The sequence below is a fragment of the Topomyia yanbarensis genome, chromosome 2 (genome assembly GCF_030247195.1).
Source record: "Topomyia yanbarensis strain Yona2022 chromosome 2, ASM3024719v1, whole genome shotgun sequence".
Lineage (NCBI taxonomy): Eukaryota > Metazoa > Arthropoda > Insecta > Diptera > Culicidae > Topomyia > Topomyia yanbarensis.
In genome coordinates this window covers 325,912,904-326,880,476 of record NC_080671.1, presented here as the reverse complement: position 1 = coordinate 326,880,476, position 967,573 = coordinate 325,912,904, and the positions used below count along the sequence as shown (strand labels likewise).

At 39.9% G+C, this 967,573-nt stretch overlaps 2 protein-coding genes and 1 long non-coding RNA gene across 3 annotated transcripts; 1 reads left to right on the top strand and 2 right to left on the bottom strand.

The window, feature by feature from the left end:
- Nucleotides 1-43,066: 43,066 nt before the first annotated feature.
- Nucleotides 43,067-641,627, bottom strand: LOC131683826 (protein amalgam-like). Its single transcript, XM_058966162.1, has 6 exons — nt 640,737-641,627; nt 605,449-606,334; nt 293,288-293,439; nt 292,984-293,194; nt 140,465-140,722; nt 43,067-43,726 (listed from the first exon to the last, which is right to left on the bottom strand). Exons 2-6 carry the CDS (start codon nt 605,507-605,509, stop codon nt 43,512-43,514), a joined length of 897 nt encoding a protein of 298 aa, XP_058822145.1. The 5' UTR covers nt 605,510-606,334; nt 640,737-641,627; the 3' UTR covers nt 43,067-43,511.
- LOC131683827 (uncharacterized) lies at nt 543,677-544,602 on the bottom strand. The gene is made up of 3 exons (XR_009304570.1): nt 544,461-544,602; nt 544,339-544,403; nt 543,677-544,274 (listed from the first exon to the last, which is right to left on the bottom strand). It is a non-coding gene; the product is annotated as an uncharacterized LOC131683827 (long non-coding RNA).
- Nucleotides 641,628-728,991: 87,364 nt separating the features above from the next.
- On the top strand, nt 728,992-752,279 carry LOC131680581 (uncharacterized). Its single transcript, XM_058961295.1, has 9 exons — nt 728,992-729,102; nt 729,148-729,589; nt 743,023-743,926; nt 748,226-748,359; nt 748,422-748,875; nt 748,938-749,033; nt 749,091-751,049; nt 751,280-751,772; nt 752,038-752,279. The coding sequence occupies exons 1-9, from the start codon at nt 728,992-728,994 to the stop codon at nt 752,173-752,175; spliced, it is 4,731 nt and encodes a 1,576-aa protein (XP_058817278.1). The 3' UTR covers nt 752,176-752,279.
- The last annotated feature ends 215,294 nt before the right edge of the window (nt 752,280-967,573 follow it).

Below are 967,573 nucleotides of genomic sequence, written 5' to 3'. Positions count from 1 at the left end.
CAACAGCGACGATATATGATGACGATTATGACTACATTATGAACTACCACTTAATCATGACCAACTTCATTCCGGGTAAGTACATGTATGTTATATGTTCTAAAGAATATTAACTGTTTAACTGTTATAAGAACTATAACTGGAACCAAAATGTTGAAAGGTTGAACAGACCGAAGTCAAATCGATCCAAAAACAATATTGTTGAATCTCCTTCAATGTCGATGAAGAACGATACTGCCCATTTTTGAAGTAGAATACTTCTAACGCTTCAATAAAGGGGTCCCGTTTCAAAAATTATTGCTGAGGTATTTCACCAGTTTTGAAATGCAAATGACTTCGAATGTGCTGAACGAAAATACTTTATTTTTATACTATCTGATCGGAAATATAAGCAAGTATATTGAAGTCCCTAAAAAGTACCACTACTCTAATTAACGAAAATTGTGTATTTTTTGTAAGCAGTAATTATCTGCTCTATGATTGGCCCGTACAATTCAACCAAGCAGCGAGCGTTGCTAGGACTGCCCCTTTGTCATCCAATAAATTGTGACACACAAATAAAAAAGGAACATAAAAGAAATTCGTCAGTTTGCGTTTTGTAATGTGAGGAATTCCACGGGGAAGTGGCCGACCATAAAAATCCACCATCTCCGATTTTAACAAAAATTTGCAGCTATGTTTGGTTTATGAGTCTCCATGACTTCCACAGGTTATTAGACCATTTTGACTCAAGAGCTTTTTTTAAAAGGGCGTATGTGTTTTTGCATGCACAATGAACAAACAATAATAATACGAAAACCATAATTTGTTCAGCAAAACTATTCGAGAATGAGTTGCAGGGCATTGTAAAAAAAGTATACACTGAAAAGAAAAAATTGTGCCGATTTTCAAAAAAATTGTAATTTATATTAAAAATTGGAATTAAAAAAAACCCATTCTTTTATTTTTTTATTTTTTGCCAGCGAAAACCTAAATAAAAAAGAAATATTTGAAGTCTAATTTTATGATGGAGAAGTTATCAATAAAAAAGTTTTTCAAACAAGAAATTTGTACATGTTTTTCAATTCTATACTATGTTACAGACAAAAATATATTTTTTATAGAATGTGATTCCCAATGTCATTTCGAATCAAAATGCTCTTTACAAAAATCTTCAAAAATGTAGACGTTTTCAAGATATTTTAAATTTGTTTAGACAAAAAGTAATAATTCGTTAAATTACGCCCTTTTCATAAGTTATTCGCGTTTCTCCATCAACAATCGTACGATTTTCATAATAGTCATGATAAGTTCTACAACTTACCTTTTGACACCAAGCTGATAAGAGGATAATGTTGCAAGTTATAGGTCCGATTTATAAAATCACTATCGGTCATTTTTTATACTAAAATTTATTTCTTCCTATTATATACAATTCCTATCTTCTATATACACCTTAACACTTTGTTCGTTTATATATGCTAAAAATACTTGGTGTTTCGTCATTCGAAAACAGTTTCGCGGCAATTTTATTTTCTGAAATAGGAACAAAGGAGTGATATTTCTGTGTACCTGGAATCATTTTTGCCTTCTGATACAGGCTACTCCATTCAGCTGCTCCCTGTTCGTATTCTTCTTGTGATACATAACAAAACGAAATTTTTGTTAATTGTTCATTACTTTGCTGGTTAGCCCATTTATATAACTCTTCTGCACTTGTGATTGGATGTTCGTGTGCTCTTGCTAAGCTCGCATTTCTTGCCATTCGTTTCAATGTCCCGCCAATTGCGTCATAGGGTCCTTTTCTATGAGAAGTTGCAAAAAAGTGCCACTCAGCATCAATGTTATAATTAGTTTTATATTTACAAAGACTAGCAATTTTTTTTCTATTTTTGTATTGAGAAGCAGCTCCATCAGACATAAATATAGCCTTCTTTAATTGCATTTTTGGTTTTAGAAAAGTTAGTAACTTTGAAACGAATACCTGCACCGCGATTGTATAATGTTTTAGAACTTCGGATATTATTACAAAACTTAAATTTTTTATTATTCCAGAGTCCATATAATAAATAACAAACGGATGAATTGTAGCTTGATCATTGTTCCAATAACTACTCTGAGAAGTATCCTGCACAACAAATGAATAATTCTCAGAAAAATCACAAATTACTAAAACATCGCCTATTTTTAAAGACGATTTTGATTCATTTAAAAAAATAGACTGTTGATTTTTTATATAATCATGAGTTATCAATTTTTCCAACTTTTCACCAAAATATGTTACAAACTCATCAACTGGTTTGACGAGTGTTTCTAGATTACATCTATCGGTAGCAACCCATTGTTCGAAAGTTATTTCTCCAACACAACGTTCCTCCAATTCTTCCGAAAAAATTGTGTTCAAGCATTGAAAGATTTGGACAGCGGTCACATTCACGAAGATAACAATCTTTTGATCTTGACGATGCACTACACAACATTTTTTCGAAATACAACTTGTAATCTTTTTCGAAAGAATATTTTTGTAGACTATGGAGCATTAAAATAATATTCTCGTGAATCGTACAAACACAAATGTTATGAGAACCTGAACTTCCTAATAGCTTGCAATTCTTCGGTCTCAATGATGCAAATGAACTAAATCCAATAGTAAATTCACTAATTTCCTTAAACCTATTAAAAGCCTCTTTCAATGAACAAATTAACAGACGTTTTTGTACATGTTGACGCTTACCATCCTTTTTCACAGAAACATAGTCGTTTAGCCCAGGCATGGCTCTGCTAATCTGGTCGCTATCATAGAACTCCAACACCGTGTTTTTTGTTTGTGAATCCAAAGTATGAACCATCTTTTCGTTGTTGTTGTTCGTGTTGTTGTGATGTTTTCCTTCTGCTAACAACCTAGCTTGCGATACAATGTGTTTGTTTGCATGCAATTCATCCATTATCTTTTGATTTGACCAAGATTTTGGTAAAATAGACAATAACCTCACTTGATCGTTTCTTGAACATCCTGAATCTGCAAATCTCTCTTTCAGTCGAGAAATTATATCATCAAGGTCAGCAGCTTTCGTTTTTAATAACTCCATCTCATCATTTTCTACATTAAACCCGAATAAATGTTTTCGTATTCCATGTGAAATATTCGAATATTTACTATTGGAATAATTGACTTGTTGAAGCTTGTTTATTGCTATTGGTGAAACGTTGATTCCCAGGACTCCTTTATTGAATATTTCAATGTTATGTATTCTGGAATAATCCTGCACATCGCTTTCCTGAGTAGATGCTCAGAAGATTGCTGTAACCGATGGTATGTCTACTGGATCATATCCTGAAGGTGATGATTGTGGTTCTGTAGTGTAGATGCTCGGTAACTGCAGATATTTTATATTGTCAGAATTGCATGCCTGCAACCTGCAAGTATCACATATAAAAACAGACTCATTCAATTGAATTTTACACTCTGTTGATTTTAAAATTTCAATAATTTTTTGCGTTACTTTGCGAAGCTTCGATGAACACCGTTTACTAGGAAATGGCTTACAACACCTTACTTTATTGATATCCATAATAATTTGCTCTTGTTGACACCAAAACACCGTACTGACTAAGTCTCTTTAATGTGTTAACCTGTTTCAATGTAAAATATAGGTAAGTTTTAATACATGGTTCATACAGGTATCAACTATTTTGCTTCAGAAAACATTGGCAGGTAAAATCTATGTCCTCCTATGGTTTCTCCAGAATAAAGAGTAATTCTCAAATGTGCGACTAACGTACAAATTGAACTATTATCCGAATATTATCAGCTTGGCGCTGAAAACAACATTTTTAGAGAATTCAATTTCTATGTAGTCAAATAAATTTTTTATTATTTTCCTGTAGTTTTAATGGTTCGTTATACCGTCGTGGTGTAAAGAGGAAAGTTGTAGAATGTATTATGGCTATTATGAGAATCGTACGATTGTTGATGGAGAAACACGAATAACTTATGAAAAGGGCGTAATTTAACGAATTATTACTTTTTGTCGAAACAAACTTTAAAATATCTTGAAAACGTCTACATTTTCGAAGATTTCTGTAAAGAGCATTTTCATTTGAAATGACATTTAGAATCACAATCGATAAAAAAATATATTTTTGTCTGTAAAATAGTACAGAATTTAAAAACATGTACAAAGTTATTGTTAGAAAAACTTTTTTATTGATAACTTCTCCAACATGAAATTAGACGTAGAATGTTTCTTTTTTATTTAGGTTTTCGCTGGCAAAAAATAAAAAATTAAAAAATTTTTTTTTTTTAATTTCAATTTTTAATATAAATTATAAATTTTTTGTACCGAACATTTTTCTTAAGTGTATATTTTTTTTAAAAAGATGAATGAATGCCCTGCAACGCATTCTCGAATAGTTTTGCTGTACAAATTATGGTTCTTGAACAATATTTTTTAGAAAGTAGTGCACGCAAAAACACATACGCCGTTTTAAAAAGTTGCCCTTGAGACAAAATGATTTGATTATCTCTTGAATATACTTAATTTCCCACATAGGCGCAACGTAAAAAGTTTCATCAAAATCGAAGATGTTCGGTCACGATTTTTTACAAAATTGGACGGCTCTTCGTGGAATTCCTCATGTAATGGATAGTATACACACTTAGAAATTTTCGCAGTATTCGGTAATTTTTTATCGAACTTTCAACAGCTGAACGTTCGGTAATCAGTTCGGTAATTGTATTGATAACAGAACGTTCGGTAGTAGAATTTATTGACGACCTGTCAAAAGCTACCGAATAGTTTTGTAATTTTAACCAAAAGAATACCGCACATTGTCGGTACATTCCGATTTTACTTTATATGAAGATTGCTAGTTATGGGAGTTTCGGAAGGCTTTTCATACAAACGGATAATTTATTATACTTCATAATCCTTTGAACATATATTTCGAAAACTATTCTTATTCATTTGCACTTTGTAATCCCTCCAACTTATGACACAACAAACTAAGTCATCCAATAACAGGCATTAGTCGAAAAGAATTGGCAGTGTAGTGTGATTATCCGTCTTCTTTGGATGGATACAAAACCAAGTAAATATTAGATTATTTTCACAACGATTATAGCATACCTTAATCTTTTGGAAAGCAGCTTGAGAGAATTTTTCCTTGCTGCATAATCCTTTTTGGCTGGTGTACGAACAAAATCTTTCCACAATAATACCTGCGGATATAAAAATGGCTGCTTGACAGTTCATTTCTGTGAAGTGACAGATTTACCAAAGATCGGTACTTGAGAGACAGTTTTACAATTTATTCGGTAATTGTTTTACGGTTTTCGCGAATAAACCATTTTTATCGTGCGTACCGTAAACCGGGGTGACTTTGATCACTCGAAACTTTTTTCGTAGATCGCTTATTAAACCAGAATAGGCTACCGAAACATTTTAATTTAAAATGATTTTTACTCTAAACTAATGAAATACTGATTTGTTATACTTTTTGAGTATATTGTTCGGTTTTTGGGTACAAAAACTACAAAAAACCGAAATTTGACTTTACCTTATTTTTTCGAAACTTCGTAAAGTGTCTATTTTTCATAAAACAAATAAATCTCAGATTTGAGCAAGAGTAATAAATTACAAGCGAGTTTTTATTTTCCTTTAGAGTGGGATGTGCCAAATATATTTTAAAGAGTTTGCTTATTTTAAACACAATTTTTTGTGAAACTAGTCGGCAATTATTTCGAATTATTTCAAGCTAAAATTCGCAATATTTTTTATTGTTTAGTAGTCTAACGTGTTAAAATGGATGAAACTTTTTGTACATTGATAAAGCACTGAAATAAAACAATTTCAGCAGTTTTAAAGGTTTTCAAAATCTTTTATTCTAGTTGGACACAAATTATATGAATTTTGGTTACTCGAATTTTACAGTATATTGAAATACTTTGTATAATACTAATTAACGTCTATTTAACAATGAGTATCTTTCCAGAATTAGTTTAAACAAACATTTGAATGAAAAACATTGACATCAATAACTTAATGTGGGTGAACATGCAGGTTATCAAAGTCACCCCGAAATACGAAAACGAACTTCAATTTGAAATCATTTAAAAAAAAAATAGTTGGAAGCGGAGAATTTTATGTAAAACTACATGGTTTAAAAATGTTAAACTTGAAAAAAATGTGTTGCGTCTAAAAATATGATATGATTACTTCGAAAAGTGATCAATGTCACCCCGGTTTACGGTAGTATAGATTCCATCCCGCGAATTTATTTCCCGGGATTTTTGGATTTCCCGGGATTCTCGATTTCCGGGAAATTGTGTTTTCTCATTCCCGGGATTCGGGAATCCCGGGTAAAAAGATTTTTAATTTATTTCAAAGGGCTTAGGTTCTGGAAAGAAATTCTGTAGGAAATATCTTTATCGGCAAACATTTGGAGTGAGCAGTGAATGCAGATTGTGCTTTTTCAACTGATTTGCATATCTTTGGACTATATATCTTTAGGCTCGCTGATATGTTTTCATGATTTTTTAAGTATATAATCCAAGCCTTACTCAAAATACTACTAAAAATGTTGATATTTTCATGCAAAAATGGATTAATTTGCCGGCCGTTGTACCGAAGCATTTCCTTACAGTAGCGTTAGGATGCGCACGATATCTCTGCAACCGATGATATCGCCGATTGATCAGATTTTTTAACAGTTCGTTTAATAGTTTATTTTAATAGTTAGATCTTGAATGAAAGATGCAATGCAATGAATGCAATCAAATTAGTAATTGAAATGGCGGTAATTTCTTAAAAAATCGATGAGTGTTTGTGTTCCGACTAGGGAACGGTTGTTATCGTGGAGGGTTGAGCCGCAGTAGAAATCGCTGTGTTTCTCTGGAACTCAACTGGAACCTTCTCGATGGTGGTGGAGAGCAATCGCCTTCGGAATAGAATTTAATTCTTTTGGTCCTGAAAAGGACCCTTTAGGCGATTCTCGAACCTGGTCGCTGGCTGGCGGCGAAATAAAGATGAAACGCTAATAATACTGCTTTTTTCACTTATTATATTTCCTTCTGTTGCTGCTACTGATGCTCGCGGTATCGCGGTTAGAAATTAACTGGCCCTACGCTAGCTATCTGTGCTAAATTTATAGTACTGCTGAGTGGCGTAATAGTTCGCTGTCTTCTTATTATTATTGGTGGTTACGCATGTGCATGCGCTGTGACGGATGGAATATACTCTCCCCGGGTGGAACTACGTTGCAATATGGTTGTCCGATGATGATTCGTTGAAATTGTCTTTGATGGGTAACACGGACACCTTATTGATTGGGCGTCGGTAAGTTGCGCCATCGCAGAACACGTCCACTACACGTACCAGTCCTTCGTCGTCAGGGTGCACAGCGGTAATTCGTCCCATCTTCCATTGTAAAGGCGGTTGATTCTTATCGTACATATAAACAATTTTGAATTGCATATTTTCTATTTTGTTACCTTTTTCATTTGAATATTTTTCCTATTATTTTAATTTGATCTTTTTGCGATTTGTGAATGTTTTCGGTTTTCCATTTAATCAAACATTAATTTTTTCCACTTTTACTTTATATAGATTTATTTATTTATGTTTTAAATTTTCTTTTGTGTTACTTTATGATAATATTCCTATTTTTACATTTCTTCTAGGGTTTTCTTTATTACCCATTTAAATCATTTTGATTTCACATACTTTCTTTGGTTCCAGTATTGTCTGTTTTTGATTATTTCCACTTATTTTTGTTGTCTATTTTTTCTACAGTCTATTCCCTCCAATTGTTTCCAATTTTTTTTTATAATTATATTATTTTTGTCTTTTTACTCCATTCTTGTACTTTATCATTCATTTCTTCTATTTTGAAACATTTTTAAACATTTTCCTACTTTCTTGTTTTCATGCTTTCCATTTTTAATATGATACTATTTTTATATTATAAACATTTTGTATAATTGCTATTTTACGTCTATCTCTGTGGAGGCATTAAGTTCATTTCTATATTTGATTATTGTATTCTTGTTTTTATATTTTTTGTTGTATTCATTTTTAAGTCTTCTGCTATCTTTACCGCATTCCATGTTCATGACGTTTTATTTTTCATTTCGTTATTTACCCGCATTTTTCTATTTCTTCAATCTTGTCTGGTTTCCTTTTTAATCTACTTGGATTAATTTGATTGTTTTAATTATGCAATCGGTCTTTTTTGCTATTTATTCAAATTGTTTATACATTTTTTTTTAATTTTTCAATTGTCTCAATTTTGTTCATATATTGTTATATATTGTTTCTCCGTTTTGGATTTTTCTATTTTTGATATTGGTAGGTTTTTGACTATTTGCGTATTACAGTAGGATTCCGTTTTTGGAAACATTTTTTTTTTTCAATTGGCAAAACCGGAACCAGGGGGTGGGCGTAGCGTAGTTGGTAAATCGATTGCCTTGTACGCAGCGCACCTGGGTTCGAGTCCCGACCCCACACATAGGGTTAGAAAGAGACTTTTCTAACCCGAAGAGGTGAATGACCTTAAGGTTAAAACCTCTATAATCGAAATAAAAAAAAAGAAAAAAAACCGGAACCGTGCCAAAAATGAAACCTTATTTTTGAAGTTTGGATTTTCAATTTATTTACTTCAAAAATGTTTCAAGGATTTTTAATCATGTGTGAAATGGAATGAGATGAAAGAAAAAAATAAGAAAATTCTATTTTATTCATGTTTTTTATCAAATTCAGTTGTCGCACTTTCCATACAAAAGTCGGACAAAACCTCAAAAGGGGTACGAATTAAATGAAAACATTACATTGGGGTAATTTTTGTCGCTGAATTAATATTTGGTGTTATTTTTTGTTATTTTTTACCTTGAAATCTTGGCACCTAGGGTAGTTAGAAAATTCAACATTTACGAATATAAAGTGCACTATATCTTAAAATTCATTTAAAAAAAATTGGTTTAGTGAATTGTTAGCAGAATACACATTTTGTTCAATTGTTGATAATACTAAGAGACATTTATAAATTATATTGCGAACCCTAGGGAATCAAACATTACCATGTGTCTCCTTCAGACATATCATGAATAATCACCTTTTTCATACCTCGGGGCAGAAAGTGGCAAAACAAGACATTTATTTTCGAAAAGTACACTAATTTTCAAGAGTTGTGAACTACAAGCGATCTTTCCGAACTGTTTCGACAAAAAGTACAGTCACTTTGAATAAATAATTTTAATTTAATGCATGATTTAATATTTGTTCTTCAGAAAGAGTGACCGAGAAGAAAGCCTTGTATCGACTAAATTGAATGACAAACAAAGTCCACCGAATAAACTTGCTGTACGACCCTAATCGGAATCTTAACTAAAACGATATATTCATTTGAATAACATAGGTTTGAACACAATTTTTTCCAGAATTGATCATCTATTTCACCTTTAAAGGTCTGTAAAAAATCTATCTTTTGTCCTCAAAACTTAATATTTTGAGAAGACTCTATTCAACATGTTTACAAACAGAGAAAGATGTTAAATCATGAAAAATCCAAAATAAAACTTTGAGGTTTTGTACGGCTAAGCGACACTGTGAGTCGTCCAGTAGAATTCTCACAATCTTCGCGCACTTCTCGAGTACAATGCCTCTCATTACGGAGGTGTAACATATCATTTAATTCGAAACGTTTTTCTTCGGTCCACTGGACGTCAAAACTCAAACAATTCACTGCATGGTAGTGTTGATTTCGCTACTGGGGCTGTTATCTCTTCTTTCTAAAAATTAATGAACAATTTTGCAAGAGCCACCCTACCCCAAATCTTTAAAAAATCATAATAAATTAATCTTTATAGATTTTTTTTTGTTGGAGACGAACCATTGCGACCATTATTTAGATCTATTGTGAAAATGTGGTTTGTAGATAGCCTTGTTTATTCAGCAAACTTGCTTAAATTAATTTGTGTTATTATATTGTAGGGCATTGCGCAGGTAAACTTCACACATCTAAACAGCCGATACTTTGAACACCCTAACCACAAGAACCACCCTAATTGCATTCATTTGAAAAAATCGCCAAAAAACTAACAAATTTCCCAAAAACATCATAAAGATAAAACAAACTATTTGGGAGCTATCAGTTCATCAAATCAAATGTCACCAACGTAATGGCAACCGGAAGGAACAGTGGCCGATATTTCCAAGCATATGAAGCTATCGTAGTTCACACAGGAATATCTGGTTTGGCAGGCTTTCTGTGCCAATGGTTTGTAAAGCGGCATTTGGAATATTGGTTTATTGTCAAGCAGAACCTGAAGAGGACCCAAAAATGTTAAACTAAACTGTCTGTGGCGAACAAAGTGGAGGAGATGGCTGAACAAATTTTGCTGGCATGTGTAGATGAACCGATATCTTGTTTTGGACCAGCTCTCTGGTGTCGATGATAGGTACACAGTGCTAACAGAGACCGACGGAAAATAACCAAAAAAAAATTTCCTTTGAAATGAAAAAAGTCATTGAAATGAATTTCACTAAGTGTATTCTCCTATAGTTCTCCATGAATTACATAATAGCAGATAATTATTTTTTTCAACACATTTCGAGCTTAACAGTCTCTGCGTTCGAAAAGCCTACAATGATGACAGGGGCCCTTATACTGGACCCCCCGGGCCCGTAATTTATATCTACAGCCCTGGGTACTTGAGAGACAGTGTTACAATTTATTCGGTAATTGTTTTACGGTTTTTGCAAATAAACCATTTTTACCGTACGTATTGCAATTTGATTTACAGAATCCCGTAAAACAAATTGTATACCGCAAACTGTTCGGTAAAATTTGACGAATCTTCTGTAAAAAATGTCACGTTTACCGATGAACCGGTTTTAACTGATGATTACCGAAATATTTCGTCAAAACATTTACCAAACAGTTAAATGAAATCTGAGTGTGTACAAAGCTCAAGGGACTTCGAAAAACAAATTATTGTCCTATATTAATACTAATTCCAGCGCTCAGGAAATTTCTAAAAACATTTGTAATCCACGAGTTAGTGCATTTCCGTAATTCATTGTCGCGAAAAATCTGCTCGTTTTCGCCGCTACAAAACTTCACTAATCGTTTGGCAAACAAACGCTGCTTTGCTAAATTGTCTATTTAAATTTCTCTAATAAGCATGTAGGTTTTGAGTGCTCTTGTTAGACAGCGGAGGTGGTTTTATAAATGGCCATATCGTCATTCTTGTACGATCTTGTTACAAATAAAAGGTTGCAGATTTTGATGAAACGGGTACGTTGTAACTCTCGTTTAATGTTTATTTGAAAAGGAATTGTCTTCAGCAATAAAATAAACGTCTCTCAAAATATCCAAAACGGGATTTGGTACAAAATAACACACAGAGCACGATATTGAAGCTATATTTCTCGCACGTCTGCAGTTGCATAAGTGATTACAAAATACACAACTATAGAATAGGGTGTCGCACCGGCTGACTGCGCAACATATGTGCGCTTCTGATTAAATTTTATGCACAGCTGGAAGTCGAACCACCCTAACGTAATCCATAGATTACCATTTCAGGCAGCTCGCATTTCTATACCTTGTTGAAAAGTGCAGCGGCTGAAAACGCGCATTGAAAGCGACTGCCTTCGTGCAGTGCGATAAATCATTGTGAAACAAAATGTTTAAATAAAATTTAGCCATTAGATGAAAGCTTGTTAAATTAGATTTGAGACTTGGTAGTATGTATGTATGTATCTACATCCATACTTGCGGAAGCACCGCCTATCCAATGGCGCGCGAGTAGTTGCAGAAGTGGCTCTTTTAACCATATAATGCTTTCGATGAACGGCGGCCCCTGCTTCATATCACGTTCAAAGCGAGGATCGAGCTAAATGGTTCGCTTGGATTTTAAATTGCTTCATTCATCATTTTAATGTAGATACTATACATGGATTGGGTTTGTTTCAACATTTGCTTTTATTCTTTTTTTTTGATTTTCCTTTCTGAATGAACAGCCTCACAGGAAAAAAATGGCACTTAGAAAAGTCACGTATGTTTTAGAGATTTCTCTTCGGTATCGGACGTCGTCATTGTAGAGATTAACATTACATAAATGAAAAAAAAAATAAATAGTTTTATCAAAAGTGATTTAAAAAGAATGTTTTCAAAATATCAAAAGTGACCTTAAAATGAAAGTTTTCAAAATTAACTCTAAAGTGAAAGAAGAAAGTGAAATGCACTTTTGCGCTCCCAGATCATATGGTTTTCCCGCAGTGTTATTCTTTGTTGTATCAAAGCTTTGACCGGAGCGTTGAGTTCGGATGCTAGGCGCACTAAGCGACTCGTTAGTCGGACAAACGCCGATTGTTATGGAAGGAGATTTTTTGTATTTTTGTATTTGTAAAAATTTTATTCATCTAACATATGTCTCAATGAAATTTTCTAAATCTAGTGTGATTCAATTCGTCTTCTAAATCCAGATGCGGTGAGGTTAAAATCAAATAATTCGGAGAACTCGTTGAACCTCCGAACCATTGCGATGACAGGACTGTTGGCAGCATAGTCAGTTGGTCTCATTTCAGGAACAAGCATAACTCTTTGGCGAAGAGTACGAGATGGCGCATAGAAATGCATTTGTGCTAGTAGGTCAGGTATATCGTATTCATCTAGCAGTATTTTGGCCACAAAGACTGCATGCGATGTCATTCTCCTTTCAGCAAGGGTGTGCAAGCCTAAAAAACGACTGCGGTCTTCATACGGCGGCAAGTTTTGCGGATCACTCCATGGCAAGAAACGAAGGGCGTACCTGATAAACCGTCTCTGAACGCCTTCGATCCTATTAATCCAAACAGCATGGTAAGGATTCCAAACGACATTTCCAAATTCTAGCATCGAACGCACTAATGAACAGTAAAGAGCTTTAAAACACAAAGGAACACGAAATTCGTTGGATATTTTAAACATGAATCCCAGTTGTCGATTGGTCTTGTCGATTGTAGCAGAGAAGTGACGATGCTAAGTTAGCTTATAATCCAGTATTACTCCAAGGTCTTTAACGTAGTCAACACGTTGTAGCTGATTTCTAGAAATATTATAATCAAAAAGGGATAGTGTTCCTAGTGCAATGAAAGCTGATGACACTGCATTTGGGAATGAACAAAACCATCATATTCCTCACACACCAGTCGTTAAGAGTATCCAGAACGGTTTGCAGTACCAGGCAGTCGGACTGATCACGAATTACGTAATATAGTTTAACATCGTCAGCGAAAAATAGCTTGCCACCAGAATTTAACATACCAGCAACGTCGTTAATAAACAGCGAAAATAGCAGCGGCCCGAGTGTACCTTGAGGAACTCCAGAGCTGTTCGAAAAGGAATCAGACTGAGCAGTGCCAACACAAACAGCAACTTGACGATGAACGAGACACGATCGAAGCTACTAACAAAACCTAGTCGTGAAGACAAGTTTTTTCAGTTAGGCAATCAGGATCGTGATTCACTTTGTCAAAGGCGGATTTCAAATCTGTATATATCGCATCCACAGTTTTTTGCACATATTATCCATACAAAATGACGTACAGCTCACTAGGATGGTTTCCACCGAAAGGCCAGGATAGAAACCATGCTGATAGGTGCTAATATAGTGTCGGTAGGAAGCAAATAGTGTTTCGTAAACCAGTGACTCAATCAGTTTTGATTCAACTCCAAGCGAAGTAATTCCACGATAATTTTCAAGGTTACGTTTGTCGCCTTTTTGAAAACTGGGATTAGTGTCGAACATTTCCAGTGCACTGGAAACGTTTTCTGCTGAAGCGACATATTGAAAAGTTGCGCTAGTGGTGTAGCCAAGATGTCCGAGCATTTTTTCAATACAGCTGCAGGCATAATACTCGGACCGGGATCGAAGAACGTCTTTGTCTTCTGGATAGCCGAACGAACCATTTCATCGTCGATGACGAAAACATCCATGATGAAAATGTCAGAAGGGACGTCTCGAATCTTGAGAGAAGACGCTCGAAAAGTGCCGTGCAAACAGCTGCACTTATCTTCAGCAGAGAAAGCTGCATCGTTGTTGAGAAATATTTCAGATGGGAGACCAGTTTCCTTCCTCTTAGTATTAACAAACGACCAGAATCCCTTGGGGTTCCGACGTAAGTTCAGTTGTATTCGATTTACGTAACGTCTATAGAGAAACTTGTTATAACTGCGGTAATCGTTACTAGCGAGCGAAAAAAATCGCTTCGATAAAGGACATCATCGATTAGTAAAAGCACGAAGTGCTTTACTATGCAAGCGTTTTAGTCTGCGTAGAGTTCCTTTCCGGAGGTATGTAGACAGCTCCAATGAAACAGTTTCTAGATGCTCTGCTAAGTTTCACCCAGACACTCTCAATGGAAGAGAATCTTTCTTCAGCTATCCGACAAGAGACGAGAATGTTCCCCACCGCCACGCGAGCGGGTACTGTTAGTGGTATTGCGATCAACTCGGTACACAGTGAATGAATCGTCGAATAGCTGCACAGATTTATTCTTATCATTCAACCAGGTTTCAGTTAGAACATAAACGTCATAATTTCCATCCATAACAGCCAAATATACATCGTCGACCTTTGTTCCTAATCCACTCGTATTTTGATAATACACTCGTATCGTGTTGTTTGCATCAACCGCGCTTGGTGCGCATTGTCCGGGGACGGTGGAATTAACGAGGCAGGGAACAGCTAACCCGGCCAAGGGAGTCAGTTTTTTTGGCAGTTGTTGGAAGCCCTGTCGAAGCTTGAAGGCTGTACAAAGAAGGCTTCGCTAGCAAATTCAGTAAAGGCGTCCGGGAGTGCATCATTGACGTAACATTTTGCACTGCGTCGCTGATGAATAACATGAAATGGCGAGTTACGGGTGTAGCAGTGCACACATAGTGACCAGCAGACGATCCACTACACCATTGGTAGACGGAATTGAATTATAACGCGGAGAGTGAGGGCTGGCGAGCGGGAGTGGAAAATAAAGGACTTCAACAATGACCTTTTTGTGGAAGCACTTCGTGCTAACAACCTCACTCCGATCCCGAATACCGATGAGCTGTCGACAACCGTATCTCGTATCAAAATGCCAAAGAAAATGTCACTGAAGAACTGCCGATGTTCGGCGTATTGGTGGAACGAAAGGCTCATCCGTACTACCTGTCTAAAAGCCAGAAGAATCGTTAAGAGGACAAGATCTGAGGCAGTCAGAGGAGAGTGTAAAGTGACATTCCGAGCGGTAAGGGTCGCTTTTAAACGCGAGATAGTGCTTAGTAAGTTCAGCTGCTACATGCTCAGAGAAGTAGACGTACACCCCTGGAACAACGCTTACCGTGTCGTGGTGGCCAAGATCAAGGGTCCAACTACGCAAGCTGAAATGTGCGCTGACAAACTAAAAATTATCGTGGAGGGTCTATTTACGACGCACGACCCAACCGCATGGCCGCATACAGCGTACGTTGATGCAGATGGTAGCAGTACCGGTGACAATCGAGTCTCCAACGACGAACTTCTTATAGTGGCGAAAGGGCTGAAAGACAAGGAAGCTCCTGTTCCGGTCAGTATCCCCAGCGTACACTGAAAACCGCGATCCTGGCGTTTCCGGACATGTTCAGTATAATTGTACAGAAATTCCTGGACGATTGCTACTTCCCGGTTAGATGGCAGAACCAGAAGCTGATGTTGGCGCCAAACCAGCATCGTATCGGCTTATATGCCGGCTGGATACTCTTGGTAAACTTCTAGAAAGGGTCATTCTAAACAGGCTGATGAACTACGCTGAAGGTGAGAACGAACTATTGTAGAGGCAGTTCGGATTCCAGAAAGAGACCTCGACGGTGGACGCTATCAACACAGTCATCGCGAGCGCGGAGAAAGCATTGAAGCAAAGGAAAAGGGGTAATCGCTACTGTGCCATGGTTACGATCGCCGTGACGATCAACAGCGCCAATTTGGTGGCTATCGCCGTTGCGCTGTCCCGGACTATTGGTGCAAGGTGCTTAAAAGTCACTTTCAGAACTCAGTACAGGTCTACGAGACGAACATGGGGCCGAGTCGATTAGCGTCACGGCGGAAATGCCACAGGGCTCCATACTCGGCTCAACGCTCTGGAATACAACGTAAAACAGAGTGTTAAAAAATGGAACTGCTCAGGGGATTTCAAATCGTCAGCTTTGCAGATGATGTTGTCCTGACGATAAGCGGCGAGACCCTTGAGGAGGAGGAGATGTTGACGGCAGAGACACTAGGCATCGTGGAACCCTGGATGGCTAACGTCAAGTTGCAGCTGGCTTGCCACAGGACCGAAGTAGTGCTGTTCGATGCGTGCCCTGAAGCACCTGGGTGTGATTGTCGATGATCGGTTCAATTACAACAGCCATGCTATGTATGCTAGAAAGCTGCGAGGACAACTAAAGTATTGGCAAGGATCATGCCGAACATCGGAAGAGCAAGATGTAGCTCGAGACATCCCCTGGTGGGTTTGAGGGATGGCGTACCGGTGTGGGTTGCTGCGCTGAAATCAAAGCGAAACCGGACGAAATTGACAAGCACATTTCACCTAATGGCCGTTCATGTTGCGAGTGCGTACAGAACGATATCGTCAGAGGCGGTATGCGTCATTGCCGGAATGATCCACATCTGCATCACTCTGGCTAAGGACAAGGAATGCACGAAGTACAAGGAGACTGATCAAAGCGGATTCGTTGGCTAAGTGACAGTAAAAGTGGGAAAACAACGATATCTGTGATGCTTTTGACAAAGAAGTAACGAGTCTACACTTCGAGCTGCAGAGAAAGTGGCTAAAAATTCAACAAATTAACGCCACAGGCTAGAAATTTCCGTGTAATTACAAATCGGATCTCGGGAGAAACTCCGCCGCAGAGTAACTCTGCGCCGAATAGTTTATGTCAACCGCTGGGAACCAGTTGAGTAGTTCCTGACGTAGCACCGGGTTCGGGTCGTCGGGGCGCTAGCGAACCGGTCATCAGACTACACCAGAATCGCCGGTTCGACCTCGAAACCCTACCGGGTTGTTCGAGAGTAGGCTAGATCCACCGCCGGGGATTATAGCGAGTAGATCGCGTCGAACAGCTAGCAGTGTGGTTTTGGGGCGTCAGCGAACCGGAGGCTCCACCAGAAACCGCTGGACAGACGTCAGTACCTACTGGTTGGCTGGTTGAGTATGCTAATTTCACCGCCAGGGACTAGATAGAGTAGATCGGGACGAAGCGGAGAGCTAAATGGTTCACGGAAACGAGCGTTGGTATAGAAGAAATCTACAGCTGAGGAATTGACAGTAGGGTAGATTCACTGCCGTTGACTATCCGACTATATCGTGACAAAAATGGAAGCTTATTGGTTCACGAAACAGACATCAGTACCGAGAAAAATTTCGCCGCCAGGGTTCTTTCAGTCTGAGTAAGGTGAGCTCAGCGTTTGGGACTATCCTAGTGATAAAGCCGGGAGCCGAAGAACTCACGGAAACAGGGGTTAAATGGCTCATGGAATCAGCAGCTAACTAGCTCACTGGTGTCGTAATAGATGGAGATGGAAAGCAAAAGAAGAATCGAGCAAATTAATAGAACAAGTGAGGCTCAGAGCTAGCTACGTAAATCTCCTGAGCAAAAGAAAGATGTGCGACGAAAGCGCAACGAGACCCGCTATAGGCGCTGCACAAAGTATTACCTCTTTGTAGTTCAGTAGAATAGTAGGGCGAAAAATGAGTAAGGAGTGTTTTAAGTGATCAGGCACGCAAGTCCCACACAGAGTCAATACACTACAGGCCAGGCTTTTGAAGCCTTAGCATTTAAAGAAACCCTAGCGGTGGGCCGTTCCGAAGCGAGCTCTGGAGTACTCAGAAAAAAAACATTTGGTGATGAATGTTGCCTTTACCGATACCCTTCTCCCTTCAGTTGCACCGCCACCGGGTCAGCAACCAAGGGTAATTATCTGTATATCATGAATGGGAATGCTTCGGCTGGTTATTATGGAATTTAGGGTATGTTTCGGCAATGCAGACATAAACGAATTGCGTCGATTACTTGTTATGGTCGCCAACGTTTCGTTTCCTGGTCTCGGTCCCAACGTTGGCGAAGATAACAAACGAACGACGAAATTCTTTTATGACTGCATTGCATAAACTTACCCTATATTGCAGCCCTTAGCTATTACCATCACCAAGAAACCTGAAGTTACTCGATCTTTTCCGATTTGCTTCTCGGTCATCAAGGTACTGGAATCAGTGAAGTCCAATTCTGTGTCCACCATATGCTGGGTTTCTGACACAATAGAATCCGCGCTAACGATAATGTTGACCGCTTGGCCACACTCGTTCGCCACTCCCGTCGGACATTCAAGGCGATAGCCTCCGAGCCTCACTCGCTGGAGCAACGTTCGAGACTATTCTTCTAGCGGAAAAGGAGATATCTAAATAGGGGCAGACTATTCCGCTTCCGAGTGGAACATTCAAAGGTCACCCATACTCATAGCATCACCCGCATCGACTCTCCACTGTCGGTAGCTTGAAGACCTGTGACGACACTATAACCTGCCCTATTCGATTCGGAGCACTTGCGTTACTCGCGGCCCCTCTAGCAGCCATAATCTGCTATCTCACATAACACCCTCCATCACACCCCACAGTAGCTCGGCTTTGAGTAAAAAGTGGACTAAAGTAAAACTCTGTCGTATCGGTTCAAATAGAACGGTTTAATGTAATATTGGTACACTTAATTCATTTTTGATATCAAAATACAATAAAAATAAATATTTACTGTTCATTATGGTGGCTCAAAAATAATTTTTTGTCGATCGATCCCATATTTTCTGCTTCATGAAATGGATACTATCAACATTCAAGTTCACTTGTCTACCCTCATTTGTTCACTTGCATAAACTTCGTGAATCATCATCTCAATATTATATTAAAGCCGTTCATGTCATTATTCTAGTTTTAAAATAATTGTTGGAATTTTTTATCCGGGAACTGGTATAGCATAGTTGGTCAATCGATTGCCTTGTACGCATCTCACCTGGGTTCGATTCCCAACCCCGCACATTGGGTTAGAGATTTTCCAAAAGAGAGGCGAATGACCCTAAGGTTAAAACTTCTATAATCCAAAAAATTATATCAATATTTACCACGCGTCTCCATTTGCAGTTTTTTTTTAATTTTGATTGTTTATTTCAAGTTTTCGCAAAATAAGCTCATGTGAAAGAAAAAAATGAAAGCAATCAAATGAGCGTAGTGCGATAGCGAGCATTCACGAGCGTTGTAGTTGTTACGGTTTTAGAAGTTCGTACTTTGTTAATTATCATGACAAACAGCTGTTTACACAATCAATAAGGAAACTAGTAACTCATTTGTGTAAATTTAACGATGTAATTGAATCAAACGAATAATTTTACTGAAGTAACCTATACAGGAGCGGATTCAGAAAAATATTCGAGATCTTTTGATATTTTGTTGTACTGTTCAGTGGATAAGTAGCAGGAATTTAATTTTGTGATGTTTATATCAGTTTATACAACTGCCCAGTTATATAACTCTCGGGAAGTTGCCATGATATTTTCATAGTCGTTAACAAGACTGTTGATAACTCATCGGTACAAAAATGTTCATTTGTGCGAACCTTCTGACTACAATTTTTCTAACTTATAACCATCGGATCGATCTGAAACATATCGGAAAATGAAAAGCGAAATAAATAACGCCAAGCAACGGCGTAGCCAAGAGAAGGTTTTGGGGTTTAACACCATACAACTCCCCCCCCCCCCCACCACACCCAAAAAAATTGGATTGAATTTGAAAATTTATTGATGCTGACTGATTTAATTCAATATTACAATAACAATTATCTGATCTGTAGATTGATAACCTGTTGTTGTAAACATCATGAGGACTTTTGATAAATTGTCGGAATGGGGTCCTGGTATGTAACTGATCTATTTGTCTTGATTTCACAGTTGTCTAATAGCATCAATATCAAATTCCTGCCTGAAAACATTCCAATAGAAAATTCCAGAGTTCTGTAATCAATCATAATCCTCAGATTTCTTTTCAAATTGAGCTCGTTTTTGTAGAGCTGTAATGAGGGTCTTTATTTAATAGGAAGCGAAGTTAAAATTGATTTAATGTGTATGAAACATAGAACAGCTCACCAAACAAAAAAAATGCATAACTTTCAACAATTGCAAAAATGTTTTTGCCTTTCTCATTCACTCTAAAATTCGTCAATCTAATCCCGACAGGGAGGGCCGAGTGTCATATGCAAATCGACTCAGTTCGTCGAGATCGGAGAATATCTGTGTGTGTATGTATGTGTGTATGTGGAAAAATATGTGACCTCTGTTTCTCAGAGATGGCTGGACCGGTTTGCACAAAGTTAGTCTCAAATGAAAGGTACAACCTTCCCATCGGCTGCTATTGCATTTTTTATTGATTGGACTTCCAGTTCCGGGGTTACGAGTTGAAGAGTGCAATCACACAGCAAATTCCCATATAAACTGAAATGAAAAATCAAATATGTATTTTTGATGCCAAATGACTTTAAAATGCATGAAACATTGAGATGTTTGACAAAAATTGACTTTTTTGGACTTTGGTACATTTTTGCCTTTCTCATATAGAAAGGTTATGCAATCACTCTAAAAATCGTCAATCATACTGGCCCGGAGGGAGTATGCAGTGAGGGGTTGCTACTTTAAAATTAAAACTAGTTTAAAATTTCTTAACAAGTTGAAAATTTTCGGCAGGACCTGGACCTCCCGGATCTTTCTCCATGATCCGCCGCTGGTTTCAAGCGATGTTTCAGTATCACATAGTATCTCAAGATCGTGGCTGTAGATCCATTGTATCTATGTGCAAATCGTACTGAACATGTAACATTCATTTCCCCCATTGTATTGAACATAACCAGCCATGGAATCGTAGTACAAATGAGAAAGGCACAATTGTACCACTAGGTGGATTAAAACAGGTTTTTATTTTGGGAATGTGTCGAGTTGAGACGAAAACTTAAAAATTACGGTTTCGGAATTATGCCGTTTGGACAGTATGATCGAACCGAATTTCTGGCTACGCCGCTGACTTCAAGTAAGTAGAAACAAAGTCGTTCTACACTCGTTCACAAGAAACTTCTTCGATTGCTGAATATCTATTATAATACATTGAAACCCCGATTTTATCAGCCAAATATGAACATATCTTTGATGGGCTCTAGCAGACGAACAAGACTGAATTCGAGTAAATCCTTTCTTGAGCATGTTTTCCTTATCATGAAGATGGAAATATGCAAAAATAAAAAGTTCATCATAATCAGAAATAGTTATCAGACTACATCAAGGGACGGGAAGAATATTTTAACAGCTTCAGTTTATTATAAAGAAAAAAAATTGCCCGATTTAGTCAATGTCCCCATTTTGTCAGCCTAAAATACGCCATGAGACTGATAAAAATGGGTCTTTATTGTATGTATTATTTGCTGTGTTTCACATTAATAGGTACATTTCATTTTTGGAGATTTTTTTATTGCATCGAACTACAACAATTTTTAGGTAGTTTTCAATGGGTTATTTTATAGACTTCTTCCAAAATTTGGCGAACCTATTCCAATTCGTATACCAATTAATTGGTATACTTAAGGGTTTATATGTTGCAGATGGAGAAAATATTGAAATTTTCAGCTTTTTCCTACACAATATTACGAAAGCTTATTAAACAATTTTTTTTGAAACTATGCACGCATGCACTTCAGAGATAGCGTGATATCAGAAGCTGCGATTTCATTTCAACGCTTGTTTTGTGAAAAGGGCGATACTTATAAATGTAAACATATGGTTTTTTTTCATACATGCGAATGAGGGCTTTGAAACGCAACAAATTAACCTAAAAATTTTGATTCTACGATATTGCTTTCTTAAACTACAGCAAAAAATACAACGGGCGAAACTGTATTTTTGTTTGATTATTTAAAGTTTCGCCCTCCACGCTCCGGGCAAACAAACAGGGCGATACTTTTTTTGCTAGCAGTTTAGAGGCGAAACTGTTATTTTCGTATTTTTTTTGAGATTATCAAGCTGATACCAGCTGTAAATAGTAAAAATGATCGCTATTGAAATAACTCGGACGAAATCGGTGGTGTAGAACGGTAGTTATTGTAAAAAAAACGTAAGGGTGATACTTCAATGCTGATAGGTGAGACCGAAAAAGTAAACAATCGCCAAAGGGGTGATACCATCATTTTGTCAATTTCAATAGCAAAAACAAATTTTAATTTAATAATTTCAAATTGGGGAAGTTTTGGGTTTTGATCACTGAATCATGCAATCTAGGATGTAAAAAACACAATAGTTCTTAAATAGGAAATAAAACCAAGTCTGGAAATATTCAAGCGTTGAGTTCTTAGTTCTCAGTCGCGTTGGAAATTTGAGTAAAGTATAAACTTCAAATCGATTCAAAAAAAAATTTGGATTTTTTTGGCTCAGTACAATATATAACCCCTTTAGGAAAATTCAGTTTTCCCACCACAATTTAGATATTTTATTAACAGAGCATTAACAATAATTCGTTGGTATGTCTATTTTATGGGCCATTTTTTCGCTTTCCCATTGATTTGGTTTGAGATTTCTAGCACTGATGTTGTCCTATGCTGATTTGAGCGATTCTCTGACTCCTGCCACTTTCCCATGTAGTATGTGTTATTAAAAACATCGCGAAGCATCAAGTTCTAAATGTTCTCAAAGGATATAATATCCGAAGAGTGATCATCATCACACTGTTAGGTGGATTAAAAGCGTTTTTAGATGAACAACTGAACTGCAGTCTTCCAGTCTTCTTTCAGGTTTGTTATGAATATATACCAAATTCGTTACTAATACTTTTTGCATGTATCAGGCAACTAGCAGTCGGGAAATTGGATTCTGAGATGATTATGACTTTCATTGGTTTAGTTTTCGATAAAAATACGCTGAATAAAAAAAATCAGCTTGGACAAGGAAAAGTTTTTTTTTCAAATAACTTTTTTTCCTTGAAAGTGCCCAACTTGAATTTTTAACGGTAGGTAGGGAACATAATGGCCTATCTTGGAACAAAATTTCATCCAAATTTAAGATATTTTTTTTGTAAATCGACTTTTAATTATTAAAATCGATTTTTTTCAGTGTAGGAGTCAATGTAGATTTTTTTAAATGTTTTTATTCAAAAATTTGCTTAATTTTGTGAAAATCACTCCTACAACATTTTTTTGCAGGATTTGTTATTTGTAGACAATATGCCCTTTGAAAAAAATTGGTGAAAAAAGTTTTACCCTTTTCAAAAGACAGTCGTGATCATTTTTTAACAAACAAAGTATGCTTAGTGGCTTTTTGTGACAAAGTTCTCGTTTAGAGAAAGTTTCATTAAAATCTGAGAGGGTACTGCCAACATTTGTTCGAGTTGGCGCGAAATTCGTCATATATCAGACTTTAAAAAATTTAAATGCATTGCCAATATTTAAAAGTTTAATCGCCTAGTCTTAATTAAGGTGCTTAACTGGAACTTTATAAAACTCATTTTCGAGGCAACGGTCATTGGTTCGAGTACATATCAAATATATAATTCATAAACTTTATGGTTATTCGTTTGTGGTGTATCTTTGACAAGAATCTCTATGCGTCACCATTTGGTCTGGGCATGCATATTTACAGCGGTTGGTTATTGTTTTCCCACAGCCACCACTTAATTAAATCGAATAATTACTTCTTTCGCTTACGCATAGGTATGTATATGTAGTACTGCCATCCCAAAACCCAATCCTCGCTTTTGGCTAATGACCAGAGCCGGGACATGGAATTAAATAATTATGCTGTCGAAAGATGAATTATCGGTAATATTAATGGGCGTTTATTATATTTTCATTTCTCATTCCGGTAATGTCACTTCGTTGTTTTGTTTCTCCCAGCCCCGTCACAGGTCAATTCCGCATTTTAACCCTGCGGTGGACGATAGTATCGCGGTATATGCGGTCTGCGATGAATTGTGTCACTTGTTCATGGTATAAAAGTTTAATCATATGCATCACCTGCTGGTTCGTATTCAATTGGCACCGGGATCGGTAGATCGTATGTTTCCTGCAAGGTTAAGCTAGGAGCAATTAGTAAATTAATTTGGTATGCTAATCACCGGGAATTAGTAATAGAGCTGCTTTGCATAAATTTATTTATGCTAAAAATGACAAGTTGGTCATGGTACTTTGAATATCTAAGAGACCAATAGTAGCGCTGATAAGGAATACCTGTGATTTATAGAAAATGTATCATAATGGATTTTTATGTGACTTTTATACTTCAAAACGCATGATTTACTATACGATCACGTGTATGTAGCTATTGTTGTGATTTTCAATTGATATTTTATAGCGGATGACATATATTTGAAGGGAAATTAATTCCAAGGCGATGACTTTTATAGTTGAGTGTGATCTACTAAGCAATATATAGCGCATGGAGATTGGCTTCGATAATAGGCACTTAACCCACCACCAGCTCAACTAAAACTGTCGGCTAGCACTGATGAATATTCGCGGCAACTTTCAGTGCCGTCGACGTTACAAACAACCCTAAGCGCATGGCAAGGACTATATTCGTAAGCAAAAAGCTAACAAATAAATCGCATGAAATGTCACTTTTAACAGCCTCTGCAGAGTGTTCAAAATATAAAAAAAATCTCTCTTCTAAATTAAATTCACGACCACTGCAATTCATTTGCCGCATCAATTCTTTTTCGTCTTCCGGACAGCCGCTTGCTCTCTGCACCGATGATGAAGTAAAAAAAAGTGTTCCACCAAGCTACTAATCAACCATCAGAGTTTTCGTTTCTATTATGTACTTACTTGTACCAAACCCATCCCGGAGTAAGCGGGACTGAGAGGCAGTCAGTGCGTGCGGAAACGTGGATGCAATAAAGTAATTTGTTGGTTTGTTACTGGATCTCAGCTGTTTCATTGAATTTCTTTCATCGGTTTCTCTATGAAGTACCTTCGGGAGTTATTTTTTCTCGCTCTCTCAGCAGTGTCCTTAAATCTTCCGTAATTGAAGCGCACAGGGTAGGATTTGAAGTGGAGCGCCGGAATGGCACTTTGCAATAAAGCAAACAAAAAGTTGCTTTACGAGATGGAATAGCAAATGAGGACGACGAGGATTGCGTTGCAACGTTGCAAAATGATTTGTTTGAAAAGAGATTCTGTTTCGAGCTGAATTTTTAAGCGTTTAATTAAACAATCGCCGCTTGATGAAATTGCGAACTGAGGGTTTGAGTGAACGTGGGTTGCTTTGAAGATTTGAAAATTCTTTTTTTATGGCGATGACTTCGATTACGAACACAGTCGAAATTTTATTTCATATCTCTGCATATAAAAATGAAATGGTTTCCATTCGAAATCGCATAACTTAAGAACAACACGACGGATTTCTTTGTTTTTGTTCTTTTGTGAGTTATTGTGTTTCAGTTTGTGGAAATTTCTTAGGCACAAAAACAAAATTTCAAAATTATTCTAATCCATCTATTAGTGCAATTGGGGCATTTGTAGTTTGGGATTGATTGCAAAGTTTGTCTTTTTGTAATTATTCAATATTGCGGTGTGACTAAGTAACTAGAACTACCCCATTGTTTATGCCCTAAATGGTCATTGTAAAAGTCATATATCCTAAAAAAGTTGACTAGGTGTTAAAGTAATAAAATAAGCTTTTTGATTATCAGAAAGAAACTTCTTATTTTATTTTTTTTACAAATAAATAAATTGATCCGATTTCATGCATGGAATTTGATGGATTCAAATACACTGTCAATAAAACCATGGAGTGACGTAATAAAATACAATGGTGTGTTATTGCGGTTCAGAGGCACAAACAAAAACATTGTTTATCATAGTATTTACTACAAGTTTCGTAACATTTTGTACAGTTGGAAACATTATCACATCACATCCATTTTCACTGGACCCGAAATAAAATGAAATTTGCTCCCCAAACAATGATATTTTTGTTTCGTTGTATTTTCCTGTTAATAAATTATAGGCAGGACAACGGCCGCCGGGTCAGCTAGTGGGTTCATAAGTAATGTCATCGTAGATAAATTCGTCTTAGGGACCATCCGTAAATGACGTAGCATTTTCGAGCGATTTTTAAACACCCTCTCTCCCATCGTAGCATTTCGTCACAAACATCTAAATACCCCCCTGGTAATTACGTAGCTTGACGGTAACTCTACCCCCCCTTGTCCCCACAAAAATTAAAAATAAAAATAAAAAAACGATGACTGTTATTCCCCTTTAAAAAAGCTACGTAGAATGACAAGACCCCCTACCCCCCTGTCGTCACACATCATCACAAAATACAAAACTCCCCCCTCCCCCATATAATGCTACGTCATTTATGGATGGTCCCTTACTTAGATAAATCCCACAAGCTATAACCATCCAACTTAGCTAACTCTAACACCTCTTCTCAAAAGGTTAAAGTTTATATGGGCTGTCGTTTAGAGTCATTGTATTGTTTCTTTTGTCGTTCCTTTGTGCAGCATTTTTAACAAATCATTTGAGCAATGCGAATTTCCGAACCAGTCGTTCATGTTCCCAGTTTATAAGAGCGGTGATCATCGGAATATTATAAAGTACCGGGGCACAACTAGCCCATCTGCACCATCCAAGATGTTTGAAATTGTTGTGAGTACTTTCTTAATTTCTTGCTTGAAAAGCTATGTTTCCACTGATCAATATGAGTTTACGCCTGAACGATTCGTAAGCACAAATCTTCTAGATTTTACGTCAACTTGCATCACACTGATGGAGAAAGAGGCATAAATTGATGCAGTGTATACCGAATATACAAAAAAAATATCACGACTGGACACATAGTGGGATTTCGTTAAATTCCGCTCTCAATTTACAAACACACCTGGAGGTTTGTATTGCTGTTTTGCTGCTTGGTGTTGGATGCAAACAGGTTTACGTCTATCTATCGACGACTGTATCCGTCGTCATGAGTTTTTGGACTCCTACATTAGCTGGTGTCGTAGAAACTGGCTCTTAGCATTGTTGACAGTTAAACGAACCCTGTCAAAGAGAAGATAGTTAAGTGGAGCATAGAAGGTCACATCCTGTCAACTTAAACTGATACTGAATGCAATCATTTCCAGTCCAGTATCTTCACTGACTGAATCATGAGGTCTTTAACACAGTCTACCCCGTAATTAAGCAGACCCGTGAAATTCTAACTCGAATCGGAAACAACACCATCTGTTTTGCTCTGGTTAGCTGGTACATAGACTCTGTAGTCCTTCGTAAAAGGCCCGTAACCAGCAATATCATTTGCTTGCTTCAAACTATTTACCACCACCCTAAGCTTATTAAGGCAAATATTCGATATATCTGTCATCTGCGAATATTGTTCCATCAGAAATCGAAAAATCTCCAATAGATTTAAAAAAGAAGACTATGGCCCGGAAACTGATCACGAAGAGCAAGGTTGAGGAGCATAAATATAGTTTGAACCGAGGAGGCGAATTTATTTCGACATCCATCTGACCTTGAGGCAAATTATTGTCATTTTTGCACGGGCCCATTGCTCAGTGCACGTTAGTAGTCAAAACGAGAATGGGACAGATAATATAATATCGATATTTATCTTGTATAACTGTATCCAGTCTTATTACAAGAAAAGAAACACTGCTACTGCTTTGCTGGTTGCTTCCATTTGTCGCAGTTTTTGTCCGGGCACAAACGATTCCGGAAGTACCTGCATCGGTTGGGTCACGCTTTGTCACCCCTTTGCCCGGAGTGTGTGAACGGGCAAGAGACACCGGAGTACCCTAGGTTCCAACCCGGAAAAGAGGCAATGACTCTAGAGTTAAAACCCCTATAATCGAAATTTTAAAAAATCTAATGATATGCATCGTAATTAACAATCCACCAACCAGGTCACAGCTTCTAAAAATTGCTCTTGGTATGAAGTATGCTGAATAGACGCTCCATTTGATGCAGTGTATAACGAATTTGGTAACGAAACGGTTGGTAAAGAAATAAATAGAACAGTGCCCAAGCAACCAAAAGTGCGTATAAGGAAGCTGCATAAGCTTCCGGTTTTAAGTAATTTTGCAATACGTTTTGTGTACTAATAGCGGCTTAAGCAGCTTTCGAGTTCCATTAAAGCTTAAGCAGGTTGAAAGTTCCCTAAGAACTTTATGTGAGCTTTAAAGTGTGCTTTTTAAGTATTATCCGAACTTCTGGTTGCTTGGGTGGTGTAGCAGCGGGGGTGGGTGAACTAGCCCCCCTCGCCCGGAAATATGTTAAAGAAATTGAATATGTTCAACAAAAATTTGCTAAAGTTATCTTGTGAGAATATTACTTTGTAGTAAAAATTGGCGGAAGACCTCAACACCTACCGATCGGCTCGTTGTGGAGGCTAGGTCTACCGCCGCGGTCTACAACCAATAGATTGCGGTGAAGCGGGGAGCTATATTGCTCCTGGTATCGTGACAAAACTAGGAGCTGATTGGTTCATGAAACGGACATCGGTACCGAGGGAAATTCCGCCATAATCTGTAGTCCTTGACTGACGGTGGACTGGAGAGTGTACGAGAAGTATCCCCACAGCGACCACCAGGCGATTCGCTACCGCATCGGCCAATGGAAACCTGCTGCAGCACGGAGCAGGACGACCGGCAAGATAAAGTGGAAGACGAAAGTCCTTAACAAAAACCTCTTTATTGAGTCACTTCGACGAACATCGGAAGCTAGTACGTTGATGCGGCTGATCTAACAAGAATGATTGTAGTGGCTTGTGATGATACAATGCCACGAAAGCAGGAGCCAGTAAACGGCGTGCAGCTTACTGGTTAACTCTCCGGAAGTTTGCGCAAATGGCGCGGTGCTGAAAGGTGCAATCCTGGCATATGCGGACATGTTCATGCGATAAATCGGTGTGTTATTTAGTGTTTCGCCATCGATATGGGGGTTCCGGCTGGTGGTCATATGAGCTGCGATTGCGTACAGAATAATATCTTCGGAGGCAGTATGTGTTATAGCCGAGATAATTCCCATCTGCATCACCCAGGTTGAGGATATCAAGTGCTACATTCAATGAAACGTGAGGAAGATGATGAAAATAGATTAGATGGTGACGTGGAAGCAGGGATGGGACAATACGGAGAAAGTATAGTGAACCCACCGGCTCATCTCAATCCTGTCGACGTGGGTCAATAGAAAGGACGGAGAGATGACCTTCCGCCTGAAACATCTCCTGTAAGGCCACGGCACTCTCCGTCAGTGTAAGCTAGATTCACCGCTGGCAACTAAACTGAGTAGACTGCGACGAGACACCACCAGTCGCGATGGGGTTCCAGCAAACCGGACGCCCTACTCCAATGGAATCGCCGAACTGACCTCGGCACCTGGCTTGTTGGCTCCCTTACGAACTTCTCTCTCTTGGGAACTCTTCGTCAGACTAGGTAGTATCCATCATCGGGGACAAGACCGAGTAGTTCACCAACAAGTAGGAAGCTCAATGAGGAAGTGGTGCTAAATGGCAAAAGGGAACCGAAGGGCTCAGTAACTCAGACAGTCTAAAGTTTGCCGCCTAGATTATCCTCGTAGGAGAAGAGGACTAATTCTAGACCCCCAGCTTTCTTTTTTCAGGTTCCGTGCAAAAGTACCCGTTCACTGAGTTGAAAGTATTTGTAGTTGATTTTGCTTCTCAGGTTGTCTTTGAACATTATATATATATATATATATATATATATATATATATATATATATATATATATATATATATATATATATATATATATATATATATATATATATATATATATATATATATATATATATATATATATATATATATATATATATATATATATATATATATATATATATATATATATATATATATATATATATATATATATATATATATATATATATATATATATATATATATATATATATATATATATATATATATATATATATATATATATATATATATATATATATATATATATATATATATATATATATATATATATATATATATATATATATATATATAATCATATCTCCCTTCCGGAAAATTTTCTTACTAAGGTACTGAAATAGAACAAATAGATTCTACGGATTTTTATGTGTTAGTGCTGGATAGGATTCCCCAATGAATCGTCTGCTCAGATAACCGCTAGCGTCTACTGATTTCGCAAAGCCTTCCGATAAAATGCTCAAACTACGCAATGATTCAACGTGTTCAGTTAGTGCTCCATATTGATGGCTTTGTTCGAAATAGGTTCCATAGTTGATTTGTAAATGTAAAAAATGCTTCGAAATTGAATAAAATTGGTTAAAATAGAATTACTCCCCCTGATGTGTTAACCTTCAAACTACCAAGCCCTCTTCGATACACCAAAATCGACGTTCAATTGGTCATAACTTTTTTTCTGTTTAATCGATTTTGATGCAGTTTTTTGCCAAAGAACCGGAAATTATTCCAATTTTCGAAAATGCATTTAAAATCGTATACGGAGCTACGACCCCGGAGTAAATCCAGATTGCAGTGGGGTACCAACTTTTGGTCATTTTCAGTTTTTCATAAATATTTTCAAAACAACGCTAGAATTCAACATTTTTCGACAAGGATTTGTCAGAAATGATATTGATATGATAACCTTTATTGAATTAATTGCTTGCTATACTAAGTAGACGATCTGATAAGATTTGTTGAAATAAATTAGTGTTTCTGTTATAATAAAGCATATGCAATGTAAGCTCATGAATGGCCACTTTTGGGAACCGCTCCCAGGAACTGGCCAATTCGTATTACTAATATATGAAGTGCAATTATTATGTAAGAAGGTCTTCATGAGGCACATCAAAAACGTCAAGTCGAAGATCTATGAAGAATGCAATTATATACGAAGGTATCCTGACACATACGGTCACTTGATGGCCTGTTCCGGGAATTCCGAAATACGGCACATCAAAAAACATCAACTCGATGATCTATGAAGAATACGAAGGCATCGATACAAGCGGACACTTGATGACCGGTTGCAGGAATTCCGGAACACGGTTCCCGGGTCGAATTTTGTTTTCAATGATGAGCATGATAATATATGAAGGCATCCGGACACATGATTCTCAGTTCCGGGAATTCCGGAACACAGTTCACAGTATGAAATTTTTTATTCGATTTTTTTGTTTTTGAGTTGAGCTATGCGGTTCATCAAAAAACATCTACTCGATGATCTACGAAGAAAGCAGTCATCCAGACACATACGGACATTTGATGGCCGGTTCCGTGAATTCCGGAACACGCTTTATTTTCCTTTCGTTAAGGAACGATTGCTAATGGTCTGAGAAACCGTAGTACACAAAACAAATACTCTGGAGCAGAAAAGCATTTGTTTTGTTGCTCATAAGCTGTGCGGATTATAGCAGACGCATGTGAGTGTGTCATCGCTCCAAATTTGGGCTCCTATCACAACATGTCCCGTATAAATTTAATGTCACTCCTGAATACCATGTCTACAAACATGTCTAGTATGAATAAGAAAATCGGAGACAAATAACTGTATTGTGGCGACTTGTGGTTACTTATACTGTGACATTTTACTAATGAGTTTCTCATTTGACTTCCCACAAATTTCAGCATTGATCATGATCGCTGAGAAATATTTTTCTAAAAAGGCAAATCAAATTGGCACTAAAAATGGGGTAAAGATGAGGTTGACAAGCTGAACTATAATTCTTTTTAACCACACCAACGGGGAAAAATATCGTTCATCACGCATATGAAGTTTACTATTCCATTGTATGGTATTGGTGATGTTATAGTTATAGGAGTAGAGGGTAAAGCAGGCGCAAAAAAAAACAAAATATCAATAATGTGGGTTGAGAGAGGGGTGTGGTGGTAAAAAAAGACTATCCAATTCTATTTTATCTCTTTGTGGTTCGTTGATATTTGCACTCAATCACTGTGTGCGAATTACTGCATGTACATGAGGATGACTTTTGGACAAGAGAGCGTTAGCTCAAAATCAAAAAATGCGACCGCGCTATTTTGGGTAAAACTTAAAAAAATAAGTTACGTAACGGAGTGTAGTATCAAGGCTTTGCTTTAAATACATTACGGATCTTACAGAAAAATATATCGGCCAAGGAACCGTACTCTGGAATCCACGGAACCACAACATTAATAGACCGCATGTTTCCGGATGTCTTCATATATGACTGCTTTCCTCGTAAATCATCGAATTGATTTGTTTGGTTATGTTACTCTCCATCAAGTGTCCGTATGTATCCGGTTGCCTTCGTATATGATTGCATTCTTCATAGATCATCGAGTTGATGTTTTTTGATATGCCGCATGCTATGATTATCATAAAAATAAAATTTGACCTGGGAACCATGTTCCGGAATTACCGGAACTGGTCATCAAGTGTCTACATGTGTCCGGATACCTTCGTATATGATTGCATTCTGCATAGATCATCGAGTTGATGTTTTTTGATGTGCCGCATGCCATGATTATCATAAAAAAAATTGACACGGGAACCGTGTTCCGGAATTCTCGGAACTGGTCATCAAGTGTCTACATGTGTCCGGATGCCTTCGAATGTGATTGCTTTCTTCATAGATCATCGAGTTGATGATTTTTGATGTGTCGCATTCCACAATTATCATAAAAAATAAATTTCGTCCTGGGAACCGTGTTCCGAAATTCCCGGAACTGGTCAGAAAGTGGCAAATCTATATTAAACCTTTATTGAATTAATTGCTTGCTATACTAAGTAGACGATCTGATAAGATTTGTTGAAATAAATTAGTGTTTCTGTTATAATAAAGCATATGCCATGTAAGCTCATGAATGGCCACTTTTGGGAACCGCTCCCAGGAACTGGCCAATTCGTATTACTAATATATGAAGTGCAATTATTATGCAAGAAGGTCAATTCTGACAAATTATTGTCGAAAAATGTTGAATTCTAGCGTTGTTTTGAAAATATGTATGAAAAACTGAAAATGACCAAAAGTTGGTACCCCACTGCAATCTGGATTTACTCCGGGGTCGTAGCTCCGAATACGATTTTTAATGCATTTTCGAAAATTGGAATAATTTCCGGTTCTTTTGCAAAAAACTACATCAAAATCGATTAAAGAGAAAAAAAGTTATGGCTAAGAGAACGTCGATTTTGGTGTATCGAAGAGGGCTTGGTAGTTTGAAGGTTAATTCGACTCAATTTTTCAACAGTGTATTTCGCGTTTTCTGCTAATTGTGCACGGAAATGATAAATCTGGGGTTTGAAAGGGGCGTAATTCTCAAAGGTTTTTAACCGGTACAATTGGTCTCCATTATTCAAGAATGAACATAGTCCTATCGAGGTCAGTTTGTGTCAGTGCAATGTTATGCAACTTCTATTGTATTTAGTTGTCCATGTAGAATTTTCTTAAAAAATTGTAACATGCCATACTAACCGGTTGGATTGTCTGAAATTGACTCAACTTTTATTCGGTGACAATATTGTGACGTTCATAAATGCCGGAACTTTCAACCGTTTTTTCACCTGTGCATGCCCGTACCATACAGTTGGCAGGGTTGGCAATCGTCAAAGACGCCTAAGAAGAGCGCCGAAATCGTGTTCTGCTTTATAAATATAGTGAGGCTAAATTATAAAATAGGTAATATTAAGTGTACCATTTCCATGTACACACTAAAAAATAATTATAAAGTCGAACTGAAAGGAGCCAAAGTAAACACCAAAGGGGCACAAATGTGAGGCCCCGCCAAGGGCGCCAAAAGACCACGCTCCTAAACTGCGTACAATATGCAGGCATATGGTGCCTCAAATTGATATCTATGTTGTTTTATACACATGTGATGATGGTTTTATTAAATATATGTTGAATTTAATCAAAACAAAAATTGCCCTCCACGCGAAACTGAATGGCTACGGCTCTGAACAAAAAATTGGTAGTGATTTTTGTGAGATTATCGACAGTGAAAATTTATTTATTATTTGGTTTTATCGACAGTGAAAATTTAGGAAAAAGTCATAAGCGATAGTTATCAACCATGATTGCGGTTTGACTTGTTTTAATTATGATTTTCCCTGCACTGCTAGCATTTAATGCTCACATCAATATCCGATAACGAAATACGTCCTCTTGTGACCTAGTTCAATATATTTTCGCATAAAATCACGATAGCGGCCCTCATGTATTATATTTTCCCCAAATATTGCACACAAATGACAAACTGTTGCTGTGGGCGTTTCACAAATCTCCTTCTTCTTCTTCTCGTTGAAGGGCAGTAGCATTATAAAACGATCGTCCACGTTCAACTTGCAGGCTGACTCGAAGTGACCAACTACCCACACAACTTCTATCTCGATGTCGCTGTTTAAGGTTGCACAGAGAATGCGCAAAATTCGCAAACGAAAAAAGCAGTTTTTTTCCACACCGTATGTCAGATCTTCATAAAAATCAATCAGCGTATGTAGAATGTTGTTACAGTACTGCTGATTGATTTTTATGAAGATCTGACATACGGTGTGGAAAAAAACTGCTTTTTTCGTTTGCGAATTTAGCGCATTCTCTGTGCAACCTTAAACTTACTGCCAGGTACTCGTTACAGCTCCCGTTGACTTGCTTCTTGCACTACTTCACCACATTTTTACAAAAGCTCCTGCATTTACGCTTTGAACCTATTGTATGATTTTTTTCAGCTTCTGTAACAACATATAATGAATCCGATGCTTCTCCATCAATAGAAAACCAATTAACTTGAGAATAAAATTGCTTTCGACTGTATTACATCGTTTGATGAGCAGCGTAACGGTTCTCATGCAGTAATGGTTTCGCGGAATGAAAGTATAGAACCCGCCTTTTCACTTGTTCGTTACTCTCGAAACATTGCGCTTCTCCTTTGAAAAACTGAATATCACAGATGGAACTAAACCACCTTGCACACTTAAGTGTTGTTCATTTAATTCGTGTATTTGCTTGTTTCAAGAATTACTGTTTTTTGTGGTGGATACAAAGACTATCAATAAAAGCCACTTGAATAGTGCAAAAAAGTTCCAACTCAGAGAGATACACGATTTGGCGAAATTTGAGCCCTTCACCGCAACAATATACCACCCGACTAACGAAGCAGCGATTATTTTACCGTAATTAAATAAATGTTAATAAACTTCGGTTTCATCCTAAATCGGTTTTGACAACGGTAATTGAAAACGAAATAATTCATAGCACATTAAGTGCATATATGTATGGCTATTTAAAAATTGAGTTAGAAGCCGAATTATAACTGAACGATCGAAACACCTTCGATACTGCCAGCTGCAGTAACGTTTTAGGTGCTGGATATTAAATTCCGAATGAAACAGTGCACAGGTGATGTTTCAGTTCAAAACCCATCGTGCGAAAATGTAACTATCAACATTTGCGCTAATTTAAGATACCATTATTAACGCACTTACAGCTCTGGACGCTAAGCCTGTTTAAATATGCTCAACGATGTTGTGGGTGGTAAGTGCTGGAACCTGGAAAAGTGCTTAAATTTAAAAAGGGCTAATGGTGGTGAAATGTTACCAGCTGGTTTTGTATGGATTCTACCGGAGAGTTGGTTTATATTTCGAGAGTTGCGGATTTATTAGAAAGTATCAAACGATTTATACTTCGGTTGCCAGGGAAAAGGTTGGTGAAATACATAAGACTGTGATGTAAATATGGATCAGTTGCAGTGAAGTTTTCATTATACGGAATTGAATGTTTCGGTTAATTTTATGAAGTGTATGAAAATCAGTAGATAAAAAGGCACCACCGACGACAGCGCTGCATCAGTAGGTTTATGAGCAGGAACCTGAGTAAATGAAATGTCCAGCACAGGGCCGGCGAAATATTTTTTTTTCTCGAGTGGATAGTAAGATTCAGAGTGATTTCTACTCGTAGTGACGAAAGTTCAGACATGGTGTATGTAAGTGAAAGTGAAAATTTTCGGATGATGCCTGCGCACAGTGATCGGAAACGCCAAAAACGTGAACTTAATTCACTAGAGGCCAAACCATCGAATATATTCACACGGTGTCTTTGAAAGAATTGCTCGTATGAATATTCCCCACAATCTGATAACAATTGAAATTAGGCATGGCTTACTATGATCGAACTAAAAAAATAACTTTTATACTGATGAGGTAGAAAGTTGGTGTCTTCGACAAAGTTTTAGAAATGCTCATAGTGAAGAATTTTGTTGAAAAACTTGAGCTTGTAGGACTAAAGGCTATCGATTTATAAGGCGTTTTCTATGGCAACCCACTTAAATCTAGTTCTCAGATACATGCAGGATTTCAGATTGGTTTTTATTCCTTTCTCTTTTTGGTCGTTAATGAACTTAAAAAACCTCGAAAACGGATATTTAAATATATTTGTGAAGGAGATTTTAAATCAAAATTATGTCGGCAAAAGCTAAAAGGTATAAATAATATCCACCGTTTTTGACTACAAAAGATAGGTCGTACTGAGCTAGTAAATATATCTTGAACCATATCAATATGGCGGATAATTTTTTTTAAATAAATATAAATATTTCATTCATTCTAAACATTGAATCTGCCTAGAATGAATAATGTTTAAAGATGGTCTATCAAAAATCGTTTTATTACCGCTCTAGATATTACCCTTCAAAATAGCCTTTGATGTTCGAAAAATGTCTCCGAATTTTTGTAATATTCCTTAAAGATAGTAAGACTTGGGACATGCTGTACCTAAAGCTTGAAGAGGCTTTTGGATATTAGTTACTTTTCTAATTTTGTAAGTTTTTCTCGAAATACTTCGTTGAAGTTAATTGTGAGTTTCATGAAATGCGCTTGACAATTTTTCAAGTTTGATAGAATTTACAGACGCCCCCTGATGTTTAAAAGATTTTTCATAAATTCTTAGAATATTCTTGCAACTTCGCGAACTTTGCAGATCATCTTAAGATTTTACTTAATATCGTAGGATTTTCTTGAAGTTGCTTGACTGAATCTCCGATAGCCGATTACAAAATCTAATGAGGCTGAAATAATATTTCTAAATGATCAGTTCGCAGAATTTCCCGAGTTTGGTAAAATATGTGTGAAAATAGTGAACACTCTGTTTTCTATAGAAATTTTTTGTATAGAAGTCTTTAAAGTTTGAAGTATTTCCTAAATTCCATACGGCCTTCGAAGATCATCCTTAAAGTTCATTGAGATACTCTGAAGTTTGACAAAATAAAACTATAACTAATGAGTGTCGTACTAATTATCTAAAGTAATAAAGATCTCCTTGTAAGTCAGCAATCTCCCGAAATATAAAAGACATTTCTGGAACTTGTCCATAAAGCTTACGGATTTTTTTATACATGTTAGATTTCCACAATGAATTTATGAGTTACTTAGAATTTGAAATAATTTACTGTACTTTAAAGAACTACTCTGAGTAGCACACAACTTCTCTAAAGTATGCAGAAACCCATAAAACTTCCATAAAATTTGTCCTACTTCGTTGAAGTTTACAAAATCAAAGGAAATAAAAAACGAAAAATACAAAATCAAAGAAAAAACGAAAGATACGAAAAAGTATCTTGTCTAAGTACCCGCCTGGGAAGTTGAAATTTATGGTGTAGTTTCCGACAGAGTGCCCTTATTGCGAAATATGGGGTATATTTCATTCCCATCATTTTTCTAGCTTTACACGATGTATTTGGTTTCTACGTAGATCTTCAACAATTTCAACATTATTCGCCACGGCCGAGTTAACCTCGGTACCAAATATTGCAGTTGTCGGTTGTCAAGTCCGAATCAAAGGCAGACATTGTTGTCCTATACATCGCAACTCATCTGGTTCAAGAAGATTCCAACTCCCACGGTATGCCACAGGGTTTGCTTCATGTTGATTACCGATCTATCTTACTGCATGATATTCGCGGCAATTTCAATACTCTACAACCGCGGACAAATGCGTTGGATTTATCATTGTACTTGACCTCAATTTGTGTGACTATTGATTGGAACATCTATGCGTCCGCTATATCCGAATCAATCGAATCAAAACAAGAAATTCCTCTGTTGGAAGCATACAAGGTTTTGACTAGCTTGATCATCGATACTGCGATTAAAGGTCAGACGAAACGAGATCAGGCGCGAACAGCACTGGACGGTCTTCCACTTCGTGGTGAGTAGAGAGCACTCAGAATTGTACGCGAAAAGGTCCTGTAAGGACTTTTTGGATGTCGGACGTTTGATTTTTCCCGAATATACGAAACGTTAGAAACGCAAATTAAAAACTTAATGAATGCTGAAAACGCGGATATTGGCACCGGTTTGTCGACCGATTAACGAGAGAAATAATGTTTCATCTATTGGCTGGGTCCTACGTTGTGTAGTCTACTCAACCGTTGATCGGAATACACGGAACCTCTTTGAATACACAAATTTGTTTGACAGGCAAGCTGCTCGCGCTAAGCATTGTAGTGCACAAATTACTGTAGCGTTCGTTATATGATTACAGCTATGCATCGTTTATATGCTAATTATTATAATAGTAGTGGTGCGGATAATCATAAAAGAGGCTATGCTGCATACATTCTCCCAACAAAACTGATGGTTTTATATGGATGTACCCAATTAGGCTTAAGTACGTTAGGCATACGGACGTTTGGCATACGTACGTTAGGCATAATGGACGTTAGGCACAATGGACGTTAGGCATAACATACCATATTGAAGTATCACTTAACGGAATTTATTTTTTGGTAGTGTTCTCCTCGAGGGGTAAGAGCGTGAATGTTTAAACTTTGTTTGATGTAGAATTCTTATAATCTTTGCTTAGCATGCGGAAATTCAGCCTGCGTTTATTGTTCGGCGAACAACCGATAGAATATACCTAACTAAAATAGATTCAAAACTCTTGTTCAATCTGTTTGTAAAAAAGAGGAGGTTTTAGGTTTTTGAGAAATTTTGAATGTAACCTAGCTCCAGGGTGCTTTTCCCTGCATCAAACAAAACAAATATATAAAACAAAATAATAAGATCAATTTCATTTGTGTTAAGGTATGAATAACGCACATGAATTAGTTCTTACATACATGCATGGTGCAATTGTCCAAGAAGAAAATATATGTCTTGAAGAACAGTTCATGCAAGAAAAATGATGAATTTTCTGCTTCTATATTGATTATAGCTTTAATCTAAAGATGGCTATATCTGCGACTGTATTAAGAGACTTTCGAATACTGCAGTGCACAGCGAAGGTATTACTGTCATCAACGTCCACATGAATATGTATTATTTAGATAATTTTCACACGATATCACATTGCATCTACCATCAATAGCATATCAATGTATGGGAACTGGGTTGGACACTTTGAAGCACTTAATCAAGGGATTCAAATCGTTTACGTATAGCAAAAAGATATAAGGATCGATATGGCTGCTTGAGGTACGCGGAACAATTTAAGAATGCTGCTGCAGAAATCGTGACGTGTCAGTTGGTAATTTGAATATTGATTTTATCGAAAGCGACCGACAGATCGGTGTATTTTATATCTAACTAGCTAATACCCATCGCGCGTTGCTGCGACGTTCAACGAAATAGGAGGAAAACACAATTTGTTCCGAAGCGCCGTCTGGCGGGCAGATAATCTACAACCAATAACACACAAACACGCTCCAGAACAACAGCCTGCTATGTATAAATTTTGACGGCAATCAGTTAAGCCGTTTGGGAGTCCATAAATCATATACATACAAACATTGGCATTTATATATATAGATAGATAGATGTATAATCGATCCTGTAGAGAGCAAGCGATAAACGAGGTGTCAGCTACTATATTTGTGCAAGAAAATCACCTACACTAAGGCAAAATGCATAGCGAAATTCATAAGATTCATCGCATGATGAGTAGAAAAGTAACAAAACTATGTTTTCATAATATTAATATGAAAAACATACGACTTGTATGATTACCTTAACATTTTACAAGTTATTGCATATGCCAGTCGTTCGAGTTTCATACGAGCATCTTATTATTCTCATAAACATAAGAGAAATGTATAATATTGTCCTATGATAATTCAAAGATGCCTTATGGAACATGAAATCATAGCAAACCAATTTGACCAAATAAATGCCGTTTCATAAGATAATCTTATGATTTACATACATGCTACTTGTGGCTAAAAATTATACGATATTCCTATGAAATTCGCTGTATTTTTTGCCTGAGTGTAGCCGCATGGAGTTCTTTAGATTTAGCTAGTACAACAATGTGTCATATACTCAAAAACGAATCATTTCACGACAAAATCTTAAGAACGAATAATTTCAAGAGTGCTCATAGAGATGTGATTCCCCAGTAACTGGGGACTTCGTTTTTAGATCGTGCATTTTGGTCCAGGAGTGTTTGAACACTCGAGTTTTGCACAGACTCTTTGCACAATCTCGGAAGATATCGTAAAATGAGGTCACAGACAAATGGGGAACTTTGTCAGCTGCAGCGGAGACTCGTTGTTTGTTAAGAGTTTTATTGGTGTTAAATTATTGGTGAAATAATTCGCAGAAGCCCGGTCACAGTACACGCACCCACTGATGTGGAATTAGGCAAATCTGATTCACACATCTTTTACTGGCGTAAATACACAGCTTTTTTGGATTATTACGAAGGTTACTCTGAATAGGATGAAGGTGTAAATTGAATAGGCATATTAAGTCTTCCGACAGTTGTACAGTGACTCTCAGACCGATAAGACGTTCTTAAAAGGCCGTGCAGTGTAGCGCTATAAAGTATAGTGCAAATAGTAGCTAATCCACATTCAAGGTTACTTTGCGCGTTCTTCGCTTCTTCGCGATTTTGGCATTGTTTTCTTTTATGTGTGCGTGAAGTTATTCGATCAGCAGAGCAGTAGTTACGTGGATACCGTTATACAATTCAAGTACCGCTAATATAATACATTCCCCGTTCTTGTCTTTTCTACCATCCAGCACTAGGAACTAGGCCCGTGCAGAAATGATTTCCTCTGCCAATAATTCGCCTCAATATGACATGGATGTCGAAATAAAATCGACTCCCTGGCTTAATCTATATCTATGCTCCTCAACCGAACCCTTCGTAATCTATTTCCGGATCAGAGACAAACATGTTTGAATTTATTGAAGATTTCTCGAATTCTGATGCAACGACATTCAGCCGGGTCAGAAATAACGAAAATTCGCCCTGATAAGCTTCGGATGGTGGTAAACAGTTAGAAGCGTCGAAATGATATTGCTGGCTACGAGCCTTTTACGAAGGAATACAGAGTAGATATACCTACTAACCTGGTGAAAATAAATGGGATCGTTTCCGATTCGAGTTTTAATTCCGCTGATCTGCCGATACAAGGGGTTGGCTGTTTTAAGACGCCGTTCTTCAACCAGTGAAGATACTCGACTGCAAACGATTGCATTCTCCATCAGGACATACGTCAATTCATCAGGACACATGTCGGGTGACCTTCGCCGGTTCTGTTCTAACTACCTCCTATTTGAAAAGGTTGGTCTACCTGTTTGCCTTTTTGAACCGCGGGTCATGAACTGCGCTGATTGCTACAATTTGGACATACAGTCTCAGAATAAAAGTTTCCAGCTTTTCTTGGAAATTCAAAAACCCCAAGTGTAAGGATCGTATTTTCACTGCAAATAATTCTGACCCTCTCAAAAGCTTTCTCCCCACAGTAACAGCATTCTTGATGCAGTTGACTGCGAAATAGTTCCTCTTGCCCATGATTCTTTAGTCACTACTATTCGTGCTCGTGAAATAGTTCACAAAATCGTAAAATATTATTCATGTGTACCTGAACTGCTTCACGATCTTGCATGCATTTCACAGGGTTCAGTGAGATGTCTGGACAGAAAACGAAAACTGCGCTGAGCGCCAGATATACATTATAGAGTTTCAAATACAGTGAAGACCCGATTGTATCAGCCTCCGATTTTATCAGCCTCCGATTTTATCAGCCTCCGATTTTATCAGCTTTTCCAAATAATTTTGTTAGCCTCTTACGAAAATTGAGAGTTGGTAGTTTGATGGACTCTAACAGACGAACCAAGTTGAATTCGAGTAAATCCTATCTTGACCATATTTTTCTTACCTTAGTGATCCGAAATATGCAACAATTTTTTTTAAATTTTTTTATGAATTTTGCACTTTTAGACCCCCTTAAAGGAATTTTAAACTATAAGCTTCAGTTTATTAAAAGGAAAGAAAAATGTATGTCCAGATTTTGTCAATGTCCCCGTTTTATCAGCCTAAAATTCATCAGGTTTTCACTGGAGTACATAAAACAAATTATGGCGAATGGACTACAATTTTATGTTAAATAAATAAAAAAAAATTACCACTAGATCAGTTGTATTTTATAGACAAATCTCTATCACAACCTTCTAAATCCGACCACTAGATGCGCTACCATTTAATTTAAATCTTGAATTTTGAGTAAAGCAGAATTCATTCATTTTTTTAGCAAAAAGGCTTTTGATTGCTTTGAGTCACGACGGGTAATAAAAAGCGCTGGAAAGAAATGATGATTGAAAAGTTTCTTTCTCTCGGAAGTAACTGGATCTTAAATATGTTGAAATTTGTATACATACGAAACTAAAATGAATCACATTTTAGATAACATCAAGGACGCTTCCCAAAATCGTCGAAATAAAGGACAGATCTTTTAAAATAACAGCGGTTTGGAACCCTACCTTTGTATTATTAGTTCACTCGACGGTTTTAGGCATCCAGTTTCCTGACAGAACCAAGGTTGTAATCAGGGCGGATCCAAATCCCTCCATTTTTAAGGGATCCGAAAAACCCCCAGGACCCTCCCCCTGGATCCGCCACTGGCTGTAATATTGTCTTTGTGCAACTTTTGATGTTTTGTCCTTTACCATTATTGATGGTCGATTAGCACAACATCGCAAAGCAATTTTCTTTCTATGCGTCCATGATAAATAAAAATTCCAGTACTTTCTTGTTTTATTTTTTATTGTTTCGCTACAGAATTTATACCTAAAATTTCGCTATCCTACAGAGGTGAAAAGCCTCAGAGTTTTTATCAATGTACAGATGATTTTTTAGGTAAAATTAATTTTTTATTTGATATCGCATTCATTCTCATCTGTTTCCACTCATCACCATCCACTTTTCTAAGGTAGGTGAACACTATTATTATAATTATGTTAGTCTCAACATTGCATTTCTGTACCGAAAACCTATATCTTACACAAAGGCAGCGGGGCCTTTTTCTCATTGTCATTTAGTTCACGTTGATGGTCGTGTGAAATTGTATCGCTGCTATAGATCGGCCGGAATCGAGTCAACTGACTGACAAAAGTACAAACGATCCGAACCGGAACAATGGCGACAAAACTGATCGGAAAACGTAAAGCATGCGGAAAACTGTCGGAAGTTTACGCCATAAATCACCTCAGAGCACCGTACAGGCATATCGATTGCAATACTAAACAAAACCATGACGACGCTAATGATAATAGTAAATTGATACCAACCGGGGTCGCCACGAAGCCTAAACTAAAACTACGTTTATTTATTGAAATGCTATTAGCGCTGCTATTCCCGTGCTGCATTGCGGCTGGCTGTTCCCCGTTTATGACATGGACGACCACGCTGGCAGAATCTGAAACGAATCGGAGAGTAAGAGAGATACCATTAGGTACGTTCGAGGTTGGGCTAAAACTATTGGGGACTAAAAACATTGACAATGGACGAATACCACACAGGGTCCCGAGAATAAAATAATGTTTCGGAAATGTGCGGTCAAACATTGTTGGATTGTTGATGTTTATAGTATGATCCGAAAATTTGGCACGAATCTTAACATTCCTGCAAAACGCGTTTAATTGGTAAACGTTAATTAAATAATTAAAATTTCAGTACGTTTATAAAAAATTTACCCGGTGAGATTCACTGTATCTATCGGTACAACAAAAACGTTAATTTTTTGGCATTCTTTATTCAGTTCGTTTATTTTACAGACACAAATGCGTCAGTCTGGCTATAATCTATTAATCTATTTATAATCTATTGATCAGCAAATTCTTGACTGATGTTTCCAAAATTGCTTTCAAATGATAAATACAATACTTTGATTGCCTGCTATTGAATTTTAGTCAGATATGTTTTTTTTAGTTTCGTAGATATGGTTCCCGAGTTACAAGTTGATTAGTGCGGTTACATAGAAAGTTTCCATATAATCCGGTGCAATCGTAATATTTCACAGGTTGAAAATCCATTAAAATAAACATCTAAAAACTTCGATTTGCAGATCTAAATCACTGACTGTTACACACGTAACTGGACTGAATGGTGATGTTTCTGGATCAGTGAAACTTTATTGATAATCGGTTACAAAATCCTAAAAAATATTTGGTTAGGGATAATTCGAATGGTATAATAATTCTTACATTTAGTGCATTAAGTCCAAAACAATTCAATTAGGTTTTCCCAGTTAATGAAATTTTAGGTTATCCTAGGCTTAAAAAGATAATTTAACATAATTTCGTAGGTTTAAGTAAAAATGTAAATACCTAGCATGCAGTATTTAATTTTAAGATTTTGGATAATTCACAAATTCACTGTATGTTTAATTTTAATATAATTTTTAGAGAAATAGAACGCCTTCCACGTGATCTTCATTCCTTCGCTCGAATACGTTTTTGTTCGCTGTCAATCTCTAACGTCTGCAGTATCGATTCTCACCAGGATGATCAATGTGAAGGTGCGTGCGAATTGATGGGTCGCACAACACTGATTGCCAATTAAAGAGTCTTTGAATATATTGTTCACTATCGATAATTCTACAAATCCCAGGCATCTGGTATATTTCCGTACTAAAGTCACATCGGTTATTAACCGGTTCGGTTATTCGGTGACTACTGAACCCATTTTCACCAACAAAGACCCTCTGAGACCACCCTCACACTCCCTTTTACACTTATAACCCCTCTCCCCACTGTATTCCAAAATATTTTAACGCGAAGAAAACATGTAACTCATCCTAATTTATTTACTTAATTATTAAATTTTTTGCTCCAAATGTGTCATTGTCGACATGCTGCTCATCAGGTTCATGGCGGTCGTGCCCTTTTAAATATGTGCCAAGTATGAAAAGAATGCAATGGACGTTTCCACAATTATTTTGAACATAGCCAACTATTGGATAGATGGGAAAGGCACAATTGCACCACTAGGTGGATTAGAATAAAATTTGTAATTTGTCATTGGTCTGTTTAATGCTTCATTTCCGCTTCTATCATTGATGAGGGAAATCTCAATATTTTATTTTTATATAGTGGAACCCGGGGCTATTCGAACCTACCTAAGTAAATCGCCCTTTTAGGTGGATAGATGCGAAAATTTTTTCCACAGCTGTGAAGTTTTTGTAACGCAATTTATACTTTTTGCTTCTTAAGGAGTTTCTCTAATAAATTAGGACCTTCGACTGGAATTTTTTTTTTACATTGGCACATCGTGTATTTTATTTGATGTGGCGTGTACAATAGTGCGCGCAGTCGCAATATGCTGAACGTTGGTTGATGGAATAGGGGGTCCAATTAGCCCCATAAGCTCATTTCGCACATAAGTGGTGAGCGTCTCTAAAGTATTTTGATGTTGCTTTAATCACGGTTTTACCATTAAAATGATTTTTGTTTTGAGGTCGGTAAAAACACGAAACACGTTGTATCTCGATTCTACTAAAACCAATAATTAAATTTAAAATAAATAATTAATTATTTAATATAGTGGTTCCACGAATATGAACGACAGTCAAAAAATCTTACGACTTTCTGGGGATCCGAATTACTCCCCCTGTCTTAATAGCCCCGGGTTTCCTTTTATTTTTCACTTTTTGAATTACTCCGAATTTTCTTTTGTTCTTTTTCCAGTTGAACCGTTTTTTCAATTTTTCAGTTTTTCACATTTATTTCTATTCTACCTTTTTTCTGTCGTCTACAATTCTCCATATTTTTGTTTGTTTTGTTTGCTTTTTGCCAGTTTCATGTTTTTAATTAACCCTATTTTCATCTTTTCATTTCATATTTTTTCTAATGCTTCTGTCATTTTATTCGTTTCCGTTTGTTTTATATATTCCTTGTTGTTTTGCTTTTTCCTTCTTTCTCTGGGATTTCTCTTTTACCATTAATTTCAATTGTACATTTTTCTTTTTGACTGATTTTTTTGTATCCATCATTTTTATATACTTTTCTATTTTATTGCTTTCGTTATTTGCTTAAAAATTTACATTTATTTCTATTTTCTTTATTTTTATCTATCCCTAAACATCTCTATTCGAAATTATGTTTCGTTATTTATTTTTTCCGTTTGTTTTACATTTATTTCACTTTTTCAATTATCTATTACATTTTTTTCTGCTGCACTGTTACATTCTTATTGTTTTCATGTACTGATTTTCGTTCATTTTCCAAAACTCTTTGATTTTACACGCTTCCCTTTTTTTCTATTTTTTCCTCTATTTAATTTTTTATTCCTTGAAAATTTCTTTTTTTATCTTATTTCAATTTATTTTTTCCCATTCATTTCATTTTACCATTTCTTAATTACTCATAGTTCTCAATTTTATCCCACTGTTAAACTTCTTAAATAATTTTTGCATAAATTAGTATATTTTTGACATTCAATTCATTTATTTTCCTGTCTTAAATATTTCATTTTATATTTTTCTTCTTATTCTTGATACATCACTTTATGTTTTGCTGCATTTTAACTTTGGATTACTATATTTTGGACGTTTTTCCTTTTTATTGTATTGTTTATTTCTACTACTTTTGCCGTATTTTAGCATTTTTTATTTTTTTAATATATTTTTCCTCAATTTTTGTAATTAATCTGTCGAGATACATTTGTCCACTTTTTTGGTTTTTTGTCTAAATCACTCAATTAGTTTTGGTTACATCGTTTAATTATTTTGTTAATTTTTGCTATTTTGTGCCATTTCAAAAATTCAATTTTTCATTATTTTATTCTTCGCTTTCAAATGTTTCTCTGTTTTGACAATTTGTTCTATTTTAAGCATAAATATATTGTTTACTAATTTCTTTCCATTTTCTTTGCTTTAATTAATATTTCACCCTAACTTTCTGCTTTTATTTTGTCCACTTCTTATGATTTTTTAATTTTGATATTTAGGTGTTTTTTGTGTTTCTAATTTGTCGTTTATTTGTTTATTGGAGGGTGCTCATGGGAAGATCGTTGGGCTACTGGTCCTTTGGACCATGGGCGACCTCTCCATCAATGTGTTCGTGGTGTGTTCCTGTTTGGATGCGGAGAGAATCGGTTGTGGCTGATCTGGGTCGTCGGGAGCCTCCTCAGCATACCAGACGGGGGTGTGGCAGTTAGTTGGAAAACCTCTCCAGCACAGAGCGAGGGTGTAGCAGAGGGCTCGATTTTGGTCGTGTAGCCTTAAACACTATCGTACAGGCCGGCGTCCTTTAGGAATAAGAGGAGTACCTCCTCCCGGATTGGGTCGTTGGCCAGTACTATTAATTCCGCTAGGTCCTATTGTCGCCGGAGGCCTTCGAGATCCCGGCAGTTGCAGAGAAGGTGTTCGACGGAGAGTCTGGCTTCCCGATCAGAACGACATAACAGAAAGCTATCAAATTTATATCTCATGTTGATATTTCTTACTCACTGTGTTATCTTTGTGATATCCCAATCAACAAGGCAAGCAAACATATATCAAGATTATATCTTCTGTCGATATTATTGGACAGCTAATATGATATTACTGTATGCATATAATGATGATATTATAATAAATTATACATATGTTCTTTCACAATTATCTTTGAACGCTAACGGTAAACTGTAAAGCGGGCAAATGACCATTTTGTTAAAGCCTCAATAAACAAATCAATCAATCAACTGTGAATGATTGTTACATTACACAAACGACCGTCTATTTACTAATACGCTGAAGTCTCTTTTCATGCGTCGTTATTCAACTTTTTAAAGCAAATTTTCGAAGTTTTAGATATAAGTGGTCGGAAAACTTGTCAGTAAGGTGTTTGACTTACTTGGTTGCATTTTAAGTAAAAGATTATTTATTTCCTGAGACACTCGCCTGACACACAATTTCGAATATGGGGCTAATGACGATTGCAAAACTTTTTGAATAAAGGCATTGAAACATTTATTCAAAAAGTTTTGAAATCGTAAAGTTATCAACAAGATATTCTAAAGATTTTAATTTTCATATAAAACTTATTTTGAAAAGGGTGCAGGAAGTATCAAGCACTCCAGATGAAATAATAAAACGCGATTTGAAATAAAAAATCATTTTTAAACTATTTGTTATGGTTTAGTCAAATGGTTATATAATTAATTTATTTTAATCGATTGTGCATATTGCGAAAACGAATTTTCAGAGCTTAAAAACTTTCTGGTGTATACTGATTTCTACGATATCGTTATGTATTTCTCCAATTTATGCGGGTTTTTCATAAACAGTTTGTCTAGTTTGTGCGTTCTTCGAATTACCAAAGCATTGCAATTTTTTTTTATTTAAATTCCGCATAAAAAATGTTTGAGTTTGCTTGATTGTTGTATCTTTTCAACCCACGTAAGATAAGTTTGACATTTTACGGTTGAGCTGACAATTGCTTTGAATGCGCAATGTTCTAATGTTTCCGCTGTATTCGATGGTTTCTCTTAAAAAAAATCATCGAGTTAACAAATTTTCGTAATAATCAAGATACTTGATTCATTTTGTAGAAAGTTAAAAAAAAAATAAGGCAACGTGTTCAAATTGTTGAAAGATTAATATTTGTGAGTGTGCTGCATAAAGCTATTAATATTTCAAAATGGCCTAGAAATCTCTGATTATATACATATTCCAGCTGGTTTTATTGTTCGCTGTTTCAATTCAAATGTGTTTTAAATAATGCTTGAAGTAGCTAAAAACTTTAATGTTGAACAATTCTCCTTAAAATAAAAGAAAATTTAGAATGGAAAATGTATTTTAGGAAGACATGAAATATTCTAGAATTCGTCACACCGAAGAATCCTCAACAATTTCTCGCATTTTCTAAGTATCTGTTATAATATTCGCAGTTGATAGATTGCACTACCGTAAAAGATTTGTATTTCTAGGAATTTATTAGGTTGAGATAATTGTACTGGCTTGTTTAATCTTCCCCATATTAAAAGTGCTGATAACCAAACCTCAAAAGCGACTTTTCTTGAAATCTCAAAATGCATACCTCAAAACTTTGGTATTTGTATCTTTGAATCTAATCGGAATCATAAATAACATTTGTCGTATTCTCCGTTAAATAATGTACGTAAATTATCCGCTCAATGTTAACATATCGCATCGACATTATTACTACAAATCGTGTAAAACAGGTTAACGTACAAGAGAAGCGCCGAAGTGCACTATTCGGAATCTAAAAATAGCCCCACTTTCCTAATCTGCAAAGATACTATAAAGCTATCTAGTCTATCGTAATATAGGCAGCTGTAGTAGTGAATAAAACTGCATGAAAACAAAGCGTATGACACAAGGAAAACAAACATTCCTTAGGCTGCAAGATGCATCTATAATCGTTTTGCCCTTGACGGATTCGAGGAATATTATGCTAACATTAAACATCAGTCGAAAGCAACGTCGTTAGTTCATGCAGGAAACATCCACATAAAACTCAGAATACCCAGGTTCAAATTGCTATAATCCACAAATAACCATCAGCGTGTCATATATTAGTAATAACAATCAGCCAGCATGTATGCAATCATTTGTCCCAACTATAAAAAGCTTTTGCTACATGAAGCTTTTTGTTGCCAAACGAAAACGCCTTAATGTATGCTATATTTTTCTATTCTATTCTATTTTTAGACCTACACGCTAAATTTGATGATACTATACAATAGGTAATACAAGCTATATTGGTCGAGGGAGAACCTAACAAAATTTGTTATAATTCTGATGGAAGCCTATCACAGGTTGTCATATTTTTGATATATACTAGAAGAATTTCTGTTATGTTTTCTGTTATTTTACCAACTAACGAGACCAGAGTTATAACACAACTTGTTATCATAACAAAGTAACACAGTCTGTAATAATTTTGTTATTTCTTTCTGATCGGGTTTGTAGGGTGCGCAGTTGGTTATTAGTTACCTATCGATGATGTGGGTGTGGGTAACTCTGGTGTGTCCCACTTGGAGTCAAACAAAGGATGCTCTCCCCCTTTGTTCCTTCAGGTTTGCTCGTTCGGTCCAGCTGTCGGCTGATCCCTTGACCTTCTGTGTGGCCTCGGGATCTCCGCCACTGGTTGGTGAATTCGGGCTGCAGGTTCGTGTTGAACTATCTGTGGATGCCGGTTGTCTGGACAATTTTTCCTTCTCAGTACTGCCCATAATCTCAAGTCAGTCTCATGTTTTATAGGATTCCATATCTACATGGGACTAACATGCGATTGTAAGCATATATTCTTTATTATTAAAGTTCTCCATTGCTACATGAAGTTTGCTACCTGTTGAGTGTCGTCTGATGACAAATACTGAAAAATTCATTGAAGCCAATTGGTCTTTCGCAGATGTCACCTTTAAATGTACCCACCTTTGCCAAAGAGTCCGCTTTTTTGTTACCCGGGATGGAGTAATGAAACGATAATTACTATTTTTGGCTTGATCGTATGAAGAGTCTCGAAAGAACTGAGGCGGAACGAAATAATAAAGTGGTGATCCGTTGGCAGAGTGTCCATGAATCTAATGATGTACTGAATAGCAGCAAATTCTGCGACGTACATTGAAGCCGAGATCCTTGAGTTTGAATGAAGCAGTGATATTAACATTGAAGATACCGAAGCCAGGGGACCCAACAAGATTTGATCCGACAGTGTAGAACATTTAGTCACAGTCGACTTCTTGGAATTTATTATAAAATACATTGCGGATCACTTGCGGGCGTATATAATCCGAGATTCCACGAATCTCTTTCTACATGGATGTGTCGAAGAATAGAGTCGAGTTTCAAGTAGCTAAGAAACGGACGATTGGGATTATACGAATCATTGATTCTCATTGTTATGCAGTCAGAGTACAAGGTGATAAATCTGGTTTGTGCATTACGCTCGACGAGCCTCTCGAAGTTTTCAATCAACAACGCATTCGAGATGTCGCATCAGATGAGCAATCGAAATGAGAATTCCCAAAATCGATTTTTCAGCAGTAGAACGTCCGCTAGCACCTCAAGACCCATCGTATGGGCCGAGTCTATGCAACCCTAAGCAATGCGCAAGCAACGATACTGGATTCTCTCAAGTTTAATGATGTGTATGTTCACAGCGGAGCGGAAACAGAAACATCTCTACTCCATCAGCGATAATATCGTTGTTTGGTATAACCTGATCAGGTCTCCTAGGTGGGCACCCGCCGTGCTCCAGTTATAGTACGGAGAAAATTTCAGATACCTAATATGACATCCCCAGATATCATCAGAATCGAACCAGAGCCCGACATATTTAAATGGGAAGACCTGATACGCTTCCTAGAAAAGACGACCAGCTCACTTTTCTCCGTGGAGAGCTCGATAACTAGCTGAGAGCCCAAACAGACAAATCGGCAGCTTTGTGCCCCATAACAGAGACCACCACGTCTCGTCTGCACGTTGCCTTAGCGTGCATGGGTTAGAAAGTTAATCGTCAATGTCGTTCACGTAAAAAATGTACAGTAGGGGCTTGGACATGTGCACTGGGGAACTAAATCGTTATGTGAAAAATGCATAAGCTTTTCATATAACGGTTTAGTAAAAGTTAATTAGAATCGGTAAAAGACCATGTTGATTCTGCTGCTCTGGCAGGACGTTGATAGAAACTGAGACAAAAGTCCCCTTGACATCCAAGAAAACTGATGCCATCTCATCTTTGCTTGCAATTGGATATCTGTAGAAAGCAACGCAAGGTAGGCGTTCGTCCTTTTCCCTTTGCGGAATCCAAATTGTATATCGAACAGTAAGCTATTTGCTTCAACCCAATTGTCGTGACGAAACAAGACTATTTTCTCAAACAACTCTCGGACACAGGAATACTTTGCAATTTGCCTGTACGAGTTGTGGTCGGAGGCTGGTTTTCCTGGTTTTGAAAATTGACTTGAAATTGTTTCTGTATAGCCCCGGGATGACATTGTTGCATGATATAAAGCAATTAAAAGCTTCACCATCGAAAGCGGTGTTTCCTTCGCGGTACCGAGAGGAGACGCGACACGGTATGTTTTCTGCACTGGGACAGAGTCCGGACAGATCTTCTTGGCTAAATCGAATATCCAGAGGTTTCAATCTTCCACGTTCTCGTTGGTACTATTTCGATTACGCATACGCAGTGATGTACCGATGGGGAAAATTCCATCTTCCCGGGTTTTTATTTTTGGGTTTTAACCGGGTTTTTTTCCCAAATCATTTTAACCCGGACGAAACATGGGTTTGTTCGTTTTATCGAATGCATAATGTTCATTTTATGTTTTTTATCCTTTCGGCAGTCGCGCTAGTGCACTGAGTACACGCTGCTCTAAAAATCTAGCGAAATCGTCTTAGGGCACCAGCGGCTGCTCATTCAGTGGGCTATAAGCGCGACTTCCGGAGGGTTAAAGAATCTTGCATTTACATTTGAGAGACCGAAAACGAAAGGTCGCAAGGATAAAACATACTTTGTAGAATCCACTCCAGATATCTTAGCATGTAAAAATCGAATATAACCATCAAGCGTAAAAATCGGACAGAGATCCTTGAGCATGACAATCGCTTAGAATATTCTCACCCGAAAAAGTCGGCAAGGATGAACCTCCAGTATAATTCGCTCAGAGGAAATTCCGTACAACGCTACATTCAAGATTAAAAGTTGGATAAAGAAAAGTCCTTTGTAAGAACAGGGATATACTTTTTTACGGTATTTATTCTGTAGGACATAATCGAAAAGCTTCTGTCCAATTTTGAAACTTGAAGTTTAAATTCAATTTTCACATTCTAATATATTTAATACGGGTTTTACGAAGCATTTTCTGTTCCTGCGACTTTAATTTCGGTCCATTCCATATTCCAACTGGTTTCATATAATACTGGGAACAATAGTCATTGTTACTCTGACAAATGAAAATTAGAATAATCGTGCCCAAACTACTTTTATTCTGCTTGTTACTCATTTTAGGGGTTGCTATACTTTTAGCGAAATGAGGTAGGTATTCACACAAAATTTAGAAAACTTTTCGGTGAAAAGTGAGTAATATGCAGAATGCGGGTGGCCTTGACATTCGTCATTAGTATGAATCGTATTCAGAACTCTCACAAATCACAATCCAAATTTTTTCGGCATCAACTACATCAGCAACAGTAGAAAAAATGTTTAGTTGGTTTAGGTGGATTCACAGTAAGAAACGCAATCGACTTAGCCCAAACATTAAAAAGTTTTATCACTTATTTAATTACAATATTTGTAAAAAAAATGTTGGATCACAGCTATAACAATGATTCAATCGAGGAAAACCATTCAGAATTCATATACATGCAAAACTTTATGACAATAATGCTCATAAATAAAATAAAAATATTTGGATAACAATACATTAAGGTTCAATTACCAAAATATAAAAAAATGCAAAAAACCCAACCTTCCCGCGAAAAAACCGTTTTAACCGGGAAAAACCTTGGGTTTTTTTCCCCAAAATTATAAAAACCCGATTTGGTACATCACCACGCATACGTCGAGCCGTACTCCAAACAGTGCTCAACGATGTTTCTCTCATTAATCCAGCGACGACCTGGTGCCAATAGCTGTGTTTATTTGGTTTCATCAAACTCTTTATTCGCCTATCTAACGTGTACTGTCGATAGCTAACGGGTAATATGTCGTTCCGGAAGGCCTTATACGTAGTGGATTTCTCCGTGTATAGGCCTGAGCAATCTTTGTCCCATTACGGGGTAGAAGACCGTCCATGGGTGTTCGCGCTGAATACAGGCTAGTCTGAGCTTGATTCGCGCTGTCGAGAATCAAGTCAGCCAAAACTATCTACGCTTCCTCCGGAGGAAGTTCTTGATTGGATTCAATCTTTTGGCTATCGCGGTCGGGTACCTCCTCCAATCAATGTACCGTGTGAGGTCATATGAGACATTGATTGTTGCTGATGGTCTTGAACCAATTGTAATCACGAAAGGCAAACGATCGCTACCATGGGGATCACGGATCACCTTCCACATGCAATATAACCGTAGTGATGTCGAGCACAGCGATAAATCCAAAGCGCTTGCGCGTTCTGGTGGCGTAGGAATCCGTGACATCTTTCCCGTGTTTAAGATGGTCATGTTGGAATTGTCACAAATATCTTGGATCAATGTTGATCTATTATCATGGTGAAAACAACCCCTGTACCATGCAGGTAGCTTCATTGTAGAACACTAATCGAACGGGGACCTCGTTCGATGACTTAGCAGTCAACTGCTTCAAAAATGTTTGCACTATAGGGTAAAACCTATTAGAAGAGGATCAAGTAAGAGGATCAGTAATATTGAAAGCTGCGAAAAATTAAATCCATGGTGTCAGAAAATGGTGGGTACTCATTGTTAGAATTCAAATTGCCAAGTCCGGGAGCAAATTGCCTCTGGTTAAGGCAGCAGTTCCGTTGGATTTTTTAGATGTTGTTGGCGCATTCTCAGAGGAAAACAACTTAATACCCTTACGAGGTAGCCTAGGAAAGGAGAGATTTCTCCTCTTCCTTGACTCTCAATGGTTAACAAAAAATGTTCCCTCTTGTGGATCATCGAATTCTTGGTTAACACGAGTCAAAAGAGGAAAGGGATTTTCGGAAAGGACAGGCGGCAAAGCATTTTTTAGCATTCCTGCATAACAGCGCTTCGAGCGTTTTTTAAGAGACTGATTAATTTTATCCCTGCGCTGTTTGTATATGGAAGAACATGCATTGGAACTCTGCAGTAAACATACTTCTTAGTTTCACTGGCACAGGAATCATCCTCATAATCTCCCTTGCACTTACCACGACGTTTCTTATTGCCATAGGTAGATGAACCTTGTCGAGGGGGACATAGTTCGGTAGTGAAAATCTGGCGAATGCAAAACGAGTCGATGGCGAGTAGGTAGGTTAATTTTCCTCGGTTTTTGCAGCACGAAATTGCTTGCAGTCCAAAATCTTCACCTGTCGAAGGGAGGAGTACTTACAGCAGCCAATCCCATACTGAAACATGACTTTGCACGATAGACCCGGTTCGGTGATCACCACATGAATTTCCACTGCATTTGCAGGTACATATATGCCAAATTGCTGCGTACATCGGTTACAGCAACTAATTGGTTTGCCTGTTCGACAACTCTCATTTTATCTACCCGTGCCCGGGTTATCTTAGTCAAAGCCTAATAATATTTAGTTAAGTTCCACGAAAGCTCTAAAACATTCATTGATTTCGATTGGGTCCGAAAGTAAATCACCTCGGGGTCCAGTAGACTTTAGCGGATATTGTTTGATTCGATCTTCACGATCAAGGGTTTATTGACATCAAACATAGGATTTTTCGACGTAGGTTCTCCATTCACTACCATCAACGGTGGGTCAGTTGATGGAGGCATTCCCCCGCCATCCGCCGTTCAAGACAATTGGCAAGTTTCGCAACCAGTATAGGTAGTGAAGAAAGGTAACTTTTACTAACGAGTAGGATAGAAAGGGAAATGGAAAAGCAAAGGGAGAATGAAATTGAACACTAAGTATTTATCTTTTGGCTTCCCATGTAGCAAATCTGGTTTTGTGGTGCACTACAAGTGCATTCTAAGTTTTAAGAAGGGCTTCAGGAGTGCCATAAAACCTCAATTAATACTAGGGTTTGTTGTTTACGAAAGTTGATTATTCCGCCAATAAAGGCCTTCTATCGGCCATCCACTACGTAAACAAAGGCTCACTTTCTTCTTTGTTTTGTTCTCGGATTCTAGCAGATAGACGGCGTAAAATAAAACTGCTAGTTTCGCGACCAAGCGCTCGGAAACGAATGATGTTTAATCATTGTGAAACGAGAAACATTTTTTTATTTGCGTGCACAATTCGGATAAACATATAGAGCAAACAGGGGCAGCCACAAAACATATACTGAATAGTGGTCGCAGTGGTACAGTTTCCCCTCACAAAAAAAGATGAAACAGTAGCTCTCGTATTTTTCTCATAATATACGAGAAGTACTTCTCATAATATACGAGAAGTACTTAATATACGAGAAGTACAGTTTGCATTGCTCCGGCGTAATTAGCATCGCTGAATTGAGAAATTCCTTATGCTTTATGGTATCTGGGATCAAAAATAGAAGAACAAGTACTGAAACATTCCAGAATTTAAATTTCTAAGAATTCTTTCTTAAACATGCATCCACACAAGTACGTGATCCGACCTTCCGACAACTCAGTGCACAAAATGTTGCGAACAACGATTACGATCTCCAATAACCTAATACATAGAAACCCTATCACCGCTTGGGGCACCAAATTATAATGATTGTGTATGTTTTCGGTTTAGCGAAACAATTGTATTGTTGGTAAATATAATTTTCCAGATGGTGCACTTGGGCTCATGTCGGTCGACCGAAAAACACAGGCTGGACTATTACAGCAGGTGAATTATGAATGCGCGGGTAGCCACTGGCAGATGGTGCACGTTTGGGCTTTGACTGTGGCTTGCATACATCGGTTTAGGAATTTGAACGGTGGTGGCCACGATCCTAACATCCAGAGTAAGCAACCAATGCAAATCCCTGTCGAATTCGCGGGGGGTGGGAGGCAAGGGCGTTCGTAGGTGGATACTCGTATGCCGGGAGGATATTATTTAGAGACGATTGAATTTTTGAACCGACAGTTCACTAGCATGAATCGTGGATAAGTGGATTCCGGGAATCCTAATTGCGGATCGTTTTGCCAAATGGATGATTTTATGGCCATGATACGTGCCGTTGCAAATATTATTAGCCTACGCATATTAATACCGGAAGCGTTCACTTTAAATTTAATTGGCTATGCAATTATAACGATGTGTGGAGTCTGGTTAGCGTTTTAAAAATGCAAAATGCCTCGTCGGCAAATAAAACCAGAATATTATGCATGTATCAGTCATTTGGGAAGAATGTTATTTTCTGTAATTATTTCGGTCACTGAATGATTGCAACAGAAAATGTGCAATCATTGTTCAAAATTACCATTCACAAGTTGATGTATGCTTGGAATTCGAGCAGGTTGCAAAAACGAACCCATACTAACTCATTATTTCTACGCTAATGGACCAGTTGTCATGATGCGAACCAATTTGAGGTTCCACCACGGTAAAATGAAAGCGATGCAGATCCGTAGCTTGTTACACCGGTGGGTGAAAAACTACATTGGAACTGAATTTGATTAACAGATTTTATAATGATATGCTTTTTGTAGAAGGAACCTCATTTAAGATGAGTAAATTTTCATTTAATAGCAAAGGGTGTACGGAATCATCAATTTCATCACTTTCAAATTACTGTAACTATTTTTCCATTGGGCATTTCCTTTTGTAATTTTGGTTGAAATTAATTCAATGTGTATTGTTTACATTGTATAAGTTTCAATAGTAATTGTGTAACCGTTGCGAATCTAGAGTCGGAAAAATGTCCTGGTGTCTGCGCACGTGACGAGTAATTCCGGATCTCTCTCACCGTACCATTTGAAAGAAGCAAAGAATGTACCAATATTCTTTCTATCAAATCGACCACCTCTCGCTAAAGGCTTCCATCTACATTTCCCCTAGAGCCTCAGTTTGCAACCGAAGGCTTTGTGATATTGCGGAGCTCCTTCCCGCACCGAGGCTAGTTTTGGGTGATTTTAACTCCCACGGCATGGCATGAGGTTGCCTTCATGATTATAATCGATCTATCTCACTCCACGAACTTGGTGACAACTTCAATAAGACTATTTTTAATAAGGGTTAAATGACAAGGATTCCAGCTACCCCAGCAGCCCTGAAGGCTTTTGATTTGTCTTTCCGCTCGACATCGCTGCGGTTAGATTTCATGTAGAAGGTAATCCCTGATCCCCGCAGTAGCGAACTTCTACCAATCGTAATTACTATTGTTAACGGTTCAGGGCCGCTGAATACAACCAATGTTTCGTATGACCTGCCACGAAATATTGATTAGAAGAGCTCTGCGTCCGAGATATCCCGCTAAACCGAGATTACACAAGAGCTACTTCTGGAGAAAGAGTATAGGTTCCTAGCTTATTTGATTATCGACAACGTGATTTAAGTCTCCCAATCCATGGTGAAACAAATATTGCTCAGACGTATACGCAGTGAAGGCCGCCACGTTTAAGATCTTCCGGAACGATGGGCTACCCGCTAGCTATTGATATTACGTGACGTGTATGAAAAGTTTGATGACAGACAAGAAATGTTGATACTGGCTTCGGTTCGAAGACGGCTTAACTAGAGAAACATCGCTGAGCGCTCTTTGGATCACATCCCGGCGTATGAGAAACAAAAATAGTACTAATGAGAGCGTGGAATATTCGATTTCGCGAAGAAGGTCTGTCCGGATTTCGCATCGGCACAGAAAAAACACCGCACCGCGCCTCCCTGCCTACGATACTGCGAACGAAACACCTTTTTCGATGGTGAAGTTCTAACTTGCTCTCTTATCATTCAACAATTAAACCCAAAGTCCAGATAGAATTAAATTCAACTTGTAGAAATTGTCAGACTCTGCCAAGAGTCGTTAGTTGAATTTATGTAACAAGTTCCCTTGTTCTACATGATTCGGTACAAGTGAGTGTCATCGCCATCCAAAACCAGGAAAATAAGCCTTCGACCATAACTCGTATCGACCGATTGCAATGCTGTCCTGCGTCTGGAGTTGTTCGAGAAATGATCTTGTTTCTCTTCGACAATTGGGCCGAAGCAAATGGTTTACTGCCAGATACACTATTTGGTAGGGTTCGTCGCGGTTGCGGTAATTACCGCAACCGCGCGGTATTTACCGCACCCGCATCGCAAAAACTGCGGTGCGGTGAGACATTTTTTCCCGCGGATGCGGTGCGGGAAAGGAGCTTTTACCGCGCGGTATTACCGCAACCGCACTTCAAAAAATAATTGATAAAGTCTGCAGTCTGCATTAAAAAGTGAATTAAAACTATGACTTTTACCATTTGAGAACGACGCAACTAGATTTATTTTCTGAACGAATGCTTAGCAATGTCATCATCAGGAACATCTCTTTATCAGAACGTTCGAGTTTTATTTATTACCCTACAATAGAAACATGATAAACATTTAATTGCTCTAATTTCCATTGACTTGACAATGATTTTAAAAGAAATCCGAATATAATCTGTAATCGACCTATCGCTACTTGATTTTTTACATTTTGGTCATTCTAATGTGATAAAACATACTGTTATTAAGAAATAAAATTTATAAACTGTGTCCAAAATTATTTGGCACCATTATTTTTTCGACTTATTTTGAAAACTATTCATTTTATACTTCAAAGAAAAAATTCACAAACGAACCTTTTTAAATACATAAAACGCAAAATCCAATCATTGAAAAACTGTCAAATCCAATTACAAAATGCATCGTTTATCCTTATTCCTCTTGGCAATCGTGGAATAATGACTCGTTTTCGATGACATTTTCTCAACTGTGAATTTTGATTAATTTGGAGAACTTAAAGATGAAATAATCATACTAAGACTTAAAAACAATCCAAAGAATGTAATTACCATAATCAAACCAACGACATCAAACGTAAACGAATCTAGAGGATTTTTTTTTCGCGTGCGTCCATTATTCGTCCAACTAGGAATATATTCTACCAAATTAACAAATAATATTTTTCAGTTAGGAGTATTTTGTAACTTTTTGACAGTAAAGCTTTCGAAGTTAGTGTAGGGCATTGCGATTTTATTTGTGTTTCTCAAAGTCTCCCTTCATATTGTGACAAGTGTCAAAGTTAGCCCAGATGCTAAATTTTGCATAGTTTGGACCATTTTTGCCTTAATTTAGAATTTATCTCGAAACTTAAATGTATGGGTTAAGTATTTTTACAAAGAATCTGTATACAAAGTTTGAAAGAAATCGCTTAAGTAGTTTTTGAATGGCAGGTAACACCGAAAATCATGTTTTCCAGAGACGCAAAATGCTTCGTTACCGAGTCGTTTGTCGATATTTTTGCATGGAAAAATTACAGCATGTTATTGAAATGATACACAATAATGTACAAAAGTTTTGATCAGTTCCCTTCACGCAAAGTTTAAAAAAAATTGAGAAAAAGTGTTTTTTTCACGCCAAAACCATTACCCCTCTTGATAAAACTAGCAAAGTTGAATATTTTCATAAATGTTCCATTCTGAGGAGTCCGTCAAAGCTAATTTTCGTGTAAATAAGAATAACATTTAACTATGTATGGCTAAACAAAACAAATGAAAAAAATTTCAGCGCAATTTTTAAAATACATGATTTTTACCGCATTTACCGCATTACCGCGCGGTGCGGTGCGGTAAATGCAATGCGGTTGCGGTATGCGGTGCGGTTTTAATATTTTTTTGCGGTTGCGGTGCGGACTATCCATTTACCGCCCACATCCGCACCGCGACGAACCCTACTATTTGGTTTCTGCAAAGGAAAGTGAAGAACGATTGCCTTGCGTTACTCTCAACAGAAAACCAATTAGACTATGTTAGCAAAGAGCAGATGGTATCAGTTTTCATGGATATTTAGGAAGCTTTTGATTTAGTTACTATCAGAATTCTTTCTGATAAACTGCATTAGCATGGTCTTTTGCCGATATTAAACAACTTTTTGCTAAACTTGTTATCTGGTCAAGGCTCCGAAAATAGCAACCACAGGCGAAATTATTTTTTATCAAATTTTGCGTCAAACTGTTTGTTTTCTGTATGTATATAGCCACTAATATTAAAAAATATGAATATTGATCCCAGGAAAAAATTTCATGTCTGTCATTTATGAAAGTTTGTTGATGCTACTTGCATGACCTGAAAGTGACTAAAAGACCGTAAGAAGATAAAAAGGTAAACAAAATCCATATTTTCAACTATTTGCTTGCAACCATATTTTTCTATCTTAGTCTAATTGAAATTTGATGATATTGCTTGAAAAATTTTGATGAACATGGATTATTGCTTATTTTCAGTTGTGAAGTAATGGAAACCAAATAACTTGTAACGTGACAGATCAAAAATTCAAAAAAGTTTTGTAGACCACACCAACAGCATGCATACAATGTCAAACCTTCATTTTTTCTTACTACTTTGAGTCTACTTTTTGAAACTGTATTGTGAAAACTTTAAAGTTTTATTAATTTTTAAGAAAACATAGTTTATCTTTTGTAACGTGACAGATTTTTTCTGCTTTAAAGCAATTCTATCAAGTTTGATTCAATTGCGTCAATATTGGCGACCATCTTTGATTCTGATGAAACCTTTTACGATTCATGTATATGGGATACTAAGTATTTTTCAATATTAAACAAACAATTTTTATTCAAGAGTAATATTTAAAAAGGGCGTATGAGATCTTGAATGCACTACTTTCAATATATATTTTTCGAAAATCGCCATTTGTGCAGCAAAACTATATGATAGCGAGTTCTAGGGAATTAATTGTTGTGTGTGAATATTTTTTGGTGAAATTTTTCAAAAAAAAAAAAGCAAAATATGTTAAAAATACAAATATATTGCTAAAAAAACAAAAAATGAAAATACAATTACAGGAAAACAATGTTTTTTTTGTTAACGAAAGCCTGTATGCCTGATGAAACTGTAATTGCACTATTAGGAAGTTATTAGTAAGAAAATATTTTTAACTTCAAGTATTCTTCTAAATTTCTTAGTATTTGCCAGTCATAAATATAATTTTCTTATACAATATTAATACTAAATATAATTTCGAAGCAAAATGCTCTTAACAAATTTTTTTCGAAACATTTTGATTTTTTTTTTCAGCAAAAATATCTAGTAGTGAAAATACGCCCTTTTAATAAATTACTCACAAAAACCAAACGCAAAACACATGGCACGTTTAAAATTTAATTGCAAATAAAAAAACTTTAAAATATAATTGCATCGTAAAGAAAATAATAATAAAAAGTTTTAACATATTTCAATAACTCGTTTAATTTTGAATTTTTATTTAATTTTTTTTCTTTAAATAATTTAGTTATATAATATATTTTAAAATGGGTTTTCAATTCAAAATGCTCACGAAAAATTATCCTATAAAATGCAGATGTTTTCAAGTTATTTTGGATTTTCTTTCGGCATAATATGTCACTTCGTAAAATTACGACCTTTTCAAAAGTTTTTCACGTTTGTTCATCAAAACCAATATGTTTCTCAAAATAAACATGAAATTTCACGGTAATGCTCAGTTCCTAGATTAAGGATGATTTGTATACGATTGTCTTGATATCTTTGCTTCAATGAAAATGCAGAACTGTAACGTGACAGATTCTGGTTGTAACGCGACAGATCATTGAGAATACTCCATAAAATCGAAATCAAAGTTTTTCTTCAGGAAAACTATATTTCAAACTCTGCCTTGTTTTCCAAGCTTCAACTTAAAACTGTTTCATGCAAATTTGGGGGCCAACGGAACAGACTTTTTCTATTTAGTCGGGCAACCTTCAAACAAAGCCGTGTGGTGTCCGGCGGGCTGAAATCTTTTTGCACTATTTCAGCCAAGAATAGAACCTCTGGGAACTGCTCCCATGTCGTAAGAGGCGACTAACAACATGCTAGAAGTTCCTAGGTCGAGGTATTGCTCCGTACCGAAGACTTAACCTGGGCGAACCTTAAGGTTCAGAGTTGTTAATCGATAATTAATCGTTATCGTCGATAACGTTAACCACCCGTCAACGTCATCGGAAACTCCGTTAACGATAATGTATCGTCGGATTCATCGTCATCGTCGATAATTCATCGGTGGTTATCGCGATACATTTTGCGTTACTTTCCCGTTTATTGGAGTTGAAGTTGATGCGGTTAAATTTCAATTGTTTAGAAATAAATAACTATTGAAGGACATGTTGTTGGCAGTTGAAAATCAATAGTTTGGACATTTTCTAAGCAAAGGGGGGGGGGGGTCCGACGATGTGTCAAAATCGAATTTTTTGTCAACTTTTCGGGAGTGTTTTATATTGAAGGTAAAGTTATTGGTAGTTGACAATCAATAGTTTTGGACATTTTCAATACACAGGAGGTTCGACGATGTGTGAAAATAGATTTTGTTCAACTTTTGGGGAAAGTTTATTATATTGAAAAAGCTATTGGTAAGTGAATAATCAGCTCCAATAAGACTTTAATTTGACTAGTATCGATGAACGCGGATCAATACGTACTGAAAATTCGCCGCGTCTGTTTTAATGAATCTAATTTCAAGTTCCGTTTTTGGTAACAAACCCGTCCATCAGGTTAACGATCCTTTGTATTTCCCTTCAATGTTCGATATAATCGTTCGTGTACATGTATTTCACAAACAATCCGATATTAGAAATAGGAAACACTTTCGCTGATTTATAACATCTAGAGCTATCATAACTCTTTGTATAACGTGTTATCACTCGATAGTTTGCAACCCAAAAAATATATCGTAGAGAAGGAATAGCGAAGTTAGTCTAAATAATGTCGCAATAAATAGTGATCCGGCCCATTAAGCAGATAAGATTAGTTTTTCTGGGCAATACTCCCACGATCGGCTGTGTGGAGTTGAAATTGCTTTTGTTTAGAAAACATAGGATACTCTCGGTAGCCGGCTACCCAGATTTTAGAAGAACAAAAAACTTAACAAGATCTTTTTCGAGCGATCGTTTTTTCGAAAACTAACTGAACTACAAACTAAGGGATCATCCATAAAGACGTAGCATTATATGGGGGAGGGGAGTTTTGCATTTTGTGATGATGTGTGACGACTGGAGGGTAGGGGGTCATGTCAGGCTATGTAGCTTTTTCAAAGGGGAATAACTAACATCGGTTTTTATTTAAAAAAATCACGGGGACAGGGGGGGGGGAGAGTTACCGTCAAGCTACGTAATTACCAGGGGGTATTTAGAGGTTTGTGATGAAATGCTACGATGGGGGAGGGGGCTGGTAAAAATTGCTCAAAAAATGCTACGTCATTTATGGATGATCCCTAATAAACTATGCTTTACAGGTCGCATCGCTTGCTTGGAGCGAATCCTAGACCCTATTTCCTTCTGAACTACCAACTCCGCGACACCTATGGAAGAGTCTGATGAACCTTCGGTATAAGATTGCTCATTTTATTCAAACCATCGCCGGGTAAAATCAGCACCGACACGGTAGAAACCACGAATAAATTCGTCGCGTGATTGAATATTATTAAAAAATATAAGCAGTGCTCCTTATAGCCGGCTATCCGGAGTTCAAGTTGCTTATTTTGCTATTCGTATTAATACAACAAATGATAAATTTCCCAAATTCTCGGCAGCCGGCTGCCCAGAGCAATTATTACATGATAACGCTATTGGCACACTTACTAATAACTCTCCCCTTCCCGTGATACATGTGGAGATGCAGAGGATTCCTCGGTCTCTAGTAGCAACATGTATCGGACTAACATTCCTTCCTTTCCCAGAAGATCTGCATTCGGACGTAGCCGGCGTCGGTATTGATCAGCATGCAGGGATCGGAATAGATTGTTCAATGTGGCTCATCATGTTATTCCCAAGCATGTTGTTCCAATCAACATTTTGCAACCTAATTTGGTTCTGGTCAATAACGGAGTAGCAACTACGGGCGATCTCTTATGCTTATGCTTATGCTTATGCTTATGCTTAGTCGGGCAACCTCCAAACTAACTGCGAAAATTGTGTAACGTGACAGACGTATCAAAATGACAATAAAGTGAAAACGGTTCATGATAGAAAAAACTTTCTGCAGAAAAAATGTGCGGTTTAGTGACCTTTATAATGTACAGCTGTGATAGAATATGGTTTTATTGTTTTTGCTGACTTATCTTATGAAATATGCGTAAAAATGTAACGTGACAGACAGAAGCCTTGACTATCTGAAAAAATGCATGAATTTTTCGCATGATGATTTATCGACATCACGATTTAGCTTCATAGGCCTTCCTCAGAGCTCATGCGTAAGGCTCTTTTTTACTATTTTTACGTGAAGGACATTGACGATTGTCGTTCTAACCCATGTACGCTAACGCAGCTCGCAGATGACGATGTGGTCTCCATTACAGGTCCCAAAGCAGTCGATCTGCAACGACCGTTGCAAGATAGCTTGGACAATTTATCTGCCTATGCCTTCCAGCTGGGTATCGAAATCTCCACGGAGAAAACTACACCTGCAAAATGTCGGGCTATTATCTAATGTTTCGTCATCAATACAGCAATATGGGGCTCCTGCCAGGGGTGCGGCGCTGAAAACCAGGCGGAAATGCGAAAAGCTGAACAGGGCGATCCGGCTGGTGGTCGTACGAGTGTACCGGAGGCAGTATGCGTTATCGCCGCGATGGTCCTTATCTGCATCACCCTGGTGGAGAATATCAAGTGCTACAACCAATGGAACGTCAGAAACGTGAGAAAGATGATGAGAATCGATTCGATAGTGACGTGGCATCAGGAATGAGACAATACGGAGAAAGGAAAGTGGACCTACAAACCTGTCGACGTCGGTCAATAGAAAGCACGGAGAGATTACCTTCCCTTCCACCTGGAACAGCTCCTATCGAGCCACGGCCGTTTCAGGAAGTATGTTCATCGGTTCGGGTACGCCACTGTGCCCGGAGTGCGAGAACGTCGAGGAGACACCGAAGCATGTAGTATTTGAATGTCCAAGGTTTGAAGTGACGTATAGGGAACGGCTACTTAAAACGGGAGGACCGGATATCAACCCGGATAATATAGCCTACAGAATGACAAGCGACGTAAAGGCGTGGAACGCAGTAAACATAGTTATGATGTAGATCATGACCGTCTTACAGCGGAAACGGAGTGATGAAAATCGAGCAACGGTTTCGGGAGAGCAATCACCTGCAGGGAACTCTCCGCAGGAATGAGCTAGATCCACCGCAGAGGACTAGTCGAGTAGACTGCAACAGAGCACCGAGTATGAGTCGTCGATACGCCAGTGAACCGGACTTCACGCTCCATCCGGAATCGCCAGACCGACCACGGTACCCACCGGTTGTTCCGGTAGAAAAATAGCGAAAACCAAAGAAGAATCGGTATTGGAAGAACTTTTTTCGCCAGGGAACTCTCCGTCAGCGTAAGCTAGATTCACCGCTGGGGGCTAGACTGAGTAGACTGCAACGAGACACCACCAGTCGCGGCTCATCGGGGCACCAGTGAATCGGACGCCCTGCTTCACCAGAATCGCCGAACTGACCTCAGCACCTAGCTGATTGGCTCGATTTCGGGGGAACTTCCCTCGCCGGGGAACTTTCTGTCGGAGTGGGTTAGGTGCATCGTTGGGGACCAAACCGAGTAGTTCACGTAGTCGAGGAGCTGAATGCCTTATCAAGGAAGTAGTGCTCTAAATGGCCCAAGAAGAGAACTAAAGGGCTTAAAGGGGTAGCGGCGCCAAATGGCACGGATGCAAAGGCTCAAGAAGTTGAAACCAAATAAAAATCGGTATCGGAGAACTTCTTTCGCCGGGGAACTCTCCGTCAGTGAACAGTCAGATTAACCGCCGGGAACTAAACTGCGTAGACCGCGACGAGACACCGCCAGTCGCGCCGGGGCTCCAGCAAACCGGACGCCCTACTCTGCCGGAATCGCCGAACTGACCTCGGTACCTGGCTGGTTGGCTCGCTTTAGAACTTCTCTCGCCGGCGAACTCTTCGTCGGAGTAGACTTGATCCATCTTCAGGGACTAGACCGAGTAGTTCACGAACCAGTCGGAAGCTCAACGAGAAAGTGGTACTAAATAGCACAAGGGAACTGAAGGGCTCAGTAAATTAGACAGTCTGTAGTTTGCCGCCCAGATTGTCCTCGTAGGGGAAGAGCACTGATTCTAGACCCACAGCTAGCTTTCCTAATACTATAAATAAATTGCCCACGTTGTGTGTATGGTCGAAAACTGGTAGTGTATCGAGGATGGGTGCTGTAACCCTACTGAAAGAACTGTTGGATAGGAGTGTATGCTGTACACATAAACAAACTCTTCCCGAAGCAATGCCGTAAGGTAACGCTGGGGAGGGATCAGGTTCCGTGCAAGATTAGTTGGGTCGGGTGACTACCCAAACCCGTTCCCTCACTTTTTGGTTTTTGTACAGTTTTTCCTGCTCCGAATGTTTTTGAACATTTTTTCATATATATAAAACAAATATTCATATACCCCCCCCCCCCCCCCCCCAAAAAAATTTCTTGCTGCGTCACTGGGCATATTTATCTAGGCTTTCTTTGTGTGTTGACTATGCGCCGATGGCAGAGATGCCCTTGTGTTTCATGAAGCTAGCGAGTCTTGCATTCCCCGGCGATCGGCTTGACCATTTCGATGTGTCCTTCACTTGGTTACCATCTTCTGGGAATTGCCTTTCACCTCGCTGATGACTACCATTGCTGTATTAATATTTACTTTCCCTGTGCCGCGTTTTACACTGCCGTCAAAGGAGTCTTATACTACGTTCACACTACGAGTTAAACGTTGTTAACGCTATTTTGATGACATTTTACTTGTTGCTTATAACATGTTTTAACTAGTAGTGTGAACATAGTATTAGCTGTCGTTGATTTCTTCTCCACTGTTTCGGCTCAGCGCCACGCTTGGCCTCCTCAAATCACCTTCTATTAGATTTCTTTCTTGGGAGGCATAACGCATGACTAGGAGTTTGCTCAGGAACACAAAACGAATTTTCGTTTTTGGAGCTGGCGCCAATCCGGCGCTACCTTTGTCCCGTCACTAAGTTAGTCTCGAATTCTGATGAGACGACATACCATAACTAATTCTTTGTGTACGTTCCCTAGTAACGATTCAGGTTTTATAATAGTTTTGTAGCCACTTATAAAACTAAGATTACACTTGAAGCGTGCTACAAAACTTCAATTGTTGCTGGGGTGTTCTTCTTATTGACGAAAGCGTACGTCAAATTCACCACCTACTTTATCTATCCTACGTTTACTAGTTTGGATTTTTTGGCAATGCGTTGTACTGTTGCTGCTATTGTTAATGCTGCTACTGTTGCGGCTGCTGCTTTTACTGCTCACCTTGAAGCGTACTACCACTGGTGCTCACTGAGGTCACCAAGCTCAACGCTGGTGATCCCACATCCGTGATTGTGTCCTCCTTGGATCCCGAGCGTAGAACAGCGTTCATGAACCGCTCTCACCATCTTGAATCTTGTTTGATGGATCTCTATTCAGTCGCTGTCCGAACCCACATAGTGGCATATCTCAGTCCCCTGAGACCCTGGAAGGACCTCAGTACCTCACCAACTTCCCCGCCTGGTTGCGTCAAATCAACAGGAGCCAGCTCAGAAGTCTAACCTGATTTGCGCTGATCCACTATTCAGCTTAGACATATGAGTCTACCCTTGCCCAGGTTACGCAACCAGGCGGTGAAGTTGGTAAAGTACTGTAGGTCTTCCAGGGTTTGGAGCATCCCTTTCGAGGCCAGTGTCACGACACGACTAACGAATTAGTTCCAATTGACAACCGAGAGCAATTAAAAATTCATGGTAACCAGTTGCTATGATTGGGACATGACTGTTATCATAGCAATTTTGTCTATCGCTGTCAAACCGGTCCGGTGTTTCCGGGTAGAACATGACTTCCGTTACGTTGGCATCCCAACAATTCACCACTTCGCCAGACACCACCCGATTTAGATTACACCGTTGTTGTATACCGGAAGTTCTCCTGAAACCAATTCTTCTGTTGTTTTCAGAGTCTCCTCGTCAGGCCAACAGTTACTGTGCCGAGGTGGATTCGTCGATGCCGTTGAAGGCGTCTGGTTTTCTGGCGCCTGGTTCGCTGGTGACCTCTGAACTCAAGCCCGGTGCTATATAACACACTATTCAACCAATCCAAATACAAATACAAGTACAAATCCTTGATGGTGGATCTAGTAAAGTCCAACGGAGAGTTTCCGGCGAAGGAAATACTCCAATTTGCTGTTTCGCGGCGGTTTTCTTGGCGGCGGTACCACTTCGTTGATTCGTTCACCACTTCTTGGGAAGCTCCGCGAGTGTTCTAGCGTCCCAGGTATGTTCGTCTTGGTATTTCTCTTCGACGATATTGTCATCTATAACGACTGGTTCGATCTTCATCGAACCTAGGGCATTTGAAGATCACGTGTTCCAGTGTGCGCTGCGCATTCACTCAATCGAGGCAAAGGGGTGACGAAGCATATTCGAGCCGATACAAAAATTACTTCAGTTGGAAGTTCGTCCCTCCATGCTCCGTGCTATTCACTCACGCCAACACATTTTTAATGAGTCGGTGGGTGCTTTTCCGCTTTGTCGCACTCCTGCTGCTACTTAGCCAACGAGTCCGCTCTGACCAGTTCCCTTGCATTCTGGGTATTCCGTCGCTGGTAGCATTCCACATCCTCAGTCAGAATGCATGTGGATGAAAAAATTGCATGTCAAGAATTTGAAGTGGGCTGTACTTCAAAGAAACCACTGTTACCAGAGTCAATGTGTGTCAAATGTGAAAGCACCCACCGACGCACAGATAGACGATTATAACGTGAATTTCCAAAAAGCTTTCGATAAAGTTGCTCACAACCTAACCTAACGACTGCCAATTTCAACCGCCTGAAAATCCTATTGTCTGTCTACTCTTCTCGCATTGGCTTTCGAACATATGTAGTAAGTCATATAATAATTTATCAACCAATATCTTCTTTGAACAAATATTAACTAAACGAACCACTCGAATTCCCCGGTGGAAATAAATTGGACACCAAATTGGATATTAATACTGTATTCACCACAAACAATATTCACGCTCCACTTCTGTCCGAGTTCAATTAATTAAATTCTAAACCCATAGCAATAGTCGCTCCGATGGAAGCTAGCTCCGGTTCGTGCTGGGCACATACCAGCTGCTCGCAGGCACCGGTAGCGACACAATAAACACTTCGTTTCGCTAATGCACACGCACAGCCTATCATGCTACCACCTTAATGAAACTACATTCCATTGGGCGTTCCCCCGCATTGATTTACACATACTTCCTGAATAGTAATCGAACCGGTCACCTTCAAGACCGCCATGTGCCACTGCGAGAATCCCAGTCTCCATTAACATATTGCACCAATTATCAGCCAATAAAGTAGCAATCCGCGGCCACCACTTTTGTCACCTTCAGATTCTGCTGGTGAAGTTAATTGTATAATTACCGGACCCTTTTTTTCTTCTTTCGGTCTGTTCTGGGAGTGGAAGAAAGAAGTTTCTCACACGAAGAACCAACAGTCCAAAAGAGCATTGGCTGTCGCGGGTGTTTCTCTTAAATTAATTGCCCCAACGTACCCAGTCAGTAGCCCTCCCACGGAAATCATACGCCAGCTGCAGTTGCTTGTTTGGGAGCAGAGTTTTAGCCCTTTTCGTGACAAACCACCATTAGGGATTCCGCGAGAAGCTTTCTCCTGCTTTCTTTTCATTGCGCTCAATAAATGTTTATTGTACATTGTCAGCATGAATGGGTTGGCCCGGGCGGCGTCATTAGTTGCTTGTTTAGATCACGACAGGTCGAATTAGGTCATCGCCTGTATTGATAAGGGAAACCTGTGCAGAGTTTCTGACTTTTTATAATAAACAGGCGATGGAAGTCGACATGAGCATGGATTGCCAGGAACTAGTGATTAAGGTGTAACCCCCACCACAGAGTTTAGAAGAATCGAATTTTTATTCACCTAAAATATGCTTTAAATAGGTTTCTGGTATACCGGGCCATCATATAATCATCTGTACCAGCATAAGAGCCATTAGGGACTGGGTTATATGGACATATGATTAGGGCGTATAGCCAACTGTCAAAGTTAATTTTGATGGGAAATTCTTCCCGTCACAGACTAAACCTTGGTCATCTAGAATCAAAAATAAAATTTTTCGTTGCTAGATCCGCAGACGAAATTGCCTTTGCCATCCCAACAGAGTCTGCCTCAGACAGGGTATCACTTGTTTCGTAATTCGGGTTCGATTTAGTACGGTGTTCCACAAGGAAGTCATCTAGGCCGTCTGAGATTAATCTTATAAATTGCTGATCTCTGCAGTCATATCAAGTCTGTAAAACTGATGTTCGCTTATGTTCTAAACATTTTCGCTGATGATCTACAAATTTTCCTTTGGACCATATTGTTTATGTTAACATCCCTACAGATAATGGTTCTCGTTTCGTTTTGCTCGTGCTGGAGTCACGGGCATTCGGAGACAGGCGTTTTTTCTGCATCACCTCACGCGATTCAGAACGGCGATCTTGCCTGGCCGAACCTGCTCAGGTAATTCTTCAAACAGCAATGACCAGACAAAAATTGCGTCATGTGGAAATTCACTTCACCGTGCGTTCTGTTCACCCACATCGACAAACATGGAATTAGTCGATAGGTCCATCTACTGTTTACAGCGTTATTCAACTGATGTTGCCATTTGCTTAAGGTGTCAGCTCGGGCTCGTTTACGGATTTCTCTCGTGCCTCGATCCCTGCAACACTCGCTATCTTCTTCGAGTAGAAGGTTGATGGGAATCGTTCCAGCTATCACGTAGGCTGTCTCTGACGAGATAGTTCGATACGCGCTAGACACCCGAACGGCCATCAGCCTGAACGTACTGCTCAACCCAGATGTGTTCCTCTTCGTCTGCAATGACGTCACACAAGCAGGTCCTGAGTATCTGAGCACCGATGTGGAGACACTCGCCAGCAGTCGCTTTTTACTGCTGCTGATCGCCGAATTGTTGGGCATAATCCGAGATAGTGCCGAGATCACTTTTACGGCCCTCCCGCATGCGTGGTCGATGTGACTATTGAGGCTTAGCGGGTCGTCTATCATCGCTCACAGTTATCGAACTTCCCGCTTCGAGTCGATGATATACTCTTCGATCGAAATTCTCGCTTGCTGCACTGCCTGTCGGTTGCTAAACAGTTAACGTGAGTTAACGCCAGTTTCTTCTCGCGCATCTAGCCTTCCACAGTATCTGTTACCTCCGTGGTGAGTACTTCTACTTGCTCTTGTGATTCGCCGATCACTATGACCACTACGTCGTCCACAGAACTGACAATCTTCACGCCCCTGGGGAAGCGCAGTTTCAGCACACTGCCGTAAATCGCATTCCAGAGAGTTGGACCGGGTATGGGGCACTGTGAAAAGCCTACTGTTACGGTTACACTTCTTTTTACGGCATCACTTTCCTAGATCAGGCACCGGTTTTGAAACTAGCGCCTCAGAATCCTACAGGGGAACTCTCGGTCTATGCAGCGAATCGGCGATTTCAGCATAACTAACGCTATTGAAGGCGTTTTTACGCCCAGCGTAATCACTCCGCACTAACAGTTTCCTCTTCTATTTTGCTTCTGCGCAGCCCCCATAGTTACCACGATCGTCCGTATGGCCTCCATAGTTCGTTTACCATTCCGGAAGCCGAACAGCATATTGGGTAGGCCATTATCTCCCTCCGTGTATGCTGTAAGCCTGTTAAGGATTATCCCTTCGAACACATTGCCGACGGTGTCCAGCAGGCATTAGGTTATCATGGTTTTTTCTACCACTATCAGCTCCTTGTTGATAGTCATACCGAGCTACGTACGCCATGGGTGGCCAGGTCATCGGGCACTTAGCTAGTGGTACTGCTGATCCTCTTATCTACGCCATGACAACCCTATAGGCGTCGCACCAAGGATTTGAATTGGTGTTGCGGTAAAGCTTCTCTAGGCAGGCTTTCTTACTTAGCTTGATTTCCTTGTTAAGTGCAGTTCATGACCCCTTATACGCTGGTGTTACAGCTGCTCTTTCACGGACGTCGTGGGCTCTCTGCATTTTCCTGGGGTCTCAATGGCAACATGCACGTACATCAGTAATCTCCTAGAAGGCTGGGCGGTGACTGTACTTTGGTTGGTATTGTTGCATCACATGTTCTTGCTAAGTCCGTTATCACTTCATCTGCACTGGAGTACAGGTAATAGCACTCAAGCTTCAACGCTTCAACGAAGACTCTCTTGTCGAACTTCATTGTTTTATACTGTCTATTGCTTTCGATAGTGTACCGGATCGCTGTGGGTTTATTCCTCTCACATTCAAACTTCCAGCCAGCTAGAGGTTCCAGGAGGAAACGTTAATAACTGATTCTTAACCTTTTCGGCGGTAGGTGCTGGTTATACTATCGCTGGCAACATCTACGTTCAGTTTTGCAAAGGCCTCGAGTAGACTACTTCCCTTTGATTTGGTGAAGCGGCTTCCCCATTCTACTGTCCAAGCATTGAAAGTGCCTGGTCTCTGATTGATAAACTCCTCTATCAGCTTATCGAGCATTTCTTGTAAATTGATCCTCCGTCCATCGCGCAGGTGCGTAGCAGCTGCAGAGGAAGACTCCTTTGATTTTGGCGATTATAAAACTTTCATCTGAGCGATAAAGTACTTCCTGAAATTGGTATCATTCCTTTGGCCAAATCGCAGCTGCTTTTGCGTTATCTGATATCCAGTTTCCATCGCTGGCTGGGATACGATTTGGCTCCAAGATGACAGCTACGTCGTACTTAGACTCCGCTACAGATTGCCGCAGCATCTGTAGTGGAGTCTGTTGGTGTACTGTGTCACAGTTGAGGTTGATTTGCGTTCCCTGCACCGTGACTTAGTTGCAGGGGCCTGCTTGAAGGTCGAAAATCGTGGGCCTCCTGTAACATGGTTGTTCTCTTCTTCATTTGCACAGATCAGACATCTCGGAGCTTGTCGGCAGTCTTTTGCCTTGTGGCTTTCTTCCCCGTACCCTCTGTATAATGTGATCCCATTAGGTTTTTAACAGTTACTGCCCATAAAAACATAAGAGTCCCATATAGAAAAACAGCAAGGCGAGAAAAAACGCTGTTCATGATTTACTGGAGCCTTATGGATGGGACCATATTTTGGTATTTTTTTCGATTTTTTCTAAATAAGCATGATAATATTATTTGTGCGTTGTGATTTAGTAGTCATTCAGAATACAATCCAACCGATAACTCATTTTTGACAAAAATCCATATGGGACTCTTGTGCTTTTATGGGCAGTGTAGTTCTTCACCCGATGGCCGAAGCACACTTTCGGTCGCTGACTTTGATCTTCCCGGTTTTTGGTGCCTTGTTTGCTGCTTTGACTGGAAGCCTTACCGAAGCCGCTTGTGTGTCTTTCTTCATTCGGATCGTCAGCTGCACTTTTCCAAAATCGCACTGTTCTTTCAGAGCTTTGGTCTTCTTCCGATGATACATCATCCAGGTCCATGCATTGAAGGGTTGCCTTCGGGAACAAGGCTCTCACTTCCACCGATTCGCTTTATGGCTTTCTTGGTGGATTTTTCTAAGCAGAGCTGTTTGACTTCGGATCCTTTTGCAGCTCCACGATCATCTTTTCGGTGCAGGTAAGCCTGATTTTCTTAACGTCTGAGCCCAGATCCGTGAGTGCCGGACTTATGCGCATTGCGCGCAGTACTTTCTCGTACGAGTCATCGTTAACTTTGACTATGAATGCTTCACCTTTGTTACGTCCCTCGAAGCGCTTTCGCTTTTCGGACCTATTCTTGTTGTTCGCCTTCCATCTTGTTCTGCCGACGACTTCCCATTGGGGGTTTTTACCTACGTTAGTGGCTGCTTCGTTTGCTATGCGTTCCGCGGAATCGGGACTCCTTGTGCTTCTTGGAACCTCCTAGTCTCGCATCACCTGGGAAGCTCTTGGTCTATTCGGCGTAGAGAGGGACCCGGTTTCCGTTCGTTGGGGTTTTCTTTCGCTTCATAAATTTCTCTCACTTTTGGTGGTGCCACTGTTTGTCTTATTTCTAAGGAATTGCTGGCCTCAGGTTAACTTTGCTTTCTGCTCCAAGGTTCTCCATTCATTGATGATAAATCCGAGGTTTCCTTGTATCTTCAGAACTAGTGTTCTGATGTCCTTATGCATATTACTCTTTTTCTTGACAAAGTTGTGCAGTTCGTCCACCAGTTTTTTTACTATTAGTACACTCGGCAAGCTTGGTATTTTCAACCAGGCGCTGACCTCCAGCTTTTGCTGCTTCTGTTGAAGCTACGGTTGCAGCTGATGTTGTTGTCGAGGCTTCTGCTGTGGTTGAAACTGCAACTGCTGTTTCTTGTGTGGTGCTGTTGTTGCACTGGTTACCTTTGCCTAGGTGGTGACCTCGTTAAACCTTTTTGGCGAAGGGATTTGCTGCGCCTCTCCATATGTGTGGGTTACTTGCAATTGTATTGGTATCCGGGCAACTATTTCCACTCGTTGTACGTAGTAGCCTCTTATGATCGCATGGTTATCTATGCAAGCAAGCTTGTTAGGGTTGAATCTATCCTTCACAGTGCCGTATTGGCGTAAAATTGGGAATAGTTCATCCGAACCTACCACCACCAACTAGTTAGTGACGAGCTTTGAACGACACCTGCCAGAATTTTAACGGGACGGAGGCAGCCGTGCTGCTAGCCCACTCGCCATATCAAGACTTGAAGTTCAAGTCGGTGTTTTTACTTAGAGAGTAGAACAGTACGCCTATCTGCCCAAAAATAGCTATCCAATTCATGATCCGTGTCCTGTCTGTTGACGTTAGCAATGACCAGTATGCCATAATCAGAGTGTTACTGGTGTCTATCATGATGTGCCGTTTGAGCCAGGGTCCTTTTACTGCTAACATCTTAGATTTCTGAAATCTTTGGATGTTAGAAGAAAATATTCGTCTTAAAAACTCTGAATATCATCTAAATAATGTTAGCAAGAATAGAAATCTGCAAAAGTTACATTAATAATTTGATTTTACATGAATTGATCTTTGAAAGTATGTTTAAATTTCTTTCACGGTGGACAACATCAAATATAGCTTCGTTCTCAAGATAAAATTTTGCACAAAACTTTTCTAATTTTTTAAATAGTTGGTTGGATGGTTTTAACTTTTTAATCCTTTCATGCCCTACTTTTTTCTAGTACATGTAGGGTCTCAAAACTATTTTTCCTTGCAAACCGTGGTGGTAAGAAACACAAAAACCTTTCTTCATAAAGATAGGTGCTTACCTCGCAGTGCTAGAAGCTGCTCAATTTTTACATTCCTATTCTCAAGAAAATTCTCCTGGAATGTTTACAATTGTCCAATTGCGTGGAAAACGTTGCTAAAGACAGTCTAAATCAGGCCCGTGCGCAGAAAATGCTCATGGGGATGGTTTTGATTTTTCTACGTATCTTATAAAAGAAAGGTTGAACTTTGAAGATTTTTTACGAGACCTGGAAGGCCGAGTATTGTGTACCAATCGGCTCAGATCAACAAATTGGGTAAATGTCTATTATCAAGAAGGAATGGAATTGGCTAGTGGTAGTGTCTGATTGGTTTGAAATAGTTAATCCTACCGACTAAACTTAAACCTCTTGTATCTTGCCATCCTCATCCATTCGGGGCCACCGGTACACCGTGAAAACATTGTTCTTAAAATCGTGAATAAAGTACCATGAATTCTAAAACTTTTATGTTTTTACGTGACGAAAATAGGGCCATGAACAAAAATCATGTGTTTTATGATTATGTTCAATTTCGCTTCAGTAACGCCCTCATAACGCTTTTATTAGTTGAAATATTTTGTTTTGTGATGTTCCATGTCATTACCAAATCGATTTTCTATACGAGAACTAGTTCACAACTTTATGATCATTAATCTCAGTTGACTCATGATATTATTCATAGCTTTAGGCACATTAGTTCGCAAAATCGATACATTGTGGATATTTTCTCGTGATCTATTTCGCGAAACTCGGAATTTTATGCATGAATCCACTCAATCCTTGTGAACTAATTCATGATGCCTAATATATTAGTCACGATTTACTATTCGTGCCCCTGATATAATTTATAAAATCAAAGAATATTATTCATGAATTCGTTAAATCGTTCCTAGTATAATAGTTACGACTGTCTATGCGTATCCGTGAAATAAATCACAGAATTATAAAATGTTATTCATGTCGTGAGCTAATTCATTTTATTTAGTATAATAGTCACAAGGGACCATTTGTGCTTGTGAAATAGTTCACAGAGCCCTCAAATAATCTTGAAGTAATCTGAATTCTGAAATCATGAACATAAATAAACATGAATCCCTACTCGTAACAAAAATATCACGACAACATGAACAGAAATTATGAAAACCATGGCAAAATTCCTACAATCATGGACATAAATCACATTACTCGTGATTAAAATAGTCAAATTATTAACATGGATCTCTTTACTTATGACTGAAACATCACGATAACTAGATTATAAATTACGAAAATCGCGGCTAAGATCCTGAAATCATGAACATAGATACCGCTACTCTGACATAAAAATCGGATAGTAAACTAATGAACAAAATAGCAAGGTAACGTGATAAGAAATCACAAAATTCGGGGATTAACTCCTGAAACCATCAAAATCGCTTAACTGTCAGCTGTGTATTCCCAAATTACGAACAAGACTCATAACCAAAACTAAACATGTCTAGCGAACAACAGTAATTCAACCAAACATTCGAAGGTAACGCCATGTATATAATCGGGGCAAACAAGTTTTGTGGGAACATACATAGTTTCATGGATACGAGGTTTCATATTCACAATTTCAGGAACTTGGTCACGGTTTTCGTAAAACTGTAGCATGTTCACCTTTTTCGTAATTTTTGTCATTATTCGTTCACTACACTCACTATGCCAAAACGCATCACATCAAGAAATATTCAGACGCTTGTGTACAAATATTCCCTTGCATGCAATTTTAGCCTATTTCGGATGAACTTTCAAAAATATTCCGTCTCACCAAAACCCAAATGCGCATTAGAATGAAATGGATAGATACGAATGTGTTAAGAGGAAAGAGTATTCTTAAAATTCAAGCGAGAGAAATGGTTGTCGAAAGAGTAGTATTTGTAAAAATACGTACTTCCGACTACGAATACTCGAATCACTTGACGCCTATCTGAGGATCTACAGAACTGCAACTCGTCCATTTCGATCCTGATCGTGGAAGAGGCAGCAGTGTGAAGTTCTTTTTTAGTATCGCGGTGTGTTTTAAAAGGCATAGCTAGTGCGGTAAGTGAATTGTGCGGTCAGAAATACAAATTTGAATTCGCTACATTTCGTGCGAACTTGTGTGTGAAAAGAAGCCGATCGACGGCTTCTTTTCTTTTATTGAAAGTTTGGAGATTTTCCGCCATCCGCGTTCTAGCGACGCATACGCTCGGCACACCGCCCGTCTCGTTTGCCACCCTGCTGACCCCACGTTCCGGCTTCGAAAGTTCCCGACGCTTTTGGCAAAAAGGTCGGAAGGAAGCAGCAAAACCATCAACGCGCTTCGTTAGAGCGACGGCCATCTTCATCGTCGGAAAGTTGGCCGAATTCAACACCCAGTAGGCAAAGGCCTAATTAGCGTCATCATTGCGACGCCATTGTAGACGCCGTTCGTCGCCATCGCTGAATAGGTTTGCGATAGGAAGTCGGTGCCGAAGCCGCAATACCAGTCGGCACCCAGCTGAGATGCAGCTCTACTAGATCGACGCTGTTCCTGAAATAACGCATGTAAGTTAAAAATAGATCATTGATCCGTGCACGTAGATCCATACACACACAACACTCAAACCTTCGAAAGCTTTCTTTGCCGCTCGAAAGCTAAAGCCGAGCGCGCATTTGTACTGCTCAGCGCAGCTTTATCCGCTTGCAGGAAATTTTGACCGCACATAGGTAGACAGGAAAGGGGAAAGCTAGAAAGGGAAGGAACACGAAAAATGTAAAGCTTAATGAATATATAAAACCTAGGTTAAGAATAAAATGCCGTATTTTAATCCGTCCAATAAAATGTTTTCCTGTTAGTTAATGTTACCTGAAATGTTTGTATTTTTTATGTTTATTAGCTTTCCCGTGTAGTGAATTTGGTTCGAGAAGATTTCTCACGTTTCGCGTCGTTTCCGTAGATTTGAATTTTCTTTGTGTTTGTTTTACTCCGATGGGCTATCGGGAATTAGTCCCCACTACTACTTACAAAGCGAGAGGGAAAGAGTGTTCGACTGAGTTCTACCTGTGATGATAACTGATCGTTTTTTTAGTGCATGAGCTTTCGTGTTGGTATAACGATCATTTCTCTTGCGTCTTTGCTAAATATAGTAGTGGCTCCATCTATACGCGAAATGGAGTGCATCTTTTCACATTTTGTGTTTACCTACCTACCTACCTTTGCGCCATTTCGGGATCAATTTCTATAACCTGCCCTGAGGTTAGGTTTCATGCTGGGCAATTCTAACCTGACGAGTGGTCCTCTTCGGGGGTGGCGCTAAAGCTACTCGTTTAAAACGTCCTGAGGAGCGTTTTGGTAGACGGAAACCGTAAACGGCCATTTGGCCCGCTACAAAACGTTCAGTTCACGTTCATTTTTTCATGAATTTATGAACGGATTTTTTCCGTGTACTCATTCTCTTTTTATATTGTGTTAATCGTTCATGTTTTTCCATTGCTGCTTTTTCTTGCTTGCTGTCCAACCTTCTCGGTATATCTGTCCTGCTCAAGTCTGCTGCAAATATCGTCACTTGATGAGACACAAACAGATCAGGAGGTGTCGACCATAATGATTTTACATCACATTCGCATGGTTTCTTATCCTTCTTGGCGCTACTCGTTCCTATTTATTTGCTAGCTGCTGCTGAGAATTTCTCAGCGACAGTATTTCTCTGACATTATGCTTTTCCCTTTGATCCGGTTGACCGACCTTTGCTGTGTAGCTGAGCTACTCACAACTAGCGCTAATATCGAAACATGCCGAAACGTGAACCGGCCCAGAGATGCCGATCAATATAATTTACATCTCTTTCCAGCCACCTTCGCGAGGTGTCTCCCTTGGTTTTTTCAACGACATGTTCCTAGAGTGACCGAACTCGAACCATGGTTCGCTGATAGTTTTATCCCTGAACAGGAAGCTAATAAATTTTTAAAAGTAATTCGAAACCCTCATGGGAGGGGTTTGAACCCCTAAAACCCTCCCTTGCGCATGGGCCTGGTCTAAATTGATAAGTTTTATCGGTTTTCAATAATATTGCAACATAACGAAGATATATGAAAAATTCATTTTCCGTCGTCAACGTAATCTGTCCTTGGCAGCCCTGCTCCATCGGAATCCAATCAGATTAATTACAATAACTTCAGTACTAGAGCTGATCCTTATAAGTGGTAATACTCAAATGAAAGGCATATTTATTAGCCTTAATTGTTTTTGTGAGGAAATCTTGTCTCAATCAAAAGTTATAGCTGTTTAAAAACGTTGTTGTCCACAAACAACATGGGCATGAAGAAGTTAATGGTTCGATACACAGTTTCAGAATCTTCTAGAAAATTGAAGAAAATCAAATTTAAAAAAAATTGACACTAGAACTCTATGTGATATACTTTTCATTTCACAAGAAATTTCCCTACTGTACCGTAGGATAATTCTTGAAATACTTGAACTTTGTTTCAGGTTACACATTGATTAAAGATTAACTTTGAAGGTCAACCGAATTTTGAAAAATATCCTATTCTTAACATGTGCTAGAAATAGAGGTCACACACAACTTCGTTTTACAACACAACCGGATTAATTTACAGTCTTCGGCAGTATTGATCCTAAAACCATAAACTAAATATCTGAGGAGTTTTAAATGCACAAGATGATGCTGGTATTTTAACAGAATGTATTGTTTCCATAACCGATTTTTCATACATTTTCAAACATAAACATACAAATTCTAGTGAACAAACCGGAAGTAACCGAACAAGTTTATATTGGACATGTGGCCAAGCATGGGAAAAATCGCATCGTGAACCGATCGTTCGCGCTTCGCAAGCAAGCTTTCTTCAGTTGTGATGCATTCTGTTAGCTTCGAAAATGATACCTAGCAACCTGTCGTTACGGACACATGCGATTCAAAGCTATAACAACCAACGAAGAAGCACATCAGTTGTGTTTTAATTCTTTCCTTCATAGTTTGCATAGGATTTTCATTATACAGTTTTATTTCATTTTCATATTCGCACAATATAATTAATACTTGGAAAACCATATACCATTTTAAAAATAACTGATAATCTATGGTTTTAAAAATTAGCAACAATGCACTGCTAACAAATAGGCCGCAAGGAACTCCAGTAGATCAAATTGCTAGTAGTGTATCACAAAACTACCCATAACGCGATCTGTCAGCAAAAAATCCAGTGCAAAAATAGGTACTATGTTTTAATCATGCGTGAAGAAACCTTTGTGAGCTTCGCGAAGCTACGTGACAAACATTCACGAGCAAAGAATTGACGCTGCTCTTAAATTTTTTAAGCTTCACTTTTGATTCGCAGTTTGCCCATCAGTTTGATTATGGTTAATTAGTGAGCACAAAATTTTGACTACTTTGTGATCCACAATTAGCAACAGTCGCGCGAGTGAACGAATTTTCCCATGCCTGCATGTGGCTTCTGCAGCTATTCACTATTCGATTGAGCGGTGTTCCGCATGAAAGTCAATTTACCCTGGCAAAAATCTGATCAGAATAACCAACACTATGATATCGAACTTGAAAAACTGTTTTAAAATCCAACCAACAATGCGGTACGAGGTAATCGGTAAAGTTAATTAGCAAGTTTCATAATGCCCATTCCGGAAAAGAGCAATGCTGATGGTGATTCGATTAAAACTAAGACGTGGGAGTACCGGCAAGCCGAACACTGACGGAGAAAGTTTTCCTTGTTTAGCATGCATACTGGTTATTCTCAATTGCCATGCACAGCGTGTTATAGTTTTTGAAATTGAAATTTCGATTGAACAAATGTTCCAAAAGCTTTGATTATAGAATTATTGAGTTTCTGTAGTAAATTTATGAACTCTCAAATTTGTCTGGATAAGAGTTACACCTGTATCTGAGACGACATGCAATCATTTTCATAGAAACACAATTTAAAGTGTACATAACTACTCTGACGAGAACTCGCGGTCGACGAGAATCGTCAACTATTCCACATGGAGCAAAAAAAAGAAAGTCCCATTCTTGTTTATGAATGACATAGACTTAGCAACAGCAGACCGCATTTCACTGAGCATGATTTGTGGGCATTGCTTGAAACATAAACTCACATTCCTATTTGCTGCAGCAGAGTACGAGCTGACAGTGTTATAAATCTTCGTGCTTTTCTACACTGTCAACTCATCCGTTCATATATTTTTGCTCTACGAAACCGCCATTCGACTGGCATCGGAGAACAGCGCAGCGAGGATTTGTTTTATTTCATACATATTTCATAAGCAGAGTAAACAGCTTCGATGGCGAAGGCTCGACTCTTTGGGGATAGCGCGTATCGACTCGAGCGTGGAAATTTGCTATGTACATACATATAGAATTCTAATGAATCATTTTCGAAGTACTTGTCCGGCGGGTTGCGTGCTGAATGACATTTGTCTTTTCAATTGTAACCTGGATTAATTGCGTGGCATGTCGAGTAGTGTAGGTGAGTTAAAATTTCTCAAACGGGTTACCCAAATTAGGTGAAATTAGGATTCGTAATTATTGCATCTGCATAGCAAATTTTGCGGTGCGGTAAGACAAGTTCTACCGCAGCTGCGGTGTTGGGTATAGGTAATTATCGCATGGTATTACCGCAACCGCACTTTTCAATGTTCCTGTAATTTAAATGTGAAGGGTCCTTTCCACTGCTTTTTGTTAAATTGAAATAAATCACACAAGTAATCGATAGCAACAATTGTGGTTCGATTATTTCGGTAGCGTATGGCAATTCAACTTGAAGTTGTTTGAAAATAAATAATTTTAGTCAAATTTGCACAGCGACAACGTTTCACAAATCTCAAACGCTCGATTCAATGTCGGATCATTTTGTCGAAATCGTTTGGAGAAATTTCGGGATTAACGTGTTCAATGGTGGCCTCTAGCTCATGCGGTTTGTTGCCACGAAATGCCCAACGCATAAAATCCAATGTCTTCAAATAATAAGTGTGTTACCGTCCAGGCAAATTAATTAAAATAAAGGAATAATTAAAAATAAATTTAATGAAATTCTATGTGTTGTATATTATAAATTAATTAGATAGACTTAAAAATAATAAAACTTAACTTATTGAAAATTGGAAAATTCACACTAGAAAATAATTAAAACGAAAGATAGGAGAAATAAACACTACATTTCTTAAAATACATTTCCAAGATACATCCCTGCTATCGACGTAAACAAAATACTGCGATTGGGAAAAAAGGGATGCGAAAGGTACATCATCGAAACTTTTCACCAAGTTATTAACAGCCTAAGGTTTAACGACAGTTAAAGCATTACACAGCAGGTTTTCGCTGCCGATCAACCGACCAGTGATTGAGTAAAAACAGTTACAAATCAGGCACGTTGGGTCGAATAAAACCAACCGACGGTTAAACCAGCTAAACCTCTGTAGAAAATTAACTTTCCTTCCCACGTGGCCCTTTTGGACCCGAAATTATACCCAAAAAGCGTGGGACATCAGTAGAAACGCCCACATTTCGCAGTTCATCTCGCTTTCCTCTTCCTCCTCGTGAATGTGACAAACACGGTAAAACACTCTCCGCGTCCACCATTAAAAATAAACCCACCATCACCGTCATCATGAGTAGCAGCAGCCGCCGACGTAAATTAAAACGAGTTATGGACGGATTTCCGTCTTTTTATCACCAAACATTTGGGAATTAACTGAAATTTGGTTTTATTGCTATTTTTTGCATGTATGTGAAAACTCCAATACATCAGTCGATCTATTCCGGGCAGAGCCATCAATAGGCGACTCCTAAGTGACTCAATCAGATACAGTGAGATTGCGTGACGAATGGAATTTTTTTTAAGTCTCATAAATAAAAAAAGATACGGTGAGGTTATTTATAGAGGTACCGCGTGTCCATTTCTATCAGTTCACAGTGGAAGAAATCCGACCAAAAAGGCATTTAATCGAAAGCCGCTGAAAAAGTATGACAATTATTCTGCCTAAGCTCGACCCTCATTAACAGCAGGCAAAGATTAAGCCCGTACGATATTAGGCCTGTTCTAATGACCCTGCCACTTCTAGTTTTCCTATCTGTTTACTTCACATCCTTGCTCTCACTTGAGTACTATGGCTCTAAGTTTCATAACTTTCCCAACCCAGTAATCTCTAGCTAATTGAATGTCGTTAAAACGTAAAAAATATGACAATATATACAGGGTGTTTGGTTCATGGTTAAGAACCTCTCGAGGGATGATTGATTGTCATATCTGGAGAAAAAAATCGTTCTACACATATCATGAAATCTCAACCGTTACTATGTTATTGAACTTTTTGTGTTAAAAACTTAGTTGTCTTAAAATAGCTCCAACTCAAAAAATATACTTTGTATTTCAAATCTTTCAGATCCATTGGATAGGTAAGAAAATTTTCCACTGAAAAATGTCCTCAAATGTTTCAGCTAATGAGGTTAAGTAATCTTTTCACGATAATTTATTTAAAATTCAACAATTTTGATCGATTTTTCGTTCACTTCGCGAAAATCTTAATAGTTAACATGACTATTTTAATAATTCAAATTGTTAGTCTTGAAAAGTTGTATAATTTGTTCTTTGACATGATATACTTATCTTGTCTTGTTTTCATGCACCCAAAACAAAAATCTCTTGCAATAATTGCAAGTGGCAATCACTTGCAAATAATGTTAGCATCGCTTGCAATTTTGCAGATAAAGCCGCTTGCAATTGTTGCAAGCATATAAAATTACTTCATCTCTCTCTATACGTACATACGTTTCTTCAACACACTGTTAAAGGATTACCACCACATTCACGTGCCTATGCTGGTTGGTATAGCAACGCACGGCGAGTTTTTATTTTCTGTCTACTTTTTATTCATTCCTCACCAACATCATCAAACGCAGTTTTGTGGTTTATTCATTACACACGAGACAGCATCAAATTGCGGATGTGACGATTGTACGAATTTTAACGAACTGTTCTCAAGTGTAAAGACATATCAGTGCTTATAGTTAGCGCTATGATGCGCAAGGACGTGAGTTCAAATCTGGCTGCGTGTTTTACTTTTTTCATTAATCGTGAAATCATCTGTTTATATATGATTTTTATCCACTTATTACTATCTGGTAGTATGGTTGGGTGGATAAAGTATTGCTTAGCGATCTGTTTGTGCGGGGTTCATTTTTCAATGCAAACTGTCTTTTTTCTAACGCATATTGGTCACCAATACACATACATCGCTAATACATAGGCAAAATTCGGTTTTTCTGTTTCTTGCATTGCATGCAAGGAAGCTTCTTGCAATTTTCGCACATTACCAGAACGCTTGCAATTTTCGCTCGTATTTATTGCATTAATGTAAGCGAATCTTACCGGGTACGTTTTGGGTGTGTGTTTGGGTTACTGAACTTGGATATTTTTATCTCATATTCACTAATACTAGCTCTTATTGAAAAAATATGGCACTTATTGTACCTTTTCTTGTTTTTATTCGAAAGCAAGGAAAATTTTACAGAGAAAAATGTATTAATACCTTTCAGTTAAGTGAATTTAGTATTCTTTTAGAAGTTAATTAGTTTAAAGTTAGTGTTATTATTTGCATTTTCGTTTTTTCTCAAAATAGTAAATAATAAACTTCACCATTATTATCATGGAATTAATGCATCTCAGCAAGTTCTACAATTCTTCCTTTGACTCCATTCAATTATCTCTTTTAGTTTCGAAGCAAAATCATTTCTATCTTCTCGTTTCATATGCAAAAACAACGATTTCGAACCCACTGCTTTTGTGATGAGGCCATGCTGTGTTAACTATTAAACTGCAGCGAAATGAAAAGCGATAGGGCTAAAGTGTCAAATAACAAGTTGTAGAGAATATTAAGGGGCACCAAATGATAAATAGTGACGATAAATTTAGTTGATTAATAATTAGAATAATTACAAAAATCACCAAAAAACGCAAATTTTGAGTTATTTTACTAGTAAAAAGTCATGTAGTACACTTAACTAAAAGATATCTGTACATACATCGAAAGGAAATTTTCTCAGCTTTCCAATGAAGCCCTGATAATAGCGATACAAATCATATGTTTTAGATTAGAGTCTTTTAAGAACTTGAAAGTCAATTACAGGAAAAGTTTAGAAGTCAAATTACAAGGAAAAGAGAAGAGATAGGAATATTATGTTGAAGAAAAAATTATGAATCGTCCTCAAACCCAACTTTTGGATAATAGAAATAGCCATAATCATAATTCATTATTTTGAGAAAATTAACAAAAACCTCATCAAAAACACTAACTTTTAACTACTTTACAACTAAAAGGTAATTAAAACTAATTGTCTGAAAGATATGAGAACATTATTCAATAGAAAATTTTCTCACCTTTCCAATGGCACTAAAAGATTTTAAATACGAGTTTTATTTTTTGAGTTAGAGGTGTTTTAAGATAAACAAGTTTTTTACACAAAAAGTTCAATAACTCTGTAACGGTTGAGATTTGATGGTATGTGTAGAACGATTTTTTGCTCCAAATATGACAGTAAATCACCCCTCGAGAGATTCTTACTCATGAACCAAACACCCTGTATAACCAAAATAGATTTTTTCAAGAAACAAAATATAATCAAATTTGTTCGCATATGTGACCAGAGATATAGGGCTCTGAAAAGCCGGAACATTATTACTTTTCATCAAATCTATGACCCAAACCATAAGCCACAGCAAAAGTACAAAAGTTATACACCAAAATTTTCGGAAACTCCGGCAATCAAAACCCAATCACATTTGTTCACCGCACGTAACTGGGGCAGGAGCTGTACGGCTTTAGGCATCCGGAGCTTTCCGATTTTTTTTGATATCCCCTATTCTTAATAACTATTCTGCCTTATGCTGTGAATGGAAAAAAAACTGAGAAATCGAACAAAACCTTTGTGACCTTTGTCAGAATACAAGAAGTTGGGCATTTCATCATTCATATTAAATATTATCATTTTCTCGTGCTCTTATCTCTAATATTCGTCAATCAAATTTTATTAAGGGGTTATGTACGTTGAGGTCGGTCAAAAAAACAAAAAAAAATTAATCCTTTTATCGTAAAGTTCAGGTTCATAAGAATGTTATCTAAAATTTCTATAGAGATCGGAGCAGTAGACGCAAAGTTATAGCGTTTTTCATTTTGCTCCCTTACGGAAGCGTGGCATAAACTTGGAACTTTAAACGCGATTATTTCGAAATCATATTTTCCCAAAAACGTTTTCGCGGTGACTACGATTACCGAAAAAGTTTTCAACCGATCTCAAAACTTTTTTTTTTGGTTTATTCGTAATTTAACTGACGTGTCCTTGAACGATTTCATTTTTTCGTTAAAATTTTTATATTGATGTTATGAATTTTTTGATATTTTTTTTCAGGTGAAAATAGTGTTTTTTAGGAAAAGTCGTCCCCGTTTCCAAAAAGAAGAAACATTTTTTAATCAATCGTTCAATGACACCACAGGTACATATACTAATGATTTTTTTTAGTTTGATGCTTTCAGTTAAGCTGTTGTACTGGAATCGTAGTCACGGCAAACCTCTTTGAAAAAAAACGTGTTTTGCGGGAATTGCTATTACTGCGACAATTATTGATATTTTTTATGTTCTCAAGTGGATTTTTCAAATTGAACATTGTAGTACGCTAGACGTATAACAAGTAATTTATTAAAATATAGCTACATACCTTTACAAAAATTCAAACTTTTCCCTTTTTTCCCGCATCTCAACATATATAACCCCTAAAATGTACCTTGCTGTATATAAAGAATGCTAAGGAACAAAATCAAAGTAGATTCGGTAAATTTGAGATACATTATATTTTTTGATATTTAGTCTCGATAGCACTTTAACCTAAATAAACCGAATCCGAGAGCGGAAATATAAAATTAATTATTAATTATTGTAAGTAAACTGAAAAAATATGTTATGCTTAATAATACTCATAACAGTGACAGTGTTTTAGCAAGTGAGCTTATACTGGGAGCTAGTGTGATGCGGCTGGGCCGCATATCCAAGGCCAAGGATCCGAAGCGGCGCAAAGCCGCTGAGGATCCGTTGGACGAGGCATTGATTAACCCGTAGCTGGAATTGCAAGCTAACCTGTGGTCCTCTCGTTTGCCCGGTTAACTTAAACATAGGGGCTATAGCTAGTTAAAAGCCGACTGAGCGGCAGCGAAGTCGGACAGTGCACTAGAAAGCGATATGGCGTAGTCACATTAGTCAGTGTTCGTATATAAAGTGTCCGTTTTCGCTTCAGATAGTTGGTATTTGCGACTTATGCCAGCCTGTATCAGTGCAAAGTGGTCGCAATGGTACCAGAACGTGCGTTTAATTAATGGTGCTCTAGTAGTCGATTTTATCGATTTGGTGTATTAGAAACACTTTTTCATAATGGAATCCCCCTTCTTTTGATGTACACTCAGGTTTTTTTTACGCGGGGGATACGAGCCGCGTAAATGAAAACCGCGTAAATGAAAACCGCGTAAATTTCAAAATCCGCGTAAATGAAAACCGCGTAAAATTCAAAATCCGCGTAAATGAAAACCGCGTAAATTTCAAAATCCGCGTAAATTTCAAAATCCGCGTAAATGAAAACCGCGTAAATTTCAAAATCCGCGTAAATGAAGACCACTTAAATTTAAGAATCCGCGATAAAGGGAACCTCATTGATGGATACCGCGTAAATTCCAAAATCCGCGTAAATGAAAACCGCGTAAATTTCAAAAACCGCGTAAATGAAAACCGCGTAAATTTCAAAATCCGCGTAAATGAAAACCGCGTAAATTTCAAAATCCGCGTAAATGAAAACCGCGTAAATTTCAAAATCCGCGTAAAAAAAAACCGCGTAAAAAAATACCGCGCAAAAAAAACCGCGTAAAAAAAACTTGAGTGTATACTGAATTGTGATTATTCCACCTGAAAGTGAGATAGAAAATTTATTTCCATTAACTTTTAAGATAGAGGCACGATGTCAATGACAAAGTTATAGTAAATTCTACTGCGAGAAAACTTGTTGAACATGCAAACTCTCAAAATTGTAATGGTGTTGAGATAAAGCACGTTGTTTGTGGGAGACACCCAAAAAATCATTTTTTTATTATAACTTTTTTCTGAGATTTTTGCAATTCTTCAAATGTTCTATGAAGTTGTTGAAATTAAGAAATTGCAGATATTTGTCGAAGACGTCAACATTTTTTATTTCAAAACCTAAGAGTTTTTAAATAAAGTGGGTTAAAAATACCGCCATTTTGAATGACAATTACTAAGAGATGTGGAAATATGTGGAAGACATTTCGATTCTATGAGAAAGACAGGGAAAAGTACTATAAGCAAAAATACTACTCACAACGGGCATCCACCGGCCTGTATATAAAAAATACTTTCCGGCAATTCATGTTTTTCATTTTGTAACAAAATAATTACGACATTTTAAGCATAACTTTTTATAGCAATTGTTTCTATGTGTTATTCTATTCTACGAATATTCTAAAAAATCTTTGAAAATGTCAAAGTACACATATGAATCCAAAACTCTCAGCTCTGTAGTCTCCAATTTACGAATTATTCCTAAACTAGCACAACAACAAAAGTGATCAACTAAAAAATGCGCAAAATTTTTTGGCTGTCTTTACAAGAATAAAAACCATTACAAACAGTATTAGGGTTACTGCGCCCTAATTCAACTTAGCTCCTCTGTTCATCCCACTCATTGGAACTCATTAGTTAGAGAAGTATTTGCTATCTTTATTCAACGCATTAGCTCAAAAAGTCTAACTGTACTGCTTCTTAGGAACGAAGGAAAGATGGTGATACTTATTTAAGCGCAATCCAGTCACTCTAAGTCGAGTTATCAACGAAATATTGTGACATCCCGACTAATGAGATGGATAAGGGCTCGTCTACCCTATATGACGTTTTCATGAAACGATTACGTGGCCGGAATCGTCAATAATTCTTTTGTAAGCACGCATTGAATGATTAAATATTTGAAATTAACCCTCAAAAAGGCAAGCGAAAATTGTGACTTCATAAAGCATCGCTTCTAAGACCCAATGGAACCAAGAGCCTCTTTTTTGTCGTTTTACCAGTGAGAGAATCGAAAGCCCGAAAACGCTCGATCATTTGTATTTCGAATTACAAATTCATTGAAACTAGGGAACTGTAACTAGCCGAGCCTCTGAGACCCCTTGCCTTTTTGAGGGTTAAAATTTGACAGAGATGTAATATATAGGAGAAAATATTATTCTAAAGATTTTCTGGCAAGTCGGATCTTAAGTAGCAACTCTGACTACACAGTCGTTTCGTGAAAATGATATCTAATACTCTTTGCTATGGTTCATACTCATGAAAATACAGTAAACCTTTTTAAACGTCTCTACACTGATAGAATATATTCGTAAATCGCTATGCATTAGTTTCGTACAGATAATTTTCATAAAATATACGAATTTTTCGTACATATAATGAATCGTTCGTAGTTCTATTGAAACACATTTATTTTTTATTACGAGTTTTTCGTGAAAACCACGAAACGACTTTCGTTGGCTTATTACGAAACAGCTTCGTTCGGCAAACGAATTGTTCGCTGCTATATACTTTATAATATTTACGAGCAACATTCGTCGAACCGTCAACGTCAACAGAGCTTCAATAGAGGTAGAATATGGAGTCATTGTTGCTATACGTCAGATAATTGTTGATGTTCACGACGGTCTCGATCTAGCTATTTGGTAGCCGTATCCGTGTTCGCCGGTTTCAGGAAGATTTTCTAAACCTCTTCCGCTTCTAGTTGATCCAGAATTCGGAGCGGTACGAATTCGGTTGAGCCATGAATAATTTTTAGTTTTTCTCTGCCGGAGCAGTGTAAAAGAATATGCTATTAAATACGAAAATGAATTCGTGCGACCAACGAGATTGTTCGTAATATACGTAGACGTTTATTAAAATAATCAAAACATTTCGTTTCATTCACGAAAATTAATGTCGTTTTCAACAACAGCATTCGTGCAATGTACACTAAATAAGTAAAATTCACGAAAACTTTCGTTCATCAAGCGACCATTTCTTCATATCACAATGAAATCGATTTTGCCAGATCTGTTTTTTTAACTAAAAAATCGGTGTTGTCAAACATCGATCCCAAAAGATCGAATGAAAAAATAAGAAGATAATAAATACGAAAACTTTTATAAGATGAACGAAATGAATTCGTGCGACCAACGAAGTCGTTCGTAATATACAAAAACATTTATTGAAATAAACGAATGATTTCATTTCATTCACGAAAAATAATGTCGTTATCAACGATAACATTCTTGCCATGTACACTTGATAAGGAAAAGTTACTAAAACTTTTGTTCATCAAGCGTCCATTTCTTCACACCACAATCTTTCTAGTACTAAATAATGATGAGCAGGTTGAAATAGAACCGAATTTGCCAGATCGATCTTTTTAATTAATAAAAAATCGGTGCTGTCAAAAATTGATCCTAAAACATCGAATGCGACAAACGAAATCGTTCATCATATACATAAACATTTATTAATATACACGAAACATTTCGTTTCGTTCACGAAAAATAATGTCGTTATCAACGATTACATTCGTGCAATGTAAACTAAATAAGTAAAATTTACGAAAACTTTCGTTCATCAAGTGCCCATTTCTTTGTACCACAATAAAATCGATTTGGCCACATCGATTTATTTTAAATAAAAAAAAATCTATGTTGTCAAACATCGATTCCAAAAGATCGACAGAAAACAATAAGAGGATAATAAATACGAACACTTTTCTAAGATAAACGAAATGAATTCGTGCGACCAACGAAATCGTTCGTAATATACACACACGTTTATTAAAATAAACAAAACAGTTCATTTCATTCACGAAAAATAATGTCGTTATCAACGATAACATTCGTGCAGTATACATTAAATGTGTAAAATTTACGAAAGATTTCGTTCACCAAGCGGCCATTCTTGTTCATGAAATAAACCAAACCTTCTATTTAGAATGCACGAAAATACTTCGTTGCAGAAAACGACGAATGAATTCGTGTATCGTATGATCGATTACATTATATTTACGAATTTATATTATCAGTGCAGTGTTCACTTTCCAAACCCTGTTAATTTATGAATAGTTTCAGATAACAGAAATTCAAAGTTCACGTTTTATATGTGTATTTATTACTCTCAATATTTTTTTAGAATATTCGACACATAGAAAAAAAACATATTTTAATCCACCTAGCGGTGCAATTGTGCCTTTCTCAATCATGAATCACGAGAATGTTTGCGTTGTTTATATTCATTAAAAAAATTTAAATGCATATATTACATTTTGTTATTATACATCACATGACAACTATATACAGGAAAATAAATCATTATTCGAGTTCTAAAATTTTGAAAAAGAAAAAACAGCCACGGTAATATTGAACTGAAAAAAGGTGCGAAATCGGCAAAGTCCCAAAAAGTCGATTTTTATAAAAAATATTTTTTCGAGATAACATAAAATCTCGACGTTTCATGCATTTTAAAGATGTTTGGCATCAAAAATACGAATTCGATTTCTGAAATTTCATGAGGTCCCCACTTTGAAAAAAAATTTGAGTTCCGGCTTATATGGGAATTTCATATGTGACCGGACGGTTTAGTCTATATTTTCGGAACCATATAAGCGATCCGTACGAAATTTTATAGACATCTATGGGGATATTATAGCTATCATTTGGGACTAAGTTTGTGAAAATTGGCCTAACCATTTCCGGGAAACTGATGTGAGTTCGAAAATTTTGAAAGATGGCCGCTTTTCCCGGGCACTTCCGGAACCGTCTATGGTGGTTAATGTAGTCAACGAAAGTTTGGTTGGCCGTCGGTGACCTAGAACAGCAAATTTAAGTTGTTTGAGAGACATTTTAGCGAAATTTTTACCTTTTTTGCTTTCATCGGAGTACCGGTTTGAATCACAATTTGCTATGTGATCGCACGCCACAACCTGTAACTCCGGAACCGGAAGTCGGATCGGGATGAAATTAAATAGCCATTTACGGGGACGCAATACCTTTCATTTGAGGCTAAGTTTAGTCGAATCGGTCTAGCCATCTCCGAGAAACCGATGTGACTGTTATTCTGAATTTAGATACTTCCGCCGGGGCTTCCGGAACCGAGGATGGTGGCCAATGTGGCCAAATAGACTTTGAATGGATGTTAGTGACCTAATACTACAAATCGAAGCAGTTGTGGTCATATTTTGGAAATTTTTTCACCTTTATACATTCATTGCAGAATTTATTAAAATCGACATTTTCTGCGTGTTCGTACTTATCACCCTGTAATTCCGGAACCGGAAGTCGGATCCATTAGAAATTCAATAGCAGCCTATGGGAACGTTGCACTTTCATTTGAGACTAAGTTTGTCAAAATCGGTTCAGCCATCTCTGAGAAAAATGAGTGACATTTTTGGTCACATACACACACACACACATACACACACACATACATACATACACACACAGACATTTGCCGAACTCGACGAACTGAATCGAATGGTATATGTCACTCGGCCCTCCGGGCCTCCGTTAAAAAGTCGGTTTTCAGAGCAATTGCAATACCTTTCTATTGAGAAAGGCAAAAATCCCTAAACAATTTATGCTGAAAAAGTCGTACTTATTTTGTTACAAAATGCAAAACATACATTGCCGGAAATTATTTTTTGTATACAGGCCGGTGGATGCCTTCCACATATTTCCACATCTCTTAGTAATTGTCGTTCAAAATGGCGGTATTTTTAGCCCACTTTATTTAATAACTCTTAAGTTTTGAAATAAAAAATGTTGACGTCTTCGGCAAATATCTGCAATTTCTTAATTTCAATAACTTTATAAAACATCTGAAGAATTCCAAAAATCTCAGAAAAAAGTTATAATGAAAAAATGATTTTCTGGGTGCCTCCCACAAACAACGTGCTTTATCTCAACACCATTACATTTTGAGAGTTTGCATGTTTTCCCGCAGTAGAATTTACTATAACTTTGTCATTGACATCGTGCCTCTATCTTAAAAGTTAGTGGAAATAAATTTTCAATCTCACTTTTAGGTGGATTAATCACAATTCAGTATACATCAAAAAAAGGGGGATTTCAGTGCGAAAAAGTGTTTCTAGCACACCAAATCGCCAGAATCAACTCCTAGAGCACCATTAATTAAACGCACGTTTTGGTACCATTGCGACCACTGTGCAGTGGTCTAATAACTCTCAGCGCGCTAATATCATAGATGCCCTGCCGTTTAAAGAGGTCCCATAATGATTTCAGGTTAATTAAGGTCAGTTACATGAAGTGGGATACGGAGGCTTAAGTTTAACTATAATGTATGCATTGTTTGTTGTAGTTTGACATTCCAACCAAATGTCATAAACTTTATTATTAGTTCGAATATCAAAAATTTCGCATGAATTCATTAAATTTAATTTTTCTGGTGCATAAGCATTAATGGATCGCTTTTATTTTCTTTTCTTATGGATCGTTTTGTAAATATCCATGAACCATAATTAAATGTTCGATATATGAATCATTTCTAATGTTCATTTTTACATCTTCTATGGGCCAAGAAAAATTATTTAGCAAACATTTTCATCAAATTTATGGAACGTTTTCTAACATTTTATAGCTATATTTTGTAATACCGTGGAACATTTTTGTCGATATTATGGAACATATCGACCTGTTTTAATGTACATTGTTAATATTCTATGGACCAATGTCAGTTAATTTATGGCGCAAAATGTAACATTTTATGGAACATTACAAATTGTTTTATGGGGCATTGGTTGATTTAATTGCTCTTTTATTACTATTTTAGTGCTCTTTTGCGACCATTTTATGGTTCAATTTTACATAATCTGTGGATCACCCTTTTTATGGATCATTCACACTGTTTTAGGGATTTTCAGTTTTTTTATGGAACATGAACTTTTTTGTGGATCGTGTTTCAATTTTTTATGGATCATTTTTGTTGTTTTAGCGGCGCAAACTAAAGGCTGCCATTCATAAATCCAGTTTGCGTTAGCTTGAAGGTGCCAATTTCTTCGTTCTGTATTTTAAATTAGGGTATCACACATTGAATTTTATAGAATCTTAAGGCTAGGAAGTCCTTTTGAATGCAAAAGACTCAGACTTTTTTTCAGAAAAAAATTCCTAAGTCCTCTTAAATGCAATCAACTTAGAAGAATTTTGGTTGGTTTTATTTTGCGCGGATTTTGCCATTAACACAGTTTTTGCAAAAAAGTCCTTTTTAATGCAATAAACTTAAAAGTTTTTCGGAACGATGGAAGTGTGGGTCATAAGGAATCTTCCAGACCCGTCTCTTCCATCTTTCTGAAAAACTTCTAAGTCCCAACAATATGGGTATTTTCGGAATAGACTTGACCAGTAGCTGTCAGAAATTGATTTTCGACATCATTTTGAAATCCAAGATGGCGACTTCGGGTTTAGCGAAATTAACTGTAACCCAATCAATATGGGTATTTTCGGAATGGTCTTGAAGAGTATTTGCCAGAAATTGATGTTTGTGTGGTGGTATCCAACGGGGACAAACGATCGCAAATGGTGAGTGAAGCTAAGCAATCATGTGAATAAAATTCCCCCAGAGACGACATTCGATCTCGCAACCTTTGAGACTACGGCCCAATGCACTAACCCTTATGCTATCCCAGGGTATGATGACATCCCAGAAAGAACATGTGATTATCGCACTGGCGACGGTGATCGTACCCTGCCTGCAAAACGAGAATCGGCAGCTGACCACCCTAACACATTTTGATCTATTTAATTTCCCCGCTAGATACCACCAGTCCTAAATAAGGTATTGGCACATAAGTCAAAAAAATGAATTATTAGTTTAATTCGAATGGCGGGTTCGCTCCCGTCATACCTCTGTTCACTGGGCAAGGGAAAAGAAATCGACAGTCTTCATTAGCTCTGTCACCCACCGAAGTACAATGGGTAATGAACTTAAATTAGACATCAGACGATAATAAAAACCCGGGCCTTGAAATCTAGCGGGGAAATTAAATAGATCAAAATGTGTTAGGGTGATCAGCTGCCGTTTGTGTGTGATTCTCGTTTTGCAGGCAGGATCACCGTCGCCAGTGTGATAATCATATGCTCTTTCTGGGATGTCATCAAATCCAGGGATAGCATAAGGGTTGGTGCATTGGGCCGGAGTCTCACAGGTTGCGAGTTCGAATGTCGCCCCTGGGGAATTTTTTTCACATGATTGCTTAGCTTCACTCACCATTTGCGATCATTTTCCCCCGTTGGATACCACCAGTCCTAAATAAGTTTTTTTTGGCTTTTGACTTAGGTGCCAACTTAAGTCAAAAACCAAAAAAAAAAAATGAATTATTGGTGATTTTTGACACCATTTTGAAATCCAAGATGGCGACTTTCGGTTTAGCGGAAACTCTCTGCAACCCATGCAATATAGGTATTGTCGGAATGGTCTTGACGAATAGGAGACAAAGGTCGATATTTGACGCCATTTTGAATGCCAAGATGGCTACTTCCGAGTTAGCCACATTCACTATAACCCAGTCAATATGAGTGTTTTCGGAATGATCTTAACGAGTAGATTCAAAAAATTGATTTTTGACGCATTTTGAAATCCAAGATGACGATTTCCGACTTAGCGAAAATCGCTATACCCAATCAGTATGGGTATTTTTGGAAGTTGAAGTTGTAGTACAAATATTTTTATTTAAATAGTTGAATTTACTTGTATTTAACTAATGTGTTTAATTTGAATCATTTCGAAACCCCAACTCACACTGCATACGTCTCTTTCTTCTCTATCTTCCATTCTCACCGCACTCTTCTGGATGAACATAAAAAATATTTTGCATTTTGCTGGGTTATGATTAGATCTTATAAACGAGGATGTTTTGGAGGATTGCCCAGATTTTTCATGCGGCAATTTCGGTGAACCGAAAGTCGCCATCTAGAATTTTATAATGATGCCAAACATCGACGTTTGTCTCCTACTCGTCAGAACCACTCCGAAAATATTCATATTGATTGAGTTGTGGAGAATCTCGCTAAGACGGAAGTCACCATCTTGGATTTTAAAATGGCGTTAAAATTCAATTTTTCATGGAAAACCTGGAAGGTGCAGATTTATTTCTTTGTTTATTTCTGGCACCTATACGTTAAGACTATTCCGAAAATACCCATATTGATTGGGTTACAGCGAATTTCGCTAAACCGGAAGACGCCATCTTGGATTTCAAATTGGCGTCAAAATCAATTTCTGGCACCTACTCTTCAAGACCATTCGCGGTTTTTTTTATGCGGATTATCCAATTACCACGATTTTTTTACGCGGTACGTATCCCCCGCGTAAAAAACCTGGATGTATACAAGTGCAAGGGGGTAATTGATTTTCATAAAGAGAAAGAGTATAGGGAATGAATTTTACAAGGAAAAAGAGGAGGGGGCAATTATAGCAATTTTTATGAGTAATAATACAGTTTGGCCATTTAAGTAAGAAAGTTCAATAATAATGTACATTAAACTAAGGGGAACAATTTTACAATAATTCGAAAACTAGGAATACAGTTCTATATACTCGAGGGAACTATTGAATTTTGTTAAGATTAGACTGTTTAATTAGAGCTATTTTTGACACAACTTGAAAAAAGATTTGGATACGTATCACGATAATTATTTTTTTTCTATGAACAGGAAACTGCATACTTATTACACCCAGGACGAAGTTGTCGTGTTGACATAAATTATTACTGACTTCTGCTTTATTCTCCCTGCATCAATTTTATCGTTGTCAATTAGTACATTTGCTTGTACATTCCCATTTTAAAAACATTTCAACAAATCATTTACACTTCGCCAGTATCTAAAACGACAAAGCCACGTGCCTTAAATATTAATCACTTTTTCCGCATTTGTTTGCAGTGCTCTGTTTCAAGCACCGGTCAGCAAACGGACATAGTAAGGCTACGAAAGAGTAAGAAAAATAATAACACAAAGGAGAAGAATGATCTGTCACGAAGTTTTCGCAAGCATTTTCCGACTTTGCCATTTCGTTCTGTTAATTCTATTAAACAGTTTCCCGAGTGTTGTTTCAAGAAATTTTCCTGCGGGTGAATCGTCCGATCCGTAGCACGTAGTAATTGCATTGCCCACGGTCAGTTTCTGCGAGAAGAAATTATCTAAAGCGTACTTTAAATATTTGCAAAGGAAACGGTCGTGTCCAGTCCTCTGTTGGCAACATCTAGAAATATCGTATACGCGAAAAAAGTTTCGGTTCGTATGTAATTTGAGCTTGTTGAGTTTTTCAAATGCAATTTATGACAAAAATTTCAAACAGTTCGGGCTTCGGTTAAAAAGTCGGTTTTCAGAGTGATTGCATAGCCTTTCTATAAGAGAAAGGCATAGAGAGAAAGGAAAAACGAAAACACTATTTGTGTTTTTGAGCAAACCCCTAATCCTGCATGATGTCCCTCAAGAAAAGGAGTTCTTATTAAGCTGATGAGAATTAGTATTGTCGAAATATGATTTGGATTAGCAAGCCAATGTAAAATGCGCTATGCTATATTTATCCTTAGTAGAGAAAAATTTAGGTAAAAACTAGTTTTCTCCACTAAAAAGAAAATTATGTTAAACCACATTTAGGCGCTAAGAGCATGAAACCTATAAATAAATTAGTTGTGGAATTTACTTTTCGACTTCATAATACAGTATTTCTTTGTATTTCTATGATTTTTTAAAAATATTATTGTTTTTGTTCAATGTATAATGCAGCAGGGAAAGACGAATTTGATAGACTACACGAAAATAGCCAGAACTCAAATTAGAAAATATATCAATACTTTTCACTTATGCGATGCCTCTTTTAATTCACACGCCCGATCCAAAAAATAAATGAAATTTGCCACTGCACACCTCTTAACAAAGTTTCTGAGAAATCACGAACTATTAAAATATTTACATTCTGCAACAATCGCCTTCTTCGCCGCCCACTGCCGCACTGCATGCGTCCTAGATACATAGCTCGTTTCAATTTTCAACGTCAGGTCCATAAACCACGCACGTGCACTTTCCAACACTCGGGGTAATAATTACGGAGCGAAAACCGTCATCAAACCGGGGCCTTCCACCAGTTCGCCACTCGTTTTCTACTGAAATGGGTCGAACATGAGAGTAAAGCGATTTTCACATTAATCAGCACTCGAGCAGTGAGAACGTTCGTAGAACATAATCTTCCGTTTATGCAAAAGAAATAACTTCCCCCCAAAAGCTCGTTTACCGCATCATAAATTTCGTCGTACATGAATAACTGGAGCGTGCGGGAGCGCAGTATATCGCGTTGCTTTCGCTACGTCCCCAGACTTTCATTAAACGAACGAGCGCGAGAGGGTGGAATAATTATAGAAGATGACTTCTCCCCGTTCCACTGTGAAGTTTTCATCCTGTACAAACATTTTCTTCCAAATTATGTACTCGGGTGCACCTTTCAGCTAGGGAACCATTGACATTTAAACACTCGACGGCGGTGCCGTGAGCCAGCTCCAGGGAAGCTGGGACGTGCTTTCACTAGGCAGGAAAAGGAAACTACCAACGAAGTAAATTCCATCCCAACTATCACTTACCCTTTCATGACTGACTTTTTTTCTTCTTCTTTCTATTCTTCGACGGAACAATGTGCGTTCAAAAGAAGCCTGATGGGTCTCATTAATTATTCATCGCTGTCCTAATTGGCAGGTGGACTGCTTCTATCTTAAACGCGATGGTTGCAATCCCGATCTTCAAGAAACATTTCAGATCTGCTTATCAGTTTCATACATCATTAGTGATTGGTTTTTCACATCCTGTGCAGCATTTTAATAATCACACTACAATTCACGGTAAACCTCCAGATGTATTTTTCTTTTATAATATCAATAGGTACTGATAGCCAGATCTGTAGAACGGTGACGGACACTATTGTAGTGAAAATTCTACTATAGTCCGGTTTATCCCGGAAGATATCAAATAATCATTTCGTTTTTCATCCTGGTTCTGTTGATCATCTTGATAGCTTAAGCGGTGTTTTTTGCAACATCGAGAAGAAAAAAATGCATTCTATAACTGGCTGTTACAAAAGTGTTATGAGCAGGCAAAGCAATCGACAGATATCAATCGCACTGAGCCAGTTTGCCAGATAATGCATCTCTACTTCCGTATTAAAACTTCGCTAGCGAATGACGGATCTCAATAGTAGCATGTCCGCAATAACCTACGTACTTGGAACTATTGAGAACCAGAGCTACAGGTCCAAAGCCCTGGTAAAGGAGGATGGTTGTGATGATCTGGGCCGCGGTCACCACGTAAAACAAAAAAGGTCATAACCCCAAGTCCAAGGCGTGAAGCGACCCGTGCCGAGGGATGAGTGATCGAGGTGGTGAAAAAGATGCTCGATCGTTAACGGAGCCTGTGGGGTACCTGGGCAACCCCCACAGAAAGTGTCCCTTACCACGTTACTGCGGAGCTCTGGCGTGGTGGACCTTTCTTTCTCGCGCGACTCGTGGGATCAATGAGCGACGTGAAAAATAATAAAAACAATCGGAGGTGCCGAACCCCTTTGCTAAAGGTGGTTTGATGAGGTCTCCCCCCAGTGGGGAGAGTAGTGGAGCGACGGGGGCTGCATCCGACAGCACCAGTGACTCTCCAGCAGTAGCAGAAAATAGCGCTGGACGGGCCACTAACCGCGATGCGTAAAGTGGTGGAGCAGCTCGATATTATAATCGAGTTCACTAACGCGAAGCAAAATATCAACAAGGAGCTGAAACAAAGCCGTCTGGAGCTCCGGAAGGCTGTTCGTGTCGCAAGACAGGAACAGCAGGCTTACGCCAAGAGGGTGGAGAAGTCCGACAGAGAAACACAGGCAGTGGCCTCCAAGAGGGAGGAAAGAGAGAAGGCCGACATAGATACCCAGACAGGGGCCTTCCCCTTCCCCTTCTATGGAGCAGCCAAGTTGCTCGAAACGGCGGCTGAGTTCCCCTCGAAGGGCAAGGGCAAGGACAAGCGCAAGACGACGTCGATCGCGAAGCGCCCTATGAAGTCACCAGGCGAGGGTGCAAAAACCAACACCACACGGCGTGTAACCGTCACGGTCAAACGCCGTTTGGTCGAGGTAAACCGGGGCGAAAATGACCCCGCCGGGCAGAGAGAAGGTACAAGCAACTCGGCGCAACCGGGATAGGGAAGCGTAAACCCCTGGACGCTGGTCACTAAGAAGAAGCCTACACCGACACCGGATGCACCGCGGCCCGCAAAGAAGGTCAAGGACAGAGGCGAGGCCTTGTGGTTAAAGACCGGCAAGGACAAATATGCCGACGTCCAAAAGCCGATGAGGGCGGCCGAAAGCCTCTCGACCCTCGGGCAAGACGTGCGCATCGTGAGACGCACCAATGCAGGCGAAATGCTTTTGGTGCTGAAGCGAGGCGCACAATCCATTGCAGTCTATAAGGCCTTGGCCCAAGAGATCCTAGGTGAAGGCGCCAGGTGAGGCCGTTAGGGGCGGAAATGACTCTCCAGTGTAAGCAACTGGACGAGTTTACGGCCGCAGACGACGTCGTCGCAGCCGTCAAGGAACAATGCGACGTAACAATTGAGCGGGCCTCTGTGCGTTTGAGAGGGGGACCTTCCGGCACGCAAGTAGCCTACCTCAGGCTACTGAAAGCAGATACCCAAAAAGTTACCGTGATAAGTAAACTGAAGATCGGCTGGTCGTTGTGCCCAATTAGCATACCCCAGCCGCCTTCAGTGGATAGGTGCTATCGGTGCCTTGAGTCCGGCCATAAATCGTACGAATATAAGGGTACAGACAGGAGCAAACTATGTCGTCGCTGCGGCGAGGAGGGGCCTGCCTTATCTGCACCGCTAAGAAGCAAGCCCGTAATCATGCTATGGGCAAATAAAAAGAAGCCGTGAACGTCACACAGCTAAATCTTAACCATTGTGCAGCAGCCCAACAGCTGTTGTGGCAGTCGGTCTCGGAATCGAGGACAGATGTCGCCCTCCTATCAGACCCCTACAACATCCCTGCCGGCAACGGCAATTGGGTGTCGGACGGGTCTGGAATGGTGGCAATCTGTACAACGGGACGGTTCCCGGTTCAAGAGGTAATACACTCCTCCGCCGAGGGTGTTGCGATTGCCAAGTTCAATGGTGTGTTTTATTGTAGCTGCTACGCTCCACCAAGGTGGCCCATAGAACAGTTCAACCAGATGATCGACAGGCTCTCGTCAGACCTAGTGGGCCGGAAACCGGTAGTCATAGCGGGAGACTTTAATGCTTAGGCAGTAGAGTTAGGCAGCCGCTGTACAAATAGCAGGGGCCAAGCGCTAATGGAGGCGCTTGCGAAACTCGATACTGTGTTAGCTAATAATGGCTCCGCTAGCACATTCCGTAGAAACGGAGTAGAGGCATGAATTGACGTAACATTTGCCAGCCCGAGTCTGGTTCCAGGTATGGCATGAAGGGTAGACGAAGGCTACACTCATAGCGATCATTAAGCAATCCACTTTACGAACAACTATGGTGTGCAGCATCCGAGGGCGGATGATCCCTGTCAGGTACGCGGGTGGAAGTCCAATCACTCTGATAGCGAAGCTTTCACCGCGGCCCTGGCACTGGAGGCCAATACCGACAGTCTAAGCGGGGATGCGCTGGTAGCCGTTCTACCACGCGCGTGCGACGCCACTATGCCGAGAAAAACCCTGCCAAGAAACGGCAGATGCCCTACGGTCAACTTGCCTCAGAACTAGACGTAGGATGCAAAGAGCCCGCACCGAGGATGCAAGAGAGAACCGCCGTGAATTGGCCCTTAACAAGGCCATTAAAAGCAGCAAGAGAGTGTGTTTCGACAACCTGTGTGAGAGTGCCAACGCGAATCCGTGGGGTGACGCCGCCAGAATCGTGATGACCAAGACCAAAGGTCATCCAAGACCAAAGAACTTCACCCCAAGAACGGTCTCCGGACCGGTTGGCGACGATTATCGAAGTTCTCTTCCTGTCTTGAGCACCAAGCCCCTGGCCACCTGCACTACGAGATAGTGCGGGCACGGCCGAAATGGTGGCTCCGGTGACGAATGAAGAACTACTCGCAGTGGCTAATTCCCTAGCAATGAACAAAGCTCCAGGGCTGGATGCAGTTCCAAACAGCGCTCTCAAGGCAACGATCATAGCGAACCCGCACATGTTCAGGCTAGCTATGCCTAGATGCCTATGCTAGATGCCTTCACGAACGCCGTTTTCCCGATAGATAGAAAAGGTAGAACTTGGTGTTGTTGCCGAAGTCCGGGAAGCCGCCAGGCGACCCATCGGCGTACAGACCAATCTGTCTGATCGACACGACTGGCAAATTGCTTGAGAGGATCATCCTCAACAGGCTAACCCCGTACGCAGAAGCTACGGACGGCCTGTCAAACAACCAGTTTGGTTTTCGAAAAGGTAAGTCCACGGTGGACGCTATCAACTCAGTGATAAAAACTGCCGAGATAGCAATCCAACGAAAAAGGCGAGGCATTCGATACTATGCGTTAGTGACACTTGACGTGAAGAACGCATTCAACAGCGCAAGCTGGGATGTAATTGCGCTCTCGTTACACCGGCTTAGCCTGCCGGTGGGTCTGTACCGGATCCTGGAAAGCTGCTTCCAGAACCGCGTACTGCTATACGAGACAGATGCCGGTCAGAAAAGAGTTCCGATTACCGCCGGATTCCCGCAGGGCTCGATCCTAGGCCCGGTGCTATGGAACCTGGGGTCAAGTTCGTCGACGTAACCTTGGAGGTCTATGGGGAGTCAATCCCTGAGGTAGAACTAACTGCAGAACACGCGATCAACACGATGGAGGAATGGATGAGCGCGAGAGGCCTGGAGCTCGCTCATCATAAGACGGAGGTAGTTATCGTCAACAACCGCAAGTCGGCACAACATGAATTTATCCATGTGGGAGAAGTCGTGATCACCTCACAGTTGAGTCTGAAGTCTCTCGGAGTCATTATAGACGACAAACTGACCTTCGGCAGCAACGTCGGCTATACATGCAAGAGAGCGTCGACTGCTGTTGCGACACTATCGAGGATGATGTCAAACATCTCAAAGGATAAATAAAAGGAAAGTTTTTACTGATAACGTACAAGTTATGACGAAAAAATCTAGGACATGCCAACGTCCTTGAGTGTGACAATTAATTTTCTTGATTATATTGTTGAATGATAAAATCGAAGTAGGAATGCATGATTTACCGGCGTCGGCGGTAAAACAAGATGATGGGTTATGTTCTACCATAGACCATGCAGTAGACTTGGGTGCAACGCCCAACTCCTACTTAGCAGAAGGCAAAGAATTCTTCACATTTCCTTTCGACCATGTCCATATGAGCCTGCCTAGTCCTAGTTTTCCATGCTAAGTTTATAACTGATTCCCTCTAGAATACCTCTCCGTCTTTCAATTTCATTGCTTTCGTTTCTCTTACTCTCAAATTTGCCGAAAATAGCCAACAAAATCGATACAGCAGAACATGCATATATGCAAGAACTATTCTAAGTTAATGTGCATTATTCATACCTTATTATAAATAAGATAGAATTTAAACAAGAATGTTGTGCCTATTTTAGTCATCTGCAATTTATCGGTTGTGCGTCGAGAAATTGGGGTTAGTAAATGACTGGACAATGCGTAATATAGACCCGGTGATTCGCCACAGTGGTCCTTAGCCTCTTTTCCAGTAACTCCTATCCCTACCTTCCCGCGGTGCCAGCTGGGGTACGAGTAACCATAGGAAAGTTCGGCTAATCAACCTCGGTGGAACCATGGTCGTATGCTGACAGAGAAGGGGGGCTCCTCTTTTCTGAGGGTGAGTCCATCCGAGCGTCTGTTCCCCATGTTAGGGGCGGCTCAAAACAGCGTCTGTTCTCCATGTTAGAGGTGGATGATGTATCGTCCTCGTGTCAGCGTGAGACTCTAATCAGAGCTGACACTATGGTCCTCCGGCGAGACAGGGGGATGGGAAAGGCCCAACAAGCTGCCCTGGAAAACTAACCGTTACGAACAATGCAGAAGAAATTACGAATCGGAACAATCGGCAAAGACCTACGCGACGAAATAAGGACTACGACTGGAAACTAGGAACATGGAACTGCAGGTCACTCTGCTTTCTAGCTTTCGACAGAATAATCTACGACATGCTCCAACCACGCACCTTTGAAGTCGTAGCACTGCAGGAACTTTACTTGACAGGACAAAATGTATAGAAAAGCGGGCCTCGGGCGGCTACTTTCTACCAGAGCTGTAGCACCACCTAAGGGCTGGGAACCGGCTTTGTAGTGCTAATCCTTCCGTGATTGAATGGACTCCGATCAACGCAAGGATGTGTAAGTTGAGGATCAAAGGCCGTTTCTTAAACTACAGCATCATCAACGTACACTAACCACACGATGGGAGACCCGACGACGAGAAAGATGCGTTCTATGCGAATCTGGTGGAGGTGTACGACGGCTGTTCGCAACGGGACGTGAAAATCGTCATTGGTGACATGAACGCTCAGGTAGGACGGGAGGTAATGTTTAGTCCTGTAATCGGGCCAAACAGCTTGCACACTATATCGAATGACAACAGCCAACGATGCGTGAAATTCGCAGCGTCCCGTGGCATACTAATCCGAAGTATCTTCTTCCAGGCAAAGATATCCACAAAGCCACCGGAAATCACCTGACCAATGCACCGAAAACCAAATCGATCACTTTCTAATCGACGGGCGATTCTTCTCTGATATCACCAACGTTCGTATCTATCGCGAATATAGATTCGGACCATAGTATGCATGCGCTCAAAATTCTCGACGTTGTACAACACTCGTCGTAGATGGACGCCAAGGCCCTACGTTCCGCAAGCCGATATGTGCAGAAACTTAGACGGCAGCGAGTGTGAGGTGATTGAGAGATGGAAGTAGTACTATGACGAGCACCTCAACGGTGAAGCAGCAGAGAATGAAGGCGGTATGACAACGGATCTTGGAGCATGCGCAGATAACGATAAGCAGTACACTCATAGCGACCACCAGGCGATCCACTACACCATTGATCGGCGGAATTGTACAGTAACGCGGAGAGTGAGGACTGCCGAGCAAAATAAAGGACTTCGACAATGACCTTTTCGTGGAAGCACTTCGTGATGACAGCGTCACTCCAATTCCGAGCGCCGATAAGCTGTCGGATACAGTAGCGAGGGCATGTGATGTAACAATGCCGAAGAAAATGGAGCCAAGGAACTATTGGCGTCCGGCAAACTTGTGGAACGAAAGGCTCAGCATCCTCCGAGGTGCCTGCCTAAAAGCCAGAAGAGACGTTCATAGAGCAAGATCAGAGGCAGACAGAGAACATTCCGGGCGGCCAGAGCCGCTATTAAACGCAAGATAGTGCTAAGCAAGTCCACCTGCTACAAGAAGCTGTGCAGAGAAGTAGATGCTAACCCTTGGGACAATGCTTACCGTATCGTTATGGCCAGGATCAAGAGTCCAATGATGCCAGTAGAAATGTGCGCTGACAAACTGAAAAGTATCTTACAAAACGTTGATGTAGACGGTGGAAATCCAGCTGGCATTTCGGACATGTTCAGGATAGACCCACAGAAATGCCTGGACGATGGCTACTTCCCGGATAGATGGAAGATCAGAAGCTGGTGTTGAGGCCAAAATCAGAGAAACCACCAGGAGATCCAGCATGGTATCGGCCTATATGCCTGCTGGATACTCTTGGTAAGCTCCTGGAAAAGGTCATCCTAAACAGGCTGACGATCTACGCTTGAGAACGGATTATTGCACAGACAGCTCGGGTTCCAGAAAGGAATATCGACGGTAGACGCTATCCGCACAGTCATCGCGAGCGCGGAAAAAAGCATTGAAGCAAAAGAGAAGGGGTAATCGTTACTGCGCCGTGGTAAAGATACCAGTGAAGAACGCGTTCAACGGCGCTAGACGGGGGCGACCGTTCCGAACTATATGTGCAAGGTTTTAAAAAGTTACTTCCAGAACCGAATACTGGTCTACGAAACGAACATGAGGCAGAGGTCGACTTTGGTCACAGCGGGATTACCGGAGCCCTTAGCTTACACTCAGCTGAACACTCTGGAATATAATGTACAACGAAGTGTTCATATAGGAACTGCCCAATGGAGTCGAGATCGTCGGCTTTGCAGATGACGTAGTTCTGACAATAACGGGCGAGAACCTTGAGGAGGTGGAGATGTTGACGGCAGAGACAATAGGTATCGCACAAACCTGGATAACTGACAAGTTGCAGTTCGCTCACCACAAGACCAAGTTAATACTGGTCAGCAACTGTAAAAAAATCCAGCGAGTCGAGATCAGCGTGGGGGACAATCCATCCCATCGAGGCGTGCGCTGAAGCACCTAGGTGTGATGGTTGACGATTGGTTACAGCCACGTCGACTGGACAATCAACGCATTGGCAAGGATCATGCCGAATCACGGAGGAACAAGAGGTAGCACGAGACGTCTGCTGGCGGGTGTCTTCTGCGGTATGGCATACTGGCCTGGGCTTCTGCTCTGAACTCAAAGCGGAATCGGAGGAAGTTAACAAGCACGTTTCATCTAATGGCTGTTCCTGTCGCGAATGCGTACAGAACGATAACGTCGAAGACGTTATCGCCGGGATGATCCCAATCTGCATCACTCTGGCTGAGGACGTGGAATTCAACCAGCGGAGAAATGCACGTAATGCAAGAAGACTGGTCCGAGCGGACTCGTTGGCTAAGTGGCAGCAAGAGTGTGACAATGCAGAGAAAGGAAGACCCGCCAACTCATCCCAAATGACTCTGCTTGGGTACATAAGAAGCATAGAGAGGTGAACTTCCATTTGGCGCAGTTTTTGTCCAGGCACGGATGCTTCCGGAAGAACCTGCATCGGTTTGGGCACGCTTCGTCACCCGTTTGCCCGGAGTGTGTGAACCGATAGAAGTCCGAAGGGGTATGCCTGGTGTGACAGTGGAAAATATCGTCGAAAAGATGTGCCATTGCGAGCATAACTGGGACGTTGTCAACAGAGTGGTTACGAGTATACTCTCAAAGCTGTAGAGGCGAAGGAGCCAACAAAGTAGCGCCATTGGCTAGAACGCCGCCGTGAAACCACAAATCGGGTTTCGAGAGAAATTCCGTCGCCGGGGAACTCTCCGACGGTGCAGACTAGGTCCAGCGCCGCGGCATAGCATCGGGTTTGGGGTGTCTGGGCGCCAGCGAACCGAACGACAGGCTTCACCGCAAAGGCCGGACCGACCTCGACACCCAATCGGGTAGCTCGTGAGTAGGCTAGATCCACCGCCGTTGATTAGACCAAGTAGACCGCGTCGAATAGCTAGCAGTGGGACTTTGGGGCACTAGTGAACCGGAAGCTACGCTCGACCCGAAATCGTGGAGTAGGCCGAGTAGTTCGCGAACAAATAAGGGCGGGAGCTGAATGGCTCATCGGGGAGGTGTAGCGAAATGGAACGAGAGAGATACCGGACAATGAGCCAAAGGGCTCAAGAAGTTTTGGTGCTAAAACCAAAGAAGAATCGGTATCGGGACAGAGTTTTTCGGCGGGGAACTCTCCGTCGGCGTAAGCTAGATTCTCCGCCGAGGACTAGACTGAATAGACTGCGACGAGACACTACCAGTCGCGTGTCGTCGGGGCACCAGCGAACCGGACGCTCTGCTCCACCGGAATCGCCCAACTGACCTCGACACCCGGCTGGTTGGTACGGTTTCGGGAGAACTTCTTTCGCCGGGGAATTCTCCGTCGGAGTAGGCCATCGTCGAGGACTAGAGCGATTAGTTCACAAACAAGTCGGGAGCTCAACGAGTAAGTGGTGCTCAATAGTACGAGAAGGGAGTTATGGTGCTGAATAGCGCAAGGTAGCCGCAATGCTCGGTAAATTAGACAATCTGAAGTTGCCGCACAGTCTGTCTTCGTAGGGGAAGAGAACTAAGTCTCGAACCACCGCTAGCTCTACGACTGCCATGGTCTGTGTGGATGGTGGTGAACTGGTGGTGTGTCGAGGAGTCATGCTGTAACCCTACTGAAGAAACTAACTGCTAAGTAGTTGGAATAGAGTGGGTGGTAGGCACATAAAAAACCCTCCCCGGAGCAATGCCAAAAGGTAGTGCCGGGGAGGAATCGGGTTCTGAGCAAGAGCAGTGGTTTTTAGCGGGTCGCGTGGTGGCAACTCCAAACCCGTTCGCTGACTAGGGTTTTGTTAATTTTTTTTGCTGCATTCTCAGTGCTTTTTTGGAAGTTTTTTTCTGCTCTCTAAAAACACACCAATACACATAGACATTGTCCCAATTTGTCGAGCTGAGTCGATTGGTATATGATACTCGGAAAAAGTTGTCAAAGTTTGAATCCTATACATTTTTTTTGTAAGAAATGTGTAGCATTTTAAACTTGAATATCGCAACACACAATTTTGGAAAAATAACAATCGGCAGATGTTCTTATGCTAATGCTTCTTTGCAATCTTTGAACGCATTGAAGACAGTTGGCGGGCTCTAAAAAAATTTGAAAGCTTTTTGTACCACAAATGAGCTCAAAAAATGCTATGCTCACTAATCAGGATAATTTTCATCCATAATTTTAACTTCTAAAAGCTACTCGTCCAAAATTTTGAAACAGTGCCACCATATTGAAAGCAATAATTTAAGTTTAAGCAATAATTTAAGTTAAATTAAAGAGAAAGTTTAATTTTCATTTTATAAGTTTCATATAACTTTAAGTGCTCGCCTGTCTGCGAAAGTCATACTACTAATAAAAACTGCTTGTTCAAGGCAACCTGTGCTATGCGTCAAAGTTTTTCGCTGCGGAAAGCAAAATAAAAGTTAAAATGATTAAATTGAATTTAGCTTCCTGAATAAGCTAAAAGGAAAGTGGCTCGAAAAAAAAAGTTCAGCAGCATTTTCTCGGAATCTTCGGGTTATTATTCAATGTATCCTAATTTCCAAAGTTCTACCTTGAAAAGCAATTAGCGTTTCATCCGAATAAGTGAAACATTTCATCTGCTATAGAAAACTAATTCCCACTCGGTCCGGACGGTCGAACAAAGCCGATGGCTGGTTTGATATGTCGTAGGACGTCATATGGAAAGGACGTCTCTTTCACTTATCGTGCGAAACCTATTCACTGCGCTGACACCTGATTGCCTTCGGAGTCCAATATCAGTCGAGTGACCCTGACGGTGCCTTGATCGCAAGAAACTCATGGAAACGGAAATGACAGCTCTTATCGTGGAACGCAGCTGAAATGCTGAAAATTAGTTTCCGTATCCACCGAGAAAGGTCTGACACATGTTGGTAGTGCCCGATATTTGGCAGCGATTTTTCGATTTGGCCAACATGGAAAGAAACAGTCTCAGCCAAAGTGTCACCTATTCTTGCTGTCGGATGTGGACCTGGGAGATCGGAGGGAGAAACTTGATAAACAAAAATTAATTGCCTGCGAGAAGGGTATCGTATTTCGGAGTGGAAACACTGCGGAAGCTGGTATATTTTGTTGGCATTCGAGTGGGCGGCTGGCCGGCGCTCTGTAAGGATTTCCATTTTTTTCCTAGCCGGGAAGGTAGCGCCGGTGGATTTAGAAGTTATTTATTTTTTTGCGCTTTTTGTCCGAGTGACGTTGAATTGAGAGCCGGTTGTACGGGAACGCTTCCAACAAAACGTTGATATTAAACATGGTCCAGCTGCCATTGACTTTTCTTGGGCACGGAAATGTTTTTTGACATGTTATTTTCTATATCTGACATATTTCATTATTTATGTAGTGTGTTTGGATAGCTTTCAATTGAACGTGGAAGGGTATTTTTGTAGTTTGGTGTACTAGGGGATGAAAGGAAACAATAACATGAATTCAGTTGAATATAAATAATTTTCATGTTTTTTCTTATATTCCCCCTTTTTGTTCCCCATTTACATTTACTACATACATTTAATTCATTTGATTCGATACATAGTTAATTTGGTTCGTGATTGTCGATCATGTTCTTACAAACCCACACTGCCATAGAGTCATATTTTAAAAAATGTTTCCTGTAATATTTCAAAGTATCCCCTTAACTTGCTCGTCTTTTCTCCATATAACCGCTAAGAAGCCTAAGAAAATTTGTATAAACTTTAACCCAGAAAAACGAGACACAGTGATCCATTCCACTTTAGAGTGTTGCATAATAAATTTTTCCTACGTTCTTGCATAAAAATATCTGCAGTGGCATTAAAAACATATTAATTCGTTGAGAATGCTGTGAAATTAGCAAAGAATTCGCAACCGAAACCAGAGAAAGCTAATCTGCATGTCAATGTCATTTCAGAACACTGCCAGCAGCTTTAAGAGAAAACTGCTGCCCACCAGATGACTACGGGTTTGGTCGGTCGGGGTTACTGAATTACAGCTCAGAACAGCATCTACTGGGGTGGACAATCAACGGCCGAAGCTTTTTTCGCCTTTTCAAAATTCTTACAGAATTAAGTTAAACACTCCAGACGCCGGATTAAAAAAAACAGTGCATCTAGGTTGTTGTCAAGCGACTTTTGTGGGTCAACCACCCTAGCTAACGGGCACAGCTTGGGAATAAGATAATGAATGATTTTTCGACGTGCTTGACCCAAACGTTCGCTAAACCTAATTTGACCGCCTCTCGTGGGTATTTTGGTGCATTTGGGTTCTGAATCGCCATCTGCTCGAGGGCTTGTATTTGCACAGTGAAAATAATATATTTTTGACCAACTACGTGTATTGAGGCTCGCTTTGAAATCAGTTATTTATGAGAATGATTGTATTCGAAAGGTGGCCTCTCGTTATTATAAAATTTGAATGTTTTTTGTTCAGTTTTAAAATTGTTGTCGTTGTTCATTTCATTCAATGAACCTCTGCTATCTAGTTAATTGCAATGAAATGCTTTTTGAATAGTTTGTACGACAGAGTTAGTAAACGGATATTTCGCGGGATTTTACGGGCCTACTACAGTTCAGTGAAAAATATCTCTGCGTTCTGGACTTGCGAAAATAAGCCATCTCCGTGACGATGCGCGTCACATCATGTTTCGTTGTGTTCATTTTGGAGTCAATACACTACTATCAAAATCTCGGCGAAAGCACAGGCCGACAGCTGAAATGAATACTGCTACGAACAACCTGGGCTGAGTAAAACGTGTTGTGCGAACCGAAAAGTACTTGTCTGGAAATTTGTTCTGCATGTGGCCCACATAACTGCAATGGCTACTTCGCCATTCTGAATATTCTAATCTTTATCTGTGGAACATTTTCCAATCGTCGAATCAGTTAAACCACACGAAACACCACTTTAAAATGAACTATGAAGACTACCTGCAAAAGTTCTCACCTTTTCACAGAGCCGCCGAGAGAGGAGGGGGAACGTGGTGTTTCCCCCAGGGCCCAGAGTTCTGAAGGGGGCCCGGACTTTGAACAGAAGGAGTTATTCTGTCAAATATTTTTTCAATAACATTTTATTTGAAAATTCAATTAGAGTTTCAATGTTGGTATGATTTAATTTCCTCCAATTTCTATTATAAAGTTAATCGTACATTATTACATTATAAAGTTTATACTGCATGAAACTAATCAAAGGAAAACTTTGAAACTTGGAACTCAAAAACGATTTTAACGCGCAGTGGGCAAAAAACAAGATCTTTTTTTGTCAATTGTGTTTTAAAAGACTGAAATTTACTTTCTATTTCATAATTTACAACAATTATCTTATAATTTTGACAAACTATTTAAAAATTAAGTTAGTTATAATTGGAAGTTCTGGGCTCTCGAAATTTATTTTGATTCGTATTTTACTAATTAATTCCAAACTTTCAATCTGTGTATGGGTTTAAAGAAAACAGTGATTTTTTAATGATTAGTATAATTGCGATTTTTAACTTTTTCAAGGCGACATGTGACTTCTATTTGTACTTATTTCAATCCGACATGGCTGCTAAATGAATCACAAAATAATGTATTAGAAATAAGAAAAAACTCAGCAACCTTCTTTTAGAAAGCTCGACTGATCAAATACGATTTGTGAAACTAATTCTGAATAACTCCATAAATCAAAAAATAACATGAAAATCCACGAAGAAATCGATCCACAGTAATTTTCCCTACTTTGTTCAAATACGAGAACCCGACAGTTTTTTCTATTTTTAACAAGCTTTCTCAATTTGAATGAATTTTTGCATTTTTCTTTTGTTTCATATTTGCTTTTTTGTTTCTTTTTCCATTTTATCCATGTTTTGTATTCTTTCTATTTTCTTCATTCAATCTTATTTTACTTTTTTATATATTTTGTCTCATATTTTTCTTTTTCTAGTTTTACTATTTTTGTGTCTTTCTTAATATTTGTCCCATTTTTTTGCATACGTCTCAATTTTTCAATTCGATTCATCTTTTCATGTTTTTTTTCCATTTTTGCTTTTTATCTATCGTTTTATTCGTTTAACTCAACTTTTATTTTCTATTATTTCTTTGTGTTTTTTTTCATATCTTCCAAAAAACTTATTGTAGTATTTCTGTATCCTCTTTTTTCCATATGGTTCATTATAGGTTTTTCTCATATCCTTTTTTTTTCTATTTTTTGGTTTCAATTTATTTCGTATTGTGAAATTTTCTGTTCTCCATTTATCAGTTTTAAAATTTATGCTTTTCTTTTGCATGGATTTTTTTAATATTCGCCCATTTTTGTTTATTGGTATGTTCCATTACACTTATCATTTTCTTTTTTTACACATTTAAACAATTTTGAATTCCATGTTTTCTATTTTGTACATTTTTTGTGGATATTTTTTTTATTACTTTATTTTGATCTTTTTGTATTTTGTGAATGTTTTCGGTTTTCCATTTCATCAAAATTTATTTTTTTCTGCATCTATTTTTTAAAGATTTATTTATTTTTTAAATTTTCTATTGTTTTTCTTCACAATTATATTCCTGTTTTTTTCAATTTCTTCTAGGATTTTCATTTCTACTCATTCAAATAATTTGGATTTTACATGTTTTTTATGATTTTACTATTGTCTGTCATGGGATATTGCCACATTTCCTGTTTTCTGTTTTTTCTTCAATCTATTTCCATTTATTTTTAATACTTGCTTGAGCATTTTTTTTTTATTTTGCTTAGTTATTTTATTTCTTTTCATTCCATTCTTGAACTTTAATATTTCATCTGTTTTGAAACATTTTTAACATTTTCTTATTTTCCTGTTCTTATGCTTTCAATTTTTAAATGTGGTACTAATTTTTGTATTTAAAACATTTTGTATCATTGTTATTTTTACGACTATCTCAGTGGATCCATTTCGTTCATTTCTATATTTGTTATTGTAGTCTTGTTTTTATATTTTTGCTGTATTCATTTTTCTTCCTTTTTAATTTTTAATGTTTTCCATATTCATGATGTTTTAGTTTTAATTTCGTTATTTACCCGTTTTTCACTATTTTACCCATTTTGCAATATTTTTCTATTTCTACAATGCTTTTCCGATTTTCTTTCTCATTCTCTGGTTATATTCGAACTCGTTTATCCAAATATTTCAGGATTTATGATAATAACAATTTCAGGATCAGTGGAGTTATGTCATCAAAAAATTAGTATTAAAAATACTTGAGTACTATGGCTCTAATTTTCATAACTTTACTACCCAGTAATTTCTAGTTAATTGAATGTCGTTAAAATGTAAAATATTAAAAATACGCATAATATTTATATGTGTCATGCAGAAACTTATATGTACAAAATACGTTGTAAACTGCCCGCCCCACAACACCTGATACACATATCGGAAACTTATGACGACGAAAATTCTTAAAATGCTGACCCTGGCTCTAGCTTCATGAATGATGACTTATTCACCTATTTCGTCATCTTTTGTTCTACTAACAATTTATTTTACATTAATAAAACATCCAGAAAATTGCAATTCACATTGGCCTCTACGACGTACCGATTTTACTGTATTGGTCAACACAATTTCAATATACTACAATATATTGCGTAAAAGATCTAAATGCAATTACAAAATATTATACGTTCTTAAAATCATTCTGAGATTCAGATTTTGAGACTTTAACCTAAAATAAGTCTTGTTCGTTCTTCTACATAGTTTCAAACACGAGCTGTTAGATGCTGTAGGAAGCAAAATAAATAAATAGTTTTACAAATTAACAATGCTATAATACTTGACGTACGTAGTGTCACATACATCTACGGGTTCGTATAGTTTGTGTTAAAATTGTACAAAACACAGTTGAGCAGCTAGCGTTTAAAATACGAATTGTATGACATGTGAAGGTTTAGTTTACAACGAATTTTGTATCGTAAGAGTGTTATTTTATGTAATACACCAGTAAAAGTTACAAGCGGTATTGCATATTAATCATTCGATGGCTTATAATTTCATTGAGCCTGAAATTATTGTTATCAGTAGCCGAGAATCATTTGGCAAAACTAGGTTAAATATTGCCCGCATTACATTCTCTCAAAATTCGTCATTGATTAACAGAGGTCCTCATATATTGTGAAGCAAGCCCAAGAAAATATTGGGATCGAGACAGTTCAATAATTTGACCCAGAAAAACTCAAAATTTCCCATGCTACAAAAAAATTAAATAACTTTCGCCTTTTCCATCCTATTTAAACTAACAATGGTTTATTTTCATTGGTTATTAGCAGGCTTTAATTTGTCGTAAAAAATGTAATTTTTAGAATTTCTTTATCTTGCCCAAATTTTTGGACAAACGTTCATTTTTCTTTAAAAATGAGTAAAAATTAAGAAAAAGTTCAATAAACTTTTAAATAACGTCAGAACCAGTAGTTGCCTTAAAACAAAATGTTCAAACGACCGAAAGTGCATTAAATTACCTTTAATTCAACATAATAATATTTCATATCGATATACTACAATCGAAGATATTTGGACTTTACTGAACGTACTTTTTATTTTAAAGGTGCAATTATTTTTTTTACTGTAACTCGAAAACCGTTCTATTGTAATTTTTTTGGACTTCGTTTTCGGATTCAGCACACTATTTTACATCAGAAATGGTGTTCCAATTTTTATTTTGTAAACTAGTGTTATTTGTCACATAATACAAACATACACATACACACATAGTTTCACCTTTAGGGCCTCTGTTGAAAAGTCGATTTGCAGAGAGATTGCATAACCTTTCTATAGAAGAAAGGCAAAAATATTTAAATGTGAAAGTCACGTGTGATCGGATCTGTTAGCCATAACTCCGAAACAAACACTTCGTTCAAATAAAATTAGGTAGCATTCAATGTCAATACTATACGCTTCGTTTAAAACTAATACTACGTTCACACTACGAGTTAAAACGTGTTTTAACGCTATCTTGATGACATTTTTCTTGTTGCCAATTATTAAAACATGTTTTAATTCTGTAGTGTGAACATAGTATAAGATTATGACAAACGAGTCAACAATATATGAGTAACAGGTGTGAATTTAATTTAGGGATTTGGCCATTCTCTTGGTTCTTCCGGAATTCTCAACGGTTCTCAATGTGGTCGAAGAACCTTTGTTTTGCAGTTATTGATCAGACTAAACAATTTCAAGTAATTTAAAACTCATTTCAATTAGCTTTGTATCATTTAGATACAATTAACTTTCTCTATGTCGATATTCTCTATCTCGATATCTCTCTCTATCTCGATTATTTCGAAGTCCCTTCAGATTGCTTGTGAAAAATCCTCCGTATCTCGTTATTTTCTCTATCTCGATATCTCCCTATCTCGATGTAGGGGAAGATGGGGTAAAACGCACCCCCTAGGGAAATATGATAAAACCTCAGCTATAGAACGTCAATTGTGAGAGTTTCACTAATGATATCGTTTAGCCAACATTATCCCCTGTAATCACAATCATAACGCTATGCAAAATATTTATAACATGAAAAAAAAATGAATTATTTAAAATCATTTAAAATTACCCTTTGAAAAATAAGCGGGGCAAAACGCACCTGTGTTGTTGTGCGTGCACCACAACAACGGGGCTGAATGCACCACAATAACGGGGCAGAATGCTCGGCAAACAAACAAGTAGTTTTGTTTTATGACGGGATTTCACAAAAGTGTGCCATTAAATAGCCTTAGGTTATGCAACTAGTAGGTTTTCAGAAGCATTTTTTGTTTTCGAATAAAAGACCAGAAAAATCAACGAAGAGGGCAGTGATTTAAATTTAGCAAAAAGTGAATTATTTAGTAGATTTCTGATATGTAATGCTACAGAATGCTCTGATATAAAAAACAGCATTTATAAGAGCTGAAAATCCTTGTTGCACGATCCACAATAATTACATGAGAAGAGCACGTTATTGTTTTTTGTTTATTTCTCGAGCTGCTATTGATGTACGGTTATCAAACTTTGACAGTGTATGTTTACTATAACGACTTCCGATTGGTATTACCCTTTTCTAGAAATTTTCAGCAGTTTTCGATATAAGCAAGGGGTGCATTTTTCGCCGGAGGTGCGTTTTACCCCATCTTACCCTACCTAGCTTGAAATTTGCCTGCAATTTTCTCTATGTCGATGTGATCTTTTTTCTGTCAGGACATCACAAAGTAAATGTATAACAGAATGAAAATTGACGATCGGGGCGTTTAGTCCGTTAACTGCCGTTATATGATTAGTAGAGGTTGAGTTAACAGATCCCTATCTGAACTTAATAATGAACATATTTTCTAAAAAGGGGACACAGATATTGTACAAAAGTCGGGTTTGGCATATTAATCTTGATCTATTATAGCTTCAACGCAAAAACTTGCGTAACGCATGAGGATTAACGTGGTTTTTAGAAAATTTTACACTACGCTTAATATTTAACACAAGTTCGTTGAAAACAGTTTATAGCACGCTTTAAAAATCAATATTCATTTGCTCGATTTTGTAGTAGATGGGAAGAGAGCAACTTTTAGTGAAATATATTTAATCTCCAGAAGGGCGAATAATTTCCTTGCAGAAACAATTCGCATTCAGAAATCTAAACCAATGGAGTTTGAAGAAATATTGCCCATATAGGATAATCAGCTTATTTTCACCATGTTTCTATGATCACCCTACATATATAAAGCCCTTGGTTAGAGTAGCGTCTACAATCTTTGTTCAATGCATTGGCTGAAATGGTAATGGTTCTTAGTAACAAAGCAAAGATGCTGATGCATATATATACGCATTCCATCGATTGCAGGCAGCAGTAAGTATTGAAATTTTGCACCTTCTCTCCTGCATAATATGGCTAAAATTATCTCTTCACCCTAATGACTATGAAATAGAAAACATTTAGTGCTGAAATGAAAGCTTCGATCATTTAGTGAAAATATTGCCAAACTTATACAAAGCACTCTGAGATGTCCACTAATTTTCGTACATTATGCGAATGATTTTTTAAGATCATTTAAGATTTTTGCGTACAGCTCCCGAAACTAACATTTGCATCTTCAGCGTAAACGAGTTTAGCGAAATATGCAACTATATTTATTTTTCGAGATTAGAGTGAATCCCTTTTTGAAATATTTTGGGAACATTCATATAGCCAAGTGTCTTTTTTCTACCCAATATTGTCAAAAAATTCCATCTGCATACAAAAATAAGCAAACCACAGCTTACTTCTAACATTCAGCGGCATTGAAATTGAAAATATATAATCAATCCCGACACTACAGTACTAAAATGGAATTTCCATGGCCAAAACAATTTCGACTCCAATGCTGCACATTTATTGGCTGTGGCAGCGTATGCATAAAAATGCGGGACAAATGTTTCCTCCAGACGCACATATTACGCCGTCTTCTATTATTACCCCCTAAGAAGAGCATCTATCTTCGTTTCCCGGCATGCAGTATGATGTCCTGAAGGTAAAGATATCCTGAAAAAATCCATTCTGTTCTATATCTCGATCTCTCCCTATGTCGATGGTCCCTTCTATATCGACATAGAGAGAGTTAACTGTATTATGATTTAAACATGGTTTCGCATGTGACCACATACTTCAACTTGTAAAACAAGAACCAGAACTACGATTCAAATGGAATTTAATAGCACTCAATAGGGGTACTGTAGCTTTCATTTGAGACTAAGTTTGTGAACATTTAATCAGACATTCCTGAGAATTAGTTATGTAATTTGCGTTTCGACTTCGGCTCATCAGAAACCGACACTAATTTAGTTAACGGACTAAACTAGCGCCGGATTCCTTAGTCCGCTAAGTAAGTTAGTGTCGGATTCTGATGAGACGGCGTCGAAACGCAAATTCCATAACTAATTTAGGTTTTGTGCTGTTCATCCGCAAAGAAGGTTCCTAACAATTTTCTCCTTAATGGAAAAAAATAGTTTTTACCAAAATTGTTCTCCACAAAGGAGAAATACGTATAGCATGGTGCATTTCTGAGCAGCAAATGTGAATTCAATTCAGGAACTGAACCAACCCTGGCTCCGCCGAAGATGTCCAAAGTTATAAATGTGGTTTTGATTGGGTATCAGTGAGCTAAAGCTATAAATCTAAATAATTTGGAACATATTTTATGAAGTTTTGCATCTTTTAGATAATATGTTGATTCCGATTTATATGGAAATTTCATGGGTGGTTGCACTCTTCAACTCGTAACTCCGGAGCCGGAAGTTAGAATTGAATGAAATTCAACAGTAGTTTATAGGAACGTTGTACCTTTCATTTGAGACTAAGTTTGATAAAATGTAACCGAGCATTTGTTGGTCACATACAAACACAATTAAACATTTGGTGAACTCGACGAACTGAGTCGAATGGAATAAGAGACTCAGCCCTCCGGGTCTCGGTTAAAAAGTCTATTTTCTGAGTGGTTGCACGGCCTTTCTACAGGAGAAAGGCATCATTATGAGAAACGTTACTAAACTAGGGACCATTCGTATACCACATAAACCATTTCGGGGAGGGTAAGGGTCTCGAGAAAATCCACGTTTGGTCATGGGAAGGGTAGCGGCGGTATTGGAAATGTCCATATGAACTTTTCATTATATTTTTGGATTTTGATTTGAATGTTTCATGTTCCACTTATCAGTAACTGACACCAACTTGCTGTCCTTTTGTGCACATTGCACTTTTATAAGAAAATGAAACAAGTTTGAGCGCTTACCTTCAATTTTTTCAAGATTTTAAAATAGTCAAAGTGCTTATAACAGCATACTGGCTGATTGTGCATGCATATGTGAAATTTAAAATATCAATGACAACTCGTCACTGTTATGTAATGACAAGCGTCATTTAACACATTTAAAGAAAAACAATTTTTAAAGTTTGAGAAACTTATGTAAGAAACAATTCTTCAGCTTCTATTTATTCTGTAATAAGCTCTCAAATATTACGAAGATCGGTTGACTACGTTGAGAGTTTTTAATAAAAATGTAAACAAAAGTCGCACTCACACGTGTCGTAGATGTGTATTGATGACAAAATTTGTATGGCATGTCACAATCGAGCATGGAAAATTTTCCATATAAATAAAGCATAAATTATAAACTCATATTCATATCTTCGGCTTAATTTAGTCTAGAATCAATAGGCTAGATTCATTTTAAAGGAAAATTAGTTAAAAAATCTCAAAAGAATAGTTTTTTTTATTACAATGTTGCCAAATATGCAATATTTCCAGTTTAAAACTAAAACTGCATTTTTTCTCGTAACACATGTATTTTCATTTTGAAAATTTTTATGCTAATGTATTCCCCAGACATTTCTACACCGAAAAATATCTAAACCTTCAATATAACTTGACCCAATCGCAAGCTACAGACACATTCTAGCGTTAGGGGACAACGTTTGCACGCATCATGCAACTGTTAACAGCTCGTCGTTTGAAAAATCCTACGATGTACGCTCAAAAACTTAATTGAATACTTTGAAAGTCCTAACACAACGTTAATGTTATAGGTTTGATGTTTTTCAGGTTGTCCTTTCATTCTGAGAGGTGAAAATGTCGCGTTAGGGGACAACAGCGCAGAAAATTGATTTTCCAACCTACAGTTGTATTTATCAAAAAACCTGCTCTGTCTCAAACTTTAGAGCATCTATTTGTTCTAGAAATTTGATCATCGATAGTCACTGAACAATACTGTATGCTTAGATTTTCGAGTTTTTAGGAAATTTTTTTCACGACCGCTGCGAACACTGCGTTAGGGGACAACACCAAAATGAACACAAACGGTCGCATATGAAGTGTTGTCCCCTAACGCGACTGAAGAATTTGTTGAAGCTCAAACAAAGCGATGTATATTACCTCTGAACCTGTGAATAACTCAAAATAAAGATTTGAAATGCAAAATCAGATGTATTTCTAGTTTCACCTTCACCTTCACCTTAAGAAATCAAATTAATATGAAATGAGAACAGGACACACTGCATACCACAGTGTGACCCGGTATAGAAGAGATTGTAGACCACAATCGCCACTTTCTAATGGATCGTAAAAGGTGGTTTCAAGTATTTTTGGTAAGTTTAATATATTATTGACATCAGTGGCGGATCCAGGGGGAGGGTCTTGGTGGTCCGGACCCCCCCCCCCCCGAAAATTTTTAACATTTTGTGAATTTTTAAAAAAAAATCTTTTTTAAATTCATTCTAAGTTCAAAATCTTTGCAAACCAGATTTGATTACCAAAACTGATTTTAATTAAATGAGGGTATTACATATTACGTATTGTAAAATGAACATTTTAAAGTCGAAATTTTGGACCCCTCCGAATTTTTTTTCTGGATCCGCTCCTGATTGACATAGGAAAATATATGAAATAAAATTAACTGTTTCTTAGGGTGACTCAATTTTTTTTTATTTTGTTCACCAACTAAGTTATTTCCATGTAAGCTTGGTGCAATGACTTTGTTTTTTGACCTTATAAAATCTAAAAAAAATAAAATAAAATTGACTGGTGATTAAGGCAGATAAAATACGTCATAGGGTTGTTCAATATTTATTTACTTGTTACGTTACAAATACACAAATGTGACTCTGAAGCAATTCAACAAAGGAAAGACTGTCAAACGATTATACTCAGTCGATCAGTTATTATATTTACATATTGTATATAATGTTCTCGCGAAATACGAGTAACACGGTTGAAAAAAAAATTCGAAAGAGAATATCGCCCTTCCAGTTCATCCTCTGGCGTTTGCACAACTGTTTCTACTCATAGATCTGCAAAACGATACTTATTAGTGATGATTGCGGAAATTAATCAAAATGTAGCCGTTTTACGCAATTTTTGGAAAAGAAGGGTAAGATCCACCTTTTTGATAATTTAGATATATTAGAGTACAAAGAAATTCGTTAAAAAATTTCACGCAATTGCGGTCTTATGGCTGGCTTGTCATTGAATTATCTTAATAATAGAAAACTGGAGAATTTCGTGAAATTGTATCTTTTATTAGCGAATTCTAAGAAATGCGCATCCTCAGGATTACAATTTGAATTTAACGTGCTATAAAAACATAAAAAAACTGCATTAAACTGCGATGTTTGGTTCATGTTGAAGAAAATCTATCCCGAAAAGACAAACCGGGTTAGTTCCAAGTGGTCAATAATTATCCCGCTAATTTGAAAGAATGTCACGACGAGTGAGTGTTATACCCTATGACCAAATTCTTCCGCGCGCTCTCATACTTATTTGGTATTCTAATGCGTTTCATTCTATATCTTTGAAATCACTTCGAACTCTGTTCTGAAATTGTTGATTTATCCTTAGATAGCTTATTTACTGATATATGTAATAAAAAACTTGATAATTTTTCGATATTATAAGGCCTTCCCCTTAATGGAATCCCCCCCCCTCTCCACGCACCTGAGACCACCCATGACACTGCATGGCTGCCGTATTGCTGAAATAGGTTGGTTATATCTTTTATGTTCATATACTGTTCTGTAGGCTCTCAAAGTAACTCTGCAGAAGGATTTATCGTATTGCAACCACGGTGTTCCTAAAACCGTTATTAACTAAAAAAAATGACCATAAATTTGGCATACGGCATTCGACAGATACAGTATCCAAGCATCTTTTCAGTGAATTTCAAAATGATCCATCGAGGGATTCGAGAGATATGGCGATTTGAAGTTTTATGATACGTTTCATAAGGCTACCAGCAAACAACCACGGGTTTGGTTCAATCTCTATAAACAAAAAAATATTTGTCTACTTATTTAGTACATGGAATTCGAAAGATATAGTAATCAAGTATATCCCTTGCAAGTTTGAAAATATTTCATTGACGGAATCGAAAGTTATAACGGTTTGGATGTGGTATGCGGTCATAGATGGGTTTTCTACCAGACTTCAAGCGTGAATCCATGTTTGTCCATTGACTATTTAGATAGTTTATACGTGTCGCGACTTTTAAAGGAAAACCTTACCATTTAATTACATAAATATAATGCACGAAAGGTGTTATTTATATGGCGCACTGAAAAAATATGGAAATAGGGTTGTCTACCAAACGTTAAATATAATGTGTAAATTAAAAAAAATAGTTGAAAGTTGGAATGTTTACTTCCAAAGGCCATATCTCAATGGTATGTTGACTGATTCTAATTATTTTTTCATTGTTGAACAGGTAGACGTTTCATCGTTAATTTTCATCAAGAGGAATATAAAATAGAGTTGTCTACATAAATAAATAGACAATATAATTGGTCTCAACTATATGTATTATAATTGTTTAGTGATTATTTTTGTATTAAAAATAGCGGCCTATCAATTTTTATATACTAGTTGATTGCAATTGCTGTTTACTACAAATTATGGATATATGAAATGTTAAAACTAACACAGTCGTGATTCGCTGGTCGCTCAATTTTTAACAGGAGCCGCTTTTTAGTTGGACCTCCGCGCTAGTTGGTCCATTGTCGACATCTGAATGTCAAATTCTCATGTTAAATTCAATTCGACAATCAAACTGACAATAGTTAGAGATATGAGCAGATGAACTTGTACTAATAACATCCCCTTTGATCCCCCTACTAATAACATCCCCCAGTTTTAACATCTGTCAACCCAACCAGCGAATCACAATTGTACAAAATTTCCAACAAAAACCGTATCATAACATAAATTGATCTGAATCAGCAAATACCTTCATATTTTTTAATATATGTATTGAATTTATGGTTTTATTTTTCCATGATTTATAGTTTGCGGTCGTTGCATTCAACTAATGTATGTAGAAATTGATAGGTCGTCGTTTTGAATATAAAATTATTCACTAAATAGTGATAATACATATAGTTGAGGATAATTAAGTTGTCTATTGTTTGAAGTAGCCAACTCTATTTTATATTCTTCTTGATGAAAATTAACGATGAAACGTCTACCTGTTCAATAATGAAAAAATAATTAGACTCAGTCAACATACCATTGAGATATGGCCTTTTGAAGTAAACATTCCAACTTTCATCTATTTTTTTTAAATTACGCATTATATTTAACGTTTGGTAGACAACCCTATTTTCATATTTTTTCAGTGCACCATATTAATAACACCATTTGTACATTATATTTATGTAATAAAATAGTAAGGGTTTCCTTTAAAAATCGCGACACGTATAAACGATCTAAATAGTCAATGGACAAACATGTATTCACGCTTGAAGTCTTGTAGAAAACCCATCTATGACCGCATACCACATCCAAACTGTTATTACTTTCGATTCCGTCAATGAAATATTTCCAAACTTGCAGGGGATATACTTGATTACTATAGCTTTTGAATGCCATGTTCTAAATAAGTAGACAAATATTTTTTTGTTCATAGAGATTGGACCAAACCCGTGGGTGTTTGCTGGTAGCCTTATGAAGCGTATCATAAAACTTCAAATCGCCATATCTCTCGAATCCCTCGATGGATCATTTTGAAATTCACTGAAAAGATGCTTGGATACTGTATCTGTCGAATGCCGTATGCCAAATTTATGGTCATTTTTTTTAGTTAATAACGGTTTTAGGAACACCGTGGCAACGGAAAGCGTTAGGGGACAACACTTCAGTGCACCCCTATGAAAGAACGATTCCAAAGCTTGTTATATACAAATAGCATATTTTTAGAAAGGTATTGATGAGTACTAATAGCTTCTAAAAATATTTCATAGATAGCGTGCTTTGTTTTCATGAAAACTTGAAAAAAACATGATATTTGCGTTAGGGGACAACGCAAAAATGGTCAATTTTTGCCCCCCTTTTTTCCGACGATCAATTCACTCAATAAATCTGCGTCCGAAGATGAAATCTTTGTACAATATGTGAACAATAAAATGGAATTTAAAATAATTCCAAATAAATTTTCTTACAAACCTGCGGTGTGGTACGGAAAAATCAATTCAATTATTAAAAACGAGTCATAAATGTATTATTGGTTTTCATTGACGACCGTCATAAAATTCTTTTAAAAAATTTCTATATATCTATGATTTGGGAGCCTTAAACCTACACCAACATATTTCAGAACAACTTTTACTTATATTAGCAGATTTATTTTCATGAGGTAAGCGATACAAGTGCGTGGAATGTGTCTACAGTGTTTGGAAGCAAACACTGACAATTTCTCATCTCTTTTCGCGCCATACCTCAGCAACAGTAAGCAACATTTCAAAATCCTGAAAACGCCATTTTGTAGAGATATTTCAGATAAGTAATGTGGCAAAATGACGTTTGTCACAAGATAACATAACAACGGCGAACTATCATTTACAAAATCAGAGGAAATCGAGCGAAACAAAATCCGAGAAATTTTTTTTTCACTTTATTCAATCTTCTATAATTTCAAATACCTCTAATTTTAAATTTCAAAGCATGCGATTGAAATTTCGAGCCATTTCATGAATCCATAGGTTACTTCAATTATGTGTTATTATGATGAAACTTTAAGCTGTAAATATAAAAAAATATAACGTCGTTCAGAAATGAGATTTTCCCATGGAAATTTCACAAAAGATTAAAGAAGTGTATAATATTCTGTGGTTGAAGTTTTAACGGTTTTCATTAAGTTCTTCTTCACCATAGTAGCCTAACAAATAGGAAAATTATTTAAATTTGTTATGAAATTGCTCGAAAAACCACTTTTGGAAAGTCCACGTGGACATCGTAGAGAGGAGGGTAGTGGTACAGAAAATGTCCACGCTTGTCCACGAAGGGGGACGAGGGGGTTAAAAACAAATGTTTTTGTCCACGTGGTATATGAACCCTAGTAACCATTTAGGTTTCATGATAGTTTTATAGCCACTCATAAAACATAGATTGCACTTTTAGCCTACTATAAAACTTCAATTGTAACTTGGGAATGGCCCCTAATGTTAACAAAGATATTCAATCGTAAGAATCACTAGCTTTACCCAATATGTAATCATGTTGAAATTTGAAGGCTGTTGAAACACAACCGACTACAGTGGGCTTGGTAAGTAGCGTGAAGACCAGAGAAAACAGACTAGCCAAACTAAGGTTCACTTGGGAATCTTGAGGAATTACTTGTCATACCCGTATCCGTTAACTGTGTTAAATCTTCCCCGCATGCGGCGTAGAAGAGTGATGACAACCATGCAATTGAATTCATTCGATCAACATCCGGTTTGTTTGTTCACGCGATAAGCATAAAAAGAATCAAGGATGCACAAATTCATCCCCACACAGCTCCATGATCAACCGCTCAAATGAATTGATTCCGGAAGTTCGAAAGATTTTTCTCTGTGTAGTAAAATCCCGCCCTGCATTTGTTGAAGCATAATTTCCCCGTATAAACGATGAATATTAATTAAATCTCCATTCTGCCTCGCTTCGCATCGCTGGGATACCTACTCATTCGCTCGTCAGTTGAACACTTGACTACATAGTTGCGGTGGTTGGCAAAAGTGGGGTAGGGGTGGGTTACAGCGATGCTTCCCTGCCAACACTGGACTGGTTGCGGTGGCAAAGACGTTCTACATTCGCATTAGTTGAACTGGCGCTCTCATGCATACAAAACGAGTTTAAATTCATACATTCGGTTGAGGCAAAAATTATGTGACGAGAAGCTTGTCCCTTCTGTTTGGCCACACCACGCCTGAATGTTGCATGAAGCGGTGCGGGCACGGCAGAAACCATCCAAAAGGATTATGGTGAAAAGAAGGTCGTTCCATTCCGGTCGTGGAATAATTAAGCGGATAGAGCAAGCGAGCAAAATGGACCGTTTGGCACCTCGCAGTGGCGACGCGGAAGACTTGTGAAAATTACTCGCTGAGCTTCCCGTCTGAAGTGCTGCAGATCAAGGGAGCATTCGCTAATGCGCGTGGAGGAAGAATTGGTCAGTCTAGAAAATTTTAAATTTGGGTGGCGTTGGGAGGGTTTCGCTCACTTATTGATACATTATGGAAATGTTTAAATGCAAATTGCTTCCTAAGCTGGGTAGAGCGAAAATAAGACTAGCTGGGCGAGGCTGATTAATTAAATTTTGCAATTAGGTTGCTCGGAATTCGGCACATTAAGCCCTTTGAATGAAGAGATGTGCTCACTGCTCCGTCGAATTTTATTGCATTTCTGTTCATTTTGGGTAGCGAAGGTTAGAAGATTTTTCTAACGCGGTGGCTATTTGCATTTACGAAAATTTCGTTACTTCCGCTTTCATTAGAATCGTCTTGAATGTTATGAAGCATGGATGGATGAACTTTTGAAAAGGTGTGCTGCAAAATTGCAAGTATGTAAATTGCTCTGCAGTGATAGGCTAATAAATTGTCAATATGTGTATACTTTGTTTACAGTATATAGTAGTTGAGACGTTTCTTAATATTTCACTTGTTATAACTAATTATTTGCATTTTAGAACCTTGTACATATTAATGTTTTCACATTTAATCTCCCCAATCTTAATGTTTGTAGACCACATCGCATTTAACCCTCTGAAAGTCGCGCAAATGGCCCACTGAAAGAGCAGCCGCTGGTGCGCTAAGATGATTTCACTAGATTTTCAGAGCAGCGTGCACTCTGCGTCTTTCGGAAGGTCAAACAGTTATAAATTTTAGTTTGGCTATATCTTGTTCACGACAAGTAAGTCGAATAACTTAGAGTGTTACCTTTTATTTGGACAACAGCAGTTATAGGTATTTTCCGCAGAACTGACGTTATTACAATGAGTCTGATTGTAATTCGCTGAAGCAGTGCTGCCAGGACCAGTTTCAGTTAACGGTACAAAATGATACTTCATGTTGTGCAATATTATTGAAACATGATCGAACCTATGCATTTAGCATGACCTGCAAACCGGAGGACGGAAACGACCACACAACGAGAGGCTTCAAATTGCCTGCGTACATAAAGGCGAAGGCAGGCCAACATTGATGGAGATAATTCAGCCTCATTTCAATCATTACGACATTACACAGCAACTGTTGTAGCAGTCGACAACAAAAACAGAGTACAATTATCGTGCCGTATCGTGTTCCTCCCGATAACGGTAACTGGGCGGTGGATAATGCAGGGATGGTTGCAATCCAAATTCCAAATACTGGGCGGCTTACCTGTCGAAGAGGTGGTGGATAGAACACACGAAGGCTTCGTGATCGCCAGGATCAACATAATATTCGTCTGTAGCTGCTATACTCCCCCAAGGTGGACAAGAGCAGTACAATCGGATGCCGGATGCACTAACCGACTCGTTAGTAGGACGAACGTCGGTTGTATTTGGAGGAGACTTTAATGCTTGGGCCGTGGAGTGGGGCAGCAGGCTGATCAACGTAAGAGGTTAATACTTATTGGAAACCTTGGCGAAGCTGCATGTGAGACTGTGAAACGAAGGTTCCGCTACCACATTCCGTAAAAACGATGGAGAATCCATCATCGACAAAACATTCTGCAGTCCTGCTGTAGTGAGGGCATGTGATGTAACAATGCTGAGGAAAATGGAGTCGAGGAACTACCGGCGTACTGGTGGAATGAAAGGCTCAGCATCCTCCGAGCTGCCTGGCTAAAAGCCAGAAGACGCGTTCAGAGAGCAAGACCTGAGACAGCCAGAGAAGAACGTAAGGTAACATTCCGGATGGCCAGCGCCGCTTTTAAACGCGAGATAGTGTTAAGGAAGTCCACCTGCTACAAGGAGCTGTGCAGATAGATAGACTCAAACCCCTAGACCAACGCTTACCGTGTCGTGGTGGCCAATATCAAGGGTCTAACTATGAAATATGCACTGATAAACTGAAAATTATTGTGGGGTCTGTTTCCGAAGCACGACCCAACCGCATGGCCACCTACACCGTATGTTGATACAGACGGTGGAAATGCTGGTGACAATGGAGTTTTCGACAACGAGATCCAGGAGATCCAGCATCGTATCAGCCTATATGCCTGCTGGATACTCTTGGTAAGCTCCTGGAAAGGGTCATCCTCAACAGGTTGTGAACACTTACGCTGAAAGTAAGAACGAAATATCGCACAGACAGTTCGGGTTCTAGAAAGGGATATCGAAGATGGACGCCATCCGCACAGTCGTTACTGCGCCGTAGTAATGCGTTCAACAGCGCTAACTGGGGGCGATCGCCGTAGCGCTGCACGGAATGCTGTTCCGGACTATCTCTGTAAAGTTATGAAAAGTTACTTCCAGAACCCAGCACTGGTCTACGAAGCGAACATGGGGCAGAGGTCGATTAAGGTCACTGCGGGAGTACCTAAGAGATCCATACTCGGCCCAACGAACGCTCTGGAACATAATATACAAAGGAGTGTTAACACTGGAACTGTCCATGGTAGTTGAGATCCTCGGCTTTGCAGATGACGTTGTCCTGACAGTAACAGGCTAGACCCTTGAGGAGATGAAGATGTTGACGGTAGAGACAATAGGCATATTGAAAACCTGAATGGCTGACTTCAAGTTGGACCTGGCTCACCACAAAACCGAGGTAGTATAATCAATGCGTGCGCTGAAGCACCTGGGTATGATGGTCGACAATCGGTTAAATTACAACAGCCATGTCGACTCTGTTTGTGAGAAGACTGCGAGGACAACTAACGCAAGGATCATGCCAAATAACGGAGAAACAAGAGGCAGCACGAGACGTCTCCTGGCGGGTGTCACATCCTCAATACTGAGGTATAGCGTACCGATCTGGGCTGCTGAGCTCGGCTCAAAGCGGAATCGGAAGAAGTTTACAAACACGTTTCGCCTAATGGCTGTTCGTGTCGCGAGTGCGTATAGAACGATATCGTCGGAGGCGTTATGCGTAATTGCCTGGATGATTTCTATTTGCATCACTCTGGCTGAGGACGCAATAGACGGTATCCAGCTTACTGGTGGCACGAGGCGCTTAGTACGGTAAGCGCTGCTTGTCTCAGAGCCAGATGGCGGGTTCAGAGAGCAATATCGGAGCCAGATAGAGTGGAGCGCAAAGCAGCGTTTCGGGAAGCTAGAGCCGCTTTAATGACGGGAGATCAAACATAGCAAGTCAGATTGCCACAAGGAGCTTTGCCGAGAAATAACGCCAATTCATGGGGCGACGCGTACCGAACCGTGATGGCAAAAACGAAGGGCTCGACGACTGCAGTCTAAATGTGCCCGGGAAAACTGAAGGTCGTCGAGGGTCTTTTCCCCAAGAATGATCCCACTGTCTGGCCACCGACACCGTGCGGCAAAGAAGAAGGAGCAACCATGGACGATCGGCAAGTAACTAACGATGAGCTCGCAGAAGCGTCGAATCGCTTGAAATCAAAGAAAGTCCTCGACGCGGATGAAATACAAAACGTGGTGCTGAAAGCTGCTACCGCGGCATATCCGGACATGTTCAGGATGGTGTTGCAGAAGTGTTTAAATGAAGGCAACTCCCCCGAAAAGTGGAAGGTACAGAAGCTGGTGTTGCTGCTGAAGCCAGGAAAGCCAACGAGTAATCCAGCCTCGTATAGTCCCATGTGTCTGCTGGATACACTCGGTAAACTAGTGGAAAGAATTTTCCTTAAACGCTTAACGAAATGCACGGAGGGTGAGCGTGGACTGTCCAAGATACGGTTCGGATTCCGTAAAGGAGCATCGATAGCGCTCGAGAGTGATGAGAAGGCATCTAAGTAGAAGCGAAGATGAGATCGATGCGGCACTGTGCTCCCGATAGATGTGAAGAATGCATTCAACAGCGCTAGCTGGAAAGCCATCGCAGCAGCGCTGCACAGAATTAAAGTTCCCGACTATCTATGCCAGATCCTGCAGAGCTACATACAGAGCAGAGTGCTGCTGTACGAGACAAACGAAAGGAAGTTAAGTCAATGCGAGTCACAGCGGGTGTTCCTCAGGGTTCCATTTGTAACCCGTCACGACCGCAGAAGACGTCGTCGCAGCCGTTAAGGAACATTGCGACGTCACAATCGAGCGGGCCTCTGTGGGATTGAGAGATGGACCCTCTGGCACCCAAGTAGCCTACCTCAGGCTACTGAAGGCGGATGCCAAAAAGGTAACCGAGAAAGGGAAGCTGAAGATCGGCTGGTCGGTATGCCCTATTAGCATACCCTAGCCGCCTTCAGTGGATAGGTGCTATCGGTGCCTTGAGTCCGGCCACAAAGCCTACGAGTGCAAGGGCATAGATAGGAGCAAACTATGTCGTCGCTGCGGCGAGGAGGGACATAAAGAGCGGGGTTGCACTAAGGCACATAAGTGCCTTATCTGCACCGCTAAGAAGCAAGCCCATAAACATGCTATGGGCGGACCTTCGTGTCCCTTCGGTGAGTTAAATAAGAAGAAGCCGTGAACGTCACACAGCTAAATCTTAACCATTGTGCAGCAGCCCAACAGCTGCTGTGGCAGTCGGTCTCGGAGTCGAGGACAGATGTCGCCCTCTTATCAGACCCGTACCGCATCCCTGCCGGCAACGGCAATTGGGTGTCGGACGGGTCTGGAGTGGTGGCAATCTGTACAACGGGACGGTTCCCGGTTCAAGAGGTAATACACTCCTCCGCCGAGGGTGTGGCGATTGCCAAGATCAATGGTGCGTTCTATTGCAGCTGCTACACCCCACCAAGGTGGCCAATAGAACAGTTCTACCAGATGATCGACAGGCTCTCGTCGGACCTAGTGGGCCGGAAACCGGTAGTCATAGCGGGAGACTTTAACGCTTGGGCAGTGGAGTGGGGCAGCCGCTGTACAAATAGCAGGGGTCAAGCGCTAATGGAAGCGCTTGCGAAACTCGATACTGTGCTAGCTAATAATGGCTCCGCTAGTACATTCCGTAGAAACGGAGTGGAGGCGTGCATTGACCTAATATTTGTCAGCCCGAGTCTGGCTCCAGGCATGGAATGGAGGGTAGACGAAGGCTACACCCATAGCGATCATTTAGCAATCCGCTTTAAGATCAACTATGGTGTGCAGCATCCGAGGGCGGGAGATCCCTGTCAGGTACGCGGGTGGAAGTCCAATCACTTCGACAGCGAAGCTTTCACCGCGGCCCTGGGACTGGAGGCCAACACCGACAGTCTAAGCGGGGATGCGCTGGTAGCTGTTCTATCACGCGCGTGCGACGCCACTATGCCGAGAAAAACACTGCCAAGAAACGGTAGATGCCCGGTATACTGGTGGAGTGCCGAGATTGCAGCTCTACGGTCAGCCTGCCTCAGAGCTGGACGTAGGATGCAAAGAGCTTGCACCGAGGATGCAAGAGAGAACCGCCGTGAAGTGTTTCGAGCTGCGAAATTGGCTCTTAACAAGGCTATTAAAAGCAGCAAGAGAGTGTGTTTCGACAACCTGTGAGAGAGTGCCAACGCGAATCCGTGGGGTGACGCCTACCGGATTGTGATGGCCAAGACCAAAGGGGGCTCCTCACCCCCAGAACGGTTTCCGGACCGGTTGGCAACGATTATCGAAGTACTCTTCCCGTCTCGAGCCACAAGCCCCTGGCCACCTGCACTACGAGACAGTGCAGGCACGGTCGAAATGGTGGCTCCAGTGACGAATGAAGAACTACTCGCAGTGGCTAAATCCCTAGCAATGAACAAAGCTCCAGGGCCGGATGGAGTTCCAAACAACGCTCTCAAGGCAGCGATCATAGCGAACCCGAACATGTTCAGGCTAGCTATACAGAGATGCCTTGACGAGTGCCGTTTCCCCGATAGATGGAAAAGGCAGAAATTGGTGTTGTTGCCGAAGCCCGGGAAGCCGCCAGGCGACCCATCGGCGTACAGACCAATCTGTCTGATCGACACGACTGGCAAACTGCTTGAGAGGATCATCCTCAACAGGCTCACCCCGTACGCGGAAGGTACGGACGGTCTGTCAAGCAACCAGTTTGGCTTTCGGAAGGGTAAGTCCACAGTGGACGCTCTCAACTCAGTGATAAATACTGCCGAGATAGCGATCCAACGGAAAAGGCGAGGTATTCGATACTATGCGTTAGTGACACTTGACGTGAAGAACGCATTCAACAGTGCAAGCTGGGATGCCATCGCGCTCTCGTTACACCGGCTTAGCCTACCGGTGGGTCTGTACCGGATCTTGGAAAGTTACTTCCAAAACCGCGTACTGCTATACGAGACCGATGCCGGTCAGAAAAGGGTTCCGATTACCGCCGGAGTCCCGCAGGGCTCGATCCTAGGCCCGGTGCTATGGAACCTCATGTATGACGGGGTTCTGAGACTGAAGTTCCCTCCTGGAGTCAAGATCGTCGGCTTTGCTGACGACGTAACCTTGGAGGTCTACGGGGAGTCAATTCCTGAGGTAGAACTAACCGCAGAATACGCGATTAGCACGGTGGAGGAATGGATGAGCGCGAGAGGCCTGGAGCTCGCTCATCATAAGACGGAGGTAGTTATCGTCAACAACCGCAAGTCGGCACAACATACAGTTATCCATGTGGGAGAAGTCGCGATCACTTCACAGCGAAGTCTGAAGTCTCTCGGAGTCATTATAGACGACAAGCTGACCTTCGGCAGCCATGTCGACTATACATGCAAGAGAGCGTCGACTGCTGTTGCGGCTCTATCGAGAATGATGTCCAACAGCTCAAAGGTGTGCTCCAGTAGACGTAGGTTACTGGCAGGCGTTGCCGTATCTATCCTCAGGTACGGCGGCTCTTCATGGTCAAGAGCACTGAGGGTAACCAGTTACCTACAGAAACTGGAGAGCACCTACCGCGTGATGTGCCTCAGAGTGATATCTGCCTACCGCACGGTATCACACGATGAATCCTGCGTGATAGCGAGCATGATGCCAGTCGGGCTGGTCATTCGGGAAGATGAGGAGTGCTTTGAGCTACGTGGAAATAGGGGAGCCCGCGAGCGCACCAGGGTGACCTCGGTCGCCAGATGGCAGCATGAGTGGGACAACTCCTCGAAAGGTAAGTGGACCCACCGGCTGATACCTAGCATATCGAGCTGGATGGGAAAACCCCATGGGGAAGTTCACTTCCACCTGACACAATTCCTGTCAGGCCATGGCTGTTTCCGTCAGTACCTCCACAGGTTCGGACACGCGGAGGTGCCAGTCTGCCCGGACTGCCCAGGTGTAGATGAAACTGCCGAACACATACTGTTCGTATGTCATCGGTTCGACGTCGAAAGAAGAGCAATGCTTGACGTCTGTGGCTGGGACACAACCCCGGATACCCTTATCCAGCGGATGTGTCAAACGGTGGAGAAGTGGAACGCAGTCTCGGCTGCTACCATCCAGATTGCCAGTAGGCTACAGGTAATCTGGCGAACCGAGCAACAGACGACGGGCACGGCTAACTAGTGATTGGTTAGCTGGAGCGAAAAAGGCCAAGCGAAAAAAAGGGAGTGAATGGTCTGTTCATGCCGAGGCAGGTTTGGCGCAGCGAATGGCAACCGCGTAAGGGGTAAACCCAGCCACCCCGAAGCAAGACAGAAGAGTGAGTGTATAAGCGTATAAGTGGACTGCCTCATGCCAAGACGGGAGGGTCGTAGCGTAGTATGTTGGGACTTAGCTATCGATACCTCATGGCGTGGCAGAGGAGTGAAAGGGTGAGCATCCAAGTCAGTCTCACACGGCATGTTAAGGGTGAGCACAAAAGTCAGCCTCACATGGTATGGTAGAGGCTAGCACAAAAGTCAGCCTAGCAAGGAATGAAAAAGGTGAGCACACAAGTCAGCCTCGCATGGTATGTCAGAAGTGGGGCCTAAGAAAAATGTCCCACATGGGATGCCAGGGGGAGTGACAAAGGTACAATAGAGTGGCACGATTGAGAGTGAATCAGGTGATAGGGTGAGCACCCAAGTCAGCCTCACATGGTATGGGTGGGGCGAGCACAAAAGTAAGCCTAGCAAGGAATGGGTAAGGTGAGCACACAAGTCAGCCTCGCAAGGAACGAAAAAGGTGAGCACAAAAGTCAGCCTCATGTGGGAGTGTTAGAGAGTGAATCAAAGTGCGATTGAGAGAGCACCCAAGTAAGCCTCATACAGGATGTATGAACGCGTGAGTGAGAGTGAATGAGTACATTTAGTACAGCCATCCCCCCAGAAGTAATACCGAGAGGTAGTTCCTGGGAGGAATGATGGCGGAGCCCAATGGAGTTTAGTCGGTATTAATGGCTGGTCACCATTCGAGCCCGACACGCCCCCAGTCCACCCCGTGTGGTAGATTGGACCCTACCAATAGCACGTGTACTGGGCTAGGACGTAAAGGTCTTCTCCATTGTAAAAAAAGGGTAACAATTTAGCACTGGGTGGAAATATACCTAATTGTGCATACTCTCTCTGTAGAGTGTATTGTTTACGTAAATTATGCTCACCACTGTTCCATATGATCGTTCACTCTTTACCTAAAATTTATATGTTTATAATTTTGTTTTTGAACGATTTTGTTAGTTCATATATTTGTAGTATTTTTTGTTAAACATTTGTATATACGTAACATAGGGTTTATTTAGGCCACCGCTCTCCTCTTGCTGCAATAAGTGTGCTGGTTATGCGACACATAGCTATGACAGCTATGCGGCGGTATATTTTTTGGTGTTTGTTTTGGTAGAGTGAAGAAGTCAGCCATCGTTAAAAAGGAGTTAGTGACAGACCATGGTATATGCAACACGTCCTCGATAAACCGTTCCGGGACAGTTAACAGCCACAACAGCAATTGTGTGAAGTGCGCGTGTGTGGTTTGGGCACTCATATTGTATATGGTGCTGGATAGCCGTCGGGGGGAGTTAATTATTTCGCTTTCCCGGCTAACCGCAAAGGATCCGGACGCGCCATTCCGCCCTCGCTGGGAGAGATAAGCCGAACGAGACTTGCTCTCCTTCCCAGTTAATAGCCAAGGAGGGCGAAGCAGGGTGGACAGCGGCTCCCTCTAGGAAGAACACTGCGGTGTCTTCCGGGATTCTTTGCGGGGAGCAAAGAATCCGGTGATTCGTCACCACCGTCGCTAGGGAGGTTCCGACAAAGGAGCAAAGCTCACCTCCTTAGCTAATTGTTAAGGACCGCTGCTGGCGCAGCCAACGACCACAGGAGAACGCAGCCGTTGTAGTCCCGGCTGGTCGGAAGCAACCGTCCGCCTTCCCGTAACAAACGACCAGTGAAGTGTTGAAGAAAAGTACACGGTAAAAGTAATTTATTTAGTTGTTTACTTTTTTTGTTGTTACGAAAATTCGAAATTCTGTAAAGGCACCTAGGCCGCCCTGAAAAGAAGGGTTCGCCGGGCAATCAGAACCCGAGTAGTGGGCAACCCCTACTTTCTAGGTCGAACACTTTGGAACGGGATGTACGATGGGGTCTTAACACTTCGGCTGCCCAAGAAAGGGAAAATCACTTGAAGAAGTGGAGGTGTCGGTGATGGAGACAATGGACGTGATTAAGGGCTGGATGAACGGGGTACAGCTGCAAATAGCTCACCACAAGACGGAAGTGTTATTGGTCAGCAACTGCACAGCGGTGCAGTGGATGCAGATCGACGTCGGAGGGCAAGTGATTGCATCGAAGCGTGCACTGAAGCAATTGGGAGTGATAATCGACGACCGGTTGAGCATCAACAATCACGTCAACTACGCCTGCGAAAGGTCGGCGAAGGCAACGAACGCAATAGCAAGAATCATGCCAAACTTAAACGAGAAGCAGCACGACACGTCTGCTATCTACTGTTTTGTCATCGTTACTCCGATGTGGGGATCCTGCCTGGAGTGCTGCACTGAAAACCAAGCGGAACAGTGACAAGCTGAACAGGACCTTCCGGCTGATGGCCGTACGGTCGCGGGTGCTTGCAGAACAATATCGTCGGAAGCAGTATACATTATCGCCGTAATTATCCCCATCTGCATCACTCTGGCTGAGGTCTTGGAATGCTACCAGCAAAGAAATGCACGTAATACAAGGGGCTTGTCCGAGTTGACTCGCTAGCTAAATAGCGACAAGAGTGGGACAACGCGGAGAAAGGGAGGTGGACCCACCACCTCATCCCAAATATGTCGGCTTGGATGCATAGGAAGTATGGAGAGGTGAATTTCAATTTGACTCAGTTTTTGTCCGTACAAGAAATTGCTTCCGGAAGTACTTGCATCGGTTTGGACATGGTTCTTCACCCCTTTACCCGGAGTGTGTGAACGTGCAAGACACACCGGAACACGTGGTCTTCGAATGGCCTAGGTTCGAAGAAGTTCGTAGGGGTCTGCCTGGTATGACAGTGGACAATATCGTTGAAGAGATGTCCCACGACGAGCATATCTGGAACGCCGCACAGTGGCGGGTCTTCAAACAAAAGTCGGACAAAACCTCAAATGTTACCTAATTTGGCTGAAAATCACAATTTAAGCTAATTTTGAGGTGCTGAGCTCATTTTTGATGTCAAAAATCGTAAAATATTAAATGCATTTTTCCATACAGTGTCATTGGACCTTTCTTATAACTATGATCCCATTTTCATGACAGATTTTCCGTTACTGTTCACCAATGTCAGCAATATCATAAAAAATGAAGAACACCTACTTTAAATCCATTGTATAACGTGTTGGTTTACTGTAGATTGTCTAATTATTTTACACAAAACACCATGCGCCTCCATATGAGCAACAAAGCTTCAAAATCTCCTTAAATCTTTTTGCGCACCTAGGCGCAGAACGAGACCATTAAATTTGAAACGTGGAGGTTATTTACCATAGAATGTATGCTATGTGACCGTTCCGAAATGATTCCGAAATTTGTACAGAATACATTAGTGAAAAAAGTATTTTTGATCTGACCACCCCAAACCTATTTAAACTAAAAAGTCATAGTTCCAAGCAAATTTACCAAATGTATTTTATTCCCTAACCAATTTATTTCGTTCCTCTACACAATGAAACTAGTTGTGCTAAAATCGGATCAAAATTAAAGACCAACATGCATTTGAAGTGAACAGAGCAATGGTGGTTTAGGAAATGAAAATCATTAAAAAGTCCGGACTTTGCTACGTTTAAACTCATGTTAAAAATCGTGTTCTTATCCAGGGATCATACAATTTTGAATATACATCATACATGAGAAATTCAGGAAAAATATAAAATATCAATATAGAAAGTAGAAGGTAGAAAGTCGTCATGAAACCTATATGGTTCAACCATTAGAATCTATGGTGGAATAATATTTTGATTGTTTTCATATAGCTTTGAAATGGTTTACAATATCGCCTTGATGTCAATGGGAAAGTTACATGAAATATCCTGGGCCATTTGAAAAACCTAATGTTGTTGTTGGAGAAACGCGAATAACTTATGAAAAGGTCATATTAAAACAAAATGAATGTGTTGTTAAAACAAAATTTAAAATATCTCGAGAACTACTTCGTTAGAGAATATTTTTTGATATGAGCATTTCGATTTAGAATGGCGTTTACAATCATATTCAAATAGAAAATTGCATTTTTGACTGCAAAAAAGCATGAATTTTTGGAAAATATGTCAAAAGTTGTTTTTAGGAAAACTTTTTGATTGAAACCTTCTTCATGATTCAAATACACTAGGTAAGTTTCTTTTACGTCTTCAAAACGATAAACATTAGATTGTTGACATTTTATGATGGGGTAATGCGAATAACTTTAAAAAAGGGAATAAAGGGAGCAAAATTCCAAATATCTCGAAAACTATCACATTTTCGAAGATTTTTGTTAAATGCATTTTGATTTATGATGATACTTTGAATTGTATCCTGTAATAAAATTATAATTTTGTATGTTAATGAGAATGAAAATTAAAATCATATATAAAGTTATTGTTAGAGAAACTGTTTTACCGATAAGTTTTTAATTTTGCAATCACATTGAAAATATTTCTTTTTTCTTTACGTTTTTGCTGAACAAATATAAAACATTAAAAACATGGGTTTTATTGCAATTTAAATTTTTAATGCCAATTTTTGTTTTTGTGCAAAATGACACAACATTTTTTCCAGTGTACACTTTTTTGTATAGAAATATTCATTCCCTGTAACTCGTTCTCAGGTAGTTTTGCTGTATAAAATAGAGTAATTGACCAAAAAATTTAAAAATTGATGCACGTAGAAACGTCTACGCCTTTTTGAAAAATTGCTCTTGTATCAAAATATTGCAATTGTTAAAATAAATCATATAGATTCATAAACCAAATACAAATGCAAAGTTTCGTTCGAATCGGCGATGGTCATATTTTGCGTTCGGCCGGTTTCTCATAGAATCCCTCACCAGTGTTATATAAGATGGGCAGATTGAAAATTGAAGCTATAAAAACTTTTGAAATGAGCGTTTCACTCATAAAATAAACCATAAAGCAACAACCGAACAAAGTAAATAGCCAATAATCTCTTCTGTTGCTTTCAATATCGAACGTACGGTGACGCCATCACTCGAAGCGTTATCCCAAAGGACTCTCGTGGTGACCCGCGACACGGATCGCATGCATCGACAGTCACCGTCGAGAAGACCACAATGAAATTTCTCTGGCGGAATAATAGATGCGGAATACTAAATTAGGATTACCGCAGATGTACGTTTCGCAATCTCCTCCGTTATCTCTCAGAACGCCTCAGAAGTTTGACTCGACCATAGTGACTCTGAGTGGCAATCGTAATGCAGTGTTCTGTAGCTACGCCGACGAAACTTACCGGAACTGCTGGGCGAACACGTATAGTTGCCCGAGTCTGTTGGCATCGCACGTGCAATGACCAATTTGCTCGTCTTGGTTTGCCGCTCCGTTAGCACGCTGATGCCGCCCCGTTGCGAGTAATTAACCACGCGACCACCCTTGTACCAGTAGATGAAGGAGGGCGGCGCCGGTGACTGAAGCGCAACGCACGTCAGGTTGATATCGCTTCCGCTTTTGATGAACAGCTCCGAGTTGCCGAGGATCTTCGCCCGGGAAACTGTGGAGGAGAAAAAGAGAAAGAAAAATAGGTTGCTTAGCACGATTTTTGTACGTCGTACGGGATAGTAGGACATAAATAATGGTGATTTTTATCAGGTTTTATATTGCATATTTGCTCTTTGTTCACGTCGCAATCTGTGCAGCGAAGGTGGCAGTGTAATATACACTAAGGCAATCAAACTCGTTGTATAGAAACAATATATCTGATAATGAATATTTTTTAACCAAATGACATTTTGGATTGCCCCAATTGGATTTTTTGCGGTAAAAACACCCTCAATACTTATTAGAACGACATGAGGGATAATATATGATGTGTGAATCTTCGCTAGATGAAACAAGATTGTTCAGAGTTTAACTAATGAATATTAAATAGAATGAATTCATAGTACATATTAGAATAGTACATCAACTTTAAAATTTGAATAGTTGATATAAATGAGTTCCCACCCTTATTAGCTATTCATTATTCACTTCTTCAAAGTTTTATTACGTGGAATTTACCTTTTCGCCATATACTTCATTGAATTTAATTAACATTTTGGAGACAAATGTCTTCCTATAATAATATTACTAAAAATTACTTCCCTCACACTACATCCCTGATCATACAAAGGGTATCATTAGATTACTATGCCGGGCTCCGTCATAATGTTTGTTGAGATTCTATCAGAATCCAGCTCTTGAGTAAAGGAGCTCGGGGATAGTTAGCGGTTGTGGTAAGGTGGCGGAATTCTCTTTTCTCCGTTTCTATTAGACATGTAGCGCTGCCTCTTGTTGAGTACCTCAAGTAATGTGAAACACTTTTTCCAATTTTTTTTATTGCAAAACATTTTATTTTGTAGAAGTTGTGGGCGATACTTTCTAAATTTTCTTAATTTTAAACATTTTGTGTTATTTAAGGTGATTTTTAATCTTTTCGTCATATAGTAATTAACGGGTGCTCAATAAAAATGAGAATTTTTCAGTCATGTAGTTAAAAAACAAAGACAAATTTTTTCAACGAATTCAGTAGTTTTTATTAAAAACAAAATGTTTATTCTTCAAAAAAGATCAACGAATATGGGAGAAGGGGCCCTGGTCAGCCGTACGACGCAACTTAGTCGCGATGCTGTCACAAGAGCGCTGAACGGCACTGCCCAAGTAACCATGAGCATTCGTTATACATTTGCACTAATGTTGCATTGGAGTTACACCATTAACAATGCAATAAAGCTCTATATTAGCATCAATAATGCATAAATGCGCAGCCTAAATATAGCATTATCGCTTGCTGCAAGGATCTTTAAAGCATGTAAGCTTTACATGTGCATTTAGTGCCATTATAGAGCAAATAGAAAGCTAATATAATGCGATTGTAATGCTGTGGGTTTATTCGTTATGCAACTCTTTTTGAAGATTATATTCGGCATATTTCATTTGAATCGAATATATGCAATATAATCCAGGTAGCAAACGCAACGCGCTTACCATGAAGGACGAGGCAAGGTAGCTCAGCTCAAGACTTACTAAAGGTAATTTCCGTAAAACACTCATATCATGTGATAGCGAAAACCCATTAAGGATATTCATTACAATCCATGAGAAGATAGTCATTTTTCATTTTTGCTCATCATACCGAAAGGAAACGTATGAAATGGTTTTAAAACCGTGGCGGTTATTGACAGCCAAATGAAGCTTTCTAAGAGTATTAGTAGTGCCAATATTGTGCTTTCAAATTTGACATTTGTACGCTAGTGCTATATAATAGCATTAGTACTGCAATAACGAGCTGTCAATCTCTACACAGTAATAGCACTATATTTCGCCTTTTCTGGCATAATACCAGCATTATAACAGTATTTAGAGCTACACGGCTTTTTAAAACCGCCCTATATGTCGATCTAAAGCAGATATTAGGCTACTTTATAATGCTTATTGGTTACTTGGATGACGTCCATCTTCCTGATACAATTTCAGATCCTGGTGGTCAACTGCTTCGTATCGTTGGCCCGCCTTTTATTTTTTTACACTACGGTACTGATGGAGTCGAAAAAATCCTCAATGGGACTGCTCTAGGGCAAGTTGGTCGGGATCCTTTCTTTCGACACGTACGGCATCTTTTTATGCTGAAGACATTACAGCGTCTTTTTGGCGTAATGGGAAGACGCCATGTCCGACCAGAGGACCTACTTCCCATCCATATGATGCATGAACGGCAGAAGAATTTTCTCAAGAAACTCCTCCCGGTACACTTGTTGATTGATTGAAGTTTTTTTTTCAAATTTACGCTTAGGGACGATTTATAAATTACGTAACGCTTTTAGGGGGGGATATGACAAGTTATGACATAGAGGGAGGGGGAGTAACATGTTTTCATCGAAAAAAAAATTTCAATAAATTTGTTACGTAATAGAGGGGGGATGGAGACATTTGTGACAATTTGTTACATGGGGGGAAGGGGGAGTCAATTTTGGCAATGTTTACGTTACGTAATGTATGAATGGTCCCTTAAGTTTATATTTTACTTCGGGGGGTATGGCCGACTTGTCGCTGGAATAGTAGCTGTCATTTCCTGGAATGTGGGTCTTCGAGGACGGAAATTAACTTCAGTCGTCCAGCAAGAACGACGTCCCGCGGTAGTTCTTCATCATCCATCGGCACTGCGATTTTACGATCGCTATCTGCTCGTCCGTGTACTCGGAGGACCTAGTCTTCTTCCGACAGATGTCCTCCATCTTGAGAGTTCAGTGAATCAAGGTATGGGAGCAGCGATATTCTCGGCCGACGTAACGCAAACTCGTTCCCCCCTTGTTGTCGAACAGTTTTTTCAACTCTTCTTCTTCTTCGTCATTATCTTCGCCGGACGGCCGCTACGCTCAGGGATGCCAGGATCCGGAAGACTGTATTTACGGGCACGTTTTCGTCTCGAAAATGGTCTACCGTACACTTTTTTCCACGATGACCATGCGTTTCGGAAAACCGTACAACATGTTCGCGGTGTGCTTGCTGTTTCGACGCCATTCTCGATGGAACTGACAGCACTCAAGCAAAAAAGAAACAAAGTATGGTTTTTTGTTTTAATGTTTCGGATTCTCGTCAGTAACTAGCACCATCTGGGTGTCTAGTTAGACTATGTATCTAAACTAGTACCCAAACTAGCACTAGTTAGACACTTAATTCCAAAAAGTCACACGGCTTGCGTGAACACTAAACCACTGGCTTATACCGTGTGATGTCTTGATAGTAGGCACAGAGGTTCTGTTTGCCGACGAGGAATATGAACCGAAACTGTCTTTTGGTATAAGTACCAAACGCCTGGAACTATACAAAATTCCCAAAAGGGAAAAGTTTTGGACAAGACCAATTTTTTTGTGCACGGTATAAGCCAGTTGTTTAGTGTTCACGCAAGATGTGTGACTTTTTGGAATTTAATGTCTAACTAGTGCTACTAGTTTAGATACATAGTCTAACTAGACACCCAGATGGTGCTAGTTACTGACGAGGAGAATCCGTAACACTAAAACAAAAAACCATACTTTATGTAAGGTATGTGTAAGGTATGTATGCACAAAAAAAATTGGTCTTGTCCAAAATTTTTCCCTTTTGGAAATTTTGCACAACAAGAAACAAGCTATGCATTTCTAGAGAGTCCAGAGAGAAATTCTCTTGGAGAGAAAAAAATACGCTCTTTACTTTAATTATAGAAAGGTATTGAAATCATTCTTATTTCTTATTGAGCACCCGTTACACATATCTACAAACGGAAGTTATTTTTTAAATCCTTTTTAATAAAATACGCGGGGCAAAAGTTGGCGGTACTATTTACAGTGCAAAAATAGCCATCAAATGCTTTCATTTCTGGAATTCACTCCAAAGTAAGATAATCTTTTTCCTCTGCATCTCGCCAGTGCTGTGAACATTTACTCCGGCCAATCGCCTGAAGAATTTCGAAAATTTGATTTTAAATATGGAGTACGCGTCAAAATCAAAATACCGGGGTTTTGAAACTGGAATATAATGGCAAGTGTCGAATAATATTCAGTTTTATTGAAAAGACAATCAGCACATTTAACGAGGACCCCAGAAGTAATTGAATTTTCACTTGACTGCTTATTTTCTGACATTCCGCCATCTTACTCGATGCATACCAACTTAGCCCGGGGCTGGGGTAAGCTGGCGGTTTTTTCGCGTCACATATTTTTGCCTCAAAATGTAGACAATGCATCAAACCTTTAAATAAAATTCAGAGATGTTGCCAACAGTCTGGCCTTTCATGCAACGTGTTCTATTGTGCAAGATTTATGTGAATCAAACCGGTAAAAATGGAAACTAGTAACACGACCAACTAGCTCGTGTCTCCTATCCGGAACTTGTGCCAGACTAGCCAATTGTATCCTCATTATCGAATGAAAGAGAATTGCTATTTCAGTAAGTTTGATATGCATCAGAACACTACTTATAAGAACGGGAGTTGTGGCTTTGTGCATCTGTTCTGATTCTGATCATTTACACAGGGTAGAGTAAAAAAGCATAATGCGCCCCACCGGAGCAAAACGCTCCAATTCTATTCCTAGGACCCCAGAATTATCTGAAACGCAAAATGACTGATAACAGTATAATTTCATAAAATCAACGTACTAAGTACCGTAAACCTATAGATGTTATATGCTCCTGGATTGAGCATATAACATCTATAGAGAGAAAAGTTGCATCGTTATGTGGGGCTATGCGTAAAGTATGCTCTTTTGTTCCCCAGCATGTACTTCTAAAAATTTATTATGCGCACATCCACTCATTGCTGAACTCAGGCCCGTAGCCAGGATTTTGTTTCGGGAGGGGCTTAAAAAAATTTGCATAAAGCTTTTAACCCTCAAAAAGGCAACCGGGTCTCAGAGGCCCGGCACATTACAATTTTTTAGTTACAAAAAAATGTGTATGCAGTATAAGTTTGGGCATGGAAATTTTGATAAGTAGCTTTGAAATCTATAACAAAAATAAAGAATTGTGAAATTTTCATCTATGGAGTGATGCGCAGCTATGTTTGAATTTTTTACATGCACAAAAAGGCAAGCCGGGCCTGGCAGGCCCGATGTGCATGCAATATTTACTAGGAATACCACGGGTTTCATACATTAATATTTATCTAAAAAAAACATTTTGATGAGTTCATCTTCATATTAGCAGGAATTTTTTTCATGTTTTGATTGATTTTATCTTTTTACCTTTTCTTATAAGAAAAAAAATCTTGAAAGTTTGAGCGAATTCTATACATTTATTTTATAAGAAATGAAAAAGTAGCATACGATAATGATGTGTGTCATATTTTTTTGTGTAAATACTTTTATTTCACCCACTGTGGTCTACTTGACAATTATTTGGATACAACATAACCTACCTCTGTCGTTATTGTCTATTTTTGTTGTCTATTCTTTGTGTTATAGTTGTCGTAATTATTCAAATTGTAGGATCTAAAAGCAACAAAAAATTGAAATGGCTATAAGACAATATGCCCATGTTTTCAATCGTCTCAAAGAATCTGAAATAATAGAAGAAATTTGAGCAAATTCAACAGCAGACGATTCCGAAACTGATTTGCAAAGCGAGGAAGAAGATGTGAATGATATTGCTTCCGACGATGAATCTGATGCAGAAAAATATGAATATGTACTCCGGTTATGCATCAGTAGAAATTAATAGCAACTCAGAAACATTTATTGGTCGTGTTCAAACGAAATGGAGCTCAGAACCAATCGACAGTCGACGTGATCTTTCGAGTACTCACCTTTTGGAAAAAATTGACCTTTTTACACCCATCGCCTTATACGCTGAAATCGGGATTTGCTGCGTGTTCGTACTCATCATCCTGTAATTCCGGAACTGGGATAAATTAGAAATTCAACAGCAGCCAATAAGAATGCTGTACTTTTCATATGAAACCAAGTTTGTAAAAATCGGTGAAGAATTTGCTGAGAAATAGGTATGACATTATCTTAGGAACTTGGTAAGTTCCCCCGGGCATCAAGAACCGCCATAGCTGGCCAATGTGCTCGAAGTGCCTTCGGTGGGTCATTAATGATCTAGACATGCAAAGCCAAGTAATGTTGCACATATTTTAATATATATTGCATCATTTGGACATCATGGTGGTATCAGTTTCTATGGAAATTTGCTGTGTGATTGTACTCTTCAACACGTAACTCCAGAACCAAAAGTCGGATCAATAAAAAAATCAATAGCGATCGATGGGAAGGCTGCACCTTTCATTTGAGACTAAATTTGTACAAATCGGCCCAGCCACCTCAGAGAAAAATCGGTGAGATTGTTTGTTACATACATACATCCATACATACATACACACACATACAGACATTTTACGATCTCGACGAACTGAGTCGAATGGTATAAGAGATTTGGCCCTGCGGGTCTCGGTTAAAAAGTCGAAATTTCGACCGATTGCATAACCTTTCTATATGAGAACGGCGAAAAGGAGCTTGAATTTAGACGGGCCTGAGAGGCCCGGCTTGCCCTTTAATGTTAGGATTTTAGCTTGCCTTCACAAGGGTTAATTCTGACAATTTGATATAGTCACTAGAAACTAAATTAAATTTTGAAAAGTTCATAATGAAATCAATTCCAAATCAAAGACAATCCTAAAAATATGTTCCTTGTCACAAGAAAGGTTATAGTACTTACTCTCGTTACAACAAAGTATACTCTAGAGTTCACAGTATTTATGCGCTAACCGAATATGACAATGCTTGACGGTGCTGGAAAACACTAGGTGTTCCAAGCTACACCTTTAAAAGGCGTAGAAGATGCTAAACCGAAATGAGTAGAAAAATATCCATAAAATGTTCGAACGAAGAGAATGTCGAAATTCGTACAAAATCTTCTGATTTAGCAAGCGATTTGTAGATGCGCAGAGACGGTTCAACTTCTATTTTCTTTGTCTGGTGTTCTGCGAGTATTACCAGTTCCAAGGCATCATGCTAACACAATTTTTTGATATATTCTATTTAAATGAAACTATTTTCAAGACTAGCCTTGGTCGGGTAGATTAGAACCCCAGTTAGGAAGGATTTTTGGTAATCAATAGGATCAAAATATAAATTTACATGATTAAATCAACTGAAGGAAACTGCCCACAATTTAATTGATTAAAGAAAATTGTCTACAAATCGAATGAAAACACTGATTACTAATATCTTCTAATTTTCCTTCAAATCGCCAGTCGCCGTGCATGTGTCGTTCACCGTGCAGTTTCAAAATCACGAAATTTAAAGAACTAGCTCCCTAAATCCATCGGAGAGATCCAGATCCCAAATCCTTTCGTTTCATCGTTTTATTGAAACATTCCAACTAAAGTTGAATCAAAATTTTAAATACACCGTAAGTTGATCATATAACGTGCACTGGTGCCAAACAAATGTCCTCAACTACTTATTCTCGTTTTGTTGGTAATAGTTTTATATTATTTCTAAATTGTGACGTATTTAGATAGGTATTTTTACGGTGACTATGAGGGCGGTTTTCATTTTGATTAAAAAACAGGATTTGAAGTCACGTCAAATCCACCTAAACGCACGGTAACTGGGGACTTGACGGTACGTGAAATTTGTTAAATGTATTACCAAAAGAACTAGAAGGTCTACCTTCTGATGTCGCAAAAAGCAGAAGCAAAAAAAATTGCTACGCTATAGCAGGCTACAGGCACCAGTGAATCAAGCTAGCTATTGTTCTATATCAGTGCACATACAAATTGTATCGTTGCCCCCGGCTGCGGAGTAAAATGAGCTTGCCAAATGAAGCAAAAGTGCCTGTGCTACGGGATAACACGAACAGTTAAGGAAGTGGAACAATTAGTTAAAGTGAAAATGGAGCTTAATCTCGCTGAAGTTACCTACATTCAGCTACATCACGTAAAAACTGTGTTTTGATCACGTTTAGAAGCTTAGCACAGGCCGAAAACTTTATTGCAAAGAACAACATGCAACACGAGGTCGAATTTAATAACACCAGAATCAAGATCCCCGTGCATATGGAAAACGACATGGTGGACGTGCGTATCCATGATTTGGCCCCGCGCACGAAGGAGGATTTCATCAAACAAATCATGTCGCAATATGGAGAAGTAGAATCTATTACGAATGACACCTGGAGAAATTTTTTCTCCGGCATTCCCAATGGCGTTCGTATTGTGAGAATGCGAGTGACTAAACCAATACCTTCTTACATGACTATCGAATGCAAATCACTGAAGGATGGCGTGACCTATAAGCAAACAACGCTAATTACATATCCCGGGCAGACCCCAACATGCCAATTCTGTAACTATACAGCCTACTACGGAAAAACATGCGCCGAAGCAACTAGTCAAAACTCATCTACTACAGCCAACTCTAACACGCAGCCACCGATACCTTCAGATAAACCTAAAACAACGATCCAATTACCCAATAATGCAGGTACAACGACCACGACAACCGCTCCCAAACCAGCAACTAGCATCGCCAATAAAGAAGCAAATACCGATGAAGACGGATATACAACAGCGACCCATAAGAACGAGAAACAAATAAGAACCTCTGATCGTGAACAGGAAGAAAGCAGTACCGATGACGACATGGACGGGAACGATAACGTGAGAGAAGGCAGACTGAATGACCACCAAGCGGCCTCACCGCCAAGGAAAAAGATCTCAACACGCAGCAGCAAACTGCGTCAACAAGATCTGGCAGACCGACATTCTTAGAATTTTTTTTATTTTTACTTATTGTAAAAAAAATTAAAAGACCCACGGATCAGTTGTGCTAACGCATTGAGCCGTTTCAAATAAAATTTTAGATTGAAAAAAAAAGAAATATTATAAATATGAACAAGCTCAATAATTTCAGCATCTCTTTATTCCGACATATGGACGGGTATACATCGCACTTACTTCACCTCTGTCGAAGAGTAACGTAGATGTAAGGCCAACTTTCTTTGATGATTTCTGTTGTTCTGTAGTTGAGTGCCCAGAAAATATAGAACAGCTGCTCTTGGGTCGATTTCAATTTATTTATTATTTTTTCTCTCTTTTTCTTCGTGATCTCTGCTCATCTCTCTCATTTTATTCCATAACGAACACAAATAAAACGAAAACATGAAATCGAAACATTAATCCCAATTTATTGACTGTAGACTCAACTAGTTACAACATTTTAGTCGCTCTCCGTGATAGGCTACTGATGTTTGTTCACTGTATCGTCACGTCGTTTTTAGACTTACATGGACATTAATTGGAAACCATCGAAAGAGACAGAAATGCTGCTGCTTACAACATTAAGTTTATTATGATTGATTGACTAATATGTGGTTTAGCATCTATTGACATCCGTTGAAAAGTAAGGATAAAATCACAACAGATAGTCCTACCGCTACTATGTACGTTTCTGTATGTGAACAACATTAGTAATATACGACGGTATACAATTCTTGGGTTGATGAACACCTCAGAAAAACCGCTGTTTTACCACTTTTTGGCTTGTTTATTTTTTGGCATTTTTCTTGCTTATTGTTCGATTGTTTAAAATATCACTACTTTGCGGACTAATAATGTTTAAATACGGACCGCATTCTCCGCTTAAAATGAAATTGAGTGTCAACAGAAATACTATTGCATTAAAATGACGCGAAAACAAAAACTGTCTTCTCGACTATATTGTCATCAACTAACGGAAATGTTTTTGTCTAGCACGCTTGAGTGAGATGCCTGATGTTTCTACTAAGCGTACAGTGCACTAACCTATTACAGAAATTCAATCTGCTTATGCTTTAACTAACTTTATTCTGGCTAATATATAACATAATATCTGAGTTTTGTTAGACACAACCACTAGCGATAAAGTTCTCATTTTGGGACAGTTTTTGAGCTCACTTTTCTATAAAACTTCTGCAATTTTATTATGTTTCGTTTATTTTATTCGGTTCAATGCATTAGCTAAATGAAGCCTTGTGTCTTCAATATATTTCCATGATGTGAACAATGAAAGTGATAAAACGTAAATGGTTGTCCTACAGATCTCGTGCGAACAACTAGCGATTGCATGTGGAGAACTATTTACTAGGCTGAGAAATATTTTTCCTAACCAACAGTGTCGCGGTGGTGTTCATTTCTATCTCGTACACTTCCTTATAATCATAGTGGTTACTGCCATGTCCATGTTCGCGAATTTCTGACGGGTCACGAGTGTCGACTTCCTCAATGATGGTGCCGACCGTTGATTTTGAGATACTAGACGCAGTTTTTGTCGTCAATATTATCCGAACAGCAGCCAAAATTTGGCAAATGTTTGTTTTTCAGGAAATGGTTTTGGAGACTATCGCATTCAGTTTTTACGTGCAGGGTCAGGTTGGAGGAAATATGTCTGTTCACCTAGATTTTCACCACAAAAACACCATTTAATATACTTCCTAGATGTGTCCTTTATAATGAATACCATTTTTTCCAAATGTGACAGGAATCTTTTAATAGCCACGGTGCAAGTAAGTGGTATCAGATCTTGTAGCCGAGCATTGATTTTCTCATCGTCCATATATATGAGGATCAACCACATGTTACAAGTTGTTATGCAAAATGACTGGTTTCGCCTGGGCTAATTTGTTAAATGGCATCAGCACTGAACGCCTGACATGGTTAAACTCGTTAAAGGCGATGTTCGTAAGCATAACCTCCATAATCACCTTCAGCAAATATTTCACATCATTAATGTTGCTCCAGACAAATACGGAGGCTATTGACTTCAGGTCTTTTCGCATAAGATCGATCTTATGCGAAAAGACCTGAAGTCAATAGCCTCCGTATTTGGCTGGAGCACTACTTCTTGCTTCTGCGACTCAATCATTCGACAGATCCCCACAGCAAGAATTAAAGTAACAGTTTTGTTTGTCTTCCGACGAGTCACACAATATGAAGGGAACTGTTTTATCACACTCAGCATACTGAGTAGATATCCTGACCGCTGTCTTCGGTGGTTCGAAATAGCAATCTTCCTCACAATTCTCGCATTAATTTGTTGAAACCAAACAAGATTCAATTTTTTTAAGAGTCACCGAAAAACATGTTGTTTCTTAAATTTATTTTTGAAAATTTTCGGGGGGGGGGGGCTTTAGCCCCCTAGCCCCTCCTCTGGCTACGTGCCTGGCTGAACTAACTTGTATCTGTGTGGGGCCGTGCCAGTATTTCGAATCTGAAAAAGCTACAAACGCTTCAAAACAGATGTCTTAAAATTATTTATAAAAAACCATTTATGTACCCTACTATTTTGTTATACAATAATAATGCCCATAACATTTTACCTTTGCTTGGGTTGACTAACTACCAAACAATAATGTACATCCACAATGCTTTGCATAATACTATTGCTCATAATAATCTAGAATTTACGACAGGAATTCGAGCTCACAGCACCAGACAAGCCAATCATTTATTATACTCCAGAGTATCCACGAACCTTGGTCAAAGACGCATTTCTTTCATCGGACCTAAGTTATTCAACCAGCTTCCTACTGATTTAAAGCAAATAACATGTCGCACTCGTTTCCAAGCAAAATTGAAACTAATTTTAAAAAATAAAATAGGAGAATTTTTAATATAAACTTCGTTCACCACCATTCGAGCTTATTCCTTTAGCTATAATTGGTTAACATTTTTTTAAATAAAAGCAATTGATAAATGCATTTTACTAGCAATAAGTAATAAATAAATTTAAATTATTATGAGCTTCCTGCAAAGCTACGATGGGACCCTTAAAAGGATTCTTTTCCGCTGGGTACTCGCCGTAGCTTCTTGTCAAATTTTGTGTTTTGTCGGTCTCGTATTTTTTTTTTTGTTCTCAGCGTTTCCGCGATTCGTAACTTTGTTTTGTTGTGCTGACCTTTTTTTTGTACGCTGAGAACTGATGTGTCCACTACCAGGGGGCTCCGTTTGTGAGCTTTTTGGTGTGGGGGTAAGAGGCGGGCTATTAAAAAAAACCTATTTTAATCCACCTAGCGGTGCAATTGTGCCTTTCTCAATCATGAATCACGAGAATGTGTGCGTTGTTTATATTCATTAAAAACTTTTAAATGCATATATTACATTTTATTATTATACATCACATGACAACTATATACAGGAAAATAAATCATTATTCGAGTTCTCAAATTTTGAAAAACAAAAAACAGCCATGGTAATATTGAACTGAAAAAAAGGTGCGAAATCGGCAAAGTCCCAAAAAGTCGATCCTTATAAAAAAAAATCGAGATAGCATAAAATCTCGACGTTTCATGCATTTTTAAGATGTTTGGCATCAAAAATACGAATTCGATTTCTGAAATTTCATCATGAAATTTTCCCCCTTGAAAAAAAAAATGAGTTCCGGCTTATATGGGAATTTCATATGTGACCGGACGATTTAGTCTATATTTCCGGACCCATATAAGCGATCCGTACGAAATTTTATAGACATCTGTGGGGATATTATAGCTATCATTTGGGACTAAGTTTGTGAAAATCGGCCAAACCATTTCCGGGAAACTGATGTGAGTTCGTAAATTTTGAAAGGTGGCCGCTTTTCCCGGGCACTTCCGGAACCATCTATGGTGGTCAATGTAGTCAACGAAAGTTTGGTTGGCTGTCGGTGACCTAGAACAGCAAATTTAAGTTGTTTGAGAGACATTTTAGCGAAATTTTTACCTTTTTTGCTTTCATCGGAGTATCGGTTTGAATCACAATTTGCTATGTGATCGCACGCCCAGGCCTGTAACTCCGGAACCGGAAGTCGGATCGGGATGAAATTAAATAGCCATTTACGGGGACGCAATACCTTTCATTTGAGACCAAGTTTAGCCGAATCGGTCTAGCCATCTCCGAGAAACCGATGTGACTGTTATTCTGAATTTAGATACTTCCGCCGGGGCTTCCGGAACCGATGATGGTGGCCAATGTGACCAAAGAGACTTTGAATGGCTGTTAATGACCTAGTACTACAAATCGAAGCAGTTGTGGTTACATTTTGGAAAAAATTTCACCATTATCCATCCATTGCAGAATTTCTTAAAATCGCATTTTCTGCGTGATCGTACTCATCACCCTGTAATTCCGGAACCGGAAGTCGGATCCATTAGAAATTCAATAGCAGTCTATGGGAACGTTGCACCTTTCATTTGGGACTAAGTTTGTAAAAATCGGTTCAGCCATCTCTGAGAAAAATGAGTGACATTTTTGGTCACATACACACATACACACACACATACACACATACATACATACATACATACATACATACATACATACATACATACATACACACATACACACATACATACACACAGATATTTTGCGATCTCGGCGAACTGAGTCGAATGTTATATGAGACTCGGCCCTCCGGGCCTCGGTTAGAAAGTCGGTTTTTGGAGCAATTGCGTAACCTTTCTATATGAGAAAGGCAAAAGAATAGTATTTAATTAGCTTAATCAGCATGAGTTCAATGTTATCTTCATGTGATTATATTTTGAAATGTTGGTGGAATGGGTTTAAAAGTGGAGGGAATGGGGGGTTAGTAGAGTGGGAGTGGAGGATGCGTCAGAAATCCTTCATCTTATTTTGGTATACGGGGTGGATGAAGGAAATGCGGGCGTGAGGGTGGTCCAAGGGGACGGTAGTGATGAAGGAGGGAGATGTAAGGGCAAGGCGGGGGAGGGGAGGGGCTCTGATGCAATACTCAGCTGCATATTTTGCCTTCCATTTGAGACTTGGTTTGAGAAAATCGGTTCAGTCATCACCGAAGAACCAATGTGACTTTATTTGTGGGATATGCCCGGAATTCCGGACTTCCGGAATCGTCGATAGTGGACAATATATTCAAAGAATGTTTGATTGGCAATCAGTGATCTAGATCTGCGATTAGAAGTAATTTGGTGACCATTTCAATAGTTTTTAGCCTCTGAGGTATTACGATTGTACCGTGTTATATGGGAAATTCCAGTGTATCCTTACTAACACCCCTGTAACTCCGGAAGCAAGAGTCAGAACAGAATGAAATTCAGCAGCAGTCAATGGTATTACTGTATCTTTCATTTGAAATCAAGTTTGTAAAAATCGGTAGAGAATTCGTTGGGGAATGGGTGTGATATTAGCTTAGGAACTTGGCGGGTTCCCCGGGGGCGTCATGAACTGTCATAGGTGGCCAATCTGGTCAAAGCTGCTTTGATTGATCATTAGTGATCCAGACCCGCAAACTAGAGTAATGTTACATCAATTTTAATATGTTTTACATCATTTGAACATCATGGTGGTACCAGTTTGTATGGGAATTTGCTGGGTTACCGCACTCTTCAACCCGTAACTCCGGAACCGGACGTCGGATCAACTAAAAATTCAATAGCAGCTTATGGGAGCGTTATACCTTTCATATGAAATTAAGTTTGCGAAAATCGGTTCAGCCATCTCTGAGAAAATTGTGTGAGTTTAAATGACACACACACGTACACACACATACACACACACACATACATACACACAGACATTTGCCGATCTCGACGAACTGAATCGAATGGTGTATGACACTCGGCCCTCCGGGCCTCCGTTAAAAAGTCGATTTTTACAGTGATTGCATAGCCTTTTTGCCTTTCTCATATAAAGAAAGGCTATGCAATCACTGTAAAAATCGACTTTTTAACGGAGGCCCGGAGGGCCGAGTGTCATACACCATTCGATTCAGTTCGTCGAGATCGGCAAATGTCTGTGTGTGTGTATGTATGTGTGTGTATGTATGTGTGTGTGTATGTGTGTGTATGTGTGTGTGTGTCATTTAAACTCACACAATTTTCTCAGAGATGGCTGAACCGATTTTCGCAAACTTAGTTTCATATGAAAGGTGTAACGCTCCCATAAGCTGCTATTGAATTTTTAGTTGATCCGACTTCCGGTTCCGGAGTTACGGGTTGAAGAGTGCGGTCACACAGCAAATTCCCATGTAAACTGGTACCACCATGATGTTCAAATGATGTAAAACATATTAAAATTGATGTAACATTACTCTAGTTTGCGGGTCTGGATCACTAATGATCAATCAAAGCAGCTTTGACCACATTGGCCACCTATGATAGTTCATGACGCCCCCGGGGAACCCGCCAAGTTCCTAAGCTAATATCACACCCATTCCCCAACGAATTCTCTACCGATTTTTACAAACTTGATTTCAAATGAAAGATACAGTAATACCATTGACTGCTGCTGAATTTCATTCTGTTCTGACTCTTGCTTCCGGAGTTACACGGGTGTTAGTAAGGATACACTGGAATTTCCCATATAAATCGGTACAATCGTAATACCTCAGAGGCTAAAGGCTAAGGCTAATGACTATTGAAATGGTCACCAAATTACTTCTAATCGCAGATCTAGATCAATGATTGCCAATCAAACATTCTTTGAATATATTGTCCACTATCGACGATTCCGGAAGTCCGGAATTCCGGGCATATTCCACAAATAAAGTCACATTGGTTCTTCGGTGATGACTGAACCAATTTTCTCAAACCAAGTCTCAAATGGAAGGCAAAATATGCACAGCTGAGAATTGCATCAGAGCGCCTCCGCCCCCCCCCCCCGCCTTGCCCTTACATCTCCCTCCTTCATCACTACCGTCCCCTTGGACCACCCTCACGCCCGCATTTCCTTCATCCACCCCGTATACCAAAATAAGATGAAGGATTTCTGACGCATCCTCCACTCCCACTCTACTAACCCCCCATTCCCTCCACTTTTAAACCCATTCCACCAACATTTCAAAATATAATCACATGAAGATAACATTGAACTCATGCTGATTAAGCTAATTAAATACTATTCTTTTGCCTTTCTCATATAGAAAGGTTACGCAATTGCTCCAAAAACCGACTTTCTAACCGAGGCCCGGAGGGCCGAGTCTCATATAACATTCGACTCAGTTCGCCGAGATCGCAAAATATCTGTGTGTATGTATGTGTGTATGTGTGTATGTATGTATGTATGTGTATGTATGTATGTATGTATGTATGTATGTATGTATGTATGTATGTATGTATGTATGTATGTGTGTGTATGTGTGTGTATGTGACCAAAAATGTCACTCATTTCTCTCAGAGATGGCTGAACCGATTTTGACAAACTTAGTCTCAAATGAAAGGTGTAACGTTCCCATAGGCTGCTATTGAATTTCTAATGGATCCGACTTCCGGTTCCGGAATTACAGGGTGATAAGTACGAACACGCAGAAATTGTCGATTTTAATAAATTCTGCAATGAATGTATAAAGGTGAATTTTTTTCCAAAATATGACCACAACTGCTTCGATTTGTAGTATTAGATCACTAACATCCATTCAAAGTCTATTTGGCCACATTGGCCACCATCCTTGGTTCCGGAAGCCCTGGCGGAAGTATCTAAATTCAGAATAACAGTCACATCGGTTTCTCAGAGATGGCTAGACCGATTCGACTAAACTTGGCCTCAAATGAAAGATGTTGCGTCCCCGTAAATGGCTATTTAATTTCATCCCGATCCGACTTCCGGTTCCGGAGTTACAGGTTGTGGCGTGCGATCACATAGCAAATTGTGATTCAAACCGATACTCCGATGAAAGCAAAAAAGGTAAAAATTTCGCTAAAATGTCTCTCAAACAACTTAAATTTGCTGTTCTAGGTCACCGACGGCCAACCAAACTTTCGTTGACTACATTGACCACCATAGATGGTTCCGGAAGTGCCCGGGAAAAGCGGCCATCTTTCAAAATTTACGAACTCACATCAGTTTCCCGGAAATGGTTTGGCCGATTTTCACAAACTTAGTCCCAAATGATAGCTATAATATCCCCACAGATGTCTAATTTTTTTTTTATAAAAATCGACTTTTTGGGACTTTGCCGATTTCGCACCTTTTTGCCTTTCTCATACAAAGAAAGGCTATGCAATCACTGTAAAAATCGACTTTTTAACCGAGGCCCGGAGGGCCGAGTGTCATACACCATTCGATTCAGTTCGTCGAGATCGGCAAATGTCTGTGTGTGTATGTATGTGTGTGTATGTGTGTGTGTGTGTATGTGTGTGTGTATGTGTGTGTGTATGTGTGTGTATGTATGTGTCATTTAAACTCACACAATTTTTCCAGAGATGGCTGAACCGATTTTCGCAAACTTAGTTTCATCTGAAAGGTATCACGCTCCCATAAGCTGCTATTGAATTTTTAGTCGATCCGACTTCCGGTTCCGGAGTTACGGGTTGAAGAGTGCGGTCACACAGCAAATTCCCATATAAACTGGTACCACCATGATGTTAAAATGATGTAAAACATATTAAAATTGATGTAACATTACTCTAGTTTGCGGGTCTGGATCACTAATGATCAATCAAAGTAGCTTTGACCACATTGGCCACCTATGACGGTTCATGACGCCCCCGGGGAACCCGCCAAGTTCCTAAGCTAATATCACACCCATTCCCCAACGAATTCTCTACCGATTTTTACAAACTTGATTTCAAATGAAAGATACAGTAATACCATTCACTGCTGCTGAATTTCATTCGGTTCTGACTTTTGCTTCCGGAGTTACAGGGGTGTTAGTAAGGATACATTGGAATTTCCCATATAAATCGGTACAATCGTAATACCTCAGAGGCTAAAAACTATTGAAATGGTCACCAAATTACTTCTAATTGCAGATATAGATCACTGATTGCCAATCAAACATTCTTTGAATATATTGTCCACTATCGACGATTCCGGAAGTCCGGAATTCCGGGCATATTCCACAATTAAAGTCACATCGGTTCTTCAGTGATGACTGAACCGATTTTCTCAAACCAAGTCTCAAATGGAATGCAAAATATGCAGTTGAGTATTGCGTCGCCGCCCCTCCCCCCCCCCCCGCCTTGCCCTTACACCACCCTCCTTCATCACTCCCCTCCCCTTAGACCACCCTCACGCCCGCATTTCCTTCATCCACCCCGTATACCGAAATAAGATGAAGGATTTCTGACGCATCCTCCACTAGCACTCACTAACCCCCCATTCCCTCCACTTTCAAACCCATTCCACCAACATGTTAAAATATAATCACATGAAGATAACATTGAACTCATTCTGATTAAGCTAATTAAATATTACTCTTTTGCCTTTCTCATATAGAAAGGTTATGCAATTGCTCCAAAAACCGACTTTCCAACCGAGGCCCGGAGGGCCGAGTCCTCATATAACATTCGACTCAGTTCGCCGAGATCGCAAAATATCTGTGTGTATGTATGTGTGTATGTATGTATGTATGTATGTGTGTGTATGTGCGGATTTGTTAACAAAATATTCACATCGGTTTCTCGGAGATGGCTGAACCGATTTTTACAAACTAAGATTCAAATGAAAGGTATAATATTCCCATAGGTTGCTATTGAATTTCATTTTCAACCGACATCTTGTTCCGGATTACGAGTTGAAGAGTATGGTTACAAAACAAAATTTGTTGAATTGTCCACATCGGTTTCTCGGAATTTTCTGAACCGATTTTAAATGAAAGGTCCATCAGCTGCTGTTGAATTTTGTGTGGATCCGAGTTCTGGTTCCTGAATTACAGGGTGATACGTACGATCACGCAGCAAATCCCGATTCTAACGAATTCTGCGATGAATGTAGAAAGGTGGAATTTTTTTCAAAATGTAAACACAACTGTTGAATTTGTAGATCTAGGTCCCCAACAGTCATTCAAAGTCTCTTTGGCCACACGGGCCACCATCGACGGATCCTGAAGTATCCAAATTCAGAATAACGGTTATATTGGTTTCTCGAAAATGGCTAGACCGATTTGATCAACTTAGTCTCAAATGAAATTTGTGGCGTCCCCGGAAACTGATATTAAATTCCATCTCCATCCGACTTCCAGCTCCGGAGTTACGGGTTGTGGAGTGTGATCACATAGAAAACTCCGATGCAAACCGATACCGCGATGAATGCAAAAGGTGCTCTTATATATACTTACCAAGTGTAATAAGAATGAAAAATATTTCCATAATGTTATATTGTACGAACCAGCTATTAAATCATAGTTTGGAGAAATGAGAAAGGCACAATTGCACCTCTAGGTGGATTAAAATAGGTTTTTTATATGAGAAAGGCAAAAAAACCGGGGTGACATTGATCACTTTTCGAAGTAATCATTACATATTTTTAGGTGCAACTCATTTTTTTAAAGTTTAATATTTTTAAACCATGTACTGATATATGGAGAACAAGATTGGATAGTTTTACCTAAAATTGTCCGCTTACAGCTATTTTTCTAAAAATGATTTCAAGATGAAGTCCGTTTTCGTATTCCGGGGTGACTTTGATAACCTGCATGTTCACCCACATTAAGTTATTTATGTAAGTGTTTTTCATTCAAATGCTTGTTTAAACTAACTCTGGAAAGATACCCATAGTTAAATAGATGTTAATTGGTATTATACAAAGTATTTCAATGTACTGTAAAATTCGAGTAACCAAAATTGTATAATTGGTGTCCAACTAGAATAAAAGATTCTGAAAACCTTTAAATCTGCCAAAATTGTTTTATTTCATTGCTTTATCAATGTACAAAATGTTTCATACAGTTTAACACGTTGGAATATTGAACAATAAAAAATGTTCCGAATTTTAGCTTAAAATAATTTGAAAGAATTGCCATCTAGTTTCACAAAAAATTGTATTTAAAATTAACAAACTCTTAAAAGTAAATTTGGCACATCGCACTCTAAAGGAAAATAAAAACTCACTTGTAATTTATTACTCTTGCTCAAATCTGAGATTTATTTGTTTTATAAAAAATAGACACTTTACGAAGCTTCGTAAAAATAAGGTAAAGTCAAATTTCGGTTTTTTGTAGTTTTTGTACCCAAAAACGCTTTTAATCCACCTAACAGTGTGATGAGACATTTCTTATAACTCTTATCACTCTCTTCGGATATTATATCGTTTGAGAACATTTACAACTTGATGCTTCGCGATGTTTTTGATAACACATACTACATGGGATAGTGGCAGGACTCAGAGAATCACTCAAATCAGCATAGGACAACATCAGTGCTAGAAATCTCAAACCAAATCAATGGGAAAGCGAAAAAATGGCCCATAAAATAGACATACAAACGAATTATTGCTAATGCTCTGTTAATAAAATATCTAAATTCCTCAATCAATGCATTGTGGTGGGAAAACTGAATTTTCCTAAAGGGGTTATGTATATTGTACTGAGCCAAAAAATCGATTTTTTTTGAATCGAAATGAAGTTTATACTTTACTCAAATTTCCAACGCGACTGAGACCTAAAAATCAACACTTTTTCTGAATATTTAATAATATATCAACAGTGAATATTTCCAGACTTATTTTATTTCCTATTTAAGAACTATTGTGTTTTTTACATCCTAGATTGCATGATTCAGTGATCGAAACCCAAAACTTCATGAAGTATTTGAAATTATTAAATTAAAATTTGTGTTTGCTATTGAAATTGACAATCGCCCCTTTGACGATTGTTTACTTTTTCGGTCCCACCTATCAGCATTGAAGTATCGCCCTTACGTTTTTTTACAATACCAATTTTACAATTGGTGGGGGTTTGGTGAAAATCGATCTTACTGTCCAAACGGCATAATTCCGAAACCGTAATTTTTGATGTTTTAAAATTATACAGAATGAATTTTTCAGAAAATAGTAACAGAGTTCGTGTTTTTAGCGAATTTGTTGAGACTTTATTGTAGTCATGAATATTAACCTGAGAAAATTCACCATAAGTACTTCTTGGACGATATACCGCCAAAATTATTTTATCAAATAATGCGCTGTTTAACGTTTGTAAAACTCATCGAAGATACTAAACCTCCGAAATTGGCGGTTTCAAAATGATGTTATCTTGACCTTAAATTACTGTTTTTGAACATTTAACCTATACATATAATTGGTCATACAACAAAAATCAAATGCTCATCAAAATCGATCAGGACCTGCTAGAGTCGAATGGAAATCGTCATTTCTCATAAATTTCTCTCTACATTCGGAAAGTGTTATCCTCGTTATTAATCATATTACGTTTTCGTCTCAACTCGACGCATTCCCAAAATAAAAACCTGTTTTAATCCACCTAGTGGTGCCATTGTGCTTGTCTCATTTGTCCAGACTACGATTCCATGGCTTGTTATGTTCAATACAATGGTGGAAATGAATATTACATGTTCAGTACGATTTGCACATACATACAATGGATCGACAGCCACGATCTTGAGATACTATGTGATACTGAAACATCGCTTGACCGCCGCTGGTTTCAAGTGATGTTTCAGTATCACAGTAAGATCCGAGAGGTCCGGGTCCTGCCGAAAATTTTCAACTTGTTAAGAAATTTTAAACTAGCTTTAATTTTGAAGTAGCAACCCCTCACTTCATACTCCCTCCGGGCCGGTATGATTGACGATTTTTAGAGTGATTGCATAACCTTTCTATATGAGAAAGGCAAAAATGTACCAAAGTCCAATAAAATCAATTTTTGTCAAACATTATTTTTTTCGAGTTTACATTAAATCTCGATGTTTAATGCATTATAAAGTCATTTGGCATCAAAAATACAAATTTGATTTTGAAAATTTTTCATTTCAGTTTATATGGCAATTTTCTGTGTGATTGCACTCTTCAACTCATAACTCCAGAATCGGAAGTCCAATCAATAAAAAATTCAATTGCAGCCGATGGGAAGATTGTACCTTTAATTTGAGACTAACTTTGTGCAAATCGGTCCTGCCATCTCTGATTAACAGAGGTCACATTTTTTCCACATACACACATACATAGACACAGACATTTTTCGATCTCGACGAACTGAGTCGATTGGCATATGACACACGGCCCTCCCGGTCGGGATTAGATTGACAAATTTTAGAGTGAATGAGAAAGGCAAAAACATTTTTAGCAAATGTTGAAAGTTATGCATTTTTTTGGTGAGCAGTTCTATGTTTCATAGACATTAAATCAATTTTAACTTCGCTTCCTATTAAATAAAGACCCTTATCACAGTACATCTCTACGAAAACGAGCTCAATTTGAAAAGAAATCTGAGGATTATGATTGATTACAGAACTTTGGAATTTTCTATTGGAATGTTTTCAGGCAGGATTTTGATATTGATGTAATTAGACAACTGTGAAATCAAGACCAATAGATCAGTTACATATCAGGACCCCATTCCGACAATTTATCAAAAGTCCTCACGATGTTTACAACAACAGGATTTCAATGTACGGATCAGATAATTGTTATTGTAATATTGAATTAAATCAGTCTGCATCAATAAATTTTCAACTTCAATCCTATTTTTTTGTGGGTGTGGGGGGGGGGGCGTTGTATGGTGTTAAACCCCAAAACCTTCTCTTGGCAACGCCGTTGCTTGGAGTTATTTATTTCGCTTTTCATTTTCCGATATGTTTCAGATGGATCCGATGGTCATGAGTCAGAAAAATTGCAGACAGAACGTTCGCACAAATGAACATTTTTCACTGATAAGTTATCAAGTTCCTTCCAGACAATTTGGAAGTGTTCTGTGATTATTTCTAGCGGTTGTAGATAGAAAAATGAAATACAAAATTCGTTTTATCGAAATAATGTTTGGCTTATTTCAATGGATTATTACTATATTGAACAATAAATAGGCGACAAAGAGTAATCCACAAAAACAAGCCATAACTTTTAAAGTATTCAAAATAGATATTTGAAGTCTTCAGTAAAGTTATTCGCAAAAGTAAGAGCTACAAATTTGCTGAAGGCATCATTTCGATATAATCATAGGGGGATTAATCAGTAAAAGCACAATACCAAAAGAAGGCATATTGGCTCCATTAAATTCACCGAATATACTATTTACCTAAATAAAGCCGTTTTGGCGTTAATAATAGATTACATGTTTTTGGTCATATTTCTGGCAATGGGAAATGATAAAAATCTTTCGTCCGCATTTAATGTTAAATATCTCTTTTGATAATAGTCCGATTTCAACAATAGCTTGTTCGAAAGGTATTTGTTAAAGCTGTCTAAAAACATATAAATTGTTAATCTATATTGTCAATTTCGGCAGATAATTAAAAAAACTGCAAAAAACGCCATTTTTACGCATTCAAACATTCATATCTTGGAAACTAAACATCAGAATCAAAAACAAATTAATAGCGTTCATACTGTTTTTTAGTTCTTTCATTTAAAATTGGTTTGGATAAGATCGGTTCAGCCATTGCTGAGAAACACGAATGAGAATTTGTCAGTTACATACACAGACACACACAGACATTGTCCCAAATCGTCGAGCTGAGTCGATTGGTATATAAGACTCGGCCCTCCGGGCCTCGGAAAAATCTTGAAAGTTTGAGCGAATTCTATACATTTCTTTTATAAGAAATGTAAAACCGTACAATATACTTAAAAAGTATAACAAATCAGTATTTTATAAGTTTAGAGTAAAAATCATTTCAAATTAAAATGATTCGGTAGACTATTCTGGTTTAATAAGCGATCTACGAAAAAAGTTTCGAGTGATCAAAGTCACCCCGGTTTACGGTAAGTATGTCATTATTAAAATTCCGCAAAGCAACAATATACATAAAAGGGTCAAAAGATTCAATTCGATGTAAGTTCCCGTTATTTTTCTGTAAACATTTCAATCAATTAGGAAGAGTCGGATTTGTAGAACTATTTCGAGCAACTTATTAGAATATATAAATTCTTGTCTAATTTTGAAATGGTTTGAAACTATTTGTACGTATATTCATGTTTTCACAACAGCTCATCACCAGACAAAAGGTCCCACTAATGTTTGAATGGCATGCGATTGTGCTACCGCAAAGTAACTATTTAGCATGATCAAAATTTCAATAATTAGATTAGGGCATATAACCCTATAGTTGTGGAGCATACTCTCCGATTGCTGTGGGGTATACAATCCTTTTTTGTGGGGCATATTACACTGTTACTGAGGGCAATTCGCTCTGGGTGAGCGAAGATACTAGAATTTGAGCATCTTTGAAAAATGTGTAGTAATATTCTTATTTGCATGCTTTTGACAAAAAAAAAATAAGTAGGAACAATTTCCTAATTAATATAGCAATAATTAGACTAGTTGCTGTGAAGATCATGATGCCCAACGTTGAAATGTTGCTATTTTTGCTTAAGGGGACGTATTAGACCCATTTACCCTATTAGGATGGCTGGAAAATGTCTTATAGAAACAAAGATTTGCAAAAAAATACATAGATCTTCGAATTACTCTACTTAGACTAAAAAAAGACTTCGGATTCCAAGAATTTTCAAATCGTGGAAAATTATGTCAATTAGTATTTTTAGAACTCCATTTCAGTCCTATGGGCTAAAGCTATAAACAATCTATTACAAAGTTGAATTTTGGAAGCGAGTAGATTATTAAGAATTGTTGTACACAGTTTGAAAGAGGCCTATAAATTTCACTCAATTTGCTATAACAAAAGGCGATTACGTGCGATAAGAAAATGTCATGGTCATCATTAGTAAAAAAATGGCGGTCGACACAGTGGCGTAGTAAGAATAATTTTCGGGGGGGATATGAATTTTTTTTTTTGTATAGATATGAAAAAATGTTCAAAAACATTCTGAGCAGGAAAAAAAATGTTCAAAAACCAACTCAGGGAACGGGTTTGGGTAGTCAAGGTAGGAAAGCGGCTGTTGGTATAAAATTAATGCTCTTCCCCTACGAGGACAATCTGGGCGGCAAACTTCAGACTGTCTAATTTACTGAGCCCTTCAGGTGCCTTGTGCTATTCACTACCACTTCCTCGCTGAGCTTCCGACTGCTTCGCGAACTACTCGGTCTAGTCCCCGACGATAGATCTAGCCTACTGCGACGAAAAGTTCCCCGGCGAGAGAAGTTCGAGCCAACCAGCCAGGTGCTGTCAGTTCGACGATTCCGGTAGAATAGGGCATCCGGTTTGCTGGAGCCCCGGCGCGACTGGTGGTGTATCGTCGCGGTCTACGCGGTCTCGTTCCCGGCGATGAATCTGACTGTAAGCTGACGGACAGGTCCCAGACGAAAGAAGTTCTCCCGATACCGATTCTTAATTGGTTTCAGTACTACAGCTTCTTGAGCCCTTTGGCTCCGTAACCGGTGCCATTTAGCACCGCAAGCAGGAGCCCCATATCGCAGTATCGATGCCGAAACACTAGATAAAGACCCGACATTTCGCATGTGTAATCAACGTGGTTGTTTAAGCTCAATCAGTCGTCGATTATCACTCCCAATTACTTCAGTGCACGTTTCGATGCATTCACATGCCCTTCGATGGTGATCTGTATCCGCTGAACTGCATTGCAGTTGCTGTCCAACAACAAATCCGTCTTGTAGTGAGCTATTTGCAGCTTAGCCCGTTCATCCAGCTCTCGATCGCATCGATTGTCTCCGTCACCGACACCTCCAATTCTTCAAGTGTTAGTGACACATCGTCCACGAAACCAACGATTTTCACTTTCCTGGGCAGCCGCAGTGTTAAGACCCCACACTGATAGAATATATTCGTAAATCGCTATGAATTAATTTCGTACAAACAACTTTCATAAAATATACGAATTTTTCCTACATATGATGAATCGTTCGTAGTTCTATCGAAACGCTTTTATTTTTTATGACGAGTTTTTCGTGAAAACCACGAAATGACTTTCGTTAGCTTATTACGAAACAGCTTCATTCAGCAAACGAGTCGTTCGCTGTTATATATCGTCAGTGGCGTAGTAAGAAAATTTTTCGGGGGGGGATATGAAATTTTTTTTGTGTATATATGAAAAAATGTTCAAAAACATTCTGAGCAGGAAAAAAATGTTCAAAAACCAACAACTCAGGGAACAGGTTTGGGTAGTCAAGGTAGGAAAGCTAGCTGTTGGTATAGAATAAATGCTCTTCCCCTACGAGGACAATCTGGGCGGCAAACTTCAGACTGTCTAATTTACTGAGCCCTTCAGTTCCCTTGTGCCATTCAGTACCACTTCCTCGTTGAGCTTCCGACTGGTTCGCGAACTACTCGGTCTAGTCCCCGACGATAGATCTAGCCTACTCCGACGAAAAGTTCCCCGGCGAGAGAAGTTAGAGCCAACCAGCCAGGTGCTACGGTCAGTTCGGCGATTCCGGTAGAGTGGGGCATCCGGTTTGCTGGTGGTGTATCGTTGCGGTCTACGCGGTCTCGTTCCCGGCGGTGAATCTGACTGTAAGCTAAAGGAGAGGTCCCAGACGAAAGAAGTTCTCCCGATACCGATTCTTATTTGGTTTCAATACTACAACTTCTTGAGCCCTTTGGCTCCGTAACCGGTGCTATTTAGCACCGCAACTCCTTTAAGGACATTATACATGCGAGCCACAACATAACTCCTACGCCACACACACCCCTCTCCCCTGCCTAACCATGTATCTGACATGAGCAAATATAAAAATACGTTTTTCAACACACTAACCTTGCTGGTGTGCCACGAAACTGCTACTTAAGGAAGCTAGAATATTTTCCTAGACAATCAATCCGAGTTTTTGACGGAATGCCATCTGTAGCTCCTATTTTGTGCGAAAATATCACCCCTCTTCACTTGGGGTTTCTTTTCGAAACACTCTTCTTATCGTTTTCATTGCACTTTTTCAAATGCACTTTTTTCACACATCACTGCAAAAACACTCGCGAAACTTTAATCGTTTACTAACAAAACTTCAAATTTTCTACCAATGTGCAGATGACCAAAGGAAAATGTTCGGAAACTCTCATTTGTGCGTTTGAATTTTCACTTCAGATTTCAGTTTTTCCTAATGTAAACAAGCGAGTCGGTGCCTAGCAACGTGGCTTCCACATATCTTCACCTTAAGCCATTTAGTTCTCTTCTTGGGCCATTTAGCACTACTTCCTCGATGGTCCATTCAGTCCTCAACTTGTTCGCGAACAACTCGGTCTAGTCCCCGACGATGGACCTGGCCTACTCCAACAGAGAATTCCCCGGCGAGAGAAGTTCTCCCGAGATCGAGCCAATCAGCTAGGTGCCGAGGTCAGTTCGGCGATTCTGGTGAAGCTGGGTATTCGGTGCACTGGTGCGCCGATGACCCGCGACTAGTGGTGTCTCATTGATGTCTAATCCGTCTAGTCCCCAGCGGTGAATCTAGCTTACGCTAACGGAAAGTTCCCTGGCGAAAAAAGTTTTCCCAATATCGATTCTGGGGAGCCATGGTCGGTCCGGCGAATTCGCATGGAGCGTGACGTCCGGTTCGCTGGCGTTTCGACGACTCATACTCGCTGCTCTGTTGCGGTCTACTCGACTAGTCCTCGGCGGTGGATTTAGCTTATACCTGCGGAGAGTTCCCTGGCGGTGATTGCTCTCCCGAAATCGTTGTTCGATGTCTATTCCGTTGTAAGACGGTCATGCCATCAGCGGTTCTCAACCTTTTTCGTACCATGGACCCCTTAGATATCACACTGGGTTGCTGCGGACCCCCACAGATAAACATCAATTTTGTATGCTATCAATATGTTATTTTCAATTTGTTAGGAAACAAGATTTGAAATTTCAATATGCACTTGGAAAATATATTTTTCTTCGCGGACTCTCAGCTATGACTTCGCGGCCCCCTGGGGCCCGCGGACCCCAGGTTGAGAATCACTGATCTACATCATATCTCTGTTTACTGTGTTCCACGTCTCTACGTCGCTTGTCATTCTGTAGGATACATTATCCGGGTTGATGTCCGGTTCTCCCATTTTAAGTAGCTCCCTGCACGTCACTTCAAACCTCGGACATTCAAAGACTCTCCTCGGACATTCAAATAATTGAAACCCCGGACATTCAAAGACGCTCCAGGCACAGTGTTGACGTTGCGTACCCACACCGATGAAGATACTCCTTAAGCAGCCGTGGCTCGGTAGAAGCTGTTTCAGGTTGAAGGTCATCTCTCCGTGCATTCTATTGACCCACGTCGACAGGTTTGGATGAGCCAGTAGGTCCACTTTCCTTTCTCCGTATTATCCCATTCCTGCTGCTACGTCATCATCGAATCGATTCTCATCATCTTCCTCACGTTTCTAACATTTCATTGATTGTAGCACTTGATATCCTCCGTCAGGGTAATCGATGACTAAACACTAGATAAAGACCCGATATTTCGCATGTGTAATCAACGTGGTTTTTTTTTATTCATTTCGTTTATTTGATAGGCACAAATGCGTTAGCTTGGCGGTACCGAATTCTTTTGCTTTTACATTTTGAATATCTTAAAACTAGGAGGTTACAATGTTGAAATATTTTTTTTATAAAAAAGAAAAAATTTATAGCTATCTTAAGACTAGAAAAAAAATTCTATATATAAGAGAGGGGGCAAAAGATTTCTTTTTTATGAAAAATTGTAAAACAAGGAATTCAATAGTAATAGTTTTTTAGGAAATATTTACAGTTATCTTAAAACTAACAATATAGTTTGGTACACAAAAGGGGGAAAAAAAATTTATGAAAAATTTCACAGATGTTTTAAAACTAGGGATACAATTCTATTTACAAGATGGGGGACAATAGTTTTAACAAAGAGTAGAAATTACGACTATCTTAAAACTAGGAATACGGAATACAAATTTGATTTTTTATCGGATACTTATGCTTGGTCATTTCCAAAATCGGTGTAGAAGTAGTTGTATCAGGGACAGGGGAGAGAAGGCGTAGATGGTGACCGGTAGAGAAGAGCAAAACTTGCAACTTTCGGGCAAACGGGAGATCAGCGAAACAAATTTGCGCCTCAGTCTAGTAGGTCGGATTGGCGGATGGTATTCTTCGGACCCGCGGGGAATCCTTCAAAGGGAATCCTTCGGACCTCGAGTCGCTCTCGCTTTAGATTCCGTAGTGATAAGGGCGACGGCGGTTACATAGTGGCAGTCTGGAGCTTATCGGTTCCACACGGCAAGAGGAAACTTCTAAAAACGAGAAATAAAAAGAGAGTTTTATGAAAGTATAAATAAAGGACATATAGGGGAAATCACGATTTGCCAGCATATCTCGGACTGGGACATTGGGTGGTCTACCTCGGGCCCGAAGGGAATCCTTTAACTGAGACCTGGCGTCCAAATACCCGGCGCATACCCAGACAACGTGCTCGATGTCGTGATAGCCCTCGTCACAAGCGCACAGACTACTCTCCGCAAGCCCAATACGCCGCAAATGTGCATCTAAGGTGTAGTGGTTGGACATAAGTCGGGACATTACACGAATAAAATCCCGACCCACATCCATCCCCCTGAACCAAGGCTTCGTTGATACCTTTGGGCAAATCGAATGTAGCCATCGTCCAAGTTCACCATTGCTCCACGAGATTTGCCAACTGTTGAGTGTCCTCTGACGACAAATACTAAAAAATTCGTTGAAGCAGATTGGTCTTTCGTATATGTCACTATTTAATGCGCCCACCTTTGCTAATGAGTCGGCCTTTTCATTGCCCGGGATAGAGCAATGCTTAATCAACGTGGTTGTTTAAGCTCAATCAGTCGTCGATTATCACTCCCAATTGCTTCAGTGCACGCTTCGATGCAATCACATGCCCTTCGATGGTGATCTGTATCCGCTGAACCCCTTTGCAGTTGCTGTCCAACAGCAACGTCTTGTGGTGAGCTATTTGCAGCTTGACCCGTTTATCCAGCTCTCGATCGCATCTACTGTCTCCGTCACCGACACCTCCATTTCTTCAAGTGTCTCACCGTTATTGACACATCGTCCACGAAACCAACGATTTTCACTTTCCTGGGCAGCCGCAGTGTTAAGACCCCACACTGATAGAATATATCCGTAAATCTCTAGGAATTAATTTCGTACAAACAACTTTCATAAAATATACGAATTTTTCGTACATATGATGAATCGTTCGTAGTTCTATCGAAACACTTTTGTTTATTAGTACGAGTTTTTCGTGAAAACCTCGAAATGACTTTCGCTAGCTTATTACGAAACAGCTTCATTCAGCAAACGAGTCGTTCGCTGTTACATACGAATATCTTTATAATATTTACGAGCACCATTCGTCAAACCGTCCACGTCAAAGGAGCAATATGGAGCAATTGTTGCTATTCGTCAGATAATTGTTGTTGTCTGACTATTTAGTAGTCGTATCCGTGTCCGCCGGTTGCAGGAAGATTTCCTGGACCTCTTTCGCTTCCAGTTGATTCAGAATCTGGAGCAGTACAGAATCAGTTGAGCCGTCGCGAACTGCTCGTTGATTTTGTATGAATAATTTTGAGTTTTTCTCTGCCTGAGCGATATCGGTGTTGTCAAACATCGATCCTAAAAGATCGAATGCGACCAACGAATTCGTTTGTAATATACATAAACGTTTATCAAAATAAACGAAACGTTCGTTCATCAAGCGGCCATTTCTTCGAATCACAATAAAATCGATTTGGCCAGATCGATTTTTTTAAATTAAAAAAACATCGATCTTAAAAGATCGACTGAAAACAATAAGAGGCCAATAAATACGAAAACTTTTCTAAGATAAACGAAAAGATTTCGTGCGACCAACGAAGTCGTTCGAAATATACACAAACGATTATTAAAATAAACAAAACATTTCATTTCATTCACGAAAAATAATGTCGTTATCAACGATATCATTCGTGAAGTTAAATGTGTAAAATTTACGAAAGCTTTCGTTCACCATACGGCCATTCTTGTTCATGAAATGAACGAAACTTACTATTTACAATGCACGAAAATACTTAGTTGCAGAAAACGACGAATGAATTCGTGCATTGCATGATTTATTATATTCACGAATTTATGTTATCAGTGCATCTTACATCCCATTCCAAAGTGTTTGACAGAGAATGGAGCTCTGAGTAACGCCCGCTGCGACTCGCATTGCCTTCTTTGGGTTTTCTTTGATTTTAGTCACATCGACGCATCTTTGAGCTCGTCGTTGGTCACTTGCCACTCGACTGTGTTACCTCCTTCTTCTTCGCCGTACGGTGTCAGTGACCAGGTAGTTGAATCGTGATTCGGGAAGAGACCCTCAACGATTATCTTTAGCTTACCCGGGCATATTTCAGCTGGTGTCGACGGACCCTCGTCTTCGTCATTACGAGTCAGTACGCGTCCCCCAGGGATTGGTGTTTATTTCTCAGCACAGCTACTTATGGCAATTGGCTTGCTAAGCTTGATCTCCCGTTTTAAAGAGTCCCTACCTTCGAGATACGTCGCTTGCGCTCCTTTCTCACTCTCCGATCTTGCGCTCTGAGCCCGCCTTCTGGCTCTAAAACAAGCAGCGTGTAGCGTACTGAGTTACTCATTTAACCAGTAAGCTGCACGCCGTCTACTGCATGGCCCTAGTTTTCGTGACATTGTAACGTCACAAGCCGTCACAATCCTTCTTGTTAGATCAACCGTATCAACGTACTTGATTCCGTTGTTCGCCGAAGTAACTCAACAAAGAAGTTTTCGTTAAAGGCTTTCGTCTTCCACTTTAGCTTGCCGCCTGTCCTTCTTCGTGCTGCAGCCGGGTTCCCTTGGCCGATGCGCTAGCGAATCGCCTGGTGGTCTCTATGGGGATACTTCTCTCATACTCTCCAAGTCCATGTTCGCCGTCAGTCAAGGACTACAGAATGTGGTGAAATTTCTCTCGGTACCGATATCCGTTTCGTGAACCATTAGCTCCTCGCTTCGCCGCGATCTACTCGTTATAGTCCTCGGCGGTTGAGCTAGCCTCCACAACGTGCCGACAGGTAGGTGTCGAGTCTGCAGCCAATTTTCACTACAAGGGAATATTTTCACAACTTTTGCAAATGAAGCTTTGAGAATTTCATTTAAAATATTAGGCATATTTTTGTTTAACATATTCATTTTTTTCAAATTTCTCCAAAATATTTCGGGGGGGGGGGTTCGTCCCCAAACTCCCCCCCCCGCTACTACGCCACTGGATCGACAATACTTCGAACTCGATCCGAACATTTGCTTACTGATTACCCCGAAACCATTTACGAACACTTTTTTACGTCATATTATATTTTAGTAATTATTTACGAACTTAATTCGAAATAACGAAGAAATAAGTACGTTGAGTCATTCCGTAAAAAAGTTTGAGTGCGTACAGTACAGTATGCAGTTGTATAGAATTTAATATATTCTTAGCTAACTGACATTCGGTTTAGATAAAGTCTCTATAACCTCAACAATATGCGTATTTCCGGAATGAGGTTGCGAATTAAATGACGGAAACCATTGTCTGAAGCCATTTTTAAATCCAAAATGGCTACTCCGGATTAGATAAATTCTTTACAACCTCAACAATATAGGTATTTCCGGAACTGGGTTGACGAGTACATGAGTAATAGTAGTAGTCTTCACAAACTCTCCCACTCATCCCTAGTAACAATTGAGGTTTTATGGTAGTCTTGAAGCTTAAATTGCACTTGTAGTGTACTATAAAACTTCAATTGTTACTTGGGATGTTTGTCATCAGCTTAGCACTTCCAAAGGTTACGGAGATGATGGGTTCCCGGTCGCCTTAGCGAAAAGTATTGCTGGTGCCCTCTTCAAATACCCTAACATAGATCTTTGCTTGAGCTACCCAAGAATTGAAAACACCTTCAGTTTTTGCCGGGTCTCTTGTCAGAATCTTGCTAACCCTTTCTTGACCTACAAAAAGGTCGTACCGGTTCCAAAACTTCTCTTTAGAACTGTTGGCGAAACCTGGTTTGATAAGAATAGGTGCTTCTTTCGCAGTGCTAGAAGCTGCTCAATACACTCAGATTTTTTTTACGCGAGGGATATACTACCCATGATCGTATATTTGTCCCGTTTTCTATGGAATTCCCTATCTTTATGGGACTGATCTGCGATCTATAGGCTGTGTAAACGAAAACCGCCTTAATTTCAAAATACACCTGAATGAAACGGCGTAAATTTAAGAATCTGCGTTGATGGAAACCTCGTTAATGGTACTGCGCAAATTCAAAAATCCGCGTAAATAAAAACAGCGTAAATTAAAAAACCCGCGAAAAAAACCGCGTAAAAATTCCGCGCAAAAAACCTAAGTTTATTTACCTTTCGATCTGGTCCAATCGCATGAAAAAGGTAGTTGAACGCAGTCTAAATTAAAAAGTTTTATCAGTTTTCAATAATATTGTCAGGCTACGGAAATATTCCAAACTTCCATATTCACTATCAACAGAAACTATCCCTGGCAGCACTTCTTCAGCGGAATCCAATAAGATTAATTGTAATAACTTCTGATCTCTTACAAATTGTTATAACTGTTAATGCTCAAATGAAAGATATTAGCCCCAGTTATAAGTCTTACTTGTCGTTGTAATCATATGTTGTATAAACAATATGTTACAGTCGTTTAGAATCAGGAATCAGAATATATTGGCATAAATGGTACGTTCCCCGTATCCTGAGCGGAATAAAAGGACAAGGAGGTGTGGGGAAGTACAATTGGAAGGGTGACAAAAATAACAGCACAAAAACAAAAATAAACAACAAGTAAGTTAAATTCACAAGCAGTTCAACTCGTCTGCGAGTAAGCCTAAAGCTCATTACCACATAGGATAAGAAACTTTAGTATGTCTCTGAGTTTCAATCGTCCAAACACGGTTTCGTCTATATAAGGACGGTCGAAAACTCGAAACCGCAATTGCACTACCGCTGGACAGTTGCATATCAGATGATATGAGGTTCCGTAGTCGGATTCACAAAGATCACATGAAAAAGACTCAGCGCGCTGAATAGTTGCCATGTGATAATTGAGTTCGCAGTGGCCGGTTAAAGCCCTGGTCAGCATGCCGCAGTGGAGCTTCGAAAAATGTAGAAGATTTTTCGAAATCACTTGGCACGGTTGTTCTAGAAACGCCTTTGTTTGGCGACACGTTTGAAGATTTCTCCAATAAATTGCGGTGCTCGGACGAAGGCCAGGACCGTATTTTTCCCTTATCCAACTTGTCCAAATTGGCAGCGCGGGCTCAGGACCAACGAAGTCAATCGCTGAACCTGCCCTGGCCAATTCGTCAGCCCATTCTTTTCCAGTAATACCGGAATGTCCGGGCGCCCAGACAAGGTAGATAGTGTTGACAATGCTTAGTTCATCTATTTGGGTTCGGCACGCGATCACTAGCTTGGACCGGAATTTTTGTCTGAGCTAAGGGCCTTGATTGCAGCCTGACTATCGAAACAGAAGTTTATAACTCTGCCGGACATCTAGTTGATATTTGATTTTTTTTTTCGAAACACCCGACTAATCAAAATGTTTTCCCCGAATTAACAAGTCCGACCTGCACTCAAATCTAGAAGAATGTTCTCGCGTGCGTAATATTTAGGGGAAGGGCAACACCAGTCGGAAGTCGGCCGTAGTACACATACTTTATCAAAGTTTGATAACCGTACATCAATAGCAGCTCGAAAAATAAATAAAACACAATAACGTTCTTCTCATGTAGTTATGTGGCTCGTGCAACAAGAATTTTCAGCTCTTATAAATCCAATTTTTGCAATTAAATCAGTGCATTCCAGTTCTATTTATAACGTTGTTCATTATTCTGTCGCACCATATATGAAAAAATTACCAAATAATTTACTTTTTGCTAAATTTTATATCTCTGCTCCATCGGGGGCAAGTGCCTTTGATTTTGCTGATTTTTAAATCGAAAACAGAAAAATTGTTCTGAAAACCTACTAATTGCATAACCTAAGGCTATTTAATGGCACACATTTGTGAAATCCTGTCAGAAAACAAAATTACTTGCTTATTCTCCGAGCATTCTGCCTCATTGTTGTGGTGCATTTTGCCCCGCTTATTTTTCATGATTTTGAGGAAAACAATATTTTTTATGTTTTTGATTTTTTTGCAAAGCGTTATGATTGTGATTACAGAGAAAAACTACAAGGGGCAGCCTTATGGGGTTGCACGAACTGTAGACGTAGGACTATACTTCTTAATGTAAAATATTTATTTTCTTCGTACTTAGTGTGTGGGAAAAACACCCGGACCGGCGAAGAAAAATCAAATTTTAGACAATATAATCACATCTCATGTATAGACCAAGCTTTCTAGTTGCTCTCAAACAGATCCTACAAGTTCAAACACCCTTGGATAACCCTAAGTTTATAGATGTGTTTCGATGCCACAGGATTGTAAAATGGTCATGAAAATTCAATTCTTCCGTGACATTTTTTTTTGCCTGCAAAATGCCGTGTGTGTATGCAAAGCTCATGATTTGTTGGGATATTAGCATTGATCGGAAAAATGCTTTCCAACGCTGCGCATTGCATACATACAGGAAATTTTGCAAGTCACCAGAAGCTGTTCATTTTACCACCGCCACATGTTCAATTTACCCACTCGCTATAAACATGTCTCATTTTTTAACATGGTTGGAAATCAAGAATCATGTTTGAAAAAATGTGTTTATGACAAAGTATTTTTACCAGATATGTACAAAACATGTCTAACAAGAAACATAAGGTGATTGTAATATCTCATTCACTTATTAGTTAGAAAATAATGACTTTGCTTAACGTGTTCATTTTACCGCCAGTCCCCCTACCTACCAACACATTCACCCCAAACATTGAACCCAAGCGCATAATGCAAAATGAGTCAACGCTGATGATGATGGGTAGAGCGAAAGAGACAACTAGTACCACCACGACACTATTAGCGCATTTCACCAAAATTCAACGCGGCCATTCCCGATTGAAAGGAACGGCCGCGCTTAGCCCATCTGTCATAATATCGTGATTTTGCATAGCGAAGGGCTGAATGATAACACATTTTGTTCCAAAAACAGCCCTGCGTTATGCAACACTTTATGCAGGTTGATTATACCAGTTGCAAGTGGGGCCAAATTCACCATGTTCCGTAAAATTCCTTTTAAATTACAGAATTGATAAAATTGCTGGGATGAGCTAAACTAATTAATCAAATCCTGTTTTAAAATTTGGCCTTGCTTTTAAACCAAAATAGGAAGCTTATTACTACCACTACATTACTTAATTTCAAGCGCAAATAGCAAATACATGTGCTAGTTAAACCAAAAATTTACTGGCAACATTACAGCGGCATTTAGGAAGCAGTTGGAGCGGTCGTCTGTTGGACGACACAGGGTAGCGTCCCTCCACAGCAAGTGTAACGAACTACTAACTCAGCTACACTGGCTGTAAAAAACACAGCGCAGTGATCTGCTTCGCCAGCCGTTCAACAGGGAACTGAGCGTGCGTGGCCAAGTCCGTTCTTTAAATAGTCGATGATGACGTCATTCATAGAAGCGTAGCGCGCTAGGTACACCAATCTGTCGTACAGGGCTTGGGAAGCGCTATCTTCTGTGTGTTAATGCGCGATATTTTGACAAGGTTGTCTATTATTTAATTTTTTAATGCCATGATATCAAACATCTTTGGGTTTATCTGTTGGAATCTATTCTTAGAAGTATTTCGGGGCGATTTGTGCAAAAAAATTGAAAATTTATCGTGAGATGGCTGAATTATATGCATTTAAAATTGGACCACTTTTCGTTACATACCATTTTTGTAGAATTTGCAGAGTGTACCCCCATATCGAAAACAAAGACGTAGTCCTACGTCAAAATGTTGGCTAAACGATATCATTAATTAAATTCTCTCAATTGATGTTCAATAGCTGAGCTATGATCCTATTTCCTTAGGGGGTGCGTTTTACCCCATCCTCCCCTACCTGCTGTCAACGGTCGAATTCGTGTATGCAAAGGCATGTTCAAAGCTAGATCCGACGTGAAAGACTTCGTGCTTTCGCCAATAAATAACTAGATAAAATGGGGATTTCAGCGGACGTTTTTTGAGCGAACTGTTCCAGGAAGATAACGGAGGTTTATATAAACTACATCGTTCCCTGCGTATACTTCGCATTACTAGCGAGAGAAAACTTTAAAGTTATATTTAAGTAGCGACCTGTTTTTTTATGAAACTGCACCAGTTTTACAAACAATTTTGCAGAAAGGATGGTCTGCATCCAGTAGTATACAATACCTAAAGACGTATTTTCAAAATTATGAATTTGTCATTTCGAAAATTGAAGGTAGACACGTGTGGAACCAACGACAAAATGGCGATACGCCTCAAATTGGCTACTGATGAAGAGCGGATGCCAATTGCACAAGTACGAGATGAACATCATAGTAAGGTTCACAATGTTTATACAATGAAAAAGGATAACGTCCAGGAAGCAAAACAAAATTATGAAGTTCGCACAGCTTCTTTTAATTTTCAAAAATACCTCCTCACTTACAAAACGGAATAGCATTCTACTCGTGGCAGCTGAACACGCTCAATATCACAATTTTTGACACGTTGAAATATAAAAACAGTGTAAGTTGTTTTTTATAGGATGAAACAAAGGCTAAACGAGGGTCCCAGGAAATAGGATCGTGAATTTTTCGGGATCTTAATGTAATGGACGATAGTATTAAACTTAAATATTATTACTCCGATCGTTGTGCAGAGCAGAACCACAATGTAACATTGTGCATGCTTTCTTCCTGTTGCACGAGTAACGTTCGGGTGGCAGAGAGCTGACGATACACCACAAGTTCATGGTCAACGGTCACTCTCACATGGGGGTAGACTCTACTTACGCGCTTATTGTAAAGGCAAAGAAACGACACAAGGGGAATATTGAAACACCCAGAGATTGGGCTGTGTTTATTGCGTCCATTCAGCGAAAGGTGCACTAAAAACCAATTGTTTTTAGTGCACTAAAAACTAACATTGTTTTGTCGTTTTAATCGCCAACACATGGCTCAATTTCTGTCGCATATATCGTGCGTTGGTGATCCGAAGAAAAGAGGAACTTGTTATATTCTTCATGGAGTAGGATATATTTACTATGCTATATTCCTAATAAGGAGAAAAATTTGGATGAAAACCAATTTTTCTCTACTAAACCACATTTGCGCGTAAGGAGCACAAAACGTATAAATAAATTAGTTGTGGTATTTGCGATTCGACTTCGTTTCATCAGAATCCAACACTAATTTTGTGACAGGTCTAAGCTAGAACCGCATGGACGCTAGCTCCAAAAAACGGAGATACAACTTGTGTTCCTGAACAAATCCCTAGTCAAGCCTGATGTCTTGCAAGAAAAGGTGCTAATTTTAAGCAGATGACAACTAGTGCGGGGCATCACACTTGACTAGGGGATTTCTTAGGAACACAATTGGTGTCTCCGTTTTTTTGGAGTTAGCGTCAATCCGGTTGTAGATATTTATAGAATTCTTCACAAGTTTTGCGGTACTGAACATAAACGTACCAGCCCTACTGTTTAATCTAAAGGATTGCATCTATATCAACATTTATTTACTGAAAACCCATAGTAAGTGAAAAGGTGTCCACGAGCTTGCCAAGGTTTAGAATACAGTGGACGAACCCGAGCGGAATGGATCGCGGAAATAAATTATTGCACTAACCGCACACCAGCAATGCAAATCAATTGATTGGTCACATACATGTTTTACATATTACAGGTATACCGCGATTAAACATATATTTTCCGATCCAAACTCGTACGTTTAATCGAATTTCATGTTCATTCGAAGTATAAAAGAAATATTTGTTGAAAAATATTTTCACGAGTTTCCTTCCAACATTGACAAAGTTGGATTGATTTAATTCGGGCATGAAGAGCATAACGTCTAACTCTAGTTAGTTTGGGAATTTTTGTTTCGATTTTTGCTCATCTGTGTTGACCAACTTGATCGTCAGATGAACGAAGAATTCAAAAAGAGACTACTTGAGTTCACGACTAAACGACTAGTCACGAATGTGTGGTGGGAAACTATTGCACTTCGTGAAATAGTTAACCATTTCCGGTAACGAAGTTTCGAATAAACGCTTATTCTGAGGAAATCACAGTTGTTTCGTTCACTTTGTTCTGGATCGTGGAAGAGGCAGGAGTTGTCTAATTATTCGTGCCGCGGTATGAGATTTCAGGTAGGTTGTTTAAACAGCGTGAGAATCTTTAATTAGTTGCACTAAGAAATTACCTTTTTACCGTGCAGTTTAGCTAGATCGAAAGTTAGTGCGCAAGTTCAGTGGAACGGTTTCGGAGTGCTTAAAAGAGATCGTTGGAGTAAGGTAAATTTACCTATCTTTGGCTTTTTGTGTGCAGTGCGTATTCTCATATCAACCGAATATTGGCATTATTTTCATATATAGGCAATTTGTGATCAAGAATGCCACACCGCATTCGTAGCCAGAGACGCTTCTGACGTCACCATCCAGCTTTAAAGAACCCGGTAGTTCGATCCATGTGCCGGAAGAGCAGCGAGGCTGCTAGACAGGAAAGCCATCAACGAGCCGTCAGCAATACAACGACGGGAGGAAAGCCAACTGAAGCATCGCCATCGCCATGTTTCAGCCTCCTCTCCCACCTCTGAAGCGAACAGCGCGAAGGATATTCTTGACGACCGATGTTGTCTTGAAGTTCTGGGTATGAAGTTTCTGGCGCTTTTTTTGAATGTATTGGTGGCCTTCTGAAGTTGTTTGGGGAAAGTCGGATTGTTTTGGAACCGTTTCAGAAACAACCAAAACCCTCCTTTGGATAGGGTCTCTAGCTGGGCAAGCCACCAAGGTGAATGGTCTCCTAAGGGAGTGGCGCGAAAATCATTCACTAGTTAAATGAAAGGTTCCGGTCCCGACTCCTCCAGATTACAAAAGGTAGCGCAATATTTCCTTTTAACGAAAAAGTCGGATTGAAAACATTAAAACATTGTTGCTCGATGGACCCAATACCTCAACTTAGAAGTCGAAGAATTTACGTGAACTCATCAGTATCAATAAAACTTTTTTGTTACAATACGATGAAATATTTAAAAAAAAGTCTTATACGCGCCCTTATATACAACGAGAAGATGGAATCCACTAAAATGTCGCTATTCCATCGGTCTCCAAACAAATCCAGTCTAGAGGCATCAAAATGGTATGCTTGAAAATTTTCGAAGAATTTTTTTCAACCGCATTAACATTAGCGGTTTGAAAATATAAGAGAAGCACATTGCCAGAAACGATGACGATCCTAAGATTCGTCATAATGAATCTGATGAACAACAGAATTAAGCTAATTTGTATTATCTTTAGTGCCCGATGTTGCCCAAATACCGGTCACGGCATCAAGATTCGCGCTAGTCGTAGGATTCTCGGTTCGTATCTCGTCCAAGCGAGGCTTGCACTGTGCTATGCAGTACATATTGTTCCTCCTTCCAACATACAAAAATCTATTTCACCTTGTAGCGTTTTTTACTAAAGATGCAATTTCATCATAAAAAACGCACACAAAAAAGTTCATTAATTATAGATTCAGTTCATCATTTCACCTGTCTGAGCACACGAAAATTCCCATCCAACGTCATCATCATCATCATCATCAGTTGGTGGCTCTGCAAGACCATGTGAATGAGTATGTATACGGAAGCATTCGTGCACACGTACAGGTCATCCGTAGGGGCTGGGGCAAGATCAGATTTGTTTGCTCCGTAAAAACTTTGTTTTGTTCAAACCAATTCCCAACTTCACCAAACTCTACTCGTGCGCAATTTAGACAGGGCACAAAAAATCGAAAATCTCTGGTCTTCTGTCATGTTCTCATAGGTGCATGGCCTGGCAATTGTTGCGTTGTCGCTCACCACCTTGAATTTTCATGCGAAACAGACGAACCAGCCTTCGCTATTTGGAGAAGAGCAAGTTTGTGGCGATATGCATACTAAAGCATGAATAGTGCCACTGCTAAATAGCATCACTAGCCTTACCCGACCAGGAGGACATAGCTGGCCAATAACCCGAGTATACTATTTTCTGGTGTCATAGCAAAACTTGGTATTAATTGTTTATTGCATATGTTTCCACAATAAGTGGTTAACCATTGTGTATCCAACAAAAAAAACTCTTCAACTCATAACTATGGCATTTTTTTTAACCGATTTGGATACTTTTGTGCGTTTCGGATTGAGAAACTCATCATCTCTTAGACTCTGTGAAAATAAACCGGTTTAATTCGCCTGGTTCCCGGGAATTCAGATTTTCAGAGGAATGTTCTGGACAGCCGTGTGGTATCCGGCGGGCTGAAATATTTCGAAGTCTTTCAGCAAAATAATTGACCCTCTGGGTTTCTGTTCCCATGTCGTAAGAGGCGACTAACAATAGTTCTGGCTGTGGTTTACTAGGAGGTTGATAACAGGCGACTGAAAACAGGAGTGCTCAAGTCAAGGTGTTTCTTCGTGCCGAGGACTGAATGGCTAACAAGACTAAAATATGCCAGCCTTCACTACTCCCGATATCACAGTTAATATGAATGTTGAATGAATATGAAGCATTTATAGAATATGCGCCTAACCCTCTGCTCTGACAGTATTGCGCATGAGTTGGCAAACTGACTCGTACCTAACGAGTTTGAACTCGTTAACTGATCATAGGTTCTTCGATTTTGATCATTTAAAACTCTTGCTGGATATCGTCACATATCTTTATCCCAAATCTTCGAACTGGGACCTCTACGAAGAGAGCTTGACGACTATGTTTCATAGGTATTCTTCAACGATTACATCTCCAAGTGACCTGAATGAGGTCGGGGCAATAACAAACTCACTCAGAGTAGTAGCATAAAATGGGCTTGTCCGCTTCGAGCTATGTGTGCTTTTTGAGACACCCAATGGCGAAATACCGAACTTGTTCGACTCCAGTTACGTAGAAGAGCTTGGAAGCGTAGACATAGGGACGGGTCGGATGCATTTAAGTTGGCTCGCAAAGCGTACAAAAATATGCTTGATCCTCTGAGCGAAATGGTTGGAAAAGCCTCAATCAAACAACAAGATTATTGGATTAAATAAATTACTTTATAAATCCAAAGACAAAAGACACACACACCTCCTGGGCTGTGCGGGGTCATCACCGATGAATGTTTCTGAGTTTTTTTGAAGTAGTTTTGATTCTTGGGCATTTTCTCGTAAAATTGTAAAAACTGAATCCATTAAAGGGCAATTAAAAGTTTTGCTCCGCAAGTCTCAGGGAGAAGATGGAATGAAGGTGCTTTTGACAACTTGGCTTTCGAATCCATGTTTAAAGCAGCACGGGGTCATACAGTACCTTCATATATCATGAACTGGATACACGCAATGCTTAGCAATCGGCATTTGTACTCATCTTCAAAAGATAAGCAACCTAAGTGTCTGCACTTACCTTGAAGAGTGTGTGCTGTCACGACTTTTACCGTAATTCGACACCGATGGCTTGCTGAGTAAACTGAGTGAACTTGGGCTTCCGATATATGGTTGATTGATAATTATTTCGCCGATGAGTATCATATAATTATATATCATATAATGGTATTTGCATTAACATGTTTTTTGATTTGATGCAGAATGCCTTATGTATTGTTGTGCAATGGTGTTTTCATTTTGGACTATCAGTCAATCTTAATAAAACATCAATGGTGCTTTTCACGAAGAATTTGAACCGGTGCTTCTGCGCTGCAGACTTTGAAATTATGGTGACAGATTGAGTTAAGCACGTTGGGGAAATTCTTGACTCCAAACTAAATTGGTCAGCTCACATCGATTTGAGAATCAAGAGAGCTTGCATGGCCTTAGACCAATGTAGACGGCCTTTCAATAAATTTTGGGAACTCAAACCCAAGTACATTCAGTGGATCTGCATGCAATTGTTAGACCAATTCTGGCATATGGGTACCTTGTGTGGTATCAGAAGGAAGAAGACAAGTCAATCCAATCAAACTTTAACTACCTTCAAAGGATGGCGATAACTGGTGCGTTCACAACAACAAGCTTATGCGTCGGTGTAAGCCAGTGGTTTACGTTGAAGTCTGTCAACAGTTCGCGAAAGATTTTCCACGTGAACTGAGCACCGGTGTCCGTCAGCATCACATCTGGTACGCCGAAGAGCAATAAGATCATATTTTTGACAAAATCTGCAAGCGAATTCGCTTTTGCTTCTCGAAATGGTTGTATCAGGACGAATTTGCTAAAAAAAAACATCGGTGTCAACCAGCAGACATCAGCATCTACCCTTTCCCGATGTCGGAAGTGGCCCTACATAATCCAGCGTAACGAACTGCCAAGGATACTTAACGAACTCTTTCTGCATTCCCATCAGAGGGATTGCGTTGATGTTACTGGCTTTTGAGGTCCATTTAACGCATTCACGACAGAATTATTTCACCTATTCTGCCATTTCTGGCCAGATGTAGCGACGCTTCAGCGTCTTGTCCATTCCAGCAATGTCATGTTCGGTCTAAATGATTGATACCCTCTCTTCATTTCTCGGAAAGATTTTCCAGCGGAATCGTGGATCGTCGACACGGCTTTCGCTTTTAACTTAACGGTAGATTACATTGTTCGTTATTCGGAATTCGACGAACTTCGCTGGGTTTGCTTCGATTTGTTCTACCAGTTCTTCGTACTCGTCATCCTGGTACGTTAGATCGTGGATGTTGATGGACCTTGAAAGGCAATCGACGGTAATATTGCAGGCTCCTTGCTTATACTCCAGCTGTATGTCGTATGACTGGATCTTTAGCGTCCATCAGAGGAGTTTTGAATTTCTGTGTTCGATCCGAAGTTTTCTATCGCGAGCAGCACTCCGAGGCATTTCTTCTCGACACTTGAATACGCTCGCTCTGTTCTACTGAGATTTTTTACTAAAATATGAAATCACCCGTGTTTCTCCGTCGATATTCTGGACTAATGCTGCTCCAACGGCTGTGTCGGACGCATCTGATTCGATGGCGAAAGGCTCCGGGTGAACTACGGATTTGCCAGTATCGGTGCTGACGTTAGAACTGATTTGAGATCTTTAAATGTCAGTTCCGCTTCTTCGGTCCACTCGAGTTTCTTTTTGGACTTTTTCAGCAGCTCGGTTATCGGCACGGTAATCCGACGATAGATTTTAATAAACCGCTGATAAAATCCGGCAAATCCCAGCAGTCGTCTCACACCCTTGACATTCTTCGGTCTCGCGTACTCCAAAATCGGTGCAATTCTGGAACTATCGATTGCTACACCTCTACACCAGCAACTATCCGAGGTATTTAATTTACTTTCGGCAAGTGTTTGTCTTTTCTAAAGAAACAATCCAATTTGCGTTCCGCAGTCTCTCGGCTACAATTTGAAAGAGGCTAAAATGTTCTTTCAAGGTTTTGGTTGCAATAACGATATAGTCGAATACCGCTATTTTTCTGTTCGATTTCCTCACGGGTACCAGCGGGTTTATCCATTCGCTGTAGCACTCCTCTATCACATATCCATTTTCCTAAATCGTTCAATCTCAGAATCTATCTCCTTCTTGTATGCTATGAGAGCAGCGATACGTTAGCTGGTTCCGAGGTTTCACTCCCTCCTTCAAAACGATTTCGTGCTCGACGATGTTGGTTCGACCGAGTTGCTCGCTGGATGTGAATGCGAAGCCCTTCACAACTTTCACCAATTCGCCCTCCACCTCGATCGAATCCTCAGTGGGGAGCCGCGTGCTCTCCGGTATATCGAGTGTGTGAACCTCCAGCGTTATATCTTCGCCTGTTGGCGGTAAAGGTGTCAACGTACCTAACGTGGTTCTAACGTGAAAGCGTTGCCGAAATCCCCTACTGGTTCTGGTTCATATCCCAGGTCGGCCATAGCAGTAATTCCGTCATTTCCGTAGTAATTTCCGTCATGAATCGTAATGAACGGCTCTCCTCTATGCTGATTGCGTTCCTGGATTTTCTGTCAAATTGCCCCGGTTCGGGTTGCCAAATCGACATTGCATCCTCTCCTCGAAATCATCACAGTTCTCAAATTCGTCTATGTATGTAAAGAATCAGTCCGAAGCTTGCCTTTCAAAATGAAATGAATGTCCCGCAGTAGACTTCTGTCCGACACTCCCTCTCGTCCAACGATCTTCTTCAGCTTATACAGAAAGTTCTCTACCGAAACGGACTTGGTATCACCTGAAAAGAGTGCTCAATTCTTCGATGGTGTCGTGGCTCTCGCTCGTCCCGCAGGTTTCCACGCTAACGCACCATCCTTCCATGACCTACTCGGTCGCCCGGTTCTCCCGAACCGTACGAATCGTCGCTGCCCTCTCTATAGCTTTGCCTATTGCGCCTCCCTTTCCGGCCTATCTGTCATCAGAAATCGTCCTCTGAATAAACTTCGCTACATTCTTCGGTTCGTTGAGTTGGCAGTCCGCTGGTCCAACGATTTAGCGTTTTTTCCGGGTATTCGCCTCGTTGTTCCGGCCTGGCGAAATGCCCTACCTGTAGCGGGATTGATCTACTCCCCTACGGCTCGTTGTCACCATGTCCCGATCCGTTTTCGTTCCGTCTAGGATGTCTATTATTGACTTCTTCCATCATTCCAATTATTTGCAAATCAAGTTATTTGATCCGTTTCTGCAGTTCTTCAATCGATGGTTACGTCGCAGTTGACTTACTAATCTGCCGATTTGTAGTTCTGGCCGGTGTCTGGTTGGTTTTCTGGTACGCTCCGAAGCTCCTATCCAGTGTTAGTTCCCGGTTGAAGCCTTTAGGACTCTGTTTGTTCGCACCTCCCTTTCATTCCCGTCATATTCGGGCACTGTTTGAAGCTTATTGGTAGCTTTCTGAAGCTATTCATGAATCTACTTCAGTAGCCCTTTACGCGATCTTTCTCCACTCTCGTTTGAAGCTTCACCTCGCTGTACCCGTAAATAATAGTGTCTAATACGAGACACCAATTTGGGATGCAATCCATCCTGCAAATACACTTCTATCTGGTGTACCCGACACCTGATGACGCCAGTTTCCTGCTCGAATATGTATGGGGGCGATACTCATTTCCCTGCTCCTGGAGTAGTTGTCGCATTAATCGCAGTTTTGACGATGTGTCTTTCTGCCACTAATCTAACTGATTCCGAAGCAATAGTTTGTATTCCACTTCTTCATTCAACAGATGCTCCGCATATGGAAATTTCATGGCCATTTTCAGATGTTAAATTCAAACAATTTGTAATTCAAATCAAGTTCACTGATTTATTTTTATAAACTTAAAAAAATAACTGTGTACCTATAAATTTAAGCTTAGCACACGAAACGGGTGGTATGCGTCGCTAAAACGCGGATGACGGAAAACGTCTACTGCTGCTTTAGAGTAAGTACAAGATTTGTTTGTGGGCTGCATCCAAACATGCCAACCGTAGGCGTAGCTTGCAAACTTGCGTTCAAACTAAGGCTTTTTTTGTCGGATGGGAGTTCGATAATGTCAAAGAATTGGTTGCATTTGCAGTATTCTTGTTAGGGTACTGACTAGACATTGCAAACTCATTTATCACATGGCTACTATTCAGCGCTCTGAGTATTATTCGAGTGATCTTTGTGAATCCGATTGCAGAGCTTCATATCATTTGATATGTAACTGTCCTGCAGTAATGCAATTGCGTAGCCGGATTTTTGGTCCTCAATACATAGATGGAGCTAAACTCAAGGGTATGCTATTGTTCCTATAGCTATAGATTTTACCAGCAGGGTTCATTATTCCTTCGGGAGTGAAGAATCCAGGCGGTTTATTATTTTGTGTAGTTATTGTATTGTGTTGTCAATTTCCAACCTTTTTCGTTCACCTGTCTTTCCCTTCCCCTCAGGAAAGTAATGAGACGACATATCAAGGCATAAATTTCCGAATAATATGAGAAACGTTACAATAGAGCTAATATATTCTGTTTCAGATTCCTTCGAAAAAATCTACTTGAAATATTTTCAATCCGTAATTTTAGTGATATGTAAAGTAATAATTTCACGATGAAGGTTGTATGAAAGGATATTTAGATACCATCGGTTTCGATTTATTATGAATCGCTTTTAGAACTGTTTCACCACATCCAAAAATCGTCTGTCGATCAGAATTTTTAGCATCAAGCCGGCGCTAATCTATTCCGACTAAAAGTTAGTGTCGGTTTCTGAAGAGACGAAGTCGAAACGCACCCATGACCTTCAAATAATAATTTGTGGCCCTGGAACTGGCTGTCGTTCATGCCATGTAAATTCCAACCACAAATTTTTTACTGTATATTTAGGAAATCAGTTGACGCTAGGTGTTTGAAGGCGATTTTATATTAGAGTGCCAATGTCATGTATGAAAATCAGGTGATCATAGAATTTGATAACCGAACGCACCTCAACAAAAAAAAGTTTAGCTCCATCGGACGCAATCAAGGGGTTGTGTAAAATAGTGGAAGTGTAAAAAATTTCACCTGTGAAAAAACATGAATTCGAAATTTTTATGCCAAATGGTTTACGATGTAATGAAATGTCGAGATCTGCTACCTCCCCGAATTTTGTTTTAAGATAGCCTTTATGAAACTTGGAAAATTCTGGACTTGAGTTGATAGTGGGGTTTGAAAAGGCTGCTTTTAATTTATTTTATATGCCAAATTTGTTAGAACAACATGAAACAACGGATCTTGTATCTTCTCGTACAAAATTATATTGACAAAAGTTACCTCTCTGGTACTTGTAATTTTTAAACTGATATTTTCGAAAAAAAAAACAAAAAACTTGTTTCTTTTCGAACTGACACCAGATTTCAACATTTCATTGATTTAACCCTCCGGCACTCGTACCGCTGTATTTTGTGCAACACCTTCCCAAACTCTAGCGAAATTTTCTTTCAGGACCAGCTCATTCGGGGAGCCATTCGCGCGAGTGCCGGAGGGATAAACAAACATTTGGCATGAAAATAAAAATAAAAACTGCATTTCCAAACTCAAGTCCTATCTCAATTAAAAAATATTCTCTGTGCCATTTTTTCAACATTTCACCGGATCTTGACTCTTCGGAACATTATTTTTTGATTGCGTTCAAATTTTACGTGGGGACTTTTTTCGAGGTACCAATACTTTTGAGGTGTGTCCGATTTGAAATTTCAGGAAGAGCATAAATATTGGCAGTCACTCTACCGTATATTAAGTGTACTCCTCAATCGACCCAAATGATCCTAAAATGGATGTCGAATAATATTCGTCGCCAAAGATCCGAGAATCCATTTAAAACTAACATAAGTAACTGGGTTCGACCGTATCCGATCTTCTCTCGGATCAAAGATAGTCCGCGAAGTATTCTAATATTCCGCAACACGCAGAAATATTCAGCTATGCCAGATATCACGAAAGTTCGCCTAGATAAACTCAGGATTGTGATATATTGTCTACAGCAAACAAATGACGTTACTGGTGACAAAACTTGCATGAAGCGTTTACATGCCCGCTCAAAAAGTTGATATCGATGGTGTAGTTATCGATTCAACTATTCGATAATTTGGCACGAGTGGATCTACTGAATGACGGGATTAACTGTTTCCATGACCCCTTGCTCCAGTGAGCGAACATTTTGAGCGACAATCGCACCGGATCTTCAAACTAGTGTCGGGTGACCTTTTGGCGGGACTGCTTTGCGCCTTCTTCAACAAGGATCGTCTGCATGATCGGTTGTTTGTTCCGCACGTCATACATGCAGTATTGCACTAATTATAAGCAAATGAGTCTTCGTAACAATATTTTTTTTTTTAAAGGGTGCTAAATATACCAGTAAGAAAAAGTTCTGCCACAAATCCGAAGTAAACAGCACCTGGTCACTTCAGAAAAAACAAAGAGTTTCCAACACTACCAGGAACAGCAAAAACCGTATGACATTTGAACCAGAAATTCAACTTAGTGCAGGATTGGTTAGACCTAGGTTGGCGACCGGCAACTTTCTGATATTACGGAACTCCTCCAGGTATCGAGAAGACTTCAATTTTCATGGTACGCCATGGGGTTAACTTCACGATGATAATTGATCTAGCTTACTCTTCGATCTTTGCTACAGCTTTAAAAAGGCGGCCTGCTTTACTGACCATGACTTCCTACGGAACTGAGAAAACGAACCGAAAAAGTTTGCAATATTTTTCGCTATTTTTGTTAGAATTTTAGGACTTTGTCTTGTTTGTTGTTTATTCTGGAGTAACAGGACCGTAGCGTAGTCTTTGACGCCTTTGGTAGAGTTCTCAGTTATGCGCCTTTTTGCTGTCGAACTGAAAGTTCGACTTTCAAGCAATTAATTACCTGGAAATGATACACCCATCCTGACTAATTTCACGACTTAACCTCACTTATTTTAAAAAGCAGATCAAGATTTTCGCGCCCCAGTCTGGTCAACCACGCGCCATGGCTCTGCTTATATCTGAAGGTTCTTTCGTTTCTACTGAAATTGTTTTCGAATTGTTTTCACTAATAACCTTTTAAAATTTATTGGTTTTAAACAACTCCCTCAAAGCATCAGAATTGAATGGCTGCGGGTCTGCTACGAAATTAGTTGCAATAAAACAAATTTTGCAAAGGGATGATGAATCATTTGTTTGTTTTCTGCTTATCAATAATCAAGACTAATACCTTGATAAATAACGTGTGTTTTCATATTCACTAAACTTTGAAGTTTACTTGATTACTGCATTTCAATGACAACCAAAAATCATACCAAATTCGTTTTTGTTTCATTACGGAGGCATTCACTTGGAACGAGTTAATTTGCAACTATTCCAGTTGGAATCTGTTCTTACCCTGAGGTCAAAAACGTGTCATAAGCACAAACTTTATCCAGTTTCATTCGAACTTGGATGTTGGATTACAGCAACTGACAGCGAAGCGCACATTAATGACCTTTCAAAGTTTCGCTCCTTCCACCGTTCGCGGTGAGGTAGTACCTGCACATAACGCTGCTAATAGCTTTTACGGAAGATTTTATCAACTTGGAGTTTCACCGATCGATCATAGTTGTTTTTGTGTGCCACTCACGCAGCAGAAATAATTCATGCGCCACTTCCTATTAAAGGATCTGCCACACCGGAATCGAAAGTTACGGGACATAAATAAAGTTTGACATCTCGGACAGCCCGGAATCCTAAATCACTTCAAAGACACAAGGTCAGCTTTCTGCTTGGGGTAGTACGTAGTACCCTTGAGTAACGAAAGAAAACTGGAAAACACTAATGAACTTTGTTCGGTTGGAAACTTATCCCCGCAAAAAACATAACTCATTGCCACATTCCAAGTTCATATTTATGTACGAGCGGTCGTCTGTGCGTGTGTGTATAAGTTTTGCTTCAACTAGAGATTGCGTTCGTCTTTTCCTTATGAGGTAGGTTTTCTAGTGTATGCTGCCGCTTTAGGGATAACCAAGAAACATCCCTCGTGTGGTTTGCTTCTTATGTCCGCATCAGTGGTTTTCCCTCCCACACACACCCTTTCAAGCCGAATGGCCCCAGAAGCCTCCTCAAAACCATACATCATGTAGAAGTTCAGAAATAAATAATAACTCAACAAGGATGTTGTAACAAGATGCTGTTCATATTCTAACTCGCACTCCAGCTATGGTTTATCGATCGACCAGCGGTCTGTCCTTGTCCATGTAAAGTGCAGTCTAGGCTTTCTTCTGTTTCGGTGAATCGCTTATCTTGTTTATTAATATTCAACCGGAGAGGTGTGTTTTCCGAAGCACGAGCTGCCGCTTCGTTCGAAACGATCGGAACGATGGTGAAACAATAGCCACACAATGAGATCTCAATTATCATTGGTTTATTGCTGCGCCATCAAATGTAGAACTGGAAGAAGCAACATAGGGAAATATTACCTATCTGTTGGCAGTTGGTCGCGGTCGGTTGGATGGACCACCCGCCCGAATCCGGCCACTAATGTTGAACATCGTTAAAGTTCTACTACGTGTCACACTGTCGGCACAACGAGTCATATAAATAATTCAGCGCCGGAACGACAAGCTTCGAGTTGGTCCTATACATTACGGTCCCGTCATTCGCTGGTCACATGACAAAACCGTGCCTGTCCGGTACCTAGTGAGCTTTTATGGGTCCAGCGCAGTTAGCTGCTCTTGGAACGGGTGCGAGTAAAAGTTGCTCGCTGCGGGAAAGGCATCGTCATCAGAGGTTTTAACGGGTTGAATGATTTCAATTTTCTCCATTACACCGAGTCCCTTTCTACGCGGCTATTTTAAGCGTAGTTTCTCGTTTCAGGATTTTCATGCTTTCGAAGAAAAATAGTGAAAGGTTAGATTTGAAATTATGCGTTGCCTCATTGTAAGAAGGGACTTTAGTGTAATTGTTGTTTGGGTGATAGTTCCGCGAATGATTTGAAGTGTTACACTGATCAAACGATTTAATGTAATAAATCTCCGATAATTTTTGATTTAGAGATTTATTCGTGTTGGTCTCTGATTTTACAGCTTCTTACCTTTTTTGGAATGGAATTTAGGGACCTTCTACTTGGCATTCGTGTTTGAATGTTGGATTTCGTACAATCCAATGATATCAGTGGCGTAGCTAGAAATATAACGCCACTGATGCAATGTCTGCCAATTTTTCCCATAACTCACGTGTGATGTTAAAACTGGTTCTATCGTGCAAAAAGAGGCTGGATGCGGCTGACCAAAAGTAGTAATTCTTTTATAAAAGCAAGTCCAGGGAATTCATAGAGAAGATTAAGAACCTCCAGAGGGGTGATTGACTGTCATATTTGGAGAAAAAATCGTTGCGCACAAAAAAAGTTTATTTATCTTAAAATACCTCTAACTCGAAAAGCATACATCATATTTTCAATGTTTAAGTTCCATTAGAAATACGGGAAAACTTCGTATTGATTGGTGTTCTCATATCTTTCAGTTAATTAGTTTTAATTACCTTTTAGTTGTTAAATAGTTAGAAGTTTGTGTTTATGATTATGTTTTTGTTAATTTTCTCAAAATAATAAGTTATTATTTTTTATACATTTTAACGACATTCAATTAGCTAGAGATTACTGGGTAGAGGAAGTTATGAAAATTAGAGCCATAGAACTCAAGTGAGAGCAAGGATGTGAAGTAAACAGATCGGAAAACTAGAAGTGGCAGGGTCATTCGAACAGGCTTAATATCGTACGGGCTTAATCTTTGTCTTCTGTTAATGAGGGTCGAGCATAGGCAGTATAACTACGAATCACCCGAGTACACTAACATATGTCCTGGTAACGATAGACGTGTCCATCTTTACCGTGACAACCGGTTGACCAACTATCTGAATTATTGAAATGATGATAGTAACTATTAACCTTTGTGAAGGCAACCTAAAATCCTAACGCTAAAAGGCAAGCCGGGCCTCTAAGAATTTTATACCCTCTTACAATAAAAGCATGAAAAATCCAAAGTATTTTGATCAATTTTGTTCAGAAATACAAACTTTTCAAGTGCTTGAATGATTTCTCTATTAGAATATATTGCACAATGTAGAATAGACTGGGAAAAAACAATATATAAGTGAAAAATGAAGGTCCAGTAAATTGTTTCAGAATATTTTACAGGATTTAAAATTAAAACTCACACCTGTAGCTACTTGCCATGCTATATACTAATAAAGTCAAATTCTCATAAAAACACGAATCCTTGATGAATACTCACCCATGGGATTCGCTAGAGTAAGCACTGGGAGAAGCTAAAAGCCAAAACATGTAAATAAATAATTACCACTCTTCGAATGTGTCGAGCAATATCTCTTTTACCACAGGCTAAAAAATGGAGAATTCTGTCCTTGGAAAACGTTCTTTCACTTCATTTTCAGGCAAGAAAAAAATCAAAATTATGGCAATTTACAATTTGCTCAGGAGCAAAACAATTGCCGAGCAAAATTTTTGCTCTTCAAAACGCATGTCTCTAACTAGGGTTCGTCGCGGTTGCGGTAATTACCGCAACCGCGCGGTATTTACCGCACCCGCATCGCAAAAACTGCGGTGCGGTGAGACATTTTTTCCCGCGGATGCGGTGCGGGAAAGGAGCTATTACCGCGCGGTATTACCGCAACCGCACTTCAAAAAATAATTGATAAAGTCTGCAGTCTGCATTAAAAAGGGAATTAAAACTATGACTTTTACCATTTGAGAAGGACGCAACTAGACTTGTTTTCTGAACGAATGCTTAGCAATGTCATCATTAGGAACATCTCTTTATCAGAACGTTCGAGTTTTATTTATTACCCTATAATAGAGAAACATGATAAACATTTAATTGCTCTAATTTCCATTGACTTGACAATGATTTTAAAAGAAATCCGAATATAATCTGTAATCGACATATCGCTACTTGATTTTTTACATTTTGGTCATTCTAATGTGATAAAACATACTGTTACTAAGAAATAAAATCTATAAACTGTGTCCAAAATTATTTGGCACCATTATTTTTTCGACTTATTTTGAAAACTATTCATTTTATACTTCAAAGAAAAAATTCACAAACGAACCTTTTTAAATACATAAAACGCAAAATCCTTTCATTGAAAAACTGTCAAATCCAATTACAAAATGCATCGTTTATCCTTATTCCTCTTGGCAATCGTGGAATAATGACTCGTTTTCGATGACATTTTCTCAACTGTGAATTTTGATTAATTTGGAGAACTTAAAGATGAAATAATCATACTAAGACTTAAAAACAATCCAAAGAATGTAATTACCATAATCAAACCAACGACATCAAACCAAAACGAATCTGGAGGATTTTTTTTTTCGCGTGCGTCCATTATTCGTCCAACTAGAAATATATTCTACCAAATTAACAAATAATATTTTTCAGTTAGGAGTATTTTGTAACTTTTTGACAGTAAAGCTTTCGAAGTTAGTGTAGGGCATTGCGATTTTATTTGTGTTTCTCAAAGTCTCCCTTCATATTGTGACAAGTGTCAAAGTTAGCCCAGATGCTAAATTTTGCATAGTTTGGACCATTTTAATGTAGAATACATTTAAGCTTTCAATATAGGGGTCCCGTTTCAAAATATCGGCTGCGGTGCCGCGTCAGATTTTGAACGTTAATAACTTTTATCATACTTAACAGAATGATTTGATTTTTAGGCCAATTTGTTGAAAATATGTTCCTCTATGCTGTATTAAAATTTGAAGTATGTATAACATGCACTAATAACAAAAAATTGTGTTTTTGAAAAATCTTTCGAAAACGACTCGGAAAAGTGAAAATTTTCAGCCCATCCCGCACAGAGCCGTCAAAATGGTGGACCAACCGAACAATAAAATAATGAAAAGTTTATATATAGGTCCACTACATGTTTGTTTTATGATTATTCGCATTGGGTTGCATGACGAAAGCAGTTGGTGGGGGAAAGACGGCATATTCCTTTGGTTAGGCCATTAGAAGCCGGACGGAAAGGAAAGGCTCATGCACGGCACGAGAACGAGCGAGAAAGCGATAGTAGTGCATATTAGCGCGATTATATAAATATCTGTCGGTCGGTTTTTCTCATCATTCGTATTCGTTCAAGCACTAGCAAGCAGCCAGTCCACCGAAGGAAAGCAGTTGGCGATGACGACGGCGGAAAAAGTGCCCCAGCTACTGGTGACTCATCGCAACCCGATCAGGAACTGTCGCCCTGCAAGAATTTCCCCCCCTACTAAAGGGCAACAGAGTAGGCTATCGTTCCAGCGTCTGGGTCGTGAGATTGTGCAGGACTGCAAAATCGAGCCACGCTTACAAAGCTCAGTCGTAATGATGCCCCGAGAAGCCAACGATGCCTACTTGGTCGGTTTGTTCGAGGATGCAAAATAGTGCTTTGTGGCTCACCGTGTCCGCGGGGAGTGCGTCTGAATTATGCTCCCGCAATAAAACAATAAACGGTTCTTTACAGGACCAATTAATTGTGTTGTAATAAGAGTTAAACTGAAATTTACATTTTATACACCATAAAATTTTCAGAAAGCTATATAAAAAATACGATGTGTGGAAAGAAAGAAAGAGAATTTAAATTATCCTCTCTTGCTCGTTTTCGTGCACTGCTTTTCCTTTCCTTTCTGCTGCTACTACCATCATAACTAAAACGAATGTGCGTGTTCCCCCACCATCTCTTGGCCAGTGTTGCCACAATTGCATGTCGCTATTACAATTTGAATTATTTTATTGATCCTCTCTAGTATTGATAAAATATAGAACGTGCAAAGTACACTAGTCGCATGCTTTTATTCGAACTTTTTGGCAGCCTCCGTTGATTAACTGCATAAATCGATTTGTTTGTGCAGCTCCTTGCTAGTAGCAAACTAAATAGCCTTTATCAGCGCTAACAAATAACACGAAAGAATTTAAATTTGTGAAAATCTTTTCCTTCTTTTCAAATCTGCAGCATTCTTTGAAAATATTGTTTGAATGTTGTTATTGAAAAACTGAACATGCAAGTTTGCTAGCACTAGATTGAAGGCGATGGAAAGACAGAATATTCGTTTTGGTTATGCTAGTAGTGGTAGCCGAACGGAAAGGAAAGGCACAGGAATGGCACGAAAACGAGCGAGAGAGCGATAGTAGTGCTTTCTCGTGTTTTCATATATGAATATTGGTCGGTCGGTTTTTCTCATCATTCGTATTCGTTCAAGCACTAGCAAGCAGCCAGTCCACCGGAGGAAAGCAGTTGGCGATGATGACGGTCCGCAAAAGTGCCCCAGCTACTGGTGGCCCATCGCAATCAACTACCGATCAGGAACTGTCGCCGTGGTAGTATTTCGCCCCAACTAAAGGGCAACGGAGCAACTAATCCGCTGGCTAACATTCCAGCGTCTGCTTCGTAAGGTTGTGTATTACTTCAAAGTCGAGCTACGCTTACAAAACTCAGCCGTAATGAAGCCAGTGATGCCTACTTGGTCGGTTTGTGGGAGTGGGCGTAAATTACAATAAAAGCAACGGTTCTTTTCAGGACCAATCAATTGTGTTCTAGTGAGAGTTAAACTGAAACTTTCATTTTAAGGTGTGTAGCAAATTTTCAACAAGCAACATAATACGTTGTGTGGAAAGAAGTAGCTTGCACACGGAACAAAAATTTAAATTATCCTCTCGCTCGTTTCGTGCACTGCTTTTCCATTCCTTTCTACTGTTATTATCAGTATTACCAAAACGAATGTGTTGTTGCATGTGTTTAAGAGAAACGTTGAAGTCGCATGCTTCTATTCAAGCTTTTTGGTTTTTTTGTGCAGCTCCGTGCTAGTAGCAAACAAAATGGCCCTACTAGTGTCTGATTCGTGAGATTGTGCAGGATTTCAAAGTCGAACTAAGCTTATAAAGTTCAGCCGTAATGGTACCCGAAGAAGCCAGTCTTGTCGTTTTGTTCGAGGCTACAAAACAGTTCGCCAGGCACGTAACTATCATGCCAAAAATATCCAACGATCCAGCGCATCACCATCAACACCAACGCCGATACCAAAGGTTCTTTTCAGAACCACCATTATTACCATAGAGAATTATTTGAAAATTTCCCATTCAAACGTGATTCTGTTGAATATTATTAGATTTAAATTAACGTCTCGAATTGAAATCACGACGCTCCGGTTATGTGACAGACATTACCCACCCATCTTTTTTAATTGTGGCCACGACTAACGGTTTAATATAGACACCCCATTTCAATATTTCTGAAGGAACAGAAGGTCGAGTTTGGAAAGTTTGTAACTTTCATTGTACTTAACCAAATTACACAATGTTCGCACTAATGATTCAGAAATATGATCAGGAATCTTCTGTTAGATTTGTAAGTATGTATAATTTACATGAATAAAGAAAAATTGATTTTCAGGAATCAATTATTATCTGTTCTTCCATTGGCCAGTACTACGCGACTTCCTCATGCTAACAATTAATTTCATCGTTAGCCATCTCCCTCACCAAGGCCAACAACGCCAACAAAACCGGTCCTTTTCAGGACCACCATCATTTTTGTAAAGAATAATTTGAAATATTCCTCGCCCAAATCACCTTTTGTCCGAAAATTCCAATGAGTATCAAAATATTTAAAGAACGTGTTCCTTATGTATTCTACATCTCTCCGGTTATGTCGCAGACATTACCCACCCATCTTTTTGCCTTAATTTAGAATTTATCTCGAAACTTAAATGTATGGGTTAGGTATTTTTACAAAGAATCTGTATACAAAGTTTGAAAGAAATCGTTTAAGTAGTTTTTGAATGGAAGGTAACACCGAAAATCATGTTTTCCAGAGACGTTATACAAAATGCTTCGTTACCGAGTCGTTTGTCGATATTTTTGCATGGAAAAATTACAGCATGTTATTGAAATGATACACAATAATGTACAAAAGTTTTGATCAGTTCGCTTCATGCAAAGTTTAAAAAAAATTGAGAAAAAGTGTTTTTTTTCACGCCAAAACCATTACCCCTCTTAATAAAACTAGCAAAGTTGAATATTTTCATAAATGTTCCATTCTGAGGAGTCCGTCAAAGCTAATTTTCGTGTAAATAAGAATAACATTTAACTATGTATGGCTAAACAAAACAAATGAAAAATTTTTCAGCACAATTTTTAAAATACATGATTTTTACCGCATTTACCGCATTACCGCGCGGTGCGGTGCGGTAAATGCAATGCGGTTGCGGTAAGCGGTGCGGTTTTAATATTTTTTGCGGTTGCGGTGCGGACTATCCATTTACCGCCCACATCCGCACCGCGACGAACCCTATCTCTAACTCTGGAGCACGGCTCACAGAAAGGAGGCTTGCTATTCCGCGAATTGACAGTTTTCGGTGACGTCAGAGAAATCGTTGAGATAAACAAACGGATTTCTCGAAAGTTATTAATTGACAATATTCGAGCTCTTACGGTGGAAAAAAATGGTGTACAATGGATATTTGACGTAAATTACGCCATAATTACACTAGACACAGTGGATAATCAGTGCATCTATGTGATTATTAGCGTAAATCAGGAATTTGGATGCATGCCATAGAAAACATATCCCACCGTAATTTTCTGATCATAGCAAAGGTTTTGGACATCCGCATAGCTTTCTTGTGATTTACCAGGTGCCGATCATTCGTTAGCAGCAAACAATATATGAATTTCATGTAATTGTCTTCGCCGACGATTTCTATGACGCGCTCTCGTCAAATGTTTACACTCTAACGAGCTAGCCTAGTATATGTAAGCCGTGACTCTGGAGTATGCGTTAGACCGGCAAAACAATTGACTTTTTTCGGAACGCCACTCAACCGAATGGTAATTGGCTCCAGACGCCCCATTCCAAATACAAACTTGTTCGGATGCTTCTGGTTTTCTCACAAGAATTTTTATGTTTGTATGTAAAAATATATGAAATATCGGCATTGGAAACAATATATTCAGTAAAAATGTCAGTATCATCTTATTCAGCCTAAAATCCTCAGATACATAGCTGAAGATGAAAGGATTAACACTGCAGAAGACTGCAAATTTATCCGGCTTTGTGGTAAAAAGATATTGTAACATAATGTTAAATGCTGCCTCTCTTTCTCGCACATGCTTAAAATAGGACATTTTCAAAAATTCTTATCTTCGAAGGTAAATAACTTTGTCCGGTAACCTCCAATCATTATGAACCTTTCAACAAAGTTGTTCGTTATTAAAAAAGCTACACCTCCTGAAGGTTTGAGGTATGCAGAGTAATTGTGAGAATTTTTATTGAATTTGGATTTCTTGTTTTCGAGTTTTCATATATGTCACTATAGAAACTTCAAAACTCTTGTGAGTGAACTAGAGCTACAGAAAAAAGCTGATAAGTGACATATGGTTTGAAGAGCTAATTAACACTTGATTCAGCAGTGTTTCAAAAAAATCCAAAAAAATTTCCGGTCTAGTATGCTTGCTTCTGGCTGCATTGGAAAGCGTTTACGTGCCAGGAATATTATTTGCATCACCATGCATAGTATGCATAGTTGATGCCGAAATACCTAGCTGGCCTGCTAGGCCCCTTTGCCTTTTTGTGCATACAAAAAGTTTGTACAAATCTATGAAGCACACCATAAGTGATATTTCCGTAATATCTTACTTTTTCAATGATTTTAGCATCAGTTAATGGAATTTCCATGATCAAGCTCTTACTGCATGCATAACGCTTTTTAACTAAGAAATCGATAGCCGCCGGGCCTGGAAGACCCGCGTACCTTTTTGAGGGTTAAGATTTTCGAGAAATGAACGAAAAATTGATCGAAATTGTTCAATTCTAAATAAATTATTTTGAAAAGGTTATTTAACCTCGTGTGAAACATGTAAGGACATCTATCAATGGGAAAATTTCTCATCTATCCAATGGACCTAAAAGATTTGAAATACAAAGTATACTTTTTGAGTTAAATGTATTTTAAGACAACTAAGTTTTTAACACAAAAAGTTCAATAACTTAGTAACGTTGAGATTTGTTGGTATGTGTAGCACGATTTATTTCTCCAAATATGACAGTCAATCACCTTGATGTCAAAGGGAAAGATATAGGAAATATTGGCATTTTGAAAAACCTATAGTTGTTGATGGATAAACGCGAATAACTTGTGAAGAGGCCGTAATAAAACAAAATAATTGTGTTGTTTAAACAAGGTTTTGAATATCTCAAAAACTAGTACATTTCAGAAAACTTTTGTTATTAACATTTTGATTTAAAATGACGTTTAGCATCATATTCAAAAATAAAATCATATTTTTAACCGCAAGGAGTATTAATTATAAAAACCTATTTTAATCCACCTAACGGTGCAATTGTGCCTTTCTCAATCATGAATCACGAGAATGTGTGCGTTGTTTATATTCATTAAAAGCTTTTAAATGCATATATTACATTTTATTATTATACATCACATGACAACTATGTACAGGAAAATAAATCATTATTCGAGTTCTATAATTTTGAAAAAGAAAAAAAGATGGGTGGGTAATGTCTAGGACATAACTGGAGTGTCGTGACTACTCGTTTGACTTGTAATTCAAATCGAATGATACTCAATGAAATATGTGGGAATGTTTCAAGTTATTCCTTATAATAATTATGGTGGTTCTGAAAAGAACCTTTGTTGTTGGCGTCTGCGTTGATAGGGAATGCGCTGGATTCTAAGCTCGTTGAGACATTCATTCATGAAATGAACAATTTTCTTGCTTTGAAATATCAATGTTAAAATCTCTCGAAACAACCATCGGAATCTTTTCCGTACAGAAATGAACACGCTTAACGAAAAACTAGGGGCGGGTAATGTCTGGGACATAACCGTGATGCTCATATTCTTAAAATTCTGCTTGTATCTCTTTCAAATGGCTAAATTTTACGCATTAAGTTCGATTCACCGAGCTGAGCGAAATTATCCTGGGGATCCCGTTCGTTAGTATATTCAGCAAAACAATTTTATTACCGAGTTCTCCGCGTTGAATACAGGTCAATAATTTCATGTAATGATTTCAACAAGCAGACAATGTACATGTATGACAGGTGGGAGTGTTCTGAAGTGGTTTTAGTGGAGGTAACAACATAAAATCATGTATTGGACATTTTACAATGATTCTCCTTAACCCTGCAAAACCACGTGGTTGGCAGCATAGGGTTAAGTTGTTTGGAAGAGATGACAGTTAATATATAATAACTAAAAATATAAAATTGTTCTATAAATTGCAAAGTTATAGCCGGTTTGACCTGAAAATTTGTCATTTCATTCATAAAGGAACAATCATTGAAATTATGTCAATTTATGCTTCGCAAGATTTGAAATAACTTCGAAGTGTGGTCACGACACCCCTGTTATGTCATATACATTACCAACCCATCTTTTTCCATTTTGCATTCGTCCTAATAAGGACGGTTTGTAGATAACTATGTTGACACAAGACGGGAATCTTTTAAAACAATTCAAACCTTGCCGACGATTGTTTTTACTGCGTACATCCATACGATCTTTCCCCTTTCGCAGCTCACACCGAATGAGTACGCTTTGCAGCAGAGATGCCAGATTTGCAGACAAGTCTGCGAATTCGCAGACTTTTAAATTAAGTTGCAGATTTTTTCGATGACGCAGATATTTGCAGATTTTTTAGTTTGGTTGCAGATATTTACAGATTTTTGAACATAAAGGCTTTTGGTTACACTAGCTTTCCTGACATTTTTTGTTCTTCCCAGACTTTTAAAATTATTATTGCAGACATTTGAAAAAAGTACCTGGCATCTTTGCTTTGCAGCCTTCGATGTTTTGGTGGCATTTTTAGTGGCAGTTACTACCGCCTTTTCAGTGACTGCGTTTCTTAGCCTTTGGCTTTTTGGCCTTCTCACCACCACCACCTCCACCAACGTTTTTCTTCTCTACGGCGGTAGCCGATTTGATTGGTCGTCCGATGCAGCTTCTCAGGACCACGCACGTCTCTTATGCGCTACGTCTTACACACGTCTGGCTTTGAGAAAAGTTGCGACACCCCTATTTATAGGTTTTATCATTAATGTTGATTCTCATTTAAAGTAGTTTTTGAACTATTTAAACAAATTTTATATAGCAACCAACGTATCGGTAGCAAGTGTTGAACGTTTTCCTTCCGATTTATGAAACAAGATTAGCAATCCATTTAGTAGAAGGAAAGTTATTAAGGTTCAAAATGTACGTAACGCTTTCGCTAATATCGCTACTACTATCGCTTTCTCGCTCCTTCTCGTCGCATGCATGAGCCTTTCCTTTCCGTCCGGCTTCTAATGGCATAACCAAAACTAATATGCCGGCTTTCCCCCACAAACTGCTCTCGTCAAGCAACCCAATACGAATAATCATAGGAACAAACATGTAGTGGGCCTATATTTAAAACTTTTCATAATTTTATTGTTCGGTTGGTGCACCATATTGACGGCTCTGTGCGTGATGGGCTGAAAATTTTCACTTTTCCGAGTCGTTTTCGAAAGATTTTTCAAAACACTATTTTTCCGTTGATAATGAATGTCCTACATATTCCAAAATTTAATACAACATTGGTACAAATATTTTCGACAAAATGCCGAAGAAATTGATTAAATCCATTCAGTACAACAAAAGATATAAGCGCTCAAAATCTTACATCATTTTTCTTCCGAAATTTTGAAAAGGGGCCCCTATATTGAAAGGTAAGTCGTCAGTCACGACAAAATAGCCACAGTAATATTGAACTGAAAAAAGGTGCGAAATCGGCAAAGTCCCAAAAAGTCGATTTTCACAAAAAAAAAATTTCGAGATAACATAAAATCTCGACGTTTCATGCATTTTAAAGATGTTTGGCATCAAAAATACGAATTCGATTTCTGAAATTTCATGGGGTCCCCCCTTTGAAAAAAAAATTTGAGCTCCGGCTTATATGGGAATTTCATATGTGACCGGACGGTTTAGTCTATATTTCCGGACCTGTGGGGATATTATAGCTATCATTTGGGACTAAGTTTGTGAAAATCGGCCCAACCATTTCCGAGAAACTGATGTGAGTTCGTAAATTTTGAAAGATGGCCGCTTTTCCCGGGCACTTCCGGAACCGTCTATGGTGGTCAATGTAGTCAACGAAAGTTTGGTTGGCCGTCAGTAACCTAGAACAGCAAATTTAAGTTGTTTGAGAGAAATTTTAGCGAAATGTTTACCTTTTTTGCTTTCATCGGAGTATTGGTTTGAATCACAATTTGCTATGTGATCGCACGCCACAACCCGTAACTCCGGAACCGGAAGTCGGATCGGGACGAAGTTAAATAGCCATTTACGGGGACGCAATACCTTTCATTTGATACCAAGTTTAGTTGAATCGGTCTAGCCATCTCCGAGAAACCGATGTGACTGTTATTCTGAATTTAGATACTTCCGCCGGGGCTTCCGAAACCGATGATGGTGGCCAATGTGGCCAAATAGACTTTGAATGGATGTTAGTGACCTAATACTACAAATCGAAGCAGTTGTGGTCATATTTTGGAAAAATTTTCACCATTCATTGCAAAATTTATTAAAATCGACATTTTCTGCGTGTTCGTACTCATCACCCTGTAATTCCGGAACCGGAAGTCGGATCCATTAGAAATTCAATAGCAGCCTATGGTAACGTTGCACCTTTCATTTGAGACTAAGTTTGTCAAAATCGGTTCAGCCATCTCTGAGAAAAATGAGTGACATTTTGGTCACACACACACATACGCACATACACACACATACATACACACACAGACATTTGCCGAACTCGACGAACTGAATCGAATGGTATATGTCACTCGGCCCTCCGGGCCTCCGTTACAAAGTCGGTTTTCAGAGCAATTGCAATACCTTTCTACTGAGAAAGGCAAAACATGTCAAAAGTTGTTTTTAGGAGAACTTTTTTATTGGAAGCTTCTCCATGATCCCAATACACTTTCGTCCATGATTTTCCATAGCTCTACGTGGTCGATACTGTCGTATGCCGCCTTGAAGTCGATGAACAGGTGATGCGTTGGGACCTGGTATTCACGGCATTTCTGGAAGATTTGCCGTACGGTGAATACGTACCACCAAACAGATACAATACAATTTTTAAGCGAGAGCTCTCGCGAAACGTGTTACCTAAACTCGGTTATATCTCTGTATTAACGGGTTGATGAAGTGTGGTGAGTTTTATATGATGTAGTGAGATAAATAGAGTGAGAAAAATATTTTTATTTTATTCATATGACGCTCGGCGGCCGGTTCTATCCTGGAAGTCATGTCATTTTCTTTCGTTCGCCTAAAAATCCATCCGGAGAATTTAATGAACGGCTTTAGGTGATGTTCAGTTGATTCGCTTTAAAGGGAATTGAGAACTATCATACTTTTAAAAAAATTTTCCGTTCATTTATTCCATCGAAAAACTAATTCGTTTGAACCGTTCGTGAACGAATGGCTTATCTTTAGTGCATAATCGTGTAGGCGAAATTCCGTCAGATCAAGGTCCATATTCGAAGTGGATGGATGGTGTCGTTTGCCCAATCTGCAAAAAGGGTGACAAGTTGGATTGCTGCATCTACCACGCGATCACACTACTGAACGCCGCCTACAAGGTCCTCTCCCAAATTCTTTGCCGCCGATTGTCACCATTTGCAAGGGAGTTCGTGGGGCACTACCAAGCGGGATTCATGGGTTCACACGCCACTACGGACCAAATATTCGCGATTCGGCAGGTTCTGCGGAAGTGCCGCGAATACAACGTGCCCACACATCATTTGTTCATCGATTTCAAATCGGCGTATGACACAGCTATGGCAGATAATGCACGAGTACGATTTTTCCGGATAAGCTAACATGATTAGTCACAGCGACGATGGGTCGGGTGGTGCGCGTTGTTCGAGTATCAGGGACACTCTCGAGCCCCTTTGAATCTCGAAGAGGGTTACGGCAAGGTGATGGTCTATCGTGCCTGCTGTTCAACTTTACGTTAGAAGGTGTAATAAGGAGAGCGGGGATAGACACGAATGGCACGATCTTCAGGAAGTCCGTCCGGCTTCTTGGCTTCGCTGGCGACTTTGACATAATTGCACGGAACTTTGAGGCGATGTCGAAACACACATCAGACTGAAAGCTGAAGCCAGCAGGACTGGGCTTGCCATCAATGTTTCGAAGACAAAATACATGAGAGGAAGAGGTTCTAGAGACGACAACGTGAAACTCCTATCCTGAGTTCAGATTGACGGTGACGAAATCGTGATGGTCGACGAATTCGTGTATTTGGGCTTACTGGTAACCGCCGACAATGATACTAGAAGAGAAATTTAGAGACGGATCTTGGCGGGAAATCGTGCCTACTTTGGACTCCGGACGACGCTCCGGTCGAACAAAATTCGCCGCAGCACGAAGTTGATTATCTACAAGACACTGATTAGACCGGTGGTCCTCTACGGCAACGAGACTTGACCTATGCTCGTGGAGGACCAACGCGTCTTTGGAGTTTTCGAACGAAAGATGTTGCGTACCGTATCTATGGTGGCGTGCAGATGGAAGACGGAACGTGGTGCAGCCGAATGAATCATGAACCATCCATCGCACATACCGCAAAAATAGGATGTTTGCGGAGGGCTGGATACGCCGTAAGAATATCGGACGACGAACCGGTGAAGATGGTTCTTGAGGGCGACCCTACAGGAACAAGAAGACGAGACGCACAGCGAGTACGGTGGATTAACCAGAGAGAGGACGACCTGCGGACCCTTCGAAGATTGCGACAAGCAGCAATGTACCGAGTGCAATAGAGACGGCTTCTGCATAAACCAAAAGACACCAAGGTTCTAGCCTGAACGGTAAGGTAAGTGCAAGGTCAATTTTCACGGGGATCTTGGTTTTGACAACATATCTCCTAAAAAGAACCCAGCTTATACTAAAATTGAAGTCGAACAACATTCGTCATCGAAGACTAAGACTTCCCGTTCAGAATTATACACATTGAACAGTCGGACTATATCTGTTGTTCTTTCAGATCAAGATTATATTTTACAAAGTTCGCCCAGATAAGCTCAGAATTGTGATGTCTTGTCTAATGCGAGCAAATGACGATATTGACGATTACTACTTGATCGTGCCAACGATCAGGCCCACGTTGTGTTTTATTGAAGGACAATGAAATGCGGATCAAACATCCTATTCCAAATCGCCTGAATGAGGTTTCAGAGGACCACGGACAGTTAGCAGCAGAATCTTCTCAGAAAACAACACGTAAATACATTTTTCAAATTCACCGGTTTATTCTACAAAATATGATTACGACGGACCATCCACTCAAGGCGGAGGGTTGACTAGCACTGAGGATTTTTATTTTTTATTTACAGAAACATTGACATTTAATCCCCAGTATAATAATGGTAAAATTATAGCACATACACGGATATTTTGTGTTCGGATATGATAACGACAGCAGAACTGAAATCACAGTAGTATGCAAGGGGCGTCCATGAACGGTGTGTTACAACACCATTTTATGAAAAACTACCGCGTCTGCATACCTTCGCACCAAGTTGAGAACGATGGTGTCGTCTCCGATTCGAGTTTTGTATGCATGCATGAAGCACGTGGTTAACTATTTGAAAGACCCGTTGTTCTACTCAGCTAAGATTAATTCGCTTAATCCAAATTTCTAAAAAAAATTGCAAGAAAGTGTTTTTTTACGCTGAAACCCTTACCCCTCCCCTAAATAATTTAATGTGTGTTGTCATTAAACCGAAAAATGAATATCGAAATTATACCATAACTGAATTATGAACGATGGAATCCTTTTCAAATTATATGACGGTTTTGGTCGTCGATTTTTTTCGAAAAGCAGTTATTTTACGGCCAAAATTATATATTTTCTTCAGAAAATTCAAAAAAACTATTTTTTAATTTGAATGGAAGGGTAAAAGTTAAAAGCATAACCATCATTTTATCAAAATTTGTTTTTTTTTGAAACACTAAGCTTATACCATCATTTTGTCGAGAAGAGTAAGTCATAATTTGAAAAAAATTTATTGAGAGAGTTTTTAAAAAATAGTATTTTGGTAAATGGAAGCCTTTTGGAAATTCAAAGTGGTATAATAATCTTATGTAAATTACGTGTTCTCACAGACACTTCCGGACTTTTCGAGTTGTATGGCCCACAAAATATGTGCGCGTGTCAGAATTTTTCGTAGGCCTCCCGCGCATTGCCCTTTTTGACTCAGTACCAACTACCTGGTTCTGTCAAGGGAAATATTTCATCTTGTTTTTTGACGTATAGAAAAGTAATTGAATGTTGAAAATCGACAAATCGTGCGCTTGATTACATTGTAGCATTAATTCACAAACATTTTGGTTCATGAAACAATGCTTTAGGAATTTGCATTTCAACTTGGTCTCATCATAATCCGGCACTAACTTAGAGGTAGGACTCCGTTGCTTGCGCGACATCGCTTAGGACTAGACATTTTTATGTCCTCCTGAAACAAATTAGAAACGGCGGCTATACGACTTTGAATATCCACCCTTCAATTAATTTGCGGATGATGGTGCTCGTTTCACCAAATTTCTGCACATGTCATGTCTCCGCGGTCGTATCCTGTACACAACTTTTTTTCCTCTGCTGTTATGCTAACTAGTGTATTGTTTCCGCAAAACTCGTAAGAGGCCATCCAGTTGCCTTCGACCGCCTTAATTGCATGTCACGTATCAGTCAGGACACAGCAAACGCAAAAAGGGTAGAAAGATCTAAATCACCCCCGGCATCAGGAACGACCATAAAGAGGCTCTTTTGTCTAGACGAAGCGATTTTTCCTCATGATTTCGACCAGATCCCAGCACCTATAAGGCGCTCTGCACAAAAAAGCTGCTTGGCTACATCGTTTCAGGGCTTTCGATATTCACATCCAACTGATACAATGTGCTGGTGGTATCGGACGGTCCACCTAGAGCGTGGGGAAAAATGTAAATACGATTCCTCCTCTATTTCGGAGCGTTCATCACCTAGTTGTATGCCCGACTCGGACGAGGGACACGTTCTCTGTTCTTATTCTGGACTGTCCACAATGGAGGTTTGGTTCAAATAGCCATTTATCATTGGTCAGTGAAGGACGAGGTGCAGGCTGATTCTTTGCGTGCTTCGCAACTAAGTCCGGTGTTTCTGCTGTGCGTCATTGTGGAAATGGATTTTTGGTTTTTGTATAATTACTAGGCATCGTTCGAAAGGGTTATTATCGTTCGTTCGAATCTCAAAGTAGCTTACAAAGAAGAATTTGTATCGCCTGGACGAAGTTTTCAAATGGTTCACTAGTTGCCCAGTCGGGCGGAAATGATTCCGTCATCACAGCATTTCCATAATAAGAGTTTATGCTACTTTCTGCTACTGATACTGATCCGATTTTAAACGAAACAGGCTTCAGGGCTTGTCCCCGGAATGTCGACTCTTGATTGGTGCAGAAATTAAATTCCGAAAAAGGACTTTCATGCCTACCGAAAACGTATGTAAAACGCTTCTCCAAAATTTGCGCCAAATTTTGTTGAACTTATGCTGAGACTAAACCAATTCAGAACTCGAATTTCGCTATTTTAAATGTAAAATAAATAGGTATACTCATTGGCGTTCATACGAAGTGGCTACACCCAAATCTTTCTCACATTTTAATAAAATGTTATTTCATTTATTACTTCAATCTGGATACAAATATTGTTATAAAGTGCCAGGCCAGTTGCTGCTATTGTTTCAAACCGGGTTGATTTCTTTTCATAAACTGTTCTAAATTATACGTAATGTACGCTGGTGCAAATTTCTTTACGATTTCTTCGAAATTATAAACTCATAAAAAAAATCAAAAAATAAGGATCTTTCCCAATTTTTGCAGAATTTGTCCTCAAATTTTGTTACGAATTAACCAGCAAAAAGGATTAAAGATAAAATGAAGATTTGATCAAAGTTTTGAGCCATGCTATTGTTCTTTCTCGTGTGAAAGATTTATGTACATCCTACTTTTTCTACTAATGAGAAACATGATTCAATCTACTTTTGCGCGTAAAGGGCACAAAACCTGTAATTAAATTAGTTCTGGCATTTACCTACTAATACCATATGTAACCTATTTTTCTTGGATCACCGATTTGAAATACCAGAGGTGGTGATTTCTATACAATTTGAAAACAATCAGCACCTTCATGTGTGATAGTGCTCAGTGAAATTTAAGAGAACGACTGAAATTGACGAATGAATCATTATAAGCAATATAATTACACAAAAATTGTTCACAAAAGTACCAATACACCCATGGTTCAATGAAGCTACGATGACAAGCCTTGTCAAATAAATCAAGCAAAAAAGGTAATATCTGATGGCGTTTGCGAAAAAAAAATGAACCAGTTTATGGTCCAGTTTCAAAAGGCCACATTCTCTCACAAATTGAAACATTGTGTCCGTTGATTAACTTGCGAGCATATTTTACAACCGCTTACCACAATCGAACCGCGCCATGCTTTATCAGCGTACACAATAGGACATTATCGAGTCGCCATGGTTGTGAATGGCATCCGAACCAAAAAAAAAATACATATAACCCAACGGTGCGGTGGTGTACTGCAATTATGTGCACGCAATGACTTTTTTTGTTGACCTGCAAGTAACGACAGAAATTATTGTGCCAATATATCATTAGTTTGCAAACATCGTGACCTGGTGATCCCACCCGGCACGGTCAAAGGGTGACGATCAACATTTGTCCAATTTGTTGTACGTGGCCAGCGTCATGGACAGGTATATGTTTACGGTTATGCTGGATATTTCGATCCCATCACGAACCGCACTGTTATTTAGTTGTCCGGGTTCGCTTGATTGAATTAATCATGGGGAATGAAACTCACGCTGCATTCACTGATTTATTTTGATTGATGTATGTTTTTACGTTGAATTAGATATAGTTGCTATTTGTTCCACTGAGTTTAGTTTGTTAATGTAAAATCAGACTAACAGTTTTCAATGGTCTTCAAATTATCGAAAAAGCTGACCCCATTAAATACAACAGACATTACAATCAATTTTATATATTGAAAGGAAACATTCATTCCACAATATAAGGAGAGAAATTCCATGAATCATTAAAATCGTGATCGTCTATTCGAATGAAACTTTACCCGTCATGGAAGACGAAACATTTTCCACAGTATGTCGATATTTCTCTCTATTCTGGTCCCTTCAGATTGGCCTTATCTTGATGTGCCTAGCTTGAAATTTGCCTGCAATTTTCTCTATGTCGATGTGATCTTTTACTCTTTTTTCCACATTCCACTTTACATTTCGTCGTAGACGATTGATTCGCAGATCATTTGCGAATAAATTCTTCTGAAGGAAAGTCTGCATTTATGGAACACCTCCTCCAGACTTTTTCTGACAAAGAGACAAATTACGGTCATGCCGGAATACATTTAATTGATTTCCAAAAATTTCTTCGCTTCTTACGCTTCATCCCAGCTAATTTCTGTTCCACGAATTATGTTAAAAGAAGATGAAATTATTTTTTTGATGGATTTCTTTAATTTTCGTTTATTCGATTAAAATTTTGACAATAGACTAAAATTTCAGTAGAATTCTTTTGGGGATGCGAAGAAGTTTTTGGAATATTAAAATTACTTACATTTATATTTTCTTCCTCTATAGAGGGCGTCGTTACATCCGAAAATTCGACATTCCAAATTTATGCGTAGCTTCGCGGAGTTGTTGAAGGCGGCGAGTTCTTTCGCTTGACAAACATTTTCCATAAGAGTCAAGGTCTGCTGCTGCTTCGTCTGGGTTCAGCCCATATTCCTGATAGACGTCGATAAAAATGCACAGGGTGCGGTCGGTAGTCCTTCGGATGCGAGCGTCATTTAGATGCTGGTTGGCGTCATTCTTTCCACGCAAATAGATGGGTGTTGGTCTTTCATATATGTCAGGTATAGGCGAACAATATTCATTATTTTTGGTTCGCGAATTCTAGCCTTTAAGAAGCGACCGCCGCCATTCGTTGATTGTGACGTGAGGCGTATGATAGAAGGGCGCATGTGGTCTAGGGTTACCATATTCACAGATTTTTTTTCATAATTTTAGATCACAGATTATTTTCCACAAATGACAGATTTTTGGCATTAGGGGAACTGGGGGGAAGCCCGACACCCTGGGTAAGCCCGACACCCCACGACTTTTCCCAGATATCAAATTTTAAATCATGCAATAATGACAGGATATTATTAGTACGATTATTTTAGGCATTTCTATACACATCGATGCCATATGGGTTCATAAACGTCAACAAAATAAACAAAACAAGCGAAAGCAAAGTTGATGCGCTTTTGGATGTTATTTTTAGTTGATACATTTTAAGGTTTTAATAACACAAAAACTTTGAAAATGATTTTTTTTTGTCACACATTCTATTCTACTCTCCATATCGTTATATGTATGTATTGAAGATTAGTTTGAGTATTTCAATACTGTTAATTGAGCATTTAACAAAAATGGGCGCTGTTGGGGTAAGACCGACAGTTTTTGGGTGGGGTAAGACCGACACGGTGTTTAGATAATTGGGTTCGTTTTTGATTCGATACAAACGACTGGGTTTATTTGTTGTGTTCAATTATACTATAATTACGTCATGTTAATAATTGAAATACACGGAAACTATGTTTTTTGCATTTATTTATCAGTATTGTCTCAAGCCGACCAAAAAAATTAAAAATTAATTGAACGTGATTCATAATAATATTACAAAGAGAAACGAAAAGTATAATCTAATATGAGATTTTGAAATGATATTGATGAAAAAATTTCATTAACCGTCGGATTGTTGATCAACAGTGTTCCGAAAAATCACAACACGAATCGGATAGCTTACTACGAAGCGTGCGTCACTTCTAAGTGAATGAGTCCTAGTAACAGCGTATATAATCTGCTTGCAGAACAGCTCTTCCTCGTTAGAATTACTTGAGAAAACCCGTACCATAATATAAACCATGCGTTAAACATTATTTATTCATAACACCACGCATTCGAATGCTCTTCCTCTTGCTATGCGATGAAACTACAGAAAGTATGCGTTTGCATCACACATACTCATATACACATAATTGCACTTTATCACACATACACAATACATTTTTAATGGAAAAAATTGGACAAAAATAAAGTTCAAAAAGGGGTCGCTCTTGCCCCTTTGGGGTGTCGGTCTTACCCGCAGCGTTTTTAAAATGACATTTTTCTCCATTTTTTGGCAACCAATCATTTTTAATGAATTCAATTTTTTGAAACGCTGAAAAAATTATATTTTGTTAAGAACCACCTAAACAAGGATTATGCACAGAATATACAATTTTAGGAACTTTTTGGAATTTTAGAAAAATTATTGCGCTTAAGGTGTCGGACTTGCCCCGCGTTCCCCTATGATGAAAATTTCACAGATTTCGACAGATTTTTGGAAATACAGTAGGATTCCGTTATGGCAACAATTTATTTTTTTTCAGTTGCCAAAAATGGAACCTTACTTTAAAAGCTTTTATTTTAAATTTGTTAGATCATAAATGTTACAACAACATTAATTATATAAGAATATGTGATATGGAATGAAAGGATAGAAGAAAATCAGCAAATTTAATTTTATTTGCTATGCCCGCTCCCATAAAATATAGTAAATATGACTCCCATGCTTGGAAAAAAGTCATAAGTGATCAATTATTACAACAAAATGTATATGAGCATTTTTATGATGATTTACTATGTACGACAAGAATGTTGCCAAAAACAGAACCCATTTGTTGCCAAAATCGGAACTTCTTTGTTGCCAAGGAGTATGCCCAAAAAGGAACGTGCCAAAAACGGAATCTTACTGTATTGTGATTTTTCGCAAGATTTTTTGAAAATTTATCACAGATTTTTTTCTGTTTTAGTCATCACAGATGGTAAAAAGATTTTTTTGACAGAAACACAGATTTCAATGTGGCATCCCTGATGGGGTCCAGTTCGAATTGACTGTCTATGTTCGAATGTTGAGATATGGTTGGCAATGTGTTTATATTATTTTCGCCGGCGGTAGGTGTCCTTTCAATTCTATGTGGGTTAATTGTGTCTCCCTTATGAAAATTTATAAATGTAGAAGTAATATTTTGATTTGGAGGTCCAGAAAATTAAATACGTGCTGCGGCCAGTAGGTCCTTGTCCGAAGGTAATTTTGTGATTTGATTGTTAATGTTGAAAATCTGATTATTGTTGTTATTGTTAATATACTGACTGTTATTGCTGTTGCCATTGTTTGCATTGGTGTTGCTGTTGTCGTTATTGTTGCTGTTATTGTTGTTGTTATTGATGTTCCTGTTACTATTTTTGTTGTTGGTGTAGTTTTTCATGTTGCTAAAGTTGCTGTTGTTTTTATTGTTCTTTTAGTTGTTGTTGATGTTGTTTGTATTCTTATTTATTCGATTGCGATTTGCCTTCTCAGCTTCTTTTTCTTGTGGGTGTCGTTCACGTTGACTCCAGTCGCGTTTCCATATTTTCTTGGTTCCAATGAAGCCCCAGCCAGATGTAGGTTCAGAGTTAATTTCGATTTCCGCCGCTGGTTGTGGTTGTTGCGGTATGGCTAGACGCTCTTCAGTGAGACTAGGATGGAATTGTGACATTTGCTATCGTTTTTAGATTGATGTGTTTCACCGAAAAACATCAATCAAAAAACCATTTACCAACGGTGACCAAAAACAGAAAACAATTCTGACATTTGTTTTATTTCAATGAAGGTTTCGGATGACAATGCCTTCATCTCGTCTAAAAATTCTTTCGCTGCAATGCTACATGGTGATTTGCTATTTCGTATTTATTCTATGTGTGATTCCATGACGTCAATTTTGGACTCTATATAAGTGAAAGCCTTTTCGAAGCATTTTTCGACATTTTTTGCGAGTTGATGATTCGCTTTGTTGATGTTAGCCATAAGAGAGTCATTTTCATGTTCATTTAGAAGTGATGACATACGATTCATTATTTTAGTAGCGGAATTGCAGGTCGTAATGTTGGAGTTTTTTTATGTCAGTCTTCAATTCTGCAACCAGAGATTCTATGTTGTCCAGTGTTTCGTGGGCGACTTTTTTATTTTTAATTTGCGCATATAGTGCGTGATTTGCTTCAATTTACGCCTTTGTGGTGATGTTTAATTCGTGCTGCCTCACAAGCTTTCGTAATTGTATATTTTCGTTCAGCTGTTCTGTGAATTCGGCTTGACATTCAATGCAAAAGAGGCAGCATGAACGTCCGTAGCAGCTCTTCGCTATTTCGTTGAGTCCCCACACAAGCAGCATGAAAGCTTCTTCGACATGTGCCAGCACATTTCCACAGGTGCTTGTTGTCACTAATTTAACACTAGCTTTAGCACACTTTTCCATTCTTACGTGACGGTACGTGGTTAAATGTCGAGAAACAAAATTTAAAAAAAGTACCTGCTTGCACTTACGCGTTAGCGGGTCAAAATAAAGAAAGTTAAAATAAATCAAAATACGCGCGCGATACGGTCGCGCGAGTCTGAGAAAGCATCCGGTCGATCGGACGGTTAAATATGCATACGAGTAGCCTTCCAAGAATCAGAGGAAATACGAGGCTTTAGGAATTTATTCATGAAATGAACACATTTCATATTTTCCTACTTCGAAACGTTTATGTTTAAATATCCCGAAACAAAGTTGGGAATATTTTTATTAACAATAGCCATAGTTCTTTGATAAATTGCAACACCACCACACCTGGATTGAGGGGTGCTTGGATACGACGACGAGTTTAAGGTAAAAAACGACTTTTAATATATAATCTCGTATTCTCGTATTGGATCTCAGGCGTCTACCATATTGACAGCTCTGCGTGAAATAGGCAGGGAAGTTTTATTTTCTTCGTCATTTTGAAGGATTTTCTGAAAATTAGTTTTTTCTTTATTTATGGAAATCATACTTCAAAAGTTAATACATTCATTACATTAAATTGATTCACGTTTTTAGGACTGATTAGTGCAAACATAATGAAATTTCGTTCAGTACAATAAAAGCTATTAGCTTTCAAAAATTGGCCGGCTGTTGCACGGCAAGCAAGCGTCCTAAACTTTGTTTCAATTTTCAAATTATAAGCGCAGACATACCTATACTTACATTAATCACGTATCCAGGACAGATTCCTACGAGCCATCGGTGATCAGCCGCTGCACTACCAACAACCAATACCACCAATAAAGAAACAAATCCCAATAAATTTAAGTTTTATTTCTCACCGCAAAATTGTTATGTATTTGGTTTATAGATTTTTCTAGGTGAAATTATTTTAAATTAATTTAATTTCCCCGAGAAAAATCAATAAACCAAATGCGTAACACAATCCCAATAAAGACGGATTTACAACAGCGACTCGTAAGAGCAAGAAACAAACTAGAACATCCGACAATGACCAACATGAAAGCAGTACTGATGACGACATGGACGTGAACGACAACACGAGAGATGGCTGACGGTCTGACTCCCCAAATTGCAGAGGATAACGCAATTAATGCATCACCACCAAGAAAGAGGATCTCAACACGCAGGAGCAAGATGCGTCAACAAGACTCGACGGACAGGCGCAATATCTTTGTTACTTTTTTTATGTTTGCATCTTTTAAAAATACGGAGAATTCTCAGCTCAGTTGAGCCGTGTCAAATAATTTAAAGGAAAAATACACTGAAGTTTTTTTATGCGGGGGATACGTACCGCATAATTTTGAAAATCCGCATAAAAAACGCATAATTTTGAAAATCCTTTTAAAAAAACACATAAAGTGTGAACTATTTTTCAATATTAAGAGCCATAGTACTCAAGGAACAGGAAGGATTTGAAGTAAGAAAGTTTAGAAAAACGTGGAGTAGGGTCATATGAGCAAGCTTAGAGTTTCCCGGCTACTTAACTCTTCGTCTTCTGCAACGCTGGAGTCAGGATCATTAAATGTGAATCACCTGAGTCTGCGGTATGTCCGGACAAGTGTAAAGTCAAAGTGACTCCCCCCGGAATCGCAAGACTGACCTCGGCACCTAACCGACCAGCATCGAAATAACGATTTCGAGAGCACGAAATTTCAAAATCAGTTACGAAATTTCAAAATCAGTTACCTATTTCTGCTTGCATTTACCGAAACCGACATTCAGATTCAACGCCTCCCTCATTCATTCACTTTCCAACTGACTGAAAGTTCATGCAGAATCGAATGCTTGAGTGCAGAGGAAATATAAATTCATTCACCAACCAAAGCATTCATTTGATATTATGTGGACAGTTTGAAGGCAAAAGTTGGCATCTTTTACATTTTCGAGCATAAGCGAACTGCGTAATCTATATCTGGTGCACTTTTGATCAACAATCCCTCTCAGAGCTAGCATAGAAATAAAATTCACTTTGCTTCTGAAACTGAACATGTCCGTACCTGAAAGCGCTGCGTCGGGAGAACGAATGACGATGGAAACGAACCAAAAATTTCATTCATCGCAGCGGGCTTGAATTGAATTTTGTTTTCTTTCAAGATCATGCAGCGATGTCAATTTTTTTAAGCTCTGTTCGAGAGATATTTCAACGTCGGGAATTTTCTCCGTCGGAGTAAACTAGGCCCACCGCCGGGGACTAGTTCGAGTAGATCGGGAAGTAGCACCGGCAAATAATTGTCGGGGCGCCTGTCAACTGGAAATCACCCTCCACCCATAATTACAGGACCAACCTCGGCATCTGCCGGGGTAGTATCGGTTTGGGAACTCTTCGTCGGAGTAGTCACCGTTGGTGACTATTCCGAGTAGTCCGTCCGTAGAATCGTCGGGGCACCAGTGAACCGGACGCAATCCGCCACCCAGAATCGCTGGACTGACCTCGGAATTCTGCCGGACTGCATCGAAGGAAGAATATTTGTTTTTTTTGGGACGTAACAATAATAGATATGAAATTGTCTGATTGTATGCTATTTACACAACTTTTCGAATGATATTTTTTTCGATCTAACAATTCTGCCGATAAAAGTTATTATCTCGAAAACATTGCCTGAAAATAAATCGCTCAACAATTGGATTTTGACATTAAAAATGTCTTACTCCACTATCTGGTGCTACGTGTCATTCTAAAATCTAAACTATCTCCCATATAACGAAACTATGTAAGGTTTGCACGCTTATAACTCCGATATTACTAGATGGATTTTAATCATTCATACACCAACCGATTCAGAAGCACCTAACTTAAATATTGGTAATAACTTAATATCTCCGCAATAAAAGTAGATTTTTAAAAATTAATAATATTAAAAAGTTCAGGAAAAACGAGAAAACTACCATTCGAGAGGCAGATTTCTCAAACAGAGCTGTCAATAGGAGGCACCTTAGTGGCTCAATCAAACACGAAATTTCATAAATAGAAGCGACGCGAGTCCGTTAAAATAAGTTGTTGCTCTTATCCCATACGAGCAATATCGTCTCCGGGCGATGCAGTAAGCGCTATCGATTTTCGGCAACGGCAAATAGAACGGTTGTGTATACCAATTTAAATTTTTGAATAAATCTGTATTAAATTATGAAACAAACCGCTGTACTAGAGATATAATTATGTCAGTCCTATTTCCACGTAAAACACCTATGCAACATAAAACGCTGCAGAATTATTTTAATAATGCAATGTTTACACTACAGAGTTATAACACGTTATAATAATTAGCAATAAGAAAAATGTCACCAAGATAGCATCACAACTCGTTTTAACTGGTAGTGCGAACGTTGTATAACAATGTAATTTATCAAATAATTTCATTTGTTCGACCACTAATCGATCAAGAAATACTTAACCTTAAGATTGTTTACTTAAGTTCATTAGTACATTATTGAAAGATTAAATGGAAAATGAAATTTCATATTTAATGGAGAATCTATATATTTCCGTTGACGGGCGTGGACTTCCTCATCTCAGTTCTCAATATGGAGCTTTTCTTTTGAATATAGTTTCTGGACAGACCAGTCTATTTTTACTAGATGGACCAGCCAAATAATGCCAATCAGCTAGTGAGATATTTTATTAATTGTAATAATAGAATACCGTTAAATGACCTTCAATAAATTATGTTTTAATGGGGAGGGTGTATAGCAAATTGTAACATATGAAAACACGAGAGTGAGCAAGAACGTGAGTTGATATATGTGATGGATAAAATTCATTTGCACGCTCTTGCAAAAAGCTGTCCTGTACACAACCCTTTAATTTTTTTTTCAAAAATCCTGACAGAACTTCCAACAAATTAAATTAGGGTTGTTTAGTGTTAAGTAATTCCAAATAAAGTGCTCTTGAGGATATCAAAAAAAGTTATCATTCTACAGATTGATACGCGGGTAGCTATTATTTAATCTATCGGAGGTTCGCATATCGCTACTTCCAGCTAGCCCGGGCTTCCCTATCAAGACTTTGCTATTTAGCTTAAGACTAGCCTTATTTCGAATTTCTTATCAAAAAACTTGACATTCCATGCAAAAATCGATAATCAATCTCAGCACACGGGGCCACTTCATCAGCGTGCACCAAACGACAACGGATCGAAATTTGAATCAGTCTTGCAAGCTAAACACAGTACATAATGAAACGACACGTTGTTTGCGGAAGTGGCAACTGAAAAAGGCAGCTATAAACAAACTTAGTCTCGAATAGAGTTGTCCAGCAGTTACGTGGCAGAGGACGGTACCGGTGCCATCTCATCCAGGGTCGCGTTCCGTACAGTTCCCGACTGCTTTGGAAACACGAATGATGAAAAAGAACAGGAAAAATGAAGATTTGATGCAGTCTCCTCTCCGTGTCTGCAGGGTTGTGGACCTGTCCCTGAATGTTTGGCTCTTGTTTAGTATTCCCAACTCATGTATCTTTTCGTGTCACGTTTCTGCTGCTGCGGATATGTTTTCTGAGTTGCCTAGGGAAACTGCACACATTGGTGACCGATACGAGTTGCATATTCGTTTGTTTCGAAAAGTGTCATGCATTTCATACAGCACAAGAAATAGCCGAATATCGAAAAAGAGAGCGCATACCCTAGCTAAAGTTTCTGTTGTGGTTGACACCAGTTTCGGCGCGGTATAGCATGCCCGACTTAGAAGTGTTTATGGAATGACTCGGACACTTTTCCTGTTGAACTCTGACAAAATTCAATTCAACGCCTCGGTATATCTAGGACAGACGTGCTTGAGAACTTTGCTATTTGTTGCATAATATTTCCAAAGGAATTTATTTCGCGACAGCAAAAAAAAATGATGACACATCACCAGTTCGGATATTTAACTATGATATTATATTCATCATGCTTACGAAACCACGAATAAACCTGCTTTAATCAAGCTAGTGGTGCGAAGGTGCCTTTCTCATTCATTAACAGTAGGATTCCGTGGTTTCACTATGCTATATTTTCCTTAGTGAAGAACAATATTGGTAAAAAGTATTTTTTCTCCATTAAGTAGAAAATTGTTTAAAACCATCTTTGCACGTGAAGAGCACAACATCTATAACTAAATTAGTTATGGAATTGGCGTTTCGTTTTCGTCTCATCAGAAACCGACTCTAACTTAGTGACAGGATTAGGCTAGTGGCGGATTAACGCTAGCTCTAAAAAAAAGAAAACACTATCTGTGTAGTGCATATTGCATTGGCTTGCTAAGTCAAACAAAGTTTCGACTTCATTAGTTGTCATCAGCATAAACAGAACTCATTTTCCTTTTTGGAGCTTATCGTTAATTCGGCGCCAGCTTAGTCCAGTCACTAAGCTAGTGTCGGATTCTGATGAAACGAAATCGAATTGCTATGCGTATTTTTTCTAATCTTTGAACGTCATGGATTTGTGAGAGTGCAAACACATCAATTTTTTGTGTTAGTACAGGGATGCCATTTTTTTAAAATATGATTCATTTTTATAAAAAGAAACTGGAATTGTCTGGACGACCCAAAGTTTTCAAAGCAATTGCGTTGCATACCTTTGTTGGTGATTATGCAGAGTGAAATTTGACAGTTTGGAAATAATTAGCGTTAGGGGAACATGGGGAGACTTGACCAGGTTTTCAGCTAAACCTGCATAAATCTCTTAAAAAGCCTTCAATTCCTCAAAAGTCATTGAGATATAATGTGCAATATTATTGTGCATGTTCATGATTTTTTTGCAGAATTTTTAATTAAATTTTTCAAAATTTATGAAAGTTTTTCTGTGATCGATTTTTTTTTGGTCAAGTCTCTCCACTGCGGAGAGACTTGACCCAGGCTTGGGGAGACTTAACCAAGAGAATGTTTAAAAATCATAACAAAAAATAATGACATTAAACGTACTGATTACATTTTTCCATGTTGTCGAGACCCTTAAAAAGCAGTAAAAATATAGAAGGGTTGCATTTCATAAATTTTGATTTTTTAAATGTATTTTTTAAGGATTAACTGCGCTGCAAACATTGCATGTTCACAGGTCCCGTAATCAGCCATATTACTGCTAACTTTGTTTACTAATACTAAAATATATAGACTTATGTTTGAGGTGGGATTTTTTTGTGGCGTGAATAACAATAACAGTAGATACCAAAGCATAATAAATATCAGGAATTTTGCATCTTTCTCCAGCTTATTGCCACTTGGTCAAGTCTCCCCAACATTAGTTATTGCGTTCAATATCATGCAAATTTCTGTAATAACTACTCCAGTATTCCAATTTATGTAAAATCATTTTACTGTTTCATAAGGAATAATATGATATATGAGTACTTTAATAGGAATTATTAGTCGAGTAGACATGTCCATACAAAGTTTGATAAAAAATTACATCACTTAATGCAAATTTATTAATTACTGAATATTTTCTATAAGGAAAGGATTTTTCATTCCAGTCTTTTAAAATTACCTTAAGGGACCGTAACGAGCATAAAAAAAATTTGAAAACATTTTAAGAACCGAGTAGAAGACGTCATAGCCAAAAATAGAATGTTGCGCTTGGTCAAGTCTCCCCATGTTCCCCTATCCATTTTTTGGTGATGGATTTCAATGACAAAATATCGGAGAATTCGTTCGAAATCAAATTGAAAATCAAGCACGAAGATTAGATTTGGACAGTCATCATACCGGTACCGTTCAGGCTAGAGCCTTGTTGTCTCTTAATGTATGCAGAAACCGTTTCCACTCCACTCGGTCCATTGCTGCTTGTCGCCAACCTCGCAGTCTTTGAAGGGACCGCAGGTTATCCTCTATTTGGCCGATCCACCGTGCTCGCTGTGCGTCCCGTCTTCTAGTTCCTGTAACGTCGCCCTTAAGAACCATCTTCACTGGGTCGTCGTTCGACATTCTTACGACGCGTCCAGCCCACCGCAAACATTCTATTTCTGCGTATGCGCGATGGATGGTTCTTCCAGCACCTGATGCAACTCATGATTCATTCTCATGCGCCACGTTCCGTCTTCCATCTGCACGCCACCGTAGATGGTACGCAACAACTTCCGTTCGAAAACTCCAAGGACGCGCTGGTCCTCCACGAGCATAGTCCAGGTCTCGTGGCCGCAGAGGACAACCGGTCTAATCAGCGTCTTGTAGATAATCAACTTCGTGCGGCGGCGAATTTTGTTCGACCGCAGCGTCCTCCGGGGTCCAAAATAGGCACGATTTTCCGCCAAGATCCGTCTTTGAATTTCTCTGCTGGTATCATTGCCGGAGGTTACCAGTGAGCCCAAATTGACGTCTCTAGAACCTCTTCCTCTCATGTATTTTGTCTTTGAAACGTTGATGGCAAGTCCAATCCTGCTGGCTTCAGCTTTCAGTCAGATGGACATTTCCGACATCGCCTCAAAATTCGGTGCCATTATATCAATGTCGTCGGCAAAGCGAAGAAACTGGACGGACTTCCTGAAGATCGTGCCACTCGTGTCTATCCCCGCTCTCCTTATTACGTTGACGCAACGTTGAACAGCAGGCACGCTAGACCTTCACCTTGCCGCAACCCTCTTCGAGATTTAAAGGGACTCGAGAGTGTCCCTGATACTCGTACAACGCACATCACCCGATCCATCGTCGTTTTGACTAATCGTGTTAGCTTATCCGGAAAACCATACTCGTGCATTATCTGCCATAGCTGATCTTGATCGATTGTGTCATATACCGATTTGAAAACGATGAACAAATGATGTGTGGGCACGTTGTATTCACGGCACTTCTGCAGAACCTGCCGAATCGAGAATATTTGGTCCGTAGTGGCGCGGGAATCCATGAATCCCGCTTGCTAGTGCCCCACGAACTCCTTTGCAAATAGTGACAATCCGCGGCAAAGAATCTTGGAGGGGATCTTGTAGGCGGCGTTAAGTAGTGTGATCGGTAGTTGCAGCAATTCAACTTGCCGCCCTTTTGCAGATTGGGCAAACGACACCCTCCATACACTCCTCCGGAAGAGTCTCCTCCTCCCAAATTTTGGCGATTATCCAGTTCTGCGCTCTAGCCAGTGTTTCACCACCGTATTTTAATAGCTCGCTGGGTAGTTGACCTACACCGGCAGTTTTATTGTTTTTCAACAGACCGATCTCCTCCTTGACTTCTTGGAGATCAGGGGCCGGCAGCCTATCGTCTTCGGAGCGTGCTGCAATATCCGTTGCCATACCGCCTTCGCCCTCTGCTGCTTCACCGTTGAGGTGCTCGTCATAGTACTCCTGTTGGTGCTTCTTTCTCCGGAGGACCAAGGTTTGTTTCGCTTCCGTGCTTGTTTGTATAGCTCCACATACTGTTTCGTTCCATACTGGAGCATCCTCGCCCGCGCTGCATTTTTCTCATCTATTAACTGCTTACATTCATCATCGAATCAGTCGTTTCCTCGCTTAGGAATCGCTGTACCTAGTGCCGCTATAGCAGTACTTCCTATGGCGGTACGGATCTTCCTCCAGCGATCTTCCGTCCAGCTGTTCTTCCGTGGGTAGTGCTTCTTCCAGCCGCTGTGCGTAGTCTTGGGCAACACCGGCGTCCCGAAGTTGCGCGATGTTGGGCCTTGGCGTCCGACTACGACGAGTGTTGTATACCGTCGAGAGTTTTGAGCGCATGCATACTGCAACTAATGGTCCGAATCTATATTCGCACTGCGGTAGGTACGAACGTTGGTGATATCGGAGAAGAATCACCTGTCGATTTGAACGTGATCGATTTGATTTTCGGTGCGTTGGTCAAGTGATCTCCAGGTGGCTTTGTGAATATCTTTGCGGGGGAAGAATTTTCGGACTAATATGCCACGGGAGGCTGCGAAGTTCACGCATCAACATTACCTCCCGTCCTACCTGAGCGTTCATATCACCAATGACGATTTTCACGTCCCGTGGCGAACAGCCGTCGTACACCTCCTCCAGCTTCGCATAGAACGTTTCCTTCTCGTCGTCGGGTCTCCCATCGTGTGTGCAGTGTACGTTGATGATGCTGTAGTTGGAGAAAAGGCCTTTGATCCTCAACTTATACATCCATGCGTTGATCGGAGTGCATCCAATCACGCGTTTACGCATCCTACTCAGCAGTACAAAGCCGGTTCCAAACTCGTTGGTGGCGCCACAGCTCTGGTAGAAAGTAGCCGCTCGATTTACCAGAGCAAAATAAGCTAAAATAAATTTGGCTAGTCTCCATCTAAAATAAATATTTCCAGCAAATATCTCATGGAGTTCATCGCGACAGCCGAAAAACGACAAGTGCAGTGATTGTTCCGAGTTGTAATTCTACATTATTTATAGTACCATTTTATAATCGTAAGCACTGATTTATGCTATTTTGCTTTCCAGGAACTGGATTCTACCAAAGATGAGAAGACGACACCTAAAACTGCCCCACTATCGTAAAAGGCAAAAGGAAGAGATCGACAAGATAGTGAAGCAGAGGAGGTCTTAAAAAGAGTCAATGCATGTCGGATCATCGCGTTGTGTGGCATGAGGCACGCGTTAAACAAATTAAAAGATGATGATTGCTATCAGCCATTCGGAAACTTTATTGCGCAGGACTGGGAAAGCTGCCAGAGCCGACCGCGAAAATTGTTTGAACACTGTTAGATTTGTTGGATCAGACAAAAAATTTAAACCAATAAACTGTCTCGCCTGTTTCGAAATGATTGCAGCCTGTAACCTCTTCAGTTGAAAGACTAGATAGATAGGGAATATAATTATGAGTGCTGATCTGTCCGAATTCATCGTACTTAAAAACTAATTACCGCTTTTGATTTTTAATGCAGAATACATTTAAGCTTTCAATATAGGGGTCCCGTTTCAAAATATCGGCTGTGGCACCGCGTCAGATTTTGAACGTTAATAACTTCCATCATACTTAACAGAATGATTTGATTTTTAGGCCAATTTGTTGAAAATATGTTCCTCTATGCAGTATTAAAATTTGAAGTATGTATAACATGCACTAATAACAAAAAAATGTGTTTTAAAAAATCTTTTGAAAACTACTCGGAAATGGTGAAAATTTTCAGAGCATCTCGATCAGAGCCGACTATATGGTGCACCAACCGAACACTTAATCAATTAAAAGTTTTAATTAAGTCCCTTACAGATTTGTTTCTATTATCATTCGTATTTGGCTGCTTGGGGTGAACGGAGGACTGTACAATACCGAGAAGAAAATATGTGTGAGCTGTACAAGGCTGGTGGATTACGTGCTACTTGCAGAAGCTATCATTTTTATTTCCGATGGTTGGAAGATAGCATACACTCACAGACACACGAAAGATCCGATTTTAATCATCTGACCGAAGCTCATTGGTGGTTAGATCCCGCTAATTTCATGCACCGAGCAGCAAATCTCAGAAGGAATTGTGATTTCATTCGGTTACAGCAAGTCTTGTCAAATGTCCGAAGACAGTATGTCAACACCGAGAGAGAAGGTCATTATTAGGATTCATCTTGGTGTATTAATTTGTGCAGCTCCATGCTAGTAATCAGGACCAATTGGAACAAAAATCTCCCACCAGGAGAACATTTGATTTGGCAAACAAATTAGGTTCCCATCGATGCAGTCAATTTTGCTGTGTGGGCACACGTAGGTTGAAGGGTTGAGGCAAGGTACCATGTTCGTGATGTGGCAAATGTATTTAATAGAGTCACTTTTTGCAGCAAAGTTTGTGAGCGCAATGAGTGCATCCATAGCAGGTGCGTGAATTTTCTCACCATTTCGTCCCAATTCTAGAGAAAATTTTCAATAGGACGTAAGTAACAATGAGAGATTCTCTTTGAGGTCTTTCTCTTCTGTTCATTACTCGGCCCTTTCAACATTTACTACTCCACTCTTTGCATAATATTGTAGTAAAAACCGTCGGCTTTCGATATGCACTGGAAAATTAGTACAAATTGTAATGACGTCGCAATAAACGAAAGAGAAAGTAAACAAAGAGAGGCTCTCAATGTTACTTACGTCCTATTGAAAATTTTCTCTAGAATTGAGTTTCACCATCAGACGAATAAAATTGGCGAAAATTACACCAAGAACGTTCACCTTATTTCTTGAGCGGTTTTTCAAAACGTCATATCTGCAATGAGTTACTCTCTTTGTTTACTTTCTCTTCTGTTAATAATTCGGTCACTTTAACATTTATCCCTCAACTCTTTGCATAATATGCTAGTTAAAACCACCGTCTTTCGATCTGTACTGTAAAATAAGTGAAAAGTATTATAGTGACGCCGTAAAAATCGAAAGAGAAAGTAAACAAAGAGAGTAACTCATTGCAGATATGTCTTTTTGAAAAAACGCTCAAGATTTGTCGTTTGTAGCCATGGCACATTCAATCGAAGCCTATCACTGAGGCCCACATCAATGGATGTTGTTTTTGCCAAATTAAGTTTGGCACCCGAGACTCGAGAGAAACGTGTAAACACAGCGTATATCCTCTCAATTTTCTCAACGCTCGTAGCGATGACGGTTATATCATCGGCATAGGACACGACCAGATCGCTTCCACATACACCTTCCAGTTGCGTGAGTAGCGGAGCGAGATACAACGAAAACCAAAGTGACGATAATGGGTTACCCTGAGCGACCGATCGTTGTGTCGGGAAGGGTGACGATAGATGACCGTTGACGAGTAAGCGACACGTTGTCATTTCAGCAAGTTGCGATAGAAGCGCCACTAAGGGGCCGTGCACTAATTACGTAAGGCTTTTTAGAACGTTTCAACTTCCCCCTCCCCCCAGATAAGAGTTCGTAAGATTTAGGTGAACTCCCCCTCCCCCCTACTTAAGATCTTATCATGATTTTCGTAATTAAAAAATCATTTTTAATTAATTAAATATTAAGATTGCGAAAACAATACTTATAGAATTATTACAAAAAAATTAATGACAAAATTTAACTGTAATCATCAGCAGTAATTTAATTTGTATCTTAATTTTTCTCAGTAGAAATTTCAGATTAACTGTTGGGAGATATTCAGAAACTCTGACTTGGACCACATAGTCTGCTTCGCTATATTCCACTTCATTTGAATCTATTTCCTTGTGATGTAAAACCTCTTCTGGCGTGAATTTATTCTGAGTTCCAACTGTGACGCTAGCACACATGGGTGTTTGCGTTTCTCAGCTGATCACATAGACCAGAGTTGACATAGATGCGATCTAGTCGGGACATCGAATTGTGCGTGATATATGTGTGGCCGTCTATTCGTGGGCACATTTTTACCCACACATCGTGTAATTGTATCCGTTGAATGGTTGCCTGGAGAGAGAGACTCGTGTTATTCCCAGTCGCATCGCACTGCCGAAGTACGCAGTTGAAGTCTCCTGCTAAAATCACGTGGTCGGTCGGTTGCCGAAGGTAGTAGGCTATCGTGTTGTTGAAAAACCTCTCCCGTTCGGCTCGCATTGCAATGCCTGATGGCGCGTACACGTTGCAGAGTGTCGTGTTCTGTATTCGTAGCGATATTAGGCGACCATCCAGACTTTTCTCGATGTGAGAAAACCGTATGGGCTCCTTCAGTGCTATTGCCGTTCCTCTTCTAGCATGATCAACGTTGCAGATCACATTGTAGTCAGGCAGGGATAGTTGCTTGTTTTCTACTTCCTGCAGAAACACGATGTCGAGGTCCATTGTTCGGGTAAATGTTTGCAGGGCATTAAGCTTGGTCGCGTTCGTGATCGTGTTTATATTGATTGTGGCGATGTTGTAGCTGGTGTATTGCATTATAAGACTAAATCTTCGTCAGCCGTGTGTTCGTATTCGTCTTGTCGTTGTGTTTTGCCTGGCGACCGACGGAGTGATCGTCTGCTACTATTAGATGTCGTGAATCGATCGGTATCTTCACCATCGTTTCCATGGTCATTCGTCGCTGGTCGTCTTTGTGTTTCACCGCTGCCGATCGGTGGCGGTAGTTGGTTTGGTGCTTTGAACGTGCCGTTGTTCGGCGCGTGTTTTTACGGCCTAGAGGGAGATCAGATTCCGACTCACTATTTGTTTGTTGGACTTTGCTTGCGTGTGCGAGACCAGTCGGGGGTACTGTTGTAGCTTGTTTCAGCTGGGGTACCTTATTCGGAGACGGCTGTGGTAGCGAGTGCTTCGGGGCAGATGGCTTCATTAGTTGCTTTTTTGCCATCGATTGCGGCTTCGGTCTGGCCGGTTGCTTTGCGACGTTTGCATATGAAGCATTGGCCTGGTCGGCGGCTAGTTTTTGCACCAGAAGTTTTTTGTTCTGGATACATGAGATGCCACTGTGTACGAATTCGCTACAGTGGCGACACGTTTACTGTTGGCCATAGTATGATAGAGCAGTGCATTCTCCGTCTATAGTGACAAAGGATGGTATATTTTTCTTCACTAGCATTTTCGCTTCCCGCACTCCCGTCGGGATTCCACCGAAAGCGTACCTTTCGTCCCACATGAGTTCGCAAATCGAAAGAACGTCACGTACGCTCGTAGAAACTCGACAATTCTCTCATCGGTAACGTTTTCGGAGAGATCAAACAGCTTCACTTCCACTGCCCCATCCTCCATCGTGATCCCCAGCTTGTAGGTCTTACCGTCGATCTTTGTTTCGTGCTTGTTGTCGTGTTCCTGGACTACTTTTTGTGCCACCGCAAGTTCACTGACCTTTACGAAGGCACACCCAAGACCGGCTTGGTTGAATACGAACCACTTGTTCCTTCTGTAGGTCGAGAATCGTACTTACAAAGCTGTGTAGCTCTTCGTAAGATGGTTTCCGCGGAAGATTTGCATAATCTATGCGGAATGTGTTTTCGCGCCGTCTCATCACGTAAACGCTTGCGACGACCCGAACTCTAAGGGCCGGCGTCGCCCTGATAACCCCTTCGAAAGGGATAAAATTCGAAAAAAATTGCTCGTGTACGACTTCTAACCAATAGTAAATACGTCTACTCGGCTCGGAAGTTGAGTGCTAACTGAAGTTCCTAACTTCTTTCCCTTTCGGGTCACGACCGTGAACCCTCCGTCATTGCTAGTAGCACGCTCATTGACGGTACTAGCTGTTGAGTTTGTGATATGTACTTGACGCGGCTTTCGCAGTGGTTATTATTGCTTGAACAACAGCCACAAATTGTGCAACCGTTTGTGGCTCAGGGAATAATATTGGTGACTGACTGTTGGTATTTCTTTCTGTAGATGAGCTTTTCTTAGCGGTTTCTGGGCAGGGTTGTCCGTAATGTGCCGTTTGTTCACAGAACTGGCACGTGCTAGTTTGTCCTTGATATGTACATAGAGTTCGCTGTATAATGGTATCACCCCCTTGTGTTGTGTACTGCAAGGTAAGGTAGGAGGGAATGGGTTGGTCTACCCGCATTCTCACCCCAAAAACACCATTTGAAATACGTGGAAAGTAGTTCCTCCACGTATCCTCCGTAATGGATTCCACTTCTTCGAAATACGACATAAATCTTTTAATGGCCACTTTGCAAGTACTTGGTGCCAAATCATGTAATTTGACTTCCACGTTTCCGTTATCCATATACACAGGGATCTTGATTTTAGCGGTGTCACAATCCAGCACGTGTTTCAAGTTGTTTTGCGAAATAAATCTTTTCGCCTGGGCAAATTTGTTGAACGTTATCATCGCCGCGTGCCTAACGTGCTCCAACTGGATGAAGCTGACATCCGAAAACCGAAGCTGCATTTTCTCCTTCAGCAAACGTTCCACATCACCAATACTCGGTCTTACGCGGAAAGACCGGAAGTCAATGGCCACCGTGTTAGCCCGAGGAATCACATTTTGTTGATGAGATTCAGTCATCTTGATAGATCACCACACAAGAATAATAGTAACGGTTCTCTTTGTTCTTCTGACAATGCACACAAGAAAAAAAAACTGTTTGCGCTAGCTTGGGTAGCAGCAGAGAGCATACTAGTATTGTGATTGATGCCTTTGGTGGTTGAGAATAGACTGACATATATTTCTTATCTTAGAGATCCGAAAAATGCAAAATAAAAATATTAATTTTTTGTTAAATTTTGCGCTGTCAGACCCCCTTAAGGGGAACTTAAAGTAAATAATCAGAAAAGGTTGCAAGGCTATATCTAAGGAACAAAGAAGAATATTTTAAGAGCTTCGGTTTATTGAAAAGACAGAAAAATATATGACCCGATTTTATCAATGTCCCTGTTTTATAAAAACGGGTCTTTACTGTATCTCCTTGCTCCTAAAATATCATTGGTGCGCATAACACGGTGGAATCTGGAATTATGTTTTTTTCCGCTTAAAGGTGGGACTTTGCTAGCATTCACGTTCTTCTGAGCACACTGTTAAAATAAGGCAATCCATTTTTTTTACAAATGAATACGTTTTTGGAATAAAGCTTCTTACCAATAGGCCCCGTGCGAATCTAGAAACTTTGATAAAAATTTAATAGCTTTCGCAGGCGATTTTAGATCGCGATGTAAGTCAAAAGACCAAAAATTGAATTATTAGATCGCGATGTAGTTTTCTACAAAGTTGTACACAATGAAATTGTCCATCAGATTCTCACTTTTGGTAATATTTGAATATCTAAAGTACTACCTAGGGGCAAAAATGTGAACCAGTTTCATTGAAAAATCTAAGTTTTCAAACAAACAAAATTTAAAATAAAAAGTTGTTTTGGAGCCCACAGAATATTTTAATTTTACATTCAAATGAAAGGGAAAAGCCCATTCTATCACATGCTGAAGTTTCAGCGATGCCGATTTTTTTCGAATAAAATTGTTCTACCAAACACACCGTGAACATGTAAATCAATACGAATGTAAACATACAAAGATTGAATCAAAAAGCTAATTGAAAATTAAGTTGAATTCGATGCACTCAATGGAAGCATAAAAAAGCATATGATTTTACACTTTCGTTCGTGTGATATTGCATGTCATTTATTTTACAGCAATATTGTATTAAAAATACATTAAGGCGTATTGGTCTGCCGTTTAATGAAACTATAATTTTCAATCAACGTGTAAAATTATAATAAAATTCGTGGAAGAAAGCACGACTAGTTATGTGTATTTTGGCGGAACTTAATTTTACATTTACATTCAAGCTCCAAATATGTGCATGTTAATAAATTCAAAAATACATAATATTTTTTTCTGTGTACGTATATAAATTCAAATGAATTTGCTACCAAACACTCAAAAATTCATCCAGGTTCAGGTGAAACCGCATCGCGAACTGGCAGCCGATCACTTTATCAACCACGATGTCACAATTAGTTTGAAACCTGAATTAATTCTAAAACGACAATGGAAGCATCAGTCTGTACTGTATCATGTTTGTTACTCATTAGCAGTTAGTTCCGGGTATTCATTTTTTACCGTTCATAACAACATACAACCAAATTGGTTTGCGCTTTGATTGTTAGTTGGTTAGTTCCCATTGCTGGATGAAATTGAAGCTATCACGTTCAAAGGAATAGCTTCTGACCGACAAATTTCCAGGTGGTAAATTAACTTTGCTATTCAAACTTTACGCCGATTGCTGGGTGGGTGGCACACAAAACCGCCTATAAAATAAATCATCACTCCAAATCGACCCGGTTACCTCATACCGATTGACGGCAGGATTGGACAAAAATTATATCATCTGGTTCGCCCGGAACCCATCGCCAACCGAGAGCCCGTACAATGACGATGGCAAACAATATCAGTGAGACTGTGGAAGCATTGATGTGGTTCAATTTCCTATATTTCGAATGGTTGATAATGTCTATCGACTGTTGTGTGATGGTGGTTTGCTATACAAGTAAGGTAATTTTCCCTCAGTGGAAGTTCACATTATCGAGTCATTTGCAGGCTAATTAATGGATGGGTAGCCGTACAATTGTGTGGTGGTTGGAAAATAGAATTTTAAAAATATGTTTTTCAATTCAATTATTAATGTAATTAAACTAAATAAGCCTTATGAACCAACCTTATAAACAACAATTATGTGGGGTAAGAGAGTAATTATAGCAGCATTGAAGTTAAACGCCACTTTTCTATTCCAAAGACCCCAGAAACACCTGAAGCGTATCATTTCATGGAATGAACGTACCATTTTTTATTGTGTTCGTTTATTTGATAGGCACAAATGCGTTAGCTTGGCGGTCTCAAATTCTTTTTTTTTACATTTTCGATCTTAAAATTAAGAGGTTACAATGTTGAAATATTTTTTTTTATAAATAGAAGAAAATATGTACAGCTATCTTAATCCTCCGGAAGTCGCGCTTATGGCCCACTGAACGAGCAGCCGCTGGTGCCTTAAGTCGAAGGGTAACACCTGAAATACAATGCTATATACAATAGTGGGATACAAGAATTTGTAATCAACGTACTATGTTAGTATAACTTTTCTTGTGGGATGCTAAGCAGCAATATACATATAGTTTTAAAAAGAGGCATTTGGATAATAATTTGAACGAATTAGAAGGAGGCAGATATAGCTACTAATCAGCAATTCCATGAAAAAAGTTATACGATCTCTCAGAACTCTGCAATATTTGGTATAATCGTTCCTTAGCGAAAAATATTAGATGCATATTTTTTTTTATTTCGTCATTAGGATGACCCTTTCCACGTTAGACGTGCTCAAAAATCGTGATTTTTCAAAAGTTGATTTTTTTTTTTAAATTCATAACTTTTAAACCACTGAACTGATTCATGAGTTATAGACACATTCCAGCGTTAGGGGACAACGTTTGCACGCATCATGCAACTGTTAACAGCTCGTCGTTTGAAAAATCCTACGATATACGCTCAAAAAACTTAATTGAATACTTTAAAAGCCCTAACACAACGTTAATGTTATGGGTTTGATGTTTTTCAGGTTTTCCTTTCATTCTGAGAGGTGAAAATGTCGCGTTAGGGGACAACAGCGCAAAAAATTGATTTTCCAACCTACACTTGTATTTATCAAAAAACCTGGTCTGTCTCAAACTTTAGAGCATCTATTTGTTCTAGAAATTTAATCACCGATAGTCACACTGCGAACACTGCGTTAGGGGACAACACCAAAATGAACACAAACGGTCGCATATGAAGTGTTGTCCCCTAACGCGACTGAAGAATTTGTTGAAGCTCAAACAAAGCAATGTATATCACATCTGAACCTGTAAATAACTCAAAATAAAGATTTGAAACGCCAAACCAGATGTATTTCTAGTTTCACCTTCATGTGTATTTGACAAATGATATTTAGAAATCAAATTAATATGAAATGAGAACAGGACACACCGCATACCACAGTGTGGCGCGGTATAGAAGAGATTGTAGACCACAATCGCCACTTTCTAATGGATCGAAAAAGATGGTTTCAAGTAGTTTTGGTAAGTTCAATATATTATTGACATCAGTGGCGAATCCAGGGGGAAGGTCTTGGGGGTCCGGACCCCCCCCCCCCCCCCCCCGATAATTTTTAAGATCTTGAGAATTTTTAAAAAAGTTTCTTTTTTAAATTCATTCTAAGTTCAAAATCTTTGCAAACCAGATTCGATTACCAACACTGAGTTTAATTAAATGAGGGTATTACATATTACGTATTGTACAATGAACATTTTAAAGTCGAAATTTTGGACCCCTTCCGAAATTTTTTTCTGGATCCGCTCCTGATTGACATAGGAAAATATATGAAATAAAATTAACTGTTTTTTAGCTTTCTTTTTATTATGTTCACCAACTAAGTTTTTTTCATGTAAGTTTGGTGCACTGACTTTATTTTTTGACCTTATAAAGTCTTAAAAATGTTCAATATTTATTTTCTTGTTACGTTACAAATACACAAATGTGACTCTGAAGCAATTCAACAAAGGAAAGACTGTCAAACGATTATACTCAGTCGAGCAGTTATTATATTTACATATTGTATATAATGTTGTCGCGAAATACGAGTAATACGGTTGAAAAAAAATTTCGAAAGAGAATATCGCCCTTCCAGATCATCCTCTGGCGTTTGCACAACTGTTTCTACTCAAAGATCTGCAAGACGACACTTATTAGTGATGATTGCGGAAATTAATCAACGTGTAGCCGTTTTACGCAATTTTTGGAAAATAAGGGTAAGATCCAGCTTTTTGATATATTAGAGTACAAAAAAAAATCGTTAAGAAATTTTACACAATTGCGCTTTTATGGCTCAGATGGCTGGCTTGCCATTGAATTATCTAATAATAGAAAACTGGAGAATTTCGTAAAATTGTATCTTTTATTAGCGAATTCTAAGAAATGCGTATCCTCAGGATAACAATATGAATTTAAAGTGCTATAAAACATCAAAAACTGCATTAAACTACGATGTTTGGTTCATGTTGGAGAAAATCTATCCCGAAAAGACAAACCGGATTATTTCCAAGTGGTCAATAATTATCCCGCTAATTTGAAAGAATGTGACGACGAGTGAGTGTTACTCCCAATGACCAAATTCTTCCGCGCGCTCTCATGCTTATTTGATATTCTAATGCGTTCCATTCTATATCTTTGAAATCACTCCGAACTCTGTTCTGAAATTGTTGATATATCTTTAGATAGTTTATTTGCTGATATATGTAATAAAAACTTGATAATTTTTCGATATTATAAGGCCTCTCCCTTAAAGGACCTCCCCCCTCTCCCCGCCCCTGAGACCACCCATGACACTGCATGGCTGCGGTATTGCTGAAATAGGTTGGTTATATCTTTTATGTCCATATACTGTTCTGTAGGCTCTCAAAGTAACTCTGCAGAAGGATTTATCGTATTGCAACGGAAAGCGTTAGGAGACAACACTTCAGTGCACCCCTCTGAAAAAACGATTCCAAAGCTTGTTATATACAAATAGCATATTTTTAGAAAGGTATTGATGAGTACTAATAGCTTCTGAAAAGATTTCATAGATAACGTGCTTTGTTTTCGTGAAAAATTGAAAAAACATGATATTTGCGTTAGGGGACAACGCAAAAATGGTCAATTTTTACCCCCCTTTTATCTGACGATCAATTCACTCAATAAATCTGCGTCCGAAGATGAAATCTTTGCACAATATGTGAACAATAAAATGGAATTTAAGATTATTCCAAATAAATTTTATTACAAACCTGTCGGTGTGGTACGCAAAAATCAATTCAATTATTAAAAACGAGTCATGAATGTATTATTGGTTTTCATCGACGACCGTCATAAAATTCTTTTAAAAAATTTCTATATATCTAGGATTTGGGAGCCTTAAACCTATACCAACATATTTCAGAACAACTTTTACTTATATTAGCAGATTTATTTTTATGAGGTAAGCGATACAAGTGCGTGGAATGTGTCTATAGGTCAAATGAAAGGTATTTAAGTGTAGTTTCAAGAAAAAATTACTAACTTTAAAAAATATTGAGTTTCGTACGAACAAAATATGCATTAAATGGTTTTTCTTGATTTTCACTGCGAAGGTCCTTGAATACTTCATACTTTTATATTTTTATTTGAAAGATTATTCAATTCTACACAACATCTCCAAGCATAATTTTAAACCAGATCTAGAGGTTTCGGAGATATAATTTTTTGAAAATAAAAAATCTATGCATACACCCCACATGCATGGAAACGATGTAACCGCATGGTAGTTCACCATACACTATACATACATACATACATACGAGTCACAGCAGCTGTGAATAAAGAAATCTATGATTTAATTACAAGCTGGGTGCAACATTCGTTTCAACCTGGGGGCTGTCCATTGACCATGTAGGAAAACATTCAGACATTGCAGATCCTGCCCTCCCCTCGCGTTCAAAATATTTTTACCGAGCGTCGACTTTGGCTAGATTGGGAGTGTTGCTCGGATTTGAAAAAAGGGTATTCAACCTATTTTCTGAGACAAAGGGCATGGTTGGTATGGCTAGTAGATAGTTTTTGGGTAGGTAGGGATTTTTTTACCTGTATTTCGGGTTTGTTTCAATAGCTTTTGTCGCAAGCAAGTTGAAGAAATAGGTAAATTTTTCTTTTGCTGGTACTACATCACTAGCTCGTAGGTTCGAGTATATTACATGAAACCAGGAATGTTTTGAAAGAAATTATCAGTTAGAAAACAGAGTCTCCTACAACAACAGTTCAATTGAAGAATTTCTTAAAATGAAACGTTAGTGTTCAGTTTGTGGTATTTGGATGTTGAGTACGCGTATCATAAAACTCACCAATAAATTGTACGATTGTGCAATGAAAAAAAGATGAAAATAGATGAGAGCAGCTCCTTCATTTGTTTTCGTTGCTACAATAAACTGTATGAACCAAATGATCCCGAGACCGAAGAAGCCGTTGCAGGACCATCGAGAATCGCTGTTCCAGGTATATTATCGAAAATATGATAGGATTGTTTTTTAAATTTCAATTCTTTTATTCAAACTACTAACACGAACTCTTGTTCTTTGAAAAATTTTTACAGAGTCTTTCGAAACTTTGACCGCCATTGTAGGACCTTCCGGATTCGTTCCATTTTCATACCAAGGTCAATAATAAAAAATAAATCATATGCATTATTTTTTTCTTCTGATAATCAATCTATCATATGTATTTTCAGAGTTGTTAGAAGCACCCAGTTCTGAATCGATCGTTACCACTTACAACGCACCTTTGTCGGACGATAATGAAATTCTTACACAACTTAAGGAGAAATATAAAGAAAAAAGAGACAGCAATGAGCGATACGGATTTAAACTACACTTCCCAAAAATTTTTAACTACATTTCGAATTATGCAGGAGTTACATGTATCTCAATATACGACCAACAAAGCAAAAGAATTGCAGCAAGAGGAAGGAATAATGGTGGTGCCTGAAAAGAGTTTAATCTATGCGGCAATAGGAATAGAAACGATAACATGTGTTACGAATTTTTATTATAGTGACGATGTAAGCCACGTTTGTGCAGGAAAAAGGGATTATTTAATATCTAACAACGAAGAAGGCAAAATTTACATACAGAGAGCAGATTAGTTTTGTGTAACTTGCAGAAGGCGTATTCTATCTTCAAAAATACTTATCCTGATATTAAAATAAGATTTTCCATGTTCGCTATATGACCCTTTTAAAGCCACCTGGATGTTAACTGAAGTGGAATTTCTAACCAAAGATGACACCCGGTAAAAATATTTTGAACGCGACGGTCTGCAATGTCTGAATGTTTTTCTACGTGGTTAATGGACAACCCCCAAGTTGAAACGAATGTTGCACCCAGCTTGTAATTAAATCATAGATTTCTTTATTCACAGCTGCTGTGACTCGCTGGAAGTGTATGGTGAACTACCATGCGGTTACATCGTTTCCATGCATGTGGGGTGTATACATAGATTTTTTATTTTCAAAAAATTATATTTCCGAAACCTCTAGATCTGGTTCAAAAATATGTTTGGAGATGTTGTGTAGAATTGAATGATCTTTCAAATAAAAATATAAAAGTATGGAGTATTCAAGGACCCTCGCAGTGAAAATAAAGAAAAACCATTTAATGCATATTTTGTTCGTACAAAAACTCATTTTTTAAAGTTAATAATTTTCTCTTGAAACTACACTTAAATATCTTTCATTTGATCTATAACTCATGAAAATCGGTTCAGTGGTTCGAAAGTAATGAATTTTTTAAAAAAAATTAACTTTTGAAAAATGACGATTTTTGAACCCGTCTAACATGGAAAAGGACACCCTAATGACGAAATAAAAAAATATTTATCTAATATTTTTCGGAAAGAACGATTATACCAAATATTGCAGAACTCTGAGAGATCGTATAACTTTTTTTCATGGAATTGCTGAATTATAATATCAATGATCTTATCTCCGTTTCTGAAATGGCTTGAAACTATATATATGTACGCGAATTCAAATGAATCAAAAGAATGATTCAAATTTTCACAAGATCTCATCATCGAACAAAACGCTCCACTAAGTACTGGATGGTATGTCCGATTATTATCACAACTGCAATGCAACTATTTAGTCAGCTGTGGATTAGAAACTAGGGTATTTTGCGTTTGATGAAGAAAGAAACTAGAATTGGAGCATCTTTGAAAATTTGTAATAAGTTCTAAGCAAAAATTAAGCTGGAACCAGCACTGTGCAATCTCACGATGATCTTTGAATTGTATCGGGAAATATGGAATGACCGTTTCAACAGAGATTGAGAGAATGATAGGAGAGAGAGAAAAGAAGAAGAGAGCATATTGAATACATTTCGAATGACATTGAAAGTTAAAACCTCAAATAAACAAACAAACAGCTCTGCCTGGTTAATACCTCTTCATTGTTTGTAACAAAAAGACCATCATAACCGTATATATACTGCAAATAAAATGATGACCACCTTCAATTCCTCTCAATGATCATTCCATTCACCGGAGAGCCATTTCACTGTTGCCAATTCGTTGGAGTGAGAACTAGATTTGCCACCAGTACCGTGGTGGGGCTCAGCACTGCATGGAATTAATTTCTTACAAATACAGTAATAAATTAGATTATTGAGACGAAGATCAAATTGCAGAACGGAGAAGTGTATAGCCATTTTCGCTTAAGGGGGGCGTATTAGACCCAAATCACACAACAAATGAGGGATTCATGAGGTGAAATGTTGTAGCAATGTACTAGAGACAGTATTGCATTCCAATTATAAATTTTCTCCTTAGTGCAGAAAAAATAATTTATACCTGAATTTTTCTCCACTAAGGAGAAATATACCATGTTGTTTTAAATCTCGATATACTGCATTCATGTAGCCCTCATGTTTTCAACAAAATTGTTTAGAATGAAATTATCAACAACTTTGCTGAAGGCACCAAGTCTCTTGCTGAAGACTCTTCAATGAAGAGTTAATTCTCTATAACTAGCTCTATGAGAATTAATCTCTAAATTTTTTATATCAAAGTATGCGCTGTTTTATAACGGAAAACTTCTCGAAGTTGTCAAAGCTTCAAAATTAAGGATATTTAATTTATGTGATCTTGAACATTGAACATTTTTTCGAGCATTCATCCCTCTTTAAAAGTCACAAGGAAGGACCAGCTCCCGACTGAACTTCTTCAACACGGCAGTGAGAAACTGTATGAAGTCCTACACCATATTATGTCGAAAATATGGGAGGAAGATTCGGCATACAAAATACTGCCCTGTGTTCTGTTCAACAGATTGAGACCGCTTGAGGATTCCTTCGCGGCGAATACCAATCCAATTTTCGTGAGGATCAAACACCCGTAAACACGGTAAACACCCTGAGACAAATCCTTGATAAATTCCGGGAGCTCAATTTGCAGACACATCATCTTCATAGATTTCAAGACGCCGTACGACTCAGTCAAACGAAATGAATTAAGGAAAACTATGTTAGAACATGTGTAAGGATTTCGGATGAAATTTCGACATCCTTCGTAACCTTGGATGGATGCAAGCTTGGTGATACACTGTCGAATCTACTGTTCAACACAGCGCTCAAAGGAGCGATTAGGAGAGCTGATGTGCAAAGGAGAGGTATAATCATCTCACGATCGCATATGCTCCGGGACTTTGCGGACGATATCTATATTATCGGGATCGATCGACGACCGTAAAAGAGGCATTTGCGCATTTTTAGAGGGAACCAGCGAGAATTGGACTCATGATTAATACTGGCAAAACAAATTACATGGTCGCTGGTATACAATGAAGATCAGAATTTCGTAATCAGCTTAAGCCCCGCAGTCTGCGAACGAAGACGAAATTTGCTTTATATACGACCCTGATAATTCCGGTGGCTTTATACGGTCATGAAGCATAAATGTTAACGGAAGCCGACAGTAGAGCGTTCGGAGGATTCGAGCGTATGGTGCTGCGAATAATACTCGGCGGTAAGAAGGAGAATGGAATCTGATGGTGTCCCATGAACCATGAGTTATGCCAAATATATAAAGGCACAGATATTGTGAAGCTGATACAACACGACAGATTGCGTTGGGCTGGACACGTGGTCCGAGTGCCGGATGAGCGCCAAGCGAGAACAATATTCAACAGGGAGCAGCATTCGAGGAGTAGAAAAATGAAAGCCAACGTAAGCATACGCTGGTGGAAGAAAAGAAAGCAGCAGAAGCTGTAAATAAATTCACTAAAGCTACCGAAATTAAGTCTGAAAAGTCAAAAAGACTAAATTGTAATGAGTGAAGGTTTTTTTTGTGTACCTCCATATTGCAAAATGATGTTTTCTCACTAATAAACGTTTTCCATTGATACATTTGATGTGTTTCACTTATTTTCCTAAACTTGTCCAACCTACGCCAGCCCAGGTGTTGGTTGGCCTGAAGTGAAAATACTCCGCCTTTGATTGTTAATAACTTTTTCCCTGGTTTTGTTTTATGAATGAACAAATTTAGAAAAAAAAGATATAGGATAGACGAGCCATTATTCATCTCATTAGTCATGATGTCACACTATTTCGTTGATAACTCGACTTAGGGTGACTGGATTGCGCTTAGGTATCATCATCTTTTGCTTCGTTCATAAGAAGCAGTACAGTTAAAATTTTTGCCTGGAAAATGTAAAATGCGTGCGTTTGAGCGAAACGAAAAGTCGAGTACAACGTACCCTTATTCATCCTATCATTTGAGCTAATGCGTTGAATAGAGATAGCAGATACTGCTCTAACTAATGTATTCAAATGGGTGGGATGAATAGAGGAGCTAAGATGAATTAGGGAGCAGTAACCCTATTTTAACAATTGTGAAAGATTTAACAAATAAAATTGGGTCACATTCGTTTGGTACACTTCATGGAATTAACAGTGATTGACTGAATAGGCCATGAATGTTTCATCACCCTTTATCATAAACTTTATTAGAAGCACGTATCTGGTATTGACGCTTTGTACTTCAACTTGTAATATAAAAAGTGTAAAACTAAGTAAATGTAAAAACATTAAAAGTACCAGCAAACAGTGGCGGATCCAGGGGGAGTGTCTTGGGGGTCCGGACCTCCTCCGAAAATTTTCAACTTGTTGAGAAATTTTGAATTAGTTTCAATTTTATATTAGTTTCAAACTTAAAATCATTTCAAACAAAATTTGATCACTAAAACTGATTTTCATTAAATGAGGTTCTGACGCATAACTTATTGTACAACGTTCATTCCAAAATAAATATTTCGGACCCCTCCCGAAATTTTTTTCTGGGTCCGTTCCTGCCAGCAAATGAAAAGAACAGCAATGACAACATAAATCCTTATAGTACTGCAGTTCGTAAAAACCTTCCATGATTTTCCACTTCTCCAAATCAGTATAATCATTTGGCTGAACTTTTTGACAGTTTTTTGTCCGTTTAAAATAAGTCTTCGCATGGCTGTGGATATCATGTCTGTTGAATAGTTAAGGGGGATAAGGTAATTCACGTTTTAATAGAGTGCTCATGCAGTCATCAAAACAGAAACTAATGGGGAACTATGCCTTTTAGTTGGACCCAAATCTGTTTAAATCGTTACATTTGTGCATAGATTTTCAGCGGAATATTTTCCGAATCTTACAAAATTTCACTTTACTGTACATTTTACATCACAACAAAAAATCTGTTGGCAGGGATTCTAGCTGTTCAGGTCTCGGCAAAGAATACAGAAAAACTGACATTCGGCAAAAAATAGGTGTCCATACTCGTGCATTGTCCCAACCGAATGAACCACGCTGTCATAACACCCTTTTACATGTCGACTCTAATATCGGTTAAAATCAAAATAAATAATCGCCAAAATAGCATATGCTTCATCTACGGGAGATTTCACATGGTAAAACACTCACATAATATCCTTTCATGTGGAATTGGTGTTATTCCAGAGAGCGATAGAAAATAATGCTCGTTTCCAAAATGTGTGATTCACGATTATTATTGTCACAGACATATAATAACATTCGAAATGATATGCATGTCTACAGTTTGTTACCTACCATATTGAAGACATGAAATTTGTTTCTATAACTCATCTATAATGCCAGTGTAATATATTTCCCCCATCTACTCTACCAAATACTTGCAAATTATATGAAATGGTATATGTACAGCATAAAACACAGATTTCATTTGAAAATTCTTATTTACACAACATTCGTTCGAATCCACCAGCGCATTCAATCTATGTAAAAAAGTTCACCCATAAGTTCAATCGGCATGTGTCGTTCGCCGAACTATAGCACTTAAGCCGGCCTGCCCGCACTGTCCACCAGCACGGCATAGTTTACGATGCAATTTCCAAAGACCTCAGTCGCTCGTAAACGGACGAGAGCAGGAAGAAGGAAAACTTTTACACTAAAACATCCACAACAAGTCGAAAGCCAGGACAGATGCGCGAAGATGCTTTCTCAGCTTTTGAAGTTATGATTGATTTAAGTGCATAAACTTTTGATCAAAGGACATAGAAATTCGTATCAGAAACATCTAGGAATAGCCATGCCGGAGCTGTGACGACGATGTGGGAGAGAATGAAATGCCAGCTTTAGTGTGCCATTAAGTGAAGGCAGAAACGTGGAGTAATAAAAACGAAAGAGTAATCTTAATGAGCTAAGGCATTCATATAAAAACAAATAAACACTGAATTTCGTGGCCACCAATATTTTTGCAGACAGTTACGAACATTATGAAAATAAAATTGGAAAATGTTGTTTCAAAAACACTATTGCATTGTATGAGCCTTTTTTTTTAAAAAAATAGTACTTTTATTGATTGCAAATAGTATGAATTATAAAAATATGTTAAAACTTGTATCGATAGCTCCTTTATTGAACCAATTAGACTGAAAAATATACCTTTTCGAGTTTAAACGATTAATATTTAATAGTTCATGATGAAGAAACGCAAATAACTTCTAAGAAGGGCTTAATTCTACAAATTAATTGTTTTTTTTTCTTTTTTTATTTCCACGAATATGTAGTTACATTTTCTTTTTATACTTTTTAACGACATTCAATTAGCTAGGGATTACTGAGTAGGGAAAGTTATAGAAAATTAAGGCCATAGTACTCAAATGAGAGCAAGGATGCGAATTATACAGATCGGAAAATTGGAAGTGGCAGAGTTTTCAGTGGTAACCTTACGTGACTTCTCTTTTGTCGGTTCTAATGGCAACACAAGTTTGTCTTTATGATTTTCTGGACGTTGTCTTTACGATATTTTATGGTCTTCATGGCAGCTTAATTTTTTTGATAGGGCGCAGTGTTGCACAAACATGACAGGCGGAACACTTGGGTAGTATGAGTAGTATTACCCACTCGAAAATCACCGAGGGGGGAATTACCCACTCGAAAATTTGGAACAATTCACAACGTGAAATTAACCACGTAGGGTAAATGATCTCCAACAGATTTCAAATGAATCATTGGTATTATAAACGGCTGAAAATATATTTAGAAATGATTTAATGGGGTTTAAGGTTAAAATTTCTATGAAATATATCGAGAGTATATTCTATCAAAACATGACAAAAGCAAATTAGAATTTTTCCCAACACAGCATCTATAACCCTCGAATTTAGATTTTCTTCATAACAAAATGCTGCCAAAAATACCTGAAGTGAATAGCTAAAATTAGAGGTCTCAATCATGATTATTTGTAGTACGATTCAAAAAACTTAATTATATTTTATTCAAAATCAACTCTTGGGGTCAGATTTCCAGGTAGCTGTTAGCAACAAAAAAAGAGAAGAGATAACTAAATTCGGATATCTATCGGGGGTTTAAAAATATGTGTAAGAGAGACATACAGGATCGGATAACTGGCGCTTGAACACTAGGCGCACGACCAGACAACATGTTTAATGTTGCGATAACAGTCACCACAAGCGTACGAAGATGCGTATTCACCGTACCATGATTGGCCTTGACCTGATATATCACCCAAAGGAATTCACGGACTTCATCCATCCCCTTTAACTAAGGTTTGCTGACACCTTTCGGATTCCTAAACTTTCATTGCCCCACCCTATTTCGTTTCGTCTGAATCAAGCCAATCAAAACGATGTGCGTTTCCACCGGAGGAATTTCTTGTTTTGATTCGATTGTTTCGGATATAGTGGACGCGTAATTCTATGAATCAATGGGCCCACTAAATGTAGCGAGGTCGAGTACAATGATAAATCTAACGCGCTAGGCCGAGCTGGAGGAGTTGGCGTTCGTGTCATGTCCATCGTGGTCAAGATGGTCATATTGGGATTGTCGCGAATATCATACATTATGATAGATATGTTATCATCGTGAAGACACGTCATACCGTAGACTTCAACCCCTAGAACCAGTTGAGGTGCGATGAGTATGGGAACAATATCAATAAATCTTTGCCTTTGATTTGGATTTAACAAACGACAACTTCAATACCTGGTACCGAACAAAGGCTAATCCGATTAAAATAACAGCACATTTTGATCCCCACAACGCTCCTACATAGTGGTTTTACGACTCTGACGAATAATGTTAAAATTGTAGAAGATTTTCGTTGAAAGTTAACCAGGTTTTTTATAATGCAAATACATTGTATAAAACTTAAGAAAATAACACGAGTGACGCACTTACGCAAACTCAGGTGAGGAAATGTTTCTCCCTTTTCGAAAATTTATAGGTACATTACAAGAGGTTCCCTCAAGGGGATTGTCAGAATCTCGCTCTTTAGTGAGAGTAGAAATTAGTCGTGGCCGGTGGCGTAGCCCTTTTCAGCATTTCTTCTCTGAGTGGACCTCAAAACATGCAGAGTCTCTCCACAGAGGGAAAACTTTTCACGATTATCTCCGCATTTTCCACTCCGTGCCTTGTTTCTACAATGGGTAACTATATAACCCGATTGTTTGCAACGTCGGTAGTTCATGCACAAAAAGGCAGACATTCACAAAAAGGCAGCTAGACGAACCCCGTTCAAAAGAACAAAGTTTGGAAGCACTGATTGACTAAAGCGAAAGGTTGTCGAAGGAGCCAATCCCATATTTCGCAATTAACGCGGAGACTCAACCATAAATCTCTACTTCCCGGGCGGATACGTATACAAATACTTATTCGTACACACTCGAGTGTAGTCATTGCGGGAGACTTTAACGCTTGGGCAGTAGAATGGGGCAGCCGCTGTACAAATAACAGGGGTCAAGCGTTAATGGAGGCGCTTGCGAAACTCGATACTGTGCTAGCTAATAATGGCTCCGCTAGCACATTCCGTAGAAACGGGGAGGAGGCATGGATTGACGTAACATTTATCAGCCCGAGTCTGGTTCCAGGCATGGAATTGAGGGTAGACGAAGGCTACACCCATAGCGATCATTTATCAATCCGCTTTAGGATCAACTATGGTATGCAGCATCCGAGGGCGGGAGATCCCTGTCAGGTACGCGGGTGGAAGTCCAATCACTTCGACAGCGAAGCTTTCACCGCGGCCCTGGGACTGGAGGCCAACACCGTCAGTCTAAGCGGGGATGCGCTGGTAGCCGTTCTTTCACGCGCATGCGACGACACTATGCCAAGAAAAACCCTGCCAAGAAACGGCAGATGCCCGGTATACTGGTTAAGAGATTGCAGCTCTACGATTAGCCTGCCTCAGAGCTAGACGTAGAATGCAAAGAGCCTGCACCGAGGATGCAAGAGAGAACCGCCGTGAAGTGTTTCGAGCTGCGAAATTGGCCCTTAACAAGGCCCCTAAAAGCAGCAAGAGAGCGTATTTCGACAACCTGTGTGAGAGTGCTAACGCGAATCCGTGGGGTGACGCCTACAGAATCGTGATGGCCAAGACCAAAGGGGGCTCTTCATCCCCAGAACGGTCTCCGGACCGGTTGGCGACGATTATCGAAGTACTCTTCCCGTCTCGAGCCACAAGCCCCTGGCCACCTGCACTACGAGACAGCGACAGGAAGTGTGCTTCAAGTATCAAGAGTGCGGCCACGTATCGAGAAACTGCAGTGGACCTGACAGGAGCAAATTATGCAAAAGGTGCGGGGAAGAAGACTACATGGCAAAAGACTGCCGGCAGTCTCCGAAATGTATGATCTGCGCAACCGAAGAAGGTAACAACCACGTTACGGGAGGCCCACGTTGTCCGACCTTCAAACAGGCGACTGCAATGAAGTCACAGTAAAGGTAACGAAAATCAACCTCAACCACTGTGACACAGCACAACACTTGATGCGGCAATCTGTAGCGGAGTCTAAATGTGATATAGCTATCATTTCGGAGCCTTACCGTATACCGGCCAACGATGGAAACTGGATAGCGGATAACGCAAAATCAGCGGCGATTTGGACGACGGGGAGATATCCATTTCAGGAAGTGGTTTATCGGATGAAGGCTTCGTAATCGCCAAAATCAATGCAGTCTACTTCTGCAGCTGCTATGCACCTCCGCGGTGGACGATCGATCGATTCACAGAAATGCTCGATAAGCTGACAGAAGAGCTTATCGAGCATTTCTGTGGTTATAGTCGGCGATTTCAACGCTTGGGTAGTAGAATGGTGCAGCCGCTTCACCAACTCAAGGCGGAGTAGTCTACTCGAGGCCTTTGCAAAGCTGAACGTAGAAGTTTTAAACGATGGAACAACCTACCGCCGCGAAGATCGACATTCAGTTATTAACGTTATCTTCTGCCGCCCCGGGCTGGTTGGAAGTTTAAATTGGAGAGTGTGCGATAGGTACACCCATAGCGACCACCAAGCGATACACTATCGGAACCGCGTGTGATCCAATCAAACGAACGGACGGCTTGAAAACAACGAAGTTCGACAAGTGAGTCTTTGTCGAAGCGTTGAAGCGCGAGTGTAATCACATTGACTTCAGTGCCGATGAAGTGATAACGGCATTAGCAAGAGCGTGCGATACAGCCATGCCAAAAAAAGGTAAACCAAGTTACAGCCGCCGCCCAGCTTTCTGGTGGAATTCGGCGATTGCCGACCTACGTACATGCTTTCACCGAGCCCGGAGGAAGATGCAGAGAGCCCGAAACGTCACAGAAAGGGATGTTCTAAGGCCAGCGTATAAGGCGGCAAGAGCCGCACTTAACAAGGAAATCAAGCTCAGTAAGAAAGCCTACCTAGAAGTACTTTACCGCAACGCCAATTTAAATCCGTGGGGTGACACCTATAGAGCTGCCATGGCGAAGATAAGAGGACCGGCAGTACCATCGGATAGGTGCCCGAAGAGGATGATAGTTATCCTAGAAGCGCTATTTCCACAGCATAAACCGACGGCCTGGCCGCCCACGCCATGCGAAACGCAGTACGACAACGAAGAAGAAGCTCGGGTAACCAACGTGGAGCCAATAGTGATGGTAAAAGCCTTGAGAACCAAGATGGCCCCAAGACCAGATGGTATCCCCAACGTGGCTCTGAAAACAGCAATCCTATCGAATCTGGATATGTTTAGGACCGCGTTGCAAAAGTGCATCGACGATGGTGACTTCCCCGACAGCTACAAAAGCTGTATGCTGCTGTAGAAGCCAGGCAAGGCCCTTGCAGATACTTCAGTATACAGGCCGATATGTCTGGTGGATATAGTCGGCAAGGTTCTTTAAAGAGTAATCCTTAACAAGCTTACAACATACACAGAGGGAGACAATAAATTATCCAATATGCAGTTTGGTTTCCGGAAATCCAACGTGGATGCCATACGCACGGTTAGGCTGGCTGCAATCGCCGATTCGCTGATCTACGAAACTGACGCCGGAAAAAGAACTGTAATTGTAACAGCGGGCGTTCCACAGGGTTCCATAATCGGTCCAACTCTTTGGAATGCTATGTACGACGGAGTGCTGAAGCTGAACCTCCCCAGGGGCGTGAAGATTGTCAGTTTTGCAGACGATGTGGTACTCCTAGTGATCGGCAGAGGAAGGTATAAGTGATAGGCGATAGATGTTGTGGAAGACTGGATGCGCGAGAAGAGCTCACCACAAAACCGAAATGGTTTTGATAAGCAACCGAGAGGCAGTGCAGCAGGCAAGAATTTCGGTCGGAGAGTGTATCATCAATTCAAAGCGGGAAGTTAGACAACTGGGAGTTATGATATACGACCGGCTAAGCTTCAATAGCCACATCGACCACGCATGCAGGAGGCCCGTAAAAGTTATCTCGGCACTATTTCAGATCATGCTCAACAATTCGGTGATCAGCAGCAGTGAAAAGCGACTTATGGCGAGTGTCTCCACATCGGTGATCAGATACGCAGGACCTGCTTGGGTGACGGCATCGCAGACGAAGAGAAACATATCTCGGCTGAACAGCACGTTCAGCTTGATAGCCATACGGGTGTCTAGCGCGTATCGAACTATCTCGTCAGAGGCAGCCTACGTGATAGCTGGAACAATTCCCAAAAAACTTCTACTCGAAGAAGATAGCGAGTGTTATAGGAATCGAGCTACGAGAAGGGTCCGTAAACGAGCCCGAGCTGATACCTTAATCAATTTCCAGCATCAGTGGGATAACACTGTAAATGGTAGATGAACCCATTGACTAGTTCCATATCTGTCGGTGTGGGTGAACAGAGCGCACGGTGAGGTGACCTTCCACATGACGCAGTTCTTGTCTGGTCATGACTATTTCAAAAAGTATCTTAACAGATTCAGCCACCGTTCCGCATCGCGTGCGGTGATGCAGAGGAACCGCCTGAGCACGTGGTCCTCGAATGCCCGCAATTCGAGCACGAGCAAAACTAAATGAGAACCATTGTCGGTGAGAACGTTAACATGACCAATATTGTCCAAAGAATGTGTGCGGACAAAGAAAAACGGGACGCGGTGAACAGAACAGCAACGACCAGCAACGTAGCAGTACACGGCCTCGGGTCGTCGAGGCACTGATGGACCAGAAGCTACACTCCAACTGGAATCGCCGGACCGACCATGGCATTTGACAAGTCAGTCTGAGGAAGAGAGATAAAGTAGACCACCGGGCTCGACCGGAGTAGGCTAGATCCACCGCTTGAGGCTAGACTGAGCGCACACATCATCGGCGGTACGTCGTCGGGGGTGAGAACCGGAAATCATCCTCCCCCATGAATAGTAGGACTGACCTCGGCACCTTACCGACCAGCATCGAGATAACGGTTTCGAGAGAAATTTCAACGTCGGGAAATTTCTCCGTCGGAGTACGCTAGACCCACCGCCGGGGACTAGTTCGAGTAGATCGGAAAGTAGCACCGGCAAATGGTACTCGGGGTGCCTATGAAACGGGAAATCACCCTCCATCCTGAATCGCAGGACCGACCTCGACATCTGTCCGGGTAGCATGGATTTCAGAAGATCTAGGAAAGATCCACCGTCGGGACTATTCCGAGTAGTCCGTAGCGAATCGCCGGCTTGAATCGTCGGGGCACCAGTGAACCGGACGCAATCGTCCACCCGGAATCGCATTCTGCCGGACTGCATCGAAGCAAGAATAATGCGTCCGTCAACGGTTGCGGGAGATATTCTTACGTCGGGGAACTCTTCGCCGAGGTAGGCTAGCTCCATCGTCGGGGACTACGCCGAGTAGCACCAAACGCGATAAACCACCAGTATAGGGTCGTCGGCATCCAACTGGTCAACGTAGAGAAGAGCGCATGTGATATTCATGCCGTGAAGGACTAATATGGCGGTTATGAGATCAGCGAAATCTAGCCCGACCAGCTAGACCTGGAATCAAGCGAAGTGCATTAGCACACTTCTCCTCGAAATAGTCATTTCAAATGGAATCCGGGGGATTAGGCAAATGTCGGACTCTTTGGTGGAGTTTAGAGGAGTAGGGTGCAGAGTTATCTTCTCTATTCGGAGTCCCTCACTCTGGCATACGATGGACGAAATCGGTAGTATGGTCTAACTACTGAACGTGTGCTGGGTCGGCGTAAAAGCTTTATCACAAAAAACAGACATTTTCCGATCTCGCCGAACTGAGTCGAATGCTATAGGACAGGTTTAGATTGACGATGTTCAGAGTGATTGCATAATCTTTCTATATGAGAAAGGCTAAAATTGCAAAATAATAAAAACGGCATTCCAAAAATCCGAAGTCATCCATTGTTATAAGGTAGCTCTCGTCGTACTGCTAGGTCGATAAAATGCGTTTTCAAAAGTAGAACGGAAATGTATGCTTGATTGATAGAACAATAAATTGCATAGTTTGCAACAATCAATGCACAACCAGCTACACACATTACCTAATATCAAACCCTTCACCAATCCGAAACGAAGAAAACACATCATCAGGATAGAGTTCATTACAAATTGAATACCGGCGTGTATACCTACATCACGTAGGTATATCATAGCTAACAATTGTTTGCTTTACCAGCTAAGCCTTATTCACTAAAGCATTCTTGGCTAACAGTATCTCAACAACGTTATCGTAAATGCGAAAAGCGAAAATTCGCGGTTATCGATTCGGAATGTATAGAGCCGCAAATGGGTCTATCATTAGAATTCGAATGGGTTGGTAAAAGAATGGGTTACGACTGTCAGTGCCACATAGTACACGGTGTCTCTGGTAGAAAATATTATTATAAATATTCAGCATCGCTGAAACACTCACTAAACGACATGTTCCTCCTTCAACTCAGAATTTGAAATATTACAGAGGGTGTCCAGAACATTTTGTTTAACATTTTGATGATCCTTTTATAAAATTGATTTTCAATGAATAAATCATCAAAACATTTTTAAAAAATAAGTAAGTGAGTCTGTTAAGCGATACTGATTTTTGTGATACTATTGTTCTACCGAGGACACCGTGCAATGCCAGAAATGCGAAGCCCTCGAACACACCAACTGCCATCGATTTCGCCGCATTCATACCATTACCATTCATCTTCGAAGCAAATCTCTAAGCTGCTCGTTACACGAACAATCTCGATTGCGAGCTGCCCCATCAATCCTTGGGTTGAGGGATTTGCGAGTGTCACGATTGAATTAGATGAAAGCTGATGAGGTCTAGCAGATAACGGTGGCGATGGGTCAGAAGTTTATTCCATGCTCCTTGACCTTTACCGGATGCAAAATCCGTTGACACCTGCTACGAATCAGCATTTTCAGTTGTTCGTGACGCATGGTGCTGTAGCTGTTAGGCAAATCCCTCTGTTAAATTTTGGTGTTGAAAATAAGACCGTTCGACGTGGAAAATGCTTCCGAGCGAAAAAAAAAATCGTCTATTCTTGTGGCCCTCTCGCACGAACGTTCTTTGATTTGATTGTTCTCCTATTGAAGAATGGGAATGGATAAAGCTTAACGACGCAATACAGAAACCCCAATCGGGTATCGTTTTTTTCATTTATTCATGAACTGCACGTTTGTGGTCGCTGCGTGATGCTTCGTTGGAACATTGCGGACTTCTTTCGGTGCTTGGCCGTTTGCTGGCAGTTCGGTTGGGTTGCTCAGTTTTCATTCTTGCACGTAGAGGTTCTGGGATTCTTAGTTAATTGTCCACAGAATGTAATGGATTAGGGGTTATTTGGGTTGTATTACGTCTCTTCTAGGGAACCAAGGCAATCAACAGAAAGAGAATCTATGATAGAAACGGGTTAGAATGTAATAGAATTAATACTTGCTGATATTTCTCGAAACGGGTCGATGTTAGAGTTTATGTAGCAGACCGATGAGAGGTAAAAACGGTGGCTCCCTTTTCGAATCACGAATTAATAATAATGTGATTTATAATTCACATAATTGTGATGGTTTGGCTTTTGCACGCTTTGCTGAAGACCCCGGCCTGATATAAATTTTTATGATGAAACTGAAAAACATAATAAATATAATTTGATAATATTTTGCTGAAACGTGTTTGGGGTGGATGCCAGTTTCGATAATATGATGGTTTTATTTAAGTTTCGATGGAACTGATTATTTGATGAAATAATTTCCGGGAAACGTCTGTAGGATCTTACATGTATCCATTTTTTGCAACCAACCATTTTGAAATTGATACTTGTCGAAGCGCATCACATAAGAGTATTTCAACCAAAAAGCTGGTCAAAATCCAATAATATAAATTTGGATATAGCTCGAGTATATTGCAAATTTGGATATAGTTCGAGTATTAGGCATCAAATATCGCTGGAGATGTAATTGACAGGCAAACGCTTTTAATGTGAGCAGTACCAGTTGGCGACGAAGCTGAACAGAGACTGCCTTCCAACCCCTTCTTGATCCTGCGATTAATCAGTGCGATTTTGCAATCAGACCCAACCAAGTTGATAACTGCCACGAAGGAGGCCAGAGGCACGCGGTATGTACTGCGTACTAGCTCCAAAAGGGCTTGCAACGCACTAATAGGTATGAAATCATTGGCTAATAGACAACAGATCGAAATTGTCCCCCACCCACCCTAAACCTCGTGCAGGGTGTGGTACACGATCCTGACACCGCTGATATGAGCTCCGATCAATTGCTTAAGGAGCTTAAAGGACAAAACGTAGTAGCTGTCAGACGAATCACGAAAATGAAGGAAGGAATAATCGTCAACACTCCCCTTGCTGTGCTCACCTTCACTGGATCGTATTTGCCTGAGACTATATACATGGGACTCATCCGGACAAATGTACGTCAGTATCTTCCGGCGCCCATGATGTGCTATAATTGCGGCAAATTCTGCCATGGCAGCCGCGTTTGTCCGAACCCCTCGGCACCGGTGAACATGCTACTCGCAATAGCGAGTGTCCGAAATTCCAGGAAGAGGAAAGAATCATCAAGGCTAAAGTTACAAATAACATATCCTTCCCGGAAGCTAGAGCACTAGTGATAAAGAAATCAACAGCCCCCAACTACGCTGACACCTTCAAAGAACGGCTCAATTCCAACACGGACGAGAAGGATAGAATTATTCAACTGCTGCGCGAAGAGCTGAATAAAATAAAGGAGAACAACGCCAACCGACATACCGAGGACAGCAAGGATAGAGAGATTCGCATACTCAAAGCTCAGCTAGTTCGGCAAGACAACAGAATATCAACGGCATGCGATCCAATTTGGGCGACCTACAACAATTGATCATCAAGGGAGACCCAATATGCATTGCGATACTGGAAACCCACATGAGTAATAACACAGACCCGTCGCAATGGTTCAGTAATCACTATTCCTGGGATAGGATTGGTAGTCAAAACATATACCAAACGGTTGGTATCGGCATTCGGGCCGACATAGCGACCGAATTCGTTTCGCTTGTTACCGACCTATTGGTGGTGACGAAGAAGATTAGATATCCCAGACAATGCACAGTTGGATCAATATACATACCAAATGCAACGGATGACATCGGCAATAAACTGAGAAGACTTATGAATCAGCTTGGCGAATCATATATTCTAATGGGGGACTTTAACGCCCATCACACTGCATGGGGGTCATCCCGATGTTGCAAATGAGGCAATGCGATTATGGAAGTTGTAGAAGAGATGAATTCCATCGTGATCAACGATGGTAGGCCAACATTTATTCGAAATCCGGCCCAATCAGCCATTGACCTAACGATTTGCTTGAGATCTATAGTAAATGCATGCCCTTGGTCAACTTATCCGGACACCATCGGAAGTGATCACTTTCCAATTGTGATCCAACATGGAAAACGACCACCTGCAACTACAAGAAGAAAACGTTGGCTCTACAACCAGGCGGACTGGGCCGCATACGATTTCATCGAGAGTCACATTGATCCTGATCGCTTATACGAACCAACCGAAATGTCAGAAATGGCAGCACAGGCTGCTAAAGCAAGCATACCACAAACGAGTAGTCGCCCACCGACAAAAGCAGTGCCTTGGTGGAACAGTGAAGTCGCTAAAGCTCTGAAAGCGCGTAGAAAAGCGCTGCGAGCTCTCAAAAGAACTGCAATCGATCATCCAGAGCGAAGCGCAAGAGAGACTGAATTTCGAAGAAAAAGGAACGAAGGTCGTGCAGCGATCCAGAAAGCGAAAGCTGACAGTTGGGCTGCCTTCCTAGATGGCATCGGATCAAACTCAACAACGGCGGAAATGTGGAGGCGAGTCAATGCAATCAATGGCAAACGGGATACTCTATAACAAGCAATGGAGTGACCACAATTGATCCGGTGGAGATCGCCAACAACATTGGTCAGTATTTTAAGCAGATATCCTCAGACAGCACTCTACTCCCGAAATTCATAAAAAAGAAGAAGGTGATCGAGGCAATACCAACTGTCTTTGCCCCCACATCCGACGAAATATATAATAGGGTTTTTTCCGCATCGGAATTGTCGGTAGCCTTAAGTACGGCCAGAGGCAAATCTGCCGGGTTGGACGAGGTGGGCTACACTCTCCTTCAACATCTACCTCCAATAGCAAAGATATCATTACTAAACAGCTTTAATAAATTATGGGAAGGCGGTCAATAGGGATATTTAGGGGTGTGCGGGTTAAGGCATATTCTGATGCAGAGTAGTACCGTGAGTTAATATCTCAGTCCTTTTTCAATTTTTTGGCCCGAAACTATTGAAAAAAACATTTTTTAGTTTGTTTCCTTTTAGGACAATAACACATCCAAACCCATGCGACTTGCACGACCCTATAGATTGCCTTATCAGATCTACCATAGTTTGCAGATGAAACTTGGGATGGCAGGTTGCTAGCGGATTGACAAAGTGCCAGATCATGCTGTGTGGGGTGCTGTCCCGGTTAACAATGAGGCGAACGAGATATTTGCAGATACGTCATTTAGTAGGACAACTGTCAGTTTGCTGGTTGATTTTAATTTGGTTTTTTTAAATTTAAAAATCATAAAAGAATAATTAAGGTTTAAGAATGATATGAGTGTACTCGTAAGGACACCCGTTACCAATACATATGAAAAACTGGCACAATTTTTCCAAATTAAAGATCCCTATTTCCCGAGGAGTGGCTTAAGTCACTAGTGATACCGATTCCAAAAAGGAATCCAGGAAATAGAGAAGCGAGTGATTATCGTCCGATAAACCTGTTATCATGCACAGCTAAAATTCTCAAAAGGATGGTGAATCGCAGGTTTGTGACATTCCTGGAGGACAACCAATTCCTAGACAAGAGGCAATTTGCGTTTAGGAAATGTCTTGGACCAGGAATTCATGTTGGGTCGCTAAGCGAGGTGCTACAAGGTGCGATGCAGGATGGGGTCCATGCGGATATAGCGATACTCGACATCGCCAAAGCTTATAACAGTGTCTGGAGAGAAGATATACTGCGTCAACTACAAGAATGGGGAATCAGTGGAAACATGGGGCGGTTCTTAAAGGAGTTCCTGAATAACCGACGTTTTAGAGTAGGGTTTGGTGGAACCATCTCTGACGAGTTCTGCGAAGTAAACGGTGTTCCCCAGGGATCCGTTCTCTCCGTAACGCTGTTCCTAGTGGGAATGAATTCACTATTCGCAGCACTTCCAAGCGGAGTATTTATTTTCGTTTATGCGGATGACATAATCATTGTGACCAAAGGCAAGTCAAAGGTACTTACCAGGAGAAAGATCCAGGCGGCCGTTAACGCTGTTGGGCAATGGGCCGAGTCCGTCGGCTTCAGCATTGCGGCCAACAAGAGCGCACTAGGGCACTGCTGCGAAACTAATCATATAGCAACAGATAGACCGGTAAAACTAAACGGACACATCATACCGTTTCGAAAAAAACTTGCTCGGGGTGACAATTGATCCCACATTTTCAACTAATAAAAAAAGAATGCGAAAGCCGAAAGCGCCTAATCTGAACAGTGCTTAACGTGTCGAAAGCCATCATAGACAGCAACATATTTTATGGAATTGAGCTAAACGGTAGAAATCCTGCCGGGATGGAAAAAGTCGACACAAGCCTGACTCGAAATATCAAAGCAGGAGAAGCATCGGACGTGGTTAGAATGGAATTCCTAGATCTAATTAATAGAAAATATCGGAACTTCATTTGCATCTTTACGGACTTTGAAGTCCGAGGAGGGCGTAGGAGTGGGCGTCAGCGGTGCGGGAACTGACCTGGCCCTCAGATTACAGCCCTCATGCTCTGTTTTCTCGGCCGAAGCAGCGGCCATCGCGATGGCCATAGCAGCGAAGCCCGAAAATACACAAACGTAATCTTTTCGGACTCCCTATCAGTTCTCAAAGCCATTGAGACGGGGCAGTCAAAGCACACTTTTGTCCAGCAAATCGAACGATCGTTGGACCATTTCACCACCATATGTTGGATACCGGGACACTGTGGCATCCCAGGGAACATACAAGCTGACCGACTAGCAGCACAGGGAAGAAAGGTCAAAAAAATGCTGACTAAAGAAGTGCCAGCTGCAGACATTATTAAGGAGTTCGGAAGGAAAGCTATAGAAGGATTCACATCTCACTGGCAAGCAGAGCGAGGGCACCTGCAGAAAATAAAAGAAGCACTAAAAAGATGGACGGACCGGGACAAGAGAATAGAGCAAAACTTTCTATCCCGACTAAGGGTCGGACACACTAAGACGACACACGCCCACTACATATCACGGTCGGAGCCCCCACAGTGCCTAACCTGTAAAACACGACTAACAGTCGAGCATCTAATCTCCAACTGCCGCGAGTTCGAGGAACTCCGGAACAGGCATGATATATTAAGCTCCATCAAATTGAGCTTGTCAAACGACCCGGTGCGAGAGTAACATGATATGCTTCATTAAGGACGCAAACCTCTTCGACAAAATATAACGGCTGGACTATGCGACAATACAATACAAGCCTTGAGAACTCTGTGATGAACCACAGCCGGATACAACAACCGCAGACCGCAAGCAAATAGTTTTGTAAGTTAGATTATATCTGTAAAACACATGACATGTAAACTATATTCTTCTAACAGACGAATGACCAAGTTGGTTAAAGCCTGCAATTACATAAATAAATAAAATATTGTGTGATTTTAATGCCTTCTCATTTGTTTTGAACAATGCTTGGACGAAAAGTCACAATGGAAAAATTTATTTGAAATAAAACTAAATTGAAGGATTAATTCTAAAGCCTGTAGTCCTATCGGTTGATGTTCTTCAGAAAAAATATTTATTACGAGCATTTCTAAAACTTTGTCGAAGGCACCAGCTTTTAATCTCGTCAGTATATAGTTATTTTTTTTAATTCGGTCACAATTAGCCATGCCTAAAACTTTTTTTTTTAGATTATGAGGAATACTCATACAAACAATTCCTCCATCGTGACCCCCTTTAAATATATTCGAAGGTTAAGCCCCTAGTAAATTAAATTCATTCTTTTGGCGTTTCCTAACACTGTGCAATGTGGTCCTATCGTTATGTCGCGTGGTTTTTATGGGATCCCAGTTAAAACTTTTCATGCAACAAAGATAGACACACCATTACTAGTGTCCGCCGCTCGATGACAGCATCTTAATCATAACGTGGAGGTTAGTGGCTCAAAAAGAAATGTCAACGCTGCAGCGGTTTTCGTAAGGTTTTGTCCGTGAATGTATGTGCCAAGAGTAGTAAGAATTAGAGGTGAGCACCGCGCCGCCGATTTCAGACAGGCGCGCTGACTATTTTACCTACAATCGGCGGCGCGGTGCGGCGCACACCTTTAGTAAGCATACAATAGACATTTCCACAATTATATTCAGCATAATCAGCTATTGAATCATAGTTTGGATAAATTAGAAGGACCATTTGCACAACTAGGTGTATTAAAACTAGCTTTCTTCTACAAAATTTTACAGCCCGAAAGAAGATGTTGATGACGACGAGAAGATGTTGTACTCAACGAATTTGTATGTAATGTTTTAAAAAAGGTGAATGGTAAATATTATTTTCCGTCGACAGCAGGAGGTCTTGGCAAAAACTAGATCATTTCCGAGTGTCATATACCATTTTACTCAAGTTGTCGGGATCAGAAAAAGTCTGTATGTGTGTGAATTTGTGTGTTCATGTGAAAGTGTTAAAAATGTTACTTATTTTTCTCAGAGGTGGATGCAAAACTCAACAAATTGGTTAAAAAATTACTTGGATTTGCCAGTCTAGATCATTAATGACTAACCAAAGTCCCTTTGACCACATTGGCCGCAATTCTTTACTTATTATAAGCAGAAACTGAAAAATGTTTAACGAGACGGCGCCGCACAGAGGAGCAACTGGGGTCGAATCCTGGCCAAAACTATTTATTGCGGCTATTGCTGTTATTTTACCTTAATATGAACTAAAAATAGACAATAGCTAGTTTTTGGGAGAATTTGGCATCCATCTACCAGTGCAGGGGTCAATTTTCTATATCCTTCCGAATACTAGTATTTTTGAGGTGATCCTTGTGAATACATTTGTTTTTCCCGTTGCATGAGCAGTTGATCAGTGGAGAAGCAAGAAGAAAAGGGATGCCTGTGCACATATTTATAGAGATACATTTTGCCTAACATAGTATTTGGCCCTACAGAATTTCGGCGTACCTCAAATTAGTATAAATATCAATATTTTCAATTCGCTTGGAATTTGTGGATCGGACAAGATCAGAAGAGATTTAATGTTTTTTAGATAGCCAGAATCTTGTTTTGTAATGTTGTTTCAGCAACATTGCCGGATCGTGCCGTATCATGTAACTTTTTTCACATTCAAATTTGGAATAAAATGTTAAAAAAAGGTTTTTTTTAAAGCTGCTCGAATATACAGCAACACTGTTTTTTTCAGTTATTTTTTAAGCTGAGGTTATACAAATAGTTATGTTCAACTACGTTTGTTATAATATAGTCTTATTTAACACAGTCATCATCATATGAAAGCGATTTTGCTGGATACATAACAAAAAATGATTAAAAACCCCTTAAAATATCACTATTTTGCATCCATGCAAAAATTCTTTTTTTGATTTGACATACTCTTTATTTTGCCACATTATGCAGTATGCTTTTAGGTATGTAATAAAATATAACTAATTTAAAAATCGAAAAAAAAAATATTTTGGTTATTGGCCAAGAATTTGTTCTAGTTACTCCTCTGTGCGCCGGTGGTTGAGTGGCAAGCGTGACCGCCACCCATCCTAATTGGTCTGGGTTCAATCCCAGCCGAGGTCGTTGAGATTTTTCTGAGGTGAAAAAATCTGTGGTCACGTCTTCTTGTGGAAGGGAAGTAAAGCCGTTGGGCCACGGCCCATGAGTTGATGGGTCGATATCTAATCCAGATAGCGGTGTCACCTCTCTGGCGTTGGTAAAGAAGTATAATCCAACTTCTTTATTTACTAACAAATATCCTCCTCCCGTGATACTTGTGGAGTGCGTTGTAGTATATACGGCCTCTAGCAAAAGCAAGTATCGGACTAACATTCCTTTCCTTTCCTTTCGCGATCTACGTTCGGGTTTGGCCGGTGCCGGTATTGATCAATTGTAATTGTAATTGTTTGAGTTTTCACCTGACGGTCATTCACCCGATATTGATCAATAAACACTTTATGATTACCAGGAGTTGCACATTGAAAGATGTATGGCTACTCCTAAGCATAATTATCTACTGATTTCCTGTGCAACTTCAACTAGTCCAGATCGATAGCGGAACAAGCTCTGGCTTAAGCTCAGCAGGAACTGAAAAATGTTTATCGGGGAGAGGAAAGGAACATTGAAAAACCAAATTTGCATTTTATTACCAAATGTTCTAAAAATTCATGAAAGGGTCAAGATTTGATGTAATCCCAAAAAATAAATTTTTGGCGAGAACTGCCTTGTTTAAAAAGGGTCTGTCGCCTAGAACAATGTGCCATACACACTATATTACCAACGAGAACACGATATAGGAATACAAAGGTTTCACTCGTTATTACAATGTGTACAGCATTGAGGCACACTTCTGCCAACCCAAAAACAGTCAACAAAGTCTCCCTACAGATCACACAATCCCCTTGAGATCACCTCCTCCGTCCATCACTCTCTTGTGGACCATTACCATTCATCCCTCATCCCTCCCATCTCATCTTCATGGTCTTCATACCACCATCATATCACCAGACATACCAGAATAAGGTAAGGGTGGTTCGGTTGTGTGGTTCCATATACCTTATTCCTTATTCCTTATTCCTTATTCTTTATTCCTTATTCCTTATTCCTTATTCCTTATTCCTTACTCCTTATTCCTTATTCCTTATTCCTTATTCCTTATTCCTTATTCCTTATTCCTTATTCCTTATTCCTTATTCCTTATTCCTTATTCCTTATTCCTTATTCCTTATTCCTTATTCCTTATTCCTTATTCCTTATTCCTTATTCCTTATTCCTTATTCCTTATTCCTTATTCCTTATTCCTTATTCCTTATTCCTTATTCCTTATTCCTTATTCCTTATTCCTTATTCCTTATTCCTTATTCCTTATTCCTTATTCCTTATTCCTTATTCCTTATTCCTTATTCCTTATTCCTTATTCCTTATTCCTTATTCCTTATTCCTTATTCCTTATTCCTTATTCCTTATTCCTTATTCCTTATTCCTTATTCCTTATTCCTTATTCCTTATTCCTTATTCCTTATTCCTTATTCCTTATTCCTTATTCCTTATTCCTTATTCCTTATTCCTTATTCCTTATTCCTTATTCCTTATTCCTTATTCCTTATTCCTTATTCCTTATTCCTTATTCCTTATTCCTTATTCCTTATTCCTTATTCCTTATTCCTTATTCCTTATTCCTTATTCCTTATTCCTTATTCCTTATTCCTTATTCCTTATTCCTTATTCCTTATTCCTTATTCCTTATTCCTTATTCCTTATTCCTTATTCCTTATTCCTTATTCCTTATTCCTTATTCCTTATTCCTTATTCCTTATTCCTTATTCCTTATTCCTTATTCCTTATTCCTTATTCCTTATTCCTTATTCCTTATTCCTTATTCCTTATTCCTTATTCCTTATTCCTTATTCCTTATTCCTTATTCCTTATTCCTTATTCCTTATTCCTTATTCCTTATTCCTTATTCCTTATTCCTTATTCCTTATTCCTTATTCCTTATTCCTTATTCCTTATTCCTTATTCCTTATTCCTTATTCCTTATTCCTTATTCCTTATTCCTTATTCCTTATTCCTTATTCCTTATTCCTTATTCCTTATTCCTTATTCCTTATTCCTTATTCCTTATTCCTTATTCCTTATTCCTTATTCCTTATTCCTTATTCCTTATTCCTTATTCCTTATTCCTTATTCCTTATTCCTTATTCCTTATTCCTTATTCCTTATTCCTTATTCCTTATTCCTTATTCCTTATTCCTTATTCCTTATTCCTTATTCCTTATTCCTTATTCCTTATTCCTTATTCCTTATTCCTTATTCCTTATTCCTTATTCCTTATTCCTTATTCCTTATTCCTTATTCCTTATTCCTTATTCCTTATTCCTTATTCCTTATTCCTTATTCCTTATTCCTTATTCCTTATTCCTTATTCCTTATTCCTTATTCCTTATTCCTTATTCCTTATTCCTTATTCCTTATTCCTTATTCCTTATTCCTTATTCCTTATTCCTTATTCCTTATTCCTTATTCCTTATTCCTTATTCCTTATTCCTTATTCCTTATTCCTTATTCCTTATTCCTTATTCCTTATTCCTTATTCCTTATTCCTTATTCCTTATTCCTTATTCCTTATTCCTTATTCCTTATTCCTTATTCCTTATTCCTTATTCCTTATTCCTTATTCCTTATTCCTTATTCCTTATTCCTTATTCCTTATTCCTTATTCCTTATTCCTTATTCCTTATTCCTTATTCCTTATTCCTTATTCCTTATTCCTTATTCCTTATTCCTTATTCCTTATTCCTTATTCCTTATTCCTTATTCCTTATTCCTTATTCCTTATTCCTTATTCCTTATTCCTTATTCCTTATTCCTTATTCCTTATTCCTTATTCCTTATTCCTTATTCCTTATTCCTTATTCCTTATTCCTTATTCCTTATTCCTTATTCCTTATTCCTTATTCCTTATTCCTTGTTCCTTGTTCCTTATTCCTTATTCCTTATTCCTTATTCCTTATTCCTTATTCCTTATTCCTTATTCCTTATTCCTTATTCCTTATTCCTTATTCCTTATTCCTTATTCCTTATTCCTTATTCCTTGTTCCTAATTCCTTATTCCTTATTCCTTATTCCTTATTCCTTATTCCTTATTATTTATTCCTTATTCCTTATTCCTTATTCCTCATTCCTTATTCCTTATTCCTTATTCCTTATTCCTTATTCCTTATTCCTTATTCCTTATTCCTTATTCCTTATTCCTTATTCCTTATTCCTTATTCCTTATTCCTTATTCCTTATTCCTTATTCCTTATTCCTTATTCCTTATTCCTTATTCCTTATTCCTTATTCCTTATTCCTTATTCCTTATTCCTTATTCCTTATTCCTTATTCCTTATTCCTTATTCCTTATTCCTTATTCCTTATTCCTTATTCCTTATTCCTTATTCCTTATTCCTTATTCCTTATTCCTTATTCCTTATTCCTTATTCCTTATTCCTTATTCCTTATTCCTTATTCCTTATTCCTTATTCCTTATTCCTTATTCCTTATTCCTTATTCCTTATTCCTTATTCCTTATTCCTTATTCCTTATTCCTTATTCCTTATTCCTTATTCCTTATTCCTTATTCCTTATTCCTTATTCCTTATTCCTTATTCCTTGTTCCTTATTCCTTATTCCTTATTCCTTATTCCTTATTCCTTATTCCTTATTCCTTATTCCTTATTCCTTATTCCTTATTCCTTATTCCTTATTCCTTATTCCTTATTCCTTATTCCTTATTCCTTATTCCTTATTCCTTATTCCTTATTCCTTATTCCTTATTCCTTATTCCTTATTCTTTATTCCTTATTCCTTATTCCTTATTCCTTATTCCTTATTCCTTATTCCTTATTCCTTATTCCTTGTTCCTAATTCCTTATTCCTTATTCCTTATTCCTTATTCCTTATTCCTTATTATTTATTCCTTATTCCTTATTCCTTATTCCTCATTCCTTATTCCTTATTCCTTATTCCTTATTCCTTATTCCTTATTCCTTATTCCTTATTCCTTATTCCTTATTCCTTATTCCTTATTCCTTATTCCTTATTCCTTATTCCTTATTCCTTATTCCTTATTCCTTATTCCTTATTCCTTATTCCTTATTCCTTATTCCTTATTCCTTATTCCTTATTCCTTATTCCTTATTCCTTATTCCTTATTCCTTATTCCTTATTCCTTATTCCTTATTCCTTATTCCTTATTCCTTATTCCTTATTCCTTATTCCTTATTCCTTATTCCTTATTCCTTATTCCTTATTCCTTATTCCTTATTCCTTATTCCTTATTCCTTATTCCTTATTCCTTATTCCTTATTCCTTATTCCTTATTCCTTATTCCTTATTCCTTATTCCTTATTCCTTATTCCTTATTCCTTATTCCTTATTCCTTATTCCTTATTCCTTATTCCTTATTCCTTATTCCTTATTCCTTATTCCTTATTCCTTATTCCTTATTCCTTATTCCTTATTCCTTATTCCTTATTCCTTATTCCTTATTCCTTATTCCTTATTCCTTATTCCTTATTCCTTATTCCTTATTCCTTATTCCTTATTCCTTATTCCTTATTCCTTATTCCTTATTCCTTATTCCTTATTCCTTATTCCTTATTCCTTATTCCTTATTCCTTATTCCTTATTCCTTATTCCTTATTCCTTATTCCTTATTCCTTATTCCTTATTCCTTATTCCTTATTCCTTATTCCTTATTCCTTATTCCTTATTCCTTATTCCTTATTCCTTATTCCTTATTCCTTATTCCTTATTCCTTATTCCTTATTCCTTATTCCTTATTCCTTATTCCTTATTCCTTATTCCTTATTCCTTATTCCTTATTCCTTATTCCTTATTCCTTATTCCTTATTCCTTATTCCTTATTCCTTATTCCTTATTCCTTATTCCTTATTCCTTATTCCTTATTCCTTATTCCTTATTCCTTATTCCTTATTCCTTATTCCTTATTCCTTATTCCTTATTCCTTATTCCTTATTCCTTATTCCTTATTCCTTATTCCTTATTCCTTATTCCTTATTCCTTATTCCTTATTCCTTATTCCTTATTCCTTATTCCTTATTCCTTATTCCTTATTCCTTATTCCTTATTCCTTATTCCTTATTCCTTATTCCTTATTCCTTATTCCTTATTCCTTATTCCTTATTCCTTATTCCTTATTCCTTATTCCTTATTCCTTATTCCTTATTCCTTATTCCTTATTCCTTATTCCTTATTCCTTATTCCTTATTCCTTATTCCTTATTCCTTATTCCTTATTCCTTATTCCTTATTCCTTATTCCTCATTCCTTATTCCTTATTCCATTTTACTAAACGCACAACCCGTTTGACACTCTTATCACGTGAAATACTCAGGGGCGGATCCAGAAAAAAAAATTCTGGAGAGGTTTGAAATTCCGATTTTAAAATAAACATTGTGCAATTCGTAATACGTAATAGCCTTATTTATTGAATATCAGTTTTATTGGACAAATTTGGTTTGAAGTGACCCCAAGACCTTCCCCTGGATCCGCCACTGGAAATACTCTTTGCTCACACATAGACACCGTCAGCGAGAAATATCGACCTACTGGTACATATGCTAGATTGCGTACATTTTCAAATCGAATTTTCTCAGAAAACACAAACAAATCAAAACAAACACAAACAAGCAGTCAAATGTAATGACTGCAGTCAAAACCACACCACCCAAGAAATAGGTGTTGCACGTCTTTTATGACTTGTTTTTTTATTGATTATCACCAAAGAACTGTTGGTAATAAAAAGCGTTTCGTGTTATTACAATTTCCATGGTTCTTTTGAGTCATTTCATGCTAAGGTTGTTTATTAGTTCGCATCGTACCGTTTCAGCTAACCCCATGAATTAGAATGCATACAGTCCTACTACCCTATAGGAAACTTGCATGGCATGCATCAGTTTTCAACTCCACACAACTCGACACTGATTCGTGATGAAGTAATCCCAGCCGACATTAATAAAGCTGCTTCACCAAGGAACCGAACTACACCAACTAGCGATGCATTCTTTGTCCCCCAGTTCCCCAACCCGTTTGCCCTACCCTTGTTTCAGTGTGAAACGTAATTACAGTTCATGCTACATTTTTCCCGTGCCGCTTGACGACTTTTCCCCTGTTGCTGTTGTTGTGGCATTTTTTTCCTGTTTTGTGAACATTTTGACACGTACACTACCGTGTTCTGAGAAGCTTCTACGGGACTTTTACGATCGAGAAGTTGTTGTGTGTTGTAAAAGTTTTCAGTGCGAATGGGTTCACCGTTTTCCGATCCATTTAACGGAAATGGCAGTTGATGGGTGATTGGCGAACTTTCTCGATTTGGATCCCCACCCACCCCACCGTGGACACCCTGCCCCCTATGTACACCTAGTTGCAGAAACGTGATTTGCTCTGCACAAAACGGTTGCGCAATTTGCTGCCCGCGCTTGTGCCTAGCCAGTCGATGCGGCTGGCATAAAAAAAGTTATGCGACGATTGTTTCTGCACGCATGCTTCGGTATTTCCAGCACGTCGTTGTCATAAATATCAACTTGCAATGTAACTAATCTCGCTGCTCAGGAAGCTATTACCGAGATTCTGGATGTCTCCGAATGGCAATGGAACCCTTTTTGAATTGTTCTGCGTGGGCTTTCGTGGACGGTAGAATGGGTCATGAGACTATTTTCCACGATGAGTTTCGTGTGCGGTTGTGGCTAAGAGTATTTTCTCTATTCAAAAAGACGAGAGGTATTTACATTTGATTTACCTTCAATTCAATTTCGATAATCTTCTGTGCGTTCTCCTACGATGAAATTATGATTTTGGAGCAGAAACCAGAAAAAAGTAGAACGGAAATATGTTTAGCCTCCCTAAATTTCAGATTGCGATGGTGGTGGATTAGTTAATCGATACCAGCAAAGTTATCATGCTAAAATTTAGGGTACTTTCGATTATTGCTGTTTGTTCCGAAAGCTTGGATATTGGTGATGGAATAAAATATTAGCATATATTTATTGTTCTATTTTAGATAAACGTACATGCTTTACAGAGAACTGTATTTAGGCATGCATAGCATATTTTTCCTATCTGCATCGTATTTCTCCTACTGTAAATGTTATGCATTGAACATTTTCAGTATATCCACTCACAATAAATGCATATTCGAAATATGGCAGAAAATTCACAAAATCATAGAAAAATAAACGGGACGAAAATAGAAAACATGCTAACTCTGCATATTTTAGTTTCTCGGTGTACATAAAGGTATTTCAGAATCAACCAGTTACTCATGTTTGATATTATCGTTTGTTTTTGAACGTTGCAGCAGGATACGCAGTGTTGGAAAAACACACTTACCGGACGGAAAAGTTCGTTGTTTTCATCGTGTTAGCTGTTTGTGAACACAACATTTAAAACGTCATGGCAAAGAAAATTGAACCTATCAAATGCAAAAATCTTTTTGGATTCATGTAGAGGAGCTGTTGTGATTTTGGTGTCAAATAATACACTTTCGTTAAGTGTATAATGGATAAAAAATTATTGGGCTCTATCAGAGCACCCGTTTTTATCAGCCCCTTGGTTTTTATCAACCTCTTGGTGAATTTTAGCCTGATAAAACGGGAACATTGACAAAATCGGGACCACTGGCGGCTCCAGGGAGGGGCACGTGCCCCCCCCCCCCCCCCCATTCGACTAGAAGTTGTTTTGGTAAAATAATATTTGCATTTAACTACTTCAATATGTTAATATTCTAGAGGTAATCAGTTTATTTTTTTGTAATACTTTATTTAACCAAGTAAAAACTAATTAATTAAATTTGGCAATAAAGGCAATTTCGAATTTGTTCAAGCTATACGCAAAGTATTGTTACCGATCCACTTTTGGTACGGAAATATTGGTATGGAATAAAAATAAGTACGTACCGGTATATTCGGTACCAAGCAAAACTTTTGATAAAATTATTTCTATTTGATATATCTAGCTAAAGCTTGAAGAGAATCAAAATGCCATCACCTTCAGAAATCTATGCAGTAATAATGGGAGTCAAATGGCACACTCATAACAGTTTTTGCAACCGACCGAGACGGTTGTGCCTCCAGGTGGAAGGTTTTGTTCTCGAGAGAGTGACGGAGTGCGAGACGCTGTATGCGTTATTGTGGGAGAGAGAGAGTGAGAGACGAGTTTGTTAAGTGTGAGTCGACAGTTGATACGTCGGAGGCGTGGTCAACGGCATCCTCGACAAGTGGTATTTTGACAGCAAACCGCGGGTAGACGAATTTGCCTACCGCGGTGGCAGAAATCGACAGTGATCGTGCCTGTACACACAGAAAAAATATAGTGTATTGGTGTCGTCGGGCAATTCTAATCGACGAGAGGGAAGCGTCACAGGTAGACCCATTTTCTCTATTTGTCTACCGCAGAAGTGGTACGACGAATAAGGAAAACAAGTGGCACCGAAAAGTGCCGCATCGACAGTGGGATTTTCGCAGCAAGCCACAGGTAGCCACATTTGTCTACCGAGGTGGTGGAAACGGAGAAAGCGCGCTTGTGGTGGTGATACCGACGAGCAGCTTAATCGGAGAGAGTTTTGAAGTGTTGCAGGTAGGACTATTTCTCTACTGAAGAAGCAACGCGACGAAGAAGGACAGCAAGTGTCACATTGTCAAACAACGGGCACCGAGTTTACAACGTAACACATGAGGTGTGTTCTACCGGTGTCTTCGTCACCTAATAGATAGCAGATAACAGGTATATTTTTCATTCCTTTTTGTGATAGTTTTTCTTACTAGGTAAAATGGATGAAGAGATGGGAGAACGAGTAACAGACCCTCCCCCTAAGCCTTATGCTGAAAATGTAAATCCGACTAGAATTAAAATTTACCCAGAGTCGTCAACGGGACCATGGATTGTATTTATTAGGCGTAAAGCAAAGGCGCTAAATATCATTCAAATTTCTAAAGATTTGACTTCGCGATTCTCGGATGTAAAAGAGATCGTCAAAGTTAATAAAGATAAAATACGCATTGTCGTTGGTTGTCTCAAACAAGCCAATGCAATTGCTTCTTGCGAGCTTTTTACGCGTGAATATAGAGCGTATATTCCTTCAAAGGAAATTGAAATTGATGGGGTCATCACAGAATCGAGTTTGACTGTTGATGACTTAGTTAAGCATGGGGTTGGTCGTTTCAAAGACACCATACTTAAAGACGTAAAAATACTTGAATGCAAGCAATTGCATTCAGTATCACACGAAGGAGATAAAAAAGTTTATCGACTGTCTGACTCATTTCGAGTGACTTTCGCTGGGTCTGCGCTGCCCAACTATGTCATTATCGATAAGATTCGTCTCCCTGTTCGCCTTTTTATCCCTCGTGTAATGAATTGCCTTAATTGCAAACAGCTTGGCCACACAGCCACTTACTGTTCCAATAAGGCACGGTGTGGCAAATGTGGGGGTTCTCATCAAGAGGATACATGTAATGAAAATTCAGAAAAATGTTTAATGTGCGGAGAAAACTCACATGAGGTCCCTGCATGCCCCATTTATAAATTGCGTGAGGATAAAATTAAACGATCCTTGAAGGAGAGGTCTAAGCGCTCCTATGCAGAAATGTTGAAAAATGCTACCCCTAAACCCATCTTCTTAGAAAACACTTACACATCTCTATTTTCGGAACAGTCTGACTCTGACGGAGCGTGCGAAGGTACATCATTTGTTTTACCCGGAAATTCCAGAAAAAGAAAACAGTCTTCTTTTCCCAAGCTGCCAAGCAAGGGCCTTAAAATTTCTCCACCAATAGATAAACTGCGCCCAAAACCGAAAAATTCCGATTCAAAACCGAAATCAATTCCGCCCGGTTTTGGGAACGTACAATCCAAACAGAACACCATTACTGGAAATAATAAAATTTCGACTTCCTCTGAGCCTCAGCCGGGGGTAGGATTATTGAAATTTTCTGAAATTGTTGATTGGATTTTTAAAGCATTCAATATTTCTGAACCACTAAAGAGTATACTTTCAGCTTTCCTCCCAACAATTAGAACATTTTTAGAGCAGCTGATTGCTCAATGGCCCATCCTTGCAGCGATTGTATCTTTCAATGGGTAATTCACCTCCTCCAATGAAAGATTCCATCACTGTTTTTCAGTGGAATTGCAGAAGTATCATACCTAAAATTGATTCCTTAAAAATTTTACTGCATAATTTAAAATGCGATGCTTTTGCTCTATGTGAAACATGGCTTACCTCAAACATTAATTTCAACTTAAATGATTTCAACATTATTCGCCTAGACCGAGACACCCCGTATGGAGGAGTGCTTCTAGGAATTAAAAAGTGCTATTCTTTCTATAGAATTACCATCCCCATGATTGCTGGCATTGAGGCTGTAGCAGTCCAAACGAATATTAAAGGCAAAGACATGTCTATCGCTTCTATATATATACCTCCCAAAGTTCAAATTGGACAACGTCAAATTTTTGAGGTAGTGGAATCGATGGCTGCTCCGCGTCTGATACTGGGAGACTTCAACTCGCACGGAGTATTGTGGGGTTCCCTCTACAATGATAATCGATCCTCTTTGATATACAATGTTTGTGACGAATTTAATATGACAGTTTTAAATACTGGCGAAACAACACGCATCCCCAGACCTCCTGCACGTCCAGGTGCATTAGATCTATCTCTGTGCTCGACATCACTTCGGTTAGATTGCACGTGGAAGGTTGTACCTGATCCTCACGGTAGCGATCATTTGCCAATCGTTGTTTCAATTAACAGTGAACTAGGCCTTACGAATTCAATCAATGTTCCTTATGACTTAACACGAAATATTGATTGGAAAACATACGAAACATTAATTTCCACTTCTCTTGCTTCGACAGAAGAGCTACCCCCTACCGAAGAATATGAATTCTTAGCGGGTTTAATTATTGAAGCAGCAGAACAAGCCCAAACGAAATGCAATCCTGGAATGACAATAAATAGACGGCCCCCTAATCCTTGGTGGGACAAAGAGTGCTCTGATGCATATGAAGCTAAACAAGTTGCCTACAAAGAAATTATGAAACAGAAAGGGGGTATACGTGAGAACTTTGAAAATTATTTCATTTTGCAAAACAAATTTGACAGTATACGTCGTGCCAAAAAATCTAGTTATTGGAGACACTTCGTTAATGGCTTGTCAAGAGAAACATCAATGAGTACTCTTTGGAACACAGCCAGAAGAATGAGGAATCGAAACGTGACTAATGAAAGCGAAGATTTTTCGAATCGTTGGATATTTAATTTTGCCAAGAAAATTTGTCCCGATTCTGCTCCTGCGCAGAAAATCACTCGCGATGCTCCCACAAGTAACGATTTCATAGATTCGCCTTTGACAATGATGGAATTCTCAATTGCACTCCTCTCATGCAACAATAATGCTCCGGGACTAGACAGAATTAAATTCAACTTGGTGAAGAATCTGCCTGACCTAGCAAAAAGACGCTTGTTGAATTTATTCAATAAGCTTCTTGAGCAGAACATTGTCCCGCACGACTGGAGACAAGTGAGAGTTATCGCTATTCCAAAACCGGGAAAGCCAGCCTCCGATCATAACTCGTATCGACCGATTGCAATGCTATCCTGCATCAGGAAATTGTTGGAAAAAATTATCCTACGACGTCTCGACAATTGGGTTGAGGCGAACGGCTTGCTATCAGATACCCAGTTTGGTTTTCGGAGGGGAAAGGGAACGAATGATTGTCTGGCGCTACTTTCGTCAGAAATCCAACTCGCTTACGCAAAAAAAGAACAAATGGCGTCTGTGTTCTTAGACATAAAAGGAGCATTCGACTCAGTCTCCATTGATGTTCTCTCGGAGAAGCTACATCAATGTGGTCTTTCACCGATATTAAATAATTATTTATACAATTTATTGTCAGAAAAGCACATGCATTTTTCATATGGCGATTTGGCGACACTCAGAATAAGTTACATGGGCCTCCCACAAGGCTCTTGTCTAAGCCCCCTTCTCTATAATTTTTACGGGTATTGTCAGCCCATGCACTTTAAGACAACTTGCAGATGATGGGGTGGTTTCTGCCACAGGACCAAAAGCTATAAATTTACAACAACCATTGCAAGATAGCTTGGATAATTTATCAATTTGGGCTTTAAAACTGGGCATCGATTTCTCTACGGAGAAAACAGAGTTGGTCGTTTTCTCAAGGAAGCGTGATCCGGCTCAGCTTCAGCTTCAGTTGGTTGGTAGAACGATAGCCCAAGTCCTGACTTTTAAATACCTTGGAATTTGGTTCGATTCTAAAGGCACATGGGGAGGCCACATTAGGTATCTAATAACGAAATGCCAACAAAGGATAAATTTTCTGCGAACAATAACTGGATCATGGTGGGGTTCTCATCCAAGTGACATGATAAGATTGTATCAAACAACAATACTTTCAGTAATGGAATATGGGTGCATCTGTTTCCGTTCAGCTGCGAACACTCACATTATTAAACTGGAACGGATACAGTATCGCTGTTTACGAATTGCCTTAGGTTGCATGCAGTCGACCCATACGATGAGTCTTGAAGTACTAGCGGGAGTTCTTCCTTTAAAAGACCGATTCTGGGATCTCTCTTCTCGTTTACTTATTCGATGTGAGGTTATGAACCCACTGGTAATTGAAAATTTTGAAAGACTTGTCGAGCTTCAACCCCAAACCAGATTCATGACAGTGTATTTCAATCACATGTCACAAGAAATAACGCCTGCTAGGTATGTTCCCACATACGTCAATATACTAGATATTCCTGAATCCACTTTATTCTTCGACACGTCCATGCAAGCAGAGATTCGTGGAATTCCGGATCATCTACGCTCGCGGGAGATCCCTAAAATATTCACAAGTAAATATCAACACATAGACTGCCTTAAAATGTTTTACACTGATGGGTCACGAATCAGTGAGGCCACTGGTTTCGGTATTTTCAACAATAATTTTTCAATTTCTCTCAAACTTGCAGAACCCGCCTCTGTTTATATAGCGGAACTAGCAGCAGTTCACTATAGTTTTCAAATAATTAATACTTTACCCCCGAACCATTACTTTATCCTCACTGATAGTCTCAGCACAATTGCAGCTCTACGCTCAAAGAGGATTGATAATCACGATCCATTCTTTTTGGGGAAGATACGAGAATCTCTGAGTAACCTGACAAGAAAATGTTATAAATTTACCCTAGTGTGGCTCCCCGCCCATTGCTCTATTGCGGGCAATGAGAAAGCTGATAATTTAGCCAAGATTGGTGCACTAGATGGTGAAATATATGAAAGACCCATCGCTTACAATGAATTTTATAGCGCTTCTCGACAGAGGACACTTGCTAGTTGGCAAACATCTTGGGACAATGGAGATATGGGACGATGGCTACACTCAATTATCCCTAAAGTATCAATGAAGGCATGGTTCAAAGGATTGGATGTAAGTCGGGACTTCATCCGTGTGATGTCTAGGCTCATGTCCAATCATTATACTTTAGATGCGCATCTCCGTCGTATTGGGCTCGCTGAGGGTAATCATTGTGCTTGTGGAGAAGGTTACCATGACATTGAGCATGTTGTTTGGTCCTGCACTGAATATCGTGAAGCCAGATCACAATTAGTAGATTCTTTACAAGTCCGAGGAAGACCAATCCATGTTCCTGTTAGAGACATCCTGGCGTATCGCGATCCTCTATACATGGAACTTATCTATCATTTTCTAAAAACAGCGTCTGTCAAAATTTAATTAAATTCATCTCCTCATACTCTCATCCAAGGCTAATCATTCACCAATTAAAGTGTTCTAGAATATTTAGTTTTAAATTTAGACAATAACAGAAAAAAGTAAATAAATACACCCGAAAATACTAGATCATTATGAAATACAACAATGTAAGGAAAAAAGCAAACAATAAAGTGATTTCAGTGTTAGTTTTAGACAAAGTACTAGTATAGTTAAAATTAGTCTTAAGGATTTTTGTAACGTGCTATGTAAAAAAAAGAAACTGGCGTAAAAAGCTTTTGCAAATGCCGTGTCAAATAAACGTATGAAAAAAAAAAAAAAAATGGCACACTCACCTTCTTTTAGCCACTGCCTCAACTAACCGATTCTCCATCTGTGCTCCTTTCATCTACACTCCGAGTTTCATTATCGCCCAAGATTTTTCTATTGGACGGAACTAGTAACAATTTTGCGGATTCAGTTTGTTTGAGATGAAATGACTCCGATGTTTTTGGACAATTGTAGCACGTGCATAAGAAGAGATGTCTGAACTGCGGCACAGAATACGAAACCAGTAACGAAAACCCATGCACCAAACCCACTAATTGCACTAACTGCAAAGCTAGCGACTACGCCAGAAACAAATCCTGCCCTATCTATCAAAAAGATCAAAACTGACAACGGACTCTCATTCCCGGAAGCCCGAGCCCTTGTCAACCAGGAGTCAAGAAACCAATCGTACGCAGCAACACTAAAATATATGCTGTCCTCTGGAAATGACGAAAAATACCGCAAGATATGCGTAATGAAATGGGGGCCCTCCTCCAGGCTTTCACGGCACTGAGAAGGCAGGTGGTAACAAGGAGCCCATCGACCGGCCCCGGCACCAGTACATCCCAAACGATGATGACAAAACTGGCAACAGGATTCTTAGCTCCACAAACTACGGCTGTGAAACAAAACAGACCAACAACCATAACACAATCAGAAGGCGAAACAAATCGAAAAAGGAACGAGATCAACCATATGAAAAAAATCGAGGAGCCCCCTTCTGAAACAGAGCCAACAAAAACCATCCAAATTCGCACCAGCAAAAGGAAACCCAACAAAACAATTCTCCAATTCCCAACCGCACAACGTTAAGAGACCAATCAACCAAAGCAGTGACCAGGCCACCTACATTTCAGGCTAAGTAGCTCAAACTAAACAACAACTACTTAATAATCCATGCAACAACTAAAACGCCAGCAACACCAGAAAAGCCAACTCACATCGACCCCATCTGGGGAAGTACCTGCTCTCACCTACGAGCCCCCGGCGGCTGTCGGTGTGTCCGGGTAAGTGCCGACACTCAACCAAATTCGACCGAATAAACTGCCCCACCTCTCAGCCCCATAGAATCAAGCGACACACACCAAGCGGAAGAACCGGTTGCCTCCGTTCCGGCAGGCGTAGGTCGGATCGCCCGCCACACACGAATGCTTCAGGTATCAATCGAATCGATAAAGGTAACGTCGGTCCCCTCGGTCGACTCAACTCATACGCTAATTGCAACACCCACCAACCCATTTTCTGACGAACCGGAAGCTCCCGGCCGGCATCCGGTCGAAAGCCCCTAACAAAAACTGTCTGGCCTCCCTGATCACAGGAACGACAAAGAGAGAAGCAAAGCAAACGACACAGATGAGTCGAGCACACGACCCTTAGCTACGGGCTTTTTCAGTACGGGCAGACAGTACAATCCACCGCCAACTAGACTAACTCCGATACAGAGAAGAGAAGACTGCACAGTACCAAGTGAAAACGCCACGAACTATAACCTGTTCAGCAACACGCCGGCTATAACATACCCATCTCATGGCGTACAGATAGCTACAGAATTCGCTAAATAAACCCTGAAGTTCCAAGTGCCGTGGATCCCTTGCCAATCCCCTTGATCCCGTACCCATTCGATGAGCCTCCGGTGGCTGCCAGTGCAGGGGTCACGGCTTCCACCTGAGTAAATCTCCACACAATAATCCCTAACCAAGACCAGATGAGTGCCCCGGCCTACTTTTTAGCCAATGAAACTGAGCAAAGCGACCCTCTAAGACACAGAAATTCACATACCGCCAAGCCCAACAAATACCGCTAACCGTCGGAGGTACTCTAGCCTCAGCACACCACCATCTCCACAAGACGAAAACAATGCAACCCAATGAAATTCCACTGGACTTCGAGGCAACCTAGGTGAGCTGTAGATTATTATTGCTCGGAATTCCCCTATTCACGTCTCGATCCAACGTTATCAGTGGGAAACAGCTAAAGTATCTAATCACTATCAAACAATCGGCCTCAGCACCAGGGCAGATATACTTTCGGAACCAACCGACTTGATTGTCACGGCGAGTCGGATCACCTATCCTTTCAACTGTACTGTAGCTAATGTATATCTACCACACACAATTAGCGATTTCGAAAACAAATTTCGAAACAGACAGCTACCCATCCCCCTCATCATTATGGATGACTTTAACGCGCACCACACCTCCTGGGGCTCAGAAAAATGCTGCCACAGGGGCAACGTAATTTTCGAAGTGGCCGAAAATACCAACAACATCATACTAAATGTTGGTAGTGCCGCATTTCTCAGTGGCCACACGTCATCGGTCATAAATCTGACCATTTGTTCCAGCAATCTCGCTGGATCGTTTGGCTGGAGGGTATCGTCGGATATGGGTATCGTGCAAACACTTATCACCAGCAACCACACGCTACTGATGAACTCACCGACATCATATTGAGAGAAGCGGGTAAGAGTATTCCCTGGACCAGTGGCACCCCCCCCAGGCCAGTACACTAGTGGAACACTGAAATGGGTGCAATCCTTAAAGACCGCCGAACTACAATGCGCGCAATCAAGAGAACACCTTGAGACCTCTCTATTTCGGAGGAACGGTCGTCCGAATACCGGCGCCGCAGAAACATGGTAAAAAAGTATAGCCCATATATAGGCACATCCCACCAAGCAAGAAGAGTGCTCTACTTCGTAGTTTTACCAGAATCTGTGAAGGTTGGTACTATCCAGATAACAGGCGTGAGGCTCCCATTGTTCCAATCCCTAAAAAGAAACTACCCAGAATAGCAAGTGATTTCCGCCCAATAAGCCTTCTCCCGTGCACATCTAAGGTGATGGAAAGGATGGTAAACCGAAGACTTACCACGCTCCTGGAGGAACTTGTTTGACGCTTGTGAGTCTGGAAATGAGATTTGTGCTAGGGAAAGTTTCGTGGGAGTTTGCGAAACTTATATTTGTTTTGCCTATTTTTTTACTTCTTCGCGGATTTTTCAATAATGTTCTATACAAACACACACATTTGTTTGGTGAATCCCGGACCGATAGTTCGATCTTTCCAATCCGGGCAGTGTAACCAGTGCTGTGCATTCTCACGATGGTCTTTGAATTGTGACGCTAAATATGAAGTGATCGTATCACCAGAAAAATGACCTATTTCATTTTCATTTTCCTCGCATAGTGTTTCAGTTAACTATCCCTCACAGAAGCCGTGCGAGAGGAAAGCGCATTGAAATGATAGAGTATCATTTATTTTGAATGGGTATACTGCCCATGATCGCATAGTTGTCCCATTTTATATGAGATTTCCTATCTTTATGAGACTGATTTACGATCATGGGCAGTATAGTAAATGATGTACTATCAATGTATGCTATTCAGGCAGCATGCAGTGCTTTGTTCATTTCTTCTCCACCTTTCTGTTTCTTTTATGCAAAACTATTTGTGTGAAACCGCGTATTTGTGAATACTACCTTGTTGTTTGTAATGAGATGACCGTCATAAGCGTATTTATATTGTATATAAAATCATGGTCAATTTTAATTCCTCTCAATAATGATTCCAAGGAGTGAGAGATTCAGAAGAAAACCTTCTTACTGTTTTTTATTCATTTGAGTGAGAGCCGTAAATCAGTAACCATTGCATAGTGCTTTGACTGGGAACCATCTATTTTATCAAGCAGGTTTGTCATCAGTACCGTGATGGAGCTCAGCACTGAGGGTAACCTTATAAAGAATAGGGGAGCCCGAGGCTAGTTGGTGATTGCGGTAAGTTGGCGGAATCCCTTTTTCTCCGTTTCTATTACACATATAGCGTTACCTCTAGTTGTGTATTTCAAGTTATGGGCAACCCATTATCCAATGTGTTTTTGTTGCAAAATATATTTTTTTGTAGAAGTTGTGCGCGATATTGTGTTTTTGACCATACCAAGTAAATTTTCAAAATTTTAAACACTTTGTGTTATTTAGGTTGATTTTCAATTTTTTTCTCGATAGTACTTGAAAAAAGCTTTCAATATCCGTATAGATATTACACCTATCCAACAACAAAAGTTATTTTTTAAATAGTTTTCTATAAAATATGCGGTTGGGGTAAGTTGGCGGTCATGCACGCGGGGAAAGTTGGCGGTCTATTTACGGTGCAAACATAGTTATCAAAAAACTTTTTTTCTGGAATTCACTTCAATACAGGAGACATTTACTTCGGTCAATCGCCTGAAGAATTTCGAAATTTGAAGTACGCGTTAAAGTCAAAATGCTAGGGTATTGAGACTGAAGTATAATATCAAATGTCGGTTAATGTACAGTTTCCTTAAAAAGACATTTAGCACGTTTCAAAAGAACCCCTGAAACATTTGAATTTCCATTTGATTTCTTATTTTTTTGGCGTAACCATACATAACGCCAACTTACCCCGGGGCCGGCGTAAGTTGGCGGGTTTTCCGCGTCACATATTTTTGTCTCTAAAACTGGAGAGGATGCATTAATCATTTTAATAAAATTCAGAGATGTTGCCAACAGCCTGCCTTTTCATGCTACGTGTTCTATTTTGCAAGATCTATCTACATCAAAGCGGTAAAAAATAAAAACTGAAAACACCGCTACCTAGCCCCGGTCCCCCTAGTGCTAATCCGCCGTTATTATGTGCATTCTCCACCTCGTCGAGGTTTCAGTATTTTTACTCTTATTTTATGTTTTGCGCGTTTAGCGTTACCGACCAGTAGTGCAGTAGTGCAGCAGTGTGTTTTTCTGATAAGCCGTCTGAGCAACGTTATATATATATATATATATATATATATATATATATATATATATATATATATATATATATATATATATATATATATATATATATATATATATATATATATATATATATATATATATATATATATATATATATATATATATATATATATATATATATATATATATATATATATATATATATATATATATATATATATATATATATATATATATATATATATATATATATATATATATATATATATATATATATATATATATATATATATATATATATATATATATATATATATATACAAGTTGAGCACCACATAATAATACATTTCCCATTCTTGTTTCCAATACCAGCCTGCACTGGGATATAGACCCTGTGCAAAAATGACTTCTCCTGATTTGCCTAAGGCGAGATGGAGGTAGACATAAAATCAAATGTTTGAATCTATTGCAGATTTCTCGAATTCTGATGGTGCGACATTCAGCTGTGACAGCAATATCGATAATTCGCCCTAATATGCTTCGGGTGGTGGTAAATAGTTTGTAGCAAGCAAACGATAGTCCTTTAACGAAGGAGTATAGAGTATATGTACCATCAAATAGGGTTGGATGTGACGGGGTCGTTTCAGGTTCGAGTGTGAATTTCGTGGATCTGCTGACACATGGAGTTTAAAGACGCCATGCCCCAGCCAGTGAAGATACCGAAGACTCTTATCAGGTGACCTTCGCCAGTGCTACTCTACCTAACTACCTCCATTTTGACAAGGGTCGCTTTCAAGTTCGCCTTTTTGTACCGCGGGTCAAGAACTACACAAATTGCAAACAACTGGGATACACAGCCTCCCATTGTAGCAATAAGGTTCGTTGTGTGGAACCATGGGAATCTGTGGAAGTGATGTTGAAACGTGTCTACTGTGAAGGAAACCCACATGATCTCCCGACATATTCCGACATACGTACAAACTTAAGCGTTTCCTTCTGGGACGTTCTAATCGATCCTTTACAGAAATGCTAACGATAGCTACGCCAGCGGACCGTACGAACGTCTACAAGTAGAAAAATGATTTGTAGGTTCAATAAAAATATGGATTAAATTCAATAAATAAAATTATTGGTCGGGAAACAATAAATTCATTTATTGAATTCAATAAAATTTATTTAATATTTCAATAAAAAGATTTATTGTTCCTTTTTTTAATAATTGTTTTATTGAAAAAAAAAGTAAAATTATTAAAATAAAAACAGTTTTTATTAAAAGCTAAAGTTTATTGTTGTTCTAATAAAAAATGTATTCAGATCAATAAGTTTGTTGGTTGAAGTAATGAACAATAAATTATTGGATTCAATATCACATATATTTGGTTTAAATATGCTTAACACCCATCGCGCGTTGCTGCGACTTTCCACGAAATAGGAGAAAAACACAATTTGTTCTGCAGCGCCATCTGGCGGGCCGATAATCCCCAACCAATAGCACACAAACACGCCCCATAAAAAATGTCTACTACGTATAAATTTTTACGGCAATCGGTTAAGCCGTTTGGGAGTTCATAAATCATATACATACAAACATTGACTTTTATGTATATAGATTTTTCTACGTATATACGAACTAGCTGTGGACCGGCTATTAGACGTACCCAAGGAAAGAGGTGAGCAGCGATGTTAAGTATACCTTCCACACGATGTTTCAAAAGAAGTTCCTCTTATGGCTGACAATCAGTAAGAAGAGAATGTCAAAGCCGGTCATCTTTTTCGCAACGCGGCCAACGAAGATGTATACAGCACGAAGGGCTTACAAGAAATAGCGGCCATTATTATGCAACACTACCGGAAGGACGATATCGTGTTCAGACCGGATCTGGCCTCGGCACATTACGCAAAACGATCGCTGAAAGAGATGGAACGTTTGTAGATCCCAGTCGTCTCCGAAAAAAACCCTCTCCCCTCCAACGTCCCCTAACTGCATCGAATTGAAAATTTGTGGGCAAACCTGAAGCGGAACATTCGTTCAAAAAAATTAATAAGGCCACGAGATGGTTTAAGACTATGCCAAAATCTTCCTCTTCGAAGGCTGCGGACAAAGTTCCTGCTGTCAGACCACAGCTGTCAGACTTGTCCCTCTTTACCGTGAGAACCAACAAAAGAAAAGCCACGTACGATCACCAACCTGTCGACAATTAGCATCAATGAAATGCAGCGGCTTCTCATTTATCGGTTCTCACGGCAAAGAGGGACACATCTGTCTTTACCAGGCGACATGTTGGTAGACTTGAGTGATTCAAAGTTATGCTGCCTAAGCTCGACCCCTGCCAACAGAAGGCAAAAGATTAGCCTGTAGGATTTTAAGCCTGTTTCCAATGACCCTACCACTTCTAGTTTTCCGATCTGTATATTGCACATCCTTGCTTTCACTTGACTACTATGGCTCTAAATTTTCAAAACTTACCTACCCAGTAATCTCTAGTTAATTGAATGTAGTTAAACGGAAATTATATCTACTGCTACTGTCTATAACTAGTCGCTGGACACAACTATATGATGTTTCATAAAAAAGTGTCAGAAACAAAATGATTCCATGAATAACATTCCTACATGAAAGTCCTACATGAAAATTAACTAGTTGGGCATATAGGTATATAGAGTTTGTGACAAAACCGGGACACGTCTGGATAACTCATTAGCAGGAACTATAATTTAAAGTGATATGAGAAAGCCTTGTACTTTGTATAGGGCAAGTTTAGTACTTTTGATGGCGCACATTTTTGTTAAAGTACCTAAATTTCACTGACTTCAAAAGTATCGACATACTAATAAACAGCTTATCGTTTATTACACTCCAGTATTTACTTTTTTTAAATCACTTTACTTAAACATGTAACTTAAACATTATTATAAACAATTATAGCATCTGGTCCACAATTAAAAATTCTTGAAATCGGTCTTCCGATAAACAGTAAATCATCCAAAATAACATAATTAGTAGGGAAATTTGCTGAATGCCGAAAACAATTTATTTAAATGCCGAGTGCTGCGTGTTTTTGTTAAATGATTTCAGTTTTTAAAACTACACCGCTGCATTTTCGATATAAAATCTGATTTCCCACCAATTTGGTCTAGCAAGTGAAATAGTGCCATATCCCCGCGGCAGTTTCCCAACGAACACCAACAATTAATCCAGCAAATCACGCAATGCACAAGCACTTGATACACCCTGTCACGCTGGATTACCAGCGGCTATAAATCATGTTGCCCACATATCGTACCACCGAGCACGCACCGCACGGTCCGAAACTGTACTGTGTGGATCAATTGCTTCGTTTCGGGTATCCCTGAGGGGACTTAATGTGTGCTTTTAAAATTTGATCAGATTGTAAATTTTATCCGGTTTTCATTTACTAATGTTCTCAGTTAACATAAGTGAAATAGACCTTCACAACAAGCACAGGCATACGTTGGCATGAAATGCTTTAACTGTATTTACTATACGTTATAAATGAGTTATAAAATTCTCATTCAAATTTATCCATTTTCTAGCAGCGCATCCGTTTAACCGCAAACAGCTATTAAGCAATCGTCATAGACCGTAACCGTCCGTACCGAAAAACCACATCCACCCATTATTAGCAGTTTATTTCCAGAAACATTGATTTTCCACCTTGTCCTTATTTATAGCTGTGCGATAGAGGTCAAGTGTATGAACAGCCTAAAACACGCCACCAGAACTTTGAATCGCGCTGATGGAACGATGGGTTCATAATTTATGTCCACTTGTCCCGAAATGTGACCGTTCCATTTTCCGCTGGCTCGGCTACGAAACAATCAACGTCGTCGGAGGGTCAGGAATGAGCAGCATTATTTGACTTGGAAAACAAGTGCTTTCGCACTGGTTCTTGAGTGTTCTCTGAATAGTAGTAGTAGTAGTACATGTCAATTAGCGGACCGTAAGCGATTGGGAATAATTGGTGTGACATCTGTGTTAACTAGAAAATTACAATTACTGGGTCAATTAGGTTTCGCTAGAGCTGGCTACGGTGGACAAACTTATTCGACCGCAAGTTGTTAGTTTTGTTCTAGAGGGGAAAGGAATATTCCAAGGGGTTTCCAACAGCATTGATTACATGTCACTCCCGAAAAAAATTACCTAGATTACTTCATGGTTATAAAGATTACTTCTTCGAAAAACCGATTACTAATTAATTACTCGATTACTGTAAAATTCCTCGATTACTCTGGATTATTTGGAAACAAAGCGAGTTCTTGTTGGAATTACTTCAGATTATTCAATTATTTTAAGCGGAAACTGTTCATGCTTAGCAAATTTATCGCTATTTTATTACATACACCTTTAATACATTCTAGCTCTGCTGGATTATTCTCACTACAAAAAACCAAAACCATGTGAACCGACCAAAAAGTCAAAACGACTATTCGGATAAATGTTAAGCTGTTGTTTGCTTGTTTTTCATCATTTCACACAATCTTTAACAATTTTTATAAAATTAAAATAGGCAAGCGGCATGCGTTTTCCTCTTAGCCCCCTTTTGTACAATTGGCTTGTAAACGACATCTCTTGTAAATATTAACACACTAATGCCACTTGCAGATGGTGGAGTGGTCCCCGTAATAGGATCCAAAGCCATCGAACTGCAAGATACTTTGGATAGTTTGTCTGCTTCAACTTGCAATCGGGTTCAAGGTTTGCACAAAAGCTAGCCGTATTTTCAAGGAAGCACGATTCAGCATAAGTACAGCTCCTTTTAATAGGTCAGACTATCGCTCAAGTCACCGCAATAAAATATCTTGTCTTCTGGTTCGATTCGAAAACCACATTAGAAATCTGAATTAGAAGTGGCAACATAAGATCAATTTTTAAAGTTTTTTTCAATTCAATAATCAGAATATAGTGGGGTGCTTTGACTCATCAAAACTCGACGAGTCTCCTGGCTTCGACTCATTCAATCAACAAACTGCTTCAGTTTATGTCTCAGAATCAGTCGTAATTTGTGATATCCTTGGGATCGTTGGCAGTTTAAGTTGTATAGAGTCCCTCCGTTCGATGGATCGTGAAAAGCACTCCTAGAATTTTTTGGGGAAAGCACGGAAACTTAGTTTGGGTCCCTTCTAATTGCTGCATTCCGAGTAATGAGAAGGCGCAAACTCTAGCTAAGGTGAGTGCATTAGAAAGTGATTTTTACGAAAGATCAGTTCATTTCAACGAATTTTACATGTGATTTTCTCGTCACTGGACACTCTAAAGAAGGCAAATCTCGTGGAGCAGTAGAGACTTAGGGAGGTGGCAACATTCTATAATCCCACAAGTGTCTACGAAAGCCTGTTTCAAGGGGATAGATATGGGTTGTAATTTAGTTCGAGTGAAGCCCATGCCAAATCATAATACGTTGGATGTCCATTCCCAGCATATTGGGCTTGTAGAGAACGCTATTTGAACTTGTGGCGAAGGATTATCATGACATCGAACATGTTGTCTGGTCATGAGACGAGTATTGTGGCGCCAGATCTCAGATAAATTATTTCCTTTGGGTTCTGGATGTGTTGGCGATAAATATCTAAACACAAGCTATTTCTTCTCTTTTCTCTATCATTCTCTGATCTCTACTACAAGACCAGCAGAAAATCTATCGCTGCACTATTGAAAACCGAATGCAAATAACGGGCTGGAAGTTGGGTCTTTAAAAACCACTTGCCATAATCTCTTTGCTGTCCCTAATATGCTCTCTACTACTAAATCCCCCGAATGTCGCTCTTGTGAATGACCCCGTTGTGAATGTATTTCCAAAGAATTGATCGCCCATGTGAATGTCTTTCCAAAGAATATCTTGCGCGTCTACCAAGGACCGAAAAATGTTTTCCTAGTTTTAATTGTTAAGGGGTCTGGGGTAGATGGCAAAAATAATCGACTTCTGTTTTATCCGCTTAATTGTTAGTATTGAGCCTCTAGAAAGGTTCCCCGCAATCTCTATGGCCACGCTGAACTTATTTTGTTTTAAACCGCCACGCATTCCACGTGCGCATTTTCTATAACACGCGCAGATTTCAATCTATCGGCAACAATTTTCGAAAAACTGAAAGCGGGAAAAATACAGTGTAAACAATACACTCTAAACTACTTCTACCCAAATTTGTAAGAGAGAATACCCAATGGGTCGTATATCCTTTTTATAGGATATCAAATGATTCTGAAAGATAATGCTATTATCTAATACGCGAATTATCAGATATTTTAGCAAATCAATACTTTTTATCAACGGCACGCTAATGGGTATAATGTTTAACACCAGCAAATAATGATTGATCACCGGAAATGGTTTGACATGATGTACTGGTTATTTAGCACACGACTGGTGAAAAACAGAAATTTTAATAAGTCGTTCCTAATCAAGGATTTTTTTTTAATTTTGTGTCATTGTGGGTATAACGGACACAATAGGGTAGGGAAAGATGGGCATATTTCTTGGGTGAAACACTGCAAAACGCCGTTAAATTGTACACCCTTGGGCTATTATTTAATATCGAAACGTTTGTGATATGCCGACAGAAAACTAAATTTATTAGTTGCGAAGCTTTTCACTCTTCCCTTGTCCTATCTTCATCTTTACCAACACCACATGTCCATCTTACCCATAGCACTTTTGAAATGACGATTTCGTGCTTCAATTTTCACAACCATTTTAAACATATTTTAGTTTGAAATTTAATTAGTATCGGTTACTGTGTTGATGAGATATGATCTCAAATCACGCTTGGCGTACAATTTGCGAGCACTGCATCAATCGATGAGTCGCATTTGCCATTTAACCATAAGGCATAGTTCCCCTAAACCGCAAGTAAAATGTAATGTGAAATTCATATGTGAAATAACCAAAAAATATTTAAAAAATGAGAGCAAAACTGTTAAAATCAACATAGAATGAGTCTTGCAGTAATAAATTACTTTATGATTAACTGATTACATTGTATTCATGGTTGATTGCGTGAATTATTTTAAAAATACAGACAATTACCCTGCGTATTATTGATTACCAAAGTAATCGACGGATTACCGAATTATTTCGAAAAAGCGAAGTAATTTTTGATTGTCACTATTTTGGCTCGTTGGAAACCCCTTGGAATATTCAATATGTAGTATGAAGTACTACTAAATATAAGTACTGCGTGTTGCGTTTAGAAGGTATCCAGAGCAGACCACAATTAAAAAACGCCATTATGGACGTATGGTAAATATTGCGTGTCTTCTTGAAACTTATGTTTTAGTTTTTGAAAATATCTTACTGTACTATCTGGGGCTACGTGTCATTCCAAAATCTAAAATCAATCGATGTCACATTTTTGCGTCATGATTTTAAAAGCTCATAGAATTTTTGTCGTTTTACCACAGGCTAATAGACATAACACTGGAAAACAACGCTTCGTCCGTTTTAGCGATCATTTTAAAGATATTGGTATGTTGGAACCGCATTTGCGACGATGGTGCCACTGACATATGATCAAGCATGTGGGGGATAGACCACTAGTAAAAAATTGTTCCCAAGCCTGAGGGGTGGCACTCTAGTAAATGAGTGTTTGGGACCGTGTATAAAAGGTGGAGCTGGTGTTCTAGGAGAATGAGCGTATCGATATTTTTAGAGGAATTTCGTCATAGTGGTATGTCTGTTAGTCTGTGGATTAACCACCAAAAAAATCGGAAACTCAGGAAATTATTATTAATTGCATGTGTTTCAATAACAAGATATTTAAAATATCTTGAAAATGAGATGATCTCAGAAACGTAAAAAGTGTAATTATTTCGACTCTTCACACATCAGTGCAAACGATGAGAGAAAAACGCGAGCAAGAGAGTTTGCCATACTGCTATTCAACACTAACGTAGGCAACCAACAAAAACGCTATACTAATGCGTATGACAGTTAAGAAGTATCTAACATCAAAACTGTTAGATATGTGGCTTTGTTGCATATGAATATTGCATACAATATTAAACGTAATTGTGAGGGAAAGTAGAAAATAAAGCCAAACTGGAGAGAAAATTAGTTGTTAGTATAAGGTACTTAAATAAAAAGTGAATAAGAACGAATAAAGAGCAGTGAGAGAAAGCCAACTAATTAAAAAGACAAGAAAGAATCAGGTATGAAGTAAAGAGTAGAGCATTAATTGTAGCATTCCTATAAGATTTTTCTTCCTCATCAAGATTGTCCGATTGCAGGACTCATGATATGTTCCTTAAGCCATCGAATTGGCTCATAGTCCGAGCGTGGAATCCCTTCAACGACCCGTCGTCGAAAGGAGCTCTAAAGCCGCTAAAAATTCTGTCGATCACACCAAATTCACCATGAGATTCCACAAAGACCTCCGAATTGGCGACAAGTAACTGACACCTACCACGAAGTACCAGTGTGCCCTTGAATCGCCAACCTGTCGCCGAAGATCAACCGTAAGAAACAACAGTACTCGCCTAACGACGTACTCAACAGAAAGTGGCATCGCTAGTCACTTCGGACGAGACAGACCATCGCAGTGGCATCCCGTCATATTAGCAACTCATCGCAACAGCAGCCGACCGTTTCCAGCTTCGACCCAGCGTTTGCCAGCTGGCCTACACTCACACACTTACACTCACACACAGAAATTGTAAATAAAAAAGTGTTTCTTCTCCTGATTGGTACAGAGTGACCAGGAGCTGACCCTGAAGCCTTCGTGTCTCAAGTTCGAGCATGCCAGAAAAAATGACTTTACCCCAAACTGTTTCCGTGGCTTGACAAGGAGCATTATAAGCCGTGACCGTTCCGGTCCGGCAAATTAACATGATTGGACCTGTTCCAAGCAGAATCGTCAATATGGAGCATCTAAAAGACTCACTCAAAGGGTGTGAAACCTGACAAATTAATATTTTTGCTTAAAGTCATGGTAATAAAAACAAACAAGATCACCGATTCAAGTGAACATGTACCGTGCTCGAGCTGTACTTCTTCAACTTGTACACGAGATCGTATTCCAGTGCATTAGGTATAGGAAATAATCCAGGAAACGATCTTGTGTTCGAGTTCAAAGTGTATTTGCACATATGTAGAAATTGTATACAAGTGTTTGAGCTCAAGATTGTACACATGTTTATACATCAACTTTGTATACATTAAGGGAGCCTTTCCCGGGAGGTCAGCTAATGTTTGCATTTTTGGTTTCGTCCGGGTTCGATTCTAATGTATTTTGTGAAGCAGTACGGTAGGTATGTGTGTATATTATATGAGTGTTTGTAAACAAGCCTTATGAGTAGCACGTTGAAATGTAAACCTAGTATTCGTCGCAATGCAGTTGTTGGCGATAAATGGATACACCGCATCGCCACCGCACCCGCACCGCATCCGTGCAGTAATGCGGTAAAAATGAAATATGACCAAGCTGAACGGCGAGGGCAGAGTTTTAATAGTTCTTCATTTTTTAGTTTATATGTGTATTATTATGTGTTCCTAAATGCATTCTGAATTGAAATAAGTGCATATTAATATATTTTTAATTAGCCGTGTTTAAATAAAGTCAAATTCTGCCGAACAAAATATGAAAATGGAAAAAATCTCTCACTGAAAAAGGAAAGTTCTTGCAAAACTAGTTCTCAAATCATAATGGTTAATATAATGTTATTTTCATTAGTTAACAATAAAGTCCAAAATCCCTGAACAACTTGATTCATATAAATTACAAAAAAAATACTTGCAATTAGTAGGACTCATTGTTTTATCAAATAGTATAAGGAAAATCTAACGGGTGTTCAATAAAAAATGAGAATGATTTCAATACCATTCTATAATTAAAGTAAAAAGCGTAACATTTTTTCTCTCCAAGAGAATTTCTTTCTGGACTCCCTAGAAATGGGTGGCATGTTTCTTTTCGGTCAGATGCTGTCTATACAATCGAAGATGGCCTCAAAACAGCAAGCACTTCGCGAGCGTGTTGTACGGTTTTACGAAACGCATGGTCATCGTGGAAAAAAGTTTACGGTAGACCATTTTCGAGACGAAAACGTGCCCGTGAGTACAGTTTACCGGATCCTAGCATCCCTGAGCGTGGAGCGGAAGGCCGGTAGCGGCCGTCCGACGAAGATAATGACGAAGAAGAAGAAAAAGGAAGCGTTGCAAAAGCTGTTTGACAACAAGGACGGAATAAGTTTGCGTGATACCGGTCGAAAATACCCCTGCTCGTGCAACGCTTATATTCACCGAACCTCAAGATGAAGGACAACACTATTTAAAATACCAGGAAGTAGTTCCTACAGGCGTCCTTCGGAATAGATTCTATTTCTCCTAATGTGACATGAATCTACAAGTAAGCGGTGTCCGATCTTGTAGCGAAACATTGATTTTCCCTTCGTCCATGTGTAGAAGGATCTTAATTATAGCATTGTCACACATAACGATGTGCTTTAAGTTGTGCGAAATTAATGGTTTCGTCTGGGTAATTTGTTGAATGCTACGAGCGTTGAACTGGATAAAATCGGCTTCCGAAAGTCTAACCACAGATTAACAGACATAACACTCGAAAGCAGTGCTTCGTCCGCTTTAACGGTCATTTTAAATATATTTGTAGTTAGAACTGTGTCCGAATTTGCGATGACTGACATATGAACGAGTGGAGATCTGTTGGAAGAAGACTCGGCCCCCCGAGTACACAGACGAGCAGATGGCAATTTCAGTGCCGGTGGATGACGAAGAACTACTACGTCGTTCGTGCTGGACGAAGAAAGTTACTTTCCGCTCTTGAAGACCAGGAAATGACAGCTATTGCTCCAGCGACAAGTCTGCCACATCCCCCGTAGTATAAGTTATATAAGTTTAAGCATAAATTTGAAAAAAAGTTATGCTATACATCGCCGTATCGAACAGAGGGATTTCAAAGTCGTGGTTCAAGCCGAGCTGTCTGGCCATCAATCAACAAGTGTACCAGGAGAAGTGTCTTGAGAAAATGCTTCTGCGGTTCTTAAAGGAGCATCATGAGGATGGGAAGTACGTCTTCTGGCCGGATAAGGCGTTTTACCATTACGCCAAGAAGACGCTGGAGTATCTTGAGCAGAAGAAGCTTTCGTGCGTGCCAAAAGAAAGGAACCCGACCAACTTGTTCCAGTGCCGTTCAATTAAGGATTTTTTCGGCTCCCTCAGTGCCCTAGTGTACAAAAATTATTGGCGGGCCAAGGATACGAAACAGTTGACCACCAGGATCCGGAATTGTATCCGGAAGATGGACGTCAGTGCCGTCCAGCACTCTTGTGAGAGCATCGCGACTAAGATGCGTCGTACGGCTGACCAGGGCCCCTTCTACAATATTCATCGAAGTTTTTTTGAAGAATGTCCTATCGCACACGCACAGCGAGCGCGAAGAAAGCGTCGAAGCAAAAGAGAAGGAGTAATCGCTGCTATGCCTTGCTAACGATCGACGTGAAGAGCACGTTCAATAGTGCCAGCTGGGTGCCTATCGCCGTAGCGCTGCACAGAATACGGGTTCCGGACAGCCTGTGCCTGAAAAGTTACTTCCAGAACAGAGTACTGGTCTACGAAACGAACATGCGAAAGAGGTCGATAAGGATTACAGCGGTAATACCTCAGGGCTCCATACTCGGCCCAACGCTCTGGAATATAATGTACAACGGAGTGTTAACAAAGCAACTGCTCACGGGAGTTGAATTCATCGGCTTTGCGGATGACGTCCTCACCGGCGGACCCTAGAGGAGGTGGAGATGTTGACGGCAGAGGCAATAGGCATCGTGGAAACCGGGTTGACTGGCGTCAAGGATAATCCATTCCATCGATGCGTGCGCTGAAGCACCTGGGTGTGATGGTCGACGATCGACCACGACGACAGAGGAGCGAGATGCAGCACGAGGCGTTTCCTGGTAGCCTGAGGTATGGCGTAGCGGTTTGGGCTGTTGCGCTGAACTCAAAACGGAACCGGACGAAGTTGAAAAACACGTTTCGCCTAATGGCTATTCGTGTCTCGAGTGCGTACACCATGATATCGTCGGAGGCGATATCCATAATTGCCGGGATGATCCCCATCTGTATCACTCTGACTGAGGACGTGGAATGCTACCAACAGAGAAATTCTCGTCATGCAAGAAGACTGCTCACAACGAACTCATTGGCTAAGAGGTAGCAAGAGTGGGACAATGCTGAGAAAGGAAGATGGATCCACCGGTTCATCCCGAATGTGTCTGTTTGGGTGCATTGGAACCAAGGAGAGGTGAGCTTCCATTTGACGCAGTTTTTGTCCGGGAATGCATGTTTTCGGAAGTACCTACATCTGTTTGGACATGCTTCGTCGCCCCATTGTCCGGATTATGTGAACGTGCAAGAGACACCGGAACACGTGGTCATCGAATGCCCTAGGTTCGAAGAAGTCCGAAGGGGTAGGCTTGATTCAACCGTCGACCATATCGTCGAAGAGATTTGCTACGACGAGCATATCTGGGACGATGTCAATAGAGTGGTTACGAGTATACTCTCCGAGCTGCAGAGGAAGTGGCGAAGCGACCAACAAAGTAACGCCATTGGCTAGAACACCAAGCAAGTGGCAAAGGGACCAACAAAGTAGCGCCATTGGCGAGAACGCCGCCGTGGAACCACAAATCGAGTTTTGGGAGAAATTCTGCAACCGGAGAACTCTCCGACGGTGTAGACTGGGTCCATCGCCGGGGACCAGTTGAGTAGTACGCGACGTAGCTCCGGGTTCGGTTCGTCGGGGCACCAGTGAACCAGACGTCAGCCTTCACCGGAATCGCCGGACCGACCACGACACCTTATCGGGTAGCTTGTGAGTAGGCTAGCTCCAGAGCGAACCGTGTCGAATAGTTAGCAGTGGGTAGTTGGGGCGCCAGTGAACCGGAAGCTACGCTTCATCCGCAATCGCTGGATGGACTTCAGCACATACTGGCTGGCTCATTGAGTAGGCTAGGTCCACCGCCAGGGATTAGATTAAGTAGAACGAGACGAAGCGGAGAGCTAAATGGATTACGGAAACGAATATCGCTATCCGGAGAAACCTGCGACTGGGAAATTCACAGTAGGCTTTTTCACCACTCTCTGACTGTATCGAGACAAAAATGGGAGCTAATTGGTTCACGAAACAGACATAGTTACTGAAAGAATTTCGTTTCCAGGAAACTCTCAGTCGCAGTAGGGTAGTTTCACCGACGAAAAACATCCGAGAAGATCTTGATAAAGCTGGAAGTTAAATGGTTCAAGGAAGCGGGTATCGGTATCCGGAGAAATTCTTCCGTCGGTGAACTCTCAGTGAGAGTAGGATGAATTCGCCGTCGGGGACTATCCGAGTAGATCGTGATAAGGTTGGGAGTTGAATGGCTCATGGAATCAGCATCTAAACGACTCACTGTGACGAGAGCTTAAGGGCAACGTAATTGTTGGAGACAAAAAGTAAGAGATTAGTCGAGAGCTAAATGGCTCAAAAGTCGAACCATTTCATGGACCAAGTGAAGCTCCGCGATAGATGTGGAAAACTCGTGGGTAGAAGAAAGAGGTGCAATAAAAACCGTAGTTCCGTAGGGACGAAGGGCGGAAAAAGAGTTGAGTGATTTTTGTGGTTATGCACGAAAGTGAGTCGTAAGTCCCTGACACTGCCAATACACTACAGGGCAGGCTTTTTAAGCTTTTCAAACCGTACCATAAAATAAAGAAAAAAGCGGAGCGATTGTATAACCTCAAATTTCCAACCCTTGGAAATTCGATGCAGCTGAGAACTTGGAAATAGACAATCCCTTCGTATTTGATAATAACTGCACACCAATAGTAGTCAACTTCACGCATCTAGGTAACTACGAACAACCTATGACTTGTTGCTTGTATAAAAGATGCATTTTATTACTATATAAATAGTGTAATTCAACGGAATTTTTTGTGGAATACCGTTCTAAATGTCACTTCGGTACAGAAAATCTCCAGCAAAACTGGACCGTTCTTAGAGAAATATGGACCTAGAGTCCAGACTACATTATTAGAAGCTGTCATGCGTTCCGAAAGCATGGTAAGGCAGCTTTAAGGGGGCGTCTAGTGTAAAGTGTTCAAACCGAGAGTTATTTGGTTTTACGCCTTTGAAGGCAAGGCAACAATGTATCTTTTGTGTTACATAAAAAAAATTATACATTCATTGCGCACGAAAAAAAAAGTTTAATTCACGCAGAACCTACATACGAACGTTTCAAGATTAGACGTCCAACAATTTCCACGTCGAGGAGCGTCACGGCGAACACGATATCTCTTGATAAAATTGTTTGACACAGGAAATTTAATAAGATTTGTAAAATTTTGACTTGTAGTTACTCGATGAACCAAAAAAAAAATAGAAATTGAAACAAGTTCGAGTTTCAGAAAATGGCTTCATGAAAACCGAAAAATCTCATATTCTACTGTAAAATCCACTAACTTTTCTTCAAAATAATAGGGAGAACAATTCTTTTATTCAGTTTTCTGTAGTTCATCATGTAGCTATACATGGTGTGCATTCTCATAAAAAATATCAAGTCAATTCGTTGATTTGTTGATAGTGGTTGATCCTACATCAAAAATGCATCACGGAAATCTCTTGAAAATTTGGGCAGAGGTAGTTTAGAGTGTATTGTGTACACTGCATTTTTATCGCAGTCAGTTTTTCGAAAATTGTTTCCTTTAGATTGAAATCTGTGTGTGTTATAGCAAGATCGCGCGAGGAATGCATGGCTGTTTAAAACAAAAGAAGTTCAGTGTGGCCAACGAGATTGCGGGAGACTATTCTAGGGGTTCAATACTAACAATTAAGTGAATAAAATAGAAGTCGATTTTTTTGCCCACTACACCCCTTAATGACAAACGAAAACTAAACGGATGATTAACATAGTTTTGAGGTAATCTCCAATCTAGTTAATACCACATGGTGTTATCTTTGATTTGAGGCCTGAAATTAATAAGAATACGAACGCCAGAAATAATCTCAATCAATTTGATGCAAGTGTCAGAGAGCTATTCCGACGTATGTGTCTTGAAGAATCGATTTTTTCTAGTTAGGATGCTCTGCTGGTCATCCTTAGCAGCTTCATTCCACAACCTCTCCACCTCAGCATTTTTCCACATAGCGTTACCATTCGTTTAAGTTACTCGCAATTGACAATAATCCATTATTTTTAAATTAAAGGAAATTGCGAACCATCAGGTGGATTAACGACGTTTTCAACAAAATGCATCCTATTTTCGCGCAAAAACACCTTTCGGTGATAGTAGAAGCTGGCCAAATTAGAGCAAAAGTACAAAAAATTCCTAATATAATTTAATCCTGTAGGAAGAATCATTGTGTCTATAATTTTATTTATGCCCAAAATCTAAGTTCTATGCCCACAGCGCATAATCCGATACCAGATCAGAAGTTTACTAGAAAATTTACTATAGACACGAACACACTGAAAACATCTCCAGCTGTCCAAAATTCATTGTCGTACTATACAGGAGACGAATTGGACCTGTATGGTTTTACAAAACCATGACATAAAATGTGCCGTGTTACTTTATGTGAAATAGGACTAAGCAACGAATTTCAACACGTGCTTCAAAGCCAAAAAATAGATATCACTATCCATGTACCATAATCAACATCAATCCCAGCATTTCCACTGGGCGCAGCCTGTCACGGCAGATACCGATTCGGTCACTCAACATCATAGAAATTTGCGCGCATCATTTCCACTTACCCACAACGTTGAGCCGAAAGGCTTGTGATATTTTCGGTTCCGTTGACACTTGACACTCGTACGTGCCGGAATCCCGGGGTTGAGGCGATGTAATCCGCAGTGTCCACTCGTCACTGCCTTCGGTGTGCAGCGACTGGAAGCGCTGGTCGTTGGTGTAGGTGAGAATACCAACGGTCAGAATGTGCAAGTCACGCTTCCGGATCCAGGAAACCTGTGGCGATGAAAGGGTAAAATTGAGCTGCTTATCATTCAGCGTTAGGTGATAGTAAGAAAATGGTAGGAAGGAGGGGAACACCATGCTTACCGCTCGGTCTCCAAGGTTTCGCACCCGGCAGTGCAGGAGGGCAGATTGGCCGACTGTTGCGGTTACATCCCGCCTGGTGCTATTGTCGAAGTAAGGCTGAGCGTACGGTTGCTCCCAGTACGATTGTACCTCGCCACCGATCAGGTTTAGCACTGCAAGCAAAGAAAAAGAGCATGAGTATACCACTTGAGTATTATAGCGTGTAAAGAAGATTAAACTGTGAACAAGATGTGAGTGGAATCCATTTATGGGTGCAAATAGAGCACAATGACACTGGAAAACATCCATCCGATCGATGACTGAGACGTTTAGTCAACAAGCCAACACCCCAAATCCACTTCCTCTTCCCATTCAACCGGCCATTGACTGAACAAAGCGGATCAAATATATCAGACCAATTTGAAATTTTACGTAACAATAATCCCACTAACGTGCCGGGAAACCAAACGACTTAAGAGTTTCAAACCAGCAGAATGTGAGCTGAATGTACGGGCTTCTAATTCCCGGTCCGTCCCCGGGTGCCGGACCAGTGAGCGAAGCACGTGTCATCGTGGTCGTGTGGCAGCTGTCGATTGGATGTGGCGGAAGATGGCTCGGTTCCCGCAGTAAGCCTGACGATGGAGATTGGCGACCTACATTCGTTCTGTGTTTTACCGAGCTGGTGAATGTCGTAAAGCACTAGGATTTATTCACATACGTATTTATTGTTTAGAATTGCATCAACCTTTCGCTTGGCATATATGGAAATGTTTCGCTTTTATGATTTTCAGCGCACACATTGAAACTTCGTTGACAACTGCAACGAATTGTATCATCGCAATATGCCAAGTTATTCAGGTTTTTTTTATAAACGCTAAGTAATACAAACACGTTCGACGAATGGCCATGCGGTGCCTGGGAATTAGAACGAAACATCAAGAGCACTGGTTGTTATTTTCCGTCGTTATTCCATAGCAACTGAAGCAATTATAATCCAAAGAAAATATCATCAGAAAGTAGTAGTTGCGTTTGGATGATGTTTGTTGTTTTATGCATTTTCACTTTTTGCATTAACTGTATATATGCTACCTACTGTATCTGCTCTCATCTACAGACATTCAACAAAAACACATCTCATAGTAGTCACAACATAAGTTGCTTCACAGTCACAAATATGTCCTCATCATTGAACAAATTCCAAAATTTGGATTATCGTATAAGTTAGAGAAATACCGTGAAATACTAAGCAAAAACTGATTTCTCGTATTTTTAAAAACATTTGCATAAAAAAATGCCAATATTAATTCTATTTGACTTTGTTTTCAATTGCATTAAATTGTATTTTGCGTGCTCAAATAATTTCGAAGAAACGTGGGAACATAACGAGGAGGTGTTATGTCTTATAACATGGAATTGAAATACATTGTCAGGAACCTGGATTGAGATTACCAAGCCTTTAGAAATTTTCAATTACAGGTCAGATTAGATTATCCGGGGATTTAAAAAAAAATCACACCCCGGATAATCTAGTCAAACTTTGAATTTAGGCTTCATTCGCGAAAAAAATGGAAATAAAATGAACAGAGCAAATTTTACTGTTATGGTAAATATAAATGTGTTTATTATGACCCTAATCCATTTTTCAGAATTTCAAAGTTTGATTTGTATTTCTAGTTACTATTTATAGCGGTATTAACGGTATATATCGTTATAAAGGGTGTTCAATAAAAAATGAGACTGATTTCAATATCTTTCTGTAATTAAAGTGAAGAGCATTTTTTTCTTTCTAGAAATGGGTGGCATATTTCTTTTCACTCGGTCACTGTCAGTTCAATCGAAGATGACGTCGAAACAGCAAGCACTCCGCGAGCGTGTTGTACGGTTTTACGAAACGCATGATCATCGTGGAAAAAAGTTTACGGTAGACCGCTTTCGAGACGAAAATGTACTCGCGAGTTTACAGTTTACCGGATCCAGGGTCAGGCAGATTCGTCACCAAATTGAATTCTTACCAGACCCGGAGCGTTATTATTGCATGTGAGGGGTGTAATTCAAAATATCATCATTGTTAAGGGTGAAACTACAGAAAAGTTACTTGCGCTAGAGAAGAATCTAAACAAACTTTCTTTGCAAAATCAAATATGGCTCGACAAATATTTGCTCTAATCAGTCACGTTTCGACTCCACATTCGTCTGGCCATGTTCCAAAAGGTATTCATTGATATTTATCTACACGGAAAAAAATGAAAAATAGATCACGATTCCTAAAATGAATGATTTACGAAAATCGTGACCAAGTTCCTGAAATTCGGAATAAATAACCTCGTATTCATAAAACTATTTGTGTTTCCAAAAACAACTAAATTTGTTATGGAATTTGTGTTTCGACTTCGTCTCATCAGAATCCGACACTAACTTAGATAACGGACTAAACTAGCGCCGGATCGACGCAATTGTTTTGTAGGCCAACGAAAATACAAGGAAGAAAACAATTTTAGGATTCTTATATTTGTTTAGCTTATATTTTTGCCCTCAGTTACAAATTTTTAGAAGACGGAAAAAAGCAAAATGACGCCCGTGGTGACGTTCTGTCTAAGGTTAGGTGCGCGTGGAATTTCAAAACTGCGTTCAGTCTGCTGCCCCAGGATTGATCTGAAACACAAATTAAATAATAGAGCTCTAAAGTACACTAATTTTGTTGCAGGAATGACCTAAGAACTGATAAAAAACTTCAAATTTGACTTAATGGTGCAATCTTAAACATTGAGATCAATTTTTTGAGCCTTTTTATAATTTTAAGGCCTCACTAAAAAAATGAATACAAAGAATTTGTTGATTTTATTGGTTATTTCTCCAATGAAAAAGGTTTTTTTTTCGAGAGGTAAAAAGATGAAGTCTTTAAGTTGAACCGTTTTCGAATTAGATTAATGCGAATGAAATAAACGCGATTAAAATTTTGAGAACACCTGCAACAATTGCATGGAATAATGGGTTTTGGACATCGCTGATTACGAATCTGAGGTCAGTTTTTTAAAAATTCAAAATGGCCAATTCGATGTGGCGGACCCACATTAAAAGTAGGTAGTATTTCAGCCAAAATCGAACAAAAGTAATAGTGACTTATAAACACGAATTAATATGTATCAAAATCAGAATTGAAATATGACACTCCTTTTATGTGCATCATGCGAGATGTAAATATTTTTAAGTGTGTGATCACCAGAAGCAGAATATAACTACAATACAATATATCAGGGAAAAAATCCAAATCATGTGAAATAGTTCACGTAAACCTTTCATGACCGTGTGCAGAGTTGCTTGAGATTGTAAAGGGTTAGGAATATGTTCTAAGGGGCCGTTCATAAACCACGTCGACTCATAGGGGGGACGGGGGGGGGGGTCTGGCAAAAGTCTACGTTTGTCTACCAGGGGAGAGAGGGGGTTTTTGAAAAAGTCTACGTAGACTTTTATTTTTTGTTATTCTCGTATTACTAATTATGAATGGGATTTAAAGAGAGTTGTATTCAAAATATCGGTCTATTCAGTATTTATGCAGAAACTTCAGAGCTAGTACACTATTGAGGTAACTACTCGGTAAGTGACCACTCAACCCAGAACCTACGATTTTTTTGGACAACCTCACACGTTTTTGTTTCTTGCGTATATTTTGATATAGTTTTGATCTGGGAATAATACAAAATGACAGTTCCAAAAACGATCGCCAAAAATTACTCTCGTCGGAAGATTTTGGCTGTGAAATCATCTGAAGCACCACTAGTTAGCAGACATGCATGGACCATTAAATGCATGAACCATAAAAAGTTAAAAAATGTTCAAAGTTAAGCTTTGTAACAACAAAACACCCGATTTTAAACAATAAGTAGATTGATTTTTTTATTTTTATTTAATAATTTCGGTGGTTAAAGCAGTAGTGTAGTTAAACTTCTACAACAAAGTTTACTCGAGTTAATCAGTTTCTCTTGCAATCATTTACACTGATTTCAAAATCTTTAAACACCCGTTAAATTTTACGTCTTGACCCTATGCAACTCCGTGCAAACCGGCCCTACTATATTTATCTTCGAAAATATTCGGAGTTAAGCTTTGATACATAGCGATAATACGCTAAGGTGATACGGCTATTAATTACATAAGAAATATAAATATTTTTGGGAAGATTTAAATAGCTTCGTTCCCTTAATCAAATAAGGCAATTTAGATTATCTTATTATCTTAGAAATATTGGAATTTGTTCACGAAAAGTAAAATTTGTGTGCATGTTTGGTTTATTATTTTAGTTTAGATGATAGTACACATCGACAGTATTAATTTGTAATTGTTTCTTATAATTTAACAATTTTGAATGCACCAGTAAGGCTCAAAAATTTTTTAGCGATTCTGCATTGTTGGTGTAGGTCGCACTTCGGCCAAAATTTAAGCTAGTTATAGCAATGTATCTTTTTACATATATTTGAGTGACTAACCTTGAAAAGAAGTATTCCGCTACACAAACGTTGGAAAGCACCTTGAATCGGTATTAATTGATTTGATCAATCATAGACAAAAAACCAATGTGAAAAATCTTTCTTTAATATTTAAAAACCTTGAAATAAATCTGAACGCTTATTTTTAATTGAACATTATAATGTGCTTCTTGCTAAATTCACATTTCCTGCGAATAAAAAAAAAATTAAAAGTCTACGTAGACTTTTGGCGGGGTGAGGGGGGTTGGTAAAAGTCTACTAAGGTCTACAAGGGGAGGGGGTGGGTTAAAAATTCTCAAATTTCGGTCTACGTGGTTTATGAACGGTCCCTAAACATCAAGCACTCAAGATAGATTGTGAATCTTGCACTAGGAATCATGAACGAATCCATTAATAATATTATATAATTTTGTGAACTATTTCACAAGTACGAATGGTCAGGCGTGAATAGTATACTAGGATTCGTAAACACGTTCACGAATTCTTGAAGAATAATTTATGATTTTGAGAACATGGATACGCATGGTCAGGCGTGAATGTTAAACAAGGATTCGTAAACCAGTGCACATTTCCATATTGAAGACTATTTCATGATTTTGTAGACTATTTCATGAGCACGGATATTGAATCGTGACTAACATATTAGGTATCATGAACTAGTTCACGGTGAATTATATTGCGAGTTTCGCAAAATAGTTCACGAGAAATATGTTTTGATTTTGTGGACTAATTTACGACGAATCTTGATCGCGTGTGGTACCTGCCACTCGGAGTTGTGAGAAACCCAAAAAAAAACCCGAAAAGATTCGCCTGATCTGGGATGCTGCAGCACGTGTAAACGGTGTTTCGCTAAACGATATGCTCCTGAAGGGGCCAGATATGCTCACGTCACTATTCGCAGTTCTGCTGCAGTTTCGTCAGAGACCAGTTGCAATTTGTGGGGACATCAAAGAAATGTTCCACCAAATTAGGATCATCTCGCGGGATAAGCATTCACAGATGTTTGTCTATCGAGAGCAGCTTGATCAGGTACCGACGGTCTTCGTAATGGACGTGGCGACGTTTGGTGCGACGTGCTCACCGTGCTCCACACAATATGTGAAGAACATGAATGCACAGGATTTTGAACCCCTTTTTTCAAGGGCTGCCGATGCGATTCTCAAGGCCCATTACGTTGATGACTACTTGGATAGCGTAGACACGATTGACGAAGCGGTTCAGATGGTAGAAGAGGTAAAACACGTTCATGTGCAAGGTGGTTTCGAAATAAGGAACTTCTCGTCCAATTCGTCGGAGGTTCTGCAACGTCTAGGCGAGACCAAGGATGTGCAGAAGAAATCGATGATCCTAGAGAAGATTTCGGATTCGGAGCGCGTCCTAGGTATGGTATGGAGACCCGCGTTAGATGTTTTCACATTTGACACCACTTTGAAGGACGATCTTGTTGTTCTGCTGACAGAAGATGTCATGCCCACGAAACGATAGGTTTTAAGGCTCGTTATGTCGCTATTTGACCCATACGGGTTTATAGCCCATTTCATCGTCCACGGCAAGATTCTCATGTAACATATTTGGAGATCTGGCACAGATTGGGATGAAAAGATTGTGGAAAGTCTACTGGATCTGTGGAATGACTGGACGCGACTTCTGAAAAACCTGAGTGAAGTGGAGGTTCCGCGCTGCTTCTTCGGCAAGATGAGTAGTAAGCTACATAGCGGCATCCAACTTCACGTGTTTGTCGATGCCAGTAAGTTGGCATACGCTTGTGTCGCGTATCTGCGGATCGTACAAGAGGGAAAGGTACGATGTGTTCTTGTTGCAGCAAAGACGAAAGTAGCACCTCTAAAGTCGATCTCCATTCCCCGCCTAGAGCTGCAAGCAGGACTGATAGGTGGTCGGTTGATGGAGAATATAGGAACGGCCCTGAATCTTCCTATCGAAAAACGTTTTGTGTGGACTGATTCCAGAACTGTTCTCTCGTGGATTCGATCGGATAGATTCTGAATGTATCTACCGTAGATGAGTGGCGTTATGATCCGTCTAAGCAGAACGTAACTGACGATGCGACGAAATGGGGTTTCGGACCCAGTTTTAGCTTTAGCAGCCGTTGGTACATTGGCGAGAGCTTTCTCTATTGTCCGGAGAACGAATGGCCTGCGCACCCAGTTAAGCAATGGACGACAGAAAAAGAATTGCGTGTCGTCAATATCATCAGGAAATGCCGCCACCACAGATCGACGTGAGCAGGTTTTCGAGCTAGAATCGTCTACTACGAACGACAGCGTACGTGCTGAGAGCAGTTAAGCTATTCAACAAATCGAACCCAGAGAAGGAAAAACGACGCTGATGGACCTTTCATTTAAGATCAAGTTTGTCAAAATCGGTTCAGAAAATTCCGAGAAACCGATATGGACAAATCAACAAATTTTGTTTTGTAACCATACTCTTCAACTCGTAATCCGGAACAAGATGTCGGTTGAAAATGAAATTCAATAGCAATCTATGGGAATATTATACCTTTCATTTGAATCTTAGTTTGAAAAAAATCGGTTCAGCCATTTCCGAGAAACCGATGTGCACATTTTGTTAACAAATCCGCACATACACACACATACATACATACATACATACATGCATACATACATACATACATACATACATACATACATACACACATACACATAGATATTTTGCGATCTCGACGAACTGAGTCGAATGTTATATGAGACTCGGCCCTCCGGGTTGGGTTGGAAAGTCGGTTTTTGGAGTAATTGCATAACCATTCTATATGAGAAAGGCAAATGAATAATATTTAATTAGCTTAATCAGCATGAGTTCAATGTTATCTTCATGTGATTATATTTTGAAATGTTGGTGGATTGGGTTTGAAAGTGGAGGGAATGGGGGGTTAGTAGAGTGGGAGTGGAGTATGCGTCAGAAATCCTTCATCTTATTTCGGTATACGGGGTGGATGAAGGAAATACGGTCGTGAGGGTGGTCCAAGGGGAGGGGAGTGACGAAAGAGGGAGGTGCAAGGACAAGGCGGGGGGGAAGGTGCGGCGACGCAATACTCAACTGCATATTTTGCCTTCCATTTGAGACTTGGTTTGAGAAAATCGGTTCAGTCATCACCGATGAACCGATGTGACTTTAATTGTGGAATATGCCCGGAATTCCGGACTTCCGGAATCGTCGATAGTGGACAATATATTCAACGAATGTTTGATTGGCAATCAGTGATCTAGATCTGCGATTAGAAGTAATTTGGTGACCATTTCAATAGTTTTTAGCCTCTGAGGTATTACGATTGTACCGATTTATATGGGAAATTCCAATGTATCCTTACTAACACCCCTGTAACTCCGGAAGCAAGAGTCAGAACCGAATGAAATTCAGCAGCAGTCAATGGTAGTACTGTATCTTTCATTTGAAATCAAGTTTGTGAAAATTGGTAGAGAATTCGTTGGGGAATGGGTGTGATATTAGCTTAGGAACTTGGCGTGTTCCCCGGGGCGTCATGAACCGTCATAGGTGGCCAATGTGGTCAAAGCTGCTTTGATTGATCATTAGTGATCCAGACCCGCAAACTAGAGTAATGTTACATAAATTTTAATATTTACATCATTTGAACATCATGGTGGTACCAGTTTATATGGGAATTTGCTATGTGACCGCACTCTTCAACCCGTAACTCCGGAACCGGAAGTCGGATCGACTAAAAATTCAATAGCAGCTTATGGGAGCGTTATACCGTTCAGATGAAACTAAGTTTGCGAAAATCGGCTCAGTCATCTCTGAGAAAATTGTGTGAGTTTAAATGACACACACACATACATACACACACAGACATTTGCCGATCTCGACGAACTGAATCGAATGGTGTATGACACTTGGCCCTCCGGGCCTCGGTTCGAAAGTCGATTTTTACAGTGATTGCATAGCCTTTCTTTATATGAGAAAGGCAAAAATCGACGATTAGACCTATGGGCAATGTACATTAAACGAAAGCTTCCAATCCCTACTACATAGGAAAATATGAAGATGGTTTAATAACCAATTCATATATTTTAAACCGCTTGTACCTCTATAGGAACACATGTAAGTGGTACAATTGCTAATTTCGGTTCCCATAGTTTCAAATCCCATTGATTTCTTATGGGACTTGCAACTATAGGTACATTAGATCAACTATAGGTGCAAGGGAGCTTAAAATTCGAAGAAAATCATTTTTTTCAATAATTGAATGCAATTTGTATTCTAAATAACGACAGCAAAAGTAATCGGAAATCAGAGTCGATTGAACCACGTTCGTCCGAAAAATTCCGTCGTAATGCAAAATAAGGTTGACTATACCGAACGGTTGGTGAAGGAACAAGTGTTCAAATAAAGTCTTTGTATTATTATATGATAAAAGCGCGTTGAATTCCCTAATAAATCATCAGCTCAATAAACTGGTCTGCACATCCAGTCTTGCAGAAAGGTCCGTCGCCTTCAAGTACCTTGCGTCAACTTATTTCCCAAAGTCTTCCGAAAAAAATCGCAACCTGACTTTGAATTATAGTAGATCAAATCTTCATCGAGCTTATATTTAAAATTTAGCATAACTATAGTGTTTTTGGCGCTTCATATGGATGGCATTACATTCCGGCTAGCTTGGTTAGACAAATGCTGTAAAGGGCGCAAGACTGAAATTCCGCCAAGGGCGAAGGCCACGCTACGGCTATGATTGTATCACGATAACGTGAACAGAAATTACGATAATCGCGACTAAGATCCTGAAATCATGAAAATAAACCCCGCTTGTCTGACAAGAAAATCGGATTGAAAAATCATACGTAATAACGTAATGAGAAATCACAAAAATCGCGAATAAGCTCCTGAAATCGTGAACATCGTTTGTCTATCGGCTATGTATTCCCAAATCATGAACAGGTATCATAACAAATACTAAACATGTCCAGGGAACGACAACAGTAGCCCAACTAAACTTTCGAAAAAACGCACTAGTTTTTTGAAAACCCAAATAGTTTCATGAATAAGAGGTTTATTATTTATAATTTCAGGAACTTAATCACGGTTTTCGAAATAGTTCAGTTCAAGAAATCGTGATCTTTTTTTCATGAATTTATGAACGGGTTCTTTTCGTGTACTCATGGGCTTTTCATAGTTAACGAGCTGACAACTAGTTAACTGACTCAACGAGAAACAAGTTTCAGAACCAACCATTTTCACTAGGCCAGAAAGAACCCGGAAGGGTTCCGCCTTGATTCCAGTTACCGTCATCGAATTCAGAACAAATTAAGGACATCGATAGTGGCAGGTGCATAACGAGCCGACACACTTCATATCCATACATCTAGAAAAAATCTTCTAAATTTACATCTCCTGACCCTGACATATACGAGCATCAAAAATGACATAGTTCTACATTGTAATTTTACTTGACGTTGAGTTTCATAAATTGCATAATTTTACCTCACATAAGACAATTGTTTTAATTGTTGAAAAGTGTAATTTTATAGCACAGCGCATGTAAACTATATCTTTCATTAACAATTACACGGAACACGGTTATATCGCGTTATTTCGTGAATTACGGTTTGCTAAATTGTGTCACGTTTGGAATTACGTCAACAACAAAATTCATATTTTTTGGTGTGCAACACAATACCCGTAAATATCTACGATCGTACCAAAGTAGGGACGTTAGGGACCTCTGTTATAGTATATTCAAAACAATGGCATCGAAATATAATGAAATTTGAACGACATATAAATAAGTACGGTCGTAAACATATATTACTGGGATCGAGATTTTGATAGAAAAATCAGTTGAAAACAATTTGCACAATTAATTTATCTATTTTATCAATCAACAACCATGAATCGAGTTCCACCCGATAATTCACGTGTAATGGTTAAAAATTCGCTAATCTGAAATTTCACCAACATGGCCCATTAAGTAATATACCTGCCCAAAATACCGCAATTGTTTCCTGCAAAAGTCACAGCATAATTCTTTTTCAAGTAACCCACTTTGCTTGAGTTTTTAATGGCTGAATAAAAGTCCGTTTCAAAAACAGCTCGTTGAACCGATCTCTACGCTCTTTGCAGCTTTAAAAGGATTATCCCACCACTTACAACGAGGCCTTTCATTTCCCATTTCTACCGAATAATAACGGCTCACTCATTGGGTAACGTCAACAAAAAGCAAAGGTAGCAAAGTTATGGAAGCGATGTCGTCACAAATGGTTTTCAACTGATTTTTCTTGATTTGCTGCCTATGTCGGTTAGTATTTACTAATGGCTGCCTACACACACACGTACTACAAACAGAAAGGTTAATCGACCGTTTCCGATGGGTGGTTAAAGCAAGGTCCATTAGTTCTTATTCACTTGAATTCTCCCACCCCTCCCGCTTGTCAGCGTAACTTCTCCTGGTGGTTGATATATAATTCCAAGAAGATCTAGAATTATGGTATGGAAGCAACTTAATAATTACCTGCCACACTAAACAAGTGCAGGAGTCCAGTTTCGAAAAAGAATTATATTTTTTAGGAGAGGAAAATATCAATAATGCGATAGTCGAGTTGTTCAATAATCCGGTGCTCAATTTCAGGAATCCATACAAATGTGTACTATAAAGCTGTCCATTCTAAATAATAAAATTATATCGTTTAAATAAAAAATTCCCGACAAATTAAAAACAAACCTTGCTTATCGCATTGGTTAGCGTTATTTTATGAGACATTCAGAAATACACAAGCGCCCATAAACGACCAGCAGCATCGCCATCGGTCCCCCGGTACTTAAACCAGAAGATTCCCGTACCATGGTTCCTAGTACAGCTCAGCAAGCAGCAAATAACAAATAAATCGTTCCCAGAATGGATCGGAAATTGCATCCGGAAGCTCCGTTATAATAAACTGCTGCAGAACGCACTACTACTCCAAGGCGGTGCAATAATCGAAGCGAGGAGCTGCCATGCAAACGCATCTGTCCGCTTGTAAGCATTGTTGCTTCCAATCACACGGTTCATCGATTGCGACGATAATAACTCGTAATTCACCGGATTGAATTGTCGATTGTTGCTGTTCGTGATATTCTCAAACTGGACATTATTGTTGTTTAGCTTACGCAGCTCCAGCAGCGATGATGATATTTGATTACAATTACGTGTTAGTTATCAAATGGATCCGTCCTTGGTGTAATCTATAAATTTCCGTATACGCCAAATCAATCAGCTTATCACAGCAGTTTTGTTCGCCAGTGGTTGGATTTATCCTCAGGTAGATAATCGTGAGACCAAGCTGCATTGACACAAAACAGGCTCGCGCGCAAGGTGAAGGGGAGGGGGGGGGGCTTAGGGGTTTACAGCCCCTCCCTATGAGTGTTTTGAATTACTTTTAAAAATTTAGTAACTTCCTGTTCAGGACAAAAATATATTGCAAGCCGTTTTGACACATAAAATGTCATTTGAGTTCGGTCACGCTAGAAACAAGTCAATGAAGAAACCAAGGACGAAACTTTGCCGAGGGTGGCTGGAAATGGATGTATGTCAAGTTGAACGGCTTCTCTGAAGGATCGGTTCACGTTTCGACAGGCTTCGATATTAGCAACAGTAGTGAATATTCTCCACAATCTGATAAAAATTAAATTGAGGCATGGCAATCATAGTAAATGATTGAACTAGAAAAATTAACTTTTTATACTGACGAAGTAGAAAGATGGTGTCTTCGACAAAGTTTTAGAAATGCTCATAACTAAGAATTTTGTTGAATAACTTGAACTTGTAGTATTTGATGTTATCGATTTGTAAAGCGTTTTCTAAGGCAACCACTTTAAATTTAGTTTTTTAATGTAGCTTTTTTCACTGTAACTTTTCGTGCAAACGATGTTCCCTGGTGGTGCAAAGGGCCGTTGTGAAAGATCGCCACCCTGGGCGATTGCCCGCCATCGCCTTCACCTGCTGCCAGGTCAAGCTTTGGTCGACTTCTTTTATTTCCTTGCTCAGGGCTGCGCCGCCATGAGCCTCTGGGTCTGCCTCTGCTGCGATGTCCTGCTGAGTTCCAGTCTAACGCTTGCTTGCAGATTTCGTTTCCGCCCCTGCACAGAGTGTGGCTGACGCACCCCCACTTTCTTTCCCGAATTTCTGTCGCTATCGGCTTCTGGTGACATAGACGATGGAACTCAGCATTAGAGATCCAGTTGTGAGGCCACCATGCACGAATTATGTAGCGCAGACATCTATTGATGAAAACCTGCAGCCGTTGCGTGTTCTCCTCTGATACGCGCCAGGTTTTACTGGCATACAGTAGTACAGATTTCACGTTCGAGTTGAATATTCGGATTTTGGTGCGTCGACTAATTTGATAAACAATCAGATATTTCTTAAACTCGCAAAAGCAGCCCTCGCCTTTTTGATCAGACGCCATTTGGCTACCAAGATATTGGAAGCTTTGAACATTCTCCACTGCTTGCCCAGCTACCGTAAAGCTGGAAGGGTTGACCGTGTTTATATCCAACGATTTGGTCTTGTTGACATTGATTTTGAGACCTGCCGCTGAGGAGCGATCGGCAAGATCATCAAGCTTACTTTGCATGTTAGAGCGCCGTTGTGCTAGGAGAGCAACGTCATCAGCTAATTCGAAGTCATTCAGTCCATAGTAATAGGTTGCCACAGCAACCCACGATTTGGTTCACGGTCAATCGCTCCTACCAGGATCTCGTCGATTACGATGAGGAACAGTAGCGGTGATAGAATACATCCTTGCCTAACTCAAGCCAAGACCCGGATGGGGTCAGACAAGACACCATCGTGCAATATTCTGCACGAAAATGCCTCGTACTGCGTCTCAGGGATCCCCACATATTTTCGATTGATTGAGACGGTCGAAAGCTTTTTCGTAGTCGATGAAAACTAAGGAGAGAGACTTTTGGAATTCATTGACTTGCTCCAGGATGATACGGAGCGTGACAATATGGTCCGCACAGGATTATCCGGCACGGAATCCTGCCTGCTGCCGTCGGAGAGTTGCGTCAATATTCTCCTGTATCCGGTTCAGGATCAGTCTGCAGAGAACTTTTAGAACGATACATATCGCATACAGTCAGGTCACCCTTTTTGGGTACCTTCACTAAGACGCCTTGCATCCAGTCGGCCGGAAAATTCGCGGTGTCCCAGATATTGTAGAATAATTCATGCAACAGTTGTGCACGATGGGTAGAGCGAAAGAGACAACTATTACCACGACATTATGTTACCCGTGTTTGCAAATGGAGCTCGAATGTACAAGCGATTTTGTGTACGAATAATTGTGTTCTCTCGAATCTCTTCTTAGAAGAATTTCGGGGCGATATGCGCAAAAAAATTGAAAATTTATCGTGAGATGGCTGAATTATATGCGTTTAAAATTGGACCTTTTCGTTACATACAATTTTTGTAGAATTTGCAAAGTGCACCCCCATATCGAAAACAAAGACGTAGTCCTACGTCAAAAATCACCTACCCTAACTGTTGCTAAACACTTATGGAAACTATAGCATGCACGGGGGGTCATTTTGAGTATTCTTTGTATAGTAATGCAATTTAGCATTTTTAGAATGGAGATTATTGGAGCAATTTATTATTAACTAAGCGGAACATTTTACAAGCATATTAAAACTAGAAATAACTAGAGGAAGGGGTCAATTTTATTAAGATTAGGGGGGATTATTAGGGCTATTTTAAAGTAGTTGTACTCTTTGGTATTTTATAATGAGATTAAATATTGATCAACTAAAACTAGAAGATTTGGGGGCACATAGGTTTTGGGCAGATATCAAGCGAGAGGAGGGAGGTGAAGTCCTACATCTGTGTATCAGAGACAACGGGAGAGAATGTATTGTATTGGGACCAGCAGGGTTTCTCCCGGACAATTTCATAGTTGGTCATTCGACAGAGATGTTTTGTGTCGTCTTGGAGTCGCATCAAACCATCGTTGCGGTACGGTAAGCGGAAGAAGGCACATCTGAGAATAATAAGAAAAATTATAAGGGGCAGTTAAATCTGGATATTAATGGTTTTTAGGAAAGTGAATGCGAGTGACATATATAGGAGATCACGGCTTGCCAATACACCTCGAACCGGGCCCGAAGGGAATCGAGTAGTTGAGATTGGGCAGAATAGTACTCGACGCATGCCCAGACGATATGTTCGATCTCGTGATAACCGTTGCCACAAGCGCAGATACCGCTATCCGCGTGCCCAATACGTCGGAGATTAGCGTCCAGCGTGTAGTGATTGGACATGAGCCAAGACATCACACGAATGAAATCCTGACCCACATCCATCCCCTTGAACCAAGGTTTCGTCGATACCTTAAGGATTATCGGATGTAGCCACCTTTCTAGTTCCCCATTTGCTCCATGAAGTTTGCCAACGTTCGATGTTTCTCTGATGACTGACACTGAAAAATTCGCTGAAGCTAAATGGTCTTTCATATATTTCACCTTATAAAGCGCCCGACTTAGCTAAAGAGTCTGCTTCTTCATTACCTGGAATGGAGCAATGCGAAAATATGGAATGTGCTTTCTAATTTTCATTGAACGGAGAGCCTCGATTGAGCTGAGGCTTTCCGAGACAATAAAGTAATGATTGGTGGGCGAAGTACCAATGATCCCAAGGGTATACTGAATAGCAGCAAGTTCTGCGATGTAAACTGAAGCAGAATCATTGAGTTTGAATGAGTCGGTGAGGGTTTTATTGAATATACAGAAGCCAGTGGAGCCGTCGAGGCTTGACCCGTCGGTGTAAAACATCTTGCTGCAGTCGACTTCTCAAAATTTACTATGAAAGATGCTTGGGATCACTTGCCGACGTATGTGATCCGGGATTCCACGAATCTCGTCCTTCATGGATGTGTCGAAGAATACAGTTGAATCAGAAGCATGGGGGAGATTGTCACGGTTGGACTAATATGAAGAAGGATTGATGTTCTGTGTAATCGATGTACATGGACATAAATCGGGTTTGAGAATTGAGCCTTTCAAAATTTGCAATTACTTACGGGTTCAAGATATCGCATCGGATGAGCAATCGATATGAGAGGTCCCAAAATCAATTTTTCAGCGGAACGACGCCCGCCAGCCCTTCGAGACTCATCGTATGGGTCGAGTGCTTGTAACTCAAAGTGATACGCAAACAACAATATTGGATTCGCTCTAGTTTTATGAAATGTATGTTCGCAGCGGAGCGGAAACAGAAACTACCATAGTCCATCACCGACATTATCATTGTTTGGTACACCTGATCAGGTCTCCTGAGAGGGCACCCCACCATGTTCCGGTTATTGTATGGAGAAAGTTGATCCTTCGTTTGCACTTCTATTTCAGATACCTAATGTGACATACCCAGGTACCTTTAGAGTCGCACCAAACCCCGAGATATTTGAAAGTTGAAACCTGAGCAATAGTTTGACCCCTTAATTGAAGCTGCAGTTGCGCTGGTTCACGCTTTCTTGAAAATAGCCCAAGCAGACAAATTGTCCAAGGTATCTTGCAATGGTCCTAGCAGATCGACGGCTTTGGGTCCTGTAATAGAGACCAAACCGTCATCTGCAAGCTGCCTTAGTGTGCAGGAATTGACAAGACTTTCGTCAATGTCATTCACGTAAAAGTTATAGAGAAGAGGGCTTAGACATGAGCCCTGGGGAAGACCCATGTAGCTAATTCGTGATGTCGATAAATTACCATGCGAAAAATGCATGTGTTTTCCAGACAGCAAGTTTGGCAAAAAGTAGTTTAGAGTCGGTGAAAGACCATGCTGGTGCAGCTTCTCAGAAAGAATTTTGATAGAAACTGAATCAAAAGCCCCCTTTATATCTAGGAAAACTGAAGCCATCTGCTCTGTGCTAGCATAAGCCGTTTGAATTTCTGTAGAGTGCAACGCAAGTCAATCGTTCGTCCCTTTGCCTTTGCGGAAACCAAATTGTGTAGCTGACAGTAATCCATTTGCTTCAATCGAATTGTCGAGGCTAAACAAGATCATTTTCTCGAACAACTTTCAACTACAGCTGCGGTCGGAGTCTGGTTTTCCATGTTTTTGGATGGCGATGACCTTCACTTGCCTCCAGTTATGAGGGACAATATTACCCTCAAGAAACTTATTAAATAAATTCAAAGAGCATCTCTGGGCAGAGTCTGGCAGATTCTTTAACAAGTTAAATTTGATTCTGTTTGGCCCTGGAGTGTATTGTTTCATGACAAGAGATCAAGTGAGAACTCCACCATCGAAAACGGCGTTTCGTTCGTGTTATAGTGAGGGAACGCGGCGCGGTAGACCTTCTGGACCGGAGCGGAATCCGAACAAACCTACTTGGCAAAATCGAATATCGGTTTGAATATTCCACACTCTCGTTAGTACTGTTTCGGTTTCGTAAGCGCCGGGCCATGCTCCAAAGAGTGCTCATCGATGTTTCTCTCGTTAGCCCGTCGACGAACCTGTTCCAGCAGCTACGTTTTTTGGCTTTCATCAAACTCTTCATGCGCGTTTCCGCCCTCGCGTACTGTCGATAGCTAGCTGGCAACCCGTCGTCCCGGAAGGTCTTATACGCAGCGGCCTTCTCCGCGTACACGTCTGAGCACTCTTTGTCCCACCATGGATTGGGAGGATGCCCGCGAGAGCTCGCGTCTGGTACGCGTTTAGTCTGAGCTTGAATCGCGGTATCGAGAATCAAGCCAGCCAGGAACCCATACTCTTTCTTCGGAGGCAGCTCTTGAGTTGACTCAATTTTGTCGGATATCGCGGACGCGTAGCTCTTCCAATCAATATTTCATGTGATGTCATACGAAACATTGATTGTATTCGGGGGCCCTGAACCGTTAGCAATATTAATTACGATTCGCAGATGGTCGCTGCCGTGAGGATCAGAGACCTTCCACATGCAATCTAACCGCAGTGATGTCGAGCAGAGGGACAGGTCTAAGGCGCTTGGACGTGCTGGAGGGGTCGGAATCCGTGTCATTAGACCAATGCTCAAAATAGTCATATTGAAGTTGTCGCAAAGCTCATTGAGGTAGAGGTAGATCGATTATCGTCGTGAAGGTAACCCCATGCCGTTCCGTGTTACCTAAAACTATCCTCGGTGCGGGGAGGAGTTCCGCAATATCGCAAAGCCGTCGGTGGCTAACTGAGGCTCTAGGGGGGATGTAGGTGGAAGCAATGCAAAGGTCTTTGCCTTTAATTCTGGTTTGACAAGCGACAACTTCAATGCCTGGTGTCGTGGGGAGGTCGATTCGATTGAAAGAATAACACTTTTTGATCCCCAAGAGTCCGTAAGAGTCTTATCGATCCAAGCGAATAATGTTAAAATCGTGGAAGTGTTGGTCTATTTCTGAAGTAAGCCATGTCTCGCATAGTACAATTGCATCGCATTTCGAGTTATTTATTAATATCTTAAAGGAATCGATTTTCGGGATAATGCTTCTACAATTCCACTGTAGAACAGTGATTAAATCCGATGAATATTCATCGAAGGATACAATCGCTGAAACGAGGGGCCATTTTGCAGTGAACTGCATCAAAAATGTTTTTAGTGCAGTGTGAAAGCTTATCAATATGCTTTTAAGAGGGTCAGAAATATTTAGTGCTGTAAAAATACGGTCCACAATGTCAGAGAAATTTATTAAACCAACGCTGTTTTTTTTTCTCTGGCTGAGAGAATATTCACTGGCTTGAGCGCTGGGTCTTTAAAACAGCCAGTCCCATATGCCAGCAGATCTTGAGCTTGAGCTTGAGCTTGAGAGCTTATGCGACCACCCCTGGCTGCTACTCCGTTATCGATCGGGACTAGCTGAAGTTGCACAGGGAATCAGTAGATAATTATGCTTGGGATTAGCGAAACATCTTTCAATGTGCAACTCCTGGTAATCCTAAAGTGTTTCTGATCAATACCGGCGCCGGCCAGGCCCGAACGTAGATCGCGGAAGGAAAGGGAAGGAATGGTTAGTCCGATACTTGCTGTTGCTATAGGCCGTATATACTAATGCACACTCCACAAGTATCACAGGAGGAGGATATTTTTGTTAGTAAGAGTATAGAAGATGGATCACTTCTTCTTAACCGACGCCAAATAGGTGACTTCACCATCTGGACTAGATATCGATCCACCAATTTCATGGACTGGGGACCAACGGCTTTACTTCCCTTCCGAAGGAAGACGTGATTTTTTCACCTCAGAAAAATCTCAGCGACCTCGGCTGGAATTGAACCCAGGCCAACTGGAATGAGTGACGGTCACGCTTACCACCCAACCACCGGCGCCGTCACAGCCAGTCCCATATGCCAGCAGATCCTCGTAACTCAGACTTGAATCGGAAACGACCCCACAGACTTCAACCCTGTTACACCCTGCACTCCTTCGCAAAGGGCCCATAGCCAGCAATATCGTTGGCCTGAGTTAAACTGTTTACAACCACCCGAAGCTTATGAGGGCGAATTTTCGATATTTCTGTCACGGTCGAATACCGATTCGTCAGAACTCGCCAATTTGCAACAGATTCAAAGACTTTTTATATTTGGTCCGGAAGAAGATCAGGAAGGACCCGGTGGCCGAGTTTGGATAAACTTTAAGCCGGGGAGCCGATTTTGTTTCGACGTCCATCTCACCTTGAGATTAACTGCCGTCAGGGGAAGCCATTTTTGCACGGGCCTATTACCCAGTGCTCGTTAGTAGAAGAACCAAGAAGGGGAAACGTAAACTAATACTTAACTTGTGTATTTATGTATGCATCTCTTCTTCATTAAAACTCCACATTCTATTATTAACCAGATATAAGTACTAATGATACAAAAATTGATTTTTTGAAATCAATTTTGTAAAATTTAAAAAACTAACGTAATAGCCATTATTGTTCCATTTTTTGCCGAAAAACTGCTCAGAACTTTTCAACATATGTGATGCCAGGAAATAAATAATTCGTGCTAAAAAAATCTTAAAGTTGTGTGAGATTACATGTCTTCAACAAACTTTTCTTAAATTTTTCGCTCTAAAACTTCACTAAAGGGAAAATGGCTCTATCTAGAATAATTTAAAGGTTTGATTTTGGTAAAGTTAGAACCACCCTAACTGTTGTTTTAACAAAAAGAAGGGATCCACAAGCTACGAAAACTTTCCCAAAGACGTAATGAGACTAAAACTTAAAATTCCTGCTAAATTTACATTCTGTGCATTTTTAACGATAAAATCATTTTATTATTTTCTATTTTTATTCACTTTAATCATTTTTTTTATTTGCTTAATTTTATTCATTTTACATATTATAAGCATTTCATTAATTTAATTCATATCATCCATCTTTTATTTTTATTCATTTTATTAATTAATTTATTGTTTAGATTAAAGCCGCTACAGGTACTCGCTTAGATTTATTTAGTTTATTAATTTTGTTAATTTTCTATATATTACTCATTTGAGCCATTTTATTCAATTCTATATTCATTCTATTCGTGACGGCGCCTGTGGTTGAGTGGTAAGCGTGAACGCCACTCATTCCAATTTTCCTAGGTTCAATTCCAGCCGCGGTCATTGAGATTTTTCTGAAGCGAAAAAATCTGTGGTCCCGTCTTCCTTCGGAAGGAAAGTAAAGCCGTTGGTCCCCGGTCTATGAGTTTGGTGGATCGATATCTAGTCCAGATAGTGAAGTCACCTCTCCGGCGTCGGTAAAGAAGAAGTGATCCAACTCTATACTCTTACTAATAAAAATATCCTCCTCCTGTGATACTTGTGGAGTGCGCAGTAGTATATACGGCCTCTAGCAAAATCAAGTATAGGACTAACCATTCCTTCCCTTTCCTTCCGCGATCTTCATTCGGGGCAGTCCAGCGCCGGTATTGATCAATACTTTAGGATTGCCAGGAGTTGCACATTGAAAGATGTTTCGCTATTCCCAAGCATAATTATCTACTTATTCTCTGTGCAACTTCAACTAGTCCAGATCGATAACGGAATAGCAGCCAGGGGTGGTCGCACAAGCTCAGGCTCAAGCTCATTGTATTGCTATTCATTCTATTCATTTTATTCATTCTATTCGCATTATTTTCTATTGAATTTTTAAATTGTATCAATTACTAATCATATTACTCATTTTATGAATTTGGTAACTCTTTTTATAATTTTTCAGAGTATTCTTCTTTCTGTTCACGTTATTTTTCGTTTTGTGTCAATTATAAAAGTTTTTACCTTAGGATTTTCGTTTCGGGCTAGAAGGTCTCTAACCCTATGTGCGGGATTGGAAATCAAAACCCAGGAGAGCATAGTACAAGGCTATTGACTTAATGGATTACACCCCTGTAGAATTTTTAAAAAATTAATTTTGTTTGTGCTTCAGGATGTTAAAAATTATATTCCAGAAAATGGAAGATGAAATCAATATATAAATGTAAAAATTTTCAATTCTGTCGCAACGCCTCTTATCTAATTGTCGAGTGAACCGAATGCTTCAATCGCGTTTTTCGCGAAACCAACGAAATGTAATCGTAACTCGAACAAATGGTTTTGGCAGAGCTACCAACTATGCGATTTCTTCAGTTAAATATTAAAAGTTAATTTTTCTCTTAATACATACATTTTAATTTTGAAAATTCTAATGCCATCTTGTTCCTTAGACATATTTACATGAAATACACTTATAATCTCAATATAATTTGAGTGGATCCTGAGATACACCGTTTTGAAGGGAAAAAATCGCAATTTCCCATTTAAAATCGCAAGCGCACAACACTAAAAAGCCAACTTGAGCATTCTGAGCTCAAACATAATTTTTCGTGAAGTAGACGAGAAATGATGAAAAACTACGTTTTGGGTTTGCTTCTAGCAGAACAGGGTCAATTTTTATGATCGTTTGAAGATTTTCGCAATTTGGCCAATAAAATGGATTTTTATATGAGAAAATGCGAGTATTTCCCTTCAAAAGGGTGTATCTCAGGATGCGCTCAAATTATATTAAGATTATGTAAAAATGTCTGAGCAACACGATGGCATTAGAATTTTCAAAATTAATATATATATGTATTTAGAGAAAAAATAATTTCAACATTTAACTGAAAAAAATTCATAGTTGACAGCACTGACGCTAAAAATTAATATTTTTTCTAAACTTCTTGAATAATTTTCTTCAGAAGCCATCTTGCGGTTTGATTCTACAGTAAATAGAATCGGAGATATGATCAAAAGAATATCAAGGGTTTTGGCAATTTGTCAAAACGGGGTGTGCTCCCATGACCCGAGGGGTAGTTCAATTGACACAAAAATTTGGGATTTTATACATTGACCCTAGATGAACAATTCCTACAAATTTGGTTCAAATCCGTGAAGGTTGATTTTAAGTCTGCATCTTTTTTTGGTCATTTCGCGTGGAATGACCCTTATTTATGTTATAAATTCCATTTAACAAAATTTCGATTCTTCTCTTTATTGCGCCAAGAATAATTTCCGATTAAGAATGTTTTCGAGCTCTACATTGATGTAACTCCTTAATAATTACTATTTTTTATTTCAATTATTTGATTGATTATCTATAATTTATTTATTTTATTCGTGCAGGACTCGAAACTGGGCTCACCCTACGTTTCACAGTGGCCGGAAGCAAAACCTAAAAAAGGTACGTTTCCAATATTGATACTTTCAATTTTTTCTAGACTTGTTATGTATTGAATAACATATTCTCCAAATTTTGTGACTGAACGAGAAAAAGAATTTTAAAAATAGTTATTAGAACCTTGATGTGTCAGGCTATTGCACAGTGGATTCACTCCATGCAAAAGCTGGACAAAACCTCGAAAGAAGTTTAAAATAATTGAAAATATCATCTAATGGTGAAGCCAGAGTGGGCGCGATGCGTAACGCGATGCGATGCGATGCGAACATGATAGCCAGAGTGAACGCGACTGGAAGCGATGGGAATATGCGTTATACGTAAACAAAAATTGCATTTCTGTGAAAATGCGCTCAGACGAAAAATATTTCATGTCCGAATGCGTACGCGATCTCTTTTTCAGAAACCATAAAGATTTCGAAATTCTTCCGACCAATAGGAAAAGAGAAGACGTATCTCCACCTGCACTAAGATTTGCTAAACTATCCAACTAAATTCCTAAACTATTTTCGCAACTATACTTGTATGAGCATCGAAACGTTTGATTACATTTTAAGCCATATTGAAGTTGTTCTCACTAAAGAGTGAACCAACGTTATTAAAACTCCCATAGAACCACGAGAGAAACTTATAATCACGCTAAGGTAATGCTAGACCGCTCCCTTCCCCGTCGTAGTATGTCTTCACGAATTGCGAAGCAATCACCCCTTAAAAAATGATATTAAATTTGTAGAATACCACAAATTAATTCTACAATACCTACGATATTGCGCACTTCCCACCAACCTGGACTCCGCACTTTCAAAGTGCGAGTGATTAAACTGCTACTGAAAACTGCGAGCTGTCACAACACATGTATTTCAAGTGATAGAGATGGTACTTTCATAGACAGACCAGTCAAACTAAACAGTCTATAAGAAGAATTTAATAGAAGAATAGTAAGTGCGCAGTGTGGTTAGAATCCAGTTTTTAGTGCCACAAGCAATACATCATGGCAACACATTAGCACAGTTTATAAGCTGTTTTTGGATTGAATTATTAAATAGTTTTATTTAACTACCAATTCAGTGTAGTATTTATAGGCTTATGGCAACGGGTTTGTCGTTCAATGCACCATCCTACACGTTTCGTATTGGAAGATCTACGGCCGCTGAAATCGTTAAGGAGACCTGTCTTGCATTATGGATAAAGCTTCAGCCAATTCATATGCCACAGCTAACCCAACATTTATTTATACAAAGTGCGCAAGGCAGCATTGATGGAAAGCATATTCGAGTGCAATATCCACGACACTCTAGGACAATGTTATACAATTACAAAAAGTTTTTTTCGGTAGTACTTGATGGAATCGGGACAACTAGGCATTCCATCAGAAAGTAATCTCCCCGGAACAAACATATCCATGATGAAGCTTACCCGTTGTTAAAACATGTTTTGCGACTATATGCTCGACGAGATATCACTGTTTCAGAAGAATATTTGGTCGGTGTTATGTCAGACCGGACTAAGTGACAAAATATTGATTTCGAGAAAAACGAGTTTAAAGTTTGAATCGCCGCATCCTTTACATTATGATTGGAAATTTATTTTTGCCATAATTCTTGTTTATTGTTAAATATATCAAATCTGGCAAAAGTCGAATGTAGCTGACGAAATTATTTATCCAGTGCTATCATTATCTCATTTTTTGATGTTTTGCGACTTAGTCCGGTCTGACTTAACACCGACCATTTTAACTCTAGTCTTTCAAGAGCAAGGAAACCGATCGAGTGTGCTGTCGGGGCAATAAATACTAAATGGAGATTGCTATGGAAACCAATTGAAAGAAACGGCCTAAGATACTACCAAAGCTTTCTGTATTTTGCACAATGTTATCATTGATAGGGAAGGATGTATAGATGTTATTAGGAAGAGTGAAGATTTCTTACAAAACGTTCAAAGGCCCACACATTATCCTGTCTGTTGCAGCACAATTCGAAGCCGAAGCTTCTCTAGGGGATTTCTTTACATGGGGTAGCGGGCTATCAAAGAAAGCTTTATCTCAAGCAGTTCTAGCTTCCTTTACTCAAGCTCTAAAAGATATTCTGCTTGAGTGTTCTTTTCGTTGTTCATTTTATAACGTTTGGTGGGAAGCGAGACAGGAGCACTTGATGATCGCCAAGTGGAGGTATCAGCTACCTCCATTGTTTTGACTTGGTAGGATTTCAAAAAATCCTTCCAATGCCTCGACGTCCTCAAATACTTCGCTGTTGGAAAATTGAGGCTTGAGATTGCCAATTGCTTGCCTGGACTACATTTGTTGCCGTAAAAAGTAGACTTTTGAAATGCGGTCAGCTAGAGCAAACGCTTTGGTCACCAGCATCCTCGGATCTGAACACCGGCAGCTTGCACAGTTCGCGACCAAGTGTCACGCAACTTTTTACACCTTTTCTTTGCAACATCGTCTGAAATTTGAAAAAAAAAATATATATATATATATATAGTTTAGAGCAAGTATAACATTTGAGAAAATGTCGGTCACTCACAGTACCCATTAATAACAATTTAAAAATTGTCCATCGATTTTACTTACCAAATATTCTCCATTAATCCAAAACATATTTCCAACATTGGTTCACAAGAATCCGGTGCCGTTAATGGCGGGGTTGTTGGTCCCACAGTACACACCTTTGGAAGACAGCTCCAATGTGTGCTTCGACATCAACATAAACATCATCTGCCACCAAAGTAAAATCAAATTTTGAATTTGTCAGCATCTTTTCGCGCGAAAAACCTGTGCACGTACAGGTTAGTCGCGCATCGCGCAAAAAATCGCTTAGCGCATCGCATCGCGTCGCTTCCACTCTGGCATGTGCTGTATTATTTTGCAGGAAACAAATGAACGGAGCTCGGCCGCGCGTCGTCGCGCGATCTGTCAAAAATCGCTTCGCATCGCATCGCGTCGCGAATCGCGTTCACTCTGGCATCCCCCTTAGGGTAATTTTGCGCTGAACTCGATTTTGATAAACCCATTCATGCCCATGTTGTTTGTGGACACTAACGTTTTTAAACAGCTATAACTTTTGATTGAGGCGAGATTTGCTCACAAAAACAAATAAGGCTCATTATTGTGATTATTGCCATTAATTTGAGCATTAACACTTACAAGGATCAGCTCTAGAACTGAAGTTATTGCAATTAGTCTTATTGGAATCCGATGGAGCAGTGCTGTCAGGGACAGTTTGCGTTGACAATGGAAAATTATTTTTTCATATATCTTCGTTATTGTGCAATATTATTGAAAACTGATAAAACTTACCAATTTAGATTGTAGTTGGCTACGTTTTCCGCGTAATTGGACTATTGTAATTATTCTAGGAGAATTGTATTGAACATTAGAAGGTAAAAATTGACCAGCTTCTAGCACTGCCATGGAAGCACCTATCTTTATGAAAATAAAAGAAAAACGCTTTTAATCCACCTAACAGTGTGATGAGACATTTCTTATAATTCCTATCACTCTCTTCGGATATTATATCGTTTGAGAACATTTAGAACTTGATGCTTCGCGATGTTTTTGATAACACATACTACATGGGATTGTGGCAGGACATAGAGAATCGCTCAAATCAGCATAGGACAACATCAGTGCTATAAATCTCAAACCAAATCAATGGGAAAGCGAAAAAATGGCCCTTGAAATAGACATACAAATGAATTATTGCTAATGCTCTGTTAATAAAATATCTAAATTCCTCAATCAATGCATTCTGGTGGGAAAACTGAATTTTCCTAAAGAGGATTTTTGACCTATACATGTATATTGTACTGAGGCAAAAAAACGAATTTTTTTTTGAATAGAAATTAAGTTTATACTTTACTCAAATTTCCAACGCGACTGAGACATAAAAATCAACGCTTTTTCTGGAAAAAAGCGATACTAGCAGTGACACCATTCAAAGAAAATCAACAGTGAATATTTCCAGACTTGGTTTTATTTCCTATTTAAGAACTATTGTGTTTTTTACATCCTATATTGCATGATTCAGTGATCGAAACCCAAAACTTCATGAAGTATTTGAAATTATTAAATTAAAATTTGTGTTTGCTATTGAAATTGACAAAATGATAGTATCGCCCCTTTGACGATTGTTTACTTTTTCGGTCCCACCTATCAGCATTGAAGTATCCCCCTTACGTTTTTTTACAAACCCATTTTTACAATTGGTGGGGGTTTGGTGAAAATCGATCATACTGTCCAAACGGCATAATTCCGAAACCGTAATTTTTGAAGTTTTAAAATTATGCAGAATTAATTTTTCAGAAAATAGTAACAGAGTTCGTGTTTTTAACGAATTTGTTGAGACTTTTTTGTAGTCATGAATATTAACCTGAGAAAATTCACCATAAATACTTTTTGGACGATATACCGCCAAAATTATTTTATCAAATGATGCGCTGTTTAACGTTTGTAAAACTCATCGAAGATACTAAACCTCTAAAATTGGCGGTTTCAAAATGATGTTATCTTGACCTTAAATTACTGTTTTTGAACATTTGACCTATACATATAATTGGTCATACAACAAAAATCAAATTCTCATCAAAATCGATCAGGACCTGCTTGAGTCGAATGGAAATCGTCATTTCTCATAAATTTCTCTCTACATTCGGAAAGTGTTATCCTCGATCTTAATCATATTACGTTTCCGTCTCAACTCGACGCATTCCCAAAATAAAAACCTGTTTTAATCCACCTAGTGGTGCAATTGTGCTTTTCTGATTTGTCCAGACTACGATTCCATGGCTGGTTATGTTCAATACAATGGTGGAAATGAATAATACATGTTCAGTACGATTTGTACATACGTACAATGGATCGACAGCCACGATCTTGAGATACTATGTGATACTGAAACATCGCTTGATCGCCGCTGGTTTCAAGCGATGTTTCAGTATCACATAGTAAGATCCGGGAGGTCCGGGTCCTGCCGAAAATTTTCAACTTGCTTAGAAATTTTAAACTAGTTTCAATTTTAAAGTAGCAACCATTCACTGCATACTCCCTCCGGGCCGGTATCATTGACGATTTTTAGAGTGATTGCATAACCTTTCTATATGAGAAAGGCAAAAATGTACCAAAGGCCAAAAAAATAAATTTTTGTCAAACATTATTTTTTCGAGTTTACATCAAATCTCGATGTTTCATGCATTATAAAGTCATTTGGCATCAAAAATACAAATTTGATTTTGAAAAATTTTCATTTCAGATTATATGTGAATTTGCTGTGTGATTGCACTCTTCAACTCGTAACTCCGGAACCGGAAGTCCAATCAATAAAAAAAATCAATCGCAGCCGATGGGAAGGTTGTACCTTTCATTTTAGACTAACTTTGTGCAAATCGATCCAGCCATCTCTGATTAACAGAGGTCACATTATTTTACACATACACACATATACACATACATACACACAGACATTTTCCGATCTGAGTCGATTGGCATATGACACTCGGCCCTCCCGGTCGGGATTAGATTGACGAATTTTAGAGTGAATGAGAAAGGCAAAAACATTTTTAGCAAATGTTGAAAGTTATGCATTTTTTTGGTGCGCAGTTCTATGTTTCATAGACATTAAATCAATTTTAACTTCGCTTCCTATTAAATAAAGACCCTTATTACAGTACATCTCTACAAAAACGAGCTCAATTTGAAAATAAATCTGAGGATTATGATTGATTACAGAACTCTGGAATTTTCTATTGGAATGTTTTCAGGCAGGATTTTGATATTGATGCAATTAGACAACTGTGAAATCAAGACCAATAGATCAGTTACATATCAGGACCCCATTCCGACAATTTATCCAAAGTTCTCATGATGTTTACAACAACAAGATATCAATGTACGGATCAGATAATTGTTATTGTAATATTGAATTAAATCAGTCAGCATCAATAAATTTTCAACTTCAATCCAATATTTCTTATTGGGTGTGGTGGGGGGTGGGTTGTATGGTGTTAAACCCCAAAACCTTCTCTTGGCTACGCCGTTGCTTGGAGTTATTTAATTAGCTCTTCATTTTTCGATATGTTTCAGATCGATCCGATGGTTATAAGTTAGAAAAATTGCTGTCAGAAGGTTCGCACAAATGAACATTTTTGCACTGATAAGTTATCAAGTTCCTTCCAGACAACTTGAAAGTGTTCGGTGATTATTTCTAGCGGTTGTAGATAGAAAAATGAAATACAAAATTCGTTTATCGAAATAATGTTTGGCTTATTTCAATTGATTATTACTATATTGAACAATAAATTGGCGACAAAGAGTAATCCACAAACAACAAGCCATAACTTTTAAAATATTCAAAATAGATAATTGAAGTCTTCAGTAAAGTTATTCGCAAAAGTAAGAGCTACAAATTTGCTGAAGGCATCATTTCGATATAATAGATTACATGTTTTGGTCATATTTCTGGCAATGGGAAATGATAAAAATCTTTCGTCCGCATTTAATGTTAAATATCTCTTTTGATAATAGTCCGATTTCAACAATCTATAGCTTGTTCGAAAGGTATTCGTTAAAGCTGTTTAAAAACATATAAATTGTTAATCTATATTGTCAATTTCGGCAGATAATTCAAAAAAACTGCAAAAAACGCCATTTTTACGCATTCAAACATTCATATCTTGGAAACTAAACATCAGAATCAAAAACAAATTAATAGCGTTCATACTGTTTCTTAGTTCTTTCATTTAAAATTTGTTTGGATAAGATCGGTTCAGCCATTGCTGAGAAACACGAATGAGAATTTGTCCGTTACATACACACACACACACACAGGCACACACACACAGACATTGTCCCAAATCGTCGAGCTGAGTCGATTGGTATATAAGACTCGGCCCTCCGGGCCTCGGAAAAAATCTTTAAAGTTTGAGCGAATTCTATACATTTCTTTTATAAGAAATGTAAAAAACCCTTTTGACGCTGCTGTCGTTAGCTAGTGCAAGACGCCCAGCGCTGTACGTCAGTCTGTAAGCAAAGCAGTAACATGACAAAAAACTACTGCCCCCAGTACAGCCACCAGACGCGAGCGGTACAGTTTCTCTTTCCTTATTTTACACGTTTTAATATTTTTAATCCACTCAATATTTTTAATCACAAACGACGACAATGAATGCGGTTCGTTTACGCCACGACCGGAATCAACGCTTTCGTGTGCGGGCCTCTCTCATTGACTATGCAGAGAAAAATGTACAAAGCGAGAGAACAAACTTTACTACGCCACACTCTCACCGAGCAGTCGGAGTACAGCAGCAAAACAAAAATGTATTCTACTACTATGGGAAAATGTACCCGGTTTGGCTACCGTTCTGACAAGAGCTGTAGCGATGCGTCGCTGTAGCGGGCTGTACGGCTTGTGCAAATGTAAATATACCGAAAAAAAATTAGTTTATCGGTACCGTTGGCATCCCTGGTTACAGCACTGGTCAATAACTGAAAATCGGGTAGAAAAGAACACTTCACACACTCACGCGTTTACCTTACATCGGTCACCAGTAAAGCTAACGACCAATACCTACCAAAGAGATAGGATTAATGGAAAGATATAATAATAGTTGCAGTTAATTTGAATCGTTGGCTTCTATTTATTTGAATTTTTATATACTACATTTTTATATACTGAATAATAATGCAGAACTTCGTGAAATCAAAAAATACCATGCGACACCATAAAAAAACTAATTTTACAAATGATTGGGCGCAAAACGGCACAAGAAGACACTATATGTTTTGAAAACTAGATGAGACCCTTCAACACAGTTTTACCGATAAAGAGATGACACTCTGGATACAAATAAGTCCGCGATAAACAACATATTTATATTGATTTCATTGGTAACTTTTAAAATACTCATTATTTCTTAAAGCGAAATTCCTGAGATACTTTTCTATAGATTAGAAACGTCTATATGCGTTGTTAAATTATCATTGTAGAAGTATTAAAATGAAGAAAAACTTTTTATCATTCAAGTTCTTGCAGATTTCCAAGACCTTCAATCGATTGACTCAAAAATTTGGCGAATACAGCTTTAGTTATGGTACATTTAGGAAAAAATTATAAAAGGTATGTCATCATAAATTTATGGGGTTTTGTCCGGCCCGGCCCCACTGTGAATTGTTATGATTTTCATTTTCGAAATCACAGTATTTATTTTCCCTTCAAATATATGTTGCTCTTTCAATTTTCATCCGATTTGAGCATAACTAGTTTCAATGCGAAGGAAATTGAAAAAACTTTGTTTATCATTTTAATTTGTTTGCTGAATCTAATTCGAACTATGATTTTCGCTACAAATATATCTAAGGTTGTCTGAACATATGCTTTTTACAAATGTAACCTGTACAATCAGTTGGAATGGGAAATCATCACTACTGTTTGAACCAAGGTTCCACTTTTTGCCGCCTTTTTATTTTTATTTACGTGACTTTACAAACGAATTCCATTCGTCAAATTCTTTTTGTTCCAATGTGTTTAAAAACAACATTTTAAAAAAATTGCTGGCATGGAGGTGCACGGTGATTAGTGCAAAATAGCTGAAGCAAACGAAAATAAACACTTTACGTGGATTTAAAGCAGTTTTATCCTATTATCACGCGGTTATCAATAAAACTAATCAACAAAAAATATTTATGACAACAATGGAATTATACTAATAAGAAAGATTCGATTACACTGTTTCGAAAAATGTGTCTCTATTACTTTTTACTCAAGATTAATTTTCAATGCATGCTTTGCTCCTAATATTTAGTCAACGACCATCTGACGCATGTCTAGAAAAAATACTGAAAGTTTCATCAAAATCGCAACACATCAATAGAACCTCTCTAACAAAAAGATGCCTACTTTTGGAATAGTGTATCAATGCGCTTCTATATAAATTTCTGTCAATTTCCTGATTTATTTTGTTAGCCATCTCTTCCAGGCTCAAAATGGGCATAGGAACAAAAATAAATTTCTACTTTATCGGCAAACAAATGCTAATACTATGCTTCAGTACAGACCGCTAACCATTGATAAATAGCGGAAAAAGAACTGGTCCGAGTATAGATCCTCGGGGACAATAAATTTAATGTTCTGGCATGATGATAAGATACGGCTGCACAATACCAGCTGTATTTAATCACATAAGTAGGATTTGTTGAGGTAAGCCGCTCTGTGGGAAACCCAAAAGGAGGAAACCAGTGCAAGATTATTTTTAAGGGAAACTCGGTCAAACGCATTGGCGAAATCGAACAGCAAAAGAATTGCTTCTCCTTCTTGGCCAATAATTTGGGGGTTATCGCCATGCTCTTGAGAACTGTTTTAGTACTATGTGAGCAGCAGAGATCGCACGTTAATGGCCTCAGGGGCTGCATTTGATCAACAAAGCTTATGGTCTAGTGTTAAAACTAATATTTCATGAATCCTAGAAATTGTGGAAAATATTTTAATTTGGCGATATATTGGCGATATTATATATGTTAGTAATATTACATATTTTGAATTGGAATTCATTTTGACATGCTTGGGAAAATCAATGCTTTGTAATTGAATAAAACGTGTACACGATCAGTGGTAATGATAGTGAGTTATTTTATTATTAATAATAATTATTTAATCAACGCTTGATTTATTCAGGTTGCTGTTGCGATTAAAGAAAACGTGCAGCATCTCTGGCGAAGCTGATAAACCAAGGAAGCTGCCGAAAATGATGTTGTGCCGACACATCCCTAATATAACTTACATAATATATTTAAGCGAGCCTTTCATCCCACTTGTTATGTAAACAAAAGAAATTCACTGAAATCATCACGGAGGAAAAATATTTTTGTTTCTTTTGTTTCCCTTGCTTTTCTTAGTACCTTTGCAAATGCTATTTTAAGTGGTAGATTTAGGGTCAAAAGGTATACGAATGTGGTAACTGAAATGAGCGATCGGATTTGTTTGTATAGGATGTAGGAAAACCTCTTTGTATCAGAGTAAATAATTTATACCCATACGTGCAGCGCTAAGAGCGAAATCTCTACACTTTTTTTCCTCTAAACGAGCTAACATCGCTCTCCAAAAGCTTTTATCAGAATATTTTGCATTTCCCTGAAATCCAACCGACGGGATAAAGCAAAGGGGCATAACGACGAACATGGTCGCAAAGCGCAGCACGCCCCCACCAGGGACCACTATAGCGTGGAGCAGCATTCGCCAGAAATTTCCCTGTCAAGAGGTGTACAATAAGGAGAAAATTTCATTACCGTTACCGCCCGGTGTGCGGCAGTGTGACTCTCCTGCGAGTAACGGCTTATTATGCGACCTCGGAGGAAGCTGAAATATGTATGTAGACTGCAGGCAAGGCTAACCGGCAGTATACGGAATTTCGCCGCGTAATTTGGAAATAGGACGACTATATTAAATTAATGAAGAATTACTGTCACAGCATGCCGCTAAATCATCTCGAACGGGAGAAGAGGTTCTCAATTTCACGTGGACGTTGGGACATGGGAATTTGAGAAGAGAAAGACAGCACCTGATCCGTGCCATGTGTCGCATACACTGCACGTATGAAGGATAGTCTTCTTTATGCTTCACGCCAGTCTGATGGATCGTAAACCATGGTACATGAGCTATCTCCAGTTTGCAGGATGCTTTGAATTTTAAACAATACTTGATACAAAGTGGAGGCGATAACGATCGGCAGTTTGTTACCAGACAGGGTTTTGTTTTCAAAGGATGAGGCTTCGTTAGGAAGCTATGGATTAGAGACAGAAATATCATGTCTGGATTGATTGTATGTATGCATAAAAATTTCATTATCCTACTATGTAACTGTAACTAAAATCCAACGAGTTTCCATTTATTACTCTTCGAAAACGTTTTATAACAGTTTTGTCAACAAACCGAGCGTCACTCGTTTTGGTTATCAGAAATCACGAATCAGAATATATTGGCTCGATTGGCACGTTCTAAATGATAATGTAGTCTCTTCATTTTCCTGGTGGGAAGGAAACAAGGTAGGAAACAAAAAATGATAACACAATATAATCACAACAAAAAAAAACAATAAAGAGCCTGGATTCTTCTCTCTTGAAACAATACTGAACCCTACTGAAAAAAACCTGTAGCTCTTTACCAAACTGGGTTAGAAACAAAAGTATATTCTTCAGTTTTGGATTCCTGTATGGAGGCCCTAAAATCCGGAGACACAATTGCATTACTACAGAGCAGTTACATATCAAATGATATGAACTTCCGTAATCAGATTCACAAAGATCACACGAATAATACTCAGCGCGCTGAATAGTAATCATGTGGTAATTGAGTTTGCAATGTCCCCTAAGTGCCCTGATAATACTGTAATTGAGCTTGGAAAAATGTAACAAATTCTTTGACATTTTCGGACGCACAACCAGAAAAAAAATTTATTTGAGCGAAAGCTACGCCAATGGTTTATTTGTTTATTTTGTTTAATACACAGAAAAAAATATTTCGTAATTTTAAGTTTATTTTCATGCACATATTTGGAGCATGAATATAAATGTAAAATTGAGTTCCACCACAAATTCACACGACTTGTCGTGCTTTCTTCAACTATTTCAATCATAATTTTACCCGTTCATTGACAACTACAGTTTCATTAAACGGAAAACCAGTGCACTTCAGTGTATTTTTACTTCAATATTGCTGTAAAATGAATAACATGTAATATCACACGAATGAAAGTGTAAAATCGTATGCTTTTTGATGCTCCAATTGAGTGCATTGATTTTAACGTAATTTTCAATCAAATTTTTGATTCAAACTTTGTATGTTTACATTCGTATTGATTTACATGTCGTTTAAATTTCATTATTTTTTTGTGTGTACATCAACAGGCATATCAAAGCCCCAATGATGTTGGCCTAAATACTAATCTTATTTATAATAATCAAGTCGCACATAAAAACAATAATCATACAATAATTACAAACTAAGAATAAAAAGGTCAAGTGTTGTTAACGAAATGATTAAACAATCTGGAGAAACGTATACGCAGAGTATGTCGAGAAACGTTGAAGTCAAATGCTGAAGCTAGCTGGTTGAAAATTCGTTGCAGACTAGTGATGGCTCCATACATACTATAATTTGTGCGTCGGAATGGCAACCGGAACATATTGTTGTTACGTAGTGCTCGAGGTGCGACGTTTATATTGATTTGTTCCAAAATAGCTGGGGCATCTATACGGCCTTGCAGAGTGTCAGCGATGAACAAAGCTCTTGCGGTACTCCTTCGAACATGTAGGGGCTCTAGTTGAATCAGCTGACATCGGTTTTCATAGCTAGGTAGTCGGACAGGATCTCTCCACGGCAATCTACGGAGCGCGAAACGTAAAAAGCGTCGCTGCACACTTTCAATTCTTTCAACGCCATTATTATAGTTCGGGCTCCACACTTCAGGGCAATATTCTAGAATTGATCGGGATAAAGAGCAGTACAGCGATTTGAGACAATAAACATCCGTAAAGTTTTTGGCTATCCTGAATATGCATCCCAGTGCTCGAGACGCTTTACCAACTGCATAGGATACGTGTTGTTTAAAAGTAAGTTAAGAATCCACAATCACTCCCAGATCCTTCACGTGACTGACACGTTCGATTTCTGTCTCTAGTAGACGGTAGTTAAAATAAATCGAATCCTTCTTCCGTGAAAAAGATATTACCGAGCACTTCTTCGGGTTTACATACATGCAGTTCGTATTGCACCAATCAGCAAAGACTAGAAGCTGCTGTTGGAGAACTCTGCAATCTTCAATTGAACGAATTAGGCGAAAAATCTTGAGGTCATGTGCGAAGGATAATCGTGGAGTCTTCAAAATTAGATGTACATCATTGAAGTATATCAGAAACATCAACGGTCCCAAGTGGCTTCCTTGAGGTATTCCAGATGTAGAAGAGAATGAAGGGGCCTAGCATTCTCCTATGACAACCGCTATCTCTCGGTCAGTGAGGTAGGATCGAAACCATTGCAAAATACTACCATTAATTCCAAATCTCTCCTTTTTTGCTATTGCGATATCCTGGTTTATCTTGTCAAAAGCGGCGTGTAAACAACGTCGGTTTGAGCGCGATGTTCCATACTCTCTGTTAAGAAGGATATTAAACATAATAGGTTAGACGCAGTTGACCGTCCAGACGTGAAGCCGTGTTGATCGTCACTTAGGTATTGCTTACAGTGAACCTGAAAAGGTTCCATAATCACAAGTTCGAACAACTTCGAGACAGCACTCAATGAAGTTATTCCACGGTAGTTATTGGCGTCTCGCTTATTTCCCTTTTTATGTACTGGGGACATGTTCGCTGATTTCCAGCAAGATGGAAAAATACCTCTGTCAATAGATGTTCGAAATATGTGAAGAAGCGGATTAACCAAAATTTCAATGTGCCTTATCAGAAAAGCGAGGGGAACCCGTCGGGTCCCAGATTGAAGGATGACTTAAGTCGAGAGGAAGCTCTGGTAATCATCGTTGCGTTGACATCGATAGCACTCAGAGTTTGACCCACAAGTGGAGCTCTGCTAGCAGCGAGTTTGATTTGCTCAATAGTTAATTCCTCATCTGTGAACACGTTCGCGAATTTTTCCGAAAAAAGTGCACATATATCTCGTGATGTGGAAGCTGTGTTACCATTGAAAGTCATAGACGACGGCAGTCCAGATTCCTTGCGCTGCTCGTTCACATATTTCCAGAAACGTTTAGGATGCGACTCAGATTACGCTGAATATTTTGCTGATATCGATAGAAACAGTTTTGACTGGCTCGTTTGCACGCATGGTTGAGACTGACGTAATAGTCTCTGAGTGATATTGTACGATACTTGGTAAACCTCCGCAGAGCTCTCTTAATAGATGTACTCGTTTGCCATGGAGGGCCGGTTTGTCGACGGTGAACTTTCTTCGGAACGCACCTGTCAATAACGTACGCCAGAACGTTGGAAAAAGTGCGGATTCGACATCTTCGAGGTCCAAAATATTTTCTCAATCGATGGCGGAAAAAAGGTCTGCGATACTACGATGGTCGACTTTACGGAAATCGTAGGTGACAGAAAGTGGTGCAATATCGAAAGCATGCACCACAGTGTTATCAATCGTAGCGATCAATGGAGGATGATGCATCACTGGTTTTACTAGAGGAGAGGGCGCCATCACTATTGATGTGGCGGAAACCTGATCGCTGGCAAAACAAAGATCGAGATGGCGGCTATTTTCATTGGCAATAGAATTGATTTGTAGTAACGTGGCTGAGCTATAGCTCACTGCAGCTGGGTGGAGTACGGAATGGTCCGAATCCGGATAAAGGAATCCGTTGCGAGAAGACTTCCATGAAATGCTAGGAAGATTAAAATCTCCTAGTACCATGATCTCATTAACTGCGTTCGCGTCTTCGAGGATAGTAAAAAGTGAGCTGCAGTGTGCTTCAACATATTTGATATTACGAGCGCGGTCGGGTAGAACATACAACGCACACAAGTATAACTTACGGTCGCCAAGTTCGATAATCGACCAAACCTGCTCTAGGCAAGCCCAAGAAATATTCTCGACAGTTTTTGCCTTCAAACTGGTATAAACCGCTACTAATACGCCGCCTCCGGTGGATTTTCGGCTATTGCTAGGGCTCCGGTCGCAACGAAACATTTCGTATCCAGTACCGAACACCAGACTGGAAAGCGTGTCATCGTTTCAACGAAGACAATGATGTCAAAATTCTTATCGGATATTTCAAGGCGGTATTGCTCGACGATTGAGTTGATACCACCAACATTTTGGTAGTATAACAGCAGCTTATCCCGTCGTTGACCAAGGCTGGAAATCGAAGAGCTTTGAGGCAAGGAAGAGCTCACAGATGCATTGTACTTGCCTGAGGTAGGTTTACGGAAGACTCCTCATCCCAACTCCACCACAGGACCGGGACGGCGGCTGGTCGCTGGCAGGAATGGCTCGACTGTGATGGGGGGACTAAGGGCTTCCTCACGACTGGCGGCAAGTATGCGTCCCGGTGACTGAAGAGACGAGATGACGTGGGATATATGCAACATAGCTGGACTAGGTACCTCACGTAAACAGCAGAGGTTCGCTGGCAGGAAGAGCGGCATTTGGTGCTGATATGATGCAAATAACGGAGAACTGGAATCGGGGAACATTTCAGCGCTTGAATTATTCTGAATAGATGGGTACTTGCCGCAGTAGGAAGTTTGGAAGACCCTTTCTCCACTCTCGCACACAGGACCGGGACGACTGGTGAACGTTGACTGCAGTAGCTGGACTGTGGCGGGGCGATCGAGGGCTTCCATAATACAAGCTGCGGTGCATCCCGGTATCCCATTAACGAAATCTATCCTGCTTTGGCTGGTCGAAATTGAATTCACGAACGAATACTCCAGTGGGCCAAGTGGACGCTTTGAGTGCAGTATCCTTCAGCTCACTCGGAAGCTCAACTCGGAACGAGACGAAATTGAGTTTTGTAAGATCCGTGTCTTTTTATACCAACAAATTTGCTTTGGGTGTGTCGCTTATTTCCGAGGCATTCTTGGGTCATAGCAACAATCTCCTCCACTGTATCGCTCGGGTCGAGGCGACTCAGATAGACCCAGAACTGATCGCGTTCATCAGAAACTGTTCTGATTTCTCGCTGAATGGCTCTAGTACCACAGACACCGGTTGCAGTGGCGCGAATTTTTGCATCATTTTCACGACTTCGTTTTGGAGTGGGCAGGTCCCCCGGAAGTCGCTTCACAAACAGCCCCCTTTGATTTAAAGAGCCAGAACTAGAGATGGTCGGGTTCGGGTTTTTGGACCCGAAACCCGGACCCGAAACCCGGACCCGACCCGAACCCGACGGGTTTCGGGTCGGGTTCGGGTTCTGTAAATTTAAGCTTCTCGGGTTCGGGTCGGGTTCCGGGTTTTCAAATTCGAAATTCTCGGGTTCGGGTCGGGTCCGGGGTTTTGAAATTTTGAACCTTCGGGCTCGGGTCGGGTTCGGGTTTTTCCAATTACAAATTATCGGGGTCGGGTCGGGTTCGGGTTTTGAAAAAAACAACCCAACCATTTCATGACACTGTTTGCGTCTATACACAAAACGCAGTCTTTTTTTGTAGTAGTGAATTATACTTCGTGATACGAATGGATGACACATATAACCGTACCAAATGTTAGCACCTATAAATCGCTAGAATTCGTCGTATTTTCTGGTGCTCAAATATTGTATTTTTTCATTCTTGCATAAAATTCTGTCTCTTCAGATTCGCAGACTGCCTGAATGATTTAATTTTTTAAACGAACATTCATGAGAGAGCATTCAACAATACGTGTTTCACATCTAAAATCTCTTAGCGATTTATTTTTCATAATAATAAGTAGTAAACCAAGCCAACAGGAATTTATCGGAAAAGGGAACTTTCTATAATGGAATATAAATTTCGACAGGTACTTTAAAACCGGGCGCGGCGATTTTTTTCTACATAAACTGTTTTGTGGGGTACATTCGTACCCCAGAGCTAAAATCGCTCTAATATGTCTAATTTTTATTAAATTTATAAATAAATTGGATAGTTTTATTCTAAAATTATTCGTAAAGTAACCTGTTTAAAAATATTCGTGATTTGACTATTTAATTATATAATAATTATTTTGTATAGAACAAGTCTTTAAAATACGTCAAAATTCCCTTTTTTCTTCATATTGCTATAACTCCGGTAGTTTCAAATCGATTTTGATCATTTATACGACGTTGTAAAGATTATTAAATTTCCTTTTGAACAATTTTTTTCAAAAACCGGTCAAAAAGTGTATTTATTCCGATGCTTTCTTGAAAACCAAATGCCAATACAAACGTTAAAAATACAGCAATATGCAGTAACCGAGGTGAAACAGGAAGGCGTCGAAGGAACAGGTAGAGCTGGTTCATTGTACGTGTATATAAAGTAAGTATGTTCCAGAGCCTGGGCTGCAGAAGATAACGAGTCGAATGATGCGTCTTGCATACTATATTCACGAATGTGATTTGCCTCTTTCATCCGAAAAAGCAAAAATTAGGATACCAATCCAAGCGCATTTTCGAGTTACTTTGCTATAATGCTTTGTTATATCAAATAACAGATACTATTATTCGGCAGAGTTGGAACTTATAAAATTTTACACAAGTTTCTCGCTTACTATGTATCGATATTTTGCTTTTAAAAATGATATTATATTTTTTTTTGAATTATGTACACATGACCAAACACTAACGCAAACGGTTTTGTGGGGGTACATTTGTACCCCAAACAAACTTTAAACGAGCACTGTTAAGTTGATCAAATGAAACAAATAGGTTGTACCTGCTTTAACGGAAGTTTAGCAATCAAATTGGTTTATGATAAAGATTGTTTGCAATTGACTTTGGTGTCATTATGGCGGATCAAATTTAAAAAGGGCACATTATTTTTTATAGTTTACACCAAATTTATTTTCTAGATAATGTATTGTAACAACCAATGGAACAGGACTTAAACCTAGCTTCACTTCCGCCAGGCTTCGTTATTCATGACACTCGTTCAATAATAGTAAATATAAATGCGGATTCTACTCGGCAGTGATTTGTTTTGCCATATGCAGATATAACTCAATGCGTATAGTACTACTTCAGATTCGAGTGATTCTACTATTCTTAGATGAGCCTAGGGTCCAGCTCGGGTGCCTAGAATTAAAAATCTTCGAGACCTTTGGTTGATTCTCCGTATTAGCAAGTTTGGTTCGGATCGGGCTTCTCAAATTTTAATTTTCGGGTTCGGGTCGGGTTCGGGTTTTCAAATTTTAAAATTCTCGGGTCGGGTCGGGTTCGGGTTTTGCAAAATTTTCATTCTCGGGTACGGGTCGGGTTCGGGTATTTAGGTTTTAAAATGTTCGGGCTCTGGCCGGGTTCGGGTTTTTCAAATTTTATAATTTCGGGCTCGGGTCGGGTTTGGGTTTTTAAATTTTCATGCTCTCGGGTTCGGGTCGGGTTCGGGTTCGAAAAAATTGAAACCCGACCATCTCTAGCCAGAACTAGCCAGCAAGTGAGTCTCAATGCGGCTCGAGAGATTTGAGACCACCGCGTTTAGATTGTCTACTGCCTCACATAACTTGTTTGTGTCCACGATAGGAGCAGCGGAATCGGGTTGCTGCACCCATGTGTTAAAACAGCAAACACAATCGTCACACAGCCAGTACAGATTCTTATTGACGCTAGACATTAAGTCTAGTACAGATCGGTGCATACCAGGAATACACGTGCGGTGCAAAACCGATCCGCAGCGCTCTCGGTATGCAATTCTCTCAATCCCATTAACGGGAGAATCGCATGACTTGCAACTCATACTCATGATTGCTTTCAACCCGCCCTATATCCTGCTTTTTCGATCTCGTCTCGCTATGCGCCAAAGTGGAATGTGGGGAACACTTTCCGCTGTTCGCGTGCAGGTGGCGAAATGAGCGCGTACAATTTTTGTGGGGAATTACACACTAGTCACGGGAATGTAAACAATGTCGCAAATTGAGCAAAATTATTTCACAAAATACTCAATTCCTTGCGACAATTTTGCAAAACAAACACAACACCGTACAGGAGACAACTTCGGGGAGCAATTATCTTCGATTTCAACTGAAGTAAGATAAGTATTTCACACAATTAAAAACACTTTTAGGCACAGAAGACTGACAAGTGCAGTACGTCAGTGCATCAAACAAGACGAAAAAAAGGCATGTTCGAATGCAGCCCCGGAGCGAATCTTGTGCTTTATTTAACTTATCGACAGTAGTAGAACTGGTTCTGGACCAACGAAGTCAGTCGCTGCGCCCGCTCTGGCCAGTTTGTCCGTCCGCCCATTCATTTTCACTAATATCGGAATGATTGGGGATCCGTAAAAGGCAGATATGATTTGAAATCCTAAGTTTTTCGATTTGAGTTTGACATGCGATTACTAATTTCGATCTCGAATCTGCCAAACGAAGCACTTTATGGCAGCCTGTCAGAGCAAGATAAATTCTTTTACCGATAAATTCTTTTACCGCAAATTCCCTGTTGAAGTGCCGATTGTACGCCACACAGAACCGCGAAGATTTCGGCTTGAAATACGATTCAGTATCTACCAAGCGAATGGGATTGGTCTAATCTGAATTCATGACGATATGCACCAGAACCGGCTCGGCCCTCCAACAAAGAACTGTCAGTGTAACAAACTAAGTATTCCTCATGTTGTCGCTCCATACAGGCAGACAGTCATTCTTCGCGAGGAGAAATTCTCACATTCAATATTTAAAAAGTAAACTACATGTAAATGCAAGGTCTCTAAGAGCAAATATATACTCATCCCAAGTAACCTTTTTGGGCCAAACAGTCTTTTGTGGATAGTTGCACAAACTATTGGGTTACTTTTCCATAGCGCAGTAACCTTAAGGAAATGCTTTTAATTCCAGAAACATATCTAGTGATTTTATGTTATGTTTAATTTTGAGTTCAGAATTACCCCAATGTATTTAACTTGATCTGCAAGAGATAAGCTTAGGTGGAAATCCATCGTTGCGTGAAAAGCACCCTAAATGTTTTATTTGGATTAACTGATAGTCCAACATGAAGACACCAACACATAAGGCTTTCTGTACCAAACCAAAAAGTGTATTGATGTAAATTGCTCAATATGTAATAATCATTGGCAAAACCATATGTCGGAAACACAAGCTTATTGCATTTCCTCAACAAACCATCAGCGACAAGGTTCCATAGAAGTGGTGACAGCTCACCACCTTGAGGACATCCGCAGATACTCAATTTTCTTATCTCTACTTGCCTTAACGATGAGCATAGATGTCGGTTCCTAAGCATTGCGTGTATCCAGTTTGTGATCTATGACTTCGTGCTGCTTTCAAAATGGATTCAAAACGCACGTTGCAAAAAATACCTTCAGTATCAAAATCAACTCCTAAGCTTGATTACTTTTACGGAAAAGTCTTTTCAATGTTGTCGACAACATTGCGTAACAGACTTTCCCCGCTGATGTACATGTCTCATTGCATGCTACGGGTGCTCTCCCAAACCAACATCCCGAATATAGTGGTTGTTTAAACGGTCCACCGATTTAAGAATGAAGGTCAGACTGATCGACCTAAAGCTATTTACGTCCTCAAAAGTAATGCGGCTACCTTTGGGAATTTGACAATTATTTCTCGCCACGCTAATAGAATGTATCCTGTTACAATACTCCAGGTAAGAAATTTTTTCAAAATCTGTTTGAAGTGTATCCTCTTTTAAGTAGAACTAGAATGATGGATGACTTGCGGAACAAAGATTTCAATCGCCCTTTGATCGATTCGGTCATCACAATTCTAAAAGCTCAAGAATCAAAACTACCCGAAAATAATTCAGGGACAGTCGTTGGTGATCGCTCCGTATAGCCTGAAAAGACTGTGTCAAATAGGTATTTGAGTACTACATCTTCGTCAGACGAAATTCGTCCTTGGCAGTTCTAACCGAATTGACATAAAAGTTTTTTCGATTTCAAAAGTAACTTATTTAATCTACTAGTCTCGTTGAGACTTGAGACATTGGTGGAGAAATGTTCCCAACCACTTCGCTCAGAGTGGTTCTTCTTAGGGGAAAGAAGGAGGGGATGAATCAAGGTATTTTCACGAAGATTTTATTTCAGTAAACAGCAATATCAGATACAGGGGAAACAGGTGGTTAACGATAACAGAAGAAAAGAATCAATCTAGCAGTTTGTGTCAGATCGTCGACGGTTATGACACCCTTGGACTGCAACAATAGTACGCAGCGGGTGGTCCTCGCCAGACCCGTAGGGAATCCTAGGGAATTTTGATTTACACAATCACAGCGGTGAGATTGAAGGCATCACATCTCGAACCGGGACGTGGGTCGATCTTGCACTTGTCCGAAGGGTATACATTTGCTGAGACCTAGCGGAAATACACTTGGTCCATATTTGGCAACCCCAGGTACCTTTCGAATCGAGCCAGACCCGTAGATATTTTATTGTGAAGATCCAAGCAATAGATTGACAATTTAATAGAAGCTGTGGTTATACTGGTTCACGCATCCTAGAAAATACAACTAGCTAAGCTTTCTCCGTAAAGAACTCAAAAATGGTTCAGTGTATTCCTACCGATTAGTTGTTTACATAAATCGCTCCAACTATTTTTACTTTTTGACGAGATTTGTGAAGTTTTTATCGTTGTTTGTCGTGTTAATCGACTCAGTATTTTGTTTTTAACATTATTATTGTGCAGTGTGAAAGTGTCTCCTGTTTGCTTTTGTGTTGCGAAGAAATCAGCGAAGAACGTAACTGAGTGAACTTCTATGACTTAACCACCAAAACTTTCCACCGAACGCAGCGCCATCTATATTTCATTGTTCGCATTCTCAGATCGGCACGCATTATGGCAAGTGCATGCGATCATTGCGCATAAACCGTCAAATCGGATGACGACTTTATTGAATGTATGGGTTTTTGCAAAAATGTGGTACATATGCAATGTGGGAAACAACTGAACAAGCCGTTTTTGAAAAAACTTGCGGAAAACCCAAACTTATTTTGGATGTGCAATGAATGTGTCAAGCTGATGAAATTTGCTCGCTTTCGCGACACCGTTTCTTCACTTGGATGTGTTATCGCTGCTATCGCTGGGAAAACGGATGACGTCTGTGCTGAACTAAAGGTCGAGTTATCCAAAAATAACCAGCAAATTTCGTGCCTGGCTAGAAAGGTTTCAACAGCTACTCCAGTCCGGCCAAACTCCGGTACCTCTCGACCACCTCAGAAACGTCGTCGCGAGGATGGCCCTGATCCGATCAATATTCTTGTTGGTGGTCGAAAGCTAGTCGATAATAGCAACATTGTTACGGTTCCACCTCCCGCGCCGTTGCTCTGGATGTATCTTTCCCGCTTTCATCCTAGTGTTAGCAAAGAGACTGTCGAAAAAATGTCTAAAGAAGGACTAAATTGTAACGAGGAGATAAAGGTTATTCCGCTTGTTAAAAAAGGCATAAACGTCAGTACTTTGAACTTCATATCCTTCAAAGTTGGAGTTCACCCAAAGTACCGTGATGCAGCTCTTAATCCTGACACATGGCCGCAAGGCATACTGTTCAGGGAATTTGAAGACAGCCGTACCCAGAACATTTGGAGCCCGCCGACTGATTTTCCACCGCCTCCAGAAGAAGCATGTACCTCTCTAATGCAACCCGGCCCATCAATGGTCCTGCAGAGGACTCCGCAACGATTGGCCATGCCACTATACCAAGCCACACCGCCCTTGTGAAGGAGTATCGATGCCGATCGCATACTGGGATGCAACGCAGTTGGTACTATGCAAGCCCTCGATCCCCCCGCTACAGTCGAGCCCTTGCCGCCAGCGTTCATCAGTCGTCCCGGTCCTGTATGTGTGGGTGGGGAAAGGGTCTTCCAAGCCGCCTTTCTCGGCAAGTATTATAAAAATTGTAACGATACAACGGTTGAACCGATTCACGCTTCTAGTTCATCGTACGACTCTCGTCGCAAGCTGCTACCACCCCGTTCCTGCTCTCCGCATTCCGCCATCGGGTTCCAACGCATACTGGGACGCACCGCAGTTGGCACTATGGAAGCCCTCGATCCCCCCGCTACTGTCGAGCACTTGCAGCCAGCGATCATCAATCGTCCCGGTCCTGTGTGTGGGATGGATGAAAGGGTCTTCCAACCTGCCGCAAATGGCAAGTATACATCTGTTCCGAACACTTCAAGCGCTGATGTATTCTTCGCTTCTCGTTTTTTGTCTTTTGCTCCGACATCTTGTTATCAGATGCCAACCATTTCTCTCTCGACGACGACGATAGTCGTATTTTGGGGCACGACGCAGTTGATTCGGGATGCCTCGAATCCCTCACCACAGCCGACCGGGCAACCGTGAACCGTTCCGATACTGTTCGTGGGATTGACGAAAGGATCTTCCTACACGGCAACATGGCTTCGCTCTCTGTTGTACCTGATCCGTCCTCCAACAACATCGAGGTTTACTACCAGAATGTTGGTGGCTTAAATTCATCAACTGACAGCTATTTGCTCGCGACCACGGGTTGCTGTTACGACGTTATCGCCTTGACCGAGACGTGGCTCGACAACCGTACTCTGTCTCGCCAGGTCTTTGGTTCAACATTCGATGTCTACCGCTGTGACCGCAATGCCCTCAACAGCCAAAAGACATCAGGCGGTGGTGTGCTTATCGCCGTTCGCCGCGGTATAAAAGCCCGAGTGATCAACGATGACCGGTGGGCGAGCTCCGAGCAAGTGTGGATATCAGTGAAACTTGCCGATCGCAATCTGTTCCTGTGTGTTGTGTATTTTCCACCTGACAGAATTCGTGATTCCAGCTTGATCGATGTACATCTTTCCTCCGTTTCTTTTATCGCCTCGATCGCCGCCCCGTCTGATGATATCGTTATACTGGGCGACTTCAACTTACCTGGCTTGACGTGGTGCCAAGCAAGTAATGGTTTTCTACGAGTGGATATCGAAAAATCTGCGCTTATTAACAATGCCAGTTGTATTTTGGACAACTACAGCAGCGCAACTCTTCGGCAAATTAATAATGTCACCAACGAGAATGGACGTACATTGGACCTCTGCTTTGTAAGTGCCCGGGACTGCGCTCCGTACTGCTGCACTGCACCGACTCCTTTAGTCAAGCAGGTGCGTCATCATCCCCCACTACATCTTGTATTCGCTGGTAACCTAGGAGCGAATTTTGAAGACGTCTCAAGCTCTATCGTCTACGATTTTAAAAACGCTGACTACGACAGCATCGTTAGCACGCTGTTGGATATAAACTGGGACGAAAATATTAACAATGACGACGCGAACGAAGCAGCGATGACGTTTTCTAGTATTCTTAACTACCTTATCGACCGCCATGTACCAAAACGAACAATTAGTACCGATGAACACCCTCCCTGGCAATCAACCGTCCTTAGACGTTTAAAATCTGCCAAGCGAGCTGCATTTAAAAAGTTCTCGAAGCATAGGACACTTGCATTACGAAATCACTACTTTCAACTCAACCACGAATACAAACAACAAAGCAGACGCGCCTCTTTTAGACACCAGCGAAACGTCGAGCGTCAACTGAAATCCAAGCCCAAGTCGTTCTGAAAGTATGTTAACGAGCAGCGAAAAGAACCCGGTTTGCCATCTTGTATGTCGTTTAATGGAGTTTTAGGCACCGACACTAAGGAAGTTTACCAACTGTTCTCCGACAAATTTTCAAGCGTTTTTCCAACGAGCGCCTGCCACCACAACAAGTCGCTGCCGCTGCTAATTTAACTCCTTCTCTAGGACGAACCATCAACCGAATTATCAGGAGTTTTTTCGGCTAATCAGTCATAAATTAGACAGCGAAAACAACAATATTGCTTTTACTTCCAACGTTTCAATGGATTTATTCCACCTTTATAAATCCATTGAAACGTTGGAAGTAAAAGCAATATTGTTGTTTTCGCTGTCTAATTTATGACTGATTAGCCGAAAAAACTCCTGATAATAGAAGCTCGACAGTCAAGAAGACATTCATAATCATCAACCGAATTTGTGTCGATAATGCTGCCATTCTTGCAGCAAATGCCAAACTGAAAGCATCTTGTTCCCCGGGTCCAGATGGTGTTCCCTCGATTTTTGTCAAAAAGTGCATCAGCGGGCTTCTTGAACCACTTCGGCGAGTCTTCGAGCTATCACTCACTACTGGTACATTCCCTTCCTGCTGGAAAGCAGCGCACATGTTTACAGTTCATAAAAAAGGAAACAAATCGAACATTGACAATTATCGGGGAATCTCGTGTTTAAGTGCTGTATCAAAACTGTTCGAGCTGGTTGTGTTAGATCCTATTTTCTTTCACTGCAAACACTACATTGTAGATGACCAACACGGTTTCATGCCTAAACGATCGACAACGACAAACCTGCTCTTGTTCACAACATATGTAATGGATGGATTCGCTGACGGATTGCAAACCGATGCTATTTATATGGATCTATCTGCGGCCTTCGACAAAATCAACCATGATATCGCAATAGCGAAGCTGGACAAACTCGGCATTCATGGACAACTTCTGCGCTGGTTTCGTTCCTACCTCGATGGAAGGCAACTCCAAATCAGCATTAAGGACTGTCTATCTGCACCATTCTTCGCTACATCCGGCATCCCACAAGGAAGCCATCTCGGTCCAGTAATATTCCTCCTCTACTTTAATGACGTCAATTTCACATTACAAGGACCCCGCCTTTCTTTCGCCGACGACATGAAATTTTTTCAACAAATACGGGATAAAACTGATGCCGAGCTTCTTCAGAGGGAACTGAACAGCTTTAGCACGTGGTGTGATCAAAACAGAATGGTTTTAAACCCGAGCAAATGCTCAATCGTTACGTTCACGCGGAAACGCCAACCGACTCAGTTTAACTACCATTTCTTCGGCTCGAGCATTCCAAGACACTCTCACATCAAAGATCTCGGAGTCATCATGGATTCGGCATTAACATTCAAACCACATACGCCATACATCGTGGATAAGGCATCACAACAGCTTGGGTTCATCTTCCGAATAGCGAAAAACTTCAGGGACGTATATTGTCTTAAATCGCTTTACTGCGCGTTGGTCCGCTCAACGTTAGAATATTGTTCAGCTGTTTGGAATCCGTACTACCAGAACGGGATTGACTGAATCGAGGCTGTCCAACGCAGGTTCATACGCTTCGTCATCTCCCATGGCGAAACAGATTTCAGCTGCCGAGCTATGAAAACCGTTGCCAGCTAATACACCTCGATACACTCAGCATTCGGAGGGACTGCTCACGAGCCCTGTTCGTCTCGGACTTACTCTCTGCCAGAGTGGATTGCCCTACAATCCTCGGACGTCTGGATCTTCAAGCCCGAGTTCGAGCTCTACGGAATAACTCCCTTCTGCGAGTTCCGTTCAGGAGAACCAACTATGGTTGCCAGAGCGCTGTTACCGGACTCCAACGAATTTTTAACAGTGTGGCGACGGCCTTTGACTTCAACAGGACGCGGAATGCGATAAAAGTGAAAATGTTGTCAATTTTAAAATGTAATTAGTTTAAGCAACCACCATTGGGGCCAAGGGGCCTGTTGGTGAAGGTAATAAACATAAACTCGACTGCAATCGGTCGATAGGAGTTGTGATCGGAGGCTGGTTTTCCTGGTTTTGGATGGCGATGACTCTCGCTGACTCCAATCGTGTGAGACAATTTACCCTCAAGAACTTATCAAATAAATTCAACACTCGTCTCTGGATAGAGTCTGGCAAATTCCTCAACAAGTTAAATAAGATTATCCCTGTCCCTGTAGCTTTATTATTACATGATAAGAGGGCAAGTGACAACTCCACCATCGAACGCGGCGCGGTAGCTCCTCTCTGCTGGGGCGAAATCGAATATCCAACAGTTTGAATATTCAATGCTCTCGTTAGTAATGTTTCGGTTTCGCATACGTCGGGACGTGCCACAAAGAGTGCTCGTCGATGTTTCTCGCGTCAATTCATTGACGAACGTGCGCCAGAAACCATGTTTATTGATTCCCATCAAATTCTTCATTCGCGTTTCTAACGTCGCGTACTGTCAATAACTAGCAGGTAACCCGTCGTCCTGGGAAGTCTCATATGCGGAGGTCTTCTCTGCGTATACGTTTGAGCACTACTTGTCCTACAATGGATTGGGAGAAGGTTTTTTGGATATTCGCATCGGGTATTGGTTTAGTTTTAGTTTAATTCGCGCTGGCGAAAATCAAGCCAGCTAAGAATTCGTATTCTTGCTCTCGATCTTAACTTTGTGCGCAGGCATACAGAGGCGGTACTCTTTCATAAAATACTTGTCGCCAGAAATGGCGAACTTTTGGAAATATCGTTAACAAAAAATGAGAATTTTTTCAGTCATGTAGTAAAAAAACTAAAAAGGCACAAATCCCCTACTATGTACGGGGAACGTGCCATTTGAGCCAATATATTCTGATTCCTGATTTATTCTTCAAAAAACGTCAATGAATATTGAAGAAGGAGCCCAGGTCAGCCATACGACGCAACTTAGTCGCGATCCCGATCAGAAAAACATAACAAGATTATTTCAAAACTATATCTCTCGTTGTTACTTGTTATAATTTTATATTATTTTAACTACTAACGAGACCAAATTTATAACACAATTTGTTACGAAAATTGCATTCTGTTACAATCTTGTTATTTCACTCTGATCGGGATGCTTTCACAAGGGCGCTGGACGGCACTGACGTCCATCTTCCGGATACAATTCTGGTGGTTAACTGCTTCGTATTCTTGGCCCGCCAATTATTTTTGTACACTAGGACACTGAGGAAGCCGAAGAAACCCTCAATGAGACGGCGCTATCTTTTAGTATCTTTTTCTGCTCAAGATAATCCACCATCTTCTTGGCGTAATGGGAAGGCGTCCAGCCAGAAGACGTACTCCCCACCCGCATGATGCTCCTTTAAGAACGGCAGAAGAATTTTCTCAAGACACTCCTCCTGGTACACTTGTTGATTGATGGTCAGACCGCGCAGCTTGAACCACGGCTTTGAAGTCCTTCTGTCTGATATGGCGATGCATAGCATAACTTTTTCAAATTTATGCTTAAACTTATATTTTACGTCATCCACCGGCGATTTCACGATCGCTATCTGCTCGTCCGTGTACTTGGGGGATCGAGTCTTTTTCCGACAGATGATGTCGTCCATATTGAGGTTTCGTAAACTTTTTTTCTACGATGACCATGCGTTTCGTAAAACCGTACAACACGCTCGCGGAGTGCTTGCTGTTTCGATGTCATCTTTGACATCGAAACAAAAGAAACATGCGAAAAGAAACATGCTACCCATTTCTAGGAAGTCCAGAGAGCAATTCTCTAGGAGAGCAAAAGTTTACGCTCTTTACTTTAATTACAGAAAGGTATTGAAATCATTATCATCTTTTTTAGAACACTCGTTATGTCATAAAATAAGTTGGCACAAATATTCTGTTGTTCGGAAGGCGAATTGAAAAGAAAGGCAAAATAAACATCAAAGGAGCACAAAACTGATACTCCGCCAAGGGCGCCAGAAGATCGTGCTACTGCCCTGTTTATGTGAAAGAACGCTTCAAACATCGCGCAAGGTAATGTTTTAGTTTAAATTTTGTACGTGGGACATGGCGGGATATCAAGCAGACACTTTGCACAGTACACTTTCCGGCACGATCACTGCATGAATTATCCACATGATCTTTGCTGCATTTTTCACAGCTAGCCTTATTGCTACAATGATTGGCTGTTTAGCCCAATTGTTTATAATTATAGCGAAAACCCGTTTTTATTAGTCCTTTGGTGAATTTTAGACTGATAAAATGGCGACATTGACAACATCGTGACATATATTTTCCTATCTTTTTAATAAACCGAAGCTCTTAAAATATTTTTTTATAGTCTGATCATTTAGTTTAAATTTCCCTGGGTCTGAGAGAGCAAAATTTCAAAAAAATTAAAAAAAAAATATTTTTACATATTTCGGATTTACTCGAATTCAACTTGGTTCGTCTGCTAGAGCCCATGAAACTACCAACTTTTAAATTTTCAAGTGAGGCTGACAAAATCGGTTCAAGAAGGTGATAAAATCGGTGGTAGACAAAATCTGGGGATGATAAAATCGGATCATTACTGTACTACGAATCATCAGACGGACATGCAAATGGACCTTGTGCAGAAGGATGCAATTCAGTGGAGTGGTTCCAGTGGAAGTCACCCGCTAGGAATTTAATTGGGGGTATGAGCTCTTCCTATCTCCGTGACTAATACTAAATGCTTGCAATCAAGTATTTTTTTCCGGCTGGAGTAAACGGTCTCTAAAGCAGCCCACCCCTCACACCAGCAGATCCTTACATGTCAAACTCTCGTCGTTGACGACGCCGTCAATCTATGCTTTTACAGTTGGAATATATACATTATAATTCTACGTAATGTGCTGGCTGAAAGCAATATCGTTTGCCTGCTTTGAATTAGCCAATACGACCCTGATCTTGTCTGAGTGGACTTTTGATATTTCAGTCACAGCCGAGAACCGTTCTATCAGGTCTATAGAAATCTGTGGAAAATATTTAGTTTTGGGCCGAAAGAAGACCACAAATGGACCGTTTGAGAGCTCTGGATATTTTTGGGGTCGGTGAAGAGTGACGAAACCTTGGGAATCGGTTCGAGCTCCATTTGGCTGTCCGGAGCCATCGATACCGTCAACGAACGGAGTCAGCACCCGCACAGATGGAAAAAAGCAATAAATGACAAAAATGACTTATCTTTAAATTGATTTCCTACGACGCACTGATACAGCTTATCTGTAGGATTAAACAATAACTATGTATACAAAGCTGGCTATTGTTTGATCCTCCCTGCGCATACAAAAGGTTTAGGAATGTGAATTCGCGAAACAAAAAATACACAAAGTGTCTAATCACACACCACGCAGAGATTAAAATACACCCGAGCTGTCTGAGAGCTACGGTACGAATGACTCTAGTTTATGTTATAGCTTAGCCGCTCTGATGAGTCTTTTCCTGTATGTTGGATACAGGACGATTTTATTGATTGTGTTTACAGAAAAATTTGGAAATTCTATGATATATTTAGTAAGTGGTTTTCTTTCACTGTGATGCGCTGTAGTTTGGGAGATAACTATATTGAGGAATCCACAATAAACGAAGCAGTTCTTACGACCAATAGGGTGGGACAAAAATTAGATTCCTGCTCCGAGCAACTTTTTAGATACTATTTGGGTCTTAGAACAACTATACAAATTTTGAGCTCGATCCCTGAAACTATATTTTTGCGCAAGCTGTTTTTACATGGGATTTTTGTATGGGAAAATTAACTTTCGCAAAATAATTCCTCCAGGAGTCGCCCATTGCCTCCTAACAATAAATCGTTGTGTGGATTTTATAGGAAATGTAACAAAGAAACAAAGTCTTGAAGACAATGAAACGATCTGAGGCTTGAGAAAAAAGTTATTAAGCAGAACACTGCTGCTGGTTCTGGTCTTCTCTTAATGTACCTAAATCAATTTTTGAAACTGTTTGGCCACTTCACAAGAGTTTTGAGGGATAAATTGAGCCTTCTTTTGTATATAATAAGAGTAAGTTAAATTTTTTGTAAATGATTCTACCGTTAGCAGCAGTGTTGCTATAAAATTTAAAATATTCATCAAGCATCAGGGCATCAATCGATTTTTGCTTAATAACTTTTTTTCCACAAGCATCATTCGTTTCGCGGTCTTCGATACATTGTTTCCTTGACGAATGTGCTATAAAAATGAGACATCCATTTATTTTTAGAAGGTCGGGACGACTCTTGAAAGAATTATTTGGTGATTTTTCTCATGCGAAATCCCATTCAAACTTTGAACCGTGGGCGCAAAACCATAGTTTCACCGATCGAGCTTCAAATTTACACAGGTGTTCTGGTACCTGAATGGGACCCAGAAGTTACTCGGAGCGAATTTTTTTTTTCATGTGACCGTGTCCCACTCTAACGACCAAGCTTCGGCATTTATTTAATAAAACTAATTAGTTTTCCAGTAGCTGAAACAGAATGGCATAAGACACACTTATCTTAAATTGCAAGACTGCCAAATGCCATTTAAATTACGACAGATCAACGTTAGTACTTATTTAATTGGAGTACATCTCAATGTTTCTAATTTGGCCAACGTGTCAATTCAACGAAATGGAACCCTATAATAATTCCCATTCTACTGTGCGAATTTATAAGTTACCATTCCGACGTCTTTCGTCTGTGTGTAAACGCAGCAGTTGTTGTTTTTTTACGACACACGTCCATCCTTGTCAGATCTATTATTTCGAGCTGCCAACGCCAAGTGGATATTCGTCGTCACATTAGTAAGACATATGTTGCCGCTCCGCTCGGTGAATCTCGGTATGTCTCGGTTAACGTCGGCGGTGTGTGCCTGACGGGGGAAGAGTTTTCCGTGAGGTAAATCGATCCCGCATCCACCCACGAAGCGAAAGAGTAAAGCTGTAAGACTTGGTGATAAAACACAAACACATCGTCAGCGAAGCTCGATGTCAGACTTTTCCTTGTGCAAGGCCATCCACCAGAAGATTAGTGAACTTGGAGCGAGTATCAGGCCCAGGTAAACTGATACTTTAAGGCTCAAGTTACCTCAAGGCTTGGTAGTATGCGTAAGAAAAATTGTGTTCAGCTTTGCCACCAGATTATCCATTTAAACCTTTTCAAAACTCTAAAAGAAGAATATCAGTCGATTTATTAGATCATCACGATTCAATTCATGCAATATACCTGCTGAAAAAGCCATCGGCTTAGCTGGATGGTGCTTTTGAAAAAGTGGCTGTGATTTTTTATCACACTACCACACCGAGCTGGGGTACGCAACACAACTGCGCAATGAAAAAACCACAGCCACTTTTTCAAAAGCACCATTTAGCTAAGCCGATGGTTTTTCCAGCAGGTATTTTGCATGAATTGAATCGTGATGATCTAATAAATCGACTGATATTCTTCTTTTAGAGTTTTAAAAAGGTTTAAATGGATAATCCGGTGGCAAAGCTGAACACAAATTTTCCTACGCACACTACCAAGCGTTCAATTCTAACACATGCTTAAAAAAGGTAACTTGAACCTTAAGCAGATATATAGGACGATCTAATGAGTTTCAGCAAAATAAATGAACAGGTGTTTTGTCAGTTGGTTACGCCACAAAATAAACACATTCAAATGTGTTGGGTTGGATTGATTTCACAGCAGACAACATACGCTTCTGCGGTAGTCATCGTGCGAATAGTTGGGGTAGCAGATTAATGCTTGACGATTAGCGCCCAAGTGGAAAACTGTTAATTTGTAACTTACCGTAAACCGGGGTGACTTTGATCATCGGGGTGACTTTGATCACTTTAAACTTTTTTCGTGGATTGCTTATTTGGCCAGAATAGTCTACCGAATCCTTAAAATTTGAAGTGAGTTTTGCTCTAAAACTTATTAAATACTGATTTGTTATAATTTTTGAGTATATTGTTCGGTTTTTGGGTACAAAAACCACAAAAACCGAAATTATACTTTACCTTATTTAACGAATCTTCGTATAGTGACTATTTTTTATAAAACAAATAAATCTTAGATTTTATCAAGAGTATTAAATTCTAAGCGAGTTTTAATTTTTCTTTAGAGTGGGATGCGCCAAATTTATTTTTAATGGTTCGCTTATTTTAAAAACAGTTTTTTGTAAAACTTGTTGGCAATAATTTAAAAAAAAAAAGAAAAATTATCGATATTTTTTAATATTCTGTGCTCCAAAGCGTTAAAATGGATGAAACTCTTTGTACATGATGAAATAGTGAAATGAAACAAGCGTAACAGTTAAAAATGTTTTGAGATTCTTTAATTCTAGTGGGGCTCGAATTATACGAATTTTGGTCACTCGAATTTTACAGTAGATTGAAATACTTTGCACAATTCCAATTAACATCAATTTTTAATATTCAATTATTGAATATCTGTTCAGAATTAGTCTAAACAAACATTTAATGTGGGTGAACATGCAGGTTATCAAAGTCACCCCGGAATACGAAAGCGGACTTGAAATTGAAATCATTTTTGGACAAATAGTTATATGCGAACAATTTCAGGTGAAAACCATACAATCTTCTTCACTATACATCAGTAAGCTTGAAAAAAATGTGTTGCGTCGAAAAATATGTAATGATTACTTCGAAAAGTGATCAATATCACTCAGGTTTACGGTACATATTATGTTGATATTACCAGTATATCCACAATTTATCGCAACGTTTGAGACTTTCAGATTCGAAAACATTGTTCCAAGTCCAAATTGATGTATAGTGCAACTTGCTTCAAGCTTTTATTTTTGTTTTATGACGTAGGACTACGTCTATGTCTTCGATATGGAGGTGCACTTTGCAAATTCATCAAAAATAATACGGAACGAAATGGTTAGGTTTTGAACGCTTATAACTCAGTCCTTTTACGATCAATTTTCAAAATTGTTGCACTTATCACTCTAAAATTCTTCAAAGATATGATTTTTAAAGATAAATCTATCGATTTTTAAAATCAGTGGTGAATTGGTCTATTGTCGGGAGTGAATAATACGGAGTAAATTTTAACTTGTTTACCTATCAGTCCGTCCGATATTTGTCTTTATATATTGTTTCAGTGTGTAAAAAATTAAGCTGCTGGACGCGAATATATATTGAAAAAGCACCAATTAAAATTCATTTCCTCTTTTCTGAAAGCGTAATGGTGGTACGTCATTTTCAGCAAATAGGCATATGATGGAGATCAATATTTGGGAAGGGATACATGGAACGAAAAAAGTTGAAAACTACTGGTTTGGCCCATCCTGCAACATGCGAATTGACCTATTCGGTTTGTCGGAACGCCTTGTTCAAGCATTATCTGGCAGCACTGTTCGTTTCGTTGCCCTGAATTGTACACTCCCATGAAATCCACAAACAGATGCTGTTTTCGGAAGTTGTGATTTTGGGATCCATGGTTTGTCTTCTAAGGAGCAAATGTTAAAATCGAGAGCAGCAGAAAACCAAACACCGTTGTATTTTCTGTTATTTACATTTATTAGCACTAAACAAACTTTATTAGCACCAAACAAACTGTCAAACCTGAAGCGGGAATTAAAAACCCACTTCAATTTGCATGAATAACTCAAAAGAGATACCTCAACAACTTCTTTTAACGTGTTCAAAGTTTTCGGAGTCACATTCAGTAACGCACTACAAAATATGCATTATGAAAATTTTTTAAACTGCGATCAAAAAATGTTATATCACACAAATTTAAAGATTATCTAGTTTCATAAAGTATCTCGATATTTATTACACATTTTTCATCAATGTACTGTCCTCTAATACTATTTCAAGCTTTTCTGATTGGAAAAATCTGTTGAGTTAATCGATAATCCGTTTGCACTACACTTTTTAGGATGTAATAAAATCTCTAGGGTCTCCTCTGACTTTTTATCATATCGAATAGGCAGTTTAGTTTGTTTGTATATCTATTTAACCAAAATCCAGCTTTCAGAAAATTACGAAATTGAAAATGGTTCAAGATTATATTGTTGTATTAAAAAATTCTATAGAAAACTTATGTAATTAGAAGAAATTGCCTCAAAGCATTATTAAGAGATCATCGAATCTCTTGTACGCAACTTGCCAACGTGCGTGGACATCTTCTTTCGCGAGAAACAACTGTTTGTTCGCCACACGGAAAAAATCCGTTCATAAATTCGTGAACGAAAGGTCACGATTTCGTGAACTGAACGATTTACGAAAACCGTGACCAATTTCCTGAAATTATGAATAATAAACCTCGTATTCATGAAACTATTTGTGTTTTCTAAAATAATATATACTTGGCGGTATATGGTTGGTTGGGTTGGAATGGTTGGTTGAGTTACTGTTGTTGTTCCCTGGACATGTTTAGTTTTTGTTGTGATTCTTGTTCATGATTTGGGAATACACAGTCGACAGTCAAATGTTGTTCATGATTTCAAGAGCTTATTCGCGATTCTTGTGAATACTGACATGACGTTAGCGGGATTAAAGTTCACGATTTCAAGATCTTAGTCGCGATGTTCGCAATTTCCATTCACGTTATCGTGATATTTTAGTCACGAGTAGAGTGCTTCATGTTCACGATTTTGGGATCTTTGTCACGATTTTAAATATTTTCGTCACGAGTTGTGTGATTTAAGTTCATGATTTCAAGATCTTAGTCACGATTTTCGTAATTTCTGTTCATGGTATCATGATATTTTATTTTGGAGTTTACTTTCAAAGAGTAGTGTAACTAATGTTCATGATATCAGCAGTTTTATCATGGTATTCGTAAATTCTCTTAGCCTTATCGTGATCTATTACTTTTTGGTTAGAGCTTCCATCCCGGGAATTTATTTCCCAGGAAACTCGGGATTTTTGGATTTCCCGGGATTCCCGATTCCCGGGAAATTGGGTTTTCGGATTCCCGAATCCCGGGAAAAACAATTTTTAATTTATTCCAAAAGGCTTCGGTTCTGCGAAAGAAATTCTGTAGGAAATATCTTTACCGGCAAATATTTGGAGTGAGCAATGAATGCAGATTGTGCTTTTCCAACTGATTTGCAAATCAATGGACTAAATATCCTTAGGCTCGCTGATATGTTTTCGTGATTTTTTTATGTATATAGTCCAAGCCTTACTCAATACACTGCTAAAAATGTTGATATTTTCATGCAAAAATGGATTAATTTGCTGGTCGTTGTACCAAAGCATTTCCTTACAGTAGCGTTAATGATGAGATATCTCTGCAACCGTTGAGCTGATTAATCAGATTTTTTTACAGTGCTTTTAATAGTTTATTTTAATAATTATATCTTGAATGAAAGGGCTTGCAATCAAATTAGTAATTGAAATAGCGGTAATTTCTTAAAAAATCAAAGAGGTTTTGTTTCAAAACTTGGGATGGTTTGTAGAGATATCATGTTTAACGCAAACGCTATTTAAAATAAGAAATTTTTCTAGAACGTCTGCAGAAATATTTTATCGGTTCATCGAATGCATATTTCGTCTAATTTGTTATACCGTAACTGTAATATCTGTAAATTTTTGGATGCATGAAAAGAAATGCATAAAGCTGTAGCTGTCCAATATCATGCGCATCCAAACTCTTTGAATGTCGATTTCAAGGATGCTGGCAGGATTTTTGAAGGGATAAGATAAAGCAATCCAGATACTCGCCCGTAACAGGAAATCGATGGTAGATTTTGATTCACACTTAATTCGGAATGCTTCTGGTCCTACTGCGACGGAAATGGATTCCATATATCACATTTTATCATTTGATCAGTTTTCGTTTTCTGTCCGGACATCACAATGAACCTTATCAAATAAATAACGATGTTCGAGGTTCTTAAAGTTTTTTATATCTACTGCACGTACCTATTACTGGTCGCTAGCAGCTGGGTATTTCATAAAAAGTGCGTGAAACAAAAATGATTCCACGAATAATACTCCAACTTTTGTGATAGAGTTCACGTAAAAATTTCATTACCGTGTTGCAGGAAATTGTAAATGATTAGGGATATCTTCTAAATATCAAAAGCACGTCAATAGATACTAGATAGATCGTAAATCATGTACTAGGAACCATGAACCAGTTAACGAATACTTGAATAATATTTTATGATTTCGTGAACTTTTTCACGAAAACAAATGATAAGTTGTGACTGTTAAACTTGGCATCATGAATCAGTTCACGAATATATGAATATTTCATGATTTTGTGAACTATTTCACGAGTACGGATGTTGGATCGTGACTAGTATGTTAGGAATCATGAACCAGTTCACGAATACATGAACAATATTTTATGATTTCGTGAACTATTTCACGAAAACGAATGGTAAGTTGTTTCTATTATATTAGGTATCATGAACCGGTTCACGAATACACCCAAAATAATTTCCCAATGCAAAAAAGGCATTACATCCTTTCGTGCATATTCCGAATTAGAATCATGCCTTCTTCGCATTGTAGACCAAGCATAGCTACGGCATTATACCAACACAGCTTGATTCATGATGATATAAATGATGAAACACGCTACCATATTATCTGCCCGCATGTAAAAGTATTAGTTGGTTTTGCTTGCTGAGTCTGCCAAAAAGGTTGTGTATTCTATACATGAGTACCTCTGTGGTGTTTGTAAGAACTTCTGTCTTCATACACAGCTACGCTTTTTGTCTGCGAACAGCTCAATTCCAACCACACTAAACGCGTCAACAGTTTACGTTCACGAGAGTGTGTGATATACGCGTTATTTTCCCATAGCGAACGATTTTTGCAGTAAAATCATCGCTCTCTCATTCTACGTTTCAGAGAAGAGTGGAAGAAAATGATTTGTGCTCAGATTGATTTGCGATGATCGTTGACCAGGGCGATGATGTGCGCTGGATTCGCATGCTCGGGAAATAATACAAACTGAAATGAGTAACTGCCACTGCTGCTCAAAAGTGCAAAACCATGTCATCACTGCCTTTATAGTTTATGATACTTTAAACTTAGATATTTTTGCTGCGAAATGCTGATATAATATCACCTGAAAGTACTGTTGATATGAGGAATGCTAGAAATGATGGGCGGACGGCTACTATCAGACAAATGTTGAATTAACTTGTTAGCCCAATGTTCCCATATAGGTAACTTCTTCCTGCGTATAGTGCGCTTAAATAATCATTAATCATTATTCACATTTACCTGGCACAACCTATCTAGTGGCTAGAACTCGCATATCGCTGCTAAATTTAGGGTTGAGAGAACGCCGAAAGCTCAACATAATATCAACACATAATCATCACCCGCACCCCACCAATTTGATGATGCTATAAACTGTTCTCTCCAATATGCAGCATGTGATCAGTAGAAAAGCGAAATGAAAACAGATCCTTGAGCGTGTATTAGTATTTTCAGAGCGCACATGTATCCGAGTGGAGATGTCCTTTACATGTGTATTAGTCGGAGTCATTTTAATACTAATACTCCGATATCGTTAAATTCACTAATACTTTCCCAACTGTGTGTTTGTGTAAGTTTCTGTGATGTAATCGCCATTTAATGCATTTTTGTCCCGGACCAATATCGCTTTATATGCATTATACCAGTTACAATGCAAAATTCTCATTAGAATCATGCTTATTCGCATGTAATTCATACGGTTCGCGTTTTGGGTGTACATGAATAATATTTGATGATGTCATGAACTATTTTACAAGCATGGATATTGAATCGTAACGTAAAAACGAGATTGTTCCAGAATTCATGGCACTTTATTCACGATTTTGGGAACAATTTTTTTTTCCGTGCTGCGGCATCGTGAGGATCAGTTCATATCTCATGTTGTCATTCACGTCAAAGCTATCATCGTTAATGCTGTCATGGTGCTCGTGATCAGATGTTCTTCCTTGCCCCTTGTACATACTGGTTACTGTGATAAATTCGTCGTCATTGGCATTGGATTCCTAGCGGATGGGGCTGGCTTTTGATTTGGGGGTACTGGATGACACTGTTTTTGTAGTGATGCATTCAGCTTGGAATCTTCCGCGCAAGGTTAACCGTTCGATTATAGTGCTGGAATGTGTCGAACTTTTTAAATGTGCTAGAATGAATATCATTCAAATCAATTTTCGGATAAAATGTTCAATTTTAATATTATTCGGTATTCTCGTTTATTTCTGCTCCAATGCATCAACCGATTTCAGTTCGATTGGTTTTGGAATTTAATCGAGCAAAGCATGCATGATTGACTATTTGATATCATAGTTAAGAAATACCTTGAAAAACGAATCAATACAATACAATACAAAGAAGAATGCACGAATTACTCGGCGAAAGTCGACTGAAAAAATCGCATTATTTTTTTACTAAACTTTCGTAGAATTCTAAAAAAGTTCCGTAGATTCCATGACTTAATCCGTTAATCCGTAGAAAGGACAAAAGTCCGTAAATCTACGTAAAAATCCGTAGAGTTGACCACCCCTTTGAGAAGATTTACTTTTCAGCTTTGGGGAACAACACAAGTGGTCAGAATAAAACAGTCCAATGGATAGTCCAGTTTGTTTGGTTCGAAGGGTGATGTGCCTATGTTTGCCCTGTTTTTATTGTCACCCTCCATTTGAAGTCGATGGTTACAGCAGCTTCTGCAGTTTTCGTTCAACGCATTAGTTTAAATGGTAATGTGATAATTTGGGCATCCGATTTGAGTTTTTGTTGGACTTTAGCAGAAGATATTCACTATTTGTTTATTTGTTTATTTGTTATATCAGCACCATCAAACCCCTTGGCCCCAATAGTAATTCTTAGCCTAGTTACATTTAAAGATAGACCTAATCATATTTCTAGTCAGGTGAGAGTCGAATCATGTGGAAACTCTACTGAAAACTCGCTGACCTCCGTAGTTAGTTCTATTAAAAAGTAGTCGCAGAAGAAAGTTGGTACGAACAGTTCAAATGCAGGCTTGAAGATTCAGGTGTTGTAGAATTCATGAGAAATCCACGCTGACATTCTGAAGAGTAAGTTCGAGACGAATAGGACTCGGGAGCAGTCCCTCCGGATGCTGAGCGTAGCGAGGTGTATTAATTGACAACGGTTTTCGTAGCTCGGCAGTTGGAATTTGTTTCGCCATGGTAGATCTCGAAGGGTGAAGCGTTTGAACCGGCATTGGATAGCCTCGATTCTGTCAATCCCGTTCTGATAGTACAGATTCCAAACCGCGGAACAATATTCTAACGTTGAGCGAACCAACGCGCAATAAAGCGATTTAAGACAGTTCACGTACTGAAATTTTTTGATATTCGGGAGACGAACCCTAGCTCCCTTGATGCCTTGTCCACAATATATGAAGTATGTGGTTTGAACGTTAGTGCCGAATCTATGATGACTCCAAGATACTTGACGTGAGAGTCTTGGAATGCTGGAGTCGAAGAATTAGTAGTTAAACTGAATTATATGGAGGTTACGCGTGAACGTAACAATTCAGCATTTACTCGGGTTTTAAAACCATTCTGTTTAATCACACCACGTACTAAAGCTCTCCAATTCAGTCTGACGAAATTTGGTATCGGTTCAATCCCCTATCTATTTAAAAAAAAAACTTCATATTATAGGCGAAGGAAAGGCGAGGCCCTTGTAGTTTGATATTTACGGCTTTAAAATAGAGGAGAAATATTACTGGGCCGAGGTGACTTCCTCACGGGATGCCGGATCTAGCGAGAAAAGGTGCCGATAGATAGGTCTTAGTGCTGATTTGGAGTTGCCTTCCATCGAGATAGGGACGAAACTAGCGAAGAAGTTGACCGTGAACACCAAGTTTATCTAGCTTGTTTATTGCGATATCATGATTGATTTTGTCGAAGGCTGCGGGCAGATCCAACTAAATAGCTTTGGTTTGCAGTCAGTTAATCTATCGAACAAATACGTTGTGAATGAGAGCAGGTTGGTTATTTTTTTATAATTAATAAATTTATTTGGGCCCAAATGCGGTAGCTCGACGAGGCCGATTGTTTGTTTTTTTTTTACAATAAATAAAAAAACAGCTACGTTAAAGTTTTGGTCTCGTTCAGGCGCAGCTTTCTGCTGCGTGTTGAGATCCTTTTTCTAGGGGGCGAAATATTGCCAGTGTTGTCCACTGCAAGTTGAGGTGCATTTCGTTTGTCTTCTTTCGCGTTATCGTTCACGTCCATGTCCTCATCCGTACAACTTTCCTGCTGCTCGCAGTCGGATGTTCCAGTTTGTGTTTTACTCTTAAGGGTCGTTTTAGTATGTTCGTTATCGGCATTAGTTTCGTTGTTGTTGTTGCTGGTTGTTGGTGCTTGATCCATAGATGTTGGTTTTGCAGCTGTTAGTGGTTTAGCGTAAGATGGTTGTGTGCTGATTTCAGTTGGATTTGTTGAGTTTTCCTTAACAGTTTCTGCGCAAGGTTTTCCGGGGTGCAGCGTCTTCGTGCAGAACTGGCACGTAGGAATTTGCCCTGGGTACGTGACTGGTGATGTTTGTTGAATGAGAGCATCGTCCCTTCCTAACACTGTGAAGCTTAAGTAAGAAGGAATTGGCTTGGTCACACGCATTCTCACCACACGAACACCGTTAGGGATGCCCGGGAAAAAATTCCTCCATGTATCATGTGTAACGGAGTCTACTTCTCCATATTTTTGCAAGCATTTTTTAATCGCGCCGTCAGGGGTACGCGTAGCCAAATCATGGACACGAACTTCTACAGCGCCGTTCTCGATGTATACGGGAATTCTATATTTAACATTGCCGCATTCGGCGGTGTGCTGCATGTTGTTTCGCGAGGCGAATGACTCAGCTTGGTTAATGTTGTTGAACGAAATCAGCACGCAATGTTTGATATGATGCATTTGTAAGGTTTTCACTTCAGCTAGATTGAGTTCCATCTGCACTTTTAATAACTGTTCCACTTCCCAAATGGCTGGTCTTACGGGGCATTTTGAAAAATCAACAGCAACACAGTTCGGCCGCATCTGGGTTGCTTTTTGCTGGACACCGTCACTCATCACTAAATCGCACAGTAGGTATAGGCTATTGTTATATGGACTGCTTGTGTGTTAGGCACCGATTGATTTTTAGGTAGAATTGACTGTTTCACTTGCGCGGGACGATTTTTTGCTTCTGCTCAGGGCGAGATGTGAAGACAAACTGAGGTTGGTTATTGTAAATCGCACTTAAACACGAAATTCCTCGATAATCATTGATGTTACATTTGTTTCTCTTTTTTTAGACCGGAATGTGGGCCGCTTTCTAACAAGTAGAAAATGTTCCAGTAACGCGAAATAGCTTCAAGACTCGTCGAAGGACTTTAAGAAGCCTGCTGATGCACTTTTTGACAAAAATCTAAAGTACACCATCTGCACTCGGAGAACTAGATACTTTCACCTTGGAGCTAGGTGAAGAATAATAGGATTATCGACGAAAATTCGGCTGATGGAGCGTCCTAAAGAAGGAGTGCGATTCACGGTAGCGGTGACTTACTGTGAAGCAAGGCGCTTGTCGAAAAAAAATCAATTGAAAATTTATCGGAGAACAATTTTTTTATTTTGATTATAGAGATTTAAACCTTAGGGTTATTCGCCTTCTTTTCGGTCTCTTTGGAAAAATCTCTAACCATATGTGCGATGTTGGGAATCGAGCCCAGGTGAGCTACGTACAAGGCAAGCGATTTACCAACTACGCTATACCCGTCTCCAGAGAACAATTGGCAGATAGTGTCGGTGTCTAAAACTACATTTAATGACGTACAAGATGGTAACCGGGAAATACAAGACACACAGGAACAGTGAGCGATCGGCAAGTTTCACTGAGAGCCACACATGCTCGGAGCTCGTCCACGGGTTGTAGTTAAGCAATCAGGCTTTAAAGTCATGACGAACAGCGATTAGCACATCGCCGCCCGACATCTTATGACAGTTAAGGGCGTTGCGATCATAGCGGTAGACTTCAAATGCCGAACCGAACACCTAGCGAGATAGAGTACGGTTGCCAAGCCAAGTCTCGGTCAACGCGATGATGTCATAACAGCAGCCCGTAGTAGCTAGCAAATATCTGATCGCTGATTAATGTTGGCCACCGAGAGTAAACTGGTAGAAAATCTCGATACTGTTTGGTGTCGGATCAGGTTCGGCTGAAGCTACATAGTCAAAGAGAGCGCAACAATGATGTCTTTAGAGCAGGTTGGGAGGTTCTTGCATCACTACCACAAACGGAATAGGACCGATTGACGATCACTGTCTTGACTGCGGCGGGTGATTAGAGGCATCTCATATCAGCTTCGTTGTGTAGCAACCACTGGCGGCTCCAGGGAGGGGCACGGGGGCACGTTCCCCGCCTATTCGATCAAAAATTGTTTTGGTAAAAAGATATTTGTATTTTCCTACTTCAACAAGCTAATATTCTAGAAGTAATCAACAAGGTGATCAGTTTGTTTTGTTCTTTATGGCACTTTTTATCCAAGTAAACGACAATTAAATTTGGCAACAAACGTAATTTCGAATTTTTGCTAGTAACAAGTAAAGAATAGTTCTACTAAGGTTGTGGTACCGGTAACAAAAATCCAGGAATCCCGACGGGCTCGTTTTTGCCCATCTATAGGACGTTGAGTCCCGTTTTGCGTGCGTCACGACTCTATAGAATGTTACTAACGTAGAGCTAAAACTCAAAATGCCATTGCCTCCAGAAATGTATCCGGTGATAACTGAAGTTAAATAACACACTCATCAGTAGAATAACGCAGTATAAGTAAACAGTGTTTACACTGGACGTAGAAAACACCTTCAACAGTTCTAGTTCGGCTACAATCGCTGATTCGCTGCACAGACTGAGAGTTCCCGAGTACCTCTGTAGGATTAAGAGGAGCTACTTTCAGAACCGGCAACTGATCTACGAAACTGATGCCGGAAAAAGCAATTTAATCAAAACAGCGGTCGTTCGCAGTGTTCAATACTCTGCCCAACTTTTTGGAATGCTATGTACAACGGAGTGCTGAAGTTGAGCTTTCCCAGGGCCGTGAAGATTGTCGGTTTTGCGGACGACGTGGTGCTCCAAGTGATCGGCGAATCACTAGAGGAAGTAGAAGTACTCGCAACGGAGGCGATAGATGTTGTGGAAGATTGGATGCGCGAGAAGTAGCTGACGTTAGCTCACCACAGAACCGAGATGGTGTTGATAAGTAACCGTAAGGCAGTGTAGCAGGGTTCGGTCGGAGAGTGTATCATAAACTCAACGCAGGAAGTTAGACAACTGGGAGTAATGATAGACGGCCGACTAAGCTTTAATAGCCACATCGACCACATATGCGGAAGGACCGTAAAAGTGATCTCGGCACTATCTCGGATCATGCCCAACAATTGGGCGGTAAGCAGTAAAAATCGACTACTGGCAGGACCTGCATGGGTGAGGGCACTGCAGACGAAGAAGAATACATCTCGGCTAAACAGCACGTTCAGGCTGATGATGGTCATGCGGGTGTCTAGCGCGTATCAAACTATCTCGTCAGAGGCAGCCTACGTGAGGCACGAGAGGAGTTTGTAAACAAGCCCGAGCTAATACCTTAAGCAAGTGGCAACTTCGGTGGGATAACGCAGTAAACGGTAGATGCACACATCGACTAAGTCCATGACTGTCAATGTGGATGAACAGAGCGCAGGGTAAAGTGAACGTCCACATGACACAATTCTTGTCTGGGCATGGCTGTTTCGAGAAATAGGTTCTGCCACGCAAGATCGCCGTACTGCAGTGATGCAGAGGAAACGCCTGAGCACGTGGTCTTCGAATGCTCGCGATTCGAGCAAGAGCCAAACGAAATGAGAACTATTGTCGACGAGGTTAACATGAACCATATTGTCAAAAGAATATGCGTGGACAAAGAAAAATGGGACGCGATGAATAGAGCAGTTATTCAGATCATGTCAGCGTTACAACGAATCTGGCGAGAGAAGCAACGACCAGCAACGCAGCAGTACATGACCTCGGGTCGTCTAGGCACAATGAACCGAAAGTTATACTTCAACCGGAATCACCGGACCGACCTTGGCACTCGACAAGTCTGCTGAAGAGAGAGAGAAGGTAGACCAGCAGGTGCGACCGGAATAGGCTAAATCCACCGCTGGGGACTAGACTGAGCGTACGGATCGTCGACGATAGATCGTCGGGTCACAAGAAAACCGGTAGTCATCCTCCCCAGGAATCGCAGGACTGACCTTGGCACCTAACCGACCAGCATCGAGATAACGGTTTCGAGAGGATTTTCAACGTCGGGAATTTTTTCTGTCGGAGTAGGCTAGGCCCACCGCCAAGAATTAGCTTGAGTAGATCGTGAAGTAGAACCGGCAAAAGGTAGTCGGTGCGCCTGTGAACTGGAAATCAACCCTCCACCCGGAATATCAGGACCAACCTCGGTAAATGCCCGGGTAGCATCGGTTTCAGAAAATCTTCCACTGCCGGGGAACTCTTCGTCGGAGTAGGAAAGATCCACTGTCGGGGACTATTCTGAGTAATCCGAATAGCGAATCGCCGGCTTGAATCGTCGGCGCACCAGTGAACCGGACGCAATCCTTCACCCAGAATCGCCGGACAGACATCGGCATTCTGTCGGACTGCCTCGAAGCAAGAATAACGCGTCCGTCAACGGTTGTGGGAGTCATTCTTTCGTCCGGGAACTGGTCAACGCAAAGATGAGTGCATGAATAATATCACAGCTTCCCCTCCGAAGTAGTCATTGAAATAAGTCCTTACCCCATTGTCGACCATTGAAATAAGTCCTTGCTGTTATGACAGCTGGCTAGATTAGGCCATTACGTAAATGGGCCATCATGGAACTGCTGAGAATGACTTTCTTGCCACAGGAACAGTTCCCTTGTTAAACTATTTGTTTCGAGAACTATTTTTTATCTGTTAGAAACCGTGAGCAGCCCTAAATTTATTTGAAATAGGTTTTCGCATAAATTTCATCGTCGATCAAGACACATCCATCAAATTTCGCCTAACGGGCCCGGGTTCTGGTCAGTTCGTGTTGTTTGGGGCTACTGTTAGGTTGTTTATTTGCTCGGTGACATTTATAGCCTCCTCGAGGACGGATTATCCGCACAGTTCAGTGTTCAGTTTTTTCGTCATAATGGCAAAGTTTTTTAACGAATAAACCAAAAATCAATTGTCCTAAGTGACTTCCTTATGTGAAACCTATAGGCAACTGAGATTGACTAAGTTACTCTAACCCTTCAAAAGCTGCATTAAGATATTAGATTTTAATCAATTATGGTCAACGAGTGAGAAACGACGCTTCTCAAGAGACTGAAGGGTGAATCAACACTTAGATTACATAGAAAAATGGATTACCTATAGGAATCATTAATTTAGAAAAAAAATCGCTCCGTTTTTCATATGTATTTATACCGCGTGCCATTTCAAATACATTCATATTGTTTTTACACCTCAGCTATACTTTTCTGATTTTTGAATTAAAGGAAACAAAATTAAATTCAGCCTACAAACTGACAGCTGGTCTACTAAATAATATTTCTGCTGATATGCCTGTTGGCCGCACCGGGACGTTACCCACACAGTATAATGGGGTACTTTTGCAATCCGCTAGCTGTTTATAAACTCAAGAGTCATTTGCAAACTATAGTGGATCTTATGAGTTGCCTTGCTCTACCCTCATAGGTTTGGAAATGTTATTGTCGTAAAATGAGAAAAAAAACTAAAAACAGCTTTTTTCGGTAGTTACGATCTTAAAGATAATTGGGATTCTATTTTAGGTATTAGGAAGAAACATAATTCTTTTTCCATTATACGTCCCATTATACTAATAAATGAAATATAACCAAAATATTTTACATTTAGTAGTGTTGTCCTGCGTCAACAGTTCGTGTAATCCTTAAGGGTCTCTTGTAGATTTCTAATCAAATCTAATTCTAATTTTTTTTCAATTAATTGTTCAAATTTGTACAATTTCCAATCCATAAATCAAAAAAAAAATTCTCAGCCGCAGACAAAATCTTAAAAAGAATCGACGAGATAAATTTTCAAGAATATTGAACCAACAACAGATGAAAACTGCATCGTTTTCATAGCTTTGTAAGATCGCATTTCAACTTAAGTTAGATGCAGCCGATACATCCAATTCAAATCATTTCAATCAATTCAAATATGAAAATATGGTTGGTGGTCAACCGGTCTGTCTGGCAGCTCTAGAAAAGTATCTCCAACATCCTCCGTCGGTTGATAATAATGCAACACTGAAGGAATATTGTGTTGTCAATTTCTGGGTGAATTCCTGTTATACCCAACCAGTCAAACCATGCGACTGGTATGGAGGGCCCTATTTCGTAAGCGAATATTTCTATTGGAATGTTTTAGCGCCCTCTTTGGACTATGAAAGTATATCAACAAACTACCAATTCGTTTGAGGTTCGGTTCCATGCCTCAGATTGATTTCCAAATTCTAAATTGATATCCTAGTCTTTGTGCGAAAAATTCCACCTAAAAACGCTTGACATAATTGTGTAGAGGAATCAGCTCTTCAGATCGCAGAAAGCAATGTCTGTTAGCATACATGTTGTTCACGTCTATAACCTCCGTTAGTGCTGATTGAGGCTGACAGAGACATACATTTCGCTTCGAGCATTAACCATCTGAAAAAGTAAATTCCTTCGCATTCCGGAGCAATTTGGCTTACTTCCCATTATATTACTCCGCTCTATCTGTCATCTTTCTCGCTCTACTTTCCAGAGTGGCATCCGAAGAATTTGCAATGTAAAACAAATTTCTTTGCACAAGCCTAACATCGTCAATAGGTAGGTAAGTATCGTTCAGACAGCCTACCGTCCCGAATCAAAACAGCTTCTATAGAACATCCTAGAACGTCGTTCGTGAGCAATTTATATCGTTCAGCAATTCACATTCATTGCTGAATAATGGCCCGGACGCCATCAGTCACGTTTGCCGGTGTAATTGGAATTCTTTCGGCAAACTGTGAGTAACCACCATACCGCTCTGCTCGCAGACACCGGCCGGTCAAGTTACCAACCGACGAACTAGACACTGAAAGCTTCAAAAAGTAGCGAAGAAAAAAAAATCTCTGCGAAATCATGCCTCAAAGTCTGCGTCCAAATGTCTTCCCCGCCCTAGCCATCTATCATTTTCGGAGGAAACGAAACAAATGAAGAAATATCGCAGGCCCATTTCTCTTTACGCGCACATGACGACAACCGCGATGACGCGACGGCACGGCAGTGGCGGTTGCTTCATGCGTGTTATCCTTTGCTGCCCTGCGACCGAGGCGGAACGAGGGAACTGATGTATTTTCCATGTTTTCAGTGAGCTAGGCCAAGACGTCAATGCAAGCTAGATATGTGCGTACACATACACACACATATCCAGTGGGGGTATAACCCACCCTTCTGACGTTCTTGAAAATAAAAACACGACATTACGCACTTACTGCCCTAATAAGATACAACATTTTGGCAGGTTTATTTTTCAACGCTTAATTTTCTTGGAACAGGGTAATGGCATGTCATACGCACGTGGAACACATTTTTCAGTAAGGGGACCACAGACCTAATAATAAAATATTTCCTACACGGTATTTTTGTATCAGGTCTTTTAACCCTTTCATGGTCAACTTTTTTCTAATACGCATTATGCGGCTTCCAAAACTATTTTTTCTTCAAAATGGTGACATCAAGGTAACCGAAAAACCTTTTATCGTAAAGATGGATGCTTTCTTCGCAGTGCTGGATTCTGCTCAATTTTTACCTTTAAATGCTCAATACAGTTCTCCTAGACTATGTACAGTAGACCAATTGCGTGAAAAACGTAGTGGAAGACAATCTAAACAGATAGGTTTTATTAGTTTTCGATAATATTGCTAAAAAACCTATTTTAATCCACCTAGCGGTGCAATTGTGCCTTTCTCAATCATGAATCACGAGAATGTGTGCGTTGTTTATATTCATTAAAAGCTTTTAAATGCATATATTACATTTTATTATTATACATCACATGACAACTATATGCACGAAAATAAATCATTATTCGAGTTCTAAAACTTTGTAAAAGATAAAACAGCCACGGTAATGTTAAACTGAAAAAAGGAGCAAAATCGGCAAAGTCCCAAAAAGTTGATATTTACAAAAAAAAATTTTTTTCGAGATAACATAAAATCTCGACGTTTCATGCATTTTAAAGACGTTTGGCATCAAAAATACGAATTCGATTTCTGAAATTTCCCCCTTTGAAAAAAAAATTGAGTTCCGGCTTATATGGGAATTTCATGTGTGACCGGACCGTTCAGTCTATATTTCCGGAACCATACAAGCTGTCCGTGCGAAATTTTACAGACATCTGTGGGGATAATATAGCTATCATTTGGGACTAAGTTTGTGAAAATCGGCCCAACCATTTCCGAGAAACTGATATGAGTTTGCTAGTTATGAAAGATGGCCGCTTTTCCCGGGCACTTCCGGAACCGTCTATGGTGGTCAATGTAGTCAACGAAAGTTTGTTTGGCCGTCGGTGACCTAGAACTGCAAAGTTAAGTTATTTGAGAGACATTTTAGCGAAATTTTTACCTTTTTTGCTTCCATCGGGGTATCGGTTTGAATCACAATTTGCTATGTGATCGCACGCCACAACCCGTAACTCCGGAACCGGAAGTCGGTTGGGGATAAAATTTAATAGCCATTTACGGGGACGCAACATCTTTCATTTGAGACTAAGTTTGGTTGACTCGGTCTAGCCACCTCCGAGAAACCGATGTGACTGTTAGTCTGAATTTGGATACTTCCGCCGGGGCTTCCGGAAGCGATGATGGTGGCCAATGTGACCAAAGTCTCTTTGGTCACATTGGCCACCATCATCGGTTCCGGAAGCCCCGGCGGAAGTATTTAAATTCAGACTAACAGTCACATCGGTTTCTCGGAGGTGGCTAGACCGAGTCAACCAAACTTAGTCTCAAATGAAAGATGTTGCGTCCCCGTAAATGGCTATTAAATTTTATGGCTGTTAATGACCTAGTACTACAAATCGAAGCAGTTGTGGTTACATTTTGGAAAAATTTTCACCATTATACATTCATTGCAGATTTTCTTAAAATCGACATTTTCTGCGTGATCGTACTCATCACACTGTAATTCCGGAACCGGAAGTCGGATCCATTAGAAATTCAATAGCAGCCTATGAGAACGTTGCACCTTTCATTTGGGACTAAGTTTGTAAAAATCGGTTCATCCATCTCTGAGAAAAGTGAGTGAGATTGTGTTCGCGTACACACACACAGACGCACACACACACACACACACACACACACATACACGCACACATACATACACACAGACATTTGCCGAACTCGACGAACTGAATCGAATGGTATATGTCACTCGGCCCTCCGGGCCTCCGTTAAAACGTCGGTTTTCAGAGCAATTGTAATACCTTTCTATTGAGAAAGGCAAAACGAAGATATATTACCAGCCCCCTAGCAACCCTATACCAACGTATTGAGTTTGACAGCGACCTACATATATGGGGCGTTATAGCTATAAAGCCCCAAACAAAAAACTATGTTCGACGCTATGCAAAATATTCAAACATTCCACACGACGTTTTGCATCTTGCGGGATGATTCGATACAATATCATTCAGAAAATCGACACTTAGTAACCAAAGACAGCTTTTAATGATTCGATCCAATTTTATTGATTTGATTTGTCTTTACAGAGACACCATCCTTGACAGGGGGCTGTATATTACATTAACATTTTTCGTCGCCAAAGAACACTCTCCCTGGCAGCACTGATCAATCGGAATGTAATCAGATTAATTGCAATAACTTCAGTTCTAGAGATCATAATTGTAACTGTTAGCGCTCAAATGAAATGTTGTCACATTACATTAGACTTGTTTTTGTAAGCATATCTTGCCTAAACCAAAAGTTTGAAAACGTTGTTGTTTATAAACGACATGGGAAAATATTGTTCAAATATTGCTTTATTGAATAAGAATTGAGTGAATAGATTAACACTCTCTGAATCGCCAACAACATCTTTTTAACAACGATATTTTTTTCACCGAGAATACCTGAACTGAACAGACAACTTTATTTTAGGGCGAAGAATTTGTTCCATGGCACCACATATCTAACAATTATCCTTGAAAAGTTATGAGCACTTTTTCGTATAAAATATGGTTATTTTAACTTCCAATATCACTGATTGGGGCAAACGAGACATAATTAACTACATATAAGGTCATGATTTAAAATATAATTGAACAACAAATGGTGTTCGCGATGAAGTAGACGGTCCCAAACACTCATTTACTGGTGGGTTACCACTCAGGTTTGGGAGCAATTTTTCACTAGTGGTCTATCCCCCATATGCTTGTTCATATGTCAGTGGCGCCATAATTTTAAATGTGACCACAGTCCCAACTACAAATATATTTAAAATGACCGTTAAAGCGAGCGAAGCTTTGTTTTTAAGTGTTATGTCTGTTAGTCTGTGGTAGAACCGTCAAATGCGGAATCACTAGCTTAATTAAACCAACATCAAACACAGTTCAGGCGATGAGCATATAAAATCTACAAAAGCGAATGCATTTTTTACTAAATTATTATCTAAGTTGTTAACTTTGTGGTGAGGAATTTGAAGAGTGAATTTAAAGGTAAAATAAGATTTAACATGATGATAGATTTATATAATTATTAAAAGTATTTGGCAGTCTTTATACTCCGAACAGAAGCCACGGCGACGAACAATTAATGCGCCACGAGTTAAATTTATAGCCTTACTGATAGTGAAACATGTTTAAATATTAATACGATATCGCAATATAACATACTATATAACATAGGTTCAACAAAACAACACGGATTGTTATACAAGACGGAATAAGGATCGAAAAAGACTAAAATTGTGAGTTAACCTAACATTTTATAATCTAGCTTATGAACGAATGAATTAATATATTACAGCTTGAAGCTTACTCTGATAAACGACGAGTTTGACTAAAGTTTGTCTGAAAACGATTCTGTCCGTAACAAATGGTGAAAACGATTTTTTTTTTGAATTTCACACAACTGATTTCATAAAAACCTATTTTTGATATTATAACTACTAATATCTTTTTAATAATTGAAGCTAGAGTTTTGAACAGTTAGAAAAAAAAAATCTTCCAAAACTCTTAAAATATCTTAGAGGATATGCTAGTAAAAAATTGAATACTACACAAGTTATATTGCAAATTAGGTCCTGTGTGAAATGTCGCTTGGTCATATATGTAAAATACTTTCACGGTGGGCAATATAAAAGACTAGCTAATACTCATCGCTCGTTGCTGCGACTTTTAACGAAATAGGAGTAAAACACAATTTGTTCCGAAGTGCCATCTGGCGGGCAGACAATCTCCAACCAATAGCACACAAACACGCTTCATAACAAATGCCTATTATGTATAAATTTTTACGGCAATCGGGTAATTCGTTTGGGAGTCTATAAATCATATACATACAAACATTGATATATATATATATATATATATATATATATATATATATATATATATATATATATATATATATATATATATATATATATATATATATATATATATATATATATATATATATATATATATATATATATATATATATATATATATATATATATATATATATATATATATATATATATATATATATATATATATATATATATATATATATATATATATATATATATATATATATATATATATATATATATATATATATATATAATTTTGCTGCACTTTACGAAGCCATTCTATTGTTCTAACTAGGGGGTAGAGTGGTTTTAAATTGATTCCAATCTGGAATTTAACTTATTATTGGTTTGAGACAGAGTTTCGTTCGGTCTTTCAGCAAATTGAGCCATTTCAAATTATAGAAAAAACTTTGTTGAAGACTCTATGTCTTGTAATTTTCATTTAATAAAAAAAAATTTGTTTCTTAAAAAATGGCTAAATTTACATATATTTTGCACTTTTGATATTTCGTTAAGATAACTTTCGAAATGCAAATATTTTGAAGGAGAACAGTTTGTCCCAGTATGGCGAATCTATAGCTTCTATCATTAGAAAGTTTTTTACATTTTTTACCAAAAATGAACATTTTTTGAGTGAATATTGCAACCTGTAGGGCAGCTGACCCAATTTTTGATAGCAGATATAGTTGTGATAGTGATGAGAATTGGTTGTTTTTGATCATTTAAATAGGGTAATTTGGGGAGAGATGCCGCATATTTCTATCTTTGCATCAAAGTAAACCATTCAATATTTGATAAAATCATTTTTATCAATTGGGACAAGTTTCCAAAGTACTGTGAAAAAAAGTCATTGCGGGAGAGATGCCGCACCCTGGTCACAAACTGAAAAATGGCGAACAAAAATATTTTTTAGCTATCGTTGATGTTTTTGTGATTAGGGGTCTTTAAATGAGTTTCATGAAGTTTGCTTACACCTATAAATCGACCAGCATCTTCATTTTCGTAAGGGGGTAATACCATTTCTAGAAACATTTTAAAAATATTTTTCTTTTGCAAACTTGTGTAACGGTTAAGTTGGAGTAACTTAATTAAGGGTACTATTTATTTATATGTTTGTACGAACGATATATTGGTAGGGGTTCCTTAAAAGCAGTTTTTAATTGTTTCTTCCAACAATGTATTTATATAACATTGGTTTGTTCTTGAAAGATTAATTTTAAAAAGCATCAATTCGTCAAAATTTATTTTTATACCAAGATTGACATCACTACAAATCAACGCGATTACTAAAATTAGTACCTGAAACTTTGAAGAATAAACCGAAGTAACTAATCCTTAGATACATATAGCCCGTTTGAATATACAGATAAATAGACTCATATTCCCATATGTCACTGTGTTAGGTCCAGGTTTGTGGATATACCTTATTAATAATCTATACCTGACGCAAATGATAATTTAATAACATTCCGAGGTGAAAAAAATACATTTTAGCTACATATCCTCCGCCATCGAGTGCGGCATCTCACCCGCAATTTTGATGCGGCATCTCTCCCAATCGTATGGGAGCACTGCCGCACGACGATATTTTCCTCTGAAATTATGGATGACCCTGCTCATGATCAGAATGCCTTCTAAGAGGTCCCAACCGATACATGATTTATCAAAAAAAAATCGAACAATTTAAAAAAACGAAATTTTACAATTTAAAAAAAAAACGAAAAATTACCCTAAGCAAGAATATCAGTTTTGTAAATTTCATATTTCTAATATTACTTAGAATACTACAAGAATTTATGCAGTAATAGTATCAAATATCCGCATAAAATGCTTTTTCTTTGCGGAATACAGAACAGCAGTAGCGCGCTAACTATTTCGCTAGGAGGAGTAGTTTTTTTAAGCGTATAACTAAGTGAAAACGAAACCGATCGTGTATATTTTTACATGTACTTTCCACTGGTGGCTCCAGGTGGAGGCACGGGGGGGGGGCACGTGCCCCCCTATTCAACCAGAAAGATTTCCATCCTTAGTGGCTTCCTTAAAGAACATATTAAAAGATTTCTGTGTTTGATTTGAGAAATTCTTCGCCACACTCTACGTATGTCGAGAAATGCCTTTCCGAGCTTCAAAATTTAATTTTTAAAATCGTGCATCAGATACATTTTTTTTTCAAGAAGGCGTGCCCCCCCCCCCTTTTTTCTAATAATAAGTTAAACTGTACTTTCCAATATCAAACGGTATTGTTTTGACTAATCTTTCGCATAAAATTATTGAGTTTTTTTTCACATAATTTATGTTTTACATAACTGAAAACAAAACCCAACTTGCATATTTTTACATTTGCATTCTAATACTAAGTTAAACTGTATTTTCCACTATCAAAATGTATAGTTTTAGCTATTTTTCCACATAAAACGTGTATTACAACTATTAGGCCAATGCGGTCTGCCATGTCGGTATAGTTGTAATAGTACAGTAATGATCCGCTTTTATCAACCAACCAACCATGGTTGATAAAACGGGGAAGTTTATAAAATCAGGATTTTTTTTAACTTCCTTTGTCCATCCTACAAAATTAAAAGCAACCTGAGAATAATCTTAAGTTGTTAGTTTGCACAAAAATTAAACCTAATGCCGTATCAGTGCTAAAAATCGTATTTAATCGAACCGACCGACAGTTATCTAATCCAACTTTCAAGCATAGGATCGATCTGAAATTTTCCAGATAGACTCATTATGAATGATAATGTATTCTGTCAACAAAATTTAACAGTTAAAATTCTTAAAAGAGCGATGACGAAATAATTCTTTGATTAATTTGACAATGAACGTAGATAGTTTACTGCCATTCTACACCTACGTTCCGAACCTGACAACAAAGAAAAACGCGATCGAAGTTGAAGATTAAATTAGCGATCTGGAGAGAATCGGTGGATCAAATAAAGCTTTACCGTCTAAAATTACATTCGTATTCAAAGTTTCTAGTGTAATTAGTCCAGTTTTTCATTGGAAAAATTCAATTTACGGAAGATCTTACGAAAAATGCTCAGTGGAAAAATCTGATAGAAATCGGACAATTCTGAGCATATTGGTCCAGCCACCATCCACACAAATGATGTTGCCTATTTATTTTGTTTGCGGAAGTGGCGATGAGAGCTTTCAGGTTAAGCGGACGACTTCAAATTTTTCTAAAATCGGAAAAGGATTAATGCGCCATGTTTTAAGTTTTTGGAAGCGACGAGAGTGATAAATAATTTTACAGGATCAATCTCGCTATCGTAGTTAATAATATCGTACTCTTGTCTTAGTTAATGAAACTTTCTCTTTCCACATATTTAATGTTGACTTTTTTGTTTTTTATTAGTGGGAGAGTTATGCGTAGAATCTCAACAATGAGACAAACAAGTTTGATATTTTGCAGGGGTTTTCGTCATCAAACAATATTCCTTTTCGGATATCAAAGAGTTCAGAACCGGCACACGTATTTTTATGGAGATGGGCGGTTTGAGCCTGGGTCTGTAGCTTTCGACTGGCATAAAATCGGGAGTTTATAAAAACGGATCGAAAATATAGTATTTTTTTTCTAACTGTAAAACTAAGTCAAAACAAAACACATTTTATATGTTTTTTAACACTCGGAATACCAAGGGGGTAAAAAGTTACGCGGACTACCAAGGGGGTCTAAAAAAATGGGAACGCTTACTTTAACCGCTCATATCTCAGCCGTTACATAATCGATTTCAAATCTGTCTTCACCAATAGAAAGATATGTCTTTTGTGAATACGTCAAATAAAAAAAATAGAAGAATAGAGTTGTCTACCGTAAATCAATTACAATCGATTGGTGTATAAAAAAGTATAAATCATCCCTTAGAATTCGATGTTATTTACCCACTAAATGAAATTTCTGTACTTGTACGTATTTTTGGCTATTTTTTTGAGAAAATATAAAAATTTGTTCTTTCAGAAATTGTAGCCAAAATCAATTACAAACGATTGGTGTATAAATTGCATAGGTGATAGATTTGAATACTTGAAGTTATTTGTCAACTAAATGAAATTACTGTAGTTCTACGTACTTTTGTCTATTTTTGAGAAAATATAAAAATTGTTCTTCCAGAAATTGTAACCAAAATCAATTATAATCGATTGGTATATAAAAAGGTATAGGCCATCGCTTTGAATTCGACGTTATTTGCGAACTAAATGAAATTTTTGTACTTCTACGTACTTTTGGCTATTTTTTGAGAAAAATATAAAAATGTCTTTTTTCAGAAATTGTAGCCGCCATCAATTACAATCGATTGGTGTATTAAAATGTATAGGCCATCGCTTCAAATTTGAAGTTATATGACGAATATTTTAAATTCTGAACTTCTTCGTATTTACTGAATCGTCCTAACACACTCTATTATTAAGTAACTTACATACAATATTGTGTTTCTCCACGTTTGTGCAAACATTTTGATATAATAATATCCATGTATAATATGTAGAACTATTGAGTAAACAGGTAATTTTCAAACCGTAAAACTAACAAGTCGCAAAGAATTTCAATGCCGTATGCCACGTACATTGTAAAAATCTTATCTCCTAACAACTCGAAAAAGTACAGTAATTTTTGAAAATCTACTATTTATTGCATATATTACAAGTCTAGAAGCTCTAAGGATTGCATTGGTGTAAGGAAAATTGAAATTGGCTGACAAATGGTCGTGATACGATTGTTTGAACAGAAAAACTCATTTCGTCTGCACTGACTCTCAATTACTTTTTTTACAATTACTTCAGATATACAAATTTGCTTTCCATCATTCTTTGTTCACTGTTTTTATAAAAGATTTACCTATCCAATGGTGAAGAAAGATTTAAAATTTGTGAACAAACAGCTAAGATATGGCAAGTCAAAGAAGCGTTCCCATTTTTTTCTCACTGACTTTGTTATTCTCTTTTTACTTTAACTTACGGTAGACAACTCTACTCTTCTATTTTTTTAATTCGACGTGTTCACAAAAGATATATCTTTCTATTGGTGAAGACAGTTTTAAAATCGATTATGTAACGGCTGAGATATGACCGGTCAAAGTAAGCGTTCCCATTTTTTTTACCCCCTTGGTATTCCGAGTGTTAATATAAATAAGTTAAACTGCACTTTCCAGCATCAAAAACAAAGCTTTGGGTACTTACTCTCAAGAAAACGTGCAGCACAACTATTGGGTCAAATCAGTCTGCCATGCTGGTATGGTTGTGTTACCTGTTGCATTAGTTGTAGGGTTACTGTGCCCTAATTTATCTTAGCTGCCGTATTCATCCCACCCATTTCAATACACTAGTTAGGGCAGTGTCTGCTCTCTCTATTCAACGCATTAGGTCCAATGGTGGTATTAATAAGGATGCGTTGTACTCGAGTTCTAACTTCGCTCAAACGCGAGTATTTTACATTTTACAAACCAGATTTTTAATTTTTCTGCTTCTTAAGAACGATGCAAGCATGCCTATACCTGTTTAAGCGCAATCCAATCACTGTAAGCCGACCCAAGTACCAATTTAAGTTTTATAGCATACTTCAAGTGCAATCTAAGTTTTAAGAGAGACTGCAAGAGTGCCATAAAACCTCAATTGTTACTAAGGGAATTACAATCGAAATAGTGTGACATCCTGACTAATGAGATGAATAAGGGCCCGCCTACCCGAGGTGGGTAAAAACCGGTTGAGTACCGGTGCGGTAAACCAAATATTCACACGTCTTTGTGTTTCCTTTACATCGCGTGCGGCCTTACCGCTGGTTGTGTTTGAACGAGACAAGAAAACCCAACCCAGTTTCGTTTACACAGCACCGCGGTTTGGTTTTGATTTTCGTTTACCGGTGCACGAGTATGGGAAGGAAACACGAGAATAACGAAACCAAACTTCGGTTGCACTGCGGTTGTGTATTCGGGTTGATGTTTATCGGCTATGCTAGCGCTGCTAAGAATTCTAAACAAATTTCTTTTGGGTGTAAGGTATGTTTTCGGTAATTGAACAAATGTCTTCAGACATCTTCTCTATTCAAATAAATTATGTTCGTGGATATTGTTGAAATGGCTTTCCTTAATTCAATATTTCCTATCACTGCCATAAAATGAAGATTCGAGTCAATCTTGTGTAACACACAGAAAAAAAACCGCCGAAGGAACATGGAATCAGCGACTTACGGCACGGAAAATCGTAAAGGCAAACTGCGTTGGCCTCGGAATTAGTTAGTTACATGATCATTTACTGCATCCGGGAGCAACGAGTGGAACACTAAAAGGATTTGAACTAGTTCATGCAAAAGATTTCGTTTTATAAAAATAAGGTATCGAACCCACAACCCTTGGGACTTCGGTTCAATGCACTATCATTGCTATCCCTGAGTTATGACGTCCCAGGAAAAATACAGGATTATCATATTGCTGACAGTGATCGTAGCCTTTAAAGCAAGATTATATACAACTGCTGCCTGCCACCTTTTAATTTCCTCGCTAGATACCAAGGCCGAGAGACAGAACTAAAGATGCCAATACCTTATTTGAAACCTTTTTGTGGTATCCAATGGACAAAACAGAGGTTCAAGGATTGCGGGTTTGAATCCTGCCTCTGGTGAGTTTTTTGTCCATATATTTGCTTCTGTTTAACTCCCCATTTCAATCTGTATTCCCCGTTGGATACCCCTGAAAAGTCTCGAATAAGGTATTGGCACTTAAACCAAATTTGAAAAAAAAAACTAAATGCATTTTGGCTTTATAAAGGAAAAACATCAGAATGATTTATATTTCAATTGATGTTAAAATGAATATGATATATTATTTTATGTTAAAAAACCGAAATTACTATAAAATTTTGAGACCTTTGTGAGGGGCAAGCATAGCGTAGTCGGCTCACCTGAGTTAGATTCCCAACCCAGCGATATTGTTAGCAATTTTTCTAACCCGAAAAAAGAGACATATGACCCTAAAGATAAAATCTTTATTATTGAAACAAAAAAAATATCACTGATAAAGTCTAACGTAAAACAAATAAAATAAGTCAAACGGAACTAATTAGGATTCCAGCCAAATACACAAACCATTGTGCTGTCCCTATGCTAAGACGTCTCAGGAAGAGCATATGGTTATCGTTTATGCTTTAATAAGTGTCAAAGTTTTTCGAGTATTATGAGAAAAGCTATAAATTTTTATATAAATCTTTCGCAAAAAATGTATGTTTTTCCGTATCGATTTGGGGTACGTTTTAAGGGGGTCTTCTACACTCAAGGTTAAAAAAATGAATTTTCTCCTTTGTTTAATTTCAATCTAAATGTATCTGAGAATACGCCACAGAAAGGATTTGGTGAAAAACATATCCCTTGGCATGTTTCTGGGAACCGAAAGGAGCCCATCTCATGAGATCATGTTGCATCAATATAAGAACTTATACTAATAAAATTTCAAATAGAAATATGTTTAAAAAGGTAACGAAAAAGAGGCCTAAAATCTTTAAAAAATTTAAAAGTGGTATGGGAAAGATGGACACCTGGGGTGGATAAGATGAACATGCAGCATTGGTAAAGATGGACATAGGATAAGGGCAGATGCTGAGACGCTCGACCAATAAAATTTGTTTTCTGTCAGTACATCCCAATGTAACGATAACAACAATAGGCCAAGGGTATGCAATTTGACGGCATTCTGCTTTGTGTTGGCGTATGGAATATGTCCGTCTTTCCCTACCCTACTGTGTCCGTCGTACCCAACACGATAAGAATTTTAAGAAAAACGTTATATTCAGAATGATTATGTAAAGTTTCTGTATTTTTCGCCAATCAAGTCTTAAATACCCAGTATCTCATGCCCACTTAGAAATATTTCCCGAGATAACCGATTTTCAGCTTTTAATCGTTATTTTCTACTATCAAAAATTATATCCATTACCATGCTGTCAAAAACAAATTGTTTTGCTCGGATATATGATATTTCCCATACAACATCATTGCAGTATCTTTCAGAAGTATTTGAAGTCTTTTAGAAATGTTACCGTATCATTACATTCTTATTTAATTTTGCAGTTTGTGAGAATCGCAAGGTGTCCGTCTTACCCACCGTATCCGTGTTAGCCAACTTTCCCCAATCACAAAAAACCTTCATGATTCACTACGTTTTCTGTACTATTCTACTGTCAGGCCAATCAATAACCGAACCATTTTGAATTTTATGGAAAGCTTACAAACCACAGATTTACTGAACCTTCTTTTCACTTATTTTAGATGCGATTTTAGTACCGCAAATTTCAAATTTTCAAATTTTCAATGGGATTGTAGTAACTTTCTGAACTACATGTAAAATATGAAAGAGGATTAAAAATTTCAAAAATGCCACTCCCTTTTTTCTCGAACAGTTTCTCAAGTTTCAAGCAATATCCAGAAATGAGGATCTTCCATCTGTCGTCTGGATTAAATGACTTCCGACATGCCGAGAAATCATTTAATTGTTTAATCCAATATTCTCAAAATGGAAGCTACTGCTATAAAAGGACATTTATCATCATTAAAATTTCCACTGCAGGGACGTTTTTTTATTCATCGAAGCGAAACTCCAAAGGTAGAGTGAAAATCCAGATAATGAACGACGTTAACGAAGCAGCTCCGGCTGAGGAAAGATCCCAGCCAGAAGGTGAAAGTAAGTTAATTTGTTTTACGACTCGCATTAATATGGTTTATTTTCAATTAAGCGAGCAAACATTATCGTAAAAATGGTGAGAGAGGTCAGTGAATGGCATTCGGGATATCTATCTTTCCTTCCACTCCACAACGGCTGGCTCTATTGGAGTTAATGCGTAAAATGCGAAATAAAATTTTCCAGCGGAAAACAAAAGTTTACCCTCCGAGCGAAATCCCGAAACGAATACGAAGGTTAATCGCGATCGTAACACTAACTTGGAGATGCAAAATATTTTTCTCTTCGAATATTTATAGCATTAGCAGGTTATCTTCTCAGATCGCACAAGGAACCACTTCTCCTTTTAGTTCCCGTATAGTATCTCGGGAAGTTTGCATGAATAGTTTTAAAATACGTGATACTTAAAGATATTTCTAATTAAACACCTCTTGTTTTTTGTCTTGATTGTGGAGGTTTTACGCTTAGGGTTAATCGCCTATTTATCAGCTCATGAAAATCTAACCATAAGTGCGGAAGTTGGAAACTGATATTGAGTGAGCTGCGTGCAGGGATTTAAGAACGTTTTGCCCGGCCATTAGGATCTCTTAAACGAGCAGGAAAGCTGTCATCAGTAAGTAATAAAAGTACTCGAATTGTATGGGAATTCTGTCAGTATGACCATTAAAAGTTAAATTATTGTTTAGGCGTGACATTACTAACGTCTCATGTAAGAGTGCCTATTGATTTGTTATCGTAGTTCGACTTTTTACTAAATAATTCTCTTACCTACAAAAGTACAAGTCTAGTAGCCAGTCTAGATTGTATCTTCACCCCATAGTGAACTTGGGTCAAAATTGGTGCTATATAAAATCGATGGCTCATAAAATAGGGTCTTCACTGTAGTAGAACTTCTGTACAATAAACTCAGAATAAAAATCTCTGTAGGTTGATTATCATCAGTTAAGAAATTTGAGCGCTCTTGAATTATTGTGTTATAAATTAGATCTCGTTAGAAGATAAAATAACAAAAATTTATAAGAAGTAACAATGCGATATATAGTTTTGAATTATTTCTATTATGCGTTTCTGATCGGGACATGATACATTTTTATCGATTAACCCTTTATAAGGCAGTGGCAACTATATTGTCACCTTTTCGTTTCGTTCATAACAGGAATTCGAAGTGAGAAGTGTTTCAATCTTATGAAATCTTCGTTGTTAGGAATCTGGCAACTCTTCTTATTACTTTTTATTGAGATACAGTGAAAAGTGTCAGATTGGTGAAGAGATTTTTTTTTTAAATTCGGTGATTTCCTTTTGGACAATAAAATTAGCCCCATTTGGAAAAAATACTCAAGACACTATAAGTTGATGATGCAAATTTGTAAAATCAACTTTTTTAATCCGAAAATTTGGTTCATGAGTGGTAATAATTGCCAAGAAAAAAATAAAATGAATGAATGAACGCCTGTAATCTGTAGTCTCATTTTGCAACTTATTCTCACAATCCAGGGGTTATTTACTGTTAATCCGGTAATAACCAGTTACCCGCCTTAATTTCTTTATGAATTTCTGATCCAACTCGATTTCGTTGGAAATATATCAAACATTACGAAGACTGACGATTTCTAACGGGCGGTAGCAAGTATATTTTCAAAAAAGTTTTTATTTCGAAATAGATGTAAATATATTATAAGCTAAGTGAAAGAATCGTGTTTCTATTAATATAACATTCATTAATAGCCCCAACCTATGGGCCTTATAAAGGGTTAATGCTAATGCCATTTGATCATCTGCTTGTGTTCCTTTTGAATTCCTGCTGACGACAGATTTACCAGGGTACTATATATACTTACAAACAGTTGAAGCGTCACGCACCGTTCACCTTTCCTAAGCTTGTTTTTCACAGGCAAAAATATGTAAAACCTCAGCTATTTTTGTATCCGTAGTGAACAATGCTTAGTCATCCGGCCTTTACTACGTTGAATATACGCGTCAAGTGGAAATTTACAAAGTTATTCCCGCTGCTGAAAATGACTACAATTTGTTCTCTAAGATTCGCAGATTTAGGATCCGTATAGGGAAAAAAGAAATCGGGGTATAGACAGTGAAGACCCGATTTTATCAGCCCCCGGTTTTATCTGCTTTTTGAGCCGATTTTATCAGCTTCGTATGAAAATTGATAGCTGGTAGTTTAATGGGCTCTAGCAGACGAACCAACTTGAATTCGAGTAAATCCTTTCTTGAGCATATTTTGCTTATCTTAGAGATCCGAAATATGCAAAAAAATTTTTTTTAACTTTTTTATGAATTTTGCACTGTTAGACCCCCTAAAGGGAAACTTGAATAACATGATCAGAAAGGGTTATGAGGCTACATCAAGGGACTAAAAAAGAATACTTTAAGGGCTTCGTTTTCTTTAAAGAAAGAAAAATGTATGTCCCGATTATATCAATTTTATTTTATTTATTTATATCCTTGTGTTATCAACCTAAAATTCAGCAAGGGGCTGATAAAAATGGGTTCTCACTATATTTTTCTTTCCTTTTACGAAACCGAAGCACTAAAAATATTTTACTTTAGTCCCTGGGTATAGCGTCATAACCCTTCCTGATTATTTAATTTAAAATTTCATTAACATGACAGTGCAAGATTTCTAAAAAAATAAAAAAAAATATTTTTGCATATTTTGGATCTCTAAGATAAGAAAAATATGTTAAAGAAAGGATTTACTAGAATTGAACTTGGTTAATCTGCTAGAGCCCATAGCACTACCAACTATCAATGTTCATCTGAGGCTGAGAAAATCGGGTCAAATAGCTGATAAAAGCGGAGGCTGACAAAATCGGGTTTTCACTGTAGTGAGAACCGCCATCAATATGGGTGTCATTTGAAAGGGTGTGGTCAGCAGACACCGAAAATTGACGATTACAGCCATTTTGAAGTCCAAGATGGCGACTTCCGATTACCACAAAATAGTGAGAACCACTATCAATATAGATGTCTTTACAAAAGAAGGTGGAGCAGACATTGGAAATTGATGAATAGCGCCACTTTGAAATTTAAAATGGCGACTCCCAGCTCTCACAAAATAGTGAAAACCATCATCAATATGGACGTCATTTGAAAAGGCTTAGTCAGCAGACATCGAGAATTGATGATTACGGCCATTTTGAAATCCGAGCTGGCGACTTCCGGTTACCACAAAATGGTGAGAGACGTCATCAATATGGATGTCATTTGAAAGAGTTGGTTATTTGAAAGGGTTATTTCAATAACTAGATGATATCGTGAGAATTGTTGCTTTTTTCTCTTCTTTTAATTGCGTTTAGATACAATACATTATATTTTTGTTACTGATTTATTGAATCTTTTAAAAAATGTTTAAAGATATCCACAGAAATTACAACCACGTTTTATATCAGAATATTTTTGCATGTAGGTTGATATGTTGATAAGTTTATATCGCTACTTATGTTTTAGTGGCACACACGCTCTATTTTTCGAATGTACTTCCTGAGTTTTTATCTCTAAGACATCTGACAACATGCTTCTGTAGGTATTTCTAAAGAACGGGCAGACTCAACTGGGTTTACTAAACGGCGGGAGTTAGTTGGAGATTTTGGTGTGTGAGTTTTGTTAGAGGTGATTTTGATTTGTTTTCAAAAAGTTGCGAAGCTAATCCAAAGCGATCCTTGGTAGTCAAACATAAAGTACAGTAAGATTCCGGTTTTGGCACGTTCCGTTTTTGGCATGCTCCATTTTTGGCAATAAAAAAGTTCCGTTTTTGGCAACAAATGAGTTCCCTTTTTGATAACATTGTTGTTGTCTATAGTAAATATTTCAAAAAATGCTCCAAGCACATTTTGTTGTAATAATTGATAATACTTTTGACTTTATTTCCAAAAATGAGAGTCATATTAGCTATATTTTATGGGGTGGGCATAGCGAATACAATTAAAGTTGCTGATTTTTTTCTATCATTTCATTCCATTTCACATATTCTCATATAATAAATGTTCTTGTTACATTTATTATGTCACAAATTGAAAATAAAAGCTTTTAAATTATGGTTCCATTTTTGGCACCGTCCAGTTTTGGTAATTAAAAAAAATTTTGCCCAAAAACGGAATCCTAGTGTAATGCCATCTGACCAAAAGAAAGTACTGATTGGTATTAATTTCATAGCAGGTTTACAAGCATTAATGTTTTATATCTACCAAATTCCATGTTCAGTAGCGTAGTATTTTATATAGGAGATTTAAAGTACAAATGTTTCAGTAACATTACACTGTTGTCCTCTTTGTTGCCTCATTTGAGACACGTTTAGAACTTTGCTTTTAATAAACAGTATTCAGCATATACACTCAGGTTCGCTCGACAGGGGAAAATAATTTCGAATCATGTAACGATATAAGAACATGTTCAGAAGTAGCTATAGATTCATAATTTTAACAGTTCTACAGGCTGGTTCCTCATGAAGTTCCCAAGCAAAGCTCCTCATGAAAGCAGTCTTCCCAAATGAACATCGAACACCATGTTCGCTCTAGTTCTGTGCACATCCTACACCATCAATTCGTGTGCAAACTCGAACGCGCTAATGCGTACCAAAACACAAGCACATGTTCGTCTGCACAACCGAAATGTACGTACGCAGTGTTCGTACACACAGGTTCTTGACACTAGTTTTCTCTTTCTCTCACCCATCATCACTAGCATTGACTCATTCTGTTTTATGTGTGCCTTTCTTATGTACGGTGTATGTACACGATGTTTGAACCTAAGTTTGCACATCGTTCGCTTGGGTTCGGTGTTCGATGCGAACCTGTACACAAAGGCAAAGCATGTTTGAGGTTGAACGCGTGCACGAAATTTTGTACACGGGTGCAAACTCGTCGATGTTCATGGGAAGACTGCAAGAAAGTTTGAATTTACGTAAAGGAATAATGCAATGATTTCATTACGTCAAACTTATAATATTGTGGTAGTGCATTTTTCAGTAAAATAAACAAGCATAAGCCCATAAAAATAAATTGAAAATTGGCGGAGTTATGGATTTTTCCCCGAAATTCTTTTTTATTTCAGAGGTTTGCGGTGATCACGTTTAAAGACCAATAGATCATCTAAAAACACAAAACTCAAAAAATTCCATTAGTACATGAGTATTCCTCGTACCTTAATGATTAGTTGAATAAATAAAAATTTTTGTTTGCATTCGAGAACGTTTTTAGTAAAAAATCGCTGTTTTAAGCTCTAAAAATTGTATTAAAAAATTCTTATCCATGAAACAAAAATTTATGAATAAAAAAGGAATTAGTTACAATAAATTGAAAAAAATTAAAAAAATTATTGAGAAGTTTTTCGGCAATCGTTATCACGGAAAAACCATTTTTAGTAAAACGACAATTCGAGATAATCGAGTTTAAAATTTCAAATTACCACTGCTTTTGGCAGACGAAGCGCGCTTGGAAGCGCTGTAACTTTCGATCTAATTTTTGGATCGTTATAAAAATTTGGGAAATTATTCGCATTCAGATAATGTAATAAAAAATCTCGATTTCATGAAAAATGAAAAAGTTGTTAACCCCTTAATAAAAATATACTTAGTTGCTAAATTAGGCAATATCTTCTCACAAACAGAATTTTATTGGATTCTGCGATGATTATGACTTTCATTGGTTTAGTTTTCGATAAAAATACACCGAAGAAAAAAAATTCAGTTTGGACAAGGAAAAGTTTTTTTCAAATAACTTTCTTTCCTCAAAAATGCCCAACATGAGTTTTTGACGGTAGGTAGGGAAAATATCTATCTTGGAACAAAATTTCATCCAAATCAAAAATTCTATTTTTTGTAAATCGACTTTAAATTTTTAAAATCGATTTTTTTTCAGTGTAGGAGTCAATGAAGAATTTTTTCAACATTTTAATTCTAAAATTTGACTAATTTTGTGAAAACCACTCCTACAACATTTTTTGTAGGATTTGTCATTTTTAGACTATAGCCATTTGAAAAAAATTGGTAAAAAAGTTTGGCTCTTTTCAAAACACAGTCTAGATCATTTTTGGAAAAAACAAAATATGCAAAGTGGCTTTTTGTGACAATGTGTTCATGTACAGAAAGTTTCATTAGAATCTGAGAGGGTGATGCCAACTCTGAATACGATTTGGCGCGAAATTCGTCATTTGTAGGTTCACATGTGACACCCCATGTTTGAAAATTAATAAATGCTGAACAGTTCACTTTATCACCGGAGGGTTATCCCGTTTGAAAGATTGCAGGCGTATGTATGAGGAATTGATCGCGAAGGGCTTCCAAAGATATTTTGGTATTTTGTTATCTTCAGCAGTCCTGGTATAGAATACACCAAGTTTAAAAGAGTTCCGAACCAGGGCTCATCGCCAAGTCCAGGGTACCTCCAGAGAGAACTTGGTCCTAACCCACTTTGTACTCGAAATGTTAGCTATTCATATCATATCATGTCGGCCTATGTACGAACTCCAATCAGAAAGGACTCATAGTGTTCGTAAGATCATAACGCTAGCCATGTAACATCCTGTATACTATGAACCGTTACATACTGACCACTCTCTTTCAAATGATACCCATATTCTCACTATTTTGTAGTAACCTGAAGTAGCAATCTTGGATTTAAAAATTTTCTTTTTCTACTGACCCAGTGGCGTAGCAGCGGGGGGGGGGGGGTTGGGGACGTTATACCCCCTCGAAGAAATTTGAAAAAATTAAATAATTTCAACAAAAATATACCTAATATTTTAAATAGAATTCTCAAAGTTTCATTTGCAAAAGTTACCTGTCGGTTCGTTGTGGAGGCTAGATCAACCGCCGAGAACTACAACAAATAACTCGTGGCGAATGGAGGAGTTAGCTCCTGGTATCGTGACAAAACTGGGAGCTTATTGGTTCACGAAACGGATATCGGTACCGACAGAAATTTCGCCACATTCTATGGTCCTTGACTGACGGCGAACATGGACTGGAGAGGGTGCGAGAAGTATCCCCATAGTGACCACCAGGCGATTCGCTACCGCAACGGCCAATGGAACCCTGCTGCAGTACGGAGAAATGAAAGATCAAAGTCTTTAACAAAAACCTCTTTGTTGTGTCACTTTGGCGAACAGCGGAATCAAGTACGTTGAAGCGGCTGATCTAACAGGAACGATTGTGACGGATTGTGACGTTACAATGCTACGAAAACTGGAGCCATGCAGTAGACAGCATGCAGCTTACTGGTTAAACGAGTAGCTTAGTACGCTACACGCTGCTTGTCTAAGGTCGCTTGCAGAGTGGCGGCGAGAAGCTGAGCAGGCGCTTGTACTGACATTAAGATGCAAGATGCGAGAAACCTGCTCGCAGCATATCAAATGGAGCCTGTCAGAATGAAAGCAGGCGCCGATCCGCTCAGCTTTCACTCTGACATCCTTCCTTTGGTTTGCAGCAAGCAGGTTTCTCGTATCTCGCATCTTAATGTCAGTTTCAGCCCCAGCTCAGCTTCTCGCCGCCACTCTGTAAGCACCCTAAGAGCCAGATGGCGGGCTTAGAGCGCAAGATCGGAGAGTGAGAGAGGAGCGCAAGCGATGTTTCGAGAAGCTACGGACTCTTTAAGGTTCAACAGAGAATGCGCAAAATTCGCAAACGAAAAAAGCAGTTTTTTCCACACCGTATGTCAGATCTTCATAAAAATCAATCAGCGTATGTAGAATGTTGTTGCAGTGCAACCTTAAAACGGGAGATCAAGCTTAACGGACCACTTCAGGCAAAACTGCGTTTATTCGACGACTCCACAAAACATTTTTTTCTCTGAATATATTGCTAGAATTTCATTGAAAGCTTCTTACTACCTAAAATGAAGTTGAAATAATATTTAGGAATGTACCGAAAATTGATAGGTGTATTCATTACGAAGATATCCTGTCCAGAAAATTTTAGACCCTGTATAGAACCAATCAACATGGATCATTTTGGTACTTCAATTTTCTAGTCAGTATATCTTCGTAAATATATAAAAGATAACACTGAACTTACCTTGATCCCTTCGTGACATTCCAAGGAAGCTTTTCCAATACACTGCTTCACCAAAAAGCACTCAAAAATTGGAATTTCCTGTCCGAAAGATTTAGGCGAATAGATGTTTATTTACATCCATATCGGCAACACTATGGCGTTTGCAATAGTTTGCATGCACAATGTGAACTCGGATAAAGCATGGTCAAAATCGAATATCGAATATTGTAAAACGTACTTATTAGAATATAACCACATATGCATATAAAATAAACTACAAATAGTGCGTTCCATTTTGGTTATCAATAATAATATGCATTTTTACCAATTTATAGCGAAGAAAATTATGAAAATATGCTTGCATAAATGACCATTTATAGTGGTACATTTGTTACATTGTGAAAACATTTTGCATAAAAAGATATCTCATGGCCAGCTAGCTTCAGTTTGGCTTATTTGTTTACTCAAATGGCATGACTTCCATTGACGTCAATCCTTTTATCTAGCACGCTAGTTGAAAAGGGTTTATATCAGTTTTAAAAAACCAATGTTGCGAAAAATAATGAAATGTTGATTTGTTGATTTTACACATGCCACTAAAAAGCAATGCTGTGCATGAACACGAACAATAATGATAGCGTATAATGAAAAGGCTTAGCTGTTCATAAGAAGTACTGAAAGCGGTTGATTTTTCGAACCATCCACATCTGTCTTACTATCCGATTAATGGCAGGCGGCTGTCCCGAACAAATAGTCGAAACTAAGAGATTCATGTTCAAAATTATATTATTTATTGTAACTATTACAACGAGCTTTCAGTGGGCTCTAGTTTTTCAAATGTTCCACCGATATCAAGCATCTGTTCATGATCGAAATTTTATTCATGTTGCAAAAGTTCTACTTATTAGCTCACACATAGAGTACAGGTATAGAAGCAAGAACATTTTTTCCGGATAGCCTGTAAGCAGTTGAATAAAAATTCGTAACATGTCACCATATCACTCAATTTTGCATATGTACGAGAATAACCTTTATATCCCTGTGTGCACACAATCCAGCAAACATCGTAAGCTGTAGGCGTTTTTATTGCGAGGGAATAAGCTGAACAAGAACTGTTCAAACCATTATATAACTAGATTGTTTGTTGAGAAGGTCCGTATACCGATTGCTGAAAGTCTTCTAGGTAATCATAGCGCCGGTTAGCGTTACCCGAACAAACGTAAAACCCATAATTCCTCCATGCTCATGGTCCAAATTTACCCCCATTGCATGGTGTTTTGATAGTGCTTGAAATTGATTCAACCCATGAAAACACAATCAGCATGGTCCGAAAATTCTCATATAAAAACCATATTTGGGTTTATTCGTGGGTTTTCGAGCCCATTTTATGGTTCTGAAATTTGGCACGAACCATATTCAGGGTATTTTTATGGGGTAAAATGGTGGTTGAACCCATGCCATTTGAAAACGACAGATATATTTCTTGCACATATTGAAAACTTGGATGTCAGTTATCAATGCCTCAAGAATCTGATCTCAGATTTACACTGAACTGTTGTGGGGTCTGTTCAAGAGCTTTGAGCAATATTCATGTTTTTTCTAACATCTCGAAGGTGACATTGTAACATGACCAGAACCTACGTAAACACTCTGATTTAATTTGGAGCCATATTGGCCAGTTTCGAGTAATCTAGAACCGATTTTGGGACCCTTGTAGAATAAGCTGCATTTAGCTAAGCGCTCGTTACTCCGTGGAAAATGAATTTCACTATCGCGAAAATCTCTAGCTGTAGTTTCAAACGTGTATACTCCGTGGTGTTGCAGATAAATAACAGTAACTACATGAACAGGGGACCAGAAAGTGGTGGTGTACCTCGATGCTCCAATACGTGTTATAAATACTTTACATAGAATCAGTAGTTAAATTTCAATGGAACTTTACTGAACATTACCTAAGAAAACATCGATTTCGTGATCAGTGCACTGCAGTGCACTAAACTTGAATCAATATTCATGGTTCCATTCGTGCCTTGACAACTGATTCATGATACCGAGTATGTTAGTCACGATTCACCATTTGTATTCGTAAAATAATTCACAAAATCAGAAAATACTTTTTCACTTTCATGATAAAGGTAATAAAATATATAGTTTTATACATGATATTGACATTTTCAGGTTGACGATTTCACAGAACCCAGTATTGTTCATGGATCCGTAATCTTGTGCTTGCATGCTTGTGAATAAGTTCGTAAATTTTGAAAATTATGTTCACTTTCATGCAACTCTGCACATAGCCTTGAAAATTTCACGTGGACTATTTTACAAAATTTGACATATGTTTCATACATAGAATTTCATTTCACGAGCTGTTTCATAAAAAAATTGCATTGTTGTATCCAACCAGTCATGGGTGCGACCGGTAGATATAAGAAAACTATTAGGATCCTGAACGTCGTTCTTTATTAAATAAGATTCAGCGAACACTACGCTGAGCGCAAAAAATACATTAGAGAGTCACAATTCGTGGTAATGAATTGATTCACAAAACTATAAAATATCGCTTTTCGATTACGCTTTCATGATCCCGTTCATATTCCTCCTCAAAAATCTGATAGCAAACTCAACAAAAAAATCATGATAACGTGCAAAGAAGTTATGAAATTCGTGTCTAAGCTCCCAAAATCATGAACGTGAATCACATTACTCTGCTAGAGAAATGAGATGGTAAACTCATGAACAAATATCATGACAATGTACTTGATATTACGAAAATCGTGACTAATCTCTTGACATCATAAACATTGTTCAATTCTCGACTCATTTAGTCGATGTAGTTAATACAAACCAGTGTTTTTTAAATTATGAACTAGTATCATAAACAAAACGGAACATATTCGGGACGCAACCACAGTGATTATACCAAATATTCGAGTGCAACGCGAACGCCATGTGTTATTGGCGTGAACTAGTTTTGTAATTTTCTTTTAGAAACTGGTGTCAAAGTAGTTATAAAGTAGAGATTACATTCCTTAGATAAAATAAGGTGTCATTTGTTTCTATGCAACCATTGGTTGAAGCATCTGTTCCACTACAGTATACCGTTACCCATTTCATTGATTTGTTTGTGCCCGGAAAAATTACTGATGACACAAAAAAATGTTTCGACCAGTACGACGCTGTACTCTGTCTATTGAGGTTGTATACGCTTTTTGCAAACCATGTTCGTTGCTATACATAATATAACAAACTGCAAAAGGCGACTTTTTCAAATAAAACGCTAGATTTTTGCTTGGCATGTCTTGTCAAAACCATCAAAGCAACCAACAGTGTTCCTAGAATATTTTCGCTGCCAACGTATTTTTTCCATTGAAGTGGTCCCTTAAGTTGTGCTGAGAAATAGACGCCAATCCCTGGGGACGCTTACTGAGTCGTCACGACGAAGATGAGGGCTCGTCGACACCAGCTAAAATATGCCCGGATAAGCTAAAACTACCTGGCCACCGACACCGTACGGCGAAGAAGAAGGAGGCAAGCGACTAACGACGAGCTCAAAGAAGCGTCGATGTGACTAAAACCAAAGAAACCCCCCGGTCCGGATGAAATACCAACCGTGGCGCTGAAAGCTGCGATCCTGGCATATCCGGACATGTTCAGGATGCTACTGCTGAAGTCTTTAGATGATGGCAATTTCCTCGAAATAAGGAAGGTACAGAAGCTGATGTTGCTGCCAATGTCAGGGAAGTACCTGGGCCATCCAGCCTCGTATAGACCAATGCCGCAGCGCTGCACAGAAGACTGCGGCTGCCCGGAAAATCGTGTGTTTCGTGGACGACGTGTCACTAACGGTGATGAATAAGACACTTGAAGAATTGGAGGTGTCGGTGACGGAAACAATAGATGCGATCGAGAGCTGAATGGACAGGGTCAAACTGCAAATAGCTCACCACAAGACGGATGTGTTGTTGGTCAGTAACTGTAAAGCGGTTCAGCAGATACAGATGACCGTTGAAGGGCATGTGATTGCATCGAAGCGAAACCAAGTGAAACCGCGAAAAGCTGAACAGCGTGTTCCGGCTGGTGATTGTACGAGTTGCGATTGCGTACCGGAGGCTGTATGCGTTATCGCCAAGATGACGTCCATCTGCATCGCCCTGGTGGAGGATATCAAGTGCTACAATCAATGAAACGTCAAAAACGCTAGGAAGACAATACGGAGAAAGGAAAGTGGACCTACTGGCTCATACAAACCTATCGAAGTGGGTCAATAGAAAGCACGGAGAGATTACCTTCCACCTGAAACAGCTCCTATCGAGCCACGGTTGATTCAGGAAGTATTTTCATCGGTTCGGGTACACAACGTCACCACTGTGCCCGGAGTGTGAGATCGTCGAGGAGACACCGGAGCATGTGGTCTTTTAATGTCTGAGGTTTGAAGTGACGTGCAGGGAGCTACTTAAAGTGGGAGGACCGGATATCAACCCGGATAACGTAGCATACAGAATCACAAGCGGCGTAAAGAGGTGGAACGCAGTAAACAGAGTTATGATGTAGAGCATGACCGTCTTATAGCGGAAACGGCGTGATGGACATCGAGTAACGGTTTCGGGAGAGCAATCACCGCCAGGGAACTCTCCGCAGGAATAAACTAGATCCACCGCCGAGGACTAGTCGAGTAGACTGCAACAGAGCACCGAGTATGAATCGGAATCGCCAGATCGACCACGGCACCCCACTGGTTGTTCCGATAGAAAAGTAGCGAAAACCAAAGAAGATTCGATATTGGGAGAACTTTTTTCGCCAGGGAACTCTCCGTCAACGTAAGCTAGACTTACCGCTGGGGACAAGACTGAGTAGACCGCGACGAGACACCAGCAGTCGCGGATTATCGGGGCACCAGTGAATCTGACGCACTGCTTCACCGCAATCGCCAAACTGACCTCGGTATCTAGCTGATTGGCTCGGTTTCAGGAGAACTTCTCTCGCCGGGGAACTCTCTGTTGGAGTAGGTCAGGTCATCGTCAGATACTAGATCAAGCAGTTCGCGAACATGTCGAGGAGCTCATCAAGGAAGTAGTAGTAGTAGTAGGTACTGAAACCAAATAAGAATCGGTATCGGGAGAACTTCTTTCGCCGGGGAACTCTCCGTCAGCGTACAGTCAGATTCACCGCCGGGAACTAGACTGCGTAGACCGCGACGAGACACAACTAGTCGTGCCGGGGCTCCAGCAAACCGGACGCCCTACTCTACTGGAATCGCCGAACTGATCTCGGCACCTGGCTGGTTCGCTTGCCTTCGAACTTCTCTCACCGGGGAACTCTTCATTGGAGTAGACTAGATCCATCGTCGGGGACTAAACCGAGTAGTTTGCGAACCAGTCGGAAGCTCAACGAGGAAGTGGTACTAAATGGCACAAGGGAACTAAAGAGCACTAATTCTAGACCCACAGATAGCTTTCCTACTACTATACCGCAATTGCCACGTTGTGCGGATGGTCGAAAACTAGTAGTGTGCCGACGATGGGTGCTGTAACCCTACTGAAAGAACTAGTTGGATAGGAGTGCGTGCTGTGCACAAAAAAATCTCTTCCCGAAGTAATGCCGTAAGGAAATGCCGCACAGTAAACGGTCGTCGAATAAAAGTCGGACGAAACCAAAAATGTTGCCCAATCTGCCTGGGGTGCTGAGCTCCGTTTTAATGTCAAAAGTTATAAAAGATGAAATAAATTTTCCCATACAGTGCCATCGAACCTTTCTTATAAGCATAATATCATTTTTATGAAAAAACTTTTTTTACTGATTAGATATAACTGAAACTAGATATAGCAACATAATAATTGGGTAAAACTTCTTTTTATCACTACAAAAAGTGTTTGTTTACGTTTTATTTAGTTGTTATTTTGCATTAATCAAAAAGAGATAGTAGAGTAGAGATGATTTCCCATAGAATGTATAATAAGTGACCGTTCCGAACTGTTTCACCTGTTTGCACAAAATACATTTGTGAGAAAAGAATTTGCTACCAACCCACTCAAAATATATTTGTAATAATATTACATTGTTAGAATCAAATTTGGCAAACATGTTGAAATGATCCACAAAATGCTTTAAATGCCCTTTAAAATGAAATTAATTGTGCTCAAATCGGATTAATATTGAAAGAGTTACATGTTTTTGAAATGAACATAGATACTGTTATTCAGAAACTGAATTTCATTAGCATTGTCTGACACAGCGATGTTTAAATTGCTATTAAAAATCTAATTCTTATTCAGATCTCAAAATTTGGAGAACATGTCATTCAATACATAGGAAACCCAGGAAAAAAACATCAATATTTGAAACATAGGTTTTGTCCGGTCTCCGGCCACTGTGTGCCGTGGAGGAATCAGGTTCCGTGCAAAATTAGTTGTATTAGCGGGTCGGGATGTTGGTTTTTGTACATTTTTTTCTTGCTCAGAATGTTTTTGAAATTTTTTCATATATATAGAAAAATATTCATATCCCCCACCCCCCGAAAAATGTTCTTGCTACGCCACTGTACTGACCAGTCCTTTCCAAATGACACCCCTATCGATAATGGTTCTCACTATTTAGCGATAACAGGAAGTTGCCATCTTGGATTTCATAATGGCGCTAATCAAGAATTTTCGATGTCTACTAACCACCCCTTTTGAAATGACTTTTATATTGGTGGTGGTTCTCACTATTTTGTAGTAACCGGAAGTCGCCATCTTGGATTTCAAAATGGCGGTAATCGTCAATTTTCGGTGTCTGTTGACCGCTCCTTTTCAAATAACATCCATATTTGATGGTTTTCATCGATTTGTGATAAATAATCTCTGAAGCTATTCTTAGTATAAAAATTGAATATTTTTCCTCTTAGGGCAAAAGTGGTATATCTTTTTAACCCATTTTTGCGCTAAGGTTTTTTTATCTCATTTCTGCTCTAACTGGTACTTAAACCGGTTTTGTTCTCAATAAAACGTATACCGTTTTTGCTCGCAGTGAATTTTTAACCCACTCTTGCTCTCAGCCTCTCATAAATTTTTCGTATTTTCATCTCGGCTTGAAAACTTACACGAAAAGTTACATTATAAATATTTTAAATATATAGGTTTATTATTATTTATAATATTATTCAATTATTTCCCATGGAAGCTCAATCCGTCACCAGCACCATCCTCTGGCACACGGTTCCCATAGTGTACGGATTTTTTTTCAGCGTTGGTCAGCTTCGCTGTGACCCACTACAGCCCACCTCGTAATACGGTGATATTCAAATTATTATCAAACAAGCGGCCATTTTTCATGTGCGCTTCGATAATGTCGACCGTGTCGTTCGGTTTGCCGTCTCAGCACATTGTAGCATCTCTTTATATACATTCCACATTGCATTATGCAGAACCGAAACTCTGGTTGTAGCCTGATGTAGAACGCTTCCAACCAACGCCAATGTTGAGCAATAGTACATTAAGTAAATTTGCCGCTATAAAACAGTAAATCGAGTTCCGTTTTACGGTCTTTATTAGCTTTATTTGATTTCGAGAACGAATAAATTTCCACGCCGAAGGGAGGCGTCAAGCAATGTCGTAAATAACGCATCCTCCCAAGCACTCGCTCGGTTTGTGCGGGATTCCACGACTGCAATAAAATTTAGATCGGTTTTTAATTTGAACCTTTGAAACAGCTTTCTTCGCAGTCGTTACGCAAATAAATGACTGCAAAGTGGGATGAATTTCAAAATAGATATAAAAACTTTACCAATAACACACCACCCCCGAGCAAAAAAAATATAAATTTGGATTCGGTTGGGGATGCTTAAGAGGCAACCAGTTACTTGTACTGCTAACTGCATAATTTTCAGCTGTCACTTGAATTTACTTTATTATTATACCGTCGCATCAGAACATATGTATGTTCTACTTTCTACCAAAAATTCCAGCGAAATATTTTATCATCAGACGAATCAACGCTAGCTTAATCGATTATGTCATTCTTCCCGACCGTCGACGACTCGCAGCCGCGACGGGGGAAAAGCATGATTGATATTTTAGCGAATAATCAAATCAAGTTAATTGCTCTAATACTGATGCGTTCACCCGTCCTGTCAGCCGCGCACCGCCAAGATGTGATTGATTATGCGTCAGCAATTGAATTTTGTGCCAATTTGTAAGTTGCTTTCTACCTCCCACGAGACGACCTCCGGAAGAAGGAGAAGCCCAATCAATCATTCCGCTTTGAAGTAGAATTGATAAAATCACAGACAGTAGGTATGCATACGCAGTTGATTTCATCATATTTTTTCCATCTCGCTGGAGGACGGCCAAATGTTGTTTTGCTGATATAAGCTAATGAATTTTACATAATGCGAAAAAATGGAGCCTCCTTTTCAGTGGATTGATACATCTCAGGTAGGTCTGCTTGGAAACTGTGATCAACAAGCCACTCAGCGAATCGATGTGTATTTCTATTAGGTTAATAGGCAATTATCATATTCGATTATTCTCTGAAAGCTTTCATTTTTCGTGAAACTGTTCTTCAAACAGAGAATAAGGATCGCTTGTAGCTGGGGTATGAGTTAGGTTTTTGAACGACTTAGAAAAAAAAAAACACGCGAGAAAAATCCGTATGATTTTTTACTGAGCACGAAAATTGATTCTCGTCAATTCGGGCAACGGGAAGTTTTAAGGCTGAGATGGAAAGTTTTTAGCTTTTAGAAGAGTTGTTTTTACTAGTTCCTCGTTTGTTGATTGAATTGACGGTTGCACTTATTTATATTTTTATTGAACACAGTGCTATGCGTTAGCTTGATTGAGCCACGAGTCTTCTATATGTTCAAGATGTGGAAATAAAAATGTAAAAAAGAATAGTAATGTCGTACATGTCCATATTGTCATAGTGAAATAATGCGTTTTTACTCACGAGAGTGGCTATTGCTCTTGCTTCTTGCATATCCAGGTCACATTTATGAACCCGTTATCTTTCGCAATGGCTTTTTCAATATAAAGTGCTGGCTGTTGTTTTTGAGGTACTGGGCAAAGGTTTGCAATCGTTTTGCCATTCTCACATAAGGAAAGGCTATGTAATCACTCTGAAAACCGACCTCTTAGTCGAGGCGTGGGGTTCCAGGTAAACTGGTCGAAGCCAGTTAGCCGAATGCTAGGCACATTAATCAAATGCCATTGATTTTTTCAATTTTTAACTCATACATATCTTGTATCGTTTTACTAAATGTACTGTAATGGGAAGTTTGAAACTTTATCGATATCGAATGTAAGAAATACAATATTTACGATTCGAATAACTAATATTAGCCTAATTGACAATATTGTCTTGACAATAAAAGTTCAGTTTTTTACAGAAATCTACAAGTGTAGAGCAAACAAAAAATATTCCTAGATCAATATATTCAATAAATAGTTCTATAAGCTACGAAGAACAGTTCATGTCGTAAAGAAAGGAAGACATACATGAATTCTATAAACACGACGTTATAAATAATTATAAGAACGGACATCCAAATGTCATTTTATGGCTTCCATTAGAGATGGTCGGGTTTCAATTTTTTCGAACCCGAACCCGACCCGAACCCGAGAGCTTGAAAATTGAAAAACCCGACCGAGCCGCATTTTTATTTTCGCATTTCGTTCAATAACGTCGAATTTGTAATGTTATGAGAAACTTTCAAATCGTCGATATATTAACCGGTATAAATCGGTCGCTAACTCCTGGGGTTTCTCCAGGACAGTTTCAAACAACCTTGCCCGTCAGAGAAGGTGGCTACATTCGATAGTCCCTAAGGTATCGACGAAACCTTGGTTCAAGGGGATGGATGTGGGTCGTGACTTCATTCGTGTGATGTCCCGACTCATGGCAAATCATTACACGCTGGATGCACATCTCCGGCGTATTGGGCTCGTGAAGAGTGGTATCTGCGCTTGTGGCGACGGCTATCACGATATTGAGCACATTGTCTGGGCGTGCACCGAGTACAGTTCCGCCAGATCTTGGCTTATGGACACCCTCCGGGCCCGAGGAAGACCACCCAACGTCCCGGTTCGAGATGTGCTGGCAAGTCGCGATGTCCTCTATATGTCCATACACCTTCATAAAAACCATCAATATAAAAATTTTACTGCCCGTTCTTATTTCCTATCATTCTCAGAAACGCTCTCTTCCACCTGTACCATACACCCACGAAGGTTTGATGGAACTCCAAGGCGACACAAAAAATCTCTGTCGAATGAGCCAACAAACACGGGACCTACAGTACGAACATCACACCCGCAACTCTTTCCGATCTGCATCTGAGCCGTCTGGAGGAACCCCTGCCGACTCGAGGAAGAACACCCGGCCTCCCTGTACATAATTCTTCTTGATGAACCGAGTCTACATCCTATGCCGTTGATCTCCCGATGCCTGAAACTGAAAGTTAATCACTTTCTTCCCTGCCATCTTTGTCCACCCTCCCTCCCCTGACTCTTATACCCAGAAGTATCACCCCTTACCCCCCCCCCCCTCCCGCATTCTGTCTCTTCTAGTTCTAACTATTATATTATATAATCTCATTGAAAATGTCCAACTCTACTACCACAAAAAATAACTCTAATTAATCTCCCCGAATCTTTACAAAATTAAATCACGCTCTCTAGTTATTCCTAGTTTTAAGATGGTTATAAAAATTGTTCCTCTTAGTTAAAACTTATTTGCTTCAATAATCTTCCTGCTAAAAATGTCAAACCATATTGCCATAAAAACTAAATGACCCCCCTAATCTTACAAAATTATATTACCCCCTTGTGTATAGCTATAAATTCTCCTAGTTTTAAGTAATTTGAAATGTAAAACAAACCAAGATTGGCACCTTTAAGCTAACGCAAACCTACCTTATCAAATAAACAAATTAAATAAAAAAAACCTTGCCCGTCATACTTAACCAAAATTTCTAATTTTGTATCAAAAGCGAATTCTGTACATTTCTAAGAAATGTAAAACCATTCCTGCAAGGCAGTTTTGTATGATTGATCACATGTATTAAATTAGCTATGATAATTGGTCACAGCAGTACCACCAAATTTGTGATTTCAATATATGGGAATTGTGAAATCGTCCCCGGGCTACAACGCCCTTTTTAGTTAATGGTTACAGTTTATTTTAACTCCATGCAATCTTTATCATAAATCAATTTGATTATTATTAAACTTCCATTAAAGCAAGTACAACCTATTTGTTGCAATTGACCAACTTAACAGTGCCCACTTAAAGTTTGTTTGGGGTACAAATGTACCTCACAAAACCGTTTACGTTAATGTTTTGTCATGTTTACATAATTCCGAAGACATTATTATATCTTTTTTTAAAAGCAAAACATACAGAAAAACTTCTGTAAAATTGTATGTTTTAGAATAAAACTATCCAATTTGATTATAAATTTAATTAAAATTAGTCATATTAGTGCGATTTTAGTTCTGGGGTACGAATGTATCCCACAAAACCGTTTACTTAGGGAAAAAGTCACGAAACCGTTGTAGGGTTAATGGACAATTATTATTCAATATGTAGCAAAAAATACTACCATTAAGTGAACTCGCAACACCCACTGTTCGATTTATCGCGACTGTCAAAACGACTAATCAGGAGCGGATCAATAGATTGGTTTTTATTGTTTCTACTTCCCGTAGATTTCTACTCGCTTTGCTTTACACTATTTGCTGTACGCTTTAGCTGAGTTTTACGCGTTTGCACTGACCGCGGCCTACGTATCGGTTGTAAAGTACCTGCCGAAATTAATATTTTAAAACAGAAAGTTGAACCAATATTTTCCGATAAATTCCTGTTGACTTGATTTATTACTAATTATCATTAAAAATAAATCGCAAAGAGATTTTAGATGTGAGACACGTATTGCTGAATGCTCTCTCATGAATGTTCTTCTAAAACATAAAAGAATTCAGTCAGTTTACGAATCTGAAGAGACAGAATTTTCTACAAGAATGAAAAAATACTATATTTGAGGACCAGAAAATACGACAAATTCTAGCGATTTAAAGGTGCTACCATTTGGTGCGCTTATATGTATCACGATCAGGATTTTGTGAATAGACAGCGTCAAGAAATGGTTGGGTTGTTTTGTTCAAAACCCGAACCCGACCCGAGCCCGAGAATCTTAAATTTATAGAACGCGAACCCGACCCGAGCCCGAGAATTTCAAATTTGAAAACCCGGAACCTGACCCAAACCCGAGAAGCTTTAATTTAAAGAACCCGAACCCGACCCGAAACCCGTCAGGTTCGGGTCGGGTCCGGGTTTCGGGTCTAAAAACCCGAACCCGACCATCTCTAGCTTCCATTCGATATATTGAAAAGAACACTCTACCGTGACTGTATTACAAATCATAAGAAATCGGATACAATCCAGGAATGTTTTGATTGCGATATTTTTTTGTGTAGACCTACTGCTGTAGACTTTGGCTCTCGGATGGGTTCCCTGTCAGAATGCAGAAGAGAGGAAAAATGTCAGCCTCTAAAAGCCTGATTGCGATCTTGAGTGTACGGTTCAGATGTGCGGATTTAGAGACTTAACGATCGTGTAGTAATGAGCATTTATTTGTTTGCGCTTGAGACCGCGTTGCTCAAATTATAACTGCAATAGCGTTCTCTAAATCATTGAAGCGTTTTCATGGGTTTGCGAAATCTTGGACGAAGATGTACGTGGATGAACGCTACGGCATGTCTACCTCTATGTATCATGGTGGAGGATCGAGCGTTTGTATGTTAACGTGTACGATCGCGTGGGCATTTGTGTATCGCTTGTGCTAGCGCGTTTGTAGTTTTGCGTGTATAAATTCGATTGTATAACCGTCTCGCCATTTGCTTATTCGCTTGTGTTCTTGTGTTCAGTGTGCAATTCAGATGCTAGAAGATAGTGAGATCCCCCATATCACTCATGTCGCTATGAAACGTGTTGTCTAGTGGATGTTAGTGTAATTTTTTTCTTTTTTCTTTATCAGTCCAGCTGAAGTCCTGGATCTAGGCTGCTATGACCGAGAGTAGAGACCTCCGGTCGTAATTCATTACTGCCCATGCAAACGCCGGCGTCTGGTGGTTCAAGCTTGAGATCACGTTTATAAATGTATGTGCTAAACGTTCACTTAATCAACGGGGTGCTATCGCAAGCGTAGGTGTGTGTGGATCGCGGATCATGTGGATCGCGAAGGCCTCGAGTGTTTATATGTTAACGTGTCTGTTCGCGTGAGTGTTTGCTTGTCGCGTGTATAAATTCATTTGTATAATCATGATGCTCGCTGCATATTTTTTGCACGCGTACCCGAGATTCTAATTTACAATTTTTTTGATTGTTTTGTCTAAATTTGTAGGTTCTAATAAGCTGACTTAATCATCGGGGCGTTTTAATAATGGCGTGATCGCGAGATATAGAGAAGGATATCAATAAAAGTGGCCATCAGGAATTTTCTAAGCGGACTCACCGTTAAGGCTAGAGCACCCCTATTTTCGTCGCGAAACCCGAGCCCAATCTGACACGAACAAGAGGCATCAACAAGTCAAAAAATAATCACTCATGAAAAATCACCAGAAATCAAATACGCACCCCCACATACAATGAGCTAGATATGCAGGAAACGTCGAATCCCGGTGTCATATCGAAGACAATTCTTTCCCTGAAAATCGCTTCTCCGGAACCCAGGAAACCTCCGAAAAACGTTCGGAAATGCGAAAATTCGGCCAAACGGCATTCATTCCAACGGCTTTCCGCCAAAGTACCGAACACCAGATTTGCAGGGCCGAGACTCTAATACCATTCGACTCAGTTTTTCTAGATCGGAAAATGCCTGTGTGTATGTGTTTGTGTGTGCGCGTATGTGTATGTGTGTCTATGTATGTATGTATTAAATAATATCACTCACTTTTCTCAATGATGGCAGCATCGCTTTCAACAATGTTTATTTAGCTTGAAAAGATACTGAAATGAAAGTTGCCATAAGCTGCTACTGCTGTTTTTTCTTCTTCCGGAGTTACGGGTTCAAGAGTGCGTCTATCGCAAAGATTATTTAAATATATTTTAAATTGCTGGAATTTGCAATTCTTGCCCAACAGGGCGTTTGACCACTTTGGCCACCTACCCAACTTCAAGACTTATTAGGGTAGTTTGGTGTAGTGGGAAAAAATCGACTTATTTTTTATCCGGTTAATGGTTAGGATTAAACCTCTAGAATAATCTCGCGCAATTTCGGTGGCCTCGCTGAACTTCTTTTGTTTTATAAAGCCATCCATTTCTCGCCCGTCTTTGCTGTAACACGCGCATATTTCAATGTATAGGTAACCATTTTCGAAAAACTGATAGAATATAGTGTAAACAATACACTCTAAACTACTTCTAAAATTTTAGATGTGAGACACGTATTGCTGAATGCTCTCTCATGAATGTTCTTCTAAAACATAAAAGAATTCAGTCAGTTTACGAATCTGAAGAGACAGAATTTTCTACAAGAATGAAAAAATACTATATTTGAGGACCAGAAAATACGACAAATTCTAGCGATTTAAAGGTGCTACCATTTGGTGCGCTTATATGTATCACGATCAGGATTTTGTGAATAGACAGCGTCAAGAAATGGTTGGGTTGTTTTGTTCAAAACCCGAACCCGACCCGAGCCCGAGAATCTTAAATTTATAGAACGCGAACCCGACCCGAGCCCGAGAATTTCAAATTTGAAAACCCGGAACCTGACCCAAACCCGAGAAGCTTTAATTTAAAGAACCCGAACCCGACCCGAAACCCGTCAGGTTCGGGTCGGGTCCGGGTTTCGGGTCTAAAAACCCGAACCCGACCATCTCTAGCTTCCATTCGATATATTGAAAAGAACACTCTACCGTGACTGTATTACAAATCATAAGAAATCGGATACAATCCAGGAATGTTTTGATTGCGATATTTTTTTGTGTAGACCTACTGCTGTAGACTTTGGCTCTCGGATGGGTTCCCTGTCAGAATGCAGAAGAGAGGAAAAATGTCAGCCTCTAAAAGCCTGATTGCGATCTTGAGTGTACGGTTCAGATGTGCGGATTTAGAGACTTAACGATCGTGTAGTAATGAGCATTTATTTGTTTGCGCTTGAGACCGCGTTGCTCAAATTATAACTGCAATAGCGTTCTCTAAATCATTGAAGCGTTTTCATGGGTTTGCGAAATCTTGGACGAAGATGTACGTGGATGAACGCTACGGCATGTCTACCTCTATGTATCATGGTGGAGGATCGAGCGTTTGTATGTTAACGTGTACGATCGCGTGGGCATTTGTGTATCGCTTGTGCTAGCGCGTTTGTAGTTTTGCGTGTATAAATTCGATTGTATAACCGTCTCGCCATTTGCTTATTCGCTTGTGTTCTTGTGTTCAGTGTGCAATTCAGATGCTAGAAGATAGTGAGATCCCCCATATCACTCATGTCGCTATGAAACGTGTTGTCTAGTGGATGTTAGTGTAATTTTTTTCTTTTTTCTTTATCAGTCCAGCTGAAGTCCTGGATCTAGGCTGCTATGACCGAGAGTAGAGACCTCCGGTCGTAATTCATTACTGCCCATGCAAACGCCGGCGTCTGGTGGTTCAAGCTTGAGATCACGTTTATAAATGTATGTGCTAAACGTTCACTTAATCAACGGGGTGCTATCGCAAGCGTAGGTGTGTGTGGATCGCGGATCATGTGGATCGCGAAGGCCTCGAGTGTTTATATGTTAACGTGTCTGTTCGCGTGAGTGTTTGCTTGTCGCGTGTATAAATTCATTTGTATAATCATGATGCTCGCTGCATATTTTTTGCACGCGTACCCGAGATTCTAATTTACAATTTTTTTGATTGTTTTGTCTAAATTTGTAGGTTCTAATAAGCTGACTTAATCATCGGGGCGTTTTAATAATGGCGTGATCGCGAGATATAGAGAAGGATATCAATAAAAGTGGCCATCAGGAATTTTCTAAGCGGACTCACCGTTAAGGCTAGAGCACCCCTATTTTCGTCGCGAAACCCGAGCCCAATCTGACACGAACAAGAGGCATCAACAAGTCAAAAAATAATCACTCATGAAAAATCACCAGAAATCAAATACGCACCCCCACATACAATGAGCTAGATATGCAGGAAACGTCGAATCCCGGTGTCATATCGAAGACAATTCTTTCCCTGAAAATCGCTTCTCCGGAACCCAGGAAACCTCCGAAAAACGTTCGGAAATGCGAAAATTCGGCCAAACGGCATTCATTCCAACGGCTTTCCGCCAAAGTACCGAACACCAGATTTGCAGGGCCGAGACTCTAATACCATTCGACTCAGTTTTTCTAGATCGGAAAATGCCTGTGTGTATGTGTTTGTGTGTGCGCGTATGTGTATGTGTGTCTATGTATGTATGTATTAAATAATATCACTCACTTTTCTCAATGATGGCAGCATCGCTTTCAACAATGTTTATTTAGCTTGAAAAGATACTGAAATGAAAGTTGCCATAAGCTGCTACTGCTGTTTTTTCTTCTTCCGGAGTTACGGGTTCAAGAGTGCGTCTATCGCAAAGATTATTTAAATATATTTTAAATTGCTGGAATTTGCAATTCTTGCCCAACAGGGCGTTTGACCACTTTGGCCACCTACCCAACTTCAAGACTTATTAGGGTAGTTTGGTGTAGTGGGAAAAAATCGACTTATTTTTTATCCGGTTAATGGTTAGGATTAAACCTCTAGAATAATCTCGCGCAATTTCGGTGGCCTCGCTGAACTTCTTTTGTTTTATAAAGCCATCCATTTCTCGCCCGTCTTTGCTGTAACACGCGCATATTTCAATTTATAGGTAACCATTTTCGAAAAACTGATAGAATATAGTGTAAACAATACACTCTAAACTACTTCTTAGCAAATTTTCAAGAGAAAATACCAAATAGGTTATTTTCTACAGAGTTTTTTTCCGTGATGCAATTTGATGTGGAACAACCTTTAATAGCATTTTTCTCGAAACAGCGTTTTTCAAATTGGCGAACACGATAACTCAAAAACTAATCAACGAAGTGACTCGATATTTTGAAGAAAAGTGACTAAAATTTATTGTAATACATGAGATTTTTCGGTTTTCATGAAGCCATTTTCCGAAACCAATTTTTTTTTTAATTTTTTTTTTTGGTTAGTCGAGTAACTACAAGTCAAAGCTTTGCAAATTTTATTGAATTTCATGTGTCAGACAATTTCATCCAGAGTTATCGTGTTAACCGCGGCGCTCCTAGACGTGGAATTGGTTGGACGTCTACTCTTGGAACGCTCGCACGTGTGGCTCTGCGTGACTGGAAATATTTTTTTTTGCGCTCAAATAATATATAAATTAATCTTTACATTACACATAAGATCGATTGCTGCTTTTCCTTCAAAATAGTAAAACTAAATAACTTTCGGTTTGAGCACTTTACACCAGACGCCCCCTTAACCGAGGCTGGCAGAGCCGTACCTCATACACCTTCTACTCAGTTCGTCGAGATCGGAAAGCGACTGAATGTGTGTTAGGGAGGGGGCGGGTCAGTAAGTTTTGCGATGTTGGAATTTTGTCCGTCGCAGGTCAAAAAATAAATTAAGGTATCAAAAAAAATGGAACAATTTGAGTGAAATTAGGTCATTTGAACACGTGCCTCAAAGCGATTGAAATTTTATATGGGAAATACATATATGTTTACATACGTTTTATATGAAAAATCATAACTTTTTTCAAAATTTAAACTTGATAGACTTCGATTAAACTATTTTTTTAAACTATAGTTTAATTTGAAACGGCTCAAAGCGTTAGCACAACTGATCCGTGGGTCTTTTAATTATTTTTTTTACAATAAGCAAAAATAAAAAAAAATTCTAAGAATGTCGGTCTGCCAGATCTTATTGACGCAGCTTGCTGCTGCGTGTTGAGATCCTTTTCCTTGGCGGTGAAGCCGCTTGGGGGTCAATCAGTCTTTCCTCATTCAGTCTCGTGTTATCATTCCCGTTCATGTCATCATCAGTACTGCTTTCTTGCTGTTCACGATCAGAGATTATTTGTTTCTCGTTCTTACGGGTCGCTGTTGTAAATCCGTCTTCATCGGTATTTTCTTCTTTATTAGTGATGCTAGGTGTTGGTTTGGGAGCGGTTGTAAGATTTTCATAAAATACTTTAAAAACCACGAACATAGCCGACTTTTTGGCTTAACTTTGTATATAACCCCTTAAGTTAATGTCAAACTTTTTTCTTAAGTTTATTAGAGTAGAGGTACAAATTTGTAACTGTGGCCACATGGGAATTTCTCATATAAACCGGTACGAATGTAATACCTCAGAAGTTAAAGTCTACCGAAATAGACAACAAATTACTTCGATATGCAGGTCTAGACCACTGATGGCCAATCAAAGATTCTTTGAATATAGTCTTCACTATCGATATCTCCGGAATTACTTAGTTGCGAAATAAAGTCACACCGGTTCTTAACTAACCTATTCTCAAATGGAGGATATAATATGCGGTGAGACGTTGCGTTTTCCATGATCGTCACTTTATTAGGAAGATTAGTAAGCTGCTTGACATATTGAATAGACAGTTTCGCTTAGATAATGGCAGCTAATTGCGAAAAGTTAGCTTGATCAAACGGCCATTTTCTATTAAAAATTCCAAAGTTTCAAGACATAGTTAAAGTGGATATTTTGGGAATGATAAAATTATTAAGAAAATTGAACAAATAAAAAAATAAGTTGATATGTCAGCTATTATTAAACAGGTAAGTGATGCCAGATAGTGTAGTCGTATCTCAATTTTTACATCTTCCATATATACGGGGGATCTTCATTCAAACGCTGTTCTGGAAAATAAATCTTTGTCTTGACCAAATTGTTGAACCTTGCCCGTCCGGATGAATTGTGAATAGGATGGAATTGAATATAGTTGACTTCTGTTAACGTGAGCACCGTTTTCTTCATCAGTAATTGGTCCACAACTAAAATACTCGATCTAATACGAATAAACCAAAAGTTAACGTTCACCATATTTGATGTTGTTTCACTGTTGAGACTGACTCGTCTCGATAGATCACCACTGCAAGAATAAAAGTAACGGTTTCCTTTGTCCTTCAGACAATGCACGGAAGGTAACAGTAGCAGTTTTTGTCGTTCACTTCACACTCACTCCAGTCGAAGCAGAAAACAGACTGAGTATTGTGCCCGTTGTCTTCGGTGGTTAGGGATAGAAGTACCAGTAAAACTTAGCGGTTGAGAATATCCGGATTAGAGCAGTGACACTTCTGATCGAAAATCGAACACTGATTATTTATTTCAGTAGAGAAAAGTGACGGTATTCTGAGCCAATCGGAAGCAAGCCAGCGTGTTACTTTCTATGAAAGGAATGTGCCATTATGCAACATTTTTATGCAACATGTGCTCGAAATTTAACATGCTCTCAAAATTGACTTTTGAAATTAAACATACGAAAAATTGCCTAAAATTTTCCAGATCGAAAAAAAAAACAAATGTTAATTGATTTTATGGCCACATGACATTCCGTTGATGTATTTTTTTACATCCCTTTCAAGTTCAAATTTCTTTTATAGGTACCTGAAAAGCTATTACCCATTAGCGACATTAAGCTACATCTAAAAATGATTCATCTTTAATCTTAACAATGTATTGATCCCAATTCCCAAAACTCAAGTTAAATGACTTGAAGATTCCACCACTCTCCCATAATAAAACCAATCATAATTACCGAATGACCCCGACTTCATCCCTCACCGCGAATCTGTCGACGGACAGCCATAATCATTTATAAATCCGCCCCCAAGTAGCTTCAATACAGAAATCACACTTCATCCGCAAGCATTTCCTTCTAATGACCTCGGGTTCGCCAAGGGCAACAGATTTCCTCTCGGAACAAAGGATATCGATTCCGTCCGTCAGCCGCGGGTTTCGCTTCAGTAGGCTGTCGGAAATAGCGAGGATAACCTCCCTTCATATCCCGGGCAAATACTAGCAGAGCCGTTCGAATTTTTTTACGATACTCGAGAGAATAATTATACTTCGTCTTTCCTTCCAAATATTTTTCTTTCCAATTGGATCCCCATTTCGTGCTAATACTTCTTTGAGTAGGAAATGGTGAACTGAAAAATTTACTCGACCTTTTTTTTGCCGTTGGTTCGAGCAGAGGAAATTTCTTTTCTTCCGTCCGTTGCGAAAGCTTCCATCGATTATGGTGAGCACTATTTGATTGTCAGATGGTCTGGAGTTGCGTACAACAATAATAGAGCCCGGAGGCACCGATCATCCGTCCACTCGGAACACATTTGTTAGCAGCAGCCGGTGAACATATGGCGTTAAGGGCCTTTGTGTTCGACGAGCACAACCCGCACGGTCGAAAGATGAACCAAGCCCTCCGCTCTGACTTGGCTGAAGAATGGTCTTTCATGTCGTTGGGGAGCTACCCTTTTTAGTGGTGGAAGAAAAAAGACTGTGTGATTCGCATTCACTTAGCAGTCGCTAGTGTGCTAGTCACAAAGGCTTCTAGTGCAATGCATTGAGCGACGAGGTGTAATCAAGGGAAGATATTCCATCGCGACTATTGTAACTGGATTTACCTTTGCACTGGTTAGTGATCAGTTCAATGACTTTATCAGAGAATAATGACATTTGAAAATTGTTTCTAGTTTTGTGATGAACGATAATGAAAAATCAGCTGAATCAAAATGCGTATCATTGTGAAATTGTCATCATTCATTTGTTCCGTTCCACGATACACTTTGCCACATATGTATTTCAGGGCAAACGATCCTTTATCTGAGATGGTGAAAGTAAACAAAAATCTGTGTAAATATTTCAGATGATTTGTAAATTATCGATAATCTTGAAAACTGAAAGTGCGCATGGTGTTCGGTAGATATGCTATATCTTGTGAAATGTTTTCGTGATCGAAAATAATATATTAATGGTCAGGTACCGGCGACTCGACCTCGTTTGGTACGAACCAATTCCCCAACTCATGCGTAATACTGTCGGTACAGAAAGTTACATCTAATAACGCTTTCCCTCCAGATCATGCAAATTTCAACAATTTTCGGCATTGAATACATTCTAAGTCGGTTTTTGTTAAGAGCCTCTCAAAATGATATATAAGCTGTCCCAAATACTGGGACGGACATTTGTATCACTGTCGATTATGAATTTTATCCACAATATAGTAAAACATTTTTAAACTCAACATAAGGTGATGATTTATTGTATGGCAAAACTGCCAAAAAACAGACGCATTTGCTTTTAATATGACACTATGGTGATAGCATAGCATAGCATATATACGATTGCACAAATCATAGGTGGCTGTACAATGATCAGCTAATATTTAACAAGATATCCACCGTATCGTGTCGGAAGAAAAAAAACATTTGGGATGAATGCTTTTCTTCATAGTGGATAAGCATCACAGTATACACCTGGCCACGTCCTTACAATCGCAGAGGAAGAGAAGGAATGTTAGTTCAATATTTACTTGCAAAAGTGCAAGGAACCCATACTACATTCATAGATATTTCAGAAATAGGAGTTTGTGTTAGTACGGCAGGTTAATTATGAGGAGCTCATTCAACAACATTTCGTAGAAAATACAGTGCAAAATGAATGTAGTTTACCTAGTGGATTGATTTGACATACATGTATACATAGGTTAGAACATGCTCATAGGGAACTTACCAATCTCTTACTTACGGAAGAGATTCAGTAAACTTATTTAACCAATTTACCCTTTTAGTGAAGAGAAGTAAAGAAAAAAGAAAAGAAAAAACCTATTTTAATCCACGGTGCAATTGTGCCTTTCTCATTAATCCAAACTACACGGAAAAAAATTGTTCCCAAAATCGTGAATAAAGTGCCATGAATCCTGGAACCATCACGTTTTTACGTTATGAAAACAGGACCATGTACAAAAATCATGTGTTTTATAATTATGTTCAATTTTCCTTCGCCCGCATAACGCTAATTTTAGTGGAAATATTTGTTTTATTTTGTGAACTTCAGTCACGGTTTCCGTAAAGTCATTTCTAATACGAGTTCCAGTACGCGAACCAGTTCAAAACTTTATGAACAGTATTCATAAAACCAAAGGTTGACTCATGATGATTTTCATAGATATAGGAGCCTTAGTTCACAATTAAAAATATTCTGGATATGTTCTCGTGAACTATTTCATGAAATTCAAAATTGTACTCATGAATCCATTCAATTCTCGTGAACGAATTCATGGTCTCTAATATATTAGGTACGATCCGTGCTCGTGAATTAGTTCACAAAATCATGAAATATAATTCATGTATTCGTGAACTGGTTCATGATATCTAGTATAAGTCATAACTCACCTTCATTTTTGTGAAATAATTCGCGAAATCATTAAATATTATTCATGTATTCGTGAACTGGTTCATGATGCCTAATACATGATTTACAATCTATTTTGCGTGCTTATGATATTTAGAAGATATCGCTAATCATTTACAAATTTGATGCAATATGATAATTGAATTTTCACGTGAACTCTTTCACAAAATTTTGAGAATTATTCGTAGAATAATTTTTATTCCATGCAATGTTTTATGAAATGTCCAGCTGCTAGCGACCATAGTAATAGACACGAGAATTAGATATAAAAAAACCTTTAAGGACCTCGAACATCGTTATTCGTTTGATAAGTTTGTGATGTCTGGATAGAAAACGAAAACTGCGCTGAGAATCCCAAATAGTGTGCGTGATATATTTCACAGAACAAGATATCGCGAAACAGTCCTATTTTTATGATCCAGTTCATATTGTCACGTTATTCTGAATAGAAAAACCGATAGTAACAAAAAAGTAATAGATCGCAATTAGGCGAAGCGAATTTACGAATACCATGGTAAAACTGCTGATATCTGACTTAGATCCTGAAATCATGAACATGAATGACTCTACTCATAACTAAATATCACGATAACGTGAATAGAAATTACAAAAATCGCGACTAGGATCCTGAAATCATGAATTTTAAACCCGCTAGTCTGACTGAAAAATGCGATAGTGAACTCATGAATAAGATAGCACAATAACGTGATGAGAAATCACAAGAATCACGAATAATTTCTTAAAATCATTAACATCATTTGACTGTCGGCCGTATATCCCAAATCATGAACTAGAATCACAATAAAAACTAAACATGTCCAGGGAACAACAACAGTACTCTAACCAAACATTCTAATGTAATGCCATATATATATATATATATATATATATATATATATATATATATATATATATATATATATATATATATATATATATATATATATATATATATATATATATATATATATATATATATATATATATATATATATATATATATATATATATATATTCGGGGCGAACTAGTTTTTTGAAAACACAAATAGTGTCATGAATTCGAGGCTTATATTCATAATTTCAGGAACTTGGTCATGGTTTTCGTAAAATGTCAGTTCACGAAATCGTGACCTTTTGTTCACGAATTTGTGACTGGTTTTTTTCGTGTGCGATTCCATGGCTGGTTATGTTCAATATAATGGTGGAAATGTCCATTACATATTCATTACGATTGGATCGACAGTCACGAACTTGAGAAGCTCTGTGTCGTAGCTGAAACACTTGAACGCAGCAGCGAATCCAGGAGGAGGGTTTGTGGGGGGGGGGTCCGGACCCCGCCAAAAAGTTTCAACTTGTTAATAAATTTTAAATTAGTTTAATTTAAACCAGACCGACTAGGGAAGTTTATTTAGGAGGAACTTCATTAAGACTCATTGTCAGATGGACGTAAATTGTTAAATACATAAATATATAAATATGGGACATCACTTTTTCACTTTAAATACCATAACAAACGAACAAATCGCACCAGGATTTCTAAATTTCGAGAAACATCGTTGAGTAAGCTTCAAAACAGATGCTAAAAATTGGTGCAGTTTATTTGAATAGAAAAAAGTTATTCTAAGAAATTAGGGTGAACTTATAAATGCGGGACACACTGTATTTTCTCATGAAACCAATGTCAAAAACTTCAAGCAAAGTGAGCGGATGTCTAAAATTGTCCAAATGATATGAAATTTGGCATCTGAGTTTACTTTGCTATTTTTCACAATAGGAGGCCCTTGAGATTTCAAAAATTAGTGTTTTATTTGCAATGCTTTAATGGGGCGCGAGGGTGGCCACGAGGGGAGGCCTTTATGAAAGGTGGAGGTGTTAGGGTAATTGAGGGGCGATACTACACCAAACTGCATATTATGCCTTCCATTTGAGACTTGTTTTGAGAAAATCTGGTCGGTCATATCCGAGTAACCGATGCGCAACTGTTGGTCACACACAGACATACATACGTTTTCTTAACTCAACGAAGTGAGTCGAATGGTATAAGAGTGTCGGCCAACAATTTCAAGCAATTTGTAGCTCATTTTAATTATTTTTGCATCATTTATACATATATTGATTACCGGTTTATATGGGAAATTTGGCATGTGGCCGCATACTTCAACCCGTAACACAGGAACCAGAGCTCCGATTCAAAGTAAATTTAATAACGTTCAATAGGAATATTCTAGTTTTCATTCGAGACTGATTTTGTGAAAATCGAGTCAGACATTTCTGAGAAGCAGATGTCAATTCAACGTAACCACTTTCCCGAAGCTTCCGGTTCCGCCGAAGTTGTCCAATGTGGTCAACGTGGGTTTGATTGGACATCGGTGATCTGAAACTATAAATTCAAAAATTTTCGAATGCATTTTATAAAGTTTTGCATCTTTTAGATACCACGCTGATTCCGATTTATATGGGAATTTCATGCGTGACCCTGTGATCTGTAACTCCGGAACCGGAAGTCAGAATTAAATGAAATTCAATAAGCAGCCTATGGTAACGTTGTACCTTTCATTTGAGATGAAAAAGGTATGAAAAAACTACAATGGGCAGCCCTATGGGGTTGCACGAGCTGTAGACGTAAGACTACACTACTTAATGTAAAATATTTATTTTCTTAGTACATTTATAGTAATAATAAATCAAATATATTTCTTACGTATGATTTAATCACAACCATTCAACATCGAATATTACATATTGAACCAAACCTTCTTGGTTATCAGGTCATTTCATTTGTAGTAGGTGATCGAATCCGATTCAACTTATTTAAGAAGATCTGAAGAAAGAAGACAGAAAACTGTGACCGAACTAATATCTGGAACTAAATCTTTATAGCATAAGATTAGCTTGTAAAAACTTTTCGATTGAGTGTGGTAAAAAACCCGGACCAGTGAAGAAAAATCAAATTTTAGACAATATATTTATTTATTTATTTATTACATCTTCGATATATATAGTACAGATTACACTTAATGCTATTGCCAGTGTCAATGTTAAAAATTTCTAATTGCTAACTTATAATTAGATTTAGTGGTATGGAAGTCATAAACTAACACAGTTTATAATCACATTTCATGTATAGACCAAGCATTCTAGTTACATTTTGCCATTATTGTAACTTTCCTAAAGTACGCATACAAATATCACTGCATTCGCTATCATATATCGAAACTATTAATATACAAGAATCGAAAACAATTTTATATATGGACAAGATGCGTTTTTGCAACGGTTTTTCAAGTGGCAGTGTATTCATTCATAAATAGGCTTTGTAGTATGTACCTATTAGTTGAATCAAATTACTATAGGCTGAGTGGAAATGAATCACGTGAAGGGGAAATGAATCAATGAATTGATCGAACGTAAATAATAAACTTTCGTTGTGCAATTTAGTAACAAATTAGATCTACCTACCTACACATTCACCTCAAACATTAAACCCAAGCGCACAAAGCAAAATGAATCAACGCTGATGATGATGGGTAGAGCGAAAGAGACAACTAATACCACGACACTATGTTAACCGTGTTTGCAAATGGAGCTCGCATGTACAAACTATTTTGTGTACGAATAATTATACATAAAAGTGTGCTGGAAACGAGCACAAGACAAAAGATAGCATAGTGTTTGAACGGCAAGCACAGTCGCATTCACTGGGTAGCGTACCTCCACAGGCAGTGTAACGGACTTCTAACTCACCTGCACTGGCTGTGAAAACACACAACGCAGTGACCTGCTTCGTCTGTCGCTCAACAGGCGACTGAGCTACTCTGGCGAAATCCGTCCGTTTAAATAGTCGATGATGACGTCATTCATAGAAGCGCAGCGCGTTTGGTACACAAAACTGTCGTGCTGGATTAGGGAAGCGCTATCTTCTATGTGTAAATGCGCGATATTTTGACTAGGTTGCTCATTATTTAAAGTTTTAATGCCATGATATCAAAAATCTTTGGGTTTATCTATTGGAATCTATTCTTAGAAGTATTTCGGGGCGACATGCGCAAAAAATTTGAAAATTTATCGTAAGATGGCTGAATTATATGTGTTTAAAATTGGACCACTTTACCAATTTTGCAGAATTTGCAACGTGCACCCCTATATCGAAAACAAAGACGTAGCCCTACATCAAAATCGGATCAGCCATTCCTAAGTAACGCATGTGCTTATTTTTGGTCACATACATACGTACACGCACACACACACGCACAGACAATGGCTCCGCTAGCACATTCCGTAGAAAAGCGGTGGAGGCATGGATGGACGTAACGTTTGCCAGCCCGGGTCTGGTTCCAGGCATGGAATGGAGGGTAGACGAGGGCTACGCCAATAGCGATCATTTAGCAATTCGCTCTAGGATCAACTATGGTGTGTAGCATCCGAGGGCGGGAGATCCCTGTCAGGTACGCGGGTGGAAGTCCAATCACTTCGACATCGAAGCTTTCACCGCGGCCCTGGGACTGGAGGCCAACACCGACGGTCTAAGCGGGGATGCGCTGGTAACCGTCCTATTACGCGCGTGCGACGCCACTATGCCGAGGAAAACCCTGTCAAGAAACGGCAGACGCCTGGAATACTGGTGGAGTGCCAAGATTGCAGCTCTACGATCAGCCTGCCTCAGAGCTAGACGTAGAATGCAAAGAGCCCGCACCGAGGATGCAAGAGAGAAATTGGCCCTTAACAAGGCCATTAAAAGCAGCAAGAGAGCATGTTTCGACAACCTGTGTGAGAGTGCCAATGCGAATCCGTGGGGTGACGCCTACAGAATCGTGATGGCCAAGACCAAAGGGGGCTCTTCACCCCCAGAACGGACTCCGAACCGGTTGGCGACGATTTTCGAAGTACTCTTCCCGTCTCGAGCCACAAGCCCCTGGACACCTGTACCACGAGACAGTGTAAGCGCGGCCGAAATGGTGACTCCGGTGACGAATGAGGAATTACTCGCAGTGGCTAATTCCCTAGCAATGAGCAAAGCTCCAGGGCCGGATGGAGTTCCAAACTGCGCTCTCAAGGCAGCGATCATAGCGAACCCGAACATGTTCAGGCTAGCTATGTAGAAATGTTTTGACGAGTGCCGTTTCCCCGATAGATGGAAAAGGCAGAAATTGGTGTTGTTGCCGAAGCCTGGGAAGCCGCCGGGCGACCCATTGGCGTCCAGACCAATCTGTCTGCGACACGACTGGCAAATTGCTTGAGAGTATCATCCTCAACAGGCTAATCCCGTACTCAGAAGGTACGGACGGCCTGTCAAGCAACCAGTTTGGCTTTCGAAAGGGTAAGTTCACGGTGGACGCTATTAATTCAGTGATAAAGACAGCCGAGATAGCGATCCAACGGAAAAGGCGAGGCATTCGATACTGTGCGTTAGTGACATTTGACGTGAAGAACGCATTCAACAGCGCAAGCTGGGATGCCATCGCGCTCTCGTTACACCGGCTTAGCCTACCGGTGGGTCTGTACCGGATCATGGAAAGTTACTTCCAGAACCGTGTACTGCTATACGAGACCGATGCCGGTCAGAAAAGGGTTGCAAAGCCGAAGTCCCGCAGGGCTCGATCCTAGGCCCGGTGTTATGGAATCTCATGTATGACGGGGTTCTGAGACTGAAGTTCCCTCCTGGGGTCAAGACGACGACGTAACCTTGGAGGTCTATGGGGAGTCAATCCCTGAGGTAGAACTAACCGCAGAACACGCGATCAACACGGTGGAGGAATGGATGAGCGCGAGAGGCCTGGAGCTCGCTCAGCATAATACGGAGGTAGTTATTGTCGACAACCGCAAGTCGGCACAACATGCAGTTATCCATGTGGGAGAAGTCGTGATCACTTTACAGCGGAGTCTGAAATCTCTCGGAGTCATCATAGACGATAAGCTGACCTTCGGCAGCCATGTCGACTATACGTGCAAGAGCGCCAGATTGCCTGCAGGATACAGGGAATGTAGCGCACCGAGCAACAGACGACGGGAACGACTGATTAGTGATTGGTTTGTTGGAGCGGAAAGGGCCGAGCGCAAAAAAAAGTGAGTGAATGGTCTGTTCATGCTGAGGCGCAGCGACTGACAACCGCGTAAGAGGTAAACCTAGCCACCCCGAAGCAAGGCAGAAGAGCGAGTGTATAGGCGAATATGTGGACTGCCTCATGCCAAGATGGGAGGATCGTAGCGTAGTATGTTGGGACTTAGTTATTGATACCTCGTGGCGTGGCTGAGGAGTGAAGGGTGAGCATCCAAATCACTCTCACATGGTGTGTTAGGGGTGAGAACAAAAGTAAGCCTCACATGATATGTTAGAGGTGAGCACAAAAGTAAGCCTCATAAGATATGTCAGAAGTGGGGCCTAAGAAAAATGTCCCACGTGGGATGCCAGGGGGAGCGACAGGGGTGTAATAGAGTGGTATCACCTGGTTCAGATAGGGTGAGCATCCAAGTCAGCCTCTCATAGTATGTTAGAGGTGAGCATAAAAATAAGCCTCGCAAGGTACGAAAAAGGTGAGCACACAAGTAAGCCTCGCATGGCGTGATAGAGGTGAGCACAAAAGTAAGACTCATATGGAGTGTTAGAGAGTGAATCAGAGCGAGCACCCAAGCAAGCCTCATACAGGATGTATGAACGCGTGAGCGAGAGTGAGTGAGTACATCAAGTACAGCAATCCCCCAGAAGTAATACCGAGAGGTAGTCCCTGGGGGAACAATGGCGGTGCCCAATGGAGTTTAGTCGGTATTACCTAGTCATGGTGTCACCATGAGAGCCCGACACTTCAGCACACCCCGTGTGGTAGCTTTTCATCTACAAATTGCACGTGTACTGGGTTAGTGCGTAAATTGCATTCTCTATTGAAAAAAACACGCACAGGCATTTGCGTAACTCAACGAACTGAATTAAAGCCCTCCTGACCTCGGTTAAAAAGTCGGTTTTCAGAGTGATTGCATAGCCTTTCTATAGGAGTAAGGCAAAAAAAAAGCAACCGCGCATCCTAATCGCCGTCGTTCCTCCTAGACATTATACGGTAGCGGCTCACGAAGTAAAATTTCTTGACGTCATCCACTGTTTCAACTAAGGCTAGCAATCGTTCCGAAAACGGTAGAGTCATCGAAAGAGCCTTGTACAGTCATTTCTTCAGGTTGTGACGTCACATCTTTTTAGAACACATTCACCAACACACTCAAAATGAATAAGGCTCCCACCCTTTTTTATCATTCTACATAGCTGCCTGGTTCGCATTTTTTCACAACACTCATGCATCACGATTTCATTGTAAATAATCATTTAATTTCCTGAACTTCACTTCCCTCATTATACAAAAAGCCTCGAAACGATTTGTACCTAGACTTTGGGCACTTTGGGGAGTTTATAAACACTAAACCAGCTAATTAGAATTGGTACACAGAAACCCGTTTGTACCCGACCCAGTGCTCCCAAAAACTCGTTAATATGACACTATGGTGATAGCACAAATATCGCGAGTTGTGAGTTTGGATATAAGATTTGTGTCTATGGCAATATTCATAAATATGCATGCACGTGGCATTTCACGAGGAGCTACCAAGCAAATTTTGTTGGAAGCTGCGAATTCGGGGATAGGTAGCTTTCTAACAGTTCCAGAATTTACTTTATGGGTATACTGATTTTGAACCAAAGCTATGAAAGCTTTTCCTTCCTTCAAAAGGTACAATATATTACAATACACCTTGTACTTATGCTGAAGATTAAGCTATGTTGATCCAGCTTTTGTCGATTAGAACACTACACATTTCACCACCAGTACTTTTAATACAGCAATGATGATACCAAACACATTAGCTTTTAATCGGCTATATCATATACAACTTAAACCTATTGTGTTGTAAGTCCCGTCTAATGACATGGGAGTAGGACTTTCAACGGGATTCCAACCCCATTCCGTAAGTTAAGGAAAAAATAGTAAGCCAGAGCTGCAACAGAAAACATAAAACATAAGAGAAAGAAAGCTACAAAAATTCGCAAACCGACACACAGACGTACTCCGATGGCATGTCAACCCTTTTTTTATGGTTGCGATATAAATCCTGCACCCGTCTCAGTCTCCTACTACCTATTCGCAAATAGTAAGGAGCAATTAGAATGGGCCAGTTGACTGGATAAGCGCACACGTGTTTGTTTTTTGCTGTTTGTGCAGCATAAAAATTCTACCCCCGTAATTGGCGTTTGTTTTCTTCAGTCAGCACTGCAGATTATGAGAAACCATTTCAGCTCTGGATGGAGAAAGAGTTACTGTGCAAACAGAGTTGTATTCCAGCAGTTGGGGCTTGATTTGTGTAAGTGTTTCAGTTTTGTGACTTACACTGCACCGTGTTTTAATGTTTGAATCATAACTTATTATGAATGCTCATTTAGTTTTCAAATGCATTATTATTTGAAGGATAGGAGACTTAAATGTCAGAAAGTGTTATGTTTGCTAACATACTAAGGTGGTCAACTGTCAGGATTATTTCCCGAGTGACTCCGAGAAACTCACCAATTGGATCAATTTGAAACATGAAATGAATTCACTTTTTGGGAATGTAGAATACCATTTTTGCATTTATTGATTACAGCATAGTTTAGTTTTATTATGACGCGAAAACGTACATTTATTTGTTCCGTATTGATTTAATTTTTAACGATCAAATATTGACAGTAAAATGTGTGTTGTGTGCATCTGCATATAGCTCTTAGAAGGTGCTTTCTATTGATCTTGTGCTCATTAGGTTGCAAGTGAAATATGCGGACTATTTTGATTCAATAATTTTCCTCACTCCGATAGTATCGACTAACGAGCTAGTGGCGCCTTCATTGTTAGGTTTTTCGATTGATGGCACTGACACCGTGCCGGTGTTTTGCACTGGCCCAGTGTCAATGGAACACTCCAGTGCAAATCGAGTGCTGGCTTGAATGTGTGCGTGTAGTTACTTGAGCTGTCATTTAACAGCTGATGCTTGTTTGTTTACAAAAAAATGGGTGGGAAACGAACAGTTTGTAAGTTACTATCAAGTATTGTTGTTCTAGAGCGGTTCTACCTGCAAATAGAATGGTTACCACAAGCTTTTGCAATCGAGCAGCTTGAAAGAAAATAGTGTCGAAGTTTGAAATTAACTAGTTGAAGTTTGTTTTCTAGAAAAAAACTGGAAGTGCTCTGAAGCAATTCCCTTTTCTTCTGGTAACAAACAGCAGTTTTTTACTCATGTTTTCTCTAGAGAAACTGAAAGCAACTGGGACAAATCTTATCTGTTTTTGGCTACAGTTAAACTGAAGTGTAAAACAATTTCATGGGAAACACGTTACTTGACGCTGTCACTGTTGATTAAAAACTATGCAGTAATAAATAAAATATGTTTGAATGCTCTGATCGGGACTTTCACCAACATTTCTTCAAGTATTCTTAACTGGATAGAGGTTACTCATTTGTATAACTTCGCAAAATGTACGGATATTCATCCAGTTCAAAGTTAGCGAGACCATCTCGCACCGCGCTCCAGAAAGTTTTTTTGATATCTGTTCGGCCATCTATGGAAGCTGTCCTTCAATGTCAGCTTTCTTCTCCGAACAGTCTAGATAAGCCGTGTAGTGTCGGTAGTGGTTGCTTCAACCGGCTAAGAATTACACTACGGACTTCCTGTTCCGGTGGTAAAAACCAGCCAAATCGGGAATCCCAAATCCCGTGTCATCCGACTCGTCCTATGGTTAAAATTTTTGAGGGGGTTTAAAATATTCTCAATGGCGAACGGAACCTGGGAAGAGCCGGGCGAGCACCCCAGTATGCTGCATTACGCAGCGGAACGCTCGTTCAACGCACCAAATTTTTTTTTTGCGTCGACGTTCAGCATTATTTTGCCGGATTTTTTTAGGGGTTTGCTGAAACTTTCGGCTGATTGTAGTTCGGTGAAGTTTTGCTGGGTTTAGATTATCAAATTTCGATGGGTACAGACGAACCTGCCCAGAGGCCGTGTGGCATCCTGCCAAGAATTGAGCCGCTGGGTTTCTGCTCCTACGTCCTAGGAGGCGACTGAAAGCAGGAGTCCCAAAGTCAAGGTGTAGTTCCGTGCCGATGGCTGGATGGTCTAAAATATGCCAGTCGCGCACGGAGCATTTTGGGTTTTGCCCTTACTGTGTTATGCGAATCTCTGACACAGTGGACCATTATTTTCCTCGCAAATCGTGGGAATCAAATGATCATGTCCCATTTAATCCTGATATGGCGCATTGTGTTAACATCCCAATTTGCTTGGTGTTCTCTAGTTGTTGTGCAATATATTATGGAAATGAAATGTGCAGTTTTGTAACCAACAATGGTTAGAATAGCACAAATCGTTCTCCAGCATAAACGTACATCAATTATGAATCTATCTCGACTTATGCAGGAACGTACAACTTCATTGGCTCAAGAACCATACTTCCATAAAGGAAACTTCTATATTTGAAAGTTACATCACACTGCCTTCGTTGCTTACAACGAGACAGGCATGACAAACTCACGTGAAATACCTCGTGCTTGCATTCTTGCTATTGACGCGTGTCTCATCGGAGCTCACAACTCGCGATGTCTGTGCAATCTGCTTTTTTCAGCGATGCTTTTTTGCATATAAGTCAAACATGTTCCGGCTTCAACACAAGAGGTTTGAAGGACGCATTTGCCAACGGCAGAATTATGCTTCTCTGCTCTACATGCAGGGAAGAGTTGAACGGTCGAAGCATTCGTACTTTCATCGCTGAGACCCAACTCGCACCGCAAACGATTTGCCAACAAAAGTCGAACAACTTTCTAGTGCGGTTGTGGCGCTAAGTAAAAAGATCGACAATATGCCTGGATCAGCAGCTCAGTCTGTGTGGACAGCACCGAATACACCTACATGGCCTAGGGGCACTAAACGTTGCCGAATGGAAGACAAAACAGCTGTTCAGGCCCCGTCCGATTGTGGAACCAATCAGATCGATCTGAGTGATCTCTCAGTACGCTCTTTTATTACCAACGTTGACAAATTTTGGCTATACTTTTCTGGACCCAACTCACTAGTCACGGACGGTGACGTGCAGAAAATTATATCCCGTTGTTTGAATGTACCTGAACCCATTGATTTGGTACGGCTTGTATCGAAAGGTAAAGATGTCGCCGGCATGTCATTCGTGTCCTATAAAATTGGACTAGAGCCCGGTATGAAAACAAAGGCATTAGAGGCATCTTGGCCCGTTGGAATGTTATTTAGGGAATAGACCTTTCTCGTCAAAAAATTTTATATGATAGGATGCTTCCTTTTTTATCCCCAATTCGTTACTGCTGATTGCCGCGATGATTTGGTACCTCTAACTATTGAAAAAATCAAAAATAGTGCAAGCTGCTCATTTAACCCCATATTCTGAATACCTATCTTGCCTTGTTTCCCCGTAATTTTACACCATTTGGATGAATTTCCTGTGGGGAAGGATGCCAGATCTGCAGATTTTGCATTTTCACTGCAGATGTTTTGCAGATTACAAATATTTAGCAGAACAAAGCCTATGCCAGCCAATTTATACACAAGCCTTCAACATTTTTGATCATTTAAAATATATACATACTACATTTCTATGTCAAATTCATAGAAGATTTTTGTAGCAATCTGCAGACTTTTATATTTTCACTGCAGGCTTTTGTTTAAATAGACCTGGCATCACTGATGCTGAAATGATTCATTCATATACCTGTCAAAAACATAGAGCATTGCATGAAAATGTATAACCTCACTTTTCTGACAGTTCAGTGTGCTTGTTTACCTAAGACTTGTTTACATGGACTTTTAAAATTTACATTACTTGAATACTTTCGATGCTCTTTGAAAGACTATCAACTCAAGAGGGATGAGGATTGGAACAATGGGAACCTGGTGCCACATTATGCAACCAATTCGAATCGACCTTTTCACACAAGCTTGAATACAATAAACCTTTCGTTTCGAGATGCGTAATGTCACCCCTGGTTCATACATTGACCAATCGGCGCTGGATGCAAAACCCGGTGGCATATGCTGAATCGTAAGATCAAGCATTGGGCTATAAAACGATTGCTTTCTGGATGATGGATAAGGATTTGTACACATTTGTTTGTTTGCTCGTGGGTTAAGTCCTAACAAGATGATCCGATTTATTACTCATTTTTAGGTGGTGAAGTTTACGTTTCCATTGGTCAGAATGCCTACCAGCGTATGATAGCTGCAAACATGAGGACAACAAGGTTATCGCTTTCGAATGGAACAATTATTTATTATTCGTGTTCAAGTTCCATTACAGCAAAAGTTTCGTCGATTGACGATTATCGCATTGTCGTTGATTTAGCCGGCAAATGCAAAACAGTGCTCGGCACTGACGATAAGGAGTAAGAAGGATTTGATAGGAGTGATAAGAATGCAGAGCATTATACATTCTGGAAGAATATCAGGGAGGAGAAATTATATGTAAATTTATATTATATCCCGAGTTGCCATCATTTTTGCACCGCAATAAAGCTTTCTGCAACTGCTGTCTTGTTCAAATTGGCAGGAAATAACTAGGCAACGAATGATAAATTGCATAGTCAATTTATTTACTTTTTCGGAAGGATAAGTAATTAATATGTTGTGAATATATATGTGTCACCGGTGCCGTGTGTTATGGTGGTACCAGACGGAACCGTTGGTCAGCAAACCGTCCTTGTCGTACTGGTCGTAGATGCGACGTTTTTTCTCATCTGATAGCACTTGACATGTTTCGGAGATCTGTCTTAACGCTCTCTACTTAGCGCAGGATACGCGAAACCGGTGCTAGCTTTCGAAAGAAAATTCCTAGCTGCTGCTACTCTATCAGTCTTTCTTTCGACTGAGGACTACAATTTCGGTCGACTAAATTGTGCTATGAAAATTGTACTTCCTGGAATTTCACCTAACGAGATCAATTCAATATTAATTCGTCAAAAGGGCGAAACTGTTTTTTGTAAACAAACTTGTTTCGCTCATTAGTCTGCTGCAGAGTGGAATTTCATGAAAAATATGCGTTAATGTAAATTTTTACCCTTCGTAGAAGTAATTTTAATTGTTTTCTGCTTTGAAATTATAGTAAATTAAGAGAAATCATCAAAATAAAAGTTTGTTTACAAATCTTATTCGCCCTTTTGCAAATTTAATATGGAATTCATTGTGAGGTATTTCGCTGCGTTCCAATATTGCTTGCCTCTGTAGGCAGGGATGCCAAGTGCTTTTCCAAAAAATCTGTAATATTTTTTTAAAAAGTCTGGAATTGTCTGGATGACCCAAATTCTTTAGGAAAAGGTGCATTCCTCACCGATGGCTAATTTGTTACGTTTTACTAATGAAACATGTTTGTATATTAGTAAATATATCGGCTTACTAAAAATTTGGTGATTGCGCTGCTAATCTGGAAATGTCCAATGCTTGATTTTCAGCATAGATCACATTGATTAAATTTGAATCTCAGAGTTTCCAGAATATTGGACTGCTGGAACTTCTAGATGATATAATTCGGCAAAAAATTTGTTGACTTTCACGAAAAAACGGTGGTATGTTGTGTTTCCAGCTTTCTCAAAAAGTGGTTTATGAAACTTATTTTGTTATTTTTCAAATTGTCTGGATAAATCTGGACAAATTCCCTAAAATCTGGATCAGACAAACATAAATCTTTATGTCTGGACGAGGCTTGAAAATCTTGATGAATCCAGATAAATCTGGAAGCTTGGCACCCCTGTCTGTAGGTGATGATGTGTGTGGATTCACTTCGGCAGCCAGGTCTTATGTTTTGGGTAATTTTGCTATCTTATTCTGCTGAATAAATCATCTGGCTAAAGCCTCTACGTTATACTATGGTCACTTTAAAAACGCATTGCCATTTAATCTTGTAACTCTTGGCAAGTCAGTCCTGGTACTGTTCTCGACTAATCCTGGCACTATACCGCTGACGTCGCACTTATTACGGTGGTCAAACTTGGCGAGAGCGGCAGTGGTTTCGTCGGAATTGTTCACTCGACAAGCAGGAAGTGCAAGGACTCTGCTACTTATGCCTGAGCCCCTCGTTGAAACCTTCGTCCTGTCGGAGTGTTAGCTTCGTCCGATACCGGAGCGTATTGCTGAACCGAAGCAGTCTGCTACTGGCGCTGCTTCCTTCGAATCGGAATCGCTGAATATTCCCGTTAGCCGTATGTCCAACGTGGCCGAAGGCAAACCGATTGCAGCAACACCACCAACCGTAGCTGAAATTTTGGCCTTTAATCCAAGTCCCTGCCATTGACATAGCGACAGACGAGTGCGGCGCAGGTTGGACCATCGGTTGACTTGGTGCCGGACAGGGCGAAACAGCTGCAACAGGAGCGGACCTAGTGTGGGGTGTAAAGGTCATCAATTGCCATAGATCACCAAAATGCTCTGCGACTAACATTGTGAACAAAACAAACCAAACGAAATTGATCGCAACAACGATAAAATAGTCTAAATTCTACCCAAACATTTGAAAATGAGAAAAAGGCAAAAGAAGTTTTGGTCGAATTCATTATAATTCTATTTAAAAATTGAATACTGTTTTATTTAGTTTGATTGCGCATATTGTTTACATCAGACACACCCCTTAATTCATTGAGTACGTATTTCACTGCCTTTATAATCCTTTTGGAATCAGTTACAATAATCCTTTATAATCAATTTATAATAAGTGTATTGCTAGTTAGGACTTTTATATCAGCCGGGCTATTTTATAATTTGTTATAAAATCATTATCAAAATTCTTCATAATCCATTGTTGCGTAATGTTTATGTACATGGCCAGATAGATAGTTTTTAACTGGGACGGAACGTGTGGATACGAAAAAACCTAATGTCAATTGTAGCCAGGGGGAGCTGTCAAATGCAGCCAAAGGGAACCGTCAAATGCAGTCAGGGGGGACTGTCAAATGTAGCCAGTCCATTTAAAATATGTGAGGAAGAAAGAGTGGCTATGCAAGACAAGAGATAAAATGAACAGAAAAAAGAAAAAGAAAACATCTACCCACAGGTCCCCTGTCCCAGGATTTTAATAGAGAACATCAAAATTCGATTTTTTTTGCATTTGGTAGTAGGCCTTTTTCAAATGTTTGGCTAGAAATTCCTTGCTTCTTCAATGAATCATGTACAAGAAAAGTAAAAATGTTAAATTTATCGGAACAATGTATGATGCCGACATTAATTAAAAAATACAGCTGAGCGACCTTGTTGGGAAAGTGTTAACATTTGGCAGCGAACCAAACCAAGTTTCTCATACTATGATCGAATCAACAAAAATTCCAAGATCATGTAAACAATCTCTTTGAACTGTCAAAAAAGTGAGGTTAAACATTACCATGCAACGTTCTCCACCGAGAGGTTCACTTTAGTTTGTTTACATAACCAATGAACTTTGTACCGCGACTCACCACTTCATTTGCCGCGTTGCCAGGAAGCCAAGCAAAAATATACAAAACAGTGCTGCCCAAACACATATTTTGAGTCCCACCATTCTTGCAAAGGTGAAAAAAATACTCAACATTCTTGCATTTTTCAAATTTAAAAAAATCATTAAAAAATCACGATAGCTCTAAAAAGTCTCATTTCAGCGGAAATATTCTTAAAAATGTGTAGTATTTTGAATAAAAATAAGAAAAAAGGGGGTTAGGTCGGACGAGAAAGGTCTATTCATACATCAGCCAAAAAACTTAAATCGACGAGTGATTCCCCTCAACAACGAACCGATATCAGCATGTATGCGAAATTTCTCCACAGTTGAGGATCTGTTCGCCTTTGCAGAACCGTCGCACAAATTCGCGCAGAAATCGCGATCTTCGTTATTATAATTAGATTTTCGTTTATTCATCAAGACTATGTATTGCCAGATGAATTATATATATATATATATATATATATATATATATATATATATATATATATATATATATATATATATATATATATATATATATATATATATATATATATATATATATATATATATATATATATATATATATATATATATATATATATATATATATATATATATATATATATATATATATATATATATATATGTATATATATATATATATATATATATATATATATATATATATATATATATATATATATATATATATATATATATATATATATATATATATATATATATATTGTTTAGCATATCTACCGTATTCCTCTGATGATTTGAAAAGCATTGTATATTACTGTAGCAGAAATGGGCTTCCGCTAATTATGGGCAGTGATGCAAATGCTCATCACATCGTTTGGGGCAGACATAAATCTGAGAGGCTCTGAAGTAATGGAGTACATAAGTAGTACAAATCTACATAGTCTGAATGTGGGACCAACTTTTGCGAGGTCTGGGAGAGAGGAGGTGTTAGACATAACGCTTTGCTCTGAATTTTGGTATGAGCTGGGAATTTGGCTGGTTCCAAATGAAACTGAACCGTCTATCCGATTGTAAATATATATTTTTCGATCTTCTTGATGTCAGCCTCAGTATCTCATAATCCTAAATTTACAAACTGGGCCCTCTTTTTGGAAAACTTGGTGACTAAATTTCATGCGAAGAAACTTGACCACTTCGTACTGTTAAATCAACTAGGGAAACCCCGTGGTGGAGGGCTGAGCTTGAAAGAATGAAGAAGGATATGAGAAGAGCTTGGTACTGGCGTCAGCGTGATGACTCCAGGACTTTCAGGCCATTGCGTAGTGCATATAAGAAATTCTTAGATCTGCAGAGCGGGCTGGCTGGCAAAACCTATGCACTAATGTCTCTAGTCTGAACGAGGCTAACAGGTTAAATAAAAGTCTCTCGAAATCGAAATATTTTCAGATGAACTCCTTAAGAACCAGAGATGGTGTTTATGTGACGGACGAAAAAGATGTTCTTAATTGTCTCTTCGACGCACAGATTTTCAGGTTGTATCGATCCGGAGGTGAACAATGTTCACAGATCTCATTCTGGTGATTCGGACTCGTGGGCGTTAGCACGCACATTGGTTTCCACTGAATCGGTCAAGCGGGCAGTATCAGCTTAAGTTCTTTTCTTCTGAAAGCTTTGAAACCGATAATTGATCATCACATCAGGAACGTTAATTTAGATGAATATCCACTGCAGAAAATGCATCTTGCATATCAGTGCGGGAAATCCACGATTACTCTTCTTCATGCTGTTGTTTACAGCATTGAGAAGACCTTCTCGCTCAAGCAATCTAGGTTGGGTGTGTTCCTAGATATTGAAGGTGTTTTTGACATTGTGTACTTCCAGTGTATTCTAGAAGCGACTCGCGGTCATGGGGTATCTGTATGTATCTCATCCAATCTATCTAATCCAATTGTCATCCAAAAACTCTGCGGAGGTAAAGACTTATGGTCTATAAGCGTAATACACAATATAAGAGAAACTACCGTCAAGATCATATAATTTCGAAGCCGTTAACATCGAAGGTTCAGTATCTCTCGAGAACTTTTGTATATGGATAACTGCCCAGCCCGGAAAAAGAAAACTTTGATATCCTAATTACACATAACAGATCAACCAATCAATCACAATGAAGGACCCCAAGAACTTGTTGCGGAATGGGAATGTGTTAACAGCTCGTACAGGAGCAACTACCAGGTGGAAGGGGCCTGTTGAGTTGGTATTGAATGGACAAACGAGTGGAGAAGGCACAAACAGAATGGGATTTGAAAATGATGGACAAGCTGTGGATGTGAAGTGCGAAAGGCCACTCGAGAGTTGAAAAATGGCAAAGCCACTGGGAAGGATGAACTCCCGGCTGAACTTCTAAAAGTCGGGAGTAATTGGCTGTAATAAGTAATGGGTGGAAAAAGAAATGGCTTTGGTTGGATGCCGCCATGCAATACTCTCACGTATTCTGATTAGCAGGCTGCACCCGTTGGCTGAATCCTGAACGACACCCGTTGGCTGAACGATTAACGACGGATCAAATAACTTCCGCTCCTTCATGACGATGTCCATGTTGGCCAAATACTTTTTGACCATCTAGCCGATCGCACCAACTTGTTAATGTTTATTGGACCACCATGGTCCAAAAATACCGGAGTTATTCCGCATTGCGTTGGGGTTAGTCGATTTTGTCATTTGGGTTTTTTATTAATAACATAGAAGTTTTCTATGAGATTAAACTGTTTTAAAACTTGTAGGATTTACTAAAGCACAACATATTGATGTATTTTGAGGAAGACTATGTGCAAGAACCAAATCTGACATTTTCAGATTACAAGTAACCTTCTAGGATCATATTCCGGACCCAATGAACATTCATTATTGACCTCTTGTGGCTAGTTCCAGGGCCCTCGGGGAAGATTGACCAAACCTCAAATTATTTCAGTATGGTGGGCTTTAATAAATTCTACAAATTTTAAAATAGTTTAAGTTTATTCTCATAGGAAATTTTCATGCTATTAATAGAAAAACTCCAAATGGCAAAACCAAATAGCTCCAATGCAATCCGGAATAACTCCGGTGTTTTAGATCACGGTAGTACGGTCTCCATTAGTATGAACTACAATAATACACAGTTCTTTTGGCGTATAAACCATCCAGATTGGTTAACTCTGTCAAGTGATATGAATTTCGGTTGTGAACTGCTTGCGAAAAAACTCTGGAACAACCTTCGCCGAGAAGGAATCCACAATAACAAAAAACTGATCCTGCGGACGGAAGTATCAGCATCCACCAACTCAACGACTTCTTCACTGACGGGCACCTACAGCTGCGTACACGAACAATACACCAAAGTGATTTGCCAGCAAGAGCGCTTCCGGACTTCACCAATAGTGGATTTCGCTTTCGTTCACCTCTTCAATGCGATCATCGATAGTCGCAGATTTCCGAAAATTGGAAAAAGGCCATCATAACGCCGATTCCAAAATCTGCCAATCCCTTCGAGCCAAAAGACTATCGTCCAATTAATGTCCTCCCAGCTATCTCTAAAATATTCGAGAAAATTCTGCTCGACCAGATCTCTAGGTATCTGGACAACCATCGACTACAGCTGCTTGCCAAACATCAATCAGGATATCGAAAACGTCATAGTACTACCACCACCCTAACAAAAGTCGTACACGATATCTATACCAACCTAGACGAAGGCAACTGTACTGTGATGGTTCTTGTCGACCTGTCGCTTGCTTTCAACCGCGTTTCAATCACCGGATACTCCGCAAAAAGCTAGAGGAAGAGTTTGGTTTCCATGCTGATGCTTGCGACTCGTTAACATCATACCTGAAGCACCGTACTCAGCTTGTCAAGGTAGATGGGAAGAAGTCAGCGGAGAGAGTACTTACAGATGGAACTCCCCAAGGATCCTGTCTCAGTGCACTGTTATTTTCCCTATATATTAATGGCATGCCTGAAATTCTCTCTGCGAATACCACCTGTACGCCGACGACAGGCAAATCTACATTTCCGGCCCGGTGCAAAATGTAGAAAATATGATCAATATATTAAATGCTGATCTCAACGCAATCGAACAGTGAACAGCGAGCAACAAACTTTTTCCTAACCCACAAAAACTCAGGCTATAATCTTCTGCAGCATAACACCCCTAAGGATCTCATTTTGCGGAGATTACCTCGCTGTCCAAAGAAATCGCCAATCTAGAGTTAAAAATGGACTGCAACTTAAAATGGGCGGCACAGGTGAATAAACAAAGAAAGTATTCGGCACATTATGGACTTTCCGCCGCTTCGCATCTGTCCTTTCGACACCCACACGCAGGAAGCTGATGCGGAGCAGTCATCGTACCTTATCTCACATACGGTGACACGGTATATGTTCCAGGTTTATCAACTCAGCTATAAGAACAACTACTAAGATGCTTTAAAGCCGGAGTTCGTTTGTTTATAACATCCGGAAAAGGGAGTTTTTAGCAGCTGTCCGCAATACAATTCTAGGGCGGGACCTGATGCAGCACTACCAGTTCCGCATCAACTGCTTCATGCATAGTGGGTTTTACGAATCGCACCCCGGATATATCCTGGAACATCATCAGAAAAGTTTCTCGGAGCGCACAAGCTCATTCCACATCCCAACGAACACTACCAGCAGTAGAAAGTGTGCTGATTTACGGAGCCCTTAGCTGGAATGCCCTTCCAATTAAAACCTACAATCAACAGCTTCAAGGAATCACTAAACGAGATCTGAAAAGGCTATCAAAAACCAGAACTTATTGACGTGCACATTAATCCTTCCATTTGTTATAAATGTAATGTTATTTTTCCTTGACCTGAAAAACAGTTGGCACAAATAAAATTACAAATCACAAAAACTAACATTTTTGAAAAAAAGCGCTCTGCACGTATAATTTTTCAATGATCCAAATCGAATGTCAACAAGAACAGCTGTTAGCGGCCATGGCTGGGTTGTTTTGACGTTTGCGTTGTTGGTGTTAGTAAGTGCACTGGCTCCACCGACAAAATTTTCGGTGCCAAATATCTGCTCCGAAATTGCACTGAAATTGCACTTTTTTATTGCAGTTCCAATCAATGGAACATGGTGTCGGTGTTTTGACAACACTTCTGCAAGAAAAGTGCAATTTCAGTGCAGAAAACTCCACCAGTTCCTTCAATCGAAAACTCTATGTGTTGGAATCGGCTCTCGAGTGAAGCAAAGAAATGACATCAGTAGCGTATAGTGAGCGCGCAGCGTATTGTTGGTGAGCCTGATCGTGCTTACTGCTTTGGTGGGGGGCGTATATACAATGCAGGTACTGTATACGGATTTGATCATAGCAGCAGTGAATGCAATGAACGTTCTCCAGAAAAAATTTACTTCTACTGCAGAAAGAAACATACCTTAATGATGTGTTTTCTCCACACGATGGATTTCATTCATTATTCTAGTTTATTCTAGAAAGTGCCAGACACTATCAGGTAACACAACATATATGACCATATCAACTAATTTATTTTGATGTTACGCATATTTTGAATAAAAACAAAAATTTACATTAAAATTTTTTTTTTTAATGATTTTTATTTCAAAATTGTGAAACTTTGTGAACCAATATTAAACACAACAATACTTATATAAGTTTGTGAATAATGACGATCAGGATTATATACTTTATTTTTTGCTCTCATAGTTATCTGGTGATCTTCTCAATATTTCGAATAAATGATTCGGTTATAAATTTACATCAAAATAATTTAATCTGTTAAACGTGTTTAATCCACCTTGCAGTGGGATGGATTTTTTTTCCGATACAAGGTATCACGCAGAGCCCATCCACTGTTTTAGCTCAAATATCAAATGGAATTTAGAAATTATAATCAATGCGAAACCTGTAGATATTTTCAGTATGCATCTTATCTTTTATTATTTCGCCAAATTATTATTTTTGTATATTGAATTCAATACACCGCACCATATCGGAAAATTTTGAAAGTTGGTGACGTTGGCTGAAATTCATTTCTTATTTGATGGAAGTTTAAATTCCTAGCTGAGCCAGTTTGACGGAATACTAGGCTATAGCTTTCTTCCGGATCACAAACAATGGTGCACCTCGCAGTACTCTATTAGCTGCCAAGACGAATGTGACTCAATCGATAGCAATCAATGAACTGTGCGACGCACAGTGATTCCTCTCCGTATAAAAGATGGCATCGGAAAAAGGTCTAAAAGGTTCCGTTCGATTTCTGAGATTTTTTCATATCAGAAAAACTGCAAAATATGTATGGTTTGCACAACGGAGCAGAAAAATTTAAAAAAATAGTGGAATTTAGGGGTCAAAATGACCCAGTGCCCCACTTTTTTTATAGAAACAAGAATATCTCCATTCAAATACTAAGGATATTTTCTTTAAAAAAGAGGTATAAATTGTAATTTTCTGATTGTTACTTCAAGAGTTATTGCATTTAATATATTTTTCCTCCATATTTTCCCATAGCACCAATTTCAAAAATTTCAAGCGAAGTGGGCGGGGGTCTAGAATTGCCCAAATGATGTGAAATTTGGCATCTGAGCTTACTTTGATATTTGTCACAATATGAGAGGGGGGGCCTTTGAGAATTCAAAAAAAAATTTTTTTTGCAATGCCCTACTGTGCGCCGGTGCGGTCGGAGTGAGACTTCTTAAAACTGTTCACCAAAATCTTTCAATTCCGATCCTGAAACGCCACGTGCAGACGGTCTCCCGGAGGGCCGAGTTTCATATATCATTCGAGTCAGTTCGTAGAGTTATGTAGATGTCGTATGTGACCAATAATCTCATATCGGTTACTCGAAGATAGCTGAACCAACTTCCACAAATCTAGTTTCAAATGAAAGGAACAACGGTCCAATAGGCTGCTATTGAATTTCATTCTAAATCGGGTTGAAAAGTGCAGTTACACAAATTCGAAGCTCCGTGGGAGTGGCAAAGTCCCTCTTTCTCCGGGACGGCTGACTCGATTCTCACATCTCACATTAGAAGGAGTTCCAGTTCCGGAGTTATGGGTTGAAGAGTGTGATCACACGTGAAAGTCTCTGGACCAGTGTACCTTTGTAATACATTGGAACCTCCATTTACGAATCAAACCGGGGGGTTCGTAAATTGAATTAGTTCGTAAAAAAAAAGTGTTCGTTATTTGGGATTCAGTTCGTTGTATGCAATTTAACATATTCTTAGCTAACTGTTGCTAATAAAAGATGGGTATTTTCGGAATGGGATTAACGAGTGCATGACAGAAATCGATGTCTTGAGCCATTTTGTAATCCAAGATGGCGATTTCCGGTTTAGATGAATTATTTAAAACCTATACGGATATACGGATATTTTTGGAATGGGATTGACGATTGCATGACGGAAATCGAACCAATATTGTTAGGGTTATCGATAATCTTGCTCAACCGGAAGTCGCCATCTTGGATTTCAAAAATGTTCCAATTCTCCATTTTTATCATCTACTTGCCAAGCCCGTTCCAAAAATACTCATATTGTTAGGATTAGCGAGAATATTGCTTAACCAACGAATACACATAGAAAGATTATACGATCACTCTGAAAATCGACAATTTAATATCGCTCCGAGTCTAATACAATGGTCGTGATCACTAATGACTAGCCAAACTCGCTTTGATCATATTGGCCACCTATGCCCGACCACTTTGTTCTTTTTCACCTGTTTTATAAATAGTGTCTGTTTCTGTCGTTGGTACTCTTTCAGATGATATTTCTTTTCTTCTGTTTTTGTTCAGTTTTTGTAGTTTAGCATCTTCTTGTGATTTTCTTTTTTTACCCCCTTTCGCTTTGATTTTTTCTTCTGTTGCTTTTCATTTTCGGTTACTATTCTCAATTCAGCATCCAACGTAAAAACTGATGTTCAACCCTGTGATCGACCTAGTTTCTTCAGACTGCGCGAGCCTTTGGTACAGGCCCAAGCAACACAAAACTTGATTCCATTAGCGATGTTGATGGATTCGGAGTTAAAATGTCTGTTAAAACAAGTTCTTATCGAAGTTGATTTTCTTCATATGTTTCTTCTTTGTGAACTTCTTCTTTTTAATTTTTTCTCGAATGCTTGGACATTCTCGATCGGCAAATAAAGCAGAAATAACTAAATGACAACACGCTGAAAAATTTAAGGTGCTTAAAATCATGGGGGTCGGCCTCCGAACACCACGACTTTTCATGGAAAATGACTTACCGTTTATACAGAAGGATAAATGGGTTATAAATATATAACTACGAAATTCTAGCCATTACGAAATCTAAACAACCTACAGTGGAATTTTTCATGTGAAGAAACAACACTATTAATGCACGTTCCGTGCAGCCTAAAAATCAACTGTCAAAACTAAAAAAAGGTCGAAAACCATAGGTTCGAATACGGGAGGAAAATACGCAGTGATCGGAAATGCCAAAAACATAAACTTAATTCACTAGAGGGCACAACTTTGATTATATTGACAGGGTGTCTTTGGAGGAATAATTCGTATGAATATTACTCACAATCTGATAAAAATTAATAATATGGTTTTACGGACAAAACCGTGACCGAAACGTTGGGCAGTACAAAACAGCCGTTCTTATATTATAGACCGAAAAAGCCGAACATTCGTAAAACCATCTTCCGGTCGCTTTTCTTACTCATTAAAAATATGCATGACTATGATAGTAATAATCGAACTAAAAACCTGTTTTAGGTCACCTAGCGGTGCAATTGTGCCTTTCTCATTTCTCTAAACTATGGCTCGGTGGTTGGTTATGTTCAACATAATTGTGGAAATGCCCATTACATTCTTAGTACACTTTGCACTTATACACAATGGCTTGCCAGCCACGAACTTGACGTGTCGACGGTGAAACACTTGAAACAGAAAAAATATCATGCTTAATTAGCCTAATCAGCATTAGTACAATGTTATCTGCTTACGAACTCGTTATGTCATGTGGGGGTGGGTGTGTGAGGGGGGCGAAAATCCCACGAACGAACGACTCCCCAGCTTAATTTGGTATGCTTTGTGATATTCATTTATTTAGTTTGCCTCCACAACACTCGATTTGTAGCTGCAGCTCTCCAACGTCGGTTACGCCCAACCCTCGCCAAATCATGTTCCACCTGGTCCGCCCATCGTGCTCTCTGCGCTCCTCGCCTTCTTGTACCAACGGAATCATTAGCGAACACAATCTTTCCAGGATTGTTGTCCGGCATTCTTGTAACATGCCCTGCCCACTGTATACTTCCAGCTCTGGCCACCTTTTGGATTCTGGGTTCGCCATAGAGTGCAGCGAGCTCGTGGTTCATCCTTCGCCGCCACACACCGTTCCCCTGCATACCGCCGAAGATCGTCCTTAGCACCTGTCCAAGTCTCGTGCCCGCAGAGAACCACCGGTCGTATAAGCGTTTTATACATGGTGCATTTGGTGCGGGGGTGAATCTTTCTTAACCGCAGTTTCCTCTGGAGCCCATAGTAGGCCCGACTTCCACTGATGATGCGTCTTCGGATTTCACGGCTCACGTCATTGTCAGCCGTTAATAAGGATCCTAGGTAGACAAAATCCTCCACTACCTCGAAGGTATCCCCGTCGATCGTAACGCTGTTTCCTAGCCGGATCCTGTCGTTTTCGGTTCCGCCTACCAGCCTATACTTTGTTTTGGACGCATTTACCACCGGTCCGACCTTCGCTGCTTCGCGTTTCAGGCGGGTGTACATGTCTGTCACCGTTCCAAATGTTCGGGCGATAATGTCCATGTCGTCCGCGAAGCATACAAATTGGCCGGATTTCGTGAAGATCGTGCCACGGCTATTGAGCCCGGCTCGTCGCATCACACCTTCCAGAGCGATGTTGAATAGTAGACACGAGAGTCCCCGTCGAGATTCGAATGGACTGGAAAGTTCTCCCGAAATCCTTACGCTGTTTTGTACACCGTCCATCGTTACTTTGATCAGTCGAGTCAGCTTCCCGGGAAAGCTGTTGCTTTGTGATATAGTGGTGGTTTAAATATGATGGGGTTGAGAGGGGGGCGGGGCGTATGAGAGCTGGATGGGATGGTGGTCTGAGGGGTGATTTAAGAGGATTTTAATGACAGGAGAGTGAACAGAAGAGGGGGGGGGTAACCCCTCTCTGTATACCGTCAACTACGCCCATGTTAAAATACAGAAACCTTATGCCAGTCAAAAAATAGGGATTATGTTGACGGCTTTCAAAGGGATTGCATAAACTTTCAAATTGTTAAGTTAAACCAATACTGGCGTACGGGTTAACTGGTTCGTTCACGACAACACCTACTGCTATTCTAGAGGCACTCTTGAACATGAAAGCATACTGTCTTAAGGTTATTGAGCTCTGGAACAGTAACCCACACAGACCCTAAATATTTACTTGCTCCCAATTACCTGACCCGCACAAGTAGTATGAGCGACAATGACTTGAATAATACGTAGTTTGTTACACTGACGGTTCTTTGTTGGAAGCTCGAGCCGGTGCTGGTGTCCACTGTCGTGAAATGAGATTACACCAATTCCATTCGATTGGTAGATACTGAACCGTGTTCTAAACAGAAATCTTTGCGATTCTGCATGGTGTATAATTGGCACTTCAATAAGGAATTTGCGCTAAAAAAATATATTTTTGCTCTGACAGTCAGGCCGCTCTAAAAGCCATTAGTTCTCTATCTCTATTTTATGAGTAGCTGGTAATTCTCCGACTGGCTTAGATGGTCCAGAACCAGTTTTATCACTGTCTATTAGTTTAATAATACACAAGATACGCTCTTGGGATGCATCTGAACAAGCCAACCCAATGCAATGGAAAATTTGCGTTTGAACAAAAAAATTTCTGTCGAATAGTGGTCCGAAAATGTCAAATAATTTGTTACGTTTTTGACTGAACATTGCAAACTCATCTATCACATGGCTACTATTCAGCTTCTGAGTATAATTCGTGTGATCCTTGTGAATTCGGTAACGGATCTTCATACCATTTGATATATAACTGGCATGCAGTAATGAAAGTACGTATTCGTTGAGGAACCTGTATGCAGGGTGCACAAACTCAAGGATACGACATTGTTACAAACCCAGTATGTTAAAAAACTATACGCGTTATTAGCCATTTGATCGGCTTTTCTTGAGATGGCGCGGAAGACTATTGGCGTAACGCATTTGGCTTGCGGATGAATGACAGATGTATGCCATAGCTTATAATATATCTAAAAGTTAATTGGTTGGTTAATCTACCACGGTGTCTTTGTCGAACAACTTTATTCGAAAAAAAATCGGTATCTGTAAAACTTCGGGATACGAAAGAATGGACTTTTCTCTTTCATTTGAAAGTAAAATTAAAATATTCTGTCGGGGTCTAGAGCAACTTTTTATTTTAAACTTTTTTGATTGAAAACTTAGTTTTTCTAATGAAATTAATTCGCATTTTTGCTAATAATTGGTACTATAGACATTCAAAAAATACTAAAAGTGAGAATCTGATGAACAATCTCATTGTCTACAACTTCGTAGAATGCTATAAATTGATGTAAAATCACCCGAGAAAGTAATTAAAGTTTTATCAATTTTTAGGTGTGCGCGGGGCTTATGGATTAAGACAAGGACTTACTAAAAATGTTAGGTTTAAATGAACAGTAAATTCAGATAAATTTCAATGTATACAAAGTCTCATTCTCAGCAGAAATAATATATTTTCAGATTCCTCAGGGTCTTGGACGAAAATAACACTTTATGAAAAAGGAGGTATGGAAAGGTGTTGACCAAATTTATTCGATATTCTTATACCTTGCCAAGATGTTGATTAATGTAGTAACGGATTTTATTATGCCTTTTTCATTTTTTTTCTCGCTCTAGGAGATAGCTAATGTAAACTAGAATGACTCTTCTACCTGATCCTATCTTGCCTGGTAAAAAAAAATTGGTTTAAATTCAAAGCTTTATATTTGAATAAACCAAAGTTCTCAGTTCGAGTCATTGTAATAAACGACAATTTTATTGCAACTTTGGGTTGAGAATCCTGTTTGTCTTTATCAACATTAAAAGAAAGATGATTGAAAGAGAAAAAAGCTCTTCGAGTTTTGGATTCAGGTTTGTTATCTTTTGGGGTAGATTCATTTCATCAGCATTTATAGATGGTCGAGGCTCTGAAAATGGCAACCACAGGTGAAATTTTTTTTTATCAAATTTTGCGTCAAACTGTTTGTTTTCCGTATGTATATAACCTCTAATATTAAAAAATATGAATGGAGAGCCCAGAACAAAATTCCATGTCTGCCATTGAAAATAACAATTCTACGGTGAAACACAGGTGGCAGCAAGTACCATACAAAGGAATGCCCGTAGCTCAACCTTGACAGTGGCCGAACCTTGAAGATATACCCAAATATTTGTATTTGAAAAGTTTTTTTTAAACCCTTTGTTTTGATGCTATGTTTTCAATGATTATATTTTTTAAAATTCTACTTTGTCTATCTTGCCACTTTTTAAGCTCTATTTTTACGGTCGAAGTTTATGATTTCAGTTCTATTCTTGTGACTTATTTTCGGTCGCTCAGTTATATCCTAACGCGTAGCAGCGAACTGGTTCACGGGTCATATTATAATGGTGTTGATTTTTGTTAAACTTTGTACATCTGTATCAATTTTTGTTGGCTGTTTACGGCAAATTGAAGACTCAGAGAAACGAAAGATATGAAAATTGAAAAATTTTAAACATGATGATTAGTTATGCTCTCTACCGGCCATGCTAGTAGATTCAAGTGGAACGCCAGTAGAAGGCAAACGATTTTTCACATTTCTTCTCGATCCACTATGGGGAGACATGTGGCTAAAAATCGAAAATTGCATCAACTCCAATTCAAACTAATTCTATACTGAATGTTTATATATACTCTAGCTAAGAAATGCCCAGAGTATCTCGGAAATATATTTGACTTAACTGTGTATATGGATGTCTAAAGATAAAAATTTTGAAAAATATAAATATCACGTGCGTTTTTTCAACTGTTCGTATCTTTGCTGAATTTTGAATGAAACATATATTCAAATACGCCATTTTAAAGCTAAGAATGCCAGCTTTGTGATTATATTATTGGAAATGCATATATATATATATATATATATATATATATATATATATATATATTGCATTGGTATGGAGTTGCATGAAAAATAACGATCCAAAGTCCTAAAATATCCACAAATTGGATCCGGGGAAAAAGTCCCCCAATGTCCCCCGGAATTCTCGATGGGGGATGCAAGGATAATGCTTCTACTAACTTATAGCGAAGATTTTAGTTGCCCGAATTTGCCCTAAACTGAGAACGCATCACTTGAAGTTTTAAAGGCAGTCTTAACTAGTCGACCAGAAAAGGATACATGTTTCGGTTGAGTGCTTCATATTCCACAACGAAATGAGCGTGGACTACAATTTTTATTGAAAAGATAGTTCATCTGACTACATTTTTGCTACTCAAAATTACTGTGCAGCAATAAATGGTACTGAGTTGTACTGGAATTTCCAACTTACTGATCAATGTAACCAAATATTTGAAATTTTTAAATAGCATGATTTGTAAATTCAAAAATGTTCATGCTTATAATAATGTGCCCCGGAGTCGTGAAAAGCAGGTTTTGTGACCAAGAATTTTTTTATGGCACTCGTTATATAAAACATGTATTTCAATACCTATTCTGATAGCTTTAACTATTTCGTTTTCGTGATATTGGTTTATATAGGATTTATTATACTATATATCCGGAACAAGAGTTCCAAATGAAACAACAATTAATCGTAAACTATAAATATGAAGAAGATATATTGACATAGCAATCAACTGAAAGAGCGACATTTCTTTTAATGCTCATTGGTCATTTCAACATTGAAATAATCACTGAATAGCCTATGCACTTCAAACTACTTTCTATTTACTTCTATTTAATAAATAAATTGAAATATTTATGTCTATTTTGCGACATGCATTCTCTCTTCGTTACTATTGGTTTGAGGGTTAGAAATCACATGTGATCTGAGTTTTTCCTTTTTTTCGCTTTTTGAGTTTTTTGTAACACTTTGAAGCCAAAGTCCCATTTTCGCTAAAAAAACCTACTAACATTTTTTGTAAAAATAGTTGTAATAATAATTTTATCGAAATGTCTTGTAATTACCTGGAAAATGATTTGAAGAAGAACTGAGAAAAATTTCGAATCGATTGGTCCAGTAGATTTTGAGTTATGATGCACACCGCATTTTTTCGAGGTACCTTCGGAAATTCTAGTGCTAATTTGGGTACTAGTTTAGCTACATCGTCCAGCTAGACACCCAGATGGTGCTAGTTACTGACGAGACGAATTCGAAACACAAAAAATAAAACCTTATTTCGGAAATTCACTGTCACTTGACCAATGAAAATTTAAGAAAATATTGTTCAAATACTGCATCATTATATGGAAAGTGATTGAATTGACTAAAACTGTGCCTCTTTTTATTTATTTTTTTTGAAAAAAAAAATTACCTTGAATACTTTACACCAAACCCCCCACCTCTCCCCCTCCTCCGCCCCCTTAATGTTTTTAAACCTGGACACGTCCATTATGAGTTTCGTTCATTATTAACAACTCGAACAAGCTTTTCGCAAAAGAATATGAGACAAAAATTTTTTGGCCACCTGTTTGTATGGAACCTTCCCATAGTGCGATCGTGCCAATATGTTATAACTGATTCGCGGTAGAATACCTGTCCGTCTCAGAACTTACAGTAAACAGTAGAACTTCGTGGCATTTTAATCATTTTGTATTCGATAGATTTATACTAGTAAAGCTCAAATGAAGTGCTCCAATGCCTAATCAGCTCTAGAGCAGCCGAAAGCTGTGTTTATTTTACTTAGATTCATTGAAATATTACTGCACTCGGGAGAATCGAAATCTGACAGGAGTCGTTGATTTTCATGCAGTTACAACTGTTCAATATTCCGTATAGTCAATCAATCAGCAAGTATGACCTTATCAGTAGAAATTCATTATGTATGTAGTACAAACCAATATAGCATATCTCCTATACTTTGACCTCTCTAATAAACAACAATTAGACTGATTAAATCAGCATTCTATTTCAACATCTTATTCATCGTTTGCTTCATTAATCCCCTCAATCATCATCATCATCATCGAACGAAGTTACCCTGTTCGATCCCTTATTAATATACATAAATATGCTAGTATCGATTCACACCAGGCAACGTAATCGACTGAAGCATCCCGCCCGCTCAAGTCGATCGATCCCAACGAGCTCATCAATCCGCGTGGGGTGCACTCCAAACATCCCTGTAGCTGTAATCAATAAAGTTGGATTAGAATCTCAAACTGCCTGACGATCCGGCAATTTATAACCACCATCAACTCAACCATATCATTTGTATACCTCCCAATAAACACGTGAAAATCGGGGCAGAGTTTATGCGGCCAACCACCGACCGTTCCCATCGAGGCGAGGCTCAGTTCATTGCCGTTCGGCGCTCGGTAAATACTATCAATCAGTTTGCACGTATTTTCACTGCTGCTGATTTATATTCGCTGGATCAGAGAATATGAAGCAATCAATTTGAAAATAATATCAATTTTCATGGAAATGAGCACACATTACTGAAATATCAGCAACCGGCATTAGTTTTTCTTTCTGCAACTGCCAGGGAACAAATTTCTCAAGCATCATCCATTCCTGTCTGTCTGTCTGTCTGGCTCTTTCTATGACATACTATGCAGCCACGGCTTGTAAACACGGAGCAGATGGGACGCGGCGATGCGATGGCACAAACTTTCGGAAGCGATTTCCCAACGCCAAGTCGTTAGGCGAACGAAAAGCCTCCGATGGAATGTACAGCCGGAAGAAAGATTGCTGGATATGCTTTACATCCAGCCGAGCACTGACTGTTTCGCAACCAGCAGCGTCTATAGCCTGGAAGGAATTTAATTTTTTTTACATCAGTTTTGTACCCGTACCTACGTACATAGCACCAAGTACCTGCTCTATTCGACTTTTGATGTCCTCGTACAGCTACCATTGCTTGAGGAAGCGCTTCCATATAGATGCCATGACAGGAGATAATATATCGCAATAACGATTAGATCTTGATATGCCTACCAATGAGTGTGTGGAAAGCATCGAATCCAGCCCTTCTTCCGAAGCTTGCTCCACCAACCCAACTCGACTGCCGGTAATGGCCCTCCATCATCAACAGCTGCGAGGCTCGGCCTCATTTGTATTCAATGTTTTATTTACTTTTTCAAGCCTATACAGCTAACGATGTACCGGAGTGAGCCCATCGTCGGGTCGTTCCTTTTGAAAACACATTTTGGTTTTGTGAGAACCACCACGGAGCACCAGCTTGAAAGACCGAAAGAACGGGCGGCGGGTCAGGTCTAGTGCGATTGCTTCAAGGGCACTGCTCAGCCTCAGGCGGTGCACAGTTGAAGGGTTGATTGTGATTAATGAGGTCAAATGGTTAAAAACCTTGTAGCAACTAAGGGCAGCGAATGGCAAAACAGGCTGCAGTATTGTGATAGAGCCAGAAGCAGAAACTTTTGGGCACAATTGCAGTACACAGCATGAAGTTTTTGTTCCAACATATTTATATACAAAGGAGGGATTACCATTTCTTCATTTTTTTTGTTGAATTCGGCGATTGAATTCAGTTTGCAAATATAATTTATTATCCCACAGCGAAAAGTGAGCTTAAAAGAATACTGAATATATTAGTTGAGAATCGTGCAAAAATATTAAAGGAGTATAAAGTTTTCATCAATATCAGAAGGTTTAAATTTTTAGATGTAAATAGTACATTTCCAAGAATCAACCAACAAGTCAAACCAAAAGTAAAAAATCAAAACATTCAACCTTCTCAAGTCCAATTCAGCAGTCTTTCTGATTTCCTAATAGACAATTTGGCAGCCTGTTTTGATTAATTTGTTTCTTTTTATAGTAAGTTTATCTGATATGGCACGATGCGTAAGCTTAGCGGAACCGTGTGTGTATGTACACGTTTCAAGTGTTATATACTTTTGGATGCCTGCAACTCTGCCAGCTACGTTCTTGCAGTCATGGAGGAAGGAAAAGATTGTTTGTGTGATAACCGTTGTTTCGGAGACCGTGTGTGTCACCACGTTTGCCAAGGCAAGGCGTCTTTGTTAGTGGGCTGATAAAGAGGTACACAAATCTGGATTCACTTTGATAGGTGATACAATCCATCATCATCAACATACGGAATTCTGAGCGCCAACATGAGAACGCTTTCACCATGTTTTCAATATATATAAATATCTATGACGAAAATAGTGTTTATTAATCTTTTCTTTATTCAAATTGAAAAAAAATGCACAAAAACAAGGAAAGCATGAGGCAGCCAATCTATATTATTCTTTTTAAGACAGGATTCGTCTATCGAACATCATCTTCAATATATCGATGGTGGCGACGAAGTGCCCCATCTTACTTAAACAAAAGGTCTCCCAAATCATGTGCAACAACATTTAGAAGCGACCAGTCCTCAATAATTTCTCGTGATAACCAGTGATGTTGAGGTTAGCACCAACAACATTTTTGGAGGAAATTGTACCCAGTACGTCATTCGTGTACAAACTGCACCGCCACAGTGATTCCACTCCATACAGAAGTTGGCAATATCCCAAAAGGTGTACAAAAACATTTATTTGATAACTTTTTTCCATGACTTCAGGTCTCTGAATCGATTTCCAACATAATCTTATTCGAGAAATGTATGATTTTAATCATGCTGAGTGAGCAAACAATTAAACGCATGCTCTCTTTATGAAAATGGATGTTGCATTTTCGATGCAATAATCGCTATCTGTGGCAATCAGAAATTTTAATTCCGGTAGTCGATAACGATACGAAACTCACCAAAACAAATAACTGTGGAATTTTTTTTGAATTATTAGGAATCAATCTTTCATAAATATAAATGCAGTACAGTAATAACCCGATATTATTAACTAACCGTAACTTCTTTGTTAATCGAATGGAAAAATTAATAAAATGGAAATATATATGATTTTTTTCAAGCAATCAGTGAATAATTTCAAACTGGTTGGTTGCAGAAAATAGGAACCCCAATTTTCAATAAATGCAGATATTTTAATTTTGCAGAACCCTGCGACAACTTGTTGTCGAACTTTAAATCTTTGGATCACTCTGAAAGAGTTCAAGTTCCTTGTAGAGAGAACGAATTCTATAAGTGAGTGGTGAATCTGCCTGAAAGTGAGATTAGAAATTATTCGATTTAATATAGACAGGAAATTGTAACTTCCCACAAAAAATATTTTTTCATAAGAAACTTTTTTGAAGGAATTTTACCTCGTACAGACTTCAAAGCAATTAAACTATTAATATATTTTGACGAAAAGATATTACAGGGGAGAAATCAAGATATTCAAGAAATTCATTATATATTGAACATTATTGTCACAAAAATTAGTTTTATTTGGCTATTTGGCCTAGTTAAAACGCGAAATAAGAATAATTGTGTACCAGATACTTGATACCTACACCTTGCGTAATTTCAGTTATCAACCATAAAAAATGGGGATTTGGCGAAGATATTTTTTTGTGAGAATGATAACGACTTTTCTTAATAAACGGTTTTTGGGAGCTTTCATATTTGGACAAGAGGTGTAAATGGCTAAAATTGAAATTGTGTAATTATAAACAGTCTCTGAAAATTTAAGATCGATTGGTTCTGCGGTATTTAGAATATTTTGGTCATCACGCGGTCACTTTTCGAAAAAGTCGCCTCCAAATAATCACGTTGTGTAATTTATTCACATTTCAATGAAAACGTACCCGAAGACAGACTGTACAGACTCCTAATAATGTTACCAAAAAGTGCCGAAATGTACTTAATGAAAGCAGAATGTATCTCTGCCATTCATGCGATTGATATTTTTCTCTGCATTCAATTATTGTTTAGGAATAACAAATCGAAATATGGTAATTTAGGATTAAAACACCTAATTGAGCTATTTTCGTAAATGACAAGTTCAAATGAACTCATTATTTATAAATTATAAATTATAAACAAAACTATGAAATTATAAATTATAAAATAAAATAAATCTTCGGGGGTGGGCGTGGCGTAGTTGGTAAATCGATTGCCTTGTACGCAGCGCACCTGGGTTCGAGTCCCGACCCCGCACATAGGGTTAGAAATTTTTCACAAGAGATTTTTCTAACCCGAAGAGGTGAATGACCTTAAGGTTAAAACCTCTATAATCGAAATAAAAAAGAATAAAATAAAATAAAAATTAGAATGTGGAAAAGAATGGAATGGAAGTACTTACCGGCAGGCTTATTGCTACTTTATGTAACCACTTTTCCAAAAACTTGTAAACAAACTTTCAAAAAGACGAATTTTGCGCTAAATCGTATTCAGAGTTGGCAGCACCCTCTCAGATTTTAGTGAAACTTTCTGCACATACAGACTTTGTCACAAAAAGCCACTTTGCATACTTTGTTTATCCAAAAATGACCTAGACTGTCTTTTGAAAAAACTTTTTTACCAATTTTTTTTCAAACGGCTATAGTCTAAAAATGACAAGTCCTACAAAAATGGTTAAGAAGTGATTTTCACAAAATTAGTCAAATTTATGAATAAAAAGATTGAAAAAATTCTTCATTTACTCCAACACTGAAAAAAATCGATTTTAAAAATTTAAAGTCGATTTACAAAAAAAACATTTTTGATCTGGATGAAATTTTGTTTCAAGATAGGTAATTATGTTCCCTACTTACCGTCAAAAATTCAAGTTTGGCACTTTTAAGGAAAAAAGTTATTTAAAAAAAATTTCCTTGACCAAACTGATTTTTTTCTTCAGTGTATTTTTTATCTAAAACTAAATCAATGAAAGCCATAATCATCTCAGACTCCAATAAAACTTGGTTTGTGAGAAGATGTTGTCTAATTTAGCAACAAAGCATATTTTTATTAAGGGGTTAAGTACTTTTCATTTTTCATAAGATCGATTTTTTTTATTACTTTACAATTTCAATTTTTCAATTTTCTTATTTTTTTCAATTGATCGTAATTAATTTTTCACGTACCTTAACGATTCTTTTCTCATTCATAAATTTTTATTTCATGGATAAGAATTTTTAATACAATTTTTAGAGCTTTAAACAGCGTTTTTTACTAAAAACGTTCTCGAATGCAGGAAAAAATTATTTTGTATTCAACTAATCGTTATGGTACGACGAATAGGAATAGTATATACTAATTGAATTTTTTGAGTTTTGGGATTTTGGATGATCTATTGGTCTTCAATCGTAATCACCGCAGAACCTCTTAAATAAAAACGGTTTTCGGGGAAAAGCCATAACTCCACCAATTATCATATTATTTTTATAAACTTGTTTATTTCACTGAAAAATGTACTACCAAAATATTATAAGTTTGATGCAATGAAATAATTGCTTTATTCATTTACGTAAATTCAAACTTTCTTGCCATTTTTATCATTAAAAGGTATGTAACCCCTTAATCAAGAATCCCATTAAAAAGAGTTTATGTCATTAAACGACTATTTCATTATTACTTCTTAATTTTCTTGTTTAGTGCTGTGGAAGAATCAGAGAAAGAAAAAACCACCACAACATTATGTATTGAATTCTATATATAACATTTGTCTTAGAATTAGCTTCAAGCATGCTACTTTGTACTATTTTTATACAAGGAAAATATTTTTGGTTCATCTTTTGAATTAGAATACCTTTTCGTCTTTACTTCGCCACTAGGAATAGGCACAAAATTGTGGAATTTTTGAGTACCAGATATTGTTTTGGAGTTATTATACAGCTCTTTGAGTTCTTTTGACATTGTTAATGTTTTAATTGCCGCAAGGTTGTACTGTATCGATTTTGTTGGCTATTTTCGGCAAATTGGAGACTAAGAGAAACGAAAGCAATGAAATTGAAAGACGGACAGGTATTCTAGAGCGAATCAGTTATAAACTTAGAACGGAAAACTAGGACTAGGCAGGCTCATATGGACATGATCGAAAGGAAATGTGAAGAATTCTTTGACTTCTGCTAAGTAGGAGTTGGGCGTTGCACCCAAGTCTACCTCTATGGTAGAACATAACTCATCATCATGTTTTACCGCCGACGCCGGCATCTTTTGACATTTTGTTGTGAATATGTAGCAGAAAATTAATTTTGTGATATTTTTATCAGTTTGTTCAACTGCCCAGTTATATAACTCTTGGGGAGTTGTTATGGTATTTCCATAGTCGCGAGCAAGACTGGCTCTTTTTGCCATTCGCTTGAGAGTACCGCCAATAGCATCACAGGGTCCTTTTCCATGGGATGCTGCAACATAAAAATGCACTGAAAAAAGTCAGTTCAGTTTGGTCAAGGAAAAGTTTCTTTCAAATAACTTTTCAAATGAATTTCATCCAAATCAAAAATGGGTTTTTTTTGTAAATCGACTTTAAATTTTTAAAATCGATTTTTTTCAGTGTAGGAGTCAATGAAGAATTTTTTCAATATTTTTATTCAAAAATTTGACAAATTTTATGAAAATCACTCCTACAACATTTTTTTAGGACTTGTCATTTCTAGACTATAGCCATTTGAAAAAAAGTTGGCGAAAAAAGTTTGGCCCTTTTCAAAAGACAGTCTAGATCATTTTTGGAAAAACATAGTATGCAAAGTGACTTTTTGTGCCAAAGTCTTCATGTACAGAAAGTTTCATTAAAATCTGAGAGGGTGCTGCCAACATTTGTTCGAGTTGGCGCGAAATTCGTCAAAAGTAGCCCTATTGCTCATATTTAGAGATTGTTGAAACTATGACAAACAAATTTATCTTTAATTTTTCATTTTTTATTGATTATACATATAATATAGGCATTTATTTTTGACTTTATTCTTTACTATATTTTAATCTATGTACTTTGATGATTTGCTAATTTTATTTGTTGTTTTTGCTCATTTTGTTTATTAGATTCATTTTCGTATTTTAGTAATTTGAATCGTTTGATCAAGAACAGAAATTTTATATGATGTTTAAATTTATTGGTTTTTATGAAATTTATTCATTTAATCATTTTTATGCCTATCATTTATGAATTCATTTTAATCACTTTGTTTATTTTTTCATTATTTATTTTGTTTATTTAAATTGTTCTTTAATTTTTTACATCATTTTATTTATTTGTGTTATTCTTTTTAATTTATTTTGATTTAATTTCCTTGTTTTGTTTATTTTATTTATTTTATTGATTTTTCATTTCAATATTTTTTTATTTAATTCATTTTATTAAATTTCCTCATATTATTCATTTTGTTTATATTGCAAATTTTATTCGATTAATTCATTTTATTTGTTATATAAATTTTATTCATAAATTCATTAGGTTGGTTTTATTCCTTATATTTATATACTATTCATTTCCCTGTCTTCTAGCCGTGAGGTCGAATTTCGAGCATTTTTTCCAGGATGTATTGCAAAGAAACTACTTTTATTGCGGTTTTTTTATTTCGCTGGTCAAAAAAAAAAACTATTTCTTTTACCTAGAATCCCAAATAGCTCGTGTCTGGCCATAGTAACACTTTTTAAATCAAATCTCGTAAACACACGATATACTAAAAATTATAGAACGGAACATGCCTACACAAACGAAAACACGACTTTTTAGAAAACGGATAATGAGATAAAAGTTTAAATTATTAATTATTATTAATGAAACTTACGATTTAATCGGTTTTGCCAGGTTAATAGATATTCCATAGATTCCTAGATATTATATAGGTATAGATTACAAATATGTAAAACAAAAAAAAATTTGAAATCGCCCAACCAGAATTTGTTCATTTTATTAATTTAATACAATTTATTTATTTTATTCGATTCTTTTATTTCGTTTATTATATTCATGTAATTCATTACATTGTATTGTTCATTTTATTCACGTCATTGTGAGAATGAATGCTAGGTGCCTTAAATGGTGTTTTTTCGGTGTATTTTGTCAATAATTACCACTTACTATGCAATGATATTTACTCATTCGTCATTTCGATCAAACTTTCTTTTATAATTCACAATGTTCTAAAATTGTTTTGATACGCCATTTTAAAAACTATGTCTTGAAAAAAACATTTAAACGAAAAAAAAGAATCTAGGGTGGAAATCAACATATTAATAAGGTTTACAATAAATTGAACATTGTTGATACAAAAAACCCATTTTATTCGTTAGTTGGCCTGGTTAATGTGAGAAGTAAGGACCGTTATGGGCCAAGAGCAAAATGATCAAAATATCACTTTTAACATTGGACGGTTTATTTCAAAATAGTTCTTAATAATCAAAATAAGACATCAAAATTTGAGATCAACTTGAATTATTTTCTGGAAATCAAAAAAAAAAAATTTGGCGATTATCAACTTCATACCACTTGATACCTAGTCCTTGCGTACTTTCTATAGTCAACGGTGAAAATAAAATTAATCATAACTATTTTGTCGCAGATTTACGCAAGATCGCACTAAGATTTCCTTAAAGTACACAAAAATTGCTACATATTAAAGTTAGAGCGACCCGTTTCTGCCTTTTCCTTCCTATTTAAAAACCTAGTTGTATTATTGCATTATAACGCCATATGTTTTCCATGAAAGAAATGAAAAACATCTTTCAACACCCCTAGTTCAAAATGCTCTGGAGAGCTTATTTCTCATACGATAATCAAGAAAATTGAAAGTATGATTCCTGAAGTGTCGTAGAATTGGGAAAAAATAATATGAAACATGAATTAAATAAAAACTTTTTGGGGGTTTTTGCCATCGCGGCATCACTGTGCGCAGTCACTTTAGGTCTCTCTGTTTAGTAGTCACACTGAATAGGCAGTTTTGCTATTTTAATAGCCCATTCATTAAAAATGAACTTCATCTTGAAAAAATGAATCTTTGGCAGCTAATTGCAAAAAGTTTGCTTGACCAAAAGGTCTATTTAAAAAAATAATTAAAAAATTTGAAGACGTTGTTCAAGTGTATATTTTTGAGATGATCAAATTGTAGAGACAACTCAATAAAACAAAAGAAAAATGGAGTAGATATGTCAAATCAGTCATTAAAAAAATCACAAATTACTGATCGTGATTATGTGTTTATGCACAGGGCAGCCTTCTACCGAAAATTCATGTAGCAACACAATGTGGATGCGTGTTTCCTATTTAAAATGACATACGACAAAATTGGTTATAGAATTTCCGTTTCGACTTCGTTTCATCGGAATCTGACACGTATGTAAGGACAGCTGTAAACTCGAATCCGCAGTTGCACTGCTGCTGGGCAATTGCATATCAGTTGATATTAGGTTTCGTAGTCGAATTCACAAAGATCACATGAAAATGACTCAGCACGCTGAATAGTTACCATGTGATAATTAAGTTTTGCAAAATCACTGAGCTCGGTTGTTCTTTGTTTAGCGACACGTTTGCAGATTCCCCCAATAATCGCGATGCTCGGACGAAGCCTAGGACCGTCTTTTTTCTCTTATCTAACTTGTCAAAATTGGCCAGGTGGGCTCAGCACCAACGAAGTCCATCGCTGTACCTGCCCTGACCAATACCTAAGTCCATTCATTTCCAGCAATACCGGTGTTGGATAGCTCAGTACTAACGGTTGGAAGCGGTAATTGCAGGCAAGCTGTTTTAGGTGATCGCAGGTAAGTAGGACCCTTTTCGTTACAGGTTCGCGGGTTTCTTTATGAAGCAGGTAAGTAACACTCTTTAACTTAACTTCTCTTCTGTATTTAAACTTTCACTTTTAACTTCATCTATATTTAATTCTATAATAACTTCTTCTATCTTTCAACTAAACTTAAATATTTCATTTCACTGCTTTCTTCTGAATCTTGACGTTTCTCCGATGCCTATCCCTTGGTGTAAAAGAAGAGCGCGATGACATTCCAAACGGCCTTTTATAGTTCCCAGGGATTGATGGCGGAATTATGTTGCTCGATGCTGTCGTTCGGTTCAGTGGATACTCCGACAAATCCCCTGTGGCAAATATTCCCAAAAATGAGTAAACGGACAGGGTATCTTCGTGAATATACAATTAGCGTGCATACACGAACAACCGGTATGTCCGGGCACCCAGACAAGGTAGATAGTGTTGCCCAATCTTAGTTCTTCGATTTTGGTTCGGGATGCAATCAATAGCTTGGATCATAATTTATGTGAGCTAAGGGTCTTGATTGCAGCCTGACTATCGGAGTAGCAGTTGATAACTTAATTTCTGCGTGGAATTCAGTACAATATCTACTTAGTCAGTGAGATGACCAAAGGAGACAACTACCACTAAACCATCGGATTATGCATCATGATGCACCTCCCCCTCAACACGGAACTAATAGCAGTCGCCAGGATAATATCAACCCCCATCAACTGCTCCACTGTATTCGTCTACCTACCACAAGGGGTTACCAATATGCGGTCCGGGGCTCTGACAATCGGTCATCGTTCTACGCATAATCCATCTCCAACTCAAAACCACCCGACGCAGACGCTGGCTATATTAGAACGCTGACTGAGATGCCTACGACGCCGCCATACAGTCCCAGTTTGATCGAGGTCGTACGTATTTGTCGGTCGAATTCTCGGAAATGATTGTCAACGCAGCGAAAGAAGCCATCCCCGAACCAGTGGGGTACCACCACACCGTGTCGTATACCGGTAGAATCCGAAAGTGACCCTTGCCATCTAAACTCGCCCCAATCAGCCTGCTGGCATGGACCGCTAAGACACTGGAGAGGATGATAAACTGGCGACCCACGCCAATTCGCTTCCCGGAAGAGAGTCAGCACCGGAACCCACCTGGACTTCCTCGTAGAAGTACTAGATAGAGCAAGGTACGAAGGCCTCCACGCTGATATTGCCATGCTCGACGTTACAAAAGTCTATAACATAGTCCGGCGCGAAGGCGTCCTTCAACAACTCTAGCGACGGGGAATACATAGGGACCTAGGCTTCTTCACTCAAAACTTCCTAACCAACCGCCGCTTCCGGGTATGCATGGACGGCTCACTCTCCGATGAATACCGCAAAATCAACCGAGTGCCACAGGGATCGATACTGGCCGTTACCCCCTTCTTAGTGAGGATGAATTTGCTCTGCCCCGCGCTAGCCGGGGCTGTCTTTGTGTACGTGGACGAAATAATCTTGGTGACCTTTGCATGGAAAATTCCGCGCACAAGAATATTTCTCTAGGACGCCGTCACGGCAGTCGGCTGATGGGCTCTCACTACCGGTTTCAATATCGCCGCCAATAAGTGCGCCATTACACATAACTGCGGCATGTACAATAGGGTGGGACAATGTTGATGCGAGTTCTCTATTTAAAATGACATACGACAAAATTAGTAATGGAAGCTTAGTTCTTAGATTTTGGTTCGGGATGCAATCACTAGCTTGGATCATAATTTGTGTGAGCTAAGGGTCTTGAAGGGTCGTAGCAGAAGTTGATAACGTTGCCAGACAAGCTCTGTTGAAGGGCCGATTGTACTCCGGACATAATCGCGACGATTTCTGCGTGGAATTCAGTACAATATCTACTTAGTCAGTGAAATGACCAAGGTAGACAAAAACCACTAAACTATCGGATTAGGCATCATGATGCACCTCCCTCTTAACACGGAACTAATAGCGGTCGCCAGTAGAATATCAATCCCCTTCAATTGCTCCATTGTATTCGACAACGACACCACAATCACTGACCCCGAGCAAGTCGCAGACAAGATAGGCTGCCACTTCGAACCGTTATCCGCCGATAAGGCCCTACCAGCAGCATTCGTTCAGCAGAAAAGCAGATTCGAAGCCTTTCCTACTACCTTGACGCCGGACTCCATCGCCGTCTATAAAAGTCCCTTTACTGGAGTTGAATTTGCAGCCGCTCCCACTACCTCAAGAGGAAAATTCAACATTCAGCCGAATGACCTTTGGCCTAGTGACCTTCAGACTAGTGACCTTCGGTTTAACGGCCTTCGACCTGATAGCCGTACACATTGGAAAACATCATTTTGTTCCTCATTCTCTTAACTGCATAACCCAATTTGCTAAAATATTTCCAAAAAATGATCTGTTAGATTGGAAGATAATAGGAGAACCCAGAGCTTTTCGGGTCTATCTAAGCAAATCGTCCTTTTAGGTGGATAGATGTGTAAGAATTTATCGGTCAAAGGTCCTTGGTTTGAAGCCTTTGCTACATTTTGGTGCCATAACAGTTCATTTACACCACTCCATGGCAGCGCTAGGCGACGATTAGCAAAACACTGCGTTTTTCCATCCTTTCACAATGTAGGGGTAATCCATATGGGGCAAATCGAACCGTAATATTTTTTCTGCAATGGAATTATGTCCACCTATGAATTATTTACTGAAGAAACTCCTTAGAAAGCAAAAATAAATAAATTGCGTTACAAAAACTTAATCTGGTTGGTCACAGCTGTCGATTGGCGCATCATGTATTTTCATTACTGTGGTGTGTGTAATCGTGTGCATAACCGCAAGCCGCTGAACGGTGGTTGATGGAATAGGGGGTACGAAAAGCCCCGTACGCTCAATACGCACAAAAGTGGTGAACGTCTTGCAAATATGTGTGTATTCACCCAAACAAATACCTCCTCAAGCTTTCTGAAACTTTTACCTGTTGCTTTTTCACATTTATTAGTTACATTAATCACGGTTTTATAATTAAAATTAATCATTAAAATCATTAAAATTATTTGAGGATGGCAAAAAATGAATCATATTGTAGCTCATATCTAAAAACCAAAGAATGAGATTCATCTGTCAAAATGTCTTACTATTTCCTGAGAAATCGAGCAATAGCCCTTAAAAGCTCCGAACACTTGTCATGCCGCGCACTGAGCGCATTAGAACTAGATCAGTGACGGCCGACTACATTTTAAAGGATAAAAAGAATTTTATAAATTACGGTAACGGTTACAGAAGCAAACTTTGAAATGAAAATCAAGGATTCTTCAAATTTTCGCTGCTACATTTAGCTCTATAGATAATTTATGAGGCATAGGGTAACGAGAGTATTTTGGACAACTACCGTGGTTTGGCCGCTTGATTTACACATTTTACGCAAATGAAAAAACACATTTACACATATGAAAATATTATGCATGTAGCACTGCAATTATAATACTACAAATCATTTTCTGTTCAACTCAGACTGAAATGGTATGATAGGAAGCAGTAAATTTAAAAAAATTAGCATTTTTTACAGTTCCGGACTGACCAAAACCACCTGACCTGATTATAACCAACATTGAAGAGTTATTAGTTCTTAAGTGTATGCGTATTAAATATGCATATATGTTTATTATATATGTAAGATTTTTGAAGTTGAAGTAAGAGGTCAGATACCTTAAAAATATTATTTTTGGTATGATCAGGAAATGTTAGCTATCATTCGTACGGTGACTCTAAGACAGTTCGGGTATGTTTAAATCTCTGTGCGGTGTGTAACACTAAGAAACTGTAGAGGCTAGTAAACCAGCGGCTAATCACGTTGTTGGAAGACGAGAAACTACTCGACCCACGCCAATTCGTTTTCCGGAAGCGATTCAGCACCGGAGCCCACTTGGGCTCCCACGGAGAAATACTAGACAGAGCAAGGCCCGAAGGCTTCCACGCTGGTACTGCCATACTCGACGTTACAAAAGCGTTTTACACAGTCTGGCGCGAAGGCAGGTCCTTCAACAACTCTAACAATGGGGCATACATGGGAACCTAGGCGTCTTCATCCAAAACTTCCTAACCAACCGCCGTTTCGGGGTATGCATGGACGATACACTCTCGGGCGAATTCCGCGAAACTAACGAAGTGCCGGAAGGATCGATACTAGCGATTACCCTTTTCTTAATGAGTATGAATTTACTCTTCGCCGCGCTGTTCGAGGGTGTCTTCATGTACGCGAACGAAATCATCTTGGTGGCCTTTGCATGGAAAATGCCACGCACAAGAATATTTCTCCAGGTCGCCATCAACGCAGTCGGCTGATGAGCTCTCGTCACCGGATTCAACATCGCCGTCAACAGTCCACCTCAAAGATACAGTGGTTCCGTTCCGGATGGAACCAGTTGTTCTCGGGTTTACCCTCGACCGGAAACTAACAATGATATCATACTTCCGAATACTGATGAAAGACTGCGAGAGGCGGAAAGCGGCTGGTTCGGGCCATTTATTCCCACCACCCCAAAAACAACCGTCGAACAGCGCTAAATGTCGGACGATCCCTTATCCACAGCAGAATCTTTTAAGGAATCGATCTGACTTGCCGGAACCTAGCCGGACTCTCCGACATCTGATGCGGCTAGCCTGCGATCAACTACCGAGTACCCCGGCTGAAGCTGCCTTTGTCGGAGTACTGCACTGCCGATGGAAAGCAGCCAGGGTGGCCTTCAGATGGGAACTAAGCTTCCAGAGAGAAAACTTCGGGCGACGAATGCCCCCTTCTCAATACTGTTTCCAATCGGCACTAGGAGTTCACTAGCAACGACCTCCCACCCATCACCCGTCTACACTGGGTGAGACCCCCGGCCTGGTACGACCAACGACAGCCCTGCTCGCACATTAAAAGTCGGCGTCCACTCTAGTAGCATTCTGATTAAGTATAGATAGCTAATTCATAGAAGATACTCACATCACACTCAAATCTTTACCAACGATTCCAAAGCGGATGATAGTATGGGTTTGATGAGCGGGCTCTCCTTGCGCCTACCTCCCTCATGCTAAGTTTTCTCGGCGGAAGCGAGCGCCATTGCAATGGTTATGACCAAAAGACCTATCGACTCACCGATGGTTATAGTCACGAACTCGCCCTTGATCCGAAGGTACGTCGCAAACGGGAGCTCCAAACATCCCTTCGTTCAGGTCATCGAGACACTGCCAGACCCACTGATCACACTCCACTGGGTTTCCTGTCACAGCGACATCAAGGATAATGCAGACGCAGATTGGCACTCACCGGCAGACGGGCACCCGGATCCCAGATGAGACCATCAATATCATCAGCGAGCTCAACACCAGCTTTCCAAACGGATTCATCAACCACTGGTGGAGATCTCGAGGTTACATCTAAAAAATCAAGCGCGCAACTGACTCCTGGGTCGACCGAGACAGTCAGAGAAAAAATAGTCTCCCAACTGCGCGTGGGGCACACCCGAGTGACCCACGCACACACCGTGTCCAGTGAGCCGACCCCAGAATGTGCCTCCTGTAACACCCGGCTCATCGTCGAACGCCTGCTGTGCAAATGCCGGGAACTGGAGGGCCTACGGCGTCAATACCTGGCGGGATCGAAACGGGTCACTCTACTCTACGATCCGGCTCGGGAGAAGGCTCTGCTTCTTTTCCTAAAGGACGCTGGCCTATACGACCGCATTTAAACGCTAACATGGATCAATTGACGCAGGCCCTCCACCACACTCTTCGGAGATGTGAAAATCATCACAAAACATGAACAAAATGGAATGTAATATCTATTAACTGTAACTTATCTTTATTTCATGGGCATATGACCTAAAGGATAAAACTCTAAAAATCAATAGTAATCATAAGAGTTAAGCCATTGTTATATATTGGCCGTAAAAAAAACTCTAATAATTGATCAGATGTCAGTTCTATATGCGTGGGGGAACCAGGGATTTTTAAAACCGTAGAGGTAATTCAGACCCCCTCGATTTCTCAGAAAATCGAAGGACTTGTTGACTGTCGTACATATTCGTGGAAGCACCATTCTGAAACATTAATTTTGACAGGTGAATCTCATTCTTCTAATTTTTTTAAAAATGAGGTACAACGTGTTATTTTTTCCATCCTCATGACAAAAAAACATTATACTAGGAAAATGTTGATTAAAACAACAAATAAAAGTGACAAAAGATAACAGGTAAGTATTTTGGAAAGCTGGGGCTCCTATTTTGCGAAATTAGCATACAGGGATCTTTTGACCGCCAATTCCATCAACCACCGTTCAGCGGCTTGTGCCGGCGCAAGCGATTGCCACGCCACTGTAAAGAAAATACTATAAAAAAATAAAATAAAAATGATGGTCTGAATTGCCTTGTAGGGAGATCCGCATTATCCCTACAATGTAAAAGGTTGGAAAACCTCGAGTTTTACAAATCGTCTCCTAGCGCCTAAAATGTTTATAGCGCTAGAATGTATCTGAAGTTTTAAGCTAACAATTGGGACCTTTGACCGATGAATTCTTTCACATCTATCCACCTAAAAGGGGAATTTGCTTAGGTAGGTCCGAACAGTCAAGGGCTCCCCTACATTTTATTCTCCATATTTATATATTTGTTCTGAAGATATTCTACGTTTTGAACAATGAAGTGTCAAAAAAATTAAGCACGCTTTGAATTCTTCTGCATATTTAAAAATATATAACTCAATGTTGTTTCAATACTAAAAATATATATAATATCACCCAAAAATATTTTTTTTGAGTTTTTTCCAGCTCTGCGTAACTCTCACAGGAACTAATTACGGATGTATACAAATAAGATTGTATTACAGCCCCATTAAAATATTTCATATATCTTATTACACTGATTTCTATTCATTGGCATCTCTTTCGCGTACAACGATATTTTTTAACTTTCGCCAAAAGGATGGCGATACTCCTAAAAAATAATTAGAATGCTTACCAATCAAGGATGATATTCGGTACGTACCTGGAACGAGAAATTAAAAACCTTAATTACTATAAAATTACAATGATTTAATATCTGGTTGTAATGGAATCTGAAGAGTAGTCGTTATACAAACATATTCGGAAATCGATTGGGAGAAACTCGGTTTTGATCTTTATAGTGTTACTGAATTTGTGAGTGATACATTACAGAAGAAATAAAGGATGAATGACGCGTAGGAACGAAATGAACTTCCTGAAACCCCTGTGATGCAAGCTAATATCGTTACGTTAGAAGCTTACAGTAAAAGTATACAAAACCCAAAGAATTTTGAACATTTTTCATTGAAATTTCAAGCATATTTATTGCAATAATAATGTTTCTCTTTGAAGTTATTGAATTATGTGAAAAATCACAAAACGGCTATTTAAAAGTACTGGAATAGTCATTCAGCGGATCGTTTCAGAACATTGGAAAATATTCAAAATACAAACCAATGTTCGCTATGTTTCTCATCAACAATAAGAACTTGTGTGCTTACAGGATTTCATCTGTTCGTGACCGGTTGAGAGAATAATTGCATAGGACACTATGCTGTTATGTGCCATCAACAAGGGTGGATCCAGAAATAAATTTCGGGAGGGGTCCGAAATTTCGATTTTAAAATGAACATTGTAAAATTAGTAATTCGCATTAACTTTATTTAATGAATATAAGTTTCGTTGGTCAAATTTAATTTGGAATGATTTTGAGTTTGAAACTAATATAAACTAGAAACTATATTTAAATTTCTCGGCAAGTAAAAATATTTCAAAGGGGTCCGGACCTTCACCCTGGATCCGCCACTGGCCATCCAAAATGTACCAAAAATAATCCTAGGGCGAACTAAAACGACCAGTGCTAAGCAATACCGTACGAAATGCCATGTTTTCTTCCATGGTTTATTCACAACAGACTTCATTTTTCGAAGTATACTATCCAATCTTAAAGTAACAAATTATTATTTTTCAAAATTGGTTTTTTCGCAATGTCGTTTATAACAAATATTCATTTGTATATAAAAATTAAGTTCATATTGTTATCCCCTAGTTTAAAGAAAATAAGAATCTAAAACAAAGAATTTAGCACTGTTGAGCTCACGTAAAGGTGCCATCCCAAGTAACAATTTAAGTTTTATAGCACTACAAGTGCTATCTATGTTTTAAAACAGACTTCAAGAGCGCCATAAAACCTCAATTGTTACTAAAGATTAAAAAAATACGAAATGAATAAAAATCGTTGTTCAAACATATAAGGTTTATGGGTGCATTGTGATAGTCACATACCAATTGAAAAAACCTATGCAAAATTCACCAACATTAATCCAAAATTCCATTTAATTGCCAGTGAAATTGAGTTAGCAAGTAAAAGTTCAGTCTTCAGGGAACGGATATTTTAGAAGGTTATGCATTCATCGGATTTATGGCATAAAAAGGCCTCAGTGCACTTGGTATTTCGACCTGTGAACATTCAATTTAGCTTCGGTTCGCTTGTAATGGTACTGTCATACCGTTAGAAGGAGTGGGAGAGTTACGAGCAACAATTTCTAAATAGGTAATAACTAATAACTTGATCCGAGCGCCCTACAAAAAATCGCTATCTATGTAGTTCAATTTCACTATTGCTGGCACAATCATTGTTTGTGCACCACAAATAGAATAAACGCTAATAAGAATGCATCACGCCAATCCCATAACGGATTTTCCATGTACGAAAACCAACGAAATAATTAAATTGGAAAGGATATTTTAGTGTATGGCATCCTGCCACTCGTTGGCGATATTTGCAATTCAATTGAATAAAATGAATCCCGAAAGTATGTTAGAAATATTTCGCCATTCACTATTGTTGCGTTCAATCTCAACTCAAACGGAAAATTTCCCCACAATTTCCCAAATTGATCAAAGTCAACCAGCGAAAGAACTACCAAAATTGGCTGGATGGGTCCAATAGAGGAAAGTAGCTTTTGATTGTTGCAATATTCGCTGCTGCAGCTGCTATACATACATACATCCAGCCGCTCACCTACCGACTGCACGCACATACCAACATGTATCGCAGCGATGAAAGCATGCTAAGCTGGGAAAAGCGGGAAACATGCTCCGGTGATAGAGTGGAGGGCAGAGGTGAAAGAGCGAGACTAAAAGCGAAGGGGTGTCAAGCACACTTTCCGCGGAACGACCTTTTCAAGTTCTGTTCTGCCACCCGATGACACGACTCCGACCGCCCATATCGACGCTGTCGAGGATGGTTCCGGTGTGTGTCATGTTTTGGCTGCAAATATATTTGTTACAAGCGTTGCCACTCGAATTTGCTTTTGCCAGTTGACATAAATGAACCACAGTATAGAGGAAACAATCAGCGTGTGGCTCGGGCTGTACGCGTGGTCCCGGTCCGGGTGCTGGACGGTCGTAGCGGTGGGTTCCGGTTCGCATCCGACAGCGGCGAGTGTTTTCGGGTGAAGATCTAAAGGGTGAGTAAAGTTATCCAAATACGCTAACGCAGCTTGTGCACAGCGTGGAGTCTTCTGAACGTTTCGGAGAAGTTAACCAATTAACGTTGGGTATGCGATAGTAAATAGATTGAAATTGTTTGAGATGGATGCGAACTTATCAAATTACTCAACTACATGTTTAACAAGCTGAAATGTTTCAATTTGTTCGCAGTCCGGTGTGATTTTATTTTGATAACCCAGCGAATACAAAAGACGACAGAAGAGCACGCACCTTATTTCATGGAATTCAATGTCATGTTTTATGGTAGTTTTGTATTGTCTAATTCCCGATGTTTTAAGCGGTCCATTAGGGTAAAGTTTTGTATTGCGTGGTAATGAATAACGAAACCTACATCAAGGCTAATTTTAAACAACTTCATGTTCAGCAGTATTATCCGGCTGGAACTGGGTGGTGGAAAATGGTGAACATTTGAAGCACATATAACTGTCGAAGCTCGCTTTTATGCTGTTTTGGCCGAATTTGATATTCCGCCATTATGAAAAAAGGTCACAGAATGACAGTCGCCAATAACGTGTAGGCAGTGATGTACCATTGGGAAAAATTTCGTCTTCCCGGGGTTTTATTTTTGGGTTATAATTGAGTTTTTCCACTAATCTTTTTTAACCCAAATCTGTTTGATCCGGCCGAAACATTGATTTTCGTTTTATCGACATCATGATATTCATGTTACTTTTGTGATGATCTTATTTAAAAAAAACACAAGCGACATGATTTCAACCAACCGAAACTAAAAGATGCAAGATTAGAACGATTAGATTAGAATATATTAGATGTAGAAAGCGGATATAAGCATCAAACATGAAAATGGGACATAAGATGCAGAATAAGAATTCATACAACGTTCTTGCAGAAAAATTTATATAATGTTACATTCAAGATTAAAATCGGATAAAGAAAAGTCTTTTGTTACAACCGGATGTATTTTTACGGTTTTCATACGTTACGTTTATACGGGAGGTTTTTTAAACGAATCTTTCATCGAATAGCTTCTGTCCGATGCTTACGGTTGAAGTTTATATCCGATTTTTACATTGTAATACGATGTATGTTCTGTTCTTGCAATTTTTTTAGTCGCTCATTTAGTCCAAAGCAAAATATACAAACTCATTTTATATAACACAGCAAACAATAGTCGGAGTTTCTCTGAGTTGAGAAAATCAGGACAATCGTTTGATGTCCGACCAATTTTTATACTGCATCTTACTCAATGGGTAAATATTCACTCAAAATTTAGTAAATACCTACTTAATTCAGCGAAAATCAAAACACCATAGAAAATAAGTAGTTTGTTGAATGTGGCCTTGACACTCGTAAAGCAATCAGGTCTTTCACGAATTTCAATCCGAATTCTTTCAGCTAAATAAAGAGATATGGAAGAAATGAAAAAGGGAAGAAAAAAGTCGAAGTGAAAATCTACGTGGATTAGATTTAGACTTATAATAAAATTTATAATTTAATTACCATTTGGCATTCGCTAAACTTTGTTTGCTAAAAACTTCTTTAGGTAATACATGAATTAAAATAAACATCACTACAAAAAATGCTAAATTCTAAATGCTAAATGCACTCGCAAAAAGGACTAATCACCCAAGCCAACTGGATTTAAGCACTCTTGGCTATAATTAAATTACTGTTAAGTGTAAGAATATACATACTACACATACAGGCGAACAGCGAACACAGCGAATATACATACTACATATACAGGCGAACAGCGAACACGTTTACATACAAACGCTTGAACCCTTCGCGATCATCCACGCACAGCTACACCCACGATCTCACAAACTTGATAACATCCCGGTGATTAAGTGAACGTATTTGCATTTACAAATTTAAAAATTCGGTGTCAAACGTAAACCTACAAACACCCGTGTTCGCGCGATCATAAATCGGTAACGTCCGGAAGTCTGTACTCTCGGTCCAACCTAGGGTCATACAAACGAAAAAATAACGCTCATATCCACTACACCATAGGTTCCATGGCGACATGACCGGCAACTCTAGTGATTCGTAGGAACTCACTCCCTTCTAGCATCTGAACTGCACACTGAAAAATAAATGTCAGATTCACAGTTCGCGTGATCATTCACACGAATATCCGAATGGCCACATGATTACAAAATCGAATTTATATACGTTGACACACGCGAAATACAATCGACCACACATCCGAGCACGTTAACATACAAACGGTTGATCTCTTCGAGATGGTACATAAGACGAACAGTTTCATCCATGCACAACTATACCCAAGATTTCGCTATCATTAAACGCCACGACGTTTTAGTCAACGCTACTGCTAATATAATTTGATCAACGCGATCTCAAATATATACGCTCATCCCTACGCGGGCGTAAAATCTCTACACCCACTTTCTGCTGAGGCATGATGGCTAATGAAATTTTGATTTCGTCCGCCATGGCTAGTAAACGGCGGGCGAACATCGTAATAGCGCAGCCCGCTTTTGGGACTTTTTTTTTCATCGACGGCTGACACTTAGCCGTTTTCGCGATTTTTTCGGGACATAGTTTTTTTTTCGATTTTTTTGTTATGGGACTTTACGGTATTTTACTGGAGATGTACAGCAGTGAATTTCGGTGGTGTTTCCTCCCGTTCTCGGGGGAGCGGATTATACTGCTAGTGCAAGTGATTTACGGATCGAGCCGAATCTCTGCAATCAAAAGTGTTTTCAATAAGAAAAGTTGTTGTTGTGCAAAATAGTGATATTCGATCAAAGATGTTGATGTCGTTGTCAAATTCTTCTGCATGAAAATACTTGTTTCTTCCAAAGGTGAGCGAAGTATTATATTGATAGTAAAGTAGCCAGTAGAGCCAAGATTATTCAGATGTTGATTCGGCGAAGAAATTTCATTGTGGATTGCGTGTTGGAAAAAAACAGTCGGTGACCACTTGCTAGTTCACGGAGTGTTGCAAACTAAATTGTATCCACTGATTATTGCATTCGTTTGTCATTTGCTTTGCTCTCAAATATTCACCTTGAGGATTTGTGATCTAGTACCCGGAGGGTGGACTGTTCCACCGCGGTGCTTCGTACATCAGCAACCCTCGCTGGAGGTGCTGCACGATGTATTGTGGAAATTTCTCGTTTCATGCCGTTTTTGTCCGGTGAGTAATATTGCGTAGAAAGTGTTAGGTTTGTTCCAATGCCAAGAGAAACTTGAAGTACTCCGGAGGAAACAATGAGAAAATCGTTCCTGTAGTCTCTTCTTTCTCTTGATAATTATCTAGTTTAGAAAGTGAAAGATGTCCAATTTTAATGAGGTTTTTTGCCAAAAGAATGTATTTCAATCTAAATAAACCGAATCCGAGAGCGTAAATGTTATTTTCAACCGTAGTAAAATAAACTGAAAAATAAGTTGTGCTTAATAACAGTCTTAACAATAGCAGTTCTTTAACAAGTGAGCTTACACAGCGGAGCTTGTGTGATGCGGCCTGGCCGCATACCCGAGGCGAAGGTTTGCTTGCAATTCCAGCAACGGGTTAATCAATTCCTCGTCCGGCGGATTCTCAGTGGCTTTGCGCCTCTTCGGATCCTTCGCCTCGGGTATGCGACCAAGCCACATCACACTAGCTCCACTGTATAAGCTCACTTGTTTCAGCACTGTTATTGTTATGAGTGTTATTAATCACAACTTATTTTTTTAGTTTATTGAACATTGGTTAAAAATTTCACATTTCCGCTCTCGGATTCGGTTTATTCAGGCTAAAATACACCCTATTGGCAAAAAAACCTCATTGAAAATGGACCTCTATCACTATAGTCACTAAACTAGACAATTACTTTTCTCATTTTTTCTTCTTCTGCTAGCAAACCGGAGTAAAAAGGAGTAAGTATGTTTTGCTCCGGAGCAACTTTCGTGTACTGCAGCAAACCTAATATTTTCTTTGTCCTAGTCAAGGTGAAGGGTTTCATGTACAATTGCGATGTAGTTTATCAGAATTATCAGGAGGAAAAGCTTCCTAATATTGCATAGTACTCTCCGCTTCAAGGCAAATCAAACGATAAGAAGATTTGTCACACATGTGATGAAGTATTTGTAAGTGTTAAGTAGCATCACATAATTAAGGAGAATCCAAACCTAATACATACTCATTGTCAGGTACTTATGCAAATGACTATCAGAACCAATCCCAATTATAGCGACTTCCTTAAATTCCATACTCACGTATTCTACTCAAATGCGTACATAGAAACTCGGCAAAAAAATTAAGAATCTAATAATTTGGAAATTTTAAAATCAATAAATTTAAAAATTTGGAAATATTAAGTTTCATAAATTTAAAAATATGTGAATCTAAAAATTCACCGATTCAAAAATTTTGAGATTTGAAAATTTATTAATTTGAAAACCTAAAAATTTAGAGATGCGAAAATTTAAGGATTGGAAAAATTTACAGGTTTAGAAATTTAAAAACTTAGGAATTCAAAAATTTGGGAATTCAAAAATTTTAAAATCCTGGAATGTAAAAATTTAACTATTCAAAACTTTTGAAATTATTTTTTTTTAAATTTAAAAGTTTAGAAATTTAAAGATTTTAATGTTTAAAATTTCGAAACTTAAATTTTTTGAAATTTTTTAATTTAAAGGTAATTTCAAAAACAAAGATTTAAAAGTTAGGAAAAATCAAAATTGAAAAGAATTTGAGGATCAAAAAATAAAAAAATTATGAATTTAAAAATTTTCAAGTTTAAATGTTAAAAAAATGAAAAGTAAAAAAATTCAAAAATGCAAAAAATTTGAATTTAAAAAGTTTAAGGATACTAAAAATTTATAAATTCAAGGATCTAAAAATTTATATATTCGAAAATTTAAAAATTTTAAGATTTAAAGATTGAGAAACCTAAAAATATTAAAAATTTAATAGTTTAAGCATCTAAAAATAATTTAAATATTTAATAATAAAAGATTTCAATATTAAGGAATACAAAAATATAGAGATTTAAAAACGAAAATTTAAGAAATTTGAATATCAAAATATTTTGAAATTTAAAGATTTTAATATTAAAAAAATTTCAAATAAGAATTTAAAAATTTAAGAATTAAAAGTTTAAAACATTTAAAATTCATAAATTTCAATATTTAAAAATTTAATAATTTAAGAAATTTTAAATATAAAAATTCTAAAATGTTAAAATGTGAACATTTAAAAAAAAAATCAAAAATTTAAAAAGTTTATAGTTTAATAATTTAAAAATTTGAACGCTTCAAATCTTGAAAATTTAAGCATTTAAAAATTTGTGAACATTTTATCAGGAATTTAAAAATATAAGAAAAAGTATTTAAAAGTTTAAAAATTCAAGAATTTGAAAATATAATAATGTAAGGAATTTTTGAATCCATCATTTTAAATTTTTTTGAGTATTAAAATTTTTAAAAGCTTCAATTTCTGGTATTTCGAGCTGTTGAATTTTGGAAATTTTCAATTTATTTGCGTATTTTTGAATATTTGTATTCAGAGTTTTTGAATTTTTAAGCTCTTTGATTATAAATTTTTGAGTTTTTGTTTTTTTGGAAATTTTGCTTTTTCTAAATTTTTATCTCTTGAATTTTTGTACTTTTTATCAATTTGTATTTCTAAATTTTTTGTTTTCTTCGACTTTTGCATTTTCGTATCTTTTATATTTTTGTAAGTATTAACACATAATTGTGTTTTTGTATTTGTTGTATTTATGGTATTCTCGCATTTTTGTAATTTTGTATTTTTGTATTTCTACATTTTTGTATGTTTCTATTTTCGTATTTTTGTATTTTGGTATTTTTATATTTTTGTATATTAGTGAATTTGTATTTCTGTATTCTTGCATTTTTATATTTTTCTATTTTTGCATTTTTGTATTTTCAAATTTTCGTATTGTTGTATTTTTGCATTATTGATTTTTGTATTGCTGTATTTTTGTATTTGTATATTTTTGTATTTAGAATTTTTGTATTTTTGCGTTCAAGTATTTTTGGATTTCTGTATTTTTGAATTTATGTATTTTTATATTTTTGCATTTTTGTGTTTTAGTTTTCTGCATTGTTGTATTTTTGAATTTTTAGTATTTCCTTTAATGTCCTTAAAATTCATGAAACGTTGAGATTTTATGCTACACCGAAAAAAATGTTTTTGAGACAAATAGACTTTTTGGGACTTTGCTGATTTCGCACCTTTTTGCTTTTCTTGTATAGAAAGGTTATGCAATCGGTCGGAGTTTCGACCTATTAAACGAGGCCAGCAGGGCCGAGTCTCTTATACTATTCGATTCAGTTCGAGATAGCAAAATGTCTGCGTGTGTGTCAAATAATTTAACTCAATTTTCTCAGAGATGGCCAAACCGATTTACATAAACTTAGTTTCAAATAAACGGTATAATGCTCCAATAAGCTGCTATATAAATTTTAGTTGATCCGACTTCCGGTTCCGGAGTTACGAATTGAAGAGTACGGTCACACAGCAAATTCCCTTATAAACTGGTAACACCATGATGCCCGAATGATATAATACATATTCAAATAGGTTCAACATTACTTGGATTTGCGGTTCTATATCAATAACCAATCAAAGTAGTTTTGACCACATTGGCCACCTATGACGGTTATTGATGCCCCCGGGGAGCCCGCCAAGTTCCTAAGCTAATATCCCCCTATTTTCCAGCGAACTCTTAACCGATTTTTACAAACTTGATTTCAAATTAAAGACATAATACTTCCATTGACTGCTATTGAATTTCATTCTGCCTTGATTTTTGGTTCCGGAGTTACAGTTTGGTTATTGCGGTTACAAAGGAATTTCTTATATAAACCGGTACAATCGTAACACCTCATAGTTTAAAAATCTATTGAAATGAACATCAAAATACTTCGATTCGCTGGCCTAGATTCTCGGAATATATTGTCCACTATCGATAATTCCGGAAGTCCCGGGTTCCGGACATATTTCAGAACTAAAGCCACTTCGGTGATGACTGAACCAATTTTCACTAACCTACTAACCTAGTCTCAAATGGAAGGCATAGTATGAAGTTGGCTGTTGCACCCCCCCCCCCCCCCCATCTACCCCTCCTTCCTCTCACACCCCTTTCCAACTCTCTTACCTTCACCCCCTCCCCCTCTCTTTGACTAACATCACACCCGCATTCCCTTTACCCCAAATATATGAGGTTTTTCCTAACGCATCCTCCCCTCCCACTAATTATGCCCCTACCCTTTCCCACCACTGCGCACTTAAAAATATGTTAAAGTGAAGACAACATTGAACTCACGCTGTTAAGCTAATTAAATATTATATTTTTGTTTGTCTCAAGTGTGTCAGCGTCGACATGTTGCTCATCAGGTTCGTAGTAGTCGTGCACTCATATATACTTACCAAGTGTAATAAGAATGTAATAGCCATTTCCTCAATGTTATACTGAACGTAACCAGCTTTGGTAAATGAGAAAGACACAATTACACCACTAGGTGGATTAAAACAGGTTTTATTGCATTTTTGTGTTTTCCTATTTTTGTGTTTTCGTACTTTTGTATTTTTAAATTTTGCATTTCTGTATTTCTACCTTTCCGAATCATTGCATTTTTGTCATTATATTTTTGTAATTTTGGATTTTTTGTCAGTATTATAGCATTTTTGTATTTTTGTATTATTGTTTCTTCATATTTTTGCATTTTTAATTTTTGCATTTTTGTATTTCTGCATTTCTGAATCATTTCAAATTTGAATTTTTATTTTTATTGTATTGTATTGTGGTGAATTTCTGAAATTTTTATTCTTGAATTTTGAAATTTTTTTATATTTAATTTTTTAAATTGTTGAATGTTAGAACTTTCGAATTATTGAATTTTCGAAATTTCTAAAATTCTAAAATTCATGAATTTTTGAAATATTGAATTTTCGAATCTAACTTTTTGAATTCCTAAAGAATTTAATTTATGGATTTTTGAGTATTTGATATTTTCATCTCTTGATTTTTTATTTATTGATCCTTTGAACTTTTGCATTTATGAATTTATGTGTTTTTGTATTTTTGTATATTTGAATTTTTGTGTTCTATAGTTCTGTGATTTTGTATTTTTATATTCTTGTGTTTTAGTATCTTTGTGTTCTTGTATTTTTGGGTTTCAGTATGTTGAATTTTTCTATTCTTATATTTTTGTATTTTTTAAGTTTTGTATTTTCGTATTTGTAGTTTTGTATTTTAGTATATTCGTATTTTGGTATTTTGTTATTTTTGTATCATTAAATTGATGTATTGTTGGATTGTTGTATTTCTGTATTTGAGTATTTTTGCAGTATTTTATTCTTGGATTTTTAGCATTTTTGTATTTTTTTTAAATTCAAATCGTTTATTTGATAAGGCACGTTGCGTTAGCTTAAAGGTGCCAATTTTGTTTTGTTTTACATTTTAAATTGCTTAAAACTAGGGGATTACATATTGATTTTTTTAAAAATGAAACTAATGCGATTTTATAGCTATCTTATATATCTACACAAGGGGATAATATTGTTTTCGTAAGATTAGGGGGGTCATTAGGTTTTTTTGGCAATATGGTTTGACATTTTTATCAGTGAGATTATTGGAGCAAATAATGTTTAATTAAGGGGGACAATTTTTTACGACTAACTTAAAACTAGGAATAACTAGAGGGCATGATTGAATTTTGTAAAGATTCGTAATTATAGTTATTTTTGTGGGTAGTAGAGTTGGGCAATTTCAACGAGATTATATAATATAATAGTTAAAACTAGAAGAGACAAGAAGAGCTAAATGCTTCGTGATGATATTGGGGGGGGGGGGGGTAGGGGTGTTACTTCTGGGTATAAGAGTCAGGGGAGGGAGGGTAGACAAAGATGGCAGGGAGAGAAAATTATTTCAGTTTCAGGCATCGTGAGATCAACGGATGGATTACAAACTCGGGTGGCCTTCATCAGGGGAATCATGTACTGGGACGCCGGGTGGTCCTCCTCAAGATGGCAGGGGTTTTTCCAGACGATTTCGTAGTACGGCTCAGATGTGGATCGGCTACATTTCGAGTTAAGCGTGTTATGTTCGTGCCGTAGGTCCCGTGTTTGTTGGCTTATTCGATACAGATGGTTTGATACAGGTGGAAGAGCGTTCTGAGAATGATAAGGAGATAACAAGGGGCAGTTAGACTTGTATATTGATGGTTTTCACAAAGGTGTATATAAGGGACATATAGAGAACATCGCGGCTTGCCAGCACATCTCGAACCGGGACGTTGGTTGGTCTTCCTCGGGCCCGCAGGGTATCCATTAGCCGAGACCTAGCGGAACTGTACTCGGTGCACGCCCAGACAATGTGCTCGATGTCGTGATAGCCGTCGCCACAAGCGCAGATACCACTATCCACGAGCCCAATACGCCGGAGATGTGCATCCAGCGTGTAATGGTTTGCCATGAGTCGGGACATCACACGAATGAAGTCACGATCCACATCCATCCCCTTGAACCAAGGTTTCGTCGATACCTTAGGGATTATCGAATGTAGCCACCTTCCCAGCTCTCCACTGCTCCACGAAGTTTGCCAACTTTCGAGGGTTCTCTGATGAGTAATACTGAAAAGTTCGCTGAAGCAAATTGGTCTTTCGTAAACGTCTCCTTCTAAGGCACCCACCTTAGCTAAGGAGTCTGCCTTCTCATTGCCCGGAATGGAGCAATGAGAAGGGACCCATACCAAGGTAATCTGGAAAGAGTTGTCAGATAAAGCACTCAGTAGCTCCCGTATTTTCCCCAAAAAATACGAGGAGTGCTTGCCTTGTTTCATCGAGCGAATAGCGTCAATGGAACTGAGGCTATCCGAAACGATGAAGTAATGGTCTGCGGGTAATGTTTCAATGACTCCAAGGGTATACTGAATGGCAGCTAGTTCTGCGGCGTAAACTGAAGCAGGGTCACTGAGTTTGTAGGAGGCGGTGAACTTTTGATTGAAAATACCGAAGCCAGTGGATCCTTCGAGGTTTGATCCGTCAGTATAAAACATCTTAGAACAGTCGACTTCTCGGAATTTATTATAAAAAATGTTTGGAACCACTTGTGGGCGTATGTGGTCCGGAATTCCACTAATCTCGTCTTTCATGGATGTGTCGAAGAAAACAGTAGATTCAGAAGTATTTATGAAATGCACACGGTTGGGATTGTAAGAAGAAGGGTTAATATTCTGCGCCATGTAGTCAAAGTACAGGGACATGAAACGGGTCTGAGAATTGAGCTCAACAAGCCTTTCGAAATTTTCAATCACGACCGGGTTCAAGATATCGCATCGAATGAGCAATCGATATGAGAGTTCCCAAAATCGATTTTTCAACGGGAGAACGCCCGACAGCACTTCGAGACTCATCGTATGGGTCGACTGCATGCACCCTAAGGCGATACGCAAACAACGATACTGAATTCTTTCGAGTTTGATGAAATGTATGTTCGCGGCGGAGCGAAAGCAGAAGCATCCGTATTCCATTACCGACAGTATCGTTGTTTGATACAACCTAATTAGGTCTCCTGGGTGGGCACCCCACCATGTTCCGGTTATTGTACGAAGAAAGTTGATCCTTTGTTGGCATTTCTGTTTCAGATACCGAATATGGCATCCCCAAGTACCTTTCGAGTCGAACCAGACCCCTAGATATTTTACTGTGAAGACCTGAGCGATAGTTTGACCCATTAATAGAAGCTGTAGTTGTGCTGGTTCTCGCTTCCTTGAAAATACAACTAGCTCAGTTTTCTCCGTGGAGAATTCGATACCCAGCTTAATAGCCCAAGCAGACAAATTGTCCAGGGTATTCTGTAATGGTCCTTGTAGATCGACAGCTTTGGGTCCCGTAACAGACACCACGCCATCGTCTGCAAGTTGCCTTAACGTGCAGGAATTGTCAAGACATTCATCAATGTCGTTGACATAGAAATTGTATAAAAGGGGGCTTAGACATGAGCCCTGGGGAAGGCCCATGTAGCTAAATCGTGATGTCGATAAGTCACCATGCGAAAAATGCATGTGCTTTTCCGACAACAAGTTTAGTAAAAAGTTGTTTAAAGTCGCTGAAAGACCATGCTGGTGCAGCTTCTCTGAAAGAATGTTGATCGAAACTGAATCAAAAGCCCCCTTAATATCTAGGAACACTGATGCCATCTGCTCTTTGCTAGCATAGGCCATTTGAATTTCAGTTGAGAGCAACGCAAGACAATCGTTCGTCCCTTTGCCTTTGCGAAAGCCAAATTGTGTATCTGACAGTAAGCCATTTGCTTCGACCCAATTGTCGAGGCGGGATAGGATCATTTTCTCGAACAACTTCCGGATACAGGATAGCATTGCGATCGGACGGTACGAATTGTGGTCGGAGGCTGGTTTTCCTGGTTTTTGGATGGCGATGACCTTCACTTGTCTCCAATCGAGTGGGACAATGTTAGCCTCGAGAAACTTATTAAATAAGTTCAACAAGCGTCTCTTGGCAGAGTCAGGCAGATTCTTCAACAAGTTGAATTTGATTCTGTCTGGCCCCGGAGCTTTATTGTTACACGACAAGAGAGCAAGTGAGAACTCCACCATCGAAAAAGGTGTTTCGTTCGCGCTATCGTGAGGAGACGCGGCGCGGTAAATCTTCTGTGCCGGGGCGGAATCCGGACAAACCTTCTTGGCGAAATCGAATATCCAACGGTTTGAATATTCCACGCTCTCATTAGTACTGTTTCGATTTCGCATACGTCGGGCTGTTCCCCAAAGAGTGCTCATCGATGTTTCTCTCGTTAATCCGTCGACGAACCGGCGCCAATAATCGCGTTTTTTGGCTTTCATCAAACTCTTCATTCGCTTGTCTAACGTCGCGTACTGTCGAAAACTGGCGGGTAACCCGTCGTTCCGGAAGGTCTTAAACGCGGCGGCCTTCTCTGCGTACACGTCTGAGCACTCTTTATCCCACCAGGGATTGGGAGAACGTTTTTGTATGTTCGCGCCGAGTACTGGCCTAGTCTGAGCTTGATTCGCGCTGTCGAGAATCAAGCCAGCCAAAAAGCTGTACTCTTCCTCCGGAGGAAGTTCTTGGGTAGATTCGATGTTGTCGGATATCGCGGCAGCATAGCTCTTCCAATCGATATTTCGTGTGAGGTCATACGAAATATTGATTGATTTCAATGGCCTTGAACCGTTATTGATTGAGACTACAATCGGCAGATGGTCGCTGCCGTGGGGATCAGGAATTACCTTCCACGTGCAATTTAACCGCAGCGATGTTGAGCAAAGGGACAAGTCTAAGGAGCTCGGGCGCGCTGGAGGAGCAGGAATCCGTGTCATTTCACCCGTGTTTAAAATTGTCAAATTGAAGTTATCGCAAAGATCCTGAATTAAGGAAGACCGGTTATCATCATAGAGGCAACCCCATGCTGTACCGTGAGAGTTAAAGTCTCCTAAAACTAGTCGCGGTGCTGGCAGGGATTCTAAGATGTCTTGTAGCCGTCGGTGCCCAACCGCGGTGTTGGGGGGAATATATATGGAAGCTATGCAAAGGCTTTTGCCTTTGGTTGTTACTTGACAAGCGACAACTTCAATACCTGTTATCGAGGGAAGGTTTATTCTGTAGAAGGAATAGCACTTTTTGATCCCCAAAAGCACTCCTCCATAGGGGGTGTCTCGATCCAGGCGAATAATATTAAAGTCGTGGAAGTTGAGTTCTATGTCGGAAGTTAACCAAGTTTCACATAATGCAAATGCATCGCAACTCAAATTATTTATTAAAATTTTGAAGGAATCGATTTTCGGGATGATACTTCTGCAATTCCACTGTAGAACAGTGATCAAATCCGTGACCTCGTTCGATGAGTTAGCCATCGAAGGATACAATCGCTGAGAGGAGGGGCCATTTAGCAGTCAACTGCTTCAAAAATGTTCTCACTGTAGGGAGAAAAGCTAACATAAGACTTTTAATAGGATCAGTAATATTGAAAGTTTTTATTATCCAGTCCACTATGTCCGAGAGTTTTATAATTCCAGTGCTGTGATTACTCTCGAACTGAAACAAAGGAACACTTGGGATTTTTGATGTTCCTGGAAGTGCTGGGAACTCCTTCTCTGAGCTTAATCCTCCGAGACCAGGAGCTAATTGCTTCGGTTTGGTTGCAACACTTCCAATAGATGTGACTTTCGGAGCCCCCTCAAGGGACACCTTCTGGCCTTTACAAGGAACTTTACGAGAGGAAGTGTTCCTCCTCTTCCTATAAATTCTAGGCACTGTAACCCGAGACAGTTGGAGCCGGAGCCTAAATCAATATTTAGCGGATGGCTTCAGCGCCACTCCCGAAGGAGACCATTCGCCTTGTTCGGTTTGCCCAGCTATTGAGACCCCTCCTACGGGCGGGTACTATTTGTTTCTGAGTACTGGCTCCAGAATGGTCCAACTGGACTCAGGTACCTTGATTACCAGTCTGAAAACATTCGCTAGAAATCAACAACAGTATACAAAGAAGGCCTCAGACCGGTATAATTAATTAGCTCTAACGCTTTTTATCATCACGGGCAAAGATCTACTCAAACACAAGGTCCCCAATCGTGGCCGATTTAGGAAAGGTTGAGTCGAAGGAAAAAGGAGTCAACTCTGCTCGCTAAAAACGGAAACGACCGAAAATCGTGAAACTGCCTATACCAGAAAATACCAAAAAATAGTTTACTGCAAAAAAAAACTGTTTAATTCACTTCAACTCATAATTCGCTTACAAAAAAAAAAAAAATATTTATTTCACATTTCGGGTCTCGAACCCAGGCCTTTCAACTTGCTAGCTAATTTCCTCGCAGCGCGCTAACCAACATGGTCACTGCCTATCCTGTCTCTCTCCCTTCCCAAAGCATATCACAAATCTAACTACCTAACGTGGTGTTCATCCGAAAATGAGTGGCTCAACTTACGGTGCGTGCATATACAGTCGGCGTGTTTGCGTGTAATACAGCGATTTCATCGCTGACCTAGGATTTTCACGGGGTGGGAAAAATAAAACCGCCGAACAAAAAAATTGATAATCGGGTCTCGAACCCGGGCTTTTTGAGCTTGTCACGAAAACACTGTCACTTAGCTCACTGAACCGGCATTTGCGGTTTTAAACAAAATTGATCATGCGCATGTCAAAAAAAGGAAATGAGTACTCACACTACCATGGTTTTACGTGGGTCGCTCGAAGATCCAGTCCGCTGGAGATGCTGATCCGGTTGCCACAAACGATTTGCCCGGTCGTTTGCTGGCAGAGTCTGACCTGATGGAGGTCACTGCATTACATGTTTCCCACGTGGGTTGATCGATAGTCGGTGCCCAGCCACTGGACGTATGCTGGCAACGACGCTGCTCCCTAGCTAGCGCAAATTTGACGGTCGTCGCTCTTCCGGATGGTTCACCGGGAACTTTGTAGCTAGATGGCGGGGTCAGAAGCGGTTGATGACGGATGATGATCGGTGTGACGGGATGCTGCAGCTTCAAACCTGCACGAAAAACACGCATCCAACGACAAGTTGGAATTAGGGCACGCACTGCACTGGCCACCATTTGCACCTTACCTTAATTCGGGAATACCGACTCTAAACCACTGCTTCGATATGCGGGAAGCCACTTAACTTGTATGAGTTAGAACTGGGAAGGGAAACTAATTACTGGCAAAACTGATATAGAGAATCTCACGATTTTTATCTTTTACCTATAAAACCACACCGAGGCGCGAAAAAAAAACTAAACCACTCCTGCCTCTTCCACGATCCAGAACAAAGTGAAAAATCAGATCTTTGGAGTCCTCAGTTTAAAGCATGAGTCATATCTTCGTGACCGGAACTACGCAATCGTTCACGAAATTACGCAAGTTTCCCCGAAGCCTTTTTTTGTATACGGCTTCAATTTCTTTTGAATATCCCCAGACCTCGATCCTCTACCACCAAATCCCGGGTGCTGCCGAATGGCTTTCAAAACCCAGAGACAAATAGTTTCCCCTCCACTATAGCTTATTCTGCGGTTAAAGGTCGCAGAAAGGGTTATCTCAAAAGTGGGGCGACGCCTGCGTCGCGACCACCCGCCAAAAGTAACTCGGCTCCAACCACGGCTGGATCCGGTGGGTGCTCAACCACTCATCTGACAGTTCATTCGAAGGAACTCCAACCAACCACTCACTCTCATTCACATTTCGGGAGAAATTACAGAAGCTTTTACCCATGCTGAGCGGACCAGTTATTCGAGGGGCCGCTCGATTTTATTTACATTCATATCGTAGTACTACATCATTCCCCACTTTGTTTTCGAAAATTTGATTGGTTGAAAACCAATCAAATTTTCGAAGGACATTTGTATTTGTAATTGAGAAAATCGTGACTGCTGGGGTCATATGTGGTCATCGTCAAAAAAATTGACTCATCATCTATTTGCAGACATTATCTGTTACTGACCATCATCGTTTTTCAACTCCGGTCTCCAGCAGCAATCAACTAAATTTAACCAAAAAACACACTATCCTTGCTAATACTGAACAACTGAAAAACTTGCTTGATCTTTCCGATAAACTTTGGCTAATGGTAATTGGCAATCACATTCACTCATAATATTCCACTATAATTGGAATATTCCAATGTACAGTTAAACTAGAAATTAAGACACGAATTTCTTTACCTCAGTATAAAAACTAAGAAGTGAAATACGCTCTTCGTAAAACCTTCACCTTTGTGAAAAAATACTAGTATGTTTTGCTGATATCCAAACCTCGGAGTAACATCCAAGCAAAACGGATTCAACATCACATCCTTTAAATGGGGGTCTGTTTCCGGTCATTGTGAACTACTCTGGAGTTCTCCAGAAAAAAATGTTCACGATAATCCAAAAACGCAAATCGAACGAAGCGAGAATTTCTGACCGTCAAAATTGTTTGACCACGAAAAACTCACAACATAAATTATCAAGAAAAAATACCATGCAGTCACCCCTCGATCACACATGTTGAACTCTCATTCATCCCTCTCACGCGTCACTCATTCTCTTGCCAATACCAATGAACCTGTTCTACCAAATGTCAACAAACCGTAACTCTAACTCGTCGCGTTCGGTAGTGAAAAGTGTTCGCGAAACTTTATTGCAGTTTTTCCGGTGAAAGGGTGGTGCTACACCAAAAATTCGTCGGAAACTGGACCTGCTACCATCAGGAGAGTACTTTACGCATAGTGTCGTATCGATGTAAGTTTTGAAAAGAACCGTTTTTTCTTATTTCTCTTCGCAGGTGTAGCTGCTTTCAGATGTCGAACCTCAACCTACATCAAGAGCTTGCCGGAGAAGGAAGGACGAAAGGAAAGGGAGAACGATGGATGGAATGGATGAAGCACGGATGGATGGAATGGATGAAGGGCGGAAAGGAATCTACGAACTTTGGTTTGAAACGGACTACACAGGCAGAAAAGGTAAGAAATCGTTTAAATTATCAAAAGATATTGAAAGTGAAGAAAATAACTAATTCAATTTATAATATTTTAGGAATCCAAGGAGATAATGTGGAAGAAAAACTAAATTAAGGAAATAATATACAATATAGGAACAAAATTATAGAAGACTTCGAAAAAAATTACGCTGAGTAATAAGGAAAAAATAAGAAAACCGTAAGTTTCTGAAATTATCGATTAATATTAATTTAAGAACTAACACTAGAGAATAAGAGATAGGACAAATCGTAGGAATTGCATACTAATCTAACTAATACTACTATTTACAAATCTATTTACAACACGATGCTTGTCGTGCTTGATCCAATGTGGAAGAATCCACCTTTTAATCACTACCTTTTACATAGCTGTTTTGGTGGAGTTGTGTCCACTACACAAAGGCTATGTTGGCGGCTATCGTTGCTTCATTTGTATTCTCCAAAACCACTGAGAGTTGCATCAGAGGCTTGCTCCTCTTTTCTTCGCTTGATCACGGCCGTTTGTCGAAATCATCGTAAGGGCTCGCTTTATGATTCATAGCATATAGCATATTACTTTGTACAGGTCATTGCCCCTGCTCATTCTAAGGCGTCGTGAACCGCAATACTGGTTTAACGAGTCAGCACAAACTTCTAATGATTTCTCAGCGCAGTTATCTTTCGGAGAAACAAATAAAGCTGCTAATAGCTGCCAGTAAAAAAAATTTCCCCGTAGGTGTTTCTTCTCATCGTAATCTGTGGTTACTCCGAAGAGCTACATAGCTTGACTTTTTTCCACTTATCTGCTTAGATGAGAAGAACTGGGGATCATTTTCTTCAGCTGATCAGCGAAGAAAACTCCCACCCGTTTCCCTGAAAGGTCCTCAAGTTCGTAGGTATGGGATCCTAGGATTTTCCTTACGACGCAAGGCTCAAACTTGGGGGCCAGTTTCTTGCAGAAACCTTTCCCTTTGTCTGATTGGTCAAAGGTTTTTTTAAGGACAGTTTCTCCAGCAAAGTATCGAGGACAGCTAGCATTTGAGCGCAGATTGTATGTTTTTTCGTGGCGCTTATATGCAGCAGCCAAATTCTTCCTCACTTCCTCAAACAACGCATTCCTCTTCTTATCTACTTCGTTCATCTCCTGCTCGTCGGATTTATAGTTGTCTCTGATCATCGCATACTCCCTCCCATCAGAAACCTGGTTTCTTCCGAAGACGACGAAGTACGGACTGTATTTGGTCGAGTCGTGGACAGCGAGACGGATTGCGTTTGCAATTGTTTGGATATCATCCGCCCAATGCTTATGCTCCTTTTTTAGCGTTGCTCTTATGGCCGTCGTGATCACCCTATTCACACGTTCCGTGTTGTTCACTTGCGGGTGATATGCTGGTGTTAGCCAGTGATTTACATGATAGGCTTGCAGTAGCTCTTTGAATGTTTTTGAAATGAACTGAGTTCCGTTGTCGGTCAGTATGATTTCTGGTACTCCAAATAACCTGAAAATCATATTTTCTACAAACTCTGCCAGTGGTCCCGCTTTCGCTTCGCGAAATGGTTGCACCAGCACGAACTTGCTAAACACGTCCGTCGCTACCAACAGACAAGTGCAACGATTTTTACCCGACGCGGGCAAGGGTCCAACAAAATCAAGCGTCACAAACTGCCACGGATATTCAACTGGTTTCTGCGAACCCATCGGTGGTGTTACGTTGATGTTCCCCGCTTTGCTTGTTTGACAGCGCAAACATTCTCTGCAGTATTTCCGAATCTGCTCGTTCATCTTCGGCCAGATGTACCGTTCCTTGATGGAGGCTAGGGTTTTCTCGAACCCGAAGTGGGCCTTGCTGTGCTCCCGGTGGATGATTTCATTTCTCTCTGCTGGTTCTGGGAACTGTTTCCAAGCGAAACGAGGGTCATCCTGTCGGCTAGGCTTCTTCAGGTACTTCCAAATTTTCCCATCGATTACCCGGTAGTCACTGTACTTCACGGGATTGGCCACGATCTGCGCTGCTAATTCGTCGTATTCTGGGTCGGTCTGGGCTACAGTGATAGTATCGATCGATCTAGATAGGCAATCAGCTGTGATATTGTTCTTTCCTTTCCTGTACTCGAGTTCAATGTCGTACGACTGGATTCGTAACGCCCATCTGAGAAGCTTTGAGTTTCCGCTTTCTGCCCCTATTTTAAAGAGCCACAACAAACTTCTAGCATCTGTCACAACCTTAAACCGTGTTCCTTCGACATAGTGCCGGAAATTGTCTACCGCTAATAGAACTCCGAGACACTCCTTCTCGACAGCCGAGTATTTCCTCTGGGTACAACTTAGTTTCTTACTGAAGTAACCTATCATTCGAGTCTCTCCATCCTGCTCTTGGACTAAAGCAGCTCCTACAGCGTTATCCGAGGCGTCGGTTTCGATGGCGAACGGTTTTTTGAAGTCGGGGTTTGCTAAGACGGGTGCCGACGTCAGCACTGATTTCAGCTCGTTGAAAGCAGATTCAGCTTCCTCTGACCACACGAATTTCTTCTTTCCTTTCTTCAGAAGGTCGGTTATTGGAGTCGTTATTCGACTATAACCTGCGATAAATTTCTGATAGAAACCTGCGAGACCCATGAGACGGCGGATATCCTTTACCGACTTTGGTCGGGCGTAGTCCAGTATTGGCTGTATCCTTGATTGGTCTATGGACACTCCTCGTTCAGTCAGCAGGTATCCAAGGTACATTACCTGTTTTCTGCAGAACCTAGATTTTTCCAACGAGATCGTTAAATTTGCCGCCTTTAACCGTTGTGCAACGATTTTTAGTAGTCGCAAATGTTCTTCAAACGTTTCGGTTGCTATCACTATGTCATCGAGATATACAAATACATGGGGTTGGAGATCGAACCCTATAGCCTTGTTCATCAAGCGACACATGGTAAAGGGTGCATTTGTTAGCCCAAAGGGGCATACCTTAAAGCGGAACAACCCTTTTGAGGTTCGAAAAGCAGTATAATTCCTGCATTCCTCCTTCAATGGAATCTGAAAATATGCGTCCTTCAAATCTATGATTGAGTAGAATTTCGCATGTCCGAGACGATGGAAGATGTCCTGCATGTTCTGCATCGGGTATGCATCTTTCACCGTCATCGCATTAATTCGTCGTGAGTCCAGGCAAACGCGAATCTTCCCATTCGCCTTCCTGACCGGAACTAGCGGATTGGTCCATTCGCTGTAACATTCTTCGATCGCATCTAAACTTTTGAAACGCTCTATCTCTGCATCGATTTCTTGCTGAATGAATGGGGAGCATTTGTAAACTGGTTGGAACCTTGGTTTTGCGTCCTCCTTAAGGATAATCTCGTGCTGAATCAAATTCGTACGGCCTAATTTTCCCGGGGAAGTACAGTCAAATTGTTTTATCGCTTCGACCAACTCAGCACGTTGAGCTTCGTTAAGCTCATGTTCCGTTTCAACTGTGTCCGGAACTGGTTCGAGAATCTCGCCCATTGTTGGAATGTCCAGTGTTTCGTCGATATCTTTCTGCTCCAATTTCGGTAGTTCACCTGTTGGTTCAATATTGTAACAGAGAAGCGAGTTTGTACTGGTTTCCAATGTCTCGATCTTTTCTGGCCCATTTCCCACATCGATCATTGGTTGAATACCGAATGAGTCCCAAAAATCGGCACCCAGGATCAAAGACCTGGAAATTTGAGGGACGATTATCGTCGGTACCACCTTTGTTTTATTTTTATAGGTGAATGGGATGTTCAAATATCCCAAACACTTATACTCCGTCCCGTCAGCTGTGCTTACGCGAACTGCTGCTGGGAGGATTTTTAAGCCATACTGCTCGGCCAATTCTGGCGAGTTAATCACGCTAATGCCCGCTCCTGAATCCAGCAAAGCTTCCATTTCCGTCTCGAAAACTTTCACTCGGATGTGGGGACATTTAGTAACGCTTACCCGAATATGATGGACCCGAAGCAAGGGGTCAAACTCTGTATTTGGCTGTATAGTTTTGGGAATCTGTTCATTATTAGGGACAGTCGGATTCCCTGTCTCCCATCCCTTCAATAGTTTCCCTGCTGATTTTGGCTTTTTATCTGCCGACCGAACGCCACGCAACGTTCGCAGCATCGAATCGTTCTGCCCAGGTTACCACAACCGTAACAAAATATCACCTTTGGTTTAGTGCATTCTCGCCAACTATGTCCTTCCTGTTGACAGTTCCAACAGCCTCGTAACATAGTCGTTCCACTAGCCGTAGGCTCATTTCGTCCAATTATGTGCTGTGTGGATTGCTGACTCTGCGGGTTTCCACCCGGTTTTATTTGACTATCTCTGTTCGGCCGCGTCCGGACTGTGTTGATATCTGCCAACCCGTCGCTTTCATTGTCGCTTTCCTCAACCTCTACATTGTTTACCGTTCGCCTTGGATTAGATTCCCACGCTTGCTGCAGGTTTGGATCCGCTGCATCGATCCTATAGTTCAGCTTCAATAGATGCTGCAGGTCCGTAACTTCAACAATGGAGATCTTCGAACGATAGTGCTGCCTCATGTTGTCCCAGATTACCTCAAACTTCCGGTTTCTCGACAATGGCTTCGACAGCATTCGATTCAGCTTCTCGATTTCGGTGACAAATGCTATGAACGGCTCACCACGTTGCTGCTTCCTCTCTTGGATCTTTTGGCGGATTCCTTGATCCTGATTAGGATTTCCAAAACGATATTTAATCAACCTCTCAAACGTGGACCAGTCGTCGAACTCATCTACAAAGGTAAAAAACCAATCTGACGCCGGGCCATCCAATAACAGGTGAATGTCTCGAAGAAGCTGCCGATTTGAAACGCCCTCTCGCTCTGCTATCTTCTTGAGCTTGTAGAGGAAATTCTCAACACTCATTGATCTTGAGTCCCCCGTGAACCTCAGTTTCCATTTTTCCACTCGATACATATTTTCCCTACCTCCATCGGAATGCCACCGGTTGTGAAGACGTGGACGCACACGATCCCTTCTTAACCGACAATCTGAAAATAAACTAGAACCTGAAGAGCCATAATTATGGCGGGACTCATCCGATTCGTACTGGTTTTGCTCCCGTCTGTTAAAATTGATCCTATCCCTGTGGTGTCTGGCTGACCTGCGTCGGTGATCATCCTGGTGATTTCTTTGTTCGTCATCGCTACTTGACATCTCGTCCATTGCTCTGTCGCTAGCATGTGCACCCGGAACCGACAACTTGCCCATCAAACTTGCCAGCATTCGTTCCATACGGTCCATCTTGTTGCGCAACTCGATTCTGTCTGCGCCTTGTGAACTGCTTTTTGGGATCGTACCTGTCGCCTTCTGTTCTGTGTCCTCAGATTTATTCTGTTCCTGGAGATATGCTGCATGATGATCGAGACCGTTTTGCTTATCTTCTTCCCTTTGGCTGCGCCCAGCCTCGGCGCCATCTGCCTCTTGTAGCATGTCATTGATACGCTCTTTATATGGTGAGGTTGGCGGTCCCATCTTATGTGTTTGCATACACTCTTCAATACGACGTACTAGCTCCCTACGCATCTTCTTTTGATCCTCACTCACTGCCTGGCAGCGTTTCGCTCGATACCAGTAATGTAGTAACCGCGACTCAAATCGTGGTTCACCACCAAACCGATTTAACGATCTAAACAAATCCGCGACTCTCCCAGAAATATGGGAAAATTCCTCCGAAATATTTAACGGCGAACGATAGTTTTGACTATTTTTGACATCGGACTTGAACAACGTCCTTAGAAGTCTCTGTTTACCAGCAAGATCAAGTTCAAGGTTAGTTGCCTCCAACTGACCTCTGATCATAAGTTCATAATCAACTTCTTCAGAGTTCAAATGTTCAGAATAAGGAAATCTATCCATTTTGTACGTGGATATGATGTAGTATTTATTTATATGACTTGCATTAGGTATAATGAAACGTAGTGAGTATACAGTAATGAATTGGTAAAATAAATGTAAAAATATGGTAAAGAAGAGCAATAAACTTATTCTACAAAATATGTATGTATTTACAACTTAAACTAAATTAACCATTGAGAAAATCCAAACTAATCTCAGGGAAAAATGCCGAAGAAAGTTGTACTTTCCAACAAAAAAACGTGCCAAATCTTGTTGGGCGCCAATTGTAACCCGAGACAGTTGGAGCCGGAGCCTAAATCAATATTTAGCGGATGGCTTCAGCGCCACTCCCGAAGGAGACCATTCGCCTTGTTCGGTTTGCCCAGCTATTGAGACCCCTCCTACGGGCGGGTACTATTTGTTTCTGAGTACTGGCTCCAGAATGGTCCAACTGGACTCAGGTACCTTGATTACCAGTCTGAAAACATTCGCTAGAAATCAACAACAGTATACAAAGAAGGCCTCAGACCGGTATAATTAATTAGCTCTAACGCTTTTTATCATCACGGGCAAAGATCTACTCAAACACAAGGTCCCCAATCGTGGCCGATTTAGGAAAGGTTGAGTCGAAGGAAAAAGGAGTCAACTCTGCTCGCTAAAAACGGAAACGACCGAAAATCGTGAAACTGCCTATACCAGAAAATACCAAAAAATAGTTTACTGCAAAAAAAAACTGTTTAATTCACTTCAACTCATAATTCGCTTACAAAAAAAAAAAAAATATTTATTTCACATTTCGGGTCTCGAACCCAGGCCTTTCAACTTGCTAGCTAATTTCCTCGCAGCGCGCTAACCAACATGGTCACTGCCTATCCTGTCTCTCTCCCTTCCCAAAGCATATCAAAAATCTAACTACCTAACGTGGTGTTCATCCGAAAATGAGTGGCTCAACTTACGGTGCGTGCATATACAGTCGGCGTGTTTGCGTGTAATACAGCGATTTCATCGCTGACCTAGGATTTTCACGGGGTGGGAAAAATAAAACCGCCGAACAAAAAAATTGATAATCGGGTCTCGAACCCGGGCTTTTTGAGCTTGTCACGAAAACACTGTCACTTAGCTCACTGAACCGGCATTTGCGGTTTTAAACAAAATTGATCATGCGCATGTCAAAAAAAGGAAATGAGTACTCACACTACCATGGTTTTACGTGGGTCGCTCGAAGATCCAGTCCGCTGGAGATGCTGATCCGGTTGCCACAAACGATTTGCCCGGTCGTTTGCTGGCAGAGTCTGACCTGATGGAGGTCACTGCATTACATGTTTCCCACGTGGGTTGATCGATAGTCGGTGCCCAGCCACTGGACGTATGCTGGCAACGACGCTGCTCCCTAGCTAGCGCAAATTTGACGGTCGTCGCTCTTCCGGATGGTTCACCGGGAACTTTGTAGCTAGATGGCGGGGTCAGAAGCGGTTGATGACGGATGATGATCGGTGTGACGGGATGCTGCAGCTTCAAACCTGCACGAAAAACACGCATCCAACGACAAGTTGGAATTAGGGCACGCACTGCACTGGCCACCATTTGCACCTTACCTTAATTCGGGAATACCGACTCTAAACCACTGCTTCGATATGCGGGAAGCCACTTAACTTGTATGAGTTAGAACTGGGAAGGGAAACTAATTACTGGCAAAACTGATATAGAGAATCTCACGATTTTTATCTTTTACCTATAAAACCACACCGAGGCGCGAAAAAAAAACTAAACCACTCCTGCCTCTTCCACGATCCAGAACAAAGTGAAAAATCAGATCTTTGGAGTCCTCAGTTTAAAGCATGAGTCATATCTTCGTGACCGGAACTACGCAATCGTTCACGAAATTACGCAAGTTTCCCCGAAGCCTTTTTTTGTATACGGCTTCAATTTCTTTTGAATATCCCCAGACCTCGATCCTCTACCACCAAATCCCGGGTGCTGCCGAATGGCTTTCAAAACCCAGAGACAAATAGTTTCCCCTCCACTATAGCTTATTCTGCGGTTAAAGGTCGCAGAAAGGGTTATCTCAAAAGTGGGGCGACGCCTGCGTCGCGACCACCCGCCAAAAGTAACTCGGCTCCAACCACGGCTGGATCCGGTGGGTGCTCAACCACTCATCTGACAGTTCATTCGAAGGAACTCCAACCAACCACTCACTCTCATTCACATTTCGGGAGAAATTACAGAAGCTTTTACCCATGCTGAGCGGACCAGTTATTCGAGGGGCCGCTCGATTTTATTTACATTCATATCGTAGTACTACAGCACCCTAGTAGATGTTCCCTCTTGTGGGTTACCAGCCTCGCCCTCGTCAGGAGGCAAGTGAGTATAGATGTTTGCTGAGGATGGTGGCGTAGCATTCTTTAACATTTCTGCGAAAGAATGTTTGGATCGTCCCGCAAGGGAACGTTTCAGTTTATCCCCGCGTAGTTTGTACGCGGGACATGCCGAGATATCATGCAGACTCTCCGCACAGTAAGGACACTTTTCGGCTTGCTTACTGCACGAATCATCTAGATGATTCTCCCCGCATTTTCCACAGCGGGCCTTGTTGCTACAATGGGTGGCTGTGTGACCCAGTTGTTTACACTTTGTGCAATTCATGACCCGCGGCACAAACAGACGCACAGGCAGACGAACCTTGTGCAAGAGGACGAAATTTGGCAAAGCGGTACCAGCGAACGTCACCCGATAAGAGTTTGACTGGGGATATGTTTTTGAACCATCCCCCGCAACTACTACTGAGTGCAAACGTTTGCACTCAAGTATTTTAACTGGCTGAAGTAAGCGGTCTCTGAATCGGCCAACCCCGTACTTCAGCAGATCCTCGCACGTCAAACTCTCATCGGTTACGACGCCTTCGGATTGTACTTTTATAGCTGGAATATACACGTTGTAATCCCGCGTAAAGTGCTCACAGCAAGCAATATCGTTTGCCTGCTTTGAGTTGGCTAGCAACACCCTTATCTTGTCCGAGCGGACCTTTGAAATTTCGGTCACAGCCGAGAACCGTTCCGTCAGGTCTCTAGAAATCTGAAGAAGATTCAGTGATTTAGTCTTGGGCCGAAGGAAGACCACAAATGGACCAGTTGAGAGTTCTGGATAGCATTTGGGCCGGGGGGGAGCCTTAGAAGTTGAACCCGATTCAACTTCCATTTGACCATCCGGAGAGGGAACCATAGAAAACGTCAACGCACGGGGTCAGCGCCCGCGCAGACGGAAGAAAGCAATAAATGTGTTACAAAAGACAAAAACCACTTAGCTTTAAACTGGTGTCCAACGACGAACCGATCCAGCTTATACAGCTGGCTATTGTTTAATCCTCACACGCGAACAAAAGACTGAGGACCGAACCGAACTGGCAAAATAACCTTGAATGCGGATTAAAACTATTCTTTATCGCCTCACACAGCACTACGGACTAGAAAAAACAACCTCTGTCTCGATGGAGAGCTCGAAAACGAATGTGGCATTTTTGTATTGTTGTAATCTTGTATTTTTGTATTATTGAATTTTTGTATTTTCATATTTTTGTATTTTTGCATTTCGTATTTTTGTGTTTCAGTAATTTGTATTCTGGTATTTTTGCATTTTTTTAGTAATATCGTATTTTTGTATTTTCGTATATTTGTATTTTCGTTTTTTTACTCTTTTGTTTTTTGTATTTTGGTATTTTTGTGATTTAGAGTTTTTATATTTTTGTGATTTTGTATCTTTGTGTTTTTGTATGTGTTCTATTATTGCATTCTTGTATTTTTGCATTTTCTTATTTTTGTATTTTAAAATTTTTGTATTTGCCTATTTTAGCACTTTCGTATTTATATTTGTTTTTTTGGTATTTTTGTATTGTTGGATTGTTGTATTTCTGTATTTGAGTATTTTTGTATTCTTGTATTTTTAGTATTTTAGTTTTTTTGTATTATTGAATTTTTTGTATTTTTATATTTTTATGCTCTTGTATTTTTGTATTTTGGTATTTTTGTGTTCTCGTATTTTTATATTATTGTGTTTTTGTATCTTTGTATTTTTGTGGTATAGTATTCTTGTATTTTTGTATTTTGCATTTTTTATATTCTAGTATTCCTGTATTTTTGAATCTTTGTATTGTGCGTTTAATCTCTATCTGAACACGGACGGTTAAAGTATTCGTTCGGTCGAGTAGTCGCGAGAATAGTCGCTGACACTTCATTGTCAACCAGTTTGTCAAAAATTAATCGAGTCATTCACTGTCTGTGAATTGCACACAGATATAATGCATAAAGGCGTGGAATGAGTATGTTATCCTTCAGCTAACTTAACCTCAACCCCCAAGGTCCAACAACATTTAACCTCAACTGTCGCACTAACACAACCACGCATGAATTAGACTATACGAAATGAATTAAACAGCCGCCAGTGAGTGATGATTGTTTTGGTTTAACTTCCACCGCACATGGGGTGACAATACCGGCAATTTTGAGAAGCATTATCAATAAAAGCATTATTCTAGGAAATAAATTATATTCACATTAAATTTCATTGTAAGCATTTTGAAAGTATTGCTTTTTCTACAGACATACATGTGAATTGTAATGATTCAATACCTCATACAGCGCGAAACAGCAGACACCATTCACACATCCCCTGTATTCGAACGCTTACTTTCAGCTTTCGAGTAAATACACAATATTTTCGTACTTTCGAATTTTTGATTTTTTTTTATATTGTAATATTCATCTATCTGTTGTATTTCTACATTTTCGTATTTTTGTGCTTTTGTATTTTTGTATTTTTGTGTTTCAGTATTTTTGTATTATGGTATTTTTGAGTTTTTATATTTTTTTGTTTATATTTTTGTATGGGTTTTTGTATTTCTGTATTGTTTCATTTTTGAATATTAGTAATTTTGTATTGTTGGATTGTTGTATTTCTGTATTTGAATATTTTTGTATTTTTAGCATTTTTGTACTTTTTGTATTTTTGTATCCCTGTATTTTTATATTTTTTGTGTTTATGGATTCTTGTATTTTTGAAATTTTTATGTTCTTAGAATTTTAGCATTTCTGTATTTTAGTATGTTTGCATTATTGTGTTTTTGAATTTCTGGATTTAAATATTGTTTTTTTAATTTTGTATTATTGTAGTGTTGAATTTCTGGAATTTGAATTTTTGAACTTAAGAATTTTTCAATATCGGATTTTTATAAATTTTCGAGGTTTTTAATTGTAAACATTAGAATTTTTGAATGGTTGAATTTTCGAAATATTGAATTTTTGGTTATTAAAATTTCTAAAATTTTCATATTCTTGAATTTTTGAATCTTTGACTTTTTGAACTTTTAAATACTCGAATTTATGAATTTTTCAATTTCTGAATATTTAGTATTTTGTTATCTTGAATTTTCAATTTATTGATCTTTTGAATTTTTGCATTTATATATTGTTGTATTTTGTTTTTGCGTTTGTGAATTTTTGTGTTGCTGTTGCGTTGAATTGCAGAAGTTTTTAATTTTGGAATACAAGAATTTTTTAATTGCTGAATTCTTGATATTTTTAATATTTGAATGTTTGAATTTGAATTTCCGAATCACAGAATTTTTGAATTCTTTGCTCTTCGAATTTTTGAATTTTTAATAATTGAATATTGGAATTATTGAATTTTTGAAACCAGAATTTTCAAATTTTTGCATGTTTTAATCATTGATTTTATGAGTTTTTGAATGTCTGAACCTTTGAATTACCGGATCTTTGAATTTTTATTTCTTTTTCAATTTTTGGATTTTAAAAATCTTTGAATTCTTGAATTTTCGAATTTCTGAATTTTTGATGTCTTCAATTTTTTGAAATCTTTTGAATTTGAGAATTTTGTGCTAAAAGGGCTTTTCATTTTTTTTGTATTTTTAGTGCTTTTGAATTTTAGTAATTCAGTATTTTTGATTTTTTCTTTTTGTATATGTATTTTTATTGTGGTTGTATTAATTTGATTTGCAATTTTTGCATCTTTGTATTTTAGAACTATTGAATTTGTAATACTTGAATAGCATTACATGAATTTTTATATCATTGTGTTCCTGAATTTTTGGGTCTTACTTTTTGAACATTTCAATTTTTGAAGTTTATAATTTTTAACATTTGAATTCTTCAACTTTCCTGAATTTTTGAAGATTTGATTTTTGAATTTTAGACTTTTTTAATTATAACATTGTTTAATTTTGGAATATTAATTTTTTTTAATTTTTGTGGATGTTTGTTGTTGTTATTGGAATTCTCTAGTCTCAAAATTTTTAAATTTTTGATTGCAGATATCTTGAATTTTAGATATTTTTAGCAAGCAATTTACATATTTTTGTTACTTCTGTCATTTATTTTCAAAAAACTATAAATTTTTCGCTCTCAACGTCTTGTATTTCTAATTTTTATAATCTACATATCCTGTTTTAGAATTTCGTTCAGTTTTTGAATTTACAAATTATTGAATTTATCATTCCTCAGTTGTGCTTAATAACACTAGTAACAGTGACGTAGTGCTCTGCCAGTGATGTTATGCAGCAAAGCTAGCGTTGTGTGGCTGGACCACATAGTCGCAGCGAAGGATACCAAGCTGCACAAAGCCGCTGAGGGTCCACCTGAAGAGGTGTTATCAAACCCGCCGGCGGATGTGCAAACCAACCTGTGATTCACTTATTTGTCCGGTTTACTCCACAGTTTATAGAGAACAATTGCGCAAAGAGTGAAGTCAAAAAAGTCTACCTATCGTGCACAATTGGAATCCGTCTTTGTAGCAATTTTGCTCGATAAGTAGACTTTTTTGGCTTCACTCTCTGCACACTCTTTGCGCACCTTTATACTAACGCTTTCGGTTTACTCAAATATACTCAGTCAAACCGATTCCAAAACCGGTTCGGTATCTTGAATGACTTCAATAAGGATTTCGACTTAGCTCAAATGCAATAACCTGTTTTGACTCAGTAGGTTTCGGAATCGGTTGTTGCCTTTCAACTGGATTCCATATTGAATTCATTCAGGATTCCGAATTAAATTGCGAATGGTTTGACCAGGTACCGGGTAAGCCGACTGAGCGGTATCGATTTGATCTGCAGTAACTTGGTATTCACAAAAACGCACTGTGATTGTGCCCAAGCATATCATTTATACAAAATATCAAAGTACAACATCCGTAGCAACGTTACATTGTATTTATGTGCGTTATCCATCTTCACTGCCGCTTAGTCGGCTTTAAACTAGTCATAACCCATGTTTGAGTAAACCAGACGAACGAGTGGATCACAGATTTGATTGCATTTCCGACGGATGATTTACAAACACGTTCTCCAGCGGAAACTTGGCCTCAGCTGTGTGGCCAAGCTGCATCACACTAACTTTGCTGCATAACATCACTTGGCAGAGCATTCTATAATAAGTACAACTGAAAAATCAAACAATTAAACAACTAGAAAATTCAAAAACTGCAGTCCAAAATTCCGAAACAAATTATGCAGAAATTATCCACACAAATCCAGAAATACAAAACTTTAAGAACTTTTTTTTCAGATTAACTAATATTAACACATAACTGTTAACTAACTGCCCAACAAAAAAAACACCTTTAACAGGCCAACGTGGGTACCCGGGTACCCACAATTTGAAATGCTCATAACTATGGCTTCCTTTAACCGATTTGGACACTTTTAGATGTTTTGGATTCAGAAACTCATCCACTTTTTGATTCTGTAAAGTTGAACCGGATGAATGGATCTGGTTCTTGGTAATCCGGATTTTCCGGGGTAATGTTCCAGAACTAGGGTATGATTTGTAAATTTTAATAATGTCCTAGCAATATTAGTATCAAAACTCTTCAAATTGTCTCGGAAGTCTGTTATTTATTGTTACGGGACCCTACGGCAATTTAAAAAATGGAATTGGAATGGAATGGCCACTCACGGCCCCACGGGAACCTGCTCCGGAATGTTCGTTCCGGGGTCAAATCACCAAATGGTTCCAAAACCACGAGATATAGCCTACTGATACAATTCCAAGAATTTTGATACCCATATTGCCAGTATTCCATTGAAGTTCACAAATAGTATCCCAGTACTGGAACCTGCTTCCGGAAATCCGGATTCCCGGAAACCGAATGAAGTAACCTGATTCATTTTTACCACGTCCAAAAGCGGATGAGTTCCTGAATCCAAAACACCCAAAAGCATCAAAATCGGTTGGAAATTACCTTAGTTATTGGTATTTCAGTTTTGTGGGTACCCGGGTACCCACGTCGGCCTGTTACGTAGTAAAAAAATTCAGGAGCCCCTCCTAACTCCCTCCCTTACTATATCAACAATATTATTAATCCAATAGCTTAACTTAGTGAAGTTCTAAGATGTCGCAAAGTTTCGATTTCCAGCTATGGATAAAACATGGGAATTTTATTAATTGAAACCTAAAAAGGTACCCGGGTGCCGCGTCGGATACACAACGGTTAAATGTACTTTGTAAAACATTTTCAATTTTTCCTGAATAATATTTCTAAATCGATGAAAGGAGTATGAGCTGTCATTAAACGTCAAATTTTGACGTTTACAGACAGCTTATACACGTTTCATCGATTTAGAACAACTTTGAATTATTTGTTACTCTATGGGAGGCGGGATGCCCCACCCGAAGGTACTATCCGCCGGCAAGCATGCTGGCGATCGGATGGCGTGCGAACGGCAGGCAAAAGGCATGCGAATGGCGGGGCTAATATTCATAGCAAAGAACGCAGCCATCCGCCTGGTTGTTGCATCTGAGCCTGCATTTCGTTCGCCCGTCACTTGTCGGCATGTATTGAGGCGATAGGTGTTGGCAGGTGGGGCATCTCGCCTCCGGTTAGCTATCCATCTGCCGTGGTAATGTGGGACTTGCATATTTGAACTGTACACTCAAAATCACAATCAAAATGACGACACGCTGCAATTGCCCATAGGCAGTGTTTTAGTGGCAAACATTTCCCGTCTCGTTTGCAATGGTAGTGAGTGATTCTCACAAGGAGCCTTTCCGAAAATCTAGCTCTACAGCTTCAGTAGGACAACTCTCAAAACAAAACATAAACTGTTATGCTCCCCCACGATGGACACCAGAGCAATACAATCGAATGCTGGACGTACTACGCGACTCGTTAGTCGGAAGAATGCCGGTTACTTCAACACTTGGGCCTTGAAGCAGGTTGACCAACGCAAGAGGTTACAGCTTGTTGGAAGCCCTGACAAAATGGGATGAAAGCCTGTGCTACGAAGGATCCGCTAACACATTCCTAAAGACGATCGGGAATCCATCATCGAGCCGCAGTCCTTCGCTGACAGACAACATGAAATGGTGAGTTAGCGAGCAGTACACACACAGCGACCACCAAGCGATCCGCTACACCATTGGTCGGCGGAATCGTACTGTAACACGGAGGGTAAGGACTGGCGAGTGAAAAATAAAAGACTTCAACAAGGACCTTTTGTGTTAGCACTTCGTGCTGATAGCCTCACCCCAATACCGAATGCCTGTGAGCTGTCGGAAACAGTAGCGAGGGCATGTGATGTAACAATGCTGAGGAAAATGGAGCCGAGGAACTACCGACGTCCGGCGTATTGCTGTAACGAAAGACTCAGCATCCTCCTGGATGCCTGCCTGCAAGCCAGAAGACTAGTTCAGAGAGCAAGATCTGAGGCATCCAGCGAAGAGTGTAAGATGACATTCCGGGCGCCCAGGGCCGCTTTTAAACTTCCGGTAGTCGCGCTAGTGCACTAAGTGCACGCTGCTTTGAAAATCTAGCGAAATCGTCTTAGGGCACCAGCGCACAGTGGTCCCAAAGAGCAAAAAAGGGTTTTTTTTTTAGATAGCGTCAAAACGATTGACTTTACCAATATTATGTCTTTGAGAAAGTTTCTTAGAGTAGAACTTTCCTTCTTTCTGTTTTATCGGATTGATGATTAATCCTCCCAATAGTGAGTTACGAAATTTATTTTCTTCAACTATTCAGATAGACAAATACTTACTTCAGCAAAGTTGTAGAAAAACTCGTTACTAACATTTTACCTGAAGACTTGACTTCTCTAACTTTTGAGCTTTTTGAGATATGGGACATTATTTGTAAAAGGCCCCTTAAAAACTGTTTTTTCATCATAAGTTTAGATTTTTTCCATTATATAAATGTTCTAGAACATTGTTTGGACTATTAAACTGCTTTACTTTGCCGAAGACGGAAACTTGCTATCGCTAGTATGTGTGGAGATATTCACATATTTTTTTATTGAAAATAGCTCTTTTTCCAATGCCGATAACTTTTAAACGGGCAAAAACGGGCAAACCACTTTGTAAACAAATTAAAGTGCGAGAAAAGCACACCAAATTCTGGAAAAATCAGATCTCCTCAAGGCGGCTCTCTGTGGAAATACTAGAGCTGAAGTTTGTCTCATTCCGTCATTAAATGCAATTGATTACTCGCCGTTTTGTTGCACTTACGCCATTGTTATGAAGTAGGCGCAAGGGAATTGTCAGTTTCCGATGTCAGGCGTATGCATTGAGTTTTTGAACCACTGTAACTTTTGACCCAATCAAACAGAAGTTAGGATAATATTTAAAAAGCACACTTTAAAATTCACAAAAAGTTTTTAGCGAACTTTCAAGCTGCTAAAGCTTTAATAAAACTGCTTAACCCGCTATTAGAACATAAAACGTATTGCAAAATTACTTAAAACGAGAAGCATTAGCAGCTCCTTTATATCAACTTTTGGTTGCTTGGGTATTTACTCAAGACGTGCTTATAAAAGTAAGAAAGGCTAATTATTGCAACTTTAACCCTTTATTTCAAAGCTAACAGTAATATATAGCGATGTATTTAATGCCGGAACAGCTCTAGTATAGACAAACTTCAGCTCTAGTATTTCTACAGAGGGCCGCCTTGGGGAGATCTGATTTTTCCAGTATTTGGTGTGCTTTTCTCGCACTTTAATTTGTTTATAAAGTGGTTTGCCCGTTTTTGCCCGTTTAAAAGTTATCGGCATTGGAAAAAGAGCTATTTTCAATCAAAAAATGTGAATATCTCCACACATACTAGCGATAGCAAGTTTCCGTCTTCGGCAAAGTAAAGCTGTTTAATAGTCCAAACAATGTTCTATAAAATTTATATAATAGAAAAAATCTAGAAGAAAACTTATGATGAAAAAAACAGTTTTTAAGGGGCCTTTTACAAATAATGTCCCATATCTCAAAAAGCTCAAAAGTTAGAGAGTTGAAGTCTTCAGGTAAAATGCTTGTAACAAGTTTCTCTACAACTTTGCTGAAGTAAGTATTTGTCTATCTGAATTGTTGAAGAAAATAAATTTCGTAACTCACTGTTAGGGAGATTAATCATCAATCCGATAAAAACATAAAGGAGTGGAGCTCTACTCCAAGAAACTTTCTCAAAGACATAATATTGTTAAGTCAACCGTTTTGACGCAATCTAAAAAACCCCCTTTTTTGTTCTTTGGGACCACTGTGCAGCGGTTGCTCGTTCAGTGGGCCATAAGCGCAACTTCCGGAGGGTTACATGCTAAGCGAGTCACCTGCCATAACGAGCTGTGCAGAGAAATAGACGTTAACCCCAGGGGCAATGCTGAACGTCTCGTACTGGCCAGGATCAAGGGTGCAACGACGTCAGTTGAATATTGCGCTTACAAATTGAAGATTTTCTTGGAGGGTCTTTTCCCAAAGCACGACCCAACCGCATGGCTACCTACACCATACGTCGATGCAGACGGTGAAAATGAACTCCGCTAGCGAATGACGGATCCCAATAGTAGCATGTCTGTAATAACATACGTACATGGAACTATTGAGATCCAGAGCTACAGGTCCAAAGCCCTGGTAAAGGAGGATGGTTGTGATGATCCGGGCCGAGATCACCACGTAAAGCAAGGTAGGGCATAACCCCAATTCCAAGGCGTGAAGCGACCCGTGCCGAGGGATGAGTGATCGAGGGGGTGAAAAAGATGCTCGATCGTTAACGGAGCCTGTGGGGTACCTGGGCAACCCCCACAGTAAGCGTCCCTTACCACGCTAATGCGGAGCTCTGGCGTGGCGGACATATATTTCTCGCGCTACTCGTGGGACTATACATGGAGGCAAACAAAAATAAAAATAAACAGACGGAGGTGCCAAACCCCTTCGCAAGAGGTGGTTTGGCGAGGTCTCCCCCCCGTGGGGAGAGTAGTGGAGCGATGAGTGCTGCACCCGAAAGCACCAGTGACCCCCCAGCAGCGGTAGGCAATACCCCTACCAATGCATCGGAGGGGCCAATAGCTGCGATGCGCAAAGTAGCGAAGCAACTCGATGCTATAATCGACTTCGCTAGCGCAAAGCAGAACATAGCCAAGGAGTTGAAGTTGAGCCTTCTGGAGCTCCGGAAAGCTGTTCGTGTCGCAAGACAGGAACAGCAGGCATATGTTGAGAGGGTGGAATGTCGGGGGAGGCCCGACAGAGAAACCCAGACAGTGGCCTCCAATAGGGAGGAAAGAGAGAAGGTCAATAGAGGTTCACAGACAGTGGCCTTTACCTTCTACGGAGCAGCCACGTCGATCGAAGCGGCGACCGAGTTCCCCTCGAAGGGAAAAGGAAAGGGCAATCGCAAGACGGCATCGAATGCGAAGCGCCCTAGGAAGTCGCCAGGAGAGGGTGCCAAAACCGACACCACTCGGCGTGCAACCGTCAAGGTCAAACGCCGCCTGGGTGAGGTAAGCGAGGGCGAGAGTGACCTCGCTGTGGAGAGCGATGGTACCAGCAACCCGGCACAACCGGGGCAGGGGGGCTCAAACCCCTGGACGCTGGTTACCAAGAAAAAGCCGGCACCGAAACCGGAGGTACCGCGGCCTGCGAGGAAGGCCAAGGACAGAGGCGAAGCCTTGTGGTTAAAAACCGACAAGGACAAATACGCCGATGTCCTTAAATCGATGAAGGCGGCCGAAAGCCTCTCGGCCCTTGGGCAGGATGTGCGTAGCGTAAGACGCACCAACACGGGAGAGATGCTTCTGGTGCTGAAGCGAGGCGCACAATCAAGTGCAATATATAAGGCCTTGGCTCAAGAGGTCCTTGGCGAGGGCGCCCAAATTAGGTCGCTAGGTGCGGAAACAACTCTCCAGTGCAAGCACTTGGACGAGTTCGCGACCGCAGAAGACGTCGTCGCAGCCGTCAAGGAGCACTGCGGCGTCACAATCGAGCGGGCCTCTGTGCGATTGAGGGACGGACCCTCTGGCACCCAAGTAGCCTACCTCAGGCTACTCAATGCGGATGCCAAAAAGGTAACCGAGAAAGGGAAGCTGAAGATCGGCTGGTCGGTATGCCCTATTAGTATACCCCAGCCGCCTTCAGTGGACAGGTGCTATCGGTGCCTAGAATCCGGCCATAAAGCTTACGAATGCAAAGGCCTAGACAGGAGCAAGCTATGTCGTCGATGCGGCGAGGAGGGGCATAAAGAGCGGGGGTGCACTTAAGCATATAAGTGCCTTATCTGCACCGCTAAGAAGCAAGCCCATAAACATGCTATGGGCGGACCTTCGTGTCCCTTCGGCGAGTTAAATAAGAAGAAGCCGTGAGAGTCACACAGCTAAATCTTAACCATTGTGCAGCAGCCCAGCAGCTGCTGTGGCAGTCGGTCTCGGAGTCGAGGACAGATGTCGCCCTCTTATCAGACCCGTACAGCATCCCTGCCGGCAACGGCAATTGGGTGTCGGACGGGTCTGGAATGGTGGCAATCTGTACAACGGGAAGGTTCCCGGTTCAAGAGGTAATACACCCCTCCGCCGAGGGTGTGGCGATTGCCAAGATCAATGGTGTGTTCTATTGCAGCTGCTACGCCCCACCAAGGTGGCCAATAGAACAGTTCTACCAGATTATCGACAGGCTCTCGTCGGACCTCGTGGGCCGGAAACCGGTAGTAATAGCGGGAGACTTCAACGCTTGGGCAGTGGAGTGGGGCAGCCGCTGTACAAACAGCAGGGGTCAAGCGCTAATGGAAGCGTTTGCGAAACTCGATACTGTGCTAGCTAATGATGGCTCCGCTAGTACATGCCGTAGAAACGGAGTGGAGGCGTGGATTGATTTGACCTTTGCCAGCCCGAGTCTGGCTCCAGGCATGGAATGGAGGGTAGACGAAGGCTACACCCATAGCGATCATTTAGCAATCCGCTTTAAGATCAACTATGGTGTGCAGCATCCGAGGGCGGGAGATCCCTGTCAGGTAAGCGGGTGGAAGTCCAATCACTTCGACAGCGAAGCTTTCACCGCGGCCCTGGGACTGGAGGCCAACACCGACAGTCTAAGCGGGGATGCGCTGGTAGCTGTTCTATCACGCACGTGCGACGCCACTATGCCGAGAAAAACACTGCCAAGAAACGGTAGATGCCCGGTATACTGGTGGAGCGCCGAGATTGCAGCTCTACGGTCAGCCTGTCTCAGAGCTAGACGTAGGATGCAAAGAGCTCGCACCGAGGATGCAAGAGAGAACCGCCGTGAAGTGTTTCGAGCTGCGAAATTAGCCCTTAACAAGGCTATTAAAAGCAGCAAGAGAGCGTGTTTCGACAACCTGTGTGAGAGTGCCAACGCAAATCCGTGGGGTGACGCCTACCGGATTGTGATGGCCAAGACCAAAGGGGGCTCCTCACCCCCAGAACGGTCTCCGGACCGGTTGGCAACGATTATCGAAGTACTCTTCCCGTCTCGAGCCACAAGCCCCTGGCCACCTGCACTACGAGACAGTGCGGGCACGGTCGAAATGGTGGCTCCAGTGACGAATGAAGAACTACTCGCAGTGGCTAAATCCCTAGCAATGAACAAAGCTCCAGGGCCGGATGGAGTTCCAAACAACGCTCTTAAGGCAGCGATCATAGCGAACCCGAACATGTTCAGGCTAGCTATGCAGAGATGCCTTGATGAGTGCCGTTTCCCCGATAGATGGAAAAGGCAGAAACTGGTGCTGTTGCCGAAGCCCGGGAAGCCGCCAGGCGACCCATCGGCGTACAGACCAATCTGTCTGATAGACACGACTGGCAAACTGCTTGAGAGGATCATCCTCAACAGGCTCACCCCGTACGCGGAAGGTACGGACGGTCTGTCAAGCAACCAGTTTGGCTTTCGGAAGGGTAAGTCCACAGTGGACGCTCTCAACTCAGTGATAAATACTGCTGAGATAGCGATCCAACGAAAAAGGCGAGGTATTCGATACTGCGCGTTAGTGACACTTGACGTGAAGAACGCATTCAACAGCGCAAGCTGGGATGCCATCGCGCTCTCGTTACACCGGCTTAGCCTACCGGTGGGTCTGTACCGGATCCTGGAAAGTTACTTCCAAAACCGCGTACTGCTATACGAGACCGATGCCGGTCAGAAAAGGGTTCCGATTACCGCCGGAGTCCCGCAGGGCTCGATCCTAGGCCCGGTGCTATGGAACCTCATGTATGACGGGGTTCTGAGACTGAAGTTCCCTCCTGGGGTCAAGATCGTCGGCTTTGCCGACGACGTAACCTTGGAGGTCTACGGGGAGTCAATTCCTGAGGTAGAACTAACCGCAGAACACGCGATTAGCACGGTGGAGGAATGGATGAGCGCGAGAGGCCTGGAGCTCGCTCATCATAAGACGGAGGTAGTTATCGTCAACAACCGCAAGTCGGCACAACATGCAGTTATCCATGTGGGAGAAGTCGCGATCACTTCACAGCGAAGTCTGAAGTCTCTCGGAGTCATTATAGACGACAAGCTGACCTTCGGCAGCCATGTCGACTATACGTGTTAGAGAGCGTCGACTGCTGTTGCGGCACTATCGAGAATGATGTCCAACAGCTCAAAGGTGTGCGCCAGTAGACGTAGGTTACTGGCAGGCGTTGCCGTATCTATCCTCAGGTACGGCGGCCCGTCATGGTCAAGAGCACTGAGGGTAACCAGTTACCTACAGAAACTGGAGAGCACCTACCGCGTGATGTGCCTCAGAGTGATATCTGCCTACCGCACGGTATCACACGATGCATCCTGCGTGATAGCGAGCATGATGCCAGTCGGGCTGGTCATTCGGGAAGATGAGGAGTGCTTTGAGCTACGTGGAAATAGGGGAGCCCGCGAGCGCACCAGGGTGACCTCGGTCGCCAGATGGCAGCGTGAGTGGGACAACTCCTCGAAAGGTAGGTGGACCCACCGGCTGATACCTAGCATATCGAGCTGGGTGGGAAGACCCCATGGGGAAGTTCACTTCCACCTGACACAATTCCTGTCAGGCCATGGCTGTTTCCGTCAGTACCTCCACAGGTTCGGACACGCGGAGGTCCCAGTCTGCCCGGACTGCCCAGGTGTAGATGAAACTGCCGAGCACATACTGTTTGTATGTCATCGGTTCGACGTCGAAAGAAGAGCAATGCTTGACGTCTGTGGCTGGGACACAACCCCGGATACCCTTATTCAGCGGATGTGTCAAACGGTGGAGAAGTGGAACGCAGTCTCGACTGCTACCATCCAGATTGCCAGTAGGCTACAGGTAATCTGGCGAACCGAGCAACAGACGGCGGGCACGGCTAACTAGTGATTGGTTAGTTGGAGCGAAAAAGGCCAAGCGCAAAATAAGAGAGTGAATGGTCTGTTCATGCCGAGGTAGGTTGGCGCAGCGAATGGCAACCGCGTAAGGGGTAAACCCAGCCACCCCGAAGCAAGACAGAAGAGTGAGTGTATAGGCGTATAAGTGGACTGCCTCATGCCAAGACGGGAGGGTCGTAGCGTAGTATGTTGGAACTAAGCTATCGATGCCTCATGGCGTGGCAGAGGAGTGAAAGGGTGAGCATCCAAGTCAGTCTCACACTGCATGTTAAGGGTGAGCATAAAAGTCAGCCTCACAGGTTGGTAGAGGCTAGCACAAAAGTCAGCCTAGCAAGGAATGAAAAAGGTGAGCACAAAAGTCAGCCTCGCATGGTATGTCAGAAGTGGGGCCTAAGAAAAATGTCCCACATGGGATGCCAGAGGGAGTGACAAAGGTACAATAGAGTGGCACGATTGAGAGTGAATCAGGTGATAGGGTGAGCACCCAAGTCAGCCTCACATGGATGGGTAGGGCGAGCACAAAAGTAAGCCTAGCAAGGAATGAGTAAGGTGAGCACACAAGTCAGCCTCGCATGGAACGTAAAAGGTGAGCACAAAAGTCAGCCTCATGTGGGAGTGTTTGAGAGTGAATCAAAGTGTGATTGAGAGAGCACCCAAGTAAGCCTCATACAGGATGTATGATCGCGCGAGTGAGAGTGAATGAGTACATTCAGTACAGCCATCCCCCCAGAAGTAATACCGAGAGGTAGTTCCTGGGAGGAATGATGGCGGAGCCCAATGGAGTTTAGTCGGTATTAATGGCTGGTCACCATTTGAGTCCGACACGCCCCCAGTGCACCCCGTGTGGTAGATTGGACCCTACCGTTAGCACGTGTACTGGGCTAGGACATAAAAGTCTTCTCCATTGTAAAAAAAAAAAAAAGACGGTGAAAATGCTGGTAACAATCGAGTCTCCAACGACGATCTATCTAAGGTTGCAAAAGGGCTGATAGCGAGGAAACTTCGCAGACCAGACGGTAACCCCAAAGTGGCTCTGAAGATCGCAATTCTGGCCTTTTCGGATAGATAGAAGGATAGTACAGAAATGCCTGGATGATGGTTACTTCCCGGATAGATGGAAGATCCAGAAGCTAGTGTTGCTGCCAAAACCACGCGAACCACCAGAAAATCCAGTATCATATCGACCTATACGCACACCGAGTCAGCCCACTGTACCTGTACGGAACAGTAACGTACGATCTCGCGTATTTTTGGTTTTATTGGCGATATTTCGCGGGTGAATCACAGTGAAAACATTTGAGCGGTATTAAAAAGTGATTTAGATGCGAGAGATAGTGAAGATTTGGTGAAAATAGTGTTACAAGTGGTTAAAAACGGTATAGAAAACTTAACCAGTGACGCTAACGAAAATAAACAATCGCGCGCCATTGCTCCTGGCGGGAGTGTCTCGTTCAGCAGTGCAGTTGTAGGCCAGTGTCTATGCGATAACACTGTGGGCCGAAGCAGACAATTTACAGTCGAAAAATAATAGTGCGTCGGAAGATCAAAAAAAAAATAAGAAAAGTTTTTTAAAGTGTCGGCAGCGACTAACCAAGAAGGACAAGTGTTTTTTTTAGTGGCAAATCCACCCTGCAGGGCTTAAAAACTTTACTTTCAAGGCCTCTCTTCAGGAAAAAAAAATTGTTGAAACAGTGTTGTTTCGCCCCACTGTGCGACGTAGAGGAGACAACCATAAATAAGCCGGCACACCCTAGATATGCCACCACCATCCCCCCCTGACTGGGGCGGGGATCCTCCCATCAGTCATTCCCTCCCGAGTTACCTAAATTCCGGGGATGTGATCGATCGACGAACCCTGCTGATGAAGGCAGCTAACGAAGACGGACAAGAAGAACAACGCTTGCCATCGGATCCGTTCTTGATCATGCGTTCGGTACGAGATGTCCTTCAAGCCGACCCGACCAAACTGGTCAGCGCCACCAAAGAAGCACGAGGATCTAGATATGTACTCCGTACTACCTCTAGAAAGGTTTACAACGCCCTACTTTCCATAAAGGAGCTAGCAAATGGCCAAAAAGTTAAGGTTATACCTCATCCTACACTTGATATAGTGCAAGGGGTTATCTATGACCCTGATACAATCAACATGAGTGAAAGTGACTTACTAAAGGAACTGCAAGACCAAGGCGTAGTTCGGATCCGTAGGATCACCAAAATGGTCGACAAGAGCCCTACGAACACGCCACTCGTAGTTCTCTCTTTCGCTGGTTCCAATCTCCCAGAAAGCATTTACCTCGGACTTCTTCGTACCAACATACGCCCTTACTACCAAGCACCCATGATGTGTTACAACTGCGGATGCTTCGGACACGGTAGTCGGTCTTCTCCGAATCAGGCGGTCTGCCTCAATTGTAGCCAAGCCCACGAATCTAGCAAAGAAAACCCTTGTGTCAACACCAGCAAATGCGTAAATTGCGGCCAAGAACACCCAACTCGCGACCGAAAATGCCCGAAGTATTTGGAAGAAGAAGAAGTCATCAAGATCAAAACCAACAGAAACCTGACATTCCCCGAAGCCAGGGCGTTGCTAGCTAAGAAAACCTCCGGCATGAATTTTTCCAATGCAGTCCGCGGAGAACCCAAACCCGACAACCGGGACAAAACCATCCAACTTCTCCGTGAGGAAATCCGACAACTGAAACAGGTCAAACAACAACAGACAGAGGATGAGAAGGACAAGGAGATCAAGTATCTCAAACAACAAGGCGCGAAGTTACAAAAACAGTGTCAAACCACCCTTGCCGAATTGCAATCCCTCCGTCACGCGTTCAACGAACTCAGCATGAAGCTCGACAGTGGTTCCCGTGACCCAACCCCCCCGGGGGAAATCGGCCTAACCGGAACAAAACCAAAAAAAGGAAAGTTCGCTGAGCCTACACCCCCGACGCAGATTCCAACCGGATCATCTTATCAAACGGAACCCCGCCGGTCCAACAGAATGAAGGAGAGGGAGACTAACGTCGACCGCCTGAGAAAATCCCGCAGCCCCATCCAGAAATACGAACATCTGCTCTCTTTCGACCCGCATCAAAGCCAGCCTTTGCTGGCTAGGTCTAGCTCCACAAGCTCCATCAGTATGTCCAGCAAAGATATCAGTTCAAACACAACAACGCAGTGCATAAACATCGAATAAAACAATTACCCGATCCAGAACAACAGGCCAGTCAATCCCAAACAAGCCAGCACATTCAATAGTTCCAAGGAGAAACCAAACAGCCCCCCCGTACCGGCCCTGACCGGGGATGTTCCGGGTAACACCGATGCTCCCCCGGCGGCTGCCGGTGCGGGTCTGGGTATCCCCCAGGCAAGTAACACTCTCCTTTACGATACAGAAAATAGACGACTGCCCATCAGTCTTTACAGCCAAATTACCAACGAATCCGAAGAACCACTCGCTAGCAACTACCACGGTACAATCTCACCGATACAATCAACTAGAGAACTTAGCCCAATCGCAGGTTGCTTACAGCACACCAATGAAACCTCGACGAACCCAACAACATCCACAAACATGAACGCCGACACCTCCAGTAGCTCCAAAGAGAAACCAAACAGCCCCCCCGTACCGGCCCTGACCGGGGATGTTCCGAGTAACACCGATGCTCCCCCGGCGGCTGCCGGTGCGGGTCTGGGTATCCCCCAGGCAAGTAACACCCTCCTGTACAACATAGAAAACAGACCACTGCCCATCACTTTTTACAGCAAAATTGTAAACGCATCTGAAGAGCAAATCGCCAAAAACTACGTCGATACAACCCCACCGATCCATAAGCAGAAATCTCCAGCACGAATTTCCCCACAAGTTTCAACAGGGAGCCCTGTCGAAAGGAGGGACAGCCGCGACTCCAGGGCACGAGGCTCTTGCCGTGCCAACCGCAGGCAAACAATAGACAGTGACATTACTCCATCACTAGTGAAGGACCGAATCACTCTCGCTCTACAATGGAACATGAACGGTCTTAGAGGCGGTTTAGGGGACCTACAGCTGCTGATCTCCCAGTCCCAGCCAATCTGTCTGGCCCTGCAAGAAACGCACATACGAAACAGCATTGATCCGGGTCCGTGGTTGGGAAACCGCTACTCCTGGGATGCCAAAATTGGAAACAACATATTCCAGACTATCGGGCTTGGAATCCGGACTGACGTTCCATCAGACCCGGTCCAGCTTGACACGGAACTGATAGGCGTCGCGCGAATCATTTCTTATCCGGTCAGGTGCTCAGTCGTTTCGTTGTACCTCCCAGCCGAAGTACGGGATGTTGGTACGAAACTAAAAAACATGCTGGAGCAACTCGAAACTCCTTTTCTTGTGATGGGAGATTTTAACGCTCACCACACCTTGTGGGGATCCAACAGATGCGATCAACGGGGTAACCAGATAGCCGAGGCTATCGAGGACTGCAATGCTATCATACTGAACGATGGAAATCCCACCTATATTCAAGGCCAATACATGTCGGCTCTGGATTTATCCATCTGCTCAGCCGATTTCGCGGGGACATGCAAGTGGACCGTCCTCGCCGACCCCGGTAACAGCGACCATTTTCCAATTCATCTGTTGCACGACCACTCTCCACCAACTACTACCCGACGTCGCCGCTGGATATACGACCGCGCAGACTGGTACGGATACGAAGACGCAATTTCCGACGCCCTAGAGCAAGACGCACCATACACCCCCGACCAGTTAATGGAAATCTTCGCCCTTGCAGCCGAAAATAATATACCTCGAACTAGTGGCAAGCCTTCTCCTCGACCCATACATTGGTGGAATCCAGAGGTCAAAGCGGCTATCAGATATCGCCGTACGGCCCTAAGATCTCTGAAAAGGACACCTTTAAATCACCCACTGAGAGAACAGAGAGCAATAAACTTCCGTATCGCCAGAAACGCAGCTAGAAAGTCCATCAAAGAAGCAAAAGAGAAGAGCTGGAACGCCTTTCTCGAAGGCATCTCACCCGAATCGACTACATCCGAATTGTGGAGGAGAGTCAATGCTCTCAGTGGCAAGAGAAGGCAAGATGGCTTCTCACTCATCGTCAATGGGAGCACTATGACTGACACGCAGGAAATTGCTGACGAACTCGGTAGACACTTCTGCACTATGTCTGCCGACACTGCTCTCCCGCCAACCTTCCTAGCACGACTACAGAAACGAGGTAGAACCCAGATATCATTTCCACCAGACACCGAGCAAAACTTCAACACGGCATTCTCAGGTCAAGAATTGACAGCAGCCCTCGCCGCTGCCCACGGACAAACTGCTGGACTCGATGAGGTCGGGTACCCCTTACTGCGACACGCTCCACCCGCCGGGAAAAGAGCTTTACTGGAGTGTCTGAACCGTATCTGGGATGGCCAACCTATTCCATCATCTTGGAAAATGGCCTTGATAATTCCTATCCCTAAGGGAGGGGGAGGACCCCGAACCCTGAACGACTTCCGCCCCATAAGCCTACTTCCTTGCCTCGGGAAGGTTATGGAACGGATGGTCAATAAACGCCTTATGACCTTCTTGGAGGAGAATAACCACCTGGACCAGCGCCAGTTTGCCTTCCGCAAAGGAGCGGGGACCGGATCCCATCTTGGTGCTTTTGGAGAGATACTTCGTCAAGCTCTAGCCAACGACCAACACGCAGACATCGCTATTTTAGACATCGCCAAAGCATACAACACAGTTAGCCGAGAGGAAGTTCTTAGACAGCTGGCCAACTGGGGAGTTACCGGAAACTTAGGCAGCTTTATAAAGGACTATCTCCACGATCGCACATTCCGTGTAGGAATCGGTGGTCAGCAATCTAGAATCTTCACTGAAGAAAACGGGGTCCCCCAAGGATCCGTGCTTGCTGTTTCACTGTTTTTGGTCAGCATGAACTCGCTCTTCGCCACCCTCCCAGAGGGTGTCCATATTTTTGTCTACGCCGATGACATCATTATCGTAGTAGTAGGGAAGTCAACGACCCGAGTGAGAATAAAGCTGCAGGCTGCAGTGAACGCTGTTAGTCGGTGGACCGAAACAGTGGGGTTTAACCTGGCAGCTGCTAAGTGCTCCATCGCCCACTGCTGTAATTCGCATCACGTTGCCACTAGTCGACCAGTCAAACTAAATGGCACTCTGATTCCCTTCCGTCGAGAACCGAAGGTCCTCGGCATCACACTGGATCGGCGCCTCACCTTCATGCCGCATTTTCGATCTCTCAAACGAGATTGCGAAAGCAGGAAACGGCTAATCCAGACCATCAGTTACAGGCATCCGACCTGGAATAGGAAGACCGCCCTCAACGTTGGAGGGGCTCTGATTCATAGCAAGATCTACTATGGACTCGAGATTACGAGCCACAACTGGGACGGTTTCATGACTGTATTGGCTCCTCTGTACAACAGCACGATACGACTGGCTTCTAATTTACTCCCAAGCACCCCAGCGGAAGCCGCTTGTGTCGAGGCCGGTATGCTCCCCTTCCGGTGGGCCGCTGCCAACATTATGATCCGATGTGCCCTAAGATATCTGGAGAGGACATCGGGCAACGACTGCAGCTTACTACAGTCCGCTCAAAACATATTTCGCGAGTATACCGGTACGGAACTTCCCCAACTGGCTCGTCTTCATAGAATCCGGGACCGTTCCTGGTACGAAAGTCGGCCGTGCACGAACACCAGCTTATCTAGGTCACTTGGCGCTGGACCCTCCCCAGAGGTAGCCCGAGCTAAGTTCCACCAACTAATGAAAGATCGGTTCACAAACCACGCCCGGATCTTCACAGATGCGTCCAAGCTAGTCGACAGAGTTGGAGTGGGAGTCCGGGGGATAGGCACAGGCCTCGCCTTCCGCCTCCCTCCAATCTGCTCCGTATTCTCAGCAGAAGCCGCAGCGATTAGCCTTGCGCTGGCCAACAAAACAGATGGCATCCCGACCGTTATACTATCCGACTCCCTGTCGGTAATCACCGCCTTGGAAACTGGTACATCCCGCCACCCGTACATACAGGCTATCGAGAACTACTGCGATTCGTTGACTACAATTTGTTGGGTTCCTGGTCATTGTGGGATCAGCGGAAATGAAGAAGCCGATGCCCTGGCAGCGCGCGGGAGACGTACCGTGAAACTGCTCACCAAATTGGTACCCTCCTCAGATATAGTCACAGAATTCCGGAGGAAAACAAGAGAACATTTCACCACCCATTGGAGGAACCAATACGGTCACCCCCAGGAGGTTAAAGGGGAGCTAGCATGTTGGATTGACCGCCCCACAAGACTCGAGCAGAGAGCCCTCTCCCGATTGCGAACTGGCCACACCAAGATCACCCACGAACACACAATCACCAGGGTCGATCCACCTGTGTGCCCTATATGCCAAATAAGGCTTACTGTGGAACACCTCTTGGTGAACTGTCCGGAGTTCGCCAACCTCCGTATCCTCCACCGACTCCCACTCTCCATCAGGGACATCTTAGCAAACGATCCAGTGAGCGAAGACACTCTAATCTCCTTTTTAAGAGATGCGAGGCTACTCGAACGCATCTAGTACACGAACATCGAACGCACTAAACATCTCTTGCAATCTAATTTGTACAATCCCACGGGCCCTCCGCCTCACTCGGACCGAGTGTAGGGGAGGTTAACCGCGGCTCACAAACAACAAACAACCACGACCACCCGCAACATCCATGATAACTACAAACCATGCGAGCCCTCCGCATCACCTTTAGCGCGGGTGTAGGGGAGGTTTCCCGCGGACCATCAACACTACCGAGCATCGACCCATCGAGCTGCAACCAATGCGAAAGAAGGATGAAACACTGCGGACCCACCGGTCTTAAGACCCACATCTGCACCGAACAAGATACGACACAAGCAATAACTAAATGACATACACTTGTTAATGCAATGTAACATACCTTTTCTTCCCTAATGGGCGAATGACCTCATGGTTAAAGCCCAAATAAAAAAATAACTAACTAATAACTAACTCGACCTATACGCCTGCTGGATACTCTTGGTAAGCTCCTGGAAGGAGTCATCCTCAACAGGCTGACGACCTATGCTGAAAGTGAGAACGGATTATCGCAGAGGCAGTTCTGGTTTCGGAATGCGATAACGACCGTGGACGCCATCCGCATAGTCATCGCGAGCGCGGAGGAAGTATCGAAGCACAAGATAAGGGGTAACGGCTACTGCGCCGTTGTAACGATAGACGTGAAGAATGCGTTCAACAGTGCTAGCTGGGGGGCGATCGCCGTACCGCTGCACAGAATACAGTTTCCGGACTACTGGTACTGGTCTACGAAACAAACATGAGTCAGTGGTCGATTAGAGTCACGGCGGGACTCCATACTTGGACAAACGTGTGTTAACACTGGAGAGTTGAGATTGTTGGCTTTGCAGATGACGTCCTGACAATAGCCGGTGAGAGCCTTGAGCGTTGGGAGACAATCCATCCCATCGATACGTGCTCTGAAGCAACTGGGTGTGATAGTCGACGATCGGTTAAATTATGTCAACTATGTCTGTGTGGTACAGGCTGAGGTACTCAGACAGTGTAATGTATGCTGAACATGAAATGTCAACTATGTACGCGTGCACTCATCCGGGAGTGTGAGCTCAATACGCTCATCGTTGCAACCGCCATTCCAACATTTTGGTTTCCAACCTTTAAGCAAGAAAGACGCGTGGATGCACAGTTTTCTGGGTGGTCCATTTCTCGGTACTGAATTGAGAATGCACAATTTCGACCATATGTGTATGTGGCTGCGAGGACAATTAACGCACGGGCAAGGATCATGCCGTACATCGGAGTAGCAAGATGCAGCACGAAACGTCTCCTGGCGGGTGTCTAATACTCAACTGTGATATGCGACCGGTCTGGGCTGCTGAGCTGATTTCAAAGCGGAACCGGACGAAGTTGACAAGCACGTTTCACCTAATGGCTGTTCGTGTCGCGAGTGCGTACAGAACGATATCGTCAGAGGCGGTATGCGTAAATGCCGGGATGATCCTCATCAGCATCACTCTGGCTGAGGAATACTACCAGCGGAGAAATGCACGAAATTCAAGGAGACTGGTCATTGGCTAAATAGCAAAAGGAATGGAACTACACGGAGAAAGAAAGGTGGACTCACCGACTCATCCCAAATGTGTCTGCTTGGCTGCATAGGAAGCATGGAGAGGTGAGCTTCCATTTGACGCAGTTTATGTTTGGGCACGGATTCTTCCGGAAGTACCTGCATTGGTTTGGACACGCCTCGTCACCCCTTTGCCAGGAGTATGAGAACGTATAAGAGACGCCAGAACACGTGCTCTTCGAATGCCCTAGGTTCGAAGAAGTTCGTAGGGGTATGCCAGCTATAACAGTGGAAAATATCGTCGAAGAGATGTGTCACGACGAGCAACAGAGTGGTTAGGAGTATACTCTCCAAGCTGCGGAGGAAGGGGCAACAAAGTAGCGCCATTGGCTAGAATGCCGCCGTGGAACCGCAAATCGAGTTTGGGAGAAATTCCGCGCCGGCTAACTCTCCGACGGTGCCGGTGGTTGAGTGGTAAGCGTGACCTCTACTCATTCCAGTTGGTCTGGGTTCAATCCCAACAGAGGTAGTTGAGATTTTTCTGAGGTGAAAAAATCTGTGGTCACGTCTTCCTTCGGAAGGGAAGTAAAACCGTTGGTCCCCGGTCCATGAGTTGATGGATCGATATCTCGTCCAGATAGTGGAGTCACCTTTCTGACGTCGGTAAAGAAGAAGTAGATCCAACTTCTATACTAACTAACAAATATCCTCCTCCCGTGATACTTGTGGAGTGCGCAGTAGTATATACGGCCTCTAGCAAAAGCAAGTATCGGACTAACAATTCCTTCCCTTTCCTTCCGCGATCTACGTTCGGGCCTGGCCGGCGCCGGTATTGATCAATAAACACTTTAGGATTACCAGGAGTTGCACATTGAAAGATGTTACGCTACTCCCAAGCATAACTATCTACTGATTCCTTGTGCAACTTCAGCTAGTCCAGATCGATAAAGGAGTAGCAGCCAGGGGTGGTCGTTCAAAAAAAAAAATTCCGCCTCCGGCTAACTCTCCGTCTGTGTAGACTGTCTCCACCGCCGGGGACCAGTTGAGTAGTAGGCGACGTAGCACCGGGTTCGAGTAGTCAGGGCGCTAGTGAAACAGACATCAGGCTTCACTGGAATCGCTGGACCGACCTCGACACTCTACTGGGTAGCTCGTGAGTAGACTAGATCCACTGCCGGGGATTTGAGCGAGTAGACCGCGTCGAGCAGCTAGCAGTGCGTCGTTGGGGTGCTAGTGAACCGGAAGCTACGCTCGACCCGGAATCGCTGGACAGACCTTTGCACCTACTCGCAGGCCCATTGTGCAGGCTAGGTCCACCGCCATGGACTAGATCGAGTAGATCGGAATGAAGCGAGGAGCTAAATGGCTCACGATAACGAACAACGGTATTGTAAAGAAATTTACGGCTGGGGAATTCACAGCACAGCAACAAACACCGGTGCCGAGAGAAATTCCGCTGCCGAGAAACTCTCAGTCGGAGTGAGGTAGTTCGCTGCCGAGTAATATTCGAGTAAATCTCGATAAAGCTGCGAGCTAATTGGCTCAAGGAAGCGGGTATCGGTGTCATCAGAAATTCCTCCGTCGGGAAACTATCGGTCGGAGTGGGGTAAGTTCACCGTCGGGGACTGCCCGAGTAGATCATGATAAGGCCGGGAGCTAAATGACTTACTGAAACAGGAGCTAAATGACTTGTTGAATCAGCATCTTAACGGCCCACGGAGACGAGAGTTAAACGGCGACATAATAGATGGAGAAAAGAAGCATGAAAAGAGTCGAGAGTTAAATCGAAACTCAAAGGTCGGGCCATTTCATGAACCAAGTGAGGCTCCGTGATAGAGCAGAAGAAAAAGGTGCGACGAAAGCACAACGAGCCTCCCTACGAAGTAATACCTTGACCTAGTTCCGTAGAGAATAAGCGCGAAAAAAGAGTAAGGAATGGTTTAGTGGTTAGGCACGGTCAGGCTTTTGAAACTTGTCAAACCTAACTATTGCAACACACACAAATACAGACATTTGCTGATCTTGACGAACTGAGTCGAATAGTATATGACCTCGGTTCATCATGTAGTCATATAGGCAGAGGCCTCGGTTAAACAGCCGACTCTCAGATTGATTGTATATCCTTTCTATTGATAAAATGTAAAAATAATGCAAAAAATCCAGTCTTCTTCTGATAAAACATTTTCAACTGGGAAAAAGCCTAGAGTTTTCCTCAAAATCAAAAAAAACTTATTTGGTACATCACTGCGTGTAATGGTAATGCCCATGAACAAGAAACCTCCCAAAAGGTCCGTACAGTCGAGAAATATTGGACCATCGTCAAGCGGTACCTGAAGAAGTCTCAAGAACTATTGGAATTGAGAAGCAGTTTTAGACAAACTGCCCATTAGTGGCGAATAAGTTAGCTATACGGAAGCTAATGGCAGGAGTTAAATGAAAGACCCGAAAATTTGAATTCGGTCAACCGGAAGCTAAGCTGAATATTTTTTTCTGTATTTAATGCTAATGGAGCGTCAAAAAGAAAAATAATTGTTTTTTTTTTCTTCGATAAAAATTTATTTATTTACATGCATTCTTGATTGACCAAATTTCAGGCATATCACCATTTAAATGTTTTTCGTATTTGCCCATTAATTATTCTGAAATCTAAAATAAAACATCGGTAGAAACCAATCGCTCGTCAATAAATAATATTTAATGGATGTATCGAAAAAAATGCCCTGCTAGCCACGATACAATATACGGCTTGCAATCTGTATAAAAATTGTATTATCATTTTTTTTCTCGACAAGCCACAGTACCAACCGATCTGAAAATAGTTGCCAAACCAATCTCCAAAGCGCAGCGCAGCGAAAATCCTCCAAAAGTTTTACCACGCTTCAACAATCTAAGTGCTGTAACATTTTTTGTTGCTCTTGCATAGCTTCAGCTATGATATATGTATTGTGCCAAACCACGGGTACGGCATACGTGCGGAACCAACAGGCAAACCATACAAGTTTTCCACCCTACTGCATGCCAAACGGAAGGTTTGCGTTTGAAGTGAGAAAGCGACAGTTTTGTTTGCAATCCCATTCACCCCTTTCGCCTGTGTTGGTACGCGAAATTACCCCTGCTTTAACCATAGTCAAATCCGACTGGTGGAAAAGTTTTTTGGGAAAAACGTCTTTTATTCTATTTCAATGTTTGAGAAACTTCCGCAAAACCGGTCGACCAGAGATGGCATAGTTGGTTTGTACAATGACACTTGTTTCTGCGTTAAGTCAAACAGATTGGAAATGGAAACCGTTTATGGAAATCGAGTGTTAAGTGACACGTGCATAGGCATAAGACGCTATGTTTTGACAGTTCGTTTATTTGATAGGCCCGTTTGCGTTAACGCATCGTCCTTTTTCTACTTTTCTATAGCTTAAGTGCAGCGTGTTAGCTATCATCGTACTAATGAGCACTCTTGCTAAAGGACGCTTCAGACGATACATCAGCTTTCGTCAACGTCAACGGAACGTCACCGTTCCGTCAGGATAAGTTTAATACTTTTCTCTTGTGCCCGTTCACACGTGCCATTCGTCAAAACCTTCCGTGCCGTTGATGCTGTGTGTGAATGCTTCCATTTAAGTGCATGTAACTAATCTTGACGTTCCTTTGACGTTCCGTACCGGTGACGGAAGCCTGATGTATCGTGTGAATCGTACTTAATTCTAGCTCATCGAACACTACCAGAAGCTAGTTCAATGAGCTGATCACGGTCACATTATGTGCCAGTGTACGACGCAGTGCGTGTTCTTATGCATACCTGTCAGGAACATAAATTGTATATCTCTGTTTTTAGAGCTCGCGTCAATGTGGCTCTAAGTTAGTGTCGGATTCTGATGAGACGAAATCGAAACTATCCATTACTAATTTAGTTATTGGTATTCTGCCCTTTATGTGCAAAAGGTTTTACCTAATTTTCGTCTCGTATATTTTTAAGTTTGGTTGTTAAAAATATTTACACAAACTAAATAGATTATGTAAAAGAAGTACTTCCTTCATCGAAAAATGAGTAATAATAAATTTTGTTATTTTTTTTGACGAAATTTTGTACAGGTGCTATTTTGTTTGCATCTTTTATTGTTTATGCACTAGTTCTTCGAATTCATTACAGTAATATATAAATTTTCCCTTTTGTGATATTCTGTGCAATTGGAAATACTATTACGCGATAAAACGGTGCAAACACTATATCCACTAGCCTGGACATTTTTGTAATATCACTCGATCTCAAAGATCGCCGGGCTGAAAAAGTTTCCTTTTAGCCTAAAAAACACCTGAAAAATTTGAAGCCGATCCAAGGAAAATTAATGGACCCGAAAAGGGATTGAAGTGAACCCAAGACATTTTTTTGAAATTTTGCATTTTTTTTCCCTTTTTTTATATAAACTATTTTAAAACCATTAAAATTAATATGAAATTGCATATACAATATTTTTATTGATGCGAGAAATAAATTACAAAATTTAAATTTCGCGCGGTGTCGATCGTTCCTAACCAGGGGGAATGGCATCCCTATGTTGATATACAGACATCAACAATAGTCAACATACAACCTCTTCTAGGCCCATGCCACCCATGCTTTGCATCGGATTGTTTTAATTTTAACAAAGGTAGATTTTTATTGTTGTTTGTTGTTTATGTCACGACTGGGCGCATCATGGAATTCTTACTTGAGTGATAGAGTCCTACGTGTGCAGTTTGGCTCTTGTGTTTCCTCTCAATTTACTCAATTAAATCTGGAGTCCCTCAAGGTAGCAACATGGGATCCCTACTGTTTGTATTATTTTTCAACGATGCTGCTTGGTTTGGGATGCAAACTACTTTACGCCGTTGATTTGAAATTGTATCTCGTAGTCCGGTCTATCGACGACTGCATCCTTCTTCAAGACCTTCTGGATACATTCGTTAACTTATGTCGTAGAAACTGGCTAATTACTAGCATTGCAAAATGCCAAATCATAACTTTTTGTTTTGTGGAATACGAAGCTAGCATTCAATCAGCATCACTCAGCTTAAATCTCTAAAGCAACCCGACAACTCGGCTTCATTTCTAAAATCGGTAGCGATTTCAAGGACCCGAAGGCGTTATATTGTTCGCTGGTTCGCCCACTTCTGGAAAATGCTTCTTTGATTTGGAGCCCTCATCAGCTTACATGGAACTTACGAATTGAACGGGTGCAGAAGAGATTTGTCCGACTTCCATGGCGGAATCCTCTAGACCTTCCACCGTATCCTGCTCGATATCGCTTGATCGGTCTCGACACACTGGATCAACACAGAATACTTCAGCAAGTAGTATTCGTAGCAAAGCTTCTTAATGCTGAAATTAACTCCCCGAAGATCCTGTCCCGTCTTGATTTTCGTGCCTCGCAACGTTCTCTACGCTCATCTGGCTTACTACACCCTAGATCCCACCGTGCGACGTTTTGGATTCAACGAACCGATAACCGCATGTATTCGAATTTTCTCCACGGTCCAGGATCTGTTTGAGTTTGGTGAACCATCACACAACTTCGCACAAAAAGTTTCGCGGTCTAAAATTTTTATGAATTGTTTTTTTGTCAGGTGAATTATTTAAATAAATAAATAAATGAGTAAATCAATAAATAAATAAATAAATAAATAAATAAATAAATAAATAAATAAATAAATAAATAAAAAAATAAATAAATAAATAAATAAATTTGTTGTACCTACACCAGCAGACCCTTGGCCCCAAAGGTGATTGCTTAAACTATTTACATTTCAGAATAGATAATTTTTTAGCATTAATCGAATTCCTTGTCAGGCTGAAGACAAAAACCGTCGCTACACTACTGTTAAAAATACGCTTGAGTCCGGTAACAGTGCTTTGGAGACCATAGTTCTTCTGAACGGAAATCGCTGAAGAGAGTTATTGTGTAGAGCTCGAATGAGAGCTTGAAGATCCTGACGTCCGTGGATTGTAGGACAATTCACCCTGGCAAACAGTAAGTCCGAGACGAACAGGACTCGAGAGCAGTCCCTCCGAATGCCCAGAGTGTTGAGCTGTACTAACTGACAACGGTTTTCGTAGCTCGGCAGCTCAAATCTGTTTTGCCAAGGAAGATTTCGGAGAGCGAAGCGTATGAACCGGCGAACAATATCCTAGTGTTGAGCCAACCAGCGAGCAATAGAGTGATTTTAAACAGTATACGTCCATGAAATATTCGCTATTCGGAAAATGAACCCAAGCTGTCTTGATGCCTTATCTACGATGTATGAAGTATGTTGTTTGAACGTTAATGCGAAATCCATAATGACTCCGAAATCCTTGACGTGAGAGTGTCTTGGAATGTTCGAGTCGAAGATAGGGTTCGCAGAACCTACCATATTTGGCGAGAACCGGTACTGCGGTACTGAAACCCTCAGTACCGGTAAAGTACCGGTACTCGAATATTTTTTTCAAAAGATTCGAGAAACGCTTCAAAGTGAAATTGAATGCTCAATCTGATGTCTAATTACTGCAGATTTTTCGAATGCGGTACCTTCTTTTATTTCGAGATCTAAGCTAAATGGCTAGGATGGTAAATGTAAGAAACTCTATTATCAACAGTAAATCGAAATGAGAATGTAAATCCGTGTACATTGGTCGCATTTCCTCTCGACATTATCATTTTGTTGTAAATTGCTGCTGACTTTTATGCAAAATAAGGCTCCTAATTTCCTATTAACTATGGAGTTTTGCTGACTTTTCCGATCACCAAAAATTACGAATCGCGCCATTTGAAGCAGTTCACCAATTCTTAAATTATAAGCTACTAAATCGCTTCTTTTATAGATATGGTACCGGTATTACCGGTACCACAACCCTAGTCGAAGAAGAAATGGTAATTAAACTGAGTCGGATGGCGTTTCCGCGTAAACGTAACGATTGATCATTTTCTCGGGTTTAAATCATTTGTTCAGATCGCATCACGTACTAAAGCTCTCCTGTTCACTCTGAAGAAACGCGGTGTCGGTTTTATCCAGTATTTGTCAAAAAATGTTCATATCGCGAACAAAATAAAGGCGGGATTTTTGTATTTGGATACTGACGTCATTAAAGTAGAGGAGTAATACTACTGGACCAAGTAGGCTTCCTTGTTGAATGTAGGATGTAGCGAAGAATGGTACAGATAGACAGTAGGGTGTCCCAAAATGACATCATGTTAAAAAAGTCATCGGGCTTACTTCTTTAATGAAAGGTTAGGGTATCAGGACCACTTTCTTCTATGGAGTGAATTTGCTAAAACGCTCCCTACTGGTGGCGACTTTTGATTTTTTGAAAAATGGGCCAATTTTGGGCAAAATTTCAAATTCATACTAGTGGAAGTGCTTCTGAACTGTTTTAGATTTTTTTCAGCATATTTTAATTTTTCTGGAGATCAAAATGGAGAAGTTTGGTTAGTTAGTATGTACAAATTTTGAGGCATAAGGGCGGCAGAGCCATTAAAACTTAGTAAAAAGTGTAATTTTTGGTGTTTTTCATTAGTTTTTCTTCAAAACTGAGAACACTTCAAATAGTTGAGCCGAATAAAGGGGCGTAATTTTGTTGAAGAAAGTGTATAGCCACGGTAAAAGGGGTATGAGTTATATAAGTTTTTGTTATATAACCTTCGACATTTTATGCAATTCATCAAAAATAATGTTTCAAAAAATAAAGCAATTCAAATGTGCTTAGACCGCATATTGTTTTTTGGAAAATAGAAGGAAAATGCTTTAAAACGGCGTTTTCTGTTTGTCTTTAGTGCGTCAGGATCGGGTTTAATGAGAATTTGATGATTTTTTGTACCATCAATCATAAAAATAATGATAACTTTACTAATGCCATGCCAAGTCTCTAATTATTTTTAGAAAAGTTAATTCACCATAATTACTACTTGCAGGCTTTTTCACCAAAATTATTGTATTAGAAGATACGCTGTATTCTGTTGTAAAACTTTTTCGAAAATACAAAACCTTCAAAATTGACTATTTCGAAATTGTGTGATCTAAAACGTAAAAATAAGTTTTTCAACATTCACCCCACCCTTCTGCATTTTTCTTCACTCTAATCTACCTAACATGGGAATGAGACTTCATATACATAATCTGAATACGTTAATCAATTCGGCATACAAATATACGCCATAATTTGCCACTAACACGACATATTTGTTTAATTTTCATGATTTTCAACCCCACTAGGTGGTTATTAATAAATTAAATTATTAAAAAAAATCGTCAAATGCTCATAAAAACCGATTCTGATGTAGTAGAGATAGGTAGAAAATTCCATTTTTCATCATTTTCCTACAATTTTACGAAAAACAAAATGCGGACTAAGTAAACTGAAATTGTTTTATTTTGTAGAACAGTGTTATTTTTTATGAATAGCATAAAATGTCAAAAGATTATCTTGCAAAAACTTAAATAACTTATACCAAACTAGCCGTAGCTATACACTTTCTTCAGCAAATATACGCCCCTATATTTGGCTCAACTACTTGAAGTGTTTCCTATACTTTTAAAATTTTGTAGATACCCAGTTTTGAAGTAAAACTAATGAAAAACACCAAAAATTACACTTTTTACTAAGTTTTCAAGGTTCTGTCGCTCTTATAATCCACAATTTGTACATACTAACTAATCAAGCTTCTCCATTTGGATCTACAGAAAAATCAAAAAATTCTGAAAAAAATCTAAGACAGTTTAGGAGCACTTCAACAAGCATAAATTTGAAATTTTACCCAAAAAAGGCCCATTTTTCGAAAAATCAAAATTCGCCACCAACGCTCCCTTTTAACAAATTCACTCCGTAAAAGAAAGTGGTCCTGATACCCTAACCTTTCATTTAAGAAGTGAGCCCGATGACTTTTTTAACATGATGTTTTTTTGGGACACCCTAATAGACAGACCTTAATGCTGATTTGAAGTTGCCTCTATCGAGGTAAGAAAGATGTACATCGATCAGGCTGAAATCACGAATACTGTCAGGTGGATAATTCTCTACACACAGGAACAGATTGCAATCGACAAGTTTTGCTTGGCCATCGTTGATCACTCGGATTTTTATACCGTGACGAACGACGATAAGCACACCACTACTTGATGTCTTGTGGCTGTTCATGGCGGTCACAGCGGTAGACATCGAATCTTGAACAAAAGCACCTAGCGAAACAGAGTGCGGATGTCGAGCCAAGGCTCTCGGTCAAAGCTATGTCTCGGCCAAGGCAATGACGTCATAACAGCAGCCCGTGATCGCGAGCAAATAACTGCCCGGTGATGAATTTAAGCCACCAACATTCTGATAGTAAGCCTCGATGGTCTTGGAGAACGGATCAGGTTAAGCAGAGAGCGCAGCCATGTTGCCGTTTTTAGTGTGCAGGAAGTTCGTTTTTATTTGAAAAAACGTTTATTTGACACGGCATTTTCAAAAGCTTTTTTACGCCGGGTTTTTTTTACATAACATGTTACAAAAGTTCTTAAGACAATCACGTTATAATAAAAATTCACTTTCTAATGCTAACGCTGAGGATAATCATCATTTTGAATATTTTTATTTATACTCTATTTTCTTGAATTTCATTGTAAACCTATTAAAAGTTTTTCTGTAATCTTTGTTTATTTTTTTTATTTATATCGTTTTATCTAACTTAACTAACTGCGAAGAAATCTAAATGGTTTGTGGGTAGCAAGGGAAAAAAACTAGAAACATTGTGGGGATAATTGTTTGGGCCTAGGGGTGGCCCTTGTTGTGGGAAATTTGCAGATTGCTGTTAGTGGCTGGCTATTAGGGTGGCACAAATTTTAGAATCCGGTAGAACCGATCTAAAACTACTCGCTATACGACCTCATTCAATCATGCAAAATGTTGATTTGATAGGTTGCACTATATTTTAGCACAAATGGTTTAAAGTTTGTATGTGATTTAACATGGATAAACGAACCACATTATTTAATATTTCGTAGACACGTTCCTATGTATTCTAAAAATATATGCTATGCTAATTTCGGTAGATACGGGTACCGTGTACAACTTCCCCGAAGAGTGTAATAAGCTGCGACTTCTGGTTTAAAAGTTATTCTTTATACAATGCATAAGTGTCTACATCGTTGGTTAAAATTGAATTTATCTGGATACTCTGGCTTCATACTTCAATCAAGTTAACCGTGATATGCTAGTCATAAACCGAATTAGGCAGCTATCAACATAGGCGGTTTTATAGTTCAGATGCGAGCGTCATAAATAGACAATCTGAGGACACGAGTTCGGTTCTTAATTTTTTAATATTTTATTTTTTTTGCTTCCTGTAAAGCGGGAACGTTCTTATGTAGAATTGTTAGTTTCAAATAAAGTAATGATCATAACCGTTATTTCTGACGTGTTATTTTATTTTAGCAAAGTTATGTTCTAATGTAATATTCACGATGCTACTCCAATCTTAATCCCTGGATGATTCGTTAAAAAGTTTTGGTTAAAATCAAATCGTGCTTCATGGCCGGAGACACTTGCTGGCGTTTAGTGACAAATATTGCCCGGCTTACTCAATTAACCTACCTTCAGTTTACGGGCCACTCTATAGCCAGTTCCAGATCCACAGGGATATGGTGAACATCAGTTGTGCTTCAAAATAACGGGAATCTTTCCCGCTTCAGTCTCGTTTCAATTTTAATTTACTCAACGTATATTATTGTGCACAAAAAATACATAAAAAGAATTCTGTTACAATTCGATCCCAAGTCCTTTAGATCACATGTTTCGGACGATACCATCTGGACTATATTTCCACTTTACATCAACGGTATAACTGGTGACCACAACAAATACGTCAAGGTTCACTTGATTGAAGGTTCAGCTCACCGGGTGGCCAGAGACAGCACAATTTTCATAACTTTCAGGGCAACGAAAGTTTAATTTTGCAATAACTCATGAACCAGTTGTCATACCTATGAACTGTCTTTAGAAGAAGTTGTTCTACTTGACTAAAGCTATAGAATGTAGCATACAATATATTTTCCAGGTGCACCAGGCAGCATATTTATGAATTTAATGAAAATGTTTTATTTTCTCATAGTAAACTCCATACAAACTTAGAATCATTTGTGCTAAAACATTCTCCAACAGATTTGATTCAGATTTGGCATAGGAGTTCATTGAAGAATTACGAATTTTTCTAACTTGGTTCTGCGTTATTCAATTTTTTTCATATATCCTTGTGCCACCCTACTGGCTATATTTACACTTGTCCGCAGACAAATAAAACTCTTGGATGGACCACTCAAAGCAAATCGCAAACAACTTATGTGGACTGTATTTTGGAAAACCACTTGCAACTGGATGTGATTTATTGGAAGGAAAAACACTTTTTGCACTTTACACTTTATTTGGAAACTCACTCGGTCACTTGTACTTTACACTTCACTTGTTGGATTAAAACTGGCTGCTGCGATGCGCAGAACGCGCGCACTTATATTACACGCCACACGTTCTAGAAACGCGTGGCTCATCCGCGATGCTTGTCGATACCATGTCAAACATCAATTGTTTTTCGTCTCCTTTCCGCATCGGGCGATTGTATCGTTGGATCACTCACGCTCGCTGACGATGATGCAATACCGCGCGTATCGCTGCTGCTGCTATTGTTGTTGCTACTGCTGTGTGTGAGATGATCGTGGCGCGAAAGGAATATTTGGCGTTCATTCGAGAATGTTCTTGCTAGTTGGAGATGTTGCTCGATAATAATGAAATGGTGTGGACAATTTTATTTGGCAGTGATTAGCGCTGAACAGAGGCGCGAACAATAATTATATTAGAATATTTATTGTTTTCAGGAAATGATAAATATGGCCCATGTATGTAAGATCTTGTAAAGCGAAGATATCACGAACAGGAACATAGGGTGGTTTTCTTCTGGTTCGTAAGGAGTCTATTAATTGGGATCTGGATTCACGATATTCAGTGCAAGACCAAACAACTCCGCAAGCACATTAATTCCGAATGCGGCGGAGATGTGCATTCAACGTATAATGGTTGGACATGAGTCTAGACATCACACGAATGAAATTTCGACTTACATCCAACCCTTTGAACCATGCCTTCGTTGATACTTTAGGGATAATTGAGTGCAACCACCGACCCAGATCTCCATTGTCCTATGATGTTTGCCAACTAGTAAGCGTCCTCTGAAGAGAAGCGCTATAAAGTTCATTGAAGGCAATAGGTCTTTCATAAATGTCACCGTCCAGTGCCCCTATTTTGGCTAAATTATCCACTTTCTCATTACCCGGTATGGAGCAATGAGCGGGAATCCACACTAAGATAATTTGATAAGATTTATTTGTTAATTTAGTTAAGTATTCTCGTATCTTCTTCAAAAAGAACGGAGCGTGATTATCAAGCTTTAATGAGTGTAGTGCCTTAATTGTGCTGAGGCTATCTGTGAGGATGAAATAATGGCTCGCAAGTAAAGTATCAATGATTTCCAGACTATAGTGAACTGCTGCTAGTTCGGCTGTATAAACGGAGGCAGGTTCTGCAAGCTTGAAAGAGATCGAGGTGTTATTGTTGAAAATACCGAAGCCAGTGGCCTCATTGATTCGTGACCCATCAGTGAAGAACATTTTATGGCAGTTAATGTGTTGGTATTTGCTTATGAATATTTTAGAGCGCAGGTGATCCGGGATTCCACGAATTTCCTCTTGCATGGACGTGTCGAAAAATAAAGTGGAATCGGGAGTATGTAGTATATTAACACATGTCATAACATAACTAGAAGGCGTTATTTCTTGTGACATGTGATTGAAGTCCACTGTCATGAATCTGATTTGGGATTGAAGCTCGACAAGTCTTTCGAAATTTTCAATTACCAGTGGATTCATAACCTCACATCGTATAAGTAAACGAGAGGAGAGATCCCAGAATCGATCTTTTAAGGGAAGAACTCCCGCTAGTACTTCAAGACTCATCGTATGTGTCGATTGCATTGAACCTAAGGCGATTCGTAAACAACGATACTGTATACGTTCCAATTTAATAATGTGAGTGTTTGCAGCTGAACGGAAACAGAAGCACCCATATTCCATTACTGAAAGTATCGTTGTTTGATACAATCTTATCACGTCACTTGGATGAGCACCCCACCAAGATCCGGTTATTGTTCGGAGAAAATTTATCCTTTGTTGGCACTTCTTTATCAGATACCTAATGTGGCCTCCCCATGTACCTTTAGAATCGAACCAAATTCCGAGATATTTAAAGGTCATGACTAGAAATCAATGCCTAGCTTCAAAGACCAACTTGATAAATTATCCAAACTATCTTGCAGTGGTTGTTGTAAATTTATGGTATTTGGTCCTGTAACAGAAACCACGCCATCATCTGCAAGTTGCCTTAGAGTGCATGGGCTGATAATACAATTATCAATGTCATTCACATAAAAATTGTAGAGAAGGGGGCTTAAACAAGAACCTTGTGGGAGGCCCATGTGACTTATTCTGAATGTTGAACAGACAATCATTCGTTCCCTTTCCCCTCCGAAAACCAAACTGATCTGATAGCAAGCCGTTCGTCTCAACCCAATTGTCGAGACGTCGTAGGATAATTTTTTCCAACAATTTCCTGATGCAGGATAGCATTGCAATCGGTCGATACGAGTTATGGTCGGAGGCTGGTTTTCCCGGTTTTGGAATGGCGATAACTCTCACTTGTCTCCAGTAGTGCGGGACAATGTTCTGCTCAAGAAGCTTATTGAATAAATTCAACAAGCGTCTTGTTGCTAGGTCAGGCAGATTCTTCACCAAGTTGAATTTAATTCTGTCTGGACCCGGAGCATTATTGTTGCATGAGAGGAGTGCAATTGAAAATTTCATCATTGTCGAAGGCGAATCTATGGAATCGTTACTTGTGGGAGCATCGCGAATGATTTTCTGCGCAGGAGCAGAATCTGGACAAACTTTCTTGGCAAAATTAAATATCCAGTGATTCGAAAAATCTTCGCTTTCATTAGTTACGTTTCGATTTATCATTCTTCTGGCTGTATTCCAAAGAGTACTCATTGATGTTTCTCTTGACAAGTCTTCGACGAAGCGTCTCCAATAACTAGACTTTTTGGCACGACGGAGACTGTCAAATTTGTTTTACAAAATCGAATAATTTTCAAAGTTCGCACGCGTACACTAGAGTGGGACATGGTTATATGAAAAAAATTAAATTTCGCTCCGAGTAACTTTTTGGGTCCCATTTAGCTCCCAGAACAACTCTGCAAATTTTTAGTTTGATCGATGAAACTATATTTTTGCGCCCACGGTTTAAAGTTTACATGGGATTTCGTATGGGGAAACAGTCTATTGCAAATTAATTCTTTCAAGATTCGCCAGTTATCTCCTAAAAATAAATAGATTTCTGATTTTTATAGGAAATTTATCAAGGAAACAAAGTCTAGAAGACCGCGAAACGATCTGATGCTTGTGGAAAAAGTTATTAAGCAAAAACCGATTGATGCCCTGAAGATTAATGATAATTTCACTTTTCATAGCATCACTGCTGCTGACGGTCGAATTATATACAAAATCTTTAATTTTCTCTTATTATGTACAAAAGAAGACTCAATTTATCCCTCAAAACTCTTGCGAAGGGGCCAAACAGTATAGATAAATGAGTTAGACTCTTTAAGAGAAGATCAAAACAAAATTGCATATAATTGGACAACCAACAACAGTGGTGCAAGAAAAAATGAATATTTTATCAATCATCAGAGCATCAATTGGTTTCAGCTTAATAACTTTTTTCTCAAGCGTCAGATCGTTTCGTAGTTTTCGAGATTTTGTTTCTTTGTTAATTTTCCTTCAAAAGCCACAGAATGGTTTATTTTTAGGAAGCAATGGGCGACTCCTGGAGGAATTATTTTGTGAAAGTGAATTTTCCCATATAAAATCCCATGTCAACTTTAAACAGTGGGCGCAAACATATAGTTTCAGGGATCAAGCTAAGAATTTGCACAGATGTTCTAGGACCCAACTGGTACCCAAAAAGTTGCTCGGAGCTGGAATCTATTTTTTGTCCCACCCTAGTGTACACCCTTTCCGTTTCATAATTTCTTTGTAAGCAACGTATTTAGCTTCATATCTATCCGAGCACTCTTTGTCCCACCAGAGAGGAAATTCGTTTTGTCAATCCCACGACCAGTATCGGAATGGCTCACGTTCGCTTGGTCGACTGTGCTGGAGGATTACAGGCATCTCAAATCAACTGTATCGCGCCCCAGAATACGACGATCGTCGTCGGCGAGAGAAATGGTTGATATCTGGTCACAAGATGTCGGTGCAAAAAGGCAAATTAATGGAAGCGAAGAATACATCTGCATCGCGGTAGCTTGGGTGAGCTCCAACTTTGAAGGATATGAAGTTCAAAGTACTGACGTTACTGCCTTTTTTAACAAACGGCATAACCTTTATCTTCTCGTTACAATTTAGTCCTTTGGACATTTATTCGACAGTCTCCTTGTTAACGCTGGGATGAAAGCGGGAAAGTGTCATTAGAAACAGGCTTAAAATCTCACGGGCTAATCTTTTGTCTTCTGCTGGCAGGAGTCGTAGTTTCATAGTTCGTAGTTATGCTGCCTAAACTCGATTCCTGCCAGCAGAAGACAAAAGACACTTCTAGTTTTACGATCTGTATATTTCACATCCTTGCTCTCACTTGAATACTACGGCTCTGAATTTTCGTAACTTTCATAACGTCATTTTTTCTCTCCTCAGGGCCAAAAATATCCGTAGAAGGATTCGAAAACTCGGGTTGCGAGAGTCAACGTTCGATTTGTGGAGTTACGTTGATTCTCATTTATATCTGTTTCGGTGGGCCGTGGAAAACCTCACTACACCTAATCCGGGTGAGTTAGTGGCCTCTCATGCTAGGGTGTGGTTACTGCGTTAGGTGGTGCTACTCGTGTTGACGACGGAAAGCGTTTCCTATTATCGTCCACTATTGTTGACCAACCGCAAGTTGCACTACGACAATTTATCTCACATGCGGTGATAATATGAGTTCTTTGGTTTATTTCATCACGCCTTTGAACAATATACATATAGCAACGGGAGTTTTAAAAGTTTCACTATATTATTATTTTATTTATTTTATTGATTTCAAAGCAAAACTTGAAACCCTTTGTTTCACAGGCTATCGGGTGTGGCACACATCGGCGTCTATCCCTGAAAGAGTTGGTCGACTTCTACGAAAATTATAGCACCCGATAAACTCCCATTGCTAATCCAATGCTTAGTGAAATACAATTCACATCACACCATTATCAAAAAATCACATTTGACCATGAACTAGCAGCAGACTAGAGACAACTAGTTTCTGATTCACGAATAATTCCCTCCATCAGCAGCAAAAAAAAAGTTATCAATGGTCTATTTATAAAGAAAGTCTATCTATTTCCTTCCTTAGGTCCAATCAGACAAATTGAATGTTGCCTGTAGGCAACCACTAACCAAGCCGTGGTTCATCGGTTGGCGTAGTGAAGAAAATGTTGTAAACATGCGATATCAATTCATTGGTCGCTATTTTTCTCCCTTTGCTTCGTACCGTTATTTTCGGTATTCTTATGGTCGGATCAGCGACTGCCAACATGCTAGCAAATATTCAAGCGCCTCAGGCAAACACTACAAAGTTAGTAGTGGATAGTGGATGGGGTGCTCGTCTCGCTTTTTGCTTTTCCATTTCCCAGTCCACCCTAGCGAGTTCAAGAGACCGTTGTTGTACAGCACAAGTGGATTGCTGATTTCTAGTAGTGCTTTGCTTTACCGGTTCGTAACGGAACCCCCGTAGCAAAAAATATATATAAAAAGAAAGAACACCAACGAGGGTGTCCAATTCGTTCCAGCTCGTTTGCTACGTGGCTATGCCGATGCGATGAGCTTATGAACAGCCCAGCGTGGAATATCTTCCCCGGTCACGTTTTATTGGGAAATTGCGGGAGCCAGCCCAAGTCCCGACGGCACCAGGCAAAAGCGATTCCAATCGGTGGGGCCACGCGATAAGCGCCAATTTTTATAATCTCATATTTTATTGCTAGTCATCATGATATTCCCCGCCAGGCAAACGAACCGATCGGGTGCGTTGGCTGGTCGACGGTCACAAACCAGACGAACGGCCTTGCCGAATGTGGGCGATGCAGAGGCAATAGGAAAGATTTTATTGGGTTCTTGCTCCAACGCACGAGCCGGTTTGGCTAAGCAGAGATGCAACAACCGGTGGGGGGTTTTAATAAAACCAATCAGGATGGAATAAATGTTAGCGGTGAATAAATAAAAAATACATTTAATGTGTGTAAAATATGTTACGTATTCATTTTTTACTTATGATTTACAACAACAAAGTTTACCCTCCGAAAGCGTGGTTTAAACAAACTTTTTGCAAGAATTATATATGTGTCCCAGAATGAACATTATATTCAACACAGCTAAAGGTATTAAGTTTTTTTGTTTGTTTAGAAGAGCAAGGAGTTGAAGGACGAAAGTTCAGAAAAGCGTGGAATAGGTTCATATGAGGAAGTTTAGAGTTTTTCAATGACTTAATCCTTTGTTTTCTATCGCAAGAGTGAGGTTATTTTGGCCATTTTAAATGAGTATCACGTGAGTCTATGGCATATCTGGACAAGCGTAAAGTGACTTAGTGACAACAAGTTAATTCCCCCTATCTTCTAGTGTTAGTTGATCAATCCGTTCGAATCTGTAATCCTGGCCGTTAATTCCTGATGCCGGAAACTGAAAGTTTATATCTCACCCCCCCCCCCCCCCCCCTTAAGCCTTGTCCACCCACCCTCCCATGTCTCTGATACACAGATGTATGACTTCACCCCCTTCTCCCCTTGAATATCTTCCCAAAATTTATGTGCCCCCCTATCTTCTAGTTTTAGTTGAACAATATTTAATCTCGTTAAGAATTGCACAACAGTACCACTACTTTAAAATAGCCCTAATTATTTCCCCTTAATCTTGAACCACTCTTTCTAGTTATCTAAAGTTAATAAGCTTGTAAAATGTTCCGCTCAGTTAATAATTAATTTCTCCTACAATCTCCCTTCTAAAAATCATAAAGTGAATTACTATACAAAGAACACACAAAATGACCCGTCCCTCAAATCTTACGAATATTATATTATACCCTCTTTTATATGTATAAGTTAGCTGTAAAGTTTTTTTTTTAGTTTCATTATATAAAAAAATAATAATATTGAAATGTGTAACCCCCTAGTTTTAAGAAATTCAAAATGTAAAACAATGAAAAAATGGCACCTTTAAGCTAACGCATACATGCCTTATCAAATAAACAAATTGAAAAAAAACAAGTTAATTCACGGAAAGCTTGGAAAATGCTGCGTTATTTCCGAGGGTGTTATTAGAATATTTGTGGCGAAATGCTACGAGAAAAAAGGGGGTTCGAAAAAACACCAAAAAATATCTGTGGCATTGTGTATAGCCCTAACAATAATTGGGACCTCAAATATCAGGTTCAGCGTGATGCCCAGACAGAAAACGAGAACTACACTGAGCACCAAAAAACATTAAAGAGCCACCAATTCCAGTTCACGAAACAAGATACTGCGTATCAGTAACACTTTTTGTGATCCAGTTATCCATTAAAAAGCCGTTGGTAACCAACAAATAACAAATTACGAAAAGATGAAGAAAAATTACGAATATCATGATAAAACTGGTCAGTAATTGCGGCGGCTTCTGTGTTGGAGCTTGATGAAGCTGCTGGACACTCCTAGGCTTTGATTGAAGCGACTTCAAAATACGAACGCATCGATGAAGAAAGTCCGCAAGGTCTGCCAATACATCCAGCTCATTAGCCGAAGAAAACTCCTCCCATCCTCTTCGAATCACCGGACCGAGACGTGCTGTAAAGATGTTTACCCGCAAAAGGTCCACGACCCGCTCAAAATCTTCTAAACACGCCTGTAATTCACCTACGGATTCCTTGGAGAGCGTAGGTAGCGCTAACAAAGACTGAACTTGCTGCTTCTTTAGCTGCTTGCTGATATTGTTGCGTTTCAGCAGCATTTCCCATGCTACTGCTAGTTCGCCTAGGTTATCTTCAATGGGTCGATCAAGTTCTTGGGATCCCCTTGTAGAGATCCTTTTAAATAATGGAACTTCTCCACCTCCGGAAGATCGGCTTTCCAATGAATGAAGAAGGTGAAGAGATCTCAAAAGCCAATCGTCGATATCCCCATTGAGACTCTGCAGCTTTATTTGAGGTAGGTGCACGTGGTCCAACGCATCTTGCACCGATGTATCTAATCCGCGCGTAGGCTGTTCCAATGCTGGGCACTCTTCCCTCTCCTTAACCTTGTCCATGAGAAAGGATTCGGCTTCATAACCGGTTGTTGAGCTCTCGCCTTTCCTTGCCATATGCCTCCTCCTCCGCAGTAAAATCGTTATGGGATTTGATCTCCACCAATGTCTCACTAAATTTCTCCCACAACTCATTAAGCTTCTCCAGTCGCATATTAATCTAAAATACTGTTGAATCTTCCTTAAAATCCTCAATGTCGAGAAGTGCCAGATATCAAGCAGCGAAGCCTGCGTATCTTTAAACCAACGTCGTTGTTTAAACCTTGTAGCCAACTGCTTCAACGACGGTGACTTCTTCGTAGACGACGCAGCTAGTGGCATGATGGTATTAACTGGTAGCAAAACAAGAGGTGGTGTGGTGGTGTAGTTATCCGCGTATAGACCTACCGGGCTGCCAAATACTGTAGAGTTCACTAACCTGACAAAACAGGTGAAGGCGCCGAGGTGGAATTAATAATCAGGCTATACCAGCACGATGGTCTTTCGCACCATCCAAATTCGTCTCAGTAACAGTGTTTCAAATAAACCACGCATTTCACACCAAGGAGCCTGTTTCCAAAGAAGCGGTGGAAACCAATCATTGTTATGCACGTTTCTGGGAGTGAGTATAACAATCAAAGCAATCCAAGTGGGTTTTGACTCTTAGGTTTTCACTCCTGGTTTTGGCTCCTCCTGTTCACTCCGTTTTGTGATTCTTGTTCTGTCGCCTCTTATAGATCGAATTTAATTACAAACTTTGATAACAGGTCTTCAAAATTTGAATGTTTAATTTCTCAATTATCCCAGCAGAAGGTACAGGGTGCGCCAGCTGGATGTATCCTTTTTCAACATTGAACAACTCCGCCATTTTTTAGCCGTTTTCACAAATAAACAAGTCTTTTTAGGATATTTTATGCCATTTATTATAAACCAGGTTTAGAAAACAACGTTGATTAGATCACCACCCCCATTTGATACACAAAAAGCAGCTCTTTTGCGGCCATTTTGCATGACATTGGACAGCATTTCGGGCATAATCGCAGCAATTTCAGCTCGTATATTAGCTTTGAGTTCGTCAAGGTACTTAGGTTTGCTAGAATACACTTTACTTTTCAAGTAACCCTACAGAAAAAAAGTCTGGCACCGTGAAATCTGGAGAACGAGGAGGCCATTCCAAATCACCATTTTTTGAGACAACGCATCCTGGGAATTTGCTCTGCAAGAACTTGATTGCAGTGTGGCAAGATGCCTTGATCTTGTTGAAAATAGAAGGTTTTCAGACCTTTTTTCTGCATTTGTTGACAGACAAAGTGCGCCAAAATCCAGCGGTAGCATGCGTTGCCGATGGTCTCTCCCTCTTTAAAAAATAAGGACCAATGATTGTTTTGGAGCACACTCCGTCCCAAACAGTTACTTTCTGGTCGTGCAGTGGTGTTTGATGTATAACGTGTGGTTTCTGTGTCCCCCAAATTCGACAATTTTGTTTACTTACTCCGCCGGAAAGGGTGAAGTGGGCCTGCCATATTTTTTACGATAAGCACGCAGTTTTCACTATTGAACGACCGTTTTCAATGTAAAGCGCTACGATTTCAGCGCGTTTCTTTGTAAATCGATTTATACCCAAAATGGTTTCAGAATTTTGTTTATCTGTCAAAATCGGCTGGAAAATGGCGGAGTTGTTCAATGTTGAAATAAGATACATCGAGATGGCGCACCCCGTATATATTGAAGCAAGTCATTTGTTTTCAATTTAATTTTCGTTAACAAATATATGTTTCTAACAATAATCACAGGCAAACATATCTCAAATCCGGTGTAAAAATGTTTCTGCTGAAGTGATGAAATCCAAAAGTTCAAATGCATAGTAGAAGGATGCAACACAGGTGTACTATGTATTACTGTAATGGCCTAAGCCAAGCCTAGTACGCTAACTATTGAATGCTGACCTTCGAGGTCTATCGAAAAGAAGCTTTCGCCATGAACTGTACCAAGGATCTGTTTTGCTTTTGTGCTTGATAAAATGAAAATTGATTATCTAAATTGAGCTCGGGCTTTTAAACTGTATGCTGCAATTATAATCTAGTAACCTGTTTGCACTCCTGGGCGGTTTTCACTTCTCAGGAGCCAAAAAAACCATGAGTGATGAAATCATGGATTTTAAGGTTGCACAGAGAATGCGCAAAATTCGCAAACGAAAAAAGCAGTTTTTTCCACATCGTATGTCAGATCATTCACACACGCTGATTGATTTTTATGAAGATCTGACATACGGTGTGGAAAAAAACTGCTTTTTTCGTTTGCGAATTTTGCGCATTCTCCGTGCAACCTTAATGATTTGTCAAACTATGGTTTTTTCAACGCATGCTGATTGGAGTGATTTTTGAAACACTGCTCAGTAATGATCGCTCGTAAGGCAGGAAGTGAAGAGGGGGTATAAAATATAGTATTCAAAATAAATTCCCCGGCTAGAATAGAAACATCTCGGTGACACACTTTTATTCAATCGGTAAAAACGACATACGATTTGTACTTAAAGCCTATATTTTACTTAACACTAACACATTCAAATCTTGCGTGTTGCTCGTTCTTGGTGGCGACCGTATTTCGACTGCCATACCGATCATATTTAGATGGATAGGAAAGCAATGATCGAGAGGCCAACGTTCGGCTCACGGTATGTGAGAGATGAAGAGATCTCACTCTCTAATCGCCCGTTATAAGTTCGACATTTTCGACGATGATAGTGGTTGTAGGACAATGCAATCACGGTGGCTCTCCATCGATGCACACATCATAGGTATATTGTGCCTTCATTGTGTTCTCACCGGTGGTGTGCAGACGATTTGTTGCGCTGCTAAACAGGGATGTAGTCTAGGGTGGACAACCCACCCCTATTACAGGTGGACGTAACCACCACCACCGCTCATCTTCCTACCGTTCAACCATCAGGATATCAGTTGCATAAACAGTATCTACTATCAGATCGTGAGAGGACTACGTACCAAAATTGACGAGTTGTTTATCGCTGTTTCAGAGGTCAAATATTATGTTACTGTTCTAACCGAAACGAGGCAGAGTGATCAAGTCAATTCTCTCCAATTATTCGGATCAAAGTGCACGGTTTACAGTAATGATTGCAATCCAGTACACTGAAACCTCCATTTACGAACTCTTTTTTACGTAATATTCGATTTACGTTACTTTTTTTACGAACGAAATTCGAAATAACGAACTCTTTTTTTACGAACTAAATTCGAAATAACAAACTTTCTGGAAAGTTTGAGTTCGTATATTACAGCATGAAGTTATATATTTATGTATTCTTAGTTAATTGCTACTAATACAAGTTGGGTATTTTCGGAATGGGGTTGACGAGTGCATGACGGAAATCGATGTCTTGAGCCATTTTGGAATCCAAGATGGCGACTTTCGGTTTTGATAAATTCTCTACAACCAATCTACAATCGATGTCTTGAGCCATTTTGGAATCCAAGATGGCGACTTCCGGTTTAGATAAATTCTTTATAACCTCAACAATATGGGTTTTTTAGGAATGGGGTTCTCTATAACCTCAACAATATGGGTATTTTAGGAATGGGGTTGACGAGTGCATGACGGAAATCGATGTATTGAACTATTTTGGAATCCAATTCTCTATAACCTCAACAATATGGGTATTTTCGGGATAGGATTGACGAGTGCATGACGGAAATTGAACCCATATTGTTCGTTATCAAGAATAATGCACAACCGGCAATCGTCATATTGAACTTGGAAAAGTTTCCAATTGTCCATTTTCAGCATCTACTTGTCAAGCCCGTTCCAAAAGTATCCATATTGTTAGGGTTATCGAGAATATTGCTCAACCGGAAGTCGCCATCTTGAATTTCAAAACGGTTCCAATTGTCCATTTTCAACATCTACTTGTCAAGCCCGTTCCAAAAATGCCCATATTGTTAGGATTATCGAGAATATTGCTCAACCGGAAGTCGCCAACTTGGGTTTCGAAAAGGTTCCAGTTGTCCATTTTCAGTATCTACTTGTCAAGCCTGTTCCAAAAATACCTATATTGTCAGGGTTATCGAGAATATTGCTCAACCAACGAATATTAATAAGAATGTGAAGCAAACTTTTTTTTACGAGCTAAATCCCAAATAACAAACACTTTTTTTACGAACTAATTCAATTTACGAACCCCGGTTTGGTTTCAGTGTATAGGGAAAAAACGTGGTGGCAGCGTGCTTATCGCAGTGTCCAACCGGCTTTCGTCCAATCATAAAACTGATAGTACCGATCTCAAACAAATATGGGTAGGTACTCGCAGAAGCGATACTAATATTTGTATGGGTGTAGTGTATTATCCCCAGTCTCTACAAGTGATATAGACATTACTCAGAAGCGCATAGACTCACCACTTGAAATCGCAACTTCCATTGAACCCAACACGACACATCTACTATTTGGTGATTATAATCAAACTGGAAACTTTGAAGAAGTAGGGTAAAAGGGTATAATACGCCCCACCGGAGCTAAATGCCACTCTTCGATTCCCAGAATTCCTGAATTATCTAAAAAGTAAAAATGACTGATAACAGTATCGTTTCATGAAATCAACGTACTAAGTTAGTTTGGTATTTTCCATATGTTGCAAAACAACAATATACACAAAAGTTTCAAAAGAGCTACTTTTATGTAAGCTTCCACTTTTTCCAATAGCATTACAACCAATTAGAAATAGTCGGATTCGATAGAACTATTTCAAGTAGCTTACTAGAATGTTATAGTTACTATCTTAGTTTATAGGGTGCTGGGTCATTAGGCCGAAAGCCGGTAGGCCGAATGTCGTTCGGCCGAATGCCGTTAGGCCGACTTTCATTAGGCTGAAAGGGTCATTAGGCCGAAGGCCATTTGGCCGAACGGATCATTAGGCCGAATGGGTCATAAGGTCGAATGGGTCATTAGGCCGAATGGGTCATTAGGCCGAATGGGTCATTAGGCCGAATGGGTCATTAGGCTGAATGAGTCATCAGGCCGAATGGGTCATTAGGCCGAATGGACCAAAGAGAATGATAAATATGCATTGCGGTTGTAACTGAAAACTTTCAATGAAGGGTGACTTTTTACGATTTTTTAAAGCTTACAATAATAATGTTTAGAATATTTACAACACATTTCTCGTTGCTGTAATGGAACAAATAAATGAAAGCGACGCATAATGTGGCTACGCCACATCGCTTTATGTCAAGTGCTATCCGACATCGCTCCGCTCCGTCGGACTTAAACTAAAAAAAGCCCCTATGTTTGAGTAATCCGGGTAAACGAGTGGATCACAGGTTTGCTTGCGAGAGGCCGCCGCTTCATTCCTCTGTGCGGTTCTTCCTCCAAAAAGGAACACATTCGCCGACACACTAACAGATTTCTGTCCAAACGAAGTTCGCCAATCGTCTTCCATGTTCCACATGCGGTGCTCCAACAAGTTTCGACTGGCCATGCCACGTTTCGACCTGGTTTGTTGTTCTTGGTAATTCAATCATTGGTATATGCAGATCAAAAAGACGGAGGGTATATAGGAAGACAGCGCTACGGAGACTAACTAGCTAACGATCGTTAATCGAGACTACCAACTCACAAAGAAGTACTCCAAATTCCATGGTACATCGTATACTAGATCTTTTGAAGTAAAGAAGAAAGAATGGTCCCTTCAGTTTTTGCGACATTGACAAACAAATTTGATGATCGAATTTTCCATTAGGCTCGTAAAGCTGATGGCAATTGTTTATTGTTCGTTGCTAAGTTCGTTTCTAGGATCGTTGCTACATGCATCTGTTATTTTTTACGAGCAGAAATGCGTAAAAAAATTTAAATCATGCAACTCCACCGAGATTGGGAAGCTCGTTGAATGAACTAGAAAAATCGTCAAAAGATTGGTGAAGCGTGAGGAAATTAAGTACTCAAAGGGAGGTTCCACTTGTACTCGTAAAGAAATTTTATGGCGAGATGTTTTGAGGCGCATGCTAACATTAAAACTGACAGCGAATATGCGTCATTGTGCTAGAGAGACCTTATGACGCACTAGGGGTACGTTGCAAAAATCGGAAACAATTTGGGTTGAAGCTTTAATTTTTCGGAGGTTATGACACACACTCAATTTTTGATCTTATGACATACGGCTTGTGCATCTTCATGTTCCGGATGATACATGCAATGCTAACGAATACGTATTGGTATCCGCAATCAGCAAATTTAAATAAATGTCTTCAAATAAAATACATATAAATAAACCCATCACAACCGATGTTAAGGAATATACAGCACTCTCCAAAGAAAAGCCAAGCACCTTCGATTATTAACGCGTTTTCTGTTTGACATTTCGTGGGACCCTCTAGTACAACATGACTTTTTAGCCATGCGAAACTCGTGAACCCGTCATCTCAATTAGTCTCTGAAACGATGCCTTCAATCAAATGACATTCAGCGCAATGGTACATATGGTCTAATGAGCCATCCGGCCCTACTGCCTCATTCGGCCTAACGACCCATTCGGCCTAATGACCCATTCGGCCTAATGACCCATTCGGCCTAATGTCATTCGGCTTTATGACCCATTCGGCCTTATGGCGTTCGGCCTTGCAGCATTCGGCCTAACGGCTTTCAGCCTAATGGCCCGACACCGTTAATAGCTTGGCTTAAAACTATGTGTGTGTGTGTAGAATTATTCATGTATTCACAACAGCTCATCACCGGCCAAAACGCCCCACCCATTGTTGTGGGGCATACTCACCGATTGCTGTGGGGCATACCGTCCTCTTGTTGTGGGGCATATTACACTTTCACTGGGGGCATTTTGCCCTGGGTGAAAGAAAAAACTAGAATTTAGGCATCTTTGAAAAATGTTTAATTGTACTTGTATCAGGATGTCTTTAATAAAAAATGAAACGGGTACTAATTTCTAACTAGTGAGAAGATCATGGCGTCGAATGGTGAAATATAGCTATTTTTGCTTAAGGGGGGCGTATTAGACCTGTTTACCCTACCTCCTCCGGCTATGCCTTCCCAGACCCTTCTGAATCAACCTTTTCGAGGGCGAGTATTGCCTTACTGGATGGAATGTCTGTATTGAGCATGCTGCAAATGAGTACAGTAAATAATAGACGAAATCGAACCCTGGACCCCCTTTCGTAAATGGTCAAGGCTTCTGTCCGTCACGTTAAAAGTTTACGCATATTTCATACGATAAGTTTGCAAAAACGATAAAATCAGATTCTATCACAATTTCACATTATTAAGGTCACTAAACTCAACATTTTTTCTACAGAAAGTTATTTTCTATCATGAACCGTTTTCACGTTATTGTCATTTTAATACGTCTGTCACGTTACACAATTTTCGCAGTAAGCTTGTAGGTTGCCCGACTAAATTGCAAAAGTCTGTTCCGTTGGCCCCCAAATTTTCACGAACAGTTTTAAGTTGAAGCTTGAAAAACAAAGAAGAGTTCAAAATATAGTTTTCCTAGAGAAAAACCATTTTTTCAATTTTAAGAAGTATTCTCAATGATCTGTCACGTTACAACCAGAAAACTGTCACGTCACAGTTCTGTATTTTTATTGAAGCAAGGATATCGAGAAAGTCGTACACAAAACATCCTTGATCTGGGAACTGAGTAATAACGGGACATTTCATGTTTATTTTGAAAAACATATTGTTTTTGATGAACAAACATGAATTACTTATGAAAAGGTCGTAATTTCACAAAGAAAAAAAAGAAAGAAAATCTAAAATAACTTATAAACATCTGCATTTTTAAAGATAATTTTTCAACAGCATTTGAATTTTAAAATCATTTTGAAATACATTCTATAACTAAAGTATTTAAAGAAAAAAAATTAAATTAAAAATAAAAATTAAAAGAATCTTTGATATACGTTTCAAGTTTTTGTTGTAAAATCATTTATTGTTATTTTTCCACAATGCAATCATTTTTTTTTTTAAATTTCAAACGTGTTATGCTTTTTGCGTTTGATATTTGTGAGTATCTTTGTAAAAGGGTGTATTTTGACTACTAGATATTTTTGTTGAAAAAAAAACAAAATATTTCGGAATTTTTTTCTTAAGAGCATTTTGCTTCGAAATTGTATTTAATACTAATATTGTACAAGAAAATTATATTCATGTCTGGCAAATACCAGCAAATTTAGAAGCATACTTAAAATCGTTGCTAAAAATGCATTCTTATTAGAAACTTCTTAAAAATGCAAATTAAGTTTCTTCTATTTTTAGGCTTGCGTTGACAAAAAAAATCGTTGTTCTTTTTGTAATTGCATTTTTCAACATTTTTTAATTCTTTTTTTTGTGCAAAATTTCACCAAAAAATATTTACACAGAAGAATTCTCGACAAACATATGAATACGGCGAAAAAGCCAACTGTCAAAATTCTCTTTAAAGGGAAATTCTGAACAAACCGTTACTGGCCGAACAGTTCATAGCCCTAAATGCAAGAGAATTTTTCTTTTCTTTTGATTACTACTAACATCTGTGATTGGTGGGTGACCGTTTGACCGGAATTTTCATTCAAATAGAATTTTGACAGCTGGCTTTTACGCCGGAATCAGTTCTAGGTCATTAATTCTCGACAAAAAAAATCGTCTGTGGTTGCCATTTTCGGAGCTTTGACCAAATGAAGATGCTTCTATTAACAGCGCCGTTTCAGAAGCCCTTGAGCCGTTATTTGCTTGTGACGCAAATTTGTCCCCAGTTGGTCGTTTATGACAAAATTCTGGATGTCAGGGAGTTAAATTTTTCGAAGACTAATTTCTCTAGGCTTCAAAACTAGCAGCAGGCAATCGATTGGGAGATTTTGTTGAATTCCGCGACCGAGGTAGATGTTGCCGCTGAAAAGCATTCACTGGTCCTAAAACAGCTTTTAAGATTACATGTTCCCGCACCACGTCCCCGACCAAAACCAGCATGCTCCAATCGTCAACTACGTAAACTGAAATTATTGCGAGCAGCTGCGCTTCGACATTACACTAGCCGACGAAACCCCATTACAAAACGATAGTTTGTTGAAGCCAGCAACAGTTACAAGACATATAATCGCTTTGTCTTTTCAAGACACGTAGTACAAACCAAATCGAGCCTGAAACAAAATCCAACTCCACTCAAATAGAATATTGCCTTCAGGATGCCCCTCATGATGTAATTAATTTAGTCATATTCAATTTACTGACGAAGACATTCCAATTGCCGTAAGAATGCTAAAGTCTTCAACATCGGCAGGACCAGATGGTTTCCCTTGCAAGCACATTGTGTACGCCTATAATGCTAATTTTTAACCCATCACTTTCGCAATTATTGTTTTCCGTGTGTTGGAAAAAATCAGTTATGTTTCCCATTTTTAAAAAAGGTGATGCAAAATTTCACACAAATTTAGCCCAATTCATCTCGCTCTGTATTAAAAATATTTAAGTTGGATCTCAGGTCGATACTGTATACACGGGTCTCATGGCTGCATCCGATCGTGTAGATTAGCCTCTTCTACTGGCAAATATGAAGCGGCTGGACGCTTCGGCAAATATTATAGGGTGACTTAAATCAAATCTCGTAAATCGTTCTCTATCTGTAAAATAAGGAAATATCGAGTCATACTGTTCTATCAACTTGTCGGGAGTGCCTCAAGGAAGCAATCTAGGACCGTTGCTTTTTCGTTGTTCTTCAATGACGTTTGTTATGTTATATCTCCAGGGTGTAGACTTATATGCGCCGATGATCTCAAACGATTTCTCATTGTGCGGTCAATAGAAGATTGCATGGAACTACAGCAACACTTAGATGCTTTTTGTAGTTGGTGTAATTGCAAATTGCTGGCTCTCAGCGTGTCCAAATGCTCCATAATATCTTTTACACACAAAAAATCCAATACTCTGGATCATTACCATCTCCGGGGAATCGCTAGAGAGATTGACAGTTGTCAGATACCTCGGCGTACTCCTGGACTCACAGCTGACATTATAAGAATAATAAGAATTATAAGAATCGTCAAAGAGTTCACTGATCCATATTGTTTGCGGGCACTCTATTTTTCACTTGTTCGATCCACTCATTTGGTGTCCTTATACGAGCATTTGGATTAACCGAATAGAAGCAGTGCAGGCAAGATTCCACCGTTTTACCCTTAGCTTTCTGCCGTGTCGTAACCCAGCAGAGCTACCATCGTACATCGATCGCTGTCGCCTGATCAATGGAAACTCTAGCCAAAAGACGGAACACATTTAGAGCAGTATTTGTTGGGAAGATATTAACTGACCAAATAGATGCTCCAGATATCCTCTCACAAATAAATGGCAATGTGCCCCCGAGAAATCTCAGATCGTATACCTTTTGAAGACTCGAGTTTCAGCGCGATTTATAATATTTTTGATAGTGTTTATGACCATTTTTACTGTTATAAATCTTATGATTTTTTCAAAAATAGACCTTAGATTTTAAGATTCAATTTTTTAATATTTGTAGTTTTTATTCTTGCACTATGTGATTATATGTAATTGTAGTGTGAACCTATTGTAATCAGGTATACGAAAAGAAAATGGGGTTTTACGCCCATTTGAGAAATGCTTCTGAAGTAGATCCTGGGCTTTTCCCATTCAACTACATTTCATTTAACTAACATGTATGTAACTCATCGCATGAAGCAAACAAACCACAACATTTTTAAATACGTATAACTTTTGATTTCGACAAGATTTTTTTATAAAAACTAGTTAGTCTGATAACTGGGGCTGTTAGCTCTCATTTGAGTAATATTATTTATAAGTATTACCAAAAGAACTGAAGTTATTGCAATTAGTGTCATTGGATTCCGTTGGAGCAGTGCTGCCAGTTTCAGTAAACTGATAAAATCTCATACTATGTTGCGTTTCGGCTTCGCCTCATCAGAAACCGACACTAACACATTATCGGAATAGATTAGCGCCGGCTTGACGCAAATCCCTTAAAACTAAAACACACTATGTGTTTCAATCAAACGACTGATCAAACGTGATGTCCCGTTCGAGCAGAAGTTCTGTTTATGCCGAGAACATAGTATGAAATAAGGATTTGTGCCCTCCTGTACAAAGACTGGTTTTTACCAACAAATTTTCACCCTAGTGAGAAATTTTGGTTTTTACCAAATTTTCCTCCTTAGGGTGAAATATAGCATAGTGCTTTCGCATAGGCCTGCTAAGCCAAGACAAGTTTCGGCTTCACTTGTGTCTCATCGGCATAAACAGAACTTCTGCTCGAACGGGGCATCACGTTTGATCAGTCGTTTGATTGAAACACATAGTGTGTTTTAGTTTTAAGGGATTTGCGTCAAGCCGGTGCTAATCTATTCCGACAATGTGTTAGTGTCGGTTTCTGATGAGGCGAAGCCGAAACGCAACATAGTATGAAATAAGGATTTGTGCCCTCCTGTACAAAGACTGGTTTTTACCAACAAATTTTCACCCTAGTGAGAAATTTTGGTTTTTACCAAATTTTCCTCCTTAGGGTGAAATATAGCATAGTGATAAAATCTATCAATTTAGATTTTCTTCGGCCATTTTTTCCATGCTATTGGACTTTTGTGTATATTCTAGGATATCTGTATTAAGCATCAGAAGGCAAAATTGAGCAACTTCTAGTACTGCAAGAGAAGCATCTTTCTTGATCATCACCCTATAGGTATGCGCCAGAAAAAAAGAAGTTGGGCATGAAATGGTTAAACCAAATAATATTAATAGTACACACCAAAAAAATCTGAATTTTATCGTTGACGTAATTGCAAACATGACACAATTCAACAAACCGTAATTTACCAAATGACGGAACATTATCGTGTTCCGTTTAATTTTACATGAAAAATATACTTTACATGCGCAATGACATAAAATTACACTTCCTACCATTCAGAATAAATGCTGTATGTGGAGTAAAATTACATGATTTACGAAATTAAACGTCATATAAAATTAAAATCATACGTAAAACTAAGTCATTTTTGATGTTCGTATATGTCAGGGTCAGGAGCCGTAAATTTACACTATTTTTTCTAGGTGTGTAGATACTTTTTATCGAGGCAAGATTTACGTACTATAAAACTACCAGCATAGCAACATCACTGCGGTCCATGATTTTCCACACAATACATGAGCATAACTAATGTTTTGCTTCCACAAAGCTCTCGCTTCTATTAGCACAGTTACACACAGCTTTCTAATTACATTGAAGAAACACTTTTAAACCACAACGATTTCCTTACATGCTATACCTACCTACCTACCCGTGACCTGGTTGGCAGTTTCTGCCTGTAACAACCCCAAACGGACGTCGTTCAAAAAGTGCTCGGTAGCTGAAGTTAACTTTTCTTACGGTAGTTTTCAATGCCCTGAAACATACAAGGCATGCCCAACTTCTCCTGCTCAACTCAATTTCATACCAAATTAAGGCTGAGTAGTTTAAGAACCGATCTCCGAAACGATTATAAAACCATATCGGATTAGACTTTTCCACCGAGCAACTATACAGACGGAATCCTTCACTGTTTCGGTAGTAATTTTGGGGGAACGGATGCCACTGGCAGTTTCAATAGAGTAGGTACGGACAGAGAAAGAGTAACAGAGTTGTTCGAAGGCAACGAATTGAAAGCTGCAAAGCTGTTTGCGGTTCGGCTTCAATTTAACTTCTTATTCCAAAATCATCAGTAGAAACGTTGTGTTTTCCATGAAATTAAATCTACCGCCGTAAACCTCAACCAGAGTCAACTGAGCGTGGGGGAGGTAAAGTTTCTATCGTTTTGTTGAATAAATGTATGTGCGAATGTATGTGTACAACTTTTTGGGGCATGGGGTTGTTGAGAAATACAAACCTACTCAAGAATTTTCGGAGGCAAGCAGGTTTAACGGATGGAAGTTTTCTTGTTATGATTCGAATTTTACTGCTGGCTTGGCAGTTTTTATTCCACGAGCTGTTTTGGAAGAGTGGTAAACTACTCCGGAGAGCATTGTTTTCGAAATAGGTTGGTTTGCATTTTTGCAAGCGGCTTGGGATTGAAACTTTGAGTGAGTAGTAATAAAACTTATATATAAATATTATTTCAAATCAAAATAAATTGAAAATATATTTCTTATTGTCATTTAGAGTTCTCAAAAGAAAACCAACATCAATGAGGTGAACAGTTTTGAAATGAAGATTTAAATATTAAATTAACACCTTGTTACATCCATCATATATTTAATATATATAATTATAATTATAACGACGTGTCTGCTTGATAAACAACAAATTCCCGTAACAATCAGTCACATTTCAAAGACTGCCTGTCTCCTATAGGAACAATGCTAATTTGTCAAAAACGAACGTTCATTTGTTTGATGTAACTACCGGTACCGGAACCACTGTTCAAGCATTTAATTAGAGCAGCCTCTTCTAGATAGAATTGTGGTGAGACAATAATATAATGTATATATATATTATATGTACTAAGAGTTATAACATAAAGCCACCCGATGGAACGGTCCAGCCCTCTCGTTCTTCCTGTTGCTTTGTTTAGCATGTATATACGGGACGTTCGGCTATTGTGTTCGAACTATTCGCGACTGTTTATACGGCTATGAGCTTAGCCCTCGAATAGTATTTTAAACGAAATTTCTTCTTCGAATGGTTTCAGATTACCAATATTTTTTTTGTTATTGTACAATTTCAATACTTTCACCTAAGAGGGAGTTTTCATCTGCATATGAAACTAAACCAATATGAGGGATTCCAAATTATGACCATCATCGGTTCGAACGAAACTTTGCAGTTGTGTTCGATTTATTAATCTTCAATTCTAAGGAAATTGCCATACTTTGATACAAGAGTAATTTTTCAGAAGGGCGTAGACGTTTCTACGTGCATTAATTTCAAACTTTTTTGTTCGACTACTGTATTTTAAACAGCAAAACTATCTGATAACCAGTTACGGGGAATGAATTCTTCTGTGAAAGAAAAATATACACTGAAAAAAAAGTTGTGTCAGTTTTACCAAAAACAACAAATTTGTGTTAAAAATTTAAGCATAAGCATAAGAGATCGCCCGTAGTAGCTACTCCGTTATTGACCAGAACCAAATTAGGTTGCGAAATGTTCATTGGAACAACATGCTTGGGAATAACATGATGAGCCACATTGTACAATCTATTCTGATCCCTGCATGCTGATCAATACCGACGCCGGCCACGTCCGAATGCAGGCAATTAAAACATAGTAACATATAAACTAGTTGGTAAAAAAGTAGATAAAAATTCGATTTCTGCTAGCTGAGCTGTGTCATTAATTGCTATCAGCCATCCGTGTGTGCGGAATGAAAAATTAAATAAGTAGTTCAATCACAATAGGATCGGTGCGACACCGATAGCTTGGTGTCGATTGAATGCATACGTCACGGCTTGATGCTAGCAGAAAGGGAGAAGAATGATCGAATGGTCGTTCTAGGCGAGGATTTGTGAAGAATTTTTTGCCGGCGTCGGCGGTAAAACATGATGATGAGTTATGTTCTACCATAGACCATGCGGTAGACTTGGGTGAAACGCCCAACTCCTACTCGGCAGAAGGCAAAGAATTCTTCACATTTTCCTTTCGATCATGCCCATATGAGCCTGCCTAGTTCTAGTTTTCCGTTCTAAGTTTATAACTGATTCGCTCTAGAATACCTATCCGTCTTTCAATTTCATTGCTTTCGTTTCTCTTAGTCTCAAATTTGCCGAAAATAGCCAACAAAATCGATACAGTAGAACCTTGCGGCAATTAAAACATAGTAACATATAAGAAGCACTGCCTATATTGTTTAATAATATTCAATCACGCGACGAATTTGTTCGTGGTTTCTATCGTGTCGGTGCTGATTTTACCCGGTGATCGTTGGAATAAAATGCGGAATCTTATACAGAAGGTTCATCAGACTCTTCCATAGGTGTCGCGAAATTAGTGGTTTATAAGGGAATAGGGTCTAGGATTCGCTCCAAGCAAGCGATACGACCTGCAAAGCATAGCCCGTTAGGTAGTAATTTAGTTAGTCTTCGAGAACACGATCGCTCGAAAAAGAAGATCTTGTTTAGTTTTTTGGTTCTTTCCAAACTCTGGGCAGCCGGCCACCAAGAGTATCCCACGTTTACCAAACAAAAGCTACAGCCGACCTTGGGAGTATTGCCTAGAAAAGCTAATCTTATCTGCGTAATGGGCCGGATCACTATTTATTGCGACATTATTTAGACTAATTTCGCTATTCCTTCTCTACGATTTATTTTTGGGTTGCAAACTACCGAGTGATAACACGTTATACAGATAAAGAGTTATGATAGCTCGAGATGTTATAAATCAACGAAAGTATTTCCCATCCTCCACACTGGATAGTTTGTGAAATACACATATACGAACGATTATATCGAACATTGAAGGGAAATACAGAGGATTGTTAACCCGATGTACCCCTAGTAACAATTGAGGTTTTATGGTAGTTTTATAGCCTCTCATGAAACCTAGATTGCACTTGTAGCGTGCTATAAAACTTCAATTATTACTTGAGACGGGCCTGTTACCAATAACGGAATTTGAAATTAGATTCACCAAAACAGATGCGGCGAACCCTCAGTACGTATCGACCCGCGATCATCGACACCAGTCAAATCAAAGTCCCCTTGGAGCCAACCCCCGAACAACCATTCATCTTTACGGCATTGTCTTCCCGGCCAGATTCGCTCGCACCCCCTCATTCTGCCACCACCGGCAGAAGGCCAGCAGCACCCAGTCGTCGCCTGTCCAAGGACCAAACGTCATCAATAGACCCAGAGTCGCGTGGGGGCATGAGATAGAATTGAACGCTAACCAATGAACATGACAGAAAGACACTTATTCTTCGTGCTGACATAACTGAAGGTAATTGCCAACCGGTCCCCGATCCCTCTCGCGAATTGTCAATTCTCAAACCTTATATATGATTGAAGTCATCATTCCACTCAAATAAGGCCATGTGTTTTCCCTAAGCACATTGAATGCTCTGTGGATCAGTTCCCCCGTTGGTTAAACAAACCCTAAACAACCATAGAAATTAGTTTGCTCAGTCCAAAGAAAAGTTGGCCGACCGGCGGATCACATCAACGAACACCCAAAATTTACATGCGACAAAATATTTGCAATCGCGAATATAAAAGAATCATAACCTCTACTCATTTGCAATAAAATAAGAAATCAAAAAAACAGTTGAATATCCAAGGCGGCTCATTTTCAAAGATAGCACCGCCGATGAAACACCCAATAAAAAAATAGGTGACAAGGGATGCGGACGAAATTAGCTGAGCACCGACCGGCTGGTTTGCCACCTATTTTTCGGGCGAAGAATTTCGGGGCGACACCTGGTAGTCGCTAGTCGCTGGTGAAACACCAATTATTTGCATATGCCAATTATTCTTATCGCCGTATTTTTTCACTTTTCGGATCGAATTTTTTTCTGAAACTCATTTTTTACTATTTTTAGAATGTACACTGTGTTTCTAGATGTTTTCTTTGCACTTTTATTGTCCTTGCATCGGGAATCGATGGCCCGTAATGCGAGGAAAAGATTTTTTTTTCATTTGCCGGAATTAGATTTTCACAAACTGTCACCACTCGCGTCAGTCGAAAATCTGTCGAAAAATTCTTTTATAAGCCACTTCACTTTGTATTATCGTTAAATTGCACCGTTATTCACACTTTCGATAAACGAAAGGCAGTAAACTGTGCCGAAAATGATGAAAATTAACCGACGCGAAGGGAGCTACAACCGTCAACCGCTCGCGACGAAGGTAAATTCTATTTCTACCATTTTTTGTTAAGGCATTTCCAATGCCAAAAGATCTTGACTCCTACGATAGCAGACAATGGGTTAAGTCGCCAGTCAACTCCAAGCTTGCTCATATGACCCTCCCACGCTTTTTCTAAACTTTCTCTCTTCAACTCCTTGCTCTCCCTTGAGTACTATGGCTCTTAATATTGAAAAATTTACTTCACCTTCCAGTCCCTTTCTAATTAAATGCCGTAACAACAGTTGACAAATTGACTCAATAGGTCGTTAACAAAAATGGTTAACAAAAAAAATGGTAAAAATATGATTTTATTTGTTTAGGATTAGGATCTGCTAATCATGTTATTGGTTTGATTTATTTTATTCACTTTATTCTTTTATTTATTTATTGATTCGTTCGATTTAACTTCTCATATATTAGTTTATTATTTTAAGTCGCTCATAATTTATTTTTTTACATTTTCATCATGCTAACCATTGTTTTCATTTCAAAACTGATATCTCAGTGGAGGAATTTCGTCCCATAGGCGAAACGAAAAAAAAGGCCTATAACCTCAATTTTAGAAGGTTAACATGTTACGTGCGGAACGATGTTCGTCGCCGTTATGACACATAAAAAATAGAAAAATATCTAGTAATTAGCGCGAAAACTGTAAGCGCGCGTCATCGAATGTATGTCCGACACACAAACTCTGTCGTTTTAGGTACTTAGGTAGGGCTTATTTTATAAAGGGCGAACACGAAATTATTGCGACACCGAAAATGTCATGCCAATTTTCTTATAATGTTTAAAATCAAACCAATATTTTAGGGTAGTTTTATACATATATTTACTTCAAAAATCAAACGAAAAGTTAATCGATGGAGCCTTGAGTGTAAAATTGAACGCATTTTCGCTTGATGCCCTCCATCAAAGTCTTTACAGTGTCATCCGGTACCAGTTTCTCAGTTTTTTTCCATTTTCTTAACATGTCCTTCTCGTCTTTGACTGTCTTCTTGCTCTTCCGAAGTTCCCGCTTCATCATTGCCCAGTACTGCTCCACCGGGCGCAGCTCCGGACAGTTTGGCGGATTCATGTCCTTTGGAACACAGTGGACAGAATTGGACTCATACCACTCCAGGACACTTTTAGAATAGTGGCATGATGCCAAAATAGCGGAGCCTCGTCGTGCTGCTGCAAGAACGACAAAAGGCGCTTCTCGAGGCACTCAGATTTGTAGATCTCGCCATTTACTGTGTGCTTTGTCACGAAAGGCTCACTCCTCAGTCCGCAAGAGCAGATGGCCTGCCAAATGAGATATTTGGAGGCGAACTTTGACATTTTCTTCTTCTTAAATTTGTCGTCCACATTGAACATGCTCTTGCCGGTGAAAACCTCCAACCCCTGAATTTGCTTGAAATCGGCTTTTATATACGTTTCGTCGTCCATCACACAGCAGCCATATTTTGTCAGCATCTTCTCGTAGAGCTTCCGTGCCCCAGTTTTAGCCGTCGATTGTTGCCGCTCATCGCGGTTTGGGAAGTTCTGTACCTTGTATGTATATAGTCCAGCTCTCTTCTTTGCATTCTGGACGTAGCTCTGCGACATGCTGATCTTTTTAGCCAAATCATGGCTTGAGACGTTGGGATTTGCTTTAATCATCCGCTTCACCTTTCCCTTCTTTTTAGCCAAATCATGGCTTGAGACGTTGGGATTTGCTTTAATCATCCGCTTCACCTTTCCCTCCGTCTTTTTGTTCTCCGGTCCCGGTTTTCTTCGAGCTCCTTTGCCGTGGTCCAACGTCAACCGCTCCTGGAACCGCTTCAACAATCTGGAGACGGTTGAATGGTGAATGTTCAACATTTTTCCCACCTGCCGGTGCGACAGGTCAGGAAATTCCAGGTGTTTGGAAAGAATTTGTTCGCTCGACTCGCGTTGGTTCACCTCCATTTTCGTTGAATCGAAAAACACGACTTCTAGTTTGACAGCATGTAAACAATACACATCAATGAGAAAGTGTGCAAAATTTGGTTGATTTTTACCCAATGGTAAAAAAGTTATGCCCTGTTGAATGTGTCGCAATAATTTCGTGTTCGCCCTTTACCGCTTAAAGTGAAATTCAGTCAGCATAATAACCCGCACAAAAATTGATTGCATTAGAGTCGGCATTTTATTGAATTGTAAGTGGAGAAAAAGTAATTCATAGTTGTCGTTACATTGCTTATTATATTATCATCTTAATTTTATTGTAATTGTCGTTCACCTGCCGCCTGAAAAAAATCAATTAGAACTAAGTAACACTCTCGACAGTCGGCTGTCCGGAGTTAAAGTTACATTTTTTACAAACCGAGCATTTCCGAATTAATTCAACAAACGATAACTCTATTAAATTCTCGGATTAAAGTGGCATCACTGCTTGCTATATTCCGGTCGTCAGTAGAGCTGATAGTTTTTTTTTTTGATTTTTTAGTGTTTTACACTCGCGATAGTTTTTAGTCTCGTTTCATCTGTATATCGTTTTATTCGGTAGTACGTGTGCATTGAAATTTCGTGACTTCAAGCACGATTGTATCTGCCGGTGTGATTCGTGAAAGTGATTGTTTTTGGTTGTGATTTTTGTTTTCACTTGTCATTATCACTGCATAGACGTTACGCTCAATTTTTTCGCCAAAAGCGACATCTGCTGGTGGGTAATTGAGTTGTCGCACGTTGCGTGCAAGTTCGCTTCCATTGACGCACGTTACCCGTTAGCGTTTTCCTGCGCATATTGCACATCCGCTAGGCGTTATTTCTACATCAAAAGCATGGCTTGTAACAACTGCTCGAAAGTGGTTAATGATTCTGATCTAATCACATGTCGTGGATACTGCGGAAATTCGTTCCACATGATATGCGTTAAGATGGATTATGATGTTCGTGACGTCCTGGGAACCCACCCACGGAATCTATTCTGGATGTGCAACGGCTGTGCTGATTTATTCTCTAATGATAATTTCCGTAGAATGGCTTCGTGTTGTTGCGACATAGTGCCTTGTAACAGGTCACTAAAGGAACCGTGTTTCAGGGGTTGAAACTGCCTTCACTTCGCGCCAAACATCGGGATGAATCCCAATTGTATGTGAAGCAGCAAGATTTCGTTTGCCCGGCGAGACTCAGCGCGAGTCCATCAAATTCCCCGAATTACTTCCCTAGTTACTCCGTGAACACATCAGCTGCCACCCAACACCAATATCGTGAAAAAACCTTGGAAGACGGTAATCATGAATCGTTTTACACCCCACCAAATAACTACTCTCTCTTTCTTCTCGGTAATACCATAAAACTGTATTTGGGCTTGAAGGGGTTAACATCGATCACTGTTCTACCCGTCGAACTCTACTAAACCGACCTATACCACTATCTATTTCCAAGCGCTTGGATTTTAAACTTCTCTATGGCACTAAACGTATTCTAACAACACCATTGATATTTCTTACTGCTATATTTACAAAAGTTTTTATAATGTTCAGATCTGACCTTATTCGTCCACGGTGATTTCCTTCAGAGTTGAGGCGAGGCGGCTGTAATCGTTGTTACCACATTGACACCGATGCTGTCAGTGTCTCGACTAACTGCTATGCTGAGCGGCGGCGAAAATACCGACTTATCATTCCGTGCCGGCGGCTCAATCGGCTGATCGTGATCACGACGCTTGATTCCTGCCTCTCGAGAGGGTGTTGCTTCGAGGCTATGTGGCTGATGCCCGACTTGTGGTGGCCGGTGAATCAGCTCCAAAGGCGTGGTTCTCCTTTGGGTGGCCCGCAGGGCGAGGGAGTCGAACACTGGCCCGACGGTGAGCTAGGCTACAAGCCGGCAGGCTTCGGGAACGTCTCCAGAGACAGCGTGGCTGGTCGCTATCCCCTACTCCTGCTTGGATGCTATAGCACCCGGACGGAACACCTTCGCTTGAAGGATCCTTCAAGCGAGAACATATAATGTGCGCATTAGTTAGCGGTAGGGTAAAATGGCGTATCACACATGACGATGGTTAAATTACCTGAACCTCGAGCAAAATTGCTATTAAGTGCTGGACTTAATTGGCGGTCCTTAACACTGTGTAGGATTTCATCTAGCATTTTGAAATAAATACTTATTTAGAGATTTCCACTGTTATAGACATTGTACCGACTTACAAAAGGAGCTACACTATCCCGCACATGGGCCTGTTAACTTCCACTTTTTTTCTCTTTTTCTCGATCTATAAGTTTCAAAATATTAACTTGATACAATCTTACTTTTTTTAAATTGAACTTACGTAACGAATTCGAACGGTATTCCGTTACTTCTAACCGATAGCTTCTCCTAACTTCACTTTTTTCGCAGCTTAAAGCCGTCTTACTGGTACGCCGAACGAATCGAGAAAGAATAGCTATTCAGACCATAGAAATCTTTTCCTATTTCACCCATCAACTATTCGCATTTCCACCAACACCAATTCGCGGACTCATCATGTCCAAAGATTTTTTTAAAGATATGACCATGAGTACCACCTGATGCATTTTTTTCTCGCGACTAAGAGGTGCAATAGTTCGACTATTAGTCGCATATAGCGCTACCGTCACACAAGGGCTAAATATTGCTGCTTTACACATTAGCGTGATCGAGCAACTTCTGCCATTCAACAGGCTCTATCTGTAACATCATTACAGCCTGACGACAATTCTCTGAAATCTATAAAGAACGACATAGCTGATTTGAAAGATGTCGTCAAAGCTCTCTTGGTTAAAGTTGACTCTAAACCGCTATCCCCAACTATAACGCCTTGGAAACAAATTGCTGAATATAATCCAGTTTCAAACACGCCTAAGCGCAAACGCGAAGATGATTCGCTCAAAACAAAAATTCCTAATATTCGTGGATCCAAAGCTGCGTTTGAAACAATAAAAACAATTTCACCACCTGAGGAGCTGTTATGGGTTTACTTGTCAGCATTCGATCCCAGCACGACGGATGATGATGTTTCTACCCTTGTGAAAGATTGTCTGAGGGAGAATCTGCAACCGAGAATAGTTCGTCTAGTTCCTAAGGACAAGGATCTCTCATCTCTGAGCTTCATTACTTTCAAAGTTGGCGTTAGCAAATCATACAGGGATAAGGCTCTGACCAAAGACTCTTGGCCGGAGAACATCTACTTTCGTGAATTTGTGACCAATTCAAAAATCCAACGACCTATCATCAGGATTGCGGCGGAGAAGAATCCATCTGGTGGTGGACAGTAGCGCCAAGCTGTTCCGGATAAACTCATCTGTCCTACTTCTTGTATCCCGGCGAGCGATTTAGGTTTACCTGGCGAATCGGCGACTTCTTCTGTGTCAGGTAAAGCCAAGAAGGGTATATGTCCTTCCGCAGCAATACAAGATGCTGCACGCCCTCAATGTAAATTTCACTTACAGTCTGCTGATGAACACAAATCTACCGCCGCTGTGAATCTTCAATGTCAAAAACAAAATTTGGATCCCATCGTAACGAGCACGTCTCTTCATAGCACATTCGGCTCTACAACGATCACAGAAGGACTAAGCACTCTATGCTATGCTGGTATGACTCATCGCACCCTGGGACACACTGCAGCTATCACTATGGAAGCCCTTGATCCCCCTGCCACAGTCGAGCCAGTCGTCCCGGTCCTGTGTGCAGGAGTGGTGAAGGGGTCTTCCAAATCGATACCAACGGCCAGTACGAACCTGATTTTGTTAATGCAAGCATTGATCAGCTCTTCGTTTCCAGTCAATCGCGACATTCAAACCTACAAAAATATTACCAGAATGCCGGTGGTATGAATTCAGTAATCGAAGATTATTTGGTAGCAAGTTCGGATGAATGCTTCGACATAATCGCCCTCACAGAGACGTGGCTTAGCGATAGCACTCTGTCAGTGCAAGCATTTGGTGCCAACTACGATGTTTTCCGAACTGATCGCAGCTCACGCAACAGTCTCAAGGCTACCGGCGGCGGGGTACTTGTGGCTATCCATCGTCGATTGAAAGCGCAACTGATTGACGATACTTTGGGGGTCTGTGTCGAGCAGGTGTGGGTGCGAATCAAACTGGCTGGCTACGCACTTTTTCTTTGCGTGGTTTATCTTCCACCGGACCCCACTCGCGATTCGACATTGATTGATTCGCATACTGAGTCACTGGAGCGGATTTCCGCTCAAGCAAGCCCGGTTGATGAGATTCTGATTGTTGGTGATTTCAATTTCTCCGGATTAAAATGGCGCTCTGCTTCTGACGGATATATGTTCGCTGATCCCGAACTGTCATCTTTTCATGCTGGTATCACCAGCTTGCTTGATTGCTACAGTCTAAATCTGCTGCGCCAAACGAATAATGTGGTGAACGAGAACAACAGAATCCTTGATCTCTGTTTTTCGAGCAAATCTGACTACGCGCCAAAAGTTACCGCAGCACCGTTTCCCCTGGTAAAGTCTGTTAGACACCACCCTCCCCTGCATATATTGCTTGAAGCGATTCGAGTGAAGCATGACTGCAATGCTTCTGACACCGTCAGCTATAATTTTAGAAGAGCCAACTATAATAGCATTATTGACTTCCTGTCGAATATCCACTGGACTGAAATTCTCGACAATGATGATGTCAACGTTGCAGTGCAGACCTTCTCCAATGTTATGAGCTATGCTATCGATCGCTATGCACCCAAAAGAAGTGGCCTTCAACCTAAGCACCCAGCGTGGCACACTGCCGAGCTGAGACGGTTAAAAGCGATTAAAAGAGCCGCTCTGAAGAAGTACTCCAAGTTTGGGGGCTACGTGCTGCGACAACACTTCGTTCATGTTAACCAAGTCTATAAAAAGACATCGAAGCGTTGCCATGCCGATTACTTGCGAAACGTGCAACGTAAGTTGAAGTCCGAACCTAAAACATTCTGGAAGCATGTAAACGAGCAAAGAAAGGAATCCGGGTTGCCTTCAACGATGAGCTATGGAGGACGTATGAGCTCTAGTTTACAGGAGATCTGCCAACTATTCTCTGAAAAGTTCGCGAGTGTTTTCTCCAACGAGAAACTGACACCGACCCAGGCTTCACGCGCGGCTCTCAATATACCTCAATCATACCAGTCTTTGAACTCTATTAATATCGACAATAATATGGTACAACTGGCGATTAGCAAAATGAAGGCTTCAACCTCGGCAGGCCCAGATGGTATACCAACTATTATTCTAAAAAAATGCACTGCCGGTCTAATTGAACCTCTTTGTCATCTGTTTCAATTGTCGCTAACAACCGGAGTATTTCCCGAACTCTGGAAATCCTCCTTCATGTTTCCAGTTCACAAAAAAGGTGATAAAAAGGTAGTTGGCAACTACCGTGGTATTACAACGCTAAGCGCAGTTCCTAAGCTGTTTGAAATGGCTGTGTTGGAACCCATCTCCAGCCACTGCAAACAGTACATCTCCGAGACTCAGCATGGATTTATGCCGAAACGTTCAACATCTACGAATCTTCTGTCGTTCACAACATATGTTACAGATGCTATGTCGGACGGCCTTCAAACTGACGTTATCTACACGGACCTTTCAGCTGCTTTTGACAAGATAAATCACGCTATTGCAGTGGCAAAATTGGATAGACTTGGCTTTGGTACTAATATTCTCCGTTGGATGCAATCGTATCTCAGTGATCGTCGTCTAGCAGTCAAGATAGGTGATTGTGTATCCGAAGAGTTCTTTGCTTCATCTGGTATTCCGCAAGGCAGCCATCTCGGTCCATTGGTTTTTCTTCTGTATTTCAACGACGTTAACTTTTGTTTAGAAGGACCACGATTGTCTTTCGCCGACGACCTCAAGTTATACCATAGAATCCGGAATACTGATGATGCAGCTTTCCTTCAACGCCAACTGGAAACCTTTGCGGAATGGTGCGAGATCAACCGAATGACCCTAAACCCCAAGAAATGTACGGTCATTACGTTCTCGAGGAAAAAAACGCCAATTCGATTCGATTACTGTCTAGCTGAATCCACAATTGACAGAGTGAATTGCGTCAAAGATCTCGGAGTTTTTCTCGATGAACAACTGACGTTTAAACAGCATATCAGCTATATTGTCGCGAAAGCATCACGCTGTTTGGGGTTCATAATGAGAATATCTAAGCACTTTTCAGATATTTACTGCTTGAAATCTCTCTACTGCTCACTCGTTCGATCAACTCTGGAATATTGTTCAGTTGTGTGGAACCCTCATTATCTCAACGGTGTCCATCGAATTGAGACAGTACAGCGCAGATTTGTTCGGTTTGCCCTTCGTCGATTGCCTTGGAGCTACCCTCACCAGCTGCCAAGTTGTGAAAGCCGGGGTTTGCTTATTGGACTCGATACATTGCAAGTGCGACGGGATCTATTCCGTGCTACGACGATTTCGGATATTTTGCAAGATCGAATTGACTGCCCCGAGCTTCTCAGTGCGATAAACATGAACGTTCGCCCTCTCGCCCTTCGCAATAATTTATTCCTCCGATTACCTCTTCGCCGGACTAACTATGGAGTAAACGGTGCCATCATTGGTTTGCAGCGGACCTTCAACAGAGTTTCATCCGAGTTCGATCTTCACATTCCACGTAGCAGATTACAATTTGACTTTTTAAATAGATTAAGAAATTATCATTAGGACCACACTGTGTCTGTTGATATTAATTAATTATAAATAAATTGGCAGCTGGCTGCCCAGAGCAACAAACAAACGATAATACTTCTGAAAGTTGCATAGATCGTATCACTTATCAAGGTGAACCCAGATTCATGTAAGATTTTACCCCACCCCACTAACAAAGACTCCTTCCCGTGACAAACATGGAGATGCAGAGGTATACACGGTGTCCATAACAACGTTTGCTACACTAACACTCCTTTCCTTCCCCCATGACTGTAAGGACGTGGCCGGCGCATTTGAAAGTATAGAACTATTGAAACTTGCACATTGAGGATGGATAGCTACTCCCAGGCCCCATTCGTTGATTCTGTGTGCAATTTCGCTTGTTCTGGCCAATCACGGAGTAGCAACTACGAATTGTACGGTCATTATGCTCATGCTCATTCTCATGTTAACCATTGTTTTCAATTCATTAGATTTGAAATGCTTATTGCCTTTTTATTTTAATAATTTAATGTTTCATTAATTTTATCATTTCATACACTTAAATAAATTCATACATTTTCTTCATTTTATCCATTCATGCACTGTATTACTTTTATTTTTTATTTACTTTATTTGACTTATTTTGTAAATTTTGTTTGTTATTATATTTCATCCTTTTTATTAATTTTCTTTAAATTGTTAATTTAATTCGAGGTTTTTAGTCCTGAACTAAATTTGTATTCGCCTCAACTCTATTTGGATGCGTACTACTCTAGTAGCAATTGAGGTTTTATGGTAGTTTTATAGCCACTCATAAAACTTAGATTACACTTGTAGCATACTATAAAACTTCAATTGTTACTTGGGTACGCATAAGTTCTGCAAACTAATAAATGAGCATACAGTGATATGTAAAAGAAATGTATAATTCCACGGCTAGGTTGACTAAATCGATTTTTAAATTAAAAAAATCGAGTTCATTTGACTTGGACTTCTGGTTCCGGAGTTATGTAAGTTAGTTAATTCCCACGAAAACCGATACCACCATTATATTAATACAATGTAGAGTTTATTTAAATATGCACCAAATGACTTGAACTTGTATGTCTAGATCACTAATGATCGATAATCGTCGTTTCAAACACAGCATGTCTACCAAAAACGGTTATTGATGCCCAGGAGGCGGTTTCCAAGTTTTTGAACTAATCTCACACCGATTTCGCAGAATAGCAAGGAGCGATGTCGATGCGATTTTTTTCCAAACCGATTTGTTTCGATCTGAAAGGGAATATATGAGAAAAGGCAAAAAATTAAAAAGTTTATTTTTGGAAAAAAATAGTGAACAATTACGTTTGAGATCTTGCACCATTTGCTCAAATTCTGTTCAAATCCCGTTCAATTTTTTTAAGATTTGCAAAAAAATTAATATATAAAATAAATAGCAATGCTATGCTCTGATTGATTTTCTGACCGGCGATGTACATAATTCCCACATCACAAATATAGCTGCCATCACTGGAATATTCTTTTTTAAACTGCATTATAATGCTATATTGTCTATTTTTGTTCAAAACAGTGTCATATCTGCTTGTTGGTGATGATAGCTCAGTTTTTTTATTCGACTGGAATGGTCAAGCTTTCTTCGTCGAGTTCAGGATGCTAAAAAGTACTTCCTTGTTTTTTTGCAACTCTACTGGATTGACGAGCAGCCTTTCACACAGGCAATCGCATCCAACGGAAATATTTCTTCCAACGGAATGTGTACGTGCATATACATCATTCTACATATGTTCACTCTTTTTGACCAAGAAGCCTCCTCACGGTAACTTTCCGGGTTAGTTTTTACATCTACACTCCGACGGAAGACTAACTTTGAATCAGCCGCCACAGTCCCGGTATGGGAGTAGATGTGCCAAACTGCATGTGTGGGTTGGTGTGTATGCTGTGAAAGTGTATACTTTTGCCCTAGCTTCGATTTGGACCTGGGCTCTTTTATCGGGAAAAAATCCCCCCCAACCACATTTCCATTATATGCTGATGGAAATATTGCCCCCTTTTATGAACCTTGCAATTCAATTATGTGCCACCCTTCCGGTTATTCCTTCGTCAGATTCGTCATAAATTCCGGACCTGGAAAGGCAAGAAACGATTCGTTCGAAGATACGAGAAGAACAGTAAAGAAGCCAAAGGAAGGGGAATTCTCAAGCAGTCTATTCCGTTCGTATACATAATTCGAGAACACATAAAACTTGTAACTTTATTGAATAGGAGGAAAATTGAAATTGAAATTTATTAGTTTATTTAAAAAGTTGACATAGTTTATCACTCACCCTTCGCTGATCCGGATTTATCAGTAAGCGGAGTCGTCAAGGAAATCCGATTCGAAAGTGTGCTGAATGACGAGTAGGAATCTAGTGTCAAGTCGAGCTGGGATGGAGTGTGAGAAAAAAAACTTTTCTGCCATCATCATTGCTTTCCTTCAGCCTGGGAGGACTTTGCTCGCCCTAAATGGCTATATTTTGCCCAAACCGATCGGAGAACGAAATCATCCTATTGATTGAGCCAATCTGACGTAGGAAAAATCCGCTACAGAGCTTTGCAGCTGTGTCTTTCTGGTCTCCACCGAAGCTGATTCGGAAAACGAATGTTGATTTTTGAAATGAGGCCATCATGGAACGGGGGTGTTCGGATTTGTGGTGGTTGGCTGCCGACAATCAACAGGGAGCTGTTTCTGATTTGAACCGCATGTAAATATTTTTTGCCTCCGGCTAGTGGTTCCAGGGAATACATGGTGGGTTCGATTTAATTTTTGAAAACTTTGTCGACGATGGTAAAGGAGAGGAACAATTTATGTAGAATCTATATTTGAATACGTAAAACGAAAAAGCCTCGCTCCAATAAGCTGACATCTACGGCATCAGAATAATAATGCCGATGAAATGAAAAGCTATAGATGAAAATGTGTGCTTAGGAATTCAAGCTATTGACAAAAAGCTTCGGTAGTTTCTAGAATATACTAGTATGGAATTGAAACCAAACTTATTCCCAATTGAAATGCTACGGTGTTTTCTTATAATCCGAATAGCACTTCAGTGATGTCCTCTCAGAAAATGCGGCACATTGAGTTTTCCAAAATTCAACATTGTTAGTTCTTCTTAGGAGGACCATTTGGAAATAATCATAAATAAATAAAAGCGACTTGGTCAAAATGGAAGATTTCGCTTTGGCCGATTTCTCAGATTATTTTCCAACCAAAAATGCACCGAACCGTATGAACTAAATGAGCCAGTTTTGATAGAACTAAGCAGCTTCATAATTCGAAATCATAATTCCCACAAGTAACATGTTCAAAGCTTATGAATCTTGTTCAAGTTTTATAGAAGTATTACAACAGCAATACATGAACCATAAGGTTTTATCAGGGTACTTAATTTACAATTTTTTTTTTCAAGAGACTTAAAGAGACTCCGTGAGCTCATTGTAAAGCCTCGACACAAGACAGCAATAAGAACGCAAACTTCAATTTTTTAAACATTACCAGTAGTGTATGCTATAAACAAATACCTTGTTGGGATCGTCCATGTAACTATCTTGCCTTAGAAAAAAAGCTGCAAGGTTATATGCAAATGATTTAGTGCCTTTAAATTGTTGTAATGAGATATTCATAAAATTTGTTGCAAACAGGCGGTGGTCAGCTATTTTCGTCCGCGTCCCTTATCACCTATTTTTATAAAGTGATTCATCAGCAGTGCTATCTTTGAAAATGAACCACCTTGGTTATGCAACTAATTTTTCAGGTTTTTTTTAAATGCAAATAATTAAGCAATCTTCATTTCGTTATATTCTGAATTGCACATATTTTGTCGTATGTAATTTTAAATGTACTTTCATTTGATGGCATTGTAAGGGAACACGTATCCGCCGGTTGATGCTAATCGAGCTGACATTTCTTTAGACTGAGCAAACTAAGTTATTTGTTTGTTTAGTGTTTATTTGACCAACTAGGTAACGAATCCACTGGGTCTTTAATGCGTGTGGGAAATACGCATGGTCTTGTCTGAGTGTATGACTTTTGAATTATGTATGAGGGTGGAGAATTGACAATTCGCAAGATCAATTCAAATCCAATTACCAATTTGCGGCAATCATTTCAACATAAAATTTTTTTTTATGGTCATATATAATGGTTAACTTTTAGTCCATTAACTAATCAGTTAATTATACTGAGCTGAGAATAAGTACGTAGTATTTGGAAACGGGGGGTGTTTGATTCGTGCATCATTAATATCGTTTAGGAACGCAGCATTTACTCGAACGAGGTGGAAAATTTCAAGTTACGGGATCACAATATGCTTAAGGACGATTTATAAATTCTGCCACGCTATTAGGAGGAAGAGATATGACTAATTGTGACATAAATGGGAGGGAAGCATGTGATGTGCTTTGACGCAATCGGCCGTTTTACGCACGATTGCGCCATGTATATAGGAAATTCCATGGAACATGAATACTTTTGCAAGTAGCGGCATTAATGTGCTACTACAAAATGAAGCAAAAACTAAAATCATTTGATTCGTATTAGACCAAGGATAAAAATAACGTGGTAATATGACAGAGACTTAGTTATTGTTGGGTAATCTTTGCGTGACATAATTTGTGAATGTTCCACAACACCACTTTTAAACTCATTGTTTGCGGTCCATTTTACATTGTCAACAACACTCCCGACAGCCAACCGGCTGTTCGGAGTTCAAGTTGTTTTCGATGAAACAATTTCGATAGACGATTACCCAGAGTTTAAACGCCTAGAACATTTACGTATCCTTCAGTCAATAAACTATTCAAACATCTTATGCACGAAAGTATATTCTCAGTCGCATCGCTTGCTTGAAGCGAATCCTGACTAACAACCCACCCACTATCCAATCCGTGGTACTTATGGGAGTGTCACTGAGTCGGGGCCTTCCGTTAAGTAAGTACCACATCAACACTTCCTTTCTCATCCCAAGTTACGGTAAAGATGGCCGTGGCCCGCAATGGTGGCTCTCAGGCGAAATTCTCGCTTGGACTGGATCAATTGTTATTCCCAAACAATGCTCCTCAAGTAGTCTGGCTGGAAATGAGAGTCATCAGTCTGCAATCTACGAAGTATACCGTGCTTACGCAACGCAACGCTACGCATTCATAAAATTTGTTGCAAACACTTGACAAATAAACAAATATGACAAAACCCTGGATTTAAAAGGGAAGTGAAAAGGAACTTTTAACGCAGTACAATTAAAGTGAACGAGAGTATGTATCGACCGAAAACATTTCCTAAACCAACCCGAAATCTACACAACGGAAAATGAAAGTGTCCGAGAAATTAATTTATCAGTGGAAGACGGTACTCTTAAAAATATACAGTCCGAATAGCAGACTTACGATTGAACCTAATAAACTGCGCATACAGTGATACAACCTCATATTCGTAAATCGCTATGCAAGGGGGCAGCAGGGAATAAAGGTCTCCAAAGACGTTCGAAACCCGGCACCTCATTCAGTGGAGGTAGGCTCTGTTGAGGGCTCCTGACTAACTCCGATCCGCCTCTGAACACGGTACTCCATAAAGGACCGCGTCAACCCTTGCATGCAACCTCACTGCTCGCAAAGGTAACCATGGTATCATATGACTCGACTACTTTTTACGGTTGTAGATGGTGGCTTGGAGTTGGGACCCAAAATGCATGGAAGAAGACAAAAACAACAATAAAATTATAACGGACCAAGTGTGGTGTGAACTCGTTCGCTACAAATGGGCTAGCGAGGTTGGCGACTCAGAGAGACGAACAAGTGCAAGAGCAAGCGTAACCGCAACAGCAGCAGCAGCCAGAGCGGCCCAGGGAGGCCATACTGATCACGAGCGTCGATAAACCAATAGGACGTCAAGAAAAGCTATGGTTTCAGGTGCGCACGCCGAATGCATTATCCAAGAAGACCAGCAATCTGGGTTAACTAAAGTGACGAAGTTGAAGCAAAAATTGAAGAAATCTGCGAATTAGTGAAAAGCAAGGGAAACGTGCACGAACAGATCAAGGATCTAGTGATTAGCATCAAATCTGCCGTAGCAGCAGCCGAATGCGAAAAAATGGCGTGACTAGAGCGAGCTGAAAACGCCGAAAAGACGCTGAAGACCATATAGGGATAGCGAAAGCAGAAGTCTATGAGACACCGAAGGGTGACCAGTATTCTCGCTCTGCGAAAAGAGTAAGGGAAATACCAGCAGAAGAGGTGGAACCGGAGAAGCCCAAGAAGATCGGTGAAAGATAGCGAAACAGCCGACAATTGCAGAGTGAACGTCGAACCGCAGACACCACAGAAGAGAAAAAGAAAAAAAAACAAAAAGAAACAAGACCTTCGGCCGCACCAGGAGAAGCATAAGGAGAACACTCTAGTCGTCAAAGCAAACGACGGCGTGACGTACGCTGCGTTCCTCAAAAGGGTGAGAGAGGATCCCAAGCTTAGAAATGCGAAATGCTGTTCAAGCTGACGATAGATCAATTGATCAAGAGCTCAGCCTATCGGGAACTCGTGACAGAAGCAGTGGGAGAAGAAGCGAATGTGGGAGCTTTAGTTCAGGAAGCAGTGATCACAACGTCAGACGATGTGAGAAGCGCGCTAATAGAGCAATGTAACCTGGAGAAAGAGTAGAAATCAATCAAGGCGGCGTACAGTGGAACACAGACAGCAGTGTTACGATTATTGCAGCCAACAACCTAATGTCGATCGGTAAGATCAAAATCGGATGGTCGGTGTGCTCGTCACGATTGATTCCTAGAGCCACTAAACAAATGGAGAGGTGTTTCAGGTGTCTGGGTTTCGGCCATCAGGCAAAAAACTGTAGAGGCCGAGACTGAACTGATCTGTGCAGAAAATGTGGGGAGAAGGGACACATAGCTAGAGACTGCACAAAGCAACCGAAGTGCTTGCTTTGCACAAATGAGTGCGAAAAAGCCCACATGACAGGAGGCTTCTTATGCCCTGAGTACAATAAGCAAAGGCAGGCCAACAATGATGCATTTGTTGCGGGAGTTGACAACAGAAACGAAGTGCTTCGTGATCGGCAGGCTCTACGGTGTATTCGTCTGTAGCTGTTATGCTCCACTACGATATACACCAGAGCAGTAGCATCGGATGCTGGACGCACTAACCGACTCGTTAGTCGGACGAACGGCGATTGTTATGAGAGGATACTTTAACGCTTGGGCCGTGGATACTTTAACGCTTGGGCCGTGGAGTGGGGCTAGCACAGTTACAATGACGATCGGGAATAAATCATCAACAAAACATTCTGCATTTCTTCGCTGACGGATGACATGAATTAGCGAGTTAGTGAGCAGTATACACATAGCGACCACCAAGTGATCCACTACACAATTGTTCGGCGGAATTGTACTGTAACGCGGAGAGTGAGGAATACTGAGCGAAAGTGGAAAATAAAGGACTTCGACAAGGACCTTTTTGTGGAAACACTTCGTGCTGACAGAGTCATTCCAATTCCGAGCGCCAATGAGCTGTCAGAAACGATAGTGGGGGCATGTGATGTAACAATGCCGAGGAAAATTGAGCCGAGGAACTACCGGCATCCGTTGTACCGGTGGAACGAAAGGCTCAGTATCCTCCGGGCTGCCTGTCAAAAAGCCAGAAGACGCGTTCAAAGAGCAAGATCTGAGGCAGTTAGAGAAGAGTATGAGGTAACATTCCGGGCGGTCAGGGCCGCTTTTAAACGCGACAAACTGAAAATTATCGTGGAGGGTCTTTTCCCGAAGCATGACCCAACCGCATGGTCGCCTACATGGTGATAATCAAGTTTCCAACGGCTAGCTCCTTATTGTATCAAAAGGGCTGAAATCGAAGAAACCTCCCGAACCAGATGGTATCCCCAACGTGGCTCTGAAGACTGCGATCCTAGCATTTCCAGACATGTTCATGATAGTTCTACAGAAATGCCTGGACGATGGCTACTTACCGGATAGATGGAAGATCCAGAAACTGATGTTGCTGCCAAAACCAGGGAAACCACTAGGAGATCCAGCATCGTATCGGCCTATATGTCCACTGGATACTCTTGGTAAGCTCCTGGAAACAGTCATGCTCAACAGGCTGACGACCTACGCTGAAAGTGAGAACGGACTATCGCAGAGGCAGTTCGGGTTCTGGAAAGGGATATCGACCGTGGACGCATTCCGCATAGTCATCGCGAGCGCTGAGGAAGCATTAAAGCAAAAGAGAAGAGGTAATCGCTACTGCGCCGTGGTAACGATAGACGTGAAGAACGCGTTCAATAGTGCTAGCTGGGGGGATATAGCCGTAGCGTTGCATAGAATGCGGGTTTCGGACTATCTATGTGAGATTCTGAAGTTCTTCCAGAACCGAGTATTGGTCTACGAAACGAACAAGGGCAGAGTTCGATTAGGGTCACGGCGGGAGTACCTCAGGGCTCCATACTCGGCCAAACGCTCTGGAATATAATGTACAACAGAGTGTTAACACTGGAACTGCCCAGGGGAGTTGAGATCGTCGGATTTGCAGATGACGTTGTTCTAACGATAATTGGCGAGACCCTCGAGGAGGTGGAGATGTTAGCGTAAGAGACAATAGGCATCGTGGAAACCTGAATGACTGACAAGTTGCAGCTGGCTCACCACTAGACCGAGGTGGTGCTGGTCAGCAACTGTAAAAAAATCCAGTGTGTCGAGATCAGCGTCGGGGGACAATCCATCCCATCGATGCATGCGCTGAAGCACCTGGGTCTGATGGTCAACGATCGGTTAAATTACAACAGCCATGCCGACTATGAATGCGAGAAGGCCGCGAGAACAACTAATGCATTGGCAAGGATCATGCCGAATGACGGAGAAGTAGGATGCAGCACGATACCTCTCCTGGCGAGTGTCTCATCCTCAATACTGAAGCTGCTGCACTGAACTCAAAGCGGAACCGAACGAAGTTGACAAGCACGTTTTGCCTTTCTCATATAAAGAAAGGCTATGCAATCACTGTAAAAATCGACTTTTAAACGGAGGCCCGGAGGGCCGAGTGTCATACACCATTCGATTCAGTTCGTCGAGATCGGCAAATGTCTGTGTGTGTGTATGTATGTGTGTGTGTATGTGTGTATGTGTGTGTGTATGTGTGTGTGTGTCATTTAAACTCACACAATTTTCTCAGAGATGGCTTAACCGATTTTCGCAAACTTAGTTTCATCTGAAAGGTATAACGCTCCCATAAGCTGCTATTGAATTTTTAGTTGATCCGACTTCCGGTTCCGGAGTTACGGGTTGAAGAGTGCGGTCACACAGCAAATTCCCATATAAACTGGTACCACCATGATGTTCAAATGATGTAAAACATATTAAAATTGATGTAACATTACTCTAGTTTGCGGCTCTGGATCACTAATGATCAATCAAAGCAGCTTTGACCACATTGGCCACCTATGACAGTTCATGACGCCCCCGGGGAACCCGCCAAGTTCCTAAGCTTATATCACACCCATTCCCCAACGAATTCTCTACCGATTTTTGCAAACTTGATTTCAAATGAAAGATACAGTAATACCATTGATTGCTGCTGAATTTCATTCTGTTCTGACTCTTGCTTCCGGAGTTACAGGGGTGTTAGTAAGGATACACTGGAATTTCCCATATAAATCGGTACAATCGTAATACCTCAGAGGCTAAAAACTATTGAAATGGTCACCAAATTCTTCTAATCGCAGATCTAGATCACTGATTGCCAATCAAACATTCTTTGAATAAATTGTCCACTATCGACGATTCCGGAAGTCCGAAATTCCGGGCATATTCCACAAATAAAGTCACATCGGTTCTTCGGTGATGACTGAACCGATTTTCTCAAACCAAGTCTCAAATGGAAGGCAAAATATGCAGCTGAGTATTGCATCAGAGCCCCTCCGCCCCCCCCCCCCGCCTTTCCCTTACATCTCCCTCCTTCATCACTACCGTCCCCTTGGACCACCCTCACGCCCGCATTTCCTTCATCCACCCCGTATACCAAAAATTCTGACGCATCCTTCACTCCCACTCTACTAACCCCCCATTCCCAACACTTTTAAACCCATTCCACCAACATTTCAAAATATAATCACATGAAGATAACATTGAACTCATGCTGATTAAGCTAATTAAATACTATTCTTTTGCCTTTCTCATATAGAAAGGTTACGCAATTGCTCCAAAAACCGACTTTCTAACCGCGGCCCGGAGGGCCGAGTCTCATATAACATTCGACTCAGTTCGCAGAATCGAGATCGAGATCGCAAAATATCTGTGTGTATGTATGTGTGTATGTATGTATGTATGTATGTATGTATGTATGTATGTATGTATGTATGTATGTATGTATGTATGTATGTATGTATGTATGTGTGTATGTGCGGATTTGTTAACAAAATGTCCACATCGGTTTTTTGGAGATGGCTGAACCGATTTTTACAAACTAAGATTCAAATGAAACGTATACTATTCCCATAGGTTGCTATTGAATTTGATTTTCAACAGACATCTTGTCCCGGATTACGAGTTGAAGAGTATGGTTACAAAACAAAATTTGTTGATTTGTCCACATCGGTTTCTCGGAATTTTCTGAACCGATTTTGACAAACTTGATTTTAAATGGAAGGTCCATCAGCTGCTGTTGAATTTTGTGTGGATCCGAGCTCTGGTTCCTGAATTACAGGGTGATACGTACGATCACGCAGCAAATCTTGATTCTAACGAATTCTGCGATGAATGTAAAAAGGTGAAATTTTTGCCTTTCTCAATAGAAAGGTATTGCAATTGCTCCGAAAACCGACTTTGTAACGGAGGCCCGGAGGGCCGAGTGACATATACCATTCGATTCAGTTCGTCGAGTTCGGCAAATGTGTATGTATGTATGTATGTGTGTGTATGTATGTGTGTGTATGTGCGCATGCGTGTGTGTATGTTACCAAAAATGTCACTCATTTTTCTCAGAGATGGCTGAACCGATTTTGACAAACTTAGTCTCAAATAAAAGGTGCAACGTTTCCATAGGCTGCTATTGAATTTCTAATGGATCCGACTTCCGGTTCCGGAATTACAGGGTGATGAGTACGAACACGCAGAAAATGTCGATTTTAATAAATTATGCAATGAATGCATAGAGGTGAATATTTTTCGAAAATATGACCGCAACTGCTTCGATTTGTAGTATTAGGTCACTAACATCCATTCAAAGTCTATTTGGCCACATTGGCCACCACCATCGGTTCCGGAAGCCCCGGCAGAAGTATCTAAATTCAGAATAACAGTCATATCGGTTTCTCGGAGATGGCTAGACCGATTCGACTAAACTTGGCCTCAAATGAAAAGTATTGCGTCCCCGTAAATGGCTATTTAATTTCATCCCGATCCGACTTCCGGTTCCGGAGTTATAGGTTGTGGCGTGCGATCACATAGCAAATTGTGATTCAAACCGATACTCCGATGAAAGCAAAAAAGGTAAAAATTTCGCTAAAATGTCTCTCAAACAACTTAAATTTGCTGTTCTAGGTCACCGACGGCCAACCAAACTTTCGTTCACTACATTGACCACCATAGACGGTTCCGGAAGTGCTCGGGAAAAGCGGCCATCTTTCGAAATTTATGAACTCACATCAGTTTCCCGGAAATGGTTGGGCCGATTTTCACAAACTTAGTCCCAAATGATAGCTATAATATCCCCAAAGATGTTTATAAAATTTCGTACGGATCGCTTATATGGGGCCGGAAATATAGACTAAATCGTCCGGTCACATATGAAATTCCCATATAAGCCGGAGCTCAAATTTTTTTTTTCAAAGGGGGGACCCCATGAAATTTTAGAAATCGAATTCGTATTTTTGATGCCAAACATCTTTAAAATGCATGAAACGTCGAGATTTTATGTTACCCCGAAAATTTTTTTTTGTAAAAATCGACTTTTTGGGACTTTGCCGATTTCGCACCTTTTTTCAGTTCAATATTACCGTGGCTGTTTTTTCTTCTTCAAAATTTTAGAACTCGAATAATGATTTATTTTCCTGTAAATAGTTGTCATGTGATGTACAATAATAAAATGTAATATATGCATTTAAAAGCTTTTAATGAATATAAACAACGCACACATTCTCGTGATTCATGATTGAGAAAGGCACAATTGCACCGCTAGGTTGATTAAAATAGGTTTTTTTAATGGCTGTTTGTGTCGCGAGTGCTTACAGAGCGATATCGTCGGAGGCGGTATGCGTTATTGCCGGTAAAATTCCCATCTGCATCACTCTGGAGGACGTGAAATACTACCAGCGGATAACTGCACTTAATACAAGGAGACTGGTCCGAGTGGACTCGTTGGCTAAGTGGCAACCAGTGTGGGACAACACAGAAAAAGGAAGGTAGACCCACCGACTCATCCCAAATGTGTCTACTTAGGTACATAGGAAGCATGGAGAGGTGAGCTTCCATTTGACGCAGTTTTTGTCCGGGCATGTAAGCTTCCGGAAGTACCTACATCGGTTTGGACACGCTTCGCCACCCCTTTGCCTGGAGTGTGTGAACGTGCAAGAGACACCGGAATACGTGGTCTTCGAATGCCCTAGGTTTGAAGAAGTCCGAATGGGTATGCTTGATATAACGGTGGACAATGGACCGGTTACTAGTACACTCTCAGAGCTGCAGAGGAAGTGGCGAAGGGACCAACAAAGTAGCGTCATTGGCTAGAACGCTCCTGTGGAACCACAAATCGGGTTTCGGGAGAAATTTCACCGTCGTTAAACTCACCTACGGTGTAGACTAGGTCCACCGCCAGGGACCAGTTGAGTAGTACGCAACATAGCACCGGGTTCGGGTCGTCGGGGCGCCAGTGAACCGGACGTCAGCCTTCACAGTAATCGCCGGACCGACCTACACACCCTACCGGGTAACTCGTGGGTAGACTAGATCCACCGCCGAGTAGACCGTGTCGAATAGCTAGCAGTAGGTCGTTGGGGCGTCAGTTAACCGAAAGCTACGTTTCACCCGGAACCACTGGACAGACCTCAGCACCTACTGGCTGGCCCATTGAGTGGGCTAGGTTCACCGCCGGGAACAAGATCGAGCACATCGCGACGAAGCAGGGAGCTAAATGGCTCACAGAAACGAACATCGGTATTGGGGAAATCTACCGCCGGGGAAATCACAGTAGGGTGGATTCGCCTGCCATGGACTATCCGACTATATTGAAGCTAATTGGGTCACGAAACAACCACTGGTACTGAGAGGAATTCCGTTGCCGGGGAACTCTCAGTAGGAGAAAGTCCGATTGGTATCGAAAAGCATGGAGATTCATGAATCAAGCATAGCTGAAAAATTTCGTTCAAATCGAAGATGGTCAAGTTTGATGACCTACTGATTTATCATGGAATCCCTCGCCAGAACTTTGTTCCCTAAAAGCTTCAGAACACTGGTCTTGTCACCAAGCAAAAACATTTCAAGGAGCCAAAACTACCCCTGCCAAAAATGGAGCATATTTTGCAAATGTATTTTTATTTGCGCATCCTATTTTTTGGGTTTGCTTTTGAACCATCTTCACCATACCTGTGCCGTAGCTAGAAATTTGGAGTGGAGAGGTGTTCCATTGGAAAGATGATAAAATTTCCTATTAAATTATTTCCTCAAATCCTTCAGTTAATAAGTGACCTTTTAGAATTAAAGTGCTAAAAGTTAGTTAGTTAGTTTAATGAAGTTGAAGTCCCACTCGTCATATTTTGTTTAATTTCTCTACTGGGAAGCGAAGAAAATTTTTATATAAAAGATGGGTGTGTAATGTCTAGGATATAACCAGAGTGTCGTGACTACTCGTTTGACTTGTAATTCAAATCGAATGATACTCAATGACATATGTGGGAATTTTTCAAGTTGTTCTTTGCAATAATTATGGTGGTTCTGAAAAGAACCTTTGTTTTTGGCGTCTGCGTTGATAGGGGATGCGCTGTATTCTAAGCTCGTTGAGACATTTAATCATGACATGAACAAATTTCATATTTTCTTGCTTTGAACTATCAATGTTAAAATCTCTCGAAACAACCATTGGAATATTTTTCCTAGCGTACAGAAATGAATCACGCTTGGCGAAATACTAGGGGCGGGTAATATCCGGGACATATTCTTAAAATTCCGCTTGTATCTCTTTAAAATGGCTAAATTTTACGCATTAAGTTCGATTCACCGGGGTCAGCGAAATTTTCCTGGGAATCCCGTTCGTTAATCTATTCAGTAAAACAATTTTATTACCGAGTTCTTCGCATTGAATACAGGTCAATAATTTCATATGATTTCAACAAGCAGACAATGTACTTGTATGGCAGGTGGGAGTGTTTTGAAGTGGTTTTAGTGGAGGTAACAACATAAAATCATGTATTGGACATTTTACAATGATTCTCCTTAACCCCGCAAAACCACGGGGTTGGCAGCAGAGGGTTAAGTTGTTTAGAAGAGATGACAGTTATTATATGATAACTAACAATATAAAATTGTTCTTTAAATTGCAAAGCTATTGCCGTGTTAACCTGAATTTTTTTCATTTCATTCATATAGGAACAATCATTGAAATTATGTCAATTTATGCTTTGCAAGATTTTAAATAACTTGGTGTGGTCAAGACACCCCCGTTATGTCATATACATTACCAACCCATCTTTTCATCATTCGTTTTGGTGTAGCTTTCGCTTAGTGGCAGAGTTGCCACATTCACTGATTTTCTTGGATGGATTATCATAAATCTTCAGGTTTGTAGATTAGAAAAATATTTTCTCATGATTCACTGGTAAAAGTACAGAATTAACAAGCGCAAACTTAATACTAGTTAATAAAAGAAACTTTCTAATTAAACTCTTTTTCCATTTTGCATTCGTCCTAATAAGGACGGTTTGTAGATAACTATGGTGATTCAAGACGAGAATCTTTTGAAACGATTCAAGCCTTGTCGACGATTTGTTTCTACTGCTTACATACATATGAACATTCCCCTTTCGCAACTCACACCGAATGAGTACGCTTTGCATCAAGGCGTTCCTATTTATTAACTTTTCGTTGCAGATGGAAGGCCATCCTTTTGTGCGATAAATGAAAATATTTTTATCATTCGTTTTAGTGTAGTTTTCGCTTTGTGGCAGAGTTGCCACATTCACTGATTTTCTTGGAAGGAATTGCAAAAATCTTCGGGTTTGTAGATTAATTTGAAAAATATTTTCTTGTATGATAATTTTTAATTTTTTTTAATTTTTAATTACAAATTAATAAAAGGAACTTCCTAATAAAATTCTTTTTCCATTATATATTCATCCTAAGGACGGTTTGCATATAACTATGACACAAATCCATCTACAAATAACAGCGCTAACGGAAAATAAGCACCATTAATTCTTTACAAGTATTTTGTTAGTCCTGAAAAGGACTGTTGGCAACATTAGAGACGCGTGAATTTATTTATCTTCTTCGGGCAGCTTTCTTGGCTGGTTTGGCGGCCTTCTTTGGCTTTGGGGTCTTCGGCTTGTTCGCTGCAGCCTTCGATGTTTTGGTGGCATTTTAGTGGCAGTTGCTACCGCCTGTTTAGTGACTGCGTTTTTAGCCTTTGGCTTTTTGGCCTTCCCACCGCCACAACCTCCACCAACGTTTTTCTTCTTCTCTCCGGTGGTAGCCGATTTGATTGGTCGTCCGATGCAGCTTCTCACGACCACGCACGTCTGTTATGCACTGCGCCTTACACACGTCTTGCTTTGAGAAAAGCTGCGACACCGCTATTTATAGGTTTTATCATTAATGTTGATTCTCATTTAAAGTAGTTTTTGAACTATTTAAACAAATTTTATATAGCAAACAACGTATCGGTAGCAAGCGTTGAACGTTTTCCTTCCGATTTATGAAACAAGATTAGCAATCCTTTTAGTAGAAGGAAAGTTATTATCGCTAATTTGCACTACTATCGCTTTCTCGCTCGTTCTCGTACGATCATGAGCCTTTCCTTTCCGTCCGGCTTCTAATGGCATAACCAAAACTAATATGCCGGCTTTCCCCCACAAATTGCTCTCGTCAAGCAACCCAATACAAATAATCATAGGAACAAACATGTAATGGGCCTATATTTAAAACTTTTCATTATTTTATTGTTCGGTTGGTACATCATATTGACGGCTCTGTGCGGGATGGGCTGAAAATTTTCACTTTTCCGAGTCGTTTTCGATAGATTTTTCAAAACACTATTTTTCCGTTGATAATGAATGTCCTACATATTCCAAAATTTAGTACAACATTGGTACAAATATTTTCGACAAAATGCCGAAAAAATTGATTAAATCCATTCAGTTCAACAAAAAGATATAAGCGTTCAAAACCTTACATCATTTTTCTTCTGAAATTTTGAAAAGGGGCCCTATATTGAAAGTTAAATCGTTAGTTACGACAAAAATGTTCTATGTTTCAATTAACTGAATTTAGTATGCTCTTAGAAATAAACTAGTTTTAATCATTAGATTTAATTAGTGTGTTTTCGTTTATTTTCTAAAAATAGTGAATTACAAACATTACTATTATTATTAGCAAAATGATGCATCTCAGCAAGTTCCAAATGTGCTTATTTGAGTCTATATCAGTATCTTTTTTCGTTTCGATGAAAAAACATTTTTATTACATCATTACATGTGCAAAAACGACGATTTCGAGCCCACTGTGTTTATGGTAACGTCATATTGTGTCTTCTATTAAATTGCAGCAAAATAAAAAGAGGTAGGGATTATTCTGGGTGAAATACACCCCTACGACAAAAAATTTACCCCTGAACGTGAATTCACCCCCAGTTGAAAACGGCTTGTGTAAGAAATAGGAAAATACTTCTGTTTAACCCTCCGAAAGTCGTGCAAATCGCTCACTGAACGAGCAGCCGCAGCTGCTTTAAGACGATTTTGCTAGATTTTCAGAGCAGCGCGCACTCAGTGCACTAGCGCGACTGCCGGAAGGTTAATAAAGTTTCTTTAGAGCGGTTATGTATTACAAATACCAGTGGCGGATCCAGGGGGAGGGTCCTGGGGGTCCGGACCCCCTCCGAAATTGTTTTATTTGTTGAGAAATGTTAAATGAGTTTAAATTTTATATTATTTTTAAACTCACAATCATTCCAAAAACAAATTGACCAGCAAAACTGATATTCATTAAATAACATTATTACATATTACAAATTGAGCAATTTTCATTGTAAAATCGAAAATTCGGACCCCTCCCGAAATTTTTTTCTGGATCCGCCCCTGACAAATACACTTACGAAATAGCTCGCTCTCCTTCACACTATCGCTCACATTAACGCAAGTTTAAAGATCATTTCCAAATGCAACTCCAAACATCAGAAAGTTTTTCGATAAAGCATAATGAAGGTAGCTCGTCATCCATCAAGTTCATGTTCCGGGAAACGCTCAACCATTAAAAAAAAGAAAACTAATTAGACCGACGGACAAATATGAACTGCATACTCTGATGGCAAACTCGTTAAAATTCCGAAGCACATCCAGCCAGGTATCAGCATGAACTCACATATCATTAAAATTTGCATTTCTACTATCTCATTTTCTCCACGTGGCGAAGCTTCTAATGATCCCTTCCTTCATGGCAAATTGAAACGATTTTGGGCCATTACGGAAACTGAAACTGAAAGTGGATTATGGCAGGAGTTTTAATGTCCTGTAACATGGACGCTTTAGCCTTACTGGTTCATTAGTCGCAGAACATCAAAGATCCAACCAATTTAACCAACTTGTTAGAGAAACCGTTGCACAGAGAGACCGACAGATGTATTCTAGGGTAACCGACATCGAATGGAATTTTACCTATTTGAACACCTTCTCGGAAACGTTATCGCCCTTCCTTATCATTCCTAACAAATGTTCGTGTGAAACACAACGGACCGGAATTTGCCAACATGGGCGAGTAGCCAGTAGGGACGTAGTGTCTAGTTTTGATAGCTTAATGAAATGCTAATATTGGATTACTCGCTGACTGCGTTCCGTTGATTGACGGCGTTGCTAAGAAAATCGTTCGTGAGCTGCTTGTAATGCGAGCTATTTCAGTACGCATAAATTAATTGCATTTAGCTCGCTTCAAGTCAGTTGCTTTGATAACAGATGAAAGGGTAAAGGTGGTTGATTGAAGTATTGCGAGATTTTTTTTGATTATGGACAACATCACACTGATAAGGAGCCACGGAGCGCGAAATTGTAAATATTTTTCTCCTTCAGGATATTCCGGTAGACAAAATTATTTTTCTAAACAATTCATTAAAAGAGATCAAAGTAATTGGTCTATCTCAAATGCTTTTACTGGGTTTTTGTCTGGCAATTATCTTACCATTTATTAAATTTTAGCAAATTGATTCAAAATATGTGTATTGATTAAGTATCCCAAAGTAATTTAGGAAAGGTTTTTAAGCAAAATTTTGAAAGTTTCTTAATCACCTGGAGCTTTCATATTTTTTAACTTTTTACATGTTTTAATGGAAATGTTTAGGATTCATCAAAATTTTGAGGATAGTTTTCGTGGCCCGAAGGTCCGAGTTTTATATGCCAAATGTCAATTGGTACTCTTGGTATTATGGGTTCTCGTTAGCAGATAATTAAAGACCGTGGATACAATAATATACCATGGGAAACTTGAATTTTCATGCCGTAATAATAATCAATTGGTCAATTTTTGGGGGGAAACTAAACACATCAACAAACTTGAAAGTTCCCATGGGTGCTAAAATTTGTGGGATCTGTTGGAGAGCAGTTGAGTATAGCAACAGTTAGCTCTCCAATCAATTTAGAGACTTTGAGGAGTTCCGCGAAACTTTTTTGGGCTTAGTGCATGGTGTGTTAGCAGACACAGTACTTTTTAAGATCCGTTTGTGATCTTAAAGTTTTAAGAGCCACTGGTTCCTAATCGGATTTGCTCATCGTGTTTAACATTTATATGGACATTACTTTGCAAAAACGTACTTTTTCAGCTCTTTCATGAATAAGTGTTTATCTGGTTTGGTGGAACCACTCCGTCAACTATTCAAAATGTCACTGATAACCGCGATTTTTTCTCAATTGTGGAAAGCAGCTTTCGTCTTTCCTGTCCAAAGGTGATAAGAGAAACATTGTCAATTATCGAGGAATTTCTGCGCTCTGTGCCATTTCCAAGCTCTTTGAGTTAGTCGTGGTGGAGTCAGTGTTTTTTGACTTATCTGCAGCTTTCGACAAAATCAATCATGATATCGCAATCGCTAAATTGGAAAAACTTGGCTTCAGTGGATCACTCCTGCGATGGTTCCAATCCTATCTCGTTAGCCGTGAACTCAGTGTGAACATAGGTGATGCATACTCCAAACTGTTCTCCGTAACGTCTGGTATTCCGCAAGGAAGTCATCTCGGACCATTCATATTCACTCTCTATTTCAACGATGTAAAAGGGCTACGGTTGTCGTATGCAGATGATCTAAAAATTTTCAACAGAATTAGGAGCCGAACGGACGCACTGTATTTGCAGAAGCAATTTGACACTTTCAGCAGATGGTGTGAAAACAACCGAATTATTCTGAATCCGGCGAAATGTTTTGTGATATCGTTCTCCAGAAAAAAGATCACATTGAGTTTGAATATAACTTGTCTGGAGCTCTTGTTTCCCGGGTGAGCTGCGTTAAGGATCTTGGAGTTCTTTCATACATTTCGTATATTGTTGGTAAAGCATCGCGAAGCCTGGGCTACATTTTCCGTTCGGCTAAATCCTTTACAGGCATTTATTGTCTCAAAAGCCTCTACTGCTCTTTAGTGCGCTCCACGCTGGAGTATTGTTCGGCAGTCTGGAACCCGAATTACATGAACAGCAGCGATCGAATTGAATGCGTTCAACGAAAATTTATACGGTATGCTCTTCGACGCCTGCCTTGGCGCGATCCTGTTAGTCTAACAAGCTACGAGAGTCGGTGTCAGCTCATCCAGCTCGATACCCTTCAGCGTCGTAGAGAAACTGCAAGAGCCTTATTCATCTCTGATCTTCTGTCAGGACGCATCGAGTCTCCAGATTTACTAGAGCGAGTCAACATCCAAGCAAGGTCCAGAACGTTACGCGGAAAGGTTCTTCTGAGAGTGCCGTTTCGACGAACTATTCAAACAGCTAATGTCGCTATCACGGGACTACAACGCCTCTTCAATCGTTGTTGTTGTTGTTGTTGTTTATTGTTAGGTTTTAACCCCGAGGGTCATTCACCTAATTTTTCAAATTAATTATTTTACAAAAAAAAAGAAAATTATATTGCTATTGTTTTTGCGTTCGTCACTCAAACTTCGGCCGAAAGAACTTCCATTAATCGATCTCCAGAAAGAGTGTCCCAGGCTGTAAAAAAAAAGGAAAGTAAACAACGGGTGTTTCATGGAAAATAATGCCGTGCTGGAGCTCGCTAGGAGATCGTTGGTGTGCTGATACAATATTCAGATCTGTTTAAATAGGTCGGTGTCCTTCAGAAAGTTGAGAAGAGCTTGCTCTCGGGCTGGGTCATTTGACAGAGCGTCTTCAATCGAATCGATGTCATGGGATCGGCGGAGATCCTCCAGTTCGCGGCATTCGATTAGTAGGTGTTCAACTGTGAGTCTGGAATGACAGGTATGACATGTCGGTGGATCCCCGCCGGTCAGGAGGTGGGCGTGGGTTATTTTAGTGTGTCCGGTTCTAAGGCGGGAGAGTACACGTTGTTCAAGGCGGGATTCTCTGTCGGTCCATTTTCCAATGGTTGGTTTAATTTTGCGACAATGTCCCCTGGTGGTTCGCCAGTAATGCGCGAAATGTTCTATCATTTTTTCGTCGATCAATCGGTGGATATCGGCTCCTGGGACCTCTTTTGTAAAATAAATTGTGCAGTTGCGGCCTTGGCATGCCAGCCGGTCGGCTTGGGTGTTGCCGTTAATCCCGCTATGTCCGGGGATCCAACATAACGTGGTTAGAGGATCCAAGGCGTCTTCAATTGCCTGGACGAAGGGATGACGGGATATCCCTTTGTCAAGTGCGTTGAGCACTGAAAGCGAGTCAGAAAAGATGACTACTGGAATATCAGGGGGCTTCTTGAGAGTAGCTAACAAGATAGCGGCTGCCTCAGCTGAAAAAACTGAACAGCTCGCTGGAAGTTTGCGGGCGATGTCAATATCAAGACCATGTACTCCAAAGCCGACTTGATCATCCAATTTGGATCCGTCGGTGTACAGTTTTAGATGGTTGCCGTATTTGCTAGCTAGTTTGTTGAACTGCGCGAGAATTACGCCAGGTGGATCTCCAGCCTTGATCTTTTTAGTTAAGGAAAGGTTGATGTTTGGACCTCGATCGTACCAGTTTCGTCGGAAAACTCGAGGCACATTGGCGATTTCTGGTAAGTCTTCTCCGGTGAACTGATTGTAAACGTTCCTGGCAGTGTTCAACAAGCAACAATCGTTTCCAGTGGTTTTCTCTAAGAACGCAACAGCTCGTTTGATGATGCTGGAGGCTACGAACCAGGGTCAGTCCATTACCGCCGCCGCTGCAACGCATGGCGTCCGAACGAGTTCCCCCCACAGGACTCTGGTTCAAACATAACCATCATATCCAAACAAAACTGGATCAATGTCGGGGCCCCGAAGACATCTCCGCCGGATTGTTAAGTGCAGACAGCTTCAGGAGACCGATTGGGCATAGAAGCCATGCTCGGAACAACGTACACTATCGGAGGAATTCAACAGAAAGGTAACTGTTATATTTGTTGTGCTGACCTTTCTCTGAATGTTTTAGGCTCTGACCTGATGGATGAGGTTGGGCTCTGGGACGTACCATTTTCGTATTTCTGCAAGCTGGTCGGTAGCCAACAACCTGATCAGCAGAAAGTGGAATTAAAAACAAAGTTCCCCGATATGCTTACCAACCGTATGGGTCTGTGCACTACAACACAAGTGCGACTCACTCTCAAGCCGGAGGCTCAGCCTGTATTCAAACCGAAGCGGCCAGTTTCATACAGCATGTAAGCCGTTGTCGACGATGAACTGAAGAGACTGGAAGATTTGGGCATCATCACTCCTGTGACCTATGCGGATTGGACAGCACCCATCGTGGTGGTCCGCAAACCGGACCGCTCCGTTCGTATTTGCGCAGATTTTTCTACCGGATTGAATAGTGCACTCGAATCAAACAGCTACCCACTTCCACTCCTGGAAGAAATTTTCTATTGGATGGAAAATTGCACGATGTTTAGCCACATCGAATTGTCCGATGCATACCTTCAAGTCGAGGTCGACCAAGAAAGTAGGAAGCTTATCCCGATCAACACCCACAAGGGGCTCTATCGTTTCAACTGGCTTTCCCCTGGGGTTAAGAGCGGCCCCGGCGCTTTCCAACCAACCATGGATGCCAGGCTGAGTGGACTATCATGTACATTTCCGTACTTTGACGACATCCTGGTCGGTGGGCGCACCGCCGAGGAGCACAAGCAGAATCTGTATCGTGTTTTGCTGCGACTAAAATAGTACGGATTTACGGTCAAGTTCGAGAAGTGTCGTTTCTTTACGCGTCAGGTGAAGTACCTGGGCCAGCTTCTTGATACGGACGGTATCCGCCCCGACCGAGACAAGGTTGAGATTATCGTCAACATGCCTCCACCTCATGATGTTCCCACGCTTCGATCGTACCTGGGTGCGATTAACTATTATGTGAAATACATCCGCGAATCGCGCAAACTTCGCCAACCGCCGGATGATCTGCCTAAGGAAAGTAACAGTTTCCAGTGGTCTGATGCTTGCCAGCGTTCCTTTGATCGTTTGAAGGAAATCCTCCATCCTCCGCTCATACTGACGCACTATATTCCTCGCCTTGAAATACATCTCGAAGTTTAACTTCAGCCGAGTCCCGCTACAACCAGATCGAGAAAGAAGCCCTGGGTCCGGTGTACGCGGTCACAAAATTCCACAGAATGATCTACGGAAGGCTTTTCTTTCTTCAGACCGATCACAAGCCGTTGTTAGCGATTTTCGGTTCAAAGCGTGGTATTCCACCATATGCTGCAAACCGCCTCCAACGCTGGGCCCTAACCATGCTTCTGTACGACTTCCGTATCCAGTACATTTCCACTGACCATTTCGGACATGCAGATGTTCTCTCGCGTTTAATTAACTCGCATGTTAAACCCGATGAAGAACACATCATTGCATCGATCGATTGTGTCGTTTAAGACGACTTCCGCCGAGACCACCAAGGACCGGACGTTGCCTAACGTCGTGGAGCTCGTACATAAAGGATGGCCAAGTGACGCAAAAGCTCTATCCGGAACACCAGAGGTCCAGCAGCTATTTGCGCGTCGGGTTTTGCAATACTTGGCGCAAAATGTTTTGATGTACGGTGAACGGATTGTCACCCCGAAGAAACTACAACAGAAAGTCCTCAAGCAACTACACAGAGGGCATCCTGGTATCGATCGTATGAGATCATTAGAGCGCAATTATGTTTACTTGCTGAACATCGATGATCAAATCACAGTCCTTGTGCGTGCTTGTCAAGAATGTGCCTCAGTTGCGAAGGCCGACCCAAAGACGAGGCTTGAATCGTGGCCGACACCTGACAAACCTTGGAAGCGAGTACACGCGGACTTTGCCGGTCCTATTAACGACACCTACTTCCTACTAGTTGTGGACTCATTCTCCAAGTGGACGGAAATCATTCCGACCAAACGTATTACCACAGCTGCTATCGTTTCAAGTCTTCGTAAAATATTCGGAAGATTTAGGATGCCAGAAGTTTTGGTGACGGACAACGGCCCGTAGCTCACCAGTGACACCTTTGAAGAGTTTTGCGAGCCAAACGGGATCATGCATCTCAAAACGGCAACGTTTTTTTGACACCTTCAAAAGGATTGTCAAAAAAAAATCAAGCAGGAGGGGAAGACCTGGACGAGGCACTCGACATCTTTCTCAGCTGCTACAGATCAACACCCTGTCGGAGTGTACCTGATGGAAAATCACCTGCTGAAATCCTACTTGGCTGTCCAATGCGAACGTCCTTAGAACTACTTCGTCCACCCAACAAAATCATAAAGGACAACAACAGCAAGCAGAACCGGCAGTTCAACACAAAACATGGTGTGAAAGAGAAGAACTTTAACGCGCAAGACAAAGTGTGGAACGCGTAGGACAAGTCATGTATAATGTGTGGCACCCGGATCGGCAACGAATAATAGGCGCTTGGGGTGTTAAGCCGCCTGAAGATGCCACTACCACACTAACAGCGCCCCCGCCAGCGGAACCAGAAGGATTGAACGAATTGCAGCGAGAGTTCTTACGAGAGCTCTTCGAGCCGGCTAGCCAGCAACGTCGTACACGGGTTCCTGTTAGCGTACCTGACCCAGATGAAGCACTCCTACGTCGCTCTTCGAGACAGCGACTTGTACCGGTCCACTACGAGCCGTACCAGCTCTACTAAAAGGGGAGGTGTTGGAGTGCGACCCTATTCTTCTCACGCTTACGCCTGTCAACCGACAGTTGTCAACCGCCAGCTGCCAACCGATAGTTGTCATCCAACCGGATGTGATCGATACCACCGGCTATCAGAGACATCAGACATCCACAGCCTGAACCTTATCGCAGGTTATTAAAAATGTCCAGGTGAAGGCCTAAGTGGCAACCCTAATCATATATCTGGCCTAGTTCATAGTCGAAATAAATCACCATATCTCACCTCACAGGATGAATGATGAGGGGAGTCCTGCGGAATTAACGTAGCGCTTTACGGCGAGCTTTGATTGTTGACTCGCTTTTAGGGCCTCACCAAGGGATCGACTCGTTAGGGCGATGCAAGACTTGTCTGTCTGAGCAACGATACGTCCTAATTCATCTGATGTGATAGAGTGGTCAAGCGAAAACGTGTTCTCAATGGATTTCTCGAAGATTGGTCAACCGGCACGATCATGGAGTTTGTCACTTGGACGATATTGGAATTGGGAAGTTGTTGCCTTCTCATTATTCGCGGATTACGGTTCAAGGTCGGACAAGAATGCTGGAGACGATCGACACACCCAGGGTGGAATTGCTGCTCCCTTTGGTGACACATAATTGTGACTTTCGGTGGTCTCAACGATTTAATTCTCTCTGTGGTTTTTTTCTTTTTGAAACCTACAATGTGTGGCGAGTGAAGTCTCAAAGTACTAAAATGGGACCTTGCTGTTGGTCAAAGCGATTGTTTAATTTGCTTCCGATATTCCTCACTTACTGGTGGATATATTCAGAAAGTCCGATGTTTGCACTACTGGATGAAACCCGTATACATATTTTTTGCCGAAACAGTAAGCGAGTTCAGTGCCTATCCTGATGTGAGTTTCGTGCAATGCACGGCTTACCGAATAGATACGGGCTATGATGGCCCCTCGAAGACTGTTCAGGTTCTACTATAGGGAAAACGTACAATGGCCTTCTCCAGGAAAGTGGAAGGCTTAATGGGGCTGAATTCGCTGCGCCGGAGCTTAGGCTGTGGAGCCGACCGTTTCTATTGCTGTTATACCAAAAGCTTTGGTGCTGTAGTTGTTCGATGAATATTTTAGATAGTCGGACTGTTGATACTGACTAGGTTGTTGTTTTGTCTTCGGATGGTTTATGGCGACGTGCCATCTGATAGGTATTTGCTGGAAGCACTTAGGGCTAGTCAGATACTCGCTTATATGATTTGTAGAAATGTACTTGCTTAGTGAAATGCCAAACATGTACCGACAGCCACCAGTCATGCATCGGGAGCTCCTGGGGCATCCCCTGATAGAATAGTTGTAGAAGGGTCATTTCCTTTACTTCTGTTATGGAACATTATTGTTATTGTTTGCTGATTGTAAGGAATTTGGGTAGCGCCTAGAACAAACTACTACCGGGCGACCGACGAATTGGGACAATGTCTGAATGAGCGCAGAAATGCGGGTTTTATTATAGTATGGTTTAAAAAGCTTCAAAAGTCTGGCCTGTAGTGTGTTGGCACTGTATGGGACACACAACTCACGATCGTGCCCAACCACTAAAAATACTCCTTACTTTTTTTTCTCCCTTCTTCCTAACGGAACAACATCAAGGACTTAATTGGGGGGGGGCTTCGTAGTTCTTTCGTCGCACCCAAGTCTTTTGCTCACGAATTTTCCACAGCCAGACTTGCTCCATGAAATAGCCAGACTTGCTCCATGAAATAGCTTAACGCCAGTATATGCTACGGTCTGTCTAAAGATTCCGGATGGAGCGTAGCTTTTGACTCACTGACGCCACAACAATCCATTATTCGACGCGGTATACTCGCTCTAATCCGCTGCTCACGAGCCACTCGATAGGGTGTCGAAGTCGGTCCTGCGATTCCGATAAAGCCAGACGTCTGGTCCACTCGCACCTCGATGACCCGAACCCAGTGCTACTTCGCGTACTATTCAACTAGTTCCCGAAGGTGAACCTAGTCTACACTGACGAAGAGTTCCCCGACGATAGACTTTTGTAATTTAACCGATCGTCGACTATTACATCCAGGTACCTCAGCGCATGCATCGATAGACCTGAGTGTCCGCCGATCCTGGTCACGACACGCTGGTTTTTTTGGTTGCTGACAAACACTACCTCTGTCTTGTGGTGAGCCAGCTGCAACTTGATAGCAGTCATCCAGGTCTCCACGATGCCCATCGTCTCTACCGTCAACATAGCCACTTCCTCGAGGATCTCGTCGGTGATCGTAAGGACAACGTCATCTGCAAAGCCGACGATCTCTACTGCCCTGGGCAGTTCCAGTGTTTACATTCCGTTGCACATTATATTCCAGAACGTTGGGCAAAGTATGGTGCCCTGAGGTACTCCCGCCGTGACCCTAATCGACCTCTGCTCCATGTTTGTCTCGTAGATCAGTCCTAGGTTCTGAATATAACTTTTTAAGAACCCTGCACAAATTATATGCAGCGCTACGGTGATAGCCACCCAGTTGGTGCTCTTAAATGCGTTCTTTGCGTCGATCGTAACCACGGTGCAGTAGCGGTTACCCTATCTCCTTTGCTTCAGTGCGTTCTCCGCGCTCGCGATAACTGTGCGGATGGTGTCCACTATATAGATCCTATTTCGGAATCTGAACTGCTTCTGAGATAGTCTGTTCGCATTTTCAGCTTAGCTCGTCAGCCTATTGAGGATGACCCTTTCCATAAGTTTACCAAGAGTATCCATGTAGGCTGATACGATGCTGGATCTCCCGGTGATTGGCAGCAACACCAGCTTCTGAATCTTCCAGATATTCGGGAAGAAGCCATCATATAGGCGTCTGTAGAACTGTCCTGAACATGTCCGGGAACGCTCGGATCGTGGTTTTCAGCTCCCCGTTGGGGATACTGTCCGGACCGGGAGCTTTCGTTGCTTTCAGCCCTTTCGCCACTATACGGAGCTCGTCGTTGGAAACTGGATTGTTATCAGCATTCCATCATCTGCATCAATGTACGCTAAAAATTGCCATGCGGTTGAGTCGCGCTTCGAGAAAAGACCCTCCACGATAACTTTCAATAACGTGGTTGGATCCTTGATCTTGATCATCGCAATACGGCAAGCGTTGCCACGGGGGTTGGCGTTCACTTCTCTGCACAGCTCATGATAGCAGGTGGACTTATTAAGCCCTATCTCGCGTTTAAAAGCGTCCGTGGTCGCCCGGCACGTCACCTTATACTCCTCCCTGCCTGCTTCAGATCTTGCTCTATGAACGCATCTTCTGGATTTTAGGCAGGATTCTGAACCTTTCGTTCCAGTAATATGCCGGACGCTGATAGTTCATCGGCTCCATTTTCCTCGGCATTGTTACGCACACGCCCTTCCGCCGATCTATAGTTTTGTGGATCGCCTGATGGCCGCTATGTGTAAACTGCTCACTAACTCGCCAATTCATGTTATTCATCTGCGACGGACTGTAGAATATAACATAGATGATGGGTTCCCAACCGTCGATACAGAATGTGCTAGCGAAACTTTCATTGCACAGCCTTACATCCAGCTTCCTACAATGTGCAACCTCTTGCGTTGGTCAGCCTGCTACCCCACTCCACGGCTCAAGCGATAAAATCTCCTCCTATAACATGCGGCTTTCGTCAAATTAACGAGTCGGTTGGTGCATCCAGCATCCGATTGTACTGGTCTGGTGTCCACCGTGGGGGAGCATAACAGCTACATACTAATATGACGTTGATCGTGGCGATCACAAAGTTTTCTTGCGTGCTATAAACCACCTCTTGGATAGGGAAACCACCCATCAGTTGCCGCCATCACTGCGTTATCCAACATCCAGTTACCGTTATCGGAAGGAACATGATACGGCTCTGCAATAATTGCAACGTCGCAAGTCATTTCTGTGGTTAACTGCCACAACAGTTGCTGTGCAATGTAGCTAAGATTGAGATTAGACTGGGTTATCTCCATCATCATTGGCCTGGCTTCACCTTTCTGTACTCTGGGCATAAGAAACCTTCCATCATGTGGGCCTTTTGCACTCCCTTTTGTACAAAGCATGTTCTTTGGTTGCTTTCTGCAGTCTCTAGCAATGTGTCCCTTCTTCCAACATTTTCTGCACAAATTATCTTTTACAGTTTCTTGTCTAATGACCGACACCCAGGTGCTCGAAACACCTCTACGTTTGTATAGTGGTTTTAGGAGCCAACTGTAACGAGCACATCCGATTTTGATCTAACCGGTCGATATAAGCTGGTAGGCTGCGATTGGCGATAGACATATCACTGCTGTCTGTGTGCCACTATAGCCTTCCTCAACTTTATTAACATAAGCTTTTTCTCCAGGTTACATTGCTTTATCTGCGCGCTCCTCACTTCGTCTTCCGTTGTGATCTCGTCTAAATTCCTACAGTCGACAGTTGCTTCCTCATATAAAGCTCACACGTTCGCCTCTCCTCCCACTGCATGCGCCACGAGTTCCCGAAAGGTCGAGCTCTTGATCCTACATCAGCTGGAGCTGGAGTGCGCCTGGTTCTTACGACGTTCTTCTCCCGCTCTCTTGTAACGCCGTCGATTGCTTTGATGACTAGAGTGTCTCCCTTATGCCTCTCCTGGCTACTTCCGTGGTCTTTAGTGCCTTTTCGGCGTTTTCAGCTCTTTCAAGTAACCCCATCTGTTGACATTCGGCGGCTGCTACGTCGAATTTGATGCTGATTACTAGATCCCTGATCTAGATTGCATGGGAACGTTGTCGTTACATTTCACGAATTCGTAAAGCTCTTCGGATTTTAGATTCAGCTTCAACACTTTAGGCAACATAGACTACTGGTCTTAACTCCGCTAGCAAATGACGGATCTCAATAGTAGCATATCTGTAATAATATACGTACCTGGAACTATTGAGAACCAGAGCTACAGGTCCAAAGCCCTGGCAAAGGAGGATGGTTGTGATGATTTGGGCCGCGGTCACCACGTAAAGAAAAATAGGTCATAACCCCAATTCCAAGGCGTGAAGCGACCCGTGCCGAGGGATGAGTAATCGAGGGGGTGAAAACATGCTCTATCGTTAACGGAGCCTGTGGGGTACCTGGGCAACCCCCACAGTAAGCGTCCCTTACCACGTTACTGCGGAGCTCTGGCGTGGCGGACCTTTCTTTCTAGCGCTACTCATGGGATTAATGAGTGAAGTAAATAAAAATAAAAATAAACAAACGGAGGTGCCGAACCCCTTTGCTAGAGGTGGTTTGACGAGGTATCCCCCTAGTGGAGAGAGTAGTGGAGCGACGAGTGCTGCATCCGACAGCACCAGTGACCCCCCAGTGGTAGAAAATAGCCCTACCAACGCGCTGGACGGGCCACTATCCGCGATGAGCAAAGTGGTGGAGCAGCTCGATGCAATAATCGAGTTCACTAGCGCGAAGCAAAACATCAGCAAGGAGCTGAAACAGAGCCTGCTGGTGCTCCGGAAAGCTGTTCGTGTCGCAAGACAGGAACAGCAGGCTTACGCCAAGAGGGTGGAATGTCGGGAGAGATCCGACAGAGGAACCCAAACAGCGGCCTCCAAGAGGGAGGGAAGAGATAAGGCCGACATACGTACTCAGACAGGGGCCTTCCCCTTCTATGGTGCAGCCATGTCGCTCGAAGCGGCGGTTGAGTTCCCCTCGAAGGGCAAGGGTAAACGCAAGACGGCGTCGAACGCGAAGGGCCCTAGGAAGTCACCAGGCGAGGGTGCAAAAACCAACACCACACGTCGTGCAACCGTCAAGGCCAAACGCCGTTTGGTCGAGGTAAAACGGGGCGAGAATGACCCCGCTGGGGAGAGAGAATGTACCAGCAACTCGGCGCAACCGGGGCAAGGGGGGGCGTAAACCCCTGGACGCTGGTCACCAAAAAGAAGCCGATACCGACATCGGATGCACCGCGGCCCGCGAAGAAGGCCAAGGGCAGACGCAAGGCCTTGTGGTTAAAAACCGACAAGGACAAATATGCCAACGTCCTAAAGTCGATGAGGACGGCCGAAAGCCTCTCGGCCCTTGGGCAAAACGTGCGTAGCGTGAGACGCACCAATACAGGCGAAATGCTTTTGGTGCTGAAGCGAGGCGCACAATCCAGTGCAGTGTATAAGGCCTTGACCCAAGAGGTCCTGGGTGAAGGCGCCCAGGTCAGGTCGTTAGGGGCGGAAATGACTCTCTCGTGCAAGCACCTGGACGACTTCACGACCGCAGACGATGTCGTCGCAGCCGTCAAGGAGCAATGCGACGTGATAATCGAGCGGGCCTCTGTGCGCTTGAGAGGGGGACTCTCCGGCACCCAAGTAGCCTACCTCAGGCTACTGATGACAGATGCCAAAAAGGTTACCGTGAAAGGTAAACTGAAGATCGGCTGGTCGGTATGCCTAATTAGCATACCCCAGCCGCCTTCAGTGGATAGGTGCTATTGGTGCCTTGAGTCCGGCCATAAATCTTAAGAATGTAAGGGCACAGACAGGAGCAAACTATGTCGTCGCTGCGGCGAGGAGGGGCATAAGGAGCGGGGCTGTACTATGGCGCATAAATGCCTTATCTGCACCGCTAAGAAGCAAGGCCGTAATCATGCTCTGGGCGGACCTTCGTGTCGCTTCGGTGAGGCAAATTAGAAGAAGCCGTGAACGTTACACAGCTAAATCTTAACCATTGTGCAGCAGACCAACAGCTGTTGTGGCAGTCGGTCTCGGAGTCGAGGACAGATGTCGCCCTCCTATCAGACCCGTTCAACATCCCTGCCGGCAACGGCAATTGGGTGTCCGACGGGTATGGGATGGTGGCAATCTGTACAACGGAACGGTTCCCGGTTCAAGAGGTAATACACTCCTCTGCCGAGGGTGTTGCGATTGCCAAGATCAATGGTGTGTTCTATTGTAGATGCTACGCTCCACCAAGGTGGCCCATAGAATAGTTCAACCAGATGATCGACAGGCTCTCGTCAGGCCTAGTGGGCCGGAAACCGGTAGTCATAGCGGAAGACTTTAACGCTTGGGCAGTAGAGTGGGACAGCCGCTGTACAAATAGCAGAGGCCAAGCGCTACTGGAGGCGCTTGCGAAACTCGACGCTGTGTTAGCCAACAATGGCTCCACTAGCACATTCCGTAGGAACGGGGTGGAGGCATGGACTGACGTAAAATTTGCCAACCTGGGTCTGGTTCCAGGCATGGAATGGAGGGTAGACGAGGGCTACATCCATAGCGATCATTCAGCAATCCGCTTTTGGATCAACTATGGTGTACAGCATCCGAGGGCGAGAGATCCCTGTCAGGTACGCGGGTGGAAGTCCAATCACTTCGACAGCGAAGCTTTCACCGCGGCCCTGGGACTGGAGGCCAACACCGACAGTCTAAGCGGGGATGCGCTGGTAGCCGTTCTATCACGCGCGTGCGACGCAACTATGCCGAGAAAAACCCTGACAATTAACGGCAGATGCCCGTCTACGATCAGCCTGCCTCAGAGTTAGACGTAGGGTGCAAAGAGCCCGCAAGATGGAAGAGAGAACCGCCGTGAAGTGTTTCGAGCTGCGAAATTGGCCCTTAGCAAGGCTATTAAAAGCAGCAAGAGAGCGTGTTTCGGCAACCTGTGTGAGAGTGCCAACGCGAATCCGTGGGGTGACGCCTACAGAATCGTGATGGACAAGACCAAAGGCGGTCTTCATCCCCGAACGGTCTCCGGTCCAGTTGGCGACGATTATCGAAGCACTCTTCCCGTCTTGAGCCACAAGACCCTGGCCACCTGCACTACGTGACAGTGCAGGCACGGCCGAAATGGTGGCTCCGGTGACGAATGAAGAACTACTCGCAGTGGCTAATTCCCTAGCAATAAACAAAGCTCCAGGGCCGGATGGAGTTCCAAACAGTGCTCTGAAAGCAGCGATCATAGCGAACCCGAACATGTTCAGGCTAGCTATGCAGAGATGACTTGACAAGTGCCGCTTCCCCGATAGATGGAAAAGGCAGGAATTATTGCTGTTGCCGAAGCCCGGGAAGCCGCTTGGCAACCCATCGGCGTACAGACCAATCTATCTGATCGACACGACTGGCAATTTGCTGGAGAGTATCATCCTCAACAGGCTAACCCCGTACTCAGAAGGCACGGATGGCCTGTCAAGCAATTAGTTTGGTTTTCGAAAGGGTAAGTCCACGGTGGACGCTATCAACTCAGTGATAAATACTGTCGAGATAGCGATCCAACGAAAAAGGCGAGGCATTCGATACTGTGCGTTAATGATACTTGACGTGAAGAACGCATTCAACAGCGCAAGCTGGGATGCCATCGCGTTCTCGTTACACCGGCTTAGCCTACCGGTGGGTCTGTACCGGATCCTGGAAAGTTACTTCCAGAATCGTGTACTGCTATACGAGACCGATGCCGGTCAGAAAAGGGTTCCTATTACCGCCGGAGTACCGCAAGGCTCGATGTTAGGCCCGGTATTATGGAACCTCATGTATGACGGGGTTCTGAGACTAAAGTTCCCTCCTGGGGTCAAGATCGTTGGCTTTGCCGACGACGTAAGCTTGGAGATCTACGAGGAGTCAATCCCCGAGGTAGAACTAACTGCAGAACACGCGTTCAACACGGTGGAGGAATGGATGAGCGCGAGAGGCCTGGAGCTCGCTCAGCATAAGACGGAGGTAGTTATCGTCAACAACCGAAAGTCGGCACAACATGCAGTTATCCATGTGGGAGAGGTCGTGATCACTTCACAGCGGAGTCTGTAGCCTCTCGGAATCATTATAGACGACAAGCTGACCAACAGCCAACAGCTCAAAGGTGTGCGCCAGTAGACGTTGCCGTATCTATCCTCAGGTATGGCGGCCCTTCATGGGCAAGAGCACTGAGGGTAACCAGTTACCTACATAAACTGGAGAGCACCTACCGCGTGATGTGCCTCAGAGTGATATCTGCTTACCGCACGGTATCACACGATGCATCCAGCGTGATAGCGAGCATGATGCCAGTCGGGTTGGTCATCCGGGAAGATGAGGAGTGCTCCGAGCTACGTGGAAATAGAGGAGCCCGCGAGCGCACCAGGTTGGCCTCGGTCGCCAGATGAAAGCGTGAGTGGGATAACTCCTCGGTGGAACGCAGTCTCGACTGCAACCACCCAGATTGCCTGTAGGCTACAGGGAATTTGGCGCACCGAGTAACAGACGACGGGCACGACTAACTAGTGATTGGTTAGTTGGAGCGAAAAAGGCCGAGCGCAGAAAAGTGAGTGAATGGTCTGTTCATGCTGAGGCAGGTTTGGCACAGCGACTGGCAACCGCGTAAACCCAGCCACCCCGAAGCAAGGCAGAAGAGCGAGTGTATAGGTGTATATATGGACTGCCTCATGCCAAGATGGGAGGGTCGTAGCGTAGTATGTTGAGACTTAGCTATCGATGCCTTGTGGCGTGGCAGAGGAGCGAAAGCGTGGCAGAGTATCCAAGTCGGTCTCGCACGGTATGTTAAGGGTAAGCACAAAAGTCAGCCTCACAAGGTATGAAAACGCTGAGCACAAAAATAAGCCTCATGTGGAGTGTTAGAGAGTGAATCAAGGTGTGACAGAGAGAGCACCCAAGTAAGCCTCATACAGGACGTAGGAGTATGAGTGAGTACATCAAGTACAGCCCTCCCCCCAGAAGTACTACTGAGAAGTAGTCCCTGGGGGGAACAATGGCGGTGCCCAATGGAGTTTAGTCGGTATTACCTAGTCATAGTGGCGTCACCATGAGAGCCCGACACACCCCAGTACACCCCGTGTGATAGCTTGGCATCTACTAATAGCACGTGTACTGGTTAAGTACGTAAATTGTATTCTCCATTGTAAAAAAAAACAACGAGAATGAAAATTAAGCTTATTGATGATTACTGTGATTTAAAAGTAATTATTTTACAAGTGTATCTAATTAATATTATAATGCAAGAACCCTTTCCAGACGAATGATGTTGCACATGGCATGCCACTTATTCTCTGAAAGCATCTGTAGAACTGGGGCAACACAAGACGTTGCGTAAATAAGCTGGATTATAGAAACAATAGCAGGTACTTAATTTAGGGCTAAAATAAAAGCCGCACATCAGGCTCCCATTATAAACACTAAACCGCCTTGATGTTCATTCTTCCGTATGTATAGACCGACTAATAAGATTAATGGCGCACAATCCAGCCTACATCATCGCAAAACCATTAAAAAACCCACTCAACTCAAATACTCAATGTACCGGAGATGGATAGGAGGAGTGCGAATGCTTTCAGATTTCCTCGTCAGCAGCGTAAAATAGAATTTGTTCAGTCAAAAGCATTCCATCCAATTTCCCACGCGAACATATCAAAGCAACCAGAATCGAGACGAGCCAACCGGCAGCCAGACTGACTGAACAGCCGACTGATGAAAATTGCTTGCTTTGAAGTGCTCCTCTGCCTTGCCGCCTGTTGTCATAAAGCTACTGGAGGATAGTTCCGTTTCCTGTCCAACCCGCCGCACCACTGACATTACCGGTTCACACGAAATTGCAAAGAAGCCACCCTGTCACGCGTACCAGTGCGTCTTTCCGATTCTGGATGCAAACATTGCCACCCGGTTGCCCCGACCCCGATAAGGATAATAAGGATTCTCCCTCATTTCTCACATACCGGTATCTTCATGCTCATATTTCCCGCCACGCCGCGTAAACTCTGCCAGCCGCAGTTCTTTTCTCGTTATCTCATTTCCCTCTCTGCCACACCACTTTCCGGTAACCGCAGAACCTCTTTAGCGAAGATGGGTACGATTGCCTTTTCAGCGTTTTGCTCTTGTTATGTGTAACCTTTGTGTAATATCCGTACACTGACTGGGTGATAGTGATACTATATTTTCGAAAACTTTACGTTGAGTCGGTTTCGGTGGAAATTGGATCTTTTGGAAGATAAATACGGTAGACAATGTTCGCGGCAAACGCTTCCGAGCTCATTGTGTGTTTTGGGACAGGTTCATTTTGAGGACAGTTCATTACATATAGCCCCGTCGTAAAGTAGAGTGGTTTAGTGTACAATCGCAATACATTGTAATCCTCCGGAGATGATTACTTCACGCATTTAACCAACGTAATAATCGGAAGCATTCTGCCGCACTAACCAAAATTGCTACATACGGTCTATTTTGGAAAATTGGTTCAATCTTGTGAACAGTGCCCTTGTGCCTTCATATTCAACCACGTGCAATTATCTTTGCAAACTCTAGTGATCTTAGTAAGGACGGCAAAATCTGCTCCATCTGATATTATGACGCTGACGATGTAACCAACTATTTTCAGCGGGCTAATAGGACTGCAGCTTATAACTTAAGGGATTACATACCTTTTTGTGCGAAAAAATGTCCAGAAAGTTTCAATTGGGTCATTAAATGAGAAAAAAAAACTCTTTTTTTATTACGTTCATCGATAAAGCTGATTTTCGTGATTGCAACAATGTATTTTTCTAACTCAGGAAACGTGAAAAGAAAATCTAAATTTAAAATAAACAAAGATGTTGACAGTTTGGATTTGACACTATCAGAAGGATTTGACATTTTGAATTTCACGACAACTGATGCCCTGTCAGAAAAAATGAACACATGTTTTCCTGTTTTTCCCGCAGGGTTATTTTTATTTGACATAAACACCATACAATGAATATATTTTTTTTCATTTTGGGTGTTGTCTTGATAGGCCAGATGTAAACAACCGCAGTTATCCTATGTATGGTTGCCAAGCTTATATAAGATTTATTTAAAAAAACAAAAAAAAATCGTCTTTACGTATTATAACGAATTTTTTTTTGAAATGATGTTGTATTATGTATATTGGACCTAAAATTTATCGAATGGAATGGAAAACTGTATATACACACCTAGAAAAAATAGAGTAAATTTACGTCTCTTGACCATGACATATACGAGCATCAAAAATGACTTAGTTTTACGTTTGATTTTAATATTACATGACGTTTAATTTCGTAAATCATGTAATTTTACTCCACATACAGCGTTTGTTCTGAATGGTAGGAAGCGTAATTCTATATCATTGCGCATGTAAAGTATATGTTTCATGTAAAATTAAATGGAACACGGTAATGTTCTGTCATTTCGTAAAATACGGTTTGTTGAATTGTGTCATGTTTGAAATTACGTTAACGATAAAATTCAGATATTTTTGGTGTGTAGCTTACCCGATCAGAAACACATAACAGAAATATTTCAAAACTATATCTCGCATTGTTACTTGTTATAAATTTCTGTTATTTTAACTACTAACGAGACCTAATTTATAACACAATATGTTACAAAAATTGTGTTCTGTTATAATCTTGTTATTTCATTCTGATCGGGTAATGACCCAATTTACGTATAGGCGTAAAATAATGATTTCATTACATCAAACTTATAGTATTTTTGTAGTACACTTTTCAGTGAAATAAACAAGCATAAGTTTAGAAAATATTTTGATAACTGGCGGAGATATGGTTTTTCTCCCGAAACCCTTTTTTATTTAAGTGGTTTGCGGTGATCACGATTGAAGACCAATAGATCAACTAAAATCCGTCAAAAAATTCCATTGGTATATGAGTATTCCTCGTACCTTAACGATTAGTTGAATAAATAATAATTTTTCCTGCATTCGGGAACGTTTTTCCTAAATTACATTAAGAATTCTCATATATAAAACAGCAATTTATGCATAAAAAGGCTTTTAATACACCTAACAGTGTGATGATACATTTCTTATAACTCTTATCGCTTTCTTCGGTCATTATATCGATTGAGAACATTTAGAACTTGATGCTTCGCGATGTTTTTGATAACACATACTACATGAAATAGTGGCAGGACTCAGATAATCACTCAAATTTGCATTGGACGATATCAGTGCAGGAAATCCTGATGCCAAAGAACAAATAAAAAAAACTCTCGAAACCAGTTAGGGAAAATCACCATCATTACTGGAATTTTCTTTTGCACGAAGCTGGTGTATTTTAGGCTGACAAAATGGGGACATTGATTAAATCGGGACATTTTTTTGTTTATAATAAAGTGAAGCTGTTAAAATATTTTTCGCTTCTATTGATGTAGTCTAATAACTATTTCTGTTTATTTAATATAGTTTCCTAGCGCAAAAATTTTAAAAAAATAATATTTTTTTTTATTTTTGCAAATTTGCATCTTTAAGATAAGGAAAACATGCTCAAGAAAGGATTTACTCGAATTCAGCCTTGTTCACCTGCTAGAGCCCATCAAACATATTTTCATATGAAGCTGACAAAATTGGGGACTGACCAAATCGGATCTTCAATGTATTATAATAGATAGGCAGTATTTGAAGAAGTTTCTTGTGGCAAGTGTAGAACGACTTTGTCCCTACTTACTTGGAGTCAGCGGCGTAGTCAGGAATTCGGTTTGATGGAGGTTTGGTGAAAATCTAACTTACTGTCCAAATGGCATAATTACGATACCGCCATCTTTGAAGTTTTAAATTATAGAGAATCAATTTTTTAAAAAATTGTGACAGAGTTCCTATCTTTAGCGAATTTGTTGAGACTTTCATTTAAATTTTTTTTTTATTGTTGTCATGAATACTACATATAAGAAATATATCAAGCTATAAAATGATATTTATGAAGTGTTCCTTAATCTAGTTTTTTTCTAAAATAACTTCTATTGTGAGCTTCACAAAGTCCAGCTTGGGATAGAATGTGATTTTTATTGTTTATAAATAATTGAAAAGATTTATCATAAACAGTAAAACCAAAACAATTTATTTTAAAATTAAATACAAAGTGTCTAAAATATGTTAATACCCTGAACACATGGAGTTTTCATGTCTTCAACAAAGTAGTTTGTAATAGTACTCCCCAAAATTTTGCTGAAGGCATTAAAATCTGGAACTAAATTTGTTTAAAGAGTAAATTCTTCATAAACGCTTCTTGGAGTATATAACGCCAAAATTATTTTATCAGGTTATGTGCTGTTTAACGTTTGTAAAATTCATCGAAGATACTAGACCTGCGAAATTGGCGGTTTCAAAATTATGTGATCTTGACCTGAAATTACTATTTCCGAACATTAATTTTACCTATTCATATAATTGGTTTTACATCAACAATCGATCAGGACCTGCTAGAGTCGAACAGAAAACGCCATTTTTTCATAAATTCTTCTACTTTTGGAAAGGGTTATTCTCGTTATTAATTCTATTACGTTTTCATCTCAACTGGACGCATTTCCAAAATAAGAACATTTTCAGCAAATGTTGAAAGTTATGCAATTTTTCGGTGAGCAGTTCAAAGTTTCATAAACATTAAATCAATTCCAATTTTGCTTCCTATTAAAAAAGACCCTAATCCATATTACAGTACATCGCTTCAGAACTGAACTCAATATGATAGGAAATCTGAGGATTATGATTGATTTCAGAACTCTGGAATGAGTTTCTATTGAAATGTTTTCATGCAGGTATTTGGTATTGATGTGATTAGATAACTGTGAGATAAAGACTAATAGATCAGTTACAGATCAGGATCGCATTCAACAGGTTATCAAAATACTGATCAGGTAATTATCATTGTAATATTGAATTGAATCAGTCAGCATCAATATATTTTTAACTTCAATAAACGGGCGCTTGCGAACTTTGACAACTCGATGACCTGCGGGCCCACTTTTCATGATCGCTTAGACGATCTACAACTCAACCTGAGCAACTTATTCGAGTCAATCATCGGAGATAGTGGCAAACGTCCCCGAACCAGCAGTACTTCGAGACCCTCATTTTCGCAACCGGATAAAATTCCGAGAGCTGACGTTCCAGTTATTCAGTTTTTTCAAGCCAACACTATAGCTTCTGTTGTTTCAGATGCAAACCTCTGCCACAGCTCACTACCCTGATTGCGTCGGCAACCGGGAACCCTGATGTTCCTCCCGACTGCGAAACTATGGATACCGCCAACGATTTAAACATTGTTGTCGAACAAACCAACGACGATCTCCCACCTGCCACTGCTACCAATCACGTTGCTGCTGCTGTTCTTTCTGCTACCAAAACGTCTACTGCTGCTGCTGCACACTGGACTTTGGAATTTGCAATCTCTTCTGCTGTGATTTCCGCTGACATGGCTTCCACTCCTGTTATATCGTACGCCACCAATTTAACTACCACCGTCAGTACATCCATCTCTTTCGCACCTGTCGCCAATATCGATCATACTACTATTTTATTGTTGTTGCTATTGTTGAATATGCTGTTATTGCACCCACTGCTGACATATATACTGCGACTACACCTCCCGTAATCACCTCACCGACGGCACCTCCTACATTCACCACCAGCACCGTCAATACACACTTTCCACTACTATCGACGCTGCCCACCCTCGTCACCGATCCTGTCAATGTAAACACCATCTGCAGCAGTGTCATTCAGAACACAAACGTAGCAGCATCAATTCATCACTCCAACCCGCCGCGCCACCCAGTTCGATCAACACCGGAGCACCGTATATCTTCGAGTATGCCACCACGAAGTCGCTACCAACTGCAAACTACGCCTCAACACCCTTCATGAACCCGACGCAATCCAGAATTGTCACCGCAACACCTAAGTCTACTTCACATTTATCGAAGAGTAGCTCCAGGCAAGCAAATATTTTCTTAAGCTTGTTCGCCAGTTTCAGAATCGACCACTTTCTTTCATCTCGTTTAAATTACACGTACCGGCAATTTACGAACAGGAAATCACATCATCACATTTCTGGCCAAACGGTGTGTCAATTGGTCCTTTTTTAGAACGCAATCCCGCACCGAACTCATTGCGACCCCGCAACCGACAAATAACGCGACGCAAGCCGAATTCGTCCCAGACTCCATTCCTTCCACGTCACATGCAAGAAACTCGCAGCAAAACTCCTGTTAAATCACCGCATTCGATTACCAGCGCATCACGGCCAATGCGGCAACCCTACCCCCGCACCCGAAAGCTCCGTTCGAGAATGCCGCCAGCAGATTATTTTCAAACATCTCGAGAAGCGCTGGCAACTCTAGTTTAAATATTTACTATCAGAACGTTGGTGGCATGAATAGTACCATCTCTGAGTATCTCCTGGCTTGCTCAAACTGTGAGTACGATATGTACGTGTTTACAGAAACTTGGCTGAACAGTAATACGTTAGCCAAACAGATTTTCGGAAGCAGGGATGGGAATTATCATTCCTTCGTATGATTCTTGGCGAATCCGTTCCGTTCATTGCTTTGACAGCAGCCAGTCGTTCATTCACGATCCGACGAAAACTCTCCAAATGAACACAATTGAACGTAGGTAGAGATGAACTTCCGAAGAAGTGAGCCAGGTAAAAGGATGACACGTACTATGTTGAATGAAGAAGATTGTGATTCTTTATTCGCAGATTGAATCGGAAGATTGTATTGTAAACATTCACAAGTGAATCAACTTTTAGTTCACAGATGAATGTCAGATTGTATTCTCCAGTTGGGTTAGGTCAACTTTATACTGCAAATGAACCAGTGGCGTAGTAAGAAAATTTTTCGGGGGGGGATATGAAATTTTTTTTGTATATATATGAAAAAATGTTCAAAAACATTCTGAGCAGGAAAAACATGTTCAAAAACCAACAACTCAGGGAACGGGTTTGGGTAGTCAAGGTAGGAAAGCTAGCTGTTGGTATAGAATAAATGCTCTTCCCCTACGAGGACAATCTGGGCGGCAAACTTCAGACAGTCTAATTTACTGAGCCCTTCAGTTCCCTTGTGCCATTCAGTACCACTTCCTCGTTGAGCTTCCGACTGGTTCGCGAACTACTCGGTCTAGTCTCCGACGATAGATCTAGCCTACTCCGACGAAAAGTTCCCCGGCGAGAGAAGTTCGAGCCAACCAGCCAGGTGCTGCGGTCAGTTCGGCGATTCCGGTAGAATAGGGCATCCGGTTTGCTGGAGCCCCGGCGCGACTGGTGGTGTATCGTCGCGGTCTACACGGTCTCGTTCCCGGCGGTGAATCTGACTGTAAGCTGACGGATAGGTCTCAGACAAAAGAAGTTCTCCCGATACCGATTCTTCTTTGGTTTCAGTACCACAACTTCTTGAGCCCTTTGACTCCGTAACCGATGCCATTTAGCACCGCAACTTTTTTAAGCCATTTAGTTCTCTTCTTGGGCCATTTAGCACTACTTCCTTGATGGTCCATTCAGTCCTCGACTTGTTCGCGAACAACTCGGTCTAGTCCCCGACGATGAACCTGACCTACTCCAACAGAGAATTCCCCGGCGAGAGAAGTTCTCCCGAGATCGAGCTAATCAGCTAGGTGCCGAGGTCAGTTCGGCGATTCTGGTGAAGCAGGGTATCCGATGAACTGGTGCCCCGATGACTCGCGAATAGTGGTGTCTCGTCGCTGCCTATTCAGTCTAGTCCCCAGCGGTGAATCTAGCTTACGCTAACGGAGAGTTCCCTGGCGAAAGAAGTTTTCTCAATATCGATTCTTCTTTGGTTTTCGCTATTTTTCTATCGGAACAACCGGTGGGGTGCCGTGGTCGGTCTGGCGAATCATGGAGCGTGACCTCCGGTTCGCTGGCGTTTCGACGACCCATACTCGCTGCTCTGTTGCAGTCTATTCGACTAGTACTCGACGGTGGATCTAGCTTATACCTGCGGAGAGTTCCCTGGCGGTGATTGCTCTCCCGAAACCGTTGTTCGATGTCCATTCCGCTGTAAGACGGTCATGATCTACATCAACGGTTCTCAACCTTTTTCGTACCACGGACCCCTTAGATATCACACTGGGTTGCTTCGGACCCCCACAGATAAACATCAGTTTTATATGCTATGAATATGTTATTTTCAAGACTTCGCGGACCCCAGGTTGAGAATCACTGATCTACATCATATCTCTGTTTACTGCGTTCCACGTCTCTACGTCGCTTGTCATTCTGTAGGCTACAGTATCCGGGTTGATGTCCGGTCCTCCCGTTTTAAGTAGCTCCCTGCACGTCACTTCAAACCTCGGACATTCAAAGACGCTCCAGACACAGTGTTGACGTTACGTACCCACACTGATACTCCTTAAGCAGCCATGGTTCGGTAGGAGCTGTTTCAGGTGGAAGGTCATCTCTCCGTGCTTTCTATTGACCCACGTCGACAGGTTTGGATGAGCCGGTAGGTCCACTTTCCTTTCTCCGTATTATCCCATTCCTACTGCTGCGTCATCATCGAATCGATTCTCATCATCTTCCTCACGTTTCTGACGTTTCATTGATTGTAGCACTTGATATCCTCCGTCAGGGTAATGCAGATGGGAATCATCTCGGCGTCAAGGCATACTGCCTCCGGTACGTAATCGCAACTCGTACGATCAGCATTCGAAGCGTCCTGTTCAGCTTTTCGCGGTTTCACTTGGTTTTCAGCGCCGCACCCCAAGCAGGAGCCCCATATCGCAGTATCGATGACGAGACACTCGATAAAGACCCGACATTTCGCATCAACGTGATTGTTAAAGCTCAATCAGTCGTCGAATATCACTCCCAATTGCTTCAGTGCACGCTTCGATGCATTCACAAGCCCTTCGATGGTGATCTGTATCCGCTGAACCGCTTTGCAGTTGCTGTGCAACAACAAATCCGTCTTGTAGTGAGCTATTTGCAGCTTGACCCATTCATCCAGCTCTCGATCGCATCTATTGTCTCCGTCACCGACACCTCTATTTCTTCAAGTGTCTCACCGTTAGTGACACATCGTTCACGAAACCAACGATTTTCACTTTCCTGGGCAGCCGCAGTGTTAAGACCCCACACTGATAGAATATATTCGTAAATCGCTAGGAATTAATTTCGTACAAACAACTTTCATAAAATATACGAATTTTTCGTACATATGATGAATCGTTCGTAGTTCTATCGAAACACTTATTTTTTATTACGAGTTTTTCGTGAAAACCACGAAATGACTTTCGTTAGCTTATTACGAAACAGCTTCATTCAGCAAACGAGTCGTTCGCTGTTATATACGAATATCTTTATAATATTTACGAGCACCATTCGTCAAACCGTCCACGTCAAAGGAGCAATATGGAGCAATTGTTGCTATTCGTCAGATAATTGTAGTTGTCTGACTATTTAGTAGTCGTATCCGTGTCCGCCGGTTGCAGGAAGATTTCCTGGACCTCTTTCGCTTCCAGTTGATTCAGAATCTGGAGCAGTACAGAATCAGTTAAACCGTCGCGTCCGTGCTGTCAAACATCGATCCTAAAAGATCGTTTCGTTTCTTTCACGAAAAATAATGTCGATAACTTTCGGGCAATGTAAACTAAATAAGTAAAATTTACGAAAACTTTCGTTCGTCAATCAAGCGGCCATTTCTTCGTATCACAATAAAATCGATTTGGCCACATCGATTTGTTTAAATAAAAAAGACATCGATCCGAAAAGATCGACTGAAAACAATAAGAGACTAATAAATACGAAAACTTTTGTAAGATAAACGAAAAGATTTCGTGCGACCAAAGAAATCGTTCGTAATATACACAAACGTTTATTAAAATAAACAAAACATTTCATTTCATTCACGAAAAATAATGTCGTTATCAACGATAACATTCGTGCAGTGTACATTAAATGTGTAAAATTTACGAAAGCTTTCGTTCACCATACGGTCATTCTTGTTCATGAATTGAACGAAACTTACTATTTACAATGCACGAAAATACTTCGTTGCAGAAAACGACGAATGAATTCGTGCATTGCATGATTCATTATATTCACAAATTTATATTATCAGTGCATCCTAAGTGTTGGACAGAGAATGGAGCCCTGAGTTACGCCCGCTGCGACTCGCATTGCCTTCTGCCCATTTGTTCGTCTGGTACATCAGTGCTCTACTCTGGAAGCAGCTCTTCATGATCTGGCTCATTCTTTTATGTCACGCTGCAGCATTGGTCTATTCGAGGCTGAATGGCCTGGTGACTTCCCTGACTTTGGCTGCAACATCAGTTTCTGCACCTTCCTCATTTCGGGGATTACCATCGTCTAAAGACTTCAGCAGTAGCATCAAATACAAACTATTATTATTATTATTACATATTACATATTTGTATTTGGCAGCATCCTGAACATGTTCGGATATGCCAGGATCGCAGCTTTCAGCGCCACGGTTGGTATTCCATCCGGACCGAGGGTTTGCTTTGATTTTAGTCACATCTACGCGTCTTTGAGCTCGTAGTTAGTCACTTGCCACTCGACTGTGTTACCTCTGCCTTCTTCGGTGTCGGTGACCAGGCAGTTGAATCGTGATTCGGGAAGAGACCCTCAACGATTATCTTTAGCTTACCCGGGCATATTTCAGCTGGTGTCGACGGACCATCGTCTTCGTCATGACGAATCAGCACGCGTCCCCCAGGGATTGGCGTTTATTTCTCAGCACAGCTACTTATGGCAATTGGCTTGCTAAGCTTGATCTCCCGTTTTAAAGAGTCCCTACCTTCTAGATACGTCGCTTGCGTTCTTCTCTCACTCTCCGATCTGCCGCTCTGAGCCCGCCTTCTGGCTCTAAGACAAGCAGCGTACTGAGTTACTCATTTAACCAGTAAGCTGCACGCCGCCTACTGCATGGTCCTAGTTCTCATGACATTGTAACGTCACAAGCCGTCACAATCCTTCTTGTTAGCCGTCAGCCGTATCAACGTACTTGATTCCGTTGTTCGCCGAAGTAACTCAACAAAGAGGTTTTCGTTAAAGGCTTTCGTCTTCCATTTTAGCTTGCCGCCCGTCCTTCTTTGTGCTGCGGCAGGATTCCATTGGCCGATGCGGTAGCGAATCGCCTGGTGGGCTCTCTGGGGATACTTCTCTCACACTCTCCAGTCCATGTTCGCCGTCAGTCAAAGACTACAGAATGTGGCGAAATTTCTCTCGGTACCGATATCCGTTTCGTGAACCATTAAGCTCCTAGCTCCTCGCTTCGCCGCGATCTGCCCATTATAGTCCTCGGCGGTTGAGCTAGCCTCCACAACGTGCCGACAGGTAGGTGTCGAGTCTGCAGCCAATTTTCACTACAAGGAAATATTTTCACAAGATAACTTTTGCAAATGAAACTTTGAGAATTTCATTTAAAATATTAGGCATATTTTTGTTTAACATGTTCAATTTTTTCAAATTTCTCCAAAATACTTCGGGGGGGGGGTTTCGTCCCCAAAACCCCCCCCGCTACTACGCCACTGAAATGAACACTATAATCATTATTGGGAAGTATATTGCACAAGAATCCACTTGAAATTGATGTTGTTTATATGCATGCTTGTACATGACATACATGAAAATTGTATAATTGAAAATTGTATAATTAACAATTTCGTATTTTTCAAACAATCAATGTTATGGCTCCGCGGTTCGGTTTTCTCGTTTAGCGGTGCTGGTAAATTCATTACTGCCTAGACAGCAGAATGCATTTTAAAAATGTTCCTTTTGAAATTTTCGAGTATCAGCGGTGCTTGCTTACATTCGCAATTCTCATCTGCTTCGCAGTGGAATTTTCTGCCTTCCTCTTGGATAACTTGCAACAGAATCTGTTTTTGGGTGCAGCGTCGTTTCATTCTAAAAATTGTTTTTTTTTTTCACCAGCACATTGCAAGCTACTTACTTGAAAATTAGAGATCACCAAGTGAAAATTTCACAGGTCCATAAACAAGAACGACAAGTTTTTTTTATTAGAACGATCTGGTGAATGTTTTGAAATGAATCTTTGTGAAATGCATTCATTTGCGATCCTTTCTGCTTTCATTCAAAACACTATACATGCGATGGAGAATGAATCATTGGGTGAACACTAACATTGCCGTGCGCTGTCACTTTTTCAGTTTTTTTGGCTTCTCACTTTCGCATGAACGCGTAACTCTACACAAGAAGGGTTGCCAAGGTTGGGTTTCACAGTAGGAGCATGTTGGCGAATGATTTGAAATTGGTCGTTTCGTGAAATGATTTTTTCCATGTCTGTTCGGAAATTCTTATTCTGTTTTTAGGCAGGATAGAAACGAACAAAACAGCAGTAAGAAGAGTGGTGGTGGAGTGCTCATAGCATTGCGTTCAAAATTCAAAGCACGTCTGGTGTCCCTCTCTAACTGTGCCAGCGTTGAGCAACTTTGGATCGCTCTCAATGATTTTGATTTCATTGATAAACACTTGCGCTCGCTTTCATCGATCACGAATGAAATGGCTTTGAATGACAAGATCATCATACTAGGCGATTTCAATTTATCCGGTATTAAATGGAACCGCTGTTCTTCTAATTATTTGTACCCGGATGCGAAATGTTCTACTGTAACTTCATCGACCTTGCAGCTTCTGGACGATTATAATATCGCAGATCTTGTTCAACTAAACGATAATTGTAACAGCAACAATCGTCTGCTTGATCTGTGCTTTGCTAGTCAAGAACTTACAAACTCGTGCTCCACAACCGTTTCACCTTCTTCGCTTGTCAAAATTTGTCGTCATCACCCTCCGCTTCAAGCTACCATTCATGAATGCACACCTGCCGTTTTAGAGAACATCGCTGAAATAACTTACTACGATTTTAAAAATGGAAAATATATTTAGATGAATTATTTTTTGGCATCATTAGATTGGGGCTTTCTATTATCCAACCGCGGTTGTAACTCGGCTGCTATGTTATGGACGCACATCTTATTGTATGCAATCGATCAGTTCGTACCAAAGAAACCCAGACGTGAGCCTATCCATCCACCATGGTCTAATGCAACCTTGAAAGACTATAAACGTGCAAAACGGTGCGCCCTAAAGAAACTTAGGTAGCGGCCCTCTCTCCACTTAAGAGCGCATTATTTACACCTCAAAAGCCGCTATACACGTCTGAACAGAACACTCCACTCTGCCTACCTACGTCGCGTCCAGAATAATCTTAAAACCGACCCCAAAAGCTTCTGGAACCATGTCAATGAACAGAGAAAGGAAACTGGACTGCCAATTCTCATGTCACTTGAAGGAGTTGAATCATCATCCTTGCCCAATATATGCAACTTGTTCCGAACACACTTCAGCAGTGTTCTGTCCGATGAAACCTTAACCAATGAACAGGTTTCCGAGGCCGCCAACAACGTCCCTCTTCGTTCTCCTATTGGCTCTCATCCTCCAATCACAACCACTATGGTGAACACTGCATGTTCCAGGCTGAAATCATCGTCGAACGCTGGGCCTGATGGTATTCCATCCGTAGTACTGAAAAACTGCTCAAATAGTATTCTTGTACCATTAGCAATACTCTTCAATACCTCTCTACAGTCGGGAACTTTCTCCGTTTCATGGAAAAAATCGTATATCTTCCCAGTCTTCAAAAAAGAGATTAAATCCGATATTTCGAATTACCGCGGAATTGCTGCATTATGTGCTGTGTCTTAGCTGTTTGAGTTAATAGTTCTGGATTTTATCGCCCATAATTGCTCAAACTACATATCAGAAACTCCACACGGCTTTATGTCTAATCGATCAACCTCCACGAATCTAGTATCATACACATCTTTCATTTTAAAATTATTACAAGTACGACAACAGGTCGACTCTATCTACACCGATTTCACCGCAGTCTTCGATAAAATTAACCATCAAATAACTGTAGCAAAACTGAATAGGCTCGGTTTCAGTGATTTTTTTCTGAATTGGCTTCAGTCATATTTGACTGGTCGCGAAACGTCAGTAAAAATCGGAGGAGATGTAGTGTGCTCCTTTCGCAGTCAGCTCTGGTGTTCCTCAGGGCAGTCATCTAGGACCTTTCATATTTCTGCTCTATCTTAACGATTTAAACTTCGCAATAGACTGTTTGAAACTATCTTTTGCCGATGACTTCAAACTATACCACCTAGTTAAAAATCTTGAAGATGCAGAACTCCTACAGAAGCAGTTGGATTTGTTTTCAAACTGGAGTAAGATAAATAGGATGGTATTAAATGCTTCAAAGTGTTCAGTCATCTCTTTCACCCGCAAACGCTCATTAATTACATATGACTACAACATTTCACAAACGTTTCTCAAGCAGTTTGCAGACAGATTTCAAGTGAAGCAGACGTGATATAGAGATTCTCTAACATATTTAAAAATCTGTGAAATCGTTCGTGATTGTTTCCCAGGCATTGTTTGCCAGAACAATTGCTTTTGTTTTTCCAAAGCACTGCTTTGAAATGGAACCCAAGCGGGAACACGCAATCAAGCTTCGTTTTGGAGTTCAGACAAGGAATCCCAACAATGCGGAGATATTCAAGTTTTTCCGTAAGCAGGAATGGACCAACGAGGAACTAAGCGCCATGTACCGGGAAGACTACTCCATCTTCATTCGGTTTAAATCGGATGCCATGGCGATGTGCAAGTTTGGCACAGTGCAGCAACTTATACGCGAAAAATTTCCCGTAGAGACAGGCTTCCCAATTTGGAGTAGAGTTCGTGGAGTCCACATGGAAGTTGTGTTCTAAATTCCGTCCCAACTCAACATACAACACATCAAGACAAGAGTATACTATGACGGCAGGCATTGCATTTATCGCTCATATGAGTAAATGCGTCTAGATGATTTGTTACTGCGACAATAAAAACTCACATTTTCACACGAAAAGTTATTGGCACTCACACAACTTCTCCGGATAAATACAATGTGTTATTTCTCCGGATAAATAAAGCCGCCGGAGAATGAACGAATGAGTTTATCGTGGTATCCTTTTTGCGCTCGCTGTCTTGCTGTCGCTATTCCAAAACACGAAAAAACAAGTCTGTCGTACTTATTTACCGCTATTGTTTGAAATTAAGTGTATATTTCGACGCTTTCATTGATTTCCACGATATTTAAATATTATCACCTTCTCCGGTGAGAAGGAACAAATCAAATAAATTTTATCATGAAAATTATTCTCGCGCAATTTGTGGAGACGGAGAATTTTGCGACTCATCTTATCTTGGAAAAGTTGGACATCGGATAAGCCTCTTCTCACGTGAGTGAGAGAGAATTACAATGCCTGTATAACGGTCTACCGAATAAATGCTTCGGATGCAGAGCTTTGGATCACCCGAAAGTGGACTGACCCAATCAGGAATCAGTTTAGATTGGCTTAAACGACACGTTCCCCAGATTATTCGGAGATTTGTGCCTAAATTCGGATGCAGAGCTTTGGATCACCTGAAAGCGGACTGACCCAAACGGAAGAGTGTGAACGAAAGGCTCGCTGTGAATGAGAAGGCGGGTGACGGTTTGTTTGCTAGTGTCGTAGCTAGTGGTAAAGTGGAGTTTCTAGTCACTACGTCCGGAATGATTGTACTAAATAAATCTATGACACCTACAGTAACACATACTTCAGAATCCAGTGCGCGAAACGAAGTAGCCTTAATACAGATACCAGCAGGTCTGCAACTTGCTGGGGTGGATCTAAACAGCCATCCGACATCAGTGCAGGAGCCCGAAACAATGCAAACGTTGGATCTGCAAAATGTAGAACATAATCTTGTCCTCGAGAAGTATGAGGATGTACCGATGGAGGAAACCGCTAGAGGAGTAGAGACCAAAAAGGGGAAGCGTGGTCGTTCAGCGAAAAACACGGATTCGGAGGCATCCGAGTATGACACGAGAGGCGGAAGACACTTCATCGTCCCAGCCGTAGCAGATCAAATTCCAGAGCTACGACAACCGACCGTCCAAGTAAATAATAAAACAATAGTAACAATATAACAATAATTATCATACTCTACTAATATCACCACCAGAAGCTCATTACTAATACCACGCTGAAAACCCTACTAACACCAATACCCTCCGGAAGAATAGTATCAGTTATAGTAAATCAAGTAAACTTGATAAATATCTATACTCTCTCTGGGAACAACATGAAAAAAGAACGAGACAATTTATTCACAGAAGCTTTGACGATTCACTTGAACAAACCAAATACCACATCTACCTTAATTGGGGGGCACTTCAATTGCATTTTAGAGTCGTCAGATTCTAGAGGGACGCAGAATTTTTCGGGTGGGATAAAAAATTTAGTCGACTTATTTGCTTTGAAAGATATTGCTAGAGCAAGAAAGGAAAATCAACTAACTTTCTTCTGAGGCAACTCTGCCTCCAGACTGGATCGCTTCTATGCACCCACTCTATTGCTAGAAAAAATTACGCATTGTGCGACGCTTCCACTAGCCTTTTCAGATCATCACGCGGTGATTATTGAGTTCAGATACGACGGTAATCTACTACCTACTCGAGTACCGGAAGATTATTCCCTCGTCGCTCTCTTTGAGCGATACTGCTGATAGATTTAAGCAAGAATACAAAAATCTTAAACAAAGGAATGTTCATATTCGTGATATCAGTATGTGGTGAAATTTGCATTTTAAGACAAATGCCCCAAGTTTCTTTAAAGGCGGGAGCTGGCACTTGAACCAATCAAACAGGAATTCCAAAGAAGTATTGTTGAGAAGACTACATGATCTATCGAAAAGATTAGCAGATGGGGAAAATGTGTGTGAGGGCATGACTATAACCAAGTCCAAATTGATAGACTTGGAGCAAAATCGTTTAAAAAATCTCGGAGAAAAAATGCCTGCAAGCACAGCGGTAGAAGGGGAAAAAATCTCCGTCTACCAACTTTCAAAACACGTTCATCGTGGTAGCTCATTCGGTCTCCACCTAAGAGATGTTTTGAGTGCTGATCCAATAACTGACAGTATAAAACTGGGTAAAATGGTTCATGCTTATTTTTCTGAACAATTTAAAAAAGATCCAAGGAATTCTGATCAGAACTAAATTGATAACCTTTTAAGTTGTGTTAACAAAACTCTAAATGACGAAGATAGAAGAAGCTTACTGAAACCAATAACTGTTGATGAAATTTACAACGTTTTGAAAGAATGTAACCCGAAAAAATCGCCTGGCCCTGGCAGACTAACTTACGAGTTTTATAGTGCCAATTTTGAGACCTGGACGTTTGATTTATGTCATCTATTAAATAAATTTCTAAACGGTGAATGAATCCTCCCGAAGGAATTCTCGAGCGGAATCATTACACTGATCCCAAAACGAGGCGATACTACACTTTTAAATAATCAAAGACCAAAGTGTTTACTAAATACCGATTATAAGCTTTTCACCAAGCTTTTGACAAACAGGATTCAGTTGAGCATCGAGAATTTGATAGGCCCAGGACAAAGTGCATGCATTGCGGGACGATCATGTACTGATAATCTAAATGATGTTCGTCGTTTGTTGACTAAATCTATTGAAAATAGAAATTTTAAAGGGATATTACTAAGCTTAGATCTCGAGAAAGCATTTGATAAAGTTGATCATCAATTTCAGTGGGCTGTTTTAGCAAAATTTGGATTTCCTTAGCAGCTTATTTCCTGCATACAGCAATTATACGAAAGAGCTACCTCGAAGGTTTTGTAAAACGGCTTTCTGACAAATGAAATTAAATTACAGTCTTCAGTTCGTCAAAGCTGTCCTCTCAGCATGGTTTTGTTCGTTCTGTATATCGAACCCTTAATACGTAGGATTGATCAGTCTGTGCTCGGGGTGCTTACCTTCAATAAGTTCCTTAGAGTAATAGCCTTTGCCGACGACTTAAATATATTTCTTCGAAGCGCAGAAGAGTTCGATATGGTTTTAAATATCATAAACTCTTTTTCTAAATATTTGAAAATACGGCTAAATGTGGGTAAATCTTGTTTTCTGCGAATTAATAATTCTCCTGGAGGGCCATTTCAAATTATGGAAACTACAAATTTAAAGTTACTGGGAGTAACATTCAAGAACACTTGGAATGATACAATTGAGTACAATTATGCAAGTACAATTAATAGTATTAAATATAGGATTGGCCAAAATAACTTCCGCGCTATGAGTCTGTTAGATAAGGTTTGGTATACAAACACCTTCCTTTTATCCAAACTTTGGTATCTATCTCAAATTCCCCCCCCCCCCCCCCCCGGAAAATAAGCACATTGCTTCAATTAGAAAAATAGTGGGTACCTTTTTGTGGAAATCGTGTATTTTCCGCGTCGACAGAAGACAATTATATTTGGACATCGACCAAGGAGGCCTTGGATTAATTGACCCTGAAGTAAAATGCAATACTTTTTTTATAAGAAATATTTTGAAAGTAAAGGAAATTGATGAAAAATATCTTCTGGACTGTAGATATCTGGCCAGGCTGTCCAGAAATGGGAACGAATGGATTCAAGAAGCCATTGAATTCGATAATCAATATTTTGCTATTGAATCGATAAAGCAATTATACCGCCTATTTATTAATAGGAATACTTTTCAACCGCGCGTAGAAATCGAGTTTCCTCAGATAATTTGGAAACCCTTGTGGGAAACAGTGAGTCGATCATTTCTACTTTCTGATGATAAATCTAAACTGTATCTTCTTCTAGATGATCTAATACCAAATATACGAAAGTTACGTCAGTATAATATTGGTTGGGTAGATAATGATCTCTGCGAGATATGTGGAGGAATTGACACTAATTGCCATAGGATTCGAACTTGTAGTGCAGGAAAAGAAGTTCGCGAGTGGGTTTTGAAAATTATACGGCATAGGTACGGCATTCAAGTGATAGGAATTGAAGACATTTTGTCTTGGAGAATTGAGGATGACTGTCCTCTCCAGAAGCGTGGTTAGCGGTTCATTACGTCGCATACTGCACGGGCAAATTTCCCTGTCTGGGTCTTTACGTTTTCTAGAGGAGCACATGAGAGTTTAGGTGAAATATGAAGGAATTAGTAAAAGTTAATTTTAGAGCGTATCTAAATATTTGCTAGGTATAGATATGTAGTTGCTTGCTGAAAGAATTGTGAAATGTAACTATTTAATTGAAATATAACTCAATAAAAAAAACGAAAAACTTCTGTGAAGGACGTAGGAATTATTTTATTTATTTTTTTTAATTCCAAACTCAGCTTTAAGGATCATATAGAATATGTTATTTCCAAGGCCTGAAAGCTTCTAGGATACATTTTTCGCGTTACTAAACATTTTGTCGATGTTCACTGCATTTAAGCATTGTGTATTGTGCCTTAGTTTGCTCTACTCTCGAATACACTGCTGTTGTTTGGTCACCTAATTACCAGATTGACATCCAGCGCATAGAAGCTAATCAGCGTAAATTTGTTCGCTTTGCCCTTCGTAATTTACCTTGGAGGGACCCGCTAAATCTACCAAGCTATCAGGACTGCTGTCTACTTATCGACCTCGATCTGCTCATCGAGATGTTTCTAAAGCACTTTTCATTGCTGACCAATTTTTTCGAATCCTTTGTGGCAGAACCAATTACGCCTACAATGAACCATTCACCAGTATGTGTCGTCAATTTAATCGTTGTTCTGATGTTTTCAATTATCATCTGTCTCGCGATGTCATAAAACGTTTGATTCGACGATCCCTATCTTAATAGCATTAGTTTAAACATTAGTTTCTAGTGATTTATTATGTCTATGTTAATGATAATTTGTTTAGTTATAAGTTATTTAATGAATTGGATCATTAGGATATTTGTCATCTGTTGGTACAAAAGATGAGGAGGTTTTATGTCTTCTGGAGAGCGAGTTTGAAAACAAAATAAACAAACCGATTGTCCATACAAACTTCCATATAAACTTAGAAATTTTTGGTGGGGCCGTAGACACAACTGATCGGTATCAAAATTTGCGCAATTACTAGCCATCAAAGGAATCAGTAGAGGTTGTAGGAGCTAAAAGTCAACAATTGAACCAGTCTACTATATATGTTGTGCTAAGCCAAAAAATCAATTAAAATATTGCGTATATTTGAAGTACATATGGTCGGTGTTAAGTCAGACCGGACTAAGTCGCAAAACATCGAAAAATGAGATAATGATAGCACTGGCTAAAGAATTTCGTCAGCTACATTGAACTTTTTCCAGATTTTAAATATGTAACAATAAACAGGAATTATGGCAAAAATAATTTTCCAATTATATTGTGCAGGATGCTGCGATTCAAACTTTAAACTCGTTTTTCTCGAAATCAATATTTTGTCAGTCCGGTCTGACTTAACACCGACCTTATGCTTAGTAGTATTTTTTCAAATTTTCATGCCGATCTGAAAACTAGAACTGAGATTGCAGCTTCTGATAGTTCGCTACCTTAACGCAAATATTTCGATATCGACTGTTTCTAAAAGTGATCTTGCAACAAATTTCGAATATCGTTGGGCTCACAATTGCTGATTCAACAAAGGATCCATATGGTTGAATCACTTCCCTGGTATCGGTGATAGGGACTCAGAGGCGTACAGATGAAGGTTCGAAAATAATAATAAAAAAACTCGATCTTTAGAATCGATCATTACGCTTCCACAGAAAATAATGATACATGAGTTTTTGAGATTAATGTTCGGATCGCGAACCAGATCTCAAAATACCCGAAACCGGTCTGAACAGGTCGCGTATTTCTGGTTATACCGACGACTGTGTCGGTATAACCACAAATATGATTGCATCATTTTACATGCCGCATGATAGAATTCGAATATATATTCGAATATATTCGATTTCGGGAACCGCATTCCGAAGTCTCAAAAACGGTAAAATTTAACTAAATGTTCAACTGAATAGCTAATAGATCGCCAAGGAGATGTAATTAGCTATGATGGAATGAGCTACATCAAATTATAAATCATCTAGTTTAATTAAAAAAAATCGAAACTCTGGAAGCGATCGTATAATGTCCTCATGTACCGATTATGTTACTGAATATGATTGCATTTCTCATAACGGCTTTTGTTGCACACATTAAATCGACATTAAATTGGAAGATTATTATTTGGCCCAGAAAATTAGATTCTGGAGTTCTGAAATGGACCGAATTCCTAAAATGTGATATTCATGCGAAAACGAAGAGAAATTTGGAAATAAAAGATAAATTTAAAATATTTTCTTTATATCGAGGAAAAATGTACGTTAATTCGAGTGAGGCTATATTGAGGGTACATTCTAACGAGGGTACGTTATATCGAAGATTACCTGTAGTCGTGATGTTGCTAGTTTGACATGGAAGCGACCAATGATTCAGACATGTAGTAGCTCTATTTATAATCTCTCGTATATGATTGAGCCACTTAGGTGCTTCATATTGAAGGCTCTGCCTTAAAAAGACTACTTTACTGCACAGAGATTAAATGAATACCAATTAAGTTAAACGTTTCTGAATCGGCTAGTGAGCAAATGCTTGAAATACATCTCGTAATAGCGGAATTATGAGCATACAAACCTTACATAGTTTAGTTACGTAGGAGATATGTTAGATTTATGAATGGCACATAGCCCCAGATAGTAGAGTAAAACATTTTTATTTCATAAAAATTCAAAGATAGTAACAATTCCTGCATCCGAAATAACAGGCGAAAGAATTCTTATTCACTCCGGTTATGTTTCTGACATTAACCACACTTCTTTTTTGCTTAAAACGAAGAAATGATCCTATGCTCTGTTTATTTCCTGCATCGGGCTGTGCCCAATAAACAAATTATAAATAGCGATACTTAAAAAAAAACTTATAGAAAAATCGACCTTTGACCCGATACGGATTGAACGGAAATAATCAATGCTGTAAGAATTACTAATACTTTTTAGAAATTTAGCAGTCCCAAAAAAACCGGGTTGTTGTGTCCTCAACTCTTATTGCCCTTATTATCTAATTTGTCTTAAAATGGTGAGCTTATTGTAGCTAGTAGAAAATTATAAAAATTCCAACTTTTCAAAACGCTCCAGTTTTATAAAATATTCAATTAACTTTTTCAGTCAATATCTAAACCCGGCAGTCCCCTGTCAATACTCAGAGCTTTGAACATGTCTCCCATTTTCGATGAATGTACTATCCGAGGTGTAGCAACTATCGCTTACCACCATCCGGAGCACGTTTTTCCGGTGTAAATAATCTAACCCTGGGTATCATGCGTCTCCTGCGGGATGCAAATAACCAAAGCTGATGGTGATAGGGGCTCTGTTAGGACGCACCTAGAACTTTGTGTATGCACATCATACGAATTTGCCATTCAAATTAGATGATAATCTGTGCTTCTTGGGCGGCATCAAACCGTGCGCTACTTACCAGTGGCAATCACAATGCAGTAGTAGAAAAGTAATCCCAGTAATCCTATTCGTGTTTCCATCCCTGCTGTGCTCCGGCGTGGGCGGCTAGCGGGTTGAGCAGAGCAGCGGCAGATCAAAAGAAGAAAAAAGGAACCACTTCGAGGTTGATCCCTTTTTTTACGATCCCTGGATTCGGATTTTGCGTGTGCGCGACAACTGCTGGCTGGGACTTTAGAACCAGCAATACATGATTGTGCAATATATACAAGTATATGCGAGCACTGTTTTTATTATCTTCCCTCGAACCAAGTTTGATGTAGTGGTTACTTTTACGAGCTTATATGTTTTTCTGAGCAAATAATTTATTCACTAAAAATAACTCTTTTTCCACCGGAGGACACGAACTGCCGGTTCCTAGCACGGCATGGATTGAATCGAGTAAACCCTCTTCGGCAACAGTACTGTCATCACTAGGCAGTGGGTGGTTTCCTTGCACAGCAGCTGCAATAACGACGATAACAACGGAAACAACAACAAGGACACGCTAGGCGGGTCTACTGTACTCCAATTTGGCTCTCGTCATATCGCTTCAAGGCGTATATTCGGAACCAAACGAGACCCGGTGCAGGATGAAGTTACATGCCGTTGGAGCGAACAAATTTATGCTCTAGAATTTTTTTTCACCATTCAACCACATCCCACTTGCACTACACTCGCTAACAAACGCCGCTGCACTGGTTCGATGCAATAGAGATTTTGCTTCGGGATCTGACGATCGTTGAACTTTTCTCTGTAGTTTAATTATTCATCAATCACTTTATTGGCAGTCGAAGCGTGGTGCACTGTTAGTGTGTCGAACTACCCTGCTACCGTTGAACTAAACGGTATCCGAACTGTAGTTAAACCTGGAAAAAAAAGATTCAAAAGTTTGTCGTTAGATACTATGTATGGATTGGATGCAGTGTTCAACTATAGAGATATTATTATTATTATTATTTAAGAAACTATAGAGATAGATTTAGATTTTATTGTACTGTTTGTTATATTTTATACGGATAGCGAAAACAAGCTGCAGAGAGAGGATACATCTTTTCGTCGAATCTTCATCATTCCATTTTGAGCAGTACAACAAGGTTTATTTTAACATTTGTGTATCGAATTCTCCTGAAACTACATTATTGAAATACATATAATCGTCTCAGCTTAGTGGCGTAGTCAGAAATTTAGGTTGGGGGTGGGGCTTCCGGAGCAATACCTTACTCTTCTCAGTGCACAGATTGAGCATACCCTGCTAGTTGAGAGGCCAAAAAGTTCAAATAATCACTTTTTTAGATTAAACTTATTTCTTTCTTCACATTTTATGTCGCAAGACCTAAGACAATTTGCAACGAACAATAGTCAAATACCATGTACAGTAAGATTCCGTTTTTGGTACGTTCCGTTTTTGGCACACTCCGATTTTGGCAACAAATGGGTTCCGTTTTTGGCAACATAATAAGTCTTTGAAAAATGTGCGGTCGATATTTTTTTGTATCAATTGACATTACATTTGACTTTATTTCCAAACATGGGAGTCATATTAACCCTAAAAGGCGCAAATCATTTTTTTTTTAATTTTGTGAAAATTGTCTTATAGTTTCAATTCATTACTGTAATAATTTTGAGATGTTTTTCGCAATATGGTTTTAAAACAGCGTTACGCATTTAAGGGTTAACTATATTTCACACTATACGTGTCGTATTTAATGATTACTATAAGCATATAAATGTATTGTTTATGTATAATATAACTGGTAACAGTGTAACTAGTGTCTGACGGAATCAATTTTTATAGTAAGACCCATATGGTGTCACAGGGGTATTTTGGACCGCTTTAGGATGTCATGAGAAAAAAATATGAAAAAATATGTGATATGTGGCGTCTAAATTGTCAAATAAACGTAAATACTTGAGAAAAATGAAAAATCATTAACGCGCATTTTTTTATTTTGGACCACTCAACTTTATTTTGGACCGTAAACAAAGCATATTTTGGACCATCGATAATCCTTTGTGCCATTGCTGCAAACATATTCTGAACAAATCTCGAAACAGAATTTGGATCATCTAAATAGCATAGCAAAAACAACCGCAATTATCATGGGTGGCTGACACAGTGACATCTTTGAACACAATAGCATAGTTCACTACACACCAGGCCATGTCCTTTTTGGATTTTAGTGTCTAACTAGTGCTAATTTGGGTACTAGCTTAGATACATCGTCTAACTAGACACCCAGTTGGTGCTAGTTACTGACGAGGCGAATCCGAAACACTAAACCCGTACTTTCCTTACGATCGCCAAAGGGAAGGAAATGTTAGTTGAATACCTGCGAAGATGCGGGAAACTCACGCAATCTCCATAGGCATTAGAGATGTTAGAATTGGTTAGTAGGGCAGGGAAATGGGATGTGGGTTTGGAGTGATTTATATAATCAACTACAGTATGATTCTGTTTTTGGCACGTTCCGTTTTTGGCATGCTCCATTTTTGGCAACAAAAAAGTTCCGTTTTTTGGCAACAAATGGTTTCCATTTTTGGCAACATTGTTTTTATTCATAGTAAATCTTTTAAAAAAATGCTCAATACACATTTTGTTGTAATAATGGATACCACTTTTGACTTTATTTCCAAACATAGGAGTCATATTTACTATATTTTATGGAGGCGGGCATAGCGAATAAAATTAAATTTGCTGATTTTTTTGCATTATTGCATTCCCTTTCACAAATTATATAATTAATGTTCTTGAAACTTTTATGAAATCACAAATTGAAAATAAAAGCTTTTAAGGTATGGTACCATTTTTGGCACGGTTCCATTTTTGGCAACTGAAAAAAAAATATATTGCTGCCAAAAACGGAATCCTACTGTATATGGATAATAAAAATTAATTATAAATTAGATTTATCTCACCAAATTGACTTGGCTGGTCTGTAACAGGTGCAAGCTTTCGGAACCACCGTTATGGCACTTTTCCGAGCATTTCACTTAGAGGATACCGCAACAATAAAAAATGACACTAAATCCAAAAAATGACACCAACAGATTTAGGACCATCTAAATGTTCATATATCCTACTTTGTATGATGAATTTGTAAATGATTGACTAAGAAGTGCTTTTCTAGGAACAAAAAGTGAGCTTTTTTTAATGCAAAGTAGATACGTAAAGAGCTGTCAGAGTTGATAGGGAGAAAGGCGATATGTTATCGTTTGGAAATAGCTAATATATTTTGGACAATTTCAATACATCTAATTGCTTTTTTTAACCTAAAATCAATATCTTATGTATTTTATAAACATAATAACGATATTTGCACATTCGTTTTCGAGCTCTCCATCGAGACAGAGGTTGTTTTTTCTAGTCCGTAGTGCTGTGTGAGGCGATAAAGAATAGTTTTAATCCGCATTCAAGGTTATTTTGCCAGTTCGGTTCGGTCCTCAGTCTTTTGTTCGCGTGTGAGGATTAAACAATAGCCAGCTGTATAAGCTGGATCGGTTCGTCGTTGGACACCAGTTTAAAGCTAAGTGGTTTTTGTCTTTTGTAACACATTTATTGCTTTCTTCCGTCTGCGCGGGCGCTGACCCCGTGCGTTGACGTTTTCTATGGTTCCCTCTCCGGATGGTCAAATGGAAGTTGAATCGGGTTCAACTTCTAAGGCTCCCCCCGGCCCAAATGCTATCCAGAACTCTCAACTGGTCCATTTGTGGTCTTCTTTCGGCCCAAGACTAAATCACTGAATCTTCTTCAGATTTCTAGAGACCTGACGGAACGGTTCTCGGCTGTGACCGAAATTTCAAAGGTCCGCTCGGACAAGATAAGGGTGTTGCTAGCCAACTCAAAGCAGGCAAACGATATTGCTTGCTGTGAGCACTTTACGCGGGATTATAACGTGTATATTCCGGCTGTAAGAGTACAATCCGAAGGCGTCGTAACCGATGAGAGTTTGACGTGCGAGGATCTGCTGAAGTACGGAGTTGGCCGATTCAGAGACCGCTTACTTCAGCCAGTTAAAATACTTGAGTGCAAACGTTTGCACTCAGTAGTAGTTGCGGGGGATGGTTCAAAAACGTACCCCCAATCAAACTCTTATCGGGTGACCTTCGCTGGTACCGCTTTGCCAAATTTCGTCCTCTTGCACAAGGTTCGTCTGCCTGTGCGTCTGTTTGTGCCGCGGGTCATGAATTGCACAAAGTGTAAACAACTGGGTCACACAGCCACCCATTGTAGCAACAAGGCCCGCTGTGGAAAATGCGGGGAGAATCATCTAGATGATTCGTGCAGTAAGCAAGCCGAAAAGTGTCCTTACTGTGCGGAGAGTCTGCATGATATCTCGGCATGTCCCGCGTACAAACTACGCGGGGATAAACTGAAACGTTCCCTTGCGGGACGATCCAAACATTCTTTCGCAGAAATGTTAAAGAATGCTACGCCACCATCCACAGCAAACATCTATACTCACTTGCCTCCTGACGAGGGCGAGGCTGGTAACCCACAAGAGGGAACATCTACTAGGGTGCCTAGAATCTATAGGAAGAGGAGGAACATTTCCTCTCGTAAAGTTCCTTGTAAAGGCCAGAAGGTGTCCCTTGAGGGGGCTCCGAAAGTCACATCTATTGGAAGTGTTGCAACCAAACCGAAGCAATTAGCTCCTGGTCTCGGAGGATTAAGCTCAGAGAAGGAGTTCCCAGCACGCGAACATCAAAAATCCCAAGTGTTCCTTTGTTTCAGTTCGAGAGTAATCACAGTACTGGAATTATAAAACTCTCGGACATAGTGGACTGGATAATAAAAACTTTCAATATTACTGATCCTATTAAAAGTCTTATGTTAGCTTTTCTCCCTACAGTGAGAACATTTTTGAAGCAGTCGACTGCTAAATGGCCCCTCCTCTCAGCGATTGTATCCTTCGATGGCTAACTCATCGAACGAGGTCACGGATTTGATCACTGTTCTACAGTGGAATTGCAGAAGTATCATCCCGAAAATCGATTCCTTCAAAATTTTAATAAATAATTTGAGTTGCGATGCATTTGCATTATGTGAAACTTGGTTAACTTCCGACATAGATCTCAACTTCCACAACTTTAATATTATTCGCCTGGATCGAGACACCCCCTATGGAGGAGTGTTTTTGGGGATCAAAAAGTGCTATTCCTTCTACAGAATTAACCTTCCCTCGATAACAGGTATTGAAGTTGTCGCTTGTCAAGTAACAACCAAAGGCAAAAGCCTTTGCATAGCTTCCATATATATTCCCCCCAACACCGCGGTTGGGCACCGACGGCTACATCTTAGAATCCCTGCCAGCACCGCGACTAGTTTTAGGAGACTTTAACTCTCACGGTACAGCATGGGGTTGCCTCTATGATGATAACCGGTCTTCCTTAATTCAGGATCTTTGCGATAACTTCAATTTGACAATTTTAAACACGGGTGAAATGACACGGATTCCTGCTCCTCCAGCGCGCCCGAGCACCTTAGACTTGTCCCTTTGCTCAACATCGCTGCGGTTAAATTGCACGTGGAAGGTAATTCCTGATCCCCACGGCAGCGACCATCTGCCGATTGTAGTCTCAATCAATAACGGTTCAAGGCCATTGAAATCAATCAATATTTCGTATGACCTCACACGAAATATCGATTGGAAGAGCTATGCTGCCGCGATATCCGACAACATCGAATCTACCCAAGAACTTCCTCCGGAGGAAGAGTACAGCTTTTTGGCTGGCTTGATTCTCGACAGCGCGAATCAAGCTCAGACTAAGCCAGTACCCGGCGCGAACATACAAAAACGCTCTCCTAATCCGTGGTGGGACAAAGAGTGCTCAGACGTGTACGCGGAGAAGGCCGCCGCGTATAAGACCTTCCGGGACGACGGGTTACCCGCTAGCTATCGACAATATGCGACGTTAGAAACGCGAATGAAGAGTTTGATGAAAGCTAAGAAACGTAGTTACTGGCGCCGGTTCGTTGACGGATTAACGAGAGAAACATCGATGAGCACTCTTTGGGGCACGGTCGGGCGTTTGCGAAACCGAAACAGTACTAATGAGAGCGTGGAATATTCAAACCGTTGGATATTCGATTTCGCCAAGAAGGTTTGTCCGGATTCCGCCCTGGCACAGAAGATTTACCGCGCCGCGTCTCCTCACGATAGCGCGAACGAAACACCTTTTTCGATGGTGGAGTTCTCACTTGCTCTCTTGTCGTGTAACAATAAAGCTCCGGGGCCAGACAGAATCAAATTCAAGTTGTTGAAGAATCTGCCTGACTCTGCCAAGAGACGCTTGTTGAACTTATTTAATAAGTTTCTCGAGGCTAACATTGTCCCACTCGATTGGAGACAAGTGAAGGTCATCGCCATCCAAAAACCAGCCTCCGACCACAATTCGTACCGTCCGATCGCAATGCTATCCTGTATCCGGAAGTTGTTCGAGAAAATGATCCTATCCCGCCTCGACAATTGGGTCGAAACAAATGGCTTACTGTCAGATACACAATTTGGCTTTCGCAAAGGCAAAGGGACGAACGATTGTCTTGCGTTGCTCTCAACTGAAATTCAAATGGCCTATGCTAGCAAAGAGCAGATGGCATCAGTGTTCCTAGATATTAAGGGGGCTTTTGATTCAGTTTCGATCAACATTCTTTCAGAGAAGCTGCACCAGCTTGGTCTTTCAGCGACTTTAAACAACTTTTTACTAAACTTGTTGTCGGAAAAGCACATGCATTTTTCGCATGGTGACTTATCGACATCACGATTTAGCTACATGGGCCTTCCCCAGGGCTCATGTCTAAGCCCCCTTTTATACAATTTCTATGTCAACGACATTGATGAATGTCTTGACAATTCCTGCACGTTAAGGCAACTTGCAGACGATGGCGTGGTGTCTGTTACGGGACCCAAAGCTGTCGATCTACAAGGACCATTACAGAATACCCTGGACAATTTGTCTGCTTGGGCTATTAAGCTGGGTATCGAATTCTCCACGGAGAAAACTGAGCTAGTTGTATTTTCAAGGAAGCGTGAACCAGCACAACTACAGCTTCTATTAATGGGTCAAACTATCGCTCAGGTCTTCACAGTAAAATATCTAGGGGTCTGGTTCGACTCGAAAGGTACTTGGGGATGCCATATTCGGTATCTGAAACAGAAATGCCAGCAAAGGATCAACTTTCTTCGTACAATAACCGGAACATGGTGGGGTGCCAGGAGACCTAATTAGGTTGTATCAAACAACGATACTGTCGGTAATGGAATACGGATGCTTCTGCTTTCGCTCCGCCGCGAATATACATTTCATCAAACTCGAAAGAATTCAGTATCGTTGTTTGCGTATCGCCTTAAGGTGCATGCAGTCGACCCATACGATGAGTCTCGAAGTGCTGTCGGGCGTTCTCCCGTTGAAAAATCGATTTTGGGAACTCTCATATCGATTGCTCATTCGATGCGATATCTTGAACCCGGTCGTGATTGAAAATTTCGAAAGGCTTGTTGAGCTCAATTCTCAGACCCGTTTCATGTCCCTGTACTTTGACTACATGGCGCAGAATATTAACCCTTCTTCTTACAATCCCAACCGTGTGCATTTCATAAATACTTCTGAATCTACTGTTTTCTTCGACACATCCATGAAAAACGAGATTAGTGGAATTCCGGACCACATACGCCCACAAGTGGTTCCAAACATTTTTTATAATAAATTCCGAGAAGTCGACTGTTCTAAGATGTTTTATACTGACGGATCAAACCTCGAAGGATCCACTGGCTTCGGTATTTTCAATCAAAAGTTCACCGCCTCCTACAAACTCAGTGACCCTGCTTCAGTTTACGCCGCAGAACTAGCTGCCATTCAGTATACCCTTGGAGTCATTGAAACATTACCCGCAGGCCATTACTTCATCGTTTCGGATAGCCTCAGTTCCATTGACGCTATTCGCTCGATGAAACATGGAAAGCACTCCTCGTATTTTTTGGGGAAAATACGGGAGCTACTGAGTGCTTTATCTGACAACTCTTTCCAGATTACCTTGGTGTGGGTCCCTTCTCATTGCTCCATTCCGGGCAATGAGAAGGCAGACTCCTTAGCTAAGGTGGGTGCCTTAGAAGGAGACGTTTACGAAAGACCAATTTGCTTCAGCGAATTTTTCAGTATTACTCATCAGAGAACCCTCGAAAGTTGGCAAACTTCGTGGAGCAGTGGAGAGCTAGGAAGGTGGCTACATTCGATAATCCCTAAGGTATCGACGAAACCTTGGTTCAAGGGGATGGATGTGAGTCGTGACTTCATTCGTGTGATGTCCCGACTCATGGCAAACCATTACACGCTGGATGCACATCTCCGGCGTATTGGGCTCGTGGATAGTGGTATCTGCGCTTGTGGCGACGGCTATCACGACATCGAGCACATTGTCTGGGCGTGCACCGAGTACATTTCTGCTAGGTCTCGGCTAATGTATACCCTGCGGGCCCGAGGAATACCAACAAACGTCCCGGTTCGAGATGTGCTGGCAAGCCGCGATGTTCTCTATATGTCCCTTATATACACCTTTGTGAAAACCATCAATATACAAGTCTAACTGCCCCTTGTTATCTCCTTATCATTCTCAGAACGCTCTTCCACCTGTATCAAACCATCTGTATCGAATGAGCCAACAAACACGGGACCTACGGCACGAACATAACACGCTTAACTCGAAATGTAGCCGATCCACATCTGAGCCGTACTACGAAATCGTCTGGAAAAACCCCTGCCATCTTGAGGAGGACCACCCGGCGTCCCAGTACATGATTCCCCTGATGAAGGCCACCCGAGTTTGTAATCCATCCGTTGATCTCACGATGCCTGAAACTGAAATAATTTTCTCTCCCTGCCATCTTTGTCTACCCTCCCTCCCCTGACTCTTATACCCAGAAGTAACACAACTACCCCCCCCCCCCCCCAATATCATCATGAAGCATTTAGCTCTCCTTGTCTCTTCTAGTTTTAACTAATATATTATATAATCTCGTTGAAATTTCCCAACTCTACTACCCACAAAAATAACTATAATTACGAATCTTTACAAAATTCAATCATGCCCTCTAGTTATTCCTAGTTTTATGTTAGTCGTAAAAAATTGTGCCCCTTAATTAAACATTATTTTCTCCAATAATCTCACTGATAAAAATGTCAAACCATATTGCCACAAAAACTAAATGACACCCCTAATCTTACGAAAACAATATTATCCCCTTGTGTAGATATATAAGATAGCTATAAAATCGCATTAGTTTCATTTTAAAAAAATTAATATGTAATCCCCTAGTTTTAAGCAATTTAAAATGTAAAACAAAACAAAATTGGCACCTTTAAGCTAACGCAACGTGCCTTATCAAATAAACGATTTGAATAAAAAAAACGATATTTGCATGATTGAAATATATAAATTTTAGAAATAATAACTCTTCGATGTTGGTTACAACAATGCCACCTCCTCCTGATTTTGGACCAGTTCAGCTGAAATGTGAAAAACGATTAAAAATTTTCAATTCAATGCTTCCTATTAAACCATTTCACTCAGAATATAACGGAAGCTGCTTACTAACATGATTATTTCAGTGTTACATTAGCAATATTTCAATTTGTTATGAGCTTTAAATGGAGGCTGTATAAATCATCGTCAGGTGGTATTTTGGTACTGGTCCAAAATACCCTCGTTACCCTAGTCTGTGAACTTTAAGAGTCAAGTACAGAGGAATGCGCTACACTGGATAATAAGACTAGTTCTGGAGAAAATTTTCAATGGAATTTTAGTAACATTGCGACCCTCTTTCTGTTTCGATTATTACTACAAAAAATGGCACTCAATTTTCAGTACATATCGAAAGCCCGTATTTAGGAATACAATACTGATAGCTTCCAAATAGTTTGTTTTAGCTCTATGATGTCTTTGGCAAATTTGTTTGTTTTTTGGCTATTTTATTCAAATGAATGGAATTAGGGTGGTCCTTGTGGTTAGGGTGTTCAAAGTATCGACCGTTTAGATGTGTGAAGTTTACCTGCGCACACACAATAACAAATAAAATGAAGCAAGTTTACCCAAGTTTACTGAATACACAAGACTATCTATAATGGTTAATTTGTTATGATTTTGACGTAGGACTACGTCTTTGTTTTCGATATAGGGGTGAACGTTGCAAATTCTACAAAAAGGGCATGTAACGAAAAGTGGTCCAATTTTAAACGCATATAATTCAGCCATCTCACGATAAATTTTCAAATTGTTTTGCGCACATCGCCCTGAAATACTTCTAAGAATAGATTCCAATAGATAAACCCAAAGATTTTTGATATCATGGCATTTAAAATTTAAATAATGAACAACCTAGTCAAAATATCGCGCATTTACACACAGAAGATAGCGCTTCCCTAGTCCAGCACGACAGATTTGTGTACCTAGCGCGCTACGCTTCAATGAATGACGTCAAGTTCGACTATTTAAACGAACGGATTTCGCCAGACCAGATCACTGCGCTGTGTGTTTTCACAGCCAGTGTAGCTGAGTTAGAAGTCCGTTACACTTCCTGTGGAGGTACGCTACCCAGTGAATGCGACTGAGCTTGTCCGTTCAAACACTATGCAATCTTTTGTTTTGTGTTCGTTTCCAGCACACTTTTATGTATAATTATTCGTACACAAAATAGTTTGTACATGCGAGCTCAATTTGCAAACACGGTTAACATAGTATCGTGATATTAGTTGTCTCTTTCGCTCTACCCATCATCAGCGTTGATTTATTTTGCTTTGTGCGCTTGGGTTTAATGTTTGAGCGAATGTGTAGGTAGGTAGATCTATCTTGTTACTAAATTGCACAACGAAAGTTTATTATTTACGTTCGATCAATTCATTGATTAATTTCCCCTTCACGTGATTCATTTCCACTCAGCCTATAGTATTTTGATTCTACTAATAGGTACATACTACAAAGCCTATTTATGAAGGAATACACTGCCACTTGAAAAACCGTTGCAAAAACGCATCTTGTCCATATATAAAATTGTTTTCGATTCTTGTACATTTATTGTTTCGATATATGCATTCGCTATATTTGTAGGGTAAGGTGGGGCAAATCCGACCTAGTAAATGGTTTTGGCTGTAAAATACTCATTTTACAACGGATCAAGTCGTTTTATATACCAAATTAAAGGTTAGACTCCTACTTTTTGTATATAGCATTTTATTTAAATCTTCGGAATATCTTGAGATACAAGCGTTTTGCAAACATGTTCATTTTTGCTGTTTTCAAAAATGGTGGGGTAAACCCGACCCCCTATGTTTTTGGTTGATTTAGTGCAGATATTACTCAAATTTTATGGTTTTTCAATGATAAATCAATGAATGTTGTATTATTGAATTGTAACATGAAAAAATGGAGTTTAATATCAATCTTGGAATGCTAAAATTACGAGCAGTAGCACGTAATGATATTCCCATTTGCATCGGAGCAATTGCTCGACGAATACTATAACCATCACGTTTTTGTGTCTTTCGTTTGTAATTATGAATCATTTTTCATAAAAATAATAAATAATAATAATAAAAATATATTTCAATGTGATAAATAAAAATTTTCTTAGCAAAAAAGCAGTCGGATTTACCCCAATATTTTGAGGTCGGATTTGCCCCACCGCGTCATTTTTCATTACGATGCAATTAAAAAATATATGAAAAAGATTGAACTAAATTCATCTATGCACTTTGTAGGACTTAAGTAGAAGAATTTAAATCCACTTACATTTATTATGAAATCACTTTAAGAACAGAAATATCCTGTAGTCAATGATGCACAAATGTCAAATCAAAAATTGTAAAAACACACTTGTTGTCGCATGAGCATCTTAATGTAGACTAATAAAATGCTGTCATACCACCATTATGATTATTTTCGATGCTCTACACGACAACATTGATATTAGTTCGCGTAGTGCTTCTGATTTTCGGTAACAGAGGGGGGTCGGGTTTACCCAACAGTCGGATTTGCCCCACCTTACCCTATGTGTACTTTAGGAAAGTTACAATAATGGCAAAATATAACTAGAATGCTTGGTCTATACATTAAAAGTGATTATATTGTCTAAAATTTGATTTTTCTTCACTGGTCCGGGTTTTTTACCACACACAATCGAAAAGTTTTTACAAGCTAATCGTATGCTATAAAGATTTAGTTCCAGATATTAGTTCGGTCACAGTTTTCTGTCTTCTTTCTTCAGATCTTCTTAAATAAGTTTAATCGGATTCGACCACCTCCTACAAATGAAATGACCTGATAACCAAGAATGTTTGGTTCAATATATAACATTCGATATTGATTTGTTGTGCTTAAACTATACGTAAGAAATATATTTTCTAGGGAGTCCAGTGCGCAATTTTCTTGAAGAGAAAAAAATTTACTTTACTTTAATTACAGAAGAGTATTGAAATTATTCTCATTTTTTATCCAACACTCGTTAACGAATCGGTCACAACCTACCGAAATCTCTACCGTCGGTCCTGGCAGCCTAGGTCCATGCCTTCCGTTTGACCAATCTATAAAAATGACCCTCATATCCACTAGACAACACGCTCCATGGAGACAAGACCGGGAACTCTAGTGATATAAGAGAAACAACTCTCTTCTAGAATCTGCACCATGCACTGATAATTATGCATCAGATTAACGGTCCACGCGATCATCCAAGACCACACGCAAATATGTGAATGGACACACCGTTTTAAAAACCGTATTTCTACACGCGACGTTACGTACAGGCTAGCACACGCAACATGAAAAAGTTCACGCGACATACACGTTGGCTTAAAACGCCCGAGCCCTTCGCGATTACACAAAAAGACGACAACGATCATCCTCGCACAAGTAAGCCCAAGATTTCGTCAAACATAAAAACGCCCCAATCAATTAGTGAACGATATTGAGCTTATAATCTGATTAACCCTGCGGAAGTCGCGCAAATGGCTCACTGAACGAGCAGCCGCTGCTGCTCTAAGGCGATTTCGCTAGATTTTCAGAGCAGCGTGCACTCAGTGCACTAGCGCGACTGCTGGAAGGTAAACGCTGTCTCAGACATGCACAAATAAACGCTCATTCCCACGCGATCGTGAAGTCCCTACTCCCGCACATCTGAACCGTACACTCAATATCGCAATCAGAATAACAGCCCGCTGTAATTGGCCTTAAGCAGTTTCTTATTGAGTGTCATTTCTCTTCTTGTGTGCAATTGCAGTGAGTGATTCTGACGTAGAGCCCTTCCGGGAACTCAGCTCTACAGCTCAAGTAGGACAAATCTCGAAAAAAATGAAATAAAATATCAAATCAAATTTGTCTCGTCATTAATATAACATTAACATAATCTTCAAATTTTCTAAATATTATGTAATACTTAAAAAGCTTATACCAGTCTAATATGAGCATGCTTTTTTATAAAATGATGTGATCGTTGACAACTGTCGTAAAATCAAATATGCCGCTGGAAACATTAGATTCAACCGTCTCACAGAGGAGTAATTGGGGTCGAATCCTGGCCAAAATTATTTGCATCTGCAATTGTTGTTATTATATCTTAATATGAACTAAAAATAGACAATTACTAGTTTTTGAAACAATTTGGCATCTACCCACCTACCAGTGCAGAGGCCAATTTTCTTTATCTTTTCGAATACTAGTAATTTCTAGATAATTTTTGTGAATACATTTGTTTTTCCAGTTGCACAATCATATGATCAGTGGGAAAGGGAGAAGAATTGGGACGCATGTGCATTTTTTCATAGAGATACATTTTGGCAAACATAGTATTTGGCCCTACAGCATTTCGATGTACCTCAAATTAGTAAAAATTCCAATATTTTCAAATCGCTTGGGATTGATCGAAAGAGTTCGAATATTTTTTGTATAGCTGAAATCTTGTTTTGTAATACTGCTTCAGCAACTTTGCCGGATCTAGTCGTATAATGTAACTTTTTAATCATTCAAATTTGGAATAAAATGTTTAAAAAAGTTATTTTTCAAAGTTGGTGCAATACACAGCAAATCTACTTTTTTAGTTAGTTTTAAGCTAAAGTTAAGCAAACGGTTGTGTTGAACTACGTTTGTAATAATATTGTCTTATTTAATAGTCATCATCTCTAGAAAGCGATTTTGCTGGATATATAACGAAAACGATTAAAATATCCCTTAAAATATCACCATTGGATATACATGCAAAAATTCTTTAACCATTTTTTCATATACTCATTATTTTGCCACGTTATACAGTAGGTTCTTAGGTATGCAAAAAATATAACGAAGCAAAAAAATCGAAAACAAAATATTTTAATTTTTGGCCAAGAATTTGTTCTAGTTACTCCTCTGTGCGTCTGTCTGTAGCGTCAGGCTCTACTATATCCGATTTCGAAACCATGTTGTTACCATTGTATAGGCCAATTAAAGACTTAAAAGTTTACTTCAATTTTGTGCTATTCTAATGAAAGCAAAGAAGTGTCTTTTGGACATACAAATTTTAAAAGTATGCAATTTTGTTCAAAAATGCGTTATTTTAACAAAACTCACAGAAAAGTCTGAACGCTTATCATTCAGCTTTGCAAGTTAAAGCCAGAGTAAAAGTAGTTCAACACACTTAGAAAGCCAGGATTTTTTGGTAAAATTGAAGCCCTTTTTCTCCAAATTACTCGTTAAAAAATCAGAAAAGTTCACGAGGACATCTTGAGGAGAGTGTTAGGATTATAGGAATTATCCATGCTTGTGTACCTCAGAGAAGGAGGGTTTTTCTTTTCTCCATGTGGTATATGGGCGGTCCCTAAGATCATCTGACCGTGTTCCGCATAAGTTGGATGTTGTAACAATGCGTCACATGAGAATCCCACTTTGAATTTCAAAATGAGTACACTTTTATCTGAACGGATGGTCAGCTTTTGTAAAAATTGATGACATGAACTCTAGCCTGTTGGAGATTTCATTTGATGTCCTGCAAGAAAATCGTCTTGGGCCCTTGATATCCATTCCATTCATTTATGACATTTTCAATATCAATGACCGGTCCAGAACAGGATTTGAGTGATTGCACCAGGCTTAATTCATCCAGGGTTATCGCGTGACCTCAGAAATGAAAGAAGACGCTTTTGAATCTTTTGGAATCTTTTCAAGTCGTAGAACTTATGATGAACAGTGAAGAAAAGGAGATCATGAAGCTACCAAAAATTTGCTTTCACATAAGTCTCGCCATCAATGACGAGACAGTGTGGTTTTTTTAAAGTTTCACGTAATTCACGTAATTTTTCTTCTGGACGGTGGTCAGCTATTTTCGTCCGCATCGCTTATCACCTATTTTATAAGGTGATTCATTAACAGTGCTATCTTTTAAAATGAACGTTGGTTATGCAACTAATTTTTTCGATCTTATTTTATTGCAAATAATTAAGTAGTCTTCATTTCATTATATTCAGAATTGCACATAGTTTGTCGTACGTAATTTTAAATGTTCTTTGATTTGATGGCATTGCAAGGCCATCAGTATCCGCCGGTTGATGCCAATATAGCTGACATCTCTTTGGACCAGGCATTGTATTTATCGCTCATATGAGTAAATGCGCCCGGATAGTTTGCTACTGCGACAATAAAAACTCACATTTTCACACGAAAAGTTATTGGCACTCACACAACTTCTCCGGATAAATACAACGTGTTATTTCTCCGGATAAATAAAACAGCCGGAGAATGAGTGCATTAGTTGATCATGGTATCCTTCTTGCGTTCGCTGCTTCGTTGTCGTTATTCCAAAACACGAAAAAACAAGTCTATCATACTTCTTTGCCGCTTTTCTTTGCAATTAAGTGTATTTTTTGAAGTTTTAATTGATTTCCACGAAATTAAAATTTTATCACCTTCTCCGATGAGAAGGAAAAAGTCAAATAAATTTTATCCGGAAAATCATTCTCACGCTATTTGTGGAGACGGAGAATTTTGCGACTCATCTTATCTCGGAAAAGTTGGGCATCGGATAAGCTACTTCTCGCGTGAGTGAGAGAGAATTACAATGCCTGCTTTGGACTGAAGAAACTAATTTCTTTGTTTGTTTAGTGTTTATTTGACTAAGTAGGGAACTAATTCACTGGGCATTTAACGTGCGTGGGGAATACGCATGGTCTTGTCTGAGTGAAATAAGAGTTGGGAATTGATAGTTCGCGAAAATAATCGGAAGCCAGCTATCAATTGGCAGCAGTCATACCAGCATGAAAAACGTACGTTTTATTGTCATATTCATTGGTTTACTTCTAGGCCAATAAATCAATTAAATTAAATCAATTAGTTATGGTCCATTTTATATTGTCGACAACACTCCCGACAGCCGGCTTTCCGGAGTTCAAGTTGTTTTCGATGAAACAAACTCTCGATAAACGGTTATCTAGAGTTTAAACACCTTCGCATCGCGAACATTTAAGCATCCTAGTCAATAAACTATTCAAACTTCTTATGCACGCAAATAAATTCTCAGTCGCATCGCTTGCTTGAGGCGAATCCTGACTTACAACCCACCCACTTCCCCATCCGTAGTACTTATGGGAGTGTCACTGAGTCGGGGCCTTCCGTTAAGTAAGTACCACATCAACACTTCTTTTCTCATATGGGGGGGGATTTGGGATTATATAAATAATCAAAGGAAGGAGTCAGGTTTACCATCGGTCATGATCCGTGATGCAAAAGAAGCTTCATCTACCAAAGATATTTGCGATTTATTTCGTAAGCAATTCAGCAGTGTTTTTACATACGATAAACTGAACTCTTCAGAAATATCTACTGCTGTTCTAAGAGTTCCATGTGGGCTCTCCATCGGTCAACATCCTCGTATCACTTCCGATGCAGTTATTACTGCATGTAGAAAGCTAAAAAAATCATGCAACGTCGGTCCTGATGGGATCCCAGCGATTGTTCTAAAACAATGTTCTGCAAGTCTCGCTACACCCTTATCATGCCTTTTCAACGACTCTCTGCGATCAGGGATTTTTCCTGACTATTGGAAGCGATCCTTCGTTTTCCCGGTTTTTAAAAAAGGATGTAAACGCGACGTGCGCAATTATCGCGGAATTGCAGCCTTGTGCGCTACATCCAAACTATTCGAGTCAATCGTCCTGGATTTTGTCACTCACAACTGCCGTAACATAATAGCTGAAGAACAACATGGATTTATTCCTAAGCGATCTACCAGTACCAACTTAGTTTCATACACATCATACATAACTCATGCGCTCCAACAAAGACATCAAGTTGACGCGATTTATACAGACCTTACTGCAGCTTTCGACAAGATCAACCACCGTATAGCTGTTGGCAAACTCGAACAGCTGGGTTTTAATGGACCTTTTCTTAATTGGTTACGTTCATACCTATTTGGCCGTCAAATGAGCGTTAAAATTGGAGATACTCTTTCCCTACCATTTGCTGCTACCTCCGGAGTTCCACAGGGCAGCCACCTGGGACCCATAATCTTCCTGTTATACATGAACGATGTCCACCTTTTACTAAAATGTGTCAAGCTTTCCTATGCCGATGACTTCAAGCTATTCACCATCGTAAAATGTCTTGATGATGCAAGACTTCTTCAATGCGATCTAGAAATCTTCGCTAATTGGTGCAGCAACAATCAGATGGTCTTGAATGCATCTAAGTGCTCCGTAATATCCTTTACTCGTAAGCATTCATTAATTATTTTCAATTATGAACTTTATGGCAATAATCTTCGGAGAGATACTTCTGTTAAAGATCTAGGTGTAATTCTTGACTCAAAGTTAACATTTAGAGACCATGTTTCATACGTAACATCAAAAGCTTCCAGAACACTTGGATTTATCTTTCGTGCAGCCAAAAATTTCAGAAATGTGCACTGTTTAAAGTCACTCTATTGCTCTCTAGTACGCTCGATATTAGAATATGCATCAGTGGTCTGGGCACCATTCTATCAAAACAGCATCAGCCGAATCGAGACCGTTCAACGCAAGTTCTTACGATTTGCCTTGCGCCATCTTCCCTGGAATGACCCGATAAATTTACCCGCATACGAAGACAGATGTAAATTGATCGGTCTAGACCTGCTCAGTTGTCGTTGCAATGTCGCAAAGGCTTTGTTTGTCTCCGATATTATTCAAGGTAATATCGACTGCTCCGCATTACTTCAACAGCTGAACTTCAACATCCATCGTCGTGTTATGCGATCCCATACTTTTTTCCGCCTTCCTGTTGCTAGAACTAATTATGGTCATAACGAACCCATAGCCAGTATGAGTCGTATGTTTAATCAACTCTCTGATGCCTTCGACTTTAATTTGTCCCAAGCCACCATAAAAAAAAAGTTTTTTGAAGTCATATCCACTGTTTAGTTGCTTTCGTTTATAAAATTTTTGTATTATGTTGTAAGTAGTACTTAAGCCAGTTTCACTTTTCGAGTTTGTGTTAGTACTGAACTTACTTGTATGTTCTATCATTGTATATTATTTATATTCTGTGTATTATATAGTAATTAGCTTTTTTGTCATTAGGGTTAGCATATTGCCTGTTGACAATGAAAAGATGAGAAGGTTTTATGCCTACTGGAGAAGAGGCGAAAATGAGCTTCACTCCAGCGGGCTTTTCCCTGCTCCACAAATAAACAAATATCCCAAGCTACGGTAAAGACGGTCGTGGCCAGCAATGGCGGTGCTCAGGCGAAATTCTCGCTTGAACTGGATCAATTGTTATTCCCAAACAATGCTCCTCAAGTAGTCTGGCTAGAAATGAGATTCATCAGTCTGCAATCTACGAAGTATACCGTGCTTACGCAACGCAACCATGCACGTAATTTTTCTTCTGTATTCTGCATGTTCATCGCAATTCATCGACTTTTGGACTTTGTACGTGAATGGTCTTCCAAGATTTTTTTTACATACTTCTCAAAAGTTTTGCATAAGTGCCTTCACACTATATATACGGCGATCCCTTTTGGCTACTTTTTTTCATTTGCATCGACAGTCACACGTTCATTGTACTGCTTCAACATTTCGACTTCATTTTTGCTGATATTCTTTCGACACGATTGCCCAAATTCTAGTTAAACTTGCACAATGTAAACAATACACATTGAGCTAATTTCACCCAAAATTAAAATAAATACCTAAGGAAAAAAAAGATACATCAATTTGAAAGTGATGCAATTTGATTCCGTACACCGCCTCGTACAGTTCGAAGGATCCATTTTCTAGCAAGCTAATGTTGTCTTCATGCCCGAGAGCATCCGGAAGTTGTTCGACAAGGATATTATGAGGTTGGGGTCAACCAATATCACTCATCTCACAAGACACCTCATAGGACTCGAATTCGGAAGACACTAAAACTCACTAAGTTTTGTCACAAATAGTTTTGTCATCCTAAGTTCTCGCTACATTGCTGACCGCGTAGCACACATAACAGGATGCGACATTGGTGTGACTAATGGTGCTAGCAGGATCCTACCACAACACCGGTGGCATCCCAGCAATGAAAAGTAAAATATGTAAGCCGCACGGCGACATCCATCCGGAGTAGGTTTATATTGGTATGAGTGAGTGTGTTTGTGTGTGTATGTGGCTCTGGCAAAACAGAACGATACGCTATCTATTTGATGCAGCACTGGGCGTTTGGTATCACTAGCTGTCGCAATTACACTGTTGGAAATTGTGGTGGGGTTGATGCTTCATGAATCGGTGTAATGATTGGATTGCGTCGTTCTCATCAGTATTATCTGTCACCAGTTTACGATGGAAAAACTTTCACCGGAAATGTCTAATAGGTATCATAATGTAGAGCCCTTATTTTGACGGGTAACTGTTTAATAATTCATGTGTGAGCTTTGCTACATTGGACTGCATCATATGGTGGCGAATTTCATCACTAGGAAATTGTGGAACCTGATAAAAGTATACATGAATATTTAAAACCCAACAGCATATTATTCAACAATTGCTCAGATAACAACAGTTTAGAGTTGGAGAAATCCCATTCCAAAAAGAAAATAAAAATTGCTTTTTGTCACAACCTCTTTAAATTTGCATGATTTTTTCTTTGAATATTTAAAAAAAGTACTTTTAGGACAACTAACACCGAATTTCACTTTGAGTGTATTTTCGCTCAATTGTGTTTTCAATTTTATTTGGCCATTTCATCATATTTGACCATTTCATTAGATTTGTATCTTTTTCCATTTACCTGCTGTACACCTGGTATAGGTTGAAGAGTGCGGCCACACAATAGATTTCCATATAAACGAGTACCACCACAAAACTAAACCCAACCCGGTGTCGGAGTGTCATATACGTACCAATCGTCTCAGTTCGTCGAGATCGAAAAATATCTGTGTGTACGTATATGTGTACGCGAATGCATGTGTGAACTTAGCAAAATGAAATGCCTCGTGCATGTACACTTGCAGTGTCATTGACGCATGTCATATCCGAACTCACAGCTCACGATATTTGTGTTGTCACAGTCAACATGGCTGTTGATAACATAAACAGGAAATACGTGTATTATTCGGCATTCTTGCCGCATAATGAACAATCACATTTTGGTGATATCATACAATGGCCGAAATAGGTCTCCACCCATAATCAGCATCAATGCAAAGGCGCGCCCCATAATGTTGGGCATCTGAGATATTAATTTGAGAGGAATTGACGGAATACTTATGTACTAAAAATCAGCATATACTTATTCTAAGAAATTACCAACATTTGAACGATCTGGCATGGAAATAGTGTTAGATGTAACTCTTTGCTCTGACGGTATTGCGCATGAGGTGGCGTACTGGCTTGTACCCAACGAGCTCGATCCGTCATTGACCGATCAAAAGTGCACCGCCATTGATCATTTTATCGTCTTGCTAGATATTGTCACATATCATAATCCCAAATCTACGAACTGGGACCTCAATGAAATGGGCCTGCGACTATGTTTCGTTAGTATTTTCCATTGATTGAATCTCCCTGACTTGCTGGTAGCAGCATGCCAAGAGGTTTGTCTGCTTCGAGCTATATCCGGTGATGGAATACTGAACTTGTTTGACTCAAGTTGTTTTGAAATCCCAGACACAGGGACGGGATGAAGGTATTAAAGTTGGCTCGCAAAGCTTATGGAATTCCCCTTCAATCCTCTGTGCCAAGTGAAGGGAAAAGCCTCTGCACCAATTTCGCAAGTCTCAACGAGACTAGCAGATTAAATAATTTTTTTTCGAAATCGAAAGACTTTCATGTCAGTTCGATTAGAACTGCCAATGGCGAATGCTCATCTGACGAAGATGTAGTACTCAACTTGGGCAGTGCGAGATATCTGAAAAGTCAAATCGAATCCATGGTAAAGTGAAAAAACGACCTTTTTCAAACTAGATGGACGAATTATTATTAATGCTTTGTGAATCAAATATCTAATGTTTCGTATAACTGCATTAGGTAGAGAAAAATTGAGTCTTCCTAAAGAGACTGTATAATATATGAATGTGTATATGTTGCTAGGTCAAAAGACCGAAAAAAATATTGCACATTTTAGAAGAATACATCCCCAGTTACATTTGAGGGAATACATGAGAAACCGGCCGACCACAACATATGACCATCGTAGATTCGAACGAAACTTTGAAGGTGTGTTCGGTTTATGAATCTGCATGATTTTCTTTGACAATTGCGATAATTTGATACAAGAGCAATTTTTCAAAAGGGCGTACACATTTCCACGTGCATTAATTTAATGTTTTTGTTCGATTACTGTATTTTATACAACAAAACTTTCTAAGAATGAGCTTCAGGGAATGAATATTTAAGTGGGGAAAAATATACAATGAAAAAATGTAGTGTCATTTTTCACATAAACAAAAATTTGCGTTAAAAATTTAAATTGCAAGAAAACCCATTTTTCTCCTTTTTTATATTTTGTCAACAAAAACCTAAAGAGAAAAGAAATATTTTGAATGTAATTAAATTATGGAGAACTTATCGATAAAAAAGTTTTTCTAACAATAACTGTTTTAAAATTTCATATACAACTGTAGTTTTATTACTGAATATAATTCTAAGTATCATTTTAAATCAAAATGCATTTCTATTCTATTCTATTCTATTCTAACCCTTACACAGCCAGTATTGAAAAGCATCCTGGAAAACACTGCAGATATTCTTTAGTGTTTTCTTGTCAACATTAATATTTGAAGCATATTATGTGTAATATGTCGCAAATAATAAAACGGCCAGGCCTACTGAGCAGAATTTTGTTTAAAGATGTTACAAAATTATACGGCAATTAAATTATTCATTTAATGAATAATCTAACTAATGGATCATTTTGAATCTTGAAGGAGAAAGAAACGAGGACAACCGTACCGACCGTTTCAGTGTAAAGGGGATATGATAAATCGTTGGGAGTGGCTAGGCTAAGAAGGTTAATGTCACTCCTTGGGTCCTTTGGGATGCGCCAGAGGTATTTACACCTTGTCTTGGCTAATGAGCGTAGGTTATAGCGCCTTTACTCGCTTTTATGGACGACTGCACCCAGTAAGGCAATAAACTTTATACGTTCTATAATACCTTACTGGGACCGCGCCTACAGTCAGCAATTGGGAATCACCTCGTTCTCTGGATAGATAAAATTGGCGAAATCGGTTATTTAGTACTAAACATAAAAACTAAAAACTCCCAAACAGCTTCGAGAACAGAAAAAATAAAAATCCCATGGAAACGCTTCCATAAAAACCAAATTTCAATGATTGTCCTGTTTAGTGCGTGTGTGTACGCGGAGTTCCCGAATATTCAAATATACATAAACACTTGCGTATTTGAACTGGACGATAACTGAGAAACTTGGGAGACAATTTGTTGTCCTCGTAACACTTTATTTCAACAACCTGCTTTTGATAAAGAAATCGATTAGTCCCCACAACCCAAGCATCTCCTAGTATCACATTGACGACCATATCTTGACACATCTTGCACCGTGGCGCTGAAAGGTTCATGTACCGATCATATGCCGAATTAGGAGAAAAGGAGAACTGAGTTCTACAAGATGACGACACGAATGAACTAATGATGAATGAAGTTCATGTTTGACAGTTCTCGGTGGTTTGTTCACTTCGTCAGTTGCGTGAGTTCGAGGGAAACGGGTGGTCATCTGTTACATTCGAACTCATGAAACTCCCATGTAAACAAACCACCGAGAACTGTCAAACGAAGTTCATCCAGCTCATTTTGTGGGGCTATGTCGGTTGGTGCAAAACCTAGTTAGTATTAGTAGTAGTCTAGCCTCAAAAAGGCGCGCGGATCCTAGTTGAACCTCTCGTCCCAACGTTCCGCCAACAGATTCGTAAGGAACGGTGTGATGTCATTGTTGGTTATGGATTCGTGCACTTCACCAACGTATGCCGCAACGTCGATATGGCTTCGTTCCCCCTACTGAATGATGACGCGCTGGAACAATCTACTGTACATAGTTCGGTCGGTCCTACTTGTCTGATTAGGAAGGAAAATATTTTCAAAATTTCCTTAAACAGAATGGTCGTAGTGCGCGACGATAGATAATTTCATAGCAACTGAAATGTTTTCTGGTAACGATGACACCACCAGTATTATTTTTTGCACGTTCTTCTACCTTGTTATTTAAAGCAGAACTACAAACACATTTCGCAAAGAAATCGTAACTTTTCTTCACAAATGATATACAAAAACCTTTTTGCCTTTCTCATATAGAAAGGTTATGCAATCACTCTGAAAAACGTCAACCTAATCCCGGCCCGGAGGGCCGAGTGTCATATCCCATTCGACTCAGTTCGTCGAGATCGGAAAAAGTCTGTATGTGTGTGTGTATGTGTGTATGTATGTGTGTGTGTATGTGTGTGTATGTGTGTGTGTATGTGTGTGTGTATGTATGTGCGTATGTGTCAAATAATGTCACTCATTTTTCTCAGAGATGGCTGGACCGATTTGTCCAAACTTAGTCTCAAATGAAAGGTGCAACCTTCCCATCGGCTGCTATTGAATTTTGGATCGATCGGAATTCTGGTTCCGGAATTACGGGTTTCAGAGTGCGGCCACACAGAAATTTCGCATAAAAACTATAGGAAAAATTAAAAATAGAATTTTTATTTTTGATGCTAAATGTATTCAAGGTGCATAAAACGTCGAGATTTGATGCAAACACGAAAAAAATTTGACGAAGATTCACGTTTTTGGATTTTGCACATTTTTGCCTTTCTCATATAGAAAGGTTATGCAATCACTCTGAAAAACGTCAACCTAATCCCGGCCCGGAGGGCCGAGTGTCATATCCCATTCGACTCAGTTCGTCGAGATCGGAAAAAGTCTGTATGTGTGTGTGTATGTGTGTATGTATGTGTGTGTATGTGTGTGTATGTGTGTGTATGTGTGTGTGTATGTATGTGCGTATGTGTCAAATAATGTCACTCATTTTTCTCAGAGATGGCTGGACCGATTTGCCCAAACTTAGTCTCAAATGAAAGGTGCAACCTTCCCATCGGCTGCTATTGAATTTTGGATCGATCGGAATTCTGGTTCCGGAATTACGGGTTTCAGAGTGCGGCCACACAGAAATTTCGCTTAAAAACTACAGGAAAAATTAAAAACAGAATTTTTATTTTTGATGCTAAATGTATTCAAGGTGCATAAAACGTCGAGATTTGATGCAAACACGAAAAAAATTTGACGAAGATTCACGTTTTTGGATTTTGCACATTTTTGCCTTTCTCATATAGAAAGGTTATGCAATCACTCTGAAAAACGTCAACCTAATCCCGGCCCGGAGGGCCGAGTGTCATATCCCATTCGACTCAGTTCGTCGAGATCGGAAAAAGTCTGTATGTGTGTGTGTATGTGTGTGTATGTGTGTGTGTATGTGTGTGTGTATGTGTGTGTATGTATGTGCGTATGTGTCAAATAATGTCACTCATTTTTCTCAGAGATGGCTGGACCGATTTGCCCAAACTTAGTCTCAAATGAAAGGTGCAACCTTCCCATCGGCTGCTATTGAATTTTGGATCGATCGGAATTCTGGTTCCGGAATTACGGGTTTCAGAGTGCGGCCACACAGAAATTTCGCATAAAAACTATAGGAAAAATTAAAAACAGAATTTTTATTTTTGATGCTAAATGTATTCAAGGTGCATAAAACGTCGAGATTTGATGCAAACACGAAAAAAATTTGACGAAGATTCACGTTTTTGGATTTTGCACATTTTTGCCTTTCTCATATAGAAAGGTTATGCAATCACTCTGAAAAACCAACCTAATAAAATTTTTTTCAACTCGCATAAGGTTTCTGGATTTTAACAGGGGCGTAGTTGATGGTTTACGGAGAGGGGTTACACCCCCCCCCCTCTACTGTTCACTCCACTCCTTTAAAAATCTCCTTAAATCACCGCTCAGACCACCACCTCATACCCCTCCCTTTCAACCCCATCATCTTTAAACCACCACTATATTACAAAGCATACCAATTTAAGCTGGGGAGTCGTTCATTCATGGGATTTTCGCCCTCCTCACATACCCATCCCCGCATGACAAAATGAGTTAGCAAGCAGATAACATTGATCTAATGCTGATTAGGCTAATGGAGTATGATATTTTTTTGTTTCAAGTGTTTCACCGTCGACACGTAGCTCATCAAGTTCGTGGCTGGCATGCCATTGTGTATAAGTGCAAAGTGTACTAAGAATGTAATGGACATTTCCACGATTATGTTGAACATAAAAAGCCTCCGTGCCATAGTTTAGAGAAATGAGAAAGGCACAATTGCACCGCTAGGTGGATTAAAACAGGTTTTTCCTTTCCTGTTGCACACTTTATGCCAGAAAGCAACACTTAAAAAGGAAAACGAAAATATAAAACAAACACTACTTACCGTCAGTTTTTTCCCAGTTCTAAATTTTTCCCGTTTTTACGTGTCTACCGGCCTCCGTGATATGGGAGGATTTCATCTCCATATCTTCAATATTACGGATTCTTTGGTCCGGGAGATTTCAGTCTGTAGTTCTTCGGGCGTGGTCACTGGAACACCATTAACCACCAGTTGATTGTGCTCGTCGATCTCCACAGTCAGACTCAACGGTTCGTTCTGATTTTTCCGGATTCCGACCGTTTTGGTCGTTTCTCTGGTCATCCTGTTGCCAGCCGTGATTACAACCGGTCCCGATAAACTGTCGACCTCAGAATTGCTTACCGCTGCCGTGTGCATTTTAAATCAAAATGCATTTGACAAAAATCTTTCAAAATGTGATAGTTTTCGAGATATTTGGAATTTTGTTTCAGCGAAACAGTTAATTCGTGTGATTATGACCTTTTTAAAAGTTATTCGCGTTACACCATCATAAAATGTCAAATATCTAATTTTTATCGTTTTAAAGACGTAAAAGAATTTTTTTAGTGTATTTGGATTATGAAGAAGCTTTCAATAAAAAAGTTTTCTTAACAACTTTTGACATATTCATACTATTTGCGTTGCGTTGCGTTGCGTTGCGTTGCGTTGTGACGATGATTTTGGCGGATTGCACACTGACTTCATCATGTTTGACTGCTGATTGTCTAATAAGAGTTGCTTAGGAAGTGGTAAGTAGGAATTCATACCAATCCGACCCATATTAAAACCTCAACAGCATGATAGCCATCATTGCCGGCCGCCCCCATCTCCATCGTTCACGGGGAAGGATAAAGGATAAGGTAGACAGGAAGTGTTGATGCTCCACCTACTTAACGGAAGGACGACGATTCATCAGACTCTTCCATAGGTGTCGCGGAGTTGGTGGTTTGGAAGGGTATCAGGTCTAGGATTCGCTCCAAGCAAACGATGCGACCTGTAAAGCATATTTTATTAGGTAGTTGTTTAGTTAGTCTTCGAGTGCACGATCACTCGAAAAAGAGATGATCTTGTTTAGTTTTTGGTTATTTTTAAACTCTGGGCAGCCGGCTACCGAGAGTATACTATGTTCCCTAAACAAAAACAATTTGAACTCCACACAGCCGATCGTGGGAGTATTGCCTGGAAAAGCTAATCTTATCTGCGTAATGGGCCGGATCACTATTTATTGCAACAGTATTTGGACAGAACTCGCTACTTCTTCTCTACGATATATTTATTGGCTTGAAAACTACCAAGTGACAGCATATTATACTGGCAAAAATAGCGCGAGATGTTATAAATCAAGGAAAGTATTTCTTATTTTCCATATCGGATTGTTTGTGGAATACAAGTATACGAGCGATAATACCGAACACTGAAGGGAAATATAAAGGATTGTTAATCTGATGCACGGGCTTGTTAGCAATAACGGAGCTTTAAATTAGGTTCATAAAAACAGACGCGGCGAATTTTCAATACGTATTGAGCCGTGTTCATAGATACTAGTCAGATTAGTCGTATTGGGGCTAATTTCCGATCAACTATTCATTTTTACGGCAATGTTTTCTCGACTAGATCTGTTCGCACCCTCTCATTCTGTTCGCACCCTCTCATTCTGCGGTCTAAGGACCAAATGTCATCAATAGACTTAGAATCGCGTGGAGGCATGAGATAGGAAACTTGTAAGAATTTTGCTATCCCACCGTTTGACTACCAGAATGGATGGGAGAACAGTAATACTAGCAAATACCGACTACCATAAGAGCGGTGCAAATTTGAACGAGTGACGTAGAGTACTGCACTGAAAAAAGGACCAGGAGTGCGATTTTACGAAGTTTTAGCTTCCGATGGCCCTACATTTTCTGACAAAGTGAAGTTCTTGAATGTTGAGATTTTTATTACTGTTTAGAAAAGCAAAAGTATCATAAAGCTAGTGTCAGGCCTTCATGAGACCTCAAGAAGTCACTTTTGGAGGTATTCGTAAATGTAGATTTGTCGGTAGACGGTTCCAAATATAATAGGAAAATACCTAATTTAACACAACTACAGATCACTTGCAACATAAAAAGCTTTTTGTGAAATTCGACAGCTCCATCTTAGGCCAATTCAATAAATTTCCTGCATGAAAGTTTCCATTTTTTAAAAACGGTTTTTAAGCCAAAGCTTTGGAAGTTAAACCTTGGCGTGGAAGTGCCGGTATATTAATATATTCTGTTACTTAGTGTAGAATTAGATTTCGTCATTTACGGCTAATATACAACCGCCAGAAGAAACTTAAAACGTTGGTACACAACCAAGAAAGGCGAATCAGAAAAGGTATATGTCAGTGATTCACTAAATACAGACTGGAAAGAGGGTAATATGGAAAACCTTAAGGTCCGCCCAGATTAAGTCTTCGGTACGGAACAAAACCTCGGCCTAGGAACTCCTAGCATGTTGTTAGTCGCCTCTTACGACATGGGAGCAGTTCCCAGAGGTTCTATTCTTGGTTGAAATAGTGCAAAAAGATTTCAGCCCGCCGGACACCACACGGCTTTTGACATATTCATACTATTTGCAGTCAAAAACACAATTTTATTTTTGAATGCGATTTTAAACGCCATTTTAAATCAAAATGTCAATTATAAAAATGTTCTGAAATGTAGTGGTTATCGAGATGATATATTAAATTATGTTTCAACAACACATTTTTTTGTTTTACTATGACCTTTTCATAAGTTATTCGCGTTTCTCTATCAACAACAAAAGGTTTTTCAAAAGGCCCAAAACATTTCATGTTACTTATCTTTCGATATTAAGGCGATATTATAACCCATTTGAAAGCTACATGAAAAGAATCAAAATATGATCGAACTATTTAGTTTAATCATAAGACTCTACGGTTGAAGAGTATTTTGATTGTTTTCGAATAGCTTTCAAATGGTTTACAATATCACCTTGATGTCAAAAAGAAAGTTACAGAAAATGTTATTAGCCTTTTGAAAAATTTATTGTTGTTGATGTAGAAACGCGAATAACTTCTGAAAAGGTCGTAATAAAACAAACGAATTGTGTTTTTAAAACAAAATTTTAAATATCTCGAGAATTAGCACTTTTCAGAAAATTTTTTGTTATGAGCATTTTGATTTAAAATAGATTTTAGAATCATATTCAAAAAGAAAATTGTATTTTTGATTGCAAATAATATGAATTATAAAATATGTCAAAAGTTGATAGGGTAACTTTTTTATTGAAAGCTTCTCCAAGATCCAAATACCCTGAAAGAGTTTCTTTTACGTCTGTAAATCGATAAAAATTAGATTTTTGACATTTTATGATGGGGTGACGCGAATAACTTTTAAAAATAGCATAGTCATACGAATTAACTGGTTTTGTTGGAACAAAATTCCCGAAAACTATCGCCTTTTGGAATATTTATGTTAAATACATTTTGATTGGAAATGTTACTTAGAATTATATTCAGTAATAAATTACAGATTTGTATGTCAAGTAGTATGAAATTTTAAAAGATGTATTAAGTTATTGTTAGAAAAACATTTTTACCGACAAGGTCTCCATCATACAATCACATTCAAAATGTGTGAAAACTCTTTAGGTTTGTGTTGACAAAATATAAAAATTAGAGAAAATGGGTTTTTTAGCAATTTAATTTTTAACACAAATTTTTGTTTTTGTGAAAAATGACACAACACTTTTTTCAGTGTATATTTTTTTCATGCATAAATATTCATTCCCTAAAACTCCATCTCAGAAAGTTTTGCTGTATAAAATACAGTAATCGAACAAAAAATCGAACAAAAAATTGAAACCGTGGAAATGTTTACGCCCTTTTAAAAAATTGCTCTTGAGTCAAAATAATCTTACTGATTGTGGAAAATGTTTAGCCTTCCATACCGATGAAACGTGGAAAGTTTCATTGGAATCTAAGATGGTCGGTCACGATTTTAAATATTTTCGGACGGATATTCGTGGAATTCCTCATTTATGAGGATTTCTATGGGAAACTGAGAACTATAACCGAAATTACATCTTCAAATAACACATTACCTCGGAAATAGTCAAGCTTACTTCAAAGTTTTAAGGCGATTTTTTCAATATCAACTTTTCCGAAAATTGTCCCGCGGTGAGCAACATATTTCGACTGAATTTGAAATTTGAAAGAAATTCCATGAATATCCGTCCGCAAATCATTAAAATTAAATTAATATACTCTACACGTTTCACCGGAATAGAGGACTAAGCATTTTCCACAATCAAGGGCATTTTTAAAAGGGTGTAGATATTTATACATACAGCATTTTAAGGTAGGCTTTTCAAAAAATATTGTTCGATAACCGTATTTTTATAAATGAAAATTTCTGCACTAAGAAAAATTACACCGAAAACTTTGTGAAAATGTTGAAACCGAAGTTTCAACATTTTCACAAAGCAAAAATTTTTGTTTAAAAATTATATTACAAAACTTGTTTTACTCCACCTAGTGGTGCAATTATGCCTTTCTCATATATGAAAACTACGATTCCATGGATAGTTATGTTTAATATAATGGTGGAAATGTCTATTACATATTCAGTGCGATTTACACATACGTACAATGAATCCACAGCTACGAACTTGAGTTGCTGTTACAGACACTTTTTATAACAGACTTGCGGAGAGAATAACATTAAAACTAGCAACCATGAATGTAAACTGGCATCACGGAAGCTCCCATAAGCTTTGAATGGACTTCCTCTTGTTCCTCTTGCTTCGAAAACCGTCATGCTCGTTTGGCTGCACTTTTTGACAGCCCGCTTGGCTGCCATTTTCTAACACTTTGCTAGTCTGTGTATGAGGTGTCTGTAGTTGCTATGTGTCGACGCTGAATCAGGAATCAGAATATATTGGCTCAAATGGCACGTTCCCCGGACATAGTCGGGGATTTGTTTGGATCCCGCCAAAATTTTCAACTTGTTAAGAAATTTTAAATAAGTATCTGAACTCAAAATCATTTCAAACCAAATTTTTCACTGGTTTTTCAGACACACTAGGAAAATTTATTCTGGAGGAACTAGAAAATTTTATTCGGGTAGGGGGGTACATGATGAGGGAAGGGCGGTTTAGGGAAGGGTGGTGAGGGATGTGGGGGGCGGAGGGGGCACACCGCACAGTATCCCCCTAACTACGCCTCTGTTAAAATACAGAAAACCAAGTCAAAAAAAGTTATTAATTAAGACGATGTTCGGAGTGATTGCATAACCTTTCTATAGGAGAAAGGCAAAAATGTTAATTTACTGTGTGCACTCTTAAACCCGTAACTCCGGAACCGTAACTCGGAATTTAATGAGATTCAATAGCAGCCTATGGGAACGTTGTACCTTTCATTTAAGACTAAGTTTGATGAAATCGGCTCAGCCATCTCCGAGTAACCGATGTGCATATTTTTGGTCACATACATACATAGATACATACATACACACACATACATACGCACACAAAAACACAAACATTTGCCGAATTCGACGAACTGAGTCGAATGGAATATGACAGACGGCCCTTCGGGTTGGGATTGGATTGACGATACCGTAAACCGGGGTGACTTTGACCACTCGAAACTTTTTTCGTAGATCGCTTATTAAACCAGAATAGTCTACTGAATCATTTTAATTTGAAATGATTTTTACTCTAACCTTATAAAATACTGATTTGTTATACTTTTTGAGTATATTGTTCGGTTTTTGAGAACAAAAACTACAAAAAAACGAAACTTGAATTTGCCTGATTTTTATGAAGCTTCGTAAAGTGTCTATTTTTTATAAAAGAAATAAATGTCAGATTTGAGCAAGAGTAATAAATTACAAGCGAACATTTTGTACATTGATAAAACACTGAAACAAAACAATTTTAGCAGTTTTAAAGGTTTTCAGAATCTATTATTTTAGTTAGACACAAATTATACGAATTTTGGTTACTCGAATTTTACAGTACATTGAAATACTTTGTATAATACCAATTAACATATATTTAACAATGAGTATCTTTCCAGAATTAGTTTAAACAAACATTTGGATGAAAAACATTGACATCAATAACTTGATGTGGGTGAACATGCAGGTTATCAAAGTCACCTCGGAACACGAAAACGGACTTCAACTTGAAATCATTTTTGAAAAAAAGACTGTAAGCGGACAATTGTAGGTAAAACCATCCATGTTTTCCATACATCAATACAGGTAATCTTCGATACAACGTACCCTCGATATAGCGTCATTCGATATAACGTACATTTTTCCTCGATATAACGTACATATTTTTTAATTTATTTTTCAGGTCCAAATTTATCTTCAATTACGCATGTATTCCATATTTTAAGAATTCAGTATGTTATACACAAACTTAAAACGTACTAATTGGGCATCTAATGAGCACGTTAGGAATTGACTACTTCATTGAAGGTTACGAGAGCGATTTTTTTTTAATTTCATTTGCGTATGATCGTGATTTATTAAAACCAACCATTTATCTCAATAAATAACCCAATACTAGTAGGGGAGCCCGAGGCTAGTTGGCGGTTGGGGTAAGTTGGCGGAATCCCTTTTTCTCCGTTTCTATTAGACATATAGCACTGCCTCTCGTTATGTACCTCAAGTTATGTGAAACCCCTTATCCAATGTGTTTTGGTTGCAAAACATTTTGTATTGTGGAAGTTCTGGGCGATATTATGTTTTCGAGCATACCTAGTAAATTTCCTAAATTTTAAACACTGTGTTATTTAGGGTGATGGCGGTGCTGCTCGCGGGGCAAGTTTGCGGTACTATTTACGATGCAAAAATTTTTATTTCTGGAATTCACGCCAAAGTAAGAAAATCTTTTTCTTGCATATCTTGTCAATGCAGGAAACATTTACTTCGGCTAGTCACCTGAAGAATTTCGAAAATTTGCTATTGCTTGCTATGAAAATTTGCTATCAATGTCAATGTCAATGTCAATATTCCGGGATATTGAGACTGAAATATAATAGCAAATGTCGATTAATATACAGTTTTCTTTGAAAAGACATTCAGCATGTTCCAAAAGGACCCATGAAGTATTTGATTCTCCATTTGATAGCTTATTTTATGGTGTATCTATACATATCGCCAACTTACCCCGGGGCCGGGGTAAGTGGACCGTTTTTCCGCGTCACATATTTTTGTCTCTAAAAATGGAGACAATGCATCAAACATTTTAATGAAATTCAGAGATGTTGCCAACAGTCTGTCCTTCCATGCCACGTGTTCTATTTTGAAAAATCTAGGTACATCAAAGCGGTAAAAATGAAAACTGAAAACACAGCCAACTAGCCCCCTAAGTTCTAACTGAAAACTAAAATTGATAATATTTGTGTGACCATTGTTTATTAGTTTCGGGACTGCGGAATCTTATTCTCTGGGCCGAATGACAACGTTTAAGATCCACGGCATGCTATGCCACAAAAAGAATGAGAGGTCATATTTGTAGTTACACGGCCAACTGTCCACGCTTCACGACCGGTTTGGGGTATTTAGGAAATCGGTTAGCGGACTGAAATATATCTTCAGAAATTTTTAAATCGTGGATACAAGTGGATCTTTATACTCTATTCTAATGATTAAAGTTCATAAATTGCTTTTATTGTATGAGACGCAGACGGTGGGAATATTAAAATCACTTTACAAGCCCAGACAAAATAATAATTAATGATTTAATAATTAGGAAAGGAGTCAGAATAGAGAATATTTTCGGAGGTAGAGATAGCGTAGTTGGTAACTCGATTGCCTTGTACGCTCACCTGGGTTCAATTCCCAACCCCGCACATACTGTTAGAGATTTTTCTAAAGAGATTTCTCTAACCCAACAAAGAGGCGAATGACCCTAAGGTTAAAACCTCTAAAATCAAAACAAAAAAAAATTCAATAAATTTAATTCATATAAGCAAAAAAATGATTATGGCATCTTTTTTATGGATCTACTATAATTTTCTTATTAGAAAAGTTGTTTCGCACTGCTAGGTAGGTAAGATTTTCAAAATTAGTTACGCGTTATCAAAATTCTACAAAATAAAGTACCACGAACAACAATTCTTTGAACATTTTGCATGCTTCGATACAACGTACAATTCGATATAACGTACAATTTTTAAACCGAGATGTACGTTATATCGAAGTTTACCTGTGCATGGTTTAAAAATATTAAACTTGAATAAAATGTGTTGCGTCTAAAAATATGTAATGATTACTTCGAAAAATGATCAATGTCACCCCGGTTTACGGTATTCAGAGTGATTGCATAACCTTTCTATAGAAGAAAGGCAAAAAACCCATTTTTTAAATTATTTATCTTTTGTTATAAAAACGAAAAGAGAAAAGCAACATTTTAAATGTGGCTAGATTATGGAGAAACATTCAGAAATAAAGTATTTCTAACGATGCATTTAAACAAGTTTCCATGAACATTTCCATGAGCAGTTATGACACGTCAGACATATTTTGTCATCAATACACACTTATGACATGTGTGAGGCTGTCTTTTGCTTCGCAAAAACTCCCATTCCCTCTAACTTGGTCAACAAATCTTCGGATCTTCGTAATAATTGTGAGATTGATACAAAATAGATAAAAACATCAATCGTCTTCTCTGAATTGTTCAATTCAGATATTCAATCTCAAACTTTAAAAATCGTTTTTTTTTTTCGAAATATACTAAATGGCGCTTGTCATACGATAGCACAATAACAGCGAGTATAATTAAATAATTATCGCAACCCTATGGGCTTCGAAAAAGATATCTCCTCGACACTCAAGAGGGGTCAAGAGTAGTCGGTGTTATGAAATCGTGATCTTTTCTTTAAAAATAAGAAATTGCACGAAAAGCTCATTTACAGCGGTCATCATCACTGTACCGTACTACTCACTGTATTTTTATAAATAAAACGAATTGATGTTGTTTCTAAATTCAAATCCATCGAAGAAAAAAGGTTGTTTACCTCTGGGTTTTATTTACTGCCGCTATACGTACTGCAGCTTCATGTTATATAGGGTTCTCTATATACATAGGACAATTATTCATAAAACGACAGTTTATGTGACGACAGACTAAACCTCTATTAGAAAACTTCGCCTGCAATCTCCTCTGAATACGCCGCACTTTTTATTATCCAAGCCCTTGAGATCTAGCAGCTATCTGCCCTACCTCGCACAATGTTTCTTCAACGCAAAGCATACAAGAAACATATCTAGTCCACTTTCTAAACGAATATCCTCATTATTCCGTACCACCCATTAAATATGACCTTAGCCATTGAAAGAGCTTATATCATCACCACTATTTAGTATACTCACATTATACGCAGACTGCAACATAAACAAAAGTCCTCCTCTTGCCAATGACACTGCTGCATTCATACATGCAATAATCCTCAAAGTGCAGACTTATGCCAGCTCCTGCTCGCACCTTGACTTGATGCTCCATAGATAGGTTTTCATCTCAAAATTCTATAGCCGGCAGCATTACTACCGAGCTGAGCTGTGCTAAGCTGTCCACAGCTAGTATCCAATGTGACGCTTTAGCACCCTCCTAGTACACAAATGAATTCATCCACCCACAACGGAAGTCACCAGCACCAGCAGCACTGACTTTTCCACTGCGAGAGCTTTTGAAATCGAGACAAGTTTGTGTAAGATACAAAATGAGGAACAACCGTCATTAATTACTGGCGCACTCGACACAGCACTTTGAATTAAAAACAGACTCGTGTCAAATCAACGGCCGCTATTGCGCCTACTTTTCCATCCGTACCAGCTGTAGCGTTACATCATGCCATCAACTTTTCCGAAAAGAAAAGCACTTACACCAACACATTGACAACTGTGTAACCTTCATCAGCTTTCACTCTTAAAGTTTTTCTTCTAATTCAGAGAAGATGACACATTCACTGATCTACGATTCCAGCAAATTATTCTTTTTAATCAATCTTTAAATTTCCATCATTTTTCCTTCCAAAAAACAGCTTGCCACCCACCCCGTACCGCACCAGGTGCCATCCGCTGGCCACTGACGAAATACCCCGCACAGTTGCTTTACACCTTCCTGCAACGGCCAGCAACAGTGTATCGCATTTTACGCGCCACAACGTCTCTCCTGGGGAACACAATACGCGATTCTACGCGACCCGGAGTCAATGAGCCAAACCGTCGTCGTTCGATTGGATACGATCCGCGTGAGAAGCTCAACCGTACTAATGTTAACCGAGGCATTCGGGCCAGTTTCCACGGTCCTTTTGCGGCCCAGTGGAGTTCCCCTACACGCCGTTGGGCCTCTGCGCATGCCACATGCCACCCGAGAATACCCGAACAACCGAAGGGTTCTAGCCTCTGCTGATGGGTCATGGTTTTCCCAATCGACTTCCAGTGAACCGGTTCGGAGTGGTGAGAAAAATGTTGCCATCACGAACACACAGCCACTGGTCCGGTTTTCCTGGTAAAATGTATATCTGTAGAAATGAATGAAGCAAGTTCATTCATGAGAAATGCTAAACAGAGAGCGAGAGAGCCTTGCTGTGGGAGTTTCAGGTTTGGAACAATTCACGCGGAGGAATGGAAACACAAATTAGCAAGGCTATAAAAATAAACGCAAGCTTCATTTGATTCTGAATGTTGATATGAAATGCATATTTAATGGATGCTCAAGAATTGTAACGGATGTATTTGCTGCCGTTCAATATACGTTTGATTTTTGCGATTCAGTAAAATTAAACGATATTAAATTGGTATACGCCGTAATACGCATAGTCATCCCAACTACAATTATATATTCCATAGAAAATAGCTCAACTATGCGTAGAACGACAATGTTTGGGAAAGCTGGAGCTTTGGATCATTTTGTAACAACAAAATCACTATTCTTAATAACTTTTCTGCTCTATGCTGTGAAACCAACATTTTTGCAATTTTCCTGATGAAAAAAATATCAGACATCGATCAAGACCTTAGCGACCTTTGTCAAAATACGAGAAGTTGGGGTACTAGGTCATGTTGTTTTCATATCGAATTTTATCATTTTTTCGTGCCTTACCTTTCAATCAATTTTTATTATAAGTACTTTGTTAAACGTGCTAATTTCTCAGAAACAAAATGGCAATTGCTTATAAAATTCAGAAACATTAGATTTTTTTTGGCATTTAGTCCTTATTTTTTCATCAAGTGCCCCAGTATCCCAACTTCCTGTGCTTTTCTTAAAATGAAACATATACCATGTGAATACAGAACATTTTTCCCACTGAAAATAGTAAAATGGATGCTTTTTAGTGATAAAATGTGGTATCGAGACTAAATTGTCGCTTTTGTGCTATCCTAGGACAAGCGCCATTTAGCATGTATCGAGTAAAACGATTTTAAAAGTTTGAGTGCATAGAAAATTTTCCATAGAAAACAATTACCAATTTTCAATTTTTTTTCATATTTTTGGCTTTATTTGGTCTATAAATAATCGGTGAGATGCATTTTAAAATAAATGAGTCAGGGAATGTAGAAAAACCTATTTTAATCCACCTAGTGGTGCAATTGTGCCTTTCTCATTTATCAAAGCAATGATTCAATAGCTGTTTACGTTCAACATAACATTGTGGAAATATCTATTGCATTCTTATTACACTTGGTAAGTATATACGGGTGCACGACTGTCACGAACCTGATAAGCCACATGTCGATACTGACACACTTGAAACAAACAAAAATAAAATATTTAATTAGCTTAATCAGCGTGAGTTCAATGTTACCTTCATATTAGCATATTTTGAAATGCGTGGTAGGGGGTAGGGATAGGGGGATAATTATTGGGAGGAGAGGATGCGTTGGGAACAACCTAACTGGTATACGGGTAGGCGAAGGAAATGAGTGGTGTTAGGTTGCTCTGAGATGGAGTGGGGGTGAGAGTTTTGTTTAGGGGGGGGGGGGGGGGGGGGTAGATGCGGGGTGCAACAGCCAACTTCATATTATACCTTCCATTTGAGACTAGGTTAGTGAAAATTGGTTGAGTCATCACCGAAGTGGCATTAGTTCTGAAATATGTTCGGAACCAGTGACTTCCGAAATTATCGATAGTGGAAATTTATTCCAAGAATCTTTGATTTACCATAAGTGATCTAGGTCAGCGAAGTAATTTGATGTTCAATAGACTTTTAACCTATGAGGTAATACAATTGTACCGGTTTAAATGAGAAATTCCCAAGTGACCGTAATAACCTCCCTGTAGCTCCGGAACCAAAAGTCAGTACTGAATGAAGTTCAACAGCAGTCGATGGAAGTATTATATCTTTCATTTGAAATTAAGTTTGTAAAAATCGGTTAAGAGTTCACTGGAAAATAGGTGTGACATTAGCTTAGGAACTTGGCCAGTTTCTCGGGGGCATCAAGAACCGCCATAGGCAACCAATGTGGTTGAAGCTACTTTGATTAGTCATTAGAGATCTAGACCCGCAAATTCAAGTAATGTTGAACCTATTAGAATATGTATCGTTCGGACACTATGGTGTTACCAGTTTATAAAGGAACTAGCTAATACCCATCGCGCGTTGCTGCGACTTTCAACGAAATAGGAAGAAAACACAATTTGTTCCGAAGCGCCATCTGGCAGGAAGATAATCCCCAACCAATAGCACACAAACACGCTCCATAACAAATGCCTACTATGTATAAATTTTTACGGAAATCGGTTTAGCCGTTTGAGAGTCTATAAATCATATACATACAAACTTTGATTTATATATATATATATATATATATATATATATATATATATATATATATATATATATATATACATATATATATATATATATATATATATATATATATATATATATATATATATATATATATATATATATATATATATATATATATATATATATATATATATATATATATATATATATATATATATATATATATATATATATATATATATATATATATACGTTACATTATCGGTCATAAAACAATCCTCTTTCAGTATATTCAGTTTATGTTGATTGAATCTTTCGTTAAATTTTGTCTACTTTCCGAATCTGTAATAAGTTTTTATGTAGGCGTTCATTTGATAAAGTTATAACATATATGTCGAATGAAGATTCGTCAAATTGCTGTAAACGTTACAAGAGAATGTGTGCTATGCCATTGTGTTTCTCAGATAGCTTTACACATAAAAGCATCTTATACATCAAGATATCTGAAACCAATCCCCAGACACAGTCATTTGAAGCAACAATTTAAAAAATTCTCTGCACGTTTCTCGCTATAACTCAGTATCCAAGCAGAACGTCAAAATTCTAAAAGCGCCACTTTGTAGAGATATTTTGTACAAGTTATGTGACATATCTAACTCAGTTTACCCCGAAATGGCGTTTGTTATAAGATAGCACAACAGCGACGAAATATCAAAAAATCTAATGCATCTGAACTTTGCACGGCTGCCTCCGTAACCGCCAACACGTTGGATAGTCTCCGGGTACGTTAAAAATTCGTCACCATTTAGTTGATGGTACTAGGTTCGGATGGACTAATTTCGATTTTACGCCGATACGGCTCTGAATACTATGAACCCATGAAGGATAGTGTCAATCCTAGCATAACCTGCCTGCTTGCTGAGATAACCATGGGATCACAAGAGGCGACTATGTACAGTGAGTGGAGATAGCAGCCCGGAGTTGGAATTCATCAGCATGGAGACATAAAAAACAAATGTGATTGCAGAGATCACAGGTTACGCTACCGGTAGCCACAGCGAGTATCAGCAGCGGCTTGGTACAGAGTAAGCCTTGAGGAAAGTTCAGGTAGCGACACCACCCAGAATGACTCACATCTTGGGAAGTCGTTCTTGACGGAGGTGAGGAAAAAGATCGACGAGCTCTGAGTTCGTGAAGGACAAGCACAATGTGCATACCAAGCTGAAGTAGCTAGCAACTAGTATTAAATCGCCCGTAACAACTGCTGAATGCAAGCAGAAGGCGCTCTTGGAGAGAACTGAATCAACCGAAAATTCTCTGATAGAAGCCTCAGAATACGCGACGGCAGAAACTGAGGTGACACCGAAGAGTCACCACAATACTCGCTCGGAAAAAAGAGTGAAGAACACGCCGGAGGAGCAAGAGGAGCCAAAAAACAGAAGAGCGAGTTGAAGGGCACCAGCGCCCAAAAGAACTTTGAGAAAGACCGTGGTTGTGCATCGTGGGACAGGCATGTCCAAACACGCCACGGCACCGCGTGCTGCATTTTAGCACCGCTACCGAGTGTATTGAAATGAGCTCCCCAAGCCAGTGCTCGATGAGAAACACCGATGCACGATAAACGAAGCACCTGTGTCGGTGGCGGTGTTATACTTTCGACCCGGTGCTTCGATGCTTCGGAAAACACTCGTGCCGGGTGCTTTAAAATTTCTGAAGCACCGGAGTCGAGCGCTTTCAACTTCGGATAACACTTGAAACTCTTTGACTTTGCACCCGTATCAAAGCGAGAATGTTTAAGCCCGCTAGCATATGCACAAAAAGAAAGAAAAAAAAAAAGATTTTTCGGTGCGACGGAATAAAAGAGAACAGCAAATATACTTCTATAATCACGGTAGTTTGATTTTTAGTTAGATATGTAATTATAAAATATTCAAAGTCGAAGCAAGTATAGATCGCGGATAGTGGATTTTTTTAATTTTGCGTCTTGGAAATACTAGTCAACGAAAATTCAATTTCTTTATCTTCTTGCAAATGTATATCTAATTGAAAGCAAAAGATATGAACTTTGCCATCGATAAACATCTTTTTATTTTTTTATGATCCCAATCTATACGGATAACGCACATATGGTGCTTAACTCAATTTGAATCTATTCCTATTGCCTCCATTTAGTTGGTATTTCTATACAACTTAATCTTATTATGACGTTAGAATTGGGCACACATTTCGAATTTTCGATCAATCAATCACAAGTATTTCACAGTATTTGGATAATTTTTATTATACGAAACTTTGGTACCAATTTTTAGATATTCTATCTATTGCTGGTCGTAATAATAAAGTATTGAGTCATTTCATGTCGCAAACTCTATTACAATATTTAGCTAAAATAGTGATGAACTGCCTCATAGGGGCCTTACACAAATGACGTAGCTTTTAGCGATTTTTGACCCCTCCCTCCCCCCTCGTAGCATTTGGTCACAAAATTCTAACCTCCCCCTCGTAAATAACGTAGCATTTACCTACCCCCTCCCCCTCGTCCCATGCACAGCGCCCGGGCGATGAAAAAAAAATTACATGCTTTTCAATTATTTTAAATACATGTCCTTTCGAAATGTTTGACGACTTTTATCAACATTTTCATTATAACAGCAAATTACGTGCAAAATAAGCCCATTTCATCACAAATATAGTGTTGATAGTTTTGTTTTGAATTTTATATGTCAAGGGGAGCATGAAGAGAAGTTCTCTCAATCCTGTAGCTGCCAATGATTCTAAGAAACATACGTTTATCTAAATTACTAAATTTAGTTTGGTTGATTCCGAAGTGAAAATTTAATTCAGCTTCCAAACTAAGTCTACTAGTTAGCAACATTAGCTAACTAATGTAGCAAGTTAAATCCGCATACAAAATCTTTTCGTACTTTTGCGAACTTGAAATTGAAATTCTGCGAATTGTAAAATTTACCTCATGAAAAACCGCATCAAAAGTAACTTGTTTGAATTTAAATTCATTTCTCTTGGGAATGGAGGATCATTAAATTGTTTTCTCTAAACAATGGGTTTTAAACATAATGCTACGTCGCACAACTTCTGACCCTACCCTCCCCCTCGTCACACTTCGTCACAAATTTGGTATACCCCCCCTACCCCCCAAAATGCTACGTCATTTATGCATGGCCCCATAGTGCTTTTTAGGCTGACAAAATAGAGACACTAAAAAATCAGTTTATCCGGTGATGCTATTACCTGTAAGTCGATTATTCTGGGAAAGTGAATGGGTCACCAGGTTGTTTTGAAAAATGAATTAATTTCAATTAGAATGTCAAATTACAGTACTAATTTTATCATTGCGGTCAATAAAACGTATTTTCAGAGGAGTTAATCTCATATAAAATTGTGGCCCTTCGCTAAAATAAGGTCATGTATAAGGTGATCATGTTTCTCAAATATTTTATATTCATTCCAAGCACTCCGGCCTGGTAAGTTAAAAGGGAGGGAGGCTTTGCTTTACTCTAATGGAACTGGAATTGTTCATATCATTTGTAGCAAGTTATCTACTGCAGAGAACTTCAATTTTCAAAATTACTTGAAACACGTTATCATATGTAAAGGCGTTAGGGCACAATCGAGGTGCGCCCATACAATTTATTTCCGCATTATACCTCATTACCAGTGCCATTACAAAACTTCTAACACAGCACAATGAATAGAAATGAATTTTGGCCGGACATCATTACTTTTCTGGCACATAAATATCGCTAGCTAGTGTCTTAGTCCTTATCAGTTCTTCGATAGTTATATCCTTTTTATATTTATTCTGCTTTAAGGTATAAAAAAGCCAGCTTCAAATGGGTTTTTTTACAATTTGATCGGCTAAATTTAATTTCTGCATGCATTTTAGATACATAAACTTTCATTTGACTATCTAAGGAGATTTCAATTCTTGCACAGTATAGTGGGTAAGTAGACTTACCAGTCATAGAGAGTAAAACTGTACTGCAAACAGTGATCGATGTAAGGATATGCGATGATTTTTGCTGATACAGTCGGGCATCTATCATCGACATAACTTTTTATAGTCCGTCGGAGATGGCAAACATGAGTTGGAGAGTTTGTGAAAACTAAAAGCATATTGACCACCAGACCATCCAGTACGATATTGGTCAATGAAGTTATGCTTTGTGTAAGCACTACGCACAGGAAGAGAATCCTCTCACTTGAACGTCGAGAAGTTAGCTAAAGCATGTAACACCACAACACCAACGAACAGCTCATTAATTTACTTTATTTTTTTAGTAGTTGAAAAATTAATAGACTTACACCAGAAAATCGAATAACAGACAAATGATTTCCCGGATAATGCGACCTGTAATGCATTAAATACACCTTAAGTTTGTTTGAGAATTCATGCATAAATAGCTATACAAAACTGAAATATATCGTGAACCCGTTAACAATATATTAAATAAATGAAAAGCAACTGAAAAAACAAATCACACCAAAAAAATTCCATTCCAAATTGATTAGAGCCAAATTGATACATTTACATTTAACATATTTTATTTTAGATTCGATTACCCGGGGTAAGATTTATTAAATCCCGGATATTCGAATCTGACCTGTTCATTATTTGGAATAAATTTCCCTTATTCCACAGCAAAATAAAAAAAAATATGTGTGCATACTTTGCATCTATAAGATGTGAATAACATTCTTAAGATGATACTTGAATTTGGCTTGGTTCGTCAATAGACCATCGGTATAATTTGTGTTGAGTTTGTGTGAGTCATAGAAATTTAAACGCGTATGTAAATGATATGTTCCCACGCGAGTTGAATTTATTCGCTTGCATATTATCATATGATAAGTTGTTTCTTTTTACTTTTACTGTAAATTTTGACAAATGAACAGTATATTTGATTGAATTTATTGGAATGACAGAATAGGATACAGATGTAATCGGGAGTTGGTCTGATTTGTATTGAACAAAAACCAAGATCTAAAAATTGCAATACAAACTAGTTGGATCCACTCACATTTTCCCAAAAGGTAGACTGAAAATATTGGTCCTACAGCTTTTGTTTAATTCATACACGGCACTCATAAAGTCATTTGATGGTAGCTGAAGCCGCCACTTTAGAAATTTTACTAAAATACTACAATTTCATGTTTGATTTTGCCTATGCGGAAACAAAAGAGAATTTCCATAGATTTTAAATAATGATCTTGCTACCTAGAGTTAAAAACTAAAATGTTTTCTCAATCAGTGACATATTCACTTTCCAGACTGATGGCTGGAAACATAATTTCTTTTTGAAGTTATGACTAAAGCTGAATACTTAACGACCTTGACTTATACTACTTTTTCAGAAATCATATTTTTATTAATTTTATAATGACGGGACATTATTTTGAGCATTTCGAGACAAATGAAAAATACAACCGTCAAACTGGGAACTTGCAACACTTCTGACTTCCTCTATTAATGTAAATTTGGCAACGGTAATAATAATTTTAACAATTTGGAGTCAAAAGTCATAAAATTATACAAATCATATGAAAGGTGTTGACCGAATAAAAATATTTAAAATCAAAATTTTTTCTACAACGCATTCCTATTTGCTTTCCAATTTAATTTAGGGGCATATGTATTTCCATACCTGAATAAAAAATTTCAAGCTGAGCTATCTAGTACTAAGTAGCGGAAAACTTTAACACTTTAGTCTTTCAATGATACTTTTAGTAATACAAATGTGGAGGTTACAATCCAATCGCTATTAATCGTTAAATAGTTTGTCTCAATATTATTTTTTTAGTTATTAGAAGAGAATTTTCTCTTATTTCTAAAGAATACAAATGACCGGACGATATTTAAATTTCGAAGTGCAGAAAAATCTTTTTAATTTTGATACTGAATAAAGGTCAGTTATGGTTTTCAAACGTCATACTCGGCCTAAAGTTGTTTGATGTAAGAGTTGGCTAAGATGTACAATTCGACTCCAGTACCAACGCCAATTTAAATCCATTCATTCATCCATTTATAATTCCTACTTGCATACCTACTTAATCCTTTCTTGTATATAGCGGCCCTTACACGTTCAATGTTTTTGTCAATATCAGTATTGACGATATTGTTAAAATATTTCAGTACTATCTAGTATTGACAAAAATATTGAACGTGTAAGGGCCGCTTATGAACGCACCAAATTGCTTTGAGCCACTTACCAAGCGACAGCAATAGCGCGGCGATAATCGCTACCGAAATATAAGCTGCTGTGTTTTACGAATTTAAAAACACTCGGTACGGTGCCTGCGATGTCAGAAACACCTCGGTTGCGGTGCCTGCCGATGTGAGATGCACCTCGGTTACGGTGCCTACCGAAGTCAGAAACACTCGGGTCGGTGCTTTGTCGAAGCAACGAGCACGGTGGTTAAATATCATGCGCTGGCACCGACACCGGTGCCTTGATATCGGCGACCGGTGTCTGCTGTTGAGCACCGGTACGGCGTGCCAACTTCAATGCTCTTGGTGGCGTGTTTATTGGTAGAAGTGCCCACCGTGAAGCACCGTTCGGTGCTTTTGCCATGCCTGTCGTGGGATGCCAGCAGTTGAAGGTAGAAAAGAAGATGCACTGATCATCGAAGCAAACGATATGACGTCCTACGCCGCTATTCTCAAGAAGGTGAGAGAGAGAACCCAGAGTTAAACGAGTTGAAAGAGAAAGTTGTTAAAACGAAACGCACTCAGAAAGGCTTCTTCGAGCTGAAGAAGGATCCTTCCGTCAAGAGCTCGACCTACCGCGAGCTCGTTGCTAAATCCTTGGGGTGCGGAGCGAACGTGAGAGCTCTGTCGCAGGAAGCCGTAGTCGAGTGCAAGGGTCTAGATGAGATAACGACCGTTGAAGATCTGAAGGTTGCACTGATCAAGCAGTGCAAACTGGATGTACTGGCCACTATCCGGATTTGGAACCAAGCAACCAAGGTGTATGATCTGCAAACCGAAGGACGGACACGACCACACGATGGGCTGCTTCAAATGCCTTGCGTACAAAAGGCCAAAGTAGGCGAACAATGATGGAGATAAACCTTAATCTCAGGATTCCGAATGGGTTATTGATTTTAAGCCAGAATTGTGCCAGAAATCAGTCAGACATCTGAAAACATTTGTCTTCAAAATGAAAAACATGTCTTCACAACATTTCAAATGTCTTAAAAATGAAGACATGTCTTCACAGCTGGCATCGCTGGTCGTAGAAGACAAATGAAGACATTTTTTTATAAAATGTGAAGACATTTGAAAATTGTACCTAGTATCCCTGCTGGTTACTATCAGAATATATTGGTCACTAACCTTGATCCTTGATCCTTCCTCACTTCTTGTTCGGTGATATTCTGCATGTCCGTCCCAGTGCAGGATCCTTCGATCGGCTTCGTGTCGCACTAAACTGCTGTGTGCGTTATGTTTATGGACTAAACCGTTATGAACATGTAAGTCACCTGCAACCTCATTGGATGTCCGTTGCAAAATTTGTACGCACATCGATCGTGTATATTCCTGCGAAGCCTCCTGGCAGCACAGTCCCCAGCTATACTTCATGAAAGGCTCATCCAAACTCGAGGTCGCCGTCTGGAGAACCTGGTGATTCCAGCAAACAACACGGCGTGTTACGCCAATTCACTGTTCGTTCGAGGTGTGCTAAATTGGAATTCGTTACCGCCCGCAGTGAAACGTTGTTCGTCGGAAGCAATTTTCAAGAGTGGCTGCATCAACTTTTGGAACCGTAATTTGTAAATTAAGTTAGATTAGTTTAAAGTTTAAAATTAATTCAATTAATCAGACATGTAAGCATTGTAAAACCGGAGGTAGTAATTTTTAAAAGATATTTATCTTACGCTACTAGACAATAAACAAACAAACAAACAAACCATCAGCTATACCTTGTACAATCAGAAATAATTTAGCTCTTATGTAATTTCAACTAAGCGAACATTGAAAATTATTGATTATTGATAGTTCACAGTAAAACAACGATGCAACACACTCGCTCTAAATTCTATCCGGTAATTTATGTTCTTTCAATCGATTAACCCATGCCTATCTAGATGATACCGTGCTGTGCTTTCTCGACCCGTACGACAAGTGTGTGAGTGTGCGATTTGCCAAGTGGTAATTCAACGCGAACCGGAAAAAGAATCGAGTGCTTCTGTCAATTTTGTGTCCAACCACAGCCGGTACGGAGCTGGTCACCCGGTGAAGCCACACCGGCCGGAAATTGGCCCACCACCAGAAGCGGCGCATAGTTGGAATAGGAAGAGAATAGCAGAGTGTGACTGCGACGAAGCGAGTAACTAGACATGGCTCTTTTCACACCACAGCAAGTGTCATTTGTACGGTATGGTTAAAATCGATTGGGAAGTCGAGTGCACGATTTATCGGTCGACCATACGTCGATGCACTTCCTTTTGATGGTGCATCATGAGGAAAAAGGGGGTATACCTAACATAACGATGGTGGACTTTACAATTTAATATATCAGAGGGGAAATGAAAGAAAAGGGATGGCCGGCCGGCAAAAGATATTTATCACGATTTTCTAATGTAAAAAGAGAAGATCTAGATTTTCAAAAATTTAGGAATCTCAAAAAAATATTGTTAAAAAATATCGGACTTATGGGTTGTACAGAGAAGCGGTTCATCACTCTGGTACTTAATTGGTGGAAAAAGTGCAAATATATTTCTTAGTTTTCCGCAAATGCATATTTTGGGATACATTTTTGATGTCAACCTGATATAAAAAATATTTTTAACTACTATGCTATGTTTCATCCTAAGCAGAAAATTTGTGTAAACACCAAAATTTCTCACCAGGGGGAACATTTTTTTTTTGGTAAAACCAGTCGTTGTAAATGAAGGTCACAAATCCTAACTTCTTAAACAAGGGTGCGTTTCGACTTCGTTTCATAAATTTTTTTTAACTAGTTCATGAAAACAATTCTGAAAAAATCTTTATTTGTTCCAATCTGCCGAAAGTTTCGGTATTTTTTGAGTATGTGGTATTTCCCTCGATCACGTTCGCTGATGTGCCCATATACGTGCTCTTTTGCGTTTGGCTCTATATTTTCAAAAATACATTAAATTGGGTATGAAATTTTTTGTTGTTAATAAGCAATAAAAACAATTCGACTTGACTTTGTAACCAGATAATAACCCTAATGAAAAAGAATTGTTGACTTCAAAGTTAACTCTTGAATGCATGAAAATCATTTTTCCTTGGCACTAATTTTTCTGGATGAATACGATATATATTTCTTGTTGAGGCTTTATATCACGGAATCCGGTATGGCAATAGTATGCATTTAAGGGTTAAACAACCGAACGACAAATAAAAATTGAAGATAGCCATTTATCTTGTCATGTCAAAAGGATTTCTTCACTTTACACTCCTTTTAAACTCTTATTTGTCGCAGGTCTCTCAAAACAAACAAACGTGTGTTATTCACTCGTCCCGTGACTCTCGGACCGATCGGTCTATCTTTCCAGTCCGTGCAGTGTAACGTTAAAAAGAACAGTGCTAATCCACTGCCAAGGTTATTTTGCGCATTCTCCGCTTCATGGAGGTTTCAGTATTTTTCCCTTCTTTTGTGTTTCTACGAGTTTAGCGTTATTCGACCAGTGAGCAGTGAAGCAATATTTTTTCTAGTAAGCCGTCTGGACACAAGTTGAATAGCGCAATAATACTACCCTTCCCATTCTTGTCTATAATAACAGATTGCTGTGGGGAACAGGTCCGTGCGAAAATTATTACCCCTGACAGTGGTTCATCTAAAGGTGAGCTGGAGATCGAAACAGAATCGGCTCCTCGGCTTAAGGTTTATCCACGCTCAGCCACCGGGCCATATGAGATCTTCTTACGGGCCAAAGACAAAAAGTTTTTGATTCTTTTGAAAATTTTCCGAAAAGCACTAAGTCTTTCCAAATCTCAGTCAGAGAACGAAACCAGCACTGACTTAATAAATTTCTCTGAAATTGTGGACCGTATTTTTATAGGTTTAAATATTTCTATCCCTATTAAAAGTATTCTAATAAGATTTCTCCCTGCAGTAAAAACATTCTTGATGCAGTTGACTTCATCACTTGCTTACTTCAGAAATAGATCTCAACTTTCACAATTTCAATATTACTCACTTCGACCGAGAACATTCATACGAAGGAGTACTTTTGGGGATCAAAAATCATTCAATCGAATAAATAACCCTTGATACAAGGCATTGAAGTTGTCGCTTGCAAAACCAGAATTAAAGGAAAAGCCCTTTGCATTCCTTCCACCTACATTCGCTCCAGATGCCTCCATGACGATAATCGATGTACTTCACTCCACGAGATTTGCGACAACATCAATATGACCATTTTGAGCACGGCTGAAATGGCACGGATTTCGGCTTCCCCAGCGTGTTCGAGTGCCTTAAACTTATCCCGCTGCTCGACATCGCTGCGGTTGCTTGTGGAAGGTAATCCCTGATCCTCACGGCAGCGGTCATCTGCCAATCGTAATTACTATCGTAATCACACGAAATATTGATTGGAAGGGCTACGCTTCCGCGATATCCGGCAGAATCGAGACCACCGAAACCCTTGGGTCCTGAGAAAGAGTACGGGCTTGATTCTCGAGACCGCGCTTCAAGCTCAGACTAAACGCATTCCAAACGCGAACTCGGCTTCCCAACCTATGCATAGTGGTCCCAAAGAGCAAAAAGCGTTTTTAATGTGTCAAAACTGTTGAATTTAGCAATGTGGTGTCTTTGAGAAAGTTTCTTGGAATAGAACTCTCCTCCCCCTAATAGTGAGCTACGAAATGGCCGTGGTGGAACAAATAGTGCTCAGACGTGTACGTGGAGAAGGACGCCGCCTATAAGGCCTTCCGGAACGACGAATTCGATTATTTCCCACCAATTCATATAAAACAAATATGATAAAAGTGTTAGAAAATGCATAAAAATCTTCACACTTCTTCACATTTTATTGTCAATATTTTGTTATTAATATTCATTGTAAAGCCATCACTTGTTTATATATTATTATATTATTAAATTATTAAATCGTATCTTTCTTACTTTCGCTTCATGCAAAAGTTTTACTCTTTTTGTCTATGATTGTTGAAAAATTGAGTTTGTTACCGTTATTCAGTTGATTTTTTTCGGTGATCAAGTTGAAGACGAAGTTGATTATCTACAAGACGCTCATTAGACCGGTGGTCCTCTACGGCCACGAGACCTGAACTATGTTCGTGGAGCACCAACGCGCCTTGGAGTTTTGGAACGAAAGGTGTTGCGTACCATCTATGGTGGCGTGCAGATGGAAGACGGAACGTAACGCAGGCGAATGAACCATGAGTTGCATCAGCTGCTGGAAGAACCATCCATCGCGCATACCGCAAAAATAGGACGTTTGCGGTGGGCTGAACACATCGTAAGAATGTCGGACGAGGATCCGGTGAAGATGGTTCTTGAAGGCGACCTTCCAAGAACAAGAAGGCGGAGCGCACAGCGAGCACGGTTGATCGACCAGATAGAGGACGACCTGCGGACCCTTCGAAGACTGCGAGGCTGGCGACAAGTAGCAATGGACCGAGTGAAGTGGAGACGGCTTTTACATGCAGCAAGAGACAACAAGGCCTGAACGGTAAGGTAAGTATTTGAAGATATGTATATGAATTCGTTGTACCGTACCCCACCGATTTCCACCTCAAAACCAACACGACTGCTACGTTCTCTACCAGCTACCATGTACCTTGTCTTGTCAGAGTTTATAGTCAGTCCGATTCTTGCAGATGCCCTTTTAAAAGGTAACAATGTTTCTTCCAATGCTCTGCGATCAATACCAATGATGTCGAAATCGTTCGCGAAGTCAAGAAGCATGTGAAATCTCGTGATGACGGTTCCGTTCCTATGCACATGCCTTCTCCAAGATTGGGCATATGAGGCAATTCAACCAATCCGAAGGCATTTTTTCTTCCACGCAGATCATCCCAATCACGCAGTGGATTGCTTCGCACAGCTAGTCACTCCTAATTTTTAGAAGTTCACCCGGGATTCTCCCCTTCCTAACGACCTTCGTTTTTAAGCTTTCGCATAATATTCCATCTAGAAATCATTGAACAAAAAGAAATTGCAGGTTTGTTTACCCCTCGCTTCGCCGGCTCTACATACTCAAAAAAAAATCTTCGGTCGAACAACGTTCGCTACCGTACGAAGCTAAACTTCTATAGAACACTTATTAGACCGTTTGTCTTATCTACTGTGATGGTATCGTACCCACAATTTAATAGGAAAGAAAACACCTCTCCAATGAAATTAAAAGATTGAAAATACAATGTATTCTTTCTGAGTTAGAGGCATTAAAAGAAGAACAAATAGTTCACAGAAAAGTTCAATAACTCCGTAACAGTTGAAATTTGATTATTCGTGTAGAATGATTTTTTCTCCAAATCACCCCTAGAGAGATTCTTAACCATGGACCAAGCCACCTTTATATGATAATGCTCCCTGGTTTAATCCCAACAAATTAGTTTCCATACCCACTACTACCTTGCAATATGTATATAGTTTTGTTCTATCGCATCCATCATCCCGATCCCCAACCATTTTAATCGTCAATAGCTGCCAAAATGAAATAAATTGATTTTTATCGTGATTAATGAAACTTGAACAATTACTAAAAAAATACTATAGAAATTTATTGAGTACACTGAAAAAAATCCAAACGTTAATTCTATTTGCTTCAAACCGCTTAAAATTCATATGAAGAAGAAATGCTATTGTTATCACGCGCACACATACCTTCTATGTGTCAACTGAATAAACTATGTATGCACACACATAAGTTATATGTGCATATTGTTATAGAATGGGGTTTTATGTGCCTAATAGTTATGAAATGTGAATGTAAGATTAATATTTCTTGTAAATACACACATTAGGTTTATGTGCCAGCAAATATTGTCTATATGCCTCCGTTAATTGCAAAAATCTTTGTGTAAAATCAATAGGCATAACGTTTACTTTTTTTTGAGTGTAGGAAATGCCGCCCCCTGATTTTGCCGCTCGGGGCGGTAGTCCCCTTCGCCCCCCCCCCTTAGCGCCGCCACTGGTGACTAATGCCGATTTTCGTTTTTAGATTCGAGTCACTCTAGGTTAAAGTGATCAGGCGTCCCGGATTATGCGGAACAGTCCCGGATTTCAGGATCTTGCCCCTCATGGTGAAATGCACCGGAAAGTGCACCTCATTTACCGAAATCCTGCTTTTCACACCAAAATACCCATTCGTATTGCTCAAAACTCTCATAAAAGTTTTGGGCCGCGCAGCCTGATCCCCGAACTACGTGGGAAATGTGAAAAATGAACCGATTTATTCTGATTGCTACGAGTCCCTTTTCGACTTCTAATATGAGCCAGGTCAAGCACAAGTTGTGCAAATATTTGGGAAACGGATAATATACACTGATAAAAATCACACTATAAAACCAAAGGAAATTTAACATCATTTTCAAGTGCACTTGCATGTTGAAAAGCAAATCAAATGATTTATTTTCGAATTTTACATGAAAATCAATTAAAAAGAAGTTCTTGTGCTATTTCAAATTATATTCATACTACTTTCACATGAATACGATATGTTTTACCATTGAATTTTGGTTGCCATGCTGTTGAGTCGCATACCTATTAAATCTATAGGTAAAACTAATTGATATTCACGTGTAAATCATTTGAAAATCTTAGTCAATGTTATTTCTTATGATATTAATGTGATTTTCACATAATGTTAAGAATTCCACTTAAAAATCATATTGTCCACTCCACACTCTATTAGATATTCAAATGACAAACGTATCATTTTCATGTAATTTACAATTGAATCAATTCAAGTGTTTTCCACATGATGTTAACGTGTCTAGTTTTTTCAGTGTAAGGAGTTTCTTGAGGGCGTCCCGGCCTTTGGAAGTAAGCATAGCTGTAATAATAATTTTACACGCCGATATAGACAACGTGTTTCTCTTATAAAAAGATTGTTTACCATATTGATTTGATTCGTAACCATAGCATTTTATCGACGCATTCTAAATATTATCGACGCCTATTAACGAAGGGCCAGCAAAAGCATACTATTGTTGATTTCACCGGTTCACGGTTACTGAACCATCTTTTATTAATGGTTGGTATTGGACCTAGTAATCTTGAGTTTTTTTGTTTATATTAGCTTTATATTTAAATAGGCACATTATTTTGTTATACTTTGAATCCGCCTTAATGAACGCGAGAGACATGTTCCGCTATTCGCCTGTAGATGGCGGACTGTGTGCAATGTGTAAACATAAACATTTCTCCTAACGACACTCAAGTATCTTTTTTTTCGATTGCTGTCACTGCACCGGCCATATACTTTCGTTTATGCTGAAAATTGAGACAATTCTGGTAATTAAATATTATATAGATGTTTAAAAAACAGTACACTGATATTTTATTCTTAGGAAGACTACAGATAATATAGCTGCTTCTAAAAACTGTTAAAAAAGTGCAGCCCTCTCCCTAGATGCGCCAAAATGGGCTCATTGCCCTATATTTTATGTGTATACCTTTTTAAAAAGTAAGAATTTAATACTCTCCAATGAACAAACTATTAATTTACAGGAAGAAATTACTTCAATCGATTTAAACCAAAATATCGAAACTGAGCTTAAAACGCAATCTTATTCGTTTCACAGACTCGCGAATAGAATTATAAGATATTATGCCGAATATAATAATAAACAATTTTGGACTAAAATCGATGTAAGCATGAATTGCAATGGTTACTCTCAATTATAGTTTGTATGTTAGTTTTAAGACCCGTTTAGTTGCTCAATCCACTCAATATGTAGGGTCAAAGAATCCTGCAAGAAAATTCACCGTTTTGTGCAAAAGCAATGAAGGTTATTTATGAAATATTCCTCAAAAGATTTCTACTGACGAGCCCAAAACCCTGCATTTGACAGTACCGTAGCTCCATTTTTACGGTGCAGTATTGTTCTGGCCGGCATCCGGCTGCTTTCGAGAAACACAGAGGGTACATTTTGCCGCATCTAGCCCTACGTCAAAAACAATGCACAACGATGGCTTCAAGCGACGCCAGCTCTGCAGCTCCCGCAGATTTCCTCATAATTTCCGTCGATGAAAGAGATCAATTTCTTTTGGCCTTTGACGATTTCCTTCGGAACATTTCACAGCGCGGAAAGGAATTTTCCATTTCTTCAGTTTGCCGTGTCCCATTCCTCACCACTCAAAGAGGCGAACTTTTTCTGGGAAACTTTCAGCTCCACCGACAACGTATTGAACGTGACCGCGGAAAAGACGAAAAATTGCAAGAATGGATGCTGCTTTTTGGATCGTTTCAGCTTTTAATCCGCAGACGTATTTCCGAACGTCTCTACCTTTTGTCGTGAGACGTATTGTTGGGTTCTCTCCTTGTGCTCTTCGCCGAAACAAAGAAAAAAACATTTTCTCCTCAGAAATCGTGACTTACTGCAGAGTCCCTCTTCCCACCCTACGCTGAATACTATTGTACCCATCGATACAGAGGGGCCGTGTTTGGGCGAACCTGGAGATGACTTTCGCCGTTTCGTACCCCCGCCTCCTACTACGTGCAAACCCGCAACACTACGCAGAAACGAACGGCATTATTGGAATATTAAATTAAATTGGTTTGTTTAAAATCTGTTGACTCGGTGAATACTAAAACGGAGGCAATGGAATAAACCGTAGGATTATTACGATTCGTGGAACAATTTTGTTTTGTTGCTCAAAACAAGGCAAATATAAGCTCTGGTGGTTGTTTCAACAAATGTTTATATTGGTATTGAGTAATTATTTTAAATTGGAATTAAGTTGTAACAGTAATTAAATTTGACGATGTCTTCTTTGGATCTTTAGTTCAGTCTCCTTAAATACTACAGTTTCATGGAATAGCTTTTCAATGGACTATTTTGCATGTACACATTGCGTTTCATTCAAGTAATCTATTGTTTTCTGTGCTTTCGTTATAAAACTGGTAGTAGAACTGAAAAGATTGATGTATCAAGTGATTTTCAATAATTAACGATCAACCGAACGCTAGACACGCTCTCGCGATCATGTAGTGTAACGATGAATCTCAGAGTGAATAGTTTGCTAATCCGCTTTCAAGGTTTTCCTTTGTGCTCTCCGCTACTTAAAGGTTTGGTTTTTTATGTGCGAATATCTGTTGTTCCAGTGCTGAGCTGAGCTCCATCGCAGTAAATCGACAAAAACTATCATTCGATGATTGCTTACTTTTAAATTTCTTGCTTCTGTTTATGCTTTATAAAATTACATCAGAATAACTGGTATAAATCAATAACAAAGCATCAATATATTGAATTTTGTAACAGTGTTCCCTTTGTTTCAACTCTCCTTATACCTAGGTAAGTTGAGACAGCAATGAATGTGAGCTGAAACAAGTAACCAATTACCTTAAATATTATTAAAACGATTTCTAAAGTATCAAATGTTACAATTGTGCAATTTTTATTCGTTCACACTAAGATAATTCCTTAAAATGATATGCATTCTTATCATTATTTTTCACAGTGTATATCTATGTGAAAACTGACACTTGTTTGGAAAATAATGTTAGATTTTGATTACAAATGCAGGAATTTCTGCACTTATCCCAACAGTACTAACAGTAAATTGCTTTACCTAACCACTAATTAACTATAACTGTAAAATCAAGAAAATTGGTGCCCATTTTCATATATTTAGATATGTATTATTTTCTAACCACTTCCTTTAGAATATTCTACATTTATCAAAATGTACTACTATTTATGACTAAAAGTGTTACGTGTTTATGACAACAGGTAATTTGGTATCCGTATCGGTAGTATGTAGGTCATTTTGGATTATGGTCTCTTCGCTCCAAGCTTCAAAAGCTGATAGGAGTAAACAATTAGAACAAGTGGATATTCCGTGGTTTTAAATGACCTAGATCTAATAAATTGAGAACGTTGATCACTGTTGTCAATTTAGGAAAGAAAAATCTTGTTTATTATTATTTGTTCGGGAACGTTAATGTGATTATAACATTACCATAAGACTAGAAGTTCATCATCGAGGAGAGTTGAAACAAGGTGTTTCAACTCTCCTAGGTCTAGTAGTAAATATTGATCCACAATTTACAATTTATGCATCACAAAGATAGAAAGAAACGCATACAATCATAAATGTTAACGCTTAGACTACATAATAGTGTTATTTTTATGATCGAACATCACTAAATATCCTATGTATACCAATTTGAAGGAAATAATGAAAACTTACTTTTGCTCATTTTTTGTAGTGTGTGGACTCAACCACTTATGTAACGTAGTTGGCATGTATTGGAGGATTTGTGGACACCATATAAATAGAACAAATGCATCATTGTTTTATCCCTAACGGTACTGTTTCGCTAGTTATGGGCACTGTTTCAACTCTCCTCTGTTTCAAATCTCCTCGGTTTCCCCTACTGATGACAAAGCTACTATATAAATGAAAATGAAACGGTTAGCAGTCAAAACAATAAGCGATGTTAATATTGAGTTGCGGTTCTCACTCGAATGAATTAGCAACAGTAAGACGGTTCTACTGTAAATCTTTCGCTCATTGGAATCATCATTGAGAGAGATTTAAATGTAACCCTCATTTTATTTACAGTATAAGTAAGGTTATGACGGTCATTTTGATTTATTATTATAATTACATCTTCGATATATATCGTACAGGTTACACTTAATGCTATTGCTAGTGTCAATGTCCAAAAATTTCTAATTGCTAACTTATAATTAGATTTAGTGGTATGGAAGTCATAAACTAAAACAGTTTCATTGAATCTGCTACAACATCTGTCTACCGGATTGTTCTGGCCATATGCTGTATGGTGCCTGGGAATCCACAGAAGCGGACGATTCCTTGTATCACGAGGGGGAACAAATAAATTAATCCTTGAGAGAATGTCGGGATAGTCAATATTGTTCGTCGAACATGTCGAAAATGAAAATTCTTTGTAGGAACGTGCGGCGATACTCCAGCGTTGGCAATTCTACACTCTTAGAAAAAAAAATTAAAATTACATTTGACGTAAACGACGTTGCGACGTATTTTTTCTGTCTGATAATAGGATTTTACATGTTCCGATATGTAAAATTAAATATTGTGACTCTTTTGATGTAAAACTGAGACTGAATGACCTAGGAAAAGCCGAACATTTTTACATGTAATTAAATGTAAATTTATGTGAATTGGGACGCTCCTTTTATGTGCATCTGGCAAGACGTAACGTTACAAGACTTTTTTTGCTGTGCAGCAACATGCATCTATCATAATACGGCGGAAGACGGATAGGGTCGTTCCAAGGTAATTTTCTGAGCGCAAATCGTAGAAAACTTCCCTGAACGCGCTCCAGTCGGCTACTTTGAACGGCGTTGTATGGCGCCCATACTTGTAAAGCATACTCTAAAGTGCTCCGTAACAGTGCGCAGTATAAAGATTTCAGTGCGTAGAAATCCACAAAATCGACTGTGTTCCGTTTTAGAAAACCCAATGTTGCAAAAGCCGTCGCCGTTGTTGCAGTGATGTGGTCGGCGAAACGAAGTTTTCTGTCGAATAACACTCCCAGGTCACGGATAGAATCCACCCGCTCGATGACATATTCGCAACGCCTTATATTTGCCGAGCGTCCGAAACTTATCATCTTACATTTATCAATGTTGATCTGCATACCGTTCAGCAAGCACCATTCCTCTATATTGGCTAGATCGTCTTGGAGCAGAGCAGAGTCGAGTGCTGAAGCAATTGAACGAAAGATTTTCAGATCATCAGCATAGAGTTGATACGGGTGCAGAGGTCGTTGATGAATAAGAGAAAGATCAGTGGCCCTAGGTGACTTCCTTGAGGCACACCGGTTGGCGTTACGAATGCGCTTGAGCGTGTAGTGCCAATTCTAACGAAGGTGGATCGTTGTGAGGGGTATGAATGCAGCCATCAGGTAACACACACAGGAAAACCTAGTCGCTCCAGCTTCAAAACAGCAATGTTGTGGGGCACCTTGTCGAATGCTTTCGCGAAATCAAAATATGTAGCGTCCACTTGTTGACGCTTCTCTGCAGCTGGAACTGGAAAACTCGTGTACGTCATCATGTTCGAAGTGGTGGAGCGTTTTTTCATAAATCCGTGTTGTCGTTCGTCGACTATGTTGGAAGAAACAGCGTACATCGCATTGTACACAAACTTTTCCGGAACTTTAGCTAGGCAGTACAGCAGCGATATTCCTCTGTAGTTTTCAACATTGTGCCTTTCTCCAGCCTTATGAATAAGAACTATAGCAGCTTCTTTCCATGAAATTGGGAAAATATTTTCCGAGATTGAACGCTGAAAAATAATACCTACTTATTGGTGCAGAAAGTGCTCGGGAGCTATGCTTTATAAACACAGGAGGCAAGCAATCCGGACCAGGCCCTTTCAAAGGATCAACGCTGGACAGAGCGCTCGCTAGATCAGAATCATTTACGTTAGGAAGGGGAAGGTTGATATTATGCGTTGGCAATGTTTCAAGGTACTGTTGCGATGGATAGACAGGAGGGCTGGTAAATACATCTCGGAAGTGATCTGCAAAAAGGTTCACCGACTCGGCAGCGGACTGTGAATTTTTGTCTCGAAGATAGACATTTTCTGGTACACCCCCGGAACGTTTTCTGCTGTTTATAAATGTCCAGAATGTCGAAGGATTATTTCGATGGCTGCGCTGAACTTGGTTCAGATATTCACCGAATGCACTGTTCCGGGCTGTTTCATATTGCAGTTCAGTTTGACGAAGAATAGTTTTGTTATCGTCGGTCCTATGATGTAAATATCGCTTTCGTTGTTTTCGGAGTACGTTGCGTAAGCGACGAAGCTCAGCGTTCCACCACGGAAATTTATATTCTGCTTTTCTGCTGAAACGTTTTTAGGAACATTACGGCGAAGAATCTCATATATGCCCCCTAGAATAGTTTAATTCACTCCTGGGGGTGAATTTACCCCGGTTGAAAACCACTGCTCTATACAATAAGCCGAAGCATTGTTCGAGAGGGGACCTCTGCGATTGTGCCTTTTTCTTTAATTTTTATTAATTTTTTTAACATTTTGAGGGGTTGGAAGGAGTACGCTGCTCGCAACTGTCGGTATTCACACCTGATGTTGTGAGAAGTGACTCAAAAAGTTTCAATCCTCGAAGAAATTGAGAAATTTTATAGTAGCTATCAAAAGTAGAAATAAAAGTTCCAACCCAAGAAAGGATATGAAAAGTTTATAACAACTACAAATGAATGATCAAAAGTCCCAACTCCTGAAGGGGCTCACAAATTGTATTGTAGAGCATTCAATATTTCTGTAAGGATACTGAACGCTTCTGCCAAAAAAAAACTAGAAATATCAATCCAAACCTAAAAAGGATTTAGAAATTTAGAGTAACTGAAAACAATCTACACCACCGAAAGGAGTGTGCTAACGCAAAAGCGAACTTTGGACATCTCACAATAAAATGCATTTATACATTTCTTCATGCAACCAAATTCTGACGATGCCAAAAGTTTGTACTGTACCCTTATGTCTAGTACATTGAAGTAGTATGACTGGTAAACACGTACACACTTCTTCTACCTACAGCTACCAGCAATGATACGGGCACCCGAAACATTTTTAGTTGTGCACACTCATATACAACTAAGAAAATAGCATCTGAGTGACTGCTAATACATACTTATGGTGTAAATTTGCGTGGTAACTCAATACCTCATCAATTCAATAGGAAGAGAACCTTTTTGCATGAAAAAATACAGAATGTTATTAAAATGATACATTATGATTCACAAAAGTTTTAGTTAATTCGCTTCACCCAAAGTTCTAAAAAATTCCCCAAAAAAGTGATTTTTTTCGTGCTGACTAACCATTAACCCCCTTAATAGTATTTCTCTTACGACTCCAATACAAAATAAATGCAACTCAATCTGTCTGCCATTTTACTGCACGCGGGGCTTCTGAGAGAGATGTTTTACTGGAACATTACGTGAAGAAAAAAAACGGAATTAAAATGACAGTCATTTGTGTGATGAAACATTCATTTCATATTAACCGTCACAATTCAAAGACCATCATGCGATTGCACAGCACTGTGTTATTTGAGCAGTAGAAAACAATATTTCTTTGTGAGCCACCTGGCTACCATTGAACAAAGTGAAGCACACACTAATAAAATATTTCTGTTACAGTTAACGTTAACAACATCGTCCCGTATTTTTGTGCCAAACCATAGGTTATTACATATTTGAATCTGTGAAATTATACGCCGCTGCTCGAAGAACTTGTATCAGCTACACATTTAGAATAAAGCGTTCGAATTTACGTCTCCGGAACCATATAACCCTATGCGAGCTTCAAAGGTGACATATTTTTTTTTATTTTAATTTCACATGACTTTCAAAATAGATGTACAAGTTTTAACAAACAACTAATGCAACAAATGTTAAACCGATTCCAATTTGAAAGCAAAGTGTTCAAAAATATAACCAAGCTCACAGCGAGCTCTTTAATGACGGGGACCAGTGTTAGTCTCGGTAGCATTCTGAATTCATTTCCTACTGTTATTCCAAAGAACAAATATATCGATAACGAGTTCCATGAGATCAAAGGTCTGGATTACAAAGCTTTGAATATCACTAGTAACATGAATAACGAAAAATTCTGGCTGCGAATAAAAAACATACAAAGAAAGAATGGGGATATTAAATTTACGCTAGTGGCAAAGTTAATGAAGGCGACTTCATCCTTACCACAATCGTCCGCTGCAGCAGAACGCATTTTTCCGCATAAAATTTCAACAAAACTAAGCCTCAAAATTGGCTGCGGAATGAGTCCCCAATCGGTATATTAAGAACCAAAGATTGACTGAAAGCGTGCGGTAGTTCAGCCTCCGTTGAAATTCTTTCTGACATGCGATGCAAGCTCAACAGTAAATGTATAACAGTATAAATATAAAAAACTGGGATAAACAAATTTGCGCACGGGGGAACAGGACCTATCTTCAGTCTCTACGCATCGCTCGATCGAGATAGAAGTGTTTTGTTTTCGGTCTGTTGGAAAAAGAACAGTGCAGTAATCCGCGTTCAAGGTTATTTTGCCATTCTCTGCCTCTTCGAGGTTTGGACTTTTATTCTTTTGTGCGTGTGTTAACCGTTAGGCCACATTCCTCAACCTTTTGTTCGTAAAGCGAGGATTGAACAATAACCAGCTATTTAAGCTGGACTGGTGCGTCGTGGGAAACGAGTATACAGATAAGTGAAATCTACCTTTTTGATACATTTACGGCTTTTTCCCGTCTGCGCGGGTGCTGACCCCGTGCATTGACGGTGTCGATGGCTTCCTCCCCGGATGGCCAAATGGAGATCGAGTCGACTCCTAAGGCTCTCCCCCGACCCAAACAATATCCAGAGCTCTCGACCGGTCCCTTTGTGGTCTTCTTTCGGCCCAAAACAAAATCGCTGAATCTATTACAGATTTCAAAAGACCTGACGGATCGGTTCTCGGCTGTGACCGAAATAAAAAAGGTCCGCTCAGACAGGCTGAGGGTCGTGCTGACTAACTCAAAGCAGGCAAACGATATTGCTTGCTGCGAGCACTTTACGAAGGACTATCACGTGTATATTCCAGCTGTAAAAGTACAGTCTGAAGGCGTTGTCACCGATGACAGTTTGACATGCGAGGATCTGCTGCAGTACGGGGTTGGCCGTTTTAGAGACCGCATACTTCAGCCAGTGAAAATACTCGAGTGCAAGCGTTTGCACTCAGTAGTAGTTGCGGGGGATGGTTCAAAAACGTACCCCCAATCAAACTCTTATCGGTTGACCTTCGCTGGTACCGCTTTGCCAAATTACGTCCTCTTGCACAAGGTTCGTCTGCCTGTGCGTCTGTTTGTGCCGCGGGTCATGAATTGCACAAAGTGTAAACAATTGGGTCACACAGCCACCCATTGTAGCAATAAGGCCCGCTGTGGAAAATGTGGGGAGAATCATCTAGATGATTCGTGCAGTAAGAATGCTGAGAAGTGTCCTTACTGTGCAGAGAATCTGCATGATATCTCGGCATGTCCCGCGTACAAACTACGCGGGGATAAACTAAAACGTTCCCTTGCGGGACGATCCGAACGTTCTTTCGCAGAAATGCTAAAGAAAGCTACACCACCAACCTCAACAAACATCTATGCTCACTTGCCTCCTAACGAGGGCGAGGCTGATGACCCACAAGAGGGAACATCTACTAGGGCGCCTAGAAGTTATAGGAAGAGGAGGAACATTTCCTCTCCTAAAGTTCGTTGTAAAGGCCAGAAGATATCCCTTGACGGGACTCCGAAAGTCACATCTATTGGAAGTGTTGCAACCAAACCGAAGCAATTAGCTCCTGGTCTCGGAGGATTAAACTCAGAGAAGGAGTTCCCAGCACTTCCCGGAACATCAAAAATCCCAAGTGTTCCTCTGTTTCAGTTCGAGAATAATCGCGGCACTGGAATTATCAAACTCTCGGACATTGTGGACTGGATAATAAAAACTTTCAATATAACTGATCCAATTAAAAGTCTTATGTTAGCTTTCCTCCCTACAGTAAGAACATTTTTGAAGCAGTTGACTGCTAAATGGCCCCTCCTTTCAGCGATTGTATCCTTCGATGGCTAACTCATCGAACGAGGTCACGGATTTGATCACTGTTCTACAGTGGAATTGCAGAAGTATCATCCCGAAAATCGATTCCTTCAAAATTTTAATAAATAATTTGAGTTGCGATGCATTTGCATTATGTGAAACTTGGTTAACTTCCGACATAGATCTCAACTTCCACGACTTTAATATTATTCGCCTGGATCAAGACACCCCCTATGGAGGAGTGCTTTTGGGGATCAAAAAGCGCTATTCCTTCTACAGAATTAACCTTCCCTCGATAACAGGTATTGAAGTTGTCGCTTGTCAAGTAACAACCAAAGGCAAAGATCTTTGCATAGCTTCCATATATATTCCCCCCAACACCGCGATTGGGCATCGCCGGCTACATGACATCATAGAATCCCTGCCTGCACCGCGACTAGTTTTAGGCGACTTTAACTCTCACGGTACGGAATGGGGTTGCCTTTATGATGATAACCGTTCCTCTTTAATTCACAATATTTGCGACAACTTCAACATGACAATTCTAAACACGGGTGAAATGACACGGATTCCTCCCTCACCTGCGCGCCCAAGCGCATTAGATTTATCCCTTTGCTCGACCTCGCTAAAGTTAGAATGCGCGTGGAAGGTAATCCCTGATCCCCACGGTAGCGACCATCTGCCGATCGTAGTCTCAATCAATAACGGCTTGGAAACAATCAATATTTCGTATGACCTCACACGAAATATCGATTGGAAGAGCTATGCTGCCGCGATATCCGACAACATCGAATCTACTCAAGAACTTCCTCCGGAGGAAGAGTACAGCTTTTTGGCTGGCTTGATTCTCGACAGCGCGAATCAAGCTCAGACTAAGCCAATACCCGGCGCGAACATACAAAAACGTTCTCCCAATCCCTGGTGGGACAAAGAGTGCTCAGACGTGTACGCAGAGAAGGCCGCCGCGTTTAAGACCTTCCGGAACGACGGGTTACCCGCTAGTTTTCGACAGTACGCGACGTTAGACAAGCGAATGAAGAGTTTGATGAAAGCCAAAAAACGCGGTTATTGGCGCCGGTTCGTCGACGGATTAACGAGAGAAACATCGATGAGCACTCTTTGGGGAACAGCCCGACGTATGCGAAATCGAAACAGTACTAATGAGAGCGTGGAATATTCAAACCGTTGGATATTCGATTTCGCCAAGAAGGTTTGTCCGGATTCCGCCCCGGCACAGAAGATCTACCGCGCCGCGTCCCGTCACGATAACACGAACGAAACACCTTTTTCGATGGTGGAGTTCTCACTTGCTCTCTTGTCGTGTAACAATAAAGCTCCAGGGCCAGACAGAATCAAATTCAACTTGTTGAAGAATCTGCCAGACTCTGCCAAGAGACGCTTGTTGAACTTATTTAATAAGTTTCTCGAGGCTAACATTGTCCCACACGATTGGAGGCAAGTGAAGGTCATCGCCATCCAAAAACCAGGAAAACCAGCCTCCGACCACAATTCGTATCGACCGATCGCAATGCTATCTTGTATCCGGAAGTTGTTCGAGAAAATGATCCTATCCCGCCTCGACAATTGGGTCGAAGCAAATGGCTTACTGTCAGATACACAGTTTGGCTTTCGCAAAGGCAAAGGGACGAACGATTGTCTTGCGTTGCTCTCAACCGAAATTCAAATGGCCTATGCTAGTAAAGAGCAGATGGCATCAGTGTTCCTAGATATAAAGGGGGCTTTTGATTCAGTTTCTATCAACATTCTTTCAGAGAAGCTGCACCAGCATGGTCTTTCAGCGACTTTAAACAACTTTTTACTAAACTTGTTGTCGGAAAAGCACATGCATTTTTCGCATGGTGACTTATCGACATCACGATTTAGCTACATGGGCCTTCCCCAGGGCTCATGTCTAAGCCCCCTGTTATACAATTTCTACGTCAACGACATTGATGAATGTCTTGACAATTCCTGCACGTTAAGACAACTTGCAGACGATGGCGTGGTGTCTGTTACGGGACCCAAAGCTGTCGATCTACAAGGACCATTACAGAATACCTTGGACAATTTGTCTGCATGGGCTATTAAGCTGGGTATCGAATTCTCCACGGAGAAAACTGAGCTAGTTGTATTTTCAAGGAAGCGTGAACCAGCACAACTACAGCTTCTATTAATGGGTCAAACTATAGCTCAGGTCTTCACAGTAAAATATCTAGGGGTCTGGTTCGACTCGAAAGGTACTTGGGGATGCCATATTCGATATCTGAAACAGAAATGCCAACAAAGGATCAACTTTCTTCGTACAATAACCGGAACGTGGTGGGGTGCCCACCCAGAAGACCTAATTAGGTTGTATCAAACAACGATACTGTCGGTACTGGAATACGGATGCTTCTGCTTTCGATCCGCCGCGAACATACATTTCATCAAACTCGAAAGAATTCAGTATCGTTGTTTGCGTATCGCCTTAGGGTGCATGCAGTCGACCCATACGATGAGTCTCGAAGTGCTGTCGGGCGTTTTCCCGCTGAAAAATCGATTTTGGGAACTCTCATATCGATTGCTCATTCGATGCGATATCTTGAACCCGTTGGTGATTGAAAATTTCGAAAGGCTTGTTGAGCTCAATTCTCAGACCCGTTTTATGTCCCTGTACTTTGACTACATGGCGCAAAATATTAATCCTTCTTCTTACAATCCCAACCGTGTGCATTTCATAAATACTTCTGAATCTACTGTTTTCTTCGACGCATCCATGAAAGATGAGATTAGTGGAATTCCGGACCACATACGCCCACAAGTGGTTCCAAATATTTTTTATAATAAATTCCGAGAAGTCGACTGTTCTAAGATGTTTTATACTGACGGATCAAACCTCGAAGGGTCCACTGGCTTCGGTATTTTCAATCAAAAGTTCACCGCCTCCTACAAACTCAGTGACCCTGCTTCAGTTTACGCCGCAGAACTAGCTGCTATTCAGTATACCCTTGGAGTCATTGACACATTACCCGCAGACCATTACTTCATCGTCTCGGATAGTCTGAGTTCTATTGACGCTATTCGCTCGATGAAACATGGAAAGCATTCCTCGTATTTTTTGGGGAAAATACGGGAGCTACTGAGTGCTTTATCTGACAAATCTTTCCAGATTACCTTGGTGTGGGTCCCTTCTCATTGCTCCATTCCGGGCAATGAGAAGGCGGACTCCTTAGCTAAGGTGGGTGCCATTGAAGGTGACGTCTTTGAAAGACCAATTTGCTTCCACGAATTTTTCACTATTACTAATCAGAGAACCCTCGAAAGTTGGCAAACCTCGTGGAGCAATGGGGAGCTAGGAAGGTGGCTACATTCGATAGTCCCTAAGGTATCGACGAAACCTTGGTTCAAGGGGATGGATGTGGGTCGTGACTTCATTCGTGTGATGTCTCGACTCATGGCGAACCATTACACGCTGGATGCACATCTCCGACGTATTGGGCTCGTGGAGAGTGGTATCTGCGCTTGTGGCGACGGGTATCACGATATAGAGCACATAGTCTGGGCGTGCACCGAGTACAGTTTCGCCAGGTCTCGGCTTATGGACACCCTCCGGGCCCGAGGAAGACCACCCAACGTCCCGGTTCGAGATGTGTTGGCAAGCCGCGATGTCCTCTATATGTCCCTTATATACACCTTCATAAAAACCATCAATATCCAACTTTAACTGCCCCTTTTTCCTTATCATTCTCAGAAACGCTCTCTTCCACCTGTACCATACACCCACGATGGTTTGATGCGACTCCAAGGCGACACAAAACATCCCTGTCAAATGAGCCAACAAACACGGGACCTAAAGCACGAACATCACACGCACAACTCGAAATGTAGCCGATCAACATCTGAGCCGCACTACGAAATCGTCTGGAGAAACCCCTGCCATCTTAAGAACGACCACCCGGCGTCCCAGTACATGATTCTTCCTGATGAAGGCCACCCTGATTCTGTAATCCATCCGTTGATCTCCCGAAGTCTGAAACTGAAATAATGTTCTCCCCCTGCCATGTTTGTCCACCCTACTTCCCCTGACTCTTATACACAGAAGTAACACCCCTTGCCCCCTCCCCCCCCCCCCCCCCCAAATATCTTCATGAAGCATTTAGCTCTTCTTGCCTTTTCTAGTTTTAACTATTATATTATATGATCTCGTTGAAAATGCCCAACTCTACTACCACATAAAATAACTCTAATTAATGTCTCCGAATCTTTACAAAATTTAATCACGCCCTCTAATTATTTCTACTTTTAAGATAGTCGTATAAATTTTCCCCCTTAGTTAAACATTATTTGCTCCAATAATCTCATTGCTAAAAATGTCAAACCATATTGCCATAAAAACTAAATGACCCCCTAATCTTACGAAAATTATATTATCCCCTTGTGTATATGTATAGCTAATCAATATGTAATCCCCTAGTTTTAAGTAATTTAAAATGTAAAACAAAACAAAATTGGCACCTTTAAGCTAACGCAAACCTGCCTTATCAAATAAACGAATTGAAAAAAAAAAAGGACCTATCTTAGAAAAGTTGTATTTGAATGTTTCGTGTTCCCCTCGTCAGCAACTGACGCCAACTTGCTCCCAGTTAGGCATTATATCCAAACCAACATCAAGTGGTGCCAGTTAAACGCTAAACCCAAACAGTTATAACAACGTGTGTGAACGCCTAAAGCAACTGGCTGGTACGGTGTGATGTCCCGGTTAGCCAAGCAGAATGTATGCTTATTTTCAATGTTTAGTAGTCATTTTTTTGAATCGTTCTATACGTATTTGCAGTCGTGCAGACTACCTTCTTCAAGAAGAGGGTAATTGCAGTGCATCCTATGGGGTTGCACGAATGGAGGACACAGGACTACACTACTTAGGCTGTGAACCATTTGGTGAAATTTTTAACTTGTAGTTAAAATCTGACACATCGAAAGTTATTTGCAAAATAGCCCTACTCTGGAGCATGGTTAAATTTGACAATTCTATAGTTGATTTTGACAATCAGATAGTTATTTTCCGACACGATGCAGAATGAAAGGTGCAAACATTAACTTTTATGAGTACGTTTTTCAATATTTTTCAGATAAACGGAATATACAAAATATTCAAACGATATTATGCTAGATAATATGTGTGTTTTGAATTGTCTGTATCGTTGTTGTTCACATTTTGCACCACTCCAACTCCAATACTACAGTGATTTGACAGCACACGTTGTTTGAGCGAAATTTTGTTAACAAAAAATGGAGGGCAAGCAAAAGGCGAGAAAAAGTATGAATTGTACAATTATATTATTTGTATGGCTAACGCTTCCTTTTCCAGTGAATGCAACTGAAGTTGCAGCTCTAATCAACAGCTGTATTGCGCAGAATGGGTTATTCACTAACAAACTGTTTGACAAAAAGGACGCCTGGCGGTAACAATTATTTTATTCATTTTCTCCCAATATATTTGAAAAATTTGCATAATTTCCAGAACCATTCAAGAAACTGCTGGGCTACAATATTTTACTGTCGACCAGTTAAAGGCGAAGTGGAGCAATTTGACGAAAAAGTACAAGGATAGTATATTGCTTCCAATCATAAAACAAAGATGTAATGCCAAATATTTTTAGCAACTTATCGCTCCTCCAACGGGAGGTGGTACCGAGAACGGAGAACAGAGAGCTGACCAGTGGTTGCACTTCGATAAAATGCACGAGTTCATGTCAACACAACATACATGTTATCCTCCGCTCGTTGTCAACAGTAATGGAGACATCCACAATGAACCGAATGGGACGTGGCAGTGAGGATAGGGCCCCTGATCGAGCTTATGGGAAAATAAAGACGCTTTACTAGTACAGGTTTATTTATTCTATCATAAAGAAAAAATCTGCTACATGTGAAATAATTATGAAGTTAGTTTTGATTAATAATAGATTCCAATTTCTCCAACAGTTGCAAACGAAAAGCAACGCCTTCCCTTGTATCTGAAACAGGTTGATATTCAATATCATCGTTATGCATGGGTTCTTCTGCTCCATCCAAGTCAATTTCCATTTCATCGTTCATATTCACACTAATATTGTGTAAGACACAACATGCCACAATAGTTTTGATGCAATTTACAATATTCAGTTCTAGTTCTTTATTAAAAATACTTCGCAACCTTGTTTTCATTTGACCAAAAACGCACTCAACAACAGTTCTTGATTTACTGTGGAGGTTATTGAACCGTTTTCAATTGCACTAAGCCTCTGGGCAACAGGTTCTTTAAATGGAGTTACTATAGCAATTGGGTACAAGCTACACGGATAACCACTGTCACCCAGTAGATAATAGCCAGAAAGTGGATACAATATCTTATAGTATAAAGAACTATTATACATGACTCGTGTATCATGGACACTTCCAGGATAACCTACGCATATATGTCAATGAATTTGTAGCTACTATCACAAACTGCTTGACACTGAATAGAATAGCTGAGTTTACGGTTGATGTATTGGTCATGAAGAGAAGTTGGACATTTAATACGAATGTGAGAACCATCAATTGCTCCTACAGCTTTATCGAATATCGGTATGCCAGCTCGTTTACAAAATTTGTAAGCCACATTAGCGAAATCTTCTACGTGGGGATATTTGATGATTTGTGTCATTAACTTGTTGAGTGTAAATTTTAACAGGTTATCGCAGATTCTCTTTGTGGTATTTCTAGGAACGTTAAACACTGCACCAACCACTCGCCGACTTGTTCCGGTTGCTTAACCAGAAAAGGAAAATAGCAACATTTGCAATTGCCATCCAGATCGCTTCTCAGGGATCATGCAACAAAATCTCTGGTACACGGCAGCTGATACTCTTAGGTGTTCCTTTATAATAAGCGGATTTAAACTATCTCCGTCATAACTCTGGATCCAGGGCATTAAACAGCGTAACTTATTCCCTTAAAAATAAATTCATACAATACTCATATTTTGCATTTTCATATTTATCCTTACAGTTCTCGGAGGCGGCTGCATACAACGCATATACATTTCCGCTGAATTATCTTCCGGTTTAAAGAAATAATAGAATATAACAAATAATAACGTAAATATTATAATCTCTTCCGACAGCATTCTTTTTAATTTTTCCGTGAACAGCTTGTTTGCTGGATTTGAAATATATGTTTAAGTGTTATTTTTCATCAGCTGTCAAATCAGCAGATACATAAGCTTATAGATTAGGAGCAGGGTGGCCAGATTGAATTCCTTAATATCGGTAGACTCACTAAAAGTTTATCGATAGTTATCAGTAGAATCAGATTATCAGATAGAATTGCAAAATATTGACAAATGATCCTTTGAAGAAATTGAAAAAAGAAGTTAAATTTTGGACCGTTCACAGACACTTTATACATAGACTAGCGCAGTGTTAAAACTGCAGCCAAACAGAGTGTCAAAAAGTGCAGCCAAACGAGCATAAGGGTTTTGTGAGGGGAAGTAGAGGAGGAAGTCCATGCAAAGCTTATGGGATTTTCCGTGGTTTACATCCATGGTTGCTAGTTTTACTGTTTTTGTCTCCGCAAGTCTGTGTATAAAGCAGCAGTCAGATGTGAAGACATGTCTTCACTTTGAAGACATTTGAAAGGTTGTGAAGAAGAGTTTTTCATTTTAAGACAAAAATAAGGACCCGATTGTCACGTCATAGGCAGAGTGTATACACTATATGTATGTATATGAAAGGATAGTGAAGACAACTGTCTAATGATTATCTGTTAGTGATATTCCAAACGAACAAACGACCTCTCAAAACACATGGATTTGACACGTTTGGAATAACACTGACAAATAATCATTGTTCCAATTTTGACAGTGTCGTCATTGTCCTTATATACACTCAGGTCATAGAGACAGCCGAGCCAATTTATCTCTTTTGGGAGTACTGATAGGTTTTAACAATAGAATTGAGAGTCGCCATCCGCATTTCTCTTCGCATATGTCTCCCTAATTGTCGCCTGTAAAAAGAGATTCTGATTTCATTTGTAGATCCAAGTCGCTCTAGGATCACTCGAAACGGTGATTTTATATGGATTTTTATAAGCTAGAACAAACTATGATGTTAAGTCAGACCGGACCAAGTGACATCGCGTTGATTTCGAGAAAAACGAGTTTAAAGTTTCAATCGCAGCATCCTTCACATTATAATTTGAAATTTACTTTTGCAATAAATCATTCTAATTGTAACATAATACAATTCTGGCCAAAGTGGAATGTAGCTGAAGAAATTCTTTATCCAGTGCTATCATTATCTCACTTTTTAAGATTTTGCGACTTAGTCCGGTCTGACTTAACACCGACCATTTGAAAGAAGATCCGTTGAAAACCACCGTCGCACACAGGTTCGCATGCGTGAATCACCATTGTTTCCAAGTTTGCATGCAAGGTCCGCATAGTGATTGCTGGTCGATCGTAGCGCCGGCTAGTGACAAATTGCTACCTGCCGATAGAATTTCAAAGTAAGACTATTTAGATTTTTGCAATTAGCTGTGACATACAGGGTGTTTGGTTCATGGTTAAGAACCTCTCGAGGGATGATTCACTGCCTTATTTGGAGAAAAAAATCGTTCTACACATACCATCAAATCTCAACCGTTACTAAGTTATTGAACTCTTTGTGTTAAAAACTTAGTTGTCTTAAAATAGCTCTAACTCAAAAAGTATACATTGTATTTAAAATATTTTAGTTCCATTGAATAGGTGAGAAAATTTCCCATTGAATGATGTCCTCACATGTTTCAGTTAATGAAGTGAAGTAACCTTTTCACAGTAATTTATTTAAAATTTAACAATTTTGATCGATTTTTCGTTCATTTCGCAAAAATCTTAATAGTGAACATCGCCATTTTATCAATACAGATTGTTTGTCTTGAAGAGCTACATAATTTGTTCTTTGACATGATACACTTATCTTTTCTTGTTATCATGTGTTTGGGTTATTGAACTTTGATATTTTTATCTTTTTTTCACTAATACTAGCTCTTAATGAAAAAGTATGGCACTTATTGTACCTTTTCTCATTTTTATTCGAAAGCCATAAAAAATTTGCAGAGGAAGATGTATTAATACCTTTCAGTTAAGTGCATTTAGTATTCTTTTAGAAGTAAATTAGTTTAAAGTTTATGTTATTATCATCGAAATAATGCATCTCAGTAAGTGACTCCATTCAATTATCTCTTTATTTCGAAGCGAAATCAGTTTTATCACCTCGCTTCATATGCAAAAACAACGATTTCGAACCCACTACATTGGTGGTAAGGTCATGCTGTGTTAACTATCAAATTGCAGCGAAATGAAAAGCGATAGAGATAACGTATCAAACAACAACTTATAGAGAATGTTAAGGGACAACAAATGAAAAATAGTAACGATAAATTTAGTGGAATAATAAGTAGAATAATTACAAAACTCTCCAAAAACACTAATTTTGAGATATTTTACTAGTAAAAAGTCGTTCAGTACACTTAACTAAAGGATATTTGTACATACATCGAAAGGAATTTTTCTAAGCTTTCCAATGAAGTCTTGGAAATAACGATATAAAGCATATTTTTTTAGAATAGAGTATTTTAAACACTTGCAAGTCGATTACAAGAAAAGTTTAGAAGTGAAATTACAAGGACTCGAGAAGAGATAGGGATATTATGTTGAAGAACAAATTATGAATCGTCCTCAAACCCAACTTTTGGATAATAGATATCGCTATAATCATAATTCATTATTTTGAGAAAATTAACAAAAACCTCAACAAAAACACTAACTTTTAACTACTTTACAACTACAAGGAAATTAAATCTAATTAACTGAAAGATACGAGAACACCATTCAATGGAAAATTTTCTCGCCTTTTCAATGGAACTAAAATATTTAAAATACGATGTATACTTTTCGAGTTAGAGGTATTTTAAGATAAATAAGTTTTTTACACAAAAAGTTCAATAACTTTGTAACGGTTGAGATTTGATGGTATGTGTAGAACGATTTTTTTCTCCAAATATGACAATAAATCACCCTTCGAGAGATTCTTAACCATGAACCAAACACCCTGTATACTGCCTTTGTATGCAAAAGTGACATAAACGCCGCTTTGGTCAAATTTCACTTTTTCGTATTTTTAAGTTCTCTACGAAAATCCGCATTTTTCAGTGCAAGCGACATCAAATAAAAATAAAAAATTACATATACATATACATACATATATACATATTTCATATGATTCCGGGCCCGAGGAAGACCACCCAACGTCCCGGTTCGAGATGTGTTGGCAAGCCGCGATGTCCTCTATATGTCCCTTATATACGCCTTCATAAAAACCATCAATATCCAACTTTAATTGTCCCTTTTTCCTTATCATTCTCAGAAGCGCTCTCTTCCACCTGTACCATACACCCACGATGGTTTGATGCGACTCCAAGGCGACACAAAACATCCCTGTCGAATGAGCCAACAAACACGGGACCTAAAGCACGAACATCACACGCACAACTCGAAATGTAGCCGATCAACATCTGAGCCGCACTACGAAATCGTCTGGAGAAACCCCTGCCATCTCGAGAACGACCACCCGGCGTCCCAGTACATGATTCTTCCTGATGAAGACCACCCTGATTCTGTAATCCATCCGTTGATCTCCCGAAGTCTGAAACTGAAATAATGTTCTCCCCCTGCCATGTTTGTCCACCCTACTTCCCCTGACTCTTATACACAGAAGTAACACCCCTTCCCCCCCCCCCCCCCCCCAAATATCTTCATGAAGCATTTAGCTCTTCTTGCCTTTTCTAGTTTTAACTATTATATTATATGATCTCGTTGAAAATGCCCAACTCTACTACCACAAAAAATAACTCTAATTAATGTCTCCGAATCTTTACAAAATTTAATCACGCCCTCTAATTATTTCTACTTTTAAGATAGTCGTAAAAATTTTCCCCCTTAGTTAAACATTATTTGCTCCAATAATCTCATTGCTAAAAATGTCAAACCATATTGCCATAAAAACTAAATGACCCCTCTAATCTTACGAAAATTATACTACCCCCTTGTGTATATGTATAGCTATAAATTAGCCTTAGTTTAATTTCAAAAATAAATATGTAAGCCCCTAGTTTTAAGTAATTTAAAATGTAAAACAAAACAAAATTGGCACCTTTAAGCTAACGCAAACCTGCCTTATCAAATAAACGAATTGAAAAAAAAAATATTTCATATGACGCAAAAGTTTGAAGGTCTCAATTTTTTCGTTTTGCATTTTAAATTTCTTGAATCTAGAAGGTTTAATTATCTGAAATTATCTGAATACTATATTTAAACAGTAAGGGATAATTTTAGACTAAAAATTCCTTGTCATATGTGATTAATTTTTTGTTAAAACTGGGACGGAGTGAGAGCAGGGGTGACAATAAATATTTTTTAGTTTTTAATTAGCTGAACATTTTCATATTGATGCTAGGGGCAGATCACTCTAGGAATGTATAACAAATTTGCATCAAATTAGAAAAAAATGTATTTAATTTCCATTTTTGCATCAACTTTGCACTCCCTCGCTGAAAAGGTTGTTTAACAATCGTCCTCCGCTGATCCACTTTGTTCGATGTTTAGTTGAATTTTGTGCTGGTTTCTTTTGTAGGGTTTTGACGTCTTACACCTAACGCAAAATACATTGCACACAACGCAAAATACATTATAAATTTCATTTTTTATGGAGAGAAATGCATTTAATTTCGCTGATTTTTGAAAATGCTTCGCAAGTGATCTGCCCCTAGTATTGATGTTTATCTTTATGTTTGAGAATCTAGTTTTTTTTTTGAAAAAATATGCTATTCTCGACAAACATATGATTACGGCTTAAAAGCCAACTGTAAAAATTCTCTTTGATAGGAAATTCCGTAACTTTGTAGAGCATTTGGATTAGTAATAAATCTAGTATGTTTCATTCGTAAAGTTTAAATATAATTAATCAACACCGAATGTTACACATTGAACCAAAACTTCTTGCTTATCATGCCATTTTATTTGTAGTCCGATTAAAATTATTTGAGAAAACTTGAAGAAAAAAGAGAGAGAGCTGCGACCGAAAAGCGAACTAATAACTGACACTGTTTTAAATATTAATGAGACACTCTCAACCTTGAAAAATTGTAACAACTTTTCTATTGTGTGAGATGGAAAACCTCAAATTTTAGGCAATATAGTCACATTTCATGTATGGAACAGGCTTTCTGGTTATAATTTGCCATTACCGTAACTTTCCTAAAGTAGACATCTACAGGTAGCGAATGCAGTGGCCTTATCCATATATCGAAGCACGTAGAATATTGTATTAGTAGAATCAAATTATATAAGCTGGATCAGGAATCAGAATATATTGGCTCAAATGGCAAATTTATTGCTAAAAAGTTTTCATCTGTATGCAAAGAAAGCACAGATTATTATCATGGACGCAAGCAACCGCTTATACACGTTTGCCTCAAGCATTGAACCCAAGCGAACAATGTACAGTTGTACAATGCTTGAATCAAACAGCTGTGTGAGTGCAGCGTAGCGCACTAGGTACCTACATCTGTCGTGCCAGATTTGGGAAGCGCTACCTTTTATGGGCAAATGCGTGGTATTTTGACTATGTTATACATTATTTAATTTTTTAATGCCATGATATAAAAAAATTGTGTTTATCCATTGGAATCTGTTCTTAGAAATATTTCTGAGCGATGTGTGCAAAAATTCGAAAAATTTATCGTGAGATGTCTGAAATAGAAGCGTTAAAACCTGATCACTTTTCGTTACATACTATTTTTGATGAATTTGCAAAGTGCACCCCAATATCGAAAATAAAGACGTAGTCCTACGTCAAAATGTGTGGTAAACATTTATTTACAAAAGAACCGAGGTATCGAGAACATTGTTCAAAGGAAAGTCGCCATCTTGGATTTCAGAAAGTTCCAATTGTCCATTTTCATCATCTTCTTGTCGAGCCTATCCCAAAAATACCCATATTGTTAGGATTATCGAGAATATAACTCAACCAACGAATATTGATAAGAATGTGAAGCAAACTTTTATGCGAACTAAATCCCAAATAACTAACACTTTTTTATGAACTAATTCAATTTACAAACCCCCGGTTTGGTTCGAAAAAGGAGGTTCCAGGTACTGGATTACAATTAGTTGGTCCTGAAAAGAACCATTGATTGTGTTATTTTGGAAACATAGTTACTAACCGCGGATCCGATGATTTGAAGTCTTCCAGGATGATGGCTGATCGTGGATGGCGCACTAGTTCGTATCCTCGAATAAACCGACCAGGGAGGCGTCGCAGGTTTTTAAAGGTGCTATTACGGCTGAGTTTTGTGAGCATAGATCAATTTTGAAGTCCTGCGCAATATCATTACCCAGACACTGGAAGAGCAGCCTGCAGATTAGTTGCTGACTTTTAATTGTGGCAAATTTCTGGCAGGGCAACAGTTCCTGATCGGTAGTTGAAAGCGATGGAACTCCTGAATGGTTGGGGTACTTTGGCGGACGGCCGTCGTTGCCAACTGCTTTCCCTTCGGTGAACTTGCGGGCAAACTGATTGCTACGGACCGTGGCGGGAAAAATGCTGCTCCAATACTACCTGTGCTGATAGTTTAACGATAGTCAAACGAATGATGAGAAATACCGAGCGGTCGATATTTATGTATAGTCAGGCGAATATGCACTACTACCGCTCGTTTTCGTGTCATGTGCTTTTCCATTCCGTTCGGCTACCAAAGCTAGCATAAACAAAATGAATATGTCGTCATTATCCCACCATCCGGTATTGTACAGTCCATCCAGGAGAGGCTCTGTTCGCTTCAAGCATCTCAATACGAATGATAATCGAAACAAATTTGTAGCGGGCCTACATTTTTTTACTTTTCATCATTTTTTGTTAATATATTGTATAAAAATATTACGGATATATAGTACAATATAGTCAGATCTATTGTAACAGTTATATTCATTGAAATATGTGATAAAATGCGATAATTGATTATAGATTGAGTAGTGACTTTATGACAAGCCGATAGATATTATTAAACTCACTGACTAGCATTTTCACTGATTTGTCGCGCTTTCATGCGTCAGTAAAATTACAGCAAGCGAAAATAAAAAAGATAATTTTATCGCCTTTTTGCCAAATTGTACATCCAATGTTAATAGGAAAAGTTATTAAACTTTTAACGAAGTGATGTTTGCTTCGTTTTGCATAGTGTCCAACAACGCATGGTGGTGTATCAGTGGTCGATTCCCACAAACTTTAATTTTTCTGTTGTTGCGCTTACGGAGATACCTGGGCACCATTTCAATCAGAAAATAATCCTAGACATTGTATTGCAACTCAATCGCCCTTCGGAATTGCTGGAATAAAAACTCAAGCACCCGACACCCAACCGATTAACCGATTAACTTTTCTCTGGTTTCCCAAACCAGTACCTACCCGCAGCGAGCAATCAGAACGTTTGCTGCCATCAAAATCCACGCCATCCAGCGGATTTACATTTCCCCCAGCTCTCTTTTAGGCCGTCAGTCAGCGGTACTGGGAAGCCACAGTAATCGCCTTCACAGTGAACAAACGAAGCACTAGCCGAGCCGTATTTGAGCGTGTAACCACAACGCCCTGGGCACCGCGATGGAAGAGGGTCTGAGACCGATGCGAAAGCCAACAACGCTGGTGTATTATTTACTACCGGTTACGGATTTTACGCGGCTCGTCGTAACCAGGCCCATGCCGGATGAGGACGGGAATTCCACAAAACAAAAATTAATCCCCATTTATCATGATTATCAATTTCATGCTATTCAGCACTGAGTACACAATTTGCGCTAACTTCGGAATGTCACATCACCCAAATCCGTTACGGGCTGTCTTTAAGCGTTCCCCTTGATCGAAGGTTCTGTCCTAGTCTTTTCCACCAGAATGCGGGTTGCATACATAGGCGTAAAAGTAAATAATGATAAAAACATAAATATAAGCAATACTGGGTGAAGGGATTACTGGTTTGCGTCTTATTGTAGGTATATATTCGCAGCTGACGTGGATGCATTAGGTTTGTTCCAGTACACGGAAGTCACTCCGGAGTAAACAGGAGCAAAAAATACTTGCTCCTTTTTACTCCGGTTTGCTACCAGGAGACGAAAAATGAGAAGAGAGTACAGAAACGATTTTTTCCGGAGTACTTCCAGTTTCTCTTGGTACTGGAGTGAACCTATTGTAACAAGGAATGTATCCATTGTGAGAGTAGCGATTTATGTTTTTTGAGAAGCTTAAAAGACTAAACTAGAAATTATTCTGGAAGATGTGATCTTTTGCATCGATTTTTACCGGCTCGATGTTTGACTACACCGATTTTTTCGAATTAAAAAGTAACGAAATCGCTTTTATTTTCAAAATGCCCTTAACTAATATCTCCACAGTTAGTGTAGCACACTTACCACTCATCACAATCCTTCCGTGATGAGTGATAAGTCTGCTCACTGGCTGCCGTTCAGCAAGCGACTGTCAGGGCCGTCGATAGCCGCGTCGGGCCCCAAGGCTTGTATTACTGCCGGGCCCTTTACAACCTAAGCCCTCTAGTTCAGTACGAGTTAGTACCTCTTCAGCCATCAGAAACTTGTGAGTCCGTGGTTTCTATTAGTCTCCGGTTGACGCATATTGCCACATCCACAGATAGCGTGCCAGTCAGGTGAATTTCGTCAGCTTCCTATTCCTATTAGCTACGAATTTTTCAATTTGCGGGTGCTCATGAATCAGAAATCAGTAGCCTCTAGCTCAATTGGCACGTTCCCCATGTTGATCGGAGATTTGTGCCTTGCCATGAATCGTCTTTTCATGATTTTCCTGATGAGAAGGATTGTGGAAGTGGTAAGGTTAGGGGTAAGGAATACACCCAAGAGACCACGAAGCTTTATTTAACGACTTTAGATATGTTCTATATTCGCATACAAAAAATATTCTTTACGGCTTCATAGTTCTAAAGAGCTCATTAAAGCACACTTAGTGACGAAAATTCGAAAGAATGTGCCAGAATAGAATTAATTCAGAAGCACCTTAATGGCTATCAGCAATGTTAAAATAGAACTGTGTTTTTTTTTAATAATTTTGCTTCTTTATCGACACAGCAAAAGAAACAATTCCCTTTCGATAACGTACCCACCCTTCCTCTTTTATTTTCTTTCTTTTGTTTGACATGCCGACTGTTTAAATTGACGATTTAGTGCCTGGGATACAATTTGAAGCATTAAATCTAGCACTATATCGACATACAGAACATACACATCGCACTAAAAAGCTTTTGAAGATAAATGCTATGAAGCTTTTATAAAAAATTCTAAGTGCAAATATATAATCTTCTTATAGTGCTTTGAGACACCGAAAAATAACGAATGCGTTCCAATAATCACCTAAACTCGTATGCCTTCCTGTAATAAATGATAATGCAATAAACGTAAATTAGTGTACTTTCAACAGTTATTGTGACAATTTATGATTTGAAGATCGGCGTTTCGGTGAATAAAAATCCAGAACACTCATTGCTTTCTTTCTCCAACGTTTCGGTCCTTATTGGACCTTTTTCAAGGAATCGAGAATTTTTGTGTGTTCTGCTGTCGTTTCGGTTACGCTAAACAATCTAGCTGTCACACTATCATTTATCAGTAGGGCTGTTAGACCCACTCGTTGTAATTAACGTTTAAATTAGACATTTAGAATTGGACCACGATTGGCGTCACTGCACTATTTTATCAAAATGTCCGTTCACTCTCATTCTGTGTCTGTAAAAAATACGTAAATAACGTAAAATCAAAATGCAAATTCTGCACGATTCTTCGAAAAAAATTAAACTAAACGTCTACGTAGAGTTTGGAATAAACCGAATATACAAGCAACCCTATTTCTATAGGCACTTAATCGTCAATTTAAACAGTCGGCACATCAAACGAAAGAAGAGCGGAAGGGTCAGTGTGTTATCGAAAGTTTATTTTTTCTTTTGCTGTATCGATAAAGAAGGAAGAAGGAAAAGTTATTTTCAAACGGCTCTATATTAACATTGCTGACAGCCATTAAGGTGCTTCTGAACTAGCTCTATTCTGGTACACTAAGTGCGCTTTAATGATCTCTATAGAACTATGAAGCTGTAAAGCATATGTTTTTTATGCAAATTTAGAACATATCTAAAGCCATTACATAATGCTTCGTGGTTACTTGGGCGAGGCCCAAAATCACCGTTTTTTCTCAACACAATGCACTTTTGGAAGAAAAAAAATACAACAATTATCCATTTTAATCACCTGACCTTAATTAGTCAGTCTACCTTCTCATCTCGCTCAGAGTAGAAGCTTAAAAATCGTTCCGCTATAGATGCACGGCAAAATCCAACATTATCATACGTAAACATTTTATGTGGATCAACCGAAAATGGGATGTTTCATCAAACAATACTGGTTAGGCAACCATGGTAGATTACTATGCGCGAATTCTACAAAAAGGCACTGCACCACGGAAAACTTTGTGCAAAACCAGCTAAGAACAGCCCACCTATTATAACCTTAAACAGCACACCGTTATTTTATGCCAAACCACAAACGGCTACAAAACCAATATCTACGGATCTGACAGGAACAAATATTCACTCAAAAACAATCACTACCAGTGTCTCTAAGCCAACAACCGGTACCACCAGCAAAGAAGCGAACGTAGAAGAGGACGGATGCGTTTGTCCGTGCGCTCGCATTTTTGTTTGACGCTCTTTTGCTTTCTTCGAAAATACTTTGAATTGGCTACTCAATATTTTGTAGTGTATTCCGTCGATTCAAGCAATCAAACTCGTTTTTTAACTTGTACACAAAGTAGGCAAATCCTTTAAAAACGTTTGTTTTAACAAATGTCAACTATCAAATAAAATTTGCATTTTTTATACTTTTATCATATAACAATTTAATAAAGCGAATGATTATAAAGAAATTACTACAGTGGAGACCCGATTTTATCAGCACCCAATTTTATCATCCCCGATTTTATCTACCCCCGATTTTATCAGCTTCATATGAAAATTGATAGTTGGTAGTTTGATGGGCTCTAGCAGACGAACCAAGTTGAATTCGAGTAAATCCTTTCTTGGGCATATATTTCTTATCTTAGAGATCCGGAAAATGCAAAAAATAAAAATGTCATTTTTTTAAATTTTGCACTGTCAGACCCTGTTAAGGGGAAATTAAAGTAAATAATCAGAAAAGGTTCCGAGGCTATATCTAAGAACCAAAGAAGAATATTTTAAGAGCTTCGGTTTATTAAAAAGACAGAAAAATATATGTCCCGATTTTATCAATGTTCCTATTTTATCAGCTTAAAATTCGCCAAGGGGCTGATAAAAACGGGTCTTCACTCCTTCTTCCTGCTTCAGGGTTAAAACGAGGGCCCCCAAATGCGACCCGGGCCCCAGGGCAATTGCCCTGGCTGCCTCCCCCTCTCATCGGGCCTGGCGGCTGTCGTCCATCTTCCGGTTACAATTCCGGATCCTGATGGTCAACTGCTTCATATCCATGGCCCGCCAATTATTTTTGTACACTAGGGCACTGAGGGAGCCGAAAAAATCCTTAATGGGACGTCACTGGGGCAAGTTGGTCGTTTTCCTTTCTTTCGCCACATACGGTATCTTTTTCTACTCTTCTTGGCGTAGTAGGAAAACGCTTTGTCCGGCCATAAGACATACTTCCCATCCGCTTGATGCTCCTTTAAGAACAGCAGGAGAATTTCCTCAAGACACTCCTCTTGGTACACTTATTGATTGACCGTTCGGCTTGAACCACGGCTTTGAATTCCCTCCTTCCGATATGGTGCTGTATACTTATATTTTACTTCGGGAGGACTTGTAGCTGTCATTTCCTGGAATGTGGGTCTTCAAGAGCGGAAAGTAACTTTCGTCGTCCAGCACGAACGACGTCCCGTGGTAATTCTTCGTCATACACTGGCACTGCGATTTAATGCTCGTGCAAGTACTCGGGGGACCGAGTCTTCTTCCGACATATGATGTTCTCCATCTTGAGGGTTCGGTGAATCATGTTATGAGAGCAGTGATATTTTCGGCAGGTCTCACGCAAGCTCGTTCCGTCCTTGTTGTCGGACAGTTTTTTCAACGCTTCCTTCTTCTTCTTCGTCATTATCTTCGCCGGACGGCCGCTTCCGGCCTTCCGCTCCACGCGCAGGGATACCAGGATCCAGTAAACTGAACTCACGGGCCCGTTTTTGTTTCGAAAGTGGTCTACGGTAAACTTTTTTCCACGATGACCATGCGTAAAACCGTACAACACGCTCGCGGAGTACTTGTTTGCTTGTTTCGACGCCATCTTCGATTGAACTGACAGCACCCGAGCGAAAAGAAACATGACACCCATTTCTAGGGGTATTGAAATCATTCTCATTTTTTATTGAACACCCGTTTAATATGCCCATATTGTTAGGGTTACCGAGGATATTACTCAACTGGAAGTCGCTATCTTGGGCTATCAGGCGGGTGGCGGAAAGATAGAAGGCCACCTGGCAACTGGATGAGGCTACGAACGCCGACGATGTTGTCTCTGCCGTCATGGAGCAGTGTTGCGCAGAGTATTGAGTGGACCTCTGTACGCCTAAGAGAGGGACTCTTTGGTACGCAGGTAGCCTATTTTAGGCTACAGGTTGCGGAAGCCAAAAAGGTCATCGAGAGAGGGCGGCTGAAGATCGGCTGGTCAGTATGCCCAGTAAGCATACCCCAGCCGCCTTCAGTGGACAGGTGTTATCGGTGCCTAGAGTCCGGCCATAAGTCCTACGACTGCAAGGGTCCAGACAAAAGTAAGTTATGTCGTCGCTGTGGTGAGGAGGGCCACAAGGCGCAGAAATGCGATTGGGTACCAAAATTCCTTATCTGCGCCAGTAAGAAGCATGATCTTAACCATGTTATGGGTGGACCTTCGTGTCCCTTCGGTGAGGCCTGTAACACGATGACGTGCAAGTAACACAGCTGAATCTTAACCACTGTGCATCTGTCTAGCAGCTGCTGTGGCAGACGGTCTCGTAATGGAGGACAGATGTCGCCCTCCTATCCGACCCGTACAACATCCCTGTCGATAACAGCAATAGAGTGGCGGACGGGTCTAGGATGGCGGCAATTTGTACAACGGGACGGTTCCCGGTCCAAGAGGTAGTACACTCCTCTGCGGAGGGTGTCGCAATTGCCAAGATCAATGGCGTGTTCTATTGTACCTGCTATGCCACACCAAGGTGGCCTATAGAACAGTTCAACCAGATGATCAACTGACTCTCATCCGACCTAGTGGGTCGGAAGCCCGGGTCTGGTTTCAGACATAGACTGGAGGGTAGACGAGGGCTACAACACCTAGCAATTCGCTTTAGGATCAACTATGGTGTGCAGCATCCGAGGGCGGGTGATCTCTGCCAGGTACGCACGAGTGGAAGACCAATCACTTCGACAGCAAAGTTTTCACCGCCGCCCTGGTGTTTCGAGCTGCAAAATTGGCCCTTAATAAGGCCATTAGGAACAGCAAGAGAGCGTGTTTCGACACCCTGTGCAAGGGTGACGCCTACAGGGATCGTGATGGCTAAGACCAAAGGGGGCTCTTCACCCCCCGAACGGTCACCGGACCGGTTGGCGAGGATTATCGAAGTACTCTGCCCATCTCGAGCTTCAAGTTCCTGGTCTCCTGCGTCGCAAGGCATTGTAGGTGCGGCCGAAATGGGGGCTCCAGTGACGAATGAAGAGTCACTCGCAGTGACTAATTCCCTATTAACGAACAAAGCACCGGGGCCGGATGGAGTTCCAAACAGCGCTCTCAAGGGAGCGATCATAGCGAACCCGAACATGTTCAGGCTATCTATGCAGAGATTCCTTGACGAGTGCTGTTTTCCCGATAGATAGAAGTTGGTACTATTGCCGAAGGCCGGGAAGCCGCCGGGCGATCCATCGGCGTACAGACCAATTTGCCTGATCGTCACGACGGTCAAACTGCTTGAGAGGATCATCCTCCACAGGCTAACCCTCAGAAAGTCGAGCAATCGAGACAGCGATCCAACGGAAAAGGCGAGGTATTCGATACTGTGCGTTAGTGACACTTGATGTGAAGAACGCATTCAACAGCGCAAGCTGGGATGCCATCGCGCTTTCGTTACGCCGGCTTAACCTACCGGTGGGTCTGTACCGGATCTTGGAAAGCTACTTCCAGAACCGTGCACTATTATACGAGACCGATTCCGGTCAGAGAAGCGTTCTTATTACCGCAGGAGTCCCGCAAGGCTCGATTCTGCGCTCGGTATTATGGAACCTTATGTATGACGAGGTTCTTAAACCAAAGTTCCCTCCTGGTGTTAAGATCTTCGGCTTCGCCGATGATGTAACATTCGTGGACTACGGGTAGTCAATCCCCGAGGTAGAGCTGACTGCAGCACACGCGATCAGCACTGTGGCGGAATGGATGAGCGCGAGAGGCCTGCAGCTCGCTCAACGTAAGACGGAGGTGTTTATTGTCAACAATCGCAAGTCGGTACAACATGCAGTTATCCAAGTGGGAGAAGTCGTTATCACTTCAAAGCGAAGTCTGAAGATTCTTGGGGTCATCATAGATGACAAGCCTATCCGTCTTTCAATTTCTTTGCTTTCGATTCTCTTCGTCTGAAATTTGCCGAAAATAGCCAACAAAATCGATGCAATAAAGTAATAGCGGAGTTATAAGCGTGCAAATCTTACATAGTTTCGTTAAATAGAAGACATTTTATATATTAGAATGTCACCTAGCCTAGGTAGTGGATTTTCAAAGTCAAAACAAAGTGTACCACAATAAATGAACTACAACGAGAGTCTACTTTATAGAGTGTCAATTACACCAAGCAGAATAAGAATGGCAAAAAACTACCACAATTCTTAGAGTCCGCTAGATAAAACCGGAAAAACGATACCTGTCAAACTACAATCCCCTATTTATAGTAACCACCTGGCAGAGCGAAATACTGTCTGGGTCAAAGAATACTTATACTAAACCACGCTTCCGACCTTCTCGAGAGATAGTGACAGCAGCCACCACCAGACTGAGCTGACCCAGAACAGGGTCATCGATATTGGCATTGGCTAACGAGTTCGGTGTAGCGATTTCTTCCACCTTCCCCCCCGGTGCACAGTGGCGGGTCTTCAAACAAAGGTCGGACAAAACCTCAAATGTTACCTAATTTGGCTGAAAATCACAATTTAAGTAAATTTTGAGGTGCTGAGCTCGTTTTTGATGTCAAAAGTCATAAAATATTAAATGCATTTTTCCATACAGTGTCATTGAACCTTTCTTATAACTATGATCCCGTTTTTATGATAGATTTTCCGTTACTGTTCACCAATGTCAGCAATATCATAAAAAATGAAGAACACTGCTTTAAATCCATTGTATAACGTTTTGGTTTACTGTAGATTATCTAACTATTTTACACAAAACACCATGCGCCTCCATATCAGCAACAAAGCTTCGAAATCTCCTTAAAATTTTTTGCGCACCTAGGCGCAGAACGAGACCATGATATTCGAAAAGTAGAGGTTATTTCCCATAGAATGTATACTATGTGACCGTTCCGAAATGATTCCGAAATTTGTACAGAATACATTAGTGAAAAAAGTATTTTTGATCTGACCACCTCAAACATATTTAAACTAAAAAGTCATAGTTCCAAGCAAATTTACCAAATGTATTTTATTCACCAAGCAAATTCTTTCGTTCTTCTACACAATGAAACTAGTTGTGCTAAAATCGGACCAAAATCAAAAGAGCAACATGCATTTGAAGTGAACAGAGCAATGGTAGTTTCGGAAATGAAAATCATTAAAAAGTTCGGACTTTGCTACGTTTAAACTCATGTTAAAAATCGTGTTCTTATCCAATGATAATAAAATTTTGAATATACATCATTCAATACATGAGAAATTTAGAAAAAAATATAAAATATGAATATTTCAAAAATAAATTTTTGAGGTTTTGGCCAGCCTCCAGCCACTGTGCGGTGCGGTACCATTTTCATCCGCTAGTAGATACCAGTCGGTGATTGTCATCATTGACCAAGTAATGGAATCTTCGACCGAGTATGTAAGCTGTAATAAGCGACACTCGCCATTTTCCACACCACTGAAAATTGCGCTGTGTGCAATTTTCTGATTACTATTTTTTGTGGTGCCCGTGACCGAGAGAGTGGTAAATGGAGGGAAAATGTCTCTGTCGAGTGGGTTGGGCGCACTCTACGAATTATGTTATGTTTATGTGGAACGGTTTGCGGAAATATTTTGCTTTTTCCTAGTAACCAATTACCGCCAATGGCATGCAATATATATATATATCTGAGATGGAACTGGATGGGTCCTATTGGGCTGACAATTACGGGTCGTCGGAAATACCAAACCGTGATTTCCGGTTGTTAATTTTCACATATGGGCTGAGAGCAGCATTTGTGGCGCGCCGGTTGCCACTTTTTAACTTAGTTTTAACCGGGTTTGCTAGCTAATACCAAGAAACTTGTGTGCTATTTTCCTTAGGTGGAACGAATCACACTTGAGGAATATTTATCCATATATAATTTAACTGAAAAAATAAAACCTGTTTTGAATCAGAGAATTTTGGAGATGAAAAAAACAAAATTTTTGACAAAGATTGAACTCCAAATAATTGTGACACTAACACCTGGGTGCAACATTAACTGAAAATATTTTGCACAGTTTTCAATTAATGTGTACATTGAAATTGACTAGGATTTTGGACGAGCGATTTATTTTCTGACACAAATCGAATTAAAAATCAGGTTTCAGTCGGAGCTCCGAAACGAATGCAATAACAAATTTGGGATGTGCTTCGCCCTTAACCAGATCCGACTGAGTATAGCCACTACAGTGATATTCAGTCGAGTTATAATAAATGCTAATTTGTCACACGTTTAAAAACTATCAGCGAAAGCGTCATGTTGTAAGCATGTAACGACAGCATTGATACAGTTCGTAGACATTTCGGTTAAGCAAAAGTGTTGATATGGAATATTTCCTTTTTTGTGTAAATGGGATTATGATTGTTTTGGAGGGATTTATGTTCAAACCCTCCTTGTTTCACCACTTCGTAGTGAAGTTCAGTGCAGATTACATTCTAAGTGAGATAACAGTCACATTTTCCCCTCACGAGGATTACCACATCATCTGCAACTCCAATCACTTCGTATCCCATTTCAGTTAATGATTTCAATAGCTACTCTACAACTAATGACTACAATAAGGGTGATAGAACTCCGCCTTGAGGACATCCCTTAATTGTTGCCATAGTCAGTTACGTGTTTCCAAGTGTGCTAGTTATTTCATGGTTTGTAAACATTGAGTTGATCCAATTTATTGTGTAAATATCAAACCCATGTTTTCTCATAGCATTCCGCATTTAACTATGAGATGCATTGTGGAAAGCTCCTTTTATGTCGAGAAAAGCCGCAAGTGCTATTTCTTTTGTTTCAATAGAATTCTCTAGTTTTCCAACCAACATGTGTAATTCATCTATTGTTGATTTGTTGCTTTGATATTCGAATGGAAATTCGCTCAGTGAGGAGTTTTTCAAATACTCTGCTTTAATGTATAAGTCAATCATTTTCTCCATTATTTTCAGAAATAGCGATGTTAAGCTGGTATTTTGGACAACCCTTTTTTGTCCCCAGCTTGTAGGTATATAGTTTAGTATTGGACTTTCCCTAAAGGTTCTCGTCAGGCATGGAATGATATGCTGTTTGCAATTTTGTAGAAGTATTGGCAGTCCCCGGCGATTTGAATGGTTCAAAGGAATCGATCGCCCATTCCACCTTTGCGTCTGTAAATATAGCACTGACTATTTCATGAACTTCAGTACCAGCATCATATGAGTCAGGCTCTGCTTCAATTCAAGTGGAGTGCTTGCTAAAGGTTAAAATGTGTAACAGCGAATATAATGTTTTTTTTTATTCATTTCGTTTATTTGATAGGCACAAATGCGTTAGCTTGGCGGTGCCGAATTCTTTTGTTTTTACATTTTGAATATCTTAAAACTAGGAGGTTACAATGTTGAAATATTTTTTTTATAAAAGAGAAAAAATTTCTTATCTTCTATCTTAAGCTATCTTAAGACTAGAAAAAAATAATTCTATATATAAGAGAGGGGGCAAAAGATTTTTTTTATGAAAAATTTTAAAACAAGGAATTCAATAGTAATAGTTTTTTAGGAAATATTTACAGTTATCTTAAAACTAACAATATAGTTTGGTACACAAAAGGGGGAACAAATATTTATGAAAAATTTCACAGATGTTTTAAAACTAGGGATACAATTCTATTTATAAGATGGGAGACAATAGTTTTAACAAAGAGTAGAAATTACAACTATCTTAAAACTAGGAATACGGAATACAAATTTGATTTTTTATCGGATACTTATGCTTGGTCATTTCCAAAATCGGTGTAGAAGTAGTTGTATCAAGGACAGGGGAGAGAAGGCGTAGATGGTGACTGGTAGAGAAGAGCAAAACTTGCAACTTTCGGGCAAACGGGAGATCAGCGAAACAAATTTGCGCCTCAGTCTAGTAGGTCGGATTGGCGGATGGTATTCTTCGGACCCGCGGGGAATCCTTCAAAAGGGATCCTTCGGACCTCGAGTCGCTCTCGCTTCAGATTCCGTAGTGATAAGGGCGACGGCGGTTACCTAGTGGCAGTCTGAAGCTTATCGGTTCCACACGGCAAGAGGAAACTTCTAAAAACGAGAAATAAAAAGAGAGGGGCTAAATTGGGATATTTATCGTTTTTATGAAAGTATAAATAAGGGACATATAGGGGAAATCACGATTTGCCAGCATATCTCGGACTGAGACATTGGGTGGTCTACCTCGGGCCCGAAGGGAATCCTTTAACTGAGACCTGGCGTCCAAATACCCGGCGCATACCCAGACAACGTGCTCGATGTCATGATAGCCCTCGTCACAAGCGCACAGACTACTCTCCGCAAGCCCAATACGCCGCAAATGTGCATCTAAGGTGTAGTGGTTGGACATAAGTCGGGACATTACACGAATAAAATCCCGACCCACATCCATCCCCCTGAACCAAGGCTTCGTTGATACCTTTGGGATAATCGAATGTAGCCATCGTCCAACACCATTGCTCCACGAGGTTTGCCAACTGTTGAGTGTCCTCTGACGACAAATACTAAAAAATTCGTTGAAGCAGATTGGTCTTTCGTATATGTCACCATTTAATGCGCCCACCTTTGCTAATGAGTCGGCCTTTTCATTGCCCGGGATAGAACAATGAGAGGGGACCCAAACAAAGGTAATCTGATAAGATTTTTCAGATAACGTACACAAGGACTCCTGTATCATCCCCAGAAAATACGGGAATTGCTTTTTAGGCTTCACCGCACGAAGAGCCCCGATAGAGCTGAGGCTGTCCGAAATGATGAAGTAGTGATCTGTGGGCATAGTGTCGATGATCCCAAGGGTGTACTGAATTGCAGCTAACTCTGCGACGTAAACTGAAGCGGGATCATTGAGCTTGAATGAAGCGGTGATAGTATTGTTGAAGATACCGAAGCCAGTGGACCCATCGAGATTTAATCCGTCAGTGTAGAACATTTTGTCACAGTCGACTTCTCGGAATTTATTATAAAATATATTGGGGATCACTTGAGGGCGTATATGGTCCGGGATTCCACGAATCTCTTCCTTCATGGATGTGTCGAAGAATACAGTAGAATCAGAAGTATCTAGGAAACGAGCACGGTTGGGAGTATACGTAGAAGGATTAATGCTCTGTGCCATGTAGTCGAAGTACAAGGACATAAATCGGGTTTGAGAATTAAGCTCGACGAGCCTCTCGAAGTTTTCAATCACCAACGGGTTCAGAATATCGCATCGGATGAGCAATCGATATGAGAGTTCCCAAAATCGATTTTTTAGCGGAAGAACGCCCGCCAGCACTTCGAGACTCATCGTATGGGTCGAGTGCATGCAACCCAAGGCAATGCGCAAGCAACGATACTGGATTCTCTCCAGTTTGATGAAGTGTATGTTCGCAGCGGAGCGGAAACAGAAACACCCGTACTCCATCACCGACAATATCGTTGTTTTGTACAACCTGATCAGGTCTCCTGGGTGAGCACCCCACCATGTTCCAGTTATTGTTCGGAGAAAATTGATCCTTTGTTGGCATTTCTGTTTCAGATACCTAATGTGACATCCCCAGGTACCTTTAGAGTCGAACCAGACCCCGAGATATTTAAATGTGAAAACCTGGTTGATCGTTGCACCCATTAATAAAAGCTGGAGTTGCGCCGGCTCACGCTTCCTAGAAAAAACAACCAACTCAGTTTTCTCCGTGGAGAACTCAATACCCAGCTGAAGAGCCCAAGCAGACAAATTGTCCAAGGTATTTTGTAATGGTCCTTGCAAGTCGGCAGCTTTGGGCCCTGTAACAGAGACCACACCGTCATCTGCAAGCTGCCTTAGCGTGCAGGAATTGGCAAGACAATCGTCAATGCCATTCACGTAAGCATTGTAGAGTAGCGAACTTAGACATGAACCCTGGGGAAGACCCATGTAGCTAAATCGCGATGTTGTTAAATCGCCACACGAAAAATGCATGTGCTTTTCAGACAACTGGTTTAGCGGGTGCAGCTTCTCCGACAGAATGTTGATAGAAACTGAGTCAAAAGCCCCCTTAATATCCAAGAAGACTGATGCCATCTGCTCTTTGTTAGCATAGGCCATTTGGATTTCTGTAGAAAGCAACGCAAGGCAATCGTTCGTCCCTTTGCCTTTGCGGAAGCCAAATTGTGTATCTGACAGTAAGCCATTTGCTTCAACCCAATTGTCGAGGCGAAACAAGATCATTTTCTCGAATAACTTCCGAATACAGGACAGCATTGCAATCGGCCGATACGAGTTGTGGTCAGAGGCTGGTTTTCCTGGTTTTTGGATGGCGATGACCTTTACTTGCCTCCATTCATAAGGGACAATGTTACCCTCAAGAAACTTGTTAAATAAATTCAACAAGCGCCTTTTTGCAGTGTCAGGCAGATTCTTCAGCAAGTTGAATTTGATTCTGTCTAACCCAGGGGCGTTATTGTTGCACGATAAGAGGGCAAGTGAGAACTCCACCATCGAAAACGGTGTTTTGTTCGCGGTATCGTGAGGAGACGCGGCGCGGCACGTTTTCTGTACCGGGACAGAGTCCGGACAGATCTTCTTGGCGAAAGCGAATATCCAGCGGTTTGAATATTCCACGTTCTCGTTAGTACTGTTTCGGTTACGCATACGTCGAACCATACCCTAAAGAGTGCTCATCTCTGTTTCTCTCGTTAACCCGCCGACGAACCGGTGCCAATAACTGCGTTTTTAGCTTTCATTAAACTCTTTATTCGCCTTTCTAGCGACGCGTACTGTTGATAGCTAGCGGGTAACCCGTCTTCCCGGAAGGCTTTATATGCAGTGGACTTCTCCGTGTACTGCTCTGAGCACTCTTTATCCCACCACAGGATGGGAGACCGTCCATGGGTATTCGCGCTGGGTACTGGTTTAGTCTGAGCTTGATTCGCACTGTCGAGAATCAAGCCAGCCAAAAACCTGTACTCTTCCTCCGGAGGAAATTTTTGAGTGGATTCGATTTTAACGGATATCGCGGTCGCGTAACTCTTTCAATCAATATTCCGGGTGAGGTCATACGAGACATTGATTGTTTCCGATGGTCTTGAACCGTTAGCAATTGAAATCACGATAGGCAAATGATCGCTACCGTGGGGATCAGGGATCACCTTCCACATGCAATCTAACTGTAGCGATGTCGAGCAAAGCGATAAATCCAACGCGCTTGCGCGTGCTGGTGGTGTAGGAATCCGCGTCATTTCTCCCGTGTTTAAGATGGTCATGTTGAAATTGTCGCAAAGATCTTGGATTAATGTTGATCTATTATCATCATGAAGACAGCCCCATACCGTACCGTGCGAGTTAAAGTCTCCCAGAACTAGCCGCGGTGCCGGTAAGGATTCCGTGATATTACAAAGCGTTCGGTGCCCTACCGAGGCTCTAGGAGGAATGTAGATGGAAGCAATGCAAAGGTCTTTACCTTTGATTAAAACTTGACAAGCGACAATTTCAATGCCTGGTGTCGAAGGGAGGTTAATTCGGTTGAAAGAATGGCACTTTTTGATCCCCAAAAGTACTCCTCCATAAGGGTTTTCTCGATCCAGACGGATTATATTAAAGTCGTGGAAGTTGAGATTTATATCAGAAGTTAACCAGGTTTCACATAATGCGAAAGCATCACATTTTAAACTGTTTAGTAAGAATTTGAAGGAATCGATTTTCGGGAGGATACTTCTGCAATTCCACTGTAGAACAGTGATTGAATCGATGACCTCGTTCGATGACTTAGCCATCGAAGGATACGATCGCTGCAAGGAGGGGCCATTTAGTAGTCAACTGCTTCAAAAATGTTTGCACTATAGGGAGAAAACGTATCAGAAGGCTTTTAAGAGGATCAGTAACATTGAAAGCTGTGAAAATTAAGTCCACTATGTCAGAAAATTTCATTAGTCCGTTACTGGACTGAGTATCTGTTTGAAAAACGGGGACACTTGGGGTTTTTGGTGTCCCTGGAAGTGGTGGGTACTCCTTGTTAGAATTAATATTTCCAAGTCCTGGAGCAAATTGCTTCGGCTTTTGTGCATCACTTCCGTTGGATTTATTGGTTGTAGATGGCGCACTCTGAGTGGACGACACCTTGGCACCCTTACGAGGCAATGTAGGGGAGGCTAGATTTCTCCTCTTCCTGGATTCCCCTGGGTTAACCAATGATGTTCCCTCTTGTGGGTCGTCAGATTCTTGCTCAACGCCAGCCAAAAGAGCAAAGGAATTTTCGGAAGGGACAGATGGCGAAGCATTCTTTAGCATTTCTGCATAAGAGTGCCTCGAGCGATCCTTAAGGGAGCGCTTAATTTTATCCCCGCGCTGCTTGTACACCGGGCATGACTTAAGAGCATGCGGAGGGCCCCCGCAGTAAATACACTTCTCAGTTTCTCCACCGCAAGCGTCATCCTCATGCTCTCCCTCGTATTTGCCGCACCGTTTTTTATTGCCACAATAAGTGGCTGTGTGGCCCAGTTGCTTGCAATTGCTGCAGTTCATTACCCGCGGTACAAACAGGCGAACGGGTAAGCGAACCCTATCCAGGAGGACATAGTTGGGAAGAGCAGACCCGGAGAAAGTCACCCGAATCGAGTCTGACGGAGAATAAGTTGTCTTATCATTTTCTGTTTTTGCGGAATACAATTGCTTGCATTCCAGAATCTTCACCTTTTGAAGTGAAGGATCCTTAAAGCAGCCAACCCCGTACTTCAACAGGTCTTCGCACTTTAGACCCGGTTCGGCGACTATTCCATCGATCTCCACTGCCCTACAAGGCACATACACTCTTAATTGTTTCGTAAAACGCTCGCTGCGAGCAATCTGGTTTGCCTGATCGAGGTCATTTACTATAACGCGTATCTTATTGGCTCGAACACGTATTATCTGAGCTACGGCCGGGTAGTTAGCAGTCAGCTCCCGTGATATTTCTAGAATATTGGGCGATTTCGTGTTGGGCCGGAAATACACCACCCAGGGTCCATTTGAACTGGCTGGGTATGTTTTAATACGGGGAGGACTGGGGGAATCAGGGGAGGGAGTAATATCGGGTTTATCCGGTAAATCCATGGGAATATCATTCCCATCCAATGTTCCTTCGCCCTCGGCCATTTAGGCACGAGGATAGCACGTGGTGTAAACGAGAGATGAAACTTGTATTCAGGGGAAAGGGAAAAGTAGACCGATCGGGGAAAGGGAAACGAAAGAAAGAAAAATAATACTTAGCTTATATAGCGGCGTGTCCGGCAATTCTGGTATTCACTTCACCAGCCTGGGCACCGGCGAACAAAGACTGCCTCAAACAATAGTTGACCTTCACTGACAATATATATTCTTGTTCACTTTATGCACAGCACCAGAAAACGAACTGCTTCGATCGAGAGCTCGGAGAGTTATGAATATAATGTTATTACAATTCAGCTTCAACATATACGTAATATTGTACTGATGGGACGATTACTCACAGCACAAACCTCTGCTTGCTACAACATGAATCACGATATGTGTCCGGAAACACCCAATGCTGCTATTAAAAATCAAATCGTAATATATGGAAGTACTCTTCTTCAAACAGAATAAAAATAAGTCATTTATTCCCGGTATTCTCAATGGTGTTTGAGCGGTGAGAATGAAGATGAAATACCCCATTACTTCCTTCATTACCCTAGTAGCTGAATCTGTCTATGCGCAGACCACGCTGTGTACTTATGACAATTAGACTTTCACGTGTCAGAATGGCATGGAAATTCATTAATTTGAAGAATTAACATGTCAAGTGTTTGTATGAAATATCTAGAACCAAATGATTAATTCAATTTGAAAATAATTTAAAATATACTATACGGAAATATTAAAAAAACGCTGGACAGTGGATCTTCTTCACAAAATCTTTTTTACCAAATTGTCATCTCTGGTAAGACTTTGGCCGGGAGATTTTTACTGATTTGGAAGTAGACATCAGGAGAAGCATGAGTACGCGCTGTAACCAAATAGAATTTTGGACCAACAATGTAACACGCCAGGCTTACAGCACTGTGTAGTATATTACCACGTTTTATTACCATTTATCCTATAATGCTATGTTTTGGCAAAGTATAATGCTTACCGCACTTCTAAGCCTTTAATTTTTTTTCGCAATTGTAAACGGTGTTGTTAGTTTAGATGAATATCACTTATCCGGCCAAACGCTAATACTCCCAAAACACCAGCCATCCTCGCTGCGAAGGATATGCCGAATAAGCGTTGCTCTCTTTTACACCTTAAGCTAAGCTGAATAGTACAGGCAGGGCATTGGCATCGCCTGTGAATCACTTTACGGTGTCTGTTAAAATTCTTAGCAGGAAGAGAGAATAGGAAAGCATTTTTACCACAGTCGCTAGGCTAGGGACCTTCTAAGAAAGGAGCAAAGCTCACCTCCCTAGCTAACACTTTAAAACAGTCCCTATAACACCGGTAGAACTCATTTGTAACTCATCTGTCCGGTCGCAAAAGGCCTCCCGTCTCACCAGGTAGCAGCATCAGATAAGCACCACCAACTGACGTAATTTGGATAAATAAACGGAAGCAAACTTTTTTAGACTGTTTTGAGTGGTTCAGTGGCCTGTATAATTACAACTTTCGGAAACTTTTCGTAAGATTGTTTGTTTTTCATTATCTTTGTTTTGTGTGCGAAATCCGAACCACTTGGAAGATTCATCTTAGCCAGCTTGAAACGAAGGGGACTGACGCTTCAGACACATTTTTAATATATAGGAAACAAAAATAAACCTCAGTACTAAACAAAGTTAACATTATCCACCGATTAATCCAGCACGGAGTAATTGACATACAACGCGGAGGCCTACAGATCGTCCCCAAAAATGGGAGTCTCGGTGCCAAGCCCGCTGAGATGGCATCCATCTACAATTATCCTGCTTACAACGAACCGGCAACAAAGTTCATCGCAATGAAAAAAGTCTTTCGTCGAAATAACGAAACAGTAATTGCTGTATCACAAAATTCGAAACGAACGGAAACCAGGGAACAATGAATATATTGTAACAATGTATTTCCAACACCTTTCTACCACCTTCTCTGGTTGAACAGATAGTCGTTGAGGCCAGAGCCTCCCCAAGCCCCTGCCTCAAGTCGCCATTGTTTGAAGATTAATTCTGCACAAATGGTGCACGGAGAATTTTTTTGCGGTTTGGCCTCGAAATAATAATAAAGTATGGGAAAAATATACTCTTAATGACTTCCTACAATCTCGACGAAGAAACGGGGTCCCGTAGTTCACAAAATGGAAAATGGAGCCATCCGCCTTCTGACATCAAACAAGACGCTTTCTGATTACGATATTGTTCAGGAATCGGTAGCGTCTGGCTCAAATGGCACGTTCCCCATGTTGATCAGAGGTTTGTGCCTTGTTGATATTGTTAAGGGATTACGCCACATTAGGGTTAAAAATTAAACGAATTTATTGTACTTAAGGGTCTTAAAAATGGTATGTCAAAAACTAGGAGACCATAAGAATAACAAATTCTTCAAATTTTCAATTCTGCCGAAGCGTCACTTATGCAGACTTGGAGCGTAATGAAAACTAAACACGATTGTCTCAAAACCACTTTATTTTGAGTGGGCCGGAAACACTTGAATAATTATGCTATATTTCACCCTAAGGAGGAAAATTGGGTAAACACCAAAATTTCTCACAAGGGCGAACATTTTTTTTTGGTAAAACCAGTCTTTGCACTTGAAGGGCAGAAATCCTTATTTGTTACACGGGTGCGTCAAGCCGGCGCTAATCTATTCCGACAAAAAGTTAGTGTCGGTTTCTGATGAGGCGAAGCCGAAACGCACCCGTGTAACTTGAATAATTATTTTCTGATCCCTTTGAAATTTTCAAAGTATATTTAGAATTACTCCCTCCCGCGACGTATGTAGAATTTTACTTTTTCATTGCGTAAAATATTTTCAATAATAATTTTAATCTTCAAATAATCGATGTTTGACCAAGGCCATGTATCTAAAGACAGCCATCAGTGATCTGAACCTCCAAATTTGAGATATATGGTTCCCGTTTTATTGGGTTTTTAACGTTTTAGGTAGAATGATTACACCGCTAACTCTGGAACCAAAAGTATAATCGGAAGGAAATTCGATAGCAATCAGTGGAAGTATTATATATTTTATTTGTAATCACATTTGTGAAAATCGGTCAATATTTTGCCGAGAAATGGATGTTCTATTTACACAGGAACTTGGCAAGTTGCCAGAGGGCATTAAGAACCTTCGTTAGTGGCCAATATGGCATCGCATCATTTTGACATCATAGTGTACAGTTTATATGGGAATTTATTGTGTGACGCGCACCTGGTGGGAGCGTTTTAATTAGTATGCATTCAAAACTCAGTTTATGCAAATCGGTTCAGCCATCTCTGAGAAAATTAAGTGACATGATTTGACACACACAAACACACGCACGCAGATATCATCGAACTTTAAAATCTCTACAATATGGCGACCTCAGAATTTTTAAATTCTGTTGGGTTCCTGAGATATAGCGACGATCGAGTTGTGCTATCCTGCGACTACAAAAAACAAATAACAATCCTAGCTTGTTGGCTTGCTATAAACCAAAAAGCTTATAGTAAGCCAACAGATGTCTCAAATGACATACGTAATTCATATGCAGGTCAACCATAATCATTAGCTAGGTTCAAAACTTTTCCTACCATAGTTTTTTTCTACGGATTGTAGCGAAGACCACATATTAAGAAGACTGATATCTCTTTCTTTCCCCTATACAAACGAGAAGCGACAGAGGTTACAGTGCCTCAATTGGATGAAGGTAGGAAGCTTAATGTAAAAGTGTTTATGTGTGTGCATCACTATGGGAAGTACTACGTTCACCCGCAAGTGGCGTTGCTTTTGCTGTCTCCAGATTCTGGACAGAGTTGCCAGTCTTCTTGATATGCAGTCTTCGATTGTAGGCTTGTGTTTTATAGATTATAGAACAAATTTCCCTTTTCAGTTTCAGTTTCAGTTCCACTAGTTTTGGAAAGTATGCCGAAATGTAACGGTGGATTATTCAAGAAGAATATTTCTTTCATCTAGCCGCCTTTTCGGCAATGTTTCGACCGAGCCAGCGTAAAGCGAACAACAAAAACTGTTACTTTTATCTTTTGTGCATTGTCTGAAGAACCAAAGACTCGTTTATTCTCGTCGTGAGGATCGATCGATATAAATGATCAGCAGCAGCAAAATATGGTGCTTCGTATAAATACGATGATCGCTGACTTTAGGTCTGGTCGTACTAGCTCGAGTATTCATGGTGTGGAACAATTTTTGACGATGAAAAGGTATTTTAGGTTGGCTTTAGTCGCCAATATTCAATTTCACTATATCGAAAATACAGTACTAAACATTTCAACAAATTGATCCAGGCAAAAAGAATCATTTTTAATATCAACCTGAAACATTTGTTGAATGTAATAGCGCTCGAATCAAAATCTCTCTGAATATGGACCATGGAAAAACCGAGGTACGGCTACATTCTCTATCACCGCCAATGTTTCCATTGAGAAGTTAATGTTATAATTCTGAGGAGTTACTGTGGATACATAGAGAAACTACTAATGAGACGTCCTCAATAATGTTTTTGTTGTAAGAATGCGGTTGGACTTATTCCTTCCTACGTTAAATGGTAAAATGAAACACAATGCGGTACAACTAAACAGACAACTCTTTACACATTTACAGGATTGTTTATTGCAAGTGTGATAATAATTGCTAACAAAAAGAAGCTATCAGTGTTGGTTCGATGCGTTAGCAAACCTACAAAAGTAATTCATACCAATGACTTACCTAACCATAGTACGTCTCCAATCGTAGGCAGAAATAAGATGAAGAAAATGCTTTTCGCGTTGGCCTTATTTTTCACGAATTCAGTATTTTTCATTAAATAAATTTCAAAATATATCTAATATGACAATATTAAGAAAGTTTTAGCGCCATCAATTTATTATCTATAACCAACACTAGAATCATATTTTATCACAACAAGTACAAGTTTCAAAACTCCTTCAGAAGACGTGCAATAAAAAAACTTTTTAATGAAAGTTTCTCAGTGTTCTACAATTCATTTTGGTTTTAGAACTAAGTGACCAAATCTTGGATTTTAGACTTTTGCTAATGTCAGCGGAGCAATAAATCGAAATATGAATGAGTTAAACGGGAGCAACCATATGAAATTTTTAAAGAGCAATAGAACATTAAACGAAATCAAATTTATTTGGTTTTCATATATCTACTGAGTTTCCAGTGCGTGAAACCGACAATTTACAGTTTTTCAATGTAAAGGTTTGCCATATCACACGCGCTCTTATTCAGGTAAATTTACTTTTTAATTCGAAATGGTCTGTTTACTTGCGAAACATGAATATTCTCATATTGAACACAAGAGGAAATTTTCGTTCGAAGCGTTGCTGTAAATTTTTAACGCCAGCATTGTTACCATGGATTAGATTTTGTTTGCAAGCAAAGGTATAACAATTATTCACGCACGTAAACTTTACTACGATGAAGTTTTTAAATGTATGTATATTCATTCCAATAAATAATAATTGCTATAAATAACTATTGAATTTTTGTATTTATGTATTTAACAATTTACATCCATCTGACAATGAGTCTTAATAAACTAATTTACAAATAATTAACCTAAAGTGATAACAAATGATTTCTAAACTGTGCAGAGCTAATGACGAAGTCGAAGATGTCGGTAAAATCGTTGAAGCGACGGACCATTGCTAGTATCGGGCTGTTGGCAGCGTAGTTAGTGTTACCCATTTTCGTCTGCAGCAGTGTTCGAGGACGAAGGACACGGGTTGGTGCGTAGAGGTTAATTTGTGATAGGCGATCGGGAACATCATATTCGGCGATAAGAGGCTCAGATACGAAGGTGGCTTGCGACGCGTGTCTACGATCTTCTAAAGTGTGCAGTTCTAGTAATCGACAACGGTCTTCGTATGGTGGTAAGTTCAGCGGATCATTCCAAGGCAATTGACGTAACGCATATCTTATGAATCTGCGCTGGACGGCTTCAATTCTTTGGCTCCAAGTTGCATGGTAGGGGCACCAGACGACGTTTGCGAATTCCAACTGTGAGCGCACCAGTGAACAATACAACGCTTTAAAGCATAAAGGGTCTCGGAATTCGTTGGATATTTTGAACATAAAACCTAGTAGACGATTAGCTTTGTCAATGATCGCTGAGAAGTGATGGGTGTACGTCAGCCTTTCATCAAGGATGACGCCCAAATCTTTTACATGATCAACGCGTTGCAGCTGAGTTCCAGCGATGTTGTAGTTGAAAGTAAACATGTTCTTCGTTCGATGAAAGCAGATAACAAAGCATTTAGCAACACTAAGAACCATTCTTTTACACCAACTATAAAAGGTATCAACGAGATACTGTAGCTCACGGCAATCAACTTCTTTCCTTATAATTAGAAATATTTTCAAGTCGTCGGCGAAGAACAGTTTCCCTCCACGTATTAAAACGAAAGCCACATCATTCACGAACAGTGAAAACAGTTGCGGACCAAGTGTGCTACCTTGAGGAACTCCAGAATGGTTGGAAAAGGACTCAGATTCATTGTCACCAATTTGAACAACGAATTTACGTTGAACAATGTATGATCGTAGCCAACGGCAGAATCGGGCAGTGCATCCAAGTTTATCAAGCTTCGTTAGCAGTATCTCATGGTTAACAGTGTCAAAAGCAGCCTTAAGATCAGTGTAGATCGTGTCCACCTGCAGTTGTTTGGACATTTGTTCCGTACAAAAGGATGTGAAGAAGACCAGGTTCGTCTCCACCGATCGACCGGGAAAGAATCCGTACTGACAAGTGCTTATGTAATGTTTACTAGCAGAGAACAGCACCTCGTTGATAAGCGATTCGAAATTTTTTGACTCGACTCTTAGCGAAGTGATTCCTCGGTAGATCTCGATGTTGCTTTTGTCACCTTTCTTGTGTACCGGAAACATGACTGAACACTTCCAATCATCGGGAAATTTTTGCTGCTGAAGTGACACATTGAAAAGGTGCGTCAGTGGAATCGCTAAAATATCCGAACATTTTTTCAGAACAGCTGAAGGCATAGCACTTAATCCTGGAGCGTACGACGATTTCGTTGTATTGCAGAGTGAACCGATTTTTCTGAAATGGTGAATACATTCATATCCACCGCACCAACGGGAACATTACGGGACGCGTTGTCGAGCTTGATGGCAGTTGGCGCATTAGTCGTGAAGTCACTCGAGAAGTAACTGGCAAATAGGGAGCACTTTGTCACCGTCGTCGTCGCTACTTCGCCATTGTAGACCATCCTAGACGGAAGATCCGTTTCCTTCCTCGTATTAAGAAAAGTCCACACCCTTCGGATTTCGTCGTAAGTTTTGTTGGATGCGGTTCACATATCCTTTGTACAGCAATTTATTATAATAGCGGTACTCATTACTGGCTATTGCGAAAAAGCGCTTGAGAATAGGGCATCGTCGATTTGGCACGCATGCGTTTCAGATTCCGAAGCATTGCGTTCGACCAGGGATGCTTCCTGGGAGGTTGATAATTAGGAACAGATTTTTCAACACAGTCAAGGAGTAACCGATTATAGAGATCAACTGCAACATCTACATCCACTTGATCAAGTAGTACACTCCAGTCAATCAGCAACAGTGAGCGGCGTAGAGCTATTAGATCAGTTTTGCGAAAATTACGACGATTCACAGCTAAAGCTTCTTCATATAGTGGTGAACTAATGGTGGAAATGGATATTTCTAAAGCGGGATGATAGTTATCCAAAGGAACGATTACACTCGAAGCTTCACTCACAGAACATTCAGGCAAAGCATTCTCATTGACGAAGACAAGGTCAAGAAAACGAGATTGATGGTTGAAAATCGTGCTTACTTGACTTAGTCCGTGAAAAGCCATCCCGTCCAGAATTCAGCGGCTGGCCGGATTTGTTGTCGAGGATAAAAGGTTAGGGTAAGCGTACCCACGTTCAGAAGAAACCCACATGAGTCCTGGTTGGTTGAAATCGCCAAGGACTATCATCACATCGTTTGTATCTGCCTGAGAAGAAGCGCGCTCTATGGAGTCTAGGTGAAACTGCGTAATAGAACAATCAGAACAGAAGTTGTTTTTCTGGAGGAATGTAAACAGCTTCAATAAAGTAGTTCTTCGTTTGCGTTGATGAATTATCCACACCAAACTCACAGAAGGCAACTGCGGAAGAAACAGCAATTAAAACTCCCCCGCCGCGACCATGGATACTGTTACGAGCTTCTCGATCCGCACGATAAACCGCGTAAGAATCCCCGAAGAGCTGCATCAATGTAATACGATCATCAAGCCAAGTTTCCGTTAGAACGAAAATATCGTAGTCACCTTCAAGAGCAGCCAAGTACAAGTCCTCGATTTTCGTCCTTAGCCCTCTGACGTTTTGGTAATACAATCGCAAACAATCGACGCCACGTGCCAAGCGTCCCGACAAATTGCAAGGACGTGATGTACCCGATGGCAAGCTAGAAACCAGAAGGTTTTCAGGAAGCGGATCAGTCAGTTTAAAGCAAAATACTCGCCTGAGAAGGGAGTTGGGAAGACCCCCTCACGATCTTCGAACGCAGGGCCGGGACGACTAAGCTGGTCGCTGGCTGGTAGCACGACTGCGTCGGAGCGCTCGGGGGCTTCCGTAATGCGGCATAACAGGCGTCCCGGTGATGGCAACGCAGCGTGAATTCATTTGTGCAGTCTCGGCGATGACGGCGGAACAATGCTTCTTCGTAACGGTGGCAAGTTGTGCAAGAAAAGAATTCGGAAGTCGGCGATGTAACGTGTACTATTTCCCATAAGCTACTTAGTCACCATTGGACTTTCCAAATTCTCAGTATGATTACATCCGCTTGGAGTTTGGAGTCGGTTTAGTCCGGGTCCACGATTGGGTTTCATTGACATGTCGATGAATTCTCGAAACAGCAGGCCCTCGGGCCAAGTAGACGGAGTAAGTGCTATCTGTTTCAGTACTGGATCAAGGCCAATCTTTAACGACACGAAGGACAAATTTGTCGTGTCTTTACCCTTTGGCACTAAACGCACGATATCAGTGGTACCTTCAACATTCAAACAACGAAGAAGGATTTTCTGGACGTCACTGTCGGTGATCATAGGGTGTAAACCAGACAAGTATAACCAGAACTTTGGCGGTGGTGTGTCAGGAGTAATAGACGTAACGGACAGGTCACTGAGGTCAACCACATTTGTTCCATGGTTAACCGTAGCACGGCCTTGATTTCCACGGCGACGTTTCACTCCCAGTCTAGGCCAAACTGGCGTATCAGATTGACCACTAGAGCGAATTGGTTCATCATTCGTTCGATCGGCAATTCGAACAGCGTCTTCCGCTCACCAAAAAAAACTCACATTTTAAAAAAATCATTTAGCAGGGAGTGGTAAATATATCGAGGAGATTGCCACCTTAGATTAATAAATGGCTTCAATCCATGATTCAGTTACCACCTCTTTCGTATGACACCCATTTTTACTTGTCTAAGTGTTTTGGGACACCCGTAAGTCCTCATCTTTTATACAAAAACATTTACAATCACCAGTGTTTGAAAATAGGCTGGGATTCGAACCCAAGCCAAGCAGATTCACTCAAATCTATAAATGGTTTGTGTAGTCCTTGTACAGACCCTATTCAGTAGCCTATATGTATGTAAGATTAGTGCAAACAGTAAGGTAAGTGCTTAGTATTCAACAGATTGCGGGTTTCGAATCCAGTATGTGATATGATATCATCCAACAAAGTAATGCAATTTTTCTCTAACTATAACGTGAAACGAACAAAAGAAGATGGCTTCCAAAGAGGATTGATGACGTGTGTAACTTGAAATAAATAACTTTTTTAATAATTTCCCTATGATTAAGCTGAACTGTAGATTTCTTCTGGCTATATACATGCTGGAGAATTGTTCTTTTATGTGTCTCAATCAGATAAGCTGAATAAATTCTCCAAATCCAGATGTTTAAGGGTGGAACAAACGATATATGATTATAGGTATACATCCAATGTTCAGCTAGATCTGAATATAAAGCAACTGTTAAAACGTTTACAAAACAACGAATGGGACCACATTCCGGAATCACCGGAACTGGCCAACGCGGCCAATTGACCACGAAACTTGTTTTCAATGCTTTCAACCATCTTGTGAAGCTCAGTAGATGTTTTTTGATACGTCGCATGATGCAGGTTTACGATTTGATAAAAGTGACCCTCTGGGACCACATTCCGGAATCACCGGAACTGGCCATCGTGGCCAAATGGTCTAAATACTTGTTTTCAATGCCTTCAACTAAATTGTAAAGCTCAGTAGATGTTTTTGGATAATGCGACGTATCATTGAATGGTTTGCAATTTGTTAAAAGTGACCGTCTGGGACCCAAATCCGGATTCACCGGTGAACCGGTCAAGTGTCCTCGTAGTCTGAAAATGGTTCGATTTGGTTCTCACACACAGGTTTTTGCCGCTTACACTGACTTTGTCATTCTTGGGGTCATTTTTTCAATGGATCCAAAGAGCATTCATTATTGGCCTCTTGTAACCGGTTCCAGGCCCCTCGGGGAAGATTGGCCAAACATCAAATTACTCTAGTATGATGTATTTTAGTAAATCCTACAAATTTTAAAACAGTTTAAGCATTGTTCCATAGAAAATTTCCATGTTATTAATAAAAAACCCCAAATGGCAAATCCGACTTACCCCCACGCAATCCGGAATAACTCCGGTATTTTTGGACCATGGCGGACGATGTTCCAGTAGTATAAACTAGAGGAATATCCGGTTCTTTTGACATATAAAACATCAAAATTGGTCTACTCTGTCAAGAGCTATAAATTTTTGAAAAAAAAAAAATTCTGCTTATATCTCAACCCGAGCGTTTAGGTGTTAATATCGTGTGTGCGAGAATTTTAGTGAAATTATCATACTGAATCAACGGCAACGTATATTCTTTTGTCTCCACGGATCGTCTTGATATCAAACTGCTGGCACAGCTATTATCTCATCGGCTCAATTTTTTACCTACGATCGCTCTTGAAAGGATGGATGTGACTAGGGTTGCCACCCCTCCGGGTTTTTAAGGGCGATTTCCGGACCTCCGTGTTTTACATCTATTTCTCCGGGCCTGGTGAAACAACTGATAATTTAAACTTTTTCGCCGTTTGCTAAAACTTATTATTTTACATCCCACAAAGGCGCTGAAAATTGTTTAAAAAAGTTAAACTCCTCCAATTTCACTAAATCACCTCACTGTTGCTTAAATGCAGCTGTTGCCTGATAGGATGGCGGTTGGTTTAATTTAACTTGTCGGATCAACATCTAACGATTTCTTCTCGAGGTAACGTTTGCTGCTTCTTTAGTGGTTCTTGGATATTGGCTTCGGAGGTGACCTTTGCTCCTTAGCTGGGATCTTCCTAGCGACTGTGGTGAAAAACTGGATTCTTCTCTCCCTACAAAAATCATGGAAGACACCGCAGTATGATTCCCAGGCAGCGCTGATATCCTGTTTCTCTGATCTTCCTGTTAGCTATGTTGGGTGGCAATACTCGTTCGGTCTATCCTTCACAGTGAGAATGGCTGGTGCTTTTGTATTCTTTGCGATTAGCCGGGGAAGTGAAATTCTATACCAAACTAAATCTACAAAACCGTTAAAAATGTGAAAATTTCGAACTTTCTTAATGTGAACGGCTCTGAATAGCGGTGCGCATTATACTTTGCAAATGTGAGTATATTTTGATAAAATTCCAATCATCCAGTGCTGAATTGATATTTGACTAGTTTCAGAAGGAATGAATAAGGACACACTTATCACTTTTAACTAATTGGGTAAGAAAAAACGATAAATGTTAAGCAATCGCCTTGATTTACATTTCTGTTTGATTCCAGCGAATAGTCATACGTTCCTTGAAGTCTACTACCTGGTCATTAAAAATCTCCGGGTCAAAGCCTTCCCAGAGGTGGCAACCCATGCATGCGGGCAGTGTAAACATACCGTTGAAAAGGGAAATTTTAGTTATATGTGCCGGTTTTTGTGACGGCTGGCGTGTGTTTCACAAGCAATGCACTGGCCTAACTGGTGATGAGCTTCACGCTTGCACTAACTCGAACATTTTTTGGATGTGCGATAGGTGCGTTGATGTGCTGGAAAATGCAAGATTTCGTATCTCAATAAGTTCACTCGTAGCCCTGCACGCCATTCGTGAAAAAGAACGCGATAAGGAAATCGAATACTGAACCAGTATCGATCTGTTGAATGCGACCGTAAGTAACTTTATTGAAGTCGCCAAACCTATTCAACGACCACTAAAACATGCTGAAAATGATTCTGCGCAAGATACAACTGATCCCCTGTCATCGACTATGAGAGAAGCTCCACTGGCAAGTTTTCCGAGTACCGAGGATAGCTTCAAGTTGTTTTTGACAAATATCGGTAGCGAGGTCAACGAAGAACGGGTGTCTGATCTTGTGACCACATGCCTTGATACTAGAATGCCAGTATCAGTGAAAAAGCTGGTGCCGGCGTTGCAGAATACGTAGTCGTAGTTGATCTACGTTTCTTTCAAAGTTGAATTGGATGCAACTTTGAAAGGAAAAGCGTTATCTCCAAGAACATGGCCCCGCAGTATACGGTTTCGCGAATTTAAAGACAATAGTCCCGCACTTCCTTGGATTCCACCTCAGCACGGAAATACATTGACTGGCACGATAAACTAGTGAAAATAATATTATGTGGAAAACGTACTGCTACTCTGTTTGTTTAAATGTGTTGTGATATTATCTTATGTCAAACAACTATGTGTATTTGCATCTGTATTTATATTAATTAGTTCTAAGAAATTTCAATAAGACACTCCGTCAGTTGAAAAAATCAATAAAATCAAAGCAAATCTTCCTACTGTATACATGCTGAAGAATTGTTTTTTATGTGTCTCAATCAGATAAGCTGAATAAATTTTCCAAATACAGATGTTTAAGGGTGGAACAAACGATATTTGATTACAGGTATATATCCAATGTTCACCTAGAGCTGAATAAAGCAACCGTAAACATGTTTACAAAACCACGAAATGTTTGTTGGTAATCAGTGAACTACTTAGCAGCGACAGTTAGGAACTGGCACTGAGCGTTCAAGTGCATGAGCGCAGGCCTCCCCCGAAATAGTTACATTTACTGGTCCCGCGGAGAATGAGGTATAAAGAGAAGAGGTAGCTCAAATAAACCACTTAAGTGTACTTGGGCAGGGTTTTTAGTCGGTCGGCCTTCTGCCAACCATGCTCCCTGAGTGATGATATCAGGATTTGTTTGCAGATTTTTTCATGTGCGAAAGGGTAGGTGAGAAGACTATTCCTTCAAAAATGTGATTTTAACATGTTCGAAGAGTGACTAATATTGAGCAGAATGTCATGAAAGAGATAAGTTCAAATGTTTTTCAGAACGAAAATAAAATGGACACGTATTCGTCAATTCACATTGTAATCTATAATTATTAAACATAAATTATGGATTCTTTTTCGAAAACTTTTTTTTATTAGAAAACATGTGTCCACTTAAACATTCCAAGCCCTGAAAGTCATCTCAAACGCACATTATAAGTGACAAATTTTAGTCTTTTTTATAAGCAAGGCAGCAATGAAATTATCAATGACGTAGCATTTTTTGAGCCACCACACCCCCCTCCTCCATCGTAGCATTTCGTCACAAACCTCTAAATACCCCCTGGTAATTACGTAGCTTGCCGGTAACTCTCCCCCCCACTGTCCCGTATTTTTTAAAAAAATTAAAAACGATGTTAGTTATTCCCGTTTTAAAAAGCTACGTAGCCTGACATGACCCCCTACCCCCTATCGTCACACATCATCACAAAATGCAATACTCCCCCTCCTCCATATAATGCTACGTCATTTATGGATGATCCCTAAGATTTTCTTGATCTTGTTTGTGCTGGAGTTTACTCTAACTTCTGATGGCTAGAAAATCACTGAGGGCTTTCACTTACTTTGTCATCAGCCGTTTTACATTATCACTTCTTAGCCACCTTTCTTCGTAGTCTTAGACATGAATCCCCATTCTATTTGCTGTGGTCGATTAGTCAGAACGTTCAGGTGCATCTGCTGCTGGTTTATACGCAAAGAAATTTATTTTCTCGGTTTTGTTCCATCGGAAAACTTCGATCTCGCTATTCATATTTAACTTACGATAGACAATGGTAGATCTAGTTTAACTTTCGCCTCCCTAAGGGTGAGGAATGTTTTAGAGTTCAGCACTGGGAAAAGTCGAGTTGGGGTCCGTTTTTGTTCCGGTTGGAGTTTTGGAATTCGGCAGCATTGCTAGAAATTATAGTTTGATAAACGGGGTTCTCTGTCGCAGGGAGGAGAAATAAATGAACAATAAAAGGAGTGGAGCAAGTTTATTTAGGAAGCGAAAATATTAAGAAAGTTTTGGCTGGCTTTCTGTTGGTGCGGGATTTAATGGCCAAGTTTGAGGCATTCAATTTTTCTCTCCGGCCAGTGCACAAAGCAGTCATCAACAGAGCCTGGCTAGAAAGCGTCGATGAGAAAACAGGCTGAATTGTTTTTCTGAGATTTCAGAGCTCGCGGGCTGGTTTTCGGAGAATTTTAACGTTTAACTTTGTTCGAGAAAGATTTTATGGACTTACGACTGTTTGGCGAGGGGTTTCACTGGTGCCGTAAGTAATTTTGATCACTCACAATAATTATTACTTTGAACTAGCATCAGAGCCTATCAAACTCATTTTACTGGTAACTTACTCTCATTTCAATAATCCGTGATGATCTTCGTACATTTGATACGGTTTTATGTGTTTATTTTATGTCACATTATACATTTTTGGCAATTCCAATAATGGTGGCAATTCGAGTCACATCATTGTTGAAGGTAAATCAATCATTCCAAGTTATTTACTGAAATTGGTGTGAAACACGGCATGGGAAATTCGTCACACGAACAGAAATTAAGCTCTAAACTCACACTCGGCCTGTAATCCAGTAAAACTCCGTTGTTAGTATTTTTCGCCACACATTCCCATCGAACTACGCTTTACCGCAACAACAACAAAAAAACGATGGGAATATTTGCAACCCCTCGTTGCGTTGGTGGCGCTCCGATGGAACCAACTAGGATCAAGTTTGCCAATTACAAATTTATATAACCGGTACGAGGATTTTCCGAAGCCAGCAGCAAGCGGCAGCAGGCAGCGAACCAGCAGATGGCCGAACTTGCTCGTCAACGTTATTGTTCCAGTGAAAAATTAGCATTTTACATGCCGTCGATGACGAAGCAGGAAATCAGTCGAACAAGCAAAACAAGCGCAAAAGTTTTTATCCTTCCCGTTTCAAAATTATTATTACTTTTTTCGCTCTGACATCGAAACGCTTGGCCCGCGGCGGGAAAAATGGAATGGAGGGTTTTGTTTTTCTTTTCCCCCGTTGTGGCTGTCGGGAAACCTCAGAGTCCCTGCTCTCTAAATGTAGGACAAATGCCGGCGGAACTTTGGAAAGTTGTATGGTTGACGATTGTTTCCTGGATTTTCAGATTGAATGAAAAGCCGGGCGAAAATAGATGCAGCTTTCGAGTTGTACTTCCTGCTTGCTTTGTTTGGAATTAATCTGCAGTGATATGGCGTAGTACAAATATCGCAGTCATTCTTTTTTCAGTGAATATTATGGACACTTTGTATATAGACTGACTTGGGGAAAGTTAAAATAATACCAACGATGATTGAAAACCTTGTGTCATCTGCCATTTTCTCCCACCACTTATCTTATTCGTTTGACTGCATTTTTGACGATACGTTTGGCTTCAAATAAAAAATCTTTGAAATCATATGTTGAAGAAATGGGAACGTAGGCGGCTGCGGTGGCCATGCTTTTCTGAGAAAATATTTTTATAGAGGATTTATAAGTAAATTTTGTAGCGTCGAATTTTGGCGTATTGATGACAAAATTTGTATGGCGTGTCATAATCGTGCATGGAAAATTTTCCTTAGAAAAAAGCATCAATTATTAATTTTTATTCATACCCTTGGCTTCATTTGTCAGGGAATCTAGAAAAAATAGTTATTCCAGTTTAAAACAAAAACTGCATTTTTCTCACATTTTGTGTATTTTTGTTTTGAAAATGATTATGCCATTGTGTTTCTCAGATAATTTTACACATAAAAACATCTTATACATCACGATAATTTGAGCCAATTCCCAGACACAGTCTTTTGAAGCACAAAATTAAAAATTTCTCAGCACGTTTCTCGCTATATCTCAGTAACCAAGCAGAATGTCAAAATTCTGAAAACTCCTCTTTGTAGATTTTTTTTAGAAAAGTAATGTGGCATACTAACTTAGTTTACCCCAAAATGGCGTTTGTCATAAGAAAGCACAACATCGACGATTTGTTAACACAGTTCATATTTAGAAAATGGCGAATAGTGAAATAATAATTCGTTTGTTCCACACGGACCCAATGGAGCAGTGGGCTTTTGTATATTTACAAAATGTAACTAAAAATAAACCCAAGTGGTATTTTTTTCAATCTAACGATTTATTTGAAACGGCTCAATGTGTTAGCACAACTGAGCCGTGGGTCTTTTAATTTTTTTTTACAATATGTTGACGCAGTTTGCTGCGCGTGTTGAGATCCTTTTTCTTGGCGTTGAAGCCGCTTGGGGTTCATTCAGTCTCTCGCGTTATCGTTGCCGTCCATGTCATCATCGGTACTGCTTTCTTGCTGTTCCCGATCAGAGGTTCTTATTTGTTTCTTGTTCTTACCGGTCGCTGTTGTAAATCCGTCTTCATCGGTATTCTTTATTGGCGATGCTAGTTGTTGGTTTGGGAGCGGTTGCTAAAATTGGACTATTGGTAGCATAGTTAGTGCTGCGCATTTCATATTGCAGCAGGACTCGAGGGCGAAGAGAACGGGTAGGCGCGTAGAGGTTGATTTGCGCTAGTAGCTCCGGATCATCATATTCAGCCAGCGGAATCTTAGACACGAAGGTAGCTTGCGCTGCATGTGTCCGGCGTGTTAAAGTATTAAGTCCTAAAAGACGACAACGGTCCTCATACGGTGGCAGGTTTAATGCATCGTTTCACGGCAATTCACGTAACGCATATCGTATGAATTTACGCTGGACTGCTTCGATCCTAAGGCTCCACGTAGCTTGATACGGGCACCAAACGACGTTTGCAAATTCCAACTGCGGGCGCACCAATGAGCAATAAAGAGCCTTGAAGCATAGAAGATCCCGAAATTCGTTGGATATTTTGAAAATAAATCCCAGCAAACGATTGGCTCTGTCGATGGTCGCTGAGACGTGATGAGTATACGTTAGCTTATCATCAAGAATGACTCCTAGATGCTTCACGTGGTCAACGCGTTGTAGTAGAGTTCCTGCGATGTTATAGTTGAAGGTAACCATATTTCTCGTTCGATAATAGCTGATGACAAAACATTTTGCAACGCTAAGGACCATCATGTTTCTTACACACCAGCTATAAAAGGTGTCAATAAGATGCTGTAGCTCACGCCAATCGGCTTCATTCCGTATAACAAGAAAAAATTTTAAGTCGTCGGCAAAAAACAGCTTTCCTCCACGGCTTAGAACGAAAACCGCATCGTTCACGAACAGTGAAAAAAGTAGTGGACCTAGCGTACTACCAAATACAAATATATACCTTGAGGAACTTCGGAAGTGTTGAAAAAGGATTCTGAAACAATATCGCCAATTTGAACAACGATTTCACGGTGCACAAGGTAGGATCGAAGCCAATGGCAGAATCTAGTAGAACACTCTAGCTTATCAAGCTTTGTTATCAGTATCTCATGATTAACTCTATCAAAAGCTGCCTTTAGATCAGTGTAAAGAGTATCCACCTGCAATTTCTTAGACATTTGTTCCGTGCAAAAAGAGATAAAGCAGACGAGATTCGTCCCGACTGAACGTCCTGGGAAAAATCTGTGGTGAAATGTACTAATGTAGTGTCGACAAGCAGAAAATAACGCCTCGTTGATAATTGATTCAAACACTTTAGATTCATCTCCTAACGAAGTGATTCCGCGATAGTTCGCTATGTTGCGTTTGTCACCTTTCTTGAATACCGGGAACATAACTGAGCATTTCCAATCCTCAGGAAACGTTTGCTGCTGAAGCGATAGGTTAAAAATATATGCAAGTGGTGTTACAAGTAAGTCCGAAGTAAGTCTGCCAAACAGCGTACATTTCGCCACAGTTGTCGTAGCTTCTTCGCCGTCGTAAAGCATCGGTTAATTGGATCGTTGTTTTGGGTTTATCTGAAGGTGTCGGTGGCTACTTGTTAGAATTGGCTGTAGTAGATGAGTTTTGACTAGTTGCTTCGGCGCATGTTTTTCCGTAGTGGGCTGTATGGTTACATAATTGGCATGTTGGGGTCTGCCCGGGGTATGTGATTAGCGTTTTTTGCTTATAGGTCACGCCTTCCTTCGGTGATTTGCATTCGATAGGTATTGGTTCATTACACAAGTGGTATTGACTGTCCGTTGGATTCTATAACTTTCTATAGCGCTTCTTTCCTGGTGGGTGAAAACTTGACTGGTCGCCTAGAGATGAGCGAACGGTTCAGAAGATCTGGTCCTTTAAGGAGGCATTTGGTGTAAAATGCTGAAATCGAAAGATATTTGGTTTTGCTGTTGCCGTAATATTAAGATTTATTTATCCATTCATTGAGTATGAAAAAAAATATTTTCAGCCACGCGGAGCCACGCATACGAACGATCCAATAGAAGACGCCCACCTTTCGATATGTCAAACATCATGATTTTACAAATCAAACATATATTACTACTTTTTGGATTTTAGTGTCTTACTAGTGCTAATTTGAGAACTAGTTTAGATACATCGTATAACTAGACACCCAGTTGGTGCTAAGAAAAGTATTCTCGATCCGTTGTGAAACCAGTTTTGTGTCTCGTGTCAAATAACATGAAAGTAGACCATGGCATTTGCAAAATCGTGAAAAAGATTTTGGTAGGACTGGCCAGCAACGCCATCATGAACAGCGTGAAGTTGGACATGCCGCAAGATGGGTTTCATAACGGGTTGCTAAGAGTCCTCTTTGCTGGAGGGACCAGATTTCCAGAATATCCCAGAGTGTATCCATTTTGATCAAAAACCCACAAATGTTCGCAAAATTACGAAGTCTGACACCCCACAAGACGAGTTTTATAATCGGTTGAAAAGTGTCCCCTTCGCCGGATAACCAGATTGTGACCAATTGCGTTGCGTTGCGAAGCACGGTGCTATTCGTAGATTGCATACTAACGATTATCATGTTGCCTAAAGGTAGTTCAACTCATCTTGCTTGTGAGATAAATGATCGGGAATGAACTTTATCTCTTTTGAGTTCAGTAAACCAATAGCATGAGAATCATTATTGCCGGCCACGACCATCTTCACCGATACTTAGGATAGGGTAGGAAATGTTGATGTAATACCTACTTAGAGAAGGCCCTCGACTCAGCGACGCTTCCATAGGTATTACGGAGTTGGATTGAAGGACAGGTATAGGTCTAGGATTCACCACAAGCAGGCAATGCGACCACGAAATGAATGTTTTTATGCGGTGGGTTGGTTAGTCTTCGAGTATACGAATGCTCAAAGCAAAAAGACATTTATTTATGTTTTTCTTGTGTTTAAACTCTAGATAGCCGGCCATCGAGACTAATTATCTTTTTCCCTAAACTACAGCAATTTGAACTCCAAACAGCCGGCCGTGGGAGTATTGCTAAAACTGTGAGTTAATCATATATCTATACTCGATATTCGGTACGATCGCGCGTGAATGGAGAAAGACTAAGTAAAGTGGGAAATGATCGAGAAGCAATATCAAGAATAAACAATTTGTGACATTTTAGAGTGAATCGTGTGAGTGAATGAAAACAACGTCTATATAAGTACGATTTTTGCCTGAGACAATACTGATTGACGTTTATTATGATGTTTCCGTACCCGAATATATCGGGCAAATTCACATTTCTGAAATTTTATGATAGACGCGCCGAACAGCAAAATAAATTGCGATCTTGCAAGCTAACTACGCGCGGCGTTCGGTTTTCGAAGTCAAAGGAGAAAGATAAACATAAACATATTGCCACGATATGGATTAAAATTTTATTCCGGATAACCAGGTTGTGGCCAATTCGCCCAAAAACTCAAAATGACTTCCAGTGTACTTGTTTTGCAAAATCATGAAGTTTGACATGTCGCAAGACGGGTTTTATAACTGGTCGACAATTGTCCTCTTTGCCGGAGGAGCCAGGTTCCCGAAATACCCCAGGTTGTGGTCAATTATACCAAAACCCCCCAAAATGTCCTTCAGGGAACCTGCTTAGCAAAATCATGGAATTTGACGTGCCGCAAGACGGATTTTGCAACCAGTCAAAAATTGTCCTCTTTGCCTGAGGGACCAGGTAACCGGAATACCCCGGAGTGTGGCCAATTAGACCAAAAACCCTCAAAATGTGTTTTAGCGTACTTGTTTCGCAAATTCATGCAGTTTGACGTGCCGCAAAGACATGGTTTCAAAAGGGTTCAAATGTTTCCACTTTGCCGGAGGAACCTAAGAGAAGAGAAGACAATTGCGTAGCCAGTCCTAACCTCAATACTGAACCAGCTTCTGATTGGTCGTTTTGCCAATCATGAACGTTTATTATATTTACCAACGAGATGGAAAACAGTGCTGCTGAATTTATTCTGGCTACTACATCAACATTTCATGCAAATTGAATAAAAGTCCTGAATGACGATATAGTTACATCTACTATTAAGAAAGACACGAATAACAATTAAATTGAATTTTTAAATGCAGCTTTTACATTGTAAATTGTTGGTTGAGGTACGATTTTGGAGGTACAATTATTTTGAGAAATTGCGAAAAGCATACAAAAGGAATCTGGCAACGATGAACGCTTGTTGTCTTTAGATTTACTGCAGGGCCTAGTCGGGAAAATTAAGAAGAGCAGGAAGCCTGTAGTCGTCTCTTCTCTTAGGGAGGAACCAGGTTCACTAAATACCCTGGAGTGAGGCCATTTCATCCAAATGCTCTCAAAATGTCTTCCGGTGTGCTTGATTTGAAAAATCATTAAGTTTGAAGTGCCGCAAGACATGTTTTGAAACCAGTCGAAAATCGTCCCTTTTTACCGGAGGAACCAGGTTCCCGGAAGATCCAGGGGTATGTCCAATTTGGCCAAAAACCCTCAAAATGGACCTATGCCGGCGCTAATCTATTCCGACAATGTGTTAGTGTCGGTTTCTGATGAGGCGAAGCCGAAACGCAACATAGTATGAATCAAAATGGTCTCCAGTGCACTTGTTTTGCAAAATTATAAAGTTTGACACCTCGCAAGACGGGTTTTATAATCAGTCGAAAAGTGTACTCTTTGCCGGAAGAATCAAGTTTCCAGGAATACCCCGGTTTGTGGCCAATTCGACCAAAAACCCTCTGTTGGATTTCGAACTAAGAATTGGTCGATCTAAGTTTTAGGAATAACTATTAATTTATTTGCTCTGCTTCCTATCAGAATGATACGGAGGTAGGGTTGTCACCTCTGGAGAGGCTTTGACCCGGAGATTTTTACTGATCTGGGGGTGGTTTATTTTGAGTGGAACGAGACAGAAATTGGAATCAAAGCGATTGCTAGGCATTTTAGAGCACTTTAATCGCTTTTTATTACCACGTTAAAGCAAAACTGTAAATTTTTCACGCTTGAGAACGGTTTTATCGGTTTAATGAGGTGTAGTATTTCACTTCCCCAACCAAGTGCCAAGAATACAAAAGCACCAGCTACTCTCACTGTGGAGGTCGAACGAGCATTGCTCTCCTTCACAACTAACAGGAGAAGGAGAGCAAAGGAGGTAGAGCTGCGACATCACACTATGTGGTGTCGGTTATTCGTCACCAACAAATTTTAATTTCGCAACAAAGGGGCAAAACTCACCTCCCTAGCCCAGTTAAGGATCGCTGCTAGAGTAGCAACAACACCTCAAGAACTCGTTTGACGTTGACCTAGTCAGTTGGATTAGAACAAATCTGCCAGACCTTAGTGCAGCTGGTGATAAGCACCACTAAGAGTGAAATAATTTGGTAAAATTGCAGTAAAATAACTTTTTTACGCCATTTTGAGCGACTTAGTGGAATGCAACATTTCAATTGTAGCACATAGCGAAATATTACTTTCCTTAACCCTCCGGAAGTCGCGCACACGCCGCTGGTCCCCTAAGACGATTTCGCTAGATTTTCAGAGCAGCGTGCACTCAGTGCACTAACGTGACTTCCGGAAGGTTAATTTGTAGTAAATTTTATTTGTTTTTTATTTTCTTCGCTTTGTGAAAGAAATTAGCAATATTTGGTGAACTCTTCGCCACCTTGAAACGAAGGGTTAGTCGGGAAAAATACATCTGAACCATAGTAATAGCTAATTAAGACTTTTAAATATTTTGTAAAGAATCAATTAATTCCAAAAAAATTGAACGTATGCTTCTTACCACCAAACCCGGAGAAATTGATGTAAAACCCGGAAGGGTAGCTAGCCTGTACGGAGGTTTGATGCAAAGATATAGGTAGGTTTATTGCAACTGAACTGGACTGGCTATGATACACTGGTTTTATCGTATGTACAGACAGCAAGAAAAGCGTAATAAAAAAGCCTATTCTAATCTCTCTTTCACACTATCAGATGGATAGGTGATAAGGAGAGCTACTGATTGTTCGGCTGATCGAGCGAGATCAGATGTGTTTGGCATTGTACTAATTGGGGATGTTCAATTAATTTCTATTTCATTTCACTTAACTCCCTCAAAATGTTGGTCATTGCGTTTGTTTTACAAAATCAAAATGTTTTGTGCGTCGCAAAACTGATTTGAAGACCGCTATGAAAGTTTTTTTGATTTTCGGGAAGGGGGGTAACCTCAGTACTCCCAACAATATATCCGGAACTACGGTCAGTTCCGAAAAGATGGCCTCGGTTTTTAAAATTGGACAAATTTTGTGATCGTTTCCAAAAAACCGCATCAAATTTTGTTGGAACGGCTGAAAACCATTATTTTGAAATTTAACATTTTCAATGAAATGGGGGTTGGGGACGTAAGAGTTAATGGAGAAAAAATAGCTTTTACCAAAATTGTTCCCCACTAAAGAGCAATAAATGATATTTTTTGCTGCCGTGCCCAAAACCTTGACATCTACGACATATGTTGAATTCTGCCCCCATGTTGTCTATAATGTTCCCACTTTACTGGCACGTGGATAGACTATCTCTTCATATAAATAACTTATGAAGGGGTAAAGCCAAGTAAATTTTTCAACTCGTTGAATATTTCGTCCAAACCTTGACCTTGCGATAACCTTTCCAAGACGGCCTTGAATGGTCTATCTGTCTTAAAATCAAATAAAATTTATAATACTTCTCTGTGAGATACAGGAGAAGTCGTTTATAGCCAGCCAATCCATCCGCTGTAACTTGACTTTCTCCTCCGCGGTCATTCTGAAAAGCGGCTTTCATGTTCGGAACGAATGTTGAAAGGCTCTGATATCGTAGATCATATTTTAAGTTAGGACATGTTCCTGAACACTCTCAACCAGCATCCTGATTTTTGACACACTGGGACAAATATCCGACGGGAATGTTACGCTAATAAATTATAATTTACTCCGCTTAATTAAACCCTTACAATTGTCTAATTTATCCTTAGGGGTAAATTAACCCACGCTTGAAAACCTTTGACGTAGAGCATTGAACATTTTCGAACAAGAATCATTTACAAAGCACGTTTTCAAATTCCTGCTAAACTGTTTAAATGTGTTGGTGAATTTAATCTTTCGATTCCAACTAATGTTTATTTCTGTTAGTCTGACCTAATGAAACAAAAACTGGCGCATGACTTGGACTGAATTTATTCTTTATGATTATACTAATTAGGACTGTGTTGAAAATATTAGCATAGGGGCCATGCATAAATGACGTAGCATTTTGGGGGGTAGGGAGGGTATAACAAATTTGTGACGAAGTGTGACGAGGGGGAGGGTAGGGTCAGAAGTTGTGCGACGTAGCATTAAGTTTTAAACCCATTGTTTAGATAAAACAATTTAAGGATCCTCCTTTTCCAAGAGAAATAAATTTAAATTCAAACAAGTTACTTTTGATGCAGTTTTTCATGAGATAAATTTTACGATTCAGGGAATTACAAGTTCGTAATAATACGAAAAGATTTTGTATGCGGATTTAACTACATTATTTAGCCAATGTTGCTAAATAGTAGACTTAGTTTGAAAGCTGAATTAAATTTTCACTTCGGATTCAACCAAACAAAATTTAGTAATTTAGATGTACGTGTGCTTCTTAGAATCATTGGCAGCTGCAGGATTGTGAACCGAGAGAACTTCTCTTCATGCTCCTCTTGACATTCAAAACAAAACTATCAACACTATATTTGTCATGAAATGGGCTTATTTTGCACGCGATTTGCTGTTATAATGAAAATGCTGATAAAAGTTGTCAAACATTTTGAAAGGACATGTATTTAAAATAATTGAAAAACATTTGGATTTTTTTTCATCCCCCGATCGCTTTGCATGGGACAAGGGGTAGGGGATAGGTAAATGCTACGTTATTTACGAGGGGGAGGTTAGATTTATGTGACCAAATGCTATGAGGGGGGAGGGAGGGGTCAAAAATCGCCGAAAAAAGCTACGTAATTTGTGTAGGGCCCCATAGAGAACACTAATTTGCTATATTTTGGTATGACACAAACTGGATAAAAAACAAAAACGATTTGCAATTAATGACATCGTCCGGCTTTCCGTGCGGATATCTTCAAAGCAAAATCTCCCATTAGAATGCTAAGCTAAGCGAGGCAATAAACGTTTTTGAGCTCTTCTGGACTGTAGTTAATGGTGAATAGTAGGTACATACGCCATGGAAAATCAGCCTTCATGAACTAGGGCACTCAGCTATTCATCTATTTTCATGCTTTAGAATCCACTGGGTAGCCAGTCATGTAAACCAGATGCAGCCAGCTGTTGCTCACAGTTCGCATGAGCGCAGTAAAAATGCATCATTATTTTTCGGTTAGCTGGGTTCTATTTCAAATGGGAGAGAATAAACATACACGTGCTTTGCAGTAAACAAAGGGGTTTAGCAGCAATGTCTATAACTCAAATAACAATTCAGGTTTATACCTAGGGATTTTCGAAGAAAATGTGATATAACTGAATGTAATGCTGATGGTATGGATTACTAATGCTTGTTCACAACCATCGTGGAACAATAGCCAATAGCCTAAAAGCCAACTGTCAAAATTCACTTTGAATGGAAATTCCGGGCAAACCGTTACACGCCAATCACAAATGTTGGTAGTAAACGAAAGAGAAAAGTTTTCTCTTTCATAAACTCTTGTGAACTGTGTTCGACTAGTAACGGTTTGTCCGGAATTTCCATTTATAGTGGATTTACAGTTGGCTTTTAGGCCGTAATCATATGTTTGTCGAGACTTGTAACCCGTCAGGGTAACAATTTAGCACTAGGTGGAAATATACCTTTTTTGACTATACACTCCGTATAGTGTATTTGTTTACATAAAATTATGCTCACTGCTGTTTTGTACCGTTCACATTAAAGTTGTAAATTTTTGTTCATTTTCGCGTTTGTGAGCGGTTATGTGCGTACAGATAGGTGTAGAAAATTTTGTTTGACAATTGTAAATAATTACCATAGAGATCAGATAGACCACCGTGTTTGCTGAAAAATGTGTGCTGATAATGCTACGGATAGGGTTCGTCGCGGTTGCGGTAATTACCGCAACTGCGCCATATTTACCGCACCCGCACCGCAAAATCTGCGGTGCGGTGAGACACTTTTTCCCGCAGATGCGGTGCGGGAAAGAGCTTTTACCGTGCGGTTTTACCGCAACCGCACCGCAAAAAAATAATTGATAAAGTGATAATTTTGATTATTTTAAATTGATAAACAGACTGCTACAATGAAAGAAAATCTAGCTGTGTCCGAAATATTTTGACGCTATTATTTTTATGACATATTTTGGACTAGTTATTTTATACTTTTTTTTATAATTTTTTTACTATTTTATCCAAATAGAGACAAAATTATTAGATCATTTAAAAACAATAAATTTTTACTCTTAAATTCAATTTAAAAAAGCATCACTTCTCTCGATTTCTGATGGAAATCGTGGAATTATGAATCGTTTTCGATATCAATTTTTCAACCGTGAACTTGGGCTAATTTAAAGGAATTAGAGATGAACCACAGATAACAGATGTTTAGGCTCGATTTGAATCGTGTGTAAATACCCGCTACTGAAATTCCGAATAAATCAGACGTCTGAAACACGTTTGGCAAACGTTTGTAGATGGCGCAGTGATCGATAGAAGGCAGTTAGAGTACAGCTGTCAAACACGTGTAGCAAACAGTTGCGCAGATGGCAATAGTGAAACACGGATTTCCAACGTTTATCAATTTGAAAGTTTACACAGGTTTTTGAAGAAATTTTGTTCTAGCCCAAACGTCTGTTATCTGTGGATGAACTAATTATGCTGGGACTTAAACACAATCCAAAGCAGGCCCGTGCGCAGAAAATGCTCATGTGGAGGGTTTTGATTTTTATACGTTTCTTATAAAAGAAATAGTAAACTTTGACGATTTTTTATGAGACCTGAAAGGCCGAGTATTGTGTACCAATCGACTCAGCTCAACAAATTGGGTAATTCTATTATCGAGAAGGAATGGAATTAGCGGTAGTGTCTGATTGGTTTGAAGTAGTTAATCCTATCGACTAAACAACCTCCTGTATCTTGCCATCCTCATCCATCCGGCGCCACCGTTAAACCGTATAAACATTGTTCCTAAAATCGTGAATAAAGTACCATGAATTCTGTGATATTCACGTTTTTACGCTACGAAAACAGGACTATGAACAATAATAATGTATTTTATAATAATGTTCAATTTCGCTTTAGTGACGCCGTCCTAATGTGGAAATAGTGGAAATATTTGTTTTTGTTTTGTGAAATTCAGTCACGGTTTCCTTGTCATTACCAAATCGATTTTCTGTACGTGAACTAGTTCACAACTTTATGATCATTAAACTCAGTTGACTCATGATGTTATTCATAGATTTAAGCATAAGTTCACAAAATCAAAACATTGTGGATATTTTATCGTGATCTATTTGACGAAACTCGGAATTTTATTCATGAATACATTCAATCCTCGTGAACTAATTCGTAATGCCTAATATATTAGTCAAGACTTACCATTCGTGCTCCTGAAACAGTTCACAATATCATGAAATATTATTCATGTATTCGAGAACTCTTTCATGATTCCTGGTATAATAGTCACGACTGACCATGCGTACCCGTGAAATAAATCACAAAATTATAAAATGTTATTCATGTCGTGAACTAGTTCATTTTATCTAGTATAATAGTCACAAGTTACCATTCGTGCTTGTGAAAAAGTTCACAAATACATCAAATATTACTCATGTAATCGTAAACAGGTTCATGATTCCTAATTGAGTTCTACAAGATGACGATACGAATGAACTCATGATGAATAAAATTCATGTTTGACAATTCTCGGTGGTTTGTTTACTTTGTCAGTTGAATGAGTGCGAGTGCAACGGGTGCTCATCTGTTACATTCGAACTCGTAAACAAACCACCGAGAATTGTCAAACGAAGTTCATCCGGCTCATTTTGTGGGCTTATGTCGGTTGGTGTAAAACCTAATATATTGCTCACGCTCCAATATCCGTGCTCGTGAAATAGTTCCCAAGTTCATTACATATTACTCATGTATTCGTGAACTGGTTCATGTTTTCTAGTAAAATGAAATTTTTACGTGAACTAATTTCACAAAATTTGGAGTATTAGTCGTGAAATCATTCTTGTTCCGTGCACTTTTCATGAAATATCCAGATGCTAGCGACCAAAAATAGATACAAGCTGTAGATACAACAAAACTGCGCTGAGCGCATCAAATCGTGTTCGTGATATAGTTTACAGAACAAAATACCGAGAACCAGTCACACTTTTATGATCCAGTTTACCTTATCACGTTACAACGAGTAAAAAACCGATAGTAACCAAAAAATAACAGATCGCGACAAGGCGAAAAGAAATTATGAATACCACGATGAAACTGCTGATATCATGTCACATTACTCCACGTGTCAAATTTGAAAGTAAGCTCTAGAATAAAACATCACGATAAGATAAACAGATATTACAAAAATCGTGACTAAGTTCCTGAAATTATAATCATAAATCACACAACTCGTGACAAAAATATCAAAAATTGTAATGAATATAAAATATAAATATAAATGAATCCCTACTCGTGACTAAAATATTACGACAACATGAATAGAAATTATGAAAACCATGACAAAGTTCCAGCAGTCATATGGACATAAATCACAATACTCGTTAATAAAATATTCAAAATCGTGACCAGGATCCTGAAATTATGAGCATGAATCACTTTACTCATGACTGAAATCTCACGATAACGAGAATAGAAATTACGAAAATCGCGACAAATATCATGAAATCATGAACATAGATCCCGCTACCCTGGCATAAAAATCGGATAGTAAACTCATGAATAAAATAGCACGGTAACGTCATACGAAATCACAAAAATCGGGGATTAGCTCCGGAAATCATCAAAATCGCTTGACTGTCGGATGTGTATTCCCAAATTATGTACAAGACTCATAACAAAATCTGAACATGTCCAGCAAACAAGAGTAACCCAACCAAACATTTGAATGTAACGCCATGTATATCGTCGGGACGATCTAGTTTTGTGGAAACACAAATTGTTTCATGGATACGAGGTTTATTACTCATAATTTCAGGAACTTGGTCACGGTTTTAGTAAATCGTTCAGTTTTCATGGATTTATGATCGGATTTTTTCCGTGTAGGCACAACTTCAGTGGGGACTGTACTCATGCTCTTTTTATTTTGTGTTAATCGTTCATGTTTTTTTCCATTGATGCTTTTTCTTGTTTGCTGTCCAACCTTCTTGGTATACTAGGGGCAGATCACTTTTGATGTATTTTAAAAAATCAGCGAAATTAAATGCATTTCTTTCCATCAAAATTGAAATTCATAATATGCTTTGCGTTGCGTGCAATGTATTTTGCGTTGTGTGTAAGATGTCAAAGCCCTACACAAAAACTTGCCCTTCATTCAACAAAACGTCGAACAAAGTAAATCAGCGTAGGACGTTTGTTGAAGAAACTTTTCTGCGGGGGAGTGAAAAGTTGATGCAAAAATGGAAATTAAATGCATTTTTTCTTATTTGATGCAAATTTGTTATACATTCCTAGAGTGATCTGCCCCTAGTCGGTATATCTGACCTGCTCAGATCTGCTGCAAATGTCATCATCTCTTGAGACATGAACCGATCCAGAGATGTCGACTATAATGATTTACATCTCTTTACAACCACCTTCGCAGGGTTTCTCATCCTTCTTGGCGTTAGTCGTTCCTATTTATTTGCTAGCTGCTGCTGAGAATTTTTCGGTGGCGGTATTCCTCCCGATACCGATGACCATTTTCGTGGGCCATTTAGCGGTCAGTCACTCCGATGGAGAGATCATCGGCAATAAATAATAATAACGATATCTTGATTTTCTCTGACATCATACTTTTTCCTTAGATCACTTTGTTAGTCCGCTGACCGACCTTTGCTGTGAAGCTGATCTACTCACAACTAGTGCTAATGTATGAAAGCGTCCAAAATAAGGAGGGGTCCAAACTTGGATGATTATTCTATCATTCAATCATCAACATTGTATTTCTATCTTCTTTGATTGCTGTATAAATTCAATGTGAATTTTTCTGAAGTCAATTTTATTGGACTCTTTCTCAAAAAATATGCTACATAACTTTTTTCGCGTACTTCCATTCAAATTTACTATAATTTTCCACCAAATTAAGTCCTAATATCAGTGTGCTCTCAGCCTTGGTAGCGTACGGTTGTATATTGTGATAGTGATAATCTAGCAGCAGCACATAACCACACATCCAGCTAAGTATAAGTGTATTGTTATATTTTATTTCGAGAACTCTGTCGTAAATTCTAAACCGAGTGATTCTGGGTGAATGTCCCACGTAGGTGGGGAAGATCCCCCTACAGAGATCCCATCGACGACCGAAAACCCCGATAACGAAATGAACTCAGAAACGCGTGATGACTCTCCCGATGTGCAAGTTGAATCTCAAAATGGCACCCAGCCCATTGTGCGTATCAAACAATACCCTGAGAATGCCACCGGTCCGTTCGTAATCTTTTTTCGTCCATTAAAAAAACCTCTCAACGTAATCCAGATATCAAAAGATCTGGTGCGGAAATACACATCAGTCCACGAAATCAAAAAGGTCGAAGCTAGCAAACTCAGGGTGATTGTGAACGATTTAAATCATGCAAACGATATAGTTCGCAACCAGCTCTTTCGTCTGGAATACCACGTGTACATTCCGTGTAAACGAGCGGAAATTGATGGGGTTATTTCGGAACTAGGTCTAGATTGTGCTGAATTGCTTAAATCTGGACGCGGAATATTCAAAAATAAGGAACTAGCTGCGTTACGGATTTTAGAATGTCGGCGCCTAAAATCAGTGAATATTGTTGGTAATGAGAAGGAATATGTGGAATCAGCGTCTATTCGGATAACATTTTCTGGCAAGGTTCTACCAGATTTCGTTGAAATCGAGAAGGTCCTAATACCAGTACGACTTTTTATTCCCCGGGTGATGTTCTGCCAACAATGTAAGCAATATGGGCACACGAACAAGTTCTGTTCGAGTAAATCGCGCTGCGGTAATTGTGGGCAAGGCCATATCGACTCAGAGTGTTCTATAAAAGACATTGGTGCTTGTATTCATTGTGGTAAGGTTCATGAAAATTTCCGACAATGTGACGTTTACCAAGAAAAATCTCTTCGCGTAAAAAACCTAATTACGAAACAAGCTCGTTTGTCGTATGCCGATACCGTCAAAAACCTCACGAGAGAGAGAACAGAAACGAAAATCAATTTCAGCTGTTATCCAATCTCGTGGATGACGATCTCTCAGTCTCATTTCCACCATTGCAAAAGCCGGGCAACAAACGAAAAAATCCCTTATCCCCTCTTGTCAAAAGAAAAGACCCAAGAACTAGTGTCTTTGACAATCCCATTCCCTCCACTTCAAAAACCCCTGTGTGCGAGAAGGGCATGAGTACCAAATGGCACATACAGAATCAACATGGCCGAAGCCTGATCAAAAAGTGCCTTCACTGACACCTGAAAACAGAGCGTTTCCCACAGCAAATTTCAAAAATTCTGGTATGCTATCTATTAGCACAATTACAGAAACCATTTTAAATATTCTTAATGTACCCGAGTCTGTAAAAGAGTTTATTCGAAGTGTTCTTCCACTAATTAAATCCCTCGTACAGCTGTGTGCTGATAAATGGCCCCTCATTCGTTCCTTTGTATCCATCGATGGAGAATAAAACAGTAAGTATAAAGAAATTCACGATAGTCCAATGGAACTGCCGGAGTATTTTACCTAAGATTGATTCTCTCCGTGTCCTATTACACAACAAAAATGCTGATGTCCTAGTGCTTTCCGAAACTTGGTTGTCAGAAGAAATGGATTTCTATTTACCAGGCTTTAACGTGATTCGAAAAAACCGCCGAGACGGTTATGGAGGAGTTTTGATAGCTATCAAAAAAGGACACAATTTTCGAAAAATTGATATTGTAACCCCGGCTGGACCGGAGGTGGTTGCGTGTACTTGTAAAATTAACGAGTTTAATGTTTCTTTCTTGTCAGTTTACATCCCTCCAAATCAAAACATTAGCTTTGACAACTGTAAAACCATTATTTCTACCCTTCCTCAACCTAGATTAGTATTAGGCGATTTCAATGCACATGGCACCGTTTGGGGCGAATCGTATGATGATGCTCGAGCTAAAGTAATATATGACCTGTGCGACGATTGCGATCTGACTGTTTTAAACACGGGTGAAGTCACACGCATCTCTTGCCCACCGGTAAGAGAAAGCAGAATAGATTTGTCTCTTTGTTCATCGTCGCTAGCTCTAAATTGTAAATGGTCAATTATAAATGACCCCCATGGAAGTGATCACTTACCGATTCTGATTACCGTTTCTTATTCATCTCCACCTCCACCGGAGATTCTTGTACAATATGACCTGTCCAAACATATTGATTGGCAGTTATATGCTTATCTCGTGGAAAAATATGTAGAGAACATTTTAAATTCAAACGACCCTGATCCACTGAAAAAATACGATGCGTTGGCGCAATCAATTATACAAGCAGCGCTGGAAGCACAAACCAAAAAGCCTCCTAAAGACAATATAGTGAAAAGTAGAACGCCTACAGCTTGGTGGGATACCGATTGTTCCGAAGCCTACCAACAAAAATCAGATGCATATAAAGAATTCAGGAATACTGGATCCGTCATCTGTCTTCAAGAGTACTTGGCTGCTGAATCTCGTTCCAAAAATCTTTTTCGTTCTAAGAAATTAGGGTACTGGCGAAAACAAGTGCAGGCGCTAAATAAAGACACATCAATGACCACTTTATGGAAAATGGCTAGATTGCTAAACAAATGTTGCTATCGCTTTTCAATATGTTTGTACAAAACAATATGTGTCCTGAATCATGGAGGGAAGTAAAGGTAGTTGCACTTCTAAAATCTGGAAAACCCGCCGCAAACCACGAGTCATATCGCCCTATATGCATCTTATCATGCCTTAGAAAACTGTTAGAAAAAATGATCCTGGTACGTTTGGAACGGTGGACTGAAGAGAATAAAATTCTCTCCGTTTCACAATACGGATTCAGGAAAGGTCGGGGTACACAAGATTGCTTGGCTCTTTTATCGTCCGATATACAATTAGGGTTCTCTAGAAAAGAGGAAACATCAGCGATTTTCCTCGATGTTAAAGGAGCATATGACTCTGTGGTAATACATCTATTATGCGACCGTTTATTTGAACTTGGAATTTCAAAAAAAATGTGTGAATTCTTGTATAATCTTCTTTCATTAAGAAATATGATATTTTTTAACGATAACATTGCAAAAACATTTCGAGAATGTCACGTGGGTCTCGCGCAGGGCTCCTGCCTTAGTCCATTGCTTTATAATATATATACTTCTGATATCGATGGTTGTCTGGTTGGAAAATGCATTTTGAGACAATATGCCGATGATGCAGTACTATACGCTGTTGGCAAAAAACCTGATATTATGCAGAAGGATATGCAATTATCTCTGAACAACTTAGTATCCTGGGGTAACAATAAAGGGTTGACTTTTTCGTCGCAAAAAACCGAAACTGTGATGTTTTCGAGAAAACATAATCCTGCAACGATTAAATTCTATTTAAATGGGACGATGATCAAAGAGTCGTTGAATTTTTTATATCTTGGTGTTTGGTTTGACAGAAAATGCATTTGGAAAAAACATATTGAATACCTAATTAAGAAATGTTCGAAGCGAGTGAACTTTTTGCGATGCATCACTGGGTCGTGGTGGGGGGCTCATCCTACTGACTTACTGCAGTTGTACACTTCTACGGTACGGCCACAGTTAGAATACGGTTGTTTTAATTTTCAAACCGCCGCTCGAACCCACTTCGTTAAACTGGATCGTGTACAATATCGATGTCTACGCATTTCTCTAGGTTGCATGATGTCAACACCCACTGTGTCTTTAGAGGTGATGTGTGGAGTAACTCCATTAGGATTAAGATTTGCCGAACTTTCCTATAAATTTTTGATAAGATGTGAGTCTTACAATCCAGAGGTGCTGGAGAAGTTAGAACAGATTTTCGAAATAAATCCATGCTCGAAGTTTTTATCAATTTACAAAGAATACATTTCGGAGGAAATTTCTCCTAATCCTCCAACTAGCGAGAGAGAATTTTCATTAGAAACCATTGGCTATACTCCTGATATAGATACTTCGATGACGATTGCAATTAGAGGAATACCAAAAAATATGTTACCGAATTTCGCTCCCACGATCTTCCAGAGAAAATACGGGCATATAGATCACAGTAGAAGACTGTATACCGATGGGTCAGTAATGCATAATTCAACAGGGTTTGGTGTTGCTCATTGCAGTCGAACTGCCAGTTTTAGATTGAAAACCCCATGCTCAATATTCGTCGCCGAGCTCGTTGCAATTTATCATGCAATTGAAATAATTAGAGATTTTGAACCTGATCATTATTATATTTTTTCCGATAGCCTTAGCTCGTTGGAGGCGTTAAAGAAACAAGGTTTTTCGAGGCAGTCTTCCATATTTATTTTAAAAATTAAAGAGATGGTAAGCCAGCTAACACATCAAAACTATAGAATCTCTTTTGTTTGGATTCCTTCACATTGCCGAATTTTAGGTAATGATGAAGCGGATATTCTAGCTAATATTGGGCGTGAGAGTGAGGCAGTATATAACAGGAATATTCAACATAGTGAATATTTTTATCTTCCAAAACAATTAGTGTTACGGGACTGGCAAATAAAATGGTCATGCAGCGCTTTGGGCCGATGGTGCTATTCAATAATCCCTAACGTGTCTAGACTGTCGTGGTTTAAAGGCCATGAATTAGATATCATCGTCACAGTATCTCGATTGATGGCTAACCATTACGCATTAAATGCACACCTGTTTCGGATAAATGTTGTTAACACAAATGTATGTCGTTGCAAGAAAGGGTACGAAGATATCGACCATGTGTTATGGGATTGCGATGAAAATAGTCAAAAACGGGAGGAGTTAATTGGCCGTTTAAACCAAATCAGAAAACCTGCTCATATACCAGTCAGAGATATTCTGGCCATTAGAGACTTTGAATACATCACCGAAATATGCAGATTCCTTAAAGAAATTGATCTCAAAATTTGATCTCTTTGACAGGCACCGACTGACAACTCAATACACGGCGTATCGAAACTATGTCTACATTGGCCGTAAATGGACGCCCAGCATCACTGAACCTATATATATATATATACACATAAATTAACAGTGAATTCAAACAAATGTAATGTCAGCTCCGCTATGTTTATTATATTGAGCTTAAAAATAAAATTTTAGAAAAGAAAAAAAAAAGTCCTAATATTTTTCAGTTAAGAGTATTTTGTAGATTTTTTGAAGCTTTACCACATAGTTTGACTCCCGTTCACTTCAATTGAAGTTTTTGCCATTGGCTCTTTGGGAAAATATTAGTGGAAAATACATTAAATGCTAGAACTTTCGATCTAGCCTTTAGAAAATTACACTTCATACATTTTTAAAGGGAGCAATCTTAGTTTTTGAATGATTATACATCTGTTTCTTGAAGAATGCGAAAGTAAGAGTTTGGGGATATTTTGACCGTAAAACGTATTTTTAAAAATTATTTCTGCTGTATGCTACAAATCATACATTTTTACATGTTCAATAATTCTGTACCGGTTGAGACCGAACTCCTGATTAGATGTAATGTATAGAGCATTTTTTTTCGTCAAAGATGGCGTCGTTCTTATTTTTGAAATACAATAAGTTTTTATTTCACTGTATTGAAATATATGCGCTACTATATAGAAGTACTGGTATTTCGACTTTAAATTTTTTGATTGTGAAATTCCTTTAAGAATGAAAGGTGGTATACTACGTAAATGCGAAAATCATTAATTTCATTTTCATATGTCAAAACATTGAAAATGTGAAAATTTAAAGAAAAAATATGCAACTTCATTTTTTATTACATTTTTATCCCACATTTTTTTCAATTAACTGAAGGGTTGCTAAAATAAAGTTTTCCTATTACTGCAGTAGAACGTTTTTGAATGTATAATGTTTGCCTAAAAATGTACGGCTTTTTATTAATAAAAACGCTTTTAATCCACCTAACAGTGTGATGAGACATTTCTTATAACTCTTATCACTCTCTTCTGATATTATATCATATGAGAACATTTAAAACTTGATGCTTCGCGATGTTTTTGATAACACATACTACATGGGATTGTGGCAGGACACAGAGAATCGCTCAAATCAGCATAGGACAACATCAGTGCTAGAAATCTCAAACCAAATCAATAGGAAAGCGAAAAAATGGCCCATAAAATAGAATTATTGCTAATGCTCTGTAAACGAATTATTGCTAATGCTCTGTTAATAAAATATCTAAATTCCTCAATCAATGCATTGTGGTGGGAAAACTGAATTTTCCTAAAGGGGTTATGTATATTGTACTGAGCCAAAAAATTGATTTTTTTTTTTGAATCGAAATGAAGTTTATACTTTACTCAAATTTCCAACGCGACTGAGACCTAAAAATCAACGCTTTTTCTGGAAAAAAGCGACATTAGCAGTGACACCATTCAAAGAAAATCAACAGTGAATATTTCCAGACTTGGTTTTATTTCCTATTTAAGAACTATTGTGTTTTTTACATCCTAGATTGCATGATTCAGTGATCGAAACCCAAAACTTCATGAAGTATTTGAAATTATTAAATTAAAATTTGTGTTTGCTATTGAAATTGACAATCGCCCCTTTGACGATTGTTTACTTTTTCGGTCCCACCTATCAGCATTGAAGTATCGCCCTTACGTTTTTTTACAATACCAATTTTACAATTGGTGGGGGTTTGGTGAAAATCGATCTAACTGTCCAAACGGCATAATTCCGAAACCGTAATTTTTGAAGTTTTAAAATTATGCTGAATTAATTTTTCAGAAAATAGTAACAGAGTTCGTGATTTTAGCGAATTTGTTGAGACTTTATTGTAGTTATGAATATTAACCTGAGAAAATTCACCATAAATACTTCTTGGACGATATACCGCCAAAATTATTTTATCAAATGATGCGCTGTTTAACGTTTGTAAAACTCATCGAAGATACTAAACCTCCGAAATTGGCGGTTTAAAAATGATGTTATCTTGACCTTAAATTACTGTTTTTGAACATTTGACCTATACATATAATTGGTCATACAACAAAAATCAAATTCTCATCAAAATCGATCAGGACCTGCTAGAATCGAATGGAAATCGTCATTTTTCAAAAATTTCTCTCTACATTCGGAAAGTGTTATCCTCGTTATTAATCATATTACGTTTGCGTCTCAACTCGACGCATTCCCAAAATATAAACTTGTTTTAATCCACCTAGTGGTGCAATTGTGCTTGTCTCACTTGTCCAGACTACGATGGTTATGTTCAATAAAATGGTGGAAGTGAATATTTCATGTTCAGTACGATTTGCACATACATACAATGGATCGACAGCCACGATCTTGAGATACTATGTGATACTGAAACATCGCTTGACCGCCGCTGGTTTCAAGCGATGTTTCAGTATCACATAGTAAGATCCGGGAGGTCCGGGTCCTGCCGAAAATTTTCAACTTGTTAAGAAATTTTAAACTAGTTTTATTTTTAAAGTAGCAACCACTCACTGCATACTCCCTCCGGGCCGGTATGATTGACGATTTTTAGATTGATTGCATAACCTTTCTGTATGAGAAAGGCAAAAGGGGGTGGGGGTGGCGTAGTTGGTAAATCGATTGCCTTGTACGCAGCGCACCTGGGTTCGAGTCCCGACCCCGCACATAGGGTTCGAAATTTTTCACAAGAGATTTTTCAAACCCGAAGAGGCGAATGACCTTAAGGTTAAAACCTCTATAATCGAAATAAAAAAAGAAAGGCAAAAATGTACCAAAGTCCAAAAAAATCAATTTTTGTCACACATTATTTTTTTCGAGTTTACATCAAATCTCGATGTTTCATGCATTATAAAGTCATTTGGCATCAAAAATACAAATTTGATTTTGAAAATTTTTCATTTCAGTTTATATGGGAATTTGCTATGTGATTGCACTCTTCAACTCGTAACTCCGGAACCGGAAGTCCAATCAATAAAAAATCAATTGCAGCCGATGGGAAGGTTGTACCTTTCATTTGAGACTAACTTTGTGCAAATCGATCCAGCCATCTCTGAGAAACAGAGGTCACATATTTTTCCACATACACACATACATACACACAGACATTTTCCGATCTCGATGAACTGAGTCGATTGGCATATGACACTCGGCCCTCCCGGTCGGGATTAGATTGACGAATTTTAGAGTGAATGAGAAAGGCAAAAACATTTTTAGCAAATGTTGAAAGTTATGCATTTTTTGGTGCGCAGTTCTATGTTTCATAGACATTAAATCAATTTTTACTTCGCTTCCTATTAAATAAAGACCCTTATTACAGTACATCTCTACAAAAACGAGCTCAATTTGAAAAGAAATCTGAGGATCATGATTGAAAACAGAACTCTGGAATTTTCTATTGGAATGTTTTCAGGCAGGATTTTGATATTGATGCAATTAGACAACTGTGAAATCAAGACCAAAAGATCAGTTACATATCAGGACCCCATTCCGACAATTTATCAAAAGTCCTCATGATGTTTGCAACAACAGAATATCAATGTACGGATCAGATAATTGTTATTGTAATATTGAATTAAATCAGTCTGCATCAATAAATTTTCAACTTCAATCCAATTTTTTTTGTTGGTGTGGTGGGGGGGGGGGGCGTTGTATGGTGTTAAACCCCAAAACCTTCTTTTGGCTACGCCGTTGCTTGGAGTTAGTTATTTCGCTTTTCATTTTCCAATATGTTTCAGATCGATCCGATGGTCATGAATTAGAAAAATTGCAGTCAGAAGATTCGCACAAATGAACATTTTTGCACTGATAAGTTATCAAGTTCCTTCCAGACAACTTGGAAGTGTTCGGTGATTATTTCTAGCGGTTGTAGATAGAAAAATGAAATACAAAATTCGTTTTATCGAAATAATGTTTGGCTTATTTCAATGGATTATTACTATATTGAACAATAAATAGGCGACAAAGAGTAATCCACAAACAACAAGCCATAACTTTTAAAGTATTCAAAATAGATATTTGAAGTCTTCAGTAAAGTTATTTGCAAAAGTAAGAGCTACAAATTTGCTGAAGGCATCATTTCGATATAATCACTTCCAAGAAAATTTGGAAAAATATCTCACTCATAGGGGGATTAATCAGCAAAAGCACAATACCAAAAGAAAGGGCATATTGCCTCCATTAAATTCACCGAAGATACTATTGACCTAAAATAAGCCGTTTTGGCGTTAAAAATAGATTACATGTTTTTGGTCATATTTCTGGCAATGGGAAATGATAAAAATCTTTCGTCCGCATTTAATGTTAAATATCTCTTTTGATAATAGTCCGATTTCAACAATCTGTAGCTTGTTCGAAAGGTATTCGTTAAAGCTGTCTAAAAACGTATAAATTGCTATTCTATATTGTCAATTTCGGCAGATAATTCAAAAAAACTGCGAAAAACGCCATTTTTACACATTCAAACATTCATATCTTGGAAACTTAACATCAGAATCAAAAACAAATTAATAGCGTTCATACTGTTTTTTAGTTCTTTCATTTAAAATTGGTTTGGATACGATCGGTTCAGCCATTGCTGAGAAACACGAATGAGAATTTGTCCGTTACATACACACACACAGACACACACACACAGACATTGTCCCAAATCGTCGAGCTGAGTCGATTGGTATATAAGACTCGGCCCTCCGGGCCTCGAAAAAAATCTTGAAAGTTTGAGCGAATTCTATACATTTCTTTTATAAGAAATGTAAAAATGAAACAGTTGATTTTTTCATAAACATTATATTCTGAGGAGTCTCTTAAAGTTAAATTTCCTGTGAATAAGAATAGCATTTTATTATATATGGTTACACAAATGTATAATTTTTCAACACTATTTTTAAAAATATAAAAATTTCACCGCATTTACCGCTTTACCGCGCGGTGCGGTGCGGTAAATAAAGTGCGGTTGCGGTAAGCGGTGCGGTTTTATTATTTTTTTGCGGTTGCGGTGCGGACAATCCATTTACCGCCCACATCCGCACCGCGACGAACCCTAGCTACGGATCGGAGATGACAGATATGCGGCGAGGCGGTTGGTGTTTGTTTTGGTCGAATGCGAAAGGCGGCCATCGTGATAGGACACAAAGTTTCGAGCTATGGTGAGTGAACGACGTCGTGTTTTTTTCGCCCCGTTTGCACGTTTTTTCGCTGGATTAGTCCAGCCAGTTCTAGTGTGCGGAAGAATATTCCCGCAAAAGTGCCGGCCCGTGGTTCGAGAATTAGTGTTTTGGTGTCGGGTCGCCGGAAAAGGGAAGCTAAGCGCCAAGGAGTCACTCGCTTCCCCGGCTAAGTACAAAGAACCCAGAAGACGCCTATCCGCTCTCGCTGTGAAGGATCAGCCGAACGAGCCTAGCTCTCCTTTGCAGCTAAACCACAGACTAACAAACATAACACTCGAAAATAATGCTCCGACCACTTTAACGGTCATTTTAAATATATTTGTAGTGGGACTGTGGCCGCTTTTGATATTATGGCGCCCCTGACATATGAATAAGCATATGGGGGATAGATCTCTAGTGAAAAATTGTTCCCAAGCCTGAAGCGTAACCCACCAGCAAATAAATGTTTGCGGCTGTGAATAAAAAAAAAGGTGGAGCTATTGTTCTGGGAAAATTGCCTGATCGATATTTTTAAGGGAATTCCCTCAAAGTGTTATGTCTGTTAGTCCGTGGCTAAACGTCAAGAAGAGCGAAGCGGGGCGGCCAAAGGTGCCCTCTGGGAAGTACACTGCGGTGACTTCTGAGGTCTCTTGCGGGGAGCGAGTGGATCCAGCGATAATTCGCCAACGTCGCTAGGGAGGTTCTAACAAAGGAGCCAAGCTCACCTCCCTAGCTAAACGCAAAGGACCGCTGCCGGAGCAGCCAACGACAATCCGGGAGAACTCAGCCGTTGTAGTCCCGGCCGGTCGGAAGTAACCGCCCGTCTTCCCGCCAACGGTAGCAGCAGATCGACGAGATCCAGCAGTGCACAGTGTAGCAGAGTTGGTGAAAATAAAAGTCGGTAAATTTATTAATTTATTTTGTTTGTTTACCTTTTTGTTTGCGTTACGAAAATCCGAAATTCTGATAGAAGCACCTAGACCGCCCTGAAAAGAAGGGTACGCCGGGCAAAAAAGAACCCGAGTAGTGGGTAAACCTCTACTTACATGCTATGCGTGCCAATCCCCCGGGAAGCGAAGGACACGGTTTGTTGTTGTTTTCTGCTGCATGGGCGCCGAGGGGCTCTCTTAACTGTGTGGCGCTGTTAGCACTTTCCAAACTGGAATTGAAGGCAAAGACCTTTGCATTGCTTCCACCTACAACCATCACAAAGTTGGCGACCAACGGCTTTGCGACATTGCGGAACTCCTCCCCGCACCGAGCGTAGTTTTAGCTGATTTAAACTCCCACAGTACGGTATGGGGTTGCCATTATGATGATAATCTATCTCACTCCACGAGCTTTGCGACAACTTCAATATGATCATTTTGAACACCGGTAAAATGACAAGGATTCTTGCTCTCCTAAAGTGACCGAGCGCCTTAGACTTGTACTGCGGTTAGATTTAATGTGACCATCCGTCGGTCGGTCACTCCACTCGGTCCATTGCTGCTTGTCGCCAGCCTCGCTGTCCTCGAAAGGTCCGCAGGTCGTCCTCTATTTGATCGATCCACCGTGCTCGCTGTGCGCACGGTCTTCTTGTTGCTGTAGGATCGGCCTCAAGAACCATCTTCACCGGGTCGTCGTCCGACATTCTTACGACGTGTCCAGCCCACCGTAAACGTCCTATTTTGCGGTATGCGCGATGGATGGTTCTTTCAGTAGCTGATGCAACTCATGGTTCATTCGCCTGCGCCACGTTCCGTCTTCCATCTGCACGCCACCATAGATGGTACGCAACAGCTTTCGTTCAAAAACTCCAAAGACGCGGTGGTCCTTCATGAGCATAGTCCAGGTCTCGTGGCCGTAGATGACCACCGGTCTAATAAGCGTCTTGTAGATAATCAACATCATGCGGCGGCGAATTTTGTTCGACAGGAGCGTCCTCCGAACTTCAAAGTAGGCACGATTACCCGCCAAGATCCGTCTCTGAATTTCTCTGCTGGTATCATTGTCGGCGGTTACCAGTGAGCCCAAATACACGAATTCGCCGAACATCTCGATTTCGTCACCGTCAATCCGAGCTCGGGATGGGAGGTTCACATTGTCGTCTCTTGAACATTTTCCTCTCATGTATTTTGTCTTCGAAACGTTGATGGCATATCAAATGCTGCTGACTTCAGCCTTCAGTCTGATGTACGTTTCCGACATCGCCTCAAAGTTCCGTGCCATTATGTCAATATCGTTGGCGAAGCCAAGAAGCTGATCGGACTTCCTGAAGATCGTGCCGCTCGTGTCTATCCTCGCTCTCCTTATTACACCTTCTAACGCAACGTTGAACAGCAGGCACGATAGACCATAACTTAGCCGTAACCCGATTCAAAGACTAACAATAGGTCTGTCAGTAGTACGAAATCAACAGAAAAGACATCGAACGAGAGATCCGAAAAGACCATATCCAGACCAACAGTAGACAGCAAAAGCAGTATCAATACCAGATAACCGAGCCCGACCCCAGGTTGCTCATGGTACCTAATCAATACAAGCCAGAGTAGCACCAAGACGAAGAAAGCAAACAACCCATCCCCAAACAAAACGAATAAACCTGGCGCCCCCTGGCGAGAATTTCAGTGAGTCAGACACAGTAAGTGAGCTTTAGCGCGTACAGTTGTAACAAAAATTGTACGTAAGAAAAGTTTCGAATACAATCCGTAAAGCAAAGTTCCGTGCAAGAAAACATTGGTGACAGTGAAAGTATACACCGCAAAAGGGCCGTCGATTCCCGAAGCGAAGTGCAAACTGGCATTGAACATTGGGTACAAGGCAGCATAGGAAGTAATAAAGAGTACCTACAAGCAACCGTAGTGGAGTACGGGAGTGCATCCTACAGATAACAAGTTGGATCGTCGAGAAAACAATAAAAAAGATCATCTAAGCTAACGAAAGAATTCGGAACCTCGGCCCCCAGATATCGAACGAGAGATCCCAGACATCGAACGAGAGATCCGAAAAGACCATATACAGACCAACAGTAGACAGCAAAAGCCGCATCAATACCAGACAACCGAGCCCGACCCCAGGTTGCTCATGGTACCTAATCAATACAAGCCCGAGTAGCACCAAGACGAAGAAAGCAACCCATCCCCAAACAAAACACATAAACCCACAGCAGCGGAAGATGACGGAGGAAAAAGCCTTTCTCCCGCACCGGCCCCGACCCGGGAGGTACCGTCGTACAACGAAGAGCCTCGGACGGCTGCTGGTGCGGGGGGCCCGGCTTCTCCCCGGGTAAGTTCACTTGACAAACCTTTGCCCATTGAACCAGTTACCGCCCAAGCATATCTCGTAGGTCTATCAACCTCACCAACGACAGTAAGAGAAGAATCCTCACACGTTGCACAACCAGGACGTCACGATAAAGCTTTCGCGCTGCAGTGGAATATGAATGGCATGCGGTCCAACCTCGGTGATTTGCAACAGCTACTGCAAGACGAATCACCTTTAGTGATTGCACTTCAAGAAACCCACTTAAGAGCTGGAACGGACCCGAAGAACTGGCTAAGCGGGCGATACCGATGGACAAGAGCGGACTGCGCAAATATATACAGAAACATCGGCCTAGGGATCAGGTCCGACATCCCAGCAGAGCATGTAACAATAACATCCGACCTAATAGTGGCAACTCAGCGTATAAAAATTCCGAAAGTATGCACTGTCGGAACAATATACATCCCGCATGAAACATTAGATGTTAGAAACAAGCTAGCGAAAGTAATCGAACAGCTAGGCGAGCCTTATATATTGATGGGAGATTTCAACGCCCACCACACGTCGTGGGGGGCGAACAAATGCTGTCACAGAGGGAACGCGATCAACAAGGCAATTGAAAGCACCAACAGCGTCGTGTTAAACGACGGAAGTCCAACCTTCTTCAGAGGTCAGTGCACGTCCGCGGTTGACCTCACGGTGTGCTCCCGAACCATCGTTAGTTCGCTCACCTGGAACACCATAGAAGACACACACGGAAGTGACCACGTACCGATACAGATTCACCTGAGCGAAACTCTACCTGCAACCACTAGAAGACCTAGGTGGTTATTTGATCGTGCTAACTGGGAGAAGTACGAAGCGAACCGATAGATTGGGAACACAACTACTCAGCGGAAGAGATCGCAAGGATCCTAGTGCAGGCCGGCCAAAGCAGCATCCCACGTACGAAGGGTACACCAGCTAAGCGCGCTGTGCATTGGTGGAACCCGCAAGTTGAGAAGATCATCACCGAGCGCAGAAAGGCCCAACGGAGGCTCAAGAGAACGGATAAGCAGCACCCGTCACGAGAGGAAAAAGAAGTAAATTTCCGCAGGCTTCGAAACGAGGCCAGAAGGACCATTGATGAAGCCAAACACAAAAGTTGGAGTAAATTCTTGGAGGGAATCTTCCCAGACTCGTCTACTGCAGAACTCTGGAGAAAGGTCAACGCACTATCAGGCAAGAGGAGAAAGTGTGGATTCACCCTGGAGGTGAACGGAAAAGCCACGAATGACCCCGAACTAATCGCCAGAACATTAGGGGAACACTTCGCATCATTGTTCTCGGACGCAGCCCTACCTGCACAATTCATTCCACGAAAGCGAATAGCTGAAGCGAAGCCCACCGAGTTCCCACCGGATACCGGGGCAGAATACAACAAGGCCTCCACAGGGATCGAACTAGCAGTGGTCTTGGCCACCGCCAAAGGCAAAAGCGCCGGCGCCGATGAAGTATGCTATCCGATGCTGACAAGGGCTCCACCGGAAATCAAAAGAGCGCTGCTTAAGAGCATTAATGGAATATGGAATGGAGAGAGCTTCCCGAAATCCTGGAAGTCAGCGATCATTGTACCCATCCCTAAACGTTGCGAAGGTAACCGCACCGCCTATGACTTTCGCCCCATCAATTTGCTACCATGCATAGGAAAGACAATGGAACGCATGGTGAACAGGCGGCTGACGGACTACATGGAGGGCAAACAGGTACTTGACAACAGGCAATTTGCCTTCAGGCAAGGTCGCGGCACAGGTACACATCTCGGTACCTTAGGAGAAATATTGAAACAATCTGCACAGCGACTTAGCAATCCTTGACATCGCGAAAGCTTACAATACTGTGTGTAGAGAAGGAGTGCTGCGACAGCTACGAGAGTGGGGAGTAATAGGTAACATGGGCAATTTCATTGGCGAATACTTAAAGGAGCGTATATTTAAAGTCTGCGTTAGAGGAACACTATCGGAAAGCTTTCCTGAAGAAAACGGAGTTCCCCAAGATTCTGTCCTAGCCGCCACCCTGTTTCTCGTCAGCATTAATTCAATATTCGCTACGCTACCAGAGGGTGTATATATTTTCGTATACGCTGATGATATCGTAATAGTCATAACCGGAAAACAACAAAAAAGAATCAGACTGAAGCTGCAAGCCGCGGTCAGTGCCGTCGGGAGATGGGCTGAATCCGTCGGGTTTAATATAGCCGCATCAAAGTGTGCCATAGCCCATTGCTGCAGAACCAGACACGTCGCCACCGGTAGGCCAGTCAAACTATTCGGAACAACGATTCCCTTTCGGAAAGAGCCAAAAATCCTCGGGATCAGTATAGATCGTCAACTATCCTTCGCTCAACACTTTCATCAAATCAAAACAAACTGCGAGAACAGAATCAGACTGATCAAAGCAATAAGCACAAGGCATCCGAGGTGGAACCAGAGCACAGCCTTAACTATAAGCAGCGCACTAGTCTTTAGCAAGATATACTATGGTATTGAGCTAACCTGCCTGAATCGAAATGGTCTGGTCAAGATCCTTGCCCCACTATATCACCGAGCAATCAGAGTGGCATCAAATTTACTTCCCAGCACTCCAGCCGAGGCGGCTTGTGTGGAGTACTCCCCTTCCAATGGGAGTCTGCAAGAGTAATGGTCAAACGAATTGTAGGATGGCTAGAAAGAACGGCTGAGAATGGTGGAGTCTTAGAACAAATCGCCAACGAAATACACCTCGAATACGCAAGGACCGAGTTACCACCAATAGCTAAACTACACAGGATAAATCGTCGCCCATGGAACGAAAGGGCCCTCAATATCGACACTAGCCTAGCCTTCTCAATCCGCGCTGGAGATCCTCCCAGCAAAGCACGATCGGAATACCTACGACTAATAAACAGCAAGTACGTAAAACACGATAAATTTTATACAGACGGGTCGAAGACACTAAGCGAAGTTGGTGTTGGGATGTATGGAGTCGATAACAGGGTCGCCTTTCGACTTCCCGGGATATGTTCCATATTGTCAGCCGAAGCTGCAGTATTATCACTAGCCACAACCGAAGGAAAAATACAGCACTAGTAATTTTTTCGGACTCGCTGTCGGTTCTGCGAGCCCTGGAGGTCGGTAAAACAAAACACCCTTACCTTCAATCAATCGAAGACAATAGCGACATGTGGACAACAATCTGTTGGGTCCCAGGACACAGTGGGATACAGGGTAACGAAGTCGCTGATCAACTAGCGGCGCAAGGCAGGAAGGCATGAAAAATGCTAACAAAGGTTGATATAAACGCAAATTTCAGCAACATTTTAAAAATTTCACGCTACACTGGAGAAACCAAACCGACCATCTTCAACGAATCAAAGGTTCTCCAGAAACATGGATAGACAGGCAAAACAGATACGAGCAAAGGGTATTATCTAGACTCAAAGTCGGTCACACGAGGGTAACCCACGCACATACTGTTTTCAGAACCGAACCACCCCATTGTGAGACATGCGCAGTCAGGAAAAACGTTGAACATATGCTGCTCAATTGCCGGGAACTAGAAAATCTCCGCAACAAACATAAAATTACATCCTCTATTAGAGAGACACTAGGTAACGATCCAATGCAGGAGGAGACCCTCATCGCATTCCTGAAAGACTCTGACAAGACATCTGAAGAACGGGAAGGCGACACAACGCAGAACCTCAGGCACCGGAAATACCAGAATAATGCAGAAGATGTGATGTGAATAAAAAAAAGTATTGTAATTACACTTATACAAAGTCGACTCAGCGAATGACCCTAAGGGGTAAAAGCTGACAAATAAATAATAATAATAAAATTGATACTTAGATTTATATTCTGTAATGAAATTACAGTTTTGTATGTCATTTAGTGAGAAATTTAAAAACATCTATAAAGTTATTATTAGAAAAACTTTTTTACCGATCCATCATGCAAACTCATTCAAAATGTTTCTCTTATCTTTAGCTTGTTTGTTGTTGTTGTTTGTTGACAAAACTTAAAAAAATTAAAAAATGGGTTTTTTGCAATTTCAATTTTTATCATAGATTTAGTATTTATAAAAAATAACACAATATTTTTTTCAGTGCATATGTTTTCGTATAGAAGTATTCATTCCCTGTAACTCGTTCTCAGATAGTTTTGCTGTTTAAAAGAGAATAATCGACCTTTTTTTTGTAAATTAATGCACGTAGAAACTTTTACGCCCTTTTGAAAAATTGTTCTTTTTATTAAAATATTGAAGCCTGCTCGGTTACAAATAATAAATATTTCTAAGTTAATATGCAATTTTGTTTAATCTGGTGGAAGGTTTAATACCGATGTAAATGATAATATATAAAAAAAATAAAACCAAACCCTATCAGCCTTGTGGGTACAACTTCAGTGGGCGGAATTTGGGAAATCTGGCAGGAGTCAGCTACGAGGGTGGTTGGCTGCATTGGGATGGGTTGGTACAAGAAGGAACAGAAGGAAATTGGAATGAGGAGGTTCGTAGTAGCTGCACGACGGGAAGCCGCTCTCTTGGGTTTCAACCACGGAAGCGAGTGGATCAAAATCTAAAAAGTTCAAGTTAAGATTGTTAACCAGAAGTGGTGAAACCGGCTTGTTTAGCCCTGGTCGCCGGTCTGACTGAAGTCGCCGGCTAATTATCAAGGACCAGCGAAGAGTTTGCCTGTCTCGCCCTGATCAGTGCTACTGCTGATACGGCTAACCGTAAAAGAGATAGCAGGCCGTCGTCGCGGGTTTCATCGACCGTGTGTCGTTAATCGCTCCTCCCGCTAAACGCCAAGGACGACCGCGTGGCTCGAGGGCCCGCCGCAGCAGAAAGGTTGACGCCAGGGACGATCTGCCCTATCGCCATCACCAGAGATTACCGCCAGTGCACCACCACGCCCTACTCTGCCCATCCGCCCGCCGCCACAAATTTGGAAGCTGAACAAATTAATAGAGTAAGTTAATAAATCTAGAAAAAATTAAATTCAATTCACACCCTTCGACCAGATCCGAAAACCCTCCCACAACAATATACGACCCTGGGACCCGAGGACCAAAAAGAGGCCTTCCGTACCCACCCCGGAACGTCCATACCAGGCGTTGGGGTTTTGGCGGGTTCCCTTCAGGAACTGCATCGTCCATCCTCGGGGGCTGATAACAGCCGCGATCCCGTAAACGGTAACAATTGCAATTGCCTGATGGAGATCCATAAACCGAACAAAACTGCAAAATTTCGTTCGAATCGATGATGGTCATATTTTGTGGTCGATAACTCGCGATTAGTCTTCGTTGTCTCTTCAGATCAAGCCATGAAATACGTTCTCGAGACTTGTACACATGTACAGTGCAACGCGAAGCATTCTAGGAACGCGCATAATGGGATGAAAAGGTTTCTACCTGATGCGCGCGTCTCGCTCCGAAGCCGTCTCTTGGCGACCAAGACCACGCTTCGAACAATGGCCTGTAGAAACTTATTTAATGCGTGGATCGATTTAACGCCATATAATCGATGCCATTTAACGCCATATAATACACACCAATGCAAAGAATTTTTTTTAGGAAATTTTGAGTGAGAGCCTCCTTTTAAGGAAATTATTGAATTTAATAATTAAAACTAGAAAAAATCAGGGATGCCAAATATACTTCGGTGAGACATCCAGGGGGTTGGCGTTTCAACATCTGGCTATCAGAGAACAAATCTAATATAAAACAGAAGAAGCACATGCAAAAAGTTTCCTTATTAGTCAAAGAAGGCCATGCAACAATTATACCGATCTCAAGTGTCAGTCCAGAGAAGCAAACATGGCAAAAAAGGCAAAAGGCGCGAAGGTAGTAAAATATCTTTTTCTTATAACCAAATAGTCTCCATATCTATAAATACAAACTAATATGTTTAAATTCGATTCAACTTGATTGATGTAGAAGAAAAAAGGACCTAAAATATCGCCGGAGGAGCAATTGTATGTTTAAATTAATAAATTAGATATCATTAGCGAATCAACATACATTTTTCTATTTTAAAGAGAAATCCTCAAAGCTGAAGCAGAAGCCAAATGGAACTCGGATCAAGCTGCGTTGGTTGAGAAGGAAAATTTAGAGCTCAAACAGTACAACCAAAGACGAGCGGTCTTGTTCGAAACTGTCAAGTTCTTTAGAAGTAAAAATGTGTTTCAGAAAACGAATCATTCACTAATAATGGGGCGATTCTATTTTGTTTAGAGATTGAAAAAACTGCCTCAGACTCGCAACGCGAACTGCTGAAGCAGACAGAGTGGGAGCAATATGTGTCCTGTGAAAAACATCCCAATCCATCCAATGCAGCTGATTTGCGAGAGTTCCTGTACCGGTGGACCTACGAGTTAGAGGAGCATTCGAAAAGAGCGACTAGCTGGACGCTGGACATCAATGATCGCAGTCCACTAACGCAGAATGAACTGGATCCTGTGGAAACTAGGAAGTTGCTTCAAGTGCAGAACCAAAGCACCGGCTACATGTGGTATCTATCCGGCATCCGGAATGCTCTGAAAATACTAACGCTCATAGAGTCGACGGGACAGTACAATTTGTCACAAAACGAAGTTGTGCTAGTGAGGGATGAGATCAGGCAAAAGATTGCCGACGTGCTGAATGACATAACTATGCGTGTTGGTGGGAACATGTGGCGTGATATGACGTAACCAAATTGCGGTAATACTCGTTGGAAAATATATTAGCTCAAACCGTAACAATTTTCAGGCCAATCGATTCAATCACTGCAGAGTTCCAGTTTACATCGGATATACTTAAATTTTACATGTGGAGTTTTCGGGACGTTCCATTGCCGCCTGAATAGTAAATCATTCTCAATGTGTTATGTGTTAGTCGTACTCACACGTATTTTCATTCCAGCAACTATTTAGTAAAATCCCTTACCTTGACGGCGATAGAGACCACATTTTCCAAACCACCATCCTTCGATCTAAAAGATTCACTGATTCGAGCATTTTGGACCCGCTTTGACCACTTCTCCGATCTCGATCCCACGTTTCGTTGTTCTTTGCTGGAGACAGTGCCCGATTTGATCGCTGCTCAGGAAATGGAGTGGGCTGAACGGAATAAGATGAGAACGGAAAAACTTCAAGAAATGAAATCGGCCCGAGAACAATACGAAGCTGATAAGCAGCGCAAAGAGCTAGAAGAGGCGGAAAATGCCAAGCAATCGGCAACTCCGGAAGGAGAAAAGAAAGCTGGTAAAGTGAAAAAGAATATGAAAGGTAAAAAAGACAAAGAGCCTAAACCGGTTCTCGTGACTCCACCACCGATTATAGCAGCGGATACTACTGTCGATATTGAGGATGATTTTGTGCAACAGGAGGTGCAACAGTATAAGGAGAAAATGGAACGAATCTGTCCGGAATCTTTGAATTTAAACGAAGGATATGTCAACCTTAGAAACCATCGAATCACAGGCGGAATTTACACTATAGGTCAATTTGACAAGTTGCCTCAATCTACTGAGTTAAGATGCGATTTTATTTATACTTCAAGTCCTTTGGATCTAAAACTGAACGAAAAAACGTTCGCAAGTAAAGTCGAAGAGGAACTGATTAAACTTGAATTTAAGCTTCCGAATAGTTGTTTTTGGTGGCACGAACCTGTCGTTTGCAGTTGGGAAATATGGGAAGATAGCGAAGACTTTCATTCATTGGACAGAGAATTGCAAGAGTACCATCTGAACTATGAGAAAATAATGGAGGAAAAAGCCAAACTTTTATTCAGCGCACCGAAAGTAATGAAAAATGATCTGAAGCCAACGTTTATTCCTGACTTCAATATGAACGAAATACCAACTGATGTCAAACTGCATTTTCTAATCACAGATCATATTCTACCAAGACTACCACAACGTTTCAAATTCTACGCGGAAATGCACGCACTTTTTAAAACCATGCAAAGCCGGGTTTTCCGTGACGAACGGCTAAAAATTGAAGAACAGCTTAACGAACTTTTGTACCCTAAATTTGTGGAATTGCAGTCTTATAATAATCTCAAAGATGACACAAATGAAACCTTGCGACTTCCCAGCGCGATGGACGCTCCCAAAGGAAAGGAAAGCGTAGCTAGTTTACATGGACCCTTGATCCCTACCGACATGAATACCCCTGTCCAGTCTATCCTGTACGAACTAGGGATGGAGCAAATGTGTCCATCCTATTTGTTCCCCCCTAATTACAACATCCCCCTCCTGGTGATAACGGAAAAGAAAGAGCTCGAAGAATGCAAACTAGAAATCGAAGATATCATCCAGGAAATGTACGACAACGTCGCCTCCGACGATGAGTTTAGTTCCGAAAATACCTACAAGTTGTTTTCAACATTTCTGAAACTGCTCGATCATCTGAGAGAAAAGGAACAACCCAAGTTCCCCGATGTTGTGACCCCAGGAGTGCCAGAAGACGAGCTGCTCGATGATTCCGGTAGACTTTCGAGAATTAGGTCAGCATCTTTCAGTCACCGTCATCGGTTCGAGTCAATGAGTTTTTCCCGGCGACTGTCTTCGTTTGTGATACCCACTGACAAGAAGACTAAGAAAAAGAAGAAGGCGAAAAAGTTGGTCAAAAGTTCCTCGATTATTCCCATGGACGAGAGACGTGATTCCGGGATAACTATAGAGCAACCGATTGAACTTGCGCTGTTGCCGCATCCACCAGGACGATGGAGCACCAAACTTGTTCGCAGACAAGAGTACGATCCGATTGAAGCTAAATTGACGATTTGGGTGGAACGATTGGGCACGTTTGGGTTTGCAATGGAGAAATACTACAATCTACCGTTTAAGAGTTGGGATATCAGGAGAACTGGTAAAATGTAAGGATCTTTTATCTTCCAAGTAGCAATTGAAGTTTTATAGCATGCTACAAGTGCAATCTATGTTTTATGAGTAGCTATAAAACTACTTAAACCCTCCATTGTTACTAGTGTTATTTTGTATTTCCCCAACAGTTACAAACCTATCAATTATCTACAATAATATTACGATATATTAAATTTGAATTTCGGTTATTCGATTGATTAGATCACTTTTAATTTATTTCCAGAATTGATCTGACTACCACCATAACTTTGAAATGCGTTTGTATTGAAATTGCAATAAACGTAACAAAATCCGGTTACCGCATTGAATTCCTCAATGCCCCACAAAATCTCAAACCTCCCGCTAGCGAACTCACGCTGGACACATTGGAAAAAAGTCTCACCCAGATGAACATCACTATTTTTCCCGAGCAAGACGCACCCTTCTACGTGCACAACATGACCACCCCGAAGCACGAGTCAATGGAAATGCACAACCTGAAGTGTATGGCCGCTTTCTGCTTGACGCACAACTTTACCAACTGTTTCTGGAACAAGTACGCCCCGCACAGAGAGGCGCTGATTCAAAGCCGACAGCTGATTGAGGGTCGCCAGGAGCCGGAATTTGTCACTGTTTCAATGAACCCCTTGAAGGCGTCCACCGTTCTCGTGGAGGAGCTCTGTTCCCCATTGGATCAAGTTTTGCTCGGATTCCAACCCGTACCGGAAAATCAACCGGTGAGTGTGTTAATGCACGTTTATTAGGGTGGTAAAAATGAGAGAATTTAGGTAGAAGTTTTAAGGCAACTTGTGATGACTTGAAATTGCTAATGTCTCATGCCATCTGAACTTTTTTATCCCGTTAAACTTGTTCGCCCTTTTGAATAGTCGGTTTCGTCTGCTTCACAATTCACGAGAACAAGGGTATTCCAAATTGTCTTGCTTACTCAACTTGTTTGTTCGGGCCATCTATAAACAGCTCTGATTAATATTGCACTTCCAGTACAACCCGGACGTCTACAACCTGCTGAAAGACACCTTGGAGGAACCGTCGCGCAAGCTGTTGCAAAAAACACCTCCAATGCTGCAGTGGAACGTTGCCCAGTTGCTGCTCAAGCTTCGTTTGTTGAGTTTTTCCTGAGGCACGGAAATGCTCTACATTAAGAATTTTACCGCTATCTTCACCTGCTATTGCACAAAATCACGACCCCGTCAGTAGGAGCGCGCCTTCATGGTACATGGCATGGGAAATGGAATGAATAAAAGAAATAAAAAGCATTCAAACTACTTCCGTTTTGCTTTTTCAGAACGTTTATAAATGATGGTGCATTCAGAGGGAGTTTGTGGCGGTTTCTTACGATGACGGCGTAGTGACTTAAGGGGCCATGCATAAATGACGTAGCATTTTGGGGGGTAGGGAGGGTGTACCAAATTTGTGACGAAGTGTGACGAGGGGGAGGGTAGGGTCAGAAGTTGTGCGACGTAGCATTAAGTTTAAAACCCATTGTTTAGAGAAAACAATTTAATGATCCTCCATTACCAAGAGAAATAAATTTAAATTCAAACAAGTTACGTTTGATGCGGTTTTTCATGAGGTAAATTTTACGATTCGCGGAATTACAAGTTCGCAAAAATACGAAAAGATTTTCTATGCGGATTTAACTTGCTAGTAGACTTATATTGGAAGCTGCATTAAATTTTTACTTCGGATTCAACCAAACAAAATTTAGTGATTTGGATGAACGTTTGCTTCTTAGAATCATTGGCAGCTGCAGGATTGTGAGAACTTCTCTTCATGCTCCCCTTGACATATAAAATTCAAAACGAAACTATCAACACTATATTTGTCATGAAATGGGCTTATTTTGCGCGCAATTTGCTGTTATAATGAAAATGTTGATAAAAATCGTCAAACATTTTGAAAGGACATGTATTTTAAATAATTGAAAAAGATGTGTAATTTTTTTCATCCCCCGACCGCTTTGCATGGGACGAGGGGGAAGGGGGTAGGTAAATGCTACGTTATTAACGAGGGGGAGGTTAGAATTTTGTGACCAAATGCTACGAGGGGGGAGGGAGGGGTAAAAAATCGCCTTAAAAAAGCTACGTCATTTGTGTACGGCCCCTAAGCTAAGCTGAGTAGCTTCCGTTAAGCATTATTTCAAACTATAATTGGGCTTTCCTCGTATGCAAACAACGATTGCCATCGCTTGTAGTGTAAACTCCTATTTAGCCTATGTTAAAGGGTGTCCCACATAAATTGAATCAAACGCTGTAGAAAATTATCCAGTGGATCGATCCCTTACAAACCTTAAGACAATAAAATATAACCCATTAGTAAGCTTTTGGCATATTTATTACAGTCAACTTAAATACCAGAACCTCGAATCTTACACTTAACTCCACTTATTGGGTTCTGGACACTTGGCTGCAGCTTCTTCAATACGGAAACTCACTTTTTATTCATGTCTTCCTCAGATTTGACCTTGAGCTGTTTCTCTAGTGCCTGCTTCATAATTGCCTTCTCGATGGGCCTTAGTTGGAGTGCGTTGGGGGTGTGAGAGGGGGGGGGGGTCATGTCCTTGTAGAGTATATGTCTGGGTGTACTGCTTCCGGGCCTGTGACGTCATGTTCTACAGTGGAACAGCAGAAGTATCCTCCCGAAAATCGATTTCTTTAAATTTTTACTAAATAGTTTGAAATGTGATGCTTTCGCATTATGTAAAACTTGGTTAACTTACGATATAAATCTCAACTTCCACGACTTTAATATAATTCGTCTGGATCGAGAAAACCCCTATGGAGGAGTACTTTTGGGGATTAAAAAGTGATATTCTTTCAACCGAATTAACCTCCCTTCGACACCAGGCATTGAAATTGTCGCTTGTCAAGTTTTTATCAAAGGCAAAGACCTTTGCATTGCTTCCATCTACATTCCTCCTAGAACTTCGGTAGGGCACCGAACGCTTTGTAATATCACGGAATTCTTACCGGCACCGCGGGTAGTTCTAGGAGACTTTAACTCTCACGGTACGGTATGGGGTTGTCTTCATGATGATAATAGATCAACATTAATCCACGATCTTTGCGACAAATTCAACATGACCATCCTAAACACGGGAGAAATGACACGGATTCCTACACCACCAGCATCGCGTTGGATTTATCGCTATGCTCGACATCGCTACAGTTAGATTGCAGGTGGAAGGTGATCCCTGATCTCCACGCTATCGATCATTTGCCTATCGTGATTTCAATTGCTAACGGTTCAAGACCATCGGAAACAATCAATGTCTCGTATGACCTCACACGGAACATTGATTGGAAGAGTTACGCGACCGCGATATCCGTTAAAATCGAATCCACCCAAGAACTTCCTCCGGAGGAAGGGTACAGGTTTTTAGCTGGCTTGATTCTCGACAGCGCGAATCAAGCTCAGACTAAACCAGTACCCAGCGCGAATACCCATGGGCGGTCTCCCACCCCGTGGTGGGACAAAGAGTACTCAGAGCTGTACGCGGAGAAGTCCACTGCATATAAGGCCTTCCGGGAAGACGGATTACCCGCTAGCTATCAACAGTATGCATCGTTAGAAAGGCGTATGAAGAGTCTAATGAAAGCCAAAAAACGCATTTATTGGCGCCGGTTCGTCTATGAGTTAACGAGAGAAACAGCGATGAGCACTCTTTGGGGTACGGCTCGACGTATGCGTAACCGAAACAATACCAACGGATATTCGCTTTCGCCAAGAAGATCTGTCCGGACTCTGTCCCGGTACAGAAAACGTACCGCGCCGCGTCTCCACGATACCGCGAACGAAACACCGGAAAACCAGCCTCCGGCCACATCTCGTATTGACCGATTGCAATGCTGTCCTGTTTTCGGAAGTTGTTCGAGAAAATGATCTTGTTTCGCTTTGATAATTGGGTTGAAGCAAATGGCTTACTGTCAGATACAGAATTTGGCTTCCGCAAAGGCAAAGGGACGAACGATTGCCTTGCGTTTCTTTCTACAGAAATCCAAATAGCCTATGCTAACAAAGAGCAGATGGCATCAGTCTTCTTAGATATTAAGGGGGCTTTTGACTCAGTTTCTATCAACATTCTGTCGGAGAAGCTGCACCAGCATGGTCTTTCGCCAATTTTAAATAACTTTTTGCTAAACCTGTTGTCTGAAAAGCACATGCATTTTTCGTGTGGCGATTTAACAACATCGCGATTTAGCTACATGGGTCTTCCACAGGGTTCATGTCTAAGTTCGCTACTCTACAATGTTTACGTGAATGGCATTGACGATTGTCTTGCCAATTCCTGCACGCTAAGGCAGCTTGCAGATGACGGTGTGGTCTCTGTTACAGGGCCCAAAGCTGCCGACTTGCAAGGACCATTACAAAATACCTTGGACAATTTGTCTGCTTGGGCTCTTCAGCTGGGTATTGAGTTCTCCACGGAGAAAACTGAGTTGGTTGTTTTTTCTAGGAAGCGTGAGCCGGCGCAACTCCAGCTTTTATTAATGGGTGCAACGATCAACCAGGTTTTCACATTTAAATATCTCGGGGTCTGGTTCGACTCTAAAGGTACCTGGGGATGTCACATTAGGTATCTGAAACAGAAATGCCAACAAAGGATCAATTTTCTCCGAACAATAACTGGAACATGGTGGGGTGCCCACCCAGGAGACCTGATCAGGTTGTACAAAACAACGATATTGTCGGTGATGGAGTACGGGTGTTTCTGTTTCCGCTCCGCTGCGAACATACACTTCATCAAACTGGAGAGAATCCAGTATCGTTGCTTGCGCATTGCCTTGGGTTGCATGCACTCGACCCATACGATGAGTCTCGAAGTGCTGGCGGGCGTTCTTCCGCTTAAAAATCGATTTTGGGAACCCTCATATCGATTGCTCATCCGATGCGACATTCTGAACCCGTTGGTGATTGAAAACTTCGAGAGGCTCGTCGAGCTTAATTCTCAAACCCGATTTATGTCCTTGTACTTCGACTACATGGCACAGAGCATTAATCCTTCTTCGTATAATCCCAACCGTGTTCGTTTCCTAGATACTTCTGATTCTACTGTATTCTTCGACACATCCATGAAGGAAGAGATTCGTAGAATCCCGTACCATATACGCCCGCAAGTGTTTCCCAATATATTTTATAATAAATTCCGAGAAGTTGACTGTGACAAAATGTTTTACACTGACGGATCAAATCTCAATGGGTCCACTGGCTTCGGTATCTTCAACAATACTATCACCGCTTCATTCAAGCTCAATGATTCCGCTTCAGTTTACGTCGCAGAGCTAGCTGCAATTCAGTACACCCTTGGGATCATCGACACTATGCCCACAGATTACTACTTCATCATTTCGGACAGCCTCAGCTCTATCGAGGCTCATCGTGCAATGAAGCCCAAAATGCAATTCCCATATTTCGTGGAGAAGATACGGGAGTCTCTGCGCAAGTTATCTCAAAAATCTTACCAGATTACCTTTGTTTGGGTCTCCTCTCATCGCTCTATCCCGGGTAATGAAAAGGCCGACTCTATAACAAAGGTGGGCGCTTTAGAAGGTGACATCTACGAAAGACCAATTTGCTTCAAAGAATTTTTTGGAATTTGTCATCAGAGGACACTCGACAGTTGGCAAAACTCGTGGAGCGATGGGGAACTTGGACGATGGTTACATTCTATTGTCCCGAAGGTATCAACGAAGCCTCGGTTCAGAGGGATGGATTTGGGTCGGGGTTTCATACGTGTAATGTCCAGGCTTATGTCCAACCACTACACATTGGATGCGCATTTGCGGCGTATTGAGCTTGCGGAGAGTAGTCGGTGCGCTTGTAATGAAGGTTTTCACGATATTGATCACGTTGTATGGGTATGCGCCGGGTATTGTGACGCCAGGTCGCAGTTAAAGATTTTCCGAGGTAGACCACCCAATGTTCCAGTTCGGGATATGCTGGCAAATCGAGATCTCCCCTATATGTACCTTATTTACATCTTTATAAAAACGATAAACATCCCAATTTAGCCCCTCTCTCTTATTTCTCGTTTCCAGAAGCTCCCTGTCCTCCCTTGTCGACCCGACCAGTGCGAGAGTGGCACTATGCGACCGCCATCGCCCTGCATAGAAGGAAACTGAAGCGAGAGCGACTCGATGGTCTGATAACTTCCCCGCGGGTCTTTTTTTTACAATGGAGAAGACCTTTACGTCCTAGCCCAGTACACGTGCTATTGGTAGGGTCCAAGCTACCGCATGGGGTGCACATTTTTCGCTCCAACTAACCAATCACTAGTTAGCCGTGCCCTCGTCTGTTGCTTGGTTCGCCAGATTACCTGTAGTCTACAGGCAATCTGGATGGTAGCAGCCGAGACTGCGTTCCACTTCTCCACCGATTAACATATCCGCTGAATAAGGGTATCAGGGGTTGTGTCCCAGCCACAGACGTCAAGCATTGCTCTTTTTTCGACGTCGAACCGATGACATACGAACAGTATGTGTTCGGCAGTTTCGTCTACACCTGGGCAGTCCGGGCAGGCTGGGACCTCCGCGTGCCCGAACCTGTGGAGGTACTGTGGGAAACAGCCATGGCCTGACAGGAATTGTGTCAGGTGAAAGTGAACTTCCCCATGGGGTCTTCCCACCCAGCTTGATATGCTAGGTATCAGCCGATGGGTCCACCTACCTTTCGAGGAGTTGTCCCACTCACGCTGCCATCTGGCGACCGAGGTCACCCTGGTGCGCTCGCGGGCTCCCCTATTTCCACGTAGCTCAAAGCACTCCTCATCTTCCCGAATGACCAGCCCGACTGGCATCATGCTCGCTATCACGCAGGATGCATCGTGTGATACCGTGCGGTAGGCAGATATCACTCTGAGGCACATCACGCGGTAGGTACTCTCCAGTTTCTGTAGGTAACTGGTTACCCTCAGTGCTCTTGACCATGACGGGCCGCCGTACCTGAGGATAGATACGGCAACGCCTGCCAGTAACCTACGTCTACTGGCGCACACCTTTGAGCTGTTGGACATCATCCTCGATAGAGCCACAATAGCAGTCTAGGCTCTCTTGCATGTATAGTCGACATGGCTGCCGAAGGTCAGCTTGTCGTCTATAATGACTCCGAGAGACTTCAGACTCCGCTGTGAAGTGATCGCGACTTCTCCCACATGGATAACTGAATGTTGTGCCGACTTGCGGTTGTTGACGATAACTACCTCCGTCTTATGATGAGCGAGCTCCAGGCCTCTCGCGCACATCCATTCCTCCACCGTGTTGATCGCGTGTTCTGCGGTTAGTTCTACCTCAGGGATTGACTCCCCGTAGACCTCCAAGGTTACGTCGTCGGCAAAGCCGACAATCTTGACCTCAGGAGGGAACTTCAGTCTCAGAACCCTGTCATACATGAGGTTCCATAGCACCGGGCCTAGGATCGAGCCCTGCGGGACTCCGGCGGTAATCGGAACCCTTTTCTGAACGGCATCGGTCTCGTATAGCAGTACGCGGTTCTGGAAGTAACTTTCCAGGATCCGGTACAAACCCACCGGTAGGCTAAGCCAGTGTAACGAGAGCGCGATGGCATCCCAGTTTGCGCTGTTGAATGCGTTCTTCACGTCAAGTGTCACTAACGCACAGTATCGAATACCTCGCCTTTTCCGTTGGATCGCTATCTCGGTAGTATTTATCACTGAGTTGAGAGCGTCCACTGTGGACTTACCCTTCCGAAAGCCAAACTGGTTGCTTGACAGGCCGTCCATACCTTCCGCGTACGGAGTTAGCCTGTTGAGGATGATCCTCTCAAGCAGTTTGCCAGTCGTGTCGATCAGACAGATTGGTCTGTACGCCGATGGGTCGCATGGCGGCTTCCCGGGCTTCGGCAACAGCACCAGATTCTGCCTTTTCCATCTATCGGGGAAACGGCACTCGTCAAGGCATCTCTGCATAGCTAGCCTGAACATGTTCGGGTTCGCTATGATCGCTGCCTTGAGAGCGTTGTTTGGAACTCCATCCGGCCCTGGAGCATTGTTCATTGCTAGGGATTTAGCCACTGCGAGTAGTTCTTCATTCGTCACTGGAGCCACCATTTCGGCCGTGCCCGCACTGTCTCGTAGTGTAGGTGGCCAGGGGCTTGTGGCTCGAAACGGGAAGAGTACTTCGATAATCGTTGCCAACCGGCCAGGAGACCGTTCTGGGGGTGAAGAGCCCCCTTTGGTCTTGGCCATCACAATCCTGTAGGCGTCACCCCACGGATTCGCGTTGGCATTCTCACACAGGTTGTCGAAACACGCTCTCTTGCTGCTTTTAATGGCCTTGTTAAGGGCCAATTTCGCAGCACGAAACACTTCACGGCGGTTCTCTCTTGCATCCTCGGTGCGAGCTCTTTGCATCCTACGTCTAGCTCTGAGGCAGGCTGACCGTAGAGCTGCAATCTCGGCACTTCACCAGTATACCGGGCATCTACCGTTTCTTGTCAGTGTTTTTCTCGGCATAGTGGCGTCGCACGCGCGTGATAGAACAGCTACCAGCGCATCCCCGCTTAGACTGTCGGTGTTGGCCTCCAGTCCCAGGGCCGCGGTGAAAGCTTCGCTGTCGAAGTGATTGGACTTCCACCCGCGTACCTGACAGGGATCTCCCGCCCTCGGATGCTGCACACCATAGTTGATCCTAAAGCGGATTGCTAAATGATCGCTATGGGTTTAGCCTTCGTCTACCTTCCATTCCATGCCTGGAACCAGACTCGGGCTGGCAAATGTTACGTCAATCCATGCCTCCACCCCGTTTCTACGGAATGTGTTAGCGGAGCCATTGTTAGCTAGCACAGTATCGAGTTTCGCAAGCGCGTCCATTAGCGCTTGGCCCCTGCTATTTGTACAGCGGCTGCCACACTCCACTGCCCAAGCGTTAAAATCTCCCGCTATAACTACCGATTTCCGGCCCACTAGGTCTGACGAGAGTCTGTCGATCATCTGATTGAGCTGTTCTATTGGCCACCTTGGTAGAGCGTAGCAGCTGCAATAGAACACACCATTGATCTTGGCAATCGCAACACCCTCGGCGGAGGAGTGTATTACCTATTGAACCGGGAACCGTCCCGTTGTACAGATTGCCACCATTCCAGACCCGTCCGACACCCAATTGCCGTTGCCGGCAGGGATGCTGTACGGTTCTGATAAGAGGGCGACATCTGTCCTCGACTCCGAGACCGACTGTCATAGCAGCTGTTGGGCTGCTGCACAATGGTTAAGATTTAGCTGTGTGACGTTCACGGCTTCTTCTTATTTGCCTCACCGAAGGGACACGAAGGTCCGCCCATAGCATGTTTATGGGCTTGCTTCTTAGCGGTGCAGATAAGGCACTTGTGCGCCTTAGTGCAACCCCGCTCCTTATGCCCCTCCTCGCCGCAGCGACGACATAGTTTGCTCCTGTCTATGCCCTTGCACTCGTAGGATTTGTGGCTGGACTCAAGACACCGATAGCACCTATCCACTGAAGGCGGCTGGGGTATGCTAAATGGGCATACTGACCAGCCGATCTTCAGCTTACATTTCTCGGTTACCTTTTTGGCATCCGCCTTCAGTAGCCTGAGGTAGGCTACTTGGGTGCCAGAGGGTCCCCCTCTAAAACGCACAGAGGCCCGCTCGATTGTCACGTCGCATTGCTCCTTGACGGCTGTACACCGCACTAGATTGTGCGCCTCGCTTCAGCACCAGAAGCATCCTGTGTTGGTGCGTCTCACGCTACGCACATCTTGCCCAAGGGCCGAGAGGCTTTCGGCCGCCTTCATCGACTTTAGGACGTCGGCCTATTTGGCCTTGTCGGTTTTTAACCACAAAGCCTCGCCTCTGTCCTTGGCCTTCTTCGCGGGCCGCGGTACCTCCGGGGTCGGTGCCGGCTTCTTCTTGGTGACCAGCGTCTAGGGGTTTACGCCCCCCTGCCCCGGTTGTGCCGGGTTGCTGGTACCATCGCTCTGCTCAGCGAGGTCACTCTCGCCCTCGCTTACCTCGACCAAACGGCGTTTGGCCTTAACGGTTGCATGCCGTGTGGTGTCGGTTTTTGCACCCTCGCCTGGCGACTTCCTAGGGCGCTTCGCGTTCGACGCCGTCTTGCGATTGCTTTTTCCCTTCGAGGGGAACTCGGCCGCCGCTTCGAGCGACATGGATGCTCCATAGAATGTGAAGCCCACTGTCTGGGTACCTATGTCGACCTACTCTCTTCCCTCCCTCTTGGAGGCCACTGTCTGGGTTTCTCTGTCGGACTTCTCCCGACATTCCACCCTCTTGGCGTAAGCCTGCTGTTTCTGTCTTGCGACACGAACAGCTTTCCGGAGCACCAGGAGGCTCTGCTTCAGCTCCTTGCTTATATTTTGCTTTGCGCTAGTGAACTCGATTATTGAATCGAGCTGCTCCACCACTTTGCGCATCGCGGATAGTGGCCCGTCCAGTGCGTTGGTAGGGCTATTTCCTACCACTACTGGGGGGTCACTGGTGCTATCAGATGCAGCACTCGTCGCTCCACTACTCTCCCCACGGGGGAGACGAAACCACCTCTAGCAAAGGGATTTGGCACCTCCGTTTGTTTATTGTTTTTGTTTTTGTTCATCTCCATGTTAATTAAACCCACGAGTTGCGCGAGAATAAATGTCCGCAACGCCAGAGTTCCGCAGTAACGTGGTAAGGGACGCTTACTGTGGAGGTTGCCCAGGTACCCCACAGGCTCCGTTAACGATCGAGCATCTTTGTCACCCCCTCAATCACTCATCCCTCGGCACGGGTCGCTTCACGCCTTGGAATTGGGGTTATGACCTATCTTGCTTTACGTGGTGACCGCGGCCCAGATCATCACAACCATCCTCCTTTACCAGGGCTTTGGAACTGTAGCTCTGGTTCTCAATAGTTCCATGTACGTATATTATTACAGACATGCTACTATTGAGATCCGTCATTCGCTAGCGGAGTTCCCCGCGGGTCTGAAGAATACCATCCGTCAACCCGGTACTCGACGACCTACTGACATGGCACTGTGTCCCTGATCTTCCGTTTGCCCGAAAGTTACAAGTTCTGCTCTTCTCTCCATGTCATCATATACGCCTTCTCTCTCCTGTCCTTGATAAAACTGCTGCTACACCGATGATGGAAAACTATTCCTCCCCTTTTGAATATCAAACTGGATTCCTTGTTTTAAAATTTTTCATTAAAAACAATTCGTTTGCCCCCACTCTTGTATATAGAACTGTATTTCTAGTCTTAAGATAGCTGTAGAATTCTTCCTCTCAATATAAAAAAAATATCTGAGCATTGTAACCTCCTAGTTTTGATATTTAAAATGTAAAAAACAAAAAAAAAATTTGGCACCGCCAAGCTAACGAATTTGTGCCTATCAAATAAACGAACTGAATAAAAAAATGAAGCAAATTGGATTTACGTTAGTACGCCGAATGTCATAAAAATAAAAAAAAATACATCAGCTGCGTTCATGCTCTTCTGGATGTAAGATTTTGTGGTAGATTGTAAGGTTTTAACCGAACAAAAGCTTTTCAAATCACTACTTTTTAGTACCGATTTTTTCGCCCTTTTATATGATCTACTGGGTGCATTGAAAACGAGTTTCAGGTATTCAATATTTTTATTGCCCTTTTGAAAAAAAAAAAGTTCGCTGTTGGGGTAAAACCGACACCCTTTGGTTGGGGTAAAATCGACACGCTGTTAAGACGGTTGTGTTTACTTGCAATTCATTACAAAAGGCTGGGGATCTTTGTGATACTTCAATTACACTATTAGCACACTATAGTAATAGCAGAAATACACAAATACTTTTATTGTGCTTATTTCTTATAAGTCTCTTTAAAAATCAATAATTGGATTTTTTGCTTATCAGATTCTATCGAAGCTTTTGCTATTTCTGCAAAAAGCTCATCAAACCGAATTTCTAGTGTTCTCTTGGTTTGTCACAATGAGACAATGATCTTTTGTATACCCCGCTATGTATTGATGATCAGAATCCCGAGAAATCAAAGTCTGAAAAAAGTAGTTTTACTAAGAAGTGTGTGTCACTTATAAGCGAATAACCTATAATCAGAATGTAGAACGCTTCTCTTACGAAATAAAATGACACTGAAAGTTGAAATGGTGTGCGTAAGGAATATTTGGAAATATCCATACCAAAAAATAATACTATAGGAATACTTTTGTTTATAGCAGTACGCTTTCGAACTCTCTTCCCCTCACTACATGATGAAGCTACAAAAAGCACATGTTTGCATCTCACATACTCACACTTTATTACTCACGGATATAACACATTTAATAAAACAAGTGGAGCGAAAATAAATTAAAGAGGGTGTCGATTTTAAGAATAAAAAGTAAGAACCCATACGGGGTGTCGGTTTTACCAGCAGTGCCTAGAAGAAGTCACTATGTTTTCCGAGTTTTGCAACCAACAATTTTTAATGAAATTAATTTTTTGAAGCGAAGACAAAATTAAGCCTTGTTAAGAATTGTCTGAAGAAGAATTCTGCGCAGAAATCATAATTTTATTGGTTTTGTGGCAAATCAGAAGAAGTGTTAAACTTAGGGTGTCGGTTTTAACCATAATTGGGACATTAAATGAGAAAAAAGTCGTTTTTTATTACTTACATCGATAAAGCTGATTTTTGTGATTGCAACAATGTTTTTTTCTAACTCAGGAAACGTGAAAATAATATTTAAATTTAAAATAAAGAAATATGTTGACAGTCTGGATTTGACACTATAGGAAGGATTTGACATATCGAATTTCACGACGCCCTGTCAGAAAAAATTAGGGCATGTTTTTTTCGGTTTTTCCGGAGGGTTATTTTTATTTGACAAAACACCATCCATTGCATATAGTTTTTTTTCATTTTGGGTGTTGTCCTGATAGGCCAGATGTAAACAACCGCAGTTTTCCTATGTACGGTTGCCATGTTTACACAATATTTATTTTAAAAAACAAAAAAATATACGTATCACAACGAATTTTTTTTTGAACTAATGTCATATTACGTATATTGGACTTAAAATTTATCGAATCTAACGGAAAACTATATATAGCTTAATGACCCAATTCCCCTACCACGCTCGATTGCTTCGTCTGTAAGTTGTTTTACACTCGGCAGCACTGTTCCCGTTAACCGTTATGTGTCCGACGCGGTACCCGGGTACCTTTTTAGGTTTCAATTAAAGAAATTCTCATGTTTTATCCATAGCTGGAAATTGAAACTTAGTGACATCTTAGAATTTCACTAAGTTAAGCTTTTCGGTTAATAATATTGTTGATGTAGTAAGAGGGGGAGTGAGGAGGAGTTCCTGAATTTTTTACTACGTAACAGGCCGACATGGGTACCCGGGTAGCCACAAAACTGAAATGCCAATAACTAAGGTAATTTTTAACCGATTTTGATACTTTTAAGTGTTTTGGATTCAGGAACTCATCCACTTTTGGACTTGGTGAAAATGAATATGGTTACTTGATTCGGTTCCCGGGAATCCGGATTTCCGAAAGCCGGATTTCCGAATTTCAATGAAATACTAGCAATATGGGTATCAAAATTCCTGGAATTACATCTGTAGGCTGTATCTCGCGGTTTTGGAACCATTTGGAGATTTGACCCCGGAACGGACATTCCGGGGCAGGTTCCCGTGGGGCCGTGAGTGGCCATTTCATTCCAATTCCATTTTTTCAAATTGCCATAGGTTCCCGTAACAATAAATAACAGACTTCCGAGACAATTTGAAGAGTTTTGATACTCATACTGCTAGGACATTATTAAAATTTACAAATCATCCCCTAGTACTGGAACACTACTCCGGAAAATCCGGATTACCAAGAACCAGGTTCGCTCATCCGGTTCTATTTTACTTACATTTCAATTTGTGTGTACCCGGGTACCCTCGTTGGCCTGTTAAAGGCGTTTTAACTATTAACTATTGGATGCGGTCCGACGTTCGGCGTACGACTGGGAGATCATTGTTGCTACCATCCTATTCTAGCATACGGATTGCGAATCGTGAAATACACTGTTTTGCTAGAAGGTCAAATGGAAGAGTCCCTGCCTCTACCATGATCGATTGAATCGGGCTTGTGTTAAGCTTGACGCATAACGGATTGTGCAATTATACACTGGTGCACTGGATCTGAAGCAGTGCGTGTCCTCCTCGGCGTACCAAGCTAACTACATATAGCAGTTTTGATGTAACGATTTCCGATCCAATTTGTAGTAGCCTTTTTCGAATATCATGAGGCAGTTTAGCTCCGAATGTCGTTAGAATACGGAGTCGAGATCCACACGATTTGTTTGTCGCCATGCAGTGGGCTTTGAAGTTTAAGGTTCGGTTCAGTGCAATACCAAGGATTCTCAATCGATTAGTTCTAGGGATGGTTATATTGCGAGTTTTTAGTTATTTATTATTTATTATTTATTATTTATTATTTATTATTTATTATTTATTATTTATTATTTATTATTTATTATTTATTATTTATTATTTATTATTTATTATTTATTATTTATTATTTATTATTTATTATTTATTATTTATTATTTATTATTCATTATTTATTATTTATTATTTATTATTTATTATTTATTATTTATTATTTATTATTGAGAGGGAAAAACCCGCGTGAGTGGATTTTCAAAAGCTCCTTCTCCCGTAGGCACAAAACCTCTATCTTTTAGGTATCAACAGTTAACAAACAAACCAAATGATACAATGACTAACACTAAACACTGCTTAAAATAAACACTTCTTAAACTCTATCTTACATAGGTAAAGTATTAACATTAACATAAAAAATTGGCTAACACTATCAGGTTTGTGAAAGGGTGCGCGAAAACAATTTTTTTAAAGAAGTGCGAGACAAATTGAAGTCAAAGACATTGTAACATTGATTGAACACTCTACACATGCTACTGACGGGTTCATTTTTGCCATAATTAGTACGAGACACTGGAAGACGGACAAAAGAGTAGGAACGAAGGTTTCGGAGGCGAATATCAATGTTGAGAAGACTGAGTAAATCAGGGCTGTCAATGCGAGACAATAACAGATCAGAGACAAAGGACGCTTTGGCCACATTGGGGCGCAAAGACAATGTTTCAATACCAATGAGGTTGCAACGATCTTCGTATCTGGGCAGATTGTAGGGATCGCTCCAAGGCAGGTGGCGCAGCGCAAAACGCACAAATTTACGCTGAATACTCTCGATGCGTTGAATGCTGTTCTTGTAGAAAGGAGCCCAAACAACGGCGGCGTATTCCAATGTGGAACGAACGAGCGAGCAGTACAACGTTTTTAAGCACTGTACGTTAGTGAAATGCTTAGTAACCCTAAAAATGAATCCTAGATTACGCGAAGCCTTAGACGAGATAAAAGCAATGTGATCCTTAAATGTAAGCTTTGAATCCAAAAGAATCCCTAAATCTTTCACTGTAGTTTCTCTTTTTAAATTGTTTTGCAAGATAGTGTAGTCGAATGTTACGATGGAGCGTTTTCGTGCAAACGTAATCACAGAACACTTCGAGACATTCAAAACCATCCTGTTAGTCATGCACCAATTAGCGAAAATGTCTAACTGAGATTGCAAAAACAAAGCATCAGAGTAACTTTTAACTATATGGAATAACTTATAATCATCGGCATAAGACACCTTGAAGCACTTAATCAATGAATCCAGATCGTTTATGTATAGAAGGAAAATATATGGACCGATATGGCTGCCTTGAGGTACGCCGGACGTTACGTCGAAGGATGAGGATAAATGATTCCCGATTTTAAAAGACATTTTACGGCCTGTCAAGTAAGATCGAAGCCATTCCAAAAAACTGCCGCAGAAACCGAGACGTTCCAGTTTCGCAATCGTAATTTGATGGTTGATTTTATCGAAGGCGGCCGACAGATCGGTGTATATTACATCAACCTGAAATCGATCCTGTAGCGAGCGAGCGATAAATGAGGTGTAGGCTACTAAATTAGTGCAAGTAGATCTCCTGGGAATGAAACCGTGTTGAGTTTCTGAGATGTAGCTAGAACAACAATGTGTCAAAAACTCGAGAACGATGAGCTCCAATAATTTCGATAGTGCACATAAAGATGCGATTCCTCGGTAATTGGGAACTTCGCTTTTGGATCCTTTTTTATAAACCGGAAAAACGTAAGATGATTTCCAGATGGTAGGAAACACTACGGAACTTAACGACATATTGAAAACGACGGACAGAGGTAGGCAAAGCGACGACGAGCATTTTTTAATGATAGATGATGGGATTCCGTCAGGTCCAGGAGTATTAGAACACTTGAGTTTTGCGCAAGCTTTTTGTACAATATCGGAAGATATCGTGAAATGAGGTCCAATACTAGTCCTACGGGGAATGTTGTCAGCTGCGGACACTTGTTGATTATTAAGAGTATCATTGGTAAAAACACTGCTGAATTGTTGGCGAAATAACTCACAGATGTCCGGCAATGAAGTCGCTTCTAAATCACCCAGCGACATAGAGGTGGGTAAACCTGATTCACGCCTCTGTTCATTAACGTAATTCCAAAACTTTTTTGGATTGTTACGAAGGTGGCTCTGAATACGATGAAGGTAGGAATTGAAGAGAGACTTATTAAGTCTCTTGTAACAATGATTTGAGAAGATATAATGATTCTTTAGCATATCGGTTCGGTATTTCGAAAATTTTTTTAGAGCTGACCTTTTGGCCGATTTAAACTTTTTTAGTGTACGATTCGACCATGGAGGATATTCACAGCCATGATTGAGTTTTTTAGGAGTAAACTGGTCGATAGCATAAATCAGTACGTTCGAAACAATTTCAGCCACCTGCGTTTGCATCAGATTGTGACAAGATTTCATTCCAATTGATACGAGACAAGAAAAGGTGCATTCCTCGGAAATCTGTCTTGCGATAGTCATATGTCAGTTTCTCAGTGGTATCTTCGAATGTACAAGGTACACATTTTCGGAGAAAACAATGAAGAGCAGGGTGGTGTTGGCATAGTTTAACGAGAGGAGCTAGAGCACGACAAACGGCAAAGTGATCGGAGAGCTCCTGGCTTCCAAAGCAAAGATCCAAAATACGGCTGTTGTCATTAGTGACGTCACAAAGTTGAACTAGCCCCGCGGTGCTGTAACCGTCGAGTAGCTGAGTGATACACGTGTTAGTTGATGAGTGTGATGAGTCTGGGTACAGAAATGATGTATTATTGCGAACCCAATTAATGCCGCTAAAGTTGAAGTCTCCTATAATTAATATTCTGTCATTCAAGGTCATCTGGGCAGTGATCCATGTCAGCGAATTCAAATGTTGGTCAATGAGAGAAATATCATTCACACGATCTGGAGAAATATATATAACACATATGTACAATGAGAAGCTGCTGAGAGTGAGCGAGACCCACAGCTGCTCCACGCCAGAACAACTGGAGGGTGATAACAAGCGGATTTTAAATTTCAAGCGAGCAGCCAAGAGAACACCTCCTCCAGATCGTTTATTACTGTTAGAAACCGAACGATCCTGGTGGAAAACGGAGTACGATTCTGGAAATAATTGTTTTGAAAGTGTGTTACTGTTGAGCCAGCTTTCCGTAAAAATGTATATGTCGTAGGTCGCTGCGATTGGAATCACAACAAGCATTGGGACTGCAATAAAAAATTTAGGACTTTGTAGCGGATATTGTAAGTCCAATGCAATGTCCACTGCAGCCTGTTGTTTTAGATGAAGTGATTCCGTTTTCCGTCGTCGAATCACTAGCAGTATGACGTCGGCGTATTCTATTCCAATCGGTAGCACCCGGAATATATGCCGCATAGTGATCATAAATAGGGTGACCGATAATACGGAGGGGTACCCGATTGTATCAGGTCTTGTTGATACACTTCGTCCTCTATCGAGTGCCCACAGAAGTTCGCCTAGACTAATATCATTATTGTACGGCGATATATGGTGAGAAGTCTATGCGTCGTCCATTCGCTTGAGTACAACGGCTCGCTGCTATCGGTTACCATGCAGTGTATCTACCGTACTCCATAGTTCAGTCGTTGTGCTGCTCAGTGAAATCCTTTCCACGGATTAGTCCCAGGACTTTTGCTTTGCGTGTTTGATTGCTTTTCGGGCTGCCGCTTTGGCTCCGTGAAATCTTTCTAGTGCTTCAGCTCGGCCGGAGTTGACATTGGATGTGCATCGTAGTGCTCTTAGTTGCTTACGTCCCCGCTTAATCACTATTTTTCCATCTGGGCACCACGATGGTAACGATTTTGGACCAACTTTTCCACCACTTTGTGGTATACACTTCATCGCGGCGGCGATGATTTTCTTAGTGAACCTTTCTACGTGTCATTCTTCGTCCGGGCAGATTGCGTTAGCTGTCTCACGCTCATGAGCCTCCCACTTTGCGTGATCGTATTTCCATTTTCGTGTGTTTGTCTCAAATTGTTACCACCCGGGAGTGGATATCGACCAGGGGGTCATACCGACTAAACTCCATTGGGCTCCGCCATCTTTCCCCCAGGAACTACCTTCCGGCATTACTTCTGGGGGATGGCAGTACTTAACGTACTCACTCACTCTCGTTCAATGTTCGCACTCACGCTCAACATATATTCCTCTGCCACGCCACGAGATATCAATAATGATAGGTACCAACAATCTACGTCTACCTATAGTTCTTGGGAGCAGTTACAGATGTTTCCACAAGAGGATCATCAGAATCGAACTCCTCCGGTTTAGCTCTTCACTATTTCTGCAAAAGAGTGCTTTCAGTACATCCACACCCGAAATACTCGCATCGGTAACAACACCATCAATCTTAACTTTGTGGGAGGACATGTATGCGCGGTAGTTCTTCATAAAATGCTTGTCTTCATTAATATCATATGCATACTTTACGCAAGATATTACAATTACATAAAATTAGCGGAAACCCCTCACGAGTGGGCTTCGGTGGGATCTTTTAAAATATCTATTTTCGTTGTGTATGCCACTTTGCAACCATCGATAATAAAAATAATGGCCTCTGCTAGTAGCACAAAACGACACAAACCAACTGAATCGCAATACACCTGCCCTGCATAGCTGAATAATATTTCCTGCTCGGTATTGGTCTTTGAGGAGATGTTTCATTCGCTCCAAACAGTGATGAACGAATGCTGATTGAAACAAATCTGTAGCGAACTCATATTTAAAACTTACTTTTGTGTCCTGTTGGTGCACCATATTGATGACTTTTACCGAGATGGGCCCAATTTTTTTCCCTGTTCCATTCTCGAAAAGAATTTTTTCCTTATTAATGAGAGCCATACATACTCAAAAACTAGAACATATTTTCGCCCAAATAACGATAAAACTGGTTAATTCCATGCAGTACAACAAAAGATATGAGCATCCCAAAGCTTACACGACTTTTCTTCCGAATTTTGTAAACGGAGCCCCAATAATTAAAGATAAGTTGTTAGTCACGTATAAAAGTACCTTTTTGACAGTTGCACTGGTTATTACAAACTAGTATATCAATCAAATGGTCGTAATAAGTTATTTTTTATGTTTACCGCACAAGTTCGTTGACTGACTCTGGTTAGCAATCACTCGAACGCAATAAAACTTAAAAAGTGACGCTTTAAATAACTAAATGTCTAGGTATATCTACTGCAAGCAGAAGAGTATTTTTTTAGATTGTTGCGATATCTAAAAATCATTGCGAGATGCATACCAGCATCAGACGAAAAGCACACAGAACACTCCATCAAGGAGAAATAATTTCCTTTTAGCTTCCGGCATCGGTACGCTGTCGTGAGCTTCGAATATAACGATCGCAATATCAATAGTTTGCCGGAAAAAAGAGCAGCGATGTCACATTCCTTTTAGAAATGCGCTTTTTTGGTTCCCTGCTTGCCAAAGTTCCTTGATGTTGCCAGCTTTCATACGGACTCTTTTTGACGATCCACCACCAGCACGGAGGAAGGAACCACGCCAAGGAAAAGCTTCTCCTTTGTGTCTCCCTGCCAAACTCAATAATCAACGTTGTCAATCGCCCGATAGTGGGAGCAAGCAGCTATGTTCTTTTTTCTGGTTCGCTGTATAAATAAAAATGGCATGTGTCGAAAAATAAGAAGAAGAACAGAAAAAATCAGTGACATAAAAAACTGAATAGTTCTTATCGCGGTGCTGCTTGCTCCAGGGCGCAATGCGCCATCGCAAGGTACATCAGACGGGGTTATCCCGTAGCAGCTGCCAGAAGTATAATTTATATTCGTTTTCAGAGCTTGCGGAAGTTTACTCTTGCATTTTGGAAAATTATATTAATTTAAGAAGATTTTTAATCGTCTAAGATGTGTGTTAGGGTTAGAAGTAATTTGTCATGTCAATCAAAAGGATTGTTTGCTTATGAAATTTCAGTAGTGGCCTAGAAGCATCAAGACCTGAAAGTGTGTCAAAAGTTATCTCTAGTTTAAGTTTGGTTGTGTCTCGTAATCTAATCATCATATTTTCAAGACTAGCAAGTTTTTCTAGTGTCAGTAAAATTTCCCCATAATTGACCTGATTTCTACGTTTCAGCTGCATAAACTTTCCAAATGACGAATTGTGGAGGACCATTGCTAGGCTATTTTTGTCAATCTCTGAATAGTCTGTGATACGATACGATCTGATTCGTCTGGCACTGGCAACACTGTTCGCTTGGACATTTCTCCAATCGAAAGAGCCTCAACGCAATAAGACAAAATTGGAAAAAAATATCAAAGCGGAGCCCACCATAAGATGATTGAATTTCGATTCTACGGAATCTCTTCGCCGTTGCACAGTGGTCCCTCTATAGGCCAATAATGAAAAAATCCCTAAAAGTGGTGGATTGCCTTGATGAGACGCAATGCACAACGTTCTAAGCGTGGCTTTCACGCACAATAAATAATGGTTGAGTAAAATTGGTTTTAATCCATTTTCTTCTTAGTGAGAAATGTGGCAATGTGAAATAATATTCTGGTTTAGCTTGTCGTTGTATATAGCTACATATGTATACATCTCTTCTATTATTTATTATTTATTACTTTTTGAATTTTTTTTAGAAGTAGGGAACAGCCCCTTTTAGTGACATAAAAAACCTACTTGTCTTTTCCAAAATATGTATATACAATAAATTCTTAAACTATTTTAGCTCCCTCGGTTAAAAATTAAACCATAACGGAGCTGTGCTTCATCTTGATTCATTCATCGTCGGTTATTCATTGCGTACCTGTAAAGACATTAGAATACATGAAGAATCAAAGTTTGATATTTGATTTTAAAAGAAATTCAAATATGATCTTGAGGATAGCTAAGCCTCTATTACTCAATACATCGCTTATAGAGTGGAAAATAGGTCTCTCAGTAGAAGAAAGAGAAGAAAGAAAATGGTGTCTTGTTTCAGAATATCGAGTACAACGTAAAATTATGTGATCAATATCTTTATGAGATTCTGAGCATTTGCATAGATTTGTTTCAATATTATTAATGCGATCTCCTATCACAAATCACAAGGCTTATTCTGCCGTTGGCTTCGATCATACCTTGTTCACCGTAAAGTCGTTGTTCAAATTGGTGACAATGAATCTGAGTCCTTTTCCAACCATTCTGGAGTTCCTCAAGGTAGCACACTTGGTCCGCAACTGTTTTCACTGTTCGTGAATGATGTGGCTTTCGTCTTAATGCGTGGAGGGAAACTGTTCTTCGCCGATGACTTGAAAATATTTCTAATTATAAGGAAAGAAGCCGATTGCCGTGAGCTACAGTATCTCGTTGATACCTTTTATAGTTGGTGTAAAAGAAACATGATGGTTCTTAGTGTTGCTAAATGCTTTGTTATCAGCTTTCATCGAACGAGGAACATGTTTAATTTCAACTACAACATCGCTGGAATTCAGCTGCAACGCGTTGATCATGTTAAAGATTTAGGCGTCATCCTTGATGAAAGGCTAACGTACACCCATCACTTCTCAGCGATCATTGACAAAGCTAATCGTCTACTAGGTTTTATGCTCAAAATATCCAACGAATTCCGGGACCCTTTGTGCTTCAAAGCGTTGTATTATTCGCTGGTGCGCTCACAGTTGGAATTCGCAAAAGTCGTCTGGTGCCCCTACCATGCAACTTGGAGCCAAAGAATTGAAGCCATCCAGCGCAGATTCATAAGATATGCGTTACGTCAATTGCCTTGGAATGATCCGCTGAACTTGCCGCCATACGAAGACCGTTGTCGATTACTAGGACTGCACACTTTAGAAGATCGTAGACACGCGTCGCAAGCTACCTTCGTATCTAAGCTTCTTCTCGCCGAATATGATGTTCCCGATCTCCTATCACAAATTAACCTCTACGCACCAACCCGCGTCCTTCGTCCTCGAACACTGCTGCAGACTGAAATGCGTAACACTAACTACGCTGCCAACAGCCCGATACTAGCAATGACCCGTCGCTTCAACGATTTTACCGACAACTTCGTCATTAGTTCTGCACAGTTTAGAAATCGTTTGTTATCACTTTAGGTTAATTATTTGTAATTTAGTTCATTAAGACTCATAGTCAGATGGACGTAAATTGTTAAATATAAATAAATATAAATAATTGTCGGGTTTCCGTGTATACAGAGGGCTGCCGAAATGAAAATTCTCGCCAATTAATAAATATATTAAAATTATACAAACAAAGTTTTTCTTTAAATTTCTTTTGAAAATATCTGACAAAATGGATTGTAGAATCATTAAATTAGTTCTTGAGATATTATGCTCACTGCAAACAATATCCAAAAATAGCATTCCGGAGCAAAGCCGTAGTTTAGAAAGTTTTAATCAAAAAATCATGAAAAAATTAAACAAAATAAAAAAATAGTTCTCCAGAAAATAATAATATGAAAAACGAGTAATGAATAGTGCAAGAAAGGCTTAATAACACTGTTAGGCGGAAGTAAACAAATTGGAATACAACATCCGTATGCAGCTATCAAACATTTACTAAAAAAAACATGTTTTTTAATGACTATCTTCCTCAAGTATTGGTACCACTGTGAGACGATTTGAAACCTCGAGCGAACAGGCGAAGCGCTGCAGCTGATTCCGCAAATCAAAGAGTTTTACGAGTATTTGGCTAGCGCACTGCAGTTTTACTGCCCAAGGGAACTTCTTTATACTGTCCAGATCAGAAAGGCCGTATGATGGATTCCGTGCTTGTAGTGGACAACCGCAAGCAGTAAATCTAGTTTTAGTTTAGTTTTCTTGTTTTACGTTCAGTACTTCGTTTTATACTAGCTTGCAGGGGAGTTGGTTTTTGTTTTATGCCACCGGAGAGACAAGTTGTTTTGCATCAGTACAAATCGGACTGCTTACTGTCGGAGGGTAAATTCGCTACCTTATGAGTCGTTTGAACTAATCAAGAGAAACCTCACCGGATGTGACCGATTTTCCGCCAATATTACTTACTGCAGCGACTGCATTAAAGTTTGATGCAACTTATCCGGTCGCTACTGATTTGCGGCGATAGTTCACATCCTGAATAAGACCATTCTAATTAATCAACAACTTTAATGAAATTGCACCCCCCTACGGAGACAAACTGTGTCAGGGGACATTTATTAAGACTTTGCGGTGTAATTTTCCGCTTCTGTACTCCGTGGAAGTTTAAGCGTGCAGTGTCCTAATGAAAATAAATGTTAAAGCCCGCCGCTGGGGCAACGTTGGAGATGGCAGTTGAGTCAGTTCTGCTAGTGCTAAGCCAAACAGCAATTTCACACCCAGCGAGAAGGTTAATGAGATCCAGTTAGAGGAATATAAGCACTGGAATGCATGTTTTGTCCTTGTTTTAGGGATGAAGGGTGTCGAAGGCAAATTGGAAGAAGTTGAGATTGGTTGGCTGGCTAAATTGCAGTCCTTCGTATCTACAGGCAGGTCCCCCAAAGTCCGGATTCCTGCTTGTCGATAATCCTTGTTGTTTGATACCTTAATGACGAGGCTTCTGTAATAAGGAATCTCGGGAATATTTGAATTTTTGGCTCTTTCTGAAACAAAAGGCTGAGTCTGTAACATATTTAGACATTTTGCCTAAGACACGACTCTTTTAGCGCTGCAACATCACTCACTCAAACAATTATGAGCTACTACTTTCACTATTCGGAATGCCATAACTTCCCGGATATATTTTTTGAAATACATTCATTCAGAGACTAATAAAGTAGCATTGTTCTAAATGGTAGGATCAATCAGAAGTAATGTGAAATACGTGTGTCTGACGTTGATGTACATGCGCCACTGCCGGATTCGTTTGCCGCGGGACAGTTATCCGTGCATTAAGATACTCGACTGTAGTTTGGTTGGGTACGAACTGAAAAAAACGGTTAAACAAAAGAAATTTACACATCTCTTGGCGACGAAACCGAGCATTGAGTGCGGTGTTGCGAGTTAGTGCTTGGAAGTTGGGGACACAACACGAACAAATTCACCATAGCTTGAAATCAGAAAAGTTCTATTGAATTCTGCGAATTTTTGCTACATTTTATCTCTCCTTGTCTGTCGAGACTCGGAACTACAACAAAGCGATGGTAACTAAGTAATCAAGAAAAATTGTTTGAATAGCTCCGTGGACAAGAACCGTGTAACTTCATAAAGCTCTTTTCATGGTTTATTGATGTGTTGCGTTATGTAGGGTCAATCCTGTTTTCAACTATCGAATTATAAATTCAATAAAACTTAAGGTTGGTTTCTGCTTTGTTGGACCATAAAATGAGCATTGATTAGAAAATTTACATTGAGAAAGGTACAAAATTTTAGTGACCATATCTTGCGAGGAAAAACCCAGGACATTCGAAGGACACCCCCCTCTTCTTTCTTATTTTCCTCTCGCTCGAACGTGTTTGGAGAAATTTTTCTTGAGATTTTTGGCAGTCAAAAACATTTGTGGAATAATGGAACCGAGTGCTTCTTCGGATATTCAAATACGCGGTTTTTGCCACACCAAAATCAGCGATGTTTTCTAGCTATTGTTGGAGAAATCTGAAATCCTAAATTGAGCGGATAAGATGAAATATTTGAAGACTATCTACGAATGACCGGCGAGAAGTCTTCAGCACTAAATATACGTCATTGAAGTAAAGCAGAAACATGAATGATTAAAAGTAGCTTCCCTGAGCTATTCGCCTGGAATTGAGTGGTCTTGATAATCTCGAATGACAACTATTATCTCTTGTTCTGTGCGCTAGGGTATTAATAACTGCAAAAACTACCGTTTCTCTATTTTACTCCCTGTTCTATGGGATGTTGGATGGGATGGGAACTCGCACTGCTTGCTCTGAGAGCTTGAAATGGTTCCATTATCCCCAGTTCTAGACAGCATTCAATAAAGTTATTCAACGATAGTTTTGTATGTTCCGTCCCTTTTATAGACTGAAAACTCTAAAACGGATTTAAACAAGATGGAGAAATGTCACAAGTAAGAGATGCCCGAAATATGTGATGAAGCGAAGTTTCCAGTACTTCGATGTGCCTTTGCAGAAGAACCGAAGGAAATCCGTCGAGTCCCGAGTTGAAACCCATTTTAAGCCGATAACAACCTCTGGTATTTATCCTTTGTTGGATACCGATAGATCCCAGAGTATTGCCCGTAATTGGAAGTGTTTCGATTAGTCTTTAAAATATTTTCTGTAGTTAAATGTTATAATGAAAACATAACTTTAGAACTATATTTAACATTAAATCCTTGAGTTTTTGAAATTTTGAAACTGAGGGATTCCATGAGAAACTGGCCGATCGCAAAATATGATCATCGTTGATTCGAACGAAACTTTACAGTTGTGTTCGGTTTATGAATATCCACACACTTAAAAATATTTACATCTCGCAAGATGTAACATAAAAGGAACGTCACAATGCACTTGAATTTACATTCAAGAACAAGTAAAATTACTAGAGGTGTGCGCCGCCGCGCCACGTCGCCGCCGATGATTTTTACACGCCACCGATTTCATAAAAAATGGTCAGCGCGCCGATTGCCTTTTTTGTGCTGCGCTGCCGATCATATTTAAACTCGTGCCGAGCCATATTTGACCTGAATGTGAATTGAGTGAAAGAATTTTGGTATACTTTTTGCAAAACGATGATCTTATTAGATGTAATACTTTTGTGTAATTCTTACAATTACCAATCTTAAGACAAGATATTGTAGTCCATATTAGAGATGGTCGGGTTCGGGTTTTTGGACCCGAAACCCGGACCCGACCCGAACCCGACGGGTTTCGGGTCGGGTTCGGGTACGATACATTTTAACTGCTCGGGTTCGGGTCGGGTTCCGGGTTTTCAAATTTGAATTTCACGGGTTCGGGTCGGGTCTGGGTTTTTGAAATTTTAAACTTTCGGGTTTGGGTCGGGTTCGGGTTATTCGAATTTGAAATTTTTGGATTCGGGTCGGGTTCGGGTTTTGAACAGATCACATTTCTTGACACTGTTTACGTCTATACACAACACCCAGCCTCTTTTATAAAATAGAATTATTACGACCACGCCTTCCATTGAACTACCTTGATCCTAGGATTACTGTCAAAAATTCTAACACGTGTGGCTAATTCCATAGGCAGATATAACTATACGTATATGGTGCTACTTCAGGTACGAGTGATTCTATAATTCTTAGATGAGCCTAGGATCCAACTTGGTTACTGAAAATTTAAAATACAGTGAAGACCCGAATTTATCAGCTACCGATTTAATCCACAACCGAGTTTATCAGCTTTTTGACCCGATTTAATCAGCATCATATGAAAAGTGATAGTTGATAGTTTGATGTGTTCTAGCAGACGAACCAGGTTGAATTCGAGTAAATCCTCTCTTGAGCATATTTTTCCCATCTTAGAGATCCGAAATATGCAAAAAAAATTTTTTTTTGTATTTTGCACTGTTAGACTCCTTTAAGGGAAATTTAAGCAAAATAATTAGGAAAGGTTATAAGGCTATATCTAGAGACAATAGAAGAAGAATATTTTAAGAGTGTCGGTTTCTTAAAAAGAAAGAAAAATATATGTCCCGATTTTGTCAATGTCCCCATTTTATTAGCCTAAAATTCACCAAGGGGCTTATAAAAACGGGTCTTCACTGTATTCGGGATCTTTGGTTGATTCTCCATACATTAACATTTTTTTTCCAATTTGTTTATTTAACACGGCTCATAGCGGTAGCTTAACGGAGCCGTGGATCTTTTATATGTTTACAAATGTAAATATAAAAATATTAACAAATATTATTGTAATATTGGATCTCGTGCGCGCAACTTTTTATTTAGATCGGAGAGCTTCTTTCGCGGGGTCTGCTGGCATACTGCATCTTTGTTTTTCACATCCAGGTCGAAGCCGGCTTGGTGTCCGCGATCAGATGTTTTTCCCTGTTTCTTGCACTTATTGTTGACCAGTGTAAATACGTCAGTATTATTACCTTCCTTGCCGATGTTGCTTACAGTTGATTTTGGGGTGCTGGATGCTTCTTTTGTGGTTGTCATTATGGTTTGAGCAACTGCTGCCACCGTTTGTGGCTCAGGCATTGGTATTGAAAACTCTATTTTGGGTTGGTTTGCCGTAGATGAGTTGGCAATCGGTTGAAATGCGTCTTCCTCTGCATCTTCCGCGCAAGGTTTTCTATGATTTACTTCTGATTACAATACTTGCATGTAGGAGTTTGCCCCTCATGGGTGCATAGCGTAGTTTGGTTAATTGTAGATCCGTGAGTTTTGAGTTTTATTGTCAAGTAGAAGGGTATAGGCCTTTCGACCCGCATCCTCACTACAAAAACGCCGTTAGACGTACCCGGGAAGAAGTATCAGGTGTAACGGATTCTACTTCTCCATATTGCGACATGCATTTCGCAATTGGGTCAGGAGGGGTACGAGGTGATAGGTCATGTAGCTTTACATCTATATAATCATTTTCAATACAAACGGGAATCTTAATCCCAACGTTGTCACTTTCAACCACGTGTTTTAAGTTATTCTGCTAAACGAAACGCTCAGCTTGTGCTAACGTGTTGAATGATATTAACACTGCATTGCGAAGATGATGATACTGAAGGTAAGTCTAAGTTACATTTTTTTTTTCAAAAGGTATTCCACTTCACAAAAACTCGGGCATGTTGAACAATATTTCAAGTCAACGACCGCGGCATTGGGTCGGAGTAGAGCTTTTTCGTCAATTTTACTCATCATAACAAGAATAATCAAATGCTTCCTTTGTTCTCGATACAATGTACACTAGATCGAGAGGCCTGTTGTTCACTTGGTTCGATTGTAGGTCTGACTGCGGCAGAGGTAGCAAGTAGACTGTACATTAACAAATTGTGTTCGGATCGGATTAATCAAAATTAAAAAATTTTTGGTTCGGGTCGGGTTCAGGTTTTTCGAATTTTGAAATTCTCGGGTTCGGGTCGGGTTCGGGTTTTACAAAATTTTCATTCTCGGGTTCGGGTCGGGCTCGGATTTTTCAATTTTAAAATGTTCGGGCTCGGGTCGGGTTCGGGTTTTTGAAATTTTATAATTTCGGGCTCGGGTCGGGTCCGGGTTTTTCAATTTTTAAGCTCTCGGGTTCGGGTCGGATTCGGGTTCGAAAAAATTGAAACCCGACCATCTCTAGTCCATATGGAAACAAAGGTGCTTTCGAACCGCACGGAAATTCAGCAAGCAATTCAACTGTCACCATGTCTGCGAGCGGTTTGCTTATGAACTGGGAATTTATATAGTGTTCCACTGTTAAAAGACTTAAGTGGTATTAAGATATTCAGAGGTTTAGCAATATACTTGTTCTGATCGTTTCTTGTTTTACTAATTTATCAATCGATATGATAATGAAATAACGTGGACAGTATTTTTCTGACTTCCTACTCACATAGTCATCCGGAACGCAGCAATCAACAGTCAGTCTGTGGAAACCATAATACTTCCTACTGTCGAATTCTCAGTAGTTAAAGACACAAGTTACTCAGTACAAGAAAATATTTGGCTATTGCGAAATCAGTAACTTTTTCATAATTAGAAACAGTTAAAACTTAATGAACCGACATCTAAGCCAGCCCAATTGTTTCTACAAAATCTGTCTAAATATTTAAATAAAAGTACGTTGCAAATTACCATCGCACGCGTGAATCACCATTCTACTCAAATTTGCACGCAAGCAAGGCTCGTATAGCGATTGCTGAACATCTACTGGCGATGTTGAAAATAGGCCTCGAAAGTTAACTCACGTCACGTCATGCCATCGATATAGTATTTCAAGTCGTACGACTTTTAACTATTAACCTTGGTCTAGAAGTTCAGAGGGTAAGGTGTCGTATAAGCCACCCGTCGTGTGTTCGAGCCCCCGTCAGAAAGGATTCTTAGTAGTCAGTAGCCTCGTAGCACTAGCCATGCAATAGCCCTGCACATTCCTAAAACCTGGCTGCAAAGTCTGCCGAAATGAACCTTGGCACGAAAAACTAGTGCTAGACATACTTCTGTCGGCATAATGGAAATTTTTCTGAAAGTTTACAACTGGTTCTCTCCAGAAAATTCATTCGTCTTACAATTTTCTTATCTTTTGTTTCTCTTTTCCTTTAATTTACCGAAAAAGCCTACAAAATCGATACAGTAGAACTTTGCCGCAATCGAAACTTAGTACCATATTGGCCTATTGTTCGAAAGTGATTCGATGTTTAACCTGTATTGGAAGCCGCACCATTTTCTAATTTTATCATGCTACGGATCTTTTTTTCAACGAGATACGCGGGCAAAATGTTGAGAGCGGTGTATCAAACGATCAGAGTAGCCCAGAAAACGTCCCGTTAATTTATATTTCAATATTTCAGCAAAAACATTATTGATTATCCGTAGGATCTCGTGCACGTGACTTTCTATTGAGAGTTGAGACCTTCTTTCGCGGTGGAGATACAGTTGACTGTTTGTCTGCTGTATCGTTAATATTATTTGCTTCTCTCATGTCTGACGTCTCGGTCTTTTTTTTACAATGGAGAAGACCTTTACGTCCTAGCCCAGTAAACGTGCTATTGGTAGGGTCCAATCTACCACACGGGATGCACTGGGGGCGTGTCGGACTCGAATGGTGACCAGCCATTAATACCGACTAAACTCCATTGGGCTCCGCCATCATTCCTCCCAGGAACTACCTCTCGGTATTACTTCTGGTGGGATGGCTGTACTAAATGTACTTATTCACTCTCACTCACGCGTTAATACATCCTGTATGAGGCTTACTTGGGTGCTCTCTCAATCGCACTTTGATTCACTCTCAAACACTCCCACATGAGGCTGACTTTTGTGCTCACCTTACTCATTCCTTGCTAGGCTGACTTTTGTGCTAGCCTCCACTTATACGCCTATACACTCACTCTTCTGTCTTGCTTCGGGGTGGCTGGGTTTACCCCTTACGCGGTTGCCATTCGCTGCGCCAAACCTGCCTCGGCATGAACAGACCATTCACTCCCTTTTTTGCGCTTTGCCTTTTTCGCTCCAGCTAACCAATCACTAGTTAGCCGTGCCCGTCGTCTGTTGCTCGGTTCGCCAGATTACCTGTAGCCTACTGGCAATCTGGATGATAGCAGCCGAGACTGCGTTCCACTTCTCCACCGATTGACACATCCGCTGAATAAGGGTATCAGGGGTTGTGTCCCAGCCACAGACGTCAAGCATTGCTCTTCTTTCGACGTCGAACCGATGACATACGAACAGTATGTATTCGGCAGTTTCATCTACACCTGGGCAGTCCGGGCAGACTGGGACCTCCGCGTTCCCGAACCTGTGGAGGTACTGACGGAAACAGCCATGGCCTGACAGGAATTGTTTCAGGTGGAAGCGAACTTCCCCATGGAGTTTTCCCACCCAGCTCGATATGCTAGGTATCAGCCGGTGGGTCCACCTACCTTTCGAGGAGTTGTCCCACTCACGCTGCCATCTGGCGACCGAGGTCACCCTGGTGCGCTCGCGGGCTCCCCTATTTCCACGTAGCTCAAAGCACTCCTCATCTTCCCGAATGACCCGCCCGACTGGCATCATGCTCGCTATCACGCAGGATGCATCGTGTGATACCGTGCGGTAGGCAGATATCACTCTGAGGCACATCACGCGGTAGGTGCTCTCTAGTTTCTGTAGGTAACTGGTTACCCTCAGTGCTCTTGACCATGACGGGCCGCCGTACCTGAGGATAGATACGGCAACGCCTGCCAGTAACCTACGTCTACTGGCGCACACCTTTGAGCTGTTGGACATCATTCTCGATAGAGCCGCAACAGCAGTCGACGCTCTCTTGCACGTATAGTCGACATGGCTGCCGAAGGTCAGCTTGTCGTCTATAATGACTCCGAGAGACTTCAGACTTCGCTGTGAAGTGATCGCGACTTCTCCCACATGGATAACTGCATGTTGTGCCGACTTGCGGTTGTTGACGATAACTACCTCCGTGTTATGATGAGCGAGCTCCAGGCCTCTCGCGCTCATCCATTCCTCCACCGTGCTAATCGCGTGTTCTGCGGTTAGTTCTACCTCAGGAATTGACTCCCCGTAGACCTCCAAGGTTACGTCGATCTTGACCCCAGGAGAGAACTTCAGTCTCAGAACCCCGTCATACATGAGGTTCCATAGCACCGGGCCTAGGATCGAGCCCTGCGGGACTCCGGCGGTAATCGGAACTCTTTTCTGACCGGCATCGGTCTCGTATAGCAGTACGCGGTTTTGGAAGTAACTTTCCAGGATCCGGTACAGACCCACCGGTAGGCTAAGCCGGTGTAACGAGAGCGCGATGGCATCCCAGCTTGTGCTGTTGAATGCGTTCTTCACGTCAAGTGTCACTAACGCACAGTATCGAATACCTCGCCTTTTTCGTTGGATCGCTATCTCGGCAGTATTTATCACTGAGTTGAGAGCGTCCACTGTGGACTTACCCTTCCGAAAGCCAAACTGGTTGCTTGACAGACCGTCCGTACCTTCCGCGTACGGGGTGAGCCTGTTGAGGATGATCCTCTCAAGCAGTTTGCCAGTCGTGTCGATCAGACAGATTGGTCTATACGCCGATGGGTCGCCTGGCGGCTTCCCGGGCTTCGGCAACAGCACCAATTTCTGCCTTTTCCATCTATCGGGGAAACGGCACTCGTCAAGGCATCTCTGCATAGCTCGCCTGAACATGTTCGGGTTCGCTACTATCGCTACCTTGAGAGCGTTGTTTGGAACTCCATCCGGCCCTGGAGCATTGTTCATTGCTAGGGATTTAGCCACTGCGAGTTTTTCTTCATTCGTCACTGGAGCCACCATTTCGGCCGTGCCCGCACTGTCTCGTAGTGCATGTGGCCAGGGGCTTGTGGCTCGAGACGGGAAGAGTACTTCGATAATCGTTGCCAACCGGTCCGGAGACCGTTCTGGGGGTGAGGAGCCCCCTTTGGTCTTGTCCATCACAATCCGGTAGGCGTCACCCCACGGATTCGCGTTGGCACTCTCACACAGGTTGTCGAAACACGCTCTCTTGCTGCTTTTAATAGCCTTGTTAAGGGCCAATTTCGCAGCTCGAAACACTTCACGGCGGTTCTCTCTTGCATCCTCGGTGCGAGCCCTTTGCATCCTACGTCTAGCTCTGAGGCAGGCTGACCGTAGAGCTGCAATCTCGGCACTCCACCAGTATACCGGGCATCTACCGTTTCTTGGCAGTGTTTTTCTCGGCATAGTGGCGTCGCACGCGCGTGATAGAACAGCTACCAGCGCATCCCCGCTTAGACTGTCGGTGTTGGCCTCCAGTCCCAGGGCCGCGGTGAAAGCTTCGCTGTCGAAGTGATTGGTCTTCATAGTTAAAATTGTATTGGTGCCGAAGGTCGAATGTTGTATCTTGCTTCTTGCACTTGCGCGTGAGCAACGTCGCCTTTTCATTAACGTCCTCGCCGATAGTGCTAACAGTTGATCTTGGGGTGCTGGATGCTGTTTAGCAGTTATCATTATGTCCTGAACAACTGTCACAAATTTGGGAACCGTTTGTCGGTATTTGTAAGGAGAACACTGTTTAGAGTGGTATATCGTAGATGAGTCGGCAATTTGCTGAGATGCATTCTCGTTTGTATCTGTATCTTTGTATAGCGCAAGGATTGTTTATGATGTGGATATCTATTTTTAGAGGAGAGCGTGTACCTTCGTCTCGAGTGGTTGACTCTTTCCGAGCTCCCGTCGAATCGACCTAATCTTGCTTTTTCGGAACAGTTTATTGCCCAAAGTGTAAATAACGCTGTTATTTAGTGTTTACGAAGAAGAAAAGTGGAAGTCTATCTTTTTCTCGACTTTTTTCCAACGTCGCGTATTTTTCCGGCAACCCGATATAGTGAACCTCTATAAGTGATAGAAAGCTCTCCTTCGCATTACGGGCCGTCGACTCCCGATGCGGAGACGATAATAGTCGCTATACAGTGAAAGGAAGCAAAGTGCATTGACTAATAACAGCAAAAAGTGTCTTTTTCTCGTCAAAATCTTGTATTTGGAAAGTGAAATTTTTTAACGTCATGTCGAAAAATATTGGCGTTTCTAAATTATTGGCGATACAACAGCAAATAACAACCACCAGGTGTCGCCCTAATTTTCCCACTTGAAAAACAGTCGGCAAATCAGCCGAACAAATTCCCAGCGGAAAATCTACTTTCGCACAAACACCCAGACTAATATTTAGGGCAGTAGAGGAAATATTTTCCTTGAATTATAACAACTCGAGCTATCATAACTCTTTGCCTGTATGTGTTATCACTCGGTAGTTTTCAATCCAATAAATACATCGTAGAGAAGAAGTAGCGAAATCTGTCTAAATACTGTTGCAATAAATAGTGATCCGGCCCACTACGCATACAAGATTAACTTTCTTAGGCAATACACCCACGGTCAGCTGTGTGAAGTTCAAATTGCTTTTGTTTAGGGAACATAGGCTACTCTCGTTAGCCGGCTGCCCAGAGTTTAAAAAGAACCAAAAACTAAACAAGATCTTTTCTTTTTCGAGTACTCGAAGTCTAACTTAACAACTACTTAATAAACTTTGCTTTACAGGTCGTATCGCTTGCTTGGAGCGAATTCCAGACATTATACCCTTCCAAACCACCAACTCCGCGACACCTATGGAAGAGTCTGATGAATCGTCGTCCTTCCGTCAAGTAGTCGGAGCATCAACCCGTCCCGTCTACCTCATCTTTTGTCCTTCCTGTGAACGATGGAGATGGGGGCGGCCGGCAATGATGGCTATCATGCTGTTGAGGTTTTATTATGGGTCGAATTGGTATGAATTTCGTACTTACCATTTCCTATGCAACACTTATTAGATAATAAGCAGTCAAACATGATGAAGTCAGTGTGCAATCCGCCAAAATCATCATCACAACGCAACGCAACGCAAGGATTGTTCATGGTGTGGCGTCTGATGCGCGTAGGAATTTGTATGTTATGGGGACATAGCGTGGTTTATTTAATAGTTCCGTAATTTTTAGTTGAATAGTCTATCCGCATTCTCAGCATAAAGAAATTTGTCCAAGCATCAAGTGTAATAGATTTTATTTCTCCGTATTGCCACATGCATTTTACAATTAGCTTAGAAGGGGTATGCGGTTATGTCACCTTACTTATGTATTCTCATTTTCCATATACGCGAGAATCTTAATCCCTATGCTGTCACGAATGGCAAGACGACTATGTCTGTTCGGTCTGACATTTGGAATGAGATCATCAATATATCTTTAGTAATCGCAATTTTGGGTACTGCTAAAAATATTTACTTTTATTTTTTCCATTTTCTCAATTAAAATAATTCCCGTTTGAAAACACAGTGTTATACTTAAAGCTGATGACACCGCTACACCATTAATATTTGGTTTAATTTTGACACACGCAGACACAATAGTCAACATACCAAGATGATTGAGCAAATTACTACTTCCCATCCAAATCAAAAAATATCCCACGCCAATGATTTTGGCGAACGGCGTCACGCCGATACGCCGGCTCAAATCACTCCAACGCCGCCGATAACGACCTTTTTCATCGGCGCACACCTCTAAAAATATGTGTCGCTCACAGTTTTCCAGTTTCTTCCGCCGAGTTTCACATCCAAAGAAACACAATATTTTTTGACATGTCAAAACGTGTAAAATTCTATTAGGATATAGACAAATACGTCGCAATATTGGTTATGTCATATGCAATTTTCAGTTTTCAAAGTGTGCATGATTTTCTTTGGCAATTGTAATATTTTGATGCAAGAGCAATTTTTCAAAATGGCGTAGACGTTTCTGCGTGCATTACTTCCATACATTATTTGATCGACTACTGAATTTAAAATAAAAAAATATCTAAAAGCAAGTTATTAAGAATGAACACTTCTGTCCGAAAAAAATATACACTGAAAAAAAATTATAATTTTTCGGAAAAACAAAAATTTCTGTTTAAAATTTAAATTGCAAAAAACCATTTCTTTTATTTTTTTTTATTTTATCACCAAAACCCTAAAGGGAAAAGAAACATTTTAAATATGATTGCATGATGGAGAACTTCCCAAGTTACAATTTAAGTTTTATAGCACGCTACAAGTACAATTTAAGTTTTTTGAGCGGCTATAAAACTTCCATAAAACCTGATTTGTTACTAGGGTTATCGGTTAAAAAGTTTTCCAACCATTAATTTATACATGTGTTTAAATTTCATACTAATTGAGATACAAAACTACAATTTCATTACAGAAAACGAATCTAAGTATCATTTAAAATCAAAACGCATTTAGCAAAACTTTTCCAAAATGCGATAGTTGTCGACATATTTGGAATTTCGCTCCAACAAAAACCAATTTCTTTGTCTTATTATGCCCTTTGTAAAAGTTATTCGCGTTTCCCCATAATAAAATGTCAACTAACTAATGTTTATCGTGTCTTCTTTCGCAGATTTTCCGGGATAACGGCACATCCGGTTTTGACCAATAGTCCATCGCGCGCACTTAGTTCACCGAAAAGAATCTCAAAATTCTTCAAATCGGTAGGCCAAACTGCTGTTTCGAGGGCGTGCATTACGCCTTGCAGCTGTTGATCAGCTTCGGTTGCTTTTTTAATTTCATCTAATGTTAGGAAACTGATTTGATTTGTCTCAAGGGACGCAATTTCCCAAGGGCTGGTATCTTCGTCAAACGGACGGTCTTCCCCATCATATAATCGTGACGACGGGTCGGCAATGTTATCACGTCCACGCACATACTCCACCTCAAAGTTATACGGGCTGAGGCTAAGAGCCCAACCATCAGCTCGATTCAGGGCTCGTTTAGAGTCCTCACGTGATCGGTTGAGGATGAACGTAAAGCCTTGTGCGTCCGTGCGAAGTGTGAATGGTCGCCCTAATAAAAAATAGGCGAAATGCTCTACTGCCCATACTGCTTACTAGAGCTTCACGCTGATTTTGTGGGTATCTTTTTTCTGTTTATGTAAGAGCCTTATCACACGTGGAGGTTGATTATTTCTCCGTTGAACTAATACAGCGGCGAGTGCGATCGGCGAAGAATCCGTGATCTTCCGTAAAGTATCCAAGCGATGTCGTACAAATTAGGATTTGTTCCTTCAGCTTGTCAAAAGCCTGTTCAGAGGCCCATACCCACACATTAGAGCTTGTGATTGCCCACAATGGGCTAGCAGTGTCGGCAAAGCCTTGTATATACGGGCTTATGAATGATGCCAAACCCAAAAAGCTTCTGAGCTCAGAAACCGTAGAAGGGGGTCTTAACCTGAGGATATCTTTGATTTTCGCCTCGTCGATATTGAATCCGTTTTCGTCCAACTCGTGCCCGAGGAAGCTAATCCAGGTTTTGTCAAACTCGCATTTGTTGGTATTTATGGTTAAGTTATTTTCTTTCAGAATCTCAAGGACTTTAGAAACAGTTTCATGCAAATATTCCAAGGTTTATGCAATCATAAATATGTCGTCTATGTATACTATTATATTTTCTTCTCCCTCGAGGATACGCGACATTTCTCGTTGGAAGATTTTCGGAGCCCAATTCACCCCGAACATTGCACGTGTAAATCTAGGCATGCCGTTTTCAGATAAAAAAGTAGTCTATTCGCGGGATTCTTCATGCAGTTCCAAATGGTGAATGGCGTTCGTCAAGTCAATCTTCGAGAAAAACTTGGCTCCTTGGAGCTTAATTCGCATTTCTTCCAATAATGGTAATCGATAATATTCGCGTCTAATTACTCGATTCGGTGCCCGCTTGTTGACAACCAAGCCTTTGGCAACGGCTGACATGCCGCTAATCCAGGTTGGCGCCGTCGTGACCCGTTCAACAATTCCCTGTTTTCCATGTTCTGAAGCCTGGTTCTCGCGCATTCCCTATAGGCCGCTGGTACATTATAATAAGCATTTTTAACCGGTGGTATGGACTCATCAACGCTAAACTTTACTATAACACCAAGCACTTTTGGGAATATTTGAACCTCTTTCGATGTTTCACAGCTGTTGACAGACAGAAGCTTCATGTCGCTCGCTGTAGATCGACTCAAGAGCGAACGGCGGCCTTCTGCGACAACGAAGAAGCTAGCAACAATCGACGGCTGCGCGCACCCAACCACTTCAATTTCTGCTCTAAAGCCACACTTAACTGAGATAGGATTCGATGAAGCGTATGATCTGAGGTCATTACTGGACGATAGCGTGAATGGTTCCAATTTTGCGAGACCTGAATTGGCTTCACCATCTAGTTTGCGCCAATCATCACCGCCAATAATATAACATCTGCTCCAGAGTCTATCAGGAATCGGATTGGAGTCGATGATCCTAGTCGACACTCGACAAGCGCATCTGTTAACGACAGTGCATTTATTTGCTGGAAATAAGTACGTGTCCTGATTTTTTATAGTTATTTTATTATGCTCTTTTTCTAGGAAGTTTACATTTAAGAAATAGAGAGAGTTTAAGCCTTATCGTCATTTACCTTCTTGTCTTCTTTATTCTTTGTCCATTCTGGTGCATGCTTCTGTTTTTCTTGAATGCTGTTGGCGTTCTTCTTTCTGCATGCTGCTACGAAATAACCACGTTCTCCGCAAGCGTTGCAGTTACGATTTACAGCTGGACAGGACCCGAATTCATGGAATAAACGATAGCATTTCGGGCAACGAGAGCGACGTCTCAGTCCACGATGTCTGCTATCATTTGGAACTCGCTGTTTCTTGAAATCTATCCAACTACTTTCAGTTTCAAATCGGCGCTTTCGTTGTAATCCTTCGTTGGACGGTCGCTGTTGATTTCGTACCACGACAAATGCTTCAGAAGTTTCAGTTTGTGAAGTTCCTGCTGCATACGCCTCTTCCCGGGTAGTAGATTGGACTATAAAAATTGTTTCATACCCGAACATTCTCGCAGTCTTAGCCAACTCTTCATTACGCATTCCTTTCATAAGCTGCATTCTGACAAATCGATCTTCATCGACGCTGCTATAGCGGCAGAGGCGTACCTTTTCCATCAGTCGTACGTGAAAAGCTATGTCCGGTTCATCCGCGCTCTGTTTTAAATTTGAGAAGATTTCATGTTCAGCTGTGATGTCCACCATCGACTGAAGGTATGCTTCAATGTTTTTCACAAAAACTTTATGGCACTTTGGATTTTTCAAGCTTGAGCGAAGCCTGGCGGCTCTGGTTATCCCCTGCAATTTTTCTCCCAATGAGAGGAACAGTATTTGGGAACGTTTCACTGGATCGTTAACGTTGGAGGACGATGCAGCGATTTCGAAACGATCAATAAAACGGTTCCACTGTTCACACATTTGGTTTGCAGGAACTGCATTTGGAAAGAGTTGAATATTTTCCCTGCGATTTATAATCGGCGATTAATGGTTTGTCGAGAATTTTCTGTCAAAGTGAATTTTGGCCCTTCTCAAAAAACACGCGAGAAATAATCTTATTGACTGCGAAAAACGTGTAAAGTTTCATTGTAATCTAATGCTGTTTTCGGTTTTAGAATCGTGTCGCCCTAGGTTCGCTCTGATGTTTACAGTTTCCATACAAAAGTGACAGCTCCGAGCGAACCTAGAGCAACTCCGATCTAAAAACGAAATCAGCATAAGAATGGTCGGTCGCGGTTTTAAAGATTTTCGTGGATTTCCTAAATAGAATTGAACAAAACCATGGCTAGTTTGGAGAAATGAAAAAGGCACAGAGTTTGTTCTGCTGGTGTCGAAAATAAAACATTGACCACCAGTCGATGCTTTGTTTTCGACATCAGAAGAGTATTTCGTCCATCACAAAACGTGCTTTTTATCAAGGACTGACACGCAGTGTAGTGCTTTAGTTGGTCATGACTGAGAAACCTGCGTTGTACGTCTGCTGCATGTACTGCCTAAGGAGATCGTAGACATAAACCGATGGAAATTGTATTATGGAGAAATTCCCGAAAAAATATATCACACATATTTCTGATTATTTCGTTGAAAAAACTCTCAGCAATGGTAATAACCTAGGAAATACAAAATTTATCTATAAATATCTAATAAATATTCGTTTTGTCGTAGGTAGATTTCAAACTAAAATGAATGTAGACAAAATGCTACAACTAACATTTTCCATAGTTAGCAGCTCATAACTGTTTACTTTTGTGTCGACGAGTTTTCATCCATTTAATTTAATTTTTAACCAAACACTCACGAGTCACGTTATACAAAGAGAAGTTGATACGTAACACTACCTACTTTCCAATCCGTGTCATCCGTGTCCCGATTACTGACCAAGCATTGTTTGCATACACCACTGTAGCGGGGTAGTGGCTTTTTGTTTCGCACCTCATTAAAATTTGTTGCGATTAAATGGAAAAGTACAACACCGTTCAATCAATCGATCCATTTTCGCACAGTTCAACGAAGCACATTAACTCTTTTCATTGCCCAGTTCGTGCTGGAACACGCAATGCATTACAGTTGCCGAGTTGTAAATGGATTTGATGAAACCATTATATTGTTGCCAGAGATTTATTTGGCTTTTATCGAGCATATAAATTGTACGGTTCCATAAATTGGGTCGCACAACCAACTAAATATTCTCGTGGCTATATTTGCGCTTAGCTTTGTGGTTGTTTGTTTGAAGCACCGCCCGATTAGTATATTGAAGTTTTCTCGTAAAATTTCGTTTAGTTGAACGTTTACACTACAGAATACGAGAGAAGTACTAACAGACATACTCTAACCAGCTAGATTCATCAGATCGTTCCAAAGTCAAGCTTGCGGTTTGTGCAAGAATGTCATATTATTTAGCAGATGTACCTGCTTCGTGCTGTATCTGTCACACGGTTAGCATGATGTAGATATTACGTGTCATTGCGACAATTTAACCAACTGCGCGATATACATATCTGTCCCATTTGCATTTTCGTAAAGCTAAGAAAACGAGCAAATATTTGTATCACATTTTCATTATTTTTTGAAGACATTAATGTGGATTCGATCATGCTGGAGAAACAGTTATAAATCTGGTTGTAACGCAATGCTGTATATTCCATAGGGTCGATAAATTTCTAACTAGTGGGGTTTTTCATTGAAAAACCCTGGGGCAGTGGATTGCACTAGTGTTGCATTTTCTAGCAGATGAGCAGAGAACTAGACGTGTTTTATTCCCACTTCTGCTAGAAAACGCAAAACCAGTGCAAATCACTGCCCGGTGTTTTTTCAATGAAAAACGACATAGGTATCCAGATCATGTAGGGTAAAAAAGGTATTTTGGCCCACTTTAGGACATAGTTTTTAAAATTTTGCGAATAAGACATAAAGGCTGCAAAGGTTGGTAAATATACTCATACACAACATCGGCTTACATCTGACCATCAATATAGATCCCTTAAAAACGTATAATTTACTAAGAAATCAATAAAAGTTGTATTTTTCATAAAATACTTTTTTTTCTATTTCCGCCACCCAAATTTCATTTTGGCCCGTGGCGGAAATATATTTTGGCCATAGGAACAATTTTGCAAACATATTGTCGCCCACTTCGTGTATACTCGCAGTAATTTAATATTGGTGTAGTAAACTACCGTCACAGAAATAAAGAATAGAGAATTATCAAATTCTATTTTTATTCCAGCTTTCTCTTTTGATTCATCCATGTTATTCCTATTAATGTGACTGAATCTCTGAATAATGACTCGCTATCTCAATCATTTACCATGTATCTGTCAAGTCATTCCAATCGCATAACATACCATGGGGCCATTGGCACGTCTCGTTCTCGACTGGAATGACACTGTTAGGTAAATGGTAAACAAACAATTGAAATGACAAGTCGTCATACTAGAGATTCAACGTCTTTATTTCTATGGACCATTGCAAGATGACGTCAACTGAATAAAAATACTCGTGTCTAATATGTACATATGGTTATTTTTCTCGTAGAAGGCTATTTGCACAAATTTAGTTGATTTCTAAATCTTACGTCAGTTTCAACTACTGGTCTACTATAGAAAATGTCAGGGTGAACATCCATCTCGAGCTATTCATTTGAGTAAGATCGAATGGTTATTCAAAAGTACTGCCTTTTGACTGTATTGACAGCTTATACCGCTAGTTTGGAATATACTGGTACGGCAGCGAAAGTGTTTCAACGGAATTTCATTCAATTGTTTACGGAAGTATTTTATACATATTTTCTCGAATATGGAAGTCTATTATATGCAACAACAGTATTTATTCAAATGAGCTGAATAATGCCGCGAGCAGCAACAAACACGAGATCATCAACCATCGGGCCCAGTACCACTAAACAAACAGCCATTACCAAGAGTGAAGTAACAATGATAACACCAAATGCCTCCAAACTAACAACCAACACCATCAATAAGCTTCAGTCTATTCTCAACCACCAAAGGCATCAGTCACAATACCAGTGTGCTCTCTGCTGCTACCCAAGCCAGCGCAAGCAGATGCTTTTTTCTTGTGTGCTTTGTCTGAAGAACAAAGGAAACCGTTACTATTATTCAATCAAGATGACAGTCTCGACAACAAAATGTGATTCTTCGGGCCAACATGGTGGCCATTGACTTCCGGTCTTTCCGCATAAGACCGAGTATTGGTGATGTGGAACATTTGCTGAAGGAGAAAATGCAGCTTCGGTTTTTTAGACGTCAGTTTCATTCAGTTGGAGCACGTCAGACACGCGGTGCTGATAACGTTCAACAAATTCGCCCAGGCAAAAAAAAATCATTTCGCAAAACAACATGAAACTCGTTCTGGATTGTGACACCGCAAAAATCAAGATCCCTGTGTATATGGATAACGGAAACGTGGAAGTTAAATTACATGATTTGGCACCACGTACTTGCACAGTGGCCATTAAAAGATTCATGTCGTATTTCGGAGAAGTGGAATCAATCACGGAGGATATGTGGAGGAACTACTTTCCAGGTATTTCAAATGGTGTTTTTGTGGTGAGAATGCGGGTAGACCAACCCATTCCCTCTTACCTTACCCTGCAGTACACAACAGAAGGGGTGATACCATTATACAGCAAACTCTATGTACATATCAAGGACAAACTAACACGTGCCAATTCTGTGAACAAACGGCACATTACGGACAACCCTGCCCAGAAACCGCTAAGAAAAGCTCATCTACAGAAAGAAATACCAACACTCAGTCTCCAATATCATTCCATGACCCACAAACGGTTGCCAAATTTGTGGCTGCTGTTCAAGCAATAATGACAACTGCGAAAGCCGCTTCAAGTACCATAAACTCAACAGTTAATTCCAGCAACGAGGAAGCTACTAGCAATGGCGGAGGATTCACGGTCGTGACCCGAAAGGGAAAGAAGTTAGGAACAACACCTGATCGCGAACATCAAGGCAGTAACCCCGATGATGACCCGGACAAGTACGAAGACGACAAATATACAAATGACCCCCTTGATATAGTTGACGTGAATGCAAGGATTTCCCCGACACAAAAACGGATCTCCGCGCGCAATGGCAAGTCGCGTGTACGGCATCGATCTTAGCATTAATTGTTTGTTATTTTTATTGTTTACATCATGTAAATATATAAAAGACCCACGGCTCCGTGAAGCTAACGCCTTGACCCGTGCCAAATAAACGAATTAAAAAAACACCATCAATAAAGAATCAAATGCCGATGGGAACGGATTTACAAAAGCGAGTTATATGTTCAAGAAGCAAATAAAAACATGCGACTGTTAGCATCATGAATGCAGTACCGAAGACGACATGGACGTGAGCAAAAACGCGTGACAAGACGGAACGAATGATCTCCATAGTCCGGGTGACAACACAGAATGTTTCACAGCCAAGGAAGAGAATCTCAACACGCAGCGTCGAGCTGTGGCAACAAGACCCGATAGGCAGGCATTTAGAAAGTTAATTTTAATTTTTATATGGTATAAAAATCGAAAAAGTCCCACGACTCATTCATGCTAACACATCGAGCCGTGTCAAATAAACAAGAAGGAAAAATATTCGAAACAACAAGCTTTGCCGCCTACATTCTTCATTGAGTAGCAATAACGTCAAGAAACGGATGAAAAGGTAAATTGCAGAAGATATGGCAGAAATGTGTTTTATCCCTAAATCGTACAATATATTGTGGTCATAGCTTATTGTATGATCTGCGATGTAATTTTTCGTATAATTTACGCAATTTTACTTTCGTCAATTAGTTATGATTACAGTAACATGATTTGTTCAACAAAAAATGACGTATTTTAATAACAATATGTTTTGAAAGTAGTTCGCAACATTGCTACTTCCTCCAGTTTTTCCATCATTTCTGTATAGAAGTTGATGAGTTTCCACAATTTTGCGATTTATAATGGTAATATGTATCTGCAACAATAATCTTGGTATAAAATAACTGTAATAAGAGTTTTTCAAGAAAACTGCGACTAGATTTTCAAAATTTTATGTAAATTCGTTTAATAAACATAAAAAAGTGATTGGGTGGGCCAAAATATGTGAGGTGGCCAAAATACCTCTGTTACCCTACGCCGTGACACTTTTTTCACTCGGTCTACATTCACATTTCTCCATAAACATCGCACACATCGGCTGTTAGAAGAAAAGCTGCAGATGAAAATAACATCTCTTCAATCGACAATCAGTTGAATAACTTGAAATAATTGATTACTGGGTAGGGAAAGTTATGAAAATTAGAGTCGGTTGTCACGGTAAAGATGGACACGTCTATAATTACCAAGACACATGTTAGTGAACTCGAGTGATTCGTAGTTATACTGCCTAAGCTCGACCGTCATTAACAGAAGACAAAAATTAAGCCCGTAAAATATTAATCCTGTTCTAATGACCCTGCCACATCTAGTTTTCCGATCTGTTTACAGTGGCGTAGTAAGAAAAGTTTTCGGGGGGGATATAAATTTTTTTTTGTATATATATGAAAAAATGTTCAAAAACATCCTGAGCAGGAAAAAATGTTCAAAACCAGCAACTCAGGGAACGGGTTTGGGTAGTCAAGGTAGGAAAGCTAGCTGTTGGTATAGAATTAATGCTCTTCCCCTACGAGGACAATCTGGGCGGCAAACTTCAGACTGTCTAATTTACTGAGCCCTTCAGTTCCCTTGTGCAATTCAGTACCACTTCTTCATTGAGCTTCCGACTGGTTCGCGAACTACTCGGTCTAGTCCCCGACGATAGATCTAGCCTACTCCGACGAAAAGTTCCCCGGCGAGAGAAGTTCGAAAGCGAGCCAACCAGCCAGGTGCTGCGGTCAGTTCGGCGATTCCGGTAGAGTAGGGCATCCTGTTTGCTGGAGCCCCGGCGCGGCTGGTGGTGTATCGTCGCGATCTACGCAGTCTCGTTCCCGGCGGTGAATCCGACTGTACGCTGACGGAGAGGTCCCAGACGAAAGAAGTTCTCCCGATACCGATTCTTCAATACTACAACTTCTTGAGCCCTTTGGCTCCGTGGCCGGTGCCATTTAGCACCGCAACTCCTTTGAGCCCTTTAGTTCTCTTCTTGGGCCATTTAGCACTACTTCCTTGATGATCCATTCAGCTCCTCGACTTGTTCGCGAACAACTCGGTCTAGTCCCCGACGATGGACCTGACCTACTCCGACAGAGAATTCCCCGGCGAGAGAAGTTCTCCCGAGATCGAGCTAATCAGCTAGGTGCCGAGGTCAGTTCGGCGATTCTGGTGAAGCAGGGTGTACGGTGCACTGGTGCGCCGATGACCCGCGGCTAGTGGTGTCTCGTCGCTGTCTACTCAGTCTAGTCCCCAGCGGTGAATCTAGCTTACGCTAACGGAGAGTTCCCTGGCGAAAAAAGTTCTCCCAATATCGATTCTTCTTTGGTTTTCGCTATTTTTCTATCGGAACAACCGGTGGGGTGCCGTGGTCGGTCTGATGAATCCGCATGGAGCGTGACGTCCGGTTCGCTGGCGTTTCGACGATTCATACTCGCTGCTCTGTTGCAGTCTACTCGACTAGTCCTCGGCGGTGAATCTAGCTTATTCCTGCGGAGAGTTCCCTGGCGGTGATTGCTCTCCCGAAACCGTTGTTCGATGTCCATTCCGTTGTAAGACGGTCATGATCTACATCAGCGGTTCTCAACCTTTTTCGTACCACGGACTCCTTAGATATCACACTGGGTTGCTGCGGACCCCCATAGATAAACATCATAGATAAACATCAAAATGACTTGAAATTTCAATATGCACTCGGAAAATATATTTTTCTTCGCGGACTCCCAGCAATGACTTCGCGGCCCCCTAGGTGTCCGCGGACCACAGGTTGAGAATCACTGATCTACATCATATCTCTTTTTACTGTGTTCCACGTCTTTACGTCGCTTGTCATTCTGTAGGCTACATTATCCGGGTTGATGCCCGGTGCTCCCGTTTTAAGTAGCTCCCTGCACATCACTTCAAACCTCAGACATTAAAAGACTCTCCTTGGACATTCAAAGACTTCAAACCTCGGACATTCAAAGACGCTCCGGTGTCTCCTCGACGATCTCACACTCCAAGCACAGTGTTGACGTTGCGTACCCACACCGATGAAGATACTCCTTAAGCAGCCGTGGCTTGGTAGGAGCTGTTTCAGGTGGAATGTCATCTCTCTGTGCTTTCTATTGACCCACGCTGACAGGTTTAGATGAGCCGGTAGGTCCACTTTCCTTTCTCCGTATTGTCACATTCCTGCTGCCACGTCACCATCGAATCGATTCTCATCATCTTCCTCACGTTAATGGCGTTTCATTGTTTGTAGCACTTGATATCCTTCGTCAGGGTAATGTAGATGGGGATCATCTGGGCGACAAGGCATACTGCCTCCGGTACACAATCGCAACTCGTACGACCAGCAGTCGAAGCATCCTGTTCAGCTTTTCGCGGTTTCATTGTCTCCGTCACCGACACCTCCATTTCTTCAAGTGTCTCACCGTTAGTGACACATCGTCCACGAAACCAACGATTTTCACTTTCCTGGGAAGCCGTAGTGTTAAGACCCCATCGTACATCTCATTCCAAAGTGTTGGACAGAGAATGGAGCCCTGAGTAACGCCCGCTGTGACTCGCATTGCCTATTGCCCGTTTGTTCGTCTGGTACAGCAGTGCTCTACTCTGGAAGTATCTCTTCAGGATCTGGCTCATTCTTTTATGCCACGCTGCGGCATTGGTCTATTCGAGGTTGCATGGCTCGGTGACTTCCCACACTTTGGCAGCAACATCAGTTTCTGCACCTTCCTCATTTTAGGGATTACCATTACTTCAGCAGTAGCATCCTGAACATGTCCGGATACGCCAGGATCGCAGCTTTCAGCGCCACGGTTGGTATTCCATCCGGACCGGGGGTTTTCTTTGATTTTAGTCACATCGACGCTTCTTTGAGCTCGTCGTTAGTCACTTACCACTCGGCTGTGTTACCTGCTTCTTCTTCGTCGTACGGTGTCGGTGACCAGGTAGTTGACTCGTGATTCGGGAAGAGACCCTCAACCTTATCTTTAGTTTTCCCGGGTATATTTCAGCTGGTGTCGCAGACCCTCGTCTTCGTCATGACGAGTCAGTACGCGTCCCCCAGGGATTGGCGTTTATTTCTCAGCACAGCTACTTATGGAAATTGGCTTGCTAAGCTTGATCTTCCGTTTTAAAGAGTCCCTACCTTCTCGAAATGTCGCTTGTGCTCCTCTCTCACTCTCCGATCTTACGCTCTGAGCCCGTTTTCTGGATCTAAGACAAGCAGCGTGTAGCGTACTGAGCTACTCATTTAACCCGTAAGCTGGACGCCGTCTACTGCATGGCCCTAGTTTTCGTGACATTGTAATGTCACAAGCCGTCACAATCCTTCTTGCCGCATCAACGTACTTGATTCCGTTGTTCGCCAAAGTAACTCAACAAAGAGGTTTTCGTTAAAGGCTTTCGTCTTCCACTTTAGCTTGCGGCCCGTCATTCTTCGTGCTGCAGAATCGCCTGGTGGTCTCTATGGGGATACTTCTCTCACACTCTCCAGTCCATGTTCGCCGTCAGTCAAGGACTACAGAATGTGGCGAAATTTCTCTCGGTACCGATATCCGTTTCGTGAACCAATAAGCTCCCAGCTCCTCGCTTCGCCGCGATCTACTTGTTATAGTCCTCGGCGGTTGAGCTAGCCTCCACAACGTGCCGTCAGGTAGGTGTCGAGTCTGCAGCCAATTTTCACTACAAGGAAATATTTTCACAAGATAACTTTTACAAATTAAACTTTCATTTCATTTAAAATTTTAGGCATATTTTTGTTCAACATATTGATTTATTTTTTCAAAATTCTCCAAAATATTTCGGAGGGGGGGGGGGGGGGTTTGTCCCCAAAACCCCCCCGCTACTACGCCACTGCAGGTGCTTATTCTCACAACGCAACGTAAACGGGAACTAAAAGGTAAGTATTTGTAACTTGGAATCTAATGTTTATAGGCAGCGATGTGCGCTCGTCAAATCAATATTAATTCGTCAAAAGGGCGAACCTGTTTTTTTGTAAACAAACTTGTTTCGCTCATTAGTCTACCGCAGAGTGGAATTTCATGAAAAATATGCGCTAATGTAAATTTTTACCCTTCGTAGAAGTAATTTCAATTGTTTTTTGCTTTAAAATTATAGTAAATTAAGAGAAACCATCAAAATAAAAGTTTGTTTACAAATCTTATTCACCCTGTTACAAATTTAATATGGAAATGTAGTATTCAACTGACAGCTCCTTGCGTGTCTTTCGTATCTCAGCAGCTGATCATCATCATAGTATGGGTGACGAAACGAATAGTAGACAAAAGTGATACACGGCCAGCGTGCGCGAGTGGGGTTTCAGAGTAAACTCTACACTATCATCGGATTTTCTGGATCACTTTGCTCATTATGTACGGTAATCCTAAACAAGAACTTTTAGTTAAAATAAAATCATCTCAAAATAGTTGCTAATAAGCGTTATTCACTTAGGGAATCGAAACAGCATGCAACGGCGCTTAGCAAAACTATGTGCTATGAGCCGACAATATCTCGTTATTCCGTTACAACTATATTAAACATTTCACTGTTACATACATTTGTTTTAGCTGGAGAATGCATTCATGATTAATTCACTTTGAAAGTACTCATTGAACACTAGAAGAAGTCTAGTGTTGTAAAAAATTATTCAGAAATACGGTGGTACACATTATCGCCACATTTTATCCGATATACTATCACATCAAAACAAACTTTTTGCATCCAGCACACAGTAAAGAATCAGCAATGTGGCCAAGAAAAAACAAAAACATATATTTTAATGCAATTTCAGCTATAAATAATCAATTATTTCCATTTATGCAACTGATTACTGATTGCAAATATTTTATTTTCATGTGGACATAATATTCGGCTCACGATAACAGCTGATATGATTCTTTCATGTTCGTGGTGTTTACGTTTGTTTTGATCGGCTGAAAAAAGTAGTACGATTCGTTTTACAAATCATGCGTTGGCGTTCATGATCTGGATACCTATACTTAGAATCGATGCAATTGGAATTTAAGACAATGCGATGCGAATGGGATATAAGACAATTGGATCGTTGGACCGATAATAGATGCACAGAATAGAACATATATTTTCATTTATGCTGAAAATAGACATTTTCGCTTAATAATCATTATATAGATGTTTAAGAATCAGTGCACTGATACTTCAATCATTGTAGATAATACAGCGTAATTTAAAAGTTGTTAAAAAAAATGGTGTGGCCCTCTCCATAATAGTGCCAGAATAGGCTCATTACCCTACCTATTTTATTAAACCATTCGTTTAAAATAGCTGGTTCGAATTGCGATGTAACGGCGCTTCTTCTGTGGCACACCGTTAATATTTCTCGGAAGCTTTTTGAAACGAAACAACTTTCTGTCAACAAGGATTTTCGTCATAAAATGTTCTTATGTCGATTTACTTAAATTAGTATCATCCACCCTATGAAACAAAAATGCCAAATTTAAAAATATTGTTCATTTGTTTTTGATCAGCACGTTTCACGTGCTCTAAATCACAATGAATATTCATCCTCGTCTGCACGAGCAATTCCAAATTTTCCAAAAGTGTAAATTTGAACTCATAAAAATGATTCCATTACCATCAAACTGTGCCTCCCGCAAGCGAGTTCGTCGGGCACTTTAGGTACGCACCTAAACCGTATAGTCTCGCTTTAAAACTGTTTGCGTGTGTTTTACGGATACCGATTCTAGTAATACTGCGAGATACCATCTAATGGCAATTTGTACGGGCCCGTTGATGAGCTCCGCAGAGTAGTAAGGCTTTAGTAATGACGAAATCCTCCGTTGCGGCGTTACCCATATCGTGGAAGGTAGGAGAAAGCGAAAGCATATCAGTAAACCTCGAAATGCTACAAAAAAAGAGCTTTGCAAGTCGAGAGCCCGGTCGGATCATAACAAGCATGTTGGTATCGTAAAATTTGATTGCGCAGACGAAAGAAAAAGTGTCAACAACAAGCCAAAATGTTGTCGACTTTTTATTGACAAATTTCCCAGAGGAACGTACTGCTTAGCTGCTGAGTTTCTTTCTCTAGCTTTACCTCTTGAGTAAGCTTTATGAAGCGGTTTATGGTTATGAACCTAATGAAGGAGCTGTTTGTTTTTGATACAGTCTGCGTATTGGCAAACATCGTCTAGCGACTGAAGATGCCACGGAGTTTTATCAGGAAGTGGCACGGCAGTTTTAAATTTTAAGATTCGGGTAACACGAGGTAGAAGGACACAACATGTGATCAATTTAACCAAACACTTTCATTATAACATTTAGCAATCTGCCGCAATGACAGATCTTAGTCATACGTATGTCAACAATATTAAAGGTAATTTGTTCTGTATACATTTTTATATAGCTATTAAATTTTTAAAATGCGTTAACCGGGACTGAATAATTTATTTCCTGCATTCTTAACTGTCAGCCGATTAATTGTTATGAAGAAAAATTTGTTTGATTAGGAGTTCCTTATTATTACCTTTACAGTTGTTTTTAAAGTGCAAATCGTGTTAAAGTGCTCGACGAAGTATGGGTGCGTAGTACTAAAAGATATTTGCAACATTATTTTTGGAAGTTCATCCAACAACTACCCCGTCTTACCCCATCGTCCTCAGAATCAATTGATCTGTTGCCAGCACTTGTGTTTATATAGTACAGTAAAAATGATAACAACACACAAAGTACTTGCGAATGGAGGCAAATTTTCTAACAACATTTTGTGCCATTGCAACGCAACAATGTTTTAGTATCCATATAATTACGGCACAACCATGAATCATGATTATTTTACATAAATATATTGGTCGAGCATTGGGTGCTTATTTTATGTTTTATTTATGTCTGGAAATTTATGGAAAACAATGATGTTAAAATTCGGGTTCTTATTTATAGTCTATGAATTATTACGCACCCAATCAACGATATTGGACGCTTGAGTGCTTGATGACTGCGTGGCATGAAATGAAGTTTGAAGGTCACAAATCGATTGATGAAATGTAAGCTAATGCGCCTGTTTTAGCTGTTTCTATCATTACCCTACTCATCTGAAACCGTCGATAAGAGCAGCATCTGCCATCTTTGTAGAGCGCTCAAATAATTGACAGATAGTAGTGGCAATTTGCTTCGAGTTTTCGTTGCGCTCAAACAAAAGTATTTACCCTTTTAATATACACGTCATTTTATTAAAGTGTGATTTTTTTGGAAATATCTAAGTCATTGTATAGAAAATGGTTTCAAGTTAAGGGGGGTAAGGGTTTCAGCGTGAAAAAAATACTTTTTTTTGCAATTTTTTTTAGAACTTTGCGTGAAGCAAATTGATCAAAAATTTGTACATTATAGTATATCATTTCAATAACATGCTATATTTTTTCTATGCAAAAATATTGACAAAAGACTCGGTGACGAAGCTTTTTGTAGAATGTCTCTGGAAAAACATGATTTGCGGTGTTACCTGCTATTCCAAAACTACTTTAACGATTTCTTTCAAACTTTGCATACACATTCTATGTAAAAAAAAACCTAACCCACGTTGCATTTTTGAGATAACGCCGCTTTTCTCAAGAAAGTGAGAGGACCCAGAGCTGAAGGAGTTGGGAGAGAGCGTTGTTAGAACAAAACGCACTCAGAAGGGTGAGATGATCTTCGAGTTGAAGAAGGATCCACCCGTCAAGAGCTCGACCTACCGCGAGCTCGTTGCTAAATCATTGGGGTGCTAAGCGAACGTGAGAGCCCTGTCGCTGGAAGCAGTAGCCGAGTGCAAGGGTCTAGATGAGATAACGACCGTTGAATAACTGAAGGGTGCACTGATCGAGCAGTTCAAACTGGATGTACCGGCGGCTATCCGAATTTGGAAATCTTATGGAAGAACTCAAACGGCGGCGATTTGACTACCGGTGGCCGCTGCCAACAAGCTGCCGTAGACCGGTAAGATAATAGTCGGATGATCGGTGTGTTCGCTGAGAGTCACTGCGCGAGTTTCCATTCAGATGGAGCGATGCTTCAGATGCTTTGACCTCGGACACCTAGCGAGGCCCGGACAGGTCTGCACTGTAGCAAGGGCCCGGATAGGTGAGAACTGTGTAGAAGATACGGAGAAAAGGGGCACGATGCTAGAGACTGCACGAAGCAACCAAGGTGCATGATCTACAAACTGGAGGACGGAAACGACCACATGACGGTTGGCTTCAAATTTCCTGTGTACTTAAAGGCGAAGGCAGGCCAATAATGATGGAGACAACCCAGCTTAATCTCAATCATTGCGATATCGCACAGCAACTGTTGTGGCAGTCGACAACAGAAACGAGGTGCGACGTTGCAATTATTACAGAGTCGTATCGTGTTCCTCGCGATAACGGTAACTGGGTGTTGGCTAGTGCAGGGATGGCTGCAATACAAATAATGGGCGGTTTCCCTGTCCTAGAGGTGGTGGATATCACACACGAAGGCTTCGTGATCGCCAGGATCAACAGCGTATTTTTCTGTAGCTGCTATGCTCCCCCGAGATGGACACCAGAGCAGTACAATCGGATGCTGGATGCACTAACCGACTCATTAGTCGGATGAACACCGGTTGCTATAGGACGAGATTTTAACGCTTGGGCCGTGGAGTGGGGTAGCAGGCTGACCAACGTAAGAGGTTACAGCTTGTTGGAAGCCTTAGCGAAGCAACGATGGTTCCGCTACTACATTCCGTAAAGGCCTTCGCTGATGGATAACATGAATTGGCGAGTTATTGAGCAGTATACACATAGAGACCACCAAGCGATCCACTATACCATTGGTCGGCGAAATTGTATGGTAACACCGAGAGTGAGTGAGCGGAAATGGAAAATAAAGCACTTCGACAAGGACCTTTTTGTCAGCTTTTCGTGCTGACAGCGTCATTCCAATTCCGAGTGCCGATGAGCTGTCGGAAACAGTAGCGAAGGCATGTGATGTAACAATGCCGAGGAAAACGAAGCCGAGGAGTTACCGGCGTCCGACGTACTGATTGAAGAACAAGCTCAGCATCCTCCGCACTGCCTGTCTAAAAGCCAGAAGACGCGTTCAGAGCGCAAGATCTGAGGCAGTCAGAGATGTGTGTAAGGTAACATTCCGGTGACCATTGTCGCTTTTAAACGCGAGGTAGTGCAAAGCAAGTCCATCGGCTACAAGGAGAAGTGCAGAGAAGTAGACGCCAACCGCTGGGACAATGCTTACCGTGTCGTTATGGCCAGAATAAAGGGTCCAATGGTCGCCAGTCGAAATGTGCGCCGACAAACTGAAAATTATCGTGGGGGATCTTTCCCCGAAGCACGACCCAATCGCATGGCCGCCTACAGCGTACGTTGATGCAGATGGTGGAAATGGTGGGGACAATCGAGTTTCCAACGACGACCTCCTTATTGTGGCAAAAGGGCTGAAAACAAAGAAAGATCCCAGACCGGATGGTATCCCCAACGGGGCACTGAAGACTGCGATCCTAGGGTTTCCGAACATGTTCAGGATGGCTATATCCTGGATAGATGGAAGATCCAGAAGCTAGTGTTGCTGCCAAAACCAGGGAAACCACCAGGATATCCAGCATCGTATCGGCCTACATGCCTTCTGGAAACTCTCGGTAAGCTTTTGGAAAGAGTCATCCTCAACAGACTGACGACCTACGCTGAAAGAGAGCACGGACTATCACATAGGCAGTTCAGGTTCCGGAAAGGGATATCGACCGTGGACACCATCCGTACAGTAATCGCGAGCGCGAAGAAAGCATTGGAGCAAAAGAGAAGAGGTAATCGCTACTGCGCCGTGGTCACTTTAGAGGTCAAGAACGCGTTCAACAGTGCTAGCTGGGGATATAGCCGTAGCGCTGCACAGAATGCGGGTTCCGGACTATCTACGCAAGGTTCTGAAAAGTTACTTCCAGAAGCGAGTATTGGTCTACGCAATTAACATGCGACAGAGGTCGATTACGGTCACGGCGGGAGTACCTCAGGGCTCCATACTCGGCCAATCATCGCGCTGGAATATAATGTACAACGAAGTGTTAACACTGGAACTGCCCAGGGGAGTTGAAATCGTCGGCTTTGCAGATGATGTTGCCTTGACGATAACGGGCGAGACCCTTGAGGAGGTGGAGTTGTTGACGGCAGAGACAATAGGCATCGTGGCAACCTGGATGGCTGATGTCAAGTTGCAGCTGGCTCACCACAAGACCGAGGTAGTGCTGGTCAGCAACTGGAAAAAAATGCAGTGTGTCGAGATCAGCGTCGGGGGACAATCCATTCCATCGATGCGTGCGCTGAAGCACATGGGTGTGATGGTCGACAAACGGTTAAATTACAACAGCCATGTCGACTATGTATGTGAGAAGGCTGCAAGGACAACTTACGCATTGGCAAGAATCATGCCGAATAACGGAGGAGCAAGAGGCAGCACAAGACGTCTTCTGGCAAGTGTCTCATGCTCAATACTGAGGTATGGCGTACCAGCCTGGGCTGCTATACTCAACTCAACGAGTTGGGTGGGTAGACCCCACGGGGAAGTTCACTTCTGCGTATTTTCACAGGTTCGGGTACGCGGAGGTCCTCGTTTGCTCTGACTGCCCAGGTGTTGGTGAAACTGTCGAGCACATACCGTTTGCATGTCCACGCTTCGACGCCGAAAGGAGAGCAATGCTTGAAGTCTGTGGCTGGAACACAACGCCTGATACCCTTATTCAGAGGATGTGTCAAGCGGTGGAACGCAGTCTCGACTGCAACCACCCAGAATGCCTGTAGGCTACAGGGAATTTGGCGCACCGAGCAACAGACGACGGGCACGACTAACTAGTGATTGGTTAGTTGGAGCAGAAAGGGTCGAGCGCAAAAAATGGTCTGTTCATACTGAGGCAAGTTTGGCGCAGCGATTGGCAAACGCGTAAGGGGTAAACCCAGCCACTCCGAAGCAAGGCAAAAGAGTGAGTAAATAGGCGTATATATGGACTGCCTCATGCCTAGACGGGAGGGTCGTAACGTAGTATGTTGGGACTTCGCTATTGATACCTCGTGGCGTGACAGAGGAGTGAAGGGTGAGCATCCAAGTCAGCATCTACTAAACATGTGTACTGGGTCAGTGCTTAAATTGCATTCTCCATTGTAAAAAAACACTCCACTCAAAGCAGAACCGGACGAAGTTGACAAGCACGTTTCGCCTCATGGCTGTTCGTGTTGCAAGAGCGTTCTGAACAATATCGTCAGAAGCAGTATGCGTAATTGCCGGGATGATTCCCCTCTGCATCACCCTGGCTGAGGACATGGAATGCTACCAGCGGAGAAATGTACGTAATGTAAGGAGACTGGTCCGAACGGACTCGTTGACTAAGTGGCAGCAAGAGTGGGACAACGCTGAGAAATGAAGGCAGACCCACAGACTCATCCCAAATCTGCTTGGGTACATAGGAAACATGGAGAGTTGCACTTCCATTTGACGCAATTTTTGTCCGGATACGGATGCCTCCGGAAGTAGCTGCAACGGTTTGGACATGCTTCGTCACCCCTTTGCCCGAAGTGTGTGAACGTGCAAGAGACACCGGAACACGTGGTATTTGAATGCCATAGATTCGGAGAAGTTCGAAGAAGTATCTGGGACGCATATCTGGGACGCTGTCAACAGAGTGGTTACGAGTATACTCTCCGAGCTGCAGAGGAAGTGGTGAAGGGACCAACAAAGTAGCGCCATTGGCAAGAACGCCGCCGGGATACCACAAATCGGGTTTCGGGAGAAATTCCGCCGCGGGAGAACTCTCCGACGGTGTAGACTAGGTCCATCGCCGGGGATCAGTTAAGTAGTACGCGACATAGCACCGGGCTTGGGTCGTCAGGGCACCAGTGATCCGGATGACAGGCTTCACCGGAATCGCCGGATCGACCTCGACACCCTACCAGGCAGCTCGTGAGTAGGCTAGATCCGCCGCCGGGGATTAGACTGAGTAGAGCGTGTCGAATAGCTAGCAGTGGGTCGTTGGGGCGCCAGTGAATCGGAAGCTACGCTCCACCCGGAATCACTGGAAGGACCTCAACACCTACTGGCTGGCCCATTAAGTGAGCTAGGTCCACCGCCGGGGACTAGACCGAGTAGACGAAGCGGGAGCTAAATGGCTCACAGAAAGGTACATCGTTATCTGGAGCAATCTACCGCTTGGGAATTCACGGTAGGGTAGAGGGGTAAAGGGGAACTAATTGGCTCACGAACACCGGTACCGAGAAAAATTCCGTTGCCAGGGAAATCTCAGTCGGAGTAGGATAATAATAGGATAATTTCATTCGGATATATATGAAAGCACATAAATTCAGTGTGAGTTTTTTTGGCGTCAAATTAATATTTTTTGGAGGAGGGAAGCCCGACTGTGTAGGAGGGTAGCAAACGCCCAATATTTCGATTATTATATTCATATGTTCTAGCAAGTTAATTAATGTTAAAATCAAAATATTCTATGTTCAGAAGTGTAGTTCTACGTCAACCACCCTATTCCTAGTAATTTTTTCGTCGAAAAACTCTCCATCCTTTAACCAGCTTAAAAGTATATAACACTTTAAAAACATATTTTTAAAATCCTTTTCGTTATGGCGATAAATTTTCTTTGAGGATTTTTGCAAACGGTACGTAATTATAATTATAAATTAATTGTTTTAATTATTGAAAAATAGAACTTTAATTTTGTATACAATATGCAATTCATTCTCCTATAGCTCATTCTCAGGGAGTTCACATGTAAAACCAATTATATTGGAAAAATATTTTTTAAATTAAATGTCTGCCTAAATGCATACTATTAGTCAAAACGACCAAATGGTGACCTTTCGTACAGAAGAACCGTGTAAGTTTCATCAGAATTGGAGTTGGTCTACCACGACTGTTAATAATTTCGTTTATTCTGGTTCGCAAGGCTCTTACATTAATCATATTATGCACGTGACCGAGGTTATGAATTAAGCAAGATAGTAAACGATTTTGGCGCGAACAATCTCAAATGATTCGAACGTATGCAGGATTAACACACACCATCGGCGTATCTCACGGTGTCTACAACGTTGTAGTTTAGCAGGATGCTATTTTGTGAAATATTAATCAACATCCTCACTTGATTTGGCCGAGAGGTCCTAATTAATGGTCTACCGATCACTTTGTGACATAAATGCCGCACATTAGGTGGTGATTATGGATTTATAGTTAAATTTGCTAATTGCTCACATGCCTGTTAGCGTCAGCATCGATGCTCTGAGGCATCTCCAGCATACGTATGTATATGCCTTGCCTTGCTTAAGAGCCACCCACTAACCCACTCGGTTCGGTTCAATGCTTACACTAGGGGGAGCTTCTCAATATTGTAGCTACACCGTTTCTTGTGAAATGTGCTCTAGACATGGATGGTGCGTGCAGTGATGCGAGCAGATATCATCTTCTCTCAAGTGCATGCCTTGGAGCCGTGCACTCAAAGCCAGACAGGGGTGACATTCCCGATATGCACTCGGTGTATTCAACATGCCAAGATGTGTGGAAGTGCTCGATGCTTGCGGTATGACATGTGACATAATTGCTTCATCATCGAAGCGAATCAATATTGAAGGACGTTCATGAGCATTTAGACGTTTGTCTATTCTATGTTTGTAAGCAAAAACAAGATTATCTCGTAGATAATTTGTGGGATTTGAGCGATCAAGTGTGCGGGAGCATTTCTCTGTCAATGTGTGGAATCAATTTCCTGTTCCGCCGGTGCCATTCGAGATAGAAAGCAAAGTGGGTAGCACACGCCGTTCACCGACGAGAACATGGCATGAGTGTGCTACTCGAATCTGGACAAATTGAAAGGTGTTCTATGGGGAATACTCAACGTCCCCGGGAACAACCTTTTGTCGCATAAACTCGATAGAAAATCATCATTTCCTGCATTTGTTTGTTTTGTGTTGCCAGGACTAAACGTCAATGGTCTTTTAAAAAAATCTGTCGTATACCGGAGACGTCCAACTAGTTTTAGCCTTTCAAATGTATTGTTGACATCTCCATAAATGGGATGAAAACAAATATTCTTGGATTCTAATAACCTTTCTGGTGCTAAATGATATGCTATATTATAGAAATATGGGGGGACCCGGGGTTATTAACCTTCTTTCGGTGTTGGGGTCAATATGAACTTTTTAAGTTTTGCACCTAGAAGTTTGGAGTTTCTTGACTTTTCCTCTTTCATGAAGAGCAACGATTTTCAGTAGAGTTCAAAATTTTCGCACATTCCTGAAGGGCAGTACAAAAAAGTTACGAATAAGACGTTAGCGGGTCATATTGACCCCGATTTCGAGCTCAGTTTTAAGACACATTTTTAGTCAAATCTATATGAACTTGTACACAAATTGTTTGTTAGAGTTTCAATTTTCAGTTTTTTTCATTGATTGACCACATTGCACAGTGGCTCGGCTTAGAACAAAAGTGGATTTAAGTCAAAACGTTGTCGTATCAGTACAAATAGGACGGTTTTATGTAATTTTGGTACGTTCCATTCGTTTTTGATATAAAAGGATATTAAAAATAAGCATTTACTTTTCATTAGGGTGGCTCAAAAATAGTTTTTTGTCGAAACGGTTCGCAAATTATTTTAAAAGTAACTGTTGTGTACTAGTTTCGTTTTTGATGTTAAACCATGTCAGAAAAAAGAAATTCTCTCTCCTTAGGGTGGCTCAAAAATAATTATTTTTATGAAATCGTTCATAAAATTGTTCAATTGTAATATTAGTGCGCTGAATTTATTTTAAAAATTAAAACATGTTAGAAAAAAGTCCCCTCTCATTAGTGTGTCTGAAAAATAATTATTTTGTCTTAAACTTCCCTTAAGTGCAAAATTTAAAAAAAAATATTTTTGATCTCTAATAAGAAAAATATTCTAAAGAAAGGATTTACTCGAATTCAACTTGGTTCGTCTGCTAGAGCCCATCAAACTACCAACTATCAATTTTAATATAAGGCTGATAAAATCGGGTCAAAAGCTGATAAAATCGAGCGCTGATAAAATCTGGTCTTCACTGCACTTAAAGTTCTAAACTTTTTAGAGCGCTTCGTAAAAAAGTTGGCTAACAATATTTTCTCTGGTTGATCGAAAATTTCGTTTCGACGCTATGTATTATATATTTCATGGGCATTATATGGCCAAAATTACTTCAAAAATCGAAACATTCAAGATATCATTTAAAAAGTTCTTTTTGCTAATCCCGTTAAATAAATATTAGCCACGTGATCGCATTTTTTTTACTTTTTGGATAATCCAATCTAGAAATATGGACATCACATGTCCAATCATAAGAGTCCCTGGAAACGGCCGTGCAGCATTAAAAATCAATATTTTTGCAGATGAAAACTTACTTGTTATTGTTTTTTTATATTTGCAATAAAATGTCTGGAAATTGCATTCTATCAGAGTGGAGCTCAACGCAGAGGGCTGTTTGTTTGATGTTATTGGCGTTTAACGCCCCCTTCGTTTGAGTACAATACATTTCAAAATATTTTGGAAAATATGCTTACAACTGTAAAAAACTCTAGATCTTGTTTTATAGCGGGTGATTTCAGCAACAGTCAACCTCAAAAATAATAATATTGTTTCAAAATATCAAAATTTTATTGAATCATATGGACTTGTTTGTACTAACCCATTTGCCCCGCCAGCAACAACATCTTGGACCATTTCATATGCAAAAGTCATGATATGGCGCGAATAAGAAATAATACAATTCTGGACAATGCTAGTGACCACCTACCAGTGATATCTACCTTTAAACTTCATACAACTAAAGAAAAGATGTTCATTGTACATAAAATTGTGAAGAAGTCCAAATTAAGTGGCATGTTTAAAGAATATATTGAAAATTTTGATTATTTATGTGATGGTGACACCTGCATAACAAATATAATAACGTCCTATAACACTATGCTAAGCCAATGCACGAAAATTTTTTCGAAAAATGTCACCGTCAAAGGTCCATGGATATATGGAGTCATATATGGAGCTTAATGAACATAAAAAATGGTTATCTAAAAAAAGTAAAAAGGGATCCAAATAATATGCACTTGAAAGCACTACTTCAACATATTACTAAAAAAGTTGATATTGCAAAAAGAAATACAAAAAAAAACATACTATGAAAGCATGCTTAGTAGCACTTGTCACTCAAAGTTTTGGAAAAATATGAATTCAATTCTGGGGCGTTCAAAGATTAGCGAAAATATCACTCACATAATTGATGGAATAACATCGATTGATAACTTCATAAATTGTGAAATATTCAATGACTTTTTTTTCCAATATAGGTCAGAAAATAGCAAGTGAAATTACGCATTTCTCTGTTGACCCACTTAGTAGCGTACCTTGTGTTCAAAACTCCATTTTTCTATGGCCAGCTGATAGAAATGAAGTCCTAATATTTATATACAATTTAAACTCCAACAAAAGTCGAGGTCCTGATAACATACCAGCCAGTACAATCAAAGAAAATGCTGAACCCTTTGCTCATATTTTTGTTCAAGTGTTCAACGAAATCTTATCAACAGGAATTTACCCAAATTGTTTAAAAACAGCCAAAGTTGACCCAGTTTTTAAAGCTGGAAATGCCTGTGATCCGTCCAATTATCGACCAATATCCACACTCTCAGTCTTCAGCAAAATTTTCGGAAAACTTTTAGTTAGATGATGGATTTCTTCAGCAATCACAATGTGATTTACAACTATCAGTACGGTTTCAGGAAGGCTTGCAGTACCACAACAGCTATTACTGAGCTGGTGGATCAACTAATAGCATATCGATGAGAAAAAAGTAGTGGGAGCTTTGTTTCTTGACTTGAAAAAGGCATTTGATACTTTGAACCGTGATATACTTCTACGAAAACTAGAAAAATATGGAATTAGAGGAATAGCCAATGATATTATACGTGACTATTTGTCAAGCAGGAAACAATTTGTAGCAATTCGAGACTCTGTGAGCTCATTCAAATCTATTCATATAGGAGTACCACAGGGTAGCAATATCGGTCCACTGCTCTTCTTAATCTACATAAACGACTTGCCAAACTGAGACTTAAAGGTACACCTCGGCTATTTGCTGATGATACAGCTTTGTTCTATCCAAGAACAGAATACCAAACTATTATCTCCGATATTAACGAAGATCTTTCTTTACTTTCGAATTACTTCAATGCCAATTTGCTTTCTTTAAACCTCCATAAGACAAAATACATGATGTTTCATGCTCCCAGGAAAAAAGTGATTCTAGAAGTAAATCCCTCTATGGGAGACACTTCAATTGAGAGGGTTGACCATTTTAAGTACTTGGGGATTATCTTTGACCCTACATTGTCATGGGACAAACATATAAAACACGTGGGAAAGAAAGTTGCTACACTTTGCGTAGTGATGAGACGCTTGCATTCGTTCATTCCACAACTAGCTTTACTAAAATTTTATTACTCATGTGTTCATTCCCTGCTCCAATACTTGATAATTGTGTGGGGGCACGCCTGTAAGTCGAAATTGCAGCCACTTCAAGTGCTACAGAATAGGTGTTTAAAAATTATATTTAAATTGCCGCTACTATATCCAACAAGACGCCTCTACCCTGACACTTCTCATAATATTCTGCCAATTCTTGGATTACGAGACATGCAATCAATTAATTTTATACATAATATATTAAATAGTACAGAAATGCATCATAATTTGGAAATTACTGTAGGAAACCAAGACCGTAACACCAGGCAAGCTAACGAATTGTTACGGGTTAGAGTCTTTAGCAGCCTTGGTCAAAAGCGGATATTGTTCTTTGAACCTTATAAATATAATTCCCTTTCTGTTGATTTGAAGAAAACATCGAATAAAAATATTTTTAAAACGCAACTGAAGAGGCCTCTGAAAGAAAAAATAGACAAATACATTTTGTAAACAGCGCTCAACCTTAGTTTTTAATATTGATCCCGTTTTTCTTATCTTTTCTTAAATCTTGGCTAAATATATAATATTATTTGTTTTCATGTATGTTAATTAGTAAATTTCTAGCAGTATTAGTTGAGTCTCTTAAAAGAAACAGAGTTTCACTGGGATTCAATGTTTTTTGTAGATTTAAATTGTAATTTCACTCATAAGTTTTAGTTTTGTTTGTTTGTATGTGTCCACTACCAGGAGGCTTCAAATTCGAGCCTTTTGATGTGGGGGTGAGTGGAAGGATATTAAAAAAAAACGTTTTTAATCCACCTAACAGTGTGGTGAGACATTTCTTATAACTCTTATCACTTTCTTCGGATATTATATCGTTTGAGAACATTTAGAACTTGATGCTTCGCGATGTTTTTGATAACACATACTACATGGGATAGTGGCAGGACTCAGAGAATCGCTCAAATCAGCATAGGACAACATCAGTGCTAGAAATCTCACACCAAATCAATGGGAAAGCGAAAAAATGGCCCATGAAATAGAACCAACGAATTATTGTTATTGCTATGTTAATAAAATATCTAAATTGTGATGGGAAAACTAAATTTTCCTAAAGGGGTTATGTATATTGTACTGAGCCAAAAAAAAACGAATTTTTTTTAATCGATTTGAAGTTTATATTTTACTCAAATTTCCAACGCGACTGAGAACTAAGAAATCAATGTTTTTTCTTGAAAAAAACTAGCAGTGACACCATTCAAAGAAAATCAACAGCGAATATTTCCAGACTTGGTTTTATTTCCTATTTAAGAATTATTGTGTTTTTACATCCTAGATTGCATGATTCAGTTATCGAAACCCAAAACTTTAAGAAGTATTTGAAATCATTAAATTAAAATTTGTGTTTGCTATTGAAATTGACAAAATGATAGTATCGCCCCTTTGACGATTGTTTACTTTTTCGGTCCCACCTATCAGCATTGAAGTATCGCCCTTACGTTTTTTTACAATACCAATTTTACAATTGGTGGGGGTTTGGTGAAAATCGATCTTACTGTCCAAACGGCATAATTCCGAAACCGCAATTTTTGAAGTTTTTAAATTATGCAGAATTAATTTTTCAGAAAATAGTAACAGAGTTCGTGTCTTTAGCGAATTTGTTGAGACTTTATTGTAGTCATGAATATTAACCTGAGAAAATTCACCATAAATACTTTTTGGACGATATACCGTCAAAATTATTTTATCAAATGATGCGCTGTTTAACGTTTGTAAAATTCATCAAAGATACTAAACCTCCGAAATTGGCGGTTTCAAATGATGCTATCTTGACCTTAAATTACTGTTTTTGAACATTTGACCTATACATATAATTGGTCATACAACAAAAATCAAATGCTTATCAAAATCGATCAGGACCTGCTAGAGTCGTATGGAAATCGTCATTTTTCATAAATTTCTCTCTACATTCGGAAAGTGTGATCCTCGTTATTAATCATATTACGTTTTCGTCTCAACTCGACGCATTCCCAAAATAAAAACCTGTTTTAATCCACCTAGTGGTGCAATTGTGCTTGTCTCATTTGTCCAGACTACGATTCCATGGCTGGTTATGTTCAATACAATGGTGGAAATGAATATTACATGTTCAGTACGATTTGCACATACAGTAAGATTCCGTTTTTGGCATGCTCCCATTTGGCACACTCCGATTTTGGCAACAAATGGATTCCGTTTTTGGCAACATTCTTGTTGTACATAATAAGTGTTTTTAAAATGTGCAATAGATTTTTTTTTGCATCAATTGACATCACATTTGATTTTATTTCCAAACATGGGAGTAATATTAACCCTCAAAGAGGCAAACCATTTTCTTTAAATTTTGTTAAAATTGTCTCATAGTTTCAATATATTACTGTGATAATTTTGAGATGTTTTTCGCAATGTTGTTTTAAAACAGTGTTGTGCATATAAGGGTTAACTATATTTTACACTATACGTGTTGTGTTTAATGATTACAATAAGTATAGAAATGTATTATTTATGTATAATATAACTGGTAACAGTATAATCAATTTTAATGGTAAGACCCGGAATCAATTTTTACAGTAAGACCCAGAGCCTGTGCACTTTAAGAGTCAAGTACAGAGGAATGCGTTACACTGCATAATAAGACTAGTTCTGGAGAAAATTTTCAATAGTAACCTTAGTAACATTGCGAGCCTCTTTCTCTTTGGATTATTACGACGTTAATAAAAAAAAACTTGGCACTAAATTTTCAGTACATATCGAAAGCTGACCATGGTGCGTCCCAATATCGTATTTAGGAATTCAAAACTGATGGCCCCCAAATAATTTGGTTTAGTTTTATGATGTCTGGCAAAATTGTTAGTTTTTTTGGCGATGTTTTTTTTCTTCAAATGAATGGTATTAGGGTGGTCCTTGTTGTTGAGGTGTTCAAAGTATCGACTGTTTAGATGCGTGAAGTTTACCTGCGCGATGCCCTACAATATAATAACACAAATGCTAAATCTTTATAGCATAAGATTAGCTTGTAAAAATATGCATACAAATGTAGCGAATGCTGTGGTCTTAATCATATATCGAAACTATAAATATACAAGAATCGAAAACAATTTTTTATATGGACTTAGATGCGTTTTTGCAACGGTTTTCCAAGTGGCAGTGTATTAATTCATAAATAGGCTTTATAGTATATACCAATTAGTACATTAAGATTCCGTTTTTGGCACGCATTGAAGAAGGTTGCTGAATAAATAAGGCTATTACGGTTAATTTGTTATGTTTTTTGAAAGATTTAAGGTAGGCTGGCTCTTGGGAAATAGGGTTGCTTATATTATCTTTTGATGTGTTAACTGCTCGCAAACACATTGTTCTAGAGATTTTTGGAACTTTTATTGGAGCACATTTTCACTGTAGCACGGATGTGTCAATCCCTTTGTTTGGATAGTTGCAAGTGCTTTATACAGGTTTTCTTCAAACCTACCTATCTTACATTGCAATTTAATTTTCAATCTATCAATTCCATCTGGAAGATTGGCGATTGGTTAGTTATAGAGAACAAAATTTATTTATTTCTTAAAAGAGCTATGTTTTTTGAACAAAATTTTTCATTATTATTCACGAAAGAAAAGATAACAATCCCAGGAGCGAATGTCATTATAACATTTATCACAGTTTGAAGCTTTTGTTATTATTGTATATTTTCCAAGATTTAGGAATAAAACATTTATTTTTAGATATATTTTTCATAAAAAAAATGTTAAAATTAATTTTCTCAAGCATTTTTTATAAATGTGATGTAGCGCCATCTACATAAGTTATAAAGTATAAATGTCTTCAGTACATGTATTAAACAGCTTTACCGAAGAAAGTTTTTTGATAGAATACCTCTGCCAAAGATAGAACTGATCTAGATCAGTTTCTACTTATCTAGATCAAAACCAAAGTTGTCAAAACAATTATCATTTCCATCTAAGATACTTTGCTAAAGACACTAATCTTCCAGGATATATAATCAAGGCGCTAGAGGTTTTGAGCGTCTAAAGTAGCATCCTGCCCCAACCGTACGACGTCTGAATTTGATAAAAACATGAATAAAATTGAATTTGCTTTTTTTTTCTTTCATCCCATTCCATTTCACATATGATTAAAAATCCTTCAAACATTTTGGAAATCGTAAATCTAAACTTAAAAAATAAGGTCCATTTTTGGCACGGTTCCGGTTTTGGCAACTGAAAAAAAAAATTGTTGCCAAAAATGGAATCCTACTGTACATAAAATGGATCGACAGCCACGATCTTGAGATACTGTGTCGATACTGAAACATCGCTTGAAACCAGCGGCGGATCATGGAGAAAGATCCGGGAGGTCCGGGTCCTGCCGAAAATTTTCAACTTGTTAAGAAATTTTAAACTATTTTTAATTTTAAAGTAGCAAACCCCTCACTGCATACTCCCTCCGGGCCGGTATGATTGACGATTTTTAGAGTGATTGCATAACCTTTCTATATGAGAAAGGCGAAAATGTACCAAAGTCCAAAAAAATCAATTTTTGTCAAACATTATTTTTTCGAGTTTACATTAAATCTCAATGTTTCATGCATTATAAGGTCATTTGGCATCAAAAATACAAATTTGATTTTGAAAATTTTTCATTTCAGTTTGTATGGGAATTTGCTGAGTGATTGCACTCTTCAACTCATAACTCCGGAACTGGAAGTCCAATCAATAAAAAATTCTATAGCAGCCGATGGGACGGTTGTACCTTGAGACTAACTTTGTGCAAATCGGTCCAGCCATCTCTGATTAACAGAGGTCACATTTTTTTCCACATACACACATACATACACACAGACATTTTCCGATCTCGACGAACTGAGTCGATTGGCATATGACACTCGGCCCTCCCGGTCGGGATAAGATTGGCGAATTTTAGAGTGAACGAGAAAGACAAAAACATTTTTAGCAAATGTTGAAAGTTATGCATTTCTTTGGTGAGTAGTTCTATGTTTCATAGACATTAAATCAATTTTAACTTCGCTTCCTATTAAATAAAGACCCTTATTACAGTACATTCCTACAAAAACGAGCTCAATTTGAAAATAAATCTGAGGATTATGATTGATTACAGAACTCTGGAATTTTCTATTGGAATGTTTTCAGGCAGGAATTTGATATTGATGCTATTAGACAACTGTGAAATCAAGACCAATAGATCAGTTACATATCAGGACCCCATTCCGACAATTTATCAAAAGTCCTCATGATGTTTACAACAACAGGTTATCAATGTACGAATCAGATAATTGTTATTGTAATATCGAATTAAATCAGTCAGCATCAATAAATTTTCAACTTCAATCCAATTTTTTGTGGTGGGGAGTGGGGGGGGGGGTTGTTGTATGGTGTTAAACCCCAAAACCTTCTCTTGGCTACGCCGTTGCTTAAAGTTATTTACTTCGCTTTCATTTTCCGATATGTTTCAGATCGATCCGATGGTTATAAGTTAGAAAAATTGCAGTCAGAAGGTTCGTACAAATGAAAATTTTTGCACTGATAAGTTATCAAGTTCCTTTCAGACAATTTGGAAGTGTTCGGTGATTATTTCTAGCGGTTGTAGATAGAAAAATGAAATACAAAATTCGTTTTATCGTAATAATGTTTGGCTTATTTCAATGGATTATTACTATATTGAACAATAAATAGGCCACAAAGAGTAATCCACAAACAACAACTTTTAAAGTATTCAAATAGATATTTGAAATCTTCAGTAAAGTTATTTGTTTGTTTATTTGTTTGTTTATTTGGAGTAGGGAAAAGCCTCCTGGAGCTGAAATTCTTGCAACCTTCCAATCTCGCTCTCCAGGCGGCATAAAACCTCCTCATCTTTTGTATCAACAGATTACACATTTCCAAATGATACATTTCATTGACTAATACTATACAATTAACATTAACAGAACCTCATTTATATCTAAGGACTAGTACTAGAGCTATGACTATCGAGACAGGGAGTTTAGAAATAATTGTTTTACAGCACTACGTGACAGGTTAAAATCGAAAACATTGGAGCAACGATTGAATAGACGGCACATGCTAATGAATGGCTGATTATAGCCGTAATTAGTTCTGGCTCGAGGGATTCTTAAAAATGAATAAAATCTAAGAATACGACGATGAATGTCAAAATCCACAAGTTGCAGAAGATCAGAACAATCGATTCTTGATTGAAGCAGATCAGCAATGAAAACTGCCTTAGCAACGTCTCGACGAACAGACAGCAAATCGAGGTCGATAAGTTGACAACGGTCTTGGTAACACGGTAGGTTTAGCGGGTCCCTCCATGGTAGCTTACGAAGAGCAAAGTGAACAAACTTTCGCTGAATAGCTTCAATGCGCTGGACATCGATTTGGTAATGAGGTGACCAAACTACTGCTGCATATTCGAGAGTAGAGCGAACCAGAGCACAATAAACTGCTTTCAAGCAATGTATATCGCTGAAGTTTTTAGTAACTCGAAAAATGAATCCAAGGAGCTTGGAGGCCTTTGAAATTACGTATTCCATATGATCCTTAAAATTTAGTTTGGGATCTAGAATAACTCCTAAGTCCTTTACAGAAGATTCACGCTTAATAATATTTTTCGAAATATTGTAGCCGTATGTAATTGTCGAGCGTTTGCGGATGAACGAGATAACGAAACACTTTGAAGCATTCAAAACCATCCTATTCACTGCGCACCAATTAGTGAATATATCTAACTGTGATTGTAAGAATTCAGTGTCTTCGGCATTTTTGATTAGATGGTATAACTTAAAGTCATCGGCGAATGATAGTTTCAGACAATTTACTGAAAGGTTCAAATCGTTGAGGTAGAGCAGAAATATAAATGGCCCAAGATGACTGCCTTGAGGAACTCCAGAGCTGACAGCGAAATAAGCAGTGGTGCAGTCTTCAATTTTTACAGCCATTTCGCGACCGGTAAGGTAAGACTGAAACCAATCCAATAAAGATCCACTGAATCCGAGCCTATCCAACTTGGCAACAATTATTCTATGATTGATCTTATCAAAAGCTGACGAGAAATCGGTGTATATAGCGTCAACCTGTTGACGATTTTCTAATGATCGAATAATGAATGATGTGTATGATGTAAGGTTCGTGGAAGGTGATCGACGAGGCATAAATCCGTGTTGAGTCTCGGATATGTAATTAGAGCAGTTGTGAGTAATGAAATCTAGTACGATTATTTCAAAGAACTTTGAAACAGCACACAATGAGGCAATCCCGCGATAATTAGAGATAAAGGATTTGTTGCCCTTTTTAAATACTGGGAAGATATACGACTTCTTCCATGTATCAGGGAAAGCTCCAGACTGTAGAGAGCTGTTGAACATGATTGATAATGGTATCAGTAGACTGCTAGAACAGTTCTTCAGTACTACAGATGGAATTCCATCGGGACCAGAGTTTGACGATAATTTTAGCTTAGAACATGCTGTGCTTACCATGTCACATGTAATGATAGGATGGGATCCAATTGCAGAACGAACAGGGACGTTACTGGCAGCCTCAGAAACCTGTTCATTGGTTAATGTTTCTTCAGTGAAAACACTGCTGAAGTGCGTTCGGAATAAGCTGCATATGTCGGGTAAAGTAGATGATTGAACGTCATCGAGTATCATGTGAGTTGGTAGTCCAGTTTCATTTCTCTGTTCGTTGACGTGGTTCCAGAAGCTTTTAGGGTTAGTTTTCAGATTATTCTGGATGCGACGAAGGTAGGCAAAATAGAGGGCTTTATTCAATCGCTTGTAGCGGTTGTTAAGGTGCAAATAATGCGCTCTTAAATGAAGAGAGGAATGCTTCGTGAGTTTCTTAAGTGCGGACCGTTTGGCACGTTTATAGCCTTTCAGAGTTTGATTGGACCATTGGGGATGGATTGGTTCACGACGGGTTTTTTTTTGGTACGAACTGGTCGATAGCATATAATGTTAAGTGCGTCCATAACATAGCTGCAGAGTTGTAGTCGCAGTTGGATAATAGAGAGCTCCAGTTTAGTGATGTCAGAAATTGATTCATGGCATCAAATTTTCCATTTCTGAAGTCGTAGTATGTTGTCTCGTCGGCATTATTGAAAACGGCGGGAGTACCTTCCGAAATAGCCATTAGAAGGGGAGGATGATGACGACAAGTTTTAACTAGCGGGGAAGGAGCAACGGTTATGGTACAAGTATTCGATAACTCTTGACTGGCAAAGCATAGATCTAGCAAGCGATTGTTACTGTTTCTATTATCATTCAATTGAACTAGACCGCCAGTGTTGTAATCATCTAGGAGTTTTAAAGTAGCTGGTGCTTTTGTAGAACTATTTGCATCAGGATATAAATAATTTGAAGAGCTGCGGACCCACTTGATACCAGGGAGCTTGAAGTCGCCTAATATAATTATCCTATCATTGAAACCAATTTGATCAGTAATCAATGAAAGAGAGTGCAAATGTTGATCAATTAGATCGGCATCGTTAACGCGATCGGGCGGAATGTAAAGCACACAAGTATACAGCGTACAGTGTGTAAGTGTGAGAGCGATCCAGGTTTGCTCAACGCTACCGCAGTTAGAAAGAGACACCAGACGGGATTTGAATTTTGTGCTGCAGGCGATCAGTACGCCCCCACCACTCTGTTTGCTACTATTATCATTGTTTCGATCTTGCCTGTATACCGAGTAGGAGCTACCAAAAATTTGTTTGGATAAAGTATTACTGTTTAGCCAAGTTTCAGTGAATACATACGTGTCATAAACGTTGTCAGAAATTGCCAAGTTGTATTCAGTAATAACGCCGTTCATGCCCCCGATATTCTGGTAATAGATGATTAAACCAGAGTTGTCTGAATTACCCGAGCTGACTGGTAACATGTGGGTATAATTGGGAGCCGTGTAGGAGTGCGAGGAGTGGGTTGACGAACTAACCGTGGGTCGATTGGGAACAAACGTGGCGATTGTATTTGACTGTTGATACGAATGTCTTGCATTCGTTGTGGCAGTGGTCGGGACGAACTGGATTTGCGTTGTGTTATTTGTTGCATGCCGGGTTGATTCGAATTCTGTTTGGCACTGCGATCAAAAAAATGAGCGATTGTTACACCGTTGGGCCAGAAATTCGGTGCTGTAATCTCTGGCTCAAAAGCTGCCGGGACGCTTAGTTTGAATGAAACAAACGAAAGCTGTCGATCTTGATTTTGGCGGACTAGTTTCAGACAGTGAATTAAATTGTGGGGGCAGTTGGTACGGGACTGAACATAGTGGATAATATTGTCTTCAGATTCGCTGGGTAGACACCTGGTCAAATAGTACCAATTTCCATTATTGTAACTCTCAGACACTTGTATTGCAGGGGGTGCTACCAGAAGGGTTGTAATTTGTCTATTGGGCTGATCGATTGGATGTTCTTTGGGGAGGGTGGTGTTATCACATGTGAATTTTTTCTGTCTAACCAGATTGAATTGAAACGGCTTACCTAAATATGGTACGTTGGATATAACGGATACATTAGCTTGCCTGGTATTAGTTACAGTTGGCCTCGAAGCTGGTGTTGCAGTACCAATGATGGGACTAGTTGGTGACACGTTGAGATAGCGGGGCGCGGCGATGGTTGCTACTGGCTGTAGATTCGTTGTAGCAGCGGGAAGCGCAGCGGTTGAGTATGATGTGGAGGGTGCTGATAAGATATTCTTAGTCGCATTATTGTGCGTGGACAAAGAATTAGCGTGGTAGGTGGCGATGATGGGTGCTTGTGACATTAGCGGCATATGCGCATGGGCGATGTTAGTGGTATAGGTGGCTTTGGCGATGTTGGTGGTAGTGGTGGCAGTAGCGATGGCGAGTGCAAAGGGTGCTGGCGGTGTGGCAGCAACTAGAGGTGTAAAAGGAGCTTGTACTGCAGTGATGGAAGCATATTCGGTAGCAGATGGCGTAGTATAATGAGCTAAGTCTGAAGCAGATGCGATGTTGGTGGATAACCGAGCAGTATGTGTAGAATTTATTGGCACTGAAACTAGGTGTGGAGCAACGGATGGAAATGTAGCGGCAGCAGGAATGGTAGCAGTAAGCGCTGAGGTTATAGGCTCTGTAGTACGGAGAGCTGGTTCTCCAGCAGACGATTCAGCAACGGCAAGTATAGCAGCAGCAGGTATGGCAGCAGTTGATATAGTAGTGGCAGGTGTAACAGCAACAGGTGCAGCAGCATCAGACGTGGCAGTGGTAGTAAAATTCGATTCGTAAACAGCAATGTCGTGAGCAGCGGTAGTATCCATTGCTACGTTGTTGGAGGGCAAAACGGAGTTTCCGATGATAGATGCAATCGAGGTGGCCTGCGAGTTATTGCCAAGGTTTACATCTGAAACGACAGAGGCTATAGTATTGGCTAAAACAGATTGGTTGATTGGAACATCAACTCGCGGAATTTTATCAGGTTGCGACAACGAAGGCCTGGAAGTACTACTGGTCCGAGGACGTTTGCATTTGTCTCCGAGAATTGAATCGAACAGATTAGTCTGGTCGAGTTGAAGGTCGTCCAAACGATCATAAAAAGTGGGTCCAGCGGTCGTCGAATTATCAGAATACGCGCGAGTGCCAGATTGATGGCAGCAGGTGGTTCTGGCACAAGAATTATTGCACATACGGCAAAGCATTTGCATGGTATCCGTCATGTCATCAATTAGTTTTAGCGTTGATGTAATACGTTGCAGGATAAGATTTATGGCTTCACGAAGGGAATCGTTCTGATTAGTCGGCACTCGGCATTTGTGACACAGCCAGCCGACACCGGGGCAGATTAATCGCAAAAGTAAGAGCTACAAATTTGCTAAAGCCATCATTTCGATATAATGACTTCCAAGAAAATTTGTGAAAATTGACAGACTAAAACAGTTTTTTTTACATAAATGTTTATTTCATTTTGTGTTTTGTGTCTGTTTACATGTTGTACATAATTAGTGATAAGCTCTTTGACTCCATCTTTGTTCCTCTTTGTTATTTTAATATTTACTGTTCAATTAGTTTTTGTAACTTGTTTCATGTTTTGTATTTTAAGTATAGTGATAATTCAATTATTCAAATAAATCCCATCTGTCTTATGCTAACCTTAACCTTGAACATACGAGTACTGCATACTCCAAGGCGGGATAGATCATTTGTTTGTAAACAGCGTTCTGATTTTTGAAGCTCAGTTTAGATGTTCCACATATCCGCGGGTACAATGACCGGACAAGTGTGTTGCATTTGTTGAATATTTTGTCAATATGAGACCAGAAGATCAATTGTCTGTCTAGAGTCAGACCGAGGTAGACCATTCTGTCGAACCATCGGATATGGGAGTAGCCAAACCGAATTTTACAATTAACAGTCGGAACAAGTCTTTGCGTTCTCGAATGAGGAAACTGGAAAACCTGTTTTTTCGCAGCATTGATTACATTTTTTCAGCTTGTGGAATATTCAGTTAGAGAATCCAGACCTCTCTGCAATTTGTTCTTCCGAGCGTTGATCATATAAGCCTTGTACATGATTTCTGTATCATCGGCGAACTGTGACATGACACACCTGGGGGAGATGGTGAATTAATCTGAAAGAACATTTTGCAGAGAGACCTAGAATGAACCTATAGCATACACAGGCCCGTAGCCAGGGTTTTGTTTCGGGGCTTTAAAATTATTGCAGAAAAATTTAATTCTGATTTAGCAGGCGATTTGTAGTTACGCAGGAACGATTTAACTTCTATTTTCTTAATCTGGCGCCTTTCCACTATGCCAAATATTTTCTTTGTGTGTCAAAAATTTTCGCCCTCGTGAGACATTTTGGTGTATGCCGGCGTTTTTCTCCTTAGGTGCAAATATAGCATAGATCTGAGTTTTGTTAAACGCAAACAAAATTGATTGCAAACTAGCGATAAAGTGCTAATTTTGGAAAAATTGATTGTACTCAATTTTCTCAAAAACATTCAATTAGCTAGAGAATATTAAAAAGAAAAAGTTATAAAAATTTTAGAGCCATAGTACTCAAGTGAGGGCAAGGATGTGAAATATACAGAACGGAAAACTAGAAGTAGCATGGTCATTAAAAACAGGCTTAAAATCCTATAGACTAACTTTTTGATATATTATATAATTTGTTTATTCGTTTTTTCGTTTCGTTAGTCTTATCTTTTATATATTTTCATAATGTCAGGCAGGAAATGCGTCGGTTCACCTAAATTATCGCCACAAAACACCAATTGAAATACGGAGAATTACTTCTAGATTTATAATGAATTCTATTTCTTCCAAATATGATATGAATCTTCCCGGCGCAAGTGAGTGGTATCAGTGCTCGAAGCCGAGCATTGATTTTCTCGTCGTCTAAATATATATGAAAAGCTTATTTATAGGGGTGCCACAGAAATATACTATAAGTTATTTGGAAAAATTACTGGTTTTGCACGTTCGTTGAATGCTATCAGCACTGAATGCCTGACACAGTAGAAATCGATAACCTTCAACATCACGAATGCATTATGCATCTTATGCAAAAAGCCGGAAGTTAATAACCTCCATGTTTGTCTGGAGCACTACTTCTTGCTTCTGCGACTCACTCATCTCGACGGATCACCATAACAAGAACGAAAGTAACAGTTTCTGTTTTTTCTTCCGAAAAGTTACACAATATGAAAGGAACTCTTTCTGTCATAATCAGCATAATAAATAGGTAACGCGAGGGGCTTTAGCCCCCTAGCCCCTTCTGGTTACATGCCTGAACATGTACTGTTCTAACTAATGTATTCAAATGGGATAAATATTAAAGCTAAGAAGAATCATGGCACAGTTACCCTAGTTAATAGTATTACTGATTATGAGAACTGATTCGAGAACTATCTATACACAGAGTCGGTTCGTTGGTGTGTTCGTGTCTGAATTGTTTTTTTTTTAACTTAAGAAAATCACCGAAAGTGAAAAAACACATTTGTTTATCATATCTATCCATCTGTACGCAACAGCACCACACTGGGCGATATGTCCCAACATGACAACACGCAAAAGTGTTTCGATTTAGAATCAATGTGTACTCCCAGTGGTCCCAGAGACACTGTTCGACACAACACGACCGGTCTCGATGCTATCAGAGCTATTTTCGGTGACCTTTCCGCCTTTGCCGGGACGCTGAACCCAAAACGTTAAAGAAAAGCAGCCCTCGATCGGTAGCTCATCCCGGGAGCTTTTGGCCGGTTCTTCACAAATCTAATCGAATCATCAATTTTCGAAACCCCGAAATGTACAAGTTGGACCTTTTTGTTTTCTCCTTCCCTTTCTGGCTGGTTTCTATCTTTTTCTATCTGTGTGTATTAGACTCGGTTTGTTCGATGAGCTTCAATCTTCCCAGGCGACATTACATTAAGTTTTAATAGGATAGAGAATCTCCTATGAAATGCCTCCGTTGCCTACAAAAGCAACGAATCGGCTTCTTACCCAGACAGCTCTGGATGTGATGAGTGCCTCGAGAATATGTCGGATCAGAATTCGGCCCGGAATGATGATAAGACCAAAAATTCGATTGTTGTGCTGATTGAGCTCTTTCTTGATGTCGGATTTGGATTGTGGTGGTACGAAATTGCGGTGCCGAAGGTTAATAATTAGATTAGACTGCACAGTGTGTGGGAATGAGCGGTTACTTCGTTTAATCAATTGATATAAACGGTTTTAATAATTGTGGGTTGTAATGACAAAACTGTATGCATTCTTTTCGGACAGATGAAAGAAATAGTACTTGGACTTATTCGACATGAACGTGCGAATTTATGTGGACCATTATAACGAAAAACTCATTATTCCCATTAGACCATCACCCCGCTGACCGACGTGCTGATAACGAAACACTAAAATGGCTAACCCTAAACTTAATGAAAGGCACGTGGCAGCCCCCAGAAGCTGACGATCGGCTGTGGGAGGGTTACTTTAAAACAATGAAAAAACAACCATCGCGTGCCACCGGGCAATTAGGTTTTACAAAAAGAATGTCCGTCATCGGGTGCATAAATAATAATTTTGAAGGCAAGGATGGCTTGCACTTTCAGTTTTTGTGCTCCGTTACTCATAAATATGCTGTTTTATTTTCAAATAAATCATCCTAAGAACAAATAAATCATAAATAAAGTCAATTCAAATATATTCATGATAGTTCATTTTGAGTTCAAAACAGCTCCGTTGTTCACAGTACACTTCAAAATCAACAACATTTCGTGGAGAACGATAACTTTCGACAAACTTAATTGAATTAGAAGCGCCTGAATACACATTGAATGAATGGATTGAAACTTTTCTACAAAAATCTTCTGAGCAAAATAAATGAAGAAAATCGAATAATTAACTCTTTCGCAACGTGAAATCTGTACTTTCAGAATAATTAACTTTTCCTGAGTTCAAAGATACTGTTAATTTAACTTGAAATCAAAGTTTCGCAAACTCGATTCCGGTGCTTGCATCTACACCATCAGCTAAATTACTTCCGTCAATTACATCAATAGTGCGGTAGCTTACCCCTTTCCCATGGATGGATTACCTACCACTTCGTGATTCCACCGACAGCAGTTAACGGGATTTAATTGACCTGTAGAACACGCACATGTCACGCTCCTTTAGCCGATACCAAATTCAAACGCGTGCGTGCAACAAAGCGCTCCAAGCCATGTTGGTGTTTAGGGTATGTGTTCTAATATACATCCTTAGAAAAAAGTGTAAATTCAATTTCCCGCTCGGACGTGCCTGGAGGGATTCCCCCCAGATAGCCGGTAGCGAAATAAAAACTCTGGCAGAATTTCTGGGGGTCTGGCTGGCAGAGCACTGCCCAGCCGGCCGGCTCAAATGCAACAACCGTTTCTGGCAGAATTTTTCGCCTTACGGTTATTAACGGTTTTTTCTGCCGGATTTCTGCCAGGCACGCACCGGCAGGACCGGTTTTGTACCGCTTCAGGTTTTGCTAGTATTTTTGCTTAATTTTTTTTTAATTTTATGTAAATTTATAATAAACACATGTGTGGAGACATGAAATCCATATTACTTACCTTGTTTGAAACCAAAATCTTTGTTTCTTCCTATTTTTTCATCTGCCAAAACTATCCTTCTTGGAAAAATATTAATATGGCAAAAATGAAACAACGATAAACAAAACAGAACCGGTGAGGCGAATCTGCCTGCCATAACTGGAAGGAGTATAGCTGAATTCTGGCAGCGCCATTTTGATAATTTTGACAGCTGCCGGAATCCTGACGGATTTTTGCTGGCTGCCCGTTTTTCTTCCAAGCGGGTTGACGTAAAAAACGCAACGATGTATTTTTCTGTCTGATAATAAGATTTTATATTTTTTTAATTCGTTTAGTTGACGAGGCACGTTTGTTTTAGCTTTCTTTGTTTTACATTTTGAATTTCTTAAAACTAGGGGATTACACATTGAAATAGTTCTTTTATAATGAATCTAAAGAAATTTACAGTTATATTATACATAGGGGGATCCGGAGCTATTCGGACCTACCTAGGTAAATCGCCCTTTTAGGTGAGTAGATGTGAAAGAATTTATTGGTCAAAGGTCCTAATTGTTAGTTTGAAACCTCAGCTACATTTTGGTACAATAACAAGACATTTGCACCACTCCATGTGGCAGCGCTAGGCGACGATTTGCAAAACTACGTTTTTCCATCCTTTTACAATGTAGGGGTAATTCGGACCGTCAATTTTATTTTATTTTTTTGCAATGGAATTACAGTTGCTTATGAAATAATTATTGGACTCCTTATGAAACTAAAACATTTGCGTTACAATTGGAGCAATCAATTATTAGAAAAGTGGAACAATTTTACAACCATCTCATAACTACGAATAACTAGAGGGAATGATTGAATTTTGTTGTGATTAGGGGGTCGATTGGGGTTATTTTTATAAGCAGGTAGTAGTACAGTTGGACTCATAACGAGATTATGCAATTTAACAACTACAGCAAGAAAAGCCAGGTAGGGAAAATAAGTTTCGTGAAGGTATCTGAGTATCAGAGACAGGGAAGATAGTTTGTATATTTGTATATATTTACACCAACAGGCCCCTTGGCCCCAATGATGACTCCTTATAGACTAATTACATCAAATTAATTTCAACAGAACACTTCATGGTAAAACAGATAATTTACAATCACAGTGGCAACATTACAGAAGAAATAAACATGACAATATCCACAGAAACATATTTCACATATTGCATAAATTAAACAACCAAAACATTTTTCATATTTTAATTTCACGTTGTCCGAAGCTGCCATCCAACCGAAATGTGCGGTGAAGTTTATCGTCCAGGGTTCCATGTTGTATTAATTCGATTTTCAAATTTCCTACATCGGATGTTACGAGGCCAAGTTGTGGCTTGCAAAGCAAACGATTCCCATTTGTTGTTGAGCCTAACTCTGAATGACGCATAGTCAATGGTGTCACACGATTTCCAGATGGTCACAAGTTTTTTTACCTCAACTGTGTCACTCGCACTAAGGCCAAGACATTGTGAGACTAAAACTAAGATAGAGTGTATAAAGAGGATGGTTTTTGGGAAAGGACAAATAGAGAAAATCCCGACATGCCAGTGCATCTCGAATCGGGGCATTGGTTGATGTCTCTCAGGCCCGAAAGGAATTCAATAGTTGAGATATGACAGAACAATACATGCATGCCCAGGCAATATGTTTGATATCTTCTTAGAATCTAGCTATCGTCCCAACCTTCGATTGCTCCAAGATGTCTGCCAACTTTTTAGCGTCCTATGACGAGAGATATTGAAAAAAATGAAGGAGATTCATCTTTCGTAGTTGTCACCTGTTAAAGTGCCCATGTTAGCTAAAGAGTCCGCTTCCTCACTACTTGAGGTGGAGCAATGCGAGAAGCTCCCCATATTTATACCAAAAAAATAATGAATGTGCTTTCTAGGTTTCATCGAACGGAGAGCCTCTATTGGGCTGGGGCTGTCCAAAACAAAAGGGACGAAATAGCAGCAACCTCTACGACGTAAACTGAAGGAGAATCATTGAGTTTGAATGAGCCAAATCGTGCTATCGATAAAACACCATGCGAAAAATTCTTGTACTTTTCACATGTGCAAAAAATGCGCTTTTTATAATCGGCGAATGACCATGCTGGTGCAGCTTCTCCGAAAGAATGTAGATAGAAACTGAATCGAAAGCTCCCTCAATATCCAAGAAATCTGATGCTATTGGCTCTTTGCTAGCATAAGCCATTTGAATTCCTGTTATGAGCAATGCAAAACTGTCGTTCGTTCCTTTGCTTTTACGGAAGCCAAATTATGTAACTGACAGTAAGCCATTTACTTCGATCCAATTGTTGAAGCGAAATACGGTCACTTTATTGAACAACTTTCGGGTATAAGAGAGCATTGCAATCGGTCGATACGAGTTCTGGTCGGAGGCTGGTTTTCCTGGTTTTTGGATGGCAATGGCCTTCACTTGCCTCCAATCAATGGGACAATGTTAACCTCAAGAAAATAATTAAGTAAAATCGAGCGTCTCTTGACAGAATCTGTAAAATTCTTTAATGAGTTAAATTTGATTCTGTCTGGCCCAGGGGCTTAATTGTTACATGATAAGAGAGCAAGTGATAACTCCACCATCGAAAACGATGTTTCTTTCGCGTTATCGTGAGAGGACGCGGCGCGATAGATCTTCTGTCGGAACCGACAACATAAGTCATTAAGTGACTTTACGCTTGTTCGGACATGCCGCAGACAAAGGGTTAAGTTGCCGGAAAACTGTAAGCTTGCTCATATGACCCTATTCCACGCTTTTCTAAACTTTCTTCCTTCAACTCCTTGCTCTTGCTTAAATATTATGGCTCTTAATATTGAAAAATCACAATTTCCAGTTCCTTGCTAATTAATTGTCGTTACAATTTAAAAAGTGAAGATAATGAGCTGATTTTCGCGCTGTTTCTACTATCACCTTACCCATTTGATGCCGTTGGTTAGAGCCGCATCTGCCATCTTTGTTTAATGCATTGGTTTTAACCATAGTGCGATAACTGATTCTTTTGATTCGAGTATACGTTGCCCCTAAACAGAAGTATTTACAGTAAAGTTAAGTAGTAGTAAATTATACTAAAGAATAAAGAGTAAAGAGTATAGAGTAAAGAGTAAAGAGTAAAGAGTAAAGAGTAAAGAGTAAAGAGTAAAGAGTAAAGAGTAAAGAGTAAAGAGTAAAGAGTAAAGAGTAAAGAGTAAAGAGTAAAGAGTAAAGAGTAAAGAGTAAAGAGTAAAGAGTAAAGAGTAAAGAGTAAAGAGTAAAGAGTAAAGAGTAAAGAGTAAAGAGTAAAGAGTAAAGAGTAAAGAGTAAAGAGTAAAGAGTAAAGAGTAAAGAGTAAAGAGTAAAGAGTAAAGAGTAAAGAGTAAAGAGTAAAGAGTAAAGAGTAAAGAGTAAAGAGTAAAGAGTAAAGAGTAAAGAGTAAAGAGTAAAGAGTAAAGAGTAAAGAGTAAAGAGTAAAGAGTAAAGAGTAAAGAGTAAAGAGTAAAGAGTAAAGAGTAAAGAGTAAAGAGTAAAGAGTAAAGAGTAAAGAGTAAAGAGTAAAGAGTAAAGAGTAAAGAGTAAAGAGTAAAGAGTAAAGAGTAAAGAGTAAAGAGTAAAGAGTAAAGAGTAAAGAGTAAAGAGTAAAGAGTAAAGAGTAAAGAGTAAAGAGTAAAGAGTAAAGAGTAAAGAGTAAAGAGTAAAGAGTAAAGAGTAAAGAGTAAAGAGTAAAGAGTAAAGAGTAAAGAGTAAAGAGTAAAGAGTAAAGAGTAAAGAGTAAAGAGTAAAGAGTAAAGAGTAAAGAGTAAAGAGTAAAGAGTAAAGAGTAAAGAGTAAAGAGTAAAGAGTAAAGAGTAAAGAGTAAAGAGTAAAGAGTAAAGAGTAAAGAGTAAAGAGTAAAGAGTAAAGAGTAAAGAGTAAAGAGTAAAGAGTAAAGAGTAAAGAGTAAAGAGTAAAGAGTAAAGAGTAAAGAGTAAAGAGTAAAGAGTAAAGAGTAAAGAGTAAAGAGTAAAGAGTAAAGAGTAAAGAGTAAAGAGTAAAGAGTAAAGAGTAAAGAGTAAAGAGTAAAGAGTAAAGAGTAAAGAGTAAAGAGTAAAGAGTAAAGAGTAAAGAGTAAAGAGTAAAGAGTAAAGAGTAAAGAGTAAAGAGTAAAGAGTAAAGAGTAAAGAGTAAAGAGTAAAGAGTAAAGAGTAAAGAGTAAAGAGTAAAGAGTAAAGAGTAAAGAGTAAAGAGTAAAGAGTAAAGAGTAAAGAGTAAAGAGTAAAGAGTAAAGAGTAAAGAGTAAAGAGTAAAGAGTAAAGAGTAAAGAGTAAAGAGTAAAGAGTAAAGAGTAAAGAGTAAAGAGTAAAGAGTAAAGAGTAAAGAGTAAAGAGTAAAGAGTAAAGAGTAAAGAGTAAAGAGTAAAGAGTAAAGAGTAAAGAGTAAAGAGTAAAGAGTAAAGAGTAAAGAGTAAAGAGTAAAGAGTAAAGAGTAAAGAGTAAAGAGTAAAGAGTAAAGAGTAAAGAGTAAAGAGTAAAGAGTAAAGAGTAAAGAGTAAAGAGTAAAGAGTAAAGAGTAAAGAGTAAAGAGTAAAGAGTAAAGAGTAAAGAGTAAAGAGTAAAGAGTAAAGAGTAAAGAGTAAAGAGTAAAGAGTAAAGAGTAAAGAGTAAAGAGTAAAGAGTAAAGAGTAAAGAGTAAAGAGTAAAGAGTAAAGAGTAAAGAGTAAAGAGTAAAGAGTAAAGAGTAAAGAGTAAAGAGTAAAGAGTAAAGAGTAAAGAGTAAAGAGTAAAGAGTAAAGAGTAAAGAGTAAAGAGTAAAGAGTAAAGAGTAAAGAGTAAAGAGTAAAGAGTAAAGAGTAAAGAGTAAAGAGTAAAGAGTAAAGAGTAAAGAGTAAAGAGTAAAGAGTAAAGAGTAAAGAGTAAAGAGTAAAGAGTAAAGAGTAAAGAGTAAAGAGTAAAGAGTAAAGAGTAAAGAGTAAAGAGTAAAGAGTAAAGAGTAAAGAGTAAAGAGTAAAGAGTAAAGAGTAAAGAGTAAAGAGTAAAGAGTAAAGAGTAAAGAGTAAAGAGTAAAGAGTAAAGAGTAAAGAGTAAAGAGTAAAGAGTAAAGAGTAAAGAGTAAAGAGTAAAGAGTAAAGAGTAAAGAGTAAAGAGTAAAGAGTAAAGAGTAAAGAGTAAAGAGTAAAGAGTAAAGAGTAAAGAGTAAAGAGTAAAGAGTAAAGAGTAAAGAGTAAAGAGTAAAGAGTAAAGAGTAAAGAGTAAAGAGTAAAGAGTAAAGAGTAAAGAGTAAAGAGTAAAGAGTAAAGAGTAAAGAGTAAAGAGTAAAGAGTAAAGAGTAAAGAGTAAAGAGTAAAGAGTAAAGAGTAAAGAGTAAAGAGTAAAGAGTAAAGAGTAAAGAGTAAAGAGTAAAGAGTAAAGAGTAAAGAGTAAAGAGTAAAGAGTAAAGAGTAAAGAGTAAAGAGTAAAGAGTAAAGAGTAAAGAGTAAAGAGTAAAGAGTAAAGAGTAAAGAGTAAAGAGTAAAGAGTAAAGAGTAAAGAGTAAAGAGTAAAGAGTAAAGAGTAAAGAGTAAAGAGTAAAGAGTAAAGAGTAAAGAGTAAAGAGTAAAGAGTAAAGAGTAAAGAGTAAAGAGTAAAGAGTAAAGAGTAAAGAGTAAAGAGTAAAGAGTAAAGAGTAAAGAGTAAAGAGTAAAGAGTAAAGAGTAAAGAGTAAAGAGTAAAGAGTAAAGAGTAAAGAGTAAAGAGTAAAGAGTAAAGAGTAAAGAGTAAAGAGTAAAGAGTAAAGAGTAAAGAGTAAAGAGTAAAGAGTAAAGAGTAAAGAGTAAAGAGTAAAGAGTAAAGAGTAAAGAGTAAAGAGTAAAGAGTAAAGAGTAAAGAGTAAAGAGTAAAGAGTAAAGAGTAAAGAGTAAAGAGTAAAGAGTAAAGAGTAAAGAGTAAAGAGTAAAGAGTAAAGAGTAAAGAGTAAAGAGTAAAGAGTAAAGAGTAAAGAGTAAAGAGTAAAGAGTAAAGAGTAAAGAGTAAAGAGTAAAGAGTAAAGAGTAAAGAGTAAAGAGTAAAGAGTAAAGAGTAAAGAGTAAAGAGTAAAGAGTAAAGAGTAAAGAGTAAAGAGTAAAGAGTAAAGAGTAAAGAGTAAAGAGTAAAGAGTAAAGAGTAAAGAGTAAAGAGTAAAGAGTAAAGAGTAAAGAGTAAAGAGTAAAGAGTAAAGAGTAAAGAGTAAAGAGTAAAGAGTAAAGAGTAAAGAGTAAAGAGTAAAGAGTAAAGAGTAAAGAGTAAAGAGTAAAGAGTAAAGAGTAAAGAGTAAAGAGTAAAGAGTAAAGAGTAAAGAGTAAAGAGTAAAGAGTAAAGAGTAAAGAGTAAAGAGTAAAGAGTAAAGAGTAAAGAGTAAAGAGTAAAGAGTAAAGAGTAAAGAGTAAAGAGTAAAGAGTAAAGAGTAAAGAGTAAAGAGTAAAGAGTAAAGAGTAAAGAGTAAAGAGTAAAGAGTAAAGAGTAAAGAGTAAAGAGTAAAGAGTAAAGAGTAAAGAGTAAAGAGTAAAGAGTAAAGAGTAAAGAGTAAAGAGTAAAGAGTAAAGAGTAAAGAGTAAAGAGTAAAGAGTAAAGAGTAAAGAGTAAAGAGTAAAGAGTAAAGAGTAAAGAGTAAAGAGTAAAGAGTAAAGAGTAAAGAGTAAAGAGTAAAGAGTAAAGAGTAAAGAGTAAAGAGTAAAGAGTAAAGAGTAAAGAGTAAAGAGTAAAGAGTAAAGAGTAAAGAGTAAAGAGTAAAGAGTAAAGAGTAAAGAGTAAAGAGTAAAGAGTAAAGAGTAAAGAGTAAAGAGTAAAGAGTAAAGAGTAAAGAGTAAAGAGTAAAGAGTAAAGAGTAAAGAGTAAAGAGTAAAGAGTAAAGAGTAAAGAGTAAAGAGTAAAGAGTAAAGAGTAAAGAGTAAAGAGTAAAGAGTAAAGAGTAAAGAGTAAAGAGTAAAGAGTAAAGAGTAAAGAGTAAAGAGTAAAGAGTAAAGAGTAAAGAGTAAAGAGTAAAGAGTAAAGAGTAAAGAGTAAAGAGTAAAGAGTAAAGAGTAAAGAGTAAAGAGTAAAGAGTAAAGAGTAAAGAGTAAAGAGTAAAGAGTAAAGAGTAAAGAGTAAAGAGTAAAGAGTAAAGAGTAAAGAGTAAAGAGTAAAGAGTAAAGAGTAAAGAGTAAAGAGTAAAGAGTAAAGAGTAAAGAGTAAAGAGTAAAGAGTAAAGAGTAAAGAGTAAAGAGTAAAGAGTAAAGAGTAAAGAGTAAAGAGTAAAGAGTAAAGAGTAAAGAGTAAAGAGTAAAGAGTAAAGAGTAAAGAGTAAAGAGTAAAGAGTAAAGAGTAAAGAGTAAAGAGTAAAGAGTAAAGAGTAAAGAGTAAAGAGTAAAGAGTAAAGAGTAAAGAGTAAAGAGTAAAGAGTAAAGAGTAAAGAGTAAAGAGTAAAGAGTAAAGAGTAAAGAGTAAAGAGTAAAGAGTAAAGAGTAAAGAGTAAAGAGTAAAGAGTAAAGAGTAAAGAGTAAAGAGTAAAGAGTAAAGAGTAAAGAGTAAAGAGTAAAGAGTAAAGAGTAAAGAGTAAAGAGTAAAGAGTAAAGAGTAAAGAGTAAAGAGTAAAGAGTAAAGAGTAAAGAGTAAAGAGTAAAGAGTAAAGAGTAAAGAGTAAAGAGTAAAGAGTAAAGAGTAAAGACTAAAGAGTAAAGAGTAAAGAGTAAAGAGTAAAGAGTAAAGAGTAAAGACTAAAGAGTAAAGAGTAAAGAGTAAAGAGTAAAGACTAAAGAGTAAAGAGTAAAGAGTAAAGACTAAAGAGTAAAGAGTAAAGAGTAAAGAGTAAAGAGTAAAGAGTAAAGAGTAAAGAGTAAAGAGTAAAGAGTAAAGACTAAAGAGTAAAGAGTAAAGAGTAAAGAGTAAAGAGTAAAGAGTAAAGACTAAAGAGTAAAGAGTAAAGAGTAAAGAGTAAAGAGTAAAGACTAAAGAGTAAAGAGTAAAGAGTAAAGAGTAAAGAGTAAAGAGTAAAGAGTAAAGAGTAAAGAGTAAAGAGTAAAGAGTAAAGAGTAAAGAGTAAAGAGTAAAGAGTAAAGAGTAAAGAGTAAAGAGTAAAGAGTAAAGAGTAAAGAGTAAAGAGTAAAGAGTAAAGAGTAAAGAGTAAAGAGTAAAGAATAAAGACTAAAGACTAAAGAGTAAAGAGTAAAGAGTAAAGAGTAAAGAGTAAAGAGTAAAGAGTAAAGAGTAAAGAGTAAAGAATAAAGACTAAAGACTAAAGAGTAAAGAGTAAAGAGTAAAGAGTAAAGAGTAAAGAGTAAAGAGTAAAGAGTAAAGAGTAAAGAGTAAAGAGTAAAGAGTAAAGAGTAAAGAGTAAAGAGTAAAGAGTAAAGAGTAAAGAGTAAAGAGTAAAGAGTAAAGAGTAAAGAGTAAAGAGTAAAGAGTAAAGAGTAAAGAGTAAAGAGTAAAGAGTAAAGAGTAAAGAGTAAAGAGTAAAGAGTAAAGAGTAAAGAGTAAAGAGTAAAGAGTAAAGAGTAAAGAGTAAAGAGTAAAGAGTAAAGAGTAAAGAGTAAAGAGTAAAGAGTAAAGAGTAAAGAGTAAAGAGTAAAGAGTAAAGAGTAAAGAGTAAAGAGTAAAGAGTAAAGAGTAAAGAGTAAAGAGTAAAGACTAAAGAGTAAAGAGTAAAGAGTAAAGAGTAAAGACTAAAGAGTAAAGAGTAAAGAGTAAAGAGTAAAGAGTAAAGAGTAAAGACTAAAGAGTAAAGAGTAAAGAGTAAAGAGTAAAGAGTAAAGAGTAAAGACTAAAGAGTAAAGAGTAAAGAGTAAAGAGTAAAGAGTAAAGAGTAAAGAGTAAAGAATAAAGACTAAAGACTAAAGAGTAAAGAGTAAAGAGTAAAGACTAAAGACTAAAGAGTAAAGAGTAAAGAGTAAAGAGTAAAGAGTAAAGAGTAAAGAGTAAAGAGTAAAGAGTAAAGAGTAAAGAGTAAAGAGTAAAGAGTAAAGAGTAAAGAGTAAAGAGTAAAGAGTAAAGAGTAAAGAGTAAAGAGTAAAGAGTAAAGAGTAAAGAGTAAAGAGTAAAGAGTAAAGAGTAAAGAGTAAAGAGTAAAGAGTAAAGAGTAAAGAGTAAAGAGTAAAGAGTAAAGAGTAAAGAGTAAAGAGTAAAGAGTAAAGAGTAAAGAGTAAAGAGTAAAGAGTAAAGAGTAAAGAGTAAATAGTAAAGAGTAAAGAGTAAAGAGTAAAGAGTAAAGAGTAAAGAGTAAAGAGTAAAGAGTAAAGAGTAAAGAGTAAAGAGTAAAGAGTAAAGAGTAAAGAGTAAAGAGTAAATAGTAAAGAGTAAAGAGTAAAGAGTAAAGAGTAAATAGTAAAGAGTAAATAGTAAAGAGTAAAGAGTAAAGAGTAAATAGTAAAGAGTAAAGAGTAAAGAGTAAAGAGTAAAGAGTAAAGAGTAAAGAGTAAAGAGTAAAGAGTAAAGAGTAAAGAGTAAAGAGTAAAGAGTAAAGAGTAAAGAGTAAAGAGTAAAGAGTAAATGGTGTAAAAAAACTACAAGGGGCAGCCCTATGGGGTTGCACGAACTGTAGACGTAGGACTATACTACTTAATGTAAAATATTTATTTTCTTAGTACTTAGTGTGTGGGAAAAAAACACCCGGACCGGTGAAGAAAAATCAAATTTTAGACAATATAATCACATCTCATGTATAGAACAAGCTTTCTAGTTGCTCTCAAACAGATCCTAAAAGTTTTTTTTTATTTTTTTTATTTCTATTTTTTTTATTTTTATTTTTTTTTTATTTCAATTATAGAGGTTTTAACCTTAAGGTCATTCGCCTCTTCGGGTTAGAAAAATCTCTTACGAAAAATTTCTAACCCTATGTGCGGGGTCGGGACTTGAACCCAGGTGCGCTGCGTACAAGGCAATCGATTTACCAATACGCTACGCCCACTCCCCTCCTAAAAGTTCAAACACCCATGGATAACCCCAAGTTTGTAGATGTGTTTCGATGCCACAGGATTGTAAATTGGTTAATATTACGTCATGAAAATTCAAGTCTTCAGTGACAATTTTTTTGGCCTGCAAAATGCCCTATGTATATGCAAAGCTCATGATTTATTGGGATATTGGCATTGATCGGAAAATGCTTTCCAACGCTGCGCATTGCATACATACAGGACATTTTGCAGGTCACCAGAAGCTGTTCATTTTACCACCGCCACATGTTCATTTTACCCACTCACTATAAACATGTCTCATTTTTGGACATGTTTAGAAATCAAGAATCATGTTTGAAAAAATGTGTTTATGACGAAGTATTTTTACTAGATATGTACAAAACATGTCTAACAAGAAACATAAGGTGATTGTAATATCTCATTCACTTATTAGTTAGAAAATAATGACTTTGCTTAACGTGTTCATTTTACCGCCAGTTCCCCTACCTACCAACACATTCGCACCAAACATTGAACCCAAGCGCACAATGCAAAATGAGTCAACGCTGATGATGATGAGTAGAGCGAAAGAGACAACTAGTACCACCGCGACACTATTAGCGCATTTCACCAAAATTCCACGCGGCCTTTCCCTATTGAAAAGAACGGCCGCGCTTAGCCCATCTGTCATAATATCGTGATTTTGCATAGCGAAGGGCTGAATGATAACACATTTTGTTCCAAAAAACAGCCCTGCGTCATGCAACACTTTGTGCAGGTTGATTATACCAGTTGCAAGTGGGGCCAAATTCACCATGTTCCGTAAAATTCCTTTTAAATTACAGAATTGATAAAATTGCTGGGATGAGCTAAACTAATTAATCAAATCCTGTTTTAAAAACTGTCCTTGCGTTTAAACCAAAATGGGAAGCTTATTACTACCACTACATTACTTAATTTCAAGCGCAAAAAGCAAATACATGTGCTAGTTAAACCAAAAATTTACTGGCAACATTACAGCGGCATTTTGGAAGCAGTTGGAGCGGTCGCCTGTTGGACGACACAGGGTAGCGTCCCTCCACAGCCAGTGTAACGGACTTCTAGCTCAGCTACACTGGCTGTAAAAACCACAGCGCAGTGATCTGCTTCACCAGCCGTTCAACAGGGAACTGAGCGTGTCTGGCCAAGTCCGTTCTTTAAATAGTCGATGATGACGTCATTCATAGAAGCGTTGCGCGCTAGGTACACCAATCCGTCGTACAGGGCTTGGGAAGCGCTATCTTCTGTGTGTTAATGCGCGATATTTTGACAAGGTTGTATATTATTTAATTTTTTAATGCTATGATATCAAAAATCTTTGGGTTTATCTATTGGAATCTATTCTTAGAAGTATTTCGGGGCGACTTGGGCAAAAAATTTGAAAATTTATCGTGAGATGGCTGAATTATATGCGTTTAAAATTGGACCACTTTTCGTTACATACCATTTTTGTAGAATTTGCAGAGTGCACCCCCATATCGAAAACAAATCAACTTTTGAAAAATCAAAAAATCAACTTTTGAAAAATGACAATTTTTTGAACCCGTCTAACATGGAAAGGGAATTCCCCCCCTGAGAGATCGTATAACTTTTTTTCATGGAATTTCTGTATATATATGTAAAAGTCAATGTTTGTATGTATATGATTAAAGGACTCCCAAACGGCTTAACCGATTGCCTTAAAAATTTATAAATAGTAGGCATTTGTTATGGAGCGTGTTTGTGTGCTATCGGTTGGGGATTTTCTGCCCGCCAGATGGCGCTTCGGAACAAATTGTGTTTTCCTCCTATTTCGTTGGAAGTCCCAGAAACGTGCGATGGGTATTAGCTAGTGTCTAATAGAAATGGAGAAAAAGGGATTCCGCCAACTGCCCCGGTCTCTCCTACAGTAAATTTAATCAATGTAAACATGTCAAGTGAGCTTTTTCTTACGTAAAAAATAATGCTGAACACGAGTTTTGCGTGGGTTTTTTTGATATTATTGTTTTTTAAAAAATACGGATATCACCATGAAACATACGCTTTGGGCACGATAGGTCTGCCGTTTAGGGGAACACAACCACGTGAGCGGGAATGAATTACTTCAATTCCACACTCTGGCGACGACGAGGACACCGAAGAAGTCATTCGCTAGTACAAAGCTAGACGCAGCTGCCGAAACATGTTTTTTCGAAATTTCCTTTCGCTTTTTTAACCTGGAATATCGTACCTCCAGATTTAAAAAAACATCGAAAAAAGTACCTTCGTCTTATTAGATTTAGCTTGAAATATATTAAGCTAGGCATAAAATTATTATTGCCAAAACGTTGCCAGATGTATAACTTTTCCAACGAGCGCTTGTGCAAAACTACCATCGCACGAGCTCGCCAAAGAAAACTGACCTACCCGAGCAAATACTCATGGGTTCAAACACCACATAGCCCCTTGAAAAGACCTTAAATATGATCCGTGCCAATATTCACAACCATCAGGACACCATAAAATGGTCTCAATAACCCAAAAATACACCAACATATGGTATTTTATATGGGATCTACTGGACCATGGTGATGGTGTTTTCATGGGTTGAACCCATTTCAAACACCCATGTCAAACCCCATGAGCATGGGTGTATTAAGGGCTTTTCGTTTGCTCGGGTACTTGACCCTACTCTACTCTACATATAGTGGATGGAAAACTATGCATTGCAGTTACAGCCACGGCATCCTCACTGAGGGGCTATATTTGCGGGAAATCTCCAAAGGAATTCATGACCTGCCAAGTAATATCCCAAACCAGAAAGATTAAAATTCGGATTGTCTACATGGCATGCTAACATACGGTTCTTCGAATCGCTTCTCTATATTGTGTATAAAATGAAATTCAAGAAGGGGCCAGAGCTGAAATTGAAAAGACAAGCGTGGTTGAAATGAAACGAAGAATAGAGGAAGCATTCAAGAGCGAAATGGGCCTACTCGTTAATATTCCAAAACCAAGATCGCCGCAAATAACAATGGCAGATCTTGGCTTTATTAGAAGATTGAAAATAACGCTAGAAGCATCTACATGTGGATTTAATAATAAAGTCGGGGGCACGTTTCGACTTCGTCTCATCAGAAACCGACACAAACTTGTTGTCGAAATAGATTAGCGTTGGCTTGACGCTAAATCCCAAAACGAAAACACTGTTTATGTTTCTAATCAAACGACTAGTCAAAGGATGTCCTGTTAGACTAGAAGTTCTGTTAAACCGATGAAACCGAAAGCACTACATATATTCCCAATAAGAAGGAAAAATTGGGTAAACAGCAATCTTTCTCCTTAGGCGAAAATTTTCGGTGTAACCACTCTTTGTACTGAAAGGCACAAATCCTAACTTAATAAAGTCATGGGTGAGTTTCATAAATAGTGCTACCGTTTTGGAATTTAGCGCCAAGCCGGTGCTAATCTATTTCGCCAACAAGTTAGTGTCAATTTCTGATGAGATGAAGTCGAAGCGCACCCATGACTTTATTAAATTAGGATTTGTGCCCTTCACATACAAAGAGTGGTTTCACCAACAATTTTCGCCTTAGGGAGAAAGATTGGTGTTTACCCAATTTTCCTTCTGAGGGAGTACATAAAGTATTCATCCAAGGAGTTAATGTGATTGAAAATGCTCTCGTAGGGTAAACAGGTCTAATACGCCCCCCTTAAGGAAAAATAGCTATATTTCACCATTCGACGCTATGATCTTCTCACTAACGACCCTAATTTATTGTTATATTAGTTATAAATTAGTACCCGTTTTATGTTTTATTAAAAACATCCTGATACAAGTACCATTAAACATTTTTCAAAGATGCCTAAATTCTAGTTTTTTCTTTCACCCAGGGCAAAATGCCCCCGGTGAAAGTGTAATATGCCCCACAACAAGAGGACGGTATGCCCCACAGCAATCGGCGAGCATGCCCCACAACAATGGGTGGGGCGTTTTGGCCGGTGATGAGCTGTTGTGAATACATGAATAATTCTACACACACACATAGTTTTAAGCCAAGCTAAAAACTAAGATAGTAACTATAATATTCTAGTAAGCTACTTGAAATAGTTCTATTGAATCCAACTGTTTCTAATTGGTTGTAATGCTATTGGAAAAAGTGGAAGTTTACATAAAAGTAGCTCTTTTGAAGCTTTTGTGTATATTGTTGTTTTGAAACATATTAAAAATACCAAACTAATTTAGTACGTTGATTTCATGAAACGATACTGTTATCAGTCATTTTTACTTTTTAGATAATTCAGGAGTCCTGGGAATCGAAGAGGGGCATTTAGCCCCGGTGGGGCTTATTATACCCTTTTACCCTACCTATTATACCTAAATTTGATAGCAAGGAAGGATTTTTGGCTTTATAGTTCCAATTTTTCAAAGAAATTTTCCAGAGTAGCTTGCAATCTTAGCAGGCCACTTTCGTATTCGGATCCATTGATAATGAGCTCAAAACCAATACCCAAGAAAAAAAGTCATCCTATTTCACCTGAAACTTTGCAAATGCTGCGGGCAGGATGTCCCAATGACGAAGATTTTAGTGCTCTTAAAACCAGATTGGAACAAAGGGTAAAGTGCCTATTTCCACCATATTAAGGAAGGTGCCTCACTAATTCATCAATTACGCAGCCTACAATCGATGGAATGTGTACAAATTGGCATCAATAGCTTAGCTTCGTTGCTAAGAGCCAAAATAATAACACAAAAGCCTTGGAAACGGTGAAATGCTCGTGTTTGAGTGCAACGAAAACTCGATTCGAGTGCCCCTATTGTTGCGCTATCATTTGACTCAATGCGTTGAAAAAAGATGGCAGACGCTGCTCTAACCAACGGCGCCAAATGAGGTGATAATAGGTGAACATAGACGAATTTCGCGCCAAATCGTATTCAGAGTTGGCAGCACCCTCTCAGATTCTAATGAAACTTTCTGTACGTGAAGACTTTGTCACAAAAAGCCACTTTGCATATTTCGTTTTTCCAAAAATGATCTAGACTGTCTTTTGAAAAGAGCCAAACTTTGTTTCCCAATTTTTTTTAAATGGCTATAGTCTAAAAATAGCAAAAAAAAATGTTGCAGGAGTGGTTTTAACAAAATTAGCCAAATTTTCAAATAAAAATATTGAAAAAATTCATTGACTCATACAATGACAAAAATCGATTTTAAAAATTTAAAGTCGATTTGCAAAATAACCCATTTTTGATTTGGATGAAATTTTGTTACAGGATAGACAATTATGTTCCCTACCTACCGTCAAAAATTCAAGTTGGGCATTTTTGAGAAAAAAAAGTTATTTGAAAAAACTTTTCGTTGTCCAATCTGAATTTTTTTCTTCAGTGTATTGTTATCGAAAACTAAACCAATGAAAGTCATAATCATCTCAGAATCCAATAAAACTCAGTTTGTGAGAAGATATTGTCCAATTTAGCAACTAAGCATATTTTTATTAAGGGGATAACTACTTTTTCATTTTTCAAGAAATCGAAATTTTTATTACTTTACCTGAAAGTTCAACTCCTTGCGAATGGTTTCCCAAATTTTTATAAAGATCCAAGAACTAGATCGAAAGTTACAGCGCTTCCAAGCGCGCTTCGTCTACCAAGAGCAGTGGTAATTTGAAATTTTAAACTCGATTTTCTCGAAATGTCGTTTTACTAAAAATGGTTTTTCCATGATCACGATTACCGAAAAACTACTCAATCAATTTTCTTAATTTTTTTCAATTGATCGTAATTAATTCATTTTTATTCATAAATTTTTGTTTCATGGATAAGAATTTTTAAATGCTATTTTTAGAGATTATAACAGCGATTTTTTACTGAAAACGTTTTCGAATGCAGGAAAAAATTATTATTTATTCAACTAATCGTTAAGGTACGAGGAATACTCATATACTAAAAAAAAATTTGGGTTTTGGGTATTTAGATGATCTATTGGTCTCCAATCGTGATCACCTCAAACCTCTTAAATGAAAACTTGTTTTAATCCACCTAGCGGTGCAATTGTGCCTTTCTGATTTCTTCAAACTATGACTCCATGACCGATTATGTTCAATATAATGGTGGAAATGTCTATTACATTCTTAATACACTTTGCACCTACACACGAACGCTCGGGTTGACGATTTTCAGATTGATTGCATAACCTTTCTACAGTGTGTGCCACATTTATACGTTCACCCTGTTTTTTCAGTATAACTTTTTATTCGTTCAAGCAAACTGCACCAATTTTTTATCGTTTATTTTAAAACTTAATCAACGATGTTTCTCGAAATTTCGAAACCCTAGTGCGTTTCGTTCGCTTGTTTTGGCAGTTTAAGGGAAAAAAGTGGTGTCCCACATTTATACGTTCACCCTACTATCTTTGGCTAACTTTTTCTCTATTCACACAAACTGCTCCAAATGTTCAGCGTTTATTTTAAAGTTTAATCAACGATTTTTCTCGAAGTTTGGAAACATTGGTGCATCTTGTTTGTTTGTTGTGGCAATTTAAGCGAAAAATGTGTCCCTTATTTATCCTTTCATCCTATTTTCTCAGATTAACTTTTTTTAGTCAAAAGTACTGCATCAAATTTTCTAAGTTTTTTTTAAAGCCTAATTTGACGTGTTTCTCCAAATTTGGAAGCTTTGGTGCGTTTTGTTGGTTTGTTATGGCAGTTTAAGTGAAAAAAGTTGCTCCTGCATTTATACATTCACTAAGAAAAAATATAGTTTTTTCCCAAAATATTCATTATTCAAGTAAATATCCGGTAATAATCAACAATACATTTATCTGTCAATCGAATTCCCATCATTTTTGAGTACAAGTTTCATTCGCTTCGGCATTTAATCATTACGATTTTCTATATTTCTTGCTCTAAGTTTGTTTTAGAATGATTTGATTGCTTTCTTGAACTTTACAACTGACGAATACTGCTTCGCGCTGTCATACACATCGGAGGTCATTCAAATATCGCTTTCTCCAGACGTTATCCCGACTGAAAATGTTTCGAGTATGATGGTTCGTGATGTATATGAAAACGTGAAGCAGTATTCGTCAGTTGTAAAGTTCAAAAAAGCAATCAATTCATTCTAAACTGTTTAAAAATAGCCCGAGTAATTCCAATTTTCAAAGCTGGTGATCCAAACCAACCCTGCAACTATAGACCAACTTCAACATTGTGCGTTTTCAATAAAATTCTTGAGAAATTGCTCATCACTAGACTACTCGAGTTTTTGAACAAACACAACATAATTTACAACTACCAGTATGGGTTCAGACAGGGCTGCAGCACTTTAATTGCAATGACCGAACTAATTGACTCCATCATTGATCAAATTGATAGCAAAAGAATTGTTGGTGTCCTTTTTCTGGACCTAAAAAAACATTCGATACTCTGGATCACTCAATCCTGCTTAAGAAGTTAGAATGCTATGGTATCAGGGGATTAGCAAATAATATTATTCGTAGCTATCTGTCGTATAGGAACCAATTCGTATCTATTGGAGACTCGTGTAGCTCTTATAGACCAATAGAAATAGGAGTGCCCCAAGGCAGTAATATTGGGCCACTGTTATTTTTATTGTACATCAATGACCTAGGTAGACTTGGATTAAAAGGGACTCTTCGTCTTTTCGCTGATGACACAGCGTTGTTCTACCCGAACAATAACTGCCTGGATATTGTACGCGACATTGAATCGGATTTAAAAACACAAACGACGTATTTCAACGAAAACCTTCTTTCCTTGAACCTATCAAAAACTAAATATATGCTGTTTCGTTCATCTAGAAGAACTTTAGGCGTGCATCCAGACCCAAGAATGGGACAGTCTGTAATTCTGGAATCTAACTGCTTCAAATATTTAGGACTTCACTTAGACCCCACACTCTCCTGGATTGAGCATATAACATCTATAGAGAGAAAAGTTGCATCGTTATGTGGGGCTATGCGTAAAGTATGCTCTTTTGTTCCCCAGCATGTACTTCTAAAATTTTATTATGCGCACATCCACTCATTGCTGAACTACCTTGTATCTGTGTGGGGCCGTGCCAATATTTCGAATCTGAAAAAGCTACAAACGCTTCAAAACCGATGTCTTAAAATTATTTATAAAAAACCAATTATGTACCCTACTATTTTGTTATACAATAATAATGCCCATAACATTTTACCTTTGCTTGGGTAGACTTACTACCAAACAATAATATACATCCACAATGCTTTGCATAATACTATTGCTCATAATAATCTAGAATTTACAACAGGCATTCGAGCTCACAGCACTAGACAAGCCAATCATTTATTATATTACAGAGTATCCACGAACCTTGGTCAAAGACGCATTTCTTTCATCGGACCTAAGTTATTCAACCAGCTTCCTACTGATTTAAAGCAAATAACATGTCGCACTCGTTTCCAAGCCAAATTGAAACTAATTTGAAAAAACAAAATAGGAGAATTTTTAATTTAATCTTCGTTCACAACCAATCGAGCTTATTCCTTGAGCTATAACTGGTTAACATTTTTTTAATAAAAACAATTGATACATGCATTTTTTTTTCTAGCAATAAGTAATAAATATATTTAAATTATTATAAGCTTCCTGCAAAGCTACGATGGGACCCTTAAAAGGATTTTTTTTCCGCTGGGTACTCGCCGTAGCTTTTTGTCAAATTTTGTGTTTTGTCGGTCTCGCATTGTTTTTTTTTGTTTTCAGCGTTTCCGCGATTCGTTTGCTTTGTTGTACGCTGAGAACTAATGTGTCAACTACCAGGGGGCTCCGTTTGTGAGCTTTTTGGTGTGGGGGTGAGAGGCGGGCTATTAAATAAAAAAAAAAGAAAAAAAAACAAACTTAGAGCAATAAATATAGAAATTCGTAATGATTAAATGCCGAAGCGAATGAAACTTGTACTCAAAAATGATACGAGTTCGATTCACTACTACATGAAGTGTTAATTATTATTGGATAATTACTTAAATAAAGCATTTTTGGAAAAAAACTATGTTTCTTAGTGAAATTCAGGAACAAATTTTTTCACTTAAACTGCCATAACAAACGAACGAAACGCACCAAAGCTTCCAAATTTGGAGAAACTTCGTAAATTAGACTTCAAAATAAACTTAGAAAATTTGGTGCAGTACGTTGGAGTTAATCTGAGAAAATAGGGTGAACGGATAAATAAAGGACACATTTTTCACTTAAATTCCCATGACAATCTAACAATATGCACCAGGGTTTCCAAACTTCGAGAAAAATCGTTAATTAAGCTTTAAAATAAACGCTGACAATCTGGAGCTGTTTGTGTGAATAGAGAAAAAGTTACCCAAAAAATAGTAGGATGAACGTATAAATGTGGGACACCACTTTTTTCACTTAAACTCACATAACAAGCGAACAAAACGCACTAGGGCTTCGAAATTTCGAGAAACATCGTTGATTAAGTTTTAAAATAAACGCTGTAAATTTGGTGCAGTTTGCTCGAACGAAATAAAAGTTATACTGAAATAACAAGGTGAACGTATAAATGTGGGACACACTGTATATGAGAAAGGCTAAGGGAAAAATTTGCCAAAATACAAAAAAGTCAATCTTTGTCAATTTGTTTTCGAGATTTCATCAAATTTCGACGTTGCATGCATTTTAAAGACATTTGGCATCAAAAATGTAAATTCGATTTTTGAATTTTCCTATTCAGTTCCTACTTCTATGAACTCAGGAACCGTAGTAGGAGCACACCAAAAAATATGAATTTTATCGTTGACGTGTTTGCAAGCATGACAGAATTTAACAAACCGTAATTCACGAAATGACGATATATAACCGTGTTCCGTTTAATTTTACATGAAACATATACATTACATTGCGTTGCGTTGCGTTGCGTTGCGTTGCGTTGCGTTGCGTTGCGTTGCGTTGTGACGATGATTTTGGCGGATTGCACACTGACTTCATCATGTTTGACTGCTGATTATGTAATAAGAGTTGCTTAGGAAATGGTAAGTAGGAATTCATACCAATCCGACCCATATTAAAACCTCAACAGCATGATAGCCATCATTGCCGGCCGCCCCCATCTCCATCGTTCACGGGGAAGGATAAAGGATAAGGTAGACAGGAAGTGTTGATGCTCCACCTACTTAACGGAAGGACGACGATTCATCAGACTCTTCCATAGGTGTCGCGGAGTTGGTAGTTTGGAAGGGTATCAGGTCTAGGATTCGCTCCAAGCAAGAGATGCGACCTGTAAAGCATATTTTATTAGGTAGTTGTTTAGTTAGTCTTCGAGTGCACGATCACTCAAAAAAGAGAAGATCTTGTTTAGTTTTTAGTTCTTTTAAAACTCTGGGCAGCCGGCTACCGAGAGTATACTATGTTCCCTAAACAAAAGCCATTTGAACTCCACACAGCCGACCGTGGGAGTATTGTCTATAAAAGCTAATCTTATCTGCGTAATGGGCCGGATCACTATTTATTGCAACAGTGTTTGGACAGAATTCGCTACTTCTTCTCTACGATATATTTATTGGCTTGAAAACTACCGAGGCAAAAATAGCGCGAGATGTTATAAATCAAGGAAAGTATTTCTTATTTTCCATATCGGATTGTTTGTGGAATACAAGTATACGAGCGATAATAACGAACACTGAAAGGAAATATAAAGGATTGTTAACCTGATGCACGGGCTTGTTAGCAATAACGGAGCTTGAAATTAGGTTCATAAAAACAGACGCGGCGAATTTTTAATACGTATTGACCCGTGATCATAGATACTAGTCAGATTAGTCGTATTGGGGCTAATTTCCGATCAACTATTCATTTTTACGGCAATGTTTTCTCGATTAGATCTGTTCGTACCCTCTCATTCTGCTACTATCCGCAGAAGGCTGATAGCACCCAGTCGTCGCCGGTCTAAGGACCAAATGTCATCAATAGACTTAGACTCGCGTGGAGGCATGAGATAGGAAACTTGTGAGAATTTTGTTATCCCACCGTTTGACGACCGAGAACAATTATGCTGTTATGGAAAGAGAAAAACTTCATCGATTTTTGTGCGTAGCCCTTGGACGTTTTGGTAATAAATCGAGTCGAAAGTCGACTCCTCAAATACTCAAATACCATACACGTGGTTTCAAAAATGAGCGTCGAACCCATACGCCTGGAAGTTGCGTAACGAGCAGTACCATACGACGCTTCAGCAGGACATATAACTGCTTCCTACAATTTCTGATTATTTCAGAAGATTTTAGAAGATGTCATAACATACCTGAAGATACCAGAACTAATTAGAATATTCCGTGCGGCTTCAGAAGATCTCAGTAGTTTACTGTTTTATAGGATTTCAGAAGATTTCGACAAATTTACGAAACATTTTAGATTTTAAAAGTTTGGGACGATTCAAAAAGATTGCTTCAGATGGTTTCGGAAAATATCGAAAATCTTTAGAATGTGTCAGATTTGAGAATACTAAGAAACCTTTAGATAAAATAATTTTCAATCGATCATTGTCACAGACAGTGTTTTCTACGTGCTGGGGAAAAGCTTTCATTATTCTGGTTTAAAAGCAGATATGTTGAAAACTTTCGAGGTTCACTTTTTGTTGGGTAGGAGTTATTTGAGATTCAAAGGGTTCTTCTCAGGTAGACCAACAACGACCAATTCGGTCCAGTTCATTTAATATTGCATTACAAATAATGATGAAGGATCCATGGTAGACAAAGTGTGTACGGATCTGAAAACTGTGTTCGATCGTTCCTCCGATTAAATAATGAATCATTTACAGTTTTATCAATATGTCAAGGATATCCCAAGGAAACAACGTCATACTTTTGCTATTCTCTCTGTTCTTCAATGATGTTGTGCTGCACTTCAGCGACATCTAGATGATTTCTATAATCGAAATCTCTTAGTATATCTAAGTGCTCGGCAATCTCTTTCACACTATATTTCTCACTCGTTTGGTCTACTCTAGAAGCTTCAGTACATGAAACATATACATTACATGCACAAAAACATAAAATTACACTTACTGCCATTCAGAACAAACGCTGTATGTATAGTAAAACTACATGATTTACGAAATTCAAGGTCATGTAAAATTAAAATAAAACTTAAAAGTAAGTTCTTTTTGATGCTCGTATATGTCAGGGAACCGTAAATTTATACGATTTTTTCTAGGTGTATGGTCAAAGCGATTTTGGGGTGTCATTAGTGATCTAGACTGTTATATATAGTGGTATCAGTTTATATGTGTTGTCGCACTCTTAACCCTCAAAAAGGCAAGCTATAATTGTGACTGCAAGAAGCATCACTCCTAAGACTTAATGAAATCGTAAGCCTCTTTTTTGACGTTTTATCAGTGAAAGAATTGAAGGACTGAAAACATTCGATCATTTGTATTTCAAATTACAAGTTCATCGAAACTAGAGAACAGTAGCTAGCCGGTCCTCTGAGATCCCTTGCCTTTTGGAGGGTTAAAGCCGTAACTCCGTAAACGGATTTAGATCGAGATAAAATCCAATAGCAGCCGAACATTTTTTCTACGTAACATTAAATCTAGTCGATTCGTGCATTTTGGAGATATTTGGCATCGAAAGTACGAATTCGATCTCATGTGGTTCCCTTAGAAAAAAAAAGAAAAAAAAATTGTTCCGGTTTATGTAGGAATTTCATATGTGACCGTAAGGTTCGATCTATATCTCCGGAACCATATAACCGATCTGTATCTGATTTATAGACATCTATGGCGATTATATAGCTTTTATTTGGGACTAAGTTTGTGAAGATCGTTCCAACCATCCCTGATAAACTGATGTGAGTTTGTTAATTTTTATAGGTGCCGATTCTTCTGGGGCACTTCTGGAACCGTCTACGATGATCAATGCGGTCGACGAGACTTTGGATGGCCGTCAGTGACCTAGAACTGCTAATGCAAGTTGTTTGACACATAGATATATTCATTTTAGCGAAATTTTTACCTTTTTGCCTTCATCGAGGTATCATCCAAGTTTGTAAAAATCAGTTCAGCCATCTCCGAGAAACCGATGTGGACATTTTGTTGACATGTATGCACATACACACACATACATGCACACATACATCCACGCACAGACATTTTCCGATCTTGACGAACTGAGTCGAATGGTATATGACACTCGGCCCTCCGGACCTCGGCTAGAAAGTCGGTTTTTGGAGCAATTGCATAGCCTTTCTATATGAGAAAGGCAAAAAAGGGATTCGGGGAAAAAGCCATAACTCCGCCAATTATCAATTTTTTTATAAACTTATGCTTGTTTATTTTACTTAAAATGTGTTACCAAAATATTATAAGTTTGATGTAATGAAATCATTCCGTTATTTCTTTACTCAAATTCAAATTTTCTTGACATTTTTATCACCAAAAGGTATGTAACCCCTTAATCAAGAATCCCATTTAAAAGAGTTTATGTCGTTAAACAAATATTCCATTATTACTTTTTTATTTTCTTGTTTAGTGCTGAGGAAGAATTAGAGAAAGAAATAACCACCACAACATTATGTATTGAATTTTACATATATATATTTATTTACTTTTATATTTCACATTTGTCTTAAAACTATCTTCATGCATGTTATTATGTATTATTTCTATACAAGGAAAATATTTTTGGTTCATCTTCTGAATTAGAATATCTTTTCGTTCCTACTTTACCCCCAGAAATAGGCACAAAACTGTGGAATTTTTGAGTTCCAGGTATTGTTTTGGCGTTATTATACAGCTCTTAGAGTTCTTCTGACATTTTGTTGTGCTGTTCAGTGAAAATGTAGCAGAAAATTAATTTTGTGATATTTTAATCAGTTTGTTCAACTGTCCAGTTATATAAATCTTGCGGACTTGTTATGGTATTTCTATAGTCGCAAGCAAGACTAGCTTTTTTGCCATTCGCTTGAGAGTGCCAGCAATAGCATCACAGGGTCCTTTTCCATGGGATGCTGCAACAAAATGCCATTCTGCGCTTAAGGTTGCAGTACTGTAACAACATTTTACATAAGCTAATTGATTTTTGTGAAGTCTAACACTCGGTGTGGAAAAAATCTGCTTTTTTTCGTTTTCGATTTTGGCCCATTCTCTCTCCAACCTTAACTCATACTTTGACTGGAATCTACACAAGCTTGCAAAGTTTTTCTTATGTTTGTGCTGCTGCTCCATCAGACATAAAATAAATTTTAGAAAAGTTTGTCAATTGTTTCTTGAAATTTATCAGTTTTGAGAGGAATAAATGAACTGCAGTCTTCAAGTTTTCCAGTCTTCTTGTCTTCCAGTCTTACAGTCTTCCAGTCTTTTAGTCTTCCAATCTTCCAATCTTCCAGTCTTCCAATCTTCCAGTCTTCATTCAAGCTTGTTATGAATATATACCAAATTCGTTACTGATACTTTTTGCATGTATCAGGTAACTAGCAGCTGGAGAAATGGATTCTGAGGGTTTTTTTTGTAAATCGACTTTAAATTTTTTTAAATCGATTTTTTTCAGTGCAGGAGCCAATGAAGAATTTTTTCAATATTTTTATTCGAAAATTTGACTAATTTTGTGAAAACCACTCCTACAACATTTTTTGTAGGATTTGTCATTTTTAGACTATAGCCATTTGAAAAAAACAACATTGGGAAAAGAAGTTTGACCCTTTTCAAAAGACAGTCTAGATCATTTTCGGAAAAACAAAATATGCAAAGTGGCTTTTTGTGACAAAGTCTTCATGTACAGAAAGTTTTATTAAAATCTAAGAGGGTGCTGCAAACATTTGTTCGAGTTTGCGCGAAATTCGTCCATAGCGAAAATAGGCTCTGTTATCGAAAATCGGAAGCAATACGCAAACTAATATCAGTGCTGTCGTATACTGCCCATAAACGCATAAGAGTCCCATGTAGATTTTTGTCGAAAATGAGTTATCCGTTGGATTGTATTCTGTATCACAACTGAATCACACTGCACAAATAAGATTACCGGGTTTGTTCAGAAAATATCAAAAAAATACCAAAACATGGTTGTCCCATCCATTTGGCTCAATGGATGGGACAATCTTGAACAGCGTTTTTCTCGGCTTGCTGTTTTTCAACATGGGACTCTTATGCTGTTATGGACAGTATAGAACATCGAAAATAATCATAATGGTAGCATGATTGCATTTTATTGGTCGAAATTGAGATGCTCAAACGACAACAAGTGTGTTGTTACAACTTTTGATTTGATTTTTTTGCATGATTGACTACAGGATATTCCTGATTGTTAAAGTTGTCCCATAAAAAAGGGAAGTGGATTTCGATTCTTTGATTGAAGTCCTACAAAGTGCCTAGATGTACTTGGTTCAATGTTTTTCATATTTTTTTTTAATCGCGTCCTGATGAAAAATGACGCGGTTGGGTAAATCTTTTAAATTTGAGTAATATCTGTACTAAACCAACCCAAAACCTAGGTGGTCGGGTTTACTCCACCATATTTGAAAACAGCAAAAATGAACTTTTTCGTAAAACGCTTGTATCCCAAAATTTTCCCAGATATAATGCATAGAAAGTTGCGCTGAAACCTGACCATTAATTTGCCATATATAACGATCCGATGTAAAATGAGTATTTTACAGCCAAAACCATTTACTAGGTCGGATTTACCCCGCCTTACCCTATTCTTGTTTTCTTGTAAAATACATTATTACAACCTTGAGAAAAGCAAAAATATCCCATTAGGGTGGATTTGTTCGTTTCATTTTTCTTTCAGAACCATCAAACACATTCTTTATTAATTTATGACACAATTGCGAAGCAAAAAACCATCAAGATAACTTTGATTAGGTTTGATGTACTAAAAGATCCACTGTGCGATGTCCAAATAACCGTTCAACAGCCGTCAGTGGCGGATCCAGAGGGAGGCTCTTGGGGGTCCGGACCAAAATTTTCAACTTGTTGAGAAATTCAATTTAATATTAGTTTTAAACTAAAAATAATTTCTAACCCAATTTGACCACCAAAACTGATTTTCATTAAATGAGTTTATGACGCATAACGTATTGTATAATGTTCATTCCAAAATCATAATTTCGGACCCCATTATTCCGAATTTTTTTCTGGATCCGCTCCTGGCCGTTGTCCATCGTTGGACTCGTGCTTTTGAAACAATTTTTTGGGATTTCTTAGTGGGCTTTCTCGTAACTGGTCCCGGCACCGGTTACGTATAAAAATTTCAGGACATGTAACGAGATCAGTACAATGATGTGCACCGAAGTCGGCCATGCTTGTTCTTTGTTTGTGTAATCATTTCCCTCACATTTTCAATTAAAGCTCTCCCCTGCCCGCAAATCCTATTCACCCAATCCTAAAAAATAATACTGGACGTGTGCCATTTGGGCTAATATTTTTGATACCTTATTCCAGTAACAACTATTCGCTTCACTCTGTGCTTCTTCGCTCTTCGACCAAAAAAAATGCTTCCAGAACTTTTGGAAACACGGCCATTGCGGACCAACGAACAATAACTGCTCGCATCATTCTCGTACGAAGAACAATCGATCATCGATGAGAGCAAAGAGCAGCAGAACACCGAAAAAAGCGATATCAAGAGGGTTTGCCGAAGCATTTTAATAAGATCACGTGTTACCATAATTTTAAAACACCCATAACGCACAACCGGCTAAAATTTTTCTAATATTGAAAATTCTTTGAATCTTTGCTGCGCTCTCCATTCAGCTGTCTCGGTACGACTTTCTTTCCGAAGCGAACCGGGTCAAACGGAAAGCTTTCAAATTTATCGTTTTCCAGCATGAACGTAATAACTTAAGCATTATTTCCTTTCGCCAAAACAGACGCCATAATATCGAAATGGTGGCACAAGTAGCGTCATCCGAGCGGCAAACCAAGAAGATCGTCATCCACCGAGACACGGTCAAGGGGAATGGGAGCTCGTCGATACGCAAGGTGGGTCGTTTGGTGGCAGATTCTGCGAAAAAGGCTTAGTTTCAGCTAAGAGACAAAAATGCTTTTCCGTTCTGTCCATTAAATACCAGATATGATTTTAGATGCTATCTGATGTCACCCATAAGCAATCTCTTTTAGAGCTAATTTTGGCACAAAATTACAATAGTAAGGGTTCAGCAATTTTTAAATAAACATAAATAGTAGGAGCAGAAAAGCCGAATGAAATTTTTGATGTTGTTTTTGATATTGATATCGTAAATATCTTACACTTGTTCTCACATTCAATGTTCCTTGGACGTTTGCACCGTTATTTACCGCTCGACGGCACACCGAGACAGAATCGATGATGGTACACTCCGCTCCCAGCTACACTAAAAAAAAGTCATTTTTGTCCCCACTTTCACGTTCGATTTAATCGTGACCCCCTCGTACCCATCCTCCCGATAGATGGAACCAGAAAGCAAGAGTGCAGCTCGGCGGTGGCGATGTGACGATGCAGAACGTAAAAGCGTCAGTTTCGGTCCCACTCACGAGACTTGAGATAGTAAAACTAGAGCATATCAAACCTGAAGAAGCGCTAAACCCAGTAGGTGCCGAGTGAGCAGGAAGGAGTGGCTGTCAGGAGTGGTACAGAGAGGTATAGAGTTTCCAATAAAGCGTAAAATCTTGAACAATTTCTAGCTGGGTTTTATTAGTCACAAATTTATTATCCTCTTTTTCCAAGGCGGCAAAATGCGCACCACCAGGAAACTCGCAAGAAGCTAGATGAAGTGCCATAGAAAGGCTTTCTTTTTTTTCGGTTAACGTGACACGAAAAAAGTAATTATTTTCCCCTTTGTATGCTAACAGGATCCAATTTTATGGCAATGAAGCCAATAGTCCTTGGGATTGGTTATTAAAATCAGTTTTCTATAGAAAACATACCAACCGGCAAAAACTTAATCGAGGAGCATAAATATAGTGCCAAAAGGCTTTTGTAAGTTGTAGGAGCTATCTTTTGAAATTGAATTTATCAATAGAACTCGTTTCGATGTGCATGTGGTGCACAAGGCAAGACTGGTGCCAAAGCAGAAATGGTTTTGTATTGAAATCGACTTTCCATTTACCAATAAATGGCACTATTTTCATGTAACTCCACAAGTTTTGTATTTTGTTGCAGTTTGGAATATCCGACGTACAAGGGTCTGTGTCTCTTCTTATACTTTTCAAGAAACAAGTTTATTTAAGTTAGAGATTGAATATCTGGAATATTTTAAACGTTAGACACATTTGGATGAAGACAATCGATGTTTCTGTCTTTTCTGTTGCACTCTCTCTCTCTCTATTTATTCGATGATCGATCGATTATCTTGAAAGTTATTACTTGTCCTGGAGTCGACTGTTTTTAGGTTAGGTGTATGGCTTTGCCGTCTAATTTTTAAGCAAAAACAAACCAATTTTTCTTCATCCGACGTTTCGGTTCGTTTGGGAACTTTTTCAAGGATTCGATCATTGTTGTTTTGTCGTCAGATCTGTTGTTGTACAACAATGGATTGTCATATGGTTTGCTGTATGCAGAAGCCGTCTCCACTCCACTCGGTCCATTGCTGTTTGTCATTCTCTTAGACATGTGCGCCGATGTATTTTTGGCGGTATTGGCATTGCACCCATTGCACCCAATCGGCGGCGGCGCGGCGGCGCGCCAGCCTATGTCGGCGTGCGAACACTGACGCCTATGTAACCCAAAAAAAATCTTGGCAGTACAATTCCTTTCCCAAATTTTCGGTTTCTTTTGTAACGGACTTCGCAGCATACAGCCACATACAAACTGACCTGACAGCTTGAAGAGAATTCTGAAAAAAAACGTCATCACCCACGGTATACTAGCGACATCTGTTGAATACATTGCACAAAAGATGATTCTTGCAACCATGTCAAATGATTTTTTTTTCAATCGAAGCTCTAACAGTGCCACCTGCTAGCCAAATCATAAATGGAAGGCGGGATTATTTTTACAGTTGTCAAATTTAAAGAGCGAAATAGAAAAATCGTCGATGTCGCATACTACGACTTCCCATGGAATAATGGTTGCAATGGGCAAATTAAAGGAATGCAGAGTAACGACTGCATATTTACGTCCCATCATAATCATTTATTGTTCTATATTTAGGAAATTAAGCAATGGTAAAATAGTTGTTATTTTGTTTGAGGAAATCAATTCCTGTTATCGTTTCATTGTTTTTTGTTTCTATTTAGTAATCTGTACCGTCGCTCTTTTAGAATCATGCAGACATGAGGTACCATAACACGAGGCGTTAAAAATGGCATTACTGCGCAGAAATGTCACTTTTAATGATCGTGTAAGGACACTTATCACAATACTTCATTTTCCAGGCTGGCATTCACTTTTACTTCTTGTAAGTACAAAATCACCCCGATGATAAAGCATACGATTCCGTGGTACCATATTTCCTTTAAATGGAAGATTTGTTTCTATCTTGAGCGCAAAATATGCTCGATGTGCTGGTATCATACAGATCTGCATCATGACGAAACTCAAATATACAGTTAAGATCATTCATAATAATTCCACAACTTGATGTTTTACCTCCTGTTGGGTTGAAACGGTTCACTAAACATGTATCTTTAATTTTCGCAGCTCCTTCCCCCGCCAATTCCTCTATCAGTTCCGGTTAGATTTGATACACCGAATCAATTGAATTAGTAACATCCTATTACGTTTGTAAGCACCGCAGGGCACTTTGCGCATACCTGTTTGGTGCACTATCTTGATTCGAAATGTCAGAGGTCGGAAAATCATAATTTTCAAAAGGGAGCATAGAAAGAGTTAGATGGTAAACAAAAAGTAAAAATTGATGAAAGTGGTTCAAAAAGTTTTCGGATTGAAATTATATAAATTAAAGCGTTTGAAGGCACTTGAATTATAGCTGTACTTGGCGAACGATACGTTTAGATTGTAAGTAAAACAGAGTTATAATATTTGGGTGAATCGGCTTACAACTATAACATTTTGTGTCCGATAGGTGAATTATATTTGCTGTACGAAGTCCGTGGTTTCTGAAACGATAAGTACAAAGACTCACCTCGTGCTATCCCTGTATGTTGCAGCTCGGTACCTGTAAGTAAAAAATAAGAAACGAATATAATTTAGAAAAACCCAATGTTATTAAATTTATACAGATTTCGGTGATTGAAGGAAAAGCTGAAAGCAGTAAGGATTAGAAAAACCTGTTTTAATCCACCTAGCGGTGCAATTGTGCCTTTCTCATTTCTCTAAACTATGGCACGGAGGCTTTTTATGTTCAACATAATTGTGGAAATGTCCATTACATTCTTAGTACACTTTGCACTTATACACAATGGCATGCCAGCCACGAACTTGATGAGCTACGTATCGACGGTGAAACACTTGAAACAAAAACATATCATACTCCATTAGCTTAATCAGCATTAGATCAATGTTATCTGCTTGCTAACTCATTTTGTCATGCGGGGGTGGGTATGTGAGGAGGGCGAAAGTCCCATGAACGAACGACTCCCCAGCTTAAATTGGTATGCTTTGTGATATAGTGGTGGTTTAAAGATGATGGGGTTGAAAGGGAGGGGTATGAGGGCTGGATGGGGTGGTGGTCTGAGGGGTGATTTAAGGAGATTTTTAAAGGAGGAGAGTGAACAGTAGAAGGGGGGGGGGGGGTGTAACCCGTCTCCGTAAACCATCAACTACGCCCCTGTTAAAATCCAGAAACCTTATGCGAGTCGAAAAAAAAAATTTGGTCGGGATTAGGTTGACGTTTTTCAGAGTGATTGCATAACCTTTCTATATGAGAAAGGCAAAAAGAGAAACTATTCATGTAAGCGAATTATTCTAAACTAAATGATAGAATATTTAATGATTAAATAATACTTGAAGTTTTAAGCTGCGCGAATACGGTTGCTATAAAAAAGGTTTGTGATTAATCCGAACAAACTTAAAAATGAATAAAGCTGTTTTTAACATAAACGACACCGAGGTAACTGGCTACAACTGTGCGGTCTGCAACCGGCCGGATCAGGATGAAATGGTCGCCTGCGACTGTCGCTGAAGATGGTTTCACTTTGGATGTGCCGAAGTTGGAAGCGAGGTAGGTGATATTTCTTGGGGCTGTCCAGAATGCAAAAGCAAGCCGAATGATGGAAATGCGGAAGACAGTGGCAAACTTGTGCCAGCCGCAGATAACAATAAAGCAGGAAGCGGGGGAACGTGTAAACCAGTTGCTGTTTTCTCAAGAAAACAGGCACATTATCATTCCAGATGTTAGAGTTGCAGAAGATAGAGGCATCTCGTAAAACGCAGGAAGAACAAATGGAGATGGAAAGAGTTTTATATAAACGACGGCTGTAAGTACAACGGGAGCTGTTTGAAAAGAGACAGCAGGTCGAGCGTGAAAAGCGGCAGATGGAATTCGAGTTCGAAAAGCAGAGTCTGCAAATGGCGATTGCTGAAGAAGAAGAGCATCATAAGCAGCAACAGCAGATACGAACCGAACTGACTCGCAAATTAGAACAGCTGCGAATGAGGCGGCTCGAAAATTCAACGGAAGGGATTCGAGCCATATGTGAATTAGATGATCCTGGAGAGGCCTCGAATTTAAGAGCAGCCACGAATAACAAAAATCACCCGGAAAACAAACAGTTGGGTGACGTTCAGGGAGCGTATTACAAACATTCGACTCCAAAGCCAACCGGGCAACGTCCACCGTTGCAAATAAGTTCTTCGAATAAATCGGAACCAGCCGAACGTCAGAAGACCAGGAATTCAAAGCAAAGTGTGTCAGCACTGTCTGTAGTAAGCCAGTCGAATCTCGGTGAAGATTCAGAGTCCGAAGCGGAGAGCGAGTACTCCATACGAACGCGATCCCAGCGAGATGCTCCCCGGGTAAGGGGGCCGACGAGAGCCAAGCTTTCCGCGAGGCAGTTTTTAGCAAAAAATCTTCCAATATTTACCGGACGACCAGAAGATTGGCCAATGTTTATCTCCAGCTACGAGACGGCAAACCAGGCTTGTGGATTCTCTAACGTCGAAACCCTAGGACGGTTGCAAGAGAGCTTGAGAGGTCAAGCATTAGAAGCAGTCCGAAGTCGCCTGCTATGGCCAGATGCCGTGCCTCAGATCATCGAATCTCTTCGGATGCTGTACGGACGACCCGAGCAATTATTGAATATGTTGTTGGTCAAAGTTCGGAAGGCGGAACCACCCAAGGCCGATCGTTTGGCGACATACATTGGTTTCGGTATGACGGTGCAGCAACTCGTCGATCATTTGGAAGCAACTGCTCTAAAAGACCACTTGGTGAACCCTATGCTGATCCAAGAGTTGGTAGAAAAACTACCAGCTAGTACAAAAATGGAGTGGGTGCGCTACAAAAGAAGAGAGCGCCGCGTAACTCTTCGAACATTATCCGATTTTCTGTCGGAGATTGTGAGGGATGCCAGCGAGGCCACGTTGTACTGCGGAGGATATTCGCAACTTGAAAGTCATCCAAGAAACGGCAAAGGTAAACCGAAAGAGCGCAAGAATTCCTGAATGCTCATTGCACACCGGAAAGTGATACTCGGCGCGAGGTAGAAGGAAAGAAGCCGTGCAAAATCTGCTCTCGGTCAGATCACTGCATCCGTAACTGCCCCGAATTTGGTAAATTGAATCTGGCGATGCGCTGGGAGGCTGTACGAAAATGGAGTCTGTGTAAAACCTGTTTAAATGACCATGGGAATTCCCCTTGCAAACTCAGTTTTCGCTGCAATGTCGGCAGCTGCAGTGAATCACACAATCCGCTTCTACACCCGGAAGAATTTTACGCTAGTTGCAATGTTCATCGATTCCAGCAGCAATCGGTGATCTTTCGAATGATTCCAGTAACACTGTACAATGGACGGTATGCGGTAGACACGATCGCGTTCCTCGACGAAGGTTCTTCATATACGTTAGTAGAGAAAGCCTTGATAAAACAGCTGAAGGCGAAAGGAGTTGTGCAACCGCTTCGTGTAACGTAGACTGCAGGCGTTTCACGGTTGGAAAAAGACTCACAGAGGCTGGACTTGTCGATTTCCGCTCGAGATTCTATACAACGCTTCCAAATTAAGAATGCACACACGGTAGAAGAGCTGAAACTACCGAAGCAGACGCTGGGTTTTGAAGAAATTGCTAATCGGTTCAAGAATCTCCGCGACATACCAATAATGGACTATAAACAAAGTGTTCCACGGATATTATTCGGGCTTAAGGGCCTTCACTTGTACGCTCCACTCGAGACTAGGGTTGGACGCCCCGATGAGCCCATAGCGGTCAAGTCGAAGTTAGGTTGGACGGTATACGGTCCGGTACGGAGTGACGATCCAAAAGAAGGTTTTGTTGGTCATCATTCTTGTAGTAGCGTATCGAATCAAGAATTGCATGACATCCTAAAAAAGTATTACGCCTTGGAAGAGGCAGGCGTTTCAGTAGCCCTAATTCCGGAATCAGCCGCGGAGCGAAGAGCAAGAGAAATTTTGAACAGTACTACAGTAAGGATTGGCAACCGCTTTGAAACGGGCTTGCTGTGGAAGTTGAACCAGCCCACCTTTCCGGACAGCTATTCTATGGCATTAAGGCGAATGAAAGGCCTTGAAAAGCGTCTTCTAAGAGATGAAAGACTGTTCAACAAGGTACGAAGCACGATTGCTGAATATTTAACGAAAGGATACGCACACAAAGCAACGTTCCAAGAATTGCAAGAACAAAAAGCTCCCAACGTGTGGTATCTGCCATTGAACACCTTGATCAACCCCAGGAAGCCGGATAAACTCCGTTTAGTGTGGGACGCGGCAGCAGCAGTGGGTGGTGTCTCGTTAAATTCCCAATTACTTACGGGGCCAGACATGCTGACATCTCTTCCCTCTGTTATATGTCGTTTCCGTGAACGTGAAGTCGGGTTTGGAGGTGATATAAAAGAGATGTACCACCAAATACGTATCAGAAAGGAGGATCAGCAGGCTCAGCGGTTCTTGTTTCGAAACGACCCTTGCTTGCATCCGGAGGTATATGTAATGGACGTTGCTACATTCGGCTCAACCTGTTCCCCGTGTTCCGCTCAATTTATAAAAAATAAGAACGCAGACGAATTCTACATACAGTATCCGGGGGCATCGAAGGCCATTGTGGATAATCACTATGTCGACGATTATTTATCTGGGTGAAGCGAAACCAGAACAGCGAATACACTTTAACGAAGACAAGCATAGGGGACTGAACGAGTTCTAGGAATTGTGTGGAATTCGGAAAGTGACGAGTTTTGTTTCACGACAAGGTTGCGTAATGATCTGATGCCCTTTATAACGGGTGAGCAATGGCCAACCAAAAGAGCAGTCCTGAGTTGTGTGATGAGTTTTTTTGACCCGCTAGGGCGGATGGCCCCATTCACTATCTATGGAAAGATGCTCATACAGATGCTCTCTGGCAAACGGGCTGTGAATGGGATGAGGAGATAGATGAGGAATCAATAGCTAAGTGGAAAAATTGGATAGGACGGTTGCCGGAGATTGAACAAATTAGGATACCTCGCTATCATTTCATGAAAGGGCAGGAGGCAGACTACAGTACTTTACAGCTGCACATATTCGTCGATGCCAGCTCAAACGCATATGGGTGCGCAGCGTATTTCCGGATTTTGGTCGCTGGAAAACCGTATTGTTCTCTCGTGATGGCGAAGTTCAAGGTAGCTCCACTAACCCGAGCAAATACGCATGGGTTCAAACACCACATAGCCCCTTGAAAAGACCTTAAACATGGTCCGTGCCAAAATTCACGACCATTAAAACACCATAAAATGGTCTCCATAACCCATGAATACTCCAACAAATGGTTTTTAAATGGGATCTACCGGACCATGATGATGGTGTTTTCATGGGTTGAACCCATTTCAGACAAAACCCCATGAGCATGGGGGTATTATGGGCTTTTCGTTTGCTCGGGAAAGCAGCTGACGATTCCACGACTGGAGTTGCAAGGGGCGGTGCTGGGATCCAGGCTGTTAATCACCATTATGGAAACACATTCACTGCCGATAAAGCAACGGTACCTCTGGACGGATTCTAGAACTGTTCTTTCCTGGATTCACTCCGACCAGCGAAAATACAAGCAGTATGTTGCTTTTCGAATTGGAGAGATCGATTCTCTTACTAATCCGGACGAATGGCGCTGGTTACCTACAAAACACAATGTAGCAGACGACGTGACTAAGTGGTAAGCGGGAGGCCGATTCGAATCCGACTCACCATGGTTCCAGGGGACAAGCTTTCTAAATCATTTCGAAGAGCTATGGCCACAGCAACCGCAAGTAGATCCAAACGTGTTGGAGGAAATTCGGGCAATAAATTTGTTTCACGATGTCTCAGTTTTGGAAGCAGTTATTGACCCCCTCAGATTCTCTAAGTGGAAGGTTCTGATTCGGACTGTAGCTTGCGTATATCGTTTCATAACAAACTGTCGACGAAAGATAGCAAAGCTGAGTATTGAAGATATTCCAGTACCAGAGAAGGTGAAAAAACTCGCAAAAGTAAAACATCCAGTTGTCTTAGTTCCACTAAAGCGTGAGGAGCTTCAGAAGGCTGAATCCTATCTATGGCGAGTCCGTCTCTGAATTTCTCTGCTGGTATCACCGTCAATACGAACTCGGGATGGGAGGTTCACATTGTCGTCTCTAGAATCACTTCCTCTCATGTATTTTGTCTTCGAAGCGTTGATGGCAAGTCCAATCCTGCTGGCTTCATCTTTCAGTCTGATGTACGTTTCCGACATCGCCTCAAAGTTCCGTGCCATTATGTCAATGTCGTCAACGAAACCATGAAGCTAGACGGACTTCCTGAAATCGTGTCACTCGTGTCTATCCCCGCTCTCCTTATTACACTTTCTAACGCAACGTGGAACAGCAGGCATGATAGACCGTCATCTTGCCGTAAACCTCTTCGAGATTCAAAGGGACTCGAGAGTGTCCCTGATACTCGAACAACGCACATCACCCGATCCATCGTCGCTTTGACTAATCGTGTTAGCTTATCCGGAAAACCGTACTCGTGCATTATCTGCCATAGCGTATTTCGATCGATTGTGCTATACGTCGATTTAAAATCGATGAACAAATGATGTGTGGGCACGTTGTATTTGCGGCACTTCTGCAGAACCTACCGAATCGCGAATATTTAGTCCGTGGTGGTGCGGGAATCCATGAGTCCCGCTTGGTAATGCCCCACGAACTCCCTTGCAAATGGTGACAATTGGCGGCAATGCATTTGGGAGAGGACCTTGAAGGCGGCGCTAAGTAGTGTTATCGCGCGGTAGTTGCAGCAGTCCAACTTGTCACCCTTTTTGTAGACTAGGCAAACGACACCTTCCATCCACTCCGCCGGAAGAATCTCCTCCTCCCAAATTTTGGCGATTACCCAGTGCAGCGCTCTACCCGATCAAATTCTCATGGGTTCAAACACCATACAAACCCATTAAAATACCATGAACATGGTTCGCGTCAAATTTTACAACCATCAAAACACCATGAAATGGTCTCATAAACCCATAAATACACCAGAATATGGTGTTTAAATGGGATCTTCCGGACCATGGAGATCGTGTTTTCAGTAGTTGAACCCATTCCAAACACTATCAAAATACCATGCAGTGGGGGTGAATTTGGACTAAGACGATGGAGGCATCATGGACTTTTTGTTTGCTCGGGTAGCCAGTGTTTCACCACCGTATTTTATAGCTCGCTGGGTAGTTGTCCTACACCGGCAGCTTTGCTGTTTTTCAGCCGACCGATCTCCTCTTTGAATTCTCGGAGAACAAGGGCCGGCAGTCTATCGTCTTCTGCGTGTGCTCCAAAATCCGTTGCCATACCGCCTTTGTCCTCACTGCTTCCACCTCTCAATCACCTCACACTCGTTCGTATGAAGGTTTGCGTCTAAGCCCCTGCACATATCGGCTTGCGGAACGTAGGCTTTGCGCGAACTGTTCAGCTTCTCGTAGAACTGCCGTGTGTCGTTTACGCGGTACAGTTGTTCCATCGCTTCGCGATCTCGTTCCTCCTGTTGGCTCCGTAGGACCGAGGTTTGTCTGTTCCGTGCTTGTTTGTATCGCTCCACATTCTGTCTCGTTCCGTGCTGCAGCATCCTCGCCCGTGCTGCATTCTTCTCCTCTATTAACTGCTTACATTCGTCATCGAACCAGTCGTTTCCTCGATTTGGAATCGCTGTACCTAGTGTCGCTATAGTAGTACTTCCTATGGCGGAACGGATCTCCTTCCAGCCATCTTCAAGAGTAGCTGCGCCCAGCTGATCTTCCGTGGGTAGTGCTGCTTCCAGCCACTGTGCGTAGTCGTGGGCAACCCCGGCGTCCCGAAGTTGCGCGATGTTGAGCCTTGGCGTCCGACTACGGCGAGTCTTGTACACCGTTGAGATTTTGAGCGCATGCGTACTGCAACTAGGTAATGGTCCGAATCTATATTCGCACAGCGGTAGATACGAACGTTGATGATATCAGAGAAGAATCGCCCATCGATTAGAACGTGATCGATTTGGTTTTCGGAGCGTTGGTCAGGTGATCTCCAGGCGGCTTTGTGGATATCTGTGCGGGGGAAGAAGGTACTTCGAACTACCATGCCACGGGAGGCTGCGAAGTTCATGCATCGTTGGCCGTTGTCATTCGATACGATATGCAAGCTGTTTGGCCCGATTACCGGTCTAAACATTACCTCCCGTCCTACCTAAGCGTTCATATCACCGATGACGATTTTCACGTCCCTTTGCGAACAGCCGTCGTACACCTCCTCCAGCTTCGCGTAGAACGCTTCCATCTCGTTGTCGGGTCTCCCATCGTGCGGGCAGTGTACGTTGATGGTGCTGTAGTTGAAGAAACGGCTTTTGATCCTCAACTTACACATCCTTGCGTTGATCGGAGTACATCCAAACACGCGTTGACGCATCCTACCCAGCACTTCAAAGCCGGTTCCCAGCTCGTTGGTGGTGACACAGCTCTGATAGAAAGTAGCCGACCGATGCCCGCTTCTCCGTCCTGTCAAGCAAAGTTGCGTGGTTGGAGTTCATCGTAGATTATCCTGTCGAAAGCTGGAAAGCAGAGTGACCTGCAGTTCCATGTTCCGAGTTTCCAATCGTAGTCCTTATTTCGTCGCGTAGGTCTTTGCCGATTGTTCCGATTCTTATTTTATTCTGCGTTGTTCGTAACGGTTAGTTTTCCAGGGCGGCTTGTTGGGCCTTCCCCAACCCCCTGTCTCGCCGGAGGACAATCGTGTCAGTTCTGTTTAGAGTCCCACGCTGACACGTGGACGATACATCAGCCGCCCCTAACATGGAGAACAGACGCTGTTTTGAGTCACCTCTAACATGGAGAACAGACGCTCGGATGGACTCACCCTTTGAAAACAGGAGCCCCCCTTCCCTTGTTACGTTATGATAAGATTTGCCTGTAATGTACACCCAAAGCGAAAAACTGAAACTGTTATAATCGCAGATAACCGTCAAATCAAACCATCCACTTCAACCGTCAAATCAAAACCCTTGACAGCGAGGGGAAAAAAGGCCTTTCGAAAAGCACCGCCGAAAAAACAGCAGGAAACAGAGCGATCGAAACACACTCACACAAGCGAGCACATCTATGCTGCTAGAAACTGCCTCAGTTTTGTTCACTACCGCCAAATGAAAAAAGAAAGCCGCTAAAGCCGGCCGAACAATTTTCACTCCGCTTCGCTTTTGTGCCCGCAGAAGCTCGGATAGTAAATTTTGGGTGCACTGTGATCCAGATTAAGCAGCTTTGAACAGTCTGGTCTCATCAAGCTGGGATTTAGTCTCCCGAGCGACGGAAGAGGTAAGAATGTGCGCACTTGAAAAAACCCACCAAAAGCAGTTCAATTTGCTGCATTCAAATAACGTCAGGTCGAAAAGGCGCGCCGTCGAAATTGCCTCTCCGCCACTTGAAGGGCATTCGAAAGATACCAGGGTGGAAGTGCCCATAGGTAGAGCGACTGGAATTCCGCATTTACCGCGAGAACGAAGACCCCTCATTCAAGGGTGAGTTTGCGGAAGGGAAGCGTAAGGCGGAGGACTAATTGCCGGTGCCCAATAGGATCTTTGTTTTCGCTTATTTGCAGCTCATCTGTCGGGCAGGGTCGCCAAATCTGCAGCACGGCGGAAACATACCGAAGGTGGATGTCTGCATTGAAACGGTGGTAGCTAGCCACATTACTGAGTGCACCAGTCCTACACTCAAGGATCGAGTATGTCCGACAGCAGGTACTGGGAGCTGACGGCCACTAATTGCAAGTGATGGCGAACGGCGCGGAGAGCGAATAGTGTCAAAGGGGAAGCAGATAAATGACGGTGCAGTAAGTAGTAGGAGTGTAAGAAAAGTGCAATAGGAAGAAGAGAAAAGGCATGAGAAGAGATTAGGGTGGAAGCATAGAGGAAGAGAGGAAGTGATAAGAAAGAAGCCATGGTAGAGGCATAGTAGAAAGGAGAAAGGAATAAGAAGAGGATGAAGAGTGGTGATAACGGGAATAATACATGTTTATTGATTGAAGTAACATACATTTATTTGATTTGAGTTCGTGCATTTTGCCCTTAGTGTTTGCGTTTGGATTCGCTTTTGGTAGTTCTGCTCTACCCGCTGCAGGGAACCCGCAACACCCTGTCAGCATACAACCATGGTCCCATCGGGGTTGTTTACCCGATCTTTCCTAAGGTGACTCGTACCCCAGCTGGTATCGCGGGGAGGTAGAGATAAGAATTACTGAAGAAGAGGCTAAGAACCACTGTGACGAGCCACCGGTCTATATTACGCATTTCCCAGTCATTTACCAGTTTGTCTAAAGGGCGAACACGAAATTATTGCGACACCGAAAATGTCATGCCAATTTTCTTATGATGTTTAAAACCAAACCAAAATTTTAGGGTAGTTTTATACATATATTTACTTCAAAAATTAAAAGAAAAGTTATTCTATGGAGCCTTGAGTGTAAAATTGAACGCATTTTCGCTTGATGCCCTCCATCAAAGTCTTTACAGTGTCATCCGGTACCAGTTTCTCAGTTTTTTTTTCCATTTTCTCAACATGTCCTTCTCGTTTTTGACTGTCTTCTTGCTCTTCCGAAGTTCCCGCTTCATCATTGCCCAGTACTGCTCCATCGGGCGCAGCTCCGGACAGTTTGGCGGATTCATGTCCTTTGGAACAAAATGGACAGAATTGGCCTCATACCACTACAGGACACTTTTAGAATAGTGGCATGATGCCAAATCTGGCCAAAATAGCGGAGCTTCGTCGTACTGCTGCAAGAACGGCAAAAGGCGCTTCTCGAGGCACTCAGATTTGTAGATCTCGCCATTTACTGTGCCCTTTGTCACGAAAGGCTCACTCCTCAGTCCGCAAGAGCAGATGGCCTGCCAAATGAGATATTTGGAGGCGAACTTCGACATTTTCTTCTTCTTAAATTTGTCGTCCACATAGAACTTGCTCTTGCCGGTGAAAAACTCCAACTCCGGAAATTGCTTAAAATCGGCTTTTATATACGTTTCGTCGTCCATCACACAGCAGCCATATTTTGTCAGCATCTTCTCGTAGAGCTTCCGTGCCCGAGTTTTAGCCGTCTATTGTTGCCGCTCATCGCGGTTTGGGAAGTTCTGTACCTTGTATGTATGTAGTCCAGCTCTCTTCTTTGCATTCTGGACGTAGCTCTGCGACATGCCGATCTTTTTAGCCAAATCACTGCTTGAGACGTTGGGATTTGCTTTAATCATCCGCTTCACCTTTCCCTCCGTCTTTTTGTTCTCCGGTCCAGGTTTTCTTCCAGCTCCTTTGCCGTGGTCCAACGTCAACCGCTGCTGGAACCGCTTCAACACTCTGGAGACGGTTGAATGATGAATGTTCAACATTTTTCCCAACTGCCGGTGCGACAGGTCAGGAAATTCCAGGTGTTTGGAAAGAATTTTTCTCTCGACTCGCGTTGGTTCACCTCCATTTTCGTTGAATCGAAAAACACGACTTCGAGTTTGACAGCATGTAAACAATATACATCAATGAGAAAGTGTGCAAAATTTGCTTGATTTTTACCCAATGGTAAAAAAGTTATACCCTGTTGAATGTGTCGCAATAATTTCGTATTCGCCCTTTACAATACTCACGTTCTATTTACATTACTTTGGAAATGCAAGTTTTCCATTTTTGCTCCTATTTCCGAGCATACGTTTGTAGTCGATTAAAAACTTTAGTGTTTTGACACTTTTGACACTTGTAATTAAAGATGGAACCACTCAAATTCAATAGATTAGTACAGTGGTGCAAATTCAACGGATATTCATTTCAATTTAAAGATCATTTCTAGACCAAAGACCAGGTCATTCTGATACGAGTTATAAATCCTTAGAAAATCAATGCTAAATCATTTCAATTGTTAGTGATACATGATAAACTAATTCAAGTGCAACATCATTTGAATTAGACGTGACAACTTTTTACCGTGTAGGATTGCAATTTGAAATTTATTTTGTATTATAACTCTGGAGACCAAATTTACCGATATCTTAAAACTAGGGAAGCAGTTCGATTTACAAGAGGGATAAATTGAACTTAATTACGTGTACCTAGGGTGTGCCAATTGAAGTTTTATTTTAAGTGATTTGCTAATGCTAATGTTTTAGCAAGATAAAAAAGAAACAGAAAACATTCAAATTTATTTTTGTAAGCGAGTGTTATTTTGTTTTGAAAACCCATCCAGAAAGGAAAGTGATATAGGCAACTCCTGCCAGATGGTAAATGGCGCGCCTTTATGGCAAAATGAATCGGAAGCGCGATTTGGATAATAGAATTTTGAATTTTGGAAACGAATTTCCTGACATTCGAGGTGAGTGATATAGAATCATACACAGAAATTATTTAGGATGTTCCTCAGGAAAGCCACTAAAGACTACTCGTAGCCTACTACTAATTAATTATATTGACTCAATTAACTAAAATTTACTAAACAAGCACCTTGACACTTGATAATGATTTGAAAACAAATATTATCGAACGGGTTGAACACATTTCTACTGGAACACTTTCCGGTAGGATAGGGGTGGGCACATTCCTGCTCCTCCTAACTCCACCTGTTGCCAGTTTATATTTGCAATAAGTTACGCGTGGACAAACATCGTCTGCATTTGAAAGTCGTTTAAAAACGGAAATATTATTGCGATTGTGTTCGAAATAAAAACATGAAGATGATGATTAGGTTTATAGAAAAAAATATCCGCTTAGGCACTATTCGACACAGTTGGAAATGGCAGAGACAACGTGCTGAGATTAAATCTTTTGGCAAATAGACGCACAATTTGTTTCACTCAGTAGGGTTTCACCGCTTCAACTTGCACGAAAAGTATACCCCGACTGTATCAAGACACCATTTGAAACCGATACTGAAAATTCAGAGTCTTCGCAATAAATGAATATTTTCAAGGAACTAGTAATTGAGTTACTACCGTCATTTGTTACTTCGGAAGGCCGCAGTGCTGGTGACGAATAATTTATTCTCCACACTCAGATTATCCGCCGCAAGTGCTTCCTTCGGGTGTGCGACACCAGTGACAAGGACGACAATGATGCGGAGAATTTGCTCGGACAAGCTCAAGTGAGACCAAACAAGGCATCTGTTGATTAATGGCCCCCTCTCTGCTTGCTGCTGGCTTAGTGCCCTGAAACGGAGCAACCAGGAATATAACCGCAGCTATAATGGTTAACCGCTTCACTTTGCTGCAGCTGAGTGTTTTCTTCGCCACCCATGTTCGTAGAATGTAAGTGCCAAGATGAAAGAATAAAAAGCCGGAAACTGACTTCCTTATCCCCTTCCCGGAACAAGGAAAGGAGTTTACTGCGTAAAGTGCTCTCTATTTATTTCCGAACTGCGACGGGCGCTTTCCTATTCCTCGGAAGATCCATTCTAAAGTTCTTCGCCGAGTCGCCTGCCTGCCTGCCATCATATGGACGTAAACTGTACAGCTATGCTAATAGCATATACATCCACATTGCTCTCGGTGTCACTCACAATTGGCTCAGAGGACATGGTGTTGCACACTGTATAAAGGATTTGTGCGTTTGTGATTTGGCAACGGTGATATTTACGTTGTTTTTACCTTCTTCATGCCTGTCGTCTCGGTTCTGGTGGCAAAAACCCTCCATCATCGCGTGGGAGATTAAGTGAAGTCCGCTCTAGTCTGTGTCCTGGCAGACACTCTCTCCTCTTACGTTCCAGCGCAAAGGTGAATGCTAATGGGTATGACACTTCTGGTACACTCTTGTTGAAAGTTAATTTAAAACCACATTCATGTCCGGGGGCAGTCCGAGAGACCGGTACAGGCAAACAGGAAGACATGACATAGCCGAACGAAACTCCCGTGACTGGGCTGACAAAACAGCCTTCCGTTGGCAGAAGATGATACAACATGTATAAAGCTTTCATAAAAACCATCCTTTGATGGAAAAACTTGGTCTGATGAAGCGTTGGCTACGTGAAGCAACAAAGAAGAGGTCTCATTTCTACTCGTTTATTTTTTTTGCCGGGTTCCCGTGCAAACCAGGCACATTTGTCATAAAATTCTTGTCTGTATCGTATCGAATTTCCAATGAGACCGTACGACCACAGCAACTAGGTCGGCAGCTTTCCGGGCATGATTTGGCATTAGTTGTACCTTTTTAACCAACAACTGAAAGTCAATTTATTCTACAACAGCGAAGAGAACAATGGGACATACTATATGGGGAGTGCCACCTGAATGCTCTAAAGGGATGCCAAATAGTTCATTTCTTCGATCGAAATCGAAATTGTCTGGAAGTTTTCAAACATGTTACCTTTCATAAAAAAACCTGTTTTAATCCACCTAGCGGTGCAATTGTGCCTTTCTCATTTCTCTAAACTATGGCACGGAGGCTTTTTATGTTCAACATAATTGTGGAAATGTCCATTACATTCTTAGTACACTTTGCACTTATACACAATGGCATGCCAGCCACGAACTTGATGAGCTACGTGTCGACGGTGAAACACTTGAAACAAAAAAATATCATACTCCATTAGCCTAATCAGCATTAGATCAATGTTATCTGCTTGCTAACTCATTTTGTCATGCAGGGCTGGGTATGTGAAGAGGGCGAAAGTCCCATGAACGAACGACTCCCCAGCTTAAATTGGTATGCTTTGTGATACAGTGGTGGTTTAAAGATGACGGGGTTGAAAGGGAGGGGTATGAGGGCTGGATGGGGTGGTGGTCTGAGGGGTGATTTAAGGAGATTTTTAAAGGAGGGGCCCGAACAGTAGAGGGGGGGGGGGTGTAACCCCTCTCCGTAAACCATCAACTACGCCTCTGTTAAAATCCAGAAACCCTAAACGAGTCGAAAAAAAAATTTGGCCGGGATTAGGTTGACGTTTTTCAGAGTGATTGCATAACCTTTCTATATGAGAAAGGCAAAAATGTGCCAAAATCCAAAAAAGTGAATCGTAGTAAAAATTTTTTTTCGAGTTTGCATCAAATCTCGACGTTTCATGCACCTTGAACACATTTAGCATCAAAAATAAAAATTCTATTTTTAATTTTTCCTATAGTTTATATGAGAAATTTCTGTGTGGCCGTACTCTGAAACCCGTAATTCCGGAACCAGAATTCCGATCGATCCAAAATTCAATAGCAGCCGATGGGAAGGTTGCACCTTTCATTTGAGACTAAGTTTGGGCAAATCGGTCCAGCCATCACTGAGAAAAATGAGTGACATTATTTGACACATACGCACATACATACACACACACACACACATACACACACATACACACACACATACACACACATACATACATACACACACACATACAGACTTTTTCCGATCTCGACGAACTGAGTCGAATGGGATATGACACCCGGCCCTCCGGGCCGGGATTAGGTTGACGTTTTTCAGAGTGATTGCATAACCTTTCTATATGAGAAAGGCAAAAATGTGCCAAAATCCAAAAAAGTGAATCGTAGTCAAATTTTTTTTCGAGTTTGCATCAAATCTCGACGTTTCATTGCACCTGTCGAGATTTGATTTTGGACAGATGTCGCTCTCTTATCAGACCCGTACAGCATCCCTGCCGGCAACGGCAATTGGGTGTCGGACGGGTCTGGAATGGTGGCAATCTGTACAACGGGAAGGTTCCCGGTTCAAGAGGTAATACACCCCTCCGCCGAGGGTGTGGCGATTGCCAAGATCAATGGTGTGTTCTATTGCAGCTGCTACGCCCCACCAAGGTGGCCAATAGAACAGTTCTACCAGATGATCGACAGGCTCTCGTCGGACCTCGTGGGCCGGAAACCGGTAGTAATAGCGGGAGACTTCAACGCTTGGGCAGTGGAGTGGGGCAGCCGCTGTACAAATAGCAGGGGTCAAGCGCTAATGGAAGCGTTTGCGAAACTCGATACTGTGCTAGCTAATGATGGCTCCGCTAGTACATTCCGTAGAAACGGAGTGGAGGCGTGGATTGATTTGACCTTTGCCAGCCCGAGTCTGGCTCCAGGCATGGAATGGAGGGTAGACGAAGGCTACACCCATAGTGATCACTTAGCAATCCGCTTTAAGATCAACTATGGTGTGCAGCATCCGAGGGCGGGAGATCCCTGTCAGGTACGCGGGTGGAAGTCCAATCACTTCGACAGCGAAGCTTTCACCGCGGCCCTGGGACTGGAGGCCAACACCGACAGTCTAAGCGGGGATGCGCTGGTAGCTGTTCTATCACGCGCGTGCGACGCCACTATGCCGAGAAAAACACTGCCAAGAAACGGTAGATGCCCGGTATACTGGTGGAGTGCCGAGATTGCAGCTCTACGGTCAGCCTGCCTCAGAGCTAGACGTAGGATGCAAAGAGCTCGCACCGAGGATGCAAGAGAGAACCGCCGTGAAGTGTTTCGAGCTGCGAAATTAGCCCTTAACAAGGCTATTAAAAGCAGCAAGAGAGCGTGTTTCGACAACCTGTGTGAGAGTGCCAACGCGAATCCGTGGGGTGACGCCTACCGGATTGTGATGGCCAAGACCAAAGGGGGCTCCTCACCCCCAGAACGGTCTCCGGACCGGTTGGCAACGATTATCGAAGTACTCTTCCCGTCTCGAGCCACAAGCCCCTGGCCACCTGCACTACGAGACAGTGCGGGCACTGTCGAAATGGTGGCTCCAGTGACGAACGAAGAACTACTCGCAGTGGCTAAATCCCTAGCAATGAACAAAGCTCCAGGGCCGGATGGAGTTCCGAACAACGCTCTCAAGGCAGCGATCATAGCGAACCCGAACATGTTCAGGCTAGCTATGCAGAGATGTCTTGACGAGTGCCGTTTCCCCGATAGATGGAAAAGGCAGAAACTGGTGCTGTTGCCGAAGCCCGGGAAGCCGCCAGGCGACCCATCGGCGTACAGACCAATCTGCCTGATAGACACGACTGGCAAACTGCTTGAGAGGATCATCCTCAACAGGCTCACCCCGTACGCGGAAGGTACGGACGGTCTGTCAAGCAACCAGTTTGGCTTTCGGAAGGGTAAGTCCACAGTGGACGCTCTCAACTCAGTGATAAATACTGCCGAGATAGCGATCCAACGAAAAAGGCGAGGTATTCGATACTGTGCGTTAGTGACACTTGACGTGAAGAACGCATTCAACAGCGCAAGCTGGGATGCCATCGCGCTCTCGTTACACCGGCTTAGCCTACCGGTGGGTCTGTACCGGATCCTGGAAAGTTACTTCCAAAACCGCGTACTGATATACGAGACCGATGCCGGTCAGAAAAGGGTTCCGATTACCGCCGGAGTCCCGCAGGGCTCGATCCTAGGCCCGGTGCTATGGAACCTCATGTATGACGGGGTTCTGAGACTGAAGTTCCCTCCTGGGGTCAAGATCGTCGGCTTTGCCGACGACGTAACCTTGGAGGTCTACGGGGAGTCAATTCCTGAGGTAGAACTAACCGCAGAACACGCGATTAGCACGGTGGAGGAATGGATGAGCGCGAGAGGCCTGGAGCTCGCTCATCATAAGACGGAGGTAGTTATCGTCAACAACCGCAAGTCGGCACAACATGCAGTTATCCATGTGGGAGAAGTCGCGATCACTTCACAGCGAAGTCTGAAGTCTCTCGGAGTCATTATAGACGACAAGCTGACCTTCGGCAGCCATGTCGACTACACGTGCAAGAGAGCGTCGACTGCTGTTGCGGCACTATCGAGAATGATGTCCAATAGCTCAAAGGTGTGCGCTAGTAGACGTAGGTTACTGGCAGGCGTTGCCGTATCTATCCTCAGGTACGGCGGCCCGTCATGGTCAAGAGCACTGAGGGTAACCAGTTACCTACAGAAACTGGAGAGCACCTACCGCGTGATGTGCCTCAGAGTGATATCTGCCTACCGCACGGTATCACACGATGCATCCTGCGTGATAGCGAGCATGATGCCAGTCGGGCTGGTCATTCGGGAAGATGAGGAGTGCTTTGAGCTACGTGGAAATAGGGGAGCCCGCGAGCGCACCAGGGTGACCTCGGTCGCCAGATGGCAGCGTGAGTGGGACAACTCCTCGAAAGGTAGGTGGACCCACCGGCTGATACCTAGCATATCGAGCTGGGTGGGAAGACCCCATGGGGAAGTTCACTTCCACCTGACACAATTCCTGTCAGGCCATGGCTGTTTCCGTCAGTACCTCCACAGGTTCGGGCACGCGGAGGTCCCAGTCTGCCCGGACTGCCCAGGTGTAGACGAAACTGCCGAACACATACTGTTCGTATGTCATCGGTTCGACGTCGAAAGAAGAGCAATGCTTGACGTCTGTGGCTGGGACACAACCCCGGATACCCTTATCCAGCGGATGTGTCAAACGGTGGAGAAGTGGAACGCAGTCTCGGCTGCTACCATCCAGATTGCCAGTAGGCTACAGGTAATCTGGCGAACCGAGCAACAGACGGCGGGCACGGCTAACTAGTGATTGGTTAGTTGGAGCGAAAAAGGCCAAGCGCAAAATAAGAGAGTGAATGGTCTGTTCATGCCGAGGTAGGTTGGCGCAGCGAATGGCAACCGCGTAAGGGGTAAACCCAGCCACCCCGAAGCAAGACAGAAGAGTGAGTGTATAGGCGTATAAGTGGACTGCCTCATGCCAAGACGGGAGGGTCGTAGCGTAGTATGTTGGAACTAAGCTATCGATGCCTCATGGCGTGGCAGAGGAGTGAAAGGGTGAGCATCCAAGTCAGTCTCACACTGCATGTTAAGGGTGAGCATAAAAGTCAGCCTCACAGGTTGGTAGAGGCTAGCACAAAAGTCAGCCTAGCAAGGAATGAAAAAGGTGAGCACAAAAGTCAGCCTCGCATGGTATGTCAGAAGTGGGGCCTAAGAAAAATGTCCCACATGGGATGCCAGAGGGAGTGACAAAGGTACAATAGAGTGGCACGATTGAGAGTGAATCAGGTGATAGGGTGAGCACCCAAGTCAGCCTCACATGGATGGGTAGGGCGAGCACAAAAGTAAGCCTAGCAAGGAATGAGTAAGGTGAGCACACAAGTCAGCCTCGCATGGAACGTAAAAGGTGAGCACAAAAGTCAGCCTCATGTGGGAGTGTTTGAGAGTGAATCAAAATGTGATTGAGAGAGCACCAAAGTAAGCCTCATACAGGATGTATGATCGCGTGAGTGAGAGTGAATGAGTACATATAGTACAGCCATCCCCCCAGAAGTAATACCGAGAGGTAGTTCCTGGGAGGAATGATGGCGGAGCCCAATGGAGTTTAGTCGGTATTAATGGCTGGTCACCATTCGAGTCCGACACGCCCCCAGTGCACCCCGTGTGGTAGATTGGACCCTACCGTTAGCACGTGTACTGGGCTAGGACATAAAGGTCTTCTCCATTGTAAAAAAAAAAAAAAAAAAAAATACACACACACACATACATACATACACACACACATACAGACTTTTTCCGATCTCGACGAACTGAGTCGAATGGGATATGACACCCGGCCCTCCGGGCCGGGATTAGGTTGACGTTTTTCAGAGTGATTGCATAACCTTTCTATATGAGAAAGGCAAAAATGTGCCAAAATCCAAAAAAGTGAATCGTAGTCAAATTTTTTTTTCGAGTTTGCATCAAATCTCGACGTTTTATGCACCTTGAACACATTTAGCATCAAAAATAAAAATTCTATTTTTAATTTTTCCTATAGTTTATATGAGAAATTTCTGTGTGGCCGTACTCTGAAACCCGTAATTCCGGAACCAGAATTCCGATCGATCCAAAATTCAATAGCAGCCGATGGGAAGGTTGCACCTTTCATTTGAGACTAAGTTTGGGCAAATCGGTCCAGCCATCACTGAGAAAAATGAGTGACATTATTTGACACATACGCACATACATACACACACACACATACACACACACATACACACACACATACACACATACATACATACACACACACATACAGACTTTTTCCGATCTCGACGAACTGAGTCGAATGGGATATGACACCCGGCCCTCCGGGCCGGGATTAAGTTGACGTTTTTCAGAGTGATTGCATAACCTTTCTATATGAGAAAGGCAAAAACCTGTTTTAATCCACCTAGCGGTGCAATTGTGCCTTTCTCATTTCTCTAAACTATGGCACGGAGGCTTTTTATGTTCAACATAATTGTGGAAATGTCCATTACATTCTTAGTACACTTTGCACTTATACACAATGGCTTGCCAGCCACGAACTTGATGAGCTACGTGTCGACGGTGAAACACTTGAAACAAAAAAATATCATACTCCATTAGCCTAATCAGCAATAGATCAATGTTATCTGCTTGCTAACTCATTTTGTCATACGGGGATGGGTATGTGAGGAGGGCGAAAGTCCCATGAACGAACGACTCCCCAGCTTAAATTGGTATGCTTTGTAATGTAGTGGTGGTTTAAAGATGATGGGGTTGAAAGGGAGGGGTATGAGGTGGTGGTCTGAGGGGTGATTTAAGGAGATTTTTAAAGAAGGGGAGTGAACAGTAGAGGGGGGTGCAACCCCTCTCCGTAAACCATCAACTACGCCCCTGTTAAAATCCAGAAACCTTATGCGAGTCGAAAAAAAAATTATTATTAGGTTGACGTTTTTCAGAGTGATTGCATAACCTTTCTATATGAGAAAGGCAAAAATGTGCAAAATCCAAAAAAGTGAATCTTCGTCAAATTTTTTTCGTGTTTGCATCAAATCTCGACGTTTTATGCACCTTGAATACATTTAGCATCAAAAATAAAAATTCTGTTTTTAATTTTTCCTATAGTTTTTATGAGAAATTTCTGTGTGGCCGCACTCTGAAACCCGTAATTTCGGAACCAGAATTCCGATCGATCCAAAATTCAATAGCAGCCGATGGGAAGGTTGCACCTTTCATTTGAGACTAAGTTTGGGCAAATCGGTCCAGCCATCTCTGAGAAAAATGAGTGACATTATTTGACACATACGCACATACATACACACACACACACATACACACACACGCATACACACACACACATACATACACACATACACACACATACAGACTTTTTCCGATCTCGACGAACTGAGTCGAATGGGATATGACACTCGGCCCTCCGGGCCGGGATTAGGTTGACGTTTTTCAGAGTGATTGCATAACCTTTCTATATGAGAAAGGCAAAAATAAGTGCTTCATGTTTTTTGATAAAAAGTAATTTCATTGATATGTTTGAAAGCATTTTTGATTTCTCATTCCATTACTAATATTAAGTAATGGAATGAGAAATCAAATGTAATGTAAAAAGTAAAATGATGTTGTCAGCGTTTGGCCACTGCCTACGTTGGGACTCTTTAGGTTGAATTATTGTTCTCAATAAAAACTATAGGTCGGACTCGATTATCCGGGGATTTAAAAAATCTCACCCCGGATAACCGAATCACCTGTAAAATAGATTAAAACTGTTTTCCCTTCAGGGACGCTTTAAGCGATCTTTTACAGAAATGCTTAACATAGCTACGACACCGGCCTCTACGAACATCTATACCAACTTGTCTACTGACGAAGGTGAGTGTGATGAACCCCAGGAGGGAACATCTTCTGCTGTGTCTAGAGGCAATAGAAAAAGCAGGAACATTTCCTTTCCCAAGCTTCGTTGTAAAGGTCAGAAGGTGTCTCTTCGTGTCCCCCCCCCCTAAAAACACCACTCAAGGAAGTACTGGTGCAAAACCAAAGGAAGTCGCTCCTGGTCTCAGAAACGTGAGTTCAGAAAAGCAGCCAGACAAAGAAACCAGCGCTGGCTTAATAAATTTCTCTGACATTGTGGATCGTATCCTTACAGCTTTAAATATTTCTGATCTCCTTAAAAGCATATTGATAAGCTCTCTCCCCACAGCAAAAACATTCTTGATGCAGTTCACTGCGAAATGGCCCCTCCTTTCAGCGATTGTATCCTTCGATGGCTAATTCATCGAACGAGGTCAAGGATTTAATCACTGTTCTACAGTGGTATTGCAGGAGCATTATCCCGAAAATCGATTCCTTTAAAATCTTACTATGCGAGACATGGCTTACTTTAGAAATAGACCTACACTTTCATGATTTTAACATTATTCGCTTGGGTCGAGCAGACTCTTACGGAGTAGTACTTTTGGGGATCAAAAAGTGCTATTCTTTCAATCGAATCGACCTACCTTCCACATCAGGCATTGAATTTGTCGCTTGCCAAACCAGAATTAAAGGCAAAGACCTTTGCATTGCTTCCACCTACATCCCCCCTAGAGCCTCGACGGGTTTGCGATAATCGATCTACCTCAATTCATGAGCTTTGCGACAACTTGAATATGACCATTTTGAACACGGGGTAAATGACACGGATTCCGGCCCCTGCAGCGCGTCCAAGCGCCTTAGACCCGTCCCTCTGCTCGACATCGCTGCGGTTAGATTGCATATGGAAGGTAGTCTCCGATCCCCATGGCAGCGACCATATGCCAATCGTAATTAATATTGCTAACGGTTCAGAGCCGCCGAATACAATCAATGTTTCGTATGACCTCACATGAAATATCGATTGGAAGAGCTACGCGTCCGCGATGTCTTACAAAATCGAGTCCTCTTAAAAACTTCCTCCGGAGGAAGAGTACGGGTTCCTGGCTGGCTTGATTCTCGATACCGTGAATCAAGCGTAGACTAAACGCGTACCAGACGCGAACTCTCGCGGGCGTCCTCCCAACCCATGGTGGGACAAAGAGTGCTCAGACGTGTACGTGTAGAAGGCTGCCGCGTATAAGACCTTCCGGGACGACGGGCCTCCAGCCAGCTACCGACAATACGCGATGGCGGAAACGCACATGAAGGGTTTTATGAAAGCCAAAAAACGTAGTTACAGGCGCCGGTTCGTCGACGGGGTAACGAGAGAAACATCGATGAACACTCTTTGGGGCAAACAGTACTACGAAACCGAAACAGTACTAACGAGAGTGTGGAATGTTCAAGCCGTTGGATATTCGATTTTGCCAAGAAGGATTCTGCTCCGGCACAGAAGATCTACCGCGCCGCGTCCCCTCACAATAACGATAACGCGAACGAAACACCGTTTTCGATGGTGGAGTTATCACTTGCCCTTTTGTCATGTAACAATAAATCCCCAGGGCCAGACAGAATCAAATTTAACTTGTTAAAGAATCTGTCAAGATACGCTTGTTGAACTAATTTAATAAGTTTCCTGAGGCTATCATTGCCCTCATTTTTTCGCAATGGATAATGTAATTTACGCACTGACCCGGTACACGTGCATTAGTAGATGCCAAGCTACCACACGGAGTGTACTGGAGTGTCGGGCTCCACCATGACAAGGTAATACCGACAAAACTCCATTGGGCTCCTCCATTGTTCTCCCCAGGGAATACCTCTCAGTATTACTTCTGGGGGGATTGCTGTACTTGATGTACTCACTCACTCTCGCTCACGCGTTCATACATCCTGTATGAGGCTTACTTGGGTGCTCGCTCTGTCATTCACTCTCTAACACTCCATGTGAGGCTGACTTTGATGCTCACCCTTCACTCCTCTGCCACGCCACGAGGTATCAATAGCGAAATCCCAACATACTACGCTACGATCCTCCCATTTTGGCATGAGGCAGTCCAAACATACGCCTATTCAGTCACTCTTCTGCCTTGCTTCGGGGTGGCTGGGTTTACCCTTACGCAGTTGCCAGTCGCTGCGCCAAACCTACCTTAGCATGAACAGATCATTCACTCTCTTTTTCGCGCTCGGCCCTTTCCGCTCCAACTAACCAATCACTAGTTAGTCGTGCCCGTCGTCTGTGCGCCAGATTATCTGTAACCTGCAGACAATCGGAGTAGTTGCAGTCGAAACTGCGTTCACTTCTCCACCGCTTGACACATCCGCTGAATAAGGGTATAAGGGGTTGTGTCCCAGCCACAGACGTCAAGCATTGCTCTCCTTTCGACGTCGAAGCGAGGACATACGAAGAGTATGGGCGGTCAGGGCAGACGGGGACCTCCGCGTGCCCGAACCTATGGAGGTACTGTCGGTAGCAGCCATGGCCTGACAGGAATTGTGTCAGATGGAAGTGAACTTCCCCATGGGGCCTACCCACCTAGCTCGATATGTTAGGTATCAGCCGGTAGTTCCACCTACCTTTCGAGGAGTTATCCCACTCACGCTGCCATCTGGCGACTGAAGTCACCCTGGTGCGCTCGCGGGCTCCTCTAGTGCCACGCAGCTCAAAGCACTCCTCATCTTCCTGGATGACCGGCCCGACAGACATCATGCTCGCTATCACGCAGGATGCATCGTGTGATACCGTGCGGTAATCAGATATCACTCTGAGGCCCATCACGCAGTAGGTGCTCTCTAGTTTCTGCAGGTAACTGGTTACCCTCAGTGCTTTTGACCAGGACGGGCCGCCGTACCTGAGGATAGATACGGCAACGCCTGCCAGTAGCCTACGTATACTGGCGCATACCTTTGAGCTGTTGGACATCATCCTCGATAATGCCGCAACAGCAGTCGAAGCTCTCTTGCACGTATAGTCGACATGGCTGTCGTCTATAATGACTCCGAGAGACTTCAGACTTCGCTGTGAAGTGATCGCGACTTCTCCCACATGGATAACTGCATGTTGTGCCGACTTGCGGTTGTTGACGATAACTACCTTCGTGTTATGCTGAGCGAGCTCCTGGCCTCTCGCGCTCATCCATTCCGCCACCGTGTTGATCGCGTGCTCTGCGGTTAGTTCTTCCTCGGGGATTGACTCCCCGTAGACCTCCTAGGTTACGTCGTTGGCAAAGCCGATGATCTTGACCCCAGAAGGGAACTTTAGTCTCAGAAACCCGTCATACATGAGGTTGCCTAATACCAAGCCTAGGATCGAGCCCTTCGGGACTCCGGCGGTAATAAGAACACTTTTCTGATCGGCATCGGTCTCGTAAAGCAGTACGCGGTTCTGGAAGTAACTTTCCAGGATCCAGTACAGACCCACCGGTAAGCTAAGCCGGTGTAACGAGAGCGCGATGGCATCTCAGCTTGCGTTGTTGAATGCGTTCTTCACATCAAGTGTCACTAACGCACAGCATCGAATGCCTCACCTTTTCCGTTGGATCGCTATCTCGGCAATTTTTTATCACTGAGTTGATAGCGTCCACCGTGGACTTACCCTTTAGAAAGCCAAACTGGTTGCTTGACAGGCCGTCCGTGCCTTCTGAGTACGGGATTAGCTTGTTGAGGATGATCCTCTCCAGCAATTTTCCAGTCGTGTCGATCAGACAGATTGGTCTGTAAGCTGATGTAGGCATCACCTCACGGATTCGCGTTGGCATTCTCGCACAGGTTTTCGAAACACGCTCTCTTGCTGCTATTAATGGCCTTGTTAAGGGCCAATTTCGCAGCTCGAAACACTTCACGGCGGTTCTCTTTTGCATCCTCGGTGCGGGCTCTTTGCATCCTACGTCTAGCTCTGAGTCAGGCTGATCGTAGGGCTGCAATCTCGGCACTCCACCAGTATACCGGGCGTCTGCCGTTTCTTGGCAAGGTTTTCCTCAGCATGGTGGCGTCGCACGCGCATAATAGGACGGCTACCAGCGCATCCCTGCTTAGACTGTCGGTGTTGGCCTCCAGTCCCAGGGCCGCTGTGAAAGCTTCGATGTCGAACTGATTGGACTTCCACCCGCGTACCTGACAGGGATCACCTGCCCTCGGATGCTGAACATAATTGTTCCTCAAGCGAATTGCTAAGTGATCGCTGTTGGTGTAGCCCTCGTCTACTCTCCATTCCATGCCTGGAACCAGATCCGAACATTGTCTCTTATGACTGGAGGCAAGTGAAAGTCATCGCCATCCAAAAACCAGGAAAACCAGCCTCCGACCACAATTCGTATCGACCGATCGCAATGCTATCCTGTATCCGAAAGCTGTTCGAGAAAATGAACCTATTCCGCCTCGACAATTGGATCGAAGCAAATGGCTTACTGCCATATACACAATTTGGCTTTCGCAAAGACAAAGGGACGTACGATTGTCTTAAGTTGCTCTCAACCGACATTCAAATGCATTATGCTAGCAAAGAGCAGATGGTATCAGTGTTCTTAGACATAAAGGGGGCTTTTGATTCAGTTTCTTTCAACATTCTTTCAGAGAAGTTGCACCAGCATGACCTTTCAGCGACTTTAAACAACTTTTTACTAAACTCGACATCTCGATTTAGTTACATGGGCCTTCCCCAGGGCTCATTTATAAGCCCCCTGTTATACAATTTCTATGTCAACGACATTGATGAATGTCTTGGCAATTCCTGCACGTTAAGGCAACTTTCAGACGATTGTGTGGTGTCTGTTACTGGACCCAAAGCTGTCGATCTACAAGGACCATTATAGAATACCTTGGACAATTTGTTTGCTTGGACTATTGAGCTGGGTATCGAATTGTCTACGAAGAAAACCGAGCTAGTTGTATTTTCAAGTACACGTGAACCAGCGCAACTACAGCTTGAATTAACAGGTCAAACTATTGCTCAGGTCTTCACAGTAAAATATCTAGGGGTCTGGTTCGACTCGAAAGGTACTTGGGGATGCCACATCAGGTATCTGAAACAGAAATGCCAACAAAGAATCAACTTTCTTAGTACAATAACCGGAACATGGTGGCGTGCCAATCCAGGAGACCTAATTAGGTTGTATCAAACAACGATATCGTCGGTAATGGAATACGGATGCTTCTGCTTTCGATCCGCCGCAAACATATATTTCATCAAACTCGAAAGAATTCAGTATCGTTGTTTGCGTATCGCCTTAGAATGAATGCAGTCGAACCATACGATGAGTCTCGAAGTCCTGTCGAGCGTTCTCCCGCTGAAAAATCGATTTTGGGAACTCTCATATCGATTGCTCATTCGATGCGATATCTTGAACCCGGTGATATTGGAAAATTTCTAAAGGCTTGTTGAGCTCATTTCTCAAACCCGTTTCAAGTCACTGTACTTTGACTACATGATGCATTCTCGTACTTCTTGCAGTCCCAACCATCCCCAATTATTAAATACTTCTGAACCTACTGTTTTCTTCGAAACATCCATGAAAGACGAGATTTGTGGAATTTTGGACCACATACGCCCGGAAGTGGTTCCAAACATTTTTTATAATAAATTCCGAGAAGTCGACTGTTCTAAGATGTTTTACACTGACAGATCAAAGATCGAAGGGTCCAATGGCTTCGGTATTTTTAATCAAAAGTTCACCGCCTCCTTTCAAACTCAGTGACCCTGCTTCAGTTTACGCCGCAGAATTAGCTGCCATTCAGTATACCCTTGGAATCATTGAAACATTACCCGCAGACCATTACTTTATCGATTCGGATAGCCTCAGTTCCATTGACGCTATTCGCTCGATGAAATATGGAGAGCGCTCCTCGTATTTTTTGGGAAAAATACGGGAGCTACTTAGTGCTTTATCTGACAAATATTTTCAGACTATCTTGATGTGGGTCCCTTCTCATTGCTCCATTCCGGGCAATGAGAAGGCCCGGAATGGAACAATGGGTGCCCTAAAAGGTGACGTTTATGAAAGACCAATTTTCTTCAGAACCCTCGAAAGTTGGCAAAACTCGTGGAGCTATGGGGAGTTAGGAAGGTGACTACATTCGATAGTCCCAACGGTATCGACGAAACCTAGGTTCAAGAGGATGGATGTAGGTCGTGACTTCATTCGTGTGATGTCCCGACTCATGGCAAACCATTACATATCTAGAGGTATCTGCGCTTGTGGCGACGGCTATCACGATATCGAGCACATTGTCTGGGCGTGCACCGAGTACAGTTCCGCCAGGTCTCGGCTTATGGACACCCTCCGGGCTCGAGGAAGACCACCCAACGCACAGTGGCACGACGAGTGACAAAACACCAAAAATCAATGTCTTGTAATTCTTTTGTAAATATTTATTTTGTTTTTCTATCAATAAATATATTTCAAAATTTTACTACAATCGGATGAAAAATGAATTTTTAACATGTCGTTGAACCAAGTGATGTCGAGGATTTCTGTTCAATTCAATTCATTAGAATTTTTAGTACCTTAGAGTTTCAAATGGCGATATCTCAGGAACTACACAACCGGTTGGAGCAATTTTAGGTTCATTGAAAAGAAGAATGAATATGCTAAACTATAGATTTGTGTGCGAAACTGATTTACGTTTGTTCTACATCAAAAAAATCCAATTAAAAAGTTTCATATCATATCAGTAATTTATCTTCATACGTCTTCCAATTTTTGAGATTGTCTCCCATAGGTCACTTATCATGAATCTGATTCAAAATTTAGTGTAGTTTCAAGATATATAGGGCTCATCTAGCGCATTTTTGCGCCGAAGTTGGTATATCTATGTTTTTGAAAATACCCATATGGAGACGCCCTGTAGCTCATAAATCTCTTTACAAATTAATTGCCTAAACAACATCATATTACTGAAAAATTAGCGATTTTTACTAGTTTTGTCAACCATTTCTGCTATCCGATGAGATTGGCTACTATGATTAATGTTGATATTAACCCTTTAACGACCAACGCATTCAAATGGGTTTATATAAAAGTAGTCGAAAAAATGAAATATGGAATATCAAAACTGATAGCAGAAATGGATTCAGTGACATAAAATTCGTTAGAACCCCAAGTTTTAGCCACATAGACCAATTTTTATAATTTTGTCACAACTTTGTATGAACAGGTTCCACTGTGCGTCCCGGTTCGAGATGTTGTGGCAAGTCGCGATCTCCTCTATATGTCCCTCGTATACACTTTCCTAAAAACCATCAATATTCAAACTTAACTGCCCCTTTTTTACCATTCTCAGAAGTGCCCTCTTCCGTCTGTACCATACACCAACGAAGGTTTGATGCGACTCCAAGGCGACTCAAAAAAAAAATTCTGCCGAATGAGCTAACAAACACGGGAACTACGCACAAACCACACGCGCACCTCGAGGTCTTTCCGGTCCGCGTCTGAGCCGTACTAGAAAATCGCCTGGAGGAACCCTTGCCGACTCGAGGAGGAACACCCGGCGTCGCAGTTCATATTTTTTCCTGATGAAGGCCTTAACTTTCTCCCCTGCCATTTGTCCATCCTCTCTTGTAACCGCTGGTTACAATGTTGATTGTCGGCTTCGCCACAATGAAAACATACTCTAGATTAGCTCAATTAATTCCAACAATCCTAAGTCCTACCGCAGGTATATTGTCAGCTGTGTGAGTGGTACTCCTCCAAGTCTGACGTTTACGTCTGGGACGGAGGAGTCACTCACGCGGGAGCACTCTCAACTAGGGTAACTCAATCACAACGGTATGAGCGAATGACGTCGCGCAACATGTCACTCATCGCTGTTGCAGCAATGGGAAGGGCTGCCAGGTTTGAACAATGTAAGTGTCAGATCGGGTGATATCGCGAAAATTGAAGTTTTTTCGGTATCATCCGACCTTAGCCATACTCAGCTACCGTCAAGAATATTCTTTCTGCTCACAACGCCCGAAGAAATCAGAAGTGGGCGCGATTTTACTCAAATTAATGTAAAGTTTTTTTGTATTTTTTTAAAGTGGTGTTAAATGTTCTAATAATGTTTTTTTGTTGTTGATCAGATTGGCAGATTAAAAATGAGGCAAATATACGTAATAATAATAAAATCGGGTCAAGTCAATTAAAATGTGTTAGTACGGTTAGTTGTCATAAAATTATTAAAATGTATTGTCTTAGGGCTAATTGTTAAAATTAATTATATTGTTAAACAGTGTTACCAATACGAAAAGCGAGACATGGAAAGCACGGAACATACAATTTAAAAAAGAGTCAAAAAGGTAAAATTCTAAAATGAAACGGGTAAAACGTTAGTGTAGGTTAAGGTTGTAAAGCACGCTACACATAATCTAATTTCTACTGGGCAGGTCCCCAGTGGACCTTTTTGTTTCCGGCTTTCCTCGACCGATCACGATCGGGAGTGCCGTGAGTCCCTGCAACCAGAACCGAAGGTTGGACGTGCTGGACAATCCGTCACCATATTGTCATCAGCATCTTCAACAAGGATCGGTAACCAGTTCGGTTCCATTCAGTACCACAACCACGATAATCGAACCCCGGAAGGATCGAAGCGTCAACTATAGGCCGCCATCGCACACCTTGCACCAACAAATAAAATCCGCAAGTAAAAATAGGATAATGTGACGTCACATAGATTTAAGTAAATGTTAGGGTAAAATAAATTGTATATATAATTAGGAATTGAGATTCTTTCGAGCGCAACATTGTCCGTACATTTACAGCACAATTTGGTATCGATCCCCGAACTCGAAAGGAGTCGTCACTGCTCATCTTCGGGTGTTCTACGAGAAATAAAATTCAAGGTTTCACTTGCGAGTGTCGTGATACATAGCGCATACCTTTTGGTCTTTTACCTTGGTTGCCAGCAGCTATGAATGGACCGTTTTCCCGTAGTTCCCAAAGTGAATGAGTCCCGTGGTGAGTATGTGTACGCACAAAACGAGTACCAGCATAATTCCCCTCCAACCACCCACTGAGCTAGTCTAGAGGTTACACTCTCCGCTGACTATTATACCCAGAAGTATCACCCCTACCCCCTTCCCCTCCCACAAATATCTTCCCGAAGCATTTAGCTCTACCTGCCTCTTCTAGTTCTAACTATTACATTACATAATCTCGTTGAAAATGCCCAACATTACTACCACTTAAAAATAACTCTAATTAATCTCCTAGAATCTTTACAAAATTAAATCACGCCCTCTAGTTATTCCTAGTTTTAAGATAGTTGTAAAAATTGTCCCCCTTAGTTAAAAATTATTTACTACAATAATCTCCCTGCTAAAAATGTCAAACCGTGTTACTATAAAAACCAAATGACCCACCTAATCTTACGAAAATTAAATTACCTCATCGTGTATATGTATAAGATAGCTATAAAATCCCTTATTTTTATTAAAAAAAATCGATATGTACTCCCCTAGTTTTAAGTAATTTGAAATGTAAAACAAAACAAAATTGGTTACTTTAAGCTAACGCCAACGTGCCTTATCAAATAAACGATTGAATAAAAAAATATCATTTACCCTATTTTCCATTCAAATTTTATACACAATGCACGAATCAAATGAGCAATTAATCACTCCCATAATTTGCACTGTCTTATGGAACCACAAAATGAACTTAAAAAATGCTGCGCTCGTTAATTAGGATAATTTCTAATTGTTTCCATTCAACCTCGAGACAGGTTTCCGCCCGGTATGTCACTTGAAGTGTGAAGTCCCCTATACCCTTAGTCCAAAGGCTACTCGAATGTTCAGCCGAAAATCGAAATCGGTACTCTCCCACTGATACCAGGAGTGCACGAGGAGGAGTTGAATATCAACCCACCAAATCAAAAGCTTCGAACCGTGGACAACCATCCGCCTCCACCAGCGATTAGACAGCTTCGAAACGAACGAGTACAGTCGCCCCCATAGATGATCACGGTAGTATCATGTGTGGTGCTTTTTGCTAAATGCCAATATCCGCCCACCTGTCGAGTTAAAAAAAACGCGGATCAGGGGAGAATAAAACTTAATCATGGTATAAGAGTTATCTCTGGAACGAATTGGAAACATGAACTTTTTCAATGTTGAAAAGTAAGAAAATCGCTGATTGTTTCTGCCCATTACAGTTTTCGAATTTCGTTCATAAGGTTTTTGGAACCGTAGAACGACGAGCCGCTCTAATGATTACTTCTGAAGGGGAATCCTAACACTGCTCGTTGAGATGAGTTGGTAAAGCTACTCATTACCAAACTAGGCTAAATTGAATAACAATCAGTAATATCTACGTGCAATCGCACACACTTTACAATATGTGTACATTATATCTAATTCCCATTTGACTTGTTGTTTTAGGGCAAACTGGCTGGTAGTCTATTTTTACCTTCCCCTCCCAGCAAAACCAGCACCGTGACGTCCGGTCAACCAAATCGAAAACGACGCAGATTTACACTCGAAATTGAAATATAATAAAATCATTAATTGAAAATCACAATATCCATTATTCGGCTGAGGTTGCGAAACATTTATTCCGGTCAACCGTGTCGTTCAACTGCATTTTGGGAATTGATATTGGCCAAACCGAGCACATCAGCTGATAAACCCCGACTGGTAGATAATTGTAAACGAATAGCACCGGACGTGTTGGGCGTTCAAAAGTCATACACCATGTCAAGAGAATAGGACAGGTAAGCGTACATTTGCAAAATCTGGTGCAAATAGCGGGTCACCATACTGTCGTTATATTATTGAATAATACTCGTCCTTCCGCTGATGACTCTCGGCATAACAATTGCAGTGAGATGAGGCTGCTTTCCAACCAAGCAAGCAGCATCACTGAAGCGAAGAATGTGTTTATGTCGATTATTTAGTTTCGTAGATTGCTCAAACACAGAGCATATAAAGCACGACAAGATAGGAAAAAATACGTTGAAAAACTTGCCCCCATCGTCTGCATCGACAGTTATTATATGCATAATAATTCCCTAGAAGCTCATTTCGAAGATATCCGGTTATTTACCTACTCATGTAGATCAATGTATCAGTGTATCCCACGTTTTATTGTTTTTGTTGGACATTGGCTTGAAGCTGGTATGCTATTTGGAAGAGAACGGAGTTTGGAGCTAATAGAGAAGAATCCGAATCAGCAGCATAAAATTTATAGTCGAAGTATACGACGTTCGTGTAACCGAGTGGATTAATCATTTTGGTTCTTTTCAATTTAGTTGAAATGAGGAATTCCACGAAGATCTGTCCGAAAATATTTAAAATCGTGACCGACCATCTTAGATTCCTATGAAACTTTACACGTTTCATCGGTTCCACAATCAGTGATTATTTTGACTCAAGAGCAATTTTTTAAAAGGGCGTGAACATTTCTACGCGTATCAATTTTTTTTTATCGATAACTGAGAATGAGATTTAGGGAATAAATATTTATGTACAAAAAAATATCCACTGAAAAAAATGTTGTGTCATTTTCACAAAAACAAAAATTTGTGTTAAAAATTTAAATTGCAAAAAAACATTTTTCTAATTTTTTATTTTTTGAGCATGAGCATGAGCATGATGACCGTACAATTCGTAGTTGCTACTCCGTGATTGACCAGAACAAGCAAAATTGCACAGAGAATCAACGAATGGGGCTTGGGAGAAGCTATCCATCCTCAATGTGCAAGTTTCGAGAGTTCTATACTTTGAAATGTCAATAACGGTGCCGGCCACGTCCTTACAGTCATCGGGAAAGGAAGGGAATGTTAGTGTAACAAACGTTGGTATGGAGACCGTGTATACCTCTGCATCTCCACGTTTGCCACGGGAAGGAGTTTTTGTTAGTAGGGTGGGGTATAGAGTTAGACAAAATCTGGATTCACCTTGATAAGTGATACGATTCATGTCATTCTCAAAATTGTTATCATGTGTTTATTGATCTGGGCAACCGGCTGCCGAGAATTCATGGTAGTTTTATCGTTTATTTAATTAATTTGGACGTGCTCGGTTTGTAAAAAATGCAACTTCAACTCCGGACAGCCGACCGTCGGGAGTGTTGCTTATATTTAATTGAATCAACCGTCAACGATTTTATTAATCCATGTTTCTGTAGTCCGGCGAAACACGACATTCCAAGAACAATACGATATAATAAAAAGCGATTACCTTTACTGCCATTGGTATTTATTATTATAAGAAATGAAATGATAGTTATGTAGTAGTTTCGATCTCCATAAATAATTTGATAGGATGTGAACTCATAAGTTATCATTATTCGCGCGCGTTGCTAGACTTACTGAAGTGCATTTTGAATGCTATAAAAACAGTACTACCTAAGTACCTAAAACGGCCGACTTTATATGCCGAACATACAACGGATGATGCGCGCGTGTTTCTATACTAACAACTACAACAAGATTATAAAAATGGAAAGAAACTAACTTACTAATACAAACCACAATATGCCAAAATCAATTCCCTTTTGCGGTAATATTCGAGCTTCAACACAACCATACTTATGACGAAATATGGTTAACATGTCAATCAGTAATATACTGCGTTCACCATTCAAAAGTATATAAAAGCACTCAACGCAATGAGAACAACTATTATAATGAACGTAATCCAACCGACCAACAGCAAACCAATGAACATGACAGTCGCAAATTTGTAACTGGTTCCTGATCCCTCTCACGAATTCAACTCTCAACCCTCGCTTACGATTCAACAGTCATCACTCCATTCAAACAAGATCATGCGTACTCCTCACTTACATCAAACGCTCTGCGAATAAGTTCCTTAGTCAGTCCAACAAACACCAAACAAACAAAACATCAATCCGCTCAGCCCAAACAAATGCCAACCCGACTGGCATCATCCGGCGAACACGCGTTCTCCCACAACGCCCCCAAATCAACGAACACCCAAGACCACACACTACAAGGCACGGACAATCCTGAAAACAACAACCAACATCCGCTTATAAAACAAAATCGGAAAAAAACGGTTGCACAACCAAGGCGTCTCATTGTCAAAGGTAGCATTGTCGATGAATCATCTCATAATAAAGGTGATAAAAGACAAAAAAGAACAACAATAGTTGATCGCCTTCGCATACTAAACAAACGTGATTACAAAACATTTGTTTTTTCGCGCCGACATCATTGAAGGAAATTGGCAACTGGATTCCGATCTCTCCCATGAACTATCAATTCTCAACCATACATGGCTGAAGCAATCATCCCACTCAGGCCAGACTATGCACCTTCCGTGTGTACATTTAATGCCTTGGGGACCAGTTCTATAATTGGTCAAACATAGAAACTAGTTCGCTCAATCCAAAGAAACGTCGACCCGATCGACATCACCCGCGGACACGCGTTCTCTCACAATTCAAACCAATTCACTAATGTCGTTTTTGCTTGAAGCGAAACTGAGTCAGTCTCTAGCCCCAACCGCTGTCAAAATGTATGAACTGACAGCGGCTGGGGTCAGAACCCGACTCAGCCCCGGGTTCAAGCGAAAACGCCATAACATTCGAAACTACATACGACTTAACATGTGCAATTCTGAAGATAACAAAACGAAGACTACCATTTATCCACAATTAAAGCAGAACGGAAAAAAATAGTTGCAAAACCAAGTAAAATCTTTGTAATTATAGCTTATAAAGTGCACAATGAGCATGAGCATGGTGACCATCTTTGCTTCGTTCCCCAATTCTTATACACTCAAGTTTTTTTTACGCGGTTTTTTTTGCGCGGTATTTTTTTACGCGGTTTTTTACGCGGATTTTGAAATTTACGCGGTTTTCATTTACGCGGATTTTGAAATTTACGCGGTTTTCATTTACGCGGATTTTGAAATTTACGCGGTTTTCATTTACGCGGTTTTTGAAATTTACGCGGTTTTCATTTACGCGTATTTTGGAATTTACGCGGTATCCATCAATGAGGTTCCCTTTATCGCGGATTCTTAAATTTAAGTGGTCTTCATTTACGCGGATTTTGAAATTTACGCGGTTTTCATTTACGCGGATTTTGAAATTTACGCGGTTTTCATTCACGCGGATTTTGAAATTTACGCGGTTTTCATTTACGCGGATTTTGAAATTTACGCGGTTTTCATTTACGCGGATTTTGAAATTTACGCGGTTTTCATTTACGCGGTTTTTGAAATTTACGCGGTTTTCATTTACGCGGATTTTGGAATTTACGCGGTATCCATCAATGAGGTTCCCTTTATCGCGGATTCTTAAATTTAAGTGGTCTTCATTTACGCGGATTTTGAAATTTACGCGGTTTTCATTTACGCGGATTTTGAAATTTACGCGGTTTTCATTTACGCGGTTTTCATTTACGCGGCTCGTATCCCCCGCGTAAAAAAAAACCTGAGTGTACTACCACTTGAGCCACTTCAATCAAAAATGGAAGACACTACTCACAAAAATCTCAAGAACCCCCAGCCGATCGTGTGCAAGAATGAAATACACGGCAGTCTGCGCAGAAAGAATATGATGAGCCCCACTCCGTTCAATCATTATGAAATCGCTATCTAACAACTAAACAAGAACTCAAAACAACACAAAAAGTTGCCAGAAACACCACCAATGAAGCCGAATGCTACCCATGAAAAAGTTGCTGCGATCGATCGGCACACTAATACGCTATGCTGGCGTACACAATACAACTGTTTACCGTAACCAAATCACGACCACAACGTTAAAAGCAGCACTCAGCTATAGCAATAGGTCAACAGTTGCTGCAATAATGCCTCTGTATAATCCGAATAATGGTCATCAAATGAATCGAGCGATTCTCCCACGCAACAACCTAGCTAAGGTCTCACGCATACTAAACGGGAGCAAAGCCCAGCACAACCTCTTCCCCTATCACACCGCAAGCGCTCCTCTCACGTACGGGTAGGACCAAATTCTCCAGATCCAAAACATTTAATTCCAGTAGAGAGCCCTGAGAAAGCTTCCCTACCGGCTAACAAAATCACCAACACACTTTAAAAGCGTTCACGATAGTACTGCACCAAGGCAGTGTGAGAAATAGATTCGCCTATTACATTAAGGTTTGAGCGAATGTGGTCAGGGTTATACCGGTTTCCATCACCTCACAACAAACAATATCTGCACACAACCGCCAAAAATACAAGAACCCCTACATTTCCAAACAACCGAACCCCACCACCACACTCGCTTTCCAATAAAGATTAGTATGTATGTAGAACATGTTCAACTGCCAAAAAGGCAAAGGAAAAGATTCGATGTGTGGATGCGAGCTCAGTCCGCGGTCCCTAGCCCAGAAATGACAATAAAACTCGCAAGAACCCGGCACAACGAACCACAACAACCACACAATACACGAAAGAAATTTCGAGTACAAATCGCACCTATCACCGACATAATTCAAAATAAAAAATAAAATAAATAAAATAAAAGTAAACTTATCCGTTTGGTGTTTATCTTCCTGCTCCATGCTATCCTGGCGTTCGCACACTTTCTGCGGTAGTTCTCACACTACTATCATTAACACGAAGATTCAGAACCGGAACACATACACTCTTTCACAAGTTTCATTTTTCTAATTTTTTATTTTTTGTTAACAAAAACCTAAAGAGAAAATAAACATTTTGAATGTTGTAATATGATGGAGAACTTATCGGTAAAAAAGTTTTTCTAACAATAACTTTATACATATTTTAAAATTTCATACTAATTGACATGCAAAACTGTAATTTTAATACAGAATATAATTCTAAGTATCATTTTCAATCAAAATGTATTTAACAAAAATCTTATAAAATGCGATAGTTTTCGAGATATTCGGAATTTTGCTCCAACAAAAACAGTTAATTCGTGTGATAATATCATTTTTAAAAGTTATTCGCGTTACCCCATCATAAAATGTCAAAAATCTAATATTGTTTTAAAGACCTAAAAGAAACTTTTTAACAATTATTCAAAAAGAAAATTGTATTTTTGACTGCAAATAGTATGAATTATAAAAATATGTCAAAATTTGTTGTTAAAACTTTTTTATTGATCCAAATACACTGAAAAAGTTTCTTTTACGTCTTTTAAACGATAAAAAAATAGATTTTTGACATTTTATGATGAGGTAACGCGAATAACTTTTAAAAAGGACATAATCATGCGATTTAACTGTTTCGCTGGAACAAAATTCCAAATATCTCGAAAACTATCACATTTTGGAAGATTTTTGTTAAATACCTTTTTTATTTAAAATGATACTTAGAATTATATTCAGTAATAAAATTACAGTTTTGTATGTCAATTAGTATGAAATTTTAAAACATGTATAAGGTTATTGTTAGAAAAACTTTTTTACCGATAAGTTCTCCATCATATAATTACATTCAAAATGTTTCTTTTCTCTTTGGGTTTTTGTTGAAAAAATATAAAAATTAGAAAAAATGGGCTGTTTTGAAAATTAAATTTTTAACACCAATTTCTGGTTTTGTGAAAAATGACACAATATTTTTTCAGTGTTTACATTTTTCGTACATAAACATTCATTCCCTGAAACTCGTTTTCAGAAAGTTTTGATGTATAAAATACAGCAATCGAACAAAAAAAATTTAAATTAATGCAAGTAGAAATGTTTACGCCCTTTTGAAAATTTGCATTTGTATCAAATTATTGCAATTGTCGAAGAAAATCATGGAGATTCATAAATTGAACACAACTTCAATGTGATGGTCATATTTTATGGTCGACGATGGTCATATTTTGTGGTCGGCCGGTTTCTCATAGAATTCCTCAGATGTTCAATATGTTATAGTTGAGCAACCAAAATAAAAGTCGCAAGGATAGAACATGCTGCATGAAACCCGTTTTAATTATAATAGAATGAAAATGCACCACACTGTAGTCAGATTGAATTGAAAATCAACGATGAATCACAATAAGACTTGGATGACTTCACAGGAAAACCTGTTTTAATCCACCTAATGGTGTAATTGTGCCTTTCTCATTTATCCAATAGCAAGTTATATTCAATATATTTGTGAAAATGTCTATTACATTCTTATTACATTTTGTACATATTTACAAGGGCACGAGTACGACGAAGCTCATGAGCAACATGTTGACGATGACGTCCTTGGAACAAAAAATGTAATATTTAAGTGGATAAATCAGTATGAATTAAATGTTGTCTTCGTATAACATATTTTGGAATGCAGTGGGAGGGGAAAGGGATTATACCTGTAAAAGAGGATGTGAGAGAGGCCTAGTTGGTGAAAATGAATTCAGTCAGCACCGAATCCGATGTAACTTTAATTCTGGAATATGCCTGGTACCTTAGTTCGGGTTAAATTCCTATGTAACCGTAGTAACTCCGGAATCAAAAGTCAGATCTGAATGAAATTCAATAGCAGTCAATGGGTGTATTGTATTTATCATTTGAAATCAAGTTTGTAAAAATCAGTTAGGAATTTGCTGAGAAATAGGTGTGATATTATAATACGAACTTTGATAGTCATCCGAGAGTATCAAGAACCGTCATAAGTGGCCAATATTTTTTTGTTTTGATTATAAAGGTTTTAACCTTAGGGTCATTCGCCTCTTTGTCGGGTTGGAGAAATCTCTTTAGAGAAATCTCTAACCCTATGTGCGGGGTTTGGAACGCTATCTCCACCCCTTAAGTGGTGGCCAATATGGCCAAAACTACTTTGATTGGTCTTTAGGGATCTAGGCCCACTAATTAGTGATTATAATCCAAGTAATGTTAAATCCGTTTCAATATGTATTGCATCATTTGGACATCTTCATGTTGCAAATTTATATAGGAATTTGCTATGTGGCTGCAGTCTTCAGCCGATAATTCCGGAATCAGAAGTAGGATCAACAAAAAATGCAATTGCAGCTTGTGGGAGCGTTAGAACCGTTCATTTGAAAGTAAGATTGTGCAAATCGGTTCAGCCATCTCTCGTTTTATTTGATACACACATGCACCCACAGACATTTAGCGGTCTTGACGATTTGAATCGAATAGTATGTGACACTTGGCCCTCTGGGACTCAAATGGCAGGTCGATTTTTGAAGTGATTTCCTAATATGTATATAAGAAAGCCAAAAATCATTTATATTTCCAAACCAAACTTCATATCTGTATTGCAGAGTAGATTTGTTTCGTAATGACGTATTTGATAGGTCGATTGATTTGAGGTATCAACTAATGAAAGTAGTACTGTTCGTGAAATCTTTGTTCAGGTTGTAGCTTCGCCAAACGGTTGACTGCTCATCATTTTAGTTTAGCTGTGTAAATATTTTTTCAAGAATATGGTAAGCATGTTTGGTTATATTCAAGATGATGCTGATCGAATAATACTTCTAACATTGATAGTATTAATTCAGCAAAAATTATAAGCTGACAAATAAATAACATATATATTTCGAAATCTGAACGGATCTGATTTTTTCAGATTTGGACGAATCTGAAAGCTTAGTCCATAGTCCAGTCCATACAAGTAATATATAATGTTATAACTAGTGTATTAGAAAAAGATTGAAGAGTTAAAATAACTCATTTGCTCCTGTTTTAAACTGGCTGTCTAGAAATGGACGAAAGCAAACAAAACAAAATCGAATATGATTTTTAACTATTCGAGTTGTTTGAAACACCCAAAGAACATCAATTTGAAAGAACAATGTGAACAATGGACTAGTTCGCTATGGACGTGTGTGGCAAAGATCTATTTTGCGGAGAGTTCAGTCGCGATGAGACGAGAAGGTATTTATGGAACATTGTTGTCATGTTGTTGTACCATTACATTGTACCATTGATAGATTATAGTGAAAACCCGCTTTTATCAGCCCACGATTTTGTCAGCCTCATATGAAAATTGATAGTTGGTAGTTTGATGAGCTCTAGCAGACGAACCAAGTCGAATTCGAGTAATTTTTTTCTTGAGCATATTTCTCTTATCTTACACACCAAAAAAATCTGAATTTTATCGTTGACGTAATTGCAAACATGACACAATTCAACAACTCGTAATTCACGAAATGACGGAACATTACCGTTTTCCGTTAATTTTACATGATACATTTACTTTACATGCGCAATGACATAAAATTACACTTCCTACCATTCAGAACAAACGCTATATGTGGAGTAAAATTAAATGATTCAGGTAGTTAAACGTCATGTAAAATTAAAATCAAGCGTAAAACTAAGTCATTTTTGATGCTCGTATATGTCAGGGTCAGGAGACGTAAATTTACACTATTTTTTCAAGGTGTGTAGAGATCCTTAATATGAAAGAAATCCAAATTTTAATTTTATTTTAAATTTTGCGCTGTCTGACCCTATTAAGCGAAATTTATACTAAATAATCGGAAAGGGTTATGAAGCTATATCTAGGGACTAAAGAAGAATATTTTAAGAGCTTCGGTTTGTTAAAAAGAAAAAAAAATATATGTTCCGATTTTGTCAATATCCCCTTTTTAACAGCCTAAAACTCACCAAAGGCCTGTTAAAAACGGAACTTCACTGTATTAGAATTGTTTAAAGTTGATGCAAGTTATGATGAAAATTCTGCTAGTTAAATTGAGTGCTTATGCTACAGAATTTGCGAAGTTAAAGGCTGATGAAGTACTATCTCTGATAGTCGACACTAAGCTAATAAGGCATCAATACTTATTAATTTGCGCATAAGTAGTAGAAAGGCGTCTTGAGTACTAGGGCTCTAAATTTTCATAACTTTCCCTACCCAGTAATCTCTAGCTAATTAAATGTGGTTAAAATGTAAAAAAAAATTATGCCTACATCGAAAATACAGCTAAGAAATCAACCGAATTGAGGCTAGCCTAAAATTGTCGATTAAAACCAACACACGATACCGAGTTAATAGCTGAAAGTCATAATAAGAATGTCGATAGATTCTCTCATCTAATATAAAATTTATAGTAAAAAAAGTTACAGTTCACCTAAGTACGGTGAAATCTAATCCGCAAGAACCGAATTGACGATAATGAAATCGGGTAGTTTATTAATGTTCTCATTCGTATACATTACCAACTATTGGCAAAACTTATATCATAAAATGTGTGAAAAAATCAATTTATCACTATAAGATGAATTGATCTGATCTTTTTGATATCAAATTTGAGCTGAGCGACTCCAAATTCACTTATGATATATGGCTATGGGACGAAATTCTTTAAAAATGTATATGGCGAATGAAGAGAATGTAGGTCAAAGGGGAGGGAGGGGGGTGGGTTGATGTAGAAAGAGATGGTGTGAGGGGAAGCTGAGAGGGGGCTGATGGAGTATGCAACACCCAACCGCTATCCACCATTTGAGATTTGGTTTATGAAAATCGGTTCAGTCATCACCGAGTAATCGATGTGACTAATTCTGGAATACGTCCAAAACCCGAAAATTTCGGAACTGCTTAAATTGGATATTATATTCAAAGAATTTTTGATTGGCCATCAGTGATCTAGTCTTGTAAATAGAAATGATGTTATCTAGACTTGCAAATAGAAAAGGATTTTTAACCTTTGAAGTATTACGATTGTATCGGTTTATATGGGAAATTCCTATGTGGTCGCAATAAATAACCTGTAACTCCGGAACCAAATGTCAGATACGAATGAAATTCAATAACAGTACATGGGAGTATTGTATCTTTCATTTGAAACCAAGTTTTTAAATTCGGTCAAGAATTCCCTGAGAAAAAGGTGTGAGATTAACTTACGATCTTGGAAAGTACCTGGTGGCATCAAGAACCGTCATAGGTGGCCAATGTGGTCAAAGCTGCTTAAAATGATCAATAGTGATCTAGACCCGCAAATCCGAGTTATTTTGCACCCTTTTTGATATGTATTACACAATTTGGACATCATGGTGTTACCATTTTATATGGGAATTTGCTGGGTGACCGCACTTTTCAACCCGTAACTCCGGAACCGGCAGTCCATTCGACAAAAAATTCAAAAGCAGCTTATGGGAGCGTTATACCTTTCATTTGAAATCAAGTTTGAGCGATTCGGTCCAGCCATCACTGAGAAAAGTGAGTGATATTTGAAAACACATACACACATACACACACACATACAGACATTTGTCAATTTCGATGAACTGAGTCGAATGGTAGACGAGACTCGGCCCTCCGGGCCTCGGTTATGAGGAAGGCAAAAAGGGCTAAATTCAAAAAAGTCGATTTTTATAAATAAAAATAATTTCGAGATGACATAAAATCTCGACGATTCATGATATGTTTGGCATCAAAAATACGAATTCGATTTCTGAAATTTCATGGGGTCCCTCCTTTGAAAAAAAATTTGAGTTCCGGCTTATATGGGAATTTCATATGTGACAGGACGGTTCAGTCTATATTTCCGGAACCATATAAACGATCCGTGCGAAATTTTATAGACATCTGTGGGGATAATATAGCTATTTTTTGGGACGAACTTTGTGAAAATCGGTCCAACTATTTCCGAGAAACTGATATGAGTTTGCTAGTTTTGAAAGATGGCCGCTTTTCCCGGGCACTTCCGGAACAGTCTATGGTGGTCAATGTAGTCAACGAAAGTTTTTTTGGCCGTCGGTTACCCAGAACTGCAAATTTAAGTTGTTTAAGAGACATTTTAGCGAAATTTTCACCTTTTTGCCTTTCTCATATAAAGATAGGCTATGCAATCACTGTAAAAATCGACTTTGTAAACCAGGCCCGGAGGGCCGATTGTCATGTACCATTCGATTCAGTTCGTCGAGACCGGCAAATGTCTGTGTGTATATGTGTGTGTCATAACCGATTTTCACAAATTTAATTTCAAATGAAAGGTATAACGCTCCGATAAGCTGCTATTGATTTTTTAGTTGATCCGACTTCCGATTCAGGAGTTACGGATTAAAGAGTGCGGTCACGCAGCAAATTCCCATATAAACTGGTACCACTTTGATGTACAAATGGTGTAATACGTATTAAAATGGGTCCTACACTACTTGAATTTGCTGGTCTAGATCACTAATGATCATTCAAAGCAGCTTCGACCACATTGGCCACCTATGACGGATCTTGAGGCCCCCGAGGAACTCGCCAAGTTCCTAAACTAGTATCACACCTATTTCCCAGCGAATTCTTGATCGATTTTTACAAACATGATTTCAAATTTAAAATACAGTAATCCCATTAACTGCTATTAAATTTCATTCGGCTCTGACATATGGTTCCGAAGTTTCAGGTTGGTTGGTAAGGTTACACTGGAATTTCTCATATAAACCGTTACAATCGTAATACCTCAGAGGCCAAAAACTATTGAAATCATACCAGCTCGAACCTTCGTTCGAACCGTTCACAAATTTTGATAGCTCCTGGTTCACCTAGAGTTTTTCAACAGCAGCAGTCTTTCTCAAGGCTACCTATATTTTCGCTCGATCAGTATTTCTCAAGACTACCTATATTTCATCGACAATCAGTCTTTTTCAAGACTAAAACATTTTTCAAGAACAATTCAGCTTAAAGAAATATTTAATTCTTCCAACATGCCTGGGTCCCCCAGAAAGGCCGTGTGCCAAAAATTAAAGCTAAACGGAAAAGGGTATCTTCTCCACCCGAAAATTCAATTGACTGCAGCAACTCATTCGATGTTTTATCCGAATGTGAAGCTGATGAAATTTCTAAATTTTCTCGCATTGCGCATATGGCCAATGAGAAGAAAACGCAATCACCTCCGCCTATAACAGTGATGATCTCCGACTTCAAAGCCTTTCGAACTGAGCTTTCGACGTTCCTTCCGGACGTGAAAGTCTCTTTTCAGATTGGCCGAAGAGGAGACTGTCGAGTTACAGCGGAGGAATTGATTGGCCACAAACGACTACTCCAGTATCTTACGGAGAAGTTATATAAATTTTATTCATACGATTTCAAGACAAATAGACCATTCAAGGCTGTCTTGAAAGGGCTACCTCAAGGTCAAAGTTTGGATGAAATATCCAACGAATTGAAAAATTTACTTGGCTTTTCTCCTTCACAAGTAATTCTTATGAAGAGAAAGGCCGCCGGCGATGTCACGCCAGTACGCTCTGGAATTATCCAGGAGCTATATTTAATTCATTTTAACCGTAATGAGGTTAATAATTTGAAAGTATTTAAAAAGCACGTTTTATGTTCCACGTGCGAGTAAAGTGGGAACATTATAGACGACATGGGGGCAGAATTCAAAACTCTGACCCAGTGTCGTAGATGCCAAGGCTTTGGGCACGGCATAAATAAATGTCATTTGGATTCCAAATGCATGATCTGTGGTGATAAATCGCACACGAAAGATACTTGTCCGGTGAAAAAACCACAAAAAGTTTCAAATGCGCTAATTGTATCGAAAATCATAAATCGAATTTCTGGGGTTGCCCTGTTCGAGAAAAAATTATAAATTCTTGTTCTAGACAACAAAAACAACAAATAAAAAATGTACCTACTTCTTAAGGTACACTTCAAGAAAACACGCCCAAACGTGTTAATCCGATTCAAAATAGATTAACAACTTCTTCTACCTCTGTCACACCATCCTACAATGGTGTGTCATCTTATGCTTCAGTGGCAGGTAGCAATGCCAAAATAACGGCTACATCTACCACGCCCTCAATCTCGTTTGCACCCATCGCTTTCTTTAGTCCAATGGATCTAGGTAGCGTAACGGAAGAAAAATTAAAATACCTACAGGAGGTTATGTTACCTATGATGATTGCCATGTTAAATTCTACCTCCATGTTTGAAGCTTTTCAAGCGGGTTGGGAATTTGTTAACAAAATTGTTATGAATTTAAAGTTTAACAATGACTTTAAATAATCATTTAAATTTATTAAATTGGAATGCTCGTTCATTAAAAACGTGCGAAGACGAATTTTTCAACTTCTTGAGGATACATAATGTGCATATAGCCGTTGTGACCGAAACTTTTTTAAAACCAAATATTAAATTGAAGAGTAACTCTAATTTAGTTATTCATCGATTTGATCGAATTGTTGGATTCGGCGGAGGAATCGCAATAGCAGTTAATCGCAGGATCAAACATTCCGTTACGCCGCACAGTGGCACCTGTTCATACAAAGTTGTGACAAAATTATAAAAAAATGGTCTATGTTCCTAAAAATTGGGGTTTTAACTAATTTTGGGTCGCTGAATCTATTTCTGCTATCAGTTTTGAAATTCCATATTTCTATTTTTCGACAACTTTTATGTAAACCCATTTGAAAGTGTTGGTCGTTAAAGGGTTAATATATACGTTAATCGCAGTAGCCAAATACATCGGATAGCAGAAATAGTTGACGAAACTAGCAAAAATTACTAATTTTTCAGTAATATTATGTTGTTTAATTTTCAAAAACATAGATATGGCAACTTTGGCGCAAAAATGCGCAAGATGAGGCCTATATATCTTGAAACTACACTAAATTTTGAGTCAGATTCATGATAAGTGACCCATGGGAGACCATCTCAAAAATTGGAAGACGTATACAAATAACTTACTGATATGACATTGAATTTCTTAATTGAATTTTCTTGGTGCAGAACAGAGGTTAATCATTTCTACGCTTAAAGCTCACATCTATAGTTTTGCATATTCATTATTCTTTCCAAAGAACTTAAAATAATTGCAATCGGCCATGTAGTTCTTGAAATATCATTATTTGAAGTTCTATGGTACTAACAAATTTAATGAATTGCATTGAACAGAAATCCTCGACATCACTTACTTCAACGCATGTTAAAAAGTCATTTTTCATCTTATTATCTTATTATCGATTATCTTAAAATTTTGAGATACTTTTATTCAAACTGATAGAAAAATAAAATAAATATTTACAAGAGAATTACAACACATTGATTTTTGGGGTTTTGTCACTCATCGTGCCACTGTGCGCCGTCCCTCGACACCAAGGTGATCGAGAGTTTGAGTATCGAAGTTGAAACTGATCTTGGTATCATTTTTATAGCTGCAGCCTATTTGCCTTTTCAGTGCACTGGCGAGCAAATGAATTTCTTGAAAGGAGACTTACAAAAACTTACAAGAAATCGGTCGAAATTCTTTATAATCGGTGATTTTAACGCCAAACATCGAGCCTGGAATAATGCTCAAAGCAATTCCAACGGTAAACTACTTTTTAATGATTGCTCTGCTGGTTATTATTCAATTTTGTTCCCGAATGGTCCTACGTGTAAGAAATCTGTAAGGAATCCATCAACAATTAATTTGGTTTTGATAGATCAAAGTCACCTTTGTAGCGAATTGATTACACATGCTGACTTTGATTCTGATCATTTTCCAGTAACTTTTTCGCTTTCTCAAGAAGCTGTTTCCAATCCCATTAGCTCAGTGTTCAATTATCACAAAGCGAATTGGGAAAGATACAAAACTTATATTGAGAATAATTTTAATCATGACCTTGATTTACAAAATAAAGCTGACATTGATACGGCATTACAAAATTTAAGTGATTCTATAGTTGATGCTAGAAATTTATCAGTACCAACAACACAGACAAAATTTAATACTCCTATTATTGACGACGATCTTCAACTTCTGATTCGCTTGAAAAATGTTCGAAGATGTCAATATCAATGTTCTCGTGATCCTGCTATGAAATGTATCTATCAGGATCTACAAAAAGAAATTAAGCATAGATTCACACTCTTAAGAAATGAAAATTTCGCAAAAGAGGTTGAACAAATCATACCAAATTCTAAACCTTACTGGAAACTTTCTAAGGTTCTTAAGAAACCTCAGAAACCAATTCCAGCTTTGAAGGAAGGTGACCACATACTTCTTACAAACGAAGAAAAAGCTCAAAAACTTGCTCAGCAGTTTGAAAGCGTCCATAATTTTAATCTCAACGTTGTGAGTCCTATTGACACCGAAGTCTTCCAAAAATATGAAAACGTTTCAAATCAAGTATTGTCTCTAGACGATATTGTTGAAACAAACTATGATGAGATCAAATCCATCACGAAAAAGTTTAAAAATATGAAAGCTCCAGGTTATGATGGAACATTCTTCTTAAAAACCTTCCCGAAATCACCATGAGATACTTGGTCAAAATATTCAACAAATGTTCTGAATTAGCATACTTCCCTGAAAGATGGAAAAATGCCAAGATTATTCCTATTTTGAAGCCAGATAAAAACCCAGCAGAAGCATCTAGCTATCGACCAATTAGCTTACTCTTTTCTATAAGTAAATTATTTGAAAAAATCATCCTAACTAGAATGATGTCACATATCAATGAGAATTCTATTTTTCTTCATGAGCAGTTTGGATTTCGTATTGGACATTCAACTACTCTTCATCTTGTGAGAGTAACTAACATGATAAAGGCAAGTATCTCAGAGGGCTATTCCACTGGAGTTGCTCTTCTAGACATCGAAAAAGGTTTCGACAGTGTTTGGCACAAAGGTTTAATTGCCAAAATGTGGGATTTCAATTTTCCAATTTACATAATAAAGATAATTAAAAATTATCTTACTAACCGTACCCTACAGGTATCTTATCAGAATTGTAAATCTAATAAGCTACCCGTTAAAGCAGGCGTCCCTCAAAGATCAAGCGTCGCACCAATACTATACAATATTTTTACCTCTGATCTTCCCAATCTACCTACAGGCTGTAAAAAGTCACTTTTCTGTGATGATACTTGCATCTCAGCCACTGGAAGGAGTCTTCGTATTATCTGCACTCGATTGCAACGAAGCTTGAATATTTTCAATGATTGCCTGAAAAAATGGAAAATTTCCACTAATGCGGCAAAAACACAATTGATTGTGTTTCAGCATAAGCCAAGAGCTTCTTCTCTTAAACCAAATAATAACCATATTATTAAATTTAATGGTTTGAATTTAACGCGGACAGATCAAGTTAAATACTTGTGTTTGATCAAATTGTTTTGCAACAAAACCACATTGGATAACGGGTTTCACATAACATGAGGTACACAAGAAGAGAAAGCGCTATATGTCTAATACAAACAGAGAAAAAGGGATTCCGCCAACTTACCCCAACCGCCAACTAGCCTCGGGCTCCCCTACATTTCTTTTGTTTGCATTTTTACCTGCGAAAAATGCGATCAAACGCGTGGGGTACATTTATACCCCAGTGCAACATTCTAGGGTAGAAAACGCAAGTGCAACGTTCTAGGGTTAAGAATGTAATAGACATTTCCACAATTATATTGAACATAATCGGTCATGGTCATAGTTTATTTATTTATTTATTTATTTATTTATTTATTTATTTATCACGCACATCAACAGGCCGTACTCGGCCCCAATGATGGAAACATAAACTAATTACATCTAAAAAACTGCAGAAATCGATTTCTCAATGATATTCGAGACAAATGAAAGTCGAACAAGTGCGACACACGATTGAAGAGGCGTTGTAGTCCCGTGATAGCGGCATTAGCTGTTTGAATAGTTCGTCGAAACGGCACTCTCAGAAGAACGTTTCCGCGTAACGTTCTGGACCTTGCTTGGATGTTAACTCACTCTAGTAAATCTGGAGAATCGATGCGTCCTGACAGAAGATCAGAGATGAATAAGGCTCTTGCAGTTTCTCTACGACGCTGGAGAGTATCGAGCTGGATGAGTTGACACCGACTCTCGTAGCTTGGTAGACGAACAGGATCGCGCCAAGGCAGGCGTCGAAGAGCATACCGTATAAATTTTCGTTGAACGCCTTCAATTCGATCGCTGCTGTTCATGTAATTCGGGTTCCAGACCGCCGAACAATACTCCAGCGTAGAGCGCACTAAAGAGCAGTATAGGCTTTTGAGACAGTAAATGTCTGTAAAGGATTTAGTCGTACGGAAAATGAAGCCCAGGCTTCGCGATGCTTTACCAACAACATACGAAATGTGATTCTTAAATGTAAGTTTCGAATCTAACAGCACTCCAAGATCCTTAACGCAGCTCACCCGGGAAACAAGAGCTCCAGACAAGTTATATTCAAACTCAATGGGATCTTTTTTTCTGGTGAACGATATCACAGAACATTTCGCCGGATTCAGAATCATTCGGTTGTTTTCACACCATCTGCTGAAAGTGTCGAATTGCTGCTGCAAATATTGTGCGTCCGATCGGCTCCTAATTCTGTTGAAATTTTTTAGATCATCTGCATACGACAATCGTGGTCCTTTCAGCTGATAGTTTACATCGTTGAAATAGAGAGTGAATATTAATGGTCCGAGATGACTTCCTTGCGGAATACCAGTCGTCGCGGAGAACAGTTTGGAGTATGCATCACCTATGTTCACACTGAGTTGACGGCCAACGAGATAGGATTGAAACCATCGCAGGAGTGATCCACTGAAGCCAAGTTTTTACAATTTAGCGACTGCGATATCGTGATTGATTTTGTCGAAAGCTGCAGATAAGTCAGTATATATAACATCAGTTTGTTTATTCGCATCAAACCCTTCGGACACAAAAGAGGTTAGAGATAGTAGATTCGTCGACGTAGATCGATTCGGCATGAATCCGTGTTGGTCTTTAGAAATATATTCCTTACAGTGAAAAAACACTGACTCCACCACGACTAACTCAAAGAGCTTGGAAATGGCACAGAGCGCAGATATTCCTCGATAATTGTCAATGTTTCTCTTATCACCTTTTTTGTGGACAGGAAAGATGAAAGCTGCTTTCCACAATTGAGGAAAAATCGCGGTTGTCAGTGACATTTTGAATAGTTGACAGAGAGGTTCCACCAAACCAGATATACACTTTTTCAAAAACACAGCAGGGACACCATCTGGCCCAGGAGATGACGATGCTTTAAGCTTGGATGCTGCTGATACAATATCCGAGTGCTCCACATGAATCTCACTCACTGACCGTTCGAGTTGGGCCACGCCGCTAGCTGCAACGTCAATCTGCTGCGAGGACAGAGTCTCACTGACGAACACACTCGCAAATTTAGAGGCGAACAATTTGCATATGGCTTGTGAATCATGCCCAACTTCACCATTCAAGAACATTGTAGAAGGTAAGCCGGTTTCTTTCCGCTGCTCATTGACGTATCTCCAAAACGATTTAGGATCCGACTTAAGCTTACGTTGCATTTTTCGTTGGTAGTTTGAAAAACAAAAACTGTTCAGTTTTTTAAAATAGTTATTGAGCCTTACATAATAAGCTCTAAGTGACAAGGTACGGCGTTTGGTAAACTTTCGTAATGCTGCTCTTTTCGCAGTTTTTAGCTGACGTAGCTCGGCTGTCTGCCAGGGGGATTGATCACTTCGTTGATTACACTTTGGGACATGACGGTCGATAAGGTAGCTCATTATATGGCAGAACGTTTCAGCGGCGGAGTTCACATCATCCTTGCTTAGCACAGAATCCCAGTTAATACTTTGTAAAATATTCAAAATGCTGCTATAGTCGGCCCGCTTATAATTGTAACACACGGTGGGCGCGTGGCTCGAAAACTTCATAGGCGGTACGTCCTGGAGTGTAAGATGTAGAGGCGGATGGTGGCGAACATACTTTACTAGCGGGGTGAGGGCGGTGGAAATATACGGCGATTGATCTCTGGCATTGACGAAGCATAGATCTAAAATCCGGTCGTTCTCGTTCGTGGTGCTGTTGATCTGCTGAAGTGTAGCCGTGCTATAGCCATCCAGAAGAGTGATGCTGCCAGGATGAAAAACAGATTCGTCTGGGTCGGGTTGTAGAAATCCGTTATGAACGGAACGCCACTTTATTGTAGAAAGGTTGAAATCGCCGATAATCATGATTTCGTCAGTGAGTTGCGCCATCGCGGAAACAGAAGTCAATGATTCAGAATGAGAATCAACTAGTGCAGAGTCGCGAATTTTATCGGGAGGGAAATAAACCACACATATATATAATGTTCGATTTCCCAATTTTATCGCTGCCCATACTTGTTCGATGCTGCTCCAAGCGTCATTTGTTATATGTTGAACTTTTAATCCACGACCATCCAGTTTTAATCCAGTTTGAAGAAATGGAAATGGTAATGGTCATAGTTTGAAGAAATGAGGAAGGCACAATTGCACCGTTAGGTGGATTAAAACAGGATTTTGCTTTCATCGGAGTATCGGTTTGAATCACAATTTGCTATGTGATCGCATGCCACAACCCGTAACTCCGGAACCGAAAGTTAAATCGGGATAAAATTTAATAGCCATTCAGGGAACGCAACACCTTTCATTTGAGACTAAGTTTGGTTGATTCGGTCTAGCCATCTCCGAGAAACCGATGTGACTGTTATTCTGAATTTGGCTACTTCCGCCGGGGCTTCCGGAACCAATGATGGTGGCCAATGTGACCAAAAAGACTTTTTTTTTTATTCATTTCGTTTATTTGATAGGCACAAATGCGTTAGCTTGGCGGTGCCAAATGCTTTTGTTTTTACATTTTGGATATCTTAAAACTAGGAGGTTACAATGTTGAAATATTTTTTTACAAAGGAAAAGAAAGTTTACAGCTATCTTAAGACTAGAAATAAGATTCAATATACAAAAGAGGGCCAAAAGATTTTTTTATGAAAAAATTTAAAACAAGGGATTCACTTTGATATACAAGAGGGGGAGTAATAGTATTTTACGAAATATTGTACGGTTATCTTAAAACTAACAATATAGTTTAGTACACAAAAGGGGGAACAAATATTTATGAGAAATTTCACAGAAATCTTAAAACTAGGGATTCAATTCTATTTACAAGATGGAGGACAAGAGTTTCAATAAAGAGTAAAAATTATAGCTATCTTAAAACTAGGAATACAGAATACTAATTTGAATTTTTTAACTAAAACTTATGCTTGGTCAAGATATTCAAAGGGTGGCTTATTTCCGCATCAGTGTAGCAGCAGTTGTATCAAGGACAGGGGAGAGACAGGGAAAGAAGAGCAAAACTTGCAACTTTCGCTCGAACGGCGGGGGGGGGGGGGGGGGGAGGGGGATCAGCGTATCAAATTTGCGCCTCAGTATAGTAAGTCGTCGAGTACCGGATTGGCGGATGGTATTCTTCGGACCCGCGGGGAATCTTTCAAAAGTCATCGGACCTCGAGTCGCTCTCGCTTCAGTTTCCTTCTATGCAGGCGTAGTGGTAAGGGCGATGGCGGTTACATAGTGGCACTCTGGAGCTGATCGGTTCCACAAGGCAGGAGGAAACTCTAAAAACGAGAAATAAAAGAGAGGGGCTAAATTGGGATATTTATCGTTTTTATGAAGGTATAAATAAGGGACATATAGGGGAAATCACGAGTTGCCAGCATATCTCGGACTGGTACATTGGGTGGTCTACCTCGGGCCCGAAGGGATTCCTTTAACTGAGACCTGGCGTCACAATACCCGGCGCACACCCAGACAACGTGTTCGATGTCGTGATAGCCCTCGTCACAAGCGCACAGACTACTCTCCGCAAGCCCAATACGCCGCAAATGCGCATCCATGGTGTAGTGATTGGACATAAGTCGGGACATTACACGAATAAAATCCCGACCCACATCCATCCCCCCGAACCAAGGCTTCGTTGATACCTTTGGGATAATCGAATGTAGCCATCGTCCAAGTTCCCCATTGCTCCACGAGGTTTGCCAACTGTTGAGCGTCCTCTGACGACAAATACTAAAAAATTCGTTGAAGCAGATTGGTCTTTCGTATATGTCACCATTTAATGCGCCCACCTTTGCTAATGAGTCGGCCTTTTCATTGCCCGGGATAGAACAATGAGAGGGGACCCAAACAAAGGTAATCTGATAAGATTTTTCAGATAACGTACACAAGGACTCCTGTATCTTCCCCAGAAAATACGGTAATTGCTTTTTAGGTTTCACCGCACGAAGAGCCTCGATAGAGCTGAGGCTGTCCGAAACGATGAAGTAGTGATCTGTGGGCAGAGTGTCGATGATCCCAAGGGTGTACTGAATTGCAGCTAACTCTGCGACGTAAACTGAAGCGGGATCATTGAGCTTGAATGAAGCGGTGATAGTATTGTTGAAGATACCGAAGCCAGTGGACCCATCGAGATTTGATCCGTCAGTGTAAAACATTTTGTCGCAGTCGACTTCTCGGAATTTATTATAAAATATATTGGGGATCACCTGCGGGCGTATATGGTCCGGAATTCCACGAATCTCTTCCTTCATGGATGTGTCGAAGAATACAGTAGAATCAGAAGTATCTAGGAAACAAACACGGTTGGGAGTATACGTAGAAGGATTAATGCTCTGTGCCATGTAGTCGAAGTACAAGGACATAAATCGGGTTTGAGAATTAAGCTCGACGAGCCTCTCGAAGTTTTCAATCACCAACGGGTTCAGAATGTCGCATCGGATGAGCAATCGATATGAGAGTTCCCAAAATCGATTTTTTAGCGGAAGAACGCCCGCCAGCACTTCGAGACTCATCGTATGGGTCGAATGCATGCAACCCAAGGCAATGCGCAAGCAACGATACTGGATTCTCTCCAGTTTGATGAAGTGTATGTTCGCAGCGGAGCGGAAACAGAAACACCCGTACTCCATCACCGACAATATCGTTGTTTGGTACAACCTGATCAGGTCTCCTGGGTGAGCACCCCACCATGTTCCAGTTATTGTTCGGAGAAAATTTATCCTTTGTTGGCATTTCTGTTTCAGATACCTAATGTGACATCCCCAGGTACCTTTAGAGTCGAACCAGACCCCGAGATATTTAAATGTGAAAACCTGGTTGATCGTTGCACCCATTAATAAAAGCTGGAGTTGCGCCGGCTCACGCTTCCTAGAAAAAACAACCAACTCAGTTTTCTCCGTGGAGAACTCAATACCCAGCTGAAGAGCCCAAGCAGACAAATTGTCCAAGGTATTTTGTAATGGTCCTTGCAAGTCGGCAGCTTTGGGCCGGGCCGACCACCCCGTCATCTGCAAGTTGCCTTAGCGTGCATGAATTGGCAAGACAATCGTCAATGTCATTCACGTAGAAATTGTAGAGCAGGGGACTTAGACATGAGCCCTGGGGAAGACCCATGTAGCTAAATCGCGATGTTGTTAAATCGCCATGCGAAAAGTGCATGTGCTTTTCAGACAACAGGTTTAGCAAAAAGTTATTTAAAAATGGCGAAAGACCATGCTGGTGCAGCTTCTCTGACAGAATGTTGATAGAAACTGAGTCAAAAGCCCCCTTAATATCCAAGAAGACTGATGCCATCTGCTCTTTGTTAGCATAGGCCATTTGGATTTCTGTAGAAAGCAACGCAAGGCAATCGTTCGTCCCTTTGCCTTTGCGGAAGCCAAATTGTGTATCTGACAGTAAGCCATTTGCTTCAACCCAATTGTCGAGGCGAAACATGATCATTTTCTCGAACAACTTCCGAATACAGGACAGCATTGCAATCGGCCGATACGAGTTGTGGTCGGAGGCTGGTTTTCCTGGTTTTTGGATGGCGATGACCTTCACTTGCCTCCATTCATAAGGGACAATGTTACCCTCAAGAAACTTGTTAAATAAATTCAACAGGCGCCTTTTTGCAGTGTCAGGCAGATTCTTCAGCAAGTTGAATTTGATTCTGTCTAACCCTGGGGCGTTATTGTTGCACGATAAGAGAGCAAGTGAGAACTCCACCATCGAAAACGGTGTTTCGTTCGCGGTATCGTGAGAAGACGCGGCGCGGTACGTTTTCTGTACCGGGACAGAGTCCGGACAGATCTTCTTGGCGAAAGCGAATATCCAACGGTTTGAATATTCCACGTTCTCGTTGGTACTATTACGGTTACGCATACGTCGAGCCGTACCCCAAAGAGTGCTCATCGCTGTTTCTCTCGTTAACCCGTCGACGAACCGGCGCCAATAACTGCGTTTTTTGGCTTTCATTAGACTCTTCATTCGCCTTTCTAACGACGCGTACTGTTGATAGCTAGCGGGTAACCCGTCTTCCCGGAAGGCCTTATATGCAGTGGACTTTTCCGCGTACAGCTCTGAGCACTCTTTATCCCACCACAGGGTGGGAGACCGTCCATGGGTATTCGCGCTGGGTACTGGTTTAGTCTGAGCTTGATTCGCACTGTCGAGAATCAAGCCAGCCAAAAACCTGTACTCTTCCTCCGGAGGAAGTTCTTGAGTGGATTCGATTTTAACGGAGTTACGCGGTCGCGTAACTCTTCCAATCAATGTTCCGTGTGAGGTCATATGAGACATTGATTGTTTCCGATGGTCTTGAACCGTTAGCAATTGAAATCACGATAGGCAAATGATCGCTACCGTGGGGATCAGGGATCACCTTCCACATGCAATCTAACTGTAGCGATGTCGAGAAAAGCAATAAATCCAACGCGCTTGCGCGTGCTGGTGGTGTAGGAATCCGCGTCATTTCTCCCGTGTTTAAGATGGTCATGTTGAAATTATCGCAAAGATCTTGGATTAATGTTGATCTATTATCATCATGAAGACAGCCCCATACCGTACCGTGCGAGTTAAAGTCTCCCAGAACTAGCCGCGGTGCCGGTAAGGATTCCGTGATATTATAAAGCGTTCGGTGCCCTACCGAGGCTCTAGGAGGAATGTAGATGGAAGCAATGCAAAGGTCTTTACCTTTGATTAAAACTTGACAAGCGACAATTTCAATGCCTGGTGTCGAAGGGAGGTTAATTCGGTTGAAAGAATAGCACTTTTTGATCCCCAAAAGTACTCCTCCATAGGGGTTTTCTCGATCCAGACGAATTATATTAAAGTCGTGGAAGTTGAGATTTATATCGGAAGTTAACCAAGTTTCACATAATGCGAAAGCATCACATTTTAAACTATTTAGTAAAAATTTAAAGGAATCGATTTTCGGGAGGATACTTCTGCTGTTCCACTGTAGAACAGTGATCGAATCGGTGACCTCGTTCGATGACTTAGCCATCGAAGGATACGATCGCTGCAAGGAGGGGCCATTTAGTAGTCAACTGCTTCAAAAATGTTTGCACTATAGGGAGAAAACGTATCAGAAGGCTTTTAAGAGGATCAGTAACATTGAAAGCTGTGAAAATTAAGTCCACTATGTCAGAAAATTTCATTAGTCCGCTACTGGACTGAGTATCTGTTTGAAAAAAGGGGACACTTGGGGTTTTGGATGTCCCTGGAAGTGGTGGGTACTCCTTGTTAGAATTAATATTTCCAAGTCCTGGAGCAAATTGCTTCGGCTTTTGTGCATCACTTCCGTTGGATTTATTGGTTGTAGATGGCGCACTCTGAGTGGACGACACCTTGGCACCCTTACGAGGCAATGTAGGGGAGGCTGGATTTCTCCTCTTCCTGGATTCCCCTGGGTTAACCAAAGATGTTCCCTCTCGTGGGTCGTCAGATTCTTGCTCAGCGTTAGCCAAACCAGCATAGGGATTTTCGGACAGGACAGATGGCGAAGCATTCTTTAGCATTTCTGCATAAGAACGCCTTGAGCGTTCCTTAAGGGAGCGCTTAATTTTATCCCCGCGCTGCTTGTACGCAGGACATGATTTAAGAGCATGTGAAGGGCCCCCGCAGCAAATACACTTTTCAGTTTCTTTGTCGCAAGAGTCATCCTCATGCTCTCCTTCGCATTTGCCGCATCGTTTCTTATTTCCACAATATGTGGCTGTGTGGCCCAACTGCTTGCAATTGCTGCAGCTCATGACCCGCGGTACAAACAGGCGAACTGGTAGGCGAACCCTGTCAAGGAGGATGTAGTTGGGAAGAGAGGACCCGGCGAATGTCACCCGAAGCGAGCCTGATAGAGAGTAGGTAGTCTTACCTCCCTCGGTGTTTGCGGTATACAATTGTTTGCATTCTAAGATCTTAATCTGTTCAAGAGAGGGGTCCTTAAAGCAGCCAACCCCGTGCTCCAACAGTTCTTCGCATTTCAGGCCCGGTTCGGACACTACCCCATCGATTTCACAGGCCACACAAGGCACGTACGCTTTAAATTCCCGCGTAAAGCGCTCACAGCAAGCAATCGCGTTTGCCTGGCCGAGATCATTCACTAGAACACGTATCTTGTTTGCCCGAACACGTGTTATCTGAGCTACAGCCGGGTAATTAGCAGTCAGATCTCGAGAAAGTTTTAATATATTAACCGGTTTCTCTCCGGTCCGAAAATATACCACCCATGGCCCAGAGGAACCTTCTGGGTACTGCTTTATACGGGGAGCAATGCGAGTATTAGGGGGATCAGGGACTTCCATGATTACATCAGATGGTATTTCGCCCTCGGCCATTTAAGCACGAGGGCAGAGCGTTATATAAACGGGAATGTGTCTTATTATTTGATTACAAGGTAGAGTAAAAGTAGGGAAAAGGAAAGAAAGCAAACGAGGAAAAAAAAAATAAAGCAAAACTTATCTGCAAACAACGTCGATTGTTCCGCACCAGCGAAAACAATGTACTGGATTTACTGTCGACACCAGCAGAACGGCAGCTAACGAACGAACAAAGGATGACCTTGATTCACTAAAATTTACACACCGAACAACACTGTGAAATATAACGATCCGTTCCGTTCAAAGGTTGGGAGACGTATGACCAAAAAGACTTTGAATGGCTGTAAGTGACCTAGTACTACAAATCGAAGCAGTTGTGGTTACATTTTGGAAAAATTCTCTCCATTATACATTCATTGCAGAATTTATTAAAATCGACATTTTCCACCTACGATCACGTACCATCACTCTGTAATTCCGGAAGCGGAAGTCGGATCTATTAGAAATTCAATAGCAGCCTATGGGGACGTTGTAGCTTTCATTTGGGACAAAGTTTGTGAAAATCGGTTCAGTCTTCTCTGAGAAAAGTGAGTGAGATTGTGTTCGCGTACACGTACACGTGCTCGACGAGCTGAATCGAATGGTATATGTCACTCGGCCCTCCGGGCCTCCGTTAAAAAGTCGGTTTTCAGAGCAATTGCAATACTTTTCTATTGAGAGAGGCAAAAAATGTTTTAAAAAATCCAGCCAGCTCATACGAAAACACATTTTTAATTATTTGTAAAAAAATTACATCAATTCACGTGTTATCTGGGATTTATAAGCCTCAAAAAATCATATTGCAAAAAACGTGAAGATTATTTTGCGCTAAATACCACGAGAATTTTTTTCAAGGAAGTTGAAAATGTTTAATGTTAATTTCTTCTAGATTTGGGAAATAAATGAAACAACGTAAATTTTGTTACTTGTCGGATCAGAAGGACCCGCTATTACGTTGCCCGTAGTCCCTGGTCAGAGCCACGGGGACCGTCTGGGGTGGACTCCAAAGGTCTCTTTTGCTGGCTAGCACGAGCTTGAGGTTCGGAGGCTCAAGGTCGGCTCACGGACATGGACACCAATCAAAGGATCAAAATGCACGGTCTTATCTTTTACACTTTTTTATTTTAATCTACTTACAATCGTGTGTATGTGTGGGTGTGTAGAATAGTAAACTGCTGGCCGGCCGGCGAATGCGGGATTGCAGTTGGAAACGGTGGACTCGTGGGTGGGAAACTCGTGGGCGGTGACTCGTTGACGGTTGACTCGTTGTCGGTGGACTCGTAACGGACTCGTCGTTGCTGCCCCCTAAGGTGGGTTACTCGGGCCTGGCTGGCCCCGCGTGCTGGGCGACCTCGCTTGCTGGGGTTTCTCCTCGCGGTGCTACCGCGCGTTCGTGGGGTTTTCGCAAACCGTCGAGGTATCTCTCGGTTTCTCGATGAGATGATCGCCACGTATAATGGCTTTTCGCTGATTGAGGATACGCCGTGGACCCTGTGGGGAATCGCTGATCCCGGACAATAAGCCACTCCAATGGCTGCTGGGTAACACTTGCTGGGTCTTGATCCTTTCGTAAGGCGTTGTAGTTTCTACCAACGCAACTATTTTCTCCTGCTAACTAAAACTTTTCCGTTGAACTTTAACTTTTTAACTAAAACTTTTCCGTTGAACTTTAACTCTATCCGTTTGTCTATCCGAGCTCTTTGATGGTATAATCGAAAGTGATTTTAATATTTGCTGTAGAGGCCCAGTAGTCTCACTCTCTCTCTCTCTTTCATTTTCCCAACCCTTTCACCTTCCAGTGCTCTTTTTCCGCGGCTTTCCCATCCGTTTCCTGTTTCCGCGAATTTTTCCAATTTGTGTGTTTTGTGTAAGTGTTGTTACAATATTTATTTATTTTATCATATTAGACCGTTTAGTTTTATTTTTAGTGCTTCCTATTTTAACATACTTTAGATACAAACAAAATATTCTATACAATTTAACATTTAATCATAGCAAAGGAAATGGACGTGATTTTAGACGATAAGTAGATATATATCTATATATTTATTCCATTTAGCTAGCCATAATATTGGTAACCACGATAGAGAGTAAATAAGTTCTCTCTATCTCTCACCACTCTTGCTTGCTCGTGATCGGTTTATAGGGCAAAAGTACCAGAACGGTAACACCACCCCACACTCCCTCTAAAAAAATGAATCAATCATATTTATTTATTTTTTTTTCTTGTGGTTAACCCTGCCCAGCGTTGAGCCGCTTCTTTGAAAGCTTTTGAAATTATCTCCAAAAGGAGACATTCGTATGTCAATTTACCAAAATAGTTTATTGGGGTCATAAATAAACCGTTTTGCGACATTTACTCTATCGCGGATCTCTTTAATTGATCTTGTCTTCTTCCCATAATCTAAACTGCTTCTGTTCAGAGAAAGAGACTCGATCTCTCTTCGATCCACTGGCATGAGATGTACTAAATGAAGCTGCTACTCAAACGTGAACTGTAATGGCTGATGTACGGTGGCTTGGGATCTATTGTCCTGAGCTAGAGTGAATTTAGTTGCGAAGATTGGCAAATTAAATTGTGGAAAACAACCATAGTGAATATAAGTGGTTGTAGCTACTATCGTAAATAGGCTAATCGATTTCCGAGAGGGTAACGCAGGCATAACCGGTTTAAGAAAAAGTCTGCTTCGCGAAGATTATAATTTTGCATTGTTTGTTTAGTTTGCATTGATCGGTGTGATTTTAATCTCGCTATTACTTTTTGGAAAAGATTGCGTTAAAGTTTACGGAAAATAGGATTAAGACAATGAAACTTTAAATTGACGGACCACAACAGTACATTTGAACTTCATTTGTTTCATCGACTTTGACTTTGACCTGACTTTGACCTTGAGACTGATATAATTTACAAAAAACGTTACTTGACAAATAACATTGAATATTAATCAGAAAACCATAATGAACATATTTAACAATGAGAGTGATGCTGTTTATTATTCATATTCCGGGATTCCCGGTTTTAGATCCGCAGCAGAAAAAATGCCTATATTCTTCCCGGTTGCATCTTCAAGCTCGTAGGAATTCGTTCCTCGCTTAGAGATGATTTTGCATAAAATGTACGATGGCCCTAACTTTGCGTTAAAGTTTTCCCCTGCCGAAGACTGTGAAAAGCTTTTTCTATATACCTTCTGGCCAACCGTGTAAACTGGCGCTGGCTTCCGAAAGCGAAGGTTGTAAGTTTTTGTGCTTTTCTCGTGGGCTCTCTTTAAATTCTTGATCACGGTGCCGTAGACATCTTGATCGATTTGTAATTTTTTTTTCAGCCTGTCTTGCTCAGAGATCTCAGTGGTGATCACATCTAGCCGATGTTCGTCCCCACTAGCAACGATCTCGTGACCAAAGAGTATTCGATATGGTGAGAACCCTGTGGATGAATGCAGTGTATTGTTTAGTGTACACTCAACTTCGGAGATTTTTGAGTCCCATGTTCGTTGGTCCGACTTAACGTAAGTCCGGATACAAGCATTTATGGTTCTGTTCAACCGCTCTACTGGGTTTGCTTGGCTGTGGTGGCGAGCATTGGCCCAGTGCACCACGTTATATTCTCTCAAGAAATCTTTGAAATTTTTACTCAAAAAACTGCTAGCATTGTCCGTTATTAGGATTTCGGGTACAGAATACCGCCGAAACCACTGTTCTTTTAATGTCTTGATAACTAGATCAGCACTAATCTTTTTCACCGGGAACAGTAAAGTCCACTTCGAAAATATGTCCATCAGGACGAGCAAATGCATATTGCCAGATTTCGAACGAGGAAGCGATTGGATAAAATCAATGGCTAAGATTTGAAAAGGTTTTGTGGAAATTCTTTGCTTTCCCATCACGGGATGCTGTGACGTAGTTGCAGGCTTGCACTCCCTACAAACCGTACATTTTTCAACAAACTCTCGAACTGTGGTGGCCATTCTCGGCCAAAAATATTTTTTTCTGATCTTGTCTAACATCTTCTCGTATCCGATATGAAGGGACCGTTCATGTTCGATTTTCAAAACTCGCTCCTGTGATTCCTTTGGCAGACAGAGTTTCCATTCAAACTGATAATCGAGCGATTCCGTTTTGGAAGGAACAAATTTATAAAGACTCCCATTCTCTACTTTAAAATCTAGGTTTTCATCAGGCGAATCTTGCACCTTCTGTAGGAGAGTGGAGTACCAGCTATCTTGCGTCTCCACTGCGTCCAGTGCGTCGACCGCACGCGAGAGAGCATCAGGGATAATGTTATCCCTCCCGCGCCGATGTCGTATTTCTAAATCATAAGCTTGCAGCTCGATACTCCAGCGACTAAGCCTTGAAGAAGTTCTCCACTTTCCTCTCATAATGTGTGTGAGAGCCGAAGCATCGGCCACGACAACAAAATGGGATCCTTCAATGTAAGCACGAAACTTGTTGATGGCTGAAATCACCGCAAGCCCTTCCTTCTCCGACGCAGCATAGGCTTGCTGAGCAGGAGAGAGCTTTTGGGAAAAGTATGCCACCACCCTCTCACCATTACTATGTTCCTGAACTAAAATAGCAGCTATGGCGGTATCGCTCGCATCACTTTGAATTTGAAACGGTAAGTCAAAGTTAGGATTGCATAGAACAGGAGCGCTTAATAAACATTCTTTAATACGAATGAATGCTTGCTCCGCTAAATCATTCCATTTAATCGTTTTAGGTTTTTTTCTTAAGGAGATCTGTTAATGGAGAAGTGAACTCACTAAAGTGAAGTATAAATCTCCTGTAGTAATTGGCTATGCCCAAAAACCTACGAAGAGAGCGTATCGACGACGGACGTTCATAGTTGACAATCGCCTCAACTCTCTCCGGGTTTTGTCGGAAGCCGTCGGGTGAGAGAATATAGCCTAAATATGGAAGCTCATTTAAACAAAACTTTGATTTTTCAATGTTAATCGAAAGGTTTGCCCTTTTTAGCCGCTTCGCGACTTCACGAAGACTTTCAAGGTGTGCCTCAAATGTATTGCTCACCACAACAATATCATCGAGGTAAACAAATACATTTGGTTCCAGTTCACCATATCCCAAGACCTCGTCCATCAGCCTGGCCAGGGTAGCCGGACTATTGACGAGTCCAAAGGGTAGCCTGGTGAACTGGAACAATCCTCTCCCAAGCACCGAGAATGCCGTATACCTGCGCGAGTCAGGATCAAGTGGAATTTGTAAAAACGCCTTAGTAAGGTCAATAGTCGACAAATATTTACTTGATCCTAACCTGCCCAGAATACGATCCTGGTGTGGGAGGGGATAGGCATCCCTTTTCGTCCGTTCGTTCAAACGCCTTGCGTCCAAACATAAGCGTACCTCCCCAGTAGGCTTCAAAATGGGAACTGTACTCAAAGCCCAGTCACTTTTACTCTTCTCTATTACTTTCAGTTCTAGCATCTTATCTAATTCTAGATTAATTTTTCGTTGCATATCTGGGGAAGTCGGGTATGGGTTAATTCTCACTGGCGCGGCTTTCATGAACTCTTCTTTGATCTCAATTTTGTGAGATATCACAGGAGTGATATCGAGCATTCCCCCTTTCACCTGAACTTTAAACATCCTCTTTACCTCTTCTAGCTTCCTTCTCTGTTCTTCGGTGAGAACTGTCTCTCCATTCTCTTCTAGGCTACTCTCTTCCATTATCTCACTCAGCTCTAACTCCTCTACGGACAACGAAGGATGGAGATTAAAAGCTCGCCAAAAATTTTCGTATCCTAAGATTAGTCGTCGCTTGAGCTTTGGCACTACTAAAGCTGAAATTATGTGACACTGCTCATTGAATGAGACCGGTAAATTAACATATCCTTTTACCTCAATGGGCTTTCCGGAGGCTGTCTTTACGGAAATTTCAGAAGGGTATATTTTTAATTTAAGATCTTTGATCAATTTTTCTGAGCCCATACCAAGTACGGTTCTCTGAGCACCACTGTCCAAAAGACCGATAATATCTTTGCCTAGTATGCTGACATTTACAAAAGGCCTAGCGTCTCCATCAAACTTAATAAAAAGTTCTTCTACGTCATGATCGGTTAAGTAATCATCATCTGCTACTGGTTCGAAACCATTTTGCAGCAGATTGTTTGACATATCGTTTGAATTGAGAGGGTTTGAGGATTCAATGCCAGCTCCCTCCCTTAAGCTGAGCTCTCCTCGTTTTTTTGACAAAGAGGGCATGTTTTTGTGAGTACATCTGGGAACCCACAAAGATGGCAAAACTTTAGCCGTTTTTGAGAGCATTCCCCATAGTGATGACCCTTATCTCTGCAGTTGTAACAGACGCCAATTGGTGAACGTTTGTACTGCTCTGCAAGTTTATCGAGTGTACTTTGGCTCGATCCTTCCATAGGATGGATGCTACCTTCTTGTTTCCCCTTCCCTTCGTCTTGACATTTATTTGTTTTTGGAGGTGGATTCTGCTCGTTTTTGAACTTGTCTTTCTTCGCAAAATTTTTGAAATTTTTCCCAGCACTACCTGTAGGTGCGTGTGTGTTTATTTCATTAACTTGACTAAATCGAGGTTTGTTAATATTATCTGAGGGTCGTTGGAAGCTGTTCCAATTATTTTCATCGACAATTCTACCAAATCGCTTCAATTTGGACAACGATTTAATTCCTGCTCCCGTCATGGCGTTCTTATAATCGAAACGCATGTTTCTCCATATGATTTCAAATTTACGCCTTTCAGAAATCGGACGTGTCATTGATTGGAACAATTTGATCATGTCGTGGAAATAATCGACAAACCTTTCTCCCCTCGTTTGTCTCCGATTGGTTGCCTGGATCTCTAACTGAAAATCTAGATCTGGAGGGAGAAACTCTCGCTTCAGTTCTCTTTTCAATTTAGACCAGTTATGAAACTCTCGGTTTTCCATCCCTTCAATAAACCAATCTTTTGCTCTTCCAGCAAATAAGTGGAATGCTCCCCGAAAAAGTTCTCGCTCTGAAATTTCCTCAGCCCTACATCTCATTCTGACTTCTTTGAGAAACTCTGCTAGTTTACGTCCATTGTCTTTGCCATCGTATTTCAGTCGCCAGTCTGAAATTGGCACTCGCTTTAACGATTTCAGATGCGCATTCCTATACTTTTTCCGATTCCTTCTCTCTTTTTCTAATGACCGTCCGGAAGAACTATATGATTCTGAGCTTTCGGTCGATGAGTGTTCATCGAACGTATCCGAAGAAGAGCTTTTCGTAAGGCATTTATTTTTCGTATGAAAAGATGATTTTGCTCTATCTCTGTCTACTTTTCTATGCACTTTTTTTGGTTTAATGTTTGTATAGTGTTCATTTTCATTACAGCTTTCCTCCGAATTACTACTAGTCTCGTCCGAAACTGAAGGAAACGAAACCTTATGTTTCTCCTTCTTAGTCGGTTTATCCCTGTCGCTAACTTTGTTCACGCCTGTGTTTCCAGTAACCTTTGTATCCTTGCTATCCTCGACCGGCTTAAGGGGGTCGAGAAAGTCCAGTGATTTTGGTTCTGGTGTAATTTTCAATTTTTCGTTTAAATCCAAAAGTAATTTTTCAAGCTTTTTCTTCCTTTCGAAATTCTTTTTTGCCTCCCTTATAATTCTCTCTTCTATGGCTATTTCCCTTTCCCTTTGCTGTTTTTCTTGCTCTGTAGTTTGAGCTACAAAGGCTTTGAAGTGTGTAATCAGATCTGTTGCTATTTCCTTATTTCCCTGTTCATATTTAGATAATTCTTCCATTATTAGTTTGGATCTGTGAACAGATGATTCCATTTCAGATTTTCTATCTTCCATCGATTTCTTTTGTACTCCCCCTCTAGCTTCCTCTTCTACTTCAGATTCCTTTCCACAAACGGTTTCGTTCAAAATTTCAATCTCTGTCCTAACCTCTTCCAAGGCTTGGCTAATGTCGTGTTCTAGCTGCTCTGGTTTCTCATTTTCATCCTTATGACGAACCGCACTGTCTGAGAAATGATTTTCAAAAGTCTGTGTAATGTGCTTGCTAATATTCATAATCTCGAGCGTATGTCTACGAGCTTCGGGAGCACGAGAGAGTAGAAAAATTCTTACCCTGTAGTGTATTAATCTCGTTTTGAGCTTTTCTCTCTGACGAGCATCAGTCTTCGGATTATCTAGTAATCCGTTGATTATAATTGATTTTGAATATATAATGGAAACTTCCCCCGCAACTTCTCTCCAAGTCGGCGAGTAAGTTACCGTAAAGGCATCTAAATTCTTCTCTTCCCTCATTCTATCTTTAAGCTTTCTTCTCTTTATACTCTCGTGTTCATTGGGTGCGCAAACTATGTTCCTGATCAATAATTCATGCTCTACTTCATCAAGAGATAGATGAGCGACATTTAAGTTCTTGTACATTGAATGCAAATCCATGTTGAATGAGCTTTCGTTCATTGAGTGTTTTGAAAAACAGTTCACGTCAATGGTAAGTATTATTTTAATAAATAATGAATAAAGCTTCGTTTAACTGAACTCTTTCGCTGTGTTTCGATTATTATGCAGAATCAAGACCCACTAAAGAAATTTTGTTTTTATCGGTAAGTATATTGAAAACCCGCTAAATGGTAGTTCACAATTACGAATGGTACCTTTTGTGAGTGTACGCGCACTAGTAAACACGGAAAACCACAAGCTATTCCCCCAAAAACTAGTGTGCACGTGTTCCCCCTCGAGCACTTTGCCTTCCACCGATTTGAGCAATTTGAGTGTTCCCTAACACAAGAATCTAATTTTCCCTGACTAAAGCACTTGGTTTTGACCTCTTGATTGGTATGTCTTTTAGTTGGGCGCCATTTGTTACTTGTCGGATCAGAAGGACCCGCTATTACGTTGCCCCTAGTCCTTGGTCAGAGCCACGGGGACCGTCTGGGGTGGACTCCAAAGGTCTCTTTTGCTGGCTAGCACGAGCTTGAGGCTCGGAGGCTCAAGGTCGGCTCACGGACATGGACACCAATCAAAGGATCAAAATGCACGGTCTTATCTTTTACACTTTTTTATTTTAATCTACTTACAATCGTGTGTATGTGTGGGTGTGTAGAATAGTAAACTGCTGGCCGGCCGGCGAATGCGGGATTGCAGTTGGAAACGGTGGACTCGTGGGTGGGAAACTCGTGGGCGGTGACTCGTTGACGGTTGACTCGTTGTCGGTGGACTCGTAACGGACTCGTCGTTGCTGCCCCCTAAGGTGGGTTACTCGGGCCTGGCTGGCCCCGCGTGCTGGGCGACCTCGCTTGCTGGGGTTTCTCCTCGCGGTGCTACCGCGCGTTCGTGGGGTTTTCGAAAACCGTCGAGGTATCTCTCGGTTTCTCGATGAGATGATCGCCACGTATAATGGCTTTTCGCTGATTGAGGATACGCCGTGGACCCTGTGGGGAATCGCTGATCCCGGACAATAAGCCACTCCAATGGCTGCTGGGTAACACTTGCTGGGTCTTGATCCTTTCGTAAGGCGTTGTAGTTTCTACCAACGCAACTATTTTCTCGTGCTAACTAAAACTTTTCCGTTGAACTTTAACTTTTTAACTAAAACTTTTCCGTTGAACTTTAACTCTATCCGTTTGTCTATCCGAGCTCTTTGATGGTATAATCGAAAGTGATTTTAATATTTGCTGTAGAGGCCCAGTAGTCTCACTCTCTCTCTCTCTTTCATTTTCCCAACCCTTTCACCTTCCAGTGCTCTTTTTCCGCGGCTTTCCCATCCGTTTCCTGTTTCCGCGAATTTTTCCAATTTGTGTGTTTTGTGTAAGTGTTGTTACAATATTTATTTATTTTATCATATTAGACCGTTTAGTTTTATTTTTAGTGCTTCCTATTTTAACATACTTTAGATACAAACAAAATATTCTATACAATTTAACATTTAATCATAGCAAAGGAAATGAACGTGATTTTAGACGATAAGTAGATACATATCTATATATTTATTCCATTTAGCTAGCCATAATATTGGTAACCACGATAGAGAGTAAATAAGTTCTCTCTATCTCTCACCACTCTTGCTTGCTCGTGATCGGTTTATAGGGCAAAAGTACCAGAACGGTAACAATTTCAATAACAAAATAAAATATTAAATAAATGTTAATGAAGGCCATAACTGAAAGTTTAGAAGCTATTAGCCCTTCCACCTAATGGAAAAGGCTGTGCACGCCTATGATAACAAAAAGTTTAGCATACTTTACTTTTCATCAGAAGAAATAACATTTAATTATAATATTGATAGAGTTTATAAAATCAAAATTTACTTTTATATGCGTTATGACAGATGAAAATAAAAACATCATCATTGTACTCTCGTGCCATCTTGCGGTCTACATACAGCTTTAGATCGCGAATTTCATATATTAAGAAAAAGTTCCATAGCATTTTCACAAAGCTCCTTCTTAAGACCTTTAATCCACGTTCTGTACCTGAATGGTATTATTGACTGTACCGATGAGAATGTAATAACAAAATTATAACAGAATGTTATTTTCATTTAAAACTGTGATTCAAAATTGGTATCGTTAGTTACTAAAAACAAAGAAAATTACAATAAATATCAATACGAGATATAGCTTTGTTATGAGCTTCAAATCTGGGTGTAATAATTTCATGCACAGAAAGACAACTTGCAGATAATGGCATGGTTTCTGCTACAGAACTCAAACCTGTATACCTGCAATCGGTACTTGATTCTGATGAGACAATGTCGAAACGCTATCCATTACTTTCTAAATTTCTTATTATTTTAATATATTTGTTAAGTTGTGGCTAACGTATAGTCTAACAATGGGTAGTATGTAATAGGTACATTTTTATGCGAATGATGCACATTTTCAATGTTACTGTGGTTACTGCGTATCTTGTACACAATCCTTTAATTTTAATAACTCAATGTACTCATATGGTAAACGCCAAACAGGGAGTGAAATAATGTCCACCGCAAACAATGGAATGGCCAGAAATGGCGAACATTTCTCTTTCCCACTTCCACCGGCTAACGTATATGTTGTTTTCCTCGCGGAGCAATAAGTATAGGGTTGAGCTACTCAGCAGCATCACTATGTTGTCAAACGCGGACCGGACCCCCGCCCGTCCCCAAGTGTTCTGCGCTCCGAAAAGTGTTTTTTGATGTCTCGCAATTCCGGCTGTCATTGACGCGAAACGAAAATTTATCAGACTGATTACGATGATGGTGATGATGGCGATGGATGTTTGATGCGGCTGCACGTTGGTTGGCATGAATTTTGAAAGCAAAGTGATGGCCACGGACGGTCAAAAGCCAGCTGCAGGCAACATTACGTCAGGTGTGCTAATGGTCCATTCCGGCGGAGAGGTTATCCGGCAAGCCAAAGTGCTGTGACGATCGGCCTGCAGAGGAAGCTATAAAAAGTTGCCAATGTATCCGAAAGTGAACTCATATCGCTCACGCTGCAGTGACCGAAGCGATTCAAGTGTGGAAAATGCGACCCAACGAGGCGGCACTATGCAAAACAGGCCCCGTTTCGGTAGAAAACTGACAGCAGCTGGCGTCACTGCGCAAGAACACATCATTTGAGCGAGCGGAAAATTTATGTTCAATTTTTAATCAATTTAATTCAATTAAAGTTTTGCACATGTTGTGCATGAGGCAAGCGCACATCCCATTATGATCGATGCGGGTCACATCGACCCTTGCTTTGTGTCTCGCTCACTTCCGTGTCGGCTTGACACACAGCCGGCTAACGGGAAATAAAACGATGCTTTAGATAATTGTCTATAGTTGATTGGGTTTGATTGTGAAAAACCCGTTCTTATCGGAATGGATAAAACCTTCATTGGCGAAATTTATTGGGTAATCGAAAGCAGATAAAAATGTTGTTGATAACAAAATATATAAATCTGTTGCATTGGTGTTCCAAGCAATTTACCATGAAAAGTTGAATCTGTCTAAGGTAGTGCGCATAACTGTTCCATTCTATACCAACCACATGACACTTTGATTTGAACACAATACTCCAATAGTTTTGAATAGCACCCTTCGGTTCAGGGGGAGGCACGAAAGCGAGGACCCTCCTCAACCCCTATTCAACTATAAAGTTTTCCATCCTCGATGGCTTCCTTAAGGAACATATTAAATAATTTCTGTGTTTGATTTGACAAATTCTTCGCCACACTACACGCATGTTGATAAATGCATTTCCAAAATTCGAAATTTCATTTTCCAAATCGCACATCAGCCACATTTTTCCAAGAAAGCGTGTCCCCACCGTCTCTTTGCCATCCGGCTGGAGCCATCTATGTACACAGATAAACGTTCTCAGTACTTTTTGGAAGCGAAACTGGTACTTACAGTATCTCATGATGTTGTTTACCCCTTAAGGGGGGCGTAAGAGTGTGTTTCTCATCGCACCTCTCGTGCGGTATCAGGAGAAATATCTTTTGTTACGTTTTCCGAAACCATTTTTGACATTGAAAATGTCGTACTCCACTATCTGGGGATAGGTGTCATTCTGAAATCTAAAATATCTCCTATGTAACAAAGCTATGTAAAGTTAACTCGCTTTTAACTCCGCTGTTACTAGATGGATTTTAATCATTGATACATCAGCCTTATTTGAATATTGGTAATAATTGAATATCTGAGCAATAAAAGTAGTATATTGAAAATCGGAAAAATTTTAAAGTTCCAAAAAAATGGAAAAATTTCCGTCAACAAGGCTAGTTATCTCAGACAGAGCCGTCAATAGGAAACACTTAAGGGGCTCAATCAAACACGAAAAGTTATAAATAGGGGTGTCGCGAGCATGTTTGAATCGTTTCTGGCTCTTATGCCAAAAGAGTAACATCTTGGCTAGAACTTATGGACGCTACAATAAGTGGTAGACGCTATGGATTTTCGGTAGCGGTGGTATCGCTCACAGTTAAAACGTGTACGAATTTTTCAGTTACCAGTACGGTGTCACAGAACTATTTGGAAAGTAGTTGGGGTAGTTTTTGGTAGAGTTAAATACTGCAGGGCGCAACGCGTGCATTCTGCTTGAGAATTTGAGCATGAAAAAATAAGTTATTTTTATTCATTTCTCCATGTAAGTAAGTAGGGTAATGAGCCTATTGGCACAGATGTTTTATATTTCGGATATATGTGATACGTTTTTTATCACTAAGGCATCTGACAGCATGCTTCTGTAGTTATTTCGAAAACACGGGCGCATTCAACTGGGTTTGCTGGTTGTTGGAGCTTTTGCCGGGCAAGGAGACCGACTTAAATTAGAGAGTTTGCATTAATATTTTAAATCAATCAATTTCCTTAGGGCATGTCCAGCAGCGTGGTATTTTATATGAGAGTTCAGAAGACTACGCTACAGTCTTGTTAGTTCAGAATAAACAATGAACAAAACAAAGACTTCAAACTTCAACAAAAATAGCGAAAATTATAAACTTTTTTCGCTCGTTTTCTCAGTTTTATAGAAGCAAGGGAAACGGAAATGTGTCATGGGCAGTAAAGCAGGCCATCTTTTAAAAGCTGTAGCAAAGATCGCAGAGTAAGCTAGATCAATTATTATCGAGAAGATAACCCCTTGCGTACCATGAAAACTGAAGTCTCCTCGTTGCCGGGAGGAGTTCCGCAATATCACAACATTGCCGGTTCCCAACCTAGGTCCCGCCAATCCTGCACCAAGTTGAATCTCTGGTTGAAATGTCACATGAGATTTTTGGTGTTCCTGGAAGCTTTGGAAGCTTTCTGTTTCTTCTAAAACATCTAAGACTAGATGCTATTTGCTTCGGATTTGTTGCCGAGTTTCCTCTTGCTGGTGTATTTGGTGGCCTCTCAAGAGAGAAAAAATGTTACAAAGACCCAGTTGATTGTAATTAGTGCTATACTACATGCATGATGCACGGCACAAACAACCGATCATATAGACGATCTATATTATATTTCTCCTTAGTGGAGAACAATTTAGATAAACATTATTTTTCTCCATTAAGGAGAAAATTGTTTAAAACCATAGTGCATATTGCATTGTTTTGCTAAACCAAACTAAATGTTTCGATTAAAATGAGCTCCTTACGCCTGACTAGGGGTTTGCTCAGGAACACACATTGTTTCTCCGTCTTTTGGGCCTAGCGTCAATCCGGCGCTAGCTTCGTTCAATCACTAAGTTAGTGTTGGATTCTGATGAGACAAAGTCGAAACGCACATTCCATAACTAATGCACCCGACTCTTGCGGAAGAAAATGCAAAGCAGTCTCGCCAAAGCCGACACTAGTTTGAAGGGATATATCATTTTGTCCCGTCCGGTGCAGTTATAATTCAAAATCTTCGCTCACTTTCAAGGGGTTCTTGAAACAGCCAATCTCGTCCTTCAGTAGATCCGCGCATGTCAAGTTCGAATCGATAACTACACCATCGATCTCAACTTTGTGAGCGGGCATCCATGTGCATTAGATCTTTATTAAAGTAACGTCATTTGTTTGCTTTGGACAAAATATCAGAATTATGAGCTTATATGGGCAAACTTTCAAGATATCTGGCACAGCTGAATTCTTCTGCGACTTGCGGAGTTTTAGAATACTTCGCGGACTACCTTTTATCTGAAAGAAGACCGAGTATGGTCGAACCCATTTTAATGTGTTTGATTTTAAACGGAAACTCGAAGTCTTTGATGACGAATCTTATTCGAAAAATTTTAGGATCATTTAGGTCATTTCAGGAGGATTTATTTTTGCACGGACCTATAGCTGTACGCAAAGTAAAAGCTGAAGAATATGAAGAGACAGAAATCTGGGGGATCTATAATCTGAAAGATAAGTCTCTATTTGATAGTAAAGGAATAATGTGGTCATTTATCTTCGCACAATTTAGGGTTGGATGCAACCTATTTTATTAGAAACTGGAACGAAGAATATGTGAAAACTTATTCAGTAATGGATCATAAAAGCGTCTTTGTTTCACTTACTTGTGGAAGAATATAGGTGGGTAATGTCTGGAAAGAACCGGAATGCCGTGACGGCCCTTGGACTGGTAATTCAAATATAATGATATGCACAAAAATCAACTATCCACCTATTCAAAGTTCCTAAAATTGTCTGCTCAGCTTATTGGATATACGGTAGAGTGTCAATATTTATGGTCATCCTGAATTTCAAACCAGACACACCTCAAAAGTATTCGCACCTCGAAAAAAAAGTCCCCATGCAAAATTTGAGCTCAATCAAAAACAATGTCATGAAACGTCGAGATATGGTGCAATTTTGAAAAATGCCTTTTTGGTGCAAGTAAAATTTTTGAATTGAGACGGGACTTGAGTTTCGAAATGTAGCTTTCAGCTTGTTTGCTAAATATTTCAGAAATCCATGAAATGCCGAAATCTGGTGTCAATTTGAACAAAAACAATTTGTTCGATTTTTATTCGAAAATCCACGATTAAAAATTAAAAGAACCAGAGAGGCAACATTTGTCAAAACAATTTTTTTGCGAGAAGATGCAAGATCCGTTGTTTCATGCATTTCTTAGACATATAAAAGCAGCCCAGTATCAATTCAAATCCAGAATTTTCCAAGTTTCATAACGGTTATCTCAAATAAGAATTTCAAGCTGGCAGTAGTCGGCAGTATTGACGTTTCATTACATCCTAAGCCTTCACGCAGGAAAAATTAGCATATTTAAATCAAAAATATGTGTTATTGAATCCAATCATTTATTGTTTATCACTTTGACAAACAAACTTATTGGTTTGAAAAGATTTTTTTATTAGAACAACAACAAATTTTTGCTTTCAAAAAATACACTTTTAGTATCAATAATTTTCTTTTAATTTCAATAAAATAATTATTGAAAAACGGAACGATAATTTTGTTTTATTGAAACAATAAATAAATTTTATTGAATTCAATAAATAATTTTATTGTCTCCCGACCAATAATTTAATTTATTGTATTTAATGCATAATTTTATTGAACCTACAAATCTTTTTTCTGCGTGTTTAACATCAAAAATTCGAAAATTTTGCACTGTGTCCGTTTTGTGCAACACCTTAATCGTGTCCGATTGAGCTAAAATCTTTTCTCTACTTTTTTCGAAGCGTCCAGTTATTAAATTTGCTGGTCTCGCGTCTCGTGAGAATAGATGCTCCCTCCGCCGCCTTCAAACACCTAGCGTCAATTGATTTTATAAATATTCAGTAAAATATTTCTCGCTGGACATTACGTGACGTGAACGACAGTCAAACATGAATTAAATAGGGAGTAGGTGTGCCATCTCCATGCACACAAATTAATTTTTGAAGGTCGAACTGAAAAAGAAAGCCAAAGTAAGCACCAAACGGGCGCAAAACTCGCCCGTTTGGTGCTTACTTTGGCTTTCTTTTTCAGACTCCGCCAAGGCCGCCAGAAGATCACGCTACGGCTCTGTGTATACCAATTTAAATTTTAAAACTATTTTAATTATAAAGTAACCAATATACTGGGGAAGTAATTGTTTCAGTATGTGGAACTAGAATCTAACACCTATATAAATACAACGTTGCAAAACATGCACTAAATCAATTGCTTTAGTTTCAAGTTGGAATGGGTTTAATTTCACTGTAATTTAATGTATTATTTCACTAATTTGGCCATTAATCGATTAAGAAATATTTAACCGAAAGATTGTTTACCTAAGTTTATTAGTACATCATTGAAAATTTAATTGGAAAAAAAATTTCATATTTCGTGGAAGAACTGTATATTTCCTTTGGCGAGCGTGGGTTTCCTCACCACAGTTCTCAATAGGGAACTATTCGTTTTGAATTATATTTTCTTGATAGACAAGTCAATTTTTGCTAGTTGGGTTAGCTAAATTATGTAAATTAGCTAGAGATTCATTGAACTAATAGATTCGTTTACGTTTCGTGTTGTGCGGAGTTTTAGAATTTCGTTAATGTTAAATGAGCGACCGAAAACAAAAGTCACAAAGACAAAACATGCTTCGTAAAACCCGCTTCAAGTATATTTGAATGTAAAAATCGAAAATAAACTTCAAGAGTAAAAATCAGACTGGGATCCTTCAGCACAAAAATCGATTGAAAAGATCTCAACCATAAAACTCGGAACCTTCAGTATAAGCACAGGCAAAAAATATTATTCCTACGCAGGAGATACCGTTTATCGTGATCTTCATGATTAAAAGTCGGCTAAACAAAACTACTTTGTAAGAATCGGATACATTTTTACGGTTTTTATACTGAAGAATTTTTATCCCACTCACACAAAGAAGAACTCCCACCCGATGTTCATGCTTGAAGCTAATATCCGATTTTTTATCCCAATATGCATACCAAAAAATGATGAAATACCGGCATGGTTGTAAACAAATATTGCTTGAATCGAAAATTTGCTTTAAAATCACATTAAAATCAATGCACATAATTAAAGCATCAAAAATCATATGAATTAACGCTTTGATCTAAAGAAAATATTCTTCAACCATTTTAAAGTTAAAATAAATATAAATGAATGAATGGTTTTTCAGTAAATGAAACTGAAATTTTCAACCAGCGTCTAAAATTATATTAAAACTTGTTGTAAAAAGTGTGTATATTTGCGGAACTATTCGATTTTACATCTATTTTCAAGCTCCAAATATGTGCAAGAAATTGAATGTAAAATTACAATTAATTTTTATTTATTTGAAGCGTGCGACTTTTATTTTCAGTCGCTCGTATGACCTTCAATAAATTATGTTTTAATGGAGCCCTTAGGGCATGTTCAGGAGCGTTTTATTTTGTACAGGAATTTCAAAGTAGAACTGGAACTGAAACATTCACATCCCCAGCAGAGCGTTTTGTTTTATAATTTCGAACAGTTTTGTTTTAAAATTTAAAACTAAAAAAATTTAAATCGTATACCGTTCTATTTGTTGCTGATTTTAAGACACGTTTAGAACTGTGTTTTAAATACATGAAGAGTACTCAGCACAGACACTTAGACCCGATAGACTGTGGAAAAATAAATTTGAATGCAGTAACGCTGAAGGCATGGCGGGACATGAATTTTAAACTGAATAGAACACCCGCTAAAACTGCAGCTGGGGACAGCAAGTTCTAATTTTAAAATTTTCAGTTTTATATTATAGAACTGTCAAAATTATGTATCTATAACTGAAACACTCCTGAACATGCCCTAAGGGCACCCTATAGCTTATGGTTACTATTATGAATAGATAGGCGAACACAAAACAGGAAAACTGGCATCTCTTATTTCACGAACAAAATACTGGCATCGCATGCAAATGTTCGAGCTCTAACTTAATAGTCTCATCGTTGACGTCGTGAGTAAGAACATAAAAAAATTGAGAATTTTTTCTGTCATGTAGTTAAACAACAACAAAAATTTCAATGAATTCAGTATTCTTTATTAAAAACATAATGTTTAATCTTCAAAAAAACGTCAATGAACATTGGAGAAGGGGCCCTGGTCAGTCGTACGACGCAACTTAGTCGCGATGATCTCACAAGAGCGCTGGACGGCACTTACGTCCATCTTCCAGATACAATTCCGGATCCTGGTGGTCAACTGCTTCGCATGCTTGGCACTCCAATTATTTTTATACACTAAGTCACTCAGGTAGCCGAAAAAATCCTCAATAGGACGGCACTGAGGCAAGTTGGTCGGATTCCTTACTTTCGACACGTACGGTATCTTTTTCTGCTCAAAACACTCCAGCGTCTTCTTGGCATAATGGGAAGACGCCTTGTCGGGTCAGAAGACGTACTTCCCATCCGCATGATGGTCCTTTAAGAACGGCAGAAGAATTTTCTCAAGACACTCCTCCTGGTACACTTGTTGATTGACGGTCAGACCGCTCGACTTGAACCACGGCCCAGTGGAAGAAATCCAACCAAAAAGGTAATAAAATGCAATCAAATGTGTTCACCACACGCACTTGTGACCGGAGATATGAGGCTTTGAAAATCCGGAACATTACCGGTATTCATCAAATCTTAGGCCCAATTCAGAAGCCGCTGAAAAAGTACAAAGAATTATACCCTTAAAGTTGCGGAAAACTCTAGCGATCAAGATGCAATCAAATTTATTCACCGCACGCACCGAAGGGCCGCTGAAAAAGTATCACAATATACACACCAAAAGTTGCGGAATTGTTTAGGTAATAAAATGCAATCAAATGTGTTCACCACATGCACTTGTGACCGGAGATATGAGGCTTTGAAGATCCAAAACATCATCGGTATTCATCAATTCTGAGGCCTAATTCAGAAGCCGCTGAAAAAGTTTAAAGAATTATACTCTCAAAGTTGCGGAAAACTCTAGCGATCAAGAGCCAATCAAATTTGTTAACCACACGCACTTGTGACCGGATGCTTTGAAAATCCGGAACTTTACCGGTATTCATCAAATCTGAGGCCTAATTCAGAAGCCGCCGAAAAAGTTCGAAGAATTATACCCTAAAATTGCGGAAAACTCCAGCGATCAAGATGCAATCAAATTTGTTCACCGCGCGCACTTGTGACCGGAGATATGGGGCTTTGAAGATCCGGAACATTTCCGGTATTCATCAAATCTTAGGCCTAATTCAGAAGCCGCTAAAAAGTTCAAAGAATTACAAATTGAACAAATTTGAGTGCATCTTGATCGCTAAAGCTTTCCGCAACTTTAAGGGTATAACTTTTTGTATTTTTTCAGCGGCTTCTGAATTAGGCCTCTGATTTGTTAAAAAACGCTAATGTTCCGGATCTTCAAAGCCATATCTTCGGTCATAAGTGCGAGCAGTGAACAAGTTTTATTGCATCTTGATCGCTAGAGTTTTCCGCAACTTTGAGGGTATAATTCTTTAAAGTTTTTCGGCGGTTTCTGCATTAGACCTCAGATTTGATGAATACCGGTAATGTTCCGGATGTTCAAAGCCCCATATCTCCGGTCACAAGTGCGTGCGGTTAACAAATTTTATTGCATCTCAATCGCTAGAGTTTTCCGCAGCTTTAAGGATATAATTTTTTGTACTTTTACTGCGGCTTCTTAATTAGACCTAAGATTTGATGAAAACCGGTAATGTTCTGGATCTTCAAAGCCCTATATATCTGGTCACAGGTGCGTGCGGTGAACAAATTTGTTTGCATTTTGATCGCTAGAATTTTCCGCAACTTTAAGAGTATAATTCTTTAAACTTTTTAGGTTTTAGCGGCTTCTGAATTAGGCCTCAGATTTGATGAATACCGGTATTGTTCCGGATTTTCAAAGCCCCATATCTCCGGTCACAAGTGCGTGCGATAAATAAATTTTATTGCATTTTGATTGCTGGAGTTTTCCACAACTATAAGGGTATAATTCTTTGTACTTTTACAGCGGCTTCCGTATTAGGCCTCAGATTTGAAGAATCTGGATCTTTAAATCCCCATATCTCCGGTCACAGTTGCGTGCGGTGAACATATTTGATTGCATTTTATTACCTAAAAAATTCCGCAACTTTTAGTTGTATATTGCGGCTTCCAATTAATGCCTTTTTGGTTGGATTTCTTCCACTGTGCACGGCTTTGAAATCCCTCTGTCCGATATGGTGGTTTACACTTTTTTTGTTCAAATGTTGCGTTGTGTTGCGTAAGCACGGTATACTTCGTAGATTGCAGACTGATGACTCTCATTTCCAGCCAGACTACTTGAGGAGCATTGTTTGGAAATAACAATTGATCCAGTCCATGCGAGAGTTTCGTCTGAGAGCCACCATTGCGGGCCACGACCATCTTTAGCGTAACTTGAGATGAGAAAGGAAGTGTTGATGTGGTACTTACTTAACGGAAGGCCCCGACTCAGTGACACTCCCATGAGTACCACGGATTGGGTAGTCGGTGGGTTGTTAGTCAGGATTCGCTTCGAGCAAGCGATGCGACTGAGACTATATTTTCGTGCATGTTTGAATAGTTTATTGACTGCATTATACGTAAATCTTCTAGGCGTTTAAACTCTGGCTAATCGTTTATTGAGATTGTTTCATCGAAAACAACTTGAACTCCGGACAGCCGGTTGTCGGGAGTGTTGTCGACAATGTAAAATGGACCGTAAACAATGAGTTTAAAAGTGGTATTCAAAAATTATGTCACGCAAAGATTACCCAATACTAACTAACTCTATGTCATATTACAACGTTATTTTTCCCCTTGGTCTAATACGAATCAAATTATTTTAGTTTTTCCTTCATTTTGTAGTAGCACTTTTATGCCGCTACTAGCAAAAGTGTTCATGTTCTATGGAATTTACTATATACATGGCGCAATCGTGCATAAAACGGCCGGTTGCGTCAAAGCACATGACGTGCTCCCCTTCCATTTATGTCACAATTATTCATATCTCTTCCTCCTAATAGCGTGGTAGAATTTATAAATGGTCCTTATTGGTATAATCACAAGCATATTGAGATCCTTTAACTTGAAAATTTCCACCTCGTTCGAGTTAAACGTTCCGATATTACAATGAAGACGCGAAACAGAAAAAATACAAATGCTGCGTTCCTAAACAATATTAACATCATGCACGAATCAAACACCCCCCGTTGCCAAATAGTACGTACTTATTCTTAGCTCAGTATAATTGACTGAAAGTTAATGGACTAAAAGTAAAGCATAAAGCATGACCATAAAACATTTGTTCCTCATGCTGAAATGATTGCCGCAAATTGGTAATTGGATTTGAAATGATCTTGCAAATTGTCAAATCTCCACCCTCATACATAATTCAAAAGTCATTCACTCAGACAAGACTATGCGTATTTTCCACCCGCATTAAACCAGTGGATTCGTTTCCTAGTTGGTCAAATAAACACTAAACAAACAAATAAATTAGTTTGTTCAGTCGAAAGAAATGTCAGCTCGATTGGCATCAACCGGCGGATACGTGTTCCTTTACAGTGCCATCAAATGAAAGTACATTTAAAATTACATACAACAAAATATGTGCAATTCAGAATATAACGAAATGAAGATTGCTTAATTATTTGCATTTAAAAAAGATCGGAAAAAATTAGTTGAATAACCAAGGTGGTTCATTTTCAAATGAATCAATGTATAAAAATTAGTGATAAGGGACGCGGACGAAAATAGCTGACCACCGCCCGGTTTACACTTTTTTTACACTTTTTTTACACTTTTTTTGTTCAATTGTATGCTTCAACTTATATTTTACTTCGGGAGGTGTGGCCGTATTGTCGCTGCGATTTCACGAACGCTATCTGCACTTCAGTGTACTCGACGATGATGTCGTTCATCTTCAGGGTTCGGTGAATCAAGATATGTGAGCAGTGATATTTTCGGACGGTTTCACGCAAACTTATCAAATCGAACATGTTCGATTGAACTGACAGCACCCGAACGAAAAGAAACATGCCACCCATTTCTAGGGAGTCCAGAGTGCAATTCTCTTGGAGAAAAAAAATACACTCTTAACCAGTTCTCGTATCTTTTTTCTTCGCGTCGTTCTCCGCTACTCTCGTTTAAAGCCTTCTCCCCGTTTGTCTTACATACGTTTTTCCATCGCCTGTTCCACACGGAATCGAATAGACCACGTTCTTCTGTTTCCCTGGTGGGATCGGGTCCTGTAGGACAAACGGGTAGAAGGCTGGAAACAAGAGTAGCGGATCGACGCGAATAAAATCGACGATCGACGCGAATAAATAGATGCGAGAACTGGGTTAGCCCAATATATACTGCAAGAAGGACACATCTTCGAGATTTCGCCAACACCCGGATACTGCAAAGAATCGAAAACCAGGTGAGCAGACTAACTGCAGAGATGTTTCACATCAAAATTCTCAGCGAAGAAAAAACGGTGAACCTACAAAGAGAATGTGGAACGTTCTGTACAACATACGACGGTCTGGTCACCAAGCTTCGACAGTGCACAGTGATCCGAATCCAGAATTTAGGTTGACAAAAACATTTGTGACTAAACTACTGGTTCTAGAGATTTCATGTCTTCGAAACAAATAATCTGTATCAATTGAGGCATCTTTTGAGATGGGTGACATTATGGTGGTCCAAATTGTTTGTACGATCTGAAAATTATTTTCGAAATAAGAAGAGATAGAACAATTAAGTGTTTCGCAAAATTGTAGTACAACCTTTTTCAAGCAACTTTGCTGAGGACGTCATATTTGTAAATTTAATGGTTTTAATTTTACAGCTATTTGAATGTTGTATGATAGGGTAACCCTAAACAAATCAGTTTTTTCATTATAACTTTGTTTCTTACAAAAGCGTCTTCACAAAAGTTTTAGAGCTTATCGAGACGAATATTATTTGTATAGACAGATTTGACATAACTTATTTGGTTCAAAAGTTATGAGCATTTTTAGCAAAAAAAACACAACCTTTTCAAATGTTGATATCTCCAAATGGAGCAGGTGAAATTGATTTCTACTTTTTGCATTCGAAAAACTACAATTGATAGTTTTTTTAAGAAAAAATCTCAGAGGTCATTTTTGTTTATCTCATTTTATTTTATTTTGAATATTGAGAATATTACCGCGGCGGTGCAAAAACAATGTCGATCTCTGAATGTCAAAATCACGAGTCGCAGAACGTAAAAATATTCTCACTGCATCGCAGCAACTGCTCGATAAAAACTATGTTCATCTCGTTTTTGTGTTCGTTTATAATTACAAACCATTGTACTAAAAAATAATAAAAATTCATCTTAATTTGATAAATAAACAGTTTCATAGCAAAAAAAGAATTTAAAAAGCGGTCGGATTTACCCCACAATTTAGAAGTCACATTTACCCCCCTCCATTATTTTTCTTTACGACGTAATTAAAAAAAATATTTTAAAAATAAACCAAATTCATCTATGCACTTTACAGGACTAATCAAAAATATCCTGTAGTCAATTATGCATAAAAATCAAAACATAAGTTGTAAAAACACACTGGTTGTCGTTTGAACATCTAAGAAAATACTGTCATGCTACCATTATGATCATTTTCGATGTTATACACGTCAACACTGATATTAGTTTGCGTAGTGCTTCCGGTTTTCGGTAACAGAAGGGGGGGGGGGGGGGGGGGCTGGGATTACCCACACGGTCGGATTTGCCCTACCTTACTCTACATATTTTCATTTCTCTATGCTCGATAACATAAAAAAGGGTAAAATTATCATCACCGTAATCACCATACCTTCTATACATCCAATGAGTAAATGTAATGTGACGTCATGCTCGATTGGCTCCAGCATTTTGATTTTATCTTGGGATTAATAAACTATTAGATATTAACACATGTACACTGGTAATATATACATATAATGAAATCGATCATGCAATGCACGAATTCATTCGTCGTTTTCTGCAGCGAAGTATTTTCGTGCATTGTAAATAGTAGGTTTCGTTCATTTCATGAACAAGAATTGCCGCTTGGTGAACGAAAGCTTTCGTAAATTTTACACATTTAATATACACTGCACGAATGTTATCGTTGATAACAACATTATTTTTCGTGAATGAAACGAAATGTTTTGTTTATTTTAATACACGTTTGTGTATATTACGAACCATTTCGTTAGTCGCACCAATTCATTTCGTTTATTTTAGAAAAGTTTTCAATCGATCTTTTGGGATCGATGCTTGACAACATCGATTTTTTTAAATTTCAAAAAATCGATGTGGCCAAATCGATTTTATTGTAGTACGAAGAAATGACCACTTCATGAACAAATGTTTTCGTAAATTTTACTTATTTAGTTTGCATTGCACGAATGTTATCGTTGGTAACGACATCATTTTTCGTGAATGAAACGAAATGTTTCGTTTATTTTAATAAACGTTTATGTATATTACGAGCAATTTCATTGCTCACACGAATTTATTTCGTTTTTCAACTAACTAAGCAAATCGAGCTAGCAAAATCGATTTTATTTCAACCTGCTCACCTCTATTGAAGACTAGAAAGATTGTGGTGTGAAGTAATGGCCGCTTGATGAACGAAAGTTTCCGTTAATTTTACATATTTCGTGTACATTGCAGGAATGTTATCGTTGATAACGACATTATTTTTCTTGAATGAAACGAAATGATTCGTTTATTTCAATAAATGATGAACGATTTCGATGGTTCGATGGCCACACGAATTCATTTCGTTTATCTTAGAATTTTTTTCGTATTTATTAGCCTCTTATTGTTTTCAGTCGATCTTTTGGGATCGATGTTTGACAACATCGATTTTTTTTTAATTAAAGAAAATCGATGTGGCCAAATCGATTTTATTGTGATACGAAGAAATTGACGCTTGATGAACGAAAGTTTTCGTAAATTTTACTTATTTAGTGTACATTGCACGAATATTATCGTCGATAGCAATCTCGTTTTGGTGAATGAAACGAAATGTTTCGTTTATTTTAATAAACGTTTATGTATATTACGAACGATTTCGTTGGTCGCACGAATTCACTTCGTTCATCTTAGAAAAGTTTTCGTATTTATTCGCACACCTTTTTCATTCGATCTTTTAGGATCGATGTTTAACAGAGGCAACAACGATTTTTGACTAACTGAAAGGATCGATCTGTCCAAATCGATTTTATTTCAACCTGCTCACCTCTATTGAGGACTAGAAAGATTGTTGTGTAAAGAATTATCTAGTGTACATGGAACGAATGTTATCATTGACAACGACATTATTTTTCGTGAATGAAACGAAACGATTCGTTTATTTCAGAAAATGTTTGAATATATTACGAACGACTTCGTTGGTCACACGAATTCTTTTCGTTCATCTTAGAAAAGTTTTCGTATTTATTATCGTCTCATTTTTTATTCGATCTTTTGGGATCGATGTTTGACAACACCGATTTTTTTTAATTAAAGAAATAGATCCGGCAAAATCGATTTTATTGTGGTATCTAGAAATGGCCGCTTGATGAACGAAGGTTTTCGTAAATTTCACTTATTTAGAGTACGAATGACGTCGTTGAAAACGACATTATTTTTCGTGAATGAAACGAAATGTTTTGTTTATTTTAAAAAATGTGTGTGTATATTACAAACAATCTCGTTGGTCGCACGAATTCATTTCGTTCATCTAAAAGAATTTTATTTTGCAAGCACGCCGGCAGAGAAAAACTCAAACTTATTCATACAAAACCAATGAGCATTCGCGATGGCTCAACTGAATCCGTACTGCTTCAGCTTCTGGATTAACTGGAGGTAAAAGATGTTCAGAAAATCTTCCTTAAACCGGCAGATACGGCTGATGAATAGTCAGTCCGAGACCGTCGTGATGATCAACAATTATCTGACGTATAGCAACAATAACTCCATATTTTACCTCTATTGAAGCTCTTTTGACGTTGACGGTTTGACGAATGGTGCTCGCAAATATTTTAAAGATTATTATTTGTCCTGCATGTTTCCTATATATCAGTGAACAATTCGTTCGCCGAACGAAGCTGTTTCGTAATAAGCCAACTAAAGTCGTTTCGTGGTTTTCACGAAAAACTCGTAATAAAAAATAAAAGTGTTTCAATAGAACTACGAACGATTCATAATATGTACGAAAAATTCGTATATATTATGAAAACTTTCCGTACGAAACTAATTCCTAGCGATTTACGAATATCAGTGTACTCTACAGAAGGGATAGGAATGATTTCCAAACTCCAGGAAATTAGCTCAATAAGCTAAATTCTAAATTCCATCTGTGGCCTGTTGTGCAATGGAGTACTGTGAACAATAACCGAGATGGCAAAAACCGTAGTAAATCGTTGGCTAAATTGAGATAGAAATGCGCTGGTTAATATGAAATTATCCCACAACCAGTAATCGAAGAAAGTACTGTGTAAAAGCAAAGTTAGCCTATGCAATTTTACAGAACAGTTCTGTAGAAAATTTAGAACAGGTCGTAAGTAACACTGAGAACATATCTTTGATCACTTCCTTTTTCGATTATTACGACGTCACTATAACACTTTGTACCAGAGGCAGATCCAGAGGGAGGGTCCTGGGGGACAATGTTCATTTTAAAATCGAAATTTCGTACCCTTCCCGATTTTCTCTGGATCCGTTACACGACGACCTAATCCAAACTTTCTCCAGTGCTCTTTCCATCACTTTAGAAGTCATGTATAATTGATTGATTGATTTTTATATACTAATGATTCTGTAGCATCATCTCGTTAACAAATTTCAAGCATTGATCCTATGTCTAGTTCACGATGATCCGGAATAAAACGCCATGTACCTACTATAAATCGCAAATTATTAATGCAAAACAAACTCTGCTGTCGGTGCAGAAAAACTTGTAATCAATTATCTAGTTCATCATGCATGACACAGCATTTTACACTTTAGAAAAGTGACAGATACAGAACGACTAGTCAGCGTGAGTGTGGTTTTCAATTCTATGACCGATTTGCCCGGTCAGTACGTGCTGTTTCGCCATTTTCATTTTGACGCTTCCCGTTAACTGAGGGATGGGTTACCTTGTGTTCATTGTACTAATTATTGTGAAAATGGTGGTATTGAAGTGCTAGAAAACAGTATCATTTAATAACTATCTATAAAGTACCACTTAAAAACTGGTCAATTGGGATCTTACTCGATTTGAAATAGTATGTATCTGATAGAGTACATAGGGTAATGAGCATATTTTGGATCTATTGTTCAAGCTTCAATCGATGCCTATCTATCAATCTTTATGCTTCGTTTCTAAAAATCAGTGTAATAACAAAGCGACTAAAAACGAAACACGCGTATTTAAGCGCAACGAAAGCTTAAATCGCGTGCCTCAATTTTCGCACTGCGCCATACTTGTTAAACAAATATGGCTGCTCTAACCAAGGGTAAAAATCTGCTCATTACTTCAGACACTCGATCTGTCATATTCTCCAAAAGTTTACAAGTTGATTCAAGTAAGAAAGAACCGATTTGTCAACCGCTAATTTCGATTTATCAGGCTGGGGACAATGTTAGCCCTTATTGTCATGTTTCAGTATACCGTACCACTTTACACCGAATCACTTTCAATATTGCGGTAAATAACTAAATGAATCGCAGCCCACCGAACAAGATTCACTCAGCCGGAAAACATCTACAAACACGTGTCTGCTTGACTATATGCAAACAAGTACTACGCATTGGATTACATATCGATGTGCACATTCCCTTGAGGGGCGTTCGTGAAGGCCGGAAATTGTGATATAGCATGTACCTCCACTCCCTTAGGGGGTACTAATTATGCAAATTTTATGATCTCGCTGTCAATTAACATGTTACAGAACACTCCCTCTCTCTTTGTCTCTCTCTGGCTACATGTCCTTCTGACACTTTAACTGAAGTGGGTACAATTTGACCAGCAAATGCAATTTACGCCATATTTGCATTGCCCGGTGGACGAAGGGAAATTATTTCGAGGATGTTGATCGATGAAATGCAATAATGGATATAGGGTTCTGGTGCCCTAATTCAACTTAGTTTCTATTCATTCAGCCGATTTGAACAGATTAGTTAGAGCAGCGATTGCCACCTCCGTTCAGTTCATTGGCCCAAATGGTAGGATTAAAAGGATGCATTGAGTTGAACTATTCTTTTTCCTAAAACACTATTAATTTACATTTTTTACACCAGAGTTGTTATAGGAGTGCTTCTCAGGAACGGAGCAAATATATTGATACCTACTTTAGCGCAAGTCAATCATTGTAGGTCGAGAAATCAATGAATAAATGTAACATTATGACTAACGAGATGAAAAAATGTTCGTCTACCGTAATAGTGAATCGGATGATAAATGTACCATGTGGAGTATTTTTTATTGATCTCTGAACCCATCAAGTTTTTTTTAATTTCCCTGATGCTGATAAAGCCAATTAAATGTTATAACCAGTATCTTTAAAGTGTATTATCTAAATACATTAGGAGCCTAATATTATACGTAACATGTGAAATTTTGGAAAATATTCTTCAGTCTCTGTCCGCACTGAGTGCCTATCACTGGATAGCGGCCCATTCACACATGGAACAGGATCAATAATAATGCTTCCCATCTGAAGGAAGACGCAGATCCACTTAGATGGAAAGCAGTCGCGCTTGCAAAACAACTGTCGACGCCCTTATCTTTCACAATCTTTAAACTGATCTGTCAGTCGATATCCAAGAATTGTCAAATTATATCCGTATCGAATAAAATACCTTGCTGTTGAGCACCCCTTGCACCTAAATTTGAAGATCAAATACTGGTCAGTGATCAGTTTCATCACGTTCAATATTTGCTGAAAATATTTTTATATCAAAACGCATTGTGTGATATTTGGCAAAATTCAAACTCTGTTTGACAAAAAGAAACTGCGGAGATTAGTTGTTTTTTTATCGGAAAATAGAAAAAAATATTTAAAAATGGCGTTTTCCGTTTGTCTCTGGAACGTCAGGGTCGGTTTCAATGAACGTTTGAAATTTTTAAATAATTAATAAAATATAAAAACGAGAAGTGACTATTTCTGGTATAGGGTGATGAGCCCATTTTAGCTATGTTTCTATTATCACGTTACCCAATTGAAAACGTTGGTTAGAGCAGTGTCTGCTATCTTTGTTCAACGCATTGAGTCAAATGGTAGCGCAACAATAGGAGCACTCGATTCGAGTTTTCGTTGTGCTCAAACACGAGAATTACACTGTTTTCAGCGCATTTGTGTTTAGGGTTGTGGTACCGGTAATACCGGGACCGAAAATCCCGGGAATACCGATCCATTTTTGGTACCGTCATACCGGTACTGAACAAAAGCCAGTACCGGTATTTTCGGTACCATACATTTTTTATGAAAATTATTTGGACTCTCTAGGGGGACCTGTTTCAAAATATCGATCTGCAAGATGACTTTTAATTATATTGATTACCTTCTAAATAAATCGTTGAGCTAACACCTTTATGGGGGAATGAGGTGGGGCCATCATCATAATAATTCTAGAAGCTAAACGTTACTAGCTCCCGTTGTACTGAACGGTATGTTTAAATTCCTGCACTATTTTGTCGAAATTAAATTTTAACTTGTACTAAATTTCAAAATATTCACATCTAGCGTAAGAGACGTAAAAATTTGCAATGATTTTTTTTTATTAGCGACATTCTGATTGGTTTCTATTGTTCACTGGGTGGCGCGTAATAAGACTATGGTCATAGTCATGCCTGTATTTGGTTTGCTCTTAAACCTTTATCTATAAAAGAACGAACAGCGATTTGATAGCTAACAATTTTGGATTTGTTGAACTGCTTCAAATGGGTATTTGTAGCTATTGGCGATTGGAAAATTCAGCAAAACTCAGCCTTGGGATGCATTAGAGAATAATAGACAAACGACATAAAGGTCGAAGCCAATTAACAGAAAAGCAAGAGAGGAAATGCGAGCAACCTGCTCGGATTTACTGCCATTCTCGCTTTGATTTACTAATGTTGAAATCGACGAAAGTCGCACAGCTTAGCAGTTATTGACTTTGAAGTGGCCTAGAATTCGAAATAAAAGAAGGTACCGCATACGAAAAATATCTTCTGCTGAAATGACTCATGCCATTCCGAAGCAATTAAAATATCATATGAGAATAAGGTCATCAGTTTGAGCATTTAATTTCACTTTGAATCTTTTTTCGAATTTAAAAAAAAATCGAGCACCGGTACTTTACCGGTACTGAAGGCTTCAGTACCGTAGTACCGGTTCTCGCCAAAAAGAGTCGGTACTGCAAACCCTATTTGTGTTATTATATTGGTTCTTAACAACGAAGCAAAGCTGTGGATGTCAATTTTTATGCATTCCATTGATTGCAGGCCGAGAAATTGATGAATTAGTGAGGCACCCCGCTTAGTATGGTGAAAATAGGCACATTACCTTATATTTGAGTGCTGAATTGAATGGCGTAATAAGTTTTTGTAAACAAGACCACGTTCTGAAAATTATGCACTTTCAAAGAGCGAAATACAACAATAAATGAAACAATTGTTATAAAACTATAATTTAGAGACTTGGTATCTTCAGCAATGTTGTTGAGATGGATATTAGAAACAACTGTGGTGAAGGCATGAGAGCTATATGTGCGTAACATGTTGAGATATAGAACAATATAATTTTTATATAAATTTACTTAACATAAGGTTTTCATTCTATGTTTTAGAGAATCTAAGATAAAAAATGTATTTCATTGTCAAAATAAATTTTTTGGGACGCTCTGAAAAATTAACTACGCTGTAATTGTTTTAGAAAGCAGAATAAACCTTGCTAGCACTATGTTCTTCTTTTAAATATTAGCGACAATTCATAAATTACGCTACGCGTTTAGGGGGGAGGGGGTACAACAAGTTGTGACATGTTGTGACATATGGGGGAGTAAGCTAGATCGTTACGTAACATGTTTTCACTGAACAAAAAAAAATTTCAAAGAATTTGTTTTCGTAATGGGGGAGAGGCGGTGGAGAAATTTGTGACAATTTGTTACATGGGAGAGAGGGGAGTAAGTTTTGAGCAATTTTCGCGTAACGTAATTTATAAATGGTCCCTTATGCGATGTTGGGACAACAACTTAAAAATAACTATAATTTTGTAAGTTTTCCAGGAAAATATGAAAATTGCTCAACTTTTTTATAAACAAGCGTTTTTGATCTACGGGGGGTAAGGGTTTTCAGCAAGAACAAAAATCACTTTTTTGGGAATTTATTTTAGAACGTTGGGTGAAGCGAATCGACCAAAACTTTTTGGTATTATAATGTATCATTTCAATAAAATTCTGTAATTTTTTCATGCAAAAATATCGACAAGCGACTCGGTGATGAAGCTTTTTGTAGAACGTCTCTGGAAAAAACACGATTTGCGGTGATAACTGTCATTCAAACTACTTAACCGATTTATTCCAAATTTTACAAAAGGTTTCGGGGTATGGAAATACATCTACGTGATTCAAGAAATTCGATTCTGAAAACATTTTACGAACTTCCTCTATAATGTATAAACTATTTTTCAAAAATAAATATATAAGTTTTCTTAACATACAAAATAATGCGTAAGTTAACTTCATAGTTAAATATTTTTCTAGAGTTCATTCATGTATTTATTCCTTGGGTTAGGCGTTGCGTTCAACCGTGAGGTAGATGTTGAAGGGTATGTCAATTCATAGATCATCAAGTAATCCACCTAGTAGCGAGATAAAAAATTTCTCATATACTCGTAGCATCACCGAGAACAACTGTATTTTTGTATCCCAAAATTCTAGCGAAAATTCTGGCTTCTTTTGCATGATTTAGGTTATACAGGTCATGGCGCGAAAATTACTAGTTGCGTTACTCACTCTCTCTCTCCCTTCCTTCGTGTTCGTGGTAACTGTCACGACTCACATCTTTCTTGCTGTTTCTTTATCCATTTCCAAGTTGTGTGATAAGATATTCTGCTCTTCTGAAATATTTATTAATATCCAATCATGTGTGCATTACATCGCACGTGAAATACGGGTAGGCAGGCGACCAAGAATCGAAAACTACATGAACTTTAATTTAATTCAGTTCTATTAATAGGGGTGGGTGTAGCTGGTAAATCGATGGCCTTGTACACAGCGCACCTGGGTTTGAGTCCCGATCCCGCACATAGGGTTAAAAAAATTTCATGAGAGATTTTTCTAACCCGAAGAGGAGAATGACCTTTATGTTAAAACCTCTATAATCGAAATAAAAAATAGTTCTATTCATATATTCATTTCATATACACTATAATTAAGCAAATTCATAGCCATCTCAGTAAAATATTTAACTTGACTGGGTAGTGGATGTTGAGAAAAGACATTCCAACTCTTGGTATCTCTATTGAATTTTGAATAAAACATGCTCAAATACGTCATGTGAAAAGTATGAACATCTTTTTTGTGATGATATTATTGAAAATATATATTCATTGTAGTATGAAGAAAAACGGACGAAAGTCCAAAAATATCCACGAATTGGATCCGGGAAAATAAGTTTCCCAAAGACTCCTGTTTCTTTTAACTGATCGTTATCCATTTTTGATCTACACAATTGAATTGATGTTTCAATGACAGTCACAATTAAAAGAGGGTTGTTGGATAATTCATGTTTGATCTGACTCCATTTTTGCCATAAAACTTGTAATTTCAAGCATGTCCATCTTTCAAGAGCAATTTTTATGTCTAGTAACAATTTCAATGGCCAATGGCGTTTCCAACAAATTAAATAGTTATCCTGAAAATTTGAATTATTTCTTTTTCGTAGTGTTGGTTTGTATAAGAGTCATTAATCCATATTTTCTGAACGAGAATTGCGAACGAAACAATATGCAAGCTATAAGGATGACTGGAAAGAGACCACATTATAATCAACTGAACGGCTTTTGTGCTATCGACATAGCATAGGTTTACACTATTTACTCCAATGCAAAAGAAATATTTGAAATATCTGCCTGACTCATTCACGAATCGCATTCTCCTTCTGTCGCTCTCTGTTTAAGGGGCTTGAAAGCACATGTGACGTTGTCTCACTTTACTGCTTCCAACTGCGCGTATTTACAAATTCTGCACAAAAATCTCGAGAATAAGTGACCAAAAATATAACATAAATCCAAAATAAATTGAAAGCTTGATAACTAATTAAGGTCAATCAATACAATAGAAACACCAGATAATCCTAAACGACGCCGCCAAGAAAAGAAAAACGGAAACGAAAAGGTGACAACAAAATTGAATGAAAACCCTAGAAAGTTCATTGCATATTAATTAGCCATTTTTTCAGATGAAGGGATTTTCAAAAACAATTAATAACTTTCTGATACAATAGTCCTCAAATTCGTAGGATCCGCTTTATTCATTTACTTTATTCAAAAATGGTTTTTACTTTTATTCTAATTAGTCATTTTGTTCAGTTTCTTCATTTCATGGATTGTATTATTTATTTTATTCATTTAGAATATATCTGAGTAATTTTAAATCAATGATCTTTGCATTTCAATTACTGATTTCATTCATCATTTTTTTCTATTTATTTTTTTATTTTGTTCGTTTTATTGATTTTCTATATTTTTTCAGCTTATCCAAAGTTTTATTCGTGCAGGACTAGAAACTGCAAACTTATGAACGAGTTCTGCAAACTACTGAATGATCCAATATTGATATGTGTAAGAAAGGTCGCATCTCACTGCTAGGTGGAATAAGTTAATTCAAAAAATTGCGGAATAAGTTAATTCAAAAGTTAATTCAAAAAATTGCGGAATTTTTCGTGAAAGATAGCAATTGCGCCATTTTATGAGTAAAAAACCCACTCTTAATCGAAAAATTATCTCGAAAACTCAATGCAGGGGTTAGGTATTTTTTTACATAGAATGTGTATGCAAAATTAAGTTAAGTTGTTTTTGGATGGCTGATCGTGTTTTTTCCAGAGACGTTCTACAAAAAGTTTCATCACCGAGTCGCTTTTCGATATTGTTGCATGAAAAAAATACAGAATGTTATTGAAATTATGCATTATAATACACAAAAGTTTTTCACCCAAAGTTCAAAACAATTCGCAAAAAAGTGTTTTTTTCTTGCTTTCTGAAACCCTTAAACCCCTCGCCCCCTAAAATAGAAAATTTCAAAAAGTTGAGTTAACACAAACTTCAGGTGAAGGGACATAACTAATAATAGTAGCAAGACGCCTGATCATGAAAATGGGAGTAGAACCTATTTTCCGCATCTACAAATCGGCTGCCTGATCAGAATATTTTACACTGATGTATTCCAATTTAGTGTCTTCTATACCTTGTAAATGTGTAGTCTAGAATACGTTGCATTTTCAAGCACCCCTAAATACTTTGAACACTTGAGTAGGGGAACATGGGGAGACTTGACCAGCTTTTCAGATAAACCTGAATAAATCTCTAAAAAGGTTTTCAATCCTTCCAAAATCATTGAGATATAATGTGCAAAGTGTTCATGATTTTTTTTTTCGGAATTTTTAATTTACTTCTTTAAAAGTTATAAAAGTTTTTCTGGGATCGTTTTGTTCTGGTCAAGTCTCCCCACTGCGGGGAGACTTGACGAATGCCAAAGTAGACTTAACCAAGAGAATTTTGAAAAATCAGAACAAAAAATGACCTAAAACATGTACTGTAATCATGTTTTCCCATATTGTCGAAATCCTTAAGTACCAGTAAAAGCTATAAAATGGTTGCATTTAATAAATTTGGACTGTTTATAATGCATTTACTTTTAAGGATTAACTGTACTGCTTACATTGCATGTTCACACGTCACGAAATCAGCCATATTACCGCTAACTTTTTTACTAGTACTAAAATATATAGACTGGTGTGGGTTGTGACGTGATTGTCATTAACAGTAGTACTGCTGCGAAGGTTGGAGCCCAAACTAAAACAACGGTGTTGAGAGAATCGAGTCCGTGCAACGACGCATTTTACGTTTTGCGCTTCGTAGGTTGCCGTGGAGAGATCCCGTCCGTCTGCCAAGTTACGAAAGCCGGTGCCAGCTGATTCATTTGGAACCCCTGCTTGTTCAAAGGAATACAGGTTTGTTCGTTGCTGATACTTTGCGAGGTCATCTGGATCGCCCAGCCATCTTGGAGAAAATCAACATAAATGTCGCACCTCGAACAACGCGTAATTACCTCATGTTCCGATTGCCATTTCGACGCACTAATTATAGCATGCACGGGACCATTACTGGCCTACAAAGGATTTTCAACCGAGTCGCATCAGTTTTAGACTTTAATTTGTCTCACCCAACTCTACGTCTACGTTTTTCCAGAACTTTCAACGGACCCGCTTATTTCGGTTGATTCTTTCATTGTTGTTTTTTTTTCACTGAATTATTATTTTTATCAAAATTTTTAACGATTTGACTGTTAACAATAAATTTACCATTAAGACATCATCTTTGAAATGCCTGTTGGTGTATATATGACAAATACAAATACCACAGCACAGTAAATATTAGAAAATGTTTACCTTTCTGCAGCTTATTATCACTTGGTCAAGTCTCCCCGTAAAATCTTGGTCAATTCTCTGCTACACTGCGTTCAATGTCGTTCAAATTCAAACTATTTCAGTGTTCCGATTTATGTAAAATCATTTCACTAGTCCAAAAAAATAAAATAATGTATGAGTACTCTAAAAGTAATTATTAGTCGAGTAGATATGTCCATACAAAGTTTGTTAAAAATTACATCATTTAACACAAATTTATTGATTGCGAAATATTTTCTATAAGAATAGGATTTTCCATATCAAACTTTTAAAATTACCTTAAAGTACCGAAACAAGTATAAAAATATTTTTTGAAAAAAAAGAACCCAATAGAACAAGCCCTAATCAATAATAGAATTCTGCGCTTGTTACCCTATTCATTTTTGTAACTAGAGAAATTTGTAACTTGTAAATTAACAATAATAATCAAATTCAAATCTTGTAACAAATAACATATTTTTAGGATTTTTAATGCCTTTGTCTTAGTTTTGGAACTGTTTTCACTAAGAACTTTGCATAATTACACTCAGTTTCTATTGACTATCTCAAGTCATCAGAATTAATACATTTATGAAATAATTTTCAAACCGCTTCCGAAACAAAATCCTGGCTACGGACCCGTATGACAAGTGGTAATAAGATTGACGCGCCCTTCTCACACGTACCAACAGGTATTGGAAATCGCATTTATTATTTGATTGGATTGGATATTGTTGGAAAGAGATTCTCTGACCCTCCGGATAGCGCATAAATGACCATGTTTATGGGTCCGCTACATTTTCGCCCTTCATACAGTGGAGGTTACCTTCAGCTTTCTGTCATGGTCAGTGATGTACCAAATCGGGTTTTTATAATTTTGGGAAAAAAAACCCAAGGTTTTTTCCCGGTTAAAACGGTTTTTTCGCGGTTAAAACGGTTTTTTCGCGGGAAGATTGGGTTTTTTTGCAATTTTTTGATATTTTAGTAATTGAACATTAATGTATTGTTATCCAAGCATTTTTATTTTGATTATGATTATTATTGTCATAAAGTTTTGCATGTATATAAAAATTCTGAATTGTTTTCCTCGATTTAATTATTATTATAGCGGTAATCCAACATTTCTTTACAAATATTGTGGTTAAATTAGTGATAAAGCTTTTCGACACGTTTTGAGCTAAGTCGACTGCGTTTCTTACTGTGAATCCACCTACACGTACTAAACATTTTTTCTACTGTTGCTGATGTAGTTGATGCCGAAAAAATTCGGATTGCGATTTGTGAGAGTTCTGATTATGGTTCATACTAATGACGAATGTCAAGGCCACTCGCTTTCTGCATATTACTCACTTTTACTTTTCACTAACTAAATAAGTATTTTCTAAATTTTGTGTGAATACCTGCCTCATTTCGCTAAAAGTATAGCAACCCATAAAATGAGTAACAAGCAGAATAAAAGTAGTTTAGGCATCACACGATTATTCTAATTTTCACTAGTCAGAGTAACAATGACTATTGTTCCCACTATTATATGAAACAAGTTGGAATATGGAATAGACCAAAATTGAAGTCGCAGGAACAGAAAATGCTCCGTAAAATCCGTTAAATATATTAGAATGTGAAAATTGGATTTAAACTTCAAGTTTCAAAATCGGACAGGAGCTTTTCGATTAAGTCCTACAACATAAAAACTGTAAAAAAGTATATCCGGTTCTTACAAAGGACTTTTCTTTATCCGACTTTTAATCTTGAATGTAACGTTGTATGGAATTTTCTGTGAGCGAGTTATACTGGAGGTTTATCTTTGCCGACTTTTTCGGGTGAGAATATTCTGAGCGATTCTCATGCTCTCTGTCCGATTTTTACGGTTGATGTTTATATGCGATTTTTACATGCTAAGATATCTGGAGTAGATTCTACAAAGTATGTTTTATCCTTGCGACTTTTATTTTCGGTCTCTCAAATGTAAATGCAAGATTCTTTAAAAAACTTTAAATGAACATCATACATTCGATAAAACGAAAAAACCATATTTCGTACGGGTTAAAATGATTTGGGAAAAAAACCCGGTTAAAACCCAAAAATAAAAAGCCCGTAAAGATGGAATTTTTCCCAGCGGTACATCACTGGTCATGGTAGAATCAGCCTTTTTTGACGTAGGACTACGTTTTTGTTTTCGATAGGGGGCGCACGCTGCAAATTCTACAAAAATGTATGTAATATCGCGCATTTACACACAGAAGATAGCGCTTCCCAAGTCCGACACGACAGATTTGTGTACCTAGCGCGCTACACTTCTATGAATGACGTCATCATCCGGATTTGTCCGGACAAGCTCAGTTGCCTGTTGAACGGCAGGCGGAGCAGATCGCTGCGCTGTATGTTTTCACAGCCAGTGCAGCTGAGTTAGAAGTCCGTTGCACTGACTGTGGAGGTACGCTACCCAGTGCCATCCAACACGCGACTAAGTTTGTCCGTTCAAACACTATGCTTTCTTTTGTGTTGTGCTCCAACACACTTTTATGAACAATCTCGACAAACTCATTTTGCTTTGTACGCTTGGGTTCAATGTTTGAGGCGAATGTGTAGGTAGGTATATCTAATTTGTTAGCAGTGTGGCGATCAGCCATGGTAACCCTAAGCATCACCACCGTAATCATCATCGCTCTGGTAACTCACTCTCAATCTCACTTTCCTAACTACCCGATCTCGGAAACTCTCACCAAGCTATAATTAACCGATCATCCGATCGATAGGTACCAGCCAACTACACACACACTCACACCACGTTACAGTGAAACCACCAGGTACTTATTATGTATAATTTGTACATACTAGTTAGTAATAAATTGACCACAGAAGATAAGACACGCGTTTCTTCTCCCGCACAAGCGTAATCCGAAAGGATCCCCAAAATTTGGTGACCCCGACGATTGTAGCAAAAGTTTTTCTTCTAACAATCGAAGTCGCGAGTTTCGTTAAACCTAAAGTTATCCGCGAAATCGAAAAAACCGATACAAAAAAACCACGCGAGTGAATCAACCATGACCGAAGAAGGAAGCAAGATTGGCAATGGCGGCAATGTGACTGATGCCGAAGACCATAAAAACGGCTCAAATAGTGGCACGTCAATGGCACCGCAAACAGTGATCGCGAAAATTAATTACCCTGATTTCGATCCGGACGACGTGGACACTTGGTTTATCTGCCTGGAAGCTGCGTTCAGTGTGAACCTAATAAAACACGACAGGCAAAAGTTTTACGCAGTTATCGTTGCACTTGGACCTCGTGCAAAATTCGTCCACACCGCCATTGCTAAATGCAACGAATCAGTGAACAACGACCGCTATGAATCGCTCAAGGCAGCCATCATGGAACATTTTCGGCCATCGGAAATGCAACGTTTTTCTAGTTTGTTATCCGGAATGACACTGGGTGACCAAAACCCGAGTGTTCTGCTCTCAGAAATGCGACGTCTAGGAGGAAATGGCTGTACAGACACGGTACTTTCCAACCTGTGGCTGCGCGCTTTACCCAGTACTGTTCGTTCGATCATCGCTTCGATGCCATCCGCTCCGCTTGATGAGCAAGCGAAAGTCGCCGATAAAATTATGGAGGCCCCACACAACGAAGTTGCTGCGATAAAATCTTGCGAGGCAACCTACATTTCTAGTTTGGAGCAACGCATTGAAGCCCTATCCCGCCGACTGGAGGAAGTCTTCTCCGGAAATTCCCGTAACCGAGGACGTTCAGCAAGTCGCCACCGACAACGTTCACCAGGACGACGTGAATCATCGCGACCAAGAGCACCCCGCCGCTGGATTTGCTGGTTCCATTACCGCCATGGAGCGCTAGCAAAGAAGTGCGAGAAACAGAAGGCCGACAATCCCAACATTCCTTGCATTTTTTACGACAACAAGATTAATGTGTACACACGCCCTGAAAAAAACTAATGCCCGAGCCCTTGCCCGAACCAATAAATACACTTAAAATAACCAGCCTCGACCTAAATGAAAAACTAAATATCCAGAGAATACACGTCCACGATCAGCAAACCTCCCAACAATATCTCATCGACACTGGTGCTGACATTTCTGTCGTTCCCCCGTCACCGCGCGAACTTCTTCACCCTGTGAAATCCAACCAACTTTTCGCCGCTAATGGGAGCACAATTCAAACATACGGCACCAAACGACTCACCATTGACATTGACCTCCGCCGTCCTTTTGTATGGGTTTTCACCATCGCCGATGTTAAGTCACTTATAATCGGAGCAGATTTTTTGAAACACTATGATCTGCTGGTGGACCTGAAACGCAGCAAACTGATCGATAATCAAACTAACCTGGAAATTAACAACATTACCGCTGTCTCTGAACCAACCATCACCACTTTTGACGTGAACTCGCCCTTTGCCGACATCTTCAAGGAATATCAAGACATCACCATCATGAACATGAACCACCGTCCCACGAAAGCCAACACGGTATATCAAATTATCACCACAGGGCAACCAGTATTTTCACGACCACGACGACTACCAATCGATAAACTGAATGAAGCAAAAGCAGAGTTCAGATTTTTGATGGAGCAAGGTATCTGTCAACCTTCCAAGAGTTCATGGGCCAGTCCTCTGCATATGGTGAAAAAGTCAAACGGGAAATGGCGCCCCTGCGGGGATTACAGGAACCTAAATGCAATTACTGTTCCTGATCGGTACCCTATACCGCATATTCAGGACTTTTCCAACATTCTACATAACAAGGAAGTATTTTCCTGCATCGATTTGCAACGGGCCTACCACCAGATCCCCGTTGCACCCGAAGACGTTCCGAAAACAGCGATCACAACTCCTTTTGGTTTGTTCGAGTTCAAGTACATGACCTTTGGACTCCGCAATGCAGGACAGACGCTACAAAGGCACCTTCACGACATCCTGGGCGACCTCGATTTTGTTTTTCCATATGTCGATGACCTTTGTATCGCATCGGACAACATCGAACAACACAAAGAGCACCTTCGACTAGTGTTTGAACGGCTCAAAGCAAATGGTCTAACCATCAATGACGGCAAGTGCCAGATAGGTCAACCCCAGGTGGTATTTCTTGCACACTTAATCACCAAAGATGGCATCCAACCTACGCCAAACAAGATTGAAGCTATCTTAAATTTCCCACGGCCAGTCGTGGCGAAGCAGATGAAGCGGTTCCTGGGTACAATAAACTTCTATCGGCGTTTCATTCCACATGCAGCAGAAAACCAACAAATCCTTCAAGCCATGATTCAAGGAAATGTCCGGAACGACAAGACACCGTTGAATTGGGATAAGACTACGATAGCCGCCTTTCAACAGTGCAAGCAGGACCTGGCTAATGTAGCTCTTCTCGCTCACCCTTGTGCTGATGCCAAGTTAGCACTCGAAGTCGATGCATCAGGTACCGCAATCGGCGCCGTATTGCACCAAATCACCGAGAAAGGCCGTCAACCCCTCGCGTACTTCTCTTGCAAGTTAAATGCCAGCAAGCAAAAGGCTAGCACCTACGATCGGGAGTTGTATGCAATGTATGAAGCAGTGAAACATTTCAAGGATCATCTAACCGGTCGTGAGTTTTGCATCTATACGGATCACAAACCTCTTACCACAGCATTCAGGCAGCGACCCGAACGAGCTAATCCAACACAACAGCGGCATCTCAGCTTTATCAGCGAATATACGACGGATATTCGGCATGTGCCCGGCGAAGAAAACAAAGTCGCTGACATGCTGAGCCGAATCGAATCCATTACTAATACCAACGAACCCATTGATTTCGAAACGATGGCCAAGCAGCAGCGGAATGATCCTGAGCTCACCACGTTTCTCACCAATCCTCCTGCAAATACATCGTTGACTCTTAAGGCACTGCAGTCACCGCTGTCAACTACACCAATGTACTGCGATATATCTACAACCGCAATCAGACCTTTTGTCCCGAAAATCTTTCGAACCCCGATCATCAAAAAACTCCACCATGTATCTCACCCTGGTGTGCGTGCTACCACTCGTCTCGTGACCGACCGGTATGTATGGCCCTCCATGAGACGCGACTGTAAACTCTTCGTAAATAACTGTATAGCATGCCAGAAATCGAAAGTTCATCGACACAACAAAACACCTATAGTACAAATTCCAACACCAGATGAAAGGTTTGCTCACATTCATATGGATTTGGTCGGACCATTACCACCATCCAATGGCAACGCGTATTGTCTAACGATGATCGACAAGTTCACGCGTTGGCCTGAAGTGATTCCAATTCCAAACATGACGGCAGTCACAGTTGCGCAAGCTTTCGTGAGCAGTTGGATCGCCCGGTTTGGAGTTCCAATGAAACTTACTACCGATCTTGGAAGACAGTTCGAATCTGATCTATTCCGAGAATTAACCAGAATATTGGGTATAACCCACCTGAAGACAACACCTTATCATCCCCAAGCAAACGGGCAAATTGAAAGAACCCATCGAATACTTAAGGCCGCGATCATGTGCCACCAGAATAGCAAGTGGACAGAAACGTTGCCAATCGTACTCCTCGGAATGAGAACCGCCTTCAAGGACGACCTGCAAGCATCCGTCGCAGAAGCAACTTACGGAACGACCCTACGATTACCCGGAGAATTCTTCACCGAAACTCCAAGCAACCAGTCAACACCAGATTTCGTCATCGAACTGAAAAAGCAAATGAAAAAACTTCGACCAACTCCAACAACTAACCATTCTAAGTCAACCACCTTCATCCAGAAAGAATTAAGCAACTGCAGTCATGTATTTGTGAAGATCGGATCAGTCAAGCCACCTTTAACACAACCGTACAACGGACCGTTCCGAATACTTCGACGAAAAAAGAAAGTTTTCATCATCGACATCAACGGAAAGAAATCTCCAATATCCATCGATCGACTGAAAGCCGCCTTCATCGAAGCAGAAGAACCACCGCGAAAACAACCGCAGATCTCAAACGACAACGAAACCCCTGCATTTCGAACCCGGTCTGGTCGTCACGTGAAAATTCCCCGCAGATATTGGAACAACTAAGGGGGAAGTACTGTGGCGATCAGCCATGGTAACCCTAAGCATCACCACCGTAATCATCATCGCTCTGGTAACTCACTCTCAATCTCACTTTCCTAACTACCCGATCTCGGAAACCCTCACCAAGCTATAATTAACCGATCATCCGATCGATAGGTACCAGCCAACTACACACACACTCACACCACGTTACAGTGAAACCACCAGGTACTTATTATGTATAATTTGTACATACTAGTTAGTAATAAATTGACCACAGAAGATAAGACACGCGTTTCTTCTCCCGCACAAGCGTAATCCGAAAGGATCCCCAAAGCAGAATCGCCATATTCACAGATTTTTCTGTAATGTCGCAGATTTTTTTTTCACAATTTTTGATCACAGATTTTTTTTTTCACAGATGGCAGATTTTTGGCAATTTGTTGAAAATTTCAATGATTTTTGGAAATATTGTGATTCTTCACAGACTTTTCGGAAATTTATCACAGGCTTTTACAGATTTTTTTCCTGTTTTCAGTTAACACAGATGGTAAAAAGATATTTTTAACCGTAACACAGATTTCAATGTGGCATTCCTGTTTGTTAGCGGTTGCATGCGTAAACTGCACGATAGCAATCTGTGATTTCGTTGCGCAAAGACGAAAACTTTCTTATTTATGAATGAATACACTGCCACTGGAAAAACCGTTGCAAAAACGCATCTAAATCCATATATAAAATTGTTTTCGATTCTTGTATATTTATAGTTTCGATATATGATAAAGATCACTGCATTCGCTACATTTGCATACGTACTTTAGGAAAGTTACAATAATGGCAAAATATAACTAGAAAGCTTGGTCTATACATGAAATGTGATTATATTCTCTAAAACTTGATTTTTCTTCACTGGTCCGGGCTTTTTACCATACACTATCGAAAAGCTTTTATGGGCTAATCTTATGCTATAAATATTTAGTTCCAGATATTAATTCGGTCACAGTTTTCTGTATTCTTTCTTCAGATCTTCTCAAATAAGTTTAATCGGATTCGATCACCTACTATAAATGAAATGACTTGATAATCAATAAGGTTTGGTTCAATATGTAACATTCGATGTCGTTTGGTTATTCTTAAACTATACGTAAGAAATATATTTGATTTATTATTACTCTAAATCTACTAAGAAAAAAAATATTTTACATTAAGTAATAAAGTCCTACGTCTACAGTTCGTGCAACCCCATAGGGCTGACCCTTGTATTTTTTTTTTTTCAAATTTCTAATGCAACCTAAAGAGTATACTAAACTCCTATACATATCAAATTATTGCTATTTTATAACAAACAATTCAATCACAGAAAAAGTTCAATAAATCTTGAATGGTATGTTACATGATTTTTTCGTTGATCTGTCAAGTAATCAATGAGAAGACGTCGCTATGAAAATCAGTGAAATTGTCTTTAAAGGGTTATATATGTTGAGATGCGGGAAAAAGGAAAAAGTTTGAATTTTTATAAGGTATGTAGTCAAATTTATATGAAAAATTTGTTATACATCTAACGTAATGTTACTACTACGATTCCAGTCCAACAGCTCAACTGAAAGCAAAAAATTAAACAAAATTCGTTAGTATAGCAACCTGGTGTGTCCTTGAACGATTCATTAAAAAAAATTGTTTTTGTTGGAAATGGAGACGATTTTCCAACAAAAACACTATTTTCACCTGAAAAAAATATTAAAAAATTCATAACATTGATAAAAAAATTTTGACGGATACATGGAATCGTTCAAGGACACGGCAGTTAAATTACGAACAATTAAAAAAAAAAGTTTTAAAATCAATGAAAAACTTTTTGGCAATCGTAGTCACTGTAAGAATGTTTTTGAAAAAAATGATTTCGAGATAATCGCGTTTAAAGTTTCAAGTATAAGCCACGCCTCCGTAAGGGAGCAAGATGAAAAAACGCTATAGCTTTGCGTCTACTGCTACGATCTCTATAAAAATTTAGGATTACATTCTTAAGAACCTTAACTTTAAGATAGGAAAATTAAGAAAAATCGATTTTTAGACCGACCTCAACATATGTAACCCTCAAAGCACTAGCCGCTGCTAATTCAGTGAGTCATTTTCACAACCTCCGGAGGGTTAAAAGTTATTAATGGCGTCCAATTCAAAATTCTTACTTGATTTCTTTCTCATATTGAACAGCTATGCAATTGCTTTCATGTCCGACTTTATGTTTGGGGTTTTTGTTCCAGATACTCTTCTATGTAGTTAATATTTACTACTCAGTGTAGCAGTTCATTAGAGCGATTTGTCGGATTAGGCAATTGGTACATAATACTGCAGCTGAATTGTACATCCCTGCTGGATAGTAATGAGGGCATTTCATTTGTACACATACCGTTTATGTATGAGAAAAAAAACCAATCGCTCTGTTCTACAGATCACATCTATTTCGTACATCATTTAAACCTTAGCATAAATTTATAGCCAACATGACAAATGTGACGGGTTCATCGCTACATAACTCGGGATGTGAACGGCGATTGATTCGTCATTTCATACCAGTCAGCTTGTCACTTGCACCGATGCTGAGTGATGTTTACCGAGCTCATTAAGTGCGATTTATGACCATACTTTAGATGACAGCCGCGTCATTAGCAAAAGTAACAACTCCCCTTCCCCTTTCTATTCAAAATGGCATATTCTGCTCATCAGCTGGAAACAATTTAGACAGCATACCATTTATGCAGAAAATGCAAACTCTAGAATGGCGATTGATTTATGATTATGGACAGCATCCGGCTCTAGCTAGCGTGTTGATACTGCTGCTGCTGCTGCTGACGATGATTTGTTAATAATACATGCACTTCTAATGCGTCGCTCGGTGGGTGTAAAGGCGGGAAAAATTGATGTTAACATGTTGTTGACAGTGTTACCTTCGCAAAACATGCACAAACATAATAGCGAGTGTTGTTATGTGCGCGTTGAAATCGCACCACCACCGAAGCCATCCCAGTGCAAGTTATAGTAGATAGGTAAGGTCGAACAAAAAACAATGTTGATTTTGTACAATGCTGGTGGAGGCGCTGGATTAGTGCCATCAACCTCGTGTCAAACAAGCTTATTTCTGATGTGCTGATGTGATCGTTTAGAGGAATACATAAATGGCTAGCGATTTGTCTCAATCAAAGGCGAAAATAAACAGCGTTGTACAATGAATCTTGTTGCAAAATAGATATAAAATCCAACAGTTATTGTGTTGAATGAAGCTAACAAACATTTTACGGCTCTAAATAAAGTGAATGTATGTATAGTCATTCGACTTGGAATAGTTACAAAGGGGACAAACAAATAAATACTCATAAAATTGGGATCCTACACCTACGGTTACGTCGCACGTTGACATAGAAGCCAACAAACTGACAAGGGTTAGTGCTTTGTTCTTCTGCACCGGAAGCAATCCGCGATAGCATGGGATAAGTGCTCTAAAGCGAACAACAACTTTGTCGAAACAATCCCGTCACGTCATATAGTCAGTCTTACCTCGGTGTACATTTTGTCTTCAATTTGTGAAAAAAAAGTAAGTACTTTCACACCGTGCGAGCAGAACATACATACAACAGACATCCTCTCGAATGGCTGGGCAAACAAGAGACAACTGCCGTGTCGACCAACCTGCACAAAAAAATAACACGTGTGATATTATCAAGATAGATTGTGCGAACTGGGAACAAAGTCACATTCATCTTCTGAGACCCGAACGGCATCCCTTGTGTCGACACACAATAAGGCAGCAAGGCCGATCCACACACACAAGAGCCAGAGCAAAGATGTGGGGAAAAGTTCTACGAGGAAAATATCCTTAAGAAAAATGGAAAGCGACAAAAACAGGTACGATATGAAGAAAGCGAGCCTTTCGCCGAAGACGCGAGAGGACCCTCCAACTATTGCCAGCCTCCATGCTCCTGCACTTGTTTGCGTGAAAACGGATACGGCAATGTTTTTCTTTCACGTGGTAGTCTGGAAATGAAACAATACGAACAAATATACTACCGCTGCATATAGAATACCAGAACAGGCTCATGCATTTGAAGCAGCATTTATATAAGCTTGCACTTTCGAATCGACTTAGTACTTTGGAATGTAAATATATGCTCGACTAAGCAGCAGATTTTGTTGGGTTGTTTGGTTGAGCAGGTTTTTGTGTAGGCTACAATATTACGCCTAGCTAGAGGCGATTTTGGTCACGGTCATGAATGCAGATGGAAAGGTTGGCATATGGTTGATCCCAGGTGGAGCCTTTTCAATATTTTATTAAATGTGGATCGCTCTTATTCAAATGTATCATGGTCGCTGTATAACTGATACTACAGTATATTGATGAGATTTAAAACCTATACCGTAAAACCCTTGAGAGCTATTCCAGCGTGATTGATCCAATCAAAAAATTGTGAACGACATTTTTCAATTCTGATTAAACTTGAGAGAATTTTGTATGAGTTCATACATGCACTAATTGAAAAACCTGTTTTAATCCACCTGGTGGTGCAATTGTGCCTTTCTTATTTATCCGAACTATGATTCAATTCCTGGTTATTTTCAGTACAACATTTCGGAAATGTCTATTACCTTCATATTACACTTGCTAAGCATATATAGGTGCACGACTGCCACAAAATTTACAATTTTTGTTTACAAAAACATGTAAGCTTGATAACTGGGGCAGTCACCTTTCATTTGAGCGAATTGAGCACTCACTGCTGTTAATAATATCACTAGAACCAAACCCAAGTAACAATTGAAGTTTTATAGCACGCTACAAGTGCAATCTAAGTTTTATGAGTGACTATAAAACTATCATAAAACCTCAATTGTTACTAGGGAAGTTATTGCAATTGAATTGACTGAATTCCGTTGAAGCGTTGCTGCCAAGGAGAGTTTCAGTTAAAGATGAAAAATGAAGTATCGATATAACTACTGTGTCTTACAATAATATTGAAAACTAATAAAGTTTGTATTGGAGTATTATAAATATGTCAGGAGAATTCAGTTCTAAGAAAAAATAACCCTTTATATAGCAGTTTGTCTTCACATCTCGCCCTGAGCAGAAGCAAAAAATCGTCCCGCGCAAGTGAAACAGTCAATTCTACCTAAAAATCAATCAGTGCCTATCACACAAGCAGTCCATATAACAATAGCCTATACCTACTGTGCGATTTAGTGATGAGTGACGGTGCTCAGCAAAAAGCAACCCAGATACGGCCGAACTGTGTTGCTGTTGATTTTTCGTAATGCCCCGTAAGACCAGCCATTCGGGAAGTGGAACAGTTATTAAAAGTGCAGATGAAACTCAATCTGGCTGAAGTGAAAACCCTTCAAATGCATCATATCAAACATTACGTGCTGATTTCGTTCAACAACATTAACCAAGCTGAGTCATTCGCCTCGCGAAACAACATGCAGCACACCGCCGAATGCGGCAATGTTAAATATAGCATTCCCGTATACATCGAGAACGGCGCTGTAGAAGTTCGTGTCCATGATTTGGCTACGCGTACCCCTGACGGCGCGATTAAAAAATGCTTGCAAAAATACGGAGAAGTAGACTCCGTTACACATGAGACTTGGAGGAATTTTTTCCCGGGCATCCCTAACGGTGTTCGTGTGGTGAGAATGCGCGTGACCAAGCCAATTCCCTCATACATAACCGTAACAGCGTTAGGAAGTGACGATGTTCTCATTCATCAAACATCACTAGTCACGTACCCAGGGCAAATTCCTACGTGCTAGTTCTGCACGAAGAAGCTGCACCTCGGAAAACCTTGCGTAGAAACTGTTAAGGAAAACTTAACCAATCCAACTGAAATCAGCCCAGAACCATCTTACGCTAAACCACTAACAGCTGCAAAACCAACATCTTCGGATCAAGCACAAGCAACAACAACAACGAAACGAATGCCGAAAAATACGAACATACAATGACGACCGATAAGAGTAGGACACAAACTGGAACATCAATCATATATCGAAACAATAATCGAAAACAATTTTATATATGAACTTTGATGCGTTTTTGCAACGGTTTTTCGAGTGGCAGTGTATTATTTATAAATATAGGCTTTGTAGTATGTACCTATTAGCAGAATCAAAATAGGATATACTGAAAGGAAATGAATCAAGTGAAGTGGAAATAAATTTGTTTGCTAAGAAAGTTTTCGTCTTTGCGCAACGAAAGCACAGATTGCTATCATGCAGGTTACGCATACAGCCGCTAACATATTAAATATACCTACCTACACATTCGCCTCAAACATTGAACCCAAGCGCACAAAGCAAAATTAGTCAACGCTGATGATGATGGGTAGAGCGAAAGAGACAACTAGTACCACGACACTATGTTAACCGTGATTGCAAATGGAGCTAGAATGGTGAAGCGATTTTGTGTACGAAGAATTGTGTTCGAGATTATACATAAAAGTGCGCTGAAAACGAACACAACGCAAAAGAAAGCATAGTGATTGAACGGACAAACTCAGTCGAGTATTGGACGACACTGGGCAGCGTACCTCCACAGCCAGTGTAACGGACTTCTAACCGAGCTACACTGGCTGTGAAAACACACAGCGTAACTGTCTCTCTCTCTCTTCTCCATGAAATCCAAAAATGTACCTTGTCAATGAAATAGGTGTAGGGTAAGGTGGGGCAAATCCGACCTAGCAAATGGTTTTGGTTGTAAAATGCTCATATTACATCGGATCAAGTTTTATATACCAAACTAAAGATTAGACTCCTGGGCAACTTTCTGTATATAGCATTTTATTTCGACATTGATAATATCTTGAGATACAAGCGTTTTACAAAAATGTTCATTTTTGCTGTTTTCAAAAATGGTGGGGTAAAGCCGACCCCTTATGTTTTTGGTTGATTTAGTGCAGATATTACTCAAATTTTCTGGTTTTTCAATGATAAATCAATGAATGTTGTGTTATTGAATTGTAACATGAAGAAAATGGAGTTCAATGTCAATCTTGGAATGCTAAAATCACGAGCAGTGGCACGTAATGATATTCCCCTTTGCATCGGAGCAATTGCTCGACGAATACTATACTCATCATGTTTTGTGTCTTTCGTTTGTAATTATGAACCATTGTGCATAAAAATAATAAATAATAACAATAAAAAATATATCTCAATTTGATAAATAAAAATTTTCTTAGCAAAAAAGCGGTCGGATTTACCCCAATATTTAGAGGTCGGATTTGCCCCACCGCGTCATTTTTCATTACGATGCAATTAAGAAAAAATATGAAAAAGGTTGAACTAAATTCATCTATGTACTTTGTAGGACTTAAATCAAAGAATTTAAATCCACTTACATTTATTATGGAATCACTTTAACAATCAGAAATATCCTGTAGTCAATGATGCACAAAAGTCAAATCAAAAGTTGTAAAAACACACTTTTTGTCGTATGAGCATCTCAATGTAGACTAGTAAAATGCTGTCATACCACCATTATGATTATTTTCGGTGCTCTACACGACAACATTGATATTAGTTCGCGGAGTGATTCTGATTTTCGGTAACAGAGGGGGGTCGGGTTTACCCAAGGGTCGGATTTGCCCCACCTTACCCTACTGTAAGCCATTACTTTAAGACTTTAATATTTTTAACAACTAGTAGCCTGTGAAACCTCCCTTATTCATCATAATTTATCCATTCATCTTGCCACTGAGTCATTCAAACGCTGATAAGTTTCCGTTGGTGTAGCGTAGTATTTCTTTTAAGCTGCTTCCCACAAACGATCCTATTTTGTGATACTTTGCCCGGATAGCTTCTTTTTAAGTACATTTCGTAAATTTTCGGTGGGAGATTGGCAGGGTACGAAATTATAGTCACTTTATTATCCCGAAATCATTCCTCTATATACTTCGATGTCTGTTTCCGATCAATATCTTGCTGGAACTGTCAAATAAAGTCACGATATCTTTGGAATAGGACTGCATGACATACTTTAGGATGTCCATCCTTCAGCCTCGCATTCGAATCTTGCCATTATAGTGGTGTTGCGAAAAATAGGACCTTCGCCATTCCACGAAAACCAGCCCCAAACCTCATCGTTCTCGACTCCGCGTTTTACCATATTTTGCGGGTGTCGCAGATCAAAGTTTTTACACGTTGAACGTCTAACGTTTCGATGTGCATCCGAGGAAAACAGTTATATCTTCGATTCGTCCCTCCAAAGGATATGTCGTCATTTTTTATTCCTTCTGAACCAGGCCCATTAACACTGTCTATTTCTTCGAAGGCTTTTGCTTCGCAATAGTGGAACTTTCTTACCAATTCGAATTTTACGGCGAACTGTTCTCGAAATTACCATATTTCCAATTTGTGGTATAATAGTCATGGCTGACACGAATGGATCAGATTTCGCTAATAATGCAATACGTTGGTCAGCTGCTGCAGATGTTTTGTTGTTTTTTTTACGTTTTCTCTTTTTTCAAAGGTTTTAAGGCATTTGTAACGAAGTTTTCGGAACGCCGAACTGTACTCGCGATTTATTTGTACGTCTTATCTTCTTGAAAAAAATTTCTTAGCAAAACTCGTTCCACTGGAGTACAGTGAGATGCTCGATCCATTCTACAATAAATCTTTGAGTTATTCAACATTTAAATACACTTATTAGCACGCGGAATACAAATTTTACCATATAAAACGTACAATGGAATTAAGTAAAATAATAACCCGGTAATATATTTCACACACCTATAATATTGACCACACAAAAAAGCCTGCGGCAGTCTTGTTTTGTCTCTTAACAAAGTTGGAAATATAATCAGCGCCAACAACACACTAGTAACTTGACAGATACCAAGGCTTGTGTGTGCGGTAGGTGTTATTGAGACTGCTGTAACTTGGTATGTGTAGTTGAGAAAAAAACAAAATAATCTATCGCACACCTATTTTATTGGCGAGCAGTGTATCTCCGACAACCAACAAAGAACGATTTGAATATTTCTCCGATTACAAGAATAATGCCGAAAAGTCTCCTTTTCAATACAAACCATATCCATCTAATACAACCAGACCTTGGACGGTCTACTTCCGGATCATGTCGCGCGATCTAACTAAACAACACTCGGGCGTGTTTTTTTTACAATGGAGAATACATTTACGTACTAGCCCAGTACACGTGCTATTAGTAGATGCCAAGCTACCACACGGGGTGTACTGGGGGTGTGTCAGGCTCTAATGGTGACGCAGCCATTAATACCGACTAAACTCCATTGAGCTCCGCCATTGTTCCCCCCAGGGACTACCTCTCGGTATTACTTCTGGGGGGATGGCTGTACTTGATGTACTCATTCATACGTCCTGTAGGCTTACTTGGGCGCTCTCTCTGTCACACCTTGATTCACTCTCTAACACTTCACATGAGGCTGACTTATGTGCTAGCCTTTTTCATTCCTTGCTAGGCTTATTTTTGTGCTAGCCATGTGAGTCTGACTTGGATGCTCGCCCTATCACCTGGTTCACTCTCAATCGTACCACTCTATTACACCCCTGTCGCTCCCCCTGGCATCCCATGTGGGACATTTTTCTTAGGCCCCACTTCTGGCATACCATGTGAGGCTTACTTGGGTGCTCACCGTTATCATACCTTGTGAGGTTGACTTTTTGTGCTCACCTCTAACATACCATGTGAGGCTGACTTTTGTGCTCACTCTTAACATACCGTGTGAGACTGACTTGGATGCTCACCCTTTCACTCCTCTGCCACGCCACGAGGCATCGATAGCTAAGTCCCAACATACTACGCTACGACCC

Coding starts and splice junctions, on each gene's coding strand:
- LOC131683826 (XM_058966162.1), bottom strand. CDS start 605,509: ATGGAAACACGAATAGGATTACTGGGATTACTTTTCTACTACTGCATT. Junction 293,440..605,448: donor CTGCATTGTGATTGCCACTG/GTAAGTAGCGCA, acceptor CTTTGCTTGCAG/TGCTAAACCTGATCGGTGGC. Junction 43,727..140,464: donor GTGTTCGCCCAGCAGTTCCG/GTAAGTTTCGTC, acceptor GATTCGTTTCAG/ATTCTGCCAGCGTGGTCGTC.
- LOC131680581 (XM_058961295.1), top strand. CDS start 728,992: ATGAACTCAGAAACGCGTGATGACTCTCCCGATGTGCAAGTTGAATCT. Junction 729,103..729,147: donor AGAATGCCACCGGTCCGTTC/GTAATCTTTTTT, acceptor AACGTAATCCAG/ATATCAAAAGATCTGGTGCG. Junction 748,876..748,937: donor AACATGTGGCGTGATATGAC/GTAACCAAATTG, acceptor AACAATTTTCAG/GCCAATCGATTCAATCACTG.